The following is a 1,153,433-nucleotide window of genomic DNA, read 5'->3' on the forward strand; positions in this document are numbered from 1 at the left end:
ATGAAATATAATGTTGATTGTGATAATGTTAACTGTTAAACATATATTGTCATCTTTAAATTGTTGGATACCAAAATATTAATCATTCTTCAAGGAACTTCTCCTAGTTTTGTTTGAGGGAACTATAGTGGATTTATGATTTTAAGTTCAATCCTTATAACTTGTTACTGTCTTCATTTGGAAATTAATCATGAAATAATGGTTTGGTGTCAGGTTGATAAGAAGTGGACTTATGATAGTTAAATTCTCTTGTCAACTTGATCAGTTTAAGAATCAAGTAATAGGAAAGCCCCTTGGCTGGCTTGTGGTGGGCTATATAAACTCCAGGAGACCAAATTGGCCTTTGAGATTGCCTTTGATACTTCCTTCTGTATGAATATACTACATTGCTACTATCTTTCATCAACATTGGAACCCTGTTTCTTCAACCTTTCAATGTAAGTTGAAGACTAGAGACTCTCCAGGAATCTTCTAGTCCTTCAGTGCCAGACTAAGACTTCTGAGATATCCAGTTTCATGGTCTGAGCAGCTAGTGGATCCTCCATCGGTCCAACTTGTGGACAGCACTCATTGCACTTCCCAGCCCATATCCTTAAAGCTAATCTGATACATCTCATTAAGAATACACATTCATGGGCTGGAGAGATGGCTTAGCGGTTAAGCGCTTGCCTGTGAATCCTAAGGACCCTGGTTTGAGGCTCGGTTCCCCAGGTCCCACGTTAGCCAGATGCACAAGGGGGGCGCATGCGTCTGGAGTTGGTTTGCAGTGGCTGGAAGCCCTGGCTCACCCATTCTCTCTCTCTCACTCTATCTGTCTTTCTTTCTGTGTCTGTCACTCTCAAATAAATAAATAATGAACAAAAAATATATATATATATATATAAAGAATACACATTCATTGTATCAGTTCTGTTTCTCTGAACCCTAAATTATACACTGGATGTGATCATTAGATAGCAACAACAATATAAACACCTTCATGTATGTTGGGGATAAGTGTTTCCCCTTCCCATTAATTTTTTTTCCTAAAAATAAGCAATCTGCTGTTAAGTAAGAAAATGTTTATGCAACTTCATGGAACAGAAAAGATAAAAGATAACTGTAGGTTTTGGAAGACATTGTTTGAGGTATCTCATGGACTAGATAATAATACTTGGGAAATAAATATTTTCTTTAGTGGAAGTGCAGAGATGTGCTTTCACACTGAATTGATGGTTAGAAATATTGTTCTGAAAAATCTGCTAATAATGTGGTTTGATATTAGGTAAACAAAGCTATCAACATGTTCCTCTGGAGTTGGGTATATCTTGTTATAAATATGCTACAGAATGGTCAAAGGCTGTAACATGTTTCATACTTTTGCTTATTTTGGTATGACAAGCTACAAATATTCCTATTCATTCCTTGGAACATTTCTTGAGAAAAATGATATTAAAAAGAAAAAAACAATAGTATCCCTTGACTATAGTACAATATCAGGCCATGTCCTGAGATACAATTAGTTTAGTTCTGCTTTTAAAATGATACATGAAGAATAAGATTTCATGAAAGAACTAGTCCTTATCTTTGCTGATATAGAAATTCCACTTGTAATTTATAATATTCTAAAGTAATTTTTCTTGGCCACATATTGGGTTCCTAAGTAATGGATGTGAATCAGATGATAGCCCATAATTCAACAGAAATTAAAAAGTCTTCAGGAATTATAAGAGATATAAAGGGGAAACCAACTCTCACTTTTGCTATGATACTTTTAATTTTCTAATTAGGATATGAGGGATTTGCAGAGATAATGATAGAGGAAAAATAAAAGATAAAAGAGGAAGAATGAGCAAAGGAAAATGGAAAAGACAAGAGAGAAAAAGATGAAAGCAGGAGAGAAGGAATGAATGAAGGAGGGAGGGAGGGAGGGGGAGAGGGAAGGAAGGAAGGAAAGAAGGAAGAAGGAAGGAACAAAGGAAGGAAGGAAAGAAAGAAGGAAAGAAGGAAGAGAAAGAATACAGGCATGATGGTGCACACCTTTAATCCCAGCACTGAGGAGGCTGAGGAAGGAGGAACATCATGAGTTAGTTCAAAGCCAGCCTGGGAATACAGGGTGAGTACCGCCTCAGCCTGGGCTAGAGTGAGAGTCTACTTTGATAAAACATAAAAGAAAGCAATAAAAGAAGCACGGAACAGGTGAATAAGAGAAAAAGGACCTTTCAGAGAACAATACTAGCATAAAGAAACATTGAGTCAACATAGAGTTAGAATTTCTATAATTTATAAGAATATTCTTGTAAGACCATGACATTTTTGTTAAAAAAAAAAAAAGCTAATAGTACTTTACAAAGTACCACAAATGGATCATTTAAATATCAAACATTTATTTTATCTAACAATTCTGAAGGCTATAATTCCAAGGACAAGGTATTGTCACTGTTAATTCCTACTGAAGTCTCTGTCTCCTTGGCTTGCTGCTAGCTGTCTCCTTGTGTTCAGTATTTCTTTAATGCCTGTGTGCTACTTTTCTGTTCATACAAGAATTTGGGCATGAATAACCTCAGCTTAACTTGGTTACCTCTGAACATCCCTTTCTTGAAATATAGTCACATTCTGAAATAATGGACTTCAACAATAATTTTGGGGGGGTGTAATTTGTACATTAACAGTCATTACTTCAGATTTTTACATACATTAATATAAAAATCTCTAGAATCTAATATGAATATGAATATGAAAAATTGAATGTTTGGTAAAATTAGGTTGACAGTAAGTTCCCATTTTAAAGGTCTGATCCATTCACAGAATTGATGTCCACTTGCTGAAGACATGCTTTATTCCAGGTTCAGGTGCTAGGCCCAGAAAGACAAAGGAAACACATTTGTTTCCCTTAAAGAGTTTGCAATCAGGTGAAGTGTAAGTAACATAAAATAATCGGCTATAGCAAAATGAGCTAAATACTGATCAAGGATCAAGTTAAGCTTGATTCTTGGTGGCCCAGCCAAAATAAAGGATATACTAAACCCCCAGCTACTGCCTAATTAACATCAGCACATTAGATCTTATTATTTGAGTTTTATAATTTATTGATCTGTTTAGCTTTTTCCTGAAGTCTTAAACCCCATTTGACTACTGAAAAATAGTACTTTATACAAAATTGTGTTTATATTTGTCACAATTTTGTAGAAATATGTTAATTTTGTTGTAAAAAAGATGGCTATTAATTGGTCTTGGGGGATGGCTCAATAGTTAAAGATGTTTGCTTGCAAAACCTAGTTTGACTAGTTTCAATTCCTCAATTTCCACATGAAACCAAATGCACAAAGTAGCTAGTGTAGCTGGCGTTCATTTGCAGCAGCCAGAAGCCTGGTATGTCCATTTGCTCTTCTTCTCTCCCCCTCTCCTTCCCTCCTTTCCTCTCACAAAATATAAAATATTTTTAATAAAAATGTGAGTCCTCAGTGGAATGGGGATGAGGGAGAAGGGATATGAGGGCATAACTTGATGGAAATATGACCAACATGCGATACATTCATACAATAAAGTACATAATTAATAAAATAAAAAGATGGCTATGTAGCTGGGAAAATAGCTTTTCAATGTGCTCACTTGCAAGCATGAAATACTGGGTTTGAGTCCCCAGCACCCGCATAAAGCCAGATGCAAGAAGCCGGGCATGGTGGCACACACCTTTAATCCCAGCACTCAGAAGGCAGAGTTAGGAGGATTGCCATGAGTTTGAGGCCACCCTGAGACTACATAGTGAATTCCAGGTCAGTCTGAGCTAGAGTGAGATCCTTCCTCTGAAAACCAAAATCAGTCAATCAATCAATCAATCAATCAATCAATCAATCAATAAATAAATAAATAAATAAAAATAAATAAATAAAACCAGATGCAAAAAAAATGGCATATGTGTCTAGCATTTGTTTGGAGTGACAAGAGACCCTGGCAAGTACACACACATACACACACACACACACACACACAAACCCGCAAATAAATAAATAAATTTTAAAACATTTTATGTAAGAGAGGGAGAAGGAGAGAGAGAGAAAGAGAAAGAAAGAGAGAGAGAGAGGGAGAGGGAGGGAAGGAGGGAGGGACCTGCCAGGGCCTCTAGCCAGAGCAAATGAACTCCAGACACATGCGCCACCTTGTGCATTTGACTTTATGTAGGTACTAGAGAATCAAACCTGGCTCCTTTGCTTTTTCAGGAAGTGGCTTAAATGCTTAGCCATTTCTCCAGCCCCATGTATATACTTTTTAAAAGAAAACATAGTCATGACTTTACAGAATGTGACAGGATACTCTGAGGTAAGTAATCATTAAACACCAAGCTATATAAGGACCCAGAAATTCAGGGACTCCTTAAAACCTACACATAAATTACTTGCCAAGAGCTAGAATAATACAATTATTTTTTAACTTTTTTATTGACAGCCTCTGTACGTATAAACAATAAAGTACAACCATTAATGATACTAAAAATCAAAGTAAAAGGTGGTGAGATAAAATAATAATTATATATATATATATATATATATATATATATATATATATATATATATTATATATGTCCCCTAATACACTCATGTGTTTTTGTTGTGGTGGTTTTTTTTTGTTGTTTTGTTTTGTTTTGCTTTCCCTTTTTTTTTTTTTTTTGGTATGGTCTCACATTATCCCAGGCTGACCTGGAATCCGCTATGTAGTCTCAGGCTGGTCTGGAACTCACAGTGATCCTTCTACTTCTGCATCCAGAGTGCTGGCATTAAATGTGTGTGCTATCATGCCTGGCAACTCAAGGGTTTTATTAAAGCTTGGATTTCCAGCTGCCTGGGTTGAAGATGTGTTACTGTGGTTGGGTCCTGGGGTCTAGCCCTAAGGTGTGTTTGGGGATGGATCTGATTTCAAGCCTAAAGCCTAAATGTCTGCTGAGAAATCTGAGCTCTGCCTGGGTCCCTGATGTTTGCCTCCCATTTGTGCTTGGCTATTTGATGGTGTCTCTCTGCTTGGATCTGTAAAAGGTGTGAAAGGGAGCCAGCTTAGTCCACTATTGATGAAACTTCCCCATGGTGCAGTAAGCTTCAAATAAAGCCTTCCTCTTATAAACTGTTTCTAGTTTGTATGTTTGTATGTTCATCCCAGCAATGTGGAGCTGACTTCATCCATACTTAGCAATATATGTCCTATACAATTTATCTTGTGGGGCATGGAAGTGTACCCATTTAGTCCCAGGAACTGGGAGTCTGAGATAGGAGTTTAATACTAGCCTGGGGCTAAAGATTGAGTTCCAGGACACCCTGATCCAGAGTGAAACATGGCTTAAAAAAAAAAAAAGCTAAACTGTTTACCTTGAAAATATGGTATTCAGTTCATTCTAAATGATTTTTCATATGCCACCATTTTCCTTATAAATTTGTCACAAATGTATACATACACCTTCATCTTCTTTTTAGGTCTCTTTGGTCTTTTGTCTTTCAAAGATGCAATTAGAAGTTGGAAGAGTTTTTAGGTGCACATAAATGCCATCAAGAATACAAGAACTAATCCTCTTTGGAGTTATTTATGATGGTATTCTGAGTGCAATAAGTGAAAAGAAACATGGCATGACAAATGCTAACAACTTTACAATAAAGTTCTTGAGGGATGATGATTCCATTTCATAAAATAAGCAAGTTTTGTTTCTTGTAGATTTCTTTGTCTTCAGTTTTCTTGAAATACAATGTATGATTTGGCCCTGAAATATTTAAAATGAGAAAGTTATACTAAATTATTTGATGGTCCTTGTCGGGAACTTTGAAAGGTCTGAGAGTTACACAATGTACAAGTTAATAAGTAGATGCTGGCAGAAGACACACCACTCTGGGGTCAGACATACAAGGTAGTCGACTAATGCCAGCAATGACAGAATATCTATCAGCACATTCCCAGTTCCCTCAGCCCACTTGCCTTGATGTTTTGAAAAGAAGGCCACAGATAGCTCCCTGTGAAATATTATACAGGAAGAATCCTAAATTTTTCATTTATAATATGTGTAAGCTTTAGAGGGGAATGCTACTTGTTCTGCATAACAGGCTTCTTTATGAAAATTGAGTATATAAATAATAAGTAATATATTATTAAAATTTCAAAATGTATAGTTCATCATTTTAGCATGTACACAAAGTTGTGAAATCATCTACATTTTAAAATTGCAGTACATATTGCATTATTCAAAAAATCAATGTCATGCTCATTAACTTCTCCTTCTCTGAACACTGTTAATCACTAATCTATCTTTGTCTACACTTATTTACTTATCTGGACATTTCACATGAATGGAATGATATAGTATGTGGCCTTTGTGACTGGCTCCCTTTACTTAGCATGGTATTTGCAAAACTCATCTTGTTATAACATGAATCAATTCATCATTTTTATAGCAGAATAATATTCCACTATGTGGATAAAATACATGTTGCTTATTCATTCATGCATAAATTGGTGGACACTTGAGTTATTTAAATCTGTTGGCTATTAAGAATAATGGTCATATAAACTTACCTATAAAGGTTTCGTGGCTGTATATTATTTTCTAGAGTATGCAACCAATACTGGAATTTTAGGTCAGATGATAACTCTATGTTTAGATTTTTGAGAAATGGCACAACTGGTTTCTAGAGCATATGTACCATTTATATTCCTGCTAGTTCTGCATAAGCATCTTGATTTCTTCACACCCTTATCAACACATGCTATTTCTCATCATCTTGATTATGGCCATCAGACTGGATATGAAGTGATATTTCATTGTGGTTCCGAATTCCATCTTCCTTTTGGCTTATGAGAGTGAACATATTTTTGGATTCTTCCTGGTCATTTTTGTGACATCTTTTGTGTATTCAAACCATTTGCCTTTGTCTTCATTTTACACAGGATTCTCTTTACTGTTGAACTTTAAGATTTGAGATTATGTTTAATATTAGGGGGCTGGAGAGATGTCTTAGCAGTTAAGATGCTTGCCTGTGAAGCCTAAGGACCCAGCTTCAAGTCCCTAGGACCCATGTCAGCGAAACACACAAGGCGGTGCATGTCTCTGATGTTTGTTTGCAGTGGCTAGAGGCCCTGCTGTGCCCATTATCTCTTTTATCCCCTCTCAAATACATAAATATAAAAATATATTAGTCCTTTGTCTGATAGACAATAATAAAATATATTTTGATTATCTGTTCACTTTTTTTTGAAACAGTCTCAACAAGACCAACCTTGAACTCAAGATCCTGTGTGCCTCAGCAGTGCAAGTTCTGGGATCACAAGCATGCTCTATTATACCCAACTTCCTACTATGCACAAGTCCATGGGTTCAAAAAAATTATTTAAGGTCTGGAGAGATGGGTCAGTGGTTAAGGTGCTTGCCTGCAAAGCCTAAGGACCTGAATTCAGTTCCTCAGTACCCACCTAAAGGCAGATAGATGCACAAGATGGCACATGTATCTGGAGTTCGCTTGGACCTGCTGGAGGCCTTGTACACACCCATTCTCTCTCTCTAGCTGCCTCTTTCTCTCTCTTGCTCTCTCTCAAATAAATAAATAAATAAGTAAACTTTTTTTAAAAAAAAAGTTAAAAAATGAAGCTATTTAGAAGAAAAGAGGAGGGTTTTTTATTATTATTTTAAGTTAGACAAAAGTGAAACACTATGGGAACTAGGCAGTTTCCTTGGCTAGGCCCACAGTTAGGGAAAAAGAGACCCCTTGCAGTTGGTTATATTCTAATCTAAGATGTCAAGGAGAGTGAAAGTTCCCACTGGCTGGCTCACTTGGCCTGTCTAGACCCTGTGCAGTACTGGATGCATCATGGACTAACAAGAACATTTTTTGTTGTTGTTGTTGTTTCAGCTGACCAATCATGGACTCTGGACAGGTGGGCTTTCCTCATTTCATAAACATATAGCTCCAGCTGGGGCAGTGGGTTTTCCAGCTGTGAAATCCCCTTCACCCTGAGGAATCTATATTCTCTTTGCTTGCTTTACTGCTTACTTTGAAATAATCTTTATTAAGTTAAACCTTTCCTGCCTTTTAAATATTTAATGGGTAGAGTAAACAAGCCCCGACACACTTCGAGACAGTATGAAAAATTTTCTAAATACCATATCCAATATACAATCTCTAACATGAACATTGGTAAATTCAAATTAATCAGTATTAAAACCTTCTGGGGGCTGTAGAGACTGCTTAGTGATTAAGGTGTTTGCCTGTAGAGCCAAAAGATCCCGATTCAATTCTCCAGGACCCACATAAGCCAGATTCACAAGGGGGCGCACACTTCTGGAGTTCATTTGCAGTGGCTGGAGGCCCTGGCAGGCCCATTCTCTCCTTCTCTCTCTCTCTCTCTCTCTGCCTCTTATTTACTCTCAAATTAATAAATAAATAAAATATATTTAGTAAAAAATAAATTAAAAACCTTCTGCTTGGGGCTGGAGAGATGGCTTGACAGTTAAGGTGCTTGCCTATAAAGCATGGTGACCGTAGTTCAATTCAACAATACCCAAGTAAAGCCAGATGAACAAAGTAGCACATGCTTCTGGAGTTCATTTGCACTGGTTGGAGACCCTAGTTCACCCTCTCTCTCTCTGTGCCTATCTCTCTCTCTCTCTCTTATTGTCTCCTTCTGCTTTCGAATAAATAAAAATATGCTTTAAAACTTCTCTACTTAAAAAAAAGGCATAAAGAAAGAAATAAAATTAGAGAGGTCACAGACTTGTAGAAAATATTTGCAAATTGCATATCAAAGCACTTGCATTAAGACTATAAAAATAATCTCAAAACTCAATCATAAGGCTTTGCTGGGTGGTGTGTGGATCCTTGTCGTCTTTGTAACAGATTATAACATGGCGTTCCGTGGCCAGGGCCAAAAGGTACAGAAGGTGATGGTGCAGCCCATCAACTTGATCTTGAGATACTTGCAAAATAGATCTCAGATTCAGGTCTGGCTCTATGAGCAAGTGAATATGCGGATTGAAGGCTGTGTTTTTGGTTTTTATGAGTACATGAACCTCTTGTTAGATGATGCAGAAGAAATTCACTCTGAAAAAAGTGAAGAAAACAACTGGGTCAGACCATGTTGAAAGGAGATAATACCTTGCTACAAAGTGTTTCCAACTAGAAATGATCAAGGAAGTGAGAAGATGAATTTTTTTAGGGTGTCTTCTGTTGGTAGTATAATTCTGAAAACTTTGTTCATATTGTTTTGATACATATGGTAGTTTGAATAGTTGGCCCCCAATATATTCATTGTTTTATTACTTTGCAGTTTGCATCTGCAGGCTCCTGGCTGGAGGCAGTGTCACTGGGTGGATCTTAAGGTGTGGTGGTGGGTTTCAGATTTCAATCTAAATATATGCAAAGTGTTCCTAGCAGGAGTTCCTGAAGTGTGCTATACTGTGTGGCTTTTGGCTTGTGCTTCTCTCTCTCTCTCTCTGCTTGGATCTGTGAAGGCAGGCCAGCCCTTTTGGACATTAGGGAACTTCCCCTGGATCTGTGAGCTGTAATAAATATCCCTTCCTCCATAACTGTGCCTGGTCTGGAAGTTCATCTCAGTGAACCTGAAGCTATCTGCTACAGAACTTGGTACCAAGGAGTGGGCTGAGATGAACCACACCATGTGGATGTTGATCTTTTGGAACCTTTGGTTTGGAGGAACAGGCATGGATTTGGTGCTTGCAACTGAAGATGCCTTCTGGAGTGGTAAGACAAGTTTTATGGACTACTCTGACCAGAGTTTGAGAATGCTAAGTGCAGACAGTATTAAACATCAAGGCTTGGCTTATGTGCTTTCTAAGGAGAAGAAAAGATTGCAGAGGACTTTGTTGGAACTGGGCTACTGGCATAAGGGCTGCCTGCATTCTACTGCCCAGGCCCAAAGAGTTTGATCAAGGTTAAATTTGTAATAGACTGATGTGCTTGGCTAAAGATATTGGACTGAGAAATTTAAGATTTTTAAGCTGGAAAACTTTAAGCAAGTTAAATTTACTGGCACAGAGACTGGTTTTAGGTTACTGAATCTGCTATTGTGAACACATTAGCAATCTTAAGGAAGATGGTCCAATTGCTTTACCATGGAAAGGATGCCTGAGGAAAGACTATCATAAAAATGCAAACACTTTTGAAAAGAGTTGACTGGAGAAGGAACCTGCTTTTCAAGGCTGTGATTTGTTTTGTCCCTGAATTAAGAATATGGCTATGTCCTGAATAACTGGTATTGGTTTCAAAAGCATGAAAAATGTTTGTAATGGTCATGAATTCCACAGTTCCAGGAGCAGCTGCTGATATGCAGCATGAGGCAGGGCATGATGCCCTGATAGGCTGAAAGAGCCTTTGGAGGATCGACCGTGGTTTGCATTGAGACCTGAAGATGTTTTGGATGTACTAGGACTATGCAAGGGCTACCATAGAGCATACGGTTGGCCTAGGATGGAAGTGTTCCCTGGCTAATCTGCCCAGCTGGAGGGGCAGAATTGGAAAATTTGGAGACTGTCAGTCTCTGGTTTTATTGGACTTGAATTGCAGAAGTTTGATGTTTGTTTGATGGTGGTTGAGTTTGCGTTGTTCTAGTCTCTCCTTGCTATGACTTATACCAGTTGAAAATGTTTACTCTGTACCTTTATAACTTGAAAGTATTTAACTTTTTTGATTTTTACAGGGCTTACTATCTTAAATTGGTCAAGACTTGGGGGACCTTTTTAATTGAATTGAATACAATTTATAATGTGTGATAGTTATGAATCTATTGGGGGCCAGGGGCAGAATGTGGTAGTTTGAATAGATGACCCCCAGTATATTCATTGTTTTATTACTTTGTAGTTTGCATCTGCAGCCACCTGGCTGAAGGCAGTGTCACTGGGAAGATCTTAAAGTGTGGTGATGTGTTTCAGATTTCAATCTAAAGATATGCAAAGTATGTCTAGCAGGAGTTCCTGAAGTGTGCTGAACTGTGTGTTTTTGGCTTGTGCTCCTCTCTCTCTCTCTGCTTGGATCTGTGAAGGCAGGCCAGCTCTTTTCCCATTATGGAATTTTACCTGGATCTGTGAGCTTCAATAAATATCCCCTCCTCCATAACTGTGCCTGGTCTGGAAGTTCATCTCAGTGAACCTGAAGCTGTCTGTTATAATACCCTTATATTATTACTGTGTGACAATAAATGTGAGGTTGTTTTATTAAAAATTTAACCTCTTTTGTATCAGGTAAGGAAAAAAAACTCAATCATGAGAAATATATAAGTCCAAGTTTAAAGTAGTCAAATGTTTTAATAAACACTTAACAAATAGGGATAGTTGGGGCTGAAGAGATTTCTCAATGGCTAAGGCCCTTGCGTGCAATGCCTAAGGATTGTAATTCTATTACCCAGTACCCATGTAAAGCCAGATGTACAAGGTGACACATGTGTCTGGAGTTTGCAGTCACTGGAACACCCATTCCCTCTCTCTTTCTCTCTATCTGCATCTTTCTCGCTCTCAAATAAAACAAAAATGAAAAGGAGATAGGGATAGCAAATATACGTTAAAATGTTCTGGTTTTGGTTTCAGAGTAACACTGACCTCAAACAAAGAGTTTGAAAGTATTCTTTCCCGTTCTATGTAATGAAATAGTTGAAGAAGTATCACTCTTAGTTTTTTTCTTTAAAGGTCTCGTATAATTTTGATGTGAGCACATCTGAACCTGGGCTTTATTTTTAGTTTGGAGATTTTTGAAAAAAATTATCTTGATACTTGTATAGATCTGTTTAATTTACGGACCTCATCTTGGCATAATTTTGGTAGACCTTGTGTATGTAGATATTCACCCATTTATTTATTTATTTGTTATTTTTAGTTTTTATTTTCTTGAGTTAGAGTCTCACACTGGCCCAGGATGACCTGGAATTAACTATGTAGTCTCAGGTTGGCCTTGAACTCACAGCAATCCTCCTACCTCTTCCTCCTGAGTGCTAGGATTAAAGGCATGCGCCATCATTCCCAGCTTTCATCCATTTTTTAGATTATACAAAAACAACAACAAAATTCTCACTATCATTAGACCTTAGGAAATACATATTACAGCCACCATGAGATCTTGCAATACATGTGGGTGGCTTAAATTGAAAACCGATGGCAATAAGTGTTGTCAAGGATGTAGAACTGGAACTCCCATACACTAGTAGGAATTTAAGAACATGTAACTTCTTTGGCAAGCAGTTGGACATGTTTTGTTTTTTAAACACACAGTTAGTGTCTGAACTGGCCATCTCATATCTATATATTTTCTGAAAAGAAATGAAAACCCATAGATGTGCAAACACATATGTCAGTGTTCATGTAAATTTGTAAATTCTCTGCCTTCCCAAATTCAGATATTCACTCATCATTGAGTGAATGAATGTAAAAATGTGTCATACATAAAATGTGTTGTGCATTTGGCTCATTGGTATAGGACTTACAAAGAATGTGTGAGGCCCTTGATTCTTTCATCAGTATAGGGAAGAAAACCTCACAAACCCAAGGAAAATTGTCATATATCCGTGTCATGGATTACTATCCAGCAGCCATCTCAAAATAATTATGCTGTGTGAAAGAAGCCAAAGAAAGGAGTGAACATAGCATGGTTTATTTTATACAAAAATAAAAAATACAAGGTAATCTATAGTTGTAGAAATTGGATCAGTGTTAGCTCAGGGATAATGCTGGGGTATGAAATCTATTATGTTATATGCTAACTTAAAAATAGATTGAAGCCGGGCATGGAGGATTGCCGTGAGTTCGAGGCCACCCTGAGACTACATAGTGAATTCCAGATCAGCCTGGGCCAGAGTGAGACCCAACCTGGAAAAACCTGAAAAAAAAGATTTAAAAAGAAAATTCATAAACTGTAAATAAAAAATATTAAACAAAAGAAAAGAAAAGATTATTGAAGTATAATAGTAGTAGGTAACATTTATCAGATATGTGTTATGTGCCAGAGACTGTATTAACCATTTTGCATGCATTGTTTAATTTCTCTTCCAAAGCAAATTATAATAGTTGCATTCTTTCATAACTTCATTTTATTCGTGAGGAAACCAAAGCACAGTACAGATCAGTTGCTTGGCAATGCCACATAGGCTGGAGTAAGTCAGATTATACTTTATCTCTTAATAAAAACTAAAACATGTGAAGTGCTTTTTGTACCAGACTTCAAGTTAATCATTTAATTTCATATAATCTTTTTAAAAATATTTTTATTTTTATTTATTTATTTGAGAGACATACAGAAATAGGCAGGGAGAGAGAGCGGGAGAATGGTCACACCAGGGCCTCCAGCCACTGTGAAGGAACTCCAGATGTGTGTACCCATTGTGCATCTGGTTTACGTGAGTCCTGTGGAGTCTAACCTGGGTCCTTTGGCTTTGCAGGCAAGCACCTTAACCACTAAGCCATCTCTGTAGCCCTGATTTCATGTAATCTTGACAAATGCCATGATGTACATACCATCTTACATGTGAAGAAATAGGTATAGTGGAATTGAACTACATGTCCCAAATTATACAGCAGAGGAACAGAGGTTTTAACCAAGGATGTTAATCCCTCAGTTATGTCTTAAAAACTAATTCTCTATTTAGAAGTTGGACCTGTAGTGCATGCAGATAAGGCTGGTCCTTGCTCAGCCCAAAATGCTACCTGCTTGATGTTGAACACAAACATTTGCTACCTGGATTCCTTGCTGCCTTGTCCCACTTATCCAACTGCATACTTAGGCACTAAAAACACCATATAGTATAGTGGAACCTGCTCAGCCTATTGAACTAAATGATCACCTCCTTGCTCTTCCTCATCATGACAAGCTAAATGGAACAGATGTATAAGGTCCCTTGTCCCTGTTTGAGTCTGTATCCGTCCTCGGTAGCTTCCCTTACAGACTTTGTGTTGCTGAAATCAAGAAGGACTCCTGGCAAGTACATGTGGAATAAGACAAAGGCTAGTTCACAAACCATCTTAGTCAAGTTTAAATGTGTCTACTTTATTAAAGATAAATTCATTCATTGACGTGAGAACTTTTATGTAGAGTTGAGGGCTGTGATTATGAAATGGGGCCAAACTACCATTGATGTGGATTACAGTAAATGCCTTGTTTCTTTGAGTCACCCACTCAGATAACTTTAGAACATCAACAGCAACATGTATATCTCTTCCTGGACCCTGTTCCCAGACTTGGAGCTATTTGTACTCCTAGTAGGGCCTTGAGCATCAGAGTGTCCCTGACCCATCAAAAGCTAGTGATTCACATCTTCCTTTGCTCATCTAGCTCCTGCTGGTTTTGATTTGATTCATCTATTATGCCATGTACCCCTGACTTTGTTCTTGCCCTCACTCCTCATTTGGCTTCACATTCCATTCCTTATATTAATGCATTTTAAATGCAAAATTTAGTATTTGAAAATATCTATCCCCAGCACTGTATTAAACCAGATGTAGTAGGGCATTCTTGCAATCCTAGCATTTCGTAGTTGGACATATAAGGATCAGAGGCTCAAGGTCATCTTCAGCTACATGTGGAGTTACAGGCCAGCTTGGGACTTCATGAGACCCTGTATCAAAAGGAGAGACAAAAATAAAATAAAATAATTATTCTTGGGGGATGGGGAGGTAGCTTAATAGGTAAGTTCTGAGCTAGACAGATGACTCAGTAGGTAAGAGCGCTTTCCATGCAAGCATGAAGGCCTGACTTCCCTGAGTTCAATTCTTTAGCATCCATTGGAAATTGATGGGTATGACCATGTATGCCTTGTAACCCAATCATGTGGGAAGTAGATTCTTGAGAATCCCTGGGACTCACTGATTGGCAAGTCTGACTGAAAACAGCAGTTGTGGAGTCAGCAAGAGACTTGAAGGAAACCTACAGATGAATCATAGAAGAGGATACTTGATGTTCACCTCTGGCTTTCATCCTCACATGCAGGATGAACATTTAACACACACACACACACACACACACACACACATCTCAAACACACATACTACACATGCCCTTACAAAAATATGAGTTCTTATACTAGATGAAATCTGATTCCTTTATAAATCTACATGATACTAATCAAAACTAGTGGGGCTGTGGTAGGAGATTCACTGTAAACATGGGCCAGTCTGGGCTACTGAGTAAATTTGAGGTCAGTTTGGGCTAAAGTGAGACTAAGTCTTAAAAACAACAAAATTAAAAAAAATATATAGCAGGAGAAAAGTAATCTCTTTATAAGTTCTGTATTATCATAGGACCACATACACAGAGGTGCCTGGAATGGAAAAACATTCTTCTGTGGATTTGGAATTAAGCTCAACTCTGAAAGCCTTTGCATCTGGCCACTTCTAATGCCAAGTTTTAGATGTATTTTTATGTGTGAAGTAACAACATGGTGGGGGATTAAAGGGTGAACATTTTGATGCAAATCAGAGTTGATTCATAAGGTGGAAAGGCAGGCCTGCCTTTATATAATATCAGAGTGTGAGGTGACAAACATTGTCAATGCTGAAAAATGGCTCAAGTTAGCCTTTCTGTTCTGAAGGCAGCAGAAAGCCAACATTACAGAGTTCTTTGAAAAAAATGTAAAAAAAAAAAATAAGTAAAAGGCAGCAGTGAAATAGATATCCTAGCACTCATTTCTCAGGAAATTATCTAGTCATTTAAAGTTTTTCCTCAGAATTTTCTTAAAAATTCATGTGTCAGTGGTAGGGTCCCATAAGTTCCTATCTCTCCTTGAGGAGCTATGTGCAGTTAGTGGTTGATGGGGCAGGAGAATAATTTTGTTCAATGATATAGACACTGATAAACTGTTTGTGCTCCAGTAAGTAATCCAAATATCCTCCACTCATGCTCATGCTAACAACTCTAATTAAACCCAGTGGGGACTAAAAAGTTCAGAAACAAAGCCAAGTGTGTTGGTGTAGGCCTTTAATTCCAGCACTCTGGAGGCAAAGGTTGGAGGACTGTTGTGAGTTCGAGGCCACCCTGCAACTCCATAGTAAATTCCAGGTCTTCCTTGGTTAGAGTGGGACCTTATCTCAAAAAAACAAAAAAAAAAAAATCAAAACAGGAGGAAAACACTTACACACACATGTGTGCGTACATGTGCGCATGCACAATCTTGTGCTGTGTTAGAGTGTGTTGGAGAGGTAGGTTAGTTGTAGAGCACTGTCATAGCATGTACAAAGCTCTTGATTAGATCACAATACATCAAGGGAAAATAAAGGAAAAGAAAAAGAAAAAAGAAAAAAAATTGTGGAAATCTCCATAAAGAAGGTTTCTGAATGAATCTGACGCCATTGTAGAAGCACATATTAGCTTCTGATAGGTTGAAATAGTTGTCATAAAAATTAGCAAGATAAAACTTATGTGCTCTTGGCTACAGCATTAGGCAAAATACAAATTAATATTGCTTTACTCTATCTTGCTTAATTAAAGACCTGGTCTGTACATAATTTACACCTGAGTATACAAAATGTTTGTAATCATCTCTATAAAATACCAGACATAAGGCCTTGGGTGAGCATTTTTCTATTACACCATTATGTAGGAAAACTGGATCCCAAATCTTCATTTGCCAGGAGAGGTGAGGCAAGATTGATGTTTATGTGAGAATGTCAACTCTTAGGAATTATAAGTTTGTCACTGTGTGCATAGCAAGGGAAGGGACTTAAACAAGTCACTTGTATCTCTTTCCAATAAAGAGATGGCTAAAAAATGAACAAAAAAGAATGGGTATGAGGTGGATGAACTGTAAAGAGTATTCTCACTGGAAGAAAAGCACAGTCACAAATCACTATAGATTATGACATTCCACTTATAGGGAAATGCTCAGAATTGGTCAATCAATTGATACATAAAATAGGTTGATAATTGTCTTGGGTTGAGGCTACATGATATGGATAGCCCGAGGGAGATGATGACTAGACTTTGCGCTGACATGATGAAACCATTTGAACATTTATCAAGGCTGTAAAATTCTGAAAATATTTTAAAAATGATTGATCTGAATACTTTAAAAGAACATATTGTATATGATGTGAGTGATATTTCTATATGTATACCTATATATACACATACTTGTATATCAATAATGAAGATAATATTGATGTGCCAGCATATATAGAATAAAAATAGCCTGCTTTTGGCTATTCATGCTGAGATATAAATAATGATTTTTTTTATTTACAATTGTCAAACATGTGTTCCTTGATTTTCATGTATTTAATCATTTTGAAAAGGTCAGAAAATAAATAAAGCCACAACATAAAAGTGACAGTAGTTTTTAGTTGCACAATTTTAGTCCTACTTTAAAAGTATATTCATGATTTTTTTTAGAAAGTCTAAATAGAACTGTGTGTAGTGTGGTATATTTTTGTAGTGCTAATGCTCTGGAGGCTAAGACTGGGGATAACAAGTTTGAGGCCAGCCTGGATTACACAGTGAGACCCTGTCACCAAACAAACCCAAAACCAAATCAAAACAACAAATAATAACAAAAGCCTGAACTCCACAAAATAAATAGCATCCCATGAATACCACTATGTTTCTATAATCCACATAATTTAGTAAGGAAATTGAAAGCTTTTCTCTCACTGGTCATTGCTGTTTCTTGGTAACTTACAGACTGGATGATTGCCATTCATCATCTGCTAAGCCACTCTTGAGAACTGCCTTGAGGCTTTGCTTAATGCAGTACAGGGAAGTCTGTTCTTTGTTAAAAGCATATTTTCCAGATAATATTCAAATGGCTGTCTTTAGTGTGTTCTATAAAACAATAGAGGACATGAATCTGGAGATTCTCAAATTCTCTATCATGTTGGGAACTTCCCCATAGGGACAAATTTGCATGGTTGTCTCTTGGGCAAACATGTGTGAGTCTGTGACCTGGCTACCTGGCTTAGAACCACACACCCTGAACCATTAACCTTGGCTGCCAAGGAAATTAGCATTACTGGTTATTAGTGTTTCTAGGCCCTCTCCTTTCAATTTTTCCCCTTACTGGGAACCATCTTGCTCTTAGTCACAGATGGTTTTAGTAGTTTTGTGGCTTGATCTCAAGTGTATCTGTTGTTTTTGGTTTGATTTTGATCTCACAGGTATAGAGATGAAATAGGGCATGTCATATATCAGTTTTATTGCCTATGTCTGCTTCACATACATGGAGTTCATCTGATATGTTGCTTCTTTAGAACTGAACTGGTGCTCTGTCTTGCTTGATACTTATACTCCAGTCCTCTTAAGGGATTGGATTTTTTTAACTTAATTTTCTTCGTTGTTTTTGTTTGTTTGTTTGTTTTTTGAGGTGGGGTCTTACTCCAGCCCAGGCAGACCTGGGACTTACTCTATAGCCCCAGGCTGGCTTTGAATCCACAATGGACTTCCTACCTCAGAATCCTGAGTGCTTCATTATTTTGTGGGTTTTTTTTTTGTTTGTTTGCTTGTTTTTATTTTTTTTTAATTTTTATTTATTTATTTATTTGAGAGTGACAGACACAGAGAGAAGGACAGTTAGAGGGAGAGAGAGAGAGAGAGAATGGGCGCGCCAGGGCTTCCAGCCTCTGCAAACGAACTCCAGACGCGTGCGCCCCCTTGTGCATCTGGCTAACGTGGGACCTGGGGAACTGAGCCTCGAACCGGGGTCCTTAGGCTTCACAGGCAAGCGTTTAACCGCTAAGCCATCTCTCCAGCCCTTGCTTGTTTTTATTTTTTGTTTATTTTGCTTATCTATTTATGAGAGAGCAAGAGAGATAGAGAGAGAGAGAGAGAGAGAGAGAGAGAGAGAAAGAAAGAAAGAAAGAAATGGGCGCCCCAGGGCCTCTAACCACTCCAAACAAATTCCAGACGTATGTGCCCCCTTGTGGATCTGGCTAACATGGATCCTGGGGAATTGAGCCTGGAACCAGGATCCTGAGGCTTCACAGGCAAGGGCTTAACCACTACGAAATCTCTCTAGCCCTAATTTGTGTTTTTATGAGTTAGGGTTTTGCTCTAGTTCAGGCTCACCTGGAATTTACTATATTGTCTCAGGATGGCCTGGAACTCATGGGGATCCTCCTACCTCTGCCTCCCATGTACTGGGATTAAAGGTGTGTGCCACCATGCTTGGCCCCAAATGCTTTTAATTAACAGTTTTATTAAAAGTTTTTATAAATTTGAAATATACATAATTTATTTTGATAATAATCAATGTGTATTATTTCTTTTGTTCTCTCTTTCCTGTTCCTATTTCTATGATTCCCTTCTGTGATGGTTTGATTCAGGTGTCTCCCATAATCTTAGAGTTCTGAGTGCTAGGTTCCCAGCTAATGGAGATTTGGGAATTAATGCGTCCTGGAGGCAGTGCATTGTTGGGGGTGGGCTTATGGGTATTATAGCCAGTTTCCCCTTGCCAGTGTTTGGCACACTCTTCTGTTACTGTTGTCTAGGGGATGATGTGCACCCTCTTCTCATGCCATCATATTCCCTTGCCATCATGGAGCTTACACTCAACTCTGTAAGCCAAAATAAACCTTTTACCCACAAGTTGCTCTTGGTTGAGTGATTTCTGCCAGCAATGTGAACCTGACTGTAACAGTAACCTTGGTACCAAGGAATAGTGTCATTTTCTGCTTGACACCTGACTGTGTGCCTTTGGCCTTTTGGAGCTGATTTTCAAGAGGAATGTGGAAGAATATGTAACCTTGACCTTAGAGATGCTTTGCAGTGCTGTAAGTACAGCTTGATAGGCTATTCTGGTCAGAGTTGAAAGACCCGAATGTGGTAAGAACTATGGACTTTGAGGTTTGGGTTATGAGGGTAAGAAAGAGCTTTGCTTGGACTGGGATAGCAGAAGTTTATGTGAGAGGCTTGCTGTTATGTCCATGTCCTGAGAAGTTGTGCAGGGCTACAGTGTGTAGAAATGGACTGGTGTGCACAGAGGGAGATGGCACAGAATAAAATGAAGTCTTTGTGCCAAAACTTCTGCCTGTTCAGCTCCGATTATATGAGAGATTACATTACAATCATTGAGGTTGAGCCAGCTGAAGGAATATCCTGTTCTTCAAAGTCTGCTTTATTCCCCCCTGGATTAACAAGTTGGCACTCCACCTGGTATTAAGGAGTATAAGAAATGCAGGAAAGAGAGGGTCATTGAATTTGCAACATGGTCTTGTGTTTTAAAAATGTCCATTGGCAGTGGTAAACATGTTTGCTGAATGCCTGCATGGAAACCTGATGAAGCCGTGAGGATGGACTATGAGTTGCAGTGGAGACCTGGTGGAGGTGCTGGTACCACGAGATGGCTGCTAAGGAGAGCTGCCAGCCCCGGATTAAGTATTCCAGGACTGTGAGTAGCCTAGCTAGAGGGGTGGAATTGGAACTCCAGAGACTTTTTGCTCATTATAATTATTGGACTTGGAGGTTTGTCACTAATTAGAGTTTGATATTTGCCCTAGTTATTTTAAATATCGGATTGGTTGAATATTTATTTGTTATGCCCAATGCCATCTTTTGCAGTGTGAATATTTATTCCGTGCCATTAATGTTCTTTGGGGGGGTTGGTATTATGGTTCAATTAAAAGACCTTGGAATATGTGGATGTTTGACTATCATTAGCATTGATAAAGACTATAGGGACTTTTCAAGATGGACTGAATGCATTGCATTGTACATCATGGATGGTTATCAGTTTATGGGGCCAGGGGTGGAATGTGGTGGTTTGATTCTGGTGTCCCCCATAAACTTAGGTGTTCTGAATGCTAGTTTTGCAGCTGATGGAATTTTGAGAATTAACACCTCCTGGAGTCAGTGTATTGTTGGGGGAAGGCTGATCGGTATTAGAGCCAGTTTCCCCTTGCCAGTGTTTGGCATGCTTTCCTGTTCCTATGGTCCACCTGATGTTAGCCAGGGGGTGATATCCACCCTCTGCTCATGCCATCATTTTCCCCTGCCATTATGGATCTTTCTCTAGCATCTTTAAGCCAAAGTAAACTTTTTCCTCCCACAAGCTGCTCTTGGTTGGGCGAATTCTGCCAGCAATATGAACCTGACTGCAACATCTTCCATATTCAATTATAATGTCTTTTGCCCTTCTCCATCATCCATGACATGTTGATAAGACCAGTATTATACAAGTCTTTTGTAGGTAGTGTCAGCCACTGTGAGGTCATAAATACAATAGTAACTTTGTGTTTAGAAGACAATGTTTCAAAAGACTCCTCCTCATACTTTGGCCCTGTAATTCTTTCCTCACTCTTCCCTGATGCTCTACATTGGAGGGTGTAGTAGAGTTGTCTCATTTGTTGTTTATCACTCAATGTTCACTGCTTTTCTGCACTTTGATGAGTTTTGAGTCTCCACAGTAGTCACTGCCACCTGAAAAGAGAAGAGACTCTAACCAAAAGTGAGAGTCACATTAATATATAGGCAGAAACATAAATATTGGGGGGGCGCAGTTTGAGTGCACAACATATACATTTAGTCAAACAATTTTGAACTACAGGTTACAACCTTTCTAGACATGGGTTTTGGCTAGGTTTTCAATGTTAAACATGAATTACCTCCAGTGGTATAGGGTGTAGGCCTCAAATCTAATCAGAGATCAGTTGGCTACCACCATAACTGAAATGCTATTATTGTCCCAATGAGTACATTTTGCCTGGATGTCCAGTTGCATAACTTGCAGGGTCCACTTCTGGGTAAGACTATTGATGACTTTTCTCCCCCAGTAGGCTGCATAGCACTTTGCAGCACTGTGACAGCTAGCCAGCAGGGAGGAGGAGGCTTCCAGCTTAGCTCCAGCATGGTTTCCCAATGTTGAGAAACTGAAGCAAGTGGTGTCTTCAGCAATAGTGTCTAGTCTAACTATTTACTTCTGGTGGGCTATCTAGCAATAACAATAGTCTCTATCATTTGGGGAGCTTCAGGGGCCTTCCTGGACAATAACTTACTGGGTTATATCCCACCCCTGGCACTGAGATTTTCCTGTAACAACCTATGGCTTATGGGCATAGCACTATATATCTCAGCAGAATATTTGCTTAAACTCTCTTTTTCTAAATTATATGTTTTAATTAGCTAACAAAGTAGATTTCATATGGCTTATTCATAACATTTTAAATTTTAGTTAACCCTCCTCTTTCTTCCTCCTCTCCACTCCTCCTCTCCCCTTACTTGTTTCTTTAAAAAAACATTTTTGGAGGGGCTGAAGAGCTGGCTTAGTGGTTAAAGGTGCTTGCTTTCAAAGACTGACAGTCTGGGTCGATTCTCCAGTACCCACGTTAAGCCATATACATGCAGTGGCACATGTATCTGGAATTTGTTTGCAGTGGCAGGAGACCCTAGAACACACACACACACACTCTCTCTCTTTCTGCCTCTTTCTCTCTCTCTCTCAAATAAGTAAAATAGTTAAATATTGTTTGTTTGTTTGTTTTTATTTATTGGGGTTGGAGACATAGTCAATGGTTAAAGCAACTTGTTTGCAAAGCCTGAAGACCTAGGTTTCATTACCCAGTACCCACATAAATTCAGATGCAAAAAGTGGTATATGCATCTGGAGTTTATTTGCAGTGGCAGGAGACTCTGGAGTACCCATTTTATCCTTCCGTCTCTCTCTGTATGTCTCTTAAGTAAGTAAATCAATATATATTTACATGAGATACACAGAAATGGGAACAGAGCATGGGCATGAGAGAATCTCTTGCCACCTTAAATAAATGAATTCCAAATTCATGTACCCACTGCTGTTCCTCTTGCTTTATGTGAGTAATATGGAATTGAACCTGGGTCATTAGGCTTTACAAGCAAACACCTTTAACTGATGAGCCATCTCCTCAGCCTTAATTTGTTTCTTAATCCCAGCCTCTATGACTGAAGTCCTGTTCCTTACACTTTGATTCTATCTCTAGCTATTGCCTGTTGCCAGATTTTCTAGATTTTAATTTCTGATGACATGCCAGGAGACCCATTGCTGGGCTCCAGGGTCTTGCTGTTTGCCTGTTTGTTGCCCATAGTTACACTCTCCTTAATACTATGCCGGCTTTCCAGAGTGTCCTGCTGTATGTAATTAGTTTCTTTAGTTTCTAGGTGCCAGAAGCCTGGATGACTCTGCCTGCCAATGGCAAGCACCTGTTGAGATAATATCTCCCAGTTTACCACTAGTCTTTTATTTCCTAAGACAAACACTTGGCTAATTCTCATTTACTCTTTCCTTTCCTTTGTTTCCTGTATATAATCTGTGGAGAGGAATAGTTTGTTCTTTTTATCCAGTTCTTGGATTCATTCCTTGTGCTTCTTTTCCACTGTGGCGGCTCCATTTCCAATCCTTGGGGCTTTATCTAGCATTAGCCTGAGTTCAGCAAAGGAGCCTCTAAAGGTTGCCTCAGGGGATGAGAATTTTAGATTTCAACTCCTCTACAAACTTCAAACAGGTCAGTTAAATTCCCTTCTCTTGAATATATTGGGGCTCAGTGAAGAGTTTTATTTACAAAATAATGAGAAAAAATTCTGTCCTAAAGGAAAAATAAGCTTGAAAATTAGTGTTCAAAGGTATTCCAGTACCACTGACAAAACAGCCCGTAGACCAATTTTGTTTTACAATGTTTCTGATAGAGATCTTTATCACTTCAGACCTGTATGCCTTACATTCAATTCTGTTTACATACAAGGAAAACTCTATAGGAATCACCATATTTCCTACTATTATTCAACATCCATGTTCTCATCATACTAGTCAAGCCTCACTGGTCCCTGAACATTATTGAATAGCATTGTTTCCAGGCCATTCTATGTTTTATCTTTTCTTTTTTTTGCTTTGCCTATTCAAGTTTGACTTCTGCTTCATATTTCAGCAGCACACTTACTTAGTAACACTTGAAAAATTAATCTAGTCTAGACCCACCTCATCCTGTCACTATATTATGCTAAGTTTAGAATTAGGATTGATAGAGATTATCAACATGGTATCCCTCATTTAATAGGCAGATAGATAGTCAGGACTATAGGCCCAAATGAACAAAAAACATCTGCATGCCTTGACAAATTGGCAGTCAACTCAGGCTTTTCTTTGATTAGCTTTTTTATGCATCTGTGCTATTTCACCATCAACCAATCATGATCTCTCAATACACCCAAATTAACCACTTCAGTTCATCCTAACATCTTGCCTAATTTACATACAGGTAGGACCTATGCAGTCAGTCTTAGAGCCAATAGGTTACACACAGAATGGGAGAAAATTCTACAAAGAACTCAAAAACCTAAACAATAAAAAGTCAAGCAACCCTGTCACAAAATGGGGAACAGAACTGGACAGGCAGTTCTCAGAGGAAGAAATACAAATGACAAACACACACTTAAGAAAATGTTCATCATCCCTAATCATCAGGGAAATGCAAATTAAAACAACTATGAGATTCCACCTTACCCCAGTAAGGATAGCAAACATTAACAAATCAAATTAAAACAAATGTTGGTGAGGATGTGGAGAAATAGGAACCCTCATTCACTGTTGGTGGGACTGTAAGCTGGTACAACTACTATGGAAAACAATATGAAGACTTCTCAAAAGGTTGACTATAGAGTTACCAACAGACACAGCTATTCCCTTATTAGACATTTACCCTAAAAGCTCCATGCCTCAGTTCAGAGAGATTTGCTCAAATATGTTTATATCTGCTTAATTTGTAATAGCTAAGAGCTGGAATCAACACAGATGTCCATCATTAGATGAATGGATAACCAAGATGTGGTATATCTACATGATGGAATTCTACACAGCATTAAGGGAAAATGACACAAAGATATTTGAAGAGAAATGGCCAAACCTGGAGTAGATCATTCTCAGTGAACTCACCCAGTCACAGAAAGATAATCATTGCACTGTCAAACTCATCTGGGTCTCCTAACCTTAATCTGCCCGAGAGGCTGATATAAATAGTAAGCATCTTGAGGACCTGGCAAAAGGGCGGGTGGGGTGGGAGGGGAGGGAAGGGTAAGGATGGGGGTCAGAGACACAAAACTGGACCCAAATGGCAATGGTACCATAAAATGCTACATTGTAAATGAGAGACTAAGTGGTTGAACCTTTGTCAGGTCCTTAGAGGGAACACCTGAATCACAGGGCCCTGGAGAGGGTATGATGAAGACTAACCTGAATCTCCTCCTGTTTCTCTCTCTCTTTCTTTCCCTCTTCTCTCTCTTTCATTTATATTACCTATCTTTTTCTTCCTTCTTTTCCTTGTCTCTGGCCTGTAACTCCCAGTACCAGCATGTAATTAGCATCCACAATGAGCTGTTGACTTACAAGGTTTCCCAAAACAAGACTGATTTCTGTCAGAATACTTGACCCACCAAAGGTTAGTGGTAAGACCCTACTACTGAAGACACCATATATTGTTGGTACAGGACATGGAGCCACCTGGCTGGAATCTAGAAAAGAGTCAGTCCCCAGAAAGTTAGCTCATCTAGTGCCAGAAGGTGCTACATGAGCAACTGGAGGAAAATGACCCACATTTGTCCAAGCAACTCATGGACTAAGCTACTCAGCAGTAAACAGCCTGACATGATGCTTACACAAGTGCAATAGTGGCACACAGCCACGATGGGTAACCAGCTGCTCTTGATTTGGCTAACCAATCCACTCAGTGGAACAGAACCCATATGTGGATCTGGGAAACAAATCAGAGCCATATCCAAAAAACAACACTACTCTCCATTATCAAGCTCCCACCAATCATGGGCTATAAGAGGGCCTACACCTATTAAGTTGTCTCTTACAAAACAACTCTCCATTGGAGAATTTGCTTCTCTTTTTCAGATGGATACAGATCCTAAGGAGACAACCATCCCATCATACTTTAAAAGGGCCCTAGCTGAAATGAAGAGTAATTGGGGAAATGAGCAAGAGTGCTGCTTTCTTGGTGAACTTAGTACCAGCACAAGGGTGAAGGAGACACAGAGAATACTCAACTCCTAGCCAACCAGATATCCAGAGACACAGAAGCTCTCAAGAACTCGTCACTAAAGCAGACTTAAAATGAACCCAACATGGCTCAGGGAAATTCGTGGAAGAGAGGTGGAAAGATTGTTAGAGCCACATGTAGGGTCATTATGCACAGAGACTTTGCTTCTTACCCATAACTGATGGCTAACCCCATAATACACGACACATATTCCCCAACAAAAAGGGTCCCTGCAGAGGGGCGAGGACAGGGAAGAGTCTAACAGTGGTACCAACATGACTATATACACACTGGGCACATAACTAATAAAAAAGAAGGAAAGGGAAAAAAATCTCTGGTGCAGGTGAATTGTTGGCTAGGAAGACCCATGATTACACCAAAACATTATAGGCTACTGCCAAGGTTCTTGGTTGTCCACCAGAACTAGACGGTAAGACCCTATTGTTGAAGTCATCACATGCTTGGGTGGCAGGAAACTGAGAAATCAAGCAGGAGGTAAGCCTGAAGCCCTTTCCTGTTGATTAGCTGTCAAGATGCGAGAAATAGCTATGCACCCTGCAAATCCGCACTCCTTACCAGCAGTGAGCCCTGCCAGCTACATGGCTGGCCAGCCAGACCAAATGTGCCAATGGGTTCAGTAGTTAATGGGGGGAAAACAACGGCTCTCTGATTGGATTTGAGGCCTAGTCCATGGAGGGAATTCATTCCTGATACTGAAAAACTAGTCCAAACCTATGGCTGGAGAGGTCATAAGTCCTACTACTAACTGCTACTTCTGTTTTTTGGCTAAATGGGTATATCATGCCCACCAAACTTCCCTCTAAGTACTTATGTTTATGCCCATAACTCTCACTTGGGGTTAGCGAACTTTCTCTTTAATGTCAGAGACCACTAAGGATACTCAAAACTCATCAAAGTGCTAAGAAGTGACAGTGAAGTGTTCAGCAATAAGTAAAGTATCTCTATCACACCCAGCAAAGCTAAGCTAGATCATTGTGAGTTTGCGGCCATCCTAAGACTTCATAGTGAATTCCAAGTCAGCCTGGGATATAATGAGACCCTACCTCAAGAAATGAAGAAAAAAATAAAACAATGAACTCCAACCCAGGAAACCTCCTTTCATAGTATCTGAGTCAGGAAATCTGTCTATTTTTCTACTATATACTTTTCTTTTCCTCCTTTCCCTTCCTTTTCTCTCTTCCTATTCTTTTGCATTGGTATGTCTTTCTCTTCCCTTCCTCTTCTTCTTTCTTTTCCTTCCTTTCTTCTTTCCTTCCTCTGGCTCTCTCCTTCTCTCTTTTTCTTTCTTTCTTCCTTTTCCTCTCTTCTTCCTTCTTCCTCTCTCTTCTTTCTTTTTCTTCTATCTTTTCTCCCTCACTCTTCTCCTCTCTCTTTCCTTTGTCATGTCCCAGGCTGATCTCAGGTTTGTACTCAGCCTTGACTTCATGCTAGCCTTGAATTCCCCATCCTCCTGCCTCTACCTTTCAAGTATCCCAGTTGCAGGTGTGGACTACCACAACCAGGTTAATCATTTGTTCTCTTGTTGGTTTTCTGTATAATATTTCTTACTGATGGCAGAAGTTTTATAATTCGTATTTCTTCCATTAGAAACATACTACAAATAGCGCTTTAGCCATTAGTAAATAGAAGAATGATGTTAAAACAATCTGAAGTTCCATAATTCATGTTCAAATCATTTTAAGTTTTGAAGTACTCAGAAGACAATTTTCATGCAGTCAAGTGGTCTTAGCAATAGATGTTAAGAAAAAGTGAAGAATCCTGCAGGTGATGCTGCCTAAAGCATTAAGTAGTAACTGGTTCAGTGGCTTCATGTTTGTTTCCAGACATGAAACTATGGCAAAGCCATGAACACTGATGATGAAACTATAGAGTCCTTTCTCCATGTGTTTAAAACGTTGACTATTCTTCAACTTCAATTAGATTTTTATTCTTGTAATGACATCTACTAAAATAGAATGCCTATTGGGACAAATAACAGGAAGGAAAAAACATGAAGGCTATTAAGCATCAATGATTGTGATGCTGGGTGCAAATGCCAGTGGAGATTTAATCTCCAGCACATTTTTTATTAGGAAGGCTATTGTTTTTGCTACTGCTCTGATTACAAAGTTGCTTTGTATTTAAATAGCCTTGCTTAAACATATTTTCTAGAGGCCCTGTTGTCTTAAGTATATAACTGTAAAATGAGAGAGTGTTTAGAAAGACATATATGATGTTATAGCAGAAAGTCTAGCTCATTTTCATCATTTTTTTCAAGTTAAGGTTTCACTCTAGCCCAGGCGTGTAGTGTCAAGGTAGCCTCAAACTCATGATGATCATCATACTTCTGCCTCCTTATTGCTGGGATTAGGATTAAAGATGAGAGCCAACATGCCTGGCTACTTCTTTTTAAACTGAAAAACATCTCATTTGGTGTTAGACACATCGTATATGGTTAGTAAGTACTTGTTTACTCTTAGTCATTCTTTAAAGCATAAATATTTTGCTATGACCCTGGAGTTGTTTTATTTTCATGTTTTCTAATCTGTTTCATTTAATAAATGATCCAAAATGTTTAGGTGAGAATAATAGATTTACCCTAAATTTATTTGAAGAAGGATATCTTTTTTTTTCTTCCAGGGCAGGCTTTCAAAGGCTGATTGGCTGCTACAGTCATGAGAAACCAGAGAGAGGGACTAGAAAGTCAGTGTACCTAAAGCATGCTTTTGGCACTACAACTAATGAACATGACCTTTTTGCTTCAGCATCAGAGAAAAGACATCTCTCCAACCACAAGCCTATTGATGTGTCCCAGAAAAGCAAACAACAAAGAATGTAGGTGAGGTGAGATAAGTCCTAAAATGGCAGATGGTCAAGTGCTAGGTTCATATTCAGTAGACAGTATTCTTGCCAGAGGTCCGTTTCCTTTTAAGTGTTACATTCCCAGAAGGCTAATGATCTTGATGAACGAAAAAAGGGTTTCTCTGTGTATATTTGCTTTTTAACTACAGTTTACATTCATTGTAGCAAAATGCTGAAAACACAAACACAAAGAATCAAGACAGGGTCTGGGATAATGTAATAAAACCAAATGTAAATAACATTAGGGGAAGACTTCACTTTTCTAAATGAAAAACTTGCAGGCATCTAATTGGATAGAAAGTGTAGCTTAGCCTGGACTGAAGATAGTGAAGCACATGTTCCATTCAAAGTATATCAATTTTACTTTGAGTCCATTTATATACTCCAAATAGAAATCATTCATATTACAATGCTGTTCCCACCTAATTTCCACTTTGTAAACCAGCAATGAAACTTATAAGTAGGAGAATTTTTGATTGCGAGTTTATCTGGTCTACTTCTCTTGCCAACAACCTCTACCACACCTCATTTTTTTTTAATCACTAGGTCTTTTCATCTATAATCAATCCCTTGGCCTGAATGGAATGTTTTCATGTCTTTGCACTGGAATTGCTTAATATATTTTTGTTTAACATACTTTTCAATAATTTGCGTGGTCTATGAGAGCAAACCACATTTGTAATAGAAAGTTGCCCATAGATCTCTAATGTCTTTAGTTAGACTTTAAACATCTAGCTCAGTCTCTTCTTTGGGAAGGTGTCTTTGAACCTATCATACATGTGTTTCCTGGATTCTCTGTTCACATCTGTTGTACCACATCTGTGGATAGTTTGTTTTTCCCTAGTGGTTTGATATTATAAAAGTTAGAAATCTCTATTCTCCTAATGTATAGCAGCACTTTTTATATAGCATCTACCATATCCTAAGGAGCTCAAGAATCGCCTAGTGAGCATACTGTAGATTAACGTATGAATCTGTGGGCCTGTCAAAGAGGCACACACCCATATCTTTCTTACAGGGTCTATAGGAAAGTGTTAAGACAAACCTGTCAGTATGTTTCTACAGCATCTATTCTAACTCAGTATTTTAGGAAGGCTGACATTTAGATAAACCTAGCTGTATATTTGGATAGTAAGTAGAATTCAAAATGCACATCAAATTTACTGTCAGACTTTAACAAAACAAATTTAACTTGAGGGGCCTTGATCATTATGTGCATGTGCCACCTTGTTTATGTGGCTTACATGGGTACTGGGGAATGAAAACCGGATCCTTAGGTTTTACAGGCAAGTGCCTTAACTGCTAAGCCATCTCTCCAGCCCTTGATGCTTATTCTTGTTGCCTGCTACTTCCAGAAGAGAAAAGTCATGCCAAGCCTGTATGATTACTGAAGAAATGTAATGCCAAGTATATGACTGAGATAAAGTTCTTTTGAGATATCTAATGCTATTTCATGTTATTTTTCTATTATAAGTTAGTTGACTCATCCTACTTATATGATGGTCAAATTCATTCTAATCTTTATGTTTTTAGACACAGTCTCATGTATCCAAGGTCACATTCAAACTTCCTATGTAATTGAGGATTGCCTTGAACTTGTGATTCTTCTGCCTCTGCCTATGAAGTGCTAGGGTTACAGGTGTGCACTACCCTACGTGGTAAATGTGGTGCTGAGAATGGAATCCAGGGCTTTGTGCATCTAGGAAAGTACTTTACCAGTTGAGCTACACCCCTGGCTGTCACCTTCCTGAATCTCAATAAGCATATTCTGATACAAATTCTATTTGGCATAGCTAATTTCAAATTGAAGGAGAGAAGGGAAAGAAAGGAGTTACACCCTGAAGATATGTTCATTGATAACAGGCACAGGGATATACTTAAGCACTTGGTTTTTTTTTTTTTTTATTTGAGAGCAACAGACACAGAGAGAAAGACAGATAGAGGGAGAGAGAGAGAATGGGCGCGCCAGGGCCTCCAGCCTCTGCAAACGAACTCCAGACACGTGCGCCCCCCTGTGTATCTGGCTAACGTGGGACCTGGGGAACCGAGCCTCGAACCGGGGTCCTTAGGCTTCACAGGCAAGCGCTCAACCGCTAAGCCATCTCTCCAGCCCAAGCACTTGGTATTTAAGTTTACACTACAAGTGGCTTCCTCAGCATAGGGTCCCTTTTTCATGATGCTTTGGTAATTTATTCAAGCGTTTATTGGTGCCTCTATTCTTCACCATACATATCTTCCTTTTAAAAGGGTTCCTTAAAAAAACGGATGGAAAAATAAATTGTGGGTGTCTTCTTGAAGAGGAAATACTAGGTACAATGTTAGCACAATACCACGTAGCAGTTGTCTAAGGACTTACTTTTAAAACAAATCTTGGACCCATGTGGTTGTATTTAAACATATTTTATTTTTATTTATTTATTTGACACAGAGAGAGAGAATATGGGCACGCCAGGGTCTCCAGCCGAAGCAAATGAACTCCAGATGCATATGACACCTTGTGCATCTGGCTTATGTCAATCCTGGGGAATCGAACCTGGTTCCTTTGGCTTTGCAAGCAAACACCTTAAATGCTAAGCCATCCCTCCATGTGGTCATATTTAAGCCTCACAATAACCCTAAACCTAAAGTAACTTGTGAAATGGAAGACAGCAGTCAGTGAATAGAAAACTGTACATTAGGGCTTGGATAAAGAGCCTTGCAGAGGCCCTGGTGATTAAGCAGGGGGTGCCAGACCGCTTCAACCACCTGATAGCCTGGAAAGAAAGGATCGACAGTATTTCTTTGGTCACAACACAGTTAAGACAACAGAAGCTTCCACTCTTTCCAATTTGACCCACACAATCTGTCTAGGCAATTAATCGGCGCTCCCTGTGGTTTTCTAGGGGTGGCCGGTTGCCTTGCTAATTAAATCTTCCCAGAGTGTAGGAAGACCACACCCTGGAAGGCCCTGTGGCCTACACCAGTGGAAGCTGATCCCCTGCTCAGGAAAGCGCACACGTGAATCTTCTCATGGTCTCAGTTACTCCGTCTTTAAAATGGGTACCCCTGTTCTGTCTAGCCGATTTCCCTCCCTTTGGAGCCAGGCTACTAGGAAGTGAAATCAGGGCTTTAACCGCAGCTGACAGCCCTCGCTGTACGCCGGGCATGCTCAGTAGCCTGGCCGGCCGAGCCCCACGCGTAGAAAGCGGCTTTGGGCGCCCGCTCAGGCGGACGGCTGTGGGCACTGGGATGAATCACGTGTGTCGAGGCCGCCTTAAAGAGATAGGCACCTACTTTTTCTCCACCCTAAACACCGCCCTGAGGGCGGTGGCGACCGAGATAATTGCAACTGCTTAGGGGCAGGGCTTGCCCCAGCGCGGAGTAGTGGCAGCGGCGTGCTTGTGTCCGGGGTGTCTGGGACCCGGGAGCCTTGGGGGCCTGGACTGGGTGGCGCGCCAGTGGGGAGGCAACGACTCTCTACCGGTGGCCGAGGTGCCGGCGAGTCGGTGCCGGGGCAGTTTCTCGGGCGAAGGCGAGCGGGGGTTCCGGGACACAGGTGACAGGCCAGAGGGCGGACGATGGAGCCGCTCGGGGCGGCGGCGGCGACGGCGGGCGCGGGAGGCGGTGGCGAGGAAACGGGCGGGAGCCGGAGCCACAAGCGCAGCGCCGGGAACCGGGCCGCTCCCGAAGAGGAATCGAAAAACAAACCTAAATTGGTGAGTGCTCCCGCAGCCCCTGCCGGCCTGGGGGACTTGGGAGCACCCCGCGATCCTCCTGCCGTGGAACGCGGAATGAACCGGTGGTGGTGGTGGTGGGGTGGCTTCTAAGAGTGACCGCGACCTCGCTGGGCCACGCTGAGGCGCGGAGACGACGGGGGTGGTGCGGAAGAGCACCCCGTTCTCCACGTCACCCCGTTCTCACTGTGGGAGGCAGTGTGGGAAGTAAGGCCCCACCCCAACTTGCGGACACTCCGTGTCCTAAAGTACCTGGTAGGGCTGTTGTTTGTGGAACTTGTGGACACCAGCCTTCTTCGCCCCATTCTATTTCCCTGGAACATCTTGTCACTTGCTGTTTCGACTCTTAAACTCTTGGGCTCGCGGGGGGCTGGGGAACCTCCCTCCATTTGGTTCTGAGTACTTGCGAGCCACAAAGATAACAAAAAAGCATAACTACAATGGACCCCCCCCCCCGCCCCCAGCAATCCTGCTACTTTTGCAGAAATCCCGGGAAGTGGCGCTTACGTGCTCTCCCCCACCTCCTTGTGCTCTCCCAAGCAATAATAGTTGTTTGGAAGCAAAGGGGAGCGTCAGAGTCTGGGTGAGGTACCACCGACTGTCCCTTGTGCATGTACCAGTCCTGAGGTGCTTCTACTCCGGATAAGGAACGTTCACAAGCACTGAGGTAGCCTACACAAGCCTCACAGTCCTGACAGTGTGAACCAGTGGTGGTAGTTCATTTCCTGCCGCCCAATGTGCAGAGGAATGAAATCTTCAGGGACGGGTACTGCATTGAGAAATACTGGAGTTTCTTCAGCTCATCAGTTAAGAGTTCCTCTTTTTGGTAAACTTTCTCATTTCGGTGGCATGAGGGGAAAAAGTTTTCCTGCCTTGATTCTGCAAATGCATGAAGATTCTCTGTCCAGAACCGAAGCCCAAGCCACGTGTTGCATGTGTAGTTTTCAGTTTTAAGCAACAGCTTCATTGTACAGGAAGAGAGGGTGAGACTGTGTCATATAACTGAGGCCATTTCCTCTGGGATCTGGCCAACTGGTCTGCACTTGTACTTCTTTTTTGGCACTTATTTTCTTTCCAATTATGGTCTGTCCATATGGGAAAACAGTGGTTCAACAGAAGGAAATATGCAGTCATTCATTATGTGAGAAGAGACTGGTGGCATACATTCAGATAACAAAATCAAAAATCTCAACATTTTCACACAAACTTGAGGCAAATCAAGAAATTACTTGCCTCTCTGCCCAATGACTCCAGCATTTAGAAAGACAGAAACTGAATCACAGTGTTTTTGTTAATTTTCTGGGCTGTCAGAAGTGTAACAGGTGCCTGCTGTACCACTATGAAACAGAAAAAAATAAGGGAATTATGAAAAATGAATGTTTAAAAGTATGAAGTGATTTTGAAATTTATCCGTTTACAGTAAAAGTGTGATCATGTTTCCTTTATTTTTGTTTTTAAACCCAGTGCAAACTGCTTTAACCAGTAATGAAAAGTTTAATTACAAGTAAAAGTTAATGATTAGTTTCAATAGTTTCATACATCTAGCAAGAATTGTCTGCATGTAAGAAGGATACTCAAGGAAAAACACTTATCTCTAGTAGTAAGAACACCTTGATTATATTCTTCCCTTCCCGTTGGCCATTTGTTCTGGTTCATCTTTTATGTTTCATTTGCTTTGACAAGGTAACTGGATAGTTATGAGATAGTATCACTTTCAGTGCCTAGCTAATTTCACTGTTCTCTGCTGAACAGAGCTTGATATAGTAGAGCAAGGATTTGAATCCAAGAGATTATTAAGAACAACATGAATACCCCAAACATTTCTTCTGAGTCTTACCTTTTTTTACAAGTAAATGTGTCAGAGGTTATCAAAACAAATTTGGGCAGTCATCATGGCACAATGTAAGGCAAACAGTTTCAACAAACATGAAGTCTTTAAACTCTTTAGGTAAAAGTTCATGTGGGATATTTTTATTATTTTGTTTTATTTTTCTTTATGTGTGAGAGAAATAGGTTGGGGGGGGTGAGTGAGTTTGCCAGGGCCTCCAGTCACTAACGAACTCCAGATGTGTGTGCCCCCTTGTGCATCTGGCTTACATGGATACTGGGGAGTCAAATCTGGGTCCTTTGGCTTTGCAGGCAAGCACCTTAACCACTAAGCCATTTCTCCAGCCCTTTGTGGGATTTTTAAAATTTATTGATTGAGAGAGATACAGAGAGAGGGGCAGGGAGGCAGACAGAGAGAATGGGCATGTCAGGGCCTCTAGCCATTGCAAACGAACTCCAGATGAATGCAGCACCTTACATGGGTACTGGAGAATTGAACTGGAGAATTGAACCTAGGTCCTTAGGCTTTATAGGTAAGTGCCTTAACTGCTAAGCCATTTCTCCAGCTCATCATGTGGGATTTTTACCTTAAAATTTGCAAATTAGATAAGAGTTTAGGCTGAATTTAATTTTGCAGTATTATGCATCGCTTTTATAATCCTTATTTGTGTGTATATAAAGTTGTGGCATGTAATTATAAAGCAAAGCCCTATGGCAACAGAAATTGTATGAATGCTTGTGGTAATTAGGGACTTTTAAGTTTTCAAATTGTAAGAAAACATTGAGCATATGTTTATTTCTCTGGGTCTAATAGCTTTTGTTAGCTTCTTACAGGCATTCATGACATACAGGAAGTAAAGAGCTATTGTGGGCTGGAGAGATGGCTTAGAGGTTCAGATGCTTGCCTACACAGCCAAAGGACCCAGGCTCAATTCCGCAGGACACACATAATCCAGATGCACAAGGGCCACACAACTCTGTAGTTCATTTGCAGTGGCTGGAGGCTCTAGCACACCTATTATATCTCTCTCCTTCTCTTTCTCTCCCTGCCTATTTCTATCAAATAAATTAAAAAAAAATTAAAAAAAGCTGAAGAAAGACAGTAAAGAGAAGCCAGTATTGGTGCTGAGAAGATTTCCCCGTGGTTAAAGGTGCTTGCTTGCAAAGTCTATCAGCCTGTGTTCAATTCCCCAACAATCCATGTAAGCTGGATCTTTGTGTGGCACCTTAGAGTTACAACTCTCATTTTCTGAAAGCAGACTAAGTCCTTGAACTGATTAAAACAAGAGAATCTGATGAGATTGGTGTTTCAGAAAGAAATGTGGATCAGTGGAAAATTTCAGGAGGAACGCAGGAAGTCTAGTTTGCAATGAACCAAGTCGGCAACCTGGGTTCCAGTTTCTGCTCATGTATTCATCCATTTACCAGCCCATGTATTACCTCAGTTTCTTCCTGTAACTGCAGTTTGCCTCCCTTTCCTGCCACCCACCCTGAACATTCTCACCAAAGTTGAAATGTCCTGGGCTTCTCTTTAATAAACTTCACTGGTTTTCACAGCCCAGCTCATACCTCAATAGTCTCTTCCATTAAAGCTTCCCTAGTTACTTAAGCTTACTGTGTTTGGGCTCTTGCTTCTTTTGAACTTGTAACTGTCTGAGTTGAAATGCTATGGACAGATCTTGTGTCTACGAAGATATTCAAGTACTTCTGGGTATGGATACTGTTTTGTGCTGATTCTTGAAAACCTGTTAGGTAAATGATTACTAGTTGGGATTATTTCCCCCTATACAGTCAGGTATTTGAGAGATTACATTGTTGAAAAGAGGCCATACACATTTGCTAACATTTTTGTTTGTTTGTTTTTGTTTTCCGAGGTAGGTTATCACTCTAGCTCAGGCTGACCTGGAATTCACTATGTAGTCTCAGGGTGGCCTTGAACTCTCGGCAATCCTCCTACCTCTGCCTCCTGAGTGCTGGGATTAAAGGTGTGCATCACCATGCCTGGCAAATTTGTTAGCTTTTTAAAAATATTTTTTTATATTTATTTATTTGACAGAGAAAGAGGGAGAGATAGAGTGAGATAATGGGCACACCAGGGCCTGTAGCCATTGCAAATGGACTGCAGATGAATGCGCCCCCATGGGACCTGAGGAATCGAACATGGGTCCTTTGGCTTTGCAGACAAGCCCTTTAACTGCTAAGCCATCCCTCCAGTCCCCAAATTTGTTAACTTTTATGTGCCATGTTTTTGTTAGTGTATGTGTATGTACATACTATGTATATGTTTATCATCAAGTGAACTTGTCTGTACATTTCTCTATCTCTTTTGCTTGGTTGTTTGAGATATGGTCTCTGGTAGCCCAGGATGGCCTTGAACCCACTATGTAGCTGCTGAGGATGGCTTTGAACTCCTGAGCCTCATGCCTGCACTACCCAAGTACTAGGATTACAGGCATGGTGATACATGCTCAGCTTTTCTGTCTTTTCTATTTAAAAAAATATATTTATTTACAGGGAGAGGGAGAGGGAGGGAGGGAATATGAAGGAATATGAGCATGCCAGGGCCTCCTACCACTACAAACAGAACCCTAGACACATGCACCACTTTGTGCATATGGCTTTATGTGGGTACTGGGGAATCAAACCCAAGCAGGCAGACTTTGCAAACAAGTACCTTTAACTGCTGAGCCATTTCTCCAGTCCCTTTATCGTTTCTTTAATTTTGAAGTTCATGAAAATTCTTTAGGTGTATGAGAAACTCTCCTACTCCCCTTGTTTATTTTAGGTTCTTGTGATGTCAGAGCCAGAACTTCCATGCATAGAAGTGATACCAAAACTTTTGAGCCAAGAAACAGTTTGCTGTTATTAGAAAGTGATTTGAAATTATTGTCCATATTATATGGCCTGTAGGGGCTGGAGAGATGGCTCAGTGGATAAGATCTCTTACTGCACGAACATGACCTGTGTTCTATACCCAATGCACATCAAAAGCTGGACATCGCTACACATGCTTATGTCCCCAGTCCTCAGGTTTGTTAGTCAGTCTTTCCAAAATAAGGCAGTTCCAGTTTCAGTAAGAGGCTCACCTCAAGGAAATTATGAAGCCAAATGGAAGAAAAGTGATAGAGCAGGACACCTGATATTTCACAATGGCCTCTGCAGTGTGTGAACAGGGCACAGGGGTATACATTTGCACACATGTGCATACACTGTACATTCCCCTCACTCTGGTTTCCAGAGTCTATCCTATTTTTTTTGTTTGTTTGTGATCTCTGATGAGCATTTACAACAGGTTTGATTTCCATCTTGCTGGATTTGAACCCCTTGGTTCAAGTAACACTCCTCCCACCCCAGTATCTGGGCCTGTAGAAACATGCCAATTTGCTTATCTGATTTACTTGACAAGGTGGTTTAGGTAAAGTACAGTAAAGAGAACACATTTAGGAAATTACATAATGTTATAGAGTATTTTTAAAAATATATTTACTTATTTTTTATTTATGAGAGAAAGAGAGAAAGAGAGAGGGAATATGGGTGTGCCAGGGCCTCTAGCCACTGCAAACATACTCTGGATGCATGCACCACCTTGTGCATCTGGCTTTATGTGGGTACTGGGCAATCAAACATGGGTCCTTTGTCTTTGTAGGCAAGCACCTCAACTGCTAAGCCATCTCTCCAACCCTATATTTATTAATCCTTTATATTATCTGAAATCAGATGTGCTTTTGAGGTTGAGGATGAAGCTCAATGGTGAATATTGTCTGGTATTCATGAGTCATGGATTCAGTCCCCATTTCTGAAAAATGAAATTGGTTGTAGTTGCATGATTTTTTGGAGTGTGTGAGCACTCACATTGTATAAATGGTAGTGATCGGGTTAGATGTTGTTGAGTTCCTTTTTCACTTCTGATTGCCATTTACCAATGGGAAGGATTACCCATTCTATTCTGTTACTAAGGATTTTTTGTGCTAAGTCAATAGAGATGTGAACTTAACTTTTTTTCACCCCACCCTTTTTTGTTTTTTCAAGGTAGGGTCTCACTCTAGCCCAGGATGACTTGGAATTCCCTATGTAATCTCAGGGTGGCCTCTTGAACTCACAGTGATCCTCCTACCTCTGCCTCCTGAGTGCTGTGATTAAAGGCATGTGCTGGGCTTACCCCATTTTCTTAAAGAACAAGTCAGTTGATAAGTTTGAGGCATTTGAATTTTTTGTTAAAATATTTCAGTAGATATCTATGACATTCTATCTTGTCAGGGAGCTTACTGATATACAAATAAGGAAACTGAGTCATTCAAATGTTAAGGACTGCCTTAGAAGTAAGTTTCAAAGCTATCACCTTTATTGTAGAAGGTATCTGTAGCACTGACTCATTATGCTTCAAGCACTCTAAAAAAGTTATTCAATGTCTTCTTTTGTTCCTTTCATGAACAATTTATAATTGTGATCCTTGTAAATTTCACTCTAAGTGCTAAGAGCTCTGGCAAAAGAGACATATCATCAAAATACAATCATACTCTTTTCTAACCTAATCTCAGACATCACTGTAAATCATCGGATGCTCTGAAAATAGTATACACATAATATATGGTAATTTATATGAATTTGCAGATTTGGTTAAACCTTCCTAGGTAACACTATAACCACCAAAAAATATTATTGAAGGCCCAACTTTCCTGTCCATGTATTTAGTAAGGAAATGCAGAAGAAACCAGTTCCTTCTGCCAGATTTGGGTGGTGTGATGCTTTATTTTTCCTAACAATAGAACAAAAATGCTAAGATGATGATTAAGTGATATAAAAAAGAGCTATAAGCTTGCTATGTAACTTGATGCCATGTGAAAGTCATTCAATGTAGACAGGATCTCAGGCATTTGGAGAGATGGCACAGCAGTTAAAGGCACTTGTTTGCAAAGCTTGATGGACTTGGTTTGATTACCCAGTACCCACATAAAGCCAGATAGACAAAATGGTACATGTACCTGTAGTTTGTCTGTGGTGGTAGGAGGCTCTGGTGTGCCCATACTCTGTTTCTGCCTGCCTCTTTTTCTTCATTTCTCTCAAATGATAATATTTTTTAAAATAAAAAGGCTCAGAATTTGTGCATGTAAAGTTTTTGATATTTTTCCACATCACCATTTGTTATGAATATTAGAAAAAGAAATTAACTCATACTAATTTCAGTCTTTGACCAGACTGGATCTATTTCCACATAAATGATAGACTCTATCTTTAAGCAGAATCTCAACTGAATCTTGGTGATTGTTTGGTGTGAGGTGGCCTGGGGTGACCTTGAACTTACTATGTAGTTGAGAATGATCTGAAATCCTGGTTTTCCTGCATGCTGGAAATTCAGGTGTGTACGATCCTATCTAGTTTATGCAGTGCTTGTAATCAAACCCAGGTCTTTTGCATATTAGACAAGCTATGTCCCACCCTGCAATTCCTTTCTGCAAAATGGTATTTGTTGTGTTGTGATAAATCTCTACAAATTTTGATAAAAATCCACTCAACATTGTGGGGAATATTTAATGTACCTTTAATTTGTTGGTCAAATATAAGCATCAAGATCAAAGTGAAATCAAGTTTTTACTTCATAGTGAGAGATAATAAGATTATTTTTTCTGAAGCATGAAGAAATTCAAAGATTAAAACAGGTAGTATGCTGAAACTACATCTATTCTGATCTCTCAGGTAAAACAATTACCTAGATTTTCTAAATTTATTTCATCCATCCTTTGTTTTTCCAACTAAAAGATTTTAGTTGGAATAACAGATATCATATCATTTTCTTCCTATATACTTCAGTGTACATCTCTAAGAATTACTGTCACTTCTTTAAAAATTAACATATTTCTTGATAATAACTAATGTTCAACCCATCATCACATATCATCATTTGCCTCAAAAACAATCAGATTTTTAACCTAATATGTATTTTAATGTACATATCCCTGAACTTAGACAAATTGAGCCTTAAATTAATGGTAAAGTTGTGCTAAAAGTTACTAAACATAAAATGCTATCATAAGGCATCAACCCAAAGAAAGTTCACCTTTTTTTTTTTTTTTTTGAGGTAGGGTCTCACTCTAGCTCAGGCTGTTCTGGAACTTTGTAGTCCCAGGTCAGCTTCAAACTCACAGCCATCTTACCTCCTCTGCCTCCTGAGTGCTGGGATAAAAGGCTTGTGCCACCACATCTGGATAAGGTTCACATTTGTCTTTCATTAGGTTTTTAAATTTTTTATTAATTAGTTTTGTATTCAGCAAATACAGTCAGTTTGGTACCATTATTAGGCTCATCCGTGACATACCCCCTCTCTTTGGCCCCTCCTTGTTGAGGTATATGGGTCATGTATTGTGAAGTTAGCCCACAGTTATTGGTATGATAAATGTCTCTGCATATTGTAACCCAACATGCAGCTCTGACATTCTTTCCAGCCCCTCTTCCGCAAAATTTCCCTGAGCCATGTTGGGTTCATTTTTGGTCTGCTTCAGTGATGAGATGTTGGGGGCCTCTGAGGCTCTGGCTCTCTAATTTGGTAGGAGTTGATTTTTCTCTGTGTTGATCTCCTTCCCCCTTGTGATGGTATCTTGTTCACCAGGAAAACAACCCTTGCTTGTTTCGCCAATTTTCCTTAGTTTCAGCCGGGGCCCTTTTGAGGTATGATGGTGTGGTCCTCTCCTTATGATCTGCATCTATCTGAAAAAGAGAAGCAGATTCTCCAAGGGAGAGTAAGTTAGCACCAAGACAAATGAGATAAACCTTACTTTTTTATAGAGAATTTAATAGGTGTAGAACCTCTTGTAGCCCATGATTGATGGTAGTTTGATAATGGACAGTGGGCTTATGTTTGGATATGGTTCTGACTTGTTTGCCAGCTCCAGCTAAGGGTCCCCTACCACTGAGGGGATCAGTTAGCGAAATCAAGAGCAGTTGGTTCCCCACTATAGCTGTGTGCCACTATTGCACTTGTGTGGGCATCACAACAGGTTATTTGCTGCTAAGTAGGTTAGACCATGAGTTGCTTGGAGAGATATTGTTTATTTCCCCTAGTCACCCATGTAGCACCTTATGTCACTAGAGACGCTCTGTCTTCCAAATTCCAGCCATGCCATTCCATTTTATGTGTCAACCACATAAGGTGTCTTCAGCAGTAGGGTCTTACCACTCACCTTTGGTGGGTCATCAAGTACCCTGACAGAAATCTGTCTTTCTTTTCGGAAACCTTGTAGGTCTCTCTGATCAAAAGCTCATTGTGGATGACAGCCACATGCTGGTACTGGGAGTTACAGGTCAGTGCCCACTAAGCAAAGGAGGAAAAAGATAACTAATATAAAAGAGCTAGAGAGAAGAGAGAATGAGTGAGAGGGGAGGAGGGAGGGAGGGAGAGACGGAGAGGGAGGATGGGAAGCTGTAGATTAAGGTTAGTCTTCATCATACCTTCTCCACTGTCTTGTGGTTCAGGTGTTCCCTCTAATGGCCTGGTGAAGTTTCAGCCATTTGGTCTGCCTTTTAGGAAGTGGAATTTTATGGTACCGTTGTCATTTGGGTCTAGATTTGTGTTTCCCACCCCTCTGTTGCCCTCCCCTCCCTCCCTACCCATCTTAGTGTCTCATCCATGAGATGCTTGCTGACTATGTAAGGCATCCTGGGCAAATTCAGGTTAGGTGCTGTAGATGAATGAGACTATGTGGCGCTTTTTTTTTTTTTCTTCCTGTGATTGGGTAAGTTAACTGAGAATGATCTGTTCCAGGTTCAACCATTTTTCCTCAAATTTCATTGTGTCATTATTTCTTACTTCTGTATAGAATTCTATTGTGTAGATATACCACATCTTAGTTATCCATTCTTCTAGTGATAGACATCTGGGTTGATTCCAGCTCTTAGTTATTACGAATTGAGCCACTACAAACATGATTGAGCAAATCTCTCTGGCCTGTGGTTTGAAGGTTTTAGGGTCAATGCCCAGTAATGGAATAACTGGGTCTGTTGGTATCTCTATAGTCAGCTTTTTCAGCAGTCTCAATATTGCTTTCCAAAGTGGTTGTACCATCTTACATTCCCACTGACTGTGGATGAGTGTTCCTACTTGTCCACATCCTCGCCAGCATTTATTTTCATTTTATTTTATTTTTATTTATTTATTTTTTTTTGTTTTTCGAGGTAGGGTCTCAGTCTGGTTCAGGCTGACCTGGAATTCACTATGTAGTCTCAGGGTGGCCTCGAACTCACGGCGATCCTCCTACCGCTGCCTCCTGAGTGCTGGGATTAAGGGCGTGCGCCACCACGCCCGGCTCATTTGATTTTTTGATGCTTGCTATCCTTATTGGGGTAAGGTGGAATCTCATAGTTGTTTTAATTTGCATTTCCCTGATGATTAGGGAGGATGAACATTGTCTTAAGTATGTGTTTGCCATTTGTATTTCTTCTTTTGTCAACTGCCTGTTCAGCTCTTTGCCCCATTTTGTGAATGGGGTGTTTGGCTTTTTACTGTTTGCATTTTTGAGTTCTTTGTAGATTCAAGAGATTAGGCCTCTATCAGTTGGATAACCCAGAAATATTTTCTCCCCATTCTGTGGGTAATGTACAAAAGTTGACTCTGCAAGTGTGGGTAGACTTTTTGTAACAGTTACTATGTATCATAGGAAAAAAAAAAAAGACTTTAGCTTCACTTTAAAAAAAATTGTAAGTTATGAAGTGTGGTAGGGCTTATGTGGGAGTATTTTCCTCCCAGGGAGATGCAGATAGTTGGACAAAGGAAAAATATTCTTGATTTCTCTACAGAACTACCTGAGGTGCCTATCTTTGTTGTTTAGCCACTTTGGCATACTACAAGTTAATGTATTGTAAACCATTGACAAGTACTCTGAATCTATTTATTTAGGTTTCAGTGGTTACACTTGATAATTAGACCACACTTAATGGGATAGAGCTGTAGATGGGTCGAGTGGGAAAATATGAGAAATTAACTTGGGAAAATGGTCTAGACTCCCCACAGATTTACTGAAAAATTTGTGTAGCCACTTAGTTCCAGAAAATAGCTTAACACTGTTGTGATGAAAGACAAGGTGCATATATGTTCTCTAACCTTGTACATTGAGTAAATCAATGTCCACTGTATACCTTCTTGACCATTTTCTGGTCCAATCAAGTGCGTGATTTTCCTCAAGGCAGGTAGATGAGTGATAATTATTGGGGTTTGAAAGCTGGCATTTTCTCCTTTTGTTTAGGAGATAGAAAGCTATAGAGGTGTAGGTGTTTTGTGTGCTTTGAAATCAATAACTTATAAAATATGAAATGTTTAATAGCATGTTATGCTGGCTGGAGCTGGTTAGGAAGATTCTGTGTAGAAGTAGCAAGACCTAGTGTAGACTATGTATTTGCATGTAGACAAGGGCTACCGTGTGCTTGGGCCATTCTCAAGTGCATTAGACCATGATAAGTCGATCTCAGTACTTATCATATGTCAGGCACAAGGCTAGATCTTCATGGGATTATTTTTGTTATTCATGCAAAGCTCGTATATGGACCATCTTTGCATGTTCATACTTTATTCTGAAGCATAGGAGATGGTTTAATGTCTTCCTTAGAATAGGAAGCTTTTACTTGTCATTGATTCTGAAAGAGAGTATCATAGATTGTCTTATACCTTGACTGTATTTGCATTTGACTTATTGAAGTCCTTAAATGTGGATGGCTGTGTCTTTAGGGTCTAGGTTTTAGGTTCAATATGGTAATTACCTTCTCTACTTAAGGCTTCTCTTTCTCACTTTCTGACAGTAATTTTTTGATATTATTATCTCACAGAGCTTCATATATTCATAGATAATATGGATAAGACTGTGGTTTTGGAAGTTCTTATCATAACTTTAACTTATTTTCATTTACATTGCCCATGACACAAGCAGAGAACACATAGAAAGTTAAGATGAGGTAAAATTAATTGGCAGAGACATTTCTTCTAATAGTATGCTCTGCAGTCTGATAACTCACATTACAAAATCAATGTTTTCCAGAAGAGTCAGTGCATACATAAAACATTTGTGAGTGAAAATAACCTTTTCTTGGTCTGCCCTCACAGCTTGTTTTTCATTGGAACTGCATTAGCTTACATTTCTCTCCCTTTGGTTGAGTAGCTAATGGTCTTTAAAGAAGCTATAAAAGGGAATAATTAGTTGTTGATGCACGAAAATAAAAATGGTTTGGATTTTACCCTTGTTGGGCACTTTGGATTTTCATGTAGTTGTTTTACTAAAGCAGGGTTTTTACCCATATTCTGAAGTCACCAAGGCTTTTCTTGTACTGCCTATACTTGCTCCAGCAAACCATTTTCAGATGCTCTGGTGAATTCCTGTGAGAGCCAAATCCTCCATTTTTATATAAGCTGTGTTGGGCCAAGACCAAATCCTAAACTCTAAGTGGCCATTTCTCTGAATAAAATGAAATTGGCATATTAGTGATACTTGAAAGTAGGAATTGTGTAGGGATGTGAGCTGTTTTTCCACACTTCTATCAGTTCTGATCTAATTGTGGATCAAGGTATTTTGCAGATCTCTACTTTCAACTTCTTCCCTCCATTTAAATAATTTGTTATCACTTGATTTTTCTATGTCTGAAGGTCATTTTATTCCTTGACATTTTTCCTGGTTTCTTTAAGTATTATCAGTGTAGCAAGATAGTTATTCAATGTTAAATCAGCTGTTGAATGTGACAGATATTTATTTAATAGCATTTTAAAAATTTATACTCATTACCAGCAATGTTAGCATGAATTAGTAAAAACTGCATTTTGATCTTAGTATACCAGTCTGTGTTTTCAAGATCCTGCATTGTATTTCATATAATCAAAAAATGTTGCATTAAAATAAGCTATGTAAGACATCTTGTTATTTTTGTAATAGCTTGTTTCTGGTTCTTTACAAAAAATAAGGTGATTACTTATTTAAAAATGTAACTCATAGCAGTCCTTTATTTGTCTTTTTTCTTGCTGTCAGCTTATCCTTTGAAATAAGTGACTCTAATAGATGATCTGTAAGCCTTCAATCAGTTTTGACATATTAAGAGTCAAAGGTTATTGAGAGCTGTAATGGATCTGCCCTAACATAAATACATTACATGGATTTCAGTTAGACTGAAAGTTGAAATTATGAAGGAAGATCATTCAAGGCTGAATACTAAATTCTGAATAGCTCATCTAACTTTGTGGTCTTGTTTCTGGAGTCTTTCAGTCCAGTGATGGCCACAGCAACATTCTTAGACACACAGTGCATGGAAAGCAATGTCCTGAGCCTCTACAGATTACTGGCTTCATTCTATGTCATCTTATTCCTTAGGTGAAGTGATTATCAATGATACCCAGTGGCAAAGGTGCCAGTTACCTCTCTGATTGCTTTGTATGTGTTTGTCAAGAATTGTGCCAAGTGTGAAATTTTATCCTATGAATCAGGGCACTGTACCATTTTATGGCTAACTGTAAAAGATCCAAGGCTCCTGGGTCAGAAACAAAGGACAGTTTAGTCATTGTAAAAGTAGTAGTCAGAATGTTTGCATAACACTTTGGTCTACCATGATCTTAAGTCCCACAAGGTGGACCCCAATAGTGCCTATTCAGGCAGTTAGCTGTGCTACAACAGAGAGACACCAAGCTTGGGGAATATACTACTTTAATAGTGAAAACAAAAGCCAGCTTGCTCTTTTCTGGGATGAAGAGATATTACCTCGTCCTCAAAGTCACTTGAAACCAACAAAGCCCTGGGAAATAGACTTCAAAATGCTGGCAGTACCTTACAGTCTGGGCATACTCGGCAAGAATGCACAGGGAGGCTTCAGGATTGACGGTGGCTTGAATATTACCTCATTCCATCCTCATATCCATCGCTTTGTAGGTAATGAAAAAGGCTCAGAGCAGATAAGTAACTTGCTTGAGAATGTGCAGTCATGAACATGGCTTTCAAGTCCAGTATGATTAGAAAATCTGTTTTAAACCATGATTTTTTTTCTATCCTGCCTAACAGCCTAAACCTTAGAGTTATAAATTAACCAGAAGACCTAATGGACTGGTAGTACTCAGACCTGGCCTATATTTGCACCTTATGTGTGTGTGTGTGTGTGTGTGTGTGTGTGTGTGTGTGTGTGTGTGTGTATGTATGTATGTATGTATGTATGTATGTATGTATGTATGTATTTAGAAGGTGGAGTTCAGGAACTATTTGTTTCAGTGCTACTTAAAATCCAAAGTTAAAATTCTTTGAATCACTACCACAAAATTGTGAAGATATGTGCCTTGAGCACAAGACTGATGTGGCTGTGCATTTTTAAAAATTTTTTAAATTTTTAAAATTTTTAAAAAATTTTTTAAATTTATTTGAGAGCGACAGACACAGAGAGAAAGACAGATAAAGGGAGAGAGAGAATGGGCGCGCCAGAGCTTCCAGCCACTGCAAACGAACTCCAGACGTGTGCGCCCCCTTATGCATCTGGCTAACGTGGGTCCTGGGGCACCGAGCCTCGAACCAGGGTCCTTAGGCTTCACAGGCAAGCGCTTAACCACTAAGCCATCTCTCCAGCCTGGCTGTGCATTTTTTAAATTTATTTTTATTTATTTGAGAGTGAGAGACAGAGAAAGAGGGAAGAAGGGAGGGAGGGAAGGGGGGGGAATGGGTGCACCAGGGCCTCCAGCCACTGCAAAGGAATTCCAGATGAATGTACCCCCTTGTGCATCTGGGTTATGTGGGTCCTGGAGAATTGATCCTTGAACTGGGGTCCTTAGGCTTCACAGGCAAGAGCTCAACCACTAACCAACATTTTAATGATACATGAATACAGCTCTTAAAACTAGCATTCTGGGGCAGGAGAGATGGCTCAGCAGTTAATGCATGGTAAGGTGCTAGCCTGCAAAATCTAATGACCTGAGTTAGATTCCCCACTACCCAAGTAAAGGTAGATAGATGCACAAAGGGGCACATGCATCTGGAGTTTGTTTACAGCGGCTAGAGACTCTGGTGCACCAATTTTATCTCTGTTTCTCTGTCTCTGTTTCTCGCTCTAATGAATAAATAGTAGTCTGGGTAGTTTGACCTTTATCACAGTAATTTCATAGTCACTACAAGGCTTGCTGATCTCTCATACTATTGCTAATTCTCTTGTTTTTGGCATCAGTGTACCAGTGCTTCATAGCAGGTTACCATGTAAGTCATACTGACTGCTTTATCTTTTTGCTTGCTCTCTCCTCCCTTCTCCACACTCTTTCTGATTGTTTGTGAACTTTTGTATGAAGTAAAACGGCTTTGGAAAAGCTAGTGCTGTCTCCTGTTACACAAGTACATGATATGCATTGTTTCTTGTTTAGGGGAATGCCAAGAACCACCTACCTTCTCCTGCTGCTTCCTGTGTCTGCTTTGCCTAAAGATTGGCTGCTATAAAAGTGTGGCATAGTCAGCCAAGTGCTATCTTTCTTTAATTAGTCTGCAGAAATGGTTGTGACAAACTATTTTAGCATTGACATGTGATGAGTAATAGCAGCATTAACTGTGGGCTTAAGTGCCAAATAACATGGAAGTACAAAATGTAGCTTAAGATCTACTTCCCAGTGTTAAACATTTTTCCTTCCTAAAGATAAAGGGAGTCTCTATTTTTTTTTTTTCGAGGTAGGGTCTCACTCTAGCCCACGCTGATCTGGAATTCACTATGTAGTCTCAGAGTGGCCTTGAACTCACGGTGATCCTCCTACCTTTGCCTCCCAACTGCTGGGATTAAAGGTGTGTACCACCATGCCTGGCTGGAGTCTTTAATTTTTAAAACCATCATAGGTTCTTTAGATAAAGAACATACTTCAGTATATGCTTAGAGCCTGGAATTAAGCCATTTTTTACTTATCATCAGTACTTTTAAAAAAATTGAGACATAATATTTATGCATCTTTATGGGATACATTATGATAATTTCATGCATGATCACTATCTCAATGAGTTAAAATTTCCATGTTAGTTTTCTTCAGAGAACTATGTAAAATACATCATGAAACTAGAAAGTGAAGGATCCTTTAGCCTCTCTTCATGACATATACATGATGGAAAATCTAGTCATTAAGCAAAGACTTTATTTAAATTTCTATTTCTCAGTTATTCATATTTTCTGTCCTTCCAAGTTTATATTTCCTCCAAATATGTTCCTGATTCCTGATATCCTCTTTTTTAAAAGAAAAAAATATCAGGGTTGGAGAGATGGCTTAGCAGTTAAAGTGTTTGCCTGCAAAGCCTAATGACCTCAGTTCATTTCCCCAGTACCCACATAAGCCAGATGCATATGGTGTTTCATGTGTCTAGAGCTCAGTTTGCAGTAGCAGGAGGTCCTGGTGCATCCATTCTCTCTATATATCTGTGTTTGCTCTTTCTCTTTCTCAAATAAAATAAATAAACAAATAAATAAACAGCACATTTAAATTTTGTTTTTAAGTTTTTATTGACAATTCCATACACACACACACACACACACACACACACACACACACACACACACTCACACTGTATAGCATGATCATAATCCCACCACCACCCTCCTTTGTACCCACTCCCATCTCGTCCTCCACTGAATCCTGTATTCTTTCCAACTAGTCCCTGGCCTGTTTTGATGTTACATCCCCAATCCCTCTATTTTACAGGTCTTGTGTAGATAGCATCAGCTACTGTAACGTCATGAAGGCAGAGTTCCATAGCATGCCTCCTCATCCTCTGGCTCTTAAATTCTTTCTGTCCCCTATTCTATAACATTCCCTGAATCTTGGAAAGCCTGATATACAGATGTCATTTAGACATAGAAACATATAGACATATATGTATATTAGCACTGAGAACTCAATCATTTATTTTCAGAACTTTTAACTAGTTTTGTGTCTCACCAGTAGTTACTACCAACTGCAATAAAAGCTTCCTGACCAAATGCAAGAGCAGCATTAATCTGTGGGCATAAACATGAATATTCAGAAGGTAACTTGTTTGGCAAAGTGTGATATACTATTTTTATTCATTTTTTCAAAAATACTTTATATATTTGCAAGCAGAAACAAAGAGGGCAGAAGAGGGAGGGAGAGAATGAATTACAAGTGATGCACCATGGCCTAGTACCACTGTAAATGAGTTCCAGACGCAAGTGCCACTTTTTGCATCTGGCTTTATGTGTGACCTTTGCAAGCAAGTGCATTTTAACCACTGAGTGAACTCTCTATCCCTGCTTTTAGTTTTTTTTTTTTGTTTATTTTTTATTTATTTGAGAGTGACAGGTAGAAAGAGGGAGGGAGGGAGGGAGGGAGAACGAGAGAGAGACAGAGAGAGAGAGAGAATTGGTGCATCAGGGCCTCTAACTGCTACAAATGAACTCTAGACATATACTCCGCCTTGTGCATCTGGCTTACATGGGTCCTGGGGAATTGAGCCTTGAGCCAGGGTCCTTAAGCTTCACAGGCAAACGTTTAACTGATAAGCCATCTCCCCAGTTCTCTTTTAGTTTTTGACATGATGTAATCCAGAGGAGTTTGTGCTAAGAACAAGAACATTAGTAGGGGTGTAGATTCTCCTATCTTAAAAAAAGATTTTTCCTTTTCTTTAGGCCAGTGCTTCTTAGTTGAATAGAGTTTTAACTTCCCAAGGAACATTTAGTATTTAATGTCTGGAGACAGTTTTCATTTTTACAGTAAGGAGAGGATGCTGCTAGCATCTAGTATGTAAAGGACAGGATGCTGCTCAACATCCTACAATTCACCGGACATTCCCTCTACACAAAGAAGTATTCAGCTCAAAATGTCAAGGTCAAGACAGATTGGCATGGTTGAGAGACCTTTTTTAGATCATATGACCTTTGTCTTTATTGAGAGTACAAACTCCTGTGGCTCGCCAGCCATTCTTCCCTTGTCCTTGTGTCCTCTGCCATGTACTGTGAGACAGGGTCAGATCATTCTGGCTTTCAAGGAGGCATCCTTTGTTCCACTGACCCACATCACTTTTATTTTCATCGTCTTCCTTTCTGCTCCTATCAACCTTCCAGCCTGTACTGTTACTGACTTTAGAGGTATAAATTATACTTCTTATCACATCTGTTTGACACCTAAGGAAAATATTCTATTCTATCAAGTTTAAAAGGCTATTTTTCATTTTGCTCATTACTTGGTGGACTGTGAACTTCAGTGCTAGTGACACTTACTGCATTATGTGCATGGATTTGTCTGTCTATCTACCATCTACTCATTTAGTTATTCCTTCCTTCCTTCCTTCCTTCCTTCCTTCCTTCCTTCCTTCCTCCCTCCCTCCCTCCCTCCCTCCCTCCCTCCCTCCCTCCCTCCCTCCCTCCCTCCCTCCCTTCCTTCCTTCCTTCCTTCCTTTCTTTCTTTCTCTTTCAGATAAGGCCTTGTTATGTAGCTCAGGCTGGCCTTGGATTCCTAATCTTCCTATCTTAGTATCCTGATTTCTGGAATTACACAACACCTGTATATCTGTATGGATTTCAGATTCTGTGGAACACTTTTCTCTGTTAGGTTCTGCCTCTTGATTTCTTAGGTTCCAAAGTCCTAGGTTTCCTTCTTTCAGTCTTACAGATTTATCACCATTTATCTCCTTTTCTTCACATATAATTACAAATGATTATATACCTATTCAAATACCAGCTGCATGTAGCTTATGCCAAACTTTTCCATGGATATTGATGTCTAAATTGGGTACTATATCATGGTTAGCTGAGAAGCGTCTCCCAACTATGGCCTGGTTCTGTGGAAATCCACTTAAATCCTTTGTTTGTATTCTTCCTCTTTGCCCATATCCCTACAGTATTTATCAAGTTTACCTTTTCAGTATGAGGTTTATTCTTGCCTCACTTATCACCCAACTATTTCTTTGTTCATAGTCACTGAGTGACCTTTGTGATTTCTGTTCCAGTTAATCAAGGTTAACTTCCTTTTTTGACCAATGAAATTCACCTACTACTTTTTTCTCAAGTCATCCGAAACAAGGATATTTTTATATTTAGAAATATTTTTCAATACCTAATAATATGTTCTTATCTTCCTTTTCTGTTTACCCCCTTATTGAAATGAAGCCACTTGCTGCATCGGCCCATCTGCCAGAAATAATCTCTTCTTATTTTTCTCTTCTTACTGGATCCTAGGTACTTTCCTTCCATTTTCTTCATATAACTCTAAGACTATATTTCTTGCATGAAAGTAACATGACCAAGTCATTTTCCTTCAACCTTACTTTTCCTGTAGAGTGTCAGTTTGTTCATTCAGCAGCTCACATGGTCATATTAACAGCTGTGCTTCTTATAGATGTATGTAATCAATCCATGCACATCAACTCTTCACTGTGTATGAGGCAGCATGCTGAGGGTGTACATACAGTTATACACAGCTCTTTTGAAGAGCTCATTGCCTATAGAGAAAAGAGGAACAAATAAGTATAAACTCATAAGCACAGTGATATATAGACATGAGTAGAGTGCTCTTGGGAGTGCCACATACTATTGTTTGTAAGGAGAGGAGAGACTCCAGAGGCAATATTCAGTTTGGGTTCTGCAGAATAAAGACTAGCCTGATAGGTTTGGTTCGGAGTTGTCTATAAATATCTGATTTGCATCTATGCACAGTTAGTCTTACTATTGAGGATTTAGGCAACCTATTCAGTTGGAAAAAAATCTACCTCTGAAATTCTTATTGTTAAAAATTAATACAATTTAACAAAAAAATTTTAGAGAATCCCACCTTAGTACTATGGTAAGTATTCTTGCTTGCTAGGTACACAGTTGGAGAATGAGATGTTATGAACATGTAGTGTAAGATAGACCATGATCAGTGCAATTTTAGGGGTACAGGTGTTTGGGACTGCAGATGTGTTTCATTTCAACTTGAGTAGTAGTGATGACTTCATGCAAAGACAGGAAACAAGAATGTTAAAGTACAGGCATGGTTTTTAATAGATCATAATTGAGTGTAGAAAGGAGATTCCATTAGTGACAACAGTATTTGTATTTTTGTCAGCAAAGTATCAGAGACTGGATGACTTGGGCTGTAGACTTTTAATTTCTTGTGGTACCCTCCATGGAAAAGGACAGACAGAGGAAGTAATCACTCATCCAATCCTTATAAACTTTCCAGGGCTGGAGAGATGGCTTAGCGGTTAAGTGCTCGCCTATGAAGCCTATGGACCCCGGTTCAAGGCTCAGTTCCCCAGGTCCCACGTTAGCCAGATGCACAAGGGGGCGCACGCGTCTGGAGTTCGTTTGCAGAGGCTGGAAGCCCTGGCACGCCCATTCTCTCTCTCTCCCTCTGTCTTTCTCTCTGTGTCTGTTGCTCTCAAATAAATAAATAAAAAATGAACAAAAAAAAAATTAAACTTTCCAATCCCCTAATACTTCCTAATATCACCACTCAGCAGTTGGGGGGGTTAATCTTCATGGTACCCATTCAATGTATAACAGTGTACACTTGCAAGAAAGCTAAGAAGTTAGGGCATTGTTGTGGAAATGTGAGGAAGGCTTGGAGGCTTGTATGAGACTGGATGAAGTCAGTTTGGATAGTGAGATTATAGCTCAATACAGTGAATTTTAAATGTTTATCTAAAAAGTTTGGACTCTATTTTGTTATCCAAACCAAGTGTTTGAGCAGGGGAGTAGAGAATTGGAGCTTACAACATGATTTAGGCTTACAATCAGACTTTACTTTAGGATTTTTATAACTAGAAGTTTCATGAAGTCTAAACTCTCCTGTCTAAACTGCGTAGTAATTGGCTTGTTTTTAGTGCAAATATAGAGCATCCATTAATTTTGATATCTTTTGGCATGCTTTAATTTGACAGATTTGAACCTGCGAAATTAAACATGTACTGTAAATAGTGTATACTTTGATGACTTATGGTTTTGAAGCCACTTAATTGGTCCTTGATCTAAGCATATTCTTCTGCAGATCTGTGCCTCTCAAGTTCTTTCTGCTTTTTTTTTTTTTTTTGGTTGCTGTTGTTTTAATTTTTTGTTACCAGAGAATAGGCACACTGCACCCCATATGGCTGAACTCTAGATACATGCACCCATTTGTGGATTTGGCTTTACATGGGTACTGGTGAGTTGAACCCAGACCAGCAGGGTTTGCAAGCAAGTGCCTTTAACCATTAACCATCTCCCCAGCCTAAACTAATCAACTTCTTCCTGAACAGGGACTTGAGCCCTATATCCTCAGATTATATCCTGAGCTGTCCAGGCTCCATTAAAGTGCTTGTTATTGTTATTTTTCTCTATAAATAGATATTGCCCTAAAGATCACTTAGCTTAGATTACAACACTTTTGCTACCAAAGGAAATGTGCTATTTCTTGGTTCAATTGCAGTCTTATAGCCCTTGGGATATTCCAAGAGAAGTTATGAAATGTATGATATATAAAGCTAGGTAAAGATGTCCTCATTAAAGTGTTGCCATGATTTTCCCCATTTTCATGTTTGAATCTCTTTTTATGAAAGAAGAAACATTATATACAATGATGGTGAAGTAATATTTTGGCTGTGATTAGAACTAAAGTCCCCTACATAAGGTAATTTACTTAAGTTTGATTTCTGTTGAGAGACTGTAAACTTTGTTTCATTACTACATTTTTTTTGGTGGTGGGGTCTGACTGTAGCCCAAGATGACTTGGAACTCATTCTGCAGTCCCAGGCTGGCCTCGAACTCCTAACATATGTAACATTATATGAACCTGTTTAGCAATATAGTTGTGGTTGTCATTTATTATGTTTTTTTCTTGTGTTTGTGTGTGTGTGTGTGTGTGTTTGGATGCAGTGGGAACATGTGCATGTTTGTGGGTGCAGTTGTATGTGTGGATGCTTGTGTGCATATGAGTATGGAGACCAGAGGTCAATTTTGAGTGTCTGCCTCAATAATTTTCCACCTTATATTTTTTTAAATTTATTTTTTAATTTTTTTTATTTATTTGAGAGCGACAGACACAGAGAGAAAGACAGATAGAGGGATAGAGAGAGAGAATGGGCGCGCCAGGGCTTCCAGCCTCTGCAAATGAACTCCAGACGCGTGCGCCCCCTTGTGCATCTGGCTAACGTGGGACCTGGGGAACCGAGCCTTGAACCTGGGTCCTTAGGCTTCACAGGCAGGCGCTTAACCACTAAGCCATCTCTCCAGCCCTCCACCTTATATTTTGAGACAGGCTCTCCCATTGAACCTGGAGTTCACTGACTCAGGTAAACAAGCTAGTCAGCAACTACGAGGGTTTGTCCTATTTCCACTTCCCCATTGTTTGGATTACAGGCATGTATCATTATGCCAGCTTTTTAAAAATTTTATTTTTGAGAGAGATGAGAGAGGAAGAAGGAGAGAATGGGTGCACCAGGGCCTTTCAGCCACTGTGAATGAACTCCAGACATGTGTGCTCCCTTATGTGCATGTGTGACATTGCACACTTGTGTCACTATATGTCTGTCTATGTGGCACCTGGGGATTCAAAGAGGCATTCTTAGGCTTTGCAGGGAAGCACCTTAACCACTAAGCAATCTCTCCAGCCCTATGCCAGCTTTTACATGAGTGTTGAAGATCCAATCTCAGGTTGCCTTGCTTGCCTGGCAAGCACTTTCCTCATTGAACCATCTCCCCAGCCCTGGTTATGTTGTTTTGAATGTGAAGCTTTGTGTGTGTGTGTGTGTGTGTGTGTGTGTGTGTGTGTGTGTGTGTGTGTGTGTTGTATATTGATGGGGTTTTAGGGTTTACCTGTTTCTTTAAAAGTAAAAGCAAACTCTCTTTTGGTACTATGTAATTTTTATTCAGTGTTTCATTTTAATTAAAGTTGAATGTTTTGTGGTTGTTTTCTATGTTTTTAAAGTTTTTTTCTTTTTTAAAAATATATTTATTTATTTATTTGCAAGCAGAGAGGGATAGAAGAGAGGCAGACTTAATGGGTGTGCCAGGGCCTCCAGCCACTGGAAACAAACTCTAGATGTGTGCGCCACTTTTGCATGTAGTTTTATGTGGGTACTGGGGAGTCAAACCTGGGTTCTTTAGCTTTGGAGGCAAGTGCCTAAACCATTAATCAATCTCTGCAGACCAATATTTTTTTATTTATATATTGAAGAGAGAAGGGTCAGATAGATAGAAAATGTGCACCAGGGTCTCCAGCCACTCCAAACAAACTCCAGACACATGTGCCATCTTGTGCATCTGTCTTACATAGGTATTGAGAAATCAAACCTGGGGTTTTAGGCTTTGCAGGCAAGCACCTTAACTGCCAAGCCATCTCTCTCCAGCCCTCTTTTCTATTTTTTGAGTTCAGAGGTATTACTCATGATATATTTTACTGAAAGTGAGTGATTATATTTTTTCTGCAGTGTGTTGTAGATATAGAGACAGGACATGTCACAAGGTATAAGTTGAGAAAATATAAGAGTTCGGAGTTACAAATTTATTTTAAAAAGACATAAGTCTTTGGAACATGAGTCATCCTTTGCTTGACAACTTTCTCATGAGAGATTTGTGATTCTTGCAAAATCTCTTTTGAGCTCTTCAAACATGAAGAATATTGCTATAAACGAAGAGGACAGGAATTTCCTGAGTTATAAATACTTAGCCATATGCAAGACCCTTGGACAGGGGCTCCCCTGGTACACTGATCCAAAAATACCTCCTGGTCTGTTACCCCTCCTCCCACTGGTGTTGCCTTGGGAATTGGAGGCCCAGTAATGAGGTGGAATAGTTTCTGGGTTTTTTTTTTTCCCTCAATTACATCCATACATGCTGTGGTCCCATGAATAATTTGCTTCTCAAGCTTGTCTCTCAGGAGCTTTATCATATGATATATTAGGGCTGACAGGATAGTGCTCCTCCTCCCTTTTGGCTACTTCTCCCCACATGCATACTGTTTCTTCATATTGTAGTATAGTTACTTTCATCATATTATATTCCATTCTTAAATTTATGGGCATGTTATATAAGTATTTGTTATGAAGGTGGAGAAGAGGAGGACTTGGGAGATTACAGCCTTGAACACTGACTGATTTATGGTGTTACATGCATGAGAGAAGAAAGAACAGTCATGGTGGAACAGGGAGAGGTAGAAGTAGTTGATAAGATGAATTGGCTCTGAAACACAGTCACTGTAAGTACTGGGCTGAGTCACTGCTGGTATGGAGATACAGCTTGATGTGCAGTGGAGGTGCTCTCCTGTGTAGGTGAGCATGTCTGCTGAATAGAGAGCATGAAAATCTCTGAGGTATATGTGTAAATTGAAAAAGCATTCTCAATAGCCTACTGACTTTTAATGCAAGCCAAAGAAAAAATTATCTATAAAATTATAGCTGGCAGGAATAGACAGAAAACAGTGTGTCCTCATCTTTAATCTAACTAGAGCACAGATACATACAGAATCCCTGGGTGTAGGTGTTTTTGAATCCCTTGAGGATGTGATATTTTTCTCAAAGGGCTTATAGATTAGCAAAGGTTGACACATTGCAGTAGAACATCACGATGGCAGTGATTTAATAACAGCAGCTTTTTTTCTTGCACTAGTAACTTTAGTTTCCTCTCTCCCTTTATCTTTTCTGTATTTAAAATTTTTCTGTGTACTCTTTAATCTGTAGATTGTAGGAGCATGCTGTGTTTGAAAGAATTTTTTTCTTTTTTTTATCTCTATGAAATTGTTTCTTTGGGAACATGTTATGAATGGAGGTTAGTTTCCCAGGATAGCACCCTTTTTTCAATTCCCACTTAATTTACATTGCAGATGAGCTGTTTTATTAATAGTATGCCTCTGAGCTGTGGGAGCAGACATGTGCCATATGGTATGGGAACAAAGAAGAAAGTTCCTTCCTCCTTTTTAGGTGCATGGCTGACCGTAAACTATATTTTGCAATTTTATAAATTTTATCTCTGGGAGTCTCTTGTCACTTTTTTTCTACCTTGTTTCTATATAATGGTACTCCCTTTCATATGACACCCTTCTTTCTATGACCCCTCCCAGCACATTCCAGTTCTACAGTGTCTTCAAATTGCCCACATTTTCTTTCCAGACTCTTCATGTTTTTACAAAATTATATATATATAATTTTCTAAAATTATATATATATATATATATATAATTATATACATATAATGTTCTTTCTTTTTCTTTTTGGTTTTTCAAAGTAGGGTCTCTAACTGAGGCTGGTCTGAGGCTGGTCTGGAATTCACTCTGTAGTCTGTCTCAGGGAGACCTCAAACTCATGGCGATCCTCCTACCTCTGCCTCCCGAGTGCTAGGGTTAAAGGTGTGCAACAGCACGCCCAGCAGAAAATTATATTTTTTATTCATTTGCAAGGAGAGAGAGAGAATGAATATGGTGAACCAGGGCCTCTAGCTACTGAAAACAAACTTTTGATGAATGCACTACTTTATGCATCTGGCTTTACATGGGTAATGGGGAATCAAACCCTGGTCGTTAAGCTTTGCAGGCAAACGTCTTAATGGCTGAGCCATCTCTCCAGCCCCCAAACTCTTCACTGTTGCCATGTAATTCTAACTGTGAGAGTGAACAAAGTTACTCCTTTTTTTTGGAGGCAGTGTCCTGTAGCATGGGCTGGCCTCAAACTTGTTTTGCACTTAAGGATGACCTGGACTTCTGTTACTCCTGCCTCTACTTCCCCACTGTTAGAATTATGGTTGTCTCTTACCAAGCTTGGTTTGCGCAGTGCTGGTGGACAGAAATGAGGGCTTTATGTATGCTAGGCAAACACATCCCCAGCAAATTATTTTGAGATCATTTCTGCAGGTGCAGATTATCAGTTTGGTAAAATGTCTTTCAGATAGCACTGGAAAGTAAATCAAATCAGCCAGTGAGGAAGAATGCTTTGTAGAAGTTAAGTGTTTATAACCAGTCATGATTAAGGATGTCTTCTGGAAATATTTTTATTTCTATATTGTTTTTAGTTTGATTACTTTGATCTTCTTGGCACATGGCTGACCACAAACTCTCTTTGTTGTCAGGCATGATCTTCAGCATCTAATCTTCCCCCCTCTGTCTCCCAAGTGCTGGGATCACAGGTGTGCCACCACACCTGGTTTTATTATGTAATACTGGGGATAGAGCCTGTTATTTTTTGAATGATAGGTAAGTACTCTACCAGTTGAGCCATATCCCCAGCCTACTTTCATTTATATTTTCCCCCTCTGTGGTAGCTGGGCATTGAACCTGGACTCGCATATGTTAGACAGGTGTTCTACCACTAAGCTGCATACCCAGCCCTTGGTTCTACTTTTCAAGTCTTGTCTTTTCTCTTTTCCTGACTGCTCTCATGAAGGCATCCCAGAGGCTTTTGAAGTTGACAGGAAGGAAATGGGGGAGAGTAACTGAATAGGACTTAAAGAAGTCTGAGACTGACTGAAAGGCCTTTTGAGTAAAAGTTATATCTTAATTTATATAGCAATTAATAAAAAGTATTTCATTTTTACACACAAATGATGACATACAATCTATAAGCTTAGAGCATTTGATCATTGAGGCAAATGTTTAATAGTACTAACAGCTTGGTTTCTAATACTTTGTAAGCTACTCTCTTTTCCCTTCTGTTGGTTGTGTGTTTACCAAAGAGTAGGTTAAATTTGCTTACCAGCCTATATGTGTCTGGTGTAATTGCTATTGTAGTTAAACTACTTAATCAGTCTTTGTGTAAATTGATGGAATGTGTGGATGAAAGAAAATCTTTTTTATGAAAGTTCAGAAGGTTTTTGCATGAGTCAATGAAGCAGCTAAGAAGATTGCTACTGAATAAAACATGGGTGAGCTAATTGAAAAACTAGGGAGAGTAACAACCATCTGGATGGATTCATAGGGCTTTGCAGGTCTATCTAGGTCTTACTTCTCAAAATGGTGACATTGCAGATGGTAGGATGTGGTTTTCAAAGGAAGGTTACTCTGATGTGGCTATGTTAAAAGGCCATAGTTCTGCATTAAAACATTGATAAATGAATGCATATTTTTTAATTAATTAATTATTTATTTATTTGAGTGTGACAGACACAGAAAGAAAGACAGATAGAGGGAGAGAGAATGGGCATGCCAGGGCTTCCAGCCTCTGCAAATGAATTCTAGATGCATGCGCCCCTTTGTGCATCTGGCTAACGTGGGACCTGGGGAACCGGGCCTCGAACCGGGGTCCTTAGGCTTCACAGGCAAGCGCTTAACTGCTAAGCCATCTCTCCAGCCCAAATGAATGCATATTTAAGTCTAACTTAGAATTGTAGGCAATTTTTACTTTTAGTAATACCTCATTTTCATCAACTTTTAAAAGTTAACCACCTATTGGACCTTAACATGTCTGCATAATACTTTATGGTAAAAGCTCATGTTCTAGGCTATGAAATAAAATTCTAGTTAGCACTTTTTTGGTGATTTCTAGGCATAATAAGGGACTATATGCCTTTGAATCAAAGTTTATTGAATGATTGTCATAGTCAAACATATTTTAATTCTTTATAAATTACTAATAATGAATTATTGCTTTATTACAACATCTTTTTCACATCAGATGAAGGGATTTATTGAATATGGAAGTTTTATCTTGCGGAAATAATAAAGTAGGAAATGATTTCAGTATGTAGTGATAGAATCCTTTTAATAAAAGAATTTCTTCAAGGTTTTATTCAGAGATATACTTTCTGGAACTTTTATTGCTCCTTTTAAGTAATTTTGAGGGATTCCACATATCTATACCTAAGCATTCCTGGTTTATTTATTTATTTTTCATAGGCTCTTTTGTTTGAGAGGTTGGTAAGTCTCATTTATAATGAAATGTGACTCCAATAGTGGGATTCTGGAACCATTCCTATATTGTAACTAAAAAAAAATTAGAGAGGCAGGGTTGGCTATATAATAATAGGGTGGCTTGGAATTCCATCATCCTGCTTCAGCCTTCTGAATGTTGAGATTATAGGCCTGTGCCAGGCACCGTGCTGTGCATATACTCTGATCAAAAATACCATTTTTAGCCACTGACCTTTTGTGATATTTTATATTGTTTATCAACTTGACAAGTCCTAGAATCAACCTACGAGGGATTATTTAGATTAGGTTAGTCTCTGGGAATTCTACCATGTGGGGTTGTCTTTACTAGATTAATTTAGGTGGGAAGACTCACCTTAAATGTGGGTGGCACGATTTCACAGTCCAGTGTTCCAGACTGTACAAAAGTAGAGAACTGGCTGAACTGTAGCTTTCATCTCTGTGCTTACTCGCTGTGGGCTGATGTGATTAGATGCCTCACACTCCTGCCAGCATATCTTCCCACCACAATAGAATATAACCTGGAACTGTAAGCTGAAATAAATCCTTTCTCCAATAAACTGATTTTTGTCCCAGCAGTGAGTAGACAATTAGAAGACCCCTGGTGTTTTTTAATGATCATGTATTATTAGTGATTAGAATTTGGATGCACAAGGATCAACTGTATTAGCATTTTTATTGCTGATGTTGCTTCCTTCTCTTAACTACCAGTTTCTCTGGTGAATCTAGATTTGTGTTGATTGTTTTTGAAAGTGTATGAAGAAATTCCATTTCACTTTTGTTACTTTGTATGCATCAGTGCTCTGGAAGCCAAGACCTAATGCTAGCCATGTGTAATATCCTTCCACCACCATAAAATGAGGGGGAAAATTACCATGTGCATAGCCTGATAGTTTTAGAATTTGTATGTCTGGCAATTATATTAGTGATATGCAGTAACTGAATACCTGTGTGCTACCATACTAACTGTATATTAAAATCACATGGGTGAAGTATCAGAGATAGCATATGTTGATGTAGAGAATGTATCTCATTTTCAAAAATTTATTTTTCATTTTCTTCCACCTTTAAAAATATCTTACCTTTTTAAAAGTTAGGCATGATAACACAAAGTTACAATTTCAGCACTTAAAAAGTTGAGTCATGTGTTCAAGGTTAGCCTTGGGTTCTATACTGAGACCAAGTCTCAAAAACCAAACTAAGCAAAACAAAAAACAAATAACTTGATTTAGTTTTTAAAGTGCACACTTGCTATATTTATCTAGATTGATCTTTAGATAGGAATGGTCAGCTCAAATGGCATACATTTTGCTAGCATTTTCTATTTATGCACTTAATTAAGAATGGTTTTCTATAGAAAACAGTCTGTATTAAACACAAGACAAAATGGAAAACCAAGGAGTTACAAATAGATGATATCCTTGACAAATGAAGTGATCATTTCCTAAATCTTGAAGGTTTTGAATCTTTACCTCTTAGCAGATTAATTGTGAAGAGATTGTGTGCAAGTTGGCTTGGACTCTAATCCCAGTTCTGCTGTGCATAGCTGTCCCACCTCACTCTTTGGCCTTCCTTTATGTCCCATGACTGTTATTTCTACAATCATTGCAGATAATTCTTCCTAATTGTGTTTTCTTTGACTTTCTTAAGCTGACACCTATGTCCCTAACATTATTCTTCACATGTTTTCTTATGTGTGATTTATTTTTATATTAGTTAGGTATTTTCTTCTTTTCTTTCAAAATATCTTTATTAAAATATTGTGGATTCGTTCTGGAGTGATAGCTTAGCAGTTAAGGTGCTTGCCTATGAAGCCTAAGGAACAAGATTTGATTCTCCACTTAAGCCAGATGTACAAGGTAGTGCATGTGTTTGGAGTTTGTTTGCAGTGGCTGGAGACCCTGGCATGACCATTCTCTCTTATTCTCCCTCTCTCTCTCCTTCTTTATCTCTCAAATAAATAAAATATTTTGAAGAAATCATTATAAATGAGTATGCATAACTACAGTTAGAAGTATAGGACTGTGGCAAAAGTGACAACTCATGCCCCATACCTTCCTGTCCATAATCTTGTTTTCCAATGGTATCCTCTTTCGTGAAATATTTTAGTAATTATTTTCTTTTTTTAAATTTTTGTTTATCTTTATTTATTTGAGAGCAACAGGCAGAGAGAGAGAGAGAGAGAGAGAGAGAGAAAATGGGTGTGCCAGGGCTTCCAGTCACTGCAAATGAACTCCAGATGCGTGCACCCCCTTGTGCATCTGGCTAACGTGGGTCCTGGGGAATCGAGCCTCGAATGGGGGTTCTCAGGCTTCACAGGCAAGCACTTAACCGCTAAGCCATCTCTCCACCCCAGTAATTATTTTCTTGTAGTTCTCTTCTTGTCTCTGAATAATATGCTTATATATCACAATGACTTCCTTTATTTGTTTCAGGTATTATATATTGACTTCCTTCTCTGATAGAGGATTAAACACACACCATCCTCTCCCAGCCCATCCTCATCACAATGCATTTATCACTATTTTTAGTTGCTAGTCTAGGAGTTTATTTTATTTGATCTTATTTTACAGAATATTGCACAATTTTTAAATTTTTTTTGTTGTTTTTATTTATTTATTTGAGAGTGACAGAGAAAGAGGGAAAGAGAGAGAGAGAGAGAGAGAGAGAGAGAGAGAGAGAGAAAGAGAATGGAAGTGCCAGGGCTTCCAGCCACTCCAAACGAACTGCAGATGCATGTGTCCCCTTGTACATCTGGCTAACGTGGGTCCTGGGGAAATGAGCCTCGAACCAGCATCGTTAGGCTTCACATGCAAGCACTTAAACACTAAGCCATCTCTCTAGCCCAGAATCTTGCACAATTTAGTTGAAATTATGAATAACAGTACATGAATACACCTAGATTATTTTCAACTTTTATGCATAGATCATCTGGTGATGTTTTTCTCACCATTTATCTTTTTTTTTCTATTTATTTCTTTTATTACCATCCAACATACTACTAAAAGTTCCCAGCAAGCTTAATGTTCCATAAATGTTTTCATTATTCTTCCCCACTTCATCCTTCTGAATTTGCAAAAAGGAGAACAGGAGTCTTGGGTTGCAGTCGTTCCCTTCTCCCCATGCTGCTTGATCTAGCAGACAGATCATTTATCTTTGAGCTGGTTTTTGGAGAGATGAGATGTGTTGGAGAGATGACATATGTTTGTGTGTTGTGTGTGAGATATACATGTACAAGAGCAGCTATACATGCAGGACATATACTAGAAAATTCTTCCAAATTCATGCATATGAGAGGGAACTTGCAGTTCTAGAAAGCCTGAAATTGAGCTTGCTATTTTATATGCTTTTTCTTTGTGTTTGTTGAAATTGACTTTATTCCAACAGTTTATCTTCTTTAGCTTCTGCAATCAGTGGTCTTTGTAGTGGAGACAAGCTAAAGTCCTGGCAGACTGAGAGGGAGAGAGAGAGTAAGTGAACAAGTGAAAGAGAGAGAGAGAGGGGGGGGTGGAGGGAGAGAGAAGGGCTGGGGAGATGGATGTGTGTGTTTATTTTTCTTAAAATAGACATATTTTGCAGAAATTTTAGGTTCATAGCAGGATTGATCAGAAAGCACAGATTTACCATACACCCTTTACTCCTACTCCCTTCCTCGCTGTCAACATTCTATACCAGAATGGTATATTTGTTATAATCAATGACCTAGCATTGACTTATGATTGTCACCCAGAGTCCACAGTTGGCCTCAAACTTGTAATCCTTCTACCTTAGCCTCAAGTTCTAGAATTATAGTCACACATTTCTATGGCTGGCTCAGTGCAAGGTTTTGTGTGGAAATAAGTTGCAACTAAGTTGAGTGTCCAAGTACAGTTGCTGAATCATAGTATTATAGTTAGATTTCAAAGAAATTACTAAAATATTTTCCAAAGTATTTGTATTTTGTTGATGCTACTCTATGACACCTATTTCTATATTTTTCCCAATTAACGTGTACTATTTATTTTTTTTAAATATTAATTTATTTGAGAGCGTGAGAAGGAGAGAGAATAGGTATGCCCGTGCCACTTCCTACCATAAAGGAACTCTAAAAGCATGTGCCACTTTCTATCTGGCTTTATGTGGCCAACAGACTTTGCAAGCAAGTGCCTTTAACTACTGAGTAACCTCCCCAACCCACCACTGTTTCTTAGCACTTAACTTTGGCAACTTTACATTACCTCAATGATTCAAAAATTTCCTCTGATTGCATGCTTAAAATATTATTTTATTTTATCTGCAAGAAGAGATAAAAAAGAACATATCAGGGCTTCTTGATGCTACAAACAACTCCAGACACATACCACTTTGTGCATTGCCCTTTATGTTGGTACTGGGGAATTGAACTAGAACCATCAAGCTTTGCAAGCAAGTGTCTTTAACTGCTGAACCAACTCCTCAGCCCCCAGATTGAATGTTTTTATAACATTATATACCTCTCCTTAACAGCAGTTATTATAAGTTTGTAATTATTTTGGGGAGGTCGAGAGTTGAGAGAGGACCTCACTATGCAGCCCAGACTGGCCTTCAAATTGTGGTGATCCTCTTGTACCAACCTTGCAATTGATGGGTTCACAGGTGTGTACCACTACACTGACTCTGTGTCCAATACCTTTTTTTTTGTTCACTAGTTTATAAGCACATAAAAGCATGGGTCAGGTTTCAATTTTTTGGCTTACCTTTTTGTCAGGAATACTTTAGCAATAATCTACATATATTAAGTAGATGAAAGAATAAGATAATCAATTGGATGAATGCTATTTTCTATGCTGAGTTATAATTATGCTTTAATTTGGCAAATTTATCTTGCTTGAAGAATTTTTACCTAGAAAAACAAACAAACCATGTAAAGTTATTTGAAACTTCCTATAAGAAAAACTACACAAAAAGTTTCCCAACCTCCATGTTCTGTGTGTGTCTCTGTGTGTACATTATTATACATGTTTGTGCTTATTTAGGTATCAAAATAATGCATATTTTGATTGTTGACCTAGCAAAGAAAATATTAGGTAACTCTTTGACAAGTGTGGTTTCACTAAAGAAGGGACATTTTTCTTTTCTCTAAGTGTCATGGGTTGTTTAATGGTAAATTCAAAGGATCTGTGTGTTTTAGAAGTCACCATACTAAAATTTTGCTGGCCTTTTTGCAAGATGTGCATGTGCACGTGTGCATGCGTACACACACACACACACACACACACACACACACACAGGAAAAATACAAATGTAAATCTTTGTGAAGACTTGAATAGAGTTTATATCTGATCTTCATTTGATTAATCTTCATGTAGAAAAAAAAAATCTAGTGACCATAACATTTATTCAGAACTTTGTTTCTGTGTAACACAGTAGACTTGTACTTCATAGTGAATCTTATAATAAAGATTTTCAATTTAGGGCAACAATTATTGACTAATGATGCAAGCTATTAGTGGAATAAAATCTTGTTGTAAGTGACATTCTTGGGACACTTATTGCAAAATTTCTAGCTTTATGGCTGGATTATACATGCTTACTGTAGCAGTATTGATTAAACAGTGAAGATTTATCTTCTGTCATCAGAGTTAAGTACTCAACATTGAGAGGCAGTGGGACACACAAGATGTAATGTGATTCTTAGACTCATCTTTGTTGCTGTTTTAAGCTTCAGTGACCTTCAGCACAACATTTGACCAGATATTTTACATGCAATTAAGAATGAGTCTTTTGGGCTGGAGAGATGGCTTAGCGGTTAAGCGCTTGCCTGTGAAGCCTAAGGACCCCGGTTCGAGGCTCGGTTCCCCAGGTCCCACGTTAGCCAGATGCACAAGGGGGCGCACGCGTCTGGAGTTCGTTTGCAGAGGCTGGAAGCCCTGGCGCGCCCATTCTCTCTCTCTCTCCCTCTATTTGTCTTTCTCTCTATGTCTGTCGCTCTCAAATAAATAAATAAAAAAAAGTGAACAAAAAAAAAATTAAAAAAAAAAAAGAATGAGTCTTTTTATGTTTGGTTATTGATGAAAAATGATTGGTATTAGAGGGAGTGATTGCTACCCAGTGTGTACTTAAACATAGTCCCAAATAGGAATGTTACATTATAAATTATTTTACAAATAGCATGAGAATAAGATGTCTCTTTTTCCATTTGGTCTCGTCATTTCCCATTTTTTTTTTCCTGCTTGTTTTGAGTTTGTCTTTTTGCCCAGGGTGATAGTTAAAGGTCTTTGATAACATTATTATTTTACAATAAAGGTGTTCACTGTTCTTAATTTCTCTCCTAGTGTTTTTGTGGCATTCTACCATTTCTGTTACATTATGATTTCATTTTTACTTAGTTCAAAATACTTTCAAATTTCACATTTGGTTTCTTTGACAAATTAGTTACTTAGAAGTTCATTATTTATTTTGGAAATATTTTAGGATTTTTCTGGAATCTTTTGTTTTGATTTATAACATAACTGTTCTGTGTTCAGAAAATATGCATGACTTGAATACTTTTAGTTTTATTGAAATTGTATTTTAGGTAATTGAACCATGTGCCCTTGAGTAGGCTGCATATACTTTTGCTTTTGTGTTGAATATTGGTCATGTCTTCTACATATCTTTTAACTTTCTGTCTCCTTGTTATATCTATTGTGGAGGGAGTGGCACTGAAATTTCTGACTGTAACTGTGAATCTATCCCTTCTTATAGTTCTGTTGGCCTCTGCTTCTTATATTTGAAACATTGCTATTATAAGCATAAATATATAGAATTATTTACCTGTCTTATTATTTGACCCTTTTATATTTATGAAATTAATTTTAATTTTTAAATTTCTGGTAATGTTTTTTGTTGAGAAATCTACTTTTTTTAAATAAAGTCACTCTAACATTTTCACGAGTGTTATCATGGTTTGTAGTCTTTCATATTTCTCTTTGGTTACATTTGATACTTTCTCCTTACCCCTACTTTTAGTTTTTTTCCATGATTTTTATGCTAGGCATTATTGAACTTTTTGGACCAATGCATTATGGTTTTTACTTCAAATAGAAGCTACACAGTTTTTTACATTGTATCTTTAAGTATTGGAAATATTTTCTTCATTGTCCTTTGGGATTTTGAAAATATATATGCAAATATTTGTCACTTTAAACTTTCCATACCATTGATTCTTTTCATTTTTATTTAGTTTCTATATTATACAAAATATTTATTTTTCAAGCAGATAGAATGAGAGAGAGAGAGAGAGAGAGAGAGAGAGAATGGGCACACTAGGGCCTGCAGCTACTTAATCAAAATTAGATGTGTTGGGCTCCTTCCTGCTCAGGTAGTGCAGAGGGAAGAAGGAGGCCTGCTGGTTCCTCCCTAGGGGTTGAGGGGATGATGAGCAACCTCTCCTGGCCACCAGAGAAAAACCACACTGAGTCAGGAGTCCTTTTGAAGCGGGAACTCACTTTATTGTTATAGGCGGGTGTTTATATAATGTTGAGAACAAAGGCGGAGACTTTAGGGTGGGGTGAGATGTAAGGGCCAATAGCTAGCATACCGCGACCTTTGAGATGATTGGTTGTAAGCGCACATGAGCGGGGACTCTAACTTTCTGTGCAGAAGTGGCAGGCCAGAGGCCATTTGGCCCCCTGCTGAGTTCTAAGTGCCCTTGGGCAGGAACTCTAATTTCCTGTGTGGAAGTAGCAGGTCAGAGGCCATTTGGCCCCCTGATGAGTCATAGCTGGGCGGGGCAGTTAGGCTCAGGAAGTTCCACTAGGCCTCAGTCTGGGCCTCTCAAGGCCCAACAAGATGCATGAGCCACTTTGTGCATCTGGCTTTATGTGGGTACTGGGGAAATGAACCCAGACTGTATTTGTAAGCAAGTGCCTTTAACAGCTGAGCCATCCCTCCAGGGCAGTTTGTATCTTTTTGTTGTGTGTTTCATTTTAGGAAACTCATAACCACATGTCTGCAAGTGTACTAGTTGTTCCATTTTCAGTGTTTGTCATTAATCCTGTCCAGGTAATTTTCTGGTCAGGCATTGTAATTTTCATCTCTAGAAGTTTAATTTAGATTTTATTTTCACTATATCTACATAAAATTTACAACATATGGAAGAAGTGAAAATAACATTTAATGCTTTGTTCTGCTAGTTTTAACTATTGGGGCAGTTTTCATGGATTAAGGTTGATTAATTTTCTTTTTTGCTACATTATGGGTCGTGTGTGTTCATACACACGTGTGAATTTGTGTATGTGATGGTAGGTTATCTTCTCCAGTCAATCTCCACCTCACTATTTGAGACAGGATATCTCCTTGAATCTAGAGGTTGCCAGCCAGCAAGCAAGCCCCAGGATTCTTGACTTGCCTCCTCTGTGTTAGAATTACAGTCATGCATCTCCAAGCTCAGCATTTTATGAAGGAGCTGGGTATCTGAACTCAGGTCTTCATGCTTGTGTTGAAAGTATTTTACTGATGGAGCCATCTCCTCATTCCCCATTATGTGTGTTTCTTTTATTTCTGCCTTTTTTGTAAACCTGGAAATCTTTGAATATATGCCCTATTTTGTGGGCTTAACATTGTTGAGTGCTGGATATTTTCATATTTGTATAAATCTAGAATTATGTTCAAAGATACAGCTCACTTACTTGAAATGAAATTGATCCTTTTTTGTCTTGCTTTTTTTGTCTGACAAGGCCGAGCAAGGTTTAGTTTAGGGCTAATTATTCCCTAATAGGAAGGGGAGAGCCTTCTGAGAGCTTTGCCCAGTACCTCATTAACTGTGAGGTTTTCCAGTCTGGCTGGTAGAAACATGTTTTATTTTGGTCTCCTTGTGCCAGTTTTCTTCTCAGTGTCTTGGATAGTTCTTGCCTTATCCTCAGGTGGTTTCCTCACTCACATGTGCCAGTTGGTATGCTGCTGAATATTTGAGGTGGATTCTCCACAGAGCTTCTGAATTCTTTTTCTTTGTGGCACGTTCCTTCCTAGCATTCCATTTTTGGAGTTCTAGCTGCCTGCCTTCCTTGGATTCTTAACTCTGCAAAGCAGGGTGTACACTGAGTTCCACTGAAACCCTGAAAAATAGCCTGGAAACTCTTTGAAGATACTGTGTGTCTGTGGGAGGGGGCATTTCTCAGAGTTCATCTAATATATGTGCCTTTTTGTTTGTTTGTTTGTTTGTTTTTCTAGGTAGGGTTTCATTGTAGCCCAGGCTGACCTGAAATTCACTATTCTCAGGGTGACCTCGATCTCATAGCAATCCTCTTACCTCTGCCTCCCGAGTGCTGGGGTTAAAGGCGTGCACCACCATGCTCGGATTTAAGTGTCACTTTTTAAGGATCACTTTCTTTTGTTAGTTGTTGTTCAATAAGGGGAAAACTATTGCTTGAAACAATTACTTTTTAATATTTGGAGAATGCGTGTGTGTGTGTGTGTGTGTGTGTGTGTGTGTGTATTATTTCATATGGTAAATCCTACAGAAGTAGAAGTCACAGACTCAGCTTTAAAAAGTTGGGGGGAAGAAAAGGAAACCGTTTGACATATCTAAAGTGACTAGGATATTTACCATTCTCTTCTACTTTTCCTCCTACCCCTGGGGCACCTGGTCAATCTTTGCTGGAAGTTAACCACACCCTTCCAACATTCTTGTTTAGTCTGTGGGAATAGTGTCTGGGGTCTAGCTGTTTAGCAATGATCAGACCTTCAATCTGGCAGTTTTCCTTTATTTGGTTCAGTTGTTAATTTGTGGTTCTTTCCTTTAGTAAATTTCAGCTCATTCATAAAAACTGCTTTCAGATTCCAAACTTGTTTTTCCCTCCTAATGGTTCTCCTTCTGGCCATGTGATGATATCTGTTCCTTTTCTGTTGTTTATTGCAACACCTTCTCCAGCCTTGGTCAAAAAATTTCTTCCTCTGAGCATGCAAATCGGTCTTTCACATAACACATACAGTTGTTCTTTCTTATCCACAGGGAATAAATAATAAGCCCAGCAATAAAAGCCTGAAACTACAGATAGTCCCCAACTTTATATATGCCATTTTTTTCCATATATATGTGTCCCTAACAAAAATTAGTTTACAAAGTAGGTACAGCAAGCCATTAACAACAGTACTTATAAAACAGGAATATTATGTGAGTGTGCTCTCTCTTTCTTGAAAGGGTCAAGACAAATATTCATGGTTTTTCGACATAGGGTGTCACTCTAGCCAAGACTGACCTGGAATTCTCTATGTAGTCTCAGGGTGGCCTTGAACTCACAGTGATCCTCATACCTTTGTCTCCCAGGTGCTGAGATTAAAAGTGTATATCACCACACCTGGCCTATGTTCATATTTTGAGACTGCAGTTGACTAGAAACTGTAGATAAGAGGACTTCTACCTCCGGAAGGGAATTTTACTGCTGGCAAGAACCTTATAGTTTACCTTCTTTAAATACATTTAGCCTTTTATCAAAATGTTTGAGACTTTCACACTTCTTTACTATAAGAATTTAGATAAAGCCTTATAATATTTCCCAAACAACTTTTTCTTTAGGGATTGTTAGTGTGCCTTGTATATTATTTAAACTAGAATGTTCTTGTTGGTCATAATGGCAAGGAGAAGGGAAGAAGGAAGAAGAAAACCTAAGTCACTTTTGAGTGAGAGCAAAGGTCATATTTGTGCTGGATGGTCACATCCATATGGATTGTGGCAGAAATCTTCTCATTAGGTTGACAGATTTTACTTATGGCAAATGTATTTTTAAAGGGCTTTCAGTGAACTATTCAGTTATAATGGATATTTTTGAAGTAATTGTTTCTGGTTTGTTTTTAGTTCCAGTATTTTTCCCTTTTAAACACTACCCTATAAGGATTTAAGGAAAATATACAGAATGTAGACTTTAGAAAACTTTTAATAGAATGTTATACACTTGACCTCATTTTGTTACCAGGGAACTCAGGTAACCTTTTGCAGGTTCTTAGTCTCAGCAATATTTACATTAAACACACACACACAAACACACACACACATGTTTTTTTTTTTTTTTTCAAGCAGAGTGACACAGAAAACATACAGAGAGAATGAGCACAGCAGGGTATCCAGCCGCTTCAAATGAACTCCAGATCCACATGCCACTTTGTGAATCTGCCTTTATGTGGTGACTGGGGAATCAAACTCAGGTCATTAGGCTTTGTAGGCAAATGCCTTAACCACTTATCAATCTCTCCAGCCCCAATATTAAAATTTGAAAATGAACTCAGAAGGAAGCCTAAGGGGGACCATTTTATTTGAGTTGGAGAGCAAGATGGAAATCTTGCAGCTGCTTGGAGGAAGGAGATGGGTAAGAAAAGCCATGCAATTTTGAGTTAGAAATGGGTCTTCAAGTTGCTGCATGAGTATGGGTGGGCCCTTAGAGAAAGAGTAAGGGTGCCTAGAGTATTAGGGCAAGCATACTGAGGAATTTGGTTGGTCTCCTAAGAGATATAAAGGGGGTAGAGGTAAATTGAGGCTTTTTGAGGTCAATATGAGAAAAGCAGGCAGGCTTAGCAGTGAGGGTGTGTAATCAACTACATCGAGGAAGACTCCTGGGGCCTATAAGTGTATTATCTCAGTAAGGCATATCAGCTTTTCTTAGGGTGATCTTCTGTGCAGGTGATTGACAGGTCCAGTTTTAACTCTGAAGTGAAGTGGAAATAGTATTTCATAATCTTACAGTCTTTTGGGCAGTTTCAGATACCATGTTTCTAGTCAGGGTTAAGGACAGAATTCAAATTTCTTTAAACAACAAAAATCACATAATAGAGCAGATTAAAGAGAATTAAACGAAAATTTAAAAATCTATTAAACAGCTTTCTCTTAATGTGCTTCAATAGAACTCCACTTCTTCTGCCTTCTTGTCTTTCATATGGTATTTTAAATATTAAAGAGACAGCAATTGTGGTGCTTACTTTTCATAAAAATTTGTGTATTACGAGGGAAGCAGGCAATAGGGTCCAAAGTTGATGATGAGGGAGGGGTCAGTCTCAGTGGTTTCCAGTGTTTGCAAATGTCTCCCTCTCTAACTACCTACCAGTTTCATACTGGTTTTCCCTCTCATGATTCCATTTTTGCAAAGCCATTAAGTTTATTAAGTTTTGCTGGAGCTTGAGGGGTCATCTGTCTAACAAAGCTAGGTCAAAGAGAATGAGTTCTTCATCACTGATTGTCTCCAGAGCTTATGTTGAAATAGTCAGGTTCTTGAGGGATTAAGTTAATATACCATATTTTAAATATTGCTGGAGCTAAATTTAGGTAGTTAAAAGCCAAAACTGGGAGGGTTTTCAATTTTTGCTTTAAGATTTATTATGTATAATGTGAGTTCCTAATTTTCTTGTCATGTAATTTAAATTAATAGAGTAAATATATTTTATGCAAATCCAAACTAAAATTTCATCATACAGAGATCATTAGCATTGACTTCATGGAATTTTTCTTCTAAGTTTTTGAAGGAAATATGGAAAAATCTTGTGTACACTCATGAGACTGCATTTGTTGCTTACTGACAATTTTGGTTTTACAGTTGGCTAGTCAAATGCTGACTCATGAACACCTGAAAAGGTCTGTGTCGGAAAATAAAATCAACAGCTTTTATACACAAGCTAAGTTACAGAAGCTAAGTTCAGAGGAAGTGATCTGGGAAGGCATGTGACCTTTGTGCTCTATAGCTCTTGCTTGAATTCAGAAAGTAGCTGAGTAAATGATCTAACATGTTAGGTGAGGAACTTTCATTACTTTTCAACCAAGAGTACTTGTGAATGTGCTTGGGTGTTGAGGTGAATCCATCTGTGCTGTGACAGGTTGCATCATATTCACTGTACACTATGTTTGCATATTGTCTTGTGCAAAGGCATGTTCTTGGCTGCTACATTGATCTTGCACATAGGATGAGGAATATTATATAAGTAGTTTTGTTTAGCCTCTGTGTGCTTCAGGTTACTAATTAGAAATAGATGTAACATTACCTACACTGCAAGTATATTGAGGGATTAAATCCAAGGGCTAAGAGTAATGCATAGCAGATAGTATTCAGAACATTTTAAATAGTGTGGTGGTTTGAATCAGATGTCCCTCATAAGCTCATGTGTTTTGAGCACTTGGTTCCCAGCAAGTGGAAATTTTGGTGGTGGAGGCTTGTTGGTGGAGGTGTGTTTCTAGGGGGTGTTAAAACCCTTTGGTAGAATCCGGCTCACTCTCTTGCTGCTTTTCTTTTCTTTTCTTTTTTTTTGGGGGGGGGTTCGAGGTAGGTTCTCACTCTAGCCCAGGCTGACGTGGAATTCACTATGGAGTCTCAGGGTGGCCTCGAACTCACGGCAGTCCTCCTACCTCTGCCTCCCGAGTGCTGGGATTAAAGGCGTGCACCGCCATTCCCGGCTCTTGCTGCTTTTGTTTACCTGCTGAGGAAGAAATTATGTACTGTCTCTGCTCATGCCATGCTTTCCCCTGCAATCATGAAGCTTCCCTTTGAAATTGTAATCCCAAATAAAATGTTTCCTCACATCAGTTGCTTTTGCTCTAGTATTTTTCCCAGCAATAAGAAAGTAACTACAACAATTGGTTTCATTCATATGATGTTATTCTCTCCTCTCGTTGGGTATAACATTTTGTTTTCTCCATTTCAATACATTTTAAATCATTAACATTCATGCTAGTTATTGTTCCCCACAATTTGACTATTAAAAGAGATTCTCATTCATTCATTCATTCTCATTCTCTCCCTCCGTCTATCTGTCTCTTTCCTGGCCTCCTCCTTTTTACTCCCATCCTCCACTGTGTTTATTCGATTTGTTGCATTAAAAGTGGAGCTACATTTAAAGTGATTGATATATAAGTATGGAAACTGAGTTTTGAGTTAATGAGTCAGAGTCTGCCATGAGCAACATGGGTCAGTTAATATTCAGAGGCCATTGTTAATTCAATTACATTGCATATTTCAAAATATAAGACCTAATCGCTACCTCAGGAAACTCATACTCTATAATGGGAAATATAAACTGTCATAAATATTGTAATCAAGGTTTAAACTAACATCTCATGTGGCTGGGAAGATGGCTCAGTAGGTAAAAGTGCTTGCTTGTAAAGCCTGAGGCCCTGATTTTATTCCCCAGTACTCACCTAACGCCAGAGGCACAAAGTAGTGCATACACCTGGAGGTCATTTGTAGGGGCAAGAGGCTCTGTCATGCCTATGCATTCTCATTCTCTCTGCTTATAAGTGTATAAAAATATATTTTTTTTTTACAAAATCTAGTATTTGTGGATAATAAAAACAGTATTAGTTTTGTGGTATTTATAGTTTCTTAAAAGAATTTTGAAGCTGGGCATGGTGGTGCACACCTTTAATCCCAGCACTTGGGATGCAGACATAGGAGAATTGCCATGAGTTCGAGGCCACCCTGAGACTACATAGGGAATGCCAGGTTGGCCTGGGCTAGAGTGAAACCCTACCTCAAAAAAACTAAAACAACAACAAAAGAATTGTGTATTCCAGGAAAGCACTCTACCTTGTCTATAGTGGGGATTGATACAATGCTTCCTTTTTTTTTTTTTTTTTGAGTTGTAATATGGCCAGTCCTTCACAATCTGTGAGCTACATATTCCTGTTTAGGTACAGGTTATAGGTTTAAGTCTCCATGTAGTTTCATTTGTGTAGTTTATATGTAAAAGTACCTTTCTGAGCACCTTTTACTATGGTTTTAAAAGAGAAGAACTAATTTTAGTATTTTCCTCAAATAAATGCTCATTATATAAAGGTCTACTAGGAGGGTGCTTGTGCACAGTTTGTGAAATTTGAGATATTCCAAGCTTAGTGAACATCTGAAAGTGGAGAGGCCTTTCAACTTGGCGGATCAAATTTATTTGTATTTGTGTTCTTGAAAAAAAAAATTCACTGAAGTACTCTAGAGGCAGTCTTTGTAAAGGGATTTAGATTGCAGGATGCATTCTTTTAATGGAAAGGGGGAATTATCACATTTCTCAGTTAAAATGCCCAAGGAGCTTGATCTATGGTGATGTCTTCTCCCATGTTCCTCTCTATACTCTTATTTTTTCCAAATTTTTATTAACATCTTCCATGATTATAAAAAATATCCCAGGGTAATACTTTCCCCTTTGAAATTCCACTGTCCATCATGTCCATTCCCCATCTCAATTAGTCTCTCTTTTATTTTGATGTCATGATCTTTTACTCTTAAGCTGAAATAAGACTCCTGTTGTCATTTATCTGTGCAAGCACTAGTACAGTTACTACTTTGGTTAAAACCATACAAATGTCCCCTCATGTTCTATTGCTAGTTCAGCCATACTTGCCTACAGAAAAGAAAACCTTTATTACACCTTGAGTCGGGATGTATGTCCTCAGGCTAAAGAGATGGCTTAGCAGTTAAGTTGCTTGCCTATGAAGTGTAAAGACCCAGGTTCTAATCCCCATTACCCAAGTAGGATAGATGCACAGGGTGGCACATGTGTGTTGAGTTGTTAGCTAGAGGTCCTGGTGCACTAGTTCTCTGTATCTGTCTGTCTGTCTCTTTCACAAATAAATAAAAATATTTAAAAGAATGTATGTCCTCTATACAAAGTACTTCAGATGAGGTCATAGTTAGAATACTGCTTTTCAATCTGAAGGTATATTACAGGTGTGTGTGTACGTGTGTGTGTGTGTGTGTGTGTGTGTCAAGCTGACTTAGGACTTCTTCAATTATTGAGAACTATGGTTCTGTAGGACTAGGTAATGAATGATAGAACTACCTCTGTATGGTATAGGAAGGGTACAATGCACCCATATATATTTGTAGTATTGATTATGCTATGACATATATCATTTAATTTAATAAAAGCAGAACTAAGCTGGGCGTGGTGGCACATACCTTTAATCCCAACACTTGGGAGGCGAAGGTAGGAGGATCACCAAGAGTTTGAGGCCACCCTGAGACTTCATAGTTAATTCCCGGTTAGCCTGGGCCAGAGTGAAACCCTACCTCTAAAAACAAAAAACAAAAAACAAACAAACAAACAAAAAATCAGTACTAATATATAATGATCCTGGAAGAGAATTCAGTTTAGGAATTTGGTAAAATTCTTAGCTATCATTCTGGTGCTGTAGTATTATTACTTTAGTGCTAAAACTGATGGCAACACAGCAACAGAAATTGTATAAATGTTTAAGTACAACTGTATTTATATTTCAATGAGCTACTGACTATAAATCATTGTCAGTTGCAGAGTAACATTTAACTTCAACCATCCTAGTGCCTAATTGGCCAAACTGTTATCAAACTAAATTGCTCAGCAGTGAGGAAAATAGAAACTTCTATGAAAGCTATTAAATAAGTTTAGAACATCTCAAAAAAATGCAGAACTTAAACTTTCTGTTGCATTAAAAAATGCCTCTCATACACATCGAATGTTATTAGCAAGTTCTATGTGGCTGAGGTGTTTGTTGTACAGATGTAATATATACATCTGTCATTGGCTTTCAGGAATCCCTGTGAAACGGCTTGCTTCTAGTGGTTGGAAACCTTTGTTTGCCACATCAAAGTCAAAGAATTGTAGTAGAGGTTAGCAGCCTATTCATATTTTCTGACTTTATGCACACTCTGATCAATATATTGATATACACATATTGCTGTTGTTTTAAAGTCTAAATGAAAGGGAAAAGTGGCATATTTTCTATTTGATTTTTTTAGACTAAAGTTTCAATGATTCACAATATTTTTTAAAAAATTGAATCCTTTGCTTTGACCTAAATATATGCCGTTGTCATCCTCTTACTTCCTGGGTACTTTTTAGGCAAAGCAATGTGCAGTAGATTTTTTTTTTTTTATAATGAAATGGTGATTATTTCCTATGCACAGTGTTTCAGAAAGCCTGGTATAGTTGCTGCTTTGTTATCAATTTTTATTCTTCATTGTTTATTAAAAAAAATGCAGAGTCCATTTTGAAAAGCACAGAATTTGAAGAAATTTGTTATCTATCTGTACAACCACTTTGACTAATATCATACCAATGTCAAGCATTAAATTGCCGTTAATTCATTATGGTAGTCTAATGTGGTATTTTTTTTTTGGCAGCATGTTTTCTTTTATTTTGACAGGGTTTCTTTCACTATCTCAAAGGGGGATTCTTTAACCAAATAAAATCAGAGTCAATACGTGAAAACAAAAACAAAATTGTTTGCTTAAAGAACACCGTGGAGTAACAGCTTTTAAACAGAGCCATTACTATTTGAGGTTTAGAATCTGAAGCCCACTTGAAAAGAATCAAAGTTTTGCAATTTTAGTAATTTTTGTTAATACTAAATTCCTTTATAAAACCCTTTGTAAGTTTATGGAAAATTGAATCATTTTGGCTTATAATACCATCACATTTGTGTAAGCTTCTAAGCCTTAAGCATTTGCTATAATATGTGGTTATTTCAAAAGTTCCTCTTGTATGAGTCTAGAGAAGCTGCTTGGATTTCCATAGGGAGAGTATTTGGAAACTATTGAGTTCATATTTCTCAAGCACTAAACAACTGCTATGCAAGAACTTTCAGATTTGACTTATTCCTGAATAACAGATTGTTGGCAATATCAGGAATATCAGCTAAAAGCAGTGAAAATGAAATTAACTTAAATTGTTGGCTCACTTTTATGTATATTTCCTATAAAAAGTATGTTTAATAATACTGTATTCAAAATTCAGATATAATCTTCAGTCTTAGGTGATTTATGCTCTTGAAGTTTTAAAAGTGTGAATCATTTTGTTTTGTCAGATTAATTTTGCAGCTACATCAGAAAGGAAAATGATGTGGTTATTTATAAAAGCTACCTGAAGTAGATACATGGCGAGTCATTGTGAGGTGAAGTATCTCCAGAGTGGTAATCATAGCCATTTAGAGGTTATTTGTGTGTTGTAAAGATAGTAATCACAACAACATATATTTAAATTACTCTATTTAATACAAACAACAATCATATGTCTGGGTGCATTCCTTCAATAACAAGTGTAATTTTAAACAAAATTACATGTACTAACTGCCTTCCCTATTCCTACTTCTACCATCCCCACCTAAGCTCTTATCAATACAACTGGATCATTTTCACTCTCTCTGACTGCTAGCTCCCATTCCATCAACCATTACAGATATGATTGCTTATTATTTGCCAGAAACCATGCAAAATTTCCAAGGACATGGTGTGGATAAAGAGAGATGAGACCTACTCCTCCATTGGGTGTGATTTTGCATCTCTGTAGTTTCACAGGTTGAGATAGGAAAATTGTGAGTTTTAGGCCACCTTGAGCTATATAGCAAGGCTATCTGAAAACAACAGTGGCACACAGGGAGAAGAGAAAGGGAGATCGAGATCTAGTTCTTACTATATTGACTTCATGACTTTTAGTGAAGGCCACTACTGAAAATTAATTATAAATGTGTTGCAAGGTGGGTAGGTTAGTCACCATGGCATAAGAGGACTGTAACCACTGCTAGGAGCAGGGGGATATCCTGTTGAAGAAGAAAGGAAGGTGGTCTGGAGTGGGGTAGCATGAACACCACTAAGTAGGGCTCTTAAGCATTTCTATACTGTAAACTACTTTTTCTTTTATTTTTTTTCAGACAACTTCCATAAATATAGACAATATATCATGATAATAATCCTGTTCCATCCCCCTTTTCTCTCCTAAATCCCTCCCCCACCGAATCATATTTTTTCTTTCTAACTAGTCTCTCTCATATTTTATACATGTCTTATGTTTACCATTCTAAGTCTGAAAATTACTCTTAAATACAGATTTCACAATGTGGATCTGGTTTTTAAAGCAAGAGGTATAGTTAGAACTAAGTGCTAATCAAAATACTAATGCAGGGGACTGGGGAAAAGTACCAATGTGTAAAGTGCTTGCTGTGCATGCATGAAGACCTAGCCATGGATTCCCAGAACTCACAGAATGCCAAAATGTTGTGTCTATAATCACAGCAAAGAGACAAAGAATCCATGAAGCTTGCTGGCTATGTTTAGCAAGAGACCCTATTTCAGTAAATAAGGTGGTGGAGAATGATAGAAGGAGATATATATACACATACGTGTGTGTGTGTGTGTGTGTGTGTGTGTGATATGTATATATGTCCACATATAAACATACACACATGCACACCATGTATGTGTATACTCATGCTAAAATGCTGCTAATGCAAAATAGGACATTGCTTTCATCTACATTGCATTATTGTGAGAATTTAATCAAGGCAATGCATGCAAAGCTTTTACCATAGTGTCTGGCACATAATAAATACTCAGTAAATGGCAACTGCTATTTACTTAGGAAAACACCAAACTTGTGGATCTCTGTAATCTTCTCATAAGACTTTGATTCCTTCTCTTGTCAATCCTGAAGATTAGCAGTCCACAACACTTCTCTTTAATTTTAAAACCTGAAAGTTCTGAAAATGGGATTATTGCAGTTAGGTTCACATTGTTGGCAGAAAATACCTGACCAAGAGTAGCTTGTGGGGAAAATAAAATGCTTTATTTTGGTTTACAGACTTGAGGGGAAGCTCCATGATGGCAGGGGAAAATGATGGCATGAACAGAGGGTGGACATACTTCCTGGCCAACATCAGATGGACAACAGCAATAGGAGAGTGTGCCAAACACTGGCAAGTGGAAGTTGGCCATAATACCCATATCCCTGCCCTCAACAATGCACTGCCTTCAGGAGACTTTAATTGCCAAATTGCCACCAGCTAAGGACCTAGAATTCAGAACACATAGGTTTATGGGGGTCACTTGAATCAAACCACCACAGGGCTTTTATAATATTGCTGCAAACTCTACCTACTTGAGGCTGTGTGTATATGTTATTTATCCTGTTTATGGAGCATTCATGTTTCACTGCTAAACTTAAATGCTTTTGAGTCAGCATGCTGCTGCTGGTCTTGCTGGGTGTGTTTTGTTATTTATGGTGGATATACTATATTACTTTCTAGCATATGAAACATGCTGAATTCCAAACACACCTGGCTTCAGCAGTTCCAGATAAGATTGTGGATCTGTGCCATCCACAATCAGCTTTCTAAAACAGTACCTTCCAGTGTCTGTGAAAATAAGGAGATAATAAAGACCCCTCAGAGTATGACAAATTTTTTGGACTATTTCTTGTGGTTTTCAAGACTGCTTCTAATATGACCCAAATCTCTATATTCAAAATTCAATATCCTTACATTTGAATCCTTTGTTTCATAAGGCCACCCCCTACCAACTTTTCTGAAGTAAAGTATGAGTGCTGCTGCTTTTGTCTGACTTTCTTTTCCCTCTTTCTAGCTATCCCCATAGGAAATTAGGGCAGAATTCTTAGCATAGTTTCTCATTCAAACTATACTTATCTCTTTCCACTCTGAATTCTTACTGTACTTTGTGAATTTATTTACCAAATTTTTGAGTAGGTATTATTCTCCAGCTCTTGTTCTAAGTGTCAGCAATGAGATAGATAGTAAAACATTTAAGATCTCTGCTCTGAGGGACCTTGTTTTCTAGACTCTGTAATACAAGCATGTAAATAGTGAACAAGGCAATTTCAGATAGTGGTTAATGCTGTGAAGATAATATGACCCAGACAATGTGCTAGAGGAAAAGAGAAGCTTCGTACTGCAGGGCCTCATAGCTTAGCATTTAATTTTCTACTTGGATCAATGTTGATTGTTTTCATTCCCTGGTTAGATTGTACATGCCTTAAGGGAAAGAATCCTATCTTACACTTCTGTGTGCCATAAAGTTCTGGCTCTATAGTAATGGGTACTTGATGAATGCTTGGTTGGTTCATTCATTTTGTTGTTAACAGAGAAGATAAATTTTTATTTATTAAATATTGATTACCATTTGACTAACTCATTGATCTAAATGTGTCGGTAATGTACAAAGCACTCCTGTGGCTTGAAATATCTATATTTACATGAGGCTAACTTTTCCATTCCTATCCTTTTTTATTTACATTCTGAGAAGGAAGGACTTTCATATGCACACATTTTTTACATCTGCAGTGGTTTAGTGCACACCACACAAATATGATTTCTATGCCTCTAAAGGAAGCTTTTCTTCTTCAGAAGTTGGATTATTCCTGCAATTGTTTTTATTTAATTCAGGTTTTAAGCATCTTCCTCCAATTCATTATTACGGACTCTGCTGAGACCTAAGCTGCATGCATATATTTTCTGAGCCATGTACCCCTATTCTCAGATGGATCATGCCTGTAAAATAGAAGAGACTTCTGGATTCTCTATATTATTTAGGGTTATGGCAAACCAATTCATTTAGGATTGAGAATGTCTTGTTAGGACACCTTAACAAAAGTCATGCACTGAAGTGACAGTCTTTTGCTTCATGAATAAGACTGAAGCCCTGAACTTCACTGTCATGTTTGATCTCTTGTATATCAATGTCTTTTTTAATAGATTGGAGGAATATCTGAAAAGGAACATCTGAAAAGGAATGTTTCTTCACAGAAATATGGTAGAAAGAATTTTGATTTGTAATAGCAAAATCTCTATACACTTAAAATTTGAGGATTTGATTTAACAGTGCTTTTGTGGTGGGTGTTCATACCTATAAAAATATAAATGTATTTTAGTACTGAAATAATTAAGTGGGTAGTGTGTGATGTTAACATAGCAAAGTAAGGTGGATATTTGGCATGTAACTTCATTTTCTCAGCTATTAGGCTTTTGAGTTTTGAGGACATAGCTAAGTCTATTTCAACTTGCAGTGCCTAGCACACTGCTAGTTGCTCTAGCATGCTTTCATAAAGTGCTAATTGTGATGGAGGACCACAGTGCCCAAGAAAATGTATTGGTGTCTGAAAATTACCCTTTATGTTCAAAAGGAGATGAAAAAATGTTTGGGGTCAATGGTAAATACAGAGAGTCAATAGTCCCATGATCTCGAAATCCAAATTTATTTTCTTGTGGCATTTTAAAACAAAACTTTACATCGAGCTTAGTTCTAAAAATTATATCATAGAGAAATTCCTTGGTAAAATAAACACAATTGAGAGATGCTCAGCTAACATAAACTCTCTTTGAAGCATTTCAATGATTGCACAGCATGTTCAGGTTTCTTACCAGGCAGTTGCATGACCAGGAATTGTTGATTTGTCTTACTGGTTTTGATAGTAGAGAGTATGGGATCTAAAAGTTTGAGGGTATACTTTTGTATAATAACTGTTGCCACTGATAAAAATAGGTATGTTACAGATGTGTATCTAGAAAAACCAAGCTCTGCACAGATCAGTGGCTGATATTGATCAGCTTTCTCAAGGTCTTTCTTACATGGAAGTTATTTAGAGGCTATAGTAGAATACTACTTTATCAGAGTGTATTAGTTTATCATTGCTGCACTAAATACCTTATCGGAAGCATCCTAAGAAAGGAAAGGGTTTGTTTTGGGTTACAATTTTATGGGGAAGTTTCATCCTGGAACAGAAAGTATTGCAGGAATAGACAGCTGGTATAACATCTTTACATCAGTATGGTGGAAGTAGGAAGCTCAAAATCACTTTTCTGGGCTGGACTATAAAACACCAAAGCCCATGTTACTGGTACCTTCTCTTTTTCTGGGATAAACAACCTACCAGAAGCAGGTTATGGGAGGAAATGATTTATTTTAGGCTTACAGTTTGTAGGGGAAGTTTCATTGTACAGAAAGAGGCTGGCTCATTTCATCATACATCCAGTGGAAAGAAAGAACAAATATCCAGAGCTTGAGCTGGCTGTGAACACATGGTAGGGCTGGATTCCTGATGCCCCCACCCCAGTCACACACTTCAGGACTAAGTAGGAAGCCTAATCAAAAATCTGTGAGGGACATTTTCATTCAAGCCACAACACACAGCTCTAAGGATCTTTTTTTTTTTAAGATCTTTTGTCTTTTCTATCATCTTCATACCTACTTGATACCATCTTTTTCTTTATTTTTAAAATTATTTATTTATTTATTTATTAGACAGAGAGAGAGAGAGAATGGGTGCACCAGGGCTTCCAGCTACTGTGAACGAACTCCAGATATGTTCGCCTCCTTGTGCATCTGGCTAACATGGGTCCTGGGGAATTGAACCAGGGTCCTTTGGCTTTGCAGGTAAACGCCTTAACTGCCAAGCCATCCCTCCAGCCCATCTAAGGTTCTTTTTTATTGTGATTGTTCACTTCATTCTTCTCATCTCTAACTGAAGTCTGACCCTATATAGAAAGAAAACATGGTTGAATTGTTTACTATTGTGTTCTTGATTCCCAGCATTGACCAGGTGCGTAGTGTACACTCAAATATTTCTTTTATTGAGCAAAATGTGTCTTTGTCTGCTTATTGCCTTCACTCTTTTGGAGAGCAGAATACTTTAAAGTTGGGTGAATAACTGAACTTTCATCTTTGCTGTAATGGCCAACGTAGTGATTTTGTTTAAAAGAGAAGAAAATTGTCATACTATGAGTTTTTCTGTTGACAATGAGACTCTTGAATTAGATCCAATTTAGCTGTCCAATTTCTGTAGTGGTAGAGTAATTGCACAATGTTTACAAAGCACTGTATTACCATGAAACATTAGCCAAAAGAGAGTTGAATCTTTACATTTTGCTGCTTTTGTTAATTTCTCCCTGATTGAGAAAATTAAAACTTAATTTTCTTGCAATAATGATTCTTTGCATTGCAATGAGAACTTCAGCATTAGAGTTTATAACTAAGTCAGCCATTTTTCTTGTTTTTAAGAGGTTGAGACTTTAGAACAATACTTATACAATTATACAACACTCATATACTGTACTGTTATATTTAATATAGTTGGTCATAAATGAAGTTTAATAAACTCTCATTGCATAGCTAACGCAAAATTTGATTCCTTTTTCATAGTTGATTTTTTAAAAAAATTTTTATTTATGTATTTGAGAGCGACAGACACAGAGAGAAAGACAGATAGAGGGAGAGAGAATGGGCGCACCAGGGCTTCCAGCTCTGCAAACGAACTCCAGACGCGTGCGCCCCCTTGTGCATCTGGCTAACGTGGGTCCTGGGGAAGTGAGCCTCGAACCAGGGTCCTTAGGCTTCACAGGCAAGCGCTTAACCGCTAAGCCATCTCTCCAGCCCCTTCATAGTTGATCTTAATAAAAATATATGCTCACTATGTTTATTGATGTAATATGTCCTCATCATAATGACTATTAACATTAGATTTGCATGATAAAAAATTTACTAAAATAACTTTAATCAGTGCTTTTAATTCAAGGGTGTGATTCTAAGTTTTGGGGTCACTTTAGTCATTTGGTGTTATTATTTTTTAATTCCATGTATAAGCTTTATAGTTTCTACACAGTAATAATGCACATGTTTACTTCTGTACAGTTTGAGGGAGGATATATATTATATTCAAATCTGATTTGAGAATGTATCCCTGAAGATTATTATATATGAAATAATATTTTACTTATTTAAAAAATATGTTTTTCTGTGTTCACTGTCTAGAGTCTCTCACACTTACTATTACTGAGCTATAATGCAGTCCTGAAAGTGAACCTTAATACAGTCACTTTCAAATGTGTTTAAAGATTTAAAGATCAGTTCATATAAAAATGATTGATTTAACCTTATGAAAAAGCAGCTTTTTATAGTTCTTTGAAGTCTTATTTTTAGGTGTAATTTTTGCTGGTGAGATGGAGTGTTCTTGTGCCTTTTTTTTTTTAAATATGTATTTGAGAGAGAGAGAGAGAGAGAGAAAGAGAGAGTGTATGTGTTGGGGGCCCTTTTTCCTCTGCTCATGAACTCCAGATCTCTGCAGTACTTTGTGCATCTGGTTTTATGTGGGTACTGGGAAATGAAACCCAGGCTGTAGGTTTGGCAAGCAGCACCTTTAACAACTGAAACAAATGAGCCATCTCTTCAACCCTAGGGAATTTTGTTTTTTTCTTTCTCATTCTTTTTTCTTTTCTTTTTCTTTTTTTTGTTTTTTTGTTTTTTGTTTCTTTGAGGTAGGGTCTCACTCTAGCCCAGGCTAACCTGGAATTCACTATGTAGTCTTAGGCTGGCCTTGAACTCACAATGATTGTCCTACCTCTGCCTCCCAAGTGCTGGGATTAAAGGTGTGCATCACCACACCTGCTTGCCTTTTTTGATTCATCCCTAAAGCCAATAGTGTGGAAGAAGAACATTTGCTTTGTACTGTAGATCATTTAATTGCAACTCATGCGGTGATTTCAGTGCATTTTTAATATGCATTGGCCAAAAATCACAAGTTCTGAAAGCCATTCTGTTCATGTTTGTTTAATGATTTTCCTTTTTGATAGAATGTGTTGGCCAATATTTTCCCAAACAATTATAATGAAAGTTTCAAAATAATGCTATATTTATGAAAGATGTTAGTTTGAAAACAGATTTTTAATGAGGGAAATATTTAAGAAAACAGCCATATTAGATTAAATGTGCAAATTCATACAGAATATATACTCTGTAGTGGAATGAAGTTTATAAATTATGAAATCAAGAACAGAAACTTTTATGGCTCTCTATCACAAGTAATTGGGATAATTTTTTACATGAATATAATTTGCTGTATGCCGTGGGGATACTCTTTCATTCTTGAAAATAACTAGTAGTGAAAAAATCTTTCAGCATAAAAAAGCATGGTCCTTTTTCAGTATTTTTTGCCATTGTTCCACATTTGCATTATCAATATCAACTGTAAAATTATTTTGTTTATTAATTTTTATGCGTATGTGTGTGTGTGTGTGTGTGTGTGTGTGTGTGTGTGTGTGTGGTGTGGTATGCCTGAATGTGTATGTATATGTTCATATCTGTATAGACACATGTTTGTGTCCAGGTACATTTGTGTGTGGGTACATGTTGAAGCCAAAGGTTGAAACTGAGTGTCTTCATCAATTGCTCTCTACTTTATTTTTTAAACAAGGCTTCTCACTGAACCTAGAGCTCACAGACTTGGTTAGACTAGTCCAGTAAGACCCAAGTTCCACTTGTCTCCACCTCCCCAGCACTGGGATTATATGTGCTGTCAACTCTGGTTTTATGTGAGTGCTGTAGATTTAAACTGAGGCTCTCATGTTTGTGTGCAAAGCATTTTACTCATTGAGTCATCTCCCTCATCCCTCTGTAGTTAAGCTTTAAATTCAATAGGAACTTTAGAAATAGAAATATATCTAGTAAAATGAACATTACAGGTAAAGTAACAGCTGAGACACAAATAGGAAACCTTGGGGCATGCCATGGAGAAAGGATTTATTTATTTATTTATTTATTTTGTTTTCTGTAGCACAGGGTGTTATTATGGAAGAAATACAAAGTGGCCCAGAGCCAGTCATACACGGAGTGAATGCTTCAAGGATACTAGTCCTAGTCCTTGGAGGTCATCTAGAGGTACTAAATATTTATGAATAGTAGTATGATGGTTATTCATACTAATTACTGAGCTTCAATATACCAAGCACTGCTCTAGGCATTAGGGACATACCAAAACCAGAGAAGAATCCCTGTCCTTGTAGAGCTATATCATTACTGGACAAAAAAGACAGTAAAGGGATGGAGATATAGCTCAGTATTAGAGCAATTGCCTAGTATGTGCAAGGCCCTGGGATCCATCTCCAGTACTACAGAAAACAGAAGAGTTGAAAGTCCAACATTCAATAAATAATAAATTATAGATTATGTTTGTTTGCCAAGTCTTAGTTGAAAGCAATAATAAGGAATGTGTGAAGGAGGTTATGTTTCATTAGAATAGCACTAACATAGTAAGCCTCACAGCAAAAAAATCTTGCTATGGGAGGTGAGGGAGTAAGTTTTATAGATAATAGAAATAAACATTGTAGGCAGACGGTAGAGCCAGTTCCTGAAGCTCATTACCTTTAGAGGAAGCAGTGAGGTGGGTGATGTGACTGGAGCTGGATAAATGAAAGGAAAGCAGTAGAAGATAATTCAGAGGTATCTTGTAGCCATTGCCAATGACTTTGACTTGCACTCGAAGGGAAAATAAATTCATTGCAGTTTTGAGCTAGGGAGTGACATGACCTGACTGGTTTCACAGCATAAGTTTGCTGCTCTTTTCAAAATGAACTGTAGGATAGTCAACGTGGAAGCAAGGAGGCAGGCTTGGAGGTTGCTTCAGAAATCTAGGTAAGAGCTGATTGTGGCTTGAAGTAGATTGTTCTGTGGGCTGGAGAAATTTTGAGATGAACCTGGAGAGATAACTGCTTGGCTATTAGAAATGAAGGAGGGGACTGAGGTATTATAGAAGACATATATGGTCCCCCATCATTTGTAAAATGATGTGCTAAACTGAGATTATCACACATTCTAATTGTTCATGTGTTTTAAGATGGACAAAAGTGTGCTAATTTAGTTGTGTACGTGTGTTCAGTTGACACACTGATTTGAACGTTTCTGATATATATAGACCTTAAATTAAAAATTTGGCTAAAGCAAATTGTTTTGCCCTCTAATTTGTATTAACACTAAAGGATCAGAAGAAAAGCACAGTGGGAGTTGCTTAAAGAATTACATAATCTGTCTTAGACACCCATGAGGCAGGCCTACATCAGATGGTGGCAGGCTTACGTCGAGTGCCTCTGATTCTTTGACATTTCTGTCTGTTTTGCAAAAATTGTGATGCTTATCACTGTGCATAAAAGTTTTCTGTAAAAGTCATGAGGAAAACTAAAAAGGAAATGGTATATAAAGTTCCAGGGTGAATTTACATTTTAAAATGGCTTCAGTGCTTCAGTTATAATATAAATAATTTCTCTTCTTATTTTTTCCATGGCAGTAAAGACTGATTGGTTTTTGTGATGAAGATGTAGTATAGAGATTAGAAATTGTGAATTGAAAGTAGAAAAGGAGCTACACATACAATAGTAGATTTATCACTGCAGTCCAGAGAAGGATGTTTGTTAACAGCATAGAGTTGGTGCCACTGGAAGACAGTTTCCTGAGAGCCTATGACCAAGTGATTTTGACGTTTTGAGAGCTCATAATGGATGGAATAATTCAAATTCTGAATAAGTATGGTTCTTTCCTAAACGTCTCCTCATAGAGATTTCAGTGTATAATTATAATGGAGATCCTAGAAGAACATAACATCTAATGATTGCTTAGGAATCTTACTTTGTTTAAATATATACTTTGGTGTTTGTACAATGATGAAATTGTTTAATACCTCAGATCATACATTGTTAAATGTTGCATGATTGTTATATTGTGACAACACTAGTTCATACTGTACATTATTGCAAGATTTTGAAGTACCTTCCGGATCCTAGAAGATTACTGAATTGTTAGATAGTATTTTAGTTTTTTGTTGCTTTCTAATTTAAGTATTGGAGCCTATATGTGACATTTTATCTATTGTACATTTGCTTTTAAAAAATTTGTTTCCTTAAAACATGATTTGAAAACAGAACCTATGAGGCTGTGATTTCATTGATTCTTTGATAATATTTGTATACTGTGGCTGTGATATCTGAACCAGATGTGGCTTTTGGGTCTTGGGAGCAATATTTGAAAATAAGTAGATATCCCTTCCTTTAACCAAGCCTTCATTTGTAATTAATAAAACATATACTTTTCTAATGGACATATTGCTTGTATATTAAACTTTTTCATTCCTTTGACTATTCACAGTTGATAAAAGATGAAAATCATGTAATTATTTTTTTCTTGTTAATTTATTAATTTCTCTTATCTGACTGGTATTTCTTCTGTTTGTTTCCTTTTGATTTAAATAGAACATTCAAATAAAAACTCTGGCAGATGATGTGGTAAGGTGGACACAGTAGCATGTTATTATATTACTTATGCATGTTACTTTATTAAAGTAGGTGGACATTAAAGCATTGATATATGTAAGATATAAAATGTCTAGTTATTGACAGAATAAAGAGAATGGAATAATTATCAACATGTTATTTCTCATTATTAAATATTAATATAAACAATTGTAGCCAGGTATAGTTGCACATGCCTATCATACTATTACTCAGGAGGCTGAGGCAGGAGAATTGCTGCAAGTCCAAGGCCCCTCTACATTACATAGTAGTAGGCTATCCAGGGGTATGTAGTGAGACCCCATGTGAAAAAGAAAAAGCAAACAATAATTCATAAAAATTGTGTGAAATCACAACATTTTATCATCTTGAGCTATACTATAAGCACTTTTAAAAATTTTGGGCATAAAATCTAGATTATAGAAAACATGGACAATTTCTTCTTTTGATAACCAAATATGTTTTGAATATATTAAGTACTGATATTTATTAGACATGTGCAACTAAATTTAAAAGCCTTAAATATTTTCAAGCTGAGTCTACCCTAGTAATACTTATTAAACGTTACAAGCTCAAATTTAAATGTGTTCTTTTATGGCTAAATTTTCATAAATAGTATTTTAAGAAATGTCAGGGTTTTTTTTTCTGTGTGTACTTACTATCAACAAATAATGTAAAATAGTGCTACACAGCTCTAAGGAAATGAAAGTATGCAAGGTGACTTCATGTTCTTACCAAGATATAGCTGAAATAAAAATTGAATTTTTTGTATAAAAATGAAAGATATAGAGAGATCAAATCTCTATGTTAGTAATGCTATTACTTAGTAAAACCTAGGAGTGAAAGTAAATAGTGAGTGATATGAAGAGAGTGAAAAAGAAGTATAATAAGTTAATGGCGAATTACATATTTAAATGCTTTCATGTCCACGCTATCTTTAAATGATATTTGACTCAGCTTATTTGGGATGGCATAATTATTTTTCTTGAGCTGTGTTTAGATAGACTATTATCTATACTAACTTAAGTTCCATCAAAGAGTTAAAGTTGAAAAATGCACTTGAAATAATTTGAAGACATGAATCTTCATGTGTAAACTGAAATTGTGTGTTTAAGTGCATCACTTTTTCTGTGAAATGAGAGAGTTGGTCTAGATGTTATTTCATGTTTCTTTCCATCTCTAAAATATTGTAATCTCTTTGTAAACAACCATGCACACAAATCACTTTTGTAATCCCAAATAAGCTGCTTGTGACTGCTTCCTTGAAAGTATATGTTTTTGTTAAAAATGTTCCTTGAAGCAACAAAACAAAGCATATATTATATTAATGAGGGTCAATATAATTTTATGTAAACTATGTAATAATGCCTGCACTGCTTTTGTATCATAAAGGGAATTTTTAATGACTGTGATAACATAGCAGTGAACATATACTGCTTTCCTAGCTAACCTGTTTGCATGCTTACTGTGAGCTGACAGCATGCATGTGCTTCCTAACAGAAACCAGAATAAAACTGAGATGCCTTCAGTTTTATAGATATTACTAATTTTTGGTGTCATATATTTTGTGTTTTACAATGAAATGACTTGTTTCCATGAACTGAAGTTCTTGACTCACTTTATATGAAAGAGCAAGCTAATTATCAGAGACTGAATGTGGTATCAAGGATTCAAAGGAAATACATATAAAGTAGCTAGTTCATCAACACAGTATTTGTCACAATAAGATATTTCTGTTTATGTTGTAGTTTTAGTAAGTGCAAATATCAATACTCACTACATAAATAATTTATATCGTGTAATGACCCTGTTGTGTAGGTAGTGTCATTCTTTTAGTTTTTCTTTCTTTCTTTTTATTTTTTTGGAGAAGAAGAAACAGAGAGACCAAAAACTTTCACAGGGTTGCTAAGCTATTGGTTTTCAAAATCTGGATTTGAGCCTATCTATTCTAGCCACCAGCTTTAAGCTATTCACTGTTTTAGTCAACTGCTCCATCAACAAGTTGTTCACATATCCTTGTCACAGATTTTCTACTTTGAAGAAGAGAAGCATTATCATTATTTTCTCTTAGAATTTGCTACTGACTCTTCTTTCTCTATTTCCATAGTTGTAAAGTTGTCACCCAAACCACATTCTCCCTGAAATCGTAAGATTTTGATCTGAAACTTTTCACTTACTGTGCAAAACAGAAATGACAAGTGATTAAGTTTTACTCTTGAAGAATATTTTTCACCCATAGACTTCTGAAGCTTAAGAGCTACTTCAAGGTTTCAAATTAGTACAATCTCTTACTGGAGCTTGCTGCTTACCATAACATTTTGTCAAGAGACAATAATAATATATATTACAGTAAGTGCCATTTTGATGTTTCCATTCTTCATGTACATGGTTCCTGATCTTTTTCTTGGGGCTTTTCATTTTTCTCTGTTTGTAGCGTGACCGAATTACAAGTTTCAGAAAGTCTACCGTCAAAAAAGAAAAACCTCTTATTCAACATCCTATTGATTCTCAAGTCGTAGTGAATGAGTTGCCAGCAGCTCAGCCATTATATGATGACCGATCTCAGCATTTGTCAGAAAAGGAAGTACTGGATCTCTTTGAAAAAATGATGGTAAGTTAAACTTCTAATTTTATTGTAATTTTAAAATGTATGCCTCCAGAATAGCATTGCATTTTAAATAGGTGTCATCATGTGGACTGTGCTTTTATCCTGTAAAGGACAGACATACAACTTGTAGAGATGACAGAAGTATTTACAAAAATACTTTTTTTTGAGCTAAAATGTCCTTTACCTGTCTCTTCCACTTTGACAAGAATTATTTGTAAAACTGCTTATTCTTTTAAAGCTAATGTGTCCTTAGCATATCTCCTCTACTTGAGTGCATAAAAGCAGGAATAGTCTTACTTATTTTTGCTCTCCAGTATTTAGTAATTTCTGGTATATGTAATTCATTTTTCAGACAACTGATTTGTATGCTTGCTTCTCTGAAGCAAAATAGGCCTAAGTTTATAGTATCTTGATGGGTCTGTGAAATACAGTCTGGAGGCAGAAAGTAAAACAAACAACAAAATGGTAATCAGAACAAAGGAATTAATTCATCCACATTGTTTATTATTACTAATAGTCCATACCACTTACATTTTGCCTGGTTTTTCTTCAGTATTTCTATTTTCTTACTCACGTCTTATAATAACCTCCTAATTTCCTTAAGCTGGTTTCCTGTGTTCCCTTGGAATTTCTTCAGGAGTTTTTCTTCTTTAATTCCTTTGTTTTCTTCTTTGATTCCTTTGAGTATAGATAAAATAATTTTAAAAGTATTATTTATTTATTTATTTGAGAGAGTGAGAAAAGGTTGAGGGAGGGAGAGAGAGACAGAGAGAGAGAGAGAGAGAGAGAGAGAGAGAGAGAGAGAGAGAGCATACTAGGGCCTCCAGCCACTGGAAATAAACTCCAGACGCATGCACCCCCTTGTGAATCTGGTTAACTTGGGTACTGGGGAATCGAACCAAGGTCCTTTGGCTATGCAGTCAAACACCTTATCCACTAAGCCATCTCTCTAGTCCAAAATTACTTAAAAAAATAATCTTTGTCAGGCATTTTATCTAAAACAGTCTCATTGGGAGTCATTTTTGATGGATTTATAATTTTTGGTGGGGTTGTGATATCCTGATTCTTTGTGTTTGTTGTATTATTATGTAGCAAGTTTTGCATTCTGAGTTGATTTGATACTTGGGTTTTCTAATTTTCTTTTGTGCCCTTAGACTTGGAAATCCTTCAGCGTAGGAGTTTAAGTTGTCCAGCGTAGCTCTGGTGCTGCAATCCAACCACAGAAGTAATCCTAGGTGTTGAGTTTGCCTACTATTCAAATATTCTAGTCAGCTGGGTGGAGCAATTTACTGGCAAAATTCTAAAACTCAACTGAGTAATATACATATTCAATAAAACCAAGCACAGAGTATATAAATGTAGGGATTGAAACAAACAGGTAACCTTATAAAGCCAAAATCCCTAAGGGTGTGTGCTGCTTTACACTCTTAATCCTGTCAGCTGGGAGGCTGAGATTTCTGTACTGAAATGGGTTCCAGGTCAGCCTGGGTCTGAATCAGACCCCACCCCCAATAATGACAGAAGAAAAAGACATAGGCCTTATGAATCTGAAAGCATCAAAGGCAACAACAGTTAACTTCCAAATACAGCTTAATTGAAATTGGTAAATCCAACTATGGATATGTAACCCATAACCTGCCCTGAAATGGAAAGAGATTAGCACTTTTAGTACAGGTCTATGTACCTGCCTTTTGGTCAATGGGCCTTGTTAACCTTTTGTGGTGGCTTCCAATCTCCCAAATGTTGAATGGCTACCTGTATCCCTCCATTTTGTTCTGTGAATCTGGAGTTCTGATAGCTGCACTGGATGCCCTGCCGCCAGGAGCTGAATGCCTTCTCTGGAGGTTCACAGCTATGTTGTTTGGGGGATGGGATAATGCAGGAATCCTGGAGTTGTACTGGACAAGCTCACCTCGTCATCCCGCCTGTGTCCAGCTTTCTCCCCTTCAGATTTCTTGATTTTGCAAGGGTTCTGTGGATAGAAGTTAGGTACTCATGCTTGCATAACAAGCATGTTCTAAAACCCAGCCCCCTAAATTCTATATAAACAATGTATTAATATTTATAGCATCCCTTTGTCACAAAACAATGTTGTATCATGTGTGTGTGCATGTGTTGTATATGTGTGTTGTACATGCATGATCATGTGTATGTAAGCCAGATTACAACCTTTTGTGTTACCTTCATGCTACATAGTTCTTTTCTTTCAGACAGGGTCTCTCATTGACCTGGAGTTCACCAATTAGGCTAGACTGGCTGGTCAGTGAGCCCCTAGAATTTTCCTTTTTTTGTCTTCCTAGCACTAGGATTATAATCATATGACAACATGACCAGAAGTTATGTGGGTTCTGGGAATTAAACTCAGTTCCATATACTTATGAGACAAGCACTTCACTGACCAAACTATCCTCCCAGCCCAATGTTGTATCAAGGTTTGTCAATATTTCCTGCTCTCCTAGATGTACCTCAGTTTACTATTCCATTCTCCTGCCTTAATTACCCAAAATAATGATAGCAATAACAGAAGCAGAAACATTTCCTTTCTTTCCTTCACTCAAATTATCCTTACAACTTTAATCTGCTGATCAATTTGGAAATGTTTCTTGAAGTATTGAAGTAGTTTTCCAAGTTCAGTGATCTTGCCATACTCCAGTAAGAGGTCATTTTCTACTCTATTCAGTTTTCTCATGTAAATTTTAATTTGTTATACTTTTGTAATAGCTGTTGTGTCTGTGCCCTTAGTTGCCTTCTGATCACTTTTGCCCCTAGTATAGATAGTATCCTTTTATAGTTGTCTGTGCAATTATCTAACTGTCTTCCTCCCTTTCTTCAGCCTTTGCCTGTTCTAATCCAGGATTGCCCTAGCAATTTTGAAGCAGCTTCTTTTCTCAAAGAGCAAAGGGTACCCTTAGGTTTGTAATCATTATAAATGTCTTCACTCTGTTCCCTCAAGTATGCTCCTAGATCACCATTTCATTTCCTTGCTGCTCAAGTGATAGAATCTTTCCTACTTTGATTCTCTGCAGATAACCTTGCTGCTTAATTCACTGAATAAATTGAAAAAAAATCAGAAGGTAACATTCACAGGCTTCCACTTCTACATGTAACTTTTTTTGGATTTTTACTGTCTGTCTTCTTATGGATGAACTTTCCCTGTCCCTATCCTACTTTTGTGTAAAATATTCCATTACTTTTTACTTTGACTTTTCTCCAGTGATGTTCTACCATTCACAGAAGTGTGTGAGCGAGCATGCGGTCCCATCTTTAAAAAACCTTCTCTCCATCCATTTATTTACATTCCTTTAAAAAATAAGTTCTTTCTAATTGTTTTATGTGTACTTGTTGCAATTACCTTCACATTGCTTGGACAAACACCCCACCAGAAGCAGCTTATTGGAGGAGAGGGTTTATATCAGGCATATAGATTCCAGGGGAAGCTTCATCATGCCAAAAGAAGCTGGTTCATATCATCAAACATCCATAGCAGAGAAACAAGCAGAACAAGCTAGACTGAGCTGACCCCGAATATATATAGTAGGCTCTACTCTACTCCAAAGTCTGCTGCTGGTGACACACTTCCTCCAGCAAGGTTCCACCACCCAAATGCTCCACTTAATCAAATATGCCTGAGTCTATGGGGACATTACATTCAAACCACACAGTGCTGTTTCTAATTCTGCTTTTATTGCTTTTCTTCTGAATTCAATTTAAATAGGGTCCCTCTGACTAATCTAGCAAAGGTGCTCCTACCAATGTCCCTAGAGATCTTCATGCTGCTAAGTACCATGGTCATGACTAAGTTCTCTCTTACTTGGCCTGTCAGCAGCATTTGATGAAAGCCAATCATTACTTCTTAATTGAAACTGCTCTTCTTCCCCTCTTGAGTATGCATGTGGTTTTCCTCCTACCTGTCAGACAGTTTCTTTTCAACCTTTCCGTTCTGACCCTTTCCTGTCTTTGACCTGTGATTGTTGAAGTCAAAGAGGGATCATGTCTTAGATGTCTTTTATCTGTCTATTCTGTTTTCTTTGGAGACTGCAACCAGTTTTGTGGTTTTGTATTCCACTTGTGTACTCTTAATTCTTATGTGGTCCTCCTTCTACATCTTTATGTCTGTACTATAGACTTATAGATGTAATTACGAACAATTATCCCTTGGATATTGAATACAGCTCTCAGAAGAACCTATCCAAATCTGAACTGCTGACATTCACTTCTAAACTGCTTCTAAATGTCTCCACCTTTCAACTGATACTATCGCTATCTATCTACTTGCCTAAAACCAATGGATGTATTCTTTACCACTCTCTTTCTCACATTTCCTCTTTAATCTAAAGGAAATTTCATTAGTTCTCCCTTCCCTCAGTTGCTTGTAACATCTCACCATTTTTACCACCTTTAGAATACTATTATTTGTTGAAGAATACCTGAACTTCTACAATGATAGTAAGGTTTCTGGGCAAGGACAATGCTTAATTAATCTCCCCAATACTAATCATAATCTTCTATGTACTACTTTTCCCAGAGATGCACATATGCATTTTAATTTTAGCCCCCAGCAGCAATGATGCCTTGTAGTTTATGTATGTAGTATATGTTCACAACATATATACCGTCTTAATACTTTGTATATTTTGTGATTTCATCTTAACCCTAATGTTTTATGAGAATATTGTAATTTTTATATTTAAGTGTATGATATTTACAAAAATTTATTATTGGATTCATATATATTATTTAAAAAGTGTACAATTTGGTGCCAGTTTTTAAAAATGGGAATTTTTCTTCTTTAGGAGTTTTGGAATAGGATATTAAGAAAACCTATTTTTACTCACTTAGAAAAAATGATATATACTTTTATATTAGCAATAAAAATGTATTTATACCCAGTGGTAGTATAACTGGATCATATTCAGGTTTTATTTTTAAAGTTTGGAGGAATTACCATACTATTTTCTATAATGGCAATACTAATTTACATTTCTTTTTCTCCATAAGTTGTCAGTACTTGTTATCTTTTGTTTTATGACAATGGCCATTCAGATGAATATGAGATTAGATGCTTGATTGTGCACATGGTTTATACTTTGCTAAGTGAAATAAAGGAAAGACAAATACTTTATGATCTTAGTGCTCTGTCAAACCCAAAAAAGTTGATCTCATATATAGAAAATAGGATGGTCGTTGGGGATTGGTAGGTCACAGGATCACAACATTTCCATTAAGTATAAGGGTTAAGCCCAAGAGCTCTATTGTACAACATGGAGACTATAGTTAATAACTTACTGAAAAATTCTGAGACTAAATTAAAAGTACACTCAATACACAAGTACCTGTATGATGTAATGTTTGTTAATTAACTAGATTTAGCCACTATACAATGTGTATTTATGCTTCTGAACACCATGTTTTACATAGTAAGTACAGTTTTATGTTAATTTAAAACCTTTATTTATAAATAAGTGAATAAATAACCAAATATATTCATTAAATAAATGTTTATAGTGAATATACATATATATATATATTATAAATGCTCATAGTGTTTCTTTCCTTTATGAGCTAATCCCTAATATTTCCTCAGTTACCAACATTTCCTCATCACTTAGATGCCCTTCAGTTTATAACTATTGTCCAGCTTAGAACACTGATGACAGAAAAGCACAAATATTTGCATGTGTATATTATTTAAAAGTGAAAATATGTTATTTTAAAAATAGGATGCCATAACAGGAAGAAGTTATTAGAGAAATATAATTTGACTAAAAGATAGTGGCCTACTTTATCTCTTCTAGAAAAGTCTTCCTGTATCTTTAACATTGTAAAGTCTTTCTAATCATTATTATGACCTTTATTGATTTACAGTGAACAGGATATTTATTAAAATGAGCATAGTGTTTCTTTCTTTGTATTTATAGCCTAGGCATGAGGATATTTTACATATATAATTTCAGTTCATCTTTTGACTATTATGTAAAACAGGGCATATTGTTCTATTTCATTTTCAGATAAAGAAACTGAGAGTTTTATGGAGAGGTTAAGAAAAATCTATTCAGCAACTTGCCTTTCCTAGTAAGAAGATGAGCTGGAACTAAAACTTCAGTATATGCAAATCTGAAGCATTGGAAATTTGATAGTATCTGCATATAATAATATTTCACTTAATTTGTATATAAAAGGCAGCTCACTGGTACATTGGGTACTAGTTTTAAAGAGTCTGAACATATTATATAGTTGGATTTTACAGATCCTTAATTGAAAAGATAGACCAACAATGTAGTACTGGAAAAGCTGTTAACATGTCATTGTCAAAGTTGATTGGGGGAAGGGCCATAAGTCATTATTTTTCTAAAACTCCAGAGCATATTTTCAGATATGAAATTTATCACTCTTATGGATGTTTTTCTTACCACAAATGATGTAAACTTGTCTTTTCTTATGTTATGGCTGTTACAGTCATGCTAGAGCCTTTTGATATTACCCGTTATTATACTGTTTACTTTGATCAGCATTTTTAGAAGGTAGAGAACTATTGCATAAGTGTTTGTACCATTTAGTCGAGGTAGACTTAAGCCATGGAATATTTGAAAAACTAAGGGATTCATTTATAGAGAACAAATTTTTTTATGAAGCACTGTCTCTTCTTCCTTAGTTTGTAAATCAGGAATTTGTGCTTACAGTATATTCACCAACTATTACTTGAAAATTAAGAAGTTGTGCTTATTTTAAAACTTTTATGAATAAAAATGGAGATTATTTTTATATGTTTGCTATGATTACTTATGTGGAATAAATTTTACATATTCATTAAGGGTCCTATTTCTTGCCTGTGTACACACATGTTTGAAATCTTCACAAGTGGGTAAATGTTAGAGAAAACAAAAGTTCTTCTGCATTACCTATTAAGTTTTAGTAATTTTAAAAAATTGATATGGTGGATTTATACACCATCTTTAGTACTCATTTCAATTTTGAATAAGGTTCATATTTGCCACCTTTCTTTCTCTTCTTTCCCCTCCTTCCCTCCCCTCTCCTTTCTTCCCCCCTCCTCCCCTTCCCCTCTTTTCCTCTTCTCACTCTTCCATTCCCACTCCCTATTCTTCTCTCCTTTCTCATCTCCTTCCCTCCCCTCCTCTCCCTTCTCCTTCCACCCCTTTGCTTCCCTTCCCTTCCTTTTTTTTTTAAAAACTTTTTACAGAGTCTTGCTATGTTCCAAGGCTGGCCTCCCAAATAGTGGGATTACAGGACATATACCACTACCTCAGCCCTTTATTTTTAACCTTTATTATATAAATTAGAAGTATTTCAAGTAACTGTTGAATTAGGATTGGGTCAATATCTAGTCTGTTCCCCTTGAATCATAAAGAGAAATAACTAATGCTACAACTAAAAGAAGTTTTTAGCATTTTAAATTGTCATACGTTTTCAGCTTACTTAACAAACCTGAGCTAGTTTTTATATATGAAGTATATTGTTTTAGGGATTGCCAAATAGTTAATAGTGATAATTTTTAGAATTTAATTTAGTTTTTATTGACAACTTCCATAATTATAGATAGTAACCCATGGTAATTCCTCCCTGCCCCCACTTTCCCCTTTGTAACTCCACTGTCCGTCATATCCCCTCCCCCTCTCAATCAGTCTCTCTTTTATGTTGAAGTCATGATCTTTTACTCCTATTATGATGGTCTTGTGTAGGTAGTGTCAGGTTCTGCAAGGTCATGGATATCCAGGCCATTTTGTGTCTGGAAGATCACAGTGTAAGGATTCTTACCCTTCCTTTTTTTGATAATTTTTATTTTATTTTTGGAGTCAGTGAATTTAGTCTGGTTGGTACCATTGTTAGCCTCCTCCCTGTCCTCGCCTCTCCACAGGGCCGCTGCTTGTTGGGGTATATGGGTCATGCATTGTGGGGTTAGCTTTCAGTTTTGGGTAGGAGGAAATGTCTCTGCATGTCATGACCCAACATGTGGCTCTGGCATTCTTTCCACCCCATCTTCCACAAATTTCCCTGACCCATGTTGGATTAATATTAGGTCTGCTTCAGTGTTGAGATCTTAGGAGTCTCTGTGCCTCTGGATATCTGGTTTGGTAGGGGTTGATTGTTTTCTGTGTCTATCTCCTTCACCCTTGTTTTAGTTCCCAGTTCATCAAGAAAACAACATTCTTACATGTTTCCCCAATTATTCTTAGTTTCAGCTGGGGCTCTTTTGAGGTATGATGGGGTGGTTCTCTCCTTAGGAACTGTGTCTATCTCAAAAAGAGAAGCAGATTTTCCAACAGAGAGTAAAGTTAGCACCAAGTAAGTGTGACAACCATTTTTTTTTTTTTAAGAGAGTTTAATGGAGAGCGGGCTCATTTTTGGATGTGGTTCTGACTTGTTTCCCAGCTCCAGCTATGGGTTCCATTCCACTGAGCAGATCAGCTAGCCAAATTGAGAGCAGTTGGTTTCCCACCATAGCTATGTGTCACTATTGCACTTGTATGAGAATCACATCAGGTTGTTTGCTGCTGAGTAGGTTAGACCATGTGTTGCTTGGACAGATATTGGCCATTTTCCTACATTTGCTCATGTAGCACATTCTGGCACTAGTCTGGGGACTGACTCTCTTCCAGCTTCCAGCCATGCCATTCCATTTTACGTGTCAACCATATAAGGTGTCTTCAGCAGTAGGGTCTTACCACTAACCTTTGGTGGGTCATCAAGTGATCTAACATAAATCTGTCTTCTTTTGGGAGACCTTGTAGGTCTCTGTGATCAAAAGCTCATTGTGGATGATATCCACCTGCTGGTACCAGGAGTTACAGATCAGAAACGAAGAAGAGAAGGAAGAAAAGGATAAGTGATATAAAAAAGATAGAGAGATGAGAGAGAGAGAGAGAGAGAGAGAGAGAGAGAGAGAGAGAGAGAGAGAAAGAGAAAGAGAGAAAGAGAGAAAGAAACAGAAATAGGAGTAGATAATGATCAGTTTTTGTCATACCCTCTCCAGGGCCTTGTGAATCCTGTGTTTGCGCTAAGGGCATGGTGGAGGTTCAGCCATTTGGTCTGTCTTTTAGGATGTGGAGTGTTTTGCCTTTTGGGTCCAGTTTTGTATCCTTTACCCCCTCCCTTACCCTCTCCTCCCTCCCCACCCTCCCTATTGTCCAGTCCTCGAGATGCTTGCTAGGTATGTTTGCAACTTGGGTAGATTCAGGTTAGGAGCTGTAGATGAGTGAGACTATGCAGTGGTTATTTTTTGATAAATTAAAAAAAAGTTGTCTATTTATTTGAGAGTGGGAGAGAGAGAGACAGAGGGAGGGAATGCATGCACCAGAGCCTCCAGCTACTGCAAATCAATACCAGACACATGCCCCTTCTTGTGCATCTGGCTTATGTGGGTCCTGGAGAATCAAACTGGGATCCTCTGGCCTTAGCAGGCAAATGCTTTAACCACTAAGCTATCTCTCCAGTCTCTTGGTTCACACGTCCTTTCTGCCACCTCTTCTGAAATGGGCCCTGCTCCTTGGAAGATGTGATAGAGATATTTCAGTGCTGAACACTCCTCTGTCACTTCTTCTCAGCATCATAGTATCTTCTGAGTCACCCTAAGGTCACTGCCATCTGAAAAGTGAAGCTTCTCTAAACAAAAGTGAGAGTAGCAATAATATATGGGTATGAACATAACAAGAAGTGCTTACTGGGTGTTTGGTGAGCATAGTAGATACATTTAGCCAGATATCAGCAGACGTTATACCCTAGGGCTCATAACTACTCCTGTTGTAGGTTTTCAGTATCAGGGATGTGTTCCCTCACATAGAGCGGGCCTCCATTCCAATTAGAGGGTGGTTGGTTTCCCCCATAACAGATATGCCACTATTGCATCCATTGGCTCATTTGGCCTTTTTAAGGCTGGCCAAATTTAAGGCTTGCAGTGTCCACTGTTGAGTATCTCCACTGGTGATTTCTCTCTCTCCCATTGAACTGCATGCAGCTTAGCTTTTCCCAGCTTTCTGTCAGTTGGTCTACATGGAGGAGGTTTTCAGCTCAGCTGTAACAGGATTTCTCAGTGATCTTGAAGCCCAAATGTGTGATGTCTTCAGCAATAGGGTCTTACTATCTATAATAGTGATAACTTTTAATAAGCAAACTAATAGGCAGTCTTTATTTTTTTGGGAGGGGTTGTTGGGGTAGAAGATTTCTATTTTAAGATCAAGACTACAATTACATGGAAATACCTGTGAAGTTCAAATTGGAAATGATATTTCTTGGCTAGGATAAAGATTACTAATGAAAGAAATGGTTTATATTGAAAACATTGGATTCATATAAATGTGTCAAAGGCAATGTGTTCTTATAGGTAATTATTAAATAGTTTTTTCTTATGCAAAAATGAGCACATTGAATTGCTACTTCATTTCTTATAAAATATGTTAAATATATAACTCCACTTTAAATTTGTGATTTTACACTTTTATTTCTTTTTGTTTTTCAAACCCATGGCATGCTAATCAAGTACACTAACACTGATATATATCCTGTATAAATTCAGCCATTTGCATTGCCATACTTTGCAAATATTAGTATAGTTATATGCAGTAAATGTGATCTTATCTATTCAGCCTTTTAGAATTCTCACTCATCATCCCAAAGTTTTTACCCTGGCTCGTTCACTTTGTCCTTCATCAATTTAGACAGAACATTTGCTTCAGGACCCCTGCTGATGTTTTTTAACCTAGTATCCTTGCTTTCTCTTAAATATTGTGAACTTCTTACGCAAAATCAGTCTTAGAAGTAGGCAAGCTTGGATAAGACCCTTGTATTACTCTTAGAATAAGTAATTTCAATTAACAGTTAAGTTGCCATAAAATAAATTATTGGACAACTAGATCTAAACAGCTATAAGAAGCCATGGAAATGAATAATTGTCAGAAATTATTAGATTCTATGAAATAGTCTGGATAGTACACTTTCCACTAGCTACATTTAAATTTTCAATATCCTTGCTTCATATTACTAGACTGTGATCAATGCCAAGTTTCTTTCTAGTTAATACATTTTAATTTCTTATACAGATTCCTTTGAATAACTGTAAAGGAGAAGCAAAACTTACCTGTTACAGGTGAAAATCACAACTAAATCTGGGCCAATTTTAATTTTCTTGCCCTTGTGATTCTGTGCATAGGTCCAAGTGAGAGGGAAGCAGAGTTGCCAGGAGGAGGAATTTCAGAACTAGCTTTACAGATTTACTCTTTAGCTGGAACATGTCACAATTCCCTGCCTCTGTTCAGGGTTTGTATAAAAATATCCTTGAACATTTTTTCTTTGTTTTGAAAGGCTATGCCACTATTCATTATCATGAATGTATTTTAACACCCATTAATTTGTATGTGTGACATGCTTGGCAGTATGCTCCATTCTGAAAGCAAAGAGAAATGCAACACCTCCTGAAATAACCCTCAGAGAGTTCGGAGTTTAATCAAGGAGACAGGTCAGGAGTGGCTTCAATAGTAGTAAGGTAGCTGGGAGTAGGCTGCTTTAGTGGGTACCCTTAAGCCTTTTGCAGGGATTTAATAAAGAAGCAGGTGGAGGTGTAAATAAACTGAAAGCCAGTGCCCCTTCTGTATTATCACTCTTTATTTTTCTGGTATCAGTGCATTTTCATGGCTTTAGCAATTCATCAAAGTCCAAGCACTTCTTTGTGCCAGGTGCTATTTTAAGTTCCGAAGAGAGAGAAGTGAACACCTCAAAGAAAATCTCTACCATCATGCAGCTTTTTTTTCTCACTGGGTGATATATAGAAACATCAGGTAGAATGGACAAAAAAAAAAAAGAAAGAAATAACAAACACAAGTTTCATTGTCTTGGTGAAGTTTATTTGACACCTCTCTACTGAATGCCAGCAACTTTTTTAGTTGCAGGGGACATAAAGATGTCAAAGTGATAATCCTTGACTCAAGGACTTTATTTTATATGGTCTGTAAGATAACCATAATTGCTTTATGTTTTAAATGGCTTATAAAATGATTGTTTTCAGGGTACATTAAAATGACATGATTTTTTTTGTCCGTAAATGAGGTTTGTTGATTGCACCCATGATTTTATTTATATGTTTATTTAATATACAATATATGGTGTTTTTTTTTTACAATATGGGAGTTGAGTACAAATACTGAATAGCTGGGAATGATAGAATAACCATGTAATCCCAGCACTTGGGAAGCTGAAATAGGAGGATCATGAGTTCCTGGCTAGTCTGGGCTGCATGATGAGATTTTGCTTCCAAAAAACTAAAAAAGAAAGAAAGAAAACAGAATTGTGAATTTGAAAAGAGCTTTGGCTACATAGAGAATTCAAGACTACTCTGGGATACAGAGTAAGACCCTGTCTCAAAGAACCAAAAGACAAAGCAAAGACAACATAAAAATACGGTATAAATATTTATATGTGAGTGAGAATATATCTGCATGTAGAACAGTATATGTAGAATAGGATATATATAAAATTAATATATGTATATCTACAACTAATCCCAATATGTTGTATTCTAAATTGCATATACATCTTTATATGCTATTATTGTACACAGTATAAATTGCAGATATAATAAAGAATGAGAAAAACTTGAGTGAACAGGGTGTAAAATGAATTTTACCTTTTAGTTAGCAAAACTCTTTGGTGTCAGGATTCATAGCTTTGTTATTGAGAAGAGTGTCAACATGTCATTAGTTTTTTTTTTTTTTTTTTTTTTTTGTATTTTGCTTCCAAACAGACAGTAATTAGAATGATTCATTCTAAGTTCATTTCGTTTTGATAATTGACTTAGTATCTGTCATAGTTGCAACCCAAACCTGACAAAGTCACATAGGTCCAAATGGAACAAGTACATAGTTAGAAAATATTAAATTGCAGTATTAGTTTTTCTTTTTTCATTCTAATGCATTAACTAAGCCAAGGGTTCCTGATTCATTGCTACCAGCAAATTTCTTTCTTACCTGATAACAGTCATTTTTTCTACAGCTAGTATGAAATCTTGCATTTTTATATTTTTAGATAAATGGGTTCTAAATGGGCTTTAAGGAACATGTAGTAAATGCCTTCAGAGTTAAGGTATTATTTATATATATTGCCCCCATCCTTAATGTAGAGATCATTAGTCCATGTTTGTCTATTGTTGCCTGCTCAAAGAAGTTAACTAACATTGAGAGGCATGAAGAAATAGTAGGTCAAGCAACAGTGATTAAAGTCAGGTCTGCTGATGTGTGTCTTACCAAATGGAGTTTATCTTTTGAAAAGAAGTTAGCTTTCTAAGATATATATGTGTGTGTGTGTGTGTGTGTGTGTGTGTGTGTGTGTGTGTGTGTATATAAATACATATATATATATATGTGTATAAATACATACACATATATATATGGCACAAAACTAGGCAAGGTGGCACATGCCTGGAGGCAGGAAGATCAGGTGTTCAAGGCCATCCTATATAGTGAGCTCCAGGAAGCCCTGTCTCAACACACACACACACAAGCACGCACGCACGCACGAACACACACACACATGCACGCACGCACGCACAATACCTAAGCCATGTTAAATATCAGCTGCTTTAAAATACTTTATCTTCTTGAACTTGTGACAAACTTTCTGTTTCAGCTTTTTGTTCTGGGATTGCAGGTGTGAGCCATCAGATCTTTATTATTTTTTAATAAAGTTAAGGACTGGAGAGGTGGTGTAGTGGTTAAGGAGCATGTCTGCAAAGCCTAATGATCCAGGTTCGATTCACCAGTACCCACTTCAGCCAGATGCATATGGTGGCACATGTGACTGTGGTTCATTTTTAGTGGTTAGAGGCCCTGGTACACCAATTCTCTCTAGATATGTGCCTCTTTTTCTCTCTCTTACTCTCAAATAAATACATAAAATAAGCTATTAAAAATAAAGTCAAATTTTTGACCTTGTGTAGCACCCTGTGCACTTTGGTTTTAAGCCTCTTCCTACAATGACTGAAGTTTCACATGTGGACAACTTTACTCAGAAATCCTTCCCATACGCAGTTTTCTTTTTGTAATTTCCCATAAAACATCTTATTATACACATCTTTTTTTATTTTTTTTAATTTTTATTAACATTTTCCATGATTATAAAAAAAATCCCATGGTAATTCCCTCCCTCCCTACCCCCACACTTTCCCCTTTGAAATTCCATTCTCCATCATATTACTTCCCCATTACAATCATTGTACTTACATATATACAATATCAACCTATTAAGTATCCTCCTCCCTTCCTTTCTCTTCCTTTATAACTTACTGGCCTCTGCTACCAAGTATATTCCTTCTCATGCAGAAGCCCAATCATCTGTAGCTAGGATCCACATATGAGAGAGAACATGTGGCGTTTGGCTTTCTGGGCCTGAGTTACTTCACTAGTATAATCCTTTCCAGGTCCATCCATTTTTCTGCAAATTTCATAACTTCATTTTTCTTTACCGCTGAGTAGAACTCCATTGTATAAATGTGCCACATCTTCATTATCCACTCATCAGTTGAGGGACATCTAGGCTGGTTCCATTCCCAACTATTATAAATTGAGCAGCATGCACGTACTTCTAAGGAAATGAGATGAGTCCTTTGGATATATGCCTAGGAGTGCTATAGCTGGGTCATATGGTAGATCAATCTTTAGCTGTTTTAGGAACCTCCACACTGTTTTCCACAATGGCTGGATCAGATTGCATTCCCACCAGCAGTGTAGAAGGGTTCCTCTTTTTCCACATCCCCGCCAACATTTAGCATCATTTGTTTTCATGATGGTGGCCAATCTGACAGGAGTGAGATGGGATCTCAATGTAGTTTTAATCTGCATTTCCCTGATGACTAGTGACATAGAACACTTTTTTAGATGCTTATATGCCATTCGTACTTCTTCCTTTGAGAATGCTCTATTTAGCTCCATAACCCATTTTTTGATTGGCTTGTTTGATTCCTTATTATTTAACTTTTTGAGTTCTTTGTATATCCTAGATATTAATCCTCTATCAGATATATAGCTGGCAAAGATTTTTTCCCATTCTGTAGGTTGCCTCTTTGCTTTTTTCACTGTGTCCTTTGCAGTGCAAAATCTTTGTAATTTCATGAGGTCCCAGAGAGAGAAGGAGAGAAAGAGAAAGAAAGGGCATACCATGGTCTCCTGACTCTAAAAACAAACTCCAGAAGAATGCACCACTTTGTGCATCTGGCTTTTTACATAGGTACCAGGGAACCAAACCCAGGTGACCATGATTTGTATGCAAGAGTCTTTAACCACTGAGATATCTCTCCAGCCCTTTAGACATCTTTTTGTGGTATAATGTTTTTCTGTTAAATTGGTGTATTAGTGATTCAAGGGAATATGGTTTACATTCTTCTGTATTGAGACAATCTTATAAATACTCTAAGTTGCTTTACAGAAAGTAGTATTCACCCAGCTATGCAGTAAACCTCCTACATTTGAGTTATTTTCCTAATGCTTTAATATACTTTCAGTGGTGATTTCTGTGCATCTTCTTACAGTATTTGCTGACAAGAAATGTATTTTATTTTATTACAATTCTGTTTTCTAGGTATTATTTCAGCTGCTTTTTACCAAGTATTTCCTTAGCACCATGAGTCTTTTTTTTTCTGTTAAAGAAATTTCAGGAGGGTTCTGAACATATGTCGTTATGTTTATATTTTATCATTAAAGAATGGGTTTGAGCACCATATGATTCTAATTATTACTAAGGAAATTGAAGATGCTGTCTTCTTGGTGTGAATGTTTAGATTTTAAATGACTGTATTCTCTGAGTACAAAACTAATTAAAAAATAAATAAAACATAAAAAAATTAATTTGAGGTGGCTTTTAACTATCAGTCACTAATATTTTAAAGCAAATATGCATATAAAGTGAGAATCATGATGATTGACATTTATCTCTATTTCAAATAGTTACCTTAATAATTTCAGTATGGGGAGAATGGCTTATTAGCTTTAAATTTTGCTATTTTTACTGTGTTATGCTGGAGACAAGATTCAGAATTATGAATAGGAGATATTACAGACTAATAATTTCTTGTTCTCTTGTGCTTGCATTACTGGCATTATCCTATTACTCCTCCAGATTTTTTAATAGGAAACACTTTGAGCTCCTATTTCATTTTCTGAGGGTTGATTTAGTTGAAACTAGATACAATAATCAGTATATGTCTATCTGGACACATATAAGCTATAGTATGTTGCAATTCACTAAAGGTGAATAAATCAATATGCACTTTAATACCTCACTGCTCTCCTAAGCTACTCCATGTACCATTTGAACCTATGGGTCCAGCGAAGGATCTGATACATATTCCCTATTGAATACTAGTAAATCTTCCTTTCTTTTTTTTCTCCCCCTAACAGCAGTATTTGCTAAACCCTAGTGGGTCCTTTATGGTAATCTCTGCATTCTAGAAACACGAGTTGAAGTTTGAGCTCAGGATTAAAGGTTATGAGCCAGAGAAAGGGATCTACTTTTCTGATGTGGAAGTACATGATCTGCATTTACCCTCATTGTTGGTAGAGTTGTTCAAGGTTGTATCCTTCCAACAGAGTGCTGAAAGCTGAAATAGATGAGAAAGCCCATGCTTAGTAACATTCAGTTCATATCATGCCTCCTCCCTCCTTGCTTTTGGCTTCATTCAGTTTTTAGAACCAATCTATTTGGACCTTTTCTTCATTATGTTTGTTTTTTTACCTGAGCTCTTATGTGGCTAGAGTCCATACAGATAAAGTTAACTTAGTCTTTTGACAACGTGAGGCAGTTAATCAATACCAGGTAGAATTACTCTCATTTAATTATGTACAATATCCCTGGTACTTTTGTTGGATTTTGTTAAAGAAATGTTTTGCTTTCTAACTCAAAGAATCTAAAAGAATTATGGAATATCCATTCAAAAATAATTTCAGTTGCCAACTATAGTGGCACACACCTTTAATTCAAACACTCAGGAAATGAGGCAAGAGGAAGATCATGAGTTCTCGGATAGATGTTACTAAAAACAAGAATTGCTTCAAACAACCAACTAAGCAACAAACACCCAAAAATAGTACATTGAAATAAATATTATAAAAATTTACTAATTTAAAACAAAGACAATAAAAAACAATAATGGTCATTGCTGGTCCTAGAATATACTTTATGTACTAAGATATCATTAATTCATTCTCTTTAAAGGTACAGATTTCCTTACTAAGAGTTGGAGAATATTTGAGAATTTGATATTGTAGAACAAAAGACAGCAAACATTGATTGATGTAAAGTTCATATTTAGAAACAGATAGTGAGAAACCTAGTCTAAAGGTGAATTCAAGACCTGCTTTTGGTTCAGCATGACAACACATTCCTACAAGGATGGAACAAGAAATGTTACTTCCATCTTATATAAAAGGAAAAGATATAAAACATGGAAAGCTGGCTCATAAAGTAGAAAAACAGTAGAAAAGATAGGGTACTAGAATAAATGATATTTGATGATAAGGAGAGGGTTTATTTAAAGTTGTGTGCATGTGTGAGTGCATGTGTATGTATGTGTGTGTATGTGTACCAAGGCCTCTAAGTGCTGCGAATGAACACCAGACATTTATATAAAGCTTGTATGGATGGCTTGGGACTTGAACCTGGGCCAGCAGAGTTTGCAAGTGAGTTTAAATTCTGAGGCATCTTCCCAGTCCAGCAGGGGAAAGTTTTTAAGGTAGTGGGGAAAGCAGAACAGAGAAAAAGTAGAGAGAATGACAATCAACAACAGTAATAGGCAACTGGTTTAGCTTTTGGTATTTTCATCCGATTCCATTTTATATACTTCCTCATAAATAACTTTAGTGATACAGTGTTTGTAGTTATGTATATAGATGAGTGGCCTAGTATGTGCTGAGCATATAGGAAGTTCTGGTATTATTTACCAGCAAAAACAAATAAATAGACAAATAATTCCTTCAAAACAAAAATAGAAGCTAAACAATAATTGATGAAGTGAAGGAATTTGTTTAGAAAAAGTAAATTTGAGGCTGAAGAGATGGCTTAGCAGTTAAGGAACTTGTCTGAGAAGCCAAAGGACCCAGATTTAATTCCCCAGTACCCAGGTTATCCAGATGCACATGGTGGCACATATGTCTGGAGTTCATTTGCAGTGGCTAGGAGCTGTGGTATGCTCATTCTCTCTCTCTCCCTCACTCTCTCTTTGCCTCTTTCTCTCTCAAATAAATAAATAAATAAAATAAAATATTTTTTATAAAACAAAGTAAATTTTATAATTAGCTGTGCAAAAGGAAAGAACTGATTTAGTATTTGAAAATATGCCTTGAAAAATAATTATTTATAACTTTTTATTGACAATTTTCATAAGTATTGACAATAAACCATGATAATTCTCTCCCCAACATTCACTCTCCCCTTTTCAAATTCACCCTCCATTGAATCCTTTCTTCTTTCCCAATTAGTCTCTCTTGTATTTTGATGTCATCATCTTTTTCACCTATGATAAAGGTTTTGTGTAGGTAGTTTTAGGCACTGTGAGGTCATGAATATCAAGACCATTTTGTGTGTAGAAGATTGCATTGTAAGCATTCCTACCCTTCCTTTGGCTGTTAATTTTTTTCTGCTACCTCTTCCTCAATGGGCCCTAAGCTTTGGAGGGTGTGATAAATATTTATCAGTGTTGGACACTGACAAACAACTCTTAAGTGATTAAGTATTTAGACTTCACCAACATTCTTTTATTATTATTTTTATTTATTTATTTATTTGAGAGTGACAGACACAGAGAGAAAGACAGATAGAGGGAAAGAGAGAGAATGGGCGCGCCAGGGCTTCCAGCCTCTGCAAATGAACTCCAGACGCATGCGCCCCCTTGTGCATCTGGCTAACGTGGGACCTGGGGAACCGAGCCTCGAACCGGGGTCCTTAGGCTTCACAGGCAAGCGCTTAACCGCTAAGCCATCTCTCCAGCCCTTCACCAACATTCTTAATACTACCTTCTACGTATATATTGCAGGTTAAACTAGTTTTTGTGTTTTGGCTACTATAAGAACTCACTGTGTTTAGGAGTAGTTTCATATTCAGTTAGGTCTTTTGGAGTTAATATTGAGTTATGAGTATTGCTCTATTTAGTTTTATTATTGTATTATAAAGCCAGAGTTAATGATTTGGAAGTATCAGCTGCCTAATTACTGGTATTTTTTTTTTGATTTGTACAAGAATGACATGAATCATTATAGACTTTTTTTGTGTGAATGATAGCCATTTCTAACCAATGCATGCAGCAGAGTATAAGTGTAAACAGTGCTGACAACTGAAGCAATTTAAAACGTTTAAAGAAAAGCTCCCAGACATCATCATAGCTCAAGGATATTCAGGAAGTGCTTACTGTGTTCCATGAACTATATGATCTTTGTTGTGAGTGCAGAGACAATGTTTCTGCCCTCATTTATCGCACAATGTTAGAGAGATAGATTTACCAGAAAGTGAAGATGTAAGTGGAATTAAAAAGATATAATAGGATGAAAATAGCACTTTGCAAATGACACATTTTAGAAAATCTCCCTGAAACATTAGACGGTGAGCAGAGCTTTGGCATATTACAGTTAGCCAGATATGAATTTGCTTGGAAGAGGGAGCTCAAAAAGTGAGAGTTTTAATAATAACAATATTAAAGAGATAACATTATCATTATTAAAACAATGGAAGTGTGTTAGCATACAACACCTACACACAACTCTCTAATATTAAAACAGGAGTAAGATGAAATGTTGCTTTACAAACATGAGGGCAAAGAGGTGATAGCATTATTAGTAGCAACACAGTTCTCTGATATTGGTTAATATACGACAGGACTAATTGTATGATGTCACTCAGTCTCTCAATCTTGACAACATTTCCTGAGGTATATATTCTTGTATTCCCATTACTGGCTTGCCAACTTTCCTATAAATTTCTACTCTGAGGGGCTAATCTCAGCAGTGCATTCCATTAAAAATTAGATGGAAGTATACAGTAATATAGAAATATCACTGAAAGGAGAGCTGACTTTCTACCTAGAGACTGCTAGAGATGCCTGAGAGTTGTGTTACAACCACAACCTCCAGAGAGCCTTCTCAGAACAATCCAGAACCACACATTGAAATGCAGTCTGATTAAGGAGTTGTTGTCACTCTAGAACCCATTGGTCTATCTGGATAATTAATTACCTATTTTCATTGTAGATTATTTCTGAGCATATGCCTTTTATAAATTTATTTAATTGATGGAGACTAAGCCACATGCCTGTACTCAAATTGTACATGAAGGAGGCTGACAAATGCATGTTTTTTTCTCTCATTATTTTCAAGGTGTGGTCTTGCTTTAGCCCAGGCTGAGCTGAAACTCACTCTGTAGTCTCAGGTTAGCCTCAAACTCATAGTAATTCTCCTATTTCTGCCTCCCAAGTGTTTGGATTAAAAAACATGTACCACAGCTGCTGGTGGTTTCTCTCTCTTGGATTTATGCATGGGAGCTGCTTCTACCATTGATGGTACATCCTCTGGATCTGTAAGCTTAAAATAAATCCCTTCCTCCCTTAAAAAAAAAAAATCATGTACCACCATACCAGGAGACAGATGTACTTTTTACAGATCCTTCTTTTTTTGGTGAGACAGACAATGTGAGGATGTATTAAAATGTAGAAGGTATAGTTAAATTGTGCTAGGCCTGCAAAATGACAGATGACCACTGGAGTCTCCTAGTTGATTTCTTGGCTGTTATATTCTTTGTTTTCCTTTAGCACCCACATTCTGGTTTAGGCTTTGCTGACCTTCCCATCTGGTCTGTTTTTCCAAGGTGTCCTACACATGCCTGCATCATAATTATTTGTCCCTAGTAAATCATGAATTAATTATATTTATATATTTAACAAATGTATAAAATTTTGTAATTACCAAGCATTGCTTCGAAAATGATAATACTTGAGTATAAAAGTAATTTTTCAAATTTATACCATTGTAATCAGCCTACTATAGTCCCTTGTATATTTTATGTGTCTAGTAAATATAATTCCAATTTTAAAAGTAGAGAAGATTAAAAAGGAACAGTCCTTCCACTTTAATACATTATTAATATTCTGGTGTACATATTTCATGTTTCATTATTTAAGGAAAAACTTGATGAACATTAAGCCACTGAAGATGAGCTGGGCTAACAAAAGAGGTAGTGAGTTCTCTTCCGGTGGAAATAAAAACTAGAAGAGGGACTATTTGGGAAGAGTTAAGGGATTCATGGGCACAGGAATGAGGACAAGGAAAGACAATGGGAGTTGAGTATGATCAAAGTATATTATATACATGTGTGATGATATCATAATGATGCACCATTAATTAATACATGGAAATTTTCAAAATAAAAGTGGAGTGGGGAGAAGATAAAGAAGAGGAAGAGGAAAAAAAAGAGGACATGAAGAAACAGGAGAAGACAAAGGAGAAACAGATGCATGGTGAACATAAGTGACCTGCTTTGTACTCTGCTCAAAGTGCTGTCCAGCACAACAGTGATAAGCTAGGGGATGATGGAGGCAAAAGATATCTTTTGTCCCTTTATATGTCATGAAAAATAAGATGGGAAAGTAAAACAGTGATCTAGGTAATTATGAAAGGCCATGCAAGTATATATGAAGTTAAATATAATGACTACATGAATAATTTTGTCAATACAGTGTGTTTAAATATAGATCATGCAATGCTTTTGTTACCACTGAAGTTAGTACAGGTTGAGTATTTTTTATCTAAATTGCTTGAGACCGGAAGCATTTCAGATTTTGTTTCTTACAGATATATAGTATTGGTATACTCTACTGGATAAGTATCCATATCTGAGAATAGACATGCTCTGAAATTCACTGGATACATAGGTTGCTATTTTTTTTTTCCAGTTTCTTGGTTACTGTGAGTGAACATGGGAATGCAGGTGTCTTTTCAGTGTACTGATTTCATTTCCTTTGGATATGTACACAGTAGTAAGATTTCTGGATCATGTCCTATTTCTATAATAGCTACATTATTTTATATTCCTAGTAATGTATATTCTCATGTAATTTGAGAATAGAATAGTTGTATTCAGGGCTGGGGTAGATAAGAAGGGGAAACCGTGGGGAACAGTGAGTTTATGGGTTCCTATGGGTAGCATGGACACTCTATTTCAAATTGAATATTCTACTGCAAAGAAATGATTAGTATTTAAAATACAGAATATGCTCCTTACACTGATGTGATCATTATAACATATGTATATTTATTAGAAAATGACAATAAATGTCATATATATATATATATATATATATATATATATATATATATATATTAGTTATCTTCATTCAAAATGAAGTAAGACTTAAAACTATAAAAACAAATTAGAATGCAATTAACATACCGTAACAACTCACTGCTTTAAAGTATAGAATTGGGTGTTTTTTAGTATATTCCAAGACCTGTGCAACCATTGTAGCAATCTACTTTAGGATATTTGCATCATCCCCCAAAGAACTGCCGTACCCAGAAATAGTCAATCTCTCATCCTCCTTTCCTTCTCCCCTGGCAACAACTAATCTACTTTCCATTTCTACAGACTCGCCTTGCTGGTGTTTTATATAACTGCAATCATACAATGTGTACATTTTTGTGGCTTAGTAACTTAGCACTTCAAGCACTTCAAGGTTTATGTTCATCTGATTTGTGTGTATCAGTCCTTTATTGTTTTTATTACTTAGCAATATTTCATTGTAGAGATAACTTAGGTTTTGTTTATTCAGTCACCACTTGATGGGCATTTGGATAGCTTCTTATTCTTTGGCTACTAGGAATGATGCTTGTATATGTGTTTATGTACTGGTTTTGATGTAGAGCTATATTCCCATTTCTCTTGGGTGTATAAACTAAGTTATAAAGTAGCTCTATGTCTAACTTTCTGAGGAAAATTGTGAAATGGCCACACCACTTCATATTCCTACCGGCAATGTGAGAGGCTTTCAATTTCTAAACATCTTCGTAAAAATTTGTTATCTCATCTTTTTTGAAAAAAAATAAATTTTAGCCACTGTAGTGGGAATGAAGTGGTATTTAATAGTTTTTCCACAATTAATTATATTGAACATCTTTTCGTATTCTTATGGGCCCTTCTTGTATCTTGTTTGGAAAATATTCAAAATCTTTCCCAATAAAAATTGAGTTATATACATTATTACTTGGAGTTATAAGAACTTATTTATGTATCTGGATATGCATCTCTTTTAAAAAAATATTTATGTGTATATGGGAGAGGGAGGGCAGGAAGAAGGAAGGGGGTGCAAGGACATAAGACTTCTTGCTATTGCAAACAAACTTCAGATGCATTCATCACTTTGTGCATCTGGCTTTATGAGGGTACTATGACAATGAATGAGGATACTATGGGCTGGCATGCTTTGGAAGCAGGCATGTTTAACTGCTGAGCCATCTCCCAAGTACTGACTATATATTTCTTATCAGGCATGATTTGTTGATGTTTTTACACTTATAGGTTGATGTTTTATTGTATTTAAAGTTTTTGTTAGCATGTATTGATTACATTTAAAAGGGGTTTCATGATGGTATTTTCATAAATGTGTATAATATATTCTGATTCATCCCCTTTACCCTGTCTTATTCCCTTCCCTTTTTTGTTGCCTTCTGAAGCAGTCGTTTCCCTGTTATTTTTCTTTGCCTCACCAAAGGTGTTTCCATGTATAGAAAGGGTTAATATGAATTCCAGGATGAAGAAAAAAATTTGAGATAGAAGTACTATATGTGTGTATATTAGAAAGTAAAGTTAGATTTCAACCAAGTGAAAGCTTATTGAACCTCAGCATGTTCTCGTAAGTGAATATTTTTCTATCCAGTGAATGATTTTGTTTTTCCGGAACAGCTAAGTATATTGCTTCATTTTATGTTTGCTTTTTTCAAATGCAGCAACTTTATGAGTGATATATAAGACATATCACTGAAAAATATATATATTATAAAATTTTCCCATCATATTTTCTTTCCTGGGTAGTAGTGGTCCTAAGGGAACATATGTCAAATAATAATTTGTATATGAGTGTTTGCATTTGCTATCAAGGAAAATAAATAGCATTTCTGTGGCTGTATAATGTATATCTCTGTGGCTGTATAATGTATATCTCTGCTACAAATAAATATATATATATACATATAAATAAAATAACATTTTTTTCTGTAGACTAGTTGAAACATAGTTTCTTTCTGCTCATTGCCTGCTTGTGTAGACATTTAGACAATGAATACATGGTAAAAACAGTCACAGCTTATAGTATTTGAGGAGTTCAATAATAGTGAAGTGTCAAAAAAATTATTGTTAAATATTAATTTTTATTAATCATTTTTGAACTCTTAACTAGAGCCCATGCTCAAGTAAATGTTCTTTCTAACAGGAGGACATGAACCTTAATGAAGAGAAAAAGGCTCCTTTACGAAGCAAAGACTTTACCACTAAGCGCGAGATGGTTGTCCAGTACATTTCTGCTACTGCCAAATCTGTAAGTAGAGAGACTTTCCAGGCACAAGCAGAATGAGCTTATTAACATTGTTTACATGAAAATCATCAAGTCTCAGCTCTTCAAATTCTTGCTTCAGTGCATTCTCACTGTCAATTTAGGCGATATACATATATATATATATATATATATATATATATATATATATATATGTTCTTTCACCTATTTCATATGTATTTTAGTACTGAAATGTTCATTAGAAATGAGCAACTTCTGTTATTGTAAACAAGAGAGACTAATAAGGATGGAAGGCTCTTGAGGCATTCTGGTGAGTTTGAGTGCAGAGATTCTATGCAATAGCTGTAAATAGATAGCACTTTGCTGGTATTTCACTTAATATATAGACTTTTAGATGAAAATTTCAGAGTTTATAGAGAAAACATAGGCAGAATAGTCACCTTTAATTAAATGTACATTAAAGCTACTTGTCTGATGTTTGCTTGCTTGTAATTTTTTAAAATATTTTATTTTTTATTTATTTTAGAGTGAAAGGTGGAAGGGAGGAGAGAATGGGCACACTAGGGCCAACAGCCCCTAAAAATAAACTCTAGATGCAGGTTCCACCTTGTGCATCTGTCTCGCATGGGTCCTAGGGAATCAAACCTCAATCCTTTGGCTTTGCAGGCAAGTGCTTTAACTGATAAGCCATCTCTCCAGCCCTTGCTTATAATTTTTAACAATGGATTTTCATGTACAGCTTTGTTTTATTATTTTATAGAATACTAATGGTGTAAGCTGCCTTGTAATTGGCATTGTCCAGTTCTGGTTAATAAAGAGTAAAGCACAGAATAAGAGCGTTAACCAAAATCCATATGAGTTTCAAGACCTAAAAGTATGGCTCATTGAAAGGATTTATTATTAATGAGAAAATATACTGCTTTATTAGAGTATTAGGCTTTGATAACTTCTCACACCCTTTAAAAATATGCTTTAGGTTTGATTGGCTTTTTTGCATTAAAAATATATTTTTGAGAGCTGAGGAGATGGCTCAGCAGTTAAAAGTGCTTTACTTGCAAAGCCTGTGTGCCTGGGTTCCATTCCCCAGTATCACTGTAAATCAGGATGCAAAGGTCATATGTACTTGGCATTCATGTGCCAGTACACATACACATACCTACATATATATATTCATATGCAAAATATAAATTAATGAAAACTGACAAATTGAAAATGCTTTGAAATGTTAAAGTATATATTTTTTAGATTTCTGAAAAGAGCTTTTCATGTCTATATTTCATAAATCACTATATATTTGAATGCTACTCATACACATACACACAAACAGTGCTTTTACATACACACACACATACTATATATATATATATATATATATATATATATATATATATATATATATATATATAATGCATATGTGTAAATACATACATGCATTTAAAATATAATTATTTTCAATTTCAAGTATTGGATAGTGAAGAAAACAGTTCTTCTTTTGAAAAATGTATTTTTACATTATTTGGCTGTCACATTAATACTATTTTGGTACAATAATTCCAGTAGGAACTACTGAATTTTGCAATTATATTGCTTCTATATTGTACTTTATGCACGCTAAATCTGAATGCTGAACTATTTAGACATAATGCATTGCAGCTCTACCAGAGCAAGGCAACAGCATGTTTTTTTTTTTTTTAATTTGCCCCTGGTATCCAAGGGCAGAAATATGTTTCAAGTGATAAGTGAAATTTGCCACGAGCATCATTTTCAATAGAATTAGGTGATGCATAGGGTTTTACTTAGAAATTCTGACGAATTTCTTCTCATTTGTTGCACTCAAGTTATTGTTCACAATAAAATGCTTTAGGAAATGCAATGTTTATTTTCAGTGTTATCTTTCAAATTCCTAAAGGCGAGTATACTGGTAAACGTGTATAGCTAAATCTGAGTGCAACTTGGAGATAATAATGTATGACTAATCATGTGGTGTTTTAATGATAGGATTTTGTTAGTGTCTCCGGCTTATTTGTTGGTGTTGTTTGTGTGAGAATGATTATAATGAAGATTATATGATGTTCTTTATTCCTTGACCTTTTGATTATTATTATATGCAAACCTGATTAATTTATTTCCATATAGTTGTCTCTTCAACTAACCAAAGGAAAACTCACTTTTATTTCTTTATTCTTTTTTTGTTTATTTGAAGTAGGGTTTCACTCTAGTCCAGGCTGACCTGGAATACACTATGTACTCTCAGGGTGGCCTTGAACTCATGGCAGTTCTCCTACCTCTGCCTCCCAAATGCTGGGAATAAAGGTGTGCATCACCATGTCCAACCTGTACTCTCCCCCGCTCCCACAGTCAAATGAAAAGCCAATCAAAGAAGGTGTGGGTTCAAAGAGAGACAAGGAGATAATGCGACTACATAATTAGAGGAGCTTATTCAAACTGATTCACTCAAATAATGGAAATAGAATGGTTTTCAAAAGTAAGGAAGATTTCATGTTTAAGGTAGATTCCTCCGAGTCAGAATGACTGACCAGCTGTCCTTCATTTGTTCATTCAGCATACTTCTGGGCACATTATATTTCCACAGCCCTTTTTGTAAGTGTTCCAAAACCATGCTTTTCTTTTGCTTCTATGTTTCATGGACCAAATATTTTGATGGAAGAAAGCCTGTTGACAAGCATGTTTTGAAGCTTTCTCACCTTGGGGAGACAGTAATTTGTACTGTTTTCTATCATTAAAATGATGAAAATTGTTTATGTAATTTCCTATTAAAGATAAGAGGGATGACATTCAATGAAAAACAATATTCATTGAAAAACAAAGCTTTTCCCTCTTCATGGTCATAACAGTAAATTTTGCACCAATTATCACTAAATGTATGGCTGCTTACCTATGTGTAACAAAGGTTCCCACCCTGCTGTCTGCTTTCATTAGGTGTTAAGTATTTTATGTCAGTTTATACAGCTTTATTCTTTTTCATTATATTGATATACTCATTAAACATGTTTCATCATTTAAAGCAGATAGGATGATACCTGCCACTTTTTATAAACGCTTAGTAGGTAATCATAGTTTTCATCTGATAGTAAAAATAAAGACCATAGTCATCAGTGTAAAATATTTCATAGACACATGTACAATATTAGGATTTTTCAGCATAAGTATTATGTCTTCCCTTATACCAGCTTGCATTTATTATTTGGTATGGAATCTAATCCACATCAACATGAGCTCAATGGGAAGTATCACTTATTCTCCTGGGTAAGGACATTAAAATGAGGTGTAGCAACACAGGGATATGTAGTCAAAACCTGTTTCTGAACCAAGCAAGTCTTTTGCTGTATAATTAACTTTATTAAAAAATAGTATGGTTAAAGACAATATTAAGAAAACTATAACTTAATCACTTCAAATTCTTATATAATGTTTTCTCCTTAATGTAAAGTCTTATAGACATAGCTGTGTGAATGTTAAAGGAAAAATTAGGCTGAGTAACCTCAGTGATGAGTATACTACAAGTAGGAGGATGGGGAAGAACCTATTCACCCTAAGTTTATACTCTCCTCCTTTCATTGGACACTGACTGCACTCTTGCATTGTAGGAGGTGTAGCTCAACACCAGACAAAAGGTAGTTGGTATTTGTGTCTACAAATAGCTGAAAAGAATATATATTTTTCAAACAACATTTCAGAAATAAAGAACCAAGCTCTATGTTTTACTGATTCATAATACTGAAACAGGCACAATATACTTGTGACTTAATGAGGATCTGAAATGCAATTAATTGTATATGTAGACATACATGAGGAAAAGTTATTCAAAGTCCTAACATTAGTATGCCAAATGTTAGTGTCCTTATTACAATATCAAAAAGTCTATTTATAATTATAACTGCAATTGAGAAATCTTGAGAGGTATGAATGATTCAAACATTCTCAATAGGAAATAATTTAAAATAGTAATATCAACTACATCTTGAGCTTGCAAACCTCCCTGCATAACAAGTATTGAAAAGGTGCAGTAAACCTATATGTGTGTATGCATTTATTATGATTATACTTTTGCTATTATCAGTTACTTTGTTTTCTTATGTTCTTTCCACACATGGTCTGCATTTGATAAAGCCAGTGAACCAAGACATGACCAAACTAGTTTCTTCCAGCTTCGTCTGTCTAATCAATCTAATCTGTCTTTGTATGTGCTTTAGCTAAATGCAGTCATTTTGCAATCCAAACGAATCATTAAGTGGGCTGTATTTTGGTTGTTTCAACTGACTATGGACTTGTCTTAATTGTTAACACAGGCTCAAGCTTTTTTTTTTTTAAGTTGCATGTCTGTGTTAAATAAACAAGAGACAAATACAACCTCAGTAATCTTTGATGGGAGGAATAATTCGTCAATAGCTTATCTTTCAATTCAGAAGTCTCTTAATGGTATCAAAAGGCTTACATTCAACTAATCACTGCATGTAAACAGTCTGTTGGATGAATATTTAAGAAACCTACTTTTCTATTTGGTACTCATAGATTCCTCTGAAATATACTTACTTGGGAACTGATATTACATTTTTGCATCTTGTGATATTCTCTAAACTCTAAGATTCTTACAGGGATTTCAATTAAATTTGTTGTGTTTTTCAAGCACTAGATGTAAAATAGAACACATCTTGATAATAACTGCTATCACATTAATGGTTTCAGATTGTGGATCGGCTCTTTTCTGGACACTGCTTGCTATTCACATGTGAGAATCTGATAACAGTGGTTTGTTTAGGTTGATGAGTTTACTTCTTGTTTCTTAAATGCAATCCTGCCTGTTAGGAATTCTCTTACCTGCTCTTACCTAGTAGAAAGCACAATGTTGAACATTTTGAAGTATTCATTATAAATATGTGAATGTTAAAATATAAAATGTTTCTTTGTCCTCACATTATATAGAAAATCTTGACTTTTATAATTAAAATGATAGGGTGACCTAGAAAACATAATAATGCCAATATATCTTGTAATTTTAAAGTTATAAGATCAAATCATATTTTACACCTTAAATTTATAATATATAAATTATTTGAATTTTCAACTAATGTTCACCCCTGAACTTTATGCATGACTTTGCATGAAACATTTTATTCTAAAATACCTAATTTTAACCTTAGCAGTATACTTGCCATAGCAAGGAAAAAAGAAAGAGCAATATTAGGGGAAAAATTAATCTATTGATAATATCTCTGACTGCTGTGAATTGGTAAAACATCCCAGATTGCAATTAACTTTCCATCATTTGATATTTAGATTGAGAAGTATTTACATAAGAGAAATCCAGTATAGAACATATTTAAAATAATACACATTTTTAAATTGGCAATTCTTATTCTTTGGCCTTTATACCTTTTGAAATAGGATAGAAATTGATATTGATATATTGTCTTACTCTCTAGTTCTAAAACATTAAGATATGAGTAGGCTCAATTTGTTACTAATTTACTAAACACTTAACTTATGTGAAAAGCTTCAAATTACTAATATTATTGCTGTTTGTTTTTTTTCACACCATAACCACTCTTCGTTGACCACTGCATGCAGATAGTTGGAAGTAAAGTCACGGTAAGTACAAAATATGTGCTTTACCTTAGCTCTAAATTTGTGTTTTGGGGACTTGTGTTGTGTGCTTGTGCTATTCCAAGTGTTTGGTTTTCTTTTGATGTATATTTTTTCCAAGGGAGTGAGATAAATATTAATATAAGGTAAAGGGAATTTTACTCTGGTAAGTATTTTTCTAGCTTATGGTTATGTTTTAGCATATGCTTGTGCCTATATTTTTTAAAAGCTTTTGCTTTTTTAAAAAAAATATTATACCTCTGTCAGTCTATGTGATTCTGATGATATTGTGTTTCCTGGTTCAGTTTCTGAGAGTTAATTTGGTTTCCTGTTTACAGAAGTTCTCATGACGTCTCCCTTTGATGTTAGTGTCACTGAACTCTACATAGTATAATGAAAACAGCCCATACTATGCAGACAGGAGTTCTGAGTGCTTGGTTTAGTTGGATGGCATTTATTAATTAGCTTTGGACAAGTCATTTTTCTCTGTGTTTTAGTTATTAAATGGAAAAAGTGAAATTGTTAGCTTTAATTGTCTTTTAAGGTTCTGTTAATGTCTTGGAGCCTGGTGTAGTGGATCGTGTATTTAATCTTAGCACTTGGAAGGCTAAAGTAGGAGAATTTCTGTAAATTCAAGGCCACCCTGGGTTACAAAGTAAGTTCCATATCAGCCTGGATTAGAATTAGACACAACAAACAAACAAACACACAAACAAAATATATTCTGTTGATATAATTTTTTGATTTTGTATTGAAGGCATTAGATTTTAATATTTAATTTGCATGCTCTGCTATCATAGCAAGCCAAATATTGCCTGGATTATGATTGAATCTTATTTTTAATTACTTTCACTTGTTTTTAAGGAATCTTCATTTAGAGAATAGGGAATTGTGATCATGGTACATTGTCTACATATATGTAGATTGGTGGCAAAAAGTTTTAAAAAATGAAAGATGGTATCATGAAATACATGCTATAATATATTCTTGATTCATGCTGTTTTATGCTCATTGATGTGTGATCTTCCACCCCACCTTTAAGTTGGCAAATCCTGCTACACAGAGAGAAAACTGTAGGAATACCTTTTATAGGAAGTGAGGAATGTTTAGTTTCAGATTAGGAAGGGTATACAATATGGAAAATTTAATTTAGTTTTTTTTTTAGTTGTAGCTAGAAAAAGTAATGAACCAACAATATATAAAATCAGTGTGGTGTGACAGATACAAAAGGGCTTCTGTGTCATAGTTTCATTAAAATTCAAAAGATGGGGGATTTTTTTATTGATAAAAAGGTGGGAAGGAATTATTTAGAAGTGCTTCAGAGAAAAGAATTTTAGAATAACCAATGTAAATATTACCTAGAGCCCATTTCTATTAGTCAAAAATGAATGCTGTAAGAGCCAGGATGAAATTGGAGACATGGAATATCTAATGAACTAGGACTACTGGGTCTTCGTCTTTCCCTGTCTATCTGGTGTTGATCAGAAGCAAAAACTTAGGCTTTTGAGGCTCTGCTGGTCTTTAGCTATTGTTATGTGATTTTTTACTGTTTATGCACTTTACTTTAAAAAGGAAGCACAAGTCTGACCTGTAATTCACTATGTAGTCTCATGGTAGCCTGAGACTCAAGGTGATCCTCCTACCTCTGCCTCCTGAGGAGTGCTGGGATTGAAGGCCTGTGCCACCACTCCTGTCCTTCATCTTCTTTTTAAGGAAGCCATGGGCCAGAGAAATTAAGGAAGGAAGCTATGGCCAGAGAAATTAAGTAACTTTCCTAAACTCCCACTAACGGCTCCAGCTAGCTGAAAAGTGAGTCCTGTGTACCCTAAAGCCTGCATGATGGGAGGTCTGGTGGGTCACTTCCTCTTTTGTTGCCACTTTCCTTCCTTCCTTCCTTCCTTCCTTCCTTCCTTCCTTCCTTCCTTCCTTCCTTCCTTCCTTCCTTCCTCCCTCCCTCCCTCCCTCCCTCCCTCCCTCCCTCCCTCCCTCCCTCCCTTCCTTCCTTCCTTCCTTTCTTTTTTGAGGTAGGGTCTCTAGCCCAGGCTGATCTGGAATTTACCATTAGTCTCAGGGTGGCATCCAACTCACAGTAACCCTGCTACTTCTGCCACCCAAGTGCTGGAATTAAAGGTGTGTGCCACCACACTGGGCACTTTGCCTCCTTTTATTAATGCCCCAAGGAAGGCTTGGGGGATTTAAGGGCAATTGCACGTTAAGTGTGTGGATACCACTGTGAAAACTACTTCCAGCTACTCCAGAGGGCTGAGATTAGGGAGGACTGCGTTTTGTGATAATTAAAACCAAAATGGCCTAAAATGTTGTATTAGTTCACAACATTTTCTCAGAATGGTGTATTAAAACTGAAACTGAAACATTATAGAGGCGGTAAAATCTACTCCTATGGGAGGCAAAATAGCAGATAGCATCAGTTTCTGCAGATCTAGTGCATGTGCTAATAATAATAAAAAATATGCATAATGGATGAGAGTCTTCTAGAAAAAGTTGTTTTTTTCAATATGTTTTAAAGAACTGGTGAGTTTGTAGACTACTAAAATTAACTGAGATATAAAATGAGAACCAGCTCAGGTACTGTCATGTTAACTTTGCAAAGGAGATAAGACAAAAAAGTTTTGAAATTATTTTAGCTTCTTCATTGGCTTTCCCTCCCTTGTACTGACCTCTCTCTCTCTCTCTCTCTCTCTCTCTCTCTCTCTCTCTCTCTCTCTCTCTCTCTTTTCAAGGTAGGGTCTTGCTTTCTAACCCAGGCTGACCTGGAATTTACTATGTAGCCTTCGGGTGGCCTTCCACTCACAGTGATTCTCCTACCTCTGCCTCCTGAGTGCTGGGATCAAAGGCCTGTACCACAACACCCAACTCCAACTTTAGGTACCATCTACCTCTAGTCCAGGCTGACCTGGAAATCACTATGTAGTTTCACTATGTAGTTTCACAATATATGTGACCTTGAACTCACAGTCATCCTCCTACCTCTGTCTCCCGAGTGCTGGGATTAAAGGCATGTACCACCATGCCTGGTTTTCCATCTTTAAAAAAAAAAAAATGTTTTTTTGAGAGAGGGAAAGAGGCAGACAGAAATAGAGTGCTGGGCATAGTGGTGTACTCCTTCAGTCCTAGCACTCGAGAGGCAGGGGTAAGAGTATTGTCATGAGTTCAAGAAATAGTGAGAGAGGGCTGGAAAGATGGCTTAGCGGTTAAGGCATTTGCCTGAGAAGTGAAAGGACCCAGATGCCATTCCCCAGAACCCACATAAGCCAGATGCATAAGGTGGCACATGCATCTGGAGTTTGTTTACAGTGGCTGAAGGCCCAGGCATGCCCATTTCTTTCTCTCTCTCCCCCTCTCTTCTCTCAAATAAATAAAATAAAATTAAAAAGGAAGTGAGAGAGAGAGAGAGAGAGAGAGAGAGAGAGAGAGAGAGAGGCATGTAACACTTTGTTCATCCATCTGGCTTTACATGGGTTCTGAGAAATAGACCCAAGCAGTCAGGCTTTGCAACAAGTCCCTTTAACTGCTGAACCATCTCTCTAGTCTTTCATCTTACCTTTTAAAATTATTTGTTTATTTATTTATTTATTTTTAGAGATAGCAAGGGGGGGATTATTGTGCAGGGCCTCAGCCGCTGCAATCAAGTGCCAGACGCTTGCACTACCTAGTGCACATGTGTGATCTTGTGCCTGCCTCATCTTTGTACATCTGGCTTATGTGGGACCTAGAGAGAGATCGACCATGGGTCCTTAGGCTTCACAGGCAAGGCCTTAAACTATACCATCTCCCCAGCCCCCATCTTCTTTTTGAGATAGTCTTCACTGGACCTGGAGCCCAGTGGTTAGGCTAGACTAGCAAACCACCAGCCCACTGTCTTTGGCTCTCCAGCCCTGTGATTACAAGTACATGTCACCACACAGGTGGTGAAGATCCCAACCCAGGTCCTCAATCTGCTTGTACACCAAGCACTTTACTGACTGGACCATCCAACAGTGCTTTTTCACAGTATTATGTGGTGGTATCTCAGTAATTCCACTGGTCTTCCTGCCTATACAGTTTCCTGACTTGATAACATAAATTTTTGGCATTATCTGTAATCTTTTCTCCAAACCCTGACACCTTGAGCCACTCCTCACTGTTTCTTCCTTCCCTTTCTTTCCCCCTTCCTTCCCTCCTTCCTTCCCTCCTTCCTTCCTTCCCTCCTTCCTTCCTTCCTTCCTTCCTTCCTTCCTTCCTTCCTTCCTTCCTTCCTTCCTTCCTTCCTTCCTTCCCTCCCTCCCTCCCTCCCTCCCTCCCTCCCTCCCTCCCTCCCTCCCTCCTTCCTTCCTTCCTTCCTTCCTTCCTTCCTTCCTCTCTCTCTCTTTCTTTTAAGAAGTACCACATCTTTATTTGTTTATCTCAGGCAATACATTTATTTTTATTTTTATTTATTTATTTGAGAGTGACAGAGAAAGAGGCAGATAGATAGAGAATGGGCATACCCTGGCCTCCAGCCACTGCAAATGAACACCAGACCCGTGGGCCCCCTTGTGCATCTGGCTAACGTGGATCCTTGGGAATTGAGCCTCAAACTGGGGTCCTTAGGCTTCCCAGGCAAGCGCTTAACCACTAAGCCTTCTCTCCAGCCCACTGTTTCTTTCTTGGTGTTTTTTTTTTTTTTTTTTTGTCTTTGTTTTTCTAGATAGGGTTTTACTGAAGCTGACCTGGAATTCGCTTCCCAAGTGCTGGGATCAAAGGTGTGCACCACCTCACCCAGCTACTCGTCACTGTAAATGAGACCAAATCAATGTGCTAAGGGACAGGCTTGTCAGGTAGACTGCCTTGAACTTGAGTTTACAGCAATTTATAAGCCAGACAGTTTCCTCAAATGGTTGATGAACAAATATTAGTCCTTAAGATGACCTTTTTAATAATAGCTCTTCACTCACTGTCAAGGGCTCATTTTCTTCTGAGACACTCAACCAATGTGGACTTGAGCTCTGCCATCCCCTCAGATCCCCTGGAGGGTTTGTGAAATGGCAACCCATAATCCCCTGTAGAAAACACACACTGATTATTTGTACTTATGCTGGTTCCAAATATTACAATAGTTTCTGGATGGTTGCCACATTCCTTTCTAGATGGTCACTTGGGAGACTTTGTTTATAATGTGTGTTTTGAATGAAATTTGAAAATTCCAAGACCACCGGATGTAAGATTCAATTGTGGGTTAAACTTAATTTTGCATTTTTCTCAAAGAAGCCCTACTTAGGTTACAATAATAGCAAACAGTAAATAGAAAAGGTATCTCTCCCCGTCACACAGAGAATATGAAAAACTATTTTTCAGGATTTTTTTTCTTTTTTCTTTTCTTTGTTTGAGGTAGGGTCTCACTGTAGCTCAGGCTGACCTGGAATTCACTTTGTATTCTCAGGGTGGCCTTGAACTCATGGTTATCCTCCTACCTCAGCCTCGGGAGTGCTGGGATTAAAGGTGTGCACCACCAGCCCAGCATGAGGAGCTACTTCTAAGGATAAAGGAATGTTTGCACAATGGCCCATAGAATTCATGCTGAGGTGGAAGGATCTCCGTGAGTTCAAGGCCACCCTGAGAATACAGAGTGAATTCCAGGTCAGCCTGGGCTAGAGTGAGACCCTACCTTGCAAAACAACAACAAAAATTAAGATATTTTATGAAACACAGAAAAAAACGCTTTCTTTAGTGATTGTGTGAATAGAAAATTTTAAAATCACAGACAAAACTCATGAATGCTGAGGACTGCAGAAGTGGCTTAGTGGTTAAGGCACTCACTTGCCTGCAAAACCAAAGGACCCAGGTTTGAGGACCCACATAAGCCAGATGCACAACGGGGTGCATGCATCTGGAGTTCGTTTGCAGCTGCTGGGGGCCCTGGCGCACCCATTCGTGTTCTCTCTCTCTCCCTCCCTGTCTATTTCTCTTTCTCTCTCTCAAATAAAGAAAAATAAATATTAAAAAAACTCAAAAAAAAGGAAACACAAAACACTTGTCTGTTATCAGTACATAAGCATCTATTCAGGCTCAGGTCATATTGAGTCTGATTTGCTTTTTAAACTTTTAAAAATCTTTTTTTTTTGTAAATATTCTACCCTTACTCTACTGCTCTTCCATTAAGTATGCATTAATAATGATTCTTAACCCTTCCTACCCATGTCCACCAAATACCTTATCAGCATTAATATAATGTTTTAAGCTTCCAAAGGGATAATGTTCTACTTGATAGTTCCTAATACTTTAGATATTCTTTTTTAATTTTTTTTATTTTGATTTGTTAATTTGAGAGCAACAGACAGAGAGAAAGAGAAAGTGGAGATAGATAGAGAGAGAATGGGCACTCCAGAGCCTCCAGCCACTGGAAACAAACTCCAGATGTATGCACTCCCTTGTGCATCTGGCTAAAGTGGGTCCTGGGGAATTGAACCTGGGTTCTTTGGCTTTGCAGGCAAGCACCTTAACTGCTAAGCCATCTCTCAAGCCCTACTTTAGATATTCTTTAAGGGCTTACATTATAATATCCTTGTTTCACATTTCAGTAATTTATATTCCTCTGTTCTCTATCATTGTATGTGTCTGTCTTTATGTGCCCACAGTATAGAGTCTATAAAGGAATGTACTTTTTTTTTTTTTTTTTTGGTTTTTCGAGGTAGGGTCTCACTCTAGCCCCGGCTGACCTGGAATTCACTATGGAGTCTCAGGGTGGCCTTGAACTCACAGCAATCCTCCTACCTCTGCCTCCCGAGTGCTGGGATTAAAGGCATGTGCTACCATGCCCAGCTAGGAATGTACATTTTTGTCCAGGTCATATGTTCAGAAACAAATGGTTTGGATTCTGACTCTGCTGTGTAGTTGTCATGTAACTTTGAATAATTTACATTATATATCTGAACATTACCTTCTGTAAAATGGAGATGCTAAATTCATGATAGTTTTGAAATGTATTATTTATATTTGATACATTCAATATACAAGTAACCATTATAATAGTGTTTTGAAATTATCTATTAAATGTAGCTAATGATATAAAAGTACTTGATGTGTAAAATATAAAGCCTAAGTATTATATAGTAAAATGAGATTAAGGACATGAACTATATTATCTCTCTCTCTCTCTTTCTCACTACATATTCAAGATGTGTGACATTTGAAGATTTAAAGACAGAAAATTGCTGAGTCAACAATAATGGGAAGGATTTTGCTGGATGCTTAAAGGAGAATGCTTTGCTTACTTAATGGAAGTTGTTTGTTATTTGATGTGAATTATTGTTGGCTTTTGAGAGAAGCAAAACTCTATGTGGTCTCCAGTTAATATTGACAATGTTATTATAAAATTCGATGAATAGTTAAGGATTTTGTATAGAACTCTGTGAGGGGAAATGATAACTTATTTTCCAGTACTCATGTGAAAGTAGTAAAAAGAGTTTTTAGTTAGGTAAAGATAGGACTCAGTAAAACTTCTGTGGGTTATACGTCCAAAGGAAGTGTTATAGTACTTTGTGAACCAGAATATATTTTTTTTATAGTTTGGTAACACATTGCATAAAGCATATTTAGAAAACTGTTAAAATGATTGATTTAAATTCATTGCAAGCCAAGGATAATTTATCTACAAGTAGAGAAGAAAGCATTCTTACATGGGGAAAAAGTGACAGTTGACATGATTATACATGATATTTGAAGAGTAGAATTATAGTGATCAGATCTTAACAATGTTAAATATAAGGAAATTTAATGATATAATATTTGACTGTCTAGGGAAAAACAGGGGCTTTGGAAAAAATGTTTGTTTTGGCTGTACAAAGTCCTGAATTTAACTAGCTGATTCACCACTCATTCTTTCTCTGTGTCCTTGTGATTTGAGACAGGGTCTTATGTAGCCTGGCTGGCTCTGAACTCCCGATCCCGCTGCTTTTTTCTATGTGCTGGGATTACAAGCATGCCTTACTACGTCTAGGTCCTTGTTTCCTTTCTTGAATCATCAGTTACTATAGTACTATTACATTATAGGTGCTACTTTTGTTGATGTTACCAGAGTGCCTGTACATAGGGCCTAGCTGTGGTTTCCTAACATCCATATACACTATGTGAAAATGATATCAAATACATTAAAATTAAAAAAAGAATTTAGTTACAGTTTAGGCAAAACTTCTCTGTGTGGGGGTGCAGTGGGGAGGAGCAAGAGCCATTCTCATTCTGCCTTTGCCTTTCCTATAGACATGCTACAACCTATAAAACAGATGAAACTAAAACCAGGAAATCTGCATGTGGAGGTTGAGCTGTGGGCTCCACTTATGTAACCATTTCCACTCTCACCATGACATTTCCTGTAGAAAGTTTAGGCAGCAAGAGGCCCTTTAGAATATGATAAGCCATATAGATAAAGTCCTCATGGAGCTAATGTTTTAGTTGGGGAAATAGAAGACACACATCAAATATTATGGCAGGTTTTAAGTAGCAAAGGATATGAATGAAAAAAAAATTTAAAAAAAAGTTTAAAAAAAAGCAAGATGAGAAAGCCAAAAAATGATCAGGGTTGGGCTATTTTAAATAGGTGAGCAAATTATATTTAAATAGAGGGCTCAAGGAAAATGAAGAGAACTATACAGCTATCTAGGGGAGAGCTTTGCACTTATAGAGAATATCAAGTGCAAGGCCTTGAGGCAGTAGTGTACATTCAGTGTTTGAAGAATAGCAAAGAAATGGGACTTAGTTGTTAAGGTATTTGCCTGCAAAGCCTTAGTACCCAAGTTTGATTTCCCAGAGCCCATGTAAGACAGATGCATATGGTGCCACATACATTTGAAGTTCGTTTGCAGTGACTAGAGTAAATAAATGAAAATAACAAAGAGGGTACTGTGGTTAGTATGAGTAACAAGGGACAGGGGTATTTAATAGCCAACCCTAGGATCTAGTTATAGTGGTTGAAAGTAAATTTAATGTAGTAGGCCCCAAAAGTTGAAAAGTCATTTTAGGAGAGATATGACAAGGTATTTCTACATGAATAGTCAGTGAGGAATCCTGTAGGGTTTGGGCAGTAGAATGATGAAATTGTAGGTATATGTGGGGAGTATTCATCTAGTGGTAGGAATTGAAGAAGTTAGAAAGGAGGGCAGGGAGACCAAGTAGGGGCTTGCTGTAGTAGTTTAATAAGATCCTAAACTGGAGAGTGGTTCATAGGAACTAAATGGAGGATATGTACACACACACACACACACACACACACACACACACACACACACACAAGATAGAGATAGAGAGACACTGTGGAAGTGAAATACATCAGCCACAGCAAATGAATAAAAAGAGCAGAAGAGATGTGTGAATCAATAATGACTGAAATTTCAAGCATGGATGAGTAAAATGTCTTGAGCATTCAGATAGAAGTTCATAGCAAGACTGTTTCCAGTCCAAAATGATGAGTTAAGTTAGACAATGTAAATCATGGGGAAATGACTAAGATCACAAAAGCTGGATTGATTAAAGTTTGGCCATGCAAGAATATTTTTAGCTTTACAGCATTAACACTATAATTTTACAGTGTGGTTCTCTCTGTTGCAAAATTCTGCTTCTACTGTTTTATATACACTCTCTGTACATTGCTGATGAGAAGAGATCATTTATCATTTGAGAATCTTTTGCTAGTTTATAAACTGAAGACGAAATGTCTTTAATGGTTAATGAGGCTGTGTGTACATCAGGATGACTTAGTGGGCCCACATAGAGAAGAGCAAAGAATTTTTAGTGGTCTGGGATAATGTGTAGCAGATAAACCATCTTTCATAATTAAAAAGTCACATTTTTACTTTTTTCAACCCAGTGGACGTAAGTACAAATGTTACTATTCCCCATAACTAGAGCATAAGAGTGATTTTCATTAATTGAGGAACTATTAGAGGATTTTTGTCCCAAAATATATCAAAGTGAGTTTCTTATAGTGATATTGTGAAGAAGGTAATGCTAGGTCAGGTATGATGGCTAATAGTTCAAACCTATCATCCCTGTACTTGGGAAGCTGAGTCAGGAGTATTGCCATGACTTTGAGGCCAGCTTCTTGGCTAATCTGCTACCATGCAACACCCTGTTCAAAAGAGAGGAGAGACAGAGGAAGAAGGGGAAATCTCATTCCATTTCTTATTAAAGGTATAAATTTATGGCCATGTTCTCTGTAAGAGACTCAAAATGTTATTGATATGCACCTTTCTATATGGTCTCCATTAGTTGTAATGTCCATAAAATACCACTAACCTTGGCAGTATGTTTTTGTGAGCTGTTTAGCTATTACTGCATTATTTAATTGAAGTTTAATTTTATTAGTTGATTAATAGAATAGTATTTTAATGATTACTTCATACTAATATTACATTTGTATCAGGCCATTATTTGATTATATCCTTTGAAAAGAGAATCAATCATAATTTACTATTTTTTTCTTTTTATAATTGTGTAGTCCAGAAGGGGGAGACAAAACATTGATTATTGGAGTTTGAAGTAGTTGCTTCAGGATGATAAAACAATGCTTTCTTGTAATCCAACTTGTTTATGATTCTTTTATGGGTTTAGAAATTGTAGGATAGTTGCTCCTACAAAATACTTGGTTTAATGGTGATACCAATTTTGTTAAAAATTTAGATTCAATCAGAATAAAAATAATGAGTAGTCCCATTGTATTACTATATTTATTTTGTTGGATTTTTGAAGTAGGCTGTAGCCCAAGCTGACCTGCAATTCACTATATAGTCTCAGAGTGGGCCAGAACTCATGGCAATCCTCCTACCTCTTCCTCTTCAATGCTTGAATTAAAGGTGTGCATCACCACGCCTGGCTAGTGCCATTATTTTTAAGTGTAAAGTAGAAAACCTCATTTGGTAAACAGATAAAAATAAGACCTGAGATGATTTAATAACAATATCTAATGAATGATCTTTTGAAAACTGTATAAACACCATTAAAGTACCCATTTGAGTATTTTCCAAGTTCACATTCATTATAATGCAATGGTAACTACTTTCTCATTTGCTGACATTTTAACTCTGTGAGTTTATTTGCATATTATATTTGTTTTGCTGAAGGACATATATCTGCAGGTGAGATTCTGGCTCAGGGGTAGAATGCTTACTGTGTATAAGGCCTGATACATATTGCTTCCCCCGCCTTCCCCCCCCAAAAAAAACCTCAACAAAACAAAAAACAGAACAAAGCAAAGCAAAGCAAAAGAAAACAACATCAAATCCCCACCTTGTCTGGATAAGAATATCTGGGGGCTGAGACCCTGGCTCAGTGGTGGGATGATTTCTTAGCATATGCAAAGCCCTGTGCTTTATTCCTGGTACCATAAGTAAACAAAGCTAAGGGAAACAACAAACTCCAATTTGTCTGCATGAAGATTCCTGCATATGTGTTGAAAGATTTTATTATTTAAATCTACATTCATTTGAAAAATTTCTTATCCATGCCTTTCCTTCCAGTACATTGTCATGACTTGTTATTTCATCATGATATATTAAATCTATTGTTTAAGAATGCTCAGATAATAATAGATTATGAAATATTTACAAATCATCTTACCTTGGGTATTTGTAGTTGTCTAAAAGACAGTGGAACCACTGATATTATGCTTAGACATACATTTTGTTGACTGAGTATATTAATGATTATTAGTATGGATGCAGTTAAATTTTAAAATATATCCTGATATTTGAAACAAAAGGATGTCCCATAGTATTCATATAATATTGGAATTTTATTACCTGTGTTTTTTGGTTGTGTTTATGTTAGAAATATCCAATGATGATATTTCTGTATTCATGTAATAGTCAAGAAGCTGATTTAAATTCTTTTGCTTTATATAATACCTTTAAAACTAGCATAGCAAGTATTTCATATTGTGTTAGCCTATTTTGCTTTTCAGCTATGGCATATATTTTCATTGGCTATATATACTTTATTCATTTTTATTTATTTTTTTTTTTTTTTGAGGTAGGGTCTTGCTGTAGCCCAGGCTAACTTGGAATTCACTGTGTAGTCTCAGGGTGGCCTCGAATTGACAGCAATCCTCCTACCTCTGCCTACCTAGTGTTGGGATTAAATGTATGTGCACTGATGGGTTATATACAGCAGATTCATATATATTATTGAATCAGGAAATCTAATTACTTGTTTTATTTTGAGTCATGCTCTCACTCTAGCTTAGGCTAACCTGGAATATCTTTTGTTGTCCAGGCTGGCCTTGAACTCATGATGATCTTCCTATTTCAGCCTCATTACTGGGATTAAAGGAGTGCACCCACGCAGCCAGCACAGCCATCTTGTGTTTGTTTTTGTTCTTAAGTAACACAATGTCTACATATCCTTTCTAAGGCCTGTGTAAAATGTTCTGTTACCAGTTCTAACCATTCAGGTAGTATGACACAGAACTCTTTTTTTTCTTGTTCCTAGCCTTGTTCACTGAGAAAATGTAGAAATAAGCAGATCATGGTCATTATTGCAAATTTATGCAGCAAAATTTGGGCTTTTACCCACATTTTCTACTTTATTATTCAAATTCCTTTTATCTGTTTATCTTTCTGGGAAGTACTAGTTTGTTGAACCAACATTAGATCTTTTGAATGAGAGAAGGAAAAAATGAGATCATCTTTAAAATACCACTTTAGAAGCTGGGCATGGTGGTGCACACCTTTAATCCCAGCACTTGAGAGGCAGAGGTAGGAGGATCACTGTGAGTTCAAGGCCACCTTGAGACTCCACAGTGAATTCCAGGTCAGCCTTGGCTAAAGTGAAACCTTACCTCAAAAAAAAAAAAAGCCACTTTAGATTTATTTAGTTTAAAACAGATCTTACTGAATAGTCTAGACTAGCCTTGAACATATGATGTCCTGACTCATTTTTCCCAATGCTAAGAAAACAGGCATGCACCATCATGATTAATTTCTATTTTACATTTATAAATTCCTTTACAGTGTCTAAAGCTCTTTCACATACTTTCTCATTTAAGTTAGGATATGTATTTATGTAGGTTTGTGCATTGAGCTTTTAGGAGGACATTACTTCCATGTCCAAATTCTAGATGCTGGTTAGACAATGTGGCCTTATATCATGAAAGATTTCTGGTGGATATGGGTGTAGTTTGTAGCTGGTAAGAGAGTCTGGCCTTGTCTCATGGAAGATTTCTGGTAGATGTTGATATAGTTTATAGTGGCCATGGTATTTTTTTATTATTTCATTATTATTTTTATTTTAGGTAGGGCCACACTGTAGCCAAGGTTGACCTGTAATTCACTATGTAGTCTCAGGGTGGCTTCAAGCTCACAGTGATCCTCCTACCTCTGCTTCCTGAGTGCTGGGATTAAGGGCTTGTGCATCCACACCCGGCTTAGGTATTTGATTTTTTATTTTGGTTTATATATATTTATTTCTTTTCAAGCAACAGACAGACAGAGAAAGAGAGACAGAGAGAGAGAAAGAGAGGGGGGTGGTGGGCACATCAGGACGTCCAGCCACCTGTAAATGAACTCCAGATGTCTGTGCCCCCTTGTGCATCTGGCTTGTGTGGGTTCTGGGGAATCAAACTGGGGTCCTTAGGCTTCGCTGGCAAGTGCCTTAACCGCTAAGCCATTTCCCCAGACCTGGACATGGTATTTTTGACAGGCAGTGGTCAACCGGTATTCATAACTTGAATTAGTATTCAGTTTAGATTCTTGTGTGAAAATTCTTTGTGACTTTACAGCTCTGAATAATGGCCAGGTGACTAATGTGTTCAGAGTATAATTCATTTTACTGTGGTCACTATTGTTCAGAAACCTTGATTACTATTCCAGAAACTGGCATTTCTGTGTTTTTGTGATATCAGTTTTAGAAAGTTATTGAATCCTTAATTTATATAAAACTATATATTTTTATATATAAAATAGTCAGCTAGAGAAAAGAGTTCAAGATAAGTGTGAAATTTATACCATGGCTATAGAGTCTAATGTGCAAAGCTTTCATACTTGGATGGAAAGTTAGGGATGAGGCTCACAATTTCTTGTGGCTTTTCCTAGTTTGCTGTTTAGGAGACACCTCGGAATATATGAATTTATACAAAGTTTGGAACTACAATTGTCTTTGAGATGCTTATTAATGAAGAAATGAATGCATAAATGCACTGTAAGCCAACACTAGTTGCAGTTCAGTTCATTTCTGCCAAAATGTATATTAGGAATTACCATGAGAATCATCCCCTTCTCTCGTTATTACTATGACTTAAATAGGTAAAGTGTTTGACACTTGGCAAGTGCTTCATATCTCTATCAGGATGCCAAAAGATAGGAACCTGGGCTCAAGAAAGGTTAGTGTTTTGACCCACATCACACAGGAATTATGAAATAGAGCCCTGACTCAAACCATAGACCTTCACAATCCAAGTGCTATATTTTTTCAATTAAACATTATCTTTAGTTAATAACATTTAATTAAGATTCTTATAAACTCTCAGAAGGCAAGGACCATGTCTCAATATACCTTAGACATTTTTAAATACTCTAGGTTTTAGCAGCAGTCAAATAACTAAGCATCCCTTTCACTGTTATAGTTTATCCTTTAAGCATCCATTTCACATGGTGGGTTTTCTATGGGGATAATTCAGTGTGGGTACCAAGCACCAAGCTGCAAGCACCACAGAAGTCCAGGTGAATAATCAGAATAGTTCTAGTTGGTGTTATGAAGAGGTACTATTGGACAATATCAGATAAAAGGGAAAGAATGAAGAGAATTAAACAATGAAGGGGAAAAATACCCTCAGTTTTCTTTAGCCACACCTGTATACAAAGGTCATAGTCATCAATAAAGTGACATTACTGAAATTGAGGAGGGAACACATACACACACACACACACTTGCATGCACTGAGTAAAATGTGAAAGAGAACATTGAGACAGGGTGTGTTATAATGAAGTACCCAATAGTTCTGAGGCCTCAAACCATAGATAGCCCCACAACCGTTAAAATCAAGGCGGCTCTAGCTGGAAAATTTGAAGTGGAAAAAGCTGAAGTGCCACTTAAGCCTACAAGTGTCCTAAGGAAGACTGCATCAGCGATGGTGAACAATTGTGCTCAGTGCTAGTAAAAAACATTTCAAGAAGAAAGGGCCTTATATTGCATTAGGAAATTTTCCTTTTAAATCTTGAAACAAAGGAAAAAAGATTTTGAGATGCTGGACTGCATTTCTAAAGGAAAAGGACTCTGAACAGCATTAGAAAATAAGTAGCAGCTTTCTGATTTCTGCTTATACACAGTTCGACTTCAGTGGAGTTGTGAGTATGTACTGATTGAACAAAGGGATGCTTAATTATTTTATTTCTGTTACTGCCTAGTCTATTTAAAAATGTCTAAGGTGTATTAAGACATGGTCCTTGCCCTCTGAGAGCTTGTATGCATTTTAATTAAATGATATTAATTAAACAAAGCTAATGTTTAATTGAAATTAATTATAAAAGGCAAGAGTGCATAAGAAAGGTAAACATGGATGGTATAAAACTCAGAGGCACACAGTTTCAATTATTTAAGCAGAGGGAACGTGATTTAGAAAAAAATTACAGACTATCACTAAAAATGGGATTATTTCTAATATTTCTGCTTGGTTTCTAATGAAACAGTAGCATCTGTTTGTCTTCACTTTTACCTATTTCACATGCCTGCTACAAAAGCACCAACACCTTTTCTTCTCAGTCATCTTTAGCCTGGACATCAGCATGTGCAGAGAGGAATTCCATTCCCTGTAACTCAGCAGCTGCACCAAGGCAAGGCTCCCTTTCTCCTGCAGGTATGACTGTAAGTGTGACCTTATAGCTGGAACATGGTAAAGAACAAACCAATCAATGGTGTTAGAGAGGGTAGGCATTTGTGATGCTGATCATTAACAACAAGTACCTGAATTTTACCAAAGCTTTCCTAAGTATTGGACAAGACCACACTCTGAAGTTTTGCTCACTGGATTCAAATCCTGTCTCTTCCACTTAACCCGAGATAATGCACATTATGTATAAAATAGGGATGATAATTGTTAAAATGAGAAATAGATTATTACATGTAATCTGCTTAGCATGATTTCTGACATACTCTATTAGTTTGCTAGGATTACAATAACAGAATGCATGTCATAGGTATGATATTTGTGGTAGTTTGAATGGATAGCCCCCAAACATATTCAGGAATTTATTAAAGTGTGTAATTTAGATTTATAGCCACCTGGCTGGAGGAAGTGTCACTGTGGGTGGATCCTAGGGTCCAGCTTTAAGGTGTAGGGGTGGATTTGGAATTCCAGTCTAAAGATTTGTAAAGTGCCTGAGTTTTGCCTGGAGTTGCTGTAGTGTGCTTGCTTGCTTTTTGGTGGTGTCTTTTGTCTTCCTGCTTGGTCCTGTGAAAGATAACCAACTTTTTCTGCCATTTTGGAACTTCACCTGCTTCAGTAAATCCCTTCCTCCCATAACTGTGCCTGGTCTGGAAGTTCATCTCAACACACTGATAAGATGGCTTAAACAAGGAAATATATTTCTCACAGTTCCTGGTACTGAACATACATCAGAGTGTCAGGATGGCTTTACACTGGCCTGTCTTTGTGTGTGTGTGTGTATGTGTGTGTATGTACCTGTATGTATGTGAGGGTGTCTTGCTGAGTCACGTGGGTGCATGGAAATCAAACCTGGGCCACCAAGGTTTACAAACCAAGCACCACCTTTTAATCACTGAGTCATCTTACTAGCCTCATCAAAGTAGTGTTTTAATAAACCTAGGCGTGTTCACCTTCCTTAATTATCATTACTGAAAACTCAATATCTAGAAGCATTTCATGCTTTGAATATAGACCTTTTAAAAAATGAAAAAGATGTGATTTCCTGTGTAGTTTTAAAAATCAATGAAAACATTTTCATAATCTACTCAATTGTTGAATTAAAATAATATATATTAATGTCAAGATGTGAAACAATTATAGATATATCTATTTTCTTAGATTTATTAACTATTTATAATGAAACTTTTTTTTCATTTGTAAGGCAAATAATTTGGAGAAGATCCTAGACATGTTGGATGGATAGATGGTGGCACAAATGTAACAATAAGTCACAAAATTTGTTAACCTCGATTTTCATTATTTTGGGGAGGTGCTGTTGTGTTACTACTGCAAATGAAATGGCATTTTCATTTGGAAAAACTACTTGTATTAAACAGATGACTAGGCTGAAATAGTTACTAAAACAATTTCATGCTTTTGTTTTTAATGTACTCCAATTATAAAATGTCACATCACATTGTGTGTGATTACACAAGTGCATAATTTTAATTTTATTCCTGAGTTATATTTTCAGAAGTTGATTAAAATCACCCAAAATATTTTCAAATCTTTTTGTATATAATAAATTATCCTTTCAGAATGAGTTAAAACAAGATTGAAATTTTGGCAGATAATACTTTTCATAAATGTATTGATTAATTATTCTTTAGTTACTATTTGGTGCTTTTTATTTATGAATATGTAAGGAACATACTACTACATTTTTTTATTTGCTCCAATTACTTATCTGGGGAAAAGTTCAACTACAGTATCATTGCAGGAATATAAGAATGACTACCTATATACCTCTCTTTCAGATTCTAATGTCACAAACATATTTTCTTTACTTTTAATCTTCTTCCGTCTTTTCTCTTTTCTGAGACTTCATTGCTGAGTTGTTAAAGTTCATCCCTAAATACTTAAGTACATATATACTGAGAATAAGAACTTCTCCAATATAATCACAGTGGAATTATCAGACTCAGGGGATTTGTCACTGACATATGGCATTATCTAAATAGGTCCCATGTTCAAATTTAACCTACTATCCCTATAATAGCTAATATATTCTTTCTTGAATACAATCAATAACTGTACACTATATTATTAATATGCTCCTGATATTCTTTAGAACAGGTCCTAAACATTTTACATATTTTGCATAACACTTTTAAGATATAAAGCTAGTTATTTTGTAGAATATTTCTCAACTTCGCTTTGCCAACACAATCAGCAATATTACATAGCTGATGTGTGCCATCAGAGCATTCTGTCATAAGGCACATGGATATCATGTTGCCCATTGTTGGAGATGTTAACTGTAATAATATGGTCAATTAATTGTTTTCCATGTCTGTTTTTGTAATTAATAAATGATATATGTGATGATATTTTGAGATTGTGTAAATAACCTATTCTTTAGCAATATTTCATATGCTTTTTCACATCTGTGGGTTAAATTCTTGCCTGAATCATTTATGACTAGGGTTGTTACAAAATGATGATTTTGTAGTTTTATTATTCTTTCTGTATTTCTCAGAAATTTTCTTTCCCTATATTGTTTATTTATTTATTTGAGAGAGAGAGAGAAAGAGACAGAGAATGAGGGGGAGAGAGAGACAGAGAAAGAGAGAGAATGGACATGCTGGCGCCTCTAACCATTGCAAATGAAATCCAGATGCATGTGCTACTTTGTGCTTCTGGCTTACATTGGTACTGGGAATCAAACCTTGGTCCTTAGGTTCTGCAGGCAAGTGCCTTAACTACTAAGTTAGCTCTCTAGCCCCTTGTTTTGAATTAAAAAGAAATCAATAGGCCCACTTATTTTCTTTATGTGGATTCAATTCATTGCCCCAACCTATGGCTGGGCAGTCTATAAATGCCTTCTAATTCCTCAATGAAAGTAACACATGGAATAAGGAAATTAAATTATTAATTTATATGTAGTTTATAATCTGAGATAGTTATACCCACATGAATTTATTAACCTTCATTACACAGACATACTGTCCCACCTGTCCCTCAAAGAAAAAGTTATACAGGTATGCCAAATTTGAAGTAATGAAAGATCTATCATGACATGATACATTTCTTAATTTCAGTTATTCTATTTGGACCTTATTTTTATTGATTGCTGCATGATCCTTCTGAATATTTTAAGCATTGATTTAACTTATGCAACATTTCTCACATGAGTACAAATTTCCTTACCTATTTCTTTCCTATCATTTTTGACATTTTCTTACATGTATGCAGTGCTTTTTGATCCCATTCCCCTAAATGTCTTTTCTCTTAAACTTTCTGCTTTCAGTAAAACATCTCTTCTTTCCTGGATCCCAATTCTGCTTTCATGCCTTATTTATTTATTTGTTCTGCTGATTCAAATTATGGCCACGTATATAACCATGGTTGAGATTTTTCTTAAACAAGATTGTTAAATAAGAGTTTTAGTTAGCTTACAAAATAATGTGTTTCATTATTACGTATTATGTATATAATTAAGTTTACCTTGCTCATATTTGCTCACCCCCACCAATATCCTCATCCTCCGTTTCTCACTTATTGACCCCCTACTTCTGTCCATTTTTTCCCTTCTGCTTTAATTAGTTATGGGGACAACCAACTCTTCTGATTGTTTTTGCGGCCTGCTCCATAGGAGGGAATTTATGTCCGGAAACATAATCAAAATCCTATGTCTGTGTAGGTCATAGACACCAGGGTGGGGTACTACCTCTTAGCGAAATGGATAGGGAATGCTCATCAAATTGCCCTCTAAATATTTATGCTATGCCCAAACAATAGTGCTATTCTCACTTTGGGTCCGAGAAGCTTCTTTATGCAGATAGCTATGACTACTGTTGAGACTCATAACTAGCCAGGAAACTCGACAGTTCTCACATAATATTTAAATTGTGTGAATATGGGTGAGTCTCTTTCTAATGTATTTGTGTTCCTTTCATTGAACAGTCTCAAAAATTTTAAGATTAGCTTCTTTTTGATCGTTATACTATAAGTACTTAAAACTGGTAATTCTGGATGCTCTTAGGTAAAAACTAAAATAATTTCTATTGTCTGGATTAAAGGATCCTAAAAAATATCAGGTGTACTTAGCTGTAAACCTGCATAAGTAAAGTAGTAATTACTGCTATTTGGTCAAGGAGCTTATTAGAAATAAAGTACAGTGGTAAGATGGGTAACATGGCATTGTCATCTTTCAGAGCTATCATTTTAATTTGTATTGTTTTTAAGATCAAGGTAACATTGAGTCAAAAGTTTTGTAGACCTTAACAATCTTTCTTTTGTACTGACAGGAAACTACCTTTCTGAGGCAATCATTCCCTTCAGATAGTGGGTTCCCTTCCCATTACTCATTCAGTTTTCCACTTTATATCTATATCATGATTTCTGTCCTGATTAGTTTAATTTGAGTAAATTGGATAAAGCATTTCAGTTCCTTCCCTCTGGGGGTGTCATGTTTTCTAGTTTTTAGCATGTGTATATGCATCAAACATCTTATTTGAGGAAAACAGAACTGAATTAACTGCTTCAGAAGTATTTTGTTTTCCTGCAAGGGAAGCATAATTAAGTGACCAACATATAAAATATGACCACAGTGAATACTTAGTAAGCCAAGGGTAAATCTTGTCAAACTGGTGAAACAACCAGAACAGATACCACTGTACAGTGATGGATGGGGTGTGGAGCTTCTTTGATGCAGAGAAAAGCTTTGAATGTTTGACATATGACTAATGGGAGAGGAGCAGGGGAGTTGGGAGGAAGAGTGAGCAGGAGACAGAATTTGTATGCTGGCCAGAGTCAAGAGAGTATTAGGAGTTAGTTACATTTTTACACGTGAAGTTATTTGTTTGATAGTAGGAGAGAAAGGCATGTTCAGGATGGCAACTGGCTTCAGAAACCTAACCTTCATGGATAGAATCTCAATAGAAAAATGAAGAGACTGAGAAATGACGGAAGAGTAGAGATGAATAGGGGTGGTATCAATGTTAGTGCCTTATTGATTTTAAAACCATCAGTAGCAGATATAAATGAGAGATGCTATTTCCAGTTTTCTGGTGGTCTTTGGAAGTAGTTGCTGCGGTAGTTGGATGGAAAATATTAGAATTTGAATGTAAAATGGCCCCCATAGTTTCATGTGTTGGTATATCTGCTATCTATCTGATGAGACTGCTTTGGAAGGTTGTAGAGCATTTTTGAGGTGGGAGCCTAGCTAGATGAAGAGGGTTACTGAGGAACAGGCTTTATGAGTTATAGCCCATCCCAGATTCTTGCCTGTGGTCTCTGCTTCCAGTTCATAGATATGTGAACAAATGGTTTCATCCTCCTGCCACCTTGGACCCACCTGCTTTAGTCACCATGCCTTTCCTACCATCATGTACAGTATCGATTCAAACCATGAGTTAACACAAATACTCCCATAAGTTGCTTCTTCTCAGTTATTTGGATAAAAACTAAGGTTAAGTAAAACAAGAGGCTACTGATATAAAGACACATACCAGTCAGTCACTGTGTATCAGAAGGTCAAGGAACAAAGAAACTTACAAGGCAAGGTCACAAGGCTTTTTGTCTATGTAGATAGGAATGTCCACTAGGGAAGTCTACCCCTAGTCATCTCAGCTTTGTTTCAGAGGACAGGCAGTTGTGTTTGGAAAACAAATGTTCCTTCTATTTCACCTCTGGGAAGCACTCCTCTATTTTGTGGATTTTCTGTTTGTACACCAACAAAAACTGCTTATATCTTGTAACATTTCATAGAATATTGTCTGACTATAGGGCCTGTAACACACACTTATAAGTACTGTAGCCCTACTTATCATCTATCTATATCTGAATATCCCAGTCACATCCTCAACATATTATAACAGATTCAGATCACTGGCAACCATTAGAGTGCATTGTAGACATCGACATGCTTCAGCCTAACACCTTAAAATAGACATGCTGAAATGGAAGCCTTTTAATTTTCATAGACTATTTTTTCCTAAAATGTCTCATTCCTTACTGATTCTTGGAATGGATATATTTTGCTTTATTGATTTACTTTATGGCTGTTTGGGATTTTAATATTCCATGGAAGCATACCAGTATTCTTAGAAAATATTGCTGTAAATTGCATAATTATAGATATAAAATAATTGCAGCAACAGGAAGGGTATGCCTATCATCTTTATGGGTAAGTAATTTGATTTTATTAAAATATTAAGGTCCATGTTAGAATTCCATTGAATTTCTTTGTTCATTGCCCTATGTGGAATCAGAATTTATATTTTGGTCTTTGATTTCTTGCAGATTCCTGGTTTTGGCAGTCTTTATTGAAATATATAGTACAGCCTTTTGATATTTGCTACTTTAGAAAGATGTTCCTCTGTCTACTAAAACCCATATGAAAATAGTAATGTACGTATAAGAATCCCCAGTCAAATGAATATAGGGAAATTCATTTGTGACTTTATAGGACTTTAAAAATGTCATGCAGTTTAAAAAATGGGACTAGGGAGATGGCTTACGAGTTAAGGTACTTACCAAGCCAAAGGACCCAGTTTCAATTCTCTAGGACCCACATCAGCTGGATGCACAAGGGTGCACATGCGTCTGGAGTTTATTTGTAGTGGTTGAAGGCCCTGGTGAACAATTTTCTCTCTCTCTCTCTCTCTCTCTCTCTCTCTCTCTCTTTCTCTCAATCTCAATCTCTCTCTCTTCCTCTATGTTTGCTTCTTTGTCTCTCAAATAAATAAATAAAAGTAAAAATAAATAAAGTTGAAGTGGTAAATCTATCCAAACTAATTTCAAAAAAATTCCTTCCTAACATCCCTGCATTATGAAAATGACTTTCCTAAGTATAATGAAAAAGATGTGATGGACTGTGTTCCCAGAAGTTTGAAGAACATTAAGGGGCATCAGGTCCTAGATGATAAATCTGGACCTTGGTAGAGTCTAATTTAACTGTGTAGGCATTGAATTACTGTTGGATTAATCACTACTTCCTAATGGAGACCTTAGAAATGTTAGCTCCTATTGGACTAGAATTGGAGGATAGCTGTTATAGTAAGGGTGCCTGAACTCTACCCAGATTATCTCTGGTGTAGTGAGTTATAATGCTTAGGAATCCACTCAGCATCTGGAGTCTTTGTAATTGGGTTGCACTCTGGCTGGGTACATAACATTGGCTTCAGTAGTATCTGCTTATAATGTATGTTGTGAGGACTAAACATCAACCACTGCTGTTACAGTTTTTTTGTAGGGGAGGGAAAAGATTGATGTTTCGATACAAAAAATAAATATGTTTTGGGAAAGTAATGTAAGTGGAAATAATTTCTGTCAAGCTGTTAGAAAAACTGAATAGAAATTAGGTAAAAGGGAAGAGTTATTTTGTGAGTTTTGTGTATACTTCTGTAACACAGTACACAAGGTTGAACAGTTTGTAAAGAGAGGACACATACTTTCTCACTATTATGAATGATAGGAATTCCAGGACCAAGGTGGCAGCATCTGTTGAGGATCATGTGGCTGTTTCCTCCAAAGTAGAGGACCAAAACATCCTCATATGGCAGAACCAAAGAGACAGTGAGGTGAAAGGATGCTGATCTTGCTGCTAGATAACAATATATCCTACCCATGAGGGGTAGAGCACCCCAGTGGTCTCACCTTTTAACATGATCACAACACCAGCCACATTTCAGCAAGTATTCTAGAGTGACAGAAATTCCAAGTCATAGCATTCCTCACATAAGAGATACATGCCAATATGAGAGGATTTGTGGTTTATAAGGGTGTTGCAGTCAGGTTCACATTGCTGGTAGAAATCACCCAACCAAGAGCAGCTTGTGGGAAAAAGAGATTTATTTTGGCTTACAGGCTCGAGGGGAAGCTCCATGATGGCAGGGGAAAACGATGGCATGAGCAGAGGGTGGACATCACCCCTGGCCAACAGAAGGTGGACCACAACAACAGGAGGGTGTGCCAAACACTGGCATGGGGAAACTGGCTTTAATACCCATAAGCTGGCCCCCAACAATCCACTCCCTCCAGGAGGCGTTAATTCCCAAATATCCATCAGCTGGGAACCTAGCATTCAGAACACCTAAGTTTATGGGGGACACCTGAATCAAACCACCACAAAGGGATACAGAGAACACAAAATAAAGGACCAGAGAGTGTATGTGTCAGGGAGTGCTCTTGTTTAGAAAGCCGAAGGATGGGCTGAAGGTACAGTAGTAAGTGGAGGAAAAAGGGCAGGGGTGGGCAAAATGTGTCCTTCAGGACCACAGGTGACAAGGAGGTGAGCAAATTCAAGTGAAGATTTTTCACAAGGTTGAAGAAACCTGTTTGTTCTTGAAGACAGAGTCAAGAAAACAAGGGCATTGATCCAAATTATGATTGTGCCCATAAGCCCTCTCCAAAGAAAGCCAGTAAAAATCTCCTATTGTCATCAAGAAACTTTATACCATTTAGTTTAAAAGAAGTTATTTAGTGTGGCAGTAAACAAGAAGTTGGCAGCTGAAATGAATTAAATGGCCTCTTGATAACCTCTGAAGAAGTTACTATCCTCCTGTAAGTGCTCACCTGATTCCCAGGGAGTAACTAAGGTGCTGTGGAGACAGAGGCTGCAGGTATTTAGAATTAGCTATGTCTTTGTGAATAGCTGTGATTGCAAGCAGATTTTGTGAGAATACCAAACCTCGTAGCAGATACAACTGATGAACAATGACAAATTTATTTGCACAGTTATTTGGTAGAAGAAATAAATGCTTATGGAAGATACTTGAGAGAACATCAAACTGAAACACCTCTCCCTTGCCTGTGTTCTCACTGCTGATTTCATGACTGCTCTTACTTTGCTCCACTGATAATTTCATGTTTTGTTCTGCAGACTTGGCTTCTTAGAGTATTAGGAAGAATTAAAAATCTAAAGAATAAACCTGGCTAGTGTTGTATATGTTATTGCTAGTACACTTTCTTTTCGTATTACCCATGCCTACTTTTTGAAAATGCAATAATTGAAGCTAGTATGGAAGCAGTAGCTCCCATGATAAAATATTTTTTTTTAATTATGTACCATGATGTAAGCCTTATTGCTTATTTTGAAATATATGCAAATATTTCTTGTTCATATGGTTTTTAATGCTTTCAGCTGCTATATTACTTTTGTGTGTTCCAGACTATTTCTACTTTTTTTGTGATTACCAAAATACGACTACTTTCTGTGTATTTGTTTCAGTAGCAGTACCAATCCTTTAGGAAACCACTATGGTCAATGTCATGAATTTACAGTAAACCTGTGGAATTTACATATATAAAACATAGATGTCATGCTGGTGAATTCAACTTACAAGCCATGGAATAGAACTCTTGCAGTGAAGCTATTAGTTTCATGTAATTTAAATCTCAGTGGGAACCAAGAAATGGATTTTGAACTAATATATTTTTTGAAGTCTTCAAAGACAGGAGATGGTAACATTCCTCTGTAAGGCAAAAAAAATCATCTGTGATTTTTTTGTGGTAAAGAGGTTTAAATTTAATGAAGTGATTAAATGTAATTTCAAAATTAATTTCCCCTCTAAAAATATTGTTGCTTTTGTTGGCTTAAAAGAAATTGGTTGAAAAATTAGATTCTTTTTCATCATGATGTCAAATAAAGCAAAACATCTTTTAAAGATGGGAACCTTCTCTAAGAATGCACACTGCCATACTGTTGAGGATATATATTGTGCCTAATGTAATTTATGCACCCAGCCTGCTGTTCATCAGTATGGTGCATGCGACTTTCAAAGGATATTTCATACTGGCTTTTATATAAGATAAACTTGTATCTTGGTGACATTTTCTAATATTAGAAGTCAGGGGAAAATATATGACAATTTTAAGACACAGGAAAGTGTACGTCATTAGAAATAATTTTAAGACTCTGCTCCTCAGGTGGTGGCATTGTTGGATTGTTGGCACTTTTTCACACTTTGTTGTCTAACCTGATGATATCCAAAGTTAAGATCTTCAGCCACATGCTTCTAGTCTGTATTGCCTTTACACCTCATGGAATCTTCTCACCTGCTATCTAGAACTGTAATATTTTACCTATTATCTCTTTCAGAAGTCTGTGTGATTCTTGCTTGTTAAGATTGTGTTTTTGTTTCTATTCTAAACAAGTTTTGCTGTATTTGATATTTAGTAGAGAGTTGATCAATTTTAGAAAGGCTACTACTACACACGTTGACAGGGTCTGATAGGAGTTATAGCCTTCCTACTCTCCCTTCTCAAAGTATCTTGAGGAAAGATGATACCTTTGCTATTATCTAAGGATTCATTTAAATTATGAAATTCAAATTATAAGTTAGGGAAATGAAAGTATCTATTATAGAATCATTGATATATTTTTTGTTTTTAACATTTCAGGAAATGTCATTTCCAAGAGAATTTTTTTATTACTATGTACAAGTTCTATTAATTCTGTAAACCCCTTCATATACAAGCTGAATTTATTTTTATTATATTTTGAGGTAGGGTCTCATTCTAGAAAAGGCTGATTTGGAACTCAGTTCTTAGCCTCAGGCTGTCTTTAAATTCACAGAGATCCTCCTCCTTCAGCCTCCCAAGTGCTAGGATTAAAGGCATGCATCATCACACCTGGATTTGTGATTATTTTTATTTATTTCTAAAAATATTTTTATTTACTTCTTTGAGAGTGATAGGAAGAAAGAGGCAGACAGAAAGAGAGTGAGTATGGATGATCCAGGGCCTCCTGCCATTCCAGACCCATGTGGCACTTTGTGCATCTGGCTTTACATAGGTATTTGGGAATCAAACTTGGGTCCGGCAGACTTTGATTGCAAGTACCTTCAGTCACTGAGCCATTTCTCTAGTCCTGTTTTAATTTTTAAAATAGTTTTATTTATTTGAGAGCCATACAGACATAGAGTGAGTATGGGTGTGGCAGGGCTTCCTGCCATTGCAAACAAACTTCTTATGCATGCCTCACTTTGTGCATCAGCATCTGGCTTTACATGGATACTGAGGAATTGAACCAGTGCCATCAGCTTTTCAAGCAAGCACCTTTAACTATTGAGCCATTTCTTCAGCCTTGAATTTATTTTTTATTCCACAATTGGGTTATGGCCAGCATTGCCATGAATATAGTAGTTGAAATTTTGAGCTTGTGTTTGTTGTCCATATACCCTCTCTGCTCTGTTATTATACAATGAGCAATTTGGGGGTAGGACCAAAATATTAGTCATTTTTCCATACTGATATTTTCCTTATTCAACACAGTGCCTCTTCTATTGTAGACATGTATTAAAGGTTACCAGGACCATTCTATCTCTTGGGGATATATATATTTGACAGAGGAATAGGAAGAGAAAGAGAGAGAGAGAATGGGTGTGCCAGGGCCTCCAGCCATTGCAAACAAACTTCAGATGCTGGTACCCCCTTGAGCATCTGGCTAATGTGGGTCCTGGAGAATCAAACCTGGGTCCTTTGGCTTTGCAGGCAAGTGCCTTAACTGCTAACCCATCTCTTCAGCCCGGATTTTGTGTGTGTGTGTTTCAAGGTAGGGTCACACTCTAGTTCAGGCTGACCTGGAATTCACTATGGAGTCTTTAACTCAAGGTGATCCTCCAACCTCTGCCTCCCAAGTGCTGGTATTAAAGGTGTGTACCACCATGCCCAGCAAGGATTTTTATTTTTATTTATTTATTTACTTATTTATTTATTTATTTGAGAGCAACAGACATAGAGAGAAAGACAGATAGAGGGAGAGAGAGAGAATGGGCACGCCAGGGCCTCCAGCCACTGCAAAGGAATTCCAGATGTGTGCAATCCCTTGTACATATGGCTAATGTGGGTCCTGGGGAATCAAACCTCGAACTGGGGTCCTTAGGCTTCACAGGCAAGTGCTTAACCGCTAAGCCATCTCTCCAGCCCAAGGATTTTTTTTTTTTTTTGAGGTAAGGCTTACCTCCAACGTAGGCTGACCTGGAACTCACTCAGTAGTCCCAGGCTCACAGCAATCCTCCTACCTTTGCCTCTTGAGTGCACCTTGCCTGACTCTCTTGGAGATTTTTTTAAAAAAAGAGTTAATGTTTTATTGAAACCTTCCATAAATATAGACAATGTGCCATGATCATAATCCTCTCCCACCTACCCCCTTTTTTCCCTCCCAATTCCACACTCCACCAAATCCCTTTCTTTTCATATAGTCTTACTTTTCTTTGATGCAGCATCATCCATTATGTGGTCATGCAAATCAAGGTCAATTTATGTTCTAGAAGATAGAATTATAAGCACTCTTGCCCTTCCTTTGTCACTTATATTTTTTAAGTATTTTTAATTATTTTTTATTTTTTAAATTTATTTGAGAGTGACAGAGAGAGAGAGAGAGAGAGAGAGAGAGAGAGAGAGAGAGAGAGAGAGAATGGGCACGCCAGGGCCTCCAGCCACTGCAAACGAACTCCAGATGCATGTGCCCCCTTATGCATCTGGCTAACATGGGTCCTGGGGAATCTAGCCTCAAACTGGGGTCCTTAGGCTTCACAGGCAAGTGCTTAACTGCTAAGCCATCTCTCTAGCCCTAAAGTATTTTATTTTTATTTATTTGTTATAGAAAGTGGTGGGGGTAGAGACAGACAGAATGGGTGCACCAGGGCCTCCAGCCACTGCAAATGCATTCCTGACTCGTGCACCCCCTTGTGCATCTGGCTAATGTGGGTCCTGGGGAATTGAACCTAGATCCTTAGGCTTTGCAGGCAAAGGCCTTAACAGCTAAGTCGTCCTTCCAGCCCAAGCTTATTTTCTTTCTGCTACCTTTTCCATGATCATCTCTGAGCCTTAGAAGACAGGCTTTGTAAGAGGACTTGTAACATTTCACATATAGTTTAATTAACAGCTGAAATTTATTACAGTGCCATAGTGGAGATACACTAGTAGATTGGAAATGGGGGAAGATATGAGTAGTGTTTGGAGCAATCTATGAGCATATTGCTTTGCTGTGTCCCTCCTCAGAGGATTCACAACCAAAGCTCTCCTCCTCCAGCAGTAAAAAAGGCAGTAATACATGTGTGATATTCTTTCTTGGTGAAGGGCACCAGAGAGTAAAAGTTCCCGAGGATTTTATGGGACCTATTCACATAGGCCCTTTGTTTATCATGTAGAAAAATTTTGAACTACCGAAAATAAGTAGGTATTTACTGTAAGCAACTTTGTTTCATATAAATTTAGGAAGCAGTAGTGAGTGATGCTCCCTAAATTCAAGTTCCAGTGTTCCAAATGGTAAGCAAACCTTAGCTAGCATTTGGTTTGGTTTGTTAACATTGCTGTACAAGGCTTAGTGTGAACACTGGTTTTGGTTAGAAAAAGAAACTGTGTGACATTCTGTTTAGTACTTCAAACTAGTCATAAGCTTAGTTCTTTGAACAGGGAAATGAGTGTCCCTGTTTTTTATTAGAGGTGCCTCTAATGCTTTGGTGGTTTAAGTACCTGTTCACTGACTTGCATTATTGCTGGATTCCTTTGTTAAGCTTTATGAGTATACAAAATATACTTGAAATTCCATTCTAAAAGTCAGATCTTTAAAGCTTGACAAAAATATAGTTGCTTATACTCCATGTCCTCTTGCAAATACAGCTATCTAGAAATACTCTGTTGGTAGTTTTTATAGAGCCATATACTATTATATTGACTTTTTTATTTTGGTTGGTTGGGTAAGATATTTGTATGGTGGAACTAAGAAAACAATGAAGCAAAGAAAAAATTAGGGATTAACAAAAAGACCTTGGCATAATGTTGTAGCTTTATGTCTTATAATATTTCTCTCTTGATTTTTGAGCTGTTTAGATGAGAGCCTGATAGATGGCATCTGTGTGGTCATTGATAGAAAATCACCTTTGGGGCTGGAGAGATGGATTAACAGTTAAGCGCTTGCCTGTGAAGCCTAAGGACCCCAGTTTGAGGCTCATTTCCCCAGGTCACATGTAAGCCATATGCACAAGGTAGCTCATTTACCTGTAGTTCGTTTGCAGTGGGTGGATGCCCTAGCATGCCAATTCTTTCTCTATCTATCTGCCTCTTTCTCTGTTTGTCACTCTCAAATAAATAAATAAATAACAAAAAAATTAAAAAGAAAATTACCTTTGATTACTGCTTTATATGGTTTGCTATGATGACTTGTTTCTGTATTTTCAAGCTTTCTATCAAGTGGGTTTTACTTTCCTGCTTTGAGGAATCAATTATAGCAGTTTTGTATTTAGCAGAGGTCCCATTCTTATCAGGAACTAAGTATTCAGGCTGATTTTCAACCATTTACCATATTATCTGGATTTTTTTTCAAATTAAAAGGAAATAAAAGATCAGTAATATGTATTAGAGAATTGTAGGTGTAAAATTGGGCTTTCACCCAGATAATCTTATGTTTTGAAAAAAAAAAATAAAGGTGTTATTGATAGTGAAATGTAACAGCTAGCATCAGAAGGAGAAACTATAAAAAATATAGTAGTCTTCAGTTATTTCACAGGGAGAAAAACAACCTTGTATTTTGTTTTTTTTGTTTTTGTTTTTTGTTTTTTTCGAGGTAGGGTCTCACTCTGGCTCAGGCTGACCTGGAATTCACTATGTAGTCTCAGGGTGGCCTCGAACTCACGGCGATCCTCCTACCTCTGCCTCCCGAGTGCTGGGATTAAAGGCGTGCACCACCACGCCCGGCTCACAACCTTGTATTTTGGAGTGTACTTTTTTCTTCAGTGGTTTTGTAGGACATTCTTCTATTATGCAGAAAAAAAAAAGCCTGAAATTTTTGAGGTGTCACCAAGGGGATTTTCATTATACTCTTCACCAGTATACTGTATGTATAATATTTTTCCTAAAAGTTTCCACTGGGATTGGTTAGCTTCCTGTCTTTTTTAGTTGATTTTATATTTCGTGATATATCTTTCAAGTACATTGTACAATCATGGAGTACTGGTGATAATAGATAAATGACTTGAATGTCCTCCTCATGAAAACTCATAGCAAAAGATTAATCTTTATTTAGTAATCATTATAATTAAAAGTATTAATAGGTATAGCCACAATATCAAATAAACAAGGGAAGATTCCAGAAATATTTGTTAAATTTTGCTATACACTTTTTTTGTTTTAAATAGACTCAGTTGTTTTTATTTTATTTTTATATTTACTTATTTATTTGATAGAGAAAGAGGGAGAGGGAGAGGGAGAGGGAGAGAGAGAGAGAGAGAGAGAGAGAGAGAGAGAGAGAGAGAGAGAGAGAGAGAGAGGGAGACGGAGAGAGAGAGAGAGAGAGAGAGAGAGAGAGAGAGAGAGAGAGAGAGAGAGAGAGGGAGACGGAGAGAGAGAGAGAGAGAATGGCATGTGCTAGGGCTTTCAGCCACTGTAAACGAACTCCAGACACGTTCGCCCCCTTGTACATCTGGCCAAGGTGGGTCCTGGGGAATCCAACCTGGGTCCTTTGGTTTTACAGGCAAACAACTTAGCTGCTAAACCATCCCTCCAGCTCTGATATGCATTTTATATCCCTTCATGACCACATATAAATATTTATGTCAGCAATTTATTTTCACAATAAGTAACCACCAATAAAATGTATTGTTTTAAAATATTTACCATTTTGATGAGGCAAAGACATCTTAAAACCTTGTGTGTCAAGGAAGACAATTAGGTTAGAAATTATATAAAATATACTTTATCTCTCATGTCACCCTTTGGAAGGTAAAAACTGTGTCTCTTAGGTTTATGGAATGCATTTTTTTTTTTTGTAAGTTGGCAGTTTTTCTTATAAAGTGGTGGAGGAATGATGCAAGTTTCATTATATAACGGTCAGTTCCTATCCCAGCCTGTCTGTTAGGCCACTCTCCAGTAGCATTAGCTGACCACTTACTATGTGATTTTCATGTATGACCCCATTTAGTGCTCACTATAATCTTGCAAAGTCACCATTATTTTAATGAGTTTATAAGGCTCAAACCTAGAGAGAAGCAAAGTAATTTGCCTAAAGTCAGCTTACACTGCAGTGACCAAAGACTTACCTTTTAACTGGTATGCTCTGCTGCATCTTACTCAAATATTACTCCCTAGGTGCCTTGATAGTGTAGCCAGTAGATTTAATCTTACTATAGGGAGACAGAGACTGCCATTCATGTAAGAATGTACAACAAATACAAGGTGGCTTTTCATTCTTCTAGTAGTATGTAATAGGGGAAGCTATCTATCACAATGCAATGTCAACCAATTATCCTTCATTTTTAATTACAGAACTATTAAAAATGATTTGTTTCATGTTATTTACTAGTACCTGGTTTTGTTGAGTTGCTCTTCCTGGATTTCCTTGGTTCATTCTTCAAAGAAATACTTTATTGCTCATTTACAGTCACTGAGTGCACTCAGCTCCCACGATACTGGAACTATCATTCGTTACTATTAGTCTCTTAGTGGTACCATAAAGGAATAGTTCCCCCCCCCACACACACACACTCCAAGCAACAATAGTTTACTAGGCTTTCTCTTGACACTACCCTGTGGCACCAGTTATGAGTGATTCAGGGTTTACCCCTTCCTACCTTTAACATGGTGCATTATTTTATGGGTCAAATAGATTTCTCTTGTCTTAGCACTTACGTCTTTTAGTTAACTGGCTTATTTATTTATTTTATTTTTTAAAATTTAATTTATTAGTTTTCTTTTCAGCAAATACAGGCAGTTTTGTACCATTGTTTAGGCTCATCCATGATCTACCCCCTCCCATTGGACCCTTCTTGTTGATGTACATGGGTTGTGCATTGTGGAGTTAGCCCACAGTTATTGGTACGATAAATGTCTCTGCATATTATGACCCAACATGTGACTCTGACATTTTTCCGCCCCCTCTTCTGCAAAATGTCCCTGAGCCATGTTGGGTTCATTTTTGGTCTGCTTCAGTGCTGAGGTGTTGGGGGCCTCTGAGGCTCTGGCTCTCTGATTTGGTAGGAGTTGATTTTTCTCTGTGTTGGTCTCCTTCCCCTTTGTGCTGATAGCCAGTTCATCAGGAAAACATCACCCTTGCTCCTTAGTTTCAGTCGGGCCCCTTTTGAGGTATGTTAGGGCAGCTCTCTCCTTAGCATCTGCATCTATCTGAAAAAGAGAAGCAGATTCTCCAACGGAGAGTATGTTAGCACCTGGAAAATTGAGATAACAATTACTTTTTTGATAGAGAGTTTGATAGGTGTAGGCCCTCTTGTACCCCATGATTGATGGTAGCTTGATATTGGAGAGTGGGCTTATGTTTGGGTATGGTTCTGACTTATTTCCCAGCTCCAGCTATGGGTCCCGTACCACTGAGGGGATCAGTTAGCCAAATCAAGAGCAGTTGGTTCCCCACCATGACTGTGTGCCACTATTGCACTTGTGTGGGCATCACATCAGGTTATTTGTTGCTAATTAGGTTAGACAATGAGTTGCTTGGACAGATATTGGTCATTTCCCCCAGTTGCCCATGTAGCACCTTCTGGCACTAGACACACTGACTGTCTAGGGACTGACTCTCTCCTGGCTTCCATCCATGCCATTCCATTTTATGTGTCAGCTGCATATAGAGTCTTCAGCAATAGGGTCTTACCACTGGCCTTTGTAGGGTCATCAAGTACTCTGACAGAAGTCTGTCATTGTTTTGGGAAAGCTTGTAGGTTTCTCTGATCAAAAGCTCATTGTGGATGGTAGCCCCAAGCTGGAAGTGGGGGTTACAGGTCAGTGCCCACTAAGAAATTGAGGAAAAACATAACTAATATATAAGAGTTAGGGAGGAGGGAGAGAGAGGGGAGAGGGGGAGAGGGAGGGAGGGAAGATGTAGAAGATTTAGGTTAGTCTTGATCCTACCCTCTCCAGTGTCTTGTGGTTCATGAAAACTATATCCTAAAGTTGTTCTTTTTTTTGCCAACTGATTTCACAAAAAAAAAAAAAATTATAATACAACCCACCTATAAATTGGTACAACTTGTATAACACAGAGATTTGGGGATACTTTTTAGATTGAATATGCTTGTTACTTTGAATCTTGTTATATATATACGTGTGTGTGTGTGTGTGTGTGTGTGTGTGTGTGTGTGTGTAGGTATGTGATGTATGTGTAAAATTGAATGTGCAGTTAGTTTAACACTTCAATTGTTATAAAAGCACAATTTCAATAGTATGTAAATCTAATATAACTTTGGGATTTGGATTTGGTTTGCTCATTTCAATGTAAGTTTTAGATGTTTTAAAGTAGGGTTGTGTGTATGGATCCCTGGTGATTTTCTTTATTTTAGTTTCATTACATTTTAGATGCTTTGACAAAAGAGCACTTCTCAATGAGTAAATATAATGACAGTAGACATATAATGCTGCAATTCCAGGACCAACTACTTGTAACAAAAATGACATTTTTAATACAGTGTGGCAGTTTCTCTATTAGTAGGGTCTTACCTAGAATATTAAAAGGTCTTTTTTTATGAGCAATTGGATTCTAGTTTAGATTATCTTACAAATGCTGCTGGAGGAAAGCACCATTGAAAACCTAGTTTTGAAATCTTAGAAGCACTGGAATGTTGAAGGAAATCTAGCTTATTATCCATTTTGATTGCACTCCCCTCCCCATCATTCATGCATGGTTTTTTTTTTCCTGTTTTCTTTCTTAACAAGCAATAAGGTGGGGCTGGAGAGATGACTCAGCAGTTAACATACTTGCCTGCAAAGCCTAACAACCCAGGTTTTATTCCCTAGTTCCCATGTTAAACCAGATGCACAAAATGGGGCATGCATCTTGAGTTCATTTACAGTGACTGGAGGCCCTGGCATACACATTCTCCCTCCCTCCCTCCCTCCCTCCCTCCCTCCCTCCCTCCCTCCCTCCCTCCCTCCCTCTCCTTGAAAATAAATAACATATTTTTTAGAAAGCAGTAAAATCATAGGCATAGTATACTCATCTGATAGCAAAATAAGTTAAGAGAATAGATCTCTCCTTATATGTTAGTATAGTAACATTTGTCATCTCTGTGATAAAATACCTAACAAAACAGAAACTTCAGGCAAGCAGGGTGATTTTGGCTTTTGGCTTTTGTCTTAAAAGGGGATTCATACATTTAGTTGGTGGGGGGAGCCATGGTAGCAGTAGTATGAAGTGGATGGTGACGTTGTATCAATAGTTTTGAAGGAGAAAGAGGTGAATGTTGATGCTTAGCCCACTTTCTCATATTTTTAATGGCCAGAACATACATTTTTAGGGATACTATTAATATTTTATCATTTGTTTTTGAGAAAATAATTATGTTACATTGTAGATTTATTTGTTTACTTATTTTTTAGCTTGCAGAGCTGAAGAGCATACACTTGGGAATGCTAGGCAAAGACTCTTACTGGATTGTGTCTCTGGCCATTAATTATTATTTTTCATTTTTAAAAAATTATTTTAAAATTAGGCTAGAAAATACAGGCTTCCTTATGTCTTATATAGTCTTAAAGTCTTTTATCCATACTTCTGGAACTCTTCAAATTACTTTAGGTAGATCTGAAATCTGAATTTGTTCCTCTTACCACTTTGCTGTAGTCTGAAGAATTTCCTCATATTGCAAATAATTATGTTTTGGATTTTGCATTTTTTCAGCTGAATAGGCCCACTTGGTTCTCCCTTTAAAATTTTTTATTTATTTGAGAGAGAGATACAAGAAGAGAAAGAGGTAGAGGGAGAGATAAATGGAGGGAGGGAGGAAGAAAGAGAGAGAGATTGAGATTTAGAATATGTGCACCAGGGCCTCCTGCCCTGCAACTACAAACAAATTCAACATGCATGTACCATTTGGTGGATCTCATTTTACATGGGTACTCTGTGATCAAACCTGGACTGCCAGGTTTTGCAAGTAAGCACAATCCTTTAACTGCTGATCCATCTCTTCAGCCCTTGAGTCTTTAAAAAATGTAATTTCTATTCATTTTAAATTCATATTTTTAATATTAAATATGCAAATATATCTATTTTAATTTTTTGCTTGCTACTTAATATCATCTCTGTCATGTCTGGATTTATTTCCAGTAAGTTATATTCTTTGATAGTTTAGTAATTATTCAGGAACTGTTATGCATTAGAATATGAAACTATTAAATGGTAGAATTTGGTTGTCTTCAAGAGTGTTAGTCTCTGTGTCAGCAAGTTGTTTGTTTATTAATTTTTTTTGGCAAACTGAGGATTTAGTACAGAGCATTATAAATGGTAGAAAAGTGCTGTACCACTGAGCTATACAGTCCCCTGTATAATGGTAAAGTTATAGATATGCCAGATTGATCATTTTAAAACCTGTGTTTAAACTTTGTTTGTGTGTGAATCTAAGGTAGCATTTGCATCAGTACTAATTTTGTCCTATTCCTAAAGTGTGTTCTTTTTCTAGTCTCTAAACGCTTAGTAAGATCACTCTTTCCACTCAAAGCAAAACTCAAAAGTCAGCCATGTGCAGTCTCCAGCAGATAAGTTTATCTTTTTCTCATCATTGTTCTTTGCCCACTTCAAATGAATCTTCTTTATGCATGTGTAGATTGCTCTTCAGCAATGTCTCCAGCGACTCCCCTGCCGATAACTGGAACTGTTTGTGTATGGGGCTAGTTCTTCTCTGATACCATGTTTCCTAAATTCAAGATCCCTTAGCCTCCTTGGTCTCTCATTTCTGTTTGTCCATCTCTACAGTACTGCAGTGTGCTGCCATATCTGTCTCCTCTTACACAGAAATGTGGCAAGTACTTCCTCACTCACAGCCTGGATGGCTGTAGGGCTTACTAAATTTGTTCCCTTTCTCTCGGGGATCAGAGAGGCCTGTGTGGCCTGTTGTTCAATGTCTGAAAACATTTGTTTCATATATTTCATGTGATTTTCTAGTTGTTTACAGGTGGATGGCTAGTCTAGTACCAGTTACTTCTTTATGACCAGAAGCAAAAAGTGCTTCCTATGACCTTTGGAGGTGGATGAGGAGTGTTTTATTACCTGTCTTCAGTTAGTACACGCTTACATTTGTTTCTATTTTGTCAATTGTTTGTTGCATTTGAAAAGCAATCTTTCCTAATCCATGAATCATTATGCATGTATGTATGTGTAAATTTGTGACATCCTGTAAGACTAATCAAACAAACATAGTTTTCCTTTTTTTTTTTTTTTTTAACGCTACCTGTATGTCTGAGAAGCATTTATTTACATGGTGAATTCTTATATAGTCTGTTTCAAGTAAAAGAAGATTACTATTGTGACCTATTTTTTTCCCTTGGATTTTCTTCACTAATAGCTAAGTGTTTTGATAGAGTGTAAGGAAACAGTTTATCAGTTTCTCAAATCCCTTGCTATGTTCTTTTGCAGAATGAAAATTTTCATTGTTTATGTCATAGTGAAGAATATAGAATGTGAAAATATAATTGTCCACTTCCCTTAACTGCAGTTATAATTTGAATACTCTCAAAAGGTACATTTCTTTTCTCCTTGATATAAGCGAAGCTGCTCAGAGATAAAATTAAGAACTCTTTTAGATTGAGTCCCCAGGACACTCCGTTTTTCATTCTAGGTACAACTATCTCATTTTTACATTTCCTGTGTTGTCTCTGTAGATGGTTAGAAAAGCAATACTTCATCAGAACGATGGGTTACTGCCAGCACCCCTCTGTGAGATGGTTATTAAAAGCATGTCCTTTCCTCTTCAATTTTGAGTGTAAGGTTTTCACTGATGCTGTATAGTCGAGCTCTTCTGACACAAGAGAGAGGATTGCTAAATAGCTCTCAAAGCTGGGTTTATAGTCTCTTGTATTATTTGATATTTCAGTGAACTAGGTAAGGCGGTTCTTAATCTTTCTCTACCTCTCTATCATTAATGTGGTTGATTGTTGGTGAGAGGTGCAGTCAAACAAAAATGAAAACTTTGTAATTTATGTATAGCTTTAAAAAGGCAAAGAAATGAAGGATTATTGCAGTTGGTGCAGTCCCTGATACAATTAATATCAAATGCATATAAATCCTATTAGAGATTTGTCATGGGTGAAAAAGGAATATGAAAAATGCGTGACCTATCTTTATTAGATTCAGTTAGAAAGAGACCATACAGAGCTAAGGAGCTTTATGAACTGCATATTAATCATGACCAGTCTTCTGAGATAAACCTATTTCTTGTAACTTATCAAAGCCATGCAGAAGATTAGTCATTCCCTTTGGTAAAGAATGTGTTACATATTGTTCTGAGTTTTGAACATCACAGCTTTAAAAACTGATTAACAGATATGTTAATACTAAAATATATCTCATTGAATTATATAGCTTAGACAGCTATTATCCTGTAATGCTACCTCAATAGGGAGATGGCCTCTTTGTCAAAGCCTCTATATCATTGTTTTGTTGCATATTGAATGAGGCACTCTAGGGAATTATATTAGAGACCAGACAAAAGATCTGCTAGAGCAAGCCATCATTATATCGTGCAGAAATAGTTCTTTCTTAAATCTTTACTTTAAGCAACAATTTTGGTAGATGCCAGCACCATTTTAAATGTCACTTTCAATTCCTGAAGTCTTTTATCTCTGTGAGAAGGAGGAGAATTAGCTTAAGGGGACGGTTAAGACCATCATGTTCCTTACAGTATTACCGAAGATAGGGCATGTGTAACAGTATAATCTGACAAAGATAATTAAGATTGTGTTTAAAAACAAGAGAGAGCATGGGAACAAGAGTGTTTCATACAATTATGAAATGCTTAGATAATATAAGCAGTAGCAGCAATAAAATGGATTCTGTATTGTTGACTCTCAAAACATTGAGTTGGTAAGTGATTTAAACTTTTACTGTCTGACTTCCTGTTGCCATTTGAATACCCATCATGTTGAAAAGTATTCAGAACTATTTCACAGTGAAAATCTTTATATTTCATATACTATTTTATGCTTTGTTTTCATATTTACAAAATAATAAGCTTGTTTAAAAAGCTAACAAAATAGAGGCATATATGCCAAAAAATGCTCATTATTTTCATAATCTAAGAGTAACTAATGGTAATAATTTCATGTATTATTCTTCTGAATATATTAATGACACATGTACTGGTGGAAGTCACTGAAAAGTACAAAAGCGATAAATCTTAACCAGCATGAATTAGGAAACAACTGACTCAAGAAAGGAACGCTAGCATTTCTTCCCAAATTACTTAACTTCCTCAGTGACTACTACTAAGTTGATGTGAAACACAATATGACTTCCTATTTTATTTATTTATATTTATTTATTTATTCTTTTGAGGTGTGTGGGGAGGATAGAGAGAGAATTGTTACAACAGGGCCTCTAGTCACTGCAAATGAATTCCAGATGCATGCACTGCCTTGCACATCTGGCTTTACATGGGTTCTGGGGAACTGAACCTGGGAACTTTGGCTTTGTAAGCAAGCACCTCAACCACTAAGTCATCTCTCTAGACCTACTGCTCATATTTGAACTTAACATTAAATTACGGAGTATCTACTTTTATGTGTTTGTGAGAGTCTTTACTATGGTAAGTATAACAGTAGTTTTCCATTTTATTGTTCTATACTCATAGTTGGTGAACTTTTTCTTGAGAGGGATAGATCATTAAAATAATGGGCAATAAGGCTCTATTGCCCTTATCACAAACTTCATTGTTATAGAACAAAGGCAGCCATAGACAAATATAAATTAATGTGACTGGACATAGTTGTATTCTAGTACCACTTTACTTTTTACAAAAGTAGATTTTGGACTACATTTAATCCTTGAATCACAGTTGGTAATAATAGTATGGATACAGTCAATGGAATACTATAGGATAGTGATTACATTGTATGACTATAGCACAATTGAAATACCCATGCACATATTGGCAGACATTTGCTACTTGCTCTGAACACTCTGGTAAATATTTTCTTTATACATATGCATACATTTCTGTTTGGCATTTGAAACTGCCTCACCATAGGGAATTCATCGGTTCAGCACCTGGGAATGTGCAAAGTGCTAGATTAAATTGTAGCCTGACCTGTAGATTGGCTTATCATCACTTCTTCTTTTTTGTTATTATTATTATTATTTTGGAGGTAGAGTCTCATTCTAGCCTAGGCTGACCTGGAACTCACTATATATTCCCAGGCTAGCCTTGAACTCACAGAAATCCTCCTACCTCTGCCTCTTAGTGCTGGAATGAAAGGCATGTGCCACCACCCCTGGCTTCATCATCAATCATATCAACAGTGTTTTTCAAAAGATATTTTCTTTACTAACTTAAAATATACATAAAATAAGATGATGCCTTCATTTAAAAATATTACTATTTTCAAAGTTAAAAATATTGTAGAAAATCTGATATGTCCTGGTAGGCTATAAGATACCACTTTTCCCTGATCTTAAAATGCTCAGGATCTCCACAGCCTATATTATACAATTTATGGAATGAACTGATTTTTATTGTCAACACAGTTCTAATATACCATGAGTGTAACTTTGGAGAAACAAGAATATGTGAATCATAGATCACATTTCAAGTCAGTACTTTTGGATAACTCCCGAGTTTCTTTCTTTCTTTCCTCCTTTCGTTCTTTCTTCTTTCTAGGTAGGATCTCCCTCTCTCCAAGGGCCACCTAGAATTCTGGAATTCACTATATTGTCCCAGGGTTGCCTTGAACTCATGGCAATCCTCACACTTCTGCCTCCTGAGGGCTATTAAAGGCATGTGCCTCCACACCTGGAACATTCCTGAGTTTTTGCTTAAGAACTATATTTTTCTACCCCTAAACTTTGCCTCCTAAACTGAGTATATATCATTAGTCTTATGTGGGTGCTACTACATTTACATTTTCATTCTGTACTTGTCACCTATATTTTAGGCTTTCATGTTCAGACACTTAAGGTGTATCTCTTCAAGTAAAAATACCTAAAGTGAAACATAATATTGATATTCATGGCCTCTCCCACATGTTCATATCCTTTCTACCAAACAAAAGTCTCTACCTTCCAATTTTACCTTTTGGAAAATGTAGGCACTAAAGAAGTATTTTATTAAGCTTTTATAACTGGCACAAATTAGAATAATTTCTCTTTGATGGCTATATGAAAGATACTAGAGGTACTGCCATATTATGTATTTTACTAGAAAATAAATTTGTGGCATTCTAAATATGAAATATAGTTAATTTTCATATTTTTTTTTCTCTGAACTAACTCATTTTGCAGCCATCATTTGGGATAGTTAGGATAGTTAATTTTGCAATAGGGTGACAATAGCAGTAAATCATTCTAACTGAACAATGATCATTTTTCAAGTCTTCATAGTGTTCCAAAAATAAAGTTATAAATATATGCTGAAGTTTAAAAATAAATTATTCAGCATAAATAAGTTATAACAATTACCTTGAAAAAGTAATTGCTTTGAGTGCAAGAAAAAAAGCATGTCTTTCCCATCAGGCACTAATATCCTCTGAATCTAAATGGAGTTAGTTTAAAACATTTGAGAATAGCATCTACTTTTCAAGAGTGTCATTTTAAAAATGGGAGTCCTTAAACCCTATAGGAAATAAGGAAGTCCACTGAGGTCCTTTGATATTCCTTGATATACTACCAAGAAATGGAATATCATTGAGGCAAGTTTCCTGGTGATTACTATGACAATCACATAAAAAAATATTCTAGGTAAAATAGCAAGTTATAATTTTGGTTTTTAGTTTTCTGAGATAGGGTCTGACTGTAGTCCAGGCTGACCTGGAATTCACTATATTGTCTCAGGGTGGTCTCGAACTCATGGTGATCCTCCTACCTCTGCCTTCCGAGTGCTGGGATTAAAGGTGTATGCCACCACACCCAGCTTAAGTTATAATTTTGAGTGCCTGTAATAGCCTAGGCAATTTGTAGGAGTTTTGGAATACATTTTATGGGGAGAGATGGAAAAAAAGACATTAACAGTGTGGTGGTTTGATTCAGGTGTCCCCCATAAACTAAGGTGTTCTGAATGCTAGGTTCCCAGCTGATGGATATTTGGGAATTAATGCCTCCTGGAGGGAGTGTATTGTTGGGGGCGGGCTTATGGGCTTTATAGCCAGTTTCCCCATGCCAGTGTTTGGCATACCCTTCTGTAGCTGTGGTTCATCTTATGTTTGCCAGAGGGTGATGCCCACCCTCTGCTCATGCCATCGTTTTCCCCTGCCATCATGAAGCTTCCCCTTGAGCCTGTAAGCCAAAATAAATTTCTTTTTCCCAGAAGCTACTCTTGGTTGGATTATTTCTACCAGCAATGTGAACTGGACTGCAACAAACAGTATTGACACATGTCCTTCCAATCACATACATAAATGCATATATATGTACATATATATTTATACACCCAAATCACAGTCATAGGAGCTCTACAGCAAAATAAATCAATGTAAGAAGTGCCATGTATGAAGATTATAATTTTAAACAGGTTGAATGGCATAAGCCTCATTTTACCAAGGATGGGAGAAACAAGGCAGTGGACTGAGGTGAGGGGATATCTTTAAATGTGTTTATTTAGTAAGTTTATATCTCATTTATTACCTCATCCCTGAAAGGATTCAATACCTAAATTATTTATTAAAGATAAACCTGATATATTAACATTTTCCCCATGATTGGGGGATGTTCAGGCCACATTTAGCCTGGACTGTTGTCTGATGTCAGAGTTTGAACATGCTGTCACAGGCATTGATCAGAGTGTGTTTCTACTACAATGTGTATAGTCCTCATGAAAATGACTTGGATTGAAAATTATTCATCTCAACTGATCCAAACCTAGTTCTTTCAGAGCCCATATTCTCTAACCTAAAAATCCAATGAGACAGACAATGGAAAGGTTTACTGCAAAGTCCTAGGTAATATATTGTATAGGTGTTATAAAAGTGAATCTGTGGAACTATTTTTTCTAATGTTATTATGTGTTGAGTGGCATAATGTGGTGTAATTCTGGTTAGATAAAGAGGAAGGCAGATGAGACATTAGAATAGCCTTCAAATCACATAGTATAGGAAATTACCTTTTCCAATTATGTACAATCTGCCCTTGTGCTGACTTTCTCTATTATTCACCATCACTATAATTGAGAAACATGGAAAGCTTAGAAAGTAAAATTTGAATAGAGAGCTTTTTGTTTTGTTGTTGCCAGCTGCCACTGGGATGGATACAAGAATAGTTTTACAGTATGTTTGCTGATTATTTTCCTAAGAAATGTAAGGGTTGTATTATTAAGTTTGACCCTAATTTTCAGAATTCTATAATCTATTTTGGAAATTTCCCTTTTGCTTATATATTATTTTGCTAATAACTTTTCTTTTTTTCCAGTATAATAATCCAACACTAATACTCAAGTTGAACACTCAGAGTTTTCAATTTGAAAATGTAAAGATTGGAATTACATTTCATAGGTTATAGCTTTTCAAAATATATTTATATATTTATTGGAGGGAAATCACAGCAAAAACATGAAGATGCAGAGAGAATGAGTATGGGCACATCTGGGCCTCTAGCCAGTGCAAATGATCTTTAGACACCTGCACCACTTTGTGCATCAGGCTTTACATGGGTTCTGGGGAATTGAACCCATTCTATTAGGCTTTGTAAGAAAGCTTTTTCTGGGCTGGAGAAATGGCTTAGCGGTTAAGTGCTTGCCTGTGAAGCCTTGGCTCCCCAGGACCCACGTTAGCCAGATGCACAAGGGGGCTCATGCATCTGGAGTTTGTTTGCAATGGCTGGAGGCCCTGGTGTACCCATTCTCTCTCTTTCTTTTTCTCTCTGTCTGTCGCTCTCAAATAAATAAATAAAAATAAAATATTTTAAAAAATAAAAAAGAAAGCTCTTTCTTTTTTGTAGTTATCTACTTTATTATTAGTTATGTACACAGTGTCTATATAGCCATGTTGGTACTACTGTTAGCTTCCTCTCTGTCCCCCCCCCAACCCTTTGAAGGGACCTTCCTTGTTAGGGGATGTGGGACATGCATTGTGAGGGTAGCCATCAGTTATGGGGAAGAGGCAATGTCTCTGGACATAATGTCCCAACTTGTGGCTCTAACAATCTTTCTGACCCCTCTTCTGCAAATTTCTCTGAGCCATGTCGGGTTCATTTTAGGTCTACTTTAGTGATAAGGTCATAGGAGCCTCTGTGTCTCTGGTTATGTGGTTTGTTAGAAGTTGAGTATTCTCTGTGTCTATCTCCTTTACCCTTGTGCTGGTACCAGGTATACCAAAAAAGCAGCACTCTTGTTCATTTCACTAATTACTCTATAGTTTCAGCTGGGGCCCTGGTGAGATGCAATGGGCTGATTCTTTCCTCAGGTTCTGCATCTATCTGAAAATGAGAAGCAAATTCTCCAACAGACAGTAATGTCAGCACCAGATAAATGGGATAACCATTATTATTTTAGAGATAATTTAATAAGTGCAGGGTGTCTTTTAGCCCATGATTGGTGGGAGCTTGATAGTGGAGAGAGGGCTTGCTTTTTTGGTATGGTTCTGACTTGTTTCCCACTTCTAGCTATGGGCTCCATTACACTGAGCAGATCCATTAGCCAAATCAAGAGCAGTTGGTTACCTGCCATAGCTCTGTGGCACTATTGCACTTCTTTGATCATCACATCAGGTTGTTTGCTGCTGAGTAGCTTAGACCATGAGTTGCTTGGACAAATTTTGGTCATTTTCCCACAGTTGCTCATGTAGCACATTCTGGCACTAGATGAGCTAACTGTCTAGGGATTGACTCACTTCCAGATTCCAACCAGGTGGCTCCATGTTCTGTACCAACAGCACATCCTGTGCTCGGCAATAGGGTCTTACCACTAAACTTTGGTGGGTCATTAAGTACGCTGACAGAAATCTGTCTTCTGGGCTGGAGAGATGGCTTAGCGGTTAAGCGCTTGCCTGTGAAGCCTAAGGACCCCGGTTCAAGGCTCAGTTCTCCAGGTCCCACGTTAGCCAGATGCACAAGGGGGCGCACGCGTCTGGAGTTCGTTTGCAGAGGCTGGAAGCCCTGGCGCGCCCATTCTCTCTCTCTCTCTATCTGTCTTTCTCTCTGTGTCTGTTGCTCTCAAATAAATAAATAAAAAATTAAAAAAATATATTAAAAAAATAGTAATCTGTCTTCTTTTGGAAAACCTTATAAGTGTTAACCACATGCTGGTTAGTTGGAGTTACAGTCCAGCACCAAGGGAAAAGAAGGAAGAAAAAGATAGGTAATATGAAGGAGAAAGAGGGAAGAGAGATGAAGGAGGGAGCAAGGGAGGGAGGGGGAAAGAGAGAGAAAATAAAAAAGAATAAAACAGAAGATTAAGGTTAGTCTTCATCATATCCTTTCCAGGGCCCTGTGATTCAGGTATCCATTATTAGATGAATTGATAACCAAAATGTGGTACATCTACACAATGGAATTCTACAAAGCAGTAAGGAAAAATGACACAATGAAATTTGAAGAAAAATTATTGAGCTTGGAATAGATCATAGTGAATTCACCCAAACACAGAAAGATAATCGTTGCATGATCTCACTTAATTATGGCTCCTAACCTGAATCTGCCCAAGATTCTGACATACCTAATAAGCATCTCGAGGACTGGATAATAGGGAGGGGAGGGCATAGGGGTCACAAAACTGGACCCAAGGGGAAATGGTACGATAAAGTCCTGTATCCTGAAAGACGGTCTTAAAAAGTTGAACCCTCATCAGGTCCTCATAGGTTATAGCTTTTTATGATCCCACACATTTTCAACCAATGCCATTTTCTGGTGGTTGGATTTGGTTAAATGGAGCTTACCTTCTATTAAACTTATTCCTATTCTTGTGTATACAGTTACACATTTTCCATTCATGCAACAAGAAAGGATAGGTGAATATATCCTGGGCTTATTGCTAAGGGACAGTCCTATCAATAATAATTAATCTGAGCCAGTGAACAAATGTAAGGCTAGCAGGGAACACAATAACTATTATAGGTCTAGATATGTAGATTATAGGATTGAAGAAGAATTATCAGTAGTCAACTGTCAAAAGAGAAATAGGCATATCAAAATATTAGCCTTTAAGCTGGACAAAATTGTACATGTTTCTAATCTCAGAATATGAGACATGGAAGTAGTAGCATTGTGAGCTAAAGGCTATTGGAGACTACAAAGTGAATTCACGGCCACCTTGGGCTACATAGACCTTGTCTCAAAAACTAAAACCAGAATAAAAAAAAAATACTCCTAAATCTTTGAAAGAGTTTATTTCAGCAAACATTGTTTCATGAGTCAGACAAGGCAAAACCACAAATAATTTTAGAACTGTACCCATGGTACATGGGAGAAAGCTTTTAAGGGCTGAATGAAAGGAAGACAACAAAATTGTTTGATTGGCTCCAGTGAAAGAAGAGCCTTATTTTTGGAAAGTCCATAGTTATTAGTTAATATAGAATCAGATTTAGTTTGTCAGAGATGAATTTGCTAAAAGTGTGATTGTTTAAATTGAGATATGTTTTGGTTTGCTTACATAGGAACCCAGGTCTTTAGAGTCACCTCAGGCTAATGACTCCCAGTGAATTAATTTTCCCCTAGGGAACTGGGAAACAGTGTTGAGACCCATAAACACAGTCTGGACTAAGACAAAATGTCTTTAAATTATAGGTAGGGCTCAAAGAGTGTCAGGCATTCTTAAAACTTGATACAGATCTGAAGGCTTTTAAGTGTTGGTCTTTTTCACTTCAGTAACTTGAATATAATGAAACTCTGTGATATATACCTTAAGTAGAATTTTGTATGTTAGATAGACAAAAATAAACAAAAACACGATTTTGTGTATATTAAAAAAATGCATGTGCCTTATTTGAGGTTGATTTTTATGTAAATGAAAAATCACTAATTATAGCTCAAAGAACAGTTGATTATGAATTGTTTTGTCCATGTTAAATAGGAAGAATTATTTTCATGATCCTCTCTATTATATACCGCCCTAATTCTGGATACTTTTTGAAGGTAGATGTGACTCTGTCTCCATAATGGCAATGAATTTATAAGTATTCAGTAAATAGACAAAAAGCTGCAACAAGTATTTATTGATCTCAAACAAGGCATAAATAATGCTTAAAAGGCATAGTGAGAAAGTTGACAAAATGCACTCGTGCCTTATACAATGCTTACCTTTCTCACAAAGCTACTTGTTATTGTACAGGTATAGTGACAGAAGGTTTTCTGTCAGGCAGAAGTAAAATTCTTGTCCATTCTTTATCGTATCTCATATTTCAAATATATCTCACAAAGCTGGTTTGGATCTTACTTCAAAGTTTACATTAAAGAATGTATGCACTTCACATAAATGTGCTAATGTTTAATTGTCCATTAAAGGAAGACATTTCACATTTTCAGCGTGAATGCTCTCCTACTCTAAACCTTTTTTATTAAGCCATTTATTCAACAAAAGAAGGCCTATAAAACATGCAATACTGTAGTTGTTTTTCAACTACTCATCTGTTGGCAACCTAAAAATATACTTGAAATATTATGGTAAGAAAGAAAAAAAAAAACTTTAGTAAAAATTCATCAAACATTCACTATCCCTCCAAATTATCAGTATCATTGGACTGTAAGATTTGAGATTAGATACTACCTATAAGTTGTAGGCATACTACCTATAAGTTCACTCACCATATTCAGTGATTTATATGAAATTTTGTTTGATTAATTATTATTTTAAATTCCACAGTGTTGAAGGTTTAATTTGTATGTTTCTCCACTCAAAAAACAAATCCTTTGCTGCTGTCATGAATAATACTGTGTATTTTATATTTTTTAAGTCGCTTAAAGATGTTCTTAGGACAGATGTCATTCTTATGTACTATTTCCTTGCTTGGCATGTAAAGCAGCTAATTATTAATTTTTTGGATATTCAACAACACATTGCGTTTCTGTACATTTCACAACAACTTTGTATATTGATTCACTGAGTAATGTAAAATGGATATCTGTGTTTTCTCAGGATTTTCTTTTTCTTGCAACTTTTCTATGATCATCATCATTTTTCTTCCTAGTATAAGAAATCAATTTTGCTTACATTTTTGTGTTAGATTAGGGCTGAATTTCATTCCTTTTTGACATCTAGTTTTCCTAACAGTATTTAAAGATGAGATAATTCTTTCCCATTAGAGTTCCTGCCACTCTTACAAGATAGTTTGAGTCTGTGTAAATTCACTTCCATTTTGTTCTTTTGACCTGAATCTTTATGCTGGTGGTCTGCTGATTTGATTATTGTAGCTTGGCAGTGGTTTAAAGTCAGGAGGCTGGAAATATCCTGCTTGGTAATTCTCAAGAAAGCGAAGTTTGCTTTCATCTTCAATGAATGATAAAAATTACAAAGCATTTGAAAGAATTTTTAAATGCATTATTTATGTTCTACTATCTGTAAATGTTTGATTTTTATACCTGTTTCATATACCTATATGTGGACTTATTTATAAATTCTCAGTCGAAAGTGAGTTTTGAGTAGAAAGAGTTTAACAAACTGTGAAGAGCCAGAGGAAATCACTTTCATGCTAAGAAGGCAGTTGAAATAAAAGCCTTACCATTGTAAGGCACTTAACATGGTGACAAAACATGATGAAAGCCAGATTGGATGTGATGTAGTATGAGGACTAGTTGAACTGAAAAATTAGTCACTCAGTGAATCAGAGGACATGTTATGTAGCGCTGTTTACGTATAGAAAATGAACCAAATAAAATTACTTCCTGAATATCCAGCTCTGGGTATCACCTTACTATTCATAATCCAGAAGAAAATGCTGGAAGTTGAGACTCCACTTAAGAAAGAACACACATAATATCATATTCACACCTTTTACATTAGGTATTTATAGTATATTTTCCTTCTGGTGAAACAGCAGAACTCATTGACCTTTTGTATGAGTCTATGTCTCAGTGTCTGACCACCTTCCATTTGTGTAGTCAGAAGGAGTTGTAACTTGAGGCAGGGACCTGTAATAGGAGTCTAGAATTTCCAAATTTGATATATGGGTATGCAGTCAATAAGGATCACACTCAAGTCTCAGGGGTCACTGAGTCAATTAACTAATTTTTAAAGTTACCAGAGTCTTCTACTTTCTACTGAAGATATGTTCCAGTGGATATCCAACACGATGGACAGCTGAACACTTATGTACATGCATTCCTTTACTAAGTATAGTTTATAGAGTCTGTTCTGTCAGAAATAATTAAAACTAGTAATAGAACAATTGTAAACTGTATAATTACAAAGGTGACTTAAAATATATGCATTGCTGCCAGGCATGGTGGACATAACTTTAATCCCAGCACTCGAGAAATAGAGGTAGGAGGATTGCCATGAGTTTGAGGCCACCCTGAGACTACAGAGTGATTTCCAGATCAGCCTGAGGTAGAGTGAGACCCTAACTTGAAAAAGCAATATATATGTAATGAATTGCTTGTTTCTATGGTTTACAACTTAACATTTGAATACTGCTGTTGAAAATGTATGGCAAGCTGGAAGAGTGAATCCATGGACAATACAAGACTATTGAACAATGGAAATAAAGTAAAACTAATAAATACTAAAGGATAGCTATGTGAATAGCTTTAATTGTTAATATTTGTTACTTAAATTTACTTTTGGATGAAATGGACTTTAGTCCTAAATCTATTACCCATCATCTTTCCATAATGTTAAGACTATGTTGCTCTCTCTATATACCTTTGTCATCTTTAAAAGTGAGGCAGAATGCAATTCTGAAGATTTCCTGTCACTAATAATGATGGTAGGACTCCCTTTTTTCTCTTGCAAAGGTTATTTTTGCTTTAAAAATATATTACACATAAATGGATCTTTTCTGAAATTCTACATTCATTTACATACTCAAACAAGCATAAGTCTTCCACACACAAGGTTTACAAAAGGCAAAATTCTATACGTGTTTTAGATTTTCTGTCAAATACAATGTTTTGCTGCTTTTATTTGACGATTTATGTATTTATGAGAGAAAGAGAGACAGAAAGGAGGGGGTAATGAGTGTCGTAGTCAGCCTCATGTCACTGAGACTAACTTCCAACCAGGCATAGTTATAAAGGAAGGGGTTTATTAAAGATAGAGAAGTTCCATAATGGCACAAGAAGCTAGCCTGCTTTCACAGGTTCAAGCAGAGATAGAAAGAAGAGCTACCAGCCAAAACCACAAAATCCATACCACACAGCACACTTGGAGATTCCAGGCAAGCTCAGTCACTTTGTTTATTTTAGAGTGGAATTCCAAATCAACCTCCACATCTTATGGTTGGAACCAAGGACATCTCAGTGACACCACCTCCAGCCAAATGGATGCAGAACTAAATTACAGATATTTCATAAAATCTTGAATGTATTAGAAGCCATCCATTCAAACTATCCAAATGAGTATTGGTACTCTAGGGATTCCTACCACTGCACATGAATGCCAGAATCATACACCACTTTGTGCTTATGGATTCATTGAAGAATTGAACCCAGTCCTTAAAGCTTTGCAAGGCAGGTCCTTTAAATGCTAGGTCACTTTTCAAGCCCTGTTTTTGCCATTTTTAAACATCAAGTATATATTATTACATTTATCAATTTTCATATGCTGCAACATCCCTGCATGTCTGGGATAAAGCCTACTTGGTCGGGGTGAATTATCTTTCTAATATATTCTTGTATTCTGTTTGCCAATATTATGTTGAGAATTGTTGCAACTATGTTCATGACAGAGATTGGTCTGTAATTATTTTTTGTTCTATCTTTGTCTGGTTTTGGTATCTGGGTCATGCTGGCTTCATAGGAGGAGTTTGGTAGGATTCATTCCTTTTCTATAGAAATGTTTGAGAATATTGGTGTTAGTTCTTTCATGAAGGTCTGGAAAAATTCACCTGTGAATCCATCTGGGCCTGAATTTTTTATAGTGGGGGACTATTTTTTTATAACTGCATGGACTTCTATACTTGTTATAGGTCTATTTAAGTGGTTAGTCTCATCTTGATTTAATTTTGGTATGTCATATGAATCAAGGAAATCATCCATTTCTTTCAGATTTTCAAACTTAGTGAAGTATATGTTCTTGTAGTGTGTCCCTATGATGGTATCTTCTGATGGTGGCTTTTTCATCTCTAATTTCATTAATTTTTGTCTCTTTTCTCTTTCTTTTGGTCAAATTTGCTAAGAGTTTATCAATTTTGCTTATCCTTTCAAAGAAAAATCTCTTTGTTTCATTGATTTTTTTGGTTTCTATTTCATAAATTTTTGCCTTCATGTTTATTATTTCTTCTGGTCTACTCATATTTTTGTTTGCCTTGTTCTTCTTTTTCCAAGACATTAAGGTGAAGCATTGAGTTCTTTGCTTGAAACCTTTGGAATTTCTTAATGTAGGCACTTAAAGCTATAAATTTCCCTCTTATGAATGCCTTCATTGTGTCCCAAAGATTTTGATATGTTGTGTTGTCAACATTTGATTTTATGAAGTTTTTTTATTTCCTTCTTGATTTCTTCATTGACCCATTCATCATTTAGTTGTGTATTGTTTAGTTTACATAATTTTGTGTATGTTCTATAGCTATTGTTGCTGTTGATTTATAGTTTGGTCACCTTGTGATCAGATAGAGTATAAGGTATTATTTCAATTTTCCTGTATTTGTTAAGATTTGCTTTGTGTTCTAACATATTGTCTATTTTAGAGAATGTTCCATGTGCTGCTAAAAAGAATGTGTATTGTGCAGCATTTGGATAAATTGTCTTGTAGATATCTGTTAGGTCCATTTGTTTTATGATCTCGTTTAATCCAAATGCATCTCTGTTTATTTTTTTGCCAGGATGTCCTGGCAATTGATGACAGCGGGATGTTGAAATCACCCACTACAACTGTGTTCAGTACTATTTGTGACCTTAGATCTTTTTTTTTGAGGGCGGGAGCTTGTTTGAGGCAGGGTCTCACTCTTGCCCAGGCTGACCTAGGATTCTCTGTGTAGTCTCAGGGTGGTCTTGAACTCATGGCAATCCTCCTATCTCTATCTCCTGAGTGCTGGGACTAAAGGCATGTGCCATCATGCCCAGCTGTCCGTGACCTTAGTTCTAATAGCATTTGTTTGGTGAAATTGGGAGCCCCCATGTTAGGTGTATATATGTTTAGGATTATAATGCCCTCCTGTTGGAGTATTCCTTAAATCAGTGTAAAGTGACCTTCCTTATCTTTCCTAACTAATATTGGTCTGAATGCCCTGTCAGATATTAGGATAGTGACCTCTCATTGTTTTATAGGCCTATTTTCATGAAACACTGTTTTCCAGCATTTCACCCTAAGATAGTGTCCATCTTATGGATAGAGGTGAGTTTCTTGGAGGCAACAAATTGAAGGATACTGCTTTTTAAACTAGCCTCCAAACCTGTGTCTTTTGGTTGGGGTCTTGAAGCTGTTGATATTGAGTTGTTATTGAAAGATGTGTATTTATTTTTGCCATTTTTCTTGTTTTGTACTCTTTGGTTTTACCTTTGCCTTCTTTTATTAACTAGTATTTGAATATGATTCCCCCCCCCCCCCAGGTTCCTTATATGTGTGCTTTTCTTTCTCTTTAGCATGGAAGATCCCTTCAAGTATTTTCTGTAGAGGTGGTTTTGTTTTCAAATATTCCTTTACCTTGCTTTTGTTGTAGAATGTTCTTATTTCTCCGAATGAATATCTTTGCAGGATAAAGTAACCTTGGTTGGCAGTTGTTATCTTTCCAAACTTGGAATACATCACTCCAAGCCCTTCTGGCTTTTAGAGTTTGTGCTGAGTAATCTGCTGTCATCCTTATGGGCTTGTCTTTTTAGGTAACATGATTTTTCTAAGTGCTTTCAATATATTTTCTTGGTTTGTGTATTTGGTAGTTTGATTATAATGTGGCTAGGAGAGGTTCTTTCTAGGTTTTTTGTGTTTGATGTTCTAAAGGCTTCCTTTATCTGCATTGGCATCTCTTTCTCAATTTGGGGGAAGTTTTCATTTATGATTTTGTTGAAAATGCCTACTATGCCTTTGTAGAGAAAATCTTCTCCTTTTACTATACCATGAATTCTGATATTTGATCTTTACATAGTGTCCCAAATATTTTGAAATTTCCATTCCTACCTTCCTATTAGTTTGTCTTTCTCTTTGTTGGACTGTATTAGGTCTGCAACCTGAGCATCTAGTTTAGATGTTCTCTACTTTCCTTCATACATTCTACTGGTGAGCCTTTCCACAGAGTTTTTATTTGACTGACTGTCTTCTTCATTGCTAGTATTTCTTACTGGTTTTTCTTTATTCTTTTCTATTTCCTTATTCATGTCTTATATAGACCTCCTTATTTCATTAAATTGATTTCCTGTGTCTTCCTTTATTCCTTCGATTTCCTTTTTGGTTTCTTTGAGCATATTTATAATCATTCTTTTGAAATCTTTCTCAGACATTTCCTGTGAATCAGTCTCACTGGATGTCATTTCTGAATATTTATATTTTTTAGTGGATTTATATTGCCTTGAGTTTTTGTGTTTCTTGTATTATAATGTAGAGATTTTTGCATCTTGGGTTAATTTAATGCTTGCGTTTTCAAATTGTCTGCAATATTATTAGATGTATCAATCAATCTGACTATATCTTCAGGATACAAGCTTAAGGTACTTGGTATGGCTCATAAAAAAAAAAAAAACATTCAGAGTTACTATAAAAGTTTCTTAGGTATTTGGTTTGCCTGCTATGAAAGTAATTGGCTGTGTGGTACAAAATACAGGCAAATTCTAAACTTTAACTGAACAATATACACATTCAATGAAAACCTGCAGAGTATTTATGCATGAGTAGGTATTAAGGCACACAGATCCTCTAACAAAGTCAAAGTCCCTAAGGATGTGTGTTGCCCCATACCTTTAATCCTGTCAACTGGGAGACTGAGATTTCTGGTCTGTTGAGGGTTCCAATGTCAACTTGTGACTGAATGAGACCCTGCCCCAGTGAATGGTGGAGGAGGAGACAAAGACACTATAAATGAGGAAGCAACAAATAACAAGCCCAAAATATAGTTTATTTAAGAATGGCAAATCTGACCATCCATTAGATTTAACACATAATTTACTTGACATTGAAGGTGCAAGTAGCACTTCCAATGCAAGACTATATACCAGACTTTTTTGATCTGGGATAATTCCAGTTATGTTTTGGGATAGATTTGTTCTTAGTTATGCTGTATGCCCACTTAGGTCCCTCTTTGCTGTGCTGTGGGCTCAGCCAGTCTGGCTAGGTCTGTGGGTAACTGCAGTGATAGCCTCTGCTTGGTGCTGTCTAGGTTAGTTCCCTTCCCCAGGTCTCTGGTGCTTGTTGGCACTTGCCCTGGCAATAGAAGCAGGGGAGGCTGTGGATGGTGTCTGAAGTTCTCCCACAGGTCCTTGCAATCATCTTCCTCACAAGTTGCTCCTCTGGTCCCTATTGTCCTCCCCTTCACATTGCATGTGTTTGTTGGGAGGCTGGTGTGAGTGGAAAATCCCCACACCTCGCTTTTTCTGTGGCTCAGGCTAAGCCTGGAAGCTGTGGGGACCTGGTACCACTGCTGCTGGAGTCTCCTCTGCCTGCTTCTGTGGTCTCTAGATGCTGTAGGTCACTCATTCTTCTCTGTTGTGGTTGATAATTTCTTATACACCTTTACTTTCTAGTAGAAGGGTGTATTTCACTGCCCCCCTCCCCTCTTTCTCCACTAGCCTGCTTTGGCATAGTTCCTGTGTCACTATCTTAACCAGAAGTCCTGAATACCTTTTTATATTAGTTTTCTTATATAGCAGCACAAATAATGTTCCCATGACTATGATCAGCAGTTACGGATATAGTATTCAGAAAGTGTAAATTATAAATATGATGCATGTGGTGTGTAAGAAGTGTATGAGGGGCCCATGCAAATATTTACAAAATTGTACATGTTTAACCTCACTGGGAGTAAGAAAAGCACCTAAAATAATTGTCCAGTGTTTGAGGACATAGAGGAGTATATGGCCTCAGTTTTTGATATTTTATTTGTAAGATAATATAACCTTTCTTGATGGAAATTTACCATAGTGAAATAAAAGCAGTATACATGTTATACTGGCATATAGAAAGAGACAATGGGCATATCAGGGCTCCAACCACTGCAAATGAACTCCAGGTGCATGTGCCACCTTGTGCATCTGTCTTATGTGATTATTGGGGAATCGAAACTGGGTCCTTAGGCTTTGCAGGCAAGCAACTTAATCGCTAAGCCATCTCTCCAGCTCCTAAACTATTTCCTTTTAATATTTGTTTTTTTTTTTTTATTAGAGAGAGAAAGAGAGAGAGAGAGAGAGAGAGGGATAGAGAGGGTGTGCTGGGGCCTCTAGGCACTGACACATGTGCCACCTTGTGAATCTGGCTTAAGTGGGCACATGGAGAACTGAACCTGGGTCCTTTGGCTTTGCTGGCAAGTGCCTTAACTTGCTATCTCTGCTGCCTCTCAAATTAGTTTTAATGTACTTGCATTCACATTGAAATAAGACAGATGCAAAAAAACGACAAAGGGATTAGATTATAATTATCTATATTTTTATTGTGCTTATAGAATAACAGTTACAATGTACTTAAGGCAGTCTCTATTTCTGCTTTAACTTTTAGTTTATTAACTGAAACTGTTGTTTAAATTCCATTTTTTATAAAACCAGAAAACATCTTGTATTATTTTCTTACTATAATAGAAAGGAATGATGGAAGTCATAAAAATTACTTTAGTATAACATTTATTTTAGATATTGAAAATAATAATATTATGAAACATTGATTTGATAAACAGCAAATACATATGTTTATATATACATAAGAACATGTTTATCTCAGCGTTTCATTCAGTCCTATTGTAGTCACATCTGCTCTGCAAGTTTAAACAAAAAATCATATAACTCATTTATTTCAACCTTTTTTCTTGGATCTTAGATGTAGGGAATCTCTAACAATCATAAATTTCTGGGGCTAATGTTTATACCTGATTTTATAGCATGTTTTGTTACTTTTTAATATACTACAAAACTAAAAGCAATGCCTTGTTAAAGAGAAAAAAAATCACATGAAATTTAACTCAGCATGATACATGGAAGGAATGAGCACACATGGGGGAAATTGTATGTCCTTAAATTTTCAACTTATTGGAAATGAAATTCTTTAGTATAGATATGAAGAGTAAAATAGAAACAAGTCTTGTATCTGGTAACTTCTTTCCATCCATTCTTTGTATTACAAGTAGGAGTCCCACTGTTCAAGTTTATAACAATAAGTACTTTAAAAAAATCAATGCTTCACAGTGTTCACTGTGGATAATGTGTTCAGAAAGAGATGATAACTTCATGTATAGGTATAAGGGACAAGTGCACTAAATTAATTTGCCTACCGATGTTCTTTGGGATGCTTTTCCTTCAAAGTGTTTTTGATGTTCTCAAAAGACCAATTTCATGAGCCATTGTCAGTTGATTAGGCATTTGTAAACAATTGGGTCCATGACCCATATTATTTTATCCTCTAATTACTTACGTAAATCTTTAAGTGAAATGTAAAATACTGTCACAAACCTATGCTGCATGGTAGTTGGGACAATTGCTTTGCTTAGGTGTATCTCTTATGGCAAGGCATTTACTACTTAGGCAAGTGCTTTGTTTATATATATTGAAGAAAATATTTCCATCCTTCTATAATAATTCATACTTAATTTATTGACTATCTCCCTAACCATTAAGGTTTTTTTATTCCTTTGTATATGGGTAACATACTTATGTTAATATCACAAATCTATAAACATTAGCTATATCTTGCTTTGCATATCTATCAACAGGCTAGTTATAATATTCTCTTAGATTATTTTTAAATTTTTTGCTTGTTGTATAAGAACTCTGTATTATCTATCCAGAAATATTGATTTAAGTTATAGTTGAATTTTCCATTGAAAACTTATGCTTACTATAGCTAATGTATATTCTGGCTGGTCGTTAAATACCCTCTCATCTCCCTTTGTCTGAGTTTATATTTTGTGATCCTTAGTACTGTTAATAACATTGTAATTATGTAAACAAATAGGAACTACCTCATTATTGAATTCTTGTCCATCTTCATGTTTTCTGGTTCACTGTTTCTCCTTATCTATCACTTTTTCACTAATTCCTGTATCTTCATCTTTACTTTCCAATCTGGGAGTGAATTTGTCAAAATGCCTTCAAAAATGACATTTTTTTTTTTAATGAGACAAGGGATTGGAACACGAGTCTTATGATGAAAATGACTTTTCCTTACTCTCTCTCCCTCTTTCTAGGGAGAGTCAGTCTCATGTGCTGACCAGATGGCACAGCGTCTGCTATTTGATTGCAGTGGCTAAGGCCCTGGCATGCTGAGTCTCAATCTCTCTCTCTATCTGAAATAAAGATTTTAAAAAATATAAAACATAAGCAGCCCTAGAAAGAGTGTTTTAAGAAATTCTTTGCTAGTACCACTATTAAATATATAAGTATATACATACATAGGTTATAATACAGAGTTTTATCATGAAGTCTTCATAATTTATATGTTGATTGCATATTTATAACACAAGTACACCTAAAACAAATAAATTAAAAATATGGTGATTTTAAATGTTAACACTATTTATATAGTAACAGTATGACATTTCCCCACACGCTCATGCATTGGGGGGTTGATTGCTAGCTAAGGAGATTTTGGAAATTGATTGGATTCTAAGGAGGGTGACCTAATCAGTAGATTAATTCCTTGATGAACTCATAGTCTGATATCATTATTGGGAGCTGATAAGAAGTAGGAGGTGGAGCTTAATGAGAAGATGTTGGTCATTGAGAGCATGATCTGAAAAGATGTATCATCTATTCCATGGGTTCTTCTCTCTTTCTGCTTCCTGGTCATTAAAAAGTCAGGCTCTGTTCCAACACTCTGAGCAATCGATTTAAACCTCTGAAACTGTGAGCCCAAAAAAATCTTCTAAATTTTTTAAAAATTTTGTCACAGTTGTGGAAGAATCAAACCACCACACTGACTGTAATAGCTAATAAAACAACCATTCAAAGATGAAAAATTGAGTAATTTTGACATAGAAAGATATACTTTACCATCAGTCAGCTATTGGTAGATAAGTGCCACCTGGGTCAGAATCAAATTGTGTACTTCCATATTTGTCGAAAACTATATGTATATATCTATGTATTTACATATCTGTATATATGTATATATGTATGTATATGTATATACATACTTTGTCTTGATGAGGAGATCTGCCCAGGCTTACCAGTGTTAAGGAGCATACCTGAAGTCAACAGACACCATTTAGTCCAGTATCCTCCTTTCAAAGGAGAATGTCCTACTTAACCTTGTATTGATGCTCATAGAGCTCCATAACTCAAACTAGAGAAGTTGAACTTATTAGATAAAAGAGAACATGTGGAAGATATGGGAGAAATTACTAAATGTTTGAAATAGGATTCTTTTAATGATGCAATAATATATGTATTATTATTAAATTTGCAATGTTTGGTAGAACACATTTGTAGATATTTTCCTGGTTAAATATTTGCACAAAATATAAAATAATGCATTAAAATAAAACATTTTCTGGAAAGAAAACTAGGTAATTGTTAATTTATACCAGTAATTAAAATGTATATTATCTCCTAGTTTTTTTTCATAATTTTAGTATTTTAAGTTATATTTAGTAGTTCCATAACATTTTAAAAAGCATTTGAATACCATTTATTTATTTATTTATTTGTTTATTTATTTTGGTTTTACAAGGTAGGGTCACACTTTGGTCCAGGCTGACCTGGAATTAACTATATAGTCTCAGGGTAGCCTCGAACTCAAGGCGATCCTCCTACCTCTGACTCCCGAGTGCTAGGATTAAAGGCATGTGCCACCACACCCAGTTTGAATATCTTATTGTAAAGCAAGAGAGAAATTATTAGGTAAGATTTTCAAAAGGAAATACAAGCAAAGGGCTTTAAAAGGATTTTACAAAAAGTAAATTGGGGCTGGAGAGATGGCTTAGTGGTTAAGCGCTTGCCTGTGAAGCCTAAGGACCCCGGTTCGAGGCTCGGTTCCCCAGGTCCCACATTAACCAGATGCACAAGGGGGCGCACGTGTCTGGAGTTCGTTTGCAGAGGCTGGAAGCCCTGGCGCACCCATTCTCTCTCTCTCCCTCTATCTGTCTTTCTCTCTGTGTCTACCACTCTCAAATAAATATTTTTTTTTAAAAAAAGTAAGTTGGCAGAGTTAAAGATGTTATTACAAAATATATATATTTTTTGAACCACAGTCCAAATTAGCAGTTATGCCAATTAAAAAAAAAATGTATACCTCAAGAGATCTGGTGAGATGACTATTTTATTTGTGTGTGTTTGTGTGTGTGTGTGTGTGTGTGTTTGTGTGTGTGTGTGTGTGTATGATTGCTTGCACCATGTGTGCAGGCCATCAGTCCACTCCTTTCTGAGACAGGCTCTGTCATTATTTTTGCTGCTGGATAAGACCACTTAGTTGGCCTGTAAACTTACATATTCCCCAGGCTCATCCACCCAAAGCTCAGGCTTTAGGTGGGTGCTGAGTAATCGAACTCAGGTTGGCAGCCTAGTAAGAAAGTGCCTTTTACCACAGAGCAATCTCCTCATCCCCCTAATGGAAATTTTTCATGGATAGCAAAACCAATTATTGTAATGACTTTCAAACTATGTGGTTTTAGTGACAATAAACCCTTATATAATTATTATTGACAGTAAAGGACTTTTGTAGTACAGTTTGTTGCTTCTTTCCTATTTAACATAAAACCAAGAAGAAAAAAGTTAAACACATGAGTACATAGGGCTATCCTCTAATTGAGATTGAGTGGTTATTCCATCTCAGATCACATAGCTCTGTAAAACTTCACTGTGCACAACTGTGAAAATGGGAGTGAAATGTCAAACAAGTTGTTAGTATTATTAGATCAATAGTTTTGATTCCAAGCACATTCCTGGAATGTTCCCAGGGTTATCTTGAAGTCCTTTGTGTGTATTTTGAGATCTGCTGATTTTCTTGCTGCCGTCTGTGTACTTGGGCCCAGTAAGGACAGGAATGGAGCCTGAGACAGAGGTGTGAATGTTTGGAGCAATTTTTTCCTAATCTACTTTTCTTATAGATCAGCCTCATTTTCTGCTGCCCGAGAGAGGCCCTTTCATTTGGCAGAAGTCTTCGATGTTGATAACCACATGAACACTGTGATTGGCTAGACAGCTGTCAGACCTTCTGTGTTTGGATGCAAATACACAGTGTAGTAATATTTATCATGTATGGTTGTAGAATATGTTTGACCAAAGAATTTTCAAGTTTTTCCATGTTATATCCTGCTCCCTTTGCTTCACAAATTAAAGTACACAGTACTTTGCTAAGAAATTTGGAATGTCTTATGATAGAAAACAAAATTAACCTGAGTGAACTCACTATTTCCATGGACATTCATTTATCATCAGGAAGTACTGGTATCTCACAAGTGAGTGTGGGGCGTTACAATTTAGATGTTTATAATAAAAATTTCTTGCTACCTTTACAATGTAGAATTTTCTCCTCCCTGACTCTTTTCATTACCAGGGAAGTTGGTATGATTATAAGAGAAAGAAAGCACACTAAGGCAATTTTTACAAATAAACATAATTTGGTAGAAAGGAAGCACATTCTTGCCAAGGAAAATTGTGTTTAAATGATGTTTGGATTCTTTGTTGGAGTGTAGATGTGTTTATAAATTAAATAGGTTCAGGATAGATGTGTTTATAAATGAAATATAGTAAATTCGTTATACTTAGAGTTTTTGAATATCACAGAAAAAATTCTATCTTATCAAAAGATCTTTCATATTTTCTGATTTAAAAATTAATAAATAGGAAAAGTACTTATTTCCTTATGAGAAATGTATATCTCAAAGCAAATATTATTGACATATGTAGTGAGAAATCACTTTAAAAATTCGTTTAAGGAGCTGGAGAGATGATTCAGTGTGTAAAGTACTTGCCACACAAGAAGGAGGACTTGAATTCAGAATCCAAGCACCCACATAATAATGCTATACATCTGCACTGGGAATATAGCTCGGTGGATAAGAGAGCTTGTTATGCAAGCTTGAGGACCTAAGTTTGATTCCCAACACCAACATATAATGCTGGGTTAACCAAAAACTAAGGGTTGAGGTGACAGGTGTTTTGCTGTGCCTCTCTTTTCAGACACTTTAACAGAAAAATCTCAGAGATACTGGTTCAGGGAAATAAGCTCACAGAGTGATAGAAGAAGAAACCTGATGGTCTCCTCATGCTTCCACGCATGTGCAAGCAATGTGTACATCTGCCCATACACTTATATACACTGAACATACTACATATTACATAAACATGTGCACATACATGCTGAGCATGTTGGCACATGCTTTTGATCTCAGTGCAGGAGAGATGCAGACCTAAAATCTTTGGTGCTCACTGGCTATGTAGTCTAAATGAATTGGGAGGTTCAAAAAGTAACACTGTTTCAAACAATAAAGCAGACAGCAATTAAGTAAGACATGTGATGTTCATCTCTGGCCTTTATAGATATATGTGTCTATACATGTGTGAACACATGTGGATACCATGTATACAATGAATATTCTTTAATGTCAGAGGCAATACTAGGATATATACCATCATCAGCATTATCCCAATTTATCACTTTTTTTTTTGTTGTTGTTGTTTTTCGAGGTAGGGCCTCACTCTGGTCCAGGCTGACCTAGAATGAACTCTGTCATCTCAGGGTGGCCTTGACCTCATGGCAATCCTCCTACCTCTGCCTCCTGAGTGCAATTTATCACTTTTATGACATACAATATGTAATGGCTTAGTCCATAATATAAGAGAATTACACATATTGTAAAGGAATATAAATTATTGAAAAATATTCAAAATTATATACACATTAGATAAGGGCATCAGTATATAGAAATATTGTCTTAAATGGTTGTTAATGAGATAAATCCTATTAAATTATTAATTAAGATCCAATGGCATGAATAAAATTTCAATAGATTTGTTTTTTTCAGCTCAGAATTGAAAACTTGATGTGATTTTTTTTCTTTGGAAATATCTGTGAATATCCAGGAAAATCCTGGAAAAGAAGTGCAATGAATAGGACTTGTTACTATTAAATGTGTAAAAAAGCTTAAAACTGTAAAAAAAAAAAAAAGTAGTTTGATTTGGTTTTATGGATGTCCAAATACATTACTGGCACAGAAAAGAGTGCAATAACAGGCATTATGCATTTGGGGATTTAGTGTATGATCAAAGAACTAGTTGAACTCATTAATGATCAGTGATTCAAATTCCAAATTTGAGAGATAAAAGGTTCATAAGCAAAGTTAAATGCTACATTAGAGATTGAAAGAAAATATATTTGTATCACATGGGTTAAAGGGTTCATGTGTTTAATGTACCAAAGTCTTTTTAAGAAAATAAATGTTAGCAAATTAATATCTAAATTTAGCAAACTGTAAATCCCCTGAACAGGCAGTTCACAGCTAAAGAAATACAAATATCCACTAAATATATATGAAAATGATTTAACTTTATACAAAATGAAATACATGTAGATCAAGCAATCAATGACATATCATTTTTTGAAAATCTAACACATTGGTCAGTGTTTGAAACATTTGATATCAATGTGACAGAGGGTATGGGAAATAGAGAATCTATTCTGTTGGTACTACCCTCTCTCTTTTACTGACCTTTTGGAGGGAAATCTTATGATATGTTTAAAATTTGGCTGAGTAATTCCAGTACTTGTTATATATCCTATGCTGAATTCCACATAAATTGGTAAAGATGCATGAACAGAAATATCCCAGACAATATTGTCTCTTAATAGATGATTGGCAAGATGGATTTGTCTCTCTTCCTCTGTTCCTGGGTGCTCTAGGAAGCTCACTGTTGTTTGTTGTTGCTGTCATTTCTATGTTAGAACCTCTATATTACCTAATGCTTTTTTCTGGAATGCTTTTCTCCAGGCAGTCTTATTATATGCCTGGTTTTGTCTTGTTACTTAGGTTTTTGACGTAAGTTTCACTTCCTCAGGGAAGCCTCTTCCAACTTGACACCATCGCAAAAGCTACTCCCACTTCTCACCACCTTATACTTGTTACTGCCATTGTAGTAGCTACTGCTATTTTCTTATGTGCTTATGAGCTACCTGTTTCTCAGGAATTTGTAAGGGCCCTATAACTTAATAATTAAAAACATTGGTTGTGGAATCATAGCTTGGTTTAAATTGGGGCCCTGCCATTTACTATTTTTGGGTACTTGGGGACAATTTCAACTTAACCTCTATGTTTTTCTTCCACAGTTTGTAAAACTGTAAGAATGTAATATATCTCATGGCCTTGTGAGAATTAAATGACATTTAATATAGGTTAATCATTTTTCTTCTCACCATGATAAAAGATATGAGAAGCAACTTAATGCAGGAAGAATTTAAGGAGGCTCACAGTTTGTGTGGCTTCACCTGTGGAGTTGGTAGTTTGCTGCAGTTGCTTGATAAATGGCACCAAGAAGGAAACAGACTGAGGTGGAAGTTGGGTTAGACAAAACCCCTTAAGGCCTGTTCCCTGAGTGACCAACTTCCTTAGCTGGTCCGCATTTCCAAACTTCCCAAAACCTTTCTACCACCTGGGGAACAGATGTTTAAATATGCAAGCCTATGGTAGATATTTCAAATTCAAGCTATGGTAACATCTAAAATATTCAAGAGGGGCTGGAGAGATGGTTTATTGGTTAAGGCACTTGCCTACATAGCCAAAGGATATCGGTTCAATTCCCCAGGACCCACATAAGCCAGATGCAAAGGGTGGTGTATGCATCTGGAGTTCGTTTGCAGTGGCTGGAAGCCACTCGCTTTCCCTCCCTCTTTCTCTCTCTCAAATAAATAAATAAAAATAAAATATTTTTAAAAATTATAAAATACTCAATGCAATATTTATCACAGGTTAGATAGTGAAAATAGTAACTGTCTGACCAAGTGAATTTAAATAATGATTCCTATAAAGGTTGATTTTGAAGTTATATCATTGAATGAGGTAGATCAGTATGGGCTGATGTGAATATGTTTCAGAATACAATATATATTTTTATTGATTTGCAAGACAAGCCAGAAGAAGGGAGGGGGGAGAGAGGAAGGGAAGATGAATGAATGGGTGTGCCAGGGCCTCTTGCTATGCAACAAACTCCAGATCCATTCCAGATACATGGGCCACTTTGGTACTTAGTACATCTAGTGGACTCAAATCTGGACAAGCAAGTTTTACAAATGCCTTTAACTGCTGAGCCATTTCATTAGTCCAAATATTACTATTTTTGAGTGGGGGGAGGAGAGACAGGGAGGGAGAGAGGGAGAGGTTGAGAGAGAGAGAGAGAGAGGGTGGGAAAAGTGAGAATGAGAATGACTATGAGAATGATTGCATTGAGGCCTGTTGGTAATCCAAACAAATTCTACATGTATGTGTTAGTTTCTGTATCTGGATTCACATGGGTACTAGGGAATCAAATCTTGGTTGGTAGGCTTTGCAAGCACATGGCTTTGTTAGAATACAGTATCAGTGAGGACAGTCTGAGGTAAAAAAAAAAATCATAGGGTCTTTAAAATAGAAGCTATTTTCTACTCATGCTCCATACACATCCCATGTCAGTGAACGTCTTTGTCCCATGTTATCCTTACTCACTGTCCTTGGCTTTACCACTTGGAAAAATGAAATAGAAGATACTGACTACAATTTTGAATGGTTTCAGTAAGAAACAACATCTTTCACTTGTACTCACATTGTATTGCCCAAAGCAAATATCATAGCTATACCTAACTGCAAGAGGCAGTTGGGCACAGTCCTACCATGTCTCTTTCCAGAGGAGAATTAGACCTGTTTGTAGACAGTGATTCTAAATGAGAATGAATATATGCCTTCGGAATAAAGGTGCTGAAGAAGTAGTAGTTTCTTCAGAGATATATATCATCATTCATCACTTAGTTGTGGGGTTATATTCTGAGAAACATTGCATTACATGATCTCATGGTTGCATGATCATCAAACTGTCTACTTATACAAACAAATGGCATAGCCTAATAAACAATTAGGCAATATGTTATAATTATTTTTGAGCATTTTTTTCTTTTATTTTGCTAAAAACTAAGATACAGGTACACACCCTTTTAAGTCTGTTCAAGATCAAAATAATATTACGGCCTTTAACCACAACAACTTGTCTCACTAGAAGACTTTCTAGTGAGTAGTGTAGTAGCATGCCTGGTAACATACATCATATTCTATTGCACTTTTTTCCAGAATACCTCCAGAAGAACATGCCTTAGGCTGTTTTATAATTAACATTTGCTTAATAAACAATTTGTTCTATAGCGACACAAAACTGTACTATAGTAATTACATAATCAATAACAGAGCTATTTATTACGAACTTTCATGTATTGTGAAGTTGTGTATGCTAAATCTTTATATAACCTGTATATCACAGTAGGTTTTATTATATTAGCTTTACCACAAACAGATGAGTGATCTATCATACTTAGGTTGTATCTATGTCTATATAACTCATGTATGTTTGATAGTGTGCATATGTAAGTCATAAGACAACATAAGGTGTCTTCCTAAGTTACTTTTAACTTCTCACATTATGTATATATTTATTAGAGTCACTGAACTTACTGATTTGGTAGAATAGGTAGACAGTAAGGCTTAGGCATATGCCTATCTGTCTGTTTTTGATTTCCCAGTGACAGGATTACAGGCACATGCCAGCATATCTTGCATTTTATGTTGATTCTGGGGATCTGAAGTCAGATACTCATAATTACACTGTAAGTACTTTATGTTATGGGAGCCATCTCCCCAGACTTCTGTGTTATATTTCACAGGATACTCTTGTGAAAGAAACAGTAAAGATAGAATTAAAAAGTGGCATTGAGGGGCTAGTTATAATGACCTAACAGTTAAGATTGCTTGCTGCTTAACCTTGAGGGCATGGGATAGCCTGATATTGCTAGTGTTTCATTACCCAAGAACTGATGGAAACAAGTGGGCATGACCACACATATCTGTAGCCCCAGTCCATGGGTATGTGTAAAGTGCTTAGAGACAGAAGGATCATTGGGGCTCCCTGACATAATAGAGCACCTATGAGTTGAGGGAGAGACCTCATCTGAAGTAAATATGTGTAAACAATTGAGGACCCCCAAATTGCTCCTCTTGCCTGGGCAAACACACACATGGTACATGTGCATCTGTAAAGACATGTACACATCACACATAAGCACACTGCACATCACACAGCATACCACATATATGCAAATATAAAGGTGGCTTTGAGGAAATCAGTCTGATTCAAAAAGCCATGTCCTAGAAAGTAAGAGAGAAATAATAATAATAATGGCCTTTAACATTAATTGACCACTTGTTGCATGATAAATCCTTACTGATTTTAGTATATGAACTCACTTAATTCTCTGTACAATACCTTGTTCCAAATGGAGGAGCATGTGACCTTCATCTCTCCCATGGCTCCTGAGCCTAACTTTGTGAGAGCACTAAAAATAATCTAGATTTTGTATTGCATGGAACATCTCTGTGTGACAATTGTAATGAGATTTCCCAAAGAGAAGAAGCAAGTACATTTGGTAATCAAGCTTCACTTTTTCCTATCTTCAGGTCTAATGAAATTTCAGAAAGATTACCCTATATTTCCTTAACAGATTTTATTTTATATTATATGTTTAGACATTGTAGATATTTCTCTTTTTCAAAAAGAATACTATTTGGTTCCAAATGTAGTTATTGTCTAAGGAGATTTTAAATTAAGGTTTTTCTTATTCAGGGGAGGATAATATACAACTATCATATGATACCATTGATGTATATTTTATATTTGGTCCATTGTTGTTAAAGATGGGATCTAACCTGCAGCAGTGGTAAGAACTTTGAAAGCTATGGTGCAATTTATGCTCAAAATCTTTGCCTGATAATATTATATAAACTTATGATTTAGAAATCTATTGTTATTTAGAGTTTAAGGTACTCATTAAATGACATTTGGTTATGGAATGAATTTTCTTATGATAAATGGCTGTTCTCAAAGGAATATTGATTCCCATATAATTATATAGCTTTTATATTTTATTATCAAAAGTCTCAGATTTTGCATAATTTAATGAATATAATTAATGACTATCTTCTTTCTTCTGATAGACTAAATATTCAGACTGACCTAGACTAATTCTTTATACTCATTACAGAATGGAAAAAAAATCAGAGGATCATGTTATTTTGCATGATGGCTCTATTTTCCTCAAATTTGTATCATAGACACTCACTTTATTTTAAAGCATTATTACTGGTATATTTAATACAACAAATAGAGAAGCTATAGAAAAAATAGAGGAGAAGTAAAATTCATATTTTCAATATCCTTTTTATTACATGCTTCTAAGTAAAATGTCATTAGGAATATGTATATTCAAGTTTTATGTGTTTGCTATATCATTTTAAGTTATTTTATCTTATAATTATTAAGTTATATATGGATACAGTATGACTGATGTGTCTACATGTATCTATCTGTGATAGCAGCCAAGACACTGACTTTAAAGTTAGTTAATGAGTCTTCCTGTTTGGGAAAAGAATCAAAGGAAAGTTGATAACTATTTAAACATTATACCCTTTTGGTCTAAGGTTATATTTTCTTGTCAGTGGCAAAATAGTGTACAGAATATTAGATGCTTTGAGAATACTGTGAGCAAGAATAAATTTTGGCCTCTTTTTTGAGGTAGAATCTCATTATTTGCTCAGGCTGACCAAGAATTCACTCTGTAGTCTCAGGGTGTCTTTTAACTCATGGTGATTTTCCTACCTCTGCCTCCTCAGTGCTGAAATTAAAGATGTGCATGACCCTGGCCAGCTAAATCTTGGATTTTGATAATGCTTTCACTATTTCTACTCACATGTGCATGCATACACACACACATACATTCACATACATGTACATTGCATATGTCCAAACATTATATGTTATATATATATATATATATATATATATATATATATATATATATATATAATATTGCATATTTATATATTCGATATTATATGTGATATATTTATATATATATACCTTTACAAACACGTTAGAGCTATGTATTCATGTTTGGACTTTGTGTGGCATTAAGGTCTTATTTGTTACAGTGTAAATTTGACTACTAATCCCTTACTTCTTATCAGGCCCTATTCTACTACTCTTGCAGATGCCCTTATTTACCAGATTTCCTCATTATATGCCTGAGAGTACACATTATGATCTTCATGTCTCAAGTTGAGAGATTCTGACTGAGAATTGGTGTTAAGCTGTCCCCAAACTAGCTTCTTCAACCAAAAAAGGGTGTTCAAAAATGTTTTAACAGTAACAGCATAATTATCACAAGTACATATCCCCTGAGATAACTATGATAGATATTGCACAAATGCAATATTAAACTCCATTTGTTAAAAAAATAGCATTGCTATTTTATAGTCATACTTTGTGATGCTAAAGTAAATCACTTTCTTCCGTCATCTAATTGTGTACATTGTTTCAAGAGATGTAAAGAAATATTATGCTAGAGTACAAAATTATACTATTTATGTTAGTGCAGAACATTTGATCATTTCTAAGGGAAAATTACAAAGCTATTTAGCTCACCTTAGTTTCTATAGCACAGCCTCTAAAGTCTCATTTCTTTAACAAGGCCTTGTGGGGGTTCTAAAGGAATGATCAAAATGAAAAGAAATGAGAGAGCCAAACAGTGTGCCGTAATAGATGAAATGGAAAGTAATTATGTTAATGTTGACTCATTATGAAACTCTAACCATTTTTACCTGCTCACTTCTGTGTGGAAACCTGTGCAGCTGAGATGCTGAATAAGATATTTTTGTACAAATGAGCCTAGAGGCATGTTTCTAATATTGGAGCCAAGTCCATGCAGAATTGTAATGGATTTCCCTAAGTCAGTATTTAAATGTGCTATCAAAGAAGGTACTCCTCTTGCCAGAAAATTTGGATTCTAATGTTTATCATCAATTTTTTACCTATGTGTTAGAATTCCCATAGCCACATATAATTCTGATTTGTTAATTAGAAAGAACACCTCTTAAATTCCACAGTACATCTGTATTCTTTATGATTTCTGATATCCCAAGATAAATTTATGGAGAATTATTTTATATTAATGTAAAAGAGGGATTTACGAGAAAAAAACAAGGCAAACCAATGGAGGTAGGTAATTCTTTCCAAATATGTGCTCTGGAGTATTAGATGAAGGAGCAGTTATAAATGATGCGCGCGCGCGCGCACACACACACACACACACACACACACACACACTTTATACATGCATGAAGATATATGAAGTACTTAAGAACATAAGATTTGGAATGGGATTAACTCTGTTTAAGCTATGTCTGACTGACTCCAGTACTGAAGACTTTATTCCTGGTTAGAGTTTTGTGTCCTTCTACTAGGTACTTACATCTTCCCCTCTGTCTTCCCCCCCTTTCACTCAAAGTCTCTCTTTGCCCATACCCAATTTCTCAAGCATTCATCTCTCACTCATAATGTATGAAAAAATACATTCATCTTTTTATAGCTAAAATGTACTGCCTGTATTCTGGAAATAAAATATTATAGAGATCTCTTTGAGTATGTTACATTGTGAACCATGGTTTAATTGAATTTCAGAAAAAAATGGTACATTGTCATTTTTAATTTAAAGATACCTAATTTTCTTCTTGTGCCAATAAGTGTCTTCTAAAACAATTATATTTCAAAAACAATTAAAATTCCTAACTTTGTCAGATTATGCTCAACATTAATTTAAGTGTTTAATTGTACCAGAAGAATATTTTACTTTGGACATGGACTTTTCTTTCAAACTATCAGTGCAAATGCTTTTAAGGACTATGCTTAAATTTCATTTTCTTCAAATGAATGTTGATACTTATAATGTTCTTGGGTATTTGTGACTCCTAATGTCAGCTTGGCATTTAGCGCCAATCCTTCATGTTTGAATCTATTTTTAGATTTCTGCCTTACTCCCTGCATAGATACAAGAACTAGGTATGCTTTAATTGGAAAGGTGAAGTTTTAGTATCATAGAATTATTATACCAAAAGGAATGTAAAAATTTCATCTAGAGCAGAGCTGTCTAAGAGAAATGTAATGTAAGCTATATATGTAATATAAAATTTTCTGGAAACTAAGTTTAAGAAGTAAAAAGAACCAGCTGAAACTCATTTTAATAATATTTTATTTGGTCTAATACATTCAGTAGATTATTATTTCAATATGTAATCAATATAAAATTATTGATGTGGTATTTCATATCCTCTCTGTAATAACTCTTTAAAATCTGTTTTATATTTTATATTTACAGCACATTTACTTTCAATTTAATTTAATTTAATTTTTTGTTTTTCGAGGTAGGGTCTCACTCCGGTCCAGGCTGACCTGGAATTAACTCTGTCATCTCAGGGTGGCCTTGAACTCATGGCAGTCCTCCTACCTCTGCCTCCTGAGTGCTGGGATTAAAGGCGTGTGCCATCACGCCTGGCTTAGTTTTAATTTTAGTATATGTTCTGCCAAAGCAAGCACATATTTACAGCACATTTCAATTCCAGCCAGCTGAATTTCATGTGGTAGGTTGGTACATGTGACCAAAGGGTAACTGACTAGATAGCACAAGGTCTAGAGTGGAGATTAATTTTCCATTCCCATATTCCTGATGATACCACACATTGAGTATAATGCCAGTAGCTCTCCAAGTAGGGTATGCTTGTCAGAAAAATCTCTTTCTGAAAAGCATGATCTGATTGGACTTGTTGATTTTGCCTGTGAGAAATGAAGCCCAGAGTGAAAGTCCCTATTGTGGGCAGTAAGTCTGTAAGCTTTGATTTCTTTCTATCCTGAACTTACTTTTTCTAACATTGTTTATTTCAGAGATGACAGGGTTTCTTTGTTGTACTTGATATGTGTTGGTATGAATATTTCATTTATCATTAATGATGGTTCTGTTGATTTTATTTCTTTTTTAAGTCGTCACTCTTCCTGCTCTCATTTAGACATAGTTTGAGTGTATCAGCCAGTGTTTTATATGTAGAATGTTGGGTTTCTGGGATGGAGACACAGTAAAATGGTATGCTCCTTTAAAAGAAGAGTGTAGTAGGAAGTTGTTATGTCATTTTTTCTCCTGCTCTAAGAATCGAGATCATCCTTGTAGGACCTTAGCAACAGTTTTTTCAAAATAGATTATTAGAAACAGATACACAATAGTCTCCACCTTGTTTTATGCTCTCTGCTTTCTTTTTGGGGATATCATTGCTCTTCTCACATGCCCCCTTTCAATGATACCCTCCCAGAAGGTAACCAATGGAGCTACTTGATCTTGTACATTCAGCCTAGAAGTCTGTCATCTAAGTAAACTTCTTTTCTTTAGCCTGAAATGTTTTCTTGGAGCCATAAAAATCTGGCTAATGCAATCTCTACCTTTGATGCTTTAGTAGTCATTTTAGCCACTTTCTCTTCAGTGCATCTCATCACAGTAAGTCACATTGCATTTTGAACATGAATCATACATCTATTATATAGACTGAAAAATGTCTCCCATCCTCTTTACTGACTTGGAATGTGGTTTTGTTCCTTTTGAATATGTATAAGTAAATATAGTCTTTCTCATTGCTTCCATGCCTTTATTATCCTTTTTACTGATTTATTTTCATTTATTTGAGAGAGTGAGAGAGAAAAAGAGGGAGAGAAAGAGAGAGGGAGAGAGAGAAGAGTGTGTGGGGGAGCAAGAGAGAGAATGGGCACACCAGGGCTTCCAGCCTCTGCAAACAAACTTCAGATACATGTGCCACCTTGTGTATCTTGGCTTACGTGGGACCTAGGGAATCAAACCTGTGTCACTTGGCTTCATAGGAAAGGGCCTTAGGTGGTAAGCCATCTCTCCAGCCCCCTTTATTATTCTTTTATATAGTAAACTGTTATTTTTAATATTTTATCTATTTATTTTTATTTATTTGAGAGAGATATACAGAAATAGGCAGGTAGAGAGAGAGAGAGAGAGAGAGAGAGAGAGAGAGAGAGAGAGAGAGAGAGAGAGGGGAAAAAAAGAGAGAGACAGACAGATAGACAGACAGACAGAATGGGCATGCCAGGGCCTCCAGCCACTGCAAATGAACTACAGATGCATGTGCCCCCTTGTAGGTCTGGCTTACATGGGTCCTAGGGAGCTGAACCTGGGCCCTTTGGCTTTGCAGGCAAGCACTTTAATGATAAACCATCTCTCCAGCCCTACAGTAAAGTATTACTAATTGCATCATGCCAGTTCATTTTGAACAGAAGAATTTTGAATTGCAGAAATAAAAGCAAATAGGGAAAGGACTTAGGATTTGAATGATACCAGATTCTTGTATCCAACTTGTCCATATTTCAAGCTGTAACTCATTATATTTACTTTGAAAAAATTACATTCATGCATGTATTCCTTTCTTCTATACTTTTAGGCTAGGATCTTATGGTATATTATACAATTTATTTAAACAAAGTACTTCCAGATTTATCATTGTAAAATAATAGTAATTGCATACATCATGTTTTATTGTATACCAATTGTCTCATGCAGTAAAATGGACAGAATGCTTATGAGTCTGCTTCATTTTTTAAAAATATATATTTTATTTATTTATTTATTTGAGGGGGAGAAAGAAAGAGAGAGAGAGAGAATAGTCATGGCAGGGCCTTTAGCCACTGTAAACAAACTCCAGGTGCCTGAGCCCCCCCCCCTTGGGAATCTGGCTTATGTAGGTACTGGAGAGTCAAACCAGGATCCTCTGGCTTTGCAGGCAAATGCCTTAACCACTAAGCCATCTCTCCAGCCTCATGAGTCTGCTTCTTAAATCCATCTTTCTGCTATCACTACCTGTCATGCTCTTTCCTGCTGTTGGTTTCCCATAGACTCAAACACTTAGCCCTCTACTTGTTGTTCATAATTTCCCAGCGGGCCACTAACTTCCTTCCACTGATGATAATTTCCTCCTTCACAAACTACCACCCTGTCACTTATGTCCACAATGTCCCTCCCCATTGAAATTACTAATTTATTTGTATTCCCATTGTACAGCTTCTTTCACTGATTCCTTGCTTTTTATATCATGTGATAATTTTATATCTCTTTCTTTGGAAAACCAACTCCTTGATCTGTAATAAACGTAACTAGCATTTTCTGAACATCTAAGTCTGCAGAACATTTCATTTGCACATTGTAACCCCAGTACCCGAGTAACATACAATAGGTGTGGTAATATTTGTATAGCTTTGTTAGTTGCTACTTTTGGTGTTCATGAGAATTCCTTTGGGAATCCTAAATTAACAGTCCCACATGGGAAGTGAATGATCTATAGTAATTCCCAACTAGATGATTTGCATAAGTGATTTCATCTAGTATTGACAGTCATGTTCTTCAGCTGGTGAAGTATCCTCATCTTAGAGAGAAATGCCTCTCCTCTACCAAATGACAGAGCCTAGAATTGAATCCACATGTGAATGAACAGTACCTTCCTAGACCTAGATAAAAGAAACACTTTGGTGGAGGCAGGAGACAGGAGGCAAGAATCTTTGCTAACTGTAAGAACTAACTCAAGTATGACAGGTGTTAAGGTGTAGGCATTCCCACCTGATATCCCTGTCCCAAGTTTGTGCTGCTATTTCAATAGTTCCATTTTGAGGTGTACTAAACTTTGGAAAGGTTATGATTGGTGTTGTACTCATATGAAATGCGAGTTGGTAAAACTTGTAGAATAAAGAGATCTGTGTTAGTGAAACAAACAGAATGAATTACAAGATCTTTTTTTTCTTTCCTTCTTTTGAGGTAGGGTTTCACTCTAGCTTGGGCTGACCTGGAATTCACTCTGTAGTCTCAGGGTGGCCTCGAACTCATGGCGATCCTCCTCCTACTGCCTCCTGAGTGCTGGGATTAAAGGCATGTGCCACTACGCCCAGCCTAAGATCATTTTTTTTTTGAAAGAAGCATGAGATGAGGAGTGTGAATAACCTAGCATCAATGCCTGACAGGGAATATCAGCAGGCCTGTGCCACTGAATGTATACAAGGTTTTGCAACTTAGCATGTCACTAATATGTCCTTCACAAATACCAAAGGCATATGAAATGGAATAGAAAACTGGCTTGTGTGGTACAATTTATGAAATCGTTTACATTGTCCCATGTGGTAGGTTATCAGTGATTTGAAATTGAAGGTTAGAAGCACTACATCACATTCATAAACTCCAACATAAATAGGTGGTGAGATAGCATTTTTTTTTCTCTAACTGCCCTCGCATATAAACTTACAGCTTTGACAAATAAGTGATTTCAGTATTGTTTCTGTAATATTTGATGCATTATTAATTATATTAAGATGAATATTTCAAAAGAGTAGTAAGAAGATGTATTTCAAATCTGCTCCAACTATAGGCACACAAAAATATGTATTTATAATTATTGACTGTGAATGCTAAATGAAAACATGTAGCCATTTAAACTGTCATCAATCCATTCTTTATTGTCAGTTATATGTAAGCTTTATGTAAGTGAAGTGGCTTATTTTTCATTAAGTAGATTTGCTTAAATGAACAGTCTAAAGGATATGGTCATTGTCACACCTTTTAAATGTTATTAATATTTGTCACTAAGTTATTTAACTTACTCTTCATTGATGTTTTCAACAAATTGTATTTTGATGGGGCTTCATCCAGAAAAAGATTTTATAAAATATAAGTTTCATTTTTATTTAATTTTTTAAAAACATTTTCATTGACAACTTCCATAATTGTAAATTATTGGTAACTCCCTTCCTCCCCCCCACTTTCCCCTTTGAAACTCCACTTTCCATCATATTCCCTCCCCCTCTGAATCAGTCTCTCTTTTATTTTAATATCATGGTCTTTTCCTCCTATTATGATGGTCTTGTGAAAATAGTGTCAGGTAAATGTGAATTATAATTTTTTTACTGATTGATGTCCAAAGACTAAAGTTCAAAATGCTTCATTTTGTCAATCAAATTCCTAACCCGTTATAGTATATGACAGCTGCTTAATTTCATCTGGTTTTTGGACAACAGTAAACCCAAATGAGTTTAGGAGATTTATATTAACACACATTATCTTTTTTTTTTTGAGGTAGGGTCTCATTGTAGCCCAGGCTGACCTGGAATTCACTCTGTAGTTTCAGGGTGGCCTCGAATTCACGGTGATCCTCCTACCTCTGCCTCCTGAGTGCTGGGATTAAAGGAGTGTGCTACCACACCCGGCTAACACACAGATTTTTGAAGGTAACTTACAGAAGGAACACTATTTCATCTCTGTTTACTAGCCTTCTCTAACCCCTACATTCATTGCAAACACTAAACATACTATTCATTCCACAAGCCAGAGCTTTTAAGAGCTGGAAAGCCTTAACATTCTCCTTATAACTTTGTTGTAGTTATGAAATATGAAAAATAATATTACAAGATTTATTTTAAAGCACTTTGTTAAGGAAAACACATTTCTTCTCAGCCTGTAATTAATCTAGTTTTACATATGGGCTGGTCCCACCTATCCTGGAAGCAGTTAATCATTAAACATTTTTAGTGGCAAAAAACTTCTCCTTATAAAAGATTTTTGTCTTCCTGTCATTAAATTTCTCATTATTGTTCCTGGATTTTTAAGCTAGCAAATACTGTAAATATTACAGAATAGTGTTAGGATTTTTCTTCCAAATTGAAATGATAGCTGCCTTAATACCAGTTCGTCCTTCTTTATGGGTAGCATATTGTTTACTAGTTGAAGACTTGTCTGTTGAAAGATATATAGGTGCTAAGCCCTACTCAATATATACTGATTGCATTACACATGGAAACTAGGTTGACTATCTGATTAAAATAACATTAATCTTTCAGGCCCAACCTAATGCTGATGGCTATGAGATAAAACCAAGCTATAAATAAATTAAGAAGCATTAACATGTTGGTGGGCTTTGCTTTTGTGTACATTAGGAAAGTTTATTCGCAGATTATGTACCATTTCTATGTTCAGCAGACAGGGATGTGTTACCCTTTACTTTAATGAAGTGACTCACAGTGATTCCCTGTTTCTGCCTTGCTATATTAATTTAAAAAAAAAATACAAGCCAGGTGTGGTGGTGCACACCTTTAATCCCAGCACTTGGGAGGCAGAGGTAGGAGGATCGCTATGAGTTCAAGGCCACCCTGAGACTACATAGTGAGTTCCAGGTCAGCCTGGGCTAGAGTGAGACCCTACCTCGAAAAAAACTGAAAAAAAAAATGATGCAAACATATGAATGTGCATTTACTGTTATCATTCGGGGTGAATTGCCTCCACTGGAGTTCTTGACACAGGTGACAAGGATATTTTTATATTTTGCATATTTAATCTAATTTAATTCATTATTAAATGCAAAGTATATAGAAATATCTTATATGATTGCACATGAGAACTGGTGGCAGTGGTATAAAGAAGTGATCTGCAGTAATGTAGCAGTGCATTTCTTTTTGTCTCCATAGTAGCATTTTATATATTGTTATGGGAGTACTTAATTATGAAGCCTATAACATAAGGCAGAGCCAAGTTTCAAATGAAAACCAGTGTATAAACTTACCCAATTATTTTCATATTCATGTTAGTTCAGTTTATCTTTTCATACATTTAACAAGGCAATCTTATCAAATATGCATATATTGAATCTTTTATTCTGCATTTAATACCATAGACTCTTCAATGGTACAAATATTTTCTAATTATTTAGTACTTCTTAATAGTACTTTGTACACTTTAATGTATAAATGTGTTTTTTGCCTATTTTTAAGTAATCTGGCACATATTGGTCCCACGTATGGAAATATTCTATGAATTCTGTCTGAAATCACAACTGCTTTTGATTTGCCAGACTTGATTTCTGTATACTGTCCATTTTGGAACCTCAGAGACTGTGCCTTCTGGAAGGTTCAAAACCAGTGGAAGAAAAAATGTTTTAAAATGCCAGTTATGACGGCAAATGCTTTTAATCCCAGCACTTAGAGGGCAGAGGTAGGAGCATCACAGTGAGTTTGAGGTCACCCTGAGACTACATAGTGAATTCTAGGTCAACCTAGACTAGAGTGAAAACCTACCTTGAAAAAACAAACAAAAATGTTAAAAGCCATTCTTTCCCTTCCTCTTTTTCTAAATGTATGCATGTAGGTTTCTGTTTGAGTGTAGGTGCATATTTACTACAGCACATGTGTGGAGGTCAGGTGACAACCTTCGGTCTATCTATACTTTGAACAAGGTTGAAAGAATACACAAAGGTAATGAAGTAAATGAGATAGGTTATCCTGTTCCATTCCCACTTACCTCAGTGCTGTGCTCATAAATTCCCTAAAGCTTGCAGTTTAAGATCTGTAAAGTGAAACTAATTGAAATGCCACCTGTTATCCCAACACGTGGGTGGCTGAGGCAACAGGATTGTAAGTTTGAAGCCTCCCTGAGCTACATAATGAATTCCAGGCCTCCCAGGGTTTCTTAGTAAAATCCTGTCTTGAACTAAAAATTTAAAAAAAGAATAACCACAATGATAACAAAGACGTGGTTGAGGTTAGTGAGCATTATCATGTGTTCTTATCAAGCTATATTAAGTAGGATAGCATTTTAAATAGACAAAACAAGATTCAAGTCTTGCTGTCTAGATCTTCCTCACAGGCTTTCTAAGTGAAAATATAATGGGAATTTACTTGTATAATTTTAATTTACAGCTATGTCAACAACTATTTTGTTTCTTCCCCAGCTGCTCTGAGTTGTATGTTTACTAGAGATGGGGAGAGCATCTTTCACTCCTTTATTTTTGTCAGGGCTAGTAATATACACATTCTTTTTTTTTAATTATTTATTTATTTATTTGAGAGTGACAGACAGAGAGAGAAAGACAGATAGAGGGAGAGAGAGAGAGAATGGGCGCGCCAGGGCTTCCAGACGAACTCCAGACGCGTGCGCCCCCTTGTGCATCTGGCTAACGTGGGACCTGGGGAACCGAGCCTCGAACTGGGGTCCTTAGGCTTCACAGGTAAGCGCATAACCGCTAAGCCATCTCTCCAGCCCAATATACACATTCTATAGCAGAAAATTGGAGATATTTTTGTTGACTAAATGGATGCAAAGGTTGAGCCCTTTGGCAATTTGAGGCATTTCCAACTCTTTGAAAGTAAATTGACCATTTGCTCAAAATCAGTCAACATTAAGCTTTTAAAGTAATTTTCATGTCTACACTGCTGATATATTTTGGAGGGAGGAAACTGAAGATCATAATAAATGCCTTTACCTTAGTCTGACTTATTTGACGAAAATCCAAAAGGGCATAAGCTTCTGAGAGATTTGTAAGTGATAAATGATAGTGACAAGAGTGGGGAGAGTTTTTTATATCACAGTTTTGGGGATCAAGGTAAGTCAGAATATCCTGATTCTAGCTGTCATTTGTTCTTTTACCACTGAAAGCATGATTTTAATACATTATCCACTTTTGTAACTTTTGTTTAATGGGTACCTGTACAATGTACTTCCAAGGATTTTCATTTATAGCTTTAATTCTTTAAAACATGAATTATTTTCAAAGTCTGTTTCTCTGTGTTTTTTTTCTCCCATATGTAGTACCAAGACTTACTGATAGTAATTTTACATCATTGTTATTAAATAAATCATAGTGCCATATTATAATTTGCTTTATATTCCAATATATACAATGGCTCCTTGGCTCACTTGCCACTTGTAAGGAGTCAAAGACGAATGGCAAAGTTTTTGCTCTTAAATATTGACTTTGCCAAAAGTTTGGAATACTAGTCAATTGAAAATAATAGTGTCAATTTTTTTGAGAAGAAGTGACAGAGGAGTGCCCAACACTGAAATATCTCTATCATACCTTCCAAGGCTCAGGCTCAATTGCAGAAGAGGTGGCAGAAAATATGTAAGAGTCAAAGGAAGGGTAAGACTCTTTACAATGTGCTCCTCCAGACATAAAAGGGCCTGGATATCCATGACCTTACAGTGCCTGACACTACCTACAGAAGACCACCATAAGAGGAGGGAAAGATCATGACATCAAAATAAAAGAGATAGTGATTGAGGGGGGGGATATGATGGAGAGTGAAGTTTCAAAGGGGAAAGTAGGGGTAGGGAGGGAATTACCATGGGATATTGTTTACAATCATGGAAGTTGCCAATAAAAAAAAAATTGTAAAACCTCACAAACAAATAATTAACTAGTACTACTTATATTCACTTAAAAAGATGGTACAGTTGTTCAAAAGAATACAATAATCTTTCTATTTCATAGTTCAGTCACCTTTCATTGTCTCTGCAAATGCCCACTATTTCCTTTAAAATAGATCAATCAGAAAAGCCTCTATTTTATTACTATGACACTAAGGGGACACATAAAACATTTTTTTATATTTTTTCTCCTTTAGTTCATCCACTAAAATCAAAAGTAGAACAAACTATTTCAGAGACTCATTAATATTCTATCATTAGTTTTTATATTATAGTTATTTCAACAATATTCTACAGGTACAATAAATAATAAATCCCATTTCAATGAAAGCAAGCATTGCTTTTATTCCATTTCTTAGAAGCCTAAACTGAAGAATGGAGAATTTAAGGAGTTTAATTTGGTGAACTAATCCAGATAATTTGTCTCAGGAAACAATTCCATTTGTTTTTGCATTTGAGACTGGGTCTTGGATATACCGTTCAGAGTAGACTTGAACTCACAGCAATCCTCCTGCTGTACCTTGAGTTATAGACATAAACCAACATGCCTGGCTTGAGGCTCAGTAATCGATTCTCAAGAACCAATATGTGATATTTTCAGAAGCCATAATGCTTCCTGCGTTTCAACCAGTTTTTGATTATTTTACTTTCTTTGAGCATTTCTTTTCACCAAGAAAACAGAAAAAATGTAGATATTCCTGAGATTTATTTGCTTATTTTCTATTTTTATCCCATGTTTTCTGCCTATATATTAGCTGTCTGAGGTAAATCAGAACTATTATTCCTTTTGTTTCTAATCATAACAATAGCTTCATGCTAGGTGACACAAACTATGAACCAGTTTTCAGACATATTGATTTTTTTTTTATTTACAACTACTAGCAATTGAAATACAAGCTTTATTTAAGCAAGTAATACTTGGTTGACGTGGTGTCTCAATTCCATCTTCCAGTTCTGATAATGAGATGGGTGAAGATTTGGCCTAAGCCTTTTTTTCCTACATTCCACAGAGAGGTACACTACTATGCTGATAATTGTTATTCACCATGGATATACTGAGATCAAGATCTTTTGTTCCTTATAAAATATGCATTAAAGCCAGAGTATGGAGGCTTATGCTTTAGATGTGTTCATACCTACAAATAACGGCACAAGTAACCCAATAAAGGTGCTGTATCCAAGAATTGCTTAAAGTGTACATTAAATAAGGGATGGTTTCTGTGGTTCATATGTATCTCCATGCATTCATGAGTTGGAAATTTAATCCCCAATGTATTACTATTGAATTGCAAGACCTTTAAGTAGTGATTAGTTATGCATTTAGGAATGGATTGACGTTGTTAATGCAGTACTCGGTTTGTTCTTTTGAAAAATAGCTGTCTCTTGTACATGTTATTTCCTGTCTTTCTCCATTATGCCATGGAATGACATATTATACAGGCCATAGCCAGACTGCCTTCTTTATTCTTGGAATACTCAGAACATATAAGTATAGGAAATAAATTATTGGTCTTTATGTATTACATAGTCTATTACAGCAGCATAAAAAGACTAACATAGCAGCATGTCATGATTTATTCTAGTCATTCCAGGTAATCAATATTTGGATTTTGAGACACAAGTAATTATATATATGCCATAGAATTCTACTATGTATGAGTCATAGAGCAGATCAGTAGTCATATTTTATTTGGTGTGCTATCTAAAGCATTTTGTTCAAATGTTTGTTTAGTAATAAGTGAATTAGAATGTATATCTCAGCTCCATAAAAGTCCTTATTTTAGATTGTCTTCTATCCCATCCATTTTATCTCTTAAACCTGGACTATTAATTTATTTAATTAAAATTAAAGTGGTTGAAATAATGTGGACATTGGATTTCCTTCTCAATTAATTTGAATTCAGCTAAACATTTGAACTATTACAGAATTCTAAACATCAAATGTTTCAGAGATCATGCTTCCTGTGCTCGTATGTTCTTTCAAGTATTTTTTTGTAGGAAAAATCAATTCAAAATACATAATCTTTTGTTTTACAAATATATTTTTCATTATACATTTTTATTTTAAGTATATTCATGCCAATTTTATACAAATGATATTGAAGGTAATATTTTTTAATAGGTGCCCAGGGTTCAATGAACTTTTAGTTGACTGGTTTTCACAATATTGTCTGCAGGCATATTTGTTTGTACACAATGTACAAACAATGTACACTTGCTTGTATAGCTGGAGATGAGTAGAGTACAAAAGGCACTGTATTGAGGGAAATACAAGGGTTGCTAACACACTGCTCCAAGCTGCTACTCCCAAAGAATAGGAAGTCTGAGAGACTGAATGAAGGAAGAGTATAGATGAAAATCTCTAAAGGCCTATAGGTCTTACTCCATACAGCCCTTTTGTTCTGCCAGTCCATCTAATATCACCCCCACAGTGGAATTTTCTAATTAATCGTTACCATTTCTGATCAAAGTTGTAAAATCTGCTCATTGTTTTCTAGTGAATTGACTTCTGGTGAATTAGCAAATAGATCTTTCTGTTATTGGGTCTAGAGAGATTTGTTGTTATATGGTTTCTAACCAAATAAAAGTCATGATATTACCTACAAGTTTCACATAGAAACTGTAGTAATTATGAATTTATAACTCATTGAGGAACAGAGTTATGATCATTTGACACCTCTCCTTAATACTGTAAGAACCAGAGAGGCTGAATGAGGGATTTGCATTTCATCAAAAAATATGGTGGATTAATGAGATTACTAAGATATCTTGGCTATAAATCTATATATTTCCAATAAACCACCCTGAGGACACTTGTTTTATATGGATAATTTTATGTTCTTTTTAGAATTTTGAGGGCTGAGGAGTTAAGAATGGGGCTGAAACAGTAATGAAATTGCTTTAATTAATCACATTTATTTTTTAACATTCTTAAATAAATGATTTTATAAGGAAGTGTCTCTAGATGTTGTCAACACATTACTATAGATACAGATGAACTTCCATGATTTGTTTACAAATTTAAGTGTATTTATTTATTTATTTTTGTATAAAGTTCTCATAGTTTTGAGATTTTCATTTTCTAACCTGATTCTGAGTATCTTTGTCAAGGTTTAAAGTTTAATAGGACCAGAGTTTCTCTGGTTTAGACTTTGTTATCATACAACAGGTTCTATTGGTTCTCATATTCAAAAGAATTTACCACTTTTCATTAATGTATTCAAATGAATTCACTTCAGAAGCATTTATAACTGCTATACAGGATATCATCTGTTTGTTATTATTATTTATTTTAGGATTTTGCTTTACAAAATTAGCAAAACTTTAATAAATATAGTAAATAGCACTCCAGGCCAATATATTTATTATTTGCTATTTCTACTCATAGGTGTGGCTTCCAAAGTGATTTCTGTGCACTTCAAGACTATAAAACTTTATTGACTTTGTATTTTGAAAGCTGTTTAATGTTTTGTAATGTCTAACGAATGAGAGCTTAGTAGTCATATATAATATTGCATGTATGCAAGATTTAGATATGTATTGCATACTTGAGAAAACTTACTAAAGTCCTTCGTACTACCTCATGATTCATTATAGATTTATTTTTGAAATGAGATACTGTGTTTTAAAAATTATTATGGTGGCTGGGGAAATGGCTTAGTGGTTAAGGTGCTTGCCTGCAAAGCCCGAGGACACCGGTTCGATTCCCCATGACCCACGTAAGCCAGATGCATAACAGAGCACATATGTCTGGAGATTTTTTCAGAAGCTACAGGCCCTCATGCGTCCATTCTCTCTTTCTCTCTATCTGCCTCTTCCTCTGTCTCTCTTTCTCAAATAAATAAATAAAATATTTTAAAAAATATGATGGATGCCTTCAGCTTATATAAGTATGAATACATTATTGTGTCACCTTATGTGACACATTATTGTTAGAATCCTATTTATCCTTGTATTATTATTAATTTTAACCCACAAGTAAGTCTTCTAACTGATATGAGCTATTTCTTTTTCTTTTCCATCACAAATCAGAGGTGGTCATAATATTGTACAAAATCATGTGTAAAAACTAACACAAAAAACCAATGGCCTCATTAGTCTTTCAACCAGTTAAAAGAAATGAATTAAAATAGCCAAAAAAAATGACATGCATTATAACAAGGACTCAGATCTTATTTGCCCTGTTTAGCCCAGCTTGTTCTTTTGTGGGTTGTATATGGTGTGCTTTGAAATGAAATGCTTTTTGTTAACAAAAATCTAAAGTTCTTAAGCAAGTTACAGATATAATATTAAGTTCTTCAGTCTATCTTCAAAGAATCTGAGTTGAACATTGTCATATTGAGTGACTATTTCATAGTTAACTTTTCTTTAAACTTAGGCTTTTAAAACTCTAAAATTATCAATTTAATTTGTGCCACATTCTACAATTTAAATTTTTTTTCTGTTTCATCACTGATCTGTCTTTCCATTGTTTAAAGTATCTTTTTCAGGTAAATGGAATTTTTTTCATTATATTTTCCCTAAAATGCTGGTAGAGCATGATTATTTAATCATTTTGAAAACTGTAATACCATTAAGCTCATGATAGAATGTTTTATCCAAATTTGAATTGACATCTGAGGTCTTGCTTTGGTCTTAAAAATCTAAACATTTCTGTTGTAGCTTTTATGTTTTTTTTTTTAAGCATATAACAGCATGGACATCAACCTTTTGTTTTCTGAATAAATGTGTTACATTGAAAAAAGGGTATGTTTGTTGTATATTCACTTGTTGAGTACATATTGACAATTGAACACACATCCTTCTATAAATAAGTATGGCTTATTCCTCATTGTCATGATGAAGGACTGACAGATATAAAGCCAATATTCATTTTAATTATCCTAAGTGCTTAAAGGAGACATCTAGGAGATTAGAGAGACTTCATTAGAGAGGACAGAGAAGGCTTCCCTGAGGAAGAGATATTTAAGCTGAATCTTTAATGATGACTAAGGATTAGATAAGCAAAGAGAGTATGAAAAAAACATTTCTCAATGTGGGCAAATTGGAGCTTAAGTATTAAAAAAATATGAACAGAATCTGAGATGGAAGATAATCAGAGTAAGATTTCACACTGTATAAACATTACATGCTTTAGGACATTGTGGGAATAGTAAAATATGGCAGATTTAGAACTTTACTGAAAATTAACCTTAGTGAATCCAGATTTTATTTTAAAGGAAGACTTGAGAAATGCATACATTGGTGCAAACTGGGTATTACTGGAATAATGGGATGAAAAAGGTAAACTAGCAGAGTGGTATTGGCTACATTGATTAAGAAGAGAACGTTAGAAAACAAATACCTAACAAAAACTCATCCATTACATGTTGCACATAGATTGGAGTATTGAATAACTCAAATTGTGAGAGGTTTATTGTGAGCCAGTATGATATCTATTTAACCATGTCATTTAATAAGTTCCTAGTTATGATTGTTTTTTTCTTACTGAAAAATACCGGTGTTTATATCCTAGGTAACTAGGTGCTCCTGCCCTTTAGGTGATAAAAGGTGTGAGCTGCTCTTGGCTACCCTAGGTCATACACTATTAAATAAGTAATAAATAGCTGCTAATTTTCTTTTGCAGAAGATTTAAAAATAGAGTTCAGAAGGAACTTGTCCATTGGCTTTCTTACTGTGGTGACCCCATCTATAAGGTTCATGGTGGTGTTCTACTCTCACAAGAGTTAATTCTGAGGAGTTGAATATTCTTTTGTCCTAATGTTAAAAAAAGAGAAAGGGCATGCTAAAATATAGAAAAGGGAAATTACAAGCTTTCTTATATTCCAAAACTGCCTATAGCTACACACTCATTCTTTCAGCAGGTATTTATTGAGTATTTCTGGTGTGTGGCTTTGGACATTTTTCTTTAAAAAACATAAACAAGCTTTATATTTGAGTTTTCAATATTGCCAGTGAAATGAAAGGTATGCACATTGTCACCAAGCAATGAGATGGAAGCAGCAAGTATCCTTTTGAATTCAGGATTGTTTTGGTTTTGTTTTGTTTTTAAATTAAGCTGAGATTGAAAGTACTTGCTTTGATATTTCATTTCTGATGCATTCTACATGAATATAATGTGAATGCTCTTTGCATGTGTATGTTATAGAATATGTTTAAACATCTACAAATTCTTTCATAGCATTTGCAGGTGTAAATTCTTTCCATTTTTACTGCAAGGGCTGAACAATAATTGACTATGTACAAAAGTTCAGAATTGGGCTGGAGAGATGGCTTAGCAGTTAAGCGCTTGCCTGTGAAGCCTAAGGACCCCGGTTCGAGGCTCGGTTCCCCAGGTCCCACGTTAGCCAGATGCACAAGGGGGCACACGCGTCTGGAGTTCGTTTGCAGAGGCTGGAAGCCCTGGCGCGCCCATTCTCTCTCTCTCCCTCTATCTGTCTTTCTCTCTGTGTCTCTTGCTCTCAAATTTTAAAAAAAAAGTTCAGAATTTGCAATTTATTTAATAAGCATAAAATAGGTTGATCATATTAGTAAAAGTTGTAAATCAATTTCTAGAAATGTTACCATTTTCAAGGAAGCACTTAAAATCCATTTTAATGCAGATTTCCAAAATAGTTCACTTAATGTATGTTAGGTATGATTTGAAAATTTGTTACATTTATTGAATATCAGACCAATAAATCTTAAGCATCTTTCATGATTTTATAAAATTATGCATCTCGTAATAAGTAATTGGAAATTTCTTCACTTTTGAAAAACCACAATTTTGTTTAAAATTTTAGGGCTTAGTGTATGAGAGAAGACTGAAATGGAGGAGCTGAGACACACCTTGGTTTTATTGCTTTTGTTGATGTATTGCTGCATGGGTGTTAGCAGTACATTCAGTCTTTGGTTCATTTGTTACCTGCTTGCATTTATGTGTGGTTGTTAAGAACATCAAATAATGTAGTTTATGTGAAATACGTACCGGTGATAACTTTCTATATTATGTAAGGTAGGGTAAACTTTGTTTAAGAAAGCTAAGGCATAAGTATTTTAATTATGTAAATGGTATCATCCATATGCATGTTGTAAATGCCAAGTAGAAATTTATCCTCTTAGTAGGATAGTACATTATGGCAAAGTAAATGTTTTACATTAAGTATACACATGTTAAGAATATATATTTTTTTTTCCGGGAGTGGTGGTGCACGCTTTTAATCCCAGCACTCAGGAGGCAGAGGTAGGAGGATCACAGTGAGTTCGGGGCCACTGTCAGACTACATAGTTAATTCCAGGTAAGCCTGAACCAGAGTGAGACCCTACCTTGAAAAACCAAAACAAAACAAAAATATCCCCCCAAAATATTTTTTTGTGGAGTGAAAAATAAGAGGTAATTGAAGAATACAACAGAATTTAATAATACAGTATATAACGTGACAAAGTTCATTTTATTTACTTTATGTACATATCTAGATTGCTTTAGTTCTGCATTCTTGTGGTACTAGAGAAAATGATCCATGGTTATTACTAGCCTTGTGTATGATATTTTGGACTGTTTCAGTTTTGAGATACTTCTGTATCTAATGATGTAATGGCCATTGGTAAAAAGGGAGTATGATGGCAACTTACAGTCAGAAATTTAGAATTTAGTGGCAGAGATGAAATCAGTATTCCAATAGAGTTGTTGAAGTGACATGTTATCTGGCTCATTGACAGTATCATGAAAGTCTGATCTCAGCAAAACTATACAACAATCTAGTCTTATAGGCATACTTTGGCAGGATTGTGGTTCCAGGTCATCCTTCTGGCTTGTGTTAAAAATATTTTGACAAGCATTCAGGATATTCAATTCAATTCCTAGTAGGGAAGGCTTGGTATGAGAATAACAAATTAGCTAGTGTTCAGGATAGATTCCTGGAGTGCTAGATTTAAGACTATGAGAAGAAAGCTAAATCTATATATTTACAGGAACTGTTGGTTGAAGATGTTGGTACCTGGAAGCAGTCATTTGTGAACCTGTTGGACCACATTTACAACATAAAATATATGGCTTACATGAGCATTGATTGATGCTACCAAGAATATATATATATTATTGGTTTTCTAAGGTAGGGTCTCACTCTAGCACAGGCTGACCTGGAATTCACTATATATTCTCAGGGTGGCCTCAAACTCTTGGCGATCCTCCTACCTCTGCCTCCCGAATGTTGAGATTAAAGGCGTGCGCCACCACGCCTGGCTAAGAAAATATTTTGAATGACATTTAAATATAATAAAACAGAATGGAAAGCCAAGGTCCTGGAGTTACTTGTGTTCTCATCTTATCGGTTGGCTAAACTTAAAGTTATTACAGTTAAGATGATGAAGAAAGTTGATGGAGAGCTGTGTACTTAAATGATTGACAGTTGTATACTTAAATAGAATCAATATCATTTCTTTACAACAGTAACATGTTGAAATACATAGAGAAGAACACATTCAAAATAGTAGCAAATGATAAATTGATCTGAGTAAGTAATAGGAATTGTATATAATCTTTATAAATAAATTTGCAGCACTATGAGAGCTGTAGAAGTAGGGTCAAATAAATGTAAACACAGTGCAATTCTAGATGGGATAATGAAGCTCAAAATTGTACAAAACTTCAGTTTGAATTTTTATGCTTAACATAGCTATAATAAATGTGCATTTTAATGCAACTTTTTTGTATTTAACAAATAGAAAATGGGACCTGGAAAAAACATAAAATGCAATTTAGATAACAAAAGTTAACAATTTATCAATGGAAAATTAATCCCATAATATGATAAAATATGAAAATATTTAAAAGATATATACTATAATAACATGGATTTGTACAAATAAGTGAAAGTGCAATACTAGATTACATTTTTAAAAATATAATTATAGCACAAAATGTGATTTTTAAGGATATGAAATAATGGAGAGGAAATAAACATTGTAATACCAGTCACAATATACATAGCATCCTTAGTATCTACTTACTGCATAGATCATGATGTAAATATTTCAGTTATAGTAGGTAATTATGCAAAAAAGTAAAAATGAGTGGAAATAAAATCAGGCAAACAAAAAAAAGCAAATGTAACCATTGATAAATGCAAATTTTGAAAATTAGGAATCTTTTCTTTGTCCATTCAATTGGAAATAATAAAGTGACATTACCTAATACTGTGAAATTTCCACATTACTGTGTCATGCTGTGAGCATTAAGTCTCTTTGAAAGGCAATTTGCTAGAATATACAAAATGTTTGTACCTGTTGACCCCTGATGTTAAGTAGTTTTGAGATTTTGTCTCATGGAACATATTGAGAAAATAGAATTAATGTCTCCTTACAGGATTGTTTACACTAATAGAACCTTTAAGGGAGCAGAAATGTTAATTCATTAGAGCCAAAATTGTATAAATTATGGGTCGTACAGTCAGGAGCATATCAGATAGGTACTAAAATGGATTATATATGATATGCTAAATGAAACAATGAAAGCATTCAGCCAATGTTATAGTTTCAAAATGATATGTATTTATAATGTTTTCTTTAAATTATGAAGTTGACATGTGTCATCAAACCGTGGCTGACAGTGTGAAAAATAGTTTCACATACAGTAGGATGCTTAATCTTTTAAAAACAAAAATGTTGTTCTTAAGCTGTAGTATTAGGGAATATATAGAATAGAAGAACAGGACAAGCTTCAATAACAATGTTAGAGATACTAGCATATGCTGTTCATTTTATTCCAGATGTTTGACAGCTGACAAAGGAAGAAGATTTAGGGGGAATATAATTGTGTCCATATGCCTTGAGGATGATGATATGAAAGTACAATTAGGAGAGTCCTCTTATTCCATTTGAGGGGTTTAAACAATCAATTAAAGGCAAGTTAAGATCTCCTCTAAGTAAACAAATAGCAACACACATGTTTCTCCCTCATTTACCATCTTGGGAAACTATTACCAGCATTCAGTTAGGTGTCGAGGTTAAAAGCCTACCATCAATGACTCCCCCCGCCCCCATAAAAAGATTTTATTTTATTTTAAAGTATTAATTCATACACAGCCATTATATGAATTTATGAGTAGCAATGTGATATAGATTAACATAAGCCATCTGTCATAGTATGCATCTGTAAACCTAGCACTGGAGAGGCTGAGAGATGAGTATTATAAGTGAGGCCAGATTGAACTACATACCAGGTTCCAGACCAACTAGGGCTCGAAACAACATCCGAAAACAAAAATAAAACAAATGTAAAACATAGTAGCATTACTATTACCTGAAGCATTCATTGTTTATATGATGAATTATTTATTTACTTATATTTTTGACTATTTTAAAAGCTACCTGATGAGTTATTTAGAATACTGTCACATCACTCTTTTGAGATATAGTATGTTACAATTAACTAGAATCACTCTGGTGTAAAATATGACATAGAATTTATTCTTCCTACTGAATTAACTTCCTAGCATTTGCCCATACCTTTTGTGCTTGATTCTCCTTACTTTCTCAGTTTCCAACCCATTACTACATTCTATTAAGTGCTAAAATATTTCTGAAACTCATCCATTTATTCTTCCTCACTGTTAACTCATCTACTTTCCATTGGGACTTTTCTAGTTTATGATGTCACCCCTTTCACCAAGATTATGACAGCAGCCTCTGACTGATCTATCTCTTTTCTTTCAGCTATGCCTCACACTTATATCAACCTAAACATGTCCCTCAGAGATTCATTTTGCTTGACATAATCTAATGCCTTTAGTGGGGTTTCAAGGATCTTCTTGACTTGTCCTAAATTTATTTCCCCAGTATCTGCTTTTCTGTAAATACCTCATCACCACACACAACACTGTTACACTCTTCTACCAAAATCTTCACAGCCCTGTGTCCCTGATATTTACATTCTTTAACTGCTACTTAACCTTTGGATTTCATAGTAGATATTACTTCTTTTGGGATGGAATTTTGCATGTGCATTATATTTGGTCTCTTCATGCTTGAGGCTGGAAGGGTTCACATATCTATCTCTCTGGATGAAAGAAGCTTGTTAGGAAAGATGTGCTTTCTTTTCTGTCCCCACAGGTTTTTTTTTTTTTTAAGTTGTTGTTGTACTATTTCATCTTTCTTTTATTGATAATTATACATTTCATGCTGATTTCCTACCTACCTATTCTAGTCTCCTTTTTTATCTCCCTGCATGCCTTGCTCTATGTATATGAACAAATTTGACCATAAATGATTGTAGACCTTTCTTTTTAATATAGTATGTAATTGTAGCAGACAGATGCAGGTTTGTTGAGATGAACTTCCAGACTAGGCACAGTTATGGAGGAAGGAATATTTATTGAAATTTACAGATCTAGAGGAAGTTCTGTAATGGCAGAAGAAGCTGGCCCTGCCCTCACAGATCCAAGCAGAGAGAGAGAGAAGCACAAACCAAAAGCCACACAGCACAGCACACTTCAGGAACTCCAGCTAGGCACACTTTTGCATATCTTTAGATTGAAATATCAAACTTACCACCATACCTTAAGATCCACCCAGTGACACCACCTTCAGTCAGGCAGCTGTAGATACAAACTAATAAAACACTGAATATATTGAGGGCCATCTATTCAAAGTACCACATTCATCCCCGGGCCCCAAGTTGATTTAAAATCATCATGTATTGTAAATTGTTTTCAGTCCAATTTCAAAGGTCCTTACATTCTTGACCAACTTAAGATAGTGAGTCCTGTAAAATCAGACTAGTTAAATACTAGTTAAATAAAGGCACAGAGTAAACATTTTCAGCTGGTGTAAGGCATAGCAGAGAGACTAGAACAATGCAAACTCAACCACCATCAAACAAACATCAAACTTCTGCAGTGAAATTTCAATGTAAAGAGAGACTGAGAGTCTCCAGATTTTCCAGTTCTGCCCCTTCAGCTGGGCAGAGTAGCCAGGGAACACTTCCAACCCAGGCCAAAAGTGCATTTTATGGTAGCCTGTGCATAGTCCTGGTATATCCAAAACATCTTCAGGTCTTTATGAAAACCAAGGTCCATCCTCCAAAGGCTCTTTCAGTCTATCAGGGGACCAGACTCTACCTCATGCCTTGTCGCATCATCAGCTCCTGGAATTGTGTGCAATTCACAATCACTCCACACATTTTTCTTTTCATGCTTCTGAAACCAATACCAGGTGTTCAAGACACAGCCATATACTTAATTCAGGGATGAAACCAATCATAACTTTGAAAAGCAGGTTCCTTCTCCACTCAATTCTTTCCAAAAAAGTTTGCATTTCTATGATAGTCTTTCCTCAGACATCCTTTATAAAGCAGTTGGGCCATCTTCCTTCAGATTGCTAATGTGTTTGACAATAGCAGCTTCTATAACCTAAAATCAGTCTCCTTGCCAGTAAATTTTAATCTTGTTTGAGGTTTTCCAGCTTAAAAATCTTAAATCTCTCAGTCCAATTATCTTCACATAAGCACATCAGTCCATTACAAATTTAACCTTGATTAAACTCTCTGGGCCTGGGCAGCAGAATGCAGCCAGCCCTTGTGCCAGTAGCCCAGTTCCAACAAAGTCCTCTGCAGTCTCTTTTTCCTCTTAAAAAGTTCATAATCCAAGCCTCAAAGTTCAATACTGTCTGTACTTGGCATTCTCAAATTCTCATCAGAATAGTCCATAAAACTTGGCTTATCACTCCAGAAGACATCTTCAGTTGCAAGCACCTGGTCTATGCCCATTCCTCCAAAAAATAAAATAAAATAAAAAATAAAAAAGGTTCTAAAAGATCAAAATCCACATGGTCAGGTTCATCGCACTCCATATTCTGGTACCAACTTCTGTAGCAGACAGCTTCAAGTCAGCTGACATGAACTTACATACCAGGACCAGTTATGGAAGAAGTGATATTTATGGACGCTTACAGATATAGGGGAAGTTCTATAATGGCAGAAGAAGCTGGCCTTGCCTTGTAAGGTCCAAGCATAGAGAGAGAGAAACACAAGCTGAAATCCAAAAGCCACATAGCACAGCACACTTCAGGAACTCCAGCTAGGGACACTTTTTTTATATCTTGAGGTTGAAATCTTAAACCTACCACCTCACTTTAAGATCCGCCCAGTGATATCTTCTTTAGCCAGGTGGCTGCAGATGCAAACTACAAATTAATAAAGCACTGAATATTTTAGGGGCCATATATCCAAACTACCACAATAATGCATATCAATTATGAAAGTAATCTTCAATTTAGAAAATGTGGAAAACAAGTTTGTGTTGTTTTAGTGCTATGGATGGCATTTGAAGCATCATGTATGCCAAACACTTATTTTATGTTTACAGTACTGGGGATTAAACCAGGATCTTCTGCATGCTAGGCATGCACTCTACAATTGAGCTATATCCTCAGTCCTCAAGTACATATTCTAAAACTGACCTACAGCCCAACCTCTACAAAGCAAATTTTCAGACAAGTTACCTGCTAAAATCCTATTAATTAGATATAATTAGCATTAACATTGTCATACATTATCATTTACATATTCAAAACAATTTTACAAAATGGAAATCACACTATAAATGTTATAACCTTTTCATATAACATTGAGTAAAAGATATATTTCCAAACTATTAAAGTATTTTTAAAATATGTAATTTTTATTTATTATTTGAGAAAGAAAGGAGAGAGAGAGAGAGAGAGAGCAAGTGAGTAAGGGCACAACAGGGCCTCTAGCTACTGCAAATCAACATAGGCTACCTTGTGAGTCTGCCTTATGTGGGTCCTGGGAATCAAATTTTGATCCTTTGGCTTTGGAGCCAAGTGCCTTAGCTGCTGAGCCATCTTCCCAACCCTGTTAAAACAATTTTAAGCTGGGCGTGGTAGCACATGCCTTTAATACCAGCACTTGCAAGGCAGAGGTAGAAGGACCACCATGACTTCAAGGCCACCCTGAGACTACATAGTGAATTCTAGGTCAGCTCTGAGCTAGAGCAAGACCCTACCTCAGAAAAAATGAAAAACAAACAAACACAATTTTAATGAGTATGTAAACTTCATTTTAAAGTATATATCACAGTTTTATCTTTTCACTGCTCTATAGTTGTATTCTTAAAATGTGAAATATTTTTGCATTATATAAATAATGTCACAGATATCTTAGGACAAAAAGTTTTCTTTGTAATTCAGATTATTGTTATAGGTATTTAGGAATTAGATTATTAAATTAAAATGATTTCTTTTTGTTTGTTTCTTGGCTCATTTTACCGCATAGCTTTCTACAAAAATTTTGTAAAATATGAGTGTTGCAATTTTCATACTTACTGCATGGGTCTGGCCTTTTTGCCATTTTAATTATGTTCTATGTCAATAACCTCATGGTTTCTGTATATATTTATTTATCTATTTAATCCATTATATACATATTATTATTTTACTAACATAGATAAATATTGCCTATTTTATTCTGTCAGCATTGAGTACAATGTTTCTTTTTTTGTGTGACTGTCATGCAGCCAAGCTTATACCTCTGCATAGATAAGGATGGTATTGTCCTCTTTATCATCCTGCCTCCATTTATTAATTGCTACTTTAAGGTTTATAGGCCTGTTCTTCTGTGCCTTTTTTTCTTACATTTGGAATCTTTTTTGCATGTAGTGTGTACATGTGTATTGGAGATTACTGTCTGTGACACTGCACTATTTGTTAAATTTCAAAACTAAAGCAATTTTTTTATAAGTTCTATATGTTTGTATCCTTGAAAACTGAGTCAGTGCTTTGGAGCAAAATTGAGTCTGAGCTTCATTTATGGACATTGAGAAGTGCCAAGGGCATGTGGGGAAAAACTAATGGATAGGTCACTGCACTACAGTCAGATGCCTTAGGTTCTCTTCACAGCTCCAATTGTTATTGTAGATTATGGCCAAATTTGATTAAAGAACTTCCCAATCTGTTCAACAGGAACAATGTATCTCTCCTTAAAGAAGATAGTTGGACACACACAATTTGCTTTTTTCCCAAGTAGTGCTGATTATTAGCAATTCAATTAAAGTATAAAATTTGAATGATAGAAAATATTCCACTCTCATACTGTTTTTTTAAAATATTTATTGTTGTTTGATAAAATGGCTGTACTCTTATATGCCTCTCCCCCACCCCCTTTCTACTGAGGGTCCTCATCAGTTATTGGTATTTCTTTTGGGGCCTTAAGGACCTGAGTATTACCACCTAAAACAATGCTCTTTAATATTTCTGCCCCTTCTTACTCTTTAGTGTTGAGTTCTTTGTAGTCTTTGGACATCTGTTTTGTTGAGGTTTCAGTGAACACAATGTCTGTCACCATCTAACTGAAGATGGTTTTTAGGCTAGCCATGAGAGCAGTACTTGTTCCACAACTTCCTCTGCAGTGACTTCTGGGCCTGGGAAGATGAGGTGGAGGTGAACCTACTCATGGTTGACAGTTGGCTATCTATTCTGGATGTATTTATGTATACTGGCTCTCCCCAGTACTCTCCAGAATCTGTAATATAAAATAGATTCTCCAACCAAAAGTGAGAGCACCTTGAAGCAAAGGCTATAAGCATAGTTATTAGAGAGATTTATTGACATGTATGCCCATACTTCTAAGTTGAAAAGGAATAGAAATTCTCTCTAGATTCTATTAGTTTACTATCTTAGGAATCTGGATTGGTATCTAGAACTAGATATGAATTCTTACCCACTGAATGGGTCTCTTGTCCAATCCTTGAGCAGATGATTACCCTCATAGTCTGTGTGCTACTATTGCTCAGGTATGTGCTTGTATCTGCCAGAATCTCCTGCTTGGTCACTCTGTTGGTAACAGTTATACCACAGAGCCTCCTGTATCACTTTCTAGCACTATTAGGACTAGCTTGAAAGGACCTGGTTTCCCCTTCATACCTAGCATGATCTCTTGATATCCGTAACCACAGACTGTCTTGTCTTTAGCAACAGAGTCTTACATTTTAGCTCTGGCATGTTAGCAAGTGCTTTAGCAACAACATACATTATTTTGGGTACCTCATGTTTCTCTTGACCAACAGCTCACTGTGGGGTCAACCCTGTTCAAACCCTGGGATCTACCAGCCAATGCCTATCGTTTTGGGGTTATGCTTTCTCCACCTTCTGTGGAGCTCTTCTGTTTAGGTTTCTTCTCCCCCTTATTGAAGATAATGTCTTATGAAATGATATCCAGCAGATAGGTTTCTATGGAATTGATTAATGTTGACAGAGGTTTTGTAATTACTTGCCTTCCCTACCTATACCTTACCCCCAAATACCTGTCTGGTCCTTTGGTTTACTTATTAATAGCTTACTAATATCTTTATTTATTTCATTTTTTTATTTAAGCTACATATTTTAATTAGATATGGACATATTTTGTATGTAAACATCACATGGTGATAACATCCTTTCTGCCCTCCCTGCCCCTTTACTGAAGAGGCCTTCCTTGTTGGGGATGCAGATCTACCACAAGGGGACTGTGGGTCATGAAGATGGGTGAAGAGGCAATGTATCTGTGCAAAATGTTCAAACTTATGGCTCTAATAATCATTCTGCTCCCTCTTTTGCAAATTCCCTGAGCCATGCTGGGAGCATTTTAAGTCAACTTCAGTGAAGGACACTTAGGAGCTTCTGGACCTCTGGTTTGGTAGGTGTTGAGTATCCTCAGTATATATATATCCATCACCCTTGTGCTGATATCAGATTCACTAGGAAAGCAGAACTCTTGCTTATTTCCCCAATTCCTCTGTTTTCAGCTGGGGCAGGGGTGGAGTGCACTTGGTCGCTTATCTCCTTAGGTCCAGCTCCCGTTTCAAAAAGAGTGACAGATTCTCCAACAAAGAATGAACTCAGCACCAGTTAAATGGGGTAACCATTATTAATTTGGAGAGAATTAAAAGGGTGTACACCCTCTTATAATCTACGGTCAGTGGGAGCTTGAGAATGGAAAGCAGAACCATTATCTGGATCTAATTATGACTTGTTGCCCAGTTCCAGATATGGTTTCCTTTCCACTGAGCAGATCTGTTAGCTAATCCAAGAGCAGTTTGTCACCCACTGTGGCTGTGTGCCACTAATGCACTTGTGTGAGCATCACAGTATGTTTGCTTTTGAGTTGCTTAAACTTTTAGTTGTTTGGACAGATGTTGGCCACTTTCCCCTGGTAGCTCATGTAGTGCCTTCCAGCAGTAGATGGGCTAATTTTCTGGGGACTGGCTCTCCGGATTCTAGCCAGGTCTCTCCATGGCCCATGCAGACAGTGTATGGTGTCTTCAGCACTAGGGTCTTACCATTAATCTCTGGTGGGTAATTAAGTGCTCTGACAGAATTCTGTCTGCTTTGTTTTGGAAGATCTTTTAGGTCTCTCTGATCAACACCTCATTGTGGATGTAGACCACATTCTGGTAAAGAGAACTGTAGGCCAGTGCCATGGGAAAAGAAAAAGAAAGAGAAATAGGAGAAATTTGAGGGTAGGTTTTGTCTCACCCTGTCTAAGGCCCTTCAATTCAGGTGCTCACCCTAAGGTCCTCTTGAGGGTTCCAATGTTTAGTCTGACTTCCAGGGTATAGGATTCTATGGCATCATTTCAATTTGAGTTCAGATTATGTGTTCCCCCCATCACCACCTTTCCATTCCCTCAAGCCCTACCCTCCATATTGTCCAAGCCTCAAGATGCTATTCAGTTATATCAGCAACTTGGGCTGCTCCAGCTTCGGAAGTACATCTGAGTGAGATCATGCAACAGTTGACTTTCTATGATTGTGTGAGTTCACATATAGTGATCTGATCAAGTTTGACCATTTATCTACAAATTTCATTGTGTCATTATTGCTCACTGTTGAGTACAATTTCATTGTGTATATATACCACACCTTGTTTATCCAATCAATATGAATTTTGAGATCATTTTTTCAATATCTGTGAGTAATGCTGGTATTTGTAATGATATTTGTAGAATTGCCATTTTCACAATATTAGTTCTTCCTATCCAGGAACATGGGAGGTCTTTTCATCTTCTCAATTCCTTCTTGGTTTCTTTCTTTGGTGTTTTTATGTTTTTATTATATAGCTTTTTCACATCTTTGGTTAGTGTTATTGCAAGGTATTTATTTTTTTGGCTGCTATTGAAAATGGATCAGCTTCACTGATTTATTTATCTATGTATTTGTCCTTTGCACATAGAAAAGCTATTGATTTTTGTGCACTGATTTTGTGTCCTGCCACTTTGCTGAAGGGATCTATCACCTTTATATGTTTTGGGATGGAGATTTTTGTGTCATTTATATATAGGATCAGGTCATCTGAAAATAGGGATAACTTGACTACTTCCTTTCCAATTTGATTCCCTTTTATTTCTTTGACCTGACTTAATGCTTGGGCTAGTCCTTCTGGTACTATGTTGAAGAGCAGCAGTGAGAGTGGTACCATTGTTAGGCTCATGCGTGTACTACCACTCCCCCTAGCCCCTCTTTGTTGATGTATGTAGGTCATGCATTGTGTAGTTAGCCCACAGTTATGGATAGGAAAAATGCCTCTGCATATCATGACTCCGCCCCTCTTCTGCAAAATTCCCTGAGCCATGTTGGGTTCATTTTTGGCCTGCTTCCGTGATGAGGTGTTGGGTTCCTCTGGGTCTGTGGATATCTGATATGGTAGGAGTTGATTGTTCTCTTTGTCCTTCTCCTTCACCCTTGTGCTGGTACCAGTTTCACCAAGAGAACAGCACTCTTGCTTGTTTTGCCCATTGTACTTAGTTTCAGCTGGAGCCATTTTGATGTATGATGGGATGGTTCTCTCCTAAGGATCTGTGTCTGTCTGAAAAAGAGAAGCAGATTCTCCAACGGAGAGTAATGTTAACACCAGACAAATGGGATAACCCTAATTTTTTATAGAGAATTTAATAGGTGTGGGCCTGCTTGTAGCCCACGATTGGTGTTTGCTTGATAATAGAGAGTGGGCTCATGTTTGGGTATGTTTCTGACTTGTTTCTCAGCTCCATCTATAGGTCCCATACCACTGAGGAGATCACTTAGCCCAATCAAGAGCAGTTGGTTTCCCACCATGACTGTGCACCACTATTGCACTTGTGTGAACATCACGACAGGTTATTTGCTGATAAGTAGGTTAGACCATGAGTTGCTTAGACAGATATTGGCCATTTTCCCCCATTTGCCCATGTAGCACCTTCTTGCACTAGACATGCTAATTCTCTTCCAGCTTCCAGCCATAGTATTCCATTCAATGTGTCAACCACATATGGTGTCTTCAGCAGTAGGGTCTTACCACTAACCTTTGGTGGGTCTTCAAGTACTCTGACAGAAATTTGTCTTTCTTTTTTTTTTTTTTAATTTTTCACTTATTTATTTGAGAGCGACAGACACAGAGAGAAAGACAGATAGAGAGAGAGAGACAGAGAGAGAGAATGGGCGTGCCAGGGCCTCCAGCCACTGCAAACGAACTCCAGACGCGTGGGCCCCCTTGTGCATCTGGCTAACGTGGGACCTGGGGAACCGAGCCTCGAACTGGGGTCCTTAGGCTTCACAGGCAAGCGCTTAACCGCTAAGCCATCTCTCCAGCCCAATTTGTCTTTCTTTAGGAGTTTAGTTTTTGTAGGTGGTATGTTCATCCATTTCTTCCAGATTATTTATTTATTTATTTATTTTTGAGTATATGGTTTGGATGTATGCCCTGATGATTCCTCCCATTCCATTGATGTCTGTTGTGATATTTCCTTTTTCATTTCTGATTTTATTAATTTGAGATTTCTCTTTTTTATTTTTGCTTGATCAATTTGAGCAGGGGTTTGTCAATATTCTTTATTTTTTTCAAAGAACCAGTTCTTCATGTCATTAATGTTTTAAATTGTTTTTTTAATCTCCAATTCATTAATTTCTGCTCTAATGTTGATTATTTCTTTTCATCTGGAGCTCTTTTGTTTGTATTCTCCTTGTTTTTCCAGCACCTTTTGGTGGACAGTCACATAATTGATTTGGAAAACCTCTGTGTTTGTAATGAAGGCATTTATGTCTATGAATTTTCCTCTTGTGATTACCTTAATAGCATTCATTCAAGTTCTTTTGGGATTTATTCCATGTCCCATTCATTGTTTAACAGTGTGTTGTTTAGTCTTCATGAGCTGGTGGAGTTCTTGATGTTTCTCTTGTTGTTATGATCTAGTATTAAAGCATTATGATTTGACATGATGCAGGAAGTTACTTCAATATTCCTGACTTTATGAACACACACTCTATGGTCTAATATATGGTCAATTTTGGAGAAGGTTCCATGGGTTGCTGATCAGAATGTGCATTTGGTAACAATGTGTATTTTGGGCTGGAGAGATGGCTTAGTGGTTAAGCGCTTGCTTATGAAGCCTAAGGACCCAGGTTGAAGGCTCGTTTCCCCAGGTGCCATGTTAGCCAGATGCACAAGGGGGCACACATGTCGGGAGTTCTTTTGCAGTGGCTGGAGGCCCTGGCGCGCCCATTCTCTTTCTGTCTGCCTCTTTCTCTCTGTCACTTTCAAATAAATTTTAAAAAATGAACAAAAAAAAAAAGAATGTGCATTCTGTCTGTTGTGATGGAAAGTTCTATAGATACCCCTTGGGTATAGTTGAAATATGATGTTGTTGAGCTCTATTATTCCCCTGTTGATTTTCTGCTTGGATGATCTGTCTATTGATGATTGTGGAGTATTGAAGTCTCCAACTATGAAGGGGTGGGAGTTTCTGTTTTATTGTTGAGTAGGTTATCTTTTATAAACTGTGGTGAACCTGTGTTTAGCACATATATATTTATGTGTTTGGTGTTATCTATGACCTTAGTTCTAATAGCATTTGTTTGATGAATTTTGGGGCCCCCATGTTAGGTGTATATATGTTTAGGATTGTAATGTCCTCCTGTTGGAGGTTGCCTTTAACCAATATAAAATGGCCTTCCTTATGTTTTTTAACTAATGTTGGACTGATGTCTACCTTGTCAGATATTAGGATAGCAACCTCTGCTTGTTTTCCAGGTCCATTTGCTTGAAAGACTGTTTTCCAAACTTTCTCCCTATGATAGTGTCCATCCTTTATCGAAAGGTGGGTTTCTTAGAGGCCATAAATTGAAGGATCCTGCTTTTTAACCCAGTCTGCAAACCTATGTCTTTTTCTTGGGGCATTGAGGCCATTGATATTAAGAGGTATTATTGCAACGTGTGTATTTGTTTTTGCAATTTTTTATAGTTCCTCCAGTTTTACCTTTGCTCTCTTGTGTTAACCAGTATTTGAGTATTGTTTGTTTTCCCCCAGTTCCTTATATGTGTGCTTTTTACTTTTTCTTGAGCGTGGAGCATTCTTTCAGGTATTTTGTGTAGAACTTGTTTTGTCTTAAAATAGTCCTTTAACCTACTTTTGTCGTGGAATGTCCTTATTTCTCCATCTATTTGATTTATTGAAGCTTACAGATCCAGGTGAAGTTCCACAGTGGTAGAAGTAACTGGCCTGCCTTCACAAGTCTAAGCAGAGAGAAACACAAGCCTAAAAGTAAGAAATCCACACAGCATAGCACACTTCAAGAATCCAGCTAGGCACACTTTGCATATCTTTAGATTGAAATCTCAAACCCATCACTACACCTTAAGATCCACCCAGTGACAATCCTCCAGCCAGGTGGCTGCAGATGCAAACTACAAACAAATAAAACACTGAATATATTAGGGGCCATCTATTTAAACTACCACAATGATATATATCACTTACAGGGCAGAATATTGAACTTTTATATAAACACTACAAAAACATTATGCTTAACTATTATGTCAGTTTCCTTATGATGCTGTTCTTTCATGTTGGGTTAGGATTTTGTGGAAGCAGTATTTTGTAATATTTATTGCATACTCTTTGAGAATTAAAATTGGTTCTCATGTTGTTGTGATGAATTATTTATCACAAAAGATTGAATAACTTCTAAATCCATAACTACTGTAGAAAATAAACACAAATATTTGAATATGTTAAGAAACTCAGTTTACTGAAATGAAGTTCAAAACGATCAACTTCTATATGTTATTTTTTTTAAATTGTTCATTTGCATTGGAGAGGAAAGATCTATATCTGTATCATCTATCTATCTGTCTATCTATCATCTATCTATCTATCTATCATTTATCTATCATCTATCTATCTGTCATCTATCTTTCTATCTATGTATCATCTGGAGAGTGCAAAAAAGAATGAGCAGGCCAGGGCCTCTCTTGCTACTACAAATGCACTACAGATTCCTGTGCCATGTTTTCCATCTAGGTACATGAGAATGAAATCTAGGGCTGTAGGTTTTTCAAGCAAGTGCCTTTTATTGCTGAGCCATATTTCCAGCCACTTCTGTATATTCTTAATAATTAGACATACTTTCCACTTTAACATTAGCAAGATTATCCCACTAAAATATTATTTGATTCCAGAGATGTTAGTTTATTCAGTTAAACTGGGGATTTATAGGCTAGTTGAATGCATTGTATAATATATATATATACACACGTGTGTGTGTGTGTGTGTGTGTGTGTGTGTGTGTGTGTGTGTGTGTATATATCGATATATATATATATATCGTGGAATATTTAAATGTAGAAAAGGAATGCATTATCTCACATACTTATTTTTTATAGTGAGGATATTTTATATCCATTCTATTTGTATTTTTCAAAAATACAGCTTATCAATATTAGTTATAGTCACTATGCTCTACAGCAAGTTTCTTGCATTTATTTCTCATATCAACCTGTAAATTTGTATTATTTTACTGACATCTCCCCAGTCCTACAAACCTCTATCTATCCTGAACTCAATAGATCTTAACTCTCAACTTCTATGATATACTTTTTACAAGTGGCATACTTGGAGAGATCATGCAGTTTTGTCTTCATGTACATATCCTATTTAACTAAGCATAATATCTTCCAGATTCATAAATGCCATTGCAAATGATAGAATTATACTTTTATGTTTTCATAGCATCCCTTGTATGTATATATGTCACATTTTAAAACATCTATTTATCTATTTAGGAACATTGCTTATTTCCATATCTTAGCTGTTATGAATAAAGCTGTAATAAATAGATGAGGACAGATATCTCAGATATATCAGAATATACTTCTCATGCTTTTACTTTTATGAAGATTTTCAATGGTGATTTTCATAAGACTATATAATTCACATTCCAAGTAATAATATACAGTGGTTCCATTTTTCTCCATCCTTTCCATTGCTTACTTCTTCTAACTTACAATAATCAATCTAGTAGGAATGAGATGATATGTCATTTTGACTTGCTTTACCTGTCCCTCATGATTAGTGATGTAAAATTTTTTTTTCATGTACTTGCAGGCATTCGTGTGCTCTTTTTTGACAAATGCTTTCAGTTCCCTTGTCCAATTTTAATTTTTTTTCATTTGTTCCTTTTTTGTAATTAGTGGAGTTTTTGAGTTGGAAGTGAGTTATTGAAGAGTCCTGGATAGGGCTCTAGAATGATGAGGAAGTTGAATGTTCCCTTCCAATTATGATTTTTCTGTAAACTATGGACCTAGGGGAACTTTGGGCCTGTGGTAAGGTAGTAGTCTGGGAGAGAAGCAGTGCAAGGAGAACTGCATGTTTTACTTTTGGATGGCAGTTTTTGTCTGTTCTTTGTTATAAAGGAGTGTCACAGACTCTATGGTATTTCCTGTGGATTCTTGTCATGTAGATGTGTATAGGAAGGAATATAACCAGAGAAAGCTTCTGGTATCTCCTGATGTTACTTGATCAGATTGATCCTGGGTTCAACAACTCCTCCCTCTGTCAGCCCTTGAGAAATGGGATGACAAGGAATAAACTCTGACCCAGAATTTCTCTTGCCTCTACATTTTCTGTGGAGATCTTCAACACTTTGTTACTTCTAATAAGGAGGTAGTATGTTAACTGCTTAACCACACAGGCCTTAGCATCCAACCTGAGATCTAATATCAGACTCTATTTTATTTTGTTTCAATAATCTGGCCTTCAGATTTTCTAAGCTCCAATTTCCTGATTTATAAAACATACAGATAGTATTCACACATTCCTCAGAGTGGTTACCTTACCTTGGTGAACATGTTTGTTTCTGTTTTAGCTACCAAGACATTCCAGTTCACTACCTAGAAGAACTAAGCTTGTGTCTTCAGTGATTCTCTACTGTTTTATTTTTACTTTTCTCATTGTGATGTTGTGGCTACCACATGATCACATACTTTCTTGAAAATTGAAAAGTCTCCAAACAATAAAAAAATGAAATTTAAATTAACTTTATTTTAAATGATAAATGATTTTCTGAATCTAAGGGTCCATTGATAATGTGAGTCACTTTTGAGCTCTTTGCCTGCAGTGCCATATGATGGCCCAGCTATAACACCTTTGCTTTGTTTTGTTTTTGTCCACAGTTAGATTTTCATGAGTCCCGGCAGCATTCCACACTATCATTTTGTTTTTATTTAGGTACAAATACATTTTCTTACTAAGGCTATTGCATGAGGATGAGATAATGAAAGTTTTACTTCCCAACATTATGATCTTAAAAGTAAATATGGAAGGTAAGATTAAATAACAGGTCCTAGTTAGAAGGTGCTTATCCAGACAATTTAGTTTTATTTAATGTTATTTTATTTATTAGAGAAAGAGAGAGAGGCAGATAGAGAGAGAATGAATGGATGTTCCAAGGTCCCTAGCCACTGCATAGGAACTCCAGATGCATGTGCTACCTAATGCATCTGGCTTAAGTGGGTAGTGGGTATAAAACCTGGATCCTGAGGCTTTGCAGGCAAGTGCCTCAACCACTAAGCCATATCTCCAGCAGACAATATAATTTTTCCTTAATATTGTGATTGTATCATATATGAAACTGCAGAATTTTAAAGTTAGCTTATACCACTCAAAAACCTTTTGGACTATGTCATCGATTTCTGTTAGGAAACATGAGCTATGAATTCAAGATTCATTGATTTAAAATCAAATTCTAAACATGCTCGGGGATTAGCATGAATTCTGATCAAAATAAGCTTGTCTGTGTTGTGTAAATAGCATTTTCAGACTGTCTGATTTTCTTCCCTCTAAGTCAGTCATCTATTCCTCCAGCTCACTGATGACTTTGCCTACTATGATGGTAATATATTTTTTACTATTCATTACCTATGGAAGCATGGGTGCTCTACTACTCCAAGGTGGTGTTTCAGTTCCTTCCTTTTTGGCTAGAGCTTACAACTACATAATAATTCACTAAATGTTAAGTTGTAATATTCGAACAATAATAGGACTTGTGTTACTATAGTGACATTTTATAAGGAAACTGAAAACCTACATAATAAATATATGTGTAGAAGATATGGTGACCAGTTAAAACTTCATTCTTCAATAAAGCAAAATTTCTGCTTAGGCATGCATATGGATGATCACATGCTCTGAATCACATACCAAAATTGGCAGGGCCTTTGAGATCCTACAGCTCCATGCATTTAAAACTTTAATATAAGAATTTTGTTTCCATAAGGAACTGTATGCACAATATGTTCAAATGTAGTCTTTATTAGCTAAGCAGAGGACAGAAGTTAATCCAATGAACCTTCCATTTTGTATATTCCCTCCTCAACCCTTTAAAGGCTTGCCAAGACCCCTCAGAGATGTCTGTGGGACCTCATAATACAGTTTGAAATAATAGCCTTAATTTACCTATAGTAGTATATAGTATTGGCAAAATTACATCCATTTATTTATCAGCAGTTAGTTCTTTTACTTATCCCTTGGACATTTTAGTATTGATGTACTACCTTCTATCAGAAGTTAGGCAAGGGCTTGAATAATATTTGGTACATTCATTTTGGCTGATAGTGCTTACTAAAATGTTTAGAAGGCCAGGGGTTTGAAGATAATGGGATCATTTCTTGTTTCATGGAAGAAATTTTTCATTATTTCACTTATAATTGATAGCTTCATTACCTACTTAAAATGTAGTTGTTCTTTTTTTTTTCATCTAGCCTGTATGTAACATTTGTAATCTGAAAAAAGTATTTTAGACTGGCTTTCTTACAGTCTAAATTGATTCTTGGAATTAGATCCACAAATGATAATGCATATGGTGAAACATTGTATTTATGTATCTTCCTAGATGTTTGTCTTACCTTAACAAATACTGATAATTTTTCACTCCTATTCCTTCTTTAGGTACAATGAAGAGACTGGCTATGTCAAACTTATTAGTTTGAATATTACCACTGATCAAATTTTAAAAGTCATCATATATATAGGTTCACTCTCTGTTTGAAATGTAAACATTCTTTTTCTTCTTTTATAGGGCCATGAGTGGAGTAAATGTGCTGTAATTGCAAATTAGGGGAAACAGGCCACTCAAAGGCTTCTTAACTTCTCATGATACCTAGGCCCATTAGACAATATGGTAATCCTTTGTGTAACTTCTTAGAATAATATTTTTAAATGCAAAACATAAAATGCATAGAATTAGAAAAGAAAGTCAACTCTATTAACATATGCTTACATTTTTTTTTTACATTGGCTTTACAGAAACATTAAAAAATTTACTTGCAGGGGCTGAGGAGATGGCACTGTTGCACCAGAATGAGGACCTGACTTCATTTTCATTGTCATATAAATGCCAGGCATTGTGAAATATACTTGAAATCTCAGTGCTTGGGAGGAAAACACACGAGGATCCTTTGGGTATGTTAGGTAGCTGGATTGGGTTCAGTGAGAGTCCCTGCCTGTCTCAAGAGTGATGGAGAAAGATATCCAATATTGAGCTCTTGTCTCCATATGTATGTTCATGTCACACACATACCCACATGTATTCACACACACACATATGAACACTCACACACTTGCATGCATACACAAAACACACATGCTTCAGAAGCCCCTGCAAAACATAAAAAGCCACGGCTGTTTTCACACTGAAATCCATGTGTAGAATTTCCTAGGAGGTTTATTCATAATAGTTAAACTTGAGGTAGTAAAATTCTTCTTCAAGGGTGAAGTAAACTATAGTATAGCCATACCATGATATGCTATTTTCAGGCAGCAGAAAAAATATTGATTTTATGCAATAACTTGTATGATTCTCCAGGTCATTATGGTGAGTAAAATAGTCCAGGCAAAAAGGATAAATACTATGTGTGTGTATACTGTACATAATGTGTATTGTATGTGTGTTTGATGTGTATGGTATTCTTGATGAAAAGAAAAATAATAGTAATAAATACCCAAGTAGTCACTGCTATGGTAGAGAGTTATAGCAGGGAGAGTGGTATGTAAGGGCAACGTGGGAGATTTTTGTTGAGATAGAGCTGCTATGAATGCTGGTTATAGTAGTTGCATACATGAAACTCATGTGGTAAAACTACATAAAATGATATACAGACACAGCACATATGACATACTCAGATATATGTTGATAATACTACAACACTCTGAATAAGATAGTTTTTAAAAATAATTTTATTTATTTGCAAGAATAGAGAAGGGGGGGGGGGAAATATGGGCAAGCCAGGGCCTACTGGCACTGCAAACATACTCAAGACACCTGTTCCACTTTGTGCATCTGGCATTATGTGGGTACTGGAGCATTGAACCCAAGCTTTCAGGCTTTGAAAGCAAGAGCCTTTAACAGCTGATCCATCTCCATCCCAAAATATATTTTCATCAGTGTCAATATCTTATATATAATTATATAATACATATTTAATAGATGCTAACGTTGAAGAGAACAATAGATCTCTAAGCACTATTTTGTACAACTGCATGTGCAATTCAGTTATTTCAATATATTCTAAAAAGTTGAGACATTGTAGTACACTTAATTAGATTTTGAAAGAAGGTGACAAGTTGAGTGCCTATCATAATTTTGAAGAAACAGTCTAAAGGATACCTCAAATCCTTACATAAATGCAGTGTTTGTGTTATGAACAGAAAATGTCTTTAGCATCTCTCTGTGACTAGGGTGGATGTGCTGCTGATAATACCATGGTAATCTGCTGTCTATGTTCATAATTTTAAATGTATTAAATTTAAGTTATAAGTTACTGATAATAAAGATGTTGTAGCTCCTATTCAAATTTTTCATACTCCGTGGATTGGGACCTCCAGCTCAGGTCCCCTGGCTTACTTTCTGTCTGTTTTCTTTTTATCTGTTAGATTTCAAGAGCTTCTCTCCAATAAAGGATAAATATAGTACTTATGATTTTTTTCTTCAAGCACTGCAAGTGATGACATGGGTTCATAGAAAATGCTAGACTCATTGTAATTTTAATGATTTATTTGGTACCATTGATCCCTATACACATTGTTCAGAGTAGCTGTTTGATACTAGTTTTAAAAGACAATTATGGGCATGTTTTAAGTATAGAATAGCCCACACTTATTGTACAATATGAAAGAACAACATATCAGGTTGATTGCTTATTATCTAGATTGACGGAAATTGAATATCATTAAATATATTAATTTGTTTTTACTACCAAATCATTAATGGTAGTTTAGTACTTCAGAGTTGAAGTTTGCATTTGTAGATTCAATGGGGGGGTTGTTTCCCATGAAACAAAGTTCAATGTTTTGAGATAGATATTCTATCTTGGAATATCATCTTTATGTTTCTTTAAAAATATTTATATATTTAATTTAAAGCTTAGAGAGATATAGAGAAAAGAGACAGATGGAATGGGCTTACCAGGTCATCCAGCCATTGTAAATTAACTCCAGATTCATGCACCACCTTGTGCATCTGGCTTTATGTGGGCACTGGGGAATCAAACTCTGGTCCTTAGGCTTTTCATGCAAGCAACTTAACCACTGGCCATTTGTCCAGCCCATCTTTACATTTCTATAAAATTTATAATGTAGCATTCATTTTTTCTTTTACTTACACTTATTTATCATTATGACAGATGTCCATCATATATAAATAATGTGTGTGGTTTTGTATGTGTTTAAGGTATTCTTAATGTATATGGGCCCAAAGAATGATTTATACATTCCAGTTTTATTTTTGATTGCTTTAGGTTCAACATTTTGGTTGTTATTATTATTATTATTATTATTATTATTATTTTGTGTGTGTCTGTATCTTTCTCTCTCTCTCTTGGTGTATTCTTGTGGATCAGAAGGGAATTAAAAATATTTTATTTCTATTTATTAATTTGAGGGAGAAAGAGGCAGAGAGAGAGAGAGAGAGAGAGAGAGAGAGAGAGAGAGAGAGTATGTGAGTGTGAGTGAGAGGGTAAATGGGCATACCAGGGCCTCCAGACCCTGAAAATAAACTCTAGATGTGTGCACCACCTTGTGTATCTGGTTTACATGGGTCCTGATTAATTGAACTTGGGACCTTTGGCTTTGCCAACAAAAGCCTTTACCACTAAGCCATCTCTCCAGCCCCAGAAGGGAACCTTTAAGGTATCTGTGCAAGACCTCTTTTGTGACATGTTCTATTGCTGCAGCAAATGTACTGTTAGACTGCAAAGGAATGTCAGACTAGCTCCCTCAGGTGGTCCAGATTCTCATGGCTCTGCTTCTCATTGGCTTTGGCCTATTTGTTACAGGAAACTGTGTCACACAAAGTTGGCACCTGAGGTAGAGTAGAGAATCAGAAAATGTATTCATGTTGACATGGACTCAGGGAAAAAATTTCCAAAGCCTGAGTCCTGAGATCTGATAGGTCAGTGCTTTTTATAGACAGTATGGCAGGCAGTGTGACATCACCTTGAGTTCTTTACTATGTGTGGGTTATAAGTTTCTATGGTTCAATGATTTAGGGGGTACAAATGGAAAATTCATTAACAATCAGTGATAAGAAAGTAGAAATACACCATGCTAAATTATCTCATGGTAATAAGTAATAAGTTTTACATACATTTTTTACATCCAGACCTTAACTCATATTGTGCAGTAAATTGCCTTATGTTGTCTCATGCAACTAAAAGTTTATTTAATGAAAATTAAACATAAAATATTATAATATATTTAGAAGACCTTATGATTTTTGAGCAGTGAATCAGATAACATACTTTTCTTCTTAAAGACATTTTTGGTAGATAAGTAAAAATAATCTATATTTCCAGTTTTATATTCAAATTTGTATAGCTCATTATCAGAATAATTATGTATATTCATGTGTATATGACACTGTACTTTTCCTATTTGAACCTAAGTAGCTAATGGTGAAAATGGCTTTTCCTTTTCTTATACCTTTAAAGATATAGGGAGAACTACAAGGATAGGTAAGAATCTCACTTGATTAAAGTAGCCAAGGAAACTTCCTGCATTACACTTGATAAAGCATAGTGAATAGCAGTAACAACATTACTGTTTTCATGACAGTATTGTCTGTTTGAAAATCACACCACTTATAGTAATTGCTATTTGTTTGCATGATATAGCTCAAACAACTTGTACACAATCCAGTTCCATCCAGCATGTGTTGCAATACACCATTACTACAGGAAGTATCAAGCTTTCTCTCAAATTATAACTAAATCAGTTTTTACATAAAAGAGATGAAAGATAGTACTTGGGTTAAGTCAAACTTAACTCACAAATATTTATTCCTATTGTATACTTAAAACATTCCTTTTTTCGTATTGCTTATCATGTAATGATATTAACATTTCATATAAAATTAAGGATGATATATGATTATTAAATCGACCCAAAATACCTCTTAGTTCTCTGTGCAGTGTCTTAGATTTATACATAGTCATACTGACAAACATCTCCATCCCAAAGATTTCCAACATAAGGGATAACTTCATTTTGTAAAATCTTTTGTTCACCTAGCTTTGGAATAGCATGATGAACTCTAATTGCTAAGTTTGTCTGCATTATTTTTTAAAGATCAAATGGGCACAGTGGTGATTTTCATTAATCTCATACAGAGCAGCTAATTAAAATTTCAATTACTATTCATCCATTATCTAGTTGTTGCCTTTGTTCAGTATCAGAACAGGATGTTAATAATAAGCCATTCTTGTATTACAGCCCTATTAAATACAGTGAGATCTAGTTTAATCTCTTGCACTGCTTTGTTTTGGGTTGATTTCTTTAATATCATGTTGTACCAATATTAGTAATGCTGAAGATACTATGATTTTTAAAATAGAGGTTTTAGAATTAAATACCTGTTGCTTCCTTATTTTTTTAATTCAATTTGGAGCAAAGTAGCATATAGAGAATAAATGTATTACCCAAAGGATTGGATACTGTACTTGAATCATGCATCCTCAATAATTCTGTGTACTTGGCAAACAACTGGATTCTTTATTTCTAGAATGAAGATGTTAGATGAGCTGATTTCAAAGGGCCATTCTAACCTTAACATGTTAGCATGTTTCATAGAATTCTACTTAGAACGCATGTTAAAACCTCAAAGTACTTCTGAAGTATGGAAACAGTTATTTGTTCTGTACAGTTTTTTTTTCCTATTCACAAAATTATTTGTGTCCCTATAACAAATTACATAGTTTAATCTTTCTAAAGCTGGACATGTTGGGTTCAGCCTTCAGTTGCAGCACTTGGGACACTGTGATAGAAAGGTTGTCATGAATTCAAGGCCTGCCTTTGATACATAGATGCTCTATTGTGGGGGGGAGGTCATAGCACAGAATTTAGAGAAAACTAACCTCTGAAACTTTTCTACCCAGAAGTGGGCAAGCTGCTTCTAGGAGCAGAGCTTGAGAGGTGGGAAAGCTAGCTCTTGCTACCTTCATCTCAGGAGTAGGCTAGATGCCTCTAGGAGTACCAAGAGGTTAAAAAAAAAGCTGAATGTAAGTTTAGTTTAAGCCATTAGTAAACCAGCTTCATCTTCTGTCACTGCTGCTCTGATATGATATTACATGGCTGTGGCTTCCTGTGCATGTAGATGCTCATTGACACTTTTATTAAAATGCAAAATCATTCATACATAAACAAGTAGTACTTAGTATTAGCAAAGAGTAAGAAACTTTAAACCTTAGATAATACTTCAGCATTACTTAAAGGAAGAGATTTAGGAGTATGGCCTGCTGGACTTTGCTGATTCCAAACACACATATACCCTGATCAAAAGAGCAATCACATTAAGCTCACCAGTTAACTTCAACAGATCTGTGAGCCCATAGTTAATGGCCTTGTTTTCAACACCAAAGTCAGAGCTTCTTATGTATGTATGTTGGTTCTGAGTCAAGAGTCCAACCAGGCCTCTGAGGAAAGGAGACTAGAGCTCATGTTAAGATCAGTTAGTATCTCTAAACATTGCTTGTCAATATTGGTCACCTGTACTCTTCAGGCCATAGATATGCTAACAGTGAAGAAACCTAGTCACATTGTTTAAAGCAGGTGTATTACACAGCTATAAGAATAACTTTAAAGCAAATTACAAGTAAGGAATTTAGCATCTCATAGCACTGATATAAAAAATGCTTGTAAGGTCCATAATAAATATCCCCATTTCTTTTCCAGATTTCATTAGCATAGTTCATTCTTATAGCTTATCTCCACAATGAGTGCCAGGCAAGCCTGCAGTACTAAGACCTTGTTCCAACAGACAAAAAGCAAAAGCCAGCAAACAAATCAAAACAAACAAACAAAAAAGATTTAGGTAAACTTTTTTCTAAGACTTGAGAGGGGTAGGGTAAACTCCAAGGTAATGGTCTGACGTAGATGCATGAGACTCCTGCTTTGGACACTTTATATGTATTGCCTTAATTGTAATACTTTCTTACCCTCCATGTCATAGAGAAGCAAACAGTTTTTTAAACACCCCAAGAGGTATTAGAAGATAAATAATTGTGGTATGAGTTAAACTAGGGAGTCAAGCTTAAGCTTTTCCTGAATTTCATATGTTGTCTCAGTTTGTCTGTTCTGAACTCATTATCTTTGCATATATTGTAGCTGAGTCTCACAAACAGTAACCTTAAGAAGCTAATATATGTTAGATATTTTTGTCATTATGATAAACACATAAGAGAAATTATATGAATGAGGAAACTTGTTTTTTGTCTGAAGCAGTTGTTTGCTTCCATAGTCAACTTGTTACTAATTGTTTTGAGCCTGAGGCCAATCAAGTTCAGTGTATCCATGGCAGAATATAGCTGGTCACTTTATGGTAGACAAGAAGCAGAAAAGAGAAATAGGCCAAGCATAGATACATCCTACAAAGGCATGTCACCAGTGATCCCTTCCTCAAGCTATGACACATCTTACACAGTTTCATTGCTTCCTAATGGTTTATTGAAATTTGAATCCACCAAAAGAGATTTTCACCATTGACTAAGTTGGAGACTTTATGATCTAATTGATCTCTGGAAAGGTCTTCACAAATATGTGCTAGGTATGTGATGCTATTTCCCAGGAGTCCCTTGAATCAATAAAGTTGTGAAGATTAGCTATCCCTAAAGCTAAGATAAGCTTAGAAGCTTCATGTTCAAATTGTTTATTATTTACTTATTTGTTTATTATTCATTCATCCTTTAAGGAAACTTACTATTTATTATTTACCAGAGAGTTTCATAAGATTTGTGGGGTATAGAGGTGCCCAACACAGGCAGTATTGTTACTTCATATAGCATACTGATCAGGAAAAACACAGTAAACACATTATACTTTTTTAGAGCTAGTACTGTTTAAGCTATAAAATACTCAGCTGTAAAGATTTCTCAGTGGTTAAGGTACTTGTCTAAAAAATCAAAGGACCTAGGTTTGATTCCCAAGGACCTATATATGCCAGATACACAAGGTGGCACACACATCTGGAGTTTGTTTACGACATATAAAAGCCCTGGTGTGTCCATTCTCTCTCTCTCTCTCTCTCTCTCAAATAAATAAACAAATTAAGATATAAAATATTGTGAAGATCATTAGAATGGGGAAAGAAGAGCATTGTCAGGCTGAGATTTAAATGATGGGTCTCTTCAGCTGGAGGAGTTTTCCTGAGAAAACACCAGAATACAAGGAGCAAGCACTATGTACAAGCCTCTAGGAAGGATCAGTTAAGCCTATTAAATGAGAAATGAACTTGGAGATTATATAAAAGTGGTATGTGACTATAGACTGCCCTGCTTTAATTCTTGACTCAGTTTTCAGATGGACTTGGTAGTGTTGTAGGAAGTGAGTTTCTTGAACAAAAATAAAAATTATGCTATCAGGCTGGAGAGATGTCTTAGCATTTAAGGCACTTTCCTGCAAAGCCTAACAACCCAGGTGTGATTCCCCAGTGTCCAAATAAATCCAGACGCACAAAGTAGCACATGAATATGGATTATGTTTTCTGTGTCTAGAGGCCCTGGTGCACCCATTTATTTTCTTTACATTTATTTCTTTATTTTAATTTTAGAGACAGTAAGAGAGAGAATTGGCACACCAGGGCCTTAGCCATTGCAGTCAAACTCCAGACACTTGTGCCACCTAGTGGGCATGTGAGACCTTGTGCTTGCCTCACCTTATGCATCTGGCTTATGTGGGATCTGGAGAGTTGAACATGGTTTCTTAGGCTTCACAGGCAAGTGCCTTAACCATTAAGTCATCTCTCCAGCCCTTTTTTTTTGTTTTTATTTATTTATTTTTTTATTGCAGAGACGGGGGCGGGGGGTTTCCAATTTCTTTCCCGTCCTCTTTCTCTTTCTCTGTCTGCTTGCAAATAAATTAATGAATCATTCTTTTTTTCAAGAAAATTATGTAAATGGTTACATACTGTCATTCATTGTGGAATAAAGGATGGGTAGATGAATTATAGAAAGGTATGAATGATTTCAAATTGTGTTTTTACTTAATGTATGTTGCAACTTATCCCATCAGTTTTTAAAGTACTTTTCTTTATTTTTATTTTTTTTAATTTATTTGAGAGAGGAAGAAGCAGAGAAAGAAAGAATAGGTGTGCCAGGGGCTCTAGCCACTGCAAACAAACTCCAGACACATGCACAACCATGTGTATATGGCTTATGTTGGTACTGGGGAACCAAAACTGGGTCCTTAGGCTTTGCAGGCAAATGCCTTAACTGCTAAGACATCTCTCCAGACCTAGCAAATAACTTTTAAGAGCTTCTACTATATCTTGTAATAAAGCAAGATAATTCAACATGAGAACTAAAATGTAAAACTGCATTTTTGTTCTGTAATTACCACAGACAAATTCAAAAATAGCACTTGCTTTTTTGAGCCTGACTAGATTCAGAATGTGTGTTCTTATTGCATTCACAGTATAAAAAGAGACACACATAATAACACATAATCACAATATTTTAATTGTAGCATAGTGATAATATTGCTGCAGTGCATTCAAAATTGAAGCTTATCTGTATTTCAAGAAGACTTTTTAGTATTTATAATGTAGTGGTAATTTAATTCATGAATTAAGAATAATTAGTAATTTCTATATTGAGGAGGCATTCTCCATACACAACCAGAAATTATGAAATTCTAGGGAGTCAATTTTTAATTTTTAATATAGCTTTAAAGAAAAGTAGGTCTATATCTGTTAATGTTCAAACTTGTTTACAATAAGGGGGAGCAAGTGTTGGAATACTTAGCAGAAAGCCAGTAAAATCTGTATGGACTTAGAATATAGTACTAAAGCTAGGTTGTTGTTTTTTTTTTTTTTTTTTTTTTTCCGTGGTAGGGTCTCACTCTAGCCCAGGCTAACCTGGAATTCACTATGGAGTCTCAGGGTGGCCTTGAACTCACGGCGATCCTCCTACCTCTGCCTCCAGAGTGCTGGGATTAAAGGCGTGCGCCACCACGCCCAGCTCTAAAGCTAGTTTTAATTCAAGAGAGTATAAAAATATTATGTTATATGGAAAATCTTGTTTAGTTATATCTATGTGGAACTATGAGTTATAAATACAATGAAAGTGTCGTTATTTTCCTTGAAGCCTTTCCCCTGAAGTATTTATTGAGTTCTAGCAAGGTGATGAGGCTGAAGAGCTGTGATAAGATAATTACTTGTAGAAATAACCCCATGGATAGGAAAAATTAAACTAAAAAAATTGTTTCTACCAGATAAGTGTGTATCTAATGACATTTTAAAATTAATTCACATCAGAGGAGTAACGGGAAGGAATAGTTGAGCAATTGTCAATGTTTTAGTTTGATTTGATTAATTGCATTGCTATTTGGATATTATATTGTTTTATAGTTTAATAACTGCTCACATGCTTTGCAATATCTTGATATCCTATGAGATCTTTTGAAAGATTTAGGGCATGTATAATATTTTCATTTAATTTTCTTTTCTGTAGTTTATGGGATTGAATAAAAAGTATGTTAACTAGCAAAATTAATGAGATGATTTATGCATACTTATTCTGTGTGTTAAAGTCCAGCTAATATTAATTGAAATGCCTGAATTGTACATTTAACTCTGCCAGTGACACTTTATACAATTCATGTCAGTATTCGATCCAGGTTCTGAGCAACAGCAGTATAATTTTCTTTCAAAGAGAAAATGCAGAATGTTGTGATATCTACAATACATTTTTCTACACTTTTATAATTAAAGATTCATTAAGAGAATTATAGGCATGGTGAGGTCAGAAGCTAAGGGTAGAGAAAGGAAGGAGGGTGGAATGGAAGATAGAGAAAGAGAGGGAAGAGGTAAAGGAGAGAAGGAAAGAGGGAGGGAAGGAAGAAGGAGGCAGAATCTAGATATCCAATATTATATGGCTTTACGTTTCAGTTCTTTGACGATTTTTTGAGCTAGGGTTCTAACACGATACAGAGTACTTACCTCACATTTTCAAGGCCCAGGGCTCCTTCCAATCTCAGTACTGCAAAAAAGAAAGAAAGAAATTTTTTGCCTAGTATTCTTTAAATATTTTATATAATTAGATATCTATTATATAATTTTTTTTGCTTTCAACTTAAAAAAAAATACATCCAAAGTAGTATCTGGTTTTGAATTTTCTAGGGTGGCCTGAAGAACAGCAAACATGAATGCACCCTGTCTTCACAAGAGTATGTTCATGAACTGAGGTCTGGTATTTCAGATGAGAAACTTCTTAACTGCCTAGAATCACTGAGAGTCTCTTTAACCAGTAATCCTGTCAGGTAGGTGGTACTTATTATTATAATTCATACTGTATATTATTTGGGACTATACTTAGTTATAATATTTTAACCTGAAGATTTTTCTGTCCAGAAGCATGATATTAGGTAATAGATTATATAAATTCAATTTGCTTTTAAAAATGTATAATTAAAAAATATTTATAAGCAGAGAGAAAGGTGGGAAGTTGGGCATGCCATTACCTGTTGCCATTGCAAATGAACTCCCGATGTATGTTGTGCTTTGTGCCTCTAGCTTCACATGGGAACTGGGGAATTGAACTTGGGCCATTACATTTTGCATGTAAGTGCCTTTAACCACTGGACGATCTCTCTAGCCCACGATGTATAAGGTTTAAACATATAAAAATTACTTGAATATTTAATTGTGCTTTGATATTATATAAACGTGAACTAGAAATTCCTATATTTGCATAGATGTCTATCTATGGTACACACAGATAATTATTGTTATATATTTATTTACACAACACAGTAATTGGGTTATGATTTTCTTCCTTTTGTGCCTGTGAGATAGATAGATAGATAGGTAGTGTCATGTTCTGTTCAAGTTTTAGATATAAAACTCACCCATTTGTATAACTTTGAGATGCCAAAACTGAATTATTTTAACCAATAAAGAAGTGGGATAGAGACTATCAATAAACTCATTAAAAATCTATACTGTTGATTGTTAAAATAGCAGTTCATTGGCAGTAATAAAGTTCAGTATTTATCATCTCTTTCTGGACTATAACAAGCTTTTAGATTAACATACCAAATAATTTTATTTACTTTATAACTTTTCATGATGTTTCCCTATTTTACTAGGTCCATCTTGTACACATAGTCTTAGTAAATGCAGCTTAGTTATTCAACTTGGATTTACATATGAATTCAAATACATTTACTTGTAGTAATAATTCATTTTGTAAACAAATTTAAATTATATGACAAAAATTAGAATATTATTTCTTTGTGACTTAAGAATATGACAGTCTTTCAGAGGTGGCTGTCTTGCTATTTTTAAAATCTGTTCACATTTCAATGATCTCAGCAAAGAATGCAAGAGTAAGTTCTATCTTACTGTGCTTTTTTTGTATGTGTATGTGTAGTGTGTATTTTTGTGTGTTTGCATGTGTATGAGTGTGTATATATGTGTGTGCTTGCATGAGTGGAGTCAGAGATTGATGTCAGGTATATGCCTCAATTTTTCTCCACCTTATTTTATGGAGACAGGGTTTCTTGCTTAAATCTTGACATCACCAAGTTGTCTAGTATCGGTAGACATATTTCCCTGGGCATCAGCCCTTCTCCCTATTCCAAGTACGGGGATTGCAGGTGTGCTGCCCTGGCTTTGTGGCATTTACATGGGTGCTACAGATCCAAACTCAGGTCCTCATGCTTTTCCCACAAGCACTTAACTCACTGAGCCATTTCCCCTGCCATTTTTGTTAATTTGCTTTCTAAGTTAATATAGCATCTTACTTTAAGGCCCAGGCTGGTCTTGAATCCTTAAAACTCCTCTTGCCTTAGCCTCCTGCCTGTGACCATTACACATGTGAGCTGCTGCACCAAGTGAGGATGAATTTTGCAGGGAAACTGTCACAATTATACTCCCCCACCCCACCTCAGTATCACGCATAGTACCCTTTCATAGTGTGAAATACTTATGTTCATAAGAAATTTTTGTTGAATAGTTGATTGAGTGAAGAAATGTATGTCCCCTTTTATTCTCATTCTACAAGTGTACATGTAGGATTGTGGTGTGGTGTGGTGTGTTTGTGGTACGTGTGTGTGTGTGTGTGTGTGTGTGTGTGTGTGTGTGTGTGGCAAGTGTGTGTGTGCGTGCTCACACCTTATTTTGCATGTGCAGGTGCCAGTACTCCATGTATGTATGTAGAGGCCATAGTAGAAAGTAGGGTATCTCCTTCCATCTCTTAATAATATAGTTCCATGAGACAAAGTATTCTTAGATCCCTGCAATCCCCCACTTTTCCCTAAGCTGTAAAGGTTTTACAATTTCTGCTCTACATTAGAATTGTTTTCAATTTCTGGATTTATCTTATAGTCTTGTTAGTATTTTTCCTAAATACAGACTTGATTAATGCAAATTTGCTTAAATAAGAAGTTATGAATTCAAATGCTCAGTTCAGGCATTTATTGAGCAATTTCACTTCTTACCATAGATTTGTTACCTAAAAAATGGCTATGTTACATATTTCAGCAAATCGCCTTTGGAAAGTCATCTTTGTATATTTTAATGGATTTTAAGTTTTATGATTGTTTCAAGTATATCCTCTTTGGATTAAACTACAATTTTTAATATTTGCATGCATATTGATATCATACATACTCTGTAAAGTTGATGTTCTGGAGTATTATTTGTACTTTTTATATTGTCTTTTCTTTGTAAAACAGTATTTTTCTTGGAGGCTAGGCAAACAAGTAATTATAGGAACATGTAACTTCATAAGTTGAACAGAAATTAACTGAAATGTTTTATTACAGTTGTTTTGTAAAATTTTAACTTCACCATATAATTTTTCCAAGTTCATTTGAGAAAGCCTTTAGTTTTATGTCTTTATGGATTAGTAGCTTTTATTATCTGGAATAAAAATTTTCATTTCTATGTATAATGCCAAATGTTTTATCCTAGTAATAAAATTGCATTTTAGTGTAGATTATATTATGTGTGTGAGACTTAAATCATTGATCATTAAGCCCTCTGTTATGCATAAAGTAAAAATGGTATCTTTAAAATGCTAGTTTAGTCACATTAGAGGAAAGAAAATAATACATATTTTCATAGAATGCATATATTAATATATCTATGTTTAGGCATGTATGTGTTTGTCTATTCAGTCATGTAGAAAAGAATATTGCTCATCTTAATTTAATTACAAAAGAGAGCATGAAAACCAGAAAATCTTCTCAATACATACCATTGCTGGTAATCTGTACTACTTAAAACCATAAGAAAATCACCTTTCATTGACAGCCCTTATAAAAATGAGACTGAATCTTCATAAACTCTATAACTCATAAACTTTCCTTCCCCTCCAAGGCAAACAAATTATAAATGGTACTCTTGAAAAACACAAATGAGGGCTGGAGAGATGACATAGCGGTTAAGAGCTTGCCTGTGAAGCCTAAGAACCCCGGTTCGAGGCTCAGTTCCCCAGGTCCCACGTTAGCCAGATGCACAAGGGGGCGCACGCGTCTGGAGTTCGTTTGCAGAGGCTGGAAGCCCTGGCGCGCCCATTCTCTCTCTCCCTCTATCTGTCTTTCTCTCTGTGTCTGTCGCTCTCAAATAAATAAGTAAAAAAAAAAAAAAATTAAAAAAAAAAGAAAAACACAAATGATCAAATATAACAAACTTGTTATTTAAACTATCAAACACTTTTTTGAAAATTTTAGTCTTTATATATTTAAGAACATGTGAACTACTGCTTGCTCAAATGATAATTTGTCCTGGGGAAATTCATACTGGAGGTGGAGAAACAAAAAAAAAACATATTTTGTTCAAAATTATGGTGCTGAAAGAAATACTTTAGTAGATAAAATGTTTCTGTTATACTACTTATAGAAACCCTGAAACACTGAGATTAGTATATTATATATGTGATTGTAACTGTAGGTTTATCTTGCAATTGTCTGAGTTGTCTCAACTGGCAAGTTGGATGCGTATATAGGGTATTTTTTCCCCTACTTTAGTAGGATTCATCCAGAAGTAGGGGGAAAATATGTGAAAAAGAAAAAAAAAGAGTTTAGGAGGCTAGCTTGATTTTTATGCCTTGGTACTATTACATTGGGATATGTGCACCACTGTCTAAGGTAGACAGTCATTCTCTCATCTCTCTTGTAAGGAGTAGTGTCCTCCATCAATATTCCTTGTTTTATTTTTTTTTTCTTTTTAGGTATTGGTAATTAGACCTTCCCTGTTTATTCTTCCAGATGTAACTATGCACTTTAGTGTTCTCTGCTGCAGGAAAGGGACAACAGTAGAAGATTAGTTAAGTGGGTCTAAATATGAGTGGAAATAACAAAGATATTGCAACTGCTAAATTATTTTGTCCATGTAGAGTAGATTAAAAATAAATTTCAACCAGCCACCTGGCATGCATACTGCTTTAATTTTGTTCAGCCTGGGGATGATTTGACTAATGTTCCTCTTATGTGGCCCTGTTTGTGAGCTGAACCATTAAGAATAGGCTAATTCTGGGGAGATATTGTCAGCTATTTTGGGCAAAAGTATCTGTTTGAGGGACCTGAAAAACATAGTTGATGAACATAACTCACTTGTAGTTTCTTTTTACCCCAGTGGCTCGTATGCATATGCTAAACATGTGTGTGTTTATTGACGTTCATCCTGCATTAACTATGAATAAGTAGCTTTAGAAATGGTTTTAAGTCATATCTATTATTACTATTTTAATAATTCTTAATTTATCACTTTCCTCACTAAATTTAGTAATTATTTTAGCATAATTTGCTAAATCTGCTTCTCGTCTTTCTACTGTTCATTTTTTAAATGATGTTTTTTAAATTTCATTCATTTTATTATTTTAAGAGAGGGAAATAAAGAGATGGAAGCAGAGAGACAATGAGGGAACCAGGGACTCCAGCCAGTGCAACCAAACTTCAGATTCATGTACCACCTTGTGCATGTGGTTTATGTGGGTACTGGGGAAACAAATGTGGGTCTTTAGGCTTCTCTGGCAAATACCTTAATCACTAAGCCATCTCTCCAACCCATTACAGTTCGCTTTTTCTTTCTTTTTTTTTTTTTTGCTTATTTTTATTTATATATTTGAGAGCAACAGAGAGAGAGAGAAAGAGTCAGAGAGAGAATGGGCACATCAGGGCCTCCAGCCACTGCAAATGAACTCCAGATCCATGTGCTACCTTGTGCATCTGGCTTATGTGGGTTCTGGGGAACATAGCCTTGAACTGTGGTCCTTGGGCTTCATAGACAAGCGCTTAACTGCTAAGCCATCTCTCCAGTCCCCAGTTCACTTTTTATAATGAGAAATCAGACAAATGTAAAACCCAAGGATTATTTTTATTTTTTAGAAGTTTAGTGAGCACTTAGCTTATGGATTTAAAGGTTCATTTTAACTAAACCTTATATGAAATTGACTTCTGATTAATGCTTATTAAAATGATAACATTTATATAGTACTTCCTATCTTTCAGATAGTATTCTAAGAAAGAAAGGTAGTGGACTTACATATGTGGTAACTCAATTTATATCTGTATAGAATGATACAGTTTTTCATATAACTGCATATCTTCCCTCATATTTTAATAGTATCTAGATTATATTAATATGTTTCACAATAAAAATACTTTTTCTGTAGTTGTCATACTACATTGTTTAGGGAAAAAATGATAAAAAATGTACTTGTTAGTGCATATTCATTTTTTTTCTTGAATGCTTTCTCCAGTTGAATTAATAGATGCAGATCCTATGGATAAAGAAGACCAACATTATACATGTGTGTGTGTGTTTATGTATATATGTATGTACATACGTTGAGGTTTATTTATTTATTTGAGAGCAACAGACAGACAGAGAGAAAGAGGGAGGGAGGGAGGGAGGGAGAGGAAGAGAGAGAGAGAGAGAGAGAGAGAGAGAGAGAGAGAGAGAGAGAGAGAGAGGGAAGAGAGAATGGGCACTCCAGGGCCTCCAGCTACTGCAAATGAATTCCAGATGCATGTGCCCCCTTGTGCATCTGGCTAACATGGATTCCTGGGGAATCAAGCCTCAAACCAGGGTCCTTAGGCTTCACAGGCAATTGCTCAACCGCTAAGCCATACCTCCAGCCCTGCTTTCATATTTTGAATGCCCCAGGGGCATTTTTTAAAGACATAAAAAAATCTAGAGTAAAACAAATAAAATATACTCAGATATGTGTTCTATCCTAGGCAATGTTATGGGACGTTTTCAATAATGCACACAACCCAAGGTATTATTATTATTATTATTATTTCCCATTTGTAGAGCATAACATTGAAGCTCAGGATACTTAGCTTAATTTTTGAGCTATGTGCCCAAGAACTGTTAGCATTCTCCCTACAGGTATTTTGTCTTGAAAACATGGGCCCTGAACTGTACAGCCTCAAGATGAATAACACTTCTTGAATATCATGCTTTTATTCATCATATACTTAATAGTTAGACTTCATGTGTTTCATAACATTTTACTTGAATTTTTAGGAGTATAGCTTTCATCCAAAGTAGAAAAGAATAGAAAATACAAAGCTTGTACTAATTTTCCAAAATTGACAAGATTTTATTTATACATTGTAAACTTCTCTCTCTCTCTCCTCCTTCCCTCTCATTTTCTATTTTATTTTATTTTGGTATGTGTGTGTACTTGCTGCATGTTCATTTGTGCAGATATATGTGCCACATGCCACACATATGTGGAAGCCAGAAGAAGATGCTAGGTATCCTCTGCGACTCTTCTGTCATTGACAATCTCTGGTTTTCAGTTAAACTGAACAGGGTGCCCCAGTGATCCTTCCATCTATAACCCCCTCAGCATTTGGGTTGTGGGTTGGCATGCATAGCCATACTTGGCTAAGAGTGTGGTATGGAGTAGACTCAGGTACTCATGCTTTTCCTCTAAGTGCTCCTAGCCTCTGTACCATTTTCTAAGCCTCTGTTTTGCTAAAGTAGAGGACTTAGTGATAGAGTACTATGTAGACATATGTTTTCATTGATTACAAAAGCATCTGGCATTATACATGTTCTCTAAATGTATGCTTATAATTATCAAAGTATAATATTTTGTAATGCCTATATTTTTCTGCTAACATTTCTACATAGTTAAATTTTGGCCATCTCTTTCTGATTATTATTTTGGGATGATATCTATATGATCTAAATCTCATGTTTATTAGATATTATTATTTATAGACATATTTATTAGACATTATTAGACATTGGGCATTACATTATCAATTAGCAAAAATTCTTTTTTATCATTAAGAGTTAGTTTTTGAAGTACTTTAAATTTAAACAGATTACTAAATGACACTTATTACATGTGATCTGACTATATATATCCCATGAGCATATAATACAGAAATAAAATACTACATTTCTCTTAACCATATTAGGTGTGTCCCTATGGAACTAACATTCTAATAAGGAAAAACTGTCAATATTTTTCCTATAGTAGAGATTGAACCTGCCTTGTGAATGCCAGGCAAACCCTCTACCACAGAGCTGTATCTTTAGCCTTCTTTTTACTTTTCATTTTCAGATAAAGAAAGCTTATCTCACAAATTGCCTGGGATGAATTTAAACGAACTTTGTAGCCTAGGTAGCTTTTGAATTTGTGATTTTCCTGCCTTAGCTTCCCAGGTTGAATGTATTACAGGTTGGAATCAGTAGGCTACAGTTAATGCACTTTTTTGTTGTACTTTTGTTTTTTAGTTTACACAGAATGCCAGGTTGTGGTATGCGCTGAGAAAAGGAGGTTACTTTCTTATGTCAAATGGTCAGGCAACATTTCCCTGAATTTATTGACTTCTTTGGGTGGGGATTTTTACAATATTTTTGTTTATTTTTATTTATTTATTTGAGAGCAACAGACAGAGAGAGAAAGAGGCATAGAGTTAGAAGAGAGAGAGAATATGGGCACATCAGGGCCTCCAGCCACTGCAAACCAACTCCAGATGCTTGTGCCCCCTTGTGCATCTGGCTTATGTGGTTATTGGGGAATCGAGCCTCAAACTGGGGTGGTTAGGCTTCACAGGCAAGCAATTAACTGCTAAGCCATCTCTCCAGCCCTCGGTGGGGACTTAAAGGAAGTTGGAGGTTGTGTTATGTAGTGAACTGAAAGCAAAACATTGGTAGAGGAATACACATGCATAGATAATGGGGATTGGAACATGAACGGTATGTCCAAAATATCAAGGAGTCTACAGTATGGGAAGATGTCAGCGTATTTGGAGACAAAGAATGGCTTTTCCTGACCTATATTTTTAGAGGATAACTTTGGATAGAAATGATGGAGAACATGTTATTCATTGCAGAAAAGGAGCTATAAATCTCAGAGAAATCTCGTAACAGCTGTGAAATTGTGCCTCAGGGAGGCTTAGATTTTGTCCCTTACTCAGCTACAGAAATTGATGGCCAGTAACTGTGATGTTAATGTTAACATGGAACTTCCAATAATCATCTAATTTTCTAATATTAGCTGATCTTTGTTGTTTAGATCAGATTTCTAAATGGGAAACTCTGGCCCCCATTTGTTTTTGCTTGAGCAAAATTTTCCATGCCAGCCCACCTCAGTTGGCATGCCACCATAAGTGTTTTTCATACTCTGTGTGTCAGAACTCATAAAATCATGTTTTTTCTTGGTTACAGAAGCAGGAAGATGTGCATCACAGTTTACTGAACTTCATACTACTTTCTGCTCTTAGGAAAACTCAGGAAACAATAGTCAGCAGAAGGAAAACAAGCTTTTTTCCAGGCCAGCTCTGAGGAAAGTGGAAGAAACTTTTCCATTTTAAATTTCCATCTTGGAGGGCACAGAGTGGCTTTTACTGCCAGAAGGGATTGTAGTGTGACAGTAGAAGGAAAATTTTCACCTACTTCCACTCCCCTCTCTACTACTTGAAAGTAGATCTACATATCTGCATTCTGGTGTAACATCTGTATTTTCTCTAAATATAATCCAAGTCATATGTGTAAGAGGAAATATGGCACTTTGTAGACAGTCGTGTGTAATTAATGAATCATTAGAAGATTAAAAAAATATAGGGCTCTACCAAAATTAAATAAAAGATTAGAGGAAAGCCTAGAAGTGGAGACAAAAACAAAAGTTCTCAATTTATTAACTTTCACCCCAATTTTCTTACATAAAATATGTTGGTTGTGCTGGACATTGTCTGTACTTTAGCATTCATATATAATTTTTATTTATACTGCTGTATTGGTGGATGGCTGTGTGTTTATACCATACCATCAAATAAGTTCTAGAAGAGACATGTAGTGTCCTCTCTTTAGAAATCACAAGAAGTATTAACATTGACTTTGAAATAAAGGTTATAGAATTGTTACATAAAAATTATTTAACTTTAGGAACATTTTCTAAATTTAAGAAAACACTCCCTTTCAATGTCTGCAGCCACTTGATAGTATAAACCACACCTTTTCTTTATACTGGACTTAAATTCACCATCAAGCATGTAATTTTTCTACCTACTTACAACCACTGAAAACGGCTTAACCTTCTTCAACGAAACCAACAAATAAGCAACCAAACCAACACAACAAACAACTAATTAATCTTCCAAGTGGACATAGGCAAATATATAAATAAAGCAATGAAGTGAGAACAGAAAAGGACAAAAGAATGAAAATAACTCATACAAGAATTAAGTTACACAGAAAATAAAGAAAATTACAGATGGTAAGATAAATCACTTTGAGCAGAACGTGAATTATATAACAGTAAAACATGACTTGAATTAAATAGGGATCATTGAATATTATTCTTTTAATTTTCTAGGAATTTTGGAACAATATCCATATATTGGAGTGCTTGCAAAACCAAAAATAATCCCCACAGTTTGCAGAATTTCCTCCACATGCTCTAGAGGAAGACTTCCAGCTTATGGCATACCTTCCTTGACTAGAGTCCAGTCTTTGCCTCCATCTTCACTTTTTTCTTTGTGTCTAGATACCTTTCTGTCTCTTCTAATGTCAGTTTGCTTGGATTTAAGGCTGACTCTAATACAGTATAGTTCTCATTCTGATTCTTAACTTATATCTAGAAAGATCATATCCACAGAAGGTCATGTTCTGAGGTTCTGAGTAGACACTATCCACTGCTATTATGCAAAGGAACATTTACCTTAAATCTATTGAAATGCCAAAGTTCAGCTAAATTAAATGTGGATAATAGGAGTAACTGGAAAACATAGGCTAAATTAGCTTTTCATCCTTAGTGAAGACAAAGGTTTGTTGGACTTGTTCCCTTTTGTAATGTAGACATTTGTATTGTAGTAGATTCAGAGAGGTAGCTTGTTATATATATATGATAGGCTGACACTAGCATTTCTACTCCTTGATCTCTTGCTGTTTGTTCTGTCCTTGTACCTGTGAGTAGACCACATTTGGCCTCAATTTCTCCATATGGAAATGAGTTTGTCAGCTTCTAACTAGAAACTTACATGTTCTCTATTCTCTTTTTCTATTGCCAATCTTTCTATCTTTGATATTAGAAGTATATTACATGTTTACATACCATTTTGCAGAGGGAGAAATTATTCCTCCATAAAGCTGTAGAGTTTCGTTTTTCTTCTCTTGGCTGATATTCTTTCTTACCACAATTGTAACTAGTTTCTTTCCCCTAAGTTTAAACACCCACACACACTTCTTACTCTACGTTCCTAAAGAAACAGTCATTTCAGAACATTAATTTCATTGATGAATTTCACATTCCTATAGTATTTAATCACTTTGATGATAAAGTGATACTAAGAAAGTTATTTCATTATATGATTTTCTGTTACTGGTAAAAATTTAAATATGCCTTTCATAAACTATCATCTACTGGACATACCACATTCCTTTAACATATGTTTTCTACTGTGTATGTTTACCCACTGAAGTCCCATAATGGTTGCATGCTTATATGTTTGCATTCATCATTTCAGTGTTAGTTTTCTCTGGCAAAATCCATACTTGCCTCTTATTTGTTTCATTGTGTCATTTATATACAAACATATATGATTTGATATGGATATTGACGCATTATTAATAACAGCCTATGCTTCTTCAGTAGGGAGAATGAATTTGCATTAATCTGACGCTGGTTGTGGCTACGCTTTTTTCGCTAAACTCAGAGAAAAGAATAAAGCTAACTTCTTCCACATAAGAATGTGGCCTGTGGCTTTGATTGGAACCCTATTTGTAAGCTACAGACAGAATTGCATGTCTTGCACAAGTCTTTTGCAGTTGCATGGCAAGTTAGTAGAATTGAATGTTTACAACTCTACTAACTACCCTAAAAATCTATGTACTTGAACTATAAAATAATTCTCTATCTGCCATCACAAATTGCATTAGACTCTGCATATACTATAGACTGTGTATGGTTTATAATGAGAGCTACATTATTTTTAGATTTAGGTTGTGATGACTTTACTGATGTGTGTAAAAGGACACTATGCCTACTGAGAAATGACCAGTGGATTTGGCTGACTTTCTTCCCAGCCAAATTGCACAGGAGTTATAGGGATTTGCAGAACATTTTATGAAGATTCAAACAAATGTGAAAAAATAAAGCATTGTGATGAATTTTCTCCACCTGTGACACTGACAAATACAGCAAACACTAGTTTGAAAAATATTATCACAGAGTTGCGATTACATACAATTCCTTTCATACATAGTGTGAAAATTAACTGACAGCTTGAGTGGTATTTTAACTCAGTGGAAATGTGTGTGTGTGTGTGTGTGTGTGTGTACATGCATGCACACACAGTTTGTTTAGGACCTATTTTCCTGCCAAACTCAGGGCAAAATGTTTATGGAGATGTTCCAAACAGTTGAAAAAAATGTTAGACTTTATAAATGTGGAGTATTTTTTGATATTTTATTTAATTTATATTTAACCGTATTTTTTAGCCTATTAACACATACATATTTTCAGATAATCATCATTATAATGAACATAGCTGAATCTTGACAGCAACAGACATTAACAATAGAAATACTTTCTCAATTATGAAAGTTAATAACTATTTAAGCAGCCTGTATTAAACTTAATAAAAGCTTGGCAAAGCAGCCAACACTATTTAGTGGATTAATATAAAGGTAGGTGAAGATCAATACTCATAGAACATTTTTCTGGGAGTTAAGTATGAATAATGGATGAATGAGGCCCTTGTTTTGTGATGTAGAAATGTGCACAGGACTTAAAATTCTAAGCAAATCTCAGAAGGCAGCATGGTGAGCTGTGCTATTAAGAAGGGTATTTAATATGGGTATTTGTTTTCACCCTTTTAAGTACATGAATTCTTTTAGAACATCAATAACACTTTTATACATAGAAGAGAATATACTTGTCATTGCACTTACATCAACTTAAATTCTTTTGAAAGCTTGGTCAACAATTTTAGTCTGCATTAATTCTATATTTATTTGAAATGACTAAACTGCTGCTTTAAGTATTAATTGGCTACAAATTATTACCTACATTGATGTATAAAAATGCAGTTTTTTCTTAGACACATCCAGTGTTATACCTTATAATAGAAACAAGCTAAAATAACGTGTCCTACCTTATTTGTAAAAACAATTGGGCATAATAAATGCTGATCCAGATTTTTGAAGTATTGTGTTATTGAGGGAAGTAGTTATAGACAATTAGGTAAATGGTGATTCTCATGTTAGCATTTTTTTTAAGTACATGGCATATAGAAGCTCCCCCAAAGCATCAGAGTTTTTTTTTTCATTCAAGTTATACATTTAAATTTAAAAGGTGATGTGCTTATATTAATCATCTAAAACAATGAGAAGGTTATTACTAAACATCTACTTATAAAGATATGTACAATCTAGTAGAACAGTCTACACAACAATAAAATATATTTTTCCTAGGTGGATAACTTCCTTTCAACTTAAATTATTTATGTATATTTATTGTATGTTTATATATTCAAAATTATTACTAAGAATAAAATAATTTCCATTATTTGGAATATTTCTGTTTTGATTTATATGAGTTAATTCCTCAAACGTTCTTGGACAGTTATTAGAATTTTGATTTATTTCCCTTATTATGATGGGAAAATCACAAAAGCTGACAGTAAAGTTAATAATTGTAGCTTTAAACAACAGAAACAGGTATCACATTGCTACACTTAGACCAGTTAAAAATAAAAGGTAAACAAGGAGAGAATGTGGGCCATTTTCAATAGTCCAGCCTCATGCCAGGCAATGATATGAGTGTAAAATAGCTCCAATTGTCTTTCTTTCTAAGGGTCGTGCACAGTGAAATAGTGCAAGATAGACCTTTTACCAGGCACATGTTATTGCATGTATATTTTTTAAGGAGGGATATGCCTCCTAATTTTTAGAGCATTTCATTTTGTGGCTCTTTTCAAATGAGAGATAATGTATAACACAGTTAGGTGAGTCATTGATAATACTTTTCAAAAAGTATAGAGGATTACATTGAATACCCATTTCCTCCATGAGGCTGTGACTTAAAGAAAAAGAAAGAATCAAGGTCATGGAGTTAATACACAGATGTAGAGCAATAGTGTTGATTTGCAGCTTTCTAGTATTCTATCCTACAACCAAGGGACATTGTACTTGAGAAATGCCCCTGGATTTCTCTCCCTGGCATATCTGTCATCTCAGCTGGACTTCTAATAGAAGCTGGATAGCTGTCAATTCACAATTAAGATGCCAGCTAGCACCTGGAGAGCAGGTATTCTGCACAGTTGATTGAAGGAAGATCCATGGGCACTAGATAACAGTATTTGCTTTATGACCCCAACTGTTTGCCTATTATTATTTAATGGATAGCTAATTTGGTGAGAGCTCCCACCTGGTCAGGGAAGCTATAGGTGTGTAGCTTCTCATATCACACAGTTTATAATGGAGAATCTTCTGAGATGAAGTCCATGTAGGCAGCATAATATTAGAATATGCTTTTAGATATAAACCAGCTTCATTTGAGGTAACGTATCATGGATATCATTTTCAAGCTTTCTACATTCCATCTCCTTTCTAGTTCTTGGATTTGTTCTGTAGCATACAGTGCTACTAAAATATTCAGATAATATCCACTCTCTCTATACTTGTACAATAAACATTTGCCCACTGAGTCATCTTCCAACTCACTATTATTTTGGGTATACTTAATGATTTTGTTATCTAAAGTCTCCCTTGATTTTATGATGGAAGAAAGCATGAGTAATATTAAAAAAAAAGAAAAAAAAATGATGCCTGCCTATTGATTTTTTTGTTTTGTTTTGCAGTCTTGTATCTTGAACCTTAAGTCCTTGTGAATATGAGCAAGCATTATCCTATACTACTGAGTTAAATCATCAACCAGTTTTGATTTTTACTTTTTGTTTTGTTATTTATTTGTATTTTAATATAGTCTAAGTGGCCCAAACTGACCAAGAACTCGGTCTGTATCTTAAGATTGGCCTTGAGCTTATGATTTTCTTGCTTTATCTTCCACAATAGCGAGGATTACAGTATAGCTCCAGTGGGCCTTGCTTAATTGATAATTTTTATATTAGTTGTTGGTAACAAGGTTAACTAGGAGCTATTTAAAATTGGAAAGTATTACATTCTGATCATACTCCCCCTCCCACATTTGGAGACTATATGACCCAAGAGAAGCCACTAATTTTGAGTTTCACAAGCATTAATTCTTCTATTTCCAGTGTGAGTTCTGTCAAATGAACATTGTGTGTAAATGAGAACTAAATTATGTTGTTAATTTACAATTTTAGTTGTTTGATTTGGATTTCAACTGTTCAAGTATAACAGAAAATCATTAATGTGTCTGGTGTGATGATGGAAGCTTATAAGTCCAGCTCTCAAGAATTCTGAGGAAGGAGAATTATGAGTTTGAGCCCAGCCTGATCTATGTAGTTAAAAGCCAGCATGAGCTACCTTTTGAGAACTGGTCTTAAAAAGCCAAGAATTATTTCCTACCATGTGCAAAGTTGTGGGCCTGATCTCCTAATATCAAAAGGTAAAAATGAAAAAAATAAATAAAATCTCATTACATTTTGAAGAAGGCTAAAGTCATGTTGTCAGTTAAGTCATTAAAGTTTCTTTAGAAGACATTTATATGTCCTGAAAGACTTAAATAGAAATGCATATCTTTTTTCCCCCAAGTTAGGGCTTCATTCTAGCCCATGCTGACCTGGAATTCACTGTGTAATCTCAGGGTAGCCTCAAACTCACAGCTATCCTCCTACTTTTGCTTCCCAAGTCCTGGATTAAAGGTGTGCACCACCACACCTGGCTGAAATGCGTATCTTTCATGAGGTGCTGCATTTCTTTATTTTGTTGAAAATAAATATATGGCAGGTTGAATATGGTAGAGACTAATATCTCTTTTTTAGGGACTTTATATTGTATTTAGTCCTATAAAGGTTTAATGTGTATATAATATATATGATGGCATATATTCATTATAAATAGGTGGTTTGTGTCATTTTGGTAAAGAAAAATGGCATGCAATTTTTACTTCATATCCCTCCAGTAATCCTTAAAACTTCACAATTTCTTAAGGTATGATTATTAAGGACATTTAATAATAATAATAAAGGTTATATTTCAAAATTATTAACTTAAATTTGTTTTATTAGGATAGTTGTGTTTATCCATTGATAAAAATTTCAGACAGAGTGGAATAATAAAATCAAGAGAAGTAATGTACATCATGGTGACTATGGTAAATAACAGTACATTGCATCCTTGACAATTGCTAACAAAGTACATCTTAAGTGTTTTTACCACAGAGAAAAATAAGAATGTTAGAAGGATATGTTGTTAGGTTGATTTACTCAATTCACAATGGACATACATATGAAAATTTCATGTGTATATATATATGCAATTTTTTCATTAGCAAAAAAGAAGCATAGGGGACTGAGGAAATGTCTTAACAGTTACAGCATTTGCTTCAAAGCCTACAGACCGAGGTTTGATTCCCTAGGACCCATGTAAGCCAGATGCACAAGGGGGCACATGTATCTGGAGTTTGTATGCAGTGGCTAGAGGCCCTGGCATGCCCCTTCTCTCTTTCTCTCTGTCACTTTCTCTTTCATAAATGAATAAATAAAATATTTTTTTAAAGGAAGCATAATAAATTGAGGCTGGGAAGATACTTCAGTGGATAAAGTGCTTGCTGGCAAGTGTGAAGACACAAGTTTGGATACCTGGTAGACACATAAATGCTGGATGAACATGGCAACACAGCTGACAAGTTGGCTAGATAGACTACCAGAATTGGCAAGCTCTACATTCAAATGAGAGACCTTGCCTCAGTGAATAAGACAGCAACTAACAAAGATACCTGACATCAAAATCGGGCTTCCACATACAGGTCTCACTCACAAATACTTGCACCCACATATACTTGTGTGCTCATGCATGTATGGGCACATTCTCATACACTATGTATGTGAACTTGTAAAAACATAAACATAATAAATGTAAAACAAGTCAATTAACAATGTAGGTGCATTCAGATAAATACATAATATCCACAGACTCTTAGATTTTGCATGGAATATCTTTAAAATTTATTTTGAAAATGAAGCATAAAAGACAATTGCCTTTACATTCTTTAGGTTTCAAGGGATTTTGTTCAGGAAGTCTTTTTCCATTCCTATATCATGGAAAGTACTTCCTAAATTTTCTTCCAGTAGTATTCGAGTTTCTGGTCTTATGTTGAGGTCTTTGATCCATTTGGACTTGAGTGTAGTGCATGGTGAAATGTGTGGATCAAGTTTTAGTTTCCTGCGTGTGGTTATCCAGTTTGTCCAGCACCATTTGTTGAAGATGCTGTCTTTTTTCTAGCCTATATTGTTAGGGCCTATCCTGACAATTTTTTTGACATCCATAATGAAAATCCAAAAGGTGGTTATTTTTTTTTAATTTTTATTTAGATTTGGTTGCCAATCTCCTGTACCAAAAAGCATCTATGAACCTTAATCTTCTTTTATGTTTATCTACCCAGCAATCAGACCCTATAAGTCTTTAACTGTATGTTATTAGCCTAGTACCTGGTTGGTGAGAAGGACTATTGAATAGTCAGTCATCAGACAACATTTACCCTTAAACTGCACTTACTCGTGTTGCAGTGCAAGGAAAGTCATTTCTAACTTCTTTGCCTCCCAACAGAATCAGATATGTTAACATATAAAAAATAGGTATGTCACTGAGGTTGGTGCTATTGCTTTTGTTTCTCTCATCACATTAAAAAAAAAAAAAAAAAAAAAAAACCAACTTCTTACTTCATGCATGGCAAGTAAACTCAATGTCAGATGTGTTTCATTTTCAGGATTTACAGATTAGGAATGTGTTTTCTGGGAGTAAGTTCATTTTAATAAAATTCTACTAAACTAAAAGAAATTGGATGTCCTGTGGAGTGTATGATAGAATTCTAACTATATTACTTAGCTTAAGAAAATAAACCTATCCATTTTTCTTGTGGAAGTTAACATTTTATTATAAGTTTGACTGGTTGTATCACTGAGAATGCAGCTTTAGTAAGTGTCCTAACATAATTATATTCACACTTTCAAAAACATGAAGATGTAAATTATGACTGGCTTTTGCTTGAATATTTGAAGTGTTCTTTCTTCACTATAGATTAAAAATGTATTTTTATTTTCATTCACATTTTTAATTTCTCCATTATTATGGAGTGTGACCGCTAATACATTTCTAACAATTATTAAATAATTATGGGTAGTAACATTCTTTATAGTGTAGCCTCTTGGGATTTTAAATAGATTTCAGCTTAAGCCATTTTGTAGACTATCTCCAAAGTAATTTCCACAGCTCAAGAAATTGATTTCAATAAAGTAGGAATTTTTGTCCTTTGAGAGAGAATTTGGACATAAACTATTGCCCTAAGGAGATCTATGCAACTTCAGTGTTTTTATTTATTTATTTTTTGGTTAATATGGTTGAGGAATTTGTTTTTAAATAATATAAGCAACTGGAAAAAGTGCACATTTCTCCCCTTGAAAAACATGTGAGTAGCATGAAATATTTCAGGATCTTTCCTGGGAGATTGATGGAAAGAATTAATGTAGCCAAGAGAGAAGGATGAAATGTCTTTTTTTGGTGTTTTCTAGGGAAATTGTAATGTATCACAGCATTGAAATCAAAACCACTGAGAGGCAGAACTGGGAAATTGACACATTCAACTTTTCTGTGAATCAGGTGAAATAAGTGGTCAGCGAGCATCCTGCTTAAAAGGCTCGTGCACAAATGTCTGCACATGGCAGTATTACATCAAATAGGTACTTAGAATTGGCCAGAGAGAGCTCAAGCATTAAACGTTGGCAGTGAATCATTTCAAGGACATTCAAATGCCCAATGCTGTTTTGTTTACTTTCTTTTAGACAAACCTGAACTAATATGGATGATTTTATTTGATATAGACCAGCTCAGTAATAGCATATGAAAATTCCATTTGTTTGTCTTCTAATTTTTATTCATTTTCTTCATAAGGGAGACAGACAGACAGACAGACACACACACACACACACACATATATAATCATGAAATTATTTCAAGTAATGTAGCTGAAAAAAAATCATCCTTAAAATATGCCAGAAAGATAAAATTTTCTTCACTACCGTTTGATGAAATTGATCCATGGAGTGAATTACAATATTATTTATTTTAATTTTTTTATTGACAACTTCATACTTACAGGCAACAAACCATGGTATTTCCCTCTCCTCCTTCTCTTCATTAGTCTCTCTTTTAATTTGATGTCATCATCTTTTTCTCTTATTATGATGGTCTTGTGTGTGTATTGCTAGGCATGACGAGATATTAGATATCGAAGGCAAATTCTGTCCAAACAGTTGTATGTAAGGAGTGATACGTCTTACATTCTTTCAGCCACCTCTTTCACAGTGGACCCTGAGCATTGGAGGGTGTGAGATGTTTCATTGCTGGATGCTCCTCCATCCCTTCTCAGCACTATGTTGCCTTTTGGGTCATTCCAGTGGTCATCTCCATCTAAAAAGAGAAGTTTCTCTAACCAGAAGTGAGAGTAGCATTAATATATAAGTATGAACATTACATGTAGTACTTTCAGGGCAATTTGTGGAGAGTAATATATGGATTTATCCAGACAAGAGCAGGCTTTATACCCCTAAGGCTCATGACCTCCCAATGCTATAGGCTTTTGATTAGGGTTTTAGTACCAGGCACGTATTACCTCCCATAGAGTGGGCCTTCAGTCCAATTAGAGAGTAGTTGGTTTCCATCAGAGCAGATATGCCACTATTGCACTCATTCAGACATTTGGCCTGTCTGGCCAAACTTGAGGTTTCCAGTATCCACTGTTTTCACTGCTGATGACTTATGAATACAGTGTACCTTTCTCCAGATTTCAGTTAGCTGGGCTACAAGGAGAAGGTTTTAATACTCAGCACCAACTTGAATTCTCAGCAACTTTGCCTCTCAGGCATGAGAAGTCTTCAGCCATAGGGTCTTCCCATCTCTTTCTCATGGGAAACCAATGTTTTGGAGGCAAAAGGGACCGCCCTGGCCAATGACTCACTGGAAGGTATCCCATTGGAGGCACTGAAAATTGTATAATAAAAATCTATGGCTTCTGAATGTGCCACTATTTAAGAAAGTAGATTTTCATATCTCTTACTCAGAATATCTTGAAATTTGATTGTATAAAGGAAGGGCCGGGGGGAGGGCCAATCTCTTCCCCTGACCTAGTTTAGGCCCGTCCCCTCCCTGTAATCTGTTCTTTTATTTACATATATACAATACCATTCTCTTAAGATCTTCCCTCTCCTCCCTCCCTTATAGCATTTTTCTAGTTTATGGGCCTCTGCTACTGAATTTTGGTTCCAGATCACACACAAGTCTATACATTTGTACCTAGGATCCACATATAAGAGAGAACATGTGACATTTGGCTTCCGGGGCTTAGGTTACCTCCCTTAGTATAATCCTTTCCAGATCCATCCATTTCTATGCAAATTTTATAATTTCATTTTTTTCTTTTTATGTGAAAATTAAGAGGATTTCATTTACTTTTTTATGCTCTTGGAGAGAACCATTCACATGTAAAAGTATGACATTTGATAAGAGATTTATTCACACTTTATTTTATATATAAGTTCCTCCATTGGTGAAACAGAATTTCATAGGACATAAGTTTTTAGTTCAATGGGACTTTCACATGATCACAGTCACAAAATTGGCACACTATATTAATAAAACCAAACAACTAGACAATGTATGTATCTTTATGTCAAATCTCAGCATGCACTATCCTTCACACATGATCTTGGAAGTATCTGCTGTGAGCTTACCAAAATATTAACCAGAGAAAGTCTGAGGTCACAAATGACAGTTTACAAAATAAAACCTCTTTTCCAATAGCTACTTGTTTTATAGAAAAATATTATAAATAAAATTAGTGCTATTCAAAGTGTTCATTTTGAAATCACATGATACACAGGTTCAAACCATTGTTTTCCTCTCACATAGAGACACACACATTGTGAAGACTGAATTACTGATGAAATGTGCCTTACCCGACACTGCCCATTTAGTGATGTCATATTGCACACTCTGTGGGCACAGTCAGAGTGAGTGGATTAAAACATCTCTAGTTATTGGGCACACTTATAATTTGTTCCTAGTTTGAGACTCAGAAAGCGTGTTTGAGAAACAGGACAAAATGTGCATTTTTGTCTTCCCTCCTGAAATTTGTCAAAACTTGTAAGTTTAAAACAGATTACTCCCCCCACCCTTTTTGGCAGAAAGAAATAGCTAATTGCTTTTCATAGATGGAAACTTATTCAGATATATTCAATTATTTTTTTTTTGTTGTTTTTCAAGGTAGGGCCTCACACTAGCCCAGGCTGACCTAACAATCACACTGTAGTCAGGCTGGCCTTGAACTCACAGTGGTCCTCCTACCTCTGCCTTCCAAGTGCTGGGTTTGAAGATGTATGACACCATACCTATCTATTTTTAGACAGGCTGTCATTCTATAGACCAAACTGGCCTGAAATTCACTATGTAGCTTAGACTGGCCTAGTACTTGTTGCAATTCTGCTTCAGTCTCCAGAGTGCTGGCCTGAGACACCATGTCTTGCTTCAAGTTTTCATTTTTTTCTGGAGGGTGGGAGGCTAACTTTGGACAAACAGATGTTTCCAAGAGTACAGCTACAGTCAAACTGCCTTGGTTTCTCCTTTCACATGATTATATAAATTTTAAAGAAAAAAAGCCTCACAAGCTATGTATAGCAGCTTACACTCAGTGTTTCTTTTTCACTTGATGTACAGTTAAAATTAATTCATGGCAAATGCTCGTCACATCATCTGTGTAGGCACGACAAAGCTCTGGAACTTCACTGCCGGGGTGAGGTCTTCAGTGGGATCATGATTCTGGACTCCATCTCCTGAATAAGCCCGAGTGTGTAGTATACCAATTCTTCCCAGCCGTGTTTGTGACATGCTGTATTCCATATGTCTTCCCTGGTCTGCAGATCTTTGTAAGCCCAAAGATGGTGTACCATGTATAGCTGCCCAGTCTGAGAGAAGAACCCCTCTATGGCCTCATTCCCCTCCTGTCTATAGTGGATTGCAGGAGCCTAGTAATTTCCCCATTCAATCATGGTTCCTGGTCGGAGTTGGTAAGACCTGAGTTCATATATATTGGGTCCTGACCGAGGCACAGGCTCATTCCAGAAACTGAATTCCAATAGCAGGTGATTCTTCCTAGAGAGAAGCATGTTGCATCTTGCCTTAAGGAAATTCACAAATTCCTGATTTTCTCTGAGTTTATTCATGACCTTTGTGAGGGCTGGATAGCCTCCTTCCTACCTCCAGAGGTAGCTTGATCCTGCTCACCATACCAAGTGTTGCAAGTCCCCACCAAGGTACAAGGGTAATGTTTGTCTTCATGAATCTTAGGTAACACCTCTTGACAAATTTTGTTGTATGCTTCTAGCCAATCCGGCTTAACATTGTGAAACTGTAGTTTGTACAGACTGCTTGTTTCCTTTTTGGCGAGGAGATTAGAGTGAGCATCTTTTGTTGGATCAACTTTCCTGACAAATAAGGATATTAACCAGCTGTCTTCCCGAGGCCTCTTACTGGAGGTCATCAGTCTTGGGAGCCCAGGCAGGAGGCTGCCAACTGTGGCCCGTTGTCTCATGCCTCCGAGCAAGGCTGCTCCACGGGTGCACAGCTCTGGCGCTGCCATCTTGCTCTGAGCTCCCACCGCCAGGGCCTCATTTTTTCTTTACCTCTGAATATAATTCCATTGTGTAGATGTACCACATCTTTATTATCCATACATCTGTGGATGGACATCTAGGCTGGTTCCATTTCCTATTTATTGTGTATAGAGCAGCAATAAACATGGTTGCACAAGTATCTTTAAGGTAGTGAAAAGAGTCCTTACGATATTTGCCTTAGGAGTGCTATAGCCGTCTCTGGGACCTTCACACTGATTTCACAAATGCTGTACCAGATTACATTCCCACCAACAGTGCAGAAGGGTTCCCATATTAACACATTCTCTCCAACATTTTTTGTCATTTGTTTTCTTGATGGTAGACATGCTGATGGGAGAGAGATGGAATCTCAAGTTCATTTTAATTTGCATTTCCCTGATGACTAAGAATGTGGAACACTTTTGTAGATGTTTATCTGCCATTTGTATTTCTTCTGATGAGAACTCTATTTGGTTCCACAGCCCATTTTTTTGATTTGGTTCTTTGATTTCTTATTGTTCTGTTTATTGAGTTCTGGATATTAATCCTCTGTCAGATGTGTTGCTGGCAAAGATTTTCTCCCATTCTGTAGGTTGTCTCTTTGCTCTATTCATGGTGTCCTTTGATGTACGAAAGCTTTGTAATTTCATGAGATCCCAATAATTGATTTTTTTTTCCCCTGAGCAGTTGGGATTATATTCAGAAAGTCATTACCTATGCCAATATACAATATATTGAAGGGTTTCCCCAACCATTTTCCTCTAGCAATTTCAGAGTTTCAAGTATAGTATTAAGGTCACTTATCCACTTGGATTTGATTCTTTTGCTTGGAGAAAGACAAAGCTCTATTTTCATCTTTCTACATATAGATATCCAGTTTTTCCAGCACCACTTGTTGAAGAGGTTGTCGTTTCTCCAATGAATAATTTTGGCATTTTTGTAAAAAAATCAGATGATTGTAGTTGCCTGGATTAACATCTGGGTCCTCTAGATTGTTCCATTGATCTACATGTCTGTCTTTGTGCCATTATGATGCCATGCTGTTTTTGTTACTATGGCTTTGTAATATTGCTTAAAATTGGGTATGGTGATACTACCAGCTTTATTTTTGTTGCTCAAAAATCATTTTGGCTCTTCGTGGTTTTTTTGTGCTTCCAAATGAAATATAGGATTTTTTGTTTCTATTCCTGTGAAGAATGCCATTGGAATTTTAATGGGGATTGCATTAAATGTGTAGATTGCTTCTGTTGCAATTGACAGTTTTGTAATATTGATTTTTCCAAACCAAGAACATGGGATATCTTTAAATTTCCTTGTTTATCCTGCAATCTTGCTTAAGTGTTTCAAAATTCTCATTGTAGAGCTCCTTTCCTTCCTTAGGTAAATTTATTCCAAGGTACTTTATTTATTTATTTATTTTGAGGAAATTGTGAATGGGTGAGATTTGCTCATTTCATGCTCCACACATTTGTTGTTAGTATATAGGAAAGCTACTGATTTCTGTGTGTTTATTTGGTATCCTGATATGTTGCTAAAGATGTTTATCAGCTTTAACAGTTTGCTGGTAGAGTGTTTAGGGTATTTCATGTCCAAAATCATATCATCTACAAATAGTGATAATTTGATCTCTTCCTTTCCAATTTGTATCCCTTTTCTGAGTGTCTCTTGCCTTATTGCTATAGCTAAGATTTCCAGTACTATATTAAATCAAAGTGGGGATGGTGGACTCTTGCCACTTTCCTCCTTTCTGTTGGATCTTGGTCTCTCCAGCTTCCCTGCTGTGTCTGAGAATAATCTATACTCCTGCACTTTTCAGAAGAAGAGTGTATTTTGCTGGGATTTTGCTTAAATCCTTCCCTAAGCTGGTTTGGCATGGCTCCTAAGCTGCCATCTTACCTGGAAGTCCTACAGTATTATTTTTGTTGGCTTACAGGTTGATTTTAGTCACTTGAGCCTCTTTATCTTTTTCCAAGTGCATGTGACTTATGTTAATTCTTAATTACATTGATTTACACACATTGAAAACATTGCTATTCATGTTAAAATAAAACAAAACATATTTATAATAAAAATTTAAATTTCTTTATTACTTTGAGTTCATTCTTTCATATGTGATAATTTTACCAATTTCTGAATTCTGTTAAGAGTCTTTGAACTATTGTTCATTTTGTTTGATGTTCCAGTGGTTTGGGTTGTAGTATATGATTACACATGGGAATAGAACATCATTAGAGAGAAATAAAATCCTTTGTACAGAAGACATAACCCTTTACACTAGCCTTTAGCACTGCACAAACAGTGATAAAGGGATGACATGACTAATATTGGACTCCCTCACATGAGACCAATTGCCTTTACAGCTTATGGGGCTCAGTGTAGAACTTTCTAATTTTAGTTTCAACCATTTTGAAAGACAGGTGTAAATCTATACAATCCCTTCTTGGCAAATCTTATGTAAACTGGCCAGCACCAAACATAATTAGAATCGGATATGCAAAAAAGACCTTTGAATGATAACTTGTATTTCATGAAATAATGTCAACTCCAAATGTTTAAATAGTAAAGCCTTAGTTATATATCAACACAGGAAGTTTAGTATGGGTTAGAGTCTTTGGCATATTTCATATACATATATTTTCATAAATGGTCACTGTAGTATTATTTTTGAAATTATGCTTAAAATTAATAATGAATTTCAAAATAGTATATTCCAAGATCACCTAAATTTAGGGCTTCTTAACATTTGAGAAAAAAAATACTATCTTCACTTAGAATTGGCACATATAGTACTCCATTTCAAGGCCACAAATAGAATGCACATGTAATTATCAATCCCTGATGAGATGAGAATAGAACATAATAGCAATTTCTGGGAGAACGTGACTGTAATTCCAGCTACTCAGGGTGCTGAGTCAGGAGAATTGCAAGTTCAAGGACTTCCTGGATATCATAAAGAGTTCATGGTCAGCCTAGGAAAAATAGTGAAACCCTATGTCAAAATAAAAGCAAAAAAGTGGTCTGATGTTAAATGTCATTGAAGTGTTTTTGCCTACCATGCATGATATCCCAGATCAGATTCAGATTCAGTACATGCACACGTGCATGCACACGCATACACACACACACACACACACACACACACACACACACACACACACATAATTTCAGAGCATTTAATCAAAAATAACCAAGTTAGAATATAATATGTAGTGATAGATTTGGAATCTAGATCAGTTTTCCTCTAAAACATATTAATTCAAACATTCCACCATGTGCACTCCTAATGTGATGCATGAGTAGTTGGAATATTTTCTTTTTTAAAAAATTTTTCAATGTAGGGTCTTGATGTAGCCCAGGCTGACCTGGAGCTCACTATGTAGCCTCAGGGAGGCCTAGAACTTACAGCAATCCTCCTACTTCTGCCTCCCTAGTGCCAGGATTAAAGGCGTGTGCCACCGTGCCTGGCACAAATATTTTCTTATTCTTTGAGTAAGCTTAGGAAATGGTCTTTAAACTTTGTGAGCAGCATACCACATTTTAGATTGTGTAATATATATTAGCCAGAGCCTTTACACAAATAGTTGTATAATGTTATCTCACAACCTGTAACCTCATGGATTATACCAGCAACCCCACTTATGTGGGCCCTCAGAGGATTGGGGGTAGACAGGTGGGAAATGATAGTGCCAACACATAATGCACACATAAAAGCATACTCTTAAATAAAAACAAATTATCTCACTGTAGATTATTTCCCTGCTTCACAAAGTATTTGTCATTGCTTCCTTTTCATGCTTTATATACCATCTTTTCTTATTAATATGTGTATGCTAAACCTGATATCTAGTCTTCTGTTGCTTTGTTTGTATTTTTTTTCCAATGTGGTTCCTTCAAAAACTGAGTGTAAGGGCTGGAGGGATGGCTTAGTAATTAAGGCATTTGCCTGCAAAGCCAAAGGACCCAGGTTCCATTCCCCAGGACCTGCGTTAGCCAGATGCACAAGGGGGTGCACGTGTCTGGTGTTCGTTTGTAGTGGCTGGAGGCCCTGGTGTGCCCTTTCTCTTTCTCTCCCTCTTTCTCTATCAAATAAATAAATTAATTAATTAATTTTAAAAAATTGAGTGTAAATAGCAGCTTGGTATACAGTGTGTCAGTCCAAGTCTCAACTTGATTGCATAAAATCATCACTTTGCTAATATTTCAGAAAATGAAATTGTGGACTAAATACCAACACAAGCAAACAAGCATGAGAATAAACAACAAAAAATCACTAAAACCTGATAAGCTATACTTTGGCTTAGTGTGTAAAACATAGACCTCCTCCACATACTTAAGTTTCATGATTTCATCCTTTATGTTTGGGAGGAAGAACAATAGTAATCTTCACTAAATACAACTAAAATGCAGCAAATAGCACAATTTGAAACAGCACAGTTTGGGGTATGTGGCTGGCCAATTTCAAATGAACTAATATGAGTCATGCTCTTGCATCTAGTGACTTCCTAAACCAAGTAAGAAATAATGCTAATAATTTTAATAGGGCTTGCCATAAGAAGAACATAAATAAATATTTTAAATTTGAAAAGGAATTTCTAAGTGTGAAAGAATTCTCTGATTTTCCTCTTCACTAATGCCAAGGCATATATTGAAGACTATATGTACAAATTTGTTCAGATTCCCACTATGTGTAAAGTTTTTGGAGGGTATATTTTTCTGTAATGCTACTTGCTGATTTCTCTCTTTGATAGATTAAATATAGTATATTATACTTAGAACTGATGTCCCTTTATCCTTCTGCAACCACTCTACTGATTAAAGAGAATCTTTCAAGAAAATAGCTCACAGACTGGATGATTACATGAATCAATTGAACAGCAATTCACGGACAATTATCATTACAATGCCATATTGATTTTTCTCCTTTTCATTATAGAAATTAAAGCCATATTTGTTTAAAATGAGCTTCCATATATATTGTAGCTATGATTGATTTTGAATATCTGCCATTTTAAAATATATTTTCTTCAATGATTTGATGACTCTCACTTATACTCTGTTAGAAAAGTAAGCCTCTGCTATGTCAGTAGTGTGCTCTATAATAAGTAGATAGAAATGGACAGTTTTAATACTATTGCATGCGTATGGCTTAAATATATCAAGTATGGTGGCAGGGGATATTCATTGGTTGTACAGCACTTGTCTAGCATGCATGAGGTCCAAGTTTTTATCTCGAGTGCTGCAGTCTATGGCGTGTGTAGGTGTGTGTGTTTGTGTGTGTGTGTGTGTGTGTGTGTGTGTGTGTGTGTGTGTGTGTGTTTCTGTTTAGGGGAGTATGTTTGCATTGGTTCTGATTATTGCTTTATATTTTTTAAGTTTATAAAATTATTGGGCAATATGAAATTGCTTATTCTAGTAATCATAAAATCGAGCAAATTAGCAAATATTTACTGTCAATTGAATATGATATTTATATATGCTTATATATGCTACTCTGATAAGTGCTATGGATGGCAGGAAGATCAACAGTACATTATCTTTAGAGAATATCTATTCCTAAGGTATGACTAAGACATGCAACAAGAACTATAAAAATCAATCTTAAAAAATAGAGCTGGGGGCTGGAGAGATGGCTTAGCAATTAAGCGCTTGCCTGTGAAGCCTAAGGACCCTGGTTCGAGGCTCGGTTCCCCAGGTCCCACGTTAGCAAGATGCACAAGGGGGCGCACGCGTCTGGAGTTCGTTTGCAGAGGCTGGAAGCCCTGGCGCGCCCATTCTCTCTCTCTCTCCCTCTATCTGTCTTTCTCTCTATGTCTGTCGCTCTCAAATAAATAAATAACAACAAAAAATAAAAAAAAAAAAAATAGAGCCGGGCATGTTGGCAAGCGCCTTTAAACCTAGTACTCAGGAGGCAGAGGTTGTAGGATTTCCGTAAGTTCAAGGTCACCCTGAGACTCCATAGTGAATTCCAAGTCAGCTTGGACTAGAGTGATACCCTACCTTGAAAAAACAAAAAAGAAAAAGAAAAGAAAGAAAGAAAGAAAGAAAGAAAGGATGAATCAATTGTTTGGATTTAAAAGGAAAAATAATCCATATTTTGTTAGAAGGTTTACAGGAGAAACATAATATTTCAAAGTGGTCTTACAAGCCTAGAAGGATATTTGAGATAGTATTGTAGTTTCCTTCTGAGAAGCAAGATTGGATCAGCTAACACAGTGAATTCATGAGTGTTCCAGGAGTATTCATTGGTCTAATTTGATTGACACATGTGGTACAAACCTTTAGGCTATAAATGTAGATTGAGGCTAGATTAGAATGTCAGGCCATACATTAAAATGTATTAGGTACTTTGTGGGAAGTTTTGGAGTGAAGACTCTGGCTAAGTGTAGTTTAATCAGGTATTTTGTGTGTAAGTTGTACAAAAAAGTAAGAAGGTGCTGAGGTATGAGCGAGAGTCAGTATTGCTGTTCAAAGAAAGTTAACTAGGATGAAATTAATAAATCAGAAAAACTATGAAGGAGATGCTTAGAGAAATCATTGTAGAAGTAGAACATTCATGAATGGATGACAGAAAACTAGACAAGCCTCTGTGATGGCTGCCTTACACAAGCAGGATTGATCTTTTATCATTCTCTCAAGCCTAACTCAGGTCTCCTGGCAGAGGTGCTGTAACATTCCAAAACCTCTGGCTCTAGACTTTGCTCATAATCCTTTTTTTGGTATAGTCCTCACTTCCTTCAATGATCTGTTCAAATACCATCTTACCAAAGAAGCTTACTCTGAACCCACATCAAAAAACTGCATTATGACACTTATTTTATCCATTTACCATGAACCATTTTTCTTCATTTCATGAAAGTACTGATATTTATATTGTGGGTTGCTATTTTTATCATCTTCCTGCCCATTTGAAAATGCTAAACTCCATAAGGGTATGTGTAGCAGACAGCTTCAGGTTTGCTGAGATAAACTTCCAAACCAGGCACAGTTATGGAGGAAGGGATTTATTGAAGGAAGATCCACTGGAAGTTCCATAATCACAGAAGAAGCTGTCCTACCTTCGAAGGTCCAAGCAGAGAGAGAAGCACAAGCCTAAAAGCCAAAAGTCACACAGCACAGCACACTTCAGGAACTCCAGCTATGCACACTTGACATATCTTTATATTGAAATAATGAAACTCACCACCACACCTTAAGATCTGCCCAGTGACACTGCCTCCAGCCAGGTGGTTGCAGATACAAACTACAAACTAATAAAACACTGAATATAGTGGGAGCTTTCAATTCAAACTATCACATTCTACCCCTACGCCCCAATATATTTATAACCATCATACTTATAAATTGTACTCAGTTCAATTTCAAAGGTCCCCACAGTCTTGACCGATTTAAGATAGTAAGTCCTATATAATCAAACAAGTTAAAAACATCCAACATATAAGGGCACAAAGTAAACATTTTCAACTAATATAATGCATAGCAATGAGAGACTAAAACAATACAACAACCAACAACAACAAACATATATCAAACTTCTACAGTTTAAGTTCAGTGTACTCAGAGACTGATGTCTCCAGGTTTTCCAATTCTGCCCCTCCAGCTTTGCAGAGTAGCCAGGGAACACTACCCTCCTAGGCCAACAGTAGGCTGTATGGTAGCCCTTGAATATTCATGGTATATACAAAACATCTTCAGTTCTTTGTGCAAACCAAGGTCCATCTTCTAAAGGCCCTTTCAGTCTATCAGGGCATCAGGCCCTGCCTCATGGTGCATCTCAGTAGCAGTTCCTGCAACCTTGTACAATTCACGTCTCTGATTTTCCATGTTTCTGAAACCAATACCAGGAGTGCAGAACACAGCCATACTCTTAATTCAGGGAGGAATATATCATAACATTGAAAAACAAGTTCCTTCTCCAGTTAACTCTTTCCCAAGGAGTTTGCATTTTTATCAGTCTTTCCTCAGGCATCCTCCACTGTTTTAATGTAAAGAAGTTAGGACATCTTCCTTAAGATTGCTAGTGTGTTTGACAATAGCAGTTTCAGTAATCTAAAACCAGTCTATGTGCCAGTAGATTTTAAACTTGAATTTTTACAACTTAAAATCTTAAATCTGTCAGTCACATATCTTTAGCCAAACACATCAGTCCATAGCAAATTTAACCTTGATTTTACTCTCTGGGCCTGGGCAGCAGAACCCAGCCAGCCTTTATGCCACTAGCCCAGTTCCAACAAAGTCCTCTTCAGTCTTTCCTTACCCTTAGAAAATTCATAAGCCTCGAAATTCAATACTTTGTGTACTTAGCATTCTCAACCTTTCATCAGACTAGTCAATAAAACTTGCCTTACCACTCCAGAAGGCATCTTCAGTTGGAAGCACCAAGTCCATGCCCATTCCTCCAAAACAGTATGATTTTAGTTTTGTTGCCTGTTTCATCTCTGCTTCTTCAACATTCAGAATGAATGTGAAGATAAAAGGAATGGGAGGTGTACACATCAAGGCAGTATTTAAAGTCTGAAGAGGGCTGGAGAGATGGCTTAGCGGTTAAGCGCTTGCCTGTGAAGCCAAAGGACCCCGGTTCGAGGCTCGGTTCCCCAGGTCCCACGTTAGCCAGATGCACAAGGGGGCGCACGCGTCTGGAGTTCGTTTGCAGAGGCTGGAAGCCCTGGCGCGCCCATTCTCTCTCTCTCCCTCTATCTGTCTTTCTCTCTGTGTCTGTCGCTCTCAAATAAATAAATAAATAAATAAATAAATAAATAAATAAATAAATAAATAAATAAATAAAAGTCTGAAGAATTCAAGGATAATGGTGTTATTAACAAAATGTTGTAGAGAGGAAGAAGATTTGGTTCAGAGAGTATAAATCAAGGAAGATACACTTTGCTCATAAATTCTGGCTTAAGTACATCGTGCTGGCAAAATACCCAAAGCAATACTGAGGAATGGGAAAGGAAACTGTAGTTAGGACTGGGATATAGATCATGGTCTTCCTCACAGAGTGAGACCCTAAGTCAATGGAAACAAAAACATGATATGGACTAGTATGAGAGTTTTATCATATTTGAAAACCAATATTTTATTTTTAGCATATATTATTTTAAGCATTGAAATGACTTATAAATTCTTTCTTTTTCTTAGTTGGGTTAACAACTTTGGCCATGAAGGTCTTGGACTGTTACTGGATGTGCTAGAAAAACTTCTTGACAAAAGACAGTAAGTCTAAACATTTTTGGGGGGCATGGAGTTTCAAAATTGTGTCTCACTCTAGCCCAGGCTGACCTTGAATTCACTCTGTACTCTCAGTGTAGCCTCATGCTTAAGTGATCTTCCTACCTGTCTCCAAAGTTCTTACATTAAGGGTTTGCACCACCACACCTGACAAGGCTAAACATGTTTTTTAATTATGCAAAGGGAAAATGTTTCATACAAAATAATATGCTTTTTCTTTTCTTACTTAGGCAAGAAAATATTGATAAGAAGAATCAGTACAAACTTATTCAGTGTCTCAAAGCATTTATGAATAACAAAGTAAGTAGTATGCATTTTTCCTGCTGTTAGAGTAGGAGAGAACTTGCATGACAAGATGAAAGTATGAAATAGATAATACAGTGGGTACTTATTCCATTTTAAATAGTATCTTTATGATACAAATCATGTTTCATTTAATTATTGTTATAAATATACTTTTTCAGACAATTTATTGGTATAGTTTATAGTTATACAAGCATTACCTTAGTTGTCATATAAGTTAATATTTTTTTGCTATTAGGAAATTTAAAAGTTATGGGTTGAACATCATTTCTATGCAGAGAGATTTAATTACTTGAGAAGATAAATTCAAGGGTAGGGTTTGACTTGTTTACTAAGAGCCTTGTAAGGTTATGATTCTTTATATTATGTTCAGGAAATTTGTGTCATTTATCCTATATAATAGAAGTCTGTGGGAGGATAGCATAGTCTCTGTATATGTATAATACATTTCGTATCATAAAATATTCTATAAATTTTCAACTTTTTGGTATTATTTTATAAATTATCTGCTTTATAAATGTACAGGTAAATACTTCAAAAAATTAATTTGCTTAATTATAAAATTACATTTAGGTTTTTTTAATAATCTCAAAATACTTAATAGAAATAGTTAATTATAACAGTGACTAGAAATTTGGTACATGTGAGCCATAGCTATTACTATACAATGCAATATTATGGTGTATTTTACTGGTATAAAAACAGTATTCTTAGGCATATTTAATTATGTACTATTATGTGCATCTTATGCATACAGGCATCAGCAAAAAACTGTTATAGGCGAATGCAATAAACACATGCCTGTGGATATGGGACTCCTTCAAATAGTACCCTGTACATGCTGTTTCAGAAAGGTTTTTTTTTTTTTTTTTTAATAGAAAATCTCCCATCTTCATTAGCGTAGAATTTTCCCCACTTTTGTTGTCTTGGTATTTGGAAACAATGGAATCTAATGAGTAACAAGAATATACTTACTAAGCATTGCTATGCCCTAGCTCAAGAAGGATCTCTTTCTGGAACTTTTGGATAATATGTCTTAATGGAAAGTGAACACAGTTCTAGAAATAAGATGATATACTTCACAATTTGCCACTCATGACTGGAAAGGCCTTTGGAAAATAACTTGGCCTCTGTGATCATTCTTGTTTGTGTAAACTGAGCTGTGGGAAATTTGGTCAACAGTCTTCTAGACTTACGTTGTCAAATATCACAGATTTCAAGGATACCAACTAATTATAATCACCATAGTCATTAGAGAAAGTTATATTAGTGATATTTCTAATGTAGCCTTTATTTACACATGATATCTTTGGATATGTCAACATATACCTTCTTCTTAAAAGTTTGGAAATTTAAGAGTACATGATGATTTAATTTAGATTATTCTAAACTAAGTATGAATTTTATGCATGGTACATTTATGACTTGGATATATATGTGATCAGAATAAGAATAAATGCTTTGGATTACAGGCATATAAAACAATGCATAAATATGCATTCATAATAGAAATTATACAGTGATTTATTTATGTTATGCTGTCAGCATGTGCTTTATATTTTTTTCTTTACGGAAGAAGAAAAAAAATTACCTCATTTCTCCTAAATCTTTATGAATTTTTATTGGGGGGTAATGAAGATCATATTTGATAAAGGAACCGCAGTTTCAATATACAGATATTGCAAATAAAAAAGTAAGAGAATAACTGTATTTGAAAGACATTTTCATAACTAAATATAACCTCATTGTACAGGTATTGGTTTTTAGAAAATCACTGTAAGCTGAGTTACTTTCACATGAAAAATATATTCAAATGACATTTTTACTTTATGTGAGTATTCTTTTTTGGTTTGCTTGTTTGCTTTTTCTTTAGTATGGACTGAAAAGGATTCTAGGAGAGGAACGAAGTCTTTTCCTATTGGCAAGAGCCATTGACCCCAAACAACCCAGCATGATGACAGAAATAGTAAAAATCCTTTCTGCTATTTGCATTGTTGGGGAAGATAACATGTAAGTATTGCTTTCATTTATTTAGTACATGGAAAATGATGTTTGAGAAATTAGTAATCATTACTTTTATTATTATTTTTTCATTACTGATAAGATAGTGGTATTAGACTTAGTAAGTTTTTGATAGAATTTTTTAAGCTAGTCTGTATTTTACCTTTTTGGGACATTAGTAAATGTAGCATGTACAGAATTTAAGTGAGAAATTCTTCAAAGATGGGTTTGAAGTAAATGCATAGAATTTTTTGTCTTGCTGAAGTTTACTTAAGTTATTAGGAACGTGTGAAAAAATTAGGCTACTTTTTGGGAGAGAAATATACTGGTAAACAACACACAGATTGACTTTTTATAGCATTTAATACATGTTTATATTTTGGGAGATTAGTTTATGATAATATTTTATTTGATATGCTATACTTTCACAGATAAATGAGTTATCTGTGAGACTCACCTATCTAAAAACCATGATTTTTCATATATGCCAGAGAATTTATATGTATATGCCATTTAGCATGCATAGATGAACATTCATTAGATCCTAGCGTATTATGCCAATAATACGGAACTGAAATAGACTTTCAGATTTGGTATCAGACATAAGTCCAGTTTAAAAAAAAAAAAAACATGGTCATTAAAATGAAACACATGTTAAGGGCATGAGGAAGTATTTTTTTAAGAATTTTTTTTGCCAATAATATCTTCAGTTTGAATCCAAACAGAACCATTCAAATATTTAAATATCTTCTAATATGTTGAGATTGTCATAACTATGAAGATAAAAATGAAAATTTCTTAGTTTTAGCCATTTTTTGGAATAATAATATTTATATTAAACCAAAACATTATAGATAACTTTATATTTTTATCTATCAATGTGGTAACATATAAAGTTGTTTTATAGAAAAGTCATTTGAAAGAGGGAACAAAAAATATTTTTTTCAGTTTGATTTTCAGTAGTTGACTAATAGTATACATAATAATCTGAGTAATTTTATGATTTAAGTTATAAATTCAGATATTATTTGATAAATATTGAATACTACAAAGATTTTAATTTAATTTCAACATTATGTGAAGATAGATGCCAATATTTTTATTAATCAAATTGCTATAAGTTTCTTTTTTCTTTTTACATTATCAAATAGTGTTGATTTGTTCTAAGTTGTTTTTATTTTTAAAATTTTATATATTTTGTTTATTTATTTGAGAGAGAGAGACAGAGAGAGAGAGAGAGAGAAAATGGTCATACCAGGAACTTTAGCCACTGAAAATAAACTCCAGACACATGTGCCCCTGTTGCATCTGACTTATGTGGTTCCTGGGTAATCATACCAGGCAAACACCTTAACTACTAAGTAATCTTTCCAGGCTCTTAAGTTATTTTAAAATATGTTTATGTTACTAATATCCATATTAATAGGTAAAATTTTAAGACCTGAATATTTCAAGGTTACTCTACGAAGCCTTCTTTAAAGTGTCACCCAGAAAATTATTTTCCTCAAAAACATCTCTGATGTGAGTTTCTTTTATATGCCTGAAAACTATTTAATGCTATTAATATTTAATGTGTAGAAATATGTAGACAGGAATGAAATTCTTATATTTTATACACTGTTACAAGTTGAATATATCTCTTGTATATTTTGAGGCCTGTAGTTAAAACATGTAATAACAACTTAGAACTACGGGAAAAAAGTATATTTTTCTTTTAGACGTGTGTGTGTGTGTGTGCACATGCGTGCACATGTTTGGCTGTGCTGTGGGTTTTACATTAGAACCTATCACATGCCAGGCAAGTGCATCACCACTGAAATATATTCTCAACTTTGAGAATATGTTTTAATATGTTTTCTCATTATGTACATTAAAAATAATTATGTTATGAAATGCATCTGTTAAATTGCTTGACTTAGTAATTCTACAACATAGCCAAAACTTAAAGGACATTTTATATTCCAAATATATGCAAGTTTTCTCTATTAAGTTTAAAAAGCATAAGGGTTTTATATATGCATCACACATGAAAAAGAATATAGGGAAAACTGAAAATAATAGATTATACTAACATTTATATATAAGAAGTATTTTTTTATATTCTCCTTTCTTTTTGTTTTTTGTCTACAGTCTAGAGAAACTTTTAGGGGCAATAAGTACTGCAGCTGAAAGAAATGACAGAGAACGATTTTTACCAATTGTGGATGGATTAGAAAATCATGAAGCCTTGCAATTACAGGTGACTTAGTTTTGTCATAAGTTTCTTTAAGAGTTATATTTAGAGACTTATATTTTATATAATACCAAGTTCTTTGATCCTTACATTTAAATCAAATGTAATGTAAAAATCAAATTCTTTGAGTTACTAAAAGTTTAGTTTATTCAAATATCAATGTGGTAAATTTGATTATCAAAATAATAATTTAGAACTTAATATAATAAACCAGGAAAGTAGAAGCTACAGCAATACTCTAGACCAAAGGGCAAGCAGTGCAGTCAGTGCCATGAATCCTTACAGGTGTACAGGAAAACTGTGGGCTTGTAGGAACACACACACACACACAAATAGTGAGGCATAATGGTATACAACTGTTATCTATGTCTTATATATTATCTCTAGTTTCCTGATCAGGGAATTGAGTTGCTAGGATGCCCAGTAACCCATTCAAAATCACACAGCTATTAACAATTTTAAAACAGTGATTTGAATTTAGGTTTTTATGGCAAACATATTTATGTACTTCACTGCATAACCATTATGGTGACATTTTTATTGTGTAATAAATCACCCCAGATAATGAGATAGGATTGACATTCCTTGGTCTTCAGGATGCTGCAGAGAATGTGATGTAAAGTGTCAAATGTTTAATAGGTAACACAGTAAAGAATCCTTCACATCTTGGTAAATACTCAAGAAATTGTTGAATACATATTATTGATGAAAACTCTACAAACTGTAATTTTAAATTTCCTATTTTATTGAGATACAAAATAAGAAATTTCATATATACTGAGGTTAGTCTGATAATAAGAATAGTGACATTGGTTTGCTTATTAGGAGGATTTATGCGAATGACAAAATATCCTCTAATAGTTCAAAGATATACCTAGGAGCATAGAAATTAAAAGCAAAAGTTAAAATCCATTTAAAAATATTATCAATGCTTTATTTTAACTGAATTACCTTTCTACTTTCATCATATCCTGAGACTTTTCCAAATGTTGTTCCCGTCTTAGGAAGTAATTCTGTTAAAGTATAGCACTAATTGTATTTTTTAAAAACAACGATATACTTTACTCTTTTTGATCTTAAAATAGGCTATCCATGTTTTACATATACTTTATAGCTTACCTTGAAATAAAATTTTGTACCTATGATAAGATTTTCATAATTTTCAAGAATTTAAGTAATAGAAGATAAAACATATATGCTCATATGATCTCATCATTGCCTTCCCTGTATCTAAGTAACACTGTCCAATCTTCTATACAGCATTATCACCTTTCTTTCATCTTATTTAAACTCCTCACTGGCCTCTCATATTCTTTTCGTTCACTATTCCACGTATGTAAAAGAATAATGTATACTTTTTTTGTCTGTTTCCTAAATTGCCTTTTAAAACTTAGCCTTCTCATGGATCTCTAACTGCTCCTCTAATGATTTCATTCCAGTGCTAGCCACTTGCCACCATTAATTGCAATCTTCCTTGAAATTTTCATTCTTTGCCTTTTAGTCACTATTCTCTCTGTATATTTTTTTCTATGTTTTAATGCATTTTTCTTCTTGTTATTTCCCAGGATCATTTGCCTACTTTTTGCCATTGTTCATTGATTATCATTTTCATATTGGGATGATAATATATGTATATTCACATTTATATATGCTCATAAACATATTCATATTTATTATCTCCTTGAATATTCACTATTGATGCTGTAACTTGACATAAAACTATATTCTATTAAATATTCAGATATATGTCAGGCTGTTTCTTTCCTCATTCTAACTTATATATTTGGATGTTTTAATATGTGATAGAAATCACAAAAGTAAATTATGGCTGGAGAGATGGCTTAGTGGGTAAGTGCTTGCCTATGAAGCCTAAGGGCCACAGTTTGAGGCTCTACTCCCTAGGACCCATGTTAGCCAGATGCAGAAGGGGGTGTACACATCTGGAGTTCATTTCCAGTGGCTGGAGTCCCTGACACGCCCATTCTCTCTGTGTCTCTCTCTCTCTCTGCCTCTTTCTTGCTGTCTGTTGCTCTCAAATAAATAAATAAAAATAAACATTTTTTTAAAGGAGTGCACCACCACTCACAGCTCCTTCAATTTATTTTTATTTTTATTTTTATTTTTTTATTTTTATTATTTATTTGAGATAGACAGACACAGAGAGAAAGACAGATAGAGGGAGAGAGAGAGAATGGGCGCGCCAGGGCTTCCAGCCTCTTCAAACGAACTCCAGACGCGTGCTCCCCCTTGTGCATCTGGCTAACGTGGGACCTGGGGAACCGAGCCTCGAACCAGGGTCCTTAGGCTTCACAGGCCAGCGCTTAATTGCTAAGCCATCTCTCCAGCCCAAATGTGTAGCCCAGGCTGGCCTCTAACTCCTGATCCTCCTGCCTCTGCCTCTTCAGCAACATCCTACCGGCGTGCGCCACCACAACCAGCAAAACATTTTTTTTTGAATGTAACAAATTAAAATATCATTTAGAAGTCATGTTTGTATAATATGCCAAAGATTTTATATAGATTTTATAAATTTCATCACTGTTTTGAGAATTATAGAATTAATATCTCTATTGTTCAATGAACAGAGTTTCATTGAAATTAAATGATGTTTCTAGAGTCAAGGTGTAAGTTGGAAGCAAATGTCAGATTATTTGCCAGGGAGTCTGGCTTCTCCCATATTCAATCTTTTTTCTTTATCGACCTTTTATCCTGTACTACCATTTTAAATCATGCTTGTTTATCTTTTGCCCAAATGTTTTATTTTCCTCATGATACTGTTGTTTTCCCCCTGCATCTAATGAATTATCAAAAATAATTATGTGCGGGCTCAAGAAATGGTTCAGCAGTTAAGGCGCTTGCCTGCCAAGCCAAAAAAAAAAAAAAAAAAATCTGGTTTGATTCCCCAAATGCTTGAGGTGGTACATGTGTCTGGAGATTGTTTGCAGTGGCTGAAGGACCTAGCGCACCCATTCTTTCTTTCTTTCTATATCTGCCTCCTTCTCTCTCTCTAAACTAAGTAAGTAAATATATTTAAAAAGTAATAGCTAAGAAAATAGCTAAAAACTTGGCCCAATGCAAAATAGTAAACTTCTCTTTTTCTTTCTCTCTGTCTCTCTCTGTCTCTGTCTGTCTCTGTCTTTGTCTCTATCTCTATCTCTCACTCTCTCCCACACACACACGTTTTTAAACACCATAATAGTTTTTTGAGATTTTTTTAATGTGGGGTAATTCATTTGTGTGGTATTTGAGCATGAATTTAGTAGAAAATAATATATCTCAGTGCCAATTAGCTTGACATGCCCCTGTGAATCGAAACCTATTTTCACACCTTTGTATTTTACCATCAATATTTCAACAGCTTCTTTGTCAGTATTTCATACTGGTCATATTTCTCCACAAGAAAAATCTCTGTACTCTTCCCAGTGACCTGTAAAGAAAAACAATACAAAAACAAAGTTTGATTGTAACATATTAGCTTAACTTATGACCCTTGCTAACTTGATAGAAGTAAAAATATATATTACAAGAGTTTTCTCAGTTTTTTCCCAGCTTAGCATTTTAATATTCAATTCTATCCTCTCAAATATTCCTTGTTTTACTCAATCTAAACATGGTGTTCTCCACCTAGTTTATGGACTTGTGAACATCCTCAAATATTTTATCATGCAGAACACTTTACCTGGAATATTTGTCTATGCCCATTTTATATCACTTTCCTCTTTGTAAGTTTAATTAGAACAGAAAGAAAGGTAATTTTGTTGTGTCTTGCATTTATGTAGTAAAGCTTCAGTGATGTCCTCATATTAGAAGTGGACATGGAGAATGAAGAATTTTATTTAAAAATGAAGTTTGTTTTTTTGTTTTGCTTTTCAAGGTAGGGTCTCACTTTAGCCCAGGCTGACCTGGAATTAACTCTGAAGTCTCAGGGTGGCCTTGAACTCATAGCAGTCCTCCAACCTCTGTCTTCTGAGTGCTGAGATTAAAGGTGTATGCCAATATGCCCAGAAAATAATGAAGTTTTCATAGCATTATACTAAGATGTGACATGGATACATTTCTGGGATGTTAAATCAGGCTCCACCATCAGAGTCTGCCACTTATTTTCAAAGATGAAGTACACAGACAGAAAGAGAGAGGGGGAGGTAGGTGGCATTAATTACAGCTATTTGAAACTTACTTCTGTATAGCCAGGCAGGAAAATCTATGGTAGGCTTACTATTTACAATCATTTATGTAAAGAGTGGTAGTAGTATGGCTACTAGGTGAGAGTATCAAAGAGCTCCATGCCTCACAGACTGTTATTAGTCTGAAAGATGTCATTTCTAATGGGATTTGAGGAGCTATGTAGAAAAGTCTATTATACTGACATAATATATTTTTAAAAATATTTTTAGTTATTTGTAAGTGTGTGGGGAGATAAAAAGTATAAGAGAAAAGGAATATGGATGTTTCTAGGTTTCTTAACTACTGCAAATGAACTCCAGACACATGTGCAACTTTGTGTATCTGACTATATATGGGTAGTGGGGAATCAAACCCAGGTTGTAGGGCTTTGCAAGCAAGTAGCTTTAGCTGCTGAGCCATCTCTGCAGCCCAATATAATACATCTTAAAAATATTTTATAACTTATCAAAATCGTGATGAACCTTGTTATAAATGAATACATCACCCAAACACCTAGTAGTAAATATACTTTGTTCATGCTATGTAAAAGCTTCAGTTATATAGACCACACATATTTAATATACGGAATATAAATAAGATCCAAAGGTAAAACAAAAGTAAAACAATGTATATAGTCTAAAACATGGGAAGTCCATTAAATCAGCTTCATATCAATGAAGACCTTTTGACCTTTAATAAGAACCCATTTTTCTATGTCTTCTTACCTTATATATATATTAGGTCAAAAATCTGTGTTTTTTTTATTTATAGCAGATGACCTAGGAGTACAAGTTATGTGCTTGGGATATGATTTGTTCTAGACTGGTATACTAAGATCATTAAGAAACAACAATAGGCAGGTTGGCAGTGACAAAGAACAGAGTGAAACATAATAAAATACTGAAACTAAGATGCAATAATAACACTTGATTTCATTTAGTGGCAAGGTCCCTAGTCCTGCATACCTCAACAGCTCCCAAGGACAATATCTCCATTTTGGAACATAGCTCACTATGTTCCCTAAAATGATATTACAGAGTCAGCTGGAAAAGATCCTCTGAAACCTGGTGGGATTTTTAAAGGATGTTGGAATTATGCAATTCATTTCATATTTTATCCCATGTAATAGTAAATGCTGATGCTTAAATAGCTAAACTCTTCATACATGGGACTGATTATCTATAGTGTGATTCTGCAGTGTCAAGGTTTTACTTTAAGCATATCTGTGTATTAGCTATTAGTGTACTTCTCAATATATTTAGTTTAGCTTTGGCCAAATCATTTGCCATTTGTTATTAGAAGTGTATTTAAAACTCAGTAAGAAGCTGTAACTAATAGATAATGTTATTTTTTTTTAATTTATTTATTTGAGAGCGACAGACAGAGAGAAAGACAGATAGAGGGAGAGAGAGAGAATGGGCGCGCCATGGCTTCCAGCCTCTGCAAACGAACTCCAGATGCGTACGCCCTAGATAATGTTATTTTAAAAAATGAGTTTGCTCTATATAAAATCCTTTAATGAATGCTGCATGAAAGAGAGCCCCATTGGCAGTTTTATATTGCTGGGGTTTTTATTGTTGTTGTTGTTGCCTGTGGTATTTGGAACTAAACCTAGGGCCTTGCACATGTCAGGTAAGCTACTACTGAGATAAGTCTCCAACCCCACATTACTTTGACTTTATTAGCATATATAAGTGGCATTGTGCAAACCTTGGTACTGTTGTCTGTACTTTAAAAATAACATCAGTCATAAAGGATACTTTCAATTTCCAATATGCCTCAAAGTTGAATAATAGTTAATTCTCTTATTTTCCGAAATGGTATTTCAACAATGATTCCAGTAATATGAAGCAGCAGAGAGCTTTTAAATTTATCACATTCTTATAAATATTTTTTTTTTTTCGAGAGAGAGAATGGTTTATAGTGAGCCAGATGATGGATACACCAGGTCCTCTAGCCACTGCAACAAACTCTTGATGCATGTGCCATCTTGTTCATCTGGCTTTACATGGGCACTGGGAAATCAAACCTGCATCCTTGGTTTTCAAGGCAAGCACCTTAACTGCTGAGCCATATCCCCAGCCCCACATTGGATTTTGATGTGTTATTGAGCATTATTGATTAGTACTTTATAAGTGCTCTCCCCTCCAGTTACTCCCATGACAATAAGCTCTCCTGGTTTTTGGTCTGTATTGCAGTTGGGTTATCATTGCTAGTAGTAATCACCCAACCAAAGACAGCTTGTGGGGGGAAAAAAAGAGGTTTATTTTGGCATATAGGCTGGAGGGGGAAGCTCCATGATGACAGGGAAAATGATGGCATTAGCAGAGGGTGGACATCACACCCTGGTCAACATTAGATGGGCAATAGCAACAGGAAAGTGTGCTAAACACTGGTATGGGGAAACTGGATATAACACCCAGAAGCCTGCCACCAGCAATACACTGCCTCCAGGAGGTGTTAATTCCCAAATCTCCATCAGCTAGGAACCTAGCATTCAGAACACCTAAGTTTATGGGGGACACCTGAATCAAACCACCACTTTCCGCCCCTGACTCCCATGTAAAATGCAATGCATTCAGTATAACTTTAAAAGTCCCTATAGTCCAAGATCTTTTAACTGAGCCATAATACCAAAAAGTCCCCCCCCCAAACCCATAATGGCACAGAATCAACATTCACACTGTAAAATATGGTATTGGACATAGCAAAGAAATATTCAACCAATACAAAATTTAAAACAACCAGGGCAAACATCAAACTCTGTACATTCAAGTTAACAACTCTAGCCAGTGACAAATCTCCAAGTCTGATAACTCTAACCAGCAAAATCCCTGGAGTTCCAATTTTGACCCTCCAGCTAGGTAATTCACTGTCCTGGAAAAGTTAATCAGGGTGGCAGCTTTCCATAGCAGCCGTCTCATGGTCCCAGCATCTCCACTGGGTCTGCATTGCAATCCAGAGTTCATCCTCATGGCCCCATGGGGTCTCCATGCAGGCAACAAGCAAACCTGCTTCACACTGCCCAGGGCCAATTCCAAAACATAAGACCATGTTGCAAACACAATTACCCTCTCTTTCCTGCATTTCTTATACTCCACAATACTAAGTAGTGTGCCAATTTGTGAATCAAGGGGGGAATAAAGCAGACTTTGAAGAACAGGACACTCCTTGAGCACACAGGCTCCCAAGAGTCTACATGCTTCCTGTTGTCTCAGTGAAGCTCATGTAGCCCAGTCTCAAAGGTTGTAATCTCTCAGTTCTAGCTTATCGGGCCACAGTTCACTCAAAGATTTTTCTTTCTGTGTCATATCCGTTGGCTCACACCAGTTCAGTTCTACAGAAAACAACCTTGCACAGCTTCTCAGTACACATGCATAAGAACAAGCTTCTCATACAAACTGAGCCCAGTCCAAGCAAAGCTCTTTCTCACCCCCATAATCTAAACCTCACAGTCCACAGGTCTTACTGCATTCAGGTCTTTCAATTCTGACCAGAATAGTCCATCAAGGTGTGCTTACAGCACTGCAAGAGCAACTTGTGGGAATAAAAAAGTTTTATTTTGGATTACAGGTTCGAGGGGGAAGCTCCATGATGGCAGAGAAAATGATGGCATGAGCAGAGGGTGAACATCACCCCCTGGCCAACATTAGGTGGACAATAATAACAGGAGAGTGTGCCAAACACTGGCAAGGGGAAACTAGCTGTAAGACCTATAAGCTCGCCCCCAACAATACACTTCCTCCAGGAGGCGTTAATTCCCAAATCTCCATCATCTGGGAACCTAGCATTCAGAACACCTAAGTTTATGGGGGCCATCTGACTCAAACCACCACAATCTGTGTGTATTTTATTTAAAGATTCCTACTGATATTTTTCACCTTTAAGTATGCTATTTCCTGATGCTTAGTTTTTCTGTCCTTTATTTTTTTTAATTAACACACAAAATAATGGGTTACATTATACCATTTTTTTATACATGCTTTGTTTTTATTTCATTTATTTTTTTTTTTTCTTATGTTCCTCCCTGGTCTTCCTTTCTCCCCTCCTCTGGTCATCCCTTTCTTACTCCAAGCTACCACCATTCTACTTCCCTGACCCATGTAATCCATCAATGTCTTTCTCCTTCCCCCTTTATTTAGAAGATCTTTTCTTTGTCATGACCCCTTCCTGGTTTCATGACATCTGTCCCCATCTCCATACACATATCTAAAAATTAACATCTAAGATACATATATGAGAAAATGTGCAGTGTGGAGCTTTCTCTTCACACTTTTGGTTCTTTATTTTTTCTTAGTGATGATTGTTGGATTTTCTCATCCATGCTTCTGACTTGAACCAGCATTCATTTAAAGTCTTTCTCTAAGCTATTGCCTACCAATTTCCTCCATCTTCACAGACTGCATATGTTCACCTTTCTCCAACTCATGTTCTGTGCTGTTCTTAACTGTACTTTTGTGCCTGATTTGAATCCTTTGCCTCCCTACTGTCAACACTTCTAACATTGACCTACCTTTCTCTCATGTTCTCAATCATTAAGTTATAATTACCATAAACCAACAATGTAATTGTTGTTTTCAAGTCCACCTTTATCCCATCCTCCATCCCATATGTCAAGAGATCCTATCAAACCCACTTAATGTTGAACTTCCTAGAATATTTTAATTTCAAGGTATTTTTATGTCTCAGTATTTTATCATTTCCTGAGACTTTCACCATCTTCTAGTTTTCATACTAACACTTTTAAAATGATCTCTCACAAAGTATTCTTTCTGTAATGCAATTCTTACCTGATCATAGCTGCAAATCTTCCAGGTGCTTTGGATAGCCTCTAAAATCTAATCCAAGCCTATAAGAAAGCCAGCATCATCTGGGTGTGGCCTTCTCTAACCTTATATTCCACTATTCTTATATACTTATCTACTCCACTATACTCCACATATAATTCTCATACAATTTTGCATCCAGTCATTCTATGCTTTGTATCATGATTATCCTATTTCATCCCATGACTTTCTTACCTTTATACTTAACTGGGGAATGCTCTTCCTTCACTTGACTTAATTAACTTGCACTGTACATTTGTATCTTTATTGGTAGTCACTTATTTTGACTTAAACCATCTTTTCCCCCTGACTACTGCTGGGCTAGGATAAAGAAAGACCTTGTTAATGTCAACAGAGTACTTAATAAGGTCAAATGTGTGACAGTGTCAATAAAAATTTTAAAGCACAATTTGTCACAGCTAATGGCAGTATAGATAATCTGTCTGAGAATGCCCTAGAGTTGGCAATTATTGTACTCCATCGCACTATGAATTGAAATCAAACTGATACTTGTTTGTAGTTTATGAAGCTTGTAAGTTAAATAAAAAATTCTCTCATTTTCTTAGTAATTTTTTGAAGATATTCCTATATATCATTCTCTTTATTAATACATATTTTCCATGTATACATTCAATAGCATTTATGTATCCAACTTATGGTATATTTAATAAATGTATATGAACAAAATGTGCATAATATAGAAATTTCCTTACAACATAACAAGATAAATAAAATAGAAGCACTATATTTACTATTATTAAAATTGTGATCCAAATTCCCAAATATTTATAAGTAATTGACAAAATTTTCTGACTTCTTGTCATTTAAACACTTTAATTCTCACTGAATCTATATGAAAAACTGAAATAGGGCTAGAGACATTGCTTAGTGGTTAAGGTGCTTACCTACAAAGCCTAACAACCTGATTTTAATTCCCCAGTACCCTCATAAAGCTAGATGCACAAAGTGACACATGCATCTGTAGTTCATTGGCAGCAGCTGGAAGTCCTGGCATGCCTATTCTCTCTGTTTCTCTACTCTCTCTCTGTTTGCAAATGAATAAATAAAAATAATTTTAAAACTACTATTTTAGTTTACAGCTTATCATTTTTTTTTAAATTTAAAGCCATTATATAGACACAAAAAAAGTAGAAGGGGTCGGGCATGGTGGCACACCCCTTTAATCCCAGCACTTGGGAAGCAGAGGTAGGAGGCTTACCAAGAGTTTAAGGCCACCCTGAGACTACATAGTGAATTCCTAGTCATCCTGAGGTAGTGTGAGACCCTACCTCAGAAGCCCCTCCCCTTTAAAAAAAAAGCAAAAGGGATGTTGATACTTGACTCTGGGCATTTATTTTCTTTATGTTATAAGGGGAAGTTTTATTCTAGGCTTGACTTAAATATTGTAATGTAGTAGCAAGAATCTGAGAGGGTAAATGATCATGATATCTTGAGACATAGCCCCATCTTTGTGGCTTCATAGCTTTTCGACTTTAAAAAAATCAACAGACTATTGCAGATTTTGTCTCTTTACCCTTAACTAATCATACCAGACAAGAGTAATTTTTTTGTCCCTGGAGTTTGTCTTTCTTCAAACAGGTTGATTCAGCATGGTGAGAGGACAATGGGGTTCTCTCATAATCTTAAAAGATTTATATAGTTAGAAATTTAGTGTATCAGTTTTAAAATGGTCAGTGTTTAGGAATGAATCATCTGTTCCATCTTTTTTTTGTTTTGTTTTGTTTTTCAAGGTAGGGTCTCACTGTAGCTCAGGCTGACATGGAATTCACTATATAGTCTCAGGGTGGCCTTGAATTCACAGCAGTCCTCCTCCCTCTGCCTCCCAAGTGTTGGGATTAAAGGTGTGCCCCACCACACCCAGCCTATTGCATCTTTTAAAAATTATTTTATACATCACAAACTACATTGTTAATTTTGTTGTTTACAACATAAAGTGATCATCATCATATATGTAGAAATATTTACATTTTATTTCACACATATTTTCTTAAGTAAATGAATTACCTAAGAGTATGAAGTAAATATTTCTTTAATATACCTAAATTTTCAAACAAAATTTGCTTTTATTTTTCAGGTGGCCTGCATGCAGTTTATAAATGCACTTGTCACATCTCCATATGACTTGGATTTTAGAATTCATTTAAGAAATGAAATTCTCCGTGCTGGACTAAAAATCCTCTTACCGGTAAGTTGAATGCACACATTAATTATGCTAATGAAACTTAAAATGCTTTGATCTTTGGGGAAAAAAAATCACATCCTAAAGCCCTGACCATAAGTATGTGCCTTGGTATTGTTTTTTGGAAAACATTTTATTTTTGTGTGAGCTTTGTTATTGCAGAAGTACCACTCTCAGGATATAATTAATGATTCAAAATTCCATTAATGATGTGCCCCAAAGTAATTTTTTGTCTTCTTCAAGTCAAAGGTGAACTATGTTTCTTTGAATTTTAAATCTTGAAAGCATAAAGAGTATTTTTAGGTTCGATTTTCATTAATTTGTTTGCTTCCTCTTTGATAATTTAGATTGATTTCATTTGTATTCAGTGTAAGTATACACAGTTTTTTGTTTAGTCTATTCTGCACAAAGTGCTTAAATAAGTTGCTCTTGTTGCAGTGTTTTAGGAACTTTTCAGAAGAAAACATCTTTTTTGTTAAATTGGATGCAAACGTTTGTTCTAATTATGATAGTGTTACATGTATTTGGAGTTATTTTATAGTCTGGAACTGTTACAAAAACCAAACTTATTCTGGAAATACAAGCACAACTGTGTTGTCTTGATATTTTATTTTTTATTATTTTTTGGCTTTTTATTTTTTCCCTCAGGCCTTTATTTATTTTTTATTAATTAGTTCTGTATCCAGCAAATACAGTCAGATATTTTATTTTTTAAGTATATCAACTGAAGAATGACTTTCTTCAAGACTGGCATCTTTGTAAGAGACAAGTAATCCTTTAATGTTGTCTTCATATAGAGAAGACAGGAAGTAGAGTAAGAGAGGGGAAATTAAGAGGTAGAGAAAGAAACACAAAAATGAGTATGTAATTAGGACTTAGGTTATTACAAGTACTAAAACTGGGAAAGTCTCCCTTTGAGAAAACAGTGTATAGTAAGTATGGATAGTTTGTGCTTGGTTGCTCTTTAGTGAAACCCTTTTTAATTTTTTTTATTAATTAGTTTTGTATTCAGCAAATACAGTTTGGTACCATTAGGCTCATCCGTGACCTACCCCCTCCCCTCGGCCCCTCCTTGTTGAGTTATATGGGTTGTTCATTGTGGAGTTACCCCACAGTTATGGGTAAGATAAATGTCTCTGCATATCATGACCCAACATGTGGCTCTGACATTCTTTCTGCCCCCTCCTCCAGTGAAACCCTTTGTGAGAAGTTCTATTGGGCTGGAGAGATGGCTTAGCAGTTGAGATAGATGCCTATGAAGCCTAAGGACCCAGGTTGAATTCTCTAGGTCCAATGTAAGCCAGATGCACATGGTGGTGCTTGTGTCTGGAGTTCATTTGCAGTGGCTATGCCCATTCTCTCTTTGTCTCTTCCTCTTACTGTCTTTAATGAATAAATAAATAAAATAAAGAAGTTATTTTGATTAGTTCTATTTCAACCCATTTGAGTGAGATATAAAACTGAGTTTACTTCATTTCTGAAATATATATGACACTACTATCTTTACTGGATATTAAATTATTAACTTGAAAAAGTAAAGAATGAGATGCACTGAATCAAAACACTTTATGTGACCCGTAGGGAAGTTGAAGGTGCAGTTACTATAGTTAATGTGGAGGCTTTCATCAGATATGGCTGGTATAACATGTTCTTGTTTTATTCCTCAACTCTCTTGAAAGCATATGGCCATTAGATCGCTAGAGAAAATTTTGTCTTAATCCGGGCTTGTGTTGGAATTGCTTTTTCATTGGTTTCAGTACTCGTTACTATGCTCATTCTCTGTATTTGTATACTTGTCAGCTGCAGGGGCTTCTTAGCATCTCTGTCCTCATGACTAATTTGTGTATTTCTTCTCTGTGCTATTTTTATTTCATTTTTCAATTGATATAATCTCCTTCCATCCTTATGGTTATATTGTAGAGCTTAAAGTAAGTTTTTATTTCATTTATATAAAAATTCATTTATGATAAAGTTGCTTTAATAATTTGGAATAAATTAGTTTTTATCTCCATTACTGTGACTTTTAAAATAGATTTTCCTTAAACATAATTAACATTGATTTATTGTGAAAACATCTCTATCTACCTTTTATTCCATTAAATAAGTAAATATTAAATAAATCAGATGTATGAAGGAACTGAATAAAATGATTTTTTCCTGAGCAATAGACATATATTACCTCTTTTAATGAGTGAAAAACCTTTTCTTACTATTTTGAAGACTCAGTTCTTTTTTTGTTGGTTTGGCTTGATTTCTACAATATTCTGGTAGTTCACATTGATTTTCTTTGAAGCACACTATATTATAGAAATTTAATTATATGTTTAAGTGATTCTAAAAATACATATATTGTACATCCATATACATAATATCTGGTATTACAATACCATATATTAGCTGATTAGAATCTAACTGAAGCACATTCATAATATTTCACATATTGTGAATAATTAAGTTCAGTAATTTTGTGCTATCCCACTTTCTATACTGTACAATGTTGTTGGTTCATTGTTTACATATATACATCATATAGATTGTATATGTTCCATATATTATTTTAATTATTATAAAAGAGACAATGTGAAAGAAAAAGAGAGAAAATGGGTGAGACATGGCCTCCTGAAAAGGAACTGCAGAGGGTTGGACCACTATATGCATCTGGCTTTTATAAACAGGCAGTCAGGCTTTGCAAGCAAGCTACTTCTCCAGACATATATTTTTTCATTTGCTTTAAAAAATTGGCATTTCTGCAAGACAGCATTTAAAATCACTGTTCCCCATCTACTGACTGTTATATTTATTGAACTCTTTTTGTTGACAATTTACTTACATGCACTTAAGATGCTTTGATCAGAATACCCTTTTTTTCTTCCTCCCCCATACCTATTCCACTAAATATCTTCTTTCTAGCTTGTCCCTCTTATATTTTGATGCATATTTATTTTCATCCTCTACCATGCATGATAACTTGTTGATTTGATTGACCTAAATATTGTGCAGTTAATTACAGCTACTGTGAAGTTATGAATGCAATGGCCAATTCATACCTAGAAGACAGAATTTCAAGCATTCCTCCCCATCCTGTGTTTCTTACATCCTTTCCACAGCCTCTTCTGCAATGTTCCCTGAGTGTTGATGGGGATAATTGAGCACTTAACTGTCATTTCTCAGCACTTTCATGAGTTTTTAATTTGCCCAGTAGTCACCTTCATTTGGAAAATGAAACTTCTATGACCAAAAGTGAGAGCAGCCCTATTTAATTGAAAATAAGCATTTACAGGGCAATTTTCTTGGTACAACATATCCATTTAGTTATATAATCATCAGTAACAGCTTCCCCTGCAAGACCTGTACCTCCTAAGCCACAAGCTTTTGAGTAGGTTTTCAATGACAGTCATGGATTCCCTCCTGTGGAATGCTCCTTAACTCCAGTCAGAGAGCAGATGTTAAACCCTTAAAAGTCATGCCTCTGTTGGACCAGTGGGCACATCTTGCCTGATTGGCCATTTGGGCACTCAGTACCCAGTGATGATTGTGATTGTTGATATATTTACTCTTCCAGTGCCCTGCTTAGCACTTTCCAGAACTATGGCAACTATCCCAGCACAGTTAAAGCTTGATTTTTCAGAATCCTTGAAGATTGTTTAAAATCTAAGGTTCTGATGCTAAGTACATGGCAGTACTTAAGTTAGTATTGAAACAATGTTATGAGAATAAAGCAAAAGCATGTATTCTAAAATATGTGAAGGACTGGTAATGATCAAGATATTTGTGTTAGAAGTCTTTAGACTTGTGATTGTTTGTTTATATGACACATAGACTTTAGATAATTCTACATTTCAACAAATCTTATGATTCCCCTTGAAAGTGGGCAGCTAAATCTAAAGTGATTTTTTATTAAGGATGAAACTAAATGAAAACACCTTTACTTGTTAGATGTTTGCATGAGATTATATATAAGCAGGCTAGAGAGATGGCTTAGCAGTCTAAGGCACTTGCAAAGGCAAAAGACCCAGGTTCTATTCCCTGGGACCAATGTAAGGCAGATGCAAAAGATAGTGCATGTGTCTGAAGTTCTTTTGCAATGGCTGCAGGGCATGGCGTGCTCATTCTTATTTTCATTCTCTCTCTCTCTCTCTCTTCCTCCCTGTCTTTCAAAATAAATAAATGAAAATAAATAAAATATTTTTAAAATGATTATACATAACCATTAAAAAGTATTTTCATATGCATTATAGGCAAACGTTCAGTAAATTATTATGCATACCGATTCTAGAGAAAGAACATTTAGAGAGTGCTTAAATTTGTGTTTGCTTCTAGTGGAAGCTTCCATTTATAATCATACTTTTGAATAAAAGTACAAACAAGGAATGCATTCCATTTTGTTTTATTCAACTAATTTAAAACACACCATGCTTGCATTTCCTTTTAGAGTTCAAGCTCACCTCTGAACATCATAATCCCACTCTTGCTATCTCCCTTGAGCAGCCACAGTTGTGATTATCGATTTGAATTTTGAAATCTGCAACTTAATGGACAAATTTTAAAAGATATTCCAGGTGATATATGTTAAGCCCAACAATCTCTAGTGTGGCATGCTTCCAAAGCTTTGTTATACTATTATTTTGAAAATTATTATCAGTTTGTAATGCATGTGCTTATGATGTATTACAAAAATATATTTTTGCCCAAGTTGGTATTTTGTGATTATGCTAAGCAAAATTGAAAGTTGGGGGAGGAGGCTAGAAAAGACTTTGTAAAAAAAAAAATCCTTGCAGAAATTTGCTTTAATATCACAAAATATCATTCATAATAAATAAATTTATTTGTACGATTTTCAACGCCATACTTGGGACTGTTGTGCTTGAATATATCCTTCCATTTATTTTTCATTAATATAATAGTTCTATATTTGCTTTCTTTTGCCAGAGGCACATGTGAATGTTCTAACTGCATGATTTCTTTTTCAATCTTTGATGAGAATGTTCAGTCAAAATGGCAGTATTTAATTTGTGTTGTTAATAATTAGTGGGTTTTTCTTCTAGAAATGATTGTTAATATTTTAATGTGAACAGTCAAGATCTGTGACATGGAAGGAAAATGATATGAAGGTCTTTTATATTGAAATAGGCAAACTTAAACTACCTTTACTTTCTTTCAGGAAAGTATTTCAAATTATGTCCACATGTATGAATTTAAATGTCATTCATTATCAGTATATACTCTTGTGCTAAGCTGTTATTTGTTTGCTAAGTTTTTTTTTCAAACATTAGGATTTGAAAGACAAAGAAAATGAAGAGCTAGATATTCAGTTGAGAGTGTTTGAAGAGAATAAAGAAGATGACCTAACTGAATTATCACACCGCCTCAATGACATTCGAATAGAAATGGAATATCCTTTCACAAACCACAAAATAGTTTTACATATATTGTGAAATTGTCTGACTAATCTTATGTTTTACACAGGCTACATTGAATTCTATATAGGGGCTTGCCATTGTGCATGTATACTCATCTTAGTTGTCTTAAAATAAACAAGAACCTAATGTGGTATATAAGAAGGAGAAAATTAAAATAAATTAAAAATTAAAAAAATTAAAAGTAAGAGAAAATGTTTACTAAGTTCAATTATGGCTCTAGCTTATACACACTTTTAGTTTATTAACAGTACTACATTTACAGATGGAATTTAGTGGAATTTTAAAATTTCCTACTGGATATGTTTTCTCCTTAATAACAGAATTGTTTATTTATAATAGTATCTAAATATAACAAAGCAGTGTTACAGAAGTGCCCAAGTCAGATACAACAGTATACGATTTCTATATGTAGATGTTTTGAAGTAAAATAATTTGAGAACTAGGATGTATTTATTATAGAACAGCTAGATATTTGTGTTACATCCATGAAATTTCTTGCTTTGGGTTTATAGGTTTATATGTAGTGGAAGAGCACTTCAAAATCAAAGCAACCTTGGAGTTAATGCCTTTTGCTGATATAGAGTTCCTTTTTTTTTTTTTTTGAACCATCCAAGTGGCTACAGAAATATTTCCATCCTTGAGTCTCCCATATTACTTTATTTGCTCTGTTACTTTTATTTATGGTGTTTTCTGCTCCTGTGGGATTGAGGGCAGAAATGTCATGCTTGATCTTTGCCCCCCCCACAGTTCTACTGAAGTCTTACATAAAGGTGTTGGATAGATGTATATTCTATGAAATATGAATAGAATTTTTTAAAGCAAATTCTAACAATTTCTCATTTACTGTAAGTGACATGAACCTACAGTGGCTTAAGTAATATTAACTGCTTTCATGTCAAGTAATAAATATCTTTTCATATGGATTTTTTTTTACAATTAAACTGTGGAACAATTCCGTAGCTATTTATGGGATCTTATGACACTTTAACCAAACATTCTCACGTGGAGTTTATGAAGCAATCATTATACTTTTGATTTTGCTTCAGAGAAAATGTTCCTATTTCATGTTGATTTTAAGATGTGTTAACATTTTACTGTTACTTTAGTTGGACCTTCAAGATCCTTATTTTGGTCACGAAAATTTATCCATTTTCAAAATCTATTTTTGAGTTTACCAAAAGCATCTATACCTGTACCACTCTTTCTATATACAACAAAAACAACAACAAAAACATTGAATTTACTCTCAATCTTGTTAAGTAATGAAATACAAGTGAATGCAAAAAGTATTGCCTGATTGAGTATTTTATTTATTATAAAAGTAGCCATATCTTTCTCTATTATATATCATTCTTGCTTCCCTTATAAATAAAGTAGTACTGTCTCTATCCAAAGCATAGGGAGATTAAGACAGAACCATTTTCATTGATGACATTGCTGTTCCAGTGGTGCTGGCTATAATCTGGACTGTACAATAAAAGAGGGACTGATAATTTAACATTTTGATAGGCAAATGGTCTTTGAAAAATTCTCTCTAGGTTTGTTTTAAAATATTAAGATGATTCCATAGAATTATTTTGTTTTTCAATTAATTTTATTGTTATTAACTTTTTAATACATATTACATACATGATAATATATACCCCAACAAATCTACCCCATCCCCCAAGTTCCACTGTACTCCCTCTTCACATCACCCACTAGGGGCTATGCCCAGAAGAGAATAAACCCCCATCTCTGGCAACCATTAACTGTTATTAGCACCTCAGAGAAGGAATGGCTTCTCTTACCTTCTCCAATCTATAAGAGAAAGTTACCTGACCTCATCACATGCAGGTCTTGTGCAGGTAGCCACTGTTGATACTGATTCTTGTAAATTAAATATTGGAAATAACAATGGAAACAAAAATTATAAATACATTAAGTATTATTTTTAAAAATTAATTTGCTTTTGTGTTGAATGAAATGTTTACCTAGAATGTTTGACATTTTCCTTTACTTACTTTCTACTGATGTGAATGAAGTTTACCATCTTCTGTACAATCTGGTGAAAGACACCAATGCAGAAACCTACTTCTTATCCATTCTGCAGCATTTTTTGCTCATCAGAAATGATTATTTTATCAGGTAACAAGCAGTTCTGAGATTACTGTATGTATAATTTTAATTGGATATTAACAGAACAAACATAGTAGGTCCTATATAATATATGTATGTATATGTACATAGTTATAAGAATTTTCCAATTCTTTTAAACGTACTTATTTATTTAGGAGAGAGAGAGAATATGGATGCGCCAGGGCCTCCAGCCACTGCAAATAAACTCCAGATGTGTGCACCTCCTTGTGGATCTGACTAATGTGGATCCTGGGGAATCAAACCTGGGTCTTTTAGCTTTTCAGGCAAATGATAAGCCATCTTTCTGTCCCGAATTTGTCAATTTTTTTTTTTTTTTTTTTTTTTTTTTGGTTTTTCAAGGTAGGGTCTCACTCTAGCCCAGGCTGACCTGGAATTAACTATGTAGTCTCAGGGTGGCCTCGAACTCACGGCGATCCTCCTACCTCTGCCTTCTGAGAGCAAATTTGTCAATTTTAACATATTATTTTTAAAGGATGATTTTACATTGACCAGGAGAATAATAACCACACAAGATAGTTAGAAATTAACCTAACTTATATTATTGACCCTGGGATGATTTTCTTAATAGATTATTTTAACACAATATGTCTTTTATTAAGGTCTTATTATTATCTCATTCAATAGCAATTAGAATAAATTTGACCTTAGCATGTAAGAAAAATAATAATACACTTATTCCCATTTGTGCCCAGTTTTATAGAATTTCAAAATAAATGAATTTGTTAATAACAAATATAGTTAAGTTTTTGAATCTTGTAATATAGACTGTCCCTGAAAACTGAAAAGATCTAAAACGGTTTTTGAGTGGTTGAAAATATCGATAGGTTGATGATTATGATCTTGTATCCTTTTGGTCCTAAGAACATCAATATGAGGTAGAAGTATGATATTTTCACCTGACTTAAAGGTTCTTTATTATAACCTAGTAAAGAGTAATTACTTTTACTTAAGATCATCCACATGATGAAAGAACTAGAAGAATAATTAAATCTGTTTGGCTTCATTTTCATGCTTTAGAATAGTGATAAGCTATATATAAAGATTTATATCAAATTTTATATAATAGTACTTCTTACTGCATTTTCTCTATTTTATTCATTCACTCATGAAAAGTACTGTGTGTTCTCTAAGTTTTAATGCAACCTGTGCCTTTTAAAATTTTGCAGCCAAGTGGTCATTTCTGAGTGCAAGTAATACCTTAGCAGGTTTACAAAATTATGATATGTTTGAAAACCTTTGGCACTTTAAGCAGATTGTTGCTAAAGCTATGCATACTAAGTGTGTATGCTTTTATCAAATGAATTTTTAGAGTTATATTGAATAAATGGGTCTTTGCAATTACATGGAGCATAAGTGACTCAGTCCCATTGGTAAACTGTTATAGCTATCTTGCCTAAAATGGCTGTAGTGAATTCCTGATATTCCTTGCCATCTAATGTCAAGAAACTCATCTTTATTTGAAAGTGAGTCCCTATAGAATTCCAGAACTATTTATTTTTTTAAATATTTATTTATGCTCAGAGAGAGAGAGAGAGAGAGAGAGAGAGAGAGAGAGAGAGAGAATATGAATTAGCACACCAGGGCCTCTAGCCACTGTAAACAAATTCCAGGTGCATGTGCTGCTTTCTGTATCTGGCTTTGTATGGGTCCTGGGACATTGAACTCCAGATGTTAGGCTTTGCAAGCAAGTGCCTTAAACACTGAGCAATCTCTCCAGTCTCTCTAAGAAATCCTTTCTGTGCCCATAAGGCATTTACAAATAAGCAAAAATTTATAACCGTTTTTGAAGGAAAAAAAACATGAATCCCAGCAAATTATAAGGTCAAGCTGGTGCATAATTTACTTGATTACATCACAGTTAATTTTGTAGCATAATCTTCCTACCATCATTAAACTTTAGGTATATTTTCCCAAATGCATTGTAAAGGTTGGTGGTATTATTTTCTTAGTGCTAGGGAAAAAATGTTTTTTTTTTTTTCCATGCTGAATCACTTCCTCAGAAAATTGATTTTTGCCAGTAGAAAAAGTAGTCACAAGTATGTTCTCTCTTTTGCAGGCCACAGTATTTTAAAGTTATTGAAGAGTGTGTTGCTCAGATAGTGCTGCATACCAGTGGCATGGACCCAGACTTTAAGTACAGGCAGAGACTAGATGTTGATTTCACTCATCTAATAGGTATGAAATTTAATCCCTACTGTTACTTGAACTTTACATCTTCCATATAATAAACCCTTTTTAAGTGTAGGTCTGTCACTGAATTTCTATGGCACTCTGGTAAATATACCTAAGTATACTTAGGTATATTTACCAGATATGTCTCAACATATCAACCTATTTGATTAGTATTTGTATTACAGTAATCAGTTTACATTCAGTAACTCAGAATAAAAATCCACAATTGTTTATTGATGACTACCTTGGTTTTTAGAATCATGACTCAAAAATCCTTTACTTTATGTTATCTTCATACTTTACAGGTTTTTGTAGAAATCATATCTGTAGTAGAGTCTCAGAACTATAGATATGCTATTAGTTTCAAGTTGGAAGATAGAATTCCATCTCATTCCAGGAAGTTTAGAACTTTTAAAGATATCATAAAGATGAGTTTATATTTTCACCAATCCTAGAGCTAGAGAAGAATTTGACATGATCATATTAATCTCCTTGTTGTTATTTTTATTTATTTATTTATTTGAGAGCAACAGAGAGAGAAAGAGGCAGAGAGAGAGAGAGAGAAAGAGAGAGAGGGAGGGAGGGAGGGAGGGAGGGAGGGAGGGAGGGAGGGAGGGAGAGAATGGGCACGCCAGGGCCTCCAGCCACTGCAAATGAACTCCAGATGTGTGCGCCCCCTTGTGCATCTGGCTAACGCGGGTCCTGGGGAATCGAGTCTCGAACTGGAGTCCTTAGGCTTCACAGGCAAGCACTTAAGCCATCTCTCCAGCCCCATATTAATCTCCTTGGATTGCTCACGGAATGTCATTCAGAACCCTAGCTAGCAGTATTTTGAAACAAACTGATGAATGGTGGGAAGCTTCCCTCTTGAAAGATGACACACTATGTGGCATTATAGTTAAGCTGGATAATTTATTTATTCATTCATTCATTTATTCATAACTCATTTGTTTACAAGGAGAGAAAGAGGGAGAGAGAATGAATATGGGCATGGAAGGGCCTCTAGCCACTATAGATGAACTACAGATGCATGTACTACTTTGTGCATCAGGCATTAAATGGGTACTGGGTAATCAAACCCAGACCCTCAGGCTTTGTATGCAAAGCATCATTCACTGTTAAGCCATTTCTCCATCTGGAGTCTGGTTTATTTAGAGCTAATTATAAAAAGTATTTCTAAGGTTCATGGACAAACTTATTTGTTTTTAAAGATATGAAACAGTTGTTGAATGCCAGTCATATACAACTTTTCTTTTTTAAAAAAATATTCTATCTTATTTATTTATGAGAGAGAATGAGAGAGAGAGAGAGGAGATGGGAGGAGAGATGCAGATAGAGAGAGAATGGGTGCTCCAGGGCCTTCAGTCCCTGAAAACAAACACCAGATGCATGTGCCCTTGTGCCTCTGGTTTAAGTGGGTCCTGGAGAATCAAACTGGGATCCTTTGGCTTTTCAGGCAAAGGCCTCAACCACTAAGTCATCTCTCCAGCCCTCCAAGTAATTGTTATAGTTTATTTTTCAGTTTTGCTAGTCTTAAACATGGTCACTTCCACCTCTCTGCATATAATAAATTATATGTTTTAAAAATATTTCTATATGTGCTGAAGAGATGGCTTGGCAGTCAAGGCACTTGCCTGCAAAGCCTAAGAACCCAGGCTAAATTCCCCAGGTCCTATGTAAGCACAAAGTAGTGCATGTATCTGGAGTTTATTTGCAGTGGCTAGAAGCCCTGGCATGCCTGTTCTCCCTCTCTCTCTCTCTCTCTCTCTCTCTCTCTCTCTCTCTCTCTCTCTGTCTCTCTCTCTCTCTCTCTGTCTCTCTCAAAGAAATAAATAAGTAAATGAATATTTTAAAAAAATAATTCTACAGTTATAAAAGTTGAAACATTATTAACCATGTCTTAAACTCTTATGGTGGACTACTTGCTTTTGTGTTTTAGTACCACAGTAAAGAAAGAGAATGTGGTTATTTATGTGTAGTAAAGCTCAACTTCCCTTTACCTTTGTTTGGTGTAAAAACTCACCGAATTAGAGCCTGGGAGCCATATTTGCTTAGAAATCTCATTCCATTCTCTAATAACTCTTCTTTTTAGAGGGTTGTGTGAACAAGGCCAAAGTTGAAGAAAGTGAACAAAAAGCAATTGAATATTCCAAGAAGGTAATATTTATAAAATCTTAGTCCAATTTTTAAACTAATCATTTAATCATTATGCATATTCTATTTTCTTTCTTCATGTAAGATCTTATAGCTTGACTTTACAGTCTTGTAGTTTATGTTATTAGATTCAATATGGATTTGTTTCATACTAAGAGATGGCTACCATTTTTCTCACCTCAAATTTTTCATACATTATGAAGGAAAAACATTAGCATATAAGATATAAATAGTGAACTAAAATTAGGTTGCTGAAAGTACATATAGTTACAATCAACCAAAATGAATTCCTCTTCCATTGCTTTCTTATAACTGTCACTTAAGTGATATAACTGTTAGAGAACTGTGAGATATTTATCTTATCCTTAAAACTGTATTCTTTTGAACTAGGAATGAAACTGAGTGGTTAATGTACTTCCCTAGCATATGCAAGTCCCTGGGTTCATCCCTAACACTAAAGTAAGAGGTGTGATGTTGGGGCTGGAGGGTTGGCTTAGCGGTTCAGGCACTTGCCTGCAAAGCCAAAGTACCCATGTTTGATTGCCCAGAACCCATGTAAGCTAGATGCACAAGGTAGCACATTCATCTGGATTTGTTTGCAGCAGCTGGAGGCCCTGTTGCACCCATTTTCTCTCTCTATCTCTCCCTCTCTCTCTTCCTCTCTCTCTCTCTCAGCTTCTCTCTTTCTCTCTCAAATAAAATAATTTTTAAAAGGTATAATGTTTTAAAGACATTACTGTTGATAGCCACAGGATGTTGGAATTTATTCTCCCTTTCCTCCTCCCTCCCTCTTTTTCTTCAAAGTTTGTAATTGTCATTTGGTAAATGAGGCTGCTACTTCACATATGGTTGTTGGAAATTTATTCTCGACTTTTTCTCTGCATATGAATGGGTTTGATAAATGGCAAGAATTATGAATATTGTAATTTTATTTAGATCTAAGATATTCTTTTCCTTGTTTAATGAAAGAATAGCTATACTTTTATTAGCTCCTATCAAAATTTCCTCCTTTCCTCCTTCCCTCTTTCTCCTCTTTCCTTCTTCTATTAAGCATTAGTACAATGTTTCTATAAAACTTTTAGGCACAGGAAGAAATGAAGCAGAAGTCTAAAATATCTCCAGTTTTCAACATTGTGAAAGCAAGATAAAGTGCTTATATATTGCTGTCTCTTAAATGTTCTGATTTATCTTAGAGAGATTAGATAAGCACTTTTGTTATCAATGTAGAAACTATTGTTACTTCAGGTCATTCGAAGAAATTTCTGTGCCCTTTTTCTGACTAGGATAGTTTGATTTTCAGCATAAAGCATTTTGTGAAGCTGTCATTTTTTTTTTGAGGCAAGCCCAACAGACTACCCTTTATTATGATATTAAGCTAGAGATAAAAGGGGGGGAATTGGCACTGTAATTGAACTCCATATGCATTGCCACCGAGTGTGCATGTGCAACCTTGCACATGTGTCACCTTGTGTGTCTGGCTTAGGTGAGATCTAGGGAGTCAAACATGGGTCCTGGGCTGGAGAGATGGCTTAGCGGTTGAGCGCTTGCCTGTGAAGCCTAAGGACCCCGGTTCGAGGCTCGGTTCCCCAGGTCCCACGTTAGCCAGATGCACAAGGGGGCGCACGCGTCTGGAGTTCGTTTGCAGAGGCTGGAAGCCCTGGCGCACCCATTCTCTCTCTCTCCCTCTATCTGTCTTTCTCTCTGTGTCTGTCGCTCTCAAATAAATAAATAAGAAAAAAAAAAAACAAACAAACAAACATGGGTCCTTAGGCTTCACAGGCAAGCACCTTAACTGCTAAGCCATCTCTCCAGCCCAAAGCTGTCACTTTTATTGGTGAAAGGAAAATGCATATTTATAAGTTTCTCATTTTAAGTAGCATACTTTATATTTCCATTTAAATCTTAGAATATATTATTAATATTTTTCTGACAGTTTAATTAGGCAGTGCAAGATTAGAGCCAATTTTGATGATCTTTCTTTTGAAACTTTTTCTCTAAGTATGTAATATGGAGAAAGTATCCTGAAATTAGAGAAATATCATCATTTTATCACAATTGGTGTTAATCATCACCTATTACAATGGAAGCATGTACAGAGATAATTTATTTGTTGTCTACATGTATTCTTTTGTTCTGGTTCATTGTTAGAGACAGTATAAAAGTTTTCAAAAGTGTTAGAATGAGTGACAATGTTTGTGAGATCTAATCTCAAGTTTTCTACTAATTATCTGTGACGTTATGGAAGCAATCTACTCTCCTTGGATACTTATTTGTTTATAATGAAAAGAAGAGTGAGTATGGGACTAATGGGTATGGAGGAAGATCACTTCTTTTTCTCATATGCCAGGCCACGCTTCCATTATTCCTGTTTTGTTTTTACAGATAATATAGTGTTAAATGAAAATCATAAACACTGCATGCTTTTTGCAAATTAACCAATAAACTACTTAGAGAAGAACATTATACGTGGTATGCTTGTGTAGAAGCCATATTTTAGAAAGGCATAGGAGAGGCTAATTTGGAGAAGGGATGTGACTATATATTCTAGTAAATAATATTATGCACCATATTGAAGCCAAACAAACTAATGTTGAAGGCCCTTCATCTTTTCTCTTTTGTTGGATAAAAAGTCACAAGGCATAGGGCTCAGTGACTTAAAACTTGCTTTGTAGCACTGGCTGGCCTTGAATTTGCAAGAGTCCTCCTTCACTATCTCAGGAGAACTGGGATTGAAGGAATATAGCACCATGCTGAGATGAAATCTCCATCATCTTAGTTAACTAGAAAAATAAGGCCAACAAAAGAACTGTGGATCCTTCAGCTGTGTTCAACTGTGTCTTTGGTGCTTTTGAAATGTATAGACTTTTGAGAAGATTTGGAATAGCCTCTTGAGTTTTTCTTGCTTGAGCAAAAATTAATGTAATCACAACTAAGAGTATTCAGATTTGACCTCAAAAATGTTATTATTCCATGTCTGCAGCTAATTTTTCTTCAGACTTATACCAGTATGACATTCTATAATTTCTAAAAGTCAAATCAACTATGAGGATTAATATTTGTTATATTTATTATATATCATATTATATATATATTATATTATATTTATTAACTATGAGCCTACCATTATATTGTTTTAAAAATTGTAATTGTTTGACAACAGTTTTACAAACTGTGAAGACCATTCTGGACAGTAATAGATATCAATTTTACAAACAGCAATAACATTGTTGGCATAAGGTATAGACTTCTATGGTGACTTGCGGTGCCATTTAAACAAAATTCAAATTAAATGTTCTAGATCCAGACCTATTCTGTATTCCTTGGAAATATTTATTGAGTTTTGTATGCTCAGAGTATTGATTGAGGTAAGGCCTAGAACAAGATGCAAGATGTGACCTTTCATTTTTTCTGACTATACGTAGTTTAGCTTTCCCACAATTTCATCTTTTTCCCTCTTATAAGATGTTTCATGGGAAAAAATTCTAACCTTCCAGTAGAGAATGATATTTGCACATGTGTTATTCTCCCATCATGTTTTGTGGAGCAATATTTTTGGGTACTAGTCAATTAAGTTTATAGTAGACATATTCAAATTTTGTTTCATGTGCGTTCCTTTGGAACATTCTGAAAATGCAGTATCTTTTTCAAGATTCAGTATAGTTAAATATTGTTTTTGCATGTTAGCATATTTTTAGGTTCCATTTTGTAATTAAACTTACATGTATGGGTAGAAGCATTAATTAACATAATTAATTCTAAAATTGACTTTTCTATAACAAAACAATAAATATCTCCATTACACTTAAAGAAAAACTTATAAATCCACATTTTTACTGTATATTTTTGCAAAAATTAAAATGAATTCCCTGAAGTGGGTGGACGACATATTGTCTCTTTATTACCATTGACATCAGAATCCATGCCTTGCCCCAATCTACACACTGAATGGCTAGAAAATAAAGAAAAGCTCTCACTTCCTGAGCAATCTGTGATCTTAGCTAAGACAGAACCTTTCCACTTATTTATTATGTAATATTGTTTAAAGCTTTCTCAAAAATACATTATTAACTGTACATTTATGGTGGTGATCATTGCAGTTCGATGAAGAATTCACAGCTCGACAGGAAGCTCAAGCTGAGCTTCAAAAACGAGAGGAAAAAATCAAAGAACTTGAAAGAGAAGTCCAGCAACTTCGAGCCCAGGTAATGAAACAAGATATAGACTATGTGTCACAATGAGTTCCATGGTAGAAATTTATCTTTTTAGATAGAAGAAAATAATGTTAGAAGCAGACTTTTGGGGGCATTTTTATATTTTAGTTGATAGAATATAGATTTGAATTTTCCAGGACAGTAAATCACTATAATGTTTGGCGGAAAATGAGGTATCATGTGCTCATACTACCCTTAGTATTTTTAACAGAATACATTATACAAGCAAAACAGTTTTGGAGATGAAGTTTTTATGCTGATTTAAAAAACATATGAACACAGTGTTTTCTTTCAAAAAGAATATGGAAATGCTCATTAATTTTAGTTGTCCAGAAATCTCCTTGTTCAACCTAGACTACAAACAATCAAAGACATATGCACTTTATATTTCCACTTACATTTCCTTCGCTAAAAACTCCCCTATACACTTAAAATCTTAATTAGGATGTTTAAACTTTATAATTGATTAACTATATTCCTCATCATGCTTTACATCTTAAATAGATATTATGAAATTGAATAGGGTGTCTTTAAATGCTGCATGCTCAGTAGGTTCCCATTCATTGACTAGGTTTCCATTAGTATATGTAAAAAAATAATTAAAATGTCTCCAGTAACCTGCTAAGTACCCAAAATGATAACCTTTTTCTGCTGTTATGCTGAATATTTATATATAATATTTGATCATTTATTTTAATTATTTTTGTATCTTCTAGGTCTTGGTATCATCAGATTTTCATTTCTACATGTCTGAGAATTCATTCTCATTTTTTTATCCCCAAATGGTGAAATGTTTCAGTGTTCTATCATCCATTGTTTTCTGTGCCGTATATATCTTTGCACAAACATCCCATGCCGTATCAAATGTATCATACTACTGTTTATTAGATGTCATATCTTTTGAGTCTCTCATTCCCACCTGTTTCAGGAGCAGGTCTAGCTATGTTTCCTATATTATTTGTTCAAAATCTTACCATTATTATTTTTTATTTTTTTTAACTTAATTTATTAGTTTTCTTTTCAGTGAATAGAGGCAGTTTGGTACCATTATTTAGGCTCATCTGTGATCTACCCCCTCCCATTAGACCCTCCTTATTATTGAAAATGGGTCGTGCATTGTGGAGTTAGCCCCCAGTTATTAGTATGATAAATGTCTCTGAAAATCATGACCCAACATGTAACTCTGACATTCTTTCCGCCCCCTCTTCCGCAAGATTTCCCTGAGCCATGTTGGGTTCATTTTTGGTCTGCTTCAGTGCTGAGGTGTTGGGGGCCTCTGAGGCTTTGGCTCTCTGATTTGGTAGGAGTTGATTTTTCTCTGCGTTGATCTCCTTCCCCTTTGTGCTGGTATCCGGTTCACAGGAAAACATCACCCTTGCTTATTTCGCCAGTTGTCCTTAGTTTCAGTTGGGCCCCTTTTGAGGTATGTTGGGGCAGCTCTCTTCTTAGGATCTGCATCTATCTGGAAAAGAGAAGCAGATTCTCCAACGGAGAGTAAGTTAGCACCCGGAAAATTGAGATAACACTTACTTTTTTGATAGACAGTTTGATAGGTGTAGGCCCTCTTATACCCCGTGATTGATGGTAGCTTGATATTGTAGAGTGGGCTTGTGTTTGGGTATGGTTCTGACTTGTTTCCCAGCTCCAGCTATGGGTCTAGTACCACTGAGTGGATCAGTTAGCCAAATCAAGAGCAATTGATTCCTCACCATGGCTGTGTACCACTATTGCACTTCTGTGGGCATTTTTGATAGTAAAGTTGGAAATATTGTTTGTTTTACCCTGCCCTCCTCCTGACAAATGTATTTGTTTTATTTAAGTTCTTTCTCTGGCGTTTTTATATCTTGTATCAAAACAAAGATTATCAGGTCCATTCCCATTACTTATTACCAGGATCATTACAATTGTTGCCTTGTTTATCTCTGACTATGGTCTCTTCTTCCTCACAGTCATCTTTTTTTTTAAATTTTTATTTATTTATTTGAGAGGCATAGACAGACAGAGAGAGGAAGTGGCAGGTAGATAGAGAGAGAATGGGTGTCCCAGGGCCTCCAGCCACTGCAAATGAACTCCAAATGCATTCACCACCTTATGTATCTGTCTTATGTGGGTCCTAGGGAATCGAGCCTTGAACTGTGGTCCTTAGGCTTCACAGACAAGTGCTTAACCACTAAGCCATCTCTCCAGCCCCTCACAGTCATCTTTTTATGTCAGTGTAAGCTTATATTGTATGCAAGAAACACAACATTAAACCTAGCTTGGTGGTATATGACTTTGTACTGTACCAGCACTTAAGGTAGAAAAAAGACAATTATCATCCTCAACTATAAAAGGACTTCCAGTGATCCTGGCCTGCCTGAGACCTTGCTAACAGAAATATAAATAAAAATAAATGAAATAGAAAAGTGAAAGGATAAGGAGGAGTGCTTTGGGAAACTATCTCACAGACATAAAGTAACTATTGCATTTATGGCCTCATTGTGGCTGTCATAATGTGCACAGTATTGGACACATCAACATGTCATCATTAATGATCAAGGAGGGCAAGAAATTAAATTAATAATTAATTCAGAAGCAAATAATTTTTCTAAAGTATTTATGTGATTAGTACTATCAAAGATTTATTATGTTCCTAGATTGTCTTTTGTAAATTGGATTAAATAATTTTTCTTATTAGGAATAAATACATGACTATTTTTTACCCAAATTTTTTTGGCCATCTAGTATGTCCTACTTTAAATCCATCCCCTATGCAGCCTAGACTCTGAGTACTATCCTCACTACTCCTTCTTTTACAGCAAAATCACCTTTCTTGCCATCATATTTCCAACTTACTGGTTCCATACATTCCCATTATTTCACCTTTCCCTACACATTAGTGACATAGATGTTAATGGATTTTTCACAAGGAAAATATTTCATAGTCCACTAGTTGGACACACATGAACTTCTGTCCTAGAAACTCATAGCCCTCATTTCCATATTAAACAGTCTGAGATTTCCTATATTGAAGAAACTGTTTAACTGTTTTTCATGTACCTTTCCATGATTCATTTAACTATCGAGCTTTTTATGTATGAATAAGTTAAGGAAATATTGTTTTAAAATTTAGTTGAGAAATGTTGGCTTCCCTTGCACATTTATGAAAGTGTAACATTCCTGTTTATTTATTTAGGCAAGGTTTTACTCTGGCCCAGCCTGACCTAGATTTCAATCGGTAGCCCAGGATGGTCTGGAACTCAAACATAATCCTGCTCATGTAGGATTTTGGGGAATGAGGAGGGCCTATAAATCCTAATTTGGGGGCCTGTATCCTATTTTAGCAAACAATTAATAAAACAGATTCTGAGAAGATTAATTTATGAATTATGAACTTAATTGTAGGAGAATTAAGATCCAGGGAGGAGGCTAGCAGAAAGACTCAAGACAGAGGAGAATTCTATTTGCCTTGTTGCAGAAAGGAAGTGGAGACAGAGAGAATCTCCATTCCAGGGAAATGTACAAGGGTCTGGAGAAGGTACATCTACCCATATATGGAAGACAAAGCATAAGAAGCAAAAGATCCCCTTCACATAAAAGACTAGAGAGGGTTGAGAAATTGTGGAGAACTCAGAAATTAAAGAAAATCATACATGTAATGAAGCTAAAAAATAAATAAGTGAATAACTTAAAGAAAAATCTCAAAGCAAGACTTAAATAGAAGGTAAGCAGGAAAATACCCAGGCAAAAGAAAATATCCCCACTTCCCTGTTTGGCTGGTAAGAGGGAAAGTGCTTTAAACCCTGATGTTAAGGCTCCTTTTTATAGATCAAACACCCAATTTGGTTGAGCCTTGTTTTCAGAATGGACTGTGTAATGAGAGATATGATTGGTTTGTGGACTCAAGTGGCTGAATCAGGAGGGGCCAAGTTCCCTTATTCTAAGTCAGTATGTCATTATACCAAGTAACCAAGTAATTTCATGAACTAATTCTAAGTTCTTGTTCACCTAATCAACCATAATTTATTTTTTCTTAGAATATTTTAAACTTGGATTATTTCTATTTTAGGGAGCTACATCAGCAACTCCAGGTCTTGCTCCACCACCTCCATTGCCTGGGACTGGACCATGTCCTCCACCCCCACCACCCCCACCACCACCGCCACCACTACCTGGAGTAGGTCCTCCTCCTCCACCACCCCCTCCTTTACCTGGTATGCCTGGTATTCCTCCACCACCACCACCCCTTGGAGGAATTCTTCCTCCCCCCGGGGCACCAATTTCTCTACCTTTTGGAATGAAGCAGAAGAAAAAGTATAATCCTGAAGTGTCCATGAAGAGAATAAATTGGTCCAAGGTAATACTATAGATGGAGGGCTTTTTTCCTTTTTTTTTTTTTTTAAGCCTTTGTCTAACCATGATTGCCTATATATTCATGGTAATTTCATTGCTATCTATAAGTGTTGAGTGATATTTGAGATGGTGACTGTTTATGGTATTGCTTTCCTTTGTGAGTTTACCATCTTATGTTCATATTTAAGTTTGTTACCTAGATAACTGAAAAATTCCTAGGGATTAAAATGATGCTCAATGGAAAGATTGTTAGAGCCACAAGTTGGGACATTATGCTTAGCGACATTGCCTCTCCCCCACATCTGACTGCTGCCCCCACAATACATGGCACATAATCCCCATGGGGTTTTCCTGCATCCCTAATAAGGAGGACCTCTTCAGCAAAGGGGAAGGGATGAGGGAAACAATGGTACCAACATGTATTGTTTACATACTAAATGTTACAGTCAGGTTCACATTGCTGGCAGAAATTACCCAACCAATAGCAGCTTTGGGGAAAAAGAGGTTTATTTTGGCTTACAGGCTTGAGAAGGAAGCTGTCTGATGGCAGGGAAAAAGGATGGTATGAGCAGAGGTTGGATATCACTCCCTGGCCGACATCAGGTAGACAACAGGAATAGCCTGTGCCAAACATTAGCAAGGTGGGAGCAGTCTTTAACACCTATAAGCCCACCCCCAACAATATACTACCTCCAGGACTCTTAGATTTCCAATTGCCATCAGCTGGGGAACCTATTATACAAAACACCTAAGTATATGGAGGACACCTGAATCAAGCCACCATATTCTGCCCCTTGTCCCCATAAACTGATATCAATACATGATGTAAAATGTAATGCATTCAGTCCAACTTTAAAACTACCCATAGTTTTTATCAGTATCAATAATGTTGAAACATCCCATACATCCAAGGTATTTTAACTGAGCCATAATACCAAAAAAAAATCCCCCCCCCAAACCCATAAGGGCACAGAATAAACATTCACACTCCAAAAGATGGCATTGGGCATAGCAAAGAAATATTCAGCCAATATAAGATTTGAAACAACCACGAGGAGGGCCTCTTCAGAAAAGGGGCAGGGATGAGGGAATCACTAGTACCAACACGTGTTGTTTACATACTATGTCTGTATCTAAAAAAAATAAAATTTAAAAAAGGATGCCCAAAAGCAAATCAAATCGGTATAACAAAAAATGATTTAAATAGGGCTGGAGTGGTGGTTTAGCAATTGAGGCTATTACCTGCAAAGCCTAAGGATCCAGGTTCAATTCCCCATGTCCCACATTAGCCAGATGCACAAGGGGGCACATGCATCTGGTGTTCATTTGCAGTGGCTGGAGGCCCTGGCATGCCCATTTTCTCCCTTTCTCTGTACCTGCATATTTCTTTATCTGTCTTTCTCTTTAGTAAATAAATAAAATTAAATTAAAACATGTTTTAAATATAGTAATAAATTCAAACAAATTTTTATTTTTTATTAAGTGTTATAACTTTATTATTTTGTTAATATACCTTATGTTTTTATTCTTATAATGATTATTTTTTTTTAAATTTTTATTTATTTATTTTTTTATTTTGAGAGCGACAGACACAGAGAGAAAGACAGATAGAGGGAGAGAGAGAGAATGGGCGCGCCAGGGCTTCCAGCCTCTGCAAACGAACTCCAGACGCGTGCGCCCCCTTGTACATCTGGCTAACGTGGGACCTGGGGAACCGAGCCTCGAACCGGGGTCCTTAGGCTTCACAGGCAAGCGCTTAACCGCTAAGCCATCTCTCCAGCCCTATTTTTTTAGTTTTAAACTTTAGTATGCAATATGTGACAATCTTTACTTATATATGAAAATATTTACTTCTGAATTGTATATTGAATTTTATATTGTTTTATTAATATCAATTAATGTTTCTTGAAAAATTTATTATAAAAATAGTCACAGTCCTCATTAGTGAGAATTTGTTTTCCACTGGAAATATATTTACCTATATCCAAGATTATACTTTAAAAATGCTTTTTTATAGCATATATATGACAAATTAATTTGATCAGAATGATGGCTAAAGTTTTTTATTCTTTTTTAAAAAAATTACATATGTACCGATGCTTTGCTCATAAGCATAAATGATGTTTAAGTGATTTTAAAATGTAGTTATTTTGAATTAGGTGCAGTCTATCAAAATACAGGAACAAGAAACTGTTGGCTCACTTATTTACTAATATACATGTAATATTGTATTTGTTATTTAGCATATATTGTGATGCCACTTACACATTACCAAGCCACCACGGTATACTCAAAATGTATATGTGTGTGTGTGTATATATATATATATATGATTTATTTATTTATTTGCGACAGAGAGGGAGGGAGGGAAATTGAGAATTGGCACACCAGGGAATCTAGCCACTGCAAACAAACTCCAGATTCATGCACCACCATGTGCATCTGCCTTACGTGGGACCTGGAGAATCTAACCTGGGTCCTTAGGCTTCATAGGCAAGTGCCTTAACTGCTAAGTCATCTCTCCAACCCATCAAAATGTGTTATTTTTTTATGTGGAGTTTCAGTGTAGTATTTAAATTCTTTGGAACTAGGCTGCCTAGATTTAACTCTTCCACCAAGCTGGAGCAGCCATATTAAACTTCTGGACCTGTTTCCTTTTCTTTAACATGGAATAAACAATAGGCCCAAAATTAAAGGACTATTATAGGCAATGCATGAGTTAATACTCAAACTACTATCCTGACACATAGTAGGATGTGCCAGCAATTACTATAATTGCCTTTAAGTGATGAACATGGAAAATTTGCATTTCTGAGTATAGGGTCTTTAGTTTATAAATCCTTGGGTCACCTGAACATCATAAGAGTAAGGAAAACAAGGCAGGGTGAGACAAATATATCATGTTTTTCTTATATTTTGAATTTGGACTAAAATTTATATATATATATATATATGTGTGTGTGTGTGTGTGTGTGTGTGTATTTGTGTTTGTATATGACATGAAAGCAGAAGGGACATGTTTTGTGGAGTACTGACGAAAAATGAAGAGTGGGCAATGTGTATTTAATATGAACAGCATACATATTTTGCATGTATGAGATGTTACAGTGGCACTCATTATTTTATATGTTACCTAAAATGATGAAAATAAAATCAAAGTCAGTAAGAATGTATGTGAGATTATTAAAGGTCTTTTAACTGGGCAAGTTTTAAAAATGCACTTTCCTCTATGACCTATTGCTTTTGTGGCCCTTTTTGCACACCAGGAGAATTATACGGGTTCCTCTATGACTGTTCATTTTAAGTGCTATTTTTTACTATTTTAAAATTTTTTGTCTGCTTTGAAATATTATGAATATATTTATTTACAAGAGGGAGAGAGGCAGATACAGAGAGAAAGAGCACACCAGAGTCTTCAGCCACTGGAAACAAACTGCAGAATCATGGGCCACCTTGTACATCTGGCTTATCTGGGGTATCAGACCTGGATCTTTGAACTTTGCAGGCAAGCTCCTTAACTTCTAAGGCATCTCTCCAGCACAAGTGTTATGTTTTAAATAGTTTATTTATTTATTTATTTAAGACATAAAGAGAGAGGTACAGAGAAAATGTGTGTGCCAGGTCCTCCAGCCACTGCATACTAATTCCAGATAAATGTGTTACCTTATGCATCTGACTGTACATGAGTACTGTGTAATGTAACCTCAGTACTTTGACCTTGTTGGCAAGTGCCTTAACCACTAAGCTATCTTTCTAGCCCCTAAATGCTGCTTAGTAAGATTTAAAAGTTGTTGTACTGGATAGATAAAAGCATACTCATTTGTCTTTGTGATCATGAGTTCTTTGAAAATTTAAGTAGGAAGTAATAATACAGAAGCTTATTTTTGTTATTTTCCTCAGATTGAGCCTCAAGACTTGTCTGAGAACTGTTTCTGGCTAAAAGTAAAAGAAGACAAGTTTGAGAATCCAGATCTCTTTGCAAAATTGACCCTGACTTTTGGTACCCATGTAAAAGGTATGTTTTATATTTAAAATATAAATTCTACTTTCTTATATATTATAATTCATTGGCAAAAATTCCTGATGACATGCACATGTATTTACTGGGTAGTATCAAACACAAAGAGATTAACATCTTAAATATATTTTACCCTGTTGATGAAGAAAATGTTTGCCTTTTCTTTGGTTTTTCTTTTATATAAATTTTATACATCTTAAAGAAGGCATAGGGTTTTGTTATTATTTAATATAAATGTCATGCCTCACAAATGGTTGTTTGGTAATGCATGGGGTGACTTTTTGTAATAGAAAATATGAAGGCAGGCGTGGTGGCACATGCCTTTAATCCCAGAACTCGGGAGGCAGAGGTAGGAGGATCACCATGAGTTTGAGGCCACCCTGAGACTCCATAGTGAATTCCTGGTCAGCCTGGGCTAGAGTGAGACCCTACCTTAACAACAACAAAAAAAATTATCACATATTACTAAGGTCAACAGTTTTATTGTTATTGGAATAACATTAATACCATAAGGATTACATGTTTCTTATGAAATGTGTGTTTATCAACTGCTTTCTCAGGATATTTTATAATTTTTGTTATGAGTGTACATTATGCATCAATGTCCAAATCAGGTTCTCAATGTTTGCAGATTTGCTCATAGTCTATTTATGATAACATCCTTCATGTCTTTTGTGTTTTCCACATAATTTTAACAATTCAAGTAATCTCTTTGGCTCATAATCATTGGAATTCATGAATCTTTGGTGTTTTATTTCAACATGTCCGTTTCAGAGATAATTGCAGAAGTGATAATTCAGTTACACATGGATTTCTTTTTATTTGAATGTGTCTTTTCAACTAAGAAATGGAAATAATCTGTATTTTCATGTACTTGGAATTAGTGATTTTGCCATTTATGTGTTTTGTTACAATATATATTTGTAAAAGAGGATAAGGCAAAAAACAGATCTGAGATGATCAGAATAGTCTAATGAATTTTAATATTAAAGGTTCATTTAAGGTTCTCCAGTGATATCAGAAATCACTATTAATGTAATCACTTTTTAAAAAATGGTAATTTTCTGATCACATTCATAGTGCTCATGCTTAGAGCACTATATTCATATAGTAGTTTTTTTTAATGAAAGTTAAATGATCACCTTCACTAAATTTATTTTGAGATTATTTCACATTTGTTTCCTGTGTTAGTCCTAGTCTTTTCCTAGTACAAAACAGCCTGTGATGAATATGTTTCAGTATATAATTTTTGAGCAAATGTGAGACTATCTCTAAATCAATTCTAAAAGTAGAATTTATGCATAAAATTATTCTAGGTTTAATATTTTGAGATACCTTAAAAATTGTCTTCCAAACAGTCTGCTTCAAACTATAATGTACATATGAATACAAATTTAACATCCAAACCCTAAAATCCTAAGTCTGCCAAATTTGACCTCACATGACAGGTTGTAGTAAAATCATAGGCCCACTACTAGGAGCGGGGAGGGGAGAAAAAGGGGATGAATGTTATATATGGAATGAGGTCTCTTTAAAGTTCATTTAATACTTGCAAGAAAATGTCCTCATGAAACCCAGTAAGATGTATGATGAATATATGGTCCTAATAAAGCAAGCCGACTAGAAATGTTGTATAAAGCTATCTTCAGGCTATGAGTATACAATATATATAGAACATAAATAAATTTCTTGTCTGGACTTTGGTCCTATTCTTAAGATATCTCATTATGTTTGCAAACATTCCACCATCTGAGAATAAAATCTGAAAGATGGATCACTTTTTATCCTAAGCATTTTGGATAATAGCTGTTCACATTTTATGTCTTTTTTCACAACCTTTGCTTATCTTACAGATGAAAATGATAAATCATTGTTATATATTTTACATTGTTGAGGGAAGATGAAACAAAGTCTTGTTCTGTTGCTCAGGCTAAGCTGGAATTTACTATTTAGCTCAGAATGTCCTTAAACTTGTGGCTGTGTTCATGCTTCAGCCTTCAAAGTTATAGTATTATAGGCATATGCTCCCAACCTACTTATTTTTTATATTTACAGTGAGGTTGAAAGTCTTCTATACATAGTCCATTTTATTTTATTTTATTTTATTTTTTTAATATTTTATTTATTTATTTGAGAGCGACAGAGACAGAGAGAAAGCTAGATAGAGGGAGAGAGAGAGAGAGAATGGGCGCACCAGGGCTTCCAGCCTCTGCAAACGAACTCCAGACGCGTGCGCCCCCTTGTGCATCTGGCTAACGTGGGACCTGGGGAACCGAGCCTCGAACAGGAGTCCTTAGGCTTCACAGGCGAGCGCTTAACCGCTAAGCCATCTCTCCAGCCCCATAGTCCATTTTATTTTGATGCAGGATCCCACTCTAACCTCAGCTGATCTGGAACTCACTCTGTAGCCTTAGACTGGCCTGAACTCATGGGGTTCCTCTTACTGCAGCCTCCTAAGAGCCATAACAGGCATCCATTTTTAACTTTTGTTTTGGATTCTTCCCACTCTTGATCTTTGCACATTTTCTGATAAACAATTGCTCTTTTGCTTGTTTATTTATTTGAATTAAATTCAACAAGAAACAGATTTTCAAAAGCACAGATTGTGTAGTTTACCAATGAAGAAATTCAGGTTAGAGACAGATAGGTACTGTAAACATCATTACAATGCAGTGCCTCTAAAGGTAGTGCATAATGCTTTATAGTTGAAAAGGTCAGATGAAGTAGTCACACCTACTTGCATTCCACTGGTAGTACATGTAACTTCAATGACTGGATTTTCTCATCCATAAAATGAATAAATCAATGTTTACCTAGACTTTGTGTGAGAATTAAATAAGGTTGTATCTTTAAAGCAGCCATCACAGTCAGTGTTTGTTATCTAGCAGGCACTTAATAAATATTAATTAGCTTTTGTCTTTCATTTATTGGATGCTTTGTAAGTATATGCTTTGTTTAAGTTATTGACAATTGATACAACTGTTAGATCCAGAAGAGATTTTTCTGTTCTATGTGCCATTTGATAGAGCTAATCAGTTATAATGGAAATGATTCTTATTGCTGCTGCCAAAAGCTAATCAATCTGAAGTAAAACCAAACAAGAATCATTCAAATCATGTACTCACTGCTGTGACTGCTGCATTTCCATTCCCCTCAAGTTTAATTCTTTCAATTTTCTATGTGATGTTACTCTTGCTTTCCTATTTGCTTGTTTATGAATGCCAAGAGAGTTATACCTTTCAGTGTCATTAGTTGTACTAAGTTTTATTTTAGAAGGGACATTCAGGAATCAATTAAACAGCATAGATTATCTTATTCAAGAATTTCATAGGGCAAACAACTTTTAATGATACCACACAGCCATTTTGACATAGCATTCCTAAGTATTGATTACCCTGTTGTACTGGCTGAACTTCCTTGTCACTAACAGTGCTTTGATTCATAATTTGGACAATAGATGGCAGGCTCAATAAGAAATCTGCAGGAGACTGTGGCTTTACTGACTTTAGCTGCCCTTCCCTTGCTCTCCTAGCTCGAGGGCATCACTTTCTTCCTCATTCTGCTGCTCATTGCAGCAAGGACAGTAACATTCTGGAATGAGCCACAAACTTGCTGTTTCTAATACCCATTTCCAAAGCTCTTAGACCCAGTGTTCCAAAACCCTTGAGAACCAACCCCTACTGCAAGGCACTTGGAGGGTTGATGTTTTTGTTCTCACTACATGTACTATAAAGCTTTTCTAGTGTGTTTTCTAGTGAATGTTTAAAATTTTAAGTAGCTTAGAATTGCTAAATAGAACAGCTTTTAATATCTATAATATTTAAATATGTAAATATTTAATATGTGAAAGTACCATGAAATTGTACTTTCTGTTTGAATTACTTATTATTACAGAGTTTTAGATAAAATTCCCTTTAAGAATCTATTAAAAGGCAGTTAATTCTACTTTTTGGGGGGTGGGGAATGCATCTTTCATTTCACTTAGCTAGTTTTAGAGTTCCTACTATGTACTTGATACTATACTAAATGTGAAGGAAAGAAATGAATAAGGTCTTATCCATGAAGAAGGGAATTCATAGGAAAATTTTACTATATTTGATCAAGTTATAGTGAATGCTAGAATATATATATTTGAAAGCAGTTGGAAGACAAAATGTAATTGCTTAGATTAGGGAAGAAGGAGACACCAAATTTCTAAAAGAAGTTGTTAGATGAAGTAAATTATCCAAATTCATTTGACCAAAGAAATATTCAGAGATTGTGTACCATTTAGAACCAGAAGACATTTATTGACCAATACAATGCATTGTGAGCAGTGAGCTATTGTAGGCAAAGTATGAGGCAAAATAAAGCATAAACCCTGTTCCCCACCATCTTCAGTTAGGCATCTATCTCATTTGGGCCTGTTCTGAACACTTAGCTACCTGAGATGGGCTACAGCTTGGTTAGTTGTAGTGAGAGGCAACTCAGCTTTTTATTTCAAATATTCAACTCCAATATTACATTTTGACTTTTTGTCTAGGAACTCAAAGTTAGTGAAAACTTCAATCCTATGTCCTCCTATTAATTTAGTAATGGAGGGAGAGATGTTAAAAACAATAGGAAACAACCTGATGTGTTTATATTGTGGAGAGAGGAGACTTGATGGAGAACTTCACAGTGAAGAATCCTGATTTTCCTCTTTGTTCATTAGTGTTACCAGAGCTGCTGATTATAAAACTTGCCTTTAGGCCTGATCCTAAAGACAACCATTACATGGCCCATTTTCATTCATGGTATCTCTGCAAAAATACTAATTTCTAACCCCTTTCCTCTGTATTAGGTACCAATAATTTGCTGATTAGCTCCAGTGTAGATCTTGGTAGATATGTAAGTTAAATAGCAATAGGTGATGGATTGCTAAGTGTGAATAAATGTTAGTCATTTGAGCAAGATATGATCATATTCTGACCAGTACAAATTAACAATCTTCATCTTTAACACTTCTTTTACTTCTTAAATTCTGTGTTCTTTTTAATATATTTCATTATTTAAATAGACCATCATGATGCTGTAATACAGTAAGTATTTCAATGTATTAAACAGCTGTATACACACAAAGGGGTGATTAGTTGAAAAACACACTGTTACTAGTTTAGAATATGCATATGCAACAGTTGGAATTTGTGTGTGTTCGCTAGCTACACTTTGTTCAGTATGATAATATTTGAAGACACATAGCCATTCATGCTATAATTATAGTGTAACTTTCTCTTTAAAATCTACAGTAATTATAGAAAATGGTAATATTATATAAGAAATAAAGTAATGATGTTTAATATTAACTAAATTCAGAATAATAATAAAATATGTAACTTATAACTGCTAATTCTAATTAGAATTTCTAGGGTTCTCTAGAGGCTTCAGGAAGAACAAAGAGTGCATATTTGGAACTTGTGAGCAATTTCTTTGGCTTTAATGTTTCTTGGAGGTAATATGAGAAATAAACATGAGGTTAATAAAATTTAGCTTCTTCAATAATATATTTCTACAATGCAATTTAGCTTTAATAATAACAGAAAATTGAGGTGTGGTAAATACTTCAAATGCATATAAGTGTCATTTTACCATGCTTGAAATATTGGACATAGCATTTAAATTTGGTGGAGCACAGTTTAAAGAAGTACCTACATAAAAACAGTTTTCTTGTAGGATGATAATTGAAAATGAGTTTCTTAGTCTTAAAATCAGCTGGTTGTCTCTGAAGATACCCATTCTTGTTTGATTGCTCAATATAGTTTTCTACATTTAGTGAGGTAATGAAAAGACAAAAGAGTGGTAAAACCTAATTCATCTGTCTCCATAATACAGAAATTCTTGAAATATACTTAAAAATAATGAGATGTCATTCCAAGAATACACACCCCTTATAAAGTAGTAACAAAGTATCCAGTGCAAGCTGGTATCCTAACAAATAATTTGTCATCTTAATGATACCACATGCATTTGTCTGGATTGTCAGCTTTAATATGTGAGGGAACAGATCAAGAAGACTTAATTCTTCCAGATTAATTAAAAATCATCACTTTCCTATCTTTGTGTTGGCTATTATACTAAAACAAAATATCATAAACTGAGTAGCTTATAAATAATAGGAAATTATAAAAATACAAAACAAACAAACATTTTCCCAGTTCTGGTGAAGGCACTACAAGTCATAAGCGATGGCACTTTTAGTGTTCATTATTTCCTTTATGTAAAAGTGTGAATTGTGAATTTATTCATTTGACAGACAAATATGGAGGGATGGAGGGAAGGAGGGGGAGAGAGAGAGAGAAAGAGTGTGTGTGTGTGTGTGTGTGTGTGTGTGTGTGTGTGTGTGTGTGAGAGAGAGAGAGAGAGAGAGAGAGAGAGAGAGAGAGAGAGAGAGAGAGAGAAAGAAAGAATGAACATGCCAAGGCCTCCAGCCATTGCAAATGAGCTCCAGACAATAATTTTGAAGCTTTCTTGATTGGAAGGCAGATATTTATCTCAATATTCTCTATGTGGAGGCTTATAATTTAAAGTTGACACGTCTCATTTCAAAAATTCATAATTCAGGGCTGTAGAGATGGCTTAGAGGTGTGCCCCCTTGTGCATCTGGCTAACGTGGGTCCGGGGGAATTGAATCTGGGTCCTTTGGCTTTGCAGGCAAACACCTTAACCCCTAAATTGTTTTACATGTTGGTGATAGTATACTTATTACATTACTGATGTTATAAATACCAATACTACAGTGACAACTAATAATAGCATTAATAGGATATTTAGGAAACTGTCTCAAGTGCTATAAGTGTTTTAAATCTTTATTTTATCTGGCCCTCATATCAACTCTAAGCAATTATATTTTATAGTTGTATAAACTCAGAATATGGAAGAATATAGAATATATCTTCTCATAATGCTAGTAAATGGCAAGAATGAGAACTGAGCCCAGATTTATTCTTAATCACTTCCCTATGATACAGCAATGCCATTTAAAGTCTTTTATGTTCTAGCTATCTGTACATTTTTTCATAGCTAATAAATATCCTTTTCACATAATTAATAATCAAGTTTCACATATATTTATTATCTTATGAAATGTGTTATCCTATAACCCTGGAACTTAACACAGTTCTTCATAGAAGAAGCCAAATTGAGGAAGTTGTATGTTATCCTCTGTAGGAAATAAAATTATTCTGGCTATGACTAAGATTTTAGTCATTTCATGTATGGCACTTGCCACTGATAAGACATTTTTATGACTTGGGATGCTTCTTCTTATAAGAAATGAAGTAATGCTATTTTCATATGATTACTTATTTAGGAATAATGTGTTAGTGTGTGTGGGATACTCTAATGAAACCAATTATTCATTAGGCTTTTTAAGGATTTAATTATAACATTATAGACCTGTTTAGCTTTTAAAATATTGCCTTATTGACATATGTGTTAGTGAGACTCAGTTTCACTAAACATTATTTAGATTACAGTAATCCGTCATCTTTTTGGATATGTTTATGTAATATGCTTGGTATATGTTCATTTGTATGTGTATGTAGATATGCATTCCCAGCATGCACTTGTGTGGAGGCCAGAAGATAATGATATATTTCCTTCTCTAACTCTTCTGTCTTATTTCCCTGAGAAAACACCCTGTTTTGCAGTTATACTGGCTACCCAGTGAGCCCCATGGAACCTCCTTGTCTCTGACTGCTTTCATTTTAAGTTACAGTCAAGCATCAATATGCATAGATTCTTAGGTGCATTGTCCCTTGAATTCATGGTCTCCTGCTGGTGCAGCAAGCAGTCTTGCTCCATGATTCATCTCCACAGCCCCTAGATATTCTTTAGATAACATTTGAAAAGAAAACAAATCACATTCATATTTGAGGTCATTGTTACAGGTAAATTAGTCTTATTTTGAGAAATATAAACTATAGTGGATGTGATATAAAGTTTACTATTGGTACTTAAAACAACAAAAGTTCTATTATTGAATATTAAACTAGTCCTAGACTGTACCTTGTGTAAGAGGTATGAACAAGAAGTTTGTCAGTTCTATGAAATATATTTAATTTAAATAAATATTGGGCTGGAGAGATGGCTTAGCAATTAAGGCAATTGCAAGCAAACCCTAAGGACCTGAGTTTGAGTACCCACATAAAGACACATGCACAAAGTGGCACATGTGTCTATAGTTTTTTTGTAGTTTTGAGAGACCTTGGCATGCCAACATTTTTTTTTTCCTCTCTCTCTATCAGTCTCTCTGTCAGAAAAGTAAATAAATGAAATATTTTAAACAAATCTAAATCAGGTAACTGTTTTCATACATTATATGTGAGTAATCTTTTTGAGCCAGTCAGTTGAGAATACCTCTTTTTAATGGGTTCTCAAAAGTACATGAACATTAGATTCCCTATGATAATTGATGCAATAATTATCATTGATGTTATTATATTAGGACACTTTTTAATATCTTATCATGTGTTGATTGACTCTACTAATTTTTTTTTAATGTCATTCCCATCTCTGGAAAAAAACAACAACAAAAATTACCCCCACCAAGCCCCATTTATTTTCTCATACTATCAGGAATCTTGGCAGATCTCAGCAGAGATTTTGTCTGGATTGTGGTCTCATCCAAAGGCCTGTCTGGGTAATGATTTATTTCTGGACTTATAATATCTACCATTGATGACAGGATTTAGTTTTTCACAGGCTGTTGAAGTATAAGGCTTCTGTTCTCTTTGTTGGCTGCTGTCCAGAAGCTGAGCTTAGTTCCTTGCTTGTGGACCTTGAAGTGCAACAGCTTACATAATGCAATTTGGCCTATCAAACAGTTCAGAAAAAGAAAGAGTAAAATAAAAATGAAAGCAACAAGGTATTCCCAATATTTTGTAGCCTAAGATCTTTATAGTTAGAAGATACTATCAAGACCCAGTCCTCAAGTCAAGATCAGTAAATGCATGAATCTTATAATGCAGGAATCTTTTGCATGTCATTTCAAAAATTGTCTTCTACATGGATATATGTGCTGTGATTCATCAGTAATTACAAGTGCTATGATGACTCTTTATTTGGAAATTTAAAAGAACCCCAGTTCATTTCATTCACTTCAGTCATGTTTTGTCTTGTTCATGACAGTCCCATGGCTGGAATATTTCAGTGTGTATTTATGTCGTTCCATTGCTTTCCAAGGTTGTCTTTTCACCCCTGTTGAATTATACATGGACTGAACTCCTTTTTTTTTTTTCTGGAACAGACATGCTATAAGAATTTGCAGGTTCTTTGTGAACATGCATTTAGTAGCTGTGTGTGTATATGTGTGTACCCATGAGCATGTAGGTTATATTCTCTGCACACATGCTCAGTTCAGAGGATATCAAGTATTCTGCTCAATCACTCTCTTCCTTATCTCCTTGAAATGGTCTCATTTTGGCTACAGTGACAGACCAGTGAGCCCTAGGGATCCTCTTGTCTCTAATACACTCAGAACTAGAGTTTGAGACATGTGCAGCTGTGTCCACCTTTTTAGGTTGATGCTTAGGAACAGGATACAGCAAGAGAGGATACAGCAAGAGCTCTTACCCACTCATATGTCCCTTTCGCCCTTCATCTTTCCTCAGAAAATACTGTTTATAATGTGCTATCATTGTCTTCATTTTGGTACCCAATGTATACACTGATTTCTTCAAGTCTGGAAGTCGTATTGCTATATTCTTCACTCTACTTTCTTAGCATTAACTACAACTTCTGGGAAGTATACGTCTCAAAGTCTGTTGAGCAATTATGCAAATTATTTACAATTATGTACAATTCATTTTGTAATATCAAGACTAATAAACTAAAGTAGCCTACACAGTAAGAATTCAACATGCCTTCATTTAGAAGTTCAGACATACATACATGTACATTTATATATTGTGATTTTTAGTAGTTAATCACTAACTGGAAGGATATTCACCTTGTGTACCTGGCTAACCTGGGTCCTGTAGAATTGAATCCGGAACCTTAGGCTTTCTAGGCCAGTATCTTAATTACTGACCCATCGCTGCAGCCCAACTTTGTCTCTTTTTGCTCAGTAGATTTTTAATGTTAATTTGCACATTTACATTTCTATGGTTTAGTAATTCACTTCATTCAGAGATTTCTAATTGTCCTCCTATTTATTTGAAATAATATTCATTTGTTTGAGAGAGAGAGACAGAGAGAGAGGCTTTGGGTGGAGAAAATGGGAGTGCCAGGGCTTCCAGCCACTGGAAACAAACTCCAGACACATGCACTACCTTGTGCTTCTAGCTTAAATGGGCCCTGGGACCTAGAACATGGGTCCTTAGGCTTCACAGGCAAATGCCTTAACCACTAAACCATTTCTCCAATCTCATCCTTTTTAAAACAATACTAATCTTGTATTTTATTATGTTTCTTAAAATATTTCAAATGGGAAAGTTACATTTTATTTTTAAAAGTGGGCTGTGATTTGTCCAATGAAGTTATTTTTTTTCCATAATTTGAGGTAGGACTCACTGTTTAGCCCAGGCTAACCTCACACTTGTGATCCTTTTGCTTTAGCAGCCTACTGCTAAATTTATAGGACGACACCCTCATCTCAGTCTAATAAAGTTGTAAAAATGCATGGTGACCCAATTAAATGTATAGAGTTGTAGTGTATTGAAACAAATGCTATTTTGTGATTTGTTGTTTGTATTATAAGGAAAATGTTCAATTTCTTGTTGTTACTTAAAGAACTATAAAATATAAAATTCAATAAAATTGAATAACTATCAGAAAGGTTTTGTGGAAATGAAGATAATTTTATATCATAGATGCATAATAAAATCAACAGTTTCAACAGTTATACTTGTTAATTTTTGTTGTATGCTAGTTTCTTTGTGAAGTGTCTTACATAGATTGCATCATTTAGTTTTGTTGTCTACCTTAAGCTGTAGATAATATTAATGAATACATTGTGCTGCTGAGTAAGGAATTGAAGCTCCAGCAGGCTGATCACATAGCTTGCATGCTTCATAACTTTGCTGTCTGTGCTATACAAGCAAAAACATGAAATAGGCTGAATTAGCATATGTTTCAATCCACTGTCCCATAGTTGTAAACACTGCTGCCTCTCTCTGTTCTGTAACTATGTTCATTAAAGCTCCATTACCAGAAAACTCCATTCAAGACTCTACCTCCACACTATTATGTGTCCCACAGGACAAGACCTCACTAGTATGTTTGAATTCTTATCGTTTGATGTACTGTCTTCTTGACTATCTACCTATCCAACTCTATCTTATGTAAGATAATAGTGTATTTCTATTAATTGGTCCTAGTAAAAACTAGACTAATAAAGAGACACAACTGAATGCATCAATTTTCCTGCCAAATGGTTTACAGTGTCTCAAAATCTACCTCCTTATATAAAATTAATCAGGGAAGGGAAAAATTATTTATGTTTTAAGCTACCCATGCTTAAGCCCATAATTCATGTGTGACCTGCCTTTCACTTATCATAGCCAAATGTTAATATTAACCTGATATTCCCATGCCTACCAGCACCATGTTCTCATACTGCTTGACATCTGGTTATATATGTTTAAGGATCATAATTCTTAATTTACTTTTGGAGGAGCCTAAGTAAAATATGGTTACATTCAAATGGCAAATATAGCTATTGTGATTTATCAATGTTTCCTCTATTGGAATACCTTATTGAGTGTTGCCTGTGTCTGGCTCCATGTGATAAGAATAGACTGATAGCGTGATCCTTGCAACATATGAGGGATATTTTATCTTCTAGAATGCCAAAGAAGTAACGAAAGTTACTTCTCTGTGACATGTGATTCAATTAGGATAACTATAATTCTCTTGGAAAGGAATAGCACATATGATTAAGTACCTTTTGCTACATTCACAGCAATAATAATGATGCTATCAATCCTCTCATAAGTTGTACTTAGTCTTTGTTCCTTCAGTATCCAGCGACATTGCTGTTAATTACTGGTCTTTTCATTCTATTATACATGGTTTTGTTTCTATTATACATGGTTTTGTTTCTTCAGTGTTGACAATTTAAGTATTTTAATAATTGTTTTATTAAATATTACTATATTGTCACTATTTTTTACTCTCCTAAGAAGAGTTCCAAAGAGATTTGTTTTTTACAAGTTCACTTCTAATTTTAATTCATAAAAAACATGTTTTTGGTAGTGTTGTCATCTGGGAATTTATTATGCCTTTTACTAACAGTGGTCAGCATTGAAACTTGATGCTACCCGTATACTTAATAGGACATGATGCTGTTTTGATTCCTGAAATAATGGTTGTAATAATCTCATCATTTCATCTGTCTGTGGGCAACTGTTCCTATGACCAGTACAATTTATGATGACAATGGGCCAGTAGCAGAGTGAGGGCCCATAATATAAAAGAAAGCTATCTGAAAAGTTAAGCATGAAGTTCATGACCTTGGTGGTATTAATGTGTTCAGATCATTATAAGCAGCACACTACAACTAGGTGCATCTGATGGCAAAGATAACCAAAACTGTCCACTATGCAAAGCAGACTTTTCTATAGTAGGTATGAACTCAATATTGTTTGCAGTTCCTGAGAATAGCTCAGTGTAGGGCTTTTCGATTGCATAATATTGAAGAATTTTGAAAGGGATTTCTGAGGCTACTTTATGAAATTAAGTCCTTTCCAAAAAACAAAATATAGCAAAGTCTAATTAATCTTATTTTCATTTTATGGGAATAATTAAACATGTTTTAGTATATTTATTAAGAAATAATCACTTATATTATGCCTTTTCAAAATTATCCTGGTGATATGTAATCATGTTCACTTTGTCAATTATAATTCCTGTCTCTACACACTCAGAAATATTGAGGGAATAATTATTATTATAATTTCTTTCACATTTAATAATTTTTTGAATATACTATTATCAATATTCTTGGTGGACAAAGTATAATTATGTGTCAGAGTTTACATATCATATAATACTTCCTTGGGAATTATTACCAATAAATTAGTTTAATTAGAAAGGACCCTAATTAGAGCTTAATATGTACAATGTAAAAAGTTTGCTTTTAGTTTTGTGGATTTTATAAATAGTTATGAGTGGGTTATACCAATTATAATTGCTGTTTACATTATCCTAGAATAAAGGTCAGAAAAATGCATTGTCAAAGATAATTTTTAATTTTGTCACAAGGTACCAAAAAATAGAAATGTCTTTGGAAATATGTCAATTCTCCATTCATAATTTTATTCTGGGTCACATATTGTAATTCACACATTTACCATTGAATTCCTTCTTGGTAATAAACATTTACATATATGTATGATAATTTATTGTTTAATTCCTCATCATTAGCATTAACTATCATATTATTGGTCAGATTCTAACACCTGAAACTTAATGTGGTCAGAATTGTAATAAATATATATAAATTAATTCTTCCAACTCTGTTAGAGTCTCTTATTGAGTAAATAGTCTATTGAATATAGAGTAGTCTATATTCACTTGCCACTAGGCATTTGCCAACCTGAAATAATCATGTGAACTAGAAATTCATCTAAAAAGAAAATGAATGTCATAGACAGAAATGAGATGATTCATAAAGTATTTTACATACATTCTACTGAACATATTACATGCATTAACTCATTTAATCCTCATGACAGAAATCTATAAGATAATGTTATTTCTAATTATATAGATGAGATACAGAAGTAACAGGAAGTTTCATAGACTTCACAACATACCATACTTCATAACATAGCAGTGAAAGTCAAACCAACATTTTTAATTTTTTTTTGAAATTATTATCATTATTAACAACCTATTTCATATGTATACATCAGTGCCAGTGTGAAGGAGACAGACCCTGAGGATACTCATCAGTGACCAAAGCAGACATTCTTAACTACTATACAAAATACAGTTCATCCTCATGATATGAATTACATACTCCCACTCCTTTTACCTTATAAATGTCCTGTCAGGTGGAAGTTTATTTGGAAGCAAGATAGGGTGTGCCATTATGGGGAGAGAGTTCATATTGATAGGTGATAAACTCTAATGGCAAGTTTCCCAATTGGCTACATTTATGTATCTCCAGTTTGTTTGTTTGTTTGTTTGTTTTTCTGAGTCTGAACAGTATTATGAGTTCTTGGCATTGAAGAAGAGGTCTCTGGAATCAAATATTGAGCATGGTACTTGTACTTTTGAGAAAATATGAAAACCCCTAACAATGTTGCTATTGTCTTAAACCCTCCAGTTGAAATTCTTACATAAAAGTGTTTGCTACTGCCATTCTTCTAAAGGAAGTGTTTCACCATTTGTTTAGAAGAAAACTAAGGTTATTTTGCATTTTTACTGTTTTATCAAAGAACGGTGATTATGAACTAATACTAACCAAATCTTGCATTTTCTGATATGTCCTACTATTCTTCTTTACTAAAAAGAGGGGCTGTATGTAATTAAATTCTGTCAGCAATGCTTTTAAGCTTTCCTGTAGGCTTCCAGTTCTTTTTTTTTTTCCCCCATGGTTTCTGTATTTATATTTCTTTTTTTTTTAATTAATCAGTTTTGTATTCAGCAAATGCAGGCAGTTTGGTACCATTATTAGGCTCATCTGTGACCTACCCCCCTCCCCACTGACCCCTCCTTGTTGAGGTATATGGGTCCTGCATTATGGAGTTAGTCCACAGTTATGGGTAAGATAAAGGTCTTTGCATATCATGATCCAACCTGTGGCTATGACATTCTTTCCTCCCCTTCTTCCGCTAAATTTCCCTGAGCCATGTTGGTTTCATTTTTGGTCTGCTTCAGTGCTGAGGTGTTGGGGCCCTCTGAGGCTCTGGCTCTCTGATTTGGTAGGAGTTGATTTTTCTCTGTGTTGGTCTCCTTCTCCCTCGTGCTGGCATCCGGTTCATCAGGAAAACATCACCCTTGCTTTTTTCGCCACTTTTTCTTAGTTTCAGCCGGGGCCCTTTTGAGGTATGATGGGGTGGCTCTCTCCTTAGGATCTACATCTATGTAAAAAAGAGAAGCAGATTCTCCAATGGAGAGTAAGTTAGCACCAGGACAAATGAGATAACTCTTACTTTTTTTTTTAATAGAGAATTTAATAGGCCCTTTTGTAGCCCATGATTGATGATAGCTTGATATTGGAGAGTGGGCTTATGTTTGGGTATGGTTCTGACTTGTTTCCCAGCTCCAGCTAAGGGTCCCTTACCACTGAGGGGATCAGTTAGCCAAATCAAGAGCAGTTGGTTCCCCACCATGGCTGTGTGCCACTATTGCACTTGTGTGGGCATCACATCAGGATATTTGCTGCTCAGTCAGACACTGGAGATGGTAGGATCATGTCTAACCTAAATCTTCTACATCTTCCCTCCCTTCCTCTCCCTCTCGCTCTTGTCTCTGTAACTCTTGTATATTAGTTATTTTTTTCCTCATTTTCATAGTGGTCACTAACCTGTAACTCCCAGTACCAGCATGGGGCTATCATCCACAATGTGCTTTTGATCAGAGAAACCTACAAGGTTTTCTAAAAGAATGACAGATTTTTGTCAGAGTACTTGATGACCCACCAAAGGTTAGTGGTAAGACCCTACTGCTGAAGACACCATATGCAGCTGACACTTAAAATGGAATGGCTTGGCTTGAAGCTGGAAGAGAGTCAGTCCCCAGACAGTCAGCGCGTCTAGTGCCAGAAGGTGCTACATGGACAACTGGGGGAAAATGACCAATATCTGTCCAAGGAACTCATGGCTTCTAGTTCTTATGACTGTTCGAAATCCTATCATCTTAGTACCTAAATTATATGATTATACCTGTAATGAAAATATCAATGATTTCCTAATAGTTTATTTAAGTGCAAGTTCGAGTTTCATCTGGCCATTCAGAAATGTTTGCTAAGAGGAGACAGTTATACTTGCAAGTATGGCAACATGCATTTTATTTATTTATTTATTATTAACAACATATTTTATATGGATACATCATGTGTTAGTACTCTGTTTTCTCTCATCCCTGCCCACATTTTGCTGAATGAAAGGATTAATATGTCAACTTTGGAACCTTTTTTGTACTATTTTTTTATGTATAAATTTCTCTTGGTCTCCATTTGTTGTTTCTTTTCACACACATATATATATTTGACTGTGTGTGTGTGTATATATATATTTGACAACTTCTATACTTACAGACAACAAACCATGGTATTTCCCTCCTCTTCCCTTCTTTCTCCTTCATAGCTCTGCTCTCCATCATATCCCCTCCCTCTATTAGTCTCTCTTTTAATTTGATGTCATCATCTTTTTCTTCTATTGTGAGGGTCTTCTGTAGGTATTGCTAGGCACTGTGAGCACATGGAAATTGAGTCAAATTTCTGTCCGGACAGTTGGATTTAAGGAGTGGCACCCTTCCTTTGGCTCTTACATTCTTTCAGCCACCTCTTTCACAGTGGACCCAGAGCATTGGAGGGTGTGAGATGTTTCTGTGCTGCACAGTCCTCTGTCCTTTCTTCTCAGCACTATGTTGACTTTTGGGTCATCCCAGTGGTCATCACCATCTGAAAGGAGAAGCTTCTCTAACCAGAAGTGAGAGTAGCATTAATATATGAATAGGAACATTAAGTGTAGTGTATTCAGGGCAATTTGGTGAGAGCAATATATGCATTTATCTAGACAAGAGCAGGCTTTATCACCCTAAGGCTCATGACCTCCCCTGCCTTAGCCTTTTGATTAGGAAAATTTTCAGTGCCAAAGATGGGATAATTTCCAGTGAGTTGTTGGCCAGGGAGGTCCCTTGTGCATCCAAAACATTGTAGACTATTGCCAAGGCCCTTGGTTTTCCATGAGAAAGAGATAGTAAGACCCTATTGCTGAAGACTTCACATGCCTGAGTGGCAAAGTCACTGAGAAATCAATCTGGTGTTGAGCAGAAAACCTTGTCCTTGTAGCTCAGCCAACTGAAAGCTGGAAAAACCTGCACTGTATGCAGCCTCATGGGATACAAAAGTCATCAGCGGTGAAAACAGTGGACACTGGAAACCTCAAGTTTGGCCAGACAGGTCAAATGACTGAACGAGTGCAATAGTGGCCTGACTGCTCTGGGGGAAACCAACTGTTCTCTAATTGAACTGAAGGCCTACTCCATGGGAGAGAATACATGTCTGGTACTGAATACCTAATCAAAAACCTATGGCAGGGGAGGTTTTGTACTATTTCAAACAGATTACTTTAAAGGTTGTTTGAAATTGTAAGATATAGGAGCCAGGCATGGTGGCACACACCTTTAATCCCAGCACTCGGGAGGCAGATTTAGGAGGATGGCCATGAGTTCGAGGCCACCCTGAGACTCCATAGTGAATTCCAGGTCAGCCTGGGCTAGAGTGAGACCCTATCTCGAAAAACCAAAAAAAAAAAAAAAAAAAGAAAGAAAGAAAGAAAAAGTAAAATATAGGGAATGAAGGGATGTCTCAGCAGTTAAGGCACTTGATTGCAAAACCGAACAACCCAAGTTAGATTACCCAGTAGCCACATAAAGCCTGATGCACAAAGTGGCACATGCATCTGGAGTTTGTTTTCAATAGCTGGAAGCCCTGACATGCCCATTCTCTCTTAGTATCTGTCTTAGTATCTGTCTGTCTGTCTGTCTATCTATCTATCTATCTATCTATCTATCTCTGCTTGAAAATAAATAAAATATTTCAAAAATATAAATTAGGAAAGTTAATTTCATTTTACTACTTAAAAGGAAGTGAGTTAATAAATTGAAATTGTAAAATGCTTTATTTTGTATATGAAAACCATGTCATCATTTGTAAGATCCTTCTTTTTAAGATTTCATTATTTGTTCACTATTGGGAATCTTTTCTAATTTTCTAAACATTCCATCTTTTTCTCAACCTGAACCATATCTAGCATTATCTTCATAAACCATCATGACATTTCAGAGAACACATGGACAAACAAATATTAACCAGTATTCATGAACTTGCACACTCCTTTTTATGCATTATCCAACACTGTAAACCACTAGAAAATTGAATGGAGTTTTCACTTGATGTTTTGAACAGGGAAAGTTTAGAGGGGCATTGATATTGCACATTAAACATGTTTTTTATCCACTTTTCACAAGCCTACCCTGACATTCAGGAAATGAAGTTAAAATGGCAAAATGATCATTCTGAAGGTTCACAATCTTATAGATAAGAAATTACCTACTATTTTGAAGAACATTTTCTCAGCCATATCACTGCAAAGTCCAGATGCCTAACACTGGAAAACCAATTTTTAAGTAGTCAGGTCCCAACAGTTCTCTTGTTTTAAGTAATTGATTTTGTGGTAGTAGCAGAGAGTGGGGAGGTCATAGAGATGAAGCATGGGCTTTTTGGGAAGTTTGTGCCTAGCTGCCTATGCATGTCAACATTCGAAAATCTTGCTGCATGGAAGCCAAGAGGAATCTGTCAGGAAAAGGTGTATTCCCCCATATCAGCTCATGAGACATCCTGTTAGTGACACATGTTCCTTCCTTCAAAACAAAAAAATCAAAAAACAGATTTATGCATTGGTGTAAAACTTGGCATAAATACCCTTTCCAACTGGACCAGAAGTATGTGGTTTTATAAAAATAGTATTTCCCAAAATCATCAATAATCCACACCATCTTCAGCTCCTTGTGCCTTATCTCTTTGAGAATCAGCTTTCTTCTTTGGGGTATACCCTCTACCTTTTTTGCAGGGACACTTTTTCACTTTTTTTTTTTTTTTTTGGCTTGGACTCTGGTTCTGAAAGAGCTAGTTTAACAGGCTGCCTTGTAGATCTTCTGTGTGCCTCATCCTCCTTCCTTTACCTTGGTTCATTCTCCTATAACACCCTCTTCAGCCTGTCTTTTGGTGCAAGGTCAGGGAAAGGACATAGGTGCTGAACATGGGAATGCAAGGTCATGTGGCCTCAGTTGGACCAGGGGTAATCTGACTTCACTTTCTTCCTTGTCATTTCCAACTTTGAATTAGGATTAGATTGGATGAGTTAGATGAAAGATTTCCAAAACTGAGTTATTGCAAATAAGGTTACTTAATGACTTGTGATAGCCTACACAGTGACTAATTTACTATAGAAATGAAGTAATCACATTATCCTAGCAATTCTTCCAAGCTGCCAATGAGGCTGTCCTCCTTATCTAATTTGTTCATTCAACAGATTTGTATTGAGTTTTTATCATAGTCTATACACTGCTATTTTTCATAGAATGCTTATTATTCCATTTGGCCTGTGATCCACAGAATGACTAACTGAAAGCTCAGTGGTATAAACAAAATTTACCGTGTTTTGTCCCAGAAGAATCCTTGTTTGTCTCCTCTTTAGGCCCAGCTTACTCATTTAAGTTCTAGCAATGTATTTCTTCCTATTCCCTTAAGGGATTTAGAGTCCAAATAATTATTTTTTGTAGAGATGATTTATATTTGGTTAAATTGTTGTGTGCTAACTCAACCATGATATAATATGAAAGTTGTCTTACAAAGGCCTTCTGCTTAGTTCTTCTCGGATATGAGGCTTATTTTTAGTTTCTTTTTCCTATTGCTTTGTTTGTTTGTTTGTTTGTTATTTTCAAGTAGCATCTCTTTCTAATCCAGGCTGACCTGGAATTCACTGTGCAATCTGTCAGGGTGGACTCGAACTCTCATGATTCTCCTGCCTCTGCCTCCTGAGTGCTGGGATTAAAGGCATGTGCCACTATACCAGGCTGTCTATTGCTTTATTTAATGCAACATAATAAAAAACTACAGTGAACTCTAAGTTTGAGTCATAGATTGAACCTTAGAAAGGGAATAAACACCAAAAGCTTAATTAAGATAATGACCTTGCAATGCTTGGTACTACCTACACAAGACCATCATAATAGGAGAAAAAATGATGACATCAAAATAAAATAAATAGGGCTGGAGATATGGCTTAACCGTTAAGGCACTTGCCTGTGAAGCCTGAGGAGTCAGGTTCGATTCTCCAGGTCCCATGTAAACCAGATGCACATGGTGGCGCATACATCTGGAGTTTGTTTGCAGTGGCTACAGGCCCTAGCACGTTCATTCTTTCTCTGTCCCCCTCTCTATATCCCAAATAAAAATAAATGAAAAAAAAATTTAAAAAGTAAAAAATAAAATAAAATAAATAAACTAATTGAGAGGCAAAGGGGATATGATAGAGAGTGGATTTGTTAAGGGTAAAGTGGGGGCATGGAGGGAATTATCATGATTTATTGTCTAAAATTATGGAAGTTGTCTAAAATAAAATCATGGAATAGGATACAATAGAGAAAAACATACAAGAAATACTGATGAGTGGCTCAGTGGTTAAAGGCACTGGTTTGCAAAACCTGATGGTCTAGGTTTTATTTCACAGTGTCCATCTATACCCATATGCACGGAATAATGTATACATCTGCATTTCATTTTCAGTGGCAAGAGGCACTGATGTTTCCATTTTCTCTCTCCATCTCCCTCCCCTCTCTCTTTTTCTTTCCCTCCCTCCCTAGTAAATCAGTAAAGGAAAATATTTTTTTTAAGGTAATGAGGAATGTATATAACATCCATGCCACTTCTGTAGGGATTCATTTTATGAAATTAATAATTACTTTTAGTTCGAAGTCACTATTTATATTTTCTGAAAATGCATTTTATTTATTTTCATGCAAGTCATGTACTATACCATCTATCAGAAATGAGTCTTATTTTTAATATTTTAAAAAATTACTTATTTATTTACAAGGAGAGAGAGAATGGGAATGGGTTTACCAAGACCTAGTACTACTGCAAATGAACTCCAGACACATGCACCACTTTATACATCTGGCTTTGTGTGGGTACTCAGGAATCAAACCCAGGCAGTCAGGCTTTGAAAATGAGTGCTTTTAGCCACTGTGTTATCTCCCCAGCAAGTAAGAGATTTATTTATTTGTTTATGTTTTTTGAGGTAGGTTCTCACTCTGTCTTATGATGACCTAGAATTTATTCTGTAGCACTGGGCTGTCCTTGAACTAATGGTACTGTTCCTACCTCTACCTCCCAAGTGCTGAAATTAAAGGCATGTGCCACCTTGTCAGGCCATCTTTTATAATAACCAGTAAATTTATGCATGACTAGTTATATTCACACACATATACATACATACATACATACATACATACATACATACATACATACATACGGAGAGAATCTATTCTTTGTTAGATTCTAGGATAGGCTTTGGAGGATATAACAGTTTTTAGTTTTTTTTTAGCTTTTAGAATTTACTGTTTAACAGAAAATGCACAATAACCATGTAATTAAAGTACTATGAAGTTCAAAGACTGTTAACTGCTCTCAACAAGGTAGCACGAGAGAGCTGTACTTAGGAGTGGGGTTTGGTATGATTTTAAAGGAAAATAATTAAAGTAAAATGAACTTGGTAGTTATGAACATATTAAAAATCAGAAACCAAAAGAATTCATTGATCCATTGGATACTTAAAACCAAACAAGTTTTGGGGTCTAATTGAAAGATAGAACCATGCAATGAATTTACCATTCCAGGAACCAGTTCCAAAAATGCTGAAGAAAATAGTGTTGAATGAAAAACATATTAAAATAATGGGATTATAAAGCCAGGTCACTTTTGTATGCTATGCTGATACTTTCCGTAGGTAATAAGTATAGGACATGTTGAACTTAGAATCAGTTCAGTGTTTATACAAAGGCATAAACCAGTGGGCTTTAACATTAACCTTTCTGCTGCAATTTATTTGACTATGAATCCAACTGTTTTCTTTCCCTCATAAATATTTGGTAAAATTTTCTAAATATATCTTTTGGATTATTTCAAGTTGCAGTCATTCAGGATTCTAGGCATGGATTAATTACAAGTTGCACAATTTGCTCAGTGATGAGATGGTTTTATTTTCATTCCCATTAGTCTATTAAGAGTTTCACATCCTATATTGCCTTGGGCTATTGAGAATACATTGATAAAAAACAACACATAAACTATGATCCCATGGGGAATACCTGCAACCCTACTGGGGAGTGTCCCCAACAGAAGAGGGCAGGGATGAAGGAAAAGAAGGTACCAACACATGATGTATCCATACGAAACATCTTAATAATAACAATCATAAACATTAAAAAAAAACCTTCTGGTTCACAGGAAAACATCACCCTTGCTTATTTCGCCAGTTGTCCTTAGTTTCAGTTGGGCCCCTTTTGAGGTATGTTGGGGCAGCTCTCTTCTTAGGATCTGCATCTATCTGGAAAAGAGAAGCAGATTCTCCAACGGAGAGTAAGTTAGCACCCGGAAAATTGAGATAACACTTACTTTTTTGATAGACAGTTTGATAGGTGTAGGCCCTCTTATACCCCATGATTGATGGTAGCTTGATATTGTAGAGTGGGCTTGTGTTTGGGTATGGTTCTGACAGAGAAAAATCAACTCCTACCAAATCAGAGAGCCAAAGCCTCAGAGGCCCCCAACACCTCAGCACTGAAGCAGACCAAAAATGAACCCAACATGGCTCAGGGAAATCTTGCGGAAGAGGGGGCGGAAAGAATGTCAGAGTTACATGTTGGGTCATGATTTGCAGAGACATTTATCATACTAATAACTGGGGGCTAACTCCACAATGCACGACCCATTTTCATTAACAAGGAGGGTCTAATGGGAGGGGGTAGATCACAGATGAGCCTAAATAATGGTACCAAACTGCCTGTATTCACTGAAATGAAAACTAATAAATTAAATTTAAAAAAAAAAGAAAAAAAAACCTTCTGTTAAACAACTTCATTCAAAAATAAATGTAGGTAATGTCTTTTAGATCCTCTATTAAAAGGCTTAAAGTAATACATCCTAAAATTATATTTCCTATATCTTGGAAAGTTTAAAATGTTTTCCATTACCTTAGCTTAGAAGTTAAAAATATTTTAATGCTTTATTGTAAAAATGTCAAGATCAATTATACATTTGTGTCAAAATTGTTTATGTAAATTTTGGAATACTAATTTCGTGGTTGTATTACAATTTATGATTGATCGATCACCAGAGATTTTCCCATTTATTTCATAGTGGCCCATGTTGAAGTAACTATTTCTCTAATTCCTTTGTTCTATGAATGGAATTAGTAAGGTGTGATTGTTGGTTTTATCTCAGAGAACATAATACCAAATCTTAATTTTCAGTGGGTTGCTGATACTTTTAAAATTTATCCTAGATGTATGAAGTATATAACACTCTAATATTTTACTTCATTTCAGTTTGGTAGAGTTATTTTAGCATCATAATAATAACTTCATTTGTGCAAGTGTTTGAATATTGTGTTCAGGGAATTAATGCACTTTTTCCTGTATTACAATCTTTTAAAACAACATTCTACTGCATGGGGAAAGTATGTTTCAATAAAATTTGGTAGCGTGCATCTAAGATAATGCTGTATGACTAGTCAAGTCCAAATAAATTATTTTGGAGGCCATATAAGAAAATTTATCAGCAACTCTTTTAGGCAAGTAGTCTCCTTATCTTTTCTAATGTTTGTTTTTTAGTTTATATTTTAATGTTAAACAAAAAATATCACATACTATTAGTAATTTTATTTTCTGTTTAGTGGAAGTGCTATTGTAATAGGGATTTTAGAACATATGTGTAGTTGTGCATATGTTTTTGGAAGGGGAACTGTTGCTATGTCCTTGCATTATATGTAAGCTGCCCAGACCAAATATATATGTGTGTGTGTGTGTGTGTGTGTGTGTGTGTGTGTATGTGTATATATATATATATATATGTATATATATATATGTGTATATATATATATGTATATATATATGTGTATTGTATATATATATATATATATATATATATATATATATATATATATATATACATATATATATGGCTTGTTTACATTTCTCCCTGTGACCTCACTCATTTGTACATGCCCTTGACTATATCCTCTTTGGTTGTGTTTCTCTGCCTCTAGTGTGCTTGCATCTGGGTGCATCTAGAAAACCTTAGTACTCAGAAAAGCTTTCTAGCCAGACATGGTGACAAACCCCTTTAATTCCAGCACTCAAAAGCAGAGCTAAGAGGATTGTTGTAAATTCAAAGCCAACTTGGAACTACAGAGTGAGGACTAGGTCAGCCTTGGCTGAGTGAGACACTACCTCGAAGAAAAAGTGTTTCAAATATGCAAATATGATGAATTTCATCAAAAACAAATTGTTCCTAAACTTGAACACTTTCTGGCAGCAGCCAGTGGTGCTGTAATGTCACTGTAGCCAGATTTTGAAAACACCACCATTACATCCTCCTATGCTAATCATCTCCGAACAATGCTGGCTGGAACAACTTGCTCAGGAATGATATCATTGTGGGTGAATTGCAGTGTATATAGCATATTTGCAAAATTTATTACTCTTATAGAAACCTTGCAACTTAATTCCAGAAAAGAAATAATTTTAGTGTTTCCTGTTCTCATTCAGAATATAAATATTGAATCAATATATCTTTGGATTGCATTGTGTTGATATGTGTGATATTTAAATAATATTGAATTTTCTGATTTGAATTTCATTAAAAGCATCTTTAAATGAATTTTAGCTTGGGATTAGGACAGTGTTTCCAACAGTTTCTGAGATTGCTCTAAGCATACTTTTGCCACTTTATATTGTATTTATGCAAAGTGGTATTTTCAGCATTGATGTTGTAAAATAAGTAGAATATCATTCAACACTGAGAAATGTTAAAGATGCTGTATGTCTTGCAGTATGTTTATATAGTATTCGGTCAAGATCCAGATCTTTTTATTTTATTTATTTATTTGAGAGAGAGAGACAGAAAGAGAAAGATTGACAAGGCATGGCAGGGCCTCTAGCCACTTCAAATTAACTTCAGACACATGCACCACCTTGTGCATCTGGCTTAATGAGGGTCCTGGGAAATCAAAACTGGGTCATTTGGCTTTGCTGTTAAGTGCATTAGTCACTAAGCCATCTCTCCAGCCCCAAGATCCAGTCCTTTGTACAAAATATATCCATCTGTCTGTTAGTATACACAGTTATTTTCACCTTTAGTAATAATAAAATTATATACAAATTAAATAATATTTAAATATAATTATATGCTTTATTTCCCATTAGCATTTGACTTAAATGTTTATTTTATATATCCACTACCTGGGGTCACATAACAGTTTGTGAGGCAAAGAGAGGTTGTGTGGGGAAGGGATGGAGCTTAAAAAGTCCTGCCCTTCTGTATTCTCTTTTCTGTGATCCTTTGTTTTTTCTGTTGTTTCTTCACTGCCTTCCCTTGCTAAAAGGAAACTAATTTTACTAAAGATCCTTAATAATTTCTCTTTATTGTGAATGATGCTAATTTATTACCCCAAACAACTGTATTTGTTGTCACTATTATGCCAATATCACTTTAAGACTTAAGTCTTAAAGGTATGTCCACTATTTGTTTCTCAGTAACCTCTTCAAAATACATTGTATAATTTGTTATATATACCTTCTGACCTTTGTGTGTATGATATTCTTCTTGTACATACATTTGAAACTAGTTAAAATGCACTCACAAACAGTAACCAAAAATATATGATAATGGTGATAGCTTATTCTTTCATTGCATTAAGTGCTTCATGACAAGGATTATGAAAATTGCCTTATATACATATACATTACCTCATTTTATATTCTCAATAAACCTTTGAGATTATAATTATTTTATGCCTGAGGGAAGTCAGTTACATTGAAGTTACATAACTTGCTCAAGATGACACATAGGGTGGAGAAAAACAGTGGATGTACTGAAGACATTCCGTTCTGTTGCTTTTTAAAAAATTATGCAATAATTTGTGAATTTGTTACTTACCTTAATCTCATTTTCTCTTTAACTATATATCTGTATCTATGATAAATCATCACTTTTTTTATTTACCTATTCATTTATTTGCAAGGAGGGCCTTTTGCCACTGCAAGTAAATTCCAGATACATGCACTGCTTTACTACTTTGTGCATCTGGCTTTACATTGATACTGGGGAATTGAAATTTCCCATCAGGTTTTGCAAGTAAACCCCTTTAACTGTGGAGCCATTTCCCTAATCACATCACTTACATTTTGCTGGTGTCTGCTGTGGATGAAGTGACATCCCTTCAGCCTCCCTAAGAAATGTGTTGTTTAGTCAGTGTAGTGCTTTTGTAAGTTATTACATTATAAAAGATCAATCATTTATTTATTTATTAAAATGTACAGTATAGCTAAGTTTACATAATCAGTGATATTTGAAATAGTATAGTTCATGGATATATGACGTACAATTATAGGAGAATATCTGTGATGCGTGTTCTGTTAGAATACCTTATAGCCTTAAATTTTAACATAATAAGTATTAGAGTATGAATCTATTATGTTAGGGAGATTATTGGCAATATTATATTCATTGGTTGATTGAAATTAAACCTCAATAGAACTTTCAAAAGGTAATTGGATATAAGACAGTTGTACAACCAAGATAATAAAAGCACATAACAGTAAAGAGTTTTACCCTTTCCTTTTTAATGCTATATTCCCTTTGGCACTTCAGTACTTGCTTCATTTTACAGAATTTTTTGAAGGAATCCCACAGTATAACTTTCCTATGAAATACAAGTTGATATATGGTAACTCCTAGCAGTTAGTAGACTTTATCTCACAACATCATGTTTCTTTCTTGTTTAGACTACAAGTATAATACAAAATGGCCTTCCTATCATTGTCCTTCTGCTCTCACAAATACTAGTTTTATTTTCCTTTTATTTTAGGTTTATGATTTTTTTGAATCAGATTATTTTTGCATTTTGTATATTCATAATAATGTATATATGATATTCAAAGCTGATTTTCAGGGAATAGGGTGGAGTACTGATAGGGTCAATGGATATCAGTGCAATAAGGAAGCAAGACTTCAAGTAGTGCAAAACAAACAGAGTGTTTTGAAATGGGAAATCACAAAGTGTCTAAACATTTTTACTGGAAAGAATGTTGGGGAGGTGATTTATCAGTATTTTTTTTCCTAATTCAAGTCAGGCAAATAATAATCCAGACTAACTCTTATATATTGGTTAATTCTGCTGTCATATATGTGTTGCATGGTCATTCCTATGTTGAGAATAACTTATATTTTCTCTCAAATGAATTTGTAGAGTACCAGTTAGAATGTGAATATAATACAGAAATCATATAATTTACTTTTCCATATATATATATATATATATATATATATATATATATATATATACTTTTATATGATGTTTTATTTATTCATTTATTGTTGTTGTTGCCATTTTATCAATCTTAATTGTTACTCATGCTGGCCTGGAAACTCATGGTCCTTCTTATTGTGAATGTGTGTCACTTCACTTACCTTCATTTGTGGTTGTTTTTAAATATATTTGATTCACCCATATAATGAAGTATCTATAAAAGCTGTAGCTCTTTGTATCTTATCTCAGGTTGAATGCTTTCTCACCAATGTCCTGAAAAACTGGTAGTGAATCATGAAAATGCTTTTTGCTAATTTAGTAGGAGATACACATAAGGCCAATAAGCTCTTTGGGAGAAAAAATATACCTTGGCCCATCATGTTCTTGGTAGTTATGGATGCTACTTATTTTAATTCTTAAAAAAATATTTATTTATTTATTTATTTATTTATGTACTTATTTACTTCAGAGAGAAAAAGAGAGAAGGGGCATCCCAAGGCCTCTATTCACTGCAAACAAATTCTAGAAGCATGTGCCACCATGTGCATCTAGATTACATGGGTTCTGGGGAATTGAACCTGGGTCCTTAGACTTTGCAGACAAGCACCTTAACAGCTAAGCTATAGCTCCATCCCTGGATCCTAAGATTTTTGAAAATGTATTCTGTGCCCTTAAAGAATACAATATTTTAAGGTAAGCATATCAATAATAATTAAACTACAATGCAGTAAGTATAATACAGACATGAAAAATTATCTTATTAAGAAGAATTAATAATGAACCTATACATTTTCAGTACAAGGGGACAGAAGGCGGTGGGAAAGATGGTGTAGTGATTAAGGCACTTGTCTGCAAAGCCAAAGGACCAACTTTTGATTCCTCAGTACCCATGGAAAGCTATATGCACAAGGTTGTGCATGCATCTGGAGTTCATTTCTAGTGGTAAGAAGCCCTTTTTATACTGTCTACCTCTCTTTCTCTCTCTCTTAAATAAATAATAAATAAATAAATATATACCTGAACTTTAATTTGATGCATATGCATTTTTCCAGAAAAGAAATACATTCAGGATACAAGAATATACATGAACAAATCTTGAAAAATACATGAACACATATTGGTATGAGAAATAATTACATATTGGAGAATAAGTCCTAAAATCTTTGGTTGGAAAGTTCATTATATAGGACAGGTGGATGCTGTTTTATGACCTACAACTAATCTTTATTGGCTTTTTAATCAACAGTTTGCAATGGTATGATCAAACTGCATGTTAACATGATCACTTTTGGAAGAGAAGTTTAAGATTGATGGGGCAAGGTTTAGGAGACATTTTAATAAGATATTTTAGTAATTTGGACTGGGGCACTGACAGTGTTGTTGTTTCAGAGAAAACTACATATTTCAAAAGTTAAATTAACAGTTATTAGTGACTTGTTAAACAGTGAAGGTGGCAGATTGGGAAAGAAAGAGAAGAAGAAGTGAAACACGCTACCTGGTCATCTAATTTCTGTAGTAAGGTGGATGGTGAAGATATAATAAACTTGGGAAATAAGTTAAGTGGTGATGTCCTATGAGTGATTACATGTTGAAACTTGGAGCTCAGAAGTACATCTGCATTTGAGTTAGAGAGACAAGGAATTTCTCTACATGTATATTTAAACACATGGTGGAACATACCATAATCTTAGCTACTTGTGAGGCTACTGCAGAAAGTTTGTGAATTCATGACCTAATGGGCTGTATCTGTAATTCTAGGTCAGTCTTGTCAACATAATGAGGCCTTGTGTCAATATAATTTTAAAAAGTAAGATACAATAATGGATAGGAATATTTAAAGAAGTACTATAGAATGTCAAGAAAATCAATCTGGGCATGGTGGTGCATACCTTCAATCCTAGCACTCAGGAGGCTGAGGTAGGAAGATCACTATGAGTTCAAGGACAGCCTGAGACTACATAAATTCCAGGCCAGCCTGAGCTGGAGTGAGACCCTATTTCGAAAAACAAAACAAAATCAAATAAAAAAGAGAAAGTGAAGTAAAACAAAACCAACACCAGACTAACAACATAGAAAGCAAAATTAATGGTTCAAAGTTTCATCTTTGCCTACCAGCATTTTGAGGCATGGTAGAAGAAGAACACCCTAGAAGGGGGATGTAAAATAATAGCTATAAAGAAAATGTGATAATAAAATAAAAAAAACAGGGCTGAGGAAATTGCTCAGTGGTACTTGCTAACAAAACCTAATGGCTCAGATTTGCTTCCTCAGTATGCACATAAAGTCAGCACACCCATTTCCTGTCTCTCGTTCTCATTCTCTCCATCTCTCTCTCCTTTCAGATAAATAGAACAAGTTTACAGAACATCCCAGAGTGAACTATTTCACAAAGAATGGACAAGCTAGTTTAATAATGTACACCATTTCTGAGATGTTAAATCAGATATAGAGAGCAAAAAAAAATGATAGATAGATGAGAGAAAGAAAGAAAGAAAGAAAGAAAGAAAGAAAGAAAGAAAGAAAGAAAGAAAGAAAGAAAGAAAGAAAGGCATTTGGCAGAAGTGAGAATGTTTCCAGTTTCAAATGTGCATTTCTGAACAAGTATTGTAGACAAAAGTCCTGTTGAAATTGTTTGGAGTTTTAGATTCTTGAAGGTGATAACAAACATTGACATAATACCAAGGGAATGTAAAGTTCTGATGGATCATGAAGAATGAGCCATGAATCCCCTCTGAGGATGATACTCAGCTGGAGATGTTCAGCAACTAGAAAAACATATGGGCCAGAATGTCTAATAGCATCTTAGCCTGGAGGTAAAGATTTGAGAAGTTGTTCCATAATTGATGGCTCACTGGATATTTTTGTGGATTTTTAATTGAAATAAAATTGTGTCAAAATCATCACATAAAATTGGCAAGATTTATTAATGTATAATACATTACATTAGTGTATACACATCACAGTTTGCAGAGCAGACCATTGGTGAATGAATGGAATTCATTCATCATTCTCTATAGACTAATTATTTGAATGTACTGAAATATAGGTTAAGGCACTTAACACCTAAAGATTATAGTTTCTAGGTCTGAGATTACAGTTAGTAAGAGAACTGGGAAGTCAGGCACCCTTACAAAATGCGAACCTAATTAAGAGATGAAAGGTGTAACTCCATAATATTTAACTTGCTAATACACACACAAACACAAGAGAGGGAGAGAGAGAGAAAGAGAGAGAGAGAGAGGTGGGGGGAGGACAAATCTAACCAAACAGTCTTACTTAAGTAATTACTCTTTAAAAAATTTAACAAAACATTTTATTTATTTCTATTGTATCATACCTTATATTTCTGTGAAGTTCCATTTTTCATTATATGCTTATGTTTTCCTTACTATTCACCAAGACCTAAAATCCAGTGAAACGAATATCTGAGTATCTCTAAAGTTGATTGGTTTTCTTTTGGAAGTTAATGATCATGTAGGAGTTTCATCCTCTACTGCTTCATAACAATAGAATATAATGATTGGAAATATAGAAATAGCCATAATTTGATTTAAATTACTTCTGTTACATATTTTTGATACTTGTAAAGATACAATGGCTGTGTTGACCTTATTAATTTTAACTTTATACAATTTAATAAAAGATATGTTAGTGATTTTACAAAATTAAACATTTATTCATTTATGCTTCTGAAAAAATGACCTTGTAAAATGTCAAATTTGTTATTGTTTGCTTTTGAAAAATACTTAATGATTTGTGTTTGATGCATTTAAACTCCTTACTGAAGGTCATGGATTCTATTAGGGCATTTTTGTCAGTAAAATGTTGACAGAAATGAACTAGGTGGTTGAATTCTCACTGACAATGCTGTCACATTTGTTAAGAATTTTTCAAATGATAAGGCCAGATTTTGCTCATTATTTTTCTTAGTAACAACCACTAGTTCATTAAATGTTGCCTCAATTAGAGTGTGTGGTATGTCAAAATTCAGGCTACAACTACAATAGTTATTTCATTGATATTTATTGTATGTTGTTACATTAAATCACTCTCAGTAACTAGGGGATACAATTAGATAGTGAATTATATTTAGTCAGACACACCTTGATCTAAAGTCATATTACAGACTAAACACAAAACAGAACAAAGAAAATGACAAAAATATAGACTATTGTCTTTTTATCCCTATAATTATTGCTTAAAATTTATTTTCTTATTTCCATTTGTCACCAACACCTCATTTTTTTTATTATAAGATTTTCATTGTAGTACCCCATTGAATTTTTTTATGGCATATATTAATCATGAAATTCATGGCACCTAATAATTACAGATCTGCCTCATGTTCTCAGGACACAGTCTTTTAGTCATTTTATCAGTCTTTTCTTAGGTTTTGATAAGACCTTGAGGTGTCATTGCTTTTTCTCGAGGCTGGGCTATATTCATATCCCACTTCCATAGGGATCTCCATTTTTTTTAATATTCTTCAATGTCTTCTGTACTTTGTTGGATTTTTTTTTATTTCACCTGATCATTTTGATCATTTTGATTACTTTAAATGCCATGCTTTTAGTATTCCTGCTTTGAAAGAATTTCAATGGGTTGCTTAAGCATAAAAGCAAAATGGTGAATTTATGCTAAAACATCTATGGTAGACATTTCCCTATCATTTATGCAATTTAAGCTTTTATTTAAAATGTCATTGTCCACTAATGCAGACTGTTTTCATCAGATTCAATGGTGCGAAACTGTATTAATAGTGACATGACAACATTTCACAAAGGAAACTAAAGCTTTTTCCTTAAAGGACAACCTGAGCTTCTACTTCAGGGATTTAAGTTATAATTTTGCTAGTCAATAAATGTAGTTGTACTCCTAAGGAGTGTTCATCCTGTACCCTAGTAAATGTAATAACATATATATGGACCTTTAAGTTCTTAGACATTTCTGTTTAGAAAATGTAAGTAGGCTGTATCTCACTTATCCCAAAAGAAAAGTAAAATAAGTTCTGAAAAGGAAGAAAGAAAAGAAAAAGGGGGCTGGAGAGATGGCTCAGTAGTTAAGGCATTTGCCTTCAATGCTTAATAATAGCCTAAGTTTGATTCCACAGGACCCACATAAAGCCAGATGCACAAAGTGATATATGCATCTGGAGTTTGTTTGCAGGGGGTAGAGGACCTGACACAAACATTCTCTATCTTTCTTTCTCTCTTTCCCTCCCTCCTCCTTGCAAATAAAATAAAAATCAAGTAGCCAGCTTTAATCATAAAAATGAGAAAAAGACATGGATTAAATCCCTCTTATGGTAAATTTGACCCTTTCTAATGGAACCAGTGTTTATTATTATCTTTTATTTTATTTTGACTATGCATGAAAGCAGGAAGTCATGGTAAAAAAGATAAATGATGGCCCACTGACAAGTAAGGTTGTTTTAGAGAGGTAGGATTAGGAAAGCAGTTCTGGAACTGACTGGGTTCAAACCTACTTCGATAACTAACCCAACTCTAATCTTGGGTAAGATATATCATATCTTAATGATATTACTACTTATACTTTAGGCTTATTTTGTCAATTGTATTAATGTATGTCAAGTGTTTGAAATAGTGCCAGCCCCACAGCAGATTCCATAGTTGCAGTCGTTTCTATCCCTGCCAATAATGTTCTCTTGTTTAAACAGTGGGTGTTATTTTCATTCACAAGTGTAATCAGGTTTTTGACACAAGTTTTCTGGGATTGTGGTTAATATGGTTAGCAACTTTCATCATATCAAAATATGCTTAACTTCCCATTAGTGTTTATGATTTGGATAGCATCGTGTACAGAAGTACTATTATGTAGATGAGGAATATGTGAGCCTGAAATACATCTGCTTATGGTTTGAAGTGTCAAGTTTTTTTTCTTCTTTTTTTTTTTTTTTTTTTTGGTTTTTTAGGTAGGGGTCTCACTCTAGCTCAGGCTGACCTAGAATTCACTATGTAGTCTCAGGGAGGCCTTAAAAGCAACATGATCCTCCTACCTCTGCCTCCTGAGTGCTGGGATTAAAGACGTGCACAACCATGCTCAGCTAAGTGTCAAGTTTTGAGTATGGCCCTTTGATGGTATTCCTTCAGTACACTGAGTATGTATTAAATGGGCAAAATGTTAGCATAGGTGTGCAGTTTTTTGTTTTTCTATGGTAAGAATATGAAAAATCTGAAGTGAGATTTATACAGTTACATTTTGTCAATGTCAGTTATGGTATGGCATATGCAACAGTAAGGGTGGAATAATGTTTATGATAAATAAGCAAAAGAAGTCTTGGGGATGCACATTACTCATTGTGGTAGATGTCTTCAGCTGAAAAGAAACCAATGGTGGGAATGTTGTAATTCTAAGTAGTCTACTCTCAAAGTAAAGGTGGAGCATAATATTTACAAATTATCTTTTATCAAAGTAAGGTATGATAATTACAGAATAAAGAATAAAATTTGGTTCCATCTTAAGCAAGCAGATGACTAAAATTTTTCATTCATATAAGCATATATCTTTTAAGTGAATACTCTTTATTTGTCTCTCTTCATTCTTAATTTAGTGATTTAGATTTCCATTGATATGAGTTTAATAAAATACTTAGCTTATAAAACTTATTTCTGATATCTGTGAAATCAAATATAGGTGAAAAATCAATAATTATATTCATATTAAAATAAAAATAGTAATAATTCAGCCAAGCATGGTGGTTCACACCTTTAGTCCCAGCACTTGGGAGGCAGAAGTAGGAGGATTACCATGAGTTCAAGGCCACCCTGAGACTACGTAGTGAATTCCAGGTCAGCCTGAACAAGAGTGAGACCCTACCTTAAAAACAAATAAAAATAATAATAATTCTTCACATATTCCTATTGTCAACTATTTGTAAATTTTCTCTACCAATTGGCTTTCTAACCCCCATTATTGTCAGACTCACTGAACTCACTTGACTATTATGTTCAGTATTCCATTTCTGAACTATATTCTTGTTTCAGCCTGACCAATTTGGCTGTCCATTTGTGTGTATGTACTACACAGTCAGCTCGTACCTGTGTCTCTCATATACCACTTCAACATGTTAAATATTGCAAACCTTAGACTAATCTAAGAATGGCACTTACCTCTTATATATTCTTGATTATTCTTTCTAATTATTCCTAATGTCATCTTTGAGAATATTGTAGAGAGTTAGGGTTGCCTGATCAGAGCCTTTCATTTTCTTAATATCCATGCTATTAAGTTAGGCATTTTTGCTTTCTAAATGCCTATGAGTTCTTTTTAATCTACTCTTTTATATAATCAGCTTCTTTCTTGAGAGTAGAAAATAGGCTATTTGCTTCCTTATAACATCTATGTGTGCTTGTTTCATAGTTGTCAGTTCAGGCTGGATTCTGAGTTCTTCAGTGGAAATTTTGTCAGTGTATACAAATATTTTTAAAATTAGCTTACATACTATGATAATGGATACATGCAGGAATGAGAACCTTTATGATATCTTTAAAACAAAAAATATATATATATAGTCAGTAGAGCATATAAAATATTGAAGTCTCCCTTTTTTAAATTATTTTTATTTATTTATTTGAAAGTGACAGAGCGTGAAAGAAGCAGATAGAGACATAGAGAGAATGGGCACGCCAGGACCACCAGCCACTGCAAACGAAATCCAGATGTGTGTGCCCCCTTTTGCATCTGGCTAACGTGAGCCCTGGGGAATCAAGCCTCGAACTGGGGTCCTTAGGCTTCACAGGCAAGCACATAACCACTAAGCCATGTCTCCAGCCCAAAAATATATAAATAATTTTTATTGACAACTTCTATACTTACAGAAAACTAATGATGGTATTTCCCTCCCCTCTCCTCCCCCACTATCCCCTTCATAGCTTTGCTCTCCGTCATATCCCCTCCCTCTTTCCATTATTCTCTATATTAATTGGATGTCATCATCTTTTTCTCCTATTATGAGGGTCTTGTGTGGGTATTGCTAGGCACTGTGAAGTCTTGGATATCGAGGCCAAATTATCGAGGCCAAAATCCCACCACTCGGGAGGCAGAAGTAGGAGGATTGCCATGAGTTCGAGGCTGCACTGAGACTACATAGTGAATTCCAGGTCAGCCTGGGCTAGAGTGAGACCCTACTTTAAGAGAAAAAAAAGTAAATAAATATAATAAAGAGTGGTACCTTTCCTTTGGCTCCCACATTCTTTCCGCCACCTCTTTCACAATGGACCCTGAGCCTTGAAGGGTGCAATAGAGATGTTTTAGTTCTGGACACTCCTCTGTCCCTTCATCTCAGCAATATGCTGCCTTTTGGGTCATCCCAGTGTTCACCGCCTCCTGATAAGAGAAGCTTCTCTAACCAAAAATGAGGGTAACATTAATATGTGAGTATGAACATTAAGTGTAGTGCATTCAGGGCAATCTGTGAGAGTAATATATGCATTTATCTAGACAAAAGCAGGCTTTATACCTCTAAGGCTCATGAGCTCCCAATGCCATAGACTTTTGATTAGGTTTTCAGTACCAGGCATGTATTCCCTCCCATAGAGTGGGCCTTCCGACCAATTAGAGAACATTCGGTTTCCCCCCAGAGCAGATATGCCACTATTGCACTCATTCAGTCATTTGGCCTGTCTGGCCAAACTTAAGGTTTTCAGTGTCCACTGTTTTCACCTCTGATGATTTCTGTCTCCCATAAGACTGCATATAGTGCACCTTTTTCCAGCTTTCAGTTGGCTGTGCTACAGGGAGAAGGTTTTCTGATCAGCACCAGCTTGATTTTGATTTCTTGACTTTCTTTTGTTAGTTTTTTATTTTTTAAATACATTTTTTGTTTATTCTTATTTATTTAAGAGTGACAGACAGAGAGAGAAACAGGCAGAGAGAAAGAGAGAATGGACGTGCCAGGGCTTCCAGCCATTGCAAATGAACTCCAGATTCATGAGCCTCCTTATGCATCTGGCTAATGTGGGCCCTGGGGAATCGAGCCTCGAACCGGGTTCCTTAGGTTTCACAGGCAAGCGCTTAACCACTAAGCCATCTCTCCAGCCCAAGAAAGTAGACTTTCTTATGTCTTATTTAGAATATCTTGAATTTGATTGACCCTTTCTCCCACCTTTCTTTTATACACTCTCTTCCCCAGACCTAGCTTAGGTCTTTCCCCTCCCTGTAATGTGTTCTTCTACTTGCATACATACAATACCATACACTTAAAAGCTTCACTCTCCTTCTTCCCTTATAGCCTTTTTCTAGTTTATGGGCCTCTGCTACTGATTTTTGGTTCACACAAGTCTATACATTTGTAGCTAGGATCCACATATAAGAGAGAACATGTGACGTTTGGCTTTCTGGGCCTGGGTTACCTCACTTAGTATAATCCTTTCCAGATCCACCATTTCCCTGCAAATTTCATAATTTAATTTTTCTTTACTGCTGAATAGAACTCCATTGGGAATATGTACCACATCTTTATTATCCATTCATCTGTGGTTGGTCATCCAGGCTGGTTCCATTTCCTAGCTATTGTGAGTAGAGCAGCAATAAACCTGGTTGTGCAATTATCTGTAAGGTAATGAGAAAAGTCGTTAGGATATTTGCCTAGTAGTGCTATAGCTGGATCATATGGTAAATCTTTTTTTACCTTTCTAAAGAACCTCCACACTGATTTCCACAATGGCTGTACCAGATCACATTCCCACCAACAGTGCAAAAGGGTTCCCCTTTTACCACATCCTCAACAACATTTATTGTCATTTGTTTTCTTGATGGTAGCCAATCTGAAGGGAGAGATTTACAATCACAAGGTAGTTTTAATTTGCATTTCCCTGATGGCTAAGGAAATAGAACACTTTTTTAGATGTTTATATTCCATCTGTATTTCTTCTGATGAGAACTCTCTATTACATTCCACAACCCACTTTTAATTGGGTTGTTTGATTTCTTATTGTTCTATTTTTTGAGTTCTTTGTGTATTCTGAATATTAATCCTCTGTCAGTTGAGTAGCTGGCAAAGATTTTTCTCCCATTCTATAGGGTGTCTCTTTGCTCTATTTACAGTGTCATTTGCTGTACAAAAGCTTTATAATTTCATGAGATCCCAGTGGTTGATTAGTGGTTTTATTTCCTGAGAAACTGGGATTTATATTCAGAAAGTCATTACCTATGCCAATAGGTTGAAGTGTTTCCCCTATGTTTTCCTCGAGCAATTTCAGTGTTTCAGGTCTGATATTTATGTCCCTGATCCACATGGATTTGATTCTTGTGCATGGAGAAAGACAAGGATCTATTTTCCTCTTTCTATATATAAATATCCAGTTTATCCAGTAACACTTGTTGAAGACTCTGTCTCCTATGAATATTTTTGGCATTTTTGTCAAAAATCATATGGCTGTAGCTGCCTAGATTAACATCTGGGTCCTCTATTCTGGTCTATTGATCTACATGTCTGTCTTTGTGCCAATACCACCAGCCTTATATTTGTTGCTCAAAATCGTTTTGGCGATTCGAGGTTTTTTGTTCTTCCAAATGAATTTTAGGAATTTTCTTTTCTATTTCCGTGAAGAATGCCATTGGAATTTTAATGGGGATTGCATTAAATGTATAGATTGCTTTTGGTAACATTGATATTTTCATACTATTTATTCTTCCAATCCAAGAACATGGGATGTCTTTCCACTTCCTGTGTCTTCTGAAATTTCTCACTTGAGTGTTTTAAAGTTATTGCAGAGATCCCTCACTTCCTTAGTTAAGTTTATCCAAGGTACTTTATATATATAAATTTTTTTGAGGCAATTGTGAATGGGAGAGATACCCTGATTTCCTTCTCCACATGATTGTTGTTAGTATATAGGAACAATACTGATTTATGTGTATTTATTTTGTATCCTTCTATGTTGCTAAAAGTGTTTATCAGCTCTAATAGTTTGCTATTAGAGTTTTTAGGGTCTTTTATGTATAGAATCATCTCACCTGAAAATAGTGATAATTTGATCTCTTCCTTTTTATTTGTATCCCTTTTATGAGTGTCTCTTGCCTTATAGCTATAGCTATAGCTAAGATTTCCAGTACTATATTAAATAAAAATGGGGACAGTAGACACCCTTGTTTTGCTCCTGAATTTAGTGGAAAAGCTTTGAGTTTTTCACCATTTAGTATTATGTTAGCTGTAGGTTTGTCATAAATAGATTTTATTATGCTCACATGTGTTCCTTATATTCCAAATTTCTGTAATACTTTTACTATAAAAGGATGTTGAATTTTTTTGAATGCCTTTTTGATTTCTTCAATGATACATTGATCATTCAATAGTGTACTGTTTAGGCTTCATGAATTTCTGTATGCTCTGTTTTGTTTTGTTTTGGTTTTGGTTTCTCGAGGTAGGGTCTCACTCTGGTCCAGGCTGACCTGGAATTAACTCTGTCATCTCAGGGTGGCCTTGAACTCATGGCAATCCTCCCACCTCTGCCTCCCAAGTGCTGGGATTAAAGGCATGCGCCACCACGCCTGGCTTAATTTCTGTATGCTCTGTAGCTTTTGTTGTTGCTGATTTGCAGTTTAATCCCATTGTGGTCAGAGTACAAGGGATTATGTCAATTTTCTTATATTTGTGGAGATTTGTGTCCTAATATATGGCCTATTTTAAGAATGTTCCATGTGCTGCTGAGAAAAATGTGTATTCTGTAGCATTTGGATGGAATGTCCTGTAATGTGTTAGGTCCATTTCTTCTATGACATCATTTAACTCAGATGTCTCTCTGTCTCTCTATTTTTTGCCAGGATAGCCTTTCAATTGATGGGGTGGGGTATTGAAGTCGTCCATTACAATTGTGTTTGATGCTATCTGTGACCTTAAGTTTAATAATGTTCGTTTGATGAAACTGAGAGCCCCATGTTAGGTGCATATATGTTTAGGATTGTAATGTTCTCCTGCTGGAGTGTTCTTTTAATCAGTACAAAAATGACCTTCTTGATCTTTCCTCACTAATGTTGGTTTCCAGTCTTTCCTTTCAGATATTAGGATAGCAACCCTTGCTTGTTTCCTAGGTGCATTTGCTTGATATACAGTTTCCCATCTTTTTGCCCTAAGATGGTGTCTATCTTTTATGGAGAGATGAGTTTCCTGGAGGTAACAAATGGCTGGATCCTGCCTTTTAGTACAGTCTCAAGCCTGTGTCCTTTGGATGGTGCATTGAGGCCATTGATATGAAGAGTTATTATTGAAAGGTACATATTTATTCTTGCCATTCTTCTTATTTTGTAGTTGTTTCTATTTTCCCTTTACTTGTTTGTTTTAACTGTATTTGAGTGTGGTTTATTTTTTTTCCTATTTCCTCCTGTGTGTGTTTTGCTTTCTCTTCAGCATTAAGAATTCCTTGAAATATTTTCTATAGATCTAGTTTAGTTGTCATAAATTCCTTTATCCTGTTTTCATTGTGGAATGTTCTTATTTCTCCATCAATTTGGATAGATATCTTTGCAGGATAAATTAATCTTGGTTGACAGTTTTTGTCTTTCAGAACTTGGAATACATCATTGCTAGCTCTTCTGGCTTTTAAAGTTTGTGTTGACTAGTGTGCAGTTATTCTGATGGGCTTTCCTTTGTAGGTGACTTGTTTTTCTCTCTGCTTTCAATATGTTTTATTTCGTTTGTGTGTTTAGTAGTTTAATTATAACATGGCAAGGAGAGGATCTAGTTTAGATGTTCTGTTCTCTCCATCCATTCTATTGGTGAGACTTTCCACAGTTTTTTATTTCACTGACTGTATTCTTTAGAGCTAGGATTTCATCTTGGTTTTTCTTCAGTATTTCTATTTCCTTACTCATGTCTTGTAATGACCTCCTTATTTTATTAAGCTGGTTTCCTGTGTTTGCTTTTAGAAGTTTGTTTTCTTCTTTAATTCTTTTGTTTCCTTTCATTTCTTCTTTGATTTCTTTAAGTATCAATATCATCATTTTTGGAAATCTTTGTCAGGCATTTCATTTAAAACTGTCTCACTGATGATCATTTCTGATGGATTTCTAAGTTTTGGTGGGATGTTATTGCCTTAATTTTTCATGTTTCTTATATTATAATGTAATTATTTTTGCATCTTGATTAGATTTAATGCTTGGGTTTTCTACTTATCTGTAGTGTTCCCAGACTTGGCACTCCACCTCCATATACCCTCAGGATATGAGTTCAAGGTGCCAGGTGTAGCTCTTGTCTCTCAATCAAGCCAGAGAAGAAGTAATCCAAGGTGTTGAGTTTGTTTGCTAAGCAAGTATTCTAGTGGACAGGGTGGAATATTTTACTGGCAAATTCTGAACTTCAACCGAGTATCATACACAATCAATAAAAACCAGCACAAAGTATGCAATTGTAGGGATTAAAGCAAAGAGATGGTTGTATAAAGTCAAAATCCCTAGGGGTGTATATTTTTATACACCCTTAATCTTGTCAGCTGGGAGCTGGAGATTTCTGTTCTTGGTTGGGTTCCAGGTCATCCTTGATCTGGATCAGGCCTTGCCCATAATAATGACAGAAGCAAGAGCCAAAGGCCCTATATTTATGAAGGCATCCAAGGCAACAATATTTAATCCCTGAATACATGTTGTTTGAAAATTGTAAAGCCAACCAAGAATATATACTCCCTAACCTTCCCTGACAGAGAGATTAGCTTTTGCAGTGCAGGCTTGTGACACTTTTTTTGTTTGTTTGTTTGTTTTTTGTCAGCCTTGTTACCTTTTGTGGTGGCTTCCAATCTCGCCAGAGCTGAGTGACCAGCGTGATCCCTCTGTGTTGTGCTGTGCAGGTGTACCTCTGATCTGCTCTGCTGGCAGCAATGCCACCAGGGGTAAACGCTGAAGGTTTGCACTTCTGATGATGGTGGATAGGAGAGTTCAGATTTCTGGAGTTTCTTGCACTTTCAGTAGTTCTTTAGTTGATCTCAACTGTCTTTCCTTCAGATTTCTTAAGTTTGGAAGAAGGCTGATGAAATTGAAAAACTGTTTGCTTAGTCTCTACTGCTGCTGCTGCCTGGCTCCCCTGGTATACCTGGTGGATAATTCCTGGCGGACAGCTCTGGAGGTGTGCGGGTCATGGGCAACAAGTGCCTTATTGGGACTCTGGCTGTTTTCCTCTTTTTTTGGTGGATCTTGGTCTCTCCAGCTTCTCCCCTGTGTCTAAGAATAACCTATACTCCTTCACTTTTCAGAAGAAGAGTTTATTTTGCTGGGGTTTTGCATCAATCCCTCCCTAGGCTGGTTTGGTGTGGCTTCTACGCTGCCATCTTATTTGGAAGTCTCTCTATTTTAAATATTTTATTCATTCATTTGAAAGCAGAGAGAGACAGAAGAGAAGGACAGAGAGAGAGAGAGAATGAATGAATGAATAAATGGGCATGCTAGGGTGTAAAGCCACTGCAAGCAAATTCCAGATGCATGTGCCACTTTCTGCACTGGGCTTTATATAGGTACTAGAGAATTTAACCCAGCTTGTTATGCTTTGCAGGCAAGCACATTAGCTGCTGAGTCATCTCTTCAGCTCATGACAACTTTTGTAAACAATTCTATAATAAAAAGATTTGTGGTTATCTGGAGATATTTTTATTGTTGTGGGAGTAAGTTCTATAATTATGAGTAAGCCACCAGATTATTGCAAGTGTTGCATTTAAAGAGTTTTTGTTAGTCCTTTGTAACTCTTAGAGAGTTGTTTGCTGCTTTGAGGTTTAGGGCCCCAACCTGAATTTAATAATCAACACCTTACCAGGTTATTATAGTAAATGAGATTAACTACATGTGTTGTAGAAAGCACCATGTGACTATTAAATCTGTATCTTCAAACGTTAAACGATAACAAAGCTTTCTTTGAATGAATATAGAATTGGTAGAACATGGCCTTTGAGTTCAGAAAAAGTACTGCATAGAGAATCTCAGAAATGTGTATGGTTTTCTCAGTTACAAAACAAGGGTAATTATACCAGCTTTATGGAGACAGATATGTGTTCCTTGTTCACAGACCCAGGTGTGTTTGCGATGCATCAGTTAAGTAGTTGTCTTTGACCTTGGCTAATGGGTAAAAATTTTAGTGACATAGCTTGAATGTACACAATGATGTCTTGAGTAAGAGGCCTCTGGAGGAAACCAACCAAAATTTATTAACAAAGTTTCTTAGACTTGATAATTGTCTTAGAAAAAGAGGAAAAAGAATTATGAATGACTGTGGAGAAAATCAATTGAACAGGAGACATAAGTCTGCCTATGTCTTTTTTTCTTCTTCTTTTGTTTTTATTGAGCAGAAATAGTTGTGGTGAAGAGAGTGGACAGCTGCTGTGCTCTTGCTTGTCAGGTTGCACTTGTAGAGACATACACAGAGAGAATGCCAAGAGAGGCCCAGGGTCCCAGTCTGCTGTCACTTCATTGTCTAAGTATCTGCTCTTTAGGTATTTTGTCTTTTCCCTTGCTAACAGCTGTCATATCGTATGGCTGTCAGTATGCCTACCCTGCTTAAGTACTTGGGGCCCAAAGACTAGCATTAAAGAAATTAAAGGCTTTAATACTGCTGTCTGAAGGTACTGAATTAGCTCAAATGCCTGAAGCTTCCCAGCATCTTCAGGCAGACAGGTTTCACAACATTTTCTCCTTACTGATCATTATAGAAAATTTGCCTTTCACCATCTGTAATTGCTTACCAGAAACTCGTGTGTAACTAAACATACTTCCATGCCAAAAAAAGTAAATATGAGGGGAATGGAAATAATAAATAGCATAACAAAAAGCCCCTTTGTGACTTCTTCTTCTACATTTTTGACTTTAGCAATAATAATGTTGCTATAACTCCATCAGAAATGCTCACAAATCCTGCCTCTATGTCTACTAAGTGTTCATTAACTAGTTGTTTGATGAGAACAATCACAGAACACATTTAGAAATGTAGTATTGAATATATAATGTAGCCATAGTTAATGGAAGAAAGTGGGGACTTATGATAAATGTTTAAGGTTAAGTAGTAGTTCAGGAAGAAGGAGAATGGAAAGGATTTAGGGGAAGTTCATGGACAAAACTAGCAGTTTCAGTCAAATGGTATATCTGACAACCAGTATATAGGAGCTTAAAGATGGAGCAATTTGTTTCTTGGCTTGCTTTTTAGAGCATTTTTTTAAATAAAATTCACTTCTATTTTTGTTTCAGATTTCTGGAGTTATTACTTTTGCTGTGTACTTTTCTCCTGAACTTATCCTCTACTCTTTCTCATGAAACATCATCTTTTTACTTTTTTACTAATCTCTCCATAAATGTTGAACATCCACCTTTATGACACCATGAAGTAGATCAATTCTTAGCCTGTATTCCTCTGAGAACTTGGTATAGGCATTTTTCAGTTAAAATATTTGCATGTGGCCATTGACCTTTTTTCAGAGCAGCAAGAACATTTAACTATACTTATAAGCAATAAACTTTGGAGTCAGTGCCTGGGTTTTTACCCTTTGCTGGTACCTAGTATCAAAGTAACTGGGAAAGGTATATACTATCTGGATTCCTTAATTATTAGTCTTTAAAATAAGAGGGGTAATAATAACTCCAGGGTAAGTTAGTCATTTCCTCAACTAAATTATGGTTTCTATGAGAGGTAAAAGCATGAAAGTAGAATTATCTGACCCATATTAAATGTCATATATCACATGTCATTGTTTTCTTATTGTTATTCACAATTGCTTTTGTATAGTAATTCAGCTTTAGTATAATTTGGAAGTATATCCAATTTAGTTATTTTATCTCATTTTTTCTTTGATTTATTGTGTTTATTTGTTATAAAAAGATGTTTTAGTTACTGTCACATTGCTGGGATAGAACACCCCACCAAAATCAGTTGATGGATGGAAAGGGTTTATTTTAGCTTACAGCTAAGGTTCTTGATAGCAAGGGAGAAAATATGGTACAGACCGAAGCTAGACACCACTTTTGCCACAGCAGATAGAAAATGTCAGCAAGCACGTGGGAAGATGGGCCACAACACCCCAAAGACTACCTGTTATAACACACTTCCTCTACCAAGGCTTCATCTCCCAATTTGCCACAACTGGAAATCAAGCTTTCAAAACATGAGTTTATTGAGTATATCAGATTCAGACCAGGTAGTTCTTCCCCTGGCCCCCATAAGCTCCTAACTGACCATCCATAATGTAAAATGATTCAATCCAACTTTAAAAGTCCTCATAGTTTTTCAAACTATAGTTTTTATCAATCCCAACACTGTTGGAACACACCCATAATCCTGTGAGCTTGTGAAGCCAAAACAAAAGGTTTCATATACATAATGCCACAAAGTATATTTTCTACTGCAAAAAGAATACATGGCAAAGGAAAAGTGGACCAAATACAAGTTCTAAAACAAGCAGGGCAAATTGCCAATCCTATAGCTTCCTGAGTGCCATTTAAGACTGGCAATGAAGTCTCTGGTGTCCTATTTCTGCCCCTTTATCTGGGCTGCCCAAAGCCCAGGAAAAACTCCATGCAGACCCACCAGCTCTCTGTGATGGCCACTTTATGCTCCTGGCATCTTTAAATTCCTGGTATCTCCACTACAACCTATTGTTTTCATGGCTACATATGTACTACAACACCCTGCCTCTCATCTCTCAGTGGCCATCTAACCATGTTATAAATTCAGTGACTAATTTCATGCATTTTTATACTCCCATAATTCCTGGTAGATACAAATTTGTTAATTCTGAGAATAATGACTTTGCATAGCAAGAACACTCCCTCAGCATTTTTCCTACTATTCTAATACAGAACAGCTGGCCCAGTCTCAATGGTGGTAATCGCTCAAAGAATTTTAAATGAAGCTGGCAGCAATCTCCTAATAAAATCTTTATTTCTTTCTGCTCACATCAGTCCACTACTTCGAATGCAAACCTGCTAAAATTCTTAGGACACAGGCAGAACAAAGCTAACTTCTCTCACAAGCTCCTTCTAACCCAGTATGGACAAAGTTCTTTCTTCCCCATAAACCAAGCCAAACAGTTCACAGTTCTTTCTGCATCTCCATGTTTAAACTCTCAACAGAACAGTTCATTAAACTCTGCCCATAGAACTTCAAGGTGCCTTTCAAAAGCTTCCATATTTACCACACAAATAAATTGCAAAAGATCAGTCAGACTCTTGAAACAATAACTCTTAACTCCTCCAGTACCAGTTTTGATTGTAGTTATCTTTGCTTTGCTGGGACAAAGCACCAAAACAAAAGCAGCTGAGAGGAGACAAGTGTGTATTTTGGCTCACAGTCTCAAGTTGAATCTTCACAATGGCAGAGGAAAGCATGTAATGAGCAGAAGCTGGACATCCCCTCTGCCACAACAGGTGGAAAACAGCAGCAGGAGAGTGAGCTGGATTTTAGTGGGGGTGTGGTGGTGGTGTATATTATAACCCTAAGGTTATCACCAACAACACATCTTTTCTAGCAAGGCTCCATGTTCAAATTTTCCACCAGCTGGACACCAAGCATTCAAAACACATAAATATATGGCTTAAGTCATCTGATTCAAACTACCAGAGACGTTTAATATAGTTTTATTTAGGATGTAATAGTGATCATATAATCCAGGAAAGCTACACTGAAAATTTCCTAAATTATATATCATGACTTTGATCATCTATATATTCTACAGTTAGCTTAAAATATTTTCTAATACCAACTATTCCATATGAACTCATATATACCTTTAAACAACATCAATTTAGTGGAACAGACAACATTAAGGATATACTTTTCTTTTTTTTAAATTTAATTTATTAGTTTTCAGTAAATACAGGCAGTTTGGTACCATTGTTTAGGCTCATCTGTGATCTACCCCTCCCATTGGACCCTCCTTGTTCTTATCATGTATATACTTTTGTTTTCATAATTCCTCTAGTGTGATATTTCCAGGAGCAAGTTATTTTGGTTGTTTTGATGTTCAAATTGTCTTTTCTATATACTTTCATTCTTTGTTCTTAAGTGACTTTGCCTCTGTCAATCCTTCAAATATTATTTTTAGTAACAGTTATCCCATATATTGACATTGTATCAAATATACTTTTCTTCCTTCTCTTTTCTTTTTGTACATTTTATTTTGCCTAGTGACTCATTTGTACATGCTTAACTCTTTACATGGTTTCTTTCTTTTTCTTTCTTTTTTTTTTTTTGGTATGGGGTGACTTCCCCATTTCAAGCAGCTACTATTTCAAACTATCTCTTTACAAATGTCTTTTTAAAAATATTTATATCAATTTACTTGAAAGGAGTGAGAGAAAGAAGGAGATTTTGCATGCCGCGAGGGCCACTAGCCACTGCTAAAGAACCCCAGACACATGTGACACTTTGTGTATCTGGCCTTATGTGTGTACTTGAAAATCAATCTCAGGTCATTAGGTTTTGAACCTTAATCACTGAGGTCTCTCTCCAGCTTGGCGAATATCTTTTAATCAGTTACCAGCTGATTTTATGTGTAGAAAGTTGATAGCTGTATACTAAATATTCTAAATTTTGTGTTTATATAGTAAAACTACACATTAATTATTGCATTCTGTCTTTACTTTGGAGCAAATTATATTTAAATACTTACGTTGCTAGGCAAGTGTTACAAAACCATTTAGAATTTTAATGATTATATCAGGACCTACAATTATCGTGGCATAGTAGGACAATATTACCCACATTTCTGTTTCTTTAAGGCCTTGAAACAAAGCATACCTGTCAAAATGTTGATGACATTGTTTTTCTGTTTTCATTTGGATAAGTAGGTGTGGCAGTTCACCAAGTGTAAAAAGAATGCTTAATCTTTCTTTCATGAAACTCAAACCCACCATTTGCTATTTCACTTAAGAATTGATGCTGAGCTTTTCTGAGGTTAAGTCATTTTCATTTGTCTTGGAGAACATCTCACTTAGCCTATAAGTTTACAAAGCTTGTCAGACATTGAAAATATTTGGAAAATCCAGAAATTAACTCTTTCTTGACCTCTTCCTTGTCAATATTGAGTCTCGTGTTCATTACAAGGGTCATTAGTTATAAAGCCAGAGAAATTTGGGTAATATAATCAGCTTACGTTTTAACTGGAGTAATTGCATATATTATAGTAAGCTTTTCTTTTCAGTATAAAGAATTAGTTATGTCAATGGAGTTTATGCTGTGTCTATACAGACTTATTTTCTCAGATCAAGAGAATATAGTTATAGGGTGGATCGATACTGAGATTCTTCTATTTCTTCTCAAAGCACCCATTCTTAGCTACTATGTATTTGTTGTCACTACTACAAATCTAACTGAACTGTCCATCACAATACAGTTTGTATTAATCTCTGAAAGTGTTTCATTGTTTCAGTCCTGCATTGTCTGGAGTTGCCTCAGATCATGTGGCAGCTATTCAGAGTTGGGTGCTAAGTAGGATGTAGGTAACCTGTCTGTTAGGGCAGAAACTTTTCATTGATCTATTCTTGCTGAAAGGTTCCCATCATGAAACTGAATATGAACCTGTGACACCAGGAGTAAATTGCAGGGGATATTTATGTTCATGTATTAGAATATTCTTATTTTAGTGCTTGGCAAACATAATTATCAGAAAACCTTGACACTGGTATGTGTCTCTCCAGACCAACTTGGTAAACATTAAATCTTTTTAATATGGACCATTTTAGAAAGGATTACTCTTTTAATTTGCCTGTAAGAATATTATTTACTGAATATCAATGGTTTCAAAGTTTTGTCTTTCCTTTAGTGATGTTAGGGAAAGAACACTCATTTTTCAAGGATCATAAATCTATCTGTTAAAAGTTCAAAGGACATAAATACACTAAAATTTTCATAAATATGTTTTAACATGAATTTGTATTAAATTTGAATCAGGGAGTTTAGGAAGTCACTCATGATAGTTTGGAACATTTTTAGTTTTAAGTTAATTTGTATGCTGCATGTCCCATTATAAAGAACCTTGTCTTTCTTTCAGTGTTTATTTGGTAAATTACAGATAAATCAAGACATAGTTTTACTTAAAATCATGATTACATAACCCTTTATTTTATTTAAATTTTTTATTCCCATCAGTGAGCTTATGTTGTAGTTTGTTGTGAGATGGGGGTGCAAGTCATGCTTATTAATGAGTTTTCTTATTACTTTTCACCTATTTCAATGATGATGAGATAAAATAAATAGAAAGTCACTGTTGTGTGTTTAAAAATAAAACCTCCATTACTTCTTTTCTTGAAAACCAGCACTATTTTCATGAAGTCCAAATAAAATTAATAATAGGAGGAAAAGCCAGGTAAGTGGAGCTGACCTGTTAAAAATTAATTGTATTCTGTGCCAAGATGGAGTGGTGAAGAGACAGGAATTGAGTGAAGTAAATAAAGATAACAGAGGCTTAGTTGCCTAGGTAAGCAAGGAAATTATCCTTTGTAAAACCTACTCGAAGTTATTAGTTACCAATAAGAGGTTTTATCATTTGTATTTATGAATATGACTTTTACATTTAAAATATGTGATCATATTTTAAACATAAGTTTAAATTATAGAAAGCTAAATGCCCCAAGTTTTGTTTTAGTACTAATGTTTTTTCCTTGTATTTTTTAAATCAATGTATCATTGAAATAATATGTCATTGTCTTGTCATGTTAACAAACCTCCATTGTTACTTGGTTATTTGTATGTGACATGAGTATAAAATGTTTATGTACTTACATTTATTAAGTTTGGGAATAATATTTTAAAGGTTTTTCACTCATTGCAAAGTAAGTGAATTGGTTTGTTTTTCTGTCACTGTAACAAAATAATAAATTATTTAAACAGGACAGAGGCTTACTTAGCTCTCTATTTTGAAGGCTCAAGATCCACATGTCATAGCCCTAGCTCTGGCACGAGTCCCCTTGGTTGTGTAACAGCATGATAGTCAACATCAAAGTAGGAGTACAAGCCACAGAGAGAGATTGTATAGTGAGAGAAAAAAAAAGCAGTACAAGATTGGGCGCCGACTGTTATCATCTATTAACATAATTAAATTGGGGAAAATCTTTCCAACATATGAACCCTTTGTTGACAGACCTAATGCGTAGCAGTAAAGTAGGACAGCAGGATTTAGCTTTTGCTGGTGCTTTACGTTGTGTTTCTGAGAAGTTCTGTATGTACTGCTACTGCTGCCACCATTACTGCTATATGGATGAATCCCATCATGATTTAACACATATTGATTGTATTCATCATTATCCATGTGTTCAGAATTCATATGTTTATATAGATATTCATTTGTAATTGGCACCATATTATTATTATTTTTTTTTATTTACAAACTAGCTTTTTTGTGGTTCAGTCTCACTCTAGCCTAGGCTGTCCTGGAATTCACTGTGTAGTCTCAGGCTGGCCTTGAACTCACAGCTATCCTTTTACCTCTACCTCCTCATTGCTGAGATTAAAAGGTGTGTGCCACCAAGCCCAGCTTCACTCTAGTATTTTTTTTTTTTTTGAGAGAGAGAGAGAGAGAGAGAGGGAGGGAGGGAGGGAGAATGAGCATGCCAGGGCTTTCAGCCACTGTAAACAAACTCTAGCTGTGTGCACCCCCTTGTGCACAAGTGTAACATTGCGTGCTTGCATCACTGTGTGTCTGGCTTATGTGGGACCTGGTGTTTCCACAATGAGTTCTTAGGATTTTCAGGCAAGTGCATTAACCACTAAGCAATTTCTCTAGCCCTGTTTTATGTGTGTGTGTGTATGTGTGTGTGTGTGTGTGTGTGTGTGTGTGTAGAGAGAGAGAGAGACAGGAGGCAATTTTTACTTACAGAAGAATGCAAAGGATAAAGTTCATATGCATACCTTCAACTCAGCCGGCCAGTCTCTTCTCTCTTTATGATTATGATTTATTTCATGTGCGTACAGTTTTATTTATTTGTAAAACATATTTTAACATTTGTCCACCAGCAAATATCAACTAGAATAGTCACTGATGTCCTAAACCTTATTGTCCTTCATTTAGTCTTCCTTCTCTCCAACACTGGTATCCATTTTCTCCATGCCTTCACTAAACCTTTTCTGATTCACATTATTAACAACAATATGCATTTAAGAGTGTTCCATTTCTTTTCATGGTTTAAAAACTCATATATTTTATCATGGATTAACAATCAATTATATGAAATGAAGTAGTTTGCTTATCTATTCGGTTATTGAAGAATATAGAGATTGCACAATCATTTTGGAGATTATGACTAAAGCATTTATGATCATCATGCCCAAGCTATGGCTTGTCTCCCTCCCTTTTTTGACATAAATTTTCAACCCAACCATACAAATCAAATGGAGTGATCATTGGCTCATGGGGTGAGCAATTAAAAAAAAAACGACCCAGATACTATTTTAATCCATTGAGCAAGGGCTTTACATGCACAAAATTAGATTAATTACACTAACTTATTCTTTTTTTCTCAATTTTTATCATCATCTTCCATGATTATAAAATTACCCCATGGTAATACCTCCCTCCCCCCATTTTCCCCTTTCAAATTCCATTCTCCATCATATACCCTCCCCATCTCAGTCTTTCTTTTATTTTGATGTCACGATCTTTTCCTCCTCTTATGATGGTCCCGTGTAGGTAGTGTCAGGCACTGTGAGGTCATGGATATCCATGCCATTTTATGTCTGGAGGGAGTACACACTAACTTATTCTTAACCTACTCTTATTGAATTGTAAATGAGTACCTATTAATATTTTACAAATTATTCTTTTGTATTGCAGTAAATACTTATGATCTGATCACACAAATAAAAATCTATAGTGTTAATTGTCACTTAATCATGGATATTTCTTAACAGCCTATCCATTTTTGGCCCCAACCTGAGGCTAGTGCTATGTTGATTTTAAATTTACTGATGTTTCCATATGTGTATTTGTCATTTAAAGCTTTGTGACTATTTGAAAGATTCTTTTCAGGAATAATTGTCCAAAGGATTTTCTTTTTGTTTTTACTGTTTAATATGAGCTCTGTCCATTTTGATGCTGCTCCAAATATACATAATCCATTTTACATTACCATCACAAAGATATAGTCTTCTGAACACCTAAGAATGTTAGTGAATTTATAAAATTAGAAAAGACTACATTTTTCACATGATTATGTAAAATGATCTTTGGGAGACTACATCAAATTGCTAATGCCCAGACTTCTATTTTGTAAGTGTACAAAGGCAACCTCAACTGGATGAAAAAAAAAAGTTTAATGACAAGGAAAATTCAACTTCTTGCTTATGTACTTTACTCATTCACTTCTCTTTAGAAAATCTTGTTAACTCCAGCTTCTGTATCAATAGATTTTCACAAGGGGATGGTTTGTGTGATTGCTTGAAACACTTTGTAACAATAATGGAACTGAAGGATAATAAAAATCTGTCCTTTATTGAGTTGTCTCCTGAACACATTTCTTGACCTACGTAAGCTCTTTGTATGTATATCTATCTGTATGAATGCATGGTGCTGTATTATACAGTAATTTCTTCTAATAAAAAAATAGGTAGTTTGGGGCTGGAGGGATAGTTTAGCAGTTAAAGCATTTGCCTGCAAAGCCAAAAGACCCAGGTTCAATTCTCCAGGACCCACATTAGCCAGATGCACAAGGGGGAGCATGCTTCTGGAGTTCGATTCCAGTGGCTATCTCTTTCTCTACCCCTCTTTCTCCGTGAAATAAATAAATGAAATATTTTTAAAAGTAATAGGTAGTTTTGGATATGCATTCATTGTCACTTGTTATTGTTTTACATATTTTTATATAAGAGACTTGTAGAATCATCACTGAATATCTAGGAAACGCTTTGGCTTCTTCTTTTTTTTCGAGGTGGGGGGGATTTCTCTCTATCCCAGGCTGACCTGGAATTCACTACGAAGTCTTAGAGTGGCCTCAAACTCACAGTGATGCTCTTACCTCTTCCTGCAGAGTGCTGGGGTTAAAGGCGTGCACCACCATGCCCAGCTGTCTTTTGGTTTCTTCTTGTGTCCTTTACTCTTTGAGAAACAAAAAGCTTGTTTCAAACTGAAAAGTTGGTATCTTGACTGGAAAAGTCCTTTTGAGTTCCTTTAAGTGTCTTCTGGACTTGTGAAGAAAAACAATAAATGTTTCAGTGTATAAGTGGATATTGGGTGTTTTGGGTGTTACACGTGACTAACTATTACAAATGATCTTCCTCACAATGAATAATATACAATAAACAGTGATGTCATCCACTCATATTGAACATAAAGAACAGGTAACAAGGAGAGTCTGAAATTATTAAAGAAAATAACACATTATTATCAATGTCCTACAGGTACAAAGAGAAACACTGAGCATGGAAAGATAATTTATCCCATATGCAAACAAAGTCTATGCAAAATGTATGAGTGAACACATTCTTTACCCAGGATACTGTACCCTTCCTCGAGGCTTACAAAGCTAATTGATACAACCAAATCTTCCATTTTACCAGGCGATTATAATGCAATTTTATAATTTCAGAACAGGTTTTCATAAACCATTTCAACCAACTTTCTCTTAAATCTCAGATGACAGTGATAGCTCCCTATTGTATAATATAAAGTAAAATGATAAATAATCTATTTTCCCTGCTTGAATATTGATATCTACCAGTCTAGGATCCAGAAAGTGCTAGGACACCAACACCAAACATGTTATTACCTGTTAACACTTAAAATTGATTCATAGTTCATGATAGGCTTTGATCTTACCTAAGCATTTTAGATGTTAATTTAGCCTTGTGTATTTGAGAGTGTCTCAGTTACTTTTTCATTGCTGTGAATAATACCTGAACAGAACAACTTAAGGAAAGATGGAGTTTATTTTGAGTTATAGTTCTAGAGAGTAGGCTGTACTTCCTAAAGGTTCCACAATCTTCCCAAACAGCGCAGATCAGCTGCAGAACACATATTCAAGCACATGAGTTCTTAGGAGCCATTTAATATTCAAATCCCTATAAGATTGTATTTGATATGTACCATGAAGTTATTATTGTACTTGATTAGGGTTAGAGAGGAAGGAAGCATTTAACAAACTTTATACTTCAAACAATGGAAACTTCACTTTAAAGTATCCTTGAGATTACAGTTCTCAAACCTTGACATATTAGTTTTATTGTGTATGTGAGTTATATCGTTATGTACTTATATATTCGAGTCTTACATAAGGCTTATGGGAGACTCAGATCCAGAAAATTGTTTTAGGTTTACTCATAAGAAATTTCCACTTTCTCTTAATTCTGAATTGCAAACTACAGATGGCTTTCTTGATCGTTCTGATCAGGGGTAAGAACTATAGGTCTACTTCTTTTCTGTTCTCTAAGTGCTTAGCCAATTATTTTCATCCAAATGATCAGACTTCTTGTAATGATTTTTGTGTTATAGTATTGCAAGCAACACAGCTTTGGTTTCCCACATGAAGAAGATTATAGTGATTAGCTACCACTTTACCCTTGATTTTTCATTACTCTTGGATTGGCCAACTGTAAATGATTGTGTTGATGATGCTTTTAAAAGACTCTCCAAGTGTGGTACAATTATTTAAGCAAAACTAACAAAAAACTGATGATGCTATTCATTTGCTTTCCTCTCATTTTTAGTGCAGTAGTGCTATCTTATCCTATGATTTATTTTTTATACACCCGGTGTTATGGTATTATAGGGAAATTTTGGAATAGCAAAACAAATGCCCTTAGAAACCTGCTGATACAAGTTCAGGTGTTAGACTGAGCCTCTGCTGTACCTTTATACATTTTGGTTGTTATCTTCTAGGAATTGCCTAATACCACCATCTTTAACAATTACAAACTTATGCATTTAATGTACAAAGATAAATAGAAATAATATAACTTCCAATGTGAGTTCTTGAATGGTCTTCAATAATAATAATAACACTTTACAATTTAATAATCTGAAAATAAGAATCTTTATTTTTCAAAGTAAGTAAAGTATATGCTATTCTACTTTTCCAAATAGTAGATGATTCTAAAATATGATGGGAGATAGGAAAAAGTGCTCTAAAAATATTTCTTGTCAACACTTGCTTGTGTTATAGCTGTTAGAAGCAATAGCCAAAAGATTGTTTGTAATGAAGTTCTTATACTAATACAGTCATCAAGTAATGAAATATAACAGCACACATCGAATTCTGTGTGATGTATGCATTATAAAAATGCTTGGATTGCTGCTATTAAAAAGGCACAGATACCATGCTGATTTTAACAATGACACATGTGACATTACTGTAGCTGGGTCATTGTGTGAGAGATTCCCAGAGGAGGCCTCCCAGGAATTATTTGTAAGTTTCTTTTGTATCAAGTTTTTTTTTTCTTTTTTGAAAAGTTGCTATGTAAACAGAAGTTCCTTCATAGCACCTGTTTCTGTGGGGAAAGAGTAAGTCTTTTATTTCCAAAGCATCTGTAGCCATTTAGTTCATCACCACACAATAGACCTACATAAAGAGTAACATTCCAATTCCACTTAAGGAATCAGGGCTTTCTACAAGCAGGGGTGCATGTAAACATTGAATTTTCTTGTTTCTTGATTACCTTTCCTGCAGTTATGTCTAAGGCTTTATTTTGAGGGAGAATTAATTGATTCAGGACAAGTCTTTTAACCTTCTAAACTGCAATTATTCATTTAAGATGATGAAGTATGTAAAAATTTGTCACACTGTTATATATAAGCTTGGTCATTTGATGAATATTACTTTAAACCTTCTTAAGGTATTACAGAATGAAATGCATTATAGATATAACAATAGGGATAGTTCATAGAATATCTTTCTAAATGATCATAGAAATATTTCTAATATGCTATCATTCTAACACCTAAATGCAATTTTTAAAAAAATGTTATTAAAGAGAGAGGGAAGGAGAGGAGAGGGAGAAAGTATGAGTATGACACAGAGTCCTGCCACTACAAATAAACTTGAGAGGCATGGGCCACTTTGTGAATCTGACTTTTAAATGGGTACTGGGTAATTGAACCCACTCTGGCAGGCCTTGTAAACAAGCACCTTTAACCACCAAGCCATCACCTAGCCCTGCATTTTTTTTCGTAGCCAGTCATTTAAATGTCTTGTCTAGTTCTAGTACCTTTCAAATTTCTAGCTTTGTCACTGATTCTAGGTAGTGCGATGTCTCTGTTCATTTTTCTACTAAACCCAACCACCCTGTGGCCTCCAATTGCACCTTCCCATCTATATCTGCATTGTGTGTGCTTATATATCTGTGCATGTGTAGTCAGTCCGTGTGTGTGTGTGTGTGTGTGTGTAGGCCACAGGTTAACAACATCAGGTATCTTCAACAGTTATTTAATACATTAACATTTATTGCTTAAGATGACATCTCTCACTGAAGCTGAAGATCACTAATTCAGCTAGATTAGGTAGCCACTGATTTTGCAAAGTTAGATAATTGCATTGGATATTAGAAAGATACCCATCTAATAAACTAAGTCAGCTGCATTAGAGTGCTAGTAAATGTTTCTTTGAAAGGGCATATCCATTAGTTCTTCTGGTGCTATTCATATGGGTTTTATCTTAACTCCCTTTATTTGTTTTTATAAAATGATCACTGCTGCACTATATAACTTGCTTCTAACCAAATAGAGAACTTGATGATTTATGTTTTTATAATTAAGCAAAACAAAGCTAAAGAGAATAGTTAGTATAATTATATCATGCAATACCTTCTTTTAGAATGAAAGAAAAAAGCTAAAAATCAGTGATTATAAACATCCAGTGGATTATACACACTTTGTGTCTACATATAGGTAATTTCCTTTTTGATACTTGGTGAGTCACAGTAACTTTTATGATCTTTAATTTTTTTTTTACAAAACTTCATACCTTCGTGTTTCTAAATCCAGGAGTGTGCTTAAACACAAACAGCTCCAAAGAAAATGTGTATACATTTAAAAACTAAAGTGATTGATTTCTCTTGATAACTCTTTATATTTAATTTCTAAAGTTTTCTAATAATCAGCATGATCAGAACTACTTTGTTAGCTGAGAGCATAACAAAGTCAACATTTACTTCCTTCTTGGGTACTGATAATTTAATAGGGATTTCAAATATAAAAATATTTTGTTTTTTATATATATTAATTATTTCTGTGTGACAGTGCTTTACAGATTCAACTTTGTAATGGTGAATGTGTTTTATTACTGCTAAAAGTAAAAGAATATGAAGGTAATGATATTTCTTGGTAGTACTTGGTCATAATTCGGCACACAGAGATTAGAGGCAAAGAAAATCTCATTGAAATGTACAATAAAAATATTCCAATAAACTTTGTAGTTTACTTTTGTTCTTATGTTTGCATATAATCAGCAGTATCAAATATATTCTGAGTGTACCCATATGTGATCTAGTTTTTCTTAAAAACAATCTATACAGTATAGACCTGTGTGTGTGTGTGTGTGTGTGTGTGTGTGTGTGTGTGTGTGTGTGTGTTGTTGTTGTTGTTGTTGTTGTTGTTGTTGTTGTTGTCATCCCAGGGTTTCAAAACTGGAAAAATGAAAATCAATGTTAAATTGCCTAGTCTGTACAATATCTTACCTTGGGATTATATAGAATGATTGTAACAGAAAAAATAGTACTTCATCCTGCAGCAAAGTCATTTCATATCGCTGAACTACAGAAAAGACAGAAATCAAACTACTACCATGTAATAATTTAAAAATTAATCCATACTTGAGACCCCATGCCCCACTGTGCTATTTTAACATGACCTTCTTGTGCCACTTATAAAGGACTGGATTCAGAACATTATAATTGAGGCAGGAATGTAATACCATTAAAAGTCTTGAATACTTTCTGCTACCTAATTTAGAAAAATAAATAAATAAATAAAAAGTGTGTGTTCGGGGGATTGGATACAATAATCTAGAAAAAGTCTCACTGTATCTGTGAATACAGTATTTCTGTAGATATTGTTGGTCTCATAGGTCCCCATTAAAAAGAAAAAGGGTTGCTGCTTCTCAAGCATTGTCAGGCACCTAGCATATTACCAGCACCGAGGATTCTAGTCTACCTTTATGATAACCTTGTTTATGCACTTACAGAACATGTCAACTACTGTATGCATTATTTCAATAGCACTACCTACCAGAACTTTGCTTGTAAGACTTTGTGTGAAATACATAAAGGAAAGGAGTCATAGGCCTTTGATTTTGAAATGTCTAACTTCATCACAGTGTTATAGTGTTCAAATGAACTATAGGAGATTTAATGAGCAATCTTGGACAGAGACACATGTACTGGACACACCATGGAAAATGATTACATGTACAGGGACTAATTAGCATGAAATATGAATGAATCCACATAAGTAGTCTTGATCTGTGGGACTACTTCATTATTAGTAATGATTTTTACATGAAGTTAATGAAGAGAAATTCAGGAGCTATGCTGTATAAAGAAACTTAAAAAAGTATTTTTAACTTTTTGATTCTGCAAAGCCTCAGTTTCTAGACCAAGATAAAAAGTTGCAGATTATGAAATAGTATGATCAAATTAATATACACCAAATTTTAAGAGGTCTCAAATATGTAAGATGGGAGATGATAACTATCCCTTCGAAAATGAGTCACCGTATTTAACAAGTAGTTTGTCTTTGATCTCTTAAAGATATGCTAGAAATTGAATATCACTTTGTTATTTTAAATGAGGTGATGTGAGGATATTATATTTGAGAATATATATATCTCTAGTCAGAAAAATGTAAAAGTTAATTTCAACTCTTTGGGGGATCCTAAGTATCTTTACTAAAGAAATCAACCTTAAGAAAGAATATACAAAGGAGATGAAATTGATTGTGTTGTTTGTTTGAGGCTTATAGGAATGGGACATCCAAGCAAATGATAAAGGAACCATATTTGAAATAGATTTGAAACTATTTTTAAAGCAAAGATTATAATAATTTGAATATCAAATATTAAATGTAAATAATATTTTCTTTATTTGAGTTTAAATTTATCATGTGCTAATTTGTAACTAAAGTACTTTATTCTTAAAAAAAAAAAATGATGGCTCTGCAGTTAAATACACTTGCCTTCAAAGTGTGCTGTTCTGAGTTCGGTTCCCCAGCGGCCCATGTAATGCTGGATGGGCATTCCTTTCAGCAACTAAAGACTAGTGCTTGCATGTGCGTGCACATGCACATACACATACCTTTCCTGGGAATAAGTAAATTAAAATTCATAAAAGTGCAAAATTGGGTTGCTTAAATCTATAATTTTTTTTTAAATTTTATTTATTTATTTATTTGAGAGTGACAGACACAGAGAGAAAGACAGAAAGAGGGAGAGAGAGAATGGGAGTGCCAAGGCTTCTAGCCTCTGCAAACGAACTCCAGACACGTGCGCCCCCTTGTGCATCTGGCTAACGTGGGACCTGGGGAACTGAGCCTCGAACCGGGGTCCTTAGGCTTCACAGGCAAGCGTTTAACCGCTAAGCCATCTCTCCAGCCCTATAATTAAGTTTTATGTGATATAATGAATGGTAACATTTTTCTTCATTTGAATATAGAAAGACGTTTTCTTATCCTTTATTTTCACAGACATATTAAAGGCTGCTACAGAAATTAGTATTCTTGAAGAAAATTCATATATTTTCACATGTATATAAAATTAGTATAAAAACATCAAATAGAATATTTTCATGGAGTGTCATAGGACTATGTACTTTCCATCCCCCCCCGCAAAAAAAAACACAAAAAACAAAAAACACAGAACCACATACAATTACAGTGCTTACAGTCAGTGTTCTCATTGTTGCCCACTATAATGATATTTCTCCTCATATACATGAAAACATATAAATGGGAGAGGGAGTTATTGGGCTGGTGATAAAAATAAAATAGAAGGCTGGAGTGATGGCTCAGAGTTTAAGGCACTTGCTTGTTTGCAAAGCCTAAAACCTGGGTTCAATTCCATAATACCCACATAAAGCCAGTTGCACAAAGTGACACATGCAATTGGAGTTTATTCGCAGTGGCAGAGCTCCTAGCATCCACGGTTCTCATATTCTCTCTCCAGTTGCAAATAAATAAGTAACAATTTAAAATGTAAAAGTAACATAATTTTGAGTAAGAATGGATTTGGAAATAACCAACATTCTAGTTTTCCTATCTTGGAATGTGTAAAAGAATCATATACTTTTATTCATTTTATATTAGAGTACCTTTTAAGAGCTGACTAATTAAAAGTAGATTAGGAGTCAGATTGTGTCTCAGTGAAACTGTTCTTAACTTTATGAGTATGTGCTTAACCTTGGGGACATTAGAATGAGAGGTGCAGTAGGTACAAGGAACACATTAAAATAACAGAAGACAGTTGGCATCCTCAGTATTTAAACTGGGCTATATGAGTTTACCTATTTCTCCTCATTTTATTTTATCTTATGTCAATTTTTATTAACAGTTTCCATGATTATAAAAAGTGTCCCATGGTAAAGCCCACCCCCCACTTTCCCTTTGAAACCCCATTCTCCATCATATCCCCTCCCCATCTCAATCAGTCTCTCTTTTATTTTGATGTCATAATCTTTTCCTCCTCGTATGATGGTCTTGTGTAGGTAGTGTCAGGCACTGTGAGGTCATGGATATCCAGGCCATTTTATGTCTGGAGGGAGCACGTTGTAAGGAGTCCTACCCTTCCTTTGGCTCTTACATTCTTTCCACCACCTCTTCCGCATTAGACCCTGAGCCTTGGAAGGTGTGATCGAGATGTTACTCAGTACTCCAGTCATTTCTTTCCAGCACTATGATAAATTCTGACTAATCCCAAGGTAACTGCCATATGAGAAGAGAAGATTCTCTACCCAAAGTGAGAGTAGTGTTAATATAAGGATATAAATATTAAGAGAAGTGCTTACTGGGCAGTTTGATAAGCATAGTATGTACACTTATCCAGACACCAGCAGATGCTACACCCCTAGGGCTCATGACTACCCCTATTTTAAGTTTTCAGTATCAGGTATGTATTGCCCCCCAAGGAGTGGGCCTCCAATCCAATTGGAGGGCAGTTAGATTCCACCATGGCAGACGTGCCACTATTGCACCCATTGGCTCATTTGGCCTGGGTGGCCAATTATAAGGCTTGCAGTGTCCACTGTTGAGTATCTTCACTAGTGGTATCTCTTTCTCCCATTGAACTACATGTAGAATGACTTCTTCCAGCTTTCTGTCAGCTGGTCTACATGGAAGAAGTTATCAGCTCAGTTCCAGCAGGATATCTCAGTGGCCTTGCAGCCCAAGTATGTGGAGTCTTCAGCAATAGGGTATTACCACTGAGTACTGGTGGGAAACAAAGGGCCTCAGAAATGGCCTATAATGTTTTTGGGGCATCAGGGTCCTCCCTGGCCAACAAATCACTGGAAGATATCCCATCCCTGGCACTGAAAATTTTCTAATTTTCTAACAAGAATCCAAAACTGGAGGATTTCATATGATTTATTTATATACTCTTAGATTTTGATTAGACCTCCCTCCACCTTTCCTTTACTCAATCTCTTTCCCTGACCTCACTTTGGGCCTTTTCACCCCTGTTAATCTATTCTTCTACTTACATATATACAATACCAACCCATTAAGTACCCTCCTCCCTTTATTTTCCCTTTATATCTCCTTTATAACTTACTGGTCTCTGCTACTGAGTTTTTTTTTTCCTTCTTACAAAGAAGCCCAATCATCTGTAGCTAGGATCCACATATGAGGAAGAACATCCAGCACTTGGCTTTCTGGGCCTGGGTTACCTCACTTAGGATAATCCTTTCCAGATCCATCCATTTTCCTGCAAATTTCATAACTTCATTTTTCTTTACCGCTGAGTAGAACTCCATTGTATAAATGTGCCACATTGTCATCCACTCATCAGTTGAGGGACATCTAGGCTGGTTCCATTTCCGAGCTATTATGAATTGTGTGGCAATAAACATGATTGAGCATGTACTTCTAAGGAAATGGGATGAGTCCTTAGGATATATGCCTAGGAGGGCTATAGCTGGCTCATAAGGTAGATCAATTTTTAACTGCCTTAGGAACCTCCACACTGATTTCCACAACGGCTGGACCAGATTGCATTCCCACCAACAGTGTAGAAAGGTTCCTCTTTTCCCACATACCCACATTTATGCATTTATGATCATTTGTTTTCATGATGGTAGCCAGTCTGACAGGAGTGAGAAGGAATCTCAATGTAGTTTTAATCTGCATTTTCCTGATGACTAGTGACATAGAACATTTTTTAGATGCTTATATGCTATTCGTATTCTTTTGTGAACTCTCTGTTTAGCTCTTTAGCCCATTTTTTAATTGGCTTGTTTGATTTCTTATTATTTAACTTTTTGTGTTCTTTGTATATCCTAGATATTAATCGTCTATCAGATATATAGCTCGCAAAGATTTTTTCCCATTCTGTAGTTTGCTCCTTTGCTTTATTCATAGTGTCCTTTGCAGTACAAAATCTTTGTAATTTCATGAGGTACCAGTGGTTAATCTGTTGTTTTATTGCCTGAGCATTTGGGGTTATATTCAGAAAGTCTTTGCCAAGACCAATATGTTGAATTATTTCTTCTACTTTTTCCTCTAGCAATTTCAGAGTTTCAGGTCTGATGTTAAGGTCTTTCATCCATTTGGATTTAATTCGTGTGCATGGAGAGAGAGAAAAACCTATTTTCATCCTTCTACAGATATATATCCAGTTTTCCCAGCACCATTTGCTGAAGAGCCTGTCTTTTCTCCAATGAGCATTTTAGGCATTCTTATCGAATATCAGTTGGCTATAGCAACCTAGACTTATATATGGATCCTCTGTTCTGTTCCATTCATCTACATATCTGTTTTTGTGCCAGTACTATTCTGTTTTTGTTACTATGGCTCTGTAGTATAGGTTAAAATCAGATATGGTTATGCCTCCCACCTTATTTTTGTTTCTCAGTATTGTTTTAAATATTCGAGGTTTTCTATGGTTCCAGATAAATTTTTGGATTGTTTTTTCTATTTCTGTGAAGAATGCCTTGGGAATTTTGATGGGGATTGCATTAAATGTGTAGATTGCTTTTGGTAAGATTGCCATTTTCACAATATTGATTGCTCCAACCCAGGAACAAGGGATGTTTTTCCATTTCATATTGTCTTCTGCAATTTCTCTCTTGAGTGTTTTAAAGTTTTTGTTGTAGAGATCCTTTACTTCCTTGGTTAGGTTTATACCAAGGTACTTTATTTTTGTTTATGCAATTGTGAATGGGAGTGATTCTCTAATTTCTTCCTCTGTGTGTTTGTTGATAGCATATAGGAAAGCTACTGATTTCTGTGTATTAATTTTGTATCCTGATACATGGTGGTAGGTGTTTATCAGCTCTAATAGTTTGCTGGTAGAGTCTTTAGGGTCCTTTATATATAGAATCCTGTCATCTGCAAATAATGATAACTTGATTTCTTCTTTTCCAATTTGTATCCCTGTTATGTGTGTCTCTTGCCTTATTGCTATGGCTAAGACTTCCATTACTATATTAAATAAAAGTGGGGACAGTGGACACCCTTGTCTTGTTCCTAATTTTAGTGGAAAAGGTTCCAGTTTTTCCTCATTTAACAATATGTTGGCTGTAGGCTTGTCATCAATAGCCCTTATTATATTGAGATATGTTCCTTCTATTTCCAGTCTCTATAGGACTTTTATCATGAAGTAATGTTGGATTTTGTGAAATGCTTTCTCTGTGTCTAATGAGATGATCATAGGATTTTTGTCCTTCAGTCTATTTATATAATGTATTACACTTATCAATTTGCATATGCTGAACCATCTCTGCATCTCTGGGATAAAGCCTACTTGGTCATGGTGAATAATATTTCTGATATATTTTTGTATTCTGTTTGCCAATATTTTGTTGAGAAGTATTGCATCTATGTTCATGAGGGAGATTCATCTGTAATTTACATTTTTTGTTCTATCTTTGCCTGGTATTGGTATCAGGGTGATGCTGGCTTCATAGAAGGAATTTGGTAGGATTCCTTCTTTTTTTTTTTATTTTATGGAAAAGCTTAAGAAGCAATGGTGTTAGTTCTTCTCTGAAGGTCTGGTAAAATTCAGCAGTGAATCCATCTGGGCCTGGGCTTTTGTTATTTGGGAGATTTTTGAAAACTGTTCGGTTCTCTATGCTTGTTATAGGTCTATTTAAGTGATTAATCTCATCATGATTTAATTTAGGTAGGTCATATAAATCAAAGAAATCATCCATTTTTTTTCAGATTTTCACTTTGTGGAGTATATGCTTTTATAGTATGTCCCTATGATTTTTTGAATTTCTCTGGCTTCTGTTGTGATGTTACCTTTTTCATCTCTAATTTTATTAATTTGTGTTTCTTCTCTCTTTTGGTCTGATTTGCTAAGGGTTTATCAACCTTGTTTATCCTTTCAAAGAACCAACTCTTTGTGTCATTGATTCTTTGGATTTTTTTTGTTTCCATTTCATTAATTTCTGACAAATCTTTATTATTTCTTCCCATCTACTGATTTTTGGTTTTCCTTGTTCTTCTTTTTCCAAGGCTTTAAGACGAAGCATTAGGTCATTACCTTCCAAACTTTCTAATTTTTTAATATAGGCACTTAAAGCTATAAATTTACCTCTTACGACTACCTTCATTGTGTCCCAGAGATTTTGGTATGTTGTGTTCTCATTATCACTGGACTCTCTCTATATATATTTTTTTAGTTTCCTTCTTGATTTCTTATTGACACATTCATCATTTAGTATTGTGTTGTTTAATTTCAATGATTTTCTGTATGCTCTATAGCCTTTCTTGCTATTGATTTAGTTTGATTCCATTTTGGTCAGACCGAAGGGAAGGAATTATTTCAATTTTCCTGTATTTGTTAAGATTTGCTTTGTGTCCTAATATATGGTCTATTTTAGAGAATGTTCCATGTGCTGCTGAAAAGAATGTATATTCTGCAGCCTTTGGATGAAATGTCCTGTATATATCTGTTAGGTCCATTCCTTCTATGACCTCATTTAGTCCAGATGCCTCTCTATTTATTTTTTCCTGGGATGACCTGTCAATTGATGAAAGTGGGGTGTTAAAGTCACCCACCACCACTGTGTTTTGTGTTATCTGTGACCTTAGTTCTAATAGTGTTTGTTTGATATATATGGAGGCCCCCATGTTAGTTGCATATATGTTTAGGATTGTAATGTCCTCCTGTTGGAGGGTGCCTTTAATCAACATATAGTTACCTTTCTTATGTTTCTTAACTAATGTTAGACTTAAGTCTACCTTGTCAAATATTAGGATAGCAATCCCTGCTTGTTTTCTTGACCCATTTGCTTGAAACACCGTTTTCCAACCTTTCACCCTAAGGTAGTGTCCATCCTTTGTAGAAAGGTGTTTTTCATGGAGGCAACAATTTGAAGGATCCTGCTTTTTAACCCAGTCTGAGAACCTACGCCTTTTGGTTGGGACATTGAGGTTGTTGATATTAAGAGATAATATTGAAAGGTGTGTATTCCTTTTTGCCATTTCTTGTAGTTCTTTTGGTTTTACCTTTGCTGTCGTGTGTTAACTAGTATTTGAGTATTTTTTTTTCCCCAGCTCCTTATATGTGTGCTTTTCTTTTTCTTCAGCATGGAGGATTCTTTCAAGTATTTTCTGTAGAGCTGGTTTTGTCTTCAAATAGTCCTTTAGCTTGCTTTTGTCATGGAATGTCCTTATTTCTCCGTCTATTTGAATGGATAGCTTTGCAGGACAAAGTAACCTTGGTTGACAGTTGTTATGTTTCAGAATTTGGAATACATCACTCCCTGCCCTTCTGGTTTTTGAAGTTTGTGTTGAGTAATCCATTGTAATCCTGATAGGCTTGTTTTGTTAGGTAACTTGATTTTTCTCTCTGACTGCTTTCAATATTTTTTTTTCCTTTGGTTTGTGTTTGGTAGTTTGATTATAATATGGCCCGGAGAGGTTCTTTCCAGGTTTTGTCTCGCTGGTGTTCTAAAAGTTTCATGTATCTGCATTGGCACCTCTTTCACAATGTGGGGTAAGTTTTTTTCTATGATTTTTTTTGTTGTTGTTGTTGTTTTGTTTTTCGAGGTAGGGTCTCACTCTGGCCCTGGCTGACCTGGAATTAACTTTGTAGCCTCAGGGTGGCCTCGAACTCAGGGGGATTCTCCTACCTCTGCCTCCAGAGTGCTGGGATTGAAGGCATGCGCCACCACGCCTGGCTCTCCTATGATTTTGCTGAAGGCACCTACTATGCCTTTGGAGTGAAATTCTTCTTCTACAATGCCCTGAATTCTTATGTTTGATCTTTTCATAGTGTCCCAAATATCTTGAAATTCCCACTCATACTTTTCTATAAGTTTGTCTTTCTCTTTGTTGGACTGTATTAGATCTGCCACCTGGTGTTCTACCTTACATATTCTGTCCTCTCCTTCATCCATTCTACTGGTGAGATTTTCTACAGAGTTTTTTTATTTCATTAACTGTGTTCTTCATTGTTAGGAATTCTGACTGTTTTTTTCTTTATTACTTCTATTTCCTTATTTATGTCTTGTATTGACCTCTTTATTTCATTAAATTGGTGTCCTGAGTTTTCTTTGATTCCCTTTATTTCCTCTGTCATTCCTTTGTTTTCTTCTTTGACTTCTTTGAACATATTTATAATCATTCTTTTGAAATCTTTCTCAGGCATTTCTAACCTGTTCTCACTAGAGGTCATTTCTGATGCAGTAATACTTTTTGGTGGATTTATATTGTCTTGATTTTTGGTGTTTCTTGTGTTAAAATGTATATATTTTTGTGTCCTGGATTATTTAATGATGGATTTTCTAGTTAGCTGGGTATTATTAGATGTATCAAACAATCTGATGTTATATAACTTCAGGGTATGAGCTTAAGCCCTTAGGTGTGGCTCTCAAGACTCTCTTTTTGTATCTACAAAAGTGACCCTAGGTGTTGCGCTTGCCTGCTATGAGAGTATTCAAGTAGGCTGAGTGGTACAAAATACAGCCAGATTTTAAAATTTAACTAAACAATGTAAACTTTCAAGGAAAAAAGTTCAGAGTATTTATCCAAGAGTAGGTATTATGACAACCAGTTCCTCTAACTGTCCCTTAGGGTATGTGGTGCCCCACGCACACCCTTTATCCTGACATCAAGGAGGTTAAGATTTCTGATCTGTTGGGGGTTCCATGTCAGCCTGTGACCAAGTGAGACCCTTCCCTGATGTAATCCCTGTTACCTTTGCTCCTGCTTGCGTCCCAGTGTCGGTTCAAGTTGGCGTGGCCAGGTCCCTGGACCCCTGCTCCGATTGCTGGGCACAGGTGGTGGGGGAGGGGAGGCTGCCGATGCTGCTCTAGTTCTCTCAGTGTTCCAGGTGTTCTTCTACCTTGTGATCTGCTCCTCCGTTGTTCAATGCTGTTCTCCCTTCACATTTCTTGACTTTGTGGAGAGCTCCGGTGTGAGTGGAAAATCCCTTCACCTGGTTTTTCCTGTGACTCAAGCATAGCCTAGCAGCTTTCTGGCACACCATGGCCACCACTGCGGTTGGCAGACCTGCCAGAGCTGCTTTTGCGGCCTGTGCGGTCTCTGGATGTTCTGGATCTCTCCCTCCTACTTCTCCGCTGCCATTTCAATTTCCTATACACCTCACTTTTTAGTAAAAGTGTGTATTTTGCTGAAATATTTTTTTGCTCCCCCCCCCCCCCCGCCGCCAGGCTGCTTTGGCATGGTACCTATGCTACCATCTTAACCGGAAGTCCTCTCCTCATTTTAATACTATCATATACCTCATGATGTATGCATATTATTTTTGTTTATTTTATTTATTTTATTTTATATTTGGCTTCACTGTGGCTCAGGCTGACCTGGAATTCACTATGTAGTCTCAGGGTGGCCTCAAACTGAATGCGATCCTCCTACTGAGTGCTGGGATTAATGGCATGCGCCACCACGCCCAGTGCATATTATTGTTAAAATCAAAGTTACAGTTTGAAAACACCAGTTTAAAGAGCTAACTATTTTGCTTGAAACTACATGCCTTTGAAGTGGTAGGTCAGTAATTCGGTCCACATTATTTATACAATCAAATGTATACCTTATTTGTGGTGTCAGAGATAGATGATAATTAAACATGGAGGTGAACCGACGTTTTACTTATTTATTTTTCTCTATACAGCTTGGCAGTTAGGTGACCACATCATGTCTTTAGAGTTCTTTACTATAATGTACCTGTGAGGGAATCCCAGTAGGCTTTCCTGTTGGTTAAATCTCAGGGACACATACAATTTAATACATCCTCTGCGTCTTGTCTGTTATCTTTTGTTCTTGAAGATGCTTACAATATGGACTGCATGTCTTTGTCATTTTACTTGTCAAAATATACTTCCTGTTCCCTAAAGGGTTTTCTTGGCTTCTTTACCATTTAGGAAGTATAGAAGAGGGTATTTTTTATTCCATAATCTCCTGGATTTACATGACCCAGTTGCCTTGCATAATGTTACCATTTGGTATATATTCTTCCAGTGATAGTGTTGCTGTGTGAATTTTGCTGTGTGTATATAGTACTTTTTAAAGTGAATGATACTTTATTGTATAGGTATGATGTACTGAATCTTGCTTGTTTTAAATCTAGTATTCTTTTAAATAGGTTATTAGCAGTAATATTGTACAAGCTCATGGTTTTTGTAGCTATATAAAATTTCTTGCGAATATGATGAGTTACTTAATTACTCCTCTGTTTAGTATTTAGATTGATTCAAATTATTTGATCTTATGCCACATGGAATAGCCTTATGTGTAAAAAATCATAAATCCTGAATTGAGATTACTGGTGGAAAAATATGAACTATTTTTAATATATTGCTATCTCTATAAAAGCTGTTTCAATTTATATTCTTAACAGCCATGAATAAGTGGTAAATGGAACCATAATCAATATCTAATATTTTTTGTAAATATCAAATTGCTGGTTAGAAATTATTTCATTGGTTTAATTCTTATTTTCTTGATATTTTTTGAAATAATTTTATTATTTTGTCTACTCATACACACACACAAATATAATTACAGGAGTAATATTTTTCTTGTGTCTTCAAAGACCTTGTTATATATGTTACCCATTCTTTATTTTGGTTAATATTTTGAGTCATTTCCTATATTTTTTTTTTACATTTTTTGGTTATGTTAGTACAAATGGAACATTTTATTGCTGTTGTGAGATACACATACACACACACACATACATATATAAATCAATTAAACTAGATTTTTCTTTTCAATTGGTAATTACATCAGGGAACTGGAGCACAATATAGTAATTGTAATATACAAAAGACTCATAAGAAATTATACAAGTAGTGCTATTCATTATCCCTGGCTTCCATTCAAATGGAGCGTTCTTTTCATATTCCCATTCCCAAGCATCTGTGACACTGTCTTGGCAGGATTTCAGTGCACTGCTAACTTTTATATTTGTGGTTGAAGCTTAGCCAGTGTGTTCCTTTTATAACAAGGGGTCCCTTTTATTGTGTATTTCTACCCTTTGAGCTCTTGAGATAGTGGAGTGATACTAGTCACCATCAAATATAATCAGGTATTTTTGAAGCTTCAGGGTCTTAAGTATGTGCTATAACTGAGGAATTCAAAAACTTAAATTTAATTTACATACCATGGCATAAACTTTTCACCGCATAGATGACCCAAATCCAGGTATATTGCTGTTACTTGCTATCTAATGTACACAAGTTTTATTGAAGAATGGTGAACTTGATTAATTCCCTGGCATTAAGTTAAAGAAACTTTTTATTATTGATGCAAGAGTAGAATGTAAACATGAGAGTCCAATGCATTCCTAATCGAATATTCTGAGAATTATTTTTATTGAATGACTTATTTATGATTTTTGTCATTACAAAATTTTAGAGAAGAAACTGCTAACAACTGAGGACTCGTGTTTGTGTGTGTGTGTGTGTGTGTGTGTGTGTGTGTGTGTGTGTGTGTGTATGTGTGTATGTGTCTGTTTAGATGTATTTGCAGTAGAATTCTGTCTAAGGCATTATTATGGTAAACACTTGTTAAACATATGTACATGTTTGTTAACATAATGTGATAAAAGAAAGTGTCTTTCACAGTTTAAATAACTTAAGACATATGCCACTTATTTTCAGTGCTACTTAACTTATAGATCCCACAGTCCTTTTGTATAGCCATCATTTCTCAGCTTGGAATGTTGCAGGCTAGAAGTATATAATTCTCTTTTGACCTGACAAGACTGTAGCTCACATCATCAGATGTCATGGTTTTAGGCAACATGCCTGGAGGTGGCTTAACATTTCCAGTGATTTGAGACCTGTGCTTGCATGGAATGTACTTTGAATTTCATCTATACCTCTGCTTCATTAGTTTGTATTTGGATTGTTTTGAAGGGCTTTCATTTTAATATGTAGATCAACACCCTTTTATGCCTGTTGCTGGAGGCACTTTTGCACCACTACATTTTAGAAATCAGAGCAATCAATAATACATCTAGCACTTATTGCTGTTTTCCCCCTAGTCTTTCATTTGGTGACTATAACTTTCCTTGAAAGTTTTAGCAATTAGTTCTCCTTTTTCTTTTCATTGTTTTCAAACCAATCTTTTTATTGTTTCTTTTTTATTTATTTATTTTTACTACTAGATATGGGCATATTTTGTATGTAAACATCACATGTTGGTACCATCTTTTCCCTCCTCCCTGCCCCTTTTCTGAAGAGGCCTTCCTCATCAGGGATGCAGGTCAACCCCATGGGAATTGTGGGTCATGCATTATGGGGGCAGCAGTCAGTTATCAGGGAGAGATATAGATGAAACTCAAAGTACATTTCTGCAACTTTCCATGAAAAGCTGGGGCATGGTGGTGCATGCCTTTAATTTCTGCACTCAGGAGGCAGAGGTAGGAGGAATGATGTGAGTTCGAGGCCAGCTTGAGACTACATGGTGAATTTCAGATCAGCCTGGGCTAGAGCAAGACCTTACCTCATTAACAACAACAAACAATTTATAGTATTTTGAGGGGTAGGGATGTAGGTTGTATGTAAATATACTTCAAATAAAAATTAAACCATTAATACATTTTGTTTTTAGCTTTTTGAGGTAGGGTCTCATTCTAGCCTAGGCTCATCTGGAATTCACTATGTAGTCTCAGGACAGCCTTGAATTGACAGTGGTCATCCTACCTCTGCCACCCTAGTACTGGGTATGAACGTGTGTGTCAACATATCCAGCTTGTTATATTCCTTAAAAGAAAATAAAGAAAGCATCTACCTACTATCTTGTAAGCAAAGACTTTCTTTCCCTTATTTGCATTTCTAAAGTTCATAATTAAAAAGCTAAATGGGAGGCAATTTCAGCCAGTGCTGCTGGTGCTTTACATGCTACTTGTTTACTTGCTATAAATTTTAAGAAATACTTGATATTAAGACGTCATGCTTTCTGATCATATAATGGTAAGCCACAGAGTTACAGAATCTGTTTTATTACCACAATGCAATACTAATTGCATGTTTCTCTGTTTTCAAGTTATATTTGACATTGCTATATCTATCTCTCAATATAAATATAAAAAAATGAATAAATTGTATTACTATTGTCAGATCATTTGTGAACTGTAGTAACAGAGTTTTGTACTCATGTGTACAAAAAAATAAGTATGAAATAGTGCTGTATCTTTTAAATATTTTTCTAAGTAATGATAAATTGTGATATACACTTAAAGAAATGCATTGACTGATTTATTAATCTTTAAATTAAATTCTGTACATGACATGAGAGAGAGAGAGATAGAGAGAAAGTAAAATAAAGGAAGGAAGGATGGAAGGAAGGAAGAGGAAAGATAAAAATGAAATAATGAGAATAGTTATACCTGGGCTTCTTGCCACTGCAAATTAACTCAAGATACATGAGCCAGTTTGGGTGTCTGGTTTATGTGGGTATTGGGGAATTGAACCCTAGTGGTCAGGCTTTATGAGTAAGTGTTTGAATACTGAGCCACCTCCTCAGCCTCTATCTCATATTTTAACACTGCAATAATTCCTTCCTTTCCTTTTCAACTTCTTTCATGTGTCATACACACATACAGGCCCATAAACGTGTCCAAAACCCCGACGACCCACTTCTTAAATCATCACCTACTCGAAAAGCACTGAATTAAGAACCTCATCATCTTCCAAGGCTATATAAAAAAAAATTGTCCTGTGTCTTTGTATATACTATTTATTACTATTAACATAAGTGTCTCTGTACATATAAAAGAACAGCCTCCTCATTTGTTTACTGATTCCCATTCATCAATTATTTCTCTGCTCCACATGTTTTTATTCTTTTTTTCTGAGCTGGATTCTTTTAAGCAGCATATTAACATATTCTGGTTATCTATGTTCTTGATTTGAAAAAAAAAAAAAATAAGCATCAACCCCATAGCCCTCTTCAACTGTTCTTCATCTCTCTACTTCTCAGAGACTTAAAAACCTATGGAAAACTTCTCTGCCATGCCATCATCTCTTTCTTCCTGTTCATGCCACACTTTCTTCCTCCTATGCCCATCAAATGTCTATTTCCATCATATCACATTCTTCTCTTCTTAAGAAATCTAGTGGTATTCAATATTTATTTTCCACTAGGGGTGTGTGTGTGTGTGTGTTGTATATTTGTGGAGAGGATCTGTTTTTTGCTTTGAGGTTGAATATACTCTTTATTAAGGTTCATCTGCAGTAAACTTCCAAGAATACAAATCTCCCTTTCTTTAATATAATATTAGCTTTTTTATATCTAAAGTTTGCTCATGATTGGACCCATGATGCATGTGCTTATACAAAATTGTACAGACTTCATGCTGATCACATCTGGTTCACAATGTCTAATTGCCTCTGATTGAAGAAATCATTTTCTTACTTCAAAATATTATATGGTGTGTTGAGTATATGATTATCAATTTGTGTTTGTTTAGCAGATGTGTGTTTGTTGACTTTGGAATACAAGAAAAAAATATTTTTATTTGAACAGAATACTAATCATAAATATATTTGGTATATGAAATTTAGGGAAATTATGTACTTCCATTTTTATATATGTTCCAGTGACAAGATTTAAGTCTGAGAAAAGCTTAAGCCTACCTATAAGCTCCTTGTTTTAGTAATAACTTTATTTAAATAATAATGTATAAGGTGAAAAGGATCAAATACTTACCTGTACCAAAAGATTTTATCTTTGCTGAGTTATTTATTGGCCATATTAATTTAGTTGATTTATCTATTAGGCATATCAATATGCAAGTTACTTCAGTGACTCAATTAATTAAACAGGAAATAAAATACCAAACAGAATTAGATCAGGACTTTTAGTGAGAGACTTGAATCTGTTTCTACTGTAGAAAATCACTTAACAAAGCTTCAATTATTTACTGTAGAGTACAATTGGACACCATTCTTCTTGAATTAGTTTACATACCAAACTTGAAGTATCTTTCAGAATTTCATAGTATTTACATGTGATAAATCTTTGTTTTCTTAAGAGATATTTGAGAAATTCCATTTGCTGAAAAACTCATTTTTTTTTCCCAAGGCAGAGTCTCACTGTAGCCCAGGCCGACCTGGAATTCACTTTGTATTCTCAGGGTAGCCTTGAACTCACAGCGATCCTCCTACCTCTGCCTCCCAAGTGCTGAGTATTGGGATTAAAGGAGTGTGCCACCACACCGGGTAAAACTCAAATTTTCAGTGACTTGAATAATACAAGTCATAGTGCCAATGTTCCATGTTCTAGTTTATTTTCACATTGCTTTTTAAACTTTTAATTATTTTCCTCTTCCCTCATTTAAATTGTTTCCTTTTGCATGTATCACTAGGTAGCTGCTTGTTACGCAAAGGAGCATCCAATGAGCTCCAGCTCCTTACATGAAACTCACATGTTTGTATTATGCTTGAGATAGAGCCCTTACTATATGTAAAGTACCATACAGGGGGTTATATTTATGTTAAATTTGTGTGAATTATTGCTATTTCCTGAAGAACTAGTGTTCCAGTCAATGCCCTTTCCCACCAAATTTCATTAGCTTAACTTGCTAGATCCATTATTCATTAGGCCATTAGGCTGCTAAGACTACAGGCAAAGCTTGAGGTATATACCATGGTGACATTTGCTGGTTTTCTTCTATTATCAGTGCCTTATCTGACAGTGAAAACAAATACATTTTTAAAAAGTTTTCTCTCTAGATATCTAATCCAAAATCTCATCTTTTTAATCTTTCAGGTTTCTCTAAAATATTTCTTGGAATTAATGATTTGCCTTTCCCCTTATATCATGAGTGGTGATTAAATCTTTGATTTTTTTATAAATTTATTTTTTATTTTTTATTTATTTATTTGACAGTGACAGAGAGAGAAAGAGGCAGAGAAACAGAGAGAATGGGCATGCCAGGGCCTCCAGCCACTGCAAATGAACTCCAGACGTGTGTGCCCCCTTTGTGCATCTGCTTAAAGTGGGTCCTGGGGAATGGAGCCTCGAACTGGGGTCCTTAGGCTTCACAGGCAAGCGTTTAACCGCTAAGCCATCTCTCCAGCCCTAAATCTTTGATTATTGAAACATTTTCTTAACATGTCTGAACTGGATTCTTTTAGTCCAGTGCATTCTTTTATTTCTTTCATTTTATTGCTCCTTGCTTTATGTATTCTTATTGGATTCATTAGAAAGAAGTAGCATAATTAGGATAGTTTTTTAAAAGATTTTATAGATTGACTCAGACACTGAAACCTCAACAATTTACCAGTAATTTCACCATGCTGTGTGATTGTTTGGTTGTGTTTGTTACTCTGCTTGGAAGGTAATACTTTCATTGTCATTGAAATTAGAGTCATCTTTGGTCTTTATTCAAATGTGTCAGTTTTGTGAAACTATACAAAGATATTCACTTAGCTAAAGGGAACACAGGAACTTTCTTATGCTCTTTGAGTATTACATTAAACGATATCATTGCCTTAGGATCCCATTTAATATATCCGTCTGATTTATGCTGTTTTGTAGTTTTCTCCCTTTGATTTGTCTCAACTTTGAAATACTGGGCATTTAATTCTATTTTACTTTTGTATATTTTCTCAATGAAAATCTGTGAATTCATTACATTTAGCTAAATTGTTGAAATTAAAGTAAATAATCTAAATTGAATATATAGTCATGTGGAATAAAGGAACTAACATGTCTTATAGGCTTCACAGAATAATTTATTAAGAACATCAATTTTGGACTGTGGATTTGGTTTAGTGGTAGAGCACTTGCATTACAAATGCTAGATCCTTTTTTGGATAATCAATACCTCTTCCTGTCCAAAAGTCTCAATTACTATAAACTCTTAAAATACTTTATTTAACCTTTATTCTTATATAATGCGTATATAAGTATGCATGCAAATAGACTTTCATTTAAAATTTTTATTACTTTAGAGTCTTTAAACTTCTACTGTAAGCCACACTTTTTTTATTTTCTGGCTATTTATCATATAATTATGGTGACATCAAAGACTGATTAGAACATTTAAATCATTAAGATTTTAATTCTTAATTGTATGATCTCTCTTGCCAGAGATGTTAACGTTTATGATGTAAGGAGGTTCAAAACAAAGTGGAAACATTCACTTAATTTCTTTTATGAGCAAAGCTATGTATTTTGCATTTTGTCCAGGTGTGAGACTATGTGAATGGATCACATAGCTGCTGGTTTGGTGGGTTAGAGAACCATGTTTAACAGATACTTTCAGAATCTAGATTTGAATGCCTTCTTAAATATCCAGAGAAATCCTTATGCATTCTTTGGCTTATTAAGTCAGGTCATGTCCTTTTTTTTGGTGTATTTGTGGTATAATACTGCTCTCTGTCTCTCCGTCCTTTCTGTCTTTCCCTGTTTCCACTCCCTTCTTACTTCCTCACCATTTTTCATTTCTCTCTTTGCTCCCCAAGAAAGGTTATTTGCTACTAAGTAGGTTAGACCATAAGTTGCTTGCACAGATATTAGTCATTTTCCCCCAGTCGCCCATGTATCACCTTCTGGCACTGGACATGCTGACTGTCTGGGGAATGACTCTCTTTCAGCTTCCAGCCATGTCATTCAATTTTAAGTGTCAACCGCATGTGGTGTCTTCAGCAGTAGGGTCTTACTGCCAACCTTTGGAGTCATCAAGTACTCTGACTGAAATCTGTCTTTCTTTTAGGAAGCCTTGTAGGTCTCTCTAATCAAAAGCTCATTTTGGAGCCGGGCGTGGTGGCGCACGCCTTTAATCCCAGCACTCGGGAGGCAGAGGTAGGAGGATCTCCGAGAGTTCGAGGCCACCCTGAGACCACATAGTGAATTCCAGGTCAGCCTGAGCCAGAGTGAGACCCTACCTCAAAAAAAAAAAAAAAAAAAAGCTCATTGTGGATGATGGCCACATGCTGGTGCTGGCAGTTACAGATCAGTACCCACTAAGAAAAGGAAGAAAAAGATAACTAATATAATAGAGCTAAAGAGGAGGGAGAGAGAGAGAGAGAAAGATGCTGTAGGACTTGAAATTCACTATGTAGGTTCAGGCTGGCATCAAACTTACAGTGATCCTCCTACCATTTCTTCCACATGCTGGGATTATAAGTGTGTAAACCATACCCATCTAGCATTACTATTTAAGAGGAAATACTTGTACCCTCTGAAAAGCTGTTCTAGTCTTATTAAAAACTTTTTTACCATGTGTAACAGACAGCTTCAGGTTCACTGAGATGAACTTTCAGACCAGGCACAGTTATGGAGGAAGGGGTTTATTGAAGCTTACAGATCCAGGGGTAGTTCCATAATGGCAGAAGAAGCTGGCCTGCCTTCACAGGCCCAAGCAGACAGAGAGAAGAAGCACAAGCCTAAAAGGTCAAAAGCCACAGCACACTTTGCATATCTTTAGATTGAAATCAGAAACCCATCACCACAATTTAAGATCCACCCAGTGACATTGCCTCCAGCCAGGTAGCCAGCAGATGCAAACTAACAACTGAATATACTGGGGGCCATCTATTCTATTCAAACCACCACACCATATATTAGTGACAGTGTAATTTCTAGGTGTGAAATATATATATATATCATGAAAAAAATCACTTGAATTTTTATTGAAATTATTTTAGTAAGTAAATAATTGTTTAGAATTTTCCATTCAATAAATATAAAACACATTAATATAGAATAGAAGATAGGATGTTTCTTCTTGTTTTCCATTATATAATTTCAAATCTTGGGACAACTTTTAGGAAAGAATGATGAATTTAAACTTGATTATTTTCTCATACAAGAAAATGTTCTACTGTATTTAATGATTAGGTTCAAGTAGGTTTGTTGCATATGTATGTGTGTCTATTCAATTCAGTTTCTTGATTTTAAAGGTAATACTAGCCACATTCATTAAAAGGGAGTTTTAAAAAACCTACTAATGGAGCTGAAGTGATGGCTTAGTTGTTAAGGTGCTTGCTTGCGAAGCCTAAGGACCCATGTTCGACTCTCCAGATCCCATGTAAGCCAGATGCATAAACGTGAGGCAAGCACAAGGTCAGACATGCCTACTAGGTGGTGCAAGCATCTGGAGTTCAATTTCAGTAGCTAGGATCTTGGTGTGCCAATTCTTTCTTCCTCCCTCCTTCCCCTCTGTCTCTTTCACTAAAAAAAAAAAAAAAATCTACTAATGAACTTTTATCTTTGTTTTTGAAAATTTATTTCTTTATTATTTTTTTTTTTTGGTTTTTCGAGGTAGGGTCTCACTGTGGTCCAGGCTGACCTGGAATAAACTCTGTAGTCTCAGGGTGGCCTTGAACTCACGGCGATCCTCCTACCTCTGCCTCCCGAGTGCTGTGATTAAAGGCGTGCGCCACCACGCCCGGCTGAAAATTTATTTCTTCATGCTTGAATTCTCATTTCATATTTCAGTGGATATGCTCATTGATTAGTTTCTGTTCTTTCTGTTAACCCAATTTTTTTCCTTTATCATTTTTGTTTTATAGTGTATTTTTCTCTGCTTAGTATTCTTCCCTATAATTGTAGAGCCCCATTTATTTATGTTGTCACTGTGTTATTTTGCATATTATACATTATGTTTTGGCAATTTGGCATTTATGGACATGCCAATAAGATACAACTTCACTCTTCCTTTCTTTTTACATGTTAGGCCACATTCTGGAATGGTAGGTAAGTAGGGTAGTGGCAGAAGTTTGTAAAAAGGAGATACCATCCTTTGAAGAGTTAATATGATAGTTAATGGATAGGGATATAATGTATAAAATATTCATTAAAATGGAAAAATACTGGGGTGGAAGGGTTGCTTATTGGCTAAGGTGCTTGCCTGCAAAGCCAAAGGATCCAGATTCAATTCCCCAGTACCCACATAAGCCAGTTGCACAAGGTGGCACACGCATCTGGAGTTTGTTTGCAGTGGCTGGAGGCCCTGGCACGCCCATTCCCTCTCTTTCTGTCTCTCTCCCTCTTTCTCCCTGTCAAATAAATAAATAAATGAAATGTTAAAAAATGGAAAATTCTGGTGGCACATGCCTTTAATCCCAGCATTCAGGAGGCAAAGGTAGTAGGTCGCCATGAGTTTGAAGCCACCCTGAGACTACATAGTGAATTCCAGGTCAGCCTGGGCTAGAGTGTAACTCTTCCCTAAAAAAAAAAAAAAAAAAAAAAAAAAAAAGAAAAAAAAAAAAAAAAAAAAAAAAAAGAAAGAAAGAAAGGAAAATATTCCATGGTAATCAGGACCATTAGTAACAACTACTAGAGAAGAACTGAAATGTTTGCAGATTCTTTGAGTGCTATTACTGAATAAGTCATGCATGGAATATAAAAACGTGGAATAATATAGACTAACACCCCTTATATAAAAGCTGAAGATGTAAGCATAGTGTTAATTTGGAAATTGTGTTTGACAAGTTTCTTAAAGCTAGTGATATTTGATAGAACTCTTTATTTCCTAGAAATATCACCCAAATTGGAATTTATATCTTAAATTGTACTCCATTGATTGTTTGAGACAGCATGCTCCTTTACTAAAGAGAGCCCGCAAGTTGAAATCATTAGAATATCTTCTTTGTCAATACAGGTAAAAATGCATCCATAAGTTGATAAAGCTACCTGTTGTCTCATTGGCAGGGTACCTCACTGATCCATCTGTACTTAGAGTGGAAAGGAACTTTATGACATTAGGACTGTATATTGTAGGATTTCACATATTCAGGACACCATGGATAACTGGATGAAATCCAGTTTATCACCCTCAGCTAATGTTGTAGATAAATATGATATTTTAGTTTAGCTTCAATTCAACAAATTCGATTGGTGTTCTAATCTTCATTAGCAGTTTGCTACTCACTATCTTCTTGTATGCCAATAAAATATGCATGGGGTGCTATTTCTGTGTGATTTACTATTCAACAGATGGGTTGTTCATTTGTTGACTCAGATGAAAGTGTGTAGTCTTGATACTGTCAGAAATCTTGACAGAGCCTTGTCATTCATTTGCTAAACAATAATTTTTAGTATGAATCTATAGATATAATAGTACACTTCTACTTGTCCTGGGACATTGGGAAATGCTACTTTGTAATAGTTAAAAGGGTATAGCATTTGTTTGCTGTTTATGTGACTTTATTTTCCTGGTTAATTTCATAGAACAATTTCAGGCAGTTTGGGCTATTGTATTACCTTGTCTCATTCCATTATAGATATTAATGCAACATGGATAACTGGATAGTATAATATCTTTTTTCACAGTTTCTATTGTTATTTTCTGGTAAATCATTACATTCTGGATATGTATGCTGTTATTTGCTTTATACATGCTCTGTTTGCTTTTGGTCTGTTTTACAGGACTGTGCTCAGCCTTTTTGTGACTTGACATTGTTGCTATCTTTCCATGTATGTATGTATGTATGTATGCTTGTATGTATGTATGTATGTATGTATGTATGTATGTATTTTTTTGAGAGAGGGAAAGGCCAGAGTGAAAGAGAAAGAATGGGCATGCCAAGGCAAGGTGGCCAGATGGATGTGCCACCTTATGCATCTGGCTTATGTGTGTCCTGAGGTATCAAACCTCCCTTCTTTGGCTTTGAAAGCAAGCACCTTAAACACTAAACCATTTCTGTAGCCTGCTAATACCTTTTACCTAATCATTTTCCTTTATTATTTTAGGGCTGTGTACTTTCCTGGTTTTTAGACATTTTTTCTTTACCTTTGTACTAATTGGTTATTCTTTCTTCTTTGAGTCTATGTATTTTCACTGCTTACATACTGAAGTCAAATAACTGTCAAATTTACATTTTTCATACCATACTCTCATCATCATTCTACACTCATTTTATTTGCATATTTCCTGAAAGTCATTTTCCACATATTGGAGGTAGTATTTGGGGCCAAGCATGTTCTCTTCACTTTGAGTTTGTAATTTAGGTAAGACAATAGATTGTGATCCTGAGTCTTAATGAAGCCAAATAGTACGAGGAAAATGCATTATCTATGCTTAGGAAAGAGGGATACAGAGTGATTGGAGAATATTTATATAGTGATTCCGTGTTTTGTGGTAATTTATAAAATTTTGACTGCAAGGTTTTGGAGGCAGGTATACTCAAATTATTTTGTGTCTGCTCAAAAAGCATGTTACTGCTTTTCTGGTTTTTCCTATACTTATCCTTGGTAGGCGATGGATAGAACTCACTATCTTTAGAATGCATCATTTTTCATCTGTATCAGAAACACAGAATAATAGTATATGTAATACCATATACAATGGTTTGATTCAAGAGTATGCATATGTGTTCTGAATTTCTGAATGTTTGATCCTAAGCTGATGGCAGTTTGGGTATTGCAACCTTGTTGGAGGTATGCTCTTGGGTCAGGGATATGGGTTCTATTTGCAAGGATTTGGCACACTCCTGTTGCTGCTGTCTTCCTCATGTTGGCCAGGAGGTAATGTCCATCCTCTGCTCATGCTATGGTTTCCCTGCCATCATGAAACTTCCCCTCATGTCTATAAGCCAAAATAAACCCTTTCCTTCCACAAGCTGCTTTTGGCTGGATGTTTTCTGCCTTCAACATGAAGCTGATTATGACACCTTATAACATAACATTGACATATTTAAAACATTTTGGGGATCTAGATGTTCACTGATATGTACACACACATATACATATAAATATATTCATTTATATACATATACATCTATCCATACATACATCATATATGCATACATACATACATACATACATACTTACCATGGCACACATGTGGGAGTCAGGTGACCACCAATAGGTGCTTGTGCTCCACTTTCTTTGAGACAGGGTCTCTTGCTTCTTCAACTTCAAGGTTCAGATTCTCCTGGCATTTTGTGATGACAGGTATATGTGCAACACTGTACCCACCCATCTCCACAGGCCCTAGATATATTAAGAATACTTTCTTTTCTTTTCTTTTTAAATAAATGTTTGGTAAGTTTACATTCTTTTTTAAGATTTATTTATTTTTACTTATTAGAGAAAGAGAGTGAGAATGGGCATTCCAGGGCCTCTAGCCACTGCAAACAAACTCCAGATACATGCACATTTGGCTTATGTGGGACCTGGAGAATCAAACCCGGGTCCTTAGGCTTCACAGGCAAGCACCTTAAACACTAAGCTATCTCTCCAGCCCACTTTCTTTATTTTCATGGATTGTCACACCAAATTTTAGAGTTCAATTTTTATAAAAAGCTTATTAATGCATATCAAGTATACAAATTAATGTGTTTCACTGTGACATTTTTGTAGATGGATGCACATTTCTAAAATGTTTTTTTAACTAATAACTAATACTTCAGTACAATTTTACAATAAGAAATAGGAATCTATGATTTCCTTTCTGACATTTTGAAACTTATAATTTGATTGTTTTTTATAACATTTGTCTGTCAAATTTCATGTACTGACATCTTTCTCCTTCTCTTTAGTTATAGCTGATGCTTACGTTTAGATTCATAGCATTCTAGACTAAAAGCAGAAACTCACTTTGAGGGCAATTATAGGGAAGCAACAATGATGCCCCACTGTGAAAGGACTGAAATGGCTGGGATGAAGTTAAAGGCCAGCCTAATGGTGAGCCCAGCAAGCTTGAAATAGTTTACTAGAAAAAAAGAGCCAGCAGTTTGTTGTCCTGATCCAGTCAAATTTATTTGCTGTCTATTTTTTTTATTTATTTTTATTTTTTTTATTTTTATTTTTTTTTATTATTTGCTGACTATTAGCAGCTGCTTCTTACCTGTGCTATTACTCTCTCTTTTATCTTTAGTAAGTTTCTGTTAAAATCTTAAATAACAGGGGTTTCTGTTCATTTTTTTTCGAATGCAGTGAATGATTCATTCTAATCTTTATGCACTATGTTTTATCTTTACATGATAATACTTCCATTTGCATTCTATATACTTAACAAAAAATCAAAGTCAAAACATGGATACAGTGTACATGTATAAATGTTAATACAGCTTTTGTCTTATACATGTCTAAACAGTACAGAACCTTCCACTGTTCAATTTATGACCTCAGAAATTTATAAATGGTGCTCAGACAATTCCCACTTATTCTACAGTACATTCTTTGGTACATGTTTTGGATAAAAATATATCAGGCTAGAAAGATTGCTTAGTAGGTAATGGGTTGCTTGCAAAGCTTGACTGCACAAGTTTGAGTCCCTAGTGGACATGTAAAGCCAGATGCACAAAGTCGTGCTTATATCTGGAGTTGATTTACAGTAGCTAAAGGGCTGGCAAATTCATATTCACATACTCTCTCTCTCTCTGGTTCTTTCTCTCTATCTCTCTCACTCAAATACATGCAACCTTTTTTATAAACATTATAACATTTGTACTGCAACCTAAAAGAAAGAGATTATGTCATTTGTGCTAGTGTTTTAAGTGCTGTATAGTATGGCATAAGATATTATTAAGACATAGTTCTCTCATAAGCCAGATTTCCCTAGCTGAGCCCTCATCTAATACCCTTTTTTTTAAAAAAAAAAAAAAGTTCTTAAAACCTTATAGTCTGAACTATTTTTGGCCTTTAGAATAGTAAAGTACCTCATGGAAGTCATTGTTTAACTGAAGCCACCTAATGATCAAAAATTTAATGATACAAACACATATGCAGAGACTAGTTGTGTTATTCCACAACTTAATATGAAACTGAGTTCACCTATTACATATGTTTCATATAATTTAACTGCACTTATTTTACTAATTAATTTTAGTTTTAATTTTGATCCTAGGTTATCCTTATTCTCATTGTTTTGTTTTGTTTTTTTTTCTTCACACTACCAGCAAGGAACTATAACCAAAACTGACTTGACATGAATTTGGTCCTTGTGATGTATTAGTCTAAGCCATCAGGCTTTAAAGTGACAATGCAATGTGAAAGAGAGATTGAATGAAGTTACAGGGTGCATGCTGAGCTTTAGTTCAGCTCTACATTTCAGGTATACTGATTATCTTTTTTTGAAAAATCCAGTTTTTATTCAGTGAAATGTTCATATTTTTCAAGTTTTAGTGACTCCATAATCTATAAATGTCATTACAAGCAAGAATTTTGTTTTTTGACCACTTTTTTTTCTCTTTTGTCCCTGTGATAACCACACATTATATAAGTAAAGGAGGCAATTCATGTAGTATTCATTTTAGTGTTTATTATTAGTGCAGGTTATTGGTAATCAATGCACAAAGTACCTTCTTATACAATTTTGTACCTAAGGATGAATTATGTCATAATTAGAAATGAAACAGTATTTACCCTGAGGATCTTTATCATTAGTTTAAGTTCTTGTTCATAACAAATATTGGTCCAGTTATTGGCCAAGTATTGCCTTTCTTGTTAAATTCTGAAATTTAGAACAAATATGATGATAATTTATAAGTATTAGTGTTCATGATGTTTAATGGCTTCAATTTGGAGAGCATTTATTGTGCTATCATAGAGTGTGTGTAATGTACTTTTGAGGAGTTGTTTCAAACCTTGGTACTAACCAGGGACAATTTTAAAGGTCCTATTACATTCTGACATTCTAATCCAGCAAGTATTTGCAAAGATAGACTTCATATGTAAGGAAATGAGAGAAGAGAAATGAAGAATAGGAAGCCCATGCCAGGCATTCTTCCAAGAGAATTGATAATAAGGAAGAATATTAGGCTGATAAGAAAGAGGGACCTAAGTCTCTCCTAAAAATAGGAGAGCTTAAAGGTTATTTTAGTTGTATTCTTCTCATGCCTTGACATGTTTTCTAAAGAGCCTCACATACTATTTCCCTACTTTCCAATAAAAAGTCAACAGCAGGCTAAACTTGAGTTTAAGAAAAATGAAATGAAAAGTTCAGGTACTCACTTTTACTGTTCCTAAAAAAAAAAATTTAAGGCATCAACCACCTTCAATAGGGTACCTTGATGCAGTTTTGGAACTAAAGAAGATAACTGTTGAAAGATTAAATTCAAACTACTTGGAATCCAATTGGGAAAAACAGAGACACTGGAACTCTTGTTGTTTCCCATTGAGTTCTGCCAGCAGCAAACCAAATTAAGACCTTCAGTAATATTTTATGTGCATAAAGTAATAGAAGTGTATTATGTGAAGTTCAAAGTGTGGGGTTATGTACTTTTTGTAGAAATCAGCTTTTTACTTTTTAATAAGCCAGTGAATTATAAGTGAAGTGTTCCAAGTGCCATACCTCAATATTTTTTGTCATTAATTTGATACTAAATTTGACTTGCCTTTGGAGTTATGTTATGGGAAAACATGATAAAGTTACGTGATAATATATAGGTAGGAAATGACATTTCATTTGGGATCAAATGGTTGATCTCTGTAGGAGAGACACACTTAAAAAACAGACATTGCCTCTTCTCCATAACTGATGGCTACCCCTACAATACATGACCTATAACCCACAATGAGGGGGGAAGACAGGGAAGAGGCTAACGATGGTACCAACATGGCTGTTTACACGCTGAGTATGTATATAACTAATAAAGACAAAAAGAAAGAGCAAACAAGCTTTTTATTATGTGAACTCTTTTTAGTCAGATGTGTCAATCAATTATCACAGACCATTTCTGACTTCTATTTTACAATGGAGAGAGCATTTGCTCCCATTTTTAAAGGTAGAAATGTAAACAAATTGACCTCAGCTGCCCAAGAAAGGGGATATGGTAACCATTGCTTACTAAGCACCTGTTATGTCAAAGGTAGGCAGATAACAACCACAAGGCACACCTGACTGGCCACTTAGTTTTGCAAACTATATTAACAGAATGCCTTATCTGCTAAGCCATTTCTCCAACCTAGTTCTTTGTAGGACTGCCTTTACTCTAAAATGGCACAGTTGAATACTTGGAAGATAGGTGTTTGACTTGTAAACCTAAAGCAAACCTAAAGTTCCTATACAGAAAAAAAAATGTGTTGTGTTACCAGAACTGTTTATTTATTTATTTTTATTTATTTACTAAATGGAAAGAGAGAGAGCCTCTAGCCACTGCCAATGAGCTTCAGATGCAGGTTCCACTTTCTGCATCTGGTTTTATGTGGGTACTAGGGAAATGAACCCACATGTTAGGCTTTCCAGGCAAGTTCCTTAACCACTGAGACATCTCTCCAGCCCCTATTTTTTTTTCTATTTATTTGCTTGTTCATTTGTTTGTTATTTATTTGTAAGCAGAGAGAGAGTGTGTATTACTGGAACTTCTGCATAGGTATTTTATTTATTTCTCACAACCTGCTCATGAAGTAAGTATCAGGACTATCTATCTTAAGCAATCTAAATATCCTTAACCTCAAAAATTGCAAGCATTTCCAGACGTGGTGGTGGTGCACACCTTTATTCCCAGCACTTGGGGGACAGAGGTAGGAGGATCACCATGAGTTTAAGGCTACCCTGAGACTATATACTGAATTCCAGGTCAGCCTGAGGTAGAGTCTGAACGTACCACAAAATAAATAAATAAATAAATAAATACAAATACCCTTAATACCTACACACTCATAGTGCAGATACCTTACTTTTTCCTGGAGTTTTCCTTGCATACTTTTCACATGCTCTTCTGGTTGGTTTTGGCATTGGAGTGGGATCAAGAAGATGACCAGAAACTAGAGAGCTGATACACTTCTTCTGTGCCTTCATCATGACTGTGTCTTCTTTTATCAGCTTTTTTTTTTCCATGATGAGCACCCAGTTGTTTGTTTGTTGTTGTTGTTGTTGTTGTTTCTCAGAGAGTTCAACGATCCTTTAGACCTCTAATAAAATCTTCAACTCTCTCATTTAAATTTTGTGTTCATAATTTGAATAGATGTCCATTTGTCAAGTTTGAATAAAAAGGAAAGGGGAAAAAAAGTCCCAACTCATTCATCTTTCTTTAGTATCCAGTATTTTCTTCCCCTGTAGCCTATTATAAAAGAATAAAAGAAGTCAGTTATGTATTATCTCCTGCAGAAGTTACTGTCCACCAAATTCAGAAATCCAGTTGGAGAAAGTAAAGACAACAAGTTATGCATAAAAAATAGACATCACAGATATGACTTAGTACTAAAGAAAGCATAGCAAAATATTTTGAAATACTGGGAAGGATACAACTCGGAATATTAAACAATAGCACATGTTCCTTATCCCCATGGAATTGTCTTCCTTGATAAATATGTGGGAAGCAGACAGGAGTTTTTGGAAAATGGTCGAGCCTTGAGGCAAGAGAACAGAGATTAGGACCAGATAGCACTGGTATTTAATTCTTCTTTGCTTCTGTCACAAGTTTGTCTCTGCAGACTTCATTTTCCAAATGCAGGAAATAGGAATAACAATATTATGCATTCAATATCTGTACCCTCCAAGTTTCACATGTTGAGTCTAAATCTGCATGTGATTATATTTGGAGATAGGGCCTCTGTGGAAATAATTAAGGTTAAATGAAGCCAAAAGGGTAAGATTGTGATCTGATAGGATTAGTGGTCTTACAGGAATATACCCTAGGGTCCTTCCTTCCCTCTCTTTCCTCTCCGCTCCTTTTCTGTCAGTCTCTTCTTCTTCCCCCATCCCCTCACTCCTTTTATTCTTCCATCTCTCTTTCTTGTGTGTGTGCATGGCAGTGTGAGTTGAACGCTGCACATTCTAGGCAAGCAATCTATAGTTGAGGTACACCATGAAAACTGTATAATTAACTTGACAAATGTTCTTTGTATAAAATAACTCATTGAAACTCTTTCTATCTAAGGAATTCACGAATTTTTAATAGACATGATAGGTTTGTTTGTTTATTTATTTATTTTTGGTTTTCAAAGTAGGGTCTTACTCTAGCCCAGACTGGCCTGGAACACCCTATGTAGTCTCAGGGTGGCCTCGAACTCATAGCGATCCTCCTACCTCTGCCTCCAGAGTGCTGGAATTAAAGGCGTCCACTACCACACCAGGATTTAAAAGATAGTTTATGTACCAAGTAGCATAATTTTTTAGTGCCTACAAGTGCAATAGCAGAAGAGAGATCTACTCATTTACCCAACCACTGCTGTCGTAATAAACCCACCCAATTCATGTTGACATTAATCCATCTGTGAGCCATTCAACTCTTTTGATCCCACCTCTCAACACAGTTGTATCAGAGATTACATATACAATACAATAACTTTGGGGAAACATTAAAATCACAGTTATATCCTCTCAGTATCATTTATATGCATACAATGCAATACATATCAATAATCACTATTTTATCCATAAATACTATCATATACTGAATAGTTTGCACTTTATCTCATCCATTATTCATTAAAGATTATTCTTGAAAAAACTTGCTACAGACTGACGAAATTGCTCACAAGTTAAGGCTCTTGATTACAAAGCCTAATTGTCCAGGTTCAATTCCCCAATACCCACATAAAGCCACATACACAGAGTAGTATATGCATCTGGAGTTTATTTGTAGTGGAAAGAGGCCCTGGCATGTTCATATTCATTCTCTTTCTCTCTTCTCTCTTCTCTCTTCTTTCCTCTCTCTCTCTCTCTCTCTCTCTCTCTCTCTCTCTCTCTCTCTCTCTCCTTGCAAATCATTATGACTAAATTCAAAGAGTAAGAAAGAAAGAGCTTGCTGGGTCATTCACATAGCAGTGAATAGTACCATAGGATACTGTTTTTTAAATTTAGTATTTTATTTATCTATTTATTTGAGAGAGTGAGGGAGACAGAAGAGGCGGATAGAGACAATGCACACTTCAGTGCATCCAGCCACTTCAAGCGAACCCCAGATGCACACGCTACCCTGTGCATCTGGCTTATGTGGGTACTAGGGAATCAAACCTGTGTCCTTAGGTTTCACAAGCAAGCATCTTAACCACTAATGTAGCTCTCCATCCAAGTTACTGTTTTTTTTTTTCTATAAGCTCGTAATATTATTTTCAAACCTTTTGCTATTATATGCAGTTCATTACAGTTTTTAATTGAATCCCTAATTGAATAGTATTTATGACCTTTTAATGCTAAAAATTCCAGTATACATAAAGTATATATAAGTTATTTTACCCTCATTGGAATATATATGTAGAATAATTTTTAAAATAATTAGAGATCCTATTATTTTCCATGCAAAATGCTTGGTATTAGTATGTAATATTGAACAGAACAATCATAAATCTGCTTTTACTAAGATAATACCCTAGTTGAAGGAATTACTATGTTAAACATGTTAGATGTGCATTTTGTCAGTAATGTTATTGGCTTTGGAGAAAAATGAAGGAGACCGAGGGATTCAGAAGTATTCAAATGGGAGGTGTTACAGTTTTGAAGTGGGTCATCAAAAACAGTCTGTAAGAGTAAATGACACAAAGTTCTGAAAGAAATATGATCTAACATACTTTAAAGGCTTTTCTGTGAGAAGCAGTTTTAGGAATTTTTTTTTTTTTAATACAGAGGAAGTAATGGGACTGGAGGAGGAACAAATGAGATAAAACTTTATAAAATGAGGTCTGAGGAACAAAGGAGGAGGGGAGATAGAAACTGAAGCACCTTAGGCTACTGCAAATACTTCAGCTTCTACTCTGAATATGATGGGGAATGGAAGACTTCTGGTCAAGATGGCATCTGCCTAACTTTGCCTTTCCTCATGGGGAGGAAAGGCAAGACCCTTAAGGTTGGGGGGTGGTTCAGAGGTTTGCTGATTCTAGTAGGCTTCCATTGGGAAGGTAGGGAGAAGCAAAATAGGGAATCCACTGATTCCCATGCTATTGGGTAGCCCACCAGTTCCCCAATCCCCTCAAACAGCCATCCTAACCTCATTCCCAGCAGGAGGGCCCTCCTGCACTAACTACAGGCCAAGTGAATGCAAGCTAGCAGGCTAGTCCTCCACCCTAGGCTCCCCTGCCATTGCACACCTGTATAATGGTTGTCCCAGTCAACATTCCTGCCTAGCCTTGCTGCCATGCATCACTGTCTCAGTAGCCATTCCCACGGTAGCCTTGCAAATCCCTGCAAATGCGATCCCAAGCCCACTTAACATCATCCCCTATCATCCCCAAACAGGGACCCAGGCCAGCAGGCACTGTCCTGGTTCTAGCCTTTCTGAGCCCTGCAAGCCTGTTCTCCAGCCCACTCACCACTGCTCCCTCCCACCACCAAACAGGAACCCAGGCCAGCAAACCAGTATCCCCACCATAGCCTTTGTGACCCTCATGCATGCGATCGCAGGCTCACTCTCAGCTGCCCATCTCCCACCACCAAACAGGGAACCAGGCTAGCCTTTCTGACCCCCATGTGTACTATCTCAACACTTCCCTCTCCCACCACCGAACAGGGACCCAGACCAGCAGACCAGTGCCCTCTATCTAGTTGTTCTGAACCACACATGCCCAATTGCTGGCCCACTCATCACTGCCCCTTCCCACCATTGCACAGAGACTCAGACCAGCAGACCAGTGTCCTCGCCCTATCCTTTCTGATCTCCACACAATTGATCACCATCCCACTCACTGCTTCCCCCTCTCACCTGAACAGAAACTCAGGCTATTGTCTCTGCCCTAGCCTTTCTGAACTCCATGGAAGATAGCAGTCCCAATCACTGTTGTCCCCCTACTGCAGGACAGCAGGCTAGCGTACCACACCTTATATATTCAGAAACATTGTGATGGGCAGACCACAGCAAAAAATGAATAGCACGAAAAATCAGGTGCAAATAAATCCAGCTAGATTGCCCAGGCACATAATGGATGTCTCTAATCAAAGCATAGGAGAGACAATAGTATCAGAACCCCAAAATGCAGAGACAAACTATGCAACCCTGGCCAAGCAAATAGCAGAACTTGCAGAAACGCAACAAAAGACCTATAATTGTATGAATTGTCTGCTTGCTAGATTAGACCTAATAAAAAAGAACCAGGAAGGGTTCTAAAAACAGTTAAGTGATCTGAAGGAGAGAGAAAAAAATGAGGACCTCAATAACCAGCTGACTATGCTCAATGAAGACATTAAAAAAATGCAAGGATGAACTCCAAGAAGCATTAAGAAAATCAGAAAATAACGTGCAAAGGGAACTCGACAGAGGGTTGGAATCTATATATATATATAAAAGCAGTAGAAGGGCTGGAGAGATGGCTTAGTGGTTAAGCGCTTTCCTGTGAAGCCTAAGGACCCCAGATCGAGGCTTGATTCTCCAGGACCCATGTTAGCCAGATGCACAAGGGAGCACAGGCATCTGGAGTTCATTTGCAATGGTCAGAGGCCCTAGCACACCCATTCTCTCTCTCTCTCTCTCTCTGTCTGTCACTTTCAAATAAATAAAAATAAACAAAAAAAATTTAAAAAAAAAAAGCAGTAGAAAATACAAATCAAATTGAATAAGCCTAAAACCCTATAGAAGCTCTGAAGAATAGAATCAGCCATGTGGAAGATAGAAACTCAGAACTGGAAGACAGAAATAACCACTAGCACCATCATAGTTGGGGACTTCAATAATCCACTATCATCAATAGATAGAACATCCAAACAGAAAATTAACTGGGAAGTTAGAGAGCCCAACAAAATATAGATCTATTAGACCTAATGGACATCCATTGAACATTCTACCCCAAATCCATAGAATACACATTCTTCTTATCAGCCCATGGAACCTTGTCTAAAATAGATCATATACTGTGTCATAAAGCCTGGCTCCACATATTGCAGAGGATCGACATTATTTCTTGCATGGTATCAGAACACAATACTGTATTATTAGAAATTAATAACAGAAGATGTGCCAGGAACCCAACCAATTCCTGAAAACTGAACAACATATGCATAAACAAATGAATAGTGAACAAAATAAAAAAAATGAAATTGCAAAATTTCTATAAATGAATGACAATGAGAACACAATGTACAAAAACTATGGATCACATTGAAGGCAGTCCTCAGGGAAAAATTCATTGTGCCTTCATAACAGTGATAGATCCCAAATCAATAACCTAACCATCCACCTAAAGGCATTGGAATAAAAAGAAGTATCCAACCCAAAAAGCTTCAGATGTAAAGAAATAATTAAGATCAGAGCAGAAATTAATGAATTTGGAATTATGCAAACAAGAAAATTGGTGAAACAAAGAGGTGGTTCTTTTAAAAAATTAATAAGATTGATAAACCCAGGCCAATTTGATCAATCAAAAAAAAAAAGAGACAACTCTAACAAAATGATAAATTAAAAAGGAGAGGTAACAGCAGACATAAGTGAAATTGGGAGAATCATCAGGACTTATTTCTAAAATCTGTACTCCACAAAACTGGATAACATGGAGGAAATGGATGAATTCTTAGACATGAATCATCTACTTATTTTCCCTTGGCACTGACCTGTAACTCCCAGTACCAGCATGTGGGTTACATCCACAATGAGCTTTTGATCAGAGAAACCTACAAGGTTTCCCAAGAGAAAACAGATTTCTGTCAGAGTACTTGATGACCCACCAAGGTTAGTTGTAAGACCCTACTGCCAAAGACACCATGTGCTGTTGGTATGGAACATGGAGTGACCTGGCTGGAATATGGAAGAGAATCAATCTCCAGACAGTTAGCTCATGTAGTGCCAGAAGGTGCTACATATGCAACTGGGGAAAAATAACCAACATCTGTCTAACCAACTCATGATCTAAGCTTGGGGGTGATTCCATCATACCGTTTTCATTTTATTTGAAAAGTCAGAACCCAGTTGTCTTTTTTTTTTTTTTTTTTTTTTTTGGTGATGAAGACTATGAGAGGAGCAGTTTGGGGAGTAAGACCCTCAACTTTTCTTTTGAATGTACTAAATTTGGGAAGCAGGATCCACACTACAGGAAAGAACAAAAACATATTTATAGCAATTACATCGCATATGAAGATATCCTAGATGTGAGAAGTGTGCAATTGCTTCTTTTAAGGGAATACTTTCTTTGCAGCCTCATTTCAACCACTCTCTGGGGGAATTTACACTAACTTCTAGACATGGCTAAAATAATCTGAAATTGAGAACTGAAACACATTCCACTGGGAAATAGACTCCAAATATTTAGGTATTATTTGTTATGTCTTTTGAGGGAAATGAACTTCCATTCTCCATTAAGGTAAATTGAGTTCAGGATTTGGACCCATCTGAGATTAACCACAATAAATCTGAAAGGTCTATACATTATGAATGCCCAGACCATTCTCAGTAAGAAATGCCCTTTTGGCCTTGTAACACTAGATTTTAGCATCTTTTTTTTTACTGCTGTTAGATGTTTCTTACAATTCCTCTGTGGTTGCTACCCCTAACTCTTGTGGTTTATTACTTGACACATTAACTTGTCATATGACTTAGGAAATTTAATAAAATAGGAAGTTTTCTGAGTTGGTGGAATGGTCAGATGTGTGTTGATTCATGGAAAGCCAGAGGAAACACGTTGGTAAAGAGACAGACTCTAGCTTGAATAATGTACTTAACATAGGTTAAAAGTTAATAGGAAAAGCTTCAGCCTAATTTATCAAATTCTACTTGGAGGAAAGAGCTATACTTTGGTTTGGGTTTTAAAATTATCACTTTAAACAAGGGAAGTTCTTCCTTAAACCCTGACATCTTTATTTGTCCTTCCTGAAATACGCATTAACTGCCAAATTATTGAGAGCCATTTGAAAAAATATACAACAGTAGCTATACACATTGTTAAACATAGTGTTCTGGTGACATTTAGCAGTGCTCAGTAATTGCCTTAATGAACAGGTGTACAAGTATATTAGTTATGCAGATGTTAATTTGCTGTAACATGTGCTTCCTGATTTGGGGGTTCTTATATAAACTACACCTAGTAAGATTTGCTCCTTAATTAGGAAATCATTATATAGTATGTGTGTGTGTGTGATTCCTACCATTAGAGCCATTAGTCTTGTTTAATGTTCTCTGAACTTTGGAAACACTCCTGATAATGCCATTCCCATTGCTTCAGGTACTGTGCAGGTGTCAAGAAGATTTTTCTGTAGGAATCCTTACATTGCAGCTGTAGGCACCATGGAAAGGGAAACTTCACAGCTGTAGTATGTAGTATGCATGGAAGACAGAAAGTTAGTGTCTTTCTTCAGATTATATCAGATTTCCATCCAAGGTATAGTAAACAAATTTGCTGTTACCCACAATATAGAATCCAAAACAGTTGAACTCAAAGTTGTGGTTGCTTACCAAGCTGACTAGTCTTTACCTACTTTTTATGTTGTTCATTTTGTTTGTGATTCCCATCTACATTTGGTCCTTAGGCTTTCAAAGACTATACACTTATAAACTATAAAAATATATTGGGATTTTTTTATGTGATTTACATTACTTTTATTTCTCTGTTGAAAAGATGGAAAATTTCAAAGACTAATATAGCAAACCCATAGTCCAAACAAGTGAGAATAAAGAGAACTCAACATTTAGTCATATTAATAATAGATCTTTGATTTTAAAGAAAGAAAACATTAGAAAGATGACCTTTCCAATATTCTACTCACTCCAGCATCTCTGCCTGCCTCTAAGGCAAGCATCCCAATTTACCTATTTAGTACATTTTTATTTATTTATTTTTTTTAAATTTTTTATTTATTTATTTGAGAGCGACAGACACAGAGAGAAAGACAGACAGAGTGAGAGAGAGAGAATGGGCACGCCAGGGCTTCCAGCCTCTGCAAACGAACTCCAGACGCATGCGCCCCCTTGTGCATCTGGCTAACGTGGGACCTGGGGAACCGAGCCTCGAACCGGGGTCCTTAGGCTTCACAGGCAAGCGCTTAACCGCTAAGCCATCTCTCCAGCCCCATTTTTTTTTAAATTTTTTTTTAATTTATTTGAGAGCGACAGACACAGAGAGAAAGACAGATAGAGGGAGAGAGAGAGAATGGGCGTGCCAGGGCTTCCAGCCTCTGCAAACGAACTCCAGATGCGTGCGCCCCCTTGTGCATCTGGCTAACGTGGGACCTGGGGAACCGAGCCTCGAACCGGGGTCCTTAGGCTTCACAGGCAAGCGCTTAACCGCTAAGCCATCTCTCCAGCCCCATTTTTATAATTCTACTTTTTATGTCCTCACCCATAAGCAATATTTAATATTTGTCTGTATTTGATTTTTTAATATAAGCATGATATTCTATGAATGCTAACTTGCACAAATTATTTTTTTCTACTTCACATAATTTTGGGGTGCTTGTGGAAATACTTAGCTATATTACACTCATTGTTAACCTCTATGTTCTAGTCCATTATATTTATACAGTTTATCCATTCTGTGGTCTCCTGGTTGGGTATGGTGAGGCAAACCCTTAATGCCAGCACTCAGGAGACAGAGGTAGGAGGTTAGGCATGGTAGGAAAATAGCCATGAGTTTGAGGCAAGCCTGGAACCACATAGTAAATTGCAGGTCAGCCTGGGCTAGAATGAAACCCTATATTTGAAAAACAATTTCTGTGGTTCTCTGATATATAAGTTGATTCTGATTTTCACACTGGAATAAACCTTACTGAAGTAAACATCCTTGTCACCTGTCTTTTTATTCAATTTTTCTTAAAAAAAATGTTTATTATTTATTTATTTATTTTCAAGAACACTTAGAGAATGAATGGGTGCATCAGGGTCTCTTGTCACTGCAAATGAACTCCAGATGCATGCACCACTTTGTGCACCTGTAAAAGCTTCACTTTTGCTCTTACCATGGCCTTTTTAATATACAAAGTCAGGTTCAGTTTAATACATATTTTTCAAAGAGAATGACGAAAACAAGCTTGGTTTTTAAAAGATAGAAACCAAAAACATCAACAACACACACAAAATGAAAATTTAAAAAAAAAATCATGAAAAGAAACTTCAGTAATTGTGGTTTGAATCAGATATCCCCCATAAACTTATGTGGTTTGAATGCTTGGCCCCTAGGTAGTGACAATTTGAGAGGTAGAGCCTTGCTGGAAGTGGTGTGCTATTGGGAACAGGCTTTGGCATGTTAGAGCCCAGCGTCCCTTGCTGACTCCAGCTCACTCTCCGCCTTCTACCAGCTGCTATACCAAGCGGTGTCTAGTTGCTGCTCTACCATCCTCCTGCTATGCTGAAACTTCCACTTGAGGCTGTAAACTAGACTAAACCCTTTCCGCCCATCGATTGCCTTTGGTCAGGTGTTTTGTCCCAGCAACAGGAGGGTAACTGCAAAAGTGATTTAAAATGTATTTAATGGGAGCTGAGCATGTGCCAATCATATCCGGAGTTGTAGGAATATAAACATGAAACAGTCCCACCCCTTAGGGGTTTCATGGAGCAGACAGTAGCAACAAATGACAAATGTGGCAGGCATGGAAACTACGACAGTGTGACACACCCTTGAGAGAAACAGGAGTGAAGGGCTTACTAAGCACATTGAGTTGGCTTTACCAGCTGTCACTCTTCTATTTTACAACACTAGATTTCTGTCTCTTTTTTTTTTTTTAAAGGTAGAGTCTCACTCTAGCCTCAGTGAGAGTTACCTGAAATTCACTATGTTGCCCCAGGCTGACCTGGAACTCATAGTAATCCTCCTACCTCAGCTTCCAGAGTGCTGGAACAACCACATCTGGCTCAAATTTTTATTCTTATTATTGCTTTATTATTTTTATTATTAAGTCAGCCCTTTTTTTGAGACCTACTTTCTCACCATTTAGCCCAGGCTTGCCTTGAATTCATGATTCATCTGTCTTATCATCCTAAATGCTGAGATAAAAGGCATGGACCACCATGCCTAGCCTTACATTACTTAAAAGAGGAACAATCATGCATTAGTGCATTTTCAGTCCTATCATGAAATGCCTGATGCTGGGCAACTTTATAAAGAAAAAAGAAATTATGAAGTTTGAAGGTCAACACCTAGTAATGTTCATCTTTTGAGCAGAGTCTCAAGGTGATTCAGGGTATTTGACAAAGTAGTTTTCTTGTAATTTTTTGTATGCCAATTTAAAGTTTGAGATAATAGTAAGTGTTTAATGCCTTTGACTAAATTTTAGTGTTAGTTTTGACATTACCATGTAGTTATTTCTTTATGTAATCATCAATAATCTTATTAGACCTTCTTTATAAGCTCCTAAGATTTTTTATGTATCAAGATTATTTTGTTTTATGTTTGTTTGTTTTTGCGTTTTAGAGATGTTGTTAATCAGGCTGCCTCTCAGGCTAGCCTTGAATTCCTGATTGTCCTCTCTTTACCTTCCAAGAACTGGGATCAAGGTTGCATGCTACCTTGAAACCCATTTTAACATATCTGATATGATGACTGAAATGGTATTTCTTTGGCTATTTTTTAATTATTATAATTACTGGTGAGATTGAGCATTTTTCCATTACCAGCAGCTAGTTTATACAGAAGAGTCAATTTTTCTATTCCTTGGTGTCCTCATTTATAAAATGATAGTTATTGGTAAATGCTTATAATTTGAAGTGTTATAAAAAATTCAATTTGCATCAGAGTGAGAAAAAATATTTAATAAAAGATGACTTTGGTTGTGACTCTGATGATTGTGATGCTAGTATTGCTGCTCTGATCATTCACTTATACTTCCCTCTATGTCTAGAGCAATTTGTCTATTTAGCTCCACATTGGTTTTGCATATTTTCCTAAATGAAAATTTAAATGTGATTCATAACAGAACTTAAGAAGTCATTATTGGCAGAAATCACCCATTTTCCTGTCTTTGTTATTCATGTAATCATATTTAGATTGTCAAACTAATTATTTTTGTACATTCTGTTTTGTTGTTGTAGAAAGTGCCTCATGTAGCCTTGGCTGGCCACAAACTCACGTTGTAGCCAAAAGTGACCTTTTCCTTCTGATTCTCCAGCCTTTTTCTCCTTGGTGCTGGAATTACAAGTTTATCTCAACATGCCTCATTTATGTGATAGTGAGAGTCAGCTCAGTATTTCATGCCTGATGGGAAAAAAATATTTCACTGAGCCAAATCTCAACCCCTTATTAAGTTGATGATTGAAATTAAAATAAATCCTATTTCAACTAGTCAATGAAAAGTAACTTGATGTGTTTAGAAACACCTCTAGAATTGTGTCAAGATTGATAACATATACATTTACACATATGTAGATCACACATTATAACAATATATCTAAAAAATAAACATTTACTTGTTGAATATATATCTGTGTTTATAAAATTATAAATTTTAAATATAGTTTTGGACACAGCTTCTATTATTTTGTTTATATTAGCTTCGTATGAAGTGGAGGAAAGTTTTAACTTCACTGAAAACTCCTTTATTATATAATATTCCTATTGATACTGAATTAAAAATAACAGTATTTCCTAGTGTGACATTATACTTATAATTACAGAAAAAAATATTTAATAAGTAATATGCAGGAACTGTCCATGAAAAATTGTTTCTACCAAAAATTGTAAACTTTAGACACATTTTCTAATATTTCTCTAATAAGGAACATATATGCTGTGACTATTATATATGAGTACTTATGCCTTCTTGGCAACTATAAATTCTCTCTAGTCTACTTTGTGTGTATGATTCAAAGCATATAATCAGTTCCAACTATTGGAATCATCTCACAGAAATTTTGAAATAATTGAAAGTAGATCAAATATATTTATTTATAATTACTTATCATATAGGAAGCATTCAATGTTACACATTTAACATATGTTAATATTTTCTACAAAGTATAACATCATGTCACATGTTTTATTCATCCACTGGGATAGCAGAAATTAATAAGGGATTTCTGCACATTGCATAAATCTGATCAATCAAGGTATATAACCATATTTACTTCATGTTGATGGGTATCCCTCTATTGTAATGGAATAAATTTACACTGAACATGCTTATAAAAGTCCATGTATTAACGGAAATACTTTGAGCTTGTTTTTTTCTTTGATAATGAATATCAATCTTGGTACTAACTTATCTTTAATACTAATACAAATGTATTCATTATTAACATAATTATTTTCCTACATACCATATTTCATAATGTCTCATTATTCATCTGTCAATTAGCAGTGCCAATTTAGACACTAAAATTAATTTCATCCAATGTATTCATATGTAGACATAATATCACTTGCTCAGGGGACATCACATTAGACTGGAAGGTTCACTATGAACCTGAGAAATTGAGGACAATTGCTGACAGTGTCACTCTTGATGGCTTTGTATTTAAAATTAAAACAATTCTTCTGGGGGACTGGAGAGATGGCTTAGTGTTTAAACACTTGCCTGTGCATCCTAAGGACCCTGGTTCAAGGCTTGATTTCCCAGGACCCACTTTAACCAGATGCACAAGGGAGCAAACATGTCTGGAGATACTTTGCAGTGGCTAGAGGCACTGGCACGCCCATTCTCTCTCTCTTTCTCTCTTTCTCTCTCTCTCTCTCTGCCTCTTTCTCTCTGTCACTCTCAAATAAAAAAAAAAATTCTGGGGCTGGGAAGATGACTCATTAATTAAGGTACTTGCTTACAAAGTCTGAAGGACCAGGTGTAATACCTAGTACCCATATAAAGTCCCAAACAAATAATTTTAAGTAATTATAGAACTACTGTAATTTGTTTTTAAAGTTTGTAAACATTAGAAGCATGTTGACTTAAATTATTGTAGGCCATGTGGCATTTTGAGGTCTCTGTAAAAGCAGACCTTAAATAAAAACAAACATATGAAGCCTCATATGAGAGGGATATTTGCCTCTTTGTTGGTTGAATTCTCTATTTGAGACTCTGGTTCTGATCCCTAAGGAATGCATTTTAAAACATGAATACGAATGGCAATAATAGCCATTAGTCAATACCTACTTATCATGGTAAAAATTTGATTTTGAAAACCTGTCTAGTTAATAACTTTTAAAATTTGCTTTATACTATAGTGATTCTCAATGCAGCAACGCTCTCATGCAGTTCTTATAATACAGGGAAAACACATTGAGCTACAAAAATAAGACTGTCAACTATAGATATTTGGCATATGTAATTGTAATTTCCATGTGTTCATTTAAAAATCAGGTAAAGAAGCCAGGCGTGGTGGCGCACGCCTTTAATCCCAGCACTTGGGAGGCAGAGTTAGGTGGATCACCATGAGTTCAAGGCCACCCTGAGAGTCTACATAGTGAGTTCCAGGTCAGCTTGGATTAGTGTGAGACCCCACCTCAAAAAGCCAAAAAAAAAAACCTCAGGTAAATAAATTTGACTGTGTTTTAATTGAAAAACCAAAAGAAAACTTTCTACAGTCTCACTGAAGAGGATTATATATTTCTGAGTTAGCTAGGTGCCTATTAGTTTGCAGAATAATATTTTTTATCCTTTTAGCTATACTATTTTCACCCGATATATTCTTGGTTAATTAGTTTCCTGTAGTGGAGTTTCAGGCCTATGAAGCAAATGTGGCAAGGTTCTTGACAAATCCCTTGAATGTGTCAATTTTTCTGAATGGGTTTATTTGAAATAATTTAAAAAATATTTTTATGTATTTTTGTTGCAAGCACACGGAGATAGAAGAGAGACAGAGAGAATTGGCTCACCAGGGCCTCCAGCTGCTGCAAACAGCCTCCAAATGCATTTACCACTTTGTGCATCTGGCTTTGTGTGGGTACTTGGAAACTGAACTTGAGTTATCAGGTCCTCTAGACAAGTGCTTTAACTGCTGAGTTATTTCTCCAACTTGAAATAGTTTTTATATGATTCAGATATTGCGCTTTTTATTGGCAAGTGAAAAGATTATTGAAGTGATCTTTCTTTATACAGTTGTCTTACACTGGAATGACTTAAAATTAAATTGAAATTCTAAATATTACATATGAAAGCCACTATTTCTCAGAAAGATCATTTGAGGATTGTAGAGATGGCTTAGCACTTGCCTACTATGCCTAAGGATCCAGGTTGGATTCCCTATTACCCTCATTAGCCAGATGCACAATATGGAGCATGCATCTGGGGTTTGTGTGCAGTGGCTAGAGGCCCTGATATGCCCTTCCTCTCTATTTGCCTCTCTCTTTCTCAAATAAAGAAATAAAATATTGAAAAGAAAAAAATCCTTTAAAATATTTATGATTAAGTAATTTTTCTTCCACTAGTAAAAATGGCTGTGTTGTGTCAACATGGAAACCCCCTCTCACAAAATCATAATTTCAAAGCAAGTCATTATTTAACCTCTGTAGACTGTATATACCCATATAACGGTTAGTGTGCTAATGCTTAAAACTCTTTAAGACTTTTTCTATAGTTAATTTATGTGTTATTTCTTTACTAAAGAAATTTAATTTTTTGCACATTACACAAATATAAAAGGAATCTTTATAGAATTGCTTCATTTTTATGCATTCCATAACATATTATGTAGGCTTTCCAGAGCTAATATACATACTTAGCAAAAATATACAATGATAGTTTATTGCTTTTGCCTTATTAAGTGAAACAATTCATCAGTAATGTGCTTTAAGAAAAACTTAGATGAAATTGATGGGCTGGAGAGATGGCTTAGCGTTTAAGGCACTTGCATGCAAAGCCAAAGGACCTAGGTTAGATTTCCCAGTACCAATTTATACCCAGATGTACAAAGTGGCACATGTATCTGGAGCTTGTTTGCAGTGACTAGAAACTCTGGTATACCCATTCTCTATGTGTCTCATTCTTTCTCTCTCTCTCTTTCTCTCAAATAAATAAATAATATAAAATATTTTTGAAAGACAAAAAAAAAGATTAGATGAATTAAGATAACAAACATTGCCTTAAATTGAAGTTTTACTTTTTATCAATGATTTAAAAAAACAAACAAACAAGTATTATGATCATGATTGTATTAATCAATTATGAAATTTACAGCATGGATTTATGGGCATCACTTTTACTTGATTGAAAAGAAAATGTTTGCTTTACTTTTTCCACATGATTTGATGATCCCATTACCTATAAACCTCTTTTTATATTGGAAGAGGTCAAAACCCAGTACTTGAGCAGAATGGTAGCTTTAGGTGTTTTGTGCAGGGTGGGGCTCAAAGAATTAACTACAGACATCATTTTCAAAGCAGACTACCACACAAAATTTTTATTTAGCTTATTTGGAGGGTGAGTAGGGTACCAAAACCCTTCAATGGCACTTACAGTTTCAGTCTTTTCCATAATTTTTAGTTAAAGGTTTTACTTTTGAAGAAAGAAACATGTGTTTTGTTCTAAGAAAGCAGATAGTAGTTTTAAAATGGTCACTTAGATAAAACTAACATACTCAGATGACCACATCTTTGAAGATCTTTTGTTATGTGTATGCAAATGTGTGGTAGCTTTGTTGTTGTATAACTTGAAAAAAGCTCCCACCTATTATTCTAAGCAGTCTTAGCAGGCATCTTTCTGTTGGTTCTTTGTAGCAGCAGCTAAAGTTGCCTTAGGCAATTTAAATCAATTTCACTGAATTAAATAAATGTCTAAATTTTAGCATATTTTAGGAGAAATACATGTCCTCAATTAGTCCAAATTAGTAAGATTTTACTATATATTTAATTCCAGTGCTGCTATAGCTACCTGGTAAAGGAGTAATTAATGTTATGCATTAGTTAAGAAGTAGCAATTGATTTCTGGTTCTATTTGGCTTATCTTTTCTTCTTAAGTACGGATTTTTAATTTGTAGAAAAACCTCTCAACAGGTCTGTATTTTTGTCTTTATCCTCTTCCCTGAACTAATGAAACAAACACATTTATTGATTTCAGATTCAGCTTTATTAATGTACTTAATAGGCCTTACTAATGTGACTTTATGTACTTGGATTAGTACCATTATTGTTTATGAATCAACATTTTTCTTTCAGCTCAAAACAATGGAGATGCTTGTGAAGACAATAAGTGTGCACCTGCAAAGAAGAAAGTAAAGGAATTAAGAGTTTTGGATCCCAAAACCGCCCAGAATCTGTGTAAGTAATATATTATACATAGGAGTCCTGGTGATGGTTTATTTAATGTGTTTTAACACACTTTTAATTTCCTTAAACATGTGTACTTACCATCTGTGAAAAACAGCATTCCATGTATGTATAATGTGTGTTGCAGAACTCATGCTTAGTCAGGAGAAACCTATGACTACTAACACTTTTTCAAATCCTGTTTATAAGACTTTCTTGGTATACATACTCAATTATGAGGCAGTAGTAACAAAATATTAGCAGTTTTTTTTTTTTAATTTCAATTCTTCTTTGGCCTAGGATTGATAATTTTTACTCTTTTCACTGGTCATATTAGGAAATTATTTCATTGTCATTCGTATACTCCTCTCTCTCTCTCTCTCTCTCTCTCTCTCTCTCTCTCTCTCTCTCTCTCTCTCCCTCCTTCCTTCCCTCCCTCTCTCTCTTTCTCCCTCCCTCTCTCTCTCTCTCTCTCTCTCTCTATCTCTCTCTCTCTCTCTCTCTTCCTCCCTCCCTCTGTGTGTGTATCTGTCTGTCTGTCTGTTAGAGGAGTACCTTGGTCGTGGGTCTTTGCTTTCCACATGGCTTCAGGCTTAGTCTCTTGGTGACTGGTTCATACTCTAAGATAGCTTGTTCCAGGGATCCCCTGTCACCATCTCCAATATTGCTGTTAGAGCTATGAGATTACAAACATGAGGTACTGGCTTGTACATGGATTCTGGGGATCTAAACCCCAATCTTCACACTTGTACAGCAAGCATTTGATGCATTGATCCATCTTCATAGCCCTCCTTTATGTTTTAAGTAGTTGTAATGTGTGCTAGGTAAATTGTTAACTAGTTAACTTTAAGTCTGGTTACTGAACCTTGACACTTTGAACAAACCAATGAGCCATTAAATATGATTTTGCTGACATAGATAGACAGTTAAACTCATCTTCATTTAAGTAGACTTCTGTTTTACCTTCACTTACTCTCTCCTCTGTATTGGATTGAAAATATTTTTGGTCACTAGACTGTTTAGATTCTGGATATGCCAAAATATTAGGCATGATAAATTTTAATACATCAAGAATTTCTAATTGCACAAAGAATAACAAGAGAGTTTATTTTGTTAAGAAATGTGCTATAGAGATTCAGATTAAAATAAACAATTCATCATTTTAAATTGGTTTGAATATTACTATTGAAAGATAGAGTTTTCTAATAACTACTATGATTTTGTACATTTGTTAATTGTTAGTATATTTTCTTTTTAAAGATGTTCAGAACATTTTTACAAGAACACAGTATGATTTTTACGTTCTGCTTGATTTCTGCCCACATAATTTATTTCAGTTCTGACTATCTCTATTATTCTTTATGTTCATGCAAACATTTGCCTCAATGAAGTCATATCGACTATTACATGAAAAAATAAAACATAAGAAAATGAGATATATGCTTATCTTCCACTTAGAAGAACTCACTTATATTCATTTTTAAAATATATTTAATGGAAATTCCAGTTGATTTTTTTTAATTTATTTTTTTTTTTTACTATGGACTTAATTAGTATGGATACATAATGTGTTGATATCATCCATTCCATCATTCCTGTCCCCATTCCACTAGGTGCCCCCCTCAGTGGAGTTGTGGGTATTCCCCATTAGGTTGTGAATTATATGTTGTGGGAGCAGCAGTCAGTTATTGGGGGAGACAATACCTTTGGGAATGATGTCCCAACCTATGATTCTTACAATCATTTTGTCTCCTCTTCTGCAAAATTCCCTGAGCCATGTGGGTGTGTTTTAATTCTACTTCAGTGATGTTCTCTTAGGAGCCTCTGGATTTCTGCTTTGGTAAGTGCTGACTATCCTCAGGGTCTGTCTCCTTCACCCGGGTGCTGATTGTCAGGCAATACTCTTGCTCATCTCCCCAATTTCTCTTTGGCTTGGCTAAAGTGTGAGGGGTAGTTTATCTCCTCGGGTCTCACTACCTTCTGAAAAAGAAAAACAGTCTCTCCAACGGAGAGTCAGCACGGGTTAAATGGGGGTAAGCATTATTAATTTAAGGAACATTTGTTGAATATAGCCCCTCCTTTAGCCAAAATCTAGTGGAAGTTGGACAATGAAGAATATAATTTTTGTTTCCATAGGATTCTGACCTGGTTCCTAGTTCCAAATATGGTTTCCTCTCAACTAGGTAGATCTCTTAGGCAATCATAAAGGTATTGGTTACCCACCAAAGATGTATGTGACCATTGCACTGGTGTGTATATCTTGTGAGGTTGTTTTCTTCTGAGTAGCCTAGGCCCCTGGTTACACAGATGGTTATTGGCCACATTCCCCTAACAGACTGGGGAGAATCTCTCTTCTAGATTCCAACTGAGTCTCTGTTCTGTGTCAGCAGCATATGGTGTCTTCAGCAATATAATTCTATTTATTTATTTGCAAGAAGAGAGAAAGAGAGTGAGAGAGAGGGAGAGGGAGAGAGAATATGAATGAATGAATGAGAGAGAATAGGCCTGCCTGGTCCTTGTGCCACTGTAAACAAACTCCAGACATGTGCTGCTTTGTGCATCTGGTTTTACATGACTGTTGGGAAATTAAACTTGGGTCATTACACCTTTGAGACATCTATCCAGCCCCATCAAGTTGTAAATTTTGTTGACACACACTTTCAAACTAATTGTGAGTTCTTCTAGATAAAATTTTTTGTATTATTTCAATATGATGTAAAATATATCCAACAAATTAAAGATTGGCAAGGGAAGTGGTTCATTATATAAAGCACATAACAGTATAACAAAGAGTGTCAGCAGAAAAACAGTACATTTATGAGTTATAGAGAGTTAAACTTTTTTGGCAATGTATATTAATCATGCCACTAGGGAGGAAGCATTCCAAGACTTCCTATGGAGGTCTGAAAACACATATAAAACTGAACCTTATAAATGCTATGTTTTTCCTCAAGTTAATTTTATATACTAGTCTCAGTAAGAGATAATCAGCAATAATAAAATGCAACAGTTAGTAGTTACATTAATATAATGTCACTTTTCTTTTTCAGCATATTTTGTTGTACTCTACTTACCTTTCTTATTGTGGTAGGAGATGTTGTACAAAGATAGCATGGCAGTTTCTTTTTGGTATATCTAATTTGTCAGCATTACAATTCTTATGCTTTTTGAGATATTGCTAAATATAATATTGATTGTGTGAGCACAAGCAATGCGATCCCTTAATAGCCAGTCATATAACAAAGAAGGTTACTGTGTTAGTAACCCTTTATTCACTGTGGCAGAATACCTAACTAAATCAACTTGATGGAGCAGAGTTTTATTTTGGTGCATGGTTTATGAGTATTTTTTTATTTTATTTATTTATTTTTTATTTTTATTTATTTATTTATTTATTTATTTATTTATTTATTTATTTATTTATTTATGTTTTGTTTTGTTTTTCGAGATAGGGTCTCACTCTAGCCCAGGCTGACCTGGAATTCAATATGTAGTCTCATGGTGGCCTCAAACTCATGGTGATCCTCCTACCTCTGCCTCCTGAGTGCTGGGATTAAGGGTGTGTGCCACCATGCCCGGTTTATGAGGTTTTGATCTATGTTTGCCACCTCTGTTTCTTTTGTCCATAAAGTGAGGCAGAGCTTCATGGATAAGATTGCATTGTGGAACAAAGCTGCTTACCACATGATGGTGGTGAAGGAGAGAACCAAAGAAGTGTACAGAGGGCATTATACATTCCTTGAATGCATACCTACATTAACCTACTGCCTTCAGCCCATGCCTTGTCTTTTGATGGTAGAATCAGCTATGAGTTAATGTAGGGATTAAAGCTCTCCTGATCCAGTGTGTTCCTCAAAGCCCCCATTCTGAACAGTAAATTGGGAAGCAAGCATTTAACATAAGAGTTCTTGGGAACCCATTTCATATCCAGTCTCTTACAGCTACTAAATTATTAAATAAAAAGTTGCATATAATTCACAAATACACTAAACAATGGGAGAGACAGAGTAAGAGGACATGGAATTTCATATTCCTCAGCACAGGACACATTTTTTACTTCTCCAAATTTAATATTTTCAGACAGCAGTTGTCTAAGCCTTTATAAGAGAGACTTCTCTCATTCTTAGGAAATGCTATGTTGGATACACCTGATAATTGACACATTAAATTGTAAATTAAGATGAAAGGACAGCTTGAAATAAAGTTGTAAATTCTGATGGGCCATTTTGTAGTAGTGCAATCTAAAATGCTTTAACAGATAGTCATTAGGACTATTTGTAGGAGTTTTACTTTCTATATACATATGCATGAGTCATAAACATTGTAACATGAGTTAATAGGCATTCTGGTCATGTAGATAGATTACTCCATTAAATAGAAAGAACTTACATATTTGTATATTTTTGTGAATTAGTATTAATGACAGAGAATTCATATTTTAAGTGAATAAAATGGGAATTGAGCATGCATTGGAACTTTTGAATTTTATACTGTTTTGGCTTTAATGATTTTTTATTTTTAATTTTAGCAATCTTCCTGGGATCTTACCGCCTCCCATATGAAGATATAAAGAACATTATTTTGGAGGTGAATGAGGAGATATTGAGTGAACCCTTAATTCAGGTAAGTTGGATATATTCCTTTATAAATTCACTTTCACAGAAATTTTACATAGAATGCTATCTTCTCAGTGGTGTCATGAAAACATACTTAGATAATACCATTAGGAGTCCCTATCTGTATTTTCTCATCAGTAGACTCACTTAAAATCTAAGATTGATGTCTGTTTCTCCCATTCACTAGCTACTTTGCTTTTAATTATAAGCATGAGATTTCATAGAAATATCATTTGCTGTCATTAACTGTTCATTAAATTACTTGCATTTTGTCATCATAATAGCCTCATTGAACAGCTATTGTTATTACCATATTATGAATGGAAATGCTGAGTGGTCAAAAGCTTCAAAGATTTCTATTTTTTCATGATCTATGGGGAAATATGGTAGATTAATCTTTTGTTGGGACCTTGACACGGGATGGAGAATATGTTATGCAGTGAATAGGTATTTATTGTCATTGAATCCTACAGCATCATAAGAGATAAGCCATAGTATATTCCTTTCACAAAAAAGGAAAGTAAACATTTTATACTTTAGTCTGTGGTGGTATGGCAGACTAGGAAATCAAAACAAGATCTCTTCTTGAGTCAAATTGACACTAACAACATTATATTATTCTACTTATCAGGGGTTCTCTTATTTTTGCCTTCCCATCACTAGGAACACAGGTTATTATGATTTCTGATCCTCATGCAAGTTCTGTTGTTTTGGACCATAGGCCTGCATCACATTTACCTTATATATATTGTTATCTGTACATATATGTGTGTGAGGGTGTGCATGCATAGACCTCAGGAGTCATGCTCAGAAACACCTGAAACTTATCAGTTTGGTTAGACTGGTAAGCCTGTGAGGTTCACGGATCTTAACTGTCTGCCTGAGATTATAGGCAGGCTCTGCCACACTTGACATTTTATGTGGGTACTGGGACTTAGGTCCTTTTCTTGTAAGGCTGTTACCTTATGGACTGAAATGCTTCACCAGTCCCTATGTTTTAAATATGGGCATGGTTATTTGCTATATGATTAAGGCTTAATGCATTATATAGGATTTTTTGTTGATGTTGTTGTTTTCTATGTGGCCCAGGCTGACCTGAAACTTGCTCTGTAGTCCCAGGCTGCCCTTAAACTCACATCAGTCCTGTTGAACCTCTGCCTACCAAGTTATGGGGTTAAAGGCATGAGCCACCACACCAGGCCTACCTACGCTTTCAAAGAACAATTCTGTTTATTTATTTATCTGAGAAAGGAAGAGAGAGTATGTGAGAATGGGCTCTAGGGTTTCTAGCCACTGCAAACGAACTCCAGAGGCATGTGCCACCATGTGCTTCTGGCTTATGTGGTACCTGAATAATTGAACCTGCATCCTTGGGCTTTGCAGGCAAGTACCTTAACCATTAAGCAATCTCTGCAGCCCTTATCTAGGCTTTTTGTAGAGACACAGCTCAGCCCTTATTTACAAACCCTGCTGGCTCAGTTCAGTCTTCTAGCCACCCAAATAGTCATTCATTTTCAGTGGCAAGACACCCTGGTATGCCCAAATACAAACACATACACACACATGCAAATAAATATAAAAACTAAAATCATTTACTTGACTTTTCTGGTTCATGTTATTGTGTGTGTGTGTGTGTGTGTGTGTGTGTGTGTGTGTGTGTGTGTGTGTGTTTGTGTGTGTGGTGTGTATGGTGTGTATCAAATAAATGTGTTTTTTAATAAAAGATCAAATTATATTAAAATCCAACCATAACATTACCATATATTTGTGTCACTTTAATTTGTATAAGTCTGGTCTATTTGAAAAGAATGGATTGCTTACAGTGGGAGTTAATTGCACATTATTTCAACATTTTTTGAATTTTCTCATTTGATTGATAATCAAATTTTTACCCAAAAGACCTTTATCTAAAATCAGAGTATGTTAGATTTTAGATTGAATGTTGGGAAGGAGAATGAGAAAGACCCAAATTTAGATATCATAAGGCAACTGTGTGCTTGCATATATTTTCTACTTGTCTTATGGGGTTGACCTAGACCTGGTTCATTTCTTCCTATTTTTAAATCTTCTTACACTTTTCTAATTGTTATTATTATTATTATTTTACTTACTTGTATATAAATGTTACCCTTTCTTCCTGTACAAAACAGGTTTTCTTAGTTTATGCATATTCTTTCCATGTACTCTAATTTCTGTCCCATACTAAAGTTTTGCTATTGTTGTTTTTCTCATTGCTTACTCTGTTAAAAATTTATTTTTGTGGTTTTACTTAAAGGCAAAAAAATAGTTTAATGCATCATAGTACACATGATGGGATGAGACTTTAATGGTAAGTCATCTGCATCATTAAGGTTAATATGACTATTGTCTTGGTAATGGATGCCCCAGCATATTCTACTAAAGAGGATACTCCTGGGTTGAAAGAATTACATGATTTTCCAGACAAGCCAAAAATACTGCTTCCTTTATGCAGAAGAGAACCACTAATAGCTCTTTCCCCCCACCATACCAGATAACTTGCTTCAGTGATACAAAAGCAATACCAAATTTCCATTCATATAAGCTGTTTATCATTGATGTCTAATTACCATGTAGCACATTGATAATGCATGACATTAAATATGTATCATCATATTAACTTTGTTGTAAGTTCCATTTGATTACAGTGCTAAATTCATCCATGCATAATCATAGTTTGTTATTCATGTTGCATGGTTGTCTCTTCATGACAACAAAAACAATAAAGACAATTAACAATATATCATATCTCAGGGATGCAAATTAGCATCAGTTATGTCTCCTAGCATTGGTCAATAATCTCTGCTCACTAGATGACAAATAATTAAGAGTTATTTGGCAGGATAAATGTTTTATTTTAAAAAGAATAGTGTGATTTCACTGAAGTGTTTAGGTTTTTAATAAAATCCATCTCCTATATTTCCATATGTTCAGATTTAAGCTAAAAATTTCACCATGTAGAAGATATGGACATTTCTCCAGAGTTGACTGTAATAAAAACATGAAAAAATGCCCTGAATCTTGTATCTTTAGTTTTTGAGGGGCTTTCAATATATGCAATAATGAGTTACTTTTAAATACTATATTCTACACTCAGATAATTCTTAGAATCATTATTTTGGGTTTCAAACTCTACTTTAGTTTAATTTAAAAACTGTTTGTTTATATTTATCTATTTGAGTGCGACATAGAGAGAAAGAGGCAGAGAGAGCGAGAGAAAGGGAGAGAGAAGGGTGCACCAGGGCCTCCAGCCACTGGAAACGAACTCTAGATGCATGCATCACATTGTGCATATGTCTAATGTGGGTCCTGGAGAATCAATCCTTGAATCAGGGTCCTTAGGCTTCACAGGCAAGCACTTAACCGCTACGTCATCTCTCCAGCCTCTTTAGTGTAATCTTAATTGATAATCTGGGGAGAAAACATAAGATGGTGATCTATATTTGTGTTTGCATTAGACATACTTCTATATGGAACTTTAAAAAAATGCAACTAGCAGTTTTAAAAAGTGATTCTGTTGTTAAGGAGCAATAAAGTATTGCCTTATTTGAGATAATTAGTGCCCACAAATGATTCTTATATTTTGATAAAACCTTCATATAGAAGTAATGCTCATATTTACAAGGCATATGTGGAACAAAATGTCTACATAGAAGGTAGTGCATTATGATACTATATGAATAGAGATATGTAAAATAGTGCATCTTTATTTTAATTAAGTTTTAGTAGATAGCTCATATTCCACTTAATAAAAAAATATAGGCAAAAGTAAATTCTTTCAGCAGTTCTTCCATTGACACTAATAGAAATAATATAGATTTTCATATTGCATTCCAGTTGTGGCAGATATCTTGAAAGTTAGTTTACACTTATAACTACTTCAAAAGTAAAGTACTTATTAGGCCTATGCTAGATCTCATCTTTAGTTTTATAATCAAGAAGCATATCTATTATTATATGGCAATCATTTCTTGTAAATATGTTGACAATTATTTCAATAAAATTGTTTTATTTTGTAACCATATGTATTATTCTGTTAAGAGAGCTAATAGTGAAGTACATCAATAGGACTGCCAAGAAAATAGGGATCTGATCAGTAGGTCTTTAGAGGGGAGCTATAGGTTAGAGTGGGCTGCAGTTAAGGTGGTTTTCCATGATCAAGTACAACTTGAACTGGACTCTGGAGTAATAGTAGTATTATTTTAAGGATTAGGAAAAGGGAATGGTGGGCACAGGCTTGAGAGATAGTATTCAGATGTAGAGTAAAGAGGTATTGAGGAGTGGGATTACTGCTAGACACTGACTGTGTGGTTTTGGCCTTTTGGAGCTGATTTTCTAGAGGAATGAGGAATGATTTGAAACCTTGGACTAAGAGATGCCTTGCAGTGCTGTAAATCCAGCGTGATGGACTATTCTGGTCAGAGTTAAAAGACCTGAATGCAGTAAGAATTATGGACTGAGGTTTGGCTTATGATGGTGACAAAGAGCTTTGCTTGGACTGGACTAGCACTTTGTGTAGGAAGCTTGCTGTTATGCCCCTATCTGAGAAGTTGTGCAGGGTTGTTTTGCATAGAAATGAACTGGAGTGAGCAGAGGGATATGGCACAGAAAGAAGAATCTTTGAGTGAACCACTGTCCTATCAGCTGCAATTCAGACTGGGCTACCTGGCCTGCATTTCTGCAACAGGAAGAATGTAGACTCATGGGCTGGAGAGATGGCTTAGCGGTTAAGCGCTTGCCTGTGAAGCCTAAGGACCCCGGTTCGAGGCTCGGTTCCCCAGGTCCCACGTTAGCCAGATGCACAAGGGGGCGCACGTGTCTGGAGTTCGTTTGCAGAGGCTGGAAGCCCTGGCTCGCCCATTCTCTCTCTCTCCCTCTATCTGTCTTTCTCTCTGTGTCTGTCGCTCTCAAATAAATAAATAATAAAAAAAATTTAAAAAAAAAATGAACAAAAAATATTTTTTTTTAAAAAAAAAATGTAGACTCTTAAAGAGGCCGGAGTGCTCAAGGAGTGTCCCGTACTTCAAAGTTTGCTTTATTCCCCCCAGGATTAACAAATTGGCACCCTACCTGGTATTGTGGAGTAAAAGAAATGCAGGAAAGGAAATTCAGGAGAGAGGGTCATTGAGTTTGCCATAGGGTCTTGTGTTTTGGAAATGGCCAAGGACAGTGTGAAGCAGGTTTGCTGGTTACCTGCATGGACACCCCATGGGGCCATGAGGATGAACTGTGTATTGCAGTGGAGACTCAGCAGAGGTGCCGGGATCATGAGTTGGCTGGTAAGGAAAGCTGCCGGCCCCTATGAAGTTTTCCAGGACTCTGAGTAGCCTAGCTGGAGGAGCGGAATTGGAATTGCTGGTTAGAATTATCAGACTTGGAGATTTGTCACTGGCTAGAGTTGATGGACTTGAAGCTACAGAGTTTGATGTTTGCCCTGGTTGTTATAAATCTTGCATTGGTTGAACATTTCTTTGCTATGCCCAATGTCATCTTTTGTAATATGAATGTTTATTCTGTGCCATTATGGTTTTTTTGTGGTTATTTTTGGTAAAATATCTTGGACTATGTGGATGTATGAACATCAATAGAATTGATAAAACTATGGGGACTTTTAAAGTCCTGTTGCTATTGTCCACCTTATGTTGGCCAGGGGATGATTTCCACCCTCTGTTCATGCCATCGTTTTCCCTTGCCATTATGGAGATTCCCCTGGAGCCTTTTAGCAAAACTAAACCTCCTTTTCCCAGAAGCTGCTCTTGGTTGGTTGATTTCTACCAGCAATGCAAACCGCATTGCAACAGTAAAGTGGTACTGAGAGTGGTAATGAGAAAACGTGTGAAAGATGACTAGTAGATTCATCAAAGTTATGCTATAGGAATAGAGATCACAAACTAGTGACTCCCAGCTTACCTTTTACAATCTCCCCCCCACCACCCTTCTCCATGTATCCACTTTTCAAATATGTTTTATTTGGCCATTGTAGTGCTGAAATGATGGGATTTTAATGTCACCCACTCTGCAGTTTGTCACAAGCCTTGCTACTCCTTACTATATTCTAATTTATTCATTTTGATGTTTACCCAACTGCTATAAACATTGCCTCCACTCCCTATAGACAGGTTGAATGCCAAGTGATACAGCTTGAACATGATCACATTTTTATTTATTTTAATGACATTTTTGTGAATGGATAGATATATAGAGGGATTATAATCGTCTCTTATTACTTTTCCTACACCCCTCCCACTGAGCTCCTTCTTTTTTCAAATAACTACATCTACCTATTTATTTATTTATTTGATAGCGAGAGAAAGAATGGGCACACCATGGCCTCCAGCAACTGCAAACAAACTCCAGACAGATATACCAATCTATGCATCTGATTTATGTAGGTACTTTGCAATTAAACCAGGTTCCTTAGGCTTCTGGGGCAAGTGCCTTAACCACTAACCCATCTCTTCAGCCCTGAACATCTTTTGTTGGTTCGTTTGTTTTTTCTCAGGTAGGGTTTTGCTCTAGCTCATGATGACCTGAAATTCACTATGTAGTCACAAGGGGGCCTCCAACTCACAGCGATCCTCCCACCTCTGCCTCTGAGTGCTGTAATTAAAGTCCTGTGCCACCATGCCCAGCCTGTTTGAACACCTTTTCTGCCCCAGATACTTACTCTTCTGTTTTTTTCTCATTGTAATTCACTGTGTGGGTATGACACATTAAGTTTAATTTTGATAGGTTACATAAGCATGAGTGCTTCTTACCCGTGACTATACTGCTGAAGAAAATGCCCTCTGTTCCTCAGCAACTATTAAGAATAAATAACTCTGCAGAAAGAGATGAGGAGAAGTCCCTCCACCCACATTGACAAAATGGACATGATTACACTTTATGTTTAGGAAATTACTGTAGCTATATTATATACTAGTTGGCTTGGTGTAAAGAGATACCAAAGAGGAAAGTAATTGCAATTTCTGGTAAAAATCAGGTAAACTAAATTCCTGAAGTACATGTGGTATGGAGGTAGTAAGAAAATAAACAAGAATAGTATATATTTAATACATAAATATTCATTGAAAGCTTTGGTGATATAATGGTTATACCGATGACAAAAATAAAAACTGTGTAAGAGAGAACATTAAAGACACATTTTAGCAAAAAAAAACAGTCAGCATCACATTAAAATATGTAATAGAATTCAGAATTGAGGTGAATATTTACAAAAGGATCATTGGAGCCATTTGCAAAGAAGTGATTTGGGCATGGTATACTACCTATTGTATAAGTATGAATGGTTGTACAGCCAAATAAATATCACTCCAGCACTTATTACAATACAGCCAAATAGAGTCTTATGGAATGATGAGTAAGAAACTAAGGCCATGGGAAGTATTGCAGTTACCTTCTTGTTGCTGAGACAAACATTCAGCCAGAAGTATTTTATGGAAGGAAAATATTTCAGGCTTACAAAGTCCAAGAGAAGTTCCATCAGGGTGGAGAGAGCTGGCTCACTTCCACAGATGCCTTGCACAGAGACACAAAATATAGTCAGCAAGCACCAACAGCCAGAGCCCCATTTGGCTCTTTATACACCTTAAGGCTGGAGTAAAACATCTTCCCCTAGTGTCACTTCCTCCAGCAGTCTGTTTGGGATTTAAGCTGCAAGCTTAATAAAAGATTTCAGGCTATGGGGAACGAGCATTCATATTGAAACTACCACAGGAAGAAATGCATCATTGTCATTTAGTTTTTTAAAATATTTATTTATTTACAAAGAGAGAGATGGGAAGGAGAGAGAAAGAGAGAATGAGCATATCTGGGCCTCTTGCAACTGCAAATGAACTTGTGGGGTTCCCCGGAGGGGTCCCCGCTCAGGGCTGTCTACGGGACCCCAAGAACACTCACGCAGGACGCTCTCAATGCAAACCGCACGAGGTTTATTGATTCCGATGCATCGGGGCTCAACACAGATTCCTCTCGCAGGAGGAAAGGTGAAGAGCCCCTAGCCACGGGTTTGGTCAGCTTATAAAGGCTGAAAACTATAGGTATGCAGAGTCATAGGGGCTTTTCAGCCGTGGGTTCCCCTGATTGGGTGGGGCCCACGAGGCGGGCTCATAAGGGTCCCTCTGATTGGGTAGGGCGTACAAAGGGCCAGGTCCTTATGGTATACTTTTTACAAAATGGAGGTAGTTGCATACTTTTTACAAAATGGAGGCAGTTGCAAAATGGCAGTTCTGTGATTCAGTGCAGTAGCAAGCAAGCCATATTACAGAAGCTTAAAAAGGCAAGTTAGCAAAGCAGCTAGAAAACAGAGCAGCAGAAATATGGCAACTTTTATCCTTTCAAACTCAAAATGCATGAACCAATTTGTGAATCTGGCTTTATGTGGGTACTGGGGAATTGAACCTGGACTGTCAGGCTTTCCAAGCAAGCACCTTAATTGCTGAGCCATCTTTGCAGCCCTATCATATAAAAATAATGAAAATACTTAATTTTGATGTAGTAACACATGGTGTTTCTATCAATCATCTATCTGTATATACACATATATAATTTATAGATATATATGCATATATAGCAATCTTCAAATCATGTTGAAAATATCTATCTCCTGAAACATTTATTCTTTAATTTTGTTAGAAACTCAAAATCCTGCCTATTTTTTTGTAATATATAGTAAATTATTTTAATCTATGGTCACCCTACTGTGCAAGGATCTTCTTTTGATAGCTCAAACTGCTGTATTATTTAATTAGTTAGTTTTTATGTCTCTTTAAAAAAAATAAATGTATACAATACAACACACATCTGTACTTTTCAGCAAATATTGTTTTTATTTATGGTCTTTTGGTCTCTGTCTCCCTTTTTTAAAGAAAAGGTTTATTACTGCTGGATATTGAAGTATCTGGTATTTTATTTACTGATCTCTTACCACTTTCTTCTTTATTCTAATATTTCTTTACTTCCTTGTCAATTTTCCTTGTTCCTTTGTTTTCTTTCATTTTAAGCACATGTTTTATTTAATAGAATATACAAATCATTGTCATCAGTACCTCAGGTAAAATACAATTATAGGGTACCTCTTCAGTAAGTGGAAATCACAAAGACACCTCTATAGTTGATATCTAACTGCAATGCATATATAAGAATTTTCCTTTTTTTCTTAAAATTTCCAACAATCCTGTCTACATTATGGTTCTGAAATGTGCTTATATATCCAATATCATACTCTATAATATTTAGTATTTTACAGTTTTTTGCACTATTCTGTTTTCCCAAATTTGATTTTACTTGTCAAAGCAGATTCCATGATCTATATTGCTCATTTGTGAATACTCAAAAAATTATTAGAGTGAAGAAAAGGTTATCCAATCCATCCTCTGGATTCCAGGTAATGCTATGCCTCAGTCATCAAAGATAGATGGGTATCTATTGATTCTTCAGGGGAAACAAAGATTCTTCAACTTCCCTCAATTAACCATTTCTAGAGTATAATTATTCTTATAGTCAGGAAGTTCATGCATGTGTAATAGTCAAGCTTGTTTTTGTCTCCTCAATCCATCTTTGTAATCATTGATCTACTTATGTGGCTATCGACCATCTGTATTTTATGCAAGCTTGTGAGTCTGCATCACTTTGTGTGCTTTATAAGAGCTGATGACTTTTGAAGACTACCAGTATATCAATTAAGGTGATAATATCATTAGCATTGTAGAATTTGAAAATACTTTTCTCTTACCTAACACCTTGTATTCACTATTTTTACTTTCACAATTCTTTAGGGAAAGTAAGCCTTAACAGTGACAGTAACAATCATAAAAGCTTTCTTTTTCTCATGTGGAATAAATAAGTATTTTGTAGTCTGCTACTATGAAACTGCAATTTTTATTTTCTTTATCCATAAGGTATAGGTTTTTCTCTCATTTACTTTTAACATTTTATTTTAGTAACATTTAAATAAATTTTTCTTATCTACCTTGATTGAAGTTTTGTTTTGACCACTGTCTCATTTCAACTGAGTATTAAAATGAACCTATTCCAAGCCTACATTGTGGAAGTTTATTATCATCCCTTTCTGTCTTTGTTTTTTCAAGATAGGGTCTTGCTCTAGCCCAGGCTGACCTTCAATTCACTATGTAGTCTCAGTCTGGCCTTAACTTACAGTGAACCTCCCACCTCTTCCTTCTGAATGCTGGTATGAAAGGTATGCGCCACCATGCCTGGCTCTGTGTATAATTTTGATGAATAACCAGTGTTTCATTTGTGGCCCTCACTGGATTTTTTTTTTGTTTTTGTTTATAAAGAAAGAAAAAGTAACTTTCAGTAATGAAGTGTAATATAATATAATAATATAATATAATATATAACAATTTGAGAAACAATGCAAAATCTGCCTATTTTTATTTTGGACCATAACAAAGTTGTTATATATAGTTTAACAACATGTGACCTTTAAGGTCATTATTTTGTGGCCCTGGTATAATTTAATCCATAGTGGAACTTCTTTAAAAATCTTATGGGAATTTTGCAGGAGAAGGGGCAGAAAGAATATAAGTGCCACAGGGTGGAAGAGAATGTCCAGAGTCATTCCCCCCAGTGACTGACTATTGCTCTCACAACTCATAACCCACAACTCCATGGTGAATACCAGCAATCCCACTAAGTAGAGCACTCAGTAAAGTGCAGACAGAGAGGTGGAAAGTGTTGGTATCAACACATGATGTGTCCATACAAAGTTTATACTTAAATTTTTTTAAAAAATATTATGCTTTCCTACTATAGGTCCCCTGAACCTGTTGAGCTAAGGTGACAGTCAAAGTACACATGGACATTCCTTTGTACCTGTGCAACTAACAAGTGGCCGGTTTTACCTCACAGAAACTTACTAGTAGATTATATGGTTTTCTCTTCCCTCATTCTTCTAAAAGTCTTTGAATTACCATCTGAGTGAACTTGTGTGAAATATTTCAGAAGAGTCTACACAATGCTGGCAATAATTTTATTCCTTAACAACAATGACAAAAATCAGGGAACATCATGATATACAGAGACATTTATCGTACCAATAACTGTGGGCTAACTCCACAATGCACGACCCATGTACATCAACAAGGAGGGGCCAATGGGGAGGGGGTAGGTCACGGGTGAGCCTAATAATGGTACCAAACTGCCTGTACTTGCAGAATAGAAAACTAATAAAAAAAAATCAGGGAATGTTGTGGAAGAGGAGCTGGAAAGAATGGAAGAGCCACATGATGGGAAGGACTACTGTGGGATATAGTCCTCCCCCATGCATAGTTCCTCAACTTGGGCACTGTCATATTGGGCAGTAGATTATGACATTCTATTTGCAACAGTTTGCATCACCATCTGTGAAAAAAAAGTGCTTTCAGACACTGACATATATCCTTACGGGAGCCAAAACTATCCTCAGTTGCAAGCTGTTATCTTAAAATATAGTTTTTATTTCTGAAAAAAAATATATGTATATTAGTTTTAGAATTTTATAAGCTTCCAATTATTTTTGTTTATGTTTATTACAAACTTGATAACATAGGTTTTATATATTTGATTAGTATAGATCAAAATAAAATAACAATATCACAAATTTAAGAAATCTGCTTCCCAGGAATCTAAAGTGTTCATGATAAGCTACAATTTTAAAATGCATTCTCATTAAACTGCAAATACTCCTAGCCAAGCAGTGTTTAAATTTAAGATCATAATCATTCAAAAGTGGGAACACAGATAATCATCATTGTGAGTTTTCTCTATTGCCTTTATCACATAATGGAAGCTTTTTGGTGTCAAGCATTTACTCTATGCCAGTTTTTAAAACCAAAAAGAAAACATCCTTGTAAGACAAGTAATATCGTACAACCATCCTGGGATCACATTTCATTTCAAATGATGATTTTATATATGATTTTCTTTTTATAACATATTTGTGAGGAGAGAGACAGACAGAGAGAGAGAGAGAGGGAGAGAGAGAGAGGGAGAGAATGACATACCTCTTGCCACAGCAAATGAATTCCAGATGTATGCTCCACTTTGTGCATCTGGCTTTTATGTGGGTACAAGGGAATCGAACCCAGATCATCAGGCTTTAGTCAGCAGTGCTTCTAACTACTGGGATACTTTCCCAGTAGTTACTGATGTTTTCCAATGTCCACTGTGTGCCCACTATTTTTCCTTCTTTGCCATGTGTGTGGGTGACTGGATAGAGTTAACTGTTGGAATAAAAAGTAGCAACCAAAGGGTTATGCAGTAAACAATTTGTTCAATCTCTATCATTGAAAATCAGAATCTTAATTATCTTTTAAAATATCTTCTTCAATGACATGTGAATTTTGTAATTATGATTATTTGCATATTTTACAATAAATATATTATTACTTACCATGGAATAAAGGCAAAGTTTTACTAAATACCATATATGAAACATGGGATTATATTTCTCTATGGATAAGCAGATTTTTGGTGAATTGAAAGTATACTTCAATTAATGATAAGACCTTTTATAAATTTCCTCCAGATAAAGGATTCATAGTGACAGAAATATTAATTGGAGAAAACAACTTTCAGTTTTGTGGTAAAGTAGAATAAATATTTAGATCTTCATTTTACAATTTCTCTCCAATATATTTTTATATTGAACTCTCTCTCTCTCTCTACATGTACATATATATAGTAATAGGGTTGATTCTCAGGAAAAGCAAATATGATGTCTGCTTTTCTTCCTGGACTGCCATGACTAATTGCTGCATATTTTTTTTAACAGCTTCTACTTTTCAGTGGCTATACATAATACATACATACACATTTTCAGTTTAGCGGAAAACTGAGATTGTGTTTTAGTTTTCAATTCCTTATTAATTACATGACTGGGGCCAGTCATATAAGGTATAACAAATTTATTCTTTAATGTGTTTTTCAAATAAAATAGACAAAATATATTCTAATATGTTGGCTTTTATACAAATTAAATACATGAAAATACTAAAAACTTCTCAAATCCTAGGGGATATTGGTTGTGTCTATGAGTCTAAGTGCATGCAAGCCATATACTTGGCATACTAAATACTAAGAAAACAGCCATTCAGTTCATTTCAGTTCATCATATATATATATATATATATATATATATATATTTTTTTTTTTTTTTAAGGGAGCATTTTGTTGTAGTACAGGCTGACCTGGAATTTACTATGTAGTTTTAAGGAGGACTTGATCCCCCTACATTTGCATCCCAAGTGCTGGGACTAAGAATATGTACCACCCTGCCTGCTCTATTTCATGTATATTTTAACAATAAAAACATAACTACCTCAGATATGGAGATTTTTTGTGATGAAAATCACCACAGATTAGCAAGCTGTTGTAAGTTGTTGAACTAAATCTGTGAATAATATTTGAAGCAGTATAAAATCATAGTATGCATAATGCATGCAACATGAAGGTGCACATTGTCTTTAGATTGGAGGAGTCACAGATCTAGAGAAGCGTTGAGTTTTCCTAAAGCAGATCTGGAAAATTTTTCCAGGTATCCTTCTTAGACTCCAAAGATATGGACATGACTCTTCTGGTCATATGCCCAGATCTCCTCCAAATGGCTGGCATGTCAATTGTAATGAAGAAGGCAGTCTTTCAGAAGATGGGCAACTAGTTGATAGTTGAGTGAACTACTACATAGGGTTGACTAACTAGAATGGCACTGTATGTCAGCTAAAACTGGGAATTTATAAAGTGCCAAACTGTTTAATCAGCATAAAGCCAGTCACAGAATAACAAAAATCTGGTGACCATATATTCACATACTCTTTTGAATATTAATTAGTTTTTGGAATTTTGTATTTAGAATCATGAAACACAGGGATGAATATCAGTAGTCAGTGCTGGAGATATCCACTTGTTCCAGTTGGCACTGAAGTGAACACTTAGTCTCAAAATTTCTTTTAATTTTTTTTTCCTTACTGGGATAAATTAAAGTTTAGGAGGGTAGGATGCCTGTAGAAGTTGCCTTGTTTCGAAGGTACAAAACACAGAGGCTGTCCTTTGAGAGCAGGGGTTTTCTCATCAGTTTTTCATTGCATGTCCTTTTATAGACTCATGATTTTTGTGGCTTCATAGAAAAGACTAAAGAATATCTTTCTCAGTGCTTTAGGATGCTTTATAATTATTTTAACATGCTTTTGCATGTTGACTTATACATCGTAGGAGTTATGTAAATGTTGGGAATTTCAGGTACAAAGGAAAGACATGTGCCATCTCCAGCTGACCTGAAATAGATGTTGAATTAATTGGAACATGTAATTCTATCACTTGTAGGCTGATTTAGTTTGCACAGGGAAGTGCATGACCTTTTTAGACTTATATAAGCTTCCAGAACAAATGTGTAGTGGCTAATGAGGTGACAATAACATAGTAGGTAACCCATATCCATATGGATGGATAAAACCAAATAACAGAACCAGGCTCTGCCATCACTGTGTTTGAGATTGAGCTTGAAAAAAAATAAATAAGGGCTGGAGAGATGGCTCAGCTTTTCATATGCTTTCCCATGAAGCATAATTTGACTAGAGTTCAATTTCCCAATACCTACACAAGCCAGATGCACAAAGAGGTGCATACATCTGGAGTTAGTTTGCAGTAGCTAGATGCCCTGGCACAACCCTTCCTCCCTCCCTTCCCCTCCTGTCAGACTTGGTAATGCTTGCCTTTAATCCCAGCACTCAGGAGTCTAAGGTAGGATGATTACTATGATTTCAAGGCCAGACTAAAGACCTGAGAATACATGGCTAAAGCGAGACCTTACCTCAAACACCAAATTAAATAATAAATTAATAAACTGACAGATTGAAGGAAGGATGGACATATAGCTAAAACAATATATAAGACAAACAAAACATAACAGAACATTATGTATACATTCCTAAGAGCATCTTATTTTAATAACATATCATAAAAACTGTTAAAAACATGGCATAATAAATTATAATAGTTAAGGAGTTGAGTTTTATGGTAAACCAAGACAGAAACATATGCTGAAATGTTGTTTAGCAGGGCTGGTTAGATAACTCGGCAGTTTAGAGCACTTGTTGCTTAAGTATGAGAGTCTCAGAGAGCCTGAGCTCATCTGGGTTTATTTGCACAGGATGCCACATCAAAATCTGTTAATCAGCCAGATGCATAAAGTGGCAATTCATCTGGAGTTCATTTTCAGTGGCTAGAGTACCTCCTGGTGCACCCATTTTTTTTCTGTCTGTCTGTCTGTCTGTCTGTCTGTCTGTCTGTCTCTCTCTCTCTCTCTCCTCTCTCTCTATTGCAAATTTATAAACTAAAACTAAAAATAGAATATTTTTTAAAAGCTGGGCATGGCCATGTATATCTTTCATCCTAGTCCTGGTGGAATGGGTAAAGACTGTAGAACTGTAAGGGCTCACTGACCAAAAAGAGTGTACACGGATAAGTAATAGAGAAGGGAACACAATATTCTCTGGCCTCTGCATACAATGTATAATATATGTGAATTAACACACATATGTGCATACATTCCACATAATACAGCACAACATAATGCATGACATTCTACACACATATAAAAGCAAATTATATTGATAGATGCTAGATATAGATATAGATGATAAATATATAGATATAGATAAAACATTTTAATTAATTTATTTCTTGCAAGGAGAGAGAGAAAATAGACAGAAAATGGGCACACTAGGGCCTCCAGACACTGCAAACGAACTCCAGACACATGTGCCCCCTGTGCATCTGGTGTGGGTCCAGCCTGATAAAACATGTTTGTTTTGATATATATACATATATACATTTGGTATGTATATATCTCTTCAGATAGCCACAGTACTGCCATAATACATTTTTACAAAGAAATATTCGCCTCAGTCCATTTTTGTCGGAAGTGGTAGACTTAATCAGATTGAACCTAACTCAGCACCCTAACACTAAAATGACTTAATGAGATATAAGACAAGAAAAAAGAAAGGTTATGTTTTTTCAAGAAAGAAAGGGCAATATGGTTCAATACCTTTACCTAAGTAACCTTTACATGTGCAATTAACATTTAAAGGAAATAAAGTTTTGGAAGCATTATAGAGTAATTGCAGAAATGTATAAAGTAGTTAAAAGCCTGTGGTCTGTTACAAGAAAATTTCTTCAAATAACACTGACAGTTCTCAAGAAGTGAGTTTGTGATGCATAAAAGATGAAGAAAAATCTCCTCATTTAGTGATACAGTTACTGCTTTCTCCTTTGTTGTTTTCAGAGTATACTCTAGCTTATTGACATTTTCTCGGATGAAATTTTCATACTGACCCAGAATTGATCTTTAAAACACAAATTCTGAAACATTTTGAAAAAAGGAAATAAAAATAAATAAAAAGATGTGTGCTATTAAGCAACAGCAGGGGAAGGAAAAAAAGAGAAGTTTCTGTGCCTTGAAGTTTTACAGTATTTTTGTCTCTCAACTAGTAAGTTGTCAGAATCTATTCCATATCTATTAGATTTTCTTTTTAATTTTAGCATATTGTACATATAATCTTTTTTCCTTATAACAAAGTTAGAGGGTGGTTGAACTTTCAATTCACCTTTGTAATTTGCTTTGAGAACAGAAATAGTTGTAATGTCAATGAAGAGCTAATTATAAGAGCTATCTTATTTTTTAAATGTAGAGTTCTTGGGTTATATGAATATGACACCAGCCTAATGGACTTCAATTTTCCTGGATATTTTTTCCTGCTCTCTCCTGTGGACTGAAGTGATGTCTTGTTACCATTTGCAGGCTTTGTTTTTTGGTTTCAAAGATAACATTTATAAGACACAAATGGGAAGAATACTATACTTATGTTTTAGACAGCATTGATAATTATATGCCCCAAAGAAGTGAAGGTAATGAATGAACAAAATGTGTATGAACCTAAGATAACATTTGTAAGAGACAAATATTAAGTATATTTATTGTGTAGATACCATAGAACATTGCATGCTCCCCCCCAAAAAATGAAGGTATTGTATGAAGCAAATATGTATGTGAATATGTATGAGACCTTGAGGTTTTAAACAGTCAATTATTAAAAGCAAATACTTGCAAGAGAGAAATGCCATTCTCCCCAATTACTAGTAGAGGCATGTGAAACTGCCTGCTTATGGGCTTGCGAGAGATGCCTTCACAGGCACAAAATCAGAACAGGAGTGACCAGGACTAGAGGTCAAGACTTGATATGAGGCTTCATTATCTAGAAGGTGATTGGCATGCTAACATTCTACAGTTGTTTCTTTAGAATGCCCTTTTCTGATATTTTTGGGGGCATCAGAGAATAGCTTACATACCATCCTAAATGAATTTCATCAGATCATATGTAGCAGCTGTAGATGATTTTCCTCATTTTATATGTGTAACAGCTCTGTAGTGACCACAGTATTTGGTGGGAGAGGAAGAATTCAGGTTGGGGATATTGAAGCCACCTAGGTGCCAAAGTCATGGAATGTTGTATGAGAAATTCTATAAACATGACTTTCTCCAATTTTGTGTGTGTTGGAGGGGCAGAGGATCAAAGCTAGATCATCAGACATACCTTTCACACTGAGATCTACCCCTCATGTCCTCATCTTTATTAGGTGCTTGATTACATGGGTTTGAATGCAGTATTTCACAAAGCTCTCCTTTCTACAGGACTCAAAACATTTCAACATGTTCTCTGGGTATATGATACTGAAGACATGTTGAGGAAACAAGTGCACCACACTATGAATGACCCCAAAGTTTTCCATACTTTCCATTACTTGACTCAGACAGTTAGCTTCTACTGACTTTCTGTGCTTTGGGAGACATTGATCTCAGCATGCTCCTTACTACAGCATGCAAATAGTTTTCAGGCTGATTCCTAGGATGTACATGTTTCAAGCTATGCCTTGGATCTCTACAGTTCTTTTCCTGTTGATATATTTTTTTTTTTAAGGTAGGGTTTCCTCTAGCCCAGGCTAACCTGGAATTCACTATGATATCTCAGGATGGCCTCAAACTCAGTGGTGATCCTCTTACCTCTGCTTTCCAAGTGCTGGGATCAAAGGCTTGCACCACCATGCCTAGCTCTCTGTTTACTTTTGATATAGTTTGTTTTGTCCAACTATTTTTTTTTGTTATTTTTTCTTTTCACAATTTTTATTAACATTATCCATGACTATAAAAAATATCCCATGGTATAATACCCTCGCTCCCCCCCTGCACTTTCCCCTTTGAAATTCCATTCTCCATCATATTACCTCCCCATCTCAATCATTGTACTTACATATATACAATACCAACCTATTAAGTACCCTCCTCCCTTCCTTTCTTTATATACTTTTATGAGTAGGTAGTATATGCTCCCTCTTTTTGGTTTGCATACATGTCATTCTAGAAACAAAAATATATGTGGATTTACTATTTCGATGAAATTTTTAAAGCAATGTAAATTGAAATTATTTGTGCATCTTGATTATGTTATATTAGTTTTGTTGAACTCATTATCTGTACAGGTCTATGTGCATATTTTGTGTTTTCTGTGTGTAAGATCACATATTTAAGAAAATAAGAACAGTTCTAGCCAAGATGACGACTGCTTAGCTGAGCTTCAAATACTGGAGAAAGAAAGGCAAGAAATTAAGGGTTATCAGGGTCTTCTTGCCAGTGGGAGGGCACAGAGTGGGGAAAAACAGGTAATCGTGGATCCCCTCTCAGGTGGGTAGTCTACTCCCCCATACAGCTGCTGCACCCCATGCCCCAAGCGGCTCTGCTCTGATCGCACACCTGCGGGGTCCTCCACTGCTGTGCTCCATTTGCACACCCTCCGGGACCTCCACCGCTGTGCTCCATTCGCACACCTTTGGGGATCTCCACACCCACGGGGATGTCTGCCATTGTGCAGTGATCACACACACTGGCCTGCCACGCTGTGCTCATTTCTCACACCCACGGGGACTACCCCGCTGTAATCAGGCAGCTGCCAGACCCCCAGCTGCTGTGCTCAAATTGCACCACCCTCTGCTGTGCCCTGATCCCATGCACACAGCAGCTGCCTCTGCACTACTATTGCATGTGCAGCGGACCCAGTCCCACAGCAAGGGCCACACAAGCCCACACTGAGTCACTAGTGCCAGCTCATGTGGCATCCCTTACCTGTCCATCGCCGCCCATCCCCCACTCCCCTGTGGTGGGAGAGCGCAGACTGTTTGCAGGTCCCAGTGTTCCCAGCCAGATTTCGGGCCGCTTCAAGGCTTGCTACCTCACTCCCCTTCCAAGCTCGAAGGCAGGCAGCTTTGGTGCATTATTGGGTGAGAATTCTGGCAACGTTGGCACCCCTGTCAGGCAGCAGATAGGCAGCTTTGGCAAGAGAGAGCAAAAACCCAGGCTGCTTGGCAACTGCCCCAGGCTGCCTTGGAGTCTCATTGAGCTAGAGCCCAACTGGTACACCCACCTACATGCCCAAACACTGTCATGGGTACACCACAGTGCAAAAGAAATAACATGAAAAATAAAATGCAAGAAAATCCAGATAAATGACCCAGTCCAAGGATTACATCTAACCAAAACATAGAGGAGACTTTAGGATCAGAACATCAAGTGGAAGCTATGAGCAATGCAACCCTGACCAACCTACTGCTAGAACTTGCAGGAAAGCAACAGAGGACCAAAAATCGTGTGGATGCTACCATCACTAAGCTAGAGCAGTATGATAACACATTGGAAGAAATTCAAAGAGGGCTAAGAGAGTTGAGGGAGAGTGAAAAAAAAAGAAAAGATGACCTTAAAAATCAGCTGGCCACACTAAATGAAAACATAAAGAAATGCAAGGATGAATTCCAAGAATCATCAAGAAAATCAGAAAATGAGGTGAAAAGGGAGCTGGACAGAGTGATGGAAGTGATGCATAGGGAAGTAGTAGAAAATGCAAACTTAATTGAAGAATTCCAAAACTCTCTAGAGGCTCTCAAGAATAGAGTCAGCGAAGTGGAGGATAGAAACTCTGATCTGGAAGACAGGATGGAAAAAACAGTTCGAGAGTTCAAAAATTTCAGTAAGTTCAAAAGTTCCTGTGAACAGAAAATGAGGGAATTGTGGGATACACTTAAACGTCCTAATATCAGAATCATTGGAATACCAGAAGGAGAAGAATTTCAGACCAAAGGCATGGAGAACTTATTTAACAAAATAATTGAAGAAAATTCCTCAGTCTCTTAAAAGGAAGGCCCATCAAGATACAAGAAGTGAACAGAACTCCAAAAAGACTGGACCAAAGGAGAAACTCCCCAAGACATATTATCATTAAGAAGCTAAACATTGACACCAAAGAGAAAATCCTAAAAGCAGGTAGGGAAAAACAGCACACCACTTTCAAAGGAAACCCCATCAGAATTACTTCAGACTTGCCAATGGAAACCCTGAAAGCTAGAAGGACCTGGAATGAAACTCTCCAAACTCTAAGAAATTATGGCTTCCAACCCAAACTACTCTACCCGGCAAAAGTCTCCCTCATAATAGATGGTGAAAGAAAAACTTTCCATGACAAAACTTAGCTTTACAATTATATGAACACAAAACCAAATCTACAGAAAGTATCCCAGGAAATTCTCCACAGAGAAGAAACAAATAACCAAACACAAATGCCTACAAGAAGAAGATCACAATAACCAAACCCAGAGTAGACACAAAAAATTTCAAATTCCATGAAAACACCAACATGCCTCTACCACCACAACATGGCAGGGATCAAATCAAATATCACAGTCATTACCCTAAATATTAATGGCCTTATTCACCCATCAAGAGACACAAGCTAACAGGGTGGATCAAAAAATTAGACCCCTAAATTTGCTGCCTTCAAGAAACCCACCTTACCACTAAAGACAGAAACCTCCTTAGGGTAAAAGGGTGGAAAACAATATTCCATGCAAATGGGAATAAGAAACAAGCAGGTGTAGCTATATTAATATCGGATAAAATTGACTTCAAACCAAAAATAATCAAAAAAGACAAAGAAGACTACTTCCTACTTATCAAGGGAACAAATCATCAAGAGGATATTACTATCATAAATCTGTATGCACCAAACACAGGGGCAACACAGTTCACAAAACAAAACCTACTTGACAATAAAACAGAAATAACTACCAACACCATCATAGCTGGGGATTTCAGCACACCATTATCAGTAATAGACAGATCATCCAACCAGAAACTCAACAGGGAAGTAAGAGAGCTCAACAAAACCATAGAACACTTTGCCCTAAAGGACATCTACAGAACTTTCCATCCCAAATCCACAGACTACACCTTCTTCTCAGCAGCCCATGGAACATTCTCTAAAATAGACCATATACTGGGTCACAAAGACTGCCTCCACATATTTAGGAAAATCGACATAATTCCCTGCAAGATATCAGATCACAATGCTATATTGCTAGAAATCAACAACAAAAGACCTACCAAGAATCCCAATGACACCTGGACACTGAACAGCACACTCTTAAACAATAAATGGATAGTGGATGAAATAAAAAATGAAATTGCAAAATTCCTGGAATTGAATGACAATGAGAACACTTCATACCAAAACTTATGAAACACAATGAAGGCAGTCCTCAGGGGAAAATTCATAGCACTAAATGCATTCATAAAAAAGACAGAAAGATCCCAAATCAATAGCCTAACCATCCACCTAAAGGCACAGTAAAAACAAGAAAAATACAATGCAAAGATCTCCAGAAGGAAAGAAATAATTAAAAACACAGCAGAAATTAATGAATAGGAAACAACTAAGGCAATTGAGAAAACAAAGAGCTGGTTCTCTGAAAAAATAAACAAGATTGATAAACCTTTGGCCAATTTGATCAAGCAAAAAAAGGATAGGCTCCAAATTAACAAAATTCAAAATGAAAAAGGAGAGATCACAACAGACATAAGTGAAATTGGCAGAATCATGAGGACTCATTTCAAAAACCTCTAGTCCACAAAACTGGAAAATGTGGAGGGGATGGATAAATTCCTGGATGCATATCATCTACCAAAGCAAAACTCAGAGCAGATTAATCACCTCAATTAACCCATCACATTCATGGAGATTCAAAAAGTAATAAAAAAAACCTCCCCCAAAAGAAGAGTCCAGGACCAGATGGATTCCCAGCCGAATTTTATCAAACCTTCATGGAAGAACTCAAACCAATCTTCCTAAAACTGTTCCACACAATTGAAGAACAGAGAAAGCTACCCAACTCTTTCTATGAAGCTAGTAGCATCCTAATCCCAAAACCAGGCAGCGATGCCACAAGAAAAGAAAACTACTGGACTATTTCCCTAATGAACATATATGAAAAGATCCTGAACAAAATCCTTGCAAACCGAATCCAACAGCACATCAAAAGCATTATCCACCTTGACCAAGTGGGATTTATCCCAGGAACACAGGGTGGTTCAACATACAGAAATCTGTCAATGTAATACACCACATAAACAAGCTTGAACATAAATACCACATGATCATTTCGATAGCTGCGGAAAAGGCCTTTGACAAGATACAACATCACTTCATGGTCAAAACATTGGAGAGAATCAGCATGGCCAGTTCACATCTTAATATAATAAAGGCAATATACAAAGCTCCAAAGGCCCAAATAATACTTAATGGAGAGAGACTGGAGGAATTCCCATTAAGATTAGGAACAAGACAGGGATGTCCTCTCTAACCTCTGCTTTTCAATATAGTTCTGCAAGTTCTAGCTCAAGCAATAAGACAGGAGAAGGAAATAAAAGGGATACAATTTGGAAAGGAAGAAGTTAAGTTAGCTCTGTTTGCTGATGACATGATTGTATTTGGAAGAGACCCGAGACTCCATCCCAAAACTCCTGAAGGTGATTAACTCCCATAGCAAAGTAGCAGGATACAAAATCAATGCACAAAAATCGGTAGCATTTCTGTATGCAAATGGCAAAGATACAGAAAAAGAAATAAGTGACATAGTCCCATTTTCAATAGCAACAATAACAACAACAAAAAACCTTGGAATAATGTTAACCAAGGAAGTAAAAGATCTATACAATGAAAATATAAAAAGTCTCAAAAAATAAATTGTGAAGGACTTGAGAATATGGAAAGACCTCCCATGCTCCTGGATAGGGAGAATTAATATTGTGAAGATGACAATCCTACCAAAGGCAATATATTGATTTAATGCAATTCTAATTAAAATCCCTACAGTGTTCTTCACAGAGATAGATAAAATGATCTCAAATTTCATATGGAAAAACAGAAGGCCTCGCATATCCAAACATATCCTCAGCAAAAGAAATACCTCTGGTGGCATCACCACACCTGATCTAAAGCTATATTACAAAGCCATAGTAATAAAAACAGCATGGGGCTGGAGAGTTGGCTTAGCGGTTAAGCGCTTGCCTGTGAAGCCTAAGGACCCCAGTTCGAGGCTCAATTCCCCAGGACCCACGTTAGCCATATGCACAAGGGGCCGCACACATCTGGAGTTCGTTTGCAGTGGCTGGAAGCCCTGGCATGCTCATTCTCTCTCTATCTGTGTCTCTCTCTTCCTCTCTCTCTCTGTCACTCTCAAATAAATAAATAAAAATGAACAAAACATATTAAAAAAATAAAAATTAAAAAATAGTCTAATGACAACAAATGCTGGCAAGAGTGTGGAGCAACAGTAACACACATTCAGTGCTGGTGGCAGTATAAGTTGGTACAACCATTATGGAAAGCAATATGGAGATTCCTAAAAAGGTTGACTATGGAGTTACCAACAGACCTAGTCATTCCCTTATTGGGCATTTATCCTAAAAGCTCCTTGCCTCATTTCAGAGAAATTTGTTCAACCATGTATATAGCTACTTATTTCATAATAGCTAAGAGCTGGAATCAACCAAGATGTCCATCATTTGATGAATGGATAACCAAGATGTGGTATGTCCACACAATGGAATTCTACACGGCAGTAAGGAAAAATGACACAATGAAATATCAAGAAAAATGTTTGAACCTGGAAAAGATCATTCTCAGTGAAGTCACCCAATCACAAAAATATATATATATATTGTTGCATGGTCTCACTCATCTGTGGCTCCCAACATGAATCTGCCCAAGATGCTAACATACCTATCTAGTAAGCATCTTGAGGACCAGAGAATAGTGAGGGTGGGACGGGAGGCGAGGGTGAGGTGGGGGACACAAAAATTGACCCAAATGGCAATGGTGCCATAAAATCCTACATCCTAAAGGACAGTCTAAATGGCTGAACCTTCATCAGGTCCTTAGAGGGAACATATGAATCACAGGGCCATGGAGAAGGTATGATGAAGACAAACCTTAATCATCCCATGTATGTCTCTCTCTCTCTCCCTCTTCTCTGTCTTATATTACCTATCTTTTTCTTCCTTCTTTCTGTGGCACTGGCCTATAACTCACAGTACCAACAAGTGGTGAACATCCACAATGATTTGTTGGTCAGAGGAGACATACACGATCTCCCAAAAGAAGGCAGATTTCTGTCAGAGTACTTGGTGACCCACCAAAGTTTAGTGGTAAGACCCTACTGCTGAAGACACCATATGCTGTTGGTATGGAACACGGAGTGACATGGCTGGAATCTGAAAGAGAGGCAGTCCCCAGACAGTTAGCTCATCTAGTGCCAGGTGGTGCTACATGAGTGCCTGGGGTAAAATGAGCAACATCTGTTCATGCAACTCTTGGTCTAAGCTACTCAGCAGCAAACAACCTGATATAATGCTCACACATTTGCTATAGTGGCACACAGCTGTGGTGTTTAACCAACTGCTCTTGATTTGGCTAAGGGATCTGATCAGTGGAATGGAACCTATAGTTGGAACTGTGAAACAAGTCAGAACCATATCCCAAAACCAAGACAACTCTCCAATATCAAGCTCCCACCAATTGATGGCTACAAGAGGGCCTACACCTATTAAATTCTCTCCAAAACAATAAAGGCTATCCTATTTATCTGGTATTGACTTCACTTTCTGTTGGAGAATTTGCTTCTTTTCTTCAGATGAACCCAGATCCTAAGGAGAGAATAAGCCCATCACTACTCATCAGGGACTGAGCTGAAACCAAGAGTCATTGAGGAAAGGAGCAAGAGTACTGCTTCCTTGGTGAACCTAGTACCATCACAAGGGTCAAGGAGATAGACAGAGAGAACATTCAATTCCTACTAAACTAGATATCCAGAGACACAAAGGCTCCCCAAACCTCATCACTGAAGTAGACCTAAAACAAATCTATCATGGTCAGGGAAATTTGTGGAAGAAGGAGTGAAAAGAATGTTAGAGCCACATGTTGGGTCATTATGCACAGAAACATTGCCTCTTACCCATAACTGATGGCTAACCTCACAATTCATGACCAACATTCCCCAACAAGGAGGGTCCCTGCAGAAGGGGGAGGATATCGGGAGGCTAATGAAGATACCACATGGCTGTAAACACACTGTGTACATAACTAATAAAAAATGATGTGGAGAAGTGCTTTGGAAAACAGTCTTCCAGACACAAAGTGGTGTTGTATTTATAACATATCCTTAATATGAGTAGATGAAAACAGAACAGTTGGGCTGGAGAGATGGCTTAGCGGTTAAGCACTTGCCTGTGAAGCCTAAGGACCCCGGTTCGAGGCTCGGTTCCCCAGGTCCCACATTAGCCAGATGCACAAGGGGGCGGACGCATCTGGAGTTCATTTGCAGAGGCTGGAAGCCCTGGCACGCCCATTCTCTCTCTCTCCCCCTCTATCTGTCTTTCTCTCTGTGTCGGTCACTCTCAAATAAATAAATAAAAATTAAAAAAAGAAAAAGTAAACAGAACAGTGACTGGTAGTTAAAAAAAAATCAAGGGTTCACTGGAGGAGGCACAGTGGAATGGGGAAGCAAAACAGTGTATAGGGAAGTGATTTTTATCAAGGTACACTGTGTATTATGCAGAGACTGTCAATAGCTTAAGTATACATGTACAACATGTAAAACTGTAAAACAAAAGAAGTGAGAGGATGAGAAAAAAGTAAACATATAAGTAAGAATTCTGTACCAACCATAAGATCCTCATACAATTGCAAAATACATGAAAATGGATCAAGAAGCTTGCTTCCTGCTGTCTCATGGGCAGGCCCTCTTCATATATTCTCCTCTACCCATCTCTCATTCTAATAAAAACTCTCTAAAGCTTAAAAAAAGAATGGCTAAAGACTGTTCTTATTTTCTTTTTTTTTAAATTTAATTTATTAGTTTTCTTTTCAGCAAATACAGGCAGTTTGGTACCATTGTTTAGGCTCATCCATGATCTACCCCCTCCCAATGGACCTTCCTTGTTGATGTAAGTGGGTCGTGCATTGTGGAGTTAGTCCACAGTTATTGGTATGATAAATGTCTCTGTATATCATGACCCAACATGTGATTCTGACATTCTTTCCACCCCCTCTTCCGCAAAATTTCCCTGAGCCATGTTGGGTTCATTTTTGGTCTGCTTCAGTGCTGAGGTATTGGGAGCCTCTGAGGCTCTGACTCTTTTGATTTGGTAGGAGTTGATTTTTCTCTGTGTTGGTCTCCTTCCCCTTTGTGCTGGTATCCAGTTCATCAGGAAACAGCACGCTTTGCTTGTTTCGCCAATTTTCTTTAGTTTCAGTCGGGCCCCTTTTGAGGTATGTTGGGGCAGCTCTCTCCTTAGGATCTGAATCAATCTGAAAAAGAGAAGCAGAATCTCCAACGGAGAATAAGTTAGCACCTGTAAAATTGAGATAACACTTACTTTTTTGATATAGAGTTTAATAGGTGTAGGCCCTCTTGTACCCCATGATTGATGGTAGCTTGATATTGGAGAGTGGGCTTATGTGAGGATATGATTCTGACTTGTTTCCCAGCTCCAGCTATGAGTCCCATACCATTGAGGGGATCAGTTAGCCAAATCAGGAGCAGTTGGTTCCCCACCATGGCTGTGTGCCACTATTGCACTTGTGTGGGCATCACAACAGGTTATTTGTTGCTAATTAGGTTAGACAATGAGTTGCTTGGACAGATATTGGTCGTTTCCCCCAGTCGCCCATGTAGCACCTTCTGGCACTAGACACGCTGTCTGTCTGGAGACTGATCCTGGCTTTTCCAGCCATGCTGTTCCATTTTACATGTCAGCTCCATATGGTATCTTCAGCAATAGAGTCTTACCACTAACCTTTGGTGGGTCATCAAGTACTCTGACAGAAATCTGTCATTCTTTTAGGAAACCATGTAGGTCTCTCTGAGTAAAAGCTCATTGTGGGTGATGGGTGATAGCCCCATGCTGGTACTGGGAGTTACAGGTCAGTGCCCACTAAGAAAATGAGGAAAAAGATAACCAATATCCAAGAATTAGAGAGGAGAAAGAGAGAAAGGGAGAGGGAGGGAGGGAAGATGTAGAAGATTTAAAAGTTCGACTTGATCCTACCATCTCCCTTGTCTTGTGGTTCAGGTATTTCCTGTAAGGGGCATTTGGTCTGCTTTTTAGGAAGTTGAATTTTATGGTACCATTGCTGTTTGCTTCTAGATTAGTGTTTCCCACCCCTTCGATGCCCTCCCCTCCTTTCCCATCCATCCTAGTGTCTAGTCCATGAGGTGCTTGCTGGGTATGTAAGATATCTTAGGCAGATTCGGGTTAGGTGCTGTAGATGAGTGAGAATATGTGGCAATTTTTTTTCTGTGATTGGGTAGGTTCACTGAGAATGATCTGTTCCAGGTTCAACCATTTTTCCTCAAATTTCTTTGTGTCATTTTTTCTTACTGGTGTATAGAATTCCATTGTATAGATATACCACTTCTTAGTTATCCATTCTTCTAGTGATGGACATCTGGATTGATTCTAGCTCTTTGCTATTACGAATTGAGCTGCTACAAACATGGTTGAGCAAATCTCTCTGGCTTGTGGTTTGAAGGTTTTAGGGTAGATGCCCAGTAAAGGTAATAACTGGATCTGTTGGTATCTCTTTGGTCAGCTTTTTCAGGATTCTCCATATTGCTTTCCAAAGTGGTTGTACCATCCTACATTCCCACCAACAGTGGATGAGTGTTCCTACTTCTCCACATCCTTGCCAGCATGTATTTTCATTTCATTTTTTGATATTTGCTATCCTTATTGGGGTAAGGTGGAATCTCATAGTTGTTTTAATTTGCATTTTTCTGATGATTAGGGATGATGAACATTTTCTTAAGTGTGTGTTTGCCATTTGTATTTCTTCCTTTGTGACCTGCCTGTTCATCCCTTTGCCCCATTTTGTGAGTGGGGTATTTGATTTCTTACTGTTTAGATTTTTTAGTTCTTTGTAGATTCTAGGGATTAGGCCTCTATCAGTTGGATAACCTGCAAATATTTTCTCCCATTCTGTGGGTAATCTATTGGTTTTGCTTATTGTATGCTTGTCTGTAAAGTAACTCTTCAGCTTCATGTGTTCCCATTTGTTGAGTGACTGTTTAAGATTGTGAGCTACTGGGGTTTTGTTTAGGAACTCTTTCTCCATTCCCATATCGTTGAAAGTTTTTCCTATATTTTCTTCCAATACTAGTCATGTTTCTGGTTTTATATTAAGGTCTTTTATCCATTTGGCCTTAAGTGTAGTGCATGGCGAAATGTGTGGATCAATTTCTAAGCATAGTCTTATTCCAGATGTCCCTCTTCTGCTTTGTTGCCCTCCAACCTGCCTTATCTTTAGCCTTCTGTTTACATGTATACTTTCTTACTTCCCTCATCACTCTTCTAGCTTATCTCTTATAAAGGCATTTTAATATGCCTTTAATATGGATTTTGTCTTATATTTTTTTGTAATTTTCACTGTTTTCTCTAACTTTCATGTCAGTAATCATGGATATATATTAAGTTAGCAATTATTCCTTCCTTCTTTTTTTTTAAGCTTAGGGGAAAAGGTACCATTTTAATTCATATATTTCATTGACTTCGTTAGTGAGGTCATATAATCCTGATCTTATTTGGAAATTTCTTATTACTGTTCTAATATCCTTACTTTTATGGGTGTACTCAGTAGATTTTCTATTTGTTTTTGATTCTATTTTAGTCCTTTGTGTATATGTAGGAATTCAACCATTTTTTTCTATATATATGATATAAAGTGTAGGTTTTCCCTATGGGATCACTAAAATAAAGACAAAGCTTGATTTTGGTTGTAAATTATACAGTGTTTTCTTATGAAAATGTGCTGGATTTTAGTAATATGATTAGTTTGTTTTTGTCAGGAGTTTGTTTTCAGTGGCTAGAAGCCCTGCCATACCCCATTCTCTCTCTCTCTCTCTCTCAAATAAATAATTAAATAAAATATTTAAAAACTATATATATATATGTATATATATATATATGAATCTATTTTCAAATATTTTTTTTCATATATTCACTTATTGTTTATTTGAGAGAGATAAAGGAAGAAAGAAAGAAAGAAAGAAAGAAAGAAAGAAAGAAAGAAAGAAAGAGTTAAATAAGGAGAAAGAGAGAATTGGTATGCCATGGCTTCTAGCCAATGCAAACAAACACTAGACAAATAAGCCATCCTATGCATCTAGCTTTGTGTGGATACTAAGGAATCTAAGCTGGATCCATTGGCTTTTCTGGCAAGCACCTTTATTGCTAAGCTATCTCTCCAGACCATGAATAACTTTTTGTAGAGTCAATGCATGATTAAAAATCATAATGAGGCAAGGAGATGACTCAGTGGTTAAAGTTGGTGTTTAGCAAAGCCTGCCAGCCAGGGTTCAATATCCTAGTACCCTCATAAATCCTGATACATGGCATTCATTTGCAGTGGCAAAAGGCCCTCACATATCCATTCTCTCTCTCTCTCTCTCTCTCTCTCTCTCTCTCTCTCTCTCTCTCTCTTTCTCTCTCTCTCTCTCTTGCTCTGCTTTCCCTCTCTTTTTCTTTCCCTTAAATAAATAAAAGTAATCTATAAAACCATAATGATAAGCCACTAATGTTTTATTCTTTTCTTTTAAGAATCTTGTGAAGCATCTTCCTGAACAGAAGGTACTGAACGAATTAGCTCAGCTGAAGAATGAATATGATGACCTCTGTGAGCCAGAGCAGTTTGGAGTGGTGGTATGTATTTAGCACAATGGTCAACAAACTCAAGTAGAACATAACATTGTTACAAACACTGAAAAGAAATACATTTTAATTTATTTACAGGTCAGTCTGAATTAGAGTGAGACCCTACCTTGAAAAAGAAAAAAAAAAAAAAAAACAAGCAAACAAACAAAAAACTAATGCCAAAATGAAAAGGTTAAGGTTAAATAGAAAAATACTGGAGACTAGTTTCTGCAGCATATACTGTGTCAAAAACAATCTAGTATTGGACTAGAAAGATTGCTTAGCAGTTAAGGCATTTGCCTGAAAAGCCAAAAGACCCAGTTTCCATTCTCCAGGATCCACATAGCCTGTTGCACAATGTGGCACATGAATCTGGAGTTTGTTTACAGTGGCTGGAGACCCTGGTTTGCCCATCCCCCCCTTTCTTTCTCTCTCTTTCTCTTTCCCTCTCTCTCTCTCTCTCTTTCTCTCTCTCTCTCATCTCTATCTCTGTCTCCCTTTCTCAAATAAATAAAATAAACCAAGTATTTTCTGATTTCTTACAGGGTATTGTGATTGAAAGCTTGAAATGTACTTTTTAGATTAGGACAAGTTTAAGTATGCCTTGTATGGTTAAATCGTCACATGTTAAGTTATTATTAGAGTGAATTAATTTTCTTTATCCCCAATTCTTTCATGTGGTGTAAAACAACTGCATGGAAATAATGTATTAAAGAACATGGTTACATATCTTCAATATTCCCTAAACCTGTTATTCAAGCAATTTCTTTTAAAAAAATAATAAAAAGGGCATTTTTTAAATTTAATTTGTTGCAATAAATCCCATGTTTTTACTTAATTATTTAGTACATATTTGTTTTTAGTGTGAACATGCAGTTCCATTATGGTTAGCTACCAGGATTCCTCCAACCTGCTGACCATTTTGTGTCAGCAAACGAAGATTTTTTTTTAATTGCAATTAGACCTTGTAGTCAAATAGGTTCTCCTCCATTCAAAATATCCCAAAGCTCTTAAAATAGTCTTATAGGGCCGGTGAGATGGCTTAGTGGTTAAAGTACTGACTGCAAAGCCTAAAGCCAGATGCACAAGGTGGCACATGTGGGTGGAGTTCATTTGTAGTTGCTAGAGGCCCTGGTATGCCCACTCCCTCTCTTTCTTTCTCTCTTTCAAATAAATAAAATATTTTTATATTAGAATTGGTCAGTTTTGGTACTTTTCAATTTAAATTTTCTGTTTAAAATCAAACTGTGATAAATGGTGCCAGGGATAGGATTCCTTCCAGTGAGTTGTTGGCCAGGGAGGTGATGCCCCCAAACATTACAGGCTATTGCCAAGGCTCTTGGTTTCCCACCATGTTTAGTGACAAGACCCTATTGCTGAACATTCCATATACTTGGGCTGTAAAAAATAAAGTGATAGACGGGAATGAGTATGTTTCTTCTGAGCTTGTGAAGTAATTGGTTGTCCTTTTGAAAACTCTGATTCCAAGCCCAAGTTTTTTTTTTTTTTTTTAGGATAGAAAGATTCTGTCCAATACTTGGGGAAAATCAGGCTTGTATGTTTGGTATCAAGATAAAAATAACATATATAATATGACCTGGGGGACTTATTTCTCTTATTTTTTAAATTAAGTAAACAGATTTTATGATATTTTTAAACACAATAATAAGAAATAATAGTGGTAAACAAAATGTCTTGAAATTTAAGCAGTTCAGGTTCATATTATAATTTTAAGAAGGCTGTGAACCACTTGAGAACTCAGCTGTGTCATGATTGTTATGAGTGTTACAGTAGGTACACTATACAATTTCTATGAAGCCATTTTTTTTTTTAAATCTGAGTTCAGTTTATCTTGAAAGATGTATTAGTTTGGTGAGCAAGTCCTTCAAGAGGAATATCCTTGGTACCACATGGAGGAAATGAAATCTGGGGACATAAAAAGCAATATACCTTCTGAACCAAAGGCAAAATAGAAGATGGAAGAGATTTCTTGTTTTTGTACATAACCATAAATAATTTTGAGGCTGTGGCTACATCAATTCACCTAGTCCCTTAATTTATTCTCACTATACTTAAATACATGTCTGGAGGGAGGGGGAGTCAAGGACATTGTAGAACAGTGTATTCCATCTGAATTATATAAAACAGAATCCATCAGAATTTGACAAAATCTTTTTAGGTAAATTCATTTTAAGGAAAATATTTTTCAATGATTAATTCTCCTTAGTCTTTATAGAAGATTATTGTGCAGTGCTTAGAACATATGTAACATTGACTCAACACTACACGTTGGACTATATTATAGGTTACATTTTAATTGCAAGTGTGAGTCAAACCTTTAAGAAAAAACAGAAAAGAAGATTATCTAAAAAATTATGTTGCAGTCCAGTTCACACTGCTGGTAGAAATCACCCAACCATGAGCAACTTGTCAGAAAAAAAGAGGTTTACTTTGGCTTGCAGGCTCTAGCAGAAGCTCAGTTTTTGCAGGGGAAAATGACAGCATGAGCAATAGGTGGATATCACCCCCTGGGCAACATTGGCATAGGGAAATTGGCTATAACACCCATAAGCCCACCCCTAACAATACACTCCCTCCAGGAGGCTTTAATTCCCAAATTTCCATCAGCTGGGAACCTAGCATTCAGAACACTTAACTTTATGGGGGACACTTGAATCAAACCACCACACATTAGCAATAAAATTATTGCTATGAATATTCTGAAATACTTTTTAATGCATAAACACACATCAACATCCTAAGGTGAGGACACCATTACGGGAAAAAGTGGGACTATTTGCACCAAGAAAGGCTCAAATTAGAGTTTCGATGCTTTATTTCTGTTTACCCAGCAAGTATGTTACCTAGCATATCTTCTTTTCAAAGGATATTAATGGATATGAATGAATACATATTTCTCTTTATTTCTATACCAAATCATTCAGCATCCATCTGATTTATTAAATATAACATTGCAACCTTCTCATTCTGCCTCTTGTTGCACACCATTCTAATTTTCTTTTTCTCCATGGGGGAGGGGAAAAGAAGTTGTATAAGTTGTTTAGATTAGTCTACAACTTGTGGACAACAGCCATCCTTCTGTTTCATCTTTCTGAATAGCCAGAACATCAGGCATATAACAACACTTGCTAGGCCTTAGGACTTGTTATTACTCTGAGGATTAAGCCCAGAGGCTCTCTCATGCTAAATGAATGCTACAGTACTAGTTGTATCCACAACCCCACATATTCTATTAATCCATTCTTTTTTAAACATCAGAAAAAGTTATGTTCATTTATTCTTACTAGTATTAATATTACTATTTTATTGCCAGAAGTGAAAATATTTTGCAGGCTTACTGTTTTATTTCATGCTAAACATTTTTTTACTCATATCATTTTACATGTTTTGAGAAGTGGTGTGAGGTTCACACTGTTATTAGCCAGATGCTACTGATGAGGAACAAATGACCAGGTGGTTAGATGAATTAAAATGTGTGATTGACCTAAGGTCTCTGCTAGCTCTGGCCCTCTCTCCATTTTCTATCATTAGCTTCTTTAGAGATAAGTCTCCATTTGCTCTCTACTTCCTTAATGTTCTTTCACTGTTCATCTAATAGCAATCAGGATTTTGCCTTAAATGATACATCATTATTAATCAAGGAAAGGACATTAATTACCTCTTAATCACAATACTCTACAGTACTGTGTCTCCATACACTCCTTAGTATATACCATTTAAAAATTTAGTCTTTTCTCAAATGTTTTATTTCTTAAACAGTCAAAAGTTTATTGCTGATTTTATTTATCTAACACTGGCCAGTACTCTATAGGATTTTCATTACTATATACCTTCCTGGTTGATAAAACATTATCTTCAGCTAGGAAAAAAAAAAAACAAACAACATATATATATATATATATATATATATATATATATATATATATATAATCAGAAGTGAGATTACTTCTGAAATAGTAATTAAAATAATAATAAGAAGAAATATGGAAATGTTAAAAACTGGCAAAAATTCTGAAAATAAAACTTATATGGCAATCACTACATTAGTGAGCTTTCTCTACCATTTTAATTATTTTTAAGCGTTCACGTACTTGGATTTGCTTATAATCACATATAATCAGGGGTGCAGTGAAGTGGGAGAGAAAACAAAAGAAGCAAAAATGAACCAAAAGCAAGGTAGAAACCTTTCCCCTGCATAGATGGAGACCTCCTGAAAAGAAGGACATGCTACTTCCCACACCTTCTGTGATCAATAATCTTCTTCTTTAAGGAGGTAGATTGGCTGCATAGCTTCCCACTGACTTGTCCTCCAACCTGCCTCCTACAGAATTGAATTTGGTACATCCATTGTAATTATGTGCTGTACCTTTACTGGAAGAAAAGCTGAGATCTTTGAAAGCTCTGGCAGTTAGAGCCCCAGCAGGAGTTTTTAGACACTTCAGAGTGTGTTTGCAGCTCAGCTGTTCTCAAAGCTCAGAGCTATAGAAATTCCCACTTGTCGTGCACTGGGGATGGAGACCCATACTGTGTGTATCTATTATACTAACACATCTTCTGAGAATAGAAGGCAATAATTAGTTATCTTAGTAATCGTTGCTTTTGTTTTCTGACTTCAAAATTACCCATATTTTTCAATTTAACATATTCTGAAGCTATAATCTAACAAAATGATGTTTAGATAGCCTTGTACATAAAGATCTGTATATTGAAAGCACATATTATGTTTTATTACTGACAGATTATAGAATTTTTTCCTAAAATACATAAAGTTGGAAAGAAAAAACTTATACCATTACTGTCCTTTTTTCTTTTCTCTTTAAGCCTTGTAAGTGCTTGTAAGACTGTGCAACACTAATATAACCAGGTGAAAAGGACATGCTTGAAAGCTTTTTTTTTTTTTTTTTTTTTGTTTCTCCCACAGGTCATCATAGGTAGAAAATTGTAAATCCTCTGTTCTGTTAATATGAAATCATTTTTGAGGATCACATGTTCATTGTAAAAACTCACATTTTTCTTCATTATATTGTATTGCCTATGTTCAGTATCTTCATATGTCATGCCCTGATTGTATCTGCATTCATCATTCTTACACATATGAATGCTAATTCATACTTCTGAGAAAAAGCAAGTTTAATAATTTTGAGATCAGGTAAAAGAAAATTCACCATGACTCATTTTCAAATCCCTTTATGTATATCCCTACTCATTTCACAAACTTCTCATAATAATCCATTCTCATGATAGGATTGTTTATTTCTATTAGTTTTTACAATAAAACAGGGTGAAATAAACCCTCCTGAAAATTGAATATCCACAGTAGGTGTGTGGATGTCAATCAATTTTGCAATTGATTGCTTTTTATTAAATTTAAAAAGAATAAGAAATTGTTCATATTTTCTCCATTTGTCACTAATCCCTAATACGATAGCACAGTACCACCGTAGTTTTAATATCCTTTCATTATCTCAAATAGTTTTCAGAAGAATATTTTGAAATTCTTCTTCAACTTCTTAGTGTGATTTTTTGGAGTTTATAGTGTCTTTGGGGGCACACATTGTTATTGTGTTCTATTCCAGTCTAAAAATGAGTAGATAGTTCTCAGTGCATAATTTCCACATAGTACTATCTTTGGGGAAATATTCTCTATCCGAACATCATTATTTTTTCTGATGTAAACTCACTTTTCAACATTATTTTTTAAAGCTTCAATTCACAGATTAGCCATGGCCCTCGTCTCTCATGATATTTGCCATTCACTACATTCAGCAAGCATACTTGTATTGATTATTTTGTCTGGTACTGGTTGTTGTACAGTGGTTGCAGTGCTATGTGGGAGAGTTTTTAGTCTTGAAGAGATTATTGTTCATTAGATAATTAAAAAAATCTCATAAAGGAGGATCACAAATGTCCTGCTTTATTTCAATAATTCTATGTAGAAATTTACTCAGTAACTGGCTATGAATTTCACCTTTATAACAGTTCTGGTTCTGCCTGCTTACAGAACACAAATCTATCTTTCATTGTTATTTATTTTTCTTTGAGGTAGGGTCTCACTCTAGCCCGGCCTGACCAGCAATTTACTATGTATTCTCATGGTGGCCTCAACCTCACAGCAATCCTTTTACCTCTTCCTCCCAAGTGCTAGGATTAAATGCTTGCACATAATGTCTGGCTCAAATCTGTTTTTTAACATGGCTTTGTTGATTTCCTTAGTTATAGTCAAAGAAACAGAATTATTCTGTATATCATGGATAGTAACTCCTAATAATGTATTTGGGTAAAAATTCATATACTGGTTATAATGAATTTATAATTTTGATATTTTGAAGAGAGAAAAGTTTTTATTATGTTCAAATATGGTACACATGAAAGGTATATTTCCTTGCATCGTATAATAAAAGATGATGTAATTAACCCTTAAGGTTACATGCTCAATTTGGTGATCTCCTTCTGATCCATACATAATTGTTTATCCTGCTGCCTTTTTCTTTTTCCTGTAGATTCTTCTGATACCTTGGTATTAGATTAGTATTCACCAGCTTTATAGATATAAAATGTATACAATTCAAATTATATAAACAAAACCTTTGTAAATCTTTGGGGAGATAACCCACTTGTAACACTGTCAACTGAAGCTGTCAATGCACTTTTTTATTGTTTAATATAGTGCAGATCAGCTAAAGAAATGTGAGTCACTTGATGTGATTTGATAGACAAGTGCTTCATAACACAAATAAATCCCCTACATAATACAACCCCCTGGTCAGCATCCTATAGCACTTCATCGAATGAATTATAAAACAAAGGATGCCAGTCAACAAAAATGCTGCAAGAGACCACAACAAAATACAAACATACATTTAAGCAGAGTTTCAGATTTATTTACTTATATCACTCAGGTATACTCAAGTGCCTCTATGAGACATGAGCCTTTTAATGGTTGTATTTGTGGCTAGGGATATAGCTCAGTGCTTCCTATTATTTCTAAGCTTAGTTATCCATGCTTATCTTTTGCACAGGTAAATCCTCTGGTGATGGATGATTCAAGTCTTTTATCTATCAATATACTCTGATCTGACCATATAAGTTCACTTTTAGCAATTGTAAAAATGCAGTTATGTGTAAAACATCATAATTGGTGGCTACTGTTACGGAAAGTTCCCAGAAAGCTTCCTGTCTTCTATTAGTCTCATAATTTTATAAGAATGATAAGATTTCTAATTGTAAATGTATATTATAAATGAAAAGTGGTGAAATGGAGTACAGCACCATGTTTATAATATGCCTAATTGATAACGGGCTGCGTTTTTCACTGAGTCCAGAAGAAGCACACATTCCTTAAATGTGAATGAGTAAAGGTTTCCCTTGGGTTTGGGGAAGAACTAAAACAAACAAACAAACAAAGAGCCTGGTTTGTGTTTACTTCTCTCTGGGAGTTTCTGAGGATAAATACAGAGGGTAAGGAAAAGAACAGCTGTTGCTTGAAAGTGCTTACATAATGTTCCTTGATATGATAGGAGCTTTACACATACAGTCCCATAGCTTAATAAAAAATGCATAAACAATCTAATAAAGAAATTTCCTGAAGAATAAATAAAGACTTAGAAGAATTGTATACTTTGCACTGTAACAAATGACTACATAGTGTCAGTACTATATAACTGTAAGGGTTTTGTTTCTTCCATAGCCACTTACCACATGGGTCTAGACAATAGAGACATTTACTTTTAACTTTCTTTTGGGATTTAGGGAGGGGAAATCTCTTGTAGAATGCCAAGCTTAGAATAATTTAGATGGGGCTCTGAATATGGGTTAAAACTGGTTCTGAAGTGAAAAGAGCAAAGAGGTGCCGGGCGTGGTGGCGCACGCCTTTAATCCCAGCACTCGGGAGGCAGAGGTAGGAGGATTGCCGAGAGTTCGAGGCCACCCTGAGACTACATAGTGAATTCCAGGTCAGCCTGAGTCAGAGACCTTACCTCGAAAAACCAAAAAAAAAAAAAAAAAAAAAAAATGGTTCTGAGTAGGATAGGTTGGATGACCCAAGGTTTCTGTGTCAGGTCACATCTTCACATTATTATATTATAACTCTAAATATAATGTTTCCTTTTTCTTCTAATTGTTAATTGTAATATAGTCTCATGTAGCTCAGGCTGACCACCAACTATCCATGTAGTTGTGGATGACCTTGAATTCCTCATATTCCTGTCTCTAGCTACCAAGTAATGAGGAACTAAGCCTGCGCCATCATATCAGTTTCTACGAATCTTCTTATTTCATCATTCTCCTAATATTATGATTACCATTTGTATAAATAATACTTTATTTTGCAGTCATTTATTTTTGTCTTTTATCATTTATCACCTGCCATGTATCAAAACTTGTTGTGTGGTGAAGGAATGAAGAAAATTATTATGACATATAATTTGTTCCAGAAGTTAGACCAACTGAAGGTGTTTTAATACCCAGGGCTAGCTAGCACTTCCCCAAGGTTAATTTCATTGCATTCCTGGTTTAACATTGTAAATGAAGACAGTGCTTGTCATGTATGAAGAACTGAACATTAGGTAGTAACTGAGTGCTGCTAAAATCAACCAGGTAATATTTAAATGTGTAAACTACACAATACTTTGTGGTAGATAGACCTTAAAGTACAGTCCTGGACATTTTTTTCTCTCCTTTCTACATACTCGCCTCCAAAATGATATTGTCTCCCATATCGTTTATTCCCATACTATCCAGATCCACCAATTCCAGTAACTATTTTCTCAAACTCTGTCGGGTTATTTTTTCATTCCTATGAGAAAATACCTAACAGAATCACCTGAAAGCAGGCAAGATACATTTTGGTTTATGGTTTTAGAGGGATTCCATTCATCTATCATGATAGTAATATGGAAGTCATGGTATAGCAATACAGTTCATAATGACAAGAAGTGTACAGTGGAAGCTGTTCACATCACAGCAGATCGGGAAGTAAAGAATGTGACAGGAATATCCAGATATAATCTTCTAAGGACTGCCCCCATTCACTCTTCCATCTGCTTGGCTACTTCTCTCAAGATTCCACAGCCTTACAAAACAGTGTTACCAGTGTGGGAACAAGCACTCAAAGCATCAACTCTCAGGATATAACAGGAAACTACTTTGCCCTTTGAATATATACAGCCACATATTTTGGAAGATGCTGCCAAGCCCAATGCTGAAGAAGCTGTCAGGAGGGTCACATATTCAAGGCTAGCTTGGACTATGTAGTGAGGCACTGTTTATAAAAGCAGACTTTTATTTATGTTTTCAAATTATATTCATGCTAAATACAGATATTTTAGTACCTACTTTTGCTTAACATTTGTATTTTTTAATTTTTTTGTTTATTATTTATTTATTTGAGAGTGACAGACAGAGAAAGAGGGAGGGAGGGAGGGAGGGAGGGAGGGAGAGAGAGAGAGAGAGAGAGAGAGAGAGAGAGAGAGAGAGAGAGAGAGAGAGAGAAAGAATGGGCACGCCAGGCATCCAGCCACTGCAAACGAACTCCAGATGTGTGCGCCCCCTTGTGTATCTGGCTAATGTGGGTCCTGGGGAATTGAGCCTTGAACCGGGGTCCTTAGGCTTCGCAGGCAAGTGCTTAACCACTAAGCCATCTCTCCAGCCCAACATTTGTATTTTTAAAAACTAAACTACACTTGCAAACATAAGCACAATTATTCTGTTTATTAATTTCTTTTCATTCTTTGTGCATATATATGCTTGACCCAACTCTGAAAATTCATCTAAATGAAAACCAATTTGGAGCAATAGGAAACTAAAAATAAAACATCATTATCATTGGAGCTGGAGCGATAGCAATTGGAATACAACAAGTGTACCCATACTCTAAAACAATTCGTTAAAACCCAAGTTGAACTGCTTTAATGAAAAACAAAACAAAACAAAACAAAAATAATGTACAATTCTGAACAATGTACCTGAAGTAAGTCAATAAGATTTTATCATAACCTAATAACAGCATCTTTCACATAGGTTAAATTCTTTAAAACATATATAAATATTCAATATGGTCTATAATTAGAAGTCTTAGACTTAAAAACTGTTCAGTGTTTAATTATACTTCATTTAAATTTTTCAAGCATCATAGGGATAGATCATTTCTTAGGATATATTCCACTAATATTTTCTATCATCACATTTTGTTAACTTGAACACTGTTGCAATTTTGACAACTGAAGATTTTACATTTAGTGTACAACAGATGTTCAGTTTCAATAGTGTTTTATTAAATTAAAAGGGTTACTCGGTTAAAAAAACTGATGAGCCATTTCTTTGGAAAATGTAAAATAAAATTATATATATATATATACTCATATATATGTACATGTATATATGTACATTTATATATGTACATTTATATATATACATATATACATATGGGTTTCTGTATGCATATACATTTACAATATTGTCTATAAAATGATCTTTGGTAAAGGTGAAATAATAATGTTTAAATAGCCATTCTCATAAAGATTCTTTATCTTACAGATAAGCACAGTGAAAATGTTGCGTCCTCGCCTCAATAGCATTCTTTTCAAGCTTACCTTTGAAGAACACATAAATAACATCAAACCCAGCATCATGGCAGTAACTCTTGCTTGTGAAGAACTGAAAAAAAGTGAAAGCTTTAACAGACTTTTAGAGTTAGTTCTTTTGGTTGGAAACTACATGAACTCAGGCTCAAGAAATGCCCAGTCTTTGGGTTTTAAGATCAACTTCCTTTGCAAGGTAAGGTTACCTTTTAGTATAATAATCTTCTTTTATACTTGTTGTATGTCTCTCCAAAAGATATTTGGATAGTTGAATTGAATGAGGAGAGATTTTTTTCTTTGAATAAGCTTTTTTATTCTGCTCTATTAAAATAATAATTATCTGGGTGTGGTAGTGCACGCCTTTAATCCCAGCACTCAGGAGGCAGAGGTAGGTGGATCATCATGAGTTCGAGGCCACCCTGAGACTGTATAGTGAATTCCAGGTTATCCTTGGCTAGAGTGATACCCTACTTTGTAAAACCAAATAATAACAATAATAATAATAATAATAATAATAATAATAATAATAATAATTGCTAGGCAGTGTTGTAATACAAAGTTCATACTGGTTTTCAAGTGCATTGTTTATAACCTGAATAATGAAGAAAGAATGCTAATTTCATTAGACTATTATTACTATTATTTTGAAATTTACTTTTAATATTTGTGTGTGTGCATGCATGTGTGTGTATATGCGTGCTTGCATTCATGTATGGATGCACTTGTGATTCTTTCTAGCACAAATGAATATCCAAGTGAGTTTATGTGGGTGAGTGTGGTGAACCCAAGTGAGCCTTCTTTGCAAAGTGGTACACTTAACCATTCAACCATCTCTTCAGCCCAATTTTTGGATATAATTCTCATGAAGAAGGGAAAATTGAGACAGAGAAGCCCAAATATGACTCTACTTGCCCAATCTAAGCAATGAGTAACCACCTTGTTTAAGGAAAGACTCTGTCTCTTATAGTGAGAAAACTAAAGAGATTTTAATGTGAAGGACTAATGAAGCTGGTATTGAAAATTACTCTGAAAACAATCTTTCTTTGACAGTGCACCTTGTTATCACTTTTTTTTACCCTCACATGTGAAAACATTGATAGATTTGGTTAATTGTGGGAGCATACTAGAACAAAAATTCCAAATCTAGGAATGAATATGGATTTCTTCATTATTCATGCATTAATGCATGCACACTATATATACATGGACTAGCATTGTAATATGTGCCAACAATGATTTGATTTTGACAATGGTGACATCATAGATGTAAAGACATGTGAATAATATATGTATTGGTATTATGAGTATCTCTTTACTCTGATGTTTCTTTGAAGGGTATGAGGAAAGGCAATATGGAAAGTAGACAAAATAATCTGAAAATTCCATATGTTGTCTTCCCTCTGTCTTTTATATCTTCCTGTGATAAGGGAGAAGACATCAAATTATTACATGAAACTGGGGTAGGGATAACTATGTGATTGCAATAAATTAAAATAAATCATAGTCAAATGGATAAGATAAAATATTAAGGTTTTATTTCAGTGAATCTTATATACTACATATCTCATAAAAATGGAATTTTCATTTGCAGAGATGCTACTTGATTGGAATACATTTTCTTTGTTTGTTTGTTTGTTTGTTTGTTTGTTTGAGGTAGGGTCTCACGCTAGCTCAGGCAGTCCTGGAATTTGCAGTGTAGTGTCAGGGTGGCTGTGAAGTCACGGTAACCCTCCTATCTCTGCCTCCTGAGTGCTGGGATTAAAGGTGTGCACCTCCATGCCTGGCTTAGAATATATTTTTATAAATGTAATTAATGAGTCTACAATATTTTGGGGGTTATAAAAATAGTATACATTAAATAATATAATTTTACTTAAGATATCTATTAAATATTTGATTCATATAAAATATTTTAAATAACCTACCAAATTTAACAAATATGTCTCCTTTTAAATTGCCTTACTTTCAGTTTATTCAAATCATTTACTTGAGCTGATTATCTTAAAACAAAAAGAAGTAATTTACACAGAGAAACAAAAGCGTATGTTAATCTCATAATAGTATTTTATAGATGCATCATATCTTTTGAAGAGAGGCTTCTTCCTGTCATCTTTCTGTCAAATAAAAGTTTTTCCATACATCACTGATCTGACATCTATCACTAGAGGTATGCTCAAAGAATTCAGCACAAAGGTTTTTGCCAACTTCAAATAAAATATTGTCTTAGGGGAAATACTATCATATAATAATAGGTGTTCTAAGAGAGAAAGAAGAATTTAAAATACCTCCCCCCAGCAGACACGTACTTGTTACTAGGATTCTTATCTCCTGGAAAATGCTTGTCATTAATAAAGAGAAATATCATACACATGTATAATATTCCCATAATGTGTAGGGAAAGGGATGTTTCTGGAATACGAAGGTTTCTGAGTAGATGTAAATGTCTAAATTGGCATAAATTTACTGAAGTACAGAGAATAGTTAGCTTAGGTCTGGAATCTATTCAAAATGGAATTAACTAACTACTTGAATATGACTGTCAACAATTACTATTAAATTTCCCTTATAAGAAGACCATATGTAAACTGACAAGATTTGGCACTCTTGTAGGTGAAAATCGCTTCATGATAGAGATTCAGCTGATGAGGTTATAACATTGCCCTTTTCTAGCTGCTCTGATAGGAATTCTGGTTTTTTATACTTTTTCCTTGTCTGCAAACCAGAATTTGATTTTTTGGTCTTGCATTTCAATAAAGACTTTTGAATCTGTTTAGTAGATTCCAAAAAAAAAAAAATAGAAGAAGACCATATAGATGATTTTTTTCTTAATTTTTCCCTTAAAAATGCATGAGAAATTCCTCATGTAGAACACTAACTATGCTTTAATCATGATAGAGTTTCCTTACCTAAATTTTTCTGAAGATATTTTCCCCCCTCTCAGATTTAGATATTTTAATGCTCTATTTTTTAAAAAGCTACAAAATGCATTAAAATAATCACCTACTGAGAAAGGAACCATGATGCAAGCAGGTAAACTTACCAGATATATCTTTCAGCAAGTAATATAAAATATCAGATGGTCACAATTGGCTGCTATGATATTTGGGAAGTAAAGGAAAACAGATGGGTTAACCAAAATGTCAAATAACACTAATGGGTACCATTATTATAAGTACTACCCTCACCAACAAATGCTTTGTTAATTTCAGTAGTGAATTATCATTTTATGAGTTACCAGACCAGTGTGCTGAACTGTAATAAAAATTATTTCAATAAAATGAGTTCCCAGTTTTATCTTGGCCTGTACTTTTCTGTTGGTTATTACAATGTCTCACCAATACCAATGTTGTAGTCCAGGGACATTTGTTATTTTTTGTTTTTTGTTTTTTTTACATGTAAGAGCATATATAATCTGGATAAAAACTAAATATTTAAAAATGCCAAATACTCTCTCTACACTAAGCTTTGTGGCTATATCAGATATTTATTTTTATTCAGCAAAATAAGACTGCCTGATTCCAGAGGGGGGAAAAAAATGAATTTATTGGAAGGGTCTGAGATAGATCAGCCACAAATAGGAGTAAAGTTAAAGAAGTTGGCATTTAAAAGAAAATCCACTGTGGAAGCTTAGAGAATTCATGTAGCATAACCAAATTCAAAGTCTTTTAAGGGTGTTGCCTTAGGGATGCATCAGCTTCGACCATTTGCCCCCGCCCCTTCTTTTTGCTATATTTGATTCAGATTCTAATTAGAGGCCAACTAACCTCATATGAACTAATAAAACATTGCTTATCCAAGGGCAGGCACAGAACCTTGGTCAACAGTACTAGCATGGCTACCTTTAATAGCAGATGTGTTATGACCTAAGCAATTGATATTACCAAAGAGATGGATGTGAAATGTTAGATGAATATGAACAAATGTCATGCAATCAAAATGACAAAGTCATCTACATCTGGGGAATTTAGAGAGTATAGAAAATACCAAAACCTCCAGAAGCTTGCCATCTATTTGAATAGCCAAGAAATAAGACTCAAGACTTTGTATGGGTACTTTATTCTATATAATATTCTCAATATTGCTACTGCATATGAAATCATGGATGAGTTTGTCTTAAGTAAAAATAAGAGAAATGGGTTAAATACAGGATTTTTGTTAATGATTAAAATAAATATTTAACATTATTTTTAAAGTGAGTCTTTTGTTCCTCATAGTTACAAAAGGTATACTTTTAACAACACAACTATAGAATACATTATTATAATATTTTCTTATGGTTTATTTGTTTAAAAAATGTATTAATGAATACAAATATAAGTGAAAATTTTACTCCTGTGGTTTAATAAAGTAATGAGGCTATTAGCTTATAACTAAAATCACTGAAGAAAACTACTAGATAGTATATACTGAAAGAGAACGTAGAAATGCTCAATACAACTTTGAATAATAGTCTACTTATTTGCTTGTGTGAGCTTTTGTAGTTTAAGAAGTATTTGCTTTGTGTTAGACAAGGTTAAGTATTATGAACAAATTAGAAAACTAAAGCCTCATGAGTTTATACAATTGTTCTAGGTTTATAAAGCTCATAAGTATCTAAGTTAAGAATGAAAGTTCATTTTCTTTGTGCAAAGCAGTGTTACACCTTGCCTCTCCCTGCATTCTAACAGAATGTTTCATTTTACAGGGTTCATTTTGTGGAAACGTTTTAGAAACAACTGTGCCTCTTTCAATATTTATTTATCTATTTATTTTCAGTTGGCATGCAAAGATTTAGGTATTGTTCTTGAATTTTTAAATACAGGTTATTTTGTTGATTCTTTTTGTAAAACATTTTATTTATTGATTTATTCGTAAGGAAAGAGAAAGTGAGTCAAAGAGAGAGGGAGAAATAATGTGCACATCAGGGACTCTAGACACTTCAGATAAACTTCAGATGCCTGCACCACTTTATGCATCTGGTTTTACTTGGGTACCGAAGAATAGTACCCAGGTATTTAGGCCTTGCAGGCAAAAACTTGACTGCTCAGCCATCTCTCCAGCACCTGTTCATTTTTAAAGGGAAGAAAACTTTATTTGGCTTGTCTTAGCTTTCTGCCAGTTTCAAAACTTTGAATCTTTCCTTTTTGTTTACATCTAGTTGAGAGCCATTGCAGATATATTAATAGGGTATTCTCTTTTTATAGTATATATTAAAGTACTTGGGCAATAAAGCCTATATCTTTTAAATGCTTCATAATCTAGATCATGGTTAACATTATGACTTCAACTTATGTAGGCTCTTCGTGTGTCTCAATGATGTGCTGATAGTGTTGACTAAGGCAGGACTAGCTTCTTCAAATATTCAAATATACCTGTGAAGCATTCTATTTTTTAGAACTTACATTAACTTATGTTTCTCTCTGAAATATGTTTTTTATCTTGCTAAATTAAATGTTTGTCTCAAAATGGTAATTAATTTTTTACAAATCATCTCATATTTATAAGGTGATACATTTTTATATCTTCTTTTATTTTCTATAGTCCACAATAAGTGAAAAAGTGTTGGACTAATAGTATAGGCTTGTAATCTCAGCTACTTGGGAGGCTAAAGCAAGAAGATAGCATGTTCTAGGTCTGCATGAATGAGTATATGTTTAGCCTAGGCAATTTAGGAAGACCTTATCATAAAAGAAAATGCAAAAGAAAGTTGAGTGTGGTAGCTCATGCCTTTAATTCTAGCATGTAGGTGAATAAGGCAGGAGGGTGAACCTCAAGTTCAGGGACAACCTGGGTACAAAACGAGTTGCAGACCATCCTGGTCTGCAGAGTGAGATCATATGTTAAATAAGTAAATGAATATAATTAAAGACATAAAAAGAAGAGAATGAAGTTGGGAGAACAAAATGTAAGTGCCTAGGCATATGGTTCATGAGTAGCATGTTGGCCTGGCATGTGCAAATTCCTGCTGTCTTCAAAATATTACAAAAAATACACAAGGGAAAAAATCCTGACAATATGTGAGACACAAGAATTAATAATATTTGTGAACATTTTTGCTGTAATTATGAAGGACTGTGCCTCTCTGACCTTTTCTTTCTTTTTTTTTTTTTTGGAAACCTTGAACTCTTCAAAAGCAACTCCTCCTTTAAAACTGTTCTTCTCCTTTAAATATATGAAGACAGTTCTTTTAATTGAAATGTTCCTCAAGTAGTATACATTGGTTCAAGTTAATAAGCTAATACTTAAAATGTAGCAGTTGTTTGTTTTGATTACATCTGTTTATATTATCCCATTTACAACACTATCATCTAGGTTGTGTAAAAACTTCATTTCATTATATTCCCAAATTCTCAGTTTATTTAATTCTCTTGAGAATAGTAGTCTGCAAATGTAATTTATCTAATGCAGGCTTTCTTGGTATTCAATACTGAATACTTTGGAGACTCATCATTGTTCCTCACCATCTTTATTATATATGTGATAATTGTCTCCTAACCATGCGCGCACACACACCTGGCCTTTAGTTGTGAAGATGCAAAACCTATACTATTATTTCTCATCTGGCTTATATGTTTCAGGTATGTCTGTCTCCTTTTATTCAGGGTAAGTTACTATAAATAGCAGGTGATCTCTCTCTACGTACATATGTGATACACTTCTTTCAATAACTCTGCATGGTTATTAAACTCCCTCATGTAAACATATAACCTTATGATATTAATGAGTTTCAAAATAGGAATTTGAGAGACAGGACTTTGGAAAATTTATTAAGAGCTACTTCATGCCAAAAAAGGGGGTGTTATGTCATGGGTATAGAGAGACAGAAGGTAAGAAAGAGATTGTCAGAACTGTATAATCAGAGAAAAACAGAATTGAGTTAAATTAATATTCATATACATAAATCAACATATTGACTTGTATAGAATATTGGAAAATGTAAACTAGAAGTTATTAAATTATATTTCTTAGGTTTTTATTTTTGTTTTTTGAGGTAGGGTCTTGCTCTAGCCCAAGCTAACCTGGAATTCAATATGTAATGTCAGGGTGGCCTCAAACTCATGGAAATCCTCCTACCTCTATATCCCGAGTACAGGGATTAAAGGTGTGAGCTACCATACCTGGCTTTATTCCTTAGATTTGCCAAGAATAATTAGTAAAAGAAATGACACACACACACACACACACACACACACACACACACACACATACATACACACACACACATATGTGTGTGTCATATACATGTATATATAATGTATATACATATATATGCACATGCATTATATGTATTTATATTATGCAGAAATATATATATATACATTGAATATATAGAAAATAAATATGTGTTATACAGAAATAAAATAGAGAATAGTTTGTTTTTTATAGAGGTTTTGTTTTTATTTGTTTTATTTATTTATTTGAAAGAGATATAAAGAGAGAAAGAGAGAGAATGGGTGTTCCAAGACCTCTAGCCACTGCAAACAAACTCCAGACACATGTACCTCTTTGTGCATCTGGTTTACATGGGTCCTGGGAATCAAACCTGGGTTCTTTAGCTTTGAAAGGAAGTGCCTTAAGTACTATGGCTTTGTTTTTTATTTAATTGTTAAAAACAGGTATAAAAGAAAATAAAAAGAATCTCTAGTTAACATGATTTAGGAGGTGGTTTCTTGAGGAGTCCCTCATAAATCCTAAGTAGCAATACATTTTTTTCTTCACTAAGACAGACAAAAAAATGTTTATTTATTAGACTAACCTGTAAATCATACTTGTTTCACCACAAAGGCTGTTTCCATAGAGGGTTTTAACGAACCTAGCTGGCTTAGTATTTTTTGAATTGTTTTAGTCATTTTCTGAGCTTAATCTTATGACTGATTTTGTAATTCCCACAGTGGGGGAAGTTGACAACATGAACTGCATTTAGTAAATATAATTAGTAAGTTTGAAAGCAAATGTCTTTTTATTCTATAAAAGCTCTATTCAAAAAGGATTTAAACCTTGTATGAAAACTGTTGTTTAAAGAAACATGACTTCTGTGACTGAATATGACCAGTCATCTTAGTAGCTGGTTTTCCAGAAAAAGAAACCATCTTAATGAAGGCTTGCACAAGCTTAATAAGGAAAGCCAGTGACCTTGGAAGGAGGCTTATAAAGTGGTAGCTAATGCCAATATAACACTCTGCAATAATCTTAAAAGTAATTATATACATTTATGTACTTTATAAGTAGGCCATTGCTCACATTGAGTCTTTATTCTGTGAAATTTAGTACTAGATTTTTACTGTGACAAATCAAATAAATAAATAAATCTTCCATTCCTTTAGTTGCTTTGTGTTAATGGCTGCTTGTATAATTTTATGATATTATAAAGCGTTTGATAGGAAAGAACAGGTAGAAATGTGAGTGTAGAAAGATGAAAGTATTTAATATAATAGCACTGATGAAAAATGCAGTATGTTGTTCATATGCCCTGGCTAGTAACCTCATACCAATACAGTACTCAGTCAGATGATTGCTCACACTTTAAAGGTGCTCCACCTCAAATGAAGAAAAGGACAATACAAGCCCTGGTCATGTGTACATTGCTTCTTTCTCAGAAGAAATGTTGATTTTCATTCTCCTGACTTGGGTTATGAAGAAGAACACAATGCCTTATTTTTCAGGGTTTTTCTTTCTTTTCTAATAATTATTTATTTATTTGCAAGGAGAGAGGGGTGTGAGAGAATGGGTATGCCAAGGCCTCTAGCCACTGTAAATGAACTCCATATTACATAAAAAATATTTATTTATTTATAAATAATAAATAATATTTATTTATTTATGTGACTATTTCTCAAGTTCCTACATACCTTCCAAATTAAAAAAAAATGTGGTAGTGTCTATTTGTTGTACAAATTAATAGGCTTCCTCATGATATTTTTGTTCATGTATATCATGTAATGTGACCATATTCACTTGCCTTTACTCTCATTTTTTATGCATCTGGGTTTATGTGCTTACTAGAGAATCAACCTAAGTTATTAGGGTTTACAGGCAAGCTCCTTAACCTCTGAGCCATCTCTTCAGCCCTTGTCTTTTTTCTGTTTGTTAATGTCTTCATCTACAATCTCTATAGTCAGAATACACATTTTTTTTAGGCCACAATGGAGCATATTTAAACTCATTTCTCAAGTTCCTACATACCTTCCAAATTAAAAAAAAAATTGTGGTAGTGTCTATTTGTTGTACAAAGTAATAGGCTTCCTCATGATATTTTTGTTCATGTATATCATGTAATGTGACCATATTCACTTGCCTTTACTCTCATTACCCTCATCTATTACATTATTAGTTAAGTAGAAGTATTTTAACTTTTTTCTATGATATTAATCACTATTGTAAAGCAATAACATAATGGTACAACTGTGTGACTATTTTTTGTGCACATCCTCATCTCAGTCAAGCACAAAAATCCAGTAATACTTCTCTTACAAGAGGCCATAGTGAGATTTTTCAGATAAGTATGAATGCAAAATATTGATGTATAATGCTCACTGGGAAAATGTTTACTATCTAGAGATTATTTGGAGAAAGTGGTTCAATCCTCAAATTCAAGCAACTACTTAGGTATACTATGTCTTAGTGAATTTGTTGTTGCTGTAACAAACTACCAAAGGAAAAAAAAAATGAGTAGACAAAATGTTAACTTTGACTAATTGTTCCAAGTGATTTCAGTCTAGATGTGGCAGGCTAAATTGCTGTTGATCTAAGTCAAGGTAAAACATCATGGCTGGATCAAGTGATAGAAAAAAACAGTTCAAGCTGGGCGTGGTGGCTCACACCTTTAATTCCAGCACTCCAGAGGCAGAGGTAGGAGGATCACCGTGAGTTCAAGGCCATCCTGAGACTCCATAGTGAATTCCAGGTCAGCCTGAGCTAGAGTGAGACCCTACCTCGAAAAACCAAAAAAAAAAAAAAAAAAAAAAGTAAAAAGCAGTTCACCTCATGGTAGAAAGAAAGCAGACAAAGAGACTGTAAGGATACAGGAACAATATATAGCCTTTAATGGCATTCCCTCAACAGTCCATGTATAAGATTAATATATCCATTATATAATGATCTCTGAATAGTGCTACCTTTCAAAGCAAGTTTTTATCACTAGATCATCAGGGGGGTCATATTATACCTATACCATAACAAATTAGTATTGTGTAGTACTTGGAAACCCTTATGTAAAGAAGTAGAAAATCATTATAAAGCATACTGAAATGTTTAAGGATGTTGATGATTAATTCTAAAATCTTTTCATCAGTAAATTCTGGCCCATTTTCAATCTTTCTGGTTCTAAATGTCAATGTTTATGAAGTATATGAGAACAACCTGACTATTGATTTCTTGAATAATCTACTTAGACCTTTGTTTATAGTATTTTTATTTCATCAGAAAAGAAATATGTTAATTGATAACAGTGGTTTGTATATATTATATAATTTCTTTAAGTATTTTTTTCTGAGGTATAATTGCCATACAATAAGATTTATATTGTGAGATATAGATGTTACTGGAACTGACATATTTGGACATTTTTGGAACCTCCACCCCTATCAGCTACTATAGTTTCCTCATAACCCTCTGCTATTGGTTTTCACTCCCAGCTGTAGCCAACTACTACTTTGCTTTGCATCAACATTGTTTTGCTTTCTTTGAGAATTTTGTGTATATTATATAGACTCATTGTGGTACTTTGACTTTTGAGGTTTTTTTTTTTTCATTTATTGTGGTACAGCTCCATAGTTCTTTTTGTTGTTGTTGTTGTTGTTGTTGTTTTTTGTTTTGTTTTGTTTTGTTTTTCTAGGTAGGGTCTCTCTCTAGCCCAGGCTGACCTGGAATTCACTATGGAGTCTCAGGGTGGCCTCGAACTCATGGCAATTCTCCTACCTCTGCCTCCCAAGTGCTGGGATTAAAGTGTGTGCCACCATGCCCGGCTCTATAGTTCATTTTTATTGCTAATATCTCATTGCATGGAAAAAAACACATTTTGTTTTTCCATTCAGCAGCTAATGAGAAGGGATGAATAGATAGGTGGATGAATGAATAAATAAATGCACACAGTTACTGATATAGATATTTAAATAGTTCTGAAACTGTTTTATTTTCCCCCATTGGAGTATGTAGCAGACAGCTTTAGGTTCACTGAGATGGACTTCCAGAAGAGGCACAGTTATGGAGGAAGGGATTTATTGAAGCTTACAGATCCAGGGGAAGTTCCATAATGGCAGAAGAAGCTGGCCTGCCTTCACAGGACAAAGCAGAGGGAGAGAAGCACAAGCCTAAAAGTCAAAAGCCACGGCACACTTCAGGAACTACAGCTAAGCACACTTTGCATATCTTTAGATTGAAATCTGAAACCCACCACCACACCTTAAGATTTACCCAGTGACTCTGCCTCCAGCCAGGTGGCTGCAGATGCAAACTACAAACAATAAAAAACTGAATATATTGGGGGCCATCTATTCAAACCACCACAGTGTATTTTAATTTTACCTTCCAAATCTACACATCCAAATGTATCTTACATTAATGCTAAAGTTTTCATTTGTCATTTGCCTACAGTAGCTATGCTTCTTATAGTGATAATGAAAATCCTTGAATCTATGTGCAGAGAAAACAAATACAAATAACTTATTTCACCCCCTCTCAAACATCATCCAAGCACTTTTGTTGAGTAGAATGTTCACTGTAATAAACATTAAATGGTTTAATTGTTTATTCCCTGCAATGTAAGAAACTTTTAAGATATTCCTACTATTTCTTAAGCAATTCAAAATAATTTGATATTTGGTAAGACTCTTTTGAGATGCATTTCTCTTCAGTAAGCCTTTTGCAGACAGGTTGATTTAGCTAAACACAATTGAAAGTGCCAGACAAACTTTCGTTAGTATAGCCTTATTTTATTAATTCATCCTGGCCTTTCTTAAAGTAAACTCATATAGTTGTTGGTTTCCACTGGCCCTGGCTGTGACAGGCTAGTTATTACCCATGGAGAACATTGTCCTTGACTAAGTTGGACGGGAAAGGAAAGGGCTAAGAAGTAGAGCAGTAAGAGTAGAAAAGCAGCATTTGTCTTCTCTGAGCAACTAACATCATGGGTGCCCTGTTGGGCCTGAAGGTGGCAACTGAGATGAATCCTTATTGCCTTTAATGTCGTCATGGTTTCAAGTTTAAGCTTCCCTTTCACAGATTGCTCCCATATATTAAGTTAACAAGTGGAAAGCTTTTAAATTGCTTGACTTTTTATGCAAGTGAGATCATTTGTTCTCTTTTGGTTGGAAAAATACCATTATAATACAAAATCAAGAGGAGAAAAAGGGACAATCCGTCTTAAAAAAAAAAAAGACATATTTTGCAGTGTAAATTACATTTGGCTGAATTAGTGTCAGCCCTGGTCATGCAGCACCTTAGAAAAGCATTTTGGTGACAGATTTAGAAATAAAGCTGGGAAAGCATGTATTAAACCTGTCCAGTCATTGCTACAGAGCTAATGTCTTTATGGTAATTACAATCCTTAAAAATACATTATCTTTCTCAATGTTATTGCAGTATGTGGTGGTGTTGAAGAAAGCAATAATTTGTAAACAACCCTTGGCAGAGAGCACAGAACTTAATTTTATTTAAATAAAGGAAACCAACATTAGAATTCATGTGCTGCATGAAGACTGGCAAGCAATAGTAGTTGTTTTGATATATGCACTGATGCATTCATGATTGCTTAAATATTAACTCTTCCATGAATATACAAATGTAATGGGGAAGAAAGAAGCCCTGATTAGGGAGTTTTTTTTTTTTTTTTTAATCAAATATGAACTGGAATTACCTGATAATTCTGGTGGATTTTTTTTTTTTCAGTGCTTCATACAGATTCCTTCACTGCCTTTCAAAATCTCACTTCTTTGCAGGGATAATCAGTTCAGTAAAGTTTGTATTGTGATCCTTAACACAGAAGGAGGAGGCAACTCTTTTTTCTGAATACAAGGCTCATTAAGTTTGCTGAGTTCCATTTGGTAATTTGTATAAAGGCCAGGGGTTAGGGCAAGCTATGAAAGTGTCTTCTTGTAATGTAGTCTATAGATGTGGAGTTTTATCTCACATTAAGGTTTTCATACAACTTTAACATCAGACTTCCTTAAATATGTCCAGAGGGATGGAGAGATGGCTTAGCGGTTAAGCGCTTGCCTGTGAAGCCTAAGTACCCCGGTTCGAGGCTCGGTTCCCCAGGTCCCACGTTAGCCAGATGCACAAGGGGGGGCGCACACGTCTGGAGTTCCTTTGCAGAGGCTGGAAGCCCTGGCGCACCCATTCTCTCTCTCTCTCTCTCTCCCTCTATCTGTCTTTCTCTCTGTGTCTGTTGCACTCAAATAAATAAAAAAATAAATAAATATGTCCAGATACATTTGCTTAAGCAATGCATTCCCTTCTTTACCATTGTATTTCCTATGCTCTTTATATGGAATCATTTTTATATCTAAGATCACAGTGCAGTACATGTTCCTCCTGTATATTAGTATTTCTCCCAGAAGAGAGCCATTTTCATGAAGCTAGCTGGGTACTTCCTCTGTGCCCACTGCTGTTTTGTTTTCTAATATTTTCTTTATTCATTTATTTGATAGAGAAAGAGGGGGACAGAAAGAGAGAAAATTTGTGTGCCAGGGCCTCCAGCCACTGTAAACACATCTGTCTAACATTGCTCCTGGGGAATCGAACCTGGGTCCTTTGGCTTTGCAGGCAAACACCTTAACCACTGAGCAATCCCTCTATCCCTACTCTTTTCTTATATAACACATTTTCACTGTTGGCCTTCCACCCCACATAGGGAAGCTGATGTTGGCAACAAAGGCCCAGAATATGCTTCTGCCTTCTGCATGTACTTTGCATTTCCCATTTAGCTCACTCTTTCTTTTCTTTCTTCTCTCCTTGCTTTCTTTTTTTCTTTCTTGTTTTTTCTTTCTTCCTTCCTTTCTTATAAAGCCAATTAAGATCTTTAAACTTGCTGTAACTTTTCTTATTTATTTATTTAGTTAGTTAGTTACTTAGTTAGTTATTTAGTTAAGAATGTAAGGAAGCATGCCAGGGCCACATGACAGTGAAATTAAACTCCAGATGCATTTGCCACTTTGTGCATCTAGATTTACATGTGTGCTGGGAAATTGAACCTGAGCAGTTAGGCTTTGCACAAAAGTACCTGTAACCACTGAGTCACCTCTCCACCCCATTGCTCTGTTTCTTTCTTTATACGCAGTGTAATCTAATTTCATGTGAGTAAATTCTGTTTGAGACAGGAATCAAGGCATTAGGCAGTGTAATCGCCCTGAAATTTAGCCATGTGAAATGCATTAGCAACACAGGACTTTTACAGTAAGCATTAAAACATAACCATCTACAACTTATGGTTTTCTGATTTGAGCTTGGTAAAGAAATATCTGAGCAACAGTTATGATTAACCAAGATGATGTGAATTTCAAGTTTAAGTGGATATTTTCTGTATAATTTTAAGTGAAAGATGAGGGACAGTTTATAAGACATATGAATAATGTATCTGGAATCTTCACAGCATGTGGCACAATGGCTAATGTGCTCTTGAATCAGTAAATGGTAAATTATGACACAAATCAGTCTCAATTTTATATGACTTAATCACAAACATTCAGAGTAGCAGTTCTGTCCAGTAGAAGCCACAAATTGCTAGACAATTCTCTAATTTGAAATTGACATCAAGTTTTTAATAAAGTCAACATTTTAGCTTGCTATATTTAAAAATAATGTGTGAGTGCCTAGGCAAACTGTAGCTAAAAGCCAAACATCTCTTCTCCTAGAAATTTCTTCCAGTTTGTCTTAGTGGTTCTCAAGCTGTAACCTTTATCAGAATCACCTGGAGGAGTTATCAGAATTAATTCTCCTAAAAATGCAAATTGCTAGTGCACATCCTTTGTGCTTATGATTCACATGATTGGGAGTATGACCTCAAAGTTTGAATTTCTAACCAATTCCAAGCCAATTCCAAGGTGAGGCTGAGATTCTTGATCAATGAACCAATAATTTACTCAACACCCATGTCCGTCTTTATTTATTTTTTTTAATAGTACGGGAGACTGAACATGGTGCTTTGCTCATGCTAGACAAGCATTTTACCACTGTTTACCTAGTTATTCTTTATGCTATCCCCTTTCTACATAATGTTATATTTTGTTTATTTTTATTTACTTATTTGAGAAAGAGAGAGAGAGAGAGAGAATGGGTGTGCCAGGGCCTCCTGCCATTGCAAATGAACTCCAGACACACGCACCCCCCTGTGCATGTGCCTAACGTATGTCCTGGGGAATCGAGTCTAGAACCAGGGTCCTTAGGCTTCACTGGGAAGTGCTTAACCACTAAGCCATCTTTCCAGCCCTACTTTTATATTTTTTCTATATAATTTTTATCCCTAGCCCAGAACCAACGAATTGTTGATTCATTGTTTTTATTTCTTCTCTTTCCTATTCTCCTCAGGCCTAATTATGCTAAACTTATTCAGGATGATAATTATAATAACTTTTGTCACCAACCTCAGCATTGTCCAGTTGCTGGCTCTACTGCCCCCTCTATTATCCAGTTATTATCCATAGTCAATATTTTGAATAAATTATCTTTATACATTATCTCCCCTTTCTGGCTATTCATTCCTTTGAATTTTATGTCCTTGGCACAGTACTGAAACAATACTATAAGGTCACTAAAGTTGCTCTAATCATCAACTTAGGTGTGATTATCTTTTGTTTGTCTTATTCATTGGGCATTACTGGGAAAAAAAATTACCTGCTAATAGTCCACATTTTTATGGAGGTCATAACCTGGTAAGTGATAATAATTATGTAAACAAAATTACATATTGTGGAAAATGCTATAACCAGAGTAAATATAAATCACTATAGGAATGCAACAGCAGAACTTATTTATAATACTCCAAGAAGAAAGCACTCATTATCTCTAACCACCACTCTTCCTGAGTGTTACTTCTTCTTTCCATATATACCCTACACATCGTAATTGAATCCAATAAGCAATAAGTACCCAGTACATATAAGTGATTAACGCCTAAATCTGTTTATGCGTTATATCTTTCCTGCAGAATTGGCATATTAATAACTAGTCCATTGAGGGTTTTTTTTTTGTTTTTCAGAATTAAAACAAAATAAACAGATGCAGGCTGAAGTGGTGGCACTCTTTTCACCCCAGCACTCAGCAGGTATATGCAGGAGTATTGATGTGAGTTCACTCTGAGAATACATAGTAAATTCCAGGTCAGGGTGGACTAGAACAAGACCTGACCTTGAAAAAATGCAAAAAAAGCCCTTACTAACATACCTGGTACATAGGCCGTCACAGATGGATACCAAATGTTCATTCCCCACCTGTAAATCAAGTGTGGAACCTTTTTTTAAGGGAAAATTCCTTTCTGAAGTGAAGAGTTATAGATTTAAATGTGCAGGAATCTTACTCACTTGTGAAACCAACAAGTATATATTGAGTACGCTTGTTCTGGATGCTGAATATTTAAATATTTAAAATTGCATACTAAAATTTTCCTTATGGACTAGAGAGATAACTTAGTGGTTAAAGCCTTGCAAAGCCTACCAGCCTGGGTTCATTGGCACATTGCTCACACAAAGCCATCTGCACAGAGTAACACATGTGTCTCAACTTTGGTTACAGTAGCAAGAGTCCTTGGCACACCCAAACTAGTTCTTAACTATCTCTGCATCTTTCTCTGCATCTCACTCTTTCCCTTTGCAAATGAATATATAAAATAACAAAAATACATTTAAAGAATGCTTGGGCCTGTGTCTAGCATAGCTGAAGTGGGAGAATCATCAGAGAGAGTAAAACTAGACATGAGAACCAATGTACTTAGCTGATGCTGTTACTTTGTGAAAATATAAAACTCAACTGGATCAAAGCCAAGGTCTTAATAGTTTACCTTATTCAGTTCCACAAACATATCTTGGACCATATATATTTATGTCATGCCTAATTTAGGATGAAACAAACTGAAGCATTAGGTGCTTATGTTAATTCCCCATGATCATCCAACAAAGATATGGTGTGTTAAAGTTCAAAGCTGATTTTATCTGATTCCAAATTGTTGAAGCTGATACATTCCTGTTGCTTGGACAACACACCTGACCACAAACAGCCTGTGGGAGAAAATGGCTTATTTTAGCTTACACTTTTGCAGGAAAGTTTCATTGGTAGTGAAAGCATGACAAAGCAAGTAGCCCTGGAGTCACATTTTGTCACTATGACAGGGAGGAAGGATGGAATCCGTGAGAGTGAGCTAATACTAAGTAGCAAGGAAGGATCTGGGCTATAACACCCCAAAGCCCATCTTCAGCAACACATCCCCTCCAAGAAGTTTTAACTCCCAAAGGCTCAACAGCTCTTAAAAATTGCCACCAGGTGAGATCCAAATATTTATTCAAACTACATGAGCCTGTGGGAGATATTTATATCAAACCACTGCAGTGTTCAACAGTTATTCTGATTGAAAAACAACATTTGGGGACAGGGGTTGAAGACATGGGTCAATAGTTAAAGGTGCTTGTTTGCAAAGCCTGAAGGCTGGGGTTTGATTAACCAGTACCACATAGAACCAGGTGTGCAAAGTGGTACATGCATCTGGAGTTCTTTTACAGTGGCAAGAGGCCCTTACACACCTATACTCTCTTTCTGTTTCTTTCTGTCTCTCTCACAAATGAATAAAAAATAAAATGTGTAGGGCTGGGGAGCTAGATGCCTTAGCGGTTAAGCGCTTTCCTGTGAAGCCTAAAGACCTCGGTTCGAGGCTTGATTCCCCAGGACCCACGTTAGGCAGATGCACAAGGGGGTGCACTCATCTGTAGTTTGTTTACAGTGGCTGGAGGCCCTGGCGTGCCCATTCTTCCACTATCTCTATCTGCCTCTTTCTCTCTGTCTGTCACTCTCAAATAAATAAATAAATAAAAGAACAAAAAAAAACTTAAAAATAAAATAAAATGTTTAAAAAATGGAAACTTGAATATGAGTGGAGAAGTACTGACTATTTTAAAGGAAGGAGTATATTTAACAATCATAATTGTGTTATATCATAAAGGACAAAATGAAGACTGGAATGTTTCATGTGGGAGAGATGGTTCAGTGGTTAAAGGTTCTTGCTTGAAAAGCCTAACAGCCCAAGTTCAATTCAATTCTGCAGTACCCACATAACAATACACAATATGCATACATTCGGAGTTCATTTGCATTGAGAAAAGGCCCTGGCATACCCATACTTTCACCCTGTCTTACTCTCCCTTTGTGTGTGTGTGTGTGTGTGTGTGTGTGTGTGTGTGTGTGTGTGTGTGCATGCATGTTTGTGATTTGAGTGTATGCACATAAAAAATAGTAAAGTTTAAAATTATTACCCTGTGGCATAAAGAAGTGGTAGTTGTTAAGAAGTAAAAATGAATTCAACAACATTTAGTCACTTCTTAGTATGTTGTAGCATACCCTTACATTCTCTAGATACATAAAAATAATTATAAATAAAGTTTCCACTCTCTTTACATATTCATATTACATACAATAACTCTCTGAATTATAATGTTTATAGCATTGAACAAAGGTCCTTTATTCCTCCAAAGAAATGAGGTTGTACTGGAGTCTTCTTTAAGTATAAGTAGATATTTACCTGAAATATTGAAGGAGAGAGAAGGGTTGGCCTCTTTACAGAGAACATCATATGTTAAAGCACAGGGTGTTAGGCTGTGTGGTACACATTTAAATAGTTGCAACTTTACTTTAAATAGCAGGGAAGAGTTTAAAAAAAAAAACAAACAAAAAACAATGACCAGCTCATGAAGAGCCAAGAGCCTTCTGTTTAAATTTAAGAGTTTTGTGTATCTTGTATGCTTTTCAAATAGGTGACATAGAATCTTGGCAGTTACAATTTTAAATCAATATTAATAGCCATGAAAAAAATCATCTGAGGAATATCTCCTGTGTGTATGTGTGTGTGTGTGTGTGTATGTGTGTGTGAGAGAGAGAAAGAGAGAGGGAGAGAGAGAAAGAAGAAGAAGAAAAAGGAGAAGAAGGAGAAGGAGAAGAAATAGTAGTCAAATTAGCTTCAGTTACTTAATTTAGTGTAGAGGAGGGAATTTTTGAGAACTTAGTTATATGAAAGATAGTGACGGGTTATTTTCAGTTCCCACTGAGGACAAAGCAGAAAAAAAAAAAAAGTCTCAGCAGAAGGGAAAGTTACCTACAGAATGGGTCCTTCACTAATACAGGTCACTAAAATGTTGTCTCAGCCTCTCTGGCTTTGTGTGGGTTTCTATGTGCTCAAACACACCAACATGAGAACCAAGTCAAAAGTGGTGTTTTTGAGGCTTGAATGAGGGTATTGCAGTAAAAGACAATTTTATGTATCCTTTATCCATATGTTTTTGTATGCCTAACCAAAGTTTTAGCTATGCAATTTTAAAATATTATTTATTTGAGAGACAGAGGGAGAGAGTATGTGTGGACCAGATGCTCTTACCCCTGCAAACAAACTCCAGATACATGCACCACTTTGTGCATCTGCCTGTAATTTGGCACTGAGGATTTGAACCTGGGCCATCAGGCTTTGCAAACAAGTGGCTTTAACCACTGAACCATCTCTCCAGCCCCCACTAGGTATTTTAATATGAAAAGATAGGTATTATCTTTGGTCATGTATTATTATATTTATTTCAATAACTGAAATGATCAGAATTAGCTATTAAATAGGTGATGTTCTATTGAAGGTATTTTGTATTTGTGTAACATTTTAGAAAGTTATTGAAGGTTAGGTAGACAGAATTAACTTAGATTCAGTTATTAATATTCATGTATAACGTTTATTGGTCAGATGACCATAATTAAAACTGTTATATAGTTTATTAACTGATAGCACTTAGTAATTGAAGTGACTCACTTAATTTCATTATCATTTTTGTTAAGTCAGCTTAATAGGAACATAAATCTTTGCTTTTCCCTATATTTCTAATTCTGAAATGGATGTTTTTATTGTTAAAAAAGCATATAAAAGACAGTTTATAGAGTAGCCATTTTATTCATCATTCTGCATTTTATTAAAAGAAGTCATGTGCCTGTCCTGTGTTCTGTCTAAGCACAGCTGGAGAGAGGAACAAAGAGGAAATTCAGGTAGGAATGTCAAAAAAAGCACTTTGCTTCTTGCTGCAACAAAAAACTGGTTACAGTATAGTTAGTTACAACTGAGACTTAGACAATCAGGCAAGTAATATTTAGATACTTAAACTCAATGTAAATGGTAACATGATTTCAAATTATCCAGGGTTCAAATGGAAATCAATCCCAATTTTTTTTCTTTCAGTGCTGAGGACCAAGCCCAGGCTCTCCCACTTATTAGGCAAGTGCTCATCCACTGAGCTAAATCCCCAACTGCCAAGTGGATTTCTTAATAAAGTAACTCAAATACTTTGAAAGTGTTTTTTTGCATATTCAGATTACTTTTATTCTACCTGTAATATTCTCAGGTAGTATATTTTCAAGAACACATTATATTAATGTCATCAACAAGCATAATTGTCGAAAGTAAGTGTTTTTAGTTGTTTTCTGTGCTGTCACTGAATATTACAACAGGGCTAGATGATGAACAATGATGTGAGATATAAAAATAATAGTAAAACTGTAGGTATTGCTCAGTGGCTAAGACACTTGGCTGAAAATAATGATTAATTTTCCAAAATGAAAAATGTTCCAATACAAATTGGCTCATGCTTTGATTCTCAAAGTGCACATACTTATTGCATCTGAAATTCCTCTTATTTCACAAGAGATACTAAGATATTTGGTCAACTGTAATCTTACATAATATACAATACTTTCTTTAAAAAAAAAATGAGCTGGATATGGCAGCACACACATTTAATCTTAGCATTTTAAAGGCAGAGGTGGGAGGATCACAGTGACTTCGAGGCCACCCTGAGACAACAGAGGGAAGTCCAGTTCAGCTTGTGTTAGAGCGAGACTCTACCAAAAAAAAAAAAAAAAAAAAAAAAAAAAAAGAAGAAGAAGAAAGAAAGACACATTGTCTATGCTTACTATGCTTACTTGGATAAGGGAAGTTAGATTATTATCAGCATTGATACTGAATAAATATTAATTTTTTCTTTAAATTAAACACATTAGAATTGTATGTCAAAGCTGAAGTTTTAAACAAAAAAGAAAATAAAACCCAAGACAAGGGAAGAAAAAGAATATCACTCTTAGACAAATAAGTATAGTTCTATCTTTATGAGTTTTATTTTTACAATTAGCCATATTTATTATTTTTCTAGACTAGAACATAATTTTACAGTTTAGTGCCCTAAAAAAGTAGATGGACTGATTTTTATTCTGTGTATTCTTTGTTGTTATATTTATTTTGTTTTCACAGAGTTCATGAAATGGAGATCAACTTCCTTTCATTTAAGAAGGGAATTCCCCTGCAATTTCCCTTGGGCACCTAATGGTATTTCAGTATTTTAGGATTTCAGAGGATAATTTGTAAGGAAAAACGTAATTTTGTTTTTATTTAAAATGTCCCTCATATAACACAGCAATCTAGTGTAACGGGCTGTCTGTAGGGACCAGAGCTTCCATTGATGCATCTATAGCTTCTAGCCTCACTTAAGGCTTACTGTGCTTGAGGTATATGTTGCTTTTAGTTCATACAGCCTGTCTTTGGATTGTGAGATTCAGCCTTGTAGGACTAAGATGTATTTAGTGAATAAGGATAATACTATAAATTTGTAAATATCTTACCTATGGTAGTCCTAGAAATTCTCAAAGACATTATAAAAAGCTCTTGCGTTATAAATATGCCTTCTGTGGCCATTTGTTTATATGAAAACTTGAGGCCAAGATTTCTGTATTTCCTTCCCTATGTGTGTTATATGCATGTGTTCATGTTTGGGCGTGTGTGTGTGTGTAAGAGAGAGAGAAAGGGGGAGAAAGGGGAGGGGGACAAGCAAGTGTGTGTGTGTGTGTGTGTGTGTGTGTGTGTGTGTGTGTGTGTATGTGTGGGTGTGCTTGTGGAGATTAGAGATCAATGTAAGGTATCTACATTACTCACTCTACACCTTATTCTATAAGGCAGTGCCTCTCCCTGAAAATAGAGTTCACCATTTTAGCTAGACCCGCTTACCCAGTGACTCCCAGAGTTTTCCTATCCCCCACTGATATACTACAATGCATGGGATTTTATGATTTGAACTTGGGTCCTCATGTCTACCCAAAAAGTACTTTGATTACTGTGCCACCTAGACAGCCCTAAGAAACTGTTTCCTTAAAATTGTTCATATCATGCTATTAATGTCTGTAGTTTTAAAACTGTAGTGCAAAAGAGATTCAATATGGGCCTGATTTATTAAATGGTAGTTTTTTTCATAGTAACTAAAGCAATAACAATTAATTTATTGTGTACTTACCTAAATGTCCTCTGAAGCCTTTCCTAAACTTTCTTGTAGAGAATACTCATTTATTATAAACCAAGTAATCCTTAAAGCTAAAAAATCTAAATCAGTATGAATATCAGTGGAAAAACCCATGATCTAAAGCTTATAGAATGAACACATCCAATAGAATGAGAAAACATGATACTTTGGGCTGTGCTTATGCATTGTTTCTAAGTAAATCCTTCATTTCATTTATAGCTAAGCCTAGTAAACAAGATATATTAAAATAAAACACTAGACACTTGTCATACATATATTTGGTCCTACTCTTTAGAGATTTTTGACATTCTAACTGTGGTATCTTTTTTAATGTTTTTGTTTATTTTTATTTATCTATTTGAGAGTGACAGACAGAGGCAGACAGAAGCAGAGAAAGAGAGAGAGAATGGATGTGCCAGGGCCTCCAGCCACTGCAAACAAATTCCAGATGCATGTACCACCTTGTGCATCTGGCTTACGTGGGTCCTGGAGAATGGAGCCTCAAACTGGGTTCCTTAGTCTTCACAGGCAAGCACTTAACCACTAAGCCATCCCTCCAGCCTTGTGGTATCTTTTGTCTAGTGTCTCCAAAATAGAAATGCATTGTGTAAGCAGGTAATTTTTTCATCTTTTTTGACTGGTCAAATTCCTTTTATAATTATCTGTAAAAACAAAGTTGTGAATTATTTTCTGTTGCTCCGTGATAGTAAATGATGGTAAAATGTGCTTACTCTTTTAATTTAATTTAATTTACATAATGATGTATAGAAATAAATATAAGGTCACAAACGAATATAGTTTCCAAGAATATAATTTTTTTCATTTTTTTTTTCGTGGTAGGGTCTCACTAGCCCAGGCTGACCTGGAATTCACTATGGAGTCTCAGGGTGGCCTTGAACTCACAGTAATCCTCCTACGTCTGCCTCCCAAGTGCAGGGATTAAAGGCGTGCGCCACCACGCCCAGTTTAAGAATATAATTTTTGTAATAATGCAAAGACTAGAATGCTACTAATATAAACACACTTTGGTTACTACTATAATTCTTAAGGGAATATTCTTCTCATAAAATGAATAGTTCATTTTGCCATAATGATTCAGACACTTTAGAAACTATAGATTAAAGTTAACTTGGCACTTGTACTGGTGTTATTTCTCTTTTTGTAAAAGCTCACTTTAAACCCTATTAAGTGCCTGCCATCAACTTTTTAACATATTGAAGTTCTTTTTAAAAATCTGAATAAATTCATTCATTTGTTTCACTTGTTAAAAAACAACAAAAAAAACCCTGTCCTACTTTCTAAAATAGTCTTGTTATTGTTTCCTTTTAGATCAGAGATACAAAATCAGCAGATCAAAAAACCACCCTTTTGCATTTTCTTGCTGAAATCTGTGAAGAAAAACACCAAGAAATCCTGAAATTTCCTGAAGAACTGGAACATGTAGAAAGTGCAAGCAAAGGTAATTGATTTGTAACTACTTTTAGATTGTCATTAATGTATGTGAACACAATCATAAAAGTATTTTATTATTTGTTGATATAGCAGAAGCAGGAATATATTTTCCCTAGCTTACATTTGACAATACTGTACATTTTAGTAGCTGGCTTATTTTGTAGGTTTTTGAACCTCTGTTCAGATTACATATTCCATTTGTTAATTTGATAAACACTTAAGTGTATATTGTTGTAACAGGAACCACTTTATTGTTTTTTCTGGTAATATGGAAATCATTCTAAGACAGCTATTCCTTGAATGTTTTAGACTCTTAAATTTGAGAAAAAAAATATAAATGAAATTGTACATATAACTAGAAAAAATTCGAGAAATTTTTATTGAAAGATAATTTTCTGTAGTTTAGATGAAGAAAAAGTACTTTGAAGAGGGTAAAAAAAAAGACAGGGTTTCATGGAGGAGAACAGTACATAAACAGTGGGCTAATGTTTTATACACAGAAAAGGCCTTGTTTTCGCAAAGAACCCAATAGGAGCAGATCTGAGAAGCAGAATCATTTGGAGCAAATGAAAACAATAGTTGGCAAAAAGTCTGGAAAAGTAAGGTAGGCACCTCAGGAACTTCTAAGGCAGGCTCAGTTTGTCATGTGAATGCTGAATGCCAGAGAGTCTTATTAGAAGGTCAGTGGGGATTAAACTTGCACCAGTAAGGAACAGGGGACGGGAAACAAAACACCTGTAAAATTTTGATGTAAAATAATTCATTTTATCAGTGTTATCTACCTTTGCAGGTGTTTCAAAAGCAAAAGTAGGATGAACCAAGAGAACCTTTTTGGTAATGAAATCATATGTGTCAAAAACACATTTGTTCTTTTTTGAAAAAAATACTAATTCTATAAATCTTGTATTTGAAAATTTTACTATAGTTATTGAGTTCTATAACTCTGAGACATCAAGTAAGGACCCAAACACAAAGATTTTTACCAAGTTCATTGTGAACTATATAACTCTGCTAGTGTTATTTCAGGGAAAAATAATCTTTAAAACCCAGAATCACATCTGTGAACATTGTTCAACCATCATCTCTGCTGTTTTGTTACTGTCACTGAAATCCTCATTGGATTTTTAAAAATATTTTCAATTTTTATTTAAATTATTTTAATATTTTTAATTATTGCCTTCTGTTGTAGACCAAGCACAAGATCAAAGATCAAATTAGAAGCTAGATAATGGCTCCATAGTTTTATATATTATCTTTATTCATTATGAGAATGCTAACATGAGTCATATTTACTACATATTACAAATGTAATAGCACCACCACATGAAATCCTCCTTCACATGTCATAATATGGTTAATAGTAAAAGAATGAAACCCATCAGATGAGCTGATAGAACAAGAGGTGAAATTTGTTGTTCCAATCCTCTTTTTAGTTGGCATTAGTCCATTCATGAAAGCAGATGCATCTTGAACTATTAACCTCCTCCTAGTCTTTACTCACATGGGTTTAAGGAGAATATAATCAAGCTATAGCATTGTGTGCTTAATGAATGTCTGGAATATTTAGCTATGTTTATAACTGTAAAGTCACGTACTTCATGTTTTGGTCAAGAATTAACTAGAAAATTCATATATGATGTTGTTCTCATAAACTAATAATATCATCTGTTGATAACATAGGTATCTTTTTGTACATTACTAATTCATTCATCATTATATGCTATTTTGAACAATATATGGCTTTATTTTTATCTCTAGTGCATTCATATTTTATTTAAAATGGTATAAAAGGGCAAGAAAGATGGCTTACCAGTTAAGGCATTTGCCTGCAAAGCCTAACAACCCAAGATCAATTCTCTAGGTCCCACGTAGGCCAGATGTACATGGTGGGGTATGAATCTATAATTCATTTGCTAGAGGCCCTGACATGCCATTTCTCTCTCTGTCTTTCTCTCTCCTTCTCTCTGTCTCTAATACATAAAGTAAATAAATAAATATAAATAAATCAGAAAAAAATTTAAAAATGTTATGAAAACATTTTTGGTCATTGCTGCTACTAAGAAATGAAAATTATAAAAAAGTCTTTTAGTTAGCAATTAGATATTTCCAGTCCTACTTTTACTACTTGCTAGTTTCATAGCATTGAAGTAATAATTTAGATTTCTACTGGTTTTTTTCATCTGTACAATGAGAATGATTGTAACAATGTGATTAAATAAACAAATTTATATATACAAAACCTCCAATAAGTTGTTATATATAATTTGTTGTTATATTGCTGTTTTTAGTAGCAGTGGTTCTTAGGAAGAGGAGAAAGAAAAGTACATACTTTTAAGCACATTGTAGTTGTATCGACTGTAAGATTAAAAAGGGAAGATTGTAAAGATGTGTTATTCTTTTTCAGGCTCAGATAAACATTCTGTTTTGTTTGTTTCATATATGTAGGCTTTCTGGTAAATCCTTTCATGATTCACTTTTATTATAATATCAACTTCTATCTCCCAATCTGTTTCAAGAGTCAAATCTATTGATTGAATTTTGATTATCTCAACCTTTTTTTATTCATTAGTTTTGTACTCAGTGAATACCATCAAGTTGGTACCATTGTTAGGTTCATCCGCCCCTCCTTGTTGGGGTATATGGGTTATGCATTGAGGAGTTAGCCCACAGTTATGGGTAGGAGAAATGTCTCTGCATATCATGACCCAACGTGTGGCTCTGACATTCTTTCTGCCCCCTCTTCCCCAAAATTTCCCTGAGCCATGTTGAGTTCATTTTTGGTCTGCTTCAGGGATGAGGTGTTCGGGGCCTCTGGATATCTGATTCGGTAGGCACTTATTGTTTTCTGCTTCAATCTCCTTCTCCCTTGTGCTGGTACCCGGTTCACCAAGCAAACAGCACCCTTGCTTGTTTTGCCAATTGTTCTTAGTTTCAGCCAGGGCCTTTTTGAGGTATGATGGGATGGCTCTCTCCTTAGGATCTATGTATATCTGAAAAAGAGAAGCAGATTCTCCAACAGAGAGTAAGTTAGCACCAGCCATAGAGATAACCCTTTTTTTATTATAGAGAATTTAATAGGTGTAGCCATGGTGGGAAACCAACTACTCTTTTTTTTTTTTTTTTTTTTTGGTTTTTCGAGGTAGGGTCTCACTCTGGTCCAGGCTGACCTGGAATTAACTCTGTCATCTCAGGGTGGCCTTGAACTCATAGCAATCCTCCTACCTCTGCCTCCCAAGTGCTGTGATTAAAGGCGTGCGCCACCACGCCCATCGGAAACTACTCTTGATTTGGCTAATTGATCCCCTCAGTGGTACGGGACCCATAGCTGGATCTTGGAAACAAGTCAGAACCATATCCAAACATAAGCCCACTCTCCATTATTTCTACTTTTGTGTACTGATGTTGCTACTCCATTCACGAGATTGTTACCAAATATTCTCTTTCTATCCCATGTGTAGGCTGAAGCAATCCATATTCTCAAGTATTTTGGCTGGTCCTTTTTCTTTCCCTAGGAAATTTGGAGTTCTAACTCACAAAGTTCTTAAGCATATTGTGCCTATTTGCATATGTTTTTATTTTCCTCCTAGTGCTCTTCTCAGTGAAAGCAGACATGGTCTATTTTGTGCTTCTTTGATTCTTTTATAATAATCCTGTCTGTGTATATGACTTCATGGTATATCCCCTGCCTGGAAAACATACCTGTCCAGTCCTCTAAGAAAACTGACTATCATTTGTCAAATCACTGTTCAGAATACACCTCCTTTCTTTTTTAATGTCTTGTTACCAAAGCCTTAGAACACGCTTCAAAGTTTAGTCTTCAGGAAGAAATATCATAGTGAAAGGTCAAGCTATTTTCTTCTTATTTATAGTTAAATGGTTTTCCTTAGTATTCAAGTCTAACTTGTCTTCCTTCCTTAATATGCATTTCAGCCCCATTAAAGCCTTATTCTGTCACATTTGGTACAGTGTCTATGATGTATACCTGTTCACAGTGGAAATAATAAAAAAATTGATTAAGGCTGTGTATTACTTTTCTTTGAAAATGTAACCAATCCTTGTGAAATGATTCCCTTCTCTTCAAAAACAAATGGAAAGGTTACTTAAAAAAAAATGGTAGGCTGGAGAGATGGGTAAGCAGTAATGGTGCTTGCCTGTGAATCCTAAGGACCCATTTTCAACTCTCTAGATCTTATGTGAGCCACATGTGTAAAGGTGAGGTTAGTGCAAGCTCATGCATGGCACTAGATGGCACAAGTGTCTAGAGTTCAATAGGAGTGTCTGAGACCCTGGCATACCAATTATCTCTTTCTCTATCTCTCTTGCTATCTGTCTCTCTAAAAAATGTAAATAAATAAAGCTGGGGCAGGTCTGGAGATAAGAGGATGGATAAGAGGCTTGTTTGCCAAGCATAACAATCAGTGTTCTGTCCCCCAGTAACCATATATAGCCAGATGCACAAAGTGGTGCATGTATATGACATTTGTTTTCAGTGGCTAGAGGGTCTTGTGTTCTCTCTATCTCTCCTCCCCCCACATACAGACATTGTATGTATGTATGTATGTATGTATGTATGTATGTATGTATGTATGTATGCATTTGGTTTCTTTGAGGTAGGATTTCATTCTTGGTCAGGCTAACCTGGAATTCACTATGTAGTCTCAGGGTGGCCTCAAACTCATGGTAATCCACATACTTCTGTCTCCTGAGTGCTGGGATTAAAGGCATGCACCACCACTCCCTGCTCTGTAAAAACAAGATTGATTGAGATGGGAAGGGAATATGATAGAGAATGGAGTTTCAAAAGGGAAAGTGTGGGGAGTGAGGGTATTACCATGGGATATTTTTTATAATCATGGAAGTTGTTAATAGAAATATGAAAAAAAATGTTTTAATAATGCTGGGAGTATATCAGTAAGACAAAACAAAGTCAGTTAATGCATAACCCATACTTAGTATACAATCAAGTGATCACTGACACATTTTTCTATATTTTTGTGTTAAGTCCAGGTGTTTATAAAGTAAGTATTAGTAGGTGTCTTTTCTGTCATTAGAAATATAGGTCTCAAAATTACTGATAAAGACACAAAATCAAATCACATTGTACTGAATGTAAAACAAGAGAATTATGTGGGATTCATGGGAAAAATCATTTTATAATTACTTTTATTTCTCATGAAGCTAAGCTCTCAAAATTTTGTGTTTCTTTGAGATGCAAACCTATGGTATTAACTTAGCATATATTTCAAGTGCTCTGTGACTCAAAGATATTGGGGAAAAACACATTAAAACAGATATATATTACAAAGTGAAATACAAAATCCATATGATTTTTTAAAAATAAAACAGATGACTTCAAAGAAATATCACTCTTGTGGCAGATCCCTATGGGTACATGATCAGTCTTTTTCTTCCTTCAGAGGTTCTTTGGTGATAAAGTTTATGAAGCATTACCTGGAGAATGAGAGTAGATTGTTTCTATTTGGATTTGTTTAGTTGTTTAGTTAGTAATTATTATGAAGACACAGGAGGCAAGCACATATACTGATAGAGTTTATCACTTTCTTCAAAAGAGATCTTCACATAAATCAAATTCAAACACAAATAATATAATGAAACTTTATTGCCAGTAATATTAATAAAATAACATTGCTCTGGTCATTTCATTCTAAGTTAAAATTTAAATCTGAAGATTTTTTTTTTTTTTTTTTTTTTTGGTTTTTCAAGGTAGGGTCTCACTCTGGCTCAGGCTGACCTGCTGAAGATCTTTTAATTCATGACTGATATGCCAATTAATTTCAAGAGATAAAATATGATTTCCAATATCTTTGAACATTGAAAATACTTTGCATAAACAATTAACTTTCATTAATTAGTAATTTATAATATTATGCATAACTGTGTACATATAGATATATAAGCTTATATGTAGTAGATAAGCTATCATGTAAAGCACTGATGGCTTCTAAAAATATTTGTTAACTCCTTTGTATATCCATTAGTCTGGCTATCACTTGAACTTTCAGGTTTAAGGATTTTTATAGTTTGATTTAAATCCTTTACTGTTTTATAGGTCAGCTCAAGGAATAAAACCAAAAGTGTTAGTAAAGTTTAATTAAAAGTATTCCATTCAATATTGGGAACATATATTAATATATTTGAAGCCACTATTAATCCAAGATTTTGCATATGTCCAAAATAGTCTTCATAGTTAAATTAGTGCTATCTTACAATATAATTTTCTGTGAATAATATCCATTTCTTATGAAGTAAATAAGTTATTGTAATTTTAACAGTCATTTATGCCTTTAGATTTCTGCTATGTTTCCATGTTGTGTTAATACATTATATATATGCACATACATACATACATATAATGTAGACAGAGAGAACGAGAACTTTAAATAACAGAAACAGGTTTTGTCAAAGAAAATTTATTCTTCTGTGTATACACACACATATACAAACATACATACTGTAGATACATTATAAATTTAGGAAATACTGATACATTAGGGAACTGAATGCATATTTTTTTAAAAACTTTTGAGATTTTCATACTTGTCTTCTTTTTACAAAGACAACTCTGTTTAAAATCGAGTTTGTTTTTTTTTTAAGAGATACTATCCTGCTACCCTGTACACACCCACAATTCCAATAACTAAGAAGGCTAAGGCCAAAGAATCAAAAGTTTAAAACTAGCCTGGAATTCGTAATCAGACCTGTGTCACAAAATAAATAAATAAATAAAAAGCCCCAAAAAATGTAGAATAAGAGAAGGAATACTATACCCAAAGAAGACACAAAAGTATAGAATAAGAGAAGAATACCAGGTCTGAAGAATAGGTAGATTTTTTTTTTCAAGAATGGTTGTAAAATTGTTTTGGAGATATCCACTCTAATCAAATTTTCAAGTATCTATTATTATTGCTCATGAGGAAAATGTTGTACAGTATATTTCAGAATTTACTTGTCATCTAAGCAAGATGAGGTCTAGACAATAAAATTTTATTATGTAAGGACAAAAAGTAATGTTTTCTTTACTACTCCCCAGTGTTTTTAATTCCTGACATACAGATTCTCTAATTCATTTTCATATGTAGTAAAATCTATTGAGTTGAGGCATTGTATTCAAGTAACAGTGGAAGAAAACAAAGATCATGCTTACTTGGAATCAAATAATTTGTGCAGCATTGCTTGATGATGTGTCTATTTGTTTTGTGGCACTTATATAAGCATTTGACAGGTTATCTTAACTTTTGTTTAATAGGACATCATAGCCTTTACATACTAGAAATGTTTTTTCCTGGAGAATTTTCCAAGTGTAAGTTTGTGTGTTTTTTCTTAGCAGAAATGCCACCACCTCCATATCCCAGCTTTTTTAAGCCCTATGTAGCTTTTGCATCCTACTCTTTTATAAAACAGCTTATATTCTGGTTCTCAGTAGTTTCTTATTTTATTCCTGGACCATCATATTGAGACCAACCTGTTCATTTGGTGCTTGATTTGATGCCTTATAGAATTATATTCTTATTTATTTAACCATTCACTCATTCATTTTTCGTGTGAGAGATAGAGAGCATGAATGAGCACATCAGTGCCTCTAGCCACTGCACCCAAACCCCAGATTCATGCACCACCTTGTGTATCTGCCTTTATGTGGGTACTGAGGAATGGAACATGGATAATTTGTCTTTGCAGGCAAATGCATTAATCCTTAAGCCATCTTTCCAGCCCTTGTTAATTGATTTTATTTTTTATTTGAGCCTTCTAAAATTATAATGCAAATGTTTACATTTTTTTAGCTTCATACTGACATCATTTTTCTCAATGTGTGACATTGTCTTCTTTATCATGGCAACATGTAACATGATATTGACATAGTAAATACAGCTCAATGAATGAATACATGTTCAACATCACATGAAACTAGCTCCTCTCTTTATTTAGGCCCTCAGTGGAACTTTAATTACTTGGGTTTCCTAAACTATATTTGTTAATATTTATTTCAAGTTCTTATTAAGCAACAAGTAGGAAAAAAAATTCTGCTGAAGTGATTAAGTAAAAGCACTCAATGTAATAGGTACACTTACTGTGGCATCCAGAGTTCTAGCCATGTTCATTTTCTTGTTTTAGTCCCTGAGTCTATAACTGTGTTTACTTTGTCGAATGCATTCGGAAGGTCAGTTATGTACCCTTTCTGAATATATGTCATACATTAATCACCCAATTTTCAAAAATAACTCAGTGTGATTTTAAAATGTGTGATGTTTCCTGAAAAAGGAAGGTAGGTACTTCATTTTAATTCCAAAGGACCTCTTATTTTTATGAATGCTTCATTAAAATCATCACATGCATTGCATAAATATAAATAGGTAGCTGCTGTCAGATTTGTTCTGATATTATTGTGAGTAATAATTTCTTTTCAGCAAATTATATGTCACATAAGGATTTTAACAAAGCATTTTTTGACATAAGGGTAGAGATTTATATTTTCTTTATTTAGTCAAAAAAGAAAACACACATTACATTCTTCCTAAAGTTTAGGGTTTTCTTTATCACAATTGTTATCAAGTTGATGCATTCTGTTATACTATGGGGTCCTGATATGTTCTAACACATAATGTGTCCCTGTTTCATTGTGTCATTACTTCAATGTCAGATAATAAGATATGAGTTCAATCTCACTTTAAATCCAAGGGAGTTTGTTTAAATTTAGATATTTATGGATCAGTCTTTTCTTATAGATTCCTGAAAAAACAAATAGGGGCCTATTTGCTGCAAGGGTTAAATTACTGTTGCTGAGAGAGAGGAAAGGAAGAAGAAATAACAACAGTTGAAAATTCAGTCAGTTACTTACTGGGGTTGTAACTTAGTTGTTTACAAGTGTTTTGTATGTGAAAGGTCCTATCTTTAGGACTCAACACACACACACACACACAAAAGAGAAAGGAAGGAAGAAAAACAACTAAATAAAAGTAAAAGTCAAAATTTATTGTTACATTATAAAAGAGTTTGAAATAATACATGATGTCAATAATTTTATATTCTTCACATAATTATAAGCTGGTCATTTTTTGTGATGATTAGAAATGAGATTCCAGAGCTATATAGGCTCCTGTTATTTTGAATTACATCTCTAACTTTGGATGGGAGAATCTTGCTCTCTTTTTCAAAGGAGGCTTAATACATGTCCAAGTCTACATTTTCTTGCTGTAGTATCTTTGCCCTTAGCATCTATAAACAGGAAAAAAAGAAAAGGCCTATAATATGTAATTGAATCATCTAAATAATTGCTAATAAAAGTTAAGAGGAAATCTAAAGGTATAGATTCAATAGTAAATAATAAAAATGTACTTTTAATGCCCTTTTCTTCATATTTTAGAGGAGTAGATCCTACTTGCATTTTGAGTAGAAATTCATAACTAATGTTTATGCTTGCTACTCTTTCTTCATTACAATGCCTTTTCTCACACCTGTGTGACAATTGACTATTTTTCAAGCTCTTACTAAACACCAAGTACTGTTTTCAGAATGGTTATATAGAAAGGGAGATTAAGTCTCCAAAAGTTCAAAGCTCGGTGGTTTACACAGCTATTAAGAACTGAGATTTTTTTTCTTTTTTTTTAATTAGTTATGTCCATAGTGTGTATACAGTCATGTTGGTACCATCATTAGCCTCCTCCTTGTACTCCCCCCTCCGCAGGGAACTTCTTCTTTGGATAATGTGGGTCATGCATTGTGGGGATAGCCATCAGTTATGGTGAAGAGGCAATGTTTCTATGGAAACATTTTGTGGGAGACAAATTTCCCTGAGCCATGTTGGGTTCATTTTAGGTCTATTTCAGTGATGAGGTCTTGGGAGCCTCTGTGTCTCTGGATATCTGGTTTGGCAGAAGTTGAGTGTTTTCTGTGTCTATCTCCTTCACCCTTATGCTGGTAACAGGTTCACTTAGAAAGCAGCACTCTTGCTCATTTCCCGTTACTCTTGGTTTCAGCTGGGGCCCTGTTGAGGTGCGGTAGACTGATTCCCTCCTCAGGATCTGTGTCCATCTGCTCCAGAGCCCTGAGGTTTTTGCATATTTCTACATCATCATCCTTATACTATATCAATATGGGAAGCAAGACAAATAGAATTGGAAACGTTATAAAACATGACTTTTATGAATTGAAGATAAGCTATGTAAATTGTGGTCGTTTTTAGGTTTAAATGTTCTATTAATTAGTAGATATATATCTAATAAAGTCATAAAAATTACTAACAATGTTTTACTTTGAATTAGCAGTTAACTCTTAAATGTGTCAAATTTGTATCAATAAGACTTAGATTTCACTAGCTACAGATGACTGGGCTTCTGCGTGAGAATGAAAATACTTAGTAGCAGAGGCCAATAAGTTAAAAAAGAGACATAAAGGGAAGAGAAAGGAAGGGAGGAGGGTACTCAATAGGTTGATATTGTATATATGTAAGTACAATGATTGTGATGGGGAGGTTATATGATGGAGAATTGAATTTCAAAGGAGAAAGTGGGGGGGATTAACGTGGGATTTTTTTTATAATCATGGAAAATGCTAATAAAAATTTGAAAAAAAAATAAGTAAAAAAAAAGATTTAGATTTTAGTCAATTGATTGTTTTCCTTTGAAATATACTGAGAATATTAATGTACTTCATAGTGGCATATTCCTGATAATTATTCTTTTTGGTCCTCACTCATATTGAGGGGTGTGGTCATCAACTAAATACATGTTTATTTAATGCTGCCAGTATTGAGACCTGCAGTGTAGACTTTTAAATATGTCATCTTTCTTTGCATATCTATTCTCTGGAATTAAACTTATGCTTTAAATTAATTTTTACAACTGTTTGTGTGTTTGATTCTATCACAAACCATACTAAGCCAGTATTCTTCAGAGAAAATATTAAAGGCAAAATCTCGGGATGCAAAAAACTTTTAGAATGATTTCAGGTGAGTTATTAGAACAAGGTATAATGACACATGTTTATGGGAATTTCATAGTGAAATCCATAACTTGCTATGCAATAATTTCAGATTCAATTTCAATTAAATTTGAAACTGTAAAGAGCTTATTTTGTGACTAAATCTGAAAACAGAGCATACATAGCAGGGTCAAAAATTAGCATTTACATTCATGGTATCCTATCTCTACTTCTTTTCCTCAAACTAATTAACTCTGTAAGTTTCTTATGATTTGAGAGCTACCATATAGAAGTGCATGCTAAGCTTATCTGTGACTTTAAATGTTGTGAAGTGCAAATGTTTTGGACAACACAATTTCATTTTCTGTTATTAATCAAAGTAGAAAAGCCTCTCTGTGAACATAATCTTGTATGAAATAAAAACCTAGTCATACATATGAAAATAAATTTACATCTATATTTGTCTCCTTTAAGAACCATAGTTAATGATTGTCACTCTGTTCCATTATTGTACCTCTATATGCTTAAAAGAAAGGAAAATTCTTGTGACTATTAAAGAAAGGCTGAAGATATTATTTAAGACCCTATTCATGTTTAAATGTTTATTGTTCAATTGGAGGTAAATACCTGAGATCAGAGGTAACAAAAAGAACTTTTTCATAAATAGATACCATGTTGTGCCTAACTAAAAAAGTTAGTACAAGTTAGATTAATTCTATTTTCAAAATTCTAGATTTCTTTTTGTGTAAACTGAACTTTTGGTGAGTAACTCCAGGTATTGACAGACTCTGTTACCAGCCAACAGTGTTCTCTTCAACAGTAGTATTGGCAGTTTATCAAAATGTTTAAAATGAATATGGAAGGGGGCAGACCTTGTGAGGTAGCTCAGACAGTGAAGTGTTTGCCTTAATATCAGGAGGACCTGAGCTTAAAACAGAAAAATTCAAAATTTATTAATCTACCCTGGTAATCCCAACACTAAGGAGGTGGTGACAGGAGAATCCCTGAGCAATCTGTCCTCTTGCTTCCATGTGGACAAGCACAGGTGCAGGGATCCCTTCCCTCCCCCACATGTGCTCACAAACAAGCACACATGTACAATCCACATAAGCATACACTTGCAAAGAAATACAAAATGAGTACCTGGACTCTGGGCAAGGCTCAGTGGTAAAAGGTGTAGGTGTGCTCTCCAGAGTCATAAAAATACAAATTAATAAATAGTAACTGTCACTATTACTTTTTGTTAGACTTTTTCAATCTTGTACAACTTGGGACCCACAGGCCACATATGTGTGCATGCAGCTGAGGATAACTATGAATGTGGCCCAACACAAGACAATACTTACTTAAAACCTTATGGAATTTTATATGTGTGTGTATATGTGTGTTTGTGAGAGGGACAGAGAAAGAAACAGAGAGAAATAGAGATAGGTAGTTAGATGGATAGATAATAGATAGATAGATAGATAGATAGATAGATAGATAGATAGATAGATAGATGATATATAATTAGGTAGCTATTGATCATAAACTTTGTAGATGACAACCTAATGTACCAATGTGCACATAAAATTCTTAGTTGCCTCTTCCTTTAAAAATGCATTAAAATGATTGAGATGGGGAGGTAATATGATGGAGAATGGAATGTCAAAGGGGAAAGGGTGGGGGGGAGGGAGGGTATTACCATGGGATTTTTTTATAATCATGGAAAATATTAATAAAAATTAAATTAAAAAATGAATTAAAAGAACATATCCTGTTGACATTCAGGGAAAAAAAAATAAGGTACTAATTAAATTGTTTCCTGAAACATTTCCTCTTTTTTTTCACAGTGATTTTCCAATGCAATATCATTTTAATGGGCTTTACAAAAGGGGGTACCTTCTTACTTTTTTATTCCCCTAAATGTAGTGATCATGTCCGTGTCCCAGGATATTGAAGTAGAATGCAAGACCCAACAAAATTTACACTTATTTCATGAAAGTTCTATTACCACTCATTAGATGAAAACTAAGAAAAAAATATTTCACAGAGATTCCTTTGAGATATTAATATACAAAGATTGTTTCAAAACAATCAATAGAATTCAGCCCTGGGTATTGCTTTGAAAGAAATGCAGAAGGCTATGGATTTCAAAAGTGTTAAAATGGCTTTAAGTGTACTGAGCTATTCATGGTACTTAGCTTTTATTTTTTGTGTAAGTTATATCTGAGCAAGAATTTTATTTTTATAAGTGTTGTTAGTTCATCGATGCTTAGAATTGTCAGCATTTTCCATTACAAACTCAGTATTAGGGTTCGTAACTCAGATTAGAAGTCACCCTGGGTTGAAGATTGGCATATGTATTTTGAACCTGTGGTTTAAGTGATGCAATTAAATATGTAATAAACATTCCAATTATCATATTTTATGTTATGTTATGAAATATTGTAAAATGATGTATTGTGGTTCCTTGATTACAGAAACTGCCTTACAAATGTTAAGTTAGTCAGCATAACTGGTTAACAAAGTTAGAGAAAACATTTCTTCAATCTAATTAAGCCTTCTAGACAAGACATGTTAGAAGAATGAGCCAAAATACTTACCACTACCAATTGAGTTATGGCTTCTAAAAGACACTAAGAAATGCATCTACATTACTGTAAAACAACAATTTTATTCAAATTGAGTGAATACTGTGAGCATTTAAAAGTTAAATCAGTAGGTTGAGATTCTATACCCTTCACTATCCACAAGTACAAATGTCTACTAGATTAAAAAAAAAAAAAAAACTGTTTCTCATTATGTGAAACTAATTTAATTGGCCTGAAAACTCTCTGTATAGTCCAGGCTGGCTTTAAACTCATATTTCTTCTGCCTCAGTTTCTGTAGGACTAGGTTTATATATAAGCAATATCACACCTCACTGCTAGCAGACAAATTTTTAATGGTAATCTAGTCTTTCAAATTAATCTCATATTTTTTATTAAAAAAACTAACCATTATTTTCCTAGTCATAAAAATATATATTACAGATTATTAAATGTAAAATATTTTAAACTTTTTAATTTTTTATTATTTAGTTATTTGAGAGAGAGGCAGATAAAGATTTTTTTTATTTTTTTTAATTTTTTTGTTTATTTTTATTTATTTATTTGAGAGCTACAGACAGAGAGAGAAAGAGGGAGAGAGAGAGAGAAAGAGAGAGAGAGAGAGAGAGAGAGAGAGAGAGAGAGAGAGAGAGGGAATGGGCATGCCAGGGCCTCCAGCCACTGCATATGAACTCCAGATATGTGTGTCCCTTTGTGCATCTGGCTAACATGGGTCCAGGGGAATCAAGCCTTGAACCGGGATCCTTGGGCTTCACAGGCAAGCACTTAACTGCTGAGCCATCTCTCCTGCCCATAAGAAAGATAAAGAGAGTGAAAGAGAATAGGTGCACCAGGGCCTCCAGACTATGCACCTCCTAACTCCAGATGCACGCCCCACCTTGTGTATCTGGCTTATGTGGGTCCTGAGGAATATAACCTGGGTCCTATGGCTTTGTAGGCAACTTCCTTAGCCTCTAAGACATCTATCCAGTGCAAAAATATTTTATATTATAGAAAATATAAATAATGAAAAGAGTCTATAATCTTTCAAACCCGGTATAGCTACTAGTGACATGTTGATATATGTAGTTTCAACCTGGATATTGTACATTCACACAAATACACGTGTAGTAAAACTAAAATCCTAATAAACTAAATCACAATTTGAAATATCCTATGAAAAAAAGCATAAACTAACCATTAAATATTTTCTAAAGAATATTATTTTTTCTGATTGTCAAGTATAGCTGCTTATGAATGTACTGAAGTTTAACTTGTCACCCTTATTACATCTTCTCAAGAATTTTGAAATCTCTTTGATTTAACCTTAATCACTTTGCTTTACTTACTTTAGAATAAAGAAAAAATGAGGAAGCCTTTCAGCAGCTAGATTTTGTTCAGGATCTGGGTCTTCTAGCTGTTGTTAACCATTTATAGGTACTCTAATTATTGTAACCCTCTGCAAACATTGACAAATTGTAATCATTGACTGTGGAAAATTGCATAAATACCTACATAATTTGAGTATGCTAAGTATTCAGTCTCTTTTGGCATCATTACATATGTATAATTATGGAATTAATGAAAAATTATTTAAAAATCAATAAATTTGGCCAGGCGTGGTGGCACACGACTTTAATCCCAGCACTCGGGAGGCAGAGGTAGGAGGATTGCTGTGAGTTCAAGGCCACCCTGAGACTCCTTAGTGAATTCCAGGTCAGCCTGGACTACAGTGAGATCCTACCTCAAAAAAAAATCAATAAATTTATCACAAATTTTGATGACTTTATTTAAATATATACTCAAAGATGGGAGTAAGTGTTTTGAGCAATATAGTAGGTATTTCCATTTCAGTTTAGAAAGGTCTGTAAAGGTTCCTTAAGAATGTTACAGGTAGGATTTTCAGGTGTCAAATAACAAGGACAGTGTCACCTAAACAGAAATAGTTAAGTATGTCCTAGAACCTGAAATATAGAAACCTCGAGAATGACATAGGAATAGGAGTGATACAAATTGAGGTGAAAAGACATATCCTGTAGGACTAGATCATGGTTCAGATGAGTGTCCAGTACCTCACAGAGATTAGGTCCCCAATAAAAGTGCACATACCCTTCCTTTGAAACCCTGCAGATGAAGCGATTTTTTCTAAGTTATTTTTTTTAATTATTCCTGTAAGTGGCATCAATTTTTAGATATTATCAGTCCATATTTTCTCCATGATTGTTTTAACTGAATCCAGCCTCCCTCTATATCTTTAAAAAAATATTTAATTTATTTATTTGGGTAAGAAGGAGACAGACAGATAAAGTATGGTTGTACCAGAGACTCGCACCACTACAAATGAAGTCCAGATACATGCACTACTTTGTGCATTTAGCTTTGCATGGGTACTAGGGAATCAACTGGTTGACAAGCTTTGCAAGCTGATGTCTTGAACTGCTTAGCCACTTTGCCATAGTATTTTTTTAATTTTTTCTTATTTAGCCCTATGTCATATTGTCTCTGTCCTTTAACCTAACTCATTTATCAACAGACTTAATATACTTCTCTGTTGTAGTTAAGGAAATTATTTAGTTTCTATGATATACCATCATCAATTATTGGTTTACTGAATGCAAGGATTCAATATATTTCTTAAATCAGAAACACATTTGTATCAACTTGTAAATGATTCTATTTTCTGAAAAACAAAATAATATAAGGATTTTCTCATCCTTAACCCTAAATTATTTGACCTCTGGCTTTCTAGTTACTATACTATCTTGGGTAATATAATGAGTCAATCAAGACAATATTTCTTTTCTTCAGTGTTCCATTGTGATTTCTAGCAAATGGGTCAATGTAAATGTCATTTTACCTAGTGCTGATGTTGCTTAGGAACAGAAGTGACAAACAGATGCAATCTCTCAGCTTGCATTTACAAAAGGCCAAAGACCTTATAAATTGGCACTCCTTGCAAAACTATCTCTGTCACCTTCCTTTACACATGTTTCATTTGCTAAATCAGTAATAAGCACCATAAAATGTTCTTTACTTTTTTTTTTTCTTCCAAGAGGGTCTCTCTCTAGCTCAGGCTGACCTAGAAGTATTTCTGTAGTCTCAAGGTGGCCTTGAGCCCACAGTTATCCTCTTACCTCTGTCTCCCAAGTGTTGGGACTAAAGGCATGAACCACCATGCCCAACATTACATTTTAAGGTAACCTGATGTTTCCAAATTAAGTGCATACTGCTTTTAAAAAAATCAAGAAAACATAAACTATTTTTTTTAATTTATTTATTTTAGAGCGACAGACAGAGAAAAAGACAGATATAGGGAGAGAGAGAGAATGGGCGCGCCAGGGCTTCCAGCCACTGCAAACGAACTCCAGATGCATGCGCCCCCTTGTGCATCTGGCTAACGTGGGACCTGGGGAACCGATCCTCGAACCGGGGTCCTTAGGCTTCACAGGCAAGCGCTTAACAGCTAAGCCATCTCTCCAGCCCAAGAAAACATAAACTATTTTAAATATATGTTTTTATTTACAAGAGAGAGAGAGAAATGGGTACACTAGGGCCTCTAGCCACTGTAAACAGCTGCAGGTGCATATGCCACCATGTGCATCTGCCTTACATGGGTACTGGGAAATCGAACCCAGGTCTTTAGGCTTTGCAGGCAATTTCCTTAACTGCTAAGAAATCTCCCCAACCCTACATAAAATATTTTAAAAATATTTTTAGTTAATAAAAAGAAAATTTAAGTGAAGAGTTAAGAAAATTATCAGATGCAACTCTATTTTATGCTATTTAGCAATCAAAAACCAAATACTTAGCCATGAAATGAAATCCCTAAGTTATAAACTGTTTGATATGACTCTTAATTTAGGACTATATTCTCTAGGTGAACTGAATTACTTTATATTAATGATTGAAAAGATATGTCTAGGGCTAGAGAGATAGTGGTTAACACACTTGCCTGCAAAGCCAAAGAAATCAGGTTCTATTCCCCAGGACCCATATAAGCCAGATGCTGGAGGTACATATGTCTGGAGTTCATTTTCAGAGGCTGAAGGTCCTAGAAAACACCTATTCTCATTCTTTCTCTCTCATCTTTTCCTCTCAAATAAATAAATAAAAATAAACTTTAAAATATGTATATATATCCCTATCTGTATAATTATTTTTACCTAGATTTCTTATAAGACTTTGAAAGCCTAAACCGAATCCACAACTTAAAATTCAATTAAATTGCCATTCCATTCATGTAGGCTTTCCTGAACACCACAAGTAGAAGTAAAATAACTTCCACTAAACTTTCAGTTACTTCTACATCCCTGGAGACCACCATGGTGCTGGAATATAGTTATGACTGTGTGGAATTTTGATTTTTTTCTCAAACTATTACAATGCATGACACATATATAGATATATATTTGTATATTTTTTTAGGAAGAGTGAGAATTTTGAGCTAAGTATACACATATTATAACTGTTCCTCTTAGGAATATTTTTTAACACTGAGACAAAGAAGTGAATAGAATAGTAGCTAAAATAGCAATGCCAAGCATTAAAATTATAGTGAATGCATTAATGCTTTAGCAGGGTAGCCAGTTCATGAGTTTTTCATGTTTATTATCTCCAGTATGCTTCACATAAATCCTATGTGGTAACATGATAATTGTCTTCATTTTATAGATGAAAAGGCTCAAGCTCAGAAAAGTTATGTAATTATGTATGTTCCCACAGGTAGTCAAAGTTCCAAGGCTTTTAACTACTTGACTATAGTGCAAATAATGTCTAGTAACAGAAACTTCACATCATCAGTTATCTACCATGAAGTTCTTGAGAATCCTAAGGTTTGAAATTAGATTTTTAATAGTTTGACTGAAAAAATATGTTACCAAAACTATAATATACTCTATTTAATTTTGATGCTTTCTTTATATGTTACTTCAAGTTCCAAATTAGAACAACTTCTGCTAAGTATTCCTTAATGAGAATTGCATGAAATAGTTCAAACTGACATTTGTGGGCAATATCATCAGGTTCTTCACTTAGAATACTAACTTGATAAAGGACCATGTCACTGATAAACCTGTTTTACTTCTGTTTTCTCTAGGGAGGAAAGGATGGACAATTGGGTTTAGGAAGATTTCAAAATAGGAGGAGGTAGAATTTATTTTAAATTTTCTAAAGATATCTAGTCAAATGGTTATAATAACCACTATCATAATGTTTGGCTCCATGAACAAAAAAATATTGTTAATGCCCATAATCTTACTGCTACCTAAGACACATTCACACTCATTATGATACTAGTTCCATTATATCAAGAAAATTATTTTTCACCAGTTTGTAGCTTCTCTTTCATAAATATTGTGTAGGTCATTATGGCCTCAGAAGGCACTACAGAGAAAAGTAATCATTTGCTTTTTCTCCATCACATATTTTCTTGTTCTATTCCTCATATGCATAGCAATCTCTTCTGATAACAGCATTTAAGTAATGTCACTATAGGTGATGCCCTAACTCTATACTGCCTGCCATTATAGGAAAATATAAAGTCTAATTTGTCCAGTTAATTAAAAGGAGTAAAGAAAAAGATTTCTAAACCCCATTGTTACAAAATTCATGAACTATTTTTTTTGCAAATGGTAATATTATCCTATTCTCTATTAGTAAAATCCCTCAATGAATGGCCTTGATTCTGATAGTAACCATAATATCAGCATGCTAGGTCTAAATAGCAAATTGTGTTGTTTGTGACAGTGATGTGTGCCTGCTTGGTGATTAATTACTACATTTGTATTAAAAGTACTTGTTGTTTTAGAATAGCTGCCTTTTCAAATTCCTCTCCTTTGGTCATTTCTACTGATGATTTTCAGTGAAATAGCTGACAACTGCCTATGATTAGTTTATCCAGATGCTACTTTCTCTGGAAAATTCATAATGAGAACTTGACAAGATTGCAACGATTAGTGTCAGCTGAACTAAAAATATTTTTTACAGACAAAAGATATAAAAGATGTATGGAAATTTTGTTAATTTTAAGGTATATAGTGATTATGTAAAATTAATTAAAAACATATCCTCTTTGATATCCATTTGTGAATCATCATCCACTTTACAAAAAAGTTGGTTAAATGATTCTTCACAAGGATTTATAGATGTCAGTATGGATACAGATGGGTACACGTAGCTTTTTTGAGCAAGCACTTTAAAAGGTCTGTACCTAAGACAGGGTATATTTCACCACTGCCGTGGCCTGAATGAACCCCAAAAGTTCTGTGTTGAAACTTAATTGCCACTGTAATTATGGTATGGACAGGTGGTGTCTTTCAGAGGTGATTTTCATGAGGGTGGAGCCTTTATGTGTTGTGTTCAGATCCTTACAAATCATAAACAACAGAAATCTCATTGTGAGGTTGTGTGAGAATGAGGTAAGGTTACATTTGTTCAGACTGAAATCATGTCACAAGGAAAATATTACTTTTTTTATCTTCATGATATTTACCTGGTCTTTCTGAATTTAAGTATCACATGCAAAAACCATTTTTATAATTTTGTAGCCTATTTTTATTTATTTATTATTTTTGAAATAGGGTCTTACTGTAGCTCAGGCTGACCTGGAATTCACTATGTAGTCTTAGGGTGGCCTCGAACTCACATCAATCCTACCTCTGTCTCCCAAGTGCTGGGATTAAAGGTGTGCAACACCACGCCTTGCTTTGTAGCCTATTTTTAAAGCTATAACTTGAAATTTTGAACTGATCAGCATGTGACAGACTCTTCATAGCTCCATTCTTGTTCTGGACCAAATTCAAGCTGGATATTACTGATCACTCTAAAATGCAAATAATGCTATTCTGTTTTACAACTATCATTTAAAAACCCATGTACTCATTAAGATAAATATGTACTATATTAGCAAGAAAAAAATAGAGAACAGAAGTGGATGCCATTTATATTTTGTGGACTTTCTGTTACAGAATGAACACACTAATCTTTGAATACTGATTAGCATCAAAATGTAATTTTTAAATTCACAACTCCTCACTGATTTCTTTTGATTTTTGACTGTAAGCCCATACCTCATTGAAAAAGAACTCCCAAAAATAAGTGAGAGATTTTATTTATTCAGTATTTATAATTGTGGCCAAGTAACAAGACTGTCATGACATATATGCACACATATATACATATATTCATTTGAAATAAATCATTCTTTCAGGAAAATCTGATTATAGCTTGTCTGGTGAGTTATATGTCTCAAAGACCATGAAGCTCTTATTTTCTCCATTCCACTTCTGTTGTTCCTTTTTTTTTTTTTTTCCTTATATTGACCAACAAGGGATTCTCTTTAAATTCTCAATTTCTCAATTCTAAATTCTAAATTCTTCATTACTAGCAGTCTGTGGCTCAAATCACATTCTGTCTCATATGGTTACATCATGTTTGTCTTCCTTCTCATTTATTACTGTATTGTGCCATTTATATGAACAAACACTTCCATGTATTATATACACATATGTATGTACTGATACAATGTATATATGTATGTATGCATACATATCAGAGAGTAGTTGGGGAAAAGATTGTAATGCATAAAGTTTAACTATTTAACTCAGTCTATTGAGACATATTTTGTCTCTTAGCTTCACATATGAAAATGCCTAGTCTATAAACATAAGCTGGAATCATAATTTCACCTACATATTTTACAAATACGATGAAGCCTGGCAACTCTGAGTGGAGGCATCTATCGCCCAGTGAAAAGAATGATTATGATTGATAAATGAAATACAAATAGTATCTTGGTAATGTTAGGGCAGTTGTGAATGTAGTTTTCACAGCATCCAAACCAATACTTTAAATATATAGCTAATTGCAAGTGGTAGGGAGCTTTCTAATTTTAACAGTCCCATGACTCAGATTAATATTTGTTTCATGGAAACATAAAATTTTCTTTCTGGGAAGGGATCTTTAAGTTTCATCATATTTAATTTTGTTTCTCTAATGTAGCAGTACTTTTTTTATTTATTGAGAATTTTAGTACATGAACATATTGCAAATTGGTAATATTCCCCATGGTTTATACACTTCCATACCCCCACTCCACTGAGGGCCTTCCACAACTGAGGTATCAATAATCACTATATGATTATGTATATACCAGTCAGTCTGTGGTGGGCAGGGGATGCTTCAGAATAGTCTTTCCAACTCTGTGGCTTCTAAATTCTTACCTCACCCCATTAGTCAATGTTCCCTCAGCCTTGCAGGGTGAGTCATTCTCTTTTAGCATGGGAATCTCAGCAGCTTCTGCATTTCTACTTTGATAAGTTTTGAGTCTCCTCGCTGTTTACCACCTTCTCTCCCATTAGCTAGTTGTTAGGCTAACAGTGAGAGAAGCACTCATGTTTAGATTGTCACTTCCTCTCTAGTGTTTATTGGGCCCTGTCAGATGTGTTGGAGATGGTTTGTCACATGATAAACATTCAGATATCTTTTCATGTTGTATTAAAGACTCTTGATTCTCCACACTTTTCACAGTTTTCTGTAAAGCAAAATAGTTTCTCTAACTGAAAGTGAGAAAGCATGTATTAAGGGGGATAAGCCTAGTCATTTAGGAGACTTTTGGATGGGTATAGCCACTTTTCTTGGCCAAAGGCTTATGGGAACTTCTCTCTGGAGTCCATGGCCATCCTATCCATAGGATTCTGACATTGTTCTCACTACCAGGTATGAGTTCTCCCCCACTGAGTGGGCCTTATATCCAAATAGAGTGTTATTGGTTTTCCACGTAGTCTATTTGTCACTATTGCACAGGTGTGTACATATTGTCCAACTGATTTATTTTGTAGCTTTCTGAGTCCTCTTTTCATTCACAATTTTGGTAGCCATTATTCCCTTGCACTTTGCATAGGACTTTTCAACACTACAAGGGATGAACAGTTTGGAGTTGGCTTACTTCTAATTTCCAGCATGAACTCTCAATATCCTGTGTGTATGGCCTGTGATAGTTTTAGCAAAGGAATCTTACCATTTAGCACTGGTGGGTAACTGAGTGTTTTGGCAATAACATGCATGGTTTGGGAAACTTCATGGTCTCCATGATCAACAACATACTGTGGCGTGTAACCCAGTTCAGCACTGGAATGTAACAGCGTCTGTGGTTTTACAATTAAGTTCTTTACCATTTATTATTTGCTATCTCTAAGGAATATTTCTATGGTACTGGATCATGCTTTCATAGGTTTGGTGTATTTCTCTTCCATCCTCCCTTCCCCCTATTCCTACCTAGACCATTCAAAACCCCACATTCTGACGATCAAATTGCTGATCAAATAACCCTTCCTCCCCTCCCTCCCTATTTTCCCTTTCTCTTAGCTTCATTCTAGTTCCATGTCAATTTGTAGTAGTACTTTCTACAGTACCACCAAGAACTCAATGTCTGGTGACATGGAGGAACTTACTAACTGCAGGTATGAGATCTCACTCATCTCCAAGCTGGGGACAAACAGAATCTTCTACGTTCTTGTTTTTCACAGTAGCAATCCAGATTTTCCATGTTCTTTCCATTTTTGCCCATCTTTTCAAGGTACTTTCATATAACACATGTTTAATTGTATTACATTTTTGTGATTATTTGCCCCTCTGGAATATGGGTTTCTTCGGTTCCCATTTCTTCTAATTTCCCATCCTGATTAAGTGACAAAATGATTTTTTTTTCTTAATTTTGTAAAATTGTGTCTTGTAGGAAGCACATGTTGACTCTATGGTCAGCTAGAAACCTATTCTTTTTTTTTTATTTTTAGACACAAGCTATAATAAACATCAAGGCCCTCCAGTGATGTACCTCCTCTAGCATGTTTTCCCCTCCCAAAGGCTAAGTAAGAAGCTTAATTACAAACACTTTGTGGCTATAGGGTAAATTTTATATTAAACCATCTTAGTTTCTGATAAAGTCTTTGAGTATATTCCCTACATCATGGAGGTTGATGAAAATAATTCATACATAAAGCATTATAAAAGAATAAAAGGTCAAACAAAACTAGGGTTATCTTAGGAGCTCAGGGAAAAAACAAACAAACAAAAAAAAAAAAAAAAAAAACACTTTTAGCACACCAGCAAGTAAATCAGTGTCATCAACTTAGGCATATGAGTTGAAAGACTATCAGGCCTTCAGGTTCAGTGATAGCATAGTTTCAGGGTACTTCTAAGAAGAGGCTGAGGAGAATGGTAAAAGACCACTGAAAGAGTTTGCATATATTGAGTAGCAGTGGAAGAAGCAGCAGCAATTGTCACACTAGGAAATATGAATACTTATGAAACTACAAAAACTAAGACTTAACTTTGCCATCCTCCTGTGTAACCAGTAGTTTTGTGGATGAAAGAGGAATCAGAGTTCAATAACCTTAGCTGTAGAAAAGTTACTAGAAGTGTGCTGTACTGTTTAATTGATATTATCATCATATTGTTCAATAATGAGTACATAGTGTAACCAGCAAAGGAATGAAATTAATTGAGTTCTTTGCTGTGCATAGCTTTAATAACAGACAGATGTTAGTTTTCTAGTAAAAGCAATAAAGGTTGTTCTCTAAATTACTTTGGATTTACAATGCTACAAAACATTTTAATTACTGTCATATGTGCATACTTTAAAAATAATTTCAGAACATTTTATTATGGTAATAGCAAGTTATTTATGCCTCATCATGCAACATGGAAGGCAGACTCTGTGTTGAGAAGTGTACAATATTTGTAACTTTTGCAATTATTTTTGCTTTTAGGCTGTAACTTTCATTCATATTTCCCAGTAATCCAATCTTGAATACTTTACATATGGATGCACACACACACACACACACACAGTGAATGGAAAGCTAAGAAATGAAGAAAAGTAAATCTTCTAGAGAATGTGGCAGGGCAACATTATGATTTCTTCACTATGCCAAGACAACTGAAAATAATAAAGAAATGCTACATAAATTACATGAACGTCAGCTAATGGAAATAGTTGTCTGAAAATAATGCAGGTACATGAACAAGTTCAAAATGAACTTTACATTATCCTCACAGTTGAAAAAAGGAACCCAAGTGAAATGTTGACTAACAAAAGGCCTTTTGTGATCCAAGGGTAATCAATAATGAGATGACTAAATATCTCGTAGCAGTTGTATTTCGAGGACTAGATGAAAGATGTCACTATAGGTCATAATGACCAGAAAGCTAGCTCTGAGAAACACACCATAAGGAAATTGGTCTATGAAGCTATTGTAAGTATTCCTTTGTTCCTTCTTCCTTTTCTTTCCTACTAAATACAAGCTGGATTGTATAAGAATAGCATATTTCTCCAGGCTTACCTCAGAAATATGGATAGTGAATATATATTTCCAAAAATATTTTAATTTTCACAGTGCATGCATTTTTGGGTATGTATAGTAATTAGATACATGCTTATAATGTGCAATGATAATATATGGAACAGTTCAAATATTGGTATATCATTTCACAAAGGTCATGTTAATCTTGTCTTTTTCATTGTGTTTCTAGTATATCTCTGTCAAAGTAAATACTGTAAATGATAATTAAAAGTATCTGTTTCAATTACTGGGTATCTCAAAGCTCATTTTGTTCCTTAAATATGGTGAGTAAATGAAGAAAAAGAAAAGAAATTCCATCTAAAATCTCTTTCCCTGTCATAAAAGAGAAAACAACAACAGCAAAAAAAAAAAAAAAAAAGCGGCATTTGTTGTGAGAAAAAATTTGTCATGCAACTTGAGTTACCTGCTTTTGTAGGGCAAGGCCCTGGAGAGCAGCTTAACTAGGCAGCTAGGCTGATTGAAGTTTTCTTAGGGCAAGAGCAAAGGAGAAGATTGTCAACGCCTGTATAATAAAGGCTGCTTACACAAACTCTGGCCATTTTTACTTGGCTTGTTGAGTACTATGTGAATGGCATTTTGGCTCAGGAGAAAAACTCCAGTGCTGTTAGACAATGTCTATTTTAACATAGACAGAAACAAAACAGCTTTACTGGTTTTAAATATTGTAGACATGGGCTGGAGAGATGGCTTAGTGGTTAAGTGCTTGACTGTGAAGCCTAAGGACCCCAGTTCGAGGTTCCATCCCCCAAGACACACTTTCGCCAGATGCACAAGGGGGCGCATGCGTCTGGATTTCGTTTGCAGTGGCTGGAAGCCCTGGCATGCCCATTCTCTCTCTGTCTCTCTATGCCTCTTTCTCTCTCTGTCTGTCACTCTCAAAGAGATAAAATTTTTAAAAATATATATCTTGTTTTTTTTTAAAGTTTTTTTGTTTATTTTTATTTATTTGACAGCGACAGACAGAGAGAGGAAGAGACAGAGAGAGAGAGAGAATGGGCGTACCAGGGCCTCCAGCCACTGCAAACGAACTCCAGACGCGTGCGCCCCCTTGTGCATCTGGCTAACGTGGGTCCTGGGGAATCGAGCCTCGAACCAGGGTCCTTAGGCTTCACAGGCAAGCGCTTAACTGCTAAGCCATCTCTCCAGCCCAAAAATATATATCTTATTTAAAATATTGTAGACATGTAAGAAACTAATTTATTACTTAATCCCTTGGTCTCATCTTACTTGTTTAACCACTGCTCAGATTTTATATATATGAATTTTGTGTGTCTTTATTGAATTTGTAGCCACAGTCTTTCTGTCTGTGCCCATAATTTGAGTAATCCATGTCTTTTGTTACAGGAATATAGATCACCAGCATGTAAATGAGGATGTTTATGATTCTACCAGTTTTTGATAGTCTAATTAAGAAAAGGGCTTAAAGGCTTTCACACAGTTGCTTTTGCCTCAATAGACTGGTGGGCATAGTAAACCATGCACTTGCAATTGACTATGAATAGAATGTGTACTTTATGTGGTATAATGTTTAGAAACTTTTAAAGTTAAACCCAAGCAGTCAGAAAGACGACTGGGATAAGCCATTTCTGTCCTGAAGTACTCTCCAAGCAAATGTAGAAATAAAATATTTTGTCCTCTGGGTTAGCAGAATTTCTAGAAGATGTATCTATAGTTGTCTCCACCACCCCCTCCTCCACTGTCTAAAGGTTAAAAGTAAAGTTACTGGCATTGATCCTTTGCAGTCTCACTTATCTTCCTCATTCTCTATATGTGATCTTTCCTTTCTAATAATCAGTGCATCTGGAATCCATGCATAATATGTGTGTGTGTGTGTGTGTATACTCAGATTTGCATCTCTAAACCCTTTGAAAAGTACTGCTGAATATGATAGATTCTGAGAAAACATTTTCAGTCATCAATGGGAAACAGGATTAAGGAATGTAGATTAAAATGCCACTCTGCTTGCAGCTCTACAAATGTAGGGTGTAGGCTGCTTAAAATAAAAGTATATTTCTATTGTTTTCGTATAATGCATTAATTACCTTGATAAGTATGGAATACTTATCAGTCTGTGCTTACATAATCCAACTATAAGTACAGAAGGTATTTTTTACCTATTAGGCCTTTCAACTTTCTGTTTCTCTCTCTGTTTGTAGGGAGATTATAGGGAGGATGAGGAAATGAGGAGAAAGTGACTGGATAGTACAATGAGCATTATTGTTCTCCAAATAAGTTCTTAAGTTATGAAAATGGGTCTATTCTGGTTATCTCCAAAGGAAATTGTCGGGAGCCATTTTGGCTGGACTTGTATCCATAGCCCTGGGCTTCTGGCCGCAAGACATTAGCAAAACTATAGCAGCCTTCCTGCAAGTAAGATTGTGTATCTTCAGTGTCAGGAAGCCATCTGGCAGCAAGACATTAGCATAACCATAACAGCCTACCTGTAAGCAAGATTAGGTATCTTCAGCCATTTGGCTGGTCCTTTGTACTGAGAAATGATTGAAATGCAAAAACTCTGTAATGGGAAGGTTTTTTGATAAGGAACTTGTAAAGCTCATAAAATCTTTGTCCATGGAAAAACTGTTTGTAAAAAGATATTAAAAGGAATGCTGTGAAATAAACCGCATCTTCAGTCCTGGTTTGAGGCCTTGCTTCAGCCCTGGACTGGAGTCCATGCTTCTACTCTTTCTTCTGTCTTTCCTTAATCCTCACTCCCCATCAGGCTTGAACCCTTTCAGCCAGCAGGCTCCAGCAGGAAATAAATAAAAACCTAGTATTAAATTACTCACAATGTATAAAGTAATGTATTTGTTGTCTTGGCCTAGTGAAAAAAGGGTACTTATTAAGAGGGAAAATTCCAGGCTGAAGATTCCTAGGTCCCATATGAACAGCTGTGCATCAACACACATTGTCCCACAGGGGAACAAAACCCGGGAGGACTTCCAGAGCTCATGAAAAATCAGCAAGCACCAGAATCAACAAGAGACTCTGGCTCACATAAGAATGGGCAGAGGAGTGGTTTGTACTATAGGCAAGTGTACAATGCCACAGGCTAGTACATAGGCATACATACATCACATATACCACACACATATGTCCCATACAACAAACACATACATTGCAAAGAAGTGAAAATAATAGTAATAATGATAATATTCCTTTTCTTTATCCCTAATATTTAATACTAATTAAAGTTATTAATAATTTATGTGCCTATTTTGTAAAATATAATAGTATTCCAAAGGGAGAGTAGAGATCTAGACTAAAACAGATTGGACCTGGACACAGGCGCATTCTGTTAAGTTTTCTCCACTCTCTATTTCAGTCATTCACACAACTCACAGAAAGCACAGTTCAACATAGAAATGCACTGAATGGGGCTGGAGAGATAGCTTCACCATTAAGGTGCTTGCCTACAAAGCCAAAGGACCAGGGTTCAATTCCCTAGGACCCATGTAAGCCAGATGCACAAGGTGGTGCATGCACCTGGAGTTCGTTTGCAGTGGCTAGAGGCCCTAGTGCACCAATCACATTCTCTCTTTCTTTTTCTGTCTCTCTCCCTCTCTCTCTTTCTCTTTCTCTCTCCCTCTCTCTCTCTCTGTAATAAATACAAATTATATATATATTTATATATTATTTGAGAGCGACAGACACAGAGAGAAAGACAGATAGAAGGAGAGAGAGAGAATGGGCGCACCAGGGCTTCCAGCCTCTGCAAACGAACTCCAGATGCGTGCGACCCCTTGTGCATCTGGCTAACGTGGGACCTGGGGAACCGAGCCTCGAACCGGGGTCCTTAGGCTTCACAGTCAAGCACTTAACCACTATGCCATCTCTCCAGCCCACAAATATATTTTTTAAAGAAGAAATGTACTGAATATTAAGAGTTGCTCCTTGGGTCTTGATATTCTTTATTATCCAATATTCTTTTTATTTGTTTGTTTGTTTTTTTCAAGGTAGGGCCTCACTCTAGCCCAGGCTGACCTGGAATTCACTCTGTAATCTCAGGCTGGCCTCAAACTCATAGCCATCCCCCTACCTCTGCTTCCTTAGTGCTAGGACTAAAGGCATGTACCACCTTGCCCAGCCTATTGTACAGTATTCTACTTTCATGATATGATTGTAGTTTTCCTCCAAAAATGTTACTTTAAGTTACTAGCATAGAAAGTTAGGGGACCTCCTTCTATTTTCTTTTTCTTTTGTATGGTTCTTAAAATTTGTCAAACAAGAACAAGTGGTCTACTTGAATGTCTTTACTACACAACTGAGAAAATGAAGACCAAAGAAGTCAAGAAAGTTACCCGAGATTCCCTCTAAGGAGATTGTCAGTCATCTAATTGAAAGTACAACCACACCAGCATAGTCCAAAGCTCTGAATAAATCAGAAAATGTCCTACTCTTTTTCCTAGATAAAACATAGTTCCATGTGAAAATTAATTATAGCTTTGTAATTTTTTTCTTCTTGTGTCAAATTTATACTTTTGCTGGGAATGGTGGCGCACACCCTTAATCCCAGCACTTGGGAGGCAGGGGTAGGAGGATCACTGTGTGTTCAAGGCCACTCTGAGACTACATAGTGAATTCCAGGTCAGCCTGGGCCAGACTGAGACCCTACTTCAAAAAACCGAAAATATATATATATACTTTATACATTTTGCTATGTCAGTGTTGCATTTAATTGCACTCCATATGTAATTAAATTAGCATGTAAGGTTCTTTTTAATCATTGATTTGTCTCTTATTAAAATAAATTAAAGGTACACTTTTCTCCTGAAAGAAACATAAGGCTCATTTTATTGCCCTTGTACTACTGCTATGTCATCTTCACATTGATATCATTTAATACAAGCATTGATTGTACTTTATATGGCTGCCTCCTAGAGCTAGAAAAGCTATTTCATTTTCTGGTGAAGTTTATGCTGACAAGTTGAATGAGATGGGCACTGAAATAATGCATTTAATTACATGTTACATTCATTTATTTTACTTTTGTGTTCATCAAGCAGAATTTTAGCATCCCTGCAAATTATTATATGATCCAAGGAAATGTCTAATCAGTTCGTGTGCTCTACTGGAATTAGACTATCAAGCCATGTGAAAATAATTATATCTATTGCTAATGCCTCTCTGCATATCATTCTTAAAATTGGATGATCTTTTCCATCTCAGATAGTGCTAACATTTTTAAAATATATTTTATTTATTTATTTGAGAGAGAAAGAGGCAGGGAGAGAGAGAGAGAAAGAGAGAAAATGGGCATGCCAGGGCCTTCAAACACTGCACACGAACTCAAGATGCATGCGCTCCCTTGTGCATCTGGCTTACGTGGGTCCTGGAGAATTGAACTCAGATCCTTTGGCTTTGCAGGCAAACACCTTAACCACTAAGCAATCTCTCCAGACCCAGTGCTAACATGTTTAAAAAAATATTTCAACCCTATTTTCATTTCCAAGAATACTTTAAATCCTGGAATTTATTTTGATGAGGGTACCCACTAAATAGGATAGGTTGCCTAACTTTATGATGAGAATGGTAGGGAATTGCTACAGTATGTGAGCCTCAAAAAGTCTAAAAGTGTAAATTCAATTAAATATGATTAAATGAATCATTTTATAGCTTAAAACTATAAAAGACCATATTAATTGTGTCATCAAGAGAAAGGACACACATTTCAATTAGAAAAGCTTTTAATTTTGACCCATCAGAAATTTCATCCTGAACTTTATAACCTCCTTCCTCAAGGATGGATTATTTAATCAATACTTTTGGAACAATTTCATTGGTAGGCTTGGTCTCACCCTCACACCATATCATAAAATAAATTCCTTATTGATTCAAAACATAAAAGTTAATAAATTAATCGATAAAAGAGAGAAAACAAAACAGAGGTAACTATTGTTTGATCTGAGGGTCAAGTTCAAGTTACCAACCATGATAATTTAAGTAACCATGATAATTAATTTTTTGTAGATGTTTGGCAATTGCTAGACTCTATAATCTTAAATATGATACTAACAAAATAAAAGAAGTGAAACCTTTGTAACACTATGTGTATCATAGTGAATTTCTAACAACATATTAAGTAAAACTTAAGTTTATAATTTTCCCTTGAAGTATATATGAATTTGACTTTACTACCCTCACTGACAAAATCCAAAATGATTAAATTGCTTATAGCTGCAAAGTTGTAGTACCAAGCTAAGATAGTCAACACCAACCTACTATTTTTTTTAATATGCTTAAGTTTTGACATAGGCTTTAATGTGCTCTTTGCAGATGTTAAGTAACTAAGTTCCATCCCTTCCTTGATGGTAAAAATTATTCTTTTTGATATATTATCTTCTATCACTGAAACATAAGGGAAGCAAATGGACTATATTGTAGACAGAATTGACTTGACATACATGGGGTGAGAGTCCATCTGAATTTGGGTTGAGCAGAAAAGTTTACTTTCATTTCTGGGTAGTTAAATTATAGACAAGTGCTGTGTTTCTAAATAAGATATTAATTATTTGATATGATTTTCTTTAAAAAAACAATCTTGGAGACATTTGAATTCAATAAGTGAATAAAATCCTAACATTCCATTTTTACATTTAGAAACCAAAATATTAAGGAATATGTAACTAATAAAAAAACATATTTGTCCCCTAAAACACACGATGAATATGTCATAGGATTACAAAGTTTGAGAATCTTATCTCTGGATTCAGAATTCAAAATTAGAGTGTCAGTTATACACATAGAGCACTTCATACACATGTGTGTTTGTATGTACGTTTATATTTCGGAAGTTTTGTTATATTGCAATACATGGAAAAATGAACAATAAAAAGGGATTTCCAATACATTTTACCTTCCTTCAGTCAGTTCTATGTCACTGCCTTTGTATCTGTCCTGAAGCCAAGCAGGATATAACAGAAGATTGTGGGTATTAGATGCTAACAAAAATTTGTTGAAAGAAAATATGATTCTAGTGGCATGAAATTCACAAAACTAATAACAAGGGATTTGTCATCAAATGTTAATAAACAGAGAAGTGGTAGAGATACCAAGAGAAATCACCTGAAATACTTCAATATGAGGTACTTTTAGAAACTTGTTGCAGAAAAAAAAGAGAATGTTTACTACAGCCTTAACCAATAACTTGTTTAAAAATTAAGATCTAGAAATTGGACTATATAACTCTGTATAGAGTAGTCATCTCCTATTCATGGTTTCACTTACCCAAAGTCGGGGACAATCTGAAAACATTCAGTAAAATCTTCAGATATAAATGATTCTTAATTGAATGATGTTCTAAGTATAATGAGATCTCATATGTTATTCTCCACCCTGCGGGGGACATGAATTGTCTTTTGTGTAATATGTCCATATTATAGGTGGCTAGCTACCTCTTCACCTTGAGTTGACTTCCAAATTATTACATTTTCTGTCACAATACTGAAGTGCTAATATTCAAATAACCTTTGGTATCCTAATGCTACATCACAATGCCTGCATCTTTCATTTTGTTTTTATCACATTAATTTAGACATTCTATCATTTGAGAATATCAAAAGAAAGGTATAAAGTATTTTGAAATATATTTACATTTTTCTTATAATATGCTATTATTTTTCTTTCTATTTTGTTATCAGTTTCTTACTGTGTCTCATTTTTATTTTTATTTTTATTAATTTTTTTGTTTATTTTATTTATTTGAGAGTGACAGAGAGAGAGAGAGAGAGAGAGAGAGAGAGAGAGAGAGAAAGAGGCAGATAGATAGAGAATGGGCACGCCAGGGTCTCCAGCCACTGAAAATGAACTCCAGACGCGTGCGCCCCCTTGTGTATCTGGCTAACGTGGGTCCTGGGGAATCAAGCCTTGAACCGGGTTCCTCAGGCTTCACAGGCAAGTGCTTAACCGCTAAGCCATTTCTCCAGCCCTTACTGTGTCTCATTTTTAAATTAAGTAGCTTTAGGTGTGTTGGTGTCAATAAAATCCCCAATATACCCATAAGGTTCAGTACTACACAAAAACATCCAGTGAGGTCTCAGACCATATTATATTCAAAATAAGGAGACTCTAATATAGTTATTTAAAAGGTGGCTTATATTTTGATAATATATGCTTAAACCTGGTATATACCTATTTTAATTTAGAAAATATAAATAAAATATATCTAACAAAAGATTTGAACTATCCCACCAATTAAAAAAAAAATTAAATCCGTTATTTTCATAATTTGATTATGATAGATTGATGGTTTAGAATAGTATGAAACTTTTCGGGGTACATAATGCATGTGGCCTTTGTAAGAAATATCCTCTAATTTATGATTTTTTCTCTGTGTGTGTGTATATATATTTAAATGGAATAATGATTACTTTCTGTGTGACTCATATGATATCACCATATGAAAATTATTTTTCCCACCACTTATGAACAAGCTCATATTAATCATCTGACATATGAGAGAAAATAGAGGCAGCATGCAAATATAGTGGGTAAAGCATGTAATAAGAAGTCAAATAAGGGCTGGAGAGATGACTTAGCGGTTAAATGCTTGCCTGTGAAGCCTAAGGATCCTGGTTCGAGGCTCAATTCCTCAGGACCCATGTTAGCCAGATGCACAAGGGGGTGCACGCATCTGGAGTTCATTTGTACTGGCTGGAGGCCCTGGCATGCCCATTCTCTCTCTATCTCTCTATCTCTTTCTCTCTCTGTCTGTTGCTCTTAAATAAATAAATAAAAACAACAAAAAAAAATGTAAAAAAAGAAGTCAAATAAAAAAGCCGTGCGTGGTGGCGCATGCCTTTAATCCCAGCACTTGGGAGGCAGAGGTAGGAGGATTGCCTTGAGTTCGAGGCCACCTTGAGACTCCATAGTGAATTCCAGCTCAGCCTGAGCTACAGTGAAACCCTACCTCAAAAAAACAAACCAAAAAAAAAAAAAGTCAAATAAAGAAGACTTCAATTTTATTTACATGCTGTGTAATTTTTGTTTTCAAATTATACATTTTAAAATATATTTTTATGTATTTGAAAGAGGGGATTAAAACATAGAAATATGCAGACAGAAAAAGAAAGAATATTGGCACAGCAGAGCCTCCTGCCAATACAAAAATTTCCCGACACATGCCACTTTGTATCTGGCTTTACATGGGTCCTGTGGAATCAAACCCAGAGCATCAGGCTTTGTAAGCAAGCACCTTTAACTGCTGAGCCATGCATTCAGCTCATGCATTTGGGATTTTAATGCATTTCCACATACCCATCAGATGCATGTGCTCAAGTTTTCATATGTGCCTCATTTTAAGTAAATTTCAAATTAAAATGCTCTCAGAAGCAGTAATATATGTGTGGTTATTCATCTCATATCAAGGCACAGTACAGCTTATTTATATAAACTTCTTTTAGGTATCTACCAGTTGACTCCATACATAAGGAACATAGCCTATTTTTCTCAAAGATAATTCCATAGTAGCAAATGAGCTATAACTGCACTTTAAATGTAGAAATGAGCACCATAGATGACATTTATTTTATTCCTTTCTTACCAAGTTCACAGTGAGGTGACATCATATAATATATAATTTCATGGAATCAGTAGCTTCGATTTATCAGTCATGACTTTCTACCTTTTCATACTCAATGATCATTGCACACAAAGCATTTTATGATTTCCTTAATGACAACTATGTTGGTTGTCAGTAGGCTAATGCTGTTTGATCATGTTCTCCTTGAAACACACACACACAAACACACACACACACACACACACACACACACACACACTTATTTTAGCACATCCGCTATTTCCCAAGCTTGTGTATTTACTGCTGGATAGAAATAGAAATACAAGCTTACTCACTATTCTGAAGCAAACCAGTTATATTTGAACTTTAAGGAGATTCATTGCTTCCATTTATTAAAAGAATGTAATGTTGTAAAAGTATGAGGGAATTTATAAACTGTCAAATATGGAAATATCAAATGACTGCATTGGGAAATTACTGAAAGTTGATAATAACAAAGGACCACATTGCTCAAAGTATGTAGGTGAAATTTAATATATTTGATTAAACGACTCAAGTACTGGGTCTCTATAATTAATTCTATACTGACATGGTAGTTGGTAAGTACATTTGGGTTAAAGCATTTTGATTTGTTATAGAAAATGCTTGACGCATAAGTACAAATTAAAATACACTGTCCCTATATATGAATCATATATATCCAAATTACAAAATGTTTTAGTTTTATCCACTATACAGGAATGAGTTTTATGGTCATATATAAAATGGAACAGTATTATCTAACAGTAAACATTAAAATACATTTCATGGCCAGGTGTGCATGCCATTAGTCCCAGCATTGTGAGTTTGAGATAGGCTGGAGCTACACACTGAGGTATGGGGAAGAGAGTATAGAATGAATTGAGATTTAGGGAGGGAAGTGTCTTGGGAGGCATGGGTTGGCAGTTAAAAGCAAGGAGTAAGAAAAGAATGCACATAAGCAAAGACGTAGTTCAGAGAGAAGGAAATGCTGCACAGATCTTATTCTATGTTGCGATTCCAGTAATATCCAATAAGGTACACAAATGTACAGTTCTACCCCTAGCTCCTTTTATTTTCATACATAAAATGATATGATTATAATTCATAAGTTGTAAAGCTTATAAGGTTGTCATAAGGATTAAAGAAATTAAATCCTGAAAAGTTTACAAGACAATCTGATAAACTGTGAAATCAACAAATGAGACCTGTTATGATCAGCCACATTCTTGTTATAACAGTTGTGATAAACATCCCATACACATTCTTAAAAGATACACATAAATCCTTGTTGACTGAGTATGACTTAGAAAAATGCTTAGTTTCTCATCAAACGTAATGCAAATAGATTTCATTCTATTACAAATGTACTGTGTATATTTATATTCATGTGTGTGTGTACACACACATTTATCTATGTATATAGTAGTTCCTTAAGCAGCAAACATTTATGAAATATTTCCTCTCCTTGCCTCCATTTTTTCTTTGTTTTTTTTTTTTTTTTTTTTTTTTTTTTTTTTTTTTTTGAGGAAAGGTCTTGCTGTAGTCAAGGCTGACCTGGAATTCTCAGGCTGGCCTTGAACTAGTAGCTATCCTTCAAACTTGGCCTCCCATATATTAGGATGAATGGTGTGCACCACCACACTAGGCCCTTTACCTCCTTTTTCTCCTTTTTAGGCCCAATGTCTCTCTTTCTTTATTTCCCTTAATGCTTTTGTTTTTTTAAAACTATTAATCTTCTCAGCATGAAATCTAAGAATTTTTCATATACCAATTGCTGTTTGCAGTTCTACTCAAACCGACCCTAGGAGGAATTGCTATAATTTATATATATATATATATATATATATATATATATATATATATATATATATATATATATATATGTTATGAGATATGTATATATAATAATAGTTATGAGATATGTATATATGTATGTATGTATTATAACTACTGAGAAGTGGAGTGATACATAAACATACACTCCTACCATTTGACACTTTTTAATTTTTTTTGTTTACTTTTTTATTTATTTAGTTGAGAGCGACAGACAGAGGAAGAGGCAGAGAGAGAGAGAAAGAATAGGTGCATCAGGACCTCCAGCCACTGAAAATGAACTCCAGATGGGTGTGCCCCCTTGTGCATCTGGCTAACGTGGGTCCTGAGGAATCGAGCCTCAAACTGGGGTCCTTAGGCTTCACAGGCAAGCACTTAACCACTAAGCCATCTCTCCAGCCCCCATTTGACACTTTTTAAGGTCTTCTGAAATTATGCTAAAATAGTCTATGAAAAAAAAATTGTATTTATTATGTAGTGTGTTCAATTTTTTAAAATCTAGATAAGGTTATCCTATTAAGAGTCATCTAATATCATTAATATGTGCAGGGTCATGTATCCTTTTGCATATATCTTTTTGATATATTATCATTCCTTTTCCAGGAATGATAGGAACTGGAAAATTTATTTTAATATCCTGTAACCCTATTTATATGTTTCTAGTACCTGTTAACATAACTTTGCTCAAAACACATTCTAGATTTTGGACCTCAACATCTGGTTTTTTTTTTTTTTTATTTCTTTTGTGCCTTTTTGAAAAAAAAAAGTGTGTGTGTGTGTGTGTGTGTGTGTGTGTGTGTGTGTGTGGAGTGCATTTGCCTTTAGGTTCACTTGCATGTGTGGCAACCTCAGATGTCAACCTCCTGAATACATCCCAGTACTTTTCAAAACAGAATCTCTTATTTTGCCTGTAGCTCATCACTAAGCTTAGCCTGACTAGTCAATCCTCACCTCCTCAATGCTGGGATTACTGGGAATCAAACTCAGGTCCTCAAGTACTTTACCTACTGAGCTATCTCCCTTATCTTGACATCTCCTTCATTATACTCTATTTTGTAGTGACCTCAGATTTTCTCATTGTCATCAGGTAGTTTTCATAGTTGGTTTCTTGAACCAAATCAAACTTGTCATATTATTGAATATTATCATTGTTCCAAAGCAAACATTTATTATTCAAGTAATATCTATTGGTATTTTGGAAAAATTAATTACTGAAATAGCTATTTTCATTGTTAATAATTTGTAAAGGTAACATTTTAACAATGTAGTTAAAATGTTATCAGTCTTATATTTTAAATAGCAGTGGCTGTGATTACTATCATAAAGTAGGTTTAAAGCTACTCATTCAGGAAGGGTATTTGAGCATCTTTTAAAGTATCACTGTGAGAGACTGGAAAGATTAGTCAGCAGGTAAAGTTGCTTGGTTGGAATCCTACATGCCCAGGTTTGATCCCACAGCACACATGTAAATTTAGATGGAAAAAGTGGCCAAATTATCTGGTATCTATTTGCAACGGTAAGAGAGCCTGGGGGGGGGTGCATGTGTGTGTGTGTGCATGCATGCGTGCATGCATGTACACACACACACACACACAAATACAAAGTGTTTAAAAAATACTGTCAATGTGAAGTTTGTAGCCATACTAATAACAAAAATACAAATGATGGGGAGCTAGGCATGGTGGTTCATGCCTTTAATCCCAACACTCAGGAGGCAGAGGTGGGAGCATTACTGTGAGTTCAAGGCCACCCTGAGACTACAGAGACCCTAACTCGAAAAACCATATATATATACACTAATGATGGCAACAACTTGCATTTATTGAGTTCATAGTATATTGGACTCAGTTATAAGCACTTTACATCAACTAATTAATCTAATCCTTATAACATCCTTATGATATAAGAACTATCATCATCACCCCATTGTGTAGACAGACTCATAGTAGCAAAGCTAGGATTTTTCTTAATGAGAATATAACCCTATTTTCATTTTATAAATCAACTTGAGATAGTAAACTCTGTCTTCTCTTCTCTTTAGCAGCTATAAAATATAACTACATTGAGTCATTTACTGGTCATGATCCACTTATTCAGAGGATTAAGCTGTATAGTGTGGTAATTTTCCTATGGGAATCACTTTCATTTGGCAAAGAGAAAAACTGTGCCAACAGGGTAAATCAACATGCACATGAAAATATCTTGATGCCATTCCCTGTAAATATTCTTTATAGCCACCCATCCCTCCATCCCAAAGTTACTCTAGTTCCAGCACCATAACAGGTGATAAGAATATAATGTTCAACAAGACATTGACCCTGCCTTATTTTTATAATTGAAGTCAGAAAGGTAATAGAAACCCATTTATCCCTGTTAATTCACCTGCCCAAAGGCAGATTAACTCTCAGCACATCAACCCATACTGCAATTGGAATTGCAAGTATAAATTTTACTTCAAAATAGAATTTAATTTGTCTCAGTGTGTTTTCAGATTTATTTGGATCTAACTAATGCACTAGCTCCAACTAGATAAGCTTTGCATTTCTCTTGTTAGGTATTTTTGCCAAAATGGGAATGATTGACAAAAGCCTACATAAACATAATGGAAAAAAATAGTATGGTTTTCTATCAGTATGTTTACAAAAGAATGGGTGGAATTTCTGAATGTTTACAATTAATAAAATATTCTAAATTACCTGAACATATTGAATATGCTGTCTATGTTGTCACAGCATTAGACTATTATGTAAATCTTTGCAATGTTTTTAACTTTTATTATGTTTAGGTTTGAAGCAATATTAAAAAAAAATTCTGACTCAAATATCCCACTGTAAAAATTAACCATATATATATATATATATATATATATATATATATATATATATGGTGAACTATATATCTTCCTTTAATGTCAGTATTCCTTTTTATGATAGGATGAGCCAATACATTTTTCTCTTCTTGAGCACACACATGGGCACACACATGGGCACACACATATTACCTGCAGATATTCTGACTAAGGGAAATTTATATCAGTGTACAAAGTTAACAAAGATTAAAGTATGAATTTTACTACTGGCTGAAATTCAATAGCTTTACTTATGTATTTTATATTAGTCAAGCTTTCCTAGTTATCTGCTCATAAAAACAAACACACTTATTTGAAAGTAATTTTTAAATATTAGGCTCAAGCTGGTCATGGTGGCACGTGCCTTTAATCCTAGCACTTGGAATACAAAGGTATGAAGATCATCTTGAGTTCGAGGCCACCCTGAGACTACATAGTAAATTCCAGGTCAGCCTGGGCTAGAATGAGATCTTTCCTTGAAAATCAAAAAAAAAAAAAAAAAAAAAAAAAAAAGGCTTAAGAAACTGGGAGATATATACATTATATATTTGTTTTTTTGATAATTTAAATATCTGGTCATGGGATATAGCTCAGTGGAATAGCATTTGCTTTGGAGGAACAATTCCATGGATTCTGTCCCCAGCATTATCAAAAATAAAATGGATAAAATAAATAACAGTAAATTTATTACTTTAAATTTGTATTATTCTTGATGAAAATGATTTGTTTTTATTGTTAGTTAGCCTTGTCACTTGTTTTATGAATTAACTCCATATATCCTTTGATCATTTATTTATTAAATCAAATGCTTTGCTCTTTATTTCTAATGACTTTTTTAATAACACATGTTTGCTACAAATGTTTACCACATTTGATTATTTTAACTATGGCTAGATGATTATAATGGTCAAACACCATATCAACAATCATGATTATAGTAGCCGGACGTGGTGGTGCACGCCTTTCATCCCAGCACTCAGGAGGCAGTGGTAGCAGGATCGCTGTGAGTTCGAGGCCACCCTGAGACTACAGAGTGAATTCCAGGTCGGCCTGGGCTAGAGTGAGACCCTACCTCAAAAAAAAAAATAAATAAATAAAAGAATCATGATTATATGTTGACATATTTGTATTTGAAAATAGTTATACTTTAAATGCCTCATTTAAATGTGTAAGTGAAATAATTGTAGATTTGAAATCATTGATGCTAATTGACTTAAGTCTATCAAACCTGTTACATGCCAACTGTATTGTGTTGTTGACACCATTTATTAACCTCTGATTAATGATTTTCATATGCTTCTTTTTAAATAATACAACTTTCAGTATTTATTTTAGACATAACTATTCTTATTTTCAGTTCTTGACTAGGTAAATTTGCTTAATATTTTTGTCTACTTAATTTTTCCAAAATTATATCCCCTTTTTTTTTCTTTTTGGCTTCTGGAGTTTTTCAGATGCTATGTACTTTCATATGGCTGTGACAATGATGAGACTCTGACTTATGGAATTTTAGACATGTGGATACTATTTTATGAAAGTGACATGACAAGGAACCAGTTCTTAGCCATGATTGAGACCAGGAGCAATTGAGGTTCAATAATTTCTATTCCACAGAGTGCCATTTTGTCCCAAATGATTGATGATAGTCTCCTATCCTATTCTCCACAGATTATAAGAACACTACTGTACTGTAGCGTTTCTGTAGATATCTGCTTCATTAAGCATGATCCCAAAATGTCATTTAATTTATTTCTTAGATAGAATGTCTCATTAAACTCTGATAAGGCCAGGAGCTACTTTGGGCAGAACTTGTTATGAAGCTTTCTTATCTTAAAATTTTGTTCTGTCCCTCTTGGCAAAGGAAATGGACAAGACAGGGAAATCAATGCATAGGGCACTTTGTCTTTGACAAACTGAAATATTGTTTGGCTAAAACAGGCTTTGGGATTGAGAGATTAAACAACACATAAAGCAGATTTGTATATTATATGGATCTATAAACTTATGTAATATTTGGTGTGACCTCAGTTTATTTTGATGCCATGTAACCTAATTTCAACAAACAGAACATACTTGCTTAAAAAAAACAAAATACTGACTTCTGTAAGCCCCATTTGAAAGTAATGTTTTCATTTTTCTTAGTTTTACAAGATGAGATAAGGTATAGATATTTTGTCAATTTTTAGTAAAAAGTAGTTTCACAATATTTATTTTTCCCACCTGATGGGATAAATGTGTTCTACAAAACAACATAAACTATATTAATTGTATTTTATATGGTGGAATCAAGGACATAGACATACGTTAATATGGATGGCAGGCAGAAAGAGGTGAAACTCAGTCAAACAAAGCATTTATTGAACAAAGATTTAAGATGCAGGCCTGAGCTGTCTTGATGGTGCCCACCTTTAATCCCCATTTTAGGAGGCTAAGGTAAGAGTATCATTGTGAATCTGAGGCCAATCTGGACTACAGAGTATCAGGTCAGCATGGGTTACATTGAGACCCTGCTTCAAAAGAAAAGATACAATCCTGTCTTGTGTCCTAGCTATTAGAGTATAAGTTGAGGGTACTTCCATGTACTTAGAATCTGTAGTCTTATACCATGCTGCTCTGCCATTGACTGAGATCTCTTATTATCGGTCTTTTCACAGCCTATTAGTAAGCTGCTGTGCAATCTAATTTTTTTACAAATAAAAAAATGCAGGCTACCAAGTTGGGCAAATAGCCTATATTGCCTTATATTTGAAACTTCTTACTTTGGAAATTATGCTATTTCACTATCTTGTCAAACATGAAACTGAAAACTTGTCCTTGTGTATAGAGTAAGCAGTGGTACTTTAGGATGAGGGTTAAATTTAACATAAGTTAAAAAAACAACAACAACAAAAACAGAAGCCCATACATAAGTACAATTGGCTTAAAGGCTTATCATTGAACCTCCATCTTTGGTTACAGTAAAACAGAAAGTCTGGGAAAATTTCAATATGCATATAATACATATAATAGGATTTTGGGATTCTCCCTATCAATGTAATATTAAATTTTAGTTCTTAATTCTGAAAACACCATTAATTTAATTTGAAATTGCATTGTATCACCTTCATTATTTTGTCTTCTATTGAGGAAACAAACACAATTTTTGAATATATAAGATGCCATTTAAGGGGCTGGAGAGATGGCTTAGTGGTTAAGTGCTTGCCTGTGAAGCCTAAGGACCCTGGTTCGAGGCTTGGCTCCCCAGGACCCACGTTAGCCAGATGCACAAGGGGGCACATGAATCTGGAGTTGGTTTGCAGTGGCTGGAGGCCCTGGCGTGCCCATTCTCTTCTCCCTCCCTCTCTCTCTCTCTCTCTCTCTCTCTCTCTCTCTCTCTCTCTCTTACTCTCTCCCACTCTTTCTCTCTCTGTCTGTCACTCTCAAATAAATAAATAAATAATATTTTTAAAAAATATTTAAAAAAACATGCCATTTAAATTAGTACAGTGAAATATCATTAGGAAGGAGATATATAGAACTGCCAAAAATGAGTGGGAAGTGAGAGAATTATTTAATGAGATATGTTCAGCTCATCACTTTAGTCTGTATCCAAGGGCATTTTCAAGTAAGCAAGACTTCAAGTCTCCATTTTATAGGTTATATAAGAAAAAAGGTATGTAAAAAGCCTTTGCTCTGTAGATTTACTTAAACCTTCAGCAGCAAAGATAGGGACATTGCATTTTAGTTTTGTCTAGTTCAACTGCTAAAATTATATTTTATGGTATCAGTTTTCAGATATTGTCAATTAAGTTGTATTTCTCGGTGACACATAAAGATAAACTGTGTGGTCTTAAATAACATGAATTCTATTTTGTTTTCCAAATTGGGACTATTAAAGATTACAGGCTGGTGAAGTGGGAGGAATAATACACAGAACATAGTTTTTGTTTGAAAATCTTACTTTAAACCCTAACTCGGAAAGTACAATTGTGTATCTACTTTTGTAGCTTCTTATATTTATCTCCTATAAAAATCATTATCCAAATTGTTTCATTGACCCCTTTGCTAAAATTAAATGAGGCAGTTTTCATAGACAGTGCTAATTTTTTACATACACAAGAACAGGAGTTGCTTATCCCACTATGCCAGGTTTCATGGCATATTCCTTTCATCTCACCATTTAAGAGGCTAAGGAAAGAGATCTGGAGAATGAGGCAAGTCTGAGCTACACAGGGAGACCCCGTACCAAAACATTCAAAACAAAGCATGTATGGATGGCATTGATATAATCTTAGCACTTGAGAAATGGAGGTAGATAGATCAGCAGGACAGCCTGGGATAATGTTTGAGACAGTCCCTGTCTCAAAAAGACACAAATAAATAAAAACATTGAAGTCACTCAGTGGTTGGATACCTTTACCATTATATACCATTATCGTGGATTAGGTTTGTGTTATGACATAAAGGAAAACTTGAAATGTATGGAAAATTCAATTTTGGATGTTGGCACTTTGTATTGTTTATACATGTGAAATATTGATAATAGAAAGCAGACTTCACTAAGAAAGAATTTGCACAAATTTTATTGTTGGAGAATATGAATGTTAACAAGGAATTATGAGACTAACTAATGAAAAATGAGATACAGGGCTGGAGAGATGACTCAACTGTTAAGGCACTTGCCTGCAAAGCCTAACGATCTGAGTTTCATTCACTAGTACCCATGTAAGCCAGCTGCACAAAGTAGCACATGCATCTGGAGTTCATTTGCAGTGGCTAGGGGCCCTGACATATCCATGCTTTTACTCTCTCTCTCATCTCTCTGCTCGAAGTTAAATAAACAAAATGTTTTTTAAATGAGATGGAACTGTGTTAATAAAATAATAAGGTTGAGGAAAATAATAAGCATAGTTCTTACTTTGTTTTTTATTTAAAACATAGATCCTATTTGAGTCGACCTAAACGAAGGTAATTGTCCGCTTTTTTTTTCCCTTTCCATGTTTCTCTTAAGAATGCTTCTATTTTCACATGTACCCAAGATTAAGAAGTAAATACTGTGCAAAGACATTGTGTTAATGTCATTAAGACTAATAGCTAAGTCACTTATTTCATCACTTATAAGATTGCTGTGAATTTTACCAAAGCAATTAAATATTACTTCTATATAATGTTTAATAATTTACCTCACATTTTCAGGTATGAAAAACAAACACATATTCAATTTTGCTTTCCATAACATCACTAAATTAAATATTAGTAAGAGGGGAATGTCCTTAGGCAGTATGCAAACATATTCTTGATTTACTTCAGGGAATCATTTTGGTAAAATGGTTGCATTTTCATCTTCACAGATTTACTCAATAAACAGTTATTAAGCAACTACTCCATACCACATAATTTGAGGATACAAATTAAAAATATCCTATACTTAATGCCATCCAGAATCTTTTGTTTAGTTTTGGCTTGGTTTTATGCTGTACCATGAACTTACATCTCTGCTCTGAACTTTAGTCTTGGATTTGTAGGAAGAGTAAAAACAAAATCATGCAGTGCACAAGATAATACGGGCTTGGAATTGAATTCACACACAAAATATAGTCATAAGATTATCTAACACAAATTTCCGGAGCATACATCAAATCTCTGCTTCTTGATAAACTCATGGTGCATCTTCCTTTTTGACATACTACAGCTATATGTGCAGCATGTGGAAAGCCATGGGTTCCATTTGTACCCCCACCCCACACACACATGGAAACTATCTCTTCATATTGAAAAAATATCCCTTGGGCTGAAGAGATAGCTTAGCAGTTAAGGTGCTTGCCTGCAAAACCAAAGTACCGAGGTTTGATTTCCCAGGACCCACATAAGCCAGATGCACAAGTTGTCATGTGACTCTGAAGTTGGTTTGCAGTGGCTGCAGGCCCTGGTATGCCATATTCATATTCATTATCTCTCTCTCAAACAAATAAGTAAAAAATTTATATAGATAGATAGATAGAGAGAGAGAGAGAGAGAGAGAGAGAGAGAGAGAGAGAGAGAGAGGGAGAAATTCCTCAGAACTTCTTTCTTTGGTAAGTAGATCTTGGTCTGAGAATGGAACTCAATTCATAGAATCCTTGCATAGCATGCCCAATGTCCTCTGCTCAATCCCAAGGACCATATAAACTGGGTTGAAGGTATATGTCTATAATTGCATCATTCAGAAGGAGGATGGAGTGGAAGATCACGAGTGGAGGGCCATCCTTGTCTACATGAATTTGCATACAGCCTATGCTACATGAGAACTTGTGTCAGTGTGGGAGGGTTGATCTTAAAACTTCATGTGACTATGATCCTATGATAAGTTTAGACTTGTTTTTAGCTGTTCAGATTTTTTCCTACAAGAACAAGTGCAGATTAGATAAGAAATGCTTAACTTGGTAAATTTTTAGAAATTTGATTAATGAAATTTATGCAGTTAGTTTAGACTTCTTTAATCTTGTGTAAGAGAAAAAATCCTGATACTTAATTTATATATAGCATGCAATATCAATTTAGGGTTAGGCTTTATTTGTCTTTTTTTTTTTTTTTAGACTGGCCAATCCAGATATATATATATATATATATATATATATATATATATATATATATATATATATATATATATATATATGTTTTGTAAATATATATTTATATAAGTTTTGTAAATATATATATATTGGTTTTGTGCTCAGTGAATACAGTCAAGTTGATACCATTGTTAGCCTCCTCCTTGTCCTCCCTCCTCCCTCTGGCCCTTCCTTGTTGACATATATGGGTCATGCATTGTGGAGTTAGCCCGCAGTTATGGGTAGGAGTAAATATCTCTGTGCATCATGACTCAGCATGTGGCTACTACATTCTTTCCACCCCCTCTTCTGAAAAATTTTCCTGAGCCATATTGAGTTCATTTTGGGCCTGCTTCAGTGATGAGGTGTTGGAAGCCTCTGTGTTTCTGGATATCTGATTTGGTAGGAGTTGACTGTTCTCTGTGTTGATCTCCTTCCCCCTTGTGCTGGTACCAGGTTTACCAAGAAAACAGCACTGTTGCTTGTTTTGCCAATTATTCTTAGTTTCAGTTGGGGCCCTTTTGAGGCATGACGGGGTGGTTCTCCCCTTAGGATCTGTATCTATCTGAAAAAGAGACGTGGATTCTTCAACAGAGAGTAAACTTAGCACCAGACAAATGGGATAACCCTTATTTTTTCATAGAGAATTTAATAGGCGTAGGCCCTCTTGTAGCCCACAATTGGTGGTAGCTTGATAATAGGGAGTGGGCTCATGTTTGGATGTGGTTCTGACATGTTTCCCAGCTTCAGCTATGGGTCCTGTTCCACTGAGTGGATCAGTTAGCCAAATCAAGAGCAATTGGTTTTCCACCATGGCTGTGTGCCACTAATGCACTTGTATGAGCATCACAACAGGTTATTTGCTGTTAAGTAGGTTAGACCATGAGTTGCTTGAATAGATATTGGTCATTTTCCCCCAGTCACCCATGTAGCACCTTCTGGCACTAGACATACTGACTGTCTGGGGACTGACTCTCTTCTAGCTTCCAGCCATGTCACTCCATGTTACGTGTCAACCACATATGGTGTCTTCAGCGGTAGGTTTATTTTTTTTTTAATAATAACATGCATAAAGGAAATATAATGATCTCACCAAATCTGTCTCTTTCTGAGATTTGAAAGATTTCTAATTCTTCTCTCTGAACCCTTATAACATTGTTTTCTTTAATATTAGGTTGTTTTGTCTCATTTATTCTTGACTCTTTATTACTTCAGATGCCTTTTACTACTTAGGTGAATATTATTTCACCTTGAAATTTTTTCTCCCCTAATCATGCAGGAATTCTACTGTTATTTACTGTGATATGAATCATTCATGTACACTAAGGGGAAAATAGGTTCCAATTGTTTCAAAAACTGTTAATTTCTCAATTTAACCAAGAATAGTCCTGTGAAGCAAATCATATCACTATCTGTGGATAAAAATGGCAATTAAGTTCTCTGCTAACCATCAGCCATCAATGAAGATTGAACATGAATTCTAATGAATTAATTCCTCTACTGAACCTTTTGTCATTTACACAGTAGGCCATCTTATGCTGTTCTAGTAATGAAATTGCATGCTAAGAGATGGCACAGTGGTATGGGAACCCCTGTATTTCATAATGAACTTTGATAAATGAGGGATAATTGGCTGTTTGTTTATGTTATTAAACTAAAACTACTTTTTACTGCCTAAATTAATTACATTTCCAAAGTAGAAAATTATGTATTTACCTATAATGATGGTCCTTGACTTATAGTGGTTTGACTTAATCTTGTTTCGGCTTTAAATAATAATATTGCCATAGTTAAGCCAGCATAAATCAGGTGGTACAAAAACAGCAATACTCATTTTAGAAATTTCACCTCTAATTTTGGTTTTGATATATTCCTCTGATAAGGATATGTATCCTTATATTCTCCAGAGTGGGATAGCCACAGCAGGCCAGAGTTCCCAGTCAACCAAGTGGTCACAGTGGATATAATACCATTGTAAATTGTGGTACTTAGCAGTGACTTACATATATATGTGTTATATACTCATATTCAACCCATGCATTCTTTTGACAGTAAGGAAATACTAGTTTATAACTTGGCAACTTTTAAGTCTTTTCTTTCTGAAAATACAAGTATGAAATTGATTCAGTAACTTTAACACTCAAATTCAGACATTAAAATCACATTACTGGGGCTGGATAGATGGCTGTGCTGTCTGCAAAGGATAAGGACCCGGGTTTGATTCCCCAGTACCCAGATAGAGCCAAATACACAAAGTAGCTCATGCAAATGGAGTGCATTTACAGCAGCTGGAGGCCCTGCTTCACCCATTCTTCCTGTCTGTATCCTGTCTATCTTTCTCTTCTTGCAAATAAAAAAAATAAAGATTAAAATATTTAAAAAGCACACTATGGGTTGGAGGGATGGCTTAGCATTTAAGGTGTTTGCCTGAAAAGCCAAAGTACCCAGGTTTGATTCCCCAGGCCCTACATAAACCAACTTCACAAAGTGGCTCGTGCATCTGGAGTTCATTTGCAGTGGCTGGAGGCCCTGGCACACCCATTTTCTCTCTTCCTCTCTCTGCTTCTTTCTCTCAAATAAATAAATAAAGTTATTATTATTTTTAGATAAAAACACACTACTTTTTTCTTTCCATCTTTTTTCCCCTGTATCAATTGATCCCGTTCTAGTTGTGGTACAAACTGAAATCTTCAGATTCATATACAGAAAGTATTTTAAACTAAAAGGCATATCAGCCCACAGACTAGTACATTTACTTGTGAGAATTTAGGTACAGTTGTTTTTACCCTGGAATGTTGTCATACAAGTAGAAATACTATGCATTCTTAATAGGATAATCTTACATAGTATACAACTTTTGAATTTCTACCTTTGTTACAGATATTTATTGATCATTCAGAGGAATACCATATGTATTATATATAGACATTTTGGGTAACCTCTCATATGGTCTGAGTAAATATTTGTTAAGAGAAGAAAGAGATGGGGAGGAATGGAGAGCCAAAGTGTAATGTGTGATCCTAATAGGACAATTACAAGTTTCAGAGACAATGTAACCCTTCTTTGAGGTCTATTGCCAGGAATTTCTCTTTAGTAGTGTTATGCCCATGGTGCACAGTGGTTCTTGCCCATCAACAGTCAAATGATGTTCTTTTAACTACCTTAGGGTACTCATGATTCTCTGCCTTAAACTATTTCCTAGTTTACTTTGTCTCCTCAACTTAGAATATAAATTCAGGAAGGTGGTAGGTGGAAACACATAGCATAGAAACTACTGCCATACATAACAAAATTTCTTTCACATGGCATAAAATTAGTAAATATGTATGATCACATTGAAAATTTAGGGTTTTGGGGTTGAAGAGATGGCTTAACAGTTAAGGCACTTGCCAGGGACACCGAAGGACCAGGTTTAACTATTCAGATCCCATGTAATCCAGACATACAAGGTGACACAAATGTGAAGGTTTGTACATGTTCACAAGGTGGCACTCATGTCTGGAGTTTAATTACAGTTAACAACACAAACTTGACACTCATAATTAATAAATTATTTGTTCTCCTGGGGATATAGATAAAGTACTTCCTTGCCTAGCATGCAAGAAACCCTGAGTTCTATGCCCAGTACTGAATAAAACTGAATGGATATTTCACCATGTAATCCAATCAATTGGGAGATGGATTCTTGAAGATTTTAAGGCCAGCCTGGGATGCATAATATACTGTATCAAAACTAAGTAAATCAATAAGTAAAGTAGGGATGGAGAGATGGTTTAGTGGTTAAGGTGCTTGCGTCTGAAGCCTAAGGATTTGATTCCTCAGTACTCATGTAAAACCAGATGCATATGGTGGCACATGCATGTGGAGTTCATTTGCAGTGGCTAGAGACCTTTGCATGCCCATTCTCTCTTTTGTCTCCCCCCCCACACACACACATACTCATTCCTCTCTCTCTGTCTCTTGCCATATATATATGTAAAATCCCCTCTCAAAATAAATAATAATAATATATATGTACTTTTTATTTTCAAGGTAGGTTCTCACTCTAGCCCAAGCTGACCTGGAATTCACTCTATTCTCAGGGTAGCTTGAACTCATGGCGATACTCCTACCTCTGCCTCCTGTGTGCTGGGATTAAAGGTATGCGCCACCACACCTGGCTAATTAAAATATTTAAAAGAGGGCTGGAGAGATGGCTTAGTGGTTAAGCGCTTGCCTGTGAAGCCTAAGGACCCCGGTTCGAGGCTCGGTTCCCCAGGTCCCACGTTAGCCAGATGCACAAGGGGGCACACATGTCTGGAGTTCGTTTGCAGAGGCTGGAAGTCCTGGTGCACCCATTCTTTCTCTTCCTCTATCTGTCTTTCTCTCTGTGTCTGTCGCTCTCAAATAAATAAATAAAAAATTTAAAAAATATATTTAAAAGAATAAATAAAATGAATTACTTGTTAAAGTCACAATTATATATCTTATGTTAATTCAAAATACAGATTTCTGGGAGAAAGTGTTTAGAGATATTATGAAACCCTGATATGATTTCATAGATACACAATGAATATGATGTGTGTATATGAAAGTATCACACTGGTATAATCTAAGTTATATATGGAAAATCCTCCTATTCTTAGCAAATACTTCTGCAATCAAATCATTGGGTAATAAATATGATTTTTTTTCAATAATAAAACTTCGTTGTAAGCTTCCCTACGTCTTTTTTTTTAAATTTTTTATTTACTTATTTGAGAGTGACAGACACAGAGAGAAAGACAGATAGAGGGAGAGAGAGAGAATGGGTGCGCCAGGGGTTCCAGCCTCTGCAAACGAACTCCAGATGCGTGCGCCCCCTTGTGCATCTGGCTAACGTGGGACCTGGGGAGCCGAGCCTCGAACCGGGGTCCTTAGGCTTCACAGGCAAGCGCTTAACCGCTACGCCATCTCTCCAGCCCTTCCCTACGTCTTTTAAAGTCAGCTGAAGAGAAACTCAGCAAGGCTTGTGAATGGAAATGTAATGCCCAAGTCATAATTTGCTTTAAGAGGTAAATACAGATAAACTTTTAAAAAGCTTCAGACTTTTATATTATATTTAATATTACCATGTTTTGAAATTAAAATAATGAACTTACATGTGCTATTTGAATATGTTTTATACGGATTCTGTAGCAAAATGAAATTTAAGTAGCTTGCCTTTTTAAGTTTTGAAGTGTGCCAAGATTATTTTTGTCATGTGGAAAAATGCAAATAAAAGAAGGTAACCAGATTTTTTCTATGATAAATTAAAAAGTTTTAAAAGCAAAGATTTAAAGAAAGTATCCATGATCTGATAGATTATATAAATAATATTGTCATTTAAAAAATTATCATATCTTAAGGTGTCATTTTTTAATTCTTATGAATCATAGCTAAAGTCTCAATGAAACTCATTCAACTAATAGTTATATATATATATATATATATATATATATATATATATATATAGAGAGAGAGAGAGAGAGAGAGAGAGAGAGAGAGAGAGAGACTGAGAGAGAGAGAGAGAGCATGTTCTTTCTTCAAGAATCACTATAATCTATAAATGGAAGGAGAGCTCCAAAAAGAAATTAGGCTGTTGAAGCTATATGCTTACCCATAGTTTAGCTTTATCCTCATCCCAAGGTAGATGCTAAATTTCTGCTCCATCATTTTTTACCTTTCTCACCAACTGAATATCTTTTATAGATGTCAGAGTGATTAGATTTATCATCTGCAAAATGCCCATCATTGAGAATTATAGACTACATAGATGAGTGGCAAGGACAAGCTAAAACTGAACCTAGGTCTTTCAACACACATGCAAAATTGTAGCAGTGGGTTAATAAATTCTTAGAGACCTTTTTCTTCTTGATAGAAAATAGACGTCATGTATGTTTTGAGATTATTTGCTGAGTAAACACTGCAAGCAGACAATTACACCTGAATTAATTGTCACACTGCATTTTTTAAAAATTTTTTAAAATTTATTTATTTGAGAGCGACAGACATAGAGAGAAAGACAGATAGAGGGAGAGAGAGAGAATGGGTGCGCCAGGGCTTACTCCAGACGCATGCGCCCCCTTGTGCATCTGGCTAACGTGGGACCTGGGGAACCGAGCCTCGAACCGGGGTTCTTAGGCTTCACAGGCAAGTGCTTAACTGCTAAGCCATCTCTCCAGCCCTCACACTGCATTTTTATATCACGTGTTATTTGTCCTTCCCAGAAATATCCTGCTTTCTGTTTAAACATGATTTTTTGTCTGTCCTTTGTTGCATAGAGTTCATTTCCCATCTTACTCCTAGGATTCCTCCACTTAGAGCTTTCAATCTACAGGAATGCAAGATCTGTTAAAAAAAAAAAATCCTAAATGCATGTAAGTTTAATTCTCACACACCTTCGCTCTCAAACTGTCCTTATCAGCACTTATACATTTTAGGAGGTAAAAAGAAAAAAAAAAAAACAACACAGAAAACATTTCATGTAATGGTTTTACATGGGCCTTGAGGACAGCAAAGAAAGCAACAATTTGAGGAATGAAGTTTACTGGTAAACACTTCTGTTCCACCATCTGCTCCCTTCCACCCATAGCAGAATTACAGTGCATTCAGATACCAGGGTGGGGCCTGAGAGGACATGGTACAATGGGAATGAGGAGATGTGAGTAGGTAGGTTGTGTGGGAGCAGACAGTAGCTGGGAAGAGTGGCGCTCCATGGCACTGTTGGCATGGTTACACTGAGGTAGATGCACTAACAAGCTGTGACAATTTCTGAATGTTTCAAAACTTTACTTGGTGATGTGTGGTCTCAGACTTTTACTCATTTGCTTCCATACAGTGTCCCTTATTGCCAGCAGTTCTTATAAAATCTCTTTTCCTCTCACATTATCTCTAAGCTGTTTAAAACACTGTATGTCAGTGTTGTATTTAATGTACTGAAATGCAGGGGAATATATGTGCACTGAAATTGGTACAAAGATGAATAATTAATATATGTAACAAGCTAGATTTTACATATGTGTCTGTGTCTGTGTGTATGCATGTGTCATAAATAGCTGCGCTCATATGGTCTATTTATATCACAGGAACAAATGCAGTTAAAGATAATTTTGCAGATTTTTCACTGATTTTTATACTTAGATTATAGGACTCAAGAGCTTTTGCTTGTCTCATCTTTACTTGAATTTCCCGTTTCCATTTTTAAAAGAAAGAAATAGCCTAATTTTATTTGAAATAGCTCTGTGGCTAACGTCTTATTTTTCCCTAGAAAATGCATTCACTGCAAATGTTACAGCCGTTTCTAGTACCTAAAGTGTCCTTCATGGATACATGCAGTGAGTTGATCTGATATTTTGGCAATACTGCATGGTTGGAGCAAAAATATTGTGTTAGGTCAAATCATGTATACTTGACAACAGTCGCCATTTTTGAATTATGAAATAGCCATTTTGTATGTTTGTGCTTTATATATTCATTTTTAACTTATACTAAATATGAGTAAAAAATACTAACTTATATATCCTGCAATGTATATTTGGTTTTGCAGCTAAACAAAAATATTAGACCTTTTATTAAACATTTAGATAGTCTAGTTCAATGAAAAATACAATTTAGGACTGGAGAAATGGCTTAGCATGGAAGGTACATGCCTGCGAAGCCCAAGGACCCACGTTTGATTCTCCAGGTTCCACTTAAGCTAGATGCACATGGAGACACATGTGTCTGGATTTCATTTGCAGTGGCTAGAAGCCCTGGCATGCCCATTTTCCATCTTTCTCTCCCTCTCTCTCTCTCTCTCTCTGTCTCTCTCACTGTCACAGGAATTTCTTACTTGGAATTTGGTTGAAAGTAATAGTATTGAATTTTGCCCACAACTGAACAAAATCTTATTATTGTTATTTAATACCAATCATTTTTATACTTTATAGCATCAGATTATACTACTCTAAAAAAATATCTCTTCAGTCTAAAAGTATATATTTTTAACAGATGAAAATTCAGTTTTGTTCCAATGTTATATTTAGATGAAGTTATTTCAACAGTATCTGGTGTGTTAATTACTTTCTGTAGCAGCCTTAATTGTATCAATCTGAAGCAACTTCAGATTTGAGCAGTATTGCAACCACATCAAGACATGCTCCTTCTTTTTGTTAAGATTCTGTGTATGAAAAATGAAAAGACAGTCTAGATTTGTGAATAATAAATATGTCTGGCCAAAATAGATTATGTTGAAATTAATATTGATTTATTACCTTATATGAACACATAATAAATATGAACCATCTCTTGAATTTCTCCTAAATGCACTATAACAATTATAGTGGTGTGGTATAAAGTTTTCAAGATATGGTCTGAAGGTCATGTAATCACTCTTCATTCATTTGCAAGCTTTTAATAAAGATTAATGCTGGTATAATGTGACCCCTGACATGTGGGGGAATCACGTCAAGATTATAGTTTGCTTTCTGATTTGTTGTCACATTGTTTTAAAGTACTAAAGAATTTTAGTTTTGCTTTTGTCATTACATGTTCCTTAGTTCTGAGTTAGAGATGAACTTTTCCTGTTTTATAATGTTTAAATTTCAAATACGTAAACTTTCTCCTATACATGTGACTCAATTTTTACTGGAGTAATTTTAGATAATTTTTCCAAATATCTTCTGGTTAGTTGCAGATTCATCTCCCCCCTCACCACCACCCTTGGTTTCCTGAATTTTAGGTTACTAATGGTGATTCTCTAAATTTTTGAAATAACAGAAGTTTCATTTATTCAAATGTATTTTTCTTTGAAAAAAGCATCTCACTATAAATCAAACTGGCCTAAAGTTCTTAACAGTCCTACTGCCTCAGCCACCAGGGTCCTGGGATTATGGGCATGTGCTATTTACCTAGATTTGCAGTTACTTAAACCAACATATAAGCAATTATTTGAATGTTCAATCCTCACATACTATTACCAAAGAAAATGATAGATCCTTCCATAACATGGAATTATTTTAAAGCCATACAGTACTGTTTTCTCATCTATTTTGATATATATTTAATTATATTTATATTTTTATGTTTGACACACAGAGATAGAGTAAGAAAGAACCAAAGAGAGAAAGAGACAGAGAATGGGTGTTCAAGGGCCTCTAGCTACTATAAACAAACTCCAGACACATGTGCTACCATGTGCATATGGCTATTGTGGGTTCCATAGGCTTGACAGGCAAGCATCTTAACCAGTAAGCCATCTCTCCAGGGCTATATATTCAATTCTTTGGTTATACAGTTCTAAAAATATCTTAGAATATAAATCAGATTAGTTATACAATTTTATTGCACTATTATATTTACTAAGAGAAGTACAGAGTCAAGGAAAGGCACCCATGTTGCTAGAGATCCCATGGGGAGGGCCTGAAAAACTGCAGAAAGAAAAAAGACAAGGCTGGGCATAGTGGTGCACACCTTTAATCCCAGTACTTGGAAGGCAGAGGTAGGAGGATCACAGTGAGTTCAAGGCCACCCTGAGACTACAGAGTAAATTCCAGGTCAGCCTGTGCTAGAGTGAGACCATACCTCTAAAGAGAGAGAGAGAGAGAGAAAGAGAGAGAGAGAGAGAGAGAAAGTTCAAGGACCTCCTGCCATGTGGGGAGCTGTAGGGCATAAAGAACCCATGTGGAGAGTAAGGGCTAGGGGACCCTTGTGGCTGGGCCTTGGCCGAGTCAGCACATTCCCAGCCAAGGGGAAAAAGCGCCCACAGCTGGAAGTTCCCAAGTGGTCAGAGCCATTTTATTTTTATTTTTATTTATTTATTGGAGGGTGACAGAGAGAGAAAGAGACAGATAGATAGAGAATTGGCACGGCAGAGCTTCTAGCTCAAGGTGGATGCACCACTTATGCATCTGGCTTACGTGAGACCTGGGGAATTGAGCCACCAACCGGGGTCCTTAGGCTTCACAAGCAAACACTTAACTGCTAAGCCATCTCTCCAGCCCCAATTTTTCATTTACTTGTTTTATTAGTATACAAAGAATTATGGTGATTTTTTAAAATCAAATTTGTATTTTCGTTTCACTTTCTCCAGAAACATCATTCTCAATAATTTTCATACATGTCTATTTTACCTATTTTCCAATTACTAAAATATAGAGTAGCTGATAATGAATAAACACTATCTATGATATAACAAACTTAATATTTCTACTAAATTAAGTTGTGTCCCATTATTTATGACCCATGACTTTTCAGGTAACCTTTAATCTGTGGTTGGGTTGTTATATTTGGAGCATCACATATGGATGCATAGTAGGATGTTTGCAGTAACTATTCCAGTAGCAGTAGTAAAATATTGTAGTTGTTAATTGTAGTTCAAAAACAGGTTGTGCTGGGCATGGTGGAACAAACCCTTAATCCCAGCACTTGGGAGGCAGAGAGATAGGAGGGTCACTGTAAATTCAAGGCCAGCCTCAGACTACATACTGAAATCCAGGTCAGCCTGGGCTAGAGTGAGAACCTACCTCAAAAACAATAAAATAAAATAAAACAAAGAAAATCATTCAGTGGTGAAATGTACTTACCACTTGCTTTCAAAGCCTGGATGCCTGGTTTAGATTCCCCTGTTCCCACATAATGCTAGATACACAAAGTGGCACTGGAGTTAGTTTAAGGTGGTACTAGGCTGTGGCAGGCCTATTGTCATTCATTCTCTCTCTCTCTCTTTCTCTTTGCAGATAAATAAAATTATTTAAAAATCTAGTTTTGTTCTCGCTCAAAGTAGAAAACTTACTTGAAACTATATTTGGATATTTTTGTTGTGGTTGTTTAAAATTAAATGCAAACCACAAGGACAGATAATTATTGACTATCTATTAGAGTAACCTGTTCTTGTAAAAAACTACCCATTTCCTAGTCATGTTAGACACTTACCAATTGTAAAATATGATCATATTTCATTTCTGTGGAGTATGTTATTGTCTTCATTGTTAGTTGTTTCTAAAAATATAAGTTTTCAGCATTTGCAAGTTCCCAGTTTCCCTATTGTAACTAATGCCAGTGTTGCTGTCTGTAAAATTATGATATGGTCTTTCTTTTACTATTGTCAGGTCACTTAGTGTCTGCTTAATCTTTTCACGCTTTAATAAGCTAAGGGAAAGATTGAGATCATTAGATATCCATCTATAATTTAGCACTGTCAAGATTAAGGAGGGGATTATGGTCATTAGGAGTAAAATGGTTTTATTTATGAACTGCAAACAATGAGACCCATCAATAAACCACTTTCTGACTCTAATGGTGTTACTTCTCTCTAATTGTGTGCAAATGTAACAACAGACTCATTTTCTTCTTTCTTTCTGGCAAGAAGGAAGCTTGTTAAACTAAAAATAATTTGCCTATGCATTGCTTTTATTTCTTTGACTCATATGTTTTCTTGAATGCAATAAACATTTCTAAGTAAACGGATGTGACTGTGAAAGGAAATATGATGTGTTCCCTCCCAATTTATCAATATGAGTTTTGACAGAAGAATGGATTTTCCAAGATTAGTTGAGCTCTACTATCAGTGGTATCTTAATTCTTACACAAATCGTTCATTCTAGAAAAATACCTGTCTTATAAAATCCCTGACTCAAAGTATTTTAATGTACTAAATATTGAAAATTAAATCTCAGTAAGGTTTTCTAAAGGTTATATTTCTTTTGTTTTTAGTTTTATTTTTATTTATCTGTTATGTGTGTGTGTGTTAGAGAAAAAGAGGCAGCTAGAAAGAATAGGTGAACCAGGTCCTCCAGCCAGTGCAAACAAACTCAAGGCACATGTGCCACCTTGTACATCTGTCTTATGTGAGTCCTGGGGAATGAAACCTGGTTTCTTAGTCTTCACAGGTAGTGCCTTAACTGCTAAACCATCTCTCCTGTTCCAAGGATATTATTTCTTGTTGGGCTTTCTGCCTTACTCTGATCTTCTTGACAGACGTTTTCCTATCCCACCTTCTTGATTTATTTGTTTAGGTTGCTATGAATCGGGGTTTCAATGCTAGCTCAGGCTGATCTATAACACACTCTAATCCAGGCTGGCTTCAAACTCCTAATAGTCTCCTCTCTACCTCCTGAGTACTGGGATTACTGTGAGCAACCACACCCAGGTATAAGCAAGTTCTCTCTACATCTCTCTCCTTGCAAATAAATAAAAATGTGTTTTATTAAGATTGACAAATTAGTGTTATTTATATATTTTTCTGTTGAAACATTTCCATGTATATCATACTTTATGAATATGTATTTTAACTGACCTCTTTTATTAAGTAACCTCATTGGATTTCCTAATTAGCTTTCTTAGTCATATCTAATATATTAAATTTTTCATCAATGCTCACTTATTCACTAAAACTCATAACTTTATAATTTAGGTTGTATTATTTTCTCTCCTTTACAATAAAAATATCATTGTATGTTCTCATCTGTATGTGTCTGTGTATATGTGTGTTACCAAGGATCAACATGAGGTCCTCAAATATAGTATGAAAGTACTAATCAATTGAACTGCATCCCAAACCAACATATGTAGAGTATTTTTCTTCTCCTTAAACATAAACTCAACAATAATATGCTGTTTTCATTTTATCCATTTTTTTTTCTTTTTGTTCCATTGTGATAAGTATGGACGTTTCCAGTATGACTTATTTATTGTAGGTCTTGGGAAATTAAGATATAATTGTTCAAAGGAACCTTAAAATCTTACTGAATAAATAGAATTTGTAGTTAGGAAATACATAGAAAAGAATAGAAGAAACTCAAATACTTAAAGAACAGGTCAAATTATAGATTTTCTACTAACAATGAAATAAAAGAGCAAATTAAAAAAATCCTTAATTTATCAGCCCTTAAATGTGTATCCATGTCTATATGAATGGAACAATGACACAGGAAAACTTAATACCCTGTACATGTTTATTTACACAGACAATTAGAGAGCTGGTGATAAAATATAATGTTATAGCAATGAATATTTTATTATTTATTCATAATTGCAAAGTATAATTTAAAAACATGCCAGCACTTGTTTTTGAATGATGAATATTAAGTATGTGTTTACAATCAGATAATGAAAATATTCAAGAAGTGAATGAAGAAGTCAAAGGAATTTTGCTTTAGGAGGGTGGAGTTAGAACTTGTCCTATCATTCATGTTCTGCCATGGATAGATTTTTCTATATGTTCACATAATTCAACCATTAATTTTACAGACAAAATCACCAAAAGGACCTTAATCAGTAGAAATTATACATACTCAATAGTCACATAAAATGCATAAGTCTTAAGAGTATAGAAAATTTGTTATAACTAAATATAAGTCGTACAGTATGATAAACATTAGAACACCTTATTCCTTCATGGCATGGAAATATTTTGAGCTCAGCGCAAGAATTATAAAGAAAAAAAAATATCATCAGTTCATTATAAGTAAGTGCAGAGCTAGGGAAATGGTTCAGCAGTTAAAGGTGCTTGCTTGCAAAGCATGCAAACTAGGGTTCAATTCTCCAGTACCCACATAAGGCTAGATGCACAAAGCGGTCCAAGCTTTTGGAGTTCTTTTTCAATTCCAAAATGGCTTAGTGGTTAAAGTGTTTGCCTGCAAAGCAAAAGGATCCAGGTTCTATTCCCTAGGACCCACGTTATCCAGATGCACAAGGGGGTGCATGTGCCTGAAGTTTCATTTGCAGTAGCTGGAAGCCCTGGCACACCCATTCTGTCTCTCTCCCTCCCCTTTCTCTGTCAAATAAATAAATAAAAATATTTTTAAAGCCATAGCACATGCATTCTCATTTTTATCTTTCTATCATTTATCTATCTATCTATCTAACATCAATCATTTATATTTTTCTCTCTCTGCTTGCAAATACATAAAATATTTTTTAAAAAAATAAATGGCAATAATCACAAATTAGGGCTTATTTGTTATATTTAGAACAGGTAATTTAAAACACAATAAAGCATAATTACATAAGACTTGAAAATGAAAATCCTGGTTTTACATGTCAATGTTATTCCTATGCAAATGTTTAAGACCCTCAAAGTATTTATATTACTATATCCTGATCCCCAAATCATGTTAGAAAACTCAGGCTGTAGTATGTGACAAATGTTGTGGGAAAATAGTAGCTTTCCTGCCTTATATTTAAACTTTAACTACGAGTATTTTGAGCCCTTGAGATCCCAAATGATTGGGCCCATGTGCTAGATTCTGTTTGTATGGTAGAAGATTTGAAAATACTGTTTTCATAAGGAGAGAATTCATGTAGAAAATGAAATTTGCCCATGTATGATAAGAAACACAAGTGAAAAAAATTTTTTCCAGTGTTGCTTGTTGCTTTTATAGTGCTCATTATTGTCTGCTGACTTTTTCCTTCCTAAGATCATGCCCTTTATTAGGCAGCAATATTCTGCTAATGGAGAACAGGAAAAGAGCAGTTTATAATTATGTAAATAAGACATGTTTTTTTTCTAATTTCTGAAAAGTAATAGAGTGATTTTTTTCTTCTTATATGAATAAAAATCTCAAACACAATTAGATTCCCTGTACCTTGCTTGTCATTAAAGGGTGGTACAGCCAAATATTTGCAAAGAAGAAACTGTAGAAATTGAATAAAATTGAGATTTCTCTTGTTATGCCATTTTATATGTAGCTGAGAACTGATATTTGCAAGATCAACAAGAGATCTATTTATGAATTGTGTTTTGCATATTTAAAGAATTGATGTAATTTTTGGTTTATAGCCCACACAGCAAAGAAAAACAAGAAATGTAATAACAGTGTCCTTCTGACCATCCATGTGTTAAAAGAGCACAGGTGTACTTTTAATTCCATAGAGACAGTAAAGCTTGATGTATAGTATTTATAAGGCCATTTCATTTTAAGTTCACCATGGAGATTGTGAGTGATTTTTATATTATGGGAAATACTGCAGTTTCCCACTAATTTGTATTACTTTAATGTGCCCGATTCTTAAAACCACTTCATTTGTGTTCAGGATAATAGTCATATTCATTAGTTTCTAATTGCATTTGGTAACCTGTGGTAGCTTTGGGGACTTCAAATGTAATTGAAGGTTTTAATTTTAACTCTTCAAATCAAGGAGTGATATGGTGACATCATTATACTAAGTACTTTTTCCACCCTCAAAACATGAGAGTTCTATTGAATGCATCAAGACCAGCATCAATAGTCTAACTTTGTGGTTGTTCTTATCAGAAAAGTAACAATTGTGATAAAAAGGCAAAGATGGATGCCAGTATAGGAAAATGTCATGTGAACCCCACTAATTTAAATAATGGATGCTAATAAAATATATATTTTAGGAATTAAGAAGGTTATGGAAGTTATCTTAAAAATAATGAGAATTCTTGGTGACTTGCTGAACCATTTTAAAAAGATATATAAGCAATACTAGAGAGATTGCTTAGTGGTTTGGGTTCTTGCCTGTGAAGCCTAAGGACCAAGGTTCGATTCCCCAGTACCCACATAAAAGCTGGATGCACAAGGTGACACATATGTATGGGGTTCATTAGCAGTGGCTAGAGGCCCTGGAAGGCCCATTCTCCCTCCTGTCTCCCCCCCCTCTTTCTCTGCTTTCAAATAAATAAAAATAATAGGCATATCTAAAGGTATCTGCATGGTTTTAAGCAGACAACTAGAAAAATAGTAGTACCTCTAGAGAAAGTAGAATAATCAAAAATAAATGTAAAGGACTGGAGAGATGGTTTACCAGTTAAGGTGCTTGCCTTTGAAGCCTAAGGATTCAGGTTTGATTCTCCAGTACCCACTTAAGCAAGATACACAAGATGGCACATGCATCTGGAGTACTTTGCAGTGGCTGGGGATACTGGCTACTCTCTCTCCCTCTTTCTCTCATATAAATAAATAATAAAATATTTTAAAAACTAGATATCAGGCCACGTGTAGAATTAAGGCACATGCCTTTAATACCAACACTTGGGAGACTGACATAGGAAGATCATGAGATCCTGACTAGGGTCACCATGAGTCCAAGACCAGCTTGAGACTACATAGCAAATTTTAAGTCAGCCTGCACTAGAGGAAGACCCTACCCCAAAACAAAATGGATGTCTGTTTTTAAGAAAAAGTGTTTGTTGCTTAGATTGGGATATAGTGCTTATGTGGTTATAGGATACCAAGTAAGATGTGTTCAGTTTTTAGTTAGAACAGAATACTTCCTCAAATGAGCAGATTTGCATCTTAAATGTTTCACCAAAATTTTGTTTCTAAGAGCAACACATCAGGAAAAAGAGCAAAGGGTTTTTGTATCTAAATGGTGGGAAGACACACAAAAGGGAACAAAGAAAGTAGGGGAAACATCCACCCATAACTACAGATATTTTCTATGAAAGAGATTTGCATTTATTTTTGAAATAGCATTATTATGTTGAATTCAAATTGTATTCCTATGTGTGAAATAGTCATTTGATCCATGCAAAAGATAAAAAAATGTCCACAAGTATTTTAATAAAGATACACACTGTATACCATGTATCTAAAAATCAATCTAAATTATATAACTTAATTGATGAAGTTCACATAAATGTGGATGTGACTATCACTTACTTTAAAATAGAGGCATGCATACCAAATTTCCTGTGGAAAATGTTTTCAGGTACTGTGTGTTGCTCTGCAAATATGTGCTTTATTAATAGACAGCTGAGGAAAACAGCCAGGGAGTTGCTCTATCAAGCTACCAGGCAGCTTCCTTAGAGTAACATTGCTAATAGCATGAACTAAATATTTTTTTATATCATAAACACTTTCTTTTTCCTTTGACTTTTCAAGGTAGGGTCCAGTCCAGGCATGCACACAGAGACACGAGTTCAGCAAGTGGGCAGTATTAGTCATATTTTTTTAAATGAGAAAATTCAGGTTGAGAGAAAGTTATGCTTCTTGCCCAAAATGCATGGGAAATAAATGAGAATGAGGCCTTCTGATTCTAAAACAACTCTCTTACTGTTGCTGTTGTGCTATCTTCCATTGGTTATGTATTCACTCAAAGTTTCTGTGAGAAAAAAACCTTAGAATTTCTTGAATGTACATAAATACTCAAGGGGCATAATGGATTACTTTGTCTTATAGAGAATAAAAGTATGCTCAGGCAGTATTCCACATATTAGATCACAAGTCTAACATGACTGTATAGTAGGCTATTCTGGGCAAATTTTGAGACCTATCAATTCTTTCTGGGTTTTCTTGAGTGAATTATTCTAGAAAGAGTTCTTATATGAGCCCTATGGATGTGTAGGGTGAATTAGATTACAAAACATATTGTTATTGTGACCAGGGAGTAGTTTCTCATCTTTTTTTTTTTTTTTTTTTTTGCTTTGTTTTCAAGGTAGAGTTTCACTCTAGTCCAGGCTGACCTGAAATTCGCTATATAGTCTCAGGGTCCCAAACTCACTGTAATCCACCTACCTCTGCCTCCTGAGTGCTGGGATTAAAGACAAGTACCACCACACCTGACTGAGTCCTCATCTCTTAATATCAGGATATATGGTCTTATTAATCATTATGTATTTATATGATCAAAATGCTGTGATTTACAGTAAGCATAACAAATAAACATTGTATATGTAGAATAATTTACTGTGATTCTATAGCACAATAGAAAACAAATATTTTAAAAATGTCTTAAAGCAAGTCAAGTGTCATACAGCTGTCTATGGAGACTGGGAGATCAGTAGTTCAAGATCATCCTCAGCTACATAGAGAGACCTAGCCCAGCTGAAGTAACAGTAAACATTGTCTCAAAGAAAGACATAAAAAATAGTAAAAGGAAGAAAAAAGGGAGAGAGGAGGGAGGGAGGTAGAGGAGGACTGGAGGAAGGGAGGAATGAAAGTAAAAGAAAAAAGTGAGGAATATATAAGAAAAGAAAAAATGTATGCCACAAAATTATAAAATCATATTCAAACATCCTGACATATGTATGTAATTTATAAATTCAATATAATTTGACTAAGTAATAATAAGAAAACATTTTGAGGCTCCTGTGGAGACTGCTCTATGGCTTGTTGCTCAAGCATGTGGACCTGAGTTTGATTCCTAGTACCCTCATAAACAGCAAGATATAGGCATCTATAACTGAGTCAGGTAGGGACAGGAGGATCATTGGGGTTCACTGGTAATCCAGTATAATTGAAAGCATGTCACAGACTCCAGGAGTTCAGAAGAGACCCTTTCTCAAAGACAGAAGACACAACGACAAATCGAGGGCACCTCAGCATCCCTCCTCTGGCATCTGCACATCATATACACATATATACACTACACACAACAAAAATGCATTGATATGCCATTCTCATTTTGAATATATTCCCAATTATTTCATATTATCTAAAGAGGTTTCAGTGCATGCCATTGTAAGTAAAAAAAAAAAAAAAAAGAAAGAAAAATGTGCATTTTTCCAAAGAGAAAATAAAATGTTGGCCTTTTATAATCAAATATTCAACCTTTATATAACATACTTTCTTCCTCACACTTCTTTTATTTCATTCAAAGCATAACCCTCCATCAAAAACAAATCTACCATAAAAAAATTTCTAACATGTACAAGCAATAGAAAAAAATCAAAAATAAATGCCTACTTACTAGACAAGAGTAAGTGAATTGTGACCACGTAATTGATAACACCCCTTCCAATCTCACAATATTGTCCATGAGTTCTCTATCTTCAATTCCATTACCATCAACTTCTGTCTCAAATTACGTTTCCTCAGAGCATATGAACATTAGAATTTGGCATTGCATAGACTATATTTGTCATCAAAATCATAACTTGAAAGGTACCTTTCTGCATGTCACCATCTCACTTAGCAGCTGTCCCTTGCACCTGTTCTCCCTTGCTCTCATTCACACTGTCTTTGCCTTGTCCTCTTTTTTCTCACAGTCTGTATGTTTCCCTCTTGTTTCACAGGGCATGCAATCTACACATTTCAAGCACCATATCTAGCAATATCCCCATGCTTTTTTTTCAAGTCACAGTCCTTTTTCTTCTGCTATTCACACCCTGCTATTCCTGCTGTTCAGTTCCAATTCCAACTTCTGCATAGGAGACAAAAGTCACACTCTACCTTCTAGGATCCATTATTCCATGATTTCTATCCTTAGGCTCCTATGGAGTAGAAGTCACATCCCATTTAACTCTAATTCTCTCCTTTCTCCACAAAACATCAATTCCATTTGAGGTCCATGCTCCCAGATAATCATATTTTTGTTTTTTGCAAGAAAGATGGGAAAAATATCTTTTATTCTCTGTCACATATTGCAAAGAATATATTATAGCTCTTTGTTGTTTTGAATTTTCTTCATACTTACTATGTAGTGTGTTATAATTGGACAGATCAGTTTATACACCTAGTATGTACTTGTTTCAGCCTACATACAATACTAGAAATCACATGAAATCTCAGATGGTATTTGCTTCCCCATCACTTCCTTACTTTTGCACTTGTTAAGGAAGAGTGCTGGGCTGGAGGTATGGCTTAGTGGTTAAGGTGTTTGCCTGCAAAGCCAAAGGACCCAGGTTTGATTCTCCAGGACCCACATTAGCCAGATGCATAAGGTGGCACATGTGTCTGGAATTTGTTTGCAGTGGCTGGAGGCCCTGGCATGCTCACTCTCTCTCTCTCTCTCTCTCTCTCTCTCTCTCTCTCTCTCTCTCTCTCTCTCTCTCTCTCCCCCTCCCTCCCTCCCCCTCTCTCTCTCCCTCCCCTCTTTTTCTCTGTCAAATAAATAACTATATAAAAATATTCTAAAAAGGAAGTTTGCTGTCATTACAGATACAAAACGACTATTAAGTTCGGGCACTAAAAGTATACTGGAGGGCTAGGAAGGTGGGCCAGTGGGTAAGAGCACTTGCTGTGCAAACATGAAGGGCTGAGTTTGATCCTTAGGATGCATTAAAAAAGGACAGGTGATGCATGGATGTATTTACAGCATTAACAGGGTTAGGGGTGGAGACAGGAGACAATCTTTGGTTCATTGGTCAGCCAGTCTAACTCAGAAACAAGAGTTCCTGGTTCAGTGAGAGACTTTATCTCAAGTAAGTAATATAAATGAGGAAAAGGAAGATACCCGACATTTTCTTCTGGCCTCTGGCTATGTTCACACAGGGCATACACACATGCACACATTGTGCATACACCATACACTACACACAGAAACACAATAAAAAGAGACAGAAGAAGAAAAAGAGCATCAAGTATGAGGTTCAGCTTGTGCTTCACTTACTTGGAAATATACTGTTTAACTAAAACTTGTATTCCAAAGTGGAAGTAGAGCACATTGATAAGAACACAGGCTGGAGGTCATAACTTTGAATGTTGGTTATGTCACTTATTGATTATATAACTGTAGCATTTTTTAAATGTTGCTTTGCCTATATTTCATATATATGTATGTATATATATATGCATCAATATAATAATATATTTCTTAGGGCTGTTTTGACTCAAAAATTGTGTGTGTGTGTGTGTGTGTGTGTGTGTGTGTGTGTGTACATACCCATATAATACTGAGTTCTGTAACTTGGTAGCTTTTTAAAAATATATAAAAATATCCTTTTAGGGCTGGAGAGATGGCTTAGTGATTAAGCACTTGCCTGTGAAACCTAAGGACACCGGTTTAAGGCTCAACTCCCCAGGACCCACATTAGCCAGATGTATAAGGGGGCACACGCATCTAGAGTTCGTCTGCAGTGGCTGGAGACCCTGGCGTGCCCATTCTCTCTCTCTCTACCTGCCTCTTTCTCTGTCTGCCACTCTCAAATAAATAAATAAAAATAATAAACAAAAAAATATCTTTTTAAAGCCTGTGACAACTTCAGAAAGAAAAGTTATGTAAGATATGCTTTGATCAGTTATTACATCTTTAGAAAATTCTAAGAATTCCTACAGTGGCATAGTGGAGAAATTAACTTGACTAAAAAAGTTGAATTTAGATTGCACTGTCTTATTTTGCAATAATGTTGCTGTGCAGAGGCTGATAGGAACCAGCTATTGAAGCTGTCTCTGAATTTTTCCTTACATGTGCTGCTTTTGTATTTTGTTTACCTAATGTGAGGGGTTCAGAAGAAAATATCCCAAGGATGTTGTGATCCTGTTTGAGGTACTGGACTATATGAAAAACAAAATGGCCAGGCGTGGTGGTGCACCCCTTTAATCCCAGCCCTCTGGAGGCAGAGGTAGAGGATTGCTGTGAATTCAAGGCCACCCTGAGACTACATAGTTAATTCCAGGTCAGACTGGGTCAGAGTGAGACCCTACCTCGAAAAAAAGAATGAAAAAGAAACCAAAAACAAAATGCAGGCGGGTGTGGTGGCTCATGCCTTTAATCCCAGCACTTGGAAGGCAGAGGCAGAAGGATCACTGTGAGTTCAAGGCCACCCTGAGACTATATAGTGAATTCCAGGTCAGCCTGGGCTAGAGTAAGACCCTACCTTAAAAAAGAAAAAAAGTTGTTCCCCCAACTTATTATTGTATTACTGCATTGTGGACTATACATATATAATCAAATCCCCATTATGGATTTAACCATTTGAATGATGCAAACAGACTTAGTCATTTTGTTTTTGTAGAAGAACCTAAAATCCAGTAGGTGTGGCCCTTATGTCTCTGTATTCTATGACAGTCTCTTTTTGCTTTTGATTTCTTTCAGTTTTCATATCCTTGTGAAATTTTTACACTGGGAAATTGCTGATGGGCCTCCAAAGATAGTATTTTTTTTTAATCTAGAACATAGGTCAGCAAACTTTTTCTGCACAAAGCAGGATATTAAGTGAACTATCCTCTGCCTTTGTATTGCAAAAGCTGCCAAATATCATACATAAATGAATGGTCATGGCTATATTTCAATAAAACTTTATTTATGAACACTGAAATTTGAATTCCGTACAATTTTCATGATTTACAAGATACAGTTGTTTTTTTTTTCAACTACATAACAATGTAAAAGCATTCTTTACTTAGACCACACCAACCCCTGCTCTAGAGTAACAAAACTGTGTGTGTGGTGTTTATACCTATGATATGGAATGTATTATTCACAACAATTTATTCTTAACAATTTCACTCCTCACTCCTTTGTTTCATAAGTTATTACCTGGATTATGAAAGAGCCTTTGACAAGATCATACGTGTATTTAAGCTTATATGAATTTTTGTCCAATTACTTGAAATTCTCTTAGCTTTTCTGTATAATTATATTGCCTAGTATTGACCCGCCTGTGTAGATGAGCGAAATTTTTCAATACCATTTCTTTGAATGACTTTTGAGATTAGTTTCTATTTAAATAGTACAAAAATATTTAGAATCCTTTGTGTATAAGTCTCTTCTGTGGGAGCTAAATGACACTTGAATGTAACATTTGAATAGGTGGAGTATTCTTTAAAAAAAGTTTACATGGGTGGGTACTTGCAAAGACTGATTAGCTAGCTCATGTATTCAGACCATACTACATATTCAATATTTTTTGGGCTAGATGTTGCTTCATAAAATATCCCTGTAGGAGGAATATACTCAAAGAACAATAAATACTTCTATGAAAATGTCATTACGTAACACAGCATGAAGCAGAATTACTATAGATAATGAAATAACTCCTTGAATATTTAAATAAGTTAATTATTTTCTTTGTTAGTTAACTATCATCCTAACTTCTAACATTCTATCCCTACAGTGTATAGAATGAATATGTGAATTAGTGATATGTAACTAACATTCAATGTTAGAGAATGCATTTTCATTCAAGAGGTTATTAAAACAAGATGAACAGCTGGAGAGACTGATCAGTACATAGATCAATTACTATACAGATGAGAGTACCTGAGTTCAAATCTCCAGGACCCACGTGAAGCTTAATGTGGTGGTGCATGTGTATAATCCCACTGTGGCTTCAGCAAAATTGAAGGTAGAGATGTTAGATTTCATTGAAAGCTCATGGGATAACTAGCCTGGGGGCCACCATGGATAACAAGTAGAGATGCTGCCTCAAACAAGGTGGAAGATGAGGACCATATACAAAATAGTCCTTTGAACTCTACATATATACACTTGCAACTCCTACACATGAACATGTGCACATGCACACAAGAAACACTCAGTTAACATGATACAGTCTATACTTTTATGTGATGCTTGTATTCTCTTTACATGAAAATATCAATTTTCTTTTAGCAAAGTTTTTCATGAATATCCCACTGAAGTTTCTATTATTATACTAAATTTCTTCCCTCTCTCTCTCTCATTCCCATATTGCTGGTTATCTGTTTTATACAACTATAAATAAAATCTTGTGGATTTCTCTCTTAAGTGGTTCATTCTTTTCTATAAGAGGATTTACTGTTTTTTTTTTTGTTGTTGTTGTTCTTGTTTTTTTTTTTTTTTTTTTTTTTCCTGTTAGCGCAGAATGAGAAGTCCTCAACTGAATGTTAAATACAAGGGCGTATACAGCTAAAAAAAAAATGTTAATAAAATAAATGAGAAATGATTTCCTATTTTAGGCAGAATTTAGTAAACATTTGTTATGTGGCAAGTATAGTTAGAAGTTTAGAACAGGAAGATTTAATTTTTTGTTTTTATTTTGATTTATTCATGTTTACAGTTCTGGGGATAAAGCCAGGGTTCTACAAGTCTCCTATTAAAAGTCAATACGTCAGCTTCTAGTTTTGCTTGTGTGTGTGTGTGTGTGTGTGTGTGTGTTTCCAAATTTCTCTTTTAAAGAGCGAAAATTCTCATGAGAGAAGAAGCCATGTAAACTATTAGAATGCAAGTAAAAAAAATAAGTCTGATAAGAATTCAAAGTGTTGTGGATCATGAAAAATACTACCACTTTATTTAGACAGTCATAAACTACTTTAAAACAGGGTTGAACTAAAGATGGATGGGAGTTTGTAGTGGCTATGTAGGGGAACATCATGCCAGAGACGGAAAAAAAATATAGTCAGGAAATAGTATAAAGCATAAGAAAACAGTATTGGCAAGTGATATTGAGATGAGGCTCAAACATTGAAAGGCGCTATTATACCTTAGGCTGTACATAATGGGTGAGCAACAAAACCTAATACGTACAAAGTTCACTTATAAGTGAGTTTATATGTTAAAAACATATTTGTCCTATTTATTTAGTCTAATAAGCCCTAAAGAGCTGAATTGTTTTTTTTTTTTTTCATTTCCTAGATAAGGAAACTAAGATTCATAAAAGTTAAGTATCTTGCCCAGAATTATAGGTTCTAGGGGAAGAAAAAGAATCAAAATGTATATATTTCTAGCTGGACATGGTGGTGAATACCTTTGATCCCAGCATTCAGGAGACAAAGGTAGGAGAATTAGTGGGAGTTGGAGGACAGCCTGGGACTACAGAGTGAGTTCCAGATCAGCCTGGGCTACAGTGAGACCCTATGTAAAAATATATACATATATTTCTGATTATAGATGCTATATTTGGGCTGGAGAGATGGCTTAGCGGTTAAGCGCTTGCCTGTGAAGCCTAAGAACCTCTGTTCGAGGCTCGGATCCCCAGGACCCACGTTAGCCAGATGCACAAGAGGGCATATGCATCTGGAGTTGGTTTGCAGTGGCTGGAGGCCCTGGCGCTCCCATTCTCTCTCTCTCCCTCTCCCTCTCCCTCTCCCTCTCCCTCTCCCTCCCCCCCCCCCCCGCCTCTTTCTCTTTCTGTCTGTTGCTCTCAAATAAATAAATAAAACAAGATAAAAATAGATGCTATATTTTTATAATAGCAACAAATTACTGAATTAACAATGTATTTTCTGTCCTAGAGAGGTGAAAACAGGTTTTAGTTTTTAAAAGATATTATTGTCCCAGTCTACACCCAGAATTAACAACTCTGATGCCTTATTGACTATTCTGGATATAATGTTTGCAAGAGGACTATTTAATAGGATCTATTGTTAATTTGGGTCCTAATTCAAGTTTGGCCCATGATTAAGCAACACTGTCTGTTCTAGGCACATTCCTAGAGGTGTTTTCATGGTATTATCTAAACTCAGCTTCATTGTATTTGATTTCATTTTTAGTGCCAGATTTTTTTTTTTATATTGACTAACTGGTTTTAGCCACTAGAGAAACTTTTTGAAAAGAACCTATGTAACGTTCCATACTTTTTTTGTCAGAAACACAGCATGACATCTGCTTTTGCCACAGCATGGAATTTCCTATGGTGATGTCAATAAAAATGGTATTCTTCAACTTTTAAACTGTCATATATACTTGATTCTGAAATACTATTTACCTACATAATTGCAAATATGTTCTAGTTGTCCCATATTGAAAGTATTATTTGGATGTATCATTTGGATATATAAGTATTTGCTCATTTTATTTTAATTTTGGTTATTTTTAGATAGTTTCTCATTATGTAGCTAGTCTAGCCTGCAGCTCACTATGTAGCCCAAGTTCACTATGTAGCTCAGGCTCATGGGTATCTTAAGTTACTGTGTAGCCCAGTTTGTCCTGAAACTCGCAATCCTCCTGTCTCACACTTCAAAGCAATGCGATTACAGTACAAATTGTTACCACCATGTGTAGGTAAATTGTGTGTGTGTGCATGTGTGTGTGTGAGAGAGAGAGAATGTTTTATTCTTAATCTGTAACTGATCCCTATAGATACTATTGAAATTACTAACAAAATAATAAAATAATTTAGGTAAAATGACCTGTAGTTATTATGCCTTCATTTCAGAACCCCAAAGTCTACAGATTACAATGACAATTATAACTTGCTAACTAATTGATATGTTGGTGATACTGTTGAAATGAATAAAATATTAGAGTCTTAAAGGAAAGCATCTTTAAAGATTTTATTAAACCCAGTGTAAGGATGCAGCTAGTGACTTGAGAACAAAATCTGATTCATGTAGCATGCCTGTTCCTCAGTATACTCAATCGTGGTAACCATAGTATCCAATATGATTAAAATGTAGGTAAGCATTGCTATTTGCCTTAAATCAAAACTAGGCAAAGGAAAATAATAACCAGTTGCAGTCATTACTCTACTTATTGCTATGATCAAACACACCTGACTAGAAGCAGTTCAAGAAGGTCAGTGTCTCATATTGCATGTATAATCAAGAATGAGTGCAAATTGGAAATGGTGGTGGTGTGTAAAATCTTAAAGCCTACCCCCAAGTGTCCCACTTCCTCCATCAGTGGTCCTTCTAAAGGTTTCCAGTGTCACCAGCTAGGCACCAGGTGCTCAAATACATGAGTCTATGTTGGATATTAAACATTCAAACCACAACACCAATTTACCAATAAGGAAATAAAAAATAAATTGCAATGACTGTTCAAAGAAATCCAGCATGAGAGATGTGTGTATGATAAAAGATTGCAGATCTGCAACTAGGAATAAGAAACATTATTGAGTGACTATTGACTATGCTAATTAAACACAGTGGGAAAGAAGGAAGAACTGATGATGAAATATTCATTGGCTACACTTTGCTCTTTGCTTTGTACCAGTGTTAATGTGACAATTATATGCATTTTGTATAATAAAAAAAGGCAAGTTATTTAAGTTCTCCTATTCCACTTTCAGTGAAATTCCTGCAAGTATTTTCATAGTTTCTAGGGATGGATGGATGTGTGTGTGTGTGTGTGTGTGTGTGTGTGTGTGTGTGTGTCTGTGTCTGTGTGTGTGTGTGTGTACACACTTATACATACATATACATATAATGAACTTCCTTCACCTCCAAAAGAATTAGCTTCATGGTTGTTATTGACAACATTTGTTTCAAGAAAAGTGTTAAAGCAAGTCTTCTCTCAGGGAGGAAAAACATCTTCATAGAAATATCATATCCATGGTACTTGCATAGTGTAGAGTAATACAGGGAGAGGCAGAAGAAAAGTACAAATAAATTACAAACATAGCCCTAAGGAAAATGGCCTTAACAAACATATAGAAATATTTGTATTTGAAATGAGGCAGGGATGCAGGAATTATTACCTAGATTTATATAGCCAGGAAACTAACTATAGACTAAATTATATCCTGGCAATGTAATGAAACAATACAACTATTCTGAAGTGGGATCTATATGCAAATGACTTTCGGTTCCCTGTGCCCAGCTCAGACCTCTTTTCTCCCTTGCTCTGGAATCAGCTGCTTAATTGAAACCTCAACATAGATGATTCATACATTCAAAACTTTAAAATTCAAAAGTTATTGCATGACATTTTCCACAAATCTTGTCTTTCTCTATTGTTTGTGCCAGGAAGAACCCTTTTTAGCACCCTTATCCCTACTCCTCCCATATCATCTATCTCAAGTGTACTTCATCTCTACTTCTAAAATACCCACTGTACCCCCCCATGGGAAAAAAACTGTCAATTTATGATGATACAGTTAGGCTCTTGTCCACCCATCTGAATAATAGAATGGGCAGATGGTTGAGGGTTAACAAATTAGGATTTATTTTCATGGGAACTCAAGAATATGCAAAAACTGGATTATTGGTGGCAGATTGTACTTGGAATATTGTTGTTTACAGTTCCAACTCTTGCTGGATTTTGGGACATGATTGAGAGACTCAAACAGTGTTACAGCTCAAGGTATGTACCAAGCTTTTGGAGACTGGTCAAAAGGTGTACTGTTAAAGCAGGTTCCAGAGTAGTGGGTCTAAGGGTCACGAATATTCTCTCTGTACCCAAGGCAAGTCTACAGATCTTCCTCTGAGGATCTGGGGCTAAGTTGTTACAAGGCTAGGGCAGGAAAAACTTTCCGTACCACAGAGGGAGATCTTCTCCCCATCAGCTTAAGAACTCTTCCTCTTAGTGCCCAATAAGAATCACATGGGGCCAGACTGGAGACATGGCTCTGAAGAGATGGCTTAGCTGTTAAAACACTTGCCTGCAAAGCCAAAGGATGCAGGTTCAATTCCACAGGACTCACGCAAGCCAGATGCACAAGGTGGCATGTGTCTAGAGTTTGTTTGCAATGGTGTGCCCATTCTCTCTATATGTCTGCTTCTCTCTCTCTCTCTTTCTCTCTCACACCCACACCCACCCACCCACACACAGACACACATGCACAACTTTCTGATACCATGATGAGCCCCATGAGCAGCAGAGTGGGACAGCAATGTGTGTTCCCTGATAACCCTCTCGTCACAACCGGTGAAGGACTTACCTGATTGCAAATTGTCATGAGGAAAGGGCTAAACTGGCCACAACAAAGCAGTTCATAACTGAAGGAATTATTCAGGCTCCCTGCCTGTACTGGTTTTACAAAAACATGGGCCAATTTCTGAACCCCAACATCCAACTTCATTGGTGTGGGGGTGTCTTTTTTCCTCTCTCAGCCTTTACTTGTCCTTTCTAAGCAACCAAACAGCCATCAACCCCTGCTCTGGTTGTGATTGTTTTCTACCTGTTCTCCTAATTTTCATTCCTAATCCCCTCTCTCCACTTTCCACATTGCTGTCAAATCATCTTCCCCCAAAATCTCTTCAGTGCTTTCCCACTACACTTAGGGTGATACTCAAACACCTTAGCATGGCCCCTACCTCTCAAACCTAGCTTCCATTTCCTATCTATTGTTTAGAAACCAGGGAAAAAAATAACTATCAGATATTTATGGACTGATGATACTCAGATATAATCAAGCCTTGCTTTATTTAAAGACCATTGTCAGTGTCAAGGAACTTAGAAAACAGTGTAACAATGTTCTTCCTCTAATTCATTTAGTTTACATTTCCAATGTCTTGTTTTTAGGCATATAACAACCCTGTCACCACTTACAATAAATAAAAGATTGAGGAAAATAAAAACATAGGGTTAATGTACCCTCTTGCAAGCATTTATTATCTGACCTGTAATCTTGTTATCCAGAAGAACTATTGCTAATCTGGGCAGCACTAATGGTGGATGGACATAAATGGTTCCAGCAATATGACTTCAGCATAATGTCACTGATGTCATGACAACCTCGGTTTAATTTGGGTAGAGCTGATGGCTTTGTATCTGTGCTTACCTGTGGAATTCATGCATTAAATTAATTCAAAAATGGGCCAAATGCAAGAATAAATATGCTTAATCATGTGATCCTAGTAATTTCCCTAAAATTTCAGGAGTAGAGTTCCAGGAACATATGACTGAAATCAGAGAAATTATACTCAAGAAAAATAACTAAGATTCTTATAATATGGCAGTATAGCTTTATGAAGATACTGTCTGTGTGTATCTAATTCTTGACAAATATAAAGCATGTGAGGGCTGGAGAAATGGCTTAGCGGTTAAGGTGCTTACCTCAAAGCCTAAGGGCCCACGTTTGACTCTCCAGGTCCCACATAAACCAGATGCACATAGGTAAGGTAAGTGCATGGTAACACATACCCACTGCATCTGGAGATTGATTGCAGTGGCTGAGGCCCTGGCAAGCCAATTCATTCTCGCTCTCTCTCTCCCTCTCAGTAAATAAATATCTTTTAAAAAAACATGTGAAAATAAATATTTCTTCATATGGATTACGAGGTATGCAAAGGGAAGACCTAATTGGTTTGTAGATTTGAAGGGACAGGTTAAAGAGCCTACACACCTGGGTAGTGAAGGCCATAGCTTGAGAGGCTGTGGACAGGAGGGGGCGCTGTTGATTAGCCTCCATCAGATTTCCATTTCCGCCAAGAGTTACATTTATGCCAGGGTGAGTGAGGCAGCATCCGTTCTCTCCGGGCCTGCTTCTAACTGAGACTGCTTAAAAGAATCTAGCTTTCTCCTCTTTCTCCTTCACTACCTTGAGACTTCACAGCCTGAGACTACACAGTGTTCCAGATCAGCCTTGGCTAGAATGACCCTACCTCGTAAAACCAAAACAAAAATGAAAACAAACAAACAAATAAATAAATAATAAAACAAAAGTTGGTATCTGGGTGGATGGAAGAGCTTTTACTGTAATGAAAGCAAATGAGTCTTCTTTCTTTCTTTCTTTCTTTCTTTCTTTCTTTCTTTCTTTCTTTCTTTCTTTCTTTCTTTCTTTTTCTTACTTTCTTTTTTCTCTTTTGAAACAGAGTCTACCTGTGTAAGGGGGTGGCTATCTTGGGTTTCCATCTCCCTACTCTTCTGAGAGATGGGATCTAATAAAAAGATTCTGTCATAAGAGAATTTATTCTTCTGATAATGAGAACAAATGTTGCCAGAAAGACTCTCTGCAGCTTTGCTTGATAGAAGCTTCAACTTATATATGTACTCCTCAGTCCTGGCCTTAAGATAAGACTGTCAGCTCAAGCAGGAGATTTCTATTTGTTTTCTTAGCCTTTGATTTGAAAATTCACACATAGAATTTGTTGTAGGCAGAATCGCATTTGCTGAAGAGACAGCTGGTGATCTGTGTGCTATTCTTCACAGGCAGTGTTCCCTGCTGTTGATTTGGTGGTTGAGCTACACGATTTTGTTTATTGCAATCGTTTTTTAGGTTTCACACTTCTCTCCCTCCTTTTCTACCGAACTCTTTCACTAATATCTTCCAATGTTTGTTGGTATGCTTTCTTTTCTTTTTGTTAGAGGCTTTATCTCTTCATTTATCAAGAATGCATGCAGGAGCCAGGCGTGGTGGCGCACACCTTTAATCCCAGCACTGGGGAGGCAGAGGTAGGAGGATCACCGTGAGTTCGTAGCCAGCCTGAGACTACATAGTGAATTCCAGGTCAGCCTGAGCTAGAGTGAAACCCTACCTCCAAAAACCAAAACGTAAAAGAATGCATGCAGGGACTTGAGAGGTTTCTCAGTGGTAAGGTGCTTGCCTGAAAAACCAAAGGACCCAGGTTCTGTTCTCCAGAACTCACATAAGCCAGATACACAAAGTGGCACATGAGTCTTAAGTTAATTGGCAGTGGCTGGAGACCCTGGCAGGCCCATTCTCTCCCTCCCTCTCTCTCTCTCTCTCTCTCTCTCTCTCTCTCTCTCTCACATAAATAAATAAATAAATAAATAAATAAATAAATAAATAATTATAAAAAGATAATGCAAAAATAAAAGATTTTGCACTGCAAAGGACACAGTGAAAAAAGCAAAAAGGCAACCTACAGAATGGGGAAATATCCTTGCCAGCTATATATCTGATACAGGACTAATATCTAGGATATACAAAGGACTCAAAAAGTTAAATAATAAGGAATCAAACAAGCCAATCAAAAAATGGGCTATGGAGGTAAATAGATAATTCTCAAAGGAAGAAATACGAATGGCATATAAGCATCTAAAAAAATGTTCTTCGTCCCTAGTTATCAGGGAAATGCAGAATAAAACTACATTGATATTCCGTCTCACTCCTGTCAGATTGGCCACCATCATGAAAACAAATGATCATAAATGTTGGCAGGGATGTGGAAAAAGAGGAACCCTTCTACACTGTTGGTGGGAATGCAATCTGGTCCAGCCATTGTGGAAATCAGTGTGGAGGTTCCTAAAACAGCTAAAGATTGATCTACCATATGACCCAGCTATAGCACTCCTAGGCATATATCCTAAGGACTCATCTCATTTCCTTAGAAGTACGTGCTCAACCATGTTTATTGCTGCTCAATTTATATATAATAGCTGGGAAATGGAACCAGCCTAGATGTCCCTCAACTGATGAGTGGATAATGAAGATGTGGCACATTTATACAATGGAGTCCTACTCAGTGGTAAAGAAAAATGAAGTTATGAAATTTGCAGAAAAATGAGTGGACCTGTAAAGGATTATACTAAGTGAGGTAACCCAGGCCCAGAAAGCCAAGTGCCACATGTTCTCCCTCATATGTGGATCCTAGCTACAGATGATGGGGCTTCTGCGTGAGAAGGAAAATACTTAATAGCAGAGGCCAGTAACTTAAAAAGGAGATATAAAGGGAAGAGAAAGGAAGGGAGGAGGGTACTTAATAGGTTGGTATTGTATATATATAAGTAAAATGATTGAGATGGGGAGGTAATATGATGGAGAATGGAATTTCAAAGGGGAAAGTGTGGGGGAGAGGGAGGGTATCACCATGGGATATTTTTTTTATAATCATGGAAAATGTTAATAAATTTTTTTTAAAAAGATAATGCATTCAGACTGATATTATCAGGCTGAATGTTAAGCAGTATGCCAAGTTAAGTTAAACCCAGTAATGCATTAGCCATGTTTTCTTGCTTCCGTTCTAATGTCCTCAGCATGATTTCAGGCTGTATTATGAATTCACTTTGGAGAACTACCTCATCCTCAATGGTATATGTTAGTGGTGCATATGAGCGCATGTTGGGAACATATGTCTTTAATTTCATTTTTATAAAGAATGGTAATTAAATTGAGCATAGTGACATAGACCTCTAATCAGGAACTAGCACTCAGGAGCCCGAGGAAGGTGGATCATGAGTTTGAAAGCAGCCTTGGCTATATAGCAGGACCCTGTGCACCCTTACAGAAAAAAAAGAATGCTACTTAAGTTATGTAGCTTGCTAACTTTTTAGGCAAAAAATTGCTTCAAAAATAAATCATGTGTAATAGTTGTGGTTTTGTTTCTATTATAGCAATTCTTTTTTGAGTATCATTTCCAATTTATTTTATTTAAAGTTCAAAGCAACACACAGTGATGAGATTTTGCTATTGTTACCTTATAAATACATTTGGTTCATTCCATGTATGGCATTGATATAAAATTAAACTATTAACTTATAAATGCACTTGAGAAAGGAGACAACAATGTCTATTGTTTACTATGCTTGCAATATCCCTGTCCTTTTTTTTATAAATGCTTTCTGGATGAGTCATTTTTTTTTATTTTTTTTTTAAATTATTTATTTATTTATTTGAGAGCGACAGACACAGAGAGAAAGACAGACAGAGGGAGAGAGAGAATGGGTGCGCCAGGCCTCCAGCCTCTGCAAACGAACTCCAGATGCGTGCGCCCCCTTGTGCATCTGGCTAACGTGGGACCTGGGGAACTGAGCCTCGAACTGGGGTCCTTAGGCTTCACAGGCAAGCTCTTAACCGCTAAGCCATCTCTCCAGCCCTGGATGAGTCATTTTAATGGCATGTCACTGTTCAGCTGATAGTAATTCTTCAACTAAATATATTCAGTTAAGGAAAATTATGGAGTACTAATGTTTGAACCTATTCATCTATAGAATTGCAAAAATATATTTTTACTTGGCCTTTCTTAGAGTCCAGACATAGGAAGTGCTCTGTTACTTTATCAATGCTTAAAATTAATAGAAAATTTTAATACAGACGAATAAACCCACAAAAGTTCCTGGGAAAGCCTTTATACTTACATAAAATTATGCATTCTAAATACAGTCGAGTAAATGTTACTAGAATACTATGATTATTTACCCTTAGGTGTATATTACTTCTCTTATATATTATTTAATTGTCAGTCTTTCTGTAACAGGGTTTTTTGGGGGGTTCAAGAAAGGTAAACACCAAATCCTGACTTTGTGTCTGTTTTACCAAAGACTTGAAATAAAGCAAGAATGAAAAATGTTAATTATTAAATTATTATATTTGCTCAGAAGTAAGGAGGAGTGAGGGAGAGTCCACAGACCAAGGAAGAGGGAATGGATGCACCTACATAGCCCAAGAGCCTATGTGGGGAGTGCACATGAGCCTGAACTGTCAAAAGGGATTTAGAAAGGAAAGAGAAGAGAGTTCCTGCCATGTGGATGACAGAAGGACATAGAAAGCCCATGCGAGAATATTGAGTCAGGGATCTCCCCTCATCTCAGCCAGGCTAAGATGGGGGAGACTTACCAGGACAGGAACCTGGAAGTTCAGGAGAAATGACCATCCAACAAAGATAGGATCTATATATAATCTTGTTGTGATAGGCTTTAGCCTCAGATGCCAGAGGGTCTGAGAGAGGGCTGATTGGTCTGGACTCAGGGGTCTTGATCAGGAAGAGATTGTCACTCCTGAGTAGGAGGTGAGAGAGTTGATTGAATGAGATGGAATCAGCCACTGAATTCTGGTTTTGCTGGAGGAAAAGGTAAGGCTATATGGTGTAAGCACCTACTTGTTTTCCAGGTGGCAGGCAGAAATCAACTTAAGATTATCTCTATGAGCCTTTTTCTATCTACCTAATAATTATCAGACTAGAGAATGTTGCCATAGTACTGAGGGTTTTTTTCCGTTAAATGTATATTACTTCTCATATATTATTTAATTTGCAGTCTTTCCATTCAATGTCACACTCAACATATTTATTGTATACTTTACTTTTCTTAAAATCATGAATTGGAGCAATTCTGACACTTAAAATAGTTTGAATGAAGATCAGGCCACTAGCATACATTTTCTTAAAACCAAGAAAAAGACATAGGTTCATTTTTCAACTGAAGCAAGTAGATAAATAAGATTTGTTGGGAAAGTTTCTCCTACATATAACTCAAGAGAGTATATTAAGCTTAAAAGGTTATTTATGTTGTACATGAAAGAAAGCTACCAAGAACCTGATAGCTATAATTTATTTTTTACTGTTATAATTCAGATTCAGTAATTCAGTAGCAGATGTAAAAAATGAAATGAGAAAAAAATTAAGTGCCACAAGACTGACTAATCAGTCACTGAAAATGCCTATAGTGAGAATTTACTCAGATAGAAAATATTTGCTCTGTCATTAAAGACTCCCTAATTTATATTAGTGAACTAATGTAGTGACAAGCACAAAAATACACCCTGAGGCTGAGCCTATGCAGAAGGCAATCTTTTCTAACGCACTCTAGTGCTTAAATATTCTTAGATTTGCATGTACATTCATGTCTCTGCCAGCTCCAGTGAAAATACGCCCCCCTCCACTTTGTTTGGCCTTTCTGTGTGACATTTCTCCCAGGCACAGAGCAGTACCCATCTGAAATGATAATTCTCAAGAGATAAGGGAGACACGTTTGTAAGGACTATGACTAATTGTGAGGAAGACGAGTTCTACTTTTCTTGACCTCGCTTGCAAAGAGGAAAGCTGTGTTCTATGATTCTCATTCTAGAGATGTAAGAAGAGGAGGTCAAAGAGAACTTCCTTGTGGGCAAATCTTCTGAGGTTAAAAGTGCTCAGCATGCCAACCTCCCAAATGAGTTCTGAGTCCCAACATCAGCTCAATGTTTTATGAAGGTGCTTGTGTGTTCATGTAAATGATGCAGAATGAAGATTTCTAAGTCAAAATAAAAAGTGATATGGGAAGTGATCTGTGAATTAGAAGATAAATTGGAGAACAGATCTGGATTGCTTCATATAGACTAAGGATTTGACATGTAAATTTGAGCACATGTAAATTTGAGTTTGTTTTTCTGAAAATACTGATTCATTCAAAATTTAACTTTATAATAAAACCAACTATGATACATAGCAACTTCAACTTTGGCTATTTTGTATTAGAAAATTAGAAAATAGTCCTTGGGGAGTAGATATTGCTCATTAGTAAAAGGTGTGTGCTTACAAAGCCTAATGGCCCAGTTTCAATTCACTAGTACTACATAAAGACAGATATATAAAATGACACATCTGTCTGGAGTTTATTCTAAATCATCCATACATCTTCACCCACTCTCAAGTAAATAAAAGTTAAAAATAAAAATGGAAATAATGTTACCATGTTATTATTGGCATTAGTGTGATTTTTAGTAGGAAAATATCAGTAGTGACCAAACATGGCCTATATGGCCGTTTTGTTAATAACAGAAAAAGTGACATTAGTTTATGTATTCTTTATAGAGGAAATAATTAACCTTTTCTTCTACCCATTTCCAATTCCTTGGCTCAGATCCTGTAAGGAAACATTAACAAAATAACACAAATTTATTTGAATTTTTTTGTGACACAGGAGCTTTCATAAGGAAATTAAGATACAAAAATACAATTAAATTTCAGGACTTTCTGTAGTAAATTTGGTGAACAATGTAGAATCCTGAAAATAAGTGACAGGAGGAAGAAAATGCATGTGCTAAGCACAGTAGACTTGGAAATATTTTTCTTTAATATTTTCTTTTTATTTATTTCAGAGAGGGGGAGAGAATGTGTATGTCAAGGCCTTCAGCTGCTGCAAACGAACATCAGATGCATGTGCCACCATATGCATCTGGCTTACCTGGGTCCTGGTGAATCGAACCTGGGTCCTTTGGCTTTGTAGGCAAGCACCTAACTGCTAAGCCATCCCTCCTGCCCAACTTGGGAGTATTTTTGAAGCTGTTGTTCATATTCCTCTCTTTCCCTTCATCTCCAGAGATTGGGATGCCCCTGTCATGCTGGGTTCAAAGCGACACCTGGGGTTCTTATGATGCACTCCTGGGGAATATCATAAAGTCCCTCCTATACTTGTTATTTCTCAAATTCCTTCAACTTGAACTATTCAGTGTGTCAGAATGCCAGACTTTAGAGTACTGTATCTTGATCTACCTCAAATCCTTGTAACACAAATTGCTTAAACAACTGGTCAATTTCAGATCTTCAGTTTCTTCATTAAAATAAGTGGGGATGGAGAAACCTTTTGAATCATTGGGAAGACAATAGAGGAAGAACCCAAGTTAAAAAAAATAATTGGTTACAGTGGTGTCCTTCACATCAAGCTCATCCTTTGCAAGCAGCCTATTTTTGGCAAGACAAATCTCTCTTCATCTTTTCAGTGAAGAATATTTTCTAAACATGTCAGATCTAAACAAGTGGAACTAAATTGGACAGAGCTATTTAAATTGATGGATTAGTAGAAAAGAATAGTTTTTAGGTTTGGTGTTTGATTTTCAATTTCTTGGACTTTCATTTGTATTTAAGGTGATTTCTCCTTGTTGAATTGTAAAGGTAAGTCTATCATGGTGATGAATGTGCATCAGAATAATCTGTCTGAAATTTTCCAGAGGGCTGATATTGTCAGTCTCTTGAATTTTTCATTGCAATGCTGATAGGGATCTGAATGATGTAATTACAGATCTGGATGATGTAATTTTATTTTTTTTCTTTTAAAAGTTGTAATATATTTTATTTGTGTTTCTCAATGTTTAATGAAAACAAGATATCAGAAGCTTAGATTTAAAAACCAAACTCAAAGGCTACCTATCAAGTTGTAACACTTTCCTTGTCTCTTCAACAAGAATCCTATAAGATGCTATTGTTATTGATAGAAGTCTCTTTGTATATAACTGGACTTCATGAAGCCATATATTATAAGGTAGTTTTCTAGTACCTCTAAAAAGGCTTCATGAGAGATATGAAATGTGTATATGTTTAGGGTTGGTTTGAATACAGCACTTAAATTATTAGTTGTCAATGAGGGAAAAGGAAAAGTACAGAGAATGTTAGGGGTAATTAAAGCAACTAACGATAACTTTTGAAGGCATGCTAAAACTTTGTAGGTATGCATGTGCATATGTGTTCACAGGTGGTTGCTCTAACTATTCTGTATCAACAGTTCTTTTTCACATATCTGTTGAGTATGAAAACTAGTAAAGATGAAAACTTTTACCATAGGTGTTGGTTTGTAAAAACTTAAGGAATTTTGAACAAAATCAAACATTTGAACATTTTATATGATTTAACCTTAAATCATTTATAGAACCAAGAACATGCATTAATATGATAAGGCTTCTTTGAACCTTAGTTTCTCTTTAATCTTCAAATTAGATTTAAAGAATTAAATATTAGAAGATCCATCAATAAATTTAAATAGAAATGGGTTCTTCTGAACTAATGAGTAAATAAAATGGTGACATTCTCATATTAAATATGATGATTTTGTATATTATAGTTCACATGTCCATTTACTCCATAGTGAGTAGAATTTTTATGAGCATCAATTCAGAAAAATGCGAGATAATTTCATGGGACAGTTTTTTTTCCATGTTAAAAAAAAACTGCTTTAACAGTTTTCAGTTGTTTTATGGAATACATGGCAAATATTCTAAACACTTTTCCCATTGTTCTTTAGTTTCAGCACAAATTCTCAAGAGCAACCTCACAACGATGGAGCAGAATATTCTTCATCTAGAGCGTGACATCAAGAATTTCCCTCACACCGAAAATCCTCATGATAAATTTGTGGAAAAGATGAGAATATCCTTTATTTACTTAAACATTTATTTGTTAGTCTCTGCTTCTGTCTACCTATCTATTTAGTATGTGGTTAGTTTTAGAGTTACTAGTCTATAGCACTGTCTAGATGAATTTGTATGTTGTTTTTATGTGAGCAGCATAAATTTTGTTTCATGTTTTTTTTTTTTTTTTTTGTGGTAATACAAGGTACTATGTAGTCTCAGGGTGGCCACAAACTCAGTGCTTATCCTTCTACCTGTCTCCAGAATGCTGGGATTAAAGGCATAAACCACTATACCCAGCTTTCATGATGTTTTTAACCAGGGAGAATAGGCAAGGGAACAATTAGATCAGAAAAATTATCATTTCTCAAAGACAGATTTTATTTGAAAGCAGCCCACAAAGGTATGCAAGGTAAGCTTTATGAGTCTTGATTATACCTAAAACAAAACAGAATTTTCTTATGTAAACAAGTGATTATAGGAGATGATCAGTATTATATTTTGTTTTTTAGTCTTAGATTGTTTGTGTCTGTTTGTATATGTGCATGTACTTATGAATTTTGTGAGTGCTCACATACATTTTGAGGATCAGTGTGAAGATGACTAATATCAGTGCACTGAAAGGATTCTCAAAGGAATGGAGGTATAAATGATTTGATCTGTAGGTGATATATTTAAATTGTAAGATATGCATGTGTGGGTATGTGTGTGTATAAATATATACCCATTAAGTATTTCTTGATAAATGAAAATTCATGAAATTTATATTAGACATACCATGTGCTTATAAATTATAGAAGATCATGAAAGGAGAACTTGAGGAACAGCATTTAGCATGAATTGTTTAATGCTAAAGCTGCCATCTGATGATAAACTATATTTAGAGTGGATTTCTTTTTTCTATTGTGATTTTCAAAAGTAAAAGCCATATCCTCCTCCTCTGGGTTTAAATAAATATCTCAAACTGCAGATTGATTCACCAGTTTATATCTGTGCAGGGAATAAATACTGTAATTTTTTATCTGATAATAAGTAAGTTCCCTCAACAACTATGGGTGTCACCTTCTCTCAAGGTTAAATATATTGCCTTTTTCTTTTCTTATATACTTATTTCTACCATATGTGGAAATTATGGCTCTGATGCAGAGCATTATTTAAGAAATACAATTTACATATTTGTAAAATAATAATATTAATAAGTCTATTTCACTCTCCATGTTTTGCTTAATGAATTAACATTGTTTGGTCCTTTGATAGTGCCCAGTACTTTCATAAATAAGAACATTGAAGTGATATGCAAGTGATTTGAGGCAAGACATCCTCAAATAACCTTGGGTGTATAACTGGCCACATTGGGATACTTAACATGAAGGCTTCAGTTTACTTCTCCTTGAAATTTTTTTTTGTTTTTAGTCAGACATGCCATTTTGTCCTGTAGCTAGAAGCGCAACCTCCTTTTTTATATTTTCATTTGGGTTTTTATACAATATTTTAAATTGTATTACTAATCTACTTATAATTTTGAATATTTTTTTTCTATACTTGGCTTATGCCCACACAGCAGCTTGTAACATTTAGTCTTTCCTACTCATTTTGAAGAAAAAAAATGCATTCCAAACCTTCATGAACTAGGCCTGGATTCCTTATTGTATTTATCTCTTTATGTTGCTAACTAAGCACTTTAAATTGAAAATCTGGGGCCTTATGTATCTATATGTTACAGATGAATGGATATTCTTCATTTAAGTTGCACTAAAGTATGACTATTTGTCCATAAGAGGATTGAAAACTATATTAAGGTACATGGGAATATTCCTCAACATATCATATTAACTAAGAGCAAAATAAAATTCATCTCAGAGCAAAAGTTAGAATGTTGAGCTACTTGGTTGAAAGCCATAATTTAAAAAATCATAGCAGTAAAATTATTGTTTAGATAATTATCTTAGAAATCTCTCTGGGCACTCACTGAGATTGCCAGAATTCTATAAATAGTCAACAACAATCACGATTATGTCATATATCTTATATTTTTAAAGATTTTTCTGCTGTTCTGCAACTGAAAAAGAGAAGAAAAGTTTTGTTATAAGACTGCTGATTCTGCTTTAAAATTAGAACTCTGCATCTATTTTAAGTCTATGATTATTTTTAGTAGTTAAACTCTTATCCCCTGGTGCCATTAAATTATTTTGCTTCAAGTTACTGGCCCCTTTAAATTGAATAAGTATGGTGTAAGTATGACTATAGCTTATTTTGAAGGTAACCTTACCTCCTTTAATAGAACTCTCTGTAAGGACCTTGACTTCAAAATCTAGAGAGTACTCCCATGTCTGTGGGCTTTGCAAACAGCAACAAAATAGGAACAGCAATGGTATAATGGCCACTAAATGTTCAGGTTGAATAACCTCCAAATCCCTAGGTCAGGCTATGTCTAAAAGTACCTCATGTTACCTCTTTCTCTTTCATTGAGCAGTAACCATATTCTAAGCATTGTCTAGCCATGAAACTGATGCAGTTCACACATTGGAAAACTGGAATGTATCCTGCTGTTAATCTTTTGTTTGCAAGCTATTTATATGGATCTTCATTCAGCAGAGATTATATCTGATTCATTTATTACCTTGTATCTATCACAGTAAGTATCACCTAGCACAATGTAGGCAGTCAGTAAATGTTTGTTGAATCAAAGAATACCCAATATAATGGAAAGTGGAGTTTCAAAGGGGAAAGTGGGGAAGGGAGGGAATTACCATGGGATATTGTTTACAATTATGGAAGTTGTCAATAAAAAATTTAAAAAAGAGTTGGGTGTGGTGGCACACACCTTTAAGGCAGAGGTAGGCAGATCGCCACAATTTTGAGGCCACCCTGAGAATCCAGAGTGAATTCCAGGTCAGCCTGGGCTAGAGTGAGACCCTACCTCGAAAAACAAAACAAAAAAAAAAAAAAGATAGGTAGATAGATAGATAGATAGATAGATGATAGATACATAGAATGAAATTTTTAAAAAGAATGCCCAATATCTAGGGACATTGTGCTAGACCAGGCTTCTTCTAATTTACCTTTGCATATCCTAAAGTATCTTCCAAAACACTAGTAGACTGTACTTATAGTTATAAAATAAATCTTCATATAAATCTTCCCAGGAACTTAGGTAACTTTGAATTATTGTTTTAGAACATATCTGCCAAAATAAAAGGTATAATCAGATTGGAAGTCATGACCAACCACTTTTAAAGTAAATGTCAAAAAAAATGATCATAAAAAAAGAAAGTAGAAAGCTCTGAAACAAATTGTGGTAATGTATGCATGACTGAAATCCCAACACTGGGCAGACTAAGGCAAGAGAGCTGCCATGTATTTTTGGCCAGCCTGGAATACATGGACAAAATCTATTTCACACACATACACAAAACAAAATCAGAAAACAGCTCTCCTGTGATTGAAGTGAACCCTGTTTCCAGCCTTTATAAGAAAGTCCATCACCTTTGTCTTTCTTTTTGTAAGAGAATTAAAAAAATATATTTTATTTATTTATTTAAGGGGGAATGGTTATGCCAGGGACTCCAGCCACTGCAAACAAATTCCAGATTCATGTACCACTTTGTGCATCTGTATTTATGTGGGTACTGGGGAATCAAACCCAGGTTATCAGGCTTTAAAAAGAAAGCACCTTTAACTGTTAAGCCATCTCTCCAACCCTTATTTATTTATTTATGAGACAGAGAAAGAGAGATAAAGAAAGTGAATGAGTATGTTTATGACAGGGTCTTCAGACATAGCAAACAAATTCCAGGCCCATATTCCCCATTGTGAATCTGGCTCTATGTGGGTACCAGCTAATTAAACCCATGCCATCAGGTTTTATGAGTAAGTTCATTTAATCACTGAGACCTCTCTCTAGCCCCTCTCTCTTTTTTTATCCAAACTTGCTGTTTATTTTAACTCAGAATGAAATAGTTTAAGGGAGCAAAGTTTTCTTCCCTCAATCATTAAATGTGATACATTGTTGAGCTTTGTTGCAGTTAGCTTTTCATTGCTGGCAGAAAGTATCCCAGCAAACACAGGAAAGGAAAAGGTTTATTTTGGCTTACAGTCTAGAGAAGAAGCTCCATTGTGGGGTTCCCCAGAGGGGTCCCTGCTCAGGGCTGTCTACGCAACCCCAAGAACACTCACGCAGGACGCTCTCAATGCAAACCGCATGAGGTTTATTGAATCCGATGCATCGGGGCTCAACACAGATTCCTCTCGCAGGAGGGGTGAAGAGCCCCTAGCAACGGGTTTGGTCAGCTTATATAGGCTAAAACCACAGGTATGCAGAGTCATAGGGGCTTTCCAGCCGTGGGTCCCTCTGATTGGGTGGGGACCACGGGGTGGGCTCGTGTCTGGGGACTTCAGGTATGTGTTGACCGTTGATTGGTTGTGTCCAGGTGGGGAGTTATCTTAATGAGGAACTCGAGTTCCTGGAATTTAGGCATTGTGTAAGGCATACAAAAGGTCAGGTCCTCATGGTATACTTTTTACAAAATGGAGGCAGTTGCAAAATGGCGGTTCTGTGATTCAGTGCAGCAGCAAGCAAGCCATATTACAGAAGCTTAAAAAGACAGGTTAGCAGAGCAACTAGAAAACAGGGCAGCAGAAATAGGGCAACTTTTATCCTTTCACATGATGGCAGAGGAAAACATGGTATGAGAAAAGGCTGGACATAACCCTCTGGCCATCAGCAGCAAAAGAGTGTGCCAAACACTGGCAAGGGGAAGCAGTAACACCTGTAGGCCCTCCCCCAACAACACACCTCCAATAAGGTTGCAATGCCAAATTGTCATCAGCTGGAGATCAAGCAGTCAGAAAACATAAGTTTATGAGGAGCCCCTAAATTAAGACACCACAACCCTCATATTGCAAAGCAGATTAACAGTAGAAAAGCACACAACTTTAATGAAAGGATTTCATGGCATAGAAGCCTTCAGATATGAACACTAATAGAAGCAAGATAAACCATTTTTACAAACTGTTTTTTAACAGATATGGTTTGAGTTCGCAAGGTGCTTTACTCTTAGGTAATGGCCAGGACACATGTCACATGGTAGAGGATGAGGAAGTGTGAAGATCAAACAATGACCTTCTTAGCTTCATTTATGATCTGCTTTAGGAAAGAAGGGCTAGGCAAATTATAGTTTTGTCATTGGGGCAGAGAAAGAGACTTATCTACACACTGTCACCCTCAGCAGTCTAAGGGGATCCTGTAATATTTTAGAAACCTTAACTCAGGCAACCCCAGGATCCATGGTTTTTAGGTAGAAAGCAATTTCAAGACTAGCCAGTATGAAACAGAATTGAGGTTTGATCAAAGATGTGTGTGTGTGTGTGTGTGTGTGTGTGTGTGTGTGTGTGTGTGTGTGTGTTTGAGGTGGGATCTTTCTGTAGCCCAAGCTGACCTGAAATTCACTATGTAGACTTGGGGTGACCTCAAACTCTCAGCAATCCTTCTACCTTTGCTTCCAGAGTGTCGGTATTAAAGGCCTGCACCACCATGCCCAGCTTTGATCAAAGACATTTTAATATAAATTTAAAATGTAAGCTTTAAGGAAAAGAAGTACTCTTCAGGAAAGCATACCATCATGAGTGGGGTGAAAGATGCATACCATCATGGGTGGGGTTTTGTTTGAGAGTTTAGTTAAATATCTTTGCTATAGCCATAGAAACCATTTTAATGGTTCTCAAGTTACATCTCAGAAGGTTATTAAGAAGCTTTTGCCTCTCCCCTTCTTCTCTTTCTCTTTGTTTGAAAAGTGAGATTATAGGGTGACCCCTGGGATGCTTTAGATGGGATTACAGTCTCATAGAAGGGTTTTCTTTTGAAACTCTTAGAAAATTGTAGGTTTACAAGTGAGAAGGCAGGAAGTCAAATACTAATAATTGTTCTAGAATTCTTGATTCTGAGAAGAGGCTTCTGTGAAACTCCTAAAAAAGGAGTTCTTTTCCCTTTTCATGTCCACATTGTTTTCCCTAGAATATTACTAGAGAGAGAGTTCAGTCCCCTCCCCTACGCTTTTGCTCATTTGCATCTTTTTTCATATGAGGACACAACATATAGTCACAGACACTTCTAGCAGACATGATTCTGCTAATGCCTTGATCCTATACTTTTAAATTTCTAGAACTGTGAGAAATCCCTATTACTTACAAATTGCCCAGTCCTGAGTATTTTCATGTTGTACCAGTAATACAGCAACATGCCAGCTTTGGAGGAAGCATTTTCAGTACTGCACAAATGGACAGAGTAAAAGAAATAAAATTAATTTTGTAACATTACAAAGAGTAAGCCATGGTAGCATGTGCTTATAATTCAGGAAACAGAAGCAGAAGGATCAGGGTAAAAGATCATCCTAAAGTATATAATAAATTCAAAGCTTAGCATAGCTGCATGAAATCCTGTCTGCAAAAAATAAAAATTATAAAACAAGAAGAAAATACTTAAATCCTTTCTACATAAAACACAGGATATAAGTTCTAAAATTTTTTTGTTGCTACTTTTATTTATTTATTTGAGAGTGACAGAGAGAGAAAGAAGCAGAGAGAGAGAGACAGAAAATGGGCGTGTCAGGGCCTCCAGCCACTGTAAACGAACTCCAGATGCATGCACCCCTTGTGCATCTGGCTAACGGGGGTTCTGGGAAAAAGAGCCTTGAATCGAGGTCCTTAGGCTTCACATGCAAGCGTTTAACCACTAAGCCATCTCTCCAGCACAGGATATAAGTTCTAGAATAAAAAGAGGATGATATACAGTCACTATAATAACGGTACATAAATTGAACTATTATTTATTGTTACATAATTTTGATAACCATGAGGGAAAATTAGTGCTATTTTCCTGATCTTTAAATAAAACAATATTGCTAGAAGGTTCTTACTGATTTCTGATGAGGTTACAACTACATAAACCCATAAAAATATCATGAGTGGAAAATTAATTTACCTCACCTACATGTCATACCTGAGCTTATCTTAACATGATAAGAATGTTTACATTTGCTCAGTTAGGCCACTTATGTAACACTGTGGTGGTTTAACTGTAAAATTCCCCCAATAGCCTATAAGTGTTTGTGAATAAGTTTCCACCTTTTGTCAGCAGCTGGCAGAGTCTTTGGGAGGTGAAGCCTTGCTAGAGGTATGTTTTGGGGGCAGACCTCAGGGTTAATGAGTCTAGCCTACTGTGTGTTCAGAGCCAACTTCAGCTTGCTTTTCTCTCTCTCCCTCCCTCCATGCCATGTGTGTGTGTGTGTGTGTGTGTGTGTGTAAGAGAGAGAGAGAGAGATGTGATATTGTTGGAAGCTTGTTGTCAACTCAGCCATGATGAAGCTTTTGCTAGAAATTACATGCTGAAATAAATCCTCTCCTCTGATAAGCAGCTTTGGGCATGTGTTGTGTCTCCACAACCAGAAGGTAACTGACATATATATATATATATATATATATATATATATATATATATATATATATATATATATATATATAAATGGTACTAATAAATAGGGTTTGTTGTTGCTGCAGCTATTCTGAGCATGTGGTTATTGATCTTTTGGAGCTTATTTGAGAAAGAAATGTAGAAGGATCTGCAAATTTGGACTGGGAAAGCCTTGTTGCAGTGCAATAAGCAGAACCTGATGGACCATTCTGATGAATGTCTGAAAGAGCTACATACAGAAAGAGCTGCAGATTGAAGGTGTGGCTTATGAAGTTTCAGAAGGAAGAGAAAGGACTTTGTTCAGAACTGGACTAAAAGCAGTTTGTATGATGTTCTGACTGATAGTCTGGCTGTTCTGCCCATGCCCTGAGAACTTGATCAGAAATGAATTTAGAGGTGATGAACTGGTGTGTTTGGCAAAGGAAATATGAATATGTTAGGATCCCCAATCATGGAGACTGTAGTTGATTTAGCTGCAATTGTTTAAGATATTGCCATCATTGACCACATGACATGGTGCTCTGCATTGGGACAAAAGGAGTATTAATGAATATTTTGAAAGGAATGGGTGTTGAAGAAATAGTCATGGAGGATTCCTGTTCCTCAAGTGTTTTCATTCCTCCCTGAATTAATAAATTTGGTAGCCCACAAGATACTGTTTTTGGAAGTATGACAAATGAAATAAAGAGATCATTAGATTTGTAATATAGACTTTTGGAGATAACACATAGGCAATATGGAGCATGTTTATAGTTTCTGCATAGAAGCCATAAGTGATCACAACATGGAGTCATGCAGATGAGCCATGGGTTATAGTGGAGACACAAGAGTTATGAAGATGTCAGGACTATGGGGCAGATGTCAAGGGAAGCTTCTTGTTGTGGTTTTGGTGGATCTTCCTGGAAAGTAAGTAGCCAAGACTGGATGTGTGGAAATAGTTGCCCAGACATTGTCACAGGACCCAGATGCTAGACATAAAGCTGCAAGATTTGATGTTTGCCATGCTTGTTTTTTGATCTTTTTTAAATTTCATTTTGTGAGACAGGGTCTTGCTCTAGCCCAGGCTGGCTTGAAATTCACTATGTAGTCTCAGGGTGGCCTTAAACTCACAGCAATCATCCTACCTTTGTGTCCCAAGTACTGGGACTAAAGGTGTGTGTCATGATGCCCAGCTTTTTTGTTTGTTTATTTTTGATCTGACATAGTTCTAATATTTCCTTGCTATGCCCAATTCCTACTTTTAGATATGGGAATGCTTACTCTGAGCTATTATGTGTCAGAATTATTTAACTTGTGTTTTGTTTTACAGGGTTCACCATTATGAACTATTTGAGTATCAGCTTTTAAATATTGCTCAGACTGGTAAAGACCATGGGGACTTTTAAAGTTGAACTGAATACATTTTGTATCATGACGTGGTCATAAGTGTATGGTGGAACCAGTCACAAAATGTGGTCGGTTGAATGTGAAATATGCCCTCATATAAGCCTCATGCTCAATCAACAAGTAGTGGCAATTTGTGTGATAGAGCCTTGCCACAGAAGATGTGTTGCTTGGGGTAGGATTTGGGGTGGTATAACCCAAGCTCCTCACTGCCAGAGAGAATCAGCTCTGTCTTGCTTCTGCCTTCAGCTTTTGTTGAAAGATGGGATGTCCAGACTGTTGCTCTGCAATGATGAAAATTACCCTTGAAACTGTTTACTCCCATAGGTTCCTTTTGATTAGATGTTTTGTCTCAGTAAGAAGGGAACTACAATAAGTGTTACCTGATTAATATTGGTAACTCAAAAATTGTAAAAAGATAAAAAAAATATTGGTAACTCATAAAATTACTTTCTATAGTTTCATACTTTATTTTTATATTTCTATAGTTTATTTATTTATGAGAGAGAGAGAGAGAAAGTGAATGGGAATGCCAGGACCTCCAGCCACTGCAAACAAACTCCAGACACATGCACCACTTTGTGTATCTGGCTAATGTGGGTCCTGGGGAATTGATCCTGTATCCTTAGGCTACAGGCAAGTACCATAACTGCTAAGCTATCTCTCCAGCCCCAGTTCCATACTTTTCATTCATTTCTAAAGGTAATGTCTTTTGAGCTTTTAAAATTCCACAGTCCATGTTTATATTTGAAATTTATTGCAGATTTTGGTGAGTTGAGGTTCAGAATTATATGTGGTATTTGTTCTTTAAAAAAAAAAGGTCATGTTTGAGAAGGATGTGTGTACTGTGATTGAATTCCTTGCCATCTTTGATTTGATATTGTATGTGGCATTGGAATTATTTGCAGCATTGTAGCCTTTGACTTCTTGATTAATAGTGTGATTATGGAAAAGTTGTTTAGTTTTAATTTTTTGACAAACAGAACCTATTATCTTCCCTTTACCCAACGCTTGGTTGATGGTTGCCATCAACTGTAAACAAAGAAAGATTGACAATAGAAAAGCGTATGGAATTTATTTAATCAAAGAGTTATGTGACATGGGAGCCTTCAGACATACAGACTGCAAAAGAAATATATGTTTACATGCTGCCTAATAAAGAGAGTATATGTGGGGAAACATGGTTCAACAAAAAGTGGTAAGATATAATGTTAATGAAACAGGTGAACTTGATTCTTTCATGTGTATCCATGTGACACCCCATCCACTTACTCATTCACCATGCAGCAAAGCATACTTTGCTGTAGAGTATTCTCTGGCAAAAATGTGACTATTGACCTTCGTTGGTTTTGTGTCTTGAGGGAGATGAATTCTAGTTTCTTTTTCTCTGTGTCCTGGGAAGAGGACAAGAGAAAGTCACAGAGATTCTGCTTCTTTGGCATTTTAGCACTCAAAACAGTATGCAAAATCACATACATACTGTCTTTGTATTACTATGTTCTGAACCATGATGGCTAATTGTCCATAGCCTTCTCTCCCTCTACTCTCTCCATCCCTTTCAGCAAATGATTATTCTATTTACTGTGCTTGGCAGTTTTAGGTAGAAACGAAACCTATTCTTAAAAAAAAAAAAAGGAAGAAAAGAACTTAAACTTTTAAATATCTGCTGTGGTCTACTCTTAACATCTAAAACTGCCTTAAAAAGCACATTAATCACAGTGTTGACCTTACTGCTTATATCCTGTTGACAAATTCTTTACCACATTTACTCAGAGAGATTTTATCAATGGTAGGGCTGTCTGTTGTCCAAAATCAGCTTAGCTTTTTGATTGACTGCTGGCTAAATCATTTCCCCAACTGGAGGACAGAGAGTGACTGAGCAGCAGGATCACCATTAACACATTGACAAGTAGAGCTGACAGAATGTTAATGACATTAACACCCTGTCAAATAACTATCAACACCTGGGATTTCCTCATATTGTGAGGGAGAGTCATTTGAAGTGGTTACAAATCAAGTGACAGAGGAAGTACATTGTCCTTTTCAGAAAATTCAAAACAGAATTTTGGTCTCTACTGCACTGCTTTTTTGTTAATTTTTGTGCTATTCCTTATTAGAATATTTTAAAATAGATGAAAAAACTCAAAGTTATTATTCTACCAGACTAACACATCATAACCTTTCAGAACATGCCAATATCACATTTTAGTGGGATGCTAATCCATTCTTTGTAAAGCAAATGTTCTATGGAATTGACAAAACAAAAAGAAAGACCAAGCTTGATTTTTTTTTTTTTTTTTGTCTTTCCTCTGATGAATATAGTAACCCTGGGCATTTTCTGGGTCCTAAAGCAAATGGAAAGTTTCTGATTATACTGTAGGGAAGTTTCTTAACCCTTTCTGACCTTTCTCTTCATAGCCTACTGCTGGGCACAACTCAGGAAATTAGAAATTCAAGGTTTTTTATTTATTTGTATTTTTTTATTTGACTACTCAAGTCCAGGAGGATATTGGATTAAAAAATATATGGGGGTAGTAATGTTTATTAATGGAAGTAATGCTGGCCTTAGAAAGAAAATTGTTTGTGAAAACCAAATGAGGGAATATTGTTTGCTTTGAAAGGAAAGAAGTCATTTAGGATGAGAACACTGCTCAGTTGAAGAGCATTTATCCAAGCAGTGCAAGGCCCTGGGATCCATACACAGAACAGTAAAGCACAAAAAACAGGGAAGGAGAGAGACATCCATTTCTTAAGTATTCTTTGAAGTGCACACTTCATAATTGGGAAATTTATAGTTAAATTAGTTGTATATTGAACTGAAATAGAAGTTGAAATCATTCATGATAAAAATAATTATTTTATATTAAAAGAGTAATAACAGTAAGAATTATCAATGGGAGTCATCTGCTTATGTGGTCTTGGGGAATCGAACTGGGATCCTTAGGCTTCATAGGCAAGTGCTTGAACCTCTAAACCATTTCACCAGCCCCGGTATTTCTTTTTAATGTTATTGCCAATTCCCCGCTACCCACATAAACTAGATGTACAAAGAGGCACATGCATCTGGAGTTTGCATTGGCTAAATTCTGGTCTGCCTGTTCTCCCTCTCTCTATCTCTCTCTGCCTCACTCTTAAGTAAGTAAGTAAGTAAATGTTTGGGCTGAAGAGATTGGTTACTGTTTAAGGAACTTGCCTCTGAAGTTTAAGGATCCATGTTCGACTCTCCAGGTCCCACACAAGCCAAATGCATAAGGTGAAACAACAGTACAAGGTCCCACATGCATCTGGGGTTCAATTGCAGTGGGTGGAGTCCCTTTCTTTCTCTCTCACTCTCTTACATAAAATACAAACTATGAGTGAAGCCGGGCGTGGTGGCACATACCTTTAATCCCAGCACTCAGGAGGCAGAGGTAGGAGAATTGCCATGAGTTTGAGGCCACCCTGAGACTCCATAGTGAATTCCAGGTCAGCTTGGGCTAGGGTAAGACCCTACCTCGAAAAACCAAAATGTAAGTGGAGAATTGTTTATTCTCTCTCTGCATCTCTATCAGATAAATAAAAATAAATTTATTATTGCATGTTCACTGTGACTCATCAACATGAGGTAATATATGAAATTTTCCACTTGTATCATTATGTCCACACTCAATATTTTCAAGTTTAGAGGATGTCTATTTTTGACTTTATAGGATGTCTGATTTCAGATGTTTACATTAGGAATATTGACTTGTGAATATGCGTGTGTGTGCTTATATGTGGGTCTACACATGCACAGTTCCCTCTCCATTCCCAGAGCAGTCCTCGGAGATATCACTAACCTTGCTTAAATATAAATTAGCTACAGAGGATCAAGCATGAGATTGAGATCCCATAATTAAGTATGATTAGTAAAGTTTGCCATGTACATTTGGATCTTTTGGACTTCAAACTTTGTGTTTCTAATGATGATGTTATACTGCTATTGGGTTCAGAGGGGTCCATCAATTTGAGATGAATTCCATATTTGTTTCCTGTGAAACTATTTTAGTGCTTCCTTGCCTATCTCCCTTAAGTGGGAAAAATGGTCTTTTGGAAAGGATTGTAAACTAATTTAAAAATTAGTTGCTCACTTACACCTTCTCCTTCAGAAAGGCTTTCCTATTCATAGCAATCGAAATTAATTTCCTTGGCCCTTGAGTTCTGAAAACATTTTAATAATTTGATTATTGTTCTTCCTCATTTGCCTATAGTCTGTTTACGTGCCTGCCTGTTTTGTGAACTGGGTCATAAAATCTTCTGAGATATGGATTCTTATCCATCTTTGAGTAGTATGCAACAATCCTGGAACACTATTTCATAGAAAGTTAAGTGTTTATTAAAGATTTTCTTTGAGATAAGTTAGTGTTTATTGTATAATGGTATTAAACTTGACACTTGTCAAGTAGATAGAAAACATCAAGTCGCTATGCTGACAACAGAATGGACCCTAAATAGATTGAAAATACATGTATTAGAAGTGTCTTGGCAAACCCTTTGATAAAAATAACATTCTAAAGCCGGGCGTGGTGGCGCATGCCTTTAATCCCAGCACTTGGGAGGCAGAGGTAGGAGGATTGCCATGAGTTCAAGGCCACCCTGAGATGACAGAGTTAATTCCAGGTCAGCCTGGACCAGAGTGAGACCCTACCTCAAAAAAAAAAAAAAAAAAAACAAATAAACAAACAAAAAGTAACATTCTAAGGTTCTCTTTGAGGGGCACATGTGCTTTTGGGGATGTGTAAGCAGAAAACTTTTTATTTGAAGAACCTTGTTCTTTTGAAATTCAGCCTGCAATTGCACAAAACATGAGCTCCATTTTCCACACATTGTTCAGGGAATTGATAGACATTTGGCACGTGATGGTAATAGTAAGAAGAGAATATATTGCTTGGTTAAAGGGTGCATAAACCCTTCACAGCCACAGGAGACTCATCTAAAAAATCATCATTTTCAGAACATAAACAGGACGTAACTTTTTCTGAAAGAGTTAGTATACCCTTAGCCTGATAAATTCCCATCATTCTTGCCAGAACCTAAGTTTTAAGAGATTAAAAAAAAAAACTGTTCTATGGTATTTATTCATATTATATAGAAATAATAGAAAAGACTTGAAAAAATAATACCTGATATGCTTATTTTATATGTATATGCACATCATTTACTAGAGAACATACAACATATCTGTAGATACAAAATAAAACAACTTTCATATTTGTAAGATCATGAACTGGATCTATTAATGATTTTTTTTCCTTTTTCTTTGATTTAAAATTTACTGACAGTACTTCTATTATTCATGCATTTTATGATATGGGAGGGCACAGGACACACACACTATAGGTAATAATGGTGATGGCAGTATAGTTCTTCATAGACTCTCAGAACAAAAATCACAATCATATACTATTTTCTTTTCTTTTTTATTTAAATTTTTTTATTTATTTATTTGAGAGCGACAGACACAGAGAGAAAGACAGATAGAGGGAGAGAGAGAGTGGGCGCGCCAGGGCTTCCAGCCTCTGCAAACAAACTCCAGACGCGTGCATCTGGCTAACGTGGGACCTGGGGAACTGAGCCTCGAACCGGGGTCCTTAGGCTTATTATTATTATTATTATTATTACTTATTTATTTGCAAGAAGAGAAACAGAAAGAGAGAGATAATATGGACATACCAGAGCCTCTAGCCACTGCAGATGAACTCCAGGTACATGTGCCAATTTGTGCATCTGGCTTACATGGGTACTGGGGAATCAAACCTGGGTCATTAAGCTTTGCAGGCAAGCACCTTAACCCCTCAGCCATCTCATCATCCCAAAGTAAATTTATTTTCTAAGTATATATAAGTAATATATAAATAAATACATACATGTGTATATATTAAGAAGGCTGAAAAACAAATGAAATAAAAAAACAAGTGAATATATTTGGTAACCATGCACTATTGCCCTCTGTCATCCCAACTCATTAGTGATGTCTGAAACAGAAATATGACTTATCATAAAAAGTCTGCAACTGAATTTTGATGATAACACTACACACACATGTTATTTCTCATAGAATATACATTGGGAGTTACAGTAAATTTGAGAGGAGATTATCTCAGTTACTCCTTCAAAGCTAGGGGAATCACAAATGGTAAGAATGGAAATAATGATAAATTTAAAAAAATTCTATGCAATCAATGTAGAGTCATCAATATAAAGTAAGACTAGGATGTGGCCATTAATTGATATTGTCTGAGTAAAGAAAAGGTATGATGAACTGAAAAAAGAAAAAGGCATTAACAATTGTTTTACATAGCAATTCTCTTCAGTTGCTGATATCTGTATTTCTTTCCATAGGCTGAACTCAGAACCCAAAGATGTGTAACTGCAGTTTGCACACATTTGAAAAAACATGTTTCACCCACTCTATTTTTCACCAACACACATGCACATGTACATGCTTGCACACACACACACATACTTTCAGCCTTTAATGATCTTACACATGCACTGTATGTGTGTGTGTGTGTGTGTGTGTGTGTGTGTCTCTGTGTGTGTGTATAATATATAGCGGAGGGAATGAGTCAGGGTTTCACTGTATAGACCACACAGACCTTAACATTGTGGTGTTCCTTCAGCCTCGGCCTCTCAATTACTGGTATTACCAGTGTGAATCCAAAGTAGTTTTTGTTGTTGTTTTAAAATAAAAGTTATGTCAGTATCAATAGAACTAAACTCTATCCATGATACTTCTGTTCATAGGAAATCTGTGTCGTTTACCCTTTGTGAAACTGAAACAATGATGTATGCTTTGCCTACCTCACATTTCTTGCTATGATAGTTATCTCTATGTAATATTAGGCATAGTACAGATAAATAATACTGACTTTTAGCATAGTTTGTTAAATGGAAAATAATTCTTTTGTTGTTGTTCTTGAACCCATATCTCCTATATATCTCAGGCATGCTGTGTACAAACTTGTTATGTAAACCAGGCTGTCCTCAAACTCCAAATTATCATGCCTCATCCTCTGAAGTGTTTGGATTATAAAAATGAACCACAATACAGTTGAAAATGATAGATCTAAGCTAGATCGAAGGTGCCATTTGTCATTTTACACTAAAATGTTACTAACAGGAAAATTATTTCTCCAAAGAAACAACAAAAATATAATATAACATATTATAAACAACAATAAATGGACTTATTTTGTCCTATTCTTTTTTTTTGAGACAGGATCTTTTATATAGCCCTTGGTGACCCCAAACTTGTGGTGTTGCTCATGCTGGCCTTGAACTGTTTTTGTTTAATACTTTTAAATTTAATTAATTAATTTCATATGCCTATATATATATATACTCACACACACACACACACACACACACACACACACACACACACACACACACGAGAGAGAGAGAGGGAATGGGAGGGCAGGCCATGCCTCTAGCCACTGTAAGCAAATGCTACATACATGTGCCACCTTGTGCATCTGGCTTTACATGGGTAATGGAGAATCAAATCCAGGTCCTTAGGTTTGTAGGCAAGTGCCTTAACCACTGAGCAATCTCTCCAAACCTGGACTTGAACATGATGCTGCTAGCCCACCTCAGAAGTGCTACACTTATAAGAATATATCACCCATGCTCCATCTGTCCAACTTCATATTAAGTTGTGATTTTTTTTTTTTTGCCTAAGCTCTAACATAGATTATACTAATAAAGAAAAGAACATTCTTCTTTAGAGTAAGCATGATGCTTACACCTTATTTGACATTAAATTAATATTGAGGTATTCAGTTTTAACAAAAGAGAAAGAAGCAGGGTGTGGTGGCTCATGCCTTTAATCCCAGCACTCAGGAGGTAGAGGTAGGAGGATCATTGTGAGTTGGAGGCTACTCTGAGATTACATAGTAAATTCCAGATCAGCCTGAGCTAGAGTGAAACCCTACCTCAAAAAACCAAACCAAACCAAAACAAACAAAAAACAGAGAGAGAGCGAGCGAGCGAGAGAGAGAGAGAGCTAATTAATGAAACGAAGTGTCTTTCATTCTTTATGGAAGATAATATTCTAAACTCTAAGGTGCCTGTCAGACAAAATTACAGAATGTGTCCGACTTTCATGAAAATATAACATCATGTAGGTAAAACCAAAATAGAAAACACAAGGTAATTAAATGGTAAGTATAGTATGTGCTAAAAATGTAATGGAAATATACAATAACCCTTACCAATGTTTTGCTGGTGAGGTATCATTCCAGCCATGGCTGTAATTTGGAATTAATACTGCAACTTCATTATTTTTTTGGAAATGTATTATCAAACCAAACAACAGATCCCATTGGATGAATGAATAGATATATAGATAGATGATAGATAGATAGAGATAGAGATTACATATAGATATAGATGAAATGCATTCTAAAAACAACTGTAAATGACTGGTATATTATACTTTGTTGTGAATTAACTATCTCCATTAGCACACATAATTAAGAACTTGCTGTTCCAACAATTCTTTAGGTTCACAAAACAGTTTCTCCCCATGTTTGTACTAGTCAGACAGCATATATTGATTAAGTAACCACAGAAGTCCCTAAGTGTACTAGGTGCTATGGAAGTGATACACAAAAATAAAGTGCAAAATCATCCTTGGGCTACAACAGAGCCTGTTAATTAAGAGCACACACAGGAGAAATACAAAGATAAAAGAATAGTGTATATGTTTAATTGTATGACATTGCTAAAAATAACTAAATGTTAACAAGTCAAGGGATATTATAAAGCCCCTTTATAGAGGATATGAAAGTCTAGCACTTGATGAAATGTTCTCTGATTGAAAGAAGTTTAGTATATTGTCTTTCTGGTGAACATTTTTGGGACTCTCAGATCTATCACATAGTTGTTTGTAGTATATGTGTGGTATCAGTGCATGGTTTGCCTGGTACTATCACTTCAAAGTAATTGTTAAGGTCTCATAAATCATCTAAAATGTGATTGTATGTCTGTCACAAGAATATTTAGGACTGTCCAGGAGGTTACAATTACAACTCATTAGCAGAGTACTTGTCTAACATGAGACCTGGGTTCAATCTACTGTATGAAAAGAAAAAAAAAAAAAAAAAAAAACAAAACTTGAATCTGAGGAACTAATCCCAACTGAATTGGATTGAGGGATTTAAAATTTAGCATTTTAAATGAAACAAAATAGACATCATCATTTTTAAATTTATAATGTGATTTTGTTACTAAACTTTGTTTTGTTTGGTAATTTCATAATATGGGATTAAACAGTTTAAACCAATAGAATGTATTAGAACATATGATTGTTTATAGGCATTGAAAGGTTAGAGAATGATCAAGACTACACAAACTACTCTGAGGCAAAGATGAAAGCTTTTATTTGTGAAAAGCACTTACCAGCAAAGCCTAAGGACCCAGGTTCAATTCCCTAGGACGCACATAAGCCAGATGCACATAGTGGCACATACATCTGGAGTTTCTTTGCAGTTGTTTCAGTTGTTTGAGGCTCTGGCATACCCATTCTCTCTCTCTCTCTCTCTCTCTCTCTCTCTCTCTCTCTCTCTCTCTCTCTTCCTCTCTCTCTCTCCCTTCCTCCCTCCCTAATAAATAAATACTTGTTTTAAAAAAAGATGTTCAGAAAGCATCAAGGAGACCTGTGTAGCCGTGAGTTTTCTCTGCTTTCATCCATCACACTGTGTCTGCCTGAATAGGGAACTGAAGTATTTGGAACCTCCCAACTATTAATCCAAGCAAGTCAGAATTATCCCACTATTAGACAGGTAATCAAACACATGCATATCTGAGAGATGTGAGTATGTTTCTCCACTTTTAGTAATACATTCAAATGCCCTGTTTGTATTATAATACAATTACAACAATCTGCATGTATGTAAAGAATTCTTCTGTCAAATTACATCAAAATGTTCTGTCAGTTTTCCCCTCTACTCTCATACTAAAACTAACACAGACTATGCCTGTGACCCTAAAAATGCAGGTAATTCTCCATTGTGGACAGAAAGCAATTGTTCAGCAACCAACATCAATGGGGTATCCTCCAATTCAAACATGATCTCACATGTTGAGGACTCAAGAGTCTGGGTTATTGTAACTATGATTCTGACCAACCTAGCATGCCTGGGGTTCTGGTTCCATTTTCAGAACTGGGAAGAGGGAGAATCTCACTGAACAGGTAAAAATGCATTTTTTTTTCCTGTCAAAAGATTTCCATGCAAAAGCACAGCTTTCTCACTTCTAACGAAATAAAAGTTTATTCTGAAGCTCAATAATAAGTGACCATCACTGGGGAGCACAGAAACATGTTACTCCAAATACCATATCCTGAAGTTTTATGGTAAGAGAACAAAGAAATCAAATCCTAAATCAAAATACTTTTCAAATGCTTTTGTGGAAACATCAGGTAGATGGATTAGGGCAACATGGAACAATTTGTCCTATAGACCCCAGATAGCTCTGATGGCATTCTTAGCCTTTGGGTTGGAAAAAGGATTTTACCTGGCAATCACAAGGATGTTAGGTCACACTCAGGAAGACCTGGAGATAAATGTGATTAAGGGGACTAAATGTACCCCTAGGTAATTTGGCTCCCAATCTTTAACATGCTAGCTCTCCATAATCATTGAAATTTTAACCAGTCAGCCCTGTACTTGTCAGCTTAACACAATGTTCCTTTTTTTTCTGGGAACCTCAATTTTCACAGATATTTAAAATGTTTAGCAGTTTGGTGAGCTGACAATTGTTTGTTAAGGGGCATCTTCATTGCAAGTACTTTCTTATGCCCTTGATAGTACTAACTTCATACTCCAGTGTAATTTGGAAGTTGGAGTTCAAAATCTCTCCAATTTACCCAAACACTAAAGAAATGTTATATTAAAAAAAAAACTATTAACAATTTGCTTCAAAATTACTTTTACTGTTAGCTAGATTTAGAATATGTATTTTTGAAAAGCTGCATCAGATTCATTAGAAAACCTAATTCTAACCTTAGGGAAACTGGAATTTTTCAGCTAAAGAGGTTCGAATAGATTTAGGTATTTGTCCAAACCGAACTTTGAAACCACCTGAGAATTGTCCATTACTAGTTTACATAGAGATTAAGTACAGTGGTTTCCTCTTCCAACATTTACTTTTTTTATTTAAACAGCTTAATCGAGAGCTATAAAAACACTGGATAAGTCTTTTCAAATAAAAATCAAATGCAGCTGCCATGGGTTAGTCTTACCAAGCAACTCTGCTGCCTGCAGGGAGTTTAGATGTTAAAGTGATGTTGTTTTGTTGTTCGGCTGGTCGGTTTTTCTTTTTTTTAATACCCAAAGAACTAATTTTGGATTGCAAGGTCATACTTTTGAATTGTAAGTTTATTAAAATGTGGCAATCCTTTTGATTAGTGGTGAAGTAGTTTATGAAATACCAAAAGAATGGTAAGATTTAAATTATTGGTATGTTAACTAAGGAATGATCACCAAAATTATTAAGGAGAAATAGAAGAAAGGAAGTTTCTAAAAGCCAGTTTCAGTTAGGAACAGAGGCCCAGAGAGAACTAATGTCACCTTGCTGGAATGAATGGAACTCATGTCTGATGGAGACTCGTCTCCAACAACTACATTGCCACTGCTGCCCACAATCTAACAAACTACCTAGGTGGATGGCCTTCACTACCCAGGTGGGCAGGCCTTTCAAATCTACAAACAAATCATGTCTAACATACCTAAATTAAACTAAAGAACACAATAAAGGCTGTTCTCAGTCCTCTTTTTCTCCTTTTACATCCCTTCACTCTGCTCTGTGATGTCTGCTTGGATATATGTGAGTGGCTTCAGCTCTCATTCAGCCTGGCTGGGTGTGGGGGCTAGGGAGAGAAGAGTATTGGATTCTTGGTCTGAAAAATTTTTTGCTTGCCTCTGCTTTATAATTTGGCGTAATGTCTCACTTTGATTACATGTATGAATTTCCTCTGGTCTCTGAAACACATGTGCATTTCCCTTTTCCTCTAGATCTACTATGTGGGTATTTCCTCTAAACTCTGGGCCTGCCACCTGTGTAATTTCTGTAAACTCAGGGCGTCCATGGATATAACTCTCTTTAATACCCACATTTCACTGCCTGACACTCTTTCCTATTCTCAAATCATCACCACTTTTAACTTTTTTCCATGGGGAACTCAAGATGGATGTTGTACCTTCCATGCATGATTTTCCTAAATCTCTGTACATAGGTCTTATCTTCCATGTTTTTATAGCTCTGTGCCAGCCAGTTCTCTTAAGTGAATCTCATGAACTATGCTGTGTTTTTCACAGGAGTGCATGTTTCCTACTTTCCACATGCTTATGACTTTGCTCTAACCTTCCTATCTTCAATTTCCCTTAAATAAACACTATTATTTTTGATTCCTCCCTAAATGAACTTAATAATTTATACTTCTTGAGTTCATTTTTATGCATTTTATTACTATTATTATTCATTTTTTTATAATTTGAGAGAAAGAGGCAGAGAGAGAGAGAATGGGCATGCCAGGGCTTCCAGCCACTGCAAACAAACTCCAGATGCATGTGTCACCTTGTGCATCTAACTTACATGGATCCTGGGGAATTAAACCAAGGTCCTTTGGCTTTGCACACAACTGCCTTAATTGCTAAGCTATCTCTCCAGCCCCACTTTTCTTTTTTTGAGTCAGGGTCTCACTCTAGCCCATATTGATCTGAAATTCACTATGTCCTCTCAGGGTGGCCTCAAACTCATGGCAATCTCTTACCTCTGCCTACTGAGTAAATGCTAGGAATAAAGGTATATGTCACCACATCCAGCTCAGTTCTTTTTAAAAATTAGGACAAAAACCAAAATTGGGGTTCATGAACTTAGAGGACCTATACTTAACCCTAAACTCCTGTATCAGTTATAGTGACTCAGTCATACTGCGTATGTGTATAGGAAATATACATATTCCCTATGATGAATTTGTTTTCATAAAATGCCCAGATTATTAGTAATAGTTGTGCAAGCCCATAATATCAGCACTCAGGAGGCTGATCCAAGGAGGATCAAGAGTTGGATGCCAGCCTAGCTGAACTACACAGCAAAACTCTGTCTCAAAACAAACAGTAACAAATTATAAAAGTCCAAGATGGACCTCAGTGAATACTACTAGTTCTTATCTAAAATGCTTGGGTATGTGAATAATTGTTACCTTTTATCTCTCTTCTGAAAGTCTTTCTTTGCATTTTTATCTTATGTTATCAGAAGTATTTTAATAGCCATGCCATTTAGAAAAAATAAAAGTATCAAATTTCAATAAATTAGCCAGAATATATTAAGTCTAGAAAATGAAATAATGCTTCCAAGTTATTTAAATAGTTAAGTACAAAAGGATTGTGGGAGGTTATATTAAATATTCTTTTGTGCTCCAAAATTTTATTTATTAGGGAGAAATTGAAAGAGGGAGAATATGAATATGCCAGTGATACTTGCTACTGCCAACAAACTCCAGAAGTTGGCACCACTTTGTGCATCTGAACTTTACGTGGGTACTAGGGAATGGAACTTGGGCCTAAAGGATTTAACCACTGGGCAATCTTTCCAGTTCTCTTGTATTTTTTGAATCCTATGTAATGTGGTCATCCTGCTTTGGATCAAATACTAATGCTTACATGCTGAATTTGTTTTCACAAAAGACATAGTTCTCACCTAAAAGTGGATGAGAGATAGTTTATTCTGGAGCCAAATATGAGTGACCATGGCCTGGGAATATAGATTTAGGTTATCACAGCTCCATGTACAAATATGTTAAAAATTTCCTGAAGGCTTTATAGATACAGTATGGAAAAAAGTCATATATCAAGACACTAAAGCACTTTTTATTTTTCAAGTACATTGGCTGATCATGAGGTAGGTGGGTTATACCAAAGCATGTGTGTGTGGGAGGACATTCTTAGCTCTTGTGTTGTTAGAAGCTAGTGGTCTGCTAGTACCTTTCCAAAAGGTCACACATGATCAACTGATAGTTAAATGGATATTAGGTCATATGCTGAGCAATAAATGGCTGTAACTGAGGTAAAGTTATCCCATGGTAATTTGGCTCTAATCTTGCAATATTCCATCCCTTTGTGATCATAGTTTTATCATTTTATTTAGCCTGGTTGGAAGTAGGTCCAGAAGTTGCATTGTTTTTCTGGGAATGTTAGCTCACAAATTAATTTCCTCCAAGATTCATTTCCCCAGTATTGATAAGGTAGTAGGGTGTTACTCACACTTGTCACTTCTATTCATTTAACAGATATGGTTTTCAGGTTCTTGCTATGTGCCAGGTTCTTTTCTGTCCTGAAGGAGTCAGTGAAAACATAATCTTTTTTTAGGATATTTCATTTATTTTATTTACTTATTTGAGAGAGAGAGAGAAGCAGATAAAGATAGAGACATTGGACACGCCAGGGCCTCTAGCCCTACAAACAAACTCAAGACACGAATGCTACCTTGTACATCTGGCTTATGTGGGTCTTGGGGAATCGAACATGAGTCCTTTGGCTTTGCAGGCAAGCTCCTTAATCACTAAGCCATCTCTCCAGCCCTAAGATACTCTTTTAAAAGTCCCTCTCTATTTTTTGGTTAAGTTTGTTTATGGTAAGTGTCATGGGAGGTGGAGTGAACTCACTTAAGGATGCATGACTTGAAGGTCCTCTAGCTTCCAACTCCCAAGTGCTATACCATATGTTTCATGCAGAGAAAACAACTAGTGTGAAGTTGTAAGGTCTAAACATGAGTGTTTCTGAATGCACCAGGAGTAGCAGGAAAAAAAAGAAAATGGATTACAGAAATGAGGGGAAAGTATTAAAAAAGAGTAGTCCTTATTGTACAATGGAAAGTTATTTGAGAATTGTGAAGAGAGAAAGGCAGTTACAATATAAAGGAGTATACATGAGGGAAAAGTGAAGTTGTGAAGTGGTTAAGAATACAGGTGGGGCGGGCTGGAGAGATGGCTTAGCAGTTAAACGCTTGCCTGTAAAGCCTAAGGACGCCGGTTCGAGGCTCGGTTCCCCAGGTCCCACATTAGCCAGATGCACAAGGGGGCACACACGTCTGGAGTTCGTTTGCAGAGGCTGGAAGCCCTGGCGTGCCCATTCTCTCTCTCTCCCTCTATCTGTCTTGCTCTCTGTGTCTGTCGCTCTCAAATAAATAAAAATTAAAAAAAAAAAAAAAAGAATACAGGTGGGGGCTGGAGAGATGGCTTAGCAGTTAAGCGCTTGCCTGTGAAGCCTAAGGACCCCAGTTCGAGGCTCAACTCCCCAGGACCCATGTTAGCCAAATGCACAAGGGGTGCATGCGTCTGGAATTCGTTTGCAGCGGCTGGACGCCCTGATGCGCCCATTCTCTCTCCTTATCTCTATCTGCCTCTTTCTCTGTCTGCCGCTCTCAAATAAATAATAAAGATATTTAAAAAAAGAATACAGGTGGAAGAAAAGTTACTTAATCCTAGTGTATAAGCTAAAGGCCCAGAGTAATGGTAGACAATTAAGCACATCCATCAACATATGCATTGTGTTTAAAACTATTATACTGGTTAGGCTAACCTGGAAAACAGTTACCCAAAAAAGTACTCCTATGCAGAAAAAAAAAAAAAAACATTTTATATATATATGAGAACTAAGGTCTCCACCACTCTAACATTTTGAAAACTTTGCTTACATCTTGTGCAATAGGAAAGAATCAGAAAAAAATATCTGTATGTTTAGAATCCTAATGATGATGAAAATGTTTTGGCTTTACTCATTTATTCTGTGCATTGATTAAAAAGGAATTATGTACTTAGTGCATTCAACACAGATAGCACAAATAAGACAGTGATTTTAGAATCCTTCTAAGAATTTTGCTGGCACAATGCAGGATTATGTCATGCATTTCTTCAGTTACATTGCTATTTGTTCTATAGCATATGCTTTAGATTTTCTTCTGTCATAGGTAACTATTTGCACATCAATAAAATGTCCCCATTTTGTTCTCAGTTAAATAACAAATAATTATCCTATGTCATGCAATTTATGTGTGTAGAATCCTGTGCGTGAAAGACTATGAAATACTTTGAGCAAGTATTTAGTGAATTTTCAACTACCAAGAATGGTAGAGGCATATATCCCTTTATAGATAGTCAGAACATCTTCAATTCAAGTATTCACCATTTGAATGCTGAATCGTTTTTTTTTTTCCTCTTTATCTCAAAAAGCTTTCTAAAGTTCATTGTAAGATTAACACCAGACATTACTAGACATTTCATTAGGCACTATAACTGTGCATTCTTATCAGCTTTGGAAATCAGTGACCCAAATGTAATTTATCCTCATCTTAATGATCTTGGGTTATCATCAGTTCCTGTGAAGTAATTTAGAATTATCTGTTGTTGGTAATTATAATTAAATAACTAGAATGCATATGTGTTCCATTCTTCCTTATATCTGAAATCTTACTCAATTTTGTGTGTACAACTGTTACTTTCAGACAATTGAGACACGGAAAAAATCAGAATATTAGAGGAAAGTGGTCATTTCCTGTGCACAAATGTTCATATGTGTACATGCATGTGCACATGCTTCAGATGCCATTAGGGAACCTAATCAAGTATGTATGTATGTGTTTTGAAAAGTTCTGGGACTTAAACAGTTGTATTATTCTTGTAACTCATCCCATCCCACTATAAAATTCAATAATGATCATTTTATGTCTAGAAATGACATACTACGTACTATCGAAATGTGGATATCATAAATCTGTTAATGCATAAAATTCTAAACTGCCATTAGTTTTTTCTTTATCGTTGTTTCAGTTCCCATCAGTCTCAGCCAGTACAGAATAACAATTCCATAGCAGAAGGCAGCAAATAAGAGTAGAGAGTATAGGCATGAAATATAGTTCTCCATCTCTTAGTAAAATGTTTGTGTATTATATACCTAGAGAAGAAGGGTATTTCAATGGATGGCTCTGCTATTATTCAGAAAGATTAATTAAACAAACAATGGGAATATCAGCTCTCATAGTGAACTATAGACAGTTGCCTACTTATATTGTTTGTCTTTATGAAGGTGTAAAAGCAGTACATATTTAGCAGAAATAATTCTTAGATTTTATATTTAATGTATTCCTACAAAATTCTATTCTATACGATCTTCTCTTGTGATGTTGGGTGCAAGAATATACTGTGTTGCTCAACTATGGTGTTTGGTAGGTATTGCAGTCAGCTCTATGGTGCTGACAGAAAACATCCAACCAAGAACAGTTTGTGGGAGGAAAGGGTTTGTAACAGGGGAAAATGATGGTATGAGCAGAGAGTGAACATCAACTCCTGACAAATATCAGGTGGACAACAGTGGCAGGAGAATGTGCCAAACACTGGCAAGGGAAAACTGGCTATAACACCCATAAGCCCTCTCCCAAAAATGCATTGCCTGCAGGAGGCTTCAATTCCAAAATTGACCTGGCATAGAACACAAGTTTATGGGAACAAGTGAATTAAGTCACCACAATGGGATCATGTGGTCATTTGCATAGGATAGTTTGAATGTATGATGACATACTCAGTCAACTTCCTATTTGAGCCCCTAGCAAGCAGATCCCTGTTAGGGGGTGTGTCACTATGGAAGATCCCAGAGTCCAGCCCTACCATCTGTATGGAGGAGGATCTGAGTCCAGACCTGTTTGGTATGTTCACACAGTATGAGATTTGCCTGTTTGTACTTTTCTTGTGGTACTTGCTATGGATCACGTCTTTCTTCTTGGATCTATGGAAGTAAAACGTTTCTTCTGCCATTCATGAAGATTCCCTTTGATTTTTAAGCCTGAAATAAAACTCCTCCTCCTATAAACTGTGTCTGTATGGATGTTTGTCCCAGCAATGTGGAGCTGACTGCAACAGTTTAGGTAGTGCATTTTTGTATTTATTAGTTTTTTATTAGAAATATTTATTAGATTTTCTACTTACAGTGGGTTATTGTGATATCATTAAATAATGAGGAACACCTGTATTTCCTGTATAGCACATGCTGTTTTGGGCTCTCAATATAGTCGAACTATATGAGATAGATGAAATCCCTGCTGTCATAAAAGTAGACTTTTAGTTGAGAATAGAGTGAAGTTGAACATTCCATGCTATGCAGTACTGCATGTTATTAAAGTAATTAAATTGGGGCTATAAAACTATGACTGGGTTGCTACTTTAGACTGGATGGTAAGGAAAGCCTTTTTGACAAGGTGACATTTGACCTGAGACCTAAAATTTGCAGTCTCCAGTCATACAAGGATCTAGATAAATGCATTTTGGAAAAGTAGAATAATTTATACTAAGTTGTGTCTGAGAAACAGAAAGAAGGCTAATGTGGCTGGTGTGTACTTGACTGAACAGAAATTAATGAGGACAGACCCTGAAAGCCAGACAAGGAATGTCTCATGTAACTTGGCCATAACCACAGAGATCTGGATACTCAATGTTGATATTATCACTATCACTGTGATTAGAGTTTTCACTGATGTGAAAAATGATGTCAGGATTTAGGAACAACACACAGCTTCACAAAATATCTACAACTTCTATTCCTTGTCAGTGTTTTCACTTTCTTGAAACACTCTGTTAAAACCAACTGTAATTTAACACACAGAGATTGTTTAGTTTTCTTCTAAGAGCATTTGTTTCTCTAGAATAATATAGAATGCATGTGTATATAGTAGTAGTAGTAGCAGTAGTAGCAAAAGTAGTAGATGTCTAAAACGGAATTGAGGACTAGATGTAGGCTCTTGGAGATCTAATATTACTTGTCATGAAGTACTTTATAATATAAATGACATTTTCTTTTATTAAATTAACATACCAAATAAAGGGTTTCATCATGAAATTATTTCATAGATACATGTCATTTTATTTTCTTCTTTTTCATCACCCAATATTCTATACTTACACTCTACCCCTCTTAATTATCCCCAAGTTTTCCCAGCATATTCTTTAAAGGAAAAAAGTCTGTGCACAACTTAGAAAGAACAGAAGTTGGCTATTTTCTTCTTTACATATATATATATATATATATATATATATATATATATATATATATATATACATATATACATACATATATATATATAATTTTTTTTTCCTGGTCAGGATTTGTTGTCAGCATATTCTTTGATAATGGACTTTGAATACATGAGCTTCATTCACTGTCAATTGGGAAAAGTATTATCTTTGTGTGCAGTTCCTGAGAATTAGGGTCATCATCCTTATTATAACCCTGCCAGGACACCTGGTAAGATTGCTAATATAAAGCTGCTACACTGTCTCCTTTCAAACAAATTATTTTTTTGGTGGTTAGATATCCTGTAACACCTCCATTTATACAAGACTCTGGTATGAGCTAATTTATAAGGAGGGGTTGGACAAAAAGAAAATTTAGAAAGAAATACCAAGCATAAGCCCATAAACCTTGTATGATACCATGCATTTCTTTGTTTTATTCACTGAAGTATATGACAAAATTAAATGATATAGTTCTTTTTAATGTTTTACTTTTGGTAGGGATTTTCATTTTAATTACAAAATATATTTAGGCTTTACATTTATAGAAAAAAAAATATTGCAGTTTGCTGCATCTGTCAAATATGACAGGCTAATTCCTTGAGCCAAAACAGTGTATGTGAAATGTGATTTTTGTTGATTTTCTGAAGTGTAGCAAAACGTATTTTTTGACACATCCTTGACTGCAAATAAGATTCCATGGCATAGAACAGACTGCTTATTTGTGGTTGCAATGTATTGCTAATCTACAAGAATAAGCTTTCCAATATTTTCTATCAAACCAAGAAATGATGTGTTTCACTGGAAACATGCACATATAAAAGAATTGATTTTATTATACAGGATGCTGCCACTTGGACTGAGTCTAGAGTTGATTTGTAATATAAATTACCTTACCAGTTATTGATTGTTCCATCTGACTTTGTAAACATTAGGAATGTGTAGAGTTTCCTAGTTACTAATACTTAGAATGCTGTGTATGAAATGGAGTGTGGTCCATCAGCTAAATCCAATATAAAGATTGCAATGCTCAGCTTTGCCATCTGCCACACATACTTTCTGCATTATCTTTTCATTAGTAAATATGTCTTTTTAATTTTTTCTTCTCAAAAGCATAACTTACTCTAGGATAGTGAAAACACTATATAAAATGATGTCTGAATCTGGGTGTGGTAGCTCACGCCTTTAATCCCAGCACACAGGAGGCAGAGGTAGGAGGATTGCCATGAGTTCAAGACCACCTGGAGACTACATAGTGAATTCCTGGTCAGCCTGGGCCAGAGTGAGTCCCTACCATGAAAAACAAAAACAAAAACAAAAACAAAAACAAAAACAAAAACAAAAACAAAAAAAAAGTGTCTGACCACTAACCTTTTAAATATACTTGATTTTACTGTAGCCTTTTTGGTCACATTAAGATAAGAAATGGCAATCCTCAGCTGGAGAGATGGCTTAGTGGTTAAGCGCTTGCCTGTGAAGCCTAAGGACCCCGGTTCGAGGCTCGGTTCCCCAGGTCCCAAGTTAGCCAGATGCACAAGTGGGCGCACGCGTCTGGAGTTCGTTTGCAGAGGCTGGAAGCCCTGGCGCGCCCATTCTCTCTCTCTCCCTCTATCTGTCTTTCTCTCTGTGTCTGTCACTCTCAAATAAATAAATACATACAATTAAAAAAAAAAGAAAGAAATGGCAATCCTTAGTTATAGAGCATGCCAAACTCCAGCTTGGACTGCTAAGAAGTAGGAAGTCCAATTAACTTAGCTTCTCAGGCAAACAATACATTTCTTTATGAGCTATCATTTCTGAAACATCTTATCATCAGAGCAATTATTGATTTTATTTGAAATGAAGAACTCATGTCAAGGTGTGTCAATTCCTGCTTAGTGAGTAACAAATTCCCTGATGTGTATATTAAACACTTCATATGTATAACCCCTTTTGTGACCCTGTATACTCTGTTGGTATCCTTGTATAAGAAAACTACTCATGTGCCTGACTGTGACCTCCATGAATAGTTTCCCCACCTGGTAGAGTCTCATTCAAAATGATCATCTTCCCCTGTTGGCTTGCTACTCTCAGGCTACTAAATGAAAGGAATTTGGGTATCATTAAAGCTATTTGCCAAATGAGCTATTGTGGCCCAAAAAGTTAAGCACTGTTAGGCTTGACAATTTACCATAATTGAAGAGTTACAGGAGAAAATATTCAAGTTCTGATTTCTAGCCAATTTGTATTTTTCCAGTGTTGCTTTTGGCAGCTCCCTGTTTTCAATAGCCCACTCTTTTACTTCACCCCCTATTATTAATTTGTAAAATGAAACAAATTACTGACCCTTAAATTGCACTATTACACATGCTTCAGTGATTTCATTTACAAAGAATTTCATTTATTTATTATTTATGCTCTACCTAGTCACAAAACAATGTGCTCTTGCTTATTTTGAATCATTCTAATTCAAATCAACAGACCATTTTGCCAATTCCTATCCAGAAGAAGACTTGTCATCACACATTATTTCACACATTCTGTCCTTTGGTGATATACTGATTATTATACCATGTCTTTACCACCTGAAAATGACTGTACTAACAATGCATCATGCCTGCAGTGTTACATAATGGTTTTGGAGACAGTATATAGTCCATTGGGAAATAACAGACAACTTGGAGTTATATGCTAGTTCTCCCAATTATGTATTTTTGTTGCACATGTATGTATATATGGTGTGCATGAATGTGTGTATGCATGTGTGTGTGTGTGTGTGCGTGCATGCACACATGCCTTTATGTGGTGACCAGTGGTTGATGTCAGGTATCATTCTCATTCATGCTCCACCATATTTTTTTTGAGACAGATTATTTCATTGAATACTGTGCTCACCCATTCAGCTAAATTAGGTAGCCACCAAGACCTGAGTATCTTCCTGTCTGTGTCCCATCCCCAGATCTGGGATTATTAGTGTATCCTACCATGACCAGCATATTTTTACATGGAGGCTGACGCAAGAGGATTCCCATGAGGTCAAAGGCAGTCTGAGCTTCGTAGTGAGATTCAGGCCAGCATATACTATAAAATCAGACATCATATTTAAAACATCTCTAAATGGTGGACTGTGAACATAGCTCAACTGACAGAGTGCTTCCCTGGTTTGATGCCCACACTTGAACAGCTTAATAGAAGAACTGGAATTGGAAGTTTAGAAGTCAGAGTCTAGATGTGGTGCATTAGAAGGGATACTCTACTGCTTCTCCCACACCTTAAATCTACTGCTAGAATCTCTTCTCTGACATCCCAAAGAATTGGTTATTCTGATCTTTGACTACTTAAGAAAATTGAAAAGGACTTAACTAGCCCTTGAAACAGCCATCTACCTTGTCAAACATTTACAATTACTGAAGGCTTCTGAATTTGATTCCTAATCTGCCTTTCTCTATTTCTGTTTTTCTAATACCACTCAGACTATCATACAAACTTCTTTCACATGATAATTGGGAAAGCCTTATAAAAAATCCCCCACTCTTCCTGGTTGAATTTTGCATTATCTTTATTCTTTGTTAGGTACCCAGATAGAAGTCATTATATTTTCAGTACCTACTATGTGCAAAAGATACCAGATGCCTAATAATGGTACCAAACTGCCTGTAGTTGTAGAATAGAAAGCTAAAAAAAAAAAAAAAAGATACCAAATGCTTCCGTTTAGAGGTAAAAGTAATCCTAAACAAAGTATGTCCTCTCCTTTAAGCTGTTTCATTTCTATCTAAGATGTTGCAATTATTTAAGACACCAACTGATGAGTTCTATGGTCTGCACTCAGTTACATCAGAGTTTAAATAAGCAGTGGCCATCTAGGTGCACCTGTACCCATGCCCTAACTATTCCACAGAATTACAAATTTGCAAAGACTGCTAATGAACATTATTTTTCTTATAGTGCATCATAGAGCTCTGGGGTAGCGTAAAGGAACTAGATAGTTTGAATTAATGAATGATTGAGCATGTTAGTGAGAGACTGAAATATGGTGGTCATTAATTGTGTGTTTCAGATAATTTTTCTTAAGATGTGTCTATGTGGCCTGTTCAATAAGAAAGACAGGGTTACTTGACTTTTGAATTTCCTTACAGTTTTAGTTGTCAAGTTAAAGAATAGAGGACTAGAGAAAATATCCCCAGAAGAAGTGTCTGTGTGAAGTATTAGAAAGGCAGCAAGGTAATGAAGCAGCCTAAAGCATGGGTGGTTATAGTCTTGATCATTCCTCAACAATGTTTGAAAAGATTCTCTGTTATCATTGGAGATGTTTCTCACCATGCGAACACAGTAGAGGCATTTTCTAGGTTAACACCATGAGGTACCCTTGTTGCACCTATTGTTGTGACTGATAATGTTATCCTTGTGGAAAATGCAGTTAAAAAAAAAAAAAGAAAGAAAAAGTAAAAGGAATCTTCACCTTCACCTTTCAATTGACCTTTGTGTACAGAATCACATATTTCAGATCAGATGTTAACCCCAATATATTTCTATGTCCTAGACTTTATGAATGGATATTTCTGCATATATTTCACAATATTTTGTATCTGGAAATGCTATTTTCATGTATATGTAAGGGTAAGTATTTGGTAACTCAGAAAATGGTATGACTTTTTAATAGTTTATATCTCTGTTTGTGAAAAGATTATTATCCTTTCTGCTCTCTCATTTGGACCAATTTTACTGCCGTGCATTCATTCAGGTTACCTTTCTGATAACTGACTTGGATAGAAAGCCATATTGTAGCATAATATTTTTAATTATTTTGTATATGTGTTAATAGTTGATATATTAATAGATAAGGACCTCAGTGAACTGAATCTAGGATGAAACTTAAAATACTATGGGATGGGAGAGGTTCTTTCATTATGTTAGAAATTTTGATAGTGTTGGGCCTATAATTAATTAACATTTCATTAATGATCTATAAGTAGAACCAGTAAACAACACTTTAATTAAGTTCATGGATAATAAATTAATGGTTGTAGCAAATATCAATAGAGACAGGAAAATAACCCAAATAGACCAGAGACATTTTAAGATAATAATATGACAGTAATTTCATTGGCTACATATAATCTCCTATTATTAAAAACAGAAGAAATTTTGCATTTTTAAATTATAGAAAATATGTAAAAAAACAAAATAATTTTAAAATACATATCCTTGTAAGCTATTTTCTGGTTCTAAGAAGCAACACCTTTATATGTGTTTGGTATAGCTCTGAATATATTTCTGCATATAAGTAGCTTAGCTTTGTGCACCTTGGAAATAAAATAATTATATCTGAATGACAGGTTTATAAAAAAAGATAACTTACATGGAATACAAACTACTAGCCAATCACTGTATTTAGGCACAATAAATGCATTATACATATTCAGCTTTCACTCACTTCATCGACTCAGAGAAACTTATGAAAATTCTCAAGTTCTCATATCTCCTGAATGGTAGTACTGAATTTTAACCTGGGTCATTCTAGAGTTCTTTCAATACTGATATGAAAGATATGTGTCTGCATGTGTGAAATTGGTATAGGATCATTTGTTGTCAGGTAAATGGTTTACTACTCAGTGGTCCTAAGTTTTCAGCAAGCTCAATTTTCAGGGTGGATTTTTGCACGCAAAATGTTTATAGTATTTTAATTAACTAGGCCGCTTGTGGACTAGAACAATAGTTAATTTAGTTTTCCAATGGCTCAGGATTTGGTTTTACATGTATATTTTGACATTGTACCTTTCAGTGAATATTTAAGCCTTAGGAAATTGTATCTGTAATACCAAATGTATATTTACTCACATGGCCTTGATATTATTGCCAACCAGAACTTGATGTGGTCAATATCAGTTTCCTCCTACATTTAAACCAGTGAAAATTTGGAATTTAAATGGCAAATAAAACGTGTGTGTAATTAGAAAAAGGTTGTGAAAGTATACCTTTGAGGTGACCAACTCTTCTGGCACAATTTAAAATACAGGAAGAGTAGATATTCACAACCAATTTTAGTTACAGATCAAAACAAATTCATGTGGCTACTAGCTAGTAGTGGACCAGTAGAATTATGTCACCAGAGAAAGTTCGATATTCCTCTGTCATATTTTCAGCACCTGTTTAAAAAATATTCTATGTAACTTTTGTTTTCCAATAGTTTATCCTTACTCCTAAAAGTATTTGTGGTGAGAAAGTTGGAGGCTAAGTCAGACTATACCTTGCTGATTCAGTGCAATAAGGTCTTTCCACAGCTAAGTTGCATACCTCTTAATTAGCCAACAGGTTCCAGATAGATAGAAAGATAGATAGATAGATAGATAGATAGATAGATAGATAGATAGATAGATTTGTTTTGTTTTTCACTTTTAAAAATTAGAATACTCAAGCCGGGCGTGGTGGTGCACACCTTTAATCCCAGCACTCAGGAGGCAGAGGTAGGAGGATTGCCATGAGTTCAAGACCACCCTGAGATGAGAGAGTTAATTCCAGGTCAGCCTGGACCACAGTGAGACCCTACCTCGAAAAACCAAAAAATAAATAAATAAATAAAATTAGAATTCTCAACATGAAATCCTGTTGCCAAGCAGGATAGTAAAGCAATTTAGATTTCTGCACTTTCCACCTGAGCATTCTTTCAAATATGAGGGATAGAGATGACTTCAAAATTCTGAGGACAGGGCTGGAGAGTTGTATCAGTGGTTAAGTCACTTGCTTGCAAAGTCTCAGGACCCAGGTTTGATTTCCCAATACCCACATAAAGTAGATGCACAAGGTGGCCCATGTGTCTTGAGTTTGCTTGCAGTAGCTATAGACCCTGGAATACCCATTCTCTCTCTCTCTCTCTCTCTCTCTCTCTCTCTCTCTCTCTCTCTCTCTCTCTCACACACACACATATAAGCACTCTCAAATAAATAAATAATAAAATATTAAAAAATTATCAGGAAAGCATATAAGCTAGGCAGTCTATATCTATTGTTTTGCTGCTCATACAATCTGAAACACACTTGTTATCCATCCACTAACTACTGTTTAATTTCTCCTCAACAGTAAGAAATGCCACTAGTCCTAATTGAGATGTTAAAGTAGATTGGACACAGATTTGTCAGTCTAAATGAGAATATATATACTGGAACTTTGTAAGTGGTTGTCAATAATGTTAAAAAAAAAAAAGACAGTTGAGGTTAACTAGTTGTGGGAGACGTTGAAAGTAGAAAACTTATTGAAAAGAAACCAAGATATACCCCCAAAACAAATCTTTGATTGTGTATAACTTTTTATTTTACTCATGTTCTATCAAGTTATTAATTTTTTTCTTATTTTAATTTTTATTATATATGGGCATATTTAGTATGTAAAAAAATACATATTGGTACCATCCTTTCCTTCCTCCCTGCCCCTTTTCTGAAGAGGCCTTCCTCATTGGGGATATAGGTCAACCCCATGAGAATTGTGGGTCATTCATTATGGGAGGGAAGGTAATGTCTCTGTGCAAAATTTCCCAACTTGTGACTCTAAAAATCATTCACCCCCCTCCCACCAGACAATGGAGGTAGGAGACACCTACCACACTGTCAGTGCAGGGAACTCATGTTATCAATTTTTAAAATATCTAGGAAAAGATGGTAGATTTCTTATACCAGTATACTTTTGTGTTTAAGACATTTACACATTAACAGAAAACATGAACATACTGTACAGAACTTTCTTATACACACCCTTCACCCCTTATCATGCCCCCTATTACTAATATCTTGTAAGGAGTGTGGTTGTGCCTGCCTTTAATTCCAGTAGTAGGCAAGGAGACTAGAACAAGGAGGATCACAGGAGGGAAGGAGGGAGGGGGAAGGAGGGAGGGAGGCAGGGAAGAAAGAAGGAAGTGAGGGAGGAGAGAAGGACTGAAGGAAAGAATGAAGGATAAAAGGACATGAAAGAAGGAAATGTTCCAGGATATGTTTGTTTGTGACAGGCTTTTCCAGGCACCAGCAAAGTATGACAGTATGTTTGAAAACACTGTCACAACTAGAGAATAGCAGACTCTGGACTAAGTATGTGTATTGAAGAAACATCATAGACACTGAAGTTCATGTCTGTATTTACTTGTTGTCTTAGGCAGTTAGTGTTCCCCCCTTATCTCCAGTTTCTTCATCTATAAACAAAAGGAGATGTTGCATGGTCTCCAAAGTGTCTAAATTAAAAAAAAAAAAAAAAGTGACCATCTGATGTGATTCCCTGGCATTACAGGTGGGGAAAGAAAGGAAAGGGGGAATTAACTGATCCCAATGAGACCATCAAGCAAATGATTGGCAGGGAAAGTCTGCATATGCAATAGGGGATAGAGTGTGCATTTTACTTCTTTAATAGTTTGACAAACAGATTGCAACAAACAAGGCATTTGGAAGCCTATTAGTGTCCCAGAGGCCTTATAAATATGCAGTGCACTTCTCTGTATTTCCCTGGGGCCCTAAGTGAGAGATGTGATGAATAAAATTAAAACTGCCAGATCTCTTTGTATAGCTTTAAGCTATCACTAATTTAAGCCAAGTAATGACTGCTTTACAGGTGTGCCTTCAATAGTTTTAAAAAGTAAAGTAAGTTAAATATGAAAAGGTGCTTTTACTTTGTATTATGTTTTCAAATTGAGATCTCTTCTGCTTTTAATACTATTTTGCATTTCGTCCACCCTAAATTTGGATAGTAAAACTTTTCTGCCCCTTTCAAATTGTTTTTTATTTTTTTATTTTTTTATTTTTTATTTATTTATTTGAGAGCGACAGACACAGAGAGAAAGACAGATAGAGGGAGAGAGAGAGAATGGGCACGCCAGGGCTTCCAGCCACTGCAAACGAACTCCAGACGCGTGCGCCCCCTTGTGCATCTGGTTAACGTGGGACCTGGGGAACCGAGCCTTGAACCGGGGTCCTTAGGCTTCACAGGCAAGCACTTAACCGCTAAGCCATCTCTCCAGCCCTCAAATTGTTTTATATTTAATAGTGCTATTGAGACCCACATGGGATAAAATATTTAGATAAAATTTTCTAAGAAAAGTGGTATATGTTTATGTGTAACACATCATTCAAATTACATAAACCATCTGAAACATGTTTCTTTTTCAAATTTTTTTTAACCAGGTTAACACCTTTACAGTTTATTGTGTTTGTAGCTATTCATATTGAACAGATTTCTCTGGTCTCTTTTCATGGATTTCTTAAAATATACTGAACCTCATGGGTTTATATTTGAGGCTTCTGATCCCTTTAGTTTATTGCCTAGAAATATTGTAATGTTTTAGAAGACATATGAGAATGGTTACTGCAAACCACAATTAATTATATATATTTGCAACAAAGTTCATTGAAGTCTCCAAGAAAACTGTACAATACAAAACCCTTACCTTGATATATAAATCCACCACTGATAAATATTGCATTAATATTAAATATGACAAGAAGTTTATTATAGTTACTACAAAGGCTACCCTTTGATAATGTTAACTCAGGGGAAAGGGGAAGTCTCTTGATTGAAAGATCACATTGGCATGCTGCTTTTAAGGAAAAAAAAAATGATGGGGTATGAAATTTTTATTTACTGATTAAGAACTCAGTTGTAAAACTGGGGAGCAGGAAAAGTAATTTGTCAAATTATACCCTCAGAGTTCAACCATAAACTAGAAGTCTCTGGGGTTTACAAGTAGCAGAAGGCACCTGTATTTTGTCTTAATGTGCCTCTGCCTTCAGAATTGCAACAGAATCACACCCAGAAGTGCAAAATTGTAATCCCCAGCGTCTACTTTCAGTACATCTTAGAAAAAATACATCCAAATAACAAACAAATTGAACTAAGAAAAGTATATTCTTTTTTTCAGGTGTGGGGGTTCAAGATAGGGTCTCTACTCCAGGCTGACCTGGAACTTACTATATAGTCTCAGGGTGGCCTCAAATTCATGGAGATCCTCCTACCTCTGCCTCTTGAGTGCTGGGATTAAAGGCATGTGCCACCACGCCCAGCAAGAAAAGTATATTCTGTTACAGAATTCATTCTTAATCCTTCCCTATTATTGCCTTCTTGATAGATGTACTTTATGTTTTTGTTGTTATTTTGTTCTGTTTTGTTCTTACAATTTCTGGGAGAGGAATGGAGTATCTGAAAGTGAAGTGGGAAACAATTTTAATATGCTAATACTAATAGTTCAATAAACTAACTTGTGCTAACAATAGTAACTTTTTTGTTTTACCTTATCAATGAGGTTCTTTTCAGTATTACAAAATAAAATGAGAAACAGTGCCAGGATGAATATAGGAAATTTTGTGTACATGTTTCAGTATTATATCACATTCTCAGCATTTTTTAAACCACTGAGATGTCATAACATAATTGGATGTCAGTCTTGGATTTAGAAATGACAGGTATTGGTAGATGGAAACTGATAAACACCTTCTTGAGCTACTTGGTTATTCCTCAACCAGTTATGATCATATAATGACTTGGTAGCCAAATTTTTGTAAAACCCATATGTTGAGCAAATATAATATATAGAATATGATCAAAATGTAATTTTGTGTCTTTCTTGATTTCAACATTTATTCCATGAGAATTGTGTTGCTCTGTACTTTTTTTTTTGAAAAAGGAGGCAGTTACCATTGATTTTACTCATTATGTTTCTATGTCCCTGTGCTTTTTTTTTTTTTTTTTCCCTACAACTGCAGTCTCTGTGCAGGAACTGGAATGCTAGGCTATAGCATGCTAAACTCACCATTTGAAATTGAAAGCAAAATACATTTTGTTTCCTAAGCTGGGCCATTGCCATTTAAGAGGGACAAGACCCTAGCCCACTCTCAGAACTTCACCCACACAACTCTCTTGTTATAGTAAATGCATTTCCTACATTTTACACTTTCTGCTTGTCTGACTTGTCTTGGATTCCCTTATGCCATAGTCATTTCCTTTTGAGTGTCACTTTTGGATAGGACTGAAGTAAGGGCACTACATCACACTGCCCAGAGCAACAAGGTATTGTAGAAAGAACCACAGGTCCTGGCCTGGCTGTTTCTCTCTCTTTCTCTCTCTCTCTCCTTTCTGTCTATTATTTTTGATTCTTGCTTTTTTTTTTTTTTATAGAGATGAGGTCTCATTTTAGAGCCCTAGCTGGCTTCACATTAATACCTGTCTTCCTATTACATCTGAACACTGGGTTTACAGATGGTAGCCACCACAAGGGGCTATATCATTTTCTCTTTTTAAGAACTTCATTCATTCTTGAAGCATTTTTTGTCACATGGGAAAGAAAACCAGCCCTTGGACCTGATTAATCTCCTCATCTATCCTTAGAACCCCCATGGTCCTCTATTTAAAGTTTTATTGGTAGCATTTCTTGTAACAACTTCATTATTTAATCATTTTGGTTAATTTATGGCTTTTCTTGCGAAATTCTTCACACATATTTTGGGAGTGTGTTTTTTTTTTTTTCTAGAGTATTACTGCTCCCATGGATGTTTTGCATGTGAACATCCTACATTTTGCTCAGATGAATTTGAGAACACTGCCTGCCAAACACAGGATTGCTGAGAGAAGAAATTGAGCACCCAGGAAGATATAAAAATTGTCTTTCTCACTTGATGTTAAAACACATTTTGTCCATAAGTGCATGACATTTGTCTATAACCTTTACTTGATTTTAGCCAAAAAGCTAAGAAGCAATTATCTATTGTCTTCAATGTGTTGAAATGGTAGCTTCAAGCTGGTTGTTTTTCATCATATATGGACATTGATTAATCCTCCCAGAAGCTCAAAAATACTTAAGATGAAGCAAGGCGTGGTGACACATGCCTTTAATCCCAGCACTCAAGAGGCAGAGGTAGGAGTATTGCTGTTGTGTTTGAGGCTACCATGCAACTATGTAGTGAATTCCAGGTCAGCCTGAGCTAGAGTGAGACCCTACCTCGATAAACCAAAAAAAAAAAAAAGTTTAAAAAGGGCTGAAGAGATAGCTTAATGGTTAAGGCACATGCCTGTGAAGCCTAAGGACCCTGGTATGATTTTTCAGATCCATGCCCCCCACCCATAAGCCAGATACACATGGTGGTGCATGCATCTAGAGTTTGTTTGCAGTGGCTAAAGGACCTGGTGTGCCCATTCTCACTCTCTCCCTCTTTCTGTCTCATACATAAATAAAAATAAAATGAAATAAATAAAAATTAAAAGGGAATTATTAAAATAATATATTTAAGATGAATCACAAATACAAAACATGTTGCAATTCCTCTTATTTTGGTTTGCTTTAACAGTGTTCAGTTTATATCTTCATTTATGTTGTCCATTTAATAGACTTCCCCAGCAGTCCTCTTCTCATAAGTAGTAGGCTTATTTATACCATAACGTGTTGAGTGGCTACATTTCATTTAACGTATTGATCTTGTACCTTAGTGTTTCTCAACCCTAGAAACTCATGATAATCACATAAGAAACTTAAAAACAAAACAAAACAAAACAAAACTGATGCCTAGGCACCACCCCAGACCAATTAAGTAAAGATCCAAAAGTTGTAGGTGTAAGAGCCATGATGATAGTTACTAATTTATGAACAGTACTATCTAGTGCACTGTGCTCAATGTGAGCTGGAAGCCATAAGCCCTTCCATATTTATTTTGCTTTACTTGGAGGTAATAAAGAAACAAACAAACTCTGTGTGTAAGTGTATGTACTTCAGTATATAACATCACATTCATGCCTTATCAGATATGAAAGTTTTCCACATGCTTCAAACACTACCACAAAATGCAACAGGATTCTGAAAGTAAGGTTGTATTTGAAGATTTTTAAGATAAACAAACCCAACATGGCTCAGGGAAATTTGAGGAAGAGGGGCAGAGAGATTGTTAGAGCCAGAAGTTGGGACATTATGCACAGAGACATTGCCTCGTCCCCATAACTGATGGCTACCTCCACAATGCATGACCCACAGTCCCCAACAAGGAGGGTCCCTTTGCAATAACGAGGACAGGAAGGAAGCTAACATTGGTACCAACATGGCTTTTTACACAATGAGTATATAACTAATAAAGAAAAAAAAGATACACTTTCTCTGCTTTTCATTTGTATAATGCAAACAGAAACAAGGAGACTCAATGAACAAACAAAAAGGAGTATGAACAGCACAGAATGTGTAGGAAAGTATTTTATTTCTGAAAGGCATATATCTTCAGAAAAGACCCAGAGTGAGCAGGAGAGGCAAAGTTAGAGATTTAAAACAGATCCACATTCTGAAGCACATTGGATTTCATATCATTGTGTTTCATGCAGACTCTCTACATAATTTGGGAGACCAGTGCAACATGAAAATATAAGGCCCTTGTTTTTTTTTTTTAATTTATTTATTTATTTATTTGAGAGCAACGGACACAGAGAGAAAGACAGATAGAGAGAGAGAGAGAGAATGGGCGCGCCAGGGCTTCCAGCCCCTGCAAACGAACTCCAGACGCGTGCGACTCCTTGTGCATCTGGCTAACGTGGGACCTGGGGAACCGAGCCTCGAACCGGGGTCCTTAGGCTTCACAGGCAAGCGCTTAACCGCTAAGCCATCTCTCCAGCCCAAGGCCCTTGTTAAAAAAAAAAAAAAAAAAAAAACCCGGAGGGAATTACCATGGGATTTTTTTTTTTATAATCATGGAAAATGCTAATAAAAATTAAAAAAAAAACACAAGCAAACAAAAAACATTAATAGGACCTGGGGAGATGGCTCAGTGGATAAAGTGCTTGCTTATAGGAAATAGGACCTGAGTTTCAATCTCCAGCACCCACATGAAACCCAGGCATAGTGAAGCATGCCTGTAATTCCGGCACTGAGTAGGTGGAGACAGGAGAATTCTTAGGGCTTGCTAGCTAGCTAGTCTAGCCAACTCTGGTGAGCTCTGGCTTCAGTGAGAGACCCTATTTAAAAATAATAATAGGTGGACATGGTGGCGATTTGTTTTGTTTTTTACTTTTAAAAATTAGAATACTCAAGCCGGGCGTGGTGGCGCACATCATTAATCCTAGCACTCGGGAGGCAGAAGTAGGAGGATTGCCATGAGTTCAAAGCCACCCTGAGACTGCAGAGTAAATTCCGGGTTAGCCTGAGCTAGAGTGAGACCCTACCTCAGTAACCTAAACAACAACAACAGCAACAATAATAATAATAAGCCAGATGTGGTGACACACACCTTTAATCCCATCACTCTCTACCTTTTTCCTCTTTCTCTCCTTGTTTAAAAATAGAATACAGAAGCCAGGCGTGGTGGTACACGCCTTTAATCCCAGCAATCAGGAGGCAGAGGTAAGAGGATTGCCATGAGTTCAAGACCACCCTGAGTCTACATAGTGAATTCCAGGTCAGCCTGAGCTAGAGCGAGACCCTACCTTGAAAAACCAAATAATAATAATAATAATAATAATAGTATTAAGGCTGGCATGGTTGTACACCTATAATCAAGCACTTGGGGAAATTTGCCAAGATGATCAAGAGTTTGAGGACAGCCTCCACTAAATAGCAAGGCCATGTCTAAAATAAAACCAAGAAAGAGAAAATAATGGTTCAATATAACAGAAAGTTCTAAACAAGGCAAAAGAATTTTGTAAGATTGTTCCTTGTGTGATGGCACTGCTCATGTCCATGAAGCTGATACTGGGCTTTATTACATCCTGAAGGAGATGGGATGTATTGAAAGATTTACACAGGACAGCGACTTTAGTTTCATTATAAAGATTATTTGAACTGGGCGTGGTGGTACACACCTTTAATCCCAGCACTCAAGAGGCAGGGGTAGGAGGATCGCTGTGAATTCAAGGCCACTCTGAGACTACGTAGTGAATTCCTGGTCAGCTTGGGCTAGAGTGAAACCCTACCTAGAAAACCAAAAACAAAACAAAACAAAAAAGATCATTTAGATTGACCAACAGAAAAATGGATTGATAAGGCTGGAGAATGGCTTAGTGTTTATTTAAGGCACTTCCCTGTAAAGCCAAAGAACTCAGGTTCTATTTCCCAGTACCCACGTAAGCCAGATGCACAAGGGGGCTCACATATCTGGAATTGCTGCTTGAGGCCCTGGCACACCCATTCTTTCTTTTTCTGTGTCTCTGTCTCCCCCTGCCTATTTCTCTCTCTCAAATAAATAAAGAAAAATAAAGTATTTTAAAAAATGGAGTGATGACCCTAGGTACATGATAATATTAGTTGCTTTTATGAACCTGATCAATACCCTGTATTTTCTATAATTCTGAATTACTGCAATGCTAGTATAGTAGTAAGAGCGTTCAATAATATGGGCCTTAAACACTTTCATATTCAAGCAAGACATATATTGTAATCCTCAGTTTACAGAGGAGGAAACAGCTAAGTAACTTGCTAGAAATTACATGACTAGTGATTGATGACTACAGGATTTGTCTCAACTGTTCTGACAGTTACACAACTATTTCTACTCCACATAATACTTCTAGGTTTATGAATAACAACTACTTTAGAAACAATTTTATAGCACATGTCTCTGCAGTGTTTCATGGGATTTTTCTTGAAGTCTATTGTATGCACCAAACTGTTCATTTAAAGGTCCACATGATGAGATTTTTAGTATGATGCCAGCATGCTCTTTGTATGGAATGTTCTCTATTTTCTTTTGGTCAGGCACTAAAACTTATATTGCATGAATCCCTCTTTTGCCTACTGCTAAAGAAATCGAGTTTTAAGTTCAGTACTCAATTTTTAAAACTAGGTCTTTCACTTCCTCTTCTCCTGTTAGAAAGTTTCTACTCTTTTATTCTATTTTCACAAAATATTGAATCTTGTTACTTCACGTACATGTAGAAGCAGTCAGGATATAAATCCCTACCTAGTAAACTAGTAACCATTTGGAAATGTATGAAAACAGTAGTCCTTTAATGGCTGAGCATTAGTATCCCACACACACCCAGTCAAGCTTATTAGAGCAGGAAGTAGCTAACAGGTCAAGTAATAAATGCCTAATTGAGAAAGAATGAGTCAAAACAGGAATGACTTAAAAATATATATATATATATGTGAATCTACAAAGTACTCAGGCCAACAGATCTATTCTTAGATTAGATTATGTAATGTCTCTATAAATTCTAGGACCTTGGTGCCTCTCCCAGCATCTCTCATATTTCCAGTCTTTCCTTCTTGGTCCTAATAAGTTATATTTTACTTCCCTATTTTGTTTTAATTGTTACTACTTTGTATCATGGATGTAGATCTAGATATTTGATAACACAATCTTTCATAGTACATACAAAAACAAAATTTGCGGTGGTTAAGCGCTTGCCTGTGAAGCCTAAGGACACCCTTTTGAGGCTCGATTCCCCAGGACCCATGTTAGCCAGATGCACAAGGGGGCACATGCATCTGGAGATCGTTTGCAGTGGCTGGTGGCCTTGGCATGACCATTTTCTCTCTCTCTCTCTCTCTCTCTCTCTCTCTCTCTCTCTCTCTCTCTCTCTCTGTCTGCCTCTTTCTCTCTCTGTCCATCACTCTCAAATAAATAAAAATAAACCAAAAATAAATTTAAAAAAACAAAATTGTGAAACATTTATTTTAGAAATATTTTATATAACCAATGTTTGGTTTGCTTTAAGTGTTTATTTGCATATAAGAATTTTTCAGGGGATATAGTCATTCTCAAAAGGTCAAAAATATTCTTTTGATAGTCTTAATTTTACATATTTTTGTCTTTCTCCATTTGTTTCTATCTTGTATAGGTATAGTATTTATAATTCAGAGTGGCTAATGCAAGAAATTATGTATGTGTTTCAAAGCTTCATTATTACTTTCAGATTGTATGTTTAAAGTTTCCTAAATTGACCTATGTATTTTATTTTTTTACTTTTTTATTTTATTTTATTTTTTTTGGTTTTTTGAGGTAGGGTTTCACTCTAACCCAGGCTGACCTGGAATTCACTATGAAGTCTCAGGGTGGTCTTGAATTCATGGCGATCCTCCTACCTCTGCCTCCCGAGTGCTGAGATTGAAGGCATGTGGCACCACGCCCAGCTGCAAAATCTCCATTTTTATGTTCTGACAAACATGATACAAAATTCTATTCAATGTAGATATGTCTTTTCTTTTGGTTTTCTCACCTGTAAATTAGGATCTATGCACTGTAATATTTTGAAATTATTTTGTGCTCCTAATACATAACTATATTATCTTCACAGGACTCTCACTTAGACAGTCTGGCATTGGGTATTGAGAGAAAACAAAAAAGCAAGGCAGTTACTATCAGCGCTATCATCTATGATATGCAGTCAATACAGCCAGGGTTGGCATGTGGCAAGATAAACTCTGAGTTTACCCAGGATAAGAAAGGAAGGTAGGAGCTGGGCGTGGTGGCGCACACCTTTAATCCCAGCACTCGGGAGGCAGAGGTAGGAGGATCGCCGTGAGTTCGAGGCCACCCTGAGACTCCATAGTGAATTCCAGGTCAGCCTGGGCTGGAGTAAGACCCTACCTGGAAAAACAAAAAAAAAAAAAGAAAGGAAGGTATATTTTGGGGTATTGAGGTCACTGGAGGAGTAAAGATTGGATGTTGTCAATATTGACTGGAGGGTTAGCTTAGCAGTTAAGGTGCTTGCTGACTCTTTCCCACTCTCACTCTCTCAAATAAATAAATATAAAATAAATAAAAAGTTAAAAATGATTATGAGTTGAGTGTGGTTTTACACATCTGTACTCCCAGCATTTAAGAGACTGAGCTAAGAGGATCACAAATTCAAGACTAGTTTGGGCTACATAGTGATCACCTTACTCAAATATTAATAAATAAATAATATTCTGGGATATCCAAATACAATGAATAATCAAATGATGTGAACAGACATTAATTTAAATTTGAGTTCAGGCTGGATAGATGGCATAGTGGTTCAGGTACTTGCTTGCAAAGCCTAAGGACCCAGGTTCAATTCCCCAGTACCCATGTAAACCAGGTGCATAAAGTGATGCATGCATGTGGAGTTCGTTTGCATTAGCTAGAGGTCTTGGCACAACCATTCTCTCTCTCTCATCTCTCTCTGCCTCTTTATATATCGATCTTTCTCAAATAAATAAATTAAATTAAATTATAAAAAAAGACATGAATTCAGTTTTGTTTTGACTTGGACTCAGTACTTATTTTTTTGAATTTTATATTTCCATCATTTATTTATTTTATTGTATATACAAAAAGTAAGTCTTTATTGGCTTGATCTTTAGGTACATGGTATCTTGTACAATAATGAGAAATAATTTAGAGTAGCATCAAAATCTAATTTAGACTATAGTCTCATTCTCGATGTTTTGGTTTCCAACTCCATCTAAATTCTGAACTACTGGGAATTTTTTTTTTTTAACTATTAACAAGTAACATACAAAGATGATTTTTCAGTCCTAATGTGCTCCTCTATTTCTTACTTCTAAACATTCAGAAAACTTGCATTCTCAAGAAAAAAAAAATCATGATATCTTGTTGTTTAAAGATGTTGAGATTATGTTAAATTATACATGAGAGATATTATTTATTGAGTGTAGTGTTTGCTCCTACTCTATAGAGTGTTGTTTTGTATGATGTAACAATAACATCAACAAAATAAAAGGTGTGATAGTCATCACAGTATTACCTGTAGAAGATAAATAGTAGTTATTCTGGGTTAAAGAAAGACATACAGTTCTATTTATAGCAGAATTTTGTATGATTTTTAGTATGCTATTTTATTGAAAAATCTCACAGAGAAGCTAAGTTATAAAATATTTACCTACATTATTTTCCATGCTGTGTGTATATTACTTTTAAACATCTCATTCAAGGCATATAGTTTTGAAAAAGTTAGTCAATGTATTTATATTTTTTAATTAATTTATATTTATATGACAGAGTCTTGCTATGTTGCCCTGACTCTCCTAGAACATGCTGTGTAAGCAAAACTGGCCGTAAGTTTATAGAGATCCTCTGTCCCCTGAGTTCTCATGTGACATGCATGTGCCACCTTGTCTAGCTGTAATCTATGTATTTTTTCTACATAAAACATAGTTGAAATGAGCACTAGACAGAATTGTTAAAATATCATTTGTCTGGAGTTCGTTTGCAGTGGCTGGAGGCCCTGGCGTGCCCATTCTCTCTCTCTCTCTCTCTCTCTCTCTCTCTCTGCCTCTTTTTCTGTCTGTCACTTTCAAGTAAATAAACATAAAACAAAAAAATTATTTTAAAAAAATAAAATATCATTTGTAACATTTGTATAAAGTCTTGTTAGCAATGCTTCCTCATATTAGAAAATCCCCATTAAAATGTTCAGTGGGAAGAAAAGTCAAATCATATTATTCTGTTATTTTAGCAGTATCCTTGGTGTCACATGAATAGAAGTAGGAGTTTTAGTTCCTACATAAACAATGTGGATTATACTCTACTAAGAATTTCAGAATAGTAAAGAGATCTATATAATAATTAGCCCAGTTACTGTTAATTAGTAAGAAGGATATGGCTGTCAGCTCATATAATCCAGTTATGCCTATTTCATACCCACTGTCTAAGCACTGCCATTTGTAAATAAACCAGCTGTGAATTTACCCTAAACATTATGAAGATGTTTAAGAACATAGTCAGTTAATTTGAAAATAAATGTCTGCCTGAACTTGAATAATTATAATAGCACTCTTAAGAATGGGGATTTAGTGAGATGTGATCATTACAGACCTCATTTTATAGCATAAAACCCTCTGTGAACTATTAATGAAAATGGAATAACACTGAAAATGACCTGGATAGATATATGGCTAGAAACAGTTGCCCTGGTTCTGTAGTTTCAAAATTAAGTAGCAAAGAAACCCTTGTGGGAAAAGCACTTGTATATATCTGTGTGATGATGTTCATCTCATGTTTGATTCAATTTGATGGGTTTGTTGATAGTACAATTCCTGTTGGCACTTTGATTTGTGTTTATTGTAGCTGTTTTTTAATAAATGATGCTATTGCATATAAACATTGACAACAAGATATCTTTTCAGAAATTGTGTTCCATATGTGACTATAGCTATTGCCATATTGTAAAGTGAGTATTTTGCTACCTACACAGTAGTATTATATATTTATTGTATCAATTGGTACGTTTTGGCTGTTATATTACATGAATGAATCTGTAGGTATATTTATTTTAAATGTATCAGTAGAAATAGCAATGCAATTATATCCAATGTAGTTGACACATAACTTTCTTGGAGGAAGAAAGAAGAACTGTGCAGTAGTGAAAATGAGACTGTTGAAAACGTTCTGGGAGGAGACTACCTTACATCAGTAGACACCCTCTACCCTACTTTGAAACGAGGCACCATTAGTGCCGTAACCAAGGTAAAAGCCAAGAGATCCCAGGCTGAGAACATAGGAAAAGAATGGAAGGTAGGAATGTGGGGAGCTGTTACTAGGGCAGTTCTGTTACATTGTATTTTTCTACCCTGGAGATGCTTTGCACACCCTCATGACTAGTGGCTTTTTCAAGTTGCCTTGTGGCCAGGGAGAGTTATGTGTGGAAATTAAATAAAACAAGGTTGAGTAGAATGTGCGAAGGAAACAAATGAAAGTAATCCTTTGGTAACTATTTTATGGTATTCTAGTATAGTGTCATTAAAGGCATTTCTTTTTTGCATGTATAGGTGTGTGTGGAATTTATGTGTATATTTGAGTGTTCATATATGTGTGGTGCATGTGTGTATGCAGATGCATATGTGTGTCTTGAATGTTGAAGCCAAATCAATATCAATTAGTTCTCTCAATTGCTTTCCAATTTATTTGTTGAAACAGGGTCTCTCACATAATCTACAGCTAGCTAGTGAATCCACAGGGCTTCTCTGTCCCCACATTCCCAGCACTGGACTTACAGGTACAGAACACAAAGGACAATGTTTTACATGGGTACTGGGGATCCACAGTCAGGTCATGGTAAGTCCATTTCTCACTTAACCATCTCCCCAGCCTAAATTTATGATCAGATACAGGAGTGACAATAATCCACTAAGCCTATCCACATGGTATTTCTTTCCTTCATTTCTGTTTCCTAGCTCTTGCCCTCTTTCCCTCTCTCATTAAAAGAAGATTTACCACATTGTAGGAAGTAGGGTACAAGTACATACAGGATTTTATTTTTGTCTTCCAGAGATGTTTCATATGTCAGAGATGGTCTTGGATGAGGAGTGAGATTATAGAGATAGGTCTGCTCCCCACCCTGCATACATGCCTTGTAAACTGTTAACATATCTGACAACTTCGAATCTTCTTGTGCCATTGCACCTTTTCACAGAGAAGTTAATCATTGCCCTTTCAGGAAGAAATCCCATAATTCATGTATATCCATATTGAATAGAATATTCATATTCTATCATCAAGACTAGAGAAAGTAAAGCAATGTCATATCCTGAAATAACATATCCTCCATTCTTCTGCAGACTGTTTACTACACCTCTCTTCCAAATTCACATGCACTTTCCATTCTTTTTAAGTGATTACATAAGATTCAGTCTTGTTTCCAGAGAACGATCACAAATCCATTTCCCTATGTACCATATACTAAATACATATATGGTAGTTATGAAAGGTATAGCTACATTTGCTTTGGAACTTAATTCTTCATCCCAAAGGAACTGTTTTTTTTTTTTTCTCTCCTTTCATTTTTTCTTTCTTTCTTTCTTTTCTTTTCTTTTTCTTTTCTTTTCTTTTCTTTTTTTTTTTTTTTTTGAGGTAGGGTCTCACTCTGGCTCATGCTGACCTGGAATTGGAATTCACTATGTAGTCTCAGGGTGGCCTCGAACTCTCAGCAATCCTCCTACCTCTGCCTTCCAAGTGCTGGGATTAAAGGTGTGCATCACCACGGCCAGCTCAAAGGAACTGGTTTTTAGGTTTGTACCTGATGTAAAGATAGTGATAAGAAAAGCTTCTACTCCAAAAGGACACTGAATTAAGAAGCAGTGAGTTGTTACATTTAACTGGATTTTGGGTAGATAATAAATTATGTATGGCATAGTGTGAGATAATATTGGAATTGTTTATTGAGACTCGATTTGTCAGGGTACTTAGTGCCTAAGAATGTGTTCTTCTTGTGAATGTAAATAAAGTTTGAAGGCAGGACCCCACTATGAGGGACTAACTTGGAAAAAAAAAAAAAAGCTACCATCTAATCCACAAGATGAGCTTGTCATATGAAGTTAAAATGCTATCCCCATACATTATATCTCACTATAGTTCACTATATATCTTTGCTGAATTTTGTTCAGAGATGCAGAATGCCCAATGCTTATAAAAATTAAATTCAGTAAAATGAATATACATTGTGGGACTGCTTCGTGAATGAAAAATGATAGTGAAAAAGAGCAGGTAGTTGTAGGAGAATATCTGAACTTTCCAAATCTACTGACAGTTTACAGTAAGAAAGACAGTAAGCCTATTAGTATGCCATCTCTTCTATCCAACACCAACTCTGACCACAGAAACAATTCATAGGGCCAATGGAAGTTATGCTAAATAAAGGAATGTCTGCTTTGTCTGCTTAATCATTCATTTATCTTCCCAGAATTGGAGTGGGAGAGAAGAAGGGAGAGAGAGAGAGAAAGAGAGAGAGAGAAACAACAGGCAGTAGAAGAGCCTGGAAAGTTAACTAGCCTTTTATATCTAATCATTTTCTCTCATTTGGCAAACGAATCTTGTCCTTTGAAATCTTCCTACCCATCATCACAAAAGGAAACCATTTCTTTTTTTTTCTTTTGAAATTTTAATTTATTATTATTATTTAAATTTTTTATTAGCATTTTCCATGATTATAAAAAAAATCCCATGTTAATTCCCTCCCCCCCACTTTCTCCTTTGAAATTCCATTCTCCATCATATTACCTCCCCATCACAATCCTTGTACTTAGATATATACAATATCAACCTATTAAGTACCCTCCTCCCTTCCTTTCTCTTCCCTTTATGTCTCCTTTTTACCTTACTGGCCTCTACTACTAAGTATTTTCATTCTCACACAGAAGCCCAATCATCTGTAGCTAGGATCCACATATGAGAGAGAACATGTGGTGCTTGGCTTTCTGGGCTTGGGTTACCTCACTTAGTATAATCCTTTCCAGGTCCATCCATTTTTCTGCAAATTTCGTAACTTCATTTTTCTTTACCACTGAGTAGAACTCCATTGTAAAATGTGCCACATCTTCATTATCCACTCATCAGTTGAGGGACATCTAGGCTGGTTCCATTTCCCAGCTATTATAAATTGAGCAGCAATAAACATGGTTGAGCACGTACTTCTAAGGAAATGAGATGAGTCCTTTGGATATGCCTAGGAGTGCTATAGCTGGGTCATATGATAGATCAATCTTTAGCTGTTTTAGGAACCTCCACACTGATTTCCACAATGGCTGGACCAGATTGCATTCCCACCAGCAGTGTAGAAGGGTTCCTCTTTTTCCACATCCCCGCCAACATTTATGATCATTTGTTTGCATGATGGTGGCCAATCTGACAGGAGTGAGATGGAATCTCAATGTAGTTTTAATCTGCATTTCCCTGATGACTAGTGACATAGAACATTTTTTTAGATACTTATATGCCATTTGTATTTCTACCTTTGAGAATGCTCTATTTAACTCCATAGCCCTTTTTTTTTTTGATTGGCTTGATTCCTTAGAATTTAACTTTTTGAGTTCTTTGTATATCCTAGATTTTAATCCTCTATCAGACATATAGCTGGTGAAGATTTTTTCCATTTTGTAGGTTGCCTCTTTGCTTTTTTCACTGTGTCCTTTGCAGTGCAAAATCTTTGTAATTTCATGAGGTCCCAGTAATTAATCTGTGGTTTTATTGCCTGAGCAATTGGGGTTGTATTCAGAAAGTCTTTGCCAAGACCAATATGTTGAAGGGTTTCCCCTACTTTTTCCTCTAGCAGTTTCAGAGTTTCAGGTCTGATGTTAAGGTCTTTAATCCATTTGGACTTAATTCTTGTGCATGGCAAGAGAGAAGAATCTATTTTCATCCTTCTGCAGATATATATCCAGTTTTCCCAACACCATTTGCTGAAGAGGCTGTCTTTCCTCCAATGAGTATTTTGGGCATTTGTATCGAATATCAGGTGGCTATAGCTACTTTGGCTTACATCTGGGTCCTCTATTCTGTTCCACTGATCTAAATGTCTGTTTTTGTGCCAGCACCACGCTGTTTCTGTTACTATGGCTCTGTAGTATAGGTTAAAATCAGGTATGGTGATACCACCAGCCTTATTTTTGTTGCTCAGTATTATTTTAGATATTCGAGGTTTTTTGTGATTCCAAATGAATTTTTGGATTGTTTTTTTCTATTTTCATGAAGAATACTTTTGGAATTTTGATAGGGATTGCATTAAATGTATAGATTGCTTTTGGTAAGATTGCTATTTTCACAATATTGATTCTTCCAATCCAGGAACAGGGGATGTTTCTCTACTTTCTAGTGTCTTCTGCAATTTCTTGCTTGAGTGGGAAACCATTTCTTTTAGGATATGATCAGGTGATTAGAGGAAGAGCATGTTAAATGTGTTTTATAAGTAGTACATTTTACCTAAAGAGATTCTAAAATCTTATAAAAGTTCATTTTATTTATTTATTGTATTTTTAAAACTTTTTTTTTTTTTTTTTTTTTTAGTTTTCTATTCTGAAAGTACAGGCAGTTTGGTACCATTATTAAGCTCATCCGTGACCTACCCCCTCCCCATTGGCCCCTCCTTGTTGAGGTATATAGGTCATGTATTGTGGAGTTAGCCCACAGTTATTGGTACAATAAATATCTCTGTATATCATGACCCAACATGTGGCTCTGACATTCTTTCCGCCTCCTCTTCCGCAAAATTTCCCATAGCCATGTTGTATTAATTAAGATTTTAAAGATTTTAAATTCAATTTGAATAAAAGATAAGGCAAATTCTAGCTGTGCATATTTCATTATCACATAAAATTCGTTGTGAGAAAGCATTACTGTAGGTGACTGGGTTATCATGACTGTACATCCTTTAAAGGTTAGTTCTTTCACCGGGCTGGAGGCGCATGCCTTTAATCCCAGCACTCGGGATGCAGAGGTAGGAGGATTGCCATGAGTTCAAGGCCACCCTGAGACTCCATAGTGAATTCCAGGTCAGCCTGGGCTAGAGTGAGACCCTACCTCGAAAAACCAAAAAAAAAAAAAAATAAATAAAGAAGGTTAGTTCTTTCTAGTTTGTTTGTTTTTGTTGTGCTGCAGATGGAAACCAAAACCTGGTGTACAATAGCCAAGTTCTTAACCACATTCATTTCCCAGGTAGTTGTATGTCTGCCTTTTGGGGATCTAGCTGTGGTAGTATTCGTGCCTTTATTTGTTTAAAATATAGATAAAAATAGATCCTCGAATGCAGCCACAATGTTTTATCATTGTTATATAAAATTGTCACCTATTTTTTTCAGTAGATTTTGATATTAAAAGGACTCACTTTGAATAGTACAACTCTCTAAGAGTTACTTATTTGGAAATGTATGTTGGTAATAATTAAAAATAATGAGGAAATATTGGGGTGGTGGTTTGAATCAAGTGTCCCTCCTAAACTCAGGAGTTCTGCATGCTTTATCCCCAACTAGTTGCAATTTGGGAGATGGACCCTTGCTGGAGGACTTATGTTTCTGGCTTATGGGTGTTATAACCAGCTCCCCTTTTCCAGAGTTCATCTCACTCTCTTCCTGCTGTCTTCTACCTGATGTTGCAGAGATGATGTCTAGCCTCTGCTCATGTCATGCTTTTTTGTGCCATCATGAAGCTTCCCTTCAAAACTGTAAGTGAAATTAAAATTTTTCCACCCATCAGGTGCAACAATTGGAAAAAGTCAGTGCTTTAGTAATAAACTGTATACCTTTATGATTTAATAAAACATTTCATTATTTCATGACCTACTCTTGACTTCCAGCCTGATCTTGCTTCACTTGCTGGTCCAAAGTGTTCCCACTTTATGCTTATTAAGTCACTGGTATTTGAAGTATTATAAGTGATCTCATCCTCAAATACTGCCACTCTGGTTTGTTTGCTATGCTCTACTTACTGTTCACTTCTATATAATCTACACGTAGTATATGTTTAAAAGCCACTGCTAGCAAACTTAATCAACAGTTTGCCTTTATTAGTGTCTTGCCTCAGTTTTGCTTGCTGTATACCCAGTTTACACTGATGAATTCTCAAGGCTTAACTCAGTTTCCTGCCATATGTTGTTGTTACCTGTTTCATTGGTATAAGCAGTAAGATAACTTTACCATAGGAGAATGTAAAGGAACTATAGTTTCACTTTGACAATGGCTTATTTTGGAGCCAAAGATGCCATTTAGTGGTAAAGCCTTTGCCTAGATTGGCAAAGGTTCTATGTTTGATCCACAGTGCTATCTCTCTCTTAAGGAGGGGAAATATGCATTTAGTTACTGTTGCAATAGAAAATAGTTTACAAATAACATTTCAAGAAAAGCACTTCTCTGAATTTCCATATAGCTGCTAGATTATACACCAGCCTTAAAATCTGTAAAGAAAGTGTGCTAGCCATGGTGGCACATGACTTTTATCACATACATGGGAGGCAGAGGTCTGAGGATCACTGGAAGTTTAAGGCCAGCCTGAGGCTACATAGTGAATTCCAGGTTAGCTTGGGCTAGATAGAGTGAGACCCTACCTCAGAATTAAACAAACAAACAAAAAGAATAGTGGTGTTCTTGGTAATAGTCAGTTCTCAAGCATTTTCATAAGTGGCAACATTAGTAGTAGCTATACAAATGAGTAGATTCTGCCTTCTATTTTGAAGATTGTGTTTGAGTCCTTCAGAGCTGGAGTATTTTGGATGAGAAAACTTAGGAAATAGTTTTACTGTAAAGGGTATGGTGAAGTCTTAAGCCTGCTTCTCTCATTCTAATCTATAAGAAAGATTCTTGGAAGAAAAAGTAAAAGGAAAGGGAAAGAAAAAGGTTATGCAGGTGTTCTATTCCTAAAGAATGCCATGGAGAATTTTAAAGAAACCCTCACTATATTACTTTACCACCCCACACCCTGCCTGAGATTAACCCATACCAATTCATAAGACAAAGGAGATTTCCTCATTCTGAATTTGCCATGGGACAATGTTGCCACCAAAGATTCACCAGGAATGACATTTGAGTAGAATCAAGAATTAGGTGAGAAGAGATGGTCAATGGTTAAGGCACTTCCCTGCAAAGCCTAAGAACAGTATCAACATAAAGACAGATGCACAGAGATGCATGCATCGGGAGTTCATTTGCAGTGCCTGGAGGCCCTAGGGTGGTGCTCCCATTCTCTCTGTCTGTCTCTAGTTTCTCTCTCCCTCTCTTCTTTTTCTGTTTGAAAATAAACATTTTAAAGAAAAAGAATGAAGCTATTGATGAGCTTCATCTTAAAGATCCATGCAAATTTGATTGAGTTTTACCTAATGTGCTAGATAGTAATATTCTAGGTGCCAAGAAAATCATAGCACACAGGACAGATTAAAAATTATGACTTCGTAAAGTTGGGTGTGGTGGTGCATGCCTTTAATCCCAGCACTCAGTAGGCAGAAGTAGGAGGATCGCTGTGAGTTTTACACCACCCTGAGACTACATAGTGAATTCAAGGTCAGCCTGGGCTAGAGTGAAACACTACCTCAAAACAAACAAGCAAACAAAAAATTCTGACTTCCTTTATAGAACTTGAATATTATTAGGAAGGGAACAGTCAAGTTATACAGACTGAGTTTGTAATCAGTGGTAGAGTGCATGCCAGTAGATATGAAGCCCTGGGTTTCATCTTCACCAAAAAATAAGGAGGAAAATGAGAGTTGAAGAGGATGACGAGGAAGAGGAGGAATTATTTAAAAATTTGGAATATATTGGCCTTTAACACTAGATAGCCAGTACAGTCACTACTTACATAAATAAATCATTTCTGAATAAGTCATGCTGATACATGAGGAAATATTCCATTATTTCAAGTATGTTTATGCTTTTATAAATAGAATAAAATCACTAAAATAATAGATTGGTTATATGGAGCACGAGATGACAGTAATAAGGAACAATTTCTAAGGCTTCTAAACCAAACAGTTGTTAAGAATAGAGCGAATATTGACTAAGATCATAGTGAGACAAGGGTAATTAAATGAACACTTTTTGAGATAGTTTTACATTTGCTTTCCTGAAGTTTTCTTTCAGGCAAGTGTTGTTGAAAGACATACATACATACATAATTTATTACATATTCCTGGCAAAATTAATCAAGCTTTTTTCTCATAATACTGATTATAATTATCTTCTTTTAAGGAATATATAGATATATTCTTATATATAAGAATATATATATATATATATATATATATTCTTATATATAAGGAATATACATATATATATTCTTATAAGGACAGTATGTTACTCTATACTATGAAAAATATGATTTCAATTTGTTTTACATTATGCCACTTTTATTTCAATTTTTATTGTCTCTCAGCTCATTTTCTCTTTGCTTAATTATATACTTTTATGTCTTCCTGTCAGTCTAAATATACAATTTGGAAATATTGTTTTTTGGGGTGGTTGTTGGTGTTTAGATAGTTTTCATGATTCAGACAATCTTCGCAGCCAAATGTGGTGGTGCAATGCTTATAATCTGGGAACATAAAGCTAAAGCAGGATAATCGTGAGTTCCAAGCTGACCCAGGCTACATAATGAAGCCCTACCTCAAAAAACAAACAAATGAACAAAAGACAATCTTATATGGCCTTGATAGGAATATTAGACATATCCATAAAAGTGAAAGTCATCACTTGGCAGTATGAAGTCAGAAATTAACAAAGTCTGGTAGCTATTTGAGAAGAGTACTGATAACATACTTTTAATTGAGATTACAGTATTTGTTTGCCATGAGTTAAAGATAAGGTATGTACTCCTATACAGTTATCTAGTAGTCTCTTTGGTATCTCTCTTTGTACAATGGAATATGTATTTCCCCCCCTTCAGCCTTTGAATTAATGAAGGAGAAAATAGAATTTGATTGAAAAGGTATTAGAGAATTTAGAGTAACACATAAAAGAACCATTCAGTTCATCCAAATTTGGAAACTCTGAAAGCTGTGTGTTCTGGCTATTATTTTATTTTAATTTTTTTTTTTAATTTATCAAATTGTAAGCAGAGTGAGAGAGGAGAAGAAGAGACAGAGAGAAAGAATGGTCACAGCAGGGCTTCCAGCTGCTGCAAATGACCACCAGAGGCATGAATCAGTTTGGACATCTGGCTTTACAAGGTTACTGGGAAATCAAACATGGGCTCTTAGGCTTTGTAGGCGAGTATCTAAACTGCTGAATCATCTCTTCAACCCCATGGCTACTATTTTCAACATAACAACTTGTGTATGAACATAGGTGATACTCCAAGTCTCTGTAAGGCAGGCTTGGTTTATTTTCTAAGCAATGTTTGTGGAGAACAATTCTTAGAAGAAGAATTACTATACCTTTTCCACAGACATGGGATAAAGAAAGGAGGTGATGAAGAGAAAAGTCTATCCTTTTTCATGGACACACATGTTATATATCTTGCCACATACTAAATTTTATTTATTGTCTCATTCTTAGATTTTTATTTTTTTCCTTCCTCCCTTAAATATATTTGAAAAGAGATAAATTACCTATATAAATAAAACAAGTTTTATAAGGCATAATGTGCTATCTGACACATAAAAAGCTGCTTTACATAATTTTTACTAGAGAATAACACATGGAGATGTGTGTAAATTTGAAAGTATCATGACATAATGCAGCCATTTCTGAAAGTCTGATCTAAGATTCCCAAATGATTTCAGTCAAAAAGTATGAGAAGTTGAAAATCTGATGGGAAACAATTATCTGCTTCCATTGTTCTATATATGCATTCATTCATGCATTCTAGCTCCATTTTTGTCTGTTTTATGATTTTGATTTTGTTTTTACAAGATAAGGTTCTGCTCTATCAAAGGCTGGTCTGGAATTCACTATGTAGTCTCAGAATAGCCTCAAACTCATAGCCATCCTCCTACCTCAGCCTCTCACGTGCTGGAATTAAAGGTGTGTGCCACCATGCCAAGCTGTTTTGTGAATTTTATTGTATTGGACTTTGAAAATAAAGTGTATTTTTGAGGGGGAGTGCCATGAGATAGATTAGTGGTTAAGATGTTTGCCTACAAAGCCTAAGAACTCATGTTCAAATCTCTAGATCCCACATAATGCAGACACACAGTGACTCAAGCACACCCATTCTCTCTCCCCCCTTCTCTCTCTCTCTTTCAAATAAATAAAAAAGAAAAAAAAGAGAAAGCATTCTTCAAAAAATCAGTTTATTTTCAAGGAAAGAGAGAGAGAGTGGTATGCCAGGGCCTCTTGCAACTGCAAACAATCTCCAGATGCATGTGTCACTTTATTCACCTGGCTTTATGTGGGTGCTGGAGAATCAAACCCAGGCCATCAGGTTTTGCAAACAAGTACTTTAACCCATGAGCCATGTCTCCTGCCCCAGAAAGTATTCTTTTGATTTATTTTTAAGCCCATGTCTTCAATAGTAAAAATCATTGTCATTATGGTAACAGAATCTGAAATTTGAATTATTCCCTTAGTTGTGCTCTGTGAATATATTCTCTCCATTTTCAAGATCAAATAAGAGAAATGTGCACAGTAAATATAGCAATGGCTGTAGAAAGAATCATATTAGATCCAAAGTATTGGTTCTAATTCAGTTTTTTGTATTATGGTTATTTTTAAACACTGTGGAAAAACAGGTTTTTATATTAATCGAGGTGGTGTTCAATGTTTCCTTATATATAGATCCTGAAGTTCCTTTTTATTAAATATTTTATTTATTTATTTATTTGTTTGTTTGTTTGTTTGTTTGTTTATGAGAGAGGATGGATGTGCCAGGGCCTTCATCTGCTGAAAATTAGCTCCAGATGCACGAATAACCTTATATATCTGGCTTAAATGGGTTCTGGGTAGTCACACCTGGGTTCTTTAGCTTTGCAGGCAAGTTCTTTAACCACTAAGCAATCTAGCAGAGATCCTAAAGTTCCTTCATATTATTTTTTAGGTTATTATATTATATATATAATATATTGTTATATTATATCTGTCCTCCTTTACACCAGATATACATACATATTTGTTTTTGATCACAAAAAAGAAACAAGCATATTTTAATTCCATTTAATTTATGAGAATTTTCTTCTTTCTTTATAAATTGCATATAATTTCAGATCTAGAGCAATGATTTCCAAAGCTTTTTTTTCAATTTTTTATTGTTATTGACAAGTTCCATAATTGTAGACAAAAAACCATGATATTTCCCAGCCCCTCTTACTTTCCCCTTCACAACTCCACTCTCCATCATATCTCCTTCCCCTCTCAATCAGTCTCTATTTTTTTTTTTTTTTGATGTCATCCTCTTTTCCTCCTGTTTTACTTGTCTTGTGTAATTAGTGCCAAGAACTGTGAGGTCATGGATATCTAGGCCAATTTGGTCTGGAAGAGTGAATTGTAAGGAGTCTTATCCTTTCTTTGACTCTTATATTCTTCTCACCACCTGGGCCTTAGAGAGTGTGACAGAGATGTTTTAGTGCACAGAACTCCTCTGTCACTTCTTCTCAGTACTATGTTGCCCTCTAACTCATCCCAGAAGTAACTGCCATCTGAAAATAAAAGCCGCTCTAATCAAAAATGAAAGTAGAATTAAGATATGAGCATTAAGAGAACTGCTTATTGGATATTTGGTGAGTGTAACATATGCATGTAGGCAGACACCAGCAAGCATTACCCTTCCCCAGGCTTCCTTTACTCAATCTCTTCCCATGACCTTACTTAAGCCTTTCTAACATGAGTAATCTGTTTTTCTACTTAACATATATTCAACAATGTCCCCTTAAGTCCTCCCCTTTACTCCCCCCCCCCCCCCCGCTTATAGGATAGTCCCTTTCTAGCTTATTGGACTCTGCTACTGAATTTTATTCCAACAGTTTGCTGGTAGAGTCTTTATGGTTCTGTATGTATAGATCATATCACCTGCAAATAATGATTATTTGACCTCTTCCATTCCAATTTGTATCCCTTTTATGAGTGTCTCTTGCCTTACTGCTATAGCTAAGCTTCCAGTACCATATTAAATAAAAGTGATGACAGTGGACTCCCTTGTCTTCTTCTTGACTTTAGAGGAAAAGCTTCAAGTTTTTCCCCATTTAATATTATGTTGGCCATAGGTTTGTCATAAATAGCCTTTATCATGTTGAGAGATGGTCCTTCTATTCCCAGTTTATATAGGACTTTTATCATGAAGGGATATTGGATTTTGTCAAATGTCTTTTCTGCGTCTATTGAGATGATCATGTGATTGTTGGCCTTCAGTCCATTTGTATAATGGATTACAATTTTTGGATTTGCATATGTTGAACCATCCCTGAATTTCTGGGATATACCCTACTTGGTTGGGGTGAGTGATGTTTTTGATATATTCTTGTATTGTTTGCCAATACATTGATGAGAATTTTTGTATCTATGTTTATGATAGAGATTGGTGTATAGTTTTCTTCTTTTGTTCTGTCTGTGTCTGGTGTTGGTATCAAGTGTGTTCTAATATATGGTCTATTTTAGATACCATTCCATGTGCTGCTGTAAAAAGAATGTGTAGTCTGTACTATTTGGGTGAAATGTTCTGTAGCAATCTGTTAGTTACATTTGTCCTATGACCTCATTTAATCCAGATACTTCTTTGTTTATTTTTTGCCAGAATGAATCTGTCACTTGATGACAGTGGGGTATTGAAGTCATCTACTACAACTGTGTTTGGTGTTATCTGTGACCCTAATTCTAATAGTGTTTGTTTGATGAAATTGGGAGCTAACAAGTTAGGTGCATATATATTTAGGATCGTAATGTCTTCCTTTTGGAGTGCTCCTTTAATCAATGTAAAGTGACCTTTATCTTTTCTAAATACTTTTGGTTTGAGGTCTACCCTATCAGATATTAGGGTAGCAACACCTGCTTCTTTTCTAGGCTCATTTGCTTGGAATACCATTTTCCAACTTTTTAACCCTAAGATAGTGTCTGTCTTTTATGGAAAGGTGGGTTTCTTGGAGGCAACAAATAGAAGGGTCCTGATTTTTATCCCAGCCTGCAAACCTGTGTCTTTTGGTTGGGATATTGAGGCCTTTCGTATTAAGAATTATTATTAGCATGCCTTTAATCCCAGAACTTGGGAGGCAGAGGTAGGAGGATTGCCATGAGTTCGAGGCCACCCTGAGGTTAAAGAGTAAATTTCAGGTCAGCCTGGGCTAGAAAAAGACTCTACTTTGAGAAAACAAAACAAAACAAAAGAAATTATTATTGAAAGGTGTGTATTTATTTTTTCCATTCATTTTGTGTTGTAGTTCTTCTGTTTTTTTTTCTTTACTTTCTTGTATTAAGTATTGTTTGAGTATGGTTTAGTTTTTCCTAGTACCTTATGTCTGTGTGTTTCTTTCTCTTCTGCATGGAGGATCCTTTCAAGTATTTTCTGTAGAGCTGGTTTCATGATCATATATTCTTTTAGCCTGGTTTTTTTTTTTTTAATGTCCTTATTTCTCCATCTCTTTGAATGATAGATTTGCAGGATAAAGTAATCTTGGTTGATTGCTTCTATCTTTCATAATTTGGAATACATCATTTCAAGCCCATTTGGCTTTTAAAGTTTGTGTTGAGTAATCTGCTATGATCCTGATATGACTGTCTTTGTATGTGACTTGATTTTTTTTTTCCTCTAACTACTTTCTATATATCTTTCTTTGGTTTGTGTGCTTTGCAGTTTAATTATATCACCACATGGGTGATGGGAAGGTGTGCAAGATGCCTGGAGTTGTACCAGAGCTGCTCAGCTGATTCCTACTTTCCTCCCTTCAGGTTTCTTGACTTTAAGAGGAGGCTGGTGTTAGTGGAAAATCCCTCTACCTGGTTTCTTCTCCTGCAGCTCCACACCTGCTGGGCAGGCAAGCACAGAAAGGGGCCCCTGGCATCTGTTTTGGATTCTGGCCAGTTTCCTCCTTTCTGAAAGATCTTACTCTCTCCTACTTCTCTTCTGTGTTTGATAATAGCTTTTACACCTTCACTTTTCAGTAGAAGAGTATATTTTGCTGTTTTCTGCTTATTTCCTTCCCTGGACTACTTTGGCGTGGCTGTACTATGCTGCAGTCTTACCTTGAACAACCTCCCAAAACTTTTTTTTCCATTTATAGTTATCAAACCACTTACCTATTGGGATAATATCAAACCTCTTATATCTCAGGATAGCCAGTGCTTTGTAACTGGCTGTTTTAGCAATTCTAAGCAACTTTATCCATTTACCCTGGTGAACCATTCAAATAGTTGCATATCCTATACATATTGTGAAAACATTGACTTAGAGAAGTATGGATGCCCCTCTCCTTCATTATACTTCCTCTTTTTTTTCTTTCTTTTTGGGACCGGGTCTCCTGTATCCTAGGCTAGCCTCCCTTCATTTATTCAGTGCCGAGCAAAAAGTCTGTCAACTGAGCTACATCTCGAGCTCCCTTTTATTCTTCATTCCCTTCTGTTCTTTCTCTTCATATGTTCTTATGTTCAAAGACCACTGCATTTTGGAAGAAAAAGAAACCAGTATATTAGGGGAAGAGGATGTCAGCAATTTGATAAAGGGAGATGATCTAGTTCTTCCCCACCTCTATTTAAATAGACTATTTACACATTATGGAAAAAATGTGTTTTGACAAGCTGACTGGATTCCCTCCGGGTTTCCATTTGCCATGAACAAAATCTTCAACCATCTTGTGTGGATGGGGCAAATGTGTTTATGTACTGGGGCCCATGCCAAATGAAAAAGTTTCATGTGCACTAGCTTCCATAATAGGAACAGCACGAATTGAAGCTGAAGGATAATAGAAACCAGTGCAGGGTGTCTAGGCAAGATGAGAAAACAAATTGCTTGGAATATGAATTGCATGATGACTATTGTAATGCTCCTATTATTTTCTGAAAACTTTGGATGACTTGATGTTGAGCCTGAACTGTAAGGTTTAGTATGTCCATTCTAGGTATAGTTTGCATGAAATGATCTAAAGCATGTGAATATTGAAAATGCTAAAATGTTATCATTTGTTTTAAGGCCCAATTACAATTTTCCTGATTACAAAGTTAGTTCTTCAGCCTTTCCGTTGTTTGTCAGCATTTCTTCTGATTAACTTTTCAAACTCAACCTTATGTGGATGATTTAAAATAAACATGCTAGAGGTGCAAGAACATTTTTTTAATGTCTCAACTTATGTTGCCTAGGAAATGCAAGGCAAAATTCAGACTTGAAATATGTTTTCCTTCTTCTGAGTGATTGTTCATGGATTTTAGTTGCTTAACAACAGACAATGCTTTGTACTTACTATTACCTGATGATAATCCAAGTTAAATTAGTGAGATGTTAAAACTTGTACACTGACTTGAAGGAAAAAAGATCAGTGTTAACAACAAACTATGTTGAACTTGAATCTTAGTGATATGAGCCCTCTTACAAGAGTGTATTTTTGACTAATAATACCTGGGGGAAATTAGCAGAATTGTGAAATATTGCACTTTGCATTTGTTATAGAATGTGATGATGGGTACATCTCTTCCTATACATGGATGTGACTGAAGGGAATAGCAATTATCTGCATTCCTTTCCACTTAAAGAGCCACTGTATCCTGACCTTGTCTGCAATTGTAATCACTACAACTTTATTGCAGCTTTTTCTATGTCAAGTCATAATCACTGAATTTGAGAAAGGGTAGTAAGAAAACTAAAGAAACATTAAACTTAGATTAGCTTATCATCTGTATCATTAATAAAATCAGAAATCTGCAATGCTTTCTCATAAGTATGGAAAGCCAGAAGAATATTTAAGAAACACTAGTAGCAGTACTTTTCCCTTCAGAGGCAGAAATCAGATAAGGATAACTTTAGACTGCACAAGAGACTTTTTGTTTTAATTACGACTTTTTTGAAACAGGTCTCATGTAGCCAAACTCAAACTCTCTATGAAGCTAAGGATGAGTTTGAATTTCCAGTACCCCTGTAATAAATTATAGGTGTGCACCACCATGCCAAATTTATGTAGTGCTGGAAATTGAACTCAAGGCTCTGTGCATAGTAGGCAAGCACTCTACCAACTGAGCTACTTCCATGACCCAGTTCTAATTCTTTAAGTTTAGAATATTGAGTATGAATATTTTCATTTGTAACCACAATTTTCCAAAATTTATTTAAAAAGAAGATTATATAGGAAGACAAATGCATGAATGAAAATCAATCAAAAAGAAAATTCCCAAGCAGGAGAGGTGGCTTAATGTTTAAAGCACTTGCCAGCAAAGCCATAGGATCCAAGTTCTATTCCCTAGTATCCATGTAAGCCTGATGCACAATGGGGCGTGTGCATCTGGAGTTTGCAGTGGCTAGAGGCCCTGGCATGCCCACTCTCTCTCTCTCTCTCTCTGTGTCTCCTCTCTCTATGATTGCAAATAAAACAATAAAGTTTAAATAATTTTTTTAAAGAAAATTCTCTCTTTTTCCAACTATTCCTGAAGTTTCAAATCTGTGTTCCTTTTCATGGCAATGTAGAAATTTTAGAAGAGTTGGTCAAGTTTGGAAAGTAATCTTTTTTCCCTATTCTTACTCAAATTTTTGAGTCTTATAGGACACCATGACTTCAAAATAGTACTAATATAAAATTTTCATTATATTGTTTGGCATGAGTGCCAAAAATGGCAACATATACTGTGTGGATATTCAGTAAATATTTGTGTAAGAAAATTAAATGTCTGACACTGTTAATATAATTGATAATATTAAATATACTCTATAGGGCTGGAGAGATGCTTGTCAATTAATGTGCTTGCCTTTGAAGCCTAAAAACCCAGGTTGGATTCCCCAGAACTGACATAAGCCAGAAGAACATAGTAGCACATTCATCTGGACTTTGATTGCATGGCTAAAGGTCCTGGTGTGCCCATTCTTTACATCTTTCTCTCTCATAAATAAATAAATATGAAATATTAAAAATTTGTTCTGTAAAAAATAATTTTCTACACTTACACATCTTTATAGCAAAAACCCTACTTATTGCTGGAGAGATGGATTAGTGGATAAGGCTTTTGCCAGCAAAGCCAAAGGACCTCGGTTTGATTCCCCAGGAGCCATGTAAGCCGGATGCATAATGTGGTGCATGCATCTGGAATTCGTTTCCAGTGGCTAGAGGCCCTGGTATACCCATTCTCCCTGTCTCTCTGTCTCTCTCTTCCTGCTTCTTTCTCTCTGACTCTTTCAAATAAATAACATTTTTTTAGAACTACTTACTTATTTTTATACAATACTTAGACTGCAAATAGTTACATAACACAAATGACTATATGGTTGAGTACTACCTGTAGATTAACCAACTGCAAATGTTTTGCATGAATGGAAAAATTGAGCCGGACATGGTGATGCACACCTTTAATCCCAGCACTTGGGAGGCACAGGTAGGAGGATCGCCATGAGTTCAAGACCACCCTAAAACTACATATTGAATTCCAGGTCAGCCTGGACTAGAATGAGACCTTACCTCAAAATAAATATATAAATAAATAAATAAATGGAAAACTTTTCCCCACAGACTTTTCATGACAAAATCAGGAACATCCCAGGCCACATTTAACAAATTGATTGCCATCAAATTTTCTCTCAGGTTAAAGTTGTTTTGTGTATCTGCCAATCTTTTTGAATAATTTTATACATTAAAGCTTTTGTATAATTTCTTGCATTATAACCTGAGTCAAAGGAATGACCCTTTGTTTTACTTGAATTATATAACCTATTCAGCACAGGTGGAGAAAAGTATAAAAATATTTTATCAATGGCTATATCTTGAATTTCAGATAGCATTATAAGTGATTTTATCACTAATCCATTTAGTATTTATGAGTCTAATATGGTTGTCGGTTATTCTTTATGATACTATTTATAAGATAACTGAATAGCAGAATATTTCCTAAACTGAAACATTTGAATAACATTTTGCAATTGTTTAGCAGCTAGGGATTTGAAGAGTTAATGCAGGAGACTTAACCCCTGAATTATGTTCTGCTTTAGATAGTTACGGTTATGTTTGCAGTGTTATGGAAACAAATTTAAGAATGTGTTCAGTAAAACTTCATAACATGACTCATTTTGAATATATCAGATATCATGTCTATCATGTGAACTATAGCATTGCTATGTGATAAGACTAGGAACTAATGCAAATAGCATATAACATAGTCATTATCATAGTCCTTAGTGTGCATCAGAAAGTGTTTATTGTCCTTCCAAGCTTATTTTCCCTAGCATTATTTTGCTTTTAGATTTTTATTGCAAAATAAGGGTAATACAAGCAAAATGAATTCATGTTTAATTGCATCCTAATTTGCATACATGTGATGCATATACATATGTATGCTTTAAATGATCACTTGCTAGAGCTTAACAGTTACCTATCAACATTTGTTGAAAATCTTAAGAAATTGATTTGATTTGGGGTATACTTGTATAAATAGCATGCTGATTTATACCTTTAAAAGGATATTTATATGCAGTACAATTTGGAAAGATGCAATTTTATTAAAATGTTTGGATTAACAAATGTTAGAGTCGAATTCCAAAGCCCACGGCAATAAGGATTTAAAATTTAATTATAACTAGATTTTAATGCATACATCAAAAACATGCCCCACTGTGTTTAATGAATATGTATTGTTTCTATTTCTCACATTGGAGGCCTCTTTGAATACAGTAAAAGCATACTTACAAGACAAAAGATAGTCTATGTGGTTTGGGAATTGGCTCCAACATACTCATAAGTTTATACTTACTGATGGAATTTAAAAATATACTTAAAAGCTCAGTGTCATTCATTGCACATTTCTCTAATTTTAAGTATATAATACTTTATGGGAGAGGACAAAAAAAGATTCATTTTGTGGGTTAGAGGGGAAGCTGAGCATAGCCTATCAAAGGGTCAATGCCTAAAGGAAAAGAAATGAGCACAGGGAAGGACCATATTTTTAATTACTTCCAAAGGGCACTGGTGTATGTTTTATAACCACTCATCTCTGTTTTTATGAAGCACTAACTCCTTGAAGCACAAAATTACATGTATGTGCCTGAAGGCAGATTGAAAGAAAACACCAGAAACCTTAGCTGAGTCTTAGCCACTTGTTTAATATATACAAGTTGGGAGATAACTGGGGGTTCAGACATTTTCATGAGTTCTTTAAGACAAAGAACCCCTTGCAAATGAAAACCTTCCATTCATAGTTTAAATTAGAGTGGTGGTTGTGCTTTGAGATTTTCTTCCTAACTAAAAAGTAGGTTGTTACTAATAAAAGGTCTTTTAAAATTCTGATATTTGCCTTAAACTCTGATTTATCTTTACAAATTGAAATATGTAAACATTTAAAAATATTTATTTATTTATTTATTTATTTATTTATTTATTTATTTATTTATTTATTTATTTGCAAGCAGAGAGAGACAGAGAGATGAGAGACAAACAGAGAATGGGCATGCCAGGGTCTCTACCCACAGCAAAAGAACTCCAGATGCATGTACCCTTTTTGCATCTGGCTTACATGGGTCCTGAAGAATTGAACCTGGGCCCTTTGGCTTTTCAGCCAAAGCCTTAACCATTAATCCATCTCTCCAGCCCTACAAATTGAAATCCTTTAGCGATTTTGTTTACTTTCTTCTGTCTTTGTTTTGTTGTTGTTGCTGTTGCTGCTTTTGTTTTATGTTTGAGGTGGAGTCTTACTACATAACCCAGGCTGGCCTGGAACTCTGGATGATTTGCCTGCCTCAGCTTCTCCAGTGCTATGGTTACAGGCATGACCAGCTTTTTGTTTCCTGTAGTCCTTAAAAATTATGCTCATTTTAATTTTTTTACTTAGTGTAGTCTTATATCCCCTCTCCCCAGTTCCCTCTTTACAAGAAAAAAGTATGCTTAGAAAACACTCTCTTTAACAGTGACCTAAACCAAATTGCTTATTGAACCTAATTCTAAAATTTTGTGCTCACCTTTCTACTCAGTACCTAATGAAATTTGACTCTACTAATAACAAACTGTAAGGGAACCCCCCTTGGTTGCCTACAGATGAATCTGCTTACAATAAACTTATTATGTAGATAATAAGTGTTTGGTTGATAATTCAAAGACTTCAATGATAGTCACATTTGGGAAATTACTTTCTCTCGTGGTTCTTGCAACTTTTCAGCACAGGGTGATATAGAGCTGATGAGGAGAGCTTTGTTTACATATATAGAAGGCTACAATAAATGTATTACAGGACTGCAGAGATTGTTCAATAGTTAAACACACTTGCTTGCAAAGCCTGACAGCCTGTGTTCACAGCACCATTACTCACATAAAGCCAGATGTACAAAGTAGCATAGACATCTGGAGTTTATAGTGGCTGAGGCCCATACTGTATCCTTCCCCGTTTTCTCCTCCCCCTCTCTCTGTCTCTGCTTGCAAATAAATAATATATAAAATATTTTAAAATTTTAAAAAAAGGAGTGGAAAAATACTTCACATAACTAAATGTTGGATGTACCATCAATATATTTAGTTGCTAACTGCACTGTCATTTCATATAAAATTTCTTTCATTAAGGATGAAAAACCGTGCCTCCCTGCCAGGTATTTAGAATGCATCAAAAGATCAGTAAAATGACAAAACAGTCAATCCTACATTCACAGTAGATACAATGAACTAGTCAAATAATGCATTTTTAAAACTTGTCTTTTGCAATATATATATATATATATATATATATATATATATATATATATATATATATATATATATTGCTTTTCATCCCCTGCATTTCTTAATGATGGCATCTTGGTGTTTTTGATCTTGTTGTTTGTTCTGTCTAATCTAAGAGACATGTTGTCATAGTCTGTACTCAAACATGCAAGTTTAAGAGAACTGGAAGAAATAACATTGAGTAGAGTTGACAAGGAAAAGAAACCTTGTATTGATTAGGTAGTTTAGGCTGTAGTGGTACCGAGTAGAAATACCACTATTCACCCAGATCTTTTTGTATCCTTTGTTGAGGCCAAGAGAATCAAGAGAAGCTGAAGACAGCTCTGAAGATGCATGATTTACTTTGTTTCTTTTTTTAAAAAAAGTATTTCATTTATTTACTACAGAGACTGCAGCAGATAGAGAGATTGGGTAGAAAGAATGGGTATGTCACGGTCTATAGCCAATGCAAGTGAACTCCAGACTCATTCGCCACCCTGTGCATCTGGCTTTATGTGGGTACTGGGGAATAGAGCCTGGGTCCTTTGACTTTGCTGACAAATTTCTTAACCTCTAAGCCATTTCTCCAGCCTGCATTGTATTGCTTAGGCATGTGTTGCTCATCATAGAGCCCAGTAGTGATCATTGTTTGTGCAACATGCAATGTATGAAGAAGAAAGGATCTCCAGTGCCCAGGAATGTATGGCAGGGTGCTCTTCTATGATTTTGTGCATGATGATTATAGAATACGCTTGTGTAACTTTGTTTCCTAGAAACAAGCTATACTATGGAACATTGCTCAAGGAGAGAAAATACATTTGCCTCACTTCAGAAATACAGGACCATCTGATTACAATTACCCAAAATAACTACACTGAATATTAGTAGCTGACAGTTGTGCTTTGAATGTGAAATATCCCTCACAGGTTCATGTGTCTTAACACTTGTCTCCAACTAGTAATGCTACTTTGGGAGGTTGTGGGAACTTTGGGATATAGGAACTAGCTGGCTGAGGTTGGCAACTGGGACAGGCCTGGAAGGTTATAGCCAGCCAGTGCTTCCATCCTGAACTGTCTGTTTTCTATCTGCTACCTCTGTAAATTCCTGACACCACAGACCAACCTGCCCCTTCCACCATGATTACTAGCAACTGTAGGCTACAATGAAAGCTTCGTCCTTAAATTTTTTTGTTAAGAATTTGGTCACACTAATGAGAAAAGTAACTAATACAATATAGAGAACAGGAAGGGATATTTTAAGACATAGACATATTCCAGTCTGGGAAGGTGTTGGAATGTTTTAGAAGGGAATAATATTTTACTATTCGTGTTTTCTCCATTTTCATTTGTTTTACATGTGGTACCTCAGTTTTAATTCTTTCCAAATACTAAAATTATTTTCTTTCACTTGCTCCCTCCCTCCCTCTCCGCTTTCATTGATTTTGGGAAGCAAACCCAGGGACTCACTGAGTTGCATTGCCAACCCTTGCAAAGAAAATGGACCAATTAAATTGCATACTCATCTCTTGTGAGATTTTTGGTGCTTCTTTTTTAATATTTTATTTTTATTAATGAGAGAGAGAATGAATGGACACACTGGGCCTCTAGCCATTTCAATGAACTCCAAATGCATGTGCCACCTTGTGCATCTGTCTTAAGTGTGTTCTGCGAACCTGGGTCCTTAGGCTTGACAAGCAAATGCCTTACCTGCTAAGCAATCTCTCCAGCCCTTGTTGTTTGTCTTTTAACACAGGATCTGGCTATGAATCCAAGGCTGGCCTAGAACTCAGAATAATCCTGCTGCCTCTGCTTCTCAATGGTGGGAATAGGCTATGTATCATGATACCCAGCACTTGCTAAACAGTTCTTATTGTATGGGTCCAAGAGGCTTCATTTTAATGTACTGTACTTTGAGGAATGCATGGCTTTATTTCCATAGTTCAGTCAAGGGGATGCTAATAACTATACTCTTTGGAGCCGAATGTCTTTGTAAATTTAAATAGTGTTCTAAAGAAGTATAAGAAATAAAAGTCTTTTTGGGTAGAGTCAAAAATAAATCAAAAACAACTACCTTCTACAAAAAATTTCTCATAAAAAGCACTGACTGTAGGAACAAAATTATGTCACTGTATACATCAACTTCCCCTTATATATTATGTACCAAAGAGGCATTTCAGAAGATTCAGAGTAGGTAGCATATGGAATACTCCAGAAACACTGATTAGATTTGATATTTGCATCACTGCTTGGGAACATGTACCAGGAATGCAACAGACATATATTATTAACATCAAAATAACTCAGAAGAAAGCTCCTAATTAAAGCAAGACTGTTTTAAAAACTTAGCAATATTGTAGCCCAAAATAACCACCTACCCACCTGCCTACAAGTAAGGACTTGCTTTTCTGCATGTAAAACAGGCTTGATTCCTAGAGCTTAGAAGTGACTGCTATGAAAACTATAATGTGATTTGACAGTACCATTTTCAGCCTGTCCAGGACTGCACAAAATCTAGTCTCAGAAGAACACTACTGCTGCTCCAGGTGGGGTTACAGCCAAGTTGCATCAGAGGAAAGCAAGACTGTGGCTTGAAGTTTTGATTGTCTTGAGCTGATGAATCTCAGCTTGCTTTGCAAATGTACAGGAACAGCCATAGTATTTGATACATTTCTGTCCTGAGGAGCAGTGTGTGTCATGCTGTTTTGTTTCATAGTATGAGTCCCTAGTAACTTCTTAATTGATAATTTCTTGAGAAGTAAAATTGGACCAGAATAAAAATAGCCCAGGGAAGACTTAGATGTTCTATAGGAGAATTCGAAAACTTATTTGACAAAACATCCCCATGACTCATAAACTCAATAGTTATAGTTAAGTCCTATCATTGTATTGTAAAATATACAAATACTCAACTGCCATCATTGAACTAGTTTTAAATATCAGAGGAAAATATATTGTTATATGTTTAACCCTTTTCAAAGTTGACATATCCATAATACTTCCATGTCTTTTAAAGTAACACTTTTTATGCCTCTCATTATAACTCATTTAAAATTTCTCTGTTAATTCATACAAAGCAAAGATGTTTCTCAAAAGCACTCTTCTTCCCTATTGTTGTTATCTCAGTGTCTGTGTTTTCTTCTTTTATAATGTGATTCAGACATAGAGCTAAATATTATATTGGGTCTAGTTTAATGATGTAATTTTTTGATGTAGAACTATACTAATTAGCACTTTTGTGTTAATTCTTATTGTTTGCACTTAATCTAACAGCTTCAGTATTAAATTATCTTAATGTTAGAGTGTTTTATAGTTTTCTTTAGATCTAGTATCTGTCCTTATTCTGCAGCCAAATTCTCTACCCCTCAGTTACACCCCTCTCATCTGCTCTTATTCTTAATATAGTTTGTACATCTCAGTTAAATGTACATTCAATCAAATCTCATTTTAATAGTTGAAATCCCTTAATATATAGTAAATATAGATAGATATTTTGTATTTTATTAATTTATTTTGGTTTTGTCAGGTAGGGTCTATTGCCCAGGCTGACCTAAAATTCACTATGTAGTCTCAGGCTGGCCTTGAACTCACAATGATCTTCCTACCTCTGCTTCCCTAATGCTGGTATTCAAGGCATGCACCACCATGCCCAGCTGATTTAATTTTTTTTATTAGTTTTGTACTCAGTGTATACAGTCAAGTTGGTATGATCGTTAGCCTTCTCCCCATCCTCTCCCCTCTGCAGGGACCCTCCTTGTTGGGGAATAAGGGTCCTGCATTTTGGGGTTATCCATCAGTTATGTGTAGAAGGAAATGTCTCTCTGTATCATGACCCAACATGTGGCTCAAAAAATCTTTCCAGAGGACTTCCGGTTAAGATGGCGGCGTAGGTACCACGCCAAAGCAGCCTGGGGGGGGAAAGACCAAAAAAAACTCAGCAAAATACACACTTTTACTAAAAAGTGAGGTGTATAGGAAGTTGAGGCGGCAGCGGAGAAGTGGAAGAGTTATAGAGCATCCAGAGACTGCACAGGTGGGAACAGCGGCTCCGGGGCGGCTCGGCTACCCGCCGCAACCGCGGAGCGGCAGAAAACCGCCGGACTCTCGGCTCGAGCCGCAGGACAAGCCAGGTGCGGGATTTTCTCCCCACACCGCGCTCTCCGCAACTCGGGAAACGTGAGGGGAGAGCGGCAGCGAGCAACGGAGGGAGGAGCAGACCGCGAGGTAAAAGCACACGTGGAGAAGCGATACAACCAGAGCAGCCGCGGCTCCCTCCCCTCCCCCGCCGCCTGAACCCAGCTCCAGTGAACACAGCAGCGGCCCGGGACCCGGCCACGCCAACTTGGGCTGACGGCGGGACCCAAGAAGGAGCAGAATTCGGCAGCAACTTCAGCGGCTCCAGCACCGGTACCAGTGGCCCCAGCAGCAGCGGACCCAGGAGCGGCAGCAGTGGCAGATCCCGCAGCAGCGGCTTCGGGGTGAGCAGCAGCGGTGGACACGGCAACGGCAGCTTCAGCAGCGGTGGGGGCTCCGGGGGTGGCAGCTACAACAGCTGCAGAGGCGGCAGCAGCGGCTCAGTTTGCCCCATAGGAAAAGCAAGTGCCCAGCTCCAGAAATCAGAACAGCAGCCCAACGACCCAGGCAGCAACTTGACTGAGACCACAATCACCCAAGGTAACTGGGATTGCACCAGGGAAGGGTCTCACTTGGTCACAAGCTGACTTGGATACCTCAACAGACCAGAAATCTAAACCTCTTTGTTGATAGAGGATCTGGTCATTATAATAACTACTCTTGCATACATACTCGGGGCTGTTTTTGATGGAATGGGTACAGTGTTTAGTTAAATTTTAGAATCTACCAGTATATTATTCCACTCAGCCTGCTTGAATACTCCTATAGCAGGGAAACTCAACCCCTAAGAACATCTTTGTAGATACTCTGAGAGTCTTAAGAGCCACACCTAATACCTTAAGGTCCTACCCTGAAAATATATTACATCAAATCAATTGATACAGCTAAGAATACACAGCTAGCTAGAAAATCCAAGCATTAACTTAATCCAAGATGCAAAAATATATACATTATAACACAAGAAACACTAAAAAGCAAGACGATATAAATCCACCTAAAAGTATTAATGCATCAGAAATGTCCTCCAGTGAGAAAGAGTTAGAGGAAAAGCCTGAGAAAGAGTTCAAAGGAATAATTATAAATATGTTCAAAGAGGTCAAAGAACACATGAAAACAATCAAAGAAGAAATCAAAGAGGAAATCAAAGAGGAAATCAAAGGAATCAAAGAAGAGGCAGGACACCAATTTAATGAAATAAAGAAGGCAATACAAGACATAAATAGAGAAATAGAAATAATAAAGAAAAACCAGTCAGAATTACTAGCAATGAAGAACACAGTTAATGAAATAAAAAACTCTGTAGAAAATCTCACCAGTAGGATGGATGAGGGAGAGGACAGAATATCTAAGCTAGAAGATCAGGTGGCAGACCTAATGCAGTCCAACAAAGAGAAAGACAAACTTATAGAAAAGTATGAGTGGGAATTTCAAGATATTCGAGGTAGCTTAACAGTTAAGGCACTCTCCTGCAAAGCCTAAGGACCCAGGTTCCATTCCCTAATATCCAAATAATCCAGACACGGTGGTACATGCATCTGAAGTTTATTTGCAGTGGCTGGAGGTCCTGATACAGTCTCTCTTTCCCTCTTTCTCTCTTTCTCTCCCCCCCTCAAAGAAATGGATAACCACAAACCTGAGTTATGTAGGGAGTTCAAGGACAGCCTGGATATAGAGTTTGACCTTTTATCAAAAAGCTTAAATTATTAGTGTTTTCTTTTTTTTTTTTTTTACCATTTTACTATACCTATAAGTAACTTCTATCTATGGTTAAGTGATTACCTTCACGTCTCAATTTACTTAGGTCAACCAATGACTATTCTCAATGTTGGTAGGCAGCCATGTGTCTATAATTATAGACACAGCATTATTTAGCAGATTTCTAGACCGGTTTTAGCGTCAGTACTGAAAATCTGTACCAACTAAATATCAGCTCCTCACTTCCTCACAGACCCAACTTTCAGAACCTACCACCATACTTTTTCTTTCTGTGAATGTGACTATTTCCAATACTTCAAATATGTGAAATCATACATTATTTGTTCTACTTTGATGGGCTTATTTCTTTGACCACAATGCCCTCACAGTTTGTTCACATTGTAATTTATGACAATTTAATTATCTTTTAAAGCTAAATAGTGGTCCTTTCTGAATTTATACCACATTGTCTTTATCTTTTCATCAACTGACCAATGGTTTGGTTGATAATATGTGTTGGCTATTCTGAATCATGCTACAGTGAACACGGGAGGAGAGGGCAGATATCTGTTTATGCTTTTTCAAGCTAGGGTCTCGTTCTAGCCCAGGATGACCTGTAAATTCACTACATAGTCTCAGACTGGCCTCAAACTCAGCTGTCCCACTATTTCTTCCTCTACAGTGTTGGGAGTAAATGTGTGTACCACCATGAATGAGTCATAATTTGGCTTTGAATAACATATTGAAGACATGTATGATTACTAGAATCATGTCTTTTTTCAGCTATCAGAAATACCCAGATAAATGTATATGCTAAGAGAACCTTAAAAATGAAACATTTCTAAAAGAGCATGAGAAATGTGCTTTAAAAAAGTAACATTCAGGGGGAAAAGGTGTAGTATTAAATTAAAAACAAATAAAATTTCCCATGTTAAAAAAAAAGTGTCCCACAGATGGTCCAGAATAAGAGAACATTTATATTGAATAAATTCAAGGAAACATTTTGGAATGTTTGACTGTCATCACTGAGACACTACATTAAAGCTTTTTATACCCTGAAATGCATTTCCTTTCAATCAAACAAAAAGGTTTAGTAACTGAGAAGAATATCAAAGTTAGGGTTAAGACTATTATGCTGTCATCTAACTTATAGAAGGTCATAACATAAAGATAATCTGATAAATAAACATAGATCTTCAATGCTTAGGGGACTTGGAGTTGGAAGTTTAATGTCAAGAGTGGGAACCATCTCAAATTGAAAGTAATAAGAGTTCTGAGTTGACAGTTGGGCTAAAATATATAAAGTCTTTTAAAGTCATTATTTTATTTTACAGCACTATGTCTGTATTTGAACTAGTTTATTGTAGGTTAAATTCTGAGTACTATGTACTTCCAAAAGTTCTTAGAGCATTTATTCTTAGATCATGGGGCATTCAAAAATTGTACAAAATATATTTATATATTCATCTGCCTTTAATCTAGAATAGAAACTTTGCATAAATTAGGCAACCAGTTTAAATAATATATTTTAATATTCCTATTTAAAAAAATAATGTATTTGCATTTTTTCTTCCTGGATATTTATACATTTTTACATAAAAAAGGAACCTTACCTATTTCTCCTGTAATTGTTTTGGTTTGTAAATGAACAGAGGAAAGTGATTCCCACAGATTACTTTGTCCATGCTGAAGGGGAAAATAAGGAATGACTACATCTCTTGCCACATAGGTCTTTCCAGTACACATAGTTGGCTCTTTATCTCTTTATTAGTATATTTGATTGGGAAGACTTTCACAATTCTATTACCACTTATTTTTCAGATGAGTAAGATCATCTGAATTTAAAGTTTCTTGTGAAATAGAATGTTCATGGACAGAAATTAGCCCCAGTTCATTTGTATTGCTTCTGATCCTGGAATGAGGATTATAAAAACACATATAGGAAACATGCTCAAAAATGTAGATACGGGCTGGAGGAATGGTTTAATGGTTAAGGCATTTGCCTCCAAAGCCAGGACCCATGTTAGCCAGTTGCACAAGGGGGTGCATGCATCTGGAGTTCTTTTGCATTGGCTGGAGGCTCTGGTGCACCCATTCTCTCTCTCTCCACATATATATATCTGCCTCCCTCCCTCTTTCTCTGTCAAATAAGTAAATAAAAGCTAGGCATGGTGGCGCATGCCTTTAATCCCAGCACTTGGGAGGCAGAGGTAGGAGGATCACCATGAGTTTGAGGCTACCCTGAGCATACATAGAGAATTCCAGGTCAGCTTGAGCTAAAGTGAGACTCTACCTTGAAAAAACAAATAATAATAATAATAAATAAAAATAAAATATTTTTTTGAAATGTAGATATGAAATGTAGGTATGATAAATAAAATCCCCAAGAATTCCAAAATTATACTAAGTACTCAGTAAGTCCAAAAATCGACACACTCATTCCAAAGCAGTAGACATTATCAGAATTATCTATTAACTAGAATATTAAAACACATACAGAAACTGAATAATTAAATAATAAGCAGGGCTACTTAGATATTTGGCACCCTCTTTTCTAACTAATATAATTTTATACATTTATGTTTATATCTATAGTAATGTTTCTTCAATTAGTTTCTGGGTTGGAGAGATGGCTCAGTGCTTAAGGTGCTGGCCTACAAAGCCTAACAACCTGAGTTTCATTCCCCAGTATTAAGAGAAAGCCAAATGCACAAAGTAGCATACGTGTGGAGTTCATTTGCAGTGGCTGGAAGTGCTGGCATACTCAATCTCTTTCTGCTGGAAGAGGTGCTGCATGCCTTTAATCTTGGCAATCAAGAGGAAGAGGTAGAAGGATCTCTATGAATTTGAGGTCGGCCTGAGACTACATAGTGAATTTCAGGTCAGCCTGGTCTACAACGAGACCCTACATAAACCCTCTTCCTCCAAAATATTTCTATCCCAACTTTGTCACTATTCAAAACAACAAAATTCAGTTCCACTGGAAAGTACCTACTGTTTGGCAAAGTTTGCAATGGCTACACTTCTTGCTTCATTTGAGAGTTATAGTAACATGACTTTTGTGATCATGGGAAACTTGCAGTATAGACTGTAGGAGCTGACATTTTGTGTGAGAATCACACAAAATGGCCTTTGTATGATTTTTTTTCTTCTTTTCATTTTCAGACAAGGTCTCACTGTTTATCCCAGGTTACCTTTGAACCCTCAATGTTTTTTCCTCAGTTGCCTGAATACTGAGATTATAGGTATGGACCACAATGCCCAACACCATATTTCTTACATCTATCTCTGATGTTCCATTTTCAGTGCTTTTCTATTAGCTTCCTACTTCTCCATCTGAATCCAGTTTCTAATCTTTCTAAACTATCCTTGCATTTATTACAAGAGTTAGATTTGGAGGGCCATGTTGCATAGCTTCATTAAACCCACTAATTGTCCATTTCCTAAAAAGAAAACTTGGAAACTTTAGCATGTATTCAATTCTTTTTCAGGCTTATCCCCCTTGACATCTATCCCCCTATGTTCCCATACCACATCATTCCACAATAACTATAGTTGTTTGATAACTTCAGATAAATTGACATCTTTTCTCATTTTGATGTCAAGATTGGGAGTCTCTTCTCTGGTAATAGAAAAATACTGTATTTCCATGTGAAACAATAACTGAAACCTTCCCTCATAATCCCAGAATCACTGCTTTCTCTATGTTCTCACATCTTTCATGAATTCTCTTATGGAACATTTTTGGTCATGATTTTCTCCTTTACACAAACAAAAATTATTGCTTGCTGCCTTTTTACATAGTTTTGTATTAGTAGAGCCTAAGGACAGGTACTCATGTTCAAATCCTGAATCTGCTTACTGTCCTATTAACAGTGAAAAAGTCAGCTGGCTTCCCTGAGGCTAATTTCATCATGTGTAGAATGGACTTAATAACATTAAAATAACATTTTAATATAGATCATAGAGCCATTATGATGGTTAAATAAACAGATATTCGTTAATCATTTAGCTCACACTAATAGCTTAGTAAGCATTTATTCCTTTTACTGCTGTACTACTGTTATTTGTCTTTCTCCTAGCTCTCATTGATAAATTCAGTGAGGGTTAGGAGCCATGTCTGACCTCTTTTATTTCTTTCTACTTAATCTCTCACAGTATTTTACACTGTCACAACATGATAAATGATACTGAGAGCTGAATGTGAGGTAAGCTGGCAGTTAGGACCTGATCTAAGTAATGATTGTATATTTATACTATGAATATTAAATAATAGTGATGTACCAAAATGTAGATACCAATCTCAAAATTTTTAATTATAATTTTATGTTACTATAAACACAACTATATATGCCAATCTTGGTAGTTATATATTATCTTACACTTGTTTTTTAAATTACCTTTGATTCTGTGTGAAATATGTGGTAATTTCTCAAATATGCTTTAAATAGATATTTATATAATACTTTTTTTGAATACTTATGGACTAGCAAGTAGACTTACTATCACTTGGACAATATTATATGTCATCTTACTCTTGATATTTTTTGTTGTTGTGTGTGTTTTAATCAGGTAGCCCTTTGTGCTTCATGCTAAATATCCTTCAAAGACTTTTCTAACGTATTGTTTCTTCTTCTAGCTCTTCCCATTCAGATCTCAATTTTAATGTTGTATCTTTAAAGAGGCATTACGAGTCTCATGCCCCAGTCCTGTCTCTTTCTTTTTTTTTTTTTTTTTCTGTCTCTTTCAAGTACAAGTTTAGGCCATCCAAATGTACAGTCTTACACTTATCAATTTCCAATTTTAAGCATACTTTATATTTGTTGAAAATTTATTTTCCCCACTAGACTTTATCTCTCAGTAAAGCAATGACCTTTCTGAAAACTGGCTACTGTATTAAAACCACATAAAAGATTCTTGGCACATAGTAGTTATTTAACCAAGGTTTTTTGTTTGTTTGTTTTGTTTTGTTTTGTTTTGTTTTGTTTTGTTTTGTTTGTAAGGGAGTGAAGAAATAACTCTGTGGATTGGGTAAATATACAAGGATAGATGGTTTTTAAAGGAGGTTTGAAAGAAAAATACTCAAAGACACAATGGAGTGAATAAAGAATGGAGAAAAAGTAAGAGTGTACTTCTGTAATAACAATCATATTTATGCTGTTAAATGAAGGCTGATTTAAAAGCATTTTTTATTCTAACTGACTCAGGCTATCTATAGAAAAGTGGGGTGATTACAAGATATTTTTATCTCTGTAAATCTGCCTCCTATATGTGCAAAACTGAAGATGTTTGTTCAATATCATCCTGTAGACTACCTTTATTATAACATAAAATTCATTTATGCTTCTTTTTGTAATAAGACTTTAAAAGAATTTTAATTCTATATACTGAGTTATCATAAAGTATTTTAGTGAACCAAAATGCCATTCATATTATCCCTACTAATGTTTTAACATTTTAAAAATATTTTTCAAGGTCTTTTCATACCATAATATATAATTTTGTATATAAACTTTAATTATTTTTGATAATATTTTAAGGATATTTCTATAAAATAATTATCTCTGAGTAAAAATCATCCGAATTTATGGAACTTTTTTCTCCTTTGGTTTTTGCAAAGTAGGGTTTCTCCAGAGCTAGAGCTCAGGCTGACCTGGAATTCACTCTGTAGTCTCAGGGTGGCCTTGAACTCATGGCAGTCTTCCTACCTCTGCCTCCCAAATGCTGGGATTAAAGGCATGCACAACCACACCTGGCTCATATTTTACTTTTAGCATTAAGCAAAAGGTTTCCTGACAGGTTATAGAATGTAAAAATGCTGTTTACATTTTTGAATATAGTTATATTTGTGACATCCTTTTTAAATGGATAATTATGACATATTGCTAAATCTTGTGTAAAGGTTAAGTGGATCTCAAGTTGATTTTTCTATATTCTTCAACAATCCGGAAGTCATGATATTTAATGTTTATGTTTTTATTAAAATTTTAAGTAACTAATGCACTGCCTATTAAGATGAGAAATTTTCAAAACAGATTTGACTCATTTAACTGTGTGATAGGTAGACTTCTTCATTCTAAGTGTTCTGTTAAAGTTTATTCCACTTATGATGACACAAGGTTTTAGTAATTACTTCTTACTTCAATATTTAATAAAATGCTAAATAATTTTCTTTTCCTAGTATTTGATGAAGTGATCCTATTTTTCCATTTAGATTGCAAGTTTTTAAGTACTCAATATAAAATGCACATAAAAGTGTAAAGAAAATAATTTACTTTCTATATGAGTACTATATAATAGAGGACTTATAACTTTTTCAGTTGAATTTTTAAATGATTATTTTTTTGCAAGGAGAGAGAGATAAGAGACAGAGAGGACAGGCACGTCAGTCCTTCCAGTCACTGCAAATGAATTCCAGATGCATATGCCACTTTATGCATCTGTTTTTTTTTTTTGTTTTTTTTTTTTGTGGGTACCAGGGAATCAAACCCAGGTCATTGGGGATTGTAGGCAAGTGCCTTAAATGCTGAGCCATCTTTCCCTCCCCTGAAGTTGAATTTTAAGTTGCTACTCTTTACTATATTACAAAGGAATATAATTTATAAATTTGTGTGTAGGAACACAAAATCTTAGATAATAAAAGATGTGGTGGTTTGAATTAGATATCCCCCATAAACTCATGTGTTCTGAATGCTAGATTTCCCTACCTGGTTGCAATTTGGGAATTTCAAACTTGCTGAAGGAGTTATATTTTTGAAGGTGGACTTATGGGTGTTATAAGACAGTTTTAGTTTTTGGCTCACTTATGCTGTGGTATTATACCTGCTGTGACAGAGATAATGGCCAGCCTCTGCTTATACCACTTTTTGCCCTGCCGTCATAGAGCATCCCAGTCTATAAGCCAAAATAAATGACTTTGCTCTCATCATCTGCTGTTGGTTGGATGCTTTGTATCAGCAATGAGAAGGTAACTGCAACAAAAAATTTAAATAATCCTACATGATTCCAAATCTCAAAAGAATTATGATTATTTCTTCCCTAGGTCATATTTTTAATGAGGATGTATGAAAATGTTCTGTGGAACTTATGATTCACGTTTTATGAATTAACTTTCCAGAATGGTAACTAGTTTCAAATTAATAATACACAAATTGGTTAGTGTTTTACCTGTTCATGTTTTGAAATGCTGCTCACAGTTTAGTTTATAAACCCCTCAAAGTAAACTTCCATAAAAAAGAAGTTGATATGATTTTAGGGCATAGCTTTTTAAATACCATTAATACATAAAGATATGGAAATATTTTCTTTATAAAACAATGGATTTGCAAAGGGACTAGTAAAAGGAAAATTGTTATAAATTACTTCTTCCTCTTTCATATTTGATTGATTTATGCTTTAAAGGTGTCCCACCTCACCACCTTATCTTTATTTTTATTTTATGATATAAATTACTATGAATTATCCTCATCATAGAAAGTTTTCTGTTTTCCTCAGATTCTTCTCTAAATATTTCAAGGATTTTCAAGTTTATTTATCTGGATGGAAGAAGCCATTCTATATTTTGAACCCAGAATAGTCTAATCCTTGATGACTCCGAGGCTGTACAATCTGGATATACAAGAAATAAAGAATATCCCTGTTCCCTATAACTCTTAGCCATTCTTGTCAGTAGTCCTTCAGAGAACTGTGCCAGGAGAGGTTCTAGAATAGTTAACACAGTAGCCAGAAACCATTCTTCCTTGTCTGCTCCAAACATGGTCACATGCTTCTTTGTAAGTGCTCTTAAAACCAGCCAAGGACAGACTGCCTGATCTAGTCTAATCAATCACAGTGACCTACGTTTTCTAAAGTCTCAATTACAGTCAACCTTAAACCATTTCATGTGTAAATTTCTACTTATACAACAACCTTTCTCACTTTTGCCATAATTACATTCCAGTTAATGATATATCCACTCTACCTTATAAATGAATGGATATTGGCTGGTCTTAAACCCACCATCCTCCTGCCTCAGCCTCCTGAGTAATTTGGAACCCAGGATAGACTCATAATGGCAGAAATAAACAAATCCATTCTTAATTTTGATTTTCTAATATGAGAGATAAGATGAATCACTTTAAATTTTGTCTCATATTGTAGAGTCCTCCAGAGAAGTAGTATCCATGACAAATAGATATAAATACAGGTAGAAATAGAGATAATATAGATACTTTAGTAGATGAGGAGATTTATTTGGGAGAATGGGCTTGTGATTATGGATGTTTATAAGTACTGTTAACTCCCTTTTAAAGATTGCAAAACAAGGAAAGTGGGTGGTATACTTCCAATCCATGTTCAAAGGCCTGAGAACTAAAGGAGCCAATAAGGTTTGAGTCCAGTCCAGTGGTCTAAGAACTTTGGGCTAATTGCAAGTTCTAGTTGTATTCTGAAGGTCCTAAAGCAGGAGTGCCTATGTTCCAAGCCAGATGATGGGGGCCCCACCTTCAGCAAAAAAGAAGTGTGTGTGTGTGTGTGTGTGTGTGTGTGTGTGTGTGTGTGTGTGTGATATATATATATATATATATATATATATATATATATATATATATATATATCACATTCTTTCATTTTTCTCTTCTTTTGGAGCTCTCTGAAGAAGGCATGATGCCTAATCACATTATTCAATGCACTGATTCAAATGCATATCTTTTCCAGACTTAACCTCATAAGATCTCCTTATAACAATGTTTTACCAGTTCTCTGGGTAGCCCTTAACCCACTCAAGTTGACTGGTAAATTTCTAATAATATATCTACTATATCTACAAGGGCAACATTCAAGTCTAAAGATGTAAAATTAATCTTCTCCAGGTGTACAACCAAATTGAAGTTGAATGTCATTCTATTATATTAAAAGACCTAGGTGTCAATCCAGGAACTATCAGGATATATCTGTCCATATTCTCATAGATGAGCGCCTTTTATCTAATTTCCACAAATTTAAAATTGTCATAATAGCATTTCTTTGCCTTTTTGAAAAGGTTGCTTTGAAGAAAGAATATGGAACATAATGGAGGAAAAGGGATGTTGTAAATGGTAGTGAATTGTTGGAGGTAGAATTATTTGCAATATGAGGCTGTGAATTTATTCAGGATAGAGTTTAAAGCTTTAATTTTATCAATCACAAGTTTAGCACAGTGCCAACCAATATCTTTGATTTTGTGGCTGCTAAAAAAAGTTTTAAAAAATTAAGTGAAATAAAGGTATCAAAACAAATGACATTGTACCGTTCTTTTTTATGTGGAGTCTCATGTAAGATTTGGTGACAAAATTACAAATCTGAAATATTTCAGAGTTGACTCATACCATCTATCCCTTTTATAAAATAATCACTTTGAAGATAAGTGAAGGGCTGAGACTTGGCTGCTTCCCATTTGTTATTTCAAAGATAAACCCTTCATAGAATTTTTCAAATCTTCTCACTTTGGTACTCAAACAGAATTTCTCAAACTAGTTTTAGTCTACAAAAACAAGCTTATGAAACTGTATCACTACATGAATACGTTTAGCTCAGGAAAAACTATATTTGGATAAATGAGGAACATGAAAACTTGCCCCTGTTATCTTTGACTTTTTCCACTCTTTTACAGATGTGGAACTTTCTTAAGAATACAGTTTGGTGATTTTCATTACAAATAGATCACAATTGAATAACCTCTGAAAGGTGTTTCTGCCTGCCAAGCCCCAGGCATGGTTTTGTTGTTGTTTTCTTTGTTTTGGGTGGGGAGGAACAAAAGGCAAGAAAATAACATACTACTTTTATTCTGGGCCAAAAACTGAAGAGAATTGTCTCATTAGTGCTACACTTAAACAGGATGTTTAACATATGCAACTTACTGTTAATAATAGAAATTATATGATGATCATTTAAAATGGTAAAATCAGAATGCATATGACATATGTATATTTGATGAAAAAAGTAGTCTGTTAGAAATGCATTAAATCTTTCAAGTATATTATTTTCAAAATGGACTTGAGGGTACAATGATTTCATGACACCTGTTAACAAAAAAGGGCTTATTTTTATGCTAATGTGAATGCTAATAGTTAAGAAAAATAAAAAAAATATGTTAGACAAGGAGCATCTCATTTTTATTAAAATCCTGATATAGTAGCTGGGCATGGTGGTGCACACCTTTAATCCCAGCACTGGGGAGGCAGAGGTAGGAGGATCGCCAAGAGTTCGAGGCTGTCCTGAGTTTACATAGTTAATTCCAGGTCAATCTGAGCCAGAGTGAGACTCTACCTCGTAAAACAACAACAAAATCCTGATATGTTATATTCATAAGCATCAGCTGCAAAGAAATTTTTCCCAAATGCCTGATTTTGTCATTGACTTCCATTGTGAAAACAAACTATGTTCCCTTGGAAAATAAATTTGGTCTCAATTTATAATAATACAGTAAAAAATAAAATTATAAAATTAAGCATTTCAAGGTGCAGTTATCAGTTCTGGATATAACATTCCACCACAAAATGCTAGCATACAATAGTGCATCTTAAACTAGTCTTCTACACTCTGTGCTAATGCTCTTATTTAAAAACTCCAGGTCTATTTCATTTCTGTTTATGGAAATTTTACATCTGTGATCACTGATAGTTTTTAATAAATTTAAGTATAATTTTAAAATGTTGATAAATAAGTGATTAAGATGAAAGGTCCCTGGGCATGGTGGCGCATGACTTTAATCCCAGCACTGGGGAGGCAGAGGTAGGAGGATCACCATGAGTTCAAGACCACCCTGAGACTCTATAGTCAATTCCAGGTCAGCCTGGGCTAGAGTGAGACCCTACCTTGAGAAACCAAAGCACAAAAAAAGAAAAAAGGTTATTAGGGTGTACCCTAATATCATATGGTTGGTTAACTTATAAGTGTATAAAACTGAAACACAAATAACATAGAGCAATAGCCATATGAGTACACAGCAAAAAGATAGCCACCTGTAAATCAAGAAAAATCAAACCTGCCACTTTTATCTCAGACTTATAACCTCCATGTTTATGAGAAAATAAATTTGTGTTCTTTAAGATACCTGATATGTGGTGTTTTATAATGCCAATCATAGCAAACTAATGCTACATTTACAGAAGTAATGGTTTCTTTCTTAATATCTAGGGATTGCTTCTGAAATATTATTGAATTCATTCCTTAACAAAGTTACAGCTTTGCAAAAACTGCCAGAGAACAATATGAAAAATTGGCCACCATGCACAACAATATGGTGAAGCTCTATGAAAACCTTGGAGAATACTTCATTTTTGATCCCAACACTGTCACCATAGAAGAGTTTTTCGGTGATCTCAACAACTTCCGAATTCTATTTTTGGTGAGTAATATATCCTAAAACATTGCAAGCCCTGTTGCTCTTATCTCTAAATTTTTATTGAACTTTTTATGTACTTGCTGACTATATTGATTTCATGTTATATTTAACAAGAATTGACATTATTTTGTAGTTATGATGTAGATAAAAATTGTTTACCATTTTAATCTATAATGGGAACCTAAATGAAATATCATTATCTTTAGGTTTTCATAGGATATATTCTACCAAGATGTTGTAGAAAATTGATGAATTAGTACTTAAATGACCCTGATTATTATATAACATAGTAATATGACTATATATAACAATTTACATCTAAAATCATCTTTATATATATTAAAATACTCTGATTATACTCCGATTTGTGGACCACTTTTGTTCAGCATAAATGAGAAAGTAAATTTGAGTTAGACTATATATATTACTTTTAATACCACAAATGACATTCAGAATGTGGGTTCTTGCATTAATATGTAGCTCAGTAACTATAATAATAAATATTAGCTTTAATTGTAGGTGGGGTGGTAGTATGCAACATATGATACTAGAACAAAATACAGGTCTTGTTATAGATTTTAATATCTTTATTTACTTATTTGTAAGCAGAGATGGGCATGCCAGGGCCTCAAGCCACTGCAAACAAACTCCAGGTGCATGTGCCACTTTGTGCATCTGACTTTATGTGGGTACTGGGGAATCAAACCCAGGTTGTTAGGCTTTGCTGGCAAGTGCCTTAATGGATGAGCCACCTCTCTCCAGCCCCAGATCTTGTTATTTAAATACTATATTAATGTATATCTGAGTCCAACAAAGAAGTACAAGGAAAAGCAGAGATTCTGGTAATGATAGAAACAGAGAGATCTATAGAATAGTTGATATTAACCAGGTGAATCTCCATATATAAGAATAAAAAGAACTCTTGTTATTTTCTGCATCAGAGAGACTAGTGAGAAAGTAAAATATTTGTAGTTTTAGGTAAGTTTCTATTGCTAAAATGGTTATTTGTAAAGTAAGACTCTCTTAATCACTGATACTACCCTATGAAATGCTGTAATGATGTTTTTCTCCAGCAAGCTTCTACTTCCTAAGGTTTCAACCACCTGGGAATTGAGTTTGAGGACTAAACAAAAACACATTAAGCTATAGGGAACATTTCACATTCAAACCATCCCAAGTACTATCTGGAGATATATGGAGAGGAAGTACAGATATAACAAGTGGAATTGGACTTAAATGTATGTAACTTATTATCCAAATAACTGAAAGATGTGTCCATGTGTGCTACCATAGCAATGTTTTGGTATAATAACAATGCAAAGGGGGTGTTGCCTAATTCTGTTTGTGCTGGACAAAGCCCTCATCAGAACCTTGACATTTGGACAGGCTTTGGAAAAAAAAAATCCATGAATTTGACAAGCATGTTTAAGGGCTTTACACCTGACCTATAAGTGGAAGACTCCTAAATCAACATTACCAGCTTCAGTCAATCACTTGTACTCACCATGGTCCTGTTTCATAGTGAGCTAAAAGTGATTTCACTCTCCCAGGAGAGAGAAGAACGCAGAAAGAAAGACAAAAATTGTAATCTCCAAAAGATCCCATTTTCTTAGTGCTTTGTATGTTTGGCCTCAGGGTTCTGAACGCTAAAAGCATATTGGACTATAGATGGAAGCAATAAAATACCAGTAGTGCTGAGAAGAAAATAAGAGTTCTGATTCATGTGCTACCAAAAATTACTTCCAAATGAGCTCAGAGTTTCATCTTGGGAGATCTATTTGGCATGTGCAGCATAAACAAAAGGCACATACCCAAAAAGCAATTCCTCAGAGAGAGAGATATTCTCTAAAGAATGAGAAAAATCAGAAATATACAAAAGGCACTGACATTACAGATTAAGACTGTTTTTAAAAATTATCAAATCCAAATGAATGAAAGCAGAATCAGGTAAAATTTAGGTCATTTGTGAGCTGTTCCCTTATAAATTATTAATATCATTCATATTGTATATTACTCTGCTAGTGAGGATATTAAAGGTGTTAAATATGAATGTATAATATTGTAGTATAGGAAGCATTTACAAATTCAGAATTTAGACTGCCTTTTAAAATTTGTTCTCTGAGATATTATCAATTTTAAAAAGCATGCAATATAAGCCATATTAAATAATAACTCCTAAATTCTAATTGACTACTTTGTGGAATAATTTCAAGTTCCATATTTATTCAATATCAGAACATCTTTTTACTCATTCTCCTTAATGTTTCAGTAATTATACTACTTCAAATAATTGAGTGCACAAATACTTTTTTTTTTCTTCTGAGATATTTTGAATAGAATATCAACATCATTGAACCTTATATGTTTCACCACTACACAATATAAAATTAATTGCAACTGTTCGAAAAGTGTTTGAGGCACCTATATTTCAGTAACTTTCATCGCCTCAAATAAATCATAGAAGATACTTGTTTTCTCTTTCAAATCTGTCAATTTCCTGCTGCTTATATATAATTTTTTTAATGAACAATATGTCACCCAGGCACTCAATAAATATTTGTTGCGTGTTTGTCCTCTTTTGATACTTCATGCACTAGGAATATAATAATAAGGCTGTGTAGAACTATGAGGTGCATTGATATGACTTAAGATACTGTCATTACTATGAGTCATGCTAGCAATATCCCTTCAACAAAATAAGTATGTGCAACAGTTTATTTGATAACTAAACTTTGGAGCAGTTTTTAGATGAACATTAAAATTGCTAAGTGTTAAAAAGTTAAATATATCAAATAATCATGGAATTTCATGGCCTTTTTAGTCTAAATTATATCAAATAATTTAGGAGTTTTATGCTTTTGTTCAGTCTTGCTGCTTCCTAAATATCTGTGTTGTTTTATTTTTCTTTCTTTATTTCTCTTTCCCTCTCTCTCTCTCTCTCTCTCTCTTTCTTTCTTCCTCTCTGTTTCTCTCTCTCTTTCTTACTCTCCCTCTCTCTTTCTTTCTCTCTCTTTCTTTCTCTCTCTCTTTCTCTTTCTTTTTCTCTTTCTTTCTCTCTCTTTCTTTCTCTCTTTCTTTTCTATCTTATTTCTCTCTTTCTTTCTCACCCTATTTTAAATCTGGACTTCTTCCATCTCTCAGCTGAACTATACCAATGACCTTATGGTTGGTTGTCAGATAACTAGGTCCATGTCTCCCATTTCATTTGTTTATTTATTTGGTTGTGTTTATTTGCAGTATCTGAGATGGAATGAAAAGCCTCATGGCTGCCAGGCTGGTGTTCTAACAGTGATCTACATCTTCAGCCTTTCCTATTCACGTCTACTAATTCATTCACCAGCTTATAGTCAGAGTAACATCAAAGAAAACAGAACAAACAAGTTTATATTACTTTCCTGACTTAAAAATATATTTTGTCACTTCCCTGTGGCTCACATAAATTCAGAACTCTCCATGGTTTTCTTAAATGGGCCACAGTCCCTTATTTATTCTCTTCCCGCATTAAGAAAAGTGAAATCTGGAAGGTAGAAGTAGCAAAGGACAACAGTGTTTTCATGGGAACCTGTTAGAACACAGAGAAATTTTGAACACAAAGAATTAAATCTAGAGGAGGGTGAGAGGCCAATGTATAATGATTAGGCCTTATTTGTTCCTATAGCTGGCAAGCCATAGAAAAATTTGATATAAAAGCATGAGCTTAGGTCAGTTTCAGAGATGTTCTTCTTTCTATGTTAACTAGTAACTAAAATGATTTTGTTTTGCTTTGTGACAAGATCTCATGTAGCGCAGACTAATCTCAAACTCCAGTATAGTCTAGGCTGGCATTGAGCTCCTAATTCTCTTGCCTTAGTATCCCAAGTGCTGGAATTACAAGCATACACTACCATGCCAACCTCCCTTTAATTTTATAGGAAAAGAAAATCCAGAACATTTATTGTTAAAGCCGTTGCAATATTGTATTAAACTATCAATTCTAGACAATTCAAAGCCAAAAACCTAAACTTTCATTGAGAGACTTGTGTAGCCATGTTAATTTTTGGAGATATCTAATTTTGAGAAGTTCTCCTTTCCCTTATATTGTTTTCCACTTAACAAGGCCTGAGTCTTCAATAAATCTAAACTACAATTGAAAAACTCAAACAAGTATCTGTATTTAATTAGACTCATAAAATAATCTAGAAGGCTGGAAAGATGGCTTAGCAGTGAAGGCACCTACCAGCAAAGCCAAAGGACCCAAGTTCAATTCCCCAGTATCCACATAATGCCAGATGCACAAAGGTGGTGCATGCGTCTGGAGTTTATTTGCAGTGGATAGAGACCCTGGTGTACCCATTCTCATTCTCTCTCTCTCTCTCTCTCTCTCTCTCTCATATAAATAAATAAAATACTTTTAAAAATAAACTAGAAAATGTACAGAAAATTTAATTCATTCATTAAAGGATATTTGTGTTATAAGAGATGAGGATGAAGTTTTGTGTAAAAGTTTGTCTATGTACTTCCCAATCAAAGAAAGCCAAGTTATTTCAACACATACTCAAACCTTTAATTCACAAAGCTCTTGACATTTAAAGGAATCATTAGAGCATTCTACTAAAAATGGTGGGCTTACCTGGGCGTGGTGGTGCACAACTTTAATCCCAGCACTTGGGAAGCAGAGTAGGAGGATCACCACGAGTTCGAGGCCACCCTGAGATACATAGTGAATTCCAGGTCAGCATGAGCCTCGAAAAAAAAAAAAGTGGACTTAAATAAGAAACCAAGTACTTGTTTAAACAACTGAGATCTTAATCAGTAATATAAAGTTTTGTCTAGAATCTTATGCTCCACAGTCTCTCCGTTAGATACCTCATACATTAATTTCTCTTTGTTTTGACAATAAAGTGGTAATTAAGACTGTAGGGCTGGAGAGATTGCTTGATGGTTAAGGTGCTTGCTGGGAAAACCAAAGGACCCAGATTTGATTCACTGTTACCCACCTAAGCCAAATTCACAAGGTGGTGCATGCATCTGGAGTGCCTTTCCAGTGTCTTGAGTGCCAGACACACCAATTCTTTCTCTTTCTCTCTCTCTCTCTCTCTCTCTCTCTCTCTCTCTCTCTCTCTCTCTCTCTCTCTCTTACTCTTTCTCTCTGTCTGTCTCCTTGAAAATAAATGAATTTAAAGGATATTTTTTTTTAAAAAAAGACTGTGATCATGACCTTGAGAAACTGCAAGATCCGTATGTGCTTCTTGAATAATATAGTATTCTTTGTAAACTAAAGGTCTCCAGATCTTATCACTTGGGAATTCAGAGACAGGATACATTAATAACAATAATCCAAATATTCCTATAATCTCTTCTTTTCCATTTTCAAGCAAAACTCAAGCTTCTATTGTCTATGTTCCTACAGGCAGATCTGGGGTTATCTGATACTTCTAAACAACATTTCATCTATGGTTACCATTTGACTTTTGCTCACAAACAAGCTATTGAATACATACTATTCTAGAATGATGAGAATGCAGCGTTGAAAGAAAACAGACACAAATACACACCATGTATCTCTTAACTTGTATAGTTCCATTTTCCATCTGCAAGATTTTTCTTTCTGATTTGGGTTTTTCTTTTTTCTTTTTGTTTTGTTTGTATGCTTGCCTTTTTTTCCCCTCTTAGCAAAGCTACCTGGGGCCATCTTCCATGAAAATCCCTTTGTGTGGGCCGAGGATGCATTCTTTTAATTTTTTTTAATTTTTTATTTATTTATTTATTTGAAAGCGACAGACACAGAGAGAAAGACAGATAGAGGGAGAGAGAGAGAATGGGCACGCCAGGGCTTCCAGCCTCTGCAAACGAACTCCAGATGCGTGCGCCACCTTGTGCATCTGGCTAACGTGGGACCTGGGGAACCGAGCCTGAAACCGGGGTCCTTAGGCTTCACAGGCAAGCGCTTAACCGCTAAGCCATCTCTCCAGCCCTTATTTTTTTTTTTTATTAGTTATGTACACAGTGTATACAGTCATGTTGGTACCATCTTAGCCTCCTCCCTATCCACCCCACTCCACAGGGACCCTTGGGAAATATGGATTGTGCATTATGGGGTTAGCCATCAGTTATGAATAAGAGGCAATGTCATTATGCATAATGACCCAATGTGTGGCTCTAACAATCTTGCTGCCTTTTCTTCTGCAAATTTCCCTGAGCCATGTTGGGTTCATTTTAGGTCTAATTCAGTCATAAGTTCTTGGGAGCCTCTGTTTCTCTGTATATCTAGTTTGGTGGGAGTTGAGTGTTCTCTGTATCTATCTCCTTGACCCTTTTGCTGGTACCAGGTTTATTCTTCACTGTTCAAATTATTCCACCAATCCTTGAAGTATAATAATGACATGATGGTCAGTATATAAGTAGTCATGTTTCAAAGGACACTTACTAAAAACAGTTCCTTCCCTTCTTTTGATCCCTTTTCAAGTCACAGCTACCTGAAGGGAACTAAAATGATAAACTGCTCCATTGCCCTCTAGATTGTTCAGATATGAAGGTTTTCCTTTTCCTAGAAGTATGGAATAAATAAAATGCCAGATAAATCCTTTCATGCAAATAGAACCCTGAGGGCATACCAACTCCCTCTAGTTAATCACATACACCTAGATAATTCCCTTTGAGCTCGGCTGGGACCACCCTGTCTACATAGCCTTAGGTTTATTTGGATCTATTGCAACACTTTGAAAATTGGTGATCCATGTAAAATACATGGTAACTCTATTAAGTAGAATATTTGACCAGAATTCCTCATTCCCCAGCTGTGCAGAGGAGAGTTTACTGGATTATATCAAGCTATCACTGAATTCTCCTTTACAAAAATATGCCACCTATCAAAGTTGTATTCTGTTTGACTATTTATCTTGGGCCAGAAGCAGATGTCCTATTTTTTCTGATATGATATTTCATTGACTAGAAAAACTAAACGTTATATTATTTAAAAAGAAAAACTAAAGGAATAAGTTAAAGAGGTACACATATTTTAAAGAAAGCCCAAATGTCCCAACGTTATAAAAAGGTCTACTTGTATGAATGTTTTTTAAACATGTGTACATTTTACACTAATATCATAAAAGCTAAAAGTCTGACAAATGTTTATAAAAATCTCAGAATTATTTATGACAAGCTAAATTAAGGCAATATAATAGCAATAGCTAATAATAACGAAAATATTAACAAAATCAGTTTAATGCCTTATTTTTCTATTAAATTCTAGTAAGAATTAGACTTGGGATGCAAAAGCACTTTATCTTTAGTTCTGGCCACACCTTTTATAGACATTTTTATTGAAGTATTCCATATAAATACATTATTATTGAATTTTGTCCAATTGCCAAGAAGTAGTAGAATTCTAAGATAAGCAACCAAGATACAAGCTGACCTTTTCCAGAGATCTTAAGACCAGCCAATGGCATCATAAGGTATTTTAATGGTATCTGTCAAACATGCTTTCTTGTTACAGTCTGAACAGGATGACACTTCAGGTTAGTGCAAGTAGTATTGCCCTCTCAGCTTCACCATTTGTTTAGTCACTAATCAATATGTGGTACAAAAGCCCCTGTTAAGTCAGTGTGAATCAAGACTACCCAAAATTGAATCCATTAAGCAATTTTTGTCTGGTATATCCATTCCTTCTTTCCTAAACTGGTTGGTCAACTAGTTCAAATTGCTTCCCACAGATGGCCTTTGAAATACTTCCATTTTGTGCTTTCTGACCTCTATCCTACTACATTCTGTGCTTCCATGTGTCTGTCAAAGCAAAAGATACAGCTGTCAATGCAAAAGACACAGCTCTCCCTGGCAAGGGGATAAGAGATAGTTTATTCTGCAGCCAAATATAAGTTACCATGGCCTAGAAACGTAGATTTAGGTTACCCCAAATTCCATGATCCCATGTGTTAACAATTTCATGAAGGGTTTTAGTTATATAACAAAAGAAAGTCATAAACCAAGGTATTTTGTAAATACAACGCCTGTCCATCAGTTAGGTGGGTAACAGCAAAGGGCGGAGTGGGGAGATCTCCACCATAGCCCTCAGGTGCTATCTGAGGACATTCTTAGCCATTAGGTAGGTGGAAGCTAGTGGCTAGAGGTCTGTCAGTACATTCCAAAACATTTGCACCTGATCAACTGATAGTCATGTGGATGTTACTTCAGACACAAAGGTGGATGGTAATAACTATTGGTGTTCTAAAGATATCCCAAGGTAACTAGGCTTTGGTTCTGCAACATTGCATCTGTCTATGATCACAGGAGCTTTATTGATCCATTCAGGTTTGCTGGAAGTAGGGGTAGCAGATGCAGTGCTTTCCTGAGTACTTTAGTGCACATGTCCATCTCCATAGTCACAGCAATCACCACCAGAATTACTCTATAATGACTCAAGCCTGGTGCTATGTATGGATGATTCAATGAATTAAGAAAACAATGACAAATAAAATGTCTCCTTCCTGAAGTCCACTCTAATGGGAACAAATAATGAAATAATATACATACATACATACATACATACTTGGGGAAGGCACATAAGCACAGTAGAGAAAGGCATTCATTGTCCATGATTTAAGGAAGGCTTCAAAGGCAAATGGACTTATAAACTGGCTGTGATCATTGTTTTGCTCCTTTATGATCTTTCATGTTCACAGAAGTCCTTTTCCTTTTGTTCTCCTCAACCCTTTTGATGTTTAATGTTAGTGATAAATACACATTATCTCCTAGTCTTCCATGCTGAGTTCAAAGTGTAAAAACAACTATTTTACTGCCAGAGAAGTAGTTATTGGCTAATTATTAAGTTTACAAACCAAATGCATGGATGAACAGTAACCATGCTCCAGTTAAATCTTATGGGCTGACAGCTGTCCTGAACAATAAGGTAATTGAGGCTGATTATCTAATGCAAAAGCAACCACTGAAAGACTTATTTTTATGGTATTAATTGAGGCCAGTGGTTCTCATCCAAGGTTGATTTTGCCTTCCAAGGGATAGTGGGCAAGGTCTAGATATATTTTTGGTTATCACAATGAAGGAGGAGTTACTAAAGCATCTGGTGGATGAATCTGGGGATGCAAACAAGCACAGCAATGTGCAGGGTAGTCACCCTCCATGAAAACCCTTAGTAATGCTGAGACTGACAAGGTGCTCCAGGGTTATCTGCTAAAGATGGTTTTGTAGCATTTGAAAAAAAATTTGTAAGCAAACATATGGTAGAAGTGTTCATTATGTGCCTAATTTTCACCATGGTTTAATATTGCATTTAGAACTTCAGTGACTTGATCACTGTTATGTTGGATATTGATATTTTGTATAATATTAAAACATGCCCTGATTTATGATTTTTTTACTATTTTTTTATTATCTGTCATGCATCCACTTGAAGGGAAATTAGAAAATACAGACACAAAAATGAAAAAAAAAGTATGCTTCACTCTAAGATAAAATTAATGGCGGTAACTTGAGACATTTCCAAGAATTTACCTATATACATATATATGTGTCTAGATTACATATTTGTTTCTCTTAAAATAGTAATAGAATTTATTATCAAAACTTAAATGCTATAATCTTTAAATTCCAAAAATGTTGTGGATTTATGGAGGTGTTCCTCAGTAGTCAGTCTATAATGCAATTGGTTATATGTTTGGCAGTGGTTAAACAGGTTAATTGGCTCATTTGGTGCCATTTTATGAACATCTGACCATTGAAGCATGCTAACAATCATGGCTATTGTAAGTTACCTGTAAATGGACCAGTGGAATCCTGCTTTCTATTCTTGCTTTCCACATAATACACTCATCAAACTTTCTTAAGACAAGGGTCCTTAAGTTAGTAATTGTTGACAGGCCAGTTGAACTCATTCATGTTAGTATTAGCATGCTGTTATCCCTGCTGTGCACTTTTATTTAAGATTTTATTTAACCTAACCAGAGTGTCTTTTCATTTAGAAATGCAAAATGTCAATAATATAAAAGTTTGTAAGTGATTAAAAAATTCTTAAGAAAGTAATGCTAAGATTTAGAATGAGAGCCACTATCCTGAATATGCCTATATGGGTATGCATTTTTTTTCATATTTTTCCTCACATTTTCTTCTTGAAATTTCTATAACATGAAATGCAACCTCTTAAAATGTTTTAAAAGCATGAGCCATGATATAATCTTAATGATGAAAAAACTACTTTTGTATATATTTATTTGGATTTCAGTTTGAGTAAGCATTTTCTTTTATGCCATTCAGAGTTTTCTAGCATTCTTCATGAGACTAAAGAACTAAGGAAAGGATAAAAGGCATTCTTAAAATCCATGGTCATACATCCTTTTAAATTTTAACATTTTAAATGGATGATGTACAAGGTCAAGAGGAACTTCTAAATTCCTTGTTCTAATTAATGAATTACTCAATTTGATGGTATTAAATTTTGTTTTAAAATTTCTCAAGTATACAGATTATCTGAATTTATTAATACCTGCTATATGAGCACAACCAGTATTTTGGAGATACACACATACATAGATATATCTTTTAACTAGGAGCAAAGTTTCTTTACCAAATGGGGTGCTGGATAGATGGCTCAGCAGTTAAGGCACTTGCCTGCAAAGCCTAAGGGCCCAGGTTTGATCCCCTAGTACCCACTTTTAGCGAGATGCACTACATGGTACATGTATCTGGATTTCTTTTGCAGTGGCTAGAAGCTATGGTTGTGCCAATTCTCTCTCTCTCTCTCTCTGATAAATTAATAAAATATTTTTAAATAATTTTTTTAAAAAAGAATAGTAAATGGATGATTATGTGAAATGTGGATGCATTCATGAGCATAGTAACTGCAATGAGCAATATAACCTGTAGTTCTGAATTCCAGTTTGTTGTCCCTAGAAATATCAACTCTTTATTTTGAATGCTAATTACTCTTAATGTTATAAACTGTCCTCTCTCAGATGATATCTATCAGAAAGTATTTGTTCAAGCACTTACTCTTTAGTTTAAGATGCATGATTTATAAATAAAACATCAATTAAAGATGAGACTTTTTTAATATATCTTGCTTCTTTTGGATATTCATTGATCCTATATTGAAAATTCAGGAATAGAAAGGAATATACTTTATTTGAGATTATTTATGGTTAGGTACCAGTCGTTAATAAATAGGCCAAATAAATAAATAAATAAAAATTTTTAAAAAAAGAGATAAAATATAAACAACTGCTTATGTGTATACATGTTATGCTCAAGCATTTTTGTAAGTGTTTGACAATAATTGGTTTACCTTTGCTTTTAAACAGGCTACCATATTTTGCTGCTTGTTCTTTTGCATAGTGTATCATGAGGTTTTTGGCTGCTGAATGTAAGAAAGTATAACAAAATTTAGCTTAAGAATATCACAAGAAATATGGAAGGAAGATGTTTATTCAGTAGCTTATTGATATCATCTAAGCATCAAGATTTTCCAAATATGTTTGTTTTGTCATTGTTGGCACACTGATTTATGTTGACAAAGTGGTTGTACACTTATTCCAGGAATCACATGGAAATATGAAGATAGTTAATGAAAAAGAGAATGTTACCTATCACGAAGTGCTTTTTTTCCATAATTATGGAGAGAACTTAATTTTTTCCTCAAGATTCTGTAGTATAGGATTGGGTCACATGCTTGATCCTAAATTTTCATTAAGGAGTTCTCAAATTCACCCTGGGGAATAAAATGATGCTCTTCTCTGTGTGTGGCTATACAGAGATGGAGAGCCAAATAAGTCCATGGTTTTCCAGCTGGTGTGAAGATTGGAATCAGGAAATTGGGCAGGCAACAAAAACTATATGTAGGATAGACAACACAAAAATAAATTGCTGCTGAACATTATAGAAAGTTTGGATTTGGCAAAATGTAAATGAATGTATTGTGTTTGTGAAATGTATACTTGTGCTTAATTAAATCATTTAAAAATGGGCTATGTGTGGTGGTACATGCCTTTAATCTCAAAATTTGGGAGACAAAGATAGGAGGATCACCATGAGTTTGAGGCCACACGGACTCTACAAAGTGAATTCTAGGTCAGCCTGGACTAGAGGGAGACCCTACCTCAGGGTGTGGGGGAAAAACATCTTGGGAAATCTAAATGCAATATGCAGATAGGAGCCAGGAGTGGTGGTGCACGCCTTTAATCCCAGTACTGGGGAGGCAGAGGTAGGTGGAGCTCTGTGAGTTCAACACCACCCTGAGATTACATAGTGAATTCCAGGTCAGCCTGGGCTAGAGTGAGACCCTACCTCGAAAAACAAAAAAGAAAAAAAAAATAAATAATAAAAAAATTACAATAGGATGCATTACCCACTGACTTTCACCTTATCCTTTCTTGTGTAGGCTTTGTTCTGGGCTACGATATCCAGAAGATAGTTCTGCTTTTCTACCTGTCTTACTTCTTCTCATTCATTCAAATATTCCTTATTATGCCCCTGCTTATGATCAGTACTCATCTTGTCCCTGCCACTGTGGCTTTAACTCTTCAGTATATTGAAATGTAGCATGATTTGTAAGCGGAGTGGAGTGAGATGTAAGAGATAAAATATAGGGCTGGAGAGATGGCTTAGCGGTTAAGTGCTTGCCTGTGAAGCCTAAGGACCCCGGTTAGAGGCTCGGTTCCCCAGGTCCCACGTTAGCCAGATGCACAAGGGGGCGCATGCGTCTGGAGTTCGTTTGCAGAGGCTGGAAACCCTGGCGCGCCCATTCTCTCTCTCTCCCTCTATCTGTCTTTCTCTCTGTATCTGTCGCTCTCAAATAAATAAATAAATAAAATTTTTTTAAAAAAGAGATAAAATATAAACAAAACCAGTGAAGTTGTACTTCATGTTAGAGCATAAATGCCATGGAATTAAGAAAGCATGGCACAGGGCCTCGCCTCACTATGGCAGCAGCCGGCACAGCACGTTTGACTTCATGCTTGGTGCCAAAGCTGATGGTGAAACCATTCTGAAAGGCCTCCAGTCCATTTTACAGGAGCAGAGGATACCTGGGAGGACCATAGCTATTTAGCAACCTACATGAACAGAAATGGAAGCTTCGCCAACATGAGAATTTATCCACTGGGATTGGTGTTGCTAGACCTCCAGAGTTATGACAGTGACATACAAAGCAAAGAAGAGGCTGACAGTCTTTTGAACAAAATAGAAGAAAAAATGAAAGAACCGAGTCAGGACAGTGCTGGGCAGGTGAAGCATTTACCACCTATTGTTCGAGGAGGGGCCATTGACAGATACTGGCCCACTGCTGATGGGCGCCTGGTTGAGTATGACATCGATGAAGTGGTGTATGATGAAGATTCCCCTTATCAGAATATTAAAATTCTACACTCCAAGCAATTTGGAAATATTCTCATTCTCAGTGGGGATGTTAATTTAGCAGAGAGTGACCTGGCATATATTCGGGCCATCATGGGCAGCAGGAAAGAAGATTATACCGGCAAAGATGTCCTGATTCTTGGAGGTGAAGATGGGGGCATATTATGTGAAATAGTCAAACTGAAATCAAAGATGGTCATTATGGTAGAAATTGACCAAATGGTGATTGATGGATGTAAGAAATACATGCGAAGAACATGTGGTGACGTCTTAGACAATCTAAAAGGAGACTGCTATCAGGTCCTCATAGAAGACTGCATTCCAGTACTGAAGAGGTTTGCCAAAGAAGGGAGAGAGTTTGATTATGTGATTAATGATTTGACCGCTGTCCCAATTTCTACATCTCCAGAAGAAGATTCCACATGGGAGTTTCTCAGACTGATTCTTGACCTTTCAATGAAAGTATTGAAATAGGATGGAAAATATTTTACACAGGGGAACTGTGTTAATTTGACGGAAGCCCTATCACTTTATGAAGAACAGCTTGGGCGCCTGTATTGTCCTATGGAATTTTCAAAGGAGATTGTCTGTGTCCCTTCCTATTTGGAATTGTGGGTATTTTACACTGTCTGGAAGAAAGCTAAGCCCTGAGCGTCCCCTAATCACGTGTGCTGCGAGCAGCCTTTCTGACCACCTTAGGCTGTACATGCCATCAAGACGAGTCAGGCAACTGATTGTGAATTCCTTCAAGTTTTTCTTTCTTTTTTAATTATTATTTTTAATTAAAAAAAACAATGGAAAATGTATATTTTGATGAACTGGGGTATTAATTTTTTGAAAGTCAGCTGAAGGACAATTAGACAGCACAGCAAAGACTATGAAATGCACTGACCCCCTCCCCCAAATGTGATTTTTATTTTTATTTCTGTGTGGTTTTTGTTTTTTAATTTAGTTTTGTTTTGGTTTCACTTGACCTTCGAGTTAGACATTTGGAGGAATGAACATCATTGTTTTGTTTTGGAGGGAAGTGCTTGATGGTGTTTCTTCCCTTCCCCCAAATTTGATTTAGATTTTAAAATTTGGTGCTTTATTGACAGATAAAAAATGACTTAGCAGTACTTCAATTAAAATTACAAAAGAGAAAAAAAAGCATGGCAAAGGAAGGGCACATCAGTATAGCTGCAATAGTTTAGTGTTACTTAATTACAAAGTTTTGTTGCACAATCAACATTTTGAAACTAGATTTAATCTGACTTTTTTTTTATTAGCTGCAGATAGCATTGTTTTGCTATTGAGAAGACTTCACCATTACAATGAGACAGCTCTAATCCAAAGCCTATGTACCCTTATGTGGTATAAAAGAAATAGGAATTAATTCTCTCCCACTTGATGAGAAGAGTCTTGCCAAGGGCTCTGTCATTTCACTTAACTAAATGTAACACCATTCTATAGAGCCGGGAGGATATGCAAAAAGAGAGCTTTACCTAGTAGAACAGTGCATTGCCTACTTTTAAACATATGTCATATTCAACACCTAAAGAAGGAAAATTTTGAAAAGACATCTGACCTTTTCCTCATGTCATTTCTAAATCTAATGCTCTTGTCAGTTGCACATTTAAATATTTACTTTCAAAAGATTTCTCTTAAACAAAGAGTATTTTGCTACTAAAAATAATAATTTAAATATGATTTCATTCCCAGATCTATTACTTCACCAAGGTAATTCAGATATCTTATTTAGGAAGATATGCATTAGCATCCTCAAACGGATTTTGAGACAGGAAGCTCTGACGAAAGATGAGATGTAGAGCAAACATGTAGTATAATAAAAGCACATTTTCAGTGCCATGAGTATGAAGCATTATAAGTAATGTACAAAGACATTTAGTTCATCTTGAATTCCTTCCCCCTGGTCCTTGTTCACTGCCAACTGTCAGCTAGTTGATCTGAGAAATGAATGCAGTACTAATGTGTCACTCATTCTGCATTACATACATGCCCTTTAAATTCAGAACACTACTTTAATCCAGTAGTACAAGTCTGTCAAGAACTTCTTGCAGTGTGGGTAGCTGATAAGGGAAATACTTTGGAAGAGGCAGCTTTTCTTGTACCTCTGCGAGAACATTACATATGTGGCTGTCTAATCTTTCTGGATCTACTATTTCCTTCCCCATTCAGAAATTTTAATCTGCCGTGGTCTCATAATGGAGTATTACAATCTTTCCTTTTCAAATAAATGTCTTTTGGAGAATGAGTTCCATCTTTATATAAATCAGAGTGTGGGCAAATAAAGATTCTGATTCTATGGCCACACCCCGCCTTCCCTATGGTATTGTAAATAAAGCTGCAGGCATGCACATCCATCCTCTTGCTTGTATATTGTCTATGACTGCTTGCACATTACACTGGCAGCGGTGAATAGTAGAGAAGAAGGCCATGTTATACATACAGTTGAAAATATTATGGGGAGGTAATATGATGGAGAATGGAATTTCAAAGGGGAAAGTTGGGGGGGAGGGAATTACCATGGGATATTTTTTATAATCATGGAAAATGCTAATAAAAATTAAAAAAAGAAAATATTAAACTATCATTTACTTGGCTTAAAAGTTTGTAGGGAGCTGGAAAGACGGCTCATCAGTGAAAGGAACTTGTTTGTAAAGTCAGACTGCCCCAATTTGATTCCCTAGTACCCAATTAAATTGGCACATGCATCTGGAATTCATTTGAAATGTGGCAAGAGACCCTGGTGTGCCAATTCTCTTTCTTTCACTCTCCTTCCTTGAAATCAAATCATAAAAATGTATTTAAAAATCAATTAAAATTGTGGGGATCAGAGAGATAGCTCTGTGTCATAATACTTGCCTAGCATGCAGAAAACCCTGGGTTCAGTCCCCAATACTGCATAAAAAATTTGAAGCATACAGGAGAAAGTATGTATGGTGAGATTCGGATAGGGTGCTAGGTAATCCATAGATACAAGATATAATCCCTGAAGATTAACTTTCAAATACAGTCTCAAGAAGGGAACTAACATTTTGTTTTGTGTGTATGACTGTGGCATGTGTGCATGTGTGTTTGCATATGCATGTGCACTTGTTTTTGTACGATATGGAAGCTAGAGGTTGATGTCAGGTGTCTTCCTTGATTGCTCACAATTTGACTGAAGCAGAGCCTTTCATTTGAACCCAGAGCACTCTGATTTGAAATCAAGCTAGTCAGCTTGTACCAGAGATTTTGTTACCACCACTCAATCACTGAGATTATAGGCTGGTTATGCCACCCCAGCAATCATGTGGTGTTGGGGATCTGAACTCCACTGGTCATACTTACACAACAAGCATTTACTCACCCCCTCAGTCCCAAGAAGGGAAATCACATTTAAGGAGATAGGAACTTAAATTTCTTGGCAGAGAGGAACAGTTAAGCTATTGATTACCTCTGCCCTTTTTTGTTTCCAGGTGATATTTACTTTTTTATATGTTGCCCCTTAAGCAGAAACTCTGCACTCATCTTGCATGCTAAGCAGGATGATTAGAGAGGTGACCCAAGGCTTACTGGGTATGTCATGAGTCGTGCTCAGCCTATGGTCATAATCTCATATATATTCATCCATAGATACAAAAGACATTTTGAACCTGTAGTATAGTTGTGGTGGTTTGATTCAGGTGTGCCCCATAAACTTAGGTGTTCTGAATGCTAGATTCACAATTGATATTGATTTGAGAATTAATGTCTCCTGGAGACAGTGCATTGTTGGGGACAGGCTTATGGGTATTATAGCCAGTGTCCCCTTGCCAGTGTTTGACATTATCTACTGTTGCTATACTCTACTGTTGTCCATCTTATGTTGGCCAAGGGGTGATGTCCACCCTCTGCTCATGCCATCATTTTCCCTGCCATCATGGAGCTTTCCACTAGTGCCTGTAAGCGAAAATAAACCTCTTTTTTCCCCACAAACTGCTCTTAGGTGGGTGATTTCTATCAGCAATGCAAACCTGACTGCAACAATAGTAAAATGGCATCTGCTCCAAAATCCTACCTATTAGAAAGTATAATATTATATATATATCTTGAAAAGAAAAAAAAAGGATTGTCCTAATCATCAGGATTCTATACATTCCCTGATTTATATAGAAATCATTCTTCAGTCAGGTGTGGTAGCACATGCCTTTAATCCTAGCACTGGGGAGGCAGATATAGGTGAATTGCCATGAGTTTGAGGCCAGCCTGAGACCACATAGTGAATTCCAGGTCAGCCTGGACTAGAGTGAGACCCAACCTTGGGGAGAAGTCATTAAGTAAGACAAAACAAAGAAAATTTGCTACTAAATGGGGTCTTGAAACATGACAATAATTACACCAGGTGGAAGACATATTGTTTCCTTTCAATCTTAAGTAGAAGCTATACCAAGATAATAATTTTAATCATTTAATTGTAATAATCATTGTATAGTTTTTCATGAGTTCTTATCTGTTCTTCCAATTTCCTTTTCTTATATTTTTTAAATTTAAATTTAATTTAATTTAATTTATTTGAGAGAGAAAGAGGCATCTAGGGAAAAAGATAATGGGTGAGCCAGGGCCTTTATCCACTGTCAATGAACTTCATACACATGCACCACATTATGCATCTGGCTTATGTGGACTCTGGGAAATGGAACTTGGGTCCTTTGGCTTCACAGGCAAGTGCCTTAACCACTAAACTATCTCTCCAAGCCTGTTCTTCCAATCTCTATGCTTTCCTGAACTATGATTTTTTTTTTTTTTGAGGCATGATAACATTCTAGACCAGACTAAACTAGAATTCACTCTTTGCCCAAGGCTGACCTCAAATTTATAGTGACAATCCTACTTCAGACTGGGATTATAGGTGTGAGCCATGACACCTGGCTACTGAATTTTTATTATGTAGCAGATTCAGTGGCACATAAAAATAAGCAGCAACTGTTTATTTATTGGCAAATATGTTTGTAACTGATAATCATATTGTCCCTGTACTAAAAATCTAATGATAAATGGCCTTTTTGATTAAATGTTTCAAAGCCTTTCATTATTTAAATGACTTCATCAACATTAATTCAGTAATTATTTGACTAAAGTATTTGAATTTATCTTCTTTAATACCCATCATTCTAAGTTGTAACCTGCCTAATTAAATTATATTTTCAACATGAAATCATTAATTTTTTGTTAATAATTTTCATATATATGCATAATTTATTTTGATCAAGATACTCTCCCATAACTTTCTTTTGTCCCCTTCAACATCACACTTCCACTGAACCCCTTCTTTTTACAATTGATCCCTCTTATATTTTGATACCTTTTTTCCCCTCCTCCATCATCCATGATAGCTTGACGATAGACCCAGTGCATGTAACAACAAAGGTGGTTTTGTCTTTTTTTTTTCTTTTTCTTTTTTTGGTTTTCCAAGGTAGGGTCTCACTCTAGCTCAGGCTAACCTGGAATTCACTATGTAGTCTCAGGGTGGCCTCAAACTCATGATGATCTGCTTATCTTTGCCTCCCGAGTGCTGGGATTAAAGGCCTGTGCTATCACACCCGACTTGTTTTGTCATTTTTAGTTTTAGTTTTGGGTTTGTTTTGGTTTTGGGGTAATAATGTCTCAGTATATGGTTCAGTATGGTCTCAGACTTGCTGTGTAGCCCAGGATGCCCTCAAACTTACTTTTCTCCTGCCTACTGAGTGTTGGGGTTATAGCATTTACTCCCATGTCCTGAGGTGTGTACCTTGTGAGTCAAGCTAAAAATGTACACGGGAAGAATCTCAAGTTTATTTCCTTGGTGAATTCTGAGATAAAACATCCCCTCATTAGCATTCTTTTGTGATGCTATGCCCTTTTGCCCTATGATGGGCCTTTACATCTTCATGATTTATCCAGACTCACATGTTCACCTGCTTATCTCTAACTTGTTTCTCTTTTGATAAAAATCATTCAAGAAGGGCTCTTCTTTTAAGTCATGCCTCATCTTTTTAGTTTCCAAACACTTGCCATTTTCAAAAAGATTTTAAAAGATGAATATCAGAGTGAGTCTCCAGTCAGCCTGGACTAGAGTGAGACCTTATCTCAAAAAAAAAAAAAAAAGAAAGAAAGAAAGAAAGAGAGAGAGAGAGAGAGAAAGAAAGAAAGAAAGAAAGAAAGAAAGAAAGAAAGAAAGAAAGAAAGAAAGAAAGACAAACCTTTTGAAGAGGGAAAAAATCCTCACTTCTCTCTTTTGGGGATTTCGTTCATTAAAAGAAGTAAAATAGGGCTGGAGAAATGGCTTAGTGGTTAAGGCATTTGCCTGCAAGGCCAAAGGACCCAGGTTCGATTTCCCAGGACCCACATTAGCCAGATGCAGTGGCTGGAGGTCCTAAAGCTCCCATTCTCTCGCTCTCTCCCTCTTTCTCTGTTAAATAAAAATAAAATATTTAAAAAAAAGAAGTAAAATACTTATACTATTTACTTGATAAAATCTAGTCATGTTACATTGCTTAGTTATTGCATACAGTGTCATATTTTTCCTTTATGAGTCTTTAAATATAAAGATGCGGAAAGTAACACTGAAATTTCATTGTTCTTGAGTATCTATAATATGTTGTTCAGAAGTCACATTGAAAAAAGTCAAGTCTAAAATATGATGCTTATTACTGTAAAGTTTTGAACAGGAAATAAGATCCAGTGTGTCTGTAAACTCTCTAAATCCTCATATAAGTTATTTGTCCAGCACGTCAAGCCTAATGGTAAAAATCCCTTTCTACCAATAAATAAAGCAACTTAAACAGAAGATTCATGGAGAAGCCAGCAAACTCCTCTATAAATAATGGTGTATTACCTAGGGAGGTAAAGGGGAGGGCAGTAGATCATTAGCATAGTAAGAAAAGGATAATCCCAGCAGTAAGAAGTGGTATTTGGCCAAATCTAGGTCATGATCAAGGAGATAATCACAAATGGGATGTGTTTATACTGTGGAAGATAGCTAGAGTTTGCATCTACAAACAGAATGGCTTGCTTCCCAGACTGCAATCACCAGTATATAACAGTACCCTTCTTATTTCTACTTGGAAAACGAGGATTTTGATGCAGAACATCTCTTGTTCTGACCTCTATTTCATTCAAACTCAACTTTGAAATGATCCATAATATTTTGTTCGCAGATATTTTCAAAGGTCAACTCTCTGCTATTGCATATCTTATACATGAGATGTCAGAGAGACATAAAATTGTTTATTCATTTTATTTTTTGTTTTATATCTAATGACTCATATATATATATATATATATATATATATACATATACATATGCCTATGGAAAGAAAATATCCTAGAATAGAAATAGAAAAATTCTCTAAGATTTTATCTCATAACTCCAACTTCTGGCATATTTTCCCTAACTCTTCAGTAGCTAACTTGCTAATCCTTCAAATCATTTTGTACAGAAAGCACTTTCTTGACTGTGTTCCATTGCTTTGCCATCTGTACAGTAGTGCTCTTTTTAATTCACAGAGTTTTTCCTCACAATTTAAATGTAAAACCATTATTCTGATTTCTGGAAATCTGGAAGATATATCCAATAAACTTGCCCTTTCAATAAATAACCATTTTGTATCCATAGTTTCCTTAATCTCATTTCTCCTGAAAATAAGTGCCTGTGTTTTGTTTATGATAGGGCATTTCCCAAACTTTTACTATTTCTTTTCATTTTTTTTACATGTTTCTTGAATAGGCAGGATCCATTTCTGAGGTCTGCATTCATATGTGAATCTGTCTTTGCATGTTGTCGTTCATTGAGCAAATTCAGCACAGCTCTTTTAAAATGATCAAAGTATCTGAAAGGAAAACTTGAGTAAGAATGTTGCTAGCACAAGTGTGTATTGGCTTAGTATTTACACTAAATTTGTTACATTGATTTCACTAATTAATAAATAGTTATTGGTTGATGAGATATGGCTCAGTCAGTAAACTGCTTGGCATGCAAACATGAAGACATGGGTTTGGAGCCCAAGAACCCACATAAAAACTGGGCATGGCAATGCATGTCTACAATCTCAGCTCTGAAGAGACAGACAGGAGGATCCCCAAGGCTCACTGGACAGCTAGTCTTGCCAAATCAGTGAACTTCAGGCTCAATGAGAGTCCCTATCTAAAAAATAATTTGGGATCCTGGCATGGTGGCACACACCTTTACTCCTAGCCTTCCATCAGGAGGTAGAGGTAGGAGCATCCCCATGAGTTCAAGGCCACCCTGAGGCTACATAGTGTATCCTAGGTTAGCCTGGGCTACAGTGAGACCCTACCTCAAAAAAAAAAAAAGCCAGGTGTGGTGGTGCATACCTTTAATCCCAGCACTCAGGAGACAGAAACAGGAGGATCACTGTGAATTCAAGGCCACCCTGAGACTACATAGTGAAATCAAGGTCACCTGGGTCAGAGTGAGATCCTACCTCAAAAAACTAAAAAAAAAAAAAAATAGGGCTGGAGGGACTGCTTAGTGGTTAAGGCATTTACCTGAAAAGCCAAAGGATCTAGGTTCAATTCCCCAGGACACACATAAGCCATATTCACAAGGTGCCCTTGTATGTATCTGGAGTTCATTTTCAGCAGCTAGAAGCCCTGACATCTTTCTTTCTCTCCCTCTCTCTCTCTCTCTCCCTCTCTCTCTCCCTCTCTCTCTCTCTATCTATCTCTCTCTCTCTCTCTCTCTCTCTCTCTCCCCCTCCCTCTCTTTCTCTTTCTATCAAATAAATGAAAAAATAAAAATAAAATATTAAAAAATAATTGAAAGGTACTGGAAAAGACAACTGACATAAACTTCTGGCCTTTAAACATGTGTACATATATGTGCACATGCACCTGCACATGCATATGCATCGCTTCAAATGCAAACATGAATATACACATACACATGCATGCACACACACACACACACACACACACACTTAGAGGAAGAGTTACTGTATTATTAGGTCCCTCTTTTGCATAAGGTAATATAAAAGATTTTCTGTTCAAAGTCCTTATCTAGAGTACAAGAGATGATTCAGTGAATAAAGAGCCTGCCACACAAGAGTTAAGACCCAGCATCCAGCCTGTAATCCCAGCACACAGGATTTGGCATAAAATGGATCCTTGGGACAAGCTGGCTAGCTAGACTAACCAAATTAGTAAGATTTGGATTCAAGTGAGAGACTCTGGCTCAGTAAATAAAGGGCAGATCAATCAAGGAAGACACTCAGCATTAGCCTCTGGCCTCCAGACACACATGCATGCATACACATGCAAACATATGCACACCTGAATCAAGCATGTTGGGTTATACCTGTAAGCCCATCATCCCAGAGGCTGAGACAAGAGGATTCCTATGAATTTTTGATCATCCTAGACTACATAGTGAGTACCAACTAGCCTGAGCTATATAGAATATATCCCTGACTCAACAACTAAATAAATCTTCATCCAAGCTTAACATTACATCTGAATAAAACTAAACTTATGCTGAGCTTATCCCATCAAAGTCTACAAAAGTAATATAATAGGGAAGCAACTTGAAAAAAGTAATATTTGGATATTTAAGTGCACATAAAATGTGTAACACATGTTTATATATATATGTATATATATAACCATTTGTGCATTTTTTTTAGTGGTCATTTGTGAGGCATGCTTTGGAGTCCCCAATTTAAGGGAGGGCAGAATTTAAAGATATGCTTACTGTCTTGTAATTAATGCAAATTCCTTTATTCTTACCAAAAATATAAATGTGTTACAAAGTTAATTTTTGCACCAATGTGACCCATAGGTGATATGTTGCCATACTTCTCCATGCCTCACCAAGGCTATGTTTGTTGTGTGTGTTGTGTGGAGATATATATATATATATATATATATATATATATATATATATATATATATATATATACACATATATATGGTATGAAAATTACACTGATTGTTCAGACAACATCAACAAAGGGAAATGTGCAACTCCATAATTACTTGAAGGACATCTTGCTGTCAGTAGTTTGGCAGCTAGGGCAACAAATCAGCAAACAATTGCTTTCTACTTAGACAAGCACAGAGTTCTGACCAGTAATCAAGACAACTTTGTGAAAAGAAAATTGAACTCAACCATTTTAATTTACTTGTATGAAAGAATCAGTGCTCTACAGTCTAGTCCAAGAGAAAGAAGTATCTTTTTATTCTCTAAGACTTTTATTTCCTCCCATTGACATTCATTCTCAATGATGATTGAAAAACAAACACTAGACTCTAGAATACTATTGCACCTAGCACTAAGGCAGTACTCCTTTTGAGTCTGAGAGGTAGAAAAATAGAAGAGGAACATTGCCCGTGCTTCCTCGTCTCACCCAATGGTACCATAAGTGAAAAAGCCTTGTTTGTGATGCTTACCATTGAGTTCCCATATGTGATAATCATGGCTGATAAGGAATATTTCCAACATCTCTGTAAAGGCACAACTCGCTAGATACCAAACAGGTTATTTTTCTCTTACCTTTATTGTTTCCTTGTCTCTTCTGCCTCTTTCTTTGTCCCTCCCACCAATAAAAGCTAAAGGGCAGTGCCCAGAGAGATTCTGAGCAATTCATTCAAAAACAAAATGAAGAAGAAAAAGAATTTTAGTGGATGTATATCAGAAATAGGATCAAGTTCATCTAGGAATAAATAAAATATAAACTAAAGGCATAAAGTGAATAGTGTAGAGTCAATGTCACACACAAAATACCAGAGTAAAGTTTTGTTTGCTGTTTGTTTTGCAAGGTAGGGTGGTGATCTAGCCCAGACTGACCTGTGATTCACTGAGTAGTCTGAGTGACCTTGAACTCATGGCAATCCTCCTACCTTTGCCTCCCAAGTGTTGGGATTAAAAGTGTTTGCCACCACACCCAGGAGAGAGAGAGGGAAAGGGGGGGGGTATGGTTCTACAAGGGCCCTGATATGAACTTCAGGCACAAGCATCACTTTGTGTGTCTGACTTTATATGGATCCTGGGGAATCAAAGTTGGGTCTTTAGGCTTTAAGGATAAGCACCTTAACTGCTGAGCCATCTCTCTAGCCCCAGAGTAAAAATTTTTGAATTTAGTGAAACACTTCTTATATATTGGTCAATATGTGAAATGTGACTTTTTTTTTAAGATGATAAACCCAAAATGTGTATTGTCAAAGGAACCTTATATCTCTTAATTTTATTAAAAAAAAATAACAACATTGCTCTAAAAATTCTTGGTGGAGTCCTATTTTGGGTTTATACTTGGAGTTATATGACAGATGCTTTATCTTCCCAGATGAATTTAATCTTTGTAATTTGAGCATGCACATGATTTCTAGAACCAGTCCAACATGAGAATAAACCAATTGTACGATAATAACACATGAAAGAACTAGGTAAAAAGAACATCTCTGGTTACAAATATTGTGAACCAAGTGCTGAACAGAGTGTTCAGTGGTTAACATGCTTATCTACAAATATTGTGAATCTAAAATAATGAAACTGATTTCAGTTGACTCAGAGGTCAGTTTACAAGGAGGAGTCACAAACAAAATAAAAGGTCTCACCAACATAAATTTTTGACTTCCCAAGGTGGCTGTTTGAAGACAAGGTTTCACACTTTCAAGATGTATTGGAACCAATCTTACAGCTTTACAGTTGTACTTCAAAGTGTAACAAAAAATGATAAGCTTTAGAAGGATTAACACATTAACCACTGGTAGGCATTGAATTGCACATGTCTTAGAATATCTTTCAATGTTTGTTTCCTTATTTTTGGGGAAGGCATATAAAGATTCAGAAAACTATTATTTAAAAATAATGTCCAGGGCTGGAGAGATGGCTTAGTGGTTAAGCGCTTGCCTGTGAAGCCTAAGGACCCCGGTTCGAGGCTCGGTTCTCCAGGTCTCACGTTAGCCAGATGCACAAGGGGGCGCACGTGTCTGGAGTTCGTTTGCAGTGGCTGGAAGCCCTGGCACGCCCATTCTCTCCCTCTCCCTCTATCTGTCTTTCTGTCTGTGTCTGTCACTCTCAAATAAATAAATAAAAAAAAAATGAAAAAAAAATAATGTCCAAAGGAGACCCTATCTTGAAAAACAAACCAACAAAAACAAACAAACAAAAAAATAATGTCCAATAAGACCCAGATGAAAACATCAACATTGTAAAATATTTGAAAAAAAAAATCCCTATGAGGAAGTTGTTATTCTAGAAATTGATAATGAACTTGGGTATGGTAATCCCAACATTCTTCAGGAGGCAAAGGTATCTGCCTGAACTACATAGATTTTTCCAAAGGCTGCTACAATCCATCCCTCCTCCATCTCTAAGCATAAGTTTTTTTTTGTTTTTTTTTTTTAATACCTGCATTGAAATTGAGGATTGGCTTCAGTTTTCTTTTTATTATTATTTTTTGTTTGTTTTTGAAACTTGGGTACTACAGCAACTCCTGGTGACAAGCTATACCTACATGATGTTTTTTTTTTTTTTTTTTTGTGGAGCTTTTGACTGGTTTACTTTTTTCACAAAGGTCAATAAACAAGATACAGGCTTATAACTTGACAGATTTTGCTGAGTCACAAGGAAGTATTTCCTTTTTCAAATGATGAAGTATCAGAATAGGTTTCTGGGGGAGGTCATGGGACCCTATCTATAGTTAGAGAACTGGAACTAACTTATCTTGAGGAGGACCATTGCTCTTTAGCTGATCTATAAATTCTACTTGTCAAGGCAACTTGCTATAGTCATCCAAGTCTCCAAGGGGCTTTTCTCCACATTGCAATGGGCTCATCAAAACTTTATGGAGGAGGGCTGGAGAGATGGCTTAGCAGTTGAGCGCTTGCCTGTGAAGCCTAAGGATCCCGGTTCGAGGCTCGGTTCCCCAGGTCCCACATTAGCCAGATGCACAAGGGGGCACATGCGTCTGGATATTGTTTGCAGAGGCTGGAAGCCCTGGCGCGCCCATTCTCTCTCTCCCCTCTATCGGTCTTTCTCTCTGTGTCTGTCGCTCAGTGAGTAGTTCACCACTTGCATGAGCTTCTACATTCAGTACTTAGCACTGAAAATAAAATAACAAAAACTTATTTATTGTGTTGTTTCTTCTATCTTCTAAGCTAGATACGGTATTAAAGCAGTAAAGTCAGGTCTCAGACCTGTGACAGCACATGATACATTTCCCTCCACCCATACTTTTCTGAGATGTTTTTCCCATTAAAATATTGTTATCAGTCTCTTCAGAATTTCATTTTTTGCTTTGGATCAAAAAAGTTATAAAATAATTTCCTATAGTCACTCAAAACACTCTGTAGATTTTAATCAAGTAGAGGTCCATGGAGACATGTTGAAGTCAATTGTTTTCCTTTCCCAAATGCAAAGATAGATACTCACAATCCTAGTATGAGAAATGTTTGCAGAAACCTGAAGCATTTGAAAACTGTTTCCATGCTACAGATTGCAGATTAACTTCTAGCTAATCATAGTTCAATATTCTAATAGGATGTGACGGGAGAGACAGTTTTTCCTCCAATTTCAGATCACATGTTTTTGCAGTTGTAAGGCAAATTTTAAAAGAAGGCCTTGGGGATCACAGCAGCCATCATTATCAGTGCATGACCGCTTTGTAACCAACTGCAACTTTAATATCCAAGGAGATTTGCACATAGCAGTCTTTTTTTTTTCTTTCTTTCTTCTTGTTTTTAATAATTTACCATTGAGATTCTCTTCATGACCATGCTGGTGTGCAAAGATCTGTTTGTCTGTCAAACCTCCAGATATGTACTGCAAGGGAAAGACACATTAATTTTTTATTTGTTTCCTAAGGAGTCTGAGCAGTAAGCTGGTTGTGCAGAATAAAAGAGGACTATTTTGAACACGTGAATTCACTTCAGCTGGTTTCCTCCCCTGCAGCAGATCAGTCTCTTCTATAAGTCTCTCCTCTTCCAAAAAGGAGATATTTATACAAATCAACTTAAGGAATTTTTTGTCTAAACCATCCCCCAAAACCTATAAACACTTTGTCGTACACCCATAGATTACTGAAAAAGCTGCATAGTACTAATATCTGTGGCTCCTGTAAATATCTCATTCCAAACAAAGACCTCATTTTCAAAATTAGCACACAGCTTTTCTTTTAACCTTGCAGGCTCTAATTAAATGCTAATATCTTTCCAAGTGCATTTTCTCAGCAGATTAAACTACATCAGTAAGACACATATGCCACAGACATCAGGCCTCCGAAACACTAAGCATTGCTTTTTTCTTTAACTTTTTTACTGACAACTTCCGTATATATAGGTAATATATCATGAACATATTCTCCTCATAACTCCCTCCCTCTTCTTCCTCCCCATCCCCTCTCCCCTAAATCTTTCTTCATTCCAACTAGTCTCTCTTCCTATTTTGATGTCATCATTTCCCCCTCCCATTATGCAGGTCTTATGTAGGCAGCCACAGAGCATTGGCATTTTTGGGGGGTTGTATTGTTTATTTGTTTTGGGTTTTTGTTTTGTTTTGTTTTGAGATGGGGTCTCACTCTACCCCAGGTTAACCTGGAACTCACTTTGTGGGGCTGCTTTTGAACTCACATTTAGATTCTCCTACATCTGATTCTTTAGTGCTACCTCCCCAGTGCCACCAAGACCAAAGAACATTGGCATTTTGTTTTGTTTTCTTTTGTTTATTGAGATAGGGTCTCACTCTAGCCCAGGCTGACCTGGAATTCACTATGTAGTCTCAGAATGGCCTCGAACTCACTGCGATCCTCCTACCTCTGCCTCCTGATTGCAGGGATTAAAGTGTGCACCACCACGACCAGTAAACATTGGCATTTTAAAAAAAAATTTATATTTATTTATTTATTTGACAGAGAAAGGAGAGAGAGAAAGAGAGAGAGAGAGAATGGGTGCACCAGGGCTTTCAGCCACTATAAGTGAACTCCAGACACTTGCACCCCCTTTTGCATCTGGCTAGCATGAGTCCTGGGGAATCAAACATGGGTCCTTTGGCTTTGCAGGCAAATGACTTAACCACTAAGAAATCCCTCCATCCCCAATGGCATTTTTAATAAAGTAAGTGTAGATGTCTGTTAACCATAACCTATAGATGGGCATTTTTTTTTCAAGGCTGCTATATTTTTTTTTTACAATAAAGAAATAGGAGGTGTATAGGAAACTATGTGTAGAGATGTTCTTAGTAATTTAATGGTATGAGAACACTGAGGCTGTAAGTTGTTATTATATAAATCAACACCTCCAGCTAATAATACTTAAATAATGTGATGAATATGGAAAGTGTATCAAGGTTTGATGTATTTATGTTCTGAAGACAACAGTAGGGAAGAGGGAGCCAAGAACAGATTATGGAAATATTTTGCAAAGTTTGGCAGGAATGGGGCCACTGACAGTAGAATTGTGACTTGAGAGGAGGTGTTGGAAAACCTAGAGGGAATACAGGTATAAAGCTTAAGCAAAGTAGAAGGAAACTGTTGGGAATAAAGATAAATCCACAGAGGCATTAAGGGAACAGATTATGTAAGACCTTGGAGGTTAATGGAAATGGTGAGTAGAAATAGATAATATCTCTGACAGAAAGACATACAAGGAAAAAATCCTTTAGGGAAAGGTAAGAATGCATAGGCAAGGAAATACATCCTAGAATAGAGATGGACAAACAGCAACATTGCCTATAGAAAGGAAGAGAAGAATTAAAAGGGGCGAAAGTTTCTGTGGATTTTTAACTGATCTTTACCCACAACATAGCTACAATATCCTATTTACATATTCATACCATATTTACATAGGTTAACAAGCATGACTTTACTCCATATTTAACTACAGCATCAATATATTTATTCAGTGTCTATTACTGAGTCACCTAACTACTTCAGGAAGCTAATCAAGGTTTCAATTACTCCAGTGAGAAAGAAAGTTATACCTCTCTATTGCAATCGCAGTTGATTGGTTGATGAAGTATTCATGAGTTCTTTCATAAGAGGAACTTTAAAGGTCACTTGTACCATAATAAGTGGAAATCTCTGAGAAAGAAAAAGTTTAGTAGTATTATAGTACTTATAAAGTCTTAAGAGGTACTGACTCTGTAAGTCTGGTTGTTGTAGTTGAAAACTCATTGCCCTGAGCATTTGTCATTACTCCTTCAATACAATATGCCCTTTAAGCACAGGGAAACTATGGAAAAGGAATATCTAATGTTGTTTATTGTTAATTAAAAAACAGGTTTCTTTCTTTTCTTTAATGGAAAACCTCAATTTGTCTACAACTGCTGTTGAAAATTCTAATGGATCAATGGATAATTTTACATATTTTTTCTCTACTAATCTGATTGTTCAGTTCCATAAAAATTCATCTTCTAGCTTCCAATTTTTAACCAGGTGTTATTATAAAATGAGAGAGAAAAAACCTGGACAAACATGAATTCTGACTTACCTTTAGTATCTAGAAGTTCACCCACTTATACCAATCTATAAGGACCCCAGCCCCACTCACACATTATTTAGTGGCACTATATATCAGTATGTGTGTTTCCTAACAACTCTTGTCCTTGCTTTCAAGAAAATGTAGAAAATTGCAGAAGGCTCCCCAGCAGAAGCTAGAAAAATTAAGGCAAAGAATGTTTCTATCTACTGCAAACTAACTCCAAATGTATATGCTACCTCATACATCTGTCTTTATATGGGTACTGGGGAATTGGACCCAGGTCCTTAGGATCTGCAGCCAAGCACATTAGCCACTGAGCAATTTCTCCAGTCTTTTAAAAATGTATTAATTACTTATGGGGGGGGGGGTCTGAGTTTTTCAATATCTCTGTAACTCATTAGGAATACCACATTTATCACCCTCTACTGTAAGATAAACTTTCACCAAATAAATAAGTCAAACTCCTCTTTTCCAAATCAGATGATCTTTTTGTGACCTATGCACATCATCTTCACAGGTAACTCCACTGCATTTTACTTATTTTTTTTTTTAATTTATTTGAGAGCGACAGACAGAGAAAGAGGCAGAGAGATTAAGAGAGAGAGAAAGAAAGAGAGAGAGAGAAAAGGAAATAAAATGGGCATGCCAGGGCCTCTAGCCACTGCAAACGAATTCCAGATGCATATGCCACCTTGTGCGTCTGGCTTACATGGGACCTGGGGAATGGAGCCCCAAATTGGGGTCCTTATGCTGCACAAGCAAGCACTTAACTGTTAAGCCATCTCTCCAGCCCTGCATTTTAATTTTTAAAGCAACTCCTTTCCACTTCAAAACTTTACCCCTCAGTGTATGCTACAGTATAAGAAGGTTTACTTAAGCTTCAATAAAATGTATGGATTTACCTGGGCATGATGATACATTCCTTTAATCCCAGCAATCTGGGAGGCTGAGGTCAGAGGATTACTATAAATTTGAGGCCAGCCTGGGGCTACAGAATGAGTTCTGGATTGGCCTCTGCTGGAGTAAGTACCTGCCTTGAAAAACAACAATGAAAAATATGCATGGATTTGTTTCTTAGCACAAATAGCAAAGAAGTCTGTGACTTTTTTTTTTATTTTGTAGACTCATTAAAAATAGTTATGTCTTAACACTAAGAATTTCATACCGAAACTTCTTGTCTTTCATTGTAACTATATCTTTTATCTGAGGACTCAAGAATGCAAATCCTGTAGCTGATCTGTTCAAATCTCATGGATTAAAAAAAAAAAAAAAAAAGCGTGTGTTTTGGTTATTCATTATACTTGATGTTACATGATTTTCCTACCAAAAGAACTTCACTTTTTCTTCCAGTATGCATACATACATGTAAGCCAACTCCTAGGTTGCAGGAAATAGAGAACAGACTCTGAAATTCATAGGATCTTGGTATTCCCCAAATGTACATGATGTAAAAATAATTCTCATTAAATAGTTAACATGTATCAGCCACTGCGCCTAATAGATTTCTATGAAGTTTCTCTTTAAATCCCAAACCAATACTAAGCAATCCAAGTATTTAACAAATTTTAAAAAAAAGTCTTAGCACCAGTTAGTAAATACTCCAAAGGGATGAAGCTTTATAGTCTCTGGAAGAAATATGGCCTAAAGCAGAGTTTTTGCCTTTCAAGTCTGTCCTGTGTTCATAGGGGTGTCCATTATTCTTGGAACATTTGTATTATGAATCCTGATTTCAAATGACAAAATAACTAGTTATAGTGGCACACACCTGTAATCCCAGCATATAAGAGATGGAAACAGGATGATCAGAAGTTTAAAGTAGCCTGGGCTACATGAGACTCTGTCCTTTTGTTGTTTTGTTTTCTGAGGTAGGCTCTCATTCTAGCCCTGGCTGACCTGGAATTCATCATGTGGTCACAGGCTGACCTTAAACTCACAGCATTACTCCTACCTTGGCCTCCCAAATTCACAGATTAAAGGTGTATTCCACCATGTCCAGCAAGAAATTATCTTAAATAAGTAAAATAAGAACAAAATAAATGGTACCTGCCCATTATTTTTACTGTAAGCATAAAATTATGGGTCAGAAAATATTAAAATCTTATCACTAACATTCCCTAAGATAGTAAAGTCCTAAACCAGAAATACTAAAATTTACACTATCTGTTCTGGGATTCTTAAATTTAAATTTTAAATATTTTATGTTATTTTTAAAAGAGGCAATTAGGGCTGGAGAGATGGCTTAGCGGTTAGGCGCTTGCCTGTGAAGCCTAAGGACCCCAGTTTGAGGCTCGGTTCCCCAGGTCCCATGTTAGCCAGATGCAAAAGGGGGCGCACGCGTCTGGAGTTCGTTTGCAGAGGCTGGAAGCCCTGGCGCGCCCATTCTCTCTCTCTCCTCTATCTGTCTTTCTCTCTCTGTCTGTCGCTCTCAAATAAATAAATAAATAAATAATTAGAAAAAAAAAGAGGCAATTAAATGGAATGGGGGCAGGGATGGGATGAGGGAAAAGACGATACCAACTTAAGATGTATTCATAGGACACATATTAATAATAATAATAATAATAATAATAATAATATATAAAAAAGAAACATTTTAAATTGTTCAAATATTTTTAAAAGCCTAAAAATCAGATGCTAAAAGAATTCAAAGTATGATCATGAATTTTACCTATTGTGTTGAGTTGCTATTCAAAAAAATATCTCATTGACTCATGCCTAGTTTAAAGAAGATTTTTAATATAATACATATTGGGTTTCTTTATGTTTCTGGCAAATGATTTTTTTTTCTTTCTTATGTGGGAACCTTTACCACTCCTAGAGAATGAAGAAATACTGCTCCATGAAATTGTCCTGTGACTCTGACACAAGACTTACCAATTTGTTCACCAGGATATTCCAATTTATATTTTTTATGGTTATGTGACTACTTTCATACAGGTCCTGGTACTATAATGAAAGCCTTGCCAGCTATATTCACAAAGGTAGTCAGAATGATTCAAAACCAAAAAGTGAAGTTGAATATTTTTTTCATGAATGCCAAGTGATGATATCCTTTCTCTATAATGCTTGGAACTAGACACATTTCAGATTGAAGATTGAAGTTTGTTTTTTTTTTTTTTTAAATTCTGGAATATGTGTATACACATTACTGGTTGTGCATTCCTAGTATAAAATTCCCAAATCTGAAGTACTCTAAAATCTGAAACATTTTGAGAATTGCTTGAAAGTATTTCAGATTTTTGGATTTATAAATTAGAGGTGCTCAATTTAATGTAAAATGTATAGATTTTAAAAACTATTTCAGATGCCAATAGCATGGGTTGTTAATGATCACATTTAAGAACTAGGACTATAGACCAGTAATAGAGTACTTGCCTCCTAGTCACCTGGCCCTGGATTTCATACCAAATGACATTTTAAAAACTCACATTTAGTATGCTTAGGAGGGTAGACAGTATCATAATGGTGCATTTCCATTCATAAACCATGTCCTCATGACATCCATAAAAAAGTGATAGGTGTATACAGAATAAATCATTACAAACTAATGTAGTTAGTGAGGTGTGGTGGCATACACCTTTAATCCCAGCAACTTGGGAGGCAGAGGTAGGAGGATCTCTGTGAGTTCAAAGCCACCCTGAGACTACATAGTGAATCCCAAGTCAGCCTGTGCTAGAGTAAAACCCTACCTCAAAACAACCAAACCAAACCAAACAAAAACTAAATAGTTCACCAAATTCTTACTAGTCTGAAATTTAGGTGTTTCTATTACATATAATAATCACAGCTGCCATGTAAGGTTTGCTAGGCATCATTTTAACTACTTTATATAATTTAACAACTCTGCGATTTAAATAGTAGATACCTTACAGGTGAAATATATGTGGTAATGGTATTTCTCAAGGTCACATAAGTTTGAGACTAAGTGATAGAAGTTGAATTAGAAGCCACACTTACCTCACTTGAGGATCAACAATCTGAATGATACAGGATATGGTTTAGGGAGGGCCTGTGAACTCCAACTTTTGGGTCCCTAACCCATGGCAAATAATTGATTAAATGGACTCCAAGAAGGGCAAATTATGAAATATGTGGTTGATTGTAGGGAGGAATTGAGATACAGGGAGGAGACTACCTGAAAGATCCAAGCCTGAGGAGAATTTTCCTCCTTGCCAGCTGGAAAGGGGAAAAGGAGAAGGTGAGAATTTCCATCACAGAGAAACCTCTCGGAATAAAAATCTTCTAGAAGAGGCACATGTAACCACAGATGGAAGGCAAAACATGAGAACCAAATGATCCCTTTATGTAAAAGACCAGAGAGGATTAAAAAATAATGAAGGGGGCTGGAGAAACGTCATAGTGGTTAAGGTGCTTGCCTGAGAAGCCTAAGTACCCAAGTTCTACTCTCCAGATACTACTTAAGCCAGATCACAAGGTGAGGCAAGAGCAAGGTCGCACATGCCCACTAGGTCGCATGAGCATCTGGGGTTCATTTGCATTGGCTGAGGTTCTGGTGTGCCAGTTTTCTCTATAGATCTCTAAGAGAAAAATAAATAAAATTCCAAAAATATTTTTTAAAAAACGAAGGACTCAGAAATCAAAGAAAACTCATACTTGTGTGTCAAAGTGAGAAAGCACCCCAAAACATAACACATGTAGGACACAAGCCAGAAAATTCCCAGGGAAACTGGAAAGGGGGAGAGTTACACTCTGGTGTTCAGATGAGACTGCAGGAAGAGAGAGCTTACAAAGAGTTACTGTCCTTTATATGGATTAGATATCCAATTCAGGTGAACCTTCTTATCAGATTCAGGTGTGTAAGGACTGTGGTGGTTTGATTCAGGTGTCGCCCATAAACGTAGGTGTTCTGAATGCTAGGTTCCCTGCTGGTGCATATTTGGGAATTAATGCCTCATAGAGGCAGTGTATTATTAAGGACAGGCTTATGGGTGTTATAGCCAGTTTTCCTCTGCCAGTGTTTGGCACACACTCCTGTTGCTATTGTCCACTTTATGTTGGCCAGGGGGTGATGCCCACCCTTTGCTCATGCTGTTGTTTCCCCTACCATCGTGGAACTTCCCCCTTGCATTTGTAAGCCAAAATAAACCTCTTTTTTTCCCCACAAACTGCACTTGGTTGGGTGATTTCTACCAGCAATGCAAACCTGACTGCAACAAGGACAGACCAGTTGTTTAGTGGATTCAAGGGGCTAACTCCCTCTGAGGTGCCAGCCCACAGAGGGCTACTGAGCTGAGAAATAAGCAGGAAGTGCCTACCAGGGAATATTGCTTACAGCCATCTTGGGTCACACTGAATCAGACACAGGTTCCTAGTCCTGCCAAGGCAGGTTGAGTGGTATTTCCTTGTTGTCTTTGGCCTCTGTTCCTGTTTGACAGCCTTTTATAAAAAGGGTTCTTGTTCCTGTTACTTCTTTGGTAATATTCCATTTCTCTGTCCCTGAAATGCACTTCCAGCTTTCAGTGAGGCCATAGTACTTTTGCAATCAGACCTGGAATAATAAGCAAGCTAAGCTGTTAAAGGCAATATAAGTAAGGAGTACTTTAGTGATAGCAATTGCCATGATGGTAGCTTTATTTGCAAATAGTAATATGGATTAGGATCAAAGTAGCTGTTTTGTGTAGGTGGTCAGTTAGAGTCACAGTCCCAAATGCAGTCTCATTCTATTTCATCCACAATGGCTGAAAACAGCAACTGCTTCATTATACTTCCTGATACTTCTTAAACTTTTGGGGGACTTAGCACCCATGGGCAGGTCCTTTCTGAGCTGGCAATTTTCCTGAGCCCAATGACCAATTCTTAGGACTTGATCATAAGGCTCACCCTAAGCAGATGCGAAATTAGCATAAGGACTTGATTCAGGCCTCCAGGAGAGACTTTTCTTATTTTACTTTCCCCTCCCAGATTGGGGAGGAATGCCTCCTCACTTTGGAGAGTCCCTGCTTTTTTCCTTTTACTTCAAACCTCCCTTAATAAATCCTCCATAACTTGCTCTTCTTCATGTCTGTGTTTTTCAATTCTTTGCTAAAATGGATAAGAACTGGAGGCTTCACAACCACCACCCTAGGGATTTCTAATCCCTCCCACAACTCTGAGCCTGTATTAATAGCAAGAAGATTAGAACATGGCTTCTTCACATAGACAAGACAGAAATGAGGCTGGTATCTGATGAACTCAGAATTTTTTTTTTTTTTTTGGTTTTTCAAGGTAGGCTCTTAATCTGGCTCAGGCTGACCTGAAATTCACTCTGTAGTTTCAGAGTGGCCTCAAACTCTCGGCGATCCTCCTACCTCTGCCTCCCTAGTGCTGGGATTAAAGGTGTGTGCCACCACACCCGGCTGAACTCAGAAATTTTTAAACCCATATCATCCATTTCTTAAAGCCTAGGTGGAATAAATGGAATTTCTTAGTATTTATTTGAGCTTTTAAAAATATTTTATTTATTTTAATCATTTGAGAGAAAAAAGGGGGCAGAGAGAGAGAGACAATGATTGTGCCAGAGCCTCTAGCCACTGCAAACAAACTCCAGACCCATGCACTAGATAGTACATTTGGCTTTATGTGGGTACTAAGGAATTGATTCTGGGTCCTTTGGTAGTTCCAGCAAAAGCCTGAACCACTCCAGCCCATTGAACATTTTTTTTTTCTTGACAGGGGTGGGTTTCGAGGTAGGGTCTCACTCTAGCCCAGGCATACCTGGAACTCACCATGCAGTCTCAGGGAGGCCTTGAACTCATGGTGATCCTCCTACCTCTGCCTCCCAAGTGCTGGGATTAAGGAGTGTGCCACCACCACAGACTTTTTTGACCTTTTTTAAAAAAATGCATTTTCAGTCTTTAGATCTCATTTGTTAAGCTTGCGCAGTAAGAGAAATCATATTTTTACTTTATGCAATTTTTTCTGCAAAGCAATAGAAATTTCAATTACAGCCGGGTATGGTAGCCTTTAATCCCAGCACTCAAGAGGCAGAGAGGTAGGAGGATCGCAGTCCTAGGCCAGCCTGAGACTACATAGAGAATTTCAGGTCAGTTTAGGCTAGATTGAGACCCTGCCTTAAAAACCAAAACAAACTAGCAAACAAAAAAGTTCAGTTATATATGTTGTAGCAGTCAGATTCAGTTTCACTGAGATAAACTTCTAGACCAGGCACACTCATAGAGGAAGGGATTTATTGAAGCTTACAGATCCAGGGGAAGTTCCATAATGGTAAAAGAAGTTGGCCCCCTCTTAAAGGACCAGGCAAAGACCAAAAAAGCCAAAAGCCAAACAGCACAGCACACTTTGCATATCTTTAGATTGAAATCTCAAACCCACCACCCGACCTTAAGATCTGCCCAGTGACACTGCTTCCAGCCAGGTGGCTGCAGATGCAAACTATAAGCTAATAAAATACTGAATATAGTATGACACTTCCCTGCCTCCTGCACTGCAGGCCCGCCGTATTTCACTGCGCTGGACTGGCGAGGCCTGCACTGCTTTCTGGCGAAGCTTTGGGGTTGGTGGCCGTGGGCCTGAGCTGCATGGCCAGTGCAATGGTAACAGTTGGGTTGACCAACTGCAGGATTTCCAGGTTGTTATGTTTTACAAGTCATGGAGTATGTGGAGCCTCAAGTAAAACAAGTTTCTCTGCCTTCAGTGGAGGCTATTTACAGAGGTGGATTTGAAACCAAAATGACAAAATGGGAAGCAGCATTAATGCTAGGCATAAGCCCTACTGATAATAAAGGAAAAATAAGAGATGCCCATCGACAAATTATGCTCTTTAATCACCCAGACAAAGGTGAATCTCCATATATAGCAGCCAAAATAAATGAAGATAAAGATTTACAAGAAGGGGCTGGAGAGATGGCTTAGCGGTTAAGCGCTTGCCTGTGAAGCCTAAGGACCCCGGTTCGAGGCTCGGTTCCCCAGGTCCCACGTTAGCCAGAGGCACAAGGGGGCGCACACATCTGGAGTTCGTTTGCAGAGGCTGGAAGCCCTGACGCGCCCATTCTCTCTCTCTCCCTCTATCTGTCTTTCTCTCTGTGTCTGTCGCTCTCAAATAAATAAATAAATAAAATTAAAAAAAAAGATTTACAAGAAGGTCAAGCTAAAAAATGAAGTAAATATATGATGAATTTTAAGTTCATATTAGGTTATGCATATGAGCACTGTTTTGTAATAAAATGTCTCAAAGCTAAAAAAAAAAAACACCGGATATATTGGGACCATATATTCAAAGTACCACATGTGTAAATATAAATTGGGTTGGTGTATATTTTAGAAATGTTTTCCTGTTATTTTTGCTTCTCTCAAACTTTTATTTATCATCATCATTATTATTTTTGAAGTAATTATCATTTTTGAAGTAGAGTATCAATTCATGGCAATCCTTTGACCCCAGCATCCAAGGTGCTGGAATTAAAGGTATGTGCCACCATGTTCAGCTTATTTTATTTTTTGAGACTCATAGGGTCTCATGTAGCCCAGGCTGACCTCAAGCTCCTTATTTAGATAAGGATGATTTTGAACTCCTAATCTTCCTGCCTGCTGCTTCTTTTTCGTTTTCTTTCTTTCTTTCTTTCTTTTCTTTTCTTTTTTTTTTTTTTTTTGTTTTTGTTTTTCGAGGTAGGGCCTCACTCTAGTACAGGCTGGAATTCACTAATTTACTATGTAGTCTTAGTGTGTCCTTGAACTCATAGTGTTCCTCCTACCTCTGCTCCCCTCCCGCAGTGCTGGGATTAAAGGTGTAAACCACCAAGTCCTGCATCTTTCTTCTTTTTTCTGAATGCTGGAATTACAGGCATGTGCTACTACATCCAGCTCTTCATACTTTTTACTGACTCTTAAAAAAAAATAGATACACCAGGAAAACTGAATGTTCTCATTGTAAACATATTTCTTAACTTGTAGGAGGTTACTGTAAAAATACTTTCAATTAGCACCAATTTAGTTACAGCATCTTCTTATACAATGACAGATTCTAATAAATTGGTGTTCCCAACACTGAGAAATAATGATGCTTACTTGTGTGTTAAAATATTTACTATAGTTGGACAAGCAATAAAGTACTGTTAATCATAGTCAGTTATCTGAGGTTTTCTTTTTTTTTTTTTTAACTTGACTTTAATTTGGCTCCTGCTGCTTTTACTGTCTTATGTTTCCTTTTAGTTTGCAAGAATTATGATAAGAAATGAAAAGAATGTATACCATCTCTAAAAGTTTTCTTTTTACCTTCTACATTTTTAAAGAAGAATTAATCTAGAATTTCCTATTTTCACTTCATCAAAAATAACTACTTGTCCTTCCTTCTGCAGCACATATACTAAAATTGGAACTATACAGAAAAGATTAGCATGGCCCCCGTGCAAGCATTACATGCAAATTTGTGAAGTGGTCCATATTTTTTGATGTTAATAAAGGCCATATGACACCAGATGCTTATAAAATAATAACAAAAGAAGAAAGGTTGTTAATATGAAACCATTGTTATAATCTCTTATACCCTCCTTCTCTTTTTGTGTGTGTGGGAGATTGATCCCATTGCCTTGTTATGCAAGGCAATCGGTCTACCACTAAGCTATATATCATCCCTTCTGCTTTTTTTCCCCATAAGACATAAAAATTAAACAACCATGTGTTTCTCATCTCCAATTTCCTAAAGCCAAACCTAACTGTAAAAAGAGAACACAGTTGTTTTTTTTTTTTTTTAATTAAAAACAAATCCAGGCTTGGTGGGGCATGCCTTTAATCCCAGCACTCCAGAGGCAGAGGTAGGAGGATCGCTGTGAGCTCAAGGCCACCCTCAGACTACATAGTGAATTCCAGGCCAGCCTGGGCTAGAGTGAGACCTTGCCTCAAAAAACAGTGTGTGTGTCGGGGGGGGGGCGGTGCAGAGTGATGACTTAGCTACTAACGTACTGTAACTGTTTGAATAGATGGCCCCCAATATATTCAGTTTTTAATATGTTTGTAGTTTGCATCTGCAGCCACCTGACTGGAGGCAGTGTCACTGGGTGGATCTTAAGGTGTGGTAGTGGGTTTCAGATTTGAATCTAAAGATATGCAAAATTTGCCTAGCTGGAGCTCTTGAAGTGTGCTGTGCTGTATGGTTTTTGGCTTTTAGGCTTGTGCTTCTCTCTCTCTGCTTGGTCCTGTGAAAGCAGACCAGCTCTTCTGCCATTATGGAACTTCCCCTGGATCTGTAAGCTTCAATAAATATCCCTTCCTCCATAACTGTGCCTGGTCTGGAAGTTTATCTCAGCAGACCTGAAGCTGACTGCTACAGGTACTTGTCTGTGAAGACTAAGGCCCCAGTCCCTACATAAGCCAAGTACACAAAGTGGTGCATGCATCTGGAGTTGGTTTGTAGTGGCAGGAGACCCTAGCATACCCCTATCTATCTATCATCTATCTATCCATGTATCTATCTGCCTATTTCTTTCTGTTTTTCACAGATAAATAAATAAAATATTTTAAAAATACTTTACCTATTTCTTAGAGAGAATGAGATTGAGAGAAAGTGTATGGGTGCACCATAGCCTCCTACCACACTGTAAAAGAACGTCAGATGCATGTGCCAGTTTGTGCATCTGTCCTTACATGGACACTCGGGAATTAAACACGGACTATTAGGTTTTGGAAACAAGGGTCTTTAACCATTTAGCCATCTCCTCAGCTCCAGAGGGTACTACTTCTATTTATCTGTGAATGTAAAACTAGTAACATCAGAACCAGAATCTTAGTTCAGAGTCCGTTTTGCTTGGAGTATAGATGTATAGATGTTTGTAGATATGGTTCTATTCCTCAGTACCCATTTAAACCAGATGCACAAGGTGCTGTATGTGTCTGGAGTTATTTGCAGTGGCTGGAGGTTCTGGCATGCACATTCTTTCTCTGTCTTTCTCCCTCCCTCTCTGACTCTCAAAATAAGTTAAATAAATAAATAAAATATTAAAAAAGAAAACATAAAATGCAGGCCAGGTAAGGCAGCATATAACTATAATCCCAATACTCTAGAGATTGAGTCAGGAAGACTACTGCAGATTTTCATAGTCTTTTTTTTTTTTTTTTGGTCTCTGGACTATGAAAAATTAGACACACAGATAATGAGGTGTAAGTTAAAGGAGATTTATTAAGAAGAAGGTGGAAAAGGCTCAGAACTTCAGGGCAGTTGGGACTAGGGATTTGGCAAGCATGCAAAGACAAGAAAGAAAGTTAAGCTTTTTAAATTGTAACTCAGAGAAGAAGGCAGGTTCAGAAGTGAAGATTTGAGAGCAACTGTACCAAGGGAAAGGATTCTATAGGTTTAAGTACATTATCTTATTAAGGGGATAACTATTCCTCCCACCTCTTTAGCATGACTATAGGCAAGGGATGTTCTCTTGACCATGTGAATGATAAGATCCTTTAGGAGGGAACCCTTAATCTTTATGTTTTGTGTGGCATAGAATGTATTGTTCCCACCCAAGGCCAGAGGTAAAACAGATTAGCTTTCCTTTGACCAGTAATGCTTCCATCCTCCTCCCTAACTACGGCAATTGTGTTACTTCCTTTTCAAGTGTAAAATATCCAAGCAGATGCTTAGCCACCTAACAAGATCCCAAATTCTAATCCAGCCTCAGATACATAAACAGACCCTGTGAGGGAGGAGGAAGGAAGGAAGAAAGAAAAGAAAGAAGGAAGGAAAGGAGGAAGGAAGAAAAAAAGGAGGGAGATGAGGACAAGATGTCCACTGAAATTTGAATTTTAAGCCATATGAAAGGTAGGACTGCTTATAATGCAATCATCCAGACAGAAAGTAGCTTTGATATCCTTGATCTCACAGGGCCTAAAGTACTTCATAAGAGCCTCATAATAGGAGGCAAAGACGATGACATCAAAATAAAAGGGTGTGGTGGTGCACGCCTTTAATCCCTGCACTTGGGAAGTAGAGGTAGGAGTATTGCCATGAGTATGAAGCCATTCTGAAACTACATACTTAATTTCAGGTCAGCCTGGGCCAGAGTGATATCCTACCTAGGAAAAATAAATAAATAAAATAATAATAAATAAAAGAGACTAATGGAGAGAGGGAGGAGATATGACGAAGTGAAGAGTTGTAACGAGGGAAGTGGGATAGTAGAGGAAATTATCATGGTTTAATGGCCTGTAAGTATGGAAGCTGTCACTAAGAAAAAACAAAAATAAATAAAATAAAATTTGAATTTTAGATAACTAACAAATTTGTATAAGTGTATCTTAGATTACTAAGTAGGGTATGATTTTCTTTATAAGTATATCGCAAATATTGGTAAAACATACTCTTATACTCACAAATTATTTATGACTTATTTGAAATTCAAATATAGCCAAGCATCCTATAACTTATCTGGCAATTAACTATACTTGTGTGTGGTATAAATGAATGGATATTCAGATATCAAACAGCTTAGGTGGTTCTTGGTATTAAATGCCTATAAAGTATGGTATGTCACATGTTAGAAATGTCTAAATTTTCATCATGTATAATATTAGATTAAGTAATACCTGCTTGACAAGATTTTTTTCCTTTATAGAAAATAGATATTATGCCTTCAAAACACCTGATATGTAATAAATTTCCATTAAACAGTAGCTGTTATTGTCAAAAACAAGGCAGTGAATAGAAACACTCTCATGTGATAGCAGTCAACCCAGAAGACAACAGTGATATCTAAAGTTATGGAAAAATTGTTTCCCATCTGCAATTGATTCTGCTGCAGGAGGCAACAGCTGGGGTGTGCTGTAATCCAAGGCAGCTGTGAAACTGTCCACTTGAAGATAATGCCAGATTGAAAGCTTAGTTCCCAAGACTGGCTCCCTCCCCACTTGAGTTCCCAGACTCAAGCCCCAGTTTAACTTATACACATGGACCAGAAATCCAGGTTCCCTTGACACCCTCCTTGGGGTAGATTGATTAAAGACAGCTCACAGTACTCTAAGAAACTCTTGTAAGTGTGCTGACTCAGAAACTTAGATGGACACAAATGTGTCTTTCCACAATGTCAGAATTTATTGAATAACAATAAATTCACAACGTAGGAAGATTTCATTAGCACCAGTTTCTCTGATACTCCTGTCCTTGATAGTCCTGGCTGACTTTCTTTTATTCAAGTCTTAAAAGTTTTAATTACTATTATTGAAGGAGGATACTAGGAAGCTAGCTTCTTTTAGGTGGTTTCAGTTAGAGTTTGAGGCCCAGAGAGAATCAGGTGATACCACTCCACATGCCACCTTGCCCTGGCACAAGAACAGATCTCTTGGCAGAAACGGAACTCTTGTTTGACTGAGACTAATCTACAGTGCCCCCTGCTGTCCACAGTCTAGCACATATCTAGATAGATGGTCCAGACTCGGGTGGACTTGCCCAGCATTGGGATGGTGGAGTGCACAACAATGTTTCTTGGTCTGCGGAAACTCTTCTGATTGCCTCTGTTTCGGAGTTTGGGGTAACTTCTCACTTTGATTTCATGCATGATTTTCCTCTGGTCTCTTAATCTACCACATGCATATTTCCCTTACACTCTAGATCTACCACATTGATGCTCTCAGTAACTCCAGGCCTGCTACCTGTGTCATTTATTTAAGTTCAGGGTAACCATAAGTGTAACTCTCTTCATTAGTCATTTTTCCTCTGAATTTTCTTGGTCTCTGCTTTGATATTTTCCCTCTTATTCTTCCTTGGGCTCACCATTTGCCATCTTAACTTTCCTCCATGAGAAAGCACATGGCAGATGCCATGTGTGCTCCTTATAAGTCTCTGTACAGATATACCTAAGTTTTTTCTTTCTCAATATTTGAGAGAAAAATGGACAAAGACATTTTTTTATTTGTTTGCAAGAAGATAGATAGATAGATAGAGAGAGAGAGAGAGAGAGAGAGAATAAATGTTCCAGGTCCTCAAGACACTGCAAACGAACTCTAGATGCATGTGTCACTTTGTACATCTGGATTTTCATGTGTATGGTTGAATCCAACCTCCGTCATTAGGCTTTGCAAGCAAGTGCTTAACTGCTGAGCATTCTCTTCAGCCCCACATATATACCTAAATTCTATCTTCCATGTGTTTGTGGCTGTACATCAGTCTTTCCTTGAAAAACTTCAGTTTAATCTCCCATCCATGTGTTTTTGGCTATACTCCATTTTCCCCTGTAAAACATCAAGTTCTCTTAAGTGAACCTTTTAAACTATGCAGTGTTTTCCACATGATAGTATGTTTCATAGTTCCTACGTGTTTATGACTCCTCTTCAGCATTCCTAGATCAAAATTTCCCTTCAGGAAACCCCACAGTTTGTGATTTTCCATTAAATAAGCCCCACAATATGTGATTCCTCCCTAAATAAACTTAATTCATAATTTATCCTTCTTGAGTCTGACTTTATCAATTCTTTGTTAAAAGCAGGATAGAACACAAACTTGGAGTTCATAAATTTAGTGTCCCATTCCTGAACCCCCAAATCCTGCATCAATATTAATTTTCAAATCACACATTACATACCAAGCAGGAGAGAGAGAATTGCTACAAAAGGTTAAAGGGCCAAGCAGCCTGAGAAGCCTGCAGCCTGATAGAAATGCGAATAAGATGCAAATAGTCTCTTTTTTTGGGGGGGTTGCTGTCACTGGAGATTCAGAGAATCTGCTGCCCAAGTACAGGCTTGATGGGTAATGGAAAGTTGAGTGGAGCTGAGGCAAAAGGGAAAAGCTGAGTTTAAATGAATGAACGGGCTGCAAGACAGGTAGGACTGGTAGACAGCAATTCCAGTAAGTGGAAGCCAAGCTGAGTTGAACCCATGGGGCAGTTAGGAGTTGACTACCTATCTATCTATGCACACAACAGGTGATTAGATAACTGGCTGATGGGGCATTGGAATTGGAGTGATAGCAGTCCATGAGGGATATGATATGATTTTAAATTGCCCATGGACTTCTATAGTATCAAATTTTCATGATAAATTTACCTTTTGTCATCGTTTCTATGGTTGGTGCTGATTGTCATACATGTGTCCACTCAGGTGCAGAGTCCCCTCCATTGTTAAAATGTAGTCAAAAAATGCCTTTGCTGGGTATGGTGGTGCTTGCCTTTAATTCCAGCGTTCAAGAAGGTAAAGTAGGTAGATCACTGTGAGTTCCAGGCCAGTCTGGGCTAGAGCCAAACCCTGCCTCAAAACAGCAACAAAACTGCTTGTAAAAATGGTGTATCTCAGGGAAAGGCAATGAAAAGCCATTGTTTTGTATGACATAGAGTAACTTTGGGCAAGGAACAGCTTTATGTCAACAGGTACTCTATCAATTTACTATAAACATAAACTGATAATTTAAAGGTTACATATCCACAGACACATGAAAAGATATGGAGAGGGAGATTTGGACCCATTCAAGGGCATGAACATTGTCCCAAAGAGATTAGACACACCTCCCTCCCTGCACAAGAATGTTCCTGTTTACTTTCATGCAACTCTCCACATCTTTAGCATATACATCTTAGAATCCTGTAGCTTTTGAGTTTTTATGCAGGCTTCATTACAGCAGCAAGATTCATAAAATCCTTGGCCATCAGTGATCAGTTTAACCTTAAGTCCATGATGGAGACTGGGGGTTAACCCACTGCCTAATGCTAATTTTGTGTTTCTTAAAAAACCAGCTCAAGGCTGGGGAGATATTTTCTGCAGTGACAAGCACTTATTGCACAAGTCTGAGGGTGTGAGAGGGCCTGAGACCACACAAGTTCTATAGGATTCCTAACTGGGAGGGGAGGAGACAGTGAAAACAGCAACTGTGAATTAAGTGAGAGACTTCATCTCAATGTAGGCAGATGAAGGAAAAAAGGAGGACACATTTATTCTTATCCAGCTTCTGGCCACACATGCACACACTACACACATCACTTTACAAGTTACACCTTACAAATCCACCCCCCCACACACACACAGAGTGAGAGAGTGTGAGGAGGGAGGGAGGGAGGGAGAGAAAAACAGTTTAATCCTTCATTTACAGTTGCCTTCCATTTGTCAAATCATTAGCATACTAAAATGCACCTTTGGACCTTGCAAGGATTAAAAAAAATATATATAGCAGAAAACCTGCCATAATACTAATGTATATTTTATAATATCACAGAAAGAAAGAAAAAAGTCAAATGATAATTACTAGTTTGTGTGTGTGTTTTCTCCCATCTTACTAAGCCTGGAGTGAGGACTCCTCATGACTCTCCTCTGGGGATCAAACAGCACATTAGAATAATACTAGAGTCCACTCACATTTATGTTACTGTTTAGCACATCAAAGATTTGAACAGTAATAACATACTTAAGCATCAACCTTCCCTTTCCTTTCCTGCTTATCTCCTTTCATGTTACCTATCAATAATTATACAATACAGCTTCTTAGTAGCAGAGTCTTAATGTAGGGTGCCATTTCATATTGTCTTCCTTTTATGTCTGAGTTAGGTTTTCTGCCTGTTTCAAACATATATATTTTATAATATTCATTTTTATTGAGATGTAATTTACAGATCACAAAATTCATCATTTTTGTTTTTCTAAATATTTTATTTATTTATTTGAAAGAGAGGGAGGAGGGAGAGAAAAAGAAAAAGAGGCAGAGAGAAAAATGTTGTCCCATAGCTTCCAGTCACTGCAAAGGAACTCCAGATGCATGTGCCACTTTGACCATCTGGTTTACATGGGTATTGGGTAATCAAACCTAGGTTCTTAGGCTTTGCAGGCAAGCGCCTTTACTATTAAGGCAACTCTCAAGCCGCTTGTTATTTTTTGAGATAGGATCTCACCATGTATATATAGACCAGCCTAGCTACAAATATAAAATCCTCCCACTTCAGCCTCCAGACTTCTAGGATTACAGCCTTTTATGACCATGTCATTCCATATTCAGCATTTCAATGTATACAATTAAGGAGCTTTTAGCATATTCACAGATTGTGCAATTTCAACATTAATTCCAAAAAATTTTAACACCTAATAGCAGTTATTGATCATGTTCTCTTCCTCCACTAAGTCACTCATCTCCTATCTCTATGTGTTAGCCTATTTATGACCATTTAGTTTAGCGTGAATGGGCTCTAAAAGTGAAAACCAGAAATATCCTTAAGTCTGCCCTTGTAATTCCTCTTTACTAGATATTAGAGAAGGATTGCTCCTCTCCTTTCCTTAGAAAGAAGTTATTTAGATCTGATTTTCCATAAACAAGTGGAGTTTCTCCATAGGAGGGAGTTTCCCCTCTCCTAGAATTTAAATTTGATCCTGGCATTGTGGTTGTTTAACCTTAACCCCAACACATGGCTTTCTGGATGGCCTCTTCTTGAGCTAGCCCTTACCCTAGCCTGGAACAATCAGACTTCACTCAGGCTTACCTGAGTCTGAAGCAAGGCCCACCATAACAAGGTTATATAAGTACATGCTTAACAGGTAGGCAAATTCCTTTTTAGTTGGCGCTTCATCTCTTCTAACTCCAAGGTTTTTATTCTGGGAAACTTCCTCTTGTCTCAGCCCAGCTAGGCTGCAATGAGGGGAGACCCCTAGCTCCTACTCACACATGGGCTATTTACCCCTTCTGCCCTCCACATGGCAGGAGCTTTCTCCACTTTCTTCTCTAAATCCTTTTTAAATTTTTATTTTATGTATTTTTTTAATATTTTAGGCCCATGGTCATTTCCCACATAGGTTTTTGGGCCATGAGGGCATATCATTTTTCCTTTCCTCATTTCGTGGGCCCTCCTTCTCTCTCATATATACCTGAATAAAATTCTAATAATTTAATAATTATCCTTCTCAGTCTGATTTCTCTCAATTGTTTGGGTAAAAACAGACACAAACTCTAGGTTTGGAGTTCAAGGACCTTCCTGAACTCCCAGAACTTCTTTATAGGATCATGAAATATGTGACTTTTAGTATATGGCACCTTTCACTTAGAATATTTTATGGGCGTCTTCCATGTTTCCACATGAATTAACACATAATTCTTATAATGATTGAGTAATATTCAAGTATATGGGCATGTTCTACACCTTGTTTATTCACCAACTATTAAGATTATTACTATGTTCAATATTATGCACATTTTATATGAATTTACTTTTAAAATATTTTATTTATTTGCAAGGATATATATATATATATATCCTTGACACAGAGAGAGAAAGAGAGAGAAAAGAGAGAATAGAATGTGTGTGTCAGTGTCTCTAGTTACTGCAAACTAACTCCAGATGCATGTACCACTTTGTGCATCTGACTTTACATTGGTGCTGAGGAATTGAACTCAAATCATTAGGCATTGCAGGCAAGGGCTTTAACTGCTGAGCCACCTCTCCAGCCCTATTTCCTTTTCCTTTGAGCATATTTCTAGATGTGGAATTATTGTACCTTATAGTATTTTTAACATTTTGAGAGATTTCCAGTTTTGAGAAAAAATGGCTACTATTGTACATTCACATTCTTCAAAGCACAGAGGTCTAATTTCCTCATGAGCCAGTTGTTTTATAAATTGGTAAAACCTCTCCCCAGTGGATATAACAAGGTACCTCAATATGGTTCTTATTTTTTGCCATACCAAGGTTTGAAACCAGGACCTTGTTGATTCTCCACATGTGCTCTACCATTCAATTTTATTTCTTTAATTATTTAGTTAGTTAGTTATTATTCTTTTGAGGTAGAGTCTTTTTCTAGCCCAGGCTGATCTGAAACTCACTCTGCAGTCTCAGGCTTACCTAGAACTTGCAGTGATCCTCCTACCTCTGCCTCTGAGTGCTAGGATTAAAGACATGCATTACCATATCTGGCTCATTGTAGTTTTGATTTGCATTTCCTTAGTAAATGATGTTGAGTATCTTTTCTTCTCATATATTTATTAGCTATATTTCTATCTTCTCTGAAGAAATTCTTTGCCTGTCTTGTGTTGTGTTTTTCTTCAATGATTTTTATATTTTATTCAATTTATAATGTGCAAGCATTTTTATCCATTTTGAGAGTTGGCTCTTCACTTTCTCAACTGAGTTATTTGATGAGCAAAATATTTCTTAATTTTGATGAAGTCTTCCCTATTTTTATTTTGTGTGAGTTTGTATGTGTGTGTGCTTTTGTAATAACATCTTTATTTAAGAAGAAAACAAATAATAAACTAGAAGAAAAGACAAAGCTTGTCTTCTTGGCCTTGAAATTGCATACTTTTATGATCTTACATTAATATTGAAAGTAATTTAGATGTTTCCATATCTAGAAAAGGAAAGCTGGTCCAGCAGAGTAAATATTGTATAATATTTATTTATTTAATTGTATAATCTGTCTTTCTGAAAACCCACAAGTTAGTAGTTCTTAAATTGAAGCAGTGGTACATGCCAGGTAACATTTTGACTTTCTGTAAGAGATGCTATTTTTGTCTGGTGGGTGGATGCCAAAGATGCTGCCTAATATTCTACCATGTGTAGGAAAATCCCCACAACAAAGAAGGAATTATCTTGACCAAAATGACAATAGTGCTGAGATCTGAAAACTACTCTAACATTATTCTAGTGTTGCAGCTAATTTAAGTGATAGGCCTTAAGTTTCTCTATAGTAGCTATACAGAAGTATGCTATTATCCTATTATTGACATCATTTACCTAACAAGAAAAATAGGACAAGTGGTGTCAGTAAAGGTAAAGTCATTTGGATTTTTGGCAGAGGAAATCAATCTTTGCAAGCCAAGGGAGTTTTAGGTTTTTTTTTTTCAAACTATTGTATCTTTAATATGAAGGGAAACATTTTAGTATAGATAATTCCATGAAAAACTTTTCAAGTATATTCTTATTACTGAGTTTTATTTGATTTTATTATTATTCTTTTAGAATTTTTGAAACAAAATAGTTTTGGGGAAATAATTGTGTACATGATATGAAGTCTTTCCAATCAACCATAATAGGAAAAGTATAATAGAACATATTATGAGGAACTTATAGCTATGTCTCTCAATTACCAACTTATCCAAATTCCAAAGAAGTTAATATCATTCATCCAGTTTATCCCTTTACTTTTGCTTTCTCTAACGGTGCATGTTCTCATTAAGTGAGGTTCCACAAATGTCAAAATTAAAATAGACAATACCTTGAACTATGTTTCAGCATTTCTAATGACCTCAGTACATAAAAAGCTACTAAATTTGGAAGTTTCTCTTTTCTGTGGTAACATTGCTGATTACTACATATTCTCCAACATTAGACGTAATCATTCCACTAGCAGCACAGCCGCCACCACCACCATCATAGACTAAAATATCTTCCTTGTAGTATATTAGGCTCTGCTCTAAGCACTTTAAATGTGTATCTAATTTTTCCTCAGAAACACCTCTAGGTAGTTTTCTATTCTCCATCTCTCATATAACAGAAATATGCACAATAAGCAGTGAACTGCTTGTTCAGCCATATTATTCCTTTTTATTTCCTGTGTATCAAAACTTTCCTATTTCAACAATGGAAAAGTATTTTCATTGCTAATTCTATAACATTGATACATGTTTTATAACACACAAAGTGGTGACAGTGGACATATAATCTTTTTTTTTCATTTTTTTACCCAGAAGAGATGTCTTTAGGTTAATTGTCTCTTTCCAATGCATATACATGTTATGAAAACTTCCCATCTCACCATCTCAGCTTACACACACACACACACACACACACACACACCCACACACACGTATTTAAACTGTACAACTTCTTCATTATATAAGTAATTGAGATATTATGCTTAAATTTATAGGAAGCACTGAAAGAAAACAATAAGCGAAAAGAAATAGAAGAGAAGAGTAGGAGGGCAAAGCTTGCAAAAGAGAAAGCTGAACAAGAAAAGTTGGAGCGCCAGAAGAAGAAAAAGCAACTCATTGATATAAACAAAGGTATGAAAATATTTTTCAAGTGTTAAGTGGGTAGTTGTGGCACAGGCCTGCAATTCTATCAACTTAGGAGGCTAATGAAGGAAGATTATAAATTCAAGACCAGCCTAGAGAATTTTGTGAGATTGTGCCTGAAAATAAACAATAAAAGAGCTAGGGATGGGCTGGAGAGCTGGCTTAGGGGTTAAGGTGTTGCTTACAAGGCCTAAGGACCAGGTTCAACTCCCCACGACCCACATTAGCCAGATACATGTGGTGGAACATGTGTCTGGAGTTCGTTTACAGTGGCAGGAGGCCCTGGCATGCCCATTATTTCTCTCTCTCTATCTGCCTCTTTCTTAAATTAATTAATTAATTTGAAAAATAGGAGCTTGGGATACAACTCAGTGACAGAGCACTTACCTAGCATGTGTACTTAGTATCTATTCCCAGAACAAAAATAAGTGAATTTTTAGAAAGATTCATAAGGTGCAAAATAATTTCATATATTTTATTTCTGGTTATAAAATAATTGTGTTATTGGTAGAAATTTCACAGTATTATTATTTCTTGTGTCAAATTTTTCTCCTGATGCTATTTTTATTTCTTTTCACCTTTCACTGAGAGCACTGTATTTTGAGTAATCAATGCAAATTGCAATATTATTTAAATCATTTTTTTTCTCTTTTATTTTATCATTATATTGTGTTCCAGACATGGCAGTGAAGAAAGGAGAAGAGAGTGTGCAGAATAGTGAAAAATTCATTTGGGGAGATTAGGTTCAGTCCTTACTTTCACTTTGGTAGCACAAGTCTCTTGACAGCATAGTAACAACTGTCTCCCTTCAGGGCTTAAACACTTCAAGTCCTAATAGATATTGACAGCACTATAACAAGTTGACAAAAAAAAATATACTTGAACATTTTGTTCAACTGTGAGGCTAAGTACAAAATCCTAGTAACAGCCACATCAATATTAAGTTATTTTCTTATCAAGAATGACTGTAAATTAGCAGTAGACTCTTTGCTTTGGTTTAGGGTTTTTTTTAAGTAATTTTTAAACTTTTTTTGGTTATTTTTGTTTATTTATTTGAGAGAGACAGAGAGGGACAGAAAGAGGAGATAGAGAGAGGGAGAGAGAATGGGCACACCAGGGCCTCCAGCCACTGCAAACGAACACCAGATGCGTGCGCCCCCTTGTGCATCTGGCTAACGTGGGTCCTGGGGAGTCGAGCCTCAAACTGGGGTCCTTAGGCTTCACAGGCAAGCGCTTAACTGCTAAGCCATCTCTCCAGCCCTGGTTTAGTTTTTGTAAAAGTGGGTGAAATTCTGACAATGGTACCACAGACCTTTTAGGCCCAGCACTGAGGAGGTGGAGCAGAAGGAGCACAAATTTGAGGCTTCAGAGGAGGTACAGAGTGACACCTTTTCTAAAAGAGATTGGGTGTGGGGCAGCAGATGGATGGACAGAAATAAAGAAAAAACTGGTTGGTACTCTGATGTGTGAACTGAGAATTTAAGAATGATAAACTATGACCCTTTGCCTCAAGTAACTTTCCAAACAGAATTGTCACTGACTAATTTAATAGCAGAGAGATAGACCCTGAGGGTTAGAGAATTTAAAAACAAACAAAGCAAAACAAAATCTGATAAAGGAATAAGGTAGTTTTGATACAGAAATTTGGGGCTCCTTGTATACAACACAATGGTAACTTGGGGTGTTTTCAGATCCTTGTCCTATAAATTTGAAGAATGAAATCCACAGACCAAATAAGGTTCACACAGATTGTAGTTTTAACTCAAAGCTTTAGAAGTGGGAAGAGAAGGGAGGATGAAGCCTAGAACATAAGAGAAGGAAGTAAGGTGGAGCTTTTGCTCAGGCAGGCAAGAAGAGGCTTGAGAAGCCCACTTTGAGACTTAGTTCTGGGATTTTTTTTTTTTTTTAATGGAGAGTGGCTTTTAATAGACTTTTTAAAATACTTATTTATTAGAGAAAGAAGGGGGGAGATAATGAACATTTCAGGACCTCTAGCTACTGTAAACAAACTCTGGATGCTTGTGCTACCTTGTGCATCTGGGTTTACATGGGTACTGGGGAATCAAACGTGTGTCTTCTGGCTTTGCAGGCAAACACCTCAACTGCTAAGCTATCTCTCCAGCCCAATCTGTAGGTTTCTTAGGAGCCCTGTTGCTGGTTTAGCCAGTTCACTCCTCAAGCCCAGAGTCAGAGGTTAAAAAATTTGGAATTCTTTAGGAAGGGATTGGAAAAACTTCCTGAGAGGACAGAGATATGGAAGGGCAAGATCCTTCTGAGGTTTCTGAAAAAAGTCTAAAGTGTAAAGTATAATGACCCAGATTTTCTCCAAGCACAAGGACAATTCTGGCACTTAGCCAGGAGAAAGCTATTCACTTTGAGAATTATCACCCCTAAACGGCCTAGCCAATTTTTGTCTCCTATCAGTTTGATGAGTATTAGCCCACTTGTTACTGAAGGTAATAGTAAAAAAAAAAAAAAAAAATAGCAAGTATAGTTTAGTATTGACCATATGTCAAGCACTATTCTAAGATTCACTTTATCACAAATTTTACATCAATCCTCACATCTCTTTGAAGTATTATTATTATTAACTCATAGATAGGAAACTACATGTCATAGAGATTAAGAAACTTGTCCAAGGCAACACAAGTAGGAAATATTGGCACTCCCCAAAAAGTCTAAATTTTATGGCTGTATAATCTTGCTTATATCTTTGCCTCAATAAAAATATTAGAGTTGGAGGCATGACTTAGTGTCTAAGGTGCTCACCTGGAAAGCCAAAGGACTCAGGATGTATTCCCCAGGACCCATGTAAGTCATATGCAAGTTCGTGCATGTTTCTGGAGTTCATTTGTAGTGGCTGAAGGCCCTGACATGTTCATTCTCTCTCTAAATCTGTCTCTCTCTCCCTCCCTCTTTCTCTCTCTCTAATAAATGAAAATTCAAAAACAGAAAAAAGAAAACTCCGTATGCCAACTTGTCCTACTCTGAGGTATCATTTAATAATAGATTACTAGGAATCATTCTATAAGATCTATTACGGACTAAGAAAGACAGACATATTTTAAGGATTGGTCCATGTGATTATGGAGGCCAGCCCACTAGAGATTCATGGAAGAGCCAATCTTACAGTTGAAGTCTGAGGCTGGTTGTTGTATAATTTGGTCTCACTTGGCGGAGATTAGTCCTTTTATTTTTTTTCAGATCATTGGCTGATTGGATAAAGTCCACTCACATATGGAAGGTAATGTGCTTTACTCAGGTCTACTGATTTGAAAGTTAATTTCACCTAAAGGTACCTTCACAGAAATATCCAGAATAATGATTGACCAATTATCTAGGCAATACAGCCCACCCACGTTGACACATAAAATTAAGCACAAAAAGAATGGATTTAAAATGAACTGACAGTCTCTGATGGTTGATTACATGTAGGAATTGAGGGAGAAAGGCATTAAAGAAGGTGACATCTTCACAGAGAAAAGAATTAGGAATAGAGTCTGTCTAATTTTGTGCCAAGAACGTATTTCCCATACCACACCAATTCCTAACCCCCACCCAGCCTTACCCTGTTTACCTAAAAATATGCTTATGATAGAAAATAAATGGCTTGGGCTGGGCATGGTAGCACACATCTTTAATCTCAGCAGGAAGCAGAGGTAGGAGGATTGCTGAGTTTGAGGTCACCCTGAGACCAGGTCAGCCTGAGCTAGAGTTAAACCCTACCTCGAAAAAGAAAAAAAAAAAAAGATAAATGGCTTGAGCATGGTGGCTCAGGTTTTTATTCCCAGCACTCAGGAGGCAGAGGTAGGAGGATTGCTGAGTTGGAAGCCAGCCTAGGACTACAGAGTGAGATACAGGTCAGCCTGAGCTACAGTGAGACCCTACCTCAAAAAAACTGTTTTTTTTTTTTAAAGAAAGGAAACTGCTTAGTTTAATTTCATCTATGCTATATTATTTAATTTTCTGAGATTTCATTAATTACTTGTTCTATAATTATTGGAAAGAATGTATAACTCTACATAAATTTTGTGCATATTCTTAGCTAAGTGATTTGAACATGAAAGTTACATTTAAAATAAGTTGTATCATATATTCAGTGTTACCTTAAGTATCTGATCACTCAAGTAGTAATCTTTGTTAGCATTTTTATGGCTTGCAAATATAGTCATTATACATTGTAACATTATTTTATACATGAAACAAATGTGTTTATATATCTGAATATGTATCAAAAAGAGGTATGTCTAAGGTTATATGCAATTTAAATTAAGAAAATGAAAATGGGGGTCTAGAGATGGTTCAGCAGATAAGGTGCTTACTTGCAAAGCCTAAGTATTTGAGCTCCATTCTCCTGTACCCATATAAAGCCAGATGCACAAGGTGGCACATGTACCTGAGTTCATTTACAGTGACTAGAGGCCCTGGCATGCTCATTCTCTCTCTCTCTCTCTTAATTGCTTCTCTCTCTCTTTCTCAAAAACTGAATAAAATATTACAAAAAGAAAATGAAAAGAGATCAAAAGAAAGAAGATAGTTAGATGCCAAGATGAAGCTTAGTGTAAACCATAAGTACATGAAATTATCATGCATTAATCAAAATGTTTTAGATGAAATGCTAAATGCTCTGATTTGGTCATTATGTATTGCATATATGTATCTAATTATTACACTGTGTCCTATAAATTTGTTCAGTTAAAATAATAGGTGAGGATTACAACTGTAGTCTAATGGAGAGTCCTTAACTAATATGTGCAAGGTCTGGGTTCTAGCACCAGTACAACAAAATCACAGCACTTGGGAAGGAGATGTAGGAGGATAGCTGTGAGTTTGATGTCAGCCTGGGCTAGAGTTAGACCCTACCTCAAAGAAACAAAAAAAAAAAAAAGATAATGTAATAGCAGTTAGATAGTTATGTATATCTGGCATGTAAAATTGTATATATTAAGGATTACCAATGACAAAGAAAATAATTGTATACCTCTGTCAATAACAAATATTATAGAATTTAATTATTCAAAAGAACAATAGGCCAAGAGTGTGGGTATACACTTTTAATACCAGCACTAAGGAGACTGAGGTAGGAGGATCATTGTGAGTGTGAGGCCAGCCTGGAAGTACATAGTGAATTCCAGGACAGCCTGGGCTAGAGTGAGACCCTACCACAAAAACAAAAACAACAACAACAAAAAAAGAGTAACCCGATAAAAGAAACATAAAAGATTACTTCTGGAATCAAGATTTGATCAGCTGATCTCAGGATTACATAAACTAAGTAGACACAAAATTTTATCTTTCAAAATAAATCCAAAATAATGTCATGTACCAAAGTTCCACTTCAGAGAATTGTATATCAGAGGGCAAAGGCCATGAGAAAAATCAGTATTTCTGAAAATTGTACTAGAGAATATAGCCACTATTATACTTTAAATAGTGTCATTTTTGTGAGCATGATAAAAAAGTGATTGTTAAGTTAAAGAAGTGATCCATTAGAGCTGTGCCACCCAGCTTTATGAACTTGTTCTTTTCCTTTATTTCTTCATGCCTCAGTTACCTCCACTGTAAAAAGGATGATGACATTTATCTTCTGTAGTTTTAGTGAGGATTAAATGAGATATTTAAGTATAGTACCTAACACAGGGCCTAGAATATACTTGATGCTGATGGTGATGAGTCATTTTTATGCTAAATGAAGAATCTGAAAGAAGCTCAAGAAATAATACCCCCCTTTTAGAAGTTTTCAATTTTCTAAGAGAGATTAATAAAGCTGAACCTGCAGAGTAAATTGTGTACTAATAAATAGTAGAGATTATTTGCTCTGTAGAACTATGTAGGAGGATAAATTAATTAGTTCTGATGGAAATACAAAGTACAGAGAGGATGCTAAGTGTAGTTTCTGGATATATTAATTGAGCTACACCCTGAAAGATAGGTAAACTTGGGCTGAACAGAAGCTAAATGATTCAAGTAAGAAGGAATAACATCAGCACTTCACATCACATAAGGCAGCAGGTGTTAGGTAAACTATGTTTAATGGTCCATGGGGGAATTCATTAAAATGATTAAGAGTAAGGGTCCTAAATTCAAGTCTTGCCTCAACAGTTTACCAGCCTGTAATCTTAAGTCACTGTAGTCTTCTCTGCCTGAATTTCCTCATCTATAATGTGAAGTATCAATAACTGTCTTGTTATTTTGAGGGCTAAATGTGGTAAATCCTGAAAATGCCAGAGACTGGTATTGTTTATTACTGGAGTCCATGTATCAACTGCATAGCGATGTCTTTTGACATATTGCCAGACTCTGATGCTTCAATGTTTAGTGACTATCTTTGGTATTGTCATAGTTAGAGGAGAGTTTGGTCTGGAAAAGTGGTTAAGGGTGGCTAGAAGCAGCTTGTGATGCTTCTCGGAAAATAGTCATGGAAGTTGTGGCATGATGAGGGGGGAGAGCTCAGGTTACTGCAGGATTCCATTAGGGATTACTGAGGCAGTAAATCAGAAGCACACAAAAAAAGAAGAGGTGACTGTAAAGAGGAAGGAACTGGAAAAGAACAGTGAAAGGTGAAGAGAAAGAAGTTATCTGGTATCTGATTCTCTCTTCAAAGAGTTTTAAAGCTGTAGCAGTTTAAGAAAGTGGTAAGAGGAAGGAAAAAATTTCATAAAAGGGTGAGAAAAGGCCATGCAGTTGCAAGCAATCAATTGGCTGAGGAGTAAAAGACTTCCTTTTTTCAGAACTACATAGTTTTTCCAGTAGATAATTATATATTGATGCATTTTGGCATATTAGGTTATTCATTCATCTAGCTAACATTTATTGCACCATTTCCAAAATAATTATAATTAGAACATGCACAGTAATACACTATTTGAATGTAAAAATGGAGAAAGCTATTTTAAATGTAGCAAAACTTATTCTAAATCAATAAATGTACTACAAAGTGTGTACATACAGAATACAATCTATGCAAAGCACTTAGTATAATATATGTTATCCAACCTTTGGTTATATTAGTATAAATGGCAATTAACTTAGGGATCACTAAAAAGAGGTTGATTAATTATGTATATAGAGATACAAAACTAACCAAATATTTGTAAATAATTCTATGTTTTCATGTTTGTGGCAGTCACCAAATTAACTGGAAGAAGCAATAGAAAAATACATTAAAATTTTGATGTTTTTATTTTTGTTTATTTACTTGAGGGGGCATTGAGGTAGGGTGTCACTCTAGCTCAGGCTGACCTGAAATTCACTAGATAGTCTCAAGGTGGCCTTGAACTCATGGCGACCCTCCTACCTCTGCCTCCTGAGCGCTGGGATTAAAGAAATGCGCCACCATGCCTGGCAATTTGATGGTTTTAAATTGCAAGCTACAACTATGAATCAGATGCAAATATTATTTAATCAGGCACAGTTGTGCTCCTACTTATATAATATTATATGGAAATTAAAATTGTCTATTTTTCACACAGTAATACAAAACAAACTACCTTAGACTTGATGATAAATCACTCTTAACAGAGTGAATTAGCAAATTTTGATGAATAAACCTAACCATTTAAACTGTGTTAGTAGAGACCCTCTTTTAGAGGCCTGCACCAACCCTGAAGCATTTGCTACTATCATTCTCTTGCATGGTCCTCTCCCCTTAATCTCCATACTTAAATCCAGGTTTAAACCCTTTCTCAAGCCAGATATGTTAGCTCACACTTAGAATCCTAGCACTCAGGAGTGATTTTCTAAATGATTTTCAGGTAACTTTGAGCTAGTGTGAGATCCTGCTTCTAAAAATACAACAAAATAACAACATTAAAACTTTGCAAAGAAGAAAATTCAGCCAATAGTAGTTGATAATTCTATTTTTCAAGATACAAAGTAATTATATCTTGACTTGCATGGTGGCACACACCTGCTATATCAGCTCTTTGGAGGCAGGGTGAAGAAGGATCACAAGTTCAAGGCCAGCCTGAGCTAGATAGTGAGATCCTGTCTCAGAAAGGGGAAAATAACATCTTATAAGTGAATACATTAATTTTATATTTCACTGTTTTGATCTCAGTAGGTCAAAACTTTTTTCTTTTTTTTTTGTGGTAGAATCTGATCTGGCTAGCCCAAGATAACCGGGAATTCACTTTGTAGTCTAAGGGTAGCCTCAAACTCACAGGGATCCTCCTACCTCAGCCTCCTGAGTGCTGAGATTAAAGGCAAGAATCACCATGACTAGCAAAACTATGTTTCTTAACAATATACCCCAGATTTTAAATTATATTAACCCAAATTATAGATTCAGAAAACCACAGATATGGATGAGGAGATGGATCAGTAGTTAAAAGTGCTTGCTTGCAAAACCAGCTGACCTGAGTTGGCCAGGTTTCAATACCCCAGTACTCAAGTAAAGCTAGATGCACAAAGTGACACATGTGTCTGAACTTCATTTACAGTGGCAAGAGGCCCTGTTTCTCCAGTGTGTTCCCTTGCTGGCTCTTTCTCTTTCTCTCTCTCTGCTTGTAAATAAAGTAAATAAATAAAAATGTGTCAAAAATAGATGGCAAATAATGAAATTGACCATGGTCATTAAGTGCCTCTGGTAATATACATTACTGAGGGACTATACACCTTTATTCTTTCATATTTTACAAATTTTAAGGAATACTTTATGGATTCTAATATAAATTAAAAATGTTTGTTTGCTTGTTACTCATGGACCTAAAGGAAAGTCATATAGTAAAGCCTTATCTATAAAGAAAAAAAATAAAGCCTGGATGATAAGGCTGTGTAATTAAATTACTTTTTTCCTACAGCAAACATTTTAAGAAATCTATATGTATTCCAAATCAGAGCTTTTTCTCTATTTTCTCTAGTTTTTTTCTTTTTTAAATAGAGTTTTGATGTTGGTTTGCTCAAATAAAATTATTCAATGCAGTAAAGATGTGCGCAATTTTTTTAAAAGAAATTTTAGAAGACTGAGTTGTCTAGCATAAATTCAGGGCTGTGTTACCTTAGTGTAACAACTTTGTGTCCATTTCAGGAAAAATCATTCCATATTGTTATTTGTTCAATAAACATATTATGAGTTTCTAAATTCAAGTACTGTATTAACATGGTAATTCACAACCTTCTGATCACTGATGTCATTTCATCTCAAACAGGTATCTTCATCATTGGTTTAGCCTGTACATTGTAATGAGTTCAACCTCCTTTTCATTGAAGCCATACAAACCTGAGTTCAAATTCTGACTCAGCTCCCTATATAGTATATCCTTGGACAATTCACCTCACTTCTCTGATCCTAAGCTTCTTCATTTGAAAAACAGGGAAGGGAATGGTATCCATCTGTTCCATAGCATTTCTGTAACTAAATGAGAGAATACATGCAAATCTCTCACAGCTTGCCTAGAACATGGTTAGTATTTAATAATGACTTAATAATAAATCCAATTTTCAAGTTATTTCAGTGAACATTTCAAGGAAATGATTAATAACATTTAATTGACTAGCCAAGAGTAAAAGGTATTTTGATTAATGTGATTATGATTATATAAAGAGGCCATTTATGCATCAGTCTTTATCATTCGTGGTCTTTCTGAATTCTACATCAGTCCCCTGGAAATAAGTATCAATCTCTCATTCCATCAGCCTTAGAAGTGAAACAAATATCTGCATTTACAAAAAATATTAGTTTTCAATGGAAAGACAAAAATAAAAATATAAAATAAGATAGGCAATTTACCTAGGTCTTATTAAGAGTTCTTACATTCTATTTCTTTTTAAAATTTTATTTATTTGCAAATAGAGAGAGCAAGATATAAATAGAGCCAGAGAGAGAGAATGGGCATGCCAGGGCCTCCAGTCACTGCCCAGGAACTCCAGATGCATGCTTCAAGTTCTTATATTCTAAATACAGAAACTCAGATTTGCAAAAAAAAAATGTAAGAACTATATTCAGTGTGCTGAATATTTAGCAAGATTTCATCAGTCCTTTGTAGGAGATGAGTTAAGCTGGCAGTTATAAATCTGGCTTTTCTTTGCAGTATATGCTTGTTGCTATGCATGCTTTATGCATCCTCACTAGGCAAAAATCTATGAAAATATGGGAGGAGGTGGGTTAAAACAATGAAACTGATTACATAAGAAATGACCAAAACACAATGTATGTGTCCTAATCACTTATTAGAGACATGTTTTGGTTCCATATTTTAATATTCTAATTCTTATTGCAGAAAAAAGTCAAATGAATAACAGCTGTTATATACCCACATTGCAATTAATTTGGCTCTGTTCTCAGTTAAATGAATTTAGATTCATGTCAGCCATTATACCTAACAGATTAACTCAACCTACAAACTGCACTGAGCCCAACTGAGTCTCTAAGAACTATTTTTGTTTAAATTCCATTTGTTCCACCCACATTGCATCCTTGAGCCATTTGGCTGCTTCAGAATCAGAACAAAAATCTGTTGTAACATTAAACATGCAAAAGGATTATTGTAGATGAAAACCTTTCAGTGATTTAAAAACAATTATTTCTACAAGTATTTACTGAAGGTCCACAATGTACTAAGCATGGTGACACACACTATTAATAATATTGTTGTTTTAAAATAGTACCACTAATCTATGTAAGGGGTGATTAACTATTAACTATCAACCTTTCTTCCCCTCTGTGTGTATCTCTTTGTGGCATGTGGAACCACATGTGTATGCATATATGTGTGCACTCTTGAAAAACTGTGAAGTACATTTTACATATACATTTTGTATTTTTCACATATTTGATTTATATTTATGTCTAAAACCTCTGTTTCTTCTTTTTCTTTTCTTTCTTTCTTTATTTTATTTTATTTTATTTTTTTTGAGGTAGGGTCTCATTCTAGCCCTGGCTGACCTGGAATTCACTATGTAGTTTCAGGGTGGCTTTGAACTCACGGCGATCCTCCTACCTCTGACTCCCAAGTGCTGGGATTAAAGGCATGCACCACCACACCAGCCACTGTTTCTTCTTTTTTAAATAGTCAATCAGTCAGTTATACTCTTCACATATGGAAAATATATACAGTATGAAATATCTTTGGAAAATATGAAAAGGAAAACATGTCTTAGTCTAATAAAGTACTTATGCTTTTTTTTATGAGGTGGGGTCTTGCTCTAGCCCAGACTTACCTGGAATTCATTATATAGTCTCATAGTCTCAGGCTGGACTTGAACTCACAGTGATCCTCCTACTTTTGCCTCCCAAGGGCTGGAATTAAAGGTGTGCACCCCCACACCCAGCTACTTATTCTCTCTCTCTCTCTCTATATATATATATATAGATAGATAGATAGATAGATAGATAGATAGATAGATAGATAGATAGATAGATAGATATATGATGTTGGAAAGCAGTAAAATCTAAACTTAAAATGTCTGTCTTCTAAACCAATTGTAGGTTTCATATTTTATTTCACCAAAGCTTAGGAAATTATCATACAATTGGTGAATCTGAAAATAATTATCTTTGTAAGTATGTAATTAACTAATGATGACAAAATACTTTTATTTGTTTTGAAATAATTTGGAAATACATTCACATGTAAACTGTTAAATAATCTATGGTTAGAGTAGATATTTCAGAGCTCCTGAATTTGATTGAGGCTTTCCTGTTTGCTGAACCTGGAAAAGATTGCCTTAGAATTATTTGAAACCTTATTAAAGAAGATGCATACTTACAGGTCTAAGAAGATTCAGGCACAACCCTGTGGATCATGTTATGGTATCCTAGAGGTTCTTTTCACATCTGTATGGCTCTGTGGATTAAGACAATTATATTCTCAGAGAATGTTAGGTTAGGCTATGCTGTAAGTGAAAAGTCATGGTATTTTGTTTAACTATTTAGCCATATTTTTGTAATGTGATCTTTATCCCATTTTAAAAGTAATAATTTTTCATAGGCGAGTGTTTGAAAATTTATAAATTCCCTGTATATCTCGCCAGTATCTTAGGTATTCTTGGTTGAGTTGCTACCTTGTCTGATTTTTAGAACAGTATTTCTGTGAAAGTAAAATGTGTTCCCGCTAGTCCTCTTTTGTCAAAAACCCTTTGCACCTGTTTTCTTTTGCCAATTGAACTTTTTTGAAATGCATCAGTAGGGAGAGCTTGCCTAGCCTTTGCCAGACAGAAGTACCTGTAGGTGCATTTAAACAATCCAACTTGAAAAGGGGATTTCTCTCTTTTTATTTGAAAACAATTGAAAATGAAAGGTATATGTCTCAGGACAGAGTGCTTAACCGACCTTATTCTACTGAACTTAGGTATGGTAAATGAAACTGCCTCTGCTGTGTCTTCCCTAGTGTTTTAAAAAGATGCTTTATTTGTTTGAAGCAACTGGTTTTAAGTCAGAGTTCTGTCCATTGTAACAGGAATCCATTATGTTGTTAAATCTTGTTATACAGTTCTTAGCATCTTTTTTTCTTTGTTCAGAGTCAATATTACTTTGTTTTAAGGGCTATCTGATCACATTTTGATGGAAAATTGAGACAAAACTTTAGAGATGGACTACAGTTACATTAAGCTTCAAATGTAACCATGCTTCATCCCCCACGGTACATGAAGTCTGTACTTTTAAGTAATCCTCTAAGCTCCTGTGACTAAAGCATGGTGAAAATATCCATTTTCACTTGAGTAACCATGACAATATAGAAACCCCCAAAAGGTACCTCTCTAGCCATGGAAATGAGGAAGGGGGAAGGGACTGGGCTGTCCATGCAGTTTCCAGCTATCTCCCAGCATCCTCTCTCCCACTTGAACACTCCAGTAACATGCAGTAAATGCTTTTATTAGAAAAATATATTAAGTTTTGCCTTTTAAAACCATGCAAACAGCCGGGTGTGGTGGCACATGCCTTTAGTCCCAGCATGTGGGAGGCAAAGGTAGGAGGATAGCCAGGAGTTTGGGGTCACCCTGAGACTATATAGTGAATTCCAGGTCGGTCTGGGCTAGAGTGAGACACTAGGTCAAAAAAAAAAAATCATGCACACATTTAAATGTATGAAAAAACATTGTGTGCCTTGGACTTTAATGGTTTGCATTTCAACTGAAGGATGTGGTTCTTTAAAGATACAGAAACTAAGGCATCATTGGTGCTTGCTTAGAATCTGTATTATTATGGAGTCATCTCAGAAATTTATTAATTTTGTAGAAAGTGAGATAATATACCATGTAGTTAATTATCTAGTTAGTTATTTAGGTAGGTAGTTTATTTTGTTTTGGGCAAGTGGTGTAAGCACCTAGTTGCTTGCCTCTCAAATGTGATAGGGGATGAAAATCTTTCTATGGAAGCTGATCATCTATAAATTACATCCATAATGTTCAAGTAATTCCAAACTTTACCAAATGTAATTCTGTTGTTATAAGCATTTTGGAGATGGAAAGTTGGTATACCGTTTCTGGGACTAGTTTCTGAGTACTATGCAATCCTTTGATATAATATTTATCTACAGAGCCATTTGGATTTTATGACTTGATGATGCCATTTTATCATTCTGCTGCACTTCTCTCCCCTACTTCTTCAGCACTGTTGCACTGTCACACTCCCCCTGATACATTGCTTCCTGGTAGGTGACATCATGATTTGTGAGCAATCCAACATATAAATAAGGTGGTGAGAACTGCCTCAGCAATTCAGGGAATATTTCAGATGAATTAAATAATGCCTTTGTGCTTCCTTATATCTCCCTCTACTTTGTGCTTTCAAAATTATATGAGGCATTTCTTAAGGCTGTACTTTTGTGTTTCATTCCATTTTTGAAGAACATTTGATTAATACAGATTTTTCTTAGAAGTGTAATGCCCCCATATGGTCTAATATACTTCAAGTACCATATAGCTCTTGGTCATGTCATAAAGTGCAAATCAGCAACAAACCAACAATTTATACTTTTCCAGAAGCATTCTAAGAATGCTTTGAGTGGTATGTTTTGAATTTTCAGTGTTATTAAAAGAGTTTTTATCTGAGAAGTCTGTTGAAAATAACTTATCAAGTTTAGACCAAAATTCTTGACTATGGAGTCATTCTATATATAGAAGTGTTTTATGTACTTTGTTAAGTGTGGAAATACGTGTGAGATGAATACAATTTGGTTTCAATATATTCTAAAGTGAGTGTAGGTAAGGTTTTAAAGGCTGAACTCATTTGCATAGACACCTTTCCAGTGCAAAAAACTTGCAGTATATGTGACATACATTAAAATGTATATGATATATAATTCCTAAACTCCCATAAATTTATATCTGTGGGTGTTAACAATATAATTGACTATTGTATGTTATTTTTATGAACCCCATTAAGTATAAAGGTGGTATTATGTTAGGGTTTTGTATTACTCATCTTAGAATAAAACAACATATTTTTCTTTATTTCATGTAAAATTATACTTAATCCACTTATTGCTCTTCATTTTAGCATTGCATAACATCAGTCTGGAGTTAGTATTTCAGCATGAAATCCATCTTTTGGATTTTTCTTCAGATGACTATGAAACAGCTGATTTTTCTTCCCACCCAAAGAACTGAGTACACAAACAGCAAGGGAGAACAAGTGAGGAGGACTTTAGTTACATTGAAATAAACTCAAGTAGAAAATAGACTTTTGGGCTGGAGAGATGGCTTAGCTGTAAAGGCACTAGCCTGCAATGCCAAACGACACAGGTTCTATTCCCCAGTATCCATGCAAAGCTGTATGCACAAGGTGGCACCTGCATCTGGAGTTTGTTTGCAGTGGCTAGAGGCCCTGGCATTCACATTGTCTCTTTCTCTTTCTCTTTCTTTTTCTCTTTCTCTTTCTCTTTCTCTTTCTCTTTCTCTTTCTCTTTCTCTTTCTCTCTCTCTCTTTCTCTTTATCTTCCTCTCTCTCTCACTCAAATAATAAGATTTTTCTTTTTAAGAAAGAGAGAAAATGAATTTTCACCAGTGTGGTGGTGCATGCATTTAATCCTAGCAGTTGGGAGGCAGAGGTAGGAGTATCACTATGAGTTCCAGGTCAGCCTATGCTAGAGTGAGAACCTATCTTTCAGAAAACAAAAATAGAAAGAAAATGGACTTTCTGTGGCATTGGATTGCTGACCAAGAGTGTACAAAGTTGGAAATGATGACTCTGACTCTTTGTAGTGGTGGTTTGCCAAAAAAGAGGGCTTTCAAAGGTGACAGTGTTGCTCTGACTCTGAGCTCTCAGTGATGCTGGGGTACCAACTGATAAATGTCATTGGGAGAATTTAAAGCTCTGACCCTTGACAGGCCTCAGCATGTCCATCAAGAGGGCTTCCCATTAAGTGTTACCAATCTAAAACCTTGACAGGTCCCCAAATGCCAGCAAAGTCTGGAAAAGGAGGGAGTGCTTCTGTTGAAGCAGGAGCCAAGAGCAGTGGGAAAGTTCTATTAAAGGAAGTGCACATTAGATCCTACTGAAACAGAATCTGGAGCTATGGTTCTACCCTGTCTGAGACAGGAGGAAGCCTAGCATCATCACCAAGAGTACATATCTATGCTTAGGTGCCCAAAGTCTCAGCAGGGATGGGCTCTAAGTGCAGATCTCACCTTGCAGAGACAGGAACAGGTCCAATAACCTTAGTTCAAACAGATGCTGGGTGACCAGGGGCTGATCAGGTCTTGTATCTTGGGAATAATCAACTCATCCCAGGAATGGTGTGTGGTGCATCTGGCCCTGAAAATGGCTCTTTCTTTGTCCTTGAGTGAGTTTTCTCTCTTCAGATTCTACTGAGTCTGTCCCACCAAAGAACCCAATGCAGGCAGGAATATATAGAACTAGATGGGCCCTCATAGGTCCATGCAAATAATTGAAAATCACAGAGATCAGCAGGTGATCCAGCTGAACTGGAAGGAAAAGTGTGGGGCTGAGAATGGTGGTGTGGGGGCTCCATTACCCTGGTTGCCATGCTGCCACTAAGGGCTCTGGAGCTGTTGAGTGGTAGAGTAGAAGAAAGTATTCTGCTTTCAAAAGGGTGCACAGCCAGTCTGCATTTAGGCCAAGACTTCAGCTGCCTGCAGGATTTAATCCCTGCTGGGGAGGGGCCACTGTCCCTTCTCAACTATAGCAAAGTGTTTGGTCAAAGTCTTTGGGGCCTCTGGGGTAGTACAGCCTAAATCTAACCTTTGTTCCACTCACACTGAATGAAACATTTCTCATTCTTGTTAATCTTGTAGTAACATTCATTCTTTCCATTTGTTCCATTTCACAGAAAGTATCCATTCTGCAATGTGTTTGCCCTTGCTAGCCATCACCCCTTAAGAACTAAGCCTGTAAGTTTCTTCCACTGCTGAGCACCACTGGTTCATTTTCTGATTTTGGGCTTTTCGTTGTCCAATCAGTCTTGCTTTTATGTTAGAAAGTCCTTGTTACCTCTTGGCTGACATAGCCCTACTCTAAACACACCTCATTCAAACACTGGCTGTTTGTTGGCCCAATACACTGCCCTTCTTCAGTCTGAGTTTCTTTACATAAAGAAACAACAGTAACTACACAACATTGCTCATCTTGGTTGGTAGTTTAAGACCTTGACAGGAACTTCTGGAACCCTACCACTGTGCTTTAACACTTTAAATTCTAGGTTTAGCATTCTATGTGGAAAGTGGTTCTCAAAGCACAGTCCCTGGATCAGTAGCTTCAGCATAACATGGAACTTTGGTAGAAATACAGTTTTTGGCTTTACTATAGACCTATTGAATAAGCAATTGGGGATGGCAGGGGTGAAGCAAGGCATCTTTAAGCAAGCTTTCTTAAGTTTAAGACCCCTGGAGTTTAGGTTTTAATTTATCTTAATATTTTTATTTATCTATTAGTGAGGAAGTATAGGCAGACCAGGGCTTCTTGCCACTGTGAATGAACTCCAGATGCATGTGCTACTTTTTGCATTTGGTTTATGTGTATGGCTATTGGGGAGTCAAACGCAGACAGGCAGACATTGCAAGCAAGTGCCTTCAACCACTGACCCATCTGTCTCTTCAGCCCAGGAACGCTGGAGTTTAATGGCATATATTCTTATTTTACAAGTTAGCAAGAGAGCTGTCAGTAGCACTTACTCAAGTTAACAAAGCTAGGTTAGTATTAAAGAGTAGAGCAGAGAGGAGCCTTTACCTCAACCCAATGCCTGTTCTCCCATGTTACTTTTTGTTACTAGTACTTAATATGTTATTTAATTTAATTTATTTCCATGCAGAGAGAAGACAAACTAAGAGAGAAAATAGGTGCCCTGCAAATGAACTCCAAATAGATGCAACACTTTGTATATCTGACTTTTGTCAGTACGGGGGAATGCAACTCGGGTTATTAACCACTAAGCCATCATTTAATATGGGTTTTAGTTAACTAATTATTTTTTCATTTTTTTAAGTTTGTGCTCAGTAATTGGCTGTTATTTTGATGGGCTTTCCTTGCCTTTGTATGTGACTTGATTTTTCTAACTGCTTTCAGTATATTTTCTTTGGTTTATGTGTTTGTGGTTTAATTATGTCAGTAAGAAGTTTGTTTTTCATTTTCTTTGTTTGGTATTCTATAGGCTTCTGTGTCTGTATTGGCATCAGTTTCCATATTTGGGGGAAGTTTTCTTCTATAATTTTGATGAAAATACCTGTTATGCCTTTGGAATGAAAGTCTTTTCCTTCTACTACGCCCTGAATTCTTATGTTTGATCTCTTCATAGTATCCCAAATGTCTTGAAATTCCCATTCAGGCTTTCCTGTTTGTTTGTCTTTCTCTTTGTTGGACTGTATTAAATCTGCCACCTGGTCTTCTAGTTTAGATATTCTGTCCTCTCCTTCATCCATTCTACTGATCAGACTTTCTACAGAGTTTTCCATTTGACTTACTGTGTTTTTCATTTCTAGTATTTTTTATTGGTATTTTTTTCATTATTTCTCTTTCCTTACTCATGTCTTGTATCAACCTCCTTATTTCATTAAGTTGGTTTGTGTTTCCTTGGGATCCCTTCAGAAATTTGTTTTCTTCTTTAATTCCTTTTATTTCTTCTTTGATTTCTTTGAACATAGATATAACCATTTTTGAAATCTTTATCAAGCATTTCATGTAAAACAATTTCCCTGGAGGTCATTTCTGATGGATTTATATGGTGGAGCAATTTACTGGCAAATTCTAAAATTCAACTGAGCAATATACACATTCAATCAAAAGCAGCACAGAGTATTTATGCAAAGGTAGGGCTTAAAACAAACCAATAATCTAACAAAGCCAAAGTCCCTAAGGGTGTGTGTTGCCACACACTTTAATCCTGTCAACTGGGAGGTTGAAATGTCTGGTCTGAAATAGGTTCCAGGTCATCCTGGGATGGAGTCAGACCCTGCCCCCACTAATGATAGAAGAAAAAGACAAAGGCTCTATAAATCAGGAAGTGTCAAAAGCAACAGTAATAAACCACAAAATGCAGCTAATTTGAGAATGGTAAAGCCAACCAAGAATGTGTAACACATAACCTGCTCTGACAAGGAAGGAGAGATTAGCACTTCCAGTGCAGGCCTATGTACTGGCCTTTGTCGAAGTAGGCCCTGTTACTTTTTGGGATGGCTTTCAATCTCAACAATGATGAGTGCCCACCTCAATCCCTCTCTGTTGCACTGTGGATCTGATGTTTTGATTGGCTGTGCTGGATGTCATGAGGTTGGGGTGGTTCTCTCTTTTGGATCTGCATCTGTCTGAAAAAGAGAAGCAGATTCTCCAGCAGAGAGTAAAGTTAGCACCAGATAGATGGGATAACCCTTATTTTTTTTTTATAGAGAATTTAATAGATATAGGTCCTATTGTACCCCATGATTGGTGGTAGCTTGATAATGGAGAGCAGGCTTATGTTTGGATATGGTTCTGACTTGGTTCCCAGCTCCAGCTATGGGTCCCATGCCACTGAGGGGATTAGTTAGCCAAATCAAGAGCATTTGGTTTCCCACCATGGCTATGTGCCGCTATTGCACTTGTGTGAGCATCACGACAGGTTATTTGCTGCTAAGTAGGCTAGACCATGAGTTGCTTGGATAGATATTGGTCTTTTTTCCCCAGTCACCCATGTATCACCTTCTGTCACCAGACACACTATCTGGGGACTTACTCTCTTCCAGCTTCCAGCCATGCCATTCCATTTTACATGTCAATCACATAAGGTGTCTTCAGAAGTAGGGTCTTATCACTAACCTTTGGTGGGTCATCAAGTACTCTGACAGAAATCTGTCATTCTTTTAGGAAACCTTGTAGGTCTGTCTGATCAAAAGCTCATTGTGGATGATAGCCACCTGCTGGTGCTAGGAGTTATAGGTTAGTGCTCAATAAGAGAAGGAAGAAAAAGATAATTAATATAAAAGAGCGAGCAAGCGAGAGAGAGAGAGAGAGAGAGAGAGAGAAGCTGTAGAAGATTAAGGTCAGTCTTCATCACACCCTCTCCAGTGCCTTGTGACTCAGGTGTTCCCTCTAAGATTCTGGTGAAGGTTCAACCATTTGGTTTGCCTTTTAGGATGTAGAGATACCATTGCTGTGTGGGTCTAGATTCCCTTGCCCTCCTCTCACTCCCCACCCACCCACCCTATTGTATACTTCTCGAGATGCTTGCTAGGTATGTTGGCATCTTGGGTAGATTCAGGTTAGGTGCTGTAGATGAGACTAGGTGGCGTTTACCTTTCTGTGATTGGGTAAGTTCACTGAGAATGAACTGTTCCAGGTTAAACCATTTTTCTTCAAATTTCACTGTGTCATTTTTTTCTTACTGCTGTGTAGAATTCCATTGTGTAGATATACCACATCTTAGTTATCCATTCTTCTAGTGATGGACATCTGGGTTGATTCCAGCTCTTAGCTATTATGAATTGAGCAGCTATAAACATGATTGAGCAAATCTCTCTGGACTGAGGCTTGAAGGTTTTAGGTTACATGCCCAGTAAGGGAATAACTGGGTCTGTTGGTAACTCTCTAGTTAGCATTTGGGGGAGTCTGCATATTGTTTTCCAAAGTGGTTGTACCTTTTTACATTCCCACTAACAGTGGATGAAGGTTCCTATTTATACACATCCTTGCCAGCATTTATTTTCATTTGCTTTTTGGTGTTTTCCAGAGACACAGAGGCTCCCAGCACCTCATCATTGAAGCAGACCCAAAATGAACCCAACATGGCTCAGGGAAATTTTGCAGAAGAGGGGGTGGAAAGAATGTCCCAGCCACACGTTGGGTCATGATATACAGAGATATTTCCTCCTACCCATAACTGTAGGCTAACTCCATAGTGCATAACCCACTTACCTCAACGAGGAGGGGCCAGGGGGAGTGGGTAGGACATGGACGAGCCTAACAATGGTACCAACTTGATTGTATTCACTGAGTACAAAACTAATTTACATACATATACATGCCAAATAAATAAAAATTGGTTAAATAATAAAATAAAAAAGAAAAAAATACTGAAAAAATATTCAAAATATTTATAGCAATTAATGCCTGACATTCATATGTATTTCCTTTGAAATTTTGACACATTTATTTCTTTGTAATTTTTTTGTTTATTTTTATTTATTTATTTGAAAGTGACAGAGAGAGAAAGAGGCAGAGACAGAGAGAGAATGGGTGTGCCAGGGCTTCCAGCCACTGCAAACGAACTCCAGATGCGTGCACCCCTTTGTGCATCTGGCTAATGCAGGTCCTGGGGAATCGAGCCTTGAACTGGGGTCCTTAGGCTTCATAGGCAAGCACTTCACCGCTAAGCCATCTCTCCAGCCCTTGGCACATTTATTAAGAATTTACTGAATACTATTAGATGTAGCAATAACCTTAGATTTAAATTTTAATATTTATAAAATATAGAACATGTACCAATTTCATGTTCATGCACATTCTAGCTTCTTTGAGAACTATAGGATTTAACAAAGAATAGTAAGAATGAATTTTCTCATAATAGAGACTTGCTAATTTATTTAATGCATAAAAGTGCATACTTCCCTTAAAAACTAGGTTTCCATATGGTTTGTTGACAGCATCTTGAATTTTGATTAATCCTACCCCAATTTTCTTTTATTCAATCTCTTCCCATGACCTTGCTTCGGCCATTGCACCCCCAGTAATCTGTTCATCTATTTATAGATATGGAATTCCATCCCCTTAAGTCCTTCCCTCTTCTCCCTTCCTTTTCACTTTTCTAGCTTACTGGCTGGCCTCTGTTACAAACTTTTACTCCAATTCATATATAAGTCTAAACATTTGTAGCTAGAATACATATATGAGAGAGAATATGTGACACTTAGGTTTTCTGGGCTTGTGTTACTTCACTTAGTATAATCCTTCCCACATCCATCCATTTCCCTGAAATTTTCATAATTTCATTTTTCTTTACCAATGAATAGAATACCATTGTATAAATGTGCTACATTTCTTTCTTATAGACTCATCACTAGAGGAACAACTAGGCTCGTTCCATTTCCTAGCTATTATGACTACAGCAGCAATAAACATGGTTGAGCAAGTATATCTAAGGTTGTGTGAAGAGTCCATAGGATATATGCCTAGGAGTGCCATAGCTGGATCATATGGTAAATATATTCTTAGCTATCTCAGAAAGTTCCACACTGATATCCACAATGGCTGTACCTATTTACGTCCCAAGAAACAGTGTAGAAGGGTTACTCTTTTTCTACATCCTTGCCAGCACTTATTGTAATTTGTGTAGGAGTGAAATAAAATCTCATTTTTTTGTTTTGTTTTTCTTTTTATGGAGGTAGGGTTTCATTGTAGCCAATGATCCCCTGGAATTCACTATGTAGTATTAGGGTGGCCTCGAACTCATGGTGATCCTCTACCTCTGTCTTGCAAGTGCTGGGATTAAAGACATGTACCACCATGCCTGGCTCAAAGTAGTTTTAATTTCCATTTCCATGATGTCTTAGTATATAAAACATTTCTTGAGAAGTTTACATGTCATCTGTAGTTTTTTTAGAACTGCAATTCCATAGCCAATTTTTTTTAAACTGGTTTGTCTGATTTCTTGTTATTTATTTATTTATTTTTACTCTTTTGTATATCCTGGATATTAATCCTCTGTCAAACGTATAGCTAGAAAAGATTTTCTCCCATACTGTAGATTGCCTCTTTGCTCTATTTACAGTGTCCTTTGCTGTACAAAAGCTTTTTAATTGTGTGAGGTCCTAGTGCTTGATTAGTGGTTTTATTTCTTAAGAAACTTGTTATATTCAGAAAGTCACTGCCTGTACTGATATGTTGAAGTGTTTCTCCTCCTTTTTATGCTAACATTTTCACAGTTTCAGGTCTTATATTAAGGTCATTGCTTCATTTGGACTAGATTATTGCACACCAACAAAGTTAAGGATCTATTTGATCCTTCTACATATAGATGTCCAATTTTCCCACCACCATTTATTAAAGAGACTGTCTTTTCTCCAATGAGTATTTTTGACAGTTTTGTTGAAAATCAGAGTGTTCTAGCTGCCTGATTTATATTTGGTTCCTGTATTCTGTTCCATTGATCAATATGTCTGTTGTTGTGCCAGTACCATGCTGTTTTTGTTAATATGGCTCTGTAGTATAGCTTAAAAGCAATCATGCATGGTGATACCACTACCTTATTTTTGTTGCTCAAAATTGTTTTGGGCTGAGTATGGTGGTGCATGCCTTTAATTCCAGAACTCAGGAGGCAGAGGGAGGAGGATCACCATGAGTTCAATGCCACCCTGAAATTACATAGTGAATTCCAGGTCAACCTGACCTGAGCTAGAGTGAGACCCTACCTTGAAAAACCAAAAACCAAAAACCAAAAACCAAAAAAACAAAACAAAACAAAACAAAACATGTGTTGGGTTTTTCTTTTGTGTGTTTCCAAATGACTTTTAGAATTTTGTTTTTCTATTTCCATGAAGAATGCCATAGGAATTTTGATGGGGGAATGTATTAAATGTGTGGCTAGCTTTTGGTAAGATTGACATTTTCACAGTATTGATTCTTCCAATCCAAGAACATGGGATGTCTTTCCATTTCCTAGTTTCTTCTGCAATTTCTGTCTCAGTGTTTTAAAGTTTTCAGTGTAGAGATCCTCCACTTCTTGGTTAGGTTTATTCCAAGGTAGCTTATTTTATTTATTTATTGATTGATTGATTTATTGATTGATTGAGTTTTCAAGTTAGGGTCTCACACTAGCCTTGGCTGACCTGTAATTCACTATGTAGTCTCAGGGTGTCCTTGCATTCACAACAATCCTTCTTCTTTTTAAATTATTGACAACTTCTATACCTACAGACAATAAATAATGATAAATTTCTCCCCTCCCCCAATTTCCCTTTCACAACTACACTCTCTATCATATCCCCTCCTTCTCTCCATTAGTTCCTCTTTTACTTTGATGTCATTATGTTTTTCTCTAATTATGATGGTATTGCGAAGGTATTGCTAGGCACTGTGAAGTCATGGTTATCAAGGCCAATATCTGAATGGACAGTTGTATTGTAAGGAGTGGTACCCTTCCTTTGGCTCTTACATTCCTTTCGCTACCTCTTCCACATTGGACCTTGAGCCTTGGAGGGTGTGATAGAGATGTTTTAGTGCTGGACACTCTTCTGCCACTTCTTCTCAGCACTATGTTGCCTTTTGGGTCATCCCAGTGTTCACCGCCACCTGAAAAGAAAAGCTTCTCTAACCAAAAGTGAGGGTAGCATTAATATATGAATATGACCATTAAGTGTAGTGCTTACTGGGCCATTTGGTGAGCATAATATATGCATTTAGCCAGGAAAGAGCAGGCTTTGTAACCATAAGGTTCATGATTTCCCCTGCGATAGGCTTTTCATTAGGTTTTCAGTACTAGGCATGTATTTTCTCTCATAGAGCAGGCCTCCAGTCCAATTAGAGAGCAGTTGGTTTCTCCAGAGCACACATACCACTATTGCACCTGTTTGGTAATTTGGCCTATCTGGCAAACTTCAGGCTTCCCATGTCCACTGTTTTCACCACTGATGACTTCTGTCTCTCATAGGCCTGCATGCAGTACAGCTTTTTCCAGCTTTTTGTTGGCTTGTCTACAGGGTGAAAATTTTCAGCTTAGCACCAGCTTGATTTTTTAGTGATCTTGCCACCAAGGCATGTGAGGTCTTCAACAATAGCATCTTTCTATCTGTTACTTGTGAGAAACCAAGGGCCTTGGCAATAGCCTGTAATGTTTTGCAGGCAACAGGGAATTCCCTGGCCAACAACTCACTGGAAGGTATGCCATCCCTGGCATTGAAAATTTTCTAGCAGCAATCTATGGCTTCTTGCCATTAGCCAAAAAAAAAAGGATTTCATATGTCATATTCAGAATATCTTGAATTTTGTTTGGCCCACCCCCACACTTCTCTTACTCAATCTCTTCCGTGGTCATACTTATGCCATTCCTCTTCTTGTAATCTGTTCTGCTTACGTATATACAACACCATCACTTAAACTACTTCCCTCTCCTCCCTCTCTTATAGCCTTTTTCCAGCTTACTAACCTCTGCTACAGATTTATGGTTCCAGCTCACAAACAAGTCTACACACTTGTAGCTAAGATCCACATATGAGAGAGAACATGTGATGTTTGGCTTTCTAAGCTTGGGTTACCTCATTTAGTATGGTCCTTTCCAGATCAATCCATTTCCCTGCAAATTTCATAATTTCATTTTTCTTTACCACTGAATAAAACTCCATTGAGTAAACATACCACATCTTTATTATCCATTCATCTGTAGAGGGACATCTAGGCATTTCCTAGCTATTGTGAATAGAGAACCAATAAACATGATTGTGCAAGTATCTCTAAGGTAGTGAGAAGAGTCCTTAGGATATATGCCTAGGAGTGCTATAGCTGGATCATATAGCAAATGTATTTTTAGCTGTCTCAAGAACCTCCACACTGATTTCCACAATGGCTGTTGCAGACTACATTCCCACCAACAGTGTAGAAGGGCTCCTCCTTTTCCACACCCTCACCAACATTTACTGTCATTTGTTTTCTTGATGATATCCATTCTGACAGTAGTGAAATGGAATCACAACGTAGTTTTAATTTGTATTTCTCTGATGGCTAAGGTTTTAGAATATTTTTTTAGATGTTTATATGCTATTTAGTTCAATAGCCCATTTTTTAATTGGGTTGTTAGATTCCTTATTTAGTTTTTTGAGTTCTTTGGATATTTTGGATATTAATCTTCTGTCAGATGTATAGCTGGCAAATATTTTCTCCCATTCTCTAGGTTTTCTCTTTGCTGTGTTCAGTCTCTTTTGCTATAAAACAGCTTTGTAATTTCATGAGATTCCATTGGTTTATTAGTGGTTTTATTTCCTGAGCATTTGGGGTTATATTCGGAATGCCATTACCTATGCCAATATGTTGAAGGGTTTGCCCTACCTTTTCTTCTAGCAATTTCAGAGTTTTAGGTCTGATATTAAGGACTTTAATACATTTGGACTTGATTCTTGTGCATGGAGAACGACAAGGATATATTTTCATCCTTCTACATATAGATATCCAATTTTCCTGGCATCACTTGTTGAAGAGGCTGTCTTTTCTTCAATGAATATTTGGCATTTTTTTTTCAAAAATCAGATGGTTGTAGCTGTCTAGCTTAAATTCCGTGTCCTCTATTCTGTTCCATTGATCTGCATGAGCGTCTTTGTGTCAGTACCATGCTGTTTTTGTTACTATAGCTTTGTAATATAGCTTAAAATCAGTTTTGGTGATACCACCAGCTTTACTTTTGTTGCTCAAAATTGTTTTGGCTATTCAAGGATTTTTGTGCTTCCAAATGAATTTTAGGAGTGTTTATTTTCCTGTTCCTCATGTGTGTGTTTTCCTTTCTCTTTGTATTGAAGGATCCATTCAAGTATTTTCTATAGAGCTGGCTTACTGATAATATATTCCTTTTTCTTGCTTTGTTGTGGAATGTCCTTATTTCTCCATCAATTTGAACGGCTAGCTTTGCTGAATAAAGTATTCTTGGTTGACAATTGTTATCTTTCAGAACTTGGGATACATCATTCCAAGCCCTTCTCCATACCTGGCTTCGGCTTTTAAAGTTTTGATTGATTAATTTGCTGTTTTCCTGATGGTCTTTACTTTATAAGTGAATTGATATTTCTCTCTAACTGCTCTCTTTTTTTTTTAGCCTTCTTCCTGTCATCCCCCCATGAGGATTGTGGGTGTTGCATTGTAAGGGTGGCCATAAGTTATGGGGGGAGGTCTCTAACTGGTAATATATATATATATATATATATATATATATATATATATATATATATATACATATATATATATATATATTTGTGTGTGTGTGTGTGTGTGTGTGTGTGTGTGTAGTATTTGGTTTGTGTGTTTAGTAGTTTAATTATAATATGTCGAGGCAAAGTTCTTTCCTGGTTTTGTCTCTTTGGAATTCAAAATGTTTCCTGTATATGTATTGGCATCTCTTTCCCTATTTGGGCGGAATTTTCTTCTATGATCTTGTTCAAATTACCTAGTATACTTTTAGAGTGAATTATTCTCTTTCTACTATACCCTGAATTCTTTTTTTATATTTAATTTAATTCATTTATTAGAGAGAGAGAGAGAGAGAGAGAGAGAGAGAATGAGAAGGTATTGGCTCCATGGCAGGATCTGATTCTGGCTGGTTGCCTGCTTTCCAGAAGCTTTGGGTCTCTCCTGCTTCTCTGCTGAGTTTGATAATTCCTTATGCACCTTAACTTTTTGGTAGAAGAGTGGATTTTTCTGTTTCTCTGATTATTTCCCCAAGTAGACTGTTTTAGCATGGCTACTACAGTGTCATCTTACTTGAAACCCCCTCTAATATATATTCTACTGCCAGTGACTGTAGTCAGTTTGTGTGGAAGCCAGATGTTTATATGTTTATATAAGATATCTTCAGTTATTCTTCCATATTATTTTTCCCATCCATTAAAAAATATTCATTAGTTTTATTGTATTCCAATTCCCTTTCCACTGAACCCCTTCTCCTTTCCAACTAGTCCTTCTTCTATTTTTAAATATTTCATTATTTATTTATTTATTTATTTGAGGGGGGGGCACACCAGGGCCTCCAAACACTGCAAACAAACTCCAAGTGCATGTGCCAATTTGCATCTGGATAACATGGGTCCTGGGGAATCAAACCTGGGTCCTTTGGCTTTTCAGGCAAAATGCCTTAATTGCTAAGCCATTCCTCCAGCCCCATTCTTCTATTTTGATGTATTTTTTTCTGTCCTTCATTATGCATGACATGTTGATGGACCCAATATTGTTCAGGTCTTGTGCAGATAACAATAACCTCTATGAAGTCAGGAATGCAATGGGCACTTCATGTCAGAAAGACAGCATTCCAAAGCAATCTACCTCATCCTTGGCATCTTACATTCCTTTAAAAATTATTTTTTCAGGTTGGGGGTTCACACTAGGGTTCCCATTTTGTGCATCTGGTTTTATGTACATACTGAGGAATTGAATCCAGACTGGCAGGCTTTGGAAACAAGCACTTTCATCTACTGAGCCATCTCCTTAACCCTGACTCTTACATTCTTTCTCCTATCATTTCTACAGTGGTAGAAAGCCTTGGCCAGTATGATAGAGATGTTTCGTTTAGTGCTGAACACTCATTTGTCACATTTTCTTACCAATATGATGACTTCTGAATTTTCCCAGTAGTCACCACCATTGGAAAAGAGAAGCTTTTCTAACCAAAAATAAGCAGCATTAATATATACACCTTACTTTTTTGATGAAGCATCTCCCACTGTACTTAGATCACTGTGATTAAACTAATCTAGCTAACCAACCAGTCTTGGAGATACTCCTGTTTCTACATCCTCAGTGAATGAATTAAAGGCACATACCACCATACTTGGCTTTTTATGGAGTGTTTGTATATGACCTATGGCTAAGTATATGGACTCAGGTCCTCAGGCTTGTATGTCCAATACTTTACCCAAATGAACCCTCTCCCCAGCCCCTTAATAGCATTCTATAAATACAAAAGAAAAGAAGAAATCATTAAGAAGTTATAATAGGACTTCCAGTTAAGATGGCAGCGTAGGTACCACGCCAAAGCAGCCTGCGGTGGGGGGGGGGAGGGGGAGACCAAAAACACTCAGGAAAATACACACTTTTACTAAAAAGTGAGGTGTATAGGAAAATGAAGCACACATAGGTTTGCAGACTGGGTTAAAAAGCAGGATCCTACAATTTGTTGTCTCCAAGAAACTCACCTTTCTACAAAGGAAAGACATTATCTTAGGGTGAAAGGTTGGAAGACGGTGTTTCAAGCAAATGGGCCTAGAAAACAAGCAGGGGTTGCTATCCTAATATCTGACAAGGTAGATTTTAGTCCAATGTTAGTCAAGAAAAATAAGGAAGGTCACTTTATATTGATTAAGGGCGCACTCCAACACGTGGTCATTACAATCCTAAAAATATATGCACCTAACATGGGGGCTCCCAAATTCATCAAACAAATACTATTAGAACTAAGGTCACAGATAACACCAAACACAGTGGTGGTGGGTGACTTTAACACCCCACTCTCATCAATTGACAGGTCATCCCAGGAAAAATTAAACAGAGAGGCATCTGGACTAAATGAGGTCATAGAAGGAATGGACCTAACAGATATATACAGGACATTTCATCCAAAGGCTGCAGAATATACATTCTTTTCAGCAGCACATGGAACATTCTCTAAAATAGACCATATATTAGGGCACAAAGCAAATATTAACAAATTCAGGAAAATTGAATTAATTCCTTGCATTCTATCTGACCACAATGGAATTAAACTACAAGTCAGTAGCAAGAAAGGCTATAGAGCATACACAAAATCATGGAAACTAAACAATATACTACTAAATGATGAATGGGTCAATGAAGAAATCAAGAAGGAAATCAAAAAATTTATAGAGTCAAATGATAATGAGAACACAACATATCAAAATCTATGGGATACAATGAAGGCAGTTCTAAGAGGTAAATTTATAGCCTTAAGTGCCTATGTTAAGAAATTAGAAAGGTCACCAGTAAACGACCTAATGCTTCACCTTAAAGCCTTGGAAAAAGAAGAACAAGGCAAACCAAAAATCAGTAGATAGGAAGAAATAATAAAGATTAGGGCAGAAATTAATGAAATAGAAATAAAAAAAAACAATCCAAAGAATTAATGAAACAAAGAGTTGGTTCTTTGAAAGGGTAAAGAAGATTGATAAACCATTAGCAAATCTGACCAAAAGAAAGAGAGAAGAGACACAAATTAATAAAATCAGAGATGAACAAGGTAGCATCACAACAGATTCCAGAGAAATTCAAAAAGTCATAGGGACATACTATAAAAGCATATATTCCACAAAGTATGAAAATCTGAAAGAAATGGATGATTGCTTTGATTTATATGAGCTACCTAAATTAAATCAAAATGAGATTAATCACTTAAATAGACCTATAACAAACATGGAGATCTGAACAGTTATCAATAATCTCCCAACTAAAAAAAGCCCAGGCCCAGATGGAATCACTGCTGAATTTTACTAGACCTTTAAGGAAGAGCTAACACCATTGCTTCTTAAGCTTTTCCAGGAAATAGAAAAAGAAGGAATTCTACCAAATTCCTTCTATGAGGCCAGTATCACCCTGATACCAAAACCAGGCAAAGATAGAACAAAAAAAGAAAATTACAGACCTATCTCCCTCATGAACATAGATGCAAAAATTCTCAACAAAATATTGGCAAACAGAATACAAGAGTATATCAAAAAGATAATTCACCCTGACCAAGTAGGCTTTATCCCAGAGATGCAGGGATGGTTCAACATACGCAAATCTATAAATGTAATACATTATATAAACAGGTTGAAGGACAAAAATCACATGATCATCTCATTGGATGCAGACAAAGCATTTGACAAAATCCAACATCCCTTCATGATAAAAGTCCTACAGAGACTGGGAATAGAAGGAACATATCTCAATATAATAAAAGCTATTTATGACAAGCCTACAGCCAACATATTACTAAATGGGGAAAAACTGGAAGCTTTTCCACTAAAATCAGGAACAAGACAAGGGTGTCCACTGTCCCCATTTTTATTTAATATAGTTCTGGTAGTCATAGCCATAGCAATAAGACAAGAGACACACATAAAAGGGATACAAATTGGAAAGGAAGAGAACAAGTTATCTTTATTTGCAGATGACATGATTCTATACATAAAGGACCCTAAAAACTCTACTAGCAAACTGTTAGAGCTGATCAAAACCTACAGCCATGTATCAGGATACAAAATAAATACACAGAAATCAGTAGCCTTCATATATGCTAACAATAAACACACAAGATGAAATCAGAGAATCATTCCCATTCACAATTGCATCAAAAAAATAAATAAAGTACCTTGGAATAAACCTAACCAAGGAAGTAAAGAATCTCTACAATGAGAACTTTAAAACACTCAAGCGAAAAATTGCAGAAGACATTAGAAAGTGGAGAAACATCCTCTGTTCCTGGATTGGAACAATCAATATTGTGAAAATGGCAATCTTACCAAAAGCAATCTACACATTTAATGCAATCCCTATCAAAATTCCAAAAGCATTCCTCATGGAAATAGAAAAAGCAATCCAAAAATTCATTTGGAATCACAAAAAACCTCGAATATCTAAAATAATACTGAGCAACAAAAATAAGGCTGGTGGTATCACCATACCTCATTTTAACCTATACTACAGAGCCATCGTAACAAAAAAAAATGTGGTACTGGCACAAAAACAGACATGTAGATCAGTGGAACAGAATAGAGGACCCAGATGAAAGCCCAAGTAGCTATAGCCACCTGATATTTGATAAAAATGCCCAAAATACTCATTGGAGAAAAGACAGCCTCTTCAGCAAATGGTGTTTTGAAAACTGGATATATATCTGCAGAAGGATGAAAATAGATTCTTCTCTCTCACCATGCACAAGAATTAAGTCCAAATGGACTAAAGACCTTAACATCAGACCTGAAACTCTGAAACTGCTAGAGGAAAAAGTAGAGGAAACCCTTCAACATATTGGTCTTGGCAAAGACTTTCTGAATACAGCCCCAATTGCTCAGGCAATAAAACCACAAATTAATCACTGGGACCTCATGAAATTACAAAGATTTTGCACTGCAAAGGACACAGTGAAAAAAGCAAAGAGGCAATATACAGAATGGGAAAAAATCTTCACCAGCTATATATCTAATAGAGGATTAATATCTAGGATATACAAAGAACTCAAAAAGTTAAATAATAAGGAATCAAACAAGCCAATCAAAAAATGGGCTATGGAGCTAAATAAAGCATTCTCAAAGGAAGAAATATGAATGGCATATAAGCATCTAAAAAAATGTTCTACGTCACTAGTCATCAGGGAAAAGCAGATTAAAACTACATTGAGATTCCATCTCACTCCTGTCAGATTGGCCACCATCATGAAAACAAATGATCATAAATGTTGGCGGAGATGTGGAAAAAGAGGAACCTTTCTAAACTGCTGGTGGGAATGCAATCTGGTCCAGCCATTGAGGAAGTCAGTGTGGAGGTTCCTAAAACATCTAAAGATTGATCTATCATATGACCCAGCTATAGCACTCCTAGGCATATATCCTAAGGACTCATCTCATTTCCTTAGAAGTACATGCGCAACCATGTTTATTGCTGCTCAATTTATAATAGCTGGGAAATGGAACCAGCCTAGATGTCCCTCAACTGATGAGTGGATAATGAAGATGTGGCACATTTTACAATGGAGTTCTACTCAGCGGTAAAGAAAAATGAAGTTATGAAATTTGCAGAAAAATGGATGGACCTTGAAAGGATTATACTAAGTGAGGTAACCCAGGCCCAGAAAGACAAGTGCCACATGTTCTCTCTCATATGTGGATCCTAGCTACAGATGACTGGGCTTCTGCATGAGAATGAAAATACTTACTAGCAGAGGCCAGTAAGTTAAAAGGGAGACATAAAGGGAAGAGAAAGGAAGGGAGGAGGGTACTTAATAGGTTGATATTGTATATATGTAAGTACAATGATTGTGATGGGGAGGTAATATGATGGAGAATGGAATTTCAAAGGGGAAAGTGTGGGGGAGAGGGAGGGAATTACCATGGGATATTTTTTATAATTATGGAAAATGCTAATAAAAGTTTTAAAAAAGAAAAAAGAAGTTATAATAATTCATATATACTATATAATTTTGTAGATTTTTTAAACATTTTCAAATTTTCAAAAAGAATTTTTTATTTATATATGTATTTTCCTATGTAGGCTATTGTCATGTATCTCCTCATCTCTGGACAGCATTTATCTGTTTACTATTCTTAGTAGGGTTCTTCGAGTTCATGGTGGGGTAATTAGGGTCTCTGTTAGTTTCTTGGAGTTGTTGTACCTCAGGTTATTTTTACCTACCATTTGGCTCTTATAATCTTCTTGCTTCCTCTTCCACAAAAACCCCAGCACATTGGCAGAGTAATTTTAGTGTTGAGATCACTGTAGGCTCTGTATTTCTGTTACAATGTGTTTCAGTTCACACCCGTGTTTGCTGCTATTTCCCTGGAGGCTCTTGACAAACTAGTATTGGGAGCAATTCTCATGTTGCCTCTTCCTGCGCAGTTTCTCCTGGACCCTGGTAAATGTAGTAGAGGTGGCATACTTCATAGTGAGCAGCTGATTATGATTTATTGTTGACTTGATGGATCTTGGATCTTCCCAGTATTCTCTGCCATCTGCAAAATAAAACATTCTCCAACCAATGGTGAGATAATCTTTGATTAAGGGGAATATGAACATAATTTTGAGAGACATTTTGATAAGGATACCTGCTCAGCTTGTCCAGAGGATAATGGGGGCTTCCCTCTGGGGTTGTCAGTTTCTTACCTGTGGGATACTGACTTGGTTCCCAATGCCAGTTACAAGTTCTTGCCCACTGAGAGGGCCTCATGTCTAATCAAAGGGTTGTTGGTTACCCACAAAGGCTGTGTGCCACTATTGCACAAGTGTGTACTGCTTTTCCATTTGGTGGGTTGTGGAATTTGCAGGATCTCCTGTTTATTCATGCTATTAGTAGCCATTGTCACATGGTAGCACCCCTAGTACTTTTCAGTGCCATGAGGGTTTATGAGGTGAGGACTGGCTTTCCTCTTAGTTCTCATGTTGTCTTTTGGTGTCCTAAAATGTTGCCTGTGGTGTCTTCAACATTAGAGTCTTACATTTTAGTTCTGTTGGGTAACCAAGTACTTGTCAATAGCTTACATTAAAAAAACAACAACAAACAAACACTGGACAATCAAGATAGTTATGTTACATTCGGTTTTGTTTTGTTATTATTGCCTTCCTAATTTGTATGAGTCACTGTAAATTGAAAATGCAGGACCCCCATCAAAATTACAAACAATTTCCAGATAGTGTCAGCAAAGCATTAAAGCATATGCACAACTCCCTAGAGCAAGGGACCCTGTGGAACTGCAAAGTGGTTACCCATGAAGACTCCATGTTTTACCTAAGTGACACAATTATGACAAGAATCAAAACTGAACACTTTATTCCTAAAGCAAAATGAGTACTTTGACTTGCATAAAAGTGAGCCTTTTAACAGGAAGCCTCTTCTGAAAAACTGGCTCTTTCTGCAAGTGACCTTTTTTATTTATTTTAATATATCTATCTTTTCCTATCAATTCTAGTGTGATCTCTGTAGCAAATAAAAAAGGAGCTTTTCCCATGAAAATTTCTGTCAAGAAATAATCTTCTTCAGCCCTCTTCGGATATATTAGGAAATAGTTATCATCTCCTTAAAGTAAGCTTGAACATTTTTCTCTGATGAATACTTTACATACTCAGAGCAAACAGCTTCAAATTTCTCATATATTTCACTGAGATTCCCACTTCTTTTTAATCCCTAGTGGCTTAAGGTATTATATCTAAAGAGAGTTCACAGTACATTTTCAATAAATAATTTCTTCTGGGTTTTTTTTTTTTTGTTACTAATAACACAGTCCTGATAAGATTTAATATAAGGAGGTTCATTTGGGTTCTCGTTACTGAATGTTCAAAGTCAAAGGGTCACAACTAGTGATGATCTTCTTGCTAACAGATCCCTTAGATGAACAGGACATCATGGTATAATAAAAAGGAGCATGAGTATTTATCTTTTCTTATATTCTTACATATCAATCAAAATTCAGTGAAGAGGGGTCTGAAGAGATAACTCTGTCAATAATGCATATTATTCAGTCATAAACATGAACACCTGAATTCTTTACCCAGAATACGCTTAAAAATACCAGCTAGGCTGGAGAGATGACTTAGTGGTTACGGCACTTGCCTGCAAAGCCTACGGACCCAGGTTGGATTTCACAGTATCCATACAAAGCTAGATAACACATGGTCCATTCTCTCCTTTCACTCTCTAGATAAAAAAATAAATAAATGGAAATGCCAGGTACAGTGATGTAGACTTGTAATCCTAGCACTGGGTAGATAGAGGCAGGAGGATCCTTGGGGGCTCACTGGCCAACGAGTGTAGCCTTGCTTAGTGAGCTCCAGTGCAGGGAGAGACCCAGTCAAAAAAAAAAAAAGAGAGAGAGGTGAATTATGTTCTTGAAAAAGGACATTCCAAAGGGTATCCTCTGGTATACATATGCATGTGTGTATGCATATACACTAACATACACACAAATATATATTTAAGAAGGATTCAAAGAAAGAGCTCCACCCTAATGACCTTACCTATACACCCCAAAGTCCCTACTTCTAAACACCACAGTAGGATTAAGTTCATACCCTCTCTTCCTTACGATGGGGATTAAATTTCAGCACTTGAATTCTTGGAGGGTGGCACACTCAAACTATATCCAAACTTTAGTAGCAATGTAACAGGTCTTGTAGTATTTTAGTTTGTAGTGTCTTTCCATTTGTGCTTGCTGTGGAGTTCACTTTGTGCAATGTCACTCCTTTGAAATTTTCCCTATGATTTAGTTTTCATAAAACATTAGGATGCTCTCCAGATTACCCAGTCCAGTCCTCGGCTTATAGGAATAACTGCGTATAACTTTAAGTATATGGTCTGACAGTATGTTTCTAAAAATTGCCAAGAAGAAAAATGCAAAAGCAAAGGTGATTCTTTTTTTTTTTTAATTTTATTTATTTATTTGAGAGCGACAGACACAGAGAGAAAGAAAGATAGAGGGAGAGAGAGAGAATGGGTGCGCCAGGGCTTCCAGCCTCTGCAAACGAACTCCAGACGCGTGCGCCTCCTTTTGCATCTGGCTAACGTGGGACCTGGGGAACCGAGCCTCGAACTGGGGTCCTTAGGCTTCACAGGCAAGCGCTTAACCGCTAAACCATCTCTCCAGCCCCAAAGGTGATTCTTATACAGTGGGTACTAGAGGAAGCACAAACTGTACCCCATTTCCCACAATTTCATTTTCCTTGAACACAGTCATTATTATTTTCTTTATACTATAACCATACTATGCATATAATTCCTTCCCTTCAGCCAAAGTGTTTTATTTCCAAATCTAGTCATAATTATATTTGTGCTGAGTTAATAGAAAGGACACTTACTAACCAGTATATTCCACTATGCCAAACTCCAAAAACCTTTCTCATCAGATACATCACCCCTCTGATACTGAGCAGAGCTTAGTTAATCATTATTATTGTTTATATCTCTTCCTCCTTTAATGAAAACCTATTGAATTATTCAATTTTTCTTAAAAGTTCAATGATTTTTACATTTAAGCTGCTCTTTAGTATTCAATATATTCACAGCATGCTCAGAGTCTCTCTCACTGGTGTGCTGGCTATAATATTTATTAGAATAATTTTATTTACCATAAGTTTGTGTCATATTGGAAATGATAGGAGAAAAAAATGAATTTTGAATGTGAAAGGTCTTTTCTTCTATCAAAAGGAAAAGATGCATTCTCTGACATTAATAAAAGTCATGCTGTCGTTCTCTTACAAGAAACTCACTAAAATGACAAAGAGTATGAAAAATGTAATTAGGTGTTTGGTTGAACTCGGTTGGTTTGTTCTCCTATCCGATAAATTCTAATATACAAAAATAAAATTACAATTAATGAGAAAGTGCAAATGTGGCAGATATATTGATATGCTAGGGAATATTAAAACAACTGTCATTATTTTATATGCTTTCAATAGAAAAAATAAGTTTGACTTTTTTGTGAATGTTGCTGAATTTTCCTCTGAAAAACACTATAAGTGGATTTATTTATTCAATTCTCATTGAAGTACTAGCTGAATTAAGTTTTCGGAAAAATAAACAAGTATTTTCTATCTCTAAGTATATTAACTAATCTATAAAGGTTTGACATTCATTGATGTTTGCTGAGGGAAAAATGAGTTCTGGAGATTGTGTTTTGCTCAGTACTGCATAACTTACTGTCTCAAGCCCTACTTAAGCTTTGATTTCTAAATCTCTCCCCAGTGAAATCATACCTCAAAGTTGTTTCATTAAAATGACAAGATAAGCTGCCTTGTATCTCTGTGCTGGAACAGGAAAGGGGACAGAATGTGGGAGTTCCTGCAGAATCACTCCTAAGTTTTGGTAAAGAAATATAAATTATTGACCTCAGTCAAAAATTGGTAACATCTCCATCATGGAAACAATATGCAAAAGTATAGGCTGATGATGTTCTAAGCCTTGGATTTTTGTGATATTCTCCTGTCTTTATCAGTAAGTCATACAAATAGAACATATAAGTTGGCATTGTGGAATGTGAACTATTAGAAAATCTGTGAGTTTGCAAGTGATATAGTTTGGAAATTATAATTATTAGTTTGTTTATTTTATTTCATTTTTGTTTTTAATATTGGGTCTCACTCCAGCCCTTGGAAATTATTTTTCTTAAAAGCTGGGGATGGTGACACATTTTAAAAATTTATTTTTGGGCTGGAGAGATGGCTTAGCGGTTAAGCGCTTGCCTGTGAAGCCTAAGGACCCCGGTTCGAGGCTCGGTTCCCCAGGTCCCACGTTAGCCAGATGCACAAGGGGGCGCACGCGTGTGGAGTTCGTTTGCAGAGGCTGGAAGCCCTGGCGCGCCCATTCTCTCTCTCTCCCTCCATCTGTCTTTCTCTCTGTGTCTGTCGCTCTCAAATAAATAAATAAATAATTTAAAAAAAAAAGAAAAAAAAATTTATTTTCAAGGACAGAGAGAGAACAGAAACAGAGAAAATGGGCATGCCAGGGCCTCCAGCCATTGCAAAGTAACTCTAGATGTATGCACCTCTGGTGACTCAAACCATGGTTGTAAGGCTTTTCAGGAAGCGCCCTAAATGCTAAGCCATCTCTCCAACCCTGGAATTTTTTAAAAATGTGTATCTTTGTTACTATGCAATGTTCTACTTGCCTGTCCTTCTTAATCATTTTTTTCCTTCATCATTTTTGATAAGGATGATACTCAAATCTAGCCTACACGAGCTGATCATTTATAGGCATTTTGACATTTAAAGAGAGCTTTCAAGTAGAAAACTCTTGTTACTGCAGGGCCACTTTGGGAGGCATTAGCAAAGTTCCCTGGTCAATATCCTTGTCTCCTGTTTTTTTTTTAATTTTAATTTTATTTTTTATCCTGGACTCTTCTCTTGCTTGAATAGCCTTTCTTAACTGAAAACTACAGCATAGTTCGTTGATTTAGCATAGTCTTTCATTTTGTTCCAAATGAATATCCCCTAGTCATTCCAGTTATATCACAAGGTATTGTAGGGCTGTGGAGATTGCTCAATGGTTAAAGGTACTTGCTTGCAAAGCCTGTCAGCCTTAGTCCAATTCCCTAGTTCCCACATACAGCATGTATTTGGAGATTATTTTCAGTGGAAAGAGGCCCTCCTGGTGTGACTATATACTTTCTCTCACTTAAAAGACATTGTAATACCTTGGGTACCAGTATGCAAATATCTCTTAAGAGTAAATAGATGGTTAATCCATGTAGCACATGCTGATACCTCTATATTTAACTTTGAAGTAGAAGTTACTTATCTCTTACTTTCCTCCCCAATTCAGGGTGAACCTTAAAATATTTTCTTTGCTAGATATAAACATTTCAGTAATGAGTAGATTCTATAAATATTTTTTCCATTCTGTATTGAAAATAGTATTAATATAAATGCTTATGAGCACAACCAAACCTAATGGCATTTCTAAAGCCTCATGGGTTGGATAACCACTTTGAAGGAATCGTAGAACACCTTTTTAGATTTTTAAAAACTTTTTTTACTGACAATTTCCATAATTATAGACAATAAACCATGTTAATTCCCTCCCCTATGCCATTTTCCTCTTTACAAATCCATTGTCCATCATATCCCCTCCCCCTTTTTGTCTTAGTTTTCATTATATATAAAGAAATCCATAGTCCTGTGGAAAACCTGGGATTCCACACAACATTAAGAGCCCAAGTAGTATATTCCTGTCAAAGGATGGAAATAAATTTCCCCTAGCTACCATAGAAGTTCTGAGTGAATAATGGCCCTTATCATTTATTTGTGGACTGCAATTTCCATCTGTTGATATAGACTATAAATAGGAGACATAAACAGTCCTGAATGAAATCCGATAATATGCAAAAAAATTCAACGATGAGTTTAGATGAGCAAATCATAAAAAGAACAACATATTGCCTTGTTCTAAATCTTTGCCAGGGAGCTTTGAATAACCTCCTATTATAACCCTATTGGCAAATGACACATTTAACCTCATTTTTTAAACAGGGAAAATAACTCTGAGTATTAAAAGTTGTTATTGTTCAGTGGACAAGCCACATACAATCTTTTAAAAATATTTTATTTATTTATTTGACAGAGAAAGGGAAAGAGAGAGAGAGAGAGAATGGGAGTGCCAGGGCCTCCAGCCACTGCACATGAACTCCAGACACGTGTGACCCCTTGTGCATCTGGCTAACTTGGGTCCTAGGGAATCTTTTGGCTTTGCAGGCAAATGCCTTAACCACTAAGCAATCGCTCCAGCCCCAGATAAAATCTTTGATAATTTTAATTTCTAAAAACTCAGCAGTCTACTCCTGATAAAGTGCTTGTCTGAGTAATTTATCAGCATATACACCATACTACAATCAACTGCTTTTCTAAATAGTAGAAGGTTAGCTCAAAAAAGTACTTGATCCATGCACAAAGTATAATGTAAAAGTAAGCTGTTATTAATTATTATTCTAAGACCTAACAAATATACAATATTTTTCTCTGTGTTCTTAAAATAGATGACATAAAATAAACAAATTCTCAAAGAATATTTCATTTTTATTGCTTGACTATCAAGGTTCTATATTAGTCTTCCTGATGTATGTGCATCAAGGAAAGAATCATATGTGACTTTTGGAGGATACCTTGGGTAATTTTGTGTTTGTCACTGTGCAAGATGGTTGTGCTTTGATAGCTTGAAACATTATTTAGTGAACAACTATGTTAGAAGCATGCTAAGGGAAGGATGATTGAAGAAATGCTGATTAACTGTATCTAAGTTCCTTGTCCCCTCCCCCCCCCGGAGTCTACTTTCTAAGTTGAGATATAGCTATAATAAATTAGAAAATTTGAATCTTTTGTAGTGAATATCAAACAACAAATTAAATGCTTATTTGCCACAGGCTTGGTGTCACATACCTGTAACTCCAGCACTCAAGAGGCTGACTCAGGAGGATTAAGAGTTCAAGGCTAGCCTGGTCTGAGACTATGTCTCTAAACAGGGCACTGAGGTGATGGTACAGTGGCTCACCACTCAAGCTGGAGTACTCAAGTTTGAGCCTTAAATCACCCCATGTAAAAGTGAAGATGCTGTGCCTAGTTTCTGTAGGTAGAGGCAGGCAAAATTTTGGAAAATCTGTGCTAAGTTGTACAGTTACATTCTCCTTGTTTGGACAAAACCCCTGACCAGAAGGAACTTATGTAAAGAAAGGGTTTATTTTGGTTTACAGATTTTGTTGTTGTTGTTGCTTTCAAGGTAGGGTCTTTCTCTAGCCCAGGCTGGCCTGGAATTCACTATGTAGTTCCAGGTTGATTTTGAATTCATATCAATCTTCCTACCTCTGCCTCTTGAGTACTGGGATTAAAGGTGTGTGCCACCATGCCTGACAGTTTATAGTTTTGAGGGGAAATTTCATCTTAGCAGTGAATGAATGCATGACAGTTCTGAGAAGGAAACCTGGGTTACATCTCAATATCAGTAGGAAGAAAGTAGTCTAAATACTGTAGTTGGAGCTGAGCTATATTCCCACTCTACATGCACCTCCTCCAGCAAGATTCCACCTCCCAGAGGCCCCACAACTTTGCCAAATTGCCACTGGCTGAGGGTCAAGTATTCAAAAGACATGAGCGTTGGGAGACATTTCTTGCAAACCGACACACAAGTGCAACGAAAAGTATCAGAGCAAGAAACCAGACCATGAAACCCAGCCTCCAAAGAGGTGGACAGACAAGGACTGACCTGAAAGTTGTCCTGTGACCACCACACATGAGCAGTAGCATATCCACCTACATTCAAATACACATACACAAACACCCACAAATAATCAATTTACAATGCAAACACTATTTGTAAACATGTCTCTTGCCACAGATCTATCCATTTTAGTAAAACATAAAAGCATTTAATAAAATATGAAAGCAGATACAACTGTCCAACTTGATAGCACCATAATTACTTTATAGAATATTATCTGATGTAAGCCTTGAAGGATCTTGGATTAAAAAAAAATCCTTCAGTTTTGGAGAAATTACACAGTGGATACAGTGCTAGCCACTCTAGCATAAGGACCTGTGTTCAGATCCTCAGTGCCCACACAAAAGCCAGTTGTGTTAGTACATGTGTTAGTACTCACTGAACTGAGGAGGCAGAGGCAGGATGCTCCATGCACATCTCTGGCTAATGAGTCTAGACATGCCATTGATTTCTGGGTTTAGTCAGAGACCCCGTCATAAAAAGTAAGGTGGGAAGGAAGGCACCCTACATGAACCTCAGGCTTCCATAAACACATACATATAGTGCACTGGTACACACAAAAATACATCTGGGGCTGGAGAGATGGCTTAGTGGTTAAGCGCTTGCCTGTGAAGCCTAAGGACTCCGGTTCGAGGCTCGGTTCCCCAGGTCCCACGTTAGCCAGATGCACAAGGGGGCGCACGCGTCTGGAGATCGTTTGCAGAGGATGGAAGCCCTGGCGCGCCCATTCTCTCTCTCCCTCTATCTGTCTTTCTCTGTGTGTCTGTCGCTCTCAAATAAATAAATAAATAATTTTAAAAAATACATCTGTGCAAGTAGACACACACAGATACACATACAAAAAGTAATTTAATACATTTACAAAGTTAAGCTCTAAGGAATGGCAATCTTTTAAAAAATATTATTTATTTATTTACTTGACAGAGAGAGAGAGAGAGAGAGAGAGAGAGAGAGAAAGGGGGGTGGTGGTGGCAGAAAACGGGTATTCCAGGGCTTCCAGCCACTGCAAATAAACTTCAGGTACATGTGCCACCTTGTGCACTGGCTTACATGGGTCCTGAGGTCCATTGGCTTTGCAGGCAAACATTTTTTTTTTAAATTTTTATTTATTTGAGAGCGACAGACACAGAGAGAAAGACAGATAGAGGGAGAGACAGAGAAAATGGGCGCACCAGGGCTTCCAGCCTCTGCAAACGAACTCCAGACACGTGCGCCCCCTTGTGCATCTGGCTAACGTGGGACCTGGGGAACCGAGCCTCGAACCGGGGTCCTTAGGCTTCACAGGCAAGCGCTTAACTGCTAAGCCATCTCTCCAGCCCCAGGCAAACATCTTAACCACTACGCAACCTCTCCAGCCCAGGAATGACAAACATTAAATGCCAATACTTTTTCTGCTTTCAGAAGTTGTAGCATGTTATTTAAGTATAGTTATAAACCACAACTTTATTTTAAAAGAACCACATGATCTTCAAAAATTGAATATAATTACATCTCTGAGGTACTGGTGCCTAATTTTGTAATTCTATACCATTTTCTTCTAACTGATAAAGTCATATAACTCACTGCCATCCATAGTCTTTGCTCAATAATCTGTAATTATAGAGTTCCTCTAAGGAACCACCATATGTTTTATTGCCCTATAATCTGTGGAGCTCCTAGGAATTCAATTTAAGAAAATTTGAAGTAGGAAAAGTTATTTTTCCTACTGGTGAAAATTTTAAAGAACTGAAGAGGTTAATCAGTGTTACATTAATAACTTAAATCAGTAGAAGACTTTATATTTTTATAATCAGTTATTGCATTACTTTTAATATTTCCTTCTTTTGAGGTGGGGTTGCACTCTATCCTAGGCTGACCTAGAACTCACTCTATATCATCCGTTTGATCTGGAACTTACAGCCATCCTCCTTATCCAGCCTCCCAAGTACTGGGATTAAAGGCTTGTGAAACCATACCCATCTGTATATCATCCCTTTTTAAAATTTAAAGGTTAGATTCAATTAAATAGTATTAGAAATATTTTTACTCTAAGTACCTGCCATAGGGAGGAGTAATTTATTTGACTTGATGTTTTTTCCTTTTAGACACAAAACTTTCTTTTATTTTTAAAAATATTTTATTTATTTACTTACTTAAGAGAAAGAGACAGAGATAGGGAGAGAGAGAGAGAATAAGCACACCAGGGCTTCCCGCCACTGCAAATGAACTCCAGAAGCAGATATTGCATTGTGTGTCTGGCTTTATGTGGGTACTGAGGAATTGAACCAGGGTCCTTTGGCTTTGTTGGCAAGCACCTTATCTTCTAATCCATCTTTTCAGCCCACTTTCTTTTATTTTGTGGGGTATATAAGGAAGTTCTCTCTGAACTTAAATTAATATATATTTGTATAAATTCTTTAAAATATCTGTATAAATGTTTATAAAACACACTTCAGCAATTCAACACCATTACTGGGTTTGGTAAGATAAAGTATATTCATATAGTAATCTTTCTATAAGTTATCCTTATTTAAATATGTAAGTATAATGTATGTAGGTTTCACTTTTCAGAATTTCCATTCATCTTTTAATTTTTAAACTGTGCACATGAGGGAAGATGTATAGGTGTGAACATTAATGTATTTGCTAAATAACATAAACAAGATGCCTGTCAAAATTCAAAGAAAAATCTGGTAGTAGTTAATTTGTCTGCTATACTTTGGCTTGCATATGTTTAGCACTGGATCTTAGGAAAGGGTTACATCTTAGTCAAACTACAGACAAGCAATGGAATTCAATTTTTTTGTTTGTTTTTTGTCGTTTTGTTTTTTTTCAAGGTAGGGTCTCATTCTAACCCAGGCTGACCTGGAATTCACTAGGGTAGCCTGAGGGTGAATTTGAACTCATGATGATCCTCCTACCTCTGCCTACTGAGTGCTGGGATTAAAGATGTGCACCACCACACCTGGATTCAATATGTGTTTTTTTTAAACATTTTATTTACTTATTTGAATGAGTGAGTGAGAGAGAATCAGCATATCAGAGCCTCTAGCCATTGAAAACTCTAAACACATGTGCCACCTTGTGCATTTGGCTTACATAGGTACTGCGATATCGAATCTGGGTCCTTAGGTTTCACAGACAAGTGCCTTAACCTTTAAGCCATCTCTAGACCTGAATAGGTTTTTTGTTTTTTTTAATTTTTTCAAAAATTTATTTGAAAGGAGAGAGAGACAGAAATGGAGGAAGAGAGGAGCAGAGAGATTGATCATGCCAAGGCCATCAGCTTCTACAAATGAACTCCAGAAGCATGTACTATTTGTGCCTCTGCTTTTATGTGGGTACTGGGGAATCAAACCTGCATCATCATGCTTTACAGGCAAGCACATTAACGACTAAGACATTTCTTCAGCTCTCAGTGTGTTTTTTCATGTAGTAGTAATTAAGAATGAGTGATTAAATTTGAAGAGGACTCTTTGATTTGAAACATGGTTCTTATAAATATGTAGGGTAACTTAGTCACTGAATTTTCATATTTATAAAAAAAATCAAAGAACACCAAAAGATTCCAAAACTAGAGAAACAATCAAATGAGAAACATGGATGAAAAATACCTAGGGATGTAGTTGGGTAATGGTCTTTTGGATAATGAAAGAAGTCTCAGACATGCCAAATTTCAGATGATGAGAAATCTTGTAAGTGACAATACTTGGGGAGAGCTGAGAATTTGGGCCTTCAATGGTAAAGTGTGTTAATAGTAGAGATGTGAATTAAGGCATCTGTACCAAGGAAAGGAACTAGAAGTCTTGATCTTAAACTAAACTGCCCAGAGTCCAGGAAAGCAAAGACCATGAACTATCTGGTGACACTTTCTTCTGCTTCCAAAATAATTATCATTCTGCAACTTGTTTCAATTCTGTCAGGTGGTAGCAATATGTCTCCTAAGAGGACAGAAACATTCTAGTTGATGGAGCAAGGATCCACTTATGCTTGGAATGAACTGGCTCTCTCCTGCAGCCAAGAGTTTTAAGTCTCCTTGAAATGATTAAGAGTTTTAATTCAAGACTTACGAGTAAACCATCCCCTCTTGTATCTTGACACACCAAATACATTACAATATGAAATTATGGCAGTATATATCAGAAGTAAATATGTTCAGCTCCTTTTCTGAGGCAAGTGGAAATAGGCAGTCTCATATGCATTGTGATCATGCCTTGTACTATGTGATCCTCCACTACATTCAAATAGGGTAAGAGACTGACTTTTTTTTTTTCAATTCAATGGAAGCCATCCATAGAGTAGTATATATATATATATATATATATATATATATATATATATATATTTTTTTTTTTTTTTTTTTTTTTTGAGGTAGGGTCTCACTCGGGTCCAGGCTGACCTGGAATTAACTCTGTAGTCTCAGGGTGGCCTTGAACTCACTGCAATCCTCCTACCTCTGCCTCCCGAGTGCTGGGATTAAAGGCGTGCGCCACCACGCCTGGCAGAGTAGTATATTTTTTAAGAGATAGGTTGGATTAACCACTTTCCCCCAAAGTCTATTCTATACTAGTTCTATACTAGTTCTATACTAGTTCTGGAAATTTCTCCTTTTGGGACATGAGAGAGGGAGTTTCTTCAGTTCAAGAACATAAAGGTGAGAGTTAGTTGGCAAATTACATAACAGAAAATTAAAACAAACACAAACAGTCGGTGTACATGGGTAGAGTACATGAGTAGGTAAGAAAGGACATAAAAATTATTAAAGGGCTGGAGATGTAGCTGAACAGTTATAAGAATGAGGAAGACTCTAGACCATAAAGATAAAAGGATATATGTATAGCTGAACATGATGGTACATGCCTTTAATCCTAGTACTCAGGTGACTGGGCAACGAGGATCATGTATTTTAGGCCAGCCTGGGCTACATAGGGAGACACCTATCTCAAAACAGGAACAACAATACACTAAAGTGATCACTGATCACATGAATAGTGCCATCATATAAAATATGTCTGATATATTCCTAATTTTGAAGTTACTTATTGTAATATGGATTATATTTGCTTTCATCAGTGTGTACTCACTAAGCATTTAAATTTAAAATGATCCAAAAATACATAACACCCATGAACTTTATTGCACATAGAAGATAAATACCAGTTAAGTTCCTGTGCAAGAATAGGAGTGATGAGGAATATATGCTAATAAAAATGAGTGAGTTATTAATTGCCTTACTGCAGTTGTGCAAGTTGTTGGAAAGAGAGTTGATTCATTACAGAAGCTGGTAAGCAAAGAAAGAACACTGCAATTTGAAAGTTAGATTGACAGCTGATGAATTATCCACTCGTCCCCTGCATGCCAAGCATCAGCAATTAAGAGTTCCAGTTCCCTCATTTACAACAGTTTTATACTGCTTTTACTGCTCTGGTGTGCGATATTTATTACAGCTGCTTGACTGCACTCTCGTAAGGGCAGTTCTGGAAAAGACACTTCCACTCCATACTTGCCTTGTGTCTGTCCTAGGCATGGAGGAACATGACATATGAATATTTGGTCTAAGGATTGTGCTCTGAAAGCCCAAAATATCACCTTCTGTCTTCCCTGCCCCATTAGGATTGTTTGTATTTCTAATGAAGATGGGAAGGTTTCGCATTCACAGGTGTTCATTTGTAGGTAAGAAGTCAAGTTATCTGGAAAGAAGGTGAATGAATGCACCCAGTGTTAGAAAGGGGTAGATTATCAGACAAGAAAGGGAAACTTGGAAAATAGGTCTCCTATGACCTTAGAAAAAGGGTACTTCTTGTTTTGTGACTTTTTTTTGGAACTACACTTTAAGGATTCTTATATATAAAATACTGATAGAAGTTTATGTATAATTGTTGCTTCATTACTCTGTCTTATTTTTGGCTCTAGATATAAAAATGGAAGCATCTCAATTCCAAGTTGCCTTCTATTGGGTACTGATGTTCTTTGCACCTATGGTGAGGTTCACTTTATATGGCTAGCCCTTGCAAAGGTCCTGAAGCTCCTCAGAAGCAGAGTGTGAGGTCCAAACACATTTGTACTTAGTATGTTGTTGACATTGACAATGTGCATTCTAGCACAAGGGTAGCCAACCTTTTTCTGCTAAGAGCTAAGTAGTAAATATTTTAGGTTTCACAAACCATATCACAACTAAGCTCTGCCCTAATCATATAAAAAAAAACTGTCATAAACAACATATAAATGAATAAGAATGGTTGTATTTTCATAAAATTTGGGGGCTGGAATGTGAATTCTGTGCAATTTTCATGTGTAGAAGAGAATATTCTTTTTATTTTTTTAAAAAATCAGTTCAAATATGAAAAACATATTTAACATGTGGGCTGTATAAAGCTAGTAGTACCAGGATGCATTTAACCATATGATCTATAGTTTGACATTCCCTATTCCAGACATTCCTGAATTTTAATGTTGGTTCTGTCTGCTACTTCCCAGCTATGTGAACTCCAGGAAGTTAATTCACTTATGTTAGCCTCAGTTTCTTTACCTGAAAAATAAAGCAGGATTGAATATAAATCCTTCAGATTTATATTATTTCATATATAGTAGGCTCTCAGTAAATGTTATGTTATTAATATTCATGCCTTCAAAAACATTTTTGCTTTATCTTATTGAAATCAAACTTATATTTTCTTTAATAGATGGTTTGTATTTGAGTTAGGTTTTTTTTTCCTTTTCCAAGTTTACTTTTCTTGATTTTCTTTTCAGAAATGTTCTTTGCCTTCAGTAAATGATTGATTCTGATAAGACAGAGCATTTCAAAGGTCTCTTTGAAACATTAATTATTTAAAATATCGAATATGAGATTTTACCAGAGGCATCAACAGTAGTTTTCTCTGGTAAACATTAACATACAAGTTTATTTGGTGAATTTTTTTTATAGAATGTATAATTTTCTTCCCCCAATCTTCTAATATATAGGTGACTGAGGAAAAAATGGAGTAAGCATAAACATTACTTTTTAACTACCATTTTCTATTAAGTACTCTCAGGCAAACTCCCAGAAAAGTGCCTCTGGCCAAAAAGTTCCTGCATTGAAATTCTACCATTAGAAATCTATTCATTTGTGTTAACAAGCTTCTCTTTAAGATGCAAATACATCAGGGAAAGTTAACTCACAAACTCAATTTCCCTGACAGACTCAGAGATAGCACCTATTATGTAGATATTTGGGGCGAAAACATTTCATCATCATTCATCCCTTTGAGGTAGAAAATCCACTTATCCTCTGACCCCAGTACTGACTAGATGTATCTAATACATTAACCTGAAATTAAAATTATTTATAAAGAATATTTTTTCACTTTGAAGTTTATCTGGAATCTGATGATTTACCTCATTATAGGAAACTTAATTACCTGTTCTGGCAAAGAGATGAGGTAACAAAATGATTGAACTTTAAGGGACATTTTTCCCATTGTTTTAATTTTAATTGCTTGAGTTTAATTTTGCTTTTCGTGCATGCCACTGTTCAAGTCCTCAACCTGGGAATGTGAAGCTTTCCTGTTTTTCTTGTAGAAAGTTTTAGCTACTGCAATATATAGTTATTACACTGCCCCAGCTCATTCTGTGATTTTTAGTAATTTCTTCTAAGCTCTTGTGTCCTCTTTTCTCACTGGAAAGATTTTTTTTTTCTTTTGAACAGGAGCATCTGCCTTCATTATTGCCTCAGAACACTATGTCCTCTATTTATATCCTCTTTTAATCTCTTTGGAATAATATCTTGATTTAAAAAAAATACTTTTTTGGCTGTAAATAACTTCATAGACTATTATCTTACTGGCCATCTGTTGGTTTTCCAAGTCACCATTAACTCCTTTCCAATTAAACCAAACTAACAAAAACCTCCCCATCAGTTAGATGCTTTCCAGGTGCCTATATAATACAAATTTCTGTGGCTTTTCTTAAGTCTGTCCAAAAAGCATTTTACAGAATGGTTTAGTTTCTATTTCTTACTCACTTTTGGAAATACTGTTACTCTTACCCATAGATAGTAAGGCTTTGGAGCACAGCGTGTTATTTCCTCCATGCATACTGTAGTTGCATTTTACTTAGTCTTTATTCCCTCCTGCTGTTCCATGTTAAATATTAAGACCTATCTGTCAACCTTGGGCCTTCATCTTTTTATAGATCCCACAGAAGGGATTTTGGTTTCCTTCATGTTTGATAGATAAGTGAGCAGTCTTCTAATTTTGTGCTGTGTACAAAGCCATACATCTTGCATATGTTCTTAATCTGGACTATGATAGATTGTATGAGAAAGATTGAATCTAATACTGATTTTTCTTACACTCCACTTGTCATTGCCTTCTTATGTTATCATCTTCCATTTATGATGATGACCTTGTTGATGACCTTGCTTACAAAGCCAATTTTACTTAATTATTTTTTGTTTCTTTTTGTTTATTTCTTTGAGAGCTACAGACACTCAAAGATAAAGAGACAGAAACAGAGAGAGAGAGAGAGAGAGAGAGAGAGAGAGAGAGAAAGAGAGAGAGAATGGGCGTGCCAGAGCCTCTAGCCACTGCAAACGAACTCCAGATGTGTGTGCCCCCTTGTGTATCTGGCTATTGTGGGTCCTGGGGAATTGAGCCTCAAACTGGGGTCCTTAGGCTTCACAGGCAAGCACTTAACCACTAAGCCATCTCTCCAGCCCAATTTTGCTTTTTTATGTAGTCTTTTACTAATAATGTCAAAATGGGCCATACTTTACTCAGGCTTATATGTAGGACAACATTTGCCACTGCAGATTAAATTATATTCTCTATATAATTGATTTCTTTTCTGCGCTGGTCCATTTTGCATACTGCTTGGAGACTAACCTTAAATGTCACCTTCATCTAGTTTCCTGCTGGAGATCTAGTGGTGGCTTTTCAGCATCACTTTAATCACTGTAACTTCTTACTTTCATAATCCAAGCACCTGTAGAACTTCATTCTGATCTTATCTATTCAATCAAAACTTCATATCTTTTAAACCTTATTTCTCTCCTCACGGCATATCGTGCAGGCCACACTTACTTTATTTTAGGTAACTATGCTGATTCAAAGTGAACTCTACTCTTTTTACTATCTTAAAATTATATGAGGGATGCAGAGATGGCTCAGCAGTTAAGGCACTTGCCTGCAAAGCCTAAGGACCCAGGTTCATTTCCCCAGGACCCACGAAAGCCATAAACACAAGGTGGAGCATGCATCTGGAGTTCATTTGCAGTGGATTGAAGTTCTGATGTACCCATTCTCTCTCTTTCTCCCTCTATCTCTCTCCCTCTCTCTCTCTCATAAATAAGTAAATAAATAATTTTTTAATATGGGGCTGGAGACATAGCTCAGTGTTAGAGTACTTGCCTAGTATGCCTAAGGTTCTGGAGTCATACTCTAGCACCACAAAAATGTATATGATAAGAACAGGAAAAAAGTAATATCAGGTGACAAAAAAAAGAAGTGTTCCTGAGTGCTGGGGATAACAGAGTCAGGGATGATAGCATTGTTCAATGTTTTGATTGTAGTAGGGTGTATGAATCTGTCAAAACTCTTCAAACTGTATCCTTAAGAGATATCCATTTCAATATCTGTAAATTTTTACATATGCATACAGACACAGAGAGAAAGAGACAGCACATGCATGTTCCCAAGGATTTAACAAATCTAGATTTGAGTATTTTTGAACCAGTCTTTATACTTGGAATATTTGGGTGAACCCTATACTGAGTAGATATATCTAAAATGTTAACCTGAATTTAAAATTATTTTATTATTTATGTGGAATGAAAAAATCCTGAAATATCACAGAAATGCCATGTTTTCAAAAATTAACTAAGCCCTATATTTTCCCTGAAGTTCTTTCCCAACTCCTCAAATTCATTGAAAAGAAATTTAAAATTTAAAATTAATATATGCAAGTATGATCTTATATAGAAGGATTCTACCATGAGTTTAAAAAAAAAAAACTAATTCTTTGGTGTCACTTAACACTGACAGGTTAACAGCAACGTTTCCAAATTTGGAGAAATATTTAATTGAATAATTGAGAATTCAAGGAAGCTATAATAAAGCCATTTTGTCCAGTTTTCTCAGAATTTTAAGAAATAGCATCATCAGAAATGTTTCCCAAATCAGAATCTTTTTAAAATAATTTGTGTTTTGATTAGAGATGCTCAACTAGTAAAGTCTATGCAAATATTACAAACTCCAACACAGTCTGATTCCCAAACACTTGTTCTGAAGCATTTAAGATAAGAGATGAGAGATACTGATCTCACTGATTCTTTAGGACAGTAATTGTCAAGTGTAGTGAACTATTACTCCTGATAAATAAGCACTGTGAGTTTTATGTTCTTGTGTTTCATTACTTTTCCTCATCCTCATACTCCCATAATGAGTACAAATGTGCCACCAGCTCAGTCCTACACACACACAGTGGGTTTGCATCTTTCCTGAGGAGCCTAAAACCTAGAAAATCCCTAATATTTTATTGTTATTTATTTATTTGAGAGAGAGAAGGAGGGAAGGAGGGAAGAAGGGAGAGAGAGAGAATGGGTGCACCAAGGCCTTCAGCCACTGCAAACAAACCCCAGAAGCATGTGCCACCTTGTGCATCTATCTTACATGGGTCCTGGGGAATTGAACTTGCCTGGGTTCTTTGGCTTTGCAGGCTAGCACCTTAAATGCTAAGCCTTTCATCCAGCCCCCTAATCTTTTATAATGGACTGAAAGCAAATCTGCACTGACATTTTCCCTGGAGGGACAGATACTCCTATTTTGAAGCTGACAAACCTATCCGTCGCCCAGGATGGAAGAAAGCACTATGCCATTTAAGACTATTGCTATAAAAATGTCTTTGAAAATATACAGAAATATGTGAAGGCTATAGAGAATTATCTCTACATAAGGACGTGCCAGCCATCAGGGAATAGTTTTGCACAAAACTATAGCAGAGAAAATTAACTTACCTAGTGCTTATTTTAATCTGGAGCATCTCAAACTTTCTTGGGGACATAAGTCAACACCACATAGGTAAACATCAATGCTGAAAATGGAGATCAGCAGGCAGCCAAATTCCACTGAATGACAAATGCTATAGGAAACATGAAAAAGAAGTTTGGGCCCATGCCTTTCATTTTATCTGATGATATGCTGCTTACATATAACCCTCAGACTGCATGCACCCAGTCTAGTTCCTTAATACCCTCTGTGACTAATTTTGCAATGAAAGATTATAAAAGTGGCCTCTAAATTTTTACTTCTCAGTTATACTCATATATTATCACTTTAGTTGCTAAAATGCAATACTAAATTTTTTTCTAGGTATTCCTTCTCTCCGTAAAATAGTTGTAAAGAAATACTTTGATTTTTTTTGTGTCCAACAATTATTTTCTTTTACAAGAAAAATATTCACAGACAAAAGTAACTACACAGAACTATTCACATAAAAATAAGAATTCATGGGTCTATGAATGTGAAAATTCTAGGTCAACTATCAGCTGCAATTCAATTACAGTCCAAATTTCACCGAAATTCAGTAAAAAATGAAAGACAGCATTTAAAAAAGTGATTGTGTTTTTTCTCTTTTATTTTAGAAAGAAGTCAATAATGTCATTATATTCATAAAGCTTTTATTTATTAGGGGTAGATATTTCATGGAAATCACTCAGCTTTTTTTTTTTTTTGGTGTTTCGCGGCTGACCTGGAATTCATTATGGAGTCTCAGGGGTGGCCTTGAACTCACAGCAATCCTCCTTCCTCTGCCTCCCGAATGCAGGGACTAAAGGCATGTGCCACTCCGCCCGGTTCAACATTCAGCTCTTTTAAAAGTGATCATAGAGTAAATGTAAAAAATAATAGACTGAAGCCTATATTAGCCTATATATCTTTCCTTTAATAAATATATGATGTATATGAAGACTTTTGTTGTTGTAGAGGAACCATCCAACACACACATTCTCAACAAGGCCAGTATTGATGCATGATTTGGGGGTTCAGGAGGGACCCCCAAATTTATGAATCCCAAATTTGTCCTCTGTTTTTTTTTTTTTTTTTTTTTTTTTGGTTTTTCGAGTTTTTCGAGGTAGGGTCTCACTCTGGTCCAGGCTGACCTGGAATTAACTCTGTCATCTCAGGGTGGCCTTGAACTCATGGCAATCCTCCTACCTCTGCCTCCCAAGTGCTGGGATTAAAGGCGTGCGCCACCACACCCGGCTTGTTTTTTAATATTTTATTTTCATTTATTTATCTGACACAGAGAAAGAATGGGTGCCCCAGCCACTGCAAATGAACTCCAGACATGTGCACCCCCTCATGCATCTGGCTAACATGGTCCTGGGGAATTGAACCTGGGTTCTTTAGCTTTGCAGGCAAACACCTTAACTACTAAGCCATCCCTCCAGCCTGTCTGTCCTATCTTTCACAAAGAATTAATAAACACTAACTTAAGAAGGATAAATTATAAAATATTAAGTTTATTTAGGTAGAAATCACAAATTCTGGAATTTAGGGGAGTTTTGGATCTAGGGAGAAAGGCTAGAGCAGTCATAAACATGTAGGAAATAGGAAAATGTGGAAAACAATGTATAGTTAATAAGGTTCCTTTAAAAAATGATTTTTTTTTGTTTTGTTTTTTGGTTTTCTTTTTAGAGAAAGGCTGGAGGAGAGCCATAGCACATGGAGGGTAGTTCACAAATACCATTTAAGAGAAACTGAGGCTTTCAAGGAGAGATTAGAGTAGAGCTGCAAGCACATAGAAGATAGAACTTAGGTATATATGTAGGGAGACTTAGAAGGATCACACATGGCATCTGTCATGAAGGGAACTTAAGAGGACAAACAGTAAGGCTCAAGGAAAACTAAGATGGCAAATACTGAGGCTCAAGGAAGAATAAAAGGGAATATACCAAAGCAGAGGCTAAGAAATTCAGAGGAGATATGCTTACATGGTTACCCCAAGTTTAAAGAAATTATACCAGTAGCAGGCCTGGGATTAGTGAGAGCACCCATTTGATAGATCTACAGTGTAAGGGAAATATGCATGTGGTAGATTCAAAGACCAGAGGAAAATCATGCATGTAACCAAAGTGGGAAGATACCCCAAACTCTAAAACAGAGGAAAGCAGAAGAGCTCCCTCAGACCAAGAAACAGTTTTAGGTCCACCCCCCCAGCACCCCCCAACCCCACCACTCTGTACCACCTAGCCAGGCTGTATGTATGAAGGTAGAGACCAGAATCACATGTATCCCTATAGTCGAAGAGAGGAGAGACAGGCAAGAGAGTCAGCCCCCTCCCCCCGCCAGAGTTGTTCAGATGAAGGAGCAACCCTATGCTTTCCCCTCACCCAGTCTTACTAGGTGGGGGGGAAGCCAGACTTACATGTATCCAAGCAACACAGGGTAAGTCCATGAGAATCCCACAGAGAGAAAAAAGGCAAGACAGGAAGATTAGAGCGTATATAGGAAAAGACCTGTTTTGTAGATTTGGAAGTTGGACCACAGAGCCAGCCTACCTGGGCTGTCTATCTAGGTAGCATGCTAGACTATAGGCACAAGGGGTGCTGTAGATCACCCAATCAGACATGAGTTCCATTTCTGCCAGGAGTTCTGCATTGTGTGCTAGGGCATCGTGGTATGTGGTGTGGCATCACTTGATTCTCTCTGGGCCTCAGTCTCTAACTGAAACTATCGAAAAGAAGCTAGCTTTCTCCTGTCTTCCAGTATGACCCACAAGGTTTACATGTTCTTGGGAAAGTATGTAGAAAAAATATCTTAGATATCACAATGGTATGTGACCCTCCAAAGGACCACAGCACACAAATAAACACATAAACAGTATTACCCATGCCATTAAATCATAACAGAGGCAAACAGTGTGTGGGGGGGGATTTTTAAAACAGGTTTCAGGTGAGGGAAGAATTGCTAATGAAAAATGGTGGAGGAGAGGGAGGAGGCTAATGATGGTACCAACATATCTGTATACACTGTGTACATAACTAATGAGTGAGAGAGCACACACCAGCGACTCCAGTCACTGCAAATGAACTCCACATGCATGTGCAACCTTTTGCATCTGGTTTATGGGTGTACTGGGGAATAGAACCTGAGTCTTCTTTGCATTCAAGTGCCTTAACCACTATGTCATCTCTCCAGCCCTAATTTCACATTTTAACATCTATGTCTTAGATTTATGATGTGCTAATTTCTGCTAATTGTCATGCAAAGAAGGATAGTTCAGAGGTAGAGCCCTTGCCTAAAATGTATTAACATGTATCATCTGGCCCTAGATCCCATGGCTAAAACTCCAAAAACAAAGAGATGTGCTAGTCATATTGTTTGAAGAGCTTCGGGTTCCTTGTATGCCAGTGCATGGATAATTTGGGGTGTTCCCATATCCTTGTCTTAGTAGTTCAAAGAATAAAATCCATAGGCCATAGGATAAGGTTCAGAGAGATTTTGTTATAGCTTAAAACTTTAGGAGGACGAAGAGAAAGGGTGGGAGCTTAAGCCTAGAAAATAAGAGAAGGAACCAAAGTGGAGCTATTGCCCAGGGAGTCAAGAAGGGGTATGAGAAACCGACCTTGAGTCTCAGGTTGTGGATTTTTATGGGGAGTGGCAGAGTTTGCTACATGCCAAGGACCAGATTCACAGGTTATTATGTGACAAAGACTAGATTTAACAGTTTCTAGAGGATAAAGACCAAGTTTCAGTATTTCAAGAAATTTTAGGTAGGGAATGGAGCTTCTGTCATCTAGGAAGAGCACAACTTTAATACAGAAATCTTTCCTGGAGGGCGTAAGAGGAAGAAAAAGATAAAGGGAAAAATGCAGGTTTTCTGCATAGACTTAATGACATTTCCAACTTTTAGTCAAGTTAAAAAAAAAAAAAAAAACACTTTGGAGTTCTGGTATCCTGAATGCCTTGCCAATTTCTGTCTGTCAATACCAGCTATGCAATACCTGACAAAGTTTTCATATCCGCAGCTGAAAGATATAGCAGATTTAAAGCACCTCTTACATAAAAATTTAATTCTCCTAGTCTATGTTCAGCTACTTCCCTATTTTCTGTTCATCATTTCTTCTTTATTGGAAGTAAAAGGCAATGATTCAAATGTATTAATGATTTTGCTGAATATTAAAAATTCACAATTTTTGTCATTACAAGTATACTCACACTCCGTTTTCACCAAATATCAAAACTGTTTCCCACCGGGCGTGGTGGCGCATGCCTTTAATCCCATCACTCAGCACTTGGGAGGCAGAGATAGGAGGGTCGCTGAGAGTTTGAGGCCACCCTGAGACTACATAGTGAATTACAGGTCAGCCAGAGCCAGAGTGAGACCCTACCTTGACAAACCAAAAAAGAAAAAAAAAAAAACTGTTTCCCTTTCATTTTTATGCAATATCTTTTCCTAAAGAGTTTATTTTGAAAGGGTAAATTATTATAACATTGTAAATGGCTCAAGTCAATAGAAAAGCATAATGATTTTAGCATGTTTTATCTCATAAGAGGTTTTCCCCATCATAATCTGATACCCTTATAATTAATTAAGCAAAATAGGATTGAAATTTAACCTTGGAGTAGCATCAGAGATAATGATTTCACCCTCTCCCTTCTTCTCTTAACCTCTCTACCTGCAGATATCTGTACCCCAGCCTCATACATTTAGCTCAAAGGGGAGACGTATTTCTGGTGCTTTACATAAATTAGGCATGTGACAAATCAGTCCCTATGGATTATACAGAGCTCAATAGAGTTTCTGGCAATTGATACCTTGCGATAAGTGTTCAAGCAAACCTTAAGAGTGTGTGTGATGGCCAGAGTTGTCAAAGATAAGAATAAGGTAGAATGTTTTAAGTGTTGCTTCTGTCAGATATTTCCATGAATATCTTTTGAGTACTCTGGCTTCACCACAACTTTTTTCCCTATAGGAAATGTCTTTAGGCATGCATTCTAAGAAGGGAATGATACTTTGGCTGATGTCTCAAATATAGAATGTGGCCTTTCGAATGATGTGGTAACCTTTTCTCTATACAATGTCAGCATTTCAAAATAAGTAAAGGATATGGATTAGGTAAGAATTGAATGCAAATGCATTTTGCAAATAGTGTCTTTTGAGATAATCACAGATGATGGTTGAATGCTGAAGGTATTAATACAATCAGTATTTAACCTTGTGTAACACTGATTCATCAAATCATACCCTGCACATTGATTGCATTAAGTTGGGTCAGTGGTTTCTTGCTTAGGAATATCTTATAAGAATCTTAACAGCAAGGCATCAGCAGCCGATCAGCTACTGTTTATTTGCATACTGAGTGTGTCATCAATAATACAAAAGACAAGGTCTTTCAGTTGAAAGAACAGTGGGATTGGCATGAATTTTGCTTAATGGTGCGTAATAAGCAAAGTAGTCTGTGGTGCCAGAAACTGACAGGATCCATTATGTTCAAACAGATATATGTCTTTAATTTAGGGGTATTATGTAAATCTGACAAGAGTTTTTCTCTTTATTTTCCTGTAGTTTAACTTTAATTGCTGCAAGATTAATTCCGATTTTTCTCTTTCTCCAGAGGGTGATGAGACTGGCGTGATGGATAATCTTCTAGAAGCCCTACAATCAGGTGCAGCATTCAGAGACCGCCGAAAGCGAATTCCAAGGAATCCAGGTAATATTCACTACAGCTCACATGGTCTTGTAAATTGTGAACATTCAAAGCCAAAGCCAAGTAACCTCTGCATAAGAAGGAAAAGTAAACTTTCCCATGTAGACCTTTTAATCTCATTTCATCTTGGTTCATATGTGAGAGCTCAGCAGGCTTCTATATCTAGTTTTAACCTGGGAAGTGTATCTTGAAATAACTGTGCACTTTACAAAAATGGACTCTTGTGGTTAATATTAAATATTTTTAATTGTTTTATGAGCTTGTTGTTCAGATGCAAAGTGATGTAAAACCATAACTATAATTAAAGCATCAAAGATAATTGGCCAAAGAATGTCACATTAGGTGTTCACAGGTAAGGAAAGTGGAACAATGCCTGTTTCTACTGGTAATTTTGGTTTTGCAATGTTGTTTGTTGCCTATACTCTTTGTTAATAAATGGAGGGCCACAAGTAATCCATGAACCTCAAAACTCACAACACACTGCAACCAATTTGTTGCATATGTTTGATTAATAACAGATAAAGCTACACTATGAAAATTGATCACAGAGGAAATATACATAAAAGATGCAAGATATACTCCTTCACTCAGACACTAGATAGCTGTCTTCCTTATCTCTTCAGACTCTATGGCTGAGGCAAATAATGGCCCCTCTCAGGGTAATCCAAAGTACGCTTAACTAGTCACTTCTTCCAAGTAAGGATTTATATGTTTCCTGAATATCTGTCTTGAACTATAGGAAGAAGCAAAGAGTGTTGATCATAAGTTTCTTCTTCATGGGCTCTAAAGCCATTAGGAGAAGTAAATGGACTTTTGTTGTTGTTTGTTTGTTTTGTTTTAAAAGGGTGAAACTTGGGGCTGAAGGAATGGGTCAGTAGTTAAAGGCATTTGCTTGCAAAGCCTGTGGCCCACGTTCTAATTCCCAGACCTACTTAAAGCTAGATGCACAAAGTAGTGCATTTTTCTGGAGTTTGCTTGCAGTTGTCCTGGCATGCCTATATTTGCTCTTTCTTTGCCTCCCTCTTTCTGTCTATCTCTCTTTCAAATAAATAAATAAGATATTTTAAGCCAGGTGTGGTGGTATATGCCTTTAATCCCAGCACTGGGAGGCAAAGGTAAGACGATCACTGTGAGATCAAGACCAGCCTAGGATTACAGAGTGAGTTCCAGGTCAGCCTGGACTACTTAAAGACCCTTCCTCAAAAAGAACAACAACAACAACAACAACAAAAATTAAAGGGTGAAATTAATAGTAAATATATAGACTCTATTCAATACAATATATTCTGCATTTAAATTTTGAAAGTTATTACATATTATTAGAATGAAATTGGTAGCTCCAAAACCACTGTAATTCAATAACTCAGGAAAAGAAATAGGACCCTATACAGAATTGCCCTTGAAGGCTTTGGCAATGGTGAAATTCATGGCAGGAGATGATTTAAGTTAGGTTCATCTTTGTTCTCTTTTGGGAAATTTTCTTATGGTTAATATTTTACCTTTTCCCGTCATGGAAGGCCTTTGGAGATTAACCTAAAGCTAAGACTTTATTGAGAGAAAATAAGTTCTTTAGTTGGAGAATAAGTGTTATATGTATAGTAAATGCATTAAAATTGCCTTCCACGTATTTGGGGAGACTAGAAGAAATAATATGAAAGTACGCTTTCTTATGTTTATAATAAAATTTTAAGGTAATGTTGCATGTCAGAAAGCTAAGAGCACTGCTAACTAATCTATTCCTATAAGGCTGCCATTCCATGCAACTTCAGTTATTCTGTATAGAATAGAAATGATCTACCAGAAGGCCCTCCAACCCTCTTCAGTGTTCTTTCTGGATTTTCAGAGCAATAATAATCAGTGAAAGGATAACTGAGATATTTTTTAAACTGAGATAATTTTAATCAAATTAGTTCACTATTAGGAAACTAATAAATAAAAGCATGTTATTTTGTGCCATTTTTAGATTTTATTTTTATTTATTTATTTGTTAGACATAAAGAGAGGGAGAGAGAGAGAGAGAGAGAGAGAGAGAGAGAGAGAGAGAGAGAGAGAGAGAATGGGCGTGCCAGGCTTCCAGCCACTGCAAACGAACTCCAGACACGTGCGCCCCCTTTTGCATCTGGCTAACGTGGGTCCTGGAGAATTCGAGCCTCGAACTGGGTCCTTAGGCTTCACAGGCAAGCGCTTAACCACTAAGCCTTCTCTCCAGCCCTATAGTTAGTTTCTTTAAAAAATTCGCATTTGCTAAATCCCTTGCCTTATAAGTCTCACAACTCATGCTGATTCTAAAAAGCTTGTATGGGATGGAGATCATACATTCCATGGGGTTTCTGTGAGTTTAATATTCAAGGGAATATAGTGCTGTCAAGTTCGAAACAATAGGAATGTATTCAAAGACTATATATTTTTACTGTGCTAATTCCAAGCAATAAATCACAATCTCCTTGTTGTAATGTCCCTTGTTTACATAAGGTCAAATAGGCTATTTAGTAGTCACTTCAAGTGGCAATAGGCAAAGCAGAAGTCCATAGTTCAAAAAAAGAATCTAGCAGGAATGAAGGAGAGAGGGAGAGAATGAGGAAGAACAGAGAGAGAAAGATAGTTAAGAGTCAATGGGCTGGAGAGTTGGCTCAGCAGTTAAGGCACTTGCCTGCAAAGTCTAATGACTCAGGTTCAATTCCCCAGTACCCACAAGGCAGATGCACAAGGTGGTGCATGCATCTGGAGTTTGTTTGCAATGGCTAGAGACTCTGTCATAAACCCATTCTCTCCATCCCCTTCAGTATTTGGATCTGTATGTTTATAAATAAAATATTTAAAAGTGAGTCAATTCTACAAGAAGGAAAAATGAAATCTAGTGTCTGCTTTCATCTTTCTAGAAAAATCAGAGCTAGGGACTTTTACAGATGTCTTACCTGCCTTGCCTTTCCTGGATAGATCAGCTTCTCATTCTGGCTCCATGTTACTATTTTTGTTGTATTGTTCTGTTTTTGAAGTAGGGTCTCACTCTAGCCCAGGCTGACCTGGCACTCATTTTGTAATTCCAGGTTGGCCTCAAACTCACATTAATCCTCCCACTTCTGCCTCGTAAGTGCTGAGAATAAAAGTGTGCACCACTATGCCTGGCTCCATTTTTTTTTTTCTTTCTTAGTTACTTGATTTTGTTACACTTTCCCTATACAGCACTGCAATCCTTGCTCCCTTGTAGTAACTACCATGTCAACATGATAAAATAAAAACAGAAAAGCAAAATTATAAAGAATACTATTTTCTCAAGACAAATAAAATAACACCTAGCCCAAAACATCTCAAATTTGAGCCCATCAATTACAAACAACAAAGGTATAACATTCTGCTTGTCATCTTCTTTGTCATCACTTACAGGTGGAAATTAGTATATATAAAGTACAGAGTTTTACCACTTGTAATATTTGTACTTCCATATTTCAACAAATGAGGTAATAGTCTTCACTTTTGATTAGAAAATGTTAATAAATGATATGATTAGTTGCCCAAATTACAAATCTTCATCACTGAGCCTCTCCCCAAGAGGATCACATAAGGTAAACCCGATGGAGCTTCTAATGCTTACCTCTGGCCCATTCAGCTCAGTGTGCTGTTTCCATTAATAGCACCAATAAATATTTCAAGTGAGACTTTCATATCAGAAATAATCCAGGAATATCAATAAATAGTATGATGCAAGTCCCAAGCAGTCAGATTACACCTAGGCAAAAATTAGCTACTCTGATTCTACTGGCTTAGTTGAAACCCAGATCACAGGTTTTGCTGATACAAAACTCAGAATAGTAAATTAACCCCTAAATATTCATTAATTTATTGTACATTGGTTCTGTGAAAGGTAATGTTGTAGACATGATAGAAGATGCTGAAATAATTAAGATAAGATTTTCTTAATTATAAAACCCTTGTATCTTATAAGAAAGATAAAAAGTGCAGAAAGACTACAACATAAGGCAGTAGATAGTTGGTATCAAATAAGAGCTATTAATAACATACTATGTGAGTTCAGAAGAAGATAGCATGCCTTATTGTATATATCAGAGAAATAACTGTGAGAAAAAAAAATGTTCTGAAGAATGAATAGAGATTTTGACAGTGGGAGTTAGACGTGGGTATCTGAACATTCTAGTCAAATGAAATATCATAAAGAAAAATATGGAGGGAAGAAAGAACAAAGATTTTTTTTTTTGAGTGGAAGGTACCAAATATTGCAAAAATGAAGTTAGGATATAAAAATTTAAAATATGGAGACAAATCTGTAAAAACAAGTTAATGCCACATTTTAAAGAGCTGGATTAGAAACTAATGTGTTACCATGCAACTCATTAGAAATGGGTATCTAAAAAGGTTTCTAAGCAGTAACAGCATGATCACAGGTATGTGTTAGGACATGTAATCCACTGGGAGCTAAGTGATGACTTGGGAGTCTATGGTCATATTCTCATTTAAAGGACATAGTAAAATTCCAGAACACAGAAGTGTTAAACAGGAGTATTGCAGGTTTGAGACCAGCCTCACTTGTTTACTGAGGCCCTGTCAAAGGTAAATAAATAAATTTATACAAGGAGATGATAAAAGGATGAAGAGAAGATAGGGGGTCAATGATAATCTTAGACTTTTTGATTTTGATTAGCTTTGGGAGTTATGTTGCTTACCTATTAGAATCAGCAGTAGGTGGTTATAATAGAAGTTAAATGAAGTTTGGGGCAACTTAAAACTGAAAGTAGAAGTAGAGCTTTGAAATCAAGATATCTAGTGATGTGAGTGTTGACGTCATGATAAAACTGCTAGGCTTTGAAAATGTTAGTTATAAATATGGTTTTTAGAGGGCTCATTCAGTGAACAGAAAATCCAAAATAGAATGTTAAAAATGTATCCATTTAGATTCTAACAACAAAAATATCAAAAAAGACAGAAAGAAACAATTGAAGTGATAGGGTAATAACAAAGGAAGGAAGAAGTCTTAAAGAGGCAGGAAAGGTAGCATTTTCAACTATGACATATTCAAAAAGAATAAAATTGGCCTTTTGGGAGCTTTGTAGAGACTATTTTAAAATATCTTTAAATAGCTATATTACCAAAAGTAATCCACAGATTCAATACAATACTTATTAAAATTCCAATGACATTCTTCACAAAACTAGATTTTTAAAAAATCAGCTGGAAACAGAAAAGGCCATGAATAGCCAAAGCAATCCTAAGCAGAAAGAATAATGCAAGGAGTTATCACAATACCTGACATGAAATTGTACCTTAGAGGCAGAATTAAAAAGACAGCATGGTACTGGCACATAAACATACATAGAGACCACTGGAACAGAATAGAGGACCTAGAATTAAACCCACACAGTTTTGGCCACTTAATATTTGACAAAGGTATCAAAAACATATGTTTGAAAACAAACAAACAAAAAAATAAAAACCACAGCCTAGGTAACAAATGGCGATGGTCACTTGCAGAAGAATGAAATTAGATCCCTGGCTCTCACTCTGCATAAAATTCAATTCAAAATGGACCATAGCATTTAATTTAAAATTGAAAACACTGAGACTGCTAGAGAAAAACAAAGGGAAATACCCTTCAAGAAGTAGTCAGATGCAAGAACTTTTTGAACAGGAAATAGACCTAAGAAATAACCAGTGGGACTACATGACATTCAAAGGCTTCTGCCCATTAATAGAAACTATCAGCAAAACAAACAGACAGGCTGTAGGATGAAAGAAAATCTTTGCCAACTATACTAGAGGCTGGGAGTTAATATCTGGACTATATAAAGAACTGCAAAAATTAAATTCCAAAAGACCCTGCAACCAATAATTGAGCTAATGGAAGGAGTAGACATTCTCCAAAAGAATAGACAAATAATCAATATATATATATTTAAAAGTTTTCAACATTCCTAGCCATCAGGGAAATGCAAATTAAAACGACTTTGAGATTTCACCTCACTATAGTCATAATGACTGTCATCAAGTGTTGCAGTCAGATTTGCATTGCTGGAAGAAATCATGTGACCTAGAGTAGGTCTTGGAGAAGAGTTTATTTTGGCTTACAGACTCACGGTTAAGCTTCATGATGGCAGTGGAAAACAATAGCATGAACAGAGAGTGGATATCACCCCCTGGCCAATGTAAGGTGGACAATAGCAGCAGGAGAATGTGCCAAACACTGGCAAGGGGAAACTGGCTATAATACCCATAAGCCTGCCACCAACAATACACTTCCTCTAGGAGGCATTAATTGCCAAATCTCTATCAGCTGGGAACCTAGCATTCAGAACATCTAAGTTTATGGGGGACACCTGATTCAAACCACCACATTCCGCCCCTGGCCCACATAACTGATAACCATCCGTGATGTAAAGTGCAATGCATTCAGTCCATCTTTAAAAGTCCTCATGTTTTTATTTTATTTATTAGACAGAGAGAGAAGGAAAGAGGCAGATAGAGAGAGTGGGCGTGCCAGGGCCTTCAACCACTGCTAACAAACTTCAGATGCATGAACAGCCTTGGGCATCTGGCTTACATTGGTCCTGGGGATTTGAACCTGGGGCCTTTGACTTTTCAGGCAAGCACCTTAACTGCCTTAAACACGAAGCAATCTCTCCAATCCCCCCCCCCCCCCCCCCCCGGTTTTAAATCAATCCTAACAATGTTCAAACATCCCCATAGTCCAAGGTCTTTTAACTGAGACATAATACCATAAATAAACCAACAACTCATAATGGCACAAAATAAATACACTGTAAAAGATGGTGTTGGACAAAGAAAAGAAATCTTCAACCAATACAAGATTTAAACGGGGCAAACATCAAACTCTGTAGTTCGAAGTCCAACAACTCTAGTCAGTGAAAAGCCTCCAAGTCTGATAATTCCAACCAGCAACACGTCTCTGGTGTTCCAAATCCGACCTTCTACTTAGGCAATCCTAGAAAACATCATCCAGGACTGGCAGCTTTCCTTAGCAGCCATCTCATGGTCCTGGTATCTCCACTGAGTCTCCACTGCAATCCACGGTTCATCCTCCTGGCTCCATCTGGTCTCCATGCAAGCATCCAGTAAACCTACTTCACACTGCCCATGGCCATTTCCAAAATACACGACTGTGTCACAAACTCAATGACCCTCTCTTTCCTGCATTTCTTATACTGCACAATACTAGATAGGGATCTAATTTGTTAATCCAGGGGGAAATAAAGCAGACTTTGAAAAACAGGACATGCCTTGGGCAGTCAGGCCCCTTCAAAAGACTGCATTCTTCCTGTTGTCCCAATGCAGGTCAGCTGGCCCAAACTCAATGGTTATAATCTCTCATACAATTGCAGCTAAACAGGTACAAGTTTCAGCCCAAAGATTTCTTTCTAGGCCATATCCCTGTGCTCACATCAGTCTGTTTCTACACCAAGCAAAGCAACCCTGCACAAGTTCTCAGGACATCGACATAACAGCAAGCTTCTTATACAAACTGCTCCTAGCCAAGTCCAAGAAAATCTCTTTCTCATCATCACAAGCCAAACCTCACAGTTTATATAGTTCTTACTGAGTTCAGGTCTTCCCACTCTGACCAGAATAGTCAATCAACCTATACTAACAGCACTGCAAAGTGTCTCTTAGGCCAAGGTTTCAAATTGTTCTTGAAAATTATCTCTACAAAGCTAGTCAGTCATGTGTCTAGCAGCTAATGACCCCACTTCTGGTACCAACATTACTGTTGCAGTCAGGTTTACATTGCTGGCAGAAATCATCCATCTCAGAGTAGATTTTTGGAAACGAAAATAGTTTATTTTGGCTTATAGACTCAAGGGGAAGCTCCATGATGGCAGGGTAAAGCAATAGCATGAGCAGATAATGGACATCACCCCCTGGCTATCATCAGCTGGATAATAGCAACAGGAGTGTGCCAAAAATTGGCAAGGGGACACTGGCTATTATACCACTAGCCTGCCCCCAGCAATACACTGCCTCCAAGAGGCATTAATTCCCAAATCTCCATCAGCTTGGAAGCTAGCATCCAGCATACCTAAGTTTTTGGGGGACACCTGAATCAAACCACCACATCAAGGAAACAACAAATGCTGGGAAGCATGTAGGAGAAGAGGATCACTTTTTCACTGAATGTTGGAATGTAAATTAATTCAGCCTTATTAAAATCTGTATGCAAGTTTCTCAAAAAATCAAAAATAGGAATACTATATGACCCAACTAAACCAGTCCTGAGCCTATGCTGACACAACTCCACAGAAATATTTGAACAGACATGTTTATCACTGCACTATGTATAATATCAAGGACATTGAACCTCCTAGATGTTCATTATCTGATGAATTGATGATAAAAATATGATACATATATATAAAATGAAATTTTACTCAACTGTAATGAAAAATGAAATTTGCAGGAACATTGATGGAAGGGAAGATATTAAGTGAGGTGACTCAAAATTAGAAAGAAAAAATATATATTCCCTATCATATTCAAATCCTGGCTTTATATTTTGTTACATATACATATATATATATATATATATATATATATATATACATACATATGCACATACATACATATGGATATGAATATGAGTATTGATCATGAAGGTAGAAAAGTGCCCATCAAAGGAGGAAAAGAGCTGCTGAGAAATGGCTAGGGTAATAAAAGACATATGACATGAATGCAGAGTAGGATGATGCAGGATTTGGGGATTCAGGAGGAGATCTCATGCAATTTATGTTCCTCTATGTGTTTGGTTCTTTCCTACCTTTGAAAAAGTATTAATAAAGATAGACAGAAGAAGCTTAAATTATGAATTATTGTTTATTTAGGGGAAAATCACAAATTATGGGGTATATTTAAGGGAGAAATTGAGGCTTTGGGGGGAAACTAGAGTACAGCCCAAAGCATGTGGACTTAAGAGAAACAGAAGCTTTTGAAGAGGGATTAGAGTAGCACCACAAACTTGTGGAAAGAAGAATCCAGGAGCTTGTGTAGGGAGACTTAGGAGGAGCCTACATGGCATCTATCATGTATTTTTAGAGAAGAGGAAAAATGGAGAGGCTTAAGGGAAAAACAACAACAACAACAACAACAACGAGAGGGCACATATCAAAGCAGAGACAAAGAGATTCAGAGGAGAAATGAGTAATGAAGAGAGTTACACTCATGGTAACCTTGAAAATAAAGAAATTATACTGGTAGCAAGCCAAAAGTTGGTGAGAGTACCTATGTAGTAGATACGGGGTGTAAGGAAAATACATACATGGTAAATTCAGAAACCAGAGGAAAATCATTCATTCAGTCAAAGGGAGAAGTTACCCCAAACTGTAAAGCAGAGACAAGCAGAAAATTTCCCTTAGAAACAATTTTATGCTCCCCTCTCACCACACAGCCAGGGTGGGTAAAGGGGAGGCCAGACTTACATGTGTCCCTGTGGCAGAGGTAGAGCAAAAAAGAAAGAAAGAAAGAAAGAAAGAAAGAAAGAAAGAAAGAAAGAAAGGAAGGAAGGAAGGAAGGAAGGAAGGAAGGAAGGAAGGAAGGAAGGAAGGAAGGAAGGAAGGAAGGAAGGAAGGAAGAAGGAAAGAAAGAAAGAAGGAAAGAAGGAAAGAAAGAAAGAAGGAAAGAAAGAAAGAAAGGGATCAAAATTGAGTGGAGCAGAACCAAGTGGGGTAGAGTTAACAACAGTAAGAAGACCTTTATAGGCAAGAGCCTATAAAGAGCCTTTATAGGCAAGGGGAAGCCTAATTGGTTGCTAAGTTTGGAGGATGGATCCAACAACCAGACCACTTGGACCATCTGTCTATGTAGTGCTCTAGACTGTGAACATCAGGGTGTATTGCAGCTCAGTCCCTATCAGAAACAAGTTCCATTTCTGCCAAGAGTTCTATTCTTTTTTTTTTTTTTTGGTTTTTCAAGGTAGGATCTCACTCCAGCCCAGGGTGACCTGGAATTCACTAAGGAGTCTCAGGGTGGCCTTGAACTCACAGCGATCCTCCTACCTCTGCCTCCTGAGTACTGGAATAAAGGCATGCACTACCATGCCCGGCCAAGTGTTCTATTCTTTTTTTTTTTAAATTTTTTTTTTAATTTTATTTATTTATTTGAGAGCGACAGACACAGAGAGAAAGACAGGTAGAGGGAGAGAGAGAGAGAATGGGCGCGCCAGGGCTTCCAGCCTCTGCAAACGAACTCCAGACGCGTGCGCCCCCTTGTGCATCTGGCTAACGTGGGACCTGGGGAACCGAGCCTTGAACCAGGGTCCTTAGGCTTCACAGGCAAGCGCTTAACCGCTACGCCATCTCTCCAGCCCAAGTGTTCTATTCTTGAATCAGGGTGTGATGGCATATCAGGTGGTATCTCCTGGTTCTCTCTTTGAGCCTCAGTCTCTAACTAAAACTGCTGTAAAAGGCTTTTTTTTTTTTTTTCCTAATTCTCCTTCAAAGCAACTGGGATAGAAGCATACAAGGGAGGGCAGCAGGGTGGGAAGAATAGTGGGAAGGATACCAAAAATTAAATTATGTTTAAAAATGCCATAATTAAATCTAATATTTTGTATGCTAATTAAGAAACAACACAACGCACACACAGAATATCTTTTCACTATCTTTTTTGTTCTTTGGCTTTTCATGGTATGGTTTCATTCAAGCCCGTGTTGAACTAGAATTCACTTTGTAGTCTCGGGGTGGCCTTGAACTCATGATGATCCTCTTACATCTGCCTCCCAAGTGCTGGAATTAAAGTTGTGTGCCACCACACCCGACTCTTTAATATCTTAATGGAACTGGGAACCTGAATGCAAGAGCTGTATAGTGAATAAATTGTGATGCTGTAGAAATAGCCACTATTATTTTGACAGGTAAATAATGTGATTGAATGTTTTAGTGGCACCATGTAAAGGTTTACATAGTGTAGTGTTGAAAACACATATGGTACTTGCTTTGAGAATATCACACACCAAAAGTATGAACATAAATTATCTGATGAAGTTATAACAGTATCTTCTGTCTCCTATAACTGAGATAGTGAACCTATACAGCACAGGCATCAGAAGAACTTCCTTTGTGTACCTAGAATATGGACTTCTTTTCCTGTAAGTTTAGTATACAAAAGAAAAACCTTATTTTCCCTTCAGAACTTTGTACAGATCAATTAATGAAAATTTTGCTAAATCTTATCTTGACCCTCTTTATTACAGCTTTTGTTACCCCTTAACATAATAAGATCCATATGTTTGCCTTTTATGTTGGAATGAATTGTCATCATTCTTGAAAAAAGTCAGGCATTGGAGGAAAAGAAGCACCGAGAGTAATAACTCACAAAAATGAAAAGGACACTTAAACACAGAGACCCAATCCACATCTGATTTTATTGCTAAATAGCAGTGGGTACCCAGAGCTTGTTTCTCTTTCTCCAACCCAACACATCTTTCCATGTCCACTGTAAGTAAGTGTAAAGCGACATTCAGGAATAGGTGGATGTCCAACTTAGCTATTTTTGGTATGACCAGATTTTGATATATTCTAATCATAAATAAAACCCACAGGATAAGCATTAAGAAGTCATGAAACCAAGAAATAGAATAAATGTTATTTGGTTTTGGAACAACATAGGTCAGCCAGAAAACTAAATCTGGGGAGGGGGAACAGGAGAAGAAAACTCAGGAGGCATGTGATCCTAGTTTTATGTTTGAAAGAGATAACAATATAGATGAGAAGGTATAATTTACCATTTGAAACTAGATTGGGGACAAGAAGCAATATTATACATAGAACAAAGAAAACAACAAATTCAGAGAAACATCTCTTTAAAACAAAACAAAGCTCACATTTCCCCAGACCTTTCTGCTTCACATAAATAACAAAACCCAAACTGTTCTGGCTCTTTCTTGTCGTACACATTCAGCATGTCAGCTGCTAAAAGGGGTCTCTGAAGCATTTCTGGGGGTTCTCAGGAGGCTTTTTACAGACAAAAACAAGCTTCTGTCTGTACTACATGTATCTCCATGCCTGCTATTTCCTGTAGCAGCTGGCATTCCAATGCCTTCATGATACCAGAACATTTTAGTGGCCAAGAGTAAAAAATTGGGGCAAGATGGTGATTATTTCTTTCTCCTCCTCCTCCTCCTCTTCCTCCTCCTCCTCTCCCCTCCCCTTCCTCCTCCCCCTCCCCTCCCCACCTTCTCCTCCTCCTCTTCTAATTGTTCTTTTGAGGTTGGGTTTCACACTAGCCCAGGCTGACCTGGAATTCATTATGTAGTCTCAGGGTGGCCACAAACTCACAGCCGTCCTTCTACTTCTCCCTCCCAAGTGCTGGGGTTAAAGGCATGTCCACCACAGTCAGTTCACTGAAGTTTATTGATGGTGTATCCCTAGAAAATAGAAGAGCAAAAAGAGGGACCAAGAGTTGTATACACAGATGCTAGGCCCATTTATGGATTAAACATCTAACTAGCATGAGGCCTGTCACTGTACTCAGGTGTGTAAAGAAGAAAACTGATTGGTTGGTAGAATCAAGACACTGACTGTGGGAGAGGCCATCCCACAGAGTGCTAAGCTGAGAAAGGAGCAAGAAGCTATTGCTATGGGATGCTTGCCTACAGACATCTTGAATTAGTCTGAATCAGGTGTGGGTTCTAGTCCTGCCAGGATAGGCAAGGTGACATTTTCCTTTGCCTTTATCCCTGGTTAACTGCCTAAAAAAGTGTTCTTGCTCCTGTTCATCCTGTATTAGTCATGAGTTTGAGGTCATTTGGCAAAACTTACATAGCAAGATTTCTCTCTGTCACTGCCTGCCTCTGTTTCTATCTCTCTCTCTTTCTATCTCTGTCTGTCTGCTCCCCCTCTTCTCTTTCTACACCTCTTCCCCTCTCTCCATCACACACATACACTAAAAGTCACCAAAAGTACCAAGAAAATAAGAATTGAAAAGCACCAATTAAATTAAATATCAGGAAATTATTGGTGACTTTTAATTTTTATTTTGTATAATTAACAACTTCCATGATTGTTACCAATACCTCATTGTCATTCCCTCCCTCCCCCCACTTTCCCCTTTGAAACTCCACTCTCCATCATATCCACTCCTGTTCTCAGTCTCTTTTTAATGTCTTCATCTTTTTCTCCTATTATGATGGCCTTGTGCAGGTACTGTGAGGTTATGGATATCCATGCCATTTTGTGTCTGGGGGTAGCACGTTATAAGGAGTCCTACCCTTCCTTTGGCTCTTACAGTCTTTCCACCACCTCTTCCACAATGAATCCTGAGACTTGGAAGGCGTGATAGAGATATTGCAGAACTGAACACTCCTGTCACTTCTTTCCAGCACCACGATGTCTTCTGAGTCATTCCAAGGTCACTGCCACCTGAAAAGAGGAGATTCTCTACCAAAAGTGAGAATAGCATTAATATATGGGTATAAACATTAAGAGAAGTGCCTACTGGGCTGTTTGATGAGCATAGTATATACATTTAGCCAGACAGCAGCAGACATTACACCCCTAGGGCTCATGACTATGCCAGTTGTAGGTTTTCAGTATCAGGGGTGTATTCCCCCCCCCCATGGAGTGGGCCTCCAGTCAAATAAGAGGACAGTTGGTTTCCCCCATAACAGATGTGATACTATTGCAACCATTGGCTCATTTGGCCTGGCTGGCCAAATATAAGGCTTGCAGTGTCCACTGTGGAGTATCTTCACTGGTGATTTCTCTCTCTCCCATTGAGCTGCATGTAGCATGGGTTTTCCAGGTTTCTGTCAGCTATTCTACATGGAAAAGGTTTTCAGCTAAGCTCCAGCATGATTTCTCAGTGATCTTACACTCCAAGTATGTGGTTGCTTCAGCAATAGGGTCTTACCATCTACTCCTGGTGGGAAACCAAGGGCCTCAGCAATGGCCTGTAATGTTTTGGGGGCATCCGGGACCTCCCTGGCCAACAACTCCCTGGAAGGTATCCCATTCCTGGCACTGAAAATTTCCTAGTAACAATCTAGGGCTCCTGAGTGTTCCATTGTCCAGGAAAGTAGGTTTCCATATGATTTATTTATATCCTCTTAAATTTTGATTAGATCTCTCTTCATCTTTCCTTTACTCAATCTCTTACCCTGACCTCACTCAGACCTTTGCACCTCCATTAATCTGTTCTTCTACTTACATATATACAATACCATCCTATTAAGTCCCCCTTCCCTTCCTTTCTATTCCCTTTATATCTCTTTTCCAGCTTACTGGCCTCTGCTACTGTATTTTATTCCTACTCACACAGTAGTCCAATCATTTGTGGCTAGTATCCACATATGAGAGAGAACATGTGATGTTTGGCTTTCTGGGCCTGGGTTACCTCAGTATAATCCTTTCCAAATCCTTCCATTTTCTTTCAAATTTCATAACTTCATATTTCTTACCATTGAATAGAACTCCATTGTGTAAATGTGCTATTCCTTCATTATCCATTCATCAGGTGAGGGACATATAGGCTGGTTCCATTTCCCAGCTATTGTGAATAGAGCAGCAATAAACATTGTTGAGCAAGTATCTCGAAGGTAGTGAGATGAGTCCTTAGGATATATGCCTAGGAGTGGTATAGCTGGGTCATATGGTAGATCTCTTTTTAGCAGTTTCAGGAAACTCCACACTGATTTCCACAGTGGCTGTACCAGTTTGCATTCCCACCAACAATGTGGAAGGGTTCCTCTTTTTCTGCATCCTTGCCAGCATTTATGATCATTTGTTTTCATGATGGTAGCCAATATGACAGGAGTGAGATGGAATCTCAATGTAATTTTAATCTGCATTTCCCTGATGACTAGGGATGTAGAACATTTTTTAGATGTTTATATGCCATGTGTATTTCTTCTTTTGAGAACTTTCCATTTACTTCCATAGCCCTTTTTTTTTGGTTGTTGTTGTTGCTTTGGTTTTTGAGGTAGGGTCTCACTCTAGCCCAGGCTGACCTGGGATTCACTATGGAGTCTAAGGGTGGCCTCGAACTCACAGCAATCTTCCTACCTCTGCCTCCCAAGTGCTGGGATTAAAGGTATGCACCACCACGCCCGGCTCCATAGCCCGTTTTTAATTGGGTTGTTTGATTTTTTATTATTTAGTTTTATGATCTTTTTGTATATCCTGAACATTAATCCTCTGTCAGATGTATAGCTGGCAAAGATTTTCTCTCATTCTGTAGGTTGCCTCTTTGCTCTATTCACAGTGTCCTTTGTCATAAAAAACCTTTGTAATTTCTTGAGGTCCCAGCGGTTAATCTGTGGTTTTACTGCCTGAGCAATTGGAGTTATATTTAGAAAGTCTTTGCTAAGACCAATATGTTGAAGGGTTTCCCCTACTTTCTTCTCTAGCACTTTTGTCTTTGCCTGGTTTTGGTTTCAGTTTGGTAGGATTTTTCTTTTTCCTCTTCTTTTTCCTCTAAAAGCTTCAGAGTTTCAGGTCTGATATTAAAGTCTTTCATCCATTTGGACTTAATTCTTATGAATGGAGAGAGACAAGGATCTACTTTCAGCCTTCTACAGATACATATCAAGTTTTCCCAGCACCATTTCTGAAGAGGCTTTCTTTTCTCCAATGAGTATTTTTGGCATTTTGTCAAATATCAGGTGGCTATAATTACCCGGGCTTACATCTTGGTCCTGTATTCTGTTCCATTGACCTAAATATCTGTTTTTGTGCCAACACCATACTGTTTTTGTTACTATGGCTCTGTAGTATAGGTTAAAATCAGGTATGGTGATACCAGGAGCCTTATTTTTGTTGCTCAAAATTGTTTTAGATATTTGAGATTTTTTGTGTTTCCTAATGAATTTTTGGATTTTTTTTTCTATTTCCATGAAGAATGCCAATGGAATTTTGATGGGGATTGTGTTAAATGTGTAGATTGCTTTTGGTAAGATTGCTGTTTTCACAATATTGATTCTTGTGAACGAAGAACAAGGGATATTTCCTAGTGTCTTCTGCAAGTTTTTGCTTGAGTGTTTTAAAGTTCTCATTGTAGAGATTCTTCACTTCCTTAGTTAGGTTTATTCCAAGGTACTTTATTTATTTATTTATTTATTTATTTATTTATTTATTTATTTATTTATTTATTTTTGATTCAGTTGTAAATGGGAGTGATTTTCTGATTCCATCTTCTGTGTGTTTGTTGTTAGCATGTAGGAAGGCTACTGATTTCTGTGTATTTATTTTGTATCCTGCTACATGACTGTAGGAGTTTATCAATTCTAAGTTTGCTGGTAGAGTCTTTAGAGTCCTTTATGTACATAATCATGTCATCTGCAAATATTGATAACTTTACCTCTTTCTTTAAATTTGAATCCCTTTTATGTGTTTTTCTTGCTTTATTGCTATGGCTAAAACTTCCAGTACTATACTAAATAAAAGTGGGGACAGTGGATACCCTTGTCTTATTCCTGATTTTAGTGGAAAAGCTTCAAGCTTTTCTCCATTTTGTAATATGTTGGCTGTAGGCTTGTCATTAAGAGCCTTTATTATGTTGAGATATGAACTTTCTATTCCCAGTCTCTGTAGGACTTTTATCATGAAGGGATGCTGGATTTTTGTCAAATGGTTTTTCTCCACCTAAGGAGATGATCATGTGATTTTTGTCCTTCAGTTCATTTATATAATGTACTATATTTATCAATTTGTGTATGTTGAACCATTCCTGCATCTCTGAGGTAAAGCCTACATGGGGAGGGTGAATGATCTTTCTAATATATTCTTATATTCTGTTTGTCAATATTTGGTTGAGAAATTTTGCATCTATGTTCATGAGGGATATTGGTCTGTAATTTTCTTTTTTGCTTTATCTTTGCTTGGTTTTGGTATCAGCTTGATAGGATTCCTTCTTTTTCTATTTTATGGAAAAGTTTAAGAAGCATTGTTGTTAGTTCTTCTATGAAGGTCTGGTAAAATTCACCATTGAATCCATCTGGGCCTGGACTTTTTTAGTTGGGAAATTTGTGATAATTGCTTAGATATCCATATTAGTTATAGCTCTATTTAAGTGTTTAATCTCATCTTGATTTAATATAGGTAGGTCAAATAAATCAAGGAAATCATCCATTTGTTTCAGATTTTCAAAGTTAGTGGCATATATGTTCTTATAGTAAGTCCTATATGATTTTTTTTAAATTTCTCTGGTATCTGTTGTGATGGTGCCTTTTTCAGCTCTACTTTTATTAATATGTGTCTCTTCTCTCTTTCTTTTGGTCAGATTTCCTAAGGGTTTATCAATCTTATTTATCTTTTCAAAGAACCAACTCTTTGTTTCATTGGTTTTCAGGATTGTTTTTTTTTAATTTCTATTTTGTTAATTTATGCCCTAATATTTAATATTTCTTCCTGTCTACTAATTTTTGGTTTGCCTTGTTCTTCTTTTTCCAAGGCTTTAAGGTGAAGCATTGAGTTTTTTTTTTTAATTTTTTTATTTTTTATTTTAATTTATTTATTTGAGAATTACAGAGACAGAAGGAGGCAGAGAGAGAGAGAATGAGAATGGACACGCCAGGGCTTCCAGCCACTGCAAACGAACTCCAGACGCGTGCGCCCCCTTGTGCATCTGGCTAACGTGGGTCCTGGAGAATCGAGCCTTGAACCGGGGTCCTTAGGCTTCACAGGCAAGTGCTTAACCGCTAAGCCATCTCTCCAGCCCAAGCATCGAGTTTTTTACTTGACACCTTTCTAATTTCTTTTTTTAATTTTATTTATTTGCAATGAGAGAGAGAGAGACTGGGCATGCCAGGGCCTCCAGACACTGCAAGCAAACTCCAGATGCACGTGTCCCTTGTGCATCTGGCTTACAAGGATCTCAGGGAATAGGACCTGGGTCCTTTGGCTTCACAGGCAATTGCCTTAACCACTAAGCCATTGCTACATCCCCTCTAATTTCTTAATATAGGTGCTTAAAGCTATAATGTTCCCTCTAAGGACTGCCTTCATTGTGTCTCAAAGGTTTTGATATGTTGTGTTCTCATTATCATTTGACACTATGAATTTTTTTATTTCCTTCCTGATTTATTTATATATATATATATATTTGGACAACTTCTATACTTAGAGACAGCAAGCCATGGTATTTCCCTCCCCTACCCTCCCCCACTTCCCTTTCATAACTCTGCTCTCTGTCATATCCTCTCCCTCTCTCCATTAGTCTCTCTTTTAATTTATATCATCATCTTTTTCTCCTATTATGAAGGTCTTGTTTGGATATTGCTAGGAACTGTGAGGTCTTGATCTTGAAGCCAAATTCTGTCCGGACAGTTGTATGTAAGGAGTGGTGCCCTTCCTTTGGCTCTTATATTCTTCCTGCCACCTCTTCCACAATGGACCCTGAGCCTTGGAGGGTGTGATAGAGATGGTTTAGTGCTGGACACTCCTCTGTCCCTTCTTCTCAACACTGTTGCCTTTTGGGTCATCCCAGTGTTCACCACCACATGAAAAGAGAAGCTTCTCTAACAAAAAGTGAGGGTAGTGTTAATATATGAATATGACCATTAACTGTAGTGCTTACTGTGAGGTTTGGTGAGCATAATATATGCATTCAGCCAGACAAGAGCAGGCTTCATACTCCTAAGGCTAATGACCTCCCCTGCCATAGGCTTTTGATTAGGTTTTCAGTACTAGGCATGTATTCCTTCCCATAGAGTGGGCCTTCAGTCCAATTAGAGAGCAGTTGGTTTCCCCCAGAGAAGACATGCTTCGATTGCACTTATTCAGTCATTTGACCTATCTGGCCATACTGGCCAAACAGTGTCCACTGTTTTCAATGCTGATGACTTCTGTCTCTCATAAGACTGTATACAGTGAACCTTTTTCCAGCTTTCAGTTGGCTGGGCTAGAGGGAGAGGGTTTTCTGCTCAGCACTAACTTGATGTCTCAGTGACTTTGCTACTCAGGAATGTGAAATCTTCAGCAATAGGGTCTTACCATCTCTTTCTCATGGAGAACCAAGGGCCTTGGCAATAGCCTGTAATGTTTTGGAAGCAACAGGGACCTCCCTGGCCAACCACTCACTGGAAGGTATCCCATCCCAGGCACTGAAAATTTTCTAGTAACAATCTCTGGCTTTTGGATATGCCATTATTTAAGAAAGTAGATTTTCATATGTTTTATTCAGAATATCTTGAATTTTGATTGACCATCTCCCCACATTTTATTATACAATCTCTTACCCTGACCTCACATAGTCCTTTCCCCTCTCTATAATGTGTTCTTCTACTTATGTATATACAATACCATGCTCTTAAGACCTTCCCTATCCTCCCTCCCTTATAGCCTTTTCTAACTCATTGGCCTCTGATACTGATTTTTGGTTCCAGATCACACACAATTGGTAGCTAGGATCCACATATAAGACAGAATATGTGATATTTGGCTTTCTGGGCCTGGGTTACCTCACTGAGTATAATTCTTTCCAGATACATCCATTTCCCTGCAAATTTCATAATTTCATTTGTCTTTACCACTGAATAGAATTCCATTGTGTAGTTGTACCACATTTTTATTATCCATTCATCTGTAGATGAACATCTAGTCTGGTTCCATTTCCTATCTATTATGAATAGAGCGGCAATAAGCATAGTTATGCAAGTTTAAGGTAGTGAGAAGAGTCATTAGGATACATGCCTAGGAGTGCTATAGCTGGATCATATGGCAAATCTACTTTTAGCTGTCTCAAGAAACTTCACACTGATTTCCAAAATGGCTATGCAGGATTACATTCTCACCAACAGCGCAGAAGGGTTCCCCTTTTACCATAGCCTTGCCAACATTTATTGTCATTTGTTTTCTTGATGATATCCATTCTGATGGGAGAGAGATGGAATGTCAAGGTAGTTTTAATTTGCATTTCCCTGATGGCTAAGGATGACTTCTTCATCTACTAGTGAGATTTTTTACAGAATATTTTATTTCATTGACTGTGTTCTTCATTTCTAGTAATTCTGACTGGATTTTCTTTATTATTTGTTTCCATATTTATGTCTTGTATTAACCACCTTATTTCATTAAATTGGTTTTCTGGTTCTTCTTTCATTTTTTTGATTTCCTCTTTGATTTCTTTAAACATATAGTCATTCTTTTGAAATCTTTCTCAGGCATTTACTCTAACTCATTCTCACTGGAGGTCATTTCTGATGCTTTAATAGTTTTTGGTGGATTTATATTGCCTTAATTTTTTGTGTTTCTTGTGTTATAACGTATATATTTTTGCATCTTAGATTAATTTAATGCTATGTTTTCTAATTATCTGCAGTATTATTATATGTGTCAATCAATCTGATATTATGCATCTTCAAGGTAGGAACTTAAGGTGCTAGGTGTGGCTCTTAAGACTCTCAGAGTATCTACAAACTGACCCTAGATTTTGGGTTTGCCTATTATGAGAATATTCAAGTAGGGTGAGTGGAACAAATTGCAGGCCGATTCTAAAATTTAACTAAACAATATACACATTCAATGATAAACAGCACAGAGTGTTTATGCAAGTGTAGGTATTATGACAACCAGATCCTTGAACAAAGTCACAGTCCCTTGGGATGTGTGTTGCTCCACACCCTTAATCCTGTCAACTAGGACGCTAAGATTTCTGGTCTGTTGAGTATTCTAAGTCAGTTTGTGACCAAGTAAGACTCTTCCCTAATGTAGAATGGAAGAAGAAACAAAGGCATTGTAAATCAGAAAGCAAAAAAATGACAATCCCCAAATATAGCTTATTTAAGAATGGCGGATCCAACCATCCATCAGATTTAACATATAATTTATCCTGACATGGAAGGCACAATTAGCACTTCCAATTCAAGCCCATATACCAGGATTATTTGGTGGGTACTGACCTGGTATAATCCCAGTTACCTTTTGGGATTGTTTTGCTCACAGTTATGCTGCGCCCCTGCTTGGGGCCCTCTTTGCTGCACTATGGCCTCAGGTAGGCTAGCTTGGTCACTGGATTGCTGCTGTGGTTGTTGGTGCCAGGTGCTATGTAGGTGAGCTCCCTTCCCCAGGTCTCTGGTACTTGCTGGTGCTTGCGCTGGCAGTGGGGATGGGAGGCTGTGGATGGTGGCTCTAGTTTTCCCACTGGTCTGCTTTATCCTCTACCTCACAATCAGCTCCTCCATGGGTCCCTGACATCCACAGTTTTTGAGTTTGAATGGAGGCCAGTGTCAGTGGAGAATCCCCTCACCTGGCTTTTCCTAAGGCTCAGACTGAGCCTTGCAGCTGTCACCACACAAACCTGGTTCCACTGCTGCTGGAGCCACTTTTACCTGCTTCTGTGGGCTCTAGACACTCTATATCTTTCCTACTTCTCTGCTATAGTTGATAATTTCTTATATGCCTCACATTTTAGTAGAAGAGTGTATTTTGCTGTTTTTTTTGGGGGGGGTTCTCCCCTTGGCTGCTTTGGCATGGTTCCTACTTCATCATCTTAAATAGTATCCCCCCATCCATTTTTCTTAAAGTTTATTCCTGCTTGTCAATTAAAAAAAAATCAAGCTGAGTGTGGTGGCACACACCTTTAATACCAGCACTAGGGAAGCAGAGGTAGGAGGATCACCATGGGTTCAAGGCCAGTGTTAGAATACCTTCATTAGTACTTTAAAAACAATTTTATTAGAGCATTTGGGGGGGGGTGGCAGCAGGGGAACCATCATATTGCAATGAGTTTTAAGATGTTAATATTACAACTGGTTATAGTCTTTTATGCCCTCACCCCTGCTCCTGTTACCCTGGGTGCCCTCCTCAATGTGGTTATAGTAGTCACTGTGGGATAATAGAGGTTTTAGTCAGTCCTTGTGAGATATCAGGGGTACCATGCCTCAGGATATTCCGACCCTCTCTGTGGCTCTAAAATCATTCCATCCTTCTCTTCCACAATGTTCCCTGAGTCACGGCAGGCCTGTTCGTAGTCTAATTTAGTACTGAATTCTCTGTAGCCACTGGATTTCTTCCTTGATGGGTTTTAATTGAACCCCATGTCTGTCACCATCACCATGAGAGCTGATTGTCAGGCTGCTTCCATTGCAATTTCTTCTGGGCTCTGTTAGATATGGCAGAGGTGGCACATCTTGTGGTGGCCAGTTGGCTATCATCTTGTTTTATTGATAAATCTTGGTTCCCTTCCATTTTCTCTGCCATCTGTAAAATAAAGCATATTCTCCAACTAGAAAGGAGAGAAGCTTGGGTAAAAGGGCATATGCAAAGTTACTTGAGAGACTTCTCTTCTCAAGAGAGAAGTGGGGGCTGTTTCCTGAAGTTTGAGTTTTATGACAATGGGATTCTGGCTTGGTTCTCTCCCACTGTGACGGCCTCATGTCTAATCAGAGAGCAGTTGTTACCCACAGAGGCTGTGTGACAGTATTGCACAATGCATACTTCTTGTCCAGCTGTTTGACTTTGTAGTCTACAGGGTCTCCTGCTTATTCATGCTGTTGTTGGCTGGTATTCTCAAGCCACTCCCATGGGGCTTACCAGAACTATGAAGATTAGCCAGGAGGGAGCTAGTTTCCCTTTCAGTCTAAGCATGCTATTCCAATGTCCTGTGACTACATCCTATGGTGTATTCAGCAATAGTGTCTTACCTGTTAGCTCTGGCAGGTAGTCAAATGTTTTAGCAACGGCATACATTGTTTTGGAGACCGCACAGTTCTCTCTGGCCAACAGCTTGCTGTGTATGTGTGTCTGTGTGTGTGGGGGGGTGAGCAATTCTGGTTCCAAAATTTATTGACTAGAATTCATGGCTTTAAGGTTAAGTTTTTTCACCTTTTGTCAGGACTTTTCCCTTCAATCTTTATTGGTGGTTATGTCTTGAAGAATGCTAGCCAGAATGAGTGTTTCTATGGAAATGATTCATGTTGTCTTAATTTTTATGTAATTCACTCCCCACCCTCCTTACCATCTACTCTTCCAAGCCCCTCCCTTTTCCTTCTGTAACCTATAATTCCTCTTTTCCTCTCTCCCTATTTCTTCTCTCTCCTGGTGTCATTCTAGTTTTGTGCCAATATTCCTTTGCTGGCTACCATTTGCACTCATTTCCAGTTGACTCCAGTTAGGAACCACATATGAGATATACATGTGGTGTCTGTCTTTCTGTGACCTTGTTTAGAATGACTTTTTCCAAGTCCATTTATTTTCTTGCAATTTCGTCATTTCATTTTTCTTATAGTTGTGTAGAATTCCATTGTTATATGTACCACATCTTCATTATCCATTCATAAGTTGATGTGCATTTGGGCTGAGTCTAGTTCCTAGATATTGTGAATAGAGGAGGAAAAAACATGGTTGAGCAAGTATCTTTGTAGTAAAGAGAGGAGTCTCTAAGGTATATGTCCAGGAATGGTTTAGCTGGATCAAATGGTAGCTATATTTTCTTCTTTCTGTAGGAGTGTCCATACTGATTTCCATAATGATTGTACAAGTTTGTATGCCCACCAGCAGTGGATAAGGGTTCCTTTTTCCCTGCAGCCTCATAGGAGTGAGATGAAATCTCAGAGCTATTTTGATTTAAAATGCTAATAATTTTAAGACTACTTAGTTAAGAGTTTTTTTCACAAATTCAGATAAACCTTATGATTAATTGTATAATTACCTATGTGAGTTATATTTGTTTTTTTGTTTTCAATTTATTTCATTTCTTAATGAAAACTAAATTTTACTTTGGAACTGATCTACATATATAGTGATTAGTAAGGTTTAGGTTTTATTAAGGAAGCTAGAAATAGAAGATTGCTATGTAGTCTATCTTTGATCATTCTTTGATGAGTGAGAAAATTGAATAGAGAACATTTATGCCCTATTTATATGCAAAATTGTTCTAAGCAAGCACTGAGGATGTTCTCTATAGAAATTTCATTCATTTTTGCTTGTCTGTTCTCCTAAGACAATACAATCAGCTCTGCTACACATTTTCTCATTGCTGATCTCTGTAGGACAGTAGGAGATAAGGTCAATGCCAGATGATTTTATGAGAATATGAATATAACCGGCTCCCATTAGCTATCAGAGTATAGTTGAAGTTAGCACAAGGAATTATTTGGCAGCAGTAATTTCTCTTGGTACTTTTAAATCCATGTCACCAATTCATGGACATGCTAGACTGGAAGCTAAGCTCACAGGACCACCTGCATATCTGTAAACTTTCAATTTGAAATAAATGTTTGTGACCATACCTAACAAGTGTATGACACCAGTCTACAAGAGCAGTTGTAAATGTTCATTTGCAGTGACAAAAACTGACAAGATATTCATCAGACTGTCATAAGTACTTAAAAGTTTCTAGAAAATAAAATGCTTTCATAGCCAAAAGAATTCTAATTGGTTCTAATCAGTGGTCTTTATTATAGGCTCATTTTTATCACATAGGTTCATTGATATATTAATATTTTCCTAAACAGGACTAAAAAATTTTTAAATCTGCTTGTTCCCCTACACAATTCTATCTTCTGCCCCAGTGGCCAAATGCAGCCAGATTTACAAATAATAATAAAAAAACATTCTCAATTCCCTTTAGGTACACCTCTTCTTCATATTAAAATGTTAATCTGACAATGTGCTTAACTAATTCTAGGAAAGATTTTTTTTTTGTTGTTTCATTTGTCCCAGGTTGGCCTGGTATTCCCAGTCCTCTTTCCTCAGTGTCCTGAGTTCTAGGATGTCAGGCATGTGCCATTATACACAGGTGAAAGAAACTTTTAAGGTATGTTCAATGCTGACTTTCTCAAATATCTAGATAATACAGAATGTTAAAACACTATAAGAGATTGTGATCTACCATTTGCATCTAGCACATATTGTAGTATATGCTTCTGAGAACTGCTTGTTGAATAGTTCTCAAAATACTGAATTAACCTGAAAGCCTCATTATTATATTGTACTTAAATATATCTCTGAAATTTGAAGGATGAATGTAATGAAAATTTCTTTCTACATTACTGTAAATGCAGTTATATTGAAGCTCAATACAGGCAAATTTAAAGGTCCTATGTATGTAACCTTCACATGGCCTTTCTATTCATTAATGCTTAAGCTAGACAAGAAAAATGCCAAACCCATATTTAAAACTAACCCTTGCTAATGCATCATTCTTATCCTTACATCCCTTGTGTTTGCATGTGACTACCCCTTGTTTGTCATTCTTTTCTTATTATCATTTTTGAATGACATTTAATATATATTAGTTTTCAAGGGGAGAGAGAGAGAGAAAGAGAGAGAGAGAGAGAGAGAGAGAGAGAGAGAGAGAGAAAACAGGCATGCCAGGGCCTCTAGCCACTGCAAACAAACTCCAGGTGCATGTACCCCTTGTGCATCTGACTTATGTGGGTCCTGGGGAATAAAACCTGGGTCCCTTGGCTTCCTAGGCAAGTGCCTTAACCATGAAGCCATTTTTCCAGCCCTAAAATTATGTTTTATTTATTTGAGAGCAAGAGAGAGAGAAGAAGAAGAAGAGTGGAATAGAATGGACATGCCCGGGCCTCCCACCACTGCAAATAAACTCCAGACCCATGTGCATCTGGCTTTATGTCGGTACTAGGGTATTATATCCCAGCTAACAGGTTTTATAAGCAAGTATCTTTAACCATTGAGCAATCTCCCTAGTCCTGTTCACCATTCTTGGACCACAATTTCTTCTACTCCTACATAGCTACTTAGAGGTCAGAGTTTCTAAATACTACCAGTAAAAACAAAGGAGAAGTAGAAAGTCAATTACAGTTGTTTGTTTCAGTTTAACTATCTCTCATCAGCCATTGCTAATATACCCTCTAAGTGAAATAGACAGAAGTAAATAAATCTTTGTAGAATGACATAAATAATTCCTTTTCCAACTCCTTTCTCACTGAATTACTCAGGAGAACAGATCTTTCTGAAGTTGAAAGGGTTTTCTCCAGTATGTAGGAGCATTCTAAGGATTTAAATGGTTTGTTTGAGGGCCTTCTGGAATCCGGTATGGTATTTTCCCTTTTCACTTGGGAACGTTTTGACTTGAGATAGTAAGTTTACTTCTCTCTTCTATTGTTTGTCTAGCACAGATGTGGTATACAATACTCTCTGGGGAAATGAACATTGAACTATTTTTTCTATTATTTCATACATTATTTACAATTCTGAAGTTTCAGAAAGTCAGTGAATATCCTGGACACAAAAAATGAAAGAGATAGTCAGTATATGATTTTCATATACTTGTTTAGAAAGTTCATACCACTGTGTGTGGATTACCTCTCTTTTTAATATTTTATTTATTGATTTATCAGAGAGAGAGAGAAAGAGAGAGGGAGACAGAGAGAGAGAGAGACTGAGCAAGCATGGCTGGATCTCCACCCACTACAAACAAACTCCAGATGCATATGCTGCTTTTATATCTGGCTTGTGTGGGTATTGGGGATTTGAACTTAGGTCCTTAGGCTTCACAGAAAAGTGACTTAACCTCTAAGCCACCTGCCCAGCCCTGGGTTTCTTCTTTATTGTCATTATAGTAGATACTATATCTTTAGAAGTCTGAAAAATATTAAACAAAGTACACCAGTTATCCTGTTTCATAATAAAGTAATATTATCTTCGAAGACATTGAGATAAACTATACTTAAACAGTATAATTTTATATGTATAATCAAGTGTTTATTGTACTTCTATTTGAGACAGCATCTTAGTTGTGTGTATCCATATTCCCTTAAGTAATAGAGGAATGAAAAATGATGCTGCTTAGTGCAAAATATCTGTATGTTTAACTTTACTGTCACATCACCAGATGGTTGGAATCAAACATCAACATTATTGAATTTAAAATGGAAAAAGAACTTTACAAAACTTTCTAGCACGCAGACTTTTATTTTTATATGCAATTGAAATTAACTCTTGTTCCGCAGAAAAGAACATTAAAATAAGCTTAGGTTATAGTCATAATATCCCCTATACATGACAAGTCCTATCCATGATGATTGGGCATGACAAATTAGTAAGTCACTAGAACAGACAAAAATGAAAGTTATAACATAGTGAGCTTTTGGTAATGCTTCAGAGATAACTGTAAAACGTCATCTTCAGTTGAGTACAGATCAAGAAGAACAAATGGGAAGAATAGCATTCCCATCTAGCCTTTCGGCCATTTCTTCAGTTGCCATAAGTAGTATTGATCAGTTCATATAGCTTATTTAAAAATGACACTTCCTGGTAGAGGAAGATGCAAAACAGAGAAAGTATTCTGCTCAAGTTGAAGGCTGTCCACACAAACTCTGTTCATAGTAAATTGTTCTTAAGCTTCCAGTTTTTTCTTTTTAGCTTCCCATGCTTTGTGGTCTTGGGACCTATATAGGCATTGCACCTTCTTGCTTCTCTTCTGCTGATTTAGAGCAATTCTTTTATTTCCATTATCTTCCTCTCACTAAAATCAAGGAAATTCCATTTTTTTAGCATTGTTTGATACGTACTTTTTTGTATGTGTCTTAATTCTCAGCAATCTCTCCTTGGATAGGAGACTAAGACTACAATATATATTGTTCCAGATTAGTCTTCTCCTTCTGTATGCAAAATTACCCTGCTTTTGGTGGTAGGGTGTAAGCAATGGATGATGTTTGGAAGGAATTGAGATAAATTCTTGTATGTAACTCTTGGCTGCCAGCCATTTTGGAATTTTGACCTTATGGTCATTAGAACTTACAAGTGCTAGTGGTAGTAAGACATGACATACTTGACATTTAGTCCATTATTTCATCAATTAGTATAAACAACAACAAATGACTGCACAATTAGTTTATTCTTTAAAAAGTATACAGATACAAACCTTAAAGAGGAAGCATCTGTTCATCAAAGTTCCTCCAAGCAGAGTACACATTTATTTACAGGTTGACAGGTGAGTACATTCAACAAATGGAACTAATTCTAGGTTTTAATAAGAAGATTAGTTTGGTGGATTTACTATTTTACTTTTGTGTCTTCAAATTCATTCAAATAAACTATTTCTATATTTGGACTAGTTATAATTAAGCACTACATGAAGGAGAGTTCCTCATTATTAAAGTATATAAAAATATTTTTAAAAGCACTTTACTTATATGGTAATTAATTTGTTGATTTTTTTTCTGAAATTTTGAAAATAAACACCAGTGTAGTGTGCATATATATTTACCTAAACTAGAACATAACACTTGGAAATTACCATCTTTGCGATATCACTTAAACTTATCTGAAAGATTTTTATTATGCATAATTTCAATTACCACTTGACCCTCTGCTCTTGACCCTCAGCTAGGTTTTGCTCTTCTACTTGATTGGGCTATACAAGTTAAATGTAACCCAACATTTTTAAAAGAAAGTACAGCATCCTCTGGCTTCCTTTCTGGGCCCTGTAATAACCGCTACATGACTGGGCATAATTGAAGATGAAGGGGAATTGTTTGGGTGAACTTCATCACAGAGCATCACTTCCTAACTATGTCCAAAGATGCTTTTGTACCAATTAGCTATGACCTTTTCTTCTAGCCTTGGGGTATGAGATTATTAGAGAGAACTATTTCTGAATTATTTTATTTCTAATATTAGTTTAAGCAAATTTCCTTGCAGAGATATTTTTTCATAGCATTTTTTCTGCTGATGTGTCTTTCCACTAATCTGCTGAATCTTTCACAGAGGAATTAAATGTGATATTTCTAGAAACATTAATAGCTTGTGTCCTTTTCTGAATATCCTACTTCAAAAATATTGCACTGAAGTGGTACTACGTGCAACCATTTTTCCCTTCTTTCTTCAGCAGGGAGAAACTAGTTTCTAGTTATAACTTCTTTATTTTCTGGGTGAAGTTGCTGAGATTTTGCTTTTCTAAATGATGTGAATGCCTCAGTAAGGGTTTGAAATACATACTGCTTCTCTACTTATTCTGCCTTAGTTATCTGTGCACCACATTAGAATAATGACAAAGGCAAGATAGTATAAAGGTGTAATTGTAAGTAATTCTGTCCTTGTTAGACAATGCCAACTAAGTCAGGCATGGTGGTGCATGCCTTTAATCGCAACACTTGGGAGGCAGAGGTAGGCAGATCACTATGAGTTTGAGGCCAGCTGAGGAATGTCAGATCATCCTGGGCTAGAGTAAGACCCTACATAAAAAAAAGAGGGATGGATGAGGGATGACTTAGAGGTTAAGGCATTTGCCTGCAAAGCCAAAGGACATGGGTTTGATCCTCCAGGACCCACATCAGCCAGATGCACAAAGGAGCGCACACATCTGGAGTTCATTTGCAGTGGCTGGAGTCCCTGGTGCATCCATTCTCTTGCTTTCTCTCTCCCTCTCTTTGTATCAAATAAATAAAAATAAAATATTAAAAAAAGGAAAAAAAATGAAAATGCCACCTAGCTCAGTTGTTCTGTGAATAGCATCATAGTACTCCCCTTTAGAGATAATGTGCAGTTCCTTACCTAGGAATGTGCTATAGAAAAAGGGACATAAGGGCTGGAGAGATGGCTTAGCGGTTAAGCGCTTGCCTGTGAAGCCTAAGGACCCCGGTTCGAGGCTCGGCTCCCCAGGTCCCACGTCAGCCAGATGCACAAGGGGGCGCACGCGTCTGGAGTTCGTTTGCAGAGGCTGGAAGCCCTGGCGTGTCCATTCTCTCTCTCTCCCTCTATCTGTCTTTCTCTCTGTGTCTGTCGCTCTCAAATAAATAAACAAATAATTTTAAAAAAAAGAAAAAGGGATATAAAATAACATGGGATATAAAATAACAGAAATTCAGCTAAAATGCAAGCAAACCACTATTACTTCACTTTTTGAATCATACTTTTGATCACAGTACAGCAATACAACCTAATGAAAATTATTTGACTTGCATTTGAGCAGAGAATGATAAAGGTAGGCTGAGGCTCTACTATTCATCCCACCCTCTGCACAGCACCTACTTTCTATGCTTCTTCATCTTTATTTTCCTCACTGTACCTGTCATTTTCTTTGTCTTCATTTGAATAGCACACTATTAAAGAACTAGTACACTATTTATGAAATGGCCACTGCTTTTGAAATTCATTGTAAAGAGATGTAAGTTTTATTGAAAAGAAAATAATTTTCAACTAAGTTAATATAGAAATAAGCCCCATTCAAATAATAGAACACAACCTTGACTGATTTCACTTGTATATCTAATTTTGAAAATTTTGTGCATCTTATTCTGGAAACTACTATCACTTGCTAAATTTGAGTAAGAGAATAAGATAGAAACCGTAGAATATTATTTGCTTTTTACTAACTTTAAATTAATTTTAGATTTTACAGAACCACATCTTCATTATTACACTGAGAAATTCAGAATATGCTCCACAGTGGTCTCTTCTAACTCCTTTAATAATGTTAAGAATCTGCATCAGAAATAATGTTATTAATACTTTGTTATCACTTAAATGTTATTGTTTATAAAGGAACATGAGATTAAAAATTTCATTTCCCCACATTTAAGATTCTTTGTAGGCTAACTACAATAGAATTCACATGAGTAATTTAAATTACTGGATACCTGGCACATAAATGTTATGGAAAAAGAACTAATGTTTTTACAATTAAAAGAAATAAGCCTCTCTGTGAGAAGATTGCATATCATTAACATTGTATAGTTCACATATTCTGAAATAAGTACATTTTGAAATTATAAAAACACATGTGCTGGGACATGAATCTTACTTATGCCAGCACTAGTTGTAATTCATGTTTAGCACTGGTGCGAGCTGATAATTTGAAAATCTCACAGATTTTTACTTTTATTTCTGCCCATCTGTGTCAGCTATACAAATGGTAAAATAGTAATTAAAGGACTAATGACTTAATATAATAGGTATTGTGCTGTAAATATCTTTTATGCTTTGACATTAAATGTCTCTCACCTTCTTCTGTACTTCCAAAGATCTACCATCCCTTCCTGATACTATTTAACTGCACTCATTAGTCCTTTGATAGTACTGTATGCTATTGACAGTATCTTTTCATTTGCTTAATTTCCTGACATTTGCTATGTTAATTTTTTTTTACTTTGGGATTTTCTAATACCAGATTTGTGCTTAAAATAGCAAAGCCTTCCACTAATAAGATTTAGTCATATCACCTAAGTACTACGGAGTTGTCCCAGATGTAAAAAGGAGAGATAAAGAAGGGATCACAGATAATAAATTTGCCCTGCTTTCCCTACAAAGTTATTACTACAAGCTTTAAGTCTCAGCTTTTATTGATAAATATAAATACGAGTTATGTAAGGAAAGCCTATGCCTATTTATAATAGCATTCAAATCTGGTTTTAGTAATTGCTGAGGCCAAACCACTCTGTAAAGAGTCCCAAGGCAATTGGAAAACAGGTATTTGTTGTATAATTTGTTTTTTTATTGCATATGCAGTTCATTTTATGATTTTTGTAATTAAAGTAATAAAACTAAATAATATTGCCTGCTTACCTATCAGGTAAACATTTCATAATACAGATATATTTTATTTTGTGTAACTGGATGGTTTTTCAAAAGAGAGGTTGTTGTGGGGAGCAGACGGAAGGAGGTGGTATTTTCAATTGGTTACCAGGCTTTTAGTAAAACAATTCCTGTTATAATCCTGGCGAATTTCATCTGACTAAATCCCCACTCAAATGACAAGCAAGGAATGAGTGTTGGAGTCAAAACAACAAAGGGTCTGGGAGGAGGGACCAATATGTGCATTTGTCCTCCTAATGGTGCCTGTTAGACTTAGAGGGTCCCATTCTGCTCTGAGTTAGTGCCCGCAGCCATTGTTTTTAGAAACACTCAACAATGAATACTAGCTTTAAACATATTTAGGAAAACTGTTTCTGCAATTTCCAATTGTCTATGGTATTTATCATATATGTATTGTTTTTCAAGGTAGGGTCTCACTCTGGTCCAGGCTGACCTGGAATTCACTGGTCTCAGGGTGGCCTTGAACTCACAGTGATCATCCTACCTCTGCCTATCAAGTGCTGGGATTAAAGGCGTGCACCACCACACTTGGTTAATTATTATGTATGATTGATACAGGGTTTTGTGGCTCAGGAGGGGTCTCCCAAACTTATGAACCCCAATTTTGGGCTCTTATTCTAGCATGTAGATATATAAAAACAGACTCAAGAAAGATACATTATGAATTATTGAGTTTATCTGGGGATAATTAATAAATTGTGGGGCTTATTAAGGAAAATTGGGATCTAGGAAGAGGCTGGAGCTGAGCCACAAGAAAGTGGAAGATAGGATCTAGGTAGAGAAATTTAGAAGAAACACACTCATGCAAAAGGCCCAAAATCCCTCTTGAGCCTTCCCATGGAAGAAAGTTAAGTGGTGATGGTTTAAGAATAGGAGAGAGAGTACCAAGGCAGAGATTAGGAAATTTAGGAGAGTAATGGGTAGTAAGGAGAGTTATAGCCATGATTACCCTGAGGTTAGAGAAATTACACAGGTAGCAGGCACAGAGTTTAGAGAAAATTCCCATGTGGTAGATTTAGAATGTAAGGAACTGTACACATGGTAGACTCAGAGATCAGGGGAAAATTGTACATATAATTAAAGTGAAAAGTTACCCCCAAACATAAGCAGAGACAAGCAAAAAACTACCCAGGCCAAGAGGCAATATTGTTCCCTACCCAGCATAGCTGGGTAAGGGAAAGCCAGACTTACATGGAAACAGCCAGAGATTACAAGGCAGAGGACAGAAATCAGCATGCACAAGTCTTTATAGTAGATTACAAAATGGATTTTTTCAGGTATGTAAAGGGAAAACTTGATTGGTTTACAAAGTCAAGGGATTGACACCAAAGGCCAGCTCCTAGGTGGTGTGCTAGACTGGATAGCAGGGGCACTGCAGCTTTTGTAGATAAAACTGGATCAGACAGGAATTAAATTCTTTCCAAGGCAGGGTGTCATCCTCTGGTTCTCAGTTTGGGCTTCTGTCCCTAATTAAAAGTGTTCAAAAGATACTAGCTTTCTCCTGAGTCTTCATTACGTGAATATCAGTTCAAGTATCTTGAGTGTGGCAACATGTAGATGAAGGGTAACAAATAATCCTTAGACTTTTAAAATAAGATGACTTTTTTTTCTCAATTTTTATTAACATTTTCCATGATTATAAAAAGTATCCCATGGTAATAGCCTCCCTCCCCCTCCCCCACACTTTCCCCTTTGAAACTCCATTCTCCATCATATCCCCTCCCCATCTCAATCAGTCTCTCTTTTATTTTGATGTCATTGTCTTTTCCACCTCTTATGATGTTCTTATGTAGGTAGTGTCAGGAACTATGAGGTCATGGATATCCAGGCCATTTTATGTCTGGAGGGAGCACGTTGTACGGAGTCCTATCCTTCCTTTGGCTCTTACATTCTTTCCGCCACCTCTTCCGCATTTGACCCTGAGCCTTGGAAGGTGTGATCGAGATGTTACTCAGTACTCCAGCACTATGATACCTTCTGAGTTGTCCCAGGGTCACTGCCATCTGAAAAGAGAAGATTCTCTACCTAAAGTGAGAGTAGCATTAATATAAGGGGATAAATATTAAGAGAAGTGCTTACTGGGCAGTTTGATAAGCATACTGTATACATTTTTCTAGACATCAGCAGATGTTACACCCCTAGGGCTCATGACTACCCCTGTTTTAAGTTTTCAGTATCAGGGATGTGTTTAAAATAAGATGACTTTTATGCTTTTCAAATTTGACATTGCTTGGAAATAGTCACTATTGGACCCTTTTATTTCAATGATACTTGGATATACACACACTTTTGTGGCTATATATAAATCTATCATATATCTATCATATAAATCTACATATATTTTAATGTTAATGGAAGGTGCAAATGAATATTGAGGTAAAAAAATCTGAGCTCTATAAAATTATGTTATATAGTTCGATTTTTACAAAAGTTCAAATACAAAAGGTATCTGTGCTTGTTTTAAATTTGCATATGTACAATCTTTAACCTATAACATTCTTGGTAAAAAATGGCTTTAAGCTTGGTCACCTTCTTTTAAAGTATGAGGGCAAGGATTTTCATGGTAAAATCCTTGAAAACCAGACTTGATTAAAGTATCTGTTTTATATTTACATAGCCGAAGCTCCTTTTGTGTCATTCTCATATTTTTCAAATTCTTTTCTGCTCTTTGAGGTCAGAGGCTGCCAATATTCTGTCTCTTCCCACAATTTTTACCCTGATCCCTTCAATTTCATTGTTTTTCTTTCTGTTTGAAGGAGAATCTGGGAGCTATTAGGTCTGTGCTTTACTGAAGGGCTATATTAACATGCTATGCTATTCTTTGACAAGACAGAATAGTTATATGATTAGCATCTTTAGCAGTTCTTTTCTGATTACTGGGACAAAACACCTAGCTGGAAGTAGATTATGGAAGAAGAGGTTTTATTTCAGCTTACAATGTCAAGGGTAAGTTTCATCATGACAGAGAAAACATAACAGTCCTGAGCAAGAGCCTGTGTCACAATTCCACATTAGCAATGAGGAAGTAGTCCAACCCCTAGTGACACAACTCCTCAAGCAAGTCTCTATTTCCCAAAGGCCCCACAACTTTCCCAAATTGCCACCAGCAAGAGACTCTGTATGAAGCTTAATCTTTTTTAATGAACATACAATGAATTGGGGTTCTTTATGGCATTTTTAAAGCAAATTTTATTTTCTGTTCTCCTTCTCTCTCTTTTTGCTCTCCCCTAACATAGCCTTCTTTCCACATTAATACATTTTCTTTTGTCCCTTCCCCTTTCTCATACTTCTTATTCCTCACTAGTTATCTACTGTATCCTTTCATAACCTATCCTGTTATCTGGTCAATTTATGTATGTATGTGTGTGTGTGTACACAGACACCTACACCATACACACACATAGACAGAGACATTAAAATTAAAATCCACATATAAGAGAAAATATATGATTTTTATGTTTTGGGGCCTGGTTTACCTTCTTTAGTATATATATTTTCAATTCCATCCATTTTCCTGAAAATGTGATAACTTTGTTTTTCTTTATATTTATAAAGTGTGTATATGTACCACATTTTCATTTTTCAGTCATCAGTTGATGGACATATAGGATGATTCCATCTCCTAATTATTGTGACTATAACTCCAATGAACATGCAAATTTTGCTGTGGAAGAGTATAGAGATGGTCCTTTGAGTATGCCCAGGGGTTATATAGTTGGCTCATATGGGAATTCTATTTTAAGTTGTTTTGAGAAACCTCATGACTATGTCTTTAATACAAAGAATGTTTTATCTTCCTGTCTAAGTTACACTATAATGGTAAAAGTTTGAAAGAAAAATTATTTTGTATCACAGACAAGTAACTCCAGGAGTTTAACTATTTTTTTCTATTTTTCAATTTAGAGTAAACTTTAAAATGCACTACCAATATTTTGATTTGCTAGATTGTAGCCTCAAATGTTTTAACTAGATGTGTACTGCAAAAATAATGTGTCTTTAAAAAAAAAGCTCAGTATAATTGAGAATGCATCTAAAAAGCACAACTTGTTTGTGCTTCTAATGGCATCTCCATAAAGATTTCCATATTTTTCTGACTTAAGTGATATTATTAGAGACAAATGCATTTTTTAGCCTTCCATTTAAAGAGGCGGTAGCCATCATAGCTCATCTAGGAACAGAAAAATAATATTAACATTTTACCTCCTCACATACTTTCATGAAACCTATGAACAGAAGCTATCTATGCCCAGGGATTGTCTTCAAATGTTGAATTCAGTATACTACAAAAACAACAATAGCAACAACTGAATTTCTGTCTGAGGTTTTCTAGATTTAGTCCAATCTAAGAAACAATTCTGGATGGATTCTCATTGTAAAATGTTATATCTTATTCTCTTTATCTATTTGATTTTAGTGATGATGCATATAACTGTGAAAAGGAATTATATTACTTGAACAGGGTACTTATAGAATTACAAATTATCCAGGAATTCGTTGCTTGCTGCCAGTATAGTTGAATTAAAATAATACAATTTGATTCCATTTTCCAAGAAGTAAAACATAAAGCACTATGGAAATTGACTTTGGAAGCTTTCTGAGTCACCCATGTGAAAAGTAATGAATGACTGAAAGTGCTTTTCACATAGTGTATTTTCAATAAAGACTGGCTGAGTGAATAAATAAATTCTCTTAATAAATATATGCTGTTTTATTAGTTATATATTCCTTTTGTCTTCCTTCTTTCTTTTATCAAATAATCTGAAATATCGTTCTATTATATTTTTCACTTCTATAATATTTCACTTTACAAAAATAGCACATTCTCATAGAAAATTGAGAAATATATGAAATATACACAGAAAAATTTGTACAGCCTCAATATCTCTAAGCAACTTCCAGCAACATTTTGGTTTATTTCCTTCTATCATATATTTCTATGAATATTTTGTACCACTTCATATTGATACAGGAATGCTGTAGTTGTCAATGTATGAATAGATGCAAATGCACCAATAATTTAGGGGTATCTCTAGATCCTTGTCTTATGAATTTGCAGAATGGTATCCAAAGACCAGAGGATAATATTTAGAAAGATTTTATTATAGCTTAGAGCATTAGGAGGGAGAATATAAGGGTGCTTGAGTCCAGAACATAAGAGAGGGAAGCAACATGGAGCCCAGGAAGGCAAGAGGGGTTTTGAGAAGCCCATCTTAAGGCTCAAGTTCTTGTTTTGATTTTTTTTCATTTATTTATTTATGAGAGAGAGAGAGAGAGAGAGAGAGAGAGAGAGAGAGAGAGAAAGGGCACATCATGTCCTCTAGCCACTGGAAATGAACTCCAGACATATGTTCCATGGCTTATGAGGGTACTAGGGAATTGAACTTGGGCCCTTAGGCTTTGCCCGCAAGCACGTTAACAGCTAAGCCAGTTCTCCAGCCTTCTTATTTTTTAATGAGCCTGTTAGATAGACAGCTGATTTAGCCAGTCTAGTCTTGAAATAAAATGTCTGGGGTCAGGAATTTTGGAAAAGGACATTGTTTCCAGAGGTCTTGATTCTCTAAGGAAGAGCCTTCTCAGAAGTGAGTGGAAGGATGCCCTAAGGGAGCAAAAATAAGGAAAAACCAGACCCTTCTAATGTTTCTAACCTGTAGTAAAGTGTAATGACCCAGATTTTCCCTATAGGCCAAAGAACAATTCACACATTGAGGAGAAAACTATTCACTGTGGGGCTGTGTCTACCTAAGCTGTGGAGCCAGTTTTTATCCCATACAATATACTGTGTGTAAATTGTGTCTCCTTTTTCACTTATCTTTGTAAACATTTTCACACATTAATGAATCTTATTTTGTAAGTCTGCTTTTTAATAATTGTATATTGTTAAATTTGGCATTCAATTTTTGAAATTTTCTCCCCATCATAAATACTGCAGTAGTAACCATTTTTATATGTGTAATGCATATACTTATAAATCAGTACAAGTCCATCCTCAAATGGATTCAGAAAGCAAATGAAGTGAAATGAAAATTATTTGCTATTTATTAGGTATAAAGCATGATTTACCTCACCCATCTCAGAGAATAAAATCTATAATGCTTATTTCTTATATTTTTCACATGTTTTAACAAATATTTTGAAAATTTGTTATAGCCAATCCCTGCCTATACAAAGATTGCCTTTAATGTGAAGATATATACAGTTTAGTTAGCAAAATAAAGCAATAATAAATATCTATTAGTTTGATTAATATGAGATCATAGATTTGTGACCTAAGAAGGCTCATTTTATAATTCAACTTCACATAATCCTGTGTGATAAGGGTTATAGGGAAGTAAGCAAAGGGTGGTATGGAAATGCAGATGTGAGATTAATTAGGTCTTCTAAAGAAAAATAATTCAGAGTATTGCTGCTTCTTCAGCATAAATAAACTTCAGTCAGTCTTTTGTGTCTGTCGGTGTGTGTTAGACAGCTGGTGGGTCATTTTTATGTGTCATATTGACAGAAATGTTTTGCAGGGCAGCACAGTAACTTTACCTTTCTGAAATACAACTACTCCAGCAACTACACATACCTGGAAATTTCATGTATCTGAAAGTAAGGAAATCACAAATATTCCTTACAAGGCCAAAGGAATGTGATCATTTCCCTGAGCAACAATGTGTAGACTGTAACTGAATGAAAGCTTTCTGGGTATCTAGCTCAAATTCTGTTTACTTTTATGTTAGATGCAGTTCTACCAAATTTGATTTTCTGGTTCTTTTCATTCCCTTACAAATGGGATACAGCATTGCATTGGACTAGTACTAGCTAGTATTGGATGGTAGAGAGATATTTTAAGACTTGCTGACATTAGTAAGAAGCAGTACCTAATATCTTGACTACAGTGGAAGAAATGAATTAAATATCAAAGCAGATAATACCTTACAAAAACAAAATTGGCACTAAGTGGCCAGTTCTAGGAAAAGAGGGTAAGGCAGAAGGATCATGAGTTTGAGTCCAGCTTAGACTATACAGTGAGTTCAAGGCTAGCCCAAGATATATAATGATATCCTGTATCAACAAAAAATCAGGTCTGGAAATGTAACTCAGTAGAGCACTAATGAAGTGTACTCTCAGCCCTAGGTTTAATCATCAGAGCATCCATCCCAAAATGTGTAGGATTCAAAACTATTTTAACTTGTCTCAACTACATAACATTAAAATGAAATACATCTGCCCCCGACCTGCGGGGCCAATGTTACGCGGGGTGGTCGAGGAGGGCTGCAACCTGAAAGAACAGGAGGGAAAGAAGAAGGAGACCAAGCGGAGGTTTTGTCAAGGTCTCGTTTAATGTTGGATTTTTTAGCCTTTTTATAATCAGTCAGCAGGCAGGGTGTCAAACAGGGGGCACAAGGAGGTAGGGCCATCTGGCCGTAATCTTTCTGGAACATCTTGGAATGGAATGTCTTGTGACATTTTTCCGGAGCTGTTGTTTGCACTCGGGGAGGGGCCATATGAGGGCTGTTAGTTCTTCTTTTGTCCTAGGGCGGTCAGGTCATGGTCTCTGACATACATCAAAATATTTCCTGTGGTTTTGATTTAAAATGCCACCCCCAAAACGTTGACCCCCTAGTTAGTGGTGCTAATGGAAGATGATTGGTTAAGAGGGTGCTAACTTTAAGAAACGAATGTTGAGATCATAGCCCAATGGGCTCTTAGGACACTGGACTTGCTCTGGAAGGATAATATCTTATCCCTGGTCCCTTGCTTCCTTCATTTTCTGCTTCCCTTCTGTCATGAGATAAGCAGTTTCTCTTTAATGTGCCCTTGAAACTAGGCCAATGGGAGATTTCTGTCTCTAAACAACAAAAAAAGGTGGATGGCATTCTTGAGAAACTATGTCCAAGGCTGTCTTCTGTCCTCCACACAAACATCCACATTAACATGCACACATATGCACATGTACACCCACAAACAAAGGGACACAAATACACACACACATGTAACAAATAAAAAATTTTCCCCTTTAGGTGCATTTGTCTGGAGTTCATTTGCAGTGTCTGGAAGCCCTGGCGCGCCCATTTTCTCTCTATCTGCTCCTTTCTCTCTCTGTTACTCTGAAATAAATAAATAAAAATGAAAAAAAATATTTCCCCTTTAAAAATTTAGTTTTTTTTTAAAATGTAGTTTTTTTCAAGGTAGGTTCCCACTCTATCCCTGGCTAATCTGGAATTCACTATTTAGTCTCAGGGTGGCCTTGAACTCATGGTGATCCTCCTACCTCTGCCTCCCAAGTGCCAGAATTAAAGGTGTGGACCACCACACTGAGCTTCAAAAATTTAGTTGTTTTTTTGAAAAAAATATTTTTTATTTTTTTTATTTACTTGAGAAAGAGAGGCAGGTAGAGAGATTGGGTACACCAGGGCCTTAAGCCATTGCAACCTGCAGACACATGTGCTACCTCATGCATCTGGCATACGTGGGTCCTGGGGAATCAAACCTTGTTCCTTTGGTTTTGCAGGCAAGTGCCTTAAGTGTTACGCCATCTCTCAAGCCACCCAAAATTATTTTGTTTGTTTGTTTTTTAATTTTTTTAATTTTTAATTTTTTAAAAAAAATTTAAAATTATTTATTTATTTATATGAGAGCGACAGACACAGAAAGACAGAGGGAGAGAGAGAGAATGGGCACGCCAGGGCTTCCAGCCTCTGCAAACGAACTCCAGACGCGTGTGCCCCCTTGTGCTAACGTGGGTGGCTAACGTGGATCTGGGGAACCGAGCCTTGAACCGGGGTCCTTAGGCTTCACAGGCAAGCGCTTAAACGCTAAACCATCTCTCCAGCCCCCAAAATTAGTTTTTAATTGCCGTAAAACTAACAGTTTCCCTTATGGCATTTTCATACATACTTAGTTTTCTTTTTTCCTTCCTTTTCCTGGCAATACTGTGGATTGAACCCAGGGACTCATGCATGATAAACAAGTATTCTACCACTTAGCAACCCAGTCCATTTCCTCATTTTCAGTTGTTTTTTTCCTCAGGTATTTTGTAATAGTGATGAAAAGCTGACAAACACATTGCTAAGCTATGGTATTGTGGAATAGGTTTACTTCCCTGAAATGTTTTACTATACTCTTCAGGAATGATGTATAGATTGTGCCAGTAAAATATATAATACCATAATTGGGAAAGAATTTTATAAATGAAAAAGAATTTGAAGAACATAGCAATTTTGTCTATTTATAAAAGAAATACACACCAATATGCCCTATAGATCTTGAATTGAGAACACAGCACAGTGTATAATGCTCACAATCATTATATGAGTCATCAAAAATGTGCTCTCAAGGTTCTCTTTATAAAGGGAGCAAAGTGAATAATACAACTTAGTCATATAAAATGGCTAAGAAAAGGCAGTACTGTTTGAAATGGATAATCCTTCTGTTATCCAGACTATTCATTAGCTGAAGTTTTTGGATAGCAAAAATCTGTTTTTAGACTTTTCTATTTTAAAATGAAATTATCTTGCAGCTATGTGTCCTAGCAAATTGCACAATGCTATTATATCTAAGCTTCCTCTCCTAAGTGTCTGTAGTTATTTGTTGAGGCACTATTCTGTCTCTCTGTCTTCCCTGCTCGCTCTCGCTCTTGTGCTCTCTCTCTCTCTCTCTCTCTCATTGAGGCATTATTCTCAGTTGGCATAGAAGCACATATTTAACTGGGTATCTTTATTCTTTTGTAAATATCCCAGGTATCTGTTGAGATTTAGCTCCTTTCCTCAAATGTGAAGGTTTGATATTGCCTGCATCGGTTGACCCTCACCTTTTTTCAGATTTCACACAGTAACTGAAGTATTTACATGTTTCCATACTATTGCAAGGTATTAAAATTAAAACATAAATTATCCAAGAAATTCAGCACATTTCATGAGAAATATATATAAAATCAAGAGTGTCATTTACAATTACTACCCGTAAATAGTGTTGCAGTTCAAACACAGTTCTTACACATCCCTTTTCTCTTAAAATTAATAACCAAGCCAGGCATGGTGGCATGCACCTTTAACTTCAGCACTTGGGAAGCAGAGGTAGGAGGATCACCATGAGTTTGAGGCCACCCTGTGACTACACAGTGAATTCCAGGTCATCCTGAGCTACAGTGAGACCCTACTTCGAAAAAGCAAATGATAATAATAACCAAAGAAATATTGAGAATGTGTTAGTTGCCCATGTGGGAAGATATCAAGTAACTTTATTATTTAAAAAATTGTGTGTTGTGTCTGTACACATGTGTGCAGATGTGCATGCCTCTGGGTACACATGTAGGCCAGAGAAAAACATCAGGCATCTTCTATTTTCTTTAGCTTTCTTCTGTCTTGTTTCCCTGAGATAGAGTCTCTAGCTCATGAACACTGGAACTCTCCTTTTCTGTTTTATTTGCTTCCCCCCGCCCCCACAAGTTAGACTGGCTAGCCAGAGAGCAGGAATGATCTTCCTGTCTCCATCTTCCTTAGTACTGGGCATATGTGTGCCCCCCCCCCTTACATGTGTGCTGGGGATTGTACTCAGGTTGTATTTGTGCAGCAAGTACTCTTATCTACTGAGCCATATCTCCTTAATTCTTTTGTTAGGAAATGTATATTTTTAGTATTGGGTGCTTCCTCCTTCCTGCTTAGCTGTCTCCTTATCCATTGCTCACCAAATCCCTCCCATGCCTTAACATGTTCTTTATTCAATGTTTGTCAACCTCAGTGAATGATTGTGTTATCCAAGTTTCCTCATTTTCCCTCAGTTTCCATTCTTGAGGCAAACTTTGTCTTCCCCATCTCATGCTTCTTTTTTCCTCTGTGCCTTTTTTTTGTTTTGTTTTGCTTTTGTTTTTGTTTTTGTTTTTTTTTTTTTTTTTGGATTTTTTGACATAGGGTCTCACTCTAGCCTAGGATGACATGGAATTCACTCTGTAGTCTTTGGATGGTCTCAAACTCATGACGATCCTCCTACCTCTGCCTCCTGAGTTCTTGGATTAAAGGCATGTGCCACCATGCCCGCCATGCCTTGCTTTAAATTCACATCTTATTTCTAGAGAAATGGTCAGGTCTTCCTTGTAATTTTAGAGAAAATAGCAATGTTAAGTCATTCAAAGAACTAGAAAATAACCTCCAAGCTAATATCCTATATTTAGCTCAGGAGAAAAGATATGCCAAAGAATATGGATATGCCAAAGAAGAGATCAAGTGTACATTGCATGAAATTGCATGTATTAACACCTCTACATGAATTCCAGATAAACAGTAGGAATGTTCCTTTATTAATTTATTTAATTGGTTGATTATTAATAATTAATATTTAATTGGTTGGAAATTCTTTTCCTGATATGACATTCCAGTGGTTAGTCATTGGTTCTTTCTCCTTCTTATTCTGTTTAGATATTTTCAAGTATATACCAAGTAGAATAATATGAAAAACTCCCCTGAACACAGCACCCAGCTTCACCAATGGTCAATTGATGGCCAATGTTATTTTGTCTATACCCCTACCCTTGAATGTTTTGATGCAAATCTCATATCTATTACATGTTTTTTTCTGTAAATGTTTCTATGTGTGTCCTCAGAAAGATCACTAGATGCTGACAAGAATTATTTTGACCATAACCTTCTGCTGTTACCATATCTTACATTCTAAAAAGTTACTTAATAACAACTATCTTGTAAATTTAAACATTTTATCTAATTATATACTACTTTTATATTCTAATTAAAATCAGTAACTTAGAAAGGTTTATTCACTATTTTTTGTTATGAATATCCTATATTACTTCTTCTGTGGCAAATTACCTAACAAACAGCCTAAGGGAGGAAGGATTTAAGTGGTTCATGGTTTCAATAGCTTCTGTCCTTCATGGCGGGGAGGGTATGGTAGACCAGAGCAGTCTACATTATGACAGACAAGAAGTACAGAGACAGAGAAGAGGCTAGGACCAGATATAGACCCCAAGGCCCTTCCCCAGAGACCTACTTCCTCCAGCTAGACACTACCTCCAAAAGTTTCTATCACTTCTCAAAATAGTACCACCAGGCAGGGATAGAACATCCAACATATGAGTTGTGCATAGTGGCACATGCCTTTTCTCCCAGCACTCAAGAGGCAGAGGTAGGATGATCGCCATGAGTTTGGTGCCAGTCTAGGATTACAGAGTGAATTCCAGGCCAGCCTGGACTAGACTGAGACCCTACCTCGAAAAAACAAAAAGAAAATAGAACAGCACATGAAACTATGGGAAATACTTCATATTCACATTATAACATTTCTTATCTTAATTATCATTTAATTGTCAAAGGCTAAAAACCAAATTACCTGGGCTGGAGAGATGGTTTAGTGGTTAAGTGCTTGCCTGTGAAGCCTAAGGACCCCAGTTCAAGGCTCAATTCCCCAGGACCCACGTTAGCCAGATGCACAAGGGGGCGCACGTGTCTGGAATTCGTTTGCAGTGGCTGAAGGCCCTGGCATGCCCATTCTCTCTCCCTCTCTCTATCTGCCTCTTTCTCTGTCTGCCGCTCTCAAATAAATAAATAAAAATATTAAAAAAAACCAAATTACCTTCAAAGCTCAGTGATATGAAATTACAAATGTGAACTTTCTTATATTCTTTTCTTTTGCTTTGCTTTGAGGCAGGGTATCACTCTCATCCAGGTTGACCTAGAATTCAGCCTGCAGCCCATGCTTGCCTGAAACTCATAGCATTATTCCCATTTCAACCTTATCTCAACATTTATGTGAGATTGCGATCAGCTCATCTGAGTTGTTCTCAGTATCTCTCTTATATTTGTAGTGAAGATGGTGAGCCAGGCTATAGTTGTCTGTGAGCTTGAATGAGGCTACAATATCTGCTTGCAACCTTCATCCTTCATCATTTGTGCCTCTATGTAGGACTTTTGAGCATTATGGTAGACTGAATTTATCTCCCCTTCTAAATTTGTACATTGAATGTTAATCCCTATTGTATTATTAAGAGGTTGGGCTTTGGAAAAGGTTCTGGTACTCTGTTAAAGTGGTATAAGGGATCATGGTACATGCAAATTGAGTTTTTTTAGGTCTTGGTCACAGCTCAATTCTTCATCCTTAAGAAGAGTCCTGTCTGTGCTGTATCTTTGGGTTTTTGAGGGTAAATTCAGTAGCCTATGGAAGGCATGGTTGAGGTTATGATTATGACAGAATAGAGGAGAAGGAGCACTGGGCAGTGAATCAGAAAATTGGGGTTCATCTTCCAAGGCTGTGGTCATGCATCTTATATGTCTTCACATATGTCCTTTAACCATGGGATGTCAGTTAGATTTCTTGTGAAATGAGAGTGCTACAGTAATTTATCTTTAACACCCCTTTTAAATCCAGAATGTGTATGACTAAATGGTTGGTTCTAGAGTCTAGTAGAACAAGAAAGGAATCATTTGAAATGCCAGGCTTGGAAAATGGGAAATCCCAGAGAGGTTGAACGACAGGTTCATTGTAAGTGAAGCTAGGTAACTCAATCTTTTCTGTCTGTACATTTTCTTCTACTAAAAAGATTAAACAAGAGAAAAATACTAGTTTGCCATTTTTAATGGCACATGTTATAGATACTGTGAATTTAATAGACACTTTTCAACACACGGGCCAAAGTAGATGTTATTTTACTTTTGTGTGTCTATAATGTTCACAAATTCATCAGAAATAAACAGTTTCTTTTTATTGAGGAATTTTCCTACTTTTCTGCAGAAGATAACAAAAGAATACTTTATGCTTTTCTATGCATATGATACCGTTACACTTTGGAGCAGCTAACTACATTGCCTGAATATGATGTTAGGGAACTGGTTAATCCATAATTCAGTGGGTTCTTGGCATCCAGGTTGCCTTATTGACAAGCCTGAAGAAAGTGGATGGAACTAATTAGCACTCAGCATTATAAACTAGGAAGAATTAAATAAAGCAGCTTCAATATTAAACTCAGACCTCTATGAAGATATTCCCTTTAGTTATGGGGATTTTGAAATGATGGACAGGCTAAACCAAAACTCCTAATCCTATTACAATCTCCTACACCCACCTCATAAGTAAGCTTTCAGAGCTATTTCTTTAGAATCTGGGATATTGCCATCTTCCTCTAGGCTTTTCTATATATAGCTTATAAATTCTTTACTGTTTCTGCTAAATACTTTGTTACTTAAAGTAGTATAAAAGAAACTATACACACACACACACACACACACACACACACACACACACATATATATATATATATATATATATATATTTGACTGTAATAATACCCTTGGCCTGTAGGGAACTTCATATTATTAATAATTTCAGAGGAAAGCTTTTTAAGAAAAAAGCTCCAGGCTTAGCTGTAATGAGGCATTTGGAAAGGAGGAGGGGGGATGTCTGTGTGCATAATGAAAATATTGAACCCTTTGGGATGTTATGAGCCATGGTGTACTAATAAATGATCTTTCCATCTCAGCATTCTGGCAGACATCTTTGTAGCCCTGATACACCCTTGCTAAATGCCGTTAGCTCACATTTTCTTCTAAGCACTGTGTTTCCTGACATTTGCTCCTGGAGGTAGGGGTGCTGTAGGGTGAATGAAACAGAAGAAGGAGGACAATACTAAGTAACAGATGATGTTGATAACTTAGGATAATGAGCCCATTTTAAGTTGAGCTGTGTGGTTCATACAAATTAATTAACCCCTTATAAGCATTTGTCTGACAATCCGAATTCTCATTCAGTTCAATGAGTTTTATAATTATCATTTAACTAAATAGCACTGAAAACCATTTATATCCTACCATTAAGGAGATTTTGCACAGTTTTTTTTTTTTCCCTATAAATCATCTGGAGTTGTTTACAATTTGCAGTAGTCTTATTTTTCTTCTGGTTTGTGTGCAGGTTGCTGTTTTTGGCAAGGGTAAGGCAAAAAAGGGTACCAATACATGATGTATCCATACAAAATGTGATGATAATAATACTAATAACAATAATGGAAAAAGGTATTTCCTTAATGGTAATGATATTATGTGTTCCAGAGTTTTGGTTTGTTTTTGCCTTGTAAGGGTAAAGGATCTCAGTAAGAATATATTTTTTTAAATTTTTAATTATTTTTTTATTTGATAGAGAAAGAGAGAAAGGCAGAAAGAACTCTGTAACCTGACAATATATTAAGCTTTAATTTTTTTTAAACTTATTTATGAGAGAGAGACAGAGAGAGAGAAAGAGCAGGATAGGGCTTCCAGCCACTGTAAATAAACTCCAGACGCATGCACCTTGTGCATCTGGCTTACATGGGTACTGGGGAACGGAATCTGAGTCGTTAGGCTTTGCAGGCAAGTGCTTAAACCACTAAGCCATTTCTCCATCCCTTAACTTTTTTGAGTGCTATGGGTAGTAAGAATATTTTCACATTTTAATTGGAAGAATATAGGCTTAAACTATCATCTATTATGTAAAACAAAATGAATCTAGAGATGTTAAACACATATGGAGTGATTAATTACTAATTCTTAAGACCTGTGCCATTTAGTTCCTGGTGATAGATGGTAATAAAATACTTTGATCCAGAAAGAAAGTCATGAGTGTATAGTGTTGACAACAGTGGAAAACAGTGTTGAGAACGTTGAAAAGTATGTTTGTGGGCTGGAGAGATGGCTTAGCGGCTAAGGTGTTTGCCTGCAAAGCCAAAGGACCCAGGTTTGATTTCCCAAGGCCCACGTTAAGCCAGATGCAGTGGCTACAGGCCCTGGCATGCCCATTCTGTCTCTGTATGTTTCTCTCTCTCTCTCTCTGCTTTCAAATAAATAAATATATTTTTTAAAAAAATGTATGTTTGTGGTGAAAAGCATCTGGGGCATTCCCTTCTTCTATTGCTCTGCATTTGTAATTACTTTTAATTTTCATACTAATAGTTAAGGTAATATTTATTAATGAACATTTTACTTAATTAAGACTCTTCTGCTTGCAAGGGACAAAAAGCTATTTAAACTAAGTGTTTATTGAAGAGGTTCCAAGAGGCTCAAGGGAATTTAGAGCAAGAAATATCTTACATACAGATCTAGATTTCTGGAAATGGGATCTTTGCTCTCCCTTCAAAGTTTCCTGTCTAACTGCTTCTTATGTCTTCTTACAAAGACTCTTGGGCCTTAATTCCACCTTTCTTTGACTGGAATATGATTTGACTTTTCCTTCCTTTCTTTTCTTCCTTCCTTCCTTCCTTCCTTCCTTCCTTCCTTCCTTCCTTCCTTCCTTCCTTCCTTCCTTCTTTCCTTCCTTCCTTAACTCCTTCCCTCCCTCCCTTCTTCTCTGTGTTTATCCCTTTCTTTTTTATTATTTTTCACTAAACTTCATGTTTCCAATAACCCTAAGATAAAAGCCTATAGATCAAATTTCTCAAGTCAATCAGCTAGTAATATTTGTGTTATATGGGAACTAATTTAGTTCCACAACAACCCTATTGGACATATTAACCACTGCTACTATAGTCTACTTTATAAAGGGAGAAATGAGGCAAAAAGAGGTCAAGTATCCTTTCCAAGATTATCATATAACTGTAAGGTCTGTGAACTGAATTGTCACATTGTACTGATGGGTGCACCTGTTGAGCTAGAAGATCTGGTCCATGACTTTATGACTCACTTGGACTGATTTCCTAAATCTCTGGGCCATTCAGTTATTTCATGAACAAATTAAAATTTATTTTTATAAATTAGTTATTACAGACTAGATGGAGGAATAGAACACCAGTAACACATAGACACAGGGCTTTCCTTCTTGCCAGAAATAGAAATAATTAGAGCGAATCAACTGAAGTTGAATGAAAGAGGATTTATTCAAACATATTATGTAAACTTTTGGACATGCAAGGACTGGAACTAGAAGTTTGACTATAGAGAGTCTTGTACTGAGCACAAAATTGAAGTTAGAAATATAAGTTGCTTTCTTATACCTCTATGGTCTCACTCCTTTATTTCTCACTAGGTTTCCTGTGTGAATGTGGCCATCATTGTTGTGACACAGTATGCCCCTTATGTTGTGTCAATCTTGATATGCTGTTGTTCTGGCTGAATTCAGATTCTTGTGGTAGCATCTTACTAACCTGTGTATCATACTACCCTAGCATCGTCTGTAGATTCATTCCTATTGGGTGAGAAATCCAACCTGTGTCTACTTATCCAGAGCAGAGATAAGATCATATAGTGCACAGGCTTGTTACTACTTCCAGGGACTGTTTGAAAAAAAAAAAAGAAAAAAAAACTATCTGAAAGAAGTTTGGGAAAGACAGAAAAATGGACTGGTATTGCCATACCCATCAGTCCATCAGTCTAGCATTCTAACCTGTTGAAAAACATAATGTGTATTTCTCTATGGATCAGGCTTGGTTAAACAGATAGTAATGTAAGCACAAAGTGCTATGCCGTTCAGGTCAGAAATGGAAACAGAGGACTCTGAGTCAAACGATTTCTTGGGCTCAAAGGTTTTATTTTAATGCCAGAAGTGACAATGGTGGGGTGCAGAGCAAGGTAAAGGGACTCTGAACCACCTAGTAAAAGAAGAGAATTATGTTAAGTTTATTTGTGAGAGAGGAAAGGAAGAGGGCAGGATTCTGCACTGTGCTGAATGAAGTGTCTGGGCCGTGAGTGAGGAAGGGGAGACTCAAAGCCTACATTTTCCAGGTTGATTGTAACCCCCTGTTGAATTATTTTGGAATTTTATCTCCACTCAGAGCCAACATTTTTCTCAGTTGTGTAGCCATGGTAAGTGGCATATGTTCTGGTAAAGAATCCCAACTGGTGCTTAGTCACGCTAGGCTAATTCAATGCAGTAGGACATGCACACAAGAAGGAAAGACTTCAAAGTAGAAGGGAGACTAATTGGGAAGTAATGGGAGGGGATTATCATCAAAGTATTATTTACCTGTATAAAAATGTCAATAAAATATTAATTTTGATCATTTTAATTAGTCATTCTAGTTTCCAATAGGATTGAAAACAATTTGAAGCTAAAATTAAAATACTATATAAGCAGTATAATCTGAACACATGCTTTCCTTTATCTTAAACTTAGGATAATAAATGTCCTACTTTTGAGAATATGAGATATGAAAATTCTATCATAAAAGTAATTTGAGAAGTTCAAAATGCTAACTTCAGCTTCTATATATGAAAGTCCTATAATTGTTTAATTCCAAAGTAAGTCACTCATTATTTGTTGAAAACAAATAATAATTCCATTTTGTTGGTGGTATACATAAATTTCAAATAAATTCATAGTCATCCTTCTTTCTAATTAGGCTGTTATCCACACTTTTTCCTTTCGAATTATACTTTAAGAACTAATATACCTAATGTATAAACAACCTCTAAATGTGACCCAGAGAATATCTATGTATAGCCCAGATTTTTTGGTGCTAATTGCCACCCTGACTCATTCCTATATTGGCCTGGTATCTCGTCTTACTTGTACATGTATAAGGTGGCTGTAACAGCTAGGAAAAAAACAGAAGGGGAAAACAATCATTAAATGAATAACGCATTTTTTTGTAAATTTTAAAATGTATTTTGTAGTATACAGGGGATTAAGCAGATAATTTGCATGTATAATATGTCTAGATGGTATTTTCATATATCATAATTGACCCCTTTGGAAAATGCTAGCAGAAACCATGCATTTTCTATGGGGATACACAATTAGATGCTTAATCTAAAGCTGTAACAATGTGATTTGTGCTGATTTCTAGAGGGACCATAAAAGCTGAAAAATCAGTTTGACAACACTCCTGCTGCATCTGGCCTGCAATAAATGTTCACAGTAGTATTTGGAGGCCATACTACTTTAGTTGGAGCACTGGGGCTTAGGCATTATGCCTATAGTAAAACTTAGTTCACTGCTTATCAGTCAATGGGTGAAGACTTCCATGCTGCAGGTTCATTAGGTCAGTCTGTAAGAACTGTCATTCATAGCAAGCTGTCAGGGGAATATTTTTTGAAAAAAAAAATAAAGAAGCAAAGTTTTCCTATTTATAATTCTTACACATTGTATCCCTGCTACCATCACACTGTCCTAACTAGAGAGAGACTGTTCCTTCCAGAAAGTAGAAAAGTAGAAACATAGTTTATCATCAAATTCTGAATAGTGACCTTTGACCATAGTCACTTATGAACATCAAAGTAATCTTCAAGTTCATGTAGGATGAACGGAATAGAAGAGCTGTCAAAGTACACAAGTACCTACATTTATAAGGAGATGAGGACTGATATCATATTCATTAGCTCTGTTATTTTCTCACAGTAACAGAAGCATGAAAAATATTCATTACTTTTTTTTTTAGCTGAATGTCAAAAGAAACACTGTATGATTCTACCATATACATTTACTTTACTATCACCTTCCTTGTCCCTCTTGGCCTAAGAAAATTCATCAAAATTATTCCTTATATTACTCTCATATATGTCATTAACTTTGATATTCACATATCTGTTTGTCAAGCATTTATAGAGTACTTCAACGGAAACTGGGTGTAGTGGCTTACACCTTTAATTCCAGCAACTGGGAAGCAAAGGTAAGGGGATCATCTTGAGTTCGCAGCCAGCCTGAGACTACATAATGAATTCTAGGTCAACAATAACCTACCTCAAAAAACCAAAAAAAAATTTTTGTTTGTTTTAGAATTTTTTATGTATATGTGTTTGGTATACATGTGTGTTGCATGCAAGTTTGTATGTATCCATGATGATGTGTATGTATGTGTTGTGCATGCATGTGGAAGCCAGAAACCGATGTTGAATGTCTTCTCCAATCAATCTCTACCTTATTCTTTGAGACAGTGTCTCTCACTAAACCTAGAGCTCACAAACATGGCAAGAAAATTAACCAGTAAGTCCAAGGGATCCAACTGTGTTCTTCCCCAGCACTGAAATTTCAGACACAGGACACCATTCTGGCATGTTACATAGGAACTGGGATATGAACTTAGGTTTTCATACTTAGCACTTTACCCAATATGCCATATTCTCAGCTCTTTTTTAAATATCAAGATTATTAATTGTAAAGGAAGTAAAAAAAGGAGGTACATGTCTTACTATGTTTTATCTAACACTGAAATATTAGTTAGTACTTATTAACTTCTATCATGACTGTGTGCTGAGAATGATTCCATGTGATAAATCACTGAATCAAAACATTATATCTGTTGTTCATAACTCTTTGAATTAACTGAAACAAACTGATGATGCAGGTTGACCTCAAATAACAAATATGCAAGAAAACCTGGCAGCTTGACCAAAATAAACCGATTAGTTGTTTTAATTGCTACCAGGTTTAGGGTTATACTTAGAAATCTATATTCATGTTTAATATTTTGAATTAATTCATATTTCATGAAACAATAGCCTTCTGTAAGTAGAGGTTTCACAAAATATATTCCATGAGCCGGGCGTGGTGGCGCACGCCTTTAATCCCAGCACTCGGGAGGCAGAGGTAGGAGGATTGCCATGAGTTCAAGGCCACCCTGAGATGACAGAGTTAATTCCAGGTCAGCCTGGACCAGAGTGAGACCCTACCTCGAAAAACCAAAAAAAAAAAAACAAAAAAAAACAAAATATATTCCATTAACATCAGCTGATTTCATTTCCAGGTGGAATCCATTAGGTCAAACATCATGAAAAGGCCACTGACCAAGATGTTGATTCCCTAGCTAACACGTGGGACAAAAATAAACTTATGTTTAATAGAGTAGACTGTCAAAATTCCTGTTTTGAAAAGAGTGCACGTGGGCTGGAGAGATGGCTTAGCAGTTAAGCGCTTGCCTGTGAAGCCTAAGGACCCCGGGCTCGAGGCTCGGTTCCCCAGGTCCCACGTTAGCCAGATGCACAAGGGGCACATGCGTCTGGAGTTCGTTTGCAGAGGCTGGAAGCCCTGGCGTGCACATTCTCTCTCTCTCCCTCTATCTGTCTTTCTCTCTGTGTCTGTCACTCTCAAATATATAAATAAATAAAAATGAACAGAAAAGAGTGCACGTTCATGAATATGTATTAATTTCTGAATTTAATAGATTGTAATAGTGAAAGACATCTGCATCACAGAAAGTAGCATCAGTTCGTTTACTTAGCACTTTTCAAAGAATCAAATAAGAATGTGGCTGGAGTTGGAACACTGGCAATAACCTGTTCATTCCTTTATTATGTAATACATTCATCATGACCTATATGATGAAAACTAATGAAATGAAAGTGTGTATGATTTGTGCTCTACATTATGGAATTTTCTAAGTTATAGTAGCACAATTATAAGTATTATAAAAACACTGTTCATGGCTTTGTCATATGTATATATGTATGGTAATTGAGACTGAGTATGACTGTCTTGGAATGTTCTATATAGCCCATACTAATTCTACCACATGTCAGCCCTCTGAGTGCCTGTATTAAAGGCAAGCACCACCATATCCAGGGATAGTTTTTTTTTTTTGTTTTAATATTTTATTTATTTATTTACTAATGAAAGAGAGAGAGAGAGAGAGAGAGAGAGAGAGAGAGAGAGAATGAGCATGCCAGGGCCTCTAGCCACTGCAAACACTCTCCAAATGCATGTGCCACCTTGTGCATCTGGTTTATTTGGGTACTGGGGAATTGAACCTGAGTCCTTAGGATTCACAGGCAAGTGACTTAACCACTAAGTAGTCTCCCCAGTGCAGTAGTTTTGTTTTATTTGATGATTTAGGGTGCATTGTCATATTTATTTACTTACACATTTCAAAGAATATGTAAATAAATATATTTTTATCTTTGTTTCTTTTCTGCAAAGATAATTTATCCCTGTTCAATAAGGACTAATCCAAGATCAACTACATAGGTGACATTTTATGATATTCAAATAACAAGATCTCTTTAGTAGAATATTCATTTTACTAATTTGTTTTTCTTTGTGTGTAATACTTTCTGGTGAAATACATTCTATATATGCCTAAGTACCAAATTCATGGTAGTTAATGAAGCACATGTTTTTGAATAATATATATACATCAGGAAAATATAGACTTTATACTCCTATTTCTAGCTTACATCCACTTGTCATTATGTACCTACACTGTGGGGAGAACATTCTGGAGCACATTAAGTAGGGTAGAAAAGATATTTTGGACATCATCCCTATCCTCCGAATTTGTTTTTAAAAAGTGTACATTATTGGGCTGGAGAGATGGCTTAGCGGTTAATCACTTGCCTGTGAAGCCTAAGGACCCTGGTTCGAGGCTTGATTCCCCAGGACCCACACGTTAGCCAGATGCACAAGGGGGCACACACATCTGGAGTTCGTTTGCAGTGGCTGGAGGCTCTGGTGCACCCATTTCTCTCTCTTTCTCTCTCTCTCTGCCTCTTTCTCTCTCTGTTTGTCGCCCTTAAATAAATACATAAAAATAAAACAAAAAAATTACATTATTCATTATTGAAATGACTCCTATATAAACTAAAGACAAGAGCCATGAGGATAGCCATGTTTGACTATACATATTACACATGTGCAATATATGTATAATCAATAACTTCGTTATGCTAAAATTAACACACATTTTCAAGAAACTAATTTGAAGCCAGAAATACACTAGTTGTTTCCTTTACTACCATGATTGTTAATAACTGATAGAGTCCTTATATTTTTTTCTATCTTCGCATAGGTGAAATTTATGCATTTTGACTTCTGCATATATATTTATATTCCTGATTAAACTTTCTTCTATAAATGTTTACCATTTATATATAATTCATAAAATGTGATTGTTTTTAACCTATGGAGGTTCTACTGTTGGGATATTTTAGGGAATCCAATGAATTGTATATCTAGAAAACATACACTTGATTTTTTTGTTACTGTATTTTGAAATTATTTATTTCACATGAGCACCACTGTATGTGCATTTAGTGGCAAAGAAGGGTAGAGTATTTGGTGATGATGTGACATAATGAAGATTTCAAGGCTGTGCAAAAAAATATTTCCAATAGACTCAGCTCAAAAGTGTGTGAAATATTCAGGTTAAGATCACAGTGGAAGGAATGATTCCCAGGCCATGAGAGCTGCCCTCCAAATATGTTATTAACTAAGGAAGCTTGATTCTAATGCCAAATACAGAAGTAGGAAAGCCATACTCCTAACAAAAGTCAATATTGGTATTTGAGCATCCCAAGGGTGTGGATATGACTTTGGGAACAAATTCAGAAAAAGACTACTTTCACACTATTGTAGAGAATAGAGACATCACTAGGAAAAGTACATTTTTTTTCTAGGGTTTCTCATCACTTATTTTCCCCTTACCAAGGGTGTTGCCTACTAAGGAAGGGAATACAGGTAAGTTAGATTTAGAATGGGAGAGTGAAAAGGAGCATGTAGTCACACATTTAGTTTCTGGAGGAAGGGGAAGTTCAGGATGAGCCTTCTCTACTAGAGTCAGACGTTAACTAGCACTACTAATATGCTACCCATAGTAACTACAGCAGAAAGGTTTTATATATAAGCAGAAGCCTGTTCTCTCTTTAATTCTTATTGACTTTGCCTGGAACTTTTGCACAGCAATTTGACATCTTTGTACCCACTAGTCAGAGTCAGTGCTCTAAAAACAGTTGAAGTGGAGCTTTAAATAAAGAAGGAATGCAGAAATTTAACATTTACAGAGAATCTTCTGTTTGTTTGCACTCAGAGAGGTGTCATATGTAAAGAATTTATGCATCTTAACTCCATTTACAAGCATTAGGGTTTATGTTCTCAAGTTTACTAGTGAAGGGATGGAGGATTAAAGAAATTAAGTAATCTATTCAAGGTCACAGGTAGTGAACAGTTGAGTTCAAATCTGAATATGTTTGTCAAATTCCAAACAACATACTGTCTCCTTACATTGTTGCCTTTTACTTAAGGGAGTGGTTCAAAAGATTTATAGAATTGCTTAAATTTTCTTTGGCCATATTGCTGGAATACTTGTAGCTGAATTTTTAGCTCTTGCCCCAGATATGATGAGGAGTACCACTATACATTAAATACTGAGTGATTAATAGGTAGAAATATTCATTGAAATACTTTTAAGATCTTTCACATCATAGAGTTGAAAATTCTGGCTATTCTCTAGGCATTATTGATCCTGAGCTATCTCATGCAGGTGGATATAAATCCTTTGCAAAAAGATCTCTCACTAAAAACACGGCAGTAATTTACCTCACTTCTAAAAAGACTTATAGACAGATGTGTACACCTTGTTAGGACCTATGGCATGATTTCCATTGCAAGTGAATCAACCCAATGTAACAATGTTTGAAATTATAATCTTCAAATATTCATGGAAAAAGCAGCATTCTTGCTCATTTCCCCAATTCCTCTATGGTTGCAGCTGATATCAGCACAAGTGTAAAGGAGATAGACACTGGGGACACTCAACACCTACCAAAACAGACATCCAGAGTCTCCTAAGAGCCCATCACTGAAGTAGACTTAATATGCACCCAACATGGCTCAGAGAATTTCGTGGAAGAGGGGCCAGAAATTTTGTTAGAACCACAAGTTGGGACTTTCTGCAGAGAGACATTGCCTCTTCCCTATGAATGACTGCTGACCCCACAATGAATTTACAATCCCCATGGGAATGACCTGCGTTCCCTAACAAGGAGTATCCCTTTGGACAGGGACAGGGATGAGGGAAAGGATGGTACCAATATGTGCTGCTTACATACTGAATATGTCCATAACTAACAAAAAATTATAATCTTCAAATGGTCTCATTATTTATAGGAAGTATTTATAGGATATTTTGTTACATTAAAAGTTTTCATGCATGAACATACTATAATTTGATAATAATCCTCTATCATTATCTTCTTTTGTGCTGCCTCTTCTACTTCTGTTCTCTTGGACCATGTCTTTCCAACTAGTACCTCTTCTATTTTGATGTTTTTTCTTTTTCTTTTTCTTTTTTTTCCCCCTTCTCCATGATTCATTTAAAATGTTGATTGGCTCAATAATGAGAGGCCTTTTAGGCATAACAATAACTACTATGAGGGTATGAATGTTCCAGGCACATCATGTCTGGAACATAGTGTCCCAAAGTACTCCTTCCCACCCTCTGGCTATTATATTCTTTCTGCCTTTTCTGTAATGTTCCCTGAGTCTTGGGAGTATGCTGGAGATGTCTCATTTAGTACTGAACTCTCAACAGCCACTTATTCCCAGTGAGTCATGAGTTTCCCCAATACCTACATCCTTTTTAAAAGATTCTCTGGCTAATTGTGAGAGCAACACTAAAGGCATAAACAAAAAATTTCCTCTGGGAAAGCAATTGTATTTCAATATTTAAATTATGAGGCCAAAGATGGTTCTCAAAAAAATCTTTGTATTTTATTTGTATACATTTTAAGAGTAAAGTCATAGATTCTAACAAATATAAAGAAATGGAATATTGAGAAATGATGTAGTTTTTAAATGGTCACTGATGTTTTCAGAAAGTAGTTTTAATTGCATCCTAGCCCATATTTTATCCTGGATTGCAATTGTTTACTTATTTTTTGTTCTAAACAGACTGAGAAGTTACAGGGCAAATATTATAAATAAATCATCATAGTCTCTCTAATGTTTAGCACAATGCTTGACACACACATAAAAGTGATCAAAAATTTCTAGAGAATGAGTGAATAAATTTCTTCCAGTGATTCTTCTTTAACAGGGGATTTCCTCCATATTATTTCTCTTATCTGGAGTGTTCTTTCATTCTCTTCTTTATTTACTTAAGCCCAATCAGTTCTTCCTGGTATAGTCACTAAAATAATCCTACTCTGATTATTCTAGCTGCTAAAGTCATGTCTTCCTTCAGATACTATAGGCTGTTGCACAACATTTTAACCCTTCTAAATGTGTGTGGATGTATTATATTGTTTGCCAGTTATTTAATAGTTTTGGTTCTTGCTTCCCATTAAAAAAAGTATATATATATATATATAATTATGGTGTGGCAAAGTTTCTCAATCGTTACAGAGATCGTACGACCCTTCAAAGAGTACAAAATATTTATTGCCTGTATTTTATAGAGAAACTTTATCAGCTGATGGGATAGACCATTAATGCTTTCTTACTTCTTGAATAATTCATTTTATAATTATTCCATTAGGAATTGAGACACTCTGAAAATATAGGCAATTATATTGTCTTACCTAAATAAAAGTAATAATTAATGTAACCTTTGGAACACAAATTATTCACATTTCTTCATTAGTTAAACCTAAAAGTTGTCATTTTCTCATTCTCTGATAAACTACCTCAGTTTGAAAGCTTTTCAACATTATGCAGAAGCTCTTTCTGCAGAGATATTTATGATCAAAGCATATAATTGTCATTCAAGGATGGACTAGATACCCTCTTAGTATTTTGTAGCCCTATAATCACTTGACCCTTCTCTATATATAAACTTGTCTCATTATAAATGTGAAATCTGAGTTATATATGTGAAGTCACCTCGACTCTAACAACTCCCAGAATCTCCCTGCTCAGACCTCTTCTGGCCCTCCACTTTTGGCTTAATCTAGTTCTTTTTAATTAAATAAGAGATAATTGAAGTTCACAGAGATATAAACTGGAAAGTTTCATTTAGTGATAAAAATCTGTGGTTTGTCAGCTTTTCAAAGCCTAATCCTAGCTTCAACTTTATCTGACAGGTAGTCAGCATAACAGGTCTGAGGATGAAACTAGAGCATCACATCATTTTCAGGAATGACTTGCTATTTATCTTCTGAAGCATAACTTACAATTTTCCTATTGAAAATAGGTACAGTTAAGTAAGGAGTAAATCTCTCCCTTTTTTTTTATTTGAGAGTGACAGACAAAGAGAGAAAGACAGATAGAGGGAGAGAGAGGGAATGGGCGCGCCAGGGCTTCCAGCCTCTGCAAACGAACACCAGATGCGTGCGCCCCCTTGTGCATCTGGCTAACGTGGGACCTGGGGAACCGAGCCTCGAACCGGGGTCCTTAGGCTTCACAGACAAGCGCTTAACCGCTCAGCCATCTCTCCAGCCCACTCTCCCTTTTGTTTTGATATAATTAATTTGTTTTGTGTGTCATAGGTAACTAGGTCTACAGAGTACACAGGTACATGTTTCAAAAGTGGAGGGAATTCCCCAAACAGTGTATTGGTTAATGTAAAATTTTCCCTTACTCACTGAATATATAAAGTATGTAACTTTAGTCCTGCTATCAACAGGTAGATTTGTGACATTAAGTTTGTGCAGCAGACAAGGCCTAATACATTTTTTTACTGCAGTTTCAGAGAGGTAATGCTAACCACAGCTTGAGCAGTTGTCTTAATGAGCCAGAAAGGTGTTTTTGTGTTTTTTTTTTAATTTATGTTTAGCTACTTAGAGTGATCTGAAATACAGATCATCTGTAGGTATTACAGAGTGGAATAAAAGGCAAGGCCTATCTTATTTATGTGATTCTTAAAGCACGTTAAAAATAAATCATCATTCAGTTATTTACCGAGGAAATGATTTGTTGTCATTGTAGTATAGGTGATATGACATACCAAACTATAAATTCATATTTTAATTACTATAGTCACTAAGTAGATAGAGTTGTCAAGCTAAATCTGTAAGTCATTTTAGGAAATAATGTACTGCTTCCTCAATTATTCACACAATAGCACTAGTAGAATAAACTAAAAGTGAACAATGTACCCCTTTTGGGGAAAAATGTGGGCACAGGTCATCACAAAAATATTTTAAAATAATCCTTATGTGTACTTCTTAATCTACTTAAATTTTAGGTCAATTAGAACTTTATTTTATTAGAAGCCAACACATTAATACTAGTATTTAAGACAGAGTTCCTATTATATTAGTCCTTTCAAGTGAAATATACATATGTTCTCATTAATTTGAATTTATTCAAATTATATTATGTTAATGTAAAGATTAATAAAGTCATATTCTGATTTTGGTTAAAATCACAGAATACATACCCCTAGATGACAACAGTGTTTTGTTGCTGATCAGTTGTAGCTATACTTTTCACATGGTATCAAGAGGAGCAGTGTCATTCAACACATTAGGGATGGAAATTTTAAAATGGCTCTTAAACCACTTCTCTAGTAAAGGATTTACATAACAAACTGGGAATATTTCAACTTGGGCTTGTGTTAGCAAGCAACAAAAGGTATAGTCACACAACTAAAAATTATTTCTGCTACTTTTGTGTGCATCTTGCCTAATCTAGACTTAATGGTATATCTCTTGGGTTGGTAAACTGAGATGCTGAAATTCAACCAATACTTAAGGGTTAAAAGTGTTTTTGTATAGAAGTTATATGATGAAACATAGCTTGAAAAATAATCTGAGCTATTTAATAGTGATCTTTTGCATTGCATGTGTAATGCTATATTTAAATAATCCTTTTCAGATTAAATAATCCATTTTGTTAGATGAAAAGTTATGCAAATGAGTCAGCTCTATAGTTTTGAGGGGTGAATCAAATAATTACTAAGTTGAAGTATAGTCAAACTTAAGTTATCATGTCAATTTATATTTTCCTATAAATTCCTTATTGGATCTTTACATTGCTTTCTCTATGTATGTCCACTGAAGTAAAGTGTAGGGACTATTATTGAATTTAGATTTAATGACTAGGTAATATATGTTTTTCTAATTATAGATCTTCACTAAGCTTGCAATGGAAATATAACAAGCAGTAAGGAGCTGTTCTTTTCACCTATATCACAAACAATAAAAATTCAGCTCTGTAGGTGTAACTCAGTGATAAATTTCTTCTTCTTCTTTTTTTTTTTTTGTTTTTGGTTTTTCGAGGTAGGGTTTCACTCTAGCTCAGGCTGACCTGGAATTCACTATGGAGTCTCAGGGTGGCCTTGAACTCACAGTGATCCTCCTACCTCTGCCTCCCAAGTGCTGGGATTAAAGGTGTACGCCACCATGCCTGGCCTCAGTGATAAATTGATGGATTATTTTATAAGTTAATTATTCATTTGTGGATTTTTCTAAAGTGAGCTTGCACTGGACCTTTCTGATATGTGTCATTGTTTCATGAGTTAGTTTTTGGTATTTTCATAACTGTATAAAGCTCTCTCAAAAAGTATGATGTGTATATATGTAACATATTCATAAGTAGCAAAATCAGAAATTCAGCAGAAAGCTACTCATGGAGATGATCATTGCAATGCATTATTTGTCAAATTTTATTCTTTTCAAAACCTCAAGGAAAGTGTGATATTCTTCTATGTCTTTGAATCTCTTATTATGTAAATTTGTTTATGGTAATCTCTAACACATTACTTCATTGCACTGCATATCTATTTTCAAGCTGATGATGTGAAAATTGTGTTAATTCACATCTAAGCATATACGTGTACTTGAAATCACCTAATTCGAAATTGCAATTCTTAGAGTTAGATCTGAGAAATGTAATTATGTAAAGAATATTTTGAATGAAATAGCGAATAAATTAGCAGAAACATGGTTAATTTTTCAGTGCATCCCAAAATAGTACTATTGGAAAGTGGTACTTTTCTACTTTAATTTTATTTATTTTTTATTCAATTTTTATTTAACTTTATTTTATTTTTTCTCAATTTTTATTAACATTTTCCATGATTATAAAAAATATCCCATGGTAATATCCTCCCCCCACTTCCCCCTTTGAAATTCCATTCTCCATCATATCCCCTAATTTTATTTTTTTCCACTTTATAAACAAGAAATAAGCTTATCTGCATATTAAGCAAATCAGATTTAAAGCTAGTTCCATTAATTCAGAGATAATTTAATGCTAGTTTAACACAAATGATAAGAAAACTGGGCATGATGATGTAAGCCTTTAATCTCAGCACTTGGGAGGAAGAGATAGGAGATCACTGTAAATTTAAGGCCAGAATGGGACTACAGAGTAAATTCCAGATCAGCCTGGGTTAGAGTGAGCCTCTACCTTAAAAACAAATCAAAACAAAACCTAACAAAAGAATAGGTAAATTATTAGGTTCTTCATGTGATTTCTTATTTCCTTTTGCCCAGTTTTTGATGTTACAACTTCAGCTAGGTTAGAATGCCATGATTCCACATTGTTATCTAACAATGTCTGATTATCTTTTTTTTGTTGTTGTTGTTCATTTTTTATTTATTTTTGAGAGTTACAGACACAGGGAGAAAGACAGATAGAGGGAGAGAGAGATAATGGGCGCGCCAGGGCTTCCAGCCTCTGCAAACGAACTCCAGATGCATGCACCCCCTTGTGCATCTGGCTAACGTGGGACCTGGGGAACCGAGCCTCGAACCGGGGTCCTTAGGCTTCACAGACAAGCGCTTAACCGCTAAGCCATCTCTCCAGCCCTCAATGTCTGATTATCTTTAATTCCATTACTGGTAATCCTATTCAATATATCAATCATTTTCTGTAAAAGGAAAGAAGAAAAAAGAACTTTGACTTATAAACTGACTTGCAGGATATTCCAAAGATTAGTTGTACTTGAAGTAAGCACTATAACTCCCCCCCCCCCTTTCAAAATCTATAATAATACATATTTTCTTTTTGAAACAGCAGTGAACCATATATCACAATTCTCTTATTGCTAACAATTGTGTTAAGTCCTTTCTGCCTGTCTCTACTATACCTAGGGCCTACTTCTTTACTGCTAGCTTGAAGGCAACAAAGAATTGTAACAGGCAGAATGGCAATGTAGGAAAGCATGTATTTACTTTTCTACTACAAAGGTATTTTTCCCAGGTAACTGAAACTAAACCCACATCCCAGATTGGGGAAAAAGGGCTAAAGAGTCCATTTTCATCCCAAAAGCTTCAGAGATTTGTGGAAAGGAGATGATGGAGATCCTTGGAAACTACTCTAGGATGGCTCTGTAAATCTCTCTGTAGCACATCATAAACATTGAATGCATGCCTCAGACATGAAAGCCAAGTACTAGCCAGATTTTGTTTAAATTGTGCCCTTCATTGTTTATCTTGGATGTTTTTTGACATCTCAATTAATGTTGTAAGCCCTGGGCAAGTTACTTAACCTCTGTGGGCCTCACAGAGCATTGTTTTTAAAATGAGTGGTTTAGGATAGATGATCTTTGTGATCTCGTCCATTGTAAACATTTTTTTTTTTTTTTTTTGGAAATCCTCAATGCTTTTAACTAGGAGAGTACGAGACATTTGTTTTAATCTTCCCACAGAGCCTGATGTAACTTTCAGTATACTACCTTGCTCCTATTATATGAAGCATAAAACAGATTTTTATTTCTTTTTTTGCATTTTGTTACTTTAATTAGAAAATCATTACCTTTTTTGTTACATAGGTATCTGTTTGTGATGCATTTTGTGTGTCTACACATGCATGTTTGCATGTTCATAAAATAATGTCGACTTCTGGCATCCACAAGCAATTTATTTTCATTTTTACAAAATAGTTTTATTGTGTATTTTCAAACAGAGACAGAAGGGGGGGGGGCGGAAAGAGAGGGAATATAGGTGTGCCAGGGACTCTAGCCATCGCAAACAAGCTTCAGATGCATATATCAGCTTGTGTATCTGGCTTTACATTGATGAAGGGGAAAAAAACCCAGGTCATTAGGCTTTGCAGGTAAACACATTAACCGTTGATCCATCTCACCAGCCCCAGAAAATAGATTTTTTTTCTCTTTTAAAATATGTTATTTATTTGAGAAAGAGGAAAAGAAAATGCAGATAGAGTTAATGGGTGTACCAGGGTCTCCAGTCACTGCAAATGAATCCCAGATGTATGTGCCACTTTGTGTATCTGGCTTAGGTGGGTACTGGGGAATCGAACCATTTCTCCAGGCCCAGAAGACAGATTTTTGAAGATAATTCTAATATGTATAAAACCAAATTAGAAATTAAAGATCCCATTTTAGTTGAAAGTCAGTTTTTATATTCTATATGACATATGAACTTGCTTGTTTCAAAAGAAAGAAATGTGGGAAATAAATCATTGTGAATAAATTGCATACTTCCACATAGGGTAATAATAATTGAATAATTGGCTATGGAAGAGTTGAGAGTTGTAATAAGTTACCCCCACCCCAGTATGTTGAATTCCTAATCCCATGTATCTGAACTTTATTTACAAAATAGGATCATATAAAGGAAGGTGTTTTTAGATGTAAACAAGTTAAGATGTAGACACACTGGAGTAGGTTAACCCTTAAATGCTAAGTGTAGAGACTATAAGAAGGCCATTTGAAGCACAGGGACATGGAGACACATAGGAATAATACAATTAAACTGGGAAGCACAGACTAGAGTGATGCAAGTATAAACCTAGCCATCCTGAGGATTGATGGTAACCTGCAGACACTAGGAGGGGAATATAATAAATTCTACCTAGAGCTTCCCCAAAGACCAATCCTGTTGGCATGATATTTTAGAATTCCTCTCTCTAGCCGGGCATAGTGGCACACAACTTTAATCCCAGCACTCGGGAGCCAAAGATAGGAGGATCGCCATGAGTTCAAGGCCAGCCTGAGACTACATAGTGAATTCCAGGCCAGACTGAGCTAGAGTGAGACCCTACCTCGGAAAACCAAAAAAAAAAAAAAAAAAAAAAAAAAAAAAAAAAAAAAAAGTCCTGTCTCTGTCTCTGGAACTGTGAGTCTGTGAGTAAATACATTTCTGTCATTGTACATCCCTGAGCTTGCTAGGTTTTCTTGGAAAGCAATATGGAAGATGGAGATACTGGCCTAAGAGGGTCTCAAAAGGATACAGCTCTGGAATCCCAAAGTCATAGATTGCAACTGCTATAGCAACAAGGGGCCAGGTATAAACTTCAAAGGTCCATCCTTAATATGCTCAATCTCCTAAAGGTTCTACAGCCTTGCAAAATACTGTCACAAGCTAAGGAACAAATGTTTAAAACCTGAGCCTATAGAGGACAATTCAGATTTATTTATACCATAAGAATTAGCAAATAATACCCTTTCTTATAGATTTGCTTTTATATCCTTATTATTATTAAAAGGTTACTATGGGACTATTTTTTAAATGAATGAACCCCAGATATATGCGCCACCTTGTGCATTTGGTTTATGTGGGTCCTGGAAAATTGAACCTGGGTCCTTTGGCTTTGCAGGCAAGTGCCTTAACCACTAAGCAATCTCTCCAGCGGTATGGAACTTTTTGAATTTGGTAAGGCAGACTTCACTCACATGGAATACAGCAATGGAATTTCATAGGCAGAGAATAAGAATCAAAGCTACAAACATAACAATTTCTTTTTTTTAATTAATTAATTTATTTATTTGAGAGCGACAGACATAGAGAGAAAGACAGATAGAGGGAGAGAGAGAGAATGGGCGCGCCAGGGCTTCCAGCCTCTGCAAACGAACTCCAGACGCGTGCGCCCCCTTGTGCATCTGGCTAACGTGGGACCTGGGGAACTGAGCCTCGAACCGGGGTCCTTAGGCTTCACAGGCAAGCGCTTAACTGCTAAACCATCTCACCAGCCCAAACATAGCAATTTCTAATGGAAACCAATTTCTAGTTGGAAGATGGGAGGGGTCAGTGGATGGAAAATGACTAAGAGGAAACATGAAGTGTAAGTGCAAGCTTCGTCTAAAACTGACTTAACAGCATTGTTGCTATACCAGACTAGAGTGCTAATATACCTATAGTTATAAGGGATTTGACCTTAATAGATTTTCACTCCATAGGGTTCTTGCAAAACTGAGTTAAATGGGCTAGAAGCAGAGCTCAAGGTCAAGATTGGTCAAAAAGTGTGCTCAGAGGAGACTGGCCCAGGTTTGATAAAAGAAGTAAGCATGTCATTATTTACTTAGTAGATTATTTATAGATGATAAGGATTGTAAATCACATTCTTTCTGTAGCCTTTACTCCATAGCTCTCCACACACAGACATCAGTGTGTCTTATAACTTGTGATGAGTATTTTCAACTATGTGGATTAATGAGAAGCAACAACTAAAGCTGGTTTTAGACACCACTTTAGTACCTCATTATTTGACTAAATCAAGAAAATCTATATTTTAAGTCTCTGACACACAATTCTTACTTAGCAGTGCTTGTCATAATTTATTCTCTTGCCTGCACTTTCAAGCAATATTACTGCTTCAAACTCATTTTAAAGCAATATTTATAAATGTAATTGGTAAAAGTATGGTATCATTGGCTCATGCCAAGAACTGCTGCCAGCCTGAGAAAAGAAATGGAAAGTGCTAAAGTATCCTAGAATTGCAGGCATCCTCACAAAAGTGATGGATTAATGACCTCATACAGCATTATAAAAGCTAGTTATAGTTCGCTTAAACCAGTCTCTCTCTTGATAGGATTCTCAATCTTTTTAAACAGCTAGAATATAATAACATTTTAAAAATTAAAGTATTTCCCATAACCAAGAAATTGATATGAAATGAGCAGCATTAAGCACAAAACAATTGAAGCTTCAAATACTAAAGCAGGCAAGAATTTTAAGTAGCCCCAATGAATAAGGCTGCAACACTGTTGTGCTTCTTTCTGATGTAGCAGTAATCAGGCAAAGGTTAGCTGGAAGAGAGTTCATAGTCGTAATAGTTTCCAGTACCGTTTTTCTCCTGTGACTTTGACTCACAGAGGTGAAGTTTTTATTTGATGATTTGATACAATGCAACTACTAACAGCAGGAGAAAGAATGTGGCCAAATTCAGCACCCTGTGGAACTTGAGAAAGAGAACAGAACAGGGACGGAGATAAACATACAGACACTGAAAGGAATTGAGCAGGGTATCAAAGAGGAAGGGAAAGGGACAAAAAAAAAAAAATGAAAGAAAAGAAAAGAGAAGATTTATATTACCAATGACAAATCGAAGCTGAAAGTTTGCCTTGCCTGTTGTCATTCATTGCCATTCATATTTGGAAAGCAGACTGCTGTGATAATTGATTTGATGGTCCAGCTTGAGTGGAAGCACTTCTGGGCATAGCAGGCCTCAGAGATGCCAAAAAAGAAGAAAAGGTGGGAATGAAATAATGCACTACTTTCTCCTCAGAGGCATGTGGCCCAGTTTTTAGGAACAGAAAAAAAATGCTCTGAGATGGGGGGAGGAGAATAAGCAGACAACCTAAAGAAGTTAGTAATAAATACAAAATGACCATATAGCTCCAGTCAGATAAAAATAGGCATTCAAATCAAAACAATGAAAGGACATATTTTACTGACAGGTGAATAATAGAGGAGTGTGGTGGAAATAATCTGATTCTGAACAAACCCTGTCCTTGAAAGTACCTTTTTTTTTTTGCTGTTCTTTTGTATAGGGACAAAAGTGATTCCTTTTCTGAAAAGCTTTTTAATTTTTTAAGCTTTTCATACTAGATTAATAGTTCAGAAGGCGAGAAAGAAAACAATCATTGAGACTGAAAAGCTATATATGGGCTTGCATTATCTAACCATCATTGAATTTATTTTCTACAAGCATTAGGTAATAATAAAACCTGTCCTTAGGTTCCTGAGAGGAGAGGGAGTATTCAACCATGGCTTCCTGCTGATATAAGTTAGGAGACCAATGTGCCAGTTGAGGTGGGCAAGGAAAAGAGGTGGGTTTTTTTTTCTGTTGTTTTTTAAGTACTGAATTCATTGCCTGACCTCTTAATCATAACTGCCAATTAGATTGTGTGCCCTGCCATTTTATTTAAGGAGCGAAACAAAAACAGACAAAAGATATGGCTGTCAAAACACAAATTTTAATCAGAACCAGTTTGTCTTTTGAAAGAAATGTACTTATCTATGTTCATAAGTAACTCACCCTTAGTTTTGTTCCCTTTCTCCTTATTCCTATCTTTCACTTCCACCTTCATTTCTTTCTTATCTTTCCTTTTACACACCTGTCTCGCTGCCTCTGTGTATACCTACAGAGGAAACCTGTTGTTTGGCCTTATTGAATCAGATGAAACCTGTTTTATACATAAGAAATCACTAAGCAAATGCCAATACATGCACGTCACATTACACTGCAATTTCCGTTCTTATAAGTTTCTCAATGACAGTGAGTGCATGAGCTTTATGATTTTCAAAAAGGAGAAAGAAAACCATCTCAATTATATGATATGTTCTACAAAGACTTCTATGAAATTTATATATAGATATATGAACAATGTTATCCATGTCACTATAAAAAGTCCATCAAGGGGCTAGTGAGATGGCTTAGCAGTTAAGGCATTTGCCTGTGAAGACAAAGGACTGAGGTTCAATTCCCTAGGACCCACAGAAGCCAGATGCACAAGGGGCACATATGTCTGGAATTCATTTGCAGTGCCATGCTCTCTATCTGCCACTCTTCTCTCTCTCTCTCTCACTCTCTTTGCTTGCAAATAAATAAGTATTTTTTAAAAGTTCATAAAAAACAATGTAAAATTTATTATGCAGAGACCTTATTAAAGTTCAAATCTCAGGGCTGGAGAAATGACTTAGCGGTTAAGCACTTGCCTGGGAAGCCTAAGGACCCCGGTTCAAGGCTCAATTCCCAGGACCCACGTTAGCCAGATGCACAAGGGGGTGCACGTGTCCGGAGTTCGTTTACAGTGGCTGGAGACCCTGGCACGCCCAATCTCTCTCTTTCTCTCTCTCTGCCTTTCTCTCTCTGTCTGTCACTCTCAAATAAATAAAAAAAAATTAAATACTCAGACTCCACCTCAGATTTCATAAATGCAGTATAGACCAACAGGGAGTTCACATTTACACAAGTGCCTCCTATCATTTTTTAAAGTCATTTTTTTACATAATAAAAACTTAAATACCAGAAATACAATGGTTAAAAAAGCAATATTTAATCAGATATACTAGACTGATCAATTTTTTTAGCATTACTACTTAACTAAATGTAGGCAAATTACCTACAATGCATAAACATAATTTCCTCACCCATAAAATATATATAACAGTGCTCACCTAATAAAGTTGTTCTGAACAGTAAATAAGATAATGAAGATGTATGGCTTAGCACAGTACTTATATTTATAATATCAATACATAGCCAATATCATTGACATTGTTGCTATTTTGTTTTACAAATAGGTTCTTTTCAATGATTTTTTATTGCCTCCATGTAAGTAAATATTAGCTTCCAATTCAATATTTTATTAATTTGGACCATATTTTTTCATGCTTCAAAGAATATGCAAGTTTAAAAATCACTGGGGCTTTGCCCCTCCTTCTTTCTCATGGGCAAGAGCTCTGTGTAGCCTGGGCTTAATCCTGCACGTGCCTCTTGGGCATGAGCTTTGTTTTCCTTCCTTCTCTTAAATTCAATCTATACTCAAAGAAAATCTCTTTAAACCTTAAAAAAAAGCCATGTCTATCTATTGAATTTACCCAATGATAAAACCAAACTTTCCTACATTAAAATAAGACCTCATGTTTACTAGCACACAGCAAAATACTCATTCATATCAACTATATGTAACACAATAAGATATGTACATTATTCATGGATGAGTATGTAGTTAAAATCATGAAGGTACTAGAATTGATGAGCAAGGAGGGAAATGCCTAGGATGTCAATGTAATACTGAAGGTACCAAAGGCAATTCCGTGTGACTAGCAATAGCATTTACCTTACATCTAAAGGGATTTCATCAAATATTAACCTTTCAAAACTAGCAGATTTTTTAGCTTCTTTGTCTTTATAGCCTAGGATAAAGAAAAGGCCACTAGGGATGGTGAGATGGCATAATAGTTAAGATACATGCCTGCAAAGCCTAAGGACCCAGGTTCGATTTTTCAGGTCCCACATAAGCCAGATGTACATGGTGGTGTATGCATCTGGAGTTAGTTTTCAGTGGCAACAGGCACTGGTCCAACCATTCCCTCTCTCTCTAATAAACAAATAAACATCAATGTTTTAAAAAAGAAATGAGCACTCGTTTTTTGTTTTTGTTTTTACATTTAAAAATTTATTACCAAGGGCTGGAGAGAATGCTCAGTAATTAAATACACTTGCTTACAAAGCCTAACAGTCCAGGTTTAGTTCCCCACAACACAATAAAGCCAGATGCACAAAATGGTACATGCATCTGGAGTTTGTTTGCAGGAGTAAGAGGCCCTGACATGCACCCATTCATATTCTCTCTTTCTCTGCAAGTGAATAATAAATAAAACATTGAAAAATTAAAAATAATAATAATTTTAGTACTTCCTAGTTGTTTTACCTCAGAAAAATCTTCCCTTCATGTCCTCTTCTGTAAAGTGAGAATAATCTTACTTGTCTTATATCATATCCTTGAAGTGAAAAGAAATATGACAATGTATATGTTAGCATTTTATAAAATAATCCTTATACAAACGAAGGGTATTATTCCACATCTATTCAAATGGAGCAAAAGTACATTTTGAAACTATAGTTAGGAACTTTTGACTGGGATTGCATTCTTATTTTCTTAAGAAAGCAAAAAAAGGTGAAATTAGAATTCTCCATTGTTGTGCCTCACTGATTTTTGCTTGAGGTGACTGAATTACATTGGTGCATTTTACATAGCTCTTGTTGAATATTCTGTAGTCCAAAATATTCTGGCATTGTAAGTTTGAAGCTCCAATTCCCTGATCAATGTCTGAACTTGTGAAGCTTGAAATTTGTTATTTGGCATTGACTTATGTGTAAATTTGAGTCAAAACTCAGTGTCCTTTAACATCTCAGGGCAAATTTTCAGCATGGCCTCATTTCTACTGATATGGTTATATATTTGTAAGTACAAATTGCCTCTTGTGTCCCCAAGAGAACACAAAGTGGTCATTGCACCTGCCATGAGGTAATTGAAGGTGTAAAAAAACATTTCTTCAAAAAGGTCTTTATCACACTCTTTTTCCCCTTACACTCCTTCCCTCCTTTCTTCTGTATACACAGAGAAAAAAAAAAAGAACGAATGTCCTTAGTAGGTTCTGAATAGGGGTCAGCATTTCTTTTCAAGAAAAATAAACTGCACCTAATTTTTACTTCTCTTTTAATTGGAAAGAAAAGAAATACACAAGTTGCCTAGTGTGATTCAAGACAAAAATATTGATAAAAATGGCAGCATCTCTCACAGATCTCATTTACCTTTAATGTGATAGACGTCTTAACTTAGACAAATTAGTAGTTTTGACTAATACAAATAGCTTTTTAAGGTCAGTTATAAACCTCATAGCACCCATAGTTGGAGTTGCCTAATTTTTTTTCCCCTCTAATGTTGCTCCAGACCAAGAGAGGAACTTGTTGTTCTAATATCACTTTCCCTACATGGGCATCCTTTGAGTCTTCTTGGATTGTAGAATTATAAGAAATGCAAGACAAAGCCATCCTAGAGCTTATCTGTTAATTAAACAGTGTGTGCTAGCCAAAATTTCATGATTATGATAAAATACCAGCATTAAGCAATTTTAAAGGAAGAAATATTTATTTTGGGTCACAGTTTCAGTGCTATTAGTCTATCACCTCCTGGGCATATCATTTTGGGCCAGTGGCAAAAGGCAGTATGCCCTAACATAGAGTGTGTGACAGCAGAGTTGCTTACTTCCTGGTATCCAGGAAATGCAGACAGAGCATAAAGGACTAGGGTCTCAATGTGCCCTTCAAAGGCACCTGTCCTTTCTCAGTGATTACTACTTCCAACTTGTGTAGGTCTCCTACTGTTTCCCCTAGTATCTAGTAGAACCCCTGCCTAGGTATCAAGCCATCAACACATGAGCTTTTGGGTGAACAATTATCATCCAATCCACAACACAGTGCAGATGTGGTCACCAGATTTTACATTCATTCATACAGATAATGGGAGGACTTCTTGCCATTTCTTCATATGTTATACATAGCCATTAAAAGTGTTCCTTGGAAATTAGTCTCAGAATTAGATTTATACTACTAAAGATTACACATATGTATATATGATTGATCTTAGCTCATTTGTATCTGCATAAAGTATGTACTATACTAGTGCATAGCAAACTTTACTTTTAATTTTTACAACTCTGTTTAATATATACATATATTGTATATATAGAATATATAAACATAAAATGGTGAATACACAATTTAGAATGTATACATACATAGATTAAATATGTCAAATATTTACATATATGCATGTATATATATATTATATACTTGCATATCAAAGATATACATGCATATATATACATATATATATGCATATATATGTATATATATATATAGAGAGAGAGAGGGGGGAGAGAGAGTGAGAGAGAGAGAGAGAGAGAGAGAGAGAGAGAGAGAGAGATATTGCGAAAAAAAGCAAGAAACAGTTTCTTTTTGAGAAAGTCTCACTACATAGTCCATGCTGGCTTCTAACTCACTATGTATTCAAGGCTAATCTTGTACTTACAATCCTCCCAAATATTGTTATACTTGGATTTATAGAGTTTTAATTACTATAGTTTATTTTTAAAGTTTGAAATCCAGATATATAATGAACTTTATTGATCTCTCTCAAGAATAGTTTAGCTATTAAGGTTCTTTTGTGGTTTGATCCATTGTTTTTATTTTATTTTTTCTTTTTGAGGTAGGGTCTCAATCTAGCCCAGGTTGATCAGGCATTCACTCTGTAGCGCCAGGCTCGCCTCAAACTCACAGTAATCCTCCTACCTCAGCCTCCTGAGAGCTGGATTTAAAGGTATGCACCACTTTGCCAGGATTCATCCAAATTTTAGAAATTGTGTTTTATTTCTGTAAAAAATGTCATTAGTACCTAACAGGGAATATATTGAATCTGTAGGTTAAGTATGGCAATACAGACATTTTAACAATGAGATATATAGTTAGCCTTAAAAACATCATGCATCATGACCAAGGAGAATCCTCAGGATCTAAAGACAACATGACAAATATAATAAAAGGTAATGTGAAAAGCCACATTAATAGAATGATAAAAATTACATGATAATCTCAATACAGAAAAAAGTCATTTGATAAAATTCAACATTTTTTAATGAGAAAAACCTTCAATTAACTAAATATAGATGCAATTGATCTAAAAACACACAAAAATGATATATAGGTTCAGCCCATAGCTAATATACTCAATGTTACAAACTAAAAACGTTTCCTCTCGTATCAGGAACAAGGCAAGGATGCCCATTCTCACACTTTATTTCACCATAGTATGGAAGTCTTAAGTGCATGAAATTAGAGTACAACAATAAAATAAGGTATTCAAATGAAAAATAGAAGTTAAATTAATATTAGTACACTCGTGTTGTTTTTACATAGAAGAATTTAAAGACTCCACAAAAAAAGTTATTAGTATGAATAAACACTTATGTGGAGGCTGGAGAAATGGCTCAGCAGTAAAGATGCTTGCTTTCAAATCCTGAGGTCCGGGGTTAAATACCTCAATACGCACATATATCCAGGTGCATAAAGTGGCACATGCATCTGAAGTTTGCAGCAGCAACAGGCTCTGGTAAACTCTCTTGAGTTCTTTGTTTTTCTGTTGAAAATTGTGTAACTAATCTACAATTACTGCTTTATTTCATTTTATCTCTTCCCTTGTACAGTAAGATCCACAGTGACAAAAAAATCTTAGAAGAGAGTGTCTATCTGATATGTTAGTAATACATTGCCTATTAGGTAGCCAAAATATAAGTGACTTATCACTCTATATTACTGAACCATAGAAAGAGCAACAAAAATACCTAAACATAACAGACATCATTATTTCTGAAAACCAAATAAGTATATGTGGAGGGGTTGAATTTAAGTGATAGAAACCATGTCAGAATGTTACTGGCAAAATTTGGATTGACAACATGGCCAAAAATTTATACCTCTATAAAGATTAGGAATCATAAGTTGGATTTACATTAGTACCAGTTCAGTTGTAAATTCATCCACATGTTTAAAAAGAAAGAAATAAAACGTAGCCATTGCTTACTTTCTCATCAACATATGAGCTACTAAAATGAATGAAAATAATTATTTTGCAAAACTCTTGCACAAATTGGTACTAATGAGAATTAACTCTGATTTAGGAAAAACTTCTGACTATAGTGTTTGCTTAAAAAGATGGAAACTTGTTATAATAATCATATATTTGATAAGTAAAAAATTAAAACTAATACTTTTTTGCATTTAATTACTCCAAAATAAAGAAAAAAATCAACTTTAAAATATAGTTTGTGGGCTGGAGAGATGGCTTAGCTGTTAAGGCACTTGCCTATGAAGCCCAAGACCCAGGTTTCACTCCCTAGGTCACACTTAAGCCAGATATAAAGGTGGCACATACATCTGGAGTTCATTTGCAGTGGCTAGAAGCCCTGACGTGCCCATTCTCTCTCTCTTTCTGTCTTCCTCTTTCTCTTTCCTTCTCTCAAATAAATAAATAATGTTAAAATATAGTTGGTTTCCACTACTAATCTGAATAACTCAGGAATTAACATAGGCTGGGCAGGAAAATGGTACCCTAATAAATGTCAGCTTAACCGAATTCATTCAAATAGATTCTATCATTGTAGGATTTGTTGAATAGAGAGAAAAGTGAATTCTATTTGTTCAAAGATGATTTGAGAAAGGGAGATAGTATGAGTGTTACTGCTAAGGATGAAAACATGTCTAATTTAAGACCTGGCTAGAACCCAGCAATATATTAGTCCTAAGAAAAACTATGATATATGGTGATATTGTTCCAGAAAATAAAAAGTAAAGACTGAATAAATTAGCACTCCATCTCTGGTATGTATACCTGCCCTGATCACTCACCCTTCTCTCTTTCTCTAAAGCACTTGAAACCAGGCATGTTAACCTCCTTCTCCATTTTTTGGCTTGGTCACTTGGTTACTCTCATCATATTCTTTCTCACAACCTCTTTGTACCCTGTCTTGATTTTTTGAAGATACTACATATTGTATGAAGGACTTTTCATATTTTCCAAGAATAGAGGCATGTTGAAGTTTTCTGAGATGACAAAGCATTAAGAAATAATGGGAAGGAAATGTTGTAGTGATTTCAAACCTAGACTGTTTTAATTGCAACACTGGCCCTATTGGTCTGAAAGCATCTGTGGTGACACAATGACCACCCAGCTGGTAATCATACTTTATGAATAGAAGACTCATCGGTCTTTTTGACAGCATTTTTTTTTAATTTTTTTTTTATTTGAGAGCAACAGACACAGAGAGAAAGACAGATAGAGGGAGAGAGAGAGAATGGGCGTGCCAGGGCTTCCAGCCTCTGCAAACGAACTCCAGACGCGTGCGCCCCCTTGTGCATCTGGCTAACGTGGGACCTGGGGAACCAAGCCTTGAATCGGGGTCCTTAGGCTTCACAGGCAAGCGCTTAACCACTAAGCCATCTCTCCAGCCCTTTGACAGCATTTTTTTTAAATTAATTATTTATTTTTTTAAAATTTTTTATTTATTTATTTGAGAGTGACAGACACAGAGAGAAAGACAGATGGAGAGAGAGAGAATGGGTGTGCAAGGACTTCCAGCCACTGCAAATGAATTCCAGATGCATGCACCCCCTTGTGCATCTGGCTAATATGGGTCCTGGGGAATTGAGCCTCGAACCGGGGTCCTTAGGCTTCACAGGCAAGCGCTTAACCACTAAGCCATCTCTCCAGCCCCATTGTTTCAATTAAGTGACCCTCAGTATCACAGGTGAGGTACAATTGTTATACATATTTTAGATTAGGGTAACAATGCTTATGAGTACACCATATATGGTAGCTGTTCAAGGACTTTTTCAAAAATTTTTTTGGTTATTCTTATTTATTTGAGAGCAACAGAGAGAGAAAGAGGCAGAGAGAGACAGAGACAGAGAAAATGGGCATGCCAGGGCTTCCAGCCACTGCAAACGAACTCCAGACATGTGCGCCCCCTTGTGCATCTGGCTAACGTGGGTCCTGGGGAATCGAGCCTCAAACTGGGGTCCTTAGGCTTCACAGGCAAGTGCTTAATCGCTAAACCATCTCTCCAGCCCAAGGACTTTTTTTTTTTTTTTGGCTGTATACTCATGAACTATTAAACAATTGCCAACCTGATATAAATGACCTCTATTTGTCCTTTAAGAATATGTGTCACTCATAGTACTTTGCAGGTAAATCTTGGGGCTACTTGAGTTTGTGTACTTAAAGCCTCCTCTGACACTTCTATATTCATTGTAGATCATTTTGACTGAGCAATATTGCCTTGTATTCTTGAACAAACTCATGCATCTTCCTTTTCTTTGCTTTTTATTTCAATTTTGATTTTCTACCCTTAATAAAGAAAATGGTTCATGCAAATGGACACCACAGTCTTTGAGAGTAACATAGAAAATCAACTCCTCCAGTATGCCCTCCCTAATTCCAGTGCTATGAATAGAAGATTCATAACTTCTTTTGACAGCATTTGTATGATGAATTCTCTCCAATGGTCTTCTGCTTTCTAATTTAGGAACTCTTTTTTTCATAGAGCTAGACATATCTACAAGGCCACTGTACACAGAAATATGCTAGTCTTTAAGATCATGGAATTTCTACAAAAACATGACAACAGGACCTGAAAATCAGGTTACCAGGAAGTCTGGAAGTATTAGGAGAAGAGTGATTTCAAACATTTTTTAAAATTTTATTTGAGAGACAGAGAAAGAGGCAGATAGAGAGAGGGAATGGGCATATCAACGCCTCCAGCCACTGCAAATGAACTCCGGATGCTTGTGCCACCTTGTACATCTGCTTTACATGGGTACTGGGGAATCGAGCCTTAAACCAAGGTCCTTAGGCTTCACAGGCAACTGTGCAACCACTAAGTCATCTCTTCACCCTCCCCCCAAAAGTTTTCTTTTTAAATTCAAAGCACTATATAGTTTAGTGAAACAGCTTAGTGGCAGTATACTGGCTTAGCATAGACAAGGCCCTTGGTCTAATTCCTAGTATCCAAACAAAGAGCACTGTGTAAATTCAAAGCTCTACAGTTTCTAGAGACATCAGATAGGAATTGCAGCAAGAAGCAGAAATTTTGTGAGATATATCAGCCATAATGATTTTCATTAACTTAACTTGAAAGCTTAGCAAAATATATACTGGCATTAGTATTATGTGTGTGTTCATGTGTGTGTGTGTTGAGACAGGGTCTCACTCTGCTGCCCAGGCTCTTCTGAACTTACTATGTAGACCATGCTTACATTGAGCCCATAGCCATCTGCCTGCCTCAGCCTTCGCAGTTCTAGATTAGAAACGTTAGCTACTGCACCTGGCTGGCCTTTTTACATTATTTCTAAAATGACACATATGTTAAAGAATATTTTGCATTCTGCATAGTGATATATGTCAAAGTGAAGCATGTCATCTTTTGTCTTCTTAATCTATATTAAAATGTTGATGCAAATTAGAAAATTGTAATTTATCTGCATGAAACAAAGTTTATTGTTATAACTGACTTTGACTCAATATATTGTTGTTTAAAAGTTTTTTGGAGTAAACAATAGGAGTACCTTCCTCTTTTTAATGATTATAAACCTTTACAACAATTATTTTAGTTCAACTTTTTACCTCATATTTTTTTTGAAATGAGATCCTTTTCCTTTTTCACTTTAAATATAGCTCCCAAATGTGTCAGTTTTGTACTGAAATGAATGAATTCACAAAGTTACTTTCTTTGCAGCATGAGGGGCAAGCAGCTAGAATAAAAATAATAAACCTAATATTTCATGTTGCTAGAAAATAATTATGAGAATATTACACAGAGGAAGCCATGCTTAAAATACAGGCTTCATATTGCATTTAAAACTCAAGTGGGACTTTCAAGTATTCTGTTTAGTAGAATAATATATTGAAGAACCCTTGGAGAACTAATTATGTTGTTTCACATGAATTACAAATGCATCATTTAGCTGCATTATAGTCTTACATGTGTCCTTTTCAATTAATCATCATTAAATGTTAGAAATGTAAAAGCCTAGATGCAAAGAATGCATACTTTTTAAATAAACTAGTCCAGACAAATATCAGTATTTTCATTTGAGGTCTGTAATGGGTCTAGACAGTTTCTTTTTGCTATTTGCAAGATCTATGCCTAACTCTAGGAACTTCTTTTAAAAGCGCTCCCTCACCAAAATCCTATTGTTAATGGCAAATGCAAGTCATGACACTAATTTTGTTACACCACTTTTGGCTTATTTGTGGAATTTAACAGAAACATGTTATTAGAACTTTTCCCCCCTTATGGCTTACTCTTTATGTTTCCAAAAGTCATGCTTTTTCAAGCCCTTGACTCCAGTAAGTCACAATTTCAAATAGGAACTGAACTTCTCCTAACATAGTGCACTGTTACATAGAATTCTTGCATCAAGTTTTAGTGAATTATTTAGAAGGTAAATATTGATTCCATTATAAGTCACTACTATATTGTTGTAGAATAGTATTTTACCATTACCCCTACCATTTTACAGAAGAATACCATACTCCAAAAACTGAATTTTATTGGTAACAGGCAAACACCATAGACATTGAATAGTTAGGTTATGAACATTATAAAGGTCTATAATATAGCATTTATGAGTAGAAAATGAAATACTGAGATGCAGAAGCATGAGATAAAAGGAAAATTTGTTCATTGCCACTAAGATCTAGGCACTGAGAGGTCCTGAGATGTAGAGGAAATAGTCCCTAGCCTCAAGAAGTGATAAAATGGCTAGAAACACTCCAAACAGCCAAGAGTAGAGGAATAATAACCTGATATGCTATAGACTAAATAGATCTACTTGCAGACAGAGGTCCATAGACAGTATATGCCTATTTAAACTGACCTACATAACTGTTATCCTTATAATTGAAGACAGAATTATAGTTGAGGAATGACAGAGGCAGAAGGAGTCTTAGAGAACATCTAGTTTGAATCCTTCATTTACCAGAGAAAAAAAAGTTCAAAGAGTGAAATGATTTACTACAGTTCACACAGAAAACTAATGGCAGGACTGCAATTCAGTCTTGTTCATCTTCACTGCAGTCTTCTGGTGGGTATGAACATGAACTTTTCTTTAACCTCTCTTTTCATGATCTTGTCTACTTTGGTGATGAAACAATGACAAAAGAAGTTCGTGGAGAGTTTAAATTTCACAAATGGGGAAAAGAAGCCCTACATAGAATACTCATGGTATCAAAAAATAAGTTGAAGGGCTGGAGAGATGGCTTAGTGGCTAAGCGCTTACCTGTGAAGCCTAAGGACCCCTGTTCGAGGCTTGATTCCTCAGGACCCACCTTAGCCAGATGCACAAGGGGGTGCATGAGTCTGGAGTTTGTTTGCAGTGGCTGGAGGCCCTGGCACACTTATTCTCTCTCTATATATGCCTCTTTCTCTCTCTATCTGTCGTTCTCAATTAAATAAACAACAAAAAATAAAAAAAAATAAGTTGAAGAACAGGTTGGAAATATTAGTCAGACAGTAGGGAAAAATACAAATCAGAAAGAAAACCAGGAGAATCCCAATGGAAAGAATGAGAGAATCACAAATAAATAAAAATGAAGTGGTTAACAAAAGAGTATTATTTGATGGAAAGTAAACTAAACTGGTACAATCTATTTTTTGTGTGTTTGCCTGTGTGTATTCATGTGTATATGCATGTTTTCTGTGTAAGAGTGCAAGCATGTGGATGCCACAGCATGCATGTAGATATCAGAAGACAACTTTGAGATCAGTCCATGCCTTTCCATCTCATTTTTGAGGCAGGGTTGTTCTATGGATCTTGCTCTGGTGTTGAGATATTTCTCTTTGTTGTTATTCTTTGCTGTGTTCATCTCCACAGACTAATAGAAAATTCCTGTGTCTCTGTGTATCATCTTATCACCAATATGCTGGGATTACAGAAGCCTGATGTGGCTTCCAGGTTTTTTTTTTTTTATTTTGTTTGTTTGTTTGTTTTGTTTTGTTTGTTTTGTCCAGGTCTGAGGAGGATTGAACTCAGGTACTCAGGCTTGAGTGACAAGCACTTTATTCACTGAGCCATATCTAATTTCAAGGATTGAATCTGCTTCAAAATAGTTCTTTTTTAGGCTGGAGAGATGGCTCAGTAATTAAAGGCACTTATTTATAAAGCCTGATGGCCTGGGTTCAATACCCCTGTATCCACTTAAAGCTTGAAGCACAAAATAGTTCTTTTAAAAACAGTGACTTGTAGAAGAACTGTCAGTTGCCCAGCAGATTTTCTGCAGCTGCAGCATGGTGATGACTGATGTATCTAATGATGACCTCAAAGCAGTGTAATGCCGCAATGTGCCCTTTGAACCAACAAAAAATTGCTTCTATTATGTTTGGGATAGTTTCATTCTTAACTGTATTTTACATTCAAATTCTTTGAAAATGAGAAATACATTTATGCTAATACTCCCAATAACTGTATTTCAATCTAAGTTGATCACACCACTTCTTGCTTTCTTAGATGTTTCTGTGTTTTAGGATTTTGGGGATTTCTGGCTTTTCTTGCTCATTTTCTAATGAAATATCAAATAGATGGCCTGGTGTAATTCTTGGCTGAGTCAATGGTGCTTGTAAAAATATATGTTTTATAAATAGACGACTTTAACTTCTGTTCCCTTACAAGTCTTTTTTTTATACAATAGCAAAGGAAGATTATAATGTCATCGACTCTCAGATGCACTTTTCATGCAAGTCAGCTGTCAGGCAAGCATCCTAGATCTGCTTTCTAGCATCCACATAAATGTCTGTGATAAATAAGTCATTGCTCACTGGAGCTGCCTTTGTGTAGCAGATCCCGTACTATTGTTTCTTTCACATGCACGATGACAGCAGTCAACCTAGTTGACTATTACTTGGTCAATTTCTATGTTGCAAGTGATGCCAAGGAAAATTGAAAAGAGAAAATTAAATTCATGCATGTCTATTCTCCGATTGACTAATAGATAAAATTATAACACTTTGAAGTTTTTCAGGAGTTCTTTAAGGATATATTTGAGACCATTCTTTCTTACATTCAGTTAGTAGGCAGTTTTCTCAGATTGATTTACTAAAAGACATGTTGACATAGTATAAAATATATCACATGGCTATAATAAACATAGGTCAGATTTGAGGTTCAGTTAGTCAAATACCAGAAAGCTCTTTTCATATAATCTTTCCTAATCAGAGTTGTGATAGATGGTGTACAAAACAGTCATTCTTTCCTTTTCCTTTTCTTTTCTTTTCTTTTTGTTGTTGTTTTGGTTTTTTGAGATGGGATCCCACTCAAGCCCAGGCTGACCTGGAATTTACTCTGTATTCTCAGGGTGGCCTTGAACTCACAATGATCCTCCTATCTCAGTGTCCCAAATGCTGGTATTAAAGACATGTACCGCTACACCTGGCAAAAATAGTCATAATTATAAGTGCAAACATCACTGAACCACTATGTCTTTAAAAGTCTTACATCTATACTTTCAAATTAAAGAGTTCATTATTCTGACATTGTAGAACAGTCCTGTTCTGTGACTGAGGCTGCCCTTGCTTTTCTGCGTCATGCATGCTCTGGCTTCCTCAGCATTATGTTGTATGACACCAGTTACATTAGGTCACACTGCTGACAATGGTCACTTTCAACTGCAAGAAGTAAACACAGAAAGGGCATCCATCAGTGTGTGAGATGGGGAAAGTGAATCTAACACTTATACTCCACAGTAACAAAGACAACTGGAAGCAAGAAACAGGAGGCTTACAGACAAGCCAGACTGGGCAGATTCAACTTGGGTTGAGGAAAAACAAGCATTAAATAACTTCTTTTGTGCAAATGAACGTCCTGGAGTTTGCAATAATGGAGCCAATAGCCACATCCTCACCTTTTGAATCCATTTGTATATCCCATAAAGAATGAACATATGTACTATGTAGTAAAGGTCATTTCTGCCATAGTGATTACTGAAGTATTGTGCAGCAAATGAGATGGGATGCTTTGCTTTAACTTGTGAGTCCTGTAGCATCCAAATTTATCTATTCAGTAAGTTATGGGATCCTTACAAACTGGCTGCATCTTTTAGAATCTAAAGGAACAGCAGTATAATGCCAATGGCTCATCTGTATGGAATATTACAAGTTTCAGATAATTTGCATACCATGCAAAGGTTAGGTTTCACTGAGGTCTCTGATTTGCCACTATCCTTCCTATTTTTTGGGCATTAAATAACTTGTTGAATTAAACTAGCTCTGTGTATCTGCCAGCCCATTTTTTGCACTTTTATTCTTGTTTGTATGTTTTATTTTTTTTCTTAATGGATTGCTTTGATTATCATTTACAAGCAGGCTTCAGGGATACAGTATTTTGTTCACTTCCTAGCATTGATAGTGGTATCATCATGTTAGCAAAACCAGTCTACTGAATTCAACATCATCCTAATTTTCAGCATAATGTTTCTGCCTTTCCAGTGCCTTTTTAAAGATGAGAAGCTAAAAGGAATTAAACTTTTTACTTCAGGATGTGCTATAACTCTTTCTTGGTTTATAGTTTCTCAGCGGTATAGAAATGAGTACATATTTTATCCATGAGTTCCAAAATTGCCTCTCTAATTCAAGTCATTAGAATTGATTTCCACACAGAACTCATTTTATCTCCTTCTTACTAAAAGTTTTGTCCAAATGTCATGTTCTTTGGTGGCTTCAACTTTCCTCCTACGAGTCTTATAATGCTGTTATTCATTCTTGCCTTATCTTCATTCTTTATATATTAGTTCTTTGAAGGCATCAATCATGCTATCTTTGTTATTTTCAAATTCTTTATGTATCATGGAGATGAGACATATTGATTTCTTGAATCGATTTATTAATCTTAACTAATTTAATGTACTCTTACTAGTGCTCTGCAATGAAGTGTATTAGGGGTTGGATGGTAAACTATAGTTCATGGGTCACATATAGTCAGAGTTACAACCTAAGAATGTTCATAATTTTAAAAGGTTATGGAAAAAGTGCATAGTGAAGAATATGGAATGGATACTACATGTGGCCCATAAAGAATAAAATATTTGTTGTCTAGTGCTTTTCAAGAAAATTATTCTTGGCTGTTATTATAATGCTTGGGATATTGTCAATGAATGACACTCACATAAAATCTCCATTAAGTTAGTTATTTTTCTCAGTGTTGTGATAAAATTCTTGAAAGGAGCAACTTAAGGAAGGAAGGGTTTATTTTGGCATACAATTAAAGAGAATAGAGCTCATCATAGTGGAGATGGATTGAAGGCAGTAACATGACAAAGCTGGTCACATTACATCCATAGCTAAGAGGCAGAGAGAAATTAATGCTGGTGCTAGGCTCCAGGACCTCAACCCATGAGAATTAGGGAGGGTGAGTCCTCCCACTCATTTACCCTAATCAAGATGAACCCAACATGGCTCAGGGAAATTTCGTGGAAGAGGGGGTGGAAAGAATGTCAGAGACACATGTTGGGTCATGATATACAGAGACAATTATTGTACCAATAACTGTGGGCTAACTTCACAGTGCTCGACCCATATAGCTCAACAAGGAGGGACCAATGGGGAGGGGGTAGGTCATGGATGAACCTAATAATGGTACCAAACTGCCTGTACTTGCAGAATAGAAAAATAATAATAAAAAAAAAGAAAATGAAAAAAAGAAGATAATATCTCATACATGTAAACAGAAAGGAAGAGGCTCAGGTAGTAAAGGGAAAAGGAGGAAGAGAATCAACTAAAATAAATTGGGTTTTAAAATTCCATAATGCTACCTAAACCTCTATGTTAATTAATAACAAATGAGTGTAACTTAAAAAATAAAGAAATGTTATATACATATGTCAAAAATATTTTAGCCAGGTGTGGGGCACGTGCTTTTAATCACAGCACTCAGGTGGCAGAGGTAGGAAGACCACTATGAATTCAAGCCCCCCCCCCCCGAGACTATAAAATGAGTTACAGGTCAGCATAGGCTAGATTGAGACCTTACCTCAAAAAAAAATAACAATTAGCATATCAAGTTTTGTATGAATTGCTCACATGTGTCCTGAGATACAATGAAAAAAGTATCAGGCATATATGGTAAAGAAATTTGACTTTTTACTAACAAATAAAGAAAATCCCTCACAGGCATGCTGACAGGTTTGTTTCCATAGTGCTTTTAGATCCAGTGAAGTTTACAATTAAGATTAACCATCACACCTAACTACAGGTAGCCTAAATTCTATTTATACAATCACTTCAAGATTAGCATCCATCTTTGTTATTTCCATAATGCCTTCAATATAATATAATCTCAATGAGCATTTTTGAATCAATGAAAGAGGCATCAATGGAATCAACACTGTGATATCATACAATAAGGAAAAGCATTTGGGCTGGAGATGGCTTTGCAGTTAAGGCACTTGCCTGTGAAGCCTAAGGACCAGATTTGATTCCCCCATAAGCCAGATGTACAAGGTGGCACATGCATCTGGAGTTCATTTTGCAGTGTCTAGAGGCCCTGGTGTGCTCATTCTCTCTCTTTATCTACCTCTTTCTATCTCCCTCTCTTAAATAACTAAATAAATATTTTTTTTAAAAAAATAAACATTTGTACATCATGTGCATGTGATAACAAGAATCTTTATATTTAAAACCTTGACCTAAGTAGTTCTTAGAGAAAAAAAAAAGCTCAAACATTACTTACTTTAGTTCTAGTATTTAATAATAGCTTCTCATCTTAAGGCAACTTTTATTGGTGACAAAGTCCTGATTATCTAGCTTTTTCATAAGGACTGACCACAAATATTCTGCATGTGCTATCTTTTGAATTGTACTTTCTGCTCCTCCCCACTGGCCTACTACTATCCTCTTATGTCTATGGTTAATGCATTTGCAATCTTTATATTATGAAGTGGCACGCATAGGAAACCAAAGTTCACAATTTATAGAGCCTTTCTTTGGTAGGGTACAATACTGGATAATGATGAAAAAGCAATATTTGTTTTAGCACAGAACTTGTATTTAGATGAAACAGTCTTTCATCATACCAATTTGAATTTGATTTCCTTATGTGGTTTAGGGGGAAACAAATATGTATATTTTAATCTCCCAATTTTAGGATTATAGCCAGTACCTATTACCAAAACTCAAATTAGTAAAAAAAAAAAAAAAGTATATCTTTTTTTAATATATATTCTCCATGATATAATAGCAATGCATAAGGGAATTAAAGTCCAAAGAAAACAAAGTAACCTGTGTATCTGATACCTAAATTTGATAAAGAAGCAGATATTTGTGAAGAAATATAATTGGAAAAAAGTGATATTCTCATGGTAATAAACTGGGACTACTTAGTAGGGCCTGTCCATATTGTTATCCTCATTGTCCCAGTGTCTTCAGAGAGAAAAACGAAATTTTTGTTTAGGTATAAGGAAGGCACTTCTGGAGTGAAGTTTTTATGTCCCAATTCAAGAAAAAATGGGAAAGGGAAGATGAGAATGACCTTCCTGTTTTCGCAAATGCAAAGATAACATACTATGGTGTAGCATGGCCCAGAACTCCATTAGTAATAAAATAAAGAAAGCACTTCTCACTCTGCAGAAACTTTGATCAGTGAATTATGCTTGTAAGGGAGAAATAAATAACTAAATAATAATTACACACTGTGGTGGTTTGATACAGGTGTCCCCCATAAACTTAGGTGTTTTGAATGCTAGGTTCCCAGGTGATGGAGATTTGGGAATTAATGCCTCCTGGAGGGAGTGTATTGTTGGGGGCCGGCTTATGGGAAGCCAGTTTCCCCTTGCCAGTGTTTGGCACACCCTCCTGTTGCTATGGTCCACCTTATGTTGGCCAGGGGGTGAGGTCCACCCTCTGCTCATGCCATCGTTTTCCTCTGCCATCGAGGAGCTTCCCCTTGGGCCAGTAAGCCAAAATAAACCTCTTTTTCCCAGAAGCTGCTCTTGGTTGGGTGATTTCTACCAGCAATGTGAACCGGACTGCAACAGTAAAGTGGTACTGAGGAGTTGGATTGCTGTTAGACACCTGACTATGTGGCTTTGGCCTTTTGGAGCTGATATTCAAGAGGAATGTGGAAAGACTTGAAACCTTGGGCTAAGAGATGCCTTGTAGTGCTGTAAGTACAGCTTGATGGACTATTCTGGTCTGAGCTGCAAGACCTGCATGCACTAAGAACTATGGACTGTGAGGTTTGGCTTATGAGGGTGAGAAAGAGCTTTGCTTGGACTGGGCTAGCAGTTTGTGTGAGAAGCTTGCTCTTATGCCCATGTCCTGAGAAGTTGTGCAGGGTTGCTTTGCATAGAAATGAACTGGTGTGAGCAGAGGGATATGGCACAGAAAGAAAAATCTTTGGGTGAACTGTTGCCCATTCAGCTGCAACTGAGAGATTACAACCTTTGAGATTGGGCCAGCTGACCTGTGCTGGGGCAACAGGAAGAATGTCGACTCTTTTGAAGGGGTCTGAGTGCTCAAGGAGTGTCCTGTTCTTCAAAGTCTGCTTTATTCACCCCTGGATTAACAAATTGGCACCTTACCTGGTATTGTGGAGTATAAGAAATGCAGGAAAGAGGGTCATTGAGTTTGCAACACGGTCTTGTGTTTTGGAAATGGCCATGGGCAGTGTGAAGTGGGTTTGCTGGTTGCCTGCATAGAGACCACATGGGGCTATGTGGATGAACCGTGGCTTGCAGTGGAGACCCAGTGGAGATGCTGAGACCATGAGATGGCTGCCAAGGTGCTGCCAGCTCTGATGAAGTTTCCCAGGACTCTGAGTAGCCTAGCTGCAGGGACGGAATTGGAATGCCAGAGACTTGTTGCTGGTTAGAATTATTGGACTTGAAAATTTGTCACTGGCTAGAGTGGCTGGATTTGAAGCTACAGAGTTTGATGTTTGTTTAAATATTGTATTGGTTGAGAGTTTCTTTGCATGCCCAATGTCATCTTTTGCAGTGTGAATAGTAATTTTATGCCATTATGGTTTTTTTGAGTTTTTTTTTTTTTTTTTTTTGTATTATGGCTCAATTAAAAGATCTTGGTCTATGGGGATGTATGAACATCATTGGGATTGATAAAAACTATGGGGACTTTTTTAAAAAAATTAATTTATCAGTTGTCTTTTCAGTAAATACAGGCAGTTTGATACCATTGTTTAGGCTCATCCATGATCTACCCCCTCCCATTGGACCCTCCTTGTTGATGTAAATGGGTCGTGCATTGTGGAGTTAGCCCCCAGTTATTGGTATGATAAAGGTCTCTGCAAATCATGACCCAACATGTGACTCTGACATTCTTTCCGCCCCCTCTTCCACAAAATTTCCCTGAGCCATGTTGGGTTCATTTTTGGTCTGCTTCAGTGCTGAGGTGTTGGGGGCCTCTGAGGCTCTGGCTCTCTGATTTGGTAGGATTTGATTTTTCTCTGTGTTGATCTCCTTCCCCTTTGTGCTGGTATCTGGTTCACAGGAAAACATCACCCTTGCTTGTTTCGCCAGTTGACCTTAGTTTCAGTTGGGCCCCTTTTGAGGTATGTTGGGGCAGCTCTCTTCTTAGGATCTGCATCTATCTGGAAAAGAGAAGCAGATTCTCCAACGGAGAGTAAAACTATGGGGACTTTTAAAGTCAGACTAAATGCATTGTATTTTACATCATGTATGGATATCGGTTTATGGGGGCCAGGGGCGGAATGTGGTGGTTTGATTCAGGTGTCCCCCATAAACTTAGGTGTTCTGAATGCTAGGTTCCCAGATGATGGAGATTTGGGGAGTGTATTGTTGGAGGCCAGTTTATGGGAAGCCAGTTTCCCCTTGCCAGTGTTTGGCACACCCTCCTGTTGCTATGTTGTGCCTTATGTTGGCCAGGGGGTGATGTCCACCCTCTGCTCATGCCATCGTTTTCCCCTGCCATTGTAGAGCTTCCACTCGAGCCTGTAAACCAAAATAAATCTCTTTTTTCCCAGAAACTGCTCTTGGTTGGGTGATTTCTACCAGCAATGAGAACCGGGCTGCAACACACACACACACACACACACACACACACACACACAAACACAATAACACACATGGCAATGTATGTACTTAACCATTTGGCTTCTAGTGAGGAAATATCACTAAGAAGACCAAAATAGACAGGGACTTTGAAGGTATTGTGGGAGAAATACAGTGGTGATAGTTTCTTCCAGCTTTATACAGAAATTATATGCAAAGAATATAGGCAGAAGAAAAAAGTATTTTCAATAAACATATTATAAAAATATGTCATCAATAAAAATGTAACCCTATACTTGGAATTTCTCAAAAAACAATGTTGTATGACTTTTTAAATTTATTTTTATTATATATAGACATATTTAGTATGTAAATAACTCCAGTTAATAGCATCCTTTCCCTCCTCCCTGCCCCTTTTCTGGAGAGGCCTTCCTGGTTGGGGATGCAGGTCAACCCCATGGGGACTATGGGTAATACATTATGGGGGCAGCAATCAGTTATGGGGAAGAGGCAATGGCTCTGTGCAAAATGTCCCAACTTGTGGCTCTAACAATATTTCTAGCCTCCCTCTTCTGAAAAATCCCCTGGGCCATGCTGGGAGCTTTTTAAGTCTACTTCAGTGATAGGCATTTAGGAGCCTCTGGATCTCTGGTTTGGTAAATATTGAGTGTCTTCAGTGTCTATCTCCTTCACCCTTGTGTTGATTTCATATTCACTAAGAAAGCATCACTCTTGCACATTTCCTCAGTTCCTCTGTGGTTTCAGCTGGGGCCGAAGAAGAGTATTCTGCATCATTTTTCTCCTCAGGTACAGCTCCCCTCTGAAAAAGAGAAGTAGACTCTCCAATGGAGAATGAAGTCAGCACTGGTTAAATGGAATAACCATTATTATTTGAGAGAGTATTTAAAGGTTGTAGACCCTATTATAGCCCAAGATTAGTGGGAGCTTAACAATGGAAAGCAGAATCGTTATCTGGATATGATTCAGACTTGTTTCCCAGTTCCAGATATGGTTTCCTTTCCATCGAACAGATCTTTTAGCCAATCCAAGAGCAGTTGGTTACCCACGGTGGCTATATGCCACTATTGCACTTGTGTGAGCATCATGTCAGGTTGTTTGCTTCTGAGTTGCTTAGATATTGAGCTGCTCAGACAGATGTTGGCCACTTTCCCCTAGTAGCTCATGTAACACATTCCGCATCATGTAACATCATGGAACATTCCAGCACTAAATGGGCTAATTGTCTGGGGACTGGCTCTCCCAGATTCCAGCCAGGTCTATCCATGGTCCATGCTAACAGCTTATGGTGTCTTCAGCCGTAGGGACATACCATTAACCACGGGTGGGTAATCAACTGCTCTCACAGAAGTCTCTCTTGTTTGTTTTTGGAGATCTAGTAAGTCTCTCTGATCAACAGCTCCTTGTGAATGTAAAGCACATGCTGGTACAGGGAATCCCAGGCCAGTGAGAAGGGAAACGGAAAAGGAAAAGGAAGAAGAAAAATAAACAGGAGAAATTTAAGGTTAGGCTTCATCTCACCATCTCCAAGTTCCTTCATTTGAGGTGCTCCCCCTAAGGTCCTCTTGAGGGCTCCAACTTTTAGTCTAACTTCCGTGATATAGGATTTTGTGGTACAAGTTCAATTTGGGTTCAATTTTGTGTTCCCCCACCATGATTCCTCTTCCCCCAAGCCCTAGCCTCCCTATTGTCCAAGCCTTGAGATACCATTTAAGTATGTCAGCAATTCAAGCTGATCCAGGTTTGAAACACCAGATGAGTGAGACCATGTGATTATTGTTTTTCAGTGATTGTGTGAGTTCACTTAGAATGATCTGTTCCAAGGTTGACCATTTTTCTACAAATTTCATTGTGTCAATTTTTTCTTACTGCTGAGTAGAATTCCATCATGTAGATATACTACATCTTGGTTATCCAATCAAAGGCACATGGGTTGATTACAGTTTTTTAAGTATTATGAATTGAGCAGCTATAAACATGTTTCAGCAAATATCTATGAACTGAGATGTGGAGCTTTTAGCATAAATGCTCAGTAAGGGGAAAACAGGGCATGGTGGTAACTCTATATTAATCCTTCTCAGGAGTCTCCATATTGATTTCCATTGTGGTTGTACCATCTCACATTCTCACCAACAGTGAATAAGTCCTCCTATTTCTCCACATCCTCGCCAACATTTATTTTCATTTGATTTTTTTTTTGCATTTAATATATATTATTTTTTTATTATTATTATTATTTTTAAATTTAATTTATTAGTTTTCTTTTCAGTAAATACAGGCAGTTTGGTACCATTATTTAGGCTCATCTGTGATCTACCCCCTCCCATTAGACCCTCCTTATTATTGAAAATGGGTCATGCATTGTGGAGTTAGCCCCCAGTTATTAGTATGATAAATGTCTCTGAAAATCATGACCCAACATGTAACTCTGACATTCTTTCCGCCCCCTCTTCCGCAAGATTTCCCTGAGCCATGTTGGGTTCATTTTTGGTCTGCTTCAGTGCTGAGGTGTTGGGGGCCTCTGAGGCTCTGGCTCTCTGATTTGGTAGGAGTTGATTTTTCTCTGAATTGATCTCCTTCCCCTTTGTGCTGGTATCCAGTTCACAGGAAAACATCACCCTTGCTTATTTCGCCAGTTGTCCTTAGTTTCAGTTGGGCCCCTTCTGAGGTATGTTGGGGCAGCTCTCTTCTTAGGATCTGCATCTATCTGGAAAAGAGAAGCAGATTCTCCAACGGAGAGTGAGTTAGCACCCAGAAAATTGAGATAACACTTACTTTTTTGATAGACAGTTTGATAGGTGTAGGCCCTCTTATACCCCGTGATTGATGGTAGCTTGATATTGTAGAGTGGGCTTGTGTTTGGGTATGGTTCTGACTTGTTTCCCAGCTCCAGCTAAGGGTCTAGTACCACTGAGTGGATCAGTTAGCCAAATCAAGAGCAATTGATTCCTCACCATGGCTGTGTACCACTATTGCACTTGTATGGGTATCACATCCGGTTAATTGTTGCTACTTAGGTTAAACAATGTGTTGCTTGGACAGATCTTGGTCACTTCCCCCAGTTGCCTATGTAGCGCCTTCTGGCACTAGACACGCTGACTGTTTGGGGACTGACTCTCTCCTGGCTTCCAGCCATGTCATTCCATTTTATGTGTCAGCTGCGTATGGAGTATTCAGCAATAGGGTCTTACCACTGGCCTTTGGTGGGTCATCAATTACTCTGACAGAAGTCTGTCATTGTTTTGGGAAACCTTGTAGGTTTCTTTGATCAAAAGCTCATTGTGGATTGTAGGCCCAAGCTGGAAGTGGGGGTTACAGGTCAGTGTCCACTAAGAAATTGAGGAAAAAGATAACTAATATACAAGAGTTAGAGAGAAGAGAGATAGAGGGGAGAGGGGGAGAGGGAGGGAGGGAAGATGTAGGAGATTTAGGTCAGTCTTGATCCTACCCTCCAGTGTCTTGTGGTTCAGGTGTTTCCTGTAAGGGACTAGTGAAGGTTCAGTCATTTGGTCTGTCTTTTAGGAAGTAGAATTTTATGGTACCATTGCCGTTTGGGTCCGGATTACTGTTTTCCACCCTTTGATTCCCTCCCCGCCCTCCCATCCATCTTATTGTCTAGTCCATGAGGTACTTGCTGGGTATGTAAGGCATCTTGGGCAAATTCAGGTTAGGTGTTGCAGATGAGTGAGACTATGTGTCGATTTTTTTTCTGTGATTGGGTAAGTTCGCTGAGAATGATCTGTTCCAGGTTCAACCATTTTTCCTCAAATTTCTTTATGTCGTTTTTTCTTACTGCTGTATAGAATTCCATTGTGTAGATATACCACATCTTTGTTATCCATTCTTCTAATGATGGACATCTGGGTTGATTCCAGCTTTTAGCTATTATGAATTGAGCTGCTACAAACATGGTTGAGCAAATCTCTCTGGCTTTTGGTTTGAAGGTTTTAGGGTACATGCCCAGTAATGGTATAACTGGGTCTGTTGGTATTTCTATAGTCAGCTTTTTCAGGAGTCTCCATATTGCTTTCCAAAGTGGCTGTACCATCCTGCATTCCCACCAACAGTGAATGAGTGTCCCTGCTTCTCCACATCCTCGCCAGCAGTTATTTTCATTTGACCTTTTGATGTTGGCTATCCTTATTGGGGTAAGGTGGAATCTCATAGTTGTTTTAATTTGCATTTCTCTGATGATTAGGGATGATGAACATTTTCTTAGGTGTGTGTTTGCCATTTGTATCTCTTCCTCTGTGAATTGCCTGTTTAACTCTGTGCCCCATTTTGTGAGTGGGGTATTTGTCTTCTTATTGTTTAGACTTTTGAGTTCTTTGTAAATTCTAGAGATAAGGCCTCTATCAGTTGGATAGCCTGCAAATATTTTCTCCCACTCTGTGGGTATTCTATTGGCTTTGTTTATTATATGCTTATCTGTAAAGAAACTCTTCAGCTTCATATGATCCCAATGGTTGAGTGACTGTTTAAGAACTTGAGCCACTGGGGTTTTATTCAGGAAGTCTTTTCCCATTCCTATATCATGGAAAGTACGTCCTAAATTTTCTTCCAGTAGTTTTCGAGTTTCTGGTCTTATGTTGAGGTCTTTGATCCATTTGGATTTCTGTGTTGTGCATGGTGAAATGTGTGGATCAAGTTTTAGTTTCCTGCATGTGGTTATCCAGTTTGTCCAGCACCATTTGTTGAAGATGCTATCTTTTTTCCAGTCTATATTGTTTGGGCCTTTGTCGAATATCAAGTAGCTATAGTTGCTTGGCCCAAAATCCGGGTCCTCAAGTCTATTCCATTGGTCTATACTCCTGTTTTTATGCCAGTACCATGCTGTTTTTATTACTATGGCTTTGTAGTATAACTTTATATCAGGTATGGTGATGCCACCAGAGGTATTTCTTTTGCTGAGGATATGTTTGGATATGCGAGGCCTTCTGCCTTTCCATATGAAATTTGAGATCATTTTTTTCTATGTCTGTGAAGAACATTGTAGGGATTTTAATTGGAATTGCGTTAAATCTATATATTGCCTTTGGTAGGATTGTCATCTTCACAATGTTAATTCTGCCTATCCAGGAGCATGGGAGGTCTTTCCATCGTTTCAAGTCCTCCTCAATTTCTTTTTTGAGAGTTTTTATATTTTCGTTGTATAGATCTTTTACTTCCTTGGTTAACGTTATTCCAAGGTATTTTATTTTATTTTTTGGTATTGAAAATGGGACTATGTCCTTTATTTCTTTTCTGTGTCTTTGTCATTTGCATACAGAAATGGTTCCGATTTTTGTGCGTTGATTTTGTATCCTGCTACTTTGCTATAGGAGTTAATCACCTTCAGGAGTTTTGGGATGGAGTCTCTCGGGTCTCTTACATATACAATCATGTCATCAGCGTATAGAGCTAACTAAACTTCTTCCTTTCCAAATTGTATCCCTTTTATTTCCTTCTCCTGTCTTATTGCTTGATCTAGGACTTCCAGAACTATATTGAAAAGCAGAGGTGAGAGAGGACATCCCTGTCTTGTTCCTGATCTCAATGGGAATTCCTCCAGTCTCTTTCCATTAAGAATTATTTGGGCCTTTGGAGCTTTGTATATTGCCTTTATTATATTAAGATGTGAACCGGCCATGCCGATTCTCTCCAATGTTTTGATCATGAAGTGATGTTGTATCTTGTCAAAGGCCTTTTCTGCATCTATCGAAATGATCATGTGATTTTTATGTTTAAGCTTGTTTATGTGGTGTATTACATTGACAGATTTTCGTATGTTGAACCACCCTTGTGTTCCTGGGATAAATCCCAGTTGGTCAAGGTGGATAATGCTTTTGATGTGTTGTTGGATTCGGTTTGCGAGAATTTTGTTGAGGATCTTTGCGTCTATGTTCATTAGGGAAATAGGCCGATAGTTTTCTTTTCTTGTGGCGTCTCTGCCTGGTTTTGGGATTAGGGTGATACTAGCTTCATAGAAGGAGTTGGGTAGTTTTCCCTGTTCTTCAATTGTGTGTCACAGTTTTAGGAAGATTGGTTTGAGTTCTTCCATGAAGGTTTGATAAAATTCGGCTGGGAATCCATCTGGTCCTGGACTCTTCTTTTTTGGGAGGTTTTTTATTACTTTTTCAATCTCCATGAGCGTGATGGGTTCATTGAGGTGGTTGATCTGCTCTGAGTTTAGCTTTGGTAGATGATATGCATCCAGGAATTTATCCATCTCCTCCACATTTTCCAGTTTTGTGGAGTAGAGGTTTTTGAAATAAGTCCTGATGATTCTGCCGATTTCACTGATGTCTGTTGTAATCTCTCCTTTTTCATTTTGAATTTTGTTAATTTGGAGTCTCTCCTTTTTTTGCTTGATCAAATTGGCCAGAGGTTTGTCAATCTTGTTTATTTTTTCAAAGAACCAGCTCTTTGTTTTGTCAATTGCCTTAATTGTTTCCTTGTTTTCCAATTCATGAATTTCTGCTCTGATTTTAATTATTTCCTTCCTTCTGGAGCTCTTTGGGTTGGATTTTTCTTGTTTTTCCAATGCCTTTAGATGGATGGTTAAGCTATTGATTTGGGATTTTTCTGTCTTTTTTATGAAGGCATTGAGTGCTATGAATTTTCCCCTGAGGACTGCCTTCATTGTGTCCCACAAGTTTTGGTATGATGTGTTCTCATTGTCATTCAATTCCAGGAATTTTGCAATTTCATTTTTTATTTCATCCACTATCCATTTATTGTTTAAGAGTGTGCTATTCAGTTTCCAGTTGCCGTTGGGGCTCTTGTTGGTTTTTTTGTTGTTGATTTCTAGGACTATAGCATTATGATCTGATATCATGCAGGGAATTATTTCGATTTTCCTAAATATGTGGAGGCTATCTTTGTGACCCAGTATATGGTCTATTTTAGAGAATGTTCCATGGGCTGCTGAGAAGAATGTGTAGTCTGTGGATTTGGGGTGGAAAGTTCTGTAGATGTCTGTTAGGTCTAAGTGCTCTATGGTTTTGTTGAGCTCTCTTACTTCCCTGTTGAGCTTCTGTTTGGATGATCTGTCTATTACTGATAATGGTGTGTTAAAGTCCCCAGCTATGATGGTGTTGGTGGTTATTTCTGTTTTATTGTCAAGTAGGTTTTGTTTTATGAACTGCGGTACCCCTGTATTTGGTGCATACAGATTTATGATTGTAATATCCTCTTGATGGATTGTTCCCTTTACAAGTAGGAAGTAGCCTTCTTTGTCTTTTTTGATTGTTTTTGGTTTGAAGTCAACTTTATCTGATATTAATATAGCTACACCTGCTTGTTTCTTATTCCCATTTGCTTGGAATATTGTTTTCCTCCCTTTCACCCTGAGGAGGTTTCTGTCTTTAGTGGTAAGGTGGGTTTCTTGAAGGCAGCAGATTGAGGGGTCTAATTTTTTGATCCACCCTGTTAGCCTGTGTCTCTTGATGGGTGAATTAAGGCCATTAATGTTTAGGGTGATGACTGTGAGATTTGATTTGATCCCTGTCATTTTGTGGTGGTAGAGGTGTGTTGGCATTTCCATGGAATTTTTTTTTTTTTGTATCTACTCTGGGTTTGATTGCTGTGATCTTCTTCTTGTAGGCATTTGTGTTTGGTTATTTGTTTACTCTCTGTGGAGAATTTCCTGGAGTACTTTCTGTAGGTTTGGTTTTGTGTTCATATAATTGTAAAGCTGAGTTTTATCATGGAAAGTTTTCCTTTCACCATCTATTATAAGGGAGACTTTTGCTGGGTAGAGTAGTTTAGGTTGAAAGCCATAGTTTCTTAGCATTTGGAGAGTATCATTCCAGGCCCTTCTAGCTTTCAGGGTTTCCATTGAGAAGTCTGAAGTAATTCTGATGGGGTTTCCTTTGAAAGTGGTGTGCTGTTTTTCCCTAGCTGCTTTTAGGATTTTTTCCTTGGTGTCAATGTTTAGAGTCTTAATGATAATATGCCTTGGGGAGTTTCTCCTTTGGTCTAGTCGGTTAGGAGTTCTGTTTGCTTCTTGAATCTTGATGGGCCTTTCTTTTAAGAGACGGGGGAAGTTTTCTTCAATTATTGTGTTAAATAAGTTCTCCATGCCTTTGGTCTGAAATTCTTCTCCTTCTGGTATTCCAATGATTCTGATATTAGGACGTTTAAGTGTATCCCACAATTCTCTCATGTTCTGTTCAGAGGAACTTTTGAACTTACTGAAATTTTTGGACTCTCGAACTGTTTCTTCCATCCTGTCTTCCAGATCAGAATTTCTATCTTCCACTTCGCTGACTCTATTCTTGAGAGCCTCTAGTGAGTTTTGGACTTGTTCAATTAAGTTTGCATTTTCTACTACTTTCCTATGTATCACTTCCATCGCTTTGTCCAGCTCCCTTTTTGTCTCATTTTCTGATTTTCTTGATGATTCTTGGAAATCATCCTTGCATTTCTTTATGTTTTCATTTAGTGTGGCCAGCTGATTTTTAAGGTCCTCTTTTTTTTCATTCTCCCTCAACTCTCTTAGCTCTCTTTGAATTCCTTCCAGTGTCTTATCATATTGCTCTAGCTTAGTGATGGTAGCATCCATACGATTATCTATCCTTTGTAGCTTTCCTGTCAGATCTAGCAGTAGTTTGGTCAGGGTTGCATTGTTCATTTCTTCCACTTGATGTTCTGATCCTAAACACTCTTCTATGTTTTGGTTTGTTGTGATCCTTGTTGGACTGGGTGATCTGTCTGGATTTTCTTCCATTTTATTTTTCGTGTTATTTCTTTTGCGCTGTGGTCTACCCATGTCAGTGTATGGGCAGGTAGGTGGGTGGAGCAGCCTGGGATCTAGTTTAATGCAAATCCAAGGCAGCCTGGGGCAGTTGTAAGCAGCCTGGGTTTTTGCTCACTCTTGCCAAAGCCGCCTACCTATAGCCTGACAGGGGCACCAAAGTTGCCTGAATTCTCACCCAGTAATGCACCTAAGCTGCCTGCCTTTGAGCTTGAAAAGGGACTGAGGTAGCAAGCCTTGAAGGTGCCTAGATTCTGGGTGGGTACACTGGGGTCTGTAAACAGTCTGTGCTCTTCCGCCTCAGGGGAGTGGGGGATGGGTGGTGATGTACAGGTAGGGGATGGCACCTGCGCTGGCGCTAGTGACTCAGTGTGGACTTATGTGGCTCTTGCTGTGGGACTGGGCCCACTGCACGTGCAATTGTAGTGCAGAGGCAGATGATGTGGATACGGAATCAGGACACAGCAGAAACTGACCGGCGGCAAGTGATGTGAGAACAGCAGGGCGTGAGGGGAGGGGGGGCAGCTAGGAGCGTGGGGCGCTGTGGGATACCGTGGGGTGCTCTGGACTCGCAGGGGGGGAGGGGGCGGATCTCGCGGGGGAGGGGGCTGATGGGGTCCAGGGGTCGCGGGTAGCGCAGGGGGCGTGGAGCACGCTGAGGTAAGATGGAGTGCTGGATGCTGTGGGACACTGCGGGGCAGTCTGGGCGCGCGGCGGGGGTGGGGTGCACGGGGGGGGCTCGATGAGCGCGGGGGTGGGGCGCGGGGAGTCTCGGGGCACGCGGGGGGATCGGGGGACACCTGGGTGCCCGGGCGCTGGACGCTGCGGGGCGCTTTGAGCGCCCCTGTCGCGTGTGGGTAGGGAGCGTTGGGCGCGCTGGGGGGGAGGCGGGGGCGGGGCGCGCGGGGGGGCTCGAGGCGCGTGGGCGTGGGGCGTTGGGGTCTCAGGGCGCGCGGGGGGCACGGGGGTGCGGGGCACTCCTGGGCACCCGGGGCGCGGGGCGCTTGGGGCGTGCCTGCTGTGTGTCGATAGAGAGCAGGGAAGGCAGAGGGGGTGGGGCACGCGGGAGGGTGGGGCGGGCGTGGGGTGGTCTCGAGGCATGCGGGGGTGGGGCGCAGGGGTCTTGGGCGCGCAGGGGCGCGGGGCAGGCCTGGGTGCCCCGGGGCGCGGGAAGCCTTGGTTCGCTTGGGCCGCGTCTGCCGTGTGTGGATAGGGAACGTGGGGCGCGCTGGGGGGGAGGGGCGTGCTGGGTGGGTGCGGGGGGTGCGGCGGGTGCGGCGGGTGTGGGGCACGGGGGTTGTGGGGTGCGCTGGGCCGACGGGGCGCGTGGGGCTTGGTGTGCACGGGGCGCCGGGCCGCTGGGCGCGGGGCCGCGCCCAATGCAGTTATTCGCGGCGGGAGGGGTGGCGGGGCGTGGGTCGCGGGGTTGTGTGCTTCCCTCTTTTATCCCAATCTGTGCCCTCCCTCCTCAGAAAGTTCCTAATTTCCCTTGAATACTTGCCTTTTTTTCCCTCGTTGTTTGTAGTGCAGCTAGGCGGTCGCCATCTTGACCGGAACTTCATTTGATTTTTTAATAGTTGCTATCCTTATTGGGGTAAGGTGGAATCTCATAGTTGTTTTAATTTGCATTTCCATAATGGTAAGGGATGTTGAACATTTCTTCAGTGTGTGTTAGCCATTTGTAATTCTTCCTCAAAACTCTCTATTCAGTTCTCTGTCCCACTTTTGGAGTGGGTTGTTTGATTTTCATTTTTTTAGTTTTTTGAATTCTTTGAAGATTCTATATATTAGGCTTCTGTCAGTAGTATAGCTGGCAAAGATTTTCTTCCATTAAGTGGGCAATCTATTTGCTCTGCTTATGGTATGTTTGTCTGTACAAAAACTTTTTAGCTTCACGAGATCCCATTGGTTGAGGGCTTACTTAATTTCCTGGTATAGTAGGGTTCTGTTTAGGAAGTCTTTTCCCAGCCCTATATCATGGAGAATGCCTCCTAATTTTTCTTCGAGTAGTTGAAGAGTTTTAGGTCTTATATTAAGGTCTTTAATTCATTTCAAAGTGATTTTTGTGTATAGAGAAATGAATGGGTCTCATTTTATTTTTCTAAACATGGTCATCTAATTTGTCCAACACCATTTTTTGAAGAAGCTGTCTTTTCTCCAGTCTATATTATTGTCACCTTTGTCAAAGTTAAAGCAGCTGTAGTTATTTGACCAAAGGCCTAAGTCTTCAATTCTGTTCCATTTGTCTATGTTTTTGTTTTTATTCCAGTACCATCCTATTTTGTCACTATGGCTTTGTAATACGACTTTCGATATAGTTATAGATTGGGTATGATGATATCAACAGAGGTGCCCCCCACCCCGAGGATAAGTTTCAATATCCAAGAACTTCTACCATTCCATATGAATTTTGAGATAATTTTTTCAATCTCTGTTAAGAATGATGCTGCTATTTTTATTGGTATTTCATTAAATCTGTATATTGCTTTTTGTTAGAATTGACATTTTCACAATATTAATTCTACTTATCCAGGAGCATGGGAGGTCTTTCCATTTTTACAAGTCCTCCTCAATTTCTTTCTTGAGTGGATTTTTTTTTCCCTACTGTAGCCCACGCTGACCTGGAACTCATGATTTAGTCTCAGGATGGCCTTGAACTCATGGCAATCTTCCTACCTCTGCCTTCCAAGTGCTGGGATTAAAAATATGTGCCACCACACCCAGCTTTAAGTGTTTTTATATTTTGATTATATAGGTCTTTCACATTCTTGGTTAGTGTTGTACCAAGGTATTTAATTTCTTTTGTTGTTATTGAAAATGGTACAGCCTCATTGATTTCTTTCTCTGTTTATTTGTCCTTTGCATATAGAAAAGCTATTGATTTTTATGCATTGATTTGCTGAAGGAATTTATCATCTTTAGAACTTTAGAGATGTAGACTTTTGGGTCACTCATGTATAGGATTATGTCATCTGAAAATAGAGCTAACTTTACTTCTTCCTTTCCAATTTGAGTCCTTTTATTTCTTCCTCTGGTCATTGCTTGGATTAGTACTTCTAGTACTATGTTGAAGAGCAGTGGGGAGAGTGGGCACCCCTGTCTTGTTCCTGATCTCAGTGGGAACTCCTTGAGGTTTTCTCCATTAAGTATTATTTGGGCTTTAGGAGCTTTATATATATATCCTTTATTGTATTGAGATATAAATACTCCATGCCTATGCTTTCCAGTGTTTTGATCATGAATTTGTGTTTTATTTTATCAAAGGTTTTTTCTGTATCAATTGAGATGATCATGTGATTCTTATGGTTCAGTTTATTTATGTGGTGTATTACATTGACCAATTTCTGCATCTTAAACCATCCTTGCATCCCTGGGATGAAACCTACTAGATAAAGTTGGATAATGCTTTTTATGTGTTGTTGAATTTGGTTTGCAAGGATTTTGTTCAGGATCTCTGCATCTAAGTTCATTAGGGATATAGAGCTATCGTTTTCTTTCCTTGTTGCATCTCTGTCTAGTTTTGTTATTAGGGTGATGCTTGCTTCACAAAACTAGTCAGGGAGTATTCCCTGGTCTCTGATTATGCAAAACAGTTTGATAAAAATTGGTTTCATTTTTTCAATGAAGGTGTCATAGAATTCAGCTGAGAAGCCATCAGTCCTGGACTTTTCTTTGTGGGGAGGTTTTTGATTACCTTTTCAATCTCCATGGACATGATAGGTTTGTTAGGAGATTAATCTGCTCTGAGTTTATTTTGATAGGTGGAATGTGTCTAGGAATTCATCAATTTGTTCCAGATTATTCAGTTTTGTGGAGCAGAGGTTTTGGAAGTATGCCCTGATGCTTCTTCAAATTTCATTGATGTCTGGTCTGTTGGATATCTTCTTTCTCATTTCTGATTTTTTTTTTTTTTAATTTGAGACTTCTCTTTTTTGTTTCATCAAATTGGCCAGGGGTTTGTCAATCCTGTTCAGTTTTTCCAAAGAATCAGTACTTCATTTCATCAATTAAAAAAAAAAAATGTTCTCAGTTTCAAATTCATTAATTGCTGCTCTACTATTTCTTTCATCTGGACCACTTTGGATTTGATTCTTCTTGCTATTCCAGTGCCTTTAGGTGGATAGCCAGGTTATTAATAATGAGATCTCTCTGTCTTTTTAATGAAGGCATTTAGGGCTATGAATTTTCCCCTTAAGTCTGCCTTCATTGTGTCCCATACCTTCTGGTAAGTTGTGTTTTCATTATCATTCAATTCTAAGAATTTTACAATTTCTTTTTTTTTTATTTTCACAACCAATTCATTGTTTCAAAGTGTGTTGTTTAGTCTCCAAGACCTAGTGTAATTCTAGATGTGTCTCTTGTTGTTAATTTCATTAAAGCATTGTGATCTGACATGATGCAGGAAGTTACTTCAATATTCCTCACTTTGTGAAGGCACCTCAGTTTGAATGTGTGGGAGAACTCATAGCAGTAACAGGAACAGAGGAGAAGACTTCACCTTCTGGGAAAAGGACAGAGGAGTAGCATGTGGGATACCCATATCCAGGAGTATGAGAGTGGGGCCCTGCAGCCATAGGGAAAGATACAAGCCCCCTTAGAAAAGGAGACCCTGCAGCCTCAGACTTCTCACTGGCCATTGTCATTGCTTGATCACTTGCCTTTCTGGCACTGTTTGCAGAATTACAATTGGACTACATCCTTCCCCAGCCCCAGTTACTCAGTGATGAGGCTAATCTGCTGCAGGGTGGGTTTCAGCACTGGAGGAACATGCTCTCTGGGTTTTCTCTCACATGGTTCTCAACACTCATTCACCTTCTCTTTGGTGCCTGTACAAGGGTCTCTGCCTTGCATATCTCCTGAAGGTTTTCATTGTTGTCAGCTTCCTCCACCCACTTCTGTAGCAGGGGCCATATCTTACACATGTTCTTGAAACTGAGCTGCAGAACCTCAAAGTAGAAGATGTTCATCTCTTTGAACACCTTTCCAAAAAGCACCCCCAGGGTGAGCCCCACATTGGCCTGGATGTACCCCAGCATGATCATCTTCTGCTTTAGATGCTTGGCAAATTGATCCAGTTCTTTCTGCAGAGCTTTCATATCCTGGGACTCCTCCAGGTTTGACTCCAGGTTCTCCAATTCCACCTTCACTGCACCTTGGTGGGGAGTGCAGGGCCTTGAGGGACCCCTTCTGGGTTGCTCTCCACCCCGGCTCCTGCCTTGCCCTTGGGCTGCAAAGTTTCTAAGCCAAACTGAGGCATCAGACCCACTCCAACCTGAGGTCCAGAGTAAAACATCCTGCCACTGAGCTGATAAGGAGAAGGGTGTGGGAAGATCCCCCATACCTCCAGGTCCTGGCCCAACACAGGCCTGATTCCTGGATCACCAGCAGGGCCTTAGAAGCTCACCCAGGTCAGGCTACAGCTCTCCTGACTCACCCATACCCCAATTTCTTCTGTCTTGTCTTCCAGGTCAGAGGTTCTGTCTTCCACATGAGTAATTCTGTTGGTGAGAGGTTCAAGAGAGGTTTTTATAATTTCTATTTGAGTTTTGTTTTCAGTTATGTTATTTGCATCATGTCTATCTCTTTATTGAGGTGTGGTTTCAATTTGAGTTCTTGTTTCCTATTTTTTAAAATATTCATTTATTAGAGCAAAAGAGAGTAAGAGGCAAACAGAGAGAGAGAGAGAGAGAGTGGGAGCATGCATGGGTGCAACAGGTCCTCCAGCCACTGCAAACAAACTCCAGATCCATGTGCAACCTTGTGCATCTAGCTTACATGGGTCCTGAGGAATCGAACCAAGGTCCTTTGTCTTTTCAGGCAATCATTTTAATCGCTAAGCCATCTCTCCAGCCAAGTTCTGATTTTATTGATGTTTCCTGGAATTCATTTTTGCATTTTGTTAAGGCTTCATTATGCTTAATCTACTGGTTGCTGAGGTCTTCCATTTCTTGACTCATCTTCAATTTATTTATATCTCTTTTGAAGGTTCTAACATTTTCTTCAATCAAGTTAAACCTACTGTCAAAAGCTGAATGCTCTAGGAGATGATTCTGTTCAATTTCATTGATATGATTGTTGATTCTTTGATGTTTTGCTTCTAGTTCAGCGATTTTTTTTTATCACAGTCTCATTGGTTGTTGTGTTTTCATTTTGGGAATTAATTTCTGTTAATTTCTCTATAATTTCATTGGAGGCTTTCATTGTAGGACTAGGCATTCTTGGTGGAGATTTCTGTTTTCTGACTTTTGTTGGCTTTTTTTTTTTCATTGATTTCTACCCATTTTAGGAAGGCTCTTTTATTGTAGAGGAAGCAAGTTTTTGTTTTTGTCCTTTGACCTGTGCACCCTCTAATTCAGATAAACAGGGCTGTTGGTACTCAGTTGCCTGTCAGGACACCAAAGCAAAAGATCTGATTCCAAAACTCACACAGGAACCAGGCGTCCCCAAGCAAGGTACAGTGGGATCTACCTTGACCAGAGGACTGGGAAGAGCCAGGCAATAGGGATCTGGGTTACTCACTCCATGCCACTCCTGCCCACACACACAGTCCAGCCCAAGGAATGTGGACCAGGGAACTGGGAAGAGCCCACATTACTCTATATTTGTTTTATTAAAGGAAACCCTTCAGGCAAAAATATGATTTTTCTGAGGTTGGACATATGGCTGATGTCAGTACTACAAAATTATGTTACATTGAGCCAAATGCTGAGATAAGTATCCCAAGACTGATGTTTACCTAATCTCAGAATAGGTGTCTCTTGAAGGTAAGCAAGATGTTAGTGGTAGTAGTGGAACTTCATGGAGATCTGACTCTTACCACCTGCAAAATCAGGTGGCTGTAAAAGTGAATGGCAATGTAGTACTGGGTCAATTCCTGTCTCCACTGGTACTTCGAATGCTATTTTGTATGGTAAACCAAATGAGCAAGAACCATGAGGCTAGAGTACCATCAAGCCTGCCTCAAAGTTTAGATGGATGCGCAGGCCTACTGACTACCATAGGACTTGAGGTACATTCTTAGTGTCCAGTAGGCCATTTTCTTTTGTTTCTTTATGTTTTATTCTCTTCTTTTTTTATATATAAGAACCAGCATTATGAGCACAGTGACATAAACTCTAGATTCATTTTATCTATATTGTTGAGACAGTCTCACTTACTATGCAGTTTAGATTGATCTTGAATTTGCCATCCTTCTGCCTCAATCTCCCAGGTGTAGGGATTAAAGGTATGTACTTATTTCAGTAACAATTTATTGATTATCATACTTATTTATGATTTCCACTTAAAGTTAGTGGCTTCATTTACATGTGGCATAGGAATAGCATAGTGATATGTTGAAAATTCAAGATGGGGAAGAAACCCAAGAAGAGCTTGACATGTTGTTAATTCCAACTGGACAACATGTTGCAATGTTCTGTTTTTTTAAAAGTTCCTTCAATTGTTTTTATGCCAATATACATTTTCCTTTTATTTATTTATTTATTTATTTCAATGTACTACCTTGTACATCTGGCTTACATGGGTACTTAGGAATTGAACATAGGTCTTCAAGCTTTGGAGGCAAGTGCTTGAACCACTAAGCAATCTCTCCAGCTCCAAGGTGGACTCTTTTTTTTATTTTTGGTTTTTCGGGGTAGGGTCTCACTCTAGCTCAGGCTGACCTGGAACTCACTATGTAGTCTCAGGGTGGCCTCTAACTCACGGTGATCCTCCTACCTCTGCCTCCCGAGTGCTGGGCTTAGAGGCATGTGCCACCATGCTCAGCTTCCCATTTTTTTTTTTTTTCTCTCAGTAATGTCCATTTAATCTGGATAGCTTTGCCAGCCATAGACTTCTCTCTGGATTAGGCTGTGTGTTAGAAACAAGTGAATGCAGGGCTGGAGAGATGACTTAGCAGTTAAGGCATTAGCCTGCAAAGCTAAAGGACCCAGGTTCAATTCCTCAGGACCCACCTAAACCACATGCACAAGATTGTACATGCTTCTGGAGTTGGTTTGCAGCAGCTGAAGGCCCTGCCAAGCCCCATCTCTCTCTCTCTATCTCTCTCTGCCTCTTTCTCTCTCAAATATATGCAAAACTATATGAAAAGAAACAAGAGAATGAAACTTCAGTCTTTAAATGTTCTTAAAAATTTCCCAGTGACAAACTATGATATTGTACAAGAAACTTGCTTTGCTACTGTCCTCCAGGGCCTTTCCTGCCCTTGATATTCTTAAGCTTTTCTCTCCAGCTGAGGAAAATTGTTGCATGTCTTCCAGTTTGAGGAAGAGGACTAAGTCCTTGAGAATCTTTAAAGAAAATTTCTAATCCTCATGGATAGTGACCCATAGCTCCCAAAGTAATTTTTGGATTTAAAATGGCTTTCCAAATCTACACAAATAATTTCTGGATTATGTGATGTTGTAAATTATCCATGCCATTGTTCCTATCTACATTATCCTGGATAATTGAGAGTTGGCTATATAGTAATAGTGATACCTATAAAAGAACTGAACCTCATGCATAATACATTTGAAAGCTAGGCTATTTCAATTTTGCTCATGATGATATATAAGTATGCCTCTATTTAAACAAATCCATTTAATGTAAGTATTCCTTTACAAAGCTGATAAGCTATAAAGGTGTTTTTCCCTGTGAGAGTTGTCTTATTTTTAAAAGAGATTCATTGTATTATTTTAGTCAGTTATTTTCTTGGTTACACTGAAATTATCTCTTGCACAAAAGTGCCTTTAACCACTGAGCCATTTCCCCAGCCCTAAAAATATCTCCCTGTTTTATAAAAACCCCATCAGATCCATGGATAACTTTCCTGGAACAAATACTAAAAATACTTTAAGTCATCTATATTTGTAAAAGTAGACTAGAAGATAGTTCTACCATTTGGGTATTTACCAGCTAGATGATCTACCATTAATGAAAAAGAAAATGCCTTTAAAATGGTTTTAAAATGTATAAAGGAATTTCCAGAACAACACTCCATATATCTGAGAAGATAAAATATACTTGTGACCATGACTGAAAAGGATGCCTGTAATTTTCAATAGGGGTGATGTTCAAACAGTGGCCCAGATTCCCATCTATCAATCTTTGTCAGTTAGCTTATTAGCTATTTATTTTTTCTTTGGCCCCTTCAACTGTTTTTGTTCTTTCCACACATTCATCCTCCTATACCCAGTGTTCTGTTCAAAAATTGAACAGGGAAACTCACCTACCAAATCTCGACAGCAAGAATGTTATTTCATTTCCCTTTAATCTTAGCTACCCTTGGACTTTTTTTTTTTATTCATCTTTTCCAATTGAAATCAAAAAGATTTTTGATGTATGTAGAGACTGTTTTATAAAGAAACTGTTAAAATTGTGTAACTTCAAAGAGTTTCCAAATGTTGCATTTTCAAAAGTTTTCTAGCACATTTTTTTGGTTAAATTACATGATGTTCTGTGTAGTCTTAGTAATGACCAAAGGATCTGTATTCTTCATCTAGTTAGCACAACATTCTCTGCACCATAGCAGTGTGCTTACAGAAATAATTATTTCTTAACACTGATTTATTTTTCTACTGAATTTTTCAGCTCATGATTTGAACATGTCTTCTAATTTATACATATTTAAATATTTTCTTGCTCTGTTTAGAAAGATCATGGATGTATACTTATTATACCCTAACAAGATAGCTTCTCTTTGTCCAGTTTGTCATTATGTGATTATACCTGATTTAAATTCTAGAAGTATAAGTTATTAAACCTTCTGTTTCTCACCAAATTGAACAGATGGGCAGGTGGGCTGCCTTCTTTGTTCCCTTCTTTTCTTGTGTGCCTAACTAAATTTATTCACCATCACCATCCCAGAAATATTTGGGGTCATTAACAAAAAAGTTGATAAAACATGATTAAAAGTTAAAAAGAAACTTTTAGAAAATTATTCCAGACACTCAAAATAAGTATATTTTCTACTGTTGAGCATTAAATTTAGCTGTGAACTTCCTGAAAACCAAAAGAGAAAGGAAAACATGGTGTAATTCTTATTATCATCTGACAAAATTAATAGTTTAAAATAGAAGACCAAGTACTGGATGACTTTCAGTAGAAGTTTTATAGTTAAAGAACAATGTTATTTATGGTTTCTTGTTTTATGAAAAAAATTAATTACATTTTGCCTTGACTGTGATTTTTTTTTTTTTTTTGAGGTAGGGTCTCACTCTAGCCCAGGCTAACCTGGAATTCACTATGTAGTCTCAGGGTGGCCTCGAACTCACAGCGATCCTCCTACCTCTGCCTCCTGAGTGCTGGGATTAACAACATGCACCACCATGCCCAGCTAACTGTGATAATTTTTGAAGGAATTAAATAACACTGCTGTTTTAGTGAGAGTGTTTAGGTCCCTCTCAGCAGTAGAATGCCATAATAAAAGAGGAATGAGGAAGAATTGTTGTCCTCTTCTAGCATGCAGTGAGAAGGTGTCTACTGGCAATGGGCCCTTACCCAACACTGCTAGTCGCATGATCTTGGGACTACCCAGCCTCCAGTACTGTGAAAAGTAAATTTCTCTTGTTTCCAAGTTACCCAGACTATGGCATTTTGTTATAGAATCGAGAATGAACTAGGATTATTATATTTAGAATACATTTGCAAGATGTTTTACAAGTCACACATATTCTAGAATGTGTCCTCTTTGTATCCTTCATCCTTCCTCCCTCCCTCAAAGAAAAACAATTCCTTGCATTTTCCTATCTCCAAGTGGAGTATTGTCATAGACATGGATCTGGGGAGGAAAAAAAAATGTATTTCTAAGAAGTTGTAAAATATATTTTTTAATTTTTTTTGTTTGTTTTTGAGGTAATCTCTCACTTTAGCCAAGGATGACCTACACCTCACTGTGTAGCCCAGGTTGTCTTCAAACTCATGGCTATCCTCCTACTGCAGGCTTGTGAGTACAAGAATTAAAGATAAAATCTTAGTTGTATTTGACTGTATTTATTGCACACCAACTTTCCACATCTCCCTTTCAAATTATAATTGAACCAGGATTATTTTGCTGAATAGGCTTTGTAAGAGTTTGTGATTAATAACTATATCTGCCTATAGAATTTGTTTACACATAAATCCTAGAATCACATAAATTTGTACAAATGATTTTAAGTATATTCAAGAACTATCCTTTGCTTTACCTAAAAGTTAAGAATTTATTTATGTCAATATCTGTATGTACTTAGTAAAACAAAATTACACTAGCATGTATTTCCTCTGATAACCATTCTACTTTTTTTGAAAAAATATTTTATCTTTATTTATTTATTTGGGAGCAAGAGAGAGAGAGAAAGAAGCAGAGATAGAGAATGGGTGAGCCAGGGCCTGCAACCACTGCAAACGAACTCTAGATGCGTGCGCCCCCTTGTGCATCTGGTTAACATGAGTCCTGAAGAATCCCTCAAACGGGGGTCTTTAGGCTTCACAGGCAAGTGCTTAACTACTAAGCCATATCTTCAGCCCCCATTCTATTTTTTATACTATATCATACCATAGATCCCAGGATTAGATATGCACTCAAACTGTGTCCCTGTGTGTGACACACCTCAGGGTCATATAATCTTGTTTCTGTCTATTCAAAACTTACATCCTTAGGGCTGGAGAGATGTGCCACCAGATAAGATGTTTGTGTGCAGAATTTAATGAATCAAGTTTGATTCCCCAGTATTCACATAAAGCCAGATGCACAAGGTGGCACGTGCATCTGGAGGCCATTTGCATCACCTTGAAGTCCTGGCATGTTCGTTCTCCCTGTCTGTCTCTCTGCTTACAAATAAATAAATAAATTTAAAGAAAGAACTTAGCTGGGCGTGGTGGCGCATGCCTTTAATCCCAGCACTCGGGAGGCAGAGGTAGGAGGATCTCCAAGAGTTCGAGGCCACACTGAGACTACATAGTGAATTCCAGGTCAGCCTGAGCCAGAGTGAGACCCTACCTCGAAAAAACAAAAACAAAAACAACAACAACAACAAAAAATTAAAAATTTAAAAAAAAAGAAAGAACTTACATCTTTGATTAGTTGATAGATTCTTGTTGTGTAAATTTTATGATGAAAAGTGTCTGCATGACAGACTGAAGACTTGCATCCAGTTAACAAATACTTCTCAAGTATATACATCACAATTTGATGAACATTTTGTTAAAAATTATGCTTGCCTTCATTAACAATATATTTAGCCAAATCCCTTATTTCAGAGGTGCAAAAACCAGGTACTCACTTTTATTGATGACTGAGTTAGAACATACATTTTAGGCACAAGGGACCCTCACTTTTTGTCTTTTGTAGTCATTATTAATATTGTTTGTTCTTGGTTTAGCTAAGAAAAGAGAAACTATGACTAAATTATCATGAACAATAAATGTTTTGAACTCCTGCCCATAAATACTCCTCTCCCTATTTTGAGGAAAAAAAAGATTTTGCTTGTTCACAAGATAGCAGCCTCCCAAGTGGAATATGTTATTGCCAGCACTTGGCTTGAGCAACGCCTTTAAACACTGTGCATAACAGATTCAAGCAGGGATTGCCTAGTTTATTATTAGAGGTGTTGCTATTTCCTTTCATGCCTTTGGAAAGCTCAGAAAGAGGAACACTAGTTGAGTCAAAACTGTTTCCGTGGGCTTGGGGGAAAATGTCAATTAATTTCACCATAAAAGCAAGGAGGAAGCCATTTTTAATAAAAAAAAAAATCTTTGAACTTTGAAATCAAATTAGTGGAAAATTGGACTGCTTTCTTCTCTTGTGTCCCTTTACACTTCTGTACTTCTTCCCTCCAGGATTTTTGAAATCATGCAGAAGAAAATGGATTCACAAAGGATTCCTTTGCCCCTGACCCCTAGCTACAATCTTTGCCCTTTCTAATATGTATAAAACTGACTTAAATGAATTTTAACTAACCTCAGATACAAGCCTGAGATAATGACTACGATTAAATGGACTGAGCATCTCATTCATATCAATTCCAATTCATAATCCTATTTTATTTAAGTAGTTATCTTTGTCCTTTGTAACTCCAATTAGCAAAGGATGCTAATACTGTTAATAATACTGCCTGCCAGGAGCAATGATTTCGTCTGTGTCCACAACCACCAGCAGTCAGTTCATAGAAGCTGTGTCATGACATAATTCCTATTGGCAAGACCAGTCCCTACTTAGGTAAAAATAAATAAAAAAAAAAAAATTCGAAGGTGAGAGAATCAACTTACTTAAGTAAATAAATTCAGGAGTTTCAAAATCAGACTTGCTCCTTAAAAGTAGTGCTTATCCTAACAGGTGTCACTTCCATCTGACAATATTTTGACTCATTTCTATTTTCTAGGTTATTTACAAATACCTTCAAGCTATGGACACTATTTACAATTACCTCCAAATCAACTCCTAAATTCATCTTGCATGCCACTTTATAAATCTTTCAAACTACATTTATATGAGAAATAAAAATTGCATACACTTTAGTATAAAACTATAAAATATTGTTCCCAACCTTGTAGCTTACCCTACTTTTTTTTTTCTTTTTTGGTTCTTATTTTCTATTTGAATTAGATACACTTAGGTATAAAGCTATAGAATATTGTTCCAACCTTGTGCATTACCCTACATTTTTTTCTTTTTTGACTTTTCTGTTCCACATGCAGCATATTTATTTCTTCACTAACTCTTCTTTATTCTCCCACTTAAATATAAGCTTGGTCAGAAAATGACCAAGGTACCTGAAGGGTAGTCTTCTAGTTACCCAAATAGTTCTTAGTGCCTATCGCAGTGTCTGACAAATACTTATGGTACTTGGTCCATATTTGTTGTATTAATTATTACCTCCACTTGCCACCTTATTACCATCAAGTTAGTACCTTATTTATCATAATGAAAATGACCTAAGTATTTTAATATGGCATATTAAATATACATACTCATCACATTAACATATATACATTCATTCATGTAATAAATATTCATTGAGAACTTTCCCTTAGCTAGACATTTGCTCAGAGAAACAGAGAATTAAGATACTGCACTTATACTGCAGCTATTAGAATACAACCTCAGATAAAAATCAGCCTCCATTATCTCCATAGTCACTTGTAGGTTTCCCTCAAAGCTGGTGGCTAGTGTTGTTATTATAACACCACACTTTTCCTGATTTTTTGTTACCTTCCCATTTCTCTTCATCATTGGTGTTTCCTTTCCTCCCTGCAATTAAAAATTTTCTTTGTCTACAAGTTTTGCCCCAAATTTCTGTCCTTCCCATCTCACATGAGAATCTATCTCTATAGTTGTATTAGATGCAAATCCCTTGTAGTTATATAATTGAAATCTACAGTAATTCCATGTCTCACTATCGTTGGCCTATACTGCATCAACATTCTCTGGAATCGCATTCCAGCTTTCCAATCTTTTCTCTAATTCATCCTTTTCTTGCAAATTTACTCACTATGCCCCTCTGTCTGAACTTTTTATTTGATAGAATTCTGTTTAAATCTTCTCTCTAATTCACCCATTTCTTATCATTTTATTTACTATATTCCCCTACCTGGACTGTCCCCTCTTTTTATTTGATGGATTCCTGTTTAACCTTTAAAAGGATTTCCTCTATCATGAGGAGTGCTGAAAGCACTTTGTCTGTTTTTCAATTATATTTGCAGCATGTTATTCCCAATGAATGCCCACACTGCTTTTGTTTTTGTTTTTGTTTTGTTTTGTTTTGTTTTGTTTTGTGTTTGCCTATATTTTCTTCTAGTAGATGGTGAGCTCATTGGGAGTACTATGTCTTATTTATCATTGTAAATCCCATAGTAGACATGTAATATTTTCCTCAGATATGTTTGAATAAATAAATGTATGAATATACAAAACATAAGAAGCAAAGAAGGGGTGTCTTTGGCATATAATCTTAGGATATCAATGGATATAGCATTATATTTTCTACCTTATATATCAAGGTTATAAATTAAGTAAAATAAAAACACAAAAATTCTCTAATCTGCATTTCATCACACATATACTCATGCCCACATGCCCATACCATATCACTTAATCAAGAAAGAACATCACCATGTTTTTATGGGGTACTTGTACAATGCTCAAGTGTATAGTCTACTCTGTCCTTTATATTTGTATGTAAGTCCTTTTTTTACTAAGCATACTTCTGGAACCATATTAAAATATCTTTATTCCAGTGTGTATTTAATGATGATCATTAGTTCAAAACTAACCTCAATTATAGCTTCATAGTCCCATGATAAAACAGTTCTATCCAAAAAAGGGAAGTAAAATTTTGCAGGTTTTAACATTCAGCAAGACTTGATAAAGAACAGGTGTCATTTAAAGTTTAAGAGATGATCAAGACTCCTATTTTGCATCTTCACATAGTATGTATTTATTTCTTCTTCCCTGTATAATTATACCTGTTTTTCCTCAAGCACTACCAATGACATTAAATTTTTAAAATTTTGTTATTCCATGTTAACAATTTTGTTACACTAACAGCATCTCAAGCATGTTTTACTTCAGATGAACAGTATCAGGGCTATTATTGACTATCCTGTGGGAACCCAACAACCATTTATCAAAGTGTTTCAGTGGGAAAATGCATTCTGGATTCTAAACAACTGTCATCCAGAGTTTCCCCACCCGAATAATCAGAATTAAAAAAACTAATAGGCCCTACATCTGCTTACAAGCCATTTGTAAGATGGGAGCTGCCTGTATTTTAAAATCTCATGTTAGTATATTACTGTTAGTTGGGGGCAGTGTTAGAATGATAAGGTCCCATGCCTGGATTTTTAATTTATTTCCTCCACATTTTAAAATTTATTTCCTCCATTCAATCAAATTAGTCATGTAAATACTAAGGAAAATTCTTTCAGTATAACATGTACTTTATTTTGAATCTTTTTTATATTATTTATTTATTTGAGAGACAGTAAGAGAGGTAGATAGAGAGAAAGAGAGAATGGGTGCACAAGAGCCTTTAGCCACTGCAAACAAACTCCATATGCATGCGACCCCTTGTGCATCTGGATTACATGGGTCTTGGGGAATAGAACCAGGATCCTCAGGCTTCACAGGCAAACACCTTAACCACTAAGCCATTTCACCATCCCCTATTTTAAATTTTTTTAAGGATAATATTCAACATTACTTAAGTATTCAGGTTACAGAAACCACACATAATTATACTAATCACAGTTTTTCAGAATCAAGTAGCAGATGTATTGGAAAATATGTTTTCTTTTTTTTAAATTTATTTATTTATTTATTTATTTATTTATTTATTTATTTATTTGAGAGCGACAGACACAGAGAGAAAGGCAGATAGAGGGAGAGAGAGAGAATGGGCGCGCCAGGGCTTCCAGCCTCTGCAAACGAACTTCCAGACGCCTGCGCCCCCTTGTGCATCTGGCTAACGTGGGACCTGGGGAACCGAGCCTCGAACCGGGGTCCTTAGGCTTCACAGGCAAGCGCTTAACAGCCCGGAAAATATGTTTTCTTTTCAACAATTTATTTGATGAATTTTAAGTTTTTTTTTTTTTTCTCTTTCATTATCCATGGACCCTATCACCATACTGGTGTTGAGTGCCATTGAATACCAGAAATAATTAGTTAGGAATCAGCAGAGGAGAGAATGGATGGTGGTTCTATCCAGAGCCAAGGCTGTAAATCCAAGAGAAACCAAAGAATGAGTACTGAGTGCATGAAGAGTGCTCTTGAGTAAAGTATTGAAATAGCCGAGGGCAGAGTCATAGTTCCCAGCGGGAGTGGGGTGGTGGGGGAGTGGTATGTGGCAATATTAAGAGGAAAACATTGGATGTGACACAGGCTTGTAGAACACACACATAGCAAGGCACCAGTGTAATTGTGATGAGCTAGGGAAGATAGACAAAACAGCTGTGTTCAAACATGATAATTTAATCTTAGTGTGCCCTAAAAGCCAAATAAAAGAATTTTAGAAAATAAAAAGGTAATGAGTGTTGAGTATGGCTAACAGGTATCATTTATCCAAATGCTCCAAAGTTTGCGGCAGGAGGGTTGTTATTTCAAGGACTGCCCATGTGTGATTATGAGATCCTGACACTCTCCTAAGGAAATAAATAAATAAGGGAGGGAGAGGAGAGAGAGGGAGAAAGACAGAGAGAACTAAATGGGTAATCACCCAATCTAGACAATCAATGTAAAGCTTTTGTCAAAGTTGATTTCAAGTGTTGGTTTCCAGTGTCCACTATTTTCACCGCTGATGACGTCTGTTTCCCATAAGACTGCATACAGTGCATCTTTTTTCAGCTTTCTATTGGCTGGGCTACAGGGAGAAGGTTTTCTGCTTAGCACCAGCTTGACTTCTCAGTGACTTTGCTGCTAGGCATGTGAAGTTTTCAGCAATAGAGTATTATCATCTTTTCCTCACGGGAAACCAAGGGCCTTGGCAATAGCCTATAAAGTTTTGGAGGCAGCAGGGACTTCCCTGGCCAATAACTCACTGGAAGGTATCCTATCTCCGGCACTGAAAATTTTCTCAATCTATGGCTTCTGAAAGTGCCATTATTCAAGAAAGTAGATTTTCATATGTCTTATTCAGAATATCTTCAATTTTTTTTTTTGTTTGTTTTTTGAGGTAGGGTTTCAATGTAGTCAAGGCTGACCTGGATTCACTATGTAGTCTCTGGGTAGCCTTGAACTCACGGTGATCCTCCTACCTCTGCCTCTCTAATGCTGGGATTAAAGGCATGTGCCACCACGCCCGGCCAGAATATCTTCAAATTTGATTGACCCTCCCCCGGCCCTTCTTTTATACAATCTCTTCCATTGACCTCAATTAGGCCTTAGCCCTCCCTGTAATCTGTCCTTCTATTTACATATATACAATACCATCCCCTTAAGACCTTCTCTCTCTTCCCTCCCTTATAGCCCTTTTCTAGCTTATGGGTCTCTGCTACTGAGTTTTGGTTCCAGCTCACACACAAGTCTATACTTTTGTAGCTAGGGTCTACAAATGAGAGAACATGCGACATTTGGCTTTCTGGGCCTGGGTTACCTCATTTAGTATAATCCTTTCCAGATCCATCCATTTCCCTGAAAATTTGATAATTTCATTTTTCTTTGCCACTGAATAGAACTCCGTAAATGTACCACATCTGTATTATCCATTCATCTGTGGATCGACATCTAGGCTAGTTCAATTTCATAGCTATTGTGGATAGAGCAGCAATAAACATGGTTGTGCAAGTATCTCTAAGGCAGTGAGAAGAGTCAAAGAGTCATTAGAATATATGCCTAGGAGTGCTATAGCTGAATCATATGGTAAAACTATTTTTAGCTGTCTCAAAACCTCCACACTGATTTCCACAATGACTATACCAGATTACATTCCCACCAATAGTGTAGAAGGGTTCAACATTTATTGTCATTTGTTTTCTTGATGGTAGCCATTCTGACAGGAGAGAAATGGAATCCCAAGGTAGTTTTAACTTGCATTTCCCTGATGGCTAAGGATATAGAACATATTTTTTAGATGTTTATATGCCATCTGTATTTCTTTCTTTGAGAACTCTATTTAATTCTATAGCCCATTTTTAACTGGGTTGTTTGATTTCTTATTGTTCTTTTTTTTTTTGAGTTCTTTGTATATTCTGGATATTAATATTCTGTCAGATGTGGAGCTGGCAAAGATTTTTCTCCCATTCTGTAAGTTGTCTCTTTGCTCTATTCACAGCCTCCTTGGCTATACAAAAGCTTTGTAAGGCTGGAGAGATGGCTTAGTGGTTAAGCGCTTGCCTGTGAAGCCAAAGGACCCTGGTTCGAGGCTTGGTTCCCCAGGTCCCATGTTAGCCAGATGCACAAGGGGGCGCACGCATCTGGAGTTCATTTGCAGTGGCTGGAAGCCCTGGCGCGCCCATTCTCTCTCTCTCCCTCTATCTGTCTTTCTCTCTGTGTCTGTCGCTCTCAAATAAATAAATAATAATAAAAAAAAATTTAAAAAAAAAGCTTTGTAATTTCATGAGATCCCAGTGTTTGATTAGTGGCTTTATTTTCTGAGCAATTAGTGTTATATTCAGGTCATGACCTATGCCAATATGTTGAAGGGTTTCCCTACCCTTTTCTCTAGCAATTTCAGAGTTTCAGGTCTGATATTAATGTCCCTGATCCACTTAGATTTCTTTCTTGTGCATCGAGAAATATAAGGATCAATTGTAATCCTTCTACATATAGATAACCAGCTTTCCCAGCACCACTTGTTGAAGGGGCTGCCTTTTTTCCAATGAATATTTTTGGCATTTTTGTCAAAAAATATATGGCTGTAGCTGCCTGGATTAACATTTGGGTCTTGTATTCTGTTCCATTTATCTACATGTCAGTCTTTGTGCCAATACCAAGCTGCTTTTGGTACGATGGCTTTGTAGTATAGCTTAAAATAGGGTATGGTGATTCTACCAGCCTTATTTTTGTTGCTCAAATTGTTTTGGCTATTTGAGGGTTTTTTTTTTTGTGCTTCCAAATAAATTTTATGATTTTTTTTCTATTTCTGTGAAGAATGCCATTGGAATTTTAATGGGGATTGCATTAAATATATACATTGCTCTTAGTAAGATTAACATCTTCACAATATTGATACTTCCAATCTAAGAACATGGGATACCTTTCCATTTTCCTGTGTCTTTTGCAATTTCTCACTTGAGTGTTTTAAAGTTCTCGTTGTTGAAATCCTTAATTTCCTTAATTAAGTTTATTCCAAGGGACTTTATTTACTTATTTCTTTGAGGAAATTTTGAATGGAAATTTTGATTCCCTTATTTCATCCTCCTCATGTTTTTGTTAGTATATAGAAAAGCTACTTATTTTTATGTACTTATTTTGTATCCTGCTAAATTACTAAAAGTGTCTATCAGCTGTAACAGTTTTCTTGTAGAGTCTTTAGTTTCTTTATGTATAGAATCGTATCATTTGTAAATCATGATAATTTGATCTCTTCCTTTCCAGTTTGTATCCCTTTTATGAGTGTCTCTTGATATATTTCTATAGCTAAGACTTCCAGTACTATATTAAATAAAAGTGGAAAGGGTGAACACCCTTGTTTTGTTCCTGAATTTAGTGGAATAGCTTCAAGTTTTTCTCCATTTAGTATTATGTTGGCTGTAGGTTTGTCATAAATAGCTTTTATTATATAGAGATATGTTCCCTGTATTCCCAGATTCTGTAATACTTTTACCATGAAAGGATGTTTGATTTTGTTGACTACCTTTTCTGCACCTATTGAGATGATCATGTGATTTTTGTCCTTCAGACCATTTATATGATATATTACATTTATTGATTTGCATATGTTGAACCATCTTTACAGCCCTGATATAAAGACTACTTGGTTGGGGTGAATAATCTTTTTGATATATTCTTGTATTCTGTTTGTCAATATTTTGTTCAGAATGTTTGCATCTATATCCATGAGGGAGATTGGCCTATAATTTTCTTTTTTTTTGTTCTGTCTTTGTCTGGTTTTGGTATGAGAGTGATTCTGGCTTCATAGAAGGATTTGGGTATAATTGCTTCCTTTTCTATTTTATGGAAATGTTTTAGAAGCAGTGGTGTTAGTTCTTCCATGAAGGTCTGGTAAATTCACCAGTGAATCTATCTTGGTCTATTAAGACTATTTAAATGGTTTTTCTCATCTTGATTTAATTTTGGTAGGTTATATGAATCAAGGAAATCATCAATTTCTTTCAGATTTTCCAACTTAGAGGCACATACATTCTTAAAGTATATCCTTATAATTTTTTGTATTACTTTGGTATCTGTTGTAATGGTGCCTTTTTCATCTCGAATTTTATTAATTTTGTCTATTCTCTCTTTCTTCTGTTCACATTTGCTGAGGGTTTATAAATCTTGTTTATCCTTTCAAAGAATCACCCTTTGCTTCATTGACTTTTTTTTGTATTGTATTTTTGTTTCTATTTCATTAATTTCTGCCCTGATCTTTATTTCTTCTCATCTACTGACTGATTTTTGGTTTGCCTTGTTCTTCTTTTTCCAAGGCCTTAAGGTGAAACATTAAATGGTTTATTTGTAAACTCTCTAATTTCTTAATATTGGCACTTAGAGCTATAAATTTTCCTCTTAGGACTGCCTTCTTTGTGTCCCAAAGACTTTGGTATATTGTATTATCATCATCATTTTATTTTATGATTTTATTCATTTCCTTTTTGATTTCTTCAATGACCCACTGGACATTGAATAGTGTACTGTTTAGTCTCCATGAATTTCTGTATGCTCCGCAGCTTTTCTTGTTACTGATTTGTAGTTTAATCCCATTGTGGTCACATAGAGTACAAGGGATTATTTCAATTTTCCTATATTTGTGGAGATTTGCTTTCTGTCCTAACATATGGTCTATTTTAGAGAATGTTCCATGTGCTGCTGAAAAAAAAAAGTATATTCTGCAGCATTTGGAGGGAATATTCTGTAGGTATCTGTTAGGTCTATTTGTTCCATGACATCATTTAATTCAGATGTCTCTGTTTATTTTTTGCTGCAATGATCTGTCAATTGATAAGAGTGGTGCATTGATGACATCCACAACAATTGTGTTTGATGTTATCTGTGACTTTAAGTCTAATAATATTTGTTTGATGAAACTAGGAGCCCCCATGTTAGGTGCATATATGTTTAGGATTGTAATGTCCCCCTGTTGGAGTGTTCCTTTAATCAGTATTAAATGACCTTCTTTATCTTTCCTCACTAATGTTGGTTTGAAGGCTATCCTGCCTGATATTAGGATAGCAACCTCTGCTTGATTCTTAGGCCCTTTTTCTTGAAATACCATCCTGTCACCCTAAGTTGGAGTCTATCTTTCATTGAGAGATGAGTTTCCTGGAGGCAACCAATGGCAGGCTCCTGACTTCTTTTTCACTTTTTAAGTTTTTTTTTTTTTTTTTTTTATTAACAACTTCCATGACTGTAAACAATATCCCATGGTAATGCCCTCCCTCCCCCCACTTTCCCCTTTGAAACTCCATTCTCCATCATATCCCCTCCTCCTCTCAATCAGTCTTTATTTTATTTTGATGTCATGATCTTTGCCTCCTATTATGATGGTCTTGTGTAGATAATGTCAGGCACTGTGAGATCATGGATACCCAGGCCATTTTGTATCTGGAGGAGCACATTGTAATGAGTCCTACCCTTCCTTTTGCTCTTACATTCTTTCCACCACCTGTTTCACAATAGACCCTGAGCCTTGGAAAATATGATAGAGATATTGGAGTGCTGAACACTCCTGTCACTTCTTCCCGGCACCATGATGCCTTCTGAGTCATTCCAAGGTCACTGCCATCTGAAAAGAGAAGGTTATCAACCAAAAGTGAGAGTAGCATTAATATACAGGTATGAACATTAAGAGAAGTGCTTACTGGACAGTTTGATGAGCATAGTATGCACATTTAGTGAGACACCAGCAGAAGTTACACCCCTAGGGCTCATGAATACCACTGTTTTAGGTTTCCAGTATCAGGGATATATACCCTCCTATGGAGTGGGTCTCCAGTCAAATTAGAGAGCAGTTGGTTTCCATCATGACAGATGTGTCACTATTGCACCTGTTGGCTCATTTGGCCTGGCTGGCCAAATAAAAGGCTTGCCATATCCACTGTGTAGTATCTTCACTGGTGATTCTTCTCTCTCCCATTGATCTGCACGAAGAATGGCTTCTTCCAGGTGTCTATCATCTGGTCTACATGAAAGAGGTTATCAACTCAGTTCCAGCAGTTTTTTTTTTTTTAGTGGCCTTGCAGTTGTGGAGTCTTCAGCAATTGATTCTTACCATCTATTCCTGGTGGGAAACCAAAGTCCTCCACAATGGACTGTAATGTTTTGGGGATATCAGGAGCCTCCCTGGCCAACAACTCACTGGAAGGTATCCCATCCCTGGCACTGAATATTGTCTTGTAACAATATAAGGCTTCTGAGTGTTCCATTGTCCAAAAAAGTAGGTTTCCATATGATTTATTTATATCCCGTTAGATTTTGATTAGCCTCCCTCCACCTTTCCTTTACTCAATCTCTTCCCCTGACCAGGATCCTGACTTTTAATCCAATCTGGAAGCCTGTATCTTTTGGTTGGGGCATTGAGAACATTGATATTAAGATTTATTATTTTAAGGTATGTATTTATTCTCACCATTCTTATTATTTTATAGTGTTTCTTGTTTTCCCTTTACTTGTTTTTTTTTTTTTTTAATTTGAGTGCAGTTTATTTTTTCCCATTTCCTTCTGTGTATGTTTTGCTTTCTATTCAGAATGAAGAATTCCTTCAAATATTTTCTGTAGAGCTGGTTTTGTTGTCATGAATTTTTTGTCCTGTTTTGCTTGTGGAATGTCCTTATTTCCCCATCAATTTGGATAGATAGATTTACAGGAAAAAGTAGTCTTGTTTGACAGTTTATCTTTCAGAATTTGGAATACATTATTCAAAGTCCTATTGGCTTTAAAAGTTTGTGTTGAGTAATCTGCAGTTATTCTGATGGGCTTGCCTTTGTAGGTGACTTGCTTCTTCTCTCCTATGGCTTTCAATATATTTTCTTTAGTTTGCATGTTTAGTAGTTTAATTATAACATAACAAGGAGAGGTTCTTTCCAGGTTTTGCCTATATGGTATTCTAAAAGCTTCTTGTATCTGCATTGGCATTTCTTTCTCAATTTTGTGGAAATTTTCTTCTATGATTTTGTTGAAAACACATACCAAACCTTTGGATTGAAATTCTCTCCTTCTATTATACCCTGAGCTCTTATGTTTGATCTTTTCATAGTTTCCTGTATATCTTGAAATTCCCATTCATGCCTTCCTATTAGCTTGTCTTTCTCTTTGTTCGACTGTATTAGGTTTGCCACCTGGACTTCTAATTTAGATATTCTGTTCTCTCCTTCATCCATTCTACAAGTGAGACTTTCCACAAAGTTTTTTATTTCACTGCCTGTATTATTCAGAGCTAGGATTTCAGCCTGGTTTTTATTCAGCATTTCTATTTCCTTACTCATGTCTTTGAATAATCTCCTTATTTCATAAAGCTGGTTTCCTGTGTTCTGTTTCAGAATTTTTTTCTTCTTTATTTCCTTTGTTTTCTTCTTTGATTCCTTTAATTTTTTCATTGATTTCTTTGAGCATAGATATCATTATTTTACTGAAATTATTTTACTGTATTGTCTTGATACTTTGAGGTTTTGGTATTATAATGTACCCACTTTTGCATCTTGAATTGATTTGATGCTTGTATTTTCTCCTTATCTGTAATGTTCTTAGACATGGAAATCTACTTTTATATGCTTTCAGTATATGAGTTTAAGGTACCAGGTGTAGCTCTTGTACCCAAATCTAGCTACAGAATTAATCATAGGTGTTTAGTTTGCTTGCTAAGTATGCATTCTAGTGGACTTGGTGGAACAATTTATGGGCAAATTCAAAACTTCAACTGAGCAAAATATGTATCCAGTAAAAACCAGCACAAAGTAGGCAATTATAGAGATTAAAACAAGAAAATAGTCTTATAAAGTTCAAATCCCTAAGGTTGTTCTACACTCTTAATCCTGTCAACTAGGAGGTTCAGATTTCTGTTACAGAATGGGTTCCAAGTCAGTCTGAGTCTGATTCAGACCCTTCCCCCAATAATGACACAAGCAAAAGACAAAGGCCCTATAAATATGAAAGCATCAAAGGTGACAATATTTAACCCCCCAAATACAGTTTATTTGAAAATGGTAAAGACAACTAAGAATATATATACCCCATAACCTGCCCAGACAAGGAAGAAGAGATTAGCTCTTCCAATGCAGGCCTAGGTTCCTGTCTCATTACCTATTAGTGTGGCTTCCAATCTCACCAATGCTGAGTGCCTACATCAATCCCTCCATGCCTGGCTGTGGAGGTGGAGTTCTGATCAGCTTTGTTGACCGCACTGCCACTAGGGGCTGAATGCTGGAGGTGCACAATTCTGATGCTGGGGAGGGAGAGTTCAGACTTCTGAAATTGCTCATGCTATTCCACCTGTATCCCTTTCAGTAGCTCCTTAGCTGATTTTCTGATTTCTTAACTTTGTAAGAAGGCTGATGAAGTTGAAAAATCCCCTTGTTTGGTCTCGGCTGCTGCCAATTCTTGGGGTGCCTTGTGGGGTGGTGCCGGGTGGGTGTGTGGATCAAGTGGATCAGCGGGACACAAGTGTCTCAGTGGGACTCTGGCGGTTTCCCTCCTTTCTGGTGGATGTCGGTCTCCACATCTTCTCTTCTGTGTCTAAGAATAACCTATACTCCTTCACTTTTCAGAAGAAGAGAGTATTTTGCCTAAATCCCTCCCTAGCCTGTTTTGGTGTGACTCCTATGCTATCATCTTACCCAAAAGTTCCTACCACCTGATTTTTAAATTAAATTTTATTTTTTAGTGAGCATTCAAAATTGTTGGTATCATAGCACTCTCAAGTACAATTTGATTTAGTGGTTTTCCTACACCTTCATCTTCCCATCCCCCATCCCTGCAGTAGCCACCCCTTCTGTTTATGTGTCCCACATGTCTTTTCACCCTTCCCCCACTCCCTTTTCTTATTTGGACATACTTAGTATGGAAACATTATGTGTACCATACTTTCTCTCATCCTTACCTCCATTCCACTGGGGTTCCTCCTCAGTGGAGTTGCTGGTATTCCCCATGGCATTGTGGGTTATGCATTGTGGAAGCAGTAGTGAGTTATTTGGGGTGGAAATACCTCTGGGCACGATGTGCCAACCTGTGTCTCTTACAATCTCTCTGCTGCCTCTTCTAAAAATTTCTTGAGCCTTGGTGGATATGCTTTAAGTCTACTTCAGTGATGAACTCCTAGGAGCCTCTGAATCTCGGCTTTGGTATGTGTTGTCACTCCCTTTTTTGTCATCTCTTATTACCTGTTCTTGGTCACAATTCTAAATTTTTAAAAATATTTTTATTTATTTATTTGAGAGAGAGAGGGAGAAAGAGAAAGAAAGAGGCAGATAGAAAATGGCACTTGGGTCTTCCAGCCACTGCAAATGAACTCCATATGCATTCACCCTCTTGTGCATCTGGCTTACTGGGGAGTTGAACCTGAGACCTTTGGCTTTGCAGGAAAATGCCTTAACTGCTAAGTCATCTCTCCAGCTCAGAATTCTAAATTTTTTATACTACCAGATTTAAATTTTTTTGTTTATTTTTTAATTAATTAATTTATTTATTTGAGAGCAACAGACACAGAGAGAAAGACAGATAGAGGGAGAGAGAGAGAATGGGCGCGCCAGGGCTTCCAGCCACTGCAAATGAACTCCAGACGCATGCGCCCCCTTGTGCATCTGGCTAATGTGGGACCTGGGGAACCGAGCCTCGAACTGGGGTCCTTAGGCTTCACAGGCAAGCGCTTAACCACTAAGCCATCTCTCAAGCCCACTACCAGATTTTTTGCAGACACAGCATATATAGGATACTCTGCTATTGAAATGTCAGTTATATGGTCATTTTGTTTAACATGACACCTGTAATAAGTATAGTATGCTCATATTGGCATTTATCTTCCTCATATATATGAGTGTACACACACACACACACACACACACACACACACACACACACACACAGTGCTTTACTGAAGTAAGTTTCCAGTGTTGGAAAAAATATTTATTTAGTCATGAAAACTGCTTATTAAAACATTGCAATCGGGCTGGAGAGATGGCTGAGTGGTTAAGCGCTTGCCTGTGAAGGCTAAGGACTCCGGTTTGAGGCTCAATTCCCCAGGACCCACGTTAGCCAGATGCACAAGGGGGCGCATGCGTCTGGAGTTCGTTTGCAGTGGCTGGAAGCCCTGGCGCGCCCATTCTCTATCTATCTGCTCTCTCTGTCACTCTGAAATAAATAAATAAAAATGAACCAAAAATTAAAAAAAAAACATTGCAATCCAATTTTTAGGGAGGTGATTATTAAAATTTATTAGTCCATCACCATTTGGAACAATAGCTGTTATAATGTAATTAACCATGGGAAGAAATACATTTTAAGGGCTCTGAATTGCATTTCTAAGTACTTGTAACTAAAACTCTCTAGAATTTTTAAATCCATTTTGTCTTATGAAAAGCTTCATTGCTTATTTCAGTTGTTGCACTATTATTTTATATTAGAGTAACTTCATTCTAAAATTACTTGTCAAACATAATTTGCTAGGAGTAACGTGAAATGTATGGTTTCACTCTGAAGAAAAAAGTATGTTCAGCATTTTTTAATATCATATACCTAAACAGAACTTCCCATATGATTAGATCACATCTGGCACTACATAGGTCTATTTGTACTTGCATAATGCATGCACATGTACACACTGTTATATTTTATGACTATTTGGGTACATTGATTTTTCTATAAAGAGAACAATTATCCACATCTTTTTGCCCAGAAGTACACTTAAATATTGGCATAGGTAAACAACTTACAAAAATAAAACCCATGCTTGGCACAACTATTACTGGTGTCACAGATTTTACAACTGTAATATTTCTGAAAAGCTAGCTTCAGTACTTTGGAAGTATTTTTTTTTCTTTTATTTCCAAATAAATGCAGAGGTCGTTTGGTGAGCTGTAAAGCTTCTACACATCATTTCACATTCTAGTCTAAGCAAATCTTAAGTATCACTAAATCTCATTCCACCTTGAACTGTGGCCCACTGTCATTCTCAGAACAAGGCCTATCCCCCATCTGGGGTAGGTAAGCTATTTGAAACAGAGACATGGCTCTGCCAGCAAGTACCTAATCAGAGTGATGAAAAGTTCTGGGCGTGGTGGTGCACACCATTAATCCCAGCACTCGGCAGGTAGGGATAGGGGGATTGCTATGAGTTCAAGGCCACTGTGAGGCTACATAGTGAATTCCAGGTGAGTCTGGGCTAAAGTGAGAGACCCTACCTCGAAAAAACAACAAAAAACAAAAAACAAGAGTGACAAAAAGTTAGAAATTGATTGGATTAGTAAACCAACAAACAACAACAACAACAAAAAATCCCAAAGTGTAGGCACATGTAACTCTGTGTTGTTTGTTTCCTGTGATACTGTTTGAAGAAATATGTTATATGATTATAACCAAAGTAGAAATCATTAATATACTTAGAAACAATCTTAACTAAAGATTCCTTCTACTCAGCATAAAATAAAACCCATGTTATGAAATTAGCTTTTCCATCATAGGAGGCAAAGCTTCTCCACAGACGTTGTGAGCATCCAGAGGACATACATTTGACTTACACTATCCTGAGATATCCCAGAGACCTGCGGTTGCTGGTGGGAAAAAACAAAACAACAAAAAAAAAAAACTTCTTTTGCCTTCTGATATTAATGTATAGATTTTTATCTGAATGAATAAGCTTTCTAAATAGGGTTCTGACAACTTGTGTTTATTTCCTGATGTTTTTATTTTGCAAAGAGTTCAAATTTACAGAAAATATAAAGGAGGGCTAGAGTAATGACTTAGCTGTTAAGGTGCTTGCCTGTGAAGCCTAAGGACTCAGGTTCATTCCCCAGAAACCCAAGTAAGCCAGATGCATAAGGTGGCACTTGTTTCTGAATTTTGTTTGCAATGGTTGGAGGCCCTGGCACGCACATTCTCCCTCTCTCTCTCTCTCTCTCTCTCTCTCTCTCTCTCTCTCTCATTCTCTCTCAAATAAATAAATAAATAAATGAAGTATTTAAAAAAAAAGAAATAAAACATAAAAGAATAATCCTAAAATGTCAATGTGTTAGAAACTTTGGAAAGTGATTAATATTAGGTAAGGTCATTAAGGTAAAGCCCATGAGCCAGTCCTGGTAATCTTTAAGAAGAGAGAAAACTGAAGACAAACACACGTGCTCTCTGTCTCTTACTTACACTGCTTTAGATACTCCCCGCAAGAAGGCCATCACCAAATGAGACCATTAGTCTGTGCACCTTCAAAACCATGAGTACAAGTAACGTTTCCTTTATGGCATACCTGATTGTTGGTAATACATTACTTCCAACAGAAAAATGGATAAATATAACTGTTTTAAGTCTTTGGCCACATTTATTATTTCCCTTTTTAATTTCAATACTTCTATAACTATTTCCAAAGCCCAAGATTATTATTTTGGGTAATGATAGTAAAGTTAGCAAGTTCAGGAAATTTATCCTTAATATAACACATTCACCTACTCAGCAATCTATATTCTAGTTATGACAATTGTTCTAATACATGGTCTAACCTAGGGTCATTTATTGCATTAGTTGTCCTGTCTATTTAGTTTGACATTAAGCAAATTAAAATACTATCATTTTTTTTCGAGAAGCAATTAAAGTGTGGCATTGTATCACATTACTGAATATGAAAAATATGGCTCATGTAATTTAAATACAATTTATTAATTTGCATTTCTCTCATGATTAATTCAAATCATGTTCTTCTGCCCAGAATACCATATAAGCAAACCCCCATCCTTCTTAAGCCTTTACATCTGTAACTAATGTCTCTTTTTCTCTCATTTGGTGGTGGTGTTTGATTATCTGCTAAATGTGTTACCTGTTACTTCCATTTTAGAGGATAATTTTCCCTGTTTTAACTAATAAGCCATGGGGAAGTGCTTTAAGACCATGTAAATATATTACTTCACATCAACTCTTCCTCTAGATTTAACAACTATTGATGATTCTTTCCTGAGTCAATCTTTTCTACAATAGTTACAAGTCATTCTGTGTTAATTTCTTTTAAAACAGGGGAAAATAATTTATTCTTATATTTTTCTAAAGAAGCCAGTTGATTTCCTTCGACAATGTATTAGCAAATGGAATTATTCACTATGGAATCATAGTAGTCTGTGTTCACTTAGGGTAATTATTCTAAATCAATTTCAATGACTTAAAATCAGAAGCAAATGATTTTCTCTCAAGTATCAGTATATATAATCAGTCATAGATATACATATTATATATACATATATACATCTTACAACAAACTGTACTACATATACACATGGATATAATTTGAGTGCTTCTCAACAAAAGAACAATACTTGTGATTGGCTTAATGGCAGATTTCTGTGGTTTCCCACAACCTTAATTTATTCTGGATTTATTTGTTTACTTTATACCTTTTCAGCCTTTCCTTTTCCCATATCTTTAATAAATTATTACCCCACATTTACCCATGTTTCATCTAATTTGTATATTTTAGTATTTAATAAATAAATATTCTAAAAGAAGAAATGAAGACATTAGTCATCATGATAAAATATATTAAAAGTATATCAATGTCATGAAAATTATTGTCAATCAATATTTTATCAATTTAATGTTGTACTGTACAAAAAACATTTATTCATTGTGAGAGCCCTAATTTTTTAAAAAGTATATTTTTTGTTCATTTTATTTATTTATTTATTTGACAGCAACAGACACAGAGAGAAAGGCAGAGAGAGAGAGAGAGAGAGAGAGAGAGAGAGAGAGAGAGAGGGAGAATGGGAGTGCCAGGGCTTCCAGCCACTGCAAACAACCTCCAGATGCATGCACCCCCTTGTGCATCTGGCTAACGTGGGTCCTGGGGAATTGAGCTTTGATTCGGGGTCCTTCGGCTTCACAGGCAAGCGCTTAACCACTAAACCATCATCTCCAGCCCAAGAACCCTAATTTTATTTTTATTTATTTTTAAATTTTTTATTTGTTTTTATTTATTTGAGAGCAACAGACAGAGAGAGAAAGACAGATAGAGGGAGAGAGAGAGAATGGGCACGCCAGGGCTTCCAGCCTCTGTAAACGAACTCCAGACGCGTGCGCCCCCTTGTGCATCTGGCTAACGTGGGACCTGGGGAACCGAGCCTCGAACCGGGGTCCTTAGGCTTCACAGGCAAGCGCTTAAATGCTAAGCCATCTCTCCAGCCCATCAAGAACCCTAATTTTAAATGCTAAATTTCTAAAACTTTTTTATTTAGCATCTTCCATTAATAACAATTTCATGTTTCAATGAAAATTTGAATATTGTATGCTCATAGTGCATGGCTACTTAGCTATATACATGTCAGTATTACCAGCAGCAACATGTAGCTCATTCATGTGTATTTATATGTGTGTGTTTGTGTATGTATATATGTATTGTGGTGGTTTGATTCAGGTGTTCCCCATAAACTTATGTATTCTGAATGCTAGTCTCCCCAGCTGATGGCAATTGGAAATTAAAGCCTCCTGCAGGTAGTGTATTGTTGGAGGTGGGCTTATGGGTGTTATAGCCAGTTTCCCTTTGCCAGTGTTTGGCACACTCTCCTCTTGTTGTTGTCCATCTGCTGTTGGCGAAGGGGTGATGTCCACCCTCTACTCATGACATCATTTCCCTCTGCCATCATGGAACTTCCTCTGGAGTCTCTAAGCCAAAATTACCCCCTTTTTTCCCACAAGCTGCTCTTGGTGGGACAATTTCTGCCAGCAATGTGAACCTGCCTGCAACATGTATGTATGTATATAGATGTAAGATGAAGTACATAAAGTGTTTACCTAGAAACATTCTGGATACTTCACAAAGTTGGTGATGCCTTTTGTATAAAAAATGATAATATGATGGAGAATGGAATTTCAAATGGGAAAGTGTGGGGATGGGGAGGGAGGGAATTACCATGGGATATATTTTATAATCATGGAAAATGTTAATAAAAATTAAAAATAAATAAATAAATAAATAAATAAAATATTAAAAAAATGAAAATTACATTAGCTGGCTACTTCAGCTAGGTGATCAGTATGTGATAAGAAATATAGGTAGTATGTTCTCTTCATATGATTGGAATTTTACCCCTCTGGTATTTTGTAGACAAAGACAAATTTCTTTAAAAACTCAATACCACTTTTTAACTTTTTTTTAACCTTTAAAAAAAATATTTATTTATTTATGAAAGAGAGAGAAAGAGGGGCAGATAGAGAGAAAGAGAGAATGGGTGCACTAGGGCCTTTGAGCCACTGCAAACAGACTCCAGACACATGCATCCTCTTGTGTATCTGGCTTACATGGATCCTGGGGAATTAAACCAGGGTCCTTAGGCTTCACAGGCAAACACCTTAACCACTAAGCCATTTCACCAGCTCCACTTTTTTACCTTTAATACTCAATGTAAACCCTTGTTTCCAAAGCACTGGATGTATAATTGGCCATATGAATCAACATTGGCATTAAATCTTTAGAATGAAAAAATTATGAGTCAGATTTCAATTAAAAATTTATTAGCCTATCTAACCTGTATACATTATAATTACATAAAAATTATCCTCAAACTCTCATCATTTGTTTTAAATAGAACATTTTGGTGGTATGTCTAATTATTAATTCCAAATGACACCTAAATATTTCATATATGTGCCAGACTATATTAAATTACCAGTGATTTTAAATATCCCACGCTACAAACACTTACTTTTTTAAACTCTCTAAATATTGAATTGAGAATCATATTGCCTGAGTATTCATAAAACACTGTCACCAAAAATATATCATGAGTTTAGCTGAGAAAGTATAAATATATACATAAACAAATCTCAAATTCATTTGTTTGCATTTATTTACTACTGAATTATAAATGGTATTGTGCTGAGTACTATAAAGGTTGAAAAGTAGCCTGAAGAAGTCATGATTACTGTTTTAAAGGACAATACACTTCACTGTAGGTGGAAAACATATTCAAATATTTTATGATCCATATTTATTATTCTGTAATAGAAGTAAAATTAAATCATCTAGACATATGGAGGAATGAAAGATGATTGAAATTTACTGAGGGTATCTCAGTCAGAAACATTTGTGGTAGAAAAAGTACTTGAAATATATCCTAAAACAATGCGTTAAACATCCACAGGTAAAGTAGAATAGGAGGATAGGGGACTAAGTGCAATGAAGGAGGTTTCTTTTTTTTTTTTTTTTAAATTTTTTTTTAATTTTTTTTTTATTTATTTATTTGAGAGCGACAGACACAGAAAGAAGGACAGAGAAAGGGAGAGAGAGAGAATGGGCGCGCCAGGGCTTCCAGCCTCTGCAAACGAACTCCAGACGCGTGCGCCCCCTTGTGCATCTGGCTAACGTGGGACCTGGGGAGCCGAGCCTCGAACCGGGGTCTTTAGGCTTCACAGGCAAGCGCTTAACCGCTAAGCCATCTCTCCAGCCCGAAGGAGGTTTCTTAATCAGAGCATAAAAGTGGAAAAGTGCACAATGTTTACAATTAGTCTTTGTGACTAGAGTAAGCAATCAGATCCTAGACTAAGTATATCACTGGGAGTTTATCATCATTCTGTATGCTGTGGAAAGCCATTAAAATAGTTTTCAGCAGTAGAATTTCAAACTCCCCGCTAACATTTGAATATCTGTTGGGCAATTATATGGGAGATATTTTGGAACTGAAAGAGACCACTTAGGCAATGTAATAATAAAATACAATTCTACCTAATTAAAAATGTTTGTTTAATTTTAAAAGGTTACTAGATAAAATAAATAATTACAAAGATCTGAGAAAGAGGTCTTACCCTGACTGAACTTTTACATTAAATAGAGGTCTTGGACAATGCTTTCAATGCAAGTGTATCAGAGAGAACACCTAAGTTAAACTTAGTTTCTTAACAAACCATGAGGGAATTTTTAAAAATTTATTTATTTATTTAATTTAATTTATTTATTTGAGAGCGATAGACAGAGAAAGAGGCAGAGAGAGAGAGAGAGAGAATGGGTATGCCGGGGCTTCCAACCACTGCAGACGAATTCCAGATGCGTGCGTCCCCTTGTGCATCTGGCTAACGTGGGTCCTGGGGAATCGAGCCTTGAACCGGGGTCCTTAGGCTTCACAGGCAAGCGCTTAACCACTAAGCCATCTCTCCAGCCCCATGAGGGAATTTTTTAAAAAAAATTTAAGTCATTAAGCTATGGGGTAATTTGTTAGAAAGAGATAACTAATTAATAGAGAAAGCAAATTCACAGTCTAGCCTGACCAATGTCTGTGGAAGTATCAAGCACTTCATATCTATCATTTCAATATATATTATGGCTTATAAATACTGAAATTTTATAAAATCTGACAGCTTTCCCATAACACTGGGTATAATCTTAAGTTTTGTATTTTGTTATAAAATATTTGTGATCCCATACATTTATGGCTTTTAGAGTAGTGAGACATACAGGATTTATATATAACATAAGACTTAGGATCTGATTTTGAAATTAGGTATTTTGCATGTTTTCTGTTCATCAAGTTTCACAAAACCAACTTTAAAGTTTTTGGAGCACTATAGTTAAAGGACACTAACTTAAAGGATTAAGAGCACCTTGGATAATGAAAAACCACTGGAAAATAATTAAAGATATTGCTAATCAGTTCATTAATCAAGGGTATCTGCTTCACATTATACTGAAACAAATTGAAAAGGATGCTATGCTAGCCAGAAATTTCCTCTCAAATGAAGTCAAAAGTGAAGATAAACAAAATTGACTTTTCCTTTGTGGTTGATTTCTATCTAAGTAGATGTACTGCTAAAATCCCAAATCAAGAAACTTAATGCATGTAGAGATTCTGCACCTTGTTATACTGAGATTTAGTTCAACTGTGTTTAATTAAATTGGTTTTAGCTTTTTAAGTTTAGTTTTATTAGCATTTATGACCCATACATTATTTAAATTTCTAAAGTGTTAAATATGCTTAGAACGGAGAGAAAAGCACTAGTCATTCCAATAGTTTTGTAATTCAATTAAAACTAAATAATATTAAAAATTAAAAGTCATATGCTTTTATGTACAGCTTATTAAAAAAAATTAACAAAAGTATTTATCAGTGACCAGAACGATTTTAATCCTTCCCACTCTTCATGTGTCTTAGCTTCAATAATGGTAGGAAGACATTGTAGTCTGAAAAAGAAATATGGAAATATTTTAAAATATTATCTGAATAGATAGATCTTCTAACAGGGTCTTTGCAGAAAATCTAAGGCTTTCTAAAGGGTGAAAGGAGTGACTAAATTATGACTTAAAACAATGTAGTCTTTTCTTGATACCGACCTTCAAATGTAGTGGTGTTTTTGAAAGCCTAATCTTAGAAAAATTTACATTGAATTTGTTAATTTCTTTAGCTTCTAGGTTTACGGTAGATATGAACATGTCATTTTATGGGGGGGGGAGTTTGAGGTAGGGTGTCACTCTAGCCCCGGCTGACCTAGAATTCACTATGGAGTCTCAGGGTGGCCTCGAGCTCACAGTGATCCTCCTACCTCTGCCTCCCGAGTACTGGGATTAAAGGTGTGTGCCACCACACCTGACTTTTTTATAATTATTTATTTATTTATTTATTTATTTTTGAACATGTCATTTTTTTGAAAGAAGAAAGATTTAAAAGAATAAACAATTTACTTGGTCATTTTATTAATATTGCCTTGTATGGACAGATATATAAGCTAACATTTTTTGAAAAGGTATTTATTCATTTAATTTAACATTTGATTTTAAAAGACCCAAGAAATCTTAGAATATTTAATACACACACACATACACACACTCATGAAATATGAAAGCTCATGTACATAAGTACTGTCATCTTCCTTAATTTTCTTAACTGAACTTAATTCTGTCTTGAGATGCTATTGTGAATTTCTATATATAGGCTAAAAATACAAATTAGAGAAACACTAACTTTCTACATTCTATTTGCACCATATTATAAAGATATCTTACCCATTCTTTACTCCTTGAATTCAATGTTTGCCTCATGATCATTTAATTAGGAATATCCTGAATCTTTAGATGAATAAAATACGGAATAAATACTACCATATAAAAAGCATTTTGTCTTCCAGAAAGCATTAATTTAAGCAACTAGTCTATGATGGTCCATCTGCTAGAGTAGCAAAAGATCCCTAAAGACAATAGTTACCTTTTATCCTTGTCATGCTCAGTGTGCTGTTGGCATCAGCAAATATTTACCCAAAATTGTTCAGTTCAATATCCAGAATAGAAGTATGTAATTGATTAGAAGATTGAATAGAAGTTAGTAATTGATAGGATCTTAGTGAAAAACAGTGATATTTTCAAGTCTATATGAATAGGTGAAATTTCCTGCTTGGTTTATCTTTGTCCTGTTTTCTACTCATCCTCACAAGGTGTGAGTAAGGTTATGTGTAGTGCATATGTCTTTAACTTTAAAATAAGTGTGCTAGAAATTGGATCTCTCAAATAGAAATTATCATGTTCACAAGAGTTGGAATAAAATGAAAAACAGATTTTGATGTGCCTTAATTGACTTGTAAAAATTTCATTAAAATTTTCTGCAGCATCTTATAATTAAACAAAGTAATATTTAGATTCAAGATTTATCTGCTATGCTTATTGTAATTCATAATTTACATGTCTTTTGAAAAGTCAAGACAATATCAGATTGTGAATGAAAGTTATATTAAAATTTTAAATATCACTCACCAACATTATTAATAGTAACTGACTGCCATTGTGAAACCAATTAGATAATATAAATATACAAATGGGGGCTGGAGATATGGCTCAGCAGTTAAGGTGCTTGCCTGCAAAGCTTAATGACCTAAACTCAAGTTACCAGTAACCTCATAATGCCAGATGTTCAAAGTAGTACATGCTTCTGAAGTTCATTTACAATGGCTAGGGGCTCTGATGTGTCCACTCTCTCTTATCTACCCCATCTCTCTCTCTCTTCTCTCTCTCTCAAATAATTAAAATATTTTCAGAAATATACAAATGAATCATATGAAAAATTGTAGGCAATTCAAGATGCTTAAATTGGGCTGGACATGATAGCACATGCTTTTAATTTCATTATTCAGGAGGTTCAGGTACGAGAATCATTCTAAGGCCAAGCAAGGCTATATGGTGAGTCCCAGATCAGCCTGGGTGAGAGTGCGATCCTACCTTCAAAATTCCTTCTCTCCCTAGAAAGAAAAGTTTAGGGAAATTCTTGACAAATAATTACCTGTAACATAGTCTAGAAATAAAACAGTTTGTTGCTCACAGCATTGTTAGATGTAAAAGCAATATGTATGTAGAAGTAAATATGTATGACCACTGCCTTGGCAGCCGAGTATTTTTTAGATGTCTAAGTTTTCATACTTACAACATTTTAGTAACCTTTAAAGTAATTTTCATTGTACGTTAAACTTACTAATGTCCATGTCTGTCTTGAAGCATGAATCTATTAATCTCTGTTGAGAGTATTTTAGACATAGAAAGAGAGAGAGAGAGAGAGAGAATGCTAATGAACATGAGCAGGGAAATAAGGAAAACTACACTACCACGTAGCTATAGCAAAAGCTACCCAATTCTCAAGTGTAACTAAACTCCTAAGTTGACTATCACATTTCCTTACTAATATTAAGTGCCAACTCAAAATCTGTTTCTGAAACAAAGGAAAAGTACAGAAAAATAGCTAAGAAGATAAGGATAAGAAAGTTCCATTTAGCAAGGGTTCTGATCCACTTGGATCATTATCTGGATAATTGATACTTTCTCACCACAGCATTTACATTTATGACTTTTAAAATTTGGATGGATTGCCAGGTGTGGTGGTGTACCTCTTTAATCCCAGCACTGGGGAGGCTGAGGTAGAAAGATTGCTGTGAGTTCAAGGCCAGCCTGAGACTACATAGTGAATTTTACAGGTCATCCTGGGCTATAGCAAGATGGTACCTCAAAAAATAACAAAAAACGGGGAATGGGATGAATTCACTTTGGTAGATATTGGAGGAATCATTATGAGGTCACAAAGAAGTGCTGTGGTTTCACATTTGAACCTGGGAAAAGGGAAAGCAAAATTGTATCAGAGAGGAAAGTGAACTTCTGTCCTCCCAAGTCATCTTTCCAATCAGCCATGCTTCCATACATGCAGGATAAAAAGGGAGGCAGGATAATGAAGAACTTGAAAGAAGCAGTGATGACCCAAATTCTGTTTTAGTGACTCTGTCCATTCCTGTCACTTCCTAAGACAGTATATCATAATGTGCTTGAGCTGGAAAGGGCCAGTGGTTCTCTTTCCTTTAAATATATATGTACATGTATATGTATATGTATATGTATATGTATATGTATATGTATATGTATATGTATATGTATATGTATATGCATATGCATATGTATATGTATATGTGTGTATATATATATGTGCAATAATATATAATATATAATATATATATAATATATAATAATATATATGTGCAAGAAGAAAGAGAGAAAGAGAGAGAGAGTGGAATGGGCATGCCAGGCTTTCTTGTCACTACAGATGAACTCCAGATGCATGCTCAGAAGCATGTGTCACTTTCTGCATCTAGTATTATGTGGCAACTGGGGAATTAAACCCAGGCTTTCAGGCTTTTAAGCAAGAGCTTTTAGCTTCAAGCACTCTCTCTACCCCAAGAGTCATTGGTTCTCTTTTCTACTGTTCATACTGTATGTATGTGTGTGTGTGCATGCTTGTACTCACACATGTGTATATGTGAGTTCACATGAGCATATATGTGTATGCATACTTTAAAGCTGTCCTGATAAATTGGTTTCTATATTTTTTTCCTCTCTGATGCAGGTAACATAATAACAAAAATAAATGTATTTCTTCAATTCTCCAGAAGAATTGCACATGGAGTGCCCCTTATCCAAAATACCAAAACTTTAGTTTTTAGACTTTTTAATTTTTGTTTATTTTTAATTTCAATTTTATTTTTGACATTTTAATACACACATATATTGTGATAATATTCACTCCATTACTTTTTCTTGTCTCCTTCACCTCCCGATGAACCCCTTCTTCCAAACTAGTCCCTCTGATGTATTTTCTTTTTGTTACCCACTGAATCTAATTAGTATGAGACACAAATCAAAATAAGAAATTACTTATGGCTTATATCCCACCTTATGCATATTTCCTGAAATTAATGCTATACAGTGTTTTCAGTATGCCCTTGTTTTAAATATGACCCATCATATGAGGTCTACTGTGTAATTTTCCACTTATGGTATCATAATAACACTCAAAAAGTTCAGAATTTGGGATTTTCAAATTCCAGATTCAAGGTATTCAATCTTTTTCTCTTATGTTCAATCAAAATACACATATTAAAATTACCAATTAGGATCATGTTGGGCTTTAATAGTTTTTTTTTAACCCTATAAGGATTGTGGGAAAGGCATTGCAAAAGGAGATTGAAATATGCCAGCACATGTTATTCTGGTATATTTTTGTACATAAGCCTTCTTGGAATCTTGGTGAATGACTTCAGTCAATCAGCAAAGAACTAATAGGAAATGTGGGCTTGTATCTCATAGATATAAGACTAAACAGATTGCTAGGATTCTTGGAGATTTGGATACAGCATTATTGTAATTTAGCCTTGTTACACTCAATTATGCAAACCTCCCAGTTATAAGGCCCTCAGTAAGTTTGTTGTGCTTAAAGCAGAAGGCTAGTCAAATAGGACAACCAGATGTTAGTATGAAAATTTAATTAATACTATGTGTTAGATGCCCAGAATTTTAGTACAGCATATTTTTTTTTAAGAATAAAAATACATTGTGTTTCTTTTCCTTGAATTATATATAAATAAATATAGGTTTCTATGATGATTTGCTGTCTTGTCTCTAAATAACTGTACTTCTCCCTTGGTAGCACCTTAGAAAATGTGATTCACTACTACCTGTTAACTAAGATAGTCTAGATGTTGCACTTTCACACAATCTTACATGTATGACACATTGCCAAAGGAGGCATATCCATTTCCCTGGCACAGTTTTGAATGATGGTTATATTGATCTAGGTCCTGAAATGCAAGATTTCTTGTATTGATTTTAAACATATATGCTTAACTCAGTGACAAAAACAATTAACATATGCTCGAGAAAATAATTGAGGAAGATATTATCAAAATCCAGTATATATGGAATAAACAAACTGATACCAAGATAAATAATACAAGCGATGTAGAGTAGAACTGACAATCTTTGGAGGGCTGGCTCAGAAGTCACACAGTATCACTTGTACTGAATTCTGTTGGTCAAAGCAGATGACAAGGGATAGAATCTATTTCTCAGTGGGACAAACTGCACATAATATGCATTTATATGTAGCATATCACAGAATTCAAAGAATATAAGACAACATCATAGCATTCTCAAGTAGAACCATTTATATATTAGAAATCTTTTAAATTTTTGTTTATGAAAAGCAAACTATGGGCCAGGGCTTCTTGCCAATGCACACAAACTCCAAATTCATGCAACACTTTGTACATCTGGCTTTATTTGAGTACTGGGGAATTGAACCCAGGCCAGCAGGCTGTGAAAGCAAGTACCTTTAACTGCTGAGCTATTTCCCCATCTGAGGTGGAATCATGTTTTTAAACTTTTTTATTGATAACTTCCATACAAATAGACAAATTGATTATAAACCACTCTTCAGTGTGGTATACAAGGTGTCCCACAGTATGGACTTATACAGAACTTTTTTGTTTTTGGTCTGTATTTACCACCACTAATGTCATATACACTACCCTATTCATCCAGCCTAAATGCATAATACTCTTTGTTCTTACTATCCTTAACCTTTCCCATCTGTGTGCTTCAGTCATCATTTTAACATTTTGTGATTTTCAAGGCTTTTTGTAAACACCTTTATGTACACTCTTCTAGTAAATATCAAAACTACTACTCCACACTCACCCCTCAAATCTAATGTTATATTTCCCTGTGGTTCTTTCATTGCACATTAATTCTTTGTGTATGAGTTGTCAATGTCTCTTATCTTCATGATCCACTTAATTTTAATTCAAGATAACAGAAACATCATTTTGTTCTATCTCCCCAAATCAAATACCTTGCACTTAGTAAAGGTGAAAAGAGCTATTAAGTTGTATTAAAATGAATACAAGAAAATATTGTGACTATCTGACAAAATACATACAATAGGTTAAAATGTTGGGAAAGAAGTAGCTTGAGATCATATATATATGTATATATATATATATATACATACATACATATATATATGTACATATATACACACACACATATGCGTGTGTATGTATGTGTGTATAGGAACTAATTAATAAATAAAATTCTTCACATCAGAAGTTTAACAGTTAAACTAGCATTTACTGTATGTTCATCACTCTGCACACTGTGTTCCTCATATGTGTAAAAGCACATTATTTAGTCAAAACTATTGTATTAAATTTCCTCTATAATTCCTAAGGGCTGTCAGCTGCTCATTAAATCTTGATTTCTCTGTCAGGAGTCAGGAAGAATTAATAATCTTGCCTTTGAGTGAATTTAAAAGCAATGAGGGATTGAGAAGAAATATTTGAATACCCTCTCACTGGTGAATTGGATATCCAATTTTCAACTTAGTCTTAATGGGAAAAAAAATAAATTGAATTCAGAAGCTGGGCTTTACTTTTTATTATGTCCTCCACCTTTTAACTAAGTTAAAATGGAAGAGTATAGTTCTTTCCCAGATGTGGGGGAACCTATTTTCATTCACTTTGAGAAGATTCTCAAATACTAATGAGATGTAATATGTGGGCAATCCATATGGTTGCGTCTATAAAGTGATACTCTGGAAATCAAAAGAAAATTCAGTGCAATAATAGAAATTGATTCAAATGAGATTTAAGTAGAGTTTTTTGAAATCATAAAATCAATGAATGAGTCCCTTCACATTATTACTCTCAAATGAATTTTGTTGTCAAAATTTGTACTAAAAATTTCCAATGTCATAATCCTGTACCTATAGGCAAGCTATTCTATCATCACCATAGAGACACTGGACTTACATCAAGGTAATGATATATAGCTCTTCTTTGGCGTTTTAGTTTCATCTATGTATATCTATACCATGGCTTTAGATTTAAATTCTATGAAAGAGTGCTGCAGAAATGGCTCAGTTGATCAACTGTTTGCCGCACAAGTGTGAGACAACAGTTCCCATTTCTGCCTCTGGTGGGTCTGGAAGCTCACCTGTAATCCCAGAGTTTGGGAAGGGGAAGCAGGAGACCCCTATAACAAGCTGACTAGCTAAGGTGGCAAGCTTTGGTTTCAAGTGAAAGACCCAGCTTCAGGAAATAAAATGGAAACTCACATCAACCTTTGGTGTACACATACACACACACACACACACACACACACACACACACACACACACATCCATAAATATGAACCTGCACTCACATGAACATGCATACATGCATGCACACTATATACACAAAATAAAATGTCCATAAAAAGTAGAAAACACTGAGAAATATTAATCAGCAGGCATAAAATCTTGGGGATGTTCCCCCATGCCATTCATTCTTTTTACTTAGCCAGGTAACATCATGTACAATGCATCCCTCAGTAAATGTAGCTGTCATAGGTGGCTGGTAAAACTTGTCCATCCACTGGCTTTTCAGAATGACAATAAATCCTGATTGAGGTAGTAAGATTGTGAGTGTATTTCTCTTTGAAAACTTTGCAGTGTGACAATCTGGCCTTCTATGTGTCACTCATTTGTACTTCCACCCTGCCAAATATTAAGCATCACTTTTGCTTAAGTTAAATTCTGTGTAAATTAAAAAAAAATGTGGGCTGGAGAGATTGCTTAGTTGTTAAGGCATTTGTCTGTGAAGCCAAAGGACCCAGGTTTGATTCCTCCGAACCCATGTAAGCCAGATGCACAAGGGACACATGCGTCTAGAGTTTGCAGTGGATATAGGCCCTGGCGTGCCCATTCTCTTTCCGTCTCTCTTTCTCTATGTCTCTCTTTGCTTGCAAATAAAATTAACAAAAAACAAATTTGTGTGTGTTCATACATGTTATGTATGGATATGCATTCCACCATGCTCACTTGAATGACAACTTTGCCGTGTCTGTACAGTACATTTTTTTGAGGCAGGGTCTCTTGCTTCTGCAAAAAACTACCTGACAGCAAGTGGACTTTAGTTGGCCTGTGACCTTCAGCTTCTACTAGCTCTGCCTCCCACTGACATAAGCATATTGGGATTGAACATGCATGAACCACTTTGCCTCTTGCTTTACATGGGGACTGGTGAATTGAACCTGGGATGGCAGGCTTTGCAGGCAAGGATTTCTATCTGCTGAGCCCTGTCCTCAGGCTCCTAACCCTGTCTTTTTATGTAAGGTAAAAGGAAGTAGCATCCCATACAACTTTAAATTATTTCTATCTAATACTAAGCTTTTCAATGTAGATGTGTTTCATACATGACATTATACTTCTCTTAAAGTGATGAGATCCCAATATAAGGATCCCAACCCAGAAGATGTGAAGGCCCATGAGTGCTATGTCTTTTCTTCCTGCTTCCACCACTCGTTAGCAGGTCAGTGGCATCACCACTCAGACTGATAGTGAAACTTTAAAGAAATTGTGCTCTGTGTAGCTCAGGCATAGTATGTGTCTAGGCCAGACTCTGAGTATGGACATTTTTATCTGGTTAAATTGAACAGACCTCATTTGTTTTACTGTCTTAAAGCAAGAAAAGTGTAAACGTGAACAAGCAGCATAAGATGAGAATAACAAGTAGAAAAACTAGTAGTAAGGAACAAAAAGTAGATACTCAACCTGTGGTCAACAAGTCTTTCATCTTTTGCTTCAAAAAATATTGAAGGTTGGACTGGAGGGCTGGCTTAGCGCTAAAGGTGCTTTCCTGCAAAGCCAAAGACCCACTTTCAATTCCCCAGGACCCAGGTTAGCCCGATGCACAAGGGGGCACAAGTGTCTGGAGTCTGCAGTGGCTGGAGGCCCTGGCACACCACTTCTCTCTCTCTATCTCTTTCTCTCTCCCTCCCTCCCTCTTTCTGTCAACTAAATAAATAAAAACAAAATATTTAAAGAAAAATATATTGAAGGTTGAGCAGCACACTTACATTTCATAGATGCTGTTTGGATTTTTACCTAAACCTCTCCTTAATATCATGTTTCAGATTGTATGCTGATAACCATTGTGTGTTTTTTTTTTTAATTTTTGAAGGGAAGTCTCCATCCTTTTATTCATATGTCTCCACCAGTAAAAATATTTTTTTTAATTTTTAAAAAATTATTTATTTTTTTGTAAATTAGTTTTGTACTCAGTGAATACAGTCAAGTTGGTACCATTGTTAGGCTCGTCCATGTCCTACCCCTGCCCCTTGGCGCCTCCTTGTTGAGGTATATGTGTTTATGGAGTAACTCTAGCTCTAACATCTCCTTTGTAGCTGTTTTGACTTTTCCATACTTTATTTCAGTTTCTCTTCACTCCCATATATGCAACAAGGCTTTGTATGAATGTTGAGTATATAATATCAATTCATGTAGTACTCAAAGAATTTTCACATGATAATTACAATTATCACCATTTTATTCATGAAATAATCTGGTCCCAGAGAAATTAAACATGTTGCCCAGTGACACTACAGCTAGCAAATGAGAGTTAGACTTTTACCCCACATCTGCCTGATTCTGAATTTTGGTCATAGTGAGGCTGTAGCTCATTTCTCTATGTAAGTATCTTATACAAGTTGCAGTGGGGCTGGCATCACTTCTTTTTTTTTAAGGTGTGTGTGTGTGTGTGTGTGTGTGTGTGTGTGTGTGTGTGTGTGTGTAGGCACACCAGGGCCTCTTGCAACTGCTAATGAACATCAGGTTCACTTTTTTGTCAGATTTACGTGGGTGGTTTGGAAATTGAACACAAGCCAGCAGACTTTGTAAGCAAGTGCCTTTCAACTTTAAGCTGTCTTCCCAGACCCCTTCACATCATTTTTGTGAACTTGGCTAAACAATGTTAATGGAAATAATCAAGTGGCCATTTGCAAAGAGCTGAGATCAACCGTATGCTCTAATATTTGAAAACAGAAATTACTCCCTTCTGGTTTAAATGTAAAAAAGTTCTTTGTATAATTCACAGTCCCTCGCCATCTTTTCTTATTTTGCTCACACATACCCACATGTGTGTTTCTCTCTCTCTCTAGGTTTTTTTTTTGTTGCTGTTGTTGTTGTTTGTTTGTTTGTTTTTTGAGGTAGGGCCTCACTCTACCCCAGGCTGACCTGGAATTCACTAGATAATCTCAGGGCGGATTTGAACTCATGGCGATCCTCCTGCCTCTGCCTTCTGAGTACTGGGATTAATGGTGTGTGCCATCATGCTCAGCTTTTTGTTTCTCTCTTTTACACACACACACACACACACACACACACACACACACACAAACACACATGAACATTTCAACTTTTGGAGGCACAACAATTTAAGGCCATTTTTGATATAGAGAATTTGTTCTTTCCTAACTATATGGCCACACAGCATACCCCAAACAATAGAACCCACTCCCTGTGACTCTCCTGCAGCCCTTCGTTATGAGTTCTAATTTTAGGCCTTCTCTTTAAATATGCTCTGCAGAGCAAGGATGGCCTTTGGCTAGTATGAATGGCATGTCAGGAGAGTTCTGTAAGCCATGTTACTTTTTTTTAATCATGAAAGGGCACCAGCACTCAGTGACATGGCCCAGTTTTCTCATCTAATTTAATTGAATGTACAATGATGTGGGCTTTGGGGATTAAATACAACCTCACTTCTATACAAAGTTCATATTGCCTGTAGAGCAAAGTATAACATTTTGTTCATTTCTTGTGATTGGTACAATGTATGTTCCATGAATAATTTTGATTATATTCTATGTGTGAAATGAAAGCTGTATATAAACTAATATAACTTAACTTTTTATGCATATATGATTACAGATTGATTAAATTAATAGAGTAAGATTATTCTAAATTCAAGTGCACTTTGAAAAATTTCTTGTCACAATGAACAATGAAGACATTTCCTAACAAAGTTATTACCTGAAACTGAAATAGCAAATTCATTTTGCTACTTTAAACAGATAATATGTCTCAGATTTTTGTTCATTTATTTGTGCATTAAAGGTCAAATGAGCAGGCAGAGATTTTTCCCAAGTGTTGGCTAAATATTTATACTACATTTTACAAGAAAGCTAAAAATAAAACTAATTAAAAAGCTCTTCTAATTCATTATATTTTGTGGTTAACTGACTTTTATTTATTTCATTATTTTATTTAATTTCTTGGTTTTTGTTGACCTTACTGTGATCCAGTTCATCAGACATTGCTTTACTTAATATTTTCAGTATTTGGGTTAAGGATACTATAAAGTAGATCTTAGAAATTAAAGATTTAAATTAAACTTACTTGTCATATATTTTTGAAAAATAATTATTTATTTGCAAGCAGTGAGAGAATGGGTACACCAGGACTTCCAGCCACTGCAAAGAAGTTCCAGATGCATGTGCCACTTTGTGTATCTGAATTCTTGCTTGGTTTGTTAGGCTTTGTAGGCAAGCACTTTAACTGATGAGCCATCTCTCCAGCCCACTCCAAATGATAATACCTATAGGATAAGATGAAATGAAGCAAATATTGTAGCCATTGTGACATTGTGATCTAATTTAGGCAATGGCATAAGGGGTATCTGAGAGTAAAAACTGAAATATCACAATAGTTGATTTGATAAGAAAAACAGGTACTAAGGAACTCATGGGCTGATAAAGCATGGATATTATGGTGGACAAATGTAGGATTCATGTCTCAAGTGGGATCGTGGCATACGATTTTCTTATGCTCTTTAGAACTTCTAGAATACAATGTGAACTTGGGAATTGTTTATTCTTGAAATTTTCCTTTCATTGTTTTTGGACTGTGATTGACCAAAGAAAGTGAAAGCACATAAGATGACATTTTACATAAAGGGAAGAAGCACTATAGTTATTACTTTGTATAACAGTAAGTATTTCAACATTTACAAATTGTTTAAATACTATTTAATCTATAGATTATTGAAATTCATAAGTTCTTCTACTAATATCATTTATTAAAAAATCTATCCTATATGATATATGTTTAGTTAATATGTTACTTTAATCTTCTTCACTTAAATGTGGAATGGTTTCCCTGTAAAAATGCATACCATAAATATAATAGTGAGGCAATATCAAACAAATGAATTTACCTATATTCTTCAAATCTTTACTGTTTAAACTGTGGCACACCTCATGCTCAAGTAAGTACAGGTACATAGGTTCTCCTTTTTTCTAAGAAAGAATAATTCACAATAGTGCCTAAGTATTTTGTTTAGTTTTTATTTGTATATGTGTATGTGTTCATGCATGTGTGTGTCTGTCTGAGTGCATGCAATGGTGTATGTCTGGAGGTCAAAGAAAAACTTTGAGGTGTCTGTGCTCCACCTTCTTTGAGGTGGGTTCTCTTACTTCTGCAAAGGAACTGTCAGGCTGCAAAAGAAAGACAGGCTGGTTAGACCAAGAACTTCAAATTCTGCTCAATTGGTCCCTTAGTGTCAAATGCATATTGGGATTATGGATACATGTGCCACTTTGTCTCTGGCTTTATGTGGGTGCTGGAAAATTGAACCTAGCAGGCTGTGCATGCCAGTGCCTTTAACCATTGAGCCATGTCCACAGACCCCTGCTTTGTTTGATTTGAGTCAGGGTCTCACTCTGTAGCTGCAGGCTATACTGGAACCCATAGCAATACTCCTACTTTACCCTCCTCATCACTAGAAATAAATGTGTGAGCCACAACTCCTGACTTCTAAATATAATTTTTAAAGAATAACTTGTTTTAGAAAGTCACAACCTGAAGTAGTATGACTTTGGGTTTCAACATATGAGGTTGAAGGGAGGCACATTTTATATTATAAGGGATATGATTTTATGTTATTTTAATAATGTTTTGTGCACTGATTGTATTTTAACTATAATTATACAATTTCTCTTATACACATATCAGCTTATCAAACTGTGCCAAGACTGTGAAATATATTCCTCCAAAATACACCTTGATTATGATAATTAAATATTCACAACATTTTCATAGCATTGAATTTTTTCTTAAACATAACAGAGCCTTGTATGTTGTTGATATATCACATATTAAGCAATAAACCAGATACTTTATTATACTCAATGTTGATAGCGATTTTTTTAGCTTAATGATGACAAATTATTTTCCCTTTCACTTTCAAGCCTCCTTCACGAATAAACATAGTAGACTTTTTATTAATATTTTGATTTGTTTGAGAGAGAGAAAGAGACAAATATATATATAGAGGGAGAATGGGTGCACCAGGGCCTCTAGCCACTGCAAATGAACTCCAGATGCATGTGCAACCTCGTGCATCTGGCTTTATGTGTATACTGGTGAATCCAATCTGTGTCCTTTGGCTTTTCTAGAAAGCGTTCTTAACTGCTAAACCTGACAGTGGACTTTTACTAGGGATATTGTATATGCAGCAGTTGTTCACAACAGAAATTAGAGTGAAGGTATTTAAATTTATTATAGCACAGTTAATACTAAAACACAAAACTAAAACTTTTTGTATTTCATCAAGATGATTATTCTATTTTTGGCCTAACTTTAAAAGGCTTTGTGTATTTAGTAGTTTAAACATATTGGAGAAGTATAAAGGCAACACATTTAAGAAAATATGAGAACTAGGGCCTATATTAATCAACTTCATATTACTACAAAACACTTGAGATAATTAACTTAAAAAGAGAAAATTTGATTCAACATATAATTTGGAGGTTCCAATCCAAGAAGAGTCAGGTCTATCAATTGGCCCATGACAAGAACAATAGATGGCAAGCAGAAGCAAGGTCTCAAAACTTAGGCCATGAGTCAGAGAGAAAAGAGCCAGTATCCCTTCAAGGCTACGTCCCTCAATGACTCAAAGTCTGCCCAGTAGTCCCTACTTATTAAAGGTTCCACCACCTCCAAACAGTACCACTGGATAAGGAATATATCTGTAACATATAGGCCTCTGGCAGATATTCATCTATACTATACTGAAACCTAAGTCCAGTGATTTGCAGTAGGCTATGTGGCTACCATGGTATCTGACCACATTGTGTTTTTTTTTTTGTTTTTTTTTTTTTTTTTTGTGTGTGTGTGTGTGTGTGCTTTGCATTTGTTTTTGATTTTGAGGTATGGTTTTACTGTAGCCCAGGCTGACCTGGAATTCACTGTGTAGTCTCAGGTTGGCCTGTAACTCACAGTGATTCTCCTACCTCGGCCTCGCAAGTGCTGAGATTAAAGGCATGCACCACCATGCCCATCTAGCTTGGGTTTCTCTGTTGAATGTCCCCACTGACTAATATAATATACGTATTTTTACTTCAGTTTTCTTCTGCATAAAATGATGTTAATAATGTTTCCTGTATTATAGACTTGATTTTTATAGAGTAATTAGTGTAAAACATTAAGTATATTGTATATAATATGCTCTCTGAAATGTCCAGCTATATTTCATTATGTATATGTGCCTTGTGTATGCATATATATGTATATTATTACACATAAGTACATGCATATTCATATTCAGTTTTCTGTTAGAACACTGATTCAGTGTGAATAGCTCAACTACAGTCTCACCCTGTTTACATGGTGGATAAAATAGCAGAGATCTAGTCAGGTAGAGAAACTAATCTCAAATGGCACATCTTTCTGTAAGCAGACAAGTAGGGTCTATAGTAGCATATTGAGTGATTGCAACAATTCCTATAGGAAATTGTTACCGAGCAATCCAAATTCCTCCCTTCTTCTCTCTTAGTATTTCAGCAAGCTCAAAAGCGTTGTAAAATATCTGTAAATATTTTTTGCACTTTTTATGGACTTTATATTTGACTCATTTATAAGCTCTCAAAGGACAAAGACTACATACCACTCACCTACAATTTTGATAGTATCTGTGCTATAAGCTTTCTCACAACTTAAGCTGAATCAACCATGAATGCTGATAGAATCCTGAAACTAGTCCATAATACATGAAACTGAGACTGGATAATGTTCTCTGCTATTTTAAATCCCCATTACTTTAGAAACTTCAAGAAATCACTGAAAGAGCTATGGTGTGGTTGTGCAAACTTTTTTAAAATTTCCAAACAATATTTTTTCCTTGGAATGTGGAGGAAAACATATTCAAACTCAAAAGATTTGTATATTTTAAGAAGGAGGAACCTTACTTGGAAGAAACACAGGGATTACTTTATACTAAAATGGGTTATAACACAGTTTCAAAGACCTTATAAATACTCTTCTTTAGTTTTCTTAATTTATTAGTTATGGACATACTTAGAATTTAAACAATACATGTTGGTACCATCCTTTCCCTCATCCCTGACCCTTCCCCTTTTCCAAAGGAGCCCTCCTTGTTAGGGATGCAGGTCATCCCCATGGGGATTGTGGGTTGTGCAATGAGGGGGCAGCAGTCAGTTATGGGGGAGAGGCAATGTCTCTGTGCATAATGTCCCACTTTTGGCTCTAAAAATCTTTTCCACCCCCTCTTCTACAAAATTCCCTGAGCTATGTTGGTAATTTTAAGTCTACTTCAGTAATAACCTCTTATCAGCCTCTGGATCTCTGATTTGGTAGTTGTTGAGTATCCTCAGAGTCTATTTCCTTCACCCTTGTGCTGATATCAGGTTCACCGAGAAAGGAGCACTCTTGCTCAGTAGGCTGAGGGAGTATCACAGGAGCTATCTCAATCCCACTCTCACCTTAGAATGGAAAGAAGGGATGGAACAAAATAAATTTGTAAAAGATGATATAGTATAATGACTAGTACATGAACTACAGAGAAGGTATTGGCTGCCTATATTGTGATCCTACCTCTGCAATTTACTATATGCATGCCTTGGGTAAGTTGTTTGACTTTTCTCTGCTTCATTTTTTTCATCTATAAAATGTAGGTAAATATCTGTTTCCTAGAATTATGGAGAATAAACAAAATGATAGCATAGTGAGACTAGTTCCTCACACAAACTAAATGGCTGGGTTTACTCTTAAGTGTATACTACATAAACAGTAATGTCTGAGCTCTCATCATTGCCCACAGACTAATCTATTCCACTCAGGTCTAGACTAAGAGCTACTGTAAACCGAATAGAGATTTCCCAACAAGGCAGCCATAGGGATTTTAGGGTTTGTGTTGGGGTTTGTCCACAGAGTATTATAAATTGCTATCAGCCAGGCCATTCCTCAAGCTATTTAAAAAATCCAGGCTGATCACACATTTAGTATGTGTTTCTTTTGTGCTTTACAATTGGTGTTGCCAATGTGTGCATCATTAATGTGTGACTCTGGGTTTAAACTCTGTCATTACACAATTATGCCTGTTTTGACTTAAACCTGTCACTGAAAGATAGGACGACTATTGATCTCATTAAGTTCTCTTTTTTCTTCTGGCCCTAACTTTAGTGTCTACAAAGATATAGTTGTATGCCCATTGGCTGCAAACCAGACTGACATACTTCAGAAAGAAGCTATATGTTAAACTTTAAGAAATGTAGTCTTCCTTTACTTTCAATCTTGTGTTTAATTTTCTCAATGGTTTTTAAGTGAGGGAAATAAGAAAGAACAAGTTACAAAGGTATAAATGGAAATTTTTGCAAACACATTATGGCTATTAATATGATGGACTACAGTTGTAAATGGGTGAGTGGGAGAAAAGCTTAAGAAAATTAGAAAATTAAGAAATTAAGAAAATTAGCAGAAATGAAAAAAAAAAGGTCATCAAATAAAACCTAGAAAATCAATGTCAGCATTGAAAAAAGACAGCAAGGTAAAAAAAGGAATTTTTAATGAGTTAAATGAATAAAAGATGCTTTATATTGATTTAAAATAAGACTGTGTGCCAAACCCTTTTGTAAACAAGGTTTGATATGATTGTAAGCAATGGGATGGTTATGTTTGTTTATCAAGGGCAATATTAATGAAATGGCTAAAGCCATCTTGTTTAGCATCAAATATGGTTCCACTGTGTGCATCACTGCAGTGGGTCTTAAAATGGATCTTATAAGCAATAGAAATAATGGTGACATTCCCATTACTTTTGTCCTCTAGGAATAGGCCAGGAAACATTTGTATGAGGACTCCAGCATTATAAGGCCCATTTTGGAGCACAATAATTAGGGTAATCATTTTCCTCAAAACTGTACTACTAGACAGAAGCAACATAAGGGAGGAGAGGTTCATTTTGAATCATAGTTTAAGGAAATACAGTCTATCATGGCTGGGAAGACAGGATGTTCAGGAAATCATCTATGGTAGGAGATGCATGAAGCAGCTGTTCAAGCTGTGGCAGCACGCAAGAAGGAAAGAGAATTTATGCCAGAAATGGGCCAAGCTATCAATCTCACATCTTGTCCCCCAGCAACTCCCTTCCTCCAAATAGGCCCTGTCTCTTGAAGTGCCACCACCTTTCAAAAGAACACAACCAACTTAGAACCAAGTGCTTACACATAGCCTTTGGGGACACTTTTCCTGTTCAAACCATGATAATACCCTTGCCTAAACTTTAAATAGAATTTCTCATAATACAGAAACAATTTTAATTGTTTGCTTAGGATCCTTAATCTTTCAGCTGCAGCTTTGAGATCTCTGTTCTATTCCCAGTGGGAAATTATGGTAGACAGAAGTAGTTGAGCTAGGAAAATGGCTTAGTGGTTAAAGGCACTTGTTTGCCAAGTCTGTTGGCCTGGGTTTAATTACTGAGTACCCACTATCCACAAAAAGCCATATGCACAAAGTGGAGCATGCATATGGAGATTGTTTGCAATGGCAAGAGATTCTGACATGTCCATACTCTTCTCTGTTTCCTCAAAAATAAATAAATAGATTTTTAAAATAAAAAAGTAGTCAACTATGTTCTATGATTTTCCCCTTCTCAGCAGCCAGCATCATCTTGGAATTCAAGATATAGATATATGGAAATTATAAAGGGACTTACCCTTGTGCTGATTGAGACACTTCATGGGTAAGATAGATTCTTTGGAAAATTCACTGGCAATATTTACTCTACTGAGTTAAAGACTCTCCTTTGGGGCTGGAAAGATGGCTTAGCAGTTAAAGTGCTTGCCTATGAAGCCTAAGGACCTTTGTTACACTCCCCAGATCCCATGTTAGCCAGATGCACAATGGTGAGGTAAGCACAAGGTTGCACATGCCCACTAGGTGGCACAAGCATCTGGAATTAAATTGTAGCAGCTGAGGCCTTGGTGTACCAATTCCCCCTCTCTCTCTCCCTCTCCCTCCCTCTCTAAAATTAAAAAAAAAAAAAAGAATTTCCACTGGAATCATTTGTCACCCATTTATTTATTCAGTCTAGAAAAATATACAGAGTGCTATTTTAGATTTTAGGATTGCTGTAATATATGCCCATGAATCAATGACTGAAAATAATTTCAGTGTTTCTTTCATAGTTCTAGAGATAAGGATTCCTGATGTCAGCTATTTTGATTTCTCAGAGACTATGAGGAATTGTCCCATGATTCTCTCCTAGTTTCCAGTGGGTCTCAACAATCTTTAACATTTCTGGGTTTGCAGTTATATTACTTTAATCTCTGTCTCCATTGTTACATGGCATTCTTTTCACTGTGTGTCTAAATCCCAGTCTTCTAATAAAGATGCCAGTGTTTGGACTGAATACCCATCCTAATCCTTTGTGTCTTCATTTTAGTTGATTACATCTGAAAAAAAAATATATCCAATAAGGCAACATTCACAAGTACCAGCCCTTGGGATGTCAACATATCTTTTTTTTCTAATTAATTGTTTATTTAAGAGAGAGAGAGGCAGATAGAAAGACAGAATGGGCATGCTAAGACCTCTGAACACTGCAAATGAACTCCAGATACATGTGCCGCCTTGTGCATCTGACTTACATGGGTACTAGGAAATTGAACCTGGGTCCTCATGCTTCACAGGCAAGTGTCTTAACTTCTAAGCCATCACTCCACACCTCAACATTTCTTTTAATAGGACAAATTTCAATCAACTATTTTGGCTTTCTTTTTACCACACAGAATCATAGATGGTAGAGATAGAGAGATGAATAATGTGTACTTCTTGCATTCAAAGATTACATTCAAACAGAGATATAATTATATAGTTATAGCATTATAAGTACTCTATATATGACTCAACATAATATTCTGGGAACACAGAGAATAGATAACTAACATTGTCTAAGGTAACTACCAAAATTTCTTGTGATGCTATTTGAGTTAGTGCAGCAGATAGCTTCAGGTTCACTGAAATGAACTTCCAGACTAGGCACAGTTATGGAGGAAGGGATATTTATTGAAGCTTGCAGATCCAGGGGAAGTTCCATAATGGCAGAACAAGCTGGCCTGCCTTCACAGGCCCAAGCAGAGAGAGAGAGAAGCACAAGCCCAAAAGCCAAAAGCCACACAGCACACTTGAGGAACTCCAGCTAGGCACACTTTGCATATCTTTAGATTGAAATCTCAAACCCACCACCACACCTTAAGAGCACCCAGTGACATTGCCTCCAGCCAGGTGGTTGCAGATGCAAACTACAAACAATAAAAAACTGAATATATTGGGGGCCATCTATTAAAACTACCACAGTTAGATATAAAGCTTATTAGAGTTAAGGGAGAAATTCATGGTTGTGAGTTTGCAAAGATTATTGCAGAGAAGAGAAACAGTTTACATAAGCATACGAGGTCATGGAAAGTCCTTGTGTCATTCAAGAAATGCAGGGAATTTGCATACCTAGGCACTAGAATTAGTTATACAGCATGTCAGAACACATAAGTCAAATACATAAAATATAACAAAAACAGAATCTATACCAATAACCCTTGTGGGTATTTTTGGGTCCTTTAAGTAATAGTATATTGAATTCATAAAACAAAGTGAAGTAGTTAATAAAGCATCTTTCAAATTTAACAAAGGCCATTTTTGATTGTGAGAACAATATTTAAATTACTAAGTATTTTAAGGAAAAGATTTTTTTAAAATTTATCTTTAACATGCGTAGGAGCACAAACTACGTTAACAAGATTCTGTCATTCAAACCATTGCCTAATAGATTCCTTAAGGATCCAGTGTTAATGAACAAATATGGTTAAATAATAGTTAGCATATCAATTATTTGTATGCAAATTGATGCTTATAAAGTACTTGAGGGGATTTGAAAAGTTTGTTCTCTTAAGAATTTTAAATATTCTTTGTATAATCTTATTTATAATATTAATTTTGCATTACCTATGGGCAAGGGGTTCACTAAATAAAGGTAAGCATCAACATTAGTCTCTATGCAACTATGATGAATCTGGAAGTAGCCACTTTGATGTAGTCATTCAGTATATGCCAGTAAACACCTGCAAAACAGGTAAATTCTAAATAGCAAGGATCCAAATCTATGACAGAATATATATGGACCTCATGTAGCTCAGTCTTATTAAGGAGACCAAAGATAAAACAAACTAACAGAAAACATGGTGTAGGTAGGGTATTAGGTGAACATAATTCAAGAAATAGACAACTCTTTGATAGAGAAAGAAAGAAGGCTCTCAGGAAAGATTTTATATTTAGGCTGAACTTTGAAGAATAAAAGTTTATTTTGGGGGAGAGAAGGAAGCTGGACTGTATGGTCACCATCCAAGGTTTAGGCATATTCCCAAAGCCTTATAGACATGAAGGAAATGCCAGTGTCCTAGAAATGGAAACAAATTGAAAATATGTAGCTTAAGAAGTGTGGAATGGTTGAAGATGAGGTTAAGAGCCATTGAAATGTTCTTATGCCAAGGAGTTTGACCTTTATTATGTGGTATGGGATCCATTGACAAATTTTAAGCAGAAGAGGGTCAATGTAAAGATTGGGTTCTAGAAACAAATCTCTGGGAACAAGTTGAAGGAAGAGAATGCTTTCTCAACACTTTTTTAAATGTAGAGAAAACAACTCCAATTGAGAATCTTACATCTAACCTAGTTAAAAGACAAGTGATGCTTCATTAGGATAAATGTGTATGTTCAAATGCATAACATTAATTTATTTTAAGGTCAGTGAAAATAGGCTGCTTCAAACTCAAAAGTATAAAATTATATTAGAACTCTTATATTAGGCTCAGTTATCAAAATATGTATCTAGCTTTTTGGTTTTCTTTTTTTGTGGTACTGGGAATTGAAAGTAGGATTTGGGCAGGCTAAGCAAGTGTTCAATCATTGAGCTATATCCCTAGCTTATCAGTGTCAGAATAATTCTAATTTGCAGTGATCAGTTGTATATAAAAGTAATTTGAGTAACTCTATTTGCTATATCGAACACTTTTTTATATATCTTTTAACTATTTTTATTTTTTATTATATATGGACATATTTAGTATGTAAACAACACATGTTGGTGCCATTCTTTCCCTCCTCTCTACCAGTTTACTGAAGAGGCTTTCCTCATTGGGGATGCAGGTCAACCCTATGGGGATTGTAAGTCATACATTATGGGGGTAGAAGAAATGTCTCTGTGCAAAATGTCCCAATTTGTAGCTCTAATAATCTTTCTGCCCTCCCTACACCACAAAATTCCCTGAGCCATGATGGGAGCATTTTAAGTCTACTTCAGTGATGAGCACTTAGGAGCCTCTGGAGCTCTGTTTTGGGAAGTGTTGAGTATCCTTAATGTCTGAATCCTTCACTCTTGTGCTGATATTAGATTCACTAAGAAAGCAGCACTCTTGCTCATTTCTCCAATTCCTCTGAGGTTTCTGCTGGGGCCGGGGTAAAGTGCACTGGGACATTTATCTCCTCAGGTCCAGCTCTGGTCTGAAAAAGAGAAGCAGATTCTACAGCGGAGGAGAGTGTTGTCAGCACCAGTTGAATAGGATAAGCATTATTAATTTAGAGAGAATTTAAAGAATTAAGACCCTCTTATAACACAAGATTAGTGGGAGCTTAATAGTAGAAAGCAGAATCATTATCTGGATATTATTCTGACTTGTTTCCCAGTTCCAGATATGGTTTTCTTTTGACTGAGCAGATCTGTTAGCCAATCCAAGAGCAGTTTGTTACCCACCATGGCTGTATGCCACTATTGCATTTGTGTAAATATCACATCAGATTGTTTGCTGCTGAGTTAATTAGATATTGAGTTGCTCAGACAGATGTTGGCTACTTTCCCCCAGTAGCTCATGTAGCACATTCCAGCACTAGATGGGCTAATTGTCTGGGGACTGGCTCTCTTCCAGATTCCAACAAGGTCTCTCCATGGTCCATGCCAAAAGCGCGGTGTTTTTAGCAGTATGGTCTTACCATTAACTTCTGGTGGGTAATTGAGTGTTCTGACAAAAGTCTGTCTTGTTTGTTTTGAGAGATCTAGTAGGTCTCTCTGATCAACAGTTGATTGTGGATGTAGATCACATCCTAGTACAGGGAATTACAAAGAAAAAGAGAAGAATAAAATGAAGATAAAACCAACAAAGTACATATGGAACTGTTAATATATGTCAAAAGTTGTTCTACTCTACTGCAAAGTAGATACTCACTAGATTTTGTCCTGGAATCCAACTTTTTTTCTTGGGGGAATTGAGTTCACGTCTCACTGTATCCCAGGCTAACTTGGAATTCACTTTGTATTCTCAGGGTGGCCTTGAAATCATGGCGATAATCCTACCTCTTCCTCCCGAGTGCTGGGATTAAAGGCATGGGCCACCATGCCTGGCTTTTCTGAAGTCAAACTTTTAACCTTGATTTGTATTATCTCACCTACCAGAAAATTGGGATAGAAATCACTTCATAGAAAAAGAAATCAGTGAGCTGGAGAGGTTGCTTAGGGGTTAAGCACTTGCTTGTGAAGCCTCAGGACCCTGGTTCAATTCCCCAGTACCCACATAAGCCAGATGCATAAGGTGGTACATGCATCTAGGGTTCGTTTGCACTGACTGGAGGCCCTGGTGCACCCATTTTCTCTCCCTCTCTTTCTCTCTCTCTTTCTCTGTCACTCTCAAATAAATAAATAAGTAAATAAAAATAAACAAAAAGAATAAAAAAAGAAAAAGGCATCAGGGTTGGAGTGATGGCTTAGCAATTAAGGCATTTGCCTTGGAAGCCAAAGGACCCAAGTAAAATTTCTCAGGAACCAAGGTGAAAAATGTGTCTGGAGTTCATTAACAGCAGCTAAAGACCCTAGCACACCCATTCTTTCTCTCTGTATCTCTCTCTCTCTCTCTCTCTCTCTCTCTCTCTCTCTCTCTCTCTCTCTCTTTCTCTCTCTCTCTCTCTCTCTCTCTCTCTCTCTGCCTCTTTCTCTCTCAAATAAATAAAATAAACTTTAAAAAAGAGATGACATCATACTTTAAGATAGAAGAAACACAATTTCATATGAGATTGATGAAGGATGTCTCTCCTAGTTCCATCACAAACTTCTGTTTGGAACAGTTGGGATAATCTTACCATTGCACCCACTTTTCAAGGCATAGCTGTGGTTTTTCCTCTATGCTGACTCTGAGCACTTCCCAAGAGTCACACATAAACCAGGGACAGCAAGAGATGCATTACAAGTTACTGATAGCACTCATCTAAGTCTAACATTTCATCATCTGTCCAATGATTTATGAAACTATAAAGCATGAGAGAAAAGTGCCTATGACTTCTATGTAACTGTGGGTGACTTCAACTTTGTGGTGGGCCCTTTCTAGGTGCTGAGTCACTAAAAACAAGACATCAAAGATTAGTTTTCAATCAGCTTGCAGACTAACTTATATCAACCTCAGAGGACTACTTTATGAACACATTATTACCCACTTACCTATGAGGATAAACACTTTAATGTATTAAAAATGAAACTGAAATGCATAATGTCTCTTTCAAATATGTCATTTTAGATTGTACCTTTTTCTTGAGGCTATGGTGATGTAACGTGAGAAGCCTTTAGATTCAACTGCAATTATAGTCTATGCCCAAATATGGAACATTATAGTGACATTTTTTTTCATTTTTATTTATTTGAGAGGGGGGGGGGGAATGGGAGCACCAGGGCTTCCAGCCACTGCAAACAAACTCCAAACATGAGCGCCCCCTTGTGCATCAGGCTAATGTGGGTACTGCAGAATCAAGCCTCAAACCAGAGTCGGTAGGCTTCACAGGCAAGCACTTAACCACTAAGCCATCTGTCCAGGCCCCCAAATTTTTATTATACTAACTATAACAAGTTATTCATGGAAAGAGATGATTTTCAGACATTGCCAATTCTTTGGTATTCCCCATGATTATTTGAAACATTTATTTCTATTCCTAAACCTATTTTATGGATACCACATTTTTAAAAATTTATTAGTTTTCTTTTCAGCAAATACAGGCAGTTTGGTACCATTGTTTAGGCTCATCCATGACCTACCCCCTCCCAATGGCCCCTCCTTGTTGATGTAAATGGGTCATGCATTGTGGATACCATATTTTTGCCTCAATCTCTAGTGCTTGTCACTGTGTATCTATCATATTTGATAATGCATACCATTTGGTGTAGTGTAACTGACTTGATTCAATCCCTCTCCCAGGTTTCTGTATTGTCTTGATGCATGTATTTGCTCTGCTTTAAAAGAAAGATCAACAGTTGAATTGTCAGTGATAGACATACCAACAGGATGTTCTTAATGGATGTGTAGAGATAAGTTTTCTTCTTTGAATGTCTGTGAATTATCATCTACTCTTGTGCCTTTTAAATGCAACACAACAATAGTGGTCTGCACACTCCTAGACAGGTGACTGCTGTCCAAGATGTATTTTCAGTTGCTGGCTTTACAAAGGAATTGCTTATCAGAAATGAAGGAGAATGATTGAAAATACCTATTTTGACACCTCTTAAAGTGTGTTAGTTGACTTTATCTCTCGTAGATTACTCAGTACACTCACAGAATCACTAATCACAATGTTAAGTGACTTTTTACTTTTCTTCACATTAAACTTGTGAGGTTTGACCTTTGAGCATCAGGCAGGCCTTCTCCCCAGCCCCCTGCCATATCTTTAGTACTGAACTCTAAAATCATTATCCATTTTGAGGATCTGCCTTGCCCTAGAGGTACTCTGACATTTACTTAGACATCCCGTTGGACCTTGCAGACATTTCCACATCATGACAGTGTCAATTGATATCATGGTTTTTATCATGGTTTTAAACATCATCAGAGTGACTTGTGCTATAGAACATGAAGAACTAAAAAGAAAATGGCAAAATAAAAACAAGGCTGTTTCCTTTGTGCTTATTCTTCAAATTTCATGGCAGTTTACTACTATCAATACAGCAATAAAACTATGATATATTTCAAAGCACCACAGGAAAGAGAAATAACAATAGAAAAGATACAAATTGGTCCATTTGAAGGAGGACCTCTGTCTAGATAGGTTTTGTACTTAACAAAATCAATTATAATAAAACTTTATTGTTATCTAATAAGAATATATATACATACGTGTGTGTGTGTGTGTGTTACAGAATTATATAAGATCATTTTCTTTTTTTTTTTAATTTAATTTATTAGTTTTCTTTTCAGCAAATACAGGCAGTTTGGTACCATTGTTTAGGTTCATCCATGATCTATCCCCTCCCAATGGACCCTCCTTGTTGATGTAAATGGGTCGTGCATTGTGGAGTTAGTCCACAGTTATTGGTACGATAAATGTCTCTGCATATCATGACCCAACATGTGACTCTGACATTCTTTCCGCCCCCTCTTCTGTAAAATTCCCCTGAGCCGTGTTGGGTTCATTTTTGGTCTGCTTCAGTGCTGAGGTGTTGGGGGCCTCTGAGGCTCTGGCTCTCTGATTTTTTCTCTGTGTTGGTCTCCTTCCCCTTTGTGCTGGTATCCGGTTCCTCAGGAAAACAGCACCCTTGTTTGTTTCGCCAAGATCATTTTCTTGGAAGTATATAATATACTTTGATCAGATCCACCTATTTATAAATAATGTTATAGCATCATATTTGATCTTCCTACAAACAAAATAAGTGAATTTCTTAAGAGTAAGATGAAGAGAGTGAGAAACAGAAAGACAGTCAGACTTGTTCCTGCCTTCCTTCCTGAATAAGGCTGAGCCAGTTGGACATTAAAGTTTGATTCTAAATTTAGTATGACTTGTAATACATTATGCTGCTGATTCTTATTCTGCTTGAGCTGATCTTTATGAAGTTTGGGTGAGAAGAACACAAACAGTAGCAAGCAGTTCTTGCTACTTACTCCAGTACACAATTTTGAGGAACAAATTCTGTCACTACCCTTAAAATGCTAATTTTCTTCATGTGATGAAATAGATTTAACAGTCCTTAACAATGTTGTCTTCGTTATTTTTTGCTTGAATGTCTAAAAGAAAAATAGATTTCTGCTAATTGATTTTTAAATTCATAATTAGCTCTCATACCACTGAGACATATCTGAAAAAGCTAGTAGTGTATTTTATTTATCTTACCAACTGAAAGGCAATATTATAAAAATTAATAGGGCTTCCCAGAGTTGGAAATATTTTTTAAATGAAGTAATGATAAACATTAAAGTCTTTAAATATGTAAGAGGCATCTTGAATTAGAAAGCAACCAGGTAGGGTGACCAATTGGGAAGATTGATGACAATGAAAGTAGATGCATTTTAGGACATTTGGCAGATTAATCCTTCAGTTTTATGCCTTCAGAGACAGGAGAGGCCAGTAGCATGTCTAATTCTTTGCTTATATTGTGAAATACTTTTCATTATCACTGTGAGGAAGGGGTGATTGTTTTTAAAGAAAAAGATACCTATCACTGCAAGGAACATACATTTTTTTTAATTGAGGAATAATTTTACACTTAATATTTCTCCTTCGGTTCCAAACATTGTCATGTTGATTGCTCTGAGGAAGTAGTTTGTTATATGAAAAAGCTAGAAAAACTGAAGGGAGATCTTACATTTGACACTTGACTGTTCTGAGTTCACTGACAGTGAAATGCCAAGCTGCTAGAGACCCACTGCAGGGAGCTCTCAGGAGGCTCCTGAGTGGGCCAAGAAGTAGAAGAATAACTTTAGTGTGAAGACAATAATGCATTTAGGAAAAAATGAAAATAAGTGATGCCAGCCTGCATACACACATTAGCAGGCCATGACATCTTGGTTTCAATCTTGAAAAGGATTGGGGAATGGCTAGTAATCATTCATTGTAAAACTCAGCACATGAAGGTGCTATAGCCACAGTGGTTCTGGTCAGAATCAGGAAAGAGAAAGGCATCCATACCAAAGACATTTTACCTCCTTAGTTCAAAATAGAGTGCTTTGGGCTAGACAAAATATTGCAAGTCACTCTAGTTATTGTCTTTCTTTTGAAAAAATAGGCTGATGTATGAGGCTAGAGGCCACTTGAAAAGAACTAAGAACTAAGGATTTTCTGTTACCAAAAGCTAAAACAATTCAGGTTTCTTGTTGTGGTTGTCAGAAAAAAGATCACATGAAATTATAAAAGGTTTAGACTGGATAGGTACAAACCTGTTTACCAAAATTGAGCATTTTGAAACTAAGAGGTATCTTATTTCGTTTGGGCTACTGTCAGAAAATACTTAGGGATAGATGGTTTTGAAGCATGAGAACTTCATTGCCCACATTTCTGGAGGTTGAGAAGTCCAAGGTCAAAATGATAGCAAATTCAGTATCTGCAGAATGTTCATCCACTGAATCCAAAATAGTGTCTCTTGCTGCATCTTCACATTGTTGAAGGGATAAGCCTTCCTATGGCAGAAGAGGTAAGAGGCCAACATATATTTCTTTCAATACTGCCACCATGGGAATTGTTTAATTTTTTTTTTAAATTTTTTTTTGTTCATTTTTTATTTACTTGTTTGAGAGCGACAGACACATAGGGAAAGACAGATAGAGGGAGAGAGAGAGAATGGGCGCGCCAGGGCTTCCAGCCTCTGCAAACGAACTCCAGACGCGTGCGCCCCCTTGTGCATCTGGCTAACGTGGGACCTGGGGAACCGAGCCTCGAACCGGGGTCCTTAGGCTTCATAGGTGAGGGCTTAACCGCTAAGCCATCTCTCCAGCCCGGGAATTGTTTAATTTTTGAAGGGATATAGATATTCAAAGTAATGGAAGAAGTATCCTGATAACATTGTAGATGTGATTGATGGGGAAAGGAAAGTAATACACATGGCTTAGGAGATGACTTACCTGGGAGGTTGTAAAGATCTAGCAAGCTTCAAAACCGAAAGTGATTTGGTTCATTCCATGCACTATGGATACACTGTTGCCTTACAAGAGAAGCAAAAGAAAACAAACCAATTCTTTCTACAAACTATCCTTGGAGAGTCACACCAGAAATAGAATCATGAGACTAAATATAACATGAGCATGGTATTTTTCATGTTTTCAATTTAAAAATGCATGGAAAATAAAAAATGCATTAAAAGAGAGAGAATTGAAGATGTTAATGCATTTATGGATTACAAAGATGCTTCTTCTTGTCCTACTTTTGACTTCATCTTTGTTGTACACAAAGCTCCATCCTGTCAAATCACGAACCTAGATATACAGGTTCATCTCTTGTGGAAGCCATATGGTGTGGTGATTCAGGTTATGGACTTTGGACGACTGCAGATGTGCACCACTTATTAACTGGATGTTCTTGATCAAACTTTTGAATTTCTTGGAGGATCACAGCTCATTTGAAATATCACTTCATAAGACTTACAGTAGGACTGGAGAATTGGCTTAGCGGTTAAGCACTTGCCTGTGAAGCCTAAGGACCCCGGTTCAAGGCTCGGTTCCCCAGGTCCCACGTTAGCCAGATGCACAAGGGGGCGCACGCATCTGGAGTTCGTTTGCAGTGGCTGGAGGCCCTGGCTCGCCCATTCTCTCTCTCTCCCTCTATCTGTCTTTCTCTCTGTGTCTGTCACTCTCAAAAAATAAATAAAAAATGAACAAAAAATATTAAAAAAAAAGACTTACACTAAAGGAGTGTTTGAAGAATTGCTGACATTCTATTTACAAGTCATTTCTCCTTGTGCATGCTACCTAGTAAGTGGAAGCTCTTTCTGTGGTTCTGAGCTAAGTGAGCATTGATTCAAAAGACTATAAATATCATGGACTGGGGAGCCCCTATTATCCTGATGAAGTTTTCTAAAAGATTTTTTTTTAATTTTTTCCATTTTGAGTATATATTCACTTTTATCAATGCATTTGAAATAGTAAGATGTCTAATTATGATATTTATTTTGTTGCATATATATACTCAAATTGCATATGGTATAGAATAATATCTTTAAATTTTTTGGTTTATTTTATTTATTTATTTATTTGAGAGCAACAGAGAGAGAGAGAGAGAGAGAATGGGCGCTCCAGGGCCTCTAGTCACTGCAAACAAACTCCCGATGCATGCATCCCCTTCTGCATCTGGCTAACGTGGGTCCTGGGGAATCGAGCCTCGAACCGGGGTCCTTAGGCTTCACAGGCAAGCGCTTAACCACTAAGACATCTATCTAGCCGTAGAATAATATTTTCATGAATATATTTTGCATTGCTACCTTATATCCCATTTTGAAAAAACAAGCCCTTATACTTATCTTTGACATCAGTGTTTACAGAAGCATGAGAACCAATATTTGAATCACTCACTACTTTTCCAGAGCATTCACAGCCACATATGTTGTTAAATGCAGCACTTAAAGCTATGCATGATAGCATTACTGTAGATTTTATCTCAGGAAATAAATATCCACTTATGAAACATAGACAAGGTTTTTTTTTTTGTTGTTGTTCCATTTTACATGTGTGGATTTTCTTGTTTACAGTGATTTTCTAATGCTTATTACTCTGAGTTCATAACAGAAAATTGGGGGCTGGGGAGATGGCTTAGAACTTAAAGGTCCTGGCTTACAAAGTATGCCAGCCCTGGTTCACTTTCCAAGAATCGAATGAAACCAAACCCATAAAATAGTACATGAGTTGGGAGTTCATTTGTAGTGGCAAGAGGCTCTGGAAGACCTATACTCACTCACTTTCTCTCTGTGTGTCTCTCAAATAAATAAAAATACAGAAGCTTAGGATTAAAAAATATTTCATTACAAAATGGTTACATACGTGTTAAATTTCATTATGGTTACTTCCCCAGATTTTATGAATTTACATTGATATGCATGTAAAATTCTTATTAGTTGAAGTTATCCCAGACTTGTATGTGTTCCCTAACCAGACATTACTTTTTATGTCTCTCTTTTGTTTATTTTTAATTTATTTATACATGTATATGTATGAGAGCCACAGAACCTCTTGCCCCTGCAAATGAACACAAGAAACACCATTTTTTGAATAAACGTATATGGGTAGCTTATGAATCACATTCTAGCTGGTAGGCTTTCCAAGCAAGTGCCTTTAACCACTGAGTAGCCAGCTCCCCAAATGTACTTTACAGTTAAAACATAATTTAGAAAATTCTCCTCATAAAGACCTTGCAAGAACTTGAATATAAGGCAAGTTCCTTCCTTTTCTGAGTGTTAATGAGGTAAAGAGCTAGAATGGAGTATATTTCTTTATTTTTAAAGACAGAAATAGGCATTTTCTTGAAAAATTTGTTCATTTTTAACTTTTAGCCACTCATGCTTCTTTTATTGACTGTGCATGTGCATTGAGAGTTAGGATGATCCAAATATATAAAAAACAGAGTTCTTTCCACTGTGGGAATTTTTAGACCTTGGAGAATATTCAGTTTTAAAGAAAAATGCATGCTCTGTCTAGTGGTTAATAATCCCAGCACTCTGGAGGCAGAGGTAGGAGGATAGCTGTGAATTTGCCAGACTGGTACTACAAGGTGAGTTCCAAGATTATCTGGGCTAGAGTGAGACCCTACCTCAAAAAAAAAAAATTGCATAGCTAGGGAGGTGGCTTGGTATGTGCTTACCAAAAATGTATAAAAATCTAAACTTGGATATTCATTGCCTCAGGAAAATGCCAGATGTGGTAGTGTGCATCTGTAATCACTGTGCTGTGGAGGCATAGACAGATGACTCCTGGAGCACACTAGCAGAGTTGGTGAGTTCTAGATTCAGCAAGAGACTCTGTCTCAAAGAAAAACGTGGAGGTGGTTAAGAATGATATACAATATTGACCTTTGACCTCCACATACATGCACACATACATAAGAAATTGCTGGGGACTGGAAAAATGGCTAAGCAATAAATGGCACTGCCCTATAAAGCCTAAGGAACCAGGTTCAATTCCCCAGAACCCACATAAGCCAAATGCACAAGGGGACACATGTGTCTGGAGTTCGTATGTAGTGGCTAGAGGCCCTGGAGTGCACATTCTCTCTTTCTCTCTCTCTCTCTCTTTCTCTCCCATAAATAAATAAACAGAATATTTTTAAAAAATAAGAAATTGGGCTGGAGAGATGGCTTAGTGGTTAAGCGCTTGCCTGTGAAGCCTAAGGACCCCGGTTCGAGGCTCGGTTCCCCAGGTTCCACGTTAGCCAGATGCACAAGGGGGCACACACGTCTGGAGTTCGTTTGCAGAGGCTGGAAGCCCTGGCGCGCCCATTCTCTCTCTCCCTCTATCTGTCTTTCTCTCTGTGTCTGTCGCTCTCAAATAAATAAATAAATAATTTAAAAAAAAAAAGAAATGCAAATTTAAATAACAGTAATGTAGTAACATATTTTTTGTCATGTTTAAACACAAGGTAAGGCATTACAAAAGCTGTAGGGAAACAGGTTCAGTTTGGTGGCGGTACTATCACTTGACAAATCATGAAAATATATATAGGAATTAAAGTTTAGTAAAATAATTAGATCACAGGAAAGTATATAAGCAGTGATTATATCTATAATAATGCATGTATGCTGACATCTATTAGAGAGAGATTTCAAGGAATGAAAGTAGTTTAATAATCATTTGCATCTTCTTTCTGGAGCAGTTATTTAAGTGCACACTAATTTGAAAAGAATGGAGTTTAAATTATCCCACATTCCTCCCCTAAAACACATACACATGCACACATCTTTAAAAAAAAATGCAGTAGAATATGATATTCATTGTTTGTGATGTTGCAACATTATCTATATATCAAAGACTTAATTGAAGTTGTAGCTCCCTTCTTTGTCTACCATAAGTCTCATGAAGCTTTCTTTGATCACTATTATAGTAATGAGAAAAGAGTAAATCTTTTCCTCATAAATCCCAGCAATCTTCATTTTGAATCTTTTCACAATATGAATTCATACCCCCTCCCTGTAAATAAATATAGATAGTATTAGCTTGTCAATGCCTTCCTCTCCCTCTTCCTCTTATTATTTAGTTGCTCTTTCTTGACCTTGTCAGTTGTTTGAGGGACCAGCAGACATGTTGCACAAGGAAGTCCACATAGGGCGAAAATAGAAAGATAACTTCACCCCTCCCACATTCTGATACATTGAGATACTTTTTCTGACCACAGAAGCTAAGATTCAGTATTATAAGTAGCAATCACCCTGAAATGAATTGTAATCCTGGCACTTTGTAGAATACATTCCACTTGATAGTACCCTTTTGAAATCTGAAAAATTCTTCCTACTCTTATATGAAAAAAAATTAAATTTCAGTGCAATAGGTGGCTGCATTTGGAGCCCCGGACAGGAAGGAGTCCTAATGTCCTCCACTATATCTTTTGTTGTTGTTGTTGTTGTTTTTGAGGTAGGGTTTCACTCTAGCCCAGGCTGACCTGGAATTCACTATGTAGTCTCAGGGTGGCCTCAAATTTATGGCGATCCTCCTACCTCTGCCTCCTGAGTGCTGGGATTAAAGGTGTGTGCCACCACATCCAACATCCACTATATCTTTTAAGTAGCTGGCTTCCAGTGTAAAAACTCTTCTCTGTGTGCTAGAGGTTGTAGTTTTGTTTGTAATACATAAAACACATTTTTAGAAAGTAGCATATTTTAAGAACGATCTTTAGAAAAATAAATGTGCTTCTTTTCCTCATTAAAAATGTATATTGCTGCTATAAAATTTCTTTATAAGAGCATTTGGAAATTTTGATACAAAACAATTTAAAACTATATAAGCAATTTAAGTGGCATCCAAACATGAAGCAAGACTCTCTAGTACATTAATTTTTTTTAATTAAATGAACTTATGATCTGATAAGACTTTTGAATTTTTTAGAAAGGGGTATGATGTTGACATACGGACCAATAGCAATGGAGAATTTATTTATCAACACATGGTATTACAAATAATACAAACAAGGGCAAAGACTATAAAGTTGGCCTGGGTAAATGGCTCAGTGGTTAAGGATCTTGCCTGCAATGCCTAAAGATCCCCGTTCAGTTCCCCCATTACCCACATAATGCCAGATGCACAAAGTGGCATATGCATCTGGAGTTTGTTTGCAGTGGCTGGAGGCCCTGCTGCACCCATTCTCAATCACTCTCTCTCCTTACAAATAAATAAATAGAATATTAAATCAAATTATAATGTCATGAATAACAACCTATTAGGATGGTAAATGGAGGCATCAGAGAGTGATTGAAACAGTAAGGTGTTGTTAACCAAAAGAAAGGTGTCTGGCTTATTACATGATATCACTGAGATGACATTGGTAGGAGGAGGGGAATGAGCTGGGGATGTGTGGTAATTTGAATAGATGACCCCCAATATATTCAGTGTTTTATTACAGTTTATAATTTAGATATGTGGCCACCTGAATGGAGGAGGTATCACTGAGCAGGATTTAGAGTGCAGCCCTCAGGTTTGGTTGAGGATTTGAAATTCCAATCTAAAGATATTCAAAGAACCTGGATTTTCTGAAGTGTGTGTTTGTAGTGTGGTTTTAGGGATTTGGCTTGTGGTGTCTCTTTCTCTGTTTGGACCTGTGAAGGCAGGCCAGTTTCTTCTGCTATTATGGAATTTCCCCTGGATCTGTGAGCTCCAATAAATCCCTTCTTCAATAAGCATGTCTGGTCTGGAAGTTCATCTCAGCAACCTGAAGCTGTCTACTACAGGATGTAAGCTCAGTACATAGACTGGCTAGTATGCACATGATTCTATATTCAAAACTCAGCATTAAAGAAAATAAAAGACTGCATTGAGATAGTGCAGTGCAGGATACTATATCACTGCTGAAATATTATTGAGATTAGAAATGCACACCACATGATAACCAGTATTTTAAGGTAAGACCAGGAGAAGTTGCTATGAATATCATAGAAAGGTTAATTGGAAAACTTACTTGTTTAACAGAAGGAAAAGGATATATTTCGACACAGAACTTGTGGCTATAATGTGATGAGCCTCATTAATATAAACCATGTGTGTATAAACATTCATCTCCTTTTGCTCTCATCCCACTGTGCTGTTAGCATGTAGAAATAGGAAAGCTGAATAGGAGTTAATTGTTCACAAAAGTAATTATAGACTTGAAGTAAGTGAAAGGACAGCAGCTTGTAGCATTTTAAAATAGGTACCAAATTTTAAGTGGCTTAAAGAATGAATGTGAAAACACATTGCCTTCTAGTCTATTGATGGTGTATGGCTCAGTCAAATTCTGCAGAATATTTAAAAACAGAGACTTCATCAGACAAAAGTATTATTTAACATATTCACCTGAGAGGTGGTTCTGAATTATATATTATTGCAAATAAATGTAAATTAAAAATTCCTATGGGGAATGACCTAAAGCACCAATGAGGAAGGTCCCTTTGGAGAGGGGGAAGGGATGAGAAAAAGGATAGTACCAACATATTGTGTTTGCATACTGATTATGTCCATAATTAATAAAAATAAATAAAATAAAAAATACCTAGCTCACAGCAAAACCCTGTAGGCATTATCTCAAATACTGAAATATACAGTGTATGTAAATAGCATTAAGGTTAGTTCAGAGACTGGCTAAAGTAATGACCATAAACATGAATGCCATGCCAGCAATTTTGGGCTCTTTCAGTCAATAATGCGGAACATAATATTACCAGAGAGGACTTTTACCTTTCCAGTCTAACTATGTCTAATGTCTTTTTTTTTATAATTTACTTAGTTATTTATTTATTTGAGAGCGACAGACACAGAGAGAAAGACAGATAGAGGGAGAGAGAGAGAATGGGCGCGCCAGGGCTTCCAGCCTCTGCAAACGAACTCCAGATGCGTGCGCCCCCTTGTGCATCTGGCTAACGTGGGACTTGGGGAACCGAGCCTCGAACCGAGGTCCTTAGGCTTCACAGGCAAGCGCTTAACCGCTAAGCTATCTCTCCAGCCCCTAATGTCTTTTAATAAAGGTATGGTACCAAACACCAAAGAGATACCTATGAATACTCATGTGTGTATACATCTGTGAATGAAGGTGTAGTACCAATTACCAAATAGATACCAATATAAATACTCATGCATTTACCTATATGTATATTTATGTATGTATGCATCTATGAATATGTGCAGTCATCCATCGTTTTCAAAGTACATCTCACCGAAGTGCAAGACCATACCATTACATCAGTTCTTCTCATGTCCTTTTATATGTAAGTACTTTGTGGACAGTGTAGAACATAGGTATGCTTTCATGTTCGCATAATGAAAATTATATGATTCAGGGAACTGTTATTTACCAAAGTACTAAATTGCTGAATATTATATTATTATAAAGTTTCAGAAATTTCAAATGTACTGTTACTTCATAATTACTTCACTAGAATTATTATTTGGGATCATTATATGATCATGGGCTATCATATCATATTTTTCATAAATATATATTTTATCAAAGCTTAATCATATAATTATCCAATAAATGATTGGTAGACCAATTATGGTTATATGGGTCATTACTTTACATCTATTCACTGACTCAAGGCTCTCAGTTTCATCTCTTTGTTGTATAGCATATTTATGACAAGTTGATTCTTTTCTCTGGAAATCAGTGTCATTGTCTATATAATCAAGAGTTGGATTTCAGTGAAGTAATCCATAAATTCTTTTCCAGTTCTAAAAGTGTATGTTCCATTCATTATTCCCAAACTATTATACATATTCATGAGACTCTTTTATAGACTATGCATATGCTTTATGGGTGTGTACGAATTGAGAACTGATGTGCTACTGAACCTCCTTCTGCTTGACTTATGCTGTGGGATAGATTCACGTAGAAACATTTAGCCCAAGAAAAGAGAGCTTTGGGGCCAGTTTTAAGGTTATGATGAAATAGTGAATAGCCTTCCCTTTCATGGTAAGGGATAGATAAGGAAGAAACAAATATTACTGAATCTCTGGGTATATAATGTAATGGTACTTAAAAAAATATATTGTTGGGCGTGGTGGGACACACCTTTAATCCCAGAACTCAGAAGGCAGAGGTAGGAGGATCACCATGAGTTCAAGGCCACCCTGAGATTACAGAGTGAATTCCAGGTCAGCCTGGGCTACCTTGAAGAGCCACAAAATAAATAAATAAATACTGTAGTAGCTAGAGATGCTTAGGGAAGGTAATCATTGGGTACAAATGGCAGCAAGCCTCCCTTTAAACATACTTTAAAGACAGGAAGTCTAACTAACTATAGAGGGAAGTACAAAACAAGAGTAAAACAGTTTCTCCCAACTCAGTATTATGTAATAACATATTTGCTATTTTTTTTATTTTTCTCCTCAGAGAAAACAGTGAACATTGGTCTACAGGTGCTGTACTTATTTGGGGCCTTTTAACCATACAAATATTATCATTATCAAATTTCATAGGCCAAGTTTCTATGTGGTTAGTTCATGAATAGGAAGAAGTATGTACAGAACTGAGTCTTCCTCTTTTCACTAATCAATTCATAATCCAAATATATAATAATCATATGAATTATATTGTGAATTTTAATCCTTAGATCCATAGCATATTTGATATAAAATATGCACACTTTGATTCTAAATAACCATTAAGTACAAGTTCAAAAATTAGTAACAGTAGTTGGACACAGAGACATAGCTAACAGGTAAAAATGGGATCATGCAGCTAATATTAAGTGTGAGCTATTTACTTACAATTTGACTTATGGCTTCTATAAAGTAATGGTGGGCATTAAGGATGGCAAGGCACTTAAGAAAGAAGCACTCTTAAAGTTTCCTTTTTTTAAAAAATAACTTTTCTCATAACATATTCATTTCCATTTAAATATTGCAAAACACTGAATTGCAAATTTTAACCTAAACATGAATAAAAAATGTTGATATTTTATTTAGGCTAAAAATAGTAATTATAGATAGGCAGCTTTTAGGTTTATTGTATTTAAAATCTATCATTTTATGTTGAAAATACAAGGGGTATTGCCACTGTTATTATATTGTAAGAAATTTTATTTTGGTGCATTAAAAATACAATAGCTGATTATTGCAACATGAGGGGGAAAGTTATTTGCTTCTGACAGTCTGTCAGTACATGTAGCCTGGGAAGAAAAGCATGGTAGTTGCTTTATATAAAACAGTAGGAGAAGGACACAAGTGCAGAGAAATTTTTCCCAGCTGCTGTTATTAAATTCTTTTATAGAAAAAGAAGAGCTTCATTTTTAAAGAAAAATTCTTTGTGGTTTTGCTCCCATCTCTGAATCTATTGCTTTCATGTGGCATGCAAAATGTCTGTGCATGACAGCCTGTGACTTCTGTTATTTAAACTGCCAACTGTTAAAATGGATTAAGTTGAAGTGGAGAAGGAAAATTGCCCCACGGAGGCAAATGTATTTTTACACCTTCTTTAATAAAAGATTGCAAGGAATAGCTAGAAAGTTTCCCCTCACACTTTCATCTCCAATTGGAAGATTGCAGCTGTGTGCAAGAATCATTATTGACTCCTGTCAGACAGTTTGGGAAAGGAGGTGACGAGGCTTGTCTCCTGTGTTCCTGTGCACTTTGTCAGATCAGGTACTTAGAGCAGAAGTACGAAGTGAAAGCTGATGTCAGGGAATGCCTGGAAGCAAGAACTTATGCTACTCTCTTGTGAGTTATTTATTTATTTATTTATTTATTTATTTATTTATTTATTTATTTATTTATGGAGTCAAATTGGATTGTAAAGTGATGGGAATATGATTGGACACAAACGTGTTTGTTGCAGGCTCAGCAGCTGTTACCATATCATTGGTGAAAGAAAGCAGGGGGCAAAGGGGAACATTTTGATGTCAGTTTCATTTCTTTTAGGGACAAATGCTTTCAGTGATGAGAGTAAACCAGCATCTGTAAAACTTTAGGGAGCAGTGACACTTTAATGCCCTCTTCTTGTCCTCTAGGTAAAACACAAAGCTTTTTAACAGTCACCAATATAAACTGAAAACATGGAGAATGTTGGAGTTGCTTTGAAAGATACCAATTTTGAAGTAACTGTGACTTATCATAATCAGTATATTTCTCCTAAAAAATGGTCTTTTTTGATCCAACAGCATACAATTGCTGATATACCACTTTGGCTATACTTAATGCTCAAATCCAATATTTCAAAGGTGATAATGATTTTTTTTATTAAAGAATGTAATTTGACCTTAACATTCTACTTGTAAAAGAGGATATTCCTCATATGTGAGCTCTCAAGTTGGATCCATTCTCTGACTTTTCTCTATTTTTCTGACAAAAGAATGTCTGTAATTGACTTACTCTGTAAAGCACTTTATTTGCCCTTCTGAACATTACCTATTTTAAGGATTGGAATGTATTATGATAGCAAATACAAGATTCAACTTCAGCCTTCTTCCTGCCTTCTATCCACAGAAAAATTAATGCTTGCTGCATTGCATATTCTAGGGACGGACGGAATTTCTAGAGTATGTCTGGTACAAAGGAGGAATCTAAGCAGAAGAGCTATTCCAGGAAAGGAGAGTAGCTGTGTGCCCAGCATGGATCATGACTCTGCCCTACTTCCCAGTTTCTAACACATCCTCATAGTCATTCTTTCTGTATTGTGATTCTTCTAAGTGGAGCACTTTTAGATGTCCCATATGGTTTAAAACAAATCAGAAATTCATGTCCTAAATGTTTCGTTAGTCAGAATAATTAAGTTGATCAGTTCAGGGAACAGTGGAAGCAAAATAATGGGGTCATTGAAGCAGTCAAGCTCTAATGGGAACCTGAGCTCATTCAGATATCAAATCTAATAATTGTTGTACACCTGTATGCACAGTCCCATTGAGCAAATTCACATTAAAGGCTTAGTGGAACAGTTTCAATGCTGTGGTCCAGTGGGATTTGCTACTGTTTCCATAAGAAAGCATTGAATATTTTTGGCAATATGGTTTTTTATGTGATATGTCAAGTAAGTTCTCTGTGTGTATATGTGTATATGTCTGTGCTCTAGCCTTACCTGGGGAGGAGGAAAGGGAGAGATGTGTTTTTAGGTATGGTTTTCTATTTGAAGATAATGAAGATGTTTTCAAGCATTTTCCACCTGCAGGCAATGTGAAGTTACTGAAGTAACTGAAGTGTTGGGAAAAGAGGAGGATGAAGGGTCTGTTTGCCCATGCAAACTCCTAGAAATAAAGATCACTTTAACCCTTTCACTCCATAAAACAAAATTATATCACTTATGATTTTGGTTATTGAAGTAGGAAGTAGACATTAGGCACTCTATAGTAATGCAGTGTTTCATTTCTACTGTCATTGTACAGCTGTAACAGCAAACTGATGGCCTTTGATTCTCCTACAAGCTATCTAAGGAGAATTGACAGACCTAAAGTAATTTAAGGATCTAAGAGTGGAAAGATGAATTTAATTCTACCCTATAATGACGGTTGAACTAACAGATCTCCAATAGAACACTCTTATTGAAGGCTTCAAAGCACACAGGAAAATTTAAAAGATTTGCATCCTGTCTTAGCCAACTATGAAAGACAGGCATGGTTAGCTGTCTTTACTAGAAAAGGCAACCAAAGCTGAATTGACTTCCCAAAAAGAAATAATTTTCATATACATAAAAATGTATGTATTCTAATGAATATTGTGTTCTAATATCTTTACTTTCTTTGGGGAGAAACAAAGGCATACGTGCCACTTGTGTATTCATTTAGAACTAATTTACCACATGTCTATTATATTCTAGACACTAAAAAGTCAGGTGAAATGACAGTTCCTGCTTTTCCAGAGCTCACAGTTAACTGAAAGGAGAAAGATAACATAAAGCTCAAGCTGAATCTTAATAGATAAGTTGGAGTTCCTGGAGTAGTAAAAGAAAATGGAAGAGAACAATAGTTGTAGTCAGTTCCACCTTGCTGGGATGAACTTCCAAACCAGACATAGTTTATAGGAGTAAGGGTTTATTCAGCTTACAGATCCAAAGGGAAGTTCCATCAATGGCAGAAGAAGCTTGCTCCTATTCATAAACCCAAACAAAGAGACACCACCAAACAGCCAGTATCTCATGCAAACACAAATGGGAAACAAACAGCAGGGAACAAGCAGCCAGCAGCAGGAAAACAGATAGAGCTCAGATAACTCTGCATACCTTTAGACTGGAATCAGATCCACTCCCAAACACAGCTTAAGGCCGAACCTCTGGATCTGTCACCCAAGGGACACCTTTTCTAGCCAGGTGGCTAGAAATCTAAGGTAAAAGCTTTAATAAAACACCTGAGTCTATTGGGGGACAGGTTGAAAGGCAAATTGTCAATGTAGGCCTTATATAATAAGGAACTTGTTTTCTATTTTGTATGTTTTTCCCAGCAAAGACTATGGGGAGACACTTTAGGATGCATGTTTTGGAATATTTTGTGGAATGACTATTTCCTGTCAATGTGGGAAGTTGAATGTGGCATGAAAGTGAGGCCAGAAGCAAAACCCGGTCTTAGCTCATCTCCTAGTTTCCAGTGATTTTTTTGGCCTTATTTTATAGTAAAACCAAAAAAACCAAACCAGAAAAAAAAAAATTAGAATGATCCCTGCTATTTTTCACTAATGGATGTTTGTCTCTAGATTTTTATTTTTTATAATGTCATAAATCATAACGAACTAATACCCATGTAGCCTAGGCTGGCTTTGGCCTCTCTACATAGCCCAGACTGGATTCACAGTTCATTTTAACTTTGCTACCTCTGCTAAGACTTCATCTCCAAATAAGTCAACTCAGTTTTACATATGACTTAAGGACTTCACAATATGAACGTGTATATGTGTGTAATGTATATATATATGGTGTAATCATGAGTGTGGCAGTACATATACCACTTGTATGCATGTGTAGAGGCCAGAGGAGAACATTGGGTATCTTCCTTTGTTCCTCTTCTACCTTAGTTCCTTAAGACAGTGTCTCTCAATGAAGCTAGAGCTCATCATTTTCATTTTTTTTCTACTGCTGCTGATGCTATTTAAATTGGCTGACCAGTGAGCCTTAGCAATACAATGCTCCTGTTGCTGCCCCCCCCCCCCTGCACTGGGGTTACAGGTATGCATAGTGTTGTAAAGCTTTTTACATGTGTGCTGTTATTAAATTCAGGTCCTTGTGGTTGTGAAACAAGTACTCTTGCCCATTGAACCATCTCCTAGCCCCTAACACCTAAATTTTAAAAATTATTTTATTTGTTAGCATGAGAGAGAAAAAGGAAGAGAGAGGGGGGAGGGGGGGGGGCAGAGAGAGAATGGGCATGCCAGGGCCTCTAGCCATTGCAAAAATCCAGATGCATGTGTCACCATGTGCAACTGGCTTATGTGGGTACTGAGGAATTGAACCTGAGTCCTTAGGCTTTGCAAATAAGCACATTAACCACTATGCAATCTCTCCATCCCACCAACACATGAATTTTAAGGAGAAATAATTCAAAACATAACATGGTCCTAGCTACTAATAAAAGGGAACATGAAAAAAAGCAAATTAAATATGTATAAAAGGAAATCAGTCTAGTCAAAATATTGAGTGTAAGATAGCTTTTCAACAATCAGGAGAGTTGAAACTGAAACATAAAACTTAGGACATATAGAATTGTGTGCAACTTGCATAAATACTTGAAGTTTTGCAAGTAGATGGATATCCCATGAAAGGAAGCTCAAGGAAAAAAGAGCCATAAAATAATATAGGAAAGGGCAAAGACTAAACCAGAAAATTACTTTCATAAGGATAAAAGAGAAATAGTAGCCTAGAGGCATAAAAAGATCATGCAAAGAAGCAATTTGAAAATGAAGAAACAATAGTAATGTACATAACAAAAGAGAGGCTTCTGCAAGGGGTGATTGTCACAGTGACAAGTGCTACAGAAAAGTCAAGGAAACTGAAGACTGAACGAAAATTTCTAATGTTTACAACAGTAGTATAATATTGGTTCAAGGTAAGCCTATAGAAAACTACAGTCATCTTGAGGGCTGAAGAGATGGCTTGATGGTTAAGGTGCTTGCCTGCAGAGCCAAAGGACCCAGGTTCATTTCTCCAGGACACACATAAGCCAGATACACAAGGTGGCACATGTGTCTGTAGTTCCTCTGCAGAGGCTGCGGGCCCTGGTGCACCCATTTCTCTTTGTATCTGCTTCGCTCTCTTTTCCTTTCTCAAATAAATAAAAATATATACATATTAAAATATTTAAAAAAGAAACCTACAGTCATCTTCAAAAATACCATATATCAATAGAACTTCATCCTATTTATGGAATTTGTACAGTATAAAATTACATGTTTATAGAAACTGTATTTTTCTAGATTGTATAGTTTTTCTAAGCTATAAGTATTTACTCCTGAAGTATTACTCTAAAAGTGAATCATTAATCCTGACATGGAACCTTAGAAGCAATATATAAAATTCTGCCTTTATTTGGAACACTTGATATTTATGGTTATTTATTGTGTAAACAGGATTAATAATGTCTCAGAAGAAGATGATAATGTGGTTGGTAAGAAGACACTCTTCTAAGAAAGTATCTTTTACTTCAAATCATTGTTTTTATGTGGTTAAGCCTGGATACCAGTGGCATTTATACATCTGTAAATACTCATGAAAGTTTTATTCAGAATAAAAGAATCAACATTCCTTTTTAGTTTTGAGAAGGCTGTCCCATCCCACTACTATCCTCTTGTAAATGCATTACAGGAAATGATAGTTATTGGGTTAAAGCCCAGAGAAGGGAAAGATAAGTGAAAGCTAGCTAAGAATTTCAGAGAGGTGTGAGTTGAGTTTGGGCGTTGGAGGGAACGAAATACATAGGAGACAAAAAAAAATCTAGATTTTGAACAGCTACATTCATGGGACAGTTATGAAAGCAACTAACTAGGTTGAAAGGAACTAGAGAAGGATAGGGAGAAATCAGATTGGATAGAATGGGATTTGTGGACTGACAACAAAACCCAAGAGGTGTATAATTCATAAATTTCTCCTCAACATTTTAGCTAGCACAAGTTTTAGAGCCAAATTTATCAAACATCTATTCTAATCTCCCCGAGCTACTTCCTCTACTGTGAATCTGTTCACTTTTATCTTTCTGTGTCTTATCTTGTAGTGAATTTTAATCTGTGAGCCCTCTGAAGTCCTTTTGAAAGGTAACTTGTTACAATTTTCATTGTAGTTTTATCTTTTTTCACCACTTCAAATTTAGGTTGAACCAAGTTAGTCTTATTTTAAATCCACAGTAGTCTTTTGTGCTGGGAAGTACTGTGTCTGAGAAGACTGATCAAGAAGACTGGCTGGCAGATGACTAGAAAGAGAGGAAATCCAGAGTTAGTAATCTAGACAGTTAATTCTTTCCCAAGTTTTAAGAGCAATAAAAGGTATCTATGGATCCATTACAGTGTGAACCCTTTGGACCTAAATTTCTTTTTCTTATTTGATTACTTCAATATTGACAAATATAAAAGTAATCATGAACTACATGATAGAAATGGGGATTAGCAGAGTCCATACTGAATGGAAACACAGAGATAAACTCTCAAATTCTGGTTTAATAGGATATTAACTAAATAAATTTGTAAAGTTGCATTGTACATATGGAGATTAGGTGAGAATTGAAATCTGCATAACTAATCCATTTATTGCTGGAATCAGAAACAGAAAAAAAATATTAAATGGGTATTTGCTACTCAATTTACAACTAACAAACAATTCATGTTAGTCCAAAAGGATTACATTCACATAAAACATTAGCTTATGTCCTGATGGTGGTAGTATGTCACAGGTCTTTATGTGCAGGTGGCCTGTACTGTTGGGTGAAATAATACTGCACCCTCAGATGACCCATCTGGAAAGATTTTTCTCTACTTGACTTCTTCTGAAACTTTCATTAGTGTAGTGCATCAAGTTGTGACTTGATTTTCAGATAATACAAAAACAAACACATGTATACAAGTGCCTTAGTATATATCAATGACCAACATACCAGTTACTTACAAAATGATGATAAAAGATGTGCCTATGTTAAGTTTTACACTACCATACAAATGAAAACACAAAACTTTAAATATAATTCATGGCAGGAATAATGGCATAATGAGTGTCACTGACTGCTTTTTTGTGAAATTTAGAATTGCATAATATAAGTAATGTTTCCTTTATCGTGACATGTTTTATACCAGAAAATTGTTCTGGGTACCTAAAGAAACTATAAGCTTCCTTTCTTTCTGTGTGTCTGCTCATACTGAGCAATACCTTTTTATCACACATTATGCTATGGGAGAGTTACTTGCCAACTTATAAATTGGTTGTCCCTATGAACCTGTGAATTAGGTGCCAGATATTCACCTTGATCCAATAAGTGGCCATTGGTACTGGCTGGGAGGTGGGAAATATTCAGTGCTGGTCCCCTAAGTAATGTGTGTGTGTGTGTTTAATATATCTTAGCAGTATTATTTTAGCTAGAAATTGTGTTTGGCATGTCAGGCACAATGATCTGAAGTAACTGATTATGTTCTAAGAAAATATAACCTCATTCAGGGTCATGAAAAATGCAAGTGTAAGTTATATTCATTGCCTCCACTTATTCCTCAACCTTCTGCAGTCTGGCTTCTGCTCGCCTTATTTCATTGAAATTGCTCTCATTAAGGTCTCTAATGACCTCCATATTTCTGAATCTGATAGTTTTCTGTCTTTATTTTACTGCATTTTTCTATAGTGTATGATATTATTGCTTATTCCATTTTTCAAAATCTGTTCCTGTACAGTCCATAACATGCACTTGTGTGGCTCTTTTTGTGCTTCTGGCTATTTACGATCTGTATTACTCAAGGATTCCTGTTCGTGGGCTCATCTCTTTTATACCAGTATTTCCAGGATTTAATCATTAGTCCACTAGTGTTCTCATTATGCATATTTTTAAGAGTGATTGTTTCATTTACCATCTTATGTGATGTGTCTTTCAAATTGCTCTTAACTCTGGCCAGGCCTCTCCTCCGAAAGTTAGTCTGGTGAGATTTAACAACCTGTTGATCATCTCTGTCAGAACGTATTGAAAGCATCTCTAGCTTGACAAATACCAAACAGATTCCATCACCTTCTTCTTGAAAGCAGCTCCTTCCCTATATGTTTTGTCTTATTTGATGGAGTCACCATTCCCTCAAACATAGAAATCTAGAAAATGTCCAGATATTTCTCACTCCTTTATACCCCACATCCAATTAATCCCTCTTACATTGCTCTCTTTTAACTTTATCGACTACATGATCACCAAATGGTGTTATGTTGCTATATCTCTCCCTATTGTATATCTCAAAGTCCAAGTTGCTTAAAATGGTACACACAGCCAATCTGTCACTTGGCTATGGTCTCCTGTTTTTAATCACCCCTGGCTTACTTGTATTCATACATTATTTTTTTCATCCTCTTCCACCAACCAAGAATATATATTTCCTACAAACTGATTCCCTGTTTTCCCTTTAAAAGTCAGCTACAACATTGACATCTCTTGAGATCATTCTGGGAAATGCATCCCTAGAAATCTGATGACTTTCTTTCTGATTCTCCTGGAAAGCACCCCCCTGTATAATCTAAACACAAACTATGACTGCATACTTATTTTCTTTGTATTCTACGTCTAGTTGAGTAACAACATGTTTAGGTACAGGGTGGGATTTTTCATTTTAGTATCTAGGTACAACATGGTCTGGGTTATCACACTGAATCACTCATAATTATCTAGAATGGTGCAGTAGTGCCAGAAAAGTGAGACTGACTCATCTATCTATATTTTTCCAGCACAATGCTGGGCACAATATCGCAGTTCAGAAAGGGTAGTTAAACTGAATATTTTAGTCTCTAAGAAGTGTGCCCAACATGGGAACACTCTGCTGATGAAAGCAAGACTACCCTCTCCCTGTTTCAGTGAATAGACTACTCAGGAAAGCAAATTAAAGGTCAGCAGGTTGCCTAGTAAATCTGCTCACCTAGGAGAAAAAAAAAAAAAATGAGTGACTGGTTTTACTAGATGCATCACTCAAACCAGGTTGGAATCTCTAGAAATAATCTCTTTCTACCCTAAGGGACAAATCTGTCCAGACAAGTGGAATCCTAGAGTAGTGAAGTAATAGAAAGTAGTCTGGCAACATTTCTATATCCACCGAATCACAATAAGAAAAATAAATAAATTGTTATAAGAGATTTTTATTGCTTCCCAAGGGCATCAAAAGTATCTGAGCTCATGATGACTTAAAATAAATAAAAAGTCAGAACTTTAGGAAATTCTGATTTCCTGGCTGATCTTTATTAAATCTTTGTTTTTTTTTTTAAATTAATTATTTATTTATTTGAGAGTGACAGACACAGAGAGAAAGACAGATAGAGGGAGAGAGAGAGAATGGGCGCGCCAGGGCTTCCAGCCTCTGCAAACGAACTCCAGACGCGTGCGCCCCCTTGTGCATTTGGCTAACGTGGGACCTGGGGAACCGAGCCTCAAACTGGGGTCCTTAGGCTGCACAGGCAAGTGCTTAACCGCTAAGCCAACTCTCCAGCCCAAATCTTTGTTTTTATAGGCTAATGTGGAAAAGTCTTTTATAAAAATCTGTTAGTATCCTATCTCATTGCTCCAAAAATTGCTAAATAATCATCATAGTACAAGAATTAGACTGTGTAGACTTCAAAACATGTAAGATCATGCTGCTTAAGTCTCTGGTGTTTGATTCTTATAATGGCATATATTAAAGCCGTTAAAATTATATTCTACATTAGGTATTATTCTGGTCCATTTAAATTATTTAGTTACTGGAACTACATTTATAAGTAGGGTTTTACTTATAAGTAGGGTTTTACTGTTATTTTCATGCTTTTAAAGAGGAATTTAAATTTAGGAAATAACTATTAAGGAGCATAACAAAGACATGGTCCCATATAGTCATATAATAAAAACATTGATGTATCTGTATCACTTAATCATAGAGATCTATTTTAAGTAGAGACAGTCTTTTTGCAGGAGGCTTCTTGATTGTTGAGAGAGAGAGAGAGAGAGAGTGCGTGCGTGTGTGTGTCTGTGTGTGTGTATGCATGTGCATGTGCATGCATGTTTATAACTGCACAATGCATACATGTACTCATATATGGCTCACATCCACTAGAAGACCCACAGGGAGCAGTTATAAAATGTCTCATTTGATCCTCTTAATGCCCTATTGTGTAAGTACTATTACGTCCATTTTGCAAATGAGGAAATTGGTATTGAGAAAGGTCTGTTCATGTAAATGTGAGGGGAGCTAATTAGAAAATATGTGCCTAATGGTATATATTAATAAGTTTAAAGACTGCTTCATGTATCAGTTAGCTTTACTCCATTAGCATATTACTGGTACATATGATATAAAAAAGACAATAATGTTTATTGCTAATTATCTTTCTACCTCCACACTGCACTGCCTGCACTACACAGGGAAAATAACCCACAATGCATGTCTTGCTGAAAATCAGTCAAGTATCACTTACCATCAAAGAAAAACTTGTTTTCCTGTTTAATTTTTCATTTGTAACAACTGTTTTTCAACACCATTGCAGGGTCGTCTTATGTAATTTATCAGTGAAGTAAAGATCTTTCAATGTGATAGAATGTTATACTTCCTTAACTTTGAATTTTTACCCAACTTTTTGTAGACAATCTTTTGATTACTCACTTTTAAAGACTTGAATATTTTGAAGTTAGAGTCTAAGACATGTAATATATCTTTATAAATGATATCAGTGGAAGAAAACAAATTTATACTCTAAAATTATTGTTTCCTATCAGATAATATTCTATAGTTCTTAAGAAGGCAATGCCATCTGTTTTCTGTCCTTTCTTTTTCCTTTCCATTATAGGGCATTTAGTAATGGTATAATCAACAAGGAATTAATTCAGAAATTATAGAATCCTAGACTTCTCTTTTATTAAATTCAGTAGGTGCTTTATACCTAAAGACAGAATTAAAATATCCTATCAAGTTCTTTTCCCTTCATTTGGCAAGTTTCATATGCTCAAATCTAAAATTTAAGATATTAGTATAAAAAGAAGAATCATTGGTCGGATATGTATCTCAGTGTTAGATAACTTGCTTAGCATGCATAAATCCCTAGTATATAACCCCAACACTGCAACAAAAGAGAAAAGAGAACATTAGTTCACTTTCAGAGATAACTGATATTTATTGGTACATGTCCTTTTAGCCACTTTTATAGAGTACTACAAATTATATTTATTTTCAACAATAGGAATATGATATATTCTTTTGTAACTTGCCTTTCTTATTTTCAAAAGTGGACCTCTTTGGGCCATGGAGATGTATTAGTTGGAGAATTCTTTTTACAAAAGCATGAAGACCTGACTTTATATCCCAGCACTCAAGGAAAATGACTTTAAGGGTGACATGAACACTTATGACCCCAACATTGAAGAGTCCCTGGGGATCACATATCTAGTCTAGCCAAATTGGTGAACTCTGAGTTCAATGAGATATCCTTTTTCAAAGATAATATGAAGAGTTAATGAGTAAGACACTTGACATCAACCTCTGGATGCCACACTCATGTGTATGCATACATATACACCTACATATATGTACACACACATGTATATGAAAACACACAAAATGAACTTCTTTATTCCCAGTATATATACTGTTTAATAGTTTAGATTGACTGCTGGGTGTCCCAATATATGTAAGTGACACATTGTGTTTAAAGGAATGATGACATACTATTATGAATATGAGCAGTGTCTATAGGAACATTTAAAAGACAGCCTTTTATATACTTATTTTTCTTGATACAATGAGAGGTAAGCTGTTAGCTAGAAGATAGCATTATTCATGTATGGATTGGTCTGGCAATTGGGTTGTGCCTAGATTGCATTAGACACTAAAATGACAAAGAAACTTCTATAAGTTATGAATATGAAATTAAGAAGCTGTGTTACCTCTCTGTCTTAATTGCTCAAGTAACTGCTGACTAGTTTCTACCTTAAGGGCCAGTTTATTTTTTAAAAACATCAGCACTGTCAGCTGCTAAATTATCTATAATATTAATCACACAGGTTGCCTTTGTCCATGCAACTGGTTAAGTAATTAAGCATAGGCTAGCATGGGGAGCATTACTAATGTAAAGCACCTGTTTATATGCTTTTGTGTTTTAAGCTGTAGGTTAAATACCTTCTCCAAATCATATGAAGTGGCAGATTTATTTCTATGATGGGCTCCTTTGTGAGAATGAGATGGAAGACTAGATGTGTAGTCTTCCAAAGATTCAGAAACAGAAGCAGATGACAGGTGAGCACATTCTAGGTCAGCATCTCCACAGCACAGCTCCGACAGATCACAAACAACTGCCAGCAAAATTGACAGAAGATTGTCCATCACATGATGAGAGTTAGAGAAGTCGCTGATGCTGACTGAGTATTTTAGTCATAGAGACCTGTGCCACATGTGGTGGAGAAAGTCACAGAGATGACAGGTGGTAGTAATGAATTGACCCTGTAGCCCTAGAGCCATTTAACTGCTAGTTTATTCTGCACCAACCCAAATGGAGGCTCAGTCTCTCACCCTGCAGAGTACTTCTGGCCCAGGTCATAATATCTTTGCCTTGATCAGCTCTTCTGCTGTCACTCTTGATAGTGATATCTAGGCTTTGACAATGGATCCTCTCACCAGATGACTTCAGAAAGCCCCATTTCTGCTGACTTTTTTCCTCTGATGCAGAACTGCTGTTTTCTGTGTAAATACTTGAAAGCTTTAAAATAGAAATAACACTGAAATCACCTGTTTATGGAATCAGCTACCACACTATAGCTTTATCCCTATAGCTACAATTATGACCAATTCATGTATTTCCATTCATTATTGCCTTTTTTTTTCCTTAGGTTAAAAAAAAAGTTAGATGTAAGGGTATTCCTACCTTCCTTTTATACACCCACCTTTTGTCCCACCAAAGCAGAAAAAAAAAAAAAGGTTGAATGGTTAACAACATAAGGAACTGGCAATCAAAAATTAGAAACTACCTATTTCTTGTTGTTGAGACTCCATCTATATTGGGGGGAAATTTTACCTGATAGCCAACTCCTGCTCTGAAGGAATATGATGATCCTCCATTCTGAATATAATTTATGCTGCAAGAGACACATAATTAGTTCCATGTTATAGTTTTGCATACATTTATCCTTTCCATTCCAGTAAGGCATAAGAGTGTTCGTTATAGTACCCTCTGGATACTCATGCAGAAACAATAGATAAATTGACAAAGGAAGTCTTTCCTTGTATTTGTGGAAAAATATATACCCTGTCTGCAAGTAGCAGAGCTAAAGGCAAGTTCAATGATCAGTTCCTGATTCATTGCTACTCATTGGATAGTTGCATAATCAACAATATTTTTTAACTACTACATACAAGCCACTATGATGGATACTTTGAATAGCTCTGTTAGAGTTTGTGTGGTTTGTGCTACTTGACTTTTCAGCATATGTCCCTTATATGAATTCCTTAGGAGTTTTTCTCATTATTTTCTAAAATTTTCTATATTTTTATTTGTTACTAATTTCCATATTTTAGATATGCAAATATTCTCAGACTTTCATCCTCAGTGAGAAAACTAGTCTTAGTACCCCCATTGCATTTTCTTTTTTATATTTTTTATATATTTATATTTTATCATTTGAGAAAGAGAGAAGGAGAGAGAGAGAGAGAGAGAGAGAGAGAGAGAGAGAGAGAGAGAGAGAGAATGGGCACAGCATGGTCTTCAGCCACTGCAAAGAAACTCCAGACACATGCATCCCCTTGTGTATCTGGATGACATGGTTCCTGGGGACTCGAACTGGGGTCCTTTGGCTTTGCAGACAAATGTCTTAACCACTAAGCCATCTCTCCAGCCTCCTCATTGAATTTTGTAGTAAAGAAATGAACATAATACATGGATAATCTACAAAAACCAAGGATATTAAAAAAAATCTATTCACTAACTTGGACATTGAGTTCAAAGATAATCAATAACATGGTCTTGACAGTTGAAATACTGAACAATATGCTAATTTTCATTTATTGGCACCATATTATCTAAGATCCTTTGAAATACACATGTTATCAGTTATGTAAATGCTAACTTTAAAATCTCAGCAGTTGGTTGTACATGTTATAAAATTATCATGTTTGTGATAGGAAAAATTAAGTATCACATAGTTTCCCCACTTGTAGCCTAATATGGATTAAATTTTTAATGCCTTGAAGTAATATTATTGAACTATGTGATTTTACTTTTATCATGCATTTCAATCTTGATAATCATAGTATAATTGAGTTTGTTTGATGATATACCTTTATATTACTATGAGACTCAATAGTTTGCAAAATATGAGGTTCATAATAGAGATAGAAAGTAGAGTTACTACCTGGCAGGGAGGATAAGAATAAAGTGAAATATAGAATAGTGATTTAATCTCACGACTGCAGTTTTGTAAAATATAATTTGTTTTTCCCCTAGCACAGCAGAGTTTCATGCTGATAACAAGCTACTGAATTAATAAATCCATTGCAACTACTGAGGTTTTTCCTTTAATAACATAACAAATGCTGAGTATTAAGAAAAAGAAAGACATTCTGTGTACAGATGTTACCTCTAGCTGATCTATATTCCTACACATAGGAAACATACCCACATCATATCCTTAGCAATATCAATGTGAAAATAATTTGTGCATCTCCACTAGAATGCTGTATTTTCCACACAAAAGCAAGCTGTTTCTTGGAATGCATTTGCTTATTTTCCAATTGGAAAGGCATTTAGGGGTCTATTTTGTTATCATTATATGTGCTTAACTCCAATTATAGTTAATGGGAGTTGTGTGTCTATAGTCATAGTTGTCTCTGAACTATTTTAACATTATTGCTTTCTATTACCATCATCATTAAAATAACTTTCCTCTCTTCTGCCAACCTGAACTACCATAGTAATCTGGATTTCTATTTCCTTTGCATGGATTTATTTGAATGAAATGAGGGATATATATTACACAACATGGCCTGTCTACTTAAAAATAAAAGCTACAATATCACTCAAATTAGAATAGGGCTAAAGCATTTAATTGTTAAGGAAAGTAGTTGACTGGCTCTTCTACATGAATTTTTGCACAACACATTATGTATACAATTTCATTGAACCAAATCAATTCAATATATAGTTTAATACCTGTGACATCTAGTAGGTTTCCAAACTGTGAAATGTATGGCAAGACATGGGAAAATAAGATTTTCAAACTAGAAACACTAGATACTTATCAGTCACTAACAAAACTTTACATTAATCCCATCTATTCACATTTTTCACATGGCTTAAACAAGTAAGTGCTTTATAGATGCACTTTTGGTTACTGCTGTACCTTGCTCTATTTACAAAAGGAAAGTGATTAAGCTCTCAGAAAAACTGATCAGAAGAGAGGGAAAAAGGCTTTGTTAAACTTTCAGAAAAATGAGAAGCCTGAGAAGAATTCATTGAAAGTATCATTAGAGGGGTTGGGAGTATATTATATTAAAGTAGTAAGCATTTGCTTGGCATGCATGAGGCCCTTGATTAATCCATCTCCTCTCTCTCTCTCTCCATATAATATATATATGTGTGTATATACATGCACATATGTATTTAGAAAAATAGCTATATATATAGGTAGGTAGGTAGGTAGATGATAGATAGATAGATAGATAGATAGATAGATAGATAGATAGATAGATAGATAGATAGACAGACAGACAGACAGACAGAAAGACAGACAGTCATGTTCTAGGCCAGCTCGGACTACTATTGAAGTCGAATTGATGTTGCTGGCACACACACAAAACAAGTCAACTGCTGGAGGAATATTGTTTATCTTGGCTTACAGTCTTGAGGAGAAGTTCCATGTTGTCAGGAGAAAACATGGCATGAGCAGAGGCTGAACATTACCTCTGCCACAGCAGGTAAAACATAACAGCATAAGAGTGAGCTGAAAACTGGCATGGGGAAGCTGGCTGAAAAGCCCACCTCCCAACAACACATTTCTTCCAGCAAGTCTCCACCTCCCAAATTGCCACCAGCTAGGGACCTAGTATTCATAACACACAAGTTTATGGGTAACATCTAATTCAAACCACCAGAACTACACAGTGAGAAATTGTCTACCACAAACAAACAGAATTATAAGACTGAAAAATATAGTATAAATGTGGAATAATATCAGTGCCAATGAAACAGAAACCCTATTATACATAATATATGAAGAGGAGATATAATGAATCAACAAATTGTGCCAGGACAGCTCTTGTCATTGCAAGGAAAAAAAAAAAAACTACCAAAGAAACACAAGTGGTATGGAAACTACTCTGACATTGCAAAACAAAATCACAATTTTAGTAATTACATTAAAAGAATCATACCTGAAAGACCAAGAAGAGACACAGTTGCATTTTTATCAAATGCCTGGGTAGAAAAACCTAAGAACAAAGAAACATATAAAAATGTAAAATATGAATAGATGTATGTACCAAAAAATATAAAAGTGAACCTACATAGTTTTAAAAGTCTGCAACACAAAATAAGCAATTAATAAATTAAGGAAATTATTTTAAATATATTCAAATTGCACACTATAGTAAATATATAGCATTCAAAATAAAAGCTAAAACAAAACCCCAATGACATAATAAGCAGGGAAAGTACCTGTTCAGTATAGAAAGGAAGAATAAATGAATGGTGATTATGAGAACTTCCTATTATCGGAAGAAAAGCAAAAAAAAAAAAAATCATGTCATTATTCACTTTTTCCATTAGCACATTTTTAAACATTACTACACAGCTAGATAAGACAGACAAATTCATGTACTGCCAATTGGATTTAAATTAATGCAAGCATTTTGGAATGAATATAGATGATCATTTTTCTTCAATAGGGAAATGGCTAACTAAATTATAATATATTTATATAATATAAAACAAAGAGTAGATAGCCATTAAAATAATATTTTTAAAATTGTGTGCCAGAGTTTTAATAAAATAATATATTTATAGATTGAAACATTAAATAAAATAGTAAGCACTACATTGCAAGTACCATTTGAGCTCAAGATTCTTTGTTTTATTGCTTCTTTTGGTATTTTATTTATTTATTTAAGAGAGAGAGAGAGAAAGAGAGAGAGTGAGGGAGAGGGTGGATGCCAGGACCTCTAGCCTTTGCAAACAAACTTCAGACACATGCACCCCCTTGTACATCTGGCTTATGTGGGTCCTAGGGCGTAGATACTGGGTCCTTTGGCTTTGCAAGCAAGCACCTTAATTACTAAGCCATCTCTCTAGCCCAAGATTTTTTTTAAAACACACTATTCTTATTATTGAGGAAAAAAAATCTGGTCAACTAAAGGAGAAAGTGGCTGTTCTCAACCAAGTTATTAGGATTAAGCCCAATTTACCTCCCAGTTATTTTCAGTGAGTGAGAGACTATGTCCAATTTAAGATTCCTAGGATCACAGAGAAAAACATTAACTAGTTTTGGACACAGGGAAAATGTAAGTTGAAGATATAATTTCAGTCACCGCTATTTAGTATGCAGATTAATGCCCCAATGGACCTATCTTGAAAACAGCATAAAATTTCTGTGGATTTCTTAGCCTATGATGCATAGACCAGACCTCTATCTGCTCTCTTTACTAGGAATCATGCCTTCCCATTGATGGTGTATCTGTCACACCATCACTTTTGAAGACCATTGAAGCAATCAAAGCTTACCCTCAATCATAGAGGGGTTCTTCTTTGTTTTCTAGACAACTAATGTGCATGAGATGTTTTATATTACTGTGTAGTTTGTGTATTGCATTTTGACTTGGTTTGTTACTGTCCTGTTATGAGAGACTAGCGCATTCTCTGAGGTCAACATTTATACATGTACATGTAGCTATGAAGTAACAGGTAGCAAACAGTCTTTCAGGCAGCAACAGAGGGACACCTCACTTTAATTTTTTTATTTATTGGGGTGAGAGAGAGAAAGAAGCAAAGACACAGAGAGAATGGACATGTCAGGGTCTCTAGCTACTGCAAACAAACTCCAGACACTTTTGCCACCATGTGCAACTGGCTTTACATAGTTATTGGGTAATCAAACCTGGGTCCTTTAATCTTACCTGTAGCTGCCTTAACTGCGAATCTCTCTCTCCAGCCGAGACATGACTTTTATTCATGTCTTTTTTTTTCAATCTCAGCTTGACTTCCCCATGCAGTATGCATGGGTGCTATGAGATACAGTCTAGTTACAAGCTTGAGACTTCTGATCTGACATCTATTTTCTTGTTTTTAGGCTATGTTTGGGCTGTGCTTGGTCATTTTTTTTTCTTTTTACTTGATATTTTCAGTGAGAAGAAAATTAACAATATAGATTTTGGTAGGGATCTAAAAGTTAACGACATTCAGGTCTTTCATGGGTGATGTGTTTTGTATATAATTGCTGAGTAAATGATTGCATGAGTGAATTTGGGAACAATAACACAATGGGCTTAGTCTATTTACTGAAATACTAAGGAAAGTTTTGAGGTGAATGTCAAATCAATTTTCCTTAGAGAACACATGAAGCTTTCTGCTCTTATGACACCAAGGAAAGCCTTGACATTTTGATAAGGAAGAAAATCTAGAATAATTCTCTTCAGTGTATGACCAAAACTGGGTTTGGGTCCTGAGCCACTGTTCATACCACCTTCCTTTTCTCAGTTTGCATTGACTTGAATATATTTTCTCACACCAAATGCCACCAGTAACTTGTGAGTTGATATGAGTGCTTACATCCTATAATTCATTGTTGTGAAGTATGGGTTTTGGAAGGAGCATTTGTCTTAGACCTTCCAGATATGAAGTGGTATGGTGGGAGGCAGTGGCTTTTGGGGGAAGCATGGATGCCTGTTGTCTTTAGCATGTAGATCCTGCCCACCCACCCCCCACCAAGCAACCAGCCTCTTTTTCCAATATAGTGTTATTCTGTGGGAATGTTGCCATCATTTTCATATCTAGGAATAACACTAAATGTTTACCAGCAATGCAGTGGGAACAATTATATTGTAATTTAAGCTTTAAATGTTTTCTAAGGAGTCCCTAACTGATCTCTATGCAAACCAACCTAATAAGCCCCTTACCAAGGACCACTATTTTCACATTTTTGGATGAATTATGATCCATATCACAAGTTAAATAATGACTTTTTAAATTGCATCATCAAAAGAATACCAAAATAAATCCAACACTCAAGTGTATCTCCTGAAAGTGCAGAAAGCCTCTTCCTTTCTCACCTTTCAGTGATATTGCATTTTGAAGCATTGGATAGCTTATGACTGTTTGTCTCCATCCGCTCACAAGGTGGTGTTAATGAGGCTAAGGTCATGGGCACACGTGAGTTTTGGACTATGCATTAACCACAGACTACTGGGAATCAGTGAAGAGATACTAACCCAGCTGAACACGACATCATGAAAAAACCTCAGAACTTCTCAGTCCATCTTCCTGTGACAGATAGTATATGTTACTTTCAAGCACCATCATCTTAGAGAGGAAATGAGTGCATGGGAGGCCCCAACATCTACCTCTGCACAAAACAGGCCTGGCATTTAGACATTAACTTTGCATTATAATCTCCCGTCATACCATTGATTTGCTGTATAACCTTCATTACTAAAGCAGACATAATAAGATAGAATGAAATGGGCTTACCTCCCGGGGATGTTGTGTGAATTAGCAAATTAACGAGTGTAAAGTGTTAGCATTTATGTAAGTGCTGGTGGTTGTCATTATTTCTGGAGACCTAGTCTCATTCTAAATAGTGAATCTAAGTATATTATGCATTTGCCAGAAAGAGGTTTTCACCCACATCAATTGCATTTAAGCTGAGCATAAAACAGAGGTGATAATAACAGTAGTGATCATCGCGATGCAGAGCTGTAAACCTTCTTCCTATTAAAGCAAAAACTATTTTCAGCTACTTCCCAATGCTTTTAAAACTTTGCATTCCAAGCTTTGAGCTAACTGTTATCTCTACAGTGATTATTCTTCCTGTGGTGGGTTGGGGGAATGGGACTGAGAATAGGTCCCATTCATTATTCATCCGCATAATGACTATATACTGTATTGAATGTGTTTACATCACATAATCAAGCAAACTATATAGCTGCTTTGATTGCCACATATTGTAATCATTGTTTTTTTTTAAATAAAGGAGATATTTATTTATTTATTTATTTCTGCCCTCACTGGTATCCTCTGGAAGTAGCCAACATATAAATTGAAAACTCATGAGGGATTGAAGTGCTTTCCAATAAAAGGCATTGTATAGAGATCCTTCCAATTTAACATCTTTTCCAAGGAATTTTGTTGTCACCTGTTTATATCCAAGGGAGCTGTGCTTGAGAGAATTCTTCCGTTTCTTTTATCAGTCTGACTTTGCTTACCAAGAAAAGTCATTTATTGCTGATTGCAGAACTCTTGAACTCAGCCTAGCAGCTGTTTCGTGAAGGCCTCAGATCTGGGCTCCTTACTGCTTATTTACATATTCATTTGAAGTGATTTTCCAGAACTATTTGAAAACCTCTTGACCTGACATTCTGCAATAACCAAGATCTAAATTTTACTGTGTTTTTGGTTCTTCCTTTTGTCTTACAGATCACAGACGTGCACCTTTGGAAAGGTCACGTTCTCGCCACAATGGAGCAATGTCGTCTAAATGATTCCTGATGCCAAAGCACGTGAAAATACTGAGTTAAATAAAATCGCACATTGGGGGAAAAACAAAACATACACTCAAGGGTTGGAGTAGAAGTCTGGAAACCAGTGCATTTCTGCAGAGGGCCAAGCTAAGTTGAATGAAGCAATGTGCATTTTTGTAAAACTACTGTAAGACTCCTCCCACAGTTACACATATCTGAACACAGATGTCAGGATGATAAAATGTTGCTTCCCCTGTAGTGTAAAGATGTATATTATTTGTCATTGTGCGTGACCTGACTCTGAAGATGAAAGTATAAGATATTGATGAGTTCTAAGGCTTTCAAAACATTCCATCTGTCAAAAATTTTAAATCTGAAATTTCTAGGTCATTCCCACCAAAACAAAAGGGACAAGAGTGAAAGGAACAGGCAGAAATATTTCACTGTCTGCTTCTAACCCTTAATCTATATACAATAACAGTCCAAGAAAATATACATGTTAGTAATTTGAAAGATGCTAATATTGCACTCACTGTAAGAGAAGCCATTTGTGGAATTCAAAAAAGTACTGCTCCATCCCAGTCAAGTTATTTAGAATCTGATCTCAAGTGAAAGCTGATGGATTCATCTACTTTGGATGAAATTAAACTTATCATTAGTCTAGTGTTTTGGCATGATATTGCAGGCACTTATCATGGCTAAAAATAAACCAAAGTTGAACAGAATCAGCTAGATTTAAATTTTATTTAAAGAAGTATTTTCTAATTATGCATAGATATCTACTTTATAGAAATTCTTTATATGGCTATTTTTGAGAAAACCTTTACATTTTAATGTTTATTCCATAGAGGAGCCTGAAAATTCTATTGCCTTTATTTAGATTTTAAGGGAAAATATTGATTCCTATTCTGCTTATTTCTTCATTCTATTATTTCTTTCTCCCTTCACCCCCATGGAGGCAGGGAATAGATTCTGAGAAGGCCTGAAAAGAAAGATATTTCTTTCTGCAGGAGGCAGGAGAAAAGTTTCTGAAAGGTCAATTGTTTTATGTCCCTTTCTACTCCCCTTTCCAATTCTGCTTTGGTAGTTTGAAGAATAAAAAGAAATTTTTTGTATGTGTGTATGCATGTATGTATGCATGTATGTGTGTGTGTGTACATATGTATATATGTATGCATGTATGTGTTTAGATTACTTAAACATTAATTTCATGTCCCAGCAACAAAGTGAGCTTCTCTGCCACCACTATGATTACTTACCTTATATTGTTAACACTGTTAAATGATGCTGCCAACATCACTCTATGAAGAGAAACAACATGGACTTATTTTTCAAATAGATGACATTGGAAAAGTTATGCTTAATTTGTCTATTATTTTAAAATATGAATTAAATTAATTAGTATAATTTCTGGAGTGTAATTTTAAAATGATTGTGACTATTGTAAAAAATTTCTTATATGTATATTTCTTATGTCAAAAATCTTATTTCTACTATTTCAAAGCACATTGCAGACATTCAGAAAAAAGAACCAATGAATGGCTTGGCAAGTGAGCGAATGTAAACAAGCAACCAATAGTGTATGGATTTCTTTTTACAGATGTATAGTAATTTAAACTGTTGCCTTTTCCTTCAGTGCTTTCTTAGTTGGGTATTATACTTTAAACTACTCTGAAGCTGCTACAATAGAGAAATCAGAAAATAACGATATCTGATGTTTTCCATTTTTTTCCTACCTGAACACACACACACACACACACACACACACACACACACACACACGCATACACGCATGCACGCACACATATCAGTTTCACATACTGTTTTTTTTTAACAATACCATTTTAGGTTTTACTAATTTATGTAAATAACTAATGGGTATGTATTTTTGACTTTACAATGTATTTTCTGACATCATTGTAGTATGGCTTCTTTGAGGTTTTTGATAGCTTTTCAGGCTGTAGAAAAACATTATGAAGTAGAAACTTTGACTGAAATTTGGGGTACATTTGCCCTACCATATTACAAAACTGGTTAAGGTAGAAATGCTGGTATGTATCTCCTTTTCCAGATATGCACTTGCCTTATTTTTTAGTATGTAAACAAGAGTGAATGTTATTGATAAGTTTTGTATTTTTATTTACATAAGTCCCACCAACTTTTCAATACTATGGAAAAATCATTCATATTCTAATAATTAAGTTAAAGAATTTATTTATCCAACTTATAATAATCCTGTTCCAGCCCCTTGCACTTTTATTTCTGATTGAAAATTACCAGCAACAAGTATATGATGGCACTTTTAGGGCAAACTAATGTATTAAAATATTTTGTTAATTTCTGCCATACAAGAAATGCCATTATACAGATTTTCTTGAAAATGTTACAAAAACAAGTACCAAACTCTTAAAATGATAACTAGCTCTATTGATTTCCTTTGGCTACTGTGTTAAATGACTTTAAATCTGGTGGCTTAAGACCACAGCAGTGTATTCTCTCATGGTTCTGGAGTGTGGAAACTTGAAGTCTGAGTGTTGGCCCAGACATGCTGACTCCAGAGGTTGCCCTATCCATCTTCTGGTGGGCATTGGCAGTGCATATTTTATGGCCACCTTTCTCTCTGGTCCTCTTGACATAACCTTTTTCTTTATGTACCTAAACTTCCTCTGCCTCTCTTATAAGTATATTGATGGTAATATTTAGGAACCACTAACTTAAGACAGGATAATTCCCTCTCCTTAGATCCTTAACTTTATTATTTCTCTAAGACTCTTCTTTCATATAAGGTATCCAGGTACTGGGTATTAAACTGTGGATATATCCTTTAGAAAGTGACCCCGATCCCACCAGAGTCTGTCCTCTGCCCCCCTCACCCTAATTTATGGTTGTTTCATAGGTAAAATGCATTCATCCCATGCCAAATTCCCTAGTCTCACTCTATTACATTATCTATTCAAGTCCTAAATCTTATTAGTTTCAAAGTTCCAATTGTAATCATCTAGAATAGTCATCCACTGAAGTATGAGTGGTAATATACTTCTCTACCTGTGAACCATTGAAATAAGAATTTTAAAAAGAGATTGGCTTCTTCTAAACCAACAATGATTCAGTCATGGGATAAAAATAAGGTGTACTTATTTTTAAAGGGAGAGAATTATAAGTAGAAAGGGTCACTTGCCCCAATCATTTTCATAAACTGGACAGACCCCTGAGGTTTCGAGGCCTGACAACAGTCCTGTCTCAGAGCACAAATTCTGATGCTCTTGAACTGAGGAGGTGGCCTCTGCTCCCATGCTAGGGCCTATTTCCCTTTACACCCACAGCTTCACCTTTGAGGTGCAAGTTTCTTTATCTGAAAGGTTGCATGCATTTGCAGCTGAGTAATCTTACCAGCTTGTTTTCGGCATGTATTATAGTGGTAGTCTGGCAGCCTTCTCTCATTTGCCCTGTCTCTCTACCTTTTAGGCCAAATGCAAGTGCTTCTGATGCTATGACATGTTCAAGCATCCTGTGGGACCCATGTATGTCAGGTTCATTCCTACCTTTATAAAGCAGGGCTCTCACAGTTCTTTCCTGGATACCTTCATCTCTATTCTCAGTTTCTGCTGAAATGGTTGAGTGAATCTGGGAATGAGTATCTGACCACTTCAGCACTGTGCAAAGGTTGTCCAACCACATCCTCCATTCTCTGTAGCCCTTTCCTCACAGTGAACCTCCTGATGTTAACACCTGAATAGGCTCAGAATTTCCCAAAATATCAAGGGCTGCTTCACTTTTCACATAACAATTATTTCCTCAATTTATCTTTTCTTTATGTTTAAATTCATTTCCTCTTTTTAAAATATTTTTTAATTGACAGCTACCATAATTGTAAACAATATCCCATGGTCATTCCCTCCCTTCCCCCACTTGCCCCTTCAAAACTCCACTCTCCCCCATATCTCTTTGACCTCTCAGTAAGTCCATATCTTATTTTTATGTCATGATCTTTTCCTCCTACTATGATGGTCTTGTGTAGGTAGTGTCAGGCACTATGAGGTCATGGATATCCAGGCCATTTTGTGTCTGGAGGAGCACATTGTAAGGAGTCCTACCCTTCCTTTGGCTCTTAGATTCTTTACGCCACCCATGGAAAGTGTGATTGAGATATTTCAGTGCTGAGCACTCCTCTGTCACTTCTCAACACCATGGTGCCTTCTGAGTATCTCAAGGTCACTGCCATCTGAACATAGAAGCTTCTCTAACCAAATGTGAGAGTAGCATTAACATTGGTATGAACGTTAAGAGAAGTAATTACTGGGCAGTTTGATGAGCATAGTATATACTTTTAGCCAGACAGCAGCAGACATTATACTCCCAGGGCTCATGACTACCCCTGTTGCAGGTTTTCAGGATCAGGGATATATTCACTCCCATGGAGCATGCCTCCAGCCAAAGTAGAGGGTGGTTGGTTTCCCCCATAACAGACATGCCACTATTGCACCCATTGGCTCATTTGGCCTAGCTGGACAAATATAAGGCTTGTAGTGTCCACTATTGGGTATCTTCACTAGTGATTTATCTCTCTCCTATTGAACTGCATGCAGCATGGCTTTTTCTAGATTTCTGTCATCTGGTCTACATGGAGAAGGTTTTCAGATCAGCTCCAGCAGAGTTTCTCAGTGACCTTGCAGCCCAAGTATGTATAGTCTTCAGTAATAGGATCTTACCATCTATTCCTGGTGGGAAACCAAGGGCCTCAACAATGGGCTATAATGTTCCTCTTTAAAAAACTTATTTTTTTCAGCTGGCATGCTGACACATGCCTTTAATCCTAGCACTTGGGAGGCAGAGGTAGAAGGATCACCATTAGTTCAAGGCCACCCTGAGACTACATAGTAAATTCCAGGTCAGCCTGAGCTAGAGTGAGACCCTATCTCAAAAAAAAAAAAAATAATAATAAAAAACTTATTTTTTCAATTCACGTACAAAATAATGGGTTTCATTAACAGCCTGTGCATAAAACTTTTGTTTTTGTGGATCCCTCTTCTCAATTCCCCTCCCATATCCCTGTGCTACTTCCATGCTTGTCCCCATTCCACTTTCATGTCACAAATTCTATATCACATATATGCTGTTATTTCATATTTTCCCTTTTGCCCTTCCTTAAGATCTCCTTTTAATCAAGAACAAACATTTTGCTACACCTTCATCACTTATAAGATCTCCTTTCAACAACTGTGGGAGACAATTTGGACACATTTTTTTGGCTCTTGGAGTTTTTATCATTTTTGCTGCTATATAACAAAAATTGTCTTCCTTCCCATTCCCAATGAACTATTCATTCTCCTTTGCATGCCCACCACAAATGCCTGTTCACATTCCCATCAGCAATTTGGTTAAGGCAAGTTATAGGTTTTCTATTATGTTCATCAAAAAAATTTTTTTGTTTGTTTTTTCGAGGTAGGGTCTCACTCTGGTCCAGGCTAACCTGGAATTAACTCTGTACTCTCAGGGTGGCCTTGAACTCATGGCGATCCTCCTACCTCTGCCTCCCGAGTGCTGGGATTAAAGGTGTGCGCCACCACGCCCGGCTCATCATCAAAAATTTTTGAGTCTCCTCTCATTGACTCCAAAGCCATAGTCATATTTGTAGGTATTTGTTGCAGCAAAACCCCATCTAGTGCTGATAACTCTAATAGACTTCCATGGCTACAGTACAGATTCCCCCTAAACATGGCAGTTAAAGACAGTAGAAATCTGTTTTCTTACTGTTTTTGAATCCATAAGTCCAGAATCTAGATGTTGACAGGGCTGACCTCCTTCTAGAGACACTAGGGGGAAAGTCATTGCTTGCATCTTTTCTTATGGCTGTCACCATTCCTCAGCTTGTGACTTCATGTCTCTCTTCATACCATCTTCCCATCTGTACATATAACCTACCTCTGCTTCTCATGAGGACAGATGTGATGAGATTTATGACCCACCCAGATTATGTATGATAGTATCCTCAGGTTGAGATCCAAAATTGAATTATAACTGTAATGACCCTCTTATTCAAATAAGGCAATTTCACAGATTCTGGGAATAATGACGACAATATGGCTTATTATTTTTTTTTGGGGGGGGGATTGGGAGAAGGAGATATCACCCAGCCACTAAAGAAGTCATTGCACATAAAAGTACTTTACACTTGTTAAAATGCATCCTTGGTGCTCAAGCCAAATTTAAGGTTGTCTTCAAAAGCTAATATCTGCACAGGCTGCTGCATGCTTTATTGTTAAATAGGCAAAAATACTATTCAAAAATTCGGTTGACATTTTTGCTACTATGGCTAATTAGCTTGAAAAAAAAAAAGGAAACACTGATCTGTGCTTCAGTGTTTCTCTTCTCCTCCCCTCATGAAGTCTTTGAACAAATGTCTTCTATGACACATAATGCAGGCACAAAACTACCTCTGATACAGAAAGGTTCTTTGCAAGCTTAATTTAGATATTGTAAGTCCCTCAGCTGAAGGGAGAAGTAAAAGGAAAACCTGTGTTGAATGAGTATTGAGGAAGATTGTGTCCATAACAAGCCACCTTGAAGAAATATTTCAGTAACATTAAACTGTGGATTTGTACTCTAGTTTGGCGTTGGAATAAACACCTGTATCAAAGCTGGACCAATAATGACTTACAATCTCTATGTAATGCCTACTTATTCAATAAAGCTTAGAGATGCATTAAATGTTGTGCTGTCTGTGGTTTAACATTAAATATGGATGAAAAGACTATGAGATGTTGACCAGATGTGAGAACATCTTAGAAGCTTTGAACTAAACAGAAGTTCAAGAGAGGTTTTTCATATATGGACTCAATCAATTGGAGTGCATGGGCCATATTCAAAAACTCACATACATAGGTATTCCTTTAGTACTCATTGACATTGCTTGCTAATGTATTAGAAAGATGATTATACAACTAAGCAAGTTAGAAAAGTCAGATGCATTGTTTATATTAATCACACAAAACTGTTCTTAGATAAAAGGGGTCTGTGTGTGTGTGTGTGCATGTGTGTGTGTGTAGTACTAAAACAAATGCTCAGTGGGGAAATCATCTGGAAAAAGTAATGAGTTGCAAGTTGTTATTCTCTGAGAAGTTTTCAAAAGAGTCTCTCATCATGGGTGAGCTTACCTGAAGTTAAAGCACTGGACAATGTAATAAGCAGATTTATACGTCATCCTCTTCTGGCTAATTCGTTGTTTCTCTTGGAATCATTTGATCTAGAAATCAAGCACATTGTAGTTTTCCTCATGACACCCTAATAAAGAATCTGAAAACATAGTATCCACAGTTAATCATACAAGCTTAATGCCAAGAGTTGAAAGAAAAATGGGAAGCTAGAATGCAGTAGTTTTAATTTATAATAAGAATGCTATAGCCAAAGATCCAATTTAGATATAGCATTCATTGTGATGTCTAAAGTCCCAATAGCTACAAGTAAAATACTATTACATTAAAGTTCATTAAAGAAAAAGCAATTTTCAAATACATAAATTATGCAAATTGTGACTGACTTTGTTCCTAGTTCCTAGATTGGCCAGATTTTTATTTTTATTTTTAGCCATGACATAACCTAATATCTTGGCTAAAAGGGGCTCAAATAATATTTTCACCTATATCTTGGAAAACTGAAGTCTAGTCAGTCAATATTTTCACATTTAATGTTTACATGCATAACATATATCTGTTAACTTATGAGATATAACAATACAACATTACATAAAACTTTCACCTACTGTACCTTACGAAAGCCTCCCTCAATCACACCACTGTTATAGCTGTTCTAGTCAGACAGATCACTCAGGAAAATCACTCTTTGAGGACACAATTATGAATCAAATATAGCTCATGCTTTGATAACTTCAGTTTTTTTTTTTTTCTTTTATTGAGAGATGCAAACAAACAGAATCCAAGATGGATAGAACTGATCAGTGTCTTAATTGTGGCATTGATAAGGACTCGAAGAGTTCTGGAGACATGAAACAAATTGCCATTTTAGTATTAGAAGAATGAGGTGGGAAGTAAGTACCAATGTAAACTTTTTGGAGAGAGTATCATTTGAATTGATATTTAAAATAAGGAGATATTGAGGCTTGGAAGATGGTTTAGTAATTAAAAGTCTGCAAAGCTTACTGGCCAGGGTTCAACTCCCAAACCACCCATGTAACCACATGCAAAAAGTGGTGCAAGCATCTGGTGTTGATTCACAATGTCTGCTGGCCCTGGAAGGCACGCACGCGCGCGCGCGCACACACACACACACACACACACACACACACACACACACACACACACACACAAATGTAAAGGTAAATAAGTGTATGTGATGATTTTATTGAGTCATTATTTACTGTGCACCTACTGTGTGTCATATACAATGCTTGGTTCTGAGAATATAGCATTAGACAAGATTAAAATGATCTCTATTGTCATGAATGAGTGCAAGTACAAATTTAAACCTTTGTGCATTAGCCGAGAAAATTGAATAATTCCATTTACAGTGTAAGGTACATAAGAACCAGCAGTGCTTACATGGTTTATGTTTGATTCTATTCATGATAGGGAAATGCTTGAGGGTTGTGTACAAATAAATGATATGGAACATAAAAGAAGATGATTCTGGAAATTTTGTAGGACAGCTAGAGAAGGAATAAGCCATAGAAGGCTAACTTGAAGGTTATGACAGTATTACTGTGAGATCAAGACACATGTAGTAGTCACAGACATGGGATAGCTTTAGGTAGCAAATAACGATTTGGCAACTGGTTATTCATTGAGAGCATTAGGAAGGGGATGTGTCAAGTTTCAGACCTGAGTGACTGCTGAGCTACCTTTAACACAAAGTAGAACACAAGAGAAGCTCTTCTTTTCAGTGGTGCCTTGAATGTGCATAGAGTCAGTTATAAAACTTGGTACCATCCTATCTTCTATATTGTTGCATGGCTTGTACAAAATTTAGTTCATGTAGCATCAAATCTTACAGACAGAGAGCAGACAAGAAACCATTACAATTTCTGCCTAAGAACTTATGGAGTCATATGTCAGTGATGGCAGCGTGAGAGCAAGGCCAAGTACTTTAAGTGACTTTCTTCTCGTTTGTTCTTTCTTCAACATTTCCTGAACTCTTTTTTTTTCCTTTTTAATAAAAAATGTCAAAGTATATAAAGGCTGTTCAAATAAATAAGAATCCAGTAGTCTGAGAGCACATAAATTTATCCTGCTTCAGTTTTGGCCTCTTATCCAACAGGAAATAAAGGAATTTCAATGAAGTATAATTCATGGAAGACTTAATTCATAGCTAGTGTATCTTAAATGTCTGGTTAATATTTTAAGTTGTACCCTTAAGATATTCTTTTTTTAAAATATTTTTGTTCATTTTTTTATTTATTTATTTGAGAGCAACAGACACAGAGAGAAAGACAGATAGAGGGAGAGAGAGAGAATGGGAGCGCCAGGGCTTCCAGCCACTGCAAACGAACTCCAGACGCGTGCGCCCCCTTGTGCATCTGGCTAACGTGGGACCTGGGGAACCGAGCCTCCTACAGGGGTCCTTACGCTTCACAGGCAAGCACTTAACCGCTAGGCCATCTCTCCAGCCCCCTTAAGATATTCTTGAATACTTACTACTCTCTAAAGGAACAGAAGGCAAGGTATTGTGGCTCACACTAGTAATCCCAGTGCACGGAAGTTTGAGGCAGGAGAATTACTATGAGTTCTAGGCCAGAATGAGCTACCAAATGAGACCCTATATCAATAATAAGTAAAGTAATAATAATGGAGCAGCAAAGCCTTCTATTGCAGTATATCGACAGAAATCTCTCAGACTTCAAAAGAAGGCTCAGGAAACTATGCTAAATACTTTTCTGCTCAGAGAAACATAGGGCTCATATCTCGCTATATGACACTGAAGAGCTGGTCTTTAAATCTTCTCTACCTTCCCTATCCCCAGTTCTTTGTGCAATTTTCCCTTCAGTTCTCTACTGAACTCCAAATAGCACAATGAGAATTAAGTTGAAAATACTTCAATACTATGGACCTTTCCTTTGGGAATTCAGTAGCACCATGACCTAGGGTTTTTTGTTTGTTTGTTTGTTTTGTTTGTTTGGTTTTTTTACAAAAATCAAGTAATGAAGTGTTATACCTGGCTAAACAACTGGTAGCACTTATGTTGGTCCTTGTGGTAGGAAGAGAGAGGTAATGAAAGGGGTCATGTACTCAGTGTCCCCAGCAGAATTCAGTATGTCATAAAAATGAAAGAGGCTTACAGATGTTAGTAACTTTTTGACTCCGGAGCATCTGTGATAAAAAGCTGATGTGCTGTGACCTTATATTGTGCAGTACTTTGTACTTTTGAAAGGACTTTCACTTTTCACATCCATTATTCCATCATTTCATGTCTTCTCAGTCTATAAACTTCCTCAAGCTTTCACTCTCCGATTTAAACAGCAAGCAACCTTTCTGTGAAATCCGACTCCCTCAAGGCTTTCATGACCACCTAGCTGCTGAAACTTATGAATGCCTCTAAATCTTCAGCCTGCTTATTCTCTCCCACATTTCCTAACAAGTATACCTAGCATTGTTTCCCTTTACTGATCGTAAAACTCTTCAGTCCCATTTATTAGTGTTTGCCATCACATGACCCCTAAATGTAGGTATTGGCCCTAGCTTTCTTCTTTTGTATTCTGGAAACCCCCAAGGTCATCTTAGTTATATCTATGGCTTCCAAGCTGATGACTATGATCTCTTCCCTATACTCTAACACCACTTCCTTGCTGCAAAGGATAAGTCACCCACTAAACTCAATATATATCCAATCAAATATGTTCTTCCCCAGCAAACCCAGTTTTGTCCAGCCATACATGTATCTTATCATTGACACTATCTTCTTCCTTATTTTTAGTGTGAGTCTCCTATGAAACATCTTATTCTCTGTCCCTGTCATATCAAGCAAAGAGACTAGTCTGTATATTTCAGTCTCCTAACTTTCCTACCCGAAACTATATATTGCATCCTAAATTGCCTTTCTTGGCCCTCTTCAAAGAATATTGGCTGTACTTACTAATTAACAAAGGTCTGAGGAGCATACTCAATGATGAATTTCAAACATCTCTGTGGACATGCCACAGTTAATTTATCATGAATGCATTACAATAATAAGCAAGACTATGATTCCATCTTCAAGTGTGCACATAACCTTATGCCATGATGTGCATGCACCTACAATTTGCTTTGACTAGTATTGTCTCATTGCCTAACCTCGCCTATTAATCCTTCAAGGGCCAGTGCTGCCTTTTGAAGCCTTTCTTAATTTTCTTTTCCCCATTAAAATAAACTGTTAGCTAATGCTCCCACAGCAATTTGTTCATACCTCTATTATGACCTTTATTTCATTCTGCTTCCTACTATAGTTGGCTTTCTGTGTCCTTGACTAATGTGTATGATCCTTCATGGTGATGACTTTCTCATTCATCTCTGGGCCTTTACACAAAGCAATTGCTCAATGAATGATTGTATGGTGTCAACTCTCAGGGAATTAAACAAATGAAAAGCAATGTTTGGCACAGGTAATTGAAAATTGCAGCTAATTTCCTAATCCACATGAGAACATAACCTTCATCACCATCTTGGGAACTGAGGACCTACCTGAGGTCAGTATTAAGGACAAGTTCCCCAAGCTGTGGATGGCTGCAAGATGACTTTAGATGAGGACTTTCAGCAGCTTAGAACTGAGTGAAGACAAGTAGATGTTGTTTGTTCCAAGGTCAAGCATTTAACACGTGCTTGCAATGTACACTGAAGGATTTGGCTAAACTCCAATTATGCTAATATTTCTTATATATGGGCCTCTAGCATCCAGGAACTACCTCCCTAAACAATTTAATAAGTGTAAATATCAAAGCAGAGTTGTAAATGTGGAACTTATTTGCAATGTACCAACCTTGTTATTATCAAATGTCATAGATTATAAGTCATGACAATTATGCTGCCTGCTTTTTATTGCATTTGTTTTGCTTCTTAAAAAATGTAGTATATCCCTGGAATCTTTCCCTTTTGTGTACTGCCTGAGAAACCTAGCCTGGTTATAGTTTCTGGAATCACACAAGTTGTGCATACCAAGGTCACAGCGTGATGTGTTTCTCCATACAAGGTATTTCATGATCTGAAATACAATGGTTCCCCTCTCTTCCCTCCCCTCACCTGAGCATGGGGATGTGTGTGTGGTCATGAAAAAGCTGGCCATTTTGCACAAAGTCTTCAAATTCTTGAATGCCAACTGGGTGTGATACAGTCCAGAGCCACCACTTAAAGTAGTTTATTTGGCAAGTAAAAGGAGTTGGAAGTAGGCCTGACTTTCTGATTTGGACCAAAATGCCATCCACTACAAACAAGAACTTGTATCCCAGAACTTCCTTCTGTTCACCACGTCTCAGTAACATATCAGTTGCTCAAAGGGAATGGTAGGTGGATCTCTTACCCTGGGTCACTAAGTATTCTGTGACAAAAGCCATCTGCTGTGTCAGAGGAGTTCTTATAGTCCAACTGTAGGCTTTAGCAAGCTTCTCTGGGATCGGAGAGGAGGGAAACCTGCCAGGCCACAGAAGGCTGCTGGCAAATTGATCTGTTTTCAGGGATTATGAGAAATGCCACTGCTTTCAAGTTTCCTTGAAAGAGAATGTCTAAAAAGAAAACATAGTTAATTTTGTACTCAGGAGGTACTTTAGGAGTCTTGTTTCTGCTAATTATAGTTCTCTACTTTATCTTTCACAAATGATCCAATAATTGTGTTGCATTCATTATTTGTGGTGTTTCCATGACAAAATCCCCATCAGAAACCACCTAAAAGAGGAAGGGTTCATTTGGGCTCATAGTTTCCAAGGTTTTACTCCATCAGGTTAGGAAAGGTTTGTCAAAGTTCACACCAGCAAGATAACGTGGAAGATGTTTTTTTCACGTGGTAGTAGACCACAAATCAGGGAGTGATATAGGTAACAGGGGGTAGGCTATAGTTTTCAAAGTCCTGCCTGTATTTCTACAAGCTAGGACCTGCCTCCTAAAGGTTCCATAGACTCCAAATAAGCATCTAGGAAAAAGTGTTCAAAACATGATCCCAGGGACTAGAAAGATGGACTAGCAGATAAGGCATTTACCTGCAAAGCCAACGGACTAAGGTTCAATTCCCCAGTACCATGTAAAGGCAAGTGCACAAGGTGGTACATATATCTGTAGTTCATTTGCAGTGACTAGTGGCACTGGTGCATCCATTTTTTTTTTCTCTCTCTAGCAAGTAAATAAATAAAGTAATCTTTAAAATACCATGAGCCTGCAGGGAACATTTCAGATTCAAACCATAACCTACATTAACAATAATGTATTCATTTATCTGGCTATCATTCATTCTGTAAATATTCTCTAAATATCTACTCTAGAACAGGTACTATGGTAGACCCTATGTAATAATGGACAAAGGACACATATTACAGCTTTTCATGAGTCTACAATCAAGTGGAGCATGTTGATGTTAAATAAATCTGTAGATTCTTATATTATGTTAACTTCCCAAGGGAAAATACAGATATTATAAGAGAAATTAAAAGTTTTTGTGTATGAGGATGTGATGGGGAAAGGAAGTAAGCTACATTGCATGGTGATGAAAGGTTTCTCTGTTTATTTGGTTCTGTGATGCTTGGGGTCAAACTTAGAGCTTTGTGCATGCTGGTAAAATGTTCTAATATTGAATTCCTCCCCTTTTGCTTGAAGAAAGCTCTGTTCTTTGCTTAACAGGATTCCCACTCAAATCATTGCTAACACAAATGTGGCCATTTAAAGGTCCAGCTTCATAGTCCACATGCTTTAAACCTTAGAGTCTAAACAATCTTCCCAAATTCACTCAATTAAAATTCATTCTTCACCTCCCATGCTATAATAACCACTAAATACATATGTGCTTATATGCATACATGCATACATAATACACCCACATATATATGGGTATTATAGTTTGGTAGAGGAATGCATAGAATAGCATGAGTTGGACACCACAAATTCATGCAGATATATGCTGAGGATTGACTCCAGAACCCCATGTATGTAAGACAATTACTCTATTAACTGAGCTATATTTTCAGCACCTATTATGTATTTTAAAGTATAAGTAATACATTGTTTTGATTCAAATTTAAGAGAGGACCAATCGCTATGCATACAACATTGCCCCTACTTTTTCCCCAGTCACCCTCACCTTTCCATAGAGGTTATTAATGTTACTTTTTTGTATACCTTTGCAGATAAATCTTATATACATACACATGCATGCACACGTAGACACACACAAAAATATATATTTATGTAAACCCACATTTGTTGTTCATATCCTTTTTAAACAAGTGGCATGATACTATACACATGGTGTGGGACATGTTTACACTTAGTACTCTGCCTTAGACAACTTTTCAAATGCAGAATACATAAAATGTTGCATGAAACTTTCTTCATGCATTAAAAATCATAACATTTGTGTCTATCTCCCTGATAAGTATTTTAATTCTTAGATCTATTTTTTAGCCCACTGGCATAACTCAACACCTTAGACTATGTTGCTATACATAATGCTCAGTGAGGGCTGGAGAGATGGCTTAGCAGTTAAGTGCTTGCCTGTGAAGCCTAAGGACCCCGGTTTGAGGCTCGGTTCCCCAGGTCCCACGTTAGCCAGATGCACAAGGGGGCGCACGCGTCTGGAGTTCGTTTGCAGAGGCTGGAAGTCCTGGCAAGCCCATTCTCTCTCTCTCCCTCTATCTGTCTTTCTCTCTGTGTCTGTCGCTCTCAAATAAATAAATAAATAAATAAATAAATAAATAAATAAATAAAAATAAAAACAATGCTCAGTAAATGTTTGTTAAACTAAATTGTTCAAACTGTTAACCAGATTAATCTTCCTGAGAGTCTCTTTCATATTACACCCCCACCCAAATGAAAACATCATTAACTTCTAATTGCTCACAGCATATATTCCACATTCCACATTCAAGGAACTTCCATAGTCAAGCCCAACTTCCAGAGTTATGTCTACTCTTATTTTAATCAATAAGACTCCTTACAACAGGACTCCTTACTATAGCTTTGCTAAAGTTTACTATGTATGTTTACTCCATATCTCCCCCCCTCCCGTGTGTGTGTGTGTGTGTATGTGTGTGTGTGTTTTCTAATATCTTTCCTACTAGATTATAAATCCCTGAAACAGAGCTGATTTCTAATGCCTTCACTTATACCAGGACAGTGCCCACAACTTGGTCATGCTCCTTGCATTCTTGATAGGCTTGTAAATGTCCTTCCCTTTTCCTTCCCTTGGGCATTACCTCCTCCAGGTTGAATGATGATAACCAGATTCTACATTTCTTTTTAGCAGAGACAGAAGACAGCTTGTTTCTCTAATCCATTTTTAGATTTTTCGATCTTTTTTTTTTTTCATTCAAGCACCTCGCAAGCCAGAGAAGTTGTAGGCAGAGGCAGTGACAAGGGTCAAAGCACAAAATCAGCACACTTACTGGGAGTGAGTTTTTATTCCCTTTTTAAAACATTTTTTTTTTTCTAAAATGCTATTATTTAAATCCAAAATCACTGACTTTTCACATGTCTCAAACAAAGGGAGAGGCTTTGAGATTCACATCAAAAGCCAATATGGTACTACCATGGCTGGCTATCACTTCAATAAAGCACAGTAGTACTTAAACAGTATCAGCTCAAAGATTGGAAGTGTTACAATAGCTACCACTCAGTAAGCACTACTGTGTGGCATGTGCTATTTGAAGGCTTTACAAACTCTGCATTTCACTGTATTCTCAAAACCACACTCAGCTAGGCTCTATTATTCACATTTTACAGATGAATCAACTGAGGCTTGGGTAGAGGGACAAGGCATGATCAAGGAGCCCAATTAGGAAGTGGTAGATGTGACATGTGAATACAGACATGGTGTCAGAACACATACTTTAGTCACTAATCATAATTTCTCCTCAAGTTTGTGAAAGCTGGTGTTTTTTCTAGTATGTGTCACTTCAACACTATTATATTTGAACTCCTCTGGATAAACAGCATTGATGGCCTCATCTTTATGTATTTTGTTCTAGAAAATACCATAATTCTTTCTACTGAGCCTCTTCATACTTTTACTGTTATGAGCTCACTGTTATGTTAGTTAACTTTCTCATTCCTAGCACAAAATGCCTGGCAAAAGTAATTTAAGGTTTAAGGCTTACAGTTCCAGGGGTTCAGTCCATTAAAGCTGGAAAGGAATGGCATCAGGAACATGAAGTTACTGGTCACGTTACATCCATAGCCAGGAAGCAGAGAGAGATGAATGCTGGTACTCAGCTACTTGCCTTTTTTTTATTCATTAGTTTTGTATTTAGAAAATATAATCAGTTTGGTACCATTATTAAGCTCATCCATTACCTACCCCCTCCCCTTAGCCCCTCCTTGTTGAGGTATATGGGTCATACATTGGGGAGTTAGCCCATAGTTATGAGTAGGATGAATGTCTCTGCATATCATGACCCAACATGTGGCTGTGTAATTCTTTCTGCCCCTCTTATGTTGTGATCTCTCTTTTTTCATTTTGAATTTTGATAATTTGAAGCTTCTCTCTTTTTTTTTTCTTTTGCTTGATCAAATTGGCCAGGGGTTTGTCAATCTTGTTTATTTTTTCAAAGAACCGGTTCTTTCTTTTGTCAATTGTCTTATTTTTTTCTTTGGTTTCCAATTCATTAATTTATGCTCTGATTTTAATTATTTCTTTCCTTCTGGAGCTCTTTACATTGTTGGATTTTTCTTGCTTTTCCAGTGCCTTTAGGTGGATGGTTAGGTTATTGATTTGGGATCTCTCTGTCTTTTTTTTTTTTAAAGAGAGTCCTTTTAAAAATTTTTTTGTTTATTTTTATTTATTTATTTGAGAGCAACAGACAGAGAGAGAAAGAGGCAGATAGAGAGAGAAAGAATGGGTGTGCCAGGGCCTCCAGCCACTGCAAACGAACTCCAGATACGTGCACCCTCTTGTGCATCTGGCTAAGGTGGGTCCTGGGGAACTGAGCCTCGAACTGGGGTTCTTAGGCTTCACAGGCAAGTGCTTAACCACTAAGCCATCTCTCCAGCCCTCTCTGTCATTTTTATGAAGGCATTGAGTGCTATGAAATTTCCCCTGAGGGACACCTTCATTGCGTCCCATAAGTTTTGGTACGATGTGTTCTCATTGTCATTCAATTATAGAAATTTCACAATTTCATTATTTATTTCATCCACTATCCATTTATTGTTTAAGAGTGTACTGTTCAGTTTCCAGGTGCCATTGGGATTTTTGGTGGGTCTTTTGCTATTGATTTCTAGCAATATAACATTGTGATCTGATGTCATACAGGGGATTATGTCAATTTTCCTAAATATGTGGAGGCAGTCTTTGTGACCCAGTATATGGTATATTTTAGAGAATGTTCCATGGGCTGCTGAGAAGAATGTGTAGTCTGTGGATTTGAGATGGAAAGTTCTGTAGATGTCTGTTAGGTCTAAGTAATCTATAGTTTGTTGAGCTCTCTCACTTCCCTGTTGAGTTTCTGTTTGGATGATCTGTCTATTACTGATAATGGTGTATTGAAGTCCCCAGCTATGATGCTATTGGTTGTTATTTTTGTTTTATTGTCAAGTAGGTTTTGTTTTATGGACTGTGGTGCCCCGTGTTTGGTGCATACAGATTTATGATTGTAATATAGTCTTGGTGGAGCGTTCCCTTGAAAAGGAGGAAGTGGCCTTCTTTGTCTTTTTTGATTATTTTTAAATTTAAAGTCTATTTTATCAAATATTAATGTAGCTACACCTGCTTGTTTCTTATTCCCATTTGCTTGGAATATTTTTTTTTCCACCCTTTCACCCTGGGGAGGTGTCTGTCTTTAGTGGGGAGGTGGGTTTCTTGAAGACAACAGATTGAGGGGTCTAATTTTTTGATCCATCCTGTTAGCTTGTGTCTCTTGATGGGTTAATTAAGGCCAATAATATTTAGGGTAATGACTGTGAGATTTGATTTGATCCCTGCCATATTGTGATTGCAGATGTGGGTTGGTGTTTTCATGGACTTTGAAGTTTTTGTGCCTTCTTTGAGTTTGGTTATTGTGATCTGCTTCTTGAAGGCATTTGAGTTTGATTATTTGTTTCTTCTCTGTGGAGAGTTTCCTGAAATACTCTCTGTAGGTTTGGTTTTGTATTAATATAATAGTAAAGGTGAGTTTTTTCATGAAAAGTTTTTCTTTTGCCATGAGGGATACTTTTGCTGGGTAGAGTAGTTTGGGTTGGAAACCATAGGTTCCTAGACTTTGCAGTGTTTCATTCCAGGCTCTTCTAGCTTTCAGGGTTTCCATTGAGAAGTCTGCAGTAATTCTAATGGGGTTACCTTTGAAAGTGGTGTGCTGTTTTTCCTTAGCTGCTTTTTTAAAAACATGAGTTTTTAAAACATGAGGCTCTGAGGGACAGTATAGATTCAAACTATAACTTTCTATGTCTGTCTCCCATGGGCTCATGGACAACCTCATAGTATAAAATGCATTCAATCTTAACTTCAAGAGCCACCCTAATCTTTCCAGGTCCTTCTAGCTTTCATGATTTCCATTGAGAAGTTTGAAGTAATTCTGATGGGGTTACCTTTGAAAGTGGTGTGTTGTTTTTCCCTAGCTGCTTTTAGGATTTTCTCTTTGGTGTCAATGTTTAGAGTCTTAATGACAATATGTCTTGGAGAGTTTCTCCTTTGGTCCAGTCTGTTTGGAGTTTTGTTGGCTTCTTATATCTTTATGGGCCTTTCTTTTAAGAGACTGGGGAAGTTTTCTTCAATTAGTTTTGCTAAATAAGTTCTCCATTCCTTTGGTAAGAATTTCTTCTCCTTCTGGTATTCCAATAATCCTGATAGTAGGACAGTTAAGTGTATCCCACAATTCCTTCATGTTCTGTTCACAGAAACTTTTGAACTTACTGAAATTTTTGAACTCTTGAACTGTTTCTTCCATCTTGTCTTCCAGATCAGAGTTTCTATCCTCCACATGGCTGATTCCATTCTTGAGAGCTTCTGGAGAGTTTTGGACTTATTCAATTAGGTTTGTATTTTCTACTACTTTTCTATGTATAATTTCCATCCCTCTGTCCAGTTCCCTTTTCACATCATTTTCTGATTTCCTTGATGATTCTTGGAATTCATCCTTGCATTTCTTTATGTCTTCATTTAGCATGGCCAGCTGATTTTTGAGTTCTTCTTTTTTTTTTTTTTTCACTCTCCTTCAAATCTCTTAACTGTCTTTGAACTCCTTCCATTTTCTTATCTATTAGGTCTAGTTTAGTGAATGCAGCATCCACACGATTATCGGTCCTTTGTTGCTTTTCTGCAAGTTCTACCAGTACTTTGGCCAGGGTTCCATTGCTCATAGCTTCATTTTGGTGTTCTCATCCTAATGACTTATCTATGTTTGATTACAGATATTCATTGTAGGACTGGGGGATCTAACTGGATTTTCTTGCATTTGATTTTTCATGTTATTTCTTTTGTACTGTGGTCTGCTCATCACAGTGTATGGGCATGTAGGTGTTTGGATCAGCCTGGGCTCAAGCACAATGAGAATCTGAAGTAGCCTGAGGCAGTTGGCAAGCAGCCTGGGCTTTGGCTGTCACTTGCCAAAGCTTCCTGATCCACTGCTTTGCCAGTGTGCCGAAGTTGCCTGAGCTCTCAAGCAGTAATGCACCAAAGCTGCCTGCACTCACACTAGGAGGGACACTAAGGTACCAAGCACTGAAGCAGCCCAAACTCTGGTGCGGTAACACTGGGACCTGGATGCAGTTTGCGCTCCCCTGCAACAGGACAATGGCAGCGCGCTGGCATGGCAGACAGGTAGTGGATGGCACTTGAGCTGGCCTAAGTGACAGACACAGTCTGAGCTTGTGTGGCAGGTGGCAGTTGCAATGGGCCTGGGCTCACTGAACATGCGGTGACTGGAGCAGTAAGTGAGCGAGTCGGTGGAGCAGATTAAGTTTCCACATGCAGGGATGATCGGTGTGGCGCTGTGGATATGGAGGCTACTTGCGGGAAGGTGTAGGCTACCTGCCTGTGAGGGAATCAGCCATTCCCAGTTTTTCCCCCTCTATGTCCTCCCACTGGCAATCTATTGGAGATTTCTATCCCCTAAAAGATCCAGTGAACCTTTAATGTCTTCCCTTTCTTTCCTCGGGATCTTCAGGGCAACTAGGCAGTCACCATCTTGGCTAGAAGTCTCTACCTTGCCTTTTGTGAGTATCCCAGCACAGTAGCTCAAGTCCTCCTATCTCAAACAACCTAATATAGAAACTGCCTCAATGTCATGCCCAGGAATTTATTTCCATGATAACTTAAAAGCCTGCCAAGTTGACAACTGGAAATTAACCATCACACAAGCCCAGGACATCTCTATGTCGGTATTCAGTACATAGAATATTCCTGGTTACTAAGATTTGCTTCATGAACCAGTAGCACTAGCAGAACCAGGAAATGTGTTGGAAATGAAGCATTTCAGGCATTGCCCAAACTACTGCACCAGAACCCACATTGTCAAAGATGGTTCAGGTGATTTGTGTGCACATTAAAGCTTTGAAAGCCCTGCTTTTCTTCCTTTGTAATTTTTCTCAGTAATGTCTTATTGGAATATTCTGCACACTGAAGTCAAAAATTTATATTGTGAATGGAAGGAAATCATTTATGTTGCTTCCTGTTCTGTAGACTGAAAGATCTCCAGTCAGAGGTCGTGTTAAGAGTAGATCTAGGGCTGGAGAGATGGATTAGCGGTTAAGCGCTTGCCTGTGAAGCCTAAGGACCCCGGTTCGAGGCTCGGTTCCCCAGGTCCCACGTTAGCCAGATGCACAAGGGGGCGCACGCGTCTGGAGTTCGTTTGCAGAGGCTGGAAGCCCTGGCGCGCCCATTCTCTCTCTCTCCCTCTATCTGTCTTTCTCTCTCTGTCTGTAGCTGTCAAATAAATAAATAAATAAAAAATATTAAAAAAAAAAGAGTAGATCTAGCTCTCTTTTGAATATAAATTATGTGGGTGACATGAAGACAGCCACAAGTGAACCACATTTTCATGAGTTCAGTCATGGTCTCCTGATGTCTCACAGTGCTGCAACACAGACACTTTATTTTATATAATAGGGACACTTTTACTTCAAATCATTGGAACCTTTGAGAGTAGAAAAATCCTATAAAATCAAGTTTATCTGTATTTACAAACCTCCATTTATTTGGTAGTGACAATCGGATAACAGCTCTTGCCTCTGAAGGCATATAAAGGAATGATTAAGTTAATTCACAATAATTGCTTTAATCCTAATATATTGAATTGCAGTGTCTAACTCTGTGTTCTCTCAGTCTGAGGTGAAGAAAAAAAATATATCACCATGCTGTATATCATACTGCTGAATAACAGTTGAAATTCTGCCTTATAGTGTAAGTCTGTCTCTACGCTGGCCATGTAACAGATGGGGAAAAATCTAGAAAGGTCTCTTTACTCCACCCTCAACATCTATTCATCATTGCTTTAAGATAAAAACCTCATTTCACAAGCAGGACCATTATTAGCTATTAATTATTTAGCTCTAATACATTGTCCAAGCCAGAACATAATTGGAGAAGGCACTCGAGAACAGGGTACAGGACAAGAGAGTATGAAACAGAGGCAGGAGTTGGTTGAAACATGGGAAGGGTAGGGAGCGACTCTGTCTGAAGGGAGTAGTGTTTGCTGAGATTTAAGAAATCAACTTTCCCTGCTTTGTTGTCATGATTCAAGGCAGTCTGCTAGCTGCCATTTCTAAAGACTCCTCTCGATTACCCTCTATGTTTCACCAGGAAGCACCTGAAGGAGGATGTGAACTATTTCTTCTGGTTCCTGGAACCTCTGCCAACTTTGTTGCCTGCCTTCAAGTTAATTTTCCTCTTGTCTCTTTGATGGGTTACCTTTTGGGTAACTCGTATGAGTAATTTCTCAGTAAGAGGGACCCCTAGTCAAAGATGCAATCCTTTGAAGTCAGAAGCATGGAATTACATTTAAAAAGATCCAAACCTCAGGGCTCAGGGGATGTCTCAGTGGATAAAGTGCTTGCCAATCAAGCAAGAGGACAAGAATGCAGATCTCCTGTACCCACTTAAATGCTGGGAGGGCATGATGGACCACGAGGAATCTCGACATTCAGGAGGAAATGAAATAGGATTCCTGGGACATGCTGGCTAGCTAGGCTAGCTAAACTTGCACATTCTGAATTTAAGCAAGAGATCCTGTGACTCAGTATAATAAAGAGTAGGGCAACCAAGGAAGACACATGACATGAACCTCAGCTCTCCATATACGCGCACACCCACACACATGTGCACTCCCAAGAGCACACATATCCTCCCATAGACATAATAAATAAATAAATAAAGCTGAGATGAGCTGAGCTGAGCCAAACCTAGACAAGCCTGGTCATTTAGCCAAATCTAATCAAATCTAGCAAATTCAAAGAAGTCTTGCCAAACCCAGCAGAGTCTAGATGAAGCCAACCAAGCCCAATGGAGCTGACCCACTAAGAGGTTTGGCTGAAAACTATGCTCTCATTTTTACTTTTTAAAAAAGTACATATTTCATATTGGGTCGTCTGTGAGCTCTGCTCCATGTACATCAGTCTCAGACTTTGCTGAAGGGCTCTGACCACATATGACCAGTAGCTCATCATGGTTTGATGTCTGGATATGGCCTCAGAAAATAGGAAAACCATCACTGTATGTATATGACATTTATGTAAAATGTCTGTCTCCAGAGTTTGGCAAGAAGCATTGAAAGTTTAAAAAAATGCTTTTGAATTGGAAACCAAGTGCTTAGCAGAGAAAGATGGCAGTGTGGCACACTTTCAACGGTAGAGGGCATTGTGTGTTGAGCTCTTCTGGTATCAAGACTTTAAAGGGAACCATTATCAGCAAGAAGCAGATGCACATTATTATCATTAATATTTCCATACACTAACTTCCTTCAGAGGGGCTCTGTGTGTTCTCTATTGATTATCTCCTTTATCCTTGAGGGCTTTTGATTGCAGTGGGGGGTTTGAGGGACAGAGTAAGTTGACATACTAGCACATATGCTTTTACAGTTCACAGAATGCTTTTAGATCTGGTATCTTGTTTGAGGCTAACAACAAGTCTGTGAGGTCCACAGAGGTTATCATGCCTCTTTTGTGAAAGTGCAGCATTTGAAAGCTGAGGCTTCCAGCTCCAATGGCCTGCTTCTTTTACTACATCCCAAATGCCTCAAGGGCAGTAGCTCTATCAGCACCATTGTATCTGTGAATAGCATTTGCTGCAGATGGCATTTGCTGTTTTTCAACTTCTTAGCATGTAAGTATAGTGTGTAAAAGGGGGGGCTGGTACTCCTTTTCTCAGCTCAGTCACTATTTCTTTTTTTTTTTCATTTTATTTCTTTCTTGTTTTTTTTTTTTTTTTTGTTTTGTTTTGTTTTGTTTTTTGTTTTTCGAGGTAGGGTCTCACTCTAGCCCAGGCTAACCTGGAATTCACTACGGAGTCTCAGGGTGGCCTCAAATTCACAGTGATCCTCCTAACTTGCCTCCCTAGTGCTGAGATTAAAGGCATGCGCCACCACTCTTGGCTTCAGTCACTATTTCTTAAACTCTGACTCTTTATTGGCTCTTGTTTATTTATTTATTAGAAAGATAATGGGCATGCCAGGCACTCTAGCCACTGCAAATGAATTTCAAACACATGTGCCCTTGTGCATCTGGCTTAAAGTAGGTACTGGGGAATTGAACCCAGGTCCTTCAGTTTTGCAGGCAAATGTTTTAGCTACTAAGCCACCTCTCCAGGCTTTTATTGACTCTTTGTTAGAAATTCGCAACATTTTCTCAAACCCCAGGTACTATTTCAACCTCTTTATCAGTGTTCTTTCCTCAAACTCTATGCACTGTTTTAAATTTTTTTTATTTATTTTCAATTTTTGACATTTTCAAAGATGTTTATAATGTATTTTGATCTCATTTCCCCCAATTACCTTCTTTTATTCCCCCATTAATACCATTCTATTTATCCTTAATTCCATCTTTCATGTCTTTTTTGTTTTTTCACCCATTGAGTTAAATTAGGATTGCTTTCATGTTCATGGGTGGAAAGTAATTTACTGTGGAATGGGCATCCATCCCATTGATCAACCTGACTACCTTCTCTGAGCATCCATTAGTTAAATAGTAATTTAACTTCTATAATTCTCATAGGTCTTCAAAGCTAAATTCAAAAGGGTCTTGTCTTTGTAAAGCCATGCTTCTTTCTGATAAGTTCCTTGAATATGCTATCTTTCTTTCTACTCCTTACCCCCATGTGAAGAGAGTGATATGTACATGCATACCCAATTCAGACTGCAGAGACTCCTGGTTTGAACAGCCACCATTTTATACCTATACTACAAGCATGCAAAATTTTCGTATCTTAAGAAACCAATATGCTTATTTCCTTTCTATTACACAAGGTGACATAATATGGATAGGCTCTTTCAAACAATTTCTCTCTCACCCCAATTCTGAAACATGTATCCTATTAAGAGAAAGTGTTCTATTACCTACCCAGTTTTGTTAATTTTATTGTTGCTTCCTAATCTGTCTCACTATGTTATGACCTCCTTGAAGTCAGGGCTGTAGCCTGGTTAATATTTTCTCAAGGGCCTCCCAGAGTGCCTGGTATGCCATTTCTTGAACAAATGAATGAATGAATAAATTGTAACAGAAGAGGACACATTCAATGCTGCTGTATCATTTCCACCATGTTTTGTTTTGTCTTCAGCAAAAGTTTAAATTTGAAGTGTTTAATTTTTTAGCAACTAATAGTAGTGAATAGTGTGAACAAAAACAAAGAGTTCCCTTCTCTCTTCCCCTCATTATATTATTCCACTGAATCTTTGCTGCTCAGCTTCTATATGTCTCTGCTTGATTAATTATACACTCCATTCTTTTATCCTAGATGTCTAAACTGACAGTAATTTCTCTGAATTGAATGTATGACCTCTATGAATCCAAGACTTGGCGTCACAGTCTAATCTACTCTGGTAATAAGACTCAAGGGGATTGCTTCAGGCTCTTAAAAGAAGCTGCCAGGTCAAAGTAAAATTCAGATCAGCTCCAGTGGTTAGCCTACCATTCACACCTGAATTTGAAATTATTGTCACCTTGTAAGTTGTTTGCTTTCTATTATACTCATTAGGCCCAGGAATTAGAAGCTCTCTTTAGTGAAGAACTGTTTTGTTTTGTTTATTTTTGATTTTCAATCTATCAAACGTGTGTAAAATTTAATAAAACTAAATGACTAGAGTTGGTGTTTTGTTCAGTGGTACAGAGCTGGCCCTGTCTTGTACAAGGCTTCAGGTTTGAGCCTCTGCACTGGAAACAAATAAACAAATTGCAAGACAAATATAATGACAAAATTCCCCAGCTCTGGAATGAAGAGATTGTTCCATAGTTAAAGGCGTTTGCTTGCAAATCCTGGTGGAATGTGTTCAATTTCCAGGTACCTTCATTAAGCCAGATGCATGAAGTGGTACATGCATCTGGAGTTCATTTGTAGTGTCAGGAGGCCCTCTTTTTCTGTCCCTAATAAATACGTAAATATTTTTTAAAACCCTACTTCTGGGCTGAGAGATTGCTTAATGGTTAAGGTGCTTGTCTACAAAGCCTAAGGACCTGAGTTTAATTCCCCAGAACCAATGTAAAGCCAAATATACAAAGTCACACATGCATTTGGAGTTTATTTGCAGCAGCTAGAAGCCCTGGTATACCCATTCTCTCACTCTCCCTGATGGGCATGGTGGTGCTTTTTAAAAATTAATTTATTTTTATTATTTTTTAATTTTTTGTCCATTTTTTATTTATTTATTTGAGAGCGACAGACACAGAGAGAAAGACAGATAGAGGGGAGAGAGAGAATGGGCGTGCCAGGGCTTCCAGCCATGGCAAATGAACTCCAAACACGTGTGCCCCCTTGTGCATCTGGCTAACGTGGGACATGGGGAACCAAGCCTCGAACCGGGGTCCTTAGGCTTCACAGGCAAGCGCTTAACTGCTAAGCCATCTCTCCAGCCCTAATTTATTATTTTTTTATTAACAACTTCTACAACTTCCATGATTGGAAACAATATCCAATGGTAATGCCCTCCCTCCCCACACTTACCCCTTTGAAATGCCATTCTCCATCATATCCCCTCCTTCTCTCAATCAGTCTCTCTTTTATTTTGATGTCATGGTCTTTTCCTCCTGTTATGGTCTTGTGTAGGTATCAGGAACTGTGAGGTCATGGCTATCCAGGCCATTTTGTGTCTGGAGGAACACATTTTAAGCAGTCCTATCCTTCCTTTGGCTCTTACATTCTTTCCACCACCTCTTCTGCAATGGACCCTGAGCCTTGGAAGGTGTGATAGAGATATTGCAGTGCTGAGCACTCCTGTCACTTCATCCCAGCAGGTGGTGTATGCTTTTAATCCCAGTATGCTGGAGGCAGAGGTAGGAGGTTTGCTGTGAGTCTGAGCCCAGCCAGAAACTGCATAGTGAATTCCAGGTCAGCCTGGACTAAAGTGAGAACCTACCATGAAAAAAAGAAACAAAAAATCCCCACTTCTGTGTTAGTGTCAACAAGTCAGTTTGTGGAGATATTCCCAAATGCTTACTCTCAACACCTCCCACTTACCTTATTTTGTGTACTAATATCACTCCATAAAGGAAGTTGAGAGGATCTTGGCATGGAATTGTATGCTTATCCAGGACTGAGCCAAATCTTATCAAGGCCCAAATCGTCTTCTGGTCTCTAGGGCTTAGCCTCTGTCCTGCATAATGACTATCATATCGAAATGAATGCATGTGCTCTTCTTTAAAGGACTATCAACCACCCTTGTAGGCATGAACTGATATGAGTGGCCTAGCATTATAACTAAATTTGGCATCTAAAGAGATAGACATATGAAAATGCAGGATTAGCCACTTTGAAGCTATATGACTTTAGAACACATGAGTTAACCTCTCTGTTCCTCAGTTTCTTTATGTAAGCAAGGGGATAATTATAGTACCCAGCTCACAGTGATGCTTTGAAATTAAATGATACTGCATTTAGAATGCTTTGCCTTGTGTGTAGTACAAACTCCTTAGGGTTGACCATTATTTATACATAACTATCTTAGGCCACTTAGGTAATTCTTAAGAAATATCCTAAGCTTAAGGGCTTATAGATAACAGAAACTTGTTTCTTACACTTATAAAAGCTAAGAAGTCCATACTCAAGGTGTTGGCACACTAGTTCATGGTAAAGGTCCACTTTCTGATTTATATTGTGTCTTCTCACTGTTTCCTCACATGGTAAAAGGGATGAGCTAGAGCTCTGTGGTCTGTTTTATAAGGGATAATTCCTATGAAGAGAGCTCTGTTCACAGGAATTAACCAACTCCTAAAGGTCATACTTCCTAATATCATCACTTTGCAAATTAGGAATTCAACATAGAGATATTTGAAAAGAGGGACACAAACTTTCAGACCAAACCAGTGATGAGCATGTTGTGCTATGCTCCCTTCACTGCATATGAGAGGGTAATTCCAAATTCATAACCCAAAGCCCCTCATCCCACAACTTGAGGTTTATGAATGTTTTTATTTAGTGTCCATCATGCATATCAGGACTGGTCTCCAAATAGGCTTCCCCTTCTCTTTTCCTTTCTCCTACTCAAGGTGACTTCTCCTTACTCCCAACCAGGATCATGCACCCTAACAAATTGGTACAGTTACTATTTCCCTACCTTCAATAGGCTAATTCTACCTTCATGACCTTTGCTCAGAACAAATTTTAACCTGGAATACCCTCTCGATTCTTCTCAGTAGTTTCCTTGTTCAAAATCAAACTCCAAACCAGGCATGATGGTGCACGCCTTTAATTCCAGCACTCAGAAGGCAGAGGTAGGAGATCACTGTGAGTTTTCAGCCACCCTGAGACTAAATAGTGAATTCTAGGTTAGCCTGGGTTAGATAGAGTGGACCCCTACCTCGAAAACAAACAAACAAAAAATCGAACTCCAAATTAGCCCTCATAAGCAGTGCTCATCAAATTTAAGTTTTCTTCTGAATAACCTAAGGAGGGGAACTATTAAGCTTGCCTTTTACTGAGTGCCACCCCAAACTCTGATTTAGTAGGTTTAAGACAGGGGCCAGAAATTTGATTTCTTAATAAACTCTTCCCTTTTCCATCTAGCCAACTACCAGGGGTTCTCTGAGTGATATATATATATATATGTATTGTGGCATTTGAGGTAGAGTCTCACTCTGCTCCAGGCTGACCTGGAATTAATTATGTAGTCTCAGGTTGGCCTCGAACTAACAGTGATCCTCCTGCCTCTGCCTCCTGAATGCTGGGATTAAAGGTGTGTGCCACCACGCCCAGCTTGAGTTCATAATATTTTTGGATCATAGATTGACAAACACTCTTCTACTAGAAAACATTATTTAATATCACTTGAGTCAATTATTTGTCCTTATTTCCTTAAGTGCTAATAATTTTAATAAAGTAACACCTTATTAACTCAGCCCCATTAAATTGGGATGCTTGATAATTGGACAGAAGCCAGGCTTCTGAAAAGGAAAGATGGGAGGCTAAATATAAATCTGCCTTCAAGATGATGAGTAGAGGTAGCCATGCAAATTGAGATAGGTGCCTAGTACCTCCTTGCTGATTTATTCATTAACTGACAGTCCCTTGATTAGTCTACTCAAGATCTCATCTGCTATTTTCTTACCCTTGGATTATTGCCCCAGTCCCCTACCAAATCTCCTCAATTCCATTCTTACGTCTCAGCTATTCCTTCTTCACACAGATTCCTGTGTGGTTTGTTAAAGATAAAAAAAATCTGGTGTATGGGCTGGGGAAGGCATTTGCCTGTGAAGCCTAAGGACCCCAGTTTGATTCCCCAGGACCCATGTAAGTCAGATGCACAAGGGGCACATGCTTCTGGTGTTCATTTACAGTGGTTGGAGGCCCTGGTGCACCCATTCTCTCTTTTACTCTGTCTCTTCCTCACTGTCTTTCTCAAATAAATTAATTAATTAATTTAAAATATCTGGTGTACAACAAGACCTGCATCACAGTGAGGGGGTGGAAATGATGATATCAAAATAGAATTCACTTCAGTGGAAGTGAAATTGGGGAGGGGAGAAAGGAATGGTGGTAGGAGGGGATTGTGATCAAGGTATATTGTCTATATGTATGGAGGTTATCATTGTAATTTTTTAAAATCTGGTATCTAAAAGGAACAAAGCCTTTCAATGCCTTTTTCCCTGTGAATGTTACAGTAACAATGAAATACTTTATCATGCTCCATGAGAGTGTAGAATATGGCCTTACTTACCTTTTCACTCTCATCTTGTTTCACTCCTCCTTTCTTTTATGAGAAAGAGTTCTGTACTGTCTCAGAGCAGAACACACTGTTCCAAACTTTTCCATGATCAGGACACAGTTGTTCATGTTCAGAGCCTGTGTGTATGCTTTCCCACCAGCAACAAATGTCACAATTCCTTCCTCCTGGTGTCAGTTTGACTTACTGTTATCATGAAAATTACATGAGGAGGAAAGATTTATTTTGGCTCATAGTTTCAGCAGTATCAGTCTATAATCAGCTTGCTCCATTGATGTGGACCTGTGGTGAAGTAGACTATCATGGTGCCAAAAGCATGTGACAGAAAAAATAATGCTCAACGTCATGGTAGCCAGGAAGCAGAGACAGATCAACAGGAAGGGGCCAATGACAAGATTCCTGTGGTAGTTTGAATGGATGGCCCCCAAGTATATTTACGATTGTATTAAAGTTTATAATTTAGATCTGCAGCCACCTGGCCAGAGGTGGTGTCACTGTAAGTGAATCCTAGGTTCCAATGCTACGTTGTGGAGGTAGATTTGGAATTTCAGTCTAAATATATGCAAAGAGCTTGAGCTTTGCTCGGAATTCCTAAGTGTACTGCATGGTGGTTTTTGGGGGGTTTTTATCTTGTAGCTTTTATCTCTCTCTCTCTGCCTGGACCCTGTGAAAGCAGGCCTGCTTTTTTTGCCATTATGGAATTTCCCCTCTACAATAAATCCCATCCTCAAGCCAGGCTTGGTGGCACATACCTTTAATCCCAGCACTAGGGAGGCAGAGATCAGAGAATTGCCTTTAGAGGCCACCTTGAGACTACATAGTGTATTCTAGGTCAACCTGGGCCAGAGTGAGACCCTACCTCAAAAATAAAAAAAATTCCTTTCTCCATAACTGTGCCTTACCTAGAAGTTCATCACAGTGACCTGAGGCTGTCTACTACAATGCCCTTAAAAAAAAAATGCCCTCAGTGACCTACTTCCTCCAAGTAGGCCCTATCTACTAACAACCCAGTCCACTAGGAACTCATGAACAGATTAATTTATTGACAAAGTTTGCACTCTCATATGCAGACATCTCTGGGATTTGATCCATTTTTTGGAAAACAATCTTTCAATGCATGAGCAAATTGAGAGACAATTCATGTCCTAGTCATAACACTTCCTCCCAACATATACTTAGTCAATCTTTTGTCATTGTTTGGATCTAGGTTCAAATATATTTTCCACAAAGATCCCTCCCTGACATCCTAGAATCTTGTTTTTTTTTCCTCCCCAGAATTCTTGGACAAATTTATGAATATACAATTGTTACTATTTATGATATTATTTGATGAAATCTCATTTCTTATTCAAGATGGTAAACTCCTTGAGAACACAAAGTGCCTCTCTTTTTGTTTGGCACTACATCTTCAGCATCTAGCATACTGACCAGCAGATAATTTATCTACTTTTCTCCAAAGCTAGTACTATTCTGACTTCATGTAGGGATGTGTCTATAAAATGAGTATTGGTGTGTGTCTATAACAGTAGTATAACATCCTTAGAAGGGAGGCAAGGCAATATCATTCAAAAGGTAACTATGCAATCTTGAAGCATTTGAGTAGTTTTAATGGCCAAGAAACAAGCAAAGCATAATGACCCCTGACCACTGGACTCTTAACTGAACAGTTAGCTTGTTTTAAGAAGCCTCCTAGGCATCAGATGGCAATGAAGGTATCCTTTTTCAAGTCATTGAGTTGCAGTACAATATTGCCAAATCCTATTAGCTGTCATGTTAGCCATCAAATGTAAGGAGTACTAACAAAATAAAATTGTTAATGATGATGGGGAATTGATGGTTAGTGTAGAGGGATGTGTTTTTTCTTGGTACCAGATGCTAGTCAGAATTTCACATAAGTGTTGAACACATACTGCATAGCAGAGCCACCTCAACAACCAGGAAAGCTTCAGCTCAAGTCACATAAGAGTCCACAAGTTAAGATACATTAACTCTTTGTCCCTGAGTTTGTGAGTCAGCACAAAATCACAGGTGCAAAAAAGATGTTAGAAATCTGACTTGACCTGGAGGACAGCTTTTAAAGTCTCAGGTAGAGGAAGCAGTATGCCTTTACTTCAGTTTAAGTATTATCCCCACAGAGTCAATGACTCTGGGTAGATGGAGACATAACATGCTAATGCTTCTGTTGGTGAGCAACTGGACAATTCCAATGACTTTCTAACTGGTCATAATTCTCTGGACATTCTAATGTCTCATGCTGTCCCTGTTGTCCATCTGAGAATAAACATGCCACAGGAATATTATAGAAGTGATTAGCCTCACAATTAGTTTATTTGCTCAAGTATTCGGCTATTTGTATTTCCTCCAATTTTGGCTGCTTTAACTGTCCTTTCAAATGATGTAATTAGTGGTATTCTTCAACATCTGAGATGATATTGGCAGGACCTGTGAATCTGAGTAATTTGGGTAGCATTCTGCAGGGTTGGCAAAGCCTTCTTAATATAATGATGCTTCAAATGAGTATGCTTTGTGTGTGCTATGATTTGTCCTTTTTTTGCTATAGCAGGCAAATGGGGCAAAATCTAACAAAAATAGAGTAAGTAAAAAATGTGAACTGGAAATATACTGCCAAAGCATTATACTTTTCAGATAATCTTAACCCCATCCTATGCTAATTTGTTTATATTCCCACTGGTCTCCATGAGTAAGAATCTTATTGAGAAATCTCTGTCTTTGTGGTACTCTGGTTTTATTCTATATATAATTTTAAGCTTCTCTACAAAACCATATTTTATGTAAAATTATCTCCCTGTTTGCTAAAATTCATTTAGAAAATGTTTGGAATGTATCCACTATATATAATTATTCACTGCCTATTCTCGTTCCTTAAACTCCATTGAAATATTCATTGATCTTTTAAAATAAAGTAATCAGTAAGATCAAATGATGATGACCTGGGTGCTCTGCCATGGCTTACTGGACTGTGGATAAATACCGGGCCAAAAGGCAATCTGCATGAGCTGACCAATGCCCCATGAAGTGCTCTGACATGACAATATTAACCAAAGGGAACTCCACTCACAGGGAGGCTCATTTTGAGATTTAAAAATATTAGCTGACTGGTCCATAGTGGTAATAGTAGAAGCAGAGAAAATAACTGAGTTAATCTAGTAGCAGAGCTACGGAGGATGGATACATGGACTGCTCCTTATGAGTCAGCTTACTATTGCACAGTGACCTCTGATCAAATTCATGACAAGACTTGGATAGTTTGCTTTTATAATAATAAAAACTTATTAAAATAGATATATTGAGCATATCACTAGTATTTGTAATATCATAGCATCATCTTTATATTAAGAAAGTTTGTAAGGTTTTATTTATTTCATTTATTTGAGAGGAAGAGAGAAAGAGAGATAAAGAGACAGATAGATAGAGAATGGGAATGCCAGGGCCCTCGGCCACTGCACTTTGTGCATCTGGCTAATGTGGGTCCTGGGGAATTGAACCTGGGTCCTTTGGCTTTGTAGGCAAGTGCCTCAACCACTATGCCATCTCTCCAGTCCTTAAATTATTTTTTGATGTTTTCAACATAGAACAAACAGAGGCCAAACTGAGAACTTAGGTGTCTTTATTCCTAGTCAAATTGTATTTTCAAAATCAGCTTTACTTCCTACTTGAAAAGCATTAACATTCAACTAAAAAACAAAGCAAAACATTTCATAGTTAAGATATCCTTCAGATTTACTACTATTAATGCTATTGAGTGGGTCAGTACTATAAAGCTTTCATATATAGAAAAGTCTGGTGATGATTTTGAATTGATGGGTAAATTTCCATGTGATGTGTATAAATTATTCAATTGATAAAATAACACACCTGGAAATGGTTGAAGAAAAGCTCCGTGTGATCATTCAAAGTTGTGGTGAGGAAAGCTTCCTCCTAGACCACTCTTATCTCTTAATGTTTCTGTGGGGAAGCAGATTTTTCTCAAAAATTTTAGAAGAAGGTTTCAAATATACTTTGTATATCCACAGTTTACTAAATGCATATCTTCTGGATGAGTCTACCAAAGTTGTAGGACAATGACATCGTTTCCCTTACTTTTTGGAATAATGCCCAAGACTCCATTTTCTAGCAGTTACTATTCCAAGACAAGGGAAACTTAACCTAAGTTAACAACAGCAACAACAAAAAATCTGATGGTTGATGCTGATATCTGAAACTCTAAGCACTCTATACCTGAAAAATGTTCATGCACCATAGTGTCTGGACTGTGAAACCCACTGTAAGAATGTTTATTTGTTTTTGTTTTTCTGAGGTAGGGTCTCACTCTAGCTCAGGCTGACCTGAAATTCATTTTGTGGTCTCAGAGTGGCCTTGAACTCACCGTGATCCTCCTACCTCTGCCTCCCAAGTGCTGAGATTAAAGGCATGCACCACCACACAGGGTTTATCTGCTGTAAGAATGTTTAAGTACTAGTTGCTCACCTACAGAATCAAAGTGGCTTAAAACAAATTTTAGCTGAATTTCTTGAAACTGCTGTGGCTATACTTGTAAAATGAGAATGATAAAACCTGCCCTGACCCTTTGAATTCTAGAATACGAAGGCTAGAAATGCTTCCCCAAAATCATCTTGTTCAGCCTTTCTTCTTTACCCCGAGGGTAAAATATGAGCTTCAAACGGAGCTGTGCAGATGCACTTAGAAGAAAGCTACAAGGTATTAACATCATCACTCTTTGTTTTTATTTGAATGATGCCATTACTAGCTGTTCCAATGGAGCCTCTTGCCTGCTCACTTGCTGGTTATCTTGATTAGAAAACTTCTATTCATCACCTTCTCCTGCCAACACTTTCAATCATATGCTTTAGCTCTATGCAGAATAATAGCCAGTATTTCTTTTTCATGTGTTTGTCTCTGCCTTTGATGACTACATCTAAATTCATCCCCACAAAAAACCTAACATATACCCTAGCCAAGGTGGCAATTCCTGATTTGTCCTATTCACGTCTCATCTGCCTTTTAGAGAAACAGAATGCATTATGTGGAAAAGCTTTCAGAGATAGTCTTTTCTAAAGACACCATAATGCCAGTCTGTAAACCAGCTGCATCTAAATTACCTGAATGACTTATGAGACATGTAAACATTTTTTTTTTTATTTTAGTTTCATTAAACTTTTTGTTTCGTTTTGGTTTTGGTTTTGGTTTTTCGAGGTAGGGTCTCGCTCTGGTCCAGGCTGACCTGGAATTAACTCCGTCATCTCAGGGTGGCCTTGAACTCATGGCAATCCTCCCACCTCTGCCTCCCGAGTGCTGGGATTAAAGGCGTGCGCCACCACACCCCGCTCATTAAACTTTTTATTGCAAAAGATTTCAAACATAAGCAAATGAGAGACTACTGACAAGAACTCCCAGTATTGATCACCTAACTTCCATAGTTAACTATCTTTTGTCAAATGTGTGTATGTGTGAGTGTGTGTGTGTGTGTGTGTGTACATGCATGCAAGTATTTAGAGGCTAGAGGCCAACATCGGTTATCTTCATTAATCACTCTCCATCTTATATTTATTTATTTAATTTAATTAATTTATTTATTTATTTGAGAGCGACAGACACAGAGATTAAGACAGATAGAGGGAGAGAGAGAATGGGCGCGCCAGGGCTTCCAGCCTCTGCAAACGAACTCCAGACGCGTGTGCCCCCTTGTGCATCTGGCTAACGTGGGACCTGGGGAACCGAGCCTCCAACCGTGTCCTTAGGCTTCACAGGCAAGCGCTTAACCCCTAAGCCATCTCTCCAGCCCTCCATCTTATATTTAAATAATTTTATTATTTATTTGCAAGAAAAGAGAGAGAATGAGCATGTCTGGCCTCTTGCCACTGCAAATGTACTACAGGTACATGTATCACTTTGTGCATTTGGCTTTATGTGGGTACTGGGGAATTGAATCCTGGCCATGAGACTTGGCAAGCAAGAGCCTTTAAATGTTGATCTACCTATCCAGTCCCAATCTTGTTTTTGAGACAGAGTATCTCTGAACCCAGACCAATTTGGCTGAACATGTTAGCCAGCAATTTCCAGGGACCCTTCTATCTCTGCTTCCTCAGACCCTCCACAACTGGAATTTTATTTGGGTGCTGGGGATCCAAACTCAGATTCTCAAGCTTTTGTGGCAAGCCTTTCAGCAACTTAGTCACCTCCCCAGCCTCTCTATCATTAATCTTGTCCATTTGTATCTCATTCAACTTCATCTGGAGTTTTAAAAACAGGTTTCATGCACAAATATTCCAAAATGCAAGGCATATATTCTTCAACTTTTCTAATGAAAATTTCTGGAATTCCAATACAGTGTGTTTGGAAAAAGGCCCAAGGTTTGCCATTTGTAATAGGTAAATTTGATATGCAAATGTGGGAAGAACTCCTTTTGATATTCCTTTTCAAATGCAGAGAAATAGAAATGAGAAAGGGGAAATCATTGGCTGAAGGTTACTTCATTGCCCTGGCACACTGGAGCTACTGTTTTGAATAGAGAAATATTCTCAAGCACATTTTGGTAACTGTTTTGGCATTAATGGGCCAGGTATCAGGAGGCAAGGAAGCAACCTTCTGAGTTGTCAACTAACTAATGCAGCCTTCCCAGGCCATATGAATTTTCACATCCTTGAGCTCAGCCTTTATTGGATGGACTACTTATTTGGAAGTTAGTCACAGACACCCTTATGACAGCTCATGTATTATGGAACTGATTTCACTCAAAATTGCCTTACTTCTTCAATTAAAAGTGAAACTCATACAGGGTAGGGACCTTACCTGATTGGGCTTTGTACTGCCCTGTACTCTGTCCTCTGTTTAAAACATGGTGTCCTGTTTCATGTGATGTTTTAATCTAGCACATTACCTCATACCTTACACCAATTAGGGATTCATTCACTACATTTCTTTACTAATGTGCTAAAAGTCGTAAAAAAAAAAAGTAAATGTGCTTCACAATGTCCCTATGTACAAGGAAAACTATGTGTTATGATTTGAAAGATCCTGTTATAAATCCTGGATCAAAAACATTTCTTCAATGGTATGCTATATTGCATGAATTGTCACTTCCAGACATCTGCTTAATTGACTAAATACAGGAATGTTAATCTAGGAGTTATTTAGCATAAATTAGTGAAAAGAGATGATTATCTTCATGATGTAGTTCCTTTTGATGCCATAAGAGAATGTAGTAGGTATGAGCTTATTTAGGATTCTCTGGTGAAGGTCAAGAAATCATTGCTCAATAGCCAATGGTGTGGATAGTTTAGTGAAATTGGTGAAGAATAATTAGATAAGGAATCTGCAGCCCTGAACTTAAATTCTGAATGTCATGATTAATTCTGAGTCTTAAATTATTAATGATATACAGAACATACATGCACATATACACATACACATGCAACCCCCCCCACACATACAAAAATGCATACACATATGTACACCACTTCAACATACACATAGTAAACTTAGCATGGTGGCTGGATTTGGAGAACATTACAAAAATTTCTTATTTGTGTCTAGTGAGTGAGGAAAAAAGGTGGACAGAACCACAGAAAGATTATTGCTCAATTTGTACAAGACACATACCACATACATAAAGGTAAAGAAAGGCAAAGAGAATGAGGACTCTTGATGAGTATCAGTGGATCTGGTATAGGAAATGATTATCAGGAGTGAGAATCAGCATATTACTTAATACACAGAAGACAAAGACTAGCCACAAATCAATGGAGAAATGACTGTAAATTGGAGGGAAAGATATAGTACTTTCCTGTGAAAACAAGCCTTGAAAATTCAGTGGAAAGTACCAAGGGAGCTATGCTGACCTTAGGCTTGGTCCAGGCAAAAACTAAAAGCAGAGAGTCAAATCTCAAAGGTGCAGTATTGAAGCAGCACTCAACTATCCAAGATGATGCCCAATATGCATGAGAATAGGTATAGCATAAAAGTACTAACTTTAGACTCCACCTGTTAGTATGGTTGACATTTCTAATATATTTTCTGTTTTGGCAAAACTAGCTTGATAACATGGCAAAGCTGAGGCTGTAGATACCTTGTCTTAGTGATCCCATCTGGGCAGATCTGACATCAATTGTTTTTGTTTCATTTTTCCTTGATATATGAGGGTATACATAACTCATTACTGCAGGGTTAAGCTTAGAGAACATAGAGACATCTGAGCACATACAACCGAATTCTCACTTGGAAATACAGACTCATATTAAGATCAGCATTCAAGAGTCAACACCCAATCATTTCTCAAGTGACTCCTTATTTTCATCTTCCTTAATTTATGTATAAAGATAATACTTATTCTTGGCATATATTCATGGCTTAAAATAAAAGACAATTGAATGCATATAAAATTGGGTTTTAAGGAAGCCTTTTGCCTGTGTTCTCTTTCTCTTCCTGCAACTGACTAATGCTAGATTTCAAAGGTCACTTGTCTTTAGCAATTACACTGAAGCACTACATCCTACCTGCAGCCTTTCAAACATGCTAGCTTAAAGAGGTTTCATTCTGTTTTCTTGGAAATAAATGTGAATTGTCAATTGAATACCATTAATAAACATTTCTAATTGATGTTTGAGGAGAAGGATTTTTCCCCTTATGCATTCTGCTCTTAATCATTGTCATACATGTATGTATGCATATGGGTGTGTATGCATCAGCTGTGCAGTCATAAAGCATAGGAAGAGAGTTAAAGGACAATACTTCTCTTTTCCCTTTGTTAAACTAGATAAAGACACCATCAGTAGTGAAGGGTTCTTCTTTTGTCATAGTTTAAGGCCAGTATGTTTTAATAGCCAAATCAAACACAGATTCAGAAGTCTCTTTCATTGTAGTGTGATGAAAATATATACCATAATCAAATGTCCATGTTAAACAATATGTTGGGAAGCTTGATTTTTCTCTTTGTGTTCCATTCCCTATGTCAGTGCCCCATCATCCTTTTGATTGAAAAATAGGGATTATAGTACCAAACGACCTCACAGAGTTCCTGTGAAGATTAGAGGAAGATAACCGCTGTGGCTTGGGAAGAACAAATAATATCTGAATTTAAGGCCACCTGAGAAATAAGATACCAGCTTAAGGCAAATGAAAATGAAACTATGAACTTTATTACCAATAATGCTGTACTAAAGAATGTAACTTTGTGTGTGCAACCAAATGGTTTTAGTACTTTTTTCCCATTGCTAGTCTTTGAGGGTCTTCTGAAGAAGTTTGCATCTGCAAAGTAGACAAACTTACCTAGGTCTTCCTCTAAATTATGCAATTTCAAAACATAGGCTGGTTATTTTATTAAGATAATTTACTCCTCTTCTCATGGTAGGATTGATTACCAGATTTAAGATATAAAATATACAACCCAAGTCCTGGTTGAACTTCACTGAATGCATCCAGAACCGAGGAGATGAACCACCCTTCCCACATAAGCCAGGGCCCAGGTGAAACCATAGAGGAACTGGTGACATGAACAAGAGGGCTGCTTCCATGGACAGCCTGACAACTGTGGCCAGCATCATGGAGACAGACACTTAGCATATTCAAAACATAACAAAGCAGAAATCCAGAAGCATCTAAGAGAACAACACTAAAGTGAACTTAAAATATACCCACCATGGCTCAAGGAATTTTTCAGAGGAGGGGGTCAGAAAGATTTTAAGAGCCCTAGAGAGAAAGAGAATGTCCAGAGGCATTGCCCTTCCTTACAATGACTGACTGATGCTCTCACATCTCATAATCCACAATACCATGGTAAATACTGGCAATCTCATTGAGGAGGCCCTCAGCGGAATGGGACCAGAAAGGAGGGAAATTATGGTACCAACACATCTGTACATACAAAGTGTATACTTAATAAAAGAAAAAAAATAGAACAGGACTGGAGAGATGGCTTGTCAGACATAGGCAGGGCCCCAGGTTAAAGCAAACCTAAGCTGTCTGACACAAAGGCCCCAGGCTATGGAGAGGTCACAGCACCCTGAACAGCTGGACATATCTCAGGAACCAGATAAGCAGGGGAGCTCCTCCCCCGACTCTTGGGGGTTGCAGTGATCCAGGTGATCCTCCCCCCATTCTTGGGGGTCACAGTGAGCCTGGGCCTTTGGAAAAAAATCTCAGACCCTGAGATTAGCAGGAAGTAAGGCCACACCCTCTCCAAACATGGAATACCTGGACATTCAGATAAGATTTAGGCTTTGCCCATAACCATGTGGCCTTTATCCAGTTGCCTAGGAAACTCCTTATATGGGGTCAGCCAGCACCTTTGCATAGCTCATCCCCCTGCCATTGCCTACAAGCTGGAATGTATGTGCCTATATGCTAATTAGGCATCAGCAAGCAACCTTATACATTCACTTCCCTTAGGACCCTCTCCCCACCCTCAACTGCTTATAAATCCATTTCCCTGACAATAAACTGAGAGCCGTTCACTGAAACTGTCTCCTGGGAGTGATTCTTTCTTTGATCATGCACACACAACCTTGGTCTCCATGGACCCAGGAACCCACAATGGCTCAGCAGCTAAGCACTTGGCTACAAAGCCTAACAACTGGAGCTTGATTCACTAGTACCCATGTAAGCCAGATGCACAAGGTGGCACATGTTTCTGTAGTTCGTTTGCAGTGGCTAAGAGGCACTGGTACACCCTCTCTCTCTTTCTCTCTCTGCCTCTTTCTCTATCTCTTAATAAATAAATTAAAAATAAATAAATAGAACACAGTTAAATTTAAATTTTAGATAAACAACAAATAATTTTTAGTACAAATATGATTCATATAGTATATGGGTATACTTATATTACCTGAATATTTCATTGTTTATGTGAAATTTGAAATTTTTGGGTAGCCAGTATTTTAGATGGCAACACTAATTCATGGAGTCAAAAGTGAGTAAATGTCAGAAGAGAGTTCCATATTACAGTAGAGGGGATGCTACTTACAATGCCATAGAAATGGAGAGTTTGCCTAATAACCTTACAATATGGGGCACACAGGGTATGCTAAACACATGTTTATCACTTAATTTCATTCCTATAAGATCCTTCCTGGTAAACTCATTTATACCAAGACATTAGTTTCTTACTATGATGCTCTACTTGAAGTATTTTTACTTTAAATGAGGTCCAGGAGGAGATCAATGCTTAACCCACAGAAATTCTTCCCTAATGATAGATTTTCAACTTTGAGCATCACAATGCCCAAGGGAGCTTGTTAGAAATACAAATACCCATCATCCCCCTCCCCAAGTTGAATTCTGGGGTAGGATCTAGGCATTTGTATTTTTAACAAGCATCTCTAGAGATTCTGATGCATAGGAAAGTTTAAGGCACATCATTCTGACATGCAAGTGCAGTGTCAGGGAGAAGGAATTGGTGTATCCAGGGAAAGATGTGCCAGTGTCCAACAAGGTACCTCAGAAACTGTTACATCAGCTCACAGATCATTGGCTTAGAACCATGGTTCAAAGCCATGAATGCAGAGAAGCCTTCTTTCCTTCTGATTTCAGCAGCAACTAGACTAATACTCAAGAGTGAAACTATAAGTGCTGTAGTACCTAAGTAGAGGTAATTTTAGTTAGGGGTTCTTTTAGCACTCTTTAACCACACTTAACATTATTTTTGGTTGGCTGTGAGCTAAGACCTAACCAGTCATGTTATTTTCCTGATGGTAGGATAGAATCCAGTATAAAATGGCTACAAGAGAGGAGAATTAAAGAAGTGGAAGATTGAGAAGATGGAGGGACGAAGTGTCCTGAGAAGCATTACAGAGATAGATTGCTATTCAGTACATATTTGTCTAACCTACAGCACATGAGCTGTATGCAGCTTCACACAGGTGAGGATAGCTATGAATATTGTCTAACACAAAATCATATGTTTGCTTTAAATATTGAAATTTTTTGGTTTTTTGGCTGTAACTTCATTATTTGGTTCTTGAGTGTGAACTTTGTAGATAACAATGTCATTTCACAATGTCACAAGTTCAGTCCTCTAAGGATGAGTAGAAACACACCAAGATGAAAGATAATAAAAATAATAGATGTATAGGGACTGGCAGATAAGAGCCTACAGATAAGAGCTTGAAAGAAATTCAAACAGTTATGGATTCTAAAGCTAAGACTTAAGACTATTTCAGAATGGAAATAGTTAGATATAATAGGGAGAAAGAAGAGAAATCAAAAATGGATACATATACACAAGCATAGCTATGCTGACAAGAATGAGCCTTGGAAGACAGAAAATGGTCAAAGAGTGAAATACAAATCCAGATTAAGGAAAATACTCAATGTCACTTATATGTTGTTGGATACTCATTCTTCTCTAAAATAGGATCACTGTGGAAAATTATTGACAAAAAAATCTAATATCCATATACTTTCTTAGAAAAGTAGCTCATGGCTGTGGGGATTCTGAATGGGTAGGAAATGAGCATCATATTTGTTCATTCTTAATTAAATTGACTACTAAGATATTGCAGTTTTCAGGAGAAATATTGTTTATAGTTCTAAAAATAGGCAAATAAATCATTAGTATATTTAATAATTATGGGTAGATTCATGATACTGTATTGTAAAGGAAAGCAGCCTTTGTTCTGAATTTGATCTTAAAGTAGAATCTCAAATAGTTGCCATTGCAATTCTCTGGGACTATAATGTACTCCCACTCCTATCTCATGTTTTTTTTTTTTTTTGTTACTATTTGGAGTCATTGTCTTGTTTTTATGAAACTTTTGGAAAGCCTTGAAGCTGATGAGCACAACCATTAAGGGTAGGTGATTTGGCTGCTGCTCTGGGCAATGTTGTTGAGCACACCAGCTTCCTGGAAGAAACACTATAGCAAGAGATCAATTTTGCTTCATGGTGCTTAATATCACCTCAAGGTCTTTTCCCTTCTGTTTCTTTTTCCTCTTCCTTTTGATTCATACATTCAAATAACCACATGTGTGAACATTCAAAGGAGCAGAGCTCAGCATGTCTTTGTAAAGGTACAGAAGACAATATGGCATTACACATGCTCATATGCTGTTTTGAATTCTCTAGATCTTTGTTGCTCCCAAATCAAATATCTTCAGATACAGGGAAAGTATGTTGCTCAGTTAGAAACAAGTAGATGCCAAGTTTGATTTCTCTTCTGTGTCCTTACCATTTCTGGCATCTATTTTGCATCCTGAAGCATGTTTCTCTCTCTCTCTTTTCCATATGTAGTTTAGAAAGGAAGCAACAGATGAGGAATCACTGCATCCAGTGGAAGGTGCTAATTATTTTCTCCTTCTAAGGTTTGTATTAAGTCAAGCAAGGTGGCTTATACCTGTAATTCCAGATTTAGGGAGACATAGGACACCCTAGGCTATATATTAACACATTGTGTTAGGTTATAAATATAAACTTCAAATGGGAATGGAGTGGCTGATAGCTGGCAAATACCTTAGATCTCAACGAAAAGAAAAAAGTAAAACTAGCCTTGTCTATCTTTCCACTTACCTTGACACAGGGAAAATGGTCACTTTATTGTGCATGGGGAATGGAATTAAGAATGCCTCTTACCTACAATGAATCTTCCCTTTCCTTGTCACATTTTTTTTTGTTCCAGAAAGCAGTTCTAAAAAATAGCAACCCTTTCTAAGGTATCCTAGAAGCTTACATTTTGTACTAAAATCACATTAGCATCTGAAATTCTTATTTTAGATCATTGTTGAGATTAGGATTTCTTTTTCTGCCCCTGCTAAAGCTGATGTCCTCACTCTGATAAAGCAGAAACTGCTCTGGCCCCTGATTTCCCTCATTCATAATCTGGTGAAGTTGTTTTACCATATGGCCATAGCACTTCCAAATGTCCTTCATGACATGATCAATTATTATAGCTATTCTGTATTCCTAATACAAAACAGACATGCTCCTTCTAGTTGATAATTCTGTAAGCACTAGAACAATTGCCTCAGAAGAGGATTATGAAGTATTTGAATAATTTTTGACATTTCAGATTAACTACAAAAATCTCTTATATGATAAAGAACACCTAAGTACTCTCTCCTCTCTCTTTCCCATAATACGTCATTCATAAATAAATCAAACATTCACTAGATGTTTAGTGAGCACTTGTGCTAATTACTGGGTATGAAATGATGAATGAGGCATGTAAGGCTCCTCACTTTAAGGAAGTTGCAATTTACCACAACAAGCAAATAATTACTCAAATTGTTCTGTGAGAAAATTCAAATTTGCAGTTGAACACAACAGCTTATTTGAGGAAGTGACAGGATGAAACATGAAGGCATCTTCCTTCTAGAAGAGTAGACTTTGTTCCCAGAAGATGACAGGTATAAAGGTCAAGGGGAAAGAAGAAACTGGTTATTCTGTAGAATGGAGGAAAAAAAAAAAAAAAACAACCTTAAGTATAGTAGAATTGAGAGTATAAAAGGAAGTGTGATAAGAGAGACATAGATGAGAAAAGTCAAGATCATTGAGAACTTTGCAAAGAAGTGTGTTGGTTAAGCTTAACTGTCAACTTGATTGTATTGAGAAACACCTAGCTTGTCAGTCATGCTCTCCTCTGGCTGTGCCTATAATGGTAGGTCCAGGGACAATTGGGTCATCAGGACTCTCATCTAATGAATAGGTAAATTTCTCTATGGATTGATACTATGGTGGCATTATTGGGAGGTGATTTAAGGTAGGAGGTGGCACTTAGTTGGAGGAAGCAAGAGATGTCTTTAGGGACTATATCTTGCCTTGGTCCCTTCCTATACCACCTCTCTCTGCTTCCATACTGGCTGCCAGGGAATGAACAATGTCCTTCTCCACACACTTCAGTATCCATGAGTTTCTGTCCAAGCATATGGGGCTGAACAACTATAGACTAAACCTTCCAAAACTGTGGGCCCAAATAAGCCTTTCCTTCTTTAAGTCATTTTCTCTGGTATTTTAGTCAGAACTACACAAAAGTAGCTAATACACAGAATGTAAAAATTTAGAACTTATCATGAGGTAACACAAAGCCATGTGCAAAATGGAAAGAGTTAGAGTGACTGACCACTTGGGAACTTCCAGCTGTGGATGAGTTTTTCCCTCAGCTGGGCCTCGGCTGGCTCAGCCCAGGCCATGCCCAGCCAGGACGGCCCCTAGCCCTTACTCTCCTCATAGGTTCTTTATCCCCTCCACCTTCCCACATGGCAGGAGCTCCTTAAATTTTCTTTTGTCTTTTCTTTCCATGCTATTTCCCCCAGGCCATATATGTGGGATCTCTAGCCACATGGGTGCCTTTCCTTGGCTCTGTACTTCCCCCAATGAATATAATAATTTAATAATTATCTTTCTCAGTCTTCTTTCTATTCAATTATTTGATTAAAATTAGAAATAAACCTAGGGTTTGGGGTTCAAGGACTTTTCTGGACTCCTATCACCCCATTACAGAAACACAGAAAGGAGGTCATGGATGAATCTGTATTTGTGAGAACATGCATTTGAGCTAGCATAAGAACATGAGGGGTGTGGAGAGATGGTCCAGTGGCTAAAGGTGCTTTACATGCAATCATAAGGATCTGCGTTCAGATCCCCAATACCCCATAAAATGCCAGGCATGGTAGCACATACCTGTAATCCCACTCCTGGGAGGGAAATACAGAGGATCCCTAGGGATTTTGCTGGCTAGTTAGTCTAGCCCAATTGGTGAGTCCCAGGTTTAGCATAAGAACCTTTCTCAAAGAATAACATGGAGATAAACAGAGGAAAGCACTGTATATCAACCTCTGGCTTCTACATGCATGCACACACAGTTGTGTCAACACACACACACACACACATGAAGGAGAAGGAAGAGGAGAGGGGTAGCAAAAAAAACCCATGACCTAGGATCTGCCTTTTTAATACAAATACCTAAGACTAGAAAAAGTAAAATGTGAGTGGAGAGAAGTAAAACCAGTACAGGGCAATATAATAGAAACCAACAGAATGGTGTATGTCAAATGTTCAATGTTGATAGGAATTCAAACAAGATTGATGAAAAAAAAATAATAGTTTGGCTTTTATTGTATCTAGGCTGCTTAGTAGCATGGTACAGACATCTTCAATGGAGTTGTGCTAAGAGGAGTCAAGCATCTTAGTGACGCAGATTTTTCATATCGTCAAGTTCTTTGTCTTGTGAACACAAGACATTAGGCACACAGAGGAGGAGGGAGTAAATCTTAGATTTATGAGAAAAACATGGAACAACCCCAAAATTTCAGGGCAAACATGCACAGAATTTCAGCTGGTATCCAAAGGGAAAAATGTAAGTTATACTTTCTGAGACACAACAAAGAAAAGCATACAGGCTCCATGAGGGTCTGTAAGTGGCTAACCCTCAGGGAGGGACTTCTGGGGGAAGCACATTTCATAAGGAGATATATATTCCTCCCACCTCCTTAGCATGGATGGGCAAATCAGAGCAGTGAGTCCAAAAGTGAACAGAGTGAGCTTGTGTGTGTGTGTGTGTGTGTGTGTGTGAGAGAGAGAGAGAGAGAGAGAGAGAGAGAGAGAGAGAGAGAGAGAGAGAGAGCGCAGGAGAGAGAGCTCCCTCCTTCCCCTTGGCTAACATTGGGAAATGTTCTTAAACCTGTATGTAGCGATGGTGGGAAATCTGGGTCTTTTCCTTATCTCTTTTTCCGTAAAGTAGTCCTTGGCAGCCTCTACCTTGTTGGGGGTCAGAGATGCTAGAATCAGGGTCTCTTTTTCATATGGACACAAAACCTGAGGAAAGAATCAGCCCATTGCACCTTGCCAGGGCCCCAGCTAAAAACATAATTATAATAATAAGTAATTGGGGAAATGAGCAAGAGTGCTTCTTTATTGGTGAACCTGGTATTAGCACAAGGGTGAAGGAGATAGATACAGAGAACACTCATCTAGCAAATCAGATATCCAGAAACACAGAGGTTCCAAGGCCTCATCACAGAACTAGACCTAAAACGAACCAAACATGGCTCAGGGAAATTCACAGAAGTGGGGCGAAAAAATTGTTAGAGCCACACGTTGGGACATTATGCACAGAGATATCACCTATTCCCCGTAACAGATGGCTACCCCCACAACACACTACCCACAATCCCCAATGAGGAGGGTCCCTTCCAAGTGGGGAGGACAGAGAGGAGGCTAATGATGGTACAAACATGGCTGTTTGCATACTGAGTATGTACATAACTAATGAAGTGAAAAAGAATTTAAAAAACCTCCAAGGTGCTTGGATCACCTGGCATGGGAAGTGGTCTTACCAGCTTATTCTTTTATCCAAGTAAACCTTTATTAATTTCACAGCACCAACCTTAAATGGTTCCCCATTTCTGCCTTCTTTCTTTCTCTTTACCTCTATAATAAAATGGTTCTAAGCCTCACTCTCTGTGGTCTGTGGGTTTCATTTGCTAAATTTATGAGACAAAACTTTGAAGGCCACAAACTCAGTGAAAGTTTTGTATGCCTGTGAATGTTTGGCACCCTCACTCTTGAGTTAAAAGTCCAAGAGTCAATAAAGGTTCAGGTGCTCTCAGAGATACTACAAGTTCTAGTATTAGCATGTCTATTAGTAAGGGGTGATCTCTTAACCAGATTTGTGATTAGCAGACTCTTGGATTAACCCTAGGGAGAGGTGAGGATGGTTTTCACCCAGGACAACAGGACATTCTTCCTCTTATGAGGGGGCAGAGGCTTTTCCCTTAATGGGCCTTGGGAAAAAAGTAAATGGAGTCCTTGATGCTTCCATCCTCTTACCTTTCATGTGATCTTTTAAATTCTATGCAGAAGCAACTGTATTATCTCCACAGTCAATGTTATGCTGGAGATAGGAGGTATGTGCTTCACCTTCAATTACCACCGATCCTAATGTCTGCCTACCTACAACACTAGGTATTGAAAGCCAAACTGGAGTACAGTGGATTATGGAATGACTGAGTGACAGGCAAGTGGAGACAGTTGAACCTAGACTAGACAACCTTTTTGAGACTGATGCAAGATTGAATGGAGTTCTATAGCAATGAGTAGACTATATGGAAAGTTACTTTTGCTTCTGCCAAATGGCTCAGTAACAGAAGTAAATGCTTTACTTTCTACTCATTGGCTATGACATGGATTTTATGTTGACTATGAATTCCTTCTCTTGAGGGAAGTAATCCTAGGGCAATACAGGAAGAAAAGGGACTTCATCATATTTGAAAAGACAAGGATGTTTGTGCCTTATTTGCCAGAAACGAGTCATTCCTAAAATACCTGCCTGATCTCTCTCATGGGAACATAGAACCCATGTGCACACAGCACTTTCAGTGATATTTCTGGTCACCTCAGAGTCCCTGTTGTGAGCAGATAACTGAGAAACACATCCCTTCCCCCACACCAAATAGGACTTTTTCTACTCTGCTCTTTTAAGGATATTCATAGCTATTTTTTTTCTCCTTCTGGGAGGATAAACCATTAAAGAAAAGCATTGTTCCCTCTGCTAGTCATTCAAGTTTTCCCTGAAGATGAAAACACATGTGCTTTTATTCCTGTGTGACCTCAGGTTTCATGCCTTCAAGAGCAGAAATTCACACTCAACATACCTTACAGGTCATAGTACAGGATTAGAAATCAAAGCATCTATTTCTATTTGAGAGACCTGTAGAGGTTAACTTTCCCTGTCAAAACTTCAATTAGAAAACTATTTTTGAGTTAAGAAAAAAATGCATGCATTTTCTCATCAGCATATTACCTCTCCTCTGATCTCTATGTCAATTTTAAGACAGTTATCTTCATCTGTCTCCTAACTAGGCATAGCAATTATCCCTCAATAAGGATGTGAAATTTGCTAGATTTCAGGTTTGCAGAGGTTGAGAGTTTAATTCTGATAATCAAATGAACAACAAAAAAATTCCCTTCTTCTTAGAGCTATACTTTTCTATATATGCAAATTGATAAGCCCACAGTTTTAGGATCTTTAATACTCAAATGACAAAGAACAGAGCTGGAGAGATGGCTCAGTGGTTAAGATGCTTACCTGAAAAGCCTGACAACCCTGGTTCAATTCCCCATTACCTACATATAGCCAGATGCACAAGCTGGAGCATGTATCTTCATTTCGTATTTTGTTTGCAGTGGCTAAGGGCCCTAGTGTGCCAATTCTCTCCCCCTCTCTTTCATTGCAAACAAAAATATACATATATTTGTTATTATATACATATAATTTGTTTTATACCATATATATATATATATATATATATATATATATATGGTATAAAACAAATTGTATCTCATTTCACTCCAAGCATAGATTATTTACCCCCTTAAGAACTACTCACTGGCTCCTTTATATTTAAGAAGTGGGAAAATATATTTCTTCCCTGCAATTTTCAAAGGCACTAGTCCCACAGTGGCAGAGAAAGGAGAGGGAAAGAGAGTGGGAGAAGATCATGGCTTTCAAAGATAGCAATTGCTTTGCTTGGCAGACTCAAAATGAATTTTTCACCATCTTCTCAATGCTTTTTGCCCGCCAGATTTGCCACACGTACTCCAAATCTCCTAGCCCCAAACTTGCTTGGCTTTATTAAAACGTAGCATAGAAGGAAACAGCAGCTCCCCTGGCTGTTGAACCAACTGGATATTGAATAGAATCATGATCAGCTAGGAATGCCAACTATCAGCATCACTCCCTTACCAAGACATTGCATTCCTGTACCAAGACATACCTGGAATGCCCTATAGGCTTGGGCCTGAGCACTGGTCCTTTTCTTGGAACTGTCTTATCTCTCCACAAGAAATTCCCTTTTGTGCTACCTTTCCCACCATGTGATTCCCAGGATGCCTCATATGATCCATCACAGATGCTGACACATTCGCTTCCAAGTATGAATTGAGCTTCGTGCAGTGCAGAACGTTGAACTGTGGTGAAGAGATCCCATCTGCAGCTCACAAGGCATAGTTCATGTTGGCTGTGGTAGGAAAAAACCACTTTCCTGGATGGTTAGTAAATTGCCACCACAGGAGATGATAATATTTGTGAGCCTCCCTAACAAGCTTGAATTCTAACATGAGGCAGTTCATTGTTATGCTGCAGAATGTGAAATCTTAATGCTTTTGCTATTCAGACTCATCTTATTTCACAACATGATTTACTGCGGCTCCAAGGAGCCAGCAAAAGGGGAAAAAAATCAGGGAGGGAGGTGGGAGGAAAAAGAGTTGGGAGTGGAAATGTGGATGAGCTCAGCTTTGTGAGCAAATTTCATTGCCTCCCATAATGTAATATTATGCTTTGATTAACACTCTATCTTGTTGAATGTGTGCAGTGATCTAATAGCTGTTTCTTCAGCCTAGTTGTTTTTTTCTTCCTTTTCTTTCTTTCCTTTTTCACTCTTTTTTTTTTTTTTTTGCATTGCATTTTCAAAATAGGCATTGTGCTACATGTGAACGTGGGGAGCAAAGGAGAAAACCAGCACACAAGAGGTATTATTCTATCCATAGACATGCTAGAAAACGTTTGCCCTGCCAGTTTCATTTTCTCCTGTCAGAAATTTCCAAGCAGACGGTGGAAGAATTGATGTTTGACCAGTCACTTGGGCAATCAACAATAGAAACTAATTGTCATAGAATTTTATAATGGTAGCTATCCTGATTGATGCTAATGACAAAAGTATTTTCTTTGATACTCGAATCTAGTATTTTCCTTAGGAAGAATAAGTTCAGAGCTAATTAAGCTAATGTGTCTAGGAAATACCGACTCATCCTAAGAGGACACTGTTTCAAATTCACTTCAAAAATGTATAGATAGTCCTGATGATAACATTAACTTGGAATAAAGGGGGAAAAAACAAGCTTTAAAAGTTATTCTGTGGTCATTACATTGAGATTTTTTTCTAACTCTAAGTCCCCCACCCAAAAAAAAGTCTAAAAATAGCCCAAGGTGTCAAAATAAAAATTTTCAAGTTAAATAATGCACCGAGAATATTATATTCCTTAACAGAAGGTGTCAGAATTTTGGATCTAAACTGCAGTCAAATTTAGTGGGTGGATCTTTCCACATAAATTTCAAGCACCTACATTCTTGTGGATATACAAACGAACGAGGAAAAGAAAAACAGCAAGGTTTCAGCAGGTAGATATATACAGGAACTTTCATAATATAATGATATCAATCTTGACTAAAGACAAAAAGAAAATCTTTGAGACTGTTGTTTTTTCATATTTTGGACAAAATAAAATTAAGGTTGCCTTTATAACACTTTTCATTTAAAGCTTGACTAGGTTTATAAACTAATGTCCATTAACACACTGAGATGACAGAAAGAGGGCAAGTAGAGACCTGTGTTTCTTGAGAGTGACAAGTGCATGTAGCAAAGCACATTTCCCAAGCTGGCTCTCTGTGAATAGAAGCAGCACTCATGTCTCAGTAAGGCTCTTCTTCTGGACACTCCTGGAAAGTAACCTTGAAGTTGCCCTTCCCACTTCCTCATCTCTACATGCAACAAAGGAAACTCACTTATGCCTTATTTGTCATTTTACAGTCGACAGACATGCTGCCAATGTCAAATAGTTTCCATATCTCTTTACTTGTGCAAACTGGATTGAGAAGGCATTTCAGAGGGTGGCAAAGAGAGGACTCTTATTTGAGGACATTCTGAGGATGAATGGATAACATTCATTTTAAAAACTATAGTCTTATCCCTTAAACTAAATATGGGAATGTTCAGCAAGCACTGAGCAACAATCTCATTTCCATAGTTAATCGTAAATAGGTGAATCCTTCCTGTTGAGTGGCAAGTGTTCATGTTGTGCTTTATTAGGACTATAATAGTGTGCAATAAATTTAACAGTGTAGACCCAACAATAAAAGAAATACCAAAACCAAATATTACCTTTCAAGTATTTGGTACAAACATTCTATCAGGTCATTTCTAAAATGTTCTACATTGAAAAAATAATTTGCAAGGAATTCACTTTAATTCTGGGGAATCTCAGAACAATTAGTATTGTTACAATAGGACTTTTATGATGGGCAGTCTTTATTCTCTTTTACCTTACATATTCCTTTTGAATAGTAGGATCAAAATCAGTGTATTATTTGTCTCTGGTGAACACAGTGGAAATAGAACCTGTGATACAAATGCTAATAACTCATGGGGCATCCCATCTATTACAAAAACCCTTTGTTTCTTGTCTGCTTCTTAGAACTCTGTCATAGACCCATCAACTCTGTGTAAGTAGCAGAGCACTTTACCACAATTACAGTAGTTTAACAGAGATGAAGTAGAGGGTACCTTTTTGTGTTTATTCCACTCCTTCTGAGCTTGAACAAAAGCATCCCTTTGTGCTAGTGAGCAGAGAATGCTGCTTACAGAGGGGGAGGAGACTGAGGGAGTTAGAGTGGTCAGGAAGACAATGGCATCAAGGGACCTCACTGCTGCCAGCAGATTCACCTGCAGCACTGGCAATCTCAGGTCTGCTATGGGGTTTTCACAGCAAGAAACAACATCACAGCATAACAGAGGTAGTAGCTGAGACTTTAGCTGGAATTGTTACACTGGAATATCCTAAAAACAGCTAGGATGCATAAAACACTTAGTATTTGGCCTCGGGTTTGTTATCATGACCATTTTCCTGAGATTCATCCCAGATATAAAATCTTTCATGATGGAAAGGTAGGACAGATCTCATTAGCTTTAATTCCATCAGTAATCTCAGGGAGCACCTTATAGTGAGCCACTAAAGAATCCAGCCAAGGAGGGAGGCATGTGCCTGACTCTCAGACAAGCCACTTATCTATAATCAGATCCAGGCCCTCTCAATAAGATTGTGACTTTTGTCACCAGCCAGATTTGGATTCAAATTCTAAACTGGCCAATTCTGGGGCAAATTGCTTAATGTCTGTGTTACTTTTCTCATGTAAATATTTCCTGGATTCTTATTTTAAATTATGGAAAAACACTGTTTTCTGTGACTAACACATGCTATGTACTAAGTAGATGGTAGTTGTCATTATCAGTGGGAAATTACTTATTGCTCCATAGCAATTGGGGTTAGAAGCATTAGTTGAATTCATCTTTAGAAACAGTAAATTATTTTTCTTTATGACATGTGCATGTGTGTATGTGATGTGCATAGATGTGTTCATGCATATGTGTACATGTGGGTGCAGGTTTGTGCATGTGCATGTGGAGGCAAAAGGTTTGCATCATGTGTCTTCCTGACTGCTCTCCACTTTATTACTGAGGTAGGGTATTTCATTGGAACCCAGAGCTTTCTGACTGGGCTGATCTAGCTAGTGAGCTTGCCCAGGCGATCCTGTGCCTCTGTCTCCTGAGTGCTGGGATGACTGGCAGGTCACCACTCCAAATACTTAGGTGCTGGGGATCCAAACTCTGATGTTCACACAGAGGTAAAGCCTCTGGGTCATTTTGGGAGGAACATAAATGACCATGTGCTAACCTTTTTCTCCTTTGGTGGTATCAGAAAGTTCTCAGTAGAACAAAGACAAACAGTTTTCTGTGATCCCAAGACACTGGTCTTCTGTTTTCAAAACACACTTCAGAAACTTTCCAAAAATACATATTCCAGTTACCAATGAGTATCTATTTGTAAGAAGTTCCACGATATAGTTCAGGCGCCCACTCAGGATTGAAAGACAATCACAGGTTGATTGTGTTCCTCCAGTGATTTTCAATGACACATTATGAAGGACAATGGGCTATGGTAAGAAACTTAATTAAAACCTAGAAATGGGCAGTAGTAAAGATGAAAGTCTTTGAATGGGAGGCTGGCAAGATTTGAGGAAGGGAGGAGATATGAGACAGGTGGCTAGGTAAGCAGGAAGACCACTGGCCATCTGATACATGGTGCCAGGGATCTTAGAGCATAGGCAGAACAAGGTTAGCCCAATAAAAGCATGACTGTAAACTAAGGCTGATGAGATAAAGTGTGTACATACCACCTTATTAAAAAAAAAACTATTATAGGGCTGGATAGATGGCTTAGCAGTTAAGATGCTTGCCTGCAAAGCCTAAGGACATGGTTCATTTCCCTAGAATCCATGTAAGCCACATGCACATAGAGCATGCATCTGGAGTTCATTTGCAGTGGCTGGAGGCCCTGGTGTGCCCATTCTCCCTCTCTCTCTCTCTCTCTTTCTGTCTCTATAAATGAATAATTTTTTTAAAAAATGTCCAAAAAGTTATAGACAGACATTTTTGGATTTTCTTATTCCCCCACTTAGTCTTAGAAGGCCACTGCTTTTTCATTAATGATCGTATTATACAGATCCTAAGCTATAGAAATAGGGAAAACAGAAATTTAATCATGAAAGACATCACCAAACTTGTTACTCTTCGATTTAGGAGAAAGAATCATTAAGCTTCATTTATTTACACCTAAGACAATTGACTTTCCTCATATGCCCATTCCAATACTTAGAAATTGCCCTGACAGACTCTAACTCCTTAGCATACCCATACCGTGAATTGCCTTGGGCAATTTTGTCAATTGTTAGGTTCAATAATATCTATTCAATATTTAGAATTTATTTATTGAATGCATTGTACATATTGAAATGATACTTATTTCTTCATACACCAGAGGGTAGTTTTGTGGATACTTGTGTTTTCTTCACAGTGTGAAATCAATAATGTTTGCTGCCTGATGGAGACTAAGACTACATGTGTTCACTTGACCAACGGGTTTTTTAATAGAATTAATCAGTGGCTGTATTCTCTATGTACAACTTGACCATGGTTTTGTGTTCAATGCCTGATTTGCTCACTTACTCTGGCCTTCAGCATATCCCAGAGCTTCAGCCACTGCCTGAGCAGTAGAATGACCAGCTGAATGATTAGGAAACTCTACTTTATTTAACATAAAATGGCAATGTGGAAAGTACATGTGCAGTGAGCTCAAATTTTCCATTGCTCCAATGTTGTTTCATGCACAAAATTCCTAGAATCAAATTTTCCCATCTTTACCACTGTCACCCTAATATAAAGCCACCAATTTACCTGGACTACAAAAGCCACCTAATTCATTACCTCACATGTATTTACCCTACTCTGATAAAGGTTGACCATAATCCAAAATCTAAAATTGTCCAAAATCCAAAACTCTTTGGGGATTGATGATACCCAATATGAAAAGTCCTACTTGACTTCACATTATAACTCACAGTCAGAGTGCTTGTCCATTAAACATACTATAATTGCCTTCAGGCTGTGTTTATAAAGTGTATATGGAACATAAATGAGTTTCATGTTTAGACTTGTTCTCATCCGCAATGTTATCTCATTATGTAAATATCCTAAAATCTTAAAAATACATGAAATTTAAGACATTTTTAATTCAAAGCCTTTTGAATTAGAATCAAATAAGGGATACTCAACCTATATTCACATTCAAGGCAAAGTCAGCCTTTCTAAAATGCAGATATGATAATGTTAACTTACTTTCTTCCATTAGAACCTGTTCTAACAACTTTAAAAGCTTTCTATAGTTTCTACAAAAGAAACTATGACTTTTATTACACAGCAGGGTATATCCTTTCCTGACTGCATCACAAATGTAGTTCTGTGGTATTTCTCATGCTCAAGTCATCAGTCACGTCCAGGATCCTGTTTTATACTAATTGTGGCTGGGGGAAAATACAGTTTCTTGCTCAGTCCCAGCACTAGGCATTTGAGCATGCCATTCTCTGTGTCTTTCATTTTTAGGAGTTACTAAATCTTGTTGATACATAGTTATTCTTGCAGCAATAAGACAAGTATTGTATTTGTGATCTCCATCAGAATATGTTTCACAAAAGTAGAGATAATATATATCTCTATGACATAGTATAATGCATCATATCTAATAAAGCATCAATAATATATGCTGAATGTGTAAATGAAGACTGTACAATTAATACTCATCTCCTTGTTAGACTTCCCCCTCCAACTTCCTAAACTTTAACACATAGCTAAAAATTCTCAGGCAAACAAAGCCACACCCATTTTAGGTCATGATAAACACTCCATGTTCCAGACCAATTCTATCCCACTGGAGATGTACCTACTCAACACTACTTTTTTTAATACACTAATCTTGAGGCACCAATATAACTAACTCATCAGGCACCATGCTTAAATAGTCTCTAAGCTTCCTGACAGCATGTCTTGACACGAATCTCTTTTTGTTGAACACAGGATGAGGCTGTTTGTTTAAGCCAATCAGAAGCCATGAATCCTTTGTCTGAGTTTATCAACAAATGTACACACCCTCATTTGGTGCTGAGGATCATATCCAAGATGTGATACATTCTCAGCCAAGGCTCTGTCACTGAACTATATCCCCAGTTTGTATACACAATTTCATATACACGTTTAGGGATGACTTTGATGAAAGCATATGCATGGAAAATGTGACTGCCTGATGAATTTAAGTACGGACTATATTGTTGAAACATAAATCTTGTTTTATATTGATAATTGTTTAATTCTTGAAGCTGAATGACGACTAAGAAGAATGGTGATGTATTGTTCTCTATGCTATTTAATATGTTGGAAATCTTCACTATAAAAATTAAAAACAGACCAGTTTTATTTTGGGTTTGTGCCTATTTATTTATCTGTTTTTGAGGTAAAGTCTTGCTCTCGTCAAAGTTGACTTGGAATTCACTATGTAGACTCAGTTGGGCCTCAAACTTACAGCAATCTTCCTACCTCTGCATCCCAAATGCTGCTATTAAAGGCATGGGCCACCATGCACAGATTTTTTTAAAAAAAATATTTATTTATTTATTTATTTATTTAAAATCTATCTATCTATCTATCTATCTAGATATATGATTCTCTCTCTCATATATATATATATACATATATGGAGAGAGAGAGAGAGAGAGAGAGAGAGAGAGAGAGAGAGAGAGAGAGAGAGAGAGAACACCAGGGCCTGTAGCCACTGCAAATATGCATGTGATACCTTGTGTATCTAGCTTTATGTTGTTACTGGGGAACTGAACCTGGGTCCTTTGGCTTTGCTGGCAAGTGCTTTAACCATTAAGTTATCTCTTCAGCCCTGTTTTTGGTTTCTAAAGAAGAGAACAGCAGTGTTTTTGTTGTTCATCTATCATGATGCTCTACCTCGCCAGAGACCTGAAACAATGGGGACAAGTGACCATGAACTGAAACTTCTCAAACCATGAGCCAAAATAAATCTTCCTTTAAGTTAATTTTAACAAGTGTTTTCTCAAAGTGATAAAAAAGTACAGCAAACAAATAAATGAGTAACAGAGAGCTTCATTTCCTTTCTCTTCTTCCTGTCTACTTTACAAGCCCATGTGGCAGTTACCTTGCCCTTCTAGAATGTATCAGATTGGTCAGTTTTACCCCCTCAATTTATTTTATACTGGTTCCTATGATTTTGCCTCTAGTCTACTATTTTTGACCTATAAAATGTCTCAACCTAGTCCTGGTGTGTAAAAAAAAAAAACATCTCATTACTAGTTTGTGAGCTTCTGAGAATAAGCCTAGCTGTTCTCCTCACCTCAGGTCTTGCACATAGCTGCACCTCAGTGAATATTTATAGAATGAATGATGTCTACACTGTAAGATTTCTCAAATTAAAATACGAATTTCTATTTAAAGACATGTTACTGAATGGGATGTCAGGAAAATATGGTTGATAATACTTGGCCCTTTGGAAGCCCCATGATTGCAAAGACATGTTTACAAAGATTTTATAAAAAATACTGGCAAAATATACACCTATTTCTTTTTGATTATACAATGAAGACCCTCCTGTAGAAAGCAAAAATGATGTTACCTGCTGAGCAAATTATATGCTTGACATAGAAATAATCTAACTCTGTAAAAAAACAGAAACGGGGAAGAAAACATGCCAACCACCTTCCCTCCTCCCCATTTCTTGAACAGAATTCCATACTGTAGCATTTTCTGAAATGAAACCCTTAGAAGCTATGGAAGAAGAACTAACCTAACTTGTAGTTCTATTTTAATTAATTGGCATATGTGGTGTGCGTGTGTGCATGTTCATATACATGTTGGCATATAGATATCTGCACGTGTGTGGAGGTCAGATGTTGATGTTGGGTGTCTGTTGTCACTCTCTTATTGAAAATAGGGTCTCTCTCCCTGTACCAGGTACTCACTGATTTTGCTAGACTAGCTAGCATGTAAGTCCTGGCTTAGGTCCTCATGCTTGCATAACAAGCACTTTACCCTATGAGCCATCTCATACTCACAGCAGTTATATTTAAAAGTCAACCACCTACTAAGCAGCAACACTTCTATGAAGAACACAAAACACCTGCACACTTACAATAAATCAGGCTGAACATCTCCACATAAGCATCATCTAAATTTTTATGAAATATAAAATATGTTTATTTTGAGTAGCAAATAGTACATATTCCAAGGACACCACATTAGCCTTACATAGAACTTTATATACATAACAGAGTTTGGTTTTGGCACATTGCAGAAAGTGAGCTTTGTGAGAAGGACCTAAAATAAAGGGTCTGTTGACTTTTGTTTTAATCCAAGATTAAAATTGTGTTTGTTTTTTCACTGAAAAAAGATGGTGAACAATATTTTCCTTGATACATTTTCAGTTTTGGTTGTACAGTTAGAAGAAATTGACTAAAGTACTGATATAAAAGACCAAAATATAAACAATACTGTTCATTTTTATTTTTACAACTTCATTGAGGCTGTGACAAATAAAAATCATGTATATTTAAGGTATATGACGTGCTGTTTTGATATATTTACACTGTGAGGATTACAGCAATCAAGCTAATTTACATATTCATCACTTTTTACACCTGTGTGTGTGTTGAGAACACTAAGAACTACACAGTAAACATTGAGTCTATAATACAATGTAATTAAGTATCATCATTGTGAAACATTTTCATTTTAACACTTATATCCTTTGAACAAGTTCTCTCCATTTTACCTGCTTCTTGCTTGACCTCTAGCAAATACCCTTAAACTCTATTTCCATTTATATAACAGTTCATATTCCACATAGAAGCGATATCATGTGTTTTTTTTTCTTTCTGTGTCTGGTTTAGTTCACTTAGCATAATGTCTTTCAGAATCATCCATTTTTGTTGCAAATGGCAGGACTTCCTTTGTAAGGCTAAATAATATCTGCACACAAACCACTTTTTCTTTAGTATCTGAATACAAACCACATTTTCTTTATCAAGCCATTTATCAACAGGTACTTAGGTTGACTGCATTTATTAGCTATTGTGAATCATGCTGCAATCAACATGGAACTGCAGATATCTCTTTGATGTACTAATTTTATTTCTTTGAATACCCACTAGTGGAATTGCTGGTCTTATGGAAGTTCCACTTTAACATTTTTGGAAACCTCTATATTATTTTCTATAATGGCTGTACTAATTTAAAATTCCACAATGTCAATAGAAAACACAACTCTCACCTCAAAGAAAATAAGAGGTAGCTTATTCTGGATCCAAATATGTGTGACCATGGCCTGGGAACAAAGAATTAGGTTACCCCAAATTCAATGTTATGATGTATTAACAATTTCATAATTTTTATAGTTACAGAATAAGAGAAAGACATAAACCAAAACACTTTCCAAATACATTTGTGGAAAGATCAGGAGGGTGGGTTATGGTAAAGCAGGAAAAATCTCTGATAAAGGCTTCAGATGCTATCTGATGACATGATTAGCATTTGGGTAGGTGGAAGCACTTGGTCTGTTAATACATTCCATAAAGGTTTCAACCTGATTAATTGACAGTCAGAAGGATGTTAGGTCGGAAGCAGAGGAGGGCAATAAATAGATTTAATTTGGCTGTGATCTGTAACATACTATCTCTTCATGAAAACAGGAGTTTCATTACTCCATTCAACCTTGTTTGAAGTAGATGCAGTACTTTTCTGAAGCTTTATTTTGCAACTAACAGTGTACAAGCATTCCCTCATTCCCTTTTCTCCACATTCTCATCAGAAATTATCTTTAGTATTATTTTTTTCTTCGTAATAGCCAAACTTTTTCAGAATGAAGCTACATCACATTATGGTTTCAATCTCCCTTTCTCTGATGATTTCCTGATATTGACAATTTTTCCATATATCTTTTGGCCACTCGTGTGAGTGATTTGTTAGCAAAAATGTTTATTCATGCCCTTTGCTCACTTTTAAGCTATACTCTTTGGAGTTTTGTGAATTCCTATAGTTTACAAATATGTCTTGTTATTTCTTGTGTTGCCTTTTTATTTTTACTCTTTTTTTGTCTACTGCATGTATTTTATTATATTCATTCACAAAATGGCTACATGAACCTTCTTTATAAAATATGAGTTTTTAAAACAATGATGATATTTAATGAAAGACAACAGTAAGTGCACACAAAAAGAAGCACTCTCTCCACATACTATTAAGCCTTCTCATGCATCATTTATCTAAATTTTTAAGTAGGCTGTCATCTTGTAGGTCTATATCTTCTGAAATACTCTGCAGTGCTAATCTTGAAAACAAAATATCAATCCCTATCCCATCAAAACACAGTTTGATAAGGGGCACAAATGCCTCCTCAACAGCTCTGAAATCCTTTACTTCTTCCTGTGATTTCAACTTATCATAGAAAGATGTGAAAAAGTCACTTCCATCAACATGTCTTGGTGCAGCACACAATACATCTATAGTGACACTTTTTGTACGTAATCTAATCTGTAAGATCCAAATGTATATATATAAAAAAAGAATCTTCCAACATTTTCAATTATGGACTGTGGAAGATTCTTGCTTTCACTGATTTCCCATACCTACTCTTTTACCAGGCCATTTGATTTTCCTAAAATTAAAATCCTGCACTGCAGTTCCTCTTCCTTTTCAAACACCCCAAAGGGCTCAGAGTGTGGATGAGTTTCTGTGTACCCAGGCAGTCAGTCTCTTTGGGGACTGCTAACCTGATAGAAGATATGATGTCATAGTGCTTCTATGGCAGCTGGGTTTGTTGGAATCCCTGTGTTGTAATAACCCGAGATGGCCTCATCTCCTGCACCCCATCACTGAGTCATTCCCTGCCTCCCTATGCCTCCTTGAACATGATCCACTGAGGTGGGAGGGAAGGGGTGGCCTGCCTCAGCCCTGGGTCCAACCCTAGTCCTGCATCCCTTATCCTATTCCACCGCTAAGCGCTTCTCCTCCTTCCTCTTCTTCTTAACATGGCCCCCCAGCACTCCTATTTGCATACCTTTAATCCTAGCACTCAGGAGCAGAGACAGGACATTCACTGTGAATTCGAGGCCACTCTGAGACTACATAGTGAATTCCAGGACAGCCTGGGCTGCAGCGAGACCCTACCTTGAAAAAAAAAAAAAAAGACAAAAGTAATTTTATTTATTTGGAAGGAGAGAGAGAGGGAGGGAGGGAGAAAATGAAATGCCAGGGCCATTAGCTGCTGCAAATGAACTCCAGGTGCATGTGTCATGTGCCATTTTGTGTATCTTAATACTGGGGAATCAAACCCAGGTCATTAGACTCTGCAGGCAAGTGGTTTAACTGCAGAGCCATCCCTCCAGCCCCTATTTTACTATTTCTTAAACCTATGTCTAAAGTGAAAGAGTGAGATTATGTGTAGTTTTCTGAGAAACCTCCATTCTGATTTCCATAGTGGCTGTATTAATTCACATCCAGCCCAACAGTGTGTAAGGGTTCTTTCTCTCCACACACGTTTCCAATGTGATCATCAAGATTTGGAGTTTTTTTGATGGTAGCCATTTTCCCTGGGGTGCGATTGGATCTCAGTGGAGTTTGATTTGCATTTCCCTGATGACTAAGGATGTTGACTACTTATTTAGATATTTATTGTCTGTTTATATTTCATTTACAAAGTATTCACTTCCTTTTCTCACTTGACTGAATTACTTCCTCTTGCTCTATCTATGCTTTTTTGATTTTTTTTTATTTTTTATTTTTCGAGGTAGGGTCTCGCTTTGGTCCAGGCTGACCTGGAATTAACTCTGTAGTCTCAGGGTGGCCTTGAACTCACAGTGATCCTCCTACCTCTGCCTCCCGAGTGCTGGGATTAAAGGCGTACACCACCACGCCCGGTGAGTTTTTTTTTTCCTAAATATATTTTATATTATTATTATTTTTAATTGATAAGGAGGCTTGATTCAGGTTTCCCCCATAAACTTAGGTGTTCTGAATGCTAGGTTCCCAAGCTGATGGCAGTTGGAAATTACAACCTCCTGGATGTGGTGTATTGTTGGGGGTGGACTTAAGGGTGTTATATCCAGTTTCCCCATGCCAGTGTTTGGCACACTGTCCTGTTCCTATTGCCCACCTGATGTTGGCCAGGGGATGATGTTCACCCTCTGCTCATGCCATCGTTTTCCCCTGCCATCATGGAGCTTCCCCCTTGAGGGTGCAAGCCAAACAAACCTCTTTTTTTTTGCTACAAGCTGCTCTTGGGTGGGTAATTTCTACCAGCAATGCTAACCTGACTGCAACAAATGACAACTTCCATAGTTATAGCCAATAAGCCATGTTAATCCCCCCTCTCACTTTCCCCTTAAAATTCTAAGCTCCATCATATACCCCCGTTCTCAATTAGTCTCTCTTTTATTTTGATGTAATCATCTTTTCCTCCTATTATGAGGGTCATGTGTAGGTAGGGCTAGGCACTTTGAGGTCATGGATATCTAGGCTATTTTGTGTCTGAAAGAGTGCATTGTAAGGAGTCCTACCCTTTCTTTGGATCTTACATTCTTTCTACCACCTCTTCTGCAGTGAACCCCAAGCCTTGGAGGGTGTGATATAGATGTTTCAGTTGTTTCAGTGCTGAACACTCCTCTGTCAATTCTTCTCAGAACTATGGTGCCTTTTGAGCCATCCCAGTGGTCATGAACATCTAAAAGACAAGCATCTCTAATCAAAAGTGAGAGTAGCATTAATATATGGGTATAAACATTAAGAGAAGTGCTTACCAGGCAGTTTGGTAAGCATAATATATACATTTAGAGAGATACCATCAGGCGTTATACCCCTAGGGCTCATGACCTCCCCCATCATAGGTTTTTAGTCTCAGGCATGTAGTCCCTTAAATATATTTTAGATATTGATCTCATTTCAGATAAATAGCTGGCAGAGATTTCTTATTTTATTTGAAAAAATTGTTTCATTTATTTGTGTGTGTGTGTGTGTGTGTGTGTGTGTGTGTGTGTGTGTGTGTGACAGAGAGAGAGAGAGAAAAAAAAAAGAGAGAATGGGAGAACCAGGGTATCCAGCCAGACACAGACACCATCTTATGCATCTGGTTTACTTGGGCAATAGGGAATTGAACTTGGGTCTTAGGCTTCTCAGGTAGAGTCCTTAACCAGTAAGCCATCTCTCCAGCCCTAATTCTTCTTTGATACAGGAGATTGTTATGTAGTCAAGTATATCCTTAAAATTATGATCCTTTTGTATCAACTCTTGAGTGCCGAGATTACAAACAAAATGGGATTACATGTGTTGGCTATCAGATCCAGCTTCTCCCATAGTATTTTGATTACTGTTGCTTTGTAGTATATTTTGAAATCTGGAGTGTGTTGCTTCCAGCTTTATTTTGTTGCTCATGTTTACTTTAGATATTTGTGGTTTCCACAAAAATTTTAGATTTTTTTGTTTCTATGAAATATGTCCTCAGAATTTTCATGTGGATTGCATTGGGTTTATAAAGCATTTTGAGTAGTAGAAACATTTTGACTATAATATTTCTTGTTATTCATGAACACAGGATATTTTCATTTATTTGTGTCTTCTTTAATTTCTTTGATCAAAGTTTTGTGGTGTTCAAGTCTTTTACCTCCTTAGTTAAATTTATTTCTGAGTATTTTGTTCCTTTTAATGCTACTATAGGTAGGTTTCATTTCTTAGATTTGGAGTGGTTCATTGTTAATAGATAGAAATACAATTAATGCTGGCTAATTTTGTATCCTATAGCTTTGCTAGAGTTATTAGTTCTAATAATTTTTTGATAAATTCTTGAAATTTTCTCTATATAAGATCATGCCACATGGAAACTGGCAATTTTGCTTTTTCTTTTCCTATTTGGAATCCATCCACTATTTTTTTTCCCTTACATTTAAAAATATCTCTCTCGTTTTCATCTTCTTATATTTTCATTATACTGTATTATGGTGTAGAGTTTACCTTACTTAGATTACATTGGAAGTTTTGGATAAGTAGATTAGTGCTTTTTATTGAAATTGGGAAATTTTGGCAAATGTTTTTACATACATTCATTGTACATACATTGGTTTACTTAGTAGTGTACCACGTGTCTTTTAAGCTTTTCCCATTTCAGTATTTTTTTTAGTGCCTCAGATTGTATAGTCTGTGACCTGTCTTTTTTATTATTAGTTATGCACACAGTGTGTATACAGCTACGCTGGTGCCATCATTAGCCTCCTCCTTGTCCTCCCTTGCCTGAAGGGACCCTCCTAATCGGGGAATGTGGGTTGTATAGTGTAGGGTTAGCTATCACTTGGATATCTGGCTCCAACTGAAACCATAGAGTAACTGGGGAAATGAGAAAAAGTGCTGCATTTTTTGTGACCTATGTTGATTGAAAGTACCTACTGATTGTCAGAGCAAGCATGTCAGTGAATGCCTCTAGTGAATTTTTCATTTTCATGCATTTTTGAGGAACAGGTTCTGTATTATTTTCTCTTCATAGTTTTCATCTCTTGACTAATAGTTTCTATCTCATGGATTTCTTTAGATCATTGGTCACAATATTCTTTTTTTAAATTAATTAGTTTTGTACTCAGCAAATGCAGTCAGTTTGGTACCATTATTAGATTCACCCGTGACCTACCCCCTCCCCCTGGCCACTTGTTGAGGTATATGGGTCATGCATTGTGGAGTGATCCCACAGTTATGGGTAGGTTAAATGTCTGCATATCATGACCCAACATGTGGCTCTGACATTCTTTCTATCCCCTTTTCCGCAAAATTTTCCTGAACCATGTTGGGTTCATTTTGGTCTTCTTCAGTGATGAGGTGTTGGGGGCCTCTGGGTCTCTGGCTCTCTGATTTGGTAGGAGTTGAATTTTCTCTGTGTTTATGTCCTTCCCCCTTGTGCTGGTATCTGGTTCACCAGGAAAACAGCACCCTTGCTTGTTTCGCCAATTGTTCTTAGTTTCAGCCAGGGCCCTTTTGATGTATGATGGGGTGGCTCTCTCCTATTCTTTAGCTCCCCAAACATATATAAAAGAAATGACAAGATTTGTTTTTGCATCTTAGCTTCTTGTTTTCTAGCTTTTTATAGATGAAAGCTTAAATTCCTGATTTTGAAATAGTGTTCCTTTCTAATATAAGTCCTTATAACTATCAAGTTCTTTCTACTTGCTAGTTTAACTTCAGTCAATAAAGTTTCATATATTGTATGTTCATTGTGACATAGTTTTAATTATTTTTCTAAATGCTCTTTTATTCTTTCATTCGACATTTGGGCTAAATGTTCTAGGTTCAATTATACTTTTAAACTCCTAAATATTTTGACTTTTTTTTTTCTATTTTGAGTTAAATTTATAATGCAATAAATTGCATGTTATTTTCCAACTTAGTTAAGGATAATTGACAAGGGAATATGAATATATTTGCCATGTGTGATGTATTCACGCATGTATACAAAATGTGAGTTTATTACCAGACACCTAGTGAATGGTTACAATTGGTGTGATGTAATTATTATTATTATTATTATTTTGGTTTTTTGAGGTAGGGTCTCACTCTGGCTCAGGCTGACTTGGAATTCATCTGTAATATTAGGGTGGCCTCAAACTCAGTGATCCTCCTATCTCTGCCTCCTGAGTGCTGAGATTAAAGGCATGCACCACCATGCTCGGCAGATGTGATGTAATTTTTATGCCTCAAAGGGTCCATTGTAACTGAAGCTCTAGCTTCCAAGGTAGCACTGTTAAGGGATGGTGAAACCTTTGTGATATAGGGTGAATGGAAGGTGTTTAGGCTATTGGGGTCATGAGATAGTTCATATATAGTTCTTTAGTGGTTCTTGTACCCTTGCATTCTTGTGAGATAATTGTTTTAGAAGGAGCAAGTATGGACTTGCCTATTCTCTTTCTTCTTCTGGTTTGAGATATAAGGAATTATCTGGGCTAGAGAAAGGGCTTAGTGTTTATAGGTCCTTGCTTTCAAAACCTGGCATCCTAGGTTCAATTCCCCAGTGCTCATGTAAATCTAGCCACAAAAAGTGGACCATGTACCTAGAATTCATTTGCAGTGGCAGAAGGCCCTGACACACCCATTCTTTCTTTCTCCCTCCCTGCCTTTATCAAATAAATTAAAAATATTTTTAAATAGAATTGTCTATTTTTATAACTTCTATTGAAAGATAGACTTCAATTATCAATTTTTAAATCAATTATTGTGTTTGGGTGGTTGAGCACTATTTCATGTTTTGTTTTTCTTTTTTTTTTTTTGCCATTAAGAGTTCTGAGTTCTTAATATTAATGTTTTTTTCTAATGTGTAGATCATAAAGATTTATGTCTTTTCTCTGTTGATTGTTTACTTTGTAGTTAAGAAGCTTTTTAAGTTAGATACAACCCTATCTGTTTTTGTTTCTTGTCCTTGGAGGTCATATTCAGAAAATCCTTGTTTATTTCAATGCCTTAGAAAACTTCGCCTATGTTTTATATCCGTGATTTCACAGTAGGAGGCTTTATATTTAAGTCTTTAATCTATTTGGAATTGATTTTTACATATAGTAAGATAGTCATCTAGTTTCATTCTTATAAGCATAGACTTACAAATTTCCCAATATATCACTTATTAAGAAGACTGCCTTCTCCAATGCACCATTTAAATCCCTTCTAAGTTTTATTGAGCTATATTTCAAAAACAAAAATGTCTTCTCATACTACTATCACATGGTTTTATGTTACTTGTAGAGCTTTACAGTCATCACCAGTATATATTTTTGGGCTCTATTCTCTCGCCTCTCTCATTCTGAGAATCCAAATCCTTGCATGTAATACATGTAGCAAGCAATCTTATTTGCTTGAGTTGTTAAGATCACAGATAGACAAATTATTGCTTAAAGGCAAAATCTGGCCTGTTTTTCTAGGGCTCTCAAGCTAAGAATCCCCCTCCACACACACAATTTTAAAAGAATATAAAAAGCAAAAGGAAAACAGGAAACTGCACACCAGAGATTTTACATGGTCTACAGAATATAAAGTATTTATTACCTGGACCTTGACCTTTACCTGCAAACTGCTGTCTATCTGTTAAGGAATGGAATTTGGCCAGTTACAGTGAGTGGAATTTAAAGAGAGAAATTCTAGAAAGGAGGCATTCAATAATGGGAAGAACAAAAATATCTCATAATCTCTCTGTGCTTCCATGATACACAGCTCAGAGATTGGTGTCAGGGAAAAGGTGCATGGAGATGATTTTCAACAGTCAGAATTTCTTCTTTCAAAGGTCAAAGCTCCTTCGTTTTCTGACAGCTTTTGTTTATTTTCAGTTTTTCAAATGGAAATCATGTTTATATTTTTTCTCAGAGTTTATAATTGCTATCTGCAGTAGTTTCAATGGCACACAAGCCACTGTGTTATTCCAAGACGTGGCAGACTCATATGTTCATTAAATAGGATATAAATTCACATTAAAAGAACAATAAAATAGGGGAAATCAATGGGCCTGATGGTTTGTTCACCCATGAATTTTGGTATAAATTTTTGAGCTGTGTGTTGTTGCTTGACCAAATAGAACACCTGTTATTCACATACATGTCTATGGAAGAAACTTTTCAGAATTATTCAGGAGAAAATAATCAAAAATATTTGCATTGAAAATTATGTTTTTAACTCATATAATGAAAAAGCTACAACAGATTTCAGATGATAAATCCAGCATATATGTATCCCTTATAGCAGCCCTAGAAAGTGAGCATTCAGACTCTGATTAATTACTAAGATTTTAAAGTTTCATAGTTTTCTTTTTTAAAAATATATCAATGTTCTTTGATGCTAAATAGTTCTCCCATATTTTGAGGTGGCTGGTGTGATTAAACTCGAAAGTTAGGAACTGGTGAGCTGTGGATCAAATCCATGTGTAGTCCACCTCTGCTGGAAATTGGGTTAGCTCTAGCTCTTGGAATATTGAAAGACCTGTGGCTTAGAATGGAGCCACTTCTGTTTTTCTTTCTTTACATGTGAGCGGTTCCCAGAAATTCACATTCATGTTTGAAGACAGTTCGAAATTCTGAGCCAAATCCCTCCAGATAAACTTTAGAATGAGGAATCAGTTTCAGCTCATCCTGGATGTTCAGAGTAGGCAACAGACACACTTTTTCTACTGTACTATTCTCCAGTTTAAACATGAGCCAGTGTACTTGTCCCATGGGAAAAACTCGATATATATTTAGAAGAACATTCTGCAGAAAATATATTTAGGGGTGGCAAATGTACTTTCAAAAAATTCACCAAAATGGCTCTGCTCTTTCCATTCTAGTCAACTAAAATTTTAATATTTTAAAATTATCCAAATTAAAATATTTCCAATATAATTACTTTAATCACTGATAAGATTTGAAGTTATGACCTATAGATACTAGGGTTTCTATCCACCTCATTCTATGGATGTACTGCAGTGGGAAAATGGTCACTAAGTAATAATTTCTGGTCTTCATTTCATGTGCAGATTTGTGCCATTGCACTAGTATTATAGTTTTACAGATAAATAAAGACTACATCTTAATATTTGTTCCCTAATTTCATTACATTACACAAGGAAGTCATTAGTCATAGGAAGACTTACAACTTGAAAATATAATTTCCAGCTAAGGCAATTTATCACCCACCAAAACTCAGAGGAAAAATTCAAACTATTTTCATCTGTGTTAATTACTTTGTATTTTCCTTTCATTTCCATTTATGTGCTTGAAAGATTTGCTTGCCCAAGATCTCATGCTACTTTCTGAAGCTGCAAATAATAATCTCATGGATTTCCTACTCATTCATTTTTAGGTGAATAATTCAAAGATACAAAGGTATTTGGGGGCTATAGAGATGGTGCAATGGTTTAGAGCAATACCTGTATGAGCATTAGGGCCTAAGAAGGCCTGAGGAAAACTTGAATGTAGTTCAAGAATGTAGTCCTAAGGAACTACATAAACAGCTGGGCATGGCCACATATGTCTGCAACTGCATGTGTGTCTATAACCCCAGTTCTGTAGGGGAGCAGGCTGGTGAATTACTTGAGCTTATGATAAATGGTAAGCCCTAGTGGTTAAGGCATTTGCCTGCAAATCCAAAGGATCTCGGTTCAATTATCCAGGACCGATGTAAGCCAGATGCACAAGGGGATGCATGCATTTGGAGTTCGTTTGCAGGGGCTAAAGGCCCTGGTGTACCCATTCTCTCTCTCTCTCTCTCTCTCTCTCTCTCTTTCTCTCTCTCTCTCTCTCTCTCTCTTTCTCTCTCTCTCTCTCTCTCTCTCTCTCTCTCTCTCTCTCTCTATATATATATATATATATATATATATATATATATAAAATAAATAAATAAAATATATTTAAAAATAGGTAAGCCCCAGGATCAGTAAGAGAGTCCAGTTCAAATAAGAATAGGGTCAAAAACAATGGAGTGGGACACCCAATGTTCTGTCCATGATACTGCAGGTGAGCATACCCCTGCTCCAGGTAAGAGCATGGGACAGTGCATATTCCTGCACACACACACACACACACACACACCCACACCCACACCCTCATATCACATGCACAAAAGCAAGTAAACAAACAACAAACTGATGCTGGAGAGTAGTCCTGGGGAGATTAATCTCCATAAAGATGCAGGTGACATCCAGGCCTGAATCCTAATCTTAGGTCTAAGTTATCAAAGAATTGAAAACATAGACTGAGAATGGCAAATTATCAATCATGAGATTTATTTCAGGGAAAGTTAAAATCTAGAGGGAAATCAAACAGGGAAGTCCAAACCAAAAACAGTTTTCCCCCTTCCCAGTCCAATTTCTAGAGGAAAGAGATGGAGAAAATCTCCCTCACATAGAGAAAGGTCTGGATACATACACATGGAAAGCAAAGCAGAAGACCCCAAGCCTAAACAGTCCCCTCTCATGGGGGAACAGAGAGGACTAAAAGACAAGATCAGAGTTTAAAGGGAGACCACACAATAACAAAGAAGAATAGCTCCCAAAACAAAGCAGGAAAGCATCCAGACAAAGAGAAATCCCCACCCTTCCCAGTCTGGTTGGGAAGGGGGAGAGGAGATGGATAAGATCCTCCCTCACATAGGGAGTCAAGCCAGAGAATTAGAGACATGAAGAGCTTCCAAAAGGGGCCAAGAGGGACCAAGAGAGTTTCTACCTCTAATGTGTAAGAGAGGGACCTGATTGGTTGGTAAATTCAAGTGATTGACTCAGGAAGGTCCAACTCACAGGTGTGCTAAACTGAAAAAGGAGCAGGAAGCTGCTACTGAGATGTTGTTCCTGGCAGCCATCTTGGATGAGGCTTGATCAGATACAGGTTCTAGTCCTGCTAGCACAGGCAAAATGATGTCCACGATTCTGGGAGCCAGTCCCTAGCTAACTAGGTACAGGAAAAAAAGGCTACCTTGCTCCTAATCTGTATCATGAACCAAAATCAAAGGCTTTGTTCAAAAAAAAAAACAAAAAACTTCTGATTCATATTTTGGGGGAAAGGGAGATACAATTCAACCATACTTCTTCTAATTAGGTTATAAGCCAGAATAAATAACTTGATTGTTTTAACTTTGTTTTTGTAGAAAGAGAGGTTTGTGTCTTGCTGAATTCTGTATATGAGATATAAATACTAAAAGTGTAAATCTCGTGACTTTTTTAAAATCTAAAACAAATTGTAGGAGCAAATTACTTAAACCTAGTGCCACTAAGGTGTGCATGTGTGTGTGCGTGTGTTTGTGTGTGTGTTGGCACATGTCAGGGCCTGATCAATTCGACATTCCTTTGAAGCATTCCATCAACAGTGCAAAATTCATAAAGAGCTCTACAAATGAATGAGAACATTTCAATTTTTTGCAAGTCAAAAACTTATCCTAGTCCTATAACAAGTCTTTGTTTACATGTCAAGGGACAGGAGTGGTGATTGGGTTTTGAGGAGGAAGCTGACTCTGATCCTAATCCCAGTGATTACTAGTAGTCAGCACCAAGAGATGTGAAATTATTTTAACAAGTTCCCAAATATAGTGACAACATCTTCTTAAATTTGGCTCAGGGAAATTTGTAGAAGAGGGGGCAGAAAGATAGAGCCAACTGTTGGGACATTATGCACAGAGACATTGACTCTTACCCATAATTGATGGCTACCCCCACAATTCACAACCCACATTCCCCAAGGAGGGCTGCAGAGGGAGGAGGACAGGAAGGAGGCTAACAATGGTACCAACATGGCTGTTAACACACTGTGTAGATAACTAATACGAATTTTAAAAGTCCAAAAAGAAGTGTTTCTACATTCAGTTTCATTGTAGCTTTGTTGCACAGTTGCACCTCTGTAAGATGTTTTCCCACTATTTCCTTTGTGTATTAAGACTAGGGAGCACACCATAAACAGTTTGCTTGGGGTTCAGTGGGACTCTTTTCAACAAATGAGATTGTTGGAGATGTTCTACTGGTTGCACACACTGATCTCTCGTACAATTCTCTCTCTCTCTTTCAATCTCTCTCTCTGTTTCTCCAGCAATTTTATATTCAAGGATGATATAGTTTGATACAAAGCTTTTCTTTATTTTTTAAAATTTTATTTATTTATTTGCAAGCAGAGAGAGAGATAGGAGATAGAGAGAGAATGGGCATGCCACGGCCTCTAGCCACTGCAAGAGAACTCCAGATGCAAGTGCCCCTTTGTGCATCTGGCTTATGTGGGTCCTGGGGAATTGAACCTGGGTCCTTTGGCTTCACAGGCAAGCACCTTAAACACTAAGCCCTCTCACCAGCCCAGCATTTCTAACTTTATACAAATAGTTACTTCCTAAGTAGTCTGTGTGCATATACAATGATTCAAAGTTTTTTTTCTGTACCTTCATCAAGGAATATTTGTTAAGATTTCCCAAGAACTGACAAAACACCATTAATACATTATTGATGGTAAGTAGACTCTATGCATATGGGAGTTGCCCCCAAAGATATTAGTCACCCAGTAAGTCACTGATTCTTGAGCATTCTCCAAATGCTTTAATTTATACTCATCATGTTTGGCATACACTAAGTGCTCTAGTTTACAAAAAGAAGTATTTCTATTTTACCCCACCCACATACACATGGGAGACCTAGGTCATACTATCATTTCAGGCAATAAGAGAGAGGACACATCTATTTCTTTCTTAGTTGAAAAGAACAAGATGTTTCTTTGAAGTCCACACTATTTGGCTATGATGCAGCCTTATTTAATAAAAGGAACGTTGATTCATGCCATTTTAATGATAAGCTGAATAGCATGATATGTGCCACAAATACACTGGCTGACATTTAAAATAGATGGAGATGAACAACAAATAGGCCTTAATATTATTTTGAAAGCAGTTATGCACACGCAGTTTAGTGGTTCCAAAAGCATTATTAGCATATAATGCTCTTATGACTTGTTTTCTCTCTCAAACATATGTGGTATTTCTCTACAGACACTGAAAAAATCTACATTTCATAGACTAGGCAGACTGACACTACAACAATACATTGCTTTCTTGTTTAGGTTGCAATGCCTGTCACTCATCTATAAAAAGGATCTATCCATTAATATATATTCTTAATGCCCGTGGATGTCTTTTTTAGTCCACTCATCAAGGTGGTTAATCAAATGACTTGCACACTGAAACAATGCTGGGTTAAAAATAAAGTGCAGAGCTGGGCATGGGGGAGCACACCTTTAATCCCAGCACTTGGGAGGCAGATGTAGAATTGCTGTGAAGTTGAGGCCACCCAGAGACTACGTAGTGAATTCCAGGTCAGCCTGAGCTAGAGTAACACCCTACCTCGAATAAAACAAAATAATAAATAAATAAATAAAGGGTAGTTCAGCAATTAGAAGTGAAAAGAAAATTCACTCCATCCTCTATATAAAAGAAGTTTTACTTCATGCCTTTAAAGCATCTGAGGAATTCATTTTATATGATTTTCATGCAAATAGCCTATACCTAAGTATCCATTCTGACAAAAAAAAAAAAAAATCATGGCTAGCCATGATATATATCAGCCAAATGCTCAATATCACAACCTCAAAAGCAAAATAATGCTTCACAACTTTGATAAAAAAAATAAGGATGCAAATGAATGATGAACTACTATTGTTAAGAAAGTGCAAATGAAACTGGAACAATATATTTTCTGAAGAGAAAATCAGCACATATACCTGCAATATAAGAATGTGTATATATTTACATGTTTACACACATAATATGAATATATAATAAATAAACTCACCGTGGGTTCCCTCTGAGTAGAAAGACTTTGAGTGATGAGTGACATTTGTTTTCCTGTTTTGTTTGTTTCTCAGACAATAATAATTATTTAGCTAAAAGCATGTGGGTTAATTTGGGCTGTTAGCAGCTGCTATTGCAGATCTGGGTCAGACCCAGTGGATCTTTGTAGTGTCAGTTACTGGCTGCTGGCTCGGCTGGTGTATTGGTTAACTGGTTGTTGACTGGTTAATTGTTTGGAGGCTGTCTTCTGAATTGTGGTCTGAGATCCACCCAAGAGGCCATGTCAAGGCAATGTTCCAGGCCCATCAAGCTGGTAAGCCCAATATACAAATGTCTTTCAAACCACTGAGACTGTTTTTATTATTCAAGGGCTGGGAGGTGGTTCTGTGAATAAAGTCGTCACTGTTCAAACCTGAGTACCCCAGTTTGACCCAGAACCCACATAAGAAAGAAGTGGCAGGCTTCTGCAATAATAGCACACTGTCTTTGAGATGGGAAGCTGAGAGAACATGGTGAGCACATCAAACAACAAGAGCATAGAGAGCTCCAGAGAGAGAAACTGTCTCAAATGAAGTGAAAAGATGAAGATCAACCACAAAGTTGTCCTCTGACCTCCACATGTGTTGCATGGCATATGACTTCCTATATTCACACACACACACACACACACACACACACACACACACATATACATACCCATATAAAAAATTTAGAAAAAATACTAATGTACAAAATAATGGGTTTCATTATGATATTTCAATAGATGTGCATGTTATACTTTGCTCATATTCATTTCCATAACTTTATCTTATCTCTCTTTCCCCCTCCCTATTGTCCTCTTCCCCCATATATCCTGATTCTGTTCTTTTTCTCTTATGCAATATATACATATATATATGTATATACATATGTATATATTCCACATATAAGGGAAATCATGCAGTATTTGACTTTTGATCCTCATCATCTTTTCTTATTCTCTCCTTTCCCTATCCATTGGACCTCCTTTTCTTCCAGATAGTCCCGTTTTTCTTTTATGTGTTTGATAGATGGTTAGATTTTGTGTATGAAAAAAAGAAAATGTTGAATTCACAAATTTGTGCAACAAATTACCAAAATGCTTTCATCTTGAAAAGGTGAAAACTAGATGCCTATCATTCACAATATTTTTCCTTGTGCCCATTTCCTGGCAACTACCATAACTTTTATATAAATTTTACTAATTCAGATATTTGATTTAAGTATGGTCCAAAAGTATTTTCCTTAAGCTGGGCGTCGTGTCACACACCTTTAATCTCAGCACTCGGGAGTTTGAGGCCACCCTGAGACTCCATAGTGAATTCCAGGTCAGCCTGAGATAGACTGAGACCTTGCCTTGAAAAAACAAAACAAAGCAAAACAAAACAAAACAAAAAAAGTATTTTCCTTTTTCTAACTGACTGATTTCACTTAGCAAAATCCCCTCAAACAGTATGGTGTTTGATGGTATTTATTTCATTTTAAGGCTTAATAATAATAATATATATATATATATATATATATATATACAATGAATGTATATATTTATATATATATATACATATATATTCATACATACATATATATTCATATATCCATATATATTCATACATATATATATTCATTCACCGGCTCATGACCATTTTGGGGGTTACTTCTATATCTTGGCTATTTTGAATAGCCAAACTATGTCCTTTAGATTCTGTTTTTATACTTCTGGAGATATAGAGAGAAATTATATATAGATAAATAGAGATATTGATAGATATATAGGGGCTGGAGAGACAATGCCAATGTTAAAGTTGCATGCTTTCAAAATCTGATGGCCTGGGTTTTACTCCACAAATCCAGATGCACAAAGTGGTACATGCATCTGGAGTTCATTTACAGTGACAAGAATTTCTGGTGTGCCTATTCTCTTTCTCTCTTTTTCTGTTTCTCCCCTTACAACTAAATAAATATATAAAAAATATAAATAGATGTAGAGATTTCATGCATAAATATTCCAAAATGCAAGGCATATATTCTTTAACTCTTTTCAAATGAAAATTTCTAGAATTCTAATTCTGTGTGTGTGTGTGTGTGTGTGGGTGGGTGTGTGTGCACGCACGCGTGCGCACATGTATACATGTGTATGATGTAGTACTAAGGATTGAACCCAGAGCATCATGTGTGTTAGACAAGTAATTTATCACTGAGCCAATTCCTCAGCTTCTATTTTCTTTCTTTCTCTTTCACTTCTTTTCTTTTCTTTTCTTTTCTTTTCTTTCCCTTCCCATCCCTTCTCTTCCCTTCCTTCCTTCCTTCCTTCCTTCCTTCCTTCCTTCCTTCCTTCCTTCCTTCCTTCCTTCCTTCCTTCCTACCTTCTTTCCTTCCTTCCTTCCTTCCTTCCTTCCTTCCTTCCTTCCTTCCTTCCTTCCTTCCTTCCTTTCTTTCTTTCTTTCTTTCTTTCTTTCTTTCTTTCTTTGCTTCTTTCTCTGTGGCACGTGCGTGTGTGTAGTAAGTATCATGTAGCATCTATTGGTGGGATGCATGAGGAAGCCAGAGGAAAATATCAGGTGTCTTCTTTTATCCCTTTTCTTTGTGTATCCTTGAGATTGACTCTCTCACTCAACCCAGAGCTGCCATTTTTTGTGACAATGTCTGACAAGCAATTCTCCTTATCAGATTGTGGGTATAGCATGTATAACCACACACACATGTTAACATGGGTTCCGGGTGATAGGAAATTGACTCAAGACACACAGACCTTCTTAGACTCTAATGCCACCTATGTAGCAAGCATTCTTATCCACTAGTCTACTTACTCAGCCTTCAAGCACTAAATTCTTTCTTTCTCCTCCTTCTCCTTCTTCTCCTCCTTTTCCTCCTCCTTTGGTCAGATGTGGTCATCTTAATAGCTATATAGTGATATATTACTGAAGTTTTAATTTGCATTGTACTAGTGATAAATGATGTTAATCATCTTCTCATATGCTTGTAGGGCTATTTGGATGTGTTCAGTACAGAACTCTGTATTCACATCTGCCTCTATATTTTTAAAGTAGTTAATTTTCTGTAATAAACACTAACTGCTTTCATATTGAAAATTTTTATTAGGAATAATAATAAATCAATATATCAAGAAATAGATAAATGGTAAAATCTTGAGTGATTACTACTGTTTTTATTTAGGATTGAACAATTTAAGAACACTTACGATAACACACACTGACACAACCCCACTGAAAACTGAGGCTTTTCTACATTTTGTGATTAGATTATCTTGGGTGACATAATGCTGGACAACCAGGGGATTAAGTATGTGAGGCTGACCAGGCAATGCTGTTGTGAGGTACTAAGCCTGTGCCTTAAAACTATGTGGTATCCTTGGTGATCATCCACACAAAATTGTGGTTTGAGTACTGCAAAAGATTGTTCTTTTAAATGATTTTGATAGAACAAAGCATTATTATGTAATTAAGCTTTATGTCTTTTATCTGGCCAACTCAGAAGAGGTAACTAGCTAAATCATCACTTATTTTGTAGTGTAAGTTTCCAAAATGCCCTGTAAGCATTTTAGGTTGAAACTTTGTGTAAAATAAAGATAAGCAAAGAAAATCTCATAACAATATTTGAGCAGGAAAAAATTCTGTCAGAAGTTTTCAAGCTCCTGATTTCAGTTGTTGATAACCATGAAGTGGATTTCCCAAAGGTATTGACTGATGACAATGCGAGAAAACTTGCTGAATGGAATTAGGGCCCTGGAAGGAAATAAGGGTGAATAAGCACATCCAAATCTCTCTAACTAGGTATGCCTGCTCTGATTGTGATTTCCCTGGATGTCAGGCTGCTATAATAACAGAGCTTTTCATATAGGTGTCAGCATTCATTTTGTGGAACCACATGCAAACTGTACAGGCAAGGTAATTATGAGGATGAAATACTGAGGTCAGTGAGCAAAACCATCTATATCAGTTACTTGCTTGTTCTAGAGCAAAATATATAACCAGAAGCAGCTTAGTGAAGGAAGGAATTTATTTTGGTTAACAGTTCCATAAGGAAGTTTCATTAGGGCAGGAGAGCATGGTAGAAACAGAAATCTGAAATCATATCATCCTAAGAGCAGGGAGGAAGTAGGGAGAGAGAATAGGAAATAAGACTAAACTATAAAACCTGAAGGAACACCTCTAGTAATATACTTCATTCAGCAAGGCTCTACCTCCCAAAGAATTCCTAACCTTCCTGCACATTGTCACTAAGTGGGAATTAAATATTTAAACATATAAGTCTATAAGTGACATTTTGTATTCAAACAACCATGCCATATGTTGTCTTTGAAATCTTGGTTTATTGATTGCTTAGATAGCATGTGTGCCAGAGTCACAGACTTGGCCTAATTTTACTCCACATCTCTTCTTCTAAGGTCTTCCTCTTCACTTTAATATTGCTTTATTTTCTGTGCTTCTTTCTTTTTATTATGGTTTTGCTGCTTTCTTCATATTCTAATATCTGACTGAAACTACATTTTAGACCACATTATGTTCATACATTGCCCATCTCCTCTGTTTCTTTATTTGTCTTCCTTCTTCTTTCCCTGCTTCCCCCTTCCCTCCCTTCCTTCCTTTTGTATCTAATATAATTTTGTGAGTAGTTTATTATCTTGTAGCTACAAATTTTCTATCTCAATTTTGGCCATTTCTTGCAGTTTTGTATGGCATCATGTCTCAGCTCCTGTGCTATTATGGTTCAGTGATATTAGTACAAATCTCTGTACAGTATTAATATTATTTACCTCCTTGCCCTTGTGACTTATCTCCTCCAGGAGAAATCTATTTCTCCAGAATTGCCCCTTGCTTTTTGTACCATAGTGTTCTCTGTCTCCTAAGATCAGTGTTCTATTTCCTTTCTTGAAAGCTTATTTATTCTGTGTAGCTACAAACCCTGCATTGCATTATTATACAGTTCATCCTCATCTTCACTCACCCTCCCACTGCTATTCACTGGTTATGGATCAAAGTACTCTATTAGCTTCTTTTTCAACTTCTCCCCTATTTTAGATTATATTGAGCAACATACCCCTTAGGGATATTTTTATTATATTGTTTCAATGTAAGAATGGGTAAACAGAAATAATCTACCATTGTACAACAGTTCACCATTTCCTTCCCCAAAATTTAGTCCCTTTTTCTCTCATGAATTCAATCTGTCATATGTTTATTTTGCACATTGTCACATTCAAAGCATTTAAGAAGCTAATTAATCCTTGGAGTGCCCTCTTGGGATGGCAGTTGATATTAAAGTTGTGAGAAAAACCCAAATCACTGCTTTCCAAACTACTGTTAAGACTACATTTCTTTGAATTCTGTCTCTTTGCAATTGAAATAGATCCCGTAGAGAAAACTTGCCTGGACTTAGTAGATACTAGAAAATGTGTGACCTTGTGGGTACCCCAGATTTAAATCTATGCTAGTCCTCTGTTAGCTGCTGGGTGGAAGTCAAACCACAGAGCATGTTTAATGTATATCATATGCTTTGCATTTCCTTCACTTTTACTCCATAAGATGGAAGCATTTACCTAAATCTGTCATCACAGCAAGTCATTTCCAAGAATACAGCAAGGAAACCATGCGTATTTACGTACGTACATATGTATATATGTATGTATGCATGCATGTGTGCTGTAAGGAGAAGGAAGGTAAATACCATGAAAAAGTAGCTTAAGTTGCAGCATAACTCAGTGATGGCCTGTGGGACCACATTATTACAAAGGCATGATGCACTAAAGTAAAGAACTCTCTTACCCATTTGCAAGCTCCTTTTCTTTTCTTTTTTTTTTTTTAATTTTTTTTAATTTATTTATTTGAGAGCGACAGAGAGAAGGACAGATAGAGGGAGAGAGAGAGAATGGGCGCGCCAGGACTTCTGGCCACTGCAAACGAACTCCAGACGCGTGCGCCCCCTTGTGCATCTGGCTAACGTGGGACCTGGGGAACCGAGCCTCGAACCAGGGTCCTTAGGCTTCACAGGCAAGCGCTTAACCGCTAAGTCATCTCTCCAGCCCTCCTTTCCTTTTCTTTAAAAACATCGAAGATATAAGCCGGGTGTGGTGGCGCACGCCTTTAATCCCAGCACTCAGGAGGCAGAGGTAGGAGGATCACCGTGAGTTCGAGGACACTCTGAGACTAAGTAGAGAATTTGAGGTCAGCCTGAGCTAAAGTGAGACCCTACCTCGTAAAACCAAAAATATATACTCTTTTCAAACCTATGGCATTTATACCATTTGAGGCCTTTTGGAATTTATAATTTACCTATTAAGAAAGGAAACAAGGGCTGGAGAGATGGCTTAGTGGTTAAGTGAGCAACCTAAGGATGCAGGTTTGAATTTCCAGGTCCCATGTAATCCACATGTACAATGGTAGCACATGCATCTGGAATTCATTTGCAGTGGCTAGAGGCCATGGCATGCCCATTTTCTCTCTCCTTCTCTCTGTCTCAAATAAATAAATAAATAAATAGAAACAAGCTGGGCATTCTGGGACACACTTTAATCCCAGCGCTCAGGAGACAGAGGTAGGAGGATCCCAATAAGCTTGAGGCTAACCTGAGACTACATAAAAAAGAAGAAGGAGGAGGAGGAGGAAACAAAGAAAGAAAAAAACAAGTTATTGAGTGCCAAATGACTGTTTCTATCTGGCTATTATTATTATGTTACTGTGCAGTATGGAAAGGCTTTTGTATAATTTATAATGTGGAAAGAGTACTAGAAATTAAATGAATCTTTTGTCTTTTTTCAGCTGAAATGCAATAGGTAATTATTTAACCATCACAACCAAATTATGGGGGTTGTTGCTGTTCATTAATAAATAAAATGTAAGTGTAATTTCACACTGAGAAAGCCAGTTCAGTCAACATTTTCTTGAGCAAATAAATGATAATCTTAAGCATATTGGATCTATTAAATTCTGATTATCTTACCTTACTGTGGACAATGAAGTCATATTTCAAAGAAAACATTGAAGCGTTTTCTTCTGTGATGTTTACTCAGGGAGCTGGACAAATGTCTACTCACCCAAAATAGGGCACCAATGACAAAACAAGGAAACAATTCCACCCAGGTCTATCTTGGTGAAGCACTGAGTTTAATTAGGATAATTTATAAAAGCATGAACTATTTTCTAGCAGCTATACTACTGAAGAACATGTCTCTCACTATCCCCCAGAAACTTTTAATTGCCTATAGATCGTCAGGTGGGGATGGTGTTTTGAGAACTTCTCCCTGTAGCAACTACTGTTTATAAATCCTTAGGGAGGGCTAAGGCCTCACTAACACTCCTCTTAGCAACCCTTAGCCACCTATAAATCCTAAGGAAGGGGAGGGTAGTCATGAGTCCCTCCTCCCTTCAGACAGAAAATTAATGGGTCTAATCTTTTGCAGGTGCCCTGCAAGTTAATCACAGTTGCTGAGAATTCAACGAGGCAATGGCTGGAGGATGGCATTCCAGAATATTTTTCTTATTCATAAACACTGTCCTTAGAAGACTAGATCATAGAAGACTAATCAAGAGGTGAAAAATTTATTGTGTTGTCAACTTAAAGTCTGAGGCAATCTTCCATAAACATCTGGTACAGTTGTTCTAAAGTAGCTCAATTCAAGTAGTCTTTGTAATATGTAAAATAACTGATTTTCTTTCGCTTACCAATTACCCCCAATCTTATGCTAACTTTTGTGGGGTTCATTTCACAATATTAATAACTATCTTAAGAACAACAAGAACTAACACTTATGTGTTTAAGTGTCAGCCATTGAGCCGAGTCATGCTCTCAACAGTTACCTTACCTAATACTCATTAGTATCCATTTGTAGATGAGCTAAATAAAGTTAAGGGATTAAATAAATTGACAACAATTATCTATCTAGGAAGTGGCAGGTAATTTTAGGAAGATTTCTTAAAAATTATATATATATATATATATATATATATATATATATATATATATATATATGTTTGGTTTTTCAACATATGTTCCTGGAATTCACTATGTAGTCTCAGGGTGACCTTGAACTCACAGCAATCCTCCTATCTCTGCCTCCTGAGTACTGGGATTAAAGATGTTCACCACCACACACAGCAGGAGTTTGTTTTTGACTACCATATTATAGTACCTCATTTTCAATTGAAGCATTAGTAAGGCATAGAGTTGTCTGTTAAAAATTAATTAGTAATAAAATTTTCTTTGAAGCATATATTTTTTTTCTTTTGAGAACAAATAAACATGTTTCCAAGTAAAAATAGTCATAAATACAATAAAAAGCAATACTATTTATTATTTGCCTTGAAGAAAAATCTTCACATTTGCCCATCAGTGCTGATGGGAGAACATACACAATTATAAATATGATACACCTTTAAAAGATTAATTATCAGAAAGCTACATGTAGCCCATTAAGAACATAATGATTCAGTATCTTCCCATATGGGTTGGATATATGTTTGAGATGTAAACTATAGAAATTTCACATTCTCTAATAATAGCACTGCAAAATACAAACCAAATTCAATCTATGTTTTTTTTTTTGGGGCGGGGGTTCGAGGTAGAGTCTCACTCTTGCCCAGTCTGACCTGGAATTCACTATGGAGTCAGGGTGGCCTCAGACTCACACCTCTGCCTCCCAAGTGCTGGGATTAAAGGCATGTGCCACCATGCTCGGCTTTAGAATCTATGTATTTTAATGGTAAATATTTCAGGAAAACTCACTTTATTTCATATTCTTCTAGTACAGTTTCCATGAAAGTGGGTTCATTATTGTAGACATGGGGTCTTTATAAAAAATTAGTCCTATCTCTGCCACACACACTCATGGGATGCCTTCTGCTATATTTTGATGCATTTTGGTTTTGGACTTCCTAGCTTATAGAACTATGGATGAGATAAAATTCTGTTAACTCTACATTACCCAGTCTATGTTACTGTGTGACAAAAATATAAAATAGACTAAAATACCATTTAACTTTTATTCATTGCATTGGTCATGACATATAAGAACAAACAAAAATTTAGAGAAGATATTTGTAACATATATGAGGAAAAAAAGGATTACTATCCAGATACACCTGCATGCATATGGAGACCAGAACTGAGACATAAAATACCCTAAGAATTATGTCTGAATTGCAAATTTGCCATGAACACTGAAAAAATGACCAGTTTCCCTGATGTACTTACTTTGCCAGAAATGATAAATGTAACACACATTTCATTATTCACTACTTTAAGTAAATTTGTCTATACTACTACTACTTAGCATTTCTTCAACTTGCTTTTACAAAGTACTAATTTAATAGCCCTCAGAAATTATCAGTAAAGTGGGTGATCATTGGTATCTAGCCAATCTCATAAAAGGATAAACTCAGATTCCTATACCTAGGCTTCCTTATTATTCCACAGTGATATCTTGGTCTTGCTGAGTAAGTGAAGGTATCCCTCCATATGTCTGTGTTTGGGCTTTACCATTTACCTAGGGGAAACTTGTATTTTTACCACTAACTTTTCTCCTTTCTAAATATTTTATTATTTTTTTTATTTTTGAGATAGTGAGAAAGAGGCAGAGAGAATTGGCATGCCAGAGCCTTTAGCCACTGCAAATGAATTCCAGATGCATGTGCCACTTTGTGCATATGGCTTTACATGGGTACTGGGGGACTCAAACCTGGGTCCTTAGGCTTTGCAGACAAGTGCCTTAACTCCTGAGCCATCTTTCCAGACTACCACTAACTTTTCTTATCTCAATATTAAAATTGTTAGGCAAATGTGAAATCAACTAGACATCTCGTTGTGGGACCAGGAACATTCCAAACACATCTGATCCCACAGAGGGAAAAATGGTGTTCTAAAATACTTTGATTGACAATAAATAACCTGTAAAAATGGAATCCAGTTTCTTTATCTGAAGGGGCTGGAGGTAGCTATGAGAGGGAAGGTGAGAATGTAGAATGAAATGAAGATGTCATTAGAAGGCCAAGTCTGTGTAACAGTGGTCAATCAATTGTTTTTCTCTAGTTGCAGCATTACCAAATAAAGGATGCTGATTTATGGTTAGATATGTTTAAGATACCTGGAGTTATACACAATACTCTGTTTTCTTTGTGCAACTCTGCCTGTTTATTTGCCACTCAAGAATGCATTAATGGAATGCAGGTTAATTAAGGTGATGTCCCTACAAGCATAACTTTGAGGGGCTTGGAATGTTCCTCAGTGGTACCAATCTTGACTAATATGTGAAAGGTTCTGGGTGCAAGCCCTAGCACTACCATAAAAGGAGATACGTTTCATTCCATTCTGTTGTGTGACACTGTCCTCCAAGAAAAAACTACTGTTTCCATCTTTACCAGTAGCCGCCAGAACTGTTCAAGAGAGATTCTGGAAGAGGAGCCATTTGAGTTTCTGAAATCTCAGCAGCTCCTATTGCCAGCTGCATGCAATGATGCATGAGGTCTCATGGTCTAAGGGGAGATAGAGTATACAGAGGGTGGAAGATCAAGGAATGGGGAGCTCCATCATGCAATAATCAGGAGGTTTTTTTCCATGTTGAGATGAGACTGTTCAATGCTATGACTGCTATGGGGTCTCTATACTCCTGTAAGCAACTCCTTTATCACTGCTCTATGAGGAAACTCAATGAACTCATTTGTTCCCTAGGTTAACTTTGGTAGAATTATCTTTCAGTCTGTCGTGGGCACCCTACCTGCAGGGACCAAGTATTACTTGGCATCTCCTTAGAAAGGAGTTCATGCAATACCCTCTCTCTTAAAAATTAAACTGCACTCCAGAACTTTTCTTTATTAATTCCCTTGTTACATCACTATCAGCTTACTCACCAGTTAATGAACCTTCTAGTTCTACTCTCATTTTCATTGTGCAGTTCTACATCTTAATTTGTATAGGAAGGTATGCATAAGAGCTGATTTCATTCTTTTAACTCCTCCATTATGCCTGTGTCATATCCAGTAGGTAATGATATAATAAATACTTCTGAAAAGAGAGAGAATGATGAATAGATCATTCCGTGCTCTGAGATTAAGATGCTGAGGAAGAATTAAACCACTGCTTTTGGAAAGATTTGCCTTTCTGTAAGAGGCAAAATGTTCCTTATTGTCTGACTCTGGATAGAATCTTATCTATTTACTTATTTGTTACTATTATACTATTGCTGTGTGTTTTCCTACATTTTCTGTTGAGCAATTCTGATCAATGAGAATATCTTTAAAACCACAAAATTCCCTGAGCCTGGGAATGTCTTATGTGCACAATATGTTGTGGCATATGGAGAGTCTAGGTGGCAGGCAATTTGGATAGTGGCCATACTCACCAATCAGAGGACAGACTTCACATGTGCTTAGTTTGGAACGTTCTATTGATCCACAGTGACCTTTTCAGTTATACTCACACACAGTTCATAATGGGTTTCCAAGTAGTGTCAATGCATAAATAGGTTAACAGAGGTTTAAACACTGTATGGTGGCTGAAGGCCAATGACTAAGGAAACTCATTGCCTGAATTGGCTGTACCTCACAACTGCTGGGGCTGGCTGTTCTTTTTAAAAAGTTGATTGGTTTAATTTTCTTGCTATTTGCTATATAAATCAGAAAATATCATCACTGGTATTAATTAGAATTGCAATGTATTATTCCCTAGGTACTTTGCTGTGCCCTCTCTGTGGTGGGTTGAACCAAATGTTCCCCCATAAACTCATGTGTTCTAAATGCTTGAACCCTAGTTGGAAGCAATTTGAGAGATGCAGCCTTGCTGGAGGAGTTGTGTTGCTGGGTGTTGCCCTTGATGCTTATTATCCCCCAGTTGTTAGCTGGCCCACTCTCCTGCTGCTATTGTCCACCTGATGTTTTCCCCACCAACATAGAGCTTCTTCTTGCAACTGTAAGCCAAAATAAACAACTTTCCTCCCATAAGCTGCTTTTGGTCTGGTGCTTCATCTCAGCAATGGGAAGATAACTATAACACTCTCTGAGGCAGGGAGAATATTTATTTTATAATTTACAAAACTGAATTTAAAATACTCAAGGTAAAAGTGGAAAAATGGAGCTTAGACCATGTTGTTTTATCCTTTAAACCAAAATGCAACAGTCATTTCTGGAGATTCTGTTTAGCAATCAAATGGACAATGTCTTGGGATATTTATAATAAACCAATTTACTGGATGACATGATTCATTTTACTGTCAAAGGCCAATAATACTGGTCCTTGCCTCCAGTCCTAAGTACTTGGGAGCCTGAAGCAGGAGGATGAGGAGACCAAAATCAGCCTCTGCTACATGAAAACCTGCCTCAAAAAAAACTAAAATCAACAAAATAAAAATAAAACAAACAAAACCCCAAAAGTTATTGATACCAAGTGTACTATAAATGATATTTTTAAGTTATTTTAAAGATACCTAGTTACTCCAATTCACAACTAGGATAATGAGGCCTATAAAAACAAAGGAAAAATTTTAATATAATTTAATTATTAATTATAATTAATATAATTTAATAAATACTTTTAAGCTGACTGGCTGGGACTTAACCTACTTGGAATACAGTCAAAACCAGAATATCTACTTAGTAACTCCATTGACCTCTTTCAAAGATTACAAGGTCATTTCTCCCCCTAGTATTCAGGCTGGTGGGAAAGAGGATGGCCTAAGGGAAGAGGATTGAGGAGAAGGTATACTGGAAGGAAGTTTAGTCAAAATTTAAGGTTTACGAATAAGCCATATGGAAACCTAATTCTTTGTTAGCTAATTATATATTTTAAAATGAGAGAGTTTAGTTAGAAGTATCTTGTGGAACTGGATAAAGGCCAAGGAAACCATAGATTATTATTACAAAAATTTCAGCTTCAAGGGTGGGATACATTTCAGGGAGTTTTTGGCTAGGGAGGCCCCTAATGCCCTGCCTCCAAACATTACAGGCTTTTGCCAAGGATTTTGGTTGCCCACAAGAACTATATGGTGAGACCCTCATGCAGAAGACCCCACATGTTTGGGCTGCAGATTACTGAGAAATCAAGCTGGAGCAGAGCTGGAAGCCTCTTCACTGGTGACTATCAGAATGCTGAAAGACCTATGCAGCCTGTTGGGGGAGATAAATCACCAAGTCTTAACCAGCAGTGGACTCTGAAAGCTTTATGGCTTGTCAGCCAGGCCCAATGTACCAGGTGGTTCAATGGTGGCATGTCTGTTATGGAGGAAACCAATTCCTCTCTGATTGTATTTGAAGCCTGCTTCATGGGAAAAAAATTCCTGCCTGGTACTGAAAACAGTGAAAAGTCTGTGGATTGGGAGGTCATAAGCCCTAGGGGGGACACTATGTCTCTTGTTTGGCTAATTGGATAGAATATAACCACCAATAGCCAGCACCACAAAACAGCCAACAAAATCAAAAAGCATAAACAGCCGGATCTCCAATGGCTCTGAACACATCTGGTATAGCAGGACACAGATTCCATCCCCAATGGCATACCCCCTGTAGCAGGCATCTGCCTGCTAGGGGCTCAAGTTGCAGGCTTACATTTAATAAAAAGAAAAAAAATGAGTCTAAGGGGCCATATGTTCAAACTATCACATTAAAACTACCACAGGTAATTTTAAATGATCTATAATGCTTTTATCTGCATGTGGTTTGGCTAGTTGGTCCATTTGTAGAAATACTCTACTGTATAGATGGGTTTCAATTTATGGGTATTTAAATAGATCTACATGCATGCAGGGAAACCTCAGTGACACAGGTCAAATTATGGTAAATTGAATCTTAATTTGTGAAGGGCCTGACTTATATTTGTTAAAAATTAGATATAGTTATATTATTAGCAATAAATACACAGTAACAAACTAACTGGTAAGAAGTCAATGCTTCCAAGTGAATTCCTCTCAGGAGAGTTTTAATGACTAGATAAGACTTATTTGGATTGAGCAATGCTCATTTACATGTAAATAATTAATGTGTCAAAGCCTTTAAAAAGAGATCTATAAATATGTCCTTTTGCAATCTTGTTTACACTATTACTTTGCTTAGCTAACCGTTCATTTACAGATAGTGTAATGGTAATTTGAACAGGAACTGGACAGAAATTTAATCACAAATTCTGAATTACTGAGGTCCCAAATAATGATTCTTTACTATATAGTAATTTCTTGATTATCCACCTCAATGAAGATGACACCGATCATTTTAAAATCATTTCTACTTTACCCTGTATATTATTTGGGGGAAAGTTACCTTCTCAATTATATTTTCCTTGGTACGCTGTTAAACTTGTATTTGCATTCCCTTAGCACACATAGATGGGCTGTCAAAAACACAGCCACAAAGCATAAAATGGAGAGTTGGGCAAATCCTGTCTGGGATGAAACATTAAGCATACCTAATACATAAGTTTAGAACCATCCTTACTAGAAAGTTCTTCATTTCTAAAGATGTGTTTAACAAGACTTTCCAAACAAATATGAGTTCTCTGTTCTTAAAAAAAAAAAAAAAAAAAAAAAGGTTTCCTAAGGAAAAATATGATCTTACATGCCAGGGAAATCAAGTGACCTAGTAATTGGGCAGAAGACCTTTGCACATTGGTTTCAAATCTTCATTAAGACTTCTTGTAAACAACCAGGGGCACCTGGTATTTGGGATCATTAGGGAGGGAGGTGCCTCATGAAGTATCCAAAATTATAAGTTGTCTTTATTTCAAAACATACAGCTCAACTAGTGTTTATTTTTTTATTATTTATTTACACATGTGTATGCATGTACATGTGCATGCCAGGATCTCTTGCCACTGCAAGTGAATGCATACCTGGCTTTATGTGGGTGGTTAGGGACTTAAACCCAGGCTTGGAGGCTTTGCAAGCAAGCACCTTTAACTGCTGAGCTATCTCTCTAGCTCTCAACTAGAATGTATTTTTTAAATAATATTTGTTTATTTATGAGAGAGAGAGAGAGAGAATAGGCACATTAGGGCCTCTAGCTACAGCAAGTGAACTCCAAAGGCTTGTGCCACCTTGTGTATCTGGCTTATGTGGGTAATAGGACATCGAACCTGGGTCCTTATGTTTCATAGAAAAGTACCTTAACTGCTAAGCCATCTTTCTAGCCCTTAACTAATATGTTTTGTGCATCTGGCTTTTCTTGGGCCCTGGAGAATTGAACCTGGGTCCCTTGGCTTTGAAGGCAAGCACATTAACTGCTAAGTCATCTCTCCAGCATCAACTGGTATGTTATAATGAAACTTTAAAAATGCAGTTAAAGCTGGGCGTGGTGGCACACGCCTTTAATCCCAGCACTCAGGAGGCAGAGGCAGGAGGATCGCCGTAAGTTCGAGGCCACCCTGAGACTACATAGTAAATTCCAGTTCAGCCTGAGCTCGAGCGAGACCCTACCTTGAAACCCCCCAAAAATGATTTAAAAAATCATATTCTTGGCTAAGATAGAATTGATGGCCACATTGTACCCTGTGAAATGAGCCAATGAAAATCAATGCTTTGAAACCATTCAGAAGAGAAAATACTGTTACATATGCCCTTTTCCTTCCTTTCACATCTTTCTGGATGATTTTCCATTTTGTTTAGGCTGTCAAAAACATTTTAGATAGGTTAATGCATGGGAAAATTGAGAGCAGTTGATACATAATCACAGATGAAAACTTAAAAGCTCAACTTAGTTATTCTCTCTTTACCTCAAGAATAGCACTTGTGGCAGAGGTAATCATTTGACCCACAATAACTACTCACCCTCATTTGTAATAGAATTTTGAGTCTTATCAAAATACATTCCTAATAGTCCATTTCCCAGATTCCATGTGCCTCAGTATGACCATGTGGCTTAATTCTACCATTGATGTATAACTGAAAGTTTCACATGTGATTTGTGCAGTGTTGTTGAAACAATCATCATGGTAATGGAAACATATGTCATAGAGAGATGGAGACAATGTGGCTTGCACCTACATAGAACTGCCAATCCACCCCTGGATTTAAACACTCTAGATTTCTTGAGTGAGAATATTAAAGTTTTTGTTTAATCCATTGGTGATCAGAATTTTCACTTGCCCCAAGCTGTACATAATCATAATGGATGCAACAATGTTGCTTTTAACTAAGTCCTTTCCATATGGCAAGAATGTCCTAGGTGGACAAAGAACAGAGGAAACTCATTGAAAGGGAATTATTTGTCAGTGTTTTGTTACCAAGAGGTCAGACCAGCATTGTATCCATGAAACACATCCCAGGCCATGAAAATAACTATGACACTTAGCTTCTCTGTGTCAGTAGCTTAACACTGATGATGGCCTCTGAGTACACCTCTTACGGGCTTGCACCTCTCTAGCTGTTTACTAACTTCTTGGCTGTTCACATAATCCTAATCTGGTTATTCTATAATAACTGCAGTCAAGATGTGATGAGAAGGGAAGAGTGGATTTTCAGCAATGCAATCTATAACTATGCCAAAGACCCTATGATTGCCTGTTTCTGTAGCACACATTAGAAACACCTTGGGGGAGAAAGGAGGTGTACTTTGCTTGCAAATTTTCCATCTCCTCTCCCTATGTCACCATTCTGGAAGTGTTGAATTACATCCAAATTCAGACCGTACACTATGGGTTAATGAGGTTGACAATTGGCTGTGCTTAAATGGCATTAAGGTAATGCATTTAAACATCAAAAGTTTACAACCCAAAATTGATCACCTTGGCCAATTTACACAAGAAAGATCAATATAATCAGCTCCCCCTCTTTAAATGTTAACAAATGCTTTAACACAACACGCCTGACCATGGGATACAGATTAAAATTAGATACGGAATTAAGTTTTCCTACACAGTGGAAGAGTCAATTTGAAAATCCTGATAATCAGCCAGAGCTGCCCACAAGGCTTGGCTTTACATCACTTAACAAGAAAGGAAACTTGCTCTCCACAAACCTAATGATTTTTGTTTAATTCAGCAATAGGAGAGAGAGAAACAATTTTAGGTTTGGTTTTTCTTATATTCTTTTTTGCAGTAATGGTCCCCCCTTTTTTTTTCTAAGCAAGGAGTAACTAACTATAAGCTTTACTCTCTAGGAAATACCCAGAGAGGAAAGGATCCAGGTTCTGACACCCTTTCTCACTTATATAAGGGCTATAGTGAATAGAGTACTACTATTTAAATGTACCAGTGGCTCCACTGTAGCTGATCTACAGACTATTTTTGTCTATGTGGTTGCCTAAGCCTTTGGTCCACTCTGTAAGGCATGAACTAGTTATATCTATTCATTTATGTATTTGTTTGTTTCAACCACACCCCTAATTGTAGGCCAAGCTATTCTTGAATTCATAATCCTCCTATTGCATTCTCTTCAGCATTGCCTACCCTCATGTGCCACCATGGTCAATTCAGCTTTCTTTTATTTACTGTTTTGTGTGTGTGTGTGTGTGTGTGTGTGTGTGTGTGTGTGTGTATAACAGAGTCATGTGCATGCATGTATGTGGGGGTCAGAGGACAAGCCTATTTGTTGTTTAGGTAACCATTCGCTTCCTTTTGAGACAGGGTTTCTCATTGGCCTGGAGTTCACCAATGAGACTACACTGGCTGACCAGCAAGCTGCAGGGATCCTCCTGTTTTCACAGTTTTCCTGTTTTCCCAGTGTTGGGATTAATAGCACATGCTGCCATGTCTGACTTTTTATTTCCTACATGAGCACTGGTGATCAAATTCAGGTTCTTGTGTTTGTGAAGCAAGCCATTGGTTCACTGAGCTTTCTCCTCAGACCCTTTTTAATGCCTGATTTTAAAGGAAAATTCTTAAAATGATTTTTCTTTTTCAGTTTGGTCAAAATAATCTTTCTTCTTTTAGAACTAGCTCTGGTCCATTTTTCATGAAGTTGGCTATCCTTCCTTTTGATCTGATCACTATAACAATGACACATGTATTAAAGGTTTGCTTGCCAATCTGTGGCATTCTAAGGAGGTGGTGGAACCTTTAAGAAGTGATGCATAATAGGAGAAAGTTATGGTGCTGGGGAGTGCCCTTGAAGGAGCTACTAGAACTCTGGCATTTTCTACAATTTTTGCTTCTGGGCCTCTATAAGATGAGCAGTTTGCCCAACCATACACTTCCCACCATGATATGAGGCCTGGCTAAGAAGCCCAAAGTACCTGAGCCAACTGAAAATGGACCCTAAAAATGAGCCAAAATTAAATTTCCCACTTTTAGGTTGATTTTTCTCAGGTAATTTGTTACAGTAGTAGAAAAACTGACAAATACATATGTAATGATTATTAAGGACATATTTGGAGAGTCTTTAACCCCACATCCCAGTCAGAGTGATTAAGGTTGTTAAGTACAGCTCCTTTGACACCTTTAGATTTCTTTCTGCCTTGCAGAGAGAGGAGATAAGAGGAAGAAAACCATCAGAAATGAGTCAAAGTGGAAAGGCAGATTACTTTAGGGAGACTGATAGTTAATGAATGGCAATTTATTTTTTGGTTATGAAAGACAAAGATATAAAGGACTCTAGTCTTCTACATTTCCCACACCAACCCCATTCCTGGATTCACCCTCTTGCACAAGTCTTCTTTTAGCTATATCTTTCTTATAGCTCCTGAACATGGGTCACTATGATTTATCACATGTACACTTTGTTCCAGGGATTCTCATATAATTTAAATCCACAGGTACATATCTCATTGAATAATTAAGTGAACCTCCAAAAGATGAGTAGTATGACTTATCCTTTTCATACATGAGAACAGCATGACAAAGAAAGGAAAACAATTTAGTCAAATACACATCCCACAAAACTGTAAGATCTATTCGGGAAAGAGACTTTTGTTTCTTTTGCAACATCTGGAAAAATGTTTGGTACATAGTAGGTAATATAGAATTTTCGTGTAGGGCAAGTTGTTATAAAAAGATTTTAGAGGGTCAATTTTAAAACAATTTTTTAAAGTTTTATTAATTTATTTATTGTTTAATTAATTAATTAATTAATTTATGAATGAGATAAAGAGAAAGAATGCACCAGGGCCTCTACCCTGATGAGATGCAGACACATGCAACACCTTGTGCATCTGACTTATGTGGGTTCTGGGGAACTGAACCTGGTTTCTTAGGCTTCGCAGACAAGTGCCCTTAACTGCTAAGCCCCTCGTTTGTTATTTTTTAAGTATTTATTTGGAAACATAGGAGAAATATGGCCTCTAGCCACTGCAAACAAATGCCAGACACATGTGCCACTGAGCATCTGGCTTTACACAGGTACTGGGGAATTGAACCCAGGTTGTTAGGCTTTGCAGGCAAGTGCCAGCCCTATTTTTTTTTTTTCGATGTGGGGCCTTGCTCTAACCCAGGCTATTCACTATGTAGTCTCAGGGTGGCCTCAAACTCACAGCCATCCTCCTACCTCTGCCTCCTGCGTGCTGGGATTAAAGGCATGTGTTACCACACCTGGGTCTGACTATTAACTTTTATCGACAGCTAAAGATTTATGTGGGCACTGGAGAATAGAACCTGGCTGTCAGGCTTTGAAAGCAAGTGCCTCTAACCACTGAGCAACATCTCCAGCCCCTTGTTTTTTCTCTTTTTCTTTTTTTTTATTATTAACATTTTCCATGATTATAAAATATATCCCCTGGTAATTCCCTCCCTCCCCACCCCCACACTTTCCCATTTGAAATTCCATTCTCCATCATATTACCTCCCCATTACAATCATTGTAATTACATATATACAATATCAACCAGAAAGCCAAGCACCACATGTTCTCTCTCATATGTGGATCCTAGCTACAGATGACTGGGCTTCTGCGTGAGAATGAAAATACTTAGTAGCAGAGGCCAGTAAGTTGAAAAGGAGACATAAAGGGTGGAGAAAGGAAGGGAGGAGGATACTTAAAACAATTTTTTATCTAGGGTCAATTACTTAGGAAATAAATGATTTTTAGTATAACACAATATTTTGATTACCCATAAAACGTAGTATATTGTTCGAGGGTCACTTATTTATAAAACAAATAACCCACTAAACTGAGTCAGGCAAAAGAAGATTTAGGTTAGGGAATACAGTAAACTACACAGGCCTCACCAGGAAATGGAGTCAGACCACACAAGTACTAGAATGTTGAGACAGAGTGTATATTTCTCTCTGTCTTTTCAGGCCTTGAAGTCTCTCATACAAGCTGCATGTCCACTTCCAAGTTCTTTTCTGCAGATAGAACCTTTTTTTTTTTTTGACAAAGAAAGATTTTTTTTTTAAATTTTTCAAACACTTTATTAAAATGTTGTTTTGCATCTGGTGTTATATTTTTGTTGAATTTTTTTTATTAGTTTTCTATTCTGCAAGTACAGGGAGTTTGGTACCATAATTAGGCTCATCTGTAACCTACCCCCTACCCATTGGCCCCTCTTGTTGAGACATATGGGTCGTGCATTGTGGGGTTATTCCACAGTTATTGGTATGATAAATGTCTCTGCATATCATGACCCAACATGTGGCTCTGACATTCTTCTGCCCCCTATTCCGCAAAATTTCCCTGAGCCATGTTGGGTTGACTTTTGGTCTGCTTCAGTGATGAGGTGTTGGGGGCCTCTGGAGCTCTGGCTTTCTGATTTGGTAGGCGTTGATTTTTCTCTGTGTTGGTCTCCTTCCCCCTTGCGCTGGTATCCGGTTCATCAGGAAAACAGCACCCTTGCTTGTTTCGCCAATTTTCCTTAGTTTCAGCCGGTGCCATTTTGAGGTATGATGGGGTGGATCACTCCTTAGGATCTGCATCTATCTGAAAAAAGAGAAGCAGATTCTCCAATGGAGAGTAAGTTAGCACCAGGACAAATGAGATAGCCCTTACTTTTGTTTTTATAGAGTTTAATAGGTGTAGGTCCCTTTGTAGCCCATGATTGATGGTAGCTTGATATTGGTGAGTGGGCTTATGTTTGGATATGGTTCTGACTTGTTTTCCAGCTCCAGCTATGGGTCTCCTACCATTGAAGGAACCAGTTAGCCAAAACAAGAGCAGTTGGTTCCCCACCATGGCTGTGTTCCACTATTGCACTGTGTGGGCATCACAAGAGGTTATTTGCTGCTAAGTAGGTTGCACTATGAGTTGCTTGGACAGATATTGGTCATTTCCCCCAGTCACCCATGTAGCATCTTCTGGCACTAGACATGCTGACTCTTTGGGGACTGACTCTCTCCTGGCTTCCAGTCATGCCTTTCCATTTTACGTGTCAGCTGCATATGGTATCTTTAGCAGTAGGATCTTACCACTAACCTTTGGTGGGTCATCAAGTACTCTGACAGAAATATGTCATTCTTTTAGGAAACCTTGTAGGTTTCTCTGATCAAAAGCTCACTGGGTTGATAGCCCCATGCTGGTACTGGGAGTTACAGGTCAGTGCCCCCTAAGAAAATGAGGAAAAAAGGTAACTAATATATAGGAGTTAGAGAGGAGAGAGAGAGAGAGAGAGAGAGGGAGAGGAAGAGGGAGAGGGAGAGGGAGGGAGGGAAGATGTAGAGGATTTAGGTTAGATTTGATCCTACCCTCTCCATTGTCTTGTGGTTCAGGTGTTTCCTATAAGGGCCTGGTGAATTTCAGCCATTTGGTCTTCCTTTTAGGAAGTAGAATTTTATGGTACCATTGTTGTTTGGGTATAGGTTAGTGTTTCCCATCCCTTCGATGCCCTCTCCTCCCTCCCCATCCCTCCTTGTGTCTAGTCCATGAGATGCTTGCTGGGTATGTAAGGTATCTTGGGTAGATTCAGGTTAGGTGCTGTAGATGAGTGAGACTATGTGGCGATTTTTTTTCTGTGATTGGGTAAATTCACTGAGAATGATCTGTTCTAGGTCCAACCATACTTCCTCAAATATCTTTCTGTCATTTTTTCTTACTGCTGTATAGAATTCCATTGATTCCATAGATATACCACATCTTAGTTATCCATTCTTCTAGTGATGGAAATCTGGGTTGATTCCAGCTCTTAGCTATTACAAAGTGAACTGCTACAAAAATGGTTGAGCAAATCTCTCTGGCCTGTGGTTTGAAGGTATTAGGGTAGATGCCCAGTAAGGGAATAACTGGGTCTGTTGGTATCTCTATAGTCAGCTTTCTCAGGAGTCTCCATATTGCTTTGCAAAGTAGTTATACCATCCTACATTCCCACCAACAGTGGATAAGTGTTCCTGCTTCTCCACATGCTTGCCAGCATTTATTTTCATTTGATTTTTTTTGATGTTTGCTATCCTTATTGAGGTAAGGTGGAATGTCATAGTTGTTTTAATTTGCATTTCTCTGATGATTAGGGATGATGAACATTTTCTTAAGTGTGTGATTGCCATTTGTATTTCTTCCTCTGTGAACTGCCTGTTGAGCTCTTTGCTCCATTTTGTGAGTGGGTTGTTTGACTTCTTACTATTTAGATTTTTGAGTTCTTTGTAGATTGTAGAGATTAGGCCTCTATCAGTTGGATAACCCGCAAATATTTTCTCCCATTCTGTGGGTAATCTTGGCTTTGGTTATTGTATCCTTGTCTGTAAAGAAACTCTTCAGTTTCATATGATCCCATTGGTTGAGTGACTGTTTAAGATCGTGAGCTACTGGGCTTTTGTTCAGGAAGTCTTTTTCCATTCCTATATCATGGAAAGTACTTCCTAAATTTTCTTCCAGTAGTATTCGAGTTTTTGGTCTTATATTGAGGTCTTTGATCCATTTTGATTTGAGTGTAGTGCATGGTGAAATGTGTGGATCAAGTTTCAGTCTCCTGCATGTGGTTATCCAGTTTGTCCAGCACCATTTGTTGAAGATGCTTTTTTCCAGCCTATTTTGTTCTGGCCTTTGTGGAATATCAAGTAGCTATAGTTGCTTGACCCAAAGTCCGGTTCATCAAGTCTATTCCATTGGTCTATACTCCTGTTTTTATGCCAGTACCATGCTGTTTTTATTACTATGGCTTTGTAATATAGCTTTAGATCAGGTATGGTGATGCCACCAGAGGTATTTCTTTTGCTGAGGATATGTTTAGATATGCGAGGACTTCTGCCATTCCATATGAAATTTGAGATCCTTTTTTTCTCTCTTTGTGAAGAACACTGTAGGTATTTTAATTGGAATTGCATTAAATCTATATATTGCCTTTGGTAGGATTGTCATCTTCAGAATGTTAATTCTGCCTATCCAGGAGCATGGGAGGTCTTTCCATTTTCTCAAGCCCTCCTCAATTTCTTTTTTGAGTGTTTTTATGTTTTCGTTGTATGGATCTTTCACTTCCTTGGTTAACATTATTCCAAATATATTTTTGTTGTTGTTGTTGTTGATATTTAAAAAGGGACTATGGGTCTGGAGAGATGGCTTAGCAGTTAAGCGCTTGCCTGTGAAGCCTAAGTACCCTGGTAAGAGGCTCATTTCCCCAGGACCATGTTAGCCAGCTGCACAAGGGGGCACATGCGTCTGGAGTTTGTTTTCAGTGGCTGGAAGCCCTGGTGCACCCATTCCCTCTCTGTCTTTCTCTCCCCCCCTCTCTCTCTCACTGTCACTTTCAAATAAATAAATAAAAATGAACAAAAAATATTTAAAAAAAGAAAATGAGACTATGTCCCTTATTTCTTTCTCTGAATCTTTGTCATTTGTATATAGAAATGCTACTGATTTTTGTGCTATAGGAGTTAATCACCTTCAGGAGTTTTATGATGGAGTCTCTTGGGTCTCTTACATATATAATCATGTCATCAGCGAATAGAGCTATCTTAACTTCTTCCTTTCCAAATTGTATCCCTTTTATTTCCTTCTCCTGTCTTATTGCTTGAGCTAGGACTTCCAGTACTATATTGAAAAGCAGAGGTGAGAGAGGACAACTTTGTCTTGTTCCTGATCTTAATGGGAATTCCTCCAGTCTCTCTCCATTAAGTATTATTTGGCCCTTCGGAGCTTTGTATATTGCCTTTATTATGTTAAGATATGTACCAACCATGCCAATTCTCTCCAATATTTTGATCATGAAGTGATGTTGTATCTTGTCAAAGGCCTTTCCTGCATCTATTGAAATGATCATGTGGTTTTTATGTTTAACCTTGTTTATGTGGTGTATTACATTGACAGATTTCCATACCTTGAACTACCCTTGTGTTACTGGGATGAATCCCACTTGTTCAAGGTAGATGATGCTGTTGATGTGTTGTTGGATTCGGTTTGTGAGTATTTTGTTCAGGATCTTTGCATCTAAGTTCATTAGGGAAATAGGTCGGTAGTTTTCTTTTCTTGTAGTATCTCTGCCAGTTTTTGTAATTAAGGTGATACTAGCCTCATAAAAGCACTTGAGTAGCTTTCCCTGTTCTTCAATTGTGTGGCACAGTTTAAGGAAGATTTGTTTGAGTTCTTCAATGAAGTTTTGAAGGATTCAGCTGAGAAGCCATCTGTCCTGGACTCTTAATTTTGGGGAGGTTTTTTATTACTTTTTCAATCTCCATGAATGTGATGGGTTCATTGAGGTGATTAATCTGCTCTGAGTTTAGCTTTGATAGATGGTATGTGTCCAGGAATTTATCCATCTCCTCCACATTTTCCAGTTTTGTGGAGTAGAGGTTTTGAAATATGTCCTGATGATTCTCCGAATTTCACTTATGTTTGTTGTGATCTCTCCGTTTTCGTTTTGAATTTTGTTAATTTGAAGCCACTCCTTTTTTTGCTTGATCAAATTGGCCAGGGGTTTGTCAATCTTGTTTATTTTTTCAAAAACTAGGTCTTTTGTTTGTCAGTAGTCTTAATTGTTTCCTTGCTTTCCAATTAATTAATTTCTGCTCTGATTTTAATTATTTCCTTCCTTCTGGATCTCTTTGGGTTGGATTTTTCTTGTTTTTCCTGTGCCTTTAGGTGGATGGCTAGGTTATTGATTTGGGATCTTTCTGTCTTTTTTATGAAGGCATTGCGTGCTATGAATTTTCTGCTGAGGACTGCATTCATTGTGTCCCATAAGTATTGGTATGATGTGTTCTCATTGTCATTCAATTCTAGAAATTTTGCAATGTGATTTTTTTTTTCATCCACTATCCATTTATTGTTTAAGAGTGCACTGTTCAGTTTCCAGGTGCCGTTGGGATTTTTGGTTGGTCTTTTGCTATTGATTTCTAGCAATATAACATTGTGATCTGATGTCATACAGGGGATTATGTCAATTTTCCTAAATATGTGGAGGCAGTCTTTGTGACCCAGTATATGGTCTATTTTAGAGAATGTTACATGGGCTCCTGAGAAGAATGTGTAGTCTGTGGATTTGGGGTGGAAAGTTCTGTAGATATCCATTAGGTCTAATTGATCTATTGTTTTTTTGAGCTTTCTTAGTTCCCTGTTGTGTTTCTGTTTGGATGATCTATTACTGATAATGGTGTATTGAAGTCCCCAGCTATGATGGTGCTGGTGGTTATTTCTGTTTTATTATCAAGTAGGTTTTGTTTTATGAACTGTGTTGTCCCTGTGTTTGGTGCATACAGATTTATGATTGTAATATCCTCTTGATGGATCATTCGCTTGATAAGTAGGAAGTGGCCTTCTTTTTTGTTGATTATTTTTGGTTTGAAGTCTATTTTATCTGATATTAATATAGCTACACCTGCTATTTTCTTATTCCCATTTGCTTGGAGTATTGTTTTCCACCCTTTTACCCTGAGCAGTTGTCTGTCTTTAATGGTGAGGTGGGTTTTTTGAAAGCAACAGACTGAACGGTCTAATTTTTTGATCCATCCTATTAGCTTGTGTTTCTTGATGGGTGAATTAAGGCCATTAATATTTAGGGTAATGACTGTGAGATTTGATTTGATCCCTGCCATATTGTGGTGGTAGATGTGTGTTGGTGTTTTCATGGGCTTTGATGTTTTTTTGTGCCTACTCTGAGTTTGGTTATTGTGATCTGCTTCTTGTAGGCATTTGAGTTTGGTTATTTGTTTCTTCTTCGTGGAGAATTTCCTGAAATACTCTCTGTAATTTTCGTTTTGTGTTCATATAATTGTAAAGCTGAGTTTTGTCATGGAAAATTTTTCTTTCACCATCTATTATGAGGGATACTTTTCCAGATAGAGTAGTTTGGGTTGGAAGCCATAGATTCTTAGACTTTGGAGAGTTTCATTCCAGGCCCTTCTAGCTTTCAGGGTTTCCAATGAGAAGTCTTCAATAATTCTGATGGGGTTACCTTTGAAAGTGGTGTGCTGTTTTTCCCTAGCTGCTTTTAGGATTTTTTCTTTGGTGTCAATGTTTAGAGTCTTAATGATAATATGTCTTGGGGAGTTTCTCCTTTGGTTCAGTCTGTTTGGATTTCTGTTGGCTTCTTGTATCTTGATGGGCCTTTATTTTAAGAGGCTGGGGAAGTTTTCTTCAATTATTTTGTTAAATAAGTTCTCCATTCCTTTGGTCTGAATTTCTTTTCCTTATGGTATTCCAATGATTCTGATATTAGGACATTTATATGTATCCCACAATTCCCTCATGTTCTGTTCACAGGAACTTTTGAACTTACTGTAGCCTTTGAACTCTGGAACTGTTTCTTCCATCTTGTCTTCCAGATCAGTGTTTCTATCCTCTAATTCACTGACTCTATTGTTGAGAGCCTCTAGAGAGTTTTGGCCTTGTTCAATTAAGTTTGCATTTTCTACTACTTTTCGATGTATCATTTCCATTGCTCTGTCAATCTCCCTTTTCACATCATTTTCTGATTTTCTTGATTATTCTTGGCATTCATCCTTGCCTTTCTTTATGTCTTCATTTAGTATGGCCAGCTGATTTTTAAGGTCCTCTTTTTTTCACTCTCCCTCAACTCTTAACTCTCTTTTAATTCCTTCCAGTCTCTTATCAATTTATCCTAGCTTAGTGATGGTAGCATCCACACGATTATAGGTCCTTTGTTGCTTTCTTGCAAGTTCTACCAGTAGGTTGGTCAGGGTTGCATTGTTCATAGGTTCAATTTGATGTTCTGATCCTAATTGTTTTGGTTAGATGTATTTTTCATTGTAGGACTGGGTGATCTAACCAGATTTTCTTGCATTTGATTTTTCATGTTATTTCTTTTGCACTGTGGTCTGCCCATGACAGTGTATGCGCATGTCAGTGGGTGGATCAGCCTGGCAACTAGTGCAATGGGAATCTGAGGCAGCCTGGGGCAGTTGTCAAGCAGCCTGGGCTTTGGCTTCCACTTGCCTAAGCTGCCTATCTACCGCCTGACAGGGACACCAAAGTTGCCTGAATTCTCAAGTGGTAATGCACCAGAGCTGCCTGTGTTTGAGTTTGTAGGGGGACTGGTCTCTGTGACGGGGTGCAGGATGAGGGGCAGGATGGGGTGCCCAGCTATTTGATGGAATGGGTGTTCTACCAGCCCATGAGGGGATCTGTGGTTCCCTGTTTTCTCCCCCTCTGAGCCCTCCTACTGACAAGAAGACCCAGAAAAACCTTAATGTCTTGCCTATCTTTCCCCAGGATTTGCAGCACAGCTAGGTGCTCACCATCTTGGCCAGAAGTCCTCTGCAGATAGAATCTTCATAGAAAACTTTTTGGTTTCTATTCCCTCTTCCCATGAGATTGCATATTAATTTATTTTGCTGTTATAACAACTCTTGCCTCAGCCTCACAGACAGCAGATAAAACATTGCTTCTTTTGCCAGTTTCAGTTGGCATTTGGACTAGGTTTAGATCCATGGCCCTATTAGCAGTGATGGAAAATGAAGGAGTCATGTGAGTGATCCCTTCGAACCAGTGAAAGAGTCAGATTACTGAAAGAGATGATGTAGCCAAAGTGGGTATAACTGACATCTCTAAGATAGGCAGGTAAACAGAGCACCCGAGTGATGGTAGAAGTGATATGCTATATGTTATATACCCTTCTAGAACAGAGGTGCACATTGTCTCTGAAAAGTGCCAGATGGTAAATATTTTAGGTTTAGTGAGCCAGAAAGCCTATGCTGGCAACTACTTAACTGATTGTAGAGCAAAAGCAACCAGAGATAATAGGTAAACAAATGGTGTTCTAATACAAAGTAAAAATATCAAAACAGAGGCCAGGTGTGTTGGCACACACCTTTAATCCCAGCACTTGAGAGGCAGAAGTAGGAGTATTGCCATGAGTTTGAGGCCATCCTGAGACTACATAGTGAATTCTGGGTCAGCCTGAGCTAGAGTGAGACCCTACCTCAAAAAGCAAAACAGTAAAAACAAAAATAAACAAAAAAAAATTCACAACAATATAAAAACAGAAGGATGTTGGATTTGCCGGAGGGCTGTACCTTGCAGATCCTGGTTCTAAGATAAAGGCCTTATCAGGAAATCAGACACTTGTCCATATTGTCATCTACCTTTCATCAGGATCTCTGGACTGACAATGTTATCTTGTTTTCACTGATTTCTTTTCCTTTTATATCTTTAGTGAATTTCAGTGACCTAGTTGGAATGATACAAAATGTTCAGTTGAAAAGAGAATGCAAATAACTTACTATATTACCAAGTTCTAGTTATTTCAGCAGATTACATGAGAGAGTTAGTTGTTTGGTGTTGTTAGATTTCACATAGATATATAATCATATGTGCATATGTGACATGAAAGTATATCTAGAATGTCAGGGGGTAAAGGTAACTAATAGGAGGAGGAGGGGAGAGAATAGGAGTGTGAGGAGAATATTTTCAAATACAATACATACTGTACGAAAATGTCCTTATGGAACAATACCAGGTACAATGAGTATACATAAAATTATTTAGCTGGGCATGGTGGCACATGTCTTTAATCACAACACTCAGGAGGCAGAGGTAGGAGTATCTCTCTGAGTTCTAGGCCACTGGCCACCTGGGACTACATAGTGAATTCCTGTTCAGCCTGACCTAGAGTGAGACCCTACCTCGAATAAAACAAAAAAAAGGAATGAAATTTGTTTAAAATATTTTAGCCAAAAAAGTAATCAATGAGATTTAGTAATTGAGTATTGTGCATACATATTGCTAGGATGGTTTAGTTATCCATTTTCCTAGAAACCATTCATGGGCACCTCTTCCCAGCTCTGTGCTGACTCTTCACCAGTATTTTACTTAGAAAAGATTTTAGTGGGGCTGTGTGGCTGTGTTTTCTCTCTTGCTGTCAAGTTCTCTTAATATTATATGAGAAATGAAATAAGGGTACCACAAAAGATGAGAACTGGAACCAATGCATGTCACCATTGACTATATGGGTTGTTTGTCAAGTAGAAAGGCAGAGAGTTTTAAATGTAGTTTTATTTTAAAGAGTTGGTGTTTCTAGATGCTACCCATGTGGCTAGTGCTAAGCTGGTAATAACTTCATGAGTGCTGTGAGGAAGCCCCAATTTCTCTCTGAAAGTGGTTTTGTCATACTATAATATAAAAAGATAAGGTAGTAATCTTAGAGTGTGTTGCTGGGTAGATGAGTTGTCTACAGTATATTATATTTAGGTAATGCTTAACTGCACATGTGATAGACATTACTTTTATGTTGTAGCTCCTGGACAGTTTTACACTCCCTGGTCATTATGTTAAGATGGGGTTCTCTTACCTTTCAGAGTTAAAGTCCCCACTTTTGCATCATATCCTAATAAATGAGTCTAAGCTCTCACTTTCTCAATTAAAAAGAGAATGAGTCTACTCTGAACAGGCTAAGGGCCCTTAAAATGGATGGATTTGCCAGTAAAATAGGAAGGTACCAGTTGAGTCAACAAATTAATTAAATGCTATTATCCAGAGCTATGCTCAAAGTGTGGAGCGAGTGATTGCCCAACTAGTGGGAGGAAAAGGCAGTTAAAGAAACTGTGGTAAGCAGAGTTTCTAATCACCCCTCTTCAATGCCAAGGTTTAACTGTTGCACTACTCCCTTCCACACTGCAACTACCTTAGGAAGCAGTATGCTTCCTTGACTTCTTCCTTTGTCTCAGATGCCTTGGAAAGTAGCTGTAGCATGGGTGACATCCCAGGAAGGACAAATGATGGAACTGATCTTTTCAAGTCACAGTCCACACAGGCACTGCCATGTGATTCTTATGTCACGTGTTGCAGAATGGCATTTCATACATGTGAAGAATAGCACCTTTAGTAATTTGGCTTTAGGTTTTGGGTCCTTTGAATTTAATAACCTCAGATTTATAGAAAAATTGTGGGTACTGAACAAATAACATTTTTATCCTGAACCACCCACTTAATGGTAAGTTGAAACCCCATCACCCCATAACACTATTATGGTGCATATTTCCTATGAACAAGGACACTCTCCAACAGAGCCACAATATATCCACCCAAATTGGGACATTCATTACTACTGTGTCATCCTAAAATCTCATTTTATTTTTGTGAGTTGTCCCTAGAATGTCCTTAATGGCAAAAAGAATCTACTCCAGAGAAAATCATGTATGACCCTTGGTTTTCATGACTCTTTATTCTCCTGTAGTCTGAAAACTTTCCTTAGGTTTACTTTGAGTTTTTCCACTTGACTTTTCAGAGATTGTGGGACCATGATTTTATAGATTGGACCTCATTTGAGCTTGTCAAGTGTTTCCTTCTCAAAAGTTCAAATCAGAGTCTGCAGGAACATCCCAGATGGAATGCTGCATTCTTCTCACTGCTTTTGATTTCTAATTTTTCAAATCATTTATTAATGATCACTTTGATAATGTGATGAAGATAATGGCTGCCAGGCATGTCTGTTATAAAGTTAATCTCTTCCCTGACATTGAGATTTTATATATATTTCAAATAAGTTTATTCTTACACCAAATATATAGGACACCAGGCATCCTATACTCATCACCTGATATAAGCATCTTCAATGACCATAATGATATTTTGGAGGCATGAACATTGTATGACATAGAAGTCTGTTACTCATCACATTGCCACTATATTCACTAAACATATATTTCCCTGTGTACTCATAATCCCTGACCTTATCCAATAGATATTTATATTCTAGTCACAACAATGGTTTAGATGTCTGTATTATGTAGTGTATGTAAATACATGCAGAATATACACATGTATGAGTGCAGATATGCACACAAGATACACATGCAGAGAACCCAGAGGAGAACATCAGGTGTCATCTATTGCTCTTCTGCCTCATTTTTCCTGAGACAGAGTCCCTCTCTAAACACGGAGCTCCCATTTTTTCCCAGTTAGACTGGCTGACCTGGGAACCCTAGCACTACTTCTGTCTTTGCCTACCCCAACTTCTGCCCCAGAAGTGGGATTTCAGGTTTGCAAAACCATGCCCAGCCTTTTCTGTGGATGTTGTGGATCGAACCCATGTTTGCAACGTAATTGCTATTTCCCACTGAGCTACCTCCCTAGCTCACCTTCCCCCGTAACAATTTCCACTGAAGTGAAATTCATGAGATAAAATGGACCATTAATAGTGAATTATGCAGTAATACTCAGTACATTCAAAATGATCAACTAATAGCCTTATCTGGTTCCACAATATACCTATGAGTGCCAAACAAAAGCCTTGTCATTAGAAGCAGTTTTTTTTTTTAATTTTATTTTTTATTGACAACTTCCATAACCATACACAACAAACCATGGTAACTCCCTACCCCATTCCCATTTACAACTCCATTCTCCATAATACCCCCTCCTCCTCTCCATCAGTCGCTCTTTTATTTTGATGTCATCATGTTTTCCTCCTGTTATGATGGTCTTGGGTAAGTAGTGCCAGACACTGCGAGTTCATGGATATTCAGGCCATTTTGTGTCTGGAAGAGTATACTGGAAGGAATCCTACCCTTCCTTTGGCTCTTACATTCTTTTCCCCACCTCTTCCACAATGGACCCTGAGCCCTGGAAGATGTAACAGAGATGTTTCAGTGCTCAATACTCCTCTGCACCTTCTTCTCGGTACTATAGTGCCTTTTGAATCATCCCAAGATCCCTACCATCTGAAAAGTGAAGCATCTCTACCCAAAAGTGAGAGTAGCATTAAAATATGTCTCTCCTGCCTCTGACAGCAATCTAATATTCCTCTGCTCATAAATATATCTACTTAAGATATTTCACATCAATACACAAAACATCTAATCTTCTGTGTCTGACTTCTTTTCTTTAGCATAACAATTTCAAAGTTTGTCCATGCTGTTATAGGCATCAGTATTTTACTCCTGTTTTATGATCAAATGATATTCTATTATATGTGTATAGCAAAACTTGCTTATCCATTGATCTGTCTGTCAATAGATGGATGTGTGTTTTCCAAATGCTGGCTATTGAGTGTCACTCTCTGCATATTTTCACCAATACTTTTCTGTTTTTAAAAGTTCTAGCCAACCTAGTAGGTTTCATTGGGGGTATATATACATTTAAACAGTGATCAATGATATTGAACATCTGTCTTGTGCTTCTTAGTTATTTAGAAAATTTTCAAAACTATTTTGCTTATTCATTTGAAAGGAGGGAGAGAGTGTGACAGCAAGAGTGAGAGTGAGTGACAGAGAGAATGTTATGGCCTCTTGCCACTGTAAAGGAACTCGAAATGCATGGGCTACATTGTGCATCTTATTTTATATGGGTGCTGGGAAATTGAACCCAGACCTTCTGGCTTTTAAAGCAAGTACCTTAACTGTTCAGCCATGTCTTCAGACCCTATTAAATTATTTCTTTTTATTTTTCAAGGTAGGGTTTCCCTCTACCCTAGGTTGACCTGGAACTCATTCAGTAACTCCAGGCTGGCCTTAAATTCATGTTGCTCTTTCCTACCTTATCTTCTCAAGTGCTGGGATTAAAAGCATGTGCCACCAGGCCTGCCAATTTAGATATTATCTTTAGAGAAATATCTTTTCAAACATTTGCCCATCTTTTTCTCAATTTTTATTAACATTTTCCATGATTATAAAAAAGATCCCATGGTAATACCCTCCCTCCCCTGCCCTACTCTCCCCATAAAAATTCCATTCTCCACCATATCCCCTCCCCATCTCAATTAGTCTCTCTTTTATTTTGATGTCATGATCTTTTCCTCCTCTTATGATGGTCTTGTGTAGGTGGTGTCAGGCACTATGAGGTCATGGATATCCAGGCCATTTTGTGTCTGGAGGAGCATGTTGTAAGGAGTCCTACCCTTCCTTGGGATCTTCCATTCTTTCTGCCACCTCTTCTGCATTAGAACCTGAGCCTTGGAAGGTGTGATTGAGATGTTACTTAGTACTCCAGTAACTTATTTCCAGCACTATGATACCTTCTGAGTCATTCCAAGGTCATTGCCATCTAAAAAGAGAAGATTCTCTACCCAAAGCGAGAGTAGCATTAATATAAGGGGATAAATATTAAGAGAAGTGCTTGCTGGGCAGTTTGATAAGCATAGCATATACACTTATCCAGAAATCAGCAGATGTTACACCCCTAGGGCTCATGACTATTCCTGTTTTAAGTTTTCAATATCAGGGATGTAGTACCCCCCATGGAGCAGGCCTCCAGTCCAATTGGAGGGCAGTTGGTTTCCACCATGACAGACGTGCCACTATCATACTCGCTGGCTCATTTGGCCTGGCTGACAAATTATAAGGCTTGCAGTGTCCACTATTGAGTATCTTCACTGGTGTTATCTCTTTCTCCCATTGAATCTACATGTAGAAAGGCTTCTTCCAGCTTTGTGTCAGCTGGTCTACATGGAGGAGGTTATCAGCTCAGTTCCAGCAGGATTTCTCAGTGTCCTTGCAGCTCAAGTATGTGAGTCTTCAGTAATAGGGTCTTACCATATATTACTAGTGGGAAACCAAGAGCCTCACCAGTGGCCTATAATGTTTTGGGGGCATCAGGGACCTTCCTGGACAACAACTCACTGGAGGTATCCCATTCTTGGCACTGAAAATTTTCTAACAACAATCTATGGCTCCTGAGTGTTCCATTGTTCAAAATCAGAGGATTCCATATGATTTATTTTCACTATAATAGGGTTATGGGGTGATGGGGTTTCAAGTCACCATTAAGTGGTTTAGGATAAAAATGTTATTTGTCCAGTACCCACAATATTTCTATAAGTCTGAGGTTATTAAACTAAAGGGACCAAAACCCTAAAGTCAATTTACTAAAGGTGCTATTCTTTACATGTGTGAAATGCCATTCTGTAACACGTGACATAAGAATCACATGGTGGTGCCTGTGTGGACTGTGACTTGAAAAGACCAGTTCCGTCATTTGTCCTAATGATCATTCTTTCCTGGGATGTCACCCATGCCACAACTCCTTTACAAGGCATCTGAGGCAAAGGGAGAAGTCAAGGCAGCATACTGCTTTCTAAGGTAGTTGCAGTGTGGAAGGGAGTAGTGCATTTTTTAAACCCTAACCCTAACTACCCAGGTTCAATTCCAGAGTATCCACATAAGCCAGATGCAAAAAGTGGTGCATGCCACTAACCTTTGGTGGGTCATCAAGTACTCTGACAGAAATCTCTCTTTCTTTTAGGAAACCTTGTAGGTCTCTCTCATTAATGCTCATGTGGATGATAGCCACATGCTGGTACTGGGAGTTAAAGGTTAGTGCCCACTAAGAAAAAGAAGAAAAAGATAACTAATATAAGAGAGATAGAAAGAAGAGAGAGAGAAAGAGAGAGAGAGAGAGAGAGAGAGAGAGAGAGAGAGAGAGGTGTTCCCTCTAAGGGCCTGATGAAGGTTCAGCCATTTGGTCTGCATTTAGGACGTAGAATTTTATGGTACCATTGCCATTGGGTCTAGATTTGTGTTTCCCACCAGTTCCCTTCCCCTCCCTCCCCACCCATCCTATTGTCTAGTCCATGAGAAGCTTACTGGGTATGTAAGGCATCTTGGGAAGATTCAGGTTAGGTGCTGTAGATGAATGAGACTATGTGGCGATTTTTTTTTTTTTTAATTGGGTAAGTTCACTGAGAATGATCTGTTCCAGGTTCCACCATTTTTCCTCAAATGTCATTGTGTCATTTTTTCTTACTGCAGTATAGAATTCCATTGTGTAGATATACCACATCTTAAGAATGGCATGGCTGGGCGTGGTGGCACACGCCTTTAACCCCAGCCCTCAGGAGCCAGAGGTAGGAGGATCACCATGAGTTCGACCCTACCTCGAAAAACCAAAAAAAAAAAAAAAAAAAAAAAAAAAAGAATGGCATGGCTGGAAGAGAGTCAGTCCCCAGATTGTCAGCACATCTAGTGCCAGAAGGTGCAACATGGGCGATTGGGAGAAAATGACCAATGTCTGTCCAAGAAACTCATGGTCTAACCTACTTAGTAGCAAATAAACTGTCGAGATGCTCACACAAGTGCAATAGTGGCACACAGCCATGATGGGGAACCAACTGCTCTTGATTTGGATAACTGATCCCCTCAGTGGTACGGGACCCATAGCTGGAGCTGGGAAACAAGTCAGAACCATATCCAAACATAAACCCAGTCTCCACTACCAAGGAACCACCAATCATGGGCTACAAGAGGTCCTATACCTATTAAATTCTCTATAAAAGTAAGGGTTATCTCATTTGTCTGGTGCTAACCTACTCTCCTTTGGAGAATCTGCTTCTCTTTTTCAGATAGATGTAGATCCAAAGGAGAGATCCACCCCTTCATACCTCAAAAGGGCCCCTGGTGAAACTAAGAAAAATTTTTGAAACAAGGGTGCTGTGTTCCTGGTGAACCAGATACCAGCACAAGAGTGAAGGAGATCAACACAGAGAAAAATCAACTCCTACCAAATCAGAGATCCAGTCACTCAGAGGTCCCTGACACCTCATCACTGAAGCAGACCAAAAATGAACCCAACATGGCTCAGGGAAATTTTGCAGAAGAAGGGGTGGAAAGAATGTCAGAGCCACATGTTGGGTCATGATATGCAGACATTTATCCTACAAATAACTGTGGGCTAACTCCACAATGCATGACCCATATTCTTCAACAAGGAGGGGCAAAGGGGAGGGGCTAGGTAATGGATAAGCCTAATAATGGTACCAAATTGACTGTATTCGCTGAGTACAAAACTAATTTAAAACAATGAAAATACAAAAGAAATTTAAAATTAAAAATATTTTAACAGTCAAAAAGAAAATGCTACATAGGCCAACACTGGGCAGAAACTTCAAGAGTCCTTTATAGGAAAGATAACTTCTTGCTCTGTATTCTCTGTCTCAGAGATGGTATGTTCATATCCTAGCTGTTCTTTTAGCTTGTACCCAAAACATGAGTGGAAATGGAGCCATAGTCTAGCTACACATTAATGAGAAGTAAATCTCTGCTCTTGTAAACCTGCAAACACCAAAAAAAATGTGGTACATGTATGTGGAGTTTGTTTGCAGTGTCAGGGGGCCCTGGCACAACTATTCACACACTCTCTTTCAAATAAATAAATAAATTATATATATATATATATATATATATATATATATATATATATATATATATTTAAAATATTTAATTTATTTATTCATTTGACAGAGAAAGAGGGAGAGAGATGGGGAGGGAAAGAATGGGTGTGTCAGGGCTTCCATCCACTGCAAAAGAACTCTAGATGCAAGCACCCCCTTGTGCATATGGCTAACATGGGCCCTGCGGAATCAAACCTGGGTCCTTTGGCTGTGCAGGCAAACACCATTACTGCTAAGCCATCCCTTCAGTCCTAAATTTTTTTTTTTTTTGTTTTTTTGAGGTAGGGTCTCACTCTGGTCCAGGCTGACCTGGAATTAACTGTGTAGTCTCAGGGTGTCCTTGAACTCATGGCGATTCTCCTACCTCTGCCTCCCGAGTGCTGGGATTAAAGGTGTGCACCACCACGCCCGGCTCCTATATATTTTTTATAAAGAGGATAAATTGTCCTGGCACACTAGGTGACTCGCTCAAAATCTCCCATGTCCTTTAAATCTGGAACTAACAGTATGAGCATCTCTGCCTTTTCTGAGCTTTAGAGTCAGCCTTTTCTCTACAGATTCCTGGCTCTTGTTAGTAGAGAAATGTGCTGACAGCTAAGTTCTGAGTGGCAGATGTTCTCATTGCTACTGAGGTCATGCTGGGATTAGAGAGGCTCACTACAGAATCCAGCTTTACACTGATTCTGTGGCCTTCCATGGACAGAAATCAGGAAGATATGTGCTGATATATTAATACATGCACATAACACAATATATATGTACAAATTAACATTTGGTTTATTTATGTCTATTTGTACATTGAAAACTATGAATTCACACCAATTGTGATTCCATTCCAAAAGCATAGAGTCCATTCTTGATTTCCCTATTTTATATTTTGACTTCTCTCATTCATTGAGAAGTCTTGCTCCCATTCTTTTTTGGTAAATCTTCTTTCATGTGTTCATTTCCCACTGTTGCTTGACGCCTCTTCTCTGAGCAAATACTGTTGTTCCATCTTGACTCTGGTAAGTCAGACTCCTGTAATTGTGTCTGTCCCATGTGGATTCCTTCTAATCTTGCTTATTCTCTGATGTATCTCCACAGTCTGCCCCACTGTGTGCTAATGATGCTTGCACACATCTTCACAGCCTGCTCCACTGTGTGCTGCAGACACTCTCACACACCTTCCCAACCTGCACCACTATAACTTTATGTTCTGATACCAACCCCTAGTTACTTCCTGCTGGACTACAACTACACAGGTCTTCATCTCCCTACTTTTGCTCTGGTACCTTCCCCTGGGCCATCCCTGTAGTGTATTCCCTGCTGGCTCTCTTTCAGTACTATCATCTTTCTCTGGACTGGAAAAGAAATCACAGCACAGGAATTTTTAACTCAGCTCATTATAAACACCTAAGCCCCAAAGAGGAGAAAAGGAACCTAAGAAAGAATGAGGTGAGGATGGAAGAGAATGACAATGATAATGAGGAAATTACCACTTATTTTTAGTTAAATTTGTATTATTGTGACTAAAATACCTAACAGAAACAATTTAAGAGAGGAAATATTTATTGTTGCCCATAGTTTCAGAGAATTTCACTCCATCACAGCAATGAAGGCATAGCAGAGTAGCCCCATTGCTGGTGGTGTGGGAGGGAATGAAGAACTGGCCCTTCACATGGTGGCAGATCAGAAAGCAAATAGCTGGGACTAAAACCAGGGGCTGGGCTATACCCTTCAAGGCCCACCCTTAGTTACCTATCTCCTAAAGGTTCCATAGCCTCCAAAAATTGCATGACCAGCTAGAGAACAAACATGTAAAAAACAAGCATGTAAAGAACATTTCACCCTAACACCATAACACCACTCAAACACAATCATTGACTATATTCACATTTATGCCAACTAGGTATATACTCTGGACTGAACATTTAATTTTAATAGCATTCCTAGTAAGTGTCCACAGTTGACTCAATTTTATGTATAAGCAAACTGAGGCCTAAAGAGATTGTTTTACCCCAGGTCACACAGGTATTATGTGTACAATGCTGGGACTCTGATCTCTGTGCCTGACTGCAGAGTTGCATTTTCTTTTGTGAAGGGATATAAATATTACTTCCTGCCAGGCAGCCCATTCTACTTTTTTTAAAAAATATTTTATTTATTTACTTATTTGATAGAGAACGAGGGAGAAAGAGAGAAAATGGGCATGCCGGGGCCTTCAGCCACTGCAGATGAACTCCAGACACATGTTCCTGCTTGTGCATCTGGCTTATGTGTGTCCTGAGGAATTGAACCTGGGTACGATGGCTTTGCAAGCAAGTGCCTTAACCAGTAACCCATCCCTCCAGCCCCCCATTCTACTTTTTATTGCCTTCAAGATACAAATGTTTTTAATACTTTACAGAATTGAAAATCTGTCTCCCCAAGGTTTTTTTTTTTTTCTTTCTCCCACCCATTGGTCTTGATTTCACCTCTTAGGAATGTATAAAACAATTGTAATTGCTCTTCAACATGACAACCCTTAATATATTTGTGGACAGCTATCTTATCCCCTGAGTTTTCTCTAGACTAAACACTTCTAGTTCCTACATCTATTTCTCATATAAGTGGAAAAAGGCCTTTCTTGTAGCTTGTTACACTGTACTAACAATCTTCCAAGATAAGCAAGATTCAATTCATGCCCTAAATATATTTTATTGTATCCAAAGAAACTAGTTTAATATCTGCCTTTTTGAGCTTAAATGGAAAGTATGGAATTCCACCTGTCTTCCCCTGTATGTTTTTATCATATGAGACAAAGTGATATTGTCTCATTATTACTTTGGCCTTTCTTCACAGAAGGCCAGCTCACTGGTTTAAACTATTCTTTTGACATCTCAAATGAATTTCCAGGGAAAAAATACTATTAATATGTTAAGATGAAGATGTAATATTTTAGGCAACCAAATACATTAAAAAATTACCTGAAGCTCACCTATTGGATTAGAGTTTACTGTTTAGAATATGTAACAAATAATGATAGTTTGACAACAAAAAGAAAAACAACTCCTTTAAAATGGACACAGATCTTTAATTGGCATTTTCAAAATGACATACAAGCAACCAATCAGTACATCAAACAAAAAAATCTGCTTAGCTTTAAGGAAATGCAACTCAAAAGTACAGTGAAAACCACCTTCTCTTTATTATAATTATATTTATGTATGTATGCATACACACACACATACACATGCACACACACATATATTGGTGATACTACATGCTATATATGGCTTGAGAGCAGGTAAAATGTTATACTTACTAGGGTGTCGTGGCATATGCCTTTAATCTCAGCACTTGTGAGGTAGAAGTATGAGGATAACAATGAGTTCAAGGCCATCCTGAGACTACATAGTGAGTTCCAGGTCAGCTTGGGCTAGAGTGAGACTCTATGTTACAAAAACAAAAAAGATGTTACAATTAATATGAGTAACAGTTTGGTTATTGCTCTACTAGTTACATACCAAAAAGAATTGCAATAAATATTCAAACAAATACTTGTATACAAATGTACATTGCAACATTATTTCCTTTTTAAATTTTTTAAAATTTTTATTTATTTGTTTATGAGAGAGAGAGAGAGATGGAGACAGAAACAGAAACAAAGACAGAGAATGAGCATGCTAAGGCCTCTAGCCACTGCAAACAAACTCCAGATGCATGTGCTGCCTTGTGCATCTGGCTTTACGTGGTACTGGGAAATTGAACCCAAGTCCTTAGGCTTTGGAGGCAAGTGCCTTAACCACTTAGCCATCTCTCTAGCTTACAACATTATTTTCAATAGTCAATGACTTGAAAGAACTCAAATTTCTATCAGCAAATGAATGGATATACAAGTTATAGTATATTCATATAATACATCCTTATTTGGCTATGAAAATGATTGAAGTAGTGTTACACATTACAGTGTAAATGACAAATGAAAAATGAAATAAGTGGAACAAATGACATAAGGGGAAGAAAGACTTATTTGCTTCACATTTTCAGTTGTCAGTCTCTCACATGGGGGCAGGCATGGCGGGACAGAGTAGATCACATAATGGTGACTAGGAAGGAGAGAAGAGACAGAGAGAGAGAGGAGGGGGAATTGTCTATGCTTGTGTTTTTTTTTTTTAAAAATTTTCCCTTTTATTTATTTAATTTTCATCTAGGTCCCAGCCTATGGTATCATCTACATTTCAGACACCAGATACAGTTTCAATCAGAAGTGTTTCCCACGGGTTTATTTTGAATGTTTAGTCTTTATTTAGTGGAACTATTTTTGGAGGTTTGGAAACTTTAGGAGGAAAAGGCTATCAGGAGGAAGTTAGTCACTTTGAGTGCATCCTTGGTGGTTCATTATCCCTGGCTAATTTCTTTCTCTCAGCCTGTTTCCTAGTCCACCATGAAGTACATAGTTGTCTTCTACCACATGTTCTGGCTGCCTGAATGTCCTCAACAAGAATAGTGGACCAAGCAAATATTAACTGAGTCCTGTGAAACTATAAGAAAAATAGAATTTTTCTTTGCTGAATATTTCTCTCATGCATTTTGGCAACAGCAACAAAATGCTAATGAATTCAGTTGGTCTTACTTGCTTAGTAAATCCTGTCTGGCAATGCTCTCACAGACTCATCCAGAGTTATTCTTTACTAATCTCTTACGTACTCTCAAGTCAATCAAGTTGACATTAAAGATTAACCACCATAGTAAGTTTATAGAGACATAAGGTAGATTATTCAAATTATTATGCATTGGCGGGAAGGAGGTGGGGATATTGGGTCTATGTTGATGGTAAAAAAAAATTGCAAAATTAGATAGAAATTATATTTTCCAGGACATTTGAAACTTTGAAATAGTCAATTTTATGTTACATGAATTTTACTTCAATAAACACAATTACCTGGAACACTCTAACAAGAAGGAGGCTGGTAAGGAGGGCAAGCACACTATTTTACCCAACTTCTTTCACTTGAGTCTGCATTACTTGTTTCAAAAGATGTTCTGAAAAAATAAATGAAGCTGAAGCTTCAATCAACGCTCATTTAGGAATATGGTAACTGTACATTTTCTGAGCCAAGACACATATTTCTAGCCAGATTGTTCTAAATCCCATGTTAATTAAGTAAAATAATAGGAACTATAATGAAATGTCAGCCAGAATCAGCCTTCATGGATTGGTATATTTATCATCTAAACACATATTTTTAAAATCAGGTCATTTTCTCCATTACTTACTTCTTTGGATGGGACCAATTCTTATTTTCTGGAAGAAATCAATTTTAACTAGAACCATTGCATTTTAAATTTTTGTGTAGTGCAAGACTAACTTCGAATTCATTAATATTTGTCATGCATACTTTCACTCACAAGGTGTTGTCTTCTGAGTTTCAATAGTCTGTCATAGAACTAAGGAAAGAGATCATCACATACACAAAATACCAACTACCTCTAAAACAGCTGGATTTTATTTTGGATTCTCGTCCTTGAGTGAATCTCAAATATCTCTCATTGTTAATGAGTCAAATTCTCCAAAGGCTTCTCTTCCTCTCTGGGAGAGAGTTAAAACACTTGGAGAAGCTGCATCAATATACAGATAATGAACAAGCCATTTGGTAAATTAAAGCTGCCATGTTCAAAGACCCTATAGGATATTAATAATGGTTGCCTGGTGCTTCTTGGGAAACTGGGAACATAGCACAGCCAGGAAAGCAATTGCCTTGCAAGCATGAGGACCTGAGTTTGATTTCCAGTACCTATTTAGAAATGTCAGGCATGGTGCAGCATACCTGTGAAATTCCAACTCCAGGTACGTGGAGATAGGAAGACCCTGAGGACTCACTGATCAGCCAATAAAACTTAATTGGTGAGCTCCAGACCAATGACAGACACTGTCTTAGAAAATATGGATTGGGCCTGAGAGGAGAAATATCCAAGGTGATTGTCTGGCTTCCAAACACATGTATACATACATGTGCACCCTCAAACATAAATGCACACATACACATATGCACAAGAAAAGGGAAAGAATCCCAGAGTGTTTCTCATATGTAGTCAGGAAAAATCATTTGAAACACTGAGTACAAATTGCATGTTCTATTTAAATATGCTGGGTCAGGGGCTGGAGAGATGGCTTAGCGGTTAAGCACTTGCCTGTGAAGCCTAAGGACCCCGGTTCGAGGCTTGGTTCCCCAGGTCCCACGTTAGCCAGATGCACAAGGGGGCGCACGCGTCTGGAGTTCGTTTGCAGAGGCTGGAAGCCCTGGCACGCCCTCTCTCTCTCTCTCTCCCTCTATCTGTCTTTCTCTCTGTGTCTGTCACTCTCAAATAGATAAATAAAAAAAAAATTATAAATATGCTGGGTCAAACAGCTAAAACTAGATGTGTATCTTTGGAATTAATGGATGAGATGAGATACTGTTCTGTATGTAGTGTGTGTAGATGTGCTTTTATTTCTAAAGAATCAAGTGAGCATTGCCTACAAGTTGTCCAAGCATTGCTTAGTATCACCTGCAGCCAACCTACCTTTCATGCACAAATCCCACTGTGGACATTTCTCTAGATTTTCAACTTCCTCTGGTTATACAGAGCACATTACACTGGTACCCTAAAAAGAAGGATGGCAATTAACTGCAAAGGCAATTTGCTATCTCAGTCAGTCATTTTGTAAAGGGTATATGAGTATCAGAACAACTTACTGTATCTATTAAGTCAGTCAGTAAATTAGCAAGATACGCCATTATATCTAAATTGATTTTCTCTTCTTCCTTTTCCTTCCCTTCAATCATCTATAAGCATATTCTTTGTGATCATATACCACTACAGCCTGACAATCATTGAGTAACCAAAACAATTTCACCACTAAGTCAATCATCTCGCTCATTATCACCCACACTGCACATATGAGAGCAATGGGTATTGGAAGTGCTGAAGAACATGGTGATGATCTCAAGGAAAGTTACACCTACTGTGTCCAGAAAGGCTACATTTTTTGGAAGAAAAAAATGTACACAACAGAAAAATGCCTTTTTTCTACCAGCTTTGCTTTAAATTTTGATGATCAGATGTTTTGGCTGTTTGTTATCAATAACACTGTTATTGTATGTAGACTGGCACCATGAAAACTATTCTGCAGACATCCAGGCTATTCTTCCCATTCTAGTTGCCATCATGAGAAACAAGTTACTCTGAAACATAAATGTGAAACAACAATCATTTTCTCACCTTCCATGATTTCTGTGGGCTATGAAGTCAAGAAAGATTGATCCTGGGCTTTGGTTGTAGAGTCCCTCTGCAGTCTCTTCCAGTGGGCCAACGCTGCATAGCCATGAGTTGGAGCAGAAGTAGACGCTCAGTCATCTTCTTCTATGCAATTTTGGGGTTTTTATATGTGATTTATTTGTGAAGGCTAGCCTGGGCTTCCTGAGAATGTGGCTATCATGTGGCTGACTGAGCTATAAGTTTGATTATTCCAATAAAAAAAAATGAGAAACAGTATCACCCTGTAAGACCTATCCTAAGAAGCCTATAGTATTATTTTGATCTTCTACAAGCAAGACACAAATCAAGACAGGTTTAAGAGGTTCAGGGAGAAGTCACTGGGTTATATATCATGGTACATGAGTGGCAACATTCTGTATTTTTGAGGCAGGGTCTCGTTGTAGCCCAGGCTGATGTGTAACCCACTCTGTAAGCCTCAAATTCATGTTGATCTTCCTACCTCAGCTTCTTGAGTGCTGGGATTATAGGCATGAGTCACCATGCCCAGCTTTGAGTAACAACTTTCTAGAGATTATACAGGATATGAGATGTCATTTCTGCCATTCTTGGAAAATACCTTCTGCCATGCTTAAAAGAGAGAGAGAGAATGTGTTTGTGTGTGTGCATGTGTATGAAAAATACATGGACTGAGTTGTCATGAAGTGTACACAGTTCCCAGAACTGCTTCTGAGACTTGGCATGAAGCAAGGCATGATGATCCTGATAGGCTGGCAAATCCAATGGAAGATGGACCATGGTTTGAAGTGGAGGCCCAAGTATGCTTATATATATATAAGGACTGTGCAAGGGCTACCATGCAGGCTGTTGGCTAGGGATGAAAGTTTTCACTGGCTACTCAGCCAAGCTGGAGGGTCAAAATTGGAGAATCTGGAGACTCAGTTACTGGTTATGCTATCACACTTGAACTGCAAGAATCTGATGCTTGCTTGATGGTTATTGAGTTTACATTGTTCCAGTCTCTCCTTGCTATGCCTTATAGTGGTTGAAAATATTTACTCTGTGCCTTCATATGTTGAATGTGTATAACGTGTTTGATTTTACAGGACTCATAGCTAAAGGACAATCTTAAATCTCAGATAAGTCTTAGGATTTTGGAACTCTCTTAAGATGATAAAGACTGTGGGGACCATTGAATATGACAATATACAATTTGAGATGGCTATAGATCTATTGGTGCCAGGAGTGGAATATGTTAGTTTGAATGGATGCCCCCAACATATTCAGACTTTCTTTAATTTTTTTTTTTTAATTATGTCTGTAGCCACCTGGCTGAAGGAGTGCCACTGTGGATTGATCCTAGGGTCCAGCCCTAAGGTGTTTGGATGTATTTGTAATTCTAGGCTGAAGATATGCAAATTGTTGCAGCTTTGCCTAGAGTTCTTGAAGTGTGTTTGATTGTGCTGGTGATGGTATTGGTTTCTCTCTCTATTTGGGCATGTGAAAATGGGCCAGCTTTTTCTGCCATTATGTAAAAGCCCCTGGATCTTTAAGTTTCAAATAAATCCCTTCTTCCTTACATAAATTGTGTCTGATCTGGAAGTTCATCTCAGCAAGTTGAAGGTGTCTGCTATAGTGGGAGTAGGTTCTTACTCTGAAATGCCAGCTGGGCATAAACTTGTTATGTAATCCAGAATGGCTTCAAACTCATCATCTTCCTGCCTCAGTCTCTTCAGTGCTGACATTACAGATGTGCACCACCACCATGCATGACATAACATATATTTTATTCTCCTTTTTTGGCTAAATAAAAGAAAATTGGAAAGAGCAATGAAATAAATTTATTGTATTCTGAAAATTATACCAACAATCCCCTTGAAGAAACAATTTATTTTACATTATTAGATACTTTAATACTATGTCGTAGATACTTTTAAAGTAATGGGATATTAACTAAATGTAGCTTAAGAAAAATGAACTGTTGAGGGCAGAGTAGTTTAGCAAGGTTAAAGGAATGACTCAGAAGGCTGAGGACTGAAATGTCTCTGCATCAGAGTAAACTGCAACAGGAACTCACCTGTTGTCTGAGATTTCTTTGTTGCTCTCTGCAGCTCAGTTTTTGCTGTTGCTTTTTTCCACACTATAAAACATCATAGCAACCTTAGTGCTCAGGATTCCATACACTCACAAGACCACCCAGAGTGAGACTGGTTTGTCATCTTATTCAAATTGATCAACTCACCAGTAGTTAAATAAGTGTGGCTAAGGGTTGGAAACAGTATATAACAATTTATCTGTGATCCCTTGCCTTAAAGACACATCAAGCCTTAGAAGAAGCCTGCTTGATAAATGATCCAAAAGATGACATATATAGCTCTTTCCTCTGAATTAAAATATTCCATCCTGAATGGAGGCTTATTGAGACTTAGGAGGTGAACAGAACTTATAAGGATCGGCAACCAAACAACTCTCAAGGAAGCTTTTAGAACTTCCAAGATTCACAGTTCCTTCTGCAAGGTTATATATGCAATAAGGATAGCTTGGGAGAGGAAACTCTTGTGACTAGCTTTGCTGCTAACAAGCCATACAGTGAGTTTCAGGGATACATTGTTCATGCCAGAGTGAGTTTTTGGTGATGATGAAGTGAGGTTGTCTTTGAGTTTTCCATGCTCCTGTAAGTAAGCCCTCATTCATTCTACTGTAAGTAACACAAGTAAATTCATGCATTCACCAAGTTGGACTTTTGTGAAAACATTAATTCAACATTGATGACCTATCTAGCGTTGGTAGATGTATGTTCATGTCTCCGCAAGGGGAAACACAAAAGGATATCTACTAAACATTGGAAGATGTATGAAATATTGACCTCATGTCTAAGCAGAAAGAGAAACTAATTACCTAATAATAATTAAATGTTAGGAAAAGGCCTCATTAGTTCCAACCAACTCTTCTGATAATTTATCAAAATGGTACTCTCATCCTTCTCATGTTCTAATACTCATTTCAGAGACAAGGAAAAGTTAGGTTAACTTTTTTTAAGCAAATATTTACTCCTCAGTTAAAGTGTCTGATATATTGTATTTGATTAATACCAGAATAGTAGATTCAAGGATGTTGATACTAAGTTGTGAGATAACACAAGTAATATGGTAGATTCAAACATTCTGAAGTTTAACAGATCTACTTCAAAAATGAGATAAAGCCGGGCATGGTGGAGCACGCCTTTAATCCCAGCACTTGGGAGGCAGAGGTAGGAGGATTGCCATGAGTTCAAGGCCACCCTGAAAAGACAGAGTGAATTCCAGGTCAGCCTGGACCAGAGTGAGACACTACCTTGAAAAACCAAAAAAAAAAAAAAAAAAAAAAGAGATAAAGTTAGAGCAGATTCAAGGATAGCCCTATAATACCACCAGCTCTATCTTGCATACATATATATTTTCTTGAACAGGCAGGCATTTCAATTTGCATACAAGAAAATGTACAAATCCTGGTATTCTATGGGAGCTGGGCCATATGTATGGTGCTGTTAGACATATGCACTGCAGTAGAAATGCAATTGAACACCCCTGAATTAAGGTCCTTGCTGATCATGAGAGAAGATATAGGACAGATCCATTTCAATTTTATGTGCAATTGAGAGAAATGTGATGTGAGAAGCCCTGGGCAGGCTCTAGGGGAGGTATTGGTGAGTTGCTCTATCCTGTACAGGGAGAAAAGAACCAGGACACTTCCCTATAGACATAGTTGCTGAAGAAGATCTGAGAGAGGTGAATAGAAAGGATAGGAGAATGGAAAGCCGGCAGGTCATGGAAGAAAAGCTTCAGAGATATTAGAGTATTGTCCAGAATAGGTCCTAATCATCTTATACTTACACTTTTTTTTCATCAGGATAAACTTGAATGCAATGTGATTCTTCCTATCTTAGCAACATGTTAATCAAAGCATTTGGGAGCCTTATGTACAAACCCAACAGTTAATCTCCTACACATGACAATTTGCACAGCACTTGGAAGAATAGTTCAACACATGTGTTAAGGATAAAAATATCTCAAATTTGGGCTGGAGAGATGGCTTAGCAGTTAAGTGCTTGCCTATGAAGCCTAAGGACCCCGGTTCAAGGCTTGATTCCCCAGGACCCACATTAGCCAGATGCACAAGGGGGTGCATGCATCTGGAATTCGTCTGCAGTGGCTGGAAGCCCTGGCGTACCCATTATCTCTCTCTCTCTGCCTCTTTCTCTATCGCTCTCAAATAAATAAATAAAAATAAACCAAAAAAAAAAATCTCAAATTAGCAACTAGGATAAACAAACAAGCCAAACAAATACCAACATCAGTGGCAGAGCAGGATCCCAGTAGTCTATTTTCATAAGGATGAGGACCCATGAATGACTATAAATGAGTTCTAAAGATATTTTCCAACCTTTATATTTCTAGTTTTTGGCCTTCAAGGGAATAAACACAATGTTAGAATGCAAAATCAATCAATCAGTCAATCTTACAAGTTCTCAAATTGGGTATGCTGCCATGAGCTGGTGGTTGTATGACACAATCATATGCATCAAAAAGGCACACAGTCCAAACATGTGCATTGGGGGAGAGATTAGCCCACTATTCCTGTCCTCCTAAAAAAAATAATAATAATAATAATTCTTACAGCAAAAAGCTTTGGACAAGCATACAAGAGGATAATTTATGCATATCTACTTTTAACGGCAGGGTCTCATTCTAGCCCAGATTGATTAGAACTCACTGTAGCCCAGGCTTGTCTTGATCTCATGGCATCTCTCCTAACTCAGCTTCCTGAGTGCTGGGATTATAGGTGTGAGCCACCAGGCTTAGCTCTTAAGATTTGATTTTTTTTCCCAGTTTTGTCTTTTTAAGGAAATATATGCTTATATGCAATTTGGAATCAGTTTTACACCACTTTAATTTTGTTGTATCACTTTAAATTATAGCTCATAGTCAAAAGCCATCATACAGTTTTGGCCTCAACATCTTGCGCTTACACTGGAAATCATAATTACCAAGGTACTTCTCTCACATGAAGTTCTAATCTTTGTCTTTATGCAGGTAGCCAATTCACTTTGTTAGTCTAAACTAAGCTCTGACTTTCTAGTCTTGCTTCTTTTCTCAGAAGATAACCAATGAGTAATTTGAGACAAAGACCTCATAGTCTGAGCAAAAGCTGCCTTCTTTTTTTGAGTACTTTATTTTATTTTATTTTTTATCAAATTTATTAACATTTTCAATGATTATAAAAATATCCCATGGTAATACCCTGTCCCCCACTTTCCCCTTTGAAATTCCATTCTCCATCATATCCCCTCCCCATCTCAATCAGTCTCTCTTTTATTTTGATGTCATGATCTTTTCCTCCTCTTATGATTGTCTTGTGTAGGTTGTGTCAGGAACTATGAGGTCATGGATATCCAGGCCATTTTATGTCTGGAGGGAGCACGTTGTAAGGAGTTCTACACTTACTTTGGCTCTTACATTATTTCTGCCACCTCTTCCGCATTAGACCCTGAGCCTTGGAAGGTGTGATCGAGATGTTACTCAGTACTCCAGTCACTTCTTTCCATCACTATGATACCTTCTGAGTCATCCTAAAGTCACTGCCATCTGAAAAGAGAAGATTCTCTACCCAAAGTGAGAGTAGCATTAATATAAGGGGATAAATATTAAGAGAAGTGCTTACTGGGCAGTTTAATAAGCATAGTATATACATTTTTCCAGACATCAGCAGGTGTTACCCCCCTAGGGCTCATGACTAGCCCTGTTTTAAGTTTTTAGCATCAGGGATGTACTCCTTCCCATGGAGTGGGGGTGTAAAGGCCTAAAGTGAGGTCAGGGGAAGAGATTGAGTAAAGGAAAGGTGTAGGGAGGGCTAATCAAAATCTAAGAGGATACAAATAAATCATATGGGATCCTCCGGTTTTGGACAATGGAACACTCAGGAGCCATAGATCTTTGTTAGAAAATTTTCAGTGCCAGGGATGGGATACCTCCAGTGAGTTGTTGGCCAGGGAGGTCCTTGATGCCCCAAAAATATTATAGGTTATTGCTGAGGCCCTTGGTTTCCCACCAGGAATAGTTGGTAAAACCCTATTGCTGAAGACTCCACATACTTGAGCTGCAAGGCCACTGAGAAATCCTGCTGGATCTGAGCTGATAACCTGCTCCATGTAGAACAGCTGACAGAAAGCTGGAAGAAGCCATTGTACATGTAGATTCAATGGGAGAAAGAGATACCAACAGTGAAGATACTCAACAGTGGACTCTGCAAGCCATATAATTGGCCAGCCAGGCCAAATGATCCAATGGGTGCAATAGTGGCACATGTGTCATGGTGGAAACCAACTGCCCTCTAATTGGACTGGAGGCTCGCTTCAATAGGTGCCTTCTTGACAGTGTTATTTGCCTCATTTCCTCAGTAACATTCATTGAAGGAAATGCTGTAGGTTTTCTAACACATTTATTGTAATGTTAACTCCAATTGGAGACTGGACAATGTACCAGTGTACAAAAAATGCTAAACATGGTAGCTCATGCCTATAATCTAAGCTGAGGTTGAAGTAGGATGACTGTATGTGTTTGATGTAAGCCTGGGCAACATAGTGAGACCCTAATTCAAAACAAAGAAAGCTCACAAAACTGTACAAAAGGTATTAGTTGGAATTGATAAAGTAAAGTAATGCTTTCATGTCTTTAACAATATTTTAATTGCTTTGCCTAAAACTACAGGTCCCCTGATTTACATGAAATAGCTGTGAATGACCTAGTTTGTCATTTGGTGCTATTTAGTAGAGATTGGCCATAAGGATTAGTTCCAAAACTGCCATGTTAAAGATTCATATTTCATGTATAAAATGGAGCACTCTGAAATAAAAAAATAAAATAATAGAAAAATTTGTGATTTTATCAAAACATGTCCAAGACTTATAGTTGGATTATGTGAGAATAATATCATTGTTGCCATCATCCCTTCCCCCAGTTATTTCTTAGACAATTAAGACTCACCATTCTCTTGGTTCAGTGTTGTCTATTGTTGTAACATAACTCAACCACAAATATACATTAGATGCTCTCCACATCATGCTCCACACCACATGCAGGACTTTCATCGCAGTTTTTCATGACAGAAAGCAGGGGCTACAATGACTCCCAAAGACGAGTCCAAGAGACATTATATTTAATTTAATGTACATTAGAAGCCAGGATTTCACCACAGGATGCATATCTTCTTGTTTGGGAGAGAATCAAGTATTTCTCTGTCCTGGAATATCTGTGATTTTGCCTTTCCATTTTATATGTCTCATTCACACAAATTTATATAAAAGCATCCACTTTCCTGATGTGGCATTTGTAGCAGAGATCCCCTCTCATTATGACATAAACAAAATGATTAGCATGATGCTGTGATGTACATCTGTTTTGATGTTAATATAAACCTCATGGACATCCCTTAGATAATTTATCCAAAAATAATGCCTTTTGACACATATCTGTTCTTCTTGGGGAGCTCTGCAAGAGATGACATTCTAGAGGATGTTTTTAAAGTATATACATAATGTTCAGAATGAATCATTTAGCATGATGGCAAGTGTTATTTGGACCTTGTTACTGGAATTCTCTTTCTTTTGGGGGGGTTCTGACAGTTAGACCAAAAGCATGTATACCTTGGGAAAATCAATTGTTGTAGAATTTACAACAGGAGCTACAGTTTTTCAGTCGTTAGCTTTTGGAAATGTTGCCCCCTTGCTTTTGTTATCAAAAGATATTATCATGTAGTGTGTTATATTCAATTTTCAAAAGTGTGTTTTGAAGAATCACAGACAGAATATATTCCTACCTGTTCCAATCTTATGAATTGCAATGTTTGAAGGCTATTGTTGAAAAGAAAGTAAACAACATAATTCAAGAATCAAGTCTGAATTCATCTCAGCTCTTCCACCCTCCTGTATTACCTTTTCCCCCACCGCATCTCACCAGGATAAGTCATAGCATCTAACACTTGCTATGACTGTACACAGGCAAGTATAAAGCTGGATATATGGTTAAACTTTTGAAAGATTTCCTACTATTATCTCACTTGTGGGAATCCAAACAAGAAAAAAGTATATCATATATAAGAAAAGATATATAAAAAGCCTATATCTGGGAAGGACATAAGCACTAGGGGTAAAGCTACTACCGTTGTTTGGCTATATGGACATATTATGCCCATCAAATTGTCCTCTAAGTACTTATGTGTATGCCTTTATATTAATGCTGCTCTCACTTTTGGTTAGAGAAGCTTCTCTTTTCAGATGGCAGTGACCCCTGAGTGGGGGAGGACTAAAAACTCGTCAAAGTGCTGGAAAGTGACAGCGGCATTTTTAGCACTAAGTGAGACATCTCTATCAAATCCTCCAAAGGCTCAGGGACCATTCTGGGAGAGAAGGTAGAAAGAATGTAAGAGTCAGGGAAAGTGGAGGCATGCTTTGCAGTACTGTCTTCCAGGTACCAAGTGGCCATGGTATTCATGCCCTCACATTGGCTGACACTAACTACACAAGACTTGAATAATAGGAGGAAAAAGTGCTTACATCAAAATAGAAGAGGAATAATTGAAAAGAATAAGGGAGTTTGTGGAGGGGGTTGCTGGGGGAAGGAAAGGAAGGATGGTGGGAAAGGATTTTGATCATGGTATCCTGTTTATGTGTATGGAGGCTGTCATATACGATAAAAATAAATTAAATCAAATGAAAACATACATTAAATAATAATACATTTGATGGAAATATAAACAGACAGGTGTCCACAGAACAAAAGATATCTTACAAATTAAAAATATAGTAAAAATACAGCTGTACATGGTGGTTCATGCCTTTAGTCCTAGCACTTGGGAGGCAGAGGTAGGAGAATTTCCATGTGTTTGAGGCCACCCTAAGACTACATAGTGAATTTTAGGTCTGCCTGGGCTACAGTGAGACCCTACTTTGAAAAAACAACAAAAAATGCAAACAGTCAAAGAAATAGAATGTTTTAAGGATAAAGTTGTTGGCACTAGATCATAAAATAAAACACAAAGAATGATAGTAAAGGGATATAAAATTAGAGAGTCAGTAAAGTATATTTATATTTCAAAAATTAAGGAGCCTCAAAAAACAAGCACAGAGTGAATGCAAAGAGGATGAAAGAAATATTTCAAGGGCTGAGGAAATGTCTTTGTGGTTAAGGTGCTTTTCTATGAAGCCGAAGGACCCCAGCTCAATTCCCCAGGACCCACGTAAGCCAGATACACAAGGGGGTGCCTGGGTCTAGAGTTCATATGCAGTGGCTGGAGTCCCTGGTGTGCCCATTCTCTCTTTCTCTCTGCCTCTTCCTCTCTCTCTCTCTCTCAAATAAATAAAGAAATAAATTTTTTAAAAATAAATATTTCAAGAAACACAAATACTGTAGAAAATATAAATTTCAATATTCAAAAAAATCTATTGCCATAGTACATCATGTGAAATTTCAAGATACCTGAGACAAAAAGAAAATTCTACAGACATTAAGAGGGAAGGAGCTAGACTGAGGAGGAAATACAATTTCTGACTTGCAGTGGGACAATCCTCAAAATATTAAGAGAATATTATTTTCAACCAAGAATGTTATAACCAGCCAAGCTATTAATCAATTGTGAAGGTAGAATTAATGTATTTTCAGACTTGAACAACTCAAAAATTTCCCCCCTTTCCCCAAACATCCTTTTTCAGAAAATTATTAGAACAAGTTTCCCACTAAAGTGGAAGACTAGGTCAAGAAAGATGAAGACTTGTAATACAAGTCATATGGGATCTAAGTTAGAAGAGAGGCAGAGGAAAGTCCTAGAATGATAGAAAAAACAAAACAAAACAAAACAAAACAATAAGGCAGTCTTGGATTACTCTACACTAAAGGATTTCAGGAAACTTTTAAAAATTGTATTTTTTCAAGCAGCTTAAATTGAAAGAATGCTTGATATATATGAAGCTATTTAGAAATGATATTACATAGGATAGAATAGGTACAGAGAAATCTAAGGCAAAAAGCAAAGACAACTCTTAGCATCTATTATAGTTTTATCAAAATGATATCAGGGGGGCTGGAGAGATGGTTCTCTCTCTCTCTTTTTCTCTTTCTCTTTTTCTCTGTCACTCTCAAATAAATTACAATGAAAAAAATAAAAATATGATATCAGAGAAGGATGAAAAGATTGAAAGAGAAAATATGCGTACATTGGTGTAAGTCTGGGGACAACACACAGTTATTTTATAGCCAACTTTTACAACTAAAGCACTAAAATGGACAGAAAGATTGCTCAGTGGTTAAAGGCTCTTGCTTGCAGAGCCTGATGGGTTAGGTTCAACTCTCCACTACCCACTGAAAGCCAGATTCACCAAGTGGCATATGTCTTTGAAGTTCATTGCAGTGGCAGGAAGTCCTGGTGAACCCATACTCATTCTGTCTCTATCAAATGAATTAATAAAAATATTTAACTCCCAAGAAAGTAACACACTATAAAAATTTATTTTAGAATTGTATTTTATAATCCAATAGTCACTGCTGCATGGGGCAATAGAGTACTTGAAATTTAGCAAGTGCAATTGATGAATATCATTATTAAATCATATTTAAGACTCTAGGGCAGGAGAGATGGCTCAGTACTTAAGGTACTTGCCTGCAAAACCTGATGACCTTGGTTTTATTCCCAGTATCCACTTAATGCCAGATGCATAGAGCCTCATGTGCATCTGGAGTTCATTTGCAGTGGCTGAAGTCCCTGGCATGCTCATTCTCTCTGTGAGTGTCTCCTCTCTCTCTCTCTCTCTCTCTCCTTTCAAATGAATGAATAAATAAAACATTAAAAACATATTTAAGACTCCTATTTTCAATTTGGCTATTAGGAAGCCTGTAAATATATCTGGAAAAACTTGGGTATATAAATTTCTTTTTGAAGTTTAGATAACATAAACTTAGATCAGATATTACTACTGAAAATGTAACATCCAAATTGAGTTGTGCTGTAAATGTAAACTACACACCAGACTTCAAAAACTTATCATGAAAAAACTAAAATGCAAAAATCTCATTAATTTTTTATATTGAGTGCATCTTTGAAGTGATAATATTTTGGACATATTGTGTTGAATAAAATATGCTTTTATTTTTTATTTTGATTTATTTTAATGTTGCCACTAAGATTCTTATGATTCAATATATGTACTTCTTATTATATTTCTAGAGGACAATGCTGACTTAGAGTAATACTATAACACTAAGTGTCAAAAGAACCAATAAAACATAAAAGTTTCTTCCAACAGAAGATGCAGGCTATCAAAGTGATCTAAAGACTACTGATTTTTCTACTAACGGTCATATTATACTATATAATGGAATTATAAGCATAGAAATGTATTATATTATTTGACTCTAATATTGTGCATGTTATTTTGACAAAATCAAGAGTGGAAGCTGGGCATGGAGCCTTATGCCTGTAATTCCAGCACTTGGGAGGGTGAAGTAGGGGATCAATGCGAGTTTGAGGCCAGCCTAAGCTACAAAAATGAGTTGTAGGTCAGCATGTGAGACCCTGCCTCAAAAAAACGTGGAGTGGAAAATCAATTTCTATATTTTGGAAGCATCATAGGGATACACCTTTTCCTTTTCACTTAATATTAATCTTTGGAGACAGTATGTGATGGTTAATCTCAGTTGTCAATTTAACAGGATTTGGAATGTCCATGGTAACAAAGCTCTGGGCATATGTTTGAAGGAGATTCTAGGTTAGGTTAACCAAGGTGAGAAGACTCTCCTTAAATGTAGGCAGCACAATTCATGGACTGAAGGCCCTGGACTGTACAAAGAGGAAGAAGCTGGCTGGGGCCAGGCAGTGTGGGACAGGATCGTAGTCCTTGCAAGGAGGTCCTGAGAGGCCATTGTGTGAAGCTATGAAGTTGAGTCATAAGTTGCATTGGGGACCCTAGCATGCTGGAAATGCAATAACCATGGGAAGTCTTCTGAGAAAAGCTACAGCCATGGAATGGAGCTTCATCAGGGGAAAGACTATGTGTACTTTAGACATTAGCTGGAGTAGTAGGGCTACCCAACACCTTTGGAGATAGGATGATTCTATAATGAACCCCAGATACAAGACATAGAGGTGCAGGTTTTGGTTTCATTATTGCTTTGATCTAATTTTTACTTGCCGTGCCTCTGTGCTTCCCTTTAGGAATGGAAATTTTTACTCTGTACCACTGTATATTGGAAGAATATAAATTGTTTGTTACTTTTATAGGGGTTCTCAGTTAAGCAATGACTTTCAGTTTTAGAAGTGATATTGGGCTTCAGAATTTGAACAGTGTTGTGACTGTTAAAGACTATCAGAACTCTTAGAGATGGATTGAGTGCATTTCATATTATGAAATGACATTGAACTGAAGGGGAGAAGGGTAGAAAGCTATGACTCAAAAGTGATATGTTTGAGTGTTAACAAGGTGTGGACTTCTAATAGTCAATTGCTTGTTCTCAATTGGAATGGATATAGAATCACCATGGAATCAAGTTTCTATGCATGTTGTGAGGGACTTTCTAGATTAGGTTATCTGGGGTGGAAATACCCATTCTAAATGTGGATGGCACCATTCCATAGGCTAGGGTACCATACTGAAGAAAATGAAGAAAGCAATCAAGCTAAGAAGTGATATTCATCACTTTCTAATTCCTTATTGCAGACTGGATATTACTAGCTGCTCAATGCTCCTGGCACTATGCCTTCCCTACCATGATGGGCTATATTCTCTCAAACCATAAGTCAAAACAAACCCTTCTTTTCTTAAGTTGCTTTGTGTCAGATATTTGGTCACAGCAATGGGACAGTAACTAACACAAATATTAAACAAGAAATAATGTTTACAAAAGAACAAATATGCAAAGAAGATATCCAGTACTTATGGACTATGTGTCTAGTTTACTATAACAATGTGAGAATTAGCTAGCAAGTTGTGCCTAAGCAATATTTTCTTTACAATAGGAATGAGTTAAAGCTTAGTAACTAAAGGTACAAAAACAAGAAGAATTCAATTTTCCGAACTATTCAGGCTGCATAAATAAACAAAATTGCACAGTGGGTTATCATCAAGGTTTGAAACTCCTTTATTATCTTTTCCAAATCACCCACAATTGACTATCCTGTTTAGGGAAAACATTGCACATTAAAAAAAACAACAACAACAAAAAAAAATATTGGTACTAATCAAGAAAGCAGACAGAAATTTTGAGGCTTTGCCACTCTAGTGAGAAAAACAGTTGGATATGGGTGTTTCTGGTCAGCTTCAGTACTGTAGTAATTAAAAATGATTTTCTTGATTTTTTCCCTCAGTTTATGAGGCAAGAGTACTCTCCAGAGAGCGGTGACAATTTGCAGTTCAGCTAACAGGCACAGCAATGCATTTGAAATAGCAGTCTCCTAGAGAATTGTTAGGCATAGACTGTAATGGGGACTGAAAAAAATCAAGTGGGAAAATGGAAGAAAACATAAAGACAAGCCATAAATTGCTACTTCACTTTCTCTTTCTGACCAAATATGGCTTTTCATTCAAAAGTATTATTATAATAAAAATGAAATGGTTACCTTTGTCATTTTTGTTTATAATTGCAATTGAAATATATTTTATATAAATATCACTTACACTTTTGTAATCATTTTCATATCTACCTCCAGACTTTCAGAATAGTTTTAATACAAGTCAACCTTAGAATTCCCAAAGGAGTAACAGGGACTAAAAAAAGCTAAAAGAGTAGAGCCTGGTTAGACTAGCAAAAAAGATGACAGAGGGGCAAGTGAGCATTGGCTTTCAAAGAAACCATCAACTGGGAATAGAATAAATGAGGCCTAGAGGCTCTATTAAAGGGAGATTTCTGATCGGTGGAAGTCATTAGTGCTTGGAATACTTTACTACAGAGGTTGTAAAATTTTCTTCTTTGATAGCCTTCAGCTACAGATAAATGTGTATTTTGTTGAGGATTTAATATAGCTTCAAGAAATAGAAGCTGATTCTGGGGAGATTGTTCAGTCAGTAAAGTGCTTGCTATATAAGACTAGAGATCTAAGTTCAATCTCTAGAACCCACATTAAAAATTGTTGGACATGTTGGTATGTGCTTGTCATGCCAGAACTGGGGAGCTGATGTTGTATTCTAATGTCCACTGACTCACGTGAACACATACACACACTTGCAGTGAGCCCATGAATACATGGAAATGCATACACATGTACACACACACATATACACACAAAATGAAATTGATAATAATACCTTTCTTAAGGTCCTTTTTAGCCAAAAGAGTTCCTAATCATTAACCTATTTGAAATTACTTAGTGGACAGCTACCCACCAAACATAGTTCTAGACTCTGAAAAGAATACAGAGAACAAAGAAGACCATCAACAACTCTGCATCTTGTAAAATTTTTTATCTGCCATTTAAGGTGAGTTTTAAAGACCAGATTTAGGAAAAATCATGCTAAATAATCTTAATTATCATCATCATTATTATTATCCTTTCAGTCTGAAAAGTCAAGAAGAGATTGGCAAGGTTGATTTTGTTGTTGTTATTGTTGTTGTTGTTGTTAGTGGTAGAGGAAGAAGCATAACCCAGAAAATATTAGTTCTGAATTTAAGCAACACACTAGATATTTTTTTAATATTTTTTGTTCATTTTTTATTTATTTATTTGAGAGTGACAGACACAGAGAGAAAGACAGATAGAGGGAGAGAGAGAGAATGGGCGCACCAGGGCTTCCAGCCTCTGCAAATGAACTCCAGACGCGTGCACCCCCTTGTGCATCTGGCTAATGTGGAACCTGGGGAACCGAGCCTCTAACTGGGGTCCTTAGGCTTCAGAGGCAAGCGCTTAACCGCTAAGCCATCGCTCCAGCCCAGATATTTTTTAAGTTGTAATTTCTTACTTTCTTAACTTCTTCATCCAAAACAACCAATGTTTAGAATTTTGGCCAAATTATAATGTTTTCTTGTATCATTTAGAAATTTAAAAGGACTTTATCATTTTATGCTACTTTACATTTTATGTTACTTTTACAAGTGTTCAGGCCACCTATATCCTCTGCCTTGGGAATGCTACTTCTCATTGAGATCATCAAGGAACCCCAGTGCTTAACATATGCAACTATGGAAAGGTCTTTATGAGACTAAACTAAGGTCCTGAGAGAAAAGCTAAGGTTCCCTAGCTCTGTAAGTAAAGGTGTTGTGTTAAAAGAAAGAGCTGTCCCTTGGACACATCCTCTTCCAGGGACTGCTTATTCTCTTGGAATTCTTTGAGTAAACAATGGGTATCTTCCTTCCCTCCACAATAGTCAAATGATAAGATTAACTTGGTAATAACTGTCATAGATTTGTCTCCATCTCATATAGACTGAAAAACTATATAAAGAAACCAATCTACTAGACATTCTAATAGGAGGCAGGGAATTCTCATCTTCCTGGCATAAAGTCACATATTGCACTGAGAAAAAGTGTGATAGGTTAGAAGCTAAGTTGCTAGCCTTCAAATCTCAGTTATGCCTTATGAGTGTGTTGCTTAGGATGAGTCATTGAATGCTCTTTGGCCTTAGTTTCCTCATTTCTGAAGATAATGCTATAGGCAGAATTGTTTGTATGTTGAATTTCCAACTCCTAGTATCTTAAAATGTAAATTTTTCTGAAGACAAGGTCCTTAAAGAGCTGTTTAAAATAAGGTCATTAGAGTGGGTCCTAACCCAATATAACTGTAGGTCTTATAATAGGAATCTTTACTGTAACATAAATACACAGAGGAAAGGCCATATGAAAATGCAGGGAAAAGGCAACCTTCTGGCAGCCTAGGAGAGTGGCCTCAGTGGAAACCAGTCCTTCTGGCACAGTGGATTTTCAGCTTCCATACAGAAGTGAGAAATTAAATCTCTGTTGCTTAAGCCACCCAGCCTGTGACATTTTGTTATGGTAGCTTGTGTAGCTAGCACAAAGTCCTTATTCTTATAAGATTGCTGCACAAATTAGACTAGTTAATCCATGTAGAAAGTCTGTACTAAATGCTAGCATGTAGTTCAAATTGTATTTTAGTTATTAAGTAGAATACTATAATGGATTATTGTTGCTATATGTAGTATAATTTGAGGCCTATAGTCATCTTGGCTCTGACTTTCTTTGGATATGGGAGTTAAGATTTTTCCTACTCTTTTTGCTAAAGACTTAGATAATAGTAGACCCCAGATTCTCCCCTAATGGGTATTTAAAGTTCTTGGCTTCCCAAAGGGCATTTGGGGACTAGCTCTCTTGTAGACACAGACATGTTTAGCCTTCCCTTCTAGAATTGATTTTTTTCACTAAGAAGTTGGCTTTTCTTGCTCTAGGAGTGTGAGTTGTTCCTGTGAGCATTAGCTTAGCTTTATTATGCAACATCACAACCTATCAGTTTGTAATAATACAAATTTTATAGATTCTATATATCAAACACAGTTGAATATAAAAATGCAATGATTTTACCACATGTGAATTAATTTTTTTCTAACTCTATAAGATTAAAAATGCACTGGGCCAGGCAAAAAAAAATAGGTTAGGGTTTCACCAGAAAATATTCTTTTCAATGAAGGAACGTTGATTATTGTTCAGGAGCAAAGGGTGGTTCATACTTTCAACTAACTAATGAAGTTGCTTTATACCCACTGCATTTATTATTACTGATTCCCTTGTAACAATGCTTGCTTTGGATAATCTAACACCCAACAGTTAACTAATTTGCCCAAGGTCCACACAACTATCAAATGATATAGTGAAATAGTGAATACCCCACATAAGTCATTTTCTGTCATATCACAAATAATTTAATTTTATTTTCTTTATAGCAATCATAATCATGGAAAACTCATAATTTATTTTTTGCTTTATTCTCTCCTAATAGAATATTACCTCTGTGAGAAAAAAGAGCTTACCTGCAGCTTCTACCAGTGTGTATCCCCAGTGTCTAGAACACTTTGTGACACATGATGAAACATGATAGTTGAATGAATTCATCCTTTTCTGGGCATGAAGATTCTTGGTAAAGTGGAAAATTCTATTTAGGGTTTCACCAGAGAATATTGATTTTAATGAAGGAATTTTGCTTATTAACAGGAAAAAGTGGTGATATATACTTTCAAGTAACCCAGTGAAGTCATTATCAACATTATCCAAGTTTAGTTAATTAATCATAGTTTCTAGGCTAAGAGAAATGTAGGAAATATTTTAACTAGATAAAGTAGTTGGATACACTTCCCTAGTGAGTAACCCATGTGTGATTTTTCAGTCATGGACAAGAGGGCTCCTATGAGAGTCTCAAAAATAAAAATAAATAAATCGGGCTGGAGAGATGGCTTAGCGGTTAAGCACTTGCCTGTGAAGCCTAAGGACCCCAGTTTGAGGCTCGATTCCCCAGGACCCATGTTAGCCAGATGCACAAGGGGGCACACATGTCTGGAGTTAGTTTGCAGTGGCTGGAAGCCCTGGCATGCCCATTCTCTCTCTCTCTTCCTCTCTCTCTCTCTCTGTCACTCTCAAATAAATTTAAAAAATGAACAAAAAATTTTAAAAAATAAAAATAAATAAAAAATAATTTCCCTTATGACTTATGTAAGGTGATCTCAGAGGGCCTTTTGTTTTGGTGAAAATACAGGACTATAGCCAAATCCAAATCAGAACCCTTCTTAAACTCATAAAAGTATTAACTGAAAGAAAACAGCTCCTATGTAAAACTTCAGAGTCACCATGAAGATATAATGTGATAATGCATATGAATGAGCTTTGCAATATTTAAAATCCTGTGATATAAGTATAAGGTTGTATTATTAAATTAATCTGCAACATTTAAGCTTCCATTTCAAATGTAGACTACAATTTATTTCCTTGAAAACTTTTCCATAATAGTGAGACTATAAAAATATTACCAATGACATTGGCATGCTTATCAACCTCAAAGCTAGAAACATTAGTAATGACAAAAGAATTTTTGAAACTCTTAACTATAGTGATTGTATAAGGAGACTGCAGAGATTCTGATAGTTGTGGATAATCTGAGGTAGCAGGTTGACTCGGTTTTTATTGTATAGTTTTATGTTAGCTTTGAATTGCCATAACAAAATAGAGATAATCAATTTATAAAGAGGAAAGATTTATTTTGTCTAATGTCTTTAGACATTTCAGTTCATGGTGAATTGGCCCTTTTGTTTTGAGACTGTTATTGCATAGTACGTTCAGGCAGGAGCATATGATATAGGGAGAAAAATTTACCTCACAGTGGCTAGAAAGCAAAGAAGGGAGGGACTAGGATCTCAATACACTTTTTCTTTTTCTTTCTCTCTCTCAATAAACATGTGTATATATTTATCTATATAATTATATATTAGATAAGAAGCTAGATGATACAGAGAGAGGGAGAGAGAGAGAGGGAGAGGCAGAGGGAGAGAGATTGATTCACTATAATCTGCAGTCCAGGAATGGGAACATAGTAGGTATTTATTTAATACTGGTTGAATTGAAAACATGTGAAAAAGGAAAATGACTACCACCATTACCATTATAGAGGAGATACAAAAGTAAAAATAAAATAAAGAAATTGCAAAACAGATTAGAAGAATGACCTAACATAGTCTACCATCCTGGGCCCGGAAGGACAGATATATTTGCATAGAATTTTGGCCAGCATAGCAGGAAGAGAAGATGGATCTGGCCATGCATATGGTCAGGTCATATGTGCAACATCCCACTGCCTCCTATAGCCCAGATGTCTTTTGGCAGAGCACTAACCAGACATCCCCCTAGGATTTGTGGCTTGTTTCAAACCAAAGAAACAAGAGAATAGAAATAATACTGCTAGAACGGAAAGCCATTACAGAGACCATCATTTGTTCAACTGACTCAATTTAAGGGTGAGGACCATGAGGCTTAGAAGTAATAGGATAGAGATGGGGAAATCTTTGCTTAGAGCTTAGACCTCTAATTTGTAAGACATTGCTCTTCTGCGACTAATATTGCAAGAATTTATAATTTATGTTGATACTCCTTCTCCCATCAGTCTCATAATATCCTATGTTGCTTTTGTCAGAGCTATAGAATTGTAGTATTTTAGCCAAAGAATCATGAGAGGCAGGCAGTTAATGTAGTACAAACAAATATGGCCTCTTCATACTGCCCTTCCTTGTCCTGAGTCCGGTTCTTTCTTTGAGCTTAGTGGTACCCCACTGTCATAGATAGACTCAATTATACATAACTCCCTTGACATGCTCTAGTTTGATATGAATAGATAACATATTTTCTCCACTGTGAAAGATCAAACCCATTCATCATCCACAGATCACTAGTCCTTTATCATCCTTTTCTTCATGTAGATCTGAGATGGATGGACAGCTAACACGAGAGTACTAAAGACTGTATTTCTATTTCATAACCCCAGTCTCAGAGCAACTTGGTCTACTTCAGTGTGAAACAAAGTATTTTCAGAAAGTCTACCATTTACAAATTGAGAACAGAAAACAGAAACAAGAACAACAACAAAAATCTTCTATGGTTTCGTCTATGGATTTGTTTCTGCCTATGGAGTAATAATAATATCTGGAAGTTAAGAGACAGCCATTTTTTAGAGAAAATTTAGACTTTAGGGGATGGAGAGATGGTTCAATGGTTAAGGTCTTTGTCTCCAAAGCCCAATAACCTGGTTTCGATTCGCCAGCACCCTTGTAAATCCAGATAGACAAAGTAGCACGTGCATCTAGAGTTCGTTTGCAGTAGCTTGAGGCCCTGGCATGATCATTCTCTCTATCTGTATCTCTCTCTCTCCTTCTCTCTCTCTCTCTGCTTGCCAATAATTAAAATGTATTTAATTTTTTTAAAAAAATCTCTGAAACTGGACTCTATTCTACCTTATTAGGCAAACTAAGAAAAAGAGAAATTGAGTATAAAGACTCAAAGACAAATAAAGTTTCAATGTTTCAAGTAAACCTGGATCAAGTGACAAAAGGCTTTTATTCCTTGCTTTTTCATCTTATTTTATTTGGCATATGTATTACCGTGCTTTTTCTTGATCTCGTAGTAAATAGGACTAGTATTTCTCATCAACAAATGATTTTTTTTGTCTGTAAACAAATAAGAGCCATTGAGGTGATAAAGCTGGGCAAAGATACTAACTTAAAGAATTTTCCTAGAATTCTGATTCAATCTGCTGCTAAAAAAGAGGAAGGAGAAAGAGGAGGAGGAGAAGAAGAAGAAAGAATCTGAATGAATTAGTAGAAACAATTTTTGCTATAGTGCACCATTATTTGGAAAAGATTGCAATGTAAGGTGTAAAACACAGACAAATCTTATACTCTTTCTTTATAAAACAAAACCAGCCAAAATCCAGTAAAGCACTTGCTGTCTTCTAGAATGGTTATTTATGTGGAAAATACACCTTTCCCACAGTGAGACATATTAGAGAAAAATTAATTTCACTGGGTCATCTAAATATTTGAAGCCACCTTGATTTAATGCTGCACAGGGAAGTAATTAGATGAATTTGAAACCACAGTCTTACAGGAGGAAAATAGGGCAGAATGCATTCCAAGAAGGGATTGTAGGTAGCCGGCGCCACCATTATGCAGAAAAGTCTAAAAATAAAAGTGGAGAAAGGGCTGTGGAATACTTTGTACTCAGTAGCTTGTAGCCTAGCTTTGCAGTGTCTCTGCTTGCAAGTTCTGGGAATTCTCCATCTTCAGAACCAGAAAGTACCTTGTAAAGAAACTAATTCTAAGTTTCCACTGCAGAGAGATTGTAAACTTGGCTTTACAGGGGTATGGACTTTAATCTATTTTTTATTACCTTCCCCTCCAATTTTCCCTATGCTTCCACTCCTAATTCAAGTTTGAAAGTGTAAGTGAAAAGACAAAATAATTCCCACTGGAGAAATTCACATTCATAAATAACAATTTTCTAAATGGATGGGAATATTAACAGTTCAATGTTAAGAGTTTGGGTCCTAAAATCAAATATGCTGGGGTCCTGTCCTGGATTTATTATGTGCCTCTTGGATTTAGCTCCCAGTGCAGCACCCCAGGTACTTCATGTCTATACCCTATAGCAAGTCAGGGCTAGGATAAAACTGGTGGCTGAAAGTCTCTCTCTCTCTCTCTCTCTCTCTCTCTCTCTCTCTCTCTCTCTCGCTCTCGCTCTCGCTCTCGCTCTCGCTCTCCAAAAGAAAAACTAACATATTGACAGAGAATCTGAAGCTAGTACCTTAGCAGGTGGGAGTAAGAAACAGGATACACATTATTACTGTCAAATGGCATCATCTTTACTGGTGGTTCCTAAGGCTGGAGGAAACTTGAATCAGGAAAAAATTTCTTCCTGGGTTTCTCTCCTCTTTGAGGGGCTGAGATGTGTCATCTTTTTCAGCCTTAGTAGTACCTTGCTACAATGCTCTGCATTGAACATATGAACCGATGGAGCAGTGCATGTGGGAAAGGGAGCCACAGTCTTCCAAGAAAGAGAATCAGTGTCTATTGCTAGTGTTTTCTAGGATATAGCAACTGAGGATTGTGGGGCATCACTCTGTAATAGGTCAAAACGAGTTGAAACTGGACATAAAAATATAGTTATCTGATGTCACTGCCTGCTAATGCATTTGTTCATGGCCCAGGAAACTGGATTTAATGCACATTCAATGTGTTATACAATTAGAAAGAGATAGGAGTTTTCTTGACAAGCCCCTATCACCTGGGACTCTCTTGAGATTCCTTTTCCCATTTGACCCAGTCTTCCCTCCTGGAAAGCATTTCTATTTCCAGTGCTTCTTTGGCCATGGGCAGAATAGCTTGGTGACCTTCAGGTCCCTTTCTGACCCAGAGTTTCTGGACTCCTGAGAGGAGGATAATTCCATTTCAAAGGGCAGGCACTGAAGTCATCTTAGCATGCTAGGAGAGATTCAGCAAGAACAGCCATCAAGGATAGGCCTGTGCAGGAAAGGCGGGATTTTTTTTTTTTAATGGTTTTGTGTACCTGCTAGCAGCCTTTTATTCACCTGCTCATTGGTGTGTTGGCTGGATTTATTTTAATGAGACTTTCACTAGGTGCATTTGGCAAATGATGTGCAGAAGCTATTTATTCTCTCCCTCCCATGGACCCTCTGGCTCCCCTCAAATAATCCAGGCCTTTGCTGCTTTCTTCCTTTTTCCTTGCCACCTGGTGTCCTGTCAGGACAGTTTTTGATTGCAATGTTTTTCATCTGTTGAGCTGTGCTTGGCAGAATTATCTCTCTCAGAACAGTTCTGCTTTAGGGAGAGTGACACAACCATTTGGACTGTGGATTGTAGGGCCAATGCCCTGGGTTTCTGATCCATAGGCTGTGTGCACACAGCTCAAGTGCTGCAGAGATGCCCAAGACATTCTCCACCATTAGAAGTCCTGCAAAAGTGGTCCCCAGTAGGGCGACCCCCACACATGACACAGAGTGTAGTGTGGAGGTTAGGTATGTAAGCTCTTGTGCCAAATAGTTTGTGTCCAAAGTCTAGTTCCACCTCTTATTAAATCTATGGCCTTGAGCAAACCACTTATCTTCCCCAGCCCTAGTTTCCTTATTGATAACATGAGAAGAAATAGCACCTACCTGTTAGACTGCTGTGTGGATTACATTACATAGTCCACATAAAGCACTTAGCACAGTGCCTGACAAATAAAAAATGCCCTCCAAATGTTAACTCTTATTTTAAAATTCATGGAAATGTTTTTAGACTTTTGAGATTTCATCATCCACGTTTCAAGTTTTTGCTTCTCCATTTGGTTTTTTTGGCATAGGTCTCTCAGGGGGGATAGAACATTTCAGGCAGAGGTTTGAGATAAGGAAAACAAACCTCCTGGAACCTACATTGAGACCTGAAATAAACCCTCCCCAAGCAGGAGGCATAACATTGGGGATTAGGCTTCTAACACACTAGGAATGATGTCTCTGTGCTCTGCCAGCATCTCCTGTAGGCTGAGTACTCCACTCTGCCAAAGGCCTTCCCTGGCTGATAAAGCATCTGTTTAGATTGTATTTGTTTGCCTAACTGCCAGATCCCTGGGCACTCTGATGATTATGTTCATCTTGAAGCTGTTTTAGTATTTACTAGCTTTAAAAATATCATTGGAATTAAAATAAGAAAAACCAAAAGTGATCATCTGAAATCCGACTTGCAAAATCAGAAAGCCTCAAACGTATAACTGTGTACCAAAACAAACATTTAGAAGTTAGCATAGCCAAAGAAAATGCAACAGAATGGGCCAATTAATGTCATGGACAGCAAATTATTGATAGATCTCTAATATAAATGTTTAAGCATTTTTAGTATGCATTGAACATCCTTAATCCAGAAATCTAAAATATTCCAAAAGTAGGAAGCTTTTGAGTAACAACCTAATACTACAAGTGGAAAAGTCTATACCAAGTTGTTATAGATTGCAGGCAAAACACATACTGTATAAAATCACTATTGCATTGTGTGTCTTAGGTGCATTTAAAACATAAATATATTGTGTTTAGAGTTGGGATGCATCCCAAAGATATCTGCTTGTGTATATGCACATATTCCAAAATTATGAACTACAAGTTATTTCTGATCCAAAAAATTTCAGAAATGGGCACATCAACCTGGACTACACTACAATCTAGACTTATATGGGTACTAAATTAATATAGCATTATCTGCTTTCTTGGGGTGAATTAGAAGCTTTTTTTCTCATTTTTCTCATCATATTTGAAAAAAAGAAAACTTATTAAGAATGTACTTACAAGTAAGGCAAATAGATTAATACTTTAGCAATATAAATATTTACTTTAAATTCTAAATCTTAAAGTTTGAAAACAAAATGTCCCCACAGGTCTATATGTTAAACACATGGTCCCCAGCTGTGGTGCTATTTTGGGAGGTAGTGGAGACTTTGAGAAGTAAGGTCTAAATGGAGGAAATGGGTCTCACTATTGGGGTGACTTTGAAGGTTACAGCTGGTTCCAATTTATTTTTACCTGCTCCTATCCACCATGGTTTGAAGAATTACTTCTGCCTCATGCTTCCATGGTCTATCTAAGTACATGGGACCAAATAACCATAGGCTCGACCCTTCAAAACCATTCATCAGAATAAATCCTCCCTCCTTTAATTTGTTTCTTCATGTATTTTTTTTGTCCCAAAAATGAGACAGATAACAAATGCACTTAATAGCTTAATAGTTTTCCAGATTCAAGGATATTTTATGGATTTCTTCTACATACTTAAGAAGCCATAAAGAATATTGTGCAGCTCATCAGAGAACATTAAAAAAAGAGCTCATTATCTTTCTACCTGCTCCAAATGGTACAGGTAATACCAGTGAATCACCACACTGCATAGGTCTTTGAGATTGAGGCAAATTATGAGGTAGAATGGCCTGAGTGAAGAGAAATTTAATGTGATCAAATTAGAGTATATTTAGGTGGTCCTATATAGCACCTAAGTGGCCCTGAGGATCCATATTACTTTCTGTACCTCTAGAAACAAAGCTATTGTCATTAGAAGGAGATATCTAAGAACAATAGTCATCTACAGAGGGACAGCATTTACCTAGCTGGGTTCAGATATTAAACAAAATGAGCTTGCTTAAATGGCCTTTAGCACAAAGGAAGCAAGCAAAAGGCCTTTGACCCAGTGTGTATGTATCCTGTCCTTGGGAAGTGTGATAATCCTCAGGGAGCATGGTACCATCAGCTTGGTATTGTCTACGCTGATCTCCAGTGGTTTCTATGTAGCCTTTAGGTAGATATGTTTAGGAATATGTCTCTGTTTTTTTTTTTTTATTTGCAAGAAGGTGATTTAAATTTTTCTTATCACTTTAACTCTAAATTTTAACTATTGGGCTACCCAGAAGTTTGATAAAAACCATGTGTTTTAAACGTCTCAATCCTCAATTGAGGGGAGTGGTTTTGGTCATATAAATTCAGAATAGAAGGGCCTAGGCTGAAATCCAGGTGCCCTGTTCAATATTAACTGGAATATCTCCAAAAGTGAGGTTCTAAAGCCTCACTAGCTGAGACTCTAGCTTAGCTCATATGCAAATAAAGCATTCTCAAATGGTTTTGAGGAGCTATAAAAGAGAATACCTAACACATTGGACTGTGTAAATGAAGTCTAGAGTATGTTCATAAAGTTGCTACTTTTGTTTTCCCACTAAGGATTTGCCTCTGGAACTCTCTTAAGGAGTTAAATTCTCTACAGTTGTCAGTAATCGTGTGCATGCATAAGTAGGCAGTACAATTCGATAGGGGAGTTAAATATGTGATTAAGAGATATCTTAAAATCAATGGGAAATTGTCTCAGCTTAACTAAAGAAGGGTGGATTTTTTTTCTTTGTGGAAAGAGGCTTGTTTTCCCTCAATCTTTTGATGCTTATTAATTGTGATAAGGATGGTTAAAGTAGTATTTTCCTCATAGGAATAGCAGAACTTTAGAAAATTTTAGTTTGCTCAACATTCAGTGAGTTAAAGAATATTACATACAACATTGAGATGCATATTTGCTTTTCATCATAACCTTGAAATGAATTCTGAGTTCAACATTTTCTATTTCATTGTGATGGTACTAGAGTATGATGCCAGAAAATCAAAAAACAACATGCCTTATGAAAAAAAAAATTCAGGACAGCTATATAGTGTAAGCTATTGGGAATTAAAACATTTATTAAACTATGCACAGTAGAATAACACTTCTCAAAATGTAGCTCAGAAATTATTAAAACACAGATTACTTAAGATCTTCCTATAAAGTTTGTGATCTAACAAGTTCCCAGATGACTTGAATTCCAGGTCAGCCTGGGCTAGAGTGAGACACTACCTTGACAAAAGGAAAAACAAAAAATTGAAATAGCTGATATTTTTTTCTTTGTATTACAATATAGAGCCTATATATTATGTCAAGTAACATTTTTACATAAATAAACCTACTTTATCTTTCCAATAATCCTTAGGTATGTACCTTTATTGTCATATTATACATGAAAAGACTGAGGCCCAGAGAGGTTAAGTATATTGTTCAAGTTCATGCATCTAGCAAGTAAGAAGGGTAAGTTTGAAGTCTCAATATTCTTAGCCATGTATGCTATTACATTCTTAGAAGAGTCCAATCAACTCCCTTGGTTGAGAGCAAAAAAAGAGATGATCAGGGAAGGATTTCCAAAGATGACATATGAACTAGATATTAATGCAAAATAGAAAACAGGAGAAATTTGTGCCAGGAAAGACAGAGGGCCATCCAGATATAGGTGGAAAAACCTACCCCTTCCCTTCTGGGGTTAGCAGGTGTAGAGGGTAAGGATGGATCTGGAGATGAAAAATGTTTGAAACATTCAAAGCTTAGTACCTTATGGCTGAGAGAATAATTTCTGTGTTCAAGGAGAACAGCATACAGATAAGTGTGGCAAGGTCAAGGCACTACAAGATGGAATGTAGTAACAGATGGCAACAGTCACATGCAACATTTCTGGACTCAGACATACTGAGCTAATTCACACTTTAGACTGATTTTTCTCCCTAGTTCCTTTTGGTGTGAACTCCTCCATCAATGGTCAGCTACTGGTCGCCACAACTTCATGTAATGCCTACATGAGACAATAAACACAAAATAAACTGTAACAATCAGGCTACAAAAGTGCATATTTGTAGTTATAATTTTAGAAAATGCCAAATCCTAATTTAATGTAGGTCAAGCAGCACTTTAGCCTAATGGTTTACAAAGTGGTCCCAGACCAGCAGCACCAAGAACTTATTAAACCACTTGTCCTACAGATGCAGCCCTGACCTAACAAATCAGAAACTCAAGGGGTGAGACCAAACACTGTGTTTTAGCAAGCCCTGCCAAATTGTTCTGATGCATGAAAAAGCATGAGAACCATTATTCTAAACATTTATGTATTCCTCCTAATATCTGTCAAATGAAGAAACTGAGGCATGGAAACCAAAAATTCAAGGTCATATACCTAGCAAGCAGCAAAAATTATGATATGTACTCTGTTATGCCTTGTACATATGATTTGACTGTGTGTCCACACAGGTTTGTGTATTAGAAGCTTAACATTATGTCTAAATAAGTACTTCAAGTATAAATAGAGTTTATCTAGCATGCAGGAGGTTCTGGTTTTGATACCAAAAACTATAAAAATAAAATAAATATTTCAAAATCTTTTAGCACATACCCCTTCTAGGTTTCTTTTCCTTTTCTTCCCTCTTGTGATCACATGATAGCCTTCTCCAATCTACCCCAATACATTTAGTTTCTTGTACCAAAAAGAAACACACCATTTTAGTCCCATTTCTTGGTAACACCTACACTGCTTTGCAATGAGCCACTAATAAATGACAGGACAGGGATTGCATGGTCCACCCCACTCATAACTGTTCCTTGCTTTCTGAGATGGAGAAGCCTGATTCAGAAAATACCATTGTCAGGAAAGTCAACTTAGATTAAAAGGGACACTGACCGTAGAGCCATTACACATATTATTTTGACCTGCTCTACCTATTTTAATACCCTTTTACTTCATTTAGCAAATAAAATTTGAATTTCACGACTTTACCACATGATCAAACAAATGTCTGGGCAGAAAGAGTGATCCTTGGTGACCTTAAGTCAGATTTTGTCACTATGCTCTTAATCAGCAGGATATTGAGGTTTTCTGAATAGTATGACCTCTCTATAGCCTGAAATAACAATGACATTTGCTCCTCTCATAGCTATTTGAAATTCTCTTTTCATGACAGCCAACACATCATTTAAAAAACATAGAGCAACCACTGTACTAATTACTCTCTCACTGATGGGACAAGATTCCTAACAAAAATCAGTTTAAGGGTAGAAATGTTTGTTTCTGCTCACAGTTCCAGCTTCCATTTCACCATGGAGTAGAATGAGCTTGAAACAGCTTGAAGCAGTTACACAGTGAGAAAGCCAAAAGTGATGAATGCTAGTGTTCATCCAGGGCTTTCTTTTTTGTTTAATTTTTTAAAAATATTTTATTTATTTATTTGACAGAGAAAAAGGGAAAGAGAAATAGAGAGAAAGAGAGTGACAATTGGTGTGCCAGGGCCTTCAGCCACTGCAAACAAATTCCCCTTGTATTTCTGGCAAATGTGGGTCCTGGGGAATAGAACCTGGGTCGTTTGCCTTTGCAGGAAAATGTCTTAACAACTCAGCCCTTCCTCCAGCCCTCTTTTAATTTTTAAAATTTATTTACATATGTGTGTGTGTGTGTGTGTGTGTGTGTGTGTGTGTGTGTGTGTGTGTAAAACCAGGATCTCTTGTTGCTGCCCATCTGGCTATTATATGGTGGCTGGGGGATTGAACCCGGGCCATCAGGCTATGCAAGGAAGCACCTTTAGCTAGTGAGCCATCTCCACTCCCCCACGATTTCAGTTTTATATAGTCAAGGACCCCAGCCAATGGATTGGTGCCACCCACAGTTATGGCAGATCATCCCATCTCAATTAACCTAATCAGGATAATGGCTCATATACAAACACAGAGGCTAACGTACTCTACATAATCCCTCACTGGCAATTGTAGGTCCTATCAAGTTGACAACCAGTATAAACTATTCTTAGTCTTCGGGCCACGTCTGAGAAATTCTTATAATTCTGATATCTATGAAAAGCTAGGCTCTTCTAAAGAATATAACACATATACAGCTAAAACTGGCTCTTGTATATTGAGACTAAAATAAGGCATGCTAGCAATTCTCATGCATGGGAGTATAAAGCAGGAGGATCACGAGTTCCAGGCCAAACTGGGCTTCGTAGTAAGATCCTACTTGTAAACAAACAAAAGCAAATAAAAATTTACTTTGTAACAATGCCTAGTAACTACAAAGTGACAGGACTAGGAGTGGGGAGATGGCTCAGTAGATAAAGTGCTTGCATGTGACTAAGTACCTGAGTTTGTATCCCCAGATCACAAGGAAAAGTCAGAAGCTGTGGTGGGCTTCTGTAATTGAGTGCACCTATAGCAAGAAGGGATATGGAGATAAGGAAGTTTCCTGGAAGCTCATGAAAAGAACAGTGAATAACAAAAGTGAAAAATGAGGACCTACCAGATCATCCTATGAGCTGCCCAAAAACATGGCATGTAGTAACCTGCACTCATAAACAAGAACATAGTGTGTGTATGTGTGTGTGTGTGTGTGTGTGTGTGTAGCTGACATGGCTATTGTTTCCATGGAAAACCCAATGATCTTTAGAAATTGGGTACTTGGTAAAAATTTCTTGATTTTCTTCTTTTCAATTATACTTTAGAGTGACATTACTCCATCACCTCTTGACATGACAGGTGTGGTAGTTTGAATAGATGGCCCCCAATATATTCAGTGTTTTATTAGTTTGTAGTTTGCATCTGCATCCACCTAGCTTGAGGCAGTGTCACTGGGTGGATCTTAAGGTGTGGTGGTGGGTTTGAGACTTCAATCTAAATGCAAAGTGTGCCTAGCTGGAGTTCATGAAGTGTGCTGTGCTGTGTGGCTTTTGGCTTTTTCTCTCTTTGCCCAGTCCTTTAAGAGGGTACCAACTTCTTCTGCCATTGTGGAACTTCCCCTGGACCTGTAAGCTTCAATAAATATCCCTTCCTCCATAACTGTGCCAGGTCTGGAAGTTCATCTCAGCTAACCTGAAGCTGTCTGCTACAATATGTAATATGCATCATTTCTACATGGCATTCTAGGAAATCAATATGGTTTTATATCAAGTAGTCATAAGTTTCCTAGCTATAGGTCACACTGAAGATCATGCCAGCTATCACCTTGCATTTTGGAATGAGAATGGCATATAGTACATCTAGTGTCTAACTCAAGTTGAACAAGTATCATCAGCAAACATCAAGCTTTTACAGTTTCAAGAGTGTTTGGGTCTTTATTGCATTATAAGATAAACTTTCCTGACTAATTCAAAGCCTCAAGTATGTCACTAACAAAATGATCATGAGTTGTAGTCATGAGCCACATAGTGCCATCTGTAAATGAAAGCAAGTCACTAACAAAATGATCATGAATTGTAGCCACTGCACTACACAGTGCTGTCTATAATAGAGCTATGACTCAATATTCAGCCATATAGTTGACATTATACTAACTTTATTAACTTTCATGCACCAATCTTGTAGTCTAGAATCACAATTCACCTTTGGCTCTAAGTGCTTATTTATTTATTTGGTTTTTCAAGGTAAGGTCTCACTCTATCCCAGGCTGACCTGGAATTCACTATGTAGTCTCAGGGTGGCCTCAAACTCATGGTGATCCACCTACCTCTGCCTCCCAAGGGCTGGGATTAAAGGCGTGAACCGCTATGCCTGGCAGTTCTAAGTGTTTCTGAGTTTATGAAAAGGCTGCCTCTTTTTTCAAAGTGATAGGCTCTGACTTTATTTTTTTAAAAAAATGTCATTTGCAGGAAATAGAGTTCAGAGTTCCCTTGCTAGTCTGGGATAGCTCAAGCATGCTTAAGTTCCTGAGTCTTTCATGAATATGACTATGGTTATGGAGGAAGAATATAGTCTACCTTAATTGTCCTTATGTGTGCTTTTTACATCAATTGTGCGATTCTAATTTTACTTCTTTTGGGTTTATTACAACTTTACTTACATCTTTTACATGAGAGAACAAATACAATTATTGGAAGTAGAAAGCCTTCTGATTTTTCCCTGCCTTAAAACAAAGAATTAAGCAAAACATTCAATTTGCATTGATTGCCCACCTAGACTGTTGCTTTTACTCTATGTTCATAAACATTTATTGAGCAGTCCAGCACTTAGTCATCATCTAGGTGGGATGGATAGAGAATATTACACATGGTATCTGTCTTTAAAATTTCATCATGCGGGGAAAAAGTTAGGTATAGCTTCTTAAGTAAATAATTTCATATGTCACATCCATAAAAGACCATGAGCCATCAATATAGATTTACAATTTTTATGTTGTTGTAGTACATGATCTAATTGATGAATACATATGTATAGTTGAAGGATGTTAACTTTGTTTAATGACAACAGATATAGAAACCAATCTATTCCGACTATTAAATAACCACTATAAAGCAGAATATAAAGCTGCAGGAGTCTTAATAGATGTATTGACATCCCAGACCTCCCAAAGTTTTCCACAGTGATTTGCAGCTATTGGTTACAACATGGTATGAGGAATCTGCCAAGCACAAACCACTCATCCTTGTCAGTCTCATGGGCACTTGCATGCATTTCCATCACATTCATTCGCTCTACTTCCATCTGTTATATGGACTGTGGCTATTTTTCTCCTTGTTTACCAAGTGCAAATAACTAGGGCAAAAGCCTTCATTACATTCTTATTGTTTACAGTGAGGGTAGATAACTCCATGTCAGCTTGCCAAATGCAGCTACTCTGAGCAAAACAAGGCCTAATAAAAGGGCCTCTGTGCTATACAATTTAGAGGATAGATTTTTTTTTCTATAAAGGGGCCTATAGTAAATGTTTTCAGATTGGTGGGGCTTACATAAATGAGTGAGCATGCTTGTTCACTAAAGAAACTATTTACAAAACAAGGTGTAAAGCTGGATTTGACTTATTAGTTACAGTCTTATGACCTTGGTTCCTTTTCAAGGGGCACCATTCAATTGTAGTCCATAACTTATGAGGCCATATGAAAATCTTACCTCAATCCTGAAAGGTAATTAGGAGCAACTCTTTCTCTTCAAACTATTAAATTATCATTACTCTATTCTACAAGCTGAAATCAATCCACAAATCTATAGGACCCCAACATATCTAATGCAATTTGAATTATCAGTAAATTATGTTTAAGATGAAAGGTCAGGATAGAGGGATGAGTCAGTGTATACAGCACTTGCTGTTCAAGCTGGACCACCTAAGTTTGATCTTCAGACCCCACCTAAAAATCTGGAAGGGCTAGAGACACTTCTGTAATCCTAGTACTCTGACTGCAAGGTGAGAGTTGGAGACAGTAAGATTTTCTGGAAGCTCTTAGTTAATGTAGCAATAACACAGCAATATCAAGAGAAACTCTACCTCAAATAAGGTGGAAGGGAAGGATAGATCAAAAAGTTGTTCTCTGAATTCTACACTTGTGCCATATAACAAAATTGTATGTACTCACACAATACATACCCACAAGCATTTATACCATGTGTACATGCAATAAAATTCACACTGAAAATAAAAGTTTACAAAAAGGTGAGAGGTAAAAGATAAGCAAAAGTAAGCATGGTAATGAGGTGAGCAAAGAAACATCCAGGCACAGTAAGCAGTCTGTATAAAGACTGGGACTTGGGAAAAGAAATACTGCCATGATGGGCACTGTCCACTGCCTGCCACACATCTGTTTAACCCTGATGTTGTCCTTAATTGGATTTCAATTTTATTATGTACCCATTCCCATGTCTGCATGTTAAGGGGAATGCTCATAATTAGTCTATTCAATTGATGGAATTTCTTGATGGCTGTTTGTCTCACAGTTGAGACCTGGTCTAATTTAGTCTAATTAAAAATATAAAAAAAGGGGCTGGAGAGATGGTCTAGTGGTTAAGCGCTTGCCTGTGAAGCCTAAGGACCCCGGTTCGAGGCTTGATTCCCCAGGACCCATGTTAGCCAGATGCACAAGGGGGTGCACACATCTGGAGTTCGTTTGCAGTGGCTGGAGGCCATGGCGCGCCCAATCTCTCTCTCTCTCTCTCTCTCTCTCTCTCTGTCTCTCTCTCTCTCTGTCACTTTCAAATAAATAAATAAAAATAAACCAAAAAATTAAAAAAAAAAAGTACAGACAGTCGCAAAATATGTTAGGATTTTCTGATCGTATAAATGTTATATGCATTCAGTGGGGACAAAAAAATTAATTTTTTTAAAAATATGTATTTATGACAGAGATTAAGGATGGGTGCACAAACAAACACAAGTTATACACACTGATTTTTGCATATGTTCTGTGTGGGTGGCTAGGGAATCAAACCTGGGCCAGCAGATTTTGAAAGCAACCATCTTTAACCACTAAGTAATCTCCCCAGTCCCATAGTTTAAATTTTGAGTATTGATCTTCACTAGTAATATGTGGTACGATAATCTGTCTTTCTCCATGCTTAGCAGTGTCAGCAAGATGTTAACCTGAAGAAAACAACTGATAACTCTAGAACACTGTTAATGTTTTATAGAAAAGGGTTTTTGATAAGCTACATGAGGCATTTAGCACTTTCTTATAAAATAGGCTTTATGTTATATTATTTTACCAAAACATGAATTAATATAAGTATTATGATGACATATAAGGTAGGATCACCTGAACTATGATGTTAAGCAGACTATAAGTATCACATATACTTTGGACTTATATTTTCAGCTTACAACACCTTTTCTGGATTTAATTCCATTGTAAACAGAAAAACATAAGGTCTTATTCCATATTTCAAGAAGGGATTTTCTTTCACTTCTCCCTACATGTGATCACTAGTAGCTTATAGCCTTTATTTCTATTGGCAATCATCTTTCTACATAGAGGAAAACCACCTTTAACATGAAGCCAAACTCCAGAAATCTTAGCCCAAATTTGGAGTAAGTTGAGATGCTTGATATCATTTAAATCACTACTGGTTTCTAGCCTACTTAGCTGACCATGTTTGGGATCTCCAGTATTAGTTAATACATCATTCTATCATTTGAGTTGCTTTGAGTCAGGGATTTTTGTTACGTAGAGTCATAGAAACCCTAATAGAGAAGTATTTGATGAAGTAAAAATTTCAGTATGAGACACATAGTAGAACAAGATGAGAATAGAGAAGTACATGGAGATAAAGCCTATCAGTCTTGTTTCACCAGACATCATACACTAAACACACATTATCCACAGCAAATTTCTTCCTAAATAGGTAGACACAGAATGAAAGAAAAAGCATGGTTATAATGTTTGTAACTTCACATTTTATAAATGCAACATAGCACAATCCATTAGACATGCCATATCAGTATTTTTTTTGTGTGTGATTTAACTAAAATTTAACCCACATGTATGTCACATGAGATGATACATCCTTGAAGGCTTATCAAATGTTTTTGAGTACAGAAAATAATAAGGTACAAGCATTAACATCAGGGGCATTGATTTTAGTCTTTTGTTTAGGGATCAAGTCAGTCCTAAAAGACTTAAAAATAGTGTCAAAATGAAAGAAGTGTAATAATATATTGAAGACAGATCTAAGAGAGTCAAAATCCACAATCACAAGAATATATCAAGTACAGGAAGAACCCAAAGATGGGAAGAAAACTCTAAGTTGAAAAAGTCAGTTGTTATACAAAATAAATAAGGTAAATAATATGAATCTTAAAAAGTCCAAATTTAAAAATGAATCCTACACTGGGAAGGAGATGTAGCTAAGTGGTTGAGAGTATGGTTCAATCTGCGGCTCCATAAAGAAAATGAAAAATGTCCTATGAGCTTCTGGAGATGATTCTCATTATTCTTCCTTCTCTAGGGATAATGGACAAATACAGGAGAAGCCAAGAAATGCTATACTTAAAATTGGTAAGAGAGGACTTCTGGCCAAGATGGCTACCGCCTAGCTGCACTCCAGATACCTGGGAAAGAAAGGCAAGAAATTAAGGGCTATCAGGGTCTTTCTGCCAGTGGGAGGGCACGGAGTGGGGAAAAACAGGGAAGCACACATCCCCGCGCCCCGCGCGCGGCTGTGCTCCGATCGCGCGCCCACCAGCCTGCTGCACTGATGTGGCAACCTCCACCTTTGTGCTCTGATTGTGCGAGTTGGCCAGCCATGCTGTGCTCAATTCGCACGCCCATGGGGGCCACCTCTGCTGTGATTAGGCGGCTGCCAGATCCCCTGCTGCTGTGCTCCGATCACTTGCCCGCCGGCCAGCCTCTGCTGTGTCCTTATCCCGTGCCCACATAAGCTGCCTCTGCCCTACAATTGCACGTGCAGTGGGCCCAGTCCCATAGCAAGAGCCACACAAGTCCACAATGAGTCACTAGTGCCAGCTCAAGTGCCATCCCCTACCTGTCCGTTGCACCCATCACCCACTCCCCTGAGGCAGGAGAACACAGACTGTTTGCAGGTCCCAGTGTTCCCAGCCAGAGTTTAGGCAGCTTCAGGGCTTGCTACCTCAGTCCCCTTTCAAACTCGAAGGCAGGCAGCTTTGGTGCATTACTGGGTGAGAATTCAGGCAACTTTGGCACCCCTGCCAGGCTATAGATAGGCAGCTTTGGCAAGAGAGAGCAAAAACCCAGGCTGCTTGCAACTGCTCCAGGCTGCCTTGGATTCTCATTAAGCTATATCCCAGGCTTCTCCACCCACCTACCTGCCCATACACTGACATGGGTAGACCACAGCACAAAAGAAATAACATGAAAAGTAAAATGCAAGAAAATCCAGACAGATCACCCAGTCCAACAAGGATTACATCTAACCAAAACATAGAAGAGTGTTTAGGATCAGAACATCAAGTGGAAGCTATGAACAATGCAATCCTGACCAACCTACTGCTAGTACTGGCAGGAAACCTACAAAGGACAGATAATCGTGTGGATGCTACCATCACTAAGCTAGAGCAATATGATAAGACACTGGAAGGAATTCAAAGAGAGCTAAGAGAATTGAGGGAGAGTGAAAAAAAAGAGGACCTTAAAAATCAGCTGGCCACACTAAATGAATACATAAGAAAATGCAAGGATGATTTCCAAGAAAATCAGAAAATGAAGTGAAAAGGGAGCTGGACAGAGTGATGGAAGTGATACATAGGAAAGTAGTAGAAAAAGCAAACTTAATTGAACAAGTCCAAAACTCGCTAGAGGCTCTCAAGAATAGAGTCCGAGAAGTGGAAGATAGAAACTCTGATGTGGAAGACAGGATGGAAGACACAGTTTGAGAGTACAAAAATTTCAGTAAGTTCAAAAGTTCCTGTGAACAGAACATGAGTGAATTGTGGGATACACTTAAACGTCCTAATATCAGAATCATTGGAATACCAGAAGGAGAAGAATTTCAGACCAAAGGCATGGAGAACTTATTTAACACAATAATTGAAGAAAACTTCCCCCGTTTCTTAAAAGAAAGGCCCATCAAGATACATGAAGCAAACATAACTCCTAACCGACTAGACCAAAGGAGAAACTCCCCAAGGCATATTATCATTAAGACTCTAAACATTGACACCAAGGAAAAAACCCTAAAAGCAGCTAGGGAAAAACAGCACACCACTTTCAAAGGTAACCCCATCAGAATTACTTCAGACTTCTCAATGGAAACCCTGAAATCTAGAAGGGCCTGGAATGAAACTCTCCAAACTATAAGAAACTATAGCTTCCAACTCAAACTACTCTACCCGGCAAAAGTCTCCCTTATAATAGATGGTGAAAGGAAAACTTTCCATGACAAAACTCAGCTTTACAATTATATGAACACAAGACCAAACCTACAGAAAGTATTCCAGGAAATTCTCCACAGAGAAGAAACAAATAACCAAACACAAATGCCTACAAGAAGCAGATCACAGCAACCAAACCCAGAGTAGACAGAAAAAGTTTAAAATTCCATGGAACTGCCAATACGCCTCTACCAACACAACATGGCAGGGATCAAATAAAATCTCACAGTCATCACCCTAAATATTAATGGCCTTAATTCACCCATCAAGAGACACAAGCTAACAGGGTGGATCAAAAAATTAGACCCCTCAATCTGCTGCCTTCAAGAAACCCACCTTACCACTAAAGACAGAAACCTCCTCAGGGTGAAAGGGAGGAAAACAATATTCCAAGCAAATGGGAATAAGAAACAAGCAGGTATAGCAATATTAATATCAGATAAAATTGACTTCAAACCAAAAACAATCAAAAAAGACAAAGAAGGCCACTTCCTACTTATCAAGGGAATGATCCATCAAGAGGATATTACAATCATAAATCTGTATGCACCAAACACAGGGACAACACAGTTCATAAAACAAAGCTACTTGACAATAAAACAGAAATAACCACCAACACCATCATAGCTGGGGACTACAATACACCATTATCAGTAATAGACAGATCATCCAAACAGAAACTCAACAGGGAAGTAAGAGAGCTCAACAAAACCAAAGATCACTTAGACCTAACGGACATCTACAGAGCTTTTCACCCCAAATCCACAGACTACGCATTCTTCTCAGCAGCCCATGGAACATTCTCTAAAATAGACCATATACTGGGTCACAAAGACTGCCTCCACATATTTAGGAAAATCGACATAATTCCCTGCATGATATCAGATCATAATGCTATATTCCTAGAAATCAACAACAAAAAAACCAACTAGAACCCCAACGGCAACTGGAAACTGAATAGCACACTCTTAAACAATAAATGGATAGTGGATGAAATAAAAAATGAAATTGCAAAATTCCTGGAATTCAATGACAACACATCATACCAATACTTATGGGACACAATGAAGGCAGTCCTCAGGGGAAAATTCATAGCATTCAATGCCTTCATAAAAAAGACAGAAAGATCCCAAATCATTAGCCTAACCATCTACCAAGGCATTGGAAAAACAAGAAAAATCCAACCCAAAGAGCTCCATAAGGAAAGAAATAATTAAAATCAGAGCAGAAATTAATGAATTGGAAACCAAGGAAACAATTAAGGCGATTGAAAAAACAAAGAGCTGGTTCTTTGAAAAAATAAACAAGATTGACAAACCTCTGGCCAATTAAATCAAGTAAAAAAAGGAGAGACTCCAAATTAACAAAATTCAAAATGAAAAAGGAGAGATCACAACAGACATAAGTGAAATCGGGAGAATCATCAGGACTTATTTCAAAAACCTCTACTACACAAAACTGGAAAATGTGGAGGAGATGGATAAATTCCTGGATGTATATCATCTGCTAAAGCTAAACTCAGAGTAGATTAATCACCTCAATGAACCCATCACACTCACGGAGATTGAAAAAGTAATAAAAAACCTCCCAAAAAAGAAGAGTCCAGGACCAGATGGATTCCCAGCCAAATTTTATCAAACCTTCATGGAAGAACTCAAACCAATCTTTCTAAAACTGTGCCACACAATTGAAGAACAGGGATAGCTATCCAACTCCTTCTATGAAGCTAGTATCACCCTAATCCCAAAACCAGGCAGAGATGCCACAAGAAAAGAAAACTACCGTACTATTTCTCTAATGAACATCGTTGCAAAGATCCTGAACAAAATACTCTCAAACCAAATCCAACAACACATCAAAAGCATTATCCACCTAGACCAAGTGGGATTTATCCCAGGAACACAAGGGTGGTTCAACATACGAAAATCTATCAATGTAATATACCACATAAACAAGCTTAAACATAAAAACCACATGATCATTTCAACAGATGCAGAAAAGGCCTTTGACAAGATACAACATCACTTCATGATCAAAATATTGGAGAGAATCAGCATGGCCGGTTCACATCTTAACATAATAAAGGCAATATACAAAGCTCCAAAGGCCCAAATAATACTTAATGGAGAGAGACTGGAGGAATTCCCATTGAGTTCAGGAACAAGACAGGGATGTCCTCTCTCACCTCTGCTTTTCAATATAGTTCTGGAAGTCCTAGCACAAGCAATAAGAAAGGAGAAGGAAATAAAAGGGATACAATTTGGAAAGGAAGAAGTTAAGTTAGCTCTATTCACTGATGAAATGATTGTATATGTAAGAGACCTGAGAGACTCCATACCAAAACTCCTGAAGGTGATTAACTCCTATAGCAAAGTAGGAGGATACAAAATCAATGCACAAAAATCGGTAGCTTTTCTGTATGCAAATGACAAAGACACAGAAAAAGAAATAAAGGACACAGTCCCATTTTCAATAGCAACAAAAAAAATAAAATACCTTGGAATAGCATCAACCAAGGAAGTAAAAGACCTATACAACAAAAATATAAAACTCTCAAAAAAGAAATTGAGGAGGACTTGAGAATATGGAAAGACCTCCCATGCTCCTGGATAGGCAGAATTAACATTGTGAAGATGACAATCCTACCAAAGGCAATATACAGATTTAACGTAATTCCAATTAAAATCCCTACAGTGTTCTTCACAGAGATAGAAAAAATGATCTCAAATTTCATATGGAAAGGCAGAAGGCCTCGCATATCCAAACATATCCTCAGCAAAAGAAATACCTCTGGTGGCATCACCATACCTGACCTAAAGCTATACTACAAAGCCATAGTAATAAAAACAGCATGGTACTGGCATAAAAACAGGAGTGTAGACCAATGGAATAGACTTGAGGACCCAGATTTTGGGTCAAGCTACTATAGCTACTTGATATTCGACAAAGGCCTGAACAATATAGGCTGGAAAAAAGATAGCATCCTCAACAAATGGTGCTGGACAAACTGGATAACCACATGCAGGAAACTAAAACTTGATCCACACATTTCACCATGCACTACACTCAAATCCAAATGGATCAAAGACCTCAACATAAGACTAGAAACTCGAATACTACTGGAAGAAAATTTAGGAAGTACTTCCCATGATATAGGAATGGAAAAAGACTTCCTGAACAAAACCCCAGTGGCCCAAGTTCTTAAATAGTCACTCAACCAATGGGATCATATGAAGCTGTAGAGTTTCTTTACAGACAAGCATATAATAAGCAAAGCCAATAGAATACCCACAGAATGGGAGAAAATATTTGCAGGTTATCCAACTCATAGAGCCCTTACCTCTAGAATTTACAAAGAACTCAAAAGTCTAAACAATAAGAAGACAAACACTCCACTCAGAAAATGGGGCAAAGAGATGAACAGGCAGTTCACAGAGGAAGAGATACAAATGGCAAACACACACTTAAGAAAATGTTCATCATCCCTAATCATCAGAGAAATGCAAATTAAAACAACTATGAGATTCCACCTTACCCCAATAAGGATAGCCAACATCAAAAAGTCAAATGAAAATAAATGCTGGCGAGGATGAGGAGAAGCAGGGACACTCATTCAGTGTTGGTGGGAATGCAGGATGGTACAAACACTTTGGAAAGCAATATGGAGACTCCTGAAAAAGCTGACTATAGAAATACCAATAGACCCAGACATACCCTTACTGGGCATCTACCCTAAAACCTTCAAACCACAGGCCAGAGTCATTTGCTCAACCATGTTTGTAGTGGCTCAATTCGTAATAGCTAAAAGCTGGAATCAACCCAGATGTCCATCATTAGAAGAATGGATAACAAAGATTTGGTATATCTACACAATGGAAATCTATACAGCAGTAAGAAAAAACAACACGAAGAAATTTGAGGAAAAATGGTTCAACCTGGAACAGATCATTCTTAGTGAACTTACCCAATCACAGAAAAAAAAATCGACACGTAGTCTCACTCATCCACAACACCTAACCTGAATCTACCCAAGATACCTTACATACCCAGCAAGCACCTCATGGAATAGACAATAGGATGGATGGGGAGGGTGGGGAGGGCATCGAAGGGTGGATAACAGTAATCTGGACCCAAACGGCAATGGTACCATAAAATTCTACTTCCTAAAAGGCAGACCAAATGGCTGAACCTTCACTAGACCCTTACAGGAAACACCTGAACCACAAGACCCTGGAGAGGGTAGGATCAAGACTAACCTAAATCTTCTACATCTTCCCTCCCTCCCTCTCCCCTCTCTCTCTCTCTCCTCTCTAACTCTTGTATATTAGCTATGTTTTTCCTCAATTTCTTAGTGGACACTGACCTGTAACCCCCACTTCCAGCTTGGGGCTACCATCCACAATGAGCTTTTGATCAGAGAAACCTACAAGGTTTCCCAAAACAATGACAGACTTCTGTCAGAGTACTTGATGACCCACCAAACGCCAGTGGTAAGACCCTATTGCTGAAGACTCCATATGCAGCTGACACGTAAAATGGAATGGCATGGCTGGAAGCCAGGAGAGAGTCAGTCCCCAGACAGTCAGCGTGTCTAGTGCCAGAAGGTGCTACATGGGCGACTGGGGAAAATGACCAATATCTGTCCAAACAACTCATTGTCTATCCTAATTAGCAACAAATAACCTGATGTGATGCCCACACAAGTGCAATAGTGGCACATAGCCATGGTGAGGAACCAACTGTTCTTGATTTGGCTAAGTGATCCCCTCAGTGGTACTAGACCCATAGCTGGAGCTGGGAAATAAGTCAGAACCATACCCAGACACAAGCCCACTCTCCAATATCAAGCTACCATCAATCATGGGGTACAAGAGCACCTACACCTATCAAACTCTCTATCAAAAAAGTGTTATCTCAACTTTCCGGGTGCTAACTTACTCTCCGTTGAAGAATCTGCTTCTCTTTTTCAGATCGATGCAGATCCTAAGGAGAGAGCTGCCCCAACATACCTCAAAAGGGCCCGACTGAAACTAAGGACAATTAGTGAAACAAGTAAGGGTGATGTTTTCCTGATGAACTGGATATCAGCACAAAGGGGAAGGAGACCAATACAGAGAAAAAATTAACTCCTACCAAATCAGAGAGCCAGAGCCTCAGAGGCCCCCAACACCTCAGCACTGAAGCAGACCAAAAATGAACCCAACATGGCTCAGGGAAATTTTGTGGAAGAGGGGGCAGAAAGAATGTCAGAGTCACATGTTGGGTCATGATTTGCAGAGACATTTATCATACCAATAACTGTGGGCTAACTCCACAATGCACGACCCATTTATATCAACAAGGAGGGTCCAATGGGAGGGGGTAGATCATAGATGTGCCTAAACAATGGTACCAAACTGCCTGTATTTGCTGAAAAGGAAACTAATAAATTAAATTTAAAAATTAAAAAAAATTCCCTGTCAAACACATTAGATTTAGAGATATATGGGTAAAGGGATTTTAACCAAAAGGTAAATTCAAAACACAGTCATTCCTCCTGATATTTAAGCAAAACTGTATAGAAAAATGTAGTCTATTAAACAAAATAATGAAAATAGAAAAATATTGAAGCAAAAAGGACTCATAGAAATAATTACAAATGAGTTACAACTTATAATTGAGTTTCAGATTGAACTGACAAAGACCTAACTCTTCACAGCCAATGCAAATATGAACAGTGGACTTTTACATAATAATGGCTATTGTGTGGCCAAGTACTATGCTGTAATTTTCACATGCATTTATTAACTTACAGTTACATTAACACTGTAATATACATGATTATTATTCCCAGTTTATAGATAAAACAGTGAAACAAAAAGATAATTCCACATTCTCACTGTTGAGGAAACAACTAAGGTTTGTACTCAAGAATATTGTGATTTGAGAACCTCTACAACATTACATTAGTGTATGAAAGGTTATTCCTGCGTCAGAATTACCTAGGGTTATTATTAAAAATGTAAACTTTTGGCATCACTTCAGATAGGCTGTAGACCTTTGTAATTTGCATTTTAACCAGTATTCTAGCTAATCATAGTGCATGATGAAATTTGGGAACACCTGTATGTTTTGCCTCCAAGAAAATGAGAGAAACAAAATTGAACTGAAAATATTTAATGCACCCTTGTTTTAGTAGATTCATTTTAAATGCAGGAAGTGATTTAAATATTAATCAGGTTGTTGTTACAAACTTGAAACACTATAGAGTGCCCATAGATTAATACTGCTGGCAGCTTTGGTGAGAGAAGCTTGGTTTTTCAGCAGGCAGTGGATCCTGAAGTGATCTGTAGCTGATCGAAGTGCTGAGAATAAGTTACTGCTGAATGCTCAGCCTCAATGGGACATCCATGCCATCGCCTACAAAGCTCGGGGAATATAATGGAGGAGAGTGTGAGAAAAATAGAAAAGCCTGATGTAGGAGTAGAGTGTTGTGAAGTGCTGTCTTCAGAGTGTGACAAGGCATTATCCCTAAACTCTCAGCACATGTGATTACCTTGCACATTATCTCTATAAGAGTGTCCATCAAGAGTTTATTATGGAGGAGGAGTGGCTCATGAAGCCCCAAACTTTCCTGAAGATTTATAAGCAGCTAGAGAATGCAGAAACATTTACTTTGTATAATTGAGAACTTTAACATATGAATATAGAATAATTCCATCATGTGCATGTCCCTTTATCATTTTTTTTGTCCCCTACCCTGTCCCCATTCTCTAAGCACCCTCCTCTTTCAAGATAGTCTTCCCTCTGCTTTTTTTTCTCGTTCTTTTTAAAAATATTTTTTTTAAACATTTTATTTATTTACTTGAGAGCAACAGACACAGAGAGAAAGACAGATAGAGGGGGAGAGAGAGAGAATGGGCGCGCCAGGGCTTCCAGCCTCTGCAAACGAACTCCAGACGTGTGTGCCCCCTTGTGCATCTGGCTAACGTGGGACCTGGGGAACCGAGCCTCGAACCGGGGTCCTTAGGCTTCACAGGCAAGCGCTTAACCACTAAGCCATCTCTCCAGCCCTAAAAATATTTTTATTTATTTAAGAGAGAGACAGAGAGTCAGAGAAAAACAGACAGAGAAAGGGAGTGAGTATGGGTAGGCCAGGACTTTTCTGCCACTGCAAACAAACTTCAGAAACATGTACCATTTTGTGCATCTGGCTTTATGTGGTACTCACAACTCAAACCAGGGCAGTCAGACTTTGCCAGGAAGTGTTTTTAACTGCTGAACCATCTTTGTAGCCTTGTCTCACTTCTTGGCCCTTCTCTTTTATCCATGTCAAAGTGTTGCTACAATCAGTGCCATGCTGGTTTTGTGGAGACATGAATGTACCAGTCAGGTCATGTCAGGAAGGTAGTGCCCCAGAGTACACTTATGCACCCTGTGGCTCTTTCCACATCTTCCTCTGCAATATTCTCTGAACATTGGAGGACTTGGTAGAAATCTCCTTTAGTGCTGAGATCTCAGTAGTCTCTAATTTTCTACTTTAATAAGTTTTGAAACTCCTCTTTGTCTACTGACTGCTCCATACAGACTATTCTCTGGCTAGCAGTGAGAACAGCACTCTTATTCTTTCAAGGACTGCCTTTGCAATGGTACCTGAGCCCTGGCAGGTGTGATAGAGATGACTCATCTTGTATTAAACCCTGATCTTTGTCTTCTTGTTGTCATTTTGATGAGCCTTGGGTTTTCCTGGTATTTTCCACCATCTGTATAAAGAAGGCTCGCTAATCTAAACTGAGGACAGAATTAATCAGAGTGCATAGACATATACATTTAGAAGTCTTTTTGATGAGTATAACATCTCTGTTTAGTGAAAGGACAGTGGAATATTCCCTCTGGACTCTATGAACTTCCAAGCCATAGATTTTTAGTTTGCTTCTCAGCACCAAGAGTGAATATTCTCCTACTGAATGTTGCCTTTTATACAATCAGAGAGCAGATAATGACTCCCCATAACTTATGAGCCACTATTTCACCATTGGGTACATATTGCCTGGATGGTTGAGGGAGAAGCATTTCTTCAGTGGTGTGCCTATGAGTAAGGTTTGCATGCTCCTAAAATAAACCTTAACCCATGATACTGTAAGCAACCCTAATTGAATGCTTTGAGTCATCAAAATCAAAATAAAACAAAAAAATGTAGACATGAGAGTTAACAGTTGATAGTTGGGAAGAAATGGGTATTGGTGGAAGTGGAAGACAGGTAAGAGTGGATAATGGAGTTGCATATGATTAAAATACATTATGTACTTTATGAAAGTGTCATAAAATACATTATTATGTGTAATTGATATATGCTAATAAGAGATGTAAAATACACTATAAAGATTATATGACTTTTGCATAACCATTTTATTTTTTCAAATTTGACCAAATATTTGTTCCTAAAAGAAAATCATTTCTTAAAGAAGTCATACAGACCATATTATTTAATCACAATGTATTACACCTAAAATTTAACAATTTAAGGAGAAGGGCAAAACTGACTGTAACTTCTATAACACATTTCTAAGTAGTTATTCAGTCAAATAAGAAAATGTACTTGTCTTAAAAAAGAATCAAAAGGAGGCTGGTGAAACAGTTTGGTCGTTAAAGGCACTTGCTTGCAAAGCCTAACAGCCCAGGTTCAATACTCACTACCCACATATATAGCCAGATGCATAATGTGGCACATGTGTCTGGAGTTTGTGTTCAGTAGCAACAAGCCCTGAAACACTCTCTTTCTTTCTTTTTTTCTTTTTCTTTTTATTCTTTCTATTTTCCTTCCTTTCTTTTTTTTTCTCTCTCTCTCTCCCTCTATAAGTAAATAAACAAAATGTTTTTTTTAAATATTATTTATATTTATGGAACTGCAGTGAATATAGCATGAGTTAGAAATTGTTAGGATACCCACAAAAGCGTTTAAAATATGAAAGACAGAAATTAAAAACTATTGGTAAGAATATAGAACAAATGGAACACTCACTCATGGCTAGAAGAATGTAATCAGTACAACAAACTTCAAGGTCGTTTGACAGTGCCTAGTAAAGTTACTTATATGTTCACTTCATGACATAGTCTCATCAAATCCAAAATTGTAACTCCCTAAATACTCGATGTAGAATGGACAAACTGGCATATGCCTCCAATTAAATAATATAATCATCCTAATTCTTCATAAACTATGTTTCAATATCCTTTTGGATGTCTGAATTCTTATATATTCTAAAATATATATATATTAATATATATATTATATATATACACACATATATATGCTGTTTTCATGCACATACACCTATGATAAAGTTTATTTTGACTAAGTTTGACAAAAATCAGATAACAGTAACTATTAAAAATTTAAAAATCATGATAGTATATTATAATAAATGTTATATGAATGTGGTCTGTCTTGAGAATATTGAGACAAATATTAATAAGTTGGACTATAGTTTATTATGTGTAGATAAAACCATGGAAAAGTAAACAATAAATAAGGTGGTAACTACTATATATAGAAAGTTATGCTGGTTTGAATGTAAAATATCTGCCATAGACTCACGTGCTTGAATACTTAATCCTCAGCTGGTGGTGCTATTCAAAAGGCTGTAGAACCTTTAGGAGGTGGAACCTTGCTGGAAGAAGTGGGACATGTAGAGTAAGACTTGAAGCATTACAGCCCAGCCCTGCTTGCTATTCTTCTTCTCTACTTCTTCCCTATGAGGTGTGAGGATATGGCACTAGCCATTTGTTCCTACTATATTTTTCCTTTCCTTGACAGACTTCCCTTTAAAAGTATAATGCAAAAATATTCCTGTTGGGCTGGAGAGATGGTTTAGCGGTTAAGCGCTTGCCTGTGAAGCCTAAGGACCCCGGTTCGAGGCTCGGTTCCCCAGGTCCCACGTTAGCCAGATGCACAAGGGGGCGCACACGTCTGGAGTTCGTTTGCAGAGGCTGGAAGCCCTGGCGCGCCCATTCTCTCTCTCTCCCTCTATCTGTCTTTCTCTCTGTATCTGTCGCTCTCAAATAAATAAATAATTAATTTAAAAAATATTCCTGTTACTTCCCTATTTTGCTTTTGGTAAGTTATTTTTCCCAGTAATGGGAAAGTAACGGATACACAAGGGAAATAATAATCTACAACTGTATGAAACAATATTGCTAAAACTTGTAAATGCAAAGACGAATGCAAACAAGTAGACACAATGTATATACCTTACCTAATGTTATTTACCCAATGTACAGAAACATTCAAATTTGACCTATGCTACTAGAAGTCACAAGAATGATTATTTTACTAGTAATGGCTAGAATGTGTTACAAAATGGATTTCTGGACTATTGGTATTTTTCTATTTATTCATCTCTATACTGAATGCTTATATAAGTACATAGAATTTGTGAAATTTCTTCATACTGCACACTTATATTCTTTGTATTTTCTGTGGGTATATTATAGTTTGACACAAACAAATAATTAGAATAAAAAGAAACTTGAACTGGGAAGATGGGTTAGTGGTTAAAGACACTTGTTTGCAAAGCCCAGGTTCAATTCCCTACTACTCACATAAAGCACATGCACAGAGTGCTGCGTACACCTGAAGTTTGTTTGCAACAGCAAGAGGTCCTGACGTGTCCATACTCTAACTCTACCTCTCACTTTATCTCTTTCTCTCTCACTACTAACAAATAAATTTAAAAATATATATTTTAAAAGGAAACTAACTGGGTTACCAAAAAAGAACAAGATCCCTATGAAAATATTAGGACTTGGGAAGAAAAACGGATTCACTGTGAGTGGAAGGGGACCAAGAATGTTATGAGGAAGAAACTCACCAAATTCCAGTATGCACATGTATGAAAATGTCAAATGAATTCATTCATTTCCCTTCACTGAAATTTTTGATGAATTAGTTATGCCATTTCTCTTTCATTCCCTTTATGAACCCAAAGTAAATAAACTAAACAACACTATGTATGTACAGAGTCAAGAAAAGGTGAAATATAATTTGAATACTTTATTTTTCATGTTGCTTTATAGTACAAATACATAGGGCCAATTCACCTTTCAGACTACTTTTGGAATGTTTCTTAAGCTAGTTATACTTGTTTCATGATTCTAGATAGTTATTTCTTTTTTATGTACTTATTTATTTCTAAAATATTTTTATTTATTTATTTGAGAGCAACAGACAGAGAAAGAGGCAGATAGAGAAAGGGAGAGAGACTGGGCACGCCAGGGTCTCCAGCCACTGCAAACGAACTCCAGATGTGTGTGCCTTCTTGTGCATCTGGCTAATTGGGTCCTGGGGAGTCGAGTCTCGAACCTGGGTCCTTAGGCTTCACAGGCAAGCACTTATAGATGGTTATTTCTTACTTTCTTATTTTTCTATGACTTTCAGAAAGGCCGACTGCTTCCTGAAAGTTTCACATTGTTTTTCTGGAACATCCAGAAGTATTCGTCCATTTAAAGACATGTTTCTTTAGAATATAAAGTCACTTGTAGATGGTTTCTTCTTTTCTTCCTTGTCCTACACTCCTCTCTCCAGACATACTTTCTGTAACAGGTTTCCATTGCAATTCTCCAAGTGCCTGCATTTTTAATAGGTAGGTCTGTACTTCTTAAGGATTTGAGTCAATGCCCCCACCCCTCCCATGCCTGTAGAGAGATCTTTCTTCACCTGATTCCAATCAAGACTCTTCAGCTGGTAAATAACTTTAAGGTGTGTATTCAAGAGACTTATAAATTTTAGAAATAGAAACAAAACCTATGTGATCTTTATGACTAGCTGTGCTGTGTTAATGATTATAAAATGAATTATATTTCCCATAGGAACAATTATTATTGGGACTTAGCAACTTCATTAAGGATTCAATAGCAAAATATGATAGCTTTTAACAATGATGTACAATAAATATGATGTATTTTCTGAAGCATGCATTTAGCATGTAGAAATGCAGCTGTAACTATCCTATCTTGACCAAAATTATGAAAAGCCAATACATCTTCCACATTTCATCAATGTTCTCATGATCTTTGTTTTAGAAAACATATAAAGGAGTAATCTAGATAACCAGTTGTCTATTAAAACGATGTCCAAGTAATTTCAAATACCTTCTTTTTCTCCTTATAAATCTCCCAACTGTAAGCAGTGACATTTAAAATCACTCTTCTGACCTTAGAACTACTCTCAAAGTACTTGTATTGTTGATGATGATTGTATTTATCAGACCAAGAAAACATTTTCAGATGTAATGGTTGACCCACCATTTCTCCCCTTCACCCTCTCCTATCTCCCTCAGTTTATTCAAAGCTAGAAATAGAAATAGTCAACCTTGGAAATAAGTAATGTAACCAGGAAAAACAAAGTGCTGTTAAGTCATTTTTTTAACCACCCTTCACTGCCACCATGCTAGATAGCATGTTCAATGTCCTTTCAGAGGATTTAGGAGCCTGGCCTATATTCTCTACTTTTGAATCTCTCCCATTCTAAATCTAGAAGAAATCTTTTTCTGTACCAACCAACCAACAAACAAACAACAACAACAACAAAACACTAGGTAGACTGGTTGTTAGCAAACTAAAAATAGAAAATATTTTTTTACTGAATTTCATTGTGCATTCATACAGTACAATGACCAGTGATTTACATATCAGTTTGTGACAATTGATAATGAAAGATAAGCTTATGAAAATATGGGTGTGCATCTAGATAAATTCATACTATTTTGAAAACAAAAGAAACAAATGCAATCTACCAGCTTATGAGCTCTAATTATAAAAGGATCTTTCAGGATTCTCTCACTTGACAAGGTAGACATGAAACAGTATCTAATTGTACTGGGGCAATGGAAAATATGGAATTTGTTGACAAGTTTAAGCAGAAATGTCTGAGCCTTTCAAGAAGACAAAATTTACAGGACAAGACAGATCATTATATGATTTTCAAACGCACATTTTCATCTTTTCAACGGGTATCTTAATTCCTTGTGTTTTATCTTAGCTTTTTTTTTTTCCCCTGGTGGTGACTTGGGATTGAATTCAGAGCTCCAGGCAGGTTGAAAAAGCTCTACCTCTGAGCCACACTTCCAACTCCTTGTTTTTTATTAGATACAAATAAGTACTCCTTATTTTCTTTAAAAAGTTAGGGGCACTAATTCAATTTTCCTTGTTACCAACCTCTAGGCAAGAAAAAAGCTTTTTTTAATTCAATTTCACTCTTTGTAGGACTGTCAAAATTATTTACTTCAATTTTATCCTCACATATCTTACATCTTTATTCTCTTCTTGCCAATAGCCCATTCTGTTAGATTTTAAGAATAGTCACATCTTGGAGGCTGGTGAGATGTCTCAGTGGGTAAGAGCTCTTGCTTACACAAGCATGAGGACCTGAGTTTGATTCCCCAGAACCCATGTAAAAAGCTAGATGGGGTCGTGTATGCCCATAACCCTAGTACTAGGTGAGATGGTGAATACAGTAGACTTTCTGTCAGTATTGACTAACCAAAAAATTGCAAGCTCCAGGTTCAGTGAGAGAGTTTGTCTCAAGAAATAAGGGAGAAAACTGACAAAGGAGTATAGACACTCCACATCCTTATCTGGCCTCTGCAAAGTGTATAGATACTTGTACACATACCTATATATACTCCATTTACATCAAAAAGGGAATAATCACATCTTAGCATATACTCATGATCATGATACACAAAATAGTCTTTCTCAGATGTGGTTGAATATACTTATTGTTACAGATAGGACATAGGAGCTCATTACATTTAAAATTTTTCAAAACCATTTATGTGAGTTAACTAATTTAATCTTCACATGGTTTTTATGAGGTCAGAGTGAGGATATTGTTCAGCTGATAGAGCATTTATTTGCCTGGCATGTGTAAGGTCCTATATTCAGTCTTCATGTGTATTTGCACCCACATACCACACCACTCAAACACATCACACTGAAGATACTGCATTATAAAAATAAATATTTGCCGGGCGTGGTGGCTCACGCCTTTAATCCCAGCACTTGGGAGGCAGAGGTAGGAGGATCGCCATGAGTTCAAGGCCACCCTGAGACTACAGAGTTAATTCCAGGTCAGCCTGGACCAGAGTGAGACCCTACCTCGAAAAACAAAACAAAACAAAACAAAATAAATAAATAAATAAATATTTAATGATATTTGCTTCCACAACTGCACTAAAGTACCTTTAATCAAATAGCCTTCTTAAAAAAAAAAGATTCAGAATAAAAAAAACTAAAATGTCTTCCAATCATCAAAGTTGATCTTTATATTTCTGCATTGTTAATCAGGTCTTATCTTCTACTATTTTTTTTTCATTCTTTCTTCTTCCCTCCTTTTGTTCTTTAAAGAGTTAACTGGGTTGAAGTAATGGCTCAATGAATAAAGCATTTGGCACACAACTCTGAGTAACTGAGTTCAGATCCCCAGAACCCATGTAAAAGCTGGAAGCTGTGGTGTGTTTCTGGATTCCCAGGGTGCCTGTGGCCAAAAGGATGTGGAGAGAAAAAAATCCTTGGGAGTTCACAAAAGATGCAGTGAAAAGCATTGAGAAACTGCCTCAAAATAACATGAAAGGCAAGAGCCAAACAGAAAGTTGCCCTTTGAGCTTTACATTTGCACCATGCCACATACATGCCCTCACACACATGAGCATGCACACACTCATATACACAACCTAGCTTCAAAGACTCTCTCTATCTTAAGGTTTTCAACATTATTAGGGTATGTAGAGAAATAGTTCATATGTTGAATGGTTGATCCCCAGACACTGCTGCTAGTCAAACATGACTGGGTCATGAAGGTTTCAACTTCATCAATAGATTAAATCTGAGGTACTGTTATTAAAACATAGTCTAAAAAAGCTGAATATGACTGCAGGATTATTGGTAAAAATCTCAGAAAAATGCAAAATGGTGCCTCAGAGATCTTTTTCGTTAGACAAATAAGAGACTCTAAGAAGCTAACGATTGCTGTCCCCCAGCTCATTCAGTAGCAACTCAAGGGATGGCAAGGCCGATTTCACGGAGATTTCATCTAATGGAGTACCCCTCCTTACACTATTCATACGATATGCACAAAGTCTTTATTATATTGACGAAGAGCACTGCTAGCTTACACTAAAATGGACTAAAACCTGAAGGAAGAAGACATAGGACTCCAGAACTTCTCCAGACAGGAAGCGAGTATAGAAAACCATCTAACTAGAAACATGACTCCAGAGGGTAGCACCAGGAAGACAATAAACAGCCAAATAAACGCAGAATTGTTCCTTGTCGTAAGTAGGAGTTAGGACTATTCAAAAGGACCTTCCAAAATCTGTCCAGCTTAATTTCAGATTTTCTTCAGACTAGTGTGCTTCCTTTCCCCACTGCCATGAACAGCAGTGTGTATAGTTGTTATAACAGTTATATTTTTACTTCTATTGTATATTGATTGTGTAGAGAGCAAGTCAATTTTGTCTTTTTTCGATAGGCCTGCAAACCAAGAAGAACTGTTCATAATGATGTATACTTAAAGAACTATACTAAAAGAGTTCCATCTAAGCTGGTGAGGAGATTTTCTGAGCTAATGTTAAGGTGTTATTAAACTTTTGAGGACCTGGTGGAGAATGACTGATCTTTTATATAAAAAGAAAATAAATCTTTGGTGGGCACAGGGAAGACTGTGGTACTGGTTTTCAAAATAAGCTTTAGTGATTTTTCTTTCCTGGTATTTATACTTTTATGTAGTCTCTTCACATGCTAAATAGGGCTGACCCATGTAACCAGTCAAATAATGCAGAAATGATAGTGTGTAGCTCCTGAGGCTAAATGATAAAAGACTCTGTGACTTTTACCTTGCTCTTTTGTGGATCACTCACCCTGGGGAAAGTCAGCTATTATGCTGTAAGTGACCCTATTGAGCATGTCACTTGGGGACCAATTGAGGTTACCCACCAATAACCAGGATAATTTACAGTCATAAGACTGAGCTATTGTGTAAATGGGTATTCCAGCTTCAGTCATATCTTCAGATGATTGCAGCCCTAGCCAACATCTTAACCATAGCCTCACAAGAGACCAACCTTAGACATTTGAATCTTTCATCTGCAGATACTATGAAGCAATACAATTGTGTCATTTTAATCACTGACTTTTGGGGTGGTTTGTCATGCAGCCAGGAAAAACTTTTATAGAATGAAAAAGAATATAATCACAAATCAATTGTGTTTTTCAAACTGACACAAAACATAGATGTCACACAACTCTAGAAAAGTAATATAATACTTTTATTAGTTAACTGCCTAGTACCCTCTTATAGCATTTTCCCCTACAACTTTGTTTGCATACTCCCTGAAAGAAGTCAATTTTCTTTCTAGCATGGTTCATCAATTTTTTTTTATTACTGGCAGTCTTTATATATTTATTTTAGCTTCATAACATATTATTGGTAATTCAATGTGTAGTTTTAGGATTTTAGACAAGTGTGAAAAACTTTCTGTCAAATTTATCTAATTTATGAGCCATGAAATTTTAAAATTTCTTCTATAGTGACTAATATTAAATAAATACTATTTGAATTGATGATACTCATTAAGTAGTTTTGAGTCAATCTGCTTATTGTCACAGCACTATTCTGAATTTTATGTTATTTTATTCAATGAGACACTATTTTGTGTCAAATCACAAGAATTTTAAATCTTTTCCCAGTTCGCTCCTATGATTCACTTACCTTCACTCTTTGCATTCTTAAACAACCTAAGAGCCTATTCATTATTTCACTTTAAAATGTATTTCATCCTCTTAATGAATTACTGCTTTGGCATAATCTGGAAAAACTATTTCACTTTTCAATGTCAGAATCATTTTTATTGACTTCATCACTCATCTTTATCACTATTGTGTCTTGTTTCATTAATTTTTTATCTGAATTTTCTTCCCACTTTAATAAGTACATTTAATGATGACAAAATAATTCTCTTTCATATTCAGACAAATCAGGAGTCTATAAATTTTCTTGTTGTCTGAAACTCCATATTGGCTAATTTTACATGACAATTTGACTGGGCTATAAATACCTAGATATCTGATAAGACATCATTTGTGGATGTGTCTGTGGGGTTGTACCTGGAAGAGGTTGATATTCAAATCAGTGAAATTAATAAAAATCTACTCTTACCAATCTTGATGGATATCATTCAATTCACCAAGGCTCCAAACAGAAGAAAGAGGATGGGAGTGGTGGTTTGATTCAGGTGTTCCTCCATAAACTTGGTGTTCTGAAGGCTAGGTTCCCAGCTGATAGAGATTTTGGAATTAAGGCCTTCTGGAGGCGGGGTTGGGCTAATTGGTATTATAGCCAGTTTCCCCTTGCCAGTGTTATGCCCACTCTTATGTTGCTATTGTTCACCTTATGTTGGCCAGGGGGTGATGTCCACCCCCTAATCATGCCATCGTTTTCCTGTGCCATTGTGGAGCTTCCCCTTGAGCCTGTAGGCCAAAATAAACCTCTTTTCCCACAAGCTGCTCTTGGTTGGGTGATTTCTACCAGAAATATGAACCAGACTGCAATACTAAAGTGGTACTGCTGCTAGACACCTGGCTGTGTGGCTTTGACCTTTTGGACTGATTTTCAAGAGGAATGTGGAAGGATTTGAAACCTTGGCCTAAGAGATGTCTTGCAGTGCTGTAAGGACAGCTTGATGGACTATTCTGGTCAGAGTTGAAAGATCTGAATGCAGTAAGAACTGTGGACTGTAGGTTTGGCTACTAAGGGTGAAAAAGATCTTTGCCTGCAATGGGCTAGCAGTTTGTTTGAAAATCTTGCTGTTATGCCCGTGTCCTGAGAAGTCATGCAGGGCTGTTTTGAGTAGAAATGAACTGGTATGAGCACAGGGAAATGACACAGAAAGAAAAATCTTTGGGTGAACTGCTGCCCATTCAGCTGCAATTCAGAAATTACAACCTTTGAGATTCGGCTAGCTAACCTGCACTGGACCCACAGGAAGAATGTAGACACTTTTGAAGGCACCTGAGTGCTCAAGGAGTGTCCTGTTCTTCAAAGTCTGCTTTACCACCCCCCATTAACAAATTTGCACCCTATCTGGTATTGTGGAGTGTAAGAAATGCAGGAAAGAGAGGGTTATTGAGTTTGCAACATCATCTTGTTGTTTTGGAAATGGCTTTGGGCAGTGTAAAGCAGGTTTGCTGGTTGCCTACATGTAGACCCCATGGAGCCATGAGGATGAACCTTGGATTGCAGTAGAAACCCAGTTGAGCTGCTGGGACGACCAGATGGCCGTTAAGGAAAGCTGCTGGCCCCAGTGAAGTTTTCCAGGACTGTGAGTAGCCTAGCTGGCAGGGAAGAATTGAAGTGCCAGAGACTTGTTGCTGGTTAGAATTGTCGGACTTAGAAATTTGTCACTAACTAGAGTTTGATGTTTGTCCTGGTTGTTTTAAATTGTGTATTGGCTGAATGTTTCTCTGCTATGCCCAATGTCATCTTCTGCAGTGGGAATGTTTATTCTGTGCCATTATGGGCTTTTGAGGTTATTTTTTGGTATTATGGCTCAGTTAAAAGATCTTGGACTATGGGGATATATGAACATCATTGGAATTGATAAAAACTATGGGGACTTTTAAAATTGGACTGAATATATTGCATTTTACATTATGGGTATGAGTTTTTGGGAGCCAGGGGTGGAATGTGGAGGTTTGATTCAGGTGTCCCCCATAAACTTAGGTGTTCTGAATGCTAGGTTCCCAGCTGATAGAGATTTGGGAATTAACACCTTCTGGAGACAGTGTATTGTTGGGGGTGGTCTTATGGGTATTATAGCCAGTTTCTCCATGCCAGTGTTTGGCACATTCTCCTGTTGCTATGGTCCACCTTATGTTGGCCAGGGGGTGATGTCTACCTCCTGCTCATGCCATCGTTTTCCCCTGTCATTGTGGAGCTTCCCCTTGAGCCTGTAAGCCAAAATAAACCTCTTTTTTCCACAAGCTGCTCTTGGTTGGGTGATTTCTACCGGCAATGCAAACCTGACTGCAACAATGGGGGAAAATTTCTTTCTCTGTTTTTCAGCTGACCTATCCAACTTTCCTGCTTTAATATGTTGGAGATCCTGTTACTTAGACTTTTTGATTATAATAATTATGCCAACACCCCACTTTCTGCTAGTGACATTGTAGAACTTAAACCATCAGCAATCCTGATCTCAGTACTTTGGACACAGAGTGAATTTAATGTCACTGGTTTCCCAGGTTTTCCAACTTTAAGGCTACAAATTATGGGACTTCTTGACTTCCATGACTGCATGAGCTATTCCATTATAAAGAGACCCTTATAATTTATCTATGAATCTCCCTATCTCTTCCTAGTTGTTTTTCTCCAGGGACCCTGAATAAAACACATTTCAAAGTATTTTCTCAATATATTTCTCAACAGAAGAATATTTTTACCATAGTAAATTATAAAAATAATATGACCAATGCAATATACTGCAAAGACCCACTTTAGCAATGTAGAAGAACCCATCGAAATAAGGATTCATAGAGACTTTCTTAGCTATACACTATGTCCATCTCTGGTTCTGACAACATATGTGAATGGTAATATCCTTTGATAAAATAAGAAAGCAGACAGGAAGCTTGGGAGAGAATACTAGATGTTAATTTTTGGATATGTATATTTTGAGATGTCTACATATAGGATGACAATATAATTTCAGTTGTACTTTGAGTGTGAAATGCTGGTGTATTTATATGGAGAAATATGATCAATTGGAATCATTCTAAATACATGTGACATATTGAACACTCAAGTAGAGATAATAAAGTAGGACATTTTCATTTTTTCCCATTTTTTGACAATTTCCATGATTGTAAACAATATCCCATGGTAATTCCCTCCCTTCCTCCACTTTTCTCACTGAAACTCTACTCTCCATCATATTCCCTCCCCCTCTTAAACAGTCACACTTTTATTTTGATGTCATTATCTCTTCCTCCTATTATGATGGTCTTCTGTAGGTAGTGTCAGGCACTATGAGGTCATGGATATCCAGGACATTTTGTGTCTGGAAGAGCATGTTATAAGAGGTCTTACCCTTCCTTTGGCTCTTATATTCTTTTTGCCACCTCTTCTGCAATGGACTCTGAGCTTTGGAAGTTGTGATAGAGATATTGCAGTGCTGAGCACTCCTCTGCCACTTCTTCTCAGCCCTATGGTGCCTTCTGAGTCATTCCAAGGTCACTGCCATCTGGAAAGTGAAGGTTCGCTACCAAAAGTGAGAGTAGCATCAATATATGGGTATGAACACTAAGAAAAGTGCTTACTGGGCAGTTTGATGAGCATAGTATATACATTTAGCCAGACATCAGCAGCCATTACACCCCTAGGGCTCATGACTACCCTGTTGTAGGTTTTCAGCATCAGAGATGTATTCCCTCCCATGGAGCTGACCTCCAGTCAAATTAGAGGGCAGTTTGTTTCCCTCATAACAGATGTGCCACTATTGCATTCATTGGCTAATTTGGCCTGGCTGGCCAAATATAAGGCTTTTAGTGTCTACTGTGGAATATCTTCACTGGTGATTTCTCTCTCTCCCATTGAACTGGATGCAGCAAGGCTTTTCCAGCTTTCTGTCAGCTGGTCTCCATGAAGGAGATTTTCTGCTCAGTTCCAGCAGGATTTTTCAGTGACCTTGCAGCCCAAGTATGTGGAGTCTTCAGCAATAGGGTCTTACCATCTATTCCTGGTGGGAAACCAAGGTCCTCAGCAATAGGATGTAATGTTTTGGGTGAATCAGTGACCTCCCTGGTCAAAAACTCACTAGAAAATATCCCATCTTTTGCACTGAAAATTTTCTAGTAACAATCTATGGCTCCTGAGAGTTCCATTGTTCAAAAAGTAGGTTTCTATATAATTTATTTATATCCTCTTAGATTTTGGTTAGCCCTCCCTCCACCTTCCCTTTACTCAATCTCTTCCCCTGACCTCAATTAGGTAGGCCTTTTCACTACCTAAAGCAGGTAATTTTCTCATGGTGGGTTATAGTTTAAGAATCAGTTCTAGCCTACTATACATCTCTGAGAAGGTATTGACATTTGTTTATTTTTTGTATTTTTGCATGAGCATGTGGTGTGTGTGTATGTGTGTGCAAGTGTATGTATATATATATATATATATATATATATATATATATATATATATATTCATATTCATATTCACATGTGTATGGATGAATGTGTGTATGGTATGTGTGCAGGTGTATGTGAATGTGTGTACAGAAATGAATGGAGGCCAAAGGGTGATGGCAGATGTCTTTCTCTATTATTCTCCATCATATTTACAGAGTCAGAGTCTCTTACTTGATGGCAAGACTCACCACAATTAGGCTAATGTAGCTAGTCAGCTTGCCCCAGGGACCTTCTGTTCTTCTATCCTCCTCCCCCTAGCTATGCTCAATAAAGTGTTCAAGAGTGTATGATTAGTTGAATTAAATGCTACTAAGTCTAAAGAAATGAGAGCTCAGAAATGGCCTCTGGATGAAACCACACCTGTCATTTGCTAATTTCAAATTAAAATTAAAATTTAAATATGTATTTTTTCAGGACCATATTGCTGTGGACACCATAGGCTTCCATCACAGGAACCAACACATCATGTGAGAAACATGAGGAAGTTAGTGGTGTTTGTTTGCAAAGCCTGCCATATTAAGTCCACTGTAGTAAATTTGAGACATAGACAAGAGTATTCCCCAATACCCACATAAAGCCACATACAAGAAGTGGTACATGCATCTAGAGTTCATTTGTAGCAGCAAGAGGCCCTGGCATGTCCATGCTATTTCTCTTTCTCTTTCTCTCTCTCCATGTCTCTAAGAAATATTTTTTTTAAAAGAAACCAATTAAGTTAGTCATTCTTGTAGACAACTGTGTCAAAATTGTTCATATAATTGTCATGAAAAAGGACCTTCTTGGTTTTAAACTTCAACGGCACAGCCATTACAAGGTGTTCAAGCAGCCTGGATCTATGCCTAAGACAAGGTCTTTCCTTAGTTAATGCTCTAATGTTTTTATCCTCATTTTTTATTTCAAGGTTGTAGATAGATAGATAGATAGATGTATACATAGATATAGATATATGGATATATATTGAGGTAAGCCCAACACACTGACCTTTTTTTATGAGAGGGGGGAAAGGGAAAGATAATTGGTGCGCCACACCTCCAGCTGCTGCAATTGAACTTCAGGTATGTGCCCCCTTGTGCACATGTGTGACATTGTGTGCTTGTGTCTTTGTGCATCCAAGTTATATGGGACCTGGACAGTCAAGTGTGGGTCCTTAGACTTTGCAGGCAAGCACCTTAACTGCTAAGCCATCTCTTCAGCCACTAACTTGTGAAGCATCTTCCTAGCTTTGAATTGGTTTCCAGAAAGAATAAAAGGAAAGGCTAGACATTAAGGTAGATAAGTATGAAGGTTCCTCAAAAAAAAAAAAAAAAAAACAACTAAAAACACAACTACCACATCATCTAGGTGTCTTTTAGGTCTTATGATATACATCTGAAAATATCAAAGTCAACATACCACAGAGGTACTTGCCCTCCATATTTATTGTAGCCCATTTGCAATAGCCACCTTATAGAATCAGTTTAGTAGTCTATCGACAGATGTATGGATAAAGAAAATGGTTGGCAGCAGAAAATTCAAAAGTTTACATCTAAAAATGACAAACCTTTCCGTTCCTTTAATGGTCTATTTAGCCATATCCATCAAGGTGACATTTTTTTTTAGCAGAAGAAACGTTTGATAGATGGATTTTTTCTTCTCAAAGAGGTATAGCATTTTTAGGTCTTTGTTTCTATTTAGAGTATTGTACAGAGAAAAGTCAAACTGTTAGAAAGCCAAATATAATGTGAAATAGGCATCTTAGGCATGGGATAAGAATATGATCATATATATACAAATGCCCTATACTTTTACAGAAAAAGGAAGTGCATTAAGCAAAATCCTGTTACTCTTTTATCTACAGAAAGATTAAAGATTAGTGAAATAAATCAATATATATTACTTGCCTGAAAATAAAAAAAAATAACTTTGACTTTATTTTCCTTTGCTTGTTTTTGGAAAACAGGATTTCACTGTAGCTCAGGCTGACCTGAAACTGTAGTCCATGCTGGCCTTGAACTCTTGGTGTTCTTCCTACTCCAGCTTCCCAAGTGCTGGGTTAAAGATGTAAGCCACCACACCTGGCTTAACTTTGACTTTTAAAAAGTGTTATTATTTTCTAACAGCAAATATGTGTATGTGTGTATTTCTCTCTCTCTCTCTTCTCTCTAATTCTTATACATTAGTTATCTTTTTCTTCCTTTTCTTAGTGGGCACTGACCTGTAACTCCCAGTACCAGCATGTGACTATCATCCACAATGAGCTTTTGATCAGAGAGACCTACAAGATTTCCTAAAAGAAATACAGATTTCTGTCAACTCATAAAATGGAATGGCATGGCTGGAAGCTGGAAGAGAGTCAATTCCCAGACAATAAGCACATCTAGTGCCAGAAGGTGGTACATGGGTGACTCAGGGAAAATGACCAATATCTGTTCAAGCATCTAGCATACTTAGCAGAAAATAACCTGTTGTGATGCCCACACAAGTGCAATAGTGGCACACAGCCATGGTGGGGAACCAACTGCTCTTGATTTGGCTAACTGATCCCTTCAGTGGTACGAGACCCATAGCTGGAGCTGGGAAACAAGTCAGAATCTTATCCAAACATAAACCCTCTCTCCAATATCAAGCTACCATCAATCGTGTGCTACAAGAGGGCCTACACCTATTAAATTCTCTATAAAAATAGTAGGGGTTATCTCATTTGTCCTGGTGTTAACCTACTCTCCATTGGAGAATCTGCTTCTCTTTTTCAATAGATGTAGATCCTAAGGAGAGAGCCACCCCATCATACCTCAAAAGGGCCCCGGCTGAAACTAAGAAAAATTGGCAAAACAAGCAAGGGTGCTGTTTTCCTGGTGAACCGGATACCAGCACAAGGTTGAAGTAGATCAACACAGAGAAAAATCAACTCCTAACAAATCAGAGAGCCAGATACCCACAGGCCCCCAACACCTCATCACTGAAGCAGACCAAAAATGAACCCAACATGACTCAGGGAAATTTTGTGGAAAAGGGGGCAGAAAGAATGTCAGAGCCACATGTTGGGTCATGAAATGCAGAGACATTTATCCTACCTATAACTGAGCGCTAACTCCACAATGCATGACACATATACCTCAACAAGGAGGGGCCAAGGGGAGGGGGTAGGTCAGGGATGAGCCTAATAATGGTACCAAACTGACTGTATTTGCTGAGTACAAAATTAATTAATAATAAATAAATAAAAATAAAAGAGAAAAATATAAAAAGATAACACTACTACCTAGACATACTCATTGTTAATGTTAACATTCATGTTTTTGAATGACATATTTTATGTGAGCTTTTAGCAGACAGCTTCAGGTCTTTGGGATGAACCTCCTGACTAGATACAATTTACAGGAGGAGGACATTTATTGAAGCTTACAGATATAGGTGAAGTTTCATAACAGCAGAAATAGCTGACCCCCTTTCACAGGTCCAAGGAAAGAAAAAAAAAACCACCAAAACACCAGCACAAGCAAGCACACTTCAGGAACTCAGGCAGAACTCAGGTCTTTTGCTTACCTTTAGCTGGAAATTCTAAATCACCCTTCATACCTTAGGGCTGGACCCTATGATCCACCTACAGTAGCACCTCCTCTAGCCAAGCGGCTGAATATCTAAGGTACAGCTTTTTTAATAAACTCCTGAATGTGTTGGGGGACATTCATTCAAACTACCACAGAGTTCATACCACTTTTGTATTGCACTCTACTGTTATTCGTTTTTATTATACTATATTATATTATATTTTCTCTGTCATTATGTATTCCACTACAATATTCATTTAGAATAGCTGGAGTATTTTCTGTCACGTGGGCATATCACAATTTAAGGATTACTTTATTCTCAGCTATTTATGTTAGCACTTATATTTTGGATAAGCTAACTCCATCATGAAACAAAAGTACACACTTGACCACTTTTTTCTATCACGTGATGATTTCCTGAGTTCAGAGGAATGGAATCCAATAGGTACTTATCAGCTTCTCCCTCTCTCTTGATCTTTGTCACATTACCTTGTATCCTCTAAAATAAAGTTCATACCTTTCCTTCTGAAGAATAATTCCAGGGAAGTAGTCCACATGTTTTAAAACATCTGAGCTCTGAAGCAGATGCATTTTGCTACTTTTTTTTAATCCTTTAAGATAACACAGCAGGGACAAAATACCAGGAAGAAAAATACAGCTATAAAAGCTACACAATCTTTTCTGATAATGCTGCTAGACCTCTTTTGAAATTGGACTGTACTTGTCATTTACAGTTTGCTAGAGCTGAATGTATTAGATCCCATGAACATGGAAGAAATGCAGGAAGTTAAGAGTAGCTATTTCTTACTTTCCTTGTTTCCATTCCTATTTACAGGTGGCTTGGAAATCCTTAAAACATAGGGAGGAAAACTTTGAATTAGAGAGTTTGAATTCCCAGAGCACCTATTTTGTAAAGCCATGCTGCTTTGATGATGAATCACCCCAGCTTTATGAAATGATTCATCATTAATCATTACAAAAAATAGGCTTAACAATTCATAAGCTCAAAATCATCCTATTTTATTAGGTCTGTAATTATTCGAACTATATTACTTTGACTAAGTTTGGAAACAGAAATTTCAAAAAGTTTACTCTGGAAAATGACATATTTTCTATTCTTTCAATGGTGTATTTAGACATATCCATGAAGGCGACATTTTTCAGCAGAGAAAAAACTTGATAAATGAATGACTTTTTCTTCATAACAGGGTGCAGCATTGTTAGGTCATGCTCTATGTTTGTACATAATATTGTATATAGAGAAAGGGAGGGGTTTTCCCCCTTTCAATATACTCAACATGAAACACATAACATTTCTGTAACCATATAGCTGCTTTTTTTTTTTTTTTGTTTTTTTTCCACTCTAAACAATTCTCTGACACTAGTTCGGTGCCCTGCAGTTTAAGTCAATCGTGATATTAGCCGGGTTAGTGCAGACCTCAAAAGCTAAGCATTTAGTCCACAAGGCGCTCCTTCACCTACTTCGGAAGTCAATCACAATTGAGTGCTCAGGCTGTCTCTAACTTTAGTGTGATAGCTCAAAAATGGGAGGTTCCTACCACCCCTTTTTCTGGTTTAATTTTTTAAAGTAGTTCACATAATTCAGAAAAACATGATTACTTAGTATTTTTATTGTATCACAGTAAGCATTTAGAGTAATGCAAGTAAATAACCTTCTAAAGAAAAGCAAGGTGAGATTTGGAAGGGTGGGTCCTGAGTACAGGAAATTCTGCCTTCCCAGAGTTGAGATGAAGCTATTCTCTAGACAGAGACCACCATATTATTTCATAGCTATATAATTAATTCCCTAAGGAGCCATATCCTGTATATTAACTGCAGGAGTCCAAGCTCTTGAAAATCTTTGTCACCTGAATATGTTTCCAAATATTCTAAGTCTTTATTTCTAAAGTCAATGAGAAAACTGAGGCTTGTGTGGTAGAGCAAGACCACACCTGTGCTCCACGACAACTTTCAGAATAGGCCCTAAGTTCCAATCTGTTACTAAACCACTGATTGAATCTGTTTATGCTTCCATTCATCATATATTTCAGCTTGGCTTGTCCACATCTGCCCCAAGCTTTTCCTAATGAGCATCAGCTCAGGATTTTTCATTACAAACCCCTATGTGCAGGGCATGGTGGTGCATGCTGTTAAACCTAGGCAGAGGTAGGAAGACAGTCGTGAGTTCAAGGCTAGCCTGAGACTACATAGTGAATTCCAGATCAGCCTTGGCTAAAAAAGTAAACAAAAATAAATTAAATAAAATCAAATAAAAATAAGTAAATTATAACTATGATACCCCAAGACTGACAATTTGCCTTTCCATATGTACTTTAGAAACATGGAATATGCAAAGGAAACTGCATAGTGAAAGTGGATGGGCATGCAGAGTAACATGGCATTTGGAATTTTTTTTTTCAGTAGCTTAATTGCTTCCTTGAATAAACCACTTAACCTTCTGGTGCTTTAGTTGCATCAGGTCTAAAATATAAATGTATTAGTTTGTAAGTCTGAGGACTTTGTAGTATTTAATGGGCTGGCTCAGTACAATGCCTGGTATGAAGTAAGTGCTCTATCTTTGGTCTAAAGAAATATGAATTATATTGTGCTGGTAAAAGCATTAGGTTACAAAACCATCCTTTTGATGTTGTTCTGTGAGTGAACCTCTGAAGGTTATGCTAATGTTTCCTCTCATGCGAACAGACAAACCACACAATTCCACAATGAATATGGCAGGAATAAGACTCTTAAATGGACTGACTTGTCCAAGAGTCTAAATAATATTGTATTATTTAAAAACTACTTCTTCAATGTTGCTCCCCAAAATTCATGGACAGAACTTCTTTCTTGTGCTTCTGTTTCATTAAGCAGGAAACTAAAAATAAAGAAAGTTGCAAATAAGTTGCTCACACATTTTATTCTAGCTTTCCTACCCATCCCAGTAGGATGGCAACTAATTGCTTCTTGAATAGTTCCAGTGAGTTGTTTCTGAAAATGTGACTTTATTTTTCTAAAAGGATTTTCTATCTGTGGGAAAAATACATTTGACCATTTTTCCCCTATTTTTGGCATAAGCATGCACTTTGTACACAAAATAATAACATACATTGAAACAAATAACAGGTTCCAGATCAGAAAAGCCTCATATACTTTATCACTACACTTTGTTGTTAGTTGCCTTGGACACTGGGTAATTTCTCTTAAGGGAGAAAATATACGAGCTGCAAGACATAGGATTAATTACTTTAACCTACTTCTATTTACGAATGTACAATTCATGCAAATAGGTCTCAACCCCACTGCTTCTGAATAGCAAAACAGCATAATTTAGACTCACCCACCAAAGCCCTGTTCTCATTATTGCAAACTAGACCTATAATAATCCCCTTGTTGATCATGGTCCTTTTCTAGTCATTTTGGTATGATTTTGAGGCAATATTATGACGGCATTTTGCTAATTGCCAAGGGATTCTTCATTATTATTTCAAAATTTAGATCAATAAGAACAAACTCTTCAGAGGAATAGCGCCCTAGAATATATAGCTACTGAAGTTATAAATTAGTGATTACATAAAGGTCATAGTAAAAAAAAAAAAAAAAGAGAGAGAGAGAGAGAGAGAGAGAAAGAAAGAAAGAAAACATTCCTGAGCCAAAAATAAAATTAGGTTGCTCTCATACAATGCTGTAAATTTGATCTGGAATGGCTTTCAATGGCCCATATGTTAAAAGTTTGGTTTCCAGGGTAGTACTATGGGGAGGTAGGACAAGCTCTAAGAGGTGGGTCATAGTGTGATTTCTTTAGCTTGTTGGAGGTATGCCCTTGAAGTAGATTGTGTGCCCTAGGCCATTCTTTTGCTTCATTTCCTTCCTGGCACTCATGTAATGATAAACTTGCCTCACTACAGATCCCAAAGTTATGAGGCCAATTGGTCATGAACTGGCATCTCCAAAACTCTATGGCAAAGCATTTCTTTTCATAAGTTGATTGCCTCTGGTATTTTGTATAGTTATGAAAAGCTAACTAACATTCTTATCTTTATATAGGAAATGTATAGAATCTGATGACTAGATTTTTATTGCTGATATTAAGAAGTGCTTCTCTCCTGCCCCACAAAAAATATAGAAAAGATATATAAAGAAATGAAATTAATGAAATATGCAAAAACTGAGAATAGTAATATATACTTGTAGTCCCAAGCACTTAATATTCAGGAGACTGAGGCAGGAGGACCATGAATTCAATGAAAGATCCATCTCAAATAAAATAAAAGAGTACAGTTCTTGGTCAGGAGAGATGGCTTAGTATTGAAGGTGCTTGCCTGCAAAGACTAAGGTCTCAGGTTTGACTTCCCAGAATCCACATAAACCAGTTGCCCATGGTGGTTCATGCATGTGGAATTCATTTACAGTGGCTAGAGTTCCTGGTACACTCATTCTCTCTCTCTCTCTCTCTGATAAATAAATAAAATATATAAATTATAAAAATTAATACGGGCTGGAGAGATGGCTTAGCAGTTAAGCCCTTGCCTGTGAAGCCTAAGGACCCCGGTTCAAGGCTCGGTTCCCCAGGTCCCACGTTAGCCAGATGCAAAAGGGGGCGCATGCGTCTGGAGTTCGTTTGCAGAGGCTGGAAGCCCTGGCGTGCCCATTCTCTCTCTCTTCCTCTATCTGTCTTTCTCTCTGTGTCTGTTGCTCTCAAATAAATAAATAAAATTAAAAAAAAAATTAATACAATTCTAAGAGGATTTGCAGCAAGTCACTGCCTTTTATATAATAGTACCCCCCCCCCCATTCTCAGGACATATATTCCAAGGTCCCCATTTAATGCCTAAAACTGCATGATACTGAACATTGCAAATTCCACATTTTTCCTATATATAAATTGGAAGTATGTGTATAAATTAGGAAAAGATTAACAACAGTAATTAAAAATACAACATAGCAGTATGGAAGCTGGTCATGGCGGTGCACACCTTTAATCCCAGCACTTGGGAGGTGGAGGTAGGAGGATGGCTGAGTTCAAGGCCAGCCTCAAACTACACAATGAGTTTCAGGTTAGCCTGGGCTAGAATGACTGAGAACCTATCTCAAAAAATATAGAAAAGTTATAATGATGTAGTATAACAACAGTTATATTAACATAGTTTGTTTCTCCAGCTATTTTATAGCATTATACTTACCTTCTTCTTGTTATGATGTAGCATGATACAATGCACTGAGCTAAAGTGAGGGGAATGACATAGGTATTGTGATAGCATCATGTTACTACACAATGAATACTTGAAAACAAGCACTATGATATCTTGAGGAGCACCTGATAACTAAGATGGAGAGGTAACATTGACAGTGTGGAGATAGTAGGTTATGGGATGATTCATGTTCTGAGTGGGGCAGCGTGAGATTTAATCGTATTTTTGGAATTGAGTGCAATTTAAAATTATGAATTGTTGTATTTCTATAATTTTTCATTTTATATTTTCATATCCTATAACATAATAGGTAAATGAAACTATAGGAAGTAAAATTATATAGAAGGGAACACTATTGTCCCAACATTTTAAGACTTTTTCTGAAGTCTCAAATTCTGTCAGGAATATATAATTCTCTCCTGAAGAGTTAAAAACATGGTTTTTGTTCCTATATGTTAGTTAGATGTTAGTTTTCTAGATATTTCCCTACAAGCTAGCTGTTGGAGAGTAGAGAAAAGATGGAGAGACTCAAAAAAGAAAATGGGTGTAGTAATTATGAAAGAGGATGCTGAAAGTGAGCTGAAAATTAGATGGTAAAAGATTCTCTTGTGGATAACAAAAACCGTGATGGGCAGTTGAAGAGGATAGAGTACAAGGGGAGTTATGGAAGGCTTAGGGCACAGGAGAGATATACACAGATAATGTGGCCTTTCAAGGCTGTTTTTTAAATTAAACAAGACTAGTTAGGGGTGCATGTGTGGGTTGTGATCGGTTGTGATCTTGGTTCCATAAGGAGAGGCTTGAGGGTTCTTTTATCATTTCTGGAGATGTGTTTAGTTAGACAGTTGTATCTTACTATATCTTGTGCTTTGTACTCTCATATGGGGAAGAGTTACCAGTTATAATCCAAATACTGTCTTGCTAACTTCCAACTCTATAGAAGCAGGATCTCAGTGTTTTATAACCTGTGAGAGTACCTAGAGGAGTGTTTTGCATGTACCTACAAATAGACCTATCAGTTATTACCATGAGTGGCCACTTCCATATTCTTTCTTTCTTACTCCCAATTGTCTCTATTTGTTATCCTTAAAATATCTTTGAGCCGGGTGTGGTGGTGCACATCTTTAATCCCAGCACTTGGGAGGCATAGGTAGGAGGATCACCGTGAGTTTGAGGCCACCCTGAGTCTACATAGTGAATTCCAGGTCAGCCTGGACTAGAGTGAGACCCTATATAGAAAAAATAAACAAAATATCTTTGATGTTTTAATAATATTTTGATATTAATAATAAATAAATTATTAATATTTTCCATCAAGGATAATATCTTTAAATATCAGGACTGTCTTGTATATTTAGCTTCTGCCTTTATATGGATCTTTTTTTCAATATTTTATTTATTTATTTGAGAGATAGAGGCAGAGAAAGAGAGAGAATGGGTGATCCATGGCCTCCAGCCACTGCAAATGAACTCCAGATGCATGCACCACCATGTACATCTGGCTTTATGTCGGTATCAGGGAAATAAACCTAGGTCCTTTGGCTTTTCAGGCAGCACTATAACATGTAAGCCATTTCTCCGGCCCCTTTATATGGATCTTGAAAGAAGAATCAAAGCTAGTCCTTTGTTTCTTCCACTCTATTGTCCTCAAGCTGCCTTTCACAAGGAGAACTTTTTTTTTTTTAATTTTCTTCACCAATTGCAAAACAAAATCTTATTCACATATGTTTGGAAACCATTCATTTCCTGTGCATTATATCTTAGTCAAAACTTAGCAAATGCATGTATGTGCATTCATGGGTACATGTGGATGAAGTTGTGATGGATTATGAAGGGGATGTGTCACTCTCATTCTCTGTTGCTATAACAGAATATAATAGGCTGAATGATTTATAAAGAAAAGAGGTTTATTTTCACCTATGGAGTCTGAACGACCAATAGCATGGTATTAGCATCATCTTGGCTTCTGTCACCACTAATGCCACATGGGTAAGTTGGTGCATGAAGAATTTGTTGTATATCTATCCACTCCACTAGTAACTAACTGAATCCCTTCACCGTGAGAATATAGCTACAATCACTCTTTTTTTTTTAACTTTTTTTTTGTCTATTTTTTATTTATTTATTTGAGAGCGACAGACACAGAGAGAAAGACATATAGAGGGAGAGAGAGAGAATGGGCATGCCAGGGCTTCCAGCCTCTGCAAAGGAAATCCAGACGCGTGCGCCCCCTTGTGCATCTGGCCAACGTGGGACCTGGGGAACCGAGCCTCTAACCGGGGTCCTTAGGCTTCACAGGCAAGCGCTTAACTGCTACGCCATCTCTCCAGCCCACAGATCACTCTTAAAAGTCTTAGTACCTATTAACCCTGGTACAGCATCATCTAAGCTTCAACATGAACTTTAGTGTAGGCAAATTTTATTAAAACATAGTGGCAGATATCACACATTTCTATGACTGCCTGATCTATTCTGTGATGGAAAATTCATGGATCCTCCACTGAACTAGGAAACAGTATCCATGTATTTGTATACATGTGATGACAAAGGGTAACCAGAAAGGTTCTTCAAGAAACACTATATGTTCAAACTAATTTTTGTTGAGTTGAATATGATTTTGGTGAGTTGCAAGACTAACACTAATTTTTCAGAGGTGTTTCCAGATTTGAAAACTTATAATGGCTCTTAGGGTGTGTGTGTGGGTGTGGGTGTGTATTTGGTTTAGAAGTCCCATGTATTCCAGGAGAAGTAGCTGAAGATGACCTCAATTCCTCATCTCCCTGCCTCTAACTCCTAGTGCTGGAATTACATGTGTGTACTGCCATTCGTGGCAGATCTCAGTTTTCCTAGATGAGAAAATTGAAGCTCAGATGGTTCTCTAAATTCTTCAGTAACATCATAATGCAGCATAGAAATCAGGTAGGGTTTATGTATCTAATTAGAGGTACACAGTAGAGCATTTAATATGTTGGGCCCATTTGAATTGAACTTGTTGAAAATCCCTTGTAGATCATCTCCATGCTGTTTTTTCTCTAGAATGTGAATCAAACCAATTATTGAAACCAGGGTGTAATTTACTATGAATACAGTTACTTTACTTGCTTAACAATTAAAAAATGTTTAAGCCAAGACAATATCAAAGAAATGTTGATACAGCACAAAACATTGTATTGTGTTTTCTGAGTATGGTTAGTAGTTTGGTCCTTTGTTGGAAGCTGGCATCAGGGCGGTCATTTGTATTGTCTGTCAATCCTATTAGCAAATAATGTGGATCCTTCAGCGTACACTGTCCAGTTTCCAAACAATTCCAAAACTGACCAATGTTCTAAATTTTTTTGTACTCTACCACAAGAGACAGAAAAGGTTCCCCCACACCTTGGAGCAGGGTGACAGATAAGCTCTTACCCCCCCCACACACACACCCCACCCCCGATGTGTTTTTCTTTCTTTTGTTTTTCTTTCTTTTGAATTTCCTTTTCTTTTACCCTTCCCATCTTCCCATGGGGGCTTTGCTAATCTTGAGTGAAATCATTGCTCTCGGGATGGCTAGGCCCTGGGGAGCAGGCCCCCCCGCGGAGGGTGCTGTGTCCTCACCTGGCCAGAGGCTGGCCCTGAGGCGCTGCCTGTCCCCAGGCCTGATTTATTTGGGCCACGCCTCCCCGCGATTCGCATTTTGAAACCAGCAAGAACACTGCAGCCCATTGAGCAGGGGGTGGGGGAAGGGGTGTTGGGGGGCGGGGACACTGGCATGCTGCTTCCGCGAAAGAGGTAAACCCTGGACAAGGACGCTTTTCACCATACACCTTCCTATTAACCCTCCAAGAATAGTGATCCCTGTCCAGTGTACAAAATAAACAAAATTAAAATCTCTTTAAAAACAAGAACTTTTCAAGAAACTTCCTAACACTATTACAATTAAAAAAAATATTTCAGTAGCGCAGTCACTGTTTTTTCTTGTAATCAAGTTCACATAACCAACACAATTGAGTAGGAAGAATAAGTAAGGATGTTTGTAGTGATACTTAGAGGTTAAATAAAATTAAGAAAGCCAGACCCCAAATGTAATGATTATGTGCCAAGAATAGCTAGATGTGTGGGAGTGGAAGCAAGGCTTTAAAATGCTGAAACTTCCATAAAAGTTTAGGACAAGAAGATTGAATCCAAAGTATTAACACCCACTAAAAAAGAAAAAGAAACTTGTGTACTTGTGTGCACTAAACTGAAAACCCTTGAAAGTCAAGATTTCACTGATATAAAGTAAAATCTCTAAAAAAGGATGAAAAGATGGCCATATCATGGGATGGCTTCACTGGGATAAGGTATGTACAAAAGTGCACGTTAAAAGGAGCAGCTAAGAAAGGATTTGTATTGATTTTTTTTAGAAGAGGAAAAGAGAGAACCAGGGAAGCCAAATTTGTTTTATTACAACAACCCACTCTCTTGGCAACTCATCTACTTTTGCAGGAAGTAAATTAATCCCTTCACGAGGATAATGCTCCAATGATCCAACCATACTATTGATAAGGAAGTTAACTTCATTTTATTTATTTTAATTTAATTTTGTTTCATTGTGACAGGATCTCATGTTACCAGGCTGACTCAAATTCAATAGCCTTAAACTTTTGATTCTCCTTTCTCTACTTTCCAAGTACTGGAATTATAGGTAACCAGAACCACAGGTCTATGTAATGCTGGAGATGGAATTCAAAGCCTCATGCATGCTAAGCAAGTCTGCCCCCAACTGAACTTTATCCCCAGCTCAGGAAAGAAAGTTTAAGGAGATAAAATTTTATAGGAAATAAATACTTAAAGACCTGACTGGGAGAAATGGGCAGAATGTCCTGTCATGCCATATAATGCTATGCAGAAATTGTTTGTATAAATATCATGAGAAAAGGAAGATTGGCGTGGTGATAAACATTTATAATTCCAACATTCCAAAGACTTAGGAAAGAGAATTTTGAATTTGAGGTTATACTGAGCTACATACTTCCACTTTGTCTGAACAAACCAAAACAAATTAATCCAATCAACAAACCAATCAAACCAAAAAAAAGGGGGCATGGAGAGAGAACAATGTGGGAGAGATGAATTCATTAGAGCACTGCTTTTTTTTTTTTCATATAATCAAACATACATTTTTTTTTTAGATTTATTTATTTATTTATTTATTTGAGAGCGACAGACACAGAGAGAAAGACAGATAGAGGGAGAGAGAGAGAATGGGCGCACCAGGGCTTCCAGCCTCTGCAAACGAACTCCAGACGCGTGCGCCCCCTTGTGCATCTGGCTAATGTGGGACCTGGGGAACCGAGCCTCGAACCAGGGTCCTTAGGCTTCACAGGCAAGCGCTTAACCGCTAAGCCATCTCTCCAGCCCATACATACATTGTTGATATGAAGATGGCAAATCTGGGCTTTTCAAAGGGGCAAGAGATTGTCTAGGGCCTAGAATGAAATACAATTCATTTTACTTGAGGTCTAGAGAAATGTTCTGGGCTTTCTACTAACAGTAGTTTATTTGACTGTTAACACCCCTTAATGCTGTGCTTGTGAAATCATTTGCCCAAAGTCACACAGATGGCAGACCTGGTACTCAGTCTGACCTGATGTAGACCCTGTTTTTGTTTTTTTTTTCTTCTTCTAGTAAACTATGATATGTTTACTAATAAAAGATAACCCTTTCAAAGCTGGTGTGGTGGCACTTGCCTTTAATCCCAGCATTTGGGAGGCAGAGGTAGGAGGATTGCCATGAGTTCAAGGCCACCCTGAGACTATATACTGAATTGCAGGTCAGCCTGTGCTAGAGCAAGACCCTACCTTGAAAAAACCAAAAATTCAAAAAGATAACCTTGTCAATATATTCATTGTCATGGAACCATCATTAGAGTCTCAGTTTCACAATCCCAAATTCATTCAGAACAAGAGGGGTTTGAGGAGGGTTTCAAATCTATGCACAAAACATTCAAAAGTGATTTGCAAAATCATGTTTCTATACAGGAAAGATCTGAGGAAGAGTCTAGGAAGGGAAAAGCACCCCATTTCCACATTTACAGTAGTATAAGAGATGATGGAAATTGAGAGTCCTTAATGGTTAAAGGAGAAGGGGAATTGAATTTCAATATTGAACATTACAAAGACTGTCATGAAGAAATTTTCTTTGCATAGCTTCATAAATTGTGAGTTGTAACCCAACACGGGGTTGTGTAAAACTGAATGTGAGCATCACAAAACTTCTTGGAAAGAGTAAATGTTTCTGAATGCTAAACAATTTCAAGTTCATTTCTAATAAAATGAGTAATGAATTTGTAGTGTTTCTGGAAGTGCTGATCAATGTTGTATCATGCAACCTCATTATAGCCTTGGTTCTTAACACATACATATATTACACACCTTGCCTTGTGGATGCCATCAGACCATGCCATGTGAAGCAATGTTTCCTAAAGCATATCAGCTCAGATTCAAGACTATTGTGTATTATGAATTGTAATGTTTCTACTGCACATACAAAGTTTTCTGTACTTATAAAACTAATGGTTTAATTATAGAAAACAAAAACTTATAAAGTTTTTCTATCATCATTCCTCAGTCTGTAAGTATTACTTTATTCGGGGTCCACTAGGGGAACATAAAGAGATTTATGAGATGGGTAAACACAACAAAGGCAGAGTAATTCAACAATGGCCATTGGCATGCTAGAAGGGTCAAGAAACCAGTAGCTTCTAAGACCATGAAGCTGGATATTTAAGTAGTTGCAATCTGCCAATTCAGGCCTTAAGTATTCGTGTAAAGCCACTGGTCTTCAGTTCTCATCACAAGGCTAAATAAACTGTTTTCTAAGGTCTCTAAAAGGTGGCAGAAACAGGGTAGAGGCACTCCAAAGCAAGAAGCAAAGGTGGATTGGCAAAAGCAGCACTGTTTTCCCCTAGGACAGCTTTATATATGACCTATGATTAGAAGGGCTACCCACTGTTAGGGTGGATCTCTCTCCCTCAGTAAATCTTTCTAGGAAATACCCTCACAGATTTGGCCTCTGACTTGATTCTTGTTCCAATTAGATTAACAGTTGAGATTAGCCATAACACATGAAATTAGTATATATATTTGGATTGTACTGTGTTAGAATATTTGATCTTAAAAATCATTGTTTAAGTTGCTAACTTGAATTTCATTTAAACAATCATTAAATGAATTTTGGCTTGGGATAAGGACAGAAATTCCAACAATTTCTAAAGTGACCCTAAACATACTTCTGCCATTTTGTACTATCCATTTATGTGAAATGGTGTTCTCAGCATTGATATTTATTTATTTTTATTAATTAATTTATTTTTATATTAATTTGTTTTGTACTCAGTGAGTTAAGTTGGTACCATTGTTAGGCTCATCCATGTCCTATCCCCTCTCCCTCACCCCTCATTGTTGTGGTATATGGGTCATGCATTATGGAGTTATCCCACAGTTATGGGTAGGAGAAATGTCTCTGTGTACCATGACCTAACGTATGACTCTGACATTCTTCCTCCCCCTCTTCCACCCAACACCTCTTAACTGAAGCAGACCCAAAATGAACCCAACATGGCTCAGGGAAATTTAGCATTGATATTTATAACATCAAAATATCAATCATCTCCAAAACCATTAAAGAACCTCTATGAATTGCATTATCAAATATATAGTCAAGATTTAATTCTTTATGTTAAAATAAATAAACACATCTATCTCATTGGTATACAATTTGCTTCCACTAATAAATGGTAAAATTATATGTCTATCAATGAATTGTGTTAAAATAAATTTCTTTATGTTTCATTGTGACCTAATGTTTGATCTGTATGTACTTATATACTGTATATACTTATATATGTGGGATCATATAATAATTTTTCATGAGAAAAATTTTTCACAAGAGTTTAATAAGCTCTCATCTATATAATGAAGTAATTTCTATCTTTCATAAGGTAGGTTTTGCAGTTACCTTTTGTTGGTATGATAAAGTATCTGACAAAAGGCAGCTAATAGGAGGAAAGTATTAATTTGGCTTAAAGTCTCAAGAGGAAGCTTCATGATGGCAGGAGAAAGCAGGGCATGATGAAAGGCTAGACATCACCTCTCTTACAGCAGGTGGGAATCAGTAGAAGGAGAGTGAAGAAGAACTCTGGCATGGGGGAGTTAACTATAACACCCCCAAGCCCACCCCCAGCAGCATAACCTCATCCATCAAGGTTCTACCCCCCAAATTGGGGACTAAGCAATCAGAACACATGAGCTTATGGGAGACATCTGATTCAAATCACCACAGTAGCTTACCCTAAATTTGATATTGTGAGAAATAATTTCAAACAACAAATGCTTTTCTACTCTTTAAATTTATACCAATTATTCTTTGTAACAAAATCAAATCATATTATGGGTTTCCATACTGTGTCCTGGGAAAGTGAGGGCACAGCTTAGTGGATTTTGTAGAGGTGGTATATAGCAAATACTTAGCCTCTCATTCACCTCTCACTTGTTCACAAGTAGCACAACAGCTGTTTTCCTTGACTTTGCTCCAGACCCTCTTAGTCACACCCTGCATGCTGCTGCCAGAATAGACTTTGCAAAATGCAAATCTGACAATATCCGTTCATTGCATAGAACTTGTCAATGACACCCCATTGCTGGAGCCTGCCTTTCCAGACAAAACTCTAGTTGTTCCCTCAAGCACTCGTCACTTTAACTGTATGAAATTACTCAGTGCTCCCAAAGGAAGAAAGCTGCACTGTCTTTGTGAATGCTATTCTCAATGTCCAAGACATCTTTGCCTGGCTTTTCATTTTTTTAACTTGACAATGCCATCTTTCCATTTGGTCTAATGACACAATCTCAGTGAACAATTCCAGAGCCCATCAACCTAAATCACCATGATTTTTTTTGTACATTTCCCAGAGTAGTAGTTCTGAAATCTGAATGTGTCCTATCATCAACATGTGTGTTTGATGTGATAATTCCCCTTCCTTCTGAAAATCTGTTATTCATTAGAAAGCACATTTTAGGATGAAGGAACTGTTAGAGCTGCTCCTTCATCTTTGTTACCATAGCATTGACACTCATTCATTTAACAATTATTTAATTAAGTACCTACAAAGTACCAGACACTCTGCTGGGTACTGGGAATATAGTAGTGAAAAACAAGACATGGCAATTTTAGTCAGTACATGATAAGGAGAAGACATAGACTAAACCAAACAAATGAGATAAAATGAAACTACAAATAAATTTCATGTTAAACAACAAAGTAAAGATATTTCATAAGTATTTTTAATCAAACAAGGTGCTACAATAGTCCATCATTTTGAATGTTTCACTACTGTAGTTGTCTCAGGTTAAAGTCTATTTTCTCTTTTTTCTTAGACATAGTATCAGACTGCTCTTCCTAACCCTTTTGCATCAAAGTGAAATCATGGGACTGGCTCTTGCTGATAGATGAGCAGAGGGAAGGCATATTGCAGCAGGACTGAAATGAGTAAGAAGAGGTGAACATTGTTCTATCTTTGTCTTCCTCTGTCATTCACCTGGAAATCAAAGGATCCAGTGAAGGATGCTGGTAGGGTAGCAGATAGCAGACAGGTTCATGAGAGGAGTCTAGATTTCTGAGTGACTCTATCAAAGCTTTCCCACATACCACCCAACTGGACTATGAGGTTAAGAGGGAAAAAATAATCAATTATGGCATTGATGTATTAGAGTTTGTGGTGGTTTAAATGTGAAATGCCCCCCGCAATCTTGTGTGTTTGTGATTAAGTCTCATACTTAATCCCCAGCTGGTACATCCTTCAGGAAATGGAGCCTTCTGGGAGGAGGTGTATCACTGCAAGGAGGACCTTTATTCTACTAATCAACTTACTCAGACTACTTGTTCCCAGATGATGGGACAAGGTGTAACACCCTGCTGTCTTGCTCATGCCATGATTTCCCCATCATAAAGAAACTATAAGCTGAAGCAAACCCCTTCCTTTCATAAGCTCCTTTTGGTTAGGTATTTTGTCCCAGAAACAAAAAGGTAAGTATAAGAGTTCTTTGCTCCAACAGTTAGACTAGCTTTACATGCAGTTTCATGGCTTCCTGTGACCAGTGTTAACATAAGGATTTGAGAAAGGAATCTAGATGTCTCCAAAAGCATTTCTTCCTGTCACAAAGACTCTGGATCCCCATATTTATCATGCAGCTTCTTCAACTCTCCCCATCACATGCTCATTTCTAAGGAAAAGGCAATATTATTAACAGCTTGATAAAACAAAAGATTCTGACTCTGTCCCACAGAAAGCTCCCTGGTTAGGTAAGCAAACTCTCTAAACATGTTTGTCCTTCTGACATGTATAGTTAGTTAAATATTACTGTGGACATTTTTCATAGTGCTTTATTCCTTCTTATAACCACTAAATGATATATGTGTAAATTGGAAAACTTGATGTAACACATTATGAAAGATTCAATCTCTGTCCTGGTATGATGACCTATTTGAATACATGGTGCTCCAACAGGAACCAGAATGTGTAGAGGCATATTCTACTTGTCAATTAATTAAGCCCATATTTTTTTCAGGAGTCTTGGTTCATGACATACAGGCTAATTTTATCAAGCATTACCAATTACAGAGAAACATTTGCTGAGACTGTGACAGAGATAATGTGATTCCTTCAAGGCTGAGCCATACATGTTCTGGAAATAAAGAATATTTCCTTTTCCCTGCTTATCTAGGTTGAGTCATTTCTACTGAATGAGAAGTAAGGATACTAAATTCATTAAGTATCCTTGAACCTACTGGGACATATTTTTAAGAAGTTGACAAGCTTAATAAATGTAATGAATATTGTTCCATTTGGTATTTGAAAACATGAATGATATGAGCTTAATGTGACTAGGGAAGCCATGTGGGCTATTTCTGTGAAAAAGGCCCAAATGGCAACCAGCTTTCAAATTATTAATGCAATTAAGAATGTCATATTCATAAACTTCATTATAAATTCAGAAAATGAAAGCCAAGTGTGGTAGCACATGCCTGTAATTCCAGAATTTGGGAAGTAGAAGCAAGAAGATTGAGGTTGAGGAGTTCAAACCCAGGCTCAGCTCCATGGAAATATACTATCTCAACAAAACAAAAGTTAGAAAAATAAACATCTGTAAGTATGATGAAAAACTAGTGAAAAAAAAAGCAATGATCTAGTGATTTTCCTAAATGAAACCCTGCAATGTCATCTTGTTGTAGCTAAGAGGAAAGTGACAATACTTGTTAGCCAAGTTTGACAGGCTACCCATGGGTCTAAATTTCCATAAAGAGGAAGCAGTGACAGAGTCTTCGAGGCACTTGACTATACTTATTTTGTTTACCAAGGGACACATTTCTACAGGCCTCCATATACCAAGAATTACAGGTCCTCTGAGTCATGCCTGGAATCTACATCAAAGACTGTAAACTGTTAAATAACATAGATAAATCAAATGCTTGTGAGTCCTAGCTATATGTTACTACTATGTGATAATGAACATATTACTCAGCCTCTGTGAGCTTCAGTTTCCTTATGTGTGAAATGGGAACAAAAATTCCAATTTGGTGAATATTAAATGCCTTGTAAAAAAATATTTACGTGTCATAGTGATTAGTACTAAATTTTGAGAAGTCAAAAAATGGTGGCTATGAATAATACATTCTTCAAAAATGAACTAGTGGGGCTGGAGAGGTGACTTAGTGTCAAAGTCAGGTTCACATTGCTGGTAGAAATCACACAAACAAGAGCAGCTTGTGGGAAAAAGAGGTTTATTTTGGCTTACAGGCTCAAGAGGAACCTCTGCCATGGCAGGGGAAAACAATGGCATGAATAGAGGGTGGACATCACCCCCTTGCCAACATAAGGTGGACAATAGCAACAGGAGACTGTGCCAAACACTGGCATGCATAAAGTGGCTGTAACAACCATAAGCACACCCCCAACAATACACTCCCTCCAGGAGGCGTTTATTCCAAAATCTCCATCACCTGGGAACCTAGCATTCAGAACACCTAAGTTTATGGGGAAATACCTGAATCAAACCACCACATTCTGCCCCTGGCCACCATAAAGTGATATCCATACAGGATGTAAAATACAGTGCATTCAGTCTGACTTTAAAAGTCCCCATAGTTTTTATCAATTCTAATGATGTTCACACATCCCCATAATCCAAGATCTTTTAACTGAGCCTTAATATCAAAAAATACTCAAAAAACCCATAATGGCACAGAACAAACATTCACACTGCACAAGTTGGCATTGGGCATAGCAAAGAAATATTCAACCAATACAAGATTTAAAACAACCAAAGCAAATATCAAATTCTGTAGCTTCAAGTCCAACATCTCAGTTAGTGACAAATCTCCAAGTCTGATAATTCTAACCAGCAACAAGTCTCTGGCATTTCAATTCTACCCCTCCAGCTAGGCTACTCACTATCCTGGAAAACTTCACTGGGGCCAGCAGATTTCCTTAGCATCCATCTCATGGTCCCAGCATCTCCACTGGGTCTACACTGCACTCCATGGTTCATCCTCATGGTCCCATGGGGTCTCCATGCAGGAATCCAGCAAAAATGCATAACATTGCCCATGGCCATTTCTAAAACACAAAACCATGCTGCAGATTCAATGACCATCTTTTCCCTGCATTTCTTATACTCCATAACACCAGGTAGAGTGCCAATTTGTTAATCCAGGGGGAGAATAAGGCAGACTTTGAAGAACAGGACACTCCTTGAGCACTCAGGCCCCTTCAAAAGAGGCCACATTCTACCTGTTGCCCCAGTGCAGATCAGCTAACCGAATCTCAAAGGTTGTAATTTCTCAATTGCAGCTGAATGGGCAAGAGTTTAACCAAAGATTTTTTCTTTCTGTGCCATATTCCTCTGCTCACACTAGTTCATTTCTAAACAGAGCAATCCTGCGCAACTTCTCAGGACACGGCCATAACAGCAAGCTTTTCACACAAACTGCTAGACCACTCCAAGCAAAACTTTTACCCTCACAAGCCAAACCTCGCTGTCCATAGTTTTTACTGCATTCAGATCTTTCAACTTTTACCAGAAAAGTCAATGATGCTGTATTTACAGAACTGCAAGGCATATCTTAGGCCAAGGTTTCAAATTCTTCCACATTTCTCTTGAAAAATCAGCTCCAAAAGGTTAAAGCCACACTGTCAGATATCTAGTAGCAACCTCACTCTCGGTACCACTTTACCGTTGCAGTCAGGTTTATATTGCTGGTAGAAATCACCCAACCAAGAGCAGCTTGTAGGAAAAAAAGAGGTTTATTTTGGCTTATAGGCTCAAGGGAAAGCTCCACAATATCAGGGAAAAATGATGGCATGATCAGAGGGTAGACATCACCCCCTGGCCAACATAAGTTGAACAATAGCAACAGGAGAGTGTGCCAAACACTGTCATGGGGAAACTGGATATAACACCCATAAGCCTGCCCCCATCAATACACTCCCTCCAGGAGGCATTAATTCCCAAATCTCCATCACCTGGGAACCTAGCATTCAGAACACCTAAGTTTATGGAGGACACCTTAATCAAACCATCACACTTAGCAATTAAGGCACTTGCCTGTGAAACCTAAGTATCCAGGTTTGATTCCCCAGTACCCACATAAGCCAGATGCACAAGGTAGCACACATATCTAGAATTCCTTTGCAGTGGCTTGAGGCCCTGGTGTGCCCATTCTCTCTCTCTCTCTCTCTCTCTCTCTCTCACACACACACACACACACACACACACACACACACACACACACTGTCTCTTCCTCTCTCTCTCTCTCTCTCTCTCTCTGTCTTAAATAAATAAATAAAATATTTTTTAAAATGAACTTCTTTAGGCTTGAAAGATGGTTCAATGGTTAAGTCCACTTATCGTGCAAGAAGGAAGGCTTGAGAGGGCCTGAGAATGCCTGAATGTGAATCTCCAAAACCAATATAAAGAGTTTGTTATGGCTATACATTTCTGTAACCTTAGTCCTATAGGGATTGGAGACCAGAGAATGACTTGAGCTTCTGAACAGCATGCTCCAGTATCAGTAATGGTTGCAATCATCTTGTTGCTGGCACAAAGCCCCCAACCAAAATCAGCTTGTCGGTGGATAGGGTTTATTTTGGCTTACAAACTCAAGAGGAAACTCCTTGATGACAGGGAAAAATAACATCCACTTCCACCCCAAACCACATACCTCTTCCATCAAAGATCCCTTTCCAAATTGTTATCAGATATGGATCAAGTTTTCAGGACACATGAGGGAGGCATCTGACTTAAACTACCACAGTAAGACTCTGCTGCGAGGAAAATCAGGTGAGTGAGTGATGGAGGAGGTCACTTGATGTTCTAATCCAACTGCCAAATTAAACGTGCCTTGGGTGAGTTCACAAGGCATCACGTGTGCGTATAACCCACAGAGCACACACACTACACACATGAAAAATATAACTTCTTTTAATACCCCTTTCAATCCTCCTGAATTTTTTATATTCATGGACATACACTTGACTAGCTTTACCAGATGGGCTAAGCAGGAATATTTTGAGTTAAATCCACAAAGTTTAGATATAACAACCCTTTATTTCAAAACATTTCAAACACTGCCAGAAAGGAAAATAGACATGTTAGTAATTATGATACAATGAGATTTTGTTGGTAGTTAAATTGTCTTCTTTCACAAAAGGTAAACCTGTCATCTTCAGTCTTGAATAAAACCACAGATGTGATTAAAAATCTCAGAGAATATGTGGAACTATTTAAATTAGATTCCACAACTCTATATTTCATAATTGTGTATAATGGCATGGTTGTGGAATTTCCTTGCTAACAAGGATAAAATACTAATAAAAGAATCCATTTTTCATCATTTCCATGGTGCTTATCATTCACTAATCTCAGTGGCGTTATTTCATTAACACTAATTGAAAGAGAACAAACTTGAAGTTCAGGTATAAATTACGCAGGAGAGTTAAAAATAGTATTTGTACACAAACAAACTCTTCACTGTGTCACAAATATATGAATTTTTTCCTCGTTGGCAATATATATATACCATTGAACATAATTTATGCATCACTTCAAAATATCTGCTTTCATCCCCCAACATCAAACCTGAGTGACCAAGTAGGTCTTGACTAACTTTTTTCTTTTTATGAGTGGTACAGTTTTTGTGTTTGATATGGTTTGTGTGAGTGTGTATGCATAATTATACTCCATGAACGCTCATGTGGAAGCCGAAGGAGAATGTTTAGTGTCCTCCCCCATATTTTCTTAAAACTAAATCTCTTCTCTGAGTCTGAGGCTGCCTTTTTTTGTGAGCTGCAGCTATTTTCTGACCAGGGCTCCCCACAGGACTGGGTTTGCACACATGTGTAACCACACCCAGCAATTTACATGTGTGATAGGGAAAGGAACTCAGGCAGGCCCTCATGTGCTTTTACCTGAAAATCCACCTCTACAATCTCAGGCTTTGCACAATTTTTATATAAACAACCACTCATATCATTGGCCAACTACAAATAGCTCTTGCTTAAAGCTGCGGAACTTCTCTGACCTCTTAGTAAGGGATGATCCAAGAAGACATTTGACATTCAATTTTTCCTGTTTTTATTGTGGATGATCTTTGTTTGTATTCCATGAAGTAATTTAGATGAGCTTCCATGGTTGAGCACCCATGGTGGAGACTCATCTGATTATACATCTTTGAATTGGCTCTCTCATTTGTTTCATGTCTTCTGTCTCTCATTCCTGACTCTGGTATTATATTCCAACATAAAATACTCACACAGAAACTTCAAGTACTGTTTGGGGACAAAATTATTCTAAATGTATTGGCATACTGAATATATTTCAATAAAGAGAGAGCCCAAATAAAAGGAATATTTGTTTCTGTATATTACATTAAAAGCAAAACTGATATAATTTGTTTAGTTTTTACTGAACCAATTCAAGTGCTTGGCTAGGTAAGTCCTTTAGTATTGGTACTAGCCTTGCTAAATTTGATAGCTAAGTTTTGGTGGCATTCTGACTCCATATGGTAATGGCTTTTATTCTTGAGTTACCTTTCAAAGAGCCTGAGCAACTTTCATACAATGCAGATAGGAAGATTCAGCTGAAAGTGAGAACCACATTGAGGTAACTTTGGAACTGTTTATAATCATGCAGTTGACCTATCTTGTGAGGTCTTTGTGGCTTTGGAATAAGAAATTAAGCTATATTATCTCTGTAAAGTTGCATTTAAGTATATATACATTATTTATATATAACATTATGTTATATATTATATATAACTACATATATATGAGTTTCCATATGACATATTCATAACAGCTGCCTCTCTACTTACATATCTATTATACTCGTCCCTTAGGCCCTCCCCTCTTCCTTCTCTCATGGCCTCTTTCTAGCTTCCTGGCCTCTACCATAACTCTTACTCCACCTCATACAAATCTAACACCTTATATCTAGGATTCACATATGATAGAGAACATGTGGTATTTTACTTTTGGGGCCTGGATTACCTCATGTAGTATAATCTTTTTCAGATCCATCCATTTTCCTATAAATTTCATTTTTCTTTACTGATAAATAAAACTCCATTGTGTATATACACCACAAATTCATTATTTATTCATCTGTTGATTGGCTTCTAGGCTGGTTCCATTTCCTAGATACTGTGAATAGAGCAGCAAAAAACATAAGTATGCATATATCTCTACAATATAGAGTCCTCAGGGTATATCCCAAGGAGCCGTATAGCTAGGTAATATGGCAGATCTATTTTGAGCTGTCTCAGGAGCCTCCAAAGTATATACCCCAGTTTACATTCCCACTAAGAATGAATAAGGGTTCCTCTTTACCCACACCTTCAACAGTATTTATTGGCCATTCATTTTGGAAAGATAACCATTCTTACTGGAGTGAGATGGAATTTTAAAGTAGTTTTAATTTTTAATTTTTTTTACTTATTTATTTATGAGGAAAGGAAAGAGAGAGACAGAGAGAGAGAGAGAATGAAGACATGAACACCATATAAATGAGCAAATGAACACCAGATAAATGTGCCACTTTGTGCATCTGGCTTTACATGGATATGTTTTAAAAGAACATGATTATGCCTATAATTTCTTAAAAAAACTTTTGCTTTTAAAGTAAGTTATTTTGGTTTTTCAGGGTAGAGTCTTGCTCTAGCCCAGGCTAAATTTGAAATTCACTATGTTGTCTAAGGGTGGCCTCAAACTCAAGGCAATCCCCCTACCTCTGTCTCCTTAGTGCTAGGAATGAAGGCATGTGCTACCACACTGATCTAGCTTTTGTCTTTTTTATATTTTAAATTTTTAATCATTTTTTTGAAAGAAAGAGATGTAGAGAAAGAATGAGAATGGGTACTCAAGGGCCTTAAGCCACTGCAAACAAACTCCAGAGGCATGTGTTCCCTTGTGCACATGTGTGAGATTGCATGCTTTGTGTCACTGTGCATCTTGCTACATGGAACCTGGAGATTCCAACATGAGTTTTTAGGTTTTGCAGGCAAGCACCTTAACTACTAAGCCATCTCCACATCCTGATTTTGCTTTCATTAAAATAAAATTTATAGGTCTGTCAGTCTATATGTTTCTGGTGAAATTCTGTGCTAAGCTGCAACTTTAGTTTGATTTGATTTTCTGTTGATAGAAGTTCTCATGGTATCTCCCTTAGACTTTAGTGTCACTATGCTGTGCAGTCAGGAGGTCTGAATGCTTTGTTTTGTTGAATGCTATATATTTATAGACTTTGAACCATCATTTTCCTCTAGGCTTCAGTTATTAAATGGAAAAAATGAAACTTTTAACTTAAATTTCCTTTTAAGATTCTATTGTGCTTTGGATCAAGGTGAAGTGGATCACACCTTCAATCCCAACACTTGGGAGCCTGAGATAAGGAGGATTTCTGTGAGTTCAAGACCACCCTGGGCTACAGTGAGTTCTAACTTAGCCTGGGTTAGAGTGAAACACTGCTTTTCAAAACCAACCAACCAAACAAACACAAACAATTCAGTTTTAATTTGCCTTTCTCTTGTGGCTAAGGATGTTGAACATTTTCTAAATTACTTATTGGCCACTTTTTGGGAACTCTTTATTAAGTTTTATAGACCATTTTTAACTGGGTTGTCTAATTTTTTGTTATTAGGTTTTTTGTTTGTTTGGTAGTATTTCTTCCTTTCCTATTTTGTGGAATAGTTTGAGAAGCTTTAGTGTTAGTTCTGGGAAGATCTGATAATATTCACCAGTAAATCCATCTGGGTCTGACCTTTTTTTATTTTGAAGACCTTAAAAACAAAAACTACTTTAGTCACATTGCTTATTATATGCTTATTTAATTACTTTATCTCATTTTACTTTAATTTTGGTAGATTTATGTATGTAGAAATTCATCTATTTCTTTAGCATTTTCAATTTGGATGCATTTTTAAGGTATGTTCTTATGATTTTATGAATTACATTGTATTTCATAAGTTTTGGTTGTTATGTCTTCACTATTGCTTGATTTTAGGATTGTTCGAATTTCCTTCTTGAGTTCTTTAATCACCCATCCAACATTCAGCAGTGTATTATTTAATTTCCATAAGTTTCTATATCTTCTATCATCTTTTTTGCTTTTGACTTCTGGTTTTATCCTGCTGCTATAATCTAATAGATCATGTGGTAGTTTTAATGGATGACTCCCAATAGATTCAGGAGTTTTATTCAAGGTTGTGACTTGAAATTTTTAGCCTGCTGATTACAGGAGGTGTTTCCGTGGGCAGATCTGTCTCCAGCCTAAAGATATGCAGTGTGTTTGAGTTCTGCCTGGGGTGTCTGGAGTTTACTTGCTTCTGTTGCTCATGTGCGAGGATTTTTGAAAGGGAGGCAGCTTCTTTTTCATATGTAACTTCCCCTGGATCAGTAAGCTTCAATAAATCCCTTCATCCCATAACTTGTGCCTGGTTAGGAAGTTCATCCCAGCAATGTGAATCTGACTGTGACAAAATTGGGACCCAGAATGGGGTTTTGCTGTGTGATGAATCTGACCATGTAAATTTCGGTCTTTTGGAAATTTTGTTTCAGAGAACTGGACATGGACTTTGTACTTGTAATTGAAGATGTCTTCCACAGTGGTAAGCCAAGTTTTATGGACTATTCTGGTAAGAATGTGAAAGTGCTGCATACAAACAGAATTGTATTTGGAGGCTTTGCTGATGAACTTTCTAAGGAAAGCAAAACTGGCAGAGAACTTTGCTGGAACTGGCCTACTGGCATCAGGGCTGGCTGCATTCTGTTGACCATGCCCAGTGAGTTTTATTAAGGTTAAATTTGGAATGGACTGGTGTTCTTGGCTAAAGATATGAAACTGAGAAATTTAAGATTTAAACTTGGAAAAACTTAAGCAAGTTTAAATTTACTGACACTGAGACTGATTGCTGAAACTGCTATTATTAAGCAGATATTACCATGATTAAGAATGGCCCAACTGCTTTACATTGAAATAATGGATAGGATGTCTAAGGAAAGACTGAATGGTAGAAATGCAAACTCTTTTGAAAGGAGTTGGCTGAAAGGAAGGAACCAGCTTTTCAAGGTCACAGTTCATTTTGTATATGAGTTAACAACAAGGCTATGTCCCACTCATATGTATTGCTTTTGGAAGCATGAAAAATTTGTGGAGTGGATTATCAAGTGCACATGGTTCCAGGAGCCTCTGCTTGGATGAGGCATGGGGAACAAGATATTTCTGTTTTGAAGGCTAGAAAGGACAATGTATGAAGTTGAAGATGGTCTGTGGTTTGCAGTGGACACTCAAAGATATTTTGGATATACCAGGACTGTTCAAGAGCTATAATGGAGCACTGTTGACTCAGGATGAAGTTTCTCTGGTAATTCAGCCTAGCTAGAACAGCAATATTTGAAAATTCAGAGATTTGTCCCTGATCACTGGTTATGAATATTGGACTTGAACTGCAGATATTTGATGTTTACTTGATGGTTATTGAGTTTGCATTGGTCCAGTCTCTTCTTATTATGTCTTATGGCTGTTGCAAATGTATAATCTGAGCCTTTATATGTTGATAGTATATAACTTGTTTTGATTTTACAGGACTCACAGGTAAGGGATAATCTTAAATCTCAGATGAGACTTGATACTTTGGTACTATTTTAAGTTGTTAATGACTATGGGACCTTTGAACTTGTACTGAACATACTATATAATTTATAATGTGAGATAGTTGTGAATCTATTGAGTTCCAGGGCAGAATGTGATAGTTTGAGTAGATGTCCTCAAATAGATACACAAGTTGTATTTAGGTTGTAACTTGAAATTTCCAGCATCCTGACTAAAGGAGGGGTTATTGGAGGGTGGATCTGTTTCCAGCCTAAATGTATGAAGACTGCTTGAGCTCTGCCTTGGTTTCCTAGAGTGTGTTTGTTTATGGTATTGTTGGTGGTTTCTCTCTATGTTTAGACCTGTGACAGGAAGCCAGCTTCTTCCTCATTATGGAACTACCCTTGGATCTGTAAACTTCAACAAATCCCCTCCTCCCATAAATTATGCCTGGTTTATGAATTCATCCCAGCAAAGTGAACCTGTTTATGACAGAGTACAAGGGATTATTTCAATTTTCCTGTATATATGATCTACTTTAGAGAAAGTTCCATGTGCTGCTAAAAAGAACGTATATTATGCAGCATTTTCATAGAATGTTATATACACTTGTGTTATTTCCTTCATTCTATCATGCCATTTAATGAAGATGCTTCACTGTTTGTTTAGTTTTTCCCAGGATAAGATGTCAATTAATGAGAGTGGAGTATTGAAGTCAACCACTACAATTGTGCTTGGATTAATATACAACTTCACATTTATTAGTGTTTGTTTTAATTAAATTGGGTTCACCCACGTTTAGTGCATATTGTAAAGATAGCAAAATGTTTCTTTATATTCCTTTTTACCTAGCATAGAGAAATATAGAAGTCACTTCCTTATAGGAAGCAAGTGTCAGGTAAACAGGAGGCCCTGCTGGCCTGAATAGCATTATCCAGGGCATGCATTGTTAACATATAAGCTGGGAGACTCCACAGACCTACCTCACACTCCCCAGGTGCCTCCTATAACTGACAAACAGAGCCTTTCACAAATCCCTTTTTCTTTCTTCCCTATCATCTTCTAAGATGCACCAAATTCCTCACTATGTTTAAAATTACTTTTATGGTTGTAATTGTGATTTATGGTTTAAATCCCATCCTGTTTTTGCAATAAACATTTTGTAGTTTTTTTCAATAAAAGCTGACACACCAAGTAGTTCTGGGTTTGCTCTCAGAGATTCCATACTCTGATGTGCAGCCCCAGTATGTTGGTTCACTCCCAGCCCTTTGTGAGTCTGTGGTTTTGCTTATGTAACACCAGGCCCTACTACATTCTTGGGTGTTCTCCCAGGATCCACATTTCAAGACCTCCCTCCTGACCCTGGGGCGACTGGACTGTAGAAGTGCCCTAATCAAGGCCCAAGAACCAGATTTGCACTTGCCTGCATGTTCTTGGAGTTGGAGCTGGTAGCAAGCCCATGACAGAAGCTTTCTCCTAGAAAGACTGGTCCCTTTCTTTGCTGGATAAGAAACCTCGGGAGGTGGCCTTTTTTAAATTTCTATTTTTGTTTGTTTTGTTTTTGTTTTTTTCTTGTTTTTCTGGTTCTGCACACTTTGTCTGAGTCCAAGAGGGAAGCTGGATGCAGCATTCATTCCTCTGGACAAGGGATCAAAGGGCCACTTTTGACCCTCCCTTCTCCATTCAGAGATTTTTGAACAGAGGTTTGTTTCTGTTTCAGTTTTGATTTAACAGCATGTCTGTTTCTAGTTCAGTTTTGGTAGCCACGTGGTAATGTCACAAGAACCGTTATGTTTGGTGTTGTGTTCATTTGTCTTGTTCTCCTCTTTAAAGATATGAGTCAAAAATCATTCTGTTGGAAAATCTTCTTTAAAACTGGTTTAATAGCACTTTAAATATCTTAAGGAAAATAAAAGATAAACAATAAATTGAGCTAGGCCTATTATCCTAGCTACTTGGGAAGCTGAGACAGTAGATTACAATGTGATAACCTGACTCCACATTTTAAACCATGTGACTTTTAAATCATTTGACAAAAATAAGTACACAATTTTAATTCAAATTATGCCTGATATTTGCTCTTTTGTTTGGGCTTTAAACAAATAAGGTATTGTTTATAGACAACTTTTGGTTCAACAGGTCTCTCCTAAAGTTTTTGTTGGCATTTGATTTATTTCAAGTTTTATTTTATTTTATTTTATTTATTTATTTACTTTGGTTTTTGTCTTTAAAAGTCAGATTTTACTAAAGCCTATGGTGAGCTGAACTTTTTTGTAAACAAAGCCATATTTTGTTACATTATCTCATAAATATAATTACTAAGTTTATGTTCTAGGTCAACTTCACTTACATAGATGATTATTAAATTCTCTCTGAGGTGGTGACTCATAATTTGACAGGTATTTTAAAAGATTATAATGTCCTGTTACTTAAAAGGAGGAGGCAACTGGCCTGAGTTCTAGGCCAGCCTGCCTCAAAAATAGAAACAAAAATTTTCCTCAGTTACTCCTAATAAAAGCAATTCCAAATGTGTTAGAGGTATTGATAAAGTTTATCTCCAAAATAGTTGTCATGTTTTGCCTTGTATTTATAGAAGGTGTATTTCATGGAGTTTATTAATAGGAACTATCTCAAATCAATGGGTTATATAAAATCTAAAGGTATATTCCGGTATCATAAAACAAGTCTGGTTGTCAGGTAGAGATTTTCTGGTGACCTAAATACTAAGGAAGACTTTTTTATCTACACATTTCCAATAATAAGATGGTTAACTCCTTGAAGGCAGGCTACTTGCTTCTTTGTCAGTGGTAATAAGATTAATCAATTTGGTGTAGTTTTTCTTAATAGCCTTATTATAAAGATGGTTAATTATGGGTTAAGATGAGATGATTAAAGGAACTGGGAAGGTGCTTTTCAATGTTGGACATAAAATGCTTATTAAAATGCTTTTTGAGTGGAACTTAGATCAGAATGCTAAAGTATATAGATAAGTATGTGTGCATATAGAAAGGATGTAATAGAGCTAAAAAAAGAGAAGACCAAATTTTGCCTAAAATTAATTTCCTTTTAGAAGGAACAGAAAGCTAATTTTCAGGATAAATCTAAACACCATGCTTGAAGTTAAAGAAATTTCAACTGTTTTCAGAATTTCAAGAATACTCTGAATGTTTTATATAGTGACATAGACAATATAAATTCAGCTTACATTAAACACAGGTGATATGCTAGGTGGGTCGCAAAGCCATAAGCACAGATGTAACTCATATCTTTTGGAGGCCTAACCAGGTTAGACATAGACAAGACCCTATCACCCTATGTATTACAACAAATGGATAAAATAAATTTCTT

The 1,153,433-nt window shown here is 36.5% G+C and overlaps 2 protein-coding genes, 1 non-coding gene and 5 pseudogenes across 4 annotated transcripts; 5 read left to right on the top strand and 3 right to left on the bottom strand.

Moving 5' to 3' along the window:
• Positions 1 to 8,851: 8,851 nt before the first annotated feature.
• On the top strand, positions 8,852 to 9,126 carry LOC101606506 (small nuclear ribonucleoprotein E-like). The gene is given in 2 exon segments (XM_045139993.1): positions 8,852 to 9,050; positions 9,053 to 9,126. Coding segments are annotated over 2 exon segments (273 nt in total).
• A 23,226-nt stretch (positions 9,127 to 32,352) lies between these two features.
• Diaph2 (diaphanous related formin 2) lies at positions 32,353 to 948,346 on the top strand. Of its 2 annotated transcripts, XM_045140096.1 has the most exons (28): positions 32,353 to 32,490; positions 88,860 to 88,892; positions 91,333 to 91,509; positions 115,967 to 116,071; positions 121,637 to 121,657; positions 237,865 to 238,004; positions 269,145 to 269,219; positions 269,465 to 269,534; positions 271,411 to 271,547; positions 273,669 to 273,777; positions 284,857 to 284,967; positions 290,235 to 290,353; positions 292,392 to 292,508; positions 294,577 to 294,695; positions 296,785 to 296,849; positions 300,944 to 301,048; positions 305,106 to 305,393; positions 309,290 to 309,404; positions 411,055 to 411,156; positions 415,673 to 415,767; positions 445,813 to 445,914; positions 456,460 to 456,699; positions 480,320 to 480,449; positions 564,025 to 564,149; positions 649,975 to 650,139; positions 700,681 to 700,816; positions 757,925 to 758,020; positions 946,950 to 948,346. In XM_045140096.1, the coding sequence occupies exons 1-28, from the start codon at positions 32,353 to 32,355 to the stop codon at positions 947,012 to 947,014; spliced, it is 3,300 nt and encodes a 1,099-aa protein (XP_044996031.1). In that variant the 3' UTR covers positions 947,015 to 948,346. The 2 variants fall into 2 exon arrangements, with proteins under 2 accessions (XP_044996031.1, XP_044996032.1); XM_045140097.1 differs by lacking the exon at positions 88,860 to 88,892 and having other exon boundaries at positions 32,446 to 32,490.
• LOC105944643 lies at positions 259,140 to 259,996 on the bottom strand (annotated as a pseudogene).
• Positions 662,987 to 664,128, top strand: LOC105944642 (annotated as a pseudogene).
• Positions 687,453 to 687,762, top strand: LOC105944645 (annotated as a pseudogene).
• On the top strand, positions 689,213 to 689,319 carry LOC123456853. Its single transcript, XR_006634728.1, has one exon. It is a non-coding gene; the product is annotated as a U6 spliceosomal RNA (small nuclear RNA).
• LOC105944646 lies at positions 858,539 to 861,007 on the bottom strand (annotated as a pseudogene).
• A 54,383-nt stretch (positions 948,347 to 1,002,729) lies between the features above and the next one.
• LOC101610745 lies at positions 1,002,730 to 1,007,507 on the bottom strand (annotated as a pseudogene).
• Positions 1,007,508 to 1,153,433: the final 145,926 nt, after the last annotated feature.

Source organism: Jaculus jaculus, chromosome X, assembly GCF_020740685.1.
Source record: "Jaculus jaculus isolate mJacJac1 chromosome X, mJacJac1.mat.Y.cur, whole genome shotgun sequence".
Classification (NCBI taxonomy): Eukaryota; Metazoa; Chordata; class Mammalia; order Rodentia; family Dipodidae; genus Jaculus; species Jaculus jaculus.

What these genes read in the sequence shown, in the direction of transcription:
- Diaph2 (XM_045140096.1), top strand. Translation starts at nt 32,353, where the DNA reads ATGGAGCCGCTCGGGGCGGCGGCGGCGACGGCGGGCGCGGGAGGCGGT. An exon ending in TTTCTGCTACTGCCAAATCT is followed by an intron (nt 116,072 to 121,636) that starts GTAAGTAGAGAG and finishes CACTGCATGCAG; the next exon opens with ATAGTTGGAAGTAAAGTCAC. An exon ending in ACTCATTGATATAAACAAAG is followed by an intron (nt 700,817 to 757,924) that starts GTATGAAAATAT and finishes CTCTTTCTCCAG; the next exon opens with AGGGTGATGAGACTGGCGTG.